The sequence below is a fragment of the Canis lupus genome, chromosome 18 (assembly GCF_048164855.1).
Source record: "Canis lupus baileyi chromosome 18, mCanLup2.hap1, whole genome shotgun sequence".
Classification (NCBI taxonomy): Eukaryota; Metazoa; Chordata; class Mammalia; order Carnivora; family Canidae; genus Canis; species Canis lupus.
The window spans coordinates 51,262,699-52,257,019 of record NC_132855.1 but is presented as its reverse complement, the minus strand read 5'-3'; the positions used below and the strand labels follow the sequence as shown (position 1 = coordinate 52,257,019).

At 37.2% G+C, this 994,321-nt stretch overlaps 2 protein-coding genes, 1 long non-coding RNA gene and 2 pseudogenes across 17 annotated transcripts; 3 read left to right on the top strand and 2 right to left on the bottom strand.

The window, feature by feature from the left end:
• Positions 1-9,199: 9,199 nt before the first annotated feature.
• ZNF800 (zinc finger protein 800) lies at positions 9,200-155,881 on the top strand. Of its 8 annotated transcripts, none has more exons than XM_072784443.1 (6): positions 9,200-9,699; positions 111,337-111,455; positions 116,774-116,869; positions 125,196-125,339; positions 127,526-129,218; positions 155,680-155,881. In XM_072784443.1, the coding sequence occupies exons 2-6, from the start codon at positions 111,395-111,397 to the stop codon at positions 155,864-155,866; spliced, it is 2,181 nt and encodes a 726-aa protein (XP_072640544.1). In that variant the 5' UTR covers positions 9,200-9,699; positions 111,337-111,394; the 3' UTR covers positions 155,867-155,881. The 8 variants fall into 8 exon arrangements, with proteins under 8 accessions (XP_072640544.1, XP_072640548.1, XP_072640542.1 ...); XM_072784447.1 differs by lacking the exon at positions 155,680-155,881 and adding an exon at positions 130,440-131,939; XM_072784441.1 differs by lacking the exon at positions 9,200-9,699 and adding an exon at positions 110,178-110,858.
• LOC140609200 (uncharacterized) lies at positions 10,875-14,209 on the bottom strand. The gene is made up of 3 exons (XR_012011133.1): positions 14,107-14,209; positions 12,212-12,423; positions 10,875-11,253 (listed from the first exon to the last, which is right to left on the bottom strand). It is a non-coding gene; the product is annotated as an uncharacterized lncRNA (long non-coding RNA).
• Positions 155,882-226,863: 70,982 nt separating the features above from the next.
• GRM8 (glutamate metabotropic receptor 8) lies at positions 226,864-958,427 on the top strand. Of its 8 annotated transcripts, none has more exons than XM_072784432.1 (11): positions 226,885-227,168; positions 238,058-238,883; positions 377,606-377,822; positions 557,261-557,396; positions 557,870-558,024; positions 559,063-559,200; positions 684,815-685,015; positions 815,364-815,500; positions 871,777-872,712; positions 951,789-952,090; positions 957,848-958,427. In XM_072784432.1, the coding sequence occupies exons 2-10, from the start codon at positions 238,374-238,376 to the stop codon at positions 952,083-952,085; spliced, it is 2,727 nt and encodes a 908-aa protein (XP_072640533.1). In that variant the 5' UTR covers positions 226,885-227,168; positions 238,058-238,373; the 3' UTR covers positions 952,086-952,090; positions 957,848-958,427. The 8 variants fall into 8 exon arrangements, with proteins under 8 accessions (XP_072640540.1, XP_072640539.1, XP_072640533.1 ...); XM_072784437.1 differs by having other exon boundaries at positions 226,886-227,168; positions 951,789-952,035; XM_072784436.1 differs by lacking the exon at positions 226,885-227,168 and adding an exon at positions 227,602-227,873.
• LOC140608530 (ATP synthase F(0) complex subunit C2, mitochondrial pseudogene) lies at positions 491,119-491,629 on the bottom strand (annotated as a pseudogene).
• LOC140609556 (large ribosomal subunit protein eL22 pseudogene) lies at positions 616,863-617,310 on the top strand (annotated as a pseudogene).
• Positions 958,428-994,321: the final 35,894 nt, after the last annotated feature.

The window sequence follows — 994,321 nt, the reverse complement described above, 5'->3', positions numbered from 1 at the left end:
TGTACAAATCCCAGCAGTAATTAGGGACTTGCACAAACAGCACCGCTTACATTATTTAGTTGACAATTGCTAATAACAACTCCAGCTGTGTGGTAGTGCACTTTATTCTTCATAAAAGCAAAAGCGATTAGTTCGCCATATAATCTAATCATCGGAAAAATGTAATTCCCATGGCAACATCTGTTATTACTGCCTTGTAAAAGGGCAGGCAGGATTTTGACACATGAAATTGTATCACAGCCTGAAAACCAAAGTAAGTGTTTCCTCCACTAGAGGACTGGTCCCCACGCTGTTTGGGGGAGTTCTCCCCTGGGCAGCAGGCAGTGTGGACGGAGTGGGGCAGAACCAGATTCTCAGCAATTTCTTACATTTTCATTACCTAGGTGAATTCGAGGAAGAAATGCTGCAGAAGCCAATTCTTTTGGGAGAAGAGTGGTTTCAGAAAGATGATTAAAGTTCGCGTGAGAGATTTGGAGGGGATTTTTAAACTACAATCAGTGAACAATTCAACTTAATATGTACTGGGTTCCTTGGTGTGAGGGACTGTGGGCCAGACGCTAATTACAAAGGCAGCGAGACACTGCATCTGGTGTCAAGGAGCCTCTTTCTAACCTCAAGCTTAGTGACTGTTTCCAGCTTTCCCAGGCACTTGGTCACCTGCTAGAATTTGGGCGTGGTCATGTCCCTTGCTTTGACCTACAGGAACTCTTTCATGATCCCTCCATTTCCCTGTCTCCCTATCAAAAAGTGGCTAGTGAGTTTTCTCTTTAACAGGATCAAATCTAGCCCACCCTATTACAGAAGGTCAGACCTCCTGCCACACCTGCTGGTGGATAATCAATGAGAGGACAGATACAAAGACACCTTGGTTGGCATGTAATAGGCCTTGGTGAAAGTATTTTTCCTCCCCCTTTTCCCTTTTAAAATCTCATGAAAAATGAGAATCCTTATTCCTCAAAAGAGAGCTGGATTTACATATATTTTTACTACACCAATGTCTAGAAATGTTTCTATGAGAGATTCCTTCATTTGAGGTTGGAGTAATGGCCCACATGATTTTATAGTCACAATATGTTATAGAGACTGCTAATTGTCTCCCTGTATTTATTCTCCTCTTCCCTCTTAGAAAGAATATCTCAATATCTAAGTGGGTACATTGTGCCTCAAGCTCAAAGACATTTGCTAAGGTCCCTGCAGTTAGGCAAGCCCACGTGACTATTATACAAGGAGACACTCCCCACAAAATGGCGTTGGGGGAGGAAGTACCCTGTCCTTTTCTTTGCTCCATTCTGCTGCCTGGGATGGCTATGCAGTGGCTGAAGCTCTAGCAGCCCTCTCAGACAATGAGGAGGAGGGACCGGCACTAGAGATGGTGGAGAGTGGGCTTGAACACACCTTGGGTCCTTGGTCACTCAGTGGAGTGTCAAAAAAGTCATGCATTGTCTACTTCTAGATTTCTTCTAGATGAAAGAAAGATAAATTTCGTATTTACTTAAGCCACTGTTTTAAAATTTTTAACTAATATATTCATTTTAAAACTGTGGTAAAAAAAGAAAAATAAATTTCCCATCCTAACCATTTTTTTAAAAATTTTTATTTATTTACGATAGTCACAGAGAGGGAGAGAGGCAGAGACATAGGCAGAGGGAGAAGCAGGCTCCATGCACCGAGAGCCCGATGTGGGATTCGATCCCGGGTCTCCAGGATCGCGCCCTGGGCCGAAGGCAGGCGCTAAACCGCTGCGCCACCCAGGGATCCCCCTAACCATTTTTAAGTATACATTTCAGTAGTGTTAACTATATATCAGTAGTTATATAACTATAACTATATTAACTATATATATATATAACTATATATATATATATAACTATATATATATATAACTAAACTGCTGTCGTTTTGGGTTTTGTTTCTATGAAGTCAAAGCTAATTCTAACTAAAACACAGTAGAAGCTCTTTTAACTGACCTCCAATTAATGACCTTGTGAAATTAAGGGTCCTGACTAGGGGCACTTGGGTGGCTCAGTTGGTTAAGTGTCTGCCTTCCACTCAGGTCATGATCCCAGGGTCTTGGGATCAAGCCCCATATTGGGCTCCCTGCTTGGTGTGGAAGCCTGCTTCTTCATTTCCCTGCTGCTTCTTGCTCTCTCTTCCTCTCAAATAAATAAAATCTTAAAAAAAGGGAGGGGGGGGTCCTGTCCACTTCCTCAGTGATGTGTGCTAGTTGCCCATCATATAAATGTTCCTGCCTACTAAACTATATATTCTAGAATGGTCGTTCTCAAACTTGCCTGTGGTAAGAATCACCTGGAGAATTTAAGATTGTGATTATAAGTTTGGGATGGAGCCTAGGAATTTTGCATTTCTAAGGGGCTCCCAGAAGACATTGCTGCTGCTGTCTGGGGATACTCTTTGAGGCTGATCTGAGGACACCGCAGCCTTCTGTCACTGTAGGCTGAGCTGAATGTTATATTTATCTATATCCTGAAACCTGTGTATATATACTGTATTTCTGATTGTCTTTACAATTATAAGAGTGTAAATTTGTTTATACTTAATGTACTTGTGATTGTAATTTAATAAAATATAACATCAACCCACAAAAGAGTAGTTGAAAAAAGGACTCTTACTATGAAATTAAACTGAATGTCTTTGCAAGGACTTAATATAGGTACTCACTAGAATAGTTTATGTGCTGCCAAAACCAGCACTGGTCCTCACTAAAATAATGTTCAGTTTGGTGGGGCAACTGTTAAAGGCCAGAAAAAAAAAATCTATAAAAATTTAGAGGAATTATGCATTCAAGTTGCTTGAACAGAGTCTTTAAATTACTGTTTTACTTTAAATAAATCAAGGCTATAAGATGTAAATGATGTGCTTTGGTTGTGATTTAGTCAATAAAGATAAAATAGAACTTCAATCTGTGGATCCGGGCTTGAAAAAAACCCAAAAGCCTCTGGAGAAGTAGCAAACAAATGCATGCTTAAACATTTTAAATCAAAATAACATTTTAAATTAAAACTAAACTTTTAAATTAAAATAAAATATTTGAAGTACATTCTCTGCTTCCTTCCTTTTTCAGTTAGCTGCTTGTCTTACACTGGGTTACCCGGAATGCAGAATGCAGAGCCGGTGGAAATGGCTCCTGTGCTATTGCTGTAATCAGGAATACAACCCAGGCAGGATGAAGGAAAGGGGAGTGAGGCAAGGAATGAGGGGCGCTTGTATGAAAAGTGCCAGTACGAGCTGGCCTGCACTTGCAAGCAATGAGGGATTTCTTGATCTTATACGACTACTTTCTGAGAAGCTATATAAGTGGCTGCTTTTCAGGGCAGTATATCTAGGATAAAGAGGGAAAAGAGTTTACTTGCTGCCTCCCCTCTTCCATTGGTTAAAAGTTTGCTCTGTGCAGTGCTGATTTGTTTACACCCCGTGTAGGCACCCATAGGCACTAGGGCTGGCTTCCTGGGCAGGCAACCCATACAGAACCCTGAGCTCAGGAGGGGCTGACTCCTGGGTTTAACGTTCCGTAGTTGCTGTCTTGACATTCTTAATAATTTTATCTCTGAATGTGTGTTTTGTAAGAGAAGTCTGAGGGATAGTGAAGCACATGTATGGGGGCTTGGAGTTTCTGTTCATGGTGTGTTCAGTCTCTCCTCTTTTCCCTGCTATCCCGATGGGTTCTCAGCAGCCTGCTTCCCACCCCCACCAATGTCCTCTGCTCCCCCACCTCCACTCGCCATTACACTTTCTATTAGCCTGAATGTTTCAGGGTGATGAGGTACATGTGAGTTAGTGGAGTCCATGGGCATGTGTCCCTTGTTACACTTTCTCTTCTCCCAAGTGGTTTCCTTGGTCCGAGGCAATGTTCCATGTGATATAATGTTAACAGAACAGGCATTCGTAAACCCTGGCTGGTGGTGCTGTTGGAAGCATTGTGGAGACAAAAGGCAAACCTTAACTCAAGCAGATGTCACATCTGGAAAGAACAAGTATTGTTCCTCATCTAAGGTGGAAGTGATATGTGTCATTCCTTAAGGAATAGTGCTATGCTAATAAATATTTCAGTGTCAGTCTCTGCTCAGGGCAGGTTGGGCATTAAGCAGTGGGACTAGCTGCATCAATCTTAATGATGAGTAAGTAATTCATGCCATGTAGCCCAACCCTACCATGGTAGCTTGGATGAGGCTGTGGATAAAGCATGGGTCAACTGTACAATCACTATGGTGGCCAAGAAAGAAAGGTCGACTCATGTCTGTAAAACAAGTCACCCTGTCCATCTGGTTGGTGAGAGCTTTATCTGAGAGGGTCACTTCCTGTGGACATTTACATGGGACCCAAAGATCTAAACACTTAGTGTCAACTTCCATAGATCATTCACATACCTCTTCCCCAGACCTTCTTATTCCCCAAAGTCCAATCTTGTTCCTTTCAGGACTTGACCAAATAGGCCGTTCTTTGCCACTGCTCAGGAATCTATGTGTATCTGTACTTTAGGCCATCCCAGATTGAAGCGGGTGACCATGTGCAATGCTCAGAAGTCTGCCTACAGGGAGAAGTTCCCTTCATCACAGTTCTTTTATGTCTGTTCCTCACTAATTTTTATTAGTCTTTTATTTTATTAAAATCTTTTTTGCCTTTTTTTTTTGCTTTATTTTGGTTTTGTACCAATATATTATTATTGACCCATCTATGAACCAGGCTTGAGTTCTTTCTCTCTCTGTTAATTGGTATTAAAGAATCCTCCGTGCGTCTATGGGAGTGAGTTGAGGAAGAGATATTGATGCCATTGAGACAGGTGAATGGGAGTCTGGATGACCTGTGCACGTAATTTACTCAGACCTCATTTTCCATCATTTAGTGGATTGTTGTACTTGCCTAACCTCATGATTCAGTGAGAAGCTGACCTCATGATTCGGTGAATCTAATCATATCCAGTGAATGGACAATTCTCATACTTATCTGCATAGCCAGTTGGTATCCCGAGGTCAATCAATCTCTACTAGGACCCAGTGGCACACCAGGAGCTGTTTTTTTTGTTTTTTGTTTTTTTTTTTTGAGGTTTTATTTATTTATTTATTTATTTATTTATTTATTTATTTATTTATTTATTTGAGACACACACACAGAGAGAGAGGCAGAGGCATAGGCAGAGGGAGAAGCAGGTTCCATGCAGGGACTCGGGACTCAATCTTGGGACTGCGGAATCACGCCCTGAGCCAAAGGCAGACTTGAGCTCAACCACTGAGCCACCCAGGTGCCCCAGGAGCTGTTTTTCAAATGGAAATTAGTTTAGTTCTTGGCCATAGATGATGTGGCTTTGCTCTCTAACCCTAGTATTTTGTGCTATCTTTACCACTGAAGCTTTCTGAGACTCCACACAGTATTCTTATCCATCACAGCCGCCTCTAGCAGGGCCTCTAGCGTGGCTTCTAGCACTGCCAGATCTGCTGAGTGATAAGGTGGCAGAGCAGCTGCATCTCCACCTGGACTCTTCCTTTCTGAATATAATCCCAGGAGAACAATGAGGGGAAAAGGGTAATGAAGCAAGAGAGGATAGTGAATAAATATGAGCATGCACTAATCAACTGGCCTCCACTTGGATCTGAGAATGATTTCTGGGGGTGCCTGGTTGGTTCAGTCAGTGGAGTGTGCAACTCTTGATCTTGGGGTTGTGAGTTTGAGCCCCACATTGGTGTAGAGATTCCTTAAAAATAAAATCTTAAAAAGAATGACTGATTTCTCAATATTTTTTTTCAATATTTTTTTAAAGATTTTTTATTTTATTCTTTATTAGAGAGAGAGAGAGAGAGAGAGATTGAAGGTAAGCAGGGGGAGCAGCAGAGGGTGCTACAGAGGGAGAGGGAGAAGCAGGCTCCCCACTGGGCAGGGAGCCTGTTGTGGGGTGGGATCCCAGGACTCTGGGATCATGACCCAAGCTGAAGGCAGATGCTTAACCGACTGAGCCACCTGGACGCCCCTGGTTTCTCAATTTTCATTGAGAGGTCATTTTCTGACAGGCTTTGATGTATTTTATTTTCAGTTCATAAAATCTAGTGGAAGGAAGAATTTATCTGTCAGCTGCCATTTTGCCTCAGTCAAAGACCTACCCCAGGGGGCATTAGTTTCCCCACACTTCCCAATTGCACATATGTGGGCAATATATACATGTATATGTGGGTGGGCAGGTCTGCCTCCCCAATGGGAGGTCCTCCGGAAAAACCTGGAGGTCTATGTGAAAGATGTAGGGTATGGGCACAAAGGTAGATTGTGGCAGCTGGGTCCAGAACAAGGGATTCTGGATTCAGTTGAAACCAAGAGCCCTGTAGCGTGTGAAAGGAATGTTAATTAACCAACTACAAATCCAAAGTGAATTGGGTTGGAGGGCTTCTGCTACATTTATCTGTGAGATGAAGGGTCTTAATCAGAATTATTGACTATGATTGTCATTGACCCTATCCCAGTGATTTACAGATCTCATCAGATCCCTGAACTTTCCCTGCAGTTCCAATATCATGGGCCCAACTCCCACATACACATTTAATAGGGCATTTCAAACTTAACATTGCCATACCAGAACTCTTAATTCCTCCCACCCCATGAGACTTGCTCAATTCTCCCATCTAGAAGTTATACTCGTTCCTCTCTTTCCCTTGGTGTCCTCTCCTTGACTCATGCCCATTTGCTCCAGTAATAAGTCTTCCAAGACATGTCTTGAAAATGCTTACTTCACCACTACTTTCAGTTGAAGCCACTTTTACCTTTACTTGTATTATTGAAATAACCTCCCTTCTATACTTGCTCCACCTAGAATCCATTCTTCCCAGAGCAGAAGTACTTTCTAAAAATGGAAGGTAGATCATGTCACTACCCTGCTTAAAACTCTCTGATATGTTCCCTCCTATAATTAGCATAAAATCCAATCACGTAAGTTGTCTGGCGTGCACCTATCTCTCTCACTTTATCTCACACCATTCACTTCCTCCACCATTGCATTCTAGCCACACTGGCTTTCTTTCTGTCTCTAGCTCTTCCCTCTGCCCAGAGTGCTCTCCTCCCTAGGTCTTCTGAAGAGTACACTGCTGCAGGGTAGCCTACCCGGTTCCTGTCCCAACACCCTATACTAATCTTATTTTTGATTGTTTGTGGTCTCTTCTTGGCCCCCATTTGAATGTGAGTTCCATGAGAGCAGAGCACTTACTCTTTTTCACTCTTGTATTTATTGAACCTAGAATAGTGCTTGATGCAAATTGCATGGTCAAGAATTCAATTCTTTTTTTTTTTTTTTAATTTTTTTAAATTTTTATTTATTTATGATAGTCACAGAGAGAGAGAGAGAGGCAGAGACATAGGCAGAGGGAGAAGCAGGCTCCATGCACCGGGAGCCTGACGTGGGATTCGATCCCGGGTCTCCAGAATCGCGCCCTGGGCCAAAGGCGGGCGCCAAACCGCTGCGCCACCCAGGGATCCCAAGAATTCAATTCTTGAATGAATGCATGGTTACGGATACTTGTAATGGAAATATTTATAACTAAGCCAAGAGTTCCCCTTTATAAATATAAAAAGTTTAGGAGATATATTTGTCAAATAATTTAAAAAAAAAGCATCCTGTTTTTCATTTGACTGAAGAAAACATAGAAACTGTTTTTAGAAGACTAACAGCTCGGGCCCCATGGACAGATAGGTCAAGTAGGCTTCCCTGTGGAGGATTCAGACTAGGAATCAGTTGTAGCAGCAAATTGCCAGAAACTGTGGCTAATTTCAAAGGAACCTGGTTGCAGTTAATTTTTATGCATAGCCTAGGGATGACCAGAGCCTCTAGAAGGCTAAGAGAAAAAATGTCAAGCCCAGGGGTGCCTGGGTGGCTCAGTGGTTGAGCATCTGCCTTTGGCTCAGATCGTGATCCCGGGGTCCTGGGATCGAGTCCAGAATCAGGCTCCCTGCAGGGACCCTGCCTCTCCTCTGCCTATGTCTCTGCCTCTCTGTGTCTTTCATGAATAAATAAATAAATAAAATATTTAAAAAAAACCCCAAAACTTTCAAGTCCAACCTGTGGTAGTGAGGCTATTCTGTTACATAGAAAACATAGGATATGAGAAACGCATTTGTATTACTGTGGTCTGGATTCTCCAGAGGAATGTTCTCATCACTCTTTGATGTTATTTTTGGGATGGCCCTTGGAAATCATCTAGTTTAGCCTTATTTTATGAATGAGGAAAGGAAGATCTGGAGAGGGAAAATGACTAAGCCAAGGTCATTCTGTTAGGGGCAGAGCCAGAACCAGAATTCAAATCTCCTAACAGAGCCTTGATAGAGATTTTTACAATGTACCATGGCACCTGTTCCTTCACTCGCTGGTCCCCCCCACCTCAAAATAAAATAAAATAAAATAAAATAAAATAAAATAAAATAAAATAAAATAAAATAAAATAAAATGCCTCAAAGAATTTGCCTTAAAAAATGTCCTTGTGAGTCCTGATGGGATCACCTTGGGTGTCTGAATGCTGGCAGTGGTGATAACAAGGAAGGCGCTGATAGTCCTTTCTTATTTTGCTTGGAATATTCTTGACTCATCATCAAACAAGGGAGTAATTGTGTTTTCAGATAGGGCTCCAGGAGACTACAGGGAGTCAGTCACAGGAAACATTTCCCTGCAACTGTGAGCAGTCTGCCGAAACTCACTAGAGAGAAATCACCCTGGGTGTGTTTTCTCCCGTGACTCCATTGGTCTCATAGTGAATGGACAGATGGCAGTTGTCTTTGCTGGCCAGGTTTCGGTTTGCAGAATTTCGGGAAGTTTAGTTTATCCAGGTCTCAAAAAACCAGAACGGGTTTTCTTTGTACTGTGTTGCTGTAGTTAAAAGTTAGGACCATCAGGGCAAGATCTGGGGGAAGATGGAATGTTTTCCTTCACGGAAAACAACTGGGTTCTATATTCTCTTTCCCGCATAGTGTTCACCATTTACTTCTTCCTCTGTTTTTCTGATGGGAGGCCCAGTAGCATCCAATATGGGGTTTTCCATCCATATCTGTTTCCTTTAGACAATTCTCAGGACGATGAGGATTTGGTTGCTGGGGGTGGCGAGCCCCTACGAGCCAACTGCAGGACTTACCAGCCCTGTGCGTTTCTGGCTAAGCATGCGGCCAAGAAGTTCAGGACTGGTGTTTTAGGGCCAAGCGTGCCCTTTCTGACCGTTCTGTGAGATGTGATTACAGCAGCACGGTGTCCTTTTGTTTCCAGGGTGGGCTTGGGGAAGGGCAGACAACTCGGGACTTTTGGGTTCGTCCCTCCCCGGAGGAGAAGCTTGAGCCGCAACAAGCGGCCGGAGTCCTCCGGGTTCCTTCCTCCCTCCCGCCAAGGGCTTGGACGAGCCTGACTGCAGCTGCCCGCGTTTTCGGCCCTCTCCGGGCTCGGGCTCGGGCTCGGGCTCGGCGCGGTCCCGGCTGCGCACGGCCGTCGCCCTACCTCGGTGCCGCCGGTTCCCTCCCCAGTAAAATGTTCTCCGCGCGCAAAAGCCGCGGCTGAAGGGCACAGCCCGGGCGGAGAGGGACGGAGCCCGCCGGCCGCCGCGCCGCCGCACCTGCTCCAGCCGACGCGGACGCTGCTCGCCCTGCCTAGGAAACTAATGGAGCGTCCCTAAGAGACCCCAGCTCCAGCGCGGCTCGCCCCAGCTTTCTCCCCCACCTCCAGACCCCCAGGTGAGACGAAAACGAAAAGCGCCAGGCCCTGCGACTGCCCGCCAGCGCCGCCAGCCCGCCTGCAGAAACGTGCTGGCAGCGGGCTTAAGCCCGGAATTCGACCTCATTGAATCCTTAAGCTGCTCTGTTTAGTGGAAAGAAATGTTGTCATCACCGTTTCCTTTTGCTTTCCAGCCATTTCTTTTCTTGCGGGAACTTAAAAACATTTCCTCTGGGGATGGGGCGAGAACAGTCGGATGGGGACGTTTGCAGGTGCAAAGCCCTCTGGCTTCCTGTGCGGTTCGCGCCTTCAGGGACGCCTACGCCGACCCGGGTCCCCGGCAAGGCGTCCGGCGGCCTCCTGAGAATGGTGGCGGAGAGCCAAGGGTGCGAATGGGATGCTGCGGTTTGTGGGGGTCTGTTTCAGCATTTATATTTAAATATCTTTCCCTCGAAGAATTTTTAATTGGAGATTTCGCCCTGAGGTGCTCCAATAAATCAGAGAAGGAGCCAAACCTAGTTATTTCGCTTCGTAACCAACCTTTATTTCAGGGCTTTCTTTCCCCTGCGGTTCTTGCCCCGAAGCGATCTGTAAAGCGAACCCACTCTGATACAGTTTGAAAAGTGCATTTTGTACTTGGCTCTTTCTTTGATCGAATTAATCTGGGCTTTTTTGTAGTTCTAAATGAGGCCTATGGGCTGACAATGTAGCTGTTTAAAGGGGATTTTAGGGGATAATAGCCAATGCAAATAGTGCCATGAGAATGGCAACTTGCTTTTGCACTTTCAATCACATAATAACAGCAAAGAAAGCTTTTAAAATGAATTGAAATTTTGTGGCATGCCATCTGGGATTATTTGGGGAAACAGTTCTGAATACTGCAGTTGGGCAAAAGAATGGTGGTACGGTCTGCTCTTAAGCTGACATGTTTCAGATGGCAGCCTTATGCTAACTGGTGCAAAGTTGGCTAGCATTTTTTTTTTTTATTTTATTATTTTCTTTCTCTCGGATTATCTGCAAAAATTCTCTTTGATTGCTGGTATTTGGGTCTGAAAAACTTTTCCATTGTTGAAGAATTCAATTCAACCCCTTGCAGCTGCTGATCCCCTCATTGTTCCACTCGTTATGTGTACGCGTCTCAGATGAATGTAGCCAAGCCTTTTAGTGCCTTAATAGGTGTCTACATAAAGGTCATTTATTCTGCCGTACTTGTTTTAACAAAAGTTTATACACAAACAACAACCACAGCTAAAACATTCACATTAATCAATTTCCTCCCGATGCAGAATGCAAAAACTGCCTCAGGCCATGGCCCAGGCATGAAAAATGTTTTCTGCATATGATGTTGTGAAGCAGAAAGTAGTTTAAGTAATTTCATCAAGGGCAAAGCATAATTATTTCAGCACAGTTTCTAGCTGAGAGCACCCATTCTGTGCTTCTCTGCATGTGTAGCTGTGGTCAGGTTACACTGAGGGCAGAGAGGTGTTTTGGATGGAGTGAGTTGAGGCTTTAGCCTTTCCCTTAATGTTCACCCCGCTTTGGAGGCTGTTCTCCGTGAACTTCTGCTCTTGTCTCTGCAGGGAAGGACACGTAGGTGATATTAGAATCTGGAGAAAGTTGCAAAAAGGTATCTGGAATTTGCATAATTAATTAATTAACTTCCTTGCAGGTGTAAGTCCTCCTGCTATACAAAGGAAAAAACCACAGCCACTTCTTTCCATCTGCTTTTAGAATGAAGGAAATGAAAATAACCGCTTCCCACCACAAGAGCTGGTGAGGATACCCGTGGGCTAACTAATTTCTAGACAGAGCATTTCAGGGGAGGGTTCCTAAGAGATCTTGGTACTTGGAGTGGGGGTGGGGGGGATTGCCCAGCACAGTGGACGTCATGTGGGAATTACAGAACTCCGGCCACGTGGGGGAGGGAGCAAGGAGGCCCACCCACCCTGCTTCCCTGAGCAAACTGAAGCTCCCGAGGAGCTTGCCTCAGCAGGGTAATTCAGAGAGGGGGCCACATTCTTTGATCTATCTCAGGATGATACTTAATAACTGATCAGGGCCCTAAATTCACCCAGATCCTTCAGGAGGCAAATATAAACCCTCTTGAGCATCTACAGGCTGTCCTCCCCTGCTGTGTCAGTTTACCTGCTCCAGGTTTAGACTTGGTGAGTTAAGGATTCAGGTCCTTAGATGCTTTGGGGGTTTTGTGAAGGTCAAAAAGCTCTGAGATTTGGCCTCAGGGTGGGTTCCACCCCTTCCTCCACCCTCCTCTGGCGGTCTCTTCCTTTCACACACTCTCCCAGGGGCTGAGCACAGCTAGCTGATTCTTCCCCACTGGGACTTCTCAGTCTTTTGGGTTAGACAAGGCTTCTTGCACTTTAAGGAGCTGCAGAGGACCTGGGGTCTTCTTTAAATGCACGTTGTGATTCTGTTTCTCTGGGATGGGGCCTGAAAATCTGCATTTCTAATGAGCTCCCTGGTGCTGCTGATGCGGGGGGTGGGGGGTAAGAGGGGTCTGAATTTTTAACTCACATAGAGATGAGGTACAGCTCTCACTGTCCCACAGCCAAATTATCCATCTGTAAAGTGGTGGGGATGAAAATGTTCATCGAAGCAATCTGGGGCTTCTTGGCTTTTCAACTCCAGTAACTTTTCGGGAGATTGGGAAAGACGGGGACAGTCTAGTTTTGGGGAGGCTTATCCTTCCGTTGATCTTGCACTTCATTTTATCTTCCAGTTCCAAGCTGGAGAGACAAAGTAAATGATATTTGGTACTAGTCTTTTATCATTTCTATATTATTCGCTCATTTAACAAACTTATTAAATGTTTTTGGATGCCTACTATATGCAGGCACTGTGGGGGTGCTGTGGGTGCAGTGGTGGCAAATAGCTCTCATCCGTGTCCACAAGCAGTTTGTACTCCTGGAGGCTGCAGCAGAGGGACAGTCTCACACTAGCTGCACTTTGGAATCACTTCGGGAGTTTTTAATAGATGCCTGAGCCCCACTCCCACTTGGAGAGAGGCACATTTAACTGATCTGGGATGGGGCTCAGTCATTAGTTTTGAAGTGCTTTTCAGGGGAATCTAGTGCAGCAGGGACTGAGCATCCTTGGCCCAAAGTGTCTCTGCCAGCCTGCCTTTCCAGAACATGAGCCCATTGTAGGAGAGAGGACAGGGCAGAGTTACCATGTGTTCCCTTCAGCTACTCATGTGTCAGTGATATCACATCCTGATTCTAAGTCCTAAGACATCTCTCTGACATGAGCCCCTCCACTGCTCAGCTAACACTGCTTTAGTGCAAAAGAGGGGCAAGACTCCATTGGTTCCAGTTTGGGTGAGCAACTGACCCGGTTTGTCTAAGACTGAGGGGTTTCTCAGGATGTGGACTTTGGGTGCTAAAGCCAGGAAAGTCCTGGACAAACCTGGATGAGTTGGTGGTCACCTTAATGACTGCTACTGTGGGGTTCTCAAGCTTGACACAAAAAGCATGATTCATAGAAGGAAAAATTGATAAATTGGACCTCACTAAATGAAAACCTTTTGCTTTGTGAAAGACTATGGAAGATGATGAGATAAGCTACAGACTGGGAGAAAATATTTGCAAACCGCATGTTTGATAAAAGACTAGCATCTAGAATATATAAAGAATTTTTAAGACTCAATAAGAAAAACCAAACAGTACAATTAGAAAATGGGCAAAATGCATGGGCAGACATTTCATTGAAGAGGATATACAGATGGCAAATAAGCACATGAAAAGATGTTCAACATCACTATTCATTAGAGATATGCAAATTTAACCACAATTAGATATTACTATATGCCTATGAGAATGGCTATAACGAAAAATAATGACACCACTGAATGCTGGTGAGGATATGGATAAGATGGATCACTCTTTTTTTTCTTTTAAAGATTTTATTTATTTGCGGCAGAGAGAACATGAGTGGGGTTGAGGGAGAGGGGCCCGGGGAGAGGGAGTAGCAGACTCTGTGCTGAACAGGAGCCTGGTGTGGGGCTTGATCCCAGGACCCTGAGATGATGACCTGAGCCAAAGGCAGATGCTTAACTGATGGAGCCACCCTGGCACCCATAAAATGAATCACCCTTATGTCATGTAAAATGGCACAGTACCCTGGAAGACAGTTTGGAAATTTCTTATAGAATGAAACATACAACTACCATATATCCAAGCAATTGCACCCTTGAACATTTATCCCAGACAAATGAAAACTTATGTTTACACAACAAACTATACACAAATGTTAATTAAAGCTTTATTTGCAATTGCTAAAAACTAGAAACAACTTAGATATCCTTCAACAATTAAATGGAGAGCCAGTGATTGCATTTCAGTAAATAAAATCTTTTAAAACTTTGTGGGGAAAGAAAATAAAAGGAGGTGAAAACATTGGGAACTACTTACGATTCCAGTGCTTACTGGGTCTGGATATTTGATTTTGGGGTTCTACATTCAGAGGGTAGTCAGCCTGTGTGGTGAGCTGGGAAAAGCCTTCTGAGGGGCTGGGTGAAAAACAGAAAAAGAGGACACAGTGAACTGGAAAATTAAAAAAAAAAAAAAACCTAAACAACAACAATAACAAAACCCAAAGCCAAGTTGTAAGTAAGAATACTTACTTACATCAAGGATATTTAGTTTTAAAAAAGGAGTACTTCTAGGATATAGTTGATGTAAGTTCAACTTGATATTCTTCTATGTCTGTACCTCTTATAGTATAGAGATAACAAATGCTCATAATAATGATTGGATCATGAAGTGCTTTCTTTTTTAAAAAAAATATTTCATTTATTTATTTATGAGAGACACAGTGAGAGGCAAAGACACAAGCAGAGGGGGATGCAGGCTCTCCTCAGGGAGCCCGATGTGGGACTCAATCCCAGGACTGTGGGATCATGCCCTGAGCTGAAGGCAGATACTCGACCACTGAGCCACCCAGGCATCCCCATGAAGTGCCTTCTGACTTGTCAAAACTGCTTTATAAATATTATTGTTATGGGTAGACTCTACTGTATCACAATTTTCCACAATGTGGTAATGCATGAATATTCTTGCTGTGGCATCTTTTAATTAATGTTTGCTGATCCAGGCCATGTTCTTTCTAAGAGTTGAAGGTACCTGGACAAAAGAGAACTCATGAATACCCCCTTACATTGCTAATGGAAGGGCTTATCTGTTGGTTCAGGAAATCAGGTTGGACTTTTGGGGCCCAAGGATCCAGAAGTGCCACGCCAAGGGGCTCACTTGAGTCTTTCATGCTAAAATGGTACCCTACTGGAGCCCCCACCTCTAGTACCGTAGATGTAATAACAATTGACTCCTATGCAGTACTTCCCATGTACCAGACACTGTTCGGAGTATTTTACTCTCGTTAACTCATTTAATTCACCTTTCAAGCCTATGAGATAGGTGCTATTTCTAGTCCCATTTTACTGATAAGAAAACTGAGGCACAGAAAAGTTAAACTGCCCAAGGTCACGCAGCTTAGCAGAATCAAGGTATAAATTCAGTTCATCTGGCTCTGGAGTTCATTTCCTTTCAAAAAAAGTATGCAAATGCATAGGTTTTATATAGGTCATCTGTTTGAATGCCAAATATTTCTATTTTAATATGCCTCAGATTTTGTAGAATTTATTTTGGTTCCCTTTTCTGAATCAATTTCTCTATTAAGTGCCTATATCACATACGTGCAATATTCCAGTTTGTCAAGATGGTAACCCATGGTAGGTTGCATTAATTGTGGAGTCTCACAAATGGCAACACAAGACTAAAATGGAATAATGTTATTCTAAATGTCATTGTACATGTCAGCTGTCTTGATGAGACCTGCATAATTTAACAGTTACCGGTACTATGGAATAATTTGTTGGATGGTATCATTTTCATTTATTTAAAATTATGATTCAGGATAATGTGTCATTTGTTTGTGTTCATGGATTGCCATTTTCCCCATGGACACCATTGAAGAAGGACGAGCTTGCTGTAGAAACCCTAGTAAGTTTTAAATGATTATCTGAAGTGTGTGTCTGCTCCCCTCTTCTCCCATGTTGGCTGAGGGGCTGACCTGTAAACACCAGTATGTTCTTTATTCTATATGTTCACAGACTTGGAGGGATTTGAATGGCTCTAGATTTAATCACAGGCTGCTGTTTCTTAATGTAGCACGTGTTCCTTTAAAAATGAAATGAGACCATGTTGCAGCTAAGTGTAAGGGATTTTTCTTGTAGGAGTTTGTTGTTGTCAGTACTAAGGCTCTCCTTTAGTATTACTTTCTCGATTTTTTGAGAAAACTAGAGGGTCACTTCTATGATTCCCCCCTTTCCTCACTCTCAACTCAGACTGCTGGGCTAGCTCAGTAGGAGAGATAATGTTTGGTAATTAACTTTTAGATAAATTGGTGCTTGAGGGAAAGGGAAAGTACCTGGAGAGCTGGAAGTCAGTCCATCAAAGCAGTCAGAGGAGACATCCCTATAATTTTGTCATTTTGCAAATGATGACAATGTTTGCTTGACAGTCTAAGAAATAGCATTCCAAGCATGCAGGCATCCAAATGAGGAGGAAGAAACCCCATGCCATTGTCAAAGTGTCTTCTCTCTGACTCAGAATGTAAGGGGCAGAGAGAACAGTGTCACCACAGCTTAACATAGACTTATACTTGCACATCTATCAGTTGTGTAACCCTCCAGAACAATCTGCAGTATAAGAAAGTCATGGCCCTGGATCTAGCCAGATTATGGAAACTACTTTCTCTGAGTAATCAGGCAACTGGCATAAGATGGAAAAAAGCATCAAGTATACAACATTGTAATGTCAGTGCTTGTACAGAATGACAAGAGGACTTCAGCTGTTTCTTACTATTTAATGCTCTATGTCAAGTTGACTTAAGTCATATTGTATGTTTGTTACTATTTTCCTCTTTAGTTTTCATTTGATTAGTTCCTTAGAATTACAGTTTATAATTATGCATGCTAAAAATGACAAGTTTTATATTCTTCTGTTGACTAAACAACTCTTGCTATACATTCCATCTTTTTTGGCTCATACTTCACTGAATTATGACAACCTTCTCAACTGTTTGAAGTGGAGTCACTGTTTTTACTACATATACTACATAAGTTGTAATTCCATTGGATATCTAAGAGACTTTGAGAACTGGAAGGAGCCTTTGAGCCAAAAACAGCTGCATTTGCAGAGTGCTTAGTCCTGTCAAGGATCCCAATAAATGTATATTGTTTCATTCTCAATAGTCTGTGAGGTGAGTGTAAATAACCCCCTTTTTTACAGTGAGGACGAATGAGGCCTGGTAAGGTTAAATACCATGAGCCAAGTCTCCCATCTGGTAGAGCTGGGAGTAAAACAGTAGCTGCCCTGACTCTAGTTAGTGTGTGCTGGGAATGAATGTCCAGGTGCTAACTCCGGGGGCTGAATGCCTTAGAAAAACGGAGGTCAGGAGAAGTTAATTCACCTAAAGTGACATCAACAAATAACTGATTTTCTGAATTGACTAAAGAAAAAAAGGAGGAAGGCCAGTTGAAGACACTGGTGTCCTTGAATGGAATTCTATCCCTTCTAGGTCTTAGACACTTCCCCATCCCCACGTCCTGTCCTTCACTGATGACCACACAAAGCACATTCTGTCAGTAAGCACTTAGGAATAACAGCTGGTTGAGATATAATTTATATATCATAATATTCATCCTTTTAAAACATACAATTCAGTGGTTTTTTTAGTATGTTCACAGAGTTGTGGGACCATCACCAACCACTGGCAACCACTGATCTGCTTTTGTCTCTATGGATTTGTCTATTCACATAAATAAATGGAATAATTCAATATGTGGCCTTTTTTGTCTGGCTTCTTTCACTTAGCATAATGCTTTCAAAGTTCATCCATGTAGTAGTATGAATCCATTGCCTTTTAATGGATGAAAAATATTCCATTGCATGAATATACTACATTTTGTGTATTCATTTATCAATCAGTGGATATTTGTGTCATTCTACTTTTTTTTAAGTATTTTATTTATTTATTCATGAGAGACACAGAGAGACAGAGACATAGGCAGAGGGAGAAGCAGTCTCCCTGCAGGGAGCCCGCCGATGTGGGACTTGATCCTAGGACCCCCGGATCATGCTCTGAGCTGAAGGCAGACACTGAACCACTGAGCCACCCACGCATCCCTATGTTATTCTACTTTTTAGTTATTGTGAATAATGCTGCTATGAACAATCATGTATAAGTTTTTGTGTGGATGTATGTTTTATTTTAAGAAATATTTATTTACTTGAGACCGATTGAGCATTTGTGTGAATGGGGGGGGGGAGAAGGAGAGGGAATCTCAAGCAGACTCTCCTGTGAATGTGAAGCCCCACACAAGGCTTGATCTCATGACTCTGAGATCATGACCTGAGCTGAAATCAAGAGTCCCTTGCTCACCCAACTGAGCTACCCAGGTGCCCTGTTGGATGTATGTTCTCATATTTAGGGGCCATGTGCTTAAGAGTGGAATTGCTGGGTCATATGGTAACTCTGTGTTTAAATTTTTTTTTTAAAAATTTAAAGATTTTATTTATCCGTTCATGAGAGACACAGAGAGAGGCAGAGACACAGGCAGAGGGAGAAGCAGGCTCCATGCAAAGAGGACCCCAGAATCACTCTCTGAGTGGAAGACAGGTGCTCAACCACTGAGCCACCCAGGTGTCCCTCTATGTTTAAATTTTTGGGAAGCTGCCAAACTGTTTTCCAAAGTGGCTGCCCTAGTTTACATTCCAACCATCACTGTTTGAGAGCTCCAGTTTTTCCACATCTTGCCCATACTTGGTATTGTCTATCTTTTCCATTATAGTCAACCTAGTGGGTTGTGAAGTGGGTGTGAAGTGATATCTCATGATGGTTTTGGTTTGTATTTCCTTAATTATTAATGATATTAAACATTTTTTCATGTGCTTATTGACTATTGTATATCATCTTTGGGCAAATAGCTATTCATATCCTTTGCCCATTTTTAATTGGGTTGAGTGTTAAGAGTTCTTTGTATACCCTGGATTGTAGACCCTTATCAGATATATAATTTGCAAATATTTCTCCCATTCTGTTGGTTACCTTTTTGCCTTTTTAAAAAATTTTTTTTATTCATGAGAGGCACAGAGAGAGAGGCAGAAACATAGGCAGAGGAAGAAGCAGACTTCCCCTGGGGAGCCTGATATGGAACTTGATCCCAGGACTCCAGGACCAGGACCTGAGCCAAAGGCAGACGCTCAACCACTGAGCCACCCAGGTGTCCCTCTTTTTGCTTTCTTGATGGTGTTCTCCAAAGCACAAAGTTTTAATATTGATGAAGTCCAATTTACCTGTTTCTTATGTCACTTACACTTTTTTGTCATACATAAGAAAACATTTCCCAATCCAGGGTCACAAAGATTTAATCCTCTTATTTCCTTCTAAGTGAAATACATAGTTTTAATTCTAAGTGAAATACATAGTTTTAATTTTTATTAATTATAGTAAGAACTAAATCTTAGGTTTATAATCCATTTTGATTTTTTAAATACACAGTAGGGGGTAATAAACATTTTTAATACAAGTTTATGGGAGTTAGTGGTTGGCAGATACTACTTTGATTATTAAATTGGTGTATATTAGAACAGTATAGCCCATTACTTAAAATTATGTTAATCTATTAATGTGATTGTGAAGAAATATTAGAATTTTGGCTTTATTTTTTAAAGATTCTATTTATTTATTCATGAGAGACACACAGTGAGAGGCAGAGACACAAGCAGAGGGAGAAGCAGGCTCCATGCAGGGGGCCTGACGTGGGACTCGATCCCGGGACCCCAGGATGAGACCCTGGGCTGAAGGCAGTGCTAAACCGCTGAGCCACCCGGGCTGCCCAGAATTTTGGCTTTAAATTTAAAATTGATTCTAGCCCTGCCTTTTCTAACTTTAATTTTCTTAAAACTAATAATAGTAAAATGTTCTATGATTTTTTGATATATATCTATTAAGCCACTATACTGGGGATGGGAAATCATTTTCTATTAAGGGACTTCTGCTAACAGAAATAAAAAAGCAATTCGTGAGCCACAGGAGTAAAACATAACTTTAATTATTATTATAAAGAAAGTAATAAGATTTAAAAAAGCCTACGAATCTGGTTCTTGCATTAGGAACAAGCAACTAAAAGTACTATGTAAACACTTAGGAATTAAGTGTTTAAGCACCCTATATAGTTCCATATGTTAGCTAACTGCTGAGAAGAGAAAAAAGATAGATAGGATTGGGAAGGAAGGATCAGGCAAAATGAATTCAGGAGAGAGAATAGTCAGGAAAGCCGCACGCAGATGGCTAGTGTGGCCTGGCAGCTCAGACGGGATGTGGGCAATGTGGCAAAAATTTTTGTGCTGTTAAAAATACAAAGGCAAATAGAATAAAAGAGGAAAGAAAGAGACTGCAGTAAACAGAAATTTATCACAGCACTGAAGAGAAAAGCAGGTTTCTGGAAGTAATAAGCATTTTGGGAGACTGGGATTAAGTCATTTAAAGGGAAAGTTTCTCTTTATTCAATCAAAAGCGTAATGACAGATACCTGTCTTGGTACTCTCACCTGGGCAGGAGGACATGCAGTTAGGAGCCCATCCAACTTCACAAGCATGTCTTTTATCTGGTCAGGGTCTCTCCTGTTTCACAGCTAGACCTAGTGCAGAAAATGGAATTTCTTCTAGTGAGTTCACAGGCGTTGTTGTTGTATATTGTTCTGTTTTTTTTTTTAAGATTTATTTATTTATTCGAGAGAGAGAGAGAGAGAGAGAGAGAGAGAGAGGCAGAGACACAGGCAGAGGGAGAAGCAGGCTCCATGCAGGAAGCCCGACGTGGGACTCGATCCCGGGTCTCCAGGATCAGGCCCTGGGCTGAAGGCGGCGCTAAAGCACTGAGCCACCCTGGCTGCCTATTATTCTGTTTTTTAAATATATCTCATGCAGCCTTAGCACACCAGGCACCTATTAGGATCATGTATAAATGACTCTTTTTTTTTCTTTCAGGGAACTCATAGCTACAATGCAGGTCAGTAGACAAAAGAATCTCGGTCTTTAAAACATTAAATATGTAATATTATTATGGCAAACTTTAGCTTAGATTATGAGCTACTAGAATTCAGTTGTACTGGATTGACATAAGCTCCAGGCTCTGTACCTTGATAAAAAGGTTTGAAGTGATTAAAACAAAATGTTGATAAATAGCCAACAATGTGAGACTCGATCAGTGTGTGACAAGTTTTTAATTTAAGAATATTACATGCTTTTGTATCAAGTCCTTCAATAATATTAATTTTCAAGAACATTAAATTCTGTCTAGTGTACTGAAGCTGGTAATTATAATGCATAAAAATAGCTGAATAACCAGGGTAGTGCCAATTACTCTGTCACTCATAAGTAATCAATTATTTTTGTGCATCTTATATATGATGGCTGCACACAAAGTGATAATGTACAGCTCATAAATGAAAAATAATTCTTCAAATGCATGGTAAGGCACACCTGAAAGCCTTAACAGATTTACTTGCAAGCTAGGTTATGTCTCTTGGAGGGGTCTAAATTGCATGGTGTGAAGGGATTTTGGTCCCGGGCTGGCCTGTGTGTCCACATTCTCATAATGTTGGACACAGAGTTTCCACATGCTTCAGATGACTCAAGTCATCTGCTGACGGCATGTCAGACATTGATGTATGGACTCTCTGATGAGTGGAGCATATGACGTGGGTGGATTGCAGTGGTGATAATGGTGTCTGTGTGGAGACTAAGTCTTTCTTCTCCAAGATTTGCCCCTAACTTCCCAGCAGCCATCCTGTGAAGATAGGAGCATCTTCTCTGAGGCCGATCACCTCTGGCTCTTCTTGGGCTGTGTTCTGGCTGACTCACCAGACCCCTTGCCTTTTGGAAGGCCTCAGCAGTGAGCCTTTCAGATGTCTCAAGGAGAGCTCCCTTCCTCAGTTATGGACTCTTCTGAGAAAGGAAGCTCAGGAAGATGTTGGTAAAATTCAGAAACAGCAAGAAAACCTCTTGATAGTCGTTGTTAGAATTAAATGAGATGTTTGACAGAGCATTTACTGTGTGTGCCGGGCACTGGTTTAATAGACACCAAATTATAATTTTTACTATGAGTGGTTATTAATGATAACTATACATTGGAACTAATTGCCTGTTCCGTACTCTAACAATCTATTTTCCCTTTATGAAAAACTGTCGTCACGAAGGAGGTAATGGAAAGATACTTTTCTTTGTAAAGGCTGTGTTTCATCTTAGATTTATATGTAATTTATTAAAGTCCCTCTAATTCAAATATATGAAAAAAAAAGTTTGGACCCAGAGGCATCTGGAAGATGCTAGGTAGGGTGTTATTTAAAGCAAATTATTGGGTTCAGTGGGTGGCATTTATTGAGCAATTGCTGAGAAGCTCTCTGAAGAGCGAACCTCAATTCTTCCCTCAGGAGTGTGTAATGTGGCACAGGACATGGGGCAGATACATTCCAGACACAAAGGATTAATTGCAAATGCAAGAGGAGGTCTAGGACAAGGAGAGTAATACCGTGGAGTAGCTAAATATTAGAATAATAGACCTACATGAGGTTAGAGAAAAATTCACAGAAGCTGAGCTATAAGCAACTTGAGAGGGAAGGGGAAGGAATGAGAGCAGATGGATCGTGAGGACTGGAAGGAGGGCTCAAGTGGACCCTTGGTGAGTGAGTGTGTGTGTGTGTGTGTGTGTGTGAGAGAGAGAGAGAGAGAGAGAGAGAGGATAAGAGGGAGGGGGCATGAGGTAATAGAAACCAAGAGAGGAGAGTATGAACTAGGGAGAAATTGGGCAGAATGGATCCTAGTGGTTTTTACTGCATACCAGGCGCCGTGCGGCCTGGCGGGATCCAGGCAGAGCCAGCCCTGCCTCCATGGCGCTTGTGTGCTAGAGGCACGTGCAGACAGGACTGAAGGCACAGATCTACCGAGTCACCTGTCATAACCTGGGGGAGCAGTGATGGTGCCCTGAACTAGGGAGTGTCGGAGTGTGCTTCGGGGGCTGCAGCAGACAAGCCCAGAACTCTCCATGGCTCTGGCTCCACACAACAAGTTTGTTTCACGCTGTGTCACAGCCCAAAATGGGTATTCCTGGTAGACAGCGTTCTAAGTGCTCATTCAGAGACCTAGGCTCCTCTATCACATGGTGCCATCATCCTCTAAGACCCAAGAGTCCACCCTGTTCAGATGGTAAATGAGGAAAGAGCCTTGGAGATGTACATCTGCTTTCTAAGTGCTAAGTGGTACAAGTCACATCAGCTTATATTCCATGGGCAAAACTAACCATATGTTCTCTTCCCCATGCCAGACACTAGGGGCTTAGAAAATATACTTTCTGTCTGGACAGCTGTTTCCTTGTGACAATTCCATGCTATAGAAAAGGAGGACAAATCTTAGGTGGTAGACCATGGTCTCTGCTACAGTTGGGTTGGTGAGACGTGAATGAAATAAAGAATAGCCCAGGAGCTGGTATCAACAGATGAATTAATCAAGCTTCTGTGGTTGATAGGTATGATATCTGAGGGACAGATAGAGTTGTGAATGCCTCCCAGGCTTTTGACATGGCAAAGTTAATAATCTCTCTATTTATGGAGATAAGGAACAGAGGAGAGGGAGACAGTTTGTGGAGGAGGGAGGAAAGAATAGGAGTTTGATTTTAGATATGGAGAGTTTCAGGCACCCCAGGGGGATAGCCAAGTGAAGATGACCAATTGTGGATTATGTGGATTACGTGGGTCTGGAGTTTAGGGAGAGGTCTAGGCTGGAGAAGGGAAGTGGGAGTCATCATACCATAGATGGTCCATGTCATGGAGGGGAAAGAGCATTCTGTTGTCTCTGTCTGGGCGAGAGGCAGTGGCCTCCTGCTAAGGGAAGGGATATGGAAAGTTGTGGGAGAGAATAAAGGGGAGCCAGCCACGAGACCACATCCAGTTGCAGTTAAGGGGCTGGGAGGATAGTGCTGCACTTGGTAAAAATGGGGAAGTTGGAATGGGGTGTTGATTTAGAAGACAGGACAACAGCTCAGTTTCTATGGTAAAGTTATAGACATTGATTAATATTGATAAAACACAGCATTAAATAAAGGACTTGGGAGATAATCTCTCTTATTCTAAGTCTTTGAAACCTTAGGGGACACAGAAGAGGAAAGTTCAAGGTGTTCTTATCCTATGGGATAGTAAACCGTGTGCTTACATAGAGTGCCATAGACACTATGCATTAGAAGGCCTCCAGAGGCCTGGAGAGGGAGTCTTTGTGGATCCTCAGAATGAGCAGAGGAAGAAAAAGAGGAGTGAGCGTAGGATCTGGAGAAGAGAAAAACACAAAAGAGGATGGGGTCAAGAAAGGAGAGAATAGCAGGCTGAATAGCAGGAAGCATTTGTATGGGGGACATGCTAATGTGTCAATAAGCATGTTTGTGTAATCTTCCTCATAATGTACATTTCAAAATAGTATCAGTAAAATGACAGTTCTCATTTATGCAGCTTGTATTTGTATGAATGTGGGTATTGCATCCACTAATGTGTGATTTGTTTCAGAAGAGAATTAAAATAGCATTAAAGTCTTATTTCATGAGAGAGTTGAAGGCTGATATGAGAAACTATGAACACAAGTTTGCAATCTATTAAGAATAAAGGACATAACATACCTTAAATAGTCCAGGGCCGTTATGAGATTTAGTTTAAAAGGGAGTTGTCCTGCAGCTGCAGAGCAAGGAGGGACCAGAAGATCCAGTGCACTTGTAGCCAACAGATGTCAGTGTTGTGATGCGATGCAGGGTTTTTGGAGTCTTCTCTCCTGAAATACTTAAGGTTTTGATTTAGTGTATGAATATTGTCAGCTTCTCCCCCTTAAAAAAATGCAATGAAAACTTTTCTATCTATGGAGAACTGCTTGTACACCTGTTTATCTGACCATGAGAATGAACAAGGGCTGATGTCATTTCAATGTAACTGCAACAAACTGTAAGATGATAGCACTGGGGTGCTATCTGATAATGAATGTCTTAGAATAGACAGGGAAATAGTCAATGGTAAGGAATACATTGGCTAAATGTTAGCACATATCTTTATTTTGACACAGTGGCTGGCTCTAAAGGGGGCCACATTAATTCTTTCATCAGGCTCCATTGTAGCCTCTGAAACATTATGTTCATTTAAAAGATGCAACAGCTGTATAGTATGCTTAGTACTTCTTATGGCATGTTTAGGTGTCATGGAGGCTAGGGCCTAGTGGTTTTGAGGGGTGTCAGCAACCCTGAGAGGACGGAGTGGGGTAAACAGTCAATTCCTGCTTTTTCTTTGGAGAGCCTGCTGTGGTGACCAAAAGCACTTGCTGTTCGAGGCTGAAAAGATGTGTGTCTCACCAGCCTGCTGGTTTTTAGACCACTACCCAAAGTGGTAGCTTGGATATCAAACTTTTAGATTGAATGGGATGAGCTTGCAGACTGAATTCTTTGGGGCCTACTCTGACTTCTTTTTTCTCTGTGGTTGGGGCTGACAATGTAAGCACCTGTCTGGTGAAAGTGCAGATAACAGGGAATGACATAGGGGTCAAGGTCAAGGAGAGAGAAGCTGTACTTCCAACACTGCAGCTGGCTGGCCATCCTGTATTCTCAAGTCTATTAGGGAATTTGATCCTCTTTGTTGCCTGGCTTCCCAGATATGACCAACTGGTCTTTTGAACAACATTGTATCTGAAACAAAAGAAACCTTGACTGTTGTACTGGAGAAAATAATCCTGATTTCCAGGACTCAGTTTATCTAGTTACAGTGTAGGGATGATACTGAATTCTCAGCAGTTGGAAAATGTGACATTGTAGTTTATAATAATAAATATAGTATATTTGGTCTTTTTTTAAATAGGTCTTTTTTTTTTTTTAAGATTTTATTTATTTATTCATGAGAGACAGAGAGGGGCAGAGACACAGGCAGAGGGAGAAGCAGGCTCCCTGGGTGGGGAGTTGGATGTGGGACTCGGGACTCCATGCAGGACTGGATCCCTAGACCCAAGTTCATGCCTTGAGCTGAAGGCAGACTTTCAAATGCTGAGCTACCCAGGCATCCCTTTTGGAAAGCTTCTAAGATTGGGGTTGCCAGGGCAGCTAACTGTGTGATTAGCTGGTTGGAACTTCCTGTTCCTCTTGGCCTCTGGGGAAGGGAAGGTTGCTGGAGATTGAGTTCTATTAGTGAGAATATGTAATGAAGCCTCCATAAAAACCAAAAGGAGAGGTTCAGGGAGCTCCTAGGTTGCTGAACTTGGGGAGATTGAGGATGGTGGCATGCTTGGAGAGGGCATGGAAGCTCTGTGCCTTTCCCCCATACCTTGCCCCAGGCATCTCTTCCATCTGGCTGTTCCTGAGTTTTATCCTTTTATAGTAAGTTGGTAATCTAGTGAGTAAATAGGTTTCCTGAGTTCTGTGAGCCACTCTAGAAAATTAATCAAACTTAAGGCAGGGTCTTGGGAACCTCAGATTTATAGCCAGTTGGTCAGAAGTACAGTGACAATCTGAATTTGTGATTTGGGTCTGAAATACAAGGAGGGGGTTGTGGGAACCACCAATCTGTAGTGGGTTGGTCAGAAACCAGATGACAACCTGGGCTTGCTACTGGTGTGTGAAGTTGGGAGAGGGGTGTCTTATGTCCAAAATCTGTGGAATCTGGTGCTATCTAGGCATAGATAGTGCTGGAATTGAGTTGAATTCATGGACATCCAGTTGGTGTCCCAAGAATTGCTTGGTGATGTGGAGGACCCCTCCCCTACCGGGCCCCTCACCACATTGTATTTGGGTTCAAAAACCTGAAAGAGAAAGATTTGCATATGGGAGTGACCTAACCATGATGACTATAAAATTGCTTCAATTAGTAGGAGGATTCAAACTTAAGAGTGTAAGGAAACTGATTCCATTAGCACACAAGATGGATGCTAATGACATCATAGTGCCTTCTGAGATAATTGGATATGGCACCTTTTCAGTGTATCATCCTTACTGTTCATGGCTGAAGCTAATTAGAAACCAGAAATATGGCAGCTGGATGCTGAAGATAGATCTTTAATTTATAATTGCACATATTTGGCATGAGGAGGTGTGCTCAGATAATACTAGGAAGGCTAGTGGCTCACCATAAGTTGTGGAAGAAGTGCCCAAATGCTGATTATGACTCAGAAAGCCAAAACCAGGGGACACAAAGTCAAGAGAGCTCAGATTGGATCCCAAGGGTCAAAGGCCAGCTGTGAGTGGCAAAGTTATCAAATTTGCCCTATTCCCTTTTGAGCATAGCTAGCAACTGGGATAGGGTTGTCTTTTGAAGAAGATGTGGAGGAATCAAGGTCTGCATATCATGAAAATGGGAGGTAGATTGGGAAAAGAACTAATAACCTTTTTGCTCTTGGGTTTTTAAGTGTCATAGGCAGGTTTGCATCACAGTTGGTGGTTGCATGGCTGCCTGAGCACCAGTCAATGAATTGAACTTGTAAATGTTTTGTTGATCTAAACGATGGATTATTGTTTGGTTGAAAAGTGGTGGTGGTGGTGGTGGTGGTGGTGGTGGTGGTGTGTGTGTGTGTGGCAGAGGTGGCCAGGAATTCCAGCTGAAGGGAATAGAGTAAAGGGGGGGCTTCTGAAAGTGATCTGTGTGAGAGAAGGCAGAGGGCAGGTTGTCTAGCCTGGCAAGGTACATGAAAGGACATAACAGAAGACAACATTCAAGAGGTACTTTGGGTTCAGATATCAGCCTTAAAATTTATGCTAGGGAATCTAGGCTTGGCCACAGGTGGTGGGAAGTCATTTCCAGCTGGGGAATGATGATAGGTCTTTGGAGAAAGGTAATCTGGGCTATAGAGGCCTGATTCCAAGGAGAGGGGAGGGCTCCTGTTTGAAAGGAGCAGGTCATGTAAGCGATAATGCAACGGCCAAAACTTGAGCAGTGGCAACTAGATAGCAAAGAACAGTGAGACATGACTTTAGGGTAAAATTAGGTTGGATTAAGAAGTTTAAAAACCCTAAGCACTGACAAGCTAATGACATCCCTCCTGGCCCTCATACATTATTTACAATAAAAACAGCACTGAATTGTAAAATAAACATAAAATCCAATAAATTTCTGATTTTGCCTATAATAATACTTTGATTTTTTTAATACTTTGATATTTTTATAAAAAGATCAAATATCCACTCCTTTCAATTTTTTAAAAAATATTTATTTGAGAGAGAGCATAAGCAGGGGTGGGGGGAGAGGCAGAGGCAGAGGGAGAAGCAGACTCTCTGCTGAGCATGGAGTCCCATGTGGGGCTCCTTCCCAGGACTCTGAGATCATGACCTGAGCCAAAGGCAGATGCTTAACTGGCTGAGCCGCCCAGGAGTGGTTCAAATTTTGTTTTCATGCTATGGGAGACTTTGCTTCATTGTTATCCTAAGAAGGTACTTAATATTCCTGTAGGGTTATCTAGTCATGGAGAAAGTGGATAGTATTTGGAAACCGATTGGAAATAGGAGATAATAGAAATAGAGTGGAGTTTCTGGCTTTGTCAATAGGGAGGAGAGAGAAGCCATTCACAAAAGACATAGGGTGGGTCCTGGGTGTATAGCACTGGTAAGGTGCTAGAGGGAGAACAAAGCATTAAGACCTTGCCCCCCAATCTTGCTGAACATAAGAGCCATTCAAGTTGCTGACACAGTCAATTATAAAATTTATTGACTCATAATATTACAAAAAATTCACTCCCTTTTATTTTTACCTTCAAAGTTGCATTTTTTAAAGGATTTTACTTATTTATTCATGTGAGACACACGGAGAGAGGCAGAGATATAGACAGAGGGAGAAGCAGGCTCACTGGGGGAGCCCGAGGTGGTACTCAATCCCAGGACCCTGGGATCACGACCTGAGCCAAAAGCAGATATTCAACCACTGAGCCACCCAGGTGTCCCTAAAGTTGCATTCTTTTAAAATCCAGAATATATAAAGAACTCAATGAAAAATAACCCAATTGAAAAATAGGCAAAATGCTTGAATAAACATTTCTCCAAAGATGACATATAGATGGCCAACATGCATGAAAAGATGCACTAATCAGAAAAGAAATACAAATACCATGATGAGATATCACCTCATACTCATTAGTATGGTTACTCTCAAAAATCCAGAAAATAACAAGTTTTGGTGAACATGTGCACTGTTGGTGGAATTGTAAAATGGTGCAATCACTATGGAAAACAGTAACAGTTCCTCAAAAAATTTAGTATGGAACAACCACAAGATCCAGCAATCTCACTTTTGTGTATTTATCCAAAAGAATTTAAAGAAGAAAAAAAAAGAATTTAAGGCATAGGATCTCAGAGATATGTGTTTGCATGCCCATGTTTATAGAGGCATTGTACATAATGGCCAAGAGGTAGAAGCAATCCAAGTGTTCATCCGTGGATGAATGGATAAAGAAAAAAAAATATATATAGAATGGAATATTATTCAGCCTTAAAAAGGAACAACATGGATGAAACTTGAGGACATTATGCTTTGTGAAATAAACCAGTCACAAAAAACCAAATACTTTGTGATTTCACTTATGATGTATCTAAGGTAGTCAAACTCATAGAAAAAGTAGAATGGTGGTTGCCAGGGACTGCGGAGGAGGGAAATGGGGAGTTGTTTTTTAATGGGTATAGAGTTCTAGTTTTGAAAGATGAAAAGTTCTGGATATCTGTTGCATAAAAGTGTGAATATGGTTAACACCTCTTACCTGTTGCACACTTAAAAATGGTTAAAATGGTAAATTTTATGTTACATTTTTTTTCAAAGACTTTGTTTACTTATTCATGAGAGACACACAGAGAGAGGCAGAAACATAAGCAGAGGGAGAAGCAGGCTCCCTGCAAGGAGCCTGATGCGGAACTTGATCCCGGATCCCAGGATCACGCCCTGAGCTGAAGGCAGATGCTGAACCACTGAGCCTCCCATGCGTCCCATGTTACATATTTTTTTACCACAATTTCTTAAAGTTACAACTTTTTGCCTTTTCTGTTATTACATACCTAAACCATCTCTTCTAAAGTTCTAAAAAAATTAAGCTACCAACAAAACATGGAAACACAATCTGTTACTATTTAGAGATACCCTGAATTCAATTTAATCAAAGAGATTAGTTTGTGTCCTAGGACTGTGGGAGCATGGGCATAGAGAGAAAGGGAGAGAGCAAAGTAACTTTTTAGTACAGAGCATGAAGAGATTTCCAGGAATAAGTCATTTAGTGGGCAACAAGAGGTCCCACTCATGTCATCACAAGGATGGGTGTTCCCTTGTCTTGGCATGGCCTTCATTCTACAGTTCCTCCTGTTAGGTTTGTGGGTCCCATCTGTGTGCAGTCGTGGTCTGTACCCTGATGGTGATAAAATAGTGGGAATAATGATATGTACTAGAATAATAGGTAATATTTATCGAGTGTTTTCTCTGTATAAGATTTTGTGTCCAGTCTTTTTCTTTTTTTTAAGATTTTATTTGAGAAAGCAGGAGCAGGAGGAGGGGCAGAGACTGAGGAAGAAGAAGGATCCCTGCTCAGCAGGGAGCCCCATGATGTGGGGCTCAATCCCAGGATTCTGGGACCATGAACTGAGCCAAAGGCAGATGTTAAACGACTGAGCCACCCAGGCGCCCTAAGATTCTGTGTCCAGTCTTTATATGCATTTATGAACTCATTTCATTGTCACGATGACCCTTTCGGTAAGTATTAGTTTTTGGTCCATTTCTCAGTGGAGGAACCTAAGTCATGGAGAACTTAAGCACACATAAATCATAAATAATGAAACTTGGATTTGAGACCCAGATAACTGAATTTTAGAGCCTGAGGCCTTAACTACCATTCTACTTGTGGCAGTAGATATGAAGGGCTTAGTAGAATTGGGGCATGTAGAAATGTATAAATGGCAAAAATAAAAAGCAAATATTTAGAGTATTGAATCATATCTGACTTAAGGATAGTTTTCCTCTATGACTAAAAAATTTGTATCAGTATGGAACCATTTGTAATAATTACAAGAATAGTTCTATTAAAATGCTAATAGTATTTGTTTATATGAGGGACATAAAATGCCTGTTAAAGAGGAAGATATTACTTTAGTACGCTGATAGTAATACATGCCTTTTTAAATTGACAATTTATTAAGATAATGGTAGATTCACACACAGTTGCAAGAAATAATGCAGAGTGTGTACACCTGGGTGGCTCAGCTGGTTAAGGGTCTGCCTTCAGCACAGGTCATGCTTCTCTTTCTGCCCCTCCCCACAATGGGTACACACTCTCCTTTCTCTCAAGTAAATAAATAAAATCTTAAAAAGAAAAAAAAGGAAGAACGCAGAGAAATCCCATATACCATTTACTCACTTTCCTCCAATGGTAGCATCTTATAAAAATATAGTACAATATCACAACCTAGATATTGACATTGGTGTAATTCACTCTTCTCATTCAGATTGTCCCCATTTTATTTGTACTTGTGTGTGTGTGTGTGTGTGTGTGTGTTTGGTTCTAAACAGTTTTATCACATGTGTAGGTTTGTATATTTACCACTACAATCAAGACCCTGAACACTTCCATCATGAGGATCCTTATGTGTCCCTTTCATAAGCACACCTTTCTTGCCCCCTCCTGCCACACCTTCTGTCCCTGATCTGTTTCCCATTTCTATAATTTTCTCATTTTATGAATGACAAATGGAATCACATAGTTTGTAGCCTTTTGGGACTGGATCTTTCACCCAGTATAATTCCCTTGAGATTCTTCCAAATAGTTTCATGTATCAATGATTCATCCCTTTGTATTGTTGAGTCGTATTCTATGGTATGGATGTACTATTGCTTGTTTAACCTACTTGTTGAAGAACATCAGGGCTGTCTCGGTTAGTGACTATTACAAATTCAGGTGCTATGATTATTTCTGTACATGCTTCTGTGTGAATTTAAGTTTTCCATTTCTCTGGCATAAACACCCAAGAGACAGTTATGATGTCACTGATAGTGGTGTGTTTTATGAGACTACTTGTATTAATTTTCTGTGGTGGCTGCAAACTTAGTGGCCTAAAATTTATTCAGATGTCTGAAATGAGGAGCACCTGGGTGGCTCAGTGGTTGAGCGTCTGCCTTTGGCTCAGGTCATGATCCCGGGGTCCTGAGATTGAGTCCTGAATCAGGTTCCTTGCAGGGAGCCTGCTTCTCCCTCTGCCTATGTCTCTGCTTCTCTCTCTGTCTGTGTCTCTCATGAATAAATAAATAGAATCTTAAAAAAATAAAAAGAAGTGTAAAATGAGTCTTACTCAATTGAAAGGGCAGATTCCTCCTGGATTTTCCAGAGGAGAATCTATTCCTTGCCTCCACCAGTTCCTCCATGTTTACAGCCAGCTTTGTAGCACCTTATCTTCTCTCTGATACCTGTCTTCATCTTCTAAGAAGACTGGTGATATTACATTTACACCCACAGATAATCCAGGATAGTCTCACCTCAAGATTTTGATCTAATCACATCTGAAAAGTCTCTTTTGCTGTGTAAGGTGATGTTTTCAAGGTTCTGACGATTGGGCCATGGACACCTTTTGGGGCCATCAGTTAGCCAGCCATGCTGCCGAAATATCTTCCACAATGACTGTTGTTTTGCCTTCCCACCAGTAATGTAGGAGTGATTCATTTTTCTGCATCCTTATCAGCATTTGATGTTGCCAGTATTTTTCATTTTAGCCATTCTGATAAGTGCATAGTGATATTTCATTGTGGTTGGTTTTCATTTTTCTTTCCTTGATGGCTAATGATGTTGAACACCTATTCATGTACTTATTTGCCACCTGTATAGCCTTTTCATTCAAATATCTGTTCATATCTTTTGCCCATTTTTCTAATGGATCGTTCACTTTTTTTAACTGTTGAAATCAGAGAATTCTTTATAGCTTTTTGATCTTAGTCTTTTGTCAGACATGTGGTTTGTAAATACTTTTCCTGTTTGTAGCTTGCTTTTCATCCTCTTCACACAGTCTTTTATAAGACAAAAGCCCTCAATCTGATCAGGTCCAATTTATTGAGTTTTCCTTTTATGGATTATGCTTTTTGTGTCAAGTATAAGAACTTTTTGCCTATCCTGAGACCCAAAGTTTTCCCTTATTTTCTTGTTTCTAAAAGTTTTAAAGCTTTATGTTTTAGATTTAAATCCAAGATCCCTTTTGAGTTAATTTGTTTAGAAGGAGTAAATGCTTTCAATGGAAAAAAATTGGATGGTATGAGCTGATTTTAGAGTCTTTTGGCTCCTGAAGATTATATTCATGGTGTCACTTGTTTAGTAAGACTGTCAGTTGGTGCCAAAATAGACATCTTCTTTGCAGATAAACTGTGTGGGTTTTAATAGCAAAGTAAAATGTTTCTGATTCCCTTGGGCATAGTCCTGGACTCTTTTTCATGTTAACATCAGAAGAAAAAAAAAAAAAAAAGGAAGAAGAACCTAACTTAAATTAAAAAAAAAAGACATTAACTCAGAATAGAATTAAATTGGGGCTTCAAGAAAAAAAAATACCTGACTTTATGTTCTTTTCTGAAGAAAAATAATGAAAAAAGATTCTATGACATCTTTCTTGCTCAATTTATTTGTTGTGGGCTTGAGTAATTTTAACTGATGCCTTATTTGAAAAGAGCTCTGTGAACTGGTTTAATGTTCTCAGTACTGGTTGTTTCATTACCTATCCTAGTTTCAGAAGCATGAAGTGACTTTTTTAGTATTAAGCATCTAATTAAGTTCCACATTATATTTTTGGACTATAACTGGAGGGTATTGCTGAGGCAAGTCAGAGTGAATTTTGGAAAGGAATTAAGGGAGAGATTTGTAGAAGGTAAAACTCAACATTTTGAAGGATATGACAAAAACATAAGGATTATGAGTATTATTGCTGACTATTAATAAGAGACCCGTGGAGGGTTTTTCCCTCTACCCTCAGTTATATTATAAAGAAGAAAATATAAACTTGTATCTTCCTCTGAAATATTCAGAAGTGTTCACTCTCATCAGTTTAGATAAATTTTTATTCTAGTAATTTTATATTACAAATTTCATGATGGATTTCATACTCTGCATACGAAAGGAACAAATTCAATAGAATATAATGTATGTACTTTGAGTTTCCAAAAGTCAGTATGGAAAGTGAAGTGGCTTTTGTAATAAATATAGCAATTGGATTGGTAGAGATAATTATGGAGTATGTCTATCCCTGCCCCTTGAAGATTGATTCCATTGAAATCGATGAAATTACATGCATGGATCAAAGATAGGATGTTGATTAATTTTCACATGCCAACTTAAATCAGCCCACGAACTAGTTGCTACATGTGCTAGAAGAGTAACTTTAAAATATATAATCAGATCTTTATATGCTTTTGCAAAAATTATTAGTTTTAAAGACTATATCTTATAAATGTTATTTTGTTGTCAAAAATACGATAAAACAATATGAATGTTATTGCTGCACATGTATCTTGGAAATGATGAATGCATAATTTCAAGGACCCTTTGGTGATGTATCTAGTCTCCACAATTGTAGCTTGATTGTAGATCATCAAATGAAGGGAATAAGTCTCCAAAAATAAAGATGGCAGTATTATAATTAGTTTTTCTTCTTTTGAAGCAAAGAAGTGCATATTCTTTTTTTTTAGCTAGGGGTGGGGGTGGTGGGAGGGTCATAAAGAATGGGGAAGAGAGAATCTTTAAGCAGGCTCCATGCCCAGCAAGAACCTGACTCAGGGCTCCATCACACAACCCTAAGGTCATGACCTGAGCCAAAATCAAGAGTCAGTTGCCCAACCAACTGAGGCACCTAGGTGCCCCCAGAAGTGAATATTCTAATGGAAGGTGGAAAACTCAGGTCTTCTTGGGCTAACAGCATAGTTTTCTCCATCTACTTGGACTCAACATGTATGCTTGTTCTTCTTTCTCAGCATCTGAGTGGCCATGGACATGTCACATGACATGCATGTCCCTCCCTCATGTGACAGCTCCCTAAAGCTGTGTGACCAGATCACAGCTTCTAAAATATCCTATTTAAGACTTAGGTCTAGAATTAAAGAGGCTCAGTGTAAAAATATCATGTGTCAGGATAATTACTTGACCAGCTCCCTGCTTTTTGTCTTTTTGAATTACTTGATCATGTTTTCTGACCTTGCCTCATTCTCTTTGGCTTATGGACAATTCTCTGATAGCTATACCCTTATTTAATTTTTGTATAGCTTATGCAAACATTGGTATGAGTGAAGTGGGGCTTCATTCCTCCCCAATGACAAATGCTCACTTTTTCCTGCAAGGGCCCCTCCTGTAGCCCGTACACTTTCATGGCTTTATTTGGCCATATGGTTGAGGACTGAGTTTGCCTTCCCCAGTCCCTCCATGCAGAAGTAATAGTTCCTTTCTGTGAATTTCCTCAGCACTCTGTCTGATTCTTAGAGAATTTCTAACTCTTTACCTTAAAATAATTACCTGTGCACCAGTCATATCTCTCAATTGACTGGGAGCCTCTGGAGGGTTCAGGTTGTGTCATAGACACTTTCATTTTTGTGGTTTCACATGGCATCTGGTCAGGGCCTGGAGCAGACCCAGCACAGGATAACAGCAGACAGGTAGTGTCAAAGTTTTCCTATGTAATCTGAAGTCAGAATGAAGCATATCATGATATTTAGCTAAGTCATATATGTTGTAACATTTAATGACAAAGATTTGTTGATCTGGATTATAGCTTTCAGATTAGTGGGTTCGGTGTCCCTATGACCAAATTTTCCACATTGTATCTTCAAAAGGAGAAAGTGGCTAACTCTTCTCTTTGTGTTCCTTGTTTTTATCTCCTAGGACATGAAGCATGCTTATGCATGCACTTCTTGCTAATCACTACTTTGTGACTAATCATCAGGGGCCTTAAATTTAGGAGAAAATATGTAAAATTCATGACCTGAATTTGTTTTTAGGGAGCTACTGAAGTATTTTCCTGAAAAAAAGAAAATCACAGTCCTAATCTTTTTATTATTAATATTAGGTTATCCTTAAAATCAGCATGTTATACAGTGAGCATGAAGAAACAACATAGATATTTCTATAGAGGTATTATCTTACATAAATGAATGCCTCTAGTTTTCATGTAGGAGTACTGTATATATGCAAAGTACAATTATTATTATGTTTTTAATTATTATTAAAAGTGGGTCTATAAAGCCAGGAAGATATATGTTTTCCAAGAAAACAGGAAACAAATTTGGTTTTACTAGTCATACCTTGTGGAAAGTCATTAATTTTCTTCCGAGAATAAAAGAGAATTGCAAGTGGGTGTTTAAAAAATGCATTAAAATGGCAATGTGCACATAATTTAAATGAGCCAAGAGATGCTAATTATTCTGGCATGTGTTCAGTTACTTTTGTACTATTTCTTCTCTAAAGTAAATAAGAGAAATCCTCTTAATTGTCAAAAATAGCTTTTAGTAAAGGTTGCTTTTTAAATTTTTTCCTGTTCTTTTTGTACAGTTTGCATATTTAAGAGCTAGTCACAAAGTGTGATTATTTAGAATTTTTTAAAAAAAGAATGTACTATTACTTATATTTTTTCAGCTCTTAAAATCAAATTAAAGAGCTAATTAAGCTATTCATTTACTAGAGCGGAAAATAATTATGCAATGTGTATCTGGAGGAATAAACGGCCTCATGTGCATCCAAATGAGGTAAAAGTGGGTTGAGACATAGTCATGTAACAGTGTACATGGAGCATGTTGCATAATAAAGAAGGCAGGTCCTTTACTGTAGTATACTTGATCATTATTTTCCAGAAATGACATTGATTTGTGGGTGTGTCTACACTATTCTTCACAGCTCAGGACCTTCAGTGTATGACTGAATACTGCAGCCTTATTTTTAAGGTACTTTATCATACATTTACATAATCTAAATGAATTAATTAATATTATTAGAACATGCTTCTGCTTTCTCCAGTTTGGTGAACTAAATGCTCAACTAATTCCTGAACAAAACATACTTATTGATTAGTAACAGAATGTTGGACCAAAATTCTTCCCCGAGTTTTTTTTTTTTTTAAGATTTATTTATTTTAGAGAGAGAGAGAGGAAGAGAGAGCGTGTGTGTGTGTGTGTGTGTGTGTGTGTGTGTGTGTGTGTTTGGGGGGAGGGGACAGAAGGCCAGAGAGAGACACAGATTCTGCAGAGCTCGGGCCCAGAAGCAGGGCTCGATCTCACAATCCTGAGATCATGACCTGAGCTGAAACCAAGAGTCAACCACTCAGATGACTAAGCTACCCAGGGAGATACTTCCTTCTTTATCTCAGGTCCAGTGAGAATTTCCATGGGACCATCTGGAGAGCTTTGATATGTGTGGGCTGGAATCTGATTCTGGTGTCAGAAATCTAGAGGGCAAGAGAAGGGCTGACCAACCACCCTGTGGCAGACTTTGGGAGGGATTGACTTTGAGGGTGTTTTTTTGTTTTTTTTTTTGAAATGCTGTCTCATTATTCAGAGACTAGATGTGGGCACTTGGATGAAAAAGCCAGTGTGGTTTCTCTTAGGGCCTGCCATTTGCAATGAGTGAGAAGATATCAGAAGATGGAGGCTGGTTAAATACTACTGTATACAAAAACAAAGGGGGAATTATGAATGATCATTCAGGTTATAAAGGCATCTGTTTGGGGCTGCATATTATGAGAGAAAGATATCCATTGATAGTAAGCTCTGCAGAGCTCATTAACCCTCAACTGAGGATATTGGTTCAAGTAAGAATGTTTGCCCCATGTCTCTTTGCCATCCTCCTACTTTGAACCTGATGATATCAAACATCAGCTTGGGAGAGGGAAGAGGAAGAAAGAGAAGAGAAGCACAAGGCAGTGAATTAGGGAAGAAGCCAATCAGCCTCTCTCATTGTAGCTTTTCAGCTTGAAGTAGAAGCGAGCTGGGAGAGGAGGCGATTTATGCTAAATCAAGCCCAGAGTTATAATTATTATACAGAATTGGACATCCTAGTTTCTGAATCAAGACTGTCTTTCTTCCAGGCGTAGGGAAACATTACCTCTGCTAAATAAAGCCTAATGGAACAGTGGGAGGCAAAAATAAAGTGTTTTGATTACATTATGATATACATGTGATTGAGTAACATAATTTCAAATGCAGTGCTGTTTGTAGAAAATGAGGGAAATATCTAACAGTGTAAAAAAGAAAAAGAATAGTTTGTTGAGATTTGAGTAGCAGATGCAGTGAGCAGTAAGCAAAGGCAATCAGGAGACTAAGCTTTGTGCCCAATGAAAGGTGAATGAATAGAACATGAGACTTCTATTTTAGTTCAGACCTGGAAGGGAGATAAGGCAGCTTTAGGTCTAGTGTTCCCTGGCCCCTAACAGAAGCAAAGGAAAACCTGCTCTGGAGGAAGGCTACCTCCATTGGCCCACAGGATTCCTATAGATTAATATCTACTGAATATAAACTCAGAGTCAAAGATCACCAAAATGACAGAAGAAAAAGCCTCTGTCTCACCATGAGAGGAGTCAGGAGAAACAATAAACAAAGGATTTCAGGTTTCAGAATTATCAGATATAAAGTATCCTATGATCATGTATGAAATGTTTGAAGAACATCCTGGTATCAGGCAGCCTGCGTGGCTCAGCGGTTTAGCGCCCCCTGCAGCCCAGGGCGCGATCCTGGAGTCCGTGGATGGAGTCCCAGGTCGGGCCCCCTGCATGGAGCCTGCTTCTTCCCCTGCCTGTACCTCTCTTTTTCTCTGTCTCTCTTGAATAAATAAATAAAATCTTTAAAAATTTTTTGAATTGTTAAAAGGAGTTGGTTAAATGGCAAATTGAACAATGGAATAGAGAATCATTGATGGATGGATTGAAGGAAATTACCCAGAATGCAACGTAGGCAAGGGGATGGAAATTATGATAATTTATCTCTAACAGATCCCTAATAAATGAACTCCTAAAGCAAACATTTTGGTCTCAAAATTCCTTTGCATTCTGAAAAATTATTGAGGACTCCAAAGAGCTTTTGTATATGTGGGTTTTTACCCTATTAGAAGTTAAACCTGAAATTTAAAAAAAATTAATTTATTAAAACAAACCCATTTGGGGTGCCTGGGTGGCTCTGTGGGTTAAACATCTGACTCTTGATTTTAGCTCAGAACATGTTCTGAGGGTTGTGAGATGGAGCCTCACTTTCAGCTCCCTGCTGGGCATGGTGCATGCTTAAGATTCTCTCTCCCTCTCTCTCTCTTCCCCTCTGCCCCTCCCCACTCCCTCTCTAAAAACAAAAAAAGACAAAACCCTCCAAACATTTGATGTTAGCATAAATGACATATTTTAAGAAAAAATAACTTATTTTTACACACAAAAACATCAGTGAGAAATTGTTTTACATTTTTGGCAATCTCTTTATTGTTTAGATAAATAGAAAAGAGCTAGATCCTCATACCTGCTTCTGCATTCATTCTGTTGCTGTATGTTGTTTTGGTTGAAATGTATGAAGAAAATCTGTCCCCATGCAGATGTGTAGCTAGAAAAGGGAGAAGTATTTTAAATATAGCCTTTTCAAATAATGGTGGATAGTATTTTTGGTACTACACAAAAACTCAACAAATGGTAGTTTCCTAATGGTTAGTTGCAATGTGGAATTTGAAAGCCATATCAGAAAACTTTTTGCGTTTTGTTTCATTAAAGTTTATTTGCTTATCTTAAACTTTAAATGGATCTTTTACCTATGTATGAGTTTTGTAACATCATAGGCTGGTGATTTGGGAAACGTTGATAATGCAGGTCTTCTAAACATTGATATAAAAATCACATTCATTAACATCATCATTGATCTTGTTAGAAAAGCCCATGAACTGAGAAGCTGTCAAGTCCATGGCAAGAAATATAAATTTTCTAAAATTCTAATTTTCCTTGAAAACTTGAATTTTGTCATTGGCAACAAATTCTGTCAGTTGTTTTCCTTGAAATAACGGGCTTAGTTCATTCAATTTTAAGAAAATGTCTGCCAATTATCCAAGTCTGAATAGCCATAGTTCATCTGTCAGTCATTCTTTTAAGTAAAGATGGTGTTCCATGAAAAAACTGGTTACGTCAGCTTGCAACTCAATCACACAAGTGTTTTCCTTGAGACAACCATCATACTTCAGTATTCAGCAGAAGTGTTTTTTGTTCTTCCCATTTGGTTACAGAGAATATTAAAAAGACATTGTGTAGGGGCCAAGATTTAATAAAATTAATATGTTCTTTTCTGCTTCACCAAGCATACTGTTAAGTGAACTAGCATTTCAGAAAACTTGCTAAGAGCGGGTGACAGAGAACGATTCCTATGCATAGTTTGGTCCACTGCCTTGATTCATGCTAAGGTACCAGCACTTTTACCCACCATTGCTTTTGCACCATGAAAGCTTGTGTCAACATAGTGAATAAGATAAATAATACCTTAGTTTTATTTTGAAAGTAGTTTGACCTTTTAGATGCCTCCTAAGAGAGTCTCAGAACTCTTATAAGTCTATAAAGCACATTTTGAGACTGCTATTCTAAAGGAATGAGAAAAATGTCTCCAGGAGTAAAGTCTGAAATAGAAGAAGATCTAGTGAATAAACTGGTAATCTAACAAATCTTATGTGTATAAAATAATGATATCTTATTGGGGATTAAAACATTAGAGTTAAATTATACAGGGTAGTGGCATGTAAATTGGGAAGGGAATTCAGGAGTCAGGGCTCTAGAATTGAGTAACTTAACTTTAGAATTTAACTTAAATATGAAGGAAAGTTTTAGGAATGGAGAATGTCCAATTAAACATTATAAATTGAATGCTTGCATTTATTTTCACTCCCTTCCCCAAATCACAAGCATGATAATAAATGGATATTTTAAAAAAATTTTTTTAAAGATTTTTATGAGCAGGGGGAGAGGCAAAGGGAGAAACATAAACTCCAAGCTGAGTGTGGAGCCTGACAAAGGACTCAGTTTCATGACCCTGAGAACATGACCTGAGCCGAAATCAAGAGTTGAACGCTTAACCAACTGAGCCACCCAGATACCCCTAGGTTTCTGTCTTTTAAAAATATCCATTTAGGGGTGGTTGGGTGGCTCAGTTGGTTAAGTGTCCGACTGGATTTTGGCTCAGGTCATGTTCTCAGGGTCATGAGATTGAGTCCTGTGTTGGGCTCCGTGAGGAGCGAGTTTAAGATTCTGTTTCTTTCCCTATGCCCCTCCCCCACAAAAACAGAAGCCTATCAGAACAAGTGAGGAGACAATAGCAGCCAAATTGAGGAAGCTCATTTAGGAAAGCAGGTGGATGAATGATAATTGTCTCAGATGGCCTGGGAAAGCTGACTTACAAGCTTATGTGGTGTCAGCAGAAACAATGAAAAATTATATAGATTCCTAAGAACTTCAGATTTAGAATTACCAGATGCCAAATATAAATTAATTATATACAAAATTGCTTAAAGAAATAGCATATGTACTCTCATAAAAAGGAAAGCAACAGGACACTCTCTGAAATGCAATGTATACCTGGAAGAAATAAATGGCATCATATGCATCCAGATGGAGAAAGCTGCAGAGCAACTGGTTGAGGACTCCTCTGATGGTTTAGGTGTCATTAAGCAGCTCCTGGAAGTGGAACGAAGATGTGGCTACAAAAGGAGGAGTGGTGGAAAGATTTTCTATGAAGTGGCTAGCCCCCCTACCCTAAAGATTTCCTATGGATGGGATGAGTCATGATTTCTGGGCTGGTGAGGGGCAGGCACAGTTGGGAGCGCAGTATAGTTAAGCTTTAAATACTGAAGTGTAGGTTCTGAATGTGTGTGCGAGGCAGCAGCGCCTATCTAAAACTCAAATAACTATGTTGTGTGGGTTGAGGGATGATGTTTGTGCATATATGCTAGGTTACAAAAGGATATGGAGTATGTGTGAAAGTATGTCAAGCCTTTACTTTCCTGAGTGGGAAGGCAAGAGATAATGCCTGAAACAGAAAAATCAAGAAGTAATAATATAAGCATGTTATGTAGAGATAGGGACATAGATAGCACGAGAATCCGTTAAAATATTGAGAGTACTTACCTCTAGGGGTTAGGATATGAGGCTGCATTTGACTCAAAAACTATTTGACTTTGGGGTGCCTGGGTAACTTGGTCGGTTAAGTGTCTGCCTATAGCTCAGGTCATAGATCCCAGGGTCCTGGGATGGAGCCCTGCCACAGGCTCCATGCTTGGGGGTAGGGAGAGGTTGGCTTCTCCCTCTCCCTCTGTCCTCCATCCCTGCTCACGTGTGCTCTCTCTCTCTCAACTAAGTGGATAAAATCTTAAAAAAAAAAAAACAGAAAAACCCTATTTGACTCTAAGCTATGTCCACATGTATCTTTGATTAAAATAAGAACAAAATTTTAAAATTATAAAGGTAACTACTAAAATAATAGAAATAGATTCTATAATTTCAAACTCATCAGAAGGAAAAAACAGGAAAAGTAATCTAAATAAGTAGTTAAAATCTTCCCACAAAAAATACCAGGCCCAGATATTTTTACCAAACTTTAATGAATAAATTATTTCTGTTTTATACTAATGCTTCTAGGATATAGAAAAAGAGACAATACCTCCCTACTCATTCTGTGAAACTTGCATAAAGTTAACACCCACATTTGGCAAGGACGGTACAAAAAGGAAAATTATTGGCCAGTCTCATTCCTGAACATTGGTGAAAAAATTCTAGACTAAATATTAACAAGCCAAAATCCAGCAGTATATAAAAAAGATAATGCATTGTGATTATATTGGGCTTCCTCTAGGATGCAAGGGTACTTTAATATTCAAGTATTTATAAGCACTATTCTGTATATCAAGAGATTAAAAGAAAAAAATCCAATAGATGCAGAAATTATTTTTAAAATATTTTATTTATTTATTTATTTATTTATTTATTTATTTATTTATTTATTTATTTATTCATTAGAGATACAGAGAGATGCAGAGACACAGGCAAAGGGAGGAGAAGCAGGCTCCATGCAGGAATCCAATGTGGGACTTGATCCTGGAGCTCCAGGATCATGTCCTCAGTAGAAGGTGGATGCTCCACTGCTGAGCCACCCAGGCGTCCTGATGCAGAAATTATTTTGACAAATTCAAAATCTGTTTATGATTTTTAAAAAAAGATTTTATTTATTTATTCATGAAAGACACACAGAGAGAGAGAGGCAGAGACATAGTCAGACTCCATGCAGGAAGCTTGATGTGAGACTCGATCCTGGGACTCCGGGATCACTCCCTGAGCCAAAGGCAGACACTCAACTGCTGAGCCACCCAGGCATTCCCTGAGCCACCCAGGTGTCCCTATTTATGATTTAAAAAAAAATCTTATGAAGCCAAATATTGGAGGATATTCCCTTAATCAGATAAAGGGTATTAAACAAACAGTGCCCTACTGTGAACATTATTCTTTTTTTTGGTGAACATTATTCTTAATGATGAAATCTTGGAAGTGTTCTTTATAAGATCCAGAAAAAGGCAACAGCACCCACTGTTGTCAGTTTCATTAACATTTTATTGGATTTCTAGGAAGGCAAGAAATAATTAAGCAAATTAGTTATTATTTGCAGATAATATGATTCTCTACACAGAAAGTTAAAGAATCTATAGGCTTCTTATAGAATTAAGATGGTTGGATATAATGTTATCATATAAACTATTTGCCATCAACAAATGGAAAATGTAACAGGAGAAAGAATATCCCCTTTATAACAGGAACAAAAAGGGTTACTTATGATGAATAAATCTACCAAAAGATGTACATAATCTTTATGAAGGAAATTATAAAACTTTATAGAAAGATATTAAAGAAGATCTAAATACATGGAGAGAGATCCTATGTTGATATAGTAGAAGATTCAATATCTTGGGCCATTGATTCTTTCCAACTTAATTTATAAATTCAGTCCAGTTCCCATCAAAATCTCAATAGGGATTTTTTCTTCTGGTGGGACTTGGAAAAACTGATTGTAAATTTTATATGGAAGAGCCATCAGCCAAAAATAGCCACAACACAGAATACAGTGGGTATGGTGCTTCATTGTATTTGAGATTCCTACACTTGGGAAGCGGTGGCCTGGCGAGCTATGGCTGAGTTCAGGCTGAGATAATGTTTGATTCAAAACCTGGGATAGCTTTTAATGATAATTGAATTCTTAAAGTTACAGGGAGAAACACAAACCATATGGAAATAAGTGGAAAAATTGAATGGGAAGAGCTATAAACATGCAAATGATGCAAACATCAACATCTGAAAGTCGATGAAGTATAATTTCTTCTTATATTCCTTGTGAAGTCCTATGGTGCCCTTTAACCTCTTTCCCACATCACTAATTTGCAGGGTCCCCCAAGTACATTACAGTGGTCACATGAAGCACTGTTGGTTTGTCCCCCACTTTTGCTGTCTTGAGGAACTCATCCACTCGTTGATTTATGTACCGGCTTATTTGGATCAATTGTATTTCTACACTTCTTGCCCTAATACCTTATAGGATTCTGAATCTCTAAAGTACATTTCTCCGTGTTTAACATTCTGTTAAGTAAAATAAACAGATTACATTGCCTTTTTTTCATCAAAGTAAATGATATCAACAGATTCTCAGTGCTTTAGAATCATCCCATTGTGGTACTTTCAACTGACTGCATGTGTTCCTGATAGTTAATCATCTAGAATTGTACTGCTTACTACTATAGCCACTAGCTATATGTGGCAATTTAAATTTGTATGAATTAAAATGAAGAGAGTTAAAATTTCAGTTTGACAGTCACATTGGCCACATTTCAAGTGTTTGATACCCACATGTGGCTAATGCCTATCGAACTGGATGGGGCAGATATAAAATATTTCCATCACTGGACAAAATTCTTTGGACAATGCTAATCTAAGTCATTTCTTATATTTGTCTTGAGCTTTTAATGTTCTCTACCAGCTAACCTAGGCAACACCCACAGTATGCCCAGACTTCTACAGCAAAAACTTTATGGTCCTCTCTCTCCAGTTTCTCAATCCTTGCAATGTACTTCCATGAATCCTACTGAATCTGAGGCTCACACCTGAGTCTTGTCATCACCCAGAATCACTGCCTCTGACACTTAAATCTAAGAACTGAGAACTAGTTCTGAGTTCCTTTGCTCTCTGATGCCAGAGAGCCTGTTCTTCAGTTGCTCTGGGATCTCCAGTTCCCAGACCCCGCTGTTTGTTCTCATTTGACTCCTTTGTCTTTCTTATCCACCCTACTGTCCATCTTTACATGCTCCTCTTGCCGTTATCTGAGACTCTACCAATTCTTATCCTTCTAACACATCCTCCTTAACTTCTCTGTTCCCCTATCAGGTAAGTTGAGCAGGAAAACTGACCAAATTATATGAAATTAGTACAGTACTCAACTAGTGTTTTTCAAACTGTGAGTCACCACCCCTTGATGAGTTCAATCTAGTGGGTTTTTTGGTTTCTTTCTTAAAGGATAGAGTAGAAAGCATTCATCTCAAAAGGGAAGTATAAATATTGTTTCATGAATCTTTTGTGTTATACACATCATATATGTACATATGTGTTGGGACATAATATAAAATGCTTTTTTTTTTAATTTTTAGAGACGGAGAGAGAGTGGGGAGGGGAGGGGCAAGAGATTTAAAAAAATATTTTATTTATTTGAGATAGAGAGTAGGGGGAGGGGCAGAGGGAGAGGGGAAAGAGGAGGAGTAGAGGGAGAAGCAGACTCTTCACTGAGCAGGGAGTCTGATGTGGGCTCCATACCAGGACCCTGGGATCATGACCTGAACTGAAGTCAAATGCTTAACCAATTGAGCCACCCAGGTGCCCCTAAAATGTATTTCTTAATGTAGAATAAAAATGTTTGAGAACTTCAGCTCAATTTTGCCTAGTGGTTCTTCAGTGTGTCTAGTGTCTTCAGAAGCTATTTTAAAATTTCCTTTCGGGGGCACCTGGGTGGTCCAGTCAGGTGAATTACTGATTCTTGACTTCAGCTCAGGTCATGATCTCAGGGTCATGAGATTGAGCCCTACGTCAGTCTCCGTGCTTAGTGTGGAGTCTGCTTGATGACTCTCTCGCTCTGCCTCTCCCCATGCTTGCTTGCTCATTCTCTCTCTAAAATAAATAAATAAATCTTAATATAAATAAATAATAAAATAAAATTTCCCTTCAGTCCTCAGCCCTGTTCTTTGTCCTCTTCCTTATGAATTTCTGAGGGCTGCCTTCACTTCATTTTTCGGAGAGGCTGTCAGGCCAAAACACCTCAAACATCCTCCTCTACCAAGAAATATGCATTGCTCTGCCCCTGTTCTTTTTCTTGCTCTTCTGTCTTAATGAGAGAGATGGTACCCTTTTGTTGATGAGGAACTCAGCCTTTTCTGTCCTCGGTGGCCCTGCTCACTTATCTCCCTCTGGTCTCTTGGGTCTTCACTCTTTCTCTTCTACAGTCTGGAAGTATGTGGTTTGCAACCATTTAAAAAACATCTTCCTTAATCCTGGATCTCTGTGTCCTCCTCTGTATGTATCTTACATCTACTTCCTGTCACAGTCATTTAAAGTTTTTATTTTGAAACACATTTCTGTTTAAAATATTCTCTTTTGATGATGGTAATGCATGTTCTCTGTAGAACATTAGGAAAAGAGAAAGTCACCATGCTTCTTGTAAAACGAAGAAGCATTTCCATCTGCTGTCACCCTTCTTCACAGCCCATGCCTCACAGAAGCCTCCGTCACCTGGCATCTGTGTTTCCCTTTCAGTGAATCTGACCTTGTCCCTCACCAGTGACCTCTAATGTTCTGGGTCTTGCTTTTTCTTTTGGTGATAGCTCTCTTGACCATTTCTTCTTTCTCTGAATTCTGTCCTCGCTTAACTTCTGTGTCACCCCCTTTCCTTGTTTTACCTCCCATCTGTGGTCCTTCTCAGTCTTCTTTCTGGTTCCCTCTTCCTCTGGTCACTCTTCAGGGTCAGTGTACTCCTGGACTTTCTGCTTGTAGTTCTACTCTTCCCAGCTGTATGCAGTGGCATATGCAGGTCTCCTCTAGACCTGCAGCTCTAGGCACCATGTGGGCACTGATCACTTGTGCCTTTATCTCCAGCATAGTGTCCAGGGGACATCTCCACTTGAGTCCTCCAGACGACCCTCAAATATGCTTAATTGAACTCATTATATTTTCTCCAAACCTGCTCCTCTTCCCAGGTTCTCCATCTAAATGACATCCTCCCTCTAACTAAGTTGCCCCATAAACTTGCATATCTTTTAATATTTCTCCCCGTTCTGCCCACATCTGCTCAATCACTGACTGCACATCTCTCTCTTTTGAGTCTCTGTCCTCTTCATCCCGAGTATGGTTGCCTATCCTGGGCTGATCTCCTTCTTGCTTGCATGGGGATGGTGTCTTCCTTACTGATCTTCTCTCTCTCATTTTGCTCTTCATTAATCTTTCCTCCACTCTGCCTCCACTATAATTTTTCAGTTTTTGAAAATTGTAATAGGATTGTGAAAGTAGGCACTAGCACATTTTTGTTATAAACATTTTTTAAAAAGATTTTATTTATTTGAGAGAGAGCGAGAGAGAGCAAGTTGGGTGAGGGGGCAGAGGGAGAGAAGAATATCCAAGCAGACTCCTCCTGAGCTGAGAGGCCCCCATGCAGGGCTTGATCTCACCTCATGAAATCAGGGCCTGAGCCAAAATCAGAAGTTGGACGCTTAACTGACTGAGCCACCCAGACGCCCCTTTGTTAATAAACATCTTAAGGAGAAAGTTTGAGTAAGAAATGAGTCTCATTTTCCCAATCCCCCTTTCCTCCCCAGAGATAATCACCATAAACAATGTGCTGTGTGTCTTTTTGGTCCTTGTCCTGTGCATTTACATGTATAGGTTCATAGGATTTGATTTTTACATCAATGGGATCATACTGTTCACTCAAGTTTTTTTTCTTTTTTTTTTTTAATTTTTATTTATTTATAATAGTCACACACAGAGAGAGAGAGAGAGGCAGAGACATAGGCAGAGGGAGAAGCAGGCTCCATGCATTGGGAGCCCGATGTGGGATTCGATCCCAGGTCTCCAGGATCGCGCCCTGGGCCAAAGGCAGGCGCTAAACTGCTGCGCCACCCAGGGATCCCTCAAGATTTTTTTTCTTAATGGCTTAGCACACTTTCTATCTCAGTATATACACATCCACATAATTCTTTAAATGGTTCCATAATTCTACATGGTAGAGGCTTAATTTCCCTTTCTTCTACTAATGGGCATTTAGATTGTTTTCAAAGTTCAGCCATTACAGATAATACTGCTGTAAAAAGCTTTCTACATACATTGTATCATAATTGAGAGCATATTTCTATTGGATAGATACTTAAAAGTGGAATTCTTGGTCAAAGAGTACATGCATCTAAAATTTTAACAGATGCTGTCAAATTGTCTTCCAAAGAGCTGTAGCCAATTTATATTTCCATAAAGGCCATTTCCTAACACTCCTACACAAACACTGAATATTTAAGATTTGCAAATCTGATTGTAAAAATTATCCAATTGTTGCTTTTATTTGCATTCTTTTGATCAATAGTAACCCTAATAATTTTTTCACAAGTTTAGTGTGAAACATTTTGGTGAAATACTTGTTTTATCCATTTATTTATTTATTTATTTATTTATTTATTTATTTATTTATTTATTTATTTATTTATTTATGATAGTCACAGAGAGAGAGAGAGAGAGGCAGAGACATAGGCAGAGGGAGAAGCAGGCTCCATGCACCGGGAGCCCGATGTGGGATTCGATCCTGGGTCTCCAGGATCGCGCCCTGGGCCAAAGGCAGGCGCCAAACCGCTGCGCCACCCAGGGATCCCTACTTGTTTTATCCTTGCCTATTTTTAAATTGTGTTGTCTTTTTCTTACTGATTTGTAGGAGCTCTAACAAATTTTTTCTCCTGATCTATTGCTTTTTCTTATTTTTTTGAATATACCTGTATTATTTAAAAGTTTAAAAATTTTATGTAATGAAATAGTCAATATATGGCCTCTGGGTCTGGTAAAAGCTTTTCACTCTCAGATTATATTAAAAAAATCTTGTATTTTCTAAGGACACTTTTATAGTTTTGTTTTCACACTTAGCTCTTTAATCCATGTGGAATTTATTTTTGTGCAACACAGGAAGTAGAGATCTAATTTTGTTTCCAAATGGTTAGCTAGTGGCGCCAATGCCATTTGATGTAAAATGCTGCCTTTATGACAACAGAAACTGGTTGCTTCTAGGTTCCCTTGTGTCCTCTGTTGACTGTACCACATGTTTTAATCATTAAAGCTCTATGTTTTGAAACCTGGTATGGGAAATGCTCCCTTGTTGTTCTTTTTCAAGTGTATTTCTTATACGTTTTTCTCTTCCAGGTGGACTTTGTAACAAGCTTATAAATCCCATAAAGAACCATACTTGGAGATTTTTCTTTCCATGCTTGGATCTTGACTGGGACTGTATTAAATTTTTGGATTAATTGGGTAGTTTTACAATTTTGAATTTTTTCATTCTGAAATATGATATATTTCATTTACTCAGGTCTTCTTTAGTATATCTTTTAGATAAATTTTAAATTTTTATCTACATAAGTTTTATGCATTTCTCACTAAGAATATTCCTGGATATTTCAGCTTTTGCTATTTCTGGGAATGGATTTTTTTAAATTCATTATTTCTTATTTTTATTTTATTATTTTTTGTGAATAGGTATTTTTTCATTACATTTTCTAATTGGTTATTGTTGGAATGCAGGAAACTTATGGATTTGTGTGTGTGTGTGTGTGTTGATTTTGTGCTTAGCAATCTTAGTGAACTTCTATTTTTTCTTTAAATATTTTAATTTTTTATTTTAGAGGCAGGGAGGGACAGAGGGAGAGGGAGAGAGAGAATCTCAAACAGATTCCTTATTGATTGCAGAGCCCCATGCTGGTTCAATTTCAGGACCCTGAGATCATGACCGGAGCCAAAATCAAGAGTTGAATGCTTATCTGACTGAACCACCCAGGTGCCCCTGAACTTCTATTAATTATATATGTAATATCTTAATATTTTTTCAGCAAATTCTGATGAACTTTCTAAGCTTGACAGTGACATAATCTACAAATAATAAGTGTTTAATTTCTTCCTTTGAGGTCTTTCCCACTTATTTCCATTTTCTTAAAAATTTTTTTTGTCTCTATTACATTGACTAGTATGTTGTGGTAACATTTTTTTTGTTTGTTTTCCAGCATTTCTTTCTCCTAATCACTTTCTGATTGATTGATGAATTATTTGTGTTTGTGGAATAACCTCTCCCCCCATGGTGGGCAGTCATGGAAGAATGGTAAATCCTGGGACCTTCTTTCCCATTATGGTAGTAGAAGGAGCCCTTGGATATTTTTTTCATTAGGACTTTCCCACCAATGCTCATGCATCGTCAATGGGCAAGCCCATGACCCAAGCTTAGCCAATTAGACTTACAATCCTAGGATTTTGGCTCTTGAAGAAAGTGAACCATATATAAGTAAGCAAGAAAAACTACAATTCATTGATTCTAGAGACCAAAGAAATCCTGTTTCTGAGCTAGGTTCTCCAACCTTCTTGGTTGATGCTATGAACAAGCTTTCTGAGAAATCTTCACTCCCTTTGGATTAAATTTGTCAGAATTGGTTTCTGTTGCTTGCAACTCACTTTTATCTGATATATTTTCCAGGTCTTGTCTTTAATTAGAGTGCCTTTAATAGTTCACTATCAAAAATAATTTGTTTCTGATGGTTAACTTCTGTCTAGAAAAAAGGAAGTTTCTTTCTATTCCTACCTTATAAAAGGTTTTCTGAAATCTAAAATGGAATTTTTACTTCAAAAAGACTGCTGTCTTCTATCAAAAGCATTTTTTGTATCTATCAAAATGGAGAAAATCCTGACATTTTCTCCTTTGTCAGTGAGATTTCCTAACATTGACTCAGCCTTGCATTCCTACAACAAGCCTTATTTGGTCATTTTATATATAATTATAATATATAAATTATATATATTATATATCATATACAGTATATATGATATATAATATTAATATACTGCTGTGTTTGATTTACTAATATTTGGTTTATGATTTTTGCACCTATATTTTTGAATAATATTATCAATAACTGTCTTATTTAGTGTGCAATTTAGCATGCAATTTATTGTGCAAAATTATGTCTCATTTGAAAAATAAAGTGGAAAAACTTTCTACCTTTCCTATGATCAATCTGGAATTGTTTGTATAAAATAGAATTAATTTTTTCCTTAATTTTATCTAGAACTCACTTGTAAAACCATCTAGATCTTCTTGATGCCTTCTCAGGGATAGATTTTTTAAATTACATTTCTATTTCTTCCAGTGGTTGTTGGTCTCCTTGTGTTTTCTGTCTTCTTTTGACTTAATTATCTTATATATTAAAAAAAATCTAGGTTTTCCAATTTGTTGATAATGACCTTATGTAATATTTTTTAAAAATAAGAATTTTCTATAGCTATGTTCCTTTTTTTTACTCCAAAACATGTTTCTCTCTTAATCAGCATGATAAAAGTTTTTCTACCTCATTGGTCTTTTAGAAAATTAAGTCTGTCTTATCTTTCTTTTCCATTTTGTTTATATTTGTCTTCATTAGTTGCTTTTTTTTTCCTTCTTTCTTTGGGCTTATTTTGCTTTTGAGTTGATAAATTTTATGGGAGACAAAGCCTGCCTTCTCTATAAAAGCTGAAAATGTCAGTCTTTCTTGTAGCTTGGACACAGGCACACGATCTAGGCTCCAAATGTAGGGATGCTACCCTGGTGTTTGAATTAACAGTCAGCAATGCACAGAAGTCACAGCAGTGGCATTTGCAGCAAGACCAAATTCTTGGGACAGCGGTGACCCAACTACCAGGGCAGTCTCAGCATCGAGGGCTGTCAGGGTCAGTGGTGCCAGATGCAGCTGCTGGCACCTGGTGGTGGCAGTAGCATTGCCATGTGCAGGCTAGTTTGGTGGCACACTGGTGGACATCATCTTCATTGTGAAGCTCTAAGCTTAGTCCCACTACTAAGCCAATGCTTCTATGAGCTAACAGGTATCCTTTAATAAATTCATTTTCTGTCAGAGTCAGCCAGAGTTTGTTTCTGTTGCTTCCAAATAAGAATCTTGACTGGATGCATGCTTTCATTACTTTGTAAATAGCCTTTCTTTCTTTCTTTCTTTCTTTCTTTCTTTCTTTCTTTCTTTCTTTCTTTCTTTCTTTCTTTCTCTTTCTTTCTTTCTTTCTTTCTTTCTTTCTTTCTTTCTTTCTTTCTTTCTTTCTTTTTCTTCCTTCCTTCCTTCCTTCCTTCCTTCCTTCCTTCCTTCCTTCCTTCCTTCCTTCTTCTTCTTCTTCTTCTTCTTCTTCTTTCTTCTTTCTTCTTTTCTTTCTTTCTTTCTTTCTTTCTTTCTTTCTTTCTTTCTTTCTTTCTTTCTTTTCTTTCTTTCTTTCTTTCTTCCTTTTAGCATTTCCAAATAAAATAAATAATGTTTCTAAATAACATTTTATTTTTATTTTTTTTAAAAAGATTTTATTTATTTATTTATTCAGAGAGAGAGAGAGAGAGAGAGAGAGAGAGAGAGAGAGAGAGAGGCAGAGACACAAGCAGAGGGAGAAATCAGGCTCCATGTAGGGAGCCTGACATGGGACTTGATCTCGGGATTCCAGGATCACGCCCTGGGCTGAAGGCAGGCACCAAACTGCTGAGCCACCCAGGGATCCTTCTAAATAACATTTTAATTTCCTCTTTATCACAGGAGTTACTTACAAGGATGTTTAAAATATTTCCTAGTCGATAAACATTTTGTTTTTTGGTGATTATTTTTCTCTTTTGTTGTGATATGGTCAGTTAGCATGGCTTTGTAAGATTTTTTACTTTTGAAATTTATAGGAATTTTACCTATCTGTGATCTAATATTTGTCACATTTGCTTACTATCCAATAGTATATTTTCCATTTCTGAGTAGAAAGTTTCCTTTCTGAATGTAGGCATTGGAGGATTTTTTCAGTTTTACCTTTTATTTTTAAGAGTAGTCTTTGTAATCGATTATATATATAATTTTAGTATAAAATATTCTTTTGTTGGTTTCATTTATTTATTTATCACTTTTAAAATCCTGAATCCCATAGTGTTTATTTTTTTTAAAGATTTTATTTATTCATGAGAGACAGAGAGAGGCAGAGACATAGGCAGAGGGAGAAGCAGGCTCTGTGTGGGGGAGTCCAATACAGGTCCTCGATTCCAGGACCCCGGGATCATGACCTGAGCCAAAGGCAGACATTCAACCACTGAGCCACCCAGGTGTCCCTCTCATACTGTTTAGTATTAATATTACTACATTTGCTATTTTTTTTCATACCAACTGTGTATTTTCCATACTTCTATTTTAAATTTTTCTTCAAAATTCCTTTCCTCCTTTGTCTCTTTCCTTCTTTCCCTCCTTTCCCCCTCTCTTCCTTTCTTTCCTTCCTTCTACCCTTCCTTTCTTCCTTCTTTTTTACCCAATTTGTAAATCTATGTCTCTTGAAGGGGGAATTTAACAATATTTGTGTTTATTATGAATTGGAGATATGGTTAATTATAGTCCTACTAGTTTATCTTATATTTATCATTAATTTCTTGATTTTCTTTTCCTTTTTAGGTTTTTGCTGGGTTTATTACTTTTTCTGCATTTATTTTTGTTTCTCTTTTCCTAATCATTTTCCTTTTTTATCCCATATGTTTGAACTTAAAAATTTGCCTTCAATTTTAGGGCAGCACTATCTAATATAAATTAATGTGCTGATGGAAATGATCTATGTTCTGTAGGTAAGAATGCTTTCTTGTAGTACTAGCTGCATGTGGCTGTTGAGTGCTTGAAATGTGGCTAGTGCAATTGAAGAACTGAAGCTTTAATTTTAATAATGCCATTAATTTTAGTTAATGCAAATCCATGCAAATTTCAATAACCACATGTAGCTAGGGAGTACCATTGAATTAGTTTGCTACAACTGCCACAACAAACACCACAGACTGGGTGTCTTAAGCGGCAAAAACTTATTTTTTCATAGTTCTGGAGGCTTGAAATCCAAGATCAAGGTGTTGGCAGGCTTGGTTTTCCCTGAGGCCTCCCTCCTTGGCTTGCAGAGGGCCATCTTCCTTGCTGTGACTTCACATGGTCTTTCCTCTTTGTGCATGATGCCTCCTTGGTGTCTCTTTGTGCATCCACGTGTCCTTTTCTTACCAGGACACCATTAGATTGGATTAGGCCCCACCCTAACAGTCTCATTTTAACTGAATCACCACCCTCCGTAAGGGCCCTCTCTCCAAATGTAATCACATTCTTAAATACTGAGGGTTTAGGGCTTCAACATACGAATTTTGTAGGGATGCAGTTCAGCCCATAACACCCATATTAGAGGGGACAGGCCCCAGAGTTATCTGTATCTATTTTTTTCCTCTACACAGCTACTTACCTTAGGATACTTCCATTTTTCTCCTCCCCATCCTATACCACCATCTGCCATATGGTAATCATCTGGAATTCTACATCCATTTTTTTCTTGATTTCTGCATTAGCAATTACTAGAATTAACTAGAAATTTTACATATTTCTTTATCATTTTTCTTGTATACCATGCATTTCTCTTTCTTGAGCTCATTTAACTTGTTGCACAATATTGCTCTCAAGTAATTCTTTCAGAGGACTTTGAGGGCCAGGTATAGGATTCCTAAATTCAAAATTAATTTCTCTCACTTTAAAGATATTGTTTACACTGCTGATGTCTCACTTAGATCCCTTTTGGCAGGTTAGGGCTCCCATCCCTCAACTGCTGTGAGCATTGTCTACTAACAATTCACTCCTGTCGACTTGTTTGGAGAATTGCTCTTTATGACCACTAACTCCTTTGGCAAATTACTCACCACTACCCCTTAGGAAGCCTCCAAGGCAATTGCTGCCTGATAGGGGAGTATAAGGCTTTTCCCATTGCCTTAAGTGGGAACAATTCTGGGGGATTGTTCATGTTCCAGGGCTTTCCAAGGAATCAAGCTGAAGCCAGACTCCTGCTGACACATCTTAGTTTAAGTTTCTTTCCCAGCCTTATTCTTTTCCTCTTATTCCTTTCTCTTCCTAGAGCATTCCCTTAATACATCATGTACAGCCAAATCCCTGTTTCAGGCTTTGCTTCTAGGGAACCTGATCCAAGATACATTGTCTCAATATTTTTTATTCTCCTCTGCCCTCATGCTTAGTCTAGGACCCAATGTCAATTAAACTTTCAGAAAGTGTTCACTGAATAAAGAAATCATCTTCCTTGGGCAGCATGTTGATCACGTTACTCTTTCTTTCTAAGCATAACTTCTAACCATGAAATTAAAATTCCTGTTTTTGGCTTTAAAGCCTTATTCCAATGGCTTATCCATATTAAGCCCATCTGTCTTTATTTATTAGTCTTTGATTTTTTGTTTTTATTGATTTATGATCTCAAACTTTAAAAAAATATCTGAATTATATACAGTACCACATTGCTTGTACACTGTATTACATGTCTTATTTCCTTGGCTGGAACACAATTTTATAGAGTTTATGTTTTTCTGAATTGCTTAGGACCTACACTTTGTTAAATATAAAGAGCTCAGTTAATAATTGTATAAAGTTTATGTAATAGTTTAGTTTAAAGGGATGGTTTTTGAACAAATTTTCTCTTAGAAAGTATTTTTTTTCTTTATTACTCTTGGATCACTTAATCCCTGTTTGAAAACTATTTCCATAGCAACAGATTATCATAAAAGAAAGAGGATAGTGTGGTCTTTACTTGGAATGGCTAGAAAGAGAAGGATTATGGGAAGAAAACTTATAACTGCAAAATTATAAATAAAATGAATGAATCAAGCAGAAAGAGATAGTACAAAGAAGGATAAATAATTTCTAACACTGTTAATGGTATTATTGTACTTCAAGATGATTAAACTAGCCAGCAGAATCCAGAAGCTCAAACATTAGTAATGTGATAAGCTTTAGAAGCTGAAGGCAAAAAGCATTAGGCCAGTCCCAGGGGTCCTTGCTGGCTTCAAAGCAGTGCCCTCTATTTGATCAGTGAGGGCAGTGGTACAGAACCTAAGCTCTGTAATGATTTACGGTATCATCAAGTTTCCAATAAGCCTGTATTTGCCTTGTCTAAGGTGACTTTCTCTTTAATTTGCAAAAAATGTTCAATATCCAAGTACTAACAAATTGAATCTGGCCCACAAATAGGGAAGAAAAATGATGTGACACAAAACAAGCTTCTTTTTGGAGAACCTAAAGAGCTTTCAGGACAACCCTCAATTGGACTGCAACTTCGTGGGTATTTCTTTGGCTTTACATGGCAAGATATTTTACAACATACTAAGTGGATATTGCTATGAACTAGACTCTCTTGCCACTGAGCCTGCTTACTTCTTGAAGTAGAGAATTTTTGATTGGATAAAAGGACTGTCAGAGAGGTGTCAAAAGTTCAGGGGCTCCTGGCTGGCTCAGTAGGTAGGGCATGTGACTCTTTATCTCAGGGTTCTAAGTTAGAGCCCATGTTGGGTGTAGAGATACTTAAAAATAAAATCTTAAAAAAACAAAAAAGTTCACTAATAGCCAAAGTAAAATCAATGGATCACTGAAGTAGTAATTAATAAAAGTTTGTTGTGCACACATCAATAAGGCAGTTTGCAAACTGGGAGCACCCAAACCAAAACATGGAATGAGGCTCAGGAGTTTATTGTTATAAAGTAGCTTATGTAGTGAGAAAGCACTGACTGTTTATTCTTTCTTTCTTTCTTTTTTATTTTTTCACTGTTTATTATAACAGTGATTGGTTATAATATGAGTTCTCTTAAATAATAGGGAACTGGTCAATGGTTACCTAATATCAACTTTGGGAAACAGTTTAAGTTTTGTGTATGATTTTCAGAGGCATAAGCAATAAATGACTAGGGTCAGATTGGTCTTACAAAATAAGCTAAGTTAAACTTTGTATGACTAAACTGGTTTTATCTGCTGAAGGAATTTTCATGGCTGCTGTTTTAATGATGAGATCATACCTAAAGCTCAAAACTGATCCAGTTTGGGAGTGCAGAGATTCAGATTAATCTCTAAGGATGGATTTTTTTTTTTATTATTAAGCTTGGGATTCATTAGAGCTTCTTCAGCTTGGGGAGAGATACCCCATCATTTGTGAAAAATTCTTAATCATCCAAATATTCTTTTTTCCTATTCTTATTCTCTCTGTCCTTTTAGAGCTCTGGTTTGACATATCTTTTGGTCCCTTTTTTGTAATTTCTATTGTGATGCTTCTGTATTGCATTTTTTTAAAAAATGATTTTACTTATTTATTCCTGAGAGACACACACAGAGAGGTAGGGATAGTCAGAGGGAGAAGCAGGCTCCCTGTGGGGAGCCATTTATGGGACTCTCTCCAGAGACTTGGGATCACAACCTGAGCCAAGGGCAGATGCTTAACCACTGAGCCACCCAGGCATCTCTCTCTATCACCTTCTGGATGATATGTATGTATCATGTATTTTTGTATGTATGTATGTATTTTTTGTTTATGTAAATATCTGCTTCATAATTTCAATGGTATCTTTCTTTTTCTACATATATTAAACCATTCTTAAATTATTTAGATATAAAGCCATTTCGACTTTTTTCAGTCTGTTCTGTTGGCTTTTGCTCATAGTATTGTTTTTTTCCTGTGTGTTTTGTGTATTTTTTTTGGGGGGGGTAGAGCTTTTTTTTTTTTTTTGTACACTGTGACCTCATGTTTCTGAGAACTTATTTGCATGAATTCTTTAAAACTGTGATAAATCTAATTCTCCAGAAAGGATTTGAATTTGTTTCTGCCAGGAACCTGGAGGAGGTTCCCCACTGAGCAGGGAGCCGCATGTGGGGCTCCATCCTAAGACCCTAGGATCATGACCTGAGCCAAAGGGAGATGCTTAACTGACCCCAGTGTCCAGCCTTCATGCAGATTTAAAGGCCAAATTCACATTACCCAGGATGTCCAAAAAGTCATAAGCTAAAACATCAGTTGAGAGTTGTCCTAGGACAAGAAAGATACCATAGAAACTATGAAGCAGATATTTAAATAAATAAAAAATACATAGTGCTCACTTTGGCAATATATATACTAAAATACAACTGCCTCCTTCTCCTTTTCCCTCTGCTGCTCCTCCTGCTTATGCTCTTTGTCTGCCAGATAAATAAGTAAAATCTTTTTTAAAAAACGGTATGAAGACTATGGTTAAGAAATTTTAGGGAAGAGTCTCACCCTCTCTGAGACTACAGTTCTGGGGAATTTTGTTTTCAGTTCTGTAGGTGTCAGAATTATTTTCCAGTTCACTCTTACACTGGAGGTAAGCTTTATGAAAGGGGATCTCCTATTAAATCCCCCATGTTGAGTGAATCCCGGACTTTGTGGCCTTTATTTTGAGGCTTTATGGGGCTGGAAAAAAACAAGGAGCATGTTCATTCGGTTTGGCAAATGCCCCCCAAGCCAAAAGTGGCTTCATTTTCCTACTTTTACTGAGTTCCCTTTACTCAAAAGCTAAATAATTGATGTATTAAAAATATTTTTATTGTATTTTATCTTGTATTTTGTTTTCTGCAGGAAGGTCAAATAGGGTGCTTTGGTAACCATACTGCTGAAAGTAAAGCCCAGATACAAATTTGATATTATATTGGGGGAAGCTTCCCTAATCCTGAATAATTGAATAGCAATTGATGACCACAAAATGAAACATGACAATGTTTTTTATAGAAAGCTAATTACAAGGATAGCCAGCAATACTATTATAAATATATACATAAAATAGTAAAGAAAGTATTTGATCAGGATTTCAATGCAAACATGTACATTTGATCTTATAATTTTATACATTATTTGTGTTAATGATTATGTAGTAGAGATGTGGTTTTATGGTGGTGAAATATTGTATTTTCCTGCCTTCCTCTTTTCAAAGATTCTCTAATATTCTGAATGTTGGCCTGGCAATTTAGGCTTTTCAGAATAAGAAAAGCTCATATGCTTCATCTTTCCACTCTTCCCTTTGTAGAAACTAGTGCCCTCAACACCCAGATTTCACCACTAGTAAACCATTACTGTGCTCTTTGCTTTGCTACCTCAGAGTCTTTGCATTTGTCCTTTCTCCTTTTCCCACCCATGCTTTGATTATTTTGGCAAATAACGTGGTTTTGGGCAAATAACGCATCTTTTCTTTTCCATCTCTATTTCTGCTTTGAGGTTTATTTAGAAAGCATACTTCTGAAACCTCATCCTGACAAGATGTGATCTCTTTCTTTATGACCAAGAGCCTTTTAAACCTTTCTTGAAGCTCTTCTATTCTGGCTTGCATTATGATTTTGATTTTTCTTACCATGTCTCTTAGAATAAGCTCCTTGAATGCAAGGACTTATTCCTAAGTGTGTTCCCTTCTGGATGCTAGAAACAGTGTCAAATACATGTGGTGTAGGTACAAGAAAAGCACCAGATGTAATATAACTAAATAATGTCTATTTAATGAAATGAAATAGACTGGCTTGGACACTCTTCTTTCAGTGTTACTGCGTGTGAAATTATGAATCGAGATAAGATGGTACAGGGAAAATGTGTGGCTTGTATGCAAACAGGATTTGGAGCCCTTGTACCACGCTGGAGAAAGGGAATCATTATTCAGAAAGTAGATGGAAAAAAAGAAATGATTGATTTCTTATCATTGACCTTGTGCATAAGTCTTTGTAAGTCGATCCAAGTTAAATTTTGCAGGATTATTGTCATGAATGAGAATTAGAGGAATTCTTCTAGGATATAATTAAGCATGTGCTAAATGCAAATTGCATAGCTTGAAGTCACCCAAGGGAAGCTTAATTTAACATGACAATTTTTCAAAATATTATTTTCTTATATGAGGATCCCAGAATAGGCACCATAATTTTTTTTTGCTAGCAGCATATCTTTATTTCTGCTCCCTCTTAGGTCTTTTGTGTTTTCAGATGCCTCTGCTTTCATGTGAGACATCACCAGCAGCCTCGTGGCTGGGTGGTGAGATTGCTGCCTTTTTATACTCTTCACCAGATATAAAGCCCTTTGTATCCACACGACACTTTGAACTTTTTCAAAGCATGTTTACACTTTCTATGCTTGCAACTCCGTGAAGTAGGAAGCATGACTTTTACTACCCACCTTTCGCAGAACAATGAGCCACAGAGAGGTTAAATGATGGGTTAAAGGCAGTGGTGCTTCCTCACTAGCCCATTCTGCTTTCCTTTCTTGAGTGAAATTATGTGAGCACACGAGCTCTCCTGAAACAAATACAAGTCAGGTTATATAGGCTACTTGACACACCTGTGTGATTGCTCACTCTTGCGTGGACCAAGGGCTGCAAGAAAATGAATGCATACTGGGAAAGTTCGTTTATGAGTTCACATGTTCTATTCACACTGTCTTTGAACCCTGTGGGCGAGCCAGTTTTCATAATGACCTCACATCATCACACTAAGAGTTATTCTTCAGATGATTTGGAAATTGTTTCACTTATTTTATACCATATGCTTTCTTACTGTTTTATCACTATAGGCAAAAAATAACATGTAGATATGAACATTTTCATTTGAAAATTAAGTTTTGGGCTCCTAAGCCAAAAAACTCAGAAGACTGGCTAGCTTGTCTATTGACAGTAGCAAACTAAGCACATCTCTAACCAAGAAGTAGGGACTTCTTTCAAATCATTTGCTTCACCTGGAACTAAATCCATGAATTAGCCTAATGGGCATGTGATGTTATTTAGGAATTTGCAGAAGAAATGAATAAACCTGTTTACATCTCTTTTCTCTTTTGGTAATTCCTATACAAACTTCTCAATAGGTGGGTTTTTTTTTTCCATAATACATTTGTCATGGCTTTATTTACTGCAAGATTTCCATTTAAAAACTTTATTCAGTTTTGTGGCACATTTTCACTATTTTGCCATTTAAATCCATTTCATTATTTAGTTTTGCATTAAATAATTAATATAACTATAGTGTTCTCTATGAATAAGAACTTTGATTCTAGAATCTGTTTTTCACTAATGAATTTCTTCTAATCCTTAAATAATTCTTATGGCTTTCCTCCAGATCAGATAAGTTTGATTCTCTTTTTCTCCATCATGATTACCTATGTCAGGACTGCAGATCCAGGTTATTCATTTTGCATATAAGATACATCTCACCTTTTAATGCTTCCACTAGCTGTCTTCAAACGATTCCCTTAAAATAATTCATGGCCTTAGTTTTTTGCATGATGAATTTAGCAAGGGAGAGGTTACCCGGAGGCCAAGAGGGAGCTGAATGACTCTTATCCTCAATAAAGGGATGCTGCTGGGGATCCCTGAGTGGCTCAGTGGTTTAGTGCCTGCCTTAGGCCCAGGGCGTGATCCCGGAGTCCCGGGATCTAGTCCTACGTCAGGCTCCTTGCATGGGGCCTGCTTCTCCCTCTGCCTGTGTCTCTGCCTCTCTCTCTCTCTCTCTCTCTCTGTGTGTCTCTCATGAATAAATAAATAAAATCTTAAAAAAATTAAGGGATGCTGGAGGTTGGTGACTAGGTCAGTAAATGGGGTTTGGGGAGGACTGGAGTCACTGAGGACCCTTTACTCTTTGAATGGTGGTTATATAGATGCATCCTAGTGTTGTGGAGAGGTGCTGAACTTGGGGACAGATTAAAGTTCTAGATCCTCTTCTGCTGCTTTCTAGCTCTAAGATCCTGAATAAATTACTGAATCTCTGTGAAATTGACATCCCAAATTTATAAAACAGGAACAAATGTCCTAGGGTCATTCTGCATATCAGTTAACTGTTGCTATGTAACAAACTGTCTCAAAACTCAATGGCTTAAAACATGATAATTTTTTTGCTCATAGTTCGGTCTGGGTTCAGCTGGGCAGTTCTTCTGTTGGTTTTCTGGGGTTACTCATACATGTACAGTGATCTGGGGGTTTGAACTCTCGCATGGCCTCCTCCCTACATGGAGGTCATCTAGGACTGTCAACAGAGTGCCTCGGTGTGGCTGCTTCTGTGGCAGCCAGTTTTCTTCCATGCCACTGGCAATAATTCCAAGCAGACAAGTCTCAGTGTGCAAGTGCTTGCCAACTCTCTGCTTCTGTCATATTTGGTAAATGTCTTTCTGGCCAAAGCAAGTCACACGACTAAGCCTGGGCTCAACGAGAGAGGGATCTATACTAGTGTAGAAGCTCTATGTGGGATGATTTATGTAACAATCTACACATTCTGTCAGTCAAATATGGAAATCCATAGAAAATTTTTTTTTTAGTGTTTTATTGGGGTGCATTCTGTGTGGTGTATATATGTGTGTATGAGTAGTGGTGGTGGTAGGGAGAAGATATGAAAACTTTAGTAGATATTGAATTCATAGTCCTGAAAATAATTTAGTTTTATCTCTGACTTCCATTATAAACTTGAAAATATTTAATTAAGGTGGGCTCAGAAGTGTAGCATACTGGAATCTGGGATTATGTGATCAGTATGTGAAGCTTAGAGAAATAGATTTAGCTACAGAGAACTAGCAGTCCAAGGCTCAGTGTTTCAAAAATATATCACATTTATGAGTGAATTGGTCATTTATCAGAACCTAGAGGTTCATTCTAAGTGAGTGTAAGTTGAAAGTCAGAAGGGTAGTGGTCAGTGTCACCAGAGCTCTGCACACATTCTGACTGTGGATGGAAATGATGGAGATGAGGATCCTTCTGAGACAGACTGGTGGGCACTAGGAGGTACCATCCCTACAACTAGAGGAAATCAGGGAAAGGACAAGGGACTTAATGCAGCAGAAACCAAGGTAAATGCCTGTCCTCTGGACTAAACAAAAATACATGGATAGGGAGGGCAAATAACATGAATTTGGGAGTATTATGATGTAGGGCAGAGTCAGGAAGGAGCTTAGAGTTTCCATATCCTGAGTGCCTGTAGTATTGGCCCTTAAGTAATCTTGGGATGAAGAGGGAGGATGTGGAAACTCAACAACCATCCTGAGCCACTGGGTCCCAGGTATAAAGGCAGGGCTGAGAGTAGAGTTGAGGCTTTTAAAATTTTCTAAATCAGGAGAAGCTCAGGAACTGAAGTGAAAGTGGAAGGCAATAGGCAATAGTGGGCATAGGGGAAAAGTTTCAGAAGGCTGACCCTTTAAGATAGTGATTCTGAAGTGTCAGTGAGCACAGGAATTTCCTGGTTAAAAGTGCACATCCATAGACTCATCCCAGAGATTGTGACCTAGTACATCTGGTGTGGTGCCCAAGAATTTGCATTTTCAGGAAGCAGCTTGGTGCTGATGACCTAATCTGTGCTGTCCAATATAGTACACATGTGGCGATTTAAATTTAAATTAGTTAAAATTAAATGAAATAAAAAATTGATTACTCATCTACTATCCATGTTTCAAGTGCCCAATGGCCACATGTAGTTAATGCCTACTACACTGAATAATACAGAATTAAAATATTATCACCATTACAGAAAATCCTGTTGGATAGTGCTGGTTAAGCCATCCACTCCATGCATCCTTTCCTTTGGACCCTATGTAGTTCTGCAGACCTTCCTAGGTTTGTGCTCTATGCCACAGCCATAACCACATCTCTTCTTCCCAGAGGAACGACCCATAGTTCAGGACCATGGACAAGGGCACACTTGTCTATCCCTCCTCTCCAAAAGGTTTTGTTACCCGATACTTAAGTCTAAACAGGTGAGAAGCTAAGAATGGGAAGCTAAAGTAAGGATCCCAAGGCAGCAAGTCACGATGATGCAAGAGACTTTGACTCATACTGAAAACTTAGGTCCATTGTCCCATAGGTCACTAGTAGTGATTTTTGGCTTCTGGCCACATCAGCTTTTCTCAAGGAGAAATTAAGGGGAAGGAACCCTGAGCTGCTGTTTAGAATGTATCACTAACAAGCCCCATACATATTAATGTAAGGCAGTGAAGTAAGAGATGAGCATAGAAGATTCTAGCAGGATTAAATTCTGGGCTGCCACTTACTTGTGGTGCAACCATAGGAATGTACTTAATCTCTCCAAGCCTCAGTTTTTCAATCTGTGAAATGGCTATAATAATATTAATATTATCAAATGATAAAATACATTTAATATACCTAGTGTTAAGTCCTAGCTACAGAGTAGGCATTTAACAAATATCAGCTTTATTTCCCCGCTTGATAAATTGAACTTTATACTCCCTAATGTGGCAAGCCCAAACTTATGGTACAGAGTTTCTACTCTCTGGCAATGGTGTCAAAATTGAGGGACAGAGGTGATTTGATATACCATCTTTTAAAAATCTGTCCCCAGGTAGGATCTAGTACAACTATGTAATTCAAGTACCCAGGAGAGCTCAGAGGGTTGTAAATATCTGTGAATAGAATTTCAAATAATAATCTGGAGTTAGAATATCATAGCAGCTTCTCCTCCTCTTCTTCTCTACTCTTTTGCCTCTTCTTCTATCACTTCTCTTCCTTTCCTCTTCTTCTTCACCTTTTCCTCTTCTTGGTTCCCTTCTCCTTCCTTTTATTTTTCCTCCTCTTTCCTTCTTCTTTTTCTTCCTCCTCCTTCCTCCTTTTCTATTGTCTGCTGCTATGAGAACTGCAGTATGGACAGAATCACAATCTTGTTATTTATTGGAGCTAGTGAGTTTTGTTAATGCAGTGTTTTTCAAAATGTCAAACTGTAGTGCACTCATCTATTTGAGAACATAAATGGTCATATCATTTTCCAAAGATATCTCCCTTATATAAGGATCTGGTGATTTAAACTCATCAAGTAGAGATCAGTTTGAAATTATGCTTTGACTATTTTTAGCTTTGTTGAGATATAATTGACACAATTGTAAGATATTTTAAGTGTACAATGTGATGATTTGATATACATCTAGTTAATTAACACATCCATCTATTTAATTAACACATCCATCACTTCACATATTTACCACCCCCCCCCACTTTTTGGATGAGAACATTTAAGTTCTCGCTTAGGGAATTTCAATTATACAATACAGTATTATCAACTATAGTCACTATGTTATACAGTAGATCCTCTTATTGATCTTACTTATAACTGAAAATGTGTATCCTTTTATCAACTTCTCCCTATTTTCCCCATACCCCAACCCCTGGCAACCACTTTTCTACTTCTTGTTTCTATGAGTTCAACTTCTTTTTTTCTCTTTAGATTTCATATATAAGTGATGCCATGTGAGATTTGTCTTTCTTTTTTCTTTTCTTTTTAAAAACTTTAAATTCAAGGGCACCTGGGTGGCTCAGTGGTTGAACACCTACTTTTGGCTCTGGTCATGATCCCAGGGTCCTCGGATTGAGTCCTGCATCAGGCTTCCCACAGGGAGCCTGCTTTTCCATCTGCCTATGTCTCTGCCTCTTTCTCTGTGTCTCTAATGAATAAATAAATAAAATCTTCAAAAACATTTAAATTCAATTAAGATTTGTCTTTCTGTCTGATTTATGTCATCAGTACCCTCCAGGTTCATCCATATTGTCACAAATGACAAGATTTCCTACTTTTTTGAGGCTGAATAATATTCTAGTGTGTGTTTGTGTGTGTGTGTGTGTGTGTGTGTGCACATATACCAGGTTTTCTCCTTCCATTCATCTGCTGATGGACACTTAGGTTGTTTCTTTTTTTTTTTTTTAATTTTTATTTATTTATGATAGTCACAGAGAGAGAGAGAGAGGCAGAGACACAGGCAGAGGGAGAAGCAGGCTCCATGCACCGGGAGCCCGATGTGGGATTCGATCCCGGGTCTCCAGGATCGCGCCCTGGGCCAAAGGCAGGCGCCAAACCGCTGCGCCACCCAGGGATCCCACTTAGGTTGTTTCTATATGTTGACTATTGTGAATAATATTGCAGTAAACAGAGTATAGATATCTTTTTGAGATAATGGTTTTATTTCATTTGGATATATGCTCAGAGGCGAGATTGCTCTATTATATGGTAGATCTATTTTTAATTTCTTGGGGCATCTCCATATTGTTTTCCACAGTGGCTGTACCAGTTATATTCCTGCCAACAGTGCATGAGGGTTCCCTTTTCTTCACATCCTCACCAACTTTTGTTATCTCTTTTTTTGATAAGAACCATCCTAACAAGTGTGAGATGATATCTCATTGTGGTCTTGATTTATATTTCCCTGATGATGTGTGATATTGAGTACCTTTTCAGGTACCTGTTGTCATTTGTATGTCTTCTTTGAAAAAGTGTCTGTTGAGTTTCTTTGTCCATTTTTAATTTAGGTTATTTTGTTTTGTTTTTTGCTATTGAGCTGTATGAGTTCCTTATATATTTTGGATACTAACATCATTGAATATGTGGTTTGCAAATGTTTTCTCCCATTTCATAAGTTGCCTTTTCATTTTGTTGATGGTTTCTGTTGCTGAACAGAGTTTCTTTAGTTTTATGTACTCTCATTTGTTTGTTTTTGCTTTTGGTGTGAAATCCAAAAAATCATTGGCAAGACCAATGTCAAGGAGCATACTCTCTCTGTTTTCTTCTAGGAGTATTACAGCTTCAGATCTTATGTTCAAGTCTTTAATCCATTTTGACTTGATTTTTGCATATGGCATAAGATAGAGGTCTGTTTTTTCATTTGCATGTGGCTATCCAAGTTTTTCCAAAACTATTTATTAAAGAGATTATGCTTTCCCCATTGTTTATTTTTCTCTCCTCTCTCATAAATTGATTGACCATATATACATGGGTTTATTTCTGTGCTCTCCTTTCTGTTCCATTGATCTGCACATCTGTTTTTAATGCCAAAATCATACTTTTTTGATTACTCTAGCTTTTCAGTATAGCTTGAAATCAGAAAGTGTAGTGTTTCTGACTTTGTTCTCCTTTTTCAGAATTTCTTTGGCTTGAAATCATGCTTTGATTCCTAATGGATATAATAATATCTTTTTTTAAAGATTTATTTATTTATTTATTTATTTATTTATTTATTTATTTATGGGAGAGAGAGAGAGGCAGGCAGAGACACAGGAGGAGGGAGAAGCAGGCTCCATGTCGGGAGCCCGACGTGGGACTCGATCCTGGGACTCGATCCTGGGACTCCAGGATCGTGCCCTGGGCCAAAGGCAGGCGCTAAACCGCCGAGCCACCCAGGGATCCCCGATATAATAATATCTTTATTGAATATTTCTTTCCCAGTTAATTGTAAACAATAATATTTAGAAGTGCCTGCTAGTCTGGGAGATGTATCTGTATCAACCTTTGGATAATGTGAAGGTTTAGTATCTATATAATTCAGAATAAATCTAGGTTCTAGTTAAGTTTCAAGTAACAGAAAAACACCTTTAAAGTAGAACCTTTTTTAAAATGATGGTGTTTTGGGGACATGAGAATTGTCCTTCCATAGGAGGCATTGCTGTGTTAAAGTTGCTGTAGTCCAAAGGCCATATTTTGACTGACATGAGTGTAAATATGTATAATAGCATAGAAGCAGTTGAACACCTAGATTCCAATCCCCATCTGACCATTTACCAGCTATGTAGTGCTCAACAATTTGCTCAACCTTTTCAAGCCTCACTGACCTCCTGCTTGACATGGAGCTAATAACAATCTGCAGGGGTGTCATAAGGATTAGGGATAATATACAATACTCAGTGCAAACATGGTAAAGTTGATTCTATATATTACTTATATTTACTCTTGTCCAGAAAAGATTTAGGGAATGTAGTATTGTATTAATAATGATCATGAGTGTTACTAGGGAATTCTATTAATATTACTAAAAGCAAACATGAACCCTCATTATATAATGTTGATTTTATTCTTTGCCTTGAAGATAGTTATTTTAAGCACATGTAATAGAAGATCATATGATTCTGAAATGCATTACTTATAAAATTAAAAAGAAATGGAATATGTCAAACTACCAATTTATAAAAATATATTGTTATGAAGTTTCACAACTGGAGAAAATACTTTGCTTTCAAATTGCCCTGAAAGTGTGGTTTTTCCTACCTGATGCATAACTTACTGTCTCATTTTAATCTGGTAAAAAATGTGCCTTCCAGAGGATGAATTTTAATTTACTTTCTTTGACTTAATACGTTACCTGTTAAAATAGCTGGGAGTAAACCTTGGCTTTGACGTGAGGGGAGAAAAGATTATAAGTTGTGGTTCTTTATCTTCAGTTATTTGGACATTAATGTGCTGTTAAAGGAAAGAAAAAAAAACTCCAAGAAGTCTTTCTGCTTTGCATTTATGCCAATGAGTAGAAATAAAATATATTTCACTTGGATTTTTCTAATTATTGTATTTATTTCCTTTGTAAAAGTGGAAAAATTTAATAATTGAAGACATTTTTACTCTCTCTTGCCCTAGCACATCTATATTGCAAAATAGAATGCACTTTTTAAAAGTACTGTTTTCTTCCCTGATGATGTCATCTTTCCACACTGAAGCAGTAAAAATTTTCTCTTTCATTACATCAATCTTTAATATGAAGCTACAAACACATTTTAACTTTCTTTGGTGCATGACAAATTTAGACAAATTTGTTCATAATAGAGACTATGGTTACCCTCTCTCTACATAGATGTGATGAGTCTTCTGTATCTAAGGGAAATATTTCATAATGGCATGTGGTGGTGATTTTCCAAGCACCACTTCATTGAAATATGACTGACATGCAAAAAGCTGTACATATTTCATGTACATAACTTGATGAGTTTGGAGATACATACATGCCTATGAAATCATCACCAGAATCTATACCATAAACATATCTATCATCAAAAGTTTCCCCTACCCTCTTCATTTATATTATTATTTTTTATTGTAAGAACGCTTAACATAGGGGCAGCCTGCATGGCTCAGTGGTTTAGCGTCGCCTTCAACCCAGGACATAATCCTGGAGACCCTGGATCCAGTCCCGCGTCTGGCTCCCTGCATGGAGCCTGCTTCTCCCTCTGCCTGTGTCTCTGTCTCTGTCTCTCTGTCTGTCTCTCTCTCTCTGTCTCTCATGAATAGATAAACAATCTTAAAAAAAAAAGAACGCTTAACACAGGTCTACTCTTTTAGCAAATTTTTAATTATACAATACATTATTGTTAATTATAGTGCTGTATTGTTTATCTGTAGTGATCTAAAAAATGAAATGCAAAGGAAAACTGGAGAATCACATATTTTCCCCTTAATAAGTTAGAAACAATGTTACAGAGATTTATGAGAAAAGGAGTAACATATCTTTTCATATAACAGATTTTTCAAACATTTATAAGAGCCAATTTCCAGGAGAACGTTGGACTTTGGAGTTTTCTGGTCAGTATGGGGGCAGGGACATCAATCAGCTTAGTTCCTCCTGCCTGGGTCATGCTGGGGTGGATGATGGGAAACCAATCAATGGAAAACTGGAGTGTGGCAAACTAATTGCAGGTATTGTAATGTGCTAGGAGAACAATTGGTGTCGTTAGCTGTGTAAAGGATACATATTTAGTTAAAAGAAAGATAACAATGAACTCTCATCCAGGCCAACAGGTGGAACTTTGCCATATTCCAAATGCCCGTTCTGTGTTCCTGCCAGATCATTTTCCTCTTCCTCCTGGCTGAATTTTTTTTTGCAATACTGTTTTACTTCATTACAGTTTTACCCCATGTATGCATTTTAATGAGCATATTGTTCAGTGTTTTCTGCTTTCTATAAATGGAATTATACTTAAGTATTCATTTGTAACTTGCTCTTTTGCCTCAGTTTTGGATGAGCTTTATCCTCATTGATACATGTTATTCTAAGGTCATTCATTTTCAGTAGTGAATGTTACTTCAATATATGAACGTACCACCACTTAGCTCTCTACTATTTTTTTTTTGTTTTTTTTTTGTTTGTTTGTTTTTTGTTTTTTTTTTAGCTCTCTACTATTGATTGACATTAGTGTTGTTTCTTATTTCTGTGTTATTACTAACAATGAGGCTATAAATATGATTGTATATGTCTCTTCATACATGGGCATGAATTTCTCTAGGAAATTTAGTAGTAGGAATACCAGATCACAGGATAAATACTTTCAAGTAAACATTTTCCAGATTGGTTGTAATAACTGTAACAACTAACAATCCCACCAGTTGTGTGTGAGAGTTTTGTTGCTTCACCTCTTTGTCAACACTTGTTATTTCTCTACCACATTTGTAATGTGACTGTAGGCATTAGAGCTATAGTCAGCCTGGGTTCAAATCCAGATTATGGCATGTGACTTGGGGCTAATAGTATTAGCTTGCAGAATTCTTGTAATGATTAAATGATGTAGTGTAGAAAAAGATGCCTATGTATCTTTACACTGGCAATAATTATTATTGCTAATATTGTATATTCCTTGTGATAAGCTTTAAGATTCTCTAAGAAAATTAAGTTGAAAAGACTAATTCTCTATCATATGTGATTTAGGACAGTCTCAATTTCTTTTTTAGTAAAAGCACTTGATGAATGCATACACAATATGATGCACACATATTTTATATACATTCACTCACATATAGGCAAACAGAAAAAAAAAACCACTTCCACATGTGACTGAGAATATTCTGGTGGTCTGGCTAAGAACAGGAATACTGAGATATGTAGAACTATTTATCTTTCTTATTGAATAAACATTTAGTCCAGGAAAAATTCCTTTCTGGTCTTCCTTAAAGGCAGACAGGGATTTTTTTCTCCTGATGGTTTTCTGAGGACATCTGTGATAGATTAAAAATTGTCTCAAATTCTTTGACATTCCTTCCATTGAGAGATCCATTCCTCTCCATTTGAATCAAGGCTGGCCTGGATTGCTTTGATCAATAGAGCACAACAGAAGTGACACATGCCAGTTCTGGGCCTAGATTTTAAGAGGTCTGACAGCTTTCTCCTTTGTCCCTTGGAGCCCTGATCATAAATCAGCCAACAGATAAGAAGTCTAGCTGTTAAAGAAAACACATGGAGAGGTGCTGAGCTTATACAGTGAGGGAGAAGAACTCGACTCAACCCTGCCATCAGCAACGCTGCCAACACTTTGGACTTGTGAGAGGAGTAACCTGGGACCTTCTAGCCTAGGCCAGCCAGCAGCTGAATAGCGTGAGTGACCTCAATGATGCCATATGGAACAGAAGAATCACCTAGCCTAGCTCTTCCCAAATTTCTGACCCACCAAATCAAAAAGTATAATAAAATGGATGTTCCTTTAAGCTCCTGAGTTTTGAGGTAGTTTGTTAACACAGTAGTAAATAACTGGAAGAGCAGGTTTTCAAGGGTGGTGGCTGGGATGGTAGCATGCTGCATTTTTCTGCTTATAGTTAGTGTTTTCACATGTCTGACTGTAGAGATGGAGAGTCTTTCTTTTTGTCAAGGACAAAGAGCCATTGTGACAGTGACTCATGGGTTTTAATAAAATCTTAAAAAACTAAGAACTGCAGTGTTTGGCAACATGGATAATTTGGCCAATTCTATCTGTGAAGTAATACCAATGGATTTATGGTAAAAGCTTAGATGCCTTTCATGATGCCTCAAATGGCTAGTCTATAAATGTTTAGGATTTGTCTCTCAGATATTCTACTTGACTTTAATTATATCTTATTATTTGCTAGTTAAATCCTGCATAAGCATCTTCATGTTCTTGGCTAAAACATTCTTATAAAATATATTTCCTTTTATTTGAGCTTAATCTGTATCTTTTAAGTTTCAAGTGGCATTCTTTGGTTCTAGTGTGCTAAGATTGAGTGAAAGGTCCTGATGACACTATTTCTACCTCTATGAAATTACAACCTTCAAGTCCCCAATATTGTCTTTTGGTCTCTTGTTTTCATAGATTTTCCTTGAGTTTTTATTTATTTTATTTTTATTTTTTTTAAAGATTTTATTTATTTATTCATGAGAGACACACAGAGCGAGAAAGGCAGAGACACAGGCAGAGGGAGAAGCAGGCTCCATGCAGGAAGCCGGACGGGGGACTCGATCCCGAGACTCCAGGATCAGGCCCTAGGCTGAAGGTTAAACCACTGAGCCAACCGGGCTGCCCATCTTTGAGTTTTTAATAAAATAATTAGTTACCCTTCTCTGGATTTTTTGAATTTCCAATAGTATTTTTTTGGCAATTAATATGTACGGTGGAATACTTTTGTCTTTTACCCTCTGTCTGATCCTAGCATTCTACCGGCTTTGTAGTTCAACTACCTGTTGGGATGATGTGGTGAAACTCTGCCTTCCCACTGATTATAGATATTCCTCAAATGATTTCTCATTGGTAGAAATCCTGGAAGCTCACCTAGCCTTTTCCTTTCCTTTCCTTTTCCTTTCCCTTTTCTTTTCCCTTTTCCCAGGGGATTGAACACTGTCTTAGCCCTCAATTCCTAAACACACCCACCCAATCAGATCAAATCTTCTAGAGAGCCTCTTGGAATAGAACGGATGAGCATCTTTGGTGATTCTGCTACACAACCCTGCCTCAACTTGAAAATAAAACTCTAAGACTGTGTTTTCAACTTCTTATGGATGCCCTTATGGGCTATGTGGCATAGTCCAGGAGGACTCCAGACCAAGTTCACCTATGTTATGATAGATTTTTTTTTTAACTTAGGAAACTTAAAAACCCCACTTCTCTACTATGGAAATGTTCAAATATACACAAAATAAAGGGAATAGAAAAGTAAATCCCCTGTACTCTTCACTCAGCTTCAATAGTTATCAATACATGTCCAGTCATGTTCTCGCTAGATTCCTAAGCACTCTCATCTCTTAACTTTCCTCCATCCTACTGGATTATATTAAAGCAAATCCCAGATAACATATCACTTCATTGTAAGTACTTTAGTATTTACTTCTAAAAGATAAAAAAAAATTTAACTATAATACCATTATCATGTCTTTAATAGGTATCAGGATTTCAGGAAACAAAATATTCCAGGAAAATAACTTTAGCCCATATAATATTATTAATGTAGGTTTGAATTGCTTTTCTTATAATGCATGATCTATCCTATTTACACAGTATGAAATCATCCAGCAATTCATCTTCATTCACTTAGCATGCACTATTGGAAGAAATTTAAGGGTCATGTATAAACTTTGTTTCCTATGCAATCACCTTCTTTATATTAGTATTTAATAAGATTGATTTGAGTACTAATCTCTGGGAGAAGAAGCTGTGTTGTTGACACATCTCCATCCAGGGAAAGGTGTATTCAATATTCACACTTTTATCTACCATCTTTATGAGACCAGTATCCCATCCACATCAAAACATTACTGTCATCCCAACTTTTAAAAATGAGACTATTATTAAACAGTATTTTAAGAGGTTTTAATCAGTTTTATTGAGCTGTAATTCACATACAATAAAACTCACTCACTTCAGTGAGTTTTGAAAAATATATATGCAATCCTGCAACAGACAAGCTATAATCAAGATATAGAACAATTACATCATCCCCCAAAAGTTCCCATATGTCTCCACCAATACTCTGCCATTTGGCCCATGACAATGACCAACCTATTTTCTGTTACTACAGTTTTCTCCTTTTTAGAATTTGTATAAATGGAACCTTTTGTATCTGGCTTCTTTTACTTAGAATAATGCTTTGGCAATTCATTGCCTGTATCAGTACTTTGTCCTTGTTGTTATTGTACATTATTCTATCATACAAAAATACCCAAATGTGTTTATCCATTCACCACTTGATGGATATTTGGATTGTTTCCAGCTTTGACTATATGAATAGAAGATCATGTTTATGTGGATCTATGTTTTCATTTCTCTTTGGTAAATACCTACAAGTGGAAGTGCTGGGTCATGTGGTAAGTGCATGTTGAACCTTCTAAAAGACTACCAAGGGCAGTCCTGGTGGCTCAGTGGTTTAGCGCCGCCTTCAGCCCAGGGCGGGATCCTGGAGACCCCGGATGGAGTCCCATGTCAGACTTCCTGCATGGAGCCTGCTTCTCCCTCTGCCTGCTTCTTCCTCTGCCTGTGTCTCTGCCTCTCTCTCTCTATGTCTTTCATGAATAAATAAATAAATAAATAAATAAATAAATAAATAAATAAAATCTTAAAAAAAAACAAAACTACTGAACTGTTTTCCATAGTGGCTGAAACAATTTGCATTTCCACCAGAAAAGTATGAAAATTCCATTTTCTCTACATCTTCTATAACTATCATTATTTAATTATAGCCATTGTAGGGATTATGTAGTAGTATTTTGTGATTTCCCTGATGACTAATGACATTGAACATCTTTCTATGCTATTCATGCATCTTCTTTAATGGACTTTCTGTTTGGTTCTTTTGCTCATTGTAAAAATTGGTTATTTGTCATGTTGATTATGAGAGTTCTTTGTATTCTGGACACAAGTCTCTTATCAGGTATAAGTATTAATATTTTCTCCAGGCCTGTGGCTTACCTTTTCATTTTCCTACCACTGATTTCTGAAGCATGAAAGTTTTACATTTTGATGAAGTCTAATTTGTCATTTTTTTCTTTTAGAATTCATGTTTTTATAATCTATAAAAAATTATTTGCCCAACCTAAGGTCATGAAGACTTTATTTTTGCTTTCTTCTAGAAGTCTTGTAGTTTAGCTTTTACATTTAGATCTGTGATCTGTTGGGAATTAATTTTTATGTAGGATGTAAGATCCATTTTTATTTTTGTATACAGATATCCAATTTTTATAGCACTCTTTTTGAAAAGGTTATTTTCTTATTTAATTGTCTTGTACCCTTGGTGAAAATTGATTTACCATATATATGTGAGTTTATTTCTGCACTTTTCTGTTTCATTGTCAATCATTATGTTTATCTGTATTGTCTATATTGCCATTCTGTATGTCTATCTTTAATCTATACCATGCTACCATATTTATTATAGCTTTACAGTAAAATGAGTAAATATCTACAAAAAATCTTGCTGGGATTTTTATTGGAATTGCATTAAATCTGTTAATCAATTTGGGAGCAGTGAGACCAGATCAAAGCAACTGTGGTGAGGGCTGTCATCACCAACTTGTTGCTGCAATTCTACTGTCTCTTTTAAAGCACAAGACAGAATAACTAGGTAGGTCTGTTCAAGTTTCATATTTGTTCTTGGAATGTCTTGACCAAGTGCTGATGAACCTCAAGGCTTCCTTTTTTCTTTTTTAAAGATTATTTATTTATTTGAGAGAAAGAGAGAGTGAGAAGTCATGAGTGGGGGTGGGCAGAGGGAAGGAGAGGGAGAAGCAGACTTCTCACTGAGGAGGGACCCCAACTTGGCCTGATCCCAGGACCCCAGGATCATGACCTGAGCAGCAGGCAAATGCTTAACTGACTGAGCAACCCAGGTGCCCTCCTCTGGGCTTCCTTAATAAGACAGGGTGGGATGTCTTCTTAGAAGTTTGAGGGACAATTGCCAAAATTTGGATGTATGCAAGTTATCCAATAATTAATTCTACAAATATTTAATAAGGGCATATGATGTGTCAGGTATTGTTGTAGGTGCTGGAGTTACAGCATTTAAGAAAGCTAATATCACTGCCCTACAAGAGCCTCTGATCTAGCCTTGTAGACAATCACCAGTATATAGGATTGATTAAAATTAAAACTTTAAAAGTTCTTCTACCTCTTGATCTAGTAATATTTCTTCTAAGAATTTATCTGAAAAAAATTAGAAGATGTCAAAATTATATAAAAATATATATTGCATTATTTATAGCATGCAAACTGGAAAAAACTACATATTTAGTGATAAGTGAATGATTAAATAACTGATGATATATACATTTGATGAAATATTGGATAATCATTAAAAACATAAATTTTAGAGACTATAAGACCACAAGATAGGTAATTTATTTATTTATTTTAAAGATTTTATTTATTTATCCATGAGAGACACAGAGAGAGAGGCATAAACACAGGCAGAGGGAGAAGCAGGCTCCATGCAGGGAACCTGACATGGGACTCAATCCTGGGTCTCCAGGATCATACCCTGGCCTGAAGGCAGCGCTAAACTGCTGAGCCACCCGGGCTGCCCTAAGATAGGTAATTTAAAATGCGAAATCACTTTTTTTTTCAGACATTTTATTTATTTATTTATTCATGAGAGACACAAAGAGAGTGGCAGAGGCCTAGGCAAAGAGAGAAGCAGGGTCCTTGTGTGGAGCCCAACATGGGACTCAATCCCAGGACCCAGGATCATGACCTCAAGTCGAAGGCAGCCGCTCAACCACTGAGCCACCCAGGTGTCCCTCTAAATCACTTTCTAATATTATTGAACCGAGTTACATCTACCAGCCATATTTGAGAGTATCCATCTAACTTTACCCTTGCTGCAGTTTCCTTTCTCTTTGAAGGAAATTTGGGTAAAATCTATCAGTTTGATTTGTTGAGAAGGCACCTGGTTAGTGAAAACAAATTTCTTTTATTAAGAAGTCCATTTATTGTGCTACAATGTGATCTATGAAGGATACTTTAAAAATATAAAAAGCTTATTATTGGTTCAGTCGGTTGGGTATTTGCCTTAGCTCAGGTCATTGTCAGGGTCAGGGTCCTGGGATTCAGCCCTGCAATGGGCTCCCTGCTCAGCGGGGAGTCTGCTTCTTCCTCAGCCTCTTTCTTTACCCTTCCTCTCACTTGTGCTCATTTTCTCTCTCTCTTTCTCAAAAATAAATAAATAAAATCTTTTTAAAAATTAAAAAAAATAAAAATTTTATTATTAGATAGGCATAACTTGTTATGTTGTTAATTTTGCTTATTGCTTTAGATATTTTAAAAGATGTACTTTTTTCACATATTTAACTGCTCTGCTCTTCTTGTGTTTGGAAGCATCTGCTTCTAGAACTTTTGATATTAAAGTTTTGATTTGAGAAATAAAAATAAAACTAATAAGCTAGGGCCAAAAACATTGTTAAGTATACAGCTAAGAAATGGAAAGTATTCACCATCTGTCACTAGATTGCTTTTCTAAAATATAATGACAAGATGTAGAAACATATGAAATCATTGTGTTCAAGCAAATGCAAAGAGTATGGGAGTCAGTATGACACTTTTGGAAGACAGGAGAGGTGGCTCACAGGTATTGAAGAAAGGTGGGGCAAAGCTAGGAGGACAAGGTAGGACCAGATAATAGGAACCTTTGATGCCATGCCAAGGAGTTTGAAAATCTTTCTGTAGAAAATTGGGAACAATAAAGGATACATGTTTAGAAAAGCAACATAATGAAAATAAGATAAAAAATATTTTGTCTAATGTATAACATGACAACTATAGTTGATAGCTGTACACTTAACATTGTATTGTATAATTGAAATTTGCTAGAAGAATAGAACTTAAGTGTTTACACTGAAAATGAAAGGTAAATGTATCAGGTAATGGATGTGCTAATTAGGGGGAAATCTTTTCATAATGTATATATAATACCAAATCATCACATTATATACTTTAAATATCTTATAGTTTTATTTGTAAACTATACCTTAATAAAAAGAAGAAAAAAATTTAATGGCGGTCTTGAATCTATTCATGGCCAGATTGTGAAGGGTCCTTGCCTTAATATTTGAGATGCTTCTTTTCCCTCCAGACCACTTACTTATATTTGCTCCAAGGAGTTTGACCAAGGTTAAACATAAATATTCCAATCAGCATTCATTTAAGTGAAAGAAGACTTAATACTTTTAATAACAAGGGTATCTGTTACAGCCAAAAATATTACAGAGGGCAGCAAAGATGGGTTCTCATTTGTGGTGCTTCAGTGGACTGTCAATGTCTGGGCTTTCATCACTCTGTGCTCGCCACAGTGGCAGAACCCTTGATGGACTGTCATCTGTTCTCAGTGTTCATCCAAAGAAGACCTGGAAGTGCCCTTCTGCTGATGTGGTGATGAGGGCTCTATAGACCTTACCCTGGTGACTCTGTTTCTTTGGATCATTAAAAATTAGCTTCTACAGAACTAGATGACTCTCACTTAAAATAATAAAGAATTCAAATATGTGTATAATTGTCCCTTGAAAGGCAAGCAAGGAAGGACCACTGAAGTCCATTCTTGGTTGTAGTTTAGGCAGCAGGAAAGGTCTAGGGTGGCTATTCCATTGCTACCCTGATTAACAACCCCTCCATGAATAGGACGGACTTAATCAAGATGAAAGACTAGAAGGGATATAGGTGATCTTGCCGTTTGTGCTTAGCTGAATGATCCCCTAATATTTCACTGGGCTGAGAGCTAGGGTCATTTCTTTGGTTTCAAAAAGCCATAGTTAAATAAGACGGGATATACTCCCAGAAACATTAAAATTTGAGTGTATGTGAATGTTGTTCAGTCATTCATTCAACAAATATTTATTAAGGGTATCCTATGTACTAGGTCTGTGTTAGGTGCTGGAATTGCAGCATTTAACAGATGAAAATCATTGCTTTACTAAAAGCCTATATTCTAGCCTTCTGTAGAACCACCTGTATATAGGATTGGTTAAAAGGAAAAAAAGAGAGAGATAAAAGAAACCATTGGATAAAAACTTTTGTGCTTTTAATGAACACCAACAGGAAGTGAAAAGATAACCTACAGAATGGAAGAAAATATTTGCAAATCATATGTCTGATATAATTTATCTCGAGTAAAGAATATATAAGAAACTCAATAAGATAGATATCCCAATTTAAAAATGGGCAAATGATTTTAAAAAAATCTTTTTCCTTTTAAAAAAGTTCTCTCTCTCTCTCTCTCTTTTTACGAACGCTTCTGTCGAGGGTTCTGTCGAAAGGCCTTTCTTTTCTTTCTCTCTTTCTTTTTCTTTCTTTCTTTCTTTCTTTCTTTCTTTCTTTCTTTCTTTCTTTCTTTCTTCTTTCTCTTTCTTCTTTCTTTCTTTCTTTCTTTCTTTCTTTCTTTCTTTCTTTCTTTCTTCTTTCTTTCTTTCTTTCTTTTTTTTTCTTCTTTTTCTTCTTTCTTTTCTTCTTTCTTTAACAGACTTTTGTGTCGAGTGCTTTCAATAGATTGCAGAGAGGGACCTGCTCTGCAACGTAGGAAACCCCAGCCCAGAAGCAGGTTGCCTGCTAATTGTTTAGCACCAGGTTCCCCTTGAACTTGCTTTGTATAGTGAGAGAGGAGCCAGCCCCTTTTCCAGCCACAGCCTGTTTCCAGGGAGGAGGGGCTCTCTGCAGGGACTAGTACCACATGTGGCAGAGAATGCCCTGTGGGGTTGGTGAACCCACTGTCCAAAGATCAAAGGATTTAAATAGATATTTTCTCAAAGAAGATATATAAATGGCCAACTAACACATGGAAAGATGCTCAATGGGGAAATGCAAATCAAAAGTAGATAATTGCTTTACACCTGTTAGGATGACTATAATTCAAAGAGAGGCAATAACAAGTATTGATGAGGATGTGAAGAAACTGGAACCCTCATATATTGATGGTGGGAATGTAAAATGGTACAGTTGCTAATGGGAAAGTGTCTGTCAGTTTCTCAACACATTAAATATAGAGTTACATATGACCCAGCAATTCCACTGATAGTTATATCCCCAAGAGAAATGAAAATATATGTCCAACCAGAAACTTGTACACAAATGTTTATAGCAGCATTATTCCTAACATCCACAAGTAGAAGTAACCAAATGCCTATCAACTGATAAACAGATGAAAAAAATGTAATACATCCATATAATGGAATTTTTCGGCAAGAAAAATGAATGAAGTGCTGATATATAGGTGAACCTTGAAATTGTTATGCTAAGTAAAAGAAGTCAGACACAAAAGGCCACGTATTGTATTACTGTATTCATGTGAAATTTCTAGAATAGGCAAATCCTACAGATGAAAAGTGTATTAGTTGTTGCCTGAGGTTAGAGGGGCCAAGGGGCCCTGCCATTGGGGAGAAATGGGAAATGACTTCAGGGTTTCTTTCTTGGGTGATGAAAATTGTGATGGTTGTACAACTCTCATGGATATACTAAAAACTATTGAACTGTACAATTACATGGCTAAATTGTGTTGTATGTGAATTATATGTCAATAAAGAGGAGGCTCAGAAAAGGTAGGGGGTGAAAAATGTGTCAGCCTCAGCCCTGGGTTACTGGCAGCTACAAAAGCAAAACAGCTCTGGAAAGGAAGTTCCCATCCTGTTTGATTAGTGGATGTGGCAGCTCCACAGCAGACCTGCTGGGGTTACCAGCAGCCCTAAAATCTGAGGTCTGTCCTCCACTTTCCTAAGATGGCTCAGGCTTGATAGGGAAACGCTGATCTTACTTCTACCCCAAATTAGATGGCTGAGTTCCTGCCTGTAGCCTGGGAAACCCTCATGGAGGGCCAGGGGCCATGAGAGGGCCAGGGTAAAGAGGAGTTAGGGACAGGCTGGTGGGCTACGGATGGCAGCAGAGAAGAGTGCATCTGGTTTTCTTTAGATGGAGGATACTATTTGAAAGAGAGGAGATAATCTTTGGTCTCTTGTACAGAGTATATAAGCACAATTATAAGTTTGATTTTGGTTTGATAAGTATGGGATGACACCGGATCATTGGGATTTCAAAAATTTTCCAAATGGCCCTCATATACAGCAAAATTTGGGCACCACTGCGTTATACTATTATGTACAAAGTCAGTGTAAGCCTCTACCAGACCAAGGGAAGAGCATTAATGCCGGCAAGTCACTGTACATGAAAAATAAGACTAATAAATTATGCAGTAGTATGTAAAGGCAAGTAATAAGAGATGTTCCAGTGACACCATTTAAATACTTTTCACTATGGAGCACTTGGGTGGGTCTGTGGTTGAGTGTCTGCCTCTTTGGCTCAGGTCCTGTCCCGGGGTTCTAGGATCGAGTCCCCCATCGGGCTCCCTGCATGGAGCCTGCTTTTCCCACTGCCTGTGTCTCTGCCTGTCTTTGTGTCTCTCATGAATAAATAAATAAAATCTTAAAAAGAATAAATATTTTTTACTACAATTTTTTGTCTTAATTTTATTTAATGTCATTATTCTTCGCTCCAGGCTAAATGCTTTCTCCTGCTTCTTGGCATTAATATATTTTACATATTTTTGTAACCTTATCTCTTCACTCTGTCATCTTGTGGCAGTTTCTGCATATTTAATTTTTTGGTCTTTTTGATGGATGGATCCCTGAAGGCTCCAATTTATATGCTTTGCTAGCCCTGCTGTTCACAGGTTTCTTGTGTGCCCAACTTGAACATGACGGGGCTGAGATGGTCTCAGGGAACGGTGAGGAAAGGCAGTCTCCTGCCTTGATACCCAGTCCCAACCAGCACTGACCCAGTTTTCACTTACGTCATTGGAAACTAAAGCTCTAATTCATTTCCCATTATCATTCCAAGAGCTCTCCCCTTTTCTCCACTGTGGTTCCTCCTTGCCATTTGTTACTTTCCAGGCTTCTCTATTATCCAATAACTATGCAGAAAAGAATTTCCCCAGAGGTATTAGATTGAATTTTTTCTCAAGATTAAAAAAAAATGTCCTCTTTATTAATGAACTCTGTGGGCAGTTTATGTCTGGGTTGGCCTGTTTGTGCAGCCCTCCCTCTTGCTTTGCCAAGATACTATTTGAAATATGACTTAATATGCCTTGAACTTCCTTTTGGAAACTATTAGTATATTAAATAACGTCAGAACCAAAGCAACAATAGCCCAACATCACTGTTGCCTTAAATGGATAGGCTTAAGGCTTTTTTTTTTTTTTTTACACACATTTCTACCTGAGGCCTACATTTCTTTTACTCACTTTTTCTGATGATAAAAATATTGTGTAATCCATTAAGAAAAAATTTGAAATTAGAGAATAATATTTTTAAAGTTGAGACTGAAATCGCCTATAGTTATATTGACAAAATTACTGCCAATATTTTGGCATAGTCCTTCTTAGGCTTTTTGGAAAAAAAAAGCCTTTGATGGAAGTATCAGGATAAGGAACATGCACATATATATGTAGATATATAGTATATATAAGTTTACCTACCACTTAGATTTGACAGTTCTTAGGATTTTGCAATAAATGATTCACATCCCTCCATTTTTTTCCAATGTGTGATTGGCAGATAATTATGGCATGAAATTTTGGCTCTTTTGAATTTCATCTTTTCTTCTTCTTGTTCTTTTTTTTTTTTTTGAATATCATCTTTTCATCTAATGGTTTGGGCATCTGCTGAGATTCTTGCCTGAATCTACGTTCATTAGCTGGAATTATTTTGTAAAGAAGAGATTTCCACTACAAGCTTTTGTTCCTCCTAAGAAGGCAGGGCAAATGCTTAATAATTTCCTTTTATTTACTAATTTTCAGGGTAAAAAAATCAGTGTAACATCTCATAATTTAAGTGACACAAGTTCAGATCCTAATGCGTCTATGGTTTTTATCCTTCTTTTTGGGTAGTATGCTAGTTTTACTCAGGTAGCATTTTCTCTTAGGTCAGGTATTGTGTTTTATTTCTCTGTGTATCCCTAGCATTATGCCTTATGTTTTACTCACCATAGATACTGAAGAAATTTTGGTTAATGATGGTGATTTTTTATTTTTTGCCATATCATAGCAAATTTAGCAATCTTAAAGTGACTAGAGTTGTCTGTGATTTTGGAGGCTTCCATCCAATGGAAGGCTCACTTAGGTCTGTTCCTCCTATTGAGAGACTCCATCATTGTGTGTGTGAAGTATAAGATTCGCAAAGGTGACAATAATGTGTTTCCTTAATTACTCCTGTGTCCTGGATAATATATTGTAACCTTGATGCTGATGATTGTTTATTTTAATGCAAAATCTACTGCATCTTCTATGGTATGCTGCTGAGAGGTCGTAGGTGTGGACCAATTAGTGAGTAATGTGGCTGGATGTCCCTCTCTGTGGTGTGACAGTATCTTCTCCAGGGAAAATTGCATTGACAGATGTATCTGCATAAAAGGGGACAGCCAAGTTAAAGGAGATAAAACCTTTATTACCTACCTCGTTATTATTTATTTGGTAACTAACATCACTGATGCCCCCAAACAACTACTTTTTAGTGACTGATTTTTATGAAATGACAGCTTATTGGTGGCAAAACTTGCTCTTGCAGGATGCTTTAGGTTTAATTCAATTGAAGTTGATATTCGGCTCAACATTATTACTTATAACCTATTAAATAATATTTCTTGGTTGTACTTCACATATATTCTCTTTTTTAAAAATTCACAGTTAAAATTTTTTTTTAGTTTGAAACATTTAATATTTAGGAATATTTAGACCTGGAAGTATGATATGTCTTTTTTTTATGATATGTCTTTTAAAGTAACATTGGCAGATGGACAGAATTATTCTTCTGTGTGAGCACACTGTATCTCTGTTGCATAGATAGACCACAAAGTTTTGAAATGCACGATTATATTTCCTTTTTCATTGTTTTGAAATGAGAGAGAATTTCTTAAATAGACTTTGTCTATAGTGAGGAGAGGAATCGTGTCTTATTAATAAAATTGAATTTCTAGAGCCCAGGATAGTGCATAGTAGATGCTCAATAAATGTTGAGTCAAAGAATGAATTTGTCTCTGTTGCTGTCAGTAGGGTGTAATCAAAGAACAAATAAAGTAGCTCCTCTAGTCTCTGAACAACATAAAATCCTTTATGGTTCTTAGAATAAATGATGGGTGATACGTGACGAGGATTGAGGAGGGTACTTGTGATGTATGTAGATGCTGGGTTACTGAATTGTACATCTGAAACTAATATTTACACTGTATGTTAACTAACTGGAATTTAAATAAAAACTAAAAAAATAAAGTTGTAAGTAGAGGCATAAAAAATAGAATAGATGATAGTAATGCTTTCTTTTAACTTAAAATGAAGAAGTCCTTTAATCTCTGTGTTTTGGGCCAACAAAGTAGATATTGCCATTTTTCTTCTTAAGGTGTTTTTTCATACCACATACACACATTATGGAAAAATACATAAAAATTAATTAGACTGTAGTATTTCCAATGCTTTATAAACATTACTCCCATTCATTATCATAACATCCTTGTAAAATAAATATCATCTGCTGCAAATATGTGGGCAAATTGGAGGGCCGTGTCTGCAGTGAATACATTGAGTCATTTAGTGTCCTAAGAGTTTTCTTGTTCTTATATTAGGTATCCATCCATCTATAGTTTTGATGAAATGCTATTTTCCATTATTATAAACTATGGTAAGTCCAAACAGTTTCTTACTTCTGAAAACTATCAGGCTTTTTAAAAGAGGAGAATAGAAGGTAAATGAAGTATCCTCCACTGGACAAAGATTATAATAAACAGAGCAAACAATGCGTGAAATGAGAGAGACTAACCACTAAATTGCAATCCTCAGTGTATCTTACTTACCACCAACCACCTTGTTAGTGTCACATTTCAAATATTAGTGACCTAGAACTATTACTTCCATTCCCCTTCTTTAGTTACTCTAGGACTCAGCTCTCCCTACATACGTGTTCCAGTCTGACAAGTCAGAGAGGAATTGGAACTGTGCCTTTCATCCATGTCACAAAACCCATCTTCCTTCCCTTCCAAAGTCCGTTCATCCCCATGAAGCTCAGGGACTCTCTATATACCGAAATGCACACCTGCATAGCCATCCAGCTGTTTTTAATTCCTATAGTAGGTCCCTATCTATCCTCAGGCTGGCTTGAGGTAAGAATGTACCAGTGATCTCTGGAGGGAAACTATATAGGTTGAACAGATGGCTGAAGTGCTAGATTAGATTTTGTTTCCTTTTAGGATTTTTTTTTTTCCCACCAGCCTCCAACTCCATCCTAAAAACTCTTTCAGTATAGAAATGTCTCATAGACTTGGTTAAAAACCTCCCCAGGCAAACCACCTGAAAAAGATAGCTGGAAAAAGACAAGGAGGATGTAGGGGAGGGTGTGTACGTGGCAGAGAGACTGTGACAAGGAGAAGTTTTAGGCTCAATTCTGAAGACAAACTTTAATTCCTTTGAATTACACTTTTTCCATCCCCTTCTTTAGCTACTTCATGCTACCTGGGGCACTCACATCAGGAGAGAAAACAATAAAAGTAATTACTCTAAGATTTTATGGTCTCACTATGATATTATTTCTTTTTATATAATATTATTTCTTTTTTATAGCCTCTGTGATATAGTTAATATTACTTCCATTTTATAGCTGAAAAAAGTGGAGTTCAAAGACGTTAAGTGATTCATAGAATCAGTAAATGGCGGAAATTGGATTTAATCCAGGGCTTTTGACGCTAACTAAACCACAGTGCAAAGACAATAAATAGCACAGTAAATGGGAAATGACAAAAATGAACATAAGGAAAGAGGACATATTTAAGAGTTCAAAAAGTTAGCCTAACAACATCACAGAGTCATTATTTGGGTAGGAAATTGTAGAGAAATAAAATGCCAAGCTTTCGTCTAGCTCACTAGATTGGTACAAGTCAACCTTATGAAAGGCTGTGCTTCATTGATTTCAAAAAGTGGCAACTACAGCAATAATATGAATGGAGGCCCATAAAATTCACAGGAAGTACCTAAGGAAATCTAAATGAAAAACATTTAAAAATGGAAACAATAGATCTATGTTAAGGAAAACACATCTTGAAGAATCAAAGTGAGGAAAATAAAAATCTTCAATCTTGGTTACTGCAATAAAGAGTGAGTAGCTAAAATATGAATCCCTTCTCATTACAATGTAACTACCAATCAACCAAACTGCCATCAACAGCCCATGGAACTGAGAACCCTGAAGCATGACAAAGGGTTATGTATGTATTATAAAAAGAACTTCTCTATAGATTCCAAAACATATTCTTTTATTTAATGTAGAAAACATTATGCCATTTAAAAAAACTTTGTTACAATTAAAATAAATCTATTTGGACTTTTTCCCTAGAATATTTCCTGCCTAATTCTCATGTAATATAGTCAGTCCATCTGTGATACATTACAAGGACAAGAAGAAAAACAATGGGAAAAAAAGGTCTCTGTTCAATCTTGTTCATTGAAAATGCTTTCTATGTCAATTCATATATATAAAAAAATCTTTCTTGGGATGCCAGGGGGTGCTCAGTCAGTTGAGCTTCCCACTCTTGACTTCAGCTCAGATCATGACTTTAGGGTTGTGAGATTGAGCCTGTCTTGGGCTCATGTGCTGGGTGTATAGCCTGCTTTAGATTCTCTCTTCCTCTCCCTCTGTATCCTCCCACCTCTAAAAAAATATCTTTTGGGGCGCCTGGGTGGCTCAGTTGGTTAAGCATTTAACTTCTGCTCAGGTCATGATCTCAGGATCCTGGGACGAGCCCTGTGTTGGGCTCCCCACTGAGTGGGAAGTCTGCTTGTCTCTCTCCCTCTCCTCCACCTCTTCCCCCATTCATGCATGCACTCTCTCTCTCAAATAAATAAAATAAAAAAAAAATCCTTCTTTACCTATGAATGGCGGATCTGACTATGGTCATTACGAATAATCAATTTCACTTGGTTTAATAGAACGTCATGGCTTACCTATTTTACCTTAATATTTTATTTTATTTTTTACCTTAATATTTTAAAGAAAAAAATATTAATACAAAGACAAGGATAAAATACATGTATAATTTTTCTGCCCAGAACTAACTACTGCTAACATTTTGATATATTCCTTATTTCAATATCAAAATGCTAAATGGAATAGGTTATGCTCCAAAATAATATTTTCATAGAAATGGCACTTTTTTAAAAAAAACAGAATGGAAAATCAAAACTTTGTAAAGAATTAAAGTGCCAATTATTTGTAATTACACAATTGCTCAGTCAGGACATTGTTTTCAAGGCTTACAGAGTATTATTGAAAAGTACTCAAAAGACCAAAATACAGGAATAGGTGATGTTGAATCTTTGACAGAAGAGGATTTGATAATTGGCCTGAGTAATTCTGACAACTTCTCCTTTAAATTATTTTACTTATTAAAGATTTTAGACTCAATATTTAAAGTCTTACAAAATTTAAAAAATATCTGTGATAGAGCACAGGTGCTAAAACATAGGTATGCATCAGAATCACCTGGAGGGCTTACTAAAACACAGATTGCAGAGTTTCTCATTCAGTATGTCTGGGTGGGGCTTCAGATGTTGCATTTCTAGCAAGTTCCCATCTCAGGGGATGCTAGTGCTGCTGGCCTGGGGACCACAGTTTGAGATCCACTGATATAGGGCATACTTACATAAATACAGCTTAGAAGAAGCAACTTCCCCTAACACTGCAAAAAATAGTTTCATGCTTACAATTAACATCTTGCATTTCACACCACAGAAATGAGCTGTAGGTTTTATTTAGGAGTTTTAAAATGAAGTTTTCAGTCTGGTTTTAATGAGGATGTCAGGAACAAACTTGAACATAAAGTAAAAGAGTTCAAGCTAATGCCATATAGGTATGAGAGGAGAAAAGCAATTCCTTCAAAAGAAAAACCTTCCAAGTCCCAGAATTTCCCACTCATATGCAGGTTGTCTATAAAAACACGTAGGGTGTGTGACAGCTTATGAATCTGTCTGTAGGGTGAAAACTTTGTTTCTCATATTCTAAGTCCTTGCTCTTTGAGTCTTCCATTTCAAACCCTAAACCTTATCAGTGTGAACTTGTTCCCTTCTTTTCCCTGGCATTATTATCCGGCCACTCTCACAGATTCCCCTAGTCCAGAAGGCTCATACATTTCCTGAAGTGTTCAAATCCTCTCATGCTTTACAAAATATCTGCAGAGGACAAGGCAGGAATGAGTTCCAGTTGATCTCAGACCTTTGGAGACAACCACACACCAGTGCACTACTCTATAAGACTGCATTTCAAGATGTTACAGTCGTTGAGGCAGGATACTGGTTTGAGGGTCAAGTGACCTCCATTCCAGCTCTAATCCTCCTGTGACTCAGTTATTAACTTTAGACAAATTGCTTAACTCTTTTGGTGGGGTTTAGGATTTTGGTGCCAAGCAGACGTGGGTTTGAGTCCAAGTTTCTGGTACTTTCTGGCTCTGGGAATAAAAAAATGGGAATAATAACAAATTGCAAATACAAAGAGCAGGATTGGTGTACATTAGAATATATATATGCCTCACAGTGCCTGCCACACAGTAGGCACTCAAGACTGCTAGTTATTATTGCCATACATGAGATGACAGGCTTGGATTAGATGCTGGGGCATTTTTCAGCTCTATAGTGCTATGATTTTAAACGAAATATGTAGTTGAAATATAATGGTGGCTGTATTCATTTTGCTATGGCTGCCATAACAAAGTACTGGAATGGGTGGCTTCAATGCCAGAAATTTATTTTCTTACACTTGTGGAAGCTGCAAGTCCAAGATCAAGATGTCAGCAGGGTTGGTTCTTCTGAGGCCTCTCTTTTTGGCATGTAGAGGGCTACCTTCTTCCTGAGAAGGTCATTGTATGATTTTTTTTTTCTTTCTGTGTGTACTTGTGTCCAGATTTTCTCTTCTCATATGAAAACCAGTCATGCTGAATTAGAGGCCACCTTTATTACCTCAGTTTAACTTAATTACCTCTTAGAAGATCTGTCTCCAAATACAGTTGGATTCTGAGCTATGGGGGTGAGGGCTTGAACATATGAATTTTAAGGGGACACAATTCAGCCCATAAAAATGACTAAGCATGCAATGTGAATCTCTTTTTTTAATGCGTTTGATGAATAATTGTGAGTTTTCTGTTTTTGCTTTAGAGAGTCATTTTATGGTGAGCCTTAGGCTAGCTAAAACTAAAAAACAAAACAAACCCAAACACCATCACCATCACCACCACAACGCAGAGGAAAGCAGTGGCATCAATAATGTATTCTGTATTATGTTTTACAGTTTACAAAAAACATCTACTACATGTATTAGGGCACTCTAAACTGTGGTGACAAATAGACTCAAGCCTGGACTCAATGCAGGAGAATTTTATTCCTCTCACATATAACATATGGTCGGTCAGGTCAGTGGTTGACTCCCCTCCATGTTACTAGAGAGACTTCTTTCATCTGTGACTCAGATATCCCCTAGCAAGGTTTTTGTTTTCTTAAAAGGTTTACTTATTTGAGAGAGAGAATGTATGAGAGAGAGAGAGCATGAGAGGGGAGAGGGTCAGAGAGAGAAGCAGACTCCCTGCTGAGCTGGGAATCCCGCTCAGGGCTCGATCCTGGGACTCTGGGACCATGACCTGAGCCAAAGGCAGATACTTAACCAACTGAGTCAGTCACCCAGGTGCCTCTGTTTTTTTTTTTTTTTTTTTTTTGAGGTTTATTTAGGTGTAATTTAACATATAGTGAAATTCTCCCTTTTTCAAGTGCACAGTTCAAATAGTTTGTTAAACATATATGGTTGTGTAGCCATCATCATGTCTGAGATCTGGAACATTGCCATCCCTCCAAAAAGTACCCATTTGTGGTCAATCTTCTTTCCTCCCTCACTGATTTCTGTCCCTATAAATTAACCTTCTCTAGAAAGACATGTAAATGGAATCACATAACAAATAGGCTTTTGTGTCTAGATTTCTTTTTTCTGCTTGGCATAATCCTACCAGGGGTCTTTTTTTTTTTTTTTTTCTCCTACCAGGGGTCTTAAGCTTTTTGTGCCATGGGCCACTTCAGCAGTCTGGTTGAGCCTCTAAACTTCCTCTTTGGAATAATGTTTACAAATGCATGAAATAAAATATTTACAATTACATAATGAAAATTATGTTGAAATATAGTCATTTAAGTTTTTAAAGTTTAGTTTATTAGTTTAATTTAGTAAATTAAAGTTTTAAATTTGTGATATAGTATTATCTATACTTTTTATTAATGCATTAAATCATAAGATCTAGGCATGGGTCTGATGACTACTATAATATCAAAGTAGTGATGAGCATACATCGTATTTTGAGATGTCTGCAACAATTGTAATGAACTATGACAATATTGGTGGTTTTTATTAGTGAAAGAGTCAGATGCTGCTCTGAGTGCTGTGCTTTGTTGACTACACGAATAATGAAAGGAAACACAACATTTTAAATAGAGGTTTAAGGAAATAAAGATTTAAAGATTTTTCTCATTTATAGCACAGACTCTCTGAATTCTATCCAGAGATCCTTTGTAGTTCCATGGACCCGGGGCTATGGATTCCTGTTTCTGGGGTCTCATCAGCACTTACAACCAGCCTACAGAATAGGAAAGAAATAGAGAAGTCGTTGTGGGAGATGTTTCTGGTCCTGGGCTGGCAGCAGCATATCATATCTGCTCACATTTTGTTGTAGAAAACTTAGTCATATGGCTCCATCTATCTGTAAGAAAAACAAGGAAACACAGTCTAGCTGTGTGCCCAAAGATGAAGTGAATGGATTTCGGTGGTTACCTGGTAGTCTCTGTCATGCTAGCCTTATTTAGTTTAAGCCTTACAGGATACCACCTTACATGATAACATCATAAATGATAAAGCATGATTTTAAAAAGTTTAATGATAACAAGATTTAGTTACTAAGTTAGAAACTCAGGACACAAATTTGGTTCTTCTTGTTCCCAATTGTAAACTGTTTGTACTATGTCGTGGTGTACTCATGATGCCATGGGGTTGAGGGGCCATTCCAAAGATCTATGTGCATGACAATATCACCCCCTTTTCTATGATGCCACGGTGTTTGGGGTTTAATGCTCTGTGGCTAGTGGATTGAAGCTCAGTAATTTTATCTTTGGATTTGTATTTTGTAAGTGAAGTCTAATGGGACACTGGAGCATTCACTGGGGACTTGGAGCCTTGGTTCACATCAGTGCCACCTGCCACCCCCTCCCCTAGGTCCTTGGCTGCCTGCTCTCTACCTCCGGGTACCCTGGGCCTCCTTGCCTCCTCCTCCCCACTCTTGCCCCAAGACCGGTGTTACCCTCTCTGGACCAGCAACCATTTTGTCTCAGCAGAGGGGGAGGCCCGCATTGCGTTGTCCCACTCTGTCCCTTACAGTGGTCTCAGTACAGATGTAAGTGGGGCAGAGTCAGGTGTGTGTCCTATGGAGTCAAGAGTGGCAGCACCCCAGCACCTTTGGCAGGTGACTCAGAGGGACCCTCTTGAATACTCTCAATCCAGGTACTGAGTGTGAACTGGCATGGGAATTACAATCCTTTGGGGGTTAACTGTCCTCTTTGGTTTGGGGCACTGGTCCTAGGCCCTGTGATTTTTATTTTGCACTGGACCCTCCAAACTATGTAGTTATCCCTGTGTGAGGATCCCAGTGAAAGCCACTCTGCTGAATTATACAACAGAGGCATCCATCATTGTTTCAGAAGTGTTTTTTTTTTTTTTTTCCCAACACAGATTTACCTAGAAGGGATGGAAGGACCCTTTATCAGTCTCCCACAACCACATTATCATGGATCAAGCTCATTAGTTTTGCAAGTATGATCAAAGATCACATCTTTCCTGAGGAAATCCAGAACTGGCAGATTTCTGGAGGTAGATTCCACATTATTAAACCCAGAGAGGTAGTGGCAGGATGGGCCAAACAGCAAGGTAGGCAGGCTTAGGCAGAATGTCTACAGAATCCGAGAGGATCCAGGCCAGGAAAGGCAAACAGGACACAGGGAAATGAAAGAGGCTGGCTGTGCAAGGGAAGGAAGAGAAGGGAAGAGTCAAAAGGCAATTTTCCTTTATTTCGTAATTTTGCTCGGTCTGGATTTTGCTCTGAAGACTCTTAATCTTGAGGAAAATGACAGCAGGAAGTCAAGGTGTATGTCAGCAGTGTTTATATGCTCAAGTCTAAAAGTAGCAATTTCTTGACACTTCGAAGTTTGGCTGGTAATTTTGCACACTTTTCTAAGATGAGTGGTGGTATCTCTATTGCTATTATATTGTCTGTCATGAAAAACACTCAGAATGACTTAGGGACACTTAAAATTGTCCGAGACTTCTGTTATTTTATTTTTAAGCAGGAGGACTAGAAATTGAAACTAGAAGTCGTGGTTGCCTACCACTATTCAAAACCACTGTTTTACTTCCTTTCCCACAGCCATAATTTCACAGACAAAGCATTACTGTGTTAAGCAAAACGGTAGATGTTACAGGTTGAATTGTATCCCCCCCCACCTGCAAATTTATATGGTGTAGTCTTAACCCCTAGCACTTCAGAATGTGGCCTTATTTGGAAATATGGTTATTGCAGATTTGATGGGTTAAGATGAAGCTATAAATGGAGTAGGGGGAACCCTTTTCCAAAATAACCAGTGTCCTTATAAAAACAAGGATATTGGGACACAGAAACACGCACATGGGGAGAGCATCATGTGAAGATTATTAGGCTTTTACAAGACAAAGAACTACCAGAAGTTAGGAGAAAGGCCTGGAACAAATCCTTTCTTTGTGCCTCCAGAGGCAGTGTGGTTTTGCTGACACCTTGATCTTGTATATGTAGCCTCCAGAACGATGAGACAATAAATGCCTGTTTTTTAATGCCATGCTGTTAATGGTACCTTGTATGGCAGGCAGCCTTAGAAAATTAATATGGTAAGCAAAAGGATTGCTGAATCTGTGTGATAAAAGGTCTTACTTCATAGAGATGCTCCATTTTATTTAGAAATTCCTGGTGCAACATGGAGAAAGAAACAGAAAGCATGTATAACTTAGGTACCCAGAGTAAACTAGCATTTCAATCAAGTATTTCTGCCCGCAAAGGACCCCAAAAATCTCAAATCATTTTATCTTAGTTAGAATCCTTAAGGAATTACAGAATCCTCTGTCTGAAAGAGATGAAGAAATCCATCCTCAGTTCTTCCCTCTGTTTATTACCAATAGGAATAGATGTATTTTTTTCCTTGGTGAATATTTCCCATGAAAAGATTCTATGATCCTTCTCGGGAATCTCTTTCATGGCCATCGTGGCTTAGATATTCCATTCCATGCAGTTTATACCTGCCTCCTCCTCAAAATAATGTGAGGCTGTTGATGACTCTTTCCTCTTTTCTGGTCCAGAATGTCATAAGCATATTGGTGGCTGGATCAATAATACAATGTTCATTAAACAGTTCACATGGATCAATGTGACTCTTGTTACTGTAATACCATGTGTTAAGTATAGGCAATGTTTTGATATTGGATCTAATTCAACTTCATTAAATCATATTTTAAAACTAAAATAAAATGGGATGATTCAGATTGAGAAAGCAAGAATAGACAAAGTCTCCATATTTTCCAGCTCATTCAGTAGCAACTGGATTCCCATTCTAAGATCTGTCTGTCTTTATTAGTTAGAAACTGTAAAGACCCAGTCCACAGCTGAGCAACTATGCTGCTTGGTGATGATCAATACATAAAATTAGAATACAAGGGAACTAGATTCTTTTTTAAAAAATATTTTATTCATTTATTCATGAGACACACACACACACACACAGAGGCAGAAACACAGGCAGAGGGAGAAGCAGGCTCCACCCAGGGAGCCCGACATGAGACTTGATCCTGGGACTCTAGGATCATGCCCTAGGCCCAAGGCAGGCGCTAAACCTCTGAACCACCCAGGGACCCTGGGAGCTAGATTCTTAAGATCATTAAGCCACTCCCCAATTGTATGTCTCTTGTCTTTGTAAATTATATATGCTGTTAATCCCTTAGATCCCAGATGACTTTTAGTGACAAAGGGTGAATATAATGATATGTCATAGCCTGGGAGAGCATGGGGAAATACCAGCCTTGTTTTCACTAGATTTCAGAGAAAACCAGAAAGGCTGTTCTGCTTTTCTTGAGTCAATACATGAACCTCTCACAGTCCATTGTCTGAACAGCAGCTGGAGTTTATAGAACCCAAACATGATTATGTTACCTTCTACTCTACTTAAAACATTCATTGTTAGCAATCATTAAAATACCACATTTTCATTTGGCCTTTAAATCATGAGTTTATCATCTTCCACAGTTGAAGCTGAGCTTTGGGTCTTATTGCCTTGGGGATGAGAAGAAAGTTACCTGACTTCTTTAATCTTGAAACCAGGCTTGGACTAGAGATGATTATCTAAATTTCTGTAGCGTATAATGAACCAGACTTGAGATCACAGAGCCAGCCATAGTGTAGAGAAGACACCTCTATGATATGACAGCCAGGCCCTGAAGCTTACTGTCCTATGGTGGATGAGGATATAGTATAGAGCAGTGGTTCTCAACCCTCTCAGATCCAATGTCCCATTTTTATAACTAATGTTTTATAATGCTTTCTTTATTATCCTGAAATGAAAGGCATAGATAATATAAATTATCTCCACATAGAATTAAAAAAAATCAATATAATAACCTAAGGCTAATATAAAGAAGAAATAAAGGGAAAGTAATTTGTTATAAAATAATAAGTCTTTCTAGCCTAGACATGCCTAGACTAGAAGACATAATGAGGGGGTCAGATGCTTGAGTCTTGTTATAATGAAAAAGTTTGAATTTAAGAGAAGTAAAAAACTCTTCTGTGTAAGAAATAAAAGAAAATGAGAGGGCAGAAGTACAAGTGGAAGTAAAAACCAGAATTAGGATACATAATATCAGATGAGACTTATTCGTATATGATAAGAGAAAGAGGGAAATAGCCATAATTGAAGTATGGATAACAGACAAGACAAATTGCAGATAGTTGAAATGGAGAAAATTAGGAAATACGATATTTGTATAAATGAGTTTGGTTCTATTTGGTATACAATGTAGAATAATTCCCTTTATTTTGACATCCAATAGGCAGTGATTGAAGTATGACACACACACAAAACATGTATCTGGTCTTAAAATCCCACTGCATCCAATCTTTGGTACATAAAATGACCTTGGATACTGTATTGTCAGACAAAGAGGAAGAAGGCAGATTGGAAAACAATACCATATCAGAAGAAGGTTGTTTGACAGGCTTCTGGAAACAGAATCAAAGTAAGATTAAAAAACAATAGATTGTTACAAATTACATTATTTTATTATGCAGTTTTCACAGCATAGATAACAGTGTGTACTACAACATTAAAATAGTTAGAAATGATGTAAAATATTTCTTTTAAAAAACCCGTATCATTAACATTCAGTGAGATCCCTGTGTTTTTAAGTTTGTTAAAAGGAGTCTCAGACTCCCTTGGATACATATCTGCATGTCACAGCAACAAATGGGAGCTGATCTGGAAGAGCATGTTGTACCAGCAATTCAAACACCGTGAGGGCACTGCTACTGTTGGTATATTCTGAAATAATGAACAAAACTTGCTAAACTTCCAAACAAAACAAGGTATAGGCAACACTCAACTTACATGGTAGATGCATGTTTTGCATTTCACTGTATATTAAAATCATGCAAAAATATCCCATGATTACAGCTGACCGTTTGTGGGTTTGAACTGTGCAGGTCTTCTTAGATGCAGATTCTTTTTTTATAAAAATACAGTCCAGTACTGTAAATGTATTTTCTTTATACTATTTTTCATTCTCTAGCTTACTTGATAGTAAGAATACGTATATAATACATATAACATATAAAATATGTGTTAAAGTACTGCTTTATGTTATATGAAAGCTTATATGTGGATTTTCAACTGCACTGAGTGTCAGTGCCTAACCCTAACCCTTGTGTTGTTCAAGGGTCAACTGTATATGTTAACTAGAATTAGATTCTAGGCTCAGATAATTATAAGCATTTTTTTTTTACCTTTATGAAAGCCTAGTGGGAAATTAAAACATGAGGCATAGTTCTCCAGAGAAGATATACAAATGGCCAATAAACACATGAAAAGATGTTCAGTATCATTAGCTATTTGAGAAATGCAAATGAAAACCACAACAAGATAGCGCTTCATACTAAAATGATTATAATAAAAAGACAGACAATAACAAGTATTAGCAAGGAGATGGAGAAATTGGAACCTTCATCCGCTGCTGTCAAGAACATAAAATAGTGCAGCTGCCATGACAAATAGTCTGTATTTCTGCAAAAAGTTAAACATAGAGTTACCATATGACCTAGCAACTACCCTTGTAGGCGTATACCCAAGAGAAATGAAAACATGGCTACACAAAAGCTTGTACACAAGCTTCTATGATACACAAAAGCTTCTATGATCCCATGAATTTTCTAGTAGCACTATTTATAAAAGTTAAAAGTAGAAACAACCTAAGTGTTCATCAGCTGATGAATGGATAAATAAAATGTGGTATATTCATACAAGGAATATTATTTGGCAATCAAAAAATTGAAGTACTGCTACATACTAGAACATGGGTGAACCTTGAAAGCATCACAAAGTGAGAGAAGTCAGACACAAAGGATCAAATATATACAGCCAGTTATACAAAATTTTCAGAATATTCAGAATCCATACAGGCAGAAAGTTGCCTTGGGATAAGAGGTTGAGGTAATATGGGGAGTCATTGCTAATGGGTACAAGGTTTCTTTGGGGGGTAATGAAATGTTCTAAGGTTGTGGTGATAGTCGTGCAACTCTGTATATGTATAACAAAAACTGAGAGTAATACTTTAAATATGTGAATTTCATAGTATGTGAGTTTTATCTCAGGAAAGCTGTTATTAAAAAACGTCAGGAGGAATGTTTCACAAGAAGGTCCTTAGCACCTTGAGACATCTGGTATCTTCTGTCCTGCTCAACTAAATGCTAGTTGCAGCTGCCAATCATTGTGACAACTAGTAATACCTCCACAGAATTCCACACACCCTCTAGAGAGAATCACTGAAGTGTGGAAGAAGTAAAAATAAAGGCTACCCTTGTTGGTAGACTAAAGGGTAAAGCAGAAACGAGGGTGTGAAGATATTTGGACAAATTCTCATCTCTTTATTCTGGGTTCCTGAAACTCTGGAGAGGAGAGGGGTCATGCTGGCCTTCTCTTGGCCTGACTCATTTGGGGCAAGTATGCTCAATAATCTGGGGGGACCAACAGGTGTGGATAGATTATTCCTCCACTCACTCTGTGGGACTCCCTGCAGGGCAGGTCAGTCCTGCCCACTTGGGGGAATGCCTACCATACTTAAAAGGGCTGTGGTGTATTCAGTCAGAGAGATTTCATTTGCATTCCTGATACTCCCTCAGTTCCCACGTGTTGGATGCTGAGTTTAGAGCTGGCAAGCCTGTTATGGATAGTGTGCCAGGAGCTAGATGAAACATGTGGCAAACATACAGCCTGATCCCAGGAGAGGCTGGGCAGGGGCTGAGGGGGCAGTCCTGGGCTCCAACTACACAAAGTAGAAGAACAGGTCAAGAAATTCATCTACTACAGATGTTAATAGTGAACACTAATAGGACATCCATATGACCCAGCAATTCTACTCCATAGTATAACCCAAGAGATATGAAAATAATATGCCAACACAAAAACTTGCATGCAGATGTTCATGGCAACATTAATCATAATAGCCCAAAAATGGAAATAACCCAAATGTTCATAAATTGATGAGTAGATAAATAAAATGTGGTATATCCATACAACAGAATATTACTTAGCAACCAAAAGAAATGAGGTGCTGATACATGCTCCGTGAGTAAATCTTGAAAACATAATGCCATGAAAGAAGCCAAACATAAAGGGCCACATATTCTATGATACCATTTATATAAATGCCCAGAATAGGCATATCCATAGAGATAGAAAGTAGATTAATGGTTGCCCTAGACTATGGGGAGCGGGGAGAGGGAATTAGATTTACTAATGGCTATAGGATTTCTTTTTGGGTAGTGTAATGTTCTGAAATTAGATAGTGTTGAGTGTACAACTCTACAAGTATCCTGAAACCCACTGGCTTGTTCACTTTAAAAGGGCGAGTTTTATTATATCAATTATAAATGTCAGTGATATCTCAATTTCCAAATAGCTGTATATGTGTATATGCACACACACCACAACATAATGACACCACATTTTGTGTGTATGTTTGAGTTTGTAATGATTAGATCTCTAACTTTGCTACACATGTGATGCTTTTTCTTTGCTCCTAAGATAAAGGACCTCTACAGATGGCTACAAATGTCTTTCCAGCCTCATTTCATACCACGTTCCCTGTGCAAAGTCCCACTAGCCGTCATTCTTCCATAAGGATTTTGCAGTTGCCAGACCATCTTTCTCCTCACTTCATCTGGATAGTTTCTTGTCACTTCCTTTGGCAAGCCTTCCCTGACCTCCCTAACAAGGTCAAATCTCACTATTAAATCTCTCATGGCCCTATATATCTTATTATATCACTTATATTATGCACATTATATTTACATCATAGTAAGTCGTTTTTGGGTTAATATCTCTCTTTTCAATTAGACTGGAAACTCCTTGAGGGCTAGTACAATCATGTCTGGTTTGTTTCCCCCCATATGCCCTGAAACAGTATCTGACACACAGTGCCTGATCTATTTATAGAGATCAATAAATATTTATTGAATGAGTTAATAGTTCCCTTTCTTTCTAGTCCCTTTTATCCCACTCCTGAGTCTACTTTTACTTCTGCCCATGTGTTCATTAAATCAAAAATGTCCATTGAGTGCCTACTATGTGCCAGACTGTATATGGTTGCCTGTGACTAATGAAATAATGATTGGCTTAATCAACTATGATTATAAAGGTAGGAGTCCATTTACCTATAAAAGATCCTGAATAGGCCTCAAAGATACAGGAATTCATCTTCTCATAACATGGTTGTGTACATGGTACCAACTGAAGGCTTTGTAGATTTTTCCTTAGGAGTTTTCAATATATTATTCTTGGTAATGTGAGTCACCTAAATCACATAGCTTAGTCTTGAATGCTTTTTCTTTTTCTTTTTTTTTTTTTGCAAGATTTATTTATTTGAGAGAGAGTGAGTGAGAGCACGAGTTGGGGGAGGGGCAGAGGGAGAAGTAGGCTCCCTGCTGAACAGGGAGCCCAATGATGCGTGGTGATCTCAGGACTCCAGGATCAAAGGCAGACGCTTAACCAACTGAGCGACCAGGTGCCCCTTGAATGATTTTTCCTTGCTCCTTACCTAATCCTACTACCAATATCCAGCTCATCTGCAGATTTAATTTTGTAGCAAATCAAACTACTAGTATGTAAGAACTAAGCCTACTATCCACAAAGATCCTATCTGAAAACTTCAAAAAGTCAGCTAATTGATTTTCATAAATGATTTTTGATTATTCAAGTAATTGTATTTTCTTAGTCATATCTTATTCTTATGCAAATTTATTTGTGTATATAAATAAATCATTGCAAAAGACATATGTATATTTGTACTAACTCCATAAATATAAGCAGTAGTGTATTTTTGGTAGAGATATGGTTTTCAAATTATGTAAATTGAATATAACTGTTGATAATCATGATTTTTCTGCTGAATGTTTAACAGAAGGAAACTTTTTTAAAAAGTTATTTTGGCATTTTTAATCAGTAAGTAAATTAATGAAAGCATATGCATGAGAACAATAGATTTCATATAATCTGTGGGGAGACAGCAGTCGTACATCTGTAAATTCCATGAAGAATCATGGAATTTGTTTTTGTTTTTGCTCATTGATAGATCTCCCAATCCCTGGTACTGTTTCTGGAATAAAGCAGGTGCTCACTAAATATCTGTTACATGAATGAATCAAAATACTCTAATTGGATAATTAATATTTTTAGAGGATAAACTGATGAAATTTTGCCTCGTCAGCAAAGATTTTAAATACATCTTTAGATGGAAGAGGAATCACATATGTTCTATATACTCATCCTTGCTGGGTGTGAGAAGCTTAGGAAGGCCAATTTCAATGCAACAGAATAAAGTGGAATGGATTGTCACAAGAGGTGGTAAATTCCCTATTACTTGGAAATGCTCAAACTTTAGCTTGGCCCTTGGCAGGAATATCGTAAAGGAGATGCAAGCTTTAGTTGGAAGGTTGGAATTTAAAAGATGACTTTGAAGTTATTTCCAACCCTGACATCGTCCAAAAATGATTGGTAAATTGAGCCAAATCTTCATGCCTCTAAACTCATACAGCTCAAAATATGGTAAATTTGAAGAAACTTTCTCATGTGAACCATGCAATAAGAAATCAGACTTGCCCCTCCTAATTCAAATTAGAATATATATTTTACTCACTGGTTTCTTTCATAAACCAAAACATAAGCCAACAGCTTGACCTATTAATGCCAATTAACTTTTTCTTTCTCTTCACAACCTCTTTATATTTTTTCTTGGATTTTTCTCCCTCTTTTAAACACAAGGATAATGTAGGAATGAACAAGTAGACTACGAAATATCTTCTGTAGATTCGTTTTTTAATTCTTAGAAGACATGAGGTCATTGTTTTAAGTGAAATCCTAAGGGACAGTTAGATGAGATACAAATGTCTCAAATGTTTTCCAAATAAAATATAGTTGACTTATTGAGCAGTCTTTGGATATTCATTTTATTAATCTAGTTGACTTGTGCATTATTTGGCATCTTTATTCACCTGACTGGGTTCCATGTTTAAAATGACCATCCTGTGACCTGAAAGACCACAATTTAAAAAAGGAGTTATTTCAATGAGATCTTTCACTTTACTGTATAACTGTTCTCAGTTTCATAAGTAATTAAGAAAAGAGAACATTAAAACGAGGGGATCTTTGAATATTCTATAGCAATTGTTCCTTTTTGAAAACAAATTTCTGAGAAATGTAGAGCAGGTTTATTCCCATAAATGAAACTGCCATTCCTGATTGTTTTGGCACACTGTCTCTTCTAGCAATTAGATGTTTAGAAAGATACTGAACTTTGACTCACTTTTTTTCAAAGGCATTTATTTGAGAAAAGAGAATGACAGATTTAGATATTTCCCCACAAAGTACCAAGAAGAAAGTGTCATTCTATGGCATTGAAAGAATATTAACTCCAGCATGTAGGTGTCATTGGATGATTTAGTACTGCCTAGCAACACAGGTCTTACCAAGAATCTTGACACTTTGGATCCTATGGTGCTTTCTCCTAAATGGAAACTACTCTGCTTGAGTTGAGGGAGTAATTTCCTGATGCTCTTTTTCAAAATTCTTACCAATCTAGCTTTTTCTTACTCCATTTATGACAATTACAACACTGAAATTGCTTTATAAACAGTCTGTTGTCACTATCTGATGACTTGAAAGTAGAAGAAACACCTAGCAAGCTTCCTGACTATATAAAATACCATCTACTTACATATACTGTAATTTTAGAGATTTCTCATATTCAAGATATACAATTTTCTTTTGAAAAAATTAGAAAGTTTGAATGGAAAAATAAATGTTGATTTAAGATAAAAAGTGATCATTTTGTAAAAATTATTTTAGAAATTATTTAAACTCTTGGACAAATATAAGTTCAGAAACCAGTCATTTACTTAAAATGTTTCATTAAGGTAATATTTTTTGTAGGTTATGGTTTGATATATATCAGTCCATGTGTTCAATTGGAATTAAGACCTGAAGGCACATGTATGGATTTTTAACTTTTGACTCAGTTTCCATAAGCTAAAAGTGTACATTTTTTCTGATACTTTGTTATAAGAGAAGATTTTGGTTTAGTAGTTCAGATCAATACATTGATGAAGTTAGAGTTACATAAACAAGTTAACTTCATTCTGTTCTTCAGTCTAACTGCAGCCTTATCAACTCAAGTCTTGCAAATAAATCCCTTTGGCCATAAGGAGGAGCAGTTGAGAGAAAGAATGAATGAAAAATTCAAGAGTCTTTTTTTTTTTTTTTTTTTTTTTTTTGAGAGAGAGAGAGAGAGAGAGAGAGAGAAAGAGCCAGCGAGTGTTGAGGGGTAGTGGAAGAGAGAATCTTAAGCAGGCTCCATGATCAGCACTGAGCCCAATGCGGGGCTCCATCTCAGGACCTTGAGATCATGACCTGAGCCAAAATCAAGAGTTGGAGGCTTAACTGAGCCACTCAAGCACCCCCTGAATGCCTTTTTAATGATATAATTTCAAATACAAAACTCTTCAATGACTACTTGTTTAAATAGAATTGCAAAACATTTATGACTTAGAGTTTAGAATGCATTACCCCGTTAATACGTTACAATAGATAATCTGTTAGCTGGCTATCCTTAAGGAATAGGTCTTGGAAACATTATAATATTTACTTGGAAGAAAACCAACATTATTCATCCTTTATAATGTTCTCTTCTCTAATTCAAGTGAGTTGAAAAACTCTTTGCGGCAAATACTCCCTTTTGCTGTCCCCAGCTGCTGTTGCGTATGGGACCTTATGATTCCATGTTTTCAATCATCTCTTCTCTGCCTGTCTTATGTGATTATTATGAAATAATATACTTCTTTTATTTTTTTATTTTTTCCTTGTTAAACATAGTATGTTAATTTTATTTGTATGTAAATACCTATTTTTACATAAAACATATCCTGAACAGTTCAGTTACTCCTTGGAAATCATACAAGCAATCAGATTCCATTCCTGTAACAGCCACTAGGGCAATGCTTTTTCTTGTTTTTCCAGTATCTGCTCTCTAGAGCTAAGTAATATACTTCTTTTACATGTCATCATTATTAGGTTGGGAATGCCTCAATAATTAGACTAGAGACTTCAAGAGGATAAGAACTTCCTAAATTATTCATGGTTGTCTTCCTAGGACCTGGTGTATACAGCACTAAGTAAATTTTTGTTGACTAAAGGTCAGAAAACTTGTCTTACTGTATGTTCTCAGTTTGGCAGGATGTTTGGAATATAATAGGTACTCAGTAAATGTTGGTTGAATGAATTTTCCAGTAATAAATTAGCACCCAGGATAATTATAAACTTTTCTTTCAACTTCCTATCATGTAAGAGTAAACCAGAAAACAGTTTCCAGTTACATAATTGATCATTAGTTTCTAATGATCAGATTAGAAATAAAGATGTAATTCAGTTAACTTTTATCCTTTTACTTTTGCTTTGATAATTTGTAAAACCTAAATAGAATTACCAAGATCAATAGTTAAAAGGAGTGTCTATAATAAGATCATTGTTTTCTCTTCACAAATTACTTATTCCTAGCATAAATAAAACTACACAGTGGAGAAACTAAACAACCACTTAAACCAGTGATGAAGATTAACATCAAACAGACATCCCATGCCTCTGGTTTTGATACCCTGAAGAAAGACACCACATTCCTTATGTTGTAGAACATTCAGAAAAATGTAAAAGCTCAATCTAATCATAACAAACCTCTGTTGACTCTTTCTCTAAAACAACTGGCCTATATTCATCAAAACATTATTGTCATGAAAGACAAAGAAAGACTGAAAAACTGTTCCAGGTTGAAGGGAAGTACAGAGATATAACTAAATGCAATATGTGGTTCTGGATTGGGTTTTATATTGGAGCCAATAAAAAATATCCATACAAGGCATTATCAGGATAACTGACACGGTTATAATAGCATAATATGTATATTATATATATATAATAATAAACTGTAGATGAAATAAAAGTACAGGGCAGCCCCGGTGGCCCAGCAGTTTAGCGCCACCTTCCGCCCGGGGTGTGATCCTGGAGACCCGGGATTGAGTCCTGCGTTGGGCTCCCTGCATGGAGCCTGCTTCTCCCTCTGCCTGTGTGTGTCTCTGCCTCTCTCTCTCTCTGTGTCTGTCATGAATAAATAAAATCTTAAAAAAAAAGTACAGTTGGCCCTTGGGCAATGCAGGAGTTAGGGCTGCTGATGGCCCTTCCACCCCACAGTTAAAAATCTACATACAATCTTGACTCCTCCAAAACTTTACTAATAGCATGTTGACTAGAAGCCTTACCAATAACATAAGCTGTCAATTAAAAACATTTTGTGTTTCATATGTATCACATACTGTATTCTTACAATAAAATAAGCTAGGGAAAAGAAAATGTTAAGAAAACCATAAGGAAGGGAAAATATATTTATAGTACTGTATTGTATTTATTGAAAAAATTCATGTATAAGTGGACCCATGTAGTTTAAACCTGTGTTGTTTCAAGGGTCAAGTGTATTTTATCAAATCATGTTTTTTTGTTTGTTTTGCTTAAGTAGGCTTTATGCCCAATGTAGAGCTCTAACTCAGGACCCCAAGATCGAAGTGCATGCTCCACCTATTGAACCAGCCAGGTGCCCCAAATCATATTTAATCAAATCAAATCAAATTTATCATGTCATATTTCCTAAATTCGGTAACTGCACTGTGGTTATATAATAATATATCCTTGCTTCTAGAGAATACACACTGAAGTAATAAGGGATGAAGGACCATGATGTATGCAATCTACTCTAAAATGGTTCAAAAATAAAAAATGTATATGGAGAGAAAACAAATACGACAAAATACTAAAAATCGGTGAATCTGGTTAAAGGGGGTATGGAAATTACTTGCAATGTGTGTTGAAATTTGAGATTTTTTTCAAAATTAAAAAAAAAATCCAAACAAAAAACTACCCCTCACAAAGTCATGAATGGTTTTACGTGATGGATGTTTAGTAGTTGCAAGTATCCAGCTGTGGTATACATTCTACAACATTGCCGACTCTATACACTAGTAGTTCTTTTAATTGTGCTTGTATGTATGATTGTTCTTTACATTGGAAATGGGTGTCCCATTAGGCCAAGGGCCTAAATAAACCAAACTCCTAAAACTTATTTTCCCCACTAAATTTTTATTATGTTTACTGCTAATTCAGTCACTCAGGCCCGTCCAGTAACTTTTAACGGTTGCCCATTATATGACAGTAGTGTGCTAGATGACGGCAAAACAGAGGAATAAGTGATGGTCTGTGTTCTTGATGAATTCTGATTGCAGAGTCAGAGATTTGATCAAAATGATGTACTATAGGAAAAGGAAGTTGGAGCAATTATTTGTTCGTGGGAACTGGTTTCATAAAAAATGACATTCGAAGTGGGTCTTCAAGGATGAGTACAAGTTTTCTAGATGGAGGGGAAAGATATTTCCAGGCATGAGGAGTAGCATGTGCAAAGGCATAAAATCTTGGAAAAGTTCAATAATTATTTCTAATTTCTGTTTCTAAGATGTAGTTCAGAGGCATTAAAACCTAGGTCAGCTACCTTAAAAACATTTTTATTGTGAAATATTATACACATTCATAAAGTGCATAAAACATAACTATCAGCTTACTGAATTATTATAAAGCAATATACATGTAATGATTGCTGAGGTCAAAATCTATAAAATAGCCAGTAATTCCCAAGTTGGTATTCCTTTATTCAGTTCCACTTGTCTTCTCCTTCTTGGAAGGGTAACCACTCTTCCATTATTCTAATAGTTGCTTTAACAAATGGATACACCCACATAACTGATACCTCTCTCTAGAATTTCCTTGTGTTCCACACTCCCTCTCCACCCAGTTTTACTTTTGCTTTAATTTTTGAAAAGGGTGAGAAATCCTTAGAGCATAAAGTTGTGACATTGTGAGAAGGCCAGATGTAATGAGTATTTATTATATACCTGTATTGTATTCCGGATCTTGTTGAGTGCTTTATTCATTAACCAATTTCTCACTATGCTGAAAATAGCATACAGCTGAGAAAACTGAGGCTCAGAAGAGGTTCTTACTTCCCTAGAGACACAAAACCCGTAAGTGATGGAGACAGGACTAACATTCAGATTTTTCCGACTCCCAAATGTATGCTGGTTTTATGCTTTTTGTTAAGATTTGATTTCTTCATGTAAAAAATTGGCAGTCAATAGGGATTTTCAATTGGGGAGTAATATTAGTTTTGGACTGTAATTCTGTTGATAGTATGGAATAATTAAGGGAGAGATGAGTGGTAGGGAGACCATAGAGGTAGTTATGGCAATAATTCAAAGATGAGGTTTTAGACTAAAGGATTGATGGTGCATATGTGGAGTGGAAACTATCTCAAACTTTCTGAAGTATAACCAATTGTTTATGGTGCTAGGGTAGACGTTGGGGATAAGTGAGATGAGAAACCTGCATATACAGGTAACTTCCATGACTTTGCATCTGTGCGAATGCTCTTCTCCATGACTCCACGGCTTCTGTGTTGAGAGCTAAATGGATAGGAACACTGTTGATTAAAATTTGAAGAAGAACAGTTTGGTAAGAAGTTCAGTTTTGGTCCTGCTAATTTTGAGATGCTTGGGGAAATGCTTGGTTTGTCTCATGGGTAGTTAAGAGTTTAGAGGCTCTAGACAGGTTTGACTTGGAGATAACATTTTAGTAATAATTAGAATATATGTAACTTGAGGCACAGGACCTGGACTCAGACAGACCTATATTTAAATCTTGGCTCAGACACTGTTTCTCTTTATGTAAAATGGGATAATATCTAACCCAGGATCTTTGTAAAAAAAAAGGTTTCAGTGAAAAACTAGAAGGCACTTAGAACATTGAGTTAAAAAAAATGACAAAATTATCATTAGCTGTTATTAGATTATAATACTTATAAACAAACTCCATTATAGCAAAAAGCATTTTTTAAAAAATGAAATTCACTTACATGCTAGCTGAAATACATTTAAACGAAAGACTTGTCAAGGATGGTTTGGTGCCCTCATGGCAGCATGGTGTATGCATTGTGTCATCTGGCCAGCAAGACCTATGTGTGCCTTAGCACCAGGAATGAAAGATACAAGTCCATGTCAGGGGTTTCCTGGTAGGCAACTTATCTCCAGGGCAGCAACCCAGGTACAACCTACTCCTTTCTCTCCTTAAAATAAACACCTTAGGGTAAGCATTATCTTCTTTTTTTCATATTATGTTACTTCCACAAACCTTAAGTGATAAATTCTATATAGTTGATAATACATCAACAGTTTAATATTTGTCCCTCTAAATAAATTTTTCCGTGACTCTTTCTAAACTCTCAGTTTCTATTTTGGCCCATAATTTGATTTTGTACATAATTATGAATTTAAAATGTCACATCATTATCAAAGTTAGCAAAATTTGGACCAGAGTAAAGGTTCTATAGGAACCATAATTACTTCTACTTCGTGTTAGGTTTTTATACTGTGTTTTAGTGAGAGATGTGTTTAGAAAAGCAACAAAATGATGAGAAAAAGAAATCCACTTAGAAAAGTTAAGGAATCTTCAAAGTTTATCTACACAAAGCCACCAATTTGGCCCAATTAGTCAAAGAATAGGTTTGATTAGTGGCTCGTTTTGCTGTTCTTAAAGGAATCATACAGCATTAAAAAAAATTTTCAGCTTTAGTATCATTTTTGAAATAACTAATGTGAAAGATCATCAAAATAATTCTTCCCATTCCTATTATGCATGTCCCTTTGAAACAGGACTTTGTTCTTCTCATCCGGGAGGGGAATCTGTTTTCCTAATTCCTGAATCTGTGCTGGCCTTTTGACCTACTTTGACTAACAATGTATGTGGTAGAAGTGATGTCATGTAACTTGTGCTTCAAGAGGTCTTACAGCTTCCTGTTTGTACCTGTCTGGCATGCTGCCTGGATGTGAAGCCCAGGTTAATCTTGAGGAAGGAAGGCTATGAGATAGAACTAGCCAATAGTCAACACTAACAACCAACCAGTCATGAAGGTGCCCAGTTAAGATGCCAAATAACTATATGCATGATTCCAGACAAGGCCAGTCTAAATCACTGATCTATAGAATTGAGAGTACATAAAATGGTTTTAAAGCATCAGGTGGTCTCTTTTTTTTTTTTTTTTTTATAAATTTTTATTTGATATAGAGAGAGAGGCAGAGACACAGGCAGAGGGAGAAGCAGGCTCCATGCACTGGGAGCCCGACGTGGGATTCGATCCCGGGTCTCCAGGATCGCGCCCTGGGCCAAAGGCAGGCGCCAAACCGCTGCGCCACCCAGGGATCCCCATCAGGTGGTCTCTTGTGCAGTAATAATGTGTACGGGTGTGTGTATATTTATGGTCAAATTTTCCTGCCTTGAAGATGAGAGAATAATTTTAAACCATTGGTTTTAGGTCAGTCATTAGGACATAATTCCAGACTTAAGGATCAAAAAGTTCCTTAAAGCTGTAATAATGTGTCACCTAGGTTGCAGCAGTGAACAATGAAGACATCATTTTTCTGGGGTGATTTGTGCATGGTGTTTTTAGGAGTAGGACGGTAATTCCAGATGATGTCCAAAGTCTAAGCTCTGGTGTCCTGTCAAATTTCAATTAAACTCTTAAGATTTAGCAACTCCATTTCCACTTCATAAACTTGTACATAGCTTTTTAATACCTTTCACAAGTGACAGGATCTTTCTTTCACATATAGTGTGATCCAAAATTGCTATGGTATAATGTAGGTGACATAGTTTAGGCAGTATAGAATAATGTCCTGAGTTTCAAAGCTATACTGCTTGGTTTCAAATGCTGGCTCAGTTGCCTATCAGCTGTATGTATCAGGTAATCTTGAGTTATCTAACCTATTTTTGCCTTTGTTTCTCTACCTGTAGAATGAAAGGATTGAATTGCTGATAGGATTAAATGAGTTATTCTTGAGCTTAACACATATTACTCAATCCATGTAACAATACTAGTATCGTTATAGAAAGGATTGATCTAGGTATCTGACCCAGTTGTTACTTTGTGACCTTCAGCAAATCAACTAACCTCCCTGGGTTTCAGTTTTTTTTTTTTTTTTTCATTTATAAAGTAACATTAGATAATTTCCATGTTTTTTTTATCTTTAAAATTTTATGATTTAGTATTCAGTATGTTGTACCCACAAAGACATTCCAATCTTGTCTATAATTCTTTCTTAAAAATTGTTTAAAATATTTTCCATTAGCAAGCAATTGCTAGTACCTCTAGTATCAGCCACTCTGAAATATAAAGACTGCTGCATTTACTCAGGAAGCGAACTATTTATTACTCCTATGTGGCCAGCAAACAATTATAATTCACATATCTGAAGCAATGCCTTTTCAGGTCTATGGAAACTTAGAATTGCACATTCATTTTTAAACCCGTGCTAAATGTGCTTATAAAAGTAGGAAAGGGTCCTCTGAAAATGGAAGAAAATATTTCACCTCAAATTTTTACCAAACATCTCCAATGTTAAATAAAAATTACCTGTTCCACTGTTAAGGTGACACATTCAAATTCTTTCGATATGCTTTAGCATACTGCATACAATATTACACAATTTTTATTGGCTGCATGATAAACACCATAATGTGCACGTATCATAGTTCTTTTACCTTAATTGTGGCATTAAATTAAATTAATTTATTGTGGCACTGCATCTTAGTTTGATGTTGTGTGATGCCTCTTGACAATGGGACAGAAAAATAAGGATCCAACATACCAGTACATGACTGGTGTGTAGAACGTTCAGTACCTGGAATTCCCTTTAAAAAGTGGGTCACTTGGATCACTCTTCCCTTTCTTGTTATCCCTATAATCAAGCTGCTACAACCCATATGCAGATGCTCCGTTCAGTATTTTTTATTTTTATCAACTATCAGTTTATTAATTACAGGACCTACCACAAACTTCCCTATGAATTTTCAAAACAGATTTCAGTCACTCGTTTGCTCCTCCAAAATACACACCAAGCTACTACCAAACTGCTCTTTCAGGACCCGGCAAACTTGACAGTTCACGCTACGCAACTGAGGAGGTTTCCAGTGGATCTTACAGCCCGAGAAGAGAAAACTGGGCGGATAGGCTTTTTCTCCCCTAACATTTCCTGACAGTGGACACGTCTTTGCTTGTAGAGCAAGAATTCCGTTCTGGGAGTTGCGGTGGCTCTCCTGCCCCAAGAGGCGGCCCCACGGGTTTGCGGATTGGACAGACGACCGCGATCTTCGGGGGATTTTCCAGGCGGGACGCGGGCGCCGAAGAGGAGGGAAAGTCCGGCCCACGTGACCCACCTCCTTCGCCTCCGCCTCCAGTTCCAGAAGCGAGCTCCGCAGCGATCAATCCCGATCGTCCGCCACCAGATAGTTTTCTCCCAAGAACTTGATGAAAACCCCAAAGAGCTGGGGCACACTTCGACAATCGCTGCGTCAAAACCACCACAGACCCTCCCCAATCAATCGACTCTTACCCTAGGCGTGCCGACCCCCTATGCGGAATCTCCACTACTCACGGCTCCCCCGTTTGTCAAGCCTCTTCCTACACTTCGTTCCCGTGCTTTTCCAACCCTCCCAGTTTCGGTTCCAACGGAAGGAGAAAGCAACAGTTTGGTTGCCGATGAGCCCGTCTCCCGGGCACGAACAGTCGAGGGCTTCGGCGCCCCGTCGGCCCGCGGGAGGACGCGCGAACGAGCGGCCGGCCCGAGAGACCCCGGCCGAGGCTCCCTCCCCCTGCCCGGCCGCCGCGCGTCGCCTCGCCTCGCCTCGCCTCGCCTCGCCTCGCCTCGCCTCGCCACAGGCCCGGGTGCCCGGGCGGGCGCATGCGCGCGGCGCTCCCGGGCGTGCCGGCCACACTCCCCCCACCCACTCCGAGAGCTTGTCACTTCCTGCCCTCGCCCCATCTCCGTCCGGGGTCAGTCAGTCGCTCCCTGTCGCTGCGGGAGAGTCTCTGCTTCCCCTTCCTACCCGCTCCGCGGCGGTAGCTCAGGCTCTTCGGGGAGGGGGAGACAGAGAAAGGGAGAGACTGACTTAATAAAGTTTCCTGAAACGACAACTACTACCAAAAAAGGCCCAAGGTGGGGGGAAGCCCCATTCTTCCCCGCCCCTCTCCAAAAGCCTGAGGGACCGTTGCAGGTGGAGCGGCGCTGGGGGGAGCCGGGCTCCGGCGGCAGCCGTTGCCCCGGCGAGGGGCGCCCAGGTCTTGCCGGCTCCGGTTCCAGCTCCTTCGGTGGCGGCGGCGGCTTCTGCGGGGCGGTTCCTCCTGTCAACTGCCTGCGCCCGCGCGCCGCCCGCCCGCCCAGCTCCACAGCGCGGAGGGACGCCGTGAGCCGCCGCCGCCGTCGCCGTCGCCGTCGCCTCGGGCCGCGGAGGGACGTGGTGAGCTGTGGCGCTTCCGCGTCAGCGCCGGCGGGGACTCTTTGGGAGCGCGTCGGGCCCGAACCCCGCTCCCCTTCGCGTGGTCCGCCGAGGCTGCGCCAGGTGGGGCCCGAAGCCGCCTCCCACGCCAGGCTGTGCCCGCGGCTGCCCGGCCTGCCTTCCTTCCTTCCGCCTACCCGCCGGCCCGCCCTAGGAGTTAAGTAAGTTGGGCGCACTTGGTTATGGGGACGGGGGTCCGCCGGGGAGACCCCAACGCACGTGCGCGGCGGGAGGGCACGGCGTGGGTCGGCCGCCGGCGGGAGCCGCACCTCTACCGCCCCTGTCGCCACGCCCGCCGCCCCGCGGGCCCCGGCGCCGGCCGTGGCCGCCGCGCTCCGCGCCTCCGTCTCCGCGCGCGCCCGCCGGGGCCGGCGAGGCCGCTGCCGCCCGCGCAGCCGGCCAGGCCCTCGCCTTGCGCAGCGCGCCGCAGGCTGCGTTTCCGGGTAGGGCGGTGAACCTGTGCGGGAGTTTGGGCTGGGGAAGCCTTCGTGCTTCGTTTTCCTGTTTCCAGTTCTAGAGGAAGGTACGGGTCCGTGGAGGGAAAACGGCGGGCGGGTGGAGAGAACGTATCTGGAAAACCTGGCCAGAACCCCCCCAGGAAGTTCGGGGTGAGTGACGGATTTGTACTTCTTTCAACAGCCAAGCCGCAATGAAGAGCTTCTTACAGTGAAAGGAAAGTAGGTCTCGCCCACTGAAAATGCCTTTAAGGGATAAATACTGTCAGACTGACCACCATCATCACGGATGCTGTGAACCAGGTATGTGTACGTACTCCTTTCTTCTCCACTTACTTTGCCCTCCCGTCAAAGCCACTCTGCTTTGTGTTTCCTTCCAGTTTTATTTTTCTCCTGCCCGAGAAGTCGTTTCTAAGTAAGCAGGCTATAATTTTCCCCAGCATAAAACTAGTTATGAAGCTAAAAGCTTGTACAAACAAGAGGTCTCCCCTACTTGATCCCTTAAAAGAAGTACTGCAAGTGTCACCTTAAATCTTTTCCACAAGACCAATCACTCAGTCCCTTTTCCTTCTTTCCGGGCAGCCTGCAGTTCGCAGTATACTCTCATGTCCTTTGAATATTTAAAACTGAAGACAGAAGAGGAAATAGGTGGTAGAAAACATGAAACAAAGCATGTCTTCGTGAAAGTGGATTCATTTAAACTTTTAAGAATTAAAAGTTTCTTACGCATTATTATCAGGGAATAGCGGTTAAAGCCTTAAAAAAGAGTTTAGTTTGGGCTAAAAAAAAGTTTGTTAAACTCAGCTTGTCAGAAGAATGGGTCTTGCTAACCGAAACCTTTAAAAATGTTCTTGGACGGCACATACTATATTGCAAAATAAAAAATCTGGTTATTTACGCAGAATACATAAGTATTTTTAGGAGAGTTTAGTCAGTGGAACTGTTTTCAGTTGGATTTATGAATGAAAAAGTTTTCTCGAGTCTCAAGAATATTAGGAAACTTTAATTTTATAAATGCGATAAACTAGAATAAATTAGATATTTATTCTAGATAAGTTAGATAAACTAATGAGTTTTTCTAGTTATCAGAAGTTTGATGTGTTTAGTCACAAGCATTTAGAGGTAAAACTTAAAAGGGAATCATCGAATTCATATGTAGCCACGCAAAGGCTATTCCATTTTAGTTTAAAGGCAGGTGTTTATTATTATTTTTGACCTAAAAGTTGTTAGGACTCTTTATGATTTTGTTTGTTTTTTGTTGTTGTTGTTGGAGTATTTTAACTGCTTTAATGTACTTAGTTCTGTCACAGTAGAGTTCAACTAGAGAACTTTTCTGACTAATGGGAAAAAATGGCAGTGGTAAAGAGGAAGAACTCCCATTTTCAGAAAACTTTGGTACTCATGAGAATAAAATTTGTACTATGGCCTTATCCCCCCACTGAACTTATCTCTGCTAATAAAATAGTCCTGGGATGGGATCCAGTTTCTGTTCGACTGCTCCTGACCTATCTAATTTTCAGCACCCCTTCATACTGCATATTTTTGTGTATTTTGTGTGTCATTTATATATTACAAAATATTGAATGGAGTTTGCTACTTTTGAAGTAGAAAGCCAGTGCCTTTTATACTTGTGTTCCACTGACCTGCTATTCCAGTTTTTTTTTTTTTTGAGAACATTGCAACTTTTTTAAGTTGCATTACTTAATGAAATCATTTTACTAAAACTTCTTATTTAGGAAGAAGTTTATGTGTTCATGTATTTATTTCTTTTACAAATTGTTATTGAGCACCTGTTAGGTGCTAGGCACTGTCCAAGGCAGTGGATATGTAAGTGGTGAGCAAAAGAGATAAAGTTATTCCCCCATAGAACTTTTGACTGGGAAGAAATAGATATAGACAAGTAAATAAATAAGATCATTTATGATTAGGCCTTGTTTAGTGTATTCTGATGAAGTTTCCTGGAGACTTTAATGTCTTTTTAAAGATGTTTTTCAGAGTTGAATGTTTAAATATTAGAACTTCTTTGCTTTTTTCTCCCTCAGTAACAAGAAGTCATAGAAGTTGCATTAATTTTAAAAATGAAACTTTTTTTTTTTTTTTTTTTTTTACCAGAAACTTTTTCAATATAGTTTATTTTTCAGGCTACCAGGTCAAAAGTAGTTTGTTTCTTTTTCCTTTCTTAGCAAGAATTAAACACTTTCTGAAGATTAGTTTGGTGGAAAGCTAGAAGTTTGTTAACTTCTAGGATAGTTAATTATCATTATTTCAGAGGAAGGTAAGTGCTGTGTGGGAGGATATTTCCAGTACTAGGAGGAAGATGTTATGATAGTTTTTAAAAGAGGATGCCTTCAGATGGAGGGAAGAAGATGACATGATGTTTGAGAATTTCTTTTAATGGGCAATCATCAGAGGTCTATCCTCTTTTGAATTATGAATAGTGGGCGGGTCCCTGGATGAGAGCATTGTGTTCCTGAGGAGGCCTTCATAGGATAGGTCAATTTGTAGTGAAGGGTGGTGGTATAAGCCTGTGAGTGTATGTACAGTATTTTCTGAGTTGTGTTTTAAGAATGTTGTTTACAGAAATTTTGAAACATTCAAAAGTAGATAGAATTGTGTAGGTAAGCATCATACAACTCAACACATCAATACATCCACAATCTCTTTTCATCTCTGTTCTCCCTTCTCCACTGTTCCCTTCTCCAGCCTCCAACTTCTTCCCTGCTATTATTTGTAAGTAAATCCCAGACACCATAAGCAGAAAGTTACTGTAAGGGACTTGTTTTAAGGTAGAGAGACTGTTAGAAAAGTAGGTATCTGATTCTGGGAAGTATGTTCTTGGAAGGTTGTAAAGACAGATGTTAACTTTTTAGGGTTTGGGTGTTTTGATTGGAGAGAGATGTGGCTTTTTTCCTAATGGTCATGTAAGTTGATCTTGGAAGGGATGATACGGTATATGACAGGAAACTTTGATAAAATAATACATAAAGTTTTTTTAGTGTTGAATGTTTTCAAATGAAGGATGGTAATTTTTTTTTTTTTTTTTTAACAATGAAAGCTACACAGATCTGTATACTGAGTGGACGTGTCCACGGATGACTAAGCTAGCCCTTGGATTATTTTGAATGGTGTTTTAGGATGTTGATGTGTCTCACAGCAGTTTTCTGAAGGTGATTAGGTAACAAAATTTTGCTCTAGCTTTGAATCATGTGGAAATGGAAGCTGGTGTGTTATAGAAAGTTTTTCTGGAGCGTTTTTAAATGAGGAAAGGAGACTCTAGGGACAAGTTTCCATTTTCTCTCCATATCCCTCCCTTATTCATTACCGTGTTGTTGTTTTTTTAATTTTCCCTATCTAGAATTCTTGCCACGTATACAGCCAAACGTTGCTGCTTTTTATTCTTTACAATTGTTCAGTTTCTGCCCTCTTTTTTATTATTATTTTTTATAAACAGTTGTCAGTTTCATACAAATAGTGAAAAGAGATCCATCTAACCCAAGTAAATGTTATCATCAATCAGTCTGTTTACAAACTTATGCTATTGCATCTTTAAAGGATTGAATTCTACTTCTCTTACTTAGATTTTGGAAACCGTTTTTCAGTTTTGGGTGTCAGAAGGCAATTGATTTGTACCTGATAATGATGGTGGTGGTAGTGGTGGTGATAGAACATTTATTGAACACTTACTATATCCCAGGCTCTGTTTTAACTAGTTTCTTGTGTTAGCTCATTTAATCCTCATACAACCCTGTGATTTAGGTACTTTTATTATCCCCATTTTAGAGATGAGAAAAAGTTCAGAGAGTTTAATTTGCCTTAGTTGTATCTAATAAGTGTCAGAAAAAGATTTCAGTGTAGTAAATCCAGGTCTGGAGTTTTCATATTTTTAATCACTGTACAGGAAGTGCCAATGTCAGATGTTCTCAAAATGAGTTGTGGGTGTGTGCATGTTCTTAATTCATTTAAAATACCCCTAAAGTATCTCTTAAAATTATGGAAAAGTTGTGCTTAATAAAATGATTTGGTTCTTCTTCTTCTTTTTTTTTTTTTAAGATTTTATTTATTCATGAGAGAGAGAGAGAGAGAGAGAGAGAGAGAGAGGGGCAGAGGGAGAAGCAGGCTCCATGCAGGGAGCCTGATGCAGGACTTGATCCTGGGACTCCCAGATCACACCCTGGGCTGAAGGCAGGTGCTAAACCGCTGAGCCACCCAGGGATCCCAAATGGTTTGGTTCTGAGACATTGTTCCTCCCATTTGTGTGCACTAAGCACAAGACTTAAAGCCTTGACCGGAATCTAAGGCTGTGTCTATATACATAGCAGCAGGCATTAGCCTTCTTAGTAGAAAGCTAAATGCTGTCCAAGATCAGGCCCTGAATCAGTAGCAGCATGCATTATTGAAATCATCCTTTTTATTTTCCCACAGAGTGGATGATCCTGGATTAAGATGGTAATAGTTGAGCATAGAACATTATATTAAAAAAAAGTTAATTAAAGTGGTTGGTTTTTCTCTACTATAATCATTTCTTTATTTGGTATCTGATGGAAAAACTCCGTTTTCCTTTTCAGTTACTTTATTTCATAGCATCATTATCTAATTTATTATATAATTATACTGTGAATCTAAGAGTTTTGGAAAGCAGAGCTCATATATGAAAATGAAAATTTTTATTTTTAAAGTGGAAATATTATTTTTACTTACTATAATTTTTTTTTTTTAACATGGACTTAACTTGTAAAAGCCCAGGTTCTGAAGTACTAGTGAAGTGTGAGGGAGAAAGTGAAAATCATTCCTATAAAGTCCACCTTGACGGAACCCTTGTTTTGTTGGTATCTACCAGACTACTTCTGTGTATATTAATGTCTGTACATACATACACATAAACGTTAAATTTCTTTGTATATTGAAATACATATTAATGTGAGATCATATTCTATAACCTGTTTTTGTTGCTTAATCCATTAGTGACATCCTCTGTTGTTGATACATGTAGATCTAGCTCATGCTTTCTAACAGCCATGAAGGATTCTGTTGTAGGGATATTTCGTAGTTTATTTAGTCTGGTTCCTATTGAGAGATTTTAAAGTTTTTTGAATTTTTTTCTCAATTATTTACAGTGCTGCAGAGTGGTGCAATGAACATTCTTGAATATCTGTCATCATGCACTTCATTAGTTCTTTCCTTAGACAGTGGTTTTTGAGTTTTGCTCTCATAATTGCCTCGAGAGCTGTACTAGATTGTCTACAGGGTTCTGGAATGGTTTATGAGATGTGACTAGGCCATCATTGTCCTCATTGTCCTAGAATTTTGATTAAATACAGTGGTTCCTCTTCAAGGGGAATAAAAAGGCAAACATGATGAATATGTAGTAAATAATACCAAAATAGTAAATCTTTGCGTTTGAAGCCTTAAGTAGCTTTCATTTAGCCTTGAATTGAGAATAGTTTTAGTTATTTTTTCTCTATTATTTCATTTTGCCTTACAAAGATGATGGTGAAGTATATACAAACAAGTGTGATTATCATTAACATGATTGTAGCAAACCGTTGTTTTACTTCAATAGTAAATGATTTAAATAACCCTTTTTTTGTGGGGATTGGGGTGGGTGTTTGTCTTCCATGTAGTTTATATCCTGGAACCTGGAGATGCTCCTTTGTTACAGCAACCACTACAGACATCCAAATCTGGTATTCAACAAATAATTGAGTGCTTTCGATCAGGTATGAATGTTTTAGGATATTTTTCAATCTTCACATAGTAGTTAGAAACTACCTAGCAATCCTTAGAATTAATTTTTTGAAAATTTAAAAATGTATACTTTGGTTTTATAGAATACTATTAATTGTCATATTTTTAGAAAGTGGATGAATAAATATTGACTTGATCTAGATTCTTTTTCAGTACTATATTTTATATATTAATACAGAGATAAGCTTAGTATGGTTTAAAGAAGTATATATGGTATTTTTATTGGTAATGTGCCTCTTCTTAACAATTTATTGTTATTTTTTGGCATATTCTTTGTAAATCCTCAAAGGGCAGTCGTAAATTATACTGGGTCTTTATAAGTATTGGCAGGGTAGATTATTTATTCAGAAAGTCTGAGATTGTTCTAGATTAATTACTTTATCATCTCTGTTTATGTGACTCACCTTCTTTCTCCTGCCTAACCCTGGAGTTTCAACATCTTTGATAGAGCACAAGACAGGAAAAATACTTACTCCAGCTCTGGTCTCTTTGGATACATTTGTTTGGCTTTTCTTTCTATATTAGATTATTATAATAATTGTATATATAATAAATGGATTTGTGCGGTTGCAATCCAGTGCTTTAAAGTAGGTGTTGCTTACTGCATATACATGACTGAGAACTGTTAGAACTCCTGTGTTATCAGTGAGATCTTAGGTTTTTGTGTTTCTTATGATCCACTTCACCTTTTGTTGATTTGGCTTCACTGACATTACAAACTATTGGTTAGATATAAATAAGCAGATACACATAATTGATGGGACACCTAAGTGACAGAAATTTAAAGGATTGGAGTATCTTTTATTCTAACACTCACTATTTTAATGAAAAATTTCTGAGATTTAGAGGGAAAGATAATTTATATATAACCACTTGTTTTGTATTGATAAATGCTTTGAGGTGCTTGTTTTTAAGTCATTGTAAAGAGAAATAGTATATATTTGCTTTATTTTAGGATCTAAGAAAAAGATTACTCCTTAATCAAAAATAAAAATTTTTAAATTTCTGACTCAAATCTATTTCTCCTATTTTTAAATCTATAGTCCTCATGGCATTGCTTTTATATGTATATGTTTAAGTAGGTATCGAGTGTATATCCAAGCCTTGCTCATGTTGAATGGAGGTGCAGCCTATTTGGGTGTTTCTTGATCTTTTTACTTTTTTGTTGTTGTTGTTCGTTTTACTTTTGTAGTTGCCCTTCATTAACAGAAGTAACTGATTAGTCAGATTTTCCTATGGTAAATATAATTAAAATTTTACTTATTAGGGGAAGTATTTATAATATATTTCTGGCATAACAAAAGAATGGTTAGTTTCTGGTCATAGTGAGAGTTTCTTTTAGCTACTTTTAGTAGAGATATAATTCTTTTTCTTTCTCATGGAAATGAAGGTAATAGCTTTTCACATTTAGTTGTGTTCTTGCTGTAGGTTTCTTTTCTTCTTTCTTTCTTTCTCTTTTTTTTTAGTGAGGGAGAGGGGGGCCAGTGGGGCAGAGGGAGGGGAAGAGAGAATCTTGAACAGGCTCCACAACCAGCATGAAGGCGGATGTGGGGCTCGATCTCACAACCCTGAGATCGTGACCTGAGCTGAAAGAGTCAGACACTTAACTGATTAAGCCACCCAGGTACCCATATAGGTTTCTTTTTTAAAATCCAAAATTTAGAATTAATAAGATTATTTTATGCTACTATAATTTATTATTGTTTTTTGATTAAGAAGTTAGAATTGGTTCATTCATAAATGCTTTGTGTTAGAAAATCTATCTTTTGAGAAGATCCTGTTCTCAAAATTTGTGTTTAGAAGATGAATATTTAGAAATGAAATTATTTTCCTTTTGCTCTGTGGTCATGTCTGTTTTCTGTATTTGCTATTTCTTTACAATTTAAACTAAAGAAAAGGGTCTGTGAAATGAGTGAAATGTTCTCTTTTAAATGTCCCAGCAAATTGGCCTTCTGAGTTCTGTTTTATTTGGGCAAATTCTGAAAATACTATAAATTTGATTATAAGTACCCAGTAATTTAAATTAGAAGTGATGTAGAAATATGCTTAACAGTATAAAGAAACTAATTTTGGACTTAGAAAAAAGAATTCATTTACTTTGTTAATACGTCTCAGAAGTAAGCAATTTTAATTTCCTCATGATCATAATCTTCTGTGTATCTGTATAATCTAAAGTTTGCTAAGGTGTAGCTCTTTAGCACTGAAGTAGCCAAGCCCTGGCTGATTTGAAACTGGGAGAATAGCATGGAAGTTTGGGCCACTTGGGAATGAAGATCCATTCTCAATCCCTGAGTTCCTCCTGGTCCCATTCTACTCCCAACCACGTCTTCAGCCACTCATTTCTCTCTAGGCTCTATCCATTATAGCTGGGTCACACACGTTGCTTTTAAAGAACTATCTGAAGTCTAAGTCCATGCTTTTGCTCTTGTTAATGTATAGAGGCTGTCAGGTGGGGCATTAGTAATGTGTTAGGATATCTGGCTGAATCTTTAAGCTCAGTTGTCTTCAGCTACTGTATCATCTCTTAAGTGACTCACCTTCTCCTGTGTACACTGAGCTGTATAGAACCTGGTATTCATTCCTGCCCAAGCTGGAAATTCATAAAAGGCTAAGGAAGGGGTTAACTCGTTTTTTAGGTCTATCGGCCCCACGTGTACTGTACTGACTACATGATCAGTTTTGACTCGTTCTCTTTGCCTCACACTTCAGTTTTTGCTTTAGACTATTTTTCTGGTTTTAAATTACAAATCTTTCTTGACCTCTGATATCTTTTTATTTCTGGCTGCTTCACTTGTAAATTAATTTGAACAGATTTTTCTTTTTGGAATTAAGTAATATTCCTGTGTTGGAATAAATAATATTACTGGATTAAGTCATAAGTGCCTGTGGCTTAAAAAAAAAAAAAGAATAAAAGGACAGATAAAAATACAAAAAAAGGCTCTTTGCTCAGGTAACCACTGCTACATTGTTTGTGTGTCTTCTCCCGGAGACCCTCTATACATATGCAAACATGTCTCCCTTGCTTTTTCTCCCAGTATATATGGTAGCTGACTCCACACTGTTACGTATTTTTGCTTTATTAACAGTACATTTCTCTGTTGTTTGACCTCTGTCCATAGATATGTCATTTTTTTTAGAAGGCTGCCTATTTTGTTTGCTCCAACTTACAGATTTTATACTCTGAAATCCCTGATGGTTGGATGACTTTGACACAAGCTGTTTGTTCTGAATCCCTGGCTTCTAGTGCTATCTTGACTGGGCTCTGCCTTTTGCTAGAGTGCTGCCTTAGTTCTTCTAGGATCACCTCTGACTTGGTGTCTTCAAATTTCCCTCCTTTCTATCAATACTTTTATTTTAGCTTCCTTTCTTCCTGACTTCTCTCCCCAAACTGAAACAGAAATTTAAGTAACAATAACAAAAAAGATGTACTTCCATGAGACATTTATTAAAATTGATTTAATTGAGCTTAATATTCTTTCTTAGTTTCTTAGTCTTCTAGTAGAGGCAAAGGAGCTATTGAATTCCCTAAGGTTAGAAACAGAAAAATAGGGAGTAAAGGATAATTATTTAGTCTGGTATTCAAAACTAGTCTTTCATATGAAGTTGACCATTTTTTTTGAATCCTTTAAGCATATAATATTGTAAAATATATATATATATCATAGAAAAAAGATTCTGTCTGTAGAATATATTACTACTGTGTACAAGGAAGGGCATCTTTTCTGAATAGTAGGGAGGAGTAAATTGTAGTGAAAAATGAGAATTAGCTTTGTGTGGTATTTGCTATTGTCATTATCATCTTAGGTTTGGTCATTTAACCTAAAAGTTTTTGTTTCATTTTGGTTTTGTACTGTGTAAAGCAACATTACCTGAATTTAGTTTATAAGCTGTGACTGGATGGCAATGCCTCAGTCCTGAGTCTGCAAACAAAAACTTGGGATGGAAGTGTGATTTGTCAGAGATACATAAAAGAGTGCCATATGATATGAATTTTGTTTTTGGTTATATAACAATTGCAGGAAATTTAAGATCATATTAGATATATTTTGGATGAATTAAGACAGGTAGATTTATTTGTTTGATTTGTTCTTACATTCTTCAAAGCATGCAATCTGAGGCTGTGTTCCTAGAAGAGCATTTATATATATATATAATATATATAATATTAATATTTTAAAAATATATATATATTAAAGATTTTATTTATTTGTTCATGAGAGACAACAGAGAGAGAGAGAGAGAGAGAGGGAGAGGCAGAGACACAGGCAGAGGGAAAAGCAGGCTCCACGAAGGAAGCCCGAAGTGGGCCTCAATCCCGGGTCTCCAGGATCACGCCCTGGGCTGAAAGTGACGCTAAACAACTGAGCCACCTGGGCTGCCCACAGACATTTTTATTAGTCTGAGAGTTTCTTAAGGGCACAGATCAGATCCTTCACTTTCATGTTTCCAGTGATTAGCATTGTAGCCTCATACTTAAGAGGTGTTCAGTAAATGTTTGTAAGACTAAAAGATAAACCAAGTAGGCACTATAATGATTTTATTCTGCTTAATAACCTTATTGTAGTATGTGGCAATGTTCCATACTTAACCTAGTAATTTTTTTTTGTTAAACCAACTCTTGCAGGTGGTGGTTTTAAGATGATAATTTAAATTTTCTTAAGTTTTCCCTACTTTATACCTTTAGGAACTTTTGATAAGGAATGATCAATTAAAAATTTTCTTCATATACTGACCTTGGAAATTAGTTTTGACAGGAATTACAGATTTGCTTGCAATGTTGAGATGATGCTATGCTTAAATAGTTAAACTAAAAAAGATTGAGCTTCACATGTGAATCATCATAAAGCAAGCAGTTATACTGTTTAAAAATCATTACCGCTACAACTTAGAATGGTCATTGACCAACATATCTATATATTAAGGGGAAAAAAAGAAAGCTTATCTTTGGCACAGAAGAGTTAGAATTAATATCACATTAGATAAAGTGACTGCTATCCACCATAATGTAAAACTGAATATTCATTCCTTTTGGAAAAAATCTTGTAAACATTTTTCTCAGTATATACGGTGTATTTGATATTAAGGAATAGCACATGACGAAACTCTTGATGAGGTTTAAGTAATATTCACTGTGCACCTATTAGGAGAATCTGAAATATTCACTAAATTAGTTGATTTTTAGGCATCAAAAGCCTTATTACCCTTTGGAGGACTGGGTTTTTCATTTGGAAAGATACTGATTAATGATCTGTATAATCGGTAAATAGTGACTCTTAAGATAGTTTTAAAACCTATGGCAAGAAAAAGTTATTAATATAGGAAAAGGAATAATTAGGAGTAAGATAGTCTCTTTCAGGATCAAGAGTAGTGGAAGAACTTTATGTTGCTGTCTAGATTGACTATGTCTGTTGTCTCAGTGACAAAGTTTTAGCTGTTGACAGAGGCAGTTGATTGGCCATATCTAGTTGTTACTGAGCAAAGCAGTCACAAAATGGTAGCTGATGAGACCATTATGACCAAAGCGATTATGACCACATGTGAAAAACAACAAAACCTTAAAATGCAACTAAAACTGACTTAGGGAAAAACTTCTGTATTTATGGAATGGGCAACATCTTTTTTTTTTCTCATTCATAAAATGTGTAAGTTGAATTACAAAATCTTTGAGGTCTCTTTTTTGACTTTCCAGTCAACTTTATTTAGACTAAAAAAAAAAAATCTGATTTATAGAGAGGGTTTCTTTAAACATAGAGCTCTTCAATATGTCATTTAACAAACGTCAATCAGGCATCATCTTGAGGGCATCATCTTCTAATGCTTGTGTGAGCATTAAAGGTGTCTTTGTCCTTTTTAGAGCTTCCAGTTTAATGAGAGTACAGAAAATTAATTCCAAGACAGTGGGATATTAGTACCGATGTATAGGGTGCTGTGAGAGTTGGGGAGAAAAATTCGTAACAAAAACCAGGAATCAGTAAGGCTTCCTGGAAGAAGTGACATCTAACCTGGAGTTTGAATCATTACTAGAAGTGAGCCAGACGAGAAGAAGGAGGAAGTAGGAGATTGTTATAGGTAGGGAGAAAAAAAACATAGTTTTAGTAAAGGCCTGAAAAGTGAGAGAGAGAGACAATTTGGTGAACCCGTGGCTTTGATAGAAATTTGATGTACCAGCATCAACACAATTGTGCCTTGTATGTGTGAGTAGGTGGGGTCCAATGGGGGTGGGATTTGTGAATGATAATTAAGATTGATTAGTTAAGGTTAGAGTCTTTTTTTTTTAGGGGGATGCTTTTGGAAACAAATATACACTCTACTGAATATAACTAGCTGTATAGCTAGGACTAAACAAGATTACCTCTTTCTATATAGATTTTTTTAAATTTTTAAATTAATTAGTTTTTATGGTTGAGAGAACTTGGTAGACAAAGTGAGATCTCTGATTTAGGGATGCAGTCTTATATTTTTACCAGTAACTATTTTTTATGCATAACTTCATACTCTCTATTTAAATCTTCAATTGAGTTCTTAAGTTAAACCTAGTTCAGCTTGTTCCTCTTCAATCCTTTTTACTGTCTTTACAGGCAGAATTGAATCTTTAGTGTTAGTCTAGCAGGTATTTCAATTTAGAATAGAGTGTGCAAAATTTCCTGTTTTCTTCTTACTAGTACTATACTTAACGATACTTTTTAGGATATGTTAGAGAGGTTTATCTAAAATATTTTTATCATCAGTCTACCTTCTTTCATGGTTTGCCCACTTCGGAGGTTAATTATGAAGTAAATATGTTAGCAGTCTGTTGGCAGTATATTTTGCAATGTGAAATGGACTTAAAAAGTGTGTGTGTGTATGAATTTACTTTTATATAAAGAAGAGTACTCAAGCTGTCCTCTGAATCTTTTTAAATTTATGTTTTCTGATTTTGTGGTAATACAGTTTGGTTTAGTACAGTAAACATTGATTTGTATTTGAGAAATGGTGGAAATGATTTCATTATATTTATTTTTTTCCCAGTGGAAACCCAGATGTGTAATTTAATTTTTTCTGGGATTTAGGTTCATATCTTCTTTCATGATTCTCTAAGATAGATTTGCTCTGGTTTGTTCATTTTACGAGATGGATAGTATAGTGAGTTTACTCTTTAGTAGTCCCAGAGGTTAACAGAGTGTCAAGTACTTGTGGAATGATGGAACACTGCACCTAGATAGTTTTTTTTCAGGACACTTTTGTTTTTCCTCTTTAAGTCAATATTATTACCATCTTTTTTGAGGAAATTAAAGGCTAATTAATTAGTAAAGCATGGCAGAGCAATTTTACCAACTTATCTGTGGCAAAAACCTATAGGAAATAATGACAAAAGATCTTCTATTTGTGTTTTATTCCTGATAGATGTTTTTATTTTAAAGATTGGATGCTCATTGCTGTTTATTTTTTTCCTGCCTTTTGATCTTCTGTCATAATGCTTAGATTGCCTCTATCAGTGGCATTTCTTCAACTAGTCTTTATTGAGTATCGCTAGAACTGAATACTTTGTAGTTGTAAGTAAGACAGGTTTGGTCTTGGCTGTTTTGGAGTTTATAATTTAGTGGGAAAGACAGGCTTTAAATTAAACTAAACCATCAATATTTAATTAATTGCACTTGGAGTGTGTTTTTGAGGGAGAAAGGCTTTGAATAAATTTACAGTGGTATCAGGAGACCTAAGCGAAATTCAGATTATGGATAAAGATTACTCTCAGACTCAATGGCCATAATCCCATTTTGGCCCCAAACCTAAAGTAGTTTGAACTGAGTTTAAAAAGCAAAGTCACAGACAATCTTTCTTTAAGGAATCAGGGGAAAATGTATTATAGAACTCCATGTTCACATCTTAATGCAGAAGGGAGCTAAAGGAACCAGCCAGAAACTTTGGCAAGGGGGGGGGGGCATGTTTAATTCTTCTTTCTCATTCCAGATCTGTTGAATCAGAATCTCTAGGGGTGGGTAATGTACATCTTTATTGCCTGGTTGTTGTGATGATTAGCCAGATGTTGGAACCACTATTGGGATATCCTAAGAATTGATAGGCTGCTGAATTAGAAAAAGAATATCAATTTTAGCTGTCACAATATCCAGATGATGATAGAATCTTACTTAGAATTTGTTTATAACTTAGTTCTGAATACACTGTGGTGGAAATTGGCAATGCCTGTATTTTGTTTTCAAAGAGTAATTGCACTTTGGATTGTCAACTGTGGTTGCCCAGTTTAAAAATGCATATTAAAGTTACCCTTTGTGTTAAGTTTTATTTTCTTTTTTCCTTCAGGAACTAAACAGCTTAAGCACATTTTATTAAAAGACGTGGACACTATTTTTGAATGTAAATTATGCCGCAGTCTCTTCAGAGGATTACCAAATTTGATTACCCATAAAAAATTCTACTGCCCACCAAGTCTCCAGATGGATGACAGTAAGTTTTATTCATATATTCGGTTATGCATTTTACAGTATTCTTTTACTCTAGCTGTATGTTTGTGTTAAAATGGTATCAATAATTTAATGGAATAAAATTATAATACTCGACTTAATATTATATATTCATTTTCTTAGGTACTTTTATGATAGTACTTTTTACCTGGGTTTTTCTAAAGATACATGAGGTTAGGTTTAGAAATATATTTATGTTAAAATGTTGGATATTGCTTTTGAATGTTTATATGGACATAAAACATTAGGTTTCCTGGATAGTTTATATTCAGGATTTTTCTAAGTTAAAAATCTCAGTGCTTAAAGGGGGTATTGGTTGGTATTTTTCATTTTTGCTTCTTTAACAGCTTGATACATAGGACTGATAATTTACTAAGATTACCCTTAAGTAAATTAGAAGGAGAGAAAGAATGAGTAAATGAGTTGATTTCTTACGGATGGTGAAGAGCATTAAAAAATATTAATCTACTTTTTTCCGGGTCTGGATTTGAAGATCCGTTTTATTCTCTGTGAAATTTATTTATAGATCAATCATTTTTATCAGAAATTAGATGGTATTATAGACCAACTTGAGATCTGAAGTAGCTAATTTGATGAAGGCAGGTTGTAGGCTAATTCGGTCTTTGTGGAACTGAATGTTTGTTTGATTAAGTGTATTGCCCCTGTATGCTTAAGTTAGTAGTATATATAATGGTATTACTTTCTTGCTTTAAGGAAATGATATAAATTCCTTAAAATATTTTAATAAGTAATAGGTTACTTTCATTATTTCTTGTTCAGGGGTTTAACTCTTTGTGGACTTACAGCTTATAGAATTTATTTCGTCAGTTTGATACTGTAGTTGCATGGTGGAGTTTGTGCACTTTTCAATTTAACTTTTTTGGGATGGGAATGAAATGAAAACTCCAAATATCAAAAGTACAACTTAATTACTAGCATGCAGCTGATTTTAAAGTATATTATAGGATATATATATATATATATATATATATATATATGTAGTTAAAATAAAAATTTCATATTTGGGAATTTTTCCTGCTACTGTTAGATCTTGGTATACTTGTTTTTATCATTGAGATATAAATGAAAAGGCTGTCTGTAGGGATTAGTTTCAAATTTGACCTTTTAATAATTAAAGTACCGGTAGAAAATTAGTTATATTCCTGATAGTTATTCTTTTTTTCAGTGTAGAATTGACTTTTAGAAATATAAATAAATGGATTTGTTGACTTATTGTGCACTTTTCTGGCAATACTCATTCTAGAAATGCTCCTGTGAAAGTGTTATCCCTCTTACAGACACTACTTTATCCCTTTTAAGTGGAAAGATTACTAGAAGAGCAATAATGAATCATTTCTTGTATTCTAAATAGATAACAGGTTTGATGCTGTATTTGTAGCTAGATTTTACAATTGAATGTGGAAACATAACTAGCGTTTGATAACTCTGTTAAAGTAAGAATACTTGGTTGCCTTAACAGGATGTAATTATTGTACAATTAAATAAAACTAGCTCTGTTTTTGGCATAAATCTATAGGTTTTAATCACTTACTTGAATGGGATTGTGTCATGTTAAGAAGAACTGTAATAGGACTGCATTTAGCAAATATGTCTCTACATGTCATTCTTATTTATATCCTACAAATCTTTCTTTTTCATTTCTGTAAAATCTTTAAGTGTCCCTCTATACAGGTAGACTGCATTATTATGGATTATGTTAATATGAATGCTGTTATGTTTTCTAAAAAAAGAAGCATTTTTATATATAATAGTACATTCTTTGTTGTTTTATCTGTATTGGGTTATGAGAACTTTGATTTATTTGCCTTTGCTAGCTTGAAAAGTTTAGACTAAAGATTTGAAGTACTGTTGTAATTATTTAGCACTCTCATGTGCTTATATATTTTGTATTAAGGACACTTAGAAGTAGAAGTAGCTCTTCAGATTGCATTTATTCCTTAACATTTGTGTACCATGATGAGATTTTAAATCAATTTTAGTTCAATTCTAGTTTTAAAATATGGAAAAGTAGATAATGTTCTTATAAAAAGAAATACAAACCAGTGATATAATAAATTTTAAGATAGAGGTTTATAATAGATTTTTAAATATTACAGAGCTAGAGCAGGCTAATTATTTCAGATTAAAATGTTGTTTTTTCCTTAACAGACCTTCCTGATGTAAATGATAAACAAAGCCAAGCCATAAACGATCTCCTAGAAGCCATATATCCAAGTGTGGACAAACGAGAATATATTATTAAGCTAGAACCCATAGAAACTAATCAAAATGCAGTGTTTCAGTATATTTCAAGGACTGATAATCCTACTGAAGTCACAGAGTCAAGCAGTACTCCTGAACAAACCGAAGTTCAAATACAGGAAACTAGCACTGAACAGTCTAAAACAGTACCAGTTACAGATACAGAGGTGGAAACTGTAGAGCCCCCTCCTGTTGAGATTGTTGCAGATGAAGTTGCACCTCCATCTGATGAGCAACCTCAGGAATCACAGGCTGACTTGGAAACTTCTGACAATTCTGATTTTGGTCACCAGTTGATATGTTGTCTTTGTAGAAAAGAATTCAATTCCAGACGAGGTGTTCGTCGTCATATTCGAAAAGTACATAAGAAAAAGATGGAAGAACTAAAAAAGTACATTGAAACGCGAAAGAATCCAAACCAGTCCTCCAAAGGACGCAGTAAGAATGTTCTAGTTCCAATAAGTAGGAGTTGTCCAGTATGTTGTAAATCATTTGCTACAAAAGCGAATGTAAGGAGGCATTTTGATGAAGTTCATAGAGGACTAAGGAGGGATTCAATTACTCCTGATATAGCAACAAAGCCTGGGCAACCTTTGTTCCTGGATTCTGTTTCTCCTAAAAAATCTTTTAAGACTCGAAAACAAAAGTCGTCTTCAAAGGCTGAATACAATTTAACTGCATGCAAATGCCTCCTTTGCAAGAGGAAATATAGTTCACAAATAATGCTTAAAAGACATATGCAAATTGTCCACAAGATAACTCTTTCTGGAACAAACTCTAAAAGAGAGAAAGGCCCTAATAATACTGCCAGCAGTTCAGAAATAAAAGTTAAAGTTGAACCAGCAGATTCTGTAGAATCTTCACCCCCTTCCATTACCCATTCTCCACAGAATGAATTAAAGGGAACAAATCATTCAAATGAAAAAAAGAACACACCGGCAGCACAGAAAAATAAAGTTAAACAAGACTCGGAAAGCCCTAAATCAACTAGTCCGTCTGCTGCAGGTGGCCAGCAAAAAACCAGGAAACCAAAACTTTCAGCTGGCTTTGACTTTAAGCAACTTTACTGTAAACTTTGTAAACGTCAGTTTACTTCCAAACAGAACTTGACTAAACACATTGAGTTGCACACAGATGGGAATAACATTTATGTTAAATTCTACAAGTGTCCTCTTTGCACTTATGAAACTCGTCGGAAGCGCGATGTGATACGACATATAACTGTGGTTCATAAAAAGTCATCCCGCTATCTTGGGAAAATAACAGCCAGTTTAGAGATCAGAGCTATAAAGAAGCCCATTGATTTTGTTCTAAATAAAGTGGCAAAAAGAGGCCCTTCGAGGGATGAGGCAAAACATAGTGATTCAAAACATGATGGCACTTCTAACTCTCCTAGTAAAAAGTATGAAGTAGCTGACGTTGGTATTGAAGTAAAAGTCACAAAAAACTTTTCTCTTCACAGATGCAATAAATGTGGAAAGGCATTTGCCAAAAAGACTTATCTTGAACATCATAAGAAAACTCATAAGGCAAATGCTTCCAATTCACCTGAAGGAAACAAAACCAAAGGCCGAAGTACAAGATCTAAGGCTCTTGTCTGGTGAGGAACAGTTACAGAGTTTTGCTTTTTTCCCCCCATCGAACTAAAAAAATCATTTGACCATAATTTATAGCCAGTTCCATTTTAACACATTTGCTTCCATATAACTTATGGCAATGGGAACTGCAAGAGTAATGTGCATATTGCCTTTACCTCTTCAGTGACCTTTATTCCAGTGGCTTGGGAACAAAAGTTAACTTCAGAACTTATCTTCCACAGGACAATGCAATATAGTTATAGGTAGATGGCACAGGGTCAGTGCTTTCCTCAATGTTGTAAAATACATACATTTATATTGGCTTATGTTTACAATAGAAGTCTTCTGTTTAACTAACTTTGCACAGGTTTAATTTGATTTAGTGACTTAGTCTACTAATTAATACATTGTAGGAAAAGTTAAATATATTAGAATGAATTTGTGAAGGCGATAATTATAGGAAAAAAGTCTTTTGAGGCACTGTAATTATTGTAAAAATTAATCTGTGACGGCTAAATAAAGTGCTGCACTCAGAAAAAAAAAATCCCCAAATTGAATTTAGAACAATTAGCATTTGTTATTTACATTTAACATAGTGCTTCCAGTCAAAGGAGGAAACTTGATAGAAGTTTAGATTTTTTTTTTTTTCCTTCTCCTTGGGAGTATGTATTAGTTACTGCTTTTAGTTTTGATATGTGGAAAAAGTGATTATTTAGATTCCAAATCTTATTTTTCCCTTTTTGTTTTAAATAGACTTTTTGTGATCATTTCAACATAGTTAATATTAACTAAGTAGGATTTTTTTTTTTTTCTTTGTGTGGTTGTGCATTATAAGAAAAGGAAAATCCCTATTGGGAAGAAAGAAAAAAATTTACTTTTTTAGAAGGTTTTGGGATAAATGTAGATTTTTAAAATGCAATATAAAAATGAGTAGACTCCCTATACTTGTTTTTGCAAGTCTCTCTATATTTTTAAAAGTTTACCTTCAGTATCTGTTTCCCTATATTAAGGCATTTAATATATTTAATTAGCATTGAATTAGTTTTGGAATCAGGTTCTAAAACAGTATACTGAGTTTGAATGTGGAGTAGGTTAAATGTTGTGGTTTGAGTATCACACATTTTTTTATTTGTGGAAACTTGAGATGAAACCATCCTTTAGAAGTCATTTACTGTTGTATAATTTTAAAAACAAAGTTTTATTGGTAAACTCAAAAGTGTTCATTTATTCCCATTTCTCCTCAGATAACTTCAAGTGATGTACGAAAAGGTTTGGAGTTCATTTTTGTGGAAAGACTTTAAATTGGTGTTAGAACCACTAAACGTCTTCAAATGGTACTATGAGAAAAAAAAAAAAGGAAAAACATTTTCATAAATATTCGACTGTAACTACTGTTTTCTGACTAAAATAATAACCATCTAACCACTTGTTTCTAAGGCACTGCCTCTCCCAGCACTTTCAAGTAGCTGTGACATTACATATTGTCATCACAGTCTATCAGCTAACCACCCTTGACCTTGTGCATTTGGTCTGCAGTTTTTACAAAAACATTGCAAATTTTGTTTTCCAAACAATTTGTTGATTAAAGTGATCAACATAATAAAATGCTTCTATAGCTAGAACAACCTGAAGAATATATATCACCACTGGTGATTTTTATTGATGAAAAGACTATATCGTAGTGATTTTAGTTTTGTTTCACTTTATTTGGCAAAATTTTCATCTGGGTTGTACAGATATATTTCCTAGTGAGTATATGTTAGGACCAAAAGAAATTAGTATCAACATATTATAAATATTTAGCCTACTAAATATTTGTAATTATTTTTACATTCATTTTTTTTCTAACTTGTTCTCCAGCACTTAAATGTTTGAGTTTCATTCTAAAATAATATACTACAGGAAAGTTCCAGTTCATTTTCATCCATGGATCATTACATTTTTTATTTGTAAACATCTGAAGTTTTTATGAAAATTAAACATTCCCCCTTTTTTTCTTTAAATTTTATACAAAGCACTTTAATAATAGATGCAACTTAATTTTCAGTTTCTTTTTTTTTTTAAGACCACACATTTACTAATGTTAGTATGAAGGTAGTAAATAGGTTACTGATATTTTATGGATGCAGACAATCCATGCACAACCACTTCTTACGATATTAGTTTATATCTTTAAATATTGCTAAAAAAGGAAGATGGGAGTGTAAACCCTGAATTTTTTTTCTCCCAGGTAAAATCTTAAAAGACTACTTTAGATGATATTTGATTCCTACTGTAAAATTTGGAAAATAATGAATTCTTGTCCATTTTTTTTGTAATCAAGATTTTAGGAAAAACAGAAGTACATCTATCTTTATGAAATATTGGGCAGGTTTTTGTGTATCAATATTTTGTACTTTTTAGGGAATATTTTATTTTTTAGTAATTTTTGTCAAATTATAATTTTAAAAGGTACAGCAGAGAATTTACCATGTTTTTATAGAGGTTCACACCTGTACTTAGGGACCCTGTCCATCTATATACTTTTGTATAAAATTTTAAAATGTTGAAGATCCACAAGGTCATAATAAAATGCTTCTATAGCTAGAAAAACATTTACCCTTCCCAGTGCTTTGCACTAAAATATACTGTGAAAGGAAACTAGAAAGACTGTAACTGTTGCTGGAAATGTTCTATATTGAATGTACATGCTCTTGTTGGAAAAATGTACTATATGTGATGGAAATAAACCAGACTCAAAGTTATTTCAGCTAAATGTGCTTCAACAAAGGTGCATTGGTTGAAACTTAAATGTTTTATCAAATTTAAGTTTATTCAGTGACTATGAGCAGCTACACTTGAATTATATACCCTGATAGTTTTATTTTTAAGAATTAGAGTGATAATTTCTCTTTAATTTAAAAACAGATTTACTTTTCCACATGTGGAAAACTTGTACTTATAGATCTAACTTTAATGATTAATAGCATAATATATTTAGGGAACTAAATGTGTAGGTGGTATTTCATTTATAAACCATCGTCATTAGTTGCACATTATTAAATCTGTATGTTTGACTTTTGCAAGGTGTTCTCTTTTATGCATTCTTACACACAAGACATATTCCAAAGATACTTTCCAGACTTAAGTATCTACAACCAGTGAAAAGATACGAGTATTCCTAAAAAGCTGGGGGTGGCTTTTTGCTACAGCCTCTCATCTGTATGTCAGCCTCTTGCTCTCTACTTTTTAAATACTATAGGGAAGAAAGAAAAATAGCCTGATGTTGGTGGAGGGGAGCCCAATTGTTGGAATTCCTTTATTGCAGCTCACCTATTTCTACAGGACTATTCCCAGTTTGTTTCCTCCATTAGCTCTAGGGCCACAGAGCAGAAATTTAGAAGGAGGAATTAAGGATTCCAAGGACTGCCAAAATAATACACAGCTGGATCATAGAGGAAAAAAATAACACTATGTCAGGATATGTCTGTCTAAATTAGAATTGCCTAGAGAGAGTTGGAATGTTTTATCATAGTAGACAAATTAATAGTTTATGGCAGATAGGAGTTGGAGGCTAAACTGGGACAAGTTTAGAAAGGTAGAATGAACAAGTAAGTTATTTGAAATTCTTTGTTCTTCATATTTCTTTCTGGTCTTCATCTTTACTTTTTGGTTTTATCTTGACTTGTGCTGTGTCTTCTCAGAGGGCTCAGGCTTGAGGCTCTTATGAGAAGAGTCCTAGGAAATTTGTGCCAGAAGCTTTTCTGCATGCAGGCTGTATAAGCAAATATTTATAGCACTTTTTGTTGTGGGGATAAGTAATTAAGTAGGTTAAGAGCCATCAGAAACTGCTTATCTGATATTAAAACCTATCTCTGGCTACAGATTTTATCTATGTTGCTGTTGTTTCATCAATTAAGAGTTTTCCTGTAGAATTCATCTCTTGTTTCCTGAGGTACCTTCCACAGCTAAGTGCAGTGGAAGAGGAGAAACAGTAAAAAGTATGGCTTGCATTTCAATTTCATAAGTTTGGATAGTGCAAGTGAGAGCTGAATGTGAGGTATGGCTGACACTGGGCAGGTGTTCATTAGAACATACAGATAGACCTTGTATGCATAATACCCATTTTTGCTGTTGTTTGTTCATGTTTCTGTTTTACCCACTCTTTCCTCCTGACTTTAGTAGGAAGAAAAGCTTCTTTTTGAAATACACACGCACACACACACATATTCTTGCAGAATATGTAAATTACTACCCATCCTTGATTTTTGGCCTACTTTTATGGATATGAGCTAAATTTTTGGTTAACGCAGATTGCTTGTATTATTGAAAAGTACCTTTTTTTTTTTTTTAAGGAATGTGTATTTGTAATATTGCTTTATGATCTATAGGCTGTTCTACTCGGTTTGCTTTAAAGAGCCCATGGATGCAGTAGAAGGAATTTTGTGGTATTGCTATGGTTTTAGACTGTGGGTATGGACAGAGGAGTTTCTCCATAGGTGTTCTATCAAGAAGGTATGGAGATAGAGGGAGGCATGAGTGGTATCATTTCCTGTTGTGAAGTTGCGAAGGATCTTTCAAATAGCATGACCACTAGAAAAAGAAGTGCTTTTTAAACTTTAGAATTAGGTTTCCAGGTCCCCTGGAAATATTCTAGATCCTTACTTAGGAGTTTTAGAAGTTACCTTTATAATGGAATCCAAGGATTCCCAGGATTATGATTTAGCTCTCATTAGTTGATCAGAAGCTGAGCTCTAAGATACGTGCAGCATGATGTTGGCTGTTTTCTTCTGTACCCTGTGCTTTTCTTTCCTCCTCCTCTGACTTTTAAAAGCTAACAGAAACCTCAGGCTTGGAAAGGAGTAAGGATCAGCAATCTTAAGATTGGCTATTACTTGTTTGGTTTCTAAGACATTAGGTGCATGATAGAATGCTGAATAAAACATTTTTCACTTAAACTCACCTGCATTTATTTTGGCTTTTCTAACTTTCAAATTCATTCCTCCTCTCTTTTAGAATTGGTTTCTCTTCTGGTTAATTAACAGAGATCATTAGTATCAAGATAGCCAAAATGTTTTTTGAGAAGGTAAGAGGGTAGAAAGTTAGCTCATTTGTTCCTAAATCTTTATCACTCTAAATTCTGTTTATTGAGTTTATTATTTCTTTTTGAACTACTTTTTCTGCATGTATATTCACCACTACCACACCACAAGCAGAGGGGTACTTAATGAAGACCATAGTTGTGTCTGGTTGGGAAGATGCCCAAAGTTGGAAGTTCTATTGTTTGTGCCCACTCAGCAGAGTTTAATTTGCTTGATTGTGTATTTTTGAAGTCAGGGACTATGTCTTAATAATTTTGCTTAGTGTCTAGCACATTTTCATGTATATCCAGGCACTTTAAATAAAAACTTAATAATGATATTAAAGTAAGTGGTAGCCTTTTCCATCTCAGAATTGTGCTGTCATATACTTTGAGACTTTGGGTCTTAATTTCATGAACTTTTATACCTCCATATTGATTTTACTTACTTTAGAAAATGCTAAGTACTAAAATGAGAGTTTATGTTAATAAACAGAACTCTTAGTATTAGATAGTAATAATGAAAATTCATGGAGTTATTATGCCAAGCACTCTCCTAATCCTTTACATGCATAATGCCCCTCATCTACTAAGAAGATGCACTAGTAAAATCTGCCAATAAGAACTGTTACTTTATTATCTCTATTTTATAGAGTAGGAAGTTGAAGCTTAGAGAAGTTCAGTGATTTACTAAGTTCACATGGGTAGTAAATTCTAGAATTGAGACTTGACACTAGGTATGACTACAAAGCATGTGCTCTTAATTCATGTTGTATTTGCACATTTTACCATTTGCAAAGCACATTCACTACATTACCTTATTGGCAGCTTTATGTAATAATCTGGAGTTAAGTTAAATGGTGAAATTTTTGGATCCACAATTACTTCCTATGTGACTTTGTACAACTTAAACATTCTGTTCCCCAGTTACCTTACCTGTGAAATGGGGATAATATTTACCTCATAGGGTTCTGAGGATAAAATGAAAAGTACATGTGAAATATTTAGAATAGTGCTTGGCATGTTACATTAAGTGTTAGATATGGTTACTTAAGTGATTTTTATACCATTTTAAAATGTGTAATGTTTTTTATTGCCACTTGAAGTTTAGATTGAAAGAGATACATTAGAAGAGAGAACTTCATTGCTACACATCAGATTTTTTTTTTTTTTTTTTACACATCAGATTTTAAGTGCTGCTTTGTATCTAATTGGGACAATGAAGACACCTAATTATTTTTATTATTTTCTTCTGATCAGATATTACCAGTTTACTATTCTTAGATTTTTTTTATCTTGAAAAAGGTATTAGGTAGTTTTAAGCACATTCATTTTAAGTTCGGCTTTATTTTTATGGTTACTCCTCAGAATAACTCCTCTGTCTTAAAATTCTCACTAGTATCTGCCCCATCACACAAATATTTCATTTTTGGTCATGTGCAGAATATTGACATGGAACAAATGTTAACATAGCTGAAATGTTTCTATAAAGATTTTTTATTTATTCATCCGAGACCCACGGAGAGAGAGGCAAAGACACAGGCAGAGAGAGAAGTAGGCTTCTCACAGGGAGCTTGATGGGGTACTCGATCCTCGGACCCGGGATCATGCCCTGAGCCGAAGGCTCAACCACTGAGCTACCCAGGTGTCCCTGAAATGTTTCTATAAAACAAAAGTATATGTGCAGTACTATTTGAAAGAAAGCTTCAATTATGGAACGAGCGGATTCTTCAGGAAAGCACAATTTGGGCCAGGTCAGGAATTTCGTTGGTAAATGTGTCATGAAGAGATAAGAGGAAATGGTACTTTTTCAAGAGTCTTGCCACTGGTAGTAATTAGTGGCAGTACTCCAAATTTCAGTTGAGGCCCAAGTACTGTTAGATTATCTGCTAAAAGGGTTTACCCACGCACCTGACTGTTTTTGATTTTGCTTTTTTTAACAATAAGATAATAAAAATTTAATATTTAGGGACTTGTATAATTTGCAACATCAGAGAACCTTTGTCCCTAGGTTTGGATGAACCTTCATATTCTCAACTTCAGATCAAATGCTGGGCTTCCAACACCTGTGTTGTGTGGCTGCTTAGTGATTCTGATACTCAAATACCTGCGTCAGGTATCTGGAGCATATTCCTGTCACACAAAACACTGTAATGTTTAAGAAATAGAATGATATGCTTGAAAAAATAGCCAACCCAAATAAACCAAGCAAACCTTACTCTGAATGCTTGAACAATAATAACTTGCAACCTATCTGGGTGTCCTCGCTTTATATAATCTATCTGGTGTCCCTGCTTTATATAATCTCATAACACTTTGAGTACAAGAGTGTGTGATGATGTTATGTTGAAAGGAAAAGTTATTACACCAAAATGAACCCCAAGTGCATGGAACTGTTATTACAATTCAGGTTTTGAATATTGGTTTTTAATCTCTTCTATCTGTGGGATTATCTTGAAAATAAAGTAGCTCTGAGAAATGGAACTTTAGTCAGACTTCCTAAAAGCTGTGCAAAAGTATTTTTTAAGAAACTGAGACTCTTCCATAGACTAGTGCTTTGGTAGACCTGAACCCCAAAATACCTGTTGTGACTGGTAGCTTTTATTTTGGATGGAAAAGTAAAGCAAGGAATACTTTCTGTCTAAGAAAAATAGCGAAGCACTAAGAATCATTGTGTGCACAAATGATTGAATTATGTGAAAAAAATTTATACTTTCAGGGAAAGGAGTTTTATATAGTTTTCTTTAATTTTTGACATATAAGTTGTTAGAGACATTTTGTATAAGCTTCTGTAGGATAATGCCTACCTAGGTCATTTTCAAGCCTTTTGATCATTAGATATTTTTGGAATTCCTTGGAATTTAGTGTGCTAGGCATTTGTAGATGGTTGAGACTTTCTGACCTTCATTCTCCTTTCCTTTGAATGGGCAGGCTTTGAGGTGATAAGATAGGCTAATGGGACTGTAATAAAGATAGGTAAGAACATACTTAGTGAAATTTATGAGTAATTTTCAGTATATCCTCAAGTTAAACTTTTTTCAAAACATTTTCATATATTTCTAATTTGTCCTTTGCTTGGCCATCTTAACTAGTCAACTGTTGTTTCTTGTGATACGAGAGAATAAAATCACTCACTTGCCATAAAATTGGACACAAACTGGTTTTTGTGCACACGAGAGGAAGAGATGATGGTTTTGTTTCCTGTAGCTTGCTTGGATCTCTTTTTAATCTCTAAGTATACAATTGTAATGATAGGAATTACTAAATTTTAGGGTTTAAGATGCATCTTTGAAGGCCCTTTTTTCTAAAACAGTTAACTAGAGCTAAGTAACAGTGTCTTCAAATCACAAATGCTACAAGATGAAAGTTAAGACCCACAATGTTTGAATTGCTACACACCACCTAACTCCTTGTCATCTAATTGCAGGTGTGTGAGTGCACATGCACTCATAAAAATATTGTACTACACATTTTTTTTTGGTTGCAAGCATGACAGAATTTAGTTGGTCTGTAGCTAGTTATGAGAGGTTTATTAAATAGCTTACATGGAGAAATAAGGGAGAGCGAAGTGGCCAGATCTTATGTAAAAACTGGCTTCACCATCACCATATAGATTTCACCTAGGTGTTAATAGAAACTGGAAAAAAAAATCAATGCAACTTTAGTAACTGGGTGTGGCCATTTTAGCAGCATTATTACTTCTCTGCTGCTTTTAGCCCTTCTCAGATTCTGCTTTTACTTTTTATTTTTAAACTACCTCATTCTATATCTTCTCAATATGGTTATAACTGCCTCACTACTTCTGCTTGCCTTCTCTGCTTTTCAGCTTTCTTCTTTTCCTCTGTATAGCTTGAGTTCAGACTCCTGTAAGAGAAAATCTGATTAGTTAGAAACATTTCTTGGTGGGCAAGTCTCCCATGCCAGGCCTCTTCAGAGATTATTGGCCATAAATTGCTATAGATTGGCTGCTCTTGGTATAGATGCTCTCTGTTGCTCCTGTTATTGGTGGTCTTGGTGGTAGAGTTAGTGACCACAAAACATGTTCCTGTACCTAGTAAAAGGCATCTTGGTGGGAATTTTTTAGAAGAGGGGTCTGGATAGTACTAAAAGATAATCATTGTTCCAGTACACATGATTTTCTTTCATTTTAATGGTGATAGAATTAGATAAAGAGGAGTAAGAGTACACTTACTGTGATGGGTGCTGTGTAATGTATAGAATTGTTCAATGATATTGTACACCTTAAACTAATAGAACATAGTATGTTCGTCTTCAGTTAAGAAAAAAAGTCAAAGTTGGTAGATACCAGATTCATAGTGTGAATCTATTTTGCTCTGAAAAAGAAAAAACCCACCCCAAAGCCCAAAAAGGTGATAGAATTAAAGGTAACCTGGGGGCTTGACTCTTATGTCATATAGCACCAGTCCTTTCTATACTGAGAAAATGTGGGAGTTTTCTGGTCAGCATCTGCAGTACCTTTTCTGAACCGCCTGGTGGTGGTTCCATCTTTGGCTTTGCAGATTAATAGCCTGAAGTTTTCACTCAGAAAGAACCATCACAACTCCTGTAACATTATTTTAGGCCATTCTGCCAATTGTGGCAGCTTTTCAGACACCTCCAGTTATACTGTACAGTTTGAGTTGATGATTTAGTGAATCCTTAAAGCATCACTTATGCTTTTCTAATTGTGTTTTCCATATTTGGGTTCACTTTGCAATTGCTGCTTTATATCCTTTTGTTCATTCCTTCAATGACACATACTATTCAAGATGAAAGTATCATCATGTGCCTGGCACTATTCCATTCTTTTGAGGAAACAGTGATACAGTGGTTAAGGCAAGGATTTTTAAGAATCATGCAGACCTGAGTTCAAGTCCGGCTCCTCAAGTTACTAGTTATTTAATCTTTCTTAGCTTCAATTTTCTTGTCTATAAAATTATATTAGAGGCTACCTCATAGATAGGTTTTTTTGTGAGAACTTATACAAATTTAATTATATATATAATATACTTAGCACAATGCCTAGCTCAAGTAAGAACTCAATAAATATGCATTATTACTGTTGTAATCACTAAAATTATTATTAATTTACTGCTGAAATACTTTCTAGCACTTAGTTTCTGGTTATCTTGCTTTGCCGTTTGCAGTTCATTGCCTTTTTGTTGGCATTAATCCAACCATTTAATGAAAAGTCAGATGTAACATCTGTGATAAAGCCAAGATACATAGCAGTTTATTAAGTTAGAACGTATTATTTTATGAGTCTTTAATCTGCCATTTTTGATAGCACCTTTTGCTGATTGCTGAAGAATTATATGAACTTTTCATATAATTTTGCTCCTTTGTGGTTAATGTCTTATAGAAGCATGTGTAGTTTGAGTAGCAAAACTCCAAGTGGCTTTTGATTTTATTCTTTTGTTGTAAACATTGGCTGTGGGTTCATGAACATACTCTAGGTTTATAAGCAAGAATTATGTCTTGTCTTTGTATCAATAGTGCCTCACAGTATACCTGGCATATGACAGGTGCTAAGAGAATGTTGAAGGAAGGAAAAGGGGGAGGCAGGAACATTACATCAGTTATCTTCAGGCTTATCATTAGTCTATAAAAGCAATATATCTCTGCTTTTAAGCTTGTCTTCCCATTACCTCATCTTCTAATCTGCATAGTTTCTCTACCTGTGAGTTCCTCTTTATTTCTGTTACTGATGGCTTCTGTTGTTTGCCTTCTTTGTGTGAGCTTCTAAGCTTCTGCCATTGCTACTCAGTAATGCACCCTGTATTTGTATACATTTAGTGATTTATTTTGATAATTCCTTTAAAGTTTACTTTTGTTTAATTCATGCCTATTGAATTCTTTGAAGTGCAGCTCACATTACGCTTCCTATTCTACTCCCAGATCTAAACAAAAAGCAAGCAACTAATTGTTGATTGCTCCTTCTGTCATTTGTGTAATCTTAGGGATTGGGATTGATTAGCTATTTCATTTATCTAATTCTCACATTGCCTACTTCAAAACTTTTGCACTGTACTTAAAGCCTCCAACTATATTTTTGCTTCCTTTGTAAGAAGCAAGTATCATGGCAAAAGGTAGAGGACATTTCTTTATGCTCCTCTTCTGCATCTCCATTATCTTTTATCCTCTCTTCCTGCTTTGGTTTTTTGAAGAAAGAAGTGTTCTTCTTTTCCAAGTCCAATACTTATACTCTCGCCAATCTTTTTCCCCAAGACCTTCCTCCAACAACCTGCCTCTCTTTCCCCTTCCCCATCTTCTGTGCTCCTTTTTCCACAGGTTTATCCCCCTCAACCCACAAACATGCTTAAATTTCTTTCAGCTAGAAAGTAAATTTTGCCTCCATACTACCTTTAATCTAGTTACTGTCATCTCTTTCTCCTTTTCACTATCAGGGTTCCATGTACTTTCATACTGCTCTGTTTTAGCACTGATTTCACTGTAACTGTCTATTTCCTTGTTTTTCTTCTCCTTTGACTATAAAGCTCTTAGATTTGTGTCTTGATCACCATTGATTCCTCAGGGCCTAGGATGGTTCCTGGTACGTAGTAGGCATTCAATATTTGTTGAATGAATGAATGATATAGTGTCATGCCTATACCATTCCCTTGCAAATTAATGGCAATTTTTTTCACCCCTACATTTCTATTAAAAGTTCACTTGAAGGTCATCAGTGGCCACATAAGTGCTAAATCCAGGGGCTTCTTGCATTTCATCATGCTTGACCTCTTCATGGCCATTAATACAAATTTACTTTTCCCAGACTTTCTATGGTCAATTATATGAGTCACCTTGGGCTAGTCTCAGCATGGTATTGTATCCCTAAAAAACCAGACAAGCCCAAGAATCTTTGGAAACTATTTTACAGAAATTTTCTGAGATAGAAAGGTACAATTATATAAAGCTTAGTAAACTTCATACACGTTCTTTTACCCATATCTCTTCCTAAATCCTCATATAACCTGTCAGCCTCCTCCAGTCTCTCTTCTGTAACATTTCCCCCAATTTTTTGGTAAACTTTCTACAAAAAAAAAAAAAAAAAAAAAAAACCTTGCCCACTTTTCCCATCTTTTCTTCCAGGAATAACTCTTTCCAGTTTAAATCACTTTCGCCTCTCAACTTCTTCCAGTTCTTTTCACTATCCATTATCCTGCTTAGTATTCCAAAAGTTTAGAATATTCTCTTGATTTCATCTAGTTTTCCCTTACCAACTTTCTTTGCATGATTTTACTTAGTCTTGAAGCTTTAGATCAGACACTATGTCCTTCAGTGAGTATTTCCTGACTTCCTAGGTTTGGCTAAATTCCCCCCTGTGTGTTTTATAGTGCCCCATCAGTACCTATATTGAAATGATCTATTTGTGCCTTTTCCTTAGGCTATAAGCGTCATAAGGGCAGGGCTTCCATCTTTATACCTCTGACATCTATCATAGCACCTGGAACATGGTGAATGTTGATAAATATTTGTTGAACTGATGTTCCTGTGAACTCTGATCCTTTCTAGCTTGCCACTGGCATTTGTTACTAGGCCTTTTAATATGGATCACAATTTCCTTAGACCTTTTTCTTTTTTTATACTGTCTCAACGATTCTTTCACTTTCAAAGTATTAGTTATCACTTCAGTGAAGATGACCCCAGACCTGTTTTCTAGCCTGGCTATTCTCTTGATTAGAAGACCATTTGCTTTCAAAGTTGCATGTCAGACACTTCTCTTATGGATGTTTCTCCAGTACCTTAAATGCAACAAAAACTCAGTAAACTCATTATCTTCACTTTAAACTTGTTCCTTCTATATGTGTTCCCTGTTTGAGTTTTTCATACTCCTACCTTTCCTAGTTCCCTAGACTAATTAGAATCCTAGGAAATACCTTGCCTTTTTTTTTCTCTCTTAAAACTCTTCACCTGATCAGTGATCAATGCTTATCCACCTGCCTTTGAATGTTTTTTACATTTGGCTCCTCCTTGCCATCTCCATATTTGGTAGCTTAATTTGGACTCTTATCTCTTGCCTACACTATTGCATTAGTCTTGTAACTGACCTCCTTTCTAATCTCCCTTCCATGCTGCTGTCAGAACTATCTTCCTAAAACACAGATCTGCTGTTACTGTATGTTTGTTACTTGACTGACTTAGTCTCAGGTCTTGGCTTAATTGTCACATCTGAATAAAAGCCTGAAGTATGTCTTCCTTGTGGTTCTGTTTCATATTCCTTTCCTTCTTGTCATATAATACAGTTTATAATTAGGCTTATATTTGTGCATTGATTTGTTTAATGTCTGTCTTCCCACTGGAGAGATTTATGTAAGAGACTGAGAACAGTTCAGTAGGCCCTGTGCCTAGCACAATGCTTGGGACATAGGGATGCTTTGAAAATATTTGTTGAAGGAGTGGATGGGTGATAGCTTACAGTATAGGCAAACAGGAGATAGCAGAAGCAGAGAAATTACAGGGTCCTAGACTCTTCTATATTCTCACAGACCTTGGTCTGTAGTTCTAGATTTCCTGTAATAGTAATGGGCTTCTCTCTTCTGTCTTTTGCATTTATTTCTGTAAGGATGGGAGTCAATAATTACATTGACACACTCACACAGATGTGATGTGACTGCATTTGATTTGGGGGCCATTGGGTGGTGGCAGCTAGATTTGTTGTTTACCTGTTATTGATGATAGGTGGTACCCTAGACATTCAGGCAAACAGGTATTTGCTAGGTCAAGTCAACCCAGATTCCTTTTCAGTTTCTTGAGTGATGCAAGCCTTTATACCACATGTTAATTAAAGTGTTTATTACTTGTAGGACTAGTTGTGTTTGAAATGAGGTCTTTATTTGCCTTTTGAAGATTGAAGATTTCAATTTAACAAACTTACTGACTAGAAACTGAAATAGTTTAAAAATATCTAGGGATAGATCTGTAATAATAAGCAAATTGCCCTTGTGAAGCTTGCTCAGGTATAAGAAATCAAAGAATTTGATGCATTTTCTTCAGATTTCACTGTTTTGTAGTTTAGTGTCATTCATTCAGTTAGGCATTTTGAGCTCATGCCTTGTGTGAGGCACTGGGTTAGGTACTAGGGTTACAGAGATAAACAGTTCCTTCTCATAGAAGAAGAACACATTATAAGGGTACACACAAGTGGAATATTAAAGCACTCTGGAGGGTTGGGGAAGACTTTTCAGAATTCCCTAAATTCATTTTTGAATTTTTTTTTTTTTTTTTTTTTTTTTTTTTTAAATTTTTTTTTTTTTAACTTTTATTTATTTATGATAGTCACAGAGAGAGAGAGAGGCAGAGACACAGGCAGAGGGAGAAGCAGGCTCCATGCACCGGGAGCCCGACGTGGGATTCGATCCCGGGTCTCCAGGATCGTGCCCCGGGCCAAAGGCAGGCGCCAAACCGCTGCGCCACCCAGGGATCCCCATTTTTGAATTTTTTTAAAAGAGTTTATTTATTCATGATAGGCAGAGAGAGAGAGAGAGAGAGAGAGAGAGAGAGAGGCAGAGACACAGGCAGAGAGAGAAGCAGGCTCCATGCCGGGAGCCCGACGGGGAACTCGATCCTGGGACTCCAGGATCACACCCTGGGCCAAAGGCAGCCGCTGAACCGCTGAGCCACCCAGGGATCCCCTTAAATTGAGTTTTTTTTTTATTTTTATTTTTATTTTTATTTTTTTTATTTTTTTATTTTTTTATTTTTTTTTTAAATTGAGTTTTGATAGAGATAGGTTCCAGGTGGGTGCAGAGACATGAGATCATATGTAGACCAAGAGAAGGAATATGAGACAAAGTGATGGCCAAATCAAGAAAGATCTTATGTACCAACCAAGTAGTTTTAATCATTTTGAAGATTAGCTGTTGAAGGACCTGAAGCAGGGGTATCTGATAGAATTGAGGAGATTGAATTGGGGTGGAAAGTAAGATTTGTGATGGGAAAATCAAATAGAAACAAGCTCCAGAAATCTAAGTAGGAAGTGATAAGGGCTTACATTTAGGTAAGGCAATGAAACCTGTGTAGACAGACGTGGATACTATAATTATTTCAGAAGTGGAATTTTCCAGGCAGTGGAGATGAATAAGGAATTGAATATGATTGGCAGGTTTGGGAATTTTGGTTGGGTAGGTGGGTTAGACCATTCTTCAAGGTAGGGAACACAGGTAGGGAGGAACATTTTTCTGGGGGGGAATGTTGAATTAAAGTTTAGATGTGTTGAGTTTGATGTGCTTTTGGAACATCTCATTGGAGATACTTAGTAGGACCAGGAGATACAGACTATAGGTCAAGAGAGAGATTGTCCAGGGGCTTGAGGTTTATGAGTCAATAGCATATGTGCATTTTAAGCCCTAGGTTTTGAAGAGGTTATAAAGAATAATAAATAGCATATTATACTATTCACATTCTTCTGGTTTGTTGCATAATTTAGGTCAGTGCCTTTCTATTTCAGTTTTTCATTTGGGAAATGATGATTGACTAGCACTGATTCTCCCATCTGCCCCAACTACTACTGCTTCTTGCTGCCATGTATACAGTCTATAATGTAACATATATTTGGTATTACTCTAGGAGGTGCCGGATAATTAAATTGTAATACTGTTAGGCAGTGTGAACTAACCTGTGTTATATTTAGAGGGCTTTACAAAAAATCTGTGAGACCTATTTTTAAAAGACTATCTTTAGAAAGGAAATAACTTATTTTAAAAAATAGTGTTTTTAGACTGAACAAGATCTGTTTGTTGAGTCCTATACCTTTGATACGTGCAGAATTTGTGACTTAGTCCCTTTCCTTCATTCCTTCCTTCCAAAGAGGGGGAGAGAGAGAAAAGGGGCATGGGGAGGAGCAGAAGGAGAGAGAGAGAGAGAGAGAGAGAGAGAGAGAGAATCTTAAGCAGGCTCCACGCCCAGTGCAAAGTCTAATGCAGGGCTCGATGTCACAACCCTGAGATCATGACCTGAGCCAAAATCAAGAGTCAGAACCTTAACTGATTGAGCCACTCAGGTGTCTCTAGTCTCTAGGCTTCTGATCAAGGCAGAAACTATTTCTGAAAACTAGGAGGAAGCCATCTCACTAAACCAATAGAATCTGACGTAACCCATATGATAAACTTAATTAAGTATTCACAGCCAGATTCTAAGGGGAAAAATGTGCTAGTAAACATTGAACAGGTGATTGAAGTATGTTAATTTTACTTTGCCAAGTTGCAATTTTTGGATATGTGAATATTTAAGATAACAGTTAAAAACTAGGTCCTGCATTGTCATATATATTCCTGTAGCCCTCACTGCTTTCTCCAGATTTCTTTTCATCTCCTTTCTGAAGGGAGAACCTAACAATGAAGCTTTAAATCTTGCCATCTTAATAGCCACTGGAGCTCTCCAGGTGGAAATTTATGTGCCCTCAGAGCTGACATGAAGCAGCCTGTTTATTCTGCCCAGGCCATTGAATACTGAGGAGGGTATGCGATGAGTTTTAAGAAGTCAGCCCTGCTTGGGTATTGAAATCAGTGACTTAGTACTGAAAGCTCAGGTCTGTATACCATGTGAGCTACCCAGCTTTTGATTAACTTTTAAGATCCGCCTTTAAAGGGAAGAATTCCTGAGAGACTTTCTGTGTCAGGTTTTAATAGAGTGAATTTTATGGATGAGCTATGACCCTTAAAAACTGAAGTCAATAATAGAAATGCTGACAGACTTGAACTAGATGAGGACAGCTAAATTATAGTCTTATAATCTATAGCAAAATGAGAAAAAAAAACGTAAAGTTTTCTGTTCTAATGCTTTGAAAAGAATTTCTTTTTCTTGTTATTTGAACTTTAAATTAATAATAGGCATTGGCATAAACCTAATATTCATGTCAGGAGAACACAAAGTGCATTGCTGTAGCACAGAATTATTTTAAATCATAAACTTTGGGCAGCCCGGGTGGCTTAGTGGTTTGGCGCTGACTTCCGCCCAGGGCGTGATCCTGGAGACGCAGGATCGAGTCCCATGTCGGGCTCCATGTATGGAGCCTGCTTCTCCCTCTGCCTCTCTCTGTCTCTCATGAATAAATAAATAAAATATTTTTAAAAAATCATAAACTTTTAACTAATACTTGTTTCAAATCTTCTTTTCTAAATAAATTTGTTTTTAAACATTGATTTTTTTTTTTCCTGGCAAGCCTTTATATACCCATTCTCACTTCATTAAGTCACTAAGAGATTATTGAATAAAGGTAATTTGTGTATTTAGGCACTTGAAGGACTGTAACAAAAATGAAGAGTAGAATTTTAGAATATATATTTTCTGCATTGAGGACTTAACAACCTTCTTTATATTTGTTGGTATTCTTTCTTATCCTGTGCCACCATTTCAGAAATTTTGTTTAGAAATTTCTTAAAAGATTTACCATGTTACCAATAACACACACAGATTCTTTACCCATAAGATAGTATCTTGAATTTATATTATGTATTATGCCAAAATTTATTAAGTGCTTGTTGTTATTTTAGCTTTAGCAAATCACTGAGAGATAGAGGGTGGTTTTTTTATTTGTTTTGTTTTGACATTCTTTCTCATGTAGTAAAATCCACAGCACTCTATTACATCAACTAGACCCAGTTCACAGAACTTAATCAATGGAAAAGTAAAACTGGCACCTCTTGATTTCCTGGTTTTGTGTATCTTGGGTGGAGCTGACTCCTGAGTTTGAAGGTTGTGATAGGAAATGATGCTAGGTACTTGCAAGAACATACTGGAAGAGGTTTGCCAAACATTCCTGTGGAAGTGTGATTTTCTCATATCCAAAACCTGCCCTATTAAAACTTACATCTAGATGCATATTGATCTTGTATTTGAGCCTGTTTGGTCACTTTTGATAGCATACTAGCCTGTCATCACTCCTGTGTAGTAGTCTGTGAAGGAAATTTGGCAACCAAGTATTTGAAAATAATTTCTAACAGGTTTTGTAAAGTTATTATTTAAAATCAAACTATGACTAAAACTAAATTCATCATCCTGCTACCAGCACTGACTTTCCTTGCTGACTTTATTTAGCCCATGCTACCACCATCATTTTGCTTATCACGCAGATTTCAAAATCCTATTTCTTTTATGAATCTGTTCTTGAGAGCCCCAACCCGTGTTTGGAGCTCTTCCTCTGATGAACTCACATTTACCTAACCTCTTATTTTTCACGCTCATCCTTTGTGTTATTGTTTCATTATTATTTAACTAGACTGTCCCCGTGACTAGACTCTAAGCCCTTTGAAGTGCAGTAGCATCGTGAATAAATGGATAACCAGGTCTTTTCCTGTTCTCTGTTCTCCAGATGTCAGTTTGGGTTTCTTTCTTTTCAGGGTCCTCTTCATGTCTTCTTTTGGCCTAACCTTTCTGTTGCTCTCCTCTTGCCTACTCTAGTTCTGTTAGTATCTAGTGTTCATGAAGATCATGAATGATTTTAGGAGATTCTTGGGCTAATTTTATGAGACTAGAGGGTGATTTTTCAGCTTTTTTTCGCATCTCAGGATTCATTTTTAAACTGTACCACAAAAATTCTACTTTTTTAAAAAAAGATTTTATTTATTCATGAGAGGCACACACACACACACACACAGGGAGGCAGAGACACAGGCAGAGGGAGAAGCAGGCTGCATGTGGGGAGCCCGACGTGGGACTCAATCCTGGGTCTCCAGGATCAGCCCCTGGGCTGAAGGCGGCGCTAAACCGCTGACCCACCTGGGCTTCCCAAAATTCTACCTTTTTACAATTATTTTTAATATTTATTCATTTATCAAAATATATTCTGGGAGTCTGTATCTTGTAAGCACTAGTTTAAATGTGTAAAAAAGGAAGATTAACCAGAAACAAAGAGAAACACTGTTGAGTTGCCAAGCACCAATTTTATTCCCAGACTCATTTGCTTGCTATGGTGCTTTTTTTTTCTTAGAGCAGGCAGAAATGTAAATAATTATAATATCGTGTATATAAGTCCCTGCAAAGCAAGTCCAATAGTTATTTTTTTTAGCCACCTGGCATTTTGTATATGCCATCCTTTGAGCCATAATTCTGTTGAATTGCAGATGGGAACTCTAGAGATTTAATAGAGCCTCATTTTAAAGTGGAGAAAGTTGAGGTAAGTGATTGCACCAGGGCGCACATGTAGTTAAGTCAGGAATAGAGACCACCAGCTATCTCTTAAAGATTATTTTAGTAGGTAATAACATATACACGTAAAAAAAATAAAACAGTACGATGAAGTGTTCTGTGAAAGGTAAGTTTTCTTCCTATCCCATCTGTCTGTTCCCTCATTCTCTCAGAGCCAAGTTACCAGTTTCTTGGGCTTTCAAGAGCTGTTCTATGTCTATATAAACATATAAATGTATACATTCCCCTTTATGCAAATGATAGCATATTTTTACACCATTCTGTGCCTTGTGGAGTTTTTTTTCCCACTTTTTCCCCCTACATAGCAATATGTATGAACTTTGTAGAATCCAGATATTTTAATTCTTTGGCCTGTGAACTTTCATTTTACTATACTGTTATTTAAACAACCAGTTTTTGTTCAGGACCGAGTGTTAAATTATTCTTTGTTTCTAGTATATACTGAGTTCCTCATGTGACCATAATGTAGTATTTCACATTGCTTTCAGAAAGAGATCATGGTCACTCATTTATTTTATGATAAATATTGAAGTTTAATAAAAAGTGAAATATATATAATAATTATTACTGCTAGTAACCAAAAATAGCTGATTGGGTTATTTTCTTTTCCATTTGAGAAAGAAATGCCAGGTAAAATTTTCAGGGAAATGATTTACCTTTAGATTTGTGTAAAAATCTTTGGTATGTACAAAACAGTTTAATTTTTCAGTGCCAGTAAAAAGCAATGATGTTTTAGTATCAAACCACAAGTATTTCTAAATTTTTAAATACCGTTTTTAAAAAGATTTTATTTTTAAGTAATCTACAACCAGTGTAGGGCTCAAACTCACAACCTCAAGATCAAGAGTCACACTTGATCTGACTGAGTCAACCAGGCACCCATTTTCTAAATTTTCAAATCTCCAACCTCATATATGCAAATAACAAATAGTTTTTCATTTGTTTCTCAAAACAGATTGTGTTTTAATCTTCTTGATATGACTCATCATCTGTATAAAAATGTATCCTTAATCAATTATTTTGGGTTTATTTTGGCTAACCTGTATCTGTTATCAATGCAATTATTGCTTTATCTTTCAGAGATTACTGGGGCCTAAAGAATTTTAGATCTTTCTAAAGATCTTTTATTTTAGATAATTTTAGATCTTTTGGACCAAACTATATCACAAAAGGCAAATCCATTAAAACTATGTGTCCCATGCCAAATGTCCATGATAGGATTTATAGAGGTTAAGTATTTATATTTGAATTTTACTTTAGATAGACAGTAATACTACATTCTCCCAAAGATGGCAGAAGAAGTAATACTTCTCAATGTATTACTTACTGAGTAGTTCTGTTTGAAAATGGGATTAATTATAACTCCATTACCGATTGGAAAAAAGTTAATCGCAGTAAAAGTATATTTTCATAATACTTTCCCAATAGTTAAAATTCAGTAGTAGAACAAGTAAGATAGTATCTTTCAGGCTTATAGTATTAGTGTAGCTTTATATGTATGTTAACCTCAACCCTGGATACAGGGTTCTACTGTTCTATTGCATTCTGACTTTGGAATTCTTGTTGTAAAATTGAGAACTAAAGTCTTGTCAGAAATTGTGATAAGTCATGTTAGAACCTTGCTATAATTTGTAGGTGTCTCTCCTATGCAGATGTTATAAGAAAACAAAAACTGACAATGCACCCGCACCCCAAACAAAAACGAAACCCTTAAGTAACCACATATTATGTGAGACACAGGAAATGTTTTGTTTTGATATTTACTCTTTGATGTAAGTTTATATGTCCCAATTCTACTTCTACTTGAATTGTGTGTGTGTGTGTGTGTGTGTGTGTGTGTGTGTGTGTGTGTGTGTAGGTGACTAATTTCCTTTAATAAGTGAAACAAACACTGGTGCCATTAAAAATCTCCAGCCTTCTCTGCTGTAAAAACTAAGCTCTAAATTCACAAGGTGGTGCCCTGGAGCCTTGAGAAACACTATATTTTCTTCCCCCCTTTTCCATCATTTTCATTCCTAATTGGTTCGTGTGTGTGTGTGTACATGCTCTGCATGCATGTGTATATGTTTACGTGTGTGTTTGAAAGCATGGCATTGTAATTTGAAGGTGGTGAACAAGACAGAGAGGGCAGGCTAGCCTCTCTGCCAGGTCTCATAGGTAACTTTGGCATGGCCATTATTTTTCTAAGGCTGGCCTTGATGATTGGTTGATCTGGCAGGGTGACTGGGTACTAGAGAACTGTGTTATTCTAACCAGCCTTCTAGATACTGGTGTGTAAATTCCACAATGCTAGTTTTAAAATTTGCAATGAGAGATACCAGGCATACTGGCTTCTCATGTTTATGGCTCAGGGTATTTTCTTCAAATAGGCAAATCTACAATCTACTAAATTATAATTAGAAGATTGCTTGATGAGCATCGAATCAGTTTTCAGTGACCAAAATCAGCAAGTTCTGGTAGTATAATGCATTCATCTTTCCCAGGGAATATATTTGCCACTCAGACCAGATGTTCTTCAATTCTCAGAACATCCTTTTTACTAGATCAGGCTGCAGACAGATGGCCAGCTTTTGAGTTCTTGATTTTTTTGTAACATAGTTACTATAGATGATCTCCTTTAGCAGTTTCTTCCCATTACAGTTTAATAAAATTGCATTCACATCTGTAAAATACTTAGCCCAATATTAAAATAAAATTACTGTGTGCCTGGCATACAGTAATTAAATGATAAAAATATTGATAAAAATAAGTGGTGTTGAGTTCAGGTCACCTTAATACTTGTAGTGTCAAAGACAGTCTTTGGGTCATTTCTTTAGATGACTGATCTGTTTCATCTTTCACATTTTGAGTTATTTTCATTTTTTAATTCTTTATAACTTTATTCTTTAATTCTTTTTAACTCCTTAATTTCACTTATCCTTAATGATGAATCCATGAGCTAATTAGGACAAACCTTTCTGGCTCTGAATGATTTTGTTACCATTTTGTTTTTGAGACTTTGATTCTTTGCAAATTTTGTTTTTTTGCTCCAAAATACCTCATTCTCCACAGTTTTCCATCTGCAATGTGAATCTATTGAAAAAGATAATCTTCAAGTTACTGCTCAGCTCTAGAATATATATAATTTTATATCTTATTTGAACAGATGATGTCAGTTACACTCTTTCCATATAATCATCGCTTACCTTCATTTCAAGATCTGCTTAAATTCTTTCTTCTAGAATGTAAAGTTATTTTGAAAATGGTAGCAGCATTGCTATGGAATTGAGAGGCAGCATTGCCTCTCAATACCAGGATGGCCATGGAATTGAGAGGCAATGATTGAAAACCCCAGTAGTAGATGTATGATGATAGTGTATTCAACAGTCAACGATGATATTACAGATATGACAAATACACAGTTGGCACATAAACCTTTTTGTATGAAAATAAGCATGGAAAGGAATAATTCAGATGAATCAGTTGGTCACTCTAGTGACAATAAGCATTGTCAGCCTCCCTCTCTTCATCCACCTAGTTATTCTTTTAAGGGTGGCAAAAGAGATTTAGGAAAATGGTAGAAACGTTGCCATAGCTGTTTCTGGTATTTGTGAAAATATAGGTAATGGTGCATTTTTGAAGCTGGTGGTCTCAACCACACTTACTGTTGTGGGAGTTCAGAAAATGGAAAGATCATTTCAGACGGAGACAATCAGGAAAACCTTGTCAGGAGTGGCTTTGGTCTGGGTCTTGAGGGATGGGTAGTGTTTGAATAGATGAAAGGAGGGAGAAGACATTTTTTGATGGGTGAAATGCCAAGCACAAAGGCATGGAGGTGAGAAATAATAGTGTATGTTAGGGGAGTGGAGAGTCCAGTAGTTTGGTGCAAAGTTCCTTAAAATACAGTCCATGAAAGAGAATTGAGGCAGTCAATTATGTCAGATATCTTCAGAATTATAAAGACGTGGGTGTTCAGCATGCAACTGGATGAAACTATTGATGCCTCTCAGTGCATCAAGCTTCACATCAAAGAAGAATTCCACTTTAGGACACTTTTTGGAAATTTGGAAAGACTGTCAACATTTTCAAAATAATTCTCTATCTCTCTAATATTCAAATGGAAGAAAAAAAAGTGATAGTCCTCTGAGAGCAGATGTGGGCCAGTCATGTCAGGTATACATCATGGCTTTCCTGCCTTGATGAGGGAAGGATAGCCACGTGTCATTGTGTCTCATTACTTTCCCTATCAGCTGCTGTCCTCACCTTTCCAAGAGGTATTACCAAGAAAGAGGAACAGAATATGATGTTTTTTCTCTACTAGACAAAGGTTTGCTGCCTTTCTAGAGGTCTTAATTGAATGTGAAAGCAGAGGAAATAATGTTACTCGACTCTAGCTTGAAAGTCTTGTAGGAATTTAGTGTTCCAGTACAGAGGCTACCTCAACCTGACAAAGCATTCTGTGGAATTCTGCTTTGGTTTGTGTACCTTTGTGAGTCAAAGATTTCAGTACTGTTACCGTGGAGAAAAAAGTTGCAGTTGATTATCGAAGAAGATGTACGTGTTACTGTGTCAAAGACTGTATCACAATTTCATATCAATAAGCCAGATCTCATTGAGATTTACTCTACTGAGCAGTTAGAATTTTTTAAATGAATTTTCTTCAGGAAGCCACCATTTTTCTTTTATGAAAAATAACAATGCGAGGGAGGCATAATCCTTTATAAATATTGTTTTTTTTAATATATTGCATATGTTCAGGAAATCCGTTTCCAGTGCAGTGAAATAAAGGATATGGTATATGCATTTGTGTGCATGTTTCTGGAGGACAAAGTCTGTATCTTTAATCAGAATCTCAGACTGGTCTTTGACTCCCCTGAAAGATTAAGAATTAATAATTTAGCTAGTGTGGAGATAGTGGGATGCTATAGATGAATCTGAGCAAAGGAATGACAGGAAATTAGAAAGCTCATGTAAAGAATGTGAGAAGGAAAGCTTTGGCAGGACTGAGGGGGTGATTTAGGGATTTAGATTAGCTCCAGGGTCTGAGTTAGCCTAATAATCTGAAGGTAATTTTCTAGATAGAGCTTCTCAAAGGTAGGAACCCCCTGTTACCCTTTTTTTCTTTTCTTTTTTTTTTTTTTTTTTTGGTTTTAGTAGTGTCTAAGCACAGTGCCTGAGATAATAGGTACTCAAAAATGTCAAATTAAATTGAATCACTCACTGTATGGATATTGAAAGTTGGACTACAGCACGAAAAATAAATGCTCCTCTGTTTTATCTGTATTTAATCCTGTTTATGTTATAACTCGTTTGGTGGAAAAATAAGGTTTTTGGAGAGAGAATGCTTTATAAACACTTCAGACAACCAACCTTCTTTTTGTGCAGGAGTGATGAGTTAATACAAACTTTTGGCCTCTTAGGATTTGTTCCCTGTAAATTTCATTTCTGATGAATATTTACTACAGGTGTGCCTCTAGATATGATGATTTTATCCAGTCCCTTCAGAAACAGGGAAACTTGCAGGACGGTGTGGATGACTGGGTCATCATATATTTAAGCAATATTCTTTTTTTTTTTTTTTTTAAGATTTTATTTGAGAGAGAGCATGAACATAAGCAGGCAGAGGAGCAGAGGGAGAGGGAGAAACAGATTCCCCGCTGAGCCGGGAGCCCCATGTGGGGCTTGATCCCAGGACCGAAGGATCATGACCTGAGCCGAAGGCAGCCGCTCAACTGACTGAGCCACCCAGGCGCCCCTATTTAAGCAATATTCTGATGAACAGCTAACCTTGGGTTTGTTCCATCATTAAGTAAAATCAACCCGACAACTCTGAGGTCACTTTGGCTTAAAATATCATTGGAACTTACAGACTTTCTATCAATTTAACAATAGTGCCCGGAGTCCTACCCCTACATTCTATCAGTATAATTTTATGGTCATCTTTATGCATTTTCCTGGGACAAGGTTTGGCAAAACAGACTTACTAAGGATTAATTAACTGCTAAAAATGTTAATGTGTTCTCTTGAAAGACCAGGATGTTTGACTCTAGTTCATTGTAACATTTTAGTTTTGCTCCCACTAGGTTCTTTTAAGTTAAAGAGAAAATTGTTGAATACATTGTTAAAACATTGGTATTGTATAAAACATTTCCAAAAACATAATTTTTTTTTGTTTTTAGTAAACTTTGTGTCCCCAAGTCTGTGGCGATCATAAATCAAATTAAGTTTGTTAAAAGCCCAGAAAACTTCCTTGCCCCCAACTCTTGTGTGAAGTAGAAATGATGACTACCGTAAAATAAGGTATAACTTCACAAAAGACCAGAATATTTAAGGGATAAACTGCTTTCTAATACTCTGATTTACTCAGAACCTTTCAAGAAAAAGTACTTCTGGGCATCATCCATCATTCTTAAAATCTGATGTCCACCAGTTTGCTAAACAATATGATTATTTTCATAAATTTGAATTGGGAGACAGAATGGATCCGTAAGAATGGAGTAAAATTTTATTAAATTAACCTGTGTTTTTATCATAAAAATGAAATGTGCTTATTGTATACAATTTGGGAAATAGTTCAAGATTACCTGTGGCCTCATCCCTGGAGATGACTAACATTTTGGGGTGTTTCTCTCCCATTATTTTACACACCTGTGTAAAATACATCTGTGGTGTGTTGTGTGTGTATGTCCACGTATAAGGAAGTATACACCCCTCCACACACACTACAAATGGGGATGAAAACTGATGATTTTTCCATATGATTAGGTATTATTCCCCAGCGTTATTTTAATAGCAGGCTAATATCCACTATAAGAAAAAGACTGTAACCCACACCTTACTGTTGGATATAGGCTATTTCCAGTTTTTTTTCCTTTTTTTTTTTTTGCGTTTTGTTTTTGTTGTTTTCTGTTATAGATACTGCACTGAACACTCTGTATGGAAATTTTGTATGTGTTCATAATTATTCCTTACGGGAAAATTTTAAAGCTAGAATCGCAGGGCCAGAGTGTGAAGAAAACGTCAGGGGTTTTTGTTTTGTTTTGTTTTGTTTTTGTTTTAACGTCAGGGTTTTGATCCCTTTCCTCTTTCCTTACGTTGCCCGAACCTGGGAGAGGCTTCAGCCGGACGCTGGTTCCCCCGGGGCCGTGGGACAACCTGTTGGGCGGAGGCGGCAGCGCGCCGACGGGGGGTTTGCGTGTCCCGGCTTGGCGGGGAGCAGCCGGCGCGTGGGTCCCGTTTCTAACCGGCGTGTCTTTGTCTTTCTCCATGGGGACCGCTGCCGCCCGTGCGGGCCGAAGCCTCGGGAAGCCGTCGCCCCGCAGCGCCGCCGCCCTGCGCCCGGCCGCCCCGGGGAGCCGCTGCCCGCCCGCGGGCGCCGTCACCACGCGCCAGGCCGCCGCCAGCTGCCGCGCCAAGCTCCGCGGGGGCGCCGCCCGGGAGCGCCAGCTCGCCGCCCGCGGCCTCGGCAGGCCCGCGCCGCCCTGAGCCCGCCCTCGGGCCCCCCAGCGCCGCCGCCCGGCCGCCGGCGGGACTACGCCAGCGCCCCGCCGCGGCCCGCCGGCCTCCCCGCCCGAGCGAGCCCCGCGGGCAAGGCCGGCCGCACAGCGCCCTCGGCCCTCGCTGCGGCGAAGCGGGTGCGGCCCGGAGCGCCTGCCCGCGCGGCCCCTCGGGAGGACCGTGTGCCTTGGGGCCGGCGAGTCGGCCCTCAGCGCTCTCCTCATCCTGCCCGCCCCCGCCCCGGCTCGTGGAGAGCCCAGCCTGGCCGGTGGCCGCCTCCCCCCCCCCGGTAACTTCCCAACTTCCTGGCAGTTTCTTTCATCAGGAGTTCGCCGTGGACCAGCCACCGCCCGGTCGTCTGGGCCTCGAAGCCGGCGCCAGCCAGCTGCCCCCCCCCGCCCGCCCGCCCGCCCGCCGGGAGGCCGTCTGAACTAGCGCAGATGCCCCGGGACCACGGGGTCGCCGACGCGGTGCGGAGTGTGGCGCAGAACTGTGGCTGGACCTGAACTCCCGGCACCCAGGCCCCTCCTGGTAACTCGCTTCACCTCCAGGGGCCGTTTCTGTCCTTCGGAATCCGCCCTCGCCCCCATGGTTCTAAGTTGCCTTCCAGGAGGTGCGCTCAGTCGGCGGCGAGGCCGAGGCCGAGGCCGGAGCCGCGCTGCTCCCGGGCTGCCCCCCCCCCCCCCGCGGTGGCACGTGCCGGACTGCGAGGAGCGGGGCGGTGTGGCGTGGGCCGCCTCGGCAGCCTGGCCCTAACTTTCTTAGAACTGTGCTGCATGTCGTCTGAGGCTCTCCTGGCTCACCCCGCGCCCCCTTCCTTTCCTTGGTGTCAGACTTGCAGTAAGGTGTGACGGCCTCCCCCTCCCTCTCCCCGTTTCTTTGTTTTTCCTTCACAGACGTTCCCTTAATAAAACTCTTGCAAGCTGAACCCTGCCTTGGTGTCTGCTTCTAGAAGGACCCGAACTAACACATTATCAGACATTCCACTCCAATCACCATCTTCCTATCCTTCCGGATCCCTTGTTGACTGACAGATAATCCATTATCCTCCTTCCCCCCCTCCCCCCCATCAGCCTCTGTTTTAGGTTCACTTCCTCCTTGACTAGTCTAGACATTGTAGGTCCATCATGGTAATCATCCTCCTTGAAATACAGTGCTCTCAGCGGTCTTGAGCCTCAATTTCTTTCAATTGACTTTCCTGGTAAAATCCCAACTCTGGATAAAACTTTACTATCTGTTGGGACGATTGAACATTCTCTTCAAGAAATTCACACAGTGCAGTCAATTAGTTTCGCTTTCAACTTGTTACTTCCAACCTCAGATTGCTGCTATTGTTCCTGTTAGAGTCTCAGTTTCCCACTAAAACTGATAAACCCTTTCATCTCTCCCCATATTTTTCTGATCCCCTCCTGCCTGTTTACTTCAAAATTCCCTTGGAAAATAGGAGCTATTACATAAAAACTTCTTCATACTTCCACCACCAGACCTCTCCTCCCCACCCCAACCCAGCTAACCTGGTAATCATCTCCTTCCTTTTGCTGACTATGGAGGATGTTTCAAAGGCCAGCCCCTCCTCTTATGCTCTGGATCCCATCCCCTGTCGCCTTTCTGAGGAGTTCCTCCTTAGGTTTCCCCCTTTCACTCTTCTGCATCACCAGTCTCTGTTTTGAATGGATCATTCTCATCAACCTGTGGACATATTCCGGTGTCCCTGCATCTAAACCACTTTCCCATCTATTGGCCATTTCTCAGCTCTCCTTCATAACTAAACTTCTCTGTGGAGTTCTATATTGGCTTCATTTTCCCATCTTGCAATTACTTTTCAGTTCACACTCTGACTCCCCTGCCACCACCAGCACTGAAAGTGTCCTTAAGGTCACCAGTCACCTCCATATTACCCTATCCAAGAGGATACTTTTCTGTCCTCACCTTGACCATTCTCTCCTCTTGAAAGCTCTCTCTTCATATCCAAGACACTGTTCTTTCCTGGTCTTCCTCCTCCTTCACTGATCAGTGTTATATTCCTTCTGCCTACCTTTGAGGAGTCAGGTCCCTCTTTTTTTCCTATGTTCTTCCCCCATGACAGTCTTCAGTTTCCATGGACTTAAGTACCATCTTTATGCTAAAGGGTTTCAAATTTGTTTCCTACCTTGACCTTTAAGTTCTAGACTCACATATCTAATGTGCTTGCTTAATATCTTCCCTTGGATGAGTCAGATCTTTCAAACGTAACATGTCCCAAATCTAATTCCTCATTCTTATCTCAAACCTATTTCCTCCATCTTCTCTATTATAGTAAATAGCACCACCACCTTAACCAATTGCCTGAGCTATAAACCTAAGAATCATCCTTGATCCTTTTGATGACCTCTTTTTCTTACATCAAACAGACCAGCATAATCTATCAGTTTTATCTCCAAAGTATACCTTTAATGTCTGCTGCTTTGCATTTTCAATTAAGCTATCACTTAATCCTGATGAATATTTTTCTCCCTTGATTACCATCACAACCCCCGAATCTACTCTTGACTCATGACCCACTTCAGTAGATTCTTGATATGGTGGCAACAATGATCATAAATAGAATTGAGTAAATTGTTGCTCATAGGATAAAAATCTAACCCCCCTACCATGGCTTGCACAGTCCTATACAAATTGACGCTTATTGTTCTCTCCATTCCCATCCATGCTCACCTCTCTATTGCTCACTATGATGCAGCTACACTGGTTCCTTCAACATGCCGAGATCTTTTCTGCACCTCAGGGGCTTGGTAAATGTTATCTCTGCTTAAGCTGCTCTCTTGGGTATCCTTTATGTAATGCTTAAATACATCTTAAGAAAGGCCTGCCCAGAGCATTGTTTGAAAATAGTCCTCACCACTCTTTTCCCATTTGCTGTCTTGGTTCTTTGTTTCCTTCATTACTCAATCCCTTATCTCAATTTGTAGCTTTATTTATTTGTTTATTTACGTTTTATGTGTGTGCCTGTTTCTCATACCGGGATGAATGAGGGAAGAGACTGTGTCTGGATGTCTAGGTTCTTTAAGATTGTATTTCTACCCCCTAGCACAATACTTGGCACATATTAGATGCACAATGAATACCTGTTGAAGGAATGAATAAACACATTTGCTAATTTTCTGTTGGGAGTTCGCTTTTTATTGATTTATAAGGACTCTTTATATGTTAAAACCATCAGCCATTTGTTCTATATGCTGCAGACATTTTGCCCCATGTCATATATGTACCAATTTAATTCATGATGTCTTTGATATATAAAAATATTACATTTTCCATTTAGATAAACCTATTTTCTTTCATGATTTCTGCTTTTGGTGATATGTTTTAAAAAGTCTTCTCCATCTCAATGTTATATAAATATTTGTTTATGTTTTTCTTTTAATTTTTAAGATTTAAATCTTTACTCCAAATGGAATTTATTTTTGATATAGATGTGATTAAAGCTCTAAATATTTATTTAGTTGTTGCATCGTCATTTATTGAAAATTCCCTCTTCCGCTGTTTTAAACCACATTTGCCAAATATTAAATTCTTACATATACTTGGAGTGCTTTCTGGATTTATTGTTTGTTGGTTGATTGGTATCATTCTCTATTCCTGAACCATGCTATTTTAATTACTGTCATTTTATAATTTGCCTTATAATAATGCCACATAATAATGTGATTAACTTTTTAATAGGGCAAACATTATTCTGGGGCAAGCATTACTCTTCTTTTTCAAAATATTTTCAGCTACATTTGTCCATTTATTCTTTCAGATAAACTTTAGTTATATTTCAGTCAAGTTCCAAAAGAAGTCCTATTGGCATTTTATTTAGAATTGCTTCAATGTTATAAATTAACTGGAGGAGAGTTGCCATCTTTGTAATATTAATTTTACCATTCAGGAATTTGTCACATGTCAAGGTTGTTGAAGGCTTCCTGTATCTTCCTCAGTAATTTTGTGGTCTTGCATATTTTTTGTTAATTATATGATTAGGTATTGCCATATCTTTGTTGGGATCACTTTCTCATTATGTTTTATAACTGGTTGCTCCTTGTAGGCTCAAGCTATGGATTTTTTGGTTAACTTTTCTGAACTCCTCCATTAGTCCCCCTAGTTGATTCTCTTCTAAGTAGACAATCATTTGAAGTGTAATTTATGATAATTTTCTCTCTTCCTTTACAATATTTATACCTCATATATTAAATAAGCAATAGTATTAATTTTGCTCTTATTCCTGACTTTTGAGGAAGGTCATTAACATTTCACCAGCTTTTAATATTAGCTATTGTCCCAAAATAGACGTCTCCATCTGGTTAAGGAAGTGGTTTCCAATTTCACATACACTAAGCATTTTATTGGAAATTGTTGAATTAAACATATTCTGGGAAACTAGATATGATTATATGGTTTTACTTCCTTGACCTATTATTACAATAAATCATATTAATAGATTTCCCATTGTTGGATTATTTCTGCATGAGGTGCATCCTATTTCATCATGGTGGGTCTTTTCCTCTTTCAATATAATATAACAATGTTGAATTCAGCTCCTTCCATTTTATGTAGGATAATTGCATTTATATTCATGAATAAGATTAAATGGTAGTTTTACTTTTTTTTTTTTTACATTTTTAAATTCTATTTCTATCAGCTTCAAAAAATCATATTCTATGCTCTAGATTAGTATAGATTATAGGAATAGCTTATTCTTTGAGGATTTGGAGGAACTCATTCATAGCACTGTTTAGGCTCCAAGCTTTTCTTCAGGGCAGGTGAATGGGAGATTAATCTCTGAAAACATTAAAGTTTTCTTCTATGACTTTGGCCTAGACAGGTTAACTACTATTTCTTGGGTATCATTTTAAAAGATAATATTTTAAAAGAAAATCATGCAGTTTCATAGAATTTTAAAATGTATTAGCAGACTTTTACATATAATTATCTTATAATTAAAAATATTTTTCTCTATAGTTACAGCTCCTTTCTCATTTCTAATTTTTTGGTTGCATTTTTCTTTCTTTTATTAGACTTGCCAGTCTTTTAAAGGAACAACACTTAACTATTTCATAAATCCTATTTTGTCTATTTTTATATTACTAATGTGACTTCTACTCTTCCCTAATTCCTTCTTTGCTCTTTTCTTAAGTTTATTTTGTTTCCTGAATGTTTCTTTGTAATTGATGATGTAATTCATTTACTTTTTTCTTATTTAATAATAGGACACATAGGCTATAAATTTAACTGTGAAAACAGCTTTGACTGCATCTCAAAGTTTTGGTATGTAGTCTCCTAATTGTTGCTATTTTAAAATAATGGATTATAATTTCTGTTTTTATTTCATTTTTGCCTGATGTTATTTAGGATAGTGTTGTGAGGTTTTGTTTTTGTGAATCCTGATTTCCTTTTAATAAAGAATAAATTTATTAATATTTATGTTGCTATTTTAATAAAGAGCTAACTTTGTTTTGAAAAAGTGAAATTATCTGTGAAGTGGTCTTATCTGAAGTTATGTGCAAGCATTACCTAGAGTTCCTTCTTACAAGATCCTCCCCAAACCCTCAACTCGTGGTGTCTACACTAATTACTGACAGCAGGGATTTTGCATACTAATACCAATAATTTACTGAAATTGTGATTTCTATATAATGGCCTACTTGCTCATGTAAAAGGCAAGAAAGAGCTTTAAATTTTTTTATTGCATCCAAACTCCTCGGATAATATGGAACTTAAAATGATCATCTAATAATTGGGAAAACTCATTATCAAAATTTATGAACTCAGGAAGAATTTGAAAACTGAACGTGGACTTTGTCACAGAATTTTTGGTATTGGCGATCATTTTCCTTTAGACTTGAAAAAGTAATTTTAAAAGCCTTTATTTTTATAATTGCAAATGTGATTTATGTACATAAATAAAATAAAAATTATCTGTAACTATCACTCAGAAAAAAACTGTTAACATTTTGTTCTATTTTCTTTTGAGACTGTTTCTGTACATTGCTCTTTCTTTTTAATAGAATTAGGATCATATTCTTTTACATCTTGGTTTTGTGTCTTCACTATTATTTGTGAGAATATCCCTATGAAATAGGAAGTGGAAACGATTGGGAATTAATACATTTCCCTGTTAGCAGTATAAAGATTGGGTCTTCCTGCTGTAGTTTCTACTTCTCAGACTGCTTGGTTTTCCAGCCTGGCCCTTGAAGACTCTCTTGGTAATCTTCCACGTAATTTCTTTATTTTTTAAACTAGATCTATCATTTGCATTCAAGAACTCTGATTGATACGAGATTTTGTTTTATTTGATTGATAGTATTTTCAGAATTCTTGTGCTAAAAGCAATATCATGCATGTGTGTACAGGCATAGGTGTGTGTACGTGCCACACACACACATACATCCATATACGTTTGGGGAATATTGTCTACTTTATTAGCCTCTCTGGAGGTTCACAGACCACATTCTTATACTAAAGCCTCTGGAAGTTCTACATTAAAGAATAAGGTTGGGGACGCCTGGTGGCTCAGTGGTTGACTGTCTGCCTTGGGCTCAGGGTGTGATCCTGGATCCTTGGATCAAATCCCACATCAGGCTCTCTGTGGGGAGCCTGCTTCTCCCTCTGCCTGTGTCTTTGACTCTCTCTGTTTCTCATAAATAAATAAATCTTTAAAAAAATAAAGAAAAAGTTTTGCTTAAAAATATTTCTAACATTTCATTCTAGAATACATTTTTTTCATAGGACTCTTAATAATTTTTTGGCATTTAAAAAAAGTTATTTATTTGAGAGAGAGAGAAAGAGGGAGGGGGGGAGAGAGAGAGAGAGAGAGAGAGCATGAGCTGGGGGAGGGGTAGAGGGAGAAGACTCCCAGTTGAGCGGCGAGCCTGACGTGGGGCTCGATCCCAGGACCCCAGGATCATGATCCAAGCTGAAGGCAGACACTTAACTGACTGAGACACCCACGTGCCTCAGGCCATTAATATATTTTTATAAGATCTCAGGTTTTTATTTATTAGCATAGCAATATTTTGATAGACCTTTCACTTGGCTTCCACATAGCAGTAATAATTGAATTATTAGTATGGATAGTATAACTCTCAGTTGAGTTAGTATATAGAACAAGTTTATTTTCTGGTGCTGCCTTTTATTATTTTGTACCTATGAGGTAGTCCCAGCTAGGCCTGAGTATCTGATCTCAAGATTACCCTCAGATCCAGGTAAGAGAGGCCTTTGCTTTGGGCTCCATGCTTTATAGGGCTCTGCTCTGGCCTTTGTTCAGATACTCTTATCTTGCCAGGACAAAGAGTCTGGGGGAACTAAGGGAATATGCCCACCTGGACCCTGAGTCCTCTTCTGTAGACTGCATTCTGGGTGCTTGTAATCCAAAAGTCTCAATCCACACAGCCTCACCCTCTGAAGCCTCTTCAGGTCCATCCATTATGCCATCAGTTAAACACCTGTGGGCCCAAAAAGTAACCAAACGGTGGCACTTGCAAGGATGTAGACACAGCTTGGTTCTGCAGGCTAGAGAGTCCACAGGGGTGCATATGAGGCCCCTCACAGTGTGGAATGCAGCTGAGGGTGTGGGACAGGGACCAGTTATGGCTAGGCCACCATGCTCCAGCATGGGACTCTGAGGAATCCAAAAATTCTTAACTTAAATATGATCTTCTAGGTGATTATGAAGATATATGTGTTAGCATAGAGCAATAGAATTCATTCAATAATTTGTTGATTTGTTTTTTGACTTTGAAAATATTTGGATGTCTGAGACAGAAGTCTCCATTTTACTCTTGCCTGGCTCCTGCAAATATTAGGGGTCAGATTGGTGCTTGGAAGGCTAGGAGCAAAAGTTGAAATCCTGGAGGCAGTAGCACATTGGGACCTCAGAGAGAAGTGGCCATAGAGTGCCACTAGGGTGACAGAATCCTGAGTGCCATGATATTCAGCCTGATGTGGCCCTAAAACTTGGCATGAAGCACTGGAGCCTTCTGTCTTTGAATGAACCACAGACTGGGCAGTGAGTATCTCAGTAGTGAGCATAGGACACAATGGGGTAAGGTCTAGATGCTCTTACTCTGAGTCTTAAGCACTCCAGGGGCCTCCAACAGCCTTGCCTAAACATGATCCCCCCACCCCCTTCCTGGTGAGTGGGAAGTTCAGAATCAGATTGAATTTTACTTAGAAATTAAGGTAATAGCACATTTCTTATACCTGAGTGTGGTGGTGGGAGAGACACACTAACACAATTGTAATAAGTGAAAAATGGTGCAAAAAGAAGCACAAAATTCCTTGGAAGAAAGAAACAGAGGGGCCTCTCTTGGTCTGGCAGTTAACGTTAAGTTTTTGGAAGAGGGACGCCTGAGTGGCTCAGCGGTTGAGTGTCTGCCTTTGGCTCAGGTCGTGATCCCAGCGTCCTGGGATCCACTCCCACATCGGGCTCCCTTCAGAGAGCCTGCTTCTCCCTCTGTCTATGTCTCTGCCTTTCATGAATAAATAAATAAATAAATAAATAAATAAATAAATAAAATCTTTTAAAAAAGGTTATTGGAAGAAGTAACATTTAGCTGAGAAGTGGACAATGAGAGTTTTCAGAGAGGGACAGGATGCAAGGGAGGAAAAGAGAAAGGACACTGCAAACAGGAAAGGCCATATGGGGAGGTTGGATGTGGGAGAAAACATGATGGATTAGAACTGAATGGAGGTCTGTGTGGTGTAAGCATTGGAAGCAAGATGGACAGTGTGGCCAGATAAGACTAGGGAGGAATGCAGAGGCCTTATACATACACGGGGCCTGTAAACCAAGCCATAAGCTTCTTCACAAAAACAACCAGAAGACTGTTTTTACCTTCAATGAGCTTATGGTCTCGTAGAGAAAAAAAAGAAATCCATTAAGAAAATTATTAAACACAAAGAAGTAACCGCTACACTAAAGATATGCTTACTATTTTTTTAAAAAAGATTTTATTCATGAGAGACACACAGAGAGAGGCAGAGACCCCCCCCCCCCCCCCCCCCCCCCCCCCCCCCCCCCCCCGGTCTCCAGGATCATGCCCTGTGCTGAAGGCGGTGCTAAACCGCTGAGCCACCGGGGCTGCCCAGATATGCTTACTATTATCTGGGATTAAGGAAAAGGAGCACTTAAATATTGCTGAGGGAATCAGAGAAGGGCTTGTTTTCAAGGACCTAAGTGCTAGAATTGAACCAGAAGGGTTCGATGGGAGTTTCCCAGTGAACAAAGGGATAGGGAAAGAAAAAGAGAAGGGGAATGGCGAGGGCAAAGACTTGGGGGGACAGAAATTATGTGCTGTGGATGGAATTAGGGTTATGTCTTTTTACATTGCTTGGATGTTCTCCTCTGGTGATGGCAGGTATTTACAGACTTACCAGTAGGGACATGACATGATTAGAAAGGGCAATGTGAAGGATAGGTTTGAGGGACATGTAACTGGTGCTGGAGGACATAGTAAAAATTCATTGCCAAAATATAGGTGAGAGGTGGAACTCCCGAAAGAGAGAATTGGTAGTAGGGGAGGGGAGAAGATGAGGAGAAGAGATGATTTGGGGATGGAAGGACCAACAGATTTTCCCAGATCTTTGTGCCTTACTCATCTCATTTTGACTTCAGACAACCAGGAAATTAAACATAGGCCATTCTGTGAAAGAGAGAAATCTGATGACCCCATTCACAGTCATGTATCAATGACTGATAACATTTAGATGTCCATTCTCAGAGGACTTTGGATTTAAAAGAATATGCCTGCAATGGGCAATAAGTATGTTGAATGATGGGATTTCAGATGCTTTGGATCTTGCTAGAGAGGTAATTATTGGATGGGAGAAGAAAAAATCCTACTGCTTATCTTATATCAGTGGCTCTCAACTGGGCCAATTTTGCCCACCCAGCAGACATTTAGTAGTACCTGGAGACATCCATGGTTGTCACAACTTGGGGTGAGAGTGCTGGGGGTTAAAGATGAGGGATGCTGCTAAACATCCCTTAATGCACAGGTCATGCCTCCCACCTCCCAACAAAAAATTATCAAGCCCAATAGGCAATATTGCTGAAGTTGAGAAACCCTGCCATAAATCATTACAGTGGTGGCTCTATATTAAGACTTGTCCTATATCTAAGAATAACATAATTATTAGGTTGAACAATTATGACTTGAGGGACAAAACCACAAAGCGACTTCTATTATTGTTAGCTCTCCCTTTACAAAGGTTCTGCGGGGCTTGTTCTTGTTCTGGCCTTTGGATAAGAACTTGGACAGTCGTCATGAATTTTCTGTTCACTGTTATACAATCAACACGGTCCTCTTTTCATTTTAAACCACAAAGTACATTCTCAATTCAGTAACTAAAGTGTTTAGTCCCTTGTAATAATCAGTGATCCAAGCGTGATTTAAAGTTGAGGCCCCCCCCCCCCAACCCCTTCCCCAAAGGCTGTGGTGGGGGAAGAGGGTGCAGCAGGCTTCTTCCACTTTTCCAGGCGTGGTGCTCTACCCCTCTCCTAGCTAGCCCAGCCTCTGGGGCTGGAGCAGGAGGCAGGAAGGGTGAGGGAGCCAGGAAAGCTCATAATGAATGGAGAGTGTCTGGAGCTGGTGTGGAATTTCCTGGGCCTGGCAGGTGTTTACAGTTGATTCCTTGGATATTTGTAGGGGCCTCTCACCTAGAATTCCCTTCTGTGAGTCATGCACTCTCCCCTCACACAGAGCTTCTTGAAAAGCCATCCTTGGTGAAGAACCAGAGTTTTTGGGTGTGTGAAAGAAAGAGAAAGGGAACAATAGCTTCCAATTATTTCCAATCTGCTGAGGGCTGACAGTTTTGAAAATATACAATAAAAATGAATCGCTAGTAAAATAAAATGAAAGAAAAAAGACATATAAAATGAAAATAAAAAGACATAGAAAAATATAAACGCACATTTTAAATGACCACATTCTGCAGACGTTGAGTTACTCTGTCAAACTGCTATCCAATTTTCTAAAAGCTGACTTTCGATTTCTGTACTTCTGCAACACTGGGGGCCAGGAGCAAGCAGTCTGAGGATCAGCACCAGTTCTCCGAGGGCAGAGCGCGGATGGAGCTCCCCGCTCGCTTTCTCCCCAGTTGCCTGAGGGGTGGCGTCATTTGGCTTCTCTGCTCTGACGCATGGCTGCTCTCACACCTCCTGCGTATCATTCCTCTCACTCACATCGCCCCTGTCACTTGGTCAGGGGCACACGGAGGCATCCTTTGCTCCGGCATGTCCCGGAGGACGGGTCGCCGCGCTCGGTGCTCGGGCGGCCTCTTCGGGCTCCCGTCCCAGCTGCTAGCCAGCAAGTGCTCTCCGGTGTGGCCCGCAGAGTGCCCCCCGGGCCCCTGGCTGAGACGTCCACGCCGGCCCTCAGAGTTCATGAATGTGGCTTTCCATGGCAAAAAGGTTTGGGCCAAAGGGACCTTGAGATGGCTCACCATCTGAGCCGAAACCAAGAGTCAGACGCCCAACGGGCTGTGCCACCCAGGCACCCCTAAACCCCTAAATTCAGCTTTTGAAATGGAGAGATTATTTTGGATTCTCAAGGTGGGCCCAGGGTAATTATAGGGGTCCTCAAAAGTGAAAGAGGAGGCGGAAAAGCAAGATGTGATGACGGAAGCAGCAGTTGGAGTAACGCCGCAGAGTGTGTGAGCAGCCGCCGGAAGCTGGAAAAAGAAGGAAATGGATTCTCTTCTAGAGCCTCCAGAAGGCCAGAGCCCCATTGACATCTTGATTTTAGTCTACAGAGACTTCTTACCTCCAGAAAAGTAAGATAATATATTTGCGCCATTTTAATTCACTAAATTTGTAATAATTTATTACAGTAGCAGTGGAAACTAATACAAGCAAGAGTCAGGCCCCAGCTCACTGTAGCCCAAACTCGGGTGCTATGTTCAAAGTACCTCCACTTTGACTTGCCTTAATTCAGATTTCAGTTTCAGTTTTAAACAGCACAGGGCTTGGCTGCTTGGTGGAACTCCCCCTTGAAGCAGTTTCATTGCTTATTTGTGAAAGAAACAAACAAACAAAACCCAAAATTATAGTCTCAACTTTGATGGCAGGGCTTAGTGACCAGTTTATCATTTTTGTGCTGAATGAAAAATATTCCCCAAATTATAAACCTTGAATTTGCAATTTTACTTCCATGGCACTCTTAAACCGCATTAATTGTTTCTAACTAAAAGGGATATGAAATTAGCAATTTATTTGATTGCTTCGATAATTTTCTCTTATACTTTCAGTCAGAGTATAAAGTGCTTTGTAGAAATCAGATTTCTTGCAAATAATATAATTAACTCTCCTTTGTAGGCTTTTGCCCATAGTATTGCAGAAATCTGAAAATGATGTTTCTTAGGATAAAACAGCACAAAATAGCCCTTGCTACTGTTATACTTACCCAACTTTTCACTATTCTATATGATTATTTATCATTGTGCATAATAAATCAAACCCAAGGGCATAATTCTGATCTTCTAAAAGCACTTTGGCTATTACATGGTTCTGTTTTTTAAGTCAGTAGGAATTCTGTATTTAATAACGGTGGACTGAGTTTCAGAACAGTGAAGCTAAGACTTCAAGTTCTCAGCCCTCAGAAAAGTTCCTATTCATGCTTCGTAATTTAGATATTTGCTGACCATTTAGGATGGTGCATTAAATTCAATAGAATGTCAGAAATTATTTCTCTTGATTAATTGCCCAGGAAATATCTCTGGGTAATTGGGCGATTATCCTCTTGGAGCTGCCCACATCAGCACTATATCAGATATATAAAATCAAGAAACCAAAGGAAGAAGTAGATGTGTAACTTGAGAAAATCCATTATGAAAGACCTGATCTTCTGGCTGATGCAAAAGCTTTAGAATAATCAAACAGTTGAAAAATGTCAGGCTTTCTTTAAAAATTTTTTCTTTTAGTGCTATGGGTTTTCATGTAAGTTGAAAAGATGATAAAGGAACTAAAAACAGGAGAAATGGTTTGCTTTTGAGCTGTCACTGTTCTGGGCCCCCCATCAAAGAAACTCACTTCGTTTTGATTGAACACGTTAATAGAAATGAATGAAGAAAATTGAAACGAAAATGGAAAGAAAGGGTTTGATAGGATAAGCAAAAGATTGGGATGTGGATCTGATATCTAATAGTTTTGGCCACGGACACTAATTTTATCTTTTGATACCGACTTCTTGGTTATGAATAAAATGAGATCTGTGGGACTCGTTTAACGCTGTGTTCTTGGAAAATATAAGTTAATAAAAGCAAAATGCTTACAATATATTCAGGCATTGAAAGTCTGGCTACATTATATATTATGGTTAAAAATGGAAAGAAGGCTAATGTTGACAGTTGGAAAAGACAAACTGAATCCTAGAATTTATAATTCGGGGTACTATTTGTACTTCTATTTTCAAGACTAATCTTTTACTTGTTTTAGATATGAGTTTTTCCTTTAATTATTTAGAAGCTTGTAGTTGATAGTATATTTAAATATCTACTCATAGATTAGAATTTTGCATCCTTTTATTGCAGAATTGCAAGCCATCAGGACTTCTCTAGTCTGTGACCAGAAATCACATTTTAAGTCATCCTTTAAATTAAAAAAAAAGCTCTCTTTCTTATTAGATAAATTAACATAACTAATTAAGGCCCATTGTTATTTTCAGCAATGTGCATTGGTATTACTCTTTAAATTTCAGTCTATATTGAACTTATTCCCATTTTAGCTGTATGACAGAAAAGAGAGGACTTTATTTTATTTTGTATTTTATATTTAATTAGCATATGGTGTCTCATTAGTTTCAGAGATAATTTAATGATTCATCAGTTGCATATAACACCCAGGGCTCATGACATCACATGCCCTCCTTAATGCTCATCGCCCAGTTATCCCATTCCCTACTGCCTCCCCTCCAGCAATTCTCAGTTTGTTGCCTATACCTAAGAGTCTCTTATGCTTTGTCTCCCTCTCTGTTTTCATCTTATTTTTCCTTCCTTTCCCGTATGTTTATGTTTCTTAAATTCCACATATGAGTGAAATCATCTGGTATTTGTCTTTCTCTGACTTATTTCTCTTAGCATAGTATTCTCTAGTTCCATCCATTCATTGCAAATGGCAAGATTTCATTCTTTTTGATGGTTGAGTAATATTCTATTGTGTATATATACCACGTTTTCTTTATCCATTCATCTTTCGATGGATATCTGGGCTCTTTCCATAGTTTGGTGGTTGTGGACATTGCTGCTATAAACATTGGGGTGCAGGTGCTGCTTCAAATCACTATCATTGTATCCTTTGGATAAATACATAGTAGTGCAATTGCTGGGTCATAGGGTAGCTCTATTTTTAACCTTTTGAGGAACCTCTATACTGTTTGCCAAAGTGGCTGCACCAGTTTGCATCCCCACTGACAGTGTAAGAGGGTTCACCTTTCTCCTCATCCTCACCAACATCTGTTGTTTCCTGAGTTGTTTATTTCAGCCATTCTGACCTGTGTTAGGTGGTATCTCATTGTGGTTTTGATTTGTATTCCTCTGATGCTGAGTGACGTTGGACATTTTTAGAAAAGAGAATTTTAAAGATAATTGTCCCTTATGTGTAAAAGTGATTCCTGAAATGACAGCTGAATCCACCCTTTTCAGAGATTACGTAAGGTCGGAGGGGTTAAACTGTGGTACTTCCTGAAGTCAGGATTGTTCCTTACCATCGTTCATCCATTTCTGGATGAGTTTTTGTCTGTTTTACATTTGACAACCTGACTCTGGTGGCACTGGTGATGTAGTGTCATTGGCTTTCAGCACACATAAGCTCACTGTTTTTTATACAGTCCTCTTGTCAATCCAGTGATGTACATTGTTGAGTTTAATTTTAACAAAAGACATTTAAAACTGTCTTCAAAAACCCTTTCCTTTGTAGTATTGCAAAGCCCATAGGTCTGTATGAAGTCAAGGATATGCAAGGATAAGGTTTGCTACAGTTGTCGAGGGACACGATGTGAAATTTAGAAGGAAGAGGAGAGGTAAAGTATGATTCTCATGCTTAGAGAACTTGGTAATCCAGGATAAGAACAAGTATACCTCACCCAAATGCAGGGCCGCAGTTTGTGTTTCCAGTGGAGGCTGACTCTACCGGATTGCTTGTGCTTGAATAAGAGAATGTGGTAGAATGTACAACCTCTGCTTGCAAATTTTAAGGTTTTGTGAAGGTTGGCTTCTAAGCCATGCTGCAGCAGGACGCACGGTGCAGACAGGTTCTGTGAAGTCCAAGAGAGGTGCGCTTGACTGGGGAGGAATGGAATGTGATCAACCTGTTGCCTCACATACTGGTCAGATGTGGACCTTGCAAGACTCCTTTGGGAACAGCTTTTGGGACTCTGAGGGGGCTGAGGATGAGGGGTTGTTCTATCCCTCCCAGGCACCAAATAATACCTCGTTACAATTCGGAAGGCAATATATTTCATGCCAAAGTACATGATCCATGTGTTAATGGGTTGGATACTTATAAGAAATAATTATTTCTAATACTTAAAGAAAAATGTAAGTCCAGGCTTGATGGAAGAACTATATTAGAAAGCTCATGCTGTTACATGAGACAATTTAGTCTATAATAAGAAACTTAACAGAGTTTAAAAGATAGAATTGTCTTAAAATATGTCTTGTCTGGAAGAAAGATCAGGTTGCTCAGAAGATGACCAGCTTCCTCAGGGCTCAGGAATAGGCCTAACCAGTACAATCTCAATTCTTCAAGAGATTTTTTTTGGTTAAGACAATAATTTTGCTGGTTAAGAAAAATTCTTCAAAGACATTACTCTATGATTCAGCATTGCAAAGCTACATACAAAGAAAGGCACAGAAACAGAGCAATAGGGAATGCATTTGATATTAGGGAATTCGGTATTTATTGCTAGAGAGACAACTGGAATTCTGTATTTTTATACAAAGTAAAATCAAATGCTCTCATGTACCTAAGAAAGAAAGATACATAAGAAAGCAAGCAGATGAAGCTGTGGTATGTTTCTTCTTTTGAAACGTGCAAAAGGACTACCTGTTGTAAGGCAAGAAAAACCCCGAAGGCAGAAGAATTTGTCACATCCCCTGGGCTAGGTGACAGAATTTTAAGGCAATAGGAGAAGCTACTGGGATTAATCAAGCCTGGTGCAGGTCTGTCATTAAGACACCAAACATGAATTTATTAGCTATTTTATATTACCTTTCAGTAGAAATTCCTTAAGTTCCAGTATCTTGTGGCTTTACTGAAGGAGAAAATTAAAGTATGAGTTAAGTCAAAGTGGTTAGTAAATGCTAGTAAAACCCAGGTGTTTCTTAACCTGTCTCAAAATTATTCTCATGGAAAGGTGCTAGAAAAAGATTAAGATCAGGTGAGCACAGGTTTATACCACAGGGTCACCTGTCCCTAGGTATAAAAATAATTCCTTCAATGAGTTTAAATTAAAATTCTAAATAGTAAGAAAGCAATGTTATTTATTTTTTTTAGTAGTATATAAAATAGTGGCATTTTAGGTTCCATGAAACACGTTACTTTTTCTGGAATCCTGTGTCTAGCAGAGCATTAGGCACCCTACGAGTGCCCAGTAGGAGGTACCTGGCTGGCCAGAAGGATGAATGGTGCAGTGGACCCAGGAACTGATCATATTTCATGGTGCTCAGGTGGGTTAGCTGTGGCTCTACGGACTCTCATTAAGTTTCGAATCTGCTCCAGTTATTTCACATACTCACCAAAAGGTTTGTATGCCTCATGGGAGGAGACTTAGTTATGCAGAAGGAAGGAGAGACAATAGCTCTGAATGTGAAATCTTTTTCTGTTCTAGCACTGGCCTTGGGATGTGGTATCGTGGAGGATGTTACAACCAAGTGGCTTTAGAGTCAGGCAAGTACAGCTGGTACCACTGACTTGATGTGTGGCTGTGACAGAGTTACTAAGTCTCAGTAGTTTCATGAAGAAAATGCTAATCATCAAGTCAAGTCTCATACAATGGGGTCATGTGCTTAGCAAAGCATCCGGCACATAGAGAGTGCCCAGTGAATGCTATTATGAGTGATGAAGACAGAAGGAATTATTGTTTCCCTCCTCTGAATTATGGGAGGGAAAAATGGATGGGAAATAATGTGAATACTTGTGATGAGCACCAGGTGTTATATGGACGTGTTGAATCACTAAATTGGACAGCTGAAACTAATATTATACTGTATGTTAGCTAACCAGGATTTAAATAAAAACAACAAAACCCAAAAATGAACAAACAAAAGAAGAAAATTATGTGAAAAAATTTTACCCACCAGAACAGCTAAAACTATAAAAACCGGCAACACCAAAGGTTGGTGAGTACATGGAACAAGCAGAACTGACGTACATTCATTTTTGCTAGAGGTATAAAGTGGTAGAATTACTTTGGAAAAAAGTCTGGCAGTTTCTCATAAAATTAAACATTGCATCTATCCAGTGACCCACCTAGAAATTTTACTTTTAGTTATCTAGCTAAGAGAAATTAACATGTCTACCCCAAAACTTGGATAAGTATATTCATACCAGCTTTATTCATGATAGTTAAATATTGGAAATATCTGAGATGTTCTCAAGAGAAGAATGGACAAACTGTGATATGTAACATACAACATACAATGGATACTACTTGGCAGTAAGAAGGAATGGACTTCCAGTACTCATGAAGACATGCATGAATCTCAAAAAGACTATACTGAGTAAAAGAAGCTTTACATGAAAGAACACATAAAGCATGATTCCATTTTGGAGAAGTTTTAGAATAGGCAAAACTGATCTGAAAAAAATCAGTACAGTGGTTGCCTTTGGTACGGGGGCTAGGTACTGACTACAGGGAAGCCTAAGGGTGGAAAGCACCCAGGATGATGAGATGAGAGTGTCCTAGACCATGATAGGGGTTTGGGTTAGACAGGGGTGTGGATTTGTTAATATACTATAAGTGAATTAAAATTTGTGTATTTCACTGTATGAAGGCTTTATACCACAAAGTGAAAAGAACTATAAACAAATATGAGCTCTAGCTGATGGTATGCAGGCTGATGTGTTTACGAGTGAAGTATAGTAATGTGTGCAATTTTGACATGCATCAGAAATAAGACATTGATGGATGGGTAGAGGGATGGAGAGATGGATCAGTATGCTATAACGCAAATGTAGTTAAAACACCCATTGTCAGATTTAGGTGGGAGTATACAGGTATATGGTGTACAATTATTTCAGCTGTTCTGACTGTTTGAAAAGTTTCATAACAAAATGACAGGAAAACATGGCATATATACACTTGCATAGTGGTCATGTTCCCTCTTTCCGGAGTAGGGAGGTCAGGCATTCATCCTCCAGTTAGAACTGGTACAACTTTATAGCTTTCCTTCTCACAAAGTGCTATTCTACTTGCAGTTCTTTGTTTTCAGATTGTTGGTTTTTAAAAAAAAATATTTTATTTATTTATTTGTGGGAGGGGAAGAGCGTGAGCAGGGAGAGGAGCAAAGGGAGAGGGAGAAACACACTCCCCGCTGAACAGGGAGCCCAATGTGGCACACCATCCCAGGACCCTGGGATCATGACCTGAGCAGACACTTAACCAAATGTGCCACCCAGGTGCCCATTTTCAGAGTTTGATTTCTGGATATTTCCTGTGCACTCTGTAGCATTTGAATGCTCTGGATGTGTTGGCCTCTTAACTTCTCAGCTGTTACTCATGGCAGCTCCTTGGGCCACTCAAATTCCTGTCCTCAGTTGATCTCACCTGTTTCCTGAGTCTCCTGAATTCTCTCAGCACTGCCCTGCACGCTGGTTCTGCTTCCACAGCCCCCAGACATCACCTAAGAGGGCAGATGGAGAGAAGAACCCACTACTCCCTGGCTGCTTGGTCTATACCCAATGCTACTTCATAATCAATATGTGTAGTGTGTGCTTGATGGTGTTATACACAGTAGCATCTCTTCTTTTACTCTAGGAATTGGAGTCCCACAAGGAAGGGGCTGTTATATTGGTGTTGTGTTGTGTTGTGTTGTGTAAGGGGCACCCATATTCTTCCACTAACTCGCCTTGCAGCTCTGGATCATTTATACTCTAGGTGTCGGCTCTACATCTGTAAGATGAGGGATTGGATAGAGACCATGCAGAGACTGCTTCAACACTAAAATTCTGAGTCTGAGTGGTCAGACCAATGCCTAGGTTTAAACCTTGCCCTACTGCTTATTAATTATGTGACCTTAGGCAAGTTACTTATATTTTGTGAAGTCTTAGTTTTCTTATCTGCAAAGTAGGAATAATAATAGTAATAATTATTTATCTCTCAGAAATTTCCTTAAGGATTGAATTAAATAAAGCATGGAAAGACCTTGCACAGGTCCAGGCACACAGTAAGTACTCTAATGTCAGCACCTACTGCTGCCACTACTCTGTTACTGCTCCTATTCTTCCTCCCCCCTCCTCCTCCCACTCAGGAAGACAGGAAAGCTACCACCGAAACAGCTGCAAAAGTTACCCAGAGCCTTCATGTTTCTTTTTCTGTCCCAGAGAGAACTTTACTGTTATATTTTTTTCTGTTTGAATAAAGTTAACTTAAATATTTTCTCTCTGATTTATGTTTGGTAGATATATGTTTGCAGAAACTTTAGGGGGTGTGCTCCCTTATTGTTCAGCCATATTGATTTTTCATAAAGGATATCATATTAAAAATAAATATCCATTTTAATTCCACATTCTCTTCATAATCTTTCATCCTCTAAAGGCAAAAATCTTCATATTCTTTCTTCTGCGAATCATAAGGGCTAAACTGAAAAATCAATTCTTCCTAAGAAAGGAGAAAAAGAAGTGTTATTAAGAAGTAAAGAATGGTCTGAGGATGGCATGAGGAGATCAGTGGAACCATTGGAGATATTCTTAGTTTCTAACTAAAAACAAAACCAACACCTCAGGCTGCTGCTGCTGAACATCTACCCCCATTGGAATCAGTCAGCAGAAATATAGGCAAGAACCCATCAGCCTCAGCTCTTGGGATCTCTCCCTTTTACTTTTCACTCTTAAAACAACAACAGCCACTGAGAATATCAATCCAGTTGGATGAATGCAATTAAAAAATAATTCTAGCATAAGACATGAGCTACTTTTAGCTATCCAATGTTCTATACTATTTAGAAGCATTTGACTAGAACTTTTAGAAGTCAGAGAGTACAACTTTTAACCCAAAAGGTGACTTATATTTATAACATAAATAATAAATTTTCCAGAATGGTGGGAATGTAGACTCCTGAGTGAAAAATCAGGTAGTAGTATTTGATCAGAAGTCCCTGATATACATAACCCTTGTCTTGAGGCAATGTGCCACCTCCTCAAGGAGCTTGTGGGAAATGTGGGCCAGAGTACAGAAGACTACAGATGTCCACATGTAACTTTGGTGCCAAACCCTGATGTAAAACCTTCAAGTGAAGATCCCCTTGGCTGCCACCAGAGGCAGCTGTGTATCTAGTACACGGCAGGCTGAAAATCTACTCTTTATCTTACGCTCATTTCTAAGTCTCAGCCTCACCATCAATAAATAGCAAGGAAAGAGCCATTTCGAGCATGTGAGCCACTAGGCCCCTCTCCAGGCCCTGTCGGGCTGGACAGAATTTCTCTGGCTGGGAGGGAGAGAACTGTGTTTCAACTTGGGAGATACCCAGACCCCAAGTTCCCCTAGCACACTAGATCCATTTGGGAGTAAAGAAACCATGGGTGCCGGTTGGTACCCATCTGTAGCTGCGGTGCTGTATCTCACAGGAGACTCAATCCCATGCTCTAGTGAGGGGGAAGTGTTGTAGCTAGTGCCTTTATTAACACAGTTCTGGGCACTTTCAGAGCTTACAGGTGAATGCTCTCGGTAAGTCAGCTGGAGGAAAGGGAGCAGAGGAAGTGAAGCAGAGGTGGATCTGCTCCAGGGGTGAATCTTTCTCTTGACAGAGATCCCAAGAGCTGAGGCTGATGGGAATTTTTCTCTGCTCCAGGGGTGAATCATTTTCATGACTCCCCCAGGAACTTGAGAATGGTGATGGCTGTGTTCTGAAAGGGACGCCGAGAAGAGCCTCATAGAAGAAACTGCAGGACTTCTCTGACCATCAGTCTGAGGAGGTATTCTTCTCTTAGCCGAAGATCTTACTGACTTTATAAGGCTAAAAAAGGCCACCTAGTTACATTACTACTAATGCTAGGGTGACAGACTGGGGACATTAACATCTTTTCTGAGGAGACTGACACAGGTATAACGTATAGGTTTGCAAAAGTAACAAATATGAGATTTTTTTCTTTTATAAAAGATTTAGTATAGAATATTTGTAAGAAACGAACTTCCCAAGTGCAGTTGAAATTTGAGTCAGTTTATCATCCAGCTTCTTAGGAATGAATGTATATCATATATGCAGGAATTATTTCTATGAGATACTTGTTTTGAAAGCAGAGTTTGGGTCTTGTTAGAGAAAAACAACAACCAATAAATCAAAATGTAGCATGAATATGTTTCAGAGAGGTCAAATCAATGCTTTGGTTTGAACCACGGATATAATAACTAGACCAATTTTCCTAGAGATATAGTCCACCAGTAATCAGAATGAGGAGATCCATAGTGAGATTATTTTGTCAAACCTGTTTTAAAATGAGGGGGTTTGTGTTAAATCTACAGAGAGGAAAGGTGACAGGGGAATTCCCATATTATTCCTGTAGTATTTCTTAAAGCTAAGTCCATCAATCTTGAGAGATGGGCTCTAAATTCACTTACTGGCTGTGTTACCTTATTTAACTTGTCTATGCCTTGATCGTCCCATCTATAAAATAAAACTGATTATGGTAGTTATCCCATCTGGTTGCAATAATTAAATGTGCTAACTTATGTAGTATCATTAGACTACTTCCCAACATAAGTAAATGCTCGATAAATGTTAGCATTTGTTATTATGAAATAATTACACAGAATATTATAATGTTAGTGCTAGATTATGAATAAAGAAAGGTGATACAAAAGGTCCTGGATTGTGTTAAAACCACTGCCTGGGTAGAGCAGGGAGTTAGACTACTCATGTTCAGAAAGAATCTAAAACCTGCAGTTGTTAAAATTAAATATAAGCCCGTAAAATGAGGCATTTACTATTTTATTTCTCAAGTTAAAGAGTACATGCTAGAGACCGTGTGCTTTACCCAACCACTCTCACTGTGTGAGTGAGGAAGGAGGAAGGAAGAAGAACTTGGTTTTTCCACCATGAATATCTCAGGGTCAAGCCCTCCAGACTGTCATGATGAGGAAGCCCTCTCTTGCATGCCGGCTGCTCCCTCACGGTCCTGTTGGCTACCTGTGGCGGAGGACAGGTCCCCTGTTGACTGCGGCGGATTGGCAACACAACTTGGTTACTGATCCCTTTGTTCCAGTTTTCTCAACAACTATGTGTGATTAAGTTTTTTTTAAAGACTGTACCACTAGTTACTCTATGAGAACAGACAGGGTAAAAGAAATGGGGGAATGTCCACAGAAGTCTGAAGTTTTACAAGGTTAAATGTTCCTCTTGGTGCTATGAAATGTGAATTCCTAGCTTGCAGCTGAAAGAAGGATGAGAAACGGGGAGAAGGAGACACCTGAGAAATACATAATGAGTGTGTTGTCTGTGGCAGCCACAACCTTCATATAGTTAGAAAATTCAGGCAGTCAAGAAAATGTATATAGCAGTCTTTAGAACAAAATGAATAGGGAGGGGAAAGGGTAATCTTACCAATTGGAGGTAACTCTATCACTGCCAGAGTCCTCCTTCTATTCCTCTTCTCCCTGACTCTTTACCTCAAGGGGCTTATCCACCATCCTGACATCTGGGGGAAGGCTTCTGGACCGTCTTGTTTCTCTGTGGGCATCTACAATTTCGTGGCTCATCATCTGTTCTCTTAGGCACAAGCCATACATGGCAAGTTCCCCAGAAATTCAGTCTCTCCCTCTCCAGATCTGGTCCCAACCACGGCTGTTTTGGGGACTTGCTATTCTGAGAATCAGCAGCCTCCTCCAGGTCCCTGTTGCTTCATCTGTGGCCTCAGCTAGGAGTCGGCTCTCCTGGAACAGTTACCCCTTGTAGCTTTGCTGACTCTCAGTTCTCAGTTGCCTTCGGTGCCCCTTTGGGTTTCCTGGAGGCCCCAAGAACTGAGGTGGGAAGGGGTGTTTATCACAGACCCAGCTGTGGTTCAGGGGGCCAGCTGCTACTTCTACTCTGCTGCAGCTGCAGGCTACTGAGGGTATGCAGAGCCTGCCTCCTTCCGAAGATGACAGCAAGCAGGGCACAGCTCTGACTGCTCTCAGATTCCCAACCTACTGAAGAATTTCTACAGCTCGGCCCTTCAGTGTTTACTGAGGGAGAAGGCAGGGACTAAGTGTGCCCCCTAGGCCGTAATGAAATGGTTATGCATTGCACAATGGTGTCCCATCTAAGAGCCCTATTCACATCACAGACATCATTGATTTGTACATTGATTATGACAATTTTCTGGAAAATAAAAGTCATAAGTCTTGAGGAATGAGCACTTTTTTTTTTTTCTAATGCACACAAAGACACCACCTGGGACAAATGGTGGTACCAGTGCCCGGGCCAATATGGAAACCCTCCTCCTCTTTCCAAGCTCCTTTTCCCAGCTTCTAATCTCCCCTTTGTGTGGTGGCAAATTGGCTCTTAAATCAACACACATCCTTTCCCATTCTCTGGCTCAATGTTACACCTAGAGTCTCTCAGCCTAGCTCTTAGTATTCAGGCCAAGATCTTGAAATCCACCCCCATCAACCCCTTCCCTCTAAACATTCTTTCTCAGAAACGCCTGACTTTTAAAATGAAAAGTCAAAGCTTTCAAAGCTCTTATTTGGAATTCAAAGCTGGAGATTTGAATCTGTTCATGCTGAATTTCTTGCTGGATAAAGGAGAACAATTTCTTGGTGATGAAAGCTAGAGGACCACTTGGTTGAGGGGAGATAAAGAAAAAAAACATCATGGTTCTTTGTACTGGCTGAGCTAACAAAGCCAGGAGGAAAGGACTGAGAGAGACACAGGATGGCAGGAGGGGGTCCTCTGTGCTGTGTCTCACAAGAGTTCATTCAGAGAGAGAGAGACAGAGAGAGACTTGGACCAAGGATGGAGAGCCACCACAATGATCCCATCTCTGTTCAAGTTCTGTTTACACCTGTCAGGCTTGAGACGATCCCTGGCTTCTGGGAGACAGCCCTGTATGGGAGACACGGCCACGAGAAGCAGGCGCTTTCTGAGCACAGGTGTGAGCATGTGAGACGCGTGGAGGAACAGCCACGAACAGAAACAGATGGAGCTTGTTATAGCTTCTGAGGCTCGCTAAGGAGCACATCAAATGTACACACAGGGGAGAACAGGCAGCAGGCAACTTGTGACCCTGGATTCCTTCCTGCTTCTCAGAAACCACATTGCCAGAAGTGTCTTTCTCGAGGTGAGGATGATGTGATATAATCACCTCTCTATGGCACCTCTGCTGGAGTGCCCAGCGCCAGCACTGCTCGGCTTGCAGCCTTGGTCTGTGACAAGTGTGATCCTGCTTCCTCGGTTTCTGTTTTCTCTACTTTGTTCCTGCCCAAGCAACCACCGACCGCACAGCTGAGCCACATTCCCTGGCCTTACAGCCTTCACACCAGCCTGGGAGGGGAAAGTGAAGTTTGTGAGCCTCATTATTACCTGTAATTCCAGAGAACTACAAAAACCCTGCTGTGTTGCCACTAGGTTTGCTGTATAGTTATAACAGTCTTTTTAAGAACATAAGATTTTTTTAAAGTGTGAAACAGCAGATAACCTATAATTTATTTTAACTATTGTTTCTGTAATTTTTATTCTATAATCTATGGAACCAAGCTGTTAATCATACAACTTTATTTATTTATTTTTTTAAAGATTTAATTTATTTATTCATGAGAGAGAGAGAGAAAGAGAGGCAGAGGGAGAAGCAGGCTCCATGCAGGAAGCCTGATATGGGGCTCGATCCCGGGTCTCCAGGATCACACCCTGGGCAGAAGGGAGGTGCTAAACTTTTGAGCTACCCAGAGATCCCCTCACATGACTTTAAAGGTATGTTTTCTTAGGGACGCCTGGATGGCTCACCAGTTGAGTGTCTGCCTTCTGCTCAGGGCCTAATCCCAGGGTTCGGAAATCAAGTCCCACAAGTACAACTTCCATATATTGCTGTCATCTGAGTTCATGTCAGTGGAGTCCCTTATTGGTGAGTGTCCTGATGTGTGCTTGATTTTATTATCCTGGTAACTATTGGCTTGCTTGCATGGAGAGGATTAATATGTATAGATTGTGAGCTCCTAATATGTGTGAGCAGCTGTGCTAGGTGCTTAACATTTGTTATCTCCTCTCTTCTCCCTAATGGTATTGTAAAGTGTATATAACTATGCCCATTTTATAGGTGAGGAAAAGTTCTCTGAGAACATATGTGACTGGATCAAAGTGACATAGCTAGTAAGTAGGATTTGAATCCAGGACTATCTGACTCCAAAGCTAGGGATCATTCCCACATTCATTATGTGGCCCTGGGTGGTCCAAAGGGGCCAACCTTACTCCAGATTCTAGTATGTAGTGATATTTTAGTACAATTTTATTTATTTATTTTTTATTTTTATTTTTATTTTTTTTTTCAATTTTATTTATTTTTAAAAAGATTTTGTTATTTGTTGAGAGAGAGCAAGAGAAAGCACTAGCAGGGGTGGGGGGAGGGGCAGAAGGAGAAACAGACTCCCCACTGAGCAGGAAGCCTAACATGGGACTCTCAATCCCAGGACCCTGGGTTCATGACCTGAACGGAAGGCAGATGCTTAACCAACTTTGTCATCCAGACTCCCCTTAGCACCACTTTAGAAAAACATTAATCCCCTCAGTTCTATTTGGTTCCCAAAGTTCATGCCTGCGAGGACCCTCCTTCTCTCTCTCCCTGTGTCTCTCCACAGTGTCACATCAAATAGCTTTATGGGATTATCTAAAACATCATTAAAGAAAGCCACTACTTCTTTTTCAGTTTGTTTTTTAATGAAATCACTTATGTTTCTATATTAATAGGTGGACTTACTTCACTAATATTTCCTACACAGTAGACACATATTAAATTTCTTCAGGGTAACATTTGTAATGATTCTCCCACAACTCACTTCTCAATCCTGTCAATTTGTATCACCAGCAAATGGTCGGCTTTGAAGCATGACATCATAAAGGACACACATACTTATATTGCTCAGGGGGCAAATGTTATCCACCCAAATGAACTTTGATAATATCTTTTTAAGTATATTATTAATGATTTATTATTTGGTATAAAATGATCAAAAAAACGAATGAACTTTGATAGCATTTATGTGTGATCCGTGTAAATGAACTTTCATAGTATCTTTTATTTTCATGTGGATAATGACACTTGTAAGTGGGTATACCTTCAGAGAGATTTGTTAAGGCAAATGGAGAATTGTGAGTTATTTCTGTGCATGACCTGTAAATTTTACTTATTTCTTCATTCATCCTTTCATTCATCCAGTTATTTTATTTTCAAGGGCAATCATGATGCAGAGTACTGTCCAGAAGTATAGTATAAACTTCAGTTAAATGAGCAAGGGAAATATTAGATCTTTTTTTATCAAGTGGTTACTATTCAATAACCTGTTCATGTGATGGGATTAGAATACCACTATTAAGACCCTGGATTAAAACTCCAAAGAGAGGGTATCACTGGTGGCGCAGCGGTTTGGCGCCTGCCTTCGGCCCGGGGCGTGATCCTGGAGTCCCGGGATCGAGTCCCACGTCGGGCTCCCTGCATGGAGCCTGCTTCTCCCTCTGCCTGTGTCTCAGCCTCTCTCTCACTCTCTCTGAATAAATAAATAAATCTTAAAAAAAAAAAAAGAATTCATCACTCTGGGACTTTTTGGAAATTTCTTTGAATTTATATTCTGAGATTTCTCAGCCCAGAATAGAACAGAGATCTGGTCACATGGTGATGCTCATACACACCATAATTGGACCACCACTTGGGTGCTTCTTGAAGTGTATGTTTCCTTAGTTAGATTATCAGGATTATCAGGGAGAGTAGCAACAAGTGGTCCATGGGGAAACACATACCCCTGGGCTCTCTGACTATGAGACACTTTCCAAATGCATGATGTAGACAAAGCAAAACTGTGTTGACTATGTACAGAGCAAAATACTGCCAGGTGAATCTTTAAGGAGTGTGTCTCTTTATTCTCTTTACCTTTCAACATCTTTTTGTGTTGATTTTATATATAATATCTAGGTGTCTTGTAGCACTCATTGGAGGATTGGAGAAAAGTATGTGTTCCATATTCCCAGGGGCAGAAATCTAAAAATGATTTTTAACAAAGGAAATTATTGTATGTTTAATGCACTGAGCGACTAACCTGTTTCTTAAGGCACCTACCAGGGAGTGAAAAGTTCAATTTTCTGACAAGAAGGGCAATAGTTATACAGCTTTCCACAGAACAGTAGGATACCCACAATAAACCATTTCATTAAAAAATGCTAAATACTTACATTGCCTGTTGCTTAGATTAAATAAGAACATATGGCTATAGTCCATTTTGAACATACTGCTAGCTACTTTTAACATTATTATTCATTTTTTTTCTTGTAACAGAAGGAGAAGTTTCTGCTCTTTAGGCTTCATAAATGTGAAGACCTAGAGCAGGCTTCTCTGCACCTTCTGCAACCATATTCTGCCTTGAATAGCAAAACCCCATAACATGCAGGATTCCCTCTTTAGCTACCTGCACAACAAGAAATAAGAATTAAAAAAAAAAAAAAAAAAAACGAAGCCCATGGTTCTTGGCCTTTCTGTCCATCTGTATGGCAGTGGTTCTGTATTAATGGGTCCTAAGTTTGCAGTGTTCTGGACAGAAACCTCCCACTTGCCATTCCTTACAAAAATAAGAGGGGGTGTTGTGAAATTTTTCCAAAGGCCTCTCAAAATACAGGATAGAGCCCATAACTTGTAAGGGATCTGTTTTTTTTTTTAATGTTTAATTTGAAATGTAATATTGATGTATATCCTGTTCTTTCTTTCATATTAGCAAGTAAATTATTTGCCATCTTGGTTTATCAGTGATTATACCTCAAATTGTATCTCTATTATATATAGAGAGCTCATCCAATCATGTAGTCTTCTAAGATTGTAAACTAGACAAGTCTTATGGTTTAGTTTAATGTAGTAAGCATTTAGGGGCACCTAGATGGCTCAGTGGTTGGCCGTCTGCCTTTGGCTCACGTCATGATCCGGGGGTCCTGGGATCAAGTCCTGCATCAGACTCCTTGCAGGGAGTCTACTTCTCCCTCTGCCTATGTCTCTGCCTCTTTCTTTGTCTCTCATGAATAAATAAGCAAAATCTTTAAAAAGTATATAGTAAGCATTTATCCACTATCTATAATGTGTTAGAGTGTATCCTCACCTTCCAGGGGTTCATAGTGTGGTAGGCAAGAGAAATGTGAAACTTCTAAAATAATTCTGACACGTGGCAAATTTTGATAAATGCCATAACAGAGGTAAAAATTTATAATGGAAAAACAGTTATATGGATTACTGTAAAAACAAATGTTTCCAATTAATTTGTTATAGTCTCAAAATTATAAAGCCAGAAGAATGTTTAGAAATCATCTAGTTTAAATCCCTCAATGTTTCTAGCAGCAATGTCCACAATAGCCAAACTATGGAAGGAGCCTCGGTGTCCATCGAAAGATGAATGGATAAAGAAGATGTGGTCTATGTATACAATGGAATATTACTCAGCCATTAGAAACGACAAATACCCACCATTTGCTTCGACGTGGATGGACCTGGAGGGTATTATGCTGAGTGAAATAAGTCAATCGGAGAAAGACAAATATTATATGGTCTCATTCATTTGGGGAATATAAAAATTAGTGAAAGAGAATAAAGGGAAAGGAGAGAAAATGAGTGAAAATATCAGTGAGGGTGACAAAACATGAGAGACACCTAACTCTAGGAAATGAACAAGGGGTAGTGGAAGGGGAGGTGGGAAGGGGGTTGGGGTGACTGGGTGATGGGCACTGAGGGGGCCACTTGGCAGGATGAGCACTGGGTATTATGCTATATGTTGGCAAATTGAACTCTAATAAAAAAATTTTTTTAAAAAATCCCTCTTGTACATGGTGAATCTAGAATATCTTGTTATACCAAACAGTGAGATGGCTTTCAAAGACTATTCTGGTAGTGTAAAAAGGACTCAGAAGTCAACTTGAGGAGGACTCCATTGGCCAAAGATGGGACAATTTGAGGTTTATTAAGGATAAGAAACTCAGTGAATTGAAACTCATATAATATGTTTAAATTAATGAGCTCATAGTGATATAAAGTTATTGATAATATTTGGAAGATGACAAGGAACTAATTATCTTAGAACTTTTTTTAAATGGAAAGAATCAAGTATTTCTTATACAAATATCAGTGGATACACTGGGTAACTAAATAGATGAATTATGCATCAGTTTATAGAAATATTCTAGCTAATAAATGAAGATAAAATGAAGTGGAATATCGCCACTTGACTGCTCCCAATGAATTAATGGATCTTGGCAGAGAGTGTCAATGGCTACTAACATCACAAAAAAAGAAACAATATGAGACTTAACAAAGGGATTGAGTCTAAGTCTGATCAAGTGTTTGGATCCGGCTACCATTTGCAGAACATATAGAAGACAGAAGAACATGTTGAACTGTACCATGAATGTGCAGCCAGCAACACCCAGATTGTGGGAAACCAGGCCAATGGCATGACTTTTCCACTGGATAAAATGTGAGGGGGGGGCGGGAACCAGAGGGGAAAATCTGTAGATAAAGAGATTTAAGTGACATTTAAAAATTATTGAGTCTAAAACCAAAAAGAAATATAAGGTAGTGATAACTATATAAGGAAAGATAGAGGTTACTTTTGGAGGGAATGAGATGGCTGTAATTGCGGTAGGGCCTATGGATGAGCTATTGTGGTGGTTGGTAAAAGGCAATTTCTTGACATAGATGACAGTTACATGAGTGTTTATAGTACTCATTAAGCAATGCACTTCTGTGTTTTTCTGTATCTGTGTTTTATTTTACAATAAAAAAGGTATCTTTTACCTTTTACCTAGGCCAGCTCAGCATTTTCAGAGTGTTACTTTTCACCCTAAATTTCATTTTGTCTAATTTTCAATGTCTCAGCTCATGTATAAACTGGGCTAATAAATAGGGTGATCATGCATCCAGTTTGCCAGGGACAAGTCCCACATTTGCCTGCAGTCCTGGAGTAATTATTAATAGTGTTGCCTTCCTTCCTCAGAAGTGTCTCAGTTTGGATAGTAAAGCGTATGATCACTCTACTAATAAATAACACTATCTCTTTTCTGTCTCGGTTCAGACCTATTGAGAACAGTCCAGGAATCAGCCTGATAGAGAGCAAAATGTCAGCTTAATAACTGATAAAGCGGTTGGAGAATATAGCTCTAGGTCTTGCTAATGTTTTTGTCTAGGACTAAGCAGATTTACCACCTAGCCACAGGCAGCACAGAGCAACCTGGCTGCCACTATTCTTCCCTCCCACCCTCAGGGGGGCCTGCCCTCGTCTTGGAACAGCAGAGGAATTAAGAAAGGCCAATAGTGTTGCTCTGGTGATGTTTCCTCTAGTTCCTTGGTCTTTTTCTTTTTGCCTTTTATTGACTTGAACACTTTTGAAGGGTATTGACTTGTTATTTTGTAGAATGTAACTCAATTATCTTTTTTCTGATTTTTCCTCATGATTAAATTGAGATAATACATTTTTGGCAAGAATACCGTATGGATACATGATATCATATCCTTTTCAGTGCATCATATTGCGAGGCACAGAGTATTCACTTGCCCCATTACTGATGATGTTAACTTTAATCACTTGTTGAAGGAGAGTCTGTCAGGTTTCTCCAAAAAGTTACTCTTATTCTCATTGTAAATCATACAAATCATATGGAAATATAAATACTTTGAGATTCTGTAATTACCCTATCTCTCATAAAATTTTCACTCACAAATTTTAGCATTTGTCAATGATTCTTTTCTGAAACAATTATTACTGTGGTGTTTGCCAACTAGATTTTCTATTTTCATGATTCCTTCATCCCATATTTGTTAGTTGAAAAGCTATTATATGGAAGAGATTGCTCTTCATTTTATGTATGTATGTATGTGTTTAATTTATTTATATCACTATGAACTCTGGACTTTTATTTCAGTCCATGGGTTATAACATAATATTCTCTTTGTCATTGTTGCTCAAATTGTCTCAGATCTGGCTATTGGGAGCCCCTTTAAGTTGGCTACCGTGTTCTTTTAACATATTGGAAGTTGTTCCTATTTGAGACTAAAATGCTAAAAATATTTGCTCAAATCCTGAAAATATACAATTCCGGAGACTTCTAGGAGGTTCATTTCTGCCCCACAGATGTAAGCTCTGGGGTCCAGGACAGCCCCTCAGAAGAGTAGGCTTTGCCAGAGATGGAACTCAAGTGAGACTCTCTTTCTTTCTTTAAAAAAGATTTCATCTGGGACGCCTGGGTGGCTCAGCGGTTTAGCACCGCCTTCCGCTCAGGGCATTATCCTGGAGTCCCGGGATGGAGTCCCACATCAGGCTTCCTGCATGGAGCCTGCTTCTCCCTCTGCCTGTGTCTCTGCCTCTCTATCTCTGTGTCTCTCATGAATAAATAAATAAAATATTTAAAAAAGATTATCATCTATCTATCTATCTATCTATCTATCTATCTATCTAATCTATCTATCCATCTATCTACAGAGTGTGAGCAGGGGGAGGGGCAGTGGGAGAAGGAGAGAAAGAATCTCAAGGAGACTGCTGAGCATGGAGCATGATGCAGAACCTGGGGTGGAACCAATTGTGGAGCCCCACCAGTGGCTTCTCCCAGGGCTTGGTGCTAGCTGGATCTCCACAACCCTGGGATCCTGAACTGAGCTGAAATCAAAGTCAGTCTCTTAACAGACTGAGCCACACAGGCACCCCAGGTGAGTTCCTCTTTCTAACAGGCCATCTCATCTGTCATTGAGTTACCATCATTTTGTAGATATGTAGATCTTTACTGACCCCTTTCAATGCCTCTGTAATTATGCAAAGTGGCACAGGTACAGTGTCCTTCCTTTGGTGTACTTTCCATGGCAGGCTGGGCTGTGCATGACCCAAGATAGCCTCCAAGATAGCAAGAGGATGAAGCTTATAACCTCTACTACTTTTTTGCCTGTAAGTTTTTCCTAAAAACTTTATTTTGCACTTATATCATGTAGTGTCTATGCCCTGTCCATGCCAATTTATCCCTCAGTGCAACCCTATCATTTAGATCTATTCATGTAATAAAAGTTGCCCCATGATGAATTTAATTATTATAAGTGTCTCTCTAAATGTAAGCTGTGGAGGGTTTTACAACGTTATATGTGACTTTTTTTTTTAAAAAAGATTTTATTTATTTATTCATGAGAGACAGAGAGAGGCAGAGATACAGGCAGAGGGAGAAGCAGGCTCCATGCAGGGAGCCCGATGTGGGACCCCATCCCGGGTCTCCAGGATCACGCCCTGAGCTGAAGGCAGGTACTCAACCGCTGAGCCACCCAGGCGTCCCTATATGTGACATTTTTTTAGACTTTTTATTTATTTATTCATTATTCATAGAGACAGAGAGAGAGAGAGAGAGAGAGAGAGGCAGAGACACAGGCAGAAGGGGAAGCAGGCTCCATGCAGAGAGCCTGACGCGGGACTCGATCCAGGGTCTCCAGGATCACGCCCTGGGCTGCAGGCGGCGCTAAACCGCTGCGCCACCGGGGCTGGCCCTATATGTGACATTTTATATGGATGTACAGTGTTTCTGCATTTTAATGGCGTAAAAATGAACTACCACTCAAATGTAATATTATCAAAGAGTGAAAAATGGATGAAAGTAACAGTAAGTCAACAGTTAATCCAAGTACCATGTATAATAAAAAATTACCCAGTTCAAATTAAGTTTGGGAAACTAAAACTGATTATTTTAAGCATGGGCTATTAAGAAGCAGTTATTAGTACAAAATTAACTGTTTTTATGACAAAATGTCTTGTTCAATTTGTTTTTAAGGTTTTATTGCTTATATAATGGGACTTCACCTTTTAAAATGAGTTTTTTTTGTAAGAATTGAGAAGTAAGGGTTACTTATAATATTTTTACAGTCTTATAAGGATATTCATATTTTGGGACCCCAGGGTGGCTCAGTGGTTAAGCATCTGCCTTTCAGCTGGGGGCATGATCCTGGAGTCCTGGGACTGAGTCCCACGTTGGGCTCCCTGCATGGAGCCTGCTTCTCCCTCTGCCTGTGTCTCTTCCTCTCTATCTCTCTGTCTCTCAAGAATAAATAAATAAAATCTTAAAAGAAAAGAATTTTGTAAAGACTTGCTTTAATTTTTTTAATATATTTTTTATTGGAGTTCAATTTGCCAACATATAGCATAACACCCAGTGCTCATCCCATCAAGTGCCCCCCTCAGTGCCCATCACCCAGTCACCCCATCCCCCGCCCACCTCCCTTTCCACCACCCCTTGTTCATTTCCCAGAGTTAGGAGTCTCTCATGTTCTGTCTCCCTCACTGATATTTTCACTCATTTTCTCTTCTTTCCCTTTATTCCCTTTCACTATTTTTTATATTCCCCAAATGAATGAGACCATATAATGTTTGTCCTTCTCCGATTGACTTATTTCACACAAGGCTTGCTTTAATTTTTAACACGATCATGAGTTGTGTGACCTTAGACAAGTGTCCAAACTTTCAAGAGGCTTATGTAAAATGGCAATGTTTATAGGACCAAATTGGATAATATTCATAAACAGCTTAGTACGGTGAGTAGACCATAATGAACCCTCTGTAAGTGTGAGCTATTACCATTATCTGAAACCAAACAATTGGGCAGTCATTTAATTATACATTTAATATCAGTCGGAGACTGCTGGAATGAAAGTGATGCCAATGAAAATGATCAATAGTTTAGTGGTTTTACAGAAACATGGGACAGGCTCCATTTACATACATAAATGAATCTGTGATTTTAAAAGCTCCCTGCCTGAGGCATTCTCAAGGATCTTGACTCTCATCTATCATACTTAACTCAGTTGTAACCACTGAGCTGAGGCTGTGGATTCATTAGTGCCTGAAAAGCTGATATTGAAAGCATGTTATGGAGGTGTTCAGAAGGTGGAAGAACATTGTATTGAGGTAGAGTAGAACTGTTGAGAAAAAGGTGTTATCTGTTTTTCACACACAGTTTGACCACTTGAAGCTCAAATGTATGTGGGTTGATTTAGAATGCCTGGTGGTGTCATTTAGGTGTTTCTTAAAAAGGCTTTTGAAGACTTTACTTTAAGCTGTAACTTTAGAGCCTGTGGAGCCAAACAGATGTTTTCATGGACTCAGGGTGAGTAATGTCCTCCTGTAACCTGGGTCATAACTCATCAAATATTGCTCTAGTGGCCTGGAAGAGGCCATATATCTCTGAGTATGCACTGGGAATGTACTTAATGCCAGAGGATCTGGTTCAGTAACCAAAAAACATATTTAGAGCTTAAAATGAAAATCCCAATGGGAAATCCATGCTTTAAACACATTTCTAGAGGATCTTCTTAAATCAGATAACCATTAGTTCTCAAGGCATTGATGCCATTTATGCTCAGAACAAAGCTCTTGTGAGAACACATTATTACTAATTTTAATTTTTCAGTAAATCCATTAGCATCTTTGTCCTAATAGTAGTGATAGCAGTGGAGTCATGGTGGTATGGATTGTTTTTGTGTTGTTGCATATGGCTACAGAACACCTGATTTAATGTTGTTGTTGTTTTTCCATGAATTTTTCCATGAATTGTCTCAAGTAATTAGTGAAATATTGCTTTGGCTAGTTTAACTGCTCTCATGATTCTCAGAAATATTCGAAGCATGGAATAGACATGGCCAGTCTAGTCTCCTTGTTATTTTTCACCCCACAAATTGATCAGACTAGCAGTTCAAATAAGGGAAATGCTAACTTTTCAGCTTACAGTTTTTCCATCATATACATTTGATCACAGGGCACAGGGTTATTATCTTAGGGGAAAGAAAAGTGTAGAAGACAAATTCTTGAGTTTGAACCTCCAGTAGTGCAATAGTTTTTTGATATCTACAGTAGAGTGAAAGATTTAAATTGCAGAAGTCCAGGCTTTTGAAAGATAAAAGGTATTTTGAGAGCCAGAAGGCTAAGAGACTGAAGGATTCAGAGCACAAATTTCATGCAATAGACAATAGATTTGGATAGATAGCATGAAGGTGATAGCTAGTTTTTCTCTGGAAAGGCTGGGTGGGGTGTGCTGATATGTTTCTAGGAGCAGGGATGCCCTATCCTAGCCTCCACCATGGACTAACAGCAATAACATTACCCAACACATCTGGTACTTACTCTGTACCAAGCATTATTCTAAGGGAATGTCTTTTAAATTCACTTGCTCTTCTCATCAACCTTATAAGATATATCCCACTTTACAAATGAAAAAACTGAGGCACAGAGTGGTTAAGTGATATGCCCAAAGTGACAGTGTCAGAGCCAGTGTTTGTATTTAGCAGTCTGGCTCTGGAGTCATTGTTTAGCAGTCATCAATCCCTGGGTGAGCATATTAGACAGCTCAGCTTGATTTGGAGGGCTCCTCAGGAAGGGATGACCTGTGCCTCCCTTCCTGGGGGAAGCCTGAGTATGCAGCAAGCCTCATGAATGCATTGAAGCAGCAGCAAAGCAGAGACAGCAGCTTGGCCAGTCTATGTGAGAAAGTTTCTGATAGTTTTGATTCTCCCAAAGCCCAGAGAAGAGTCCACAGCAATTTTCAGTGTCCCTGAGAGGGTTGTGGGCATGGATGAGAGAGGTTGGTGACAAGGGTTCAATGTAAGCAGGAGCGGGGTGGCAAAGCTGGAAGCTGCAATGTGCACTTGCACAAGGGCAGGATATACCTTGGAAATAGAGGCCTATCACCAAAGACCAGCAGGTGGAGGGATTCTCACTGCCACACACAAACCCACAGAACCACCCTGCCATTTCAAGGGAATGGAAGGGAAAGGGTGAAACCCTGAATTTGTCTGATTTTATCCATGAAATGGCTGAAGAATTAATAATTTGAATTAAATTAGGAAGATTAAGTTTCCTGCTACAGAAGAAGCCTGGGAGCTTGAGATAGAAGTTCAGCTCAGTGACAGGAAAAGCAAAGGCTATATTTTTGCACTCCTGATTACTGGCTTGTAAAAACTGTTCAGTATGATTCTACGGAAATCATATAAATTCAACACAGGAAGCCACCATATGAACTTTGTCACATTTTCAAATAGAAAGTGCTCAGTGTTGGGCCTGGTTTGATGAGATGGACTCTCAATCCCTAGCTTCACATTTCTTGTGCAGACACAACTCCTTGAAAAGCAATTTCCACTCAATTGCATTTGCTTTTCTATGGGCTGGATGCAGTTAAGGGAAATGAAGAACATTTCAGTGCCAATGCTATATTGGTTACTGATACCAAATTATTAGGAACACTGTGGTCCATATTGTGTCAGTATAAGTACTTCACACCCAGCTACGGATGAGGCTAATGTGTCAGTTTATAGACCTTGTATTCCCTAGGGTGCCTTGTAAATCTGGGAGTTGTTCCCAAGTGCTCTATTTTACATTTGGATCCCTGGGAGAGCTGGAAAGTCAAATGAATAAGCACACACACATGAAGAGGTACCTGGTTAATTATGCATCGCAGGAACTAGACATGCTCCATTTCTTTTTTTTGTGTCTTTTATAAAGTGTTTTCTTTTTTTTTGGTTGAATTTTGTCAGAGAAACAAAAGGGGCTTCTATTTTCTGAATAGAGGTGAACAAAATACTTCAGTAAGAATTTATTGGTCTTGGAAAGAAATTTAAATGACCGAAATGGGTCTGGGATGGGCTCCTAAGCAAAGAATAAAGAGATTCTTATGTTACTGCAGTCAATTAATGTTTATCGAGAATCAGCAATGCAATGGACTCTGCTCCGGGTTTAACATCTACTTATGTCTTAGTTTTGTCGCAAGTAGTAATCCCATTTGAAGTCTTTTCTGTCAACAAGCTCCTCTTTGAATTTACATGCAAGGTCCTGTGCTACATCAACTGCCTGGGAACCCGGAGAGGCTCTAAGTTGTTTTTGATTCTGTGCTTTTTTCCTCATTGCTAAAATGGAGATAATATCTGCCATAGACATGTATCATAAAGATGTTCAAGTAATTTGTGAGTCATTACCTGAAAAGTACTTTAAATATCTTTGGAGAAAAGAATCATAACATGTAGACCAGCATTACGTTCACATGGCCCAGTGGGAGAGATGTCATCAGCTAACAGTCTCCCCAGGAACAAGACAGGAAGTCGTGGTTCTCAGGTCTCTGAACATACATACCCTGCTCATCATCATTTCCCCCATCTCATCCTAATGCATGGGGCTGCAGGACACAGGAGTGCAGGCCATTTGCCCTATGACATAATCTGTTTCAGTTCTCTTGTCTGTCAGTTTAGAAAATGTAATTCACAGGATCACCATATGGAGTAAGTAACCAGGGTGCTTGCAAAGCCTTTTGCAAATAAAAAGTGCTACATGTAAGTGAAGAATAATACTCAAGCACTTGCATTTTGAATGCAGAGATATGGGTATTTGTCTGTTCCACCCTTTATTTGCAGGAAATGAGTATGTTGGTGGAACTAAAGCCGACACAGCTTTTAAAATGACAGCTGTGAGATACTTAAAAACATATGCTGCTTCACATTGTGTCTGCTTGACACTGCCAGATTGAAGATTTAAAATGAGTTTCAAAGAATTTCCAAGGTATTACATATTTTGAAGCCTTTTTCATAAAGGACACACTTTTTTGGAAGTATAATTGACATACAACATTATATTAGTTTCAGGTGTGCAACATAATGATTTGACATTTGTATATACTGTGAAATGATCACTACAATAATTCTAGTTACCATCTGTCATTACACAAAGTTACACACTTTTTCTTAAAGGACACAATTATTAATAGTCTATTTTGCCAAGCTATCTCTGTGATGTGCCTGCTGTGGAAAATGCTACCAAGAACAATGTGTCTGCTGGGTGACCAGAATTTCCCTGGACATGTAAGGAAGTCTTCAGTCTACAGGAGGGCCCAGTATAATCCCAGAGCAGCAACAGGCCCCCCAAATTAGTACAAATCTGAGTGTTGTTAGTTTGGTAGGCCATGGTTCATTTTTAATCCCTTTATGGTGTTTTTTTTTTGTTTTTTTTTGTTTTTTTTAAGTTTCAGTTTATTTATGATAGTCACAGAGAGAGAGAGAGAGAGAGAGAGAGAGAGAGGCAGAGACATAGGCAGAGGGAGAAGCAGGCTCCATGCACCGGGAGCCCGACGTGGGATTCGATCCCGGGTCTCCAGGATCGTGCCCTGGGCCAAAGGCAGGAGCCAAACCGCTGCGCCACCCAGGGATCCCCCTTTATGGTGTTTTAAGCATAATTTTTTTTTCATTATTTTTCTTAAGAGTTGGGGGCATTTACTGTCTGCATTCTGGAGAGCTAGTCAATGCCTGGGTGTTATGGTTGCCTAGGAAATCCCGAAGAGCAGACCATCATTGATAAAGAGCAGATATAGCCTGATGTTTCTTTCCTTGTGGTCTTTCCAAATTCCCCTCAAGGAAAGCTCAGTGTCATTGATGAAAGTATTTTTATTCCCTAGCTCTGAATTAGGACTATGTTGACATATCATCAGAGCTCCAAAAGAGTTGTTTTTTTATTTTTTTAAAAGATTTTATTTATTTATTCATGAGAGACACAGAGAGAGAGGCAGAGACACAGGCAGAGGGAGAAGCAGGCTCCATGCAGGGAGCCGGATGTGGGACTCTATCCCGGGTCTCCAGGATCAGGCCCTGGGCTGAAGGTGGCGCTAAACCGCTGAGCCACCCAGGCTACCCAGAGTTGTTTTTTAAGTTATGTATAGATAGAGGTTCCCTGACAGGAGACTCTGGGGAGCCAGAGTCCTCCCTGGAGGTTCCAGGCCATTTCTGCCAGGGTTGTCCTTGTTGGAGGGCCACAGCCCCAAGTCCAGGAAGGGAGGCACTTAGTTGCGGCAATATGAAATTAGCAGGGAATGATGGGGATAAAATAGCAAGTGAAGAGACAGAGGGGCAGATAATTTGGGGTGTCAAGGCTGACATAGGTGTGATTAAATGTAAGGATAGGAGAAGACCTTTGGAAATTCATTCTGAGATTGGGAGGAGGTGTGGGTACAGAGTAGGTTTGGACCAGGGAAAGAAATAGACATCAAACATTAGAAACATGGTCAGTGGTGGGAGAGGGAGATAGAAACAGGAATAGGGAACAGCGACAGAATTCAAAAGTAAAATATAAGTGAGACCTTTCTTGGAGCCACAGAAAATGATGTGCCATGAACTAAGGAGTATAATTAATTCACTCCTTGGCTCCTGTGGTTCAACAAGGACAGACAAAGTAACCTTGAGGAAGTGGGATTCTGGTCCCTGAATTATTTGTATATGCATCTAGGAGTGTGCCCCAGTAGTGGGGATTTGGCTTTCTGGATTCTGCTGTATCAGATCTTTCTTGGACTCTTCCACCACTTTTTGCCCTTTCCTCCTTTGGATCATGGAGGGGAGGAGTGAGAGGCAGAGAGAGAATAGATTCCTTACCCTTTGCTACTTCCTCTTCTTAATCTTTCTCCCCTCTAACTACCGCTGCCACAATCTCTCCCAGGTAGAAAACATTAATTCTATAAATAATGCATATGAGCACATGAAAACAGGTATTGGCATGGGGAGACAGTTTAAGAGAAGGGGGAACAGAGATTTGACTGCACTCAATATTGGAGGATCTACTAGGCCAGGTAGGAATTTTGTTGAAATTAATTGGCATATAGATGGATAATTGCTGGATTCCACCATGCTTCTCTCTCTCTGCTTCTCCTTATTTTGCATCCTGTGACCTCTGTGTTAAGATGGGCCTGTAGTTGCTCCTTGCTTTAGTCCCCTTAAAATTTTAAGGCTGAGGGAAACCTGGCTGGTAGATTGAGTTATCTCATCAGATGCAAGAAAAGAAGTTCTGTATCTCTTCTGCTCAGGGCCAGGCCTTGAGTGCAGAGAGAATCTCTGACATTCTCACACAATCCAGGGCAGCCCAACAGGCAGCTTCTGAATTTGGGCTTTTGAGAAAATAGAGTGGACATCTGGCTTTTAGGTCTTTGGCAGCACCTTACCCAGAGGCTGGTGGCTGCCATAGTGTCCAAGATGCCTTGATGAGATCTGGTTTGGCACAACAAATGTTTTGGAGTATGCTGAAACTACTTAAATAAGCCTCCAGCATTGAAGAAATGCTCATTCACAGAAAGTCAATAGGATTATTATTCTTAGCCGTTTATAGAAAGGGCAGATATATACTTGACAACATTTTGTCAGATAATGCATTTATTTAATGGTAAAAAACCCCCGAAATTTCTCTTAAAAATACGTTACAATTTTAATGGTCTTTCCCCAAGTAAGAGAAAAACTGTATAGCTAAGATTAACAGCTACATCTTCTGTAGAAATTTATAGTTGGCAAAGCATTTTTCCAATATGCCATCTTGTATAGTCTTTACAATGGCCCTGCTTGATGATAAGGAACAGGGCTGCTAAGGCCTTTGTCCAGGGTCACACAGCCAGCAGGGAGCAGAACAGGATCATCAGCTTTCAAATCTTATTTTGTGGTTCTTTGGAGCATCTTAAACTTAGAATGAACTTGAACAAGGTGAATGTCAAGTCCTCAGCTCTTCCTGGGCTCCTTAAGCTGTTTTGTGCACAAATTATGGCAGTTTGAGCTTTTTTTCATTTCCTTTGGGAAACTCCCCAACATTTTTCTCTCTCATTCTTTCTCTCTGTCTCTTTTTTTGCAAGAATGTTGAGAGATTTTTATAGTTTTGTTTTTGAGTTATTTGGCAATGAATAGCTTGTTTAAAAATTGGCTGTGATGTCTTAGCAAGCATAGTGAATATACTCAGGAATCCCTGTAAGTGAGAAAAATCTATCCTACAAGTTGTTTTCAGATGTAATAAAGATTTGAAATTTATTGGATTCAATAATTAACAAAACTTATGTATGCTATATATGGTAGCATTTATATGTTTGTTTATATAGATATATATTAAGTATTTATTCTGCAGTTTCTTTATAGTTTCATATCTTTATAGGGATTGCATATTTTCATAAGTTTTCAAAAAGCACATTTTTAGTTTTCTTATCTACAAATTGGATATAATAATAGCACCTTACCCACAGAGTTGTGATGAAGGTTAAATCAATTTCAGTTAATAAGCTTAAAGCTCTCAGAACAGTAACACATGATAATAATGATTAGCTATTATTACTATTTTTTTTTTAGCTATTATTACTATTGTTCCTAGTAGACAAAAGAGCTTTCATTATATACCTCATCACAGAACATATTTGTAGGGAGCCATTAATTTGACAATTTGATTCCTAACATAATCCATGACTACTAGTTTATGCTGAAAATCCAAATAATTTTGAAACATAGCTCTTAAGAAATGATACGGTTTAAGAGAAGAGACTGTATAAGGTAGTTACAGTCAAATATAGCAAGGATATTAATGGGAATGTTTTAATGAGAGGCAAAAATCAGTTCTTTCCTTTTAGAGGAAAGAATTAGAGTAAGGTGATTAAGAGCACGGATATCCTGTTTCAAATATTGGCTTTGAGTTCACTCTCTATATGATCTTAGATAAGTTATTTGAGGCCTGGAAGCATCCACTGCTTCTATCCAAAAAATTGAGATATTAATAGTGTGTACATTGAGGGTCAGGGAGGAATAAATGAGATGATGCCATAATGCTTAGCCCCAGTACTTGGCACAGAGTGATGGTCAAAATGTTGGCTATTAGAATTATGATTGTGAGCTCAGGGCAGGAGCCCAAAAAGCCATGATATTCATTTATTGTCTTTATATCTCTCATCTGCCAGTGTTTTGTAACCCTTAAAATCCTTGCCCATGGTTGATTAAAAAAAAATCACATTCTTTGTCTCCCCCTCCCTTTTTTTACATTCTAATACTCACCTCAGGTGAACTTCCATTTGAGAATGAGTGTATATTCTGCATATTTCTTCCAGCCAAGCAAATGTTGTCAAGTATTGGTTTACTTTCTATAGTTTCTACTGTGGAAAAAATATACACACATATATATTTATATATATAATATACATACATACAGTTTTCATAATATAAAAATAATATTTAATAAATTATAAAAACTCTATAGTCACATTTTCTGATTTCTCTAACCAGTTTGAAACCTAGCCTATCTGCAATAGAAGACAAAGTACAAAAGTTACTGTTTGTGATATTGTGATTGATAATGAGAAATATATATTTGTTCTTCATCCCTATTCCAGCACAGAGCTTCTAAAAGGCTTGGAATTTTCTAAGTAATGACAGACAGCCTTAAAGGTGTCTTTTGTTATGTTAATGAGGTGACTTTGGGACCCCACCCAAGGATGAAGGCTGGTTGCCTGTGGAGTCAACTTTTTATATTTATTTATTTATGTATTTATGTATTTATTTATTTAGTATATTTTTTTTATTGGAGTTCGATTCGCCAACATATAGCATAACACCCAGTGCTCATTTCGTCAAGTGTCCCCCTCAGTGCCCATCACCTAGTCACCCTTTTATTAGAGGATTGGAACTTTTAGTCCCATCCCCAGACCTGGGAGGGGAGGAGGGCTGGAGATTTACTGGATGATGATGTAATCAATCATTCCTATGTAATGAAGCTTCCCTGAAACCCCAAAAGGATGGGAGGTCTCCACCCCCTGTTTCACCAGCTTCTGGGCTGGTGAAAGCTTGGAAATTAAAGGGGATTGGCACACTTCAAGAGGATGTGGATGTTTTGTGCCCTTGTCCCATACCTTCTTCCATCTGGCGGTTCCTAATTATATCCTTTTATAATAAACCAGTGATCTATTAAGTAAAATGTTTCTCTGAGTTTTGTGAGGCAGGGGTTGAACCCAGGTTTAATTCAGTTTGCCACAGGTTGGGAAAAAGTCCAAGTTCTCTATGGCAATTTGCTAGTTGTCTATGCAAAAAAAATAAAAATCATATTTAATGCATAACTAATACTGTCATAAATCTCTCGTTTGAACACTTTTTTTAAAAAACATTTTATTTATTTATTCATGAAAGGCACAGAGAGAGAGAGAGAGAGAGGCAGAGACACAGGCAGAGGGAGAAGCAGGCTCCATGCAGGGAGCCCGACATGGGACTCGATCCCGGGTCTCCAGGATCACACCCTGGGCTGAAGGCGGTGCTAAACCACTGAGCCACCCAGGCTGCCCTCATTTGAACACTTTTGTCAGAAGTTATCTATTTTCCTCTTAAGAGAAATATACCTGCCCTTGATAATTAATTTAATTTCTATTAAGTATTTTTCTTTTTTCAAATGTAATAGTTTTCTATTTCAGCTCTAACTTCTTTTGTTTAAATGTGAAATTTGTGAGTCAAATATGGCAAATGGTATAAAAAGCAAAATTATCTTTAATTCATTACTCTTCAGTTTCATTCATTTCCATAATAGGCTTCGTGGTGGGAAAGTATTGATTTCAAGTCAGTTAATTTAGAAACTTTTGTAAGAACTGAAATCTGAAAATGGGGATAAAAGAAACAGGTAGAGAGATCTGTACTGGGTAGAGATTGGTCTACTACTCCTGCGAGGAGGATAGGAGGATAGGACAGGTAAAGGTGCTCTGGACATGAGGAAAGAATAAGTTATGGCTCCATGCAGTTGAGTGGGTAGAAATACAGAAATGTTGGCGTTAGAGGCTTATAAAGCATAATTAGATCTTAATCACATAGACACGGAGATTTTTAACCCATGTCAGTAATTCTAGAAAAAAATCAAAAGTTAAAAGTGGCTAATTGGTTTCAAGAAGACCTCTGCCTAAAAAATCACTTTGTGCTGATGTTAAATATAAAAATACCCCATAGCTCTCCATAGCTGTGTTTTTGAACCTCTTCTTAATATATTCTAGACCACAGAAAGATGATCTGCTCATGAACTTATCTACAGATTTTACATTTATTTGCTTTTGCAACAAAGAGTTTTCTGAAAAATGAATTGCAAAATAAATTTTTATAAACAAAATATATTTTTAATACTAGAAAACTTCTCAATTTAAAGGAACTCAAATAATTTTTCTTTGATTTGATAATTCTGTAAGTTCAACTAAATTAGTTTTTAAAAATAGGCAAAACACAAAGCAAAGTTACAAGAGCTCTGGGAAGAGAGGGTTAGAACAGAAGATTGTCTAAAATGGTCACAAATGGAGGGCTGCAAGGGCGTACTATGTATATATTGGTTGGCAAATGCACAGTATCTCTGAAGGATTCACAAGAAGATGGAAACATCAATTACTTCTGGGAGGAGAATAAGATGGATGAGGAATAAGGATAAAGAAGATTTTTTTCGTTGTAAATCCTTTTGTATTACTTGAATTTTGAAACTCGTGGGTATGTTACCTATTTCCTCAAAAAAGATGATAAGTTTTGTCATTTGGCTTTGTGAAAAGATCAGTCATTCATTTATGTGTAACTACTTTTTAGGTGTCTGTCTTATACTAGCCATTGTTCTAGGCACTAGCTTGATCACAGAAGACTTTTCTGAGTAGGTAATGTGTGATCAGACTGTGCCAGGCAGAGGGAGTAAGTACAGAACTCTCAGAGAGGGAGAGGGGTATAAGGGCTAACCACTTTTGAGTTCATGGTCACTATATGTGTATTTATAGGCATTTATTATAGATATATTCTTGGCTCTGATATTGCTCCACATCAACCCCAGTGAGGTTGGCAGGATCAACATTTTACCAGGGTGGCAGAGGGTTGTGAACTATAAAACCACTCTTAGGTTCTATTTTTCATACCCTCAGGGTTTGTCCCTTTACACAGCTTCCATAAATACCACAGATAACACTTGGTGGACCATATTAAGTCTCCTCTCATGGAGGCAAACCTGAGGTTTCTTCCCCAGTAATCAGAGAGAACATTCAAGAAAGAAAGAAGAAATGAAAGTTTTGGCTTCATGCTTAGAATCACCTGTATGGATGCTATGTTTGCAGGGGCGGGGGGCATGGTCCCCATGAACAAGAGGACTTTGGAGAGATTTAATGAGAACAGGTGGGCTATGAGGGTAGCTTGTAAAATAATGCTTGAGGAAGTGATTTTAGTCTCCCCCTAACCACCAATTTTACTTCTTTAGAGTAGGTTATAAAGAGAGCCATTTGATTTTTGATATTTTTCCTGTTTATTTTAATTTAATTTTATTTTTTTAAAAAGATTTTATTTATTTATTTGAGAGAGTGAGAGAGAGAAAACATAAGTGGGGCAAAGGGAGAAGGGTTAGCAGGCTACCCCTGAGCAGGGAGCCTAAAGTGGGGCTCGATTCCAGAACCCTGGGATCATGACCTGGGCTGAAGGCAGGGGCTTAACCAATTGAGCCACCCAGGCGCTCCTTTTTTTCCTATTTATTTAGCAGCTTATCACAGGTCAGGCACTGCTCTAAGTGCTTTATATATTAATTCATTTTATCGTCTTAACATCCTATTGCTAGTCCCATTTCCCTGACAATGAAACTGAGTCTTACAGAGGTTAAACAACTTGCCCTTGATCACACAGCTGGAGGGCACAGAACACAGAGTTGGGTTTCAAAACCAGGTAGGTTGACTCCAGAGTTCATGCTCTTATTAACTATATTGGCAAAGGAGTACATTAAACTTCCATATTTTCCATCTTAAATGATTTCCATTCAATTTTTTAAATCTTTTTTTAAAATAAATTTATTTTTTATTGGTGTTCAATTTATCAACATACAGAATAACACCCAGTGCTCATCCTGTCAAGTGCCCCCCCCCAGTGCTCATCACCCATTCACCCCCACCCCTGCCCTCCTCCCCTTCCACCACCCCTAGTTCGTTTCCCAGAGTTAGCAGTCTTTATGTTCTGTCTCCCTTTCTGATATTTCCCACACATTTCTTCTCCCTTCCCTTATATTCCCTTTCACTATTATTTATATTCCCCAAATGAATGAGAACATATAATGTTTGTCCTTCTCCGATTGACTTACTTCACTCAGCATAATACCTTCCAGTTCCATCCACGTTGAAGCAAATGGTGGGTATTTGTCGTTTCTAATGGCTGAGTAATATTCCATTGTATACATAAACCACATCTTCTTTATCCACTCATCTTTCGATGCACACCGAGGCTCCTTCCACAGTTTGGCTATTGTGGCCATTGCTGCTAGAAACATCGGGGTGCAGGTGTCCCGGCGTTTCATTGCATCTGTATCTTTGGGGTAAATCCCCAACAGTGCAATTGCTGGGTCGTAGGGCAGGTCTATTTTTAACTCTTTGAGGAACCTCCACACAGTTTTCCAGAGTGGCTGCACCAGTTCACATTCCCACCAACAGTGTAAGAGGGTTCCCTGTTCTCCGCATCCTCTCCAACATTTGTGGTTTCCTGCCTTGTTAATTTTCCCCATTCTCACTGGTGTGAGGTGGTATCTCATTGTGGTTTTGATTTGTATTTCCCTGATGGCAAGTGATGCAGAGCATTTTCTCATGTGCATGTTGGCCATGTCTATGTCTTCCTCTGTGAAATTTCTCTTCATGTCTTTTGTCCATTTCATGATTGTATTGTTTCTTTGGTGTTGAGTTTAAGAAGTTCTTTATAGATCTTGGAAACTAGCCCTTTATCTGATACGTCATTTGCAAATATCTTCTCCCATTCTGTAGGTTGTCTTTTAGTTTTGTTGACTGTATCCTTTGCTGTGCAAAAGCTTCTTATCTTGTTGAAGTCCCAATAGTTCATTTTTGCTTTTGTTTCTTTTGCCTTCGTGGATGTATCTTGCAAGAGTTACTGTGGCTGAGTTCAAAAAGGGTGTTGCCTGTGTTCTCCTCTAGGATTTTGATGGAATCTTGTCTCACATTTAGATCCTTCATCCATTTTGAGTTTATCTTTGTGTATGGTGAAAGAGAGTGGTCTAGTTTCCTTCTTCTGCATGTGGATGTCCAATTTTCCCAGCACCATTTATTGAAGAGACTGTCTTTCTTCCAATGGATAGTCTTTCCTCCTTTATCGAATATTAGTTGACCATAAAGTTGAGGGTCCACTTCTGGGTTCTCTATTCTGTTCCATTGATCTATGTGTCTGTTTTTGTGCCAGTACCACACTGTCTTGATGACCACAGCTTTGTAGTACAACCTGAAATCTGGCATTGTGATGCCCCCAGATATGGTTTTCTTTTTTAAAATTCTCCTGGCTATTCGGGGTCTTTTCTGATTCCACACAAATCTTAAAATAATTTGTTCTAACTCTCTGAAGAAAGTCCATGGTATTTTGATAGGGATTGCATTAAATGTGTAAATTGCCCTGGGTAACATTGACATTTTCACAATATTAATTCTGCCAATCCATGAACATGGAATATTTTTCCATCTCTTTGTGTCTTCCTCAATTTCTTTCAGAAGTGTTCTATAGTTTTTAGGGTATAGATCCTTTACCTCTTTGGTTAGGATTATTCCTAGGTATCTTATGCTTTTGGGTGCAATTGTAAATGGGATTGACTCCTTAATTTCTCTTTCTTCAGTCTCATTGTTAGTGTATAGAAATGCCACTGATTTCTGGGCATTGATTTTGTATCCTGCTATGCTACCAAATTGCTGTATGAGTTCTAGCAATCTTGGGGTGGAAACTTTTGGGTTTTCTATGTAGAGTATCATGTCATCAGTGAAGAGGGAGAGTTTGACTTCTTTGCCAATTTGAATGCCTTTAATGTCATTTTGTTGTCTGATTGCTGAGGCTAGGACTTCCAGTACTATGTTGAATAGCAGTGGTGAGAGTGGACATCCCTGTCTTGTTCCTGATCTTAGGGGAAAGGCTCCCAGTGCTTCCCCATTGAGAATGATATTTGCTGTGGGCTTTTCGTAGATGGCTTTTAAGATGTCGAGGAATGTTCCCTCTATCCCTACACTCTGAAGAGTTTTGATCAGGATTGGATGCTGTATTTTGTCAAATGTTTTCTCTGCATCTAATGAGAGGGTCATATGGTTCTTGGTTTTTCTCTTGCTGATATGATGAATCACATTGATTGTTTTACGAGTGTTGAACCAGCCTTGTGTCCCGGGGATAAATCCTACTTGGTCATGATGAATAATTTTCTTAATGTACTGTTGGATCCTATTGGCTAGTATCTTGTTGAGAATTTTTGCATCCATGTTCATCAGGGATATTGGTCTGTAATTCTCCTTTTTGGTGGGGTCTTTGTCTGGTTTTGGAATTAAGGTGATGCTGGCCTCATAGAACGAATTTGGAAGTACTCCATCTCTTTCTATCTTTCCAAACAGTTTTAGTAGAATAGGTATGGTTTCTTCTTTAAACGTTTGATAGAATTCCCCTGGGAAGCCATCTGGCCCTGGACTTTTGTGTCTTGGGAGGTTTTTGATGACTGCTTCAATTTCCTCCCTGGTTATTGGCCTGTTCAGGTTTTCTATTTCTTCCTGTTCCAGTTTTGGTAGTTTGTGGCTTTCCAGGAATGCGTCCATTTCTTCTAGATTGCCTACTTTATTGACCTATAGCTGTTCATAATATGTTTTTAAAATCGTTTGTATTTCCTTGGTGTTGGTAGTGATCTCTCCTTTCTCATTCATGATTTTATTAATTTGAGTCTTCTCTCTCTTCTTTTTAATAAGGCTGGCTAATGGTTTATCTATCTTATTAATTCTTTCAAAGAACCAACTCCTGGTTTTGTCGATCTGTTCCACAGTTCTTCTGGTCTCTATTTCGTTGAGTTCTGCTCGAATCTTTATTAACTCTCTTCTTCTGCTGGGTGTAGGATCTATTTGCTGTTTTTTCTCTAGCTCCTTTATGTGTAAGGTTAGCTTTTGTATTTGAGTTCTTTCCAGTTTTTGAATGGATGCTTGTATTGCGATGTATTTCCCCCTTAGGACTGCTTTTGCTGCACCCCAAAGATTTTGAATGGTTGTATCTTCATTCTCATTAGTTTCCATGAATCTTTTTCATTCTTCCTTAATTTCCTGGTTGACCCTTTCATCTTTTAGCAGGACGGTCCTTAACCTCCACGTGTTTGAGGTCCTTCCAAACTTCTTGTTGTGATTTAGTTCTAATTTCAAGGCATTATGGTCTGAGAATATGCAGGGGACGATCCCAATCTTTTGGTATCGGTTCAGACCCGATTTGTGACCCAGTATGTGGTCTATTCTGGAGAAAGTTCCATGTGTACTTGAGAAGAATGTATATTCAGTTGAGTTTGGATATAAAGTTCTGTAGATATCTGTGAAGTCCATGTGGTCCAGTGTATCATTTAAAGCTCTCGTTTCTTTGGAGATGTTGTGCTTAGAAGACCTATCGAGTATAGAAAGAGCTAGATTGAAGTCACCAAGTATAAGTGTATTATTATCTAAGTATTTCTTCACTTTGGTTATTAATTGATTTATATATTTGGCAGCTCCCACATTCGGGGCATATATATTGAGGATTGTTAAGTCCTCTTGTTGGATAGATCCTTTAAGTATGATATAGTGTCCCTCTTCATCTCTCACTACAGTCTTCGGGGTAAATTTTAGTTTATCTGATATAAGGATGGCTACCCCTGCTTTCTTTTGAGGACCATTCGAATGGTAAATGGTTCTCCAACCTTTTATTTTCAGGTTGTAGGTGTCCTTCTGTCTAAAACGAGTCTCTTGTAGACAGCAAATAGATGGGTCCTGCTTTTTTATCCAGTCTGAAACCCTGAGCCTTTTGATGGGGTCATTAAGCCCGTTCACGTTCAGAGTTACTATTGAGAGATATGAGTTTAGTGTCTACACTAAACTGACTGATATCTATTCATTCCTTGTTTTTGTGGATTGTTCCACTGAACTTCTTCTTAAAGGGGAATTTTAAGAGTCCCCCTTAAAATTTCTTGCAGAGCTGGTTTGGAGGTCACATATTCTTTCAGTTCTTGCCTGTCTTGGAAGCTCTTTATCTCTCCTTCCATTTTGAATGAGAGCCTTGCTGGATAATCCATTCAATTTTAATTGTGATATAAACATTTTTAGAAAAATAGTTTAATAATAGCAAGTGCTAGCATTTAGGTTAAATAGCAATTAGAAGGGAGTTGAAGAAGGAAGTTTATCAGCTTGTATGTTCAATCAGGAGATTTGACCTGGCTTAGTTCAATTTTCCAGATGAATAAAAAAATGGAGATTAACACAGGGTGACATTTTAATGCACTTATCTCTTAATAGATAAATATGTTAATATAGTGCAGTTTTGTCCTTTTGGGTAAGAAGGTTTAATGGTTAAAGGACCCATGAAGTTTGTTGTACAAGTATGATGGAACAGCAAACAAAGTGTCCCCATTCAATAATCTGGCATTTGTCTATTCCATGGGACAATCTTAACCTTATTGCACCATTACACTTTATTCAGGCAATATTAGCAAGTACAATGGCCTGTAAAGAAAAATTACCTTTCAATAAAAATATCAGGAATGAAATGAAATATGGGAAATTAATACCCTTGCTACTAGGATCCCTAAAATGTACCACAAAGTTCTAGTAGTAAAATTTCTTTGAAATACATGGTCTGCCTTGAAAGGGATTTTGTGGGGAAAAAAAAATGGAAAGGATACCCTTTTGCCCTTGCCAGCTATTTCCGAACCCCCTGAAGATTATGTGGTTCCTCCTAAATGCCTTCCCATTTTCTCCAAGCACAGATCCAACATCATATCATTTCTCACTTACCTATGCAGAATTGAGAAAATGAATAATTTATAAAATCTTTCACTAGAATGTCAAGTGGTCTGAGTTGTGTGTTTCTAGAGCTAAATTTTCATTTCTTGCATGGGTATAATGGCCCATGACTAAAGGTCTAGAGCTACTGCTTTTTCTTCAGACCCTGCTCCACGTCTAGGAACACAGTTTTGCACCTAAAATGTCAGTAGGGCTGGCAGTAGCATTCAGGTATTAGCTTGAGTGTGTGTGTGCACACACTCATTCACACACACATACAAACACACACACTGAACTCCAGAGATCATATTTAGAGATGGTTATGCCAATGTAGTAGAGCCTTTTGGCAAATTTCCTCTGGTTTTAAAGCTCTATTATAAGGAATAATCACTGAAGCCCAAGCAGAATCTATTACTCTTGAAAATGATCCATCTATTAAAATTTTTTTGGACTTAAGGCAATATCTTAGATTATATAATTGAAGTACATTATTTCTAATGATAGGTAAGGAATCATGATGCTCATGTCACTCCTCTGTTCAAAATCCTGCAACCATTCTCCATTTCACCCAGAATAGAAGCCAAAGTCCTCAAGGTGGTTACAAAGCATCCCCTCCTCATTACCCCATCTTACAGCCTTTGCTCCAATTGTTCCCTGCCTAGAATGTTCTTCCATTTGGTCACTCCCTCCTTCCATCAAATCAGTTCAAATTCTCTTTCTCAAAGAAGCCTACCTTGACCCATTTCCCTACCCCTACTATCCTGATCCCATATATCCTGCCCTCTTTTTTTTTTCCTGTTATATTTGACACTATTACCCTATGGTATAATTTACTAATTTATTTTATTTATTGTTTACCATTTAGTTCTTTTTTTCTAAAATTGCAAGCTCCATGAGGACAGGGATTTTTTTTTTTTTCACTGATGAATCTCAAGGGCCTAGGAGTGCCAGGTGCACAGCTGTTGCTCAGTAAATATTTGTTGAATACATGATTGAATTAATTGAACATCCCATATCACAGAAACAATCCCAAGCACTATGATTCCCATTTTCTAGATGAGTAAACTAGAGCTCAGACTGATTAAGTAACTTGTCCAAAATAAAAGGATTTACCAAAAGACAGTGAGACAAGATTACAAGAGGTCTGCCTATCATCAGAACCAGTATGCTTTTTTCAGTACCAGCATCATAGCCTTTGTAACAGATTTATAGTTGATAAAAACAGATCAATTATGGTTTGTCGTGATATGACAGAGGCAAGCCCACAGAAACTGGGAGAAATCAGTGGTTTTTGTGATTCTAGGTGTGAAATGACCTTTTATGGGGCACCTGGGTGGCTCAGTGGTTGAGCATCTGCCTTTGGGCTCAGGTCATGATCCTGGAGTCCCGGGATTGAGTCCCTCGTTGGGCTCCCTGCAGGAAGCCTGCTTGTCCCTCTGCCTATGTCTCTGCCTCTCTGTGTCTCACATGAATAAATAAAATTTTAATAAATGAAATGATCTTTTATGTAATTTTGAGGTCTTAGGAAGCTTAGGTTGAGGATCAGAGAGAAGGAATGATTCCAGAAAGTTGCATTACAACATTCTGGAATTTGCATGTGAAATAAACTAAGCAAAAGGAGAGAGATTAAGTAGATATAGTCAAAAAGGATCTGAAGTTAGCAATATGGTGTTCAGGTTGGTTTTTATTTTTAGGGTCCTTTTCACCCAACATGTGTTAGAAATTTCCTGGGGAGTATATTAAAAATACAGATTCCTAGGCTCCACTCCAGAAGCACTGGTTTAGTAAATCTGTAGACCCAGAAATCTGCATTCTCATCAAGTTCCTCTGTGGTTGGGGATCCCTGGGTGGCTCAGCGGTTTAGCGCCTGCTTTCGGCCCAGGGCGCGATCCTGGAGTCCCGGGATCGAGTCCCACGTCGGGCTCCCGGTATGGAGCCTGCTTCTCCCTCTGCCTGTGTCTCTGCCTCTCTCTCTCTCTCTAAGTCTATCATGAATAAATAAATAAAATCTTTAAAAAAGAAATTAAGAAACACTTGCAAAGAACTGAAATACCAAAAAAATTAAAAAAAAAAAAAAAAGTTCCTCTGTGGTTTTGAAGCAGGTGACCCAGAGACCACAGCCAGAAATCTGTCCCTGAGACTTGTAAGTGAAAAAAAAAAAGACTTTATATAGACTTCTCAAGTCCCTAAAATATTCAGTATTTCAATTTTAATCTCTTTCTTTAAAAAAATGGAGGAGCCTGTCATATTAAGACATTCAAATGGGCTTAACTGCTCCCTTAAGGAGCCTTTGCCATTTGGCTGTTAGTGATTGGAACCTACTGACAGAGGTGGTGTTTGAAATGCATAGTTCTTGGGTGCAACATGCCTTCTGAAAATATTTGTTGACTTGAAAGGCAAGTGCTATGTAACCTCTCTTTAAGAGCTCTCTAGAAATGAAATATAACAATTATTCTCAGTACTCTAGTTAAGTTGAAATGTTATTGTCTTAAGCATCTATATTCCTAGGCTGCTCTCCCAAGTTCTACAACTTATGAAGACCCTAGAGTGGTAGGGTATTGAATCAGTGCCTTTCACTGTATAGAAAATTCTTCCTTTTTCTTGAAATCTCTTTGTTGTCACCATGTAGTTGGGAGATGTGGTTCAATGAAGATACTAAAATGAAGCCTAATCAATAGGTTTGCTAATGGTGTTCTCCTATTTACAGTTAAATTCTGGTCAAAGCCCCACACATGCAATCTCATTGCAGGTAAGGGTATGGCTGGCTACCTGTTTCAGGTAGTACCTCATGGGTTTCAGTTTTGCAATTATATTACTCTTGCCCAGAGTGAGATCTTCGTTTTAAAATAATGAAATTGAATTTGTCTCTTCATGAAGCTTAAGTGGTCTTGGGGTTGATTAAATCAAACCAGATTCATAGGATGTTTTATTAGCAAATGGAAAACTCAGTTTACCAAATTGTAGTGGAAGGGCCACAGACCCTAGCTGTTGAATGAGTAGTCCATTCATGGATAGTATGTCATCTTGATGAGCACAGAGTTGGAGGTAGTAGGGTGCTGCTAAAATGACACTTGACTTAGGTTAATATTAATTGTTGTGTTAGCTTTCTCCAGGTTAGGAATTTTTGGTCTAAATAAGTCCTGATTATATTTAGGGCTCTCTCTTATCTCTCCTGAACTGGTCACATGTATTTATTCTGATGACTCCCTTTATCAGTTATTACACATTTTTATTACAACACCACTTCTTAACATTTAATGACTTATCTTACTGCTGTTTTAGTGAGTTACTTTCTGATCTCTAATAATATCAGCAAACTCTAATCGTTCATAGTAATAATGATAACACATGACTTCATAAGGGACATCATCTTGAGGATGATCCTGAGGCTCAGAGTGGACACCTAAGGATATCTAGCCATTAGAGGTAGAATCTAGACTAACACCCAGTTCTCTGATTCCTAGTTATGAACTCTTTAATTCACACTGCTCTATATTCCTATGGCTAACTGAATATATGGAACCAGTTTTCAGCTGTGGAATTGAGTGCAACTAAGTAGCTCACCTAGGAAGAGAACCTACCATCATGATCTCTTTAACACAGTAGTTTAACCAACCTAACCAAGTCCACATGGGTTATCTCAGATTACCAATTAACTGTAATTATTAGAGGGATGAGGGAGCAGTATGTGCTTTGTGTAGACCTCAATCTAATTACTACAGCTGCAGAAATTTGTCTAAGAATTGTCAAAAGTTTTTGTTGCCCATTTTTTTTTTGAAATTTTCTAATATTAGTAACTGGCTTGGGTTTTAGAATTATTTACTTCTTTAGTCTTAGAAAAATATTGGCCCTTTTGAAGGCATATTTTTAGTATTGGTATAGAATTTCCAAGTTTAGTCTCCTTCAAACAGAAAGAGAACCATTATATTTCTTTTTAAATTGGTAAAAAATTTCACAGTGGCTTTTCGTGTTCCTAGAATTTGAAAACAACTGAATTTTATATAAAAAAGTATATTTCCTCATATTTCCTAGTATAGAGAACATATAATATAGGTACTTAAGTATTATTGAATGAATGAACAAATATTTACTCTTTTCAATATTTACTTTGGCCATTGAAAAGAAGTATATGAATTATATTACTTCTCACTCCTTTGGTATCACTGGATGAAAATAAGATTCTCACAGATAGCAAAGTAGCTGGCTGTATTGCAGAATCTGAGAACCAGGCGGAACCCTAGGTGTTCTAGTTCATAAATCACTAATGTTTCCCTAATGATGTGTCATGAACATCTTTGATACTTTTGGTAAAGAAATAATCATGACTCTTATGTAAATATAAAATGAACATTTACCAAAGATTTTGTTTAACTCATTAATGAGGGAATCAGTAAGATGTTAAACCTGGTCCAAAGAACATTTGAGTAGCAAAGCATTTATAGGCAATACTAAGATAAGATTAAGGGGTTATATACAAAACTGGTTAATATCCAACAGAGCCATAAACCATAACCTTTCTGGTTACCTATTCTACCAAACAAACATCTACAAGTTAACCTGTTCCTCTGCAGAGTTGTAAACCAGCCTAGACAATAAAAAGCCCAGCCCAGCTCTTTACTGAAAGGGTTCCCAGTAATCTCTTTTTGCCTATTTTCAAGTTTCAGATAATTTTCTTCCTTTTTTTCTTTTTTAGATAATTTTCTGACACCCTGGAGTGCCAAGGTTTTCTTATCATCACTGCTGTCTTACCTCTCATATTGTTTCTTGCACTGATCTTTTTGTTTTCCTTTTCTTTTCCCTTTTCTGTATCCTATACATACCTATTTTTCTAATTTATCCTCTACATCTTGTCTTGGGTGAAAGTAAATTGTGGCATTTATCTGTGACTCACCATCTAGTCTATCAATACTCTTCTCTTTCATTTATTTCTCCATCTATCCATTGCCCCATCCTTCTATTCATCTCATTTTTATTCATCAATTCTCACACTTATTCAGCAAGCATCTGCTGAACTTCAGTTATAGGTAAGGCATGCATCAGGAGCTGGGGAGAATAAGTCCTTCAGATATCATATCCATGACTTCTCTAATTCAAGTTTATTAACTAGTTGGTAAGACAAGCCATCCATTAAAATAATTTCACGAGTCATTTTGTTTGCCAATACTAAAACAACAATATTTTATTATTTTATTTTATTTTTTTAAAGACTTCATGTATTCATGAGAGACATAGAGAAAGAGGGGCAGAGGGGGAAGCAGGTTCCACACAGGAAGCCCGCTGTGGGACTTGATCCCAGGATCACGCACTGAGCCAAAGGCAGATGCTCAACCGCTGAGCCACCCAGGCATCCCTGAAGGAGACTTTTTTTTTTTTTTGAAGGAGACTTTTTAATAAGGAATTGTATGCATGATCAGAATGGAGTGAGATTGGGAGAAGTGAGTTTTACAAGTACACTGGTATCACATTGAGAGTTGGCTCCTCTCTGTTAAAATGACAAGGTTTTCTTGCATCGGTAGTCTACTCTTGATAAGAGATTGTGAACAGAGAAGAAAAGACAATGTTTTGTTTTTTTCTTTACCTGCCCAGAACAGCAAGGTTTTTTTTTTCTTCAGCAAGGTTTTTATATTCATTTTTATTCGGTCTTTACCTAGTAAGAGAATGAAAACTTCTCATTATTAAAGGTGCTTCATTTCAGTGACAACTCTATAAACTCCTGTAGAATCTCCTAGGGCCACTTTGGCAAAACAGATACTGAAGTTTTCAGTTTAACAACAATATTTTAATCAGACATTTTCTCAAATGGCTACCTGGTCATCCACAACTCTGGCACTCTCCTATATGAACTTTTATCAATAGTAAATTGTCACTCTGAAAGCAGTGCTCTAATGAAGACGGGGATTTATTTGAAAGTATTACATTTTGCACGCTGAGCTATATATCAATTCAATTAAACAAAAAGAGAGTCTATTATGCCTTGGAAACTGGGTGGGCATTGGGCATATATCTTCACAGAACTATGTATGCTAAAATGCAAATCCTCTCTTGAGAGACATACTTTTTAAGTGCTGGTAGTCATTTCAATTTTAGTGTAAAGTTTTTCAATCTTGTCTTGAGGGTAGATTGAAATAGAGAATGTAAGGGTATTTGAGCACCCAAGAGATAAAAAGATGGACTCCACTTGAAACAGTATAATGAACAAAATGGATGATGGAAGTTAAGTCATTAAAAAAATTAATTAAAATAAATAATAAATTTATTCATTTCAATTTCAGTATAGTTAACATGTAGTGTTATATGAGTTTCAGGTGTACAATATAATGATTCAGCAATTCGGCATATTACACAGTGCTCATTGTGATAAATGTACTCTTAATCCCCTTCACCTGTTTCAACCATCCCCCCCATCCTCTGGTAACCATGAGTTTGTTCTCTTGGTTTGCCTTTTTTTCTTTCTCTGCTTGTTTGCTTTGTTTCTTAAATTCCACATATGAGTGAAATCATATGGTATTTATATTTTTCTGACTGACTTATTTCACTTAACATTATACTCCCTAGATTCATCCATGTTCTTTAAGACTGAAACAAATATGTAAAACCAGCTGTCTTCTGTTGAGTCAGACATTGAAACTTGGAAAAATCTAAAAACTCTACCCTCCTCACTAAGAAAGAGACATTTGAGTAAAAACCAAAGAGGTGAGAGAAACTAAAGAGAGAGGAAAACCAGATTTAAGAATTGCTACATACTGCATATTCCTATGTGTTAAAATTCAATTAAAGGTAATTCTTTAAAACAAACAAAAAAATAGATTCATCCATGTTGTTGCAAATGACAAGATTTCATTCTTTGCTTATAGCTGAGTAATATTCCATTATATATATATATATATACACCGCATCCATATATATATACACATATGTATATGTACATATGTATATATATGTATATGTAAATATACCACATTCATTATATATATATACCACATCTTCTTTATCCATTCATCTATTGATGGACATTTGGGCTGCTTCCCTATCTTGGCTATTTTAAATAATGCTGCATTAAACATAGGGGTGCACATGTCTTTTCAAATTAGTATTTTTTATTCTTTGGGTAAATACTCAGTAGTGAAATTACTGGATCATATGATAATTCTATTTTCAACTTTTTGAGGAAACTCCAAACTATTTTCCACAGTGGTTCCACTGGTTTGCATTCTCATCAATAGTGCAGAGGATTCCTTTTTCTCCACATTCTTGCCAATACTTGCTGTTTCTTGCCAATACTTGCCAATACTTGTTGTATCTTATTTTTGATTTTAGCCATTCTGACAGATGTGAGGTGATAGTTTATTGTGGTTTTGATTTGCATTTCCCTGACGATAAGTGACTCTGAGCGTCTTTCTATATTATATGTCTGTTGCCCATCTGTATATATGTCCTTGGAGAAATGTCTGTTCATGTCTTCTGCCTGTTTTCTAATTGGATTTTTTATATTGTTTTTGTGTTTGTGTGTGCTGGGTTTTATGAGTTCCTTATGTAATTTTGGATACTAACTCTTTATTGAATATGTCATTTACAAATATCTTCTCTCATTCAATAGGTGATCTTAGTTTTGTTGATGGTTTCCTTTGCTGTGCAGAAGATTTGTATTTTGTTAGAGTCCCAGTAGTTTAATTTTGCTTTTGTTTCCCTTGCCTTGGGAAACATATCTAGAAAAATGTTGGTACAGTCGATGTCAGAGATATTACTGCCTGTACTCTCTTCTAGGATTTTGATGGTTTCAGGTCTCACATTTATGTCTTTAATCTGTTTTGAGTTTATTTTTGTGTATAGTGTAAGAAAGTGGTCTAGTTTCATTCTTTTGCATATTGTTGTCCATCTTTCCCAATACCATTTGTTGAAGAGACTTTTTCCTATTGGACATTCTTTCCTGCTTTGTCAAAGATTAATTGATCATATAATCATGGTTTTATTTTTTGGATCTCTATTCTGTTTTATTGATCTATGTATCTGTTTTTGTGCTGGAACCATACTATTTTGGTTACTACAGCTTTGTGCAGTGTATCTTGAAATCTGGGATTGTGGTACCTCCAATTTTGTTCTTCTTTTACAAGATTACTTTGGCTATTTGGGATCTTTTGGATTATTCTAATTCTGTGAAAAATGCTTTTGGTATTTTAATTGGTATTGCATTAAAATCTGTAGATTGCTTTGTGTAGTATGGACATTTTAACAAATATTGTATGGACATTTTAACAAATATTCACGAGCATGGAATGTCTTTCTTTTGTGTTGTCTTCAATTTCTTTTATCAGTGTTTTATAGTTTTCAGAGTGTAAGTCTTTCACCTTCTTATTAAGTTTATTCCTAGGCTTTTTATTATTTTTGGTGCAAATGTAAATGGGATTATTTTCTTAATTTCTCTTCCTGCTACTTCATCATTGTGTATAGAAATGCAATGGATTTCTGTATATCGATTTTATATTCTGCGACCTATTGAATTCATTTATCAGTTCTAGTAATTTTTCGGTAGAGTCTTCAGGATTTTCTTTTTTTAAGATTTTATTTATTTATTCATGAGAGACACAGAGAGAGATGCAAAGACACAGGCAGAGGGAGAAGCAGGCTCCATGCAGGGAGCCTGATTCAGGATTCCATCTTGGGATTCCTGGATCACCTCCGGGCTGAAGGCAGGCGGTAAACCACTGAGCCACCCAGGGACCCCCCTTTAGGATTTGCTATATGTAGTATTATGCAATCTGCAAATAGGTAAGTTTTACTTTTTCCTTACCAGTTTGGATGTCTTTTATTTCCCTTTGTTATCTGATTGCTATGGCTATCCCACTTGATCGTGGTGAATGATTTTTTAAATGTATTGTTTGGATTTAGTTTGGTTTTGTTGAGGAGAAATTTCAGTCATTCTTAAGAATGTGTGGGAGGGTTGAGGGGGTTAACGTGGAGAGAAGAGGATTAGTTAGTTATTTGTAGGTATGTAGGTTGGTTGGTTGATTAAAGAGAGAGATAGAGAAAGGAATAGAAGTGAGAGCAGGACATTGCAGAAATTCCATAATACCTTGCCATAGCCCTCTGGGTCCTGGTTGAAAAAGGGAGGAGGGCATGTGGAGGAAACAAGTTCTAGAAATGCAGAGGATCTCATTGTCTTAATATAAGTTGGCACTAATCTAAATATGTCTAAGCGGTTGCAAAAAAAAATCACTTAGGAGCCATCCTTGAGAAGCCAGGTAGCTTAATCCTAGTTGAGGACAGAATGTAGGAAATTATAGTTTTTGTCTACCTAATTAACATCTGACTGCTTTCAGCCCTGGTTTATTTCATTTGATGCAGCTTAGTGATTTGAGTAGTTCTCATTAATGAAGAAGTAGACTGCATGTATTAAGCATTAAGAGTTTCCATTATTGTCCCTTTGTTAAAATTATTCCTAATTTTGCTTTTGGGGGAGAGTACGTCAGGGGACTGGAAGGAGGAAGGCTGGGAACTAAGGTCAGGTTACCCTGGGAAGATGAGCTTTAGCAATCTTTGCCAGTTTTTTTGGCACTGCCAAGAATTATCCTATTCTCAGGGAGGAGTATAGGTCATTATAGGCTCTCTGCCTTTTATTCACAGTCAATCTTGAAAATAAGATTGACTATAGGAAGGGGAAGCTGTAGCTAAGATAATGTTATGTTCAGGAGTAATGCTTAGTAAATGCTTTTGGGAAATGTAAATAAACTGCAATATTCGCTTTATCTGTCTTCTTCACTTGAATATACTTGTGGTTAAGACTTTGGGTCAGGTAAATTTAAATATCCAGTAAATAATAGAGTGTGATTTAATAGAAAACCTATTACCTTAATTTGAAAAGAACATTGTATAGAATAATTTACAAATGCAGAGAAAGAAATCTATAATACATATACATTTATATGTAAATATATATATAAACACATATATCATATACATATATCTAAAAATGTAAACCTAAACATTCCTTATATGAGTTTTTGGGTGATGTGCAAAGGACTAGGCCAGGGTCAGCAGGCCAGTCTTCTACTCGTATCTTTTCCTCTAACTCACCAGGGGACTGTGGGCAAGTCCTTGCCCTGCCCTGGGCATTGGTTTCCTCACTGTGTTTGAAGGGTTTGGACAAGATAAAGTCAACAGCTTTTTCTACCCTGGCAGTTCTTGGTTTGGCTGAAATTTGAGTACTTTAGAAACAGTGCTTCTGTGCTTTGGGCGACTTTAATTCTGTTCCTTCATACTGAAGCATCCTTCTGGATTCCCTTCCTGCCTTCTCTCCCACTGTCTCTCCTCTTTTTGTTTCCATACCTCTTTGTCTCTTTCCAAAGCCCAGGTGAGGTGATTGTGAGAGACAAAAGAAAATCTTAGACCTTATATGCCTAATTTTAGCTTCAGAAGTGAATGTGTAAGAGTGCATTTTTCTGAAAACAGTTCCTCAGAAGAAGCCACACTGGCAAAACAGCTGGTCTTGTTGGATGGTAAAATGGCCACCTATATCCACTGCTGTTTGGGCACAGCACCATCCTCAAGACACGCTAGTATATTTCCTGGGGAGTTTACAAAATCCTCATCTGATTTATTTGGACTTCAGCACAGTGAACTGTCTAAATGTCTGTGTGGTGGGACACTGAGTGTGCCTGAAATGTTTCCTGACTAGAGGGGATGTTTTGACCTTGCATGAGGTGGGGAAGAGTGAGGCCCTTCTTCACTTGTGGCAGCCATAGGACTATTCAGTGACATTCAAGTATCTCTGGGAGTTTTCCTAGTCAAGGCACTGCTGTGACATAGACCTCCTTAAGCCATGACTGTGACAGGATCACACTTCAGAGTTTAGCAGCTGGAGTCCTATACATGCTGCTAAAATAGTATCAGAATTGAGGTGAAAAGCTTGATTTTAGGCTTTTGAGAGCTAGGCTTTCTTTTTTTTTTTTTTCACAGCCTGAGATCAAATTGTTGCTTATCATCTTTTTTTTTTCATTGTTCCCAATAAACTCTTACTGTCATTCATTAGGATGTCATAATATATTTGCAATATAGACTACTGAAACCAGTTTAACATAAGGCTCTCTTTGTACTGATTTTGTATTGTAAGATTTTTCAATCTATTTGTTACATGCAGCAATTTTATTATATTATATATTTTTTAAAGATTTATTATTTATTCATGAAAGGCACAGAGAGAGAGAGAGAGAGAGAGGCAGAGGGAGAAGCAGGCTCCATGCAGGTAGCCTGACGTGGGACTTGATCTGAGTCTCCAGGATCAGTCCCTGAGTTGAAGGCGGCACTAAACCCGCTAAACCACTGAGCCACCCGGACTGCCCGCAATTTTAAATTTAATTTATGTTTGATGGCCATGCTAATGTTTAATTGGGAACCTTAGAACGACCCTTTCATCAAGGAAGAATTTACTGATAAGTGTGCTGTGTCATAGCCAAGCACAACATATAGAAATTCAATCCAATCATAATAATTGTTATGATTTGATGTAGGGACATTGATTTTTTTCTATCAATGGTCAGAGAAGGGGAAAAAAGTCTGTTGAAGGTTACACAGATTAAAAAATAGTGAAGTTAAAACAGGGATTTTATTTTATTTTTTAAAAAAGATTTTATTTATTTATTCATGAAAGACACAGAGAGAAAGAGAGACAGAGACAGAGACACAGGCAAAGGGAGAAGTAGGCTCCCTGCAAGAAGCCTGACGTGGGACTTGATCCTGGATCCCGGGATCACGCCCTGAGCCAAAGGCAGACGCTCAGCTGCTGTGCCACCCAGGCATCCCAAGACAGAGATTTTAAACAAATAGCCATCTGTTAAGGTTCTTAACTTAGAGCAGGGAACAGGAAATTCTATTTTGGAAGTATAATACATAATAGATATCCTTTTGTTTTGTAATAAGGTCACATAAGAAGTAAGGACTGAAAGAGAGTGAAAAAGAAAGATGAGAAGAAAGGAAAATGAACAGAGAAAGGGTAGAATTAGGAGGTGAAGGTAGAGAAGGCTGGAGAAGGAAAGAAGAGAAAAATGAACAGGGATGGAGACTTTCTATGGGCCCATCTGAATATTCCTCACTGTTCTCAGCAACCATTTATGACCTTGGGGGAAAGATTATCCTTCTCCACTTCTTGTTTAGGTTCTTACTTTTCATATCCCCTTATGGCGACCTGGCCCTGCTCACCAGCTATTATTTTGGGCACAGTTCCCTCTCCTGCCCTTCCTAGCCCCACTACCCTGGTCTCATTGCTCTCCTTTGCTGTTAGGCAGCCATCCCCGCCTACAGCCCCTAGGGTTCCCACCAGCTTACATACCTGCCTCTGCCAACCACTTGCTTTCCCGCTCAAAAAACTGCACCCAGAATTTGCCCCTGGAAATGCTCCTGGATTCCGCTGTTCTATCTCAGAAGAGTGAACTGGGAATCTCCCTCACTTCTAATTCAAGGCAATAAAACCCCAGGTGGCTAGAGTCTTTCCCAGAGCCTCACATTCCCTCCTCTCTCTCCTTCCCTCCTTGATTCCCTTTCTGCTTGCTTTCCTGCCTCCCTCTTCTCAATTTGAAATGGGAAAAAAAAAGGATTAAGAAGTGCAATAATTCTTCCAAAAGATGATCATGTGTTTCACTCTTCTTTCCTCCAATGAAGTTACCACTGAGTATCCAAAAATGGAAGAAATGTGAAGGAAGGAATAAAAGGAGAAAAAAGAAAATAAGACTGCTTAGGTACAGTCAGGACCTGTGTTAGAGTGCTTTGTGACCATCCAGAAGTAAAATAATAAAATCAAAGCTATTAAAAAGCAATGGAATCCCAGCCAACTGTTTGTCTACGTCACAGACTTTCCCCCCAATAAATGCAACAATATATTGTCAGTTGCAGGATTTATGAACTTATAAATGGTAGATGCTCTTCCTTGCTTAACAACTGCTCTGAGTGCCCGATGGAGCCATAGGCAGACATATTCAAGGCTCTGCAAGCCTTACTGTGATGAGATCCTCAAAGCAACAACATCAATGGTATGCAGACTTCTAAGATGGCTCCAGAAGATTCCTGCTTCCTGGAGTTTGTGCCTTTGTGTAATCACCGCCTTTCCTTTGAGTGAGGGTTGAGTCACCTAGTGACTCATTTCTAATGAATAGAAGAATAATGGCAAATGTGATGGGATGTCATTTCTAAGATTAGATTACAGAAGACTGTTAACTTCCATCTTGCTGGCACTCTCCTGATTTCTTTCTCACTTGCTTACTCTGATGAACTAGTTGCCATGTTGTCAGCTGCTTTATAGAGAAGTTCATGTGGCAAGTAATTAGGGGTACCCTCTGGCCAATAGCTAGCAAGCAACCAAAGATCTCAGTCCAATGTCCCACAAGGAACTAATCCTGCTAACAACCACTGAGTAAGCATGGAAGCAGATCCTGTCCTAGTCAAATCTTGACTGTAGCTTTGTGAAGGAGCCTGAGCTGGACACCTATGTAAGTCAGGCTTGGATTCTTGACCAATAGAAAATGTGAGATAATAAATGTGTGCTGTTTAAAGCTGCTAAGTTTTAGGGTAATTTTTTAGACAATTGTAGGTACCACCACCTATGCTGCCTTATAAATTAACTTTTTTTTTAGCAGGGTTCTTTTGGTATCTCAGTACATTTGTGTGAGTTTCATGATTTGCTTACCATAAGTCACATTTTTGTACCTAGGAAGTAATATATTAGTAAGATTCTTTTGGACTATAGGAAGGGGAAAGTTGTGTTTCCTGTAAGCTCTGGAACATACTCTTTTCTTCTTTCCCCATCCTTCCTAGACCACCTTGGTCCTCTCTTATCAAAACCTTCTCAATTTCCTACAGCAGCCTATTCTGACCTATATAATTTAGCTATTGGTTGTTGTATATTTTCTCTGTATTATTACATATCTGTCAGGCTAGACTGTGTTATTTTATGATGTAGTGGATATGACTTCATTTAGTTTCCTGGGCCAAGTAGGTAATCATGAGTTGCTTGATGATTAGCCTTGGAAAGAATCAAATAGCTTATCTAGACTATTATTGAGTTCATGCTCATCTGTATACTTTTGTTTTGTTATTACTTCCTGATAAGTAGCAAAACAAGCCAAAACATCCTGTCACTGCAAGTCTCCTGAAACTAATGCTCATTTCAGATATCAAATTATCACAAGAAGTCTTTGTTACAAATTTAAAGCCATATGAAATGTAATACAAGTTGTTTCTTGGACAATAGCAACTAGTAGCTAACATTTCTGTTCTTTCTGTCTAACAAACATTGTTTTAAGTGGTTTCCTTATAAGAACACAGGTTTCTGAGATGCAGGTTAAAATTTTAATGAATTATTAAAGAGTAAGGTTTAAATAGTTTTTAAACCTAAATAACCAAAACATAAGACTCAAAGTCACTTAGGGATTGAGTTACATCCAGCAATTTTTACAAAGTGACTTAAAAATATGATCTATATTAAGTTTTCTCTAGTGTTACCTTTTAGCCTTGGAGGGAGGTAAGGTGGATGTGTGATGGGTGGCAGAAGAGGACTGGTAAAGGTGGTGGTAGTGATGCAGATGGTGGTGGTGGAGATGGTAGCAGCAATGGTGCAGGATGAGGAGGAGGCAATGGCAGTGTCGGTGGTGGTGTAGGTAGTGGTAGTGATGGAGAAGGAGGCAGTCTTGGTGTAGCATATGGTGGAGACATCCACAGTGGTGGTGGTATTGCTCTTGATTCCTTCCAAGGTTAACAGCCCAGTAACTCATTATTACATACTATAGGTGCAAGGACCCAGATGAAGTCACTACTATGCCATAAAAGAAAACAATCCAGCTTGATAGAGGTGCAATAAGAGAAAAAAATGCATTAATATAAACAACCCACAGCTAAGTTGTGCAGGTCATATTAGGGTGTTCTAAAAGTCTGGGAAAGTTTTTGAGGAAATGACAGGATGGAGCTGGTCTGAGAAGGGTAGGTGGAGAAGAAATAATGAGGGTATTTCAGTGCCAGGAAAAAGAGTTTCTTTTTCTCAGCTAGTTCAAAAGAATATATATATATATATATATATATATATATATATTCTTCATCAATAGTAGTCCCCTTGGCTTGAAGATGTGTCTGGTCCCATTGAATGGCTATACAGGGAGGAGGCAAACACTGCAATGCTGCTATCTTTTCCTTCTGTCAGGCCAGACTATGTTGGAGGTAGGAGGTAGGGAGGATTGGGCTTGGGAAGGACATGGACATGGCCCTATGCCTCTGAGTGCACAAGTGTTGCTGAGGAAGGGCATACAACCATGCTGAAGTGGTTCTTAGAGAAGCAGAGATGTTTCTCTCTTGTGTCTCTTAGGTTAGTGGGTACATACTTTACCATGTCCACTTGTTGGCTCACTATCTTGGCAGTTCCCTGGGTGAAATGTGAAGCTGGTCCCCAAATCAGAGGGCAAGGAGAACTAGAAAGTGGCAGACCACTCCAGACTGGTAGGTGGCATGTGTAACAAGCAGGGAACTTACTTATGAGGCTTGTCTTGGGTGGCTACAAGACAAGTAGATCACTATGCCCACCTGTTAGAATCTTAAAAGTTTATATAGAACCCTTAATGGGATTCAGTCACATATCCAGTCCATATGGTCTCAACAACACATTACTCTCTCAAGGCTACATCCTCTAAACAGCTGCTAGCATGGGAATAGTAGGCAAAATGTACATTCCAAGGATAGGGGATAGGGTTAGGAACCAATGATTGCCTGGGTGCAGCTTACAGGTCAACAGCAGTTATGCCCTCTCAAGGACCTCATCCAATACCACTTTATTAGTTACAATAACAACAAAGTGCTATGACAAATGAAGCCTTAAATTTCAGTGACTCAACACAGTGAAAATTTCTCACACCTAACAATTCAGTGTGGATGTTTCTGATAGGCAGCATTCCTCAGCTTGGCAATTTGAGGACCCAGGGTCCTTCCATCTTGAGTTGCCAATTCTGGGGCCATGAAAGTCTCTGTGTCCACCTGGAAGAAGGGGAGAGAGAGGAAGCATTTGCTTCTTAATTTCCTCTATCTAGAAGTGGTGCACATCACTTCTATTCATTCTACAGCAACTAGATATGTGACCCCACCTAGATGCAAGAGAGGTGGGAAAATGCAGTTATGTGTGTGTGTGTGTGTGTGTGTGTGTGTTGTGTTAGCCCCTTTCAAGTGACAACTCTATGCTACTGATAGGGAAGTTGAACAGATGGCTATCTTTTCCATACCCACAAACAGGTAAAAAATTGAGGGACAGAAATGTTAAAAGGTTAAGAGAATATGATTTATCAATGACAGAATTAGGAATGAAACTCAGCCTCTTTTCTTTCTCAGAAAGCACTGGATGGAACCTCCTCAGTGTCAAAAGAGTAGTAAAAAAGAAAACAAGGATCTGGATAGCATGGGCATTCACTTCCCAGGCTCCTGATTTTTAAGGTTTGTTTCCTTAGGCTTTGCAAGTAACTTTTTATACATTTAAACACAAACTAAACACTGCCTGTGTGGAGAATTATTTCCCGAAAGTAGTGGATTTCAAATTTTAGTGAACACCATCAGAATCACCTGGGATGTTTGCAAAACATACAGATTCCCCGGGCCTCATCTCAGTGAGTCTGATTCAAACAGCTCTGGATTGGGCCTAGGAATCTGTACTTATACCTGGCTCCCTGGTGATTCTGAGGCAGGTGGTTCCAGGACCACATGTGGAGAGACATTGCCTTGATCCATGTAAGTTTTGTATGGTTTTCCTAATAGCAGATGTTGCAGATGCTGTCACCTGATATATTTTCCTCAGACTTCTCGATTACACATTGCCTGCCTACTAACTGCCAGCACCTGCATTTCTTTGCCAACAGGGCTTTACCTGGCCTCTGGAGGCTGGCTGCCACCCAGGTAGTAGACTGAAATTGCTGGAAATTAACACCATCTGTAAGCAGTTCTTACCAACAACTGATAGGAGTGGGTTGGGACAACTCTGGTTTGTGTGTGTGCTACCCTGGCTTCCAGAGTTCTCCACTGATACTAAGTTCCATGGGCCTGTAGTGGCAGCTGGCTTGATAATGTACCCTTTATCGGCTCACTTCCCCACCCGATTCCTGGGGCTTTCTTCACTTCTTGCTCTTGAATCCTAGTCTCAGGTTGTGCTTCTGAGGGAACACAAATGAAGCCAGTTAGGGATTAATGTACACTCTGCCATATATATCCTTTCAGGAAACCCCTCCCATGATGCCTACACACAGGTGTGAGTTATGAAAGTGGGCACATCACTGTCATGAACCTCATTGGCCCAGTCAGTCCCACATGTCTGATCTTGCTTCCCGTAGCCAGTGTTTTAATAAACTGAGCAAAATCAACATGATACACTTACCACCACTTGCAGATGGTTTAACAAGAAAAATATTGTCTTAGTTTCCAAAAGAAACAAATCCCATTCCCACTTTTCCCTGTCAGTTTTGCTCCATGTGGGAGCTTCATGCTGTCAATATTCCTCCTGGGTGAGTAGCCTGCAAAGGTTCCGAGTCTTAATGATTACCCCAAAGCAGGAATTGTGGCATAAATCTCCATGTGTGGAATACATATCACAGCTTGAGTTAAATGGACCCCAAACATATGGCATTGTTTTTTTGCATTTTCTAACACATGGGCAGTTTCTCACATTTTAAATCAACTGAAAATGAGAAGATTACAGGCAAATCTTCTTGGAGGATTAACCATCAGGAAATATATTTGGTTTGCATAAATATTTGGGGTAGGATGGATGATGAGGTCAGACACCTTCCAAAGATATATTTCATATGGCAGTGTGATAGCCCAAGAAGGAACCAGGTGGATGACTCTGGAGTTACCTGCTGTCTGGACTGCCTTGGCTTTAGACACTCCTGAGACACAGGCTGCAGCAGAGGGTAAGCAGAGGCATGGGGTTTCAGCTTGATGAATAGGGGTTGGGCCGTCTAGTGCCTTTTTTATGTGCCTTTTATAACTGACAGGGACCAATGACTCGTGGAGATGATCTCTCTTCCTCTGCCCTGATGTTGCTATCAGTCTGGGTGGATACACATACCTGTGTATGAGCTTATGTCACTTGCCCTGGGGCCACCACATAAACTCACTGAAATCACCCCAGAATATGCATAGTGGATCTATTCCATATTGACCAGATTTCATGTAGGGCTGGGATGATGGTCCCATTCTGAGTTTCAAGAACTAAAGATGATGCAAAACCAAACATGAGACTTAAGCTTTCCTCATCTCTCAGAGGGCTGCACCAAAAGAGGCAGCGATGTGCCTGTAGGACCCCAGCTCTCCGCAGGTGAAGATCCATAAGGAAAGGAGAAAAGCAGGCTCGCTAGGCCCTTCTCCCCTGAGCAGCTCACTTAGCCTTGTCAGGCCTCCAAAGCCACAACCAACTGTGCTGTCCTCATATCTGAAATGGGCCCACCAGAGTGCCAGGGTGCTGGCCTCCCTGCTTTCCCTGGAGGAACAATCTATTTACTGGGCTCACAGCTAGCCTCTAGCAGACCCTGAAGACCATGGTGCGGTCAGCAGCTCTGTGGGCTGAGTATTTTCAGGCTTGCTATGCCTGCCCTCTCCTTCATATCTTCACCGTTCAAGTGTATTAATGAATACGTAATAAAGGGTTTAGAGAGACACTCATGTACCCCTATGACCTGTGATAACTGCCAGACATACATGACCAGCCTGCAGTTTGGGGTGGGGTGGTGGGCTGTCTACTTCAGAAATCAAGCTGTTGAGTGAGAAATCATACTTCTGGGTGAAAAGAAGGGAGTCCTGCCAGGTGGTAAGACAGTCTCCCAAACTTCATGCAGACATAGGACTGATGAGCCTACCCAACCCCTAATCTGACCTCTGTCTGTATCAGGGGTTCTCCTAGCACCTTCTCTGCTCCAGGCTGTACTGCCTGCTGGTCAGTCCCTTCAAGGCTGTGCTATATATATAGAGTGAAATGAGGATCCCTATATAGGAGCTTGAGGACAGGGGACCCAGACTATTTCTCCAAAGCCGCCTTCTTCCCTCCAGGTGGTTGTGATAATAAAATAATGATTCTAGGGATGCCTGGGTGGCTCAGTGGCTGAGCTCAGTGGTTGAGCTCAGGGTGTATTCCCCGGGTCCTGGAATCCAGTCCCACATCGGGCTCCCTGCGTGGAGCCTGCTTCTCCCTCTGCCTGTGTCTCTGCCTCTCTCTCTGTGTCTCTCATGAATAAATAAAATCTTTTAAAAAAATAATGATTCTACAATCAAGTAGCCTTCCTGTAAAGCTGGGAGAGAGAAAAGAAGGGAATAAGAGAAGGGAGTGAAAGGGGGGAGGAGTTCTCCTGAGCTGGAAACCTGTAGATTCTTCTAGGGGGCAAAGAGGGTAGCTCCGTGTAAGAGCTGGCTCTTCCGCGGAGACTTCACACACCGATGCCAGTTTTGGGAAAAGCAACAACCCCCCGGAGGAAGTGTGTGTGGGGTCTGGAAGCCAGGCAGCTCTGGTTTCTGGCTCTAGTACCTTGCAGCTGTGTCTCTAAGCCTCGGCTTCCTTCTTCATCTGTAGGGTGGACGTAATTTATTATTTCCATCACCTCACAGAGTGGGTGTGAGACTTCGAGAAGCCTGAGGAGAAGTCATACACGGGACAACGCAAGATACCTGTGCTGATGCTCACGACGTTCATTCTGCTTAGAAAGTTGAAATTCCTGGCGGAGCTGCCGAACGCGGGAGGAGGAGCTCGTTGCGGGGCTCTGCCCCCTTCTCCCTGGGGCGGGCGGCTGTGCCCCGGTCCGCCGCGTCCCCCGCCGCCGGCCGCTCGCTCCCGGCTCACCTGGCGGCCTGGGGTGTGGGCTGCAGTGGCGCGCGGCCGCCTCTAGATGGAACTTTCTCACCAACGCAAGGCGGCGCGGGCCGCCGCTCCCCCGGCGCCGGGCGGCCAGGGGCTCCCTCTGGCGCGCGCCCGGGCAGGTGCGCGGCGCCCGGGCGGGAACTCAGGAGGGGGCCGCTGGGCTGCGCACGTCGAGCCCGCGGGGTTCCCTCGGCTGGAGGCGCGGCAGTCCCGAGCTGCCCCCTCAGAAACCCGCGGGCCGCGCGGCGCGGGTCCCCCGGAGTTTCCCGGCCCGCTTCCGCGGCTGCTGGACTCGGCTCGATACCACGACGCGCCCCGTGACCGCCCGCGCCCCCTCCTGCGCGGCGCCCGCGGGCCGGCCGTCCCGTGTCCATGCTCGAGCTCCGGGGGCCCGGCAGGAGGCGCCCCCCGAGACCTTCGGGCGCGAGGGTGGGGGAGACAGTCGCCGGAGCTGCGGGCTGGACAAATGGCCGAACAGCCGCGGCGCGTGAGGTAAACTTTGCAGGGGGACCGCGCGGCCGGCGGGCTTTCCTTTGAGCATCCCCGGAGAGAAAGCGTGTGGCGGGACACTCGCCATCGACCACGTATTCTTCGGAGCTGTGCTCCTGAAGGCGGACCCCCGGCTCGCGGCCCTGACCCGGGTCCGCGTGGCCGTCGTGCGGCGCCTTCCCGCGCGGGTCGGGGCTCGCCGGCTCGGGGCTGCTCGGCTCCCCACAGCCACAGCCGCGTTCTTCCTTCCACCCGCCCGCACTTCTCCCCGCTCTTCCCCCACCCCCACCCCACCCCCATCCCACCCCCATCCCCCGTCTTTCCGGCCTCCTTTTTCTGTTGGGGGCGGGGCGGGCGGGGGTGCCTTTTTTTTGTTTTGTTTTGTTTTTGTTTTTTCCCCCTAAATCAGAACTCTTGACATTTCTGGTCCCGGCGTCGCTGCGGGCTGAGGAGATGTAGCGCGGAGGGGAATCCGTCGGCCGAGCGAGCGGCCGTCCCTGTGCCCGCGCCAGGCTGGCTCAGCCGCACCGGATCGGGGGCTCCCGCCCCTCGGGGTTCCTCCTCCTGCTTCCCGAGGTGACTGGTTGGCGCGAAGCGATTGGCGATCCCGGACGTGATCCCGGCCTTGGCTCCCCGCGCCGCGCCGGGTGAATGGCCGCGGGCGGAGGATCGGGAGGCGCCGGGCGCAGACCAATCGCGGCCGCCGGTGTGAGTATTTGTTATTCACATGGAAGACACTTGGCGCCGGCCGGGCCCGCTCAGCCCCTCCGCCGGCTCAGCCCGGAGACCAGCCACAAGTGCGGCCGCGGTGCTGGCCCGGCGCGGCGGCGGCGGCGGCGGCGGCGGCGCCCCTGACATGGAGCTGCGGGCCCCCCGCGGGCTTCCTCACCGCGCCCTCTGCGGGGAGCAGGGTAAGACGCGCCGAGCGGCAGAAAGAGGGAAAGCGGAGCGAGTGCCGAACCACAGGAGGGAGCGCCCCCACCCCGAGCTGCCCCCAGAGGTCGTGCTCGCGGAGAAAGGGATTCCCCCCACTTTCACTCCCCTTTCCCTTTTCTTCTTTAAAACCGCTCAGTGGACGGCCAGGTGCACCGTTTCTTCTCCCATCACTTTAGTGATGTGTTTTTCCTGGGCACAAGTAAATGGCCTTGCACACCGGCGTCTGGGAGAGCCCGGGCGGGGGGAGGTGCCGGGGGCGGGGGGGGGGGCGAGGGAGAGTGGGCACCAGGGGGCGAGGGGCTGGCCGGGCATTGGAGCTTGATTGGGTATCTGTTGATTTTACGTTGCAAGGAACAAGGCAGCCACCCCTCTTGTCTTCCCATGATTACATTCCAGTGAAGAGGTTCAGAAAAGAGGAAGGCTTAGCTTGGAACTCCCAGGGCTTGGAGATGTGATCCCCCAAAAGTTTAGTCGGCGAACGAGAGACTGAAGGGTGACGCGAAGGGGGCAGGAGTGCCCAGGGTGCTCTGGTGGGGCGTGCGGCGGCAGGATTTTAAAGCGCTCTTCCTTGGATTGCCTGCCCGGGGTGACCTCCCGGACCTGCCCCGGCGGAATCCGGACTTGCCTCGCCGAGATGACGAGGTACCTCCGTTGTGCAAATCTAACGGGAAGGATTTCCGAAGTTAGAGGCTTCTGGGATGAGTCGGGGGTAACCCCCGCCTTCTTGAGCGTGTGGCTGGATGAATGTCTAACCAAGACCTAGGGAAGCCGGGTGATTTGGGGGTTCTCGAGAACCCCTCCACCCCTGCACCTCTGCCTTGAGTTTTGTATTCTCCGAGTTAGCCCGGAGAGGTTGGGATTTCCGCGCCCTCCCTTTTGTGGCTTTTGGGAAAACACTGGAGTTCCCCGTCCTGTCGGGGGTGGGGGACAGGAGGAATGGTCACAGGGATTTTGAGTTGAAAGAGCAAAGACAGACAGATGCGCCCGACAGGTCCTCCGGAGCACCTGCGGCCAGCGTGGCCCCAGTTTCGGGCGGACCCGCGCGGGCGTGGGCGCTCGGGGCACCAGGTGGGGCGCGGGCGGAGGCGCTCCCGGGCGGGCAGCGCGGCGGCCGGAGCCCGAGCCCCGGGCGTGCCGGGCGGCAAGGGGTGGCGCTGGGATACCCCAGCGGCGCGCGAGAGGCAAGAGAAACCAGGTACCTCTAAGGCCCTGGGCTCTCCCCGGAGCCCAGGTCCAGCAGCCGATGGAACTGAGAAGAGAAAGGAAGATGCAGCAGAGAAGAGGGGGGCGGGGGCCGGGTGAGTGGCCGCCGGCTGAGAGAGAGGTAGAGCTAGAGACCGAGGTAGAGAACGCCCTGAGCCACGCCGATAGCGACCCATCTGCTCTGCCAAGCAGCACAGAGATCCCTTGAGGTTCGTACAGTTGGTGAAAATATAACCGAATCACCAGAAACAAAACCCAAAGCCAACAACAACAAAAAACCCCGTCTGTCTGACACGCTCCCTTGGTGCAAATGAAATGCAGAGGGGTGTGCGAGTCGCCCAACTGCGCAAGACGGCACCCCCACACTTCCCTGAAGAATTGTTTCCCTCGCGGTCCAGATTGCAGGGCCTGGGGTCAGAGTGCCTGTGCTCCCAGGATGGTGGGGGGTGAAGATAGACCCTCCGCCCAGCTGTAGGAGCCCAAGCCCCTCAGTCCCCGAAGCTAGAAGCTAGTCCTGCTGGGGAAGGGGATGCCCTATTTGCCATTTGAGGGTGATCCTTTCCCACGGCCCTGACGGCATGGGAGTCTCTCTGAACACACAGGAATACACAGTACTGGCTTGGCTACTACCGCGGTTGAGTACAAATCCTGCCAACTGACAACTGGAAAATAGGGTTGGCGGTGGAGATATTGACAAGAAATATCATAAGCAGTGGAAATGCATTCTGATAATAGCTTGTATTTTGCTTGAAAGAAAGAATAAAAAGGGAAAAGAGCCACCAGCAGGTAGATCTTGGATAAACAGCTTATTGCACTTGACTGTAATTTTCATTTTCCGTTATGAAATTGTTTGTCAATAATTGCAAATGGCTACAGAAACCACTTTAGTTTACCTTGGTCACTTGCTTGTGAATAATGTCTTGAAAAATCTCTGTAGGAGACAGAGTCAGCTGTATGAGATTCATTGCCTGGTTCTTGAAAATATGTGGTTTGATCATTTTGAGGAGAAAAGCCTTATCCGTCAGGGAAAATGAAGTAAGATTTTTAAATGCAATTTTCCTATTTCAGAGTCAACTACAGGTTGCATCATACCTGAGATAAAAACAGCATTTTTGCTTTTAAATCAGGGATATGGGGAGCAGCAGCTCAGGAGAGGCTCTCTAGAAGAGGATTTACCCCCAGAATAAAGAAAAAGATGCTGAGAACACAGCTCTATACTGTTATTTAGGCTCTATTTCTTCTATTTGGTTTGTGCTGGCTAGTTCTGCCCTACCATCCTTCTTTTGCAAATTATGACTATTTGAATAATTCTAAAAACATCTAACTACAAAAGGAATCGATAAAAGGAAGAGTTGAGCTCTCATAAGTGTGAAAGTTAGAGGTCTGGAGTGATGTGCTCTTTTCAGAGTTAGCTGAGCAGGTTGGAGCTGCTATGGGCTGGTTTAATTGGTATGTATGCAGCAAACAACAGGCTGACATTCATGTTGGCAACACTGTGTGCCAATCTTTGTGTAAGAATGTTCCATTGTCTTCAGGCTTGAGGCACAGTACACTGCACACACAGGTGCTCGCTCATGGTAGCAGTGATGTTTTTCCTTTTACATTTCTTTCCTTACTGTCTTCTTCCTGTAGTTAGAATGCCCAACACAAAGAAGACCTTACCTTTAGCTGGGGAAGTAGAGATGCTCTGTCTCAGTGTCTTAAAAGGAAGGTGCTGCATGGATTTATCTTTTAACTGGATCCATAGCAAAGACTCAGCCCCATCTCCATGCCTGTAGAATAGGCTGGCTTTTGAAGTCTCGGGAAGCTGTTGCTGTTTTCTTCATAGAACCTGATTGGACATCAATCACCAGACTCACACTTGTAGTTTTCTCGGGGTGGGGGTGGGGGGCGGGTAGGGGGTGGCAGTCGTTCCACGTGTTGTTCCGGGAGAGGATATGAACAGAGTCAGCAGGATCACATTGTTTCTATCACAAGAATGGGTTTTCTAAGAATTTAGATTTCCTTTTCCTTTCCTTTCCTCTTTCCTCCCTCCCTCCCTTCCTCTTTCCCTTCCTCCTTTCTTCCATGGCTCAGAGAGATGTTTTCTTTGATTTTCATTTCTACTTGGTGCTTTGACAAGTTGTGATGAACTCACTCACTGACTAAGGACCTTGGGCATGATGTATTCTTATCCCAGACCTGCCTTCTGAGTGGTAGGCATTGCTGTTGGAGTGATTTGAGGGATACTGCTGAGAGGTTACCCATTCAGGATAACTACTGGCTTTGACTTGTTACATTACTAGGTTAAGACTAGTATTAGATACATTATTAGATACATTTCTTTGGTAAAGAAGATTGTCTTGAAGACAATTATAAATGCAGATTGTCTTATAAATGAAGATTTATAAGAAGAAGATTGTCTTATAAATGCAGATGTTCCAGTTAAGGGATGACAGTAGTGTATCTTTAGGTTTTGATGCCTGTTAATGAATCACTTCAGTCCCTGGGGAGGGCCAAGGTAATGGGAGAACCAGGTCTTAAGAAACAAAGAGTGTGACTTGTGGAACATACCAGCACTGAGGGAGGGAGGAGATACAGGTTTGGGCAGGGATGGGTGGGGGTGGGGTGGGGGGATGAAGGGGGGAGGGCAGGTGAGCACAAGTGGGAAGATAGATATAGGAGAGTCCAAGAAGAGTATGTGGAAATTATTAAGCACGTGTGTTGCCAATTTCATACTTTTCCAGGCAAGATTATGTCTAAAGATAGAAATCTACCAGCTGTTTTTTAGCTAACTTTTCCAACAGTAATGACCCTTTCTGGTAGAAGCTCTGTGTTATAGCCTGTATACAACTTAGGAAGATTTCCTATTGTCCTCTTTTCAGTGCAGAAGAGTATCTTGTCACCACTTGCTTCAGAATAGCCCTTTGGATGCTTCAAGTGTCCATAACCTTCAGTTCTCCAGGTCAGATGTTGCACTTCCATTGACTTCCTCTGGCGTCCTTCTTTTCCAATTTTCCTTCAATCTCCTTTGATTCCTTAGACACAGGACTTGTTAGGGTCCGGCCAGCTCTGAGTATGATGGGGAAGTGTTTTTTTTCAGGTCCTCTAAGCACAAAACACTAGTAAAATACTTGAGTTCTAGGACTGGTTGTTAAACTAAGAGTATCCCTGTACATTCTTACGGCACTTGGCAGTTTATAGAGTACTTTTATGTATGTTATTTTTAAAAAAGACTTTGTTTCTTTATTCATGAGAGACAGAGAGAGAAGCAGAGACATAGGCAGAGGGAGAAGCAGGCTCCCTGCAAGGAGCCCAATGCGATATTCGATGCTGGACCCTGGGATCATGCCCTGAGCCGAAGGGAGTTGCTCAACCGCTGAGCCACCCAGGTATCCCGTATATGTATGTTATTATATCATTTGACTTAACAGTCTTGGGAGGTCACCAGAAATCATTCCTCAGTTTAGAAACAAAGAAACTAGTTCCAGGTTAGTGACTTGCCCAATGCCATATAGCAAGTATTGAGGGGAGTGAGATTGGAATCAGGGACTTCTTGCACCCCAGGATACACACTTATGTACGTATCATCTGTTGTGGTCTCCTGAACCCAAGGGGCACAGAGTAAGGGAAAGAACATAGCAGTAGTCATGCGTTTGAATTCTGGCCCAAGAGTTTGGACAAATTTGCATAATCTTTCTGTTTTTAGGTTTCTCATATCCCAAATGGTGGCTGTGACACCGATCTTAACAGGTATATTTTGTGAAGGAAATGAGATCATGTGTGTGAAGCTCCAGGTGCACTGCGGGCATTCAGTAAATGTTGGTTTCACTCTTTCCCTCTTATATGATACATACTAAAAAGTAGCTTTTCATTACTTTAACTGTGGTCTTTTTATGCAATAGCTATGTTATTGGGGAAAAAACTGCACAAATTGAATTCTACTAAATCAGATTGCATTTTAAATGCATGGGGGATTTAGCTATTTAAAGGAAACCTGTGGTGAATTCTTTTGTAATGCAAATAATCACTGTCTAATTTATCTGTTTAGTAAGTTGAGCTTCTCATGTATCAGATTTTCTTAATATAGGGCTTGCTTATACAGAAGAGCTTTCACAGCCCTCTCTCACTGATGGGAAAAAGTCACTCAGCTTGCAAACAAAATCAGTTATTGTGTTCAGCTGGCAAAGCCTTGCTCTGGTGTTTGAGCATAATCTCATTCCCTTATTATTAAATAATAGAATCTCAGAAAGGGGAGCTGGAAGATACCTTAGAGATCATATGGTCCATCTCACTCATTTCACAGATGAGGAAATGGAAACACACAGAGGTGAAATGACATGTTCAGTGTCGCCAGCCAGTGACCGTCAAACAAGGATCCAATTCCAGGCCTCCATTGCCAGGGGAGGGCTCTGTCTGGGGCCCATCCTCATTCTGGGGACCCCCAAGATTTCAGGGTCATGCACATATGCTGTAGTATAGGAGATAGTAGACAAATGTGATGCATTTTCTAAAACAACAAAAAGAGCTGCAAGTGTGAGCAGTTTCAGGTGAAACTGCTAGATTTGCAATTTTAAGTTGATGACAATATTCAGCTTAACCTTTTTGTTAAAGAGCTGAATGGAATCCAGCATAGGGATGCCGTTTGGCCTTTTTATGAGAAAAAAGTCACGATTCTTGGCTAATGATATTCCTCAGTGAGGATTTTACCGTATCATGTCTTAAAAGCACTTGCCAAATCCTAGAGGAAGACATACTAACAGACCTGATGGGTCCCATGTGGGATGGTGGGTTTGTTCTCATTGGCATCAGGCTGGCCGGGAAACCTGGTTTGAAGCAGAGGTTTGGACAAACTGTATTTGATATTCTCAACCCTTTGAGGAATTTGGAAATTACTCTGCCCTAGAAATGCCTCCAGATTAAGATTGTCTCTTCCTAATTAGTATATTATTTTTCTTAAAGACCTAACTGTTGAAGATTTATACATTTCTAAAAGCTTTCAATGGAGGGGAAGGGACTTCATATTCATGTGTGCTTTCACAGCCAGTCTCTGCAGCGCTGAGGGCTTTCTGAAGGACGGGATCCACTTTGGGGGCCTGAGGATTTTGACTGGTGCCATTTACTAGCTCAGGGCTTTGGGCCATACTCAACGTTTCTGGGCCTCATTTTGTCATTTCTAAAAGATAGGTATATGAAAATTCGTGAGCTACTGTGTTACACACTTGGGTCTTTGGTACAGAGGAGGTATGCAGAAAATAAAGAGAAGCAGAATACAGGGCCCTGGCCCTTGAGGAGCTGTTCTTACTTGTGGCCTTTCAGGAAACAGAGCACTCTTAGGAGTGCCAGAGTCCTCTCTAGGCCAGCAGGGACTTTCGGTGAAGTGCTAATGATGTATGATGTTCCTTGTACTTAAGATGTGCCCGGAAGGAGTGAACAGTAAGGGCTTCGGGGGTTAATGGTTAAGCCTCCTCAAAGGTCGTGAAGCCCTTTCTGTGGACTCAGAAATAGTGTAAGGCATCTGCTCCCCTCAGAGGTTGATTTCAGGATTGCAGACCTCACACGTCCTTGAAGTCCATCAGCACAGGCAAGATTTGTTTGTACCCATTCCCAGAGGAAGGTCCACTTGAGAGAAAACCTGTTTTATTCTAAACCAAGCACAGAACACCAAGTAGAACTATTTAGTTCTGTAGTACGAAAAAGTCATCATTTCTTTAAAACTCATCAACTCCAAATGGGATAAGTTTAGATTAAAGCTCACAAAAAATTGCATGAGAGTAAGATTATACAAGGTTATACAATGAAACTGAATTTATGTGGTTTAACACAAACTTTGAAATATATTTTTCCTTAAACTTTAAAAGGGAAACTAAACCTTTCAGTTGTTGTCAAGAGTCTGATTTTTATGACAACATATCCGATTTTGAAATAGCTGCAGTATTTCAGTATTTTATAAGTAGTTCTGATTTGAATTTTGAAGTGGCAAACAAAATTCAGTAAGAACCCCACCAATGGGGCAAAGGCGAAAAATTTGCACTGCTTTAGTGGAAAGTGAGTTAACAGACTAGAGTAGCAATGTCAGGTCTTGTTAACTGAGCACGTACCCTGTGCCAGGTACTGAGCTTTCTGTTTGTGCAGCATGGCAATTTCCAGGTTCTCTCAGACCTTTACAAACAAGAAAACCAAGCTGGAAAGAGGTTATGCACCATTCACTCTATGTTGCAGAGGAGGGAACTTAAGCAAAAATTTAAGTGAGCTGTCCAATAAACAATAACCAAAATGGAACCTCTCATTTTCCATTTAAGTGCATTCATCCACTAAATAAAACGAATTCCTGCCTCACTGCTAATCATCCCCAACCTTTCCTTAACTTAAAGCTCTACATAGACCTATGAGATGCTAAAGAGACTAAACATTATTCCAAACACAAATACTTTTATAAGAAATTCAATTTTATTAATTCCAGGACTGTACAGCAAGTGGAACTAGGTTAATGCCACATGAACAGGGAAGGATGATTTGTAATTAACAGATGGACTGTTTTTATGTTTGTATAATTGAAAATGATTTTCTTTTAAGTACTTAAGAGGCTTGGTAATGAAGTATAATGAAGAAAGGCTAGTCTTTGGAGAACAACAGGTGTCCTTCCCCTTCCTTTTCTTTTTAATATATTTTTTAAAATTTTTATTTATTTATGGTAGTCACACAGAGAGAGAGAGAGAGAGGCAGAGACATAGGCAGAGGGAGAAGCAGGCTCCATGCACCGGGAGCCCGATGTGGGATTCGATCCCGGGTCTCCAGGATCGCGCCCTGGGCCAAAGGCAGGCGCTAAACCGCTGCGCCACCCAGGGATCCCGTTCCCTTAAACATTTCTCCTTCCCATATCCATTTATTCTGTGCTATGTCAGAAAGGATATGCGAAGGGTCAGCCTAGCCATGTGGACTTGGTCTTAAGCTCTGAATTAGTGGTCAGAGTTAATGAGATTTTACTGTCTTATAATTGGTCTTCCTTGTGAAACTGTAAAACATAATTCTACATCTCCTAATGGGTGGTTGATGTAATTTATGGTCCATCATTTCAGTGGTTTTACCCAGAAAGTCAAGTTGACTTTCTGAGTGTTTCCTTTTGTGGAATGCCTGAGGTCAGGCTATTGTCAAATCAGATTTTCTGAGGGAGAAGCAGCTGCTAGAAGAATTGAACATGAGGGAATATCAGTCAGGTGGTGAGAAAAATCAGAAAAGGACTAAGTATTTGGTGGTAGAATGGAGGGAGTCTAAGGCTTAGCCTGTGCCAGGAGGCAGGGAATGCTTGTCATAGCCAGAATAGAGCCATCCTGGCAGGTGGGCCATTGGCTGTATTTCTGAGTGTACTCCAGGTGTGTGCTCAGAAATCCAGGATGGTGGGCTATGATGAGCCAGCCCCCTTTTCTAATCTGAAAGCGAGAAAAGTGCAGCTTTCTCTGAAGGCTTTTGGACATATGTTCAGTTATCCTCTTAGGAGGCAGTATCCTTTCCTTTGGGACAGGGAGGATGGAATGAAAATTTTATGAACTGGAAATTAAACACGTGAATGGAAAACACAACCAGATGTTGGTTGTCTAGGTTAGAGGAGGATTGTTTAAATTTCAGGTTTCAGACCCATATATATAAAAATAGGTTCGAAACAAGGCTTAGGTGAACCATCCTGCCAAAATAAGTTGGTGCTGTTTATTCACTTAATTATAAGTGTGTTCCTAATATAAGATTCCCTTGTGTTAAGTCAGTTCTTGCTTTCAGTTAAGCCTTCTCGGAAGTCCTTTGAAAGAATCTCATGGAATTCTTTGAGATTGAAGGTCCTAAACTTTTTCTCTAGATTTGTTGGTAGACGTTTTCACTTCAGCTTGTTTCTAGCCTTGATGAAATAACCAGTTTCCCCCTGAGTCAGACAAAATTAAGAAGCTCTTCAATTGATCTCCAGCTCTGATTTGCTCCTAGTGATTCTAGGATCAAAGAGTGTTTACTTTCAGCGCTGTGAGAATACCCATTGCTTCCACCCCAACAAATTCATAGGAATATCTTCACACATAACCCTCCTCACGTGTCTCATTTTCAAGTCTTTGTTTTGTTATCAGAGAATAATAAGACAATTTGTACAAAAAGCTGACATTTTGTGTTAAATCTTTTCATGAGCTGTAAAATGTATACATTTTGGGGTCCTTGGATTTACTGACTCCCTTCCTTCCTTCCTTCCTTCCTTCCTTCCTTCCTTCCTTCCTTCCTTCCTTCCTTCCTTCCTTCCTTCCTTCCTTCGACTGAATTTTTTCCCCACTGGAAAATCTGAGGTACCAAAAAAATGTCATTAACAGATGACTGGCTTATTGAATACATCATAGAAAATAGACTTTCATTATGATTTTGTGGACAAAATTTAAATGCTAAATTCCAGACAGCTGTAAAAAGTAAAAACAGATTTGAAAAGAAATAATGCCATCAATCACAGGATTTTTACCTGCATGGAAATTGGATTTATTGAAATAAAATGGTAAATAAAAATACTTTGTGGCTTGGGAGAAACAACCTAGTTTCTGATACTTTTTTGTTTCCCTTGCTCCAAAAGTGTCATCAATCTCTCTGTTTAGATGCAGTGCAGCCAGGTGTTCAGAATCATAGGGGGAACAAAAAAAAATTAGTTTCTTACTGAATAGGGGAAATGAAACAAAAAAAAGCGGGACTGAAAAATGTGGAAAATGTAGACCCGTTGAACTGAACCGTTTTTTCCCCTTCCCTTGCCCCCCCAGGAATAATTCTGCTACAGGGCTGACTTCAAGGATGTGAATTGTTGACCTCATCCCACCTTCAGAACCTCAGCTGTTATTCTGATTTTTGCACCATTCCAGGCAAGTTGACTTTATATGGAAATAAAATTGAACCTTAGGGGGTCTGATGGAAATTCACTGTGACATTCAAATGAAGAAAACTTGCTGAAACTCACAGAGCCTTTTCCCCCATGGGCCCTGATGGTAGCCTCCAGAAGGTGCAGCCTCTGGTGGTCCCCCTTCTTCTGTGGCAAGAATAAACTTTGGGTCTTGGGTTGCAACACAACCTGTGGAGAAAATGGTATGCGAGGGAAAGCGATCAGCCTCTTGCCCTTGTTTCTTCCTCTTGACCGCCAAGTTCTACTGGATCCTCACAATGATGCAAAGAACTCACAGCCAGGAGTATGCCCATTCCATACGAGTGGATGGCGACATCATTTTGGGGGGTCTCTTTCCTGTCCATGCAAAGGGAGAGAGAGGAGTACCTTGTGGGGAGCTGAAGAAGGAGAAGGGGATCCACAGGCTGGAAGCCATGCTTTATGCAATTGACCAGATTAATAAGGACCCTGATCTCCTCTCCAATATCACTCTGGGTGTCCGGATCCTTGACACTTGCTCCAGGGACACCTATGCTTTGGAGCAGTCATTAATGTTCGTGCAGGCATTGATAGAGAAAGACGCTTCTGACGTGAAGTGTGCTAATGGAGATCCACCCATTTTCACCAAGCCTGACAAGATTTCTGGTGTCATAGGTGCTGCAGCAAGCTCCGTGTCCATCATGGTTGCTAACATTTTAAGACTTTTTAAGGTAGGTAAAGACATTATATTTCTGACCATTGTTCTAACTCCAACCACAGGTTCAAGAAGAAAGTGAACAGGGTGAGGATGTTCGCTGACCTTCTCAGGGTTACCAGGTTCCTCAAATAGAGGATTCTCTGACTGGGTTTATACATGTGTTGGTTTAGTTAGTTTGGATTAATTGTGACTTGTTTTTTTTTTCCTGAACAAAGAAGTGATAATTTTTGTGACATGTTGAAGCCTTAACATCTTGGGATACCTTCCTTATTGATGCTGATTGTAAGTCAAAGCAAGTGTTTTTAGAGAGTGTAATGAAATCTTAGCACATTTTTCATATAAAACATTTCTATAGTGTTTGAGGTATAGATAATTTACTTGATGAAGCTTCTTTAAAATGGGATGCTCTGTTATGACAAAAGTTCCTGTGTGAAGAAACAGTATTTATTGCTAACGTGAAGATGGGAGTGACACTCTAGGATATAACATGGCCATAAAATTGTCAGGTTTATAATAGCTACAATAGAGCAGAACCTCATTAATTCAGACCGCTCTGATGCTGACTTGGAATAATTATATATAATTCTTATTGAGTTAAAGGTTCAAGTTTAGCAGGATAATTCAAGCCTTTCTGATATAGATTTGATGAACTACTACCTATAAATTACATTTACATATTGAAAAAAATTGATGAAACAAAATAATGTCTGTAATAATAATTTGAAAAGTATAAAGTACCATAAAAATAAAGTTGTAATCACCATCTTTCATTAACGTTCTCATTTTTTTAATATCTATAATGTAGTATCCTATAATAGATAATTTTTTAAATTGAAAATAGTTTTCACTGATTTCTTAGTGGGACATGACTTTTCCAACTTAATCTGAATTAGTGAGACTTTGTTTTATTTTGTGAGAAACTGTTCCTGTGCATATTAGATTTAAAAATACTAAAGGAATATGGAGAAGTTGGACAGGTGACAGCTATAGTGACAAAAAAAGGACAACTTGGTGGTGGAAAACTTCACAAAAAGATGAAAGGGATTGAATCAAGGGCACTTGGTTTGGAAGATATCTTGGGGGACCATGTAGTCTGGCTCACTTTGTATGCTGGAATCCTCTTTGTAGCTTCTCCCTAGGTGGCTGTCCAGCTTCTGTATGAATCTCTTTAGTTCAGAGGACAGAATGCTAAGAAGCAGCTTAATGACTATTTTCAGATTGATGAGATTTTCTGAAATGAGGATGCTGCTGAGGAGAAGCTCTCTGTGTCTAAGGGATATTGAAGAGACACAGAATGCTGGAGACATTTGGAAGGATATTAAGAAGAGCCTTTTGGCAATGAGAAGGACACAAGATTAAAATAGGTAGCCAGAGGTGATCTAATTCGTCATTTCTAGAATAATTTCCCTTGAGCTAGCTTACCCCTTGCCTGGAGACAAGATGAAGACCAGGATTTTCCAGATTTCTTACCACATCCTAGGATCTAGAATTTCTTCAAGTCTCAGTTCTGAACTACATGCCATTTTGTGCTCTGTGATGGGATCTAGTTTCAGTGACTTTCCCATCTTTTCCTCTCTGACTTGATTTCTCTTCTCACTTGCTCCAAATCATCTTTTTTCTGTCCTTAATTCAGTGGCTATTGCTCAACAAAATCTTCTTTTCTTTTTTTAAAGTTTTAAATTTTAATTCTGTTAACATACAGTGTTCTAGTAGTTTCAGGGGTACAATATAGTGATATAGTGATTCAGAAATTCTGTATATTACTCAATGCTCAACATGATAAGTGTATTCTTTTAATCCCCATCACCTATTTCACCCTTCCCTTTCTCCCCACTTCCCTTTTGGTACCCAACAATTTGCTCTTTGTAGTTAAGAGTCTGTTTCTTGGTTTCTTTCTCTCTTTTCCCATTTATAACACCTACTTTTAGAGAAGAGGGAAACCTTCTCCCTTCCCTCTGTTCCCTTCCCTTTATACACTAATCCTGGTTCCCGTCAGTTCCATTATAATTCCTATGAATCCTATCTCCTTCCTGTAGTCTGTCTGATGGTCAGCCAAAGACATGGATGGTCAGACAAGGATTTGAGGAGTGGAATATTAGTGACAATTGCTTATTGAGCTGCCAAAGGGACCTTCAGGCCACCTGAAGGGTGGGTTTTGTTTTTATGTAGTCTAGACCTGGCTTTTCACTGTGTTTTGTTCTCTCGTTGACTGGCCAAATCTCTCTTTACCCTCTTGGGTAATTCTGGAAGGATCTTATTTGACCAGGTGGGAGAATTACCGTTGACTCTTTAGGCAGAGTCCAATGCTCCAGGTCAACTCTTAAGACGATGGTCAGCACATGAGAGGGTTGCTCTTGCTACTCTTGACCAGATCACAGACAGTGGGTGACTTTTAGTCAAGAGGGGGTGTTGGCTATGGTAAATATCATAACTAAAATCAGTATACTGGCACAGAATGAACATTTATTATGTGGAAGCAAATCTATTTATTAGCCAAATTACTGGGGCTTGAAAAATGTATGTCTTTTAAAAGTAAGGGAGAGAGTATAGGTGCTCAGCCCATCTTCCAGCTGGACTTAAAACCACATGAATGTGAATTTGATAATTATAAATTTTATTGTTTTGCGGGATCCCTGGGTAGCGCAGCGGTTTGGCGCCTGCCTTTGGCCCAGGGCGCGATCCTGGAGATCCGGGATCGAATCCCACGTCAGGCTCCCGGTGCATGGAGCCTGCTTCTCCCTCTGCCTGTGTCTCTGCCTCTCTCTCTCTCACTGTGTGCCTATCATGAATAAATAAAAATTAAAAAAAAAAAGTTTATAAATTTTATTGTTTTGCTACTTTAATTTGCTTTGATGATTTATGTGAGACTCCAGCCAGCACTCTACACTGATTTTTTTTTTTTAAGATTTAATTTATTTATTCATGAGACACATAGAGAGAATCAGAGTCACAGGAAGAGGAAGAAGTAGGCTTCCCGCAAGGAGGCCAATGTGGGACTCTATCCCAGATCCCGGGATCACGCTCTGAGCCATAGGCAGATACTCAACCGCTGAGCCACCCAGGCATCCCACTCTATGCTGATATTAATCCTGAGATGATGATAATCATTCTTGGGATAGAAAATGTTTCACTTTATGTGTGAATGTATTCTGTTTAAATATGTATGTTAGGATTGCCATGAAATAGTTGAATAGTTAATAAAGGAATGATTAGCAAATTAGTGCATTGGAGATTGGCTTACAATTTCTTTTTGAAAAATAATACTGTGATTTAGCCAAATGCTATGACTTGAATAAAGGTGAACATTTAGGACAGTTTTTTGGAATTTGGGCCCCTTCAGGATAGCATAAGACCCACAGCATCTAAAAAGATGCACAGATATCAATATATTGCCACTTATTCCTAAATTAATGGATTTAAAACAAGGTACTGCATCTTGGTTTAAAAGCACACAATTAAAAGTGATAAGGGATGCAAACCAGGTCTTAATGAATTTACTTGCTCTCCTGTTCAACAATAAACATTAGTTGAGGTCTTTAGAGTGTAGCTGGAACTTTTAAAAAAAAATCTATAGGAAATACTTGTGCTAAAATTGGACATAATATCCAAATGTCTTAGTTCTCTTTTTTTGGACAACCCTGGAATAGCCTTGTCTTCACCTGCTATATCTGCCTGGGCTAAGTTGTGTAGGAGACAAAGGCCTCCAGGCATCTTTCTCTTTCTTCAGCCTTGTTCTTCCTGTGGCAGCTTCTCTTGTCCCCTTATCCTTCCATGTTCTAATTGAAGACTGGCTTCAGGAAAGGAGCTCTGTATTATCAGTCATCTGCATATAGTATGTCTGTGTTTAAGTCAGGAAGATTCTATTTTCTGCAGAATCACCGACAGTGGGATGAAATGATTTGTCTTTGTGAAGGGGATTCAGGCATCAGTTGGAGAGGTTAATTTAGCTCCCCTACCAGAGACTACACCTCGTGGGTGGCCACCTCCTTTGCCCAGGAGTACAGCTGGCTCTGTTCTTCTGTAGCGGGAAGAGAGGTTCTATTTTTGCTTCTCTTCCTATCAAAACCCAGAGACAAATGAAAAAAAAAAAATCATCTTCTTTAACTTCAGAGGACAGTCAACAGGGGGCTAGAGCTGGAAGTTGTCCTGTGGCCCCTGCGCATAAGACCATGAATGCACTACTAAACCAGTGATTTTCATCCTCATGAGGTAGAGTTCATACCCTTCTCTCTCTTTATTGCCGCAGCAGAGTGCGTTGGTTTATCAAAATGACCTTAGAGGCTTTTCAAATGACAGGACCCGGTGTTCTTATGGCCTGAAGTGTTTCACATTTCCAAGGTGTGTTGAGAGTGAAAACAAGTTTGAGAGCCACAGATGAGGACTTTAAGGATTTGAACTTTTTAGAAGCACTGCTGTGCCTTAAAACACACACGTCATAAATGGGTTAGTATGGGGGCAGAGTGGTCCACTTAGGTGATTATTTAATCTTTAATGGTTCTAGATAATAGTGGTATCAATTAGGGTAATGTAACATGTAACTGCAGAATAGCAAACCCAGAACTGCTTCATCCTATGTATCTAGAGGTGAAAATGCCACCCCAGTGGCTCTTGTATTGCAGAAAGACCAATGAAAAGAGGGACTGAGCTTTCAGAGATTGTGTAGTTTAGAAATAATTAAAAAAAAGAATGAAGGAGCCTTTTGGAAATGTTGACTGGGAAGCCCATAATTTAAATTTTTTTAAAAAAGCAATTTTGAGGAATTTGCATATGCTTTATAAAGAGCTCAGATTTTTCCCCTTTTCTAGAACATTTTCCACCCCCTCCTTTAAATTAGAGCAATTCTGTTCCTCAAAATACTAATCATATACATACTTTCAGCAAGGACTGAACAATTCTAAGTTAAAAATAGCACGTCAATGTTTGGAGGTAATCACTCACATTAATGTCCACATGGAGGCATCTGGGTAATAAAAGGACAGTGTCAGAGGTGATTTCTCTCTCTCTTATTTTTCTAGTTTACCTAAAGAATGAACTTTCTACTCTTGAAGGATAGGAGTTAAGTAGTCTTTAGTGTATGCTTCCCAAAGCAATCAAATGAGACTTAAATAGAAATCCACTTGTGGGTGGGATTATTTCTTTACATGTGCAAGTAGTCTGGTTATAAATGGCTAAAATTGACTTTAATGTTAAGCAAATGAAGTACAATGAAACATCCCATTACCCTGGAAGTCTTTACCTACCTTGTTATGTTTACAAAGATATGTTTCTTTCAAGAGACTCTACTAATTGTAGCAACCACTCTATAAAGCCAAGCATTTTTGTGAGTTATTTATTGCATACAGTGGGCTTTATTAACTGTAAACTCAGATGAAGCAAATCTATCTTATTCAGGCTCATCTTAGTTAGATGGACAAATATATGAGCCTGATCAATAAATTCAACAGGAGGTAACATTTCATGTTAAATATTACTTGATGGCAAATTGAAAGATAATCTTAAGTCAATCCTTTGCCACTGTAGCAAGCTCTAATTTAACTTTGTGAAGAGCTCGCTCACATTAGATGAGAGATGAGGGGTACTCTCTCTGATAGTGGCTCTAAGTGGCTGTACTGGGGGAAGTGGGCATTGTCCATGGTCACTGGCACTTAAACTTGTAGCCAGATATAAATATTTATAAAAATTATATATATAAAATGGTATATATATATATATAAATGGTAATGGTATATTACCATGACACTTCCCTTCTGAAAATTCTTCAATGGCTACCATTAACTAAGGGATGAAATCTGCCTCTATTTTGGGAATCTTTTCTCACTTATATTGATGAGATTAAGTTTCTTCGTTACATGTAACAAAGCTCTACTAGGGAAAGATGATATCTATGATATATATGAGGGCATTTTTCTCTTGTTTGTTGCTGTATTTCCAGCACCTAGCATGGAACAATCTGGGAATCCAATAAGTGTTTGCCAAGTGAATGAATGAAGGAATGAATGAATGAACTGTATCTTTCTACCTCCTCGGTCTCTACTCTCTCCTTCACCCCAATCCCAAACATTGGAAATAGTGTGTGTTGGATGATAGGACAGAAATGGAATTTTATTTATTTTACTTTTATACTCTTTGAGAAAAAGGAACAGAAGGAGGAAGAAGGGGGGAAAGAAGGAGACATAGTATATTTTGGGAGTTACTATTTTCATGTGCTTCCTCATTTTCCTACAAATTCACATTTTCTCTAAACAGATTTTTAAAATTAAAAAATAAGTAAAAGACATGAGCACATTCTCATTTTGAAAAGTTTAAGAAATGAATAAGTAAATGGTATAAAATGGAAAGAGACCTTATCTAAACACATTTTAATAAAATTATATGCACAGACACATAATTTTATTAAAAGATATATGTCTTGTGACTTTTCTCATGTAATAATATATTTGGGAGATATTTCCATGTTGGTTAGTATACAAGAATTACTTGGTAATTCTCAACCCTAGCTGTTTGTTAGCATTACCTGGATAGCTTTAAAAAAAAAATACGGCTGCTCAAACTGTATCCAAGATCAGTGAAATTGAGCTGGAGCCCTGGCATTGGTATATTTTAAGTAATTGCTAGGTGATTCTAATATTTGTATAGGATTGAGAAATAGGAAACTTTAAAAAAAATAACTGCTTGTTTTTGATTATATAAACAGACCATTATTTATTTCATAAATCACTTAGTGATAGGTTATTTCACTTTGATTTCTTAAGATCATTTATCATTTGAAAAAAAAAAGTGCTTAGGCTCATCTGAACACATTAGCTCTACAGTGAATTTTGGTATGATAGGGCCCCTTAAAGGAGCAACAAAGGGGCTGAATTAATTACTAAAACACCTTGCTGTAAGATAGACTCACACATCACAGACTGTGGCTCTTCATGACATGAAGTAACTTAAAATCAGTGTAGGGGTCATGTGCTCAAAATGCTAAAGGAGCATCATGACTCTTGTTGGGTGAAGCAGATTTTAAACTTGGTGAACTTAAATTAATCTTACTTTTATTTTCCTTAGCTGTGAATAGTCTGAAATCCTACCGTGAATATTGAAGATGTCTTAAGAGCTTACTTAGTGATTAATGTCTATCTTTGGGTGTTTTTAAGTAATGAGGTTGTTTTGAAAATAGTGAGGAGTCTTTCCAAGAGAATGGCTTGCGAATGGATGCTATTTATTATTTTTTCTGTTTGTGAATATTTATTAAGTAGTTATGATATGCCAGGTTAAGGTTAATCTTCATTGTGGGGATAGAGGAAGAATAAGAAAAGTCTGTGTCCTCAGGGAGTTTACATTCTGTTGGGGGTAGAAAATATAAAGTATACAAACAAATGTAGACAGCCAGTGACATGTCATAAAGAAAATAAAGCAAGTGGGCAAAGACAGGGCATGAGCTTGGGTGGCAGGGAGGGCTTTTCTTTGAGGTCATGGTGGAATGATAGGACAAAGCCAGTCAGTAAAAAACTAGGAGAAAAGCATCCAGATGGACCTTCCTTTTTCCCCATGCTCCCCTCAACCTAGGTCCTGGTCCAAAAGTATCTCAAAGGAAACCAAGTCTTGGAGAGTGAAGACCCCCCCCCCCACCCCCACCCTTTATCAGTGAGGTTTTCAGAGCCAGGCTAGGCCTGACACAGGAGACTGGGATGGGAAAGGATCTGCATGTTCCTTCTCTCCCTCCTGGCCATGGTGCCACAGGCCTCCTCTGGCCAAGGACACAAGTCTGACTCCCTGCCTTCTGAGAAACTTGGCCCCTACCCTGTCTCCCTCACTCAAGTATCCTTAAAGTCTCAAGCCAAGCCAGACCCCAGGGCTGAGCCAGCAGGTGCAAAAATGCCCTGTTCTCAGGCCTGTGGGTGCCCCAGGAGTACTGCCCCTCCTGAGTATCCTTCCTCATTTGAAGTCCAGATCCTTGGGAAACCCAAGGGTGGGACTGGCCCTTGGGATTTTGAAGAGCATGACATCACACCAAAGAAGCTGACACTGCTTCCCAGCAGGCCGGACAACACATTAGGAATATGTGAGCCTGGGACCTTGAAGGAGGGAGAGGGGAGCCATAGGGCACAGCAAGACTCTCAGGGCAGATGGGCAGTTAGGGGCTGGAGGTTTCCAGGTCCCTTCTTCCGGGCACGCTTCACCACGTCCAGGCCAGCCATGATGTCAGTGGCTGTGACCACGTGGATGACACCAGTGAGAGACTTGAGCACCGCGATAGGGGCAGTGATCCAGAGGCCCACTTAGAAAAACTCAAGAGCCTACTAAAGGTCCCTCAGAGACATTGAACAGGTGGAGGAGGCAGTAGAAGAAATCATTTCCAGCATAAGAGATAAACAGAGCAGCCTTGATTAAGCGCTCGAGCAGCATGTCCATGGAAAGCGTCCAGAGGTCTGCTGAGTAAGTAGAAGGAGGAGGCCATGAGGGGGCAGCAGGGCATGAAGGAGAAAAAAATCATGGTGAAGACAATCTGGGCATAACCTTGGGATGGACGGGACAGTCAGGTGGGATCAGAGAGCCCTCCCAAGGCCCCTCGCCCTCCTGTTGGTCCCACAGCTGCAAGCAGCACTCACTAATGAGATTTAAGCACAAAAGGAAGATTTTTTTTAAAAAAGATTATTTATTTATTCACAGAGACATAGAGGCAGAGACACAGGCAGAGGGAGAAGCAGGCTCCATGCAGAGAGCCTGCCATGGGACTCAATCCTGGGTCTCCAAGATCACACCCTAGGCTGCAGGCAGCCCTAAACCGCTGCGCCACCGGGGCTGCCTAAGGAAAATATTTTTGCCTGGCATCTCCACTACCCCCTTGCACTCCTAACCCCTCCCCCCAGGCCAGAAGGTGGCATGAGTTCCAGACCTGCTGAGTGGCCTTATCCTCTATCCCAGTGTGTCAGGCTGCACCAACAGCCTCTGCTGCTCCCCTTGCCCTGGATGCGACTTATTTTTTAAGAACTTGTCTGAAAACCTTTCTATATATTATATATACATAATGTGTATATATATTATATATAATATATATGATAAATATAAACATAATATATAATGATTTGTATATATACTTTTCCACACAGCGAAGACATAATACATGCATAAGGAAAGTCCTGTATTTGTCTCTTCTTTTTACTCATTCATCCTAAAGATTGTGGTGGTTTGTTTTAAAAAAATTTTTATTGGTGGGCAGCCTGGGTGGCTCAGCGGTTTAGTGCCGCCTTTGGTCCAGGGTGTGATCCCGGGGACCAGAGATCAAGTCCCATGTCAGGCTCCTTGCATGGAGCCTGCTTCTCCCTCTGCCTGTGTCTCTGCCTCTCTCTCTCTGTGTCTCTATGAATAAATAAATAAAATGTTAAAAAAAATTTATAGGCTTTATTTTTTTTAGGGAAGTTTTAAGTTTACAGCAAAACTGAAGATGGCAGTGGTTTTATTTGGTTTCAGAACAGGTTTCTTCCCAGACACCTCTGAAGATAACTTTTTGCAACCAAAAGTGTACCTTTCTAGGAAGACTTAGAATCCAAAGACTGTCCCCTGGCTTCTGCCCAGTAGTTCTCAAACTTTAGCATGCATCAGAATTTCCCAGAGGGCTTGTTAAAATAGATTGCTGAGCCCACTTTCAGAATTTCTGAGTCAGTAGGTCTGGGTTGGGGTCTAAGATTTTGCATTTCTAACAGTTCCCAGGTGATGCTGATGCTGCTGTTTCACAGACCACTTTGAGAACCACAGCTCCATATAAATCACTTGCTGGCTGACTTAGCAAGTCAAAGTACACAAAACAAAAATGAGATTGAACAGTGTTCTGTCTGGCAGCAGACTTTTTTCTTTTGACTCATGCCTGGTTGGATTTCTGTTCATATTGGTCATAATCACAGCAGCTGCTGTATGGATCTATTTTTAATTGTGTGCCCTTTTGGAAGTTGTGTTCCTTATTAAATAATGCATAGCTCAGGAGTAATGATCAGCATAATGGTCACTTGAACATGATTCCTAAAGCAGGGTCACTCAGATTACCACTTTTACTCATTTTTTACTACTTGTGACAGTAGAGCAGACTGATTTAAGAAACTTAGATTGTAAGATACACATTAACTGGGAATTGAGAACAGTAAAAGACGAAAGAAGCTATGATTTGTCTCAGCTACCAGCAATTTGTCTTCAGAAACCATGACAGCTACCTCCTGATTCCCATTATGCAATGAGATTGCAAATAACATTCCACAGCAGTCTTAATCAATAGAGGGTCACAAGAGGCCCTTCCTTCCCCATGGTGGGGAAAAAGGGCTTATTTACCAATTTAAATGATAGAATACACTCTCTGGAAAATGACAGAGACATCTCTTTTAGCTGTAGTTAGGGATTTTCCTTATCTCTAAGCATTCTTAATAACATAGAAATATACATGTAATCTTTATATATTTTAAGTACATAATGAACACTAGGCTGATGGGGTGGGAGGAAGTCCAAGTATAACATTATCCAAAGCCACCTTTATCTGTTTCCAGAATGAAGCCAGTCTCTGCTGCTTTACTTCAGTAAGCTTAGCAAACTAATGGGCATATGTTCTCAGTGTTGGTCACTAGTCTCCTTCCAAGACTCTCCTAGGCATCCCCCTGTGGTTGGGAGCCTGGGTTCCTTGGTATAACATAGCCCCAGATCTCTTGGTTAGGCCCAGCTCCTAAGAAGTCATGGATCTGTCTCTTTGTCCCCCACAATCCACACTAGGCTCCCTTGGGATGTGAGGATGGTGATGTGTTCTTGCTCTACCTTCTCACCTTTGCTTCCTTTCATGTAGATTGAGATTAAACTCTAGCTTTCATTAGTACTATTAGTACTATTTCTCACACTTTAAGTATTTACATTTGTGACAATTCTAGAAGAGTTCTCAAAGTAGTTTATCATCTTGGCTCTGAGAATGTCTGAATTTATATTGCTTATAAAACAAATGGCATTTCATACTTAGGCAGATTCGTTGTGCAGGTATTTGTGGCTTATAGATATTTATCACCAGGAACTTATCTATTCAAAGTATACTTTATTGTAATATACTTATCTAGGGTTGTTGGTACTCTTTTGAGTTAAACAGATTATTAGGAATTATATGAAATAGTTCAGGCTCTGAAATCAGACTACCTGGGTTCAAATTCTGATGTGATAATTATAAGCTATCTTACCTCTGGTATGGAGCAAGGCTATCTAGTTTTTCTGAAGACTGGACATGAGCCTGGGATCTTACCAACCCCATGCTCCAGCCAACTGAGCTAAAAAAGTAGTGGTACTGTTATTCTTTGCATGTGTTAGGTGGTAACAGTCTGTTTTATTTTAGAAACAAAACCAAGGGAAAGATTGGATGACCCAGAGATAAGCTGTGCAAAATTTTGATGTTGTTCCAGGATGCAAACAAAAGTGCTACTAGGATTCAATTTTGAAAAAAAAAAATGAATTTTTGCTCTTTTGGATTCTTGCCCCCAGTTTGATCATATAAGAGGTGGAATTGTAGTTGAGGAGAAGCAGTTGAGCTAGATGGCAGCCTTTAAATCTGTCTTTTAGGTTGGAATTCCCTTTCTTTTCCATGTTTGATGCAGTGTCCCAACATAGAAACACACTGAACAAAGAACGCTACCTTTTTATTGAGGGAATAATTTTTCTTTCTCCCAGGTATGAACTGCATAACATTTATACCTATCACTTTCTGATACAAATGTCAGAAATGTAAGCACTAAAATAACTCAGATGTACTTTCTTTAGAAATCACATTCTTTTTTTGGATAACCAGAAAAATAGTGGACCTAAATATATTAAATTTTGACTCACACTATGATATATTTTTCTCTACCTGTTTAAAATGTGAGTAATTTAGTCAAACACATATCAATTGTGCCCTGGTAAATTTTCATTCTAATCAAATATGGATAATTTACTCACATGCAAAAGAACTTTGCAGGGAAAAAGAAATGATATTTCTTACCAGAAGAAGAATTCTAGTGAGGTCTAGTTACGAAGGACAGAATCCTATCAGAGTGTTATAAGATGATGCTGAATAGTTCTTGGTATAGTTCTTTAAACCCAGTGCCAAATCTCTTTTTTTCCAAGAGAAGCAGAATAAGGTGAAGAAGTGCCAGGTAGAATTTTCTTAATTTTATAAATGAGGAGATTGTGGCTCAGGAATAAAATATTACTCACTTACTCTCCTTCTTTAGCAGGTGTAACAGGTAGTAGTAGATCAATTCCCCAGCAGGTATTTATTCAGCATCTCATAGACATATGCGTCATGTTTGACACTCTATATATAGAACAGCTATAAAAGTAGATGTTAAGCCTTCACATTGCTTAGGTCCAGTTGGGGAGAAATATGTAAAATAACAACAAACAATATAAAGTGATATAGTTTCGATATAGCTACGGTTTCAAAGAAAGGCTGACTTCACCTGAGGAAGTTACAGTTATTAGTTGCAAGCCTTTGTGTGGTAATGTGGGGTTGGACAGGACCTGGAGGGATGAGTAGGAGCATATCAACCCGGAGGTCAGGAGAGGAGGAGGGTTCTTTCAGGCATAGTAAGGAATCCCATGAACCTTTGACCTGATGCCTGTTCCTGTTCAACTGTGTGAAGATGGAAGTGGGTGAAAACCTTGTTTGCTCCTCATAGCATCTGTCTCCTATGATAAACCCCAAGGGATCACTTTAAGAGTGATCTAGGAGGATTTAAAATGAGGAAAACTGGAGGGCGATTTCCCTGCTCCCACTGAATACAAAACCTGGGATCTCTGCTAAAATCCAACTGAGTGTGTACAGAGCATCTAGAGGGCAGAATAGGAAGTCTTCAGTCAGGGTAGGCATAGCTAGATGAGGTGAATTGCTGTGGGATTCAAGCAAGGAGCTAGCGGACCCAGGAAAAGCCTTAACCCCCCATACTGCCTTCTTTGCACTTTGGAAATCTATGAAACTTGATCTCAAACAATTTTTTTTTCATCTGTCACATGCATATCCTGACTGTACCATTCTCATTAAGCATAGATACATAATTGTTGAGAGAGAAATTAAATACAATATCAGTGAATTGATTTTCTTTGCCTCTTTCCAATAAGGAAAACCATCATCCTTGAGAGGCTCACAACTTTTTATTTCTCTCTTCTTGACCCTTGACTAAACTGGAAGTAATCATATCTGCACTTTTTCTGTTTCACAAAGTGGTCATAGATCTCAACAATGTAAAAATTTGAAGAATTTACAGTATTCTAAGTGTTAAGTGTTTTGAGTGATTTGGAAGTTGGTTCTGTATAATCATTTATTGGCATAAATGATCATTTTTCTTTTTAAAGCTGCAGTACCTTAGCTTGTAATTTCTACTTTTAAAACCCCACTGATTTTAACAGGAGCTAGCTATAAGACTCTCTGTTGTCTTTGAAACCACTGAGATGGAATTTTAAAGCCTTGGGTTTTTTTTCTCCTCTGCTCAAGGAAAAGAACATACTGGAAATTCTATTTTTTAAAGTTTGGATTACTTTATTTCATTTATATTCATGCAGCTAAAGGACCTAGTGAAGTTTTGCATGTGTATAAATTAGTATTTACAGGTAACACCTCACTGAAAATAAAATAGATTAAATGGAGAATATTTTTCCCACAGCTTCCTTCTCTAACGAAAATAAAATAACCCAGCACCACTTTTTAACTGAATGCCCCATCTGTCACCTCCATCCTGCTCTGAGCCAACACAGTCCTGGGAGAAGTGCGGGGCCAAGGGTCTGCATGTGAAGCTGGATGGGTTTAAACACATGCCGGGAGAATTGGGATTTGAAGCTTCAGACTTATATTTGCTTTTATGTATTTTTCTGAATTATGAGGATCTAAAATTAAAACCTGTATTTTTAGACAATAATTACAGTTAAATTTCAGCCTGTACTGATCAGTATTAGGCATAGCATATGATGAAAAAAAATAGATATTAAATCAGTGAACTAAAATACTGTAGTGGTCCAAGGTTGATGAATAAATATTATTTTAACACCTTATTTTTAAAGTTTCATGATGTTTAAACTAACAGCATTAATATTTCATTGTAGTAAAGTGGTACAAGTTTAGGATTTAAAGTAAAATAAATATAAAATCTATAAATGTGCTGATCACATCTATATGATGAGAATTATCCTTAAAGAATCTATGCCCTGTTAGAAAGTGGTTCTTGTGAAGGAAAAAGTATGTAGTTTTGCATTGTACTTTGTTTTATGTAACTCAATGGAATTCATTAGTGGAGTTCACTGTTTTCAAATATCATACCCACTAATGGGCATTTAAAAAAATGTTTTGGGAGGCTTGGTACAAAATAGTTTTTTTTTTTTTTCTAAAGTTATTTTTCCTAGTTCTCCTAATACTTGCCAGTATGGAACCTTAGAGATGGAAGAATTTCTGAGTCTTCCATTATAGCTTTTCATCCAAAGCAGAATCTAATCTAGTGATGCAGTGTTGCCTTTTGCTCCTCTTAATTTTGTTAAATATGTCTGCACCCAACCCGCCTCTAGAATAAAATATTCTTAACAGCAAGAAGTGCCTTACTCATCTTTATGTTCCTGAGCATACCTGGCAGGTCCTTGGCACATAGTACATATCAAATGAAGGCATCCTTTATTTGATTTAACACAGTCAATAATGGGATACTACTAATCTCATAAACTAGCCCACTCCATTTTGGAATGGCATTAATTTTTTTCTTTATTCTGAACTGAAATTTTTCTCCCTCTTGAATAGCTTTAAGGATTGTTTTAATTCCAGAAAGGATGGGGAAGCCCATCTAGCCAGTTGAAATCCTGGTGCTTAAGAGGGGAGCAGATGTCATGGTCACTCACTTCTACCCATTGCCCTTGCTTCTGTCTTCTGATGCATTTCTTTTTTTTTTTTTTAAGATTTTATTTATTTATTCATGAGAGACACAGAGAGAGAGGCACAGACACAGGGAGAGGCACAGACACAGGCAGAGCGAGAAGCAGACTCCATGCAGGGAACCCAACATGGGACTTGATCCCGGGTCTCCAGGATCACCCCCTGGGCTGAAGGCAGCAGCACTAAGCCGCTGAGCCACCCGTGCTGCACTGCATTTCTTTTTCATGAGACCGACAGCCCTTTCAAATGTTTGCAGATCTCTTGAGTTCTTTAGGCTGAAAGTTCCTATTGCTTTACCTGCTCCTACTAGTAATAGTACAAGAGTGGGTGTTTGAAAGCTTCTTATATACCAGGGGCTGGTATATACTTAGCATGTCTGACCTTACTTGATCGTAATTCCATCAGATAGGTATAGTTTTCAGATGAGGAAATGGGGCTTTTCAAACATAGAAAGTAAGTGGCCACTAGGTGTTATATGTAAGTGATGAATCACTAAATTCTACTCCTGAAACCAATATTACACTGTATGTTAACAAACTAGAATTTAAATAAAAATTTGAAAAGAAAAAAAAGGAAGTGGTTAAGCTAGACTCAAACATTGGTTGACAAATGCAAAATTCATGCTTTGAACCACTGCTTTATATAGCTTTTCATACAGTATGATTTTAAATCCTTTGTTATTGTTTCCTTTGCCTGCACACAATCCTGCTGTTAGTTTAACCCTGTTCTAAGTTAAATCCATTTTCCTTATTATTCTAAAAGATTGCCTTTGAGGAGAAGAGTTAACACATAGGGCTTCAGTTCTATGAGCCTTACACTGTAAGCCTCAGTGTGGAATGGCTGGAATGGCAGATGGGCTGGCCAGCACATCCTCAGTGGGCAGTGGCCTTAATACAAGGACCAAGTCTGACTGCCTATGACCCCATAGGCTTCCCTGCTCCTGGAGTGGACACATAGTTCCCTAGGAAATGTGGGAAATGTGTATTCCTTTAGCAGTGTTGATGGGAGCTTTCTATTGTTACAGATGTTTTCCAAGGAGTATGCTGAATGGGAAGAATTTATATTATTACAGATGGCCAGAGCACTTTATGTATCAGGAAATTTTCCATGAAGGACTAATGTATCCAAAATTATTCTTTGAAGTTAATGGCAGGATGTGGTAAAACTACTTGAACTTCAGAAAAAACAATGAGAACATCAAAATAAATACATGTGGTTTGCACTTACTCCTTTCCCAAATTAAAATAAGATCCACGACAACATTTCTTCAGCACATTGGAATCAAGTTCTAGATCAAATGCAGGGATGATAAAATGAGCATATAAAATTCTTTCATTTACTCCTCATTTCCAGTAAATCTAGTTTAGAATGGTTGGGTAGAGCTATTGGGACCTAAGTTTGTGTGATATTATCAATGTCAGAAAAACAGACGATACATTTTCATATATGTGGGGAGAGAGCAGAGTTCTAATCCTGTTTCCTCTACCTTGGCAGAGGAAGAGAATTGAGTTCTTTTAGCCACTCCTGGGGACAGACTTGATCAGCAGCCCCACTTGTCTATCAGTTAACCAGACCCAGAGCTTCCCGATGCTGCTCTATGCATTTCACTGTCACTCTACCACCCCTGCCCTCCTTTTTTACCCTGGTAACCTGCCTAATTATTCCACCCCAAGGGTTCTTTAACCAAGCTAGGATGTATTTCGTTAAACCTTTGCTTTGAAAACACTTTTGATCTTTTTAGAGTTCCTTTTGATTTTCCTATTAGATAAAAACAGCTTTTTATATCTTTTGTTTCCATGGTAATGAATTCCAGGACTACTTGAGAAAACTACTAGCTCCATGTACCAGTGTGTACCAGTGGAAAGTTGGAGCACTATGGACTAACACAATAAGTAGCAGCCCACCTGTAAGAGGAGAGCAAGTTTGATAGACACTTGGAACCATGGTCATGAGATGATGTGAACATATTTTAAATGAAATCAGTGGAATCTGGAAAGTGAGTTCTACATTGCAGGCAAATGGTTTGGGACCATTAGCATGAAATTTAGTGTTCACTAATAAGCTCAAGGCAGAAAGAAGCAAACTAACTTGAGGCATTAATTTCAAATTTAACAGTATATAAGAAGCCATTTCTGAATTTTCAGAAACTTTCAAAGTTTTTGCAAGGGCCAGTTCTACTTTTGGGAAGTTGGAGGAGGATATAGGCAGAGAAAAGCCTTCCCTGAGCTGTTTGCCTTTTGGTGAAAGGAAGATTGTTTCTAAAACCTCAAGGGAGTCTACTTGGTATTGTCAGCAAATGTACCTTTTAAGTAATCAGGAGCACAGACCGGAACTCAATAGAAAATCAGTTACAGTTGGCCAAAGACAGGGCAAACATAAAAAACAGATTTTTTTTCTGGGAAAAATAGAGCTACTTTTATAAACAGTCTTAGGTTTCTGAGTATGTGGAAGGAGAGGAATAATCAGATTTTTAAAAAGATTTTATATATTTATTCATGAGAGACACACAGAAAGAGAGAGGCAGAGGCATAAGCAGAGGGAGAAGCAGGCTCCCTGTCCATCCCAGGACCCCGGGATCCCACCCTGAGTTGAAAGCAGATGCTCAACCACTGAGCCACCCAAGCACCCAGGAATAATCAGATTTTTGAGGTCAACCCTGACTCTGCCCCTACAACCCTGCTTTTTGTTATAAGGGGGAAGAATGAAAAGAAAAAAGTCAAAGGGAAGAAAGAGGAAGGAGGGTGGAAAGGAAGATCCGAGGTGTGTGCCAAGTTGATCATGCTTATTTGGAAGGAGAGAATGAATCAAAGCCCCTTTTTTCCTAATGTGGATTTTAATACTTAAAATTACCATTGCCATTATTAAGGATATTAAGATGCTTTTATGTTGAACTGACTAAAATTACATTTGGAATAATGAATGACATGTAATGTACAAATAACCTCCCAGACACGTTTAAAATTTTTTTAAGGCATAAAAATTATAAAAAACTGTAATGGAAAGTTTTCAGAAGCAGTCTTCTAGAAGACATAGGTTTGGGAGACCATGAGCATGGGGCCAGCAGATCCTATGAAATGGTTTACTAATAGGATTGGGGGCTCCTTACCTGCCTGGAAGGATTCAGGACAGCTGCCTCTAATGAAATTAAAGGGAGGTTGAACTACTCTATAACTCAGTATTCATTTTCTTCTTAATATTTCTAAGATTGAAGATGCCTGTTGTATAATCTGGTAGGGAGAGCTTACCAAGGCTGATTGATTTTGAATCTCGCTTATATCTTTCAGCATTAAGCATTTGGAGTAGGGCTCCAAATGATCATACTTGTTTATTCCCATTGCCCAGACCTCTATCAAAGCTGCCTTAGTTCTGTTCTGGCTACCCCCTTCCTGCCCCACTCTGTGTGCAGCATGGGTTGCACACAAAGTGAGGCTTTTGTAATTGGAATGTGAATGTCCCACCCTCTCCAAGGAGGAAGGCTCCACTGTGCTGAAGGTTAGCTGAGAACCAAGGCTTAGCAAGGAGTCCTTTCTGTCGTGAAGGCAAGTCAGCCTGCTGGCTTTGAAAAGAGCCTTCCATGATTACCAGTACAAGCATTCACCAACCCACTGTAATTCCCAAGGGAAAGCTCTGTGGAATTTCCTGGAGGGTTCCTTTCTTTGTCTCCACCCTAAATGTGTCTCTCATGAGTAAATAAAATCTTTTTTTTTTTTTTAATTTTTATTTATTTATGATAGTCACAGAGAGAGAGAGAGGCAGAGACACAGGCAGAGGGAGAAGCAGGCTCCATGCACTGGGAGCCCGACGTGGGATTCGATCCCGGGTCTCCAGGATCGCGCCCTGGGCCAAAGGCAGGCGCCAAACCGCTGCGCCACCCAGGGATCCCTAAATTTAATACCTCTAGTTTATTTTTTTTATTTATTTATGATAGTCACACAGAGAGAGAGAGAGAGAGGCAGAGACATAGGCAGAGGGAGAAGCAGGCTCCATGCACCGGGAGCCCGACGTGGGATTCGATCCCGGGTCTCCAGGATCGCGCCCTGGGCCAAAGGCAGGCGCCAAACCGCTGCGCCACCCAGGGATCCCTATGAGTAAATAAAATCTTAAAAAAAAACTTTTTTAAAAGATTTTACATATAACATTTATATATACATAATTTATCAGAGTCTATTTTACCAGTTTCATTGATGTATAGGAACTTATATCCCTTTACCCTACCCCTTTTATGATTTTACCCTTGCAGGGAATCCGATGCAGGACTCGATGCCAGACTCGATGCAGAACTCTATCCCCCACACTCCAGGATCATGCCCTGAGCTGAAGGCAGAGGCTCAACTGCTGAGCCACCCAGGTATCCCCTCCTTCGTTTAAGAATATTATTCCTGGGACACCTGGGTGGCTCAGAGGTTTAACACCTGCCTTCAGTCCAGGGCATGATCCTGGAATCCCAGGATCGAGTCCCACATCAGGCTCCCTGCATGGAGCCTGTTTCTCTCTCTGCTTGTGTCTCTGCCTCTCTCTCTCTCCTTGTGTGTCTCTCATGAATAAATAATAAACTCTTAAAAAAAAGAATATTATTCCTGAAGAATATGTTCTCTGGACATAGAATCCTGAGTTGATTGTTCTTTTCTTTTGTTACTTGAAAGGTATTGTACTCCTTTCTTCAGCCCTTCTTGATTTCTTATGACAAATCCTCTATTATTATATTTGTTTTCCCCTGTAGTTAATGTATCATTTATCACTGGCTATTTTCAAGATTTTTATCTCTGTCTTTAGTTTTTAGAAGTGTGACTATGATATGTCTTGGTGTGGATCTCTGAGTTTATCCTATTTGGTGTTCACTGAGATTCTTGGGTCTGTCTTTGTGAAATTTTCAGCCATTATTTTTTAAAATACTTTTTCAGCTCCGACCTTCTGGGAGTCAAATGATCTAAATTTCACACCTTTTCTTAGAGTCTCACAGGTCTCTGTTCTTCTTCTTCTTCTTCTTCTTCTTTTTTTTTTAAATCAGTCTAGTTTCTCCCTGTTGTTTTGATTGGGTAATTTCTGTTTTTCTATTCTTAATTTACTGGTTCTTTTCTCTATCCTTTCTATTGGCTGTTGAACCTATCCACTGAGGGTTTTTTTTTTTTCTTTTAATTTCAGTTATGGCATAGTTTAGTACCAAAATATCTATTTGGTTCTTCTTTGTATCTTCTCTTTCTTTGCTGAGAATTCTTACTTTTTTGCCAAATCTTTCCGGTTTTTCATGTGTTTCAGGGAAGTTTGTAATTGCTTATTGACGCTGACACCACTCTGGCTGTGAGGAGAAGAGGGGCCTTGATACTGCTCCATGTAAGCTCCACTTACGTTGCTGGGAATTGGCACTGCTGAGTGGTGAAGGTAGTAAAGTCCTGAGTCTTCACTGGGTTCCTTTGATACCACCTCAGCGAAGGATTACACTCAGCAGAGGTGAAAGTTCAGTCTCCTTATTCAAGCTTCTCTAAAATCATCCTGGTCAGGGTGTTGGGATACCTTGTTATAGTCTAGGCCTTTGCTGATGTGGCAGGGGTAGGACTGCAATTTTTTTCTGTAGTGTTTGGCTAGAGTAGAGTGATTAATTATCTAAAAGTTTTCTATCTAAAGGGTATAGGCTACTCCTTTCCTGGTTCTTGGGAGGAAGGGACTTTTTATTTTTTCTATGCCTATTATAATTTCCAGATTGCTCGATTCTCTAGTATCTAGTCTAAAATATATAAGGAAAAAAGAAAATCGAGGAACTCACCACCATGTTATTCTTTGGGTCCTGAGGTGCTTAACTTTTTTTTGACTTCTCTTTACCTTGCGAGTTTATTTATGTTCTAGATGTAGTGTCCGTGGTTTTTAGCTATACTTAAGGGATGAATAGGGACCAGTATGTTTACAACTTCTTCCTGTCAAAATTCCTTTTGATCCTTATCTCTATCCTTTCCAGACACCTTTTGTATTGTTTCACTCTCTCAAGGTCAGAGAGTGTGGTATAGTTCTGAGAACATCCAGTAATTCTGTAGGAAACATAGCTTGGAACAGGAATTGATGCAGGATAGAACTAACCTCAAGCACTGCAGCAATGGCAAGGACACTTTGGGGAAGGGGCCCAATCACATGTTTTGTGGCTAAATGAACTTGGGTTCAAATCCTGTTTCTACCATGTAATTGTTACATAACATTGGTACATTTTTTTACTCTTCCTGAGCCTCATTGTGTCTGCCTTTTGTGAGTAGAAGTGGCATATTTCTGGTGCCTGGTACATATTAGGTGCTATAAAAGAAAAGCTATTATTACTACAAAGCTGGTTATACCTTCTCTGGATATTTTGTCAATAATCTGACCTCTGCCAGGAAAGAAATAAATCCAAACTCAGTGAGGAAGCTGTTTTCTATAAACAAGTCATAGTTAAATGATCTCCAGAAATGATGTCTTCCTGTCTCAAATATTGCATCCAGTAAGAACATCAGTTAGAACATGGAGCAAGCACAGTGATTCCTCTAAGGAAGTGGAGTAGCATCATTTCAAAAGCAATGGGTGGCTTGTTGTTAAAGTTAATGCTGTCACGAGATCCCCATTCTCTGTTTAAAAGATTTTAGAATGCAAGAAGCAAATTAAGGGGCCTTGGGGAAGGTTTCTCTGCTCCCTCAGGAGCAGAACTGGAAGAATGAGTCATTGATAGTATTTTTAGGAAATGTTCTGTTGCTGATAACCTCAGCTTGATTGTTTACGGACTTCAAAATATGTCTTTTAGCTTCTAAGTACAAGGCAGGTGAGAGCTGAGGGGGCAGGAAGGGGGAGGGTGTGTGTGTGTGTGTGTGTGTGTGTGTGTGTGCTTTTCTCAGGCGAAGGATGGATTTCTAAGCTGAGAGTGACAAGGGGGCTATTCCTGGCCTTCTGAGTTAGTGGATTTAATGTTGGGCTCTAGATAAAGATAGTCCGTGGAGGCCTTTTGACCATTATGGAGACTGATCTGTTATGTCATCTTGGAATACTCGTGAAATGTGGCATTTGGTCAGTTTCCCCAGACAAGGGATTCTTATACAGGTGATTTATTAAACAGCATTCTCAGGAGAAAGCATGTGGTTTCAGGTAAAGCCTAGGGTCAACCTGATCCCATGGGTTGCTCTGTAACATCAATAACATCAGAATCTAATCTGTCTTCAGGTATAGAAGTGAAGATTTGATATCTTTGCACTAATCATTTCTTAGCTAGGGATAGCCTAACCCTGAGTTGGGGTAGTTCCCAGGCACCTTTGAGCAAGGTAGCTGTATCATCCAAGGTCAGTGTGTGAGGGTAGCAGTGACATTAGCAGCTACTGGAAGAGGGATCCCTGAGAATATAGGCCTGACTCAACAGGGCTCATCATGGCACCAGGAAAAAAACATTGGCTTGGTTAACAGAAAGCCTGGCTTCTACTCTTTAATTTGCTGTGTGACCTTGAGCAAATCATACAGTCTCTCTGCTTTACATGTAAAAAAAAGATTGGCAAAGGTGAACTCTTAAGACCTTGTTGACTCAAACGTGTTGATTGAGAACATTGGATTTAGTATAACCTGGGTTTGCTGGCCTGTGGTTCATGGAAACAAAACCTTCAAGAAGATGAAGGAGGCAACCGTGAGGTTATTGCCACATAGCTTGAAACCCAGGGAGGCATCTTGGGGGGTCTTGGGGGCTAGGACCTGCACAGGCCTGGAGTCAGGGGTAGAAGAACTGCACGGTTTGGTGACCAAGGGGACAACAAGGAAGTCCACATTAGAGACTTAATCTAGAGAGCAGATTCTGCATGGAACAAAGGTTCCTTGCCTCTTCTCTAAGTCATTGCAGCGGGAATCTACCCTAGTTAGAAGTTTAAGTAAATGTATTTGGTATCTGGGCTTTGGTTCCTTGTATTTTTTTTTTAAGATTTTATTTATTTATTCATAAGAGACAGAGAGAGGCAGAGGGAGAAGCAGACTCCATGCAGGGAGCCCGATGTGGGACTCGATCCTGGGACTCCAGGATCATGCCCTGGGCTGATGGCAGGCGCTAAACCACTGAGCCAACCAGGGATCCCCTGGTTCCTTGTATTTTGTAAACTTTTTTCCCATCTTTCTAATAAGGGCCCTTTTCATAATTTGATTACATTATTAGTAACATTTTATAATAATGCTTTGACTCATTATTGAAGTTTGTATGCTGGTCAGGGGAAGAGGCAGTTGTTTTTATATGTGCCCATGTGCAGAAACTGGACAGCTCTAGGGAGTAGTAGTAGGAGCAGGTGAAGTTGGGGTGGAGCAAAACATCAGGATTGTCAGTCCTGGAGCTTTCTCAGGATAGTGGAGATTTTCCCTGTAATGCAGTTTCCTTCTGTGGGATAGAGATTTTTAATGAGGATATTTTATTTTAACATGACACAGGAGTTGATACTTGGCTGTCACCCTTGTTGAAATATGGCATAGATTCCGTGTTGGTCTCTGAAACTGCTTGGTGGTTTCAGGAAATTATAGGTCGACATCCAACAAAATAAACTTCTGAGGAGGCTCCTTTTTTTCATGCAGGTCTTTTGATTACAAAGCTTTTACCATTCTCAAACTTTAGCTCATCCTGGATATCCTCCATGCTGGAAATGACTTCACTGTGGAGTTGAATGTTAAACCAAATTGATTGGCTTCATAGTAGATTGGGAAGAAACCTTCAGCCAGCATTGTTTTGGGGCATATTCATCTATGTTGGCTTTCACCAAAAGCCAAGCATTTATTGGCTAGAGTTGGATATTTTTAAGAAATTTTTAAGCTTGGCTAATTTATTAATAAAAATACTGCCTCCTTATGGGGCCAGTATCTTTTCCCCATTTTTCAAAGGGATCTGTATCTGAGAAAGCTTTAGTGCTCTTCAGAGGGAGGAAAGAAGGTCTCAGCCTGGTGCAGCAAAAGGAAATTTGTTGAGGAGTGAGCTACCTGTTTGCATGGGTCTTGCTACATTTGGGAGTTGCTTAGTGGATTGGCTTTTCCAAAGAAGTCAGTTACATCCTGGTCAGCAGATCTGTGGTCTGCTGGGGCTTGTGTACCTCAGCTGTCTCATCTACTCTAGGTGGGTTTTGGGATGGACATGGAAGCTTATGAGCTTCCATAGGCATATTACTGGATTTGTGTGAGGGTAGTGTGGCAATGCCACTTTTTCTGCTGACTGTCCTTTCTCTGGGCTCTTGGAGTATTTGTGTTCATGAATAGTGGCTTATTTAAAATTCAATGCAAAACTATAAAAATAGTTTCATTTAGAAAGAAAAATTAATAATTTTAAGTACATCCTTAGGAGATTTAGTAAAAACATGACTTATAAAATAATTTTTGCCACAGAAGAAAAAAGTCTGTATTGTATTTCTGTATTTCAGTCTTATAGTTGTTGACGTTTTAAGGATGAAACTTGTGTGGCTGAGATGTCGCCTGGACAGATATCACCATTTGCTACTAATGATGATTGATGGTAGTCAAAAAAGTTCTTCTATGTCAAGAGGGCACTTGGAAGGCAAGTTATAAAGAGCAGTTCTCACCATCTAAAAGCATTTGTTATCACTCATGCTTTGATGCAGCAACACATTGCAGTTCTTGGCATAATGAGAGCCTGGTTTCAGAAGTTACTGCTGCAACCAACTCTTACCTGCCAAACTATAAAGACAAACTATTTTGAGGATTAAAGGATGGAATCCCTTTGTGCTTTGTTGAAGCAGAACTGAAAGGTTTATAATGACAGACAGAATCATTAGGAGGCATGAAAGAAAAAGAAGCAGCAAGGCTGAAAGTGTTCTGTGCTAGAAAGGAGTTGATGCCCTTTGAACATTTAAGTTCAAATAATGTGCCATCCGTTATCTCCAGAGAGCATACTACTGACCCACTGTTGGTGGAGCATGTGCTGTGGGTTGTTTTCCAGCAGAGGGGATAGATTTTCTTCAGATCTGTCTCCTCATAGTTTCCAGAGATCTCCTTTGAGACCAGTGACAGGCACTAAGGAGCCTGAAAGCTGGAGAAAGAGAAGTCTGGATGGTAATGGTGGATGCTTATCGAGTGTGTGCAGTGTGCCAGGTTTCCTTCTGAACATTTGATGTGAATCAGCTTGACTATTCTTCACAATTTACCATCTTATGGAATAGGATTGCTTAATAGTCTCACCTTACAAATGGGGAAATTGAGGCTAAAGAACCTGTTTAAGGGCACACAGCTAGAAATTGGTGCAGCGGAGATTTGAACTCATCATGGATCATGCCAGAGCAGCAGCTCTTAAGCACCATAACCTGCTATAGTCTAGTTAGCAGTTGGATGGATCCTGGAGTCAGAGAAACATGAGCTCAAATCCTGACCCCCACAACTGATTGCTTTGTGAGCTTGGGTAGGTTATGTAACATAGTTGGGGCAAGAAAGGAAGTCAGTCAGAGAAGCCTGCTACAGATCATGGCATGTAATAAGCACCCAATAAATGCTAGCCACTATTAGTGTTAGCATTTCGTTTTTGCCACAGAACATAGTAAAGCTAAGAGGTGGTGGTTCTGTACTAGACAGCACCTAAGAAAGAATTACCAATGATACATTTAATAATGGGTATAAGAATTTACCTATAATAAGAATTATTATTCTTATTAATAGAATTCTGCGCTCCACTCATGACAGATTCTAACTGAGTTGGGTCTAGGGGAATGGGTTAGACCCAGGATCCTGAATTTGTTTCTCTTTTCTTTCTTTAATTTTTAAATTTTAATTCCATTATTGTTAGCATACAGTGTTATATTAGTTTTAGGTGGTACAATATAGTGGTTCAACAATATTATAATTACTGAGTGCTCATGATAAGTGTACTTTTTAATCCCTATCACCTATATCACCCATCCCCTACCCATCCCTTTTGGTAAACATCAGTTTTTTCTTTATAGTTAAGAGTCTATTTCTTAGTTTGTCTCTTTCTCTTTTTTCTCTTTGATCATTTGTTTTGTTTCTTAATTTACACATATGAGTGAAATCATATGATATATGTCTTTCTCTGACTGCCTTTTTTTCCCTCAGCATTATACTCTCTAGATCCATTCATGTTGTTGCAAGTGGCAAGATTTCATTCTTTTTAATGGCTGAGTAATATTCCATTGTATATATTTACACCATATCTTCTTTATCCATTCATCTGTGGACGGACACTTGGGCGCCTTTTATAATTTGGATATTGTAAATAATGCTGAAATAATGCTTGAATCAGTGTTTTGTATTCTTTAGGTAAACACCCACTAGTGTGATACTGAATTGTAGGGTAGTTCTATTTTTACATTTCTGAGGAATCTTCAAACTGGTTTCTACAGTAGCTGCACCAGTTTGCATTCCCACCAACAGTGCAGGAGAGTTCATTTTTCTCCATTTACTCACCAACACTTGTTTCTTTTGTTTTTGTTTTTAGCCATTCCGACAGGTATGGAGGGATATCTCCTTGTGGTTTTGATTTACATTCGGGAACCTGAGTTTTTCAAAGAACTTTAGGTGATATAGAACAAGTAGTCTGCAGATGTCATGTTGCAAAGCTCTGTGGTATAAGAATCACAGACCTGAGTTGGCTTCCTGCTCTGTGCCCACCTTGGCAAGGCTGACTGGCCACAGGCAGTGTGCACAACAAGGCTTTAGAATTGACCAAAATCCAGAGCTGCATTTCATAATTGATTTATGCATTGAGCCATAATCAAGCAATAGACTAGAACACAGATATTCTGTGGACTCTCTCTTAATGATTAAAAACCAAAAATAAGCCACACACAAAATTTAACCATTAAAAGGACTTTGTGTTTCACAATTACAGCATTGGCAATTTTATAACATGTACTGGAGCAAGCATAGGAATTACTGATGGATTTTGAGAGCTGGGGGTGGGGGGCTCTTGGAGATTCTCCAGTCACACCCTGACTACGCTGATACTGACACCAAGGACTGAGGGAGAAGCAACTCGCTTATGCATTGCAAAGTATGTTGGCAGCAAAGTCCACAGTAGGACACTCTGGCTACCTCTGGTTGGGGGGCCATGTTTGAACCATTTGAGAAGTTCTATAGTCTCTGAATTTAGGGTGAGAGCATAAAGGAAGGAGGAGACTCTCATCTGCTTGCCACTGCATGTGGTCCTTTCCTGTCCGGATGCTTTTTCCCATCATGTCTAGCCAGCAGCTGCCTACTCATTCTTTAGAGTCTTTTGTCTGCTGCCTTTTCTGGGACAGTTTCTCTGATGTCTCCCACACTTGTTCCCAACAGAGTTCATTACTCTCCCTTTAGCTACTACTGAACCTTATGGCAACTATTGCACTAGTTGGATATTTTTGCTGCTCGTTTTATTTCCCAGGATGCAGTTAAGTGGCACAAGCGGAAGCAACTCTCCTATTTTTCACACTTGCAGACACCATTGATTATTTATTCTACTCGTTCTCGTATATGAAGGGAGTCCCCATTATATATACCAACTTCATTTGGAGGATATAGAGAAAAGCAAAGAATGGGCTTAATAAATGAGAAGATACATAAAAAATTAGAAATTGTAAAGCACCAATATGTACTGTGAAGAAAATAGAAAGAAGAGTGATGTAATAGGTAAATGATACTGGGTGGCCAGGGAAGGACCTTCTCAAAGGGTCTCTCAGTTGAGCTGAGACCCAGATGATGGGATTTGTTGTCCATATAAAGATCTGAGAGAAGAGTGAGTATTCTAGGGGAAAGGGAGAGTGCATGAAAATGAGTTAAAGGGAGAACGACCCAAGCATCTTTGAAGAACAGAAGCAAGCCAGTGTAGAGAGAATGGAATGAGCAAAAAGAGTAGTATACGATGAAGAGTGGGAGATAAGCAGTTGCACATCCCGTAGGCCATGGAGGAATTGGTTTATAATCTAGAGGCAATGAGAAGCTGTTAGATATATGTCAGCAGGAATGTGGAATGATATAATTCATGTTTTTAACAAGTCACTTTTATCTGCCGAACTTTGACTTGTCCTCAGAGTCTTAACACTGTACACTGGGCAGTCTCTACTTATTGATCAGTTTGCACTTAGAGGGAAAAAACACCCTTTAAAGAGTTGTTGCTAGCTCTTTGGGGGGTACCTTCATGTTTTTTTTTTAATTTTTTTTTTTAAATTTTTATTTATTTATGATAGTCACAGAGAGAGAGAGAGAGAGAGGCAGAGACACAGGCAGAGGGAGAAGCAGGCTCCATGCACCGGGAGCCCGATGTGGGATTCGATCCCGGGTCTCCAGGATCGCGCCCTGGGCCAAAGGCAGGCGCCAAACCTCTGCGCCACCCAGGGATCCCGGTACCTTCATGTTTTAATCACTTCTGTATGCTGAGCATTTTGTACTGTACCTGTCAAAGAATAGATTTTTGGTGAATATTTGTTGTATGAATGAATGGTTTCTGAATTATTTTATCCTTTAGAATAAAGAAGTAGCAAGGTTCTCTCTGTTGGGTGATTTTTTTTTTTTTCTTTAGTAAGTCCACCAAGTGGTAGGTAATAGCATATTATGAAAATTAATTGACATTCCAACTTATCTCAATACACTTCAAACATTTTAATTCTATAAAATTCAGATGTTAGGCCAGGAGGTGACAGAGAGGAGCCTTTCCAAAGCCCTGGAAGTTAACAACTGTATTGTCTCACTAGCTTTTAAACATCAGATGGAGAAGACCTGGTGTACTTCTGCCTCTGGTATTTTTTAAAAAAGATTTTAGTTATTTATTCATGAGAGACACACAGAGAGAGGCATAGACACAAGCAGAGGGAGAAGCAGGCTCCATGCAGGGAGCCTGACGTGGGACTCGATCCCAGGACTCCAGGATCACGTCCTGGGCCAAAGGCAAGTGCTAAACCGCTGAGCCACCCAGGATCCCCTGCCTCTGGTATTATGGCAGATTGAATGTTTTGAGAAACTCTTTTAATTATACACACTGAGAGATGCTGGATATCATACAAAAATGTGTAGCTAAGCTCACACAAATTTTTTAAAAAGTTTTTATTTATTCATGAGAGACACACAGAGAGAGGCAGAGACACAGGCAGAGGGAGAGGCAGATTCCCTGAGGGGAGCTTGATGTGGGACTTGATCCCGGACCCCGGGACTATGACTTGAGCCAAACGCAGATGCTCAACCACTGAGCCACCCAGGTGCCCCTAAGCTCATACAAATTTAAAGGAAATTCATAGGGACTAAAAATGTAGAACTGACATCAGGGTGGTGAGTGAGCACCTAAGCTATGGGTTGCCTTAGGGGTGTGTGAAGATAATGGGAACCTGGAGCCTTGGTTTCTAACTGTCACACCACAGGGGGTGTGCTGGGAGGGGCATGTGGTGGAATAGGAAACAGGGTCTTGGGTGCTATAAGGTAGTGACTCAGCCTTGATTAAGAGCCTGTAAAGCTGGAAGGCTTGAAGATCTGTATGCTCAGTGAAAAGATGGACTGAAAAATCCATCTGGCAATGAAAGCTGCTGTGAAAGAGTTGCTTGTTCCAGACTTGGCTGGAAATGGGGTAATAAAAAGAAAGAATTTCTCCTGAGAATTCTGACCTCACGAGGATTTTGGGTTTATGTTAGTTATCTACATATGCTGTCCAGGAAACCTCAAGTGAAAGAATTGGGTTAAGATGATTCTAGTTAGAGACTCAGAATGCCAAGCAAAATCAGATGAGAATCCTCTTTGGAGGAATGTACCCACAGCTGAGGACCCACAGCTGAGATTCTTTAGGCACCTCATGATTGAGATCAACCACGTGTAAGTTCCCAATAAAATTATTAATTTCAGAGTGCACAAGCTATACATAGAAACAAAAACAATAGAATTAGACTTCCCAAAGACTTCAATACAAGGATTATCAGTCAGAATGTAAACCAAGTATCCTAAAAATATTTATAGAAATAAAAGACAGCATTTAAAACATGAACAAGGAAAAAGAGGCTGTTAAAAATGATTAGTTAGAATTTGAAAAAGAACCAAAATGAAAGTCTAGAAATAAAGATATGTGTGTATACATACATACATATATATATATTTAAGTTTTTATTTAAATTCTAGTTAGTTAGCATGTAGTTTTAAGAATAGAATTTAGTGATTCCTTACTTATAATACCCAGTGCTCATCACAAGTGCCCTCCTTAAAACCCATCACCCATTTAGCCCATCCCCCTGCCCACCTCACTCCAGCAACCCTTAGTTTGTTCTCTATAGTTAAGAGTCTCTTATGGTTTGCCTCTCTCTCTCTCTCTCTCTGTTTTTCTCCCTTCTCCTATGTTCATCTGTTTTGTTTCTTAAATTCCACATATCAGTAAAATCATATAGTATTTGTCTTTCTCTGACTTATTTCACTTAGCATAATACACTCTAGCTCCATCCACATCATTGCAAATGGCAAGAGTTCAAAGAGTATTATATTTTAAATTGAAAACTGAAAGGGAGGGCGGAAGGCTTTAATCACCAAGTGTTTTGAAAATCTGACTGATAAGGAGTTTGAATTTATAATATTTAAAAAGTCTTACACATAGAAAAGTGTAAATACCATAATTATATAACCTAATAAATTTTCACAAATTATATGCACTATGTAACTAGTATTCAGCTCAAGAAACAGAAGCTTATCAGCATCTCAGAAGCCCTCTTCATGTACTTTTCCAGATAATCTCCCCACTCCAAGGGTAACCACTAACCTGAATTCTAATACCATAGTCAGTTTTCCTGTTTTTTTTTTTTTTTTAAGCATTTTGTAAATTTACATAAGACATACTCTTTTGGATATGACCTTTATCTCAACATATGAAAATGATAAAAATATGAAATTAGAAATTAATTCATATTTTTCTATATAGTTGTAGTTTGTTTCTTATTATTTGTTATAGTATTCCACTGTGTAAATATATCACAATTTATTTACTCATTCTACTGCTTGGAATTTGGGTAATTTCCAGTTATTTATCCATTTTTGTTGGTTTATACCTAGGAAGGGAATTGTCAGGTCACAGAGTATATGTATGTTCAGCATTAGTAGAAACTGCCTAACAATTTCCAACCTTTTTCTAGCTCTGGTGAAATACTGTGGGGAAATTTAACAAATAAAACCATATTCAAAATGTCAAAACAAACATATGAGGGTGTCTGGGTGGCTCAGTTGGGTAAGTGTTTGTCTTTGGCTCAAGTCATGATCCCAGGGCCCTGAGATGGAGCTCTACGAGGGGCTCCTTCCTCAGTGGGGAGCCTGCTTCTCCCTCTCTCTCATCTTCCCCCTCTTTTCCAGCTCATGCTTTCTCTCTCAAATAAATAAATAAAACTTTTAATAAAATCCCCCCCCCCCAAAAAAAAAACCCAAACAAACAAAACCTAGTGTTTTGGAATGGATGGATTAACAACAGATTAGACCCAGTGAAGAAAACATCAGTGATTTGGAAAATAAATATGAGAAATACCCAGTATGCAGCTCAGAAAGATAAAAGAATAAAAAGAGATTAAGGTACATAAAAGATAAAATTAGAAGACTGAACTTATGTCTAATTGAAGGAGGCTCAGTGCAATTGAGTGAGAGAAACAGTCTAAAAATATCTAACTCACCATTATCACAAGAAAAGTAATAATCATGTGTGTAGAAATTTTTAAAATTCCTAGTATATGTGTTTTGATTAATCCAATATATACAAAATGTTCTTATTTCAACAGGTAATCAATATAAAAATTGTTACTGAGAACTTTTACATTTTTTTTCATACTAAGTAATCAGAATCTGGTATGTGACTTTATACTTATAGAACATTTCAGTTTAGACTAGCCACATTTCAGGTGCTCCATAGCCACACGTGGCTAGTGACTGCCAGATCAGACAATGCAGGTCTAACCAATGAAGGTATATAGGGAAGGTAAATTGACACAGGTTACTAGATATCTGGAGGAAAGCCAGTTGAAGCAGAGAGCTGTTTTGTGAAAATGGGGGAATGTGGGTTAGTGTAACATCACAGTGCTGGCATCATGCTTTGAGTTTACACACATGCATAGCCCTCTGTACACTTATATCCTTCAACATCCAGTGAATTGCAAAACTACAGCTGTTGAGTAGTTCAGAGCAATAGTAAACAATAGCTTATTCGTACAAGAAGAGAAATATATCATATCTGTTGAATTTACAGGGGGGATTTGGAAACTTGCAATTTAATTATCCCCATGCAGATTTGACCAGAAGCCTAAAATGAGCATGTTTGACATTTACATCAAAGTTCACTGTGTGTATTAATAGAAGCAAGCGGGTTGGATGTGGTTTTCATTTCTTTGGCTGTAATGATATGAAAACTTGACAATGAATACAAGTAGGCTGTTACCTTGGTTTTTATGTCTCAGTTAAAAGATAGCTCCATGTCCTAGTGTGCTCATATAACACAAAAGGTGTATTATCAGGTTCTGAATCAAATACTTATGAATTTGACCCAAATAACCTCAGACTTCCTGGGAAATTCTATGTTTGGGAAGATACATGGCCATAGTCAGTTGGGTCACTGTTGCAACAGCTTCAAAAGCAGTGAAGCAGGGTGCCTGGAACTTCTGTCTAGCCTCTGCTATTTGAAAAGTAGTAATAAAATTGGAAATGCATTTTGTCTTTAAAAACACCTCTAAAGTGCTGTATTTATTTGTGTAATGATAACACTTTTTATGCTGGCTCTGCCAGTCCAAAAATAGGGGTGTGACTGTTATGCAAGGCATATAAGGTTGTGATCTTTATGATGGAAAAAATTCTTCTTTTCTCCAGTCTGAGACCAACTCAGCCAAATAAGTGCTGCCATATGTTTGATTATGAGGCCAACAGTAAAATTATCCCATTTTTTATTTATTTAGTTTAATCCAATTACCTAGAATGTTCTGTACTAACTATGAGATACTCTTTATATTGGTATCAGAAGTTTATGAAACAGTCTTAGTCTAATGTAGAACCTCTACTAACTAAGTTGATCATCTTACAAAATATATGAAAGTATATCTATCAGATATTGAGCCTTTTATCAGTGTGCATTATTTATGAAACCAAAGGGAACTTTCCATAGTTAGGTCCTCCTGGAGTATGAAATTGAATTTACTGGTGTTGCTGAAGATCATGTAGTGGAAAGTATACTAGGAATTAGAGTATCTGATTGTGTTATTGGAAGAAAGTCACTGATTACTTTTGGATGCTTTTGCTATAAAAAATGATTCCTCATATACATTAGGATTGGAAGAAATCTTAGGAGTCATTTATTCTTACCTCTCACCCAAATTACTAGAACTCTCTAAAGCATCTGTGACAAATGACCATCCGACTTTGGCTTAAATACTGGACCAGGGTTTACTCCCTTATGACACTGTTTGCTCTATTGCTTAATATTTCACAGGGTTAGAGCATTCTCCTTTGTTTTGGGAGCTAAAACCTCTTTAGCCAATGCCCAACTCCTAGGGTGCTTGAGAATTAAAGCATCATAAATGTTGAAAGTTCTTTTTTAAAAAAAAAAACAAAGTTAAAAAATAATATATATATATTCTAGAATGAATATATATATATATATATATATATATATATATATATATATATATGCCACTGTTTACAGATTGAGCCTACACGAATGGAGCTAGTCTAATTCATAATTCCTAAATTTTTGCTGTTCTTTCAGCAACTCCCCAAACTGAAAGAATCAACATCTTTGTGGTATGGCTTTATAATTTAGGCATTGAGCTACTTTGAGTTTGTCTTGGAAGTAGGAAAAAGAATTATGTCTGTCTAAAGTTGACCAAGGACCTTCACATTTTTTAAAGCTGAATTCATGCTTATCCTCAGCGTCTAACATCTAAACTCATAGCAGATTTGGGAATTCTCTCACTTCTGTTGCTTTCCAGGACTCTAGAACCTTGTAGCATTTCCAGAGTGGAGATAGTGGATCAATTGCCTGTGTGGGATCTCTTTGGTTCACTCTATACTTTCTACCCTGGAAACTCTGAATCCAGCTCTGAAGGTTTGGAATTTAGATGTGGGCAGGATGGAATGTCGCAAATAACAGAACAGCAGAACCAGACAGGATACTGAATTCTCAGGGTTTCTCAAGGAGGTACCTTTCTGTCTCCTCAATGTTCTCTTTCATTGAAAACTCAACTGCTGACGTCTTGGCTGGGCTTCATACTGGATAGCATATTTTTGACTTTGGAAAAATGTGGTGGGGTTTCAATAAGAATCCTTTCTGATTTGGCACTTAGTTCTGGTTCTAGGGTAATTTCTTCCTAACAGCTGCTATGTATCCCTGCTCCTTCGCAAATGAAGTTTCCAGGTGGATTTACTTCTTTAGCAGTCTCAGAGTACAAACCCAAGGCACAGTGTTTCATTCTAGGTGCTAAATCTTGTTGGAGTAGGGAGAGGGGAGAAACCTAAACTATGTTTAAATAAACATGGTAAATCCCTTGGCTCATGGTTGGCTGGTCCTTGGTTTCTTGCAGTACCCAGCAAAACATCCATTTTAAGTATATCCCTGATGTTGAAACAAGCATACTCTATTAGACATTCCAGGATTGAAACTTCTCTGGGAAATGGAATTGGGAACTATGTATCTCCAAGGAAAAGTTAGATATTCAAGGCAAAAATTCAAATAACAGGAAAAAAAGAAAAAAATTCAGGCAGTTACAAGGTGGAGAACTCAATGAAATGACTGAAAACCAGGGACTGCTACAATTACAGGCACAGTGGGGTTGGGGAGAGGCTGGTGATAATAGATCATGTCAGGTGTATTGATTCCAGTGGTTAGAGGCCTGTAGAATGCAGATCTGTGAGATTTGAGGTGAACAAGCAAGGTGAGAATTATAAAAACCTTACAATCACTTGCTTGTGGTCTGCCTCCTGAAGGGATCTCGGGCTCTGAGGGGAAGGTGTGGTATAGCAATCTCAGTGTTGAGTATAAATTCTGGCTCCCTACTCATTATCCAAGTTCCTATACATGTGTCTCAGTTTCATCATTTATGTATAAGTACGGCTATTCCAATAGCATATTTCTTTGCAGGGTCACGATGGAGATTGTTAATGGCAGGTCAAATGATAGCATGGTGGCTGGTACTTCTTACATGTCAGGCATTATTATTATCATCTATATTTCTATAGCTTAGAATGATATTTGTCTTATAGCTGACATTTAATAAATGTTGAATAAATGAGCATTATGATAAGTGTTTTAATAAATGCTTCATCTAATTTAATTACTTCATTTAATTACTTCCCTCTCCTGCTGGTTAATATTATTTGGTGTCTTATTAAGACAATATAGAAAACTTTGGAATAAGGGTTCTGAAAATAATGGAGGGCCAAATGCATAGATAGTAAATACAAATATTTCCTTTTAAAAAGAATCTAAGCATTTTATAAATAAAAAATATTGCTTTTCCATGTGCTTCATCATTTTGCAAGTATAAATGAGTATGCAATTAGCCATATTTCTCTACAGCTCTGCTTTTCTTCCTGTTGAATAAAAAATGGCAGCATTTTCTCCATCATGTAAGCCAGAAATCTGAGAGTCATTACTACCTTCTTTCCTTCCCTCATTCCCATACCCATGCATGTTTGTGGATATATAAGCCATTTCATCTCCTAGTTAGCTTCTGAATTTGTCCTTCATATTTATCTCTTTGTGTTTATCTATTATTGCTGCTATTAATCTGGCTATTATCATCTTTTGTCTAAATTAATATCATAGTGCCCTGAAGAATAGTTAAGGAAAAATCTTCTAGGAATGTCCAAGGCAACTGGTGTTTGAACTTCCTGCTGGTAAGCTCTGCGATGTTCATGCACATAGGATTCATGAGACTTAAGCAACTTGGATTTCTGTGGGTTTGCAGAATGTTGGAGGTGCTTGCTTTCTCTCTGAATTATGTACAAGACAACTGCTGCTGAAGCTAGTTGGACATGCATTTGAGGTGCACAAGCCTGGAAGTTTTTCTGAAGTTTACTGTTACTGTGCCATATTAATTCCAAAGAAATAAAGGTGCTCAGGATTACAGAAGATCTAGCTGTGAAAAAACTCACAAAAAATAGGAAAATAATTTTTATGTGTATTAGAAATATATAACTTATTTAATCCAAATTGATTTAGCAAAGTCCATATGTATTTTGAGGTTACCCTACTTAGGATAGTTGATAGCCAGGGAAAGTCATATCATTCCTACAGAATCCATCTTCCAGAATTCAGAGGCTCTAAGTTTCTATATTGATTAGGAAAACTCATGTTAAGTGGATCCATAGTCTCAAGTCAGTTGTCCTAGGAGATGATTTTACCACATTTGGGCAAGATTATTGACAACCTTACCAGAAAGTTTAGAGAATCCAGCTTTGCAAGGAATTATAAAGCATCTTAGTGGATTGGCATGATTTTACCTTACTCATGAAATCCAATTACGCTAACTCTGTAGGTAGAGGTAGGAAGATGCCTTGGGTAGAGAAGTAAATTTGTTAGGAGATAAAATTGAATGGTTTACAGACTGGCCCTGGTGCTGGTGTCCTTGATGCCAATGGCTCTCAGTTTTCTCATGTATCCATAGCTGGCAGAGCTTCCTAACAAAGTCCAGTATGGATTATGGCTCTTGGAACATCAAGTTAGTCACTCCTGTAGGGATATAGTTGCCTAAAATGATGGTCAAAAAAAATTTCTGTTCCTGAAGGCAAAAGAGAGACCTGTCTTATGCATAAGTGCCTGGAGACAGGTGGGGAAAGAGATGAGAATAAAGAGGACTATACAGAGTTTAGGAGTCTAGGTGGAGATGGGTAAAGGTCAGCAAGGAAGGAGTAGTGTTTGTGAAAGACCACATAAAAGTGAGCAGGAAAGGACTGTAGGGCTAGTTGAGTAGTCATAACATTAACAGGTGGATGAGCCTCCCTAATTTTCTCCTTACCTTCCATAGACCCCAGGGAGGATTTGACACCTTGCATGCTTCGCATGCCTCCAGTAAAGCACACTGGATTGCTGCAAAGCAGCAGTAGAGAGGATTGCTCCAGAAAGTTGGTGATTTCATAGTGGCCCTGGAGACATTGCAGTGTACCAGCTCTCCTACCTCCTTATGAGGAGAGGACTAGCAGAAAGGTCAGAGTGGGAAAACATAGTGGTTGATTTTGTGCTTATTGAATGTGAAATGACAGCTGATAGTACCCCAAAAATAACTGAGGGAGACTTCAAAGGAAGCCTGAGCCGTAATAATTCAGGCATTAATGGAAATGTGACTACATTTGTGTTCATGGGCTGGTAAAACTTGAAATATTTGGAGTATATGCAATGCATTCATTTTTTTTTTTAATTTTTATTTATTTATGATAGTCACAGAGAGAGAGAGAGAGAGAGAGAGAGGCAGAGACACAGGCAGAGGGAGAAGCAGGCTCCATGCACCGGGAGCCCAATGTGGGATTCGATCCCGGGTCTCCAGGATCGCGCCCTGGGCCAAAGGCAGGCGCCAGACTGCTGCGCCACCCAGGGATCCCCAATGCATTCATTCTAAAATGCTATGATTATGCTCTAATAACATTCAAATGTGTGAGATAAAAATGACTTAGCACTAATTTACAAATGAATCACATAATTTTTATCTAGAAGGAATTTTAAGCATCATCTACTTCAACTTCCACATTGTACACATTAGAGTCAGAGAACAAAGGATGGGAAGTAAGTGAGCTCTGTGATGTTGGGCATGTGAGTGACAGAGAGCACCATATCCAGAGTTCCTGGGTCCTACATTTAACTATTTTAGAACAAAAAAGAACAGAAGAAGTGGAATAAAAAAAATCAGTAAAAAATACCAAGTGCCACTAAGTTTCACGTCAAGTTAGAATTCCAAAAAATTATATTTTACCTATAGTTTTGTACCAAACACATTAGTAGTTCTCTGAATGATAGTGCATATTTAAGAAAAAGGTTCTGAAATTTTGGTTCTATGACTATGTATCAACATAAATTGTGCCTTTGATCACTGTCTTTGGCATCACCTTCATGGTAGGCTTTGTTACAGAAATTTGGTGGTGGTTTCACCCCAGAAGGGGATACAGGCCTCAAACAGGTCAGCTCGCTCCCATCTGAAGCCTTTCTCTGGCTATTTCCTATACCTCAAATGTCTTCCTCCAAATCATCCTAAAACTGTCTCCTTCTCATCTTTTATGGTCAGCTCAAGAGTTACCTCTCCTTATAGGTTGTCCCTCATCCCTCTTCCCTCCCCAGGCTGGTCATATTAATCTTAGTGGCTCTCAACTGAGGGTGATTTTGTCCCCAAGAAACATTTACCAATGTCCGGAGACATATTTGACTGTCAGTACTGCAGTGTGGGATGCTAGTGGGTAGAGGCCAATGATGATGTTACATATCCTATAATGTACAAAATAGTTCCCCACAACAAAGAATTGCTTCATCAGAAATGTCAGAAGTGCCAAGGTTGAGAAACTTCACTTTAACTCATTCCTTTAGCTCTGTTTTTTCCAAGGTTGTGCCACAATCTTATTTTCTTTGTTTACATGCTTTCCTATCTGTCTCCTCCCATACCACCCTCTTGAATGAAAGCTCTACAAGTCCAGGAACTGGGTTTCATTCATTGCTGTAAATGCTTCCAGAACAGTACTTGGCACATAGTAGGTGCTCCATAAATATGAGTTAAATTGATTGAATGAATGACCCTGTTGCTACTATTGGAAAGGTAAAGTACCGGGCCAGCTGGTCTAGTGGTGCAGCATTCACATTGATGAAAGACACTGAGGTAAAAGCTCCAGGTAAAATGGAATGGATTTTTTCTTTTTGGTTTCATACAGTCAGGATCAGCACAATTCTGTCTTTCATAGAACCAACAAATGAAAAAAGGTGAAGGTTATTGAAAAACGCATGGGTACTGCCTGTGTGACAGCTGTCAGTGTAATCCTGTAGCTCCTATAATAGTGGTTATCTAGGCTCAGACTGCAAAGGGGAATAGAAATGAAGCCATTTGTACATAAGCTACATTTGGCAAGGAGTAACAACTTATTGATTCAGGCTGTCCAGGAAGGCCATGTTTCTTCTCCATGTTTTTCATTCCTAGTCTGGGTTGAATTGAGAACACAAATTCTACTCAAATGTATTAACAGCCTTCTAATGTAAGCTATTGGTCATGAAGAAATGAAAAGGATTATTTGAAGCACTCACAATAGGCCAAAGTTTCAAGATGATTTATTTTACTTGGTATGTTATAAAAAATGAAAGAGCAACCCCGAGATAATGCCAAATTAGACATGCATCAGTACAATTTTTTCAATAGAACTGAATAATAAATAGTGAGCACATCTAACTAGCAAATGTGATCAGTAGCATCATGAAAATAAAGACTGAAAAGTGCCTTTAACAGCTTTCAAATTCACAGATGGCAAATCAAGTCAAAGATCTGTTTATCACCCTCTGAGCACTCTGTAAAATGCACATCCGAGGGCTAGGAAGTTTCTAATGGTAACTGCTGCACTTTTAGAAACCTCAGTGGAACCCTTGGCTCTCTGATATTAAGCTCTTCTAATGTCTTGCTGCAGAGTGGGGAAGTTGCTTTCCTGACCGCACAGCTTCTGTACGATAAAACTGTGAAGACTTTGTTTGTGCTTTGCCAGGAGTGTCTGAAGTAAAAAATGAGAGTAAGATATGTATAATAATGCATTGGAGATTGTTGTGCCATGTACTATGTTTCATAAAGTCTTGCACAAACAGCTTGATATAGAATATTACAGAGTAGTAAAAGCTGCTTTCCAGTGTTTCCTCTTTCTGTAATTCAGTGAATGTTATGTAAATTATCTGCATATCTTGGCTACCACATTTTTTATGCTATGAAAATATAAATTAATTAATGAACTCCATAATCAATTAGAACTCTACTATATTCTGACAATGACTTATATTTTAGCTATTTTGTTTTAAAATAATTTCAGTTTAACCCCCATTTATTTGTATTACATACATTTAAATAATTTTATAAATAGCATTTAAAAAATTCTGCAATTGGGGCATTCCTTTTTCAGTTATGAGGAGTTTTTTCTTTATTTATCTTTCTTTCCCTCCTCTGCCTTTCCATTCTCCTTTACTTCCTTCCTTAAACTAATTCATGCACAGTTCAAACCTTTAAATCCTCAAACTTAATCACCTGCTTTCTTTTTTTTTTAAAGATTTTATTTATTTATTCATGAAAGTCACACAGAGAGAGAGGCAGAGACATAGGCAGAGGGAGAAGCAGGCTCCACGCAGGAGTCCGATGTGGGACACGATCCCAGGACTCCAGGATCACACCCCGAGCCAAAGGCAGATGCTCAACCGCTGAGCCACCCAGGCATCCCAATAACCTACTTTCTTAAATATTTGTTATCTAACACAAAAGTGTAAAAAGATACTTGATAATATTTACCTATTTATAAAATAAATATAATCTCATTTATGACGTGGACCTCTATTCGGCATCAAGTTACAATACAGATCAAACCGTGTCTCCTGAAACATAATTTATTATGAAAATCTAATATGTAGCATTTGGCCTCTAAGAGACGTCTGTCTTCTAACTGAGTATGAGGAAATTGTCTAAAGAATTTAGGCCCAAAAGCTTTGGCTTCTTTGAGCTAAAAAGAGAAAGATATTGTGAAGATGAGGGTTCTTGATGCTAGCTACCTCTGTTAATCTCCATTAGGTCAGAGAGGATCTCAAAAGAAGAGAACGGCTGATTAATTTTTAAGAAGCCCAGGATAAAACAGCATACTTGATGAGGTTCACAATCTTATATAAATGAATGTGTGAATACTTTATTTGTGTGCTGGCAGGCTTCAGAGTTCTGTGAATTTGAGTCCAAATTCTGGCTCATCCATTTACTAGGTCTTGAATGACCAACTACTTTAACCTTGTATGCTGATTATATGGAAAATAAATATATACAGAAAGTGCTTTCTTTCCTGACAACCAGTAGGCACTAATAGTAGCTATTAGCAGTATTTATTTGTAAACAAGTAAATGGAGTGCATTAAGAATCCAGAAAGTTCTGTTTTTGTGGTATTGTTTATAATATTTATGAGATAGAATTGATGATTAAGTATAATATACATATATAACACACATGCTCAGTCACATACATGCATACATATTCTCAGCCAGAATCTGTTCCTGAGACACCATATTCAAGAAGGCATATCAGAAAGGGAGACAGAACATGAAGATTCCTAACTCTGGGAAACGAACTAGGGGTAGTGGAAGGGGAGGGGGGAAGGGGGTGGGGGTGAATGGGTGACGGGCACTGAGGGGGGCACTTGATGGGATGAGCACTGGGTGTTATTCTGTATGTTGGCAAATTGAACACCAATAAAAAATAAATTTATTATTAAAAAAAATCTTAGAGCAACTAATTTTGGCTTCCCAGTGAAGGTACAACCTTTTAAAGGCAGAGGCCAAATTGTACATTTTCTCTAATCCATCAGATAAAAAACAATATCTTTAACAGCTATGGAAAGAGTAAAGTATGTTCCCAAATAATTTATGTTTGGGACAATATTTATTCCCACTTTTTATTTCTTAAGGTTATAACAACTCATTTTTTATTCTTCTTGCAAGTTGGGATACAAAGAGAGATGTGCGTAGGACAGTCTTTCTTTATAGCCTCATTCACACATATGTTGTACAGAAGATGAAGGGGAAGACAAGTTCTTGGGTGCCCCTATCATTATTCCCATTTTGCTTTTCTGTCATAGAGAAATAGAGATAATGGAGGCTTTTTCTGATGTCACCCTCTTGACACTCATGGAGAAGAATGAATGAAAGTTCCAGAGGGTTATTGTATTTGAGATTATTCAAAAAGTGCAAAATGGATGAAAGATCTAAATGTGAGACAAGATTCCATCAAAATCCTAGAGAAGAACACAGGCAACACCCTTTTTGAACTCTGCCGTAGTAACTTCTTGCAAGATACATCCACGAAGGCAAAAGAAACAAAAGCAAAAATGAACTATTGGGACTTCATCAAGATAAGAAGCTTTTGCACAGCAAAGGATACAGTCAACAAAACTAAAAGACAACCTACAGAATGGGAGAAGATATTTGCAAATGACATATCAGATAAAGGGCTAGTTTCCAAGATCTATAAAGAACTTCTTAAACTCAACACCAAAGAAACAAACAATCCAATCATGAAATGGGCAAAAGACATGAACAGAAATCTCACAGAGGAAGACATAGACATGGCCAACATGCATATGAGAAAATGCTCTGCATCACTTGCCATCAGGGAAATACAAATCAAAACCACAATGAGATACCACCTCACACCAGCGAGAATGGGGCAAATTAACAAGGCAGGAAACCACAAATGTTGGAGAGGATGCGGAGAAAAGGGAACCCTCTTACACTGTTGGTGGGAATGTGAACTGGTGCAGCCACTCTGGAAAACTGTGTGGAGGTTCCTCAAAGAGTTAAAAATAGACCTGCCCTACGACCCAGCAATTGCACTGTTGGGGATTTACCCCAAAGATTCAGATGCAATGAAATGCCGGGACACCTGCACCCCGATGTTTATAGCAGCAATGGCCACGATAGCCAAACTGTGGAAGGAGCCTCGGTGTCCAACGAAAGATGAATGGATAAAGAAGATGTGGTTTATGTATACAATGGAATATTCCTCAGCTATTAGAAATGACAAATACCCACCATTTGCCTCAACGTGGATGGAACTGGAGGGTATTATGCTGAGTGAAGTAAGTCAGTCGGAGAAGGACAAACATTATATGTTCTCATTCATTTGGGGAATATAAATAATAGTGAAAGGGAATATAAGGGAAGGGAGAAGAAATGTGTGGGAAATATCAGAAAGGGAGACAGAACGTAAAGACTGCTAACTCTGGGAAACGAACTAGGGGTGGTAGAAGGGGAGAAGGGCGGGGGGTGGGAGTGAATGGGTGACGGGCACTGGGGGTTATTCTGTATGTTAGTAAATTGAACACCAATAAAAAATAAATTAAAAAAAATAAAAATAAAAATAAATAAAAAAAATAAAATTATCTTTGATAAGGCAAAAAAAAAAAAAAAGAGGAGACCATAAACCTGGGAAAAAAAAAGTGTATACATTTTTTACTGTTCTTAATACCATAATACTTTCCCTATTTTCACTGTTGGGAAAATAAGTGTATGTTATTGCGGTGTGAAGAATAACTACAAAAGGAAATATAATCATGGTTCCCTATATGTGTTATGAAAAATGGCTCTGGGTTCTTCTGTGTCAATCCACTTAGATCACAGAGTCTCCGCCTTTATCAAGGGAATGAAGTATTAAGATTGCTGAACATATTTTAGCAAATCTTGTCCCTCAGTAAAGTTAAAGACTTAATTAAGAGGGAAGCACCAAAAAGTATGGATTTGGAACACAGACTCACTTGAGTATAGTTCCAGACCAGCCACTTAACTAATTGTATGGTTTGGCTAAGTTATTTAGTACTGTTTTTCTTACCATTATAGTGGGAATAATACCACTTACACTTACCTTAGAGTTTTTGTATGGATCAAATGAGATAATCCAAGAACCACCAAGAAGAGTATCTTACTTGTGAGATAAAAGGTTAACTTCCTTTAGCTCTGCTTCATAGTATCTGTAAAAAGAGACTGTTTCTGGGTGAATATTTGTATTTGTGGCTCTCAAATGAGACCATATAAAAGCAATTTGTAAATATAAAACAATATCAATGTAATAGAGATGACGTTGCAGATTTTATGATCTTAGATAAGACAAGGCTGTGCATCTGTTGAGAACTTGTAGATTCCAAATTAACTTTGACTTCCTCTGAAATTCATTAGTGACAGAGAGTTGAGTAGTTTTTTGCACCCTCTATATAGTGGGTCGAATAATGTTCCCCAAATTAAAGTCCACTTGGAACCTCACAATGTGATTTTATTTGGAAATAGGGTCTTTATAGATATAATTGGTTAACTAAGGTGAAGTTATACTGGATTAGGATGAGCTCTAATCCAATGACTTCTATCCTTGTAAGAAGACAAAATAGAGACACAGATGCAGGGGAGAAGGCTGTATGAAAATGGAAACAGAAATTGAAGTAATCCATTTGAGAGCCAAGGAGTGCCAAGAATTGCCAGCACCAATAGAGGCTAGAAGAAGCAAGGAAGAATCCTTTCCCAGAGACTTCAGAGAAAGTGTGATTCTCTTGACAACTTGATTTGGACTTCCAGCCTCCAGAACTATGAGAGAATGTTTCTGTTGTTTCAAGCCACTCAGTTTATGGTACTTTGTTGCATGTCCCCTTAGGAAACTAATATACTATACTTCCTCTCTTTTTATTGGTTAGAATTTTGCATAATTTAAAATGATGTAAGAATTATCTCTTTAACTTGAACGTAAAGATTGGTAAGAGGTCTTGGAACTTCACTGAAATTCTGCTGCAGTGGAAATTAAATCTGACATAATCTACATGTTAGAGCTCCCAAAATATTGATTATTTTTGGGATGAACTCTGAGTTGGGGAAAATCTTTGAACTTCCAATTGGCCAGTCCTATCCATTTGCTAAACAGGTAAACTTACATAGACTAGAAATGGTGGTGTTGGGAATGGAGAGTCTAATGAAACTTTATAGGGAGATTTTCGCAATGGAATTCCCCTTTTTATTTATATATATATTTAATTAATTGATTGATTAATTAATTATTTTGGAATTCTCCTTTTTAAAATTAATGTTCGGTGTTTTGACCATGGCCACATAACTGATCTGAAAATTCTGTATTGCATCCCAAACAATTTTGGGCTATCATGTAGTTTGCAGAAGGTAGGGAAATTAGGCAAGTTTTATCTATGACTGCTGGCACTTCTGGGTAGGGATTCTATTTTCTTCTTGATATATCCTCCAAAGCAAGTGTAGGGCCTGCCTCTTCCAGGCCTCTGATAAACATTTGTTGAGTCAGTGTGTGCTTGGATATAGGGAATGGCAACTGAATTGCTTTGATACTTTCTGTGAGAATTGAATCACACATCCAGAACATCTCAATTACTGCTCAATTTTAAATTGCTATGGAAGACCAAATATATGCACAGATTTTGGTGAGGTTTACATTTGTGTAGTTTTTCCATGTTTCCCCAAGCTCAAAGCACCTGTGATTAACTAGTACCAAAGCTATTTCTTTCTTTTCTTTAAGAAAAATGTACACATTATGGAACCTCTACATGTAACTTAAAGCATTCTTGGTTATTTGACCTACATCTACAGAAGAGCAAAGCTGAAGTTAAATATTGTAAAAAAATCAGTAGTATAATGAACTGAATAATATTTGTCTGAAGCCCTTTTTTTGGTTGTTTTTCTGCTTAGAGGATCTTTTTGTGTAACATAGGCACTGCCACAATCATCATGTTCCTCTGGCTAATTAAGGTCCTATGTAGAGCTTGGGCTCAGGGGAAAACGAAATGGTTTGTGTTTTTCTAAATGGAGGCATCTTTTTAGCAATAGGTAGTGTGATTTCAGACAAGGCTACTACAGGGTAGAGGGATGGTTTCAGGATGGGATAGAGAGAAAGCCTATCCTCATGTGCCTCTTTTCTCACATAATGTGGCACATTGTTTTGGAAACCAACACTTAGAGCTGCTACTGTGATCCTGAAGGGAAAATCAACATTTAAAGCTGCAGAACCTGAATTTTATCATGTGCAGTCTCTGTAGAGACCTTATGAAGAAATCTTATTTCTCTTACATAGAAGTGCACATCTATATATAAAAAGGAGACTATTAAGAGTGGTTTTAAGGTACTTTATCAGTTTTGTAAACTTGCACTAGACCCAACTTCTTCGTTGATCACATATGTTCTCATTTTATTTGAAAGCAATTTTAATTTCTACTTAATAGGCATTGAACTGGTTGTCCATTAGCCATTATCTTTTTAAAAAGTTTTTATTTTAATTCCAGTTAGTTAACATACACTGTTATATTAGTTTCCGGTGTACAATATAGTGGTTCAACAATCCATAAAACACCCAGTCCTCATCACAACAAGTGCACTTCTTAATCCTTATAACCTGTTTAACCCATCCTCTCCACCAACCTCCCCTCTGTAATCATTAGTTTGTTCTCTATAGTTAAGAGTATCTTTCTTGGTTTGCCTTTCTCTTTATTCCCTTTGCTCGTTTGTTTTGTTTCTTAAATTACACATATGAGTGAAATTGTATGGTATTTACCTTTCTCTGAATTATTTCACTTAGGATTATACTCTTTAGTTCCATCCATGTCCTTGCAAGTAGTAAGATTTCATTCTTTTTTTGTGGCTGAGTAATATTCAATTACATATATATACCACATCTTTATTCATTCATCAATATGGACACTTGGGCTGCTTCTATATCTTAGCTATTATAAATAATGCTGCTATAAACATAGGGGTGTATATATCCCTTTGAATTAGTGTTTTTGTATTTTTTGGGGAAATACCAGTAGGGCAATTGCTAGATTGTAGGGTAGTCTGTATTTAATTTTTTGAGGGACCTCCATACTGTTTTATATAGTAACTACACCAATTTGCGTTCTTACCAATAGTGCACAAAGGTTCCTTTCTCCACATCCTCATCAACACTTGTTTCTTGTTGTTTTGATTTTAGCCATTCAGACAGATGTGAGGTGATATCTCATTGCAGTTTTGATTTGCATTTTCCTGATAATAAATGATGGTGAACTTCTTTTCATATGTTTGTTGGCCATCTGTATGTCTTCTTTGGAGAAATGTCTGTTTATGTCTTTTCCCTGTTTTAAAATTGGATTATTTGGCTTTTGGGTGTTGAGTTTTATAAGGTCTTTATATATTTTGGATAATAACCCTTTATTGAATATGTCATTGCAAATATCTCCTCCCATTAAATAAGTTGTCTTTTAGTTTTGTTGATTGTTTCCTTTGCTGTGCAGAAGCTTTTTATTTTGATGTAGTCCCAATAGTTTATTTTTTCTTTTGTTGCCTTTGCCTCAGAGGACCTATTTAGAAAAAAGTTGCTATGGCCAATGTCAGAGAAATTATTGCCTTTGCACTCTTGTAGGATTTATAAGGTTTCAGGTCTCACACTTAGATCTTTTATCCATTTTGAATTTATTTTTGTGTGTAGTGTAAGAAAGTGGTCCAGTTTTATTCTGTTGCATGTTTCTGTTCAGTTTCCCCAGTATCATTTGTTGAAGAGACTCTCTTTCCTATTGGATAGTCTTTCCTGCTTTGTCAAAGATTAATTGGCCATAAAATTGTGGGTTTATTTCTGGATTTTCTGTTATGTTCCATTGATCTCTGTGTCCGTTTTTTTTCTGTCAGTACCATACTGTTTTGATTACTATAGCTTTGTAATATAACTTGAAGTCCAGAATTATGATGCCTCCAGATCTGCTTTTCTTTTTCAAGATTGTTTTGGCTATTCAGGGTTTCTTGCAGTTCCAAACAAATTTTAAGGAATGTTTGTTCTAGTTCTGTGAAAAATGCTTCTAGTATTTTGATAGGGATTGCATTAAATCTGTAGATTTCTTCAGGTAATATAGACATTTTAACAATATTTTTTCTTCTAGTACATGACCATGGAATGTCTTTCCATTTCTTTATGTCATCTTCAATTTCTTGCATTAGTGTTTTATAGTTTTCAGAATGTAGGTCTTCATCTTTGGTTAGGTTTATTCCTAGGTATCTTATTATTTTTGGTGAAATTGTAAATGGGATTGTTTTCTTAATTTTTCTTCTGCTACTTCATTTTCGGTGTATGAAAATGCAACAGATTTCCGTGTATTGATTTTGTATCCTGTGACTTGACTGAATTTGTTAATCAGTTCTAGTAGATTTTTGGTAGAGTCTCTGGGTTTTCTGTATATAGTGTCATGTCATCTGCACATAGTGGAAGTTTTACTTCTTGGATACTTAAGAGAAAATGCAGTGAAAAATAGAATACCTCTTTAGTACTAGACAATATAAGCCAGATGTCAAAACCTAGATTAGAATAATGGACCAAGAAAAAAAAAACCCAAAACAAAAATCAACTCCAAATCAAAAAACTTCATATGGGGGATTCCTGGGTGGCTCAGCGGTTTAATGCCTGCCTTTGGCTCAGAGCATGATCCTGGAGTCCCAGGATCGAGCCCCATGTCAGGCTCCCTGCATGGAGCCTGCTTCTCCCTCTGCCTGTGTCTTTGCCTCTCTCTCTCTCTCTCTCTCTCTCGTGAATAAATAAATAAAATCTTTAAAAAAATAAAAAAAAATCTTAAAAAAACTTTATATAGTAGCTGAATGAAAAAGCCAGTAACACTAGCTAGTATTTATTAAGGGCTTAATCTGCACCTATTCCCTGAGTACTTTACATGAATCAGTTTTTAGCCTTCCCAGAAGTTATACAAAGACATACACTACTATTACTTTCATAGGAAGCTGTTATTCAAATTGTTCAGAAACTTGACTAAGGCCACAGAACAGTTTTAAAATTCAGCATTGACTGCACACAGTTGTGCTCATTATGATATAAAGATCAATTGACTTTTGTTCAGTTTGCATGAATCATGTTGTGACTTGTGCCTGAAATTGCATAAATATTGATTAAACAAATTAACTTTTTTTTAGTCATGAATCAAGGAAAGCCTCATAAGGCCTAGATAAACAAAAATATCCCTTTTGGTGATTCCATGTGTAGAAAGGTAAAGTATCCATTAATTCAGAGTTTGGATTTCAAATGCTTTCTGCTAAAGAAATAGTACTGAACCTATGAGTATTGCCCAAAGGAAATGAATTTATAAATGTTTTCTTTTCCCACTTTCTGTGCCCCAAATCATTTAATATTAGATGCAACAACAAGTAATGTTGTGTCCTTTAGTTATGCCAACTTTCTATTTTGTTCTTTCTAAGTGTTCAAAACATTTGGTTTCCACAAATAAATGGGCAATATCAAAGAAGTTCCTGGCATATTTTATTGTTTCCCTTCCTACTGTTTGCTCCTTTCTCTGAGAGCTGGATTCCTTTTCCTATTTTTCCCCTTTCTTTTTTCTGACAGACATGTTTTCTTTCCTGTTGTGGGAGATAAAAGAAACTGTTTTGTTGAGTGATAGCAAAAAAATAAATAAATAAAAAATAAAAAAAATTAAAGCAAAACAAAATACATACAAAAATCCATGAATTTTGAGTTGTGAAATGTGTTAAGAAAAAAAAATATTGTTTCTTTGGTCACACCCTCTCCCTCACTAGGATGTGCATAGAGATGGTTAATTAATAACTTCTCTGAGATGCAACACTTAAAATAAAATCCAAACTTTGGGGCTCTTCCAATTTCTTTGACAATTATCTACATGCACAGGTTGTTGAGGTTTTGTGAAATTATCGTCTTAAAAAGTGGCTTACAAATAAACATAAAATTAAGGAATTTTGCATTGGAGCGTTTAAAATTCTATTAAAAGCCCTTTTGGAAATGGGTTAGAAATTTTGGGAATTTGTTCTAAGTAAGTAATCCTATTGAAGCAAAAACAACTAACTAACCAAATGACCATCCTCAAATCCATATAGATAAGCAATCTAGGAACAACCTAAATGATTGACAATAGTACATGAACTCATGATTACAAAGATAATAATAATTATTATAAAGCAAATACTTTAGAGTGCTTACCAAATATCCAGCATTCTTCCAGTCACTTTATATTAACTCATTTAGCCTTCACAAAACCCTCATAAAATGGGTACTGCTATTACTGTTCCTATGTCATAGATGAGGAAACCAAAGCAGAGAGAAGTTAACTGACATGTCCAATGGCAAACAACTGCAAAATGATAGGATTCAAACCCAGACAGTCTTGATTGAGGCTGTGCTCTGAAACACTTACCTTAGGGCCTTCAAATTTTCATAAATGAATACATAGTTTATTAGAACACTAAAGATGGTAATTACAAAAAAATGTAATAATATGGACCATACACAAAATACTATGCTAATAGCCAAAGGATAATTGGCTGTTATGTGCATACATATGCTTTTGATATACAATATTGGTATGGATAGGGATTGAAAAGTATTATACAATAATAAAGTGGTGGTTCTAGATGAGAATTGCCCCTCAAATTAAATGTCATCTTTCTTCATAAATAAAGTAAATTATGTTAAAGGGCTAGCTATTTATATTTATTTTGCTGCTAATACTATAGGTGATGTCACTGCATATGTTATGCACTAAGTAAGAATTTATGATAATGTAGAGAGAGATTTAGCAAATGAATACCTCTTTTAATTTAAGGGTTTTTGTTCATTTTCCATCCACTCATTTATTTATCTAACATTTATTGAATGTTAAGGTTTTTTTATAAATTTATTTTTTATTGGTGTTCAATTTGTCAACATATAGAATAACACCCAGTGCTCATCCTGTCAAGTGCCCACCTCAGTGCCTGTCACCCAGTCACCCCCACCCCCCGCCCACCTCCCCTTCCACCACCCCTAGTTCATTTCCCAGAGTTAGGAGTCTTTCATGTTCTGTCTTCCTTTCTGATATTTCCCACTTATTTTTTTCTCCTTTCCCCTTTATTCTCTTTCACTATTTTTTATATTCCCCAAATGAACGAGAACCATATAATGTTTGTCCTTCTCTGATTGACTTATTTCACTCAGCATAATACCCTCCAGATCCTATTTAGGTGCTAGGGAAGACAAAGGTGTATAAAATACCTACAAATATCTGCTTTCAATGAAAAAAAGCAGTCATTTCTGGGAGGGAGGAGTGGACGGACAGGCAGCTATAGGAATGACCTCAAAAGAGTAGCATGAATATTAGGAAGAGGGAAGTTCAGAGTTTGGCAGGAGCCTAGGGAAAGGTTCTTCACCTTTTCTGGTTGGATTTATAGAAGGGATCCCAGAGGAGACAGCTTGAGTTAAGTCTGGAAGGAATAGAGTAGAAAGTGGTCACAGGAAGATGGTGGGGAAGGGCATTCTGGGTTGGCAAGAGAGGGAGGTGAAAGTGTAACTGTCCAAGGGAGAGAGAACTCAGGAGATGGAGGACTATTTAAGTAAATCAATAAGTCCAAACTGAATAATGAGGATTGCTTAATCCAAAACAGTTTGTCTTTGCAGGGCAGCATTCTATAACCTTACAGAACTTTAAGGTTAACTAATTTTGTCCAATCTGAGCATGGGAATCTTGACTAATAATTAGTTAAGATTTTCTCCAGTCCATATCTAGACTCTGGAATTTCTGAAGATGACCAAAGTATTTGTTTTGCATCACTGATATCATGCTTCATAAAGAAGACTACATATAAAATAACATTTTAAAAGTTTATTTTTGATTCATAAGCAATAGAAAATTGAACTGTTAAATGAGTTCTGCTGAACATACTATACTGTACTAGGGAGAACAGTGGCCTCCCAAATATGTCCATGTCCTAATTCTTGGAGATTTTGAATATGTTACTTTTCATGCCAAAGGGAGCTTTGCAGATGTAATTAAGATTAAAGATTTTGAGATGGTGGAGATAATCTGATAGGTCCAGTATAATCACATGAGTCTTTAAAAGCAGAGAATTTTTCCTGGCTGTAATTAGAGAGAGATTGATGGAATAGGAGGTGCAATGTTGCTAGCTTTAAAGATGGATAAAGTGGGCCTGTGGGCCAAGGAATGTAGGCTTCTGGAAGCTGGAAAAGGCAAGGAAATATGTTCTCTCCCCAGAGAGGGACACAGCCTTGATAACACTTGGATTTAATCCCAGTGAGATCTGTTTTGGACTTCTGGTCCAGAACTATTAACGGTAGTTTTTGTTTTGTTGATGGTTTCTTTTGCAGTGCAAAGCTTTTTATTTTGATGTAGTCCCAATAGTTTATTTTTGCTTTTGTTTCCCTTGCTTGAGGGGACATGTTCTTGAATATGTTGATGAGGCTGATGTCCAAGAGATTATTGACTATGTTTTCTTTTATGAGTTTTATGGTTTCAGTATCATTTAGGTCTTTAATCCATTTTGAGGTGTTTTTTTTTTTTTTTGTATGATATAAGAAAATGTTCCAGTTTCATTCTTTTGCATGCAGCTATCCAATTTTCCTAACACCATTTATTGAAAAGACTGTCTTTTCCCCATTGTATATTCTTTCCTCCTTTGTCATAGATTAATTGAACATATTAGTGTGAGTTTAATTCTGGGCTCTTTATCCTGTTCTATTAATCTATGTGTCTTTTTTTTTTTGTGCTAGTACCATACTGTCTTGATTACTATACCTTTGTAGCATAATATCTGGGCTTGTGATACCTCCAGCTTTTTCTTTCTCAAGATTGCTTTGGCTATTTGATGTCTTTTGTGGTTTCATACAACTTTTAGGATTATTTGTTCTAGTTCTGTGAAAAATGCTATTGGTTGTTTGATGGGGATTGCATTGAATTTGTATATTGCCTTTAGTAGTATGGACATTTTAACAATATTTGTTCTTCCAATCCATGAGCATGGTATATCTTTCCATTTTTTTGTGTCATCTTTAGTTTCTTTTATCAATATCTTATAATTTTCAAAGTATAGATCTTTCATCTCCTTCACTAAATTTATTTCTAGGCAGAGGTAGAGGGAGAAGCAGACTCCCAGCTGAGCAAGCAGACTGTTGCAGGGCTCAATCCCAGGACCCTGAGGTCATGACCTGAGGTGAAGGCAGACATTTAACCAATGAGCCACTCAAGCACTGCTCTTTTTGCTAATTTGAATGCTTTTCATTTTTTTTTTCTTGTCTAACTGCTGTAGCTAGGATTTCTGGCACTATATTCAAAAAAAGTGATGAGAGTGGGCATCCTACTCAACATCATTGAGTATGATGTTAGCTAACATTGGATATGATGTTAGCTCTGAAGAATCCATATATGGCCTTTATTATGTTGATGTATGTTCCTCTAAACCCATTTTGTTGAGAATGTTTATTTATGAACGGATACTGTATTTTGTCAAATGCTTTTTCTGTATCTAATCATAAACCTTTTATACTTCCATTTGTTAATGTGATGTTTCTTATTGATTGATTTGTGAATATTGAATCACCCTTGCATCTTTGGAATAAATCCTTCTTGATTATGGTGAATGATCCTTTTAATATATTGTTGAACTTGGTTTGCTAATATTTTGTTGAGAATTTCTTTTTTTTTTAGCTGATTTTTAGAATTTATATTCAATTTGCCAACATATAGTATAAAACTCGGTGAGAATTTTAAAATCTGTGTTCATCAGGGATGTTGTCCTTTTGTCTCTTAAATCATCTATAAGAACAAAATCTAAATAGTACATTTTCTTATACCATATACAAAGAGAAGCTCAAAATAGATGAAAGACTTAAATGTGAGATAGGAATCCATCAAAATCCTAGAGGAGAACACAAAAAACCTTTTTGATCTCGGCCACAGCAACTTCTTGCAAGACACATCTCAAAGGCAAGGGAAACAAAAGCAAAAATGAACAATTGGGACTTCATCAAGACAAATGCTTCTGCACAGCAAAGTAAATAGTCAACAAAACTAAAAGGCAACCTATGGAATGGGGGAAGATATTTGCAAATGACATATCAGATTAAGGGCTAGTATCCAAGATCTATAAAGAACTTATCAAATTCAATACCTGAAAAACAAATAATCCGGGGATCCCCGGGTGGCGCAGCGGTTTGGTGCCTGCCTTTGGCCTAGGGCGCCGTCCTGGAGACACGGGATCGAGTCCCACGTCGGGCTCCCTGCATGGAGCCTGCTTCTCCCTCTGCCTCTCTCTCTCTCTCTCTCTGTGTGACTATCATAAATAAATAAAAAAAATTAAACAAACAAATAATCCAGTCAAGAAATGGGCAGAAGACATGAGCAGACATTTCTCCAAAGAAGACATACAAATGGCCGATAGACACATGAAAAAATGCTCCACATCACTTGTCATCAGGGAAATACAAATCAAAACCACAATGAGATATACCACTTTACACCAGTTAGAATGGCTAAAATTAACAAGACAGGAAACAATGAATGTTGGCGAGGATGTGGAGAAAGGGGGAGCCTTCTTAACACTGCTGATAGGAATTCAAGCTGGTATAGCCAATCTGGAAAACAGTATGGAGGTTCCTCAACAAGTGAAAAATAGTGCTACCCTATGACCCAGCAATTGCACTACTGGGTATTTACCCCAAACATACAGATATGGTAAAATAAAGGGGCACATGCACCCCAATGTTTGTAGTAGCAATGTCCACAATAGCCAAACTATTGTGTCCATTGACAGATAAATGGATAAAGAGGATATGATATATATACACAATGGAATATTACTCAGCCATCAGAAAGGATGAATACCTACCATTTACATCTACATGGATGGAACTAGAGGGTATTATGCTAAGTGAAATAAGTCAGGTGGAGAAAGATAATTATCATATGGTTTCATTCATATGTGAAATATAAGAAATAGTGCAGAAGACCATAAGGGAGGGGAGGGAAAATTGAATAGAAAAAATCAGAGAGGGAGACAAACCATAAGAGACTCTTAACTCTGGGAAACAAACTGAGGGCTGCTGCAGGGGAAGTGGGTAGAGAGATGGGGTAACTGGCTGATGGGCATTAAGGATGATATGAGATGGGATGAGCACTGGGTGTTATATGAAACTATTGAATTATTGAAAGCTACATCTGAAATTAATGATGTACTATATGTTGGCTGATTAAATTTAAATTAAAAAAAGAAAACACAAATACATTTATTTTTTAAAGCAAAAAATATTAAACACTACATTATTGAAGGACTATTTCTCAGTACCACTGTTTTCCAAATTAAAAAATTTTATGTTTTCTGTATGGTCTTGTTTTGTTGTTGTTATTGTTGTTGTTGTTTTACGATTCCATATGTAATAGAGGTAATACAGTGATTGTCTTTCTCTGTCATATTTCACTTAACATAATGCCCTCAAGATTAATAGAGAAATTATACAGTACCAGTTTAGATGAGATGAAATATAATTTTAAGCAATAATTTGCCATCTTTACATTTGCAAATGTAAACAAGACTTTTTTTTCCTCTTTAAAATTTGATTAATTTACTCTTCTCTTTAAGACTGTTAGTTTGGAAACTATTATTCTTACATATTTATCTCGGTTCACTGACCATTTCAGTTTTTTGGGTAGGTTGCCATAAACTTAAAAACATCTACCTTTAAAGGGCACGTATCTTTTTTGGCTGGTTCCTTGGATTCTACATGATCTTTAGTGATGACTTTAGGGCACACCATGGCCCAGAGCCCCAGATACCCCTTCTAATAGTTTTGGCTTCTGGGCAGCCAAGATTAATGCAGGCACTGGGATATGGTAGATTTAATAACCGTAGTGTTGACTTCACTTCTGGTGCTATTCGTTATTACACAGAGTCAGATGTATCATAGGTATCAGAATGTATTTTTCCTCAAGAATAACCATACATAGGATTACAGTTTCACATAGTTCTGCTACAAGGCAGGTGTTAATTCTGAATCCTGATATTAGCATCATAAAAGGTTTTTGTGGATTTTTCTTTTCCAGAGACCATTATTTTTCCTGAAGCTTGTCTTAATTTCAGAATTTTTGATTTTTGACACACAATATGCTGAGAATAATGGTGTTTTTGGAGTTTGACATGCAAAATTAACATAACAGGAACTACAAAATAAATTTCTTTGGGGAGAATTTTGTCATTATCATCATCATAATAATTGGCCATTATTGAGAAGAAAAATGTAGCCCTGTCATCTATCCTTTGATTAGTTAATTAATTAATTTGCTTTATTCAGGAAAAACTCAAAGGAACATTGAAAGCATTATGGTGGTTTCAAAGAAGCAGCAAACCTTTTTTATCCTATAGAAGGTATATTTCTGTTTGGGGGAAAAATAACATTGAAATAGAATATAAATGATATAACATGAACAAAATCACTGATATGAAATTTCACTGTTGTGAGATTAGAATACCAGGGACAGTGTTGTAGGACAATAAGGCTAGGTGAGTAGAGTTAGCAAGACAAGGTTTATTATAGGCAAAAAGGCTTGAATTAGGTATTAAAGAAAGTGATGTATTATGAAATCAGGAATGCATTACATTTTCTGATTTCAAAACATATAACAAAGCTACAGTAGTTAAAACAATATGGTACTGGCATAAAGACAAATGAAATAGAATATAAAGCCCAGAAATAAAAACCTACGCATGCATAAGCAACTGAATTTCAACAAGGATGTCAAGGATACACAATGGGGAAAGGTAGCCTCTTTAGCAAATAGTGTTGGGAAAGCTGGATATCCACATGTGTAAATGCAAATTTGCATGTGCAAATTTTCTATCTATTACTAAAATAAAAATCAACTCAAAATGGATTAAGGACTTAGACTCGAAACTAAAAATCTTAGAAGAAAATATAAGGGAAAATCTTCATGACACTGGTCTTGGCAATCATTTCATGGATATGACACCAAAAGCACAGGCAACAAAGGAAAAAATAGACAAGTGGGGTTATATCAAAAATAGACAAGTGGGGTTATATCAAACTTCACAGCAAAGGAAACAACAGAGTTAAAAGGCACAGCCAGATTGGGAGAAATAGTTATAAACCATAGAGCTGAATAAAAGGCTAATCTTCAAATATATAAGGAACTCCTATAACCAAAACCAAATATATAAGGAACTCCTAAAAACAAAGCCAAAACATCCCCTAAAGCTCTCTAACACACCTCAGTTGAAAAAAATGGGTACTTGAATAGACATTTCTCTAAAGAAGACATTCAAATGGCCAACAGGTATATGAAAAGGTGTTCAACATCACTGATCATCAGAGAAATTGAAATCAAAACCACAATGAGATATCACCTTATACCATTTAGGATTACTATTATCAAAATAACAAAATTTAACAAGTGCTGCAAGGATATGAAGAAATTAGAATCCTTGTACATTGCTGGTGGGAATGGAAAATGGTACAGCCACTATTAAAAACTGCGTGGAGGTTCTTAAAAAATTAAAAATAGAACTACCATATGATCCAGCAGTCCAACTTCTGGGTATATATCCTAAGAATTGAAATCAGAATCTAGAAGAGTATTTGCACTCCATGTTTATTGTGGCATTATTCACAATTAGCCAAGATTTGGAAACAACCCAAATGTCTATCAACAGACAAGTAGATAAAGAATATATGGTACATACATATGATAGAATATTATTCAGCCTTAAAAAAGAAGGAAATCTTGCCATTTGTGACAACATGAATAGTCCTGGAAAACATTACACTAGGTAAAATAAGTCAGTCACAAAAGGTCAAATACCACATGATTCCACTTATATAAGCTATCTAAATTAGTCAGACTCCTAGAAGCAGAGAACAGATGGTTGTTGCCAGGGAATAAGAGAAGAGTGAAATGGGAGTTTTTCAATCAGTATAAAATTATAGTTGCACAAAGTGAAGAAGATAAAGAGATCTACTTGTACAACATGGTGCCTATGATTAACAGTATGGTGTTGCCACTTGTCAAATGGGTAGATTTCAAACCAAGTGTTCTTAACACACACACACACACAAGCAAGGGGACATGAGAAATCTTTTGGAGGTGATGGATATATTTATTACCTTGTTTGTGGTGATAGTATCACAAATCTATATGTCTAAGGTCATCAAAATGTGTACATTAAAAATGTGCAACTTTTTATATATAAAGTATATTTCAATAAAGTGGAAAAAAGTGATAAACACAAATGAGTGGGAATGGAGAAGCATATATTGTGAGAAGGACAGCAAAGATACACAAGCAAGGAGAACCAAGGTCAATGTAGGGCTTGTGTGCCAAAGACAACACTGGAAACTATCTACAAGGAGATTATTATTTGATCCCAATATCTAGAATGCCTAATAAGATTAAGGAAGTCAAAAGAGAAGCTTTATATTGACATTTTTATATTCCGTTTATCATTTCAATTAGGGTCTGGGAGGGAGGGAGATTTAGGCATCTGTGTATAAATCACCATGTTACCTGGAAATCCCTGGAAAACATGTCTTGACTTATGTTTATTTATCCTTTTGATATAAAGTCTCTAAAAATGATTTTCCTTATGTGTAATAAGGAGTAATTCATGCTGATTTCCCTGGACGTCTTTCTAAAATCATTCTCATTGCTTGGTATTCACATTTTCTCTATCTTATAATCAGTCTTTCAGGAAAGCTAGTTAGATGAGTTTCTTATAGATTAACCATCAAGGACGTTGTTGAAATGGGACTATTTTCCAAGTGTTATTTATGTTCTTAATTTTAAAAATAAAATGTATTTGATTCTTGAGCTGGGATTCTCTGAAGTTGACAGGGTGCCTTACCTTTTCATTATGGTGCAAAGGAGCATTTAGGAGCAAATTAATCTTATGGCAATGAAAGTTACAGGCTGAATGGGGGCTTTCTCCAGAGTCTTCTACTATTATTTAATAAACTGTTAGGAGTGGAAGATAACTTAACTCTCTTATAATAATATTGTTGATAGTGATCATGGTAATAGCTGAAGTTTACTGTCACCCATACATTAGCTTACTTAATTTTCACCATAGTCCCATGAGCATTACTCTCATTGTATAGATGAGGAAACCAAAGCTTAGAGAGATTGATTATATTATCAAGGTTGTACAGCAAAGCAATGTCAGAGATAATGTTTGAAACTAGGTTTGTCACACGACCACTATGAAGCCCACATTCTTCACTGTTATCATCCTACTGCTTCAGCATACCCTGAGGAAATTGAGGCAGAGAAATGCTAATTCTATTACTAAAAGCACAGCACTAGCTGCTTGCAGAGCTGGGGTAGAGGCTAGTCTTTGGACTAAGAGTCCTTGGAGGAACTCTGAGCCTGTGGGTCAGCTGGTGGTAAAAGCTGGTCTTGCCTTTCTCTGGGTACCCTCTCACACCAGTAGGGCTGTTCATCTTTGAGATGGGGGCTAATGTAACTTGATCATGCTTCAAGTATAATTCATGTTATGATAGAGATAGAATGTTAATGCTCTTAGAATTTTAATTAAATTGTTTTCTTTTTCTGTTTTTGTTTTCTGATGCTCGAATTGATGATTAAAATGTTTCCTGAAAACAGATACTGAAGAAGAGCTTTTTGGATGGGCTGGGCTCTAACTTTTAGAGATGCAGAAGCTTATAGAGGGAGCTGCTTAAATTATGGTAGTATTTTTTTTCTCCGGTCTTCTCTGCAAGTTGCAAAACTATAATATTTGAGAAGATGATTATGAGGATATGTTCCATAGCCATTGTTCTTGACTGTAAGTATTAACAATGCTCAGGAAAAGCTACAACCTCACTCTTTAAGCCTCTGTAAAAGTTGGAGCCATTTGAAATGTCCTGGAAGTATCACTTCAATTGAAATTTGACATGGGGACATATAGTACTCCATCTCACACTCTGAAGTCTCACCTCTATGGAGTTAACCCACCCAAGGTTCCACCACTATAAAGGAAAGTAGGTTTTCACTGAATATCTTCCAGAAAATGATATGAAAAATTTAAGCTTCACTATAGCCTGAAACACCTGCCTGAATCAATGATGAAAACTCTTCCTTTTCCATCAATTAACACTTTTGAATGGACATCGATGAGGGTTATGGCTTTTACATTCCCATTTACATTTAAAGGTTTTATGTATGATGACATTGTATTATTTTTTGTAGGAAGAAAATATTAAAAATTAAAATATAAAAATATATTAAAAGCACAAAAGGCAAATTTAAGTTATGCATTTCCTTTGAGGAAGGCTCAATATTAGTCATTTAGGGGCATAAATGAACATTCTGACATGGTTTTATCCTTACAAAATGTATAACCTGTTAGGGAAACAGTACATATTTATGTAAGTCATATCTAGATACATGGATGGTAGGGAAAATTAAAAGCTGTAATTTTTCTAGAGGGAGAGAGCATTCACTTTGGATTGGAGTATTTATGGAAGTCTAGGAAGTGGGAAATGAGATGGAGCTTAAAATATGGCTAAAATTTAGGTGTGAGAGGCTTGAAGGTGGGAAGCACAAGATACATTCAGGAATAAGTTGGTTTGCCTGGCCGGAGCAGGGTCAGTGTTAAGTGTTCTTTGGGGAAGTGGGAGTGAAAGTGGGAGGTGTGTACTCCTGTGCTCCAGTCTCATACCTCTTCTCTAATACAGGGCTTTGGGAAACTTCAAGTATGAGTAGACATTTTGTTTTAATAACATGAAGAATGTGAGGATGGCAACCCAGTCCTCATACTTGTTCAGACCATGACCTTCATTTTCAGCACTTCCAGGGGTTCTTCCTATGCTGTAAATAATATAAAATGCTCCCTAGCTTGGTGTCAATATTTTTTATGTCTCTCAGACTTCCTTTCCTTTGTAAGCCCTGATGGGCTCCCTGAGACTGGTGATAAAGTGCAAACCTAGCGGGTGTAAGCAGATATGTCATAAATTAGTGTACAGGAGCTCAGAGAGCTTTGTTTGGAACAGTTTGGAATCTGAGACCACAATTTGCAGTATCTCCCAGAAACAGATTTTAGAGTTCAGCTCCCTTGAGTAGTCATTCCACCCCACCCCAATCGCCTTGGGAATTTGAAAAAACTTCAAATAGACTAAAATTTAAATGAAGCTTTAGTACCTATAACACTTTGGTTAGCTATTTAAAATAATGATGCATAATTTGGTGACATAAAACATATGTTCCTCTTTTATGCATTTATTCTATTTACTTCCTTCAAATTTTTATTTGAAAAGGTACTTCACACGAATTCTGTGCCCCAAGTAGTATTTTCTGATCAGTATATTGTGCAGGTCTTTTCATGTTGAGTTGACCTATGATGTGGTGATACGTTAATGATAGCAGCAGTTGTTCAACATCATTTTTACAGAAAAGGGGAGAAACTGCATTGCATCAGTTTGCTACCACAAATTGAAACATGCATGCAAAACCATGAGTTTTAATAAATGTGACATAAGTTAACAGAGCATGGAAGACAGAAGAATGGAAAATGGTGTCCTTAAATCAATTTAATGTGGTAACAACCCCAAACAAACAACAGATTGGGCTTCTTCAGCAAAACACACTAGAAAAATGAAGGTTGTCAGAAATTGTTCACAGTATATTCTTCATCAAATTGCAGAGGAGATTATCTGACAGAATTAAGTACAGAGTCAGTTATGAGAAATTTGTCCTGTTGGTAGCTAATGTTGAGAATATTATTTATATTAACAGGCAAAATAGGCTGGCAGTACACAAGCAATTATCTAAATTTTATGGATGTGGTTCTGCCCATAAATCTGGGTAATGATGGCATCCCTCTTATGGGACTATATTAACTTATGGGTTACCATAATTGTATTGAATTGAGGGAATGTCCACTTAAAGATTAAGGCATCAGAGTGATAGCCACTAGCTGATGGACAGGCAAAAAGGCCCTGGTCATCAACAACGAAAGAAACTTTCCAATTAACTATAAACGAATGTAATTCGAACACTGATCCCTTTTATATTCATTATATTCTCTAGAACTATTTCATTGCTAGAAGGTTAAAGGATGTGAAATTAAAGTAGTCTCCTTTTTCATATGATAAAAACAATGTAGGTAGTTAAACTGTCAAGTGCACTGAACCCAGAAATAGAGATTTTGATTTTTGCAGAGATATAATGTCATTTCAAGCTTCTTTCAGTTCGAAGCTTCTGATATTGAAGAGTGATTTAGTCTAGATCCTGATGTGAGTGAGTTGGCATTTCCAAAATATAAACTTACATAATTGAATCAGATGAGAAATACAAATCTAGGAATCAGATTTGCCTTTACTTTGTCAAAACTATGAAATGAAAGTATTTATTAAATTTAAAATACTGAAGTAAATTTCTAATTTATTCATAATCTTTGTTATATCAGACAGGTTAATTCAATTCACCTTTTCTCCAAAAATTAGAAAGAAATTGACCATTGCCATAGACTTATGAAACTGTTTAAAGTTTTTTATTAGTTCATAAATATTTTACCAGATCACTTGAATAAAGAATAAAGAATACCCAGAGAGGAAAGAAACCAATTCATTCTCAACCTAAATGTTACTTACCTTAAGTGAATACTTAACTAATTGTAATAACAAGATTGGAGTTAAAAAATAATGATTGAACTAGATATTTATTAGAAAAAATAAGAACCTTTTTTCAAATTGGTTTCTTAGTTTAATATTTGAGAATATGCCTGAGTTTTATCTTTGTAGTTAAAAATACTATAGTTTTTATTTTTATGTAAATATACCTATAGTAGACTGCATTACTGGCTTCACTTCCTCATCTTTCTCTGTACAACCCCCTTTGCCATGTAACCTTATAGTCCATTTCCACTGAAGGCGGGTCAAAATTCCCTGCCCTTGGATTCAGCTAGCTTTGACGGGTAGAATGAGATAGAGGTGAGGACCAAGCTTTAAGCTTAGGCCTCAAGAGTCCTTGTGTATTTCTGGTTCCCTCCTCTACTGCCTCTACTGCCATGAGCCCATGCCCACTGGAGGTTACCAGACATGTGGAACAGAGCTGAGTAGTTTCAGTTGTCCCAGCCAAAGCCAGCTGATAATGGCTAACAGCCAGTGACTGTAGACACTGTAGACATAGGAGCAAATCTGGCCATCAGAGCCATCTGGCCAACCCCAGCTGACTGGGACATAAACAATAAATACTTAGTGCTGAATGCTGATGAGGTTTTTGTGGCTGTTTGTTATGTAGTACTATCATGGCAGTAGATACCTGGTATATTACTTATGCAGTCTACCTTCAGAGGTCAAAATGTGTTGACTTGTATTTCTCCGACAATGGGGATGAATTGCTCTAAACTGATTACTGTCTGTCTCTCTCTCTCTCTCTCTCTCTCTCTCTCTCTCTCTCCCTCTCAATGTCCTCCTAGTAGTAAAACTCAAGAGGAGGATGTTTAGCCCTTGAGGTCAAAGAAAGATGTTTAACCCTGTAGGGCTCAGTTGCTTATGAACCAGACAGATGTAGTCTATGACCTTGTCTTCTTTTCACCTGCAGTTACTAACTTCACCTCCCTCTCTTCTTGTCTCTATTTTTTCTTTGCTTTTATTGCTTTAGAAATATTAGTTAAACATTTATTTAATGTCTCCTATGTTTCAGGCAGCCATTGTGGGCCTCACAAACTAGACTGAAGGAGGGTATGCAAAGTACATTTTGTTTGAACCAATTAAATAATTTTGGGTAAAGCATCAATGTGGGGATATTTGCTTAATATTTAGGTATGTGATTCTTATAGCAGGATAAAGGAAAAAGAGTAAACTGGACCTGCTACACAGAGCAAATGAGACCGAATTCTGCAGATCCTATAGCAAATGGAATATAATGATGCTCCTCCCCCTCTGGCCAGTTCTAAATAAAGTCACTTCTCTGTGCTGTAGATGAATCACTGCATTCATGACAAGGCCCTTGAGAATTACTATTGTTTACTGAAAGCATCACCAGCAGAAAGGTTTAAGAATACCCCACAGTTAAAACACAAACACATTTACAATGATGAGTGATGGAAAATAGCTCAAATCTGCTTAGATCTGCAGGTCTTCCCAGTACAGCCAATGCACTTGTATTAGGTAGCTGGGGAGGAAATTCCACCACTGGTAAGAGAACACTGAAGGTAAGTGTTTGACCACAATCCAAAATCCTATAAAGGCACTTTGAAGCTTCTAACTTTTATAGCAGTTTTGGATTTACAATATCATATAAAAACCTGGGCAGTGGAACCATGAGAAAATAAAAGTTTCTTTCATTACTTTGGAGGCTCAGTGTATATATTATCATTTAAGGCAAGATACAAGTCAAGGGGATAGAAATGTGGAGCCTTGACTCCACATTTGACTGGAGCCTTGTTGTCAATTTAGCCCTGGTGGATTGATGGAGGAGGCTCTGCTAGGTCAAGGTGAGTGAGTGTCCTCAGATCTGGATGGTTTCTATTTGACTCCCTGGATAAGTGAATTATTTGATTTGTTAACAAACTTTGCTTGCTATTTGATAAGCACTGTACCAGGCTTAGCTGGAGGTGCCCTTGCTAGATTGGTTGGAGAGATTAACCGTAGCAAGGAGAACAAGTTAGGAAAAAATGACGTCAGATGTAGTATATGTACAAACTAACAATCTCATCATGTACAAAATAATAAAGCACAAATAGGAGTCAATTCAATGACTCTGATGGCTCTCTGGAGGTGAATGTTGGGCCTTCACACAATGCTGGCTGGAGATGGAGATTAGTCAGCTGAGAGTATGTGATAAAAGCTCCAGATGGGGCCATGACATTGACACAAGAGAACAGGTGGAAAGCATCTTGGATCTCATGTAACCCTTCATGCTGGAGATCTTAGCAGAACTAAGATCTTCTTATTCAGTATTTTATTCGTACTTTTAAATACAGACTTTTCAGTATCAAACTATCTAGGTTTCAGTCTTGGTTCTGCCACTTACTATTTGTGTGACTTGGGCCAGTTTTCTCATCTATAAAATGGGGTCATCGGTTGTGCCTCATCATAGGGTTGTTGTGAGGATAAAATGAACCCTGCTTAGATACCCTATGTAGAAGTGCTCAGAAATGGTAATTGCTATTACATGTCAAGGGAAGGGACAATTTTTGTATTCCTAGAACTCAGCACTGTGCTCTTCTTATTTCAGGCACCCAGAAAATGTTAGATATGAGAAGGACTGACACCAAGAGGCCAAGTGACAGAGGATTATTATATGAGATCAGATGAGTTGAGTGGAAGAATGCTAAAATCAGAGCAAGGGACCCTGAGGACCATCCTATTATCATTTTTTAAAAGATTATATATTTATTTATTTGAGGAGGGAGAGAGGAGCAGAGTGAGAAGGATAAGCAGTTTCCCTCATGAACGTGGAGCCCAACATGGGACTCGAGATCTTATGACCCTGAGGTCATGACCTGAGGTGAAACCAAGAGTTGAACACTAACTGACTGAGTCACCCAGGTGCCCCATATGATCATTTTTACAGATGACCTGTGGGTCTGAGTATATTAATGTTAATCTGAGCTATTTGGGTTTTGCAGACAGGAGAATGATAGGAAGCTATTGCACTGGAGAAAAATTGAACTTGAGTGTAAAAATGAAAAGAGTCAAGGTATTGAGAGTAGAAGCTGTGGGCTCCAAAGGTCTGTGGCAGGGAGACCTGACACAGAAGGTGCTATGAAGGAGGGACATGTCTAAGCATCATTCAGAGGAAGGTCCAGGAGTTCATGATGTGGAGGAGAAAAAGAATAACACCAAATGTGGATTTATGTCAGGGAGTTGGTTGGTGCCAGTTATGGTCCATAGGCTGATGGCTTTGGAGGTCATTTAGGTGCACTGCTGTTTGCTATTTGTATGGAAACTATTTTATTTTTTTAAAGATTTTATTTATTTATTCATGAGACACACACACACACACACACACACAGAGAGAGAGAGAGAGAGAGGCAGAGACACAGGCAGAGGGAGAAGCAGGCTCCATACAGGGAGCCCAATGTGGGACTTGATCCCAGGTCTCCAGGATCACATCCTGGACTGAAGGTGGTGCTAAACCACTGAACCACCAGACTGCCCAGTATGGAAACCCTTTAAATGTAATGTTATGACATTAGGGGCTGGAGACATGCTTTGATTTTACAGATAGACATGCAGTTCTTCTCTGAAATCAGGTGTAAAAGAACCACTTCTGCTTGCTTTGACATGAGCATTCCTTTTTCAAAAATAGATCCTCTCTCAAAATAGTTTGGTCTCAAAAATGAAAAAAAAAAAAACAAAAAACCCAAGCTTGTATATTTAACATTTCAAGGTACATGATGTTGGGGTTATTATAACCTGGATGCTTTGATATTAAATGTGTTCTTTTAAACAGCTTATGCTTGTTTTTGAAAGGAAATTCATCTTGGAAGGTAGTTCTGAGTTCATTAATAAACATTGACTGTGTCCATTGTGTGTTCTCAATGAGAGTAGGAGATCAACAGATGTTTATTAAGCAATGGCTAGAACTGGGACCAAAATACCATGAAAAATTCTGTTCTGTTCTTGATCCCACTATCCGACTGAAAAGATAGATATATTAAAATAAGAAAGGCCTTACTGAATTGGGCAACATTTGACATTTCTTGGTTGTGCACAAGCCACGTGGACACCAACTACAGGGGTTTGAATTGATATAATTCTAAGGGTCAGACCTCTTAGCATTTTTGTAATTCTCAGATTCCCTCACTTCATGAAGCTCTCCTTAAATGAAGCCCTCTTGTGTAAGCTGCTTTCATGCCCACCACAATTTCATGATAATTATATGCTGTGAAAAAGAGATGGGAGAACACAGAGGAAGGCATAACCAACTCTTTGGGTTGTAAACCCCACAGAGGAGGTAAATCCTATTTACATTTCTTTTGTGTAAGATCTATTTTGTTAAAACTGAAAAGTCTTTGTTGGATATATATATAGCTTATTCTTATGTGTTCATATTTTATGCTTGTATCAATAAGGATCTAGGCAGGTAACAGATGGGGAGGCATAAAGGGACTGTTTCAAGAATGTGGGCAGACTTCCTAAGGGAAGTCAGCAAGGGATACTGTAAAAGTAGAAAATGATACCCCTCCTATTACTGAAGGTGTCTGGGATGGACGGTAGGAGATGACTGCCTGCCAGCAATTATGACCCTTGGTAGAGGAATAAAGCCATTGTCAACCCACAGCATAGTGGGGAGTGCTAAGAAAATTACTCTTGTTTTATTCTCCTCCTGCTTTCTGACCTCCTGCGACTTGGTCTTCACAGGAAGCCATAGTGAAGGCACCCTTTAATGTAGACCATAAAGGTTAGACCCCTGGGGCAGAGTGGAGAAGGTGGACAGTGTATCTGGAGAGGCAATGGAGAATATCTAGCCAATTACCTGTTATATTTCTTGGTTTGAACCTTCATACATTTGAACTGTCTCCCCAAGACAGTAATAATTTTGATGTATTTCTGATTTATAATTTATCTAATCAGTTTTTCTTGCTAAGATATCTGCCTTGGTTATCTCTTTAGCCATGGTTTATACAAATTTCCATGTCTCTGTTCCCCACATCATCCCCTTCACTTGTCTAGCCCAGAGTTCTTTTCATTTTATGCTGTTACAGCATATTTATCATGATACTATATTCTCCATAGTACAAATATATACATAAGGCATTTTCTTCAGCTTCCCCCCCCCAAGGCTCAAATCAGTGCACATTATTAATTAAGCCTCAAAATACCCGAGTGAGATAAACAGTAATGCATACATAATAAGAAAGATGACAAGAGACAGACATTTTATTAAGATGATTAAATGAGTAGTAATTTTCATGTGTGCAGGCGTGAAAGATTAAAACACCCACATCACATTTATACATAGATTCTTGTTGGGGTCACCTGTTGCTTAGACACTACATTGCCGAGGATCTTAGATACTCTCCTTCTTGGTCCTTCCATGATGGCAAGGTCCCTTGAATGACTGGTAACTGAGCTGATAAACTTGCCTGAACCCAATGCATAGGTGGCCCTTTGGGTAATGGAATGGGATGGGGAACACCTCAGATGTCTGGCTGGCAACAGTATGTAGTTGTTTTATTTCATACTTTTTTTTTTTTCTGTTCACACATAAGTTTGGGAAATTTTTATTTCCGTATCTTTAGGTTTACTGATACTTGGTCATGTCCTGTCTATTGGTAAAACTATCAAAGGCATTCTTTATTTCTGTTAAGGTGTTTTATATTTCTGGCATTCCTTTTCAATTCTTTCTCAGAGTTTCCATAGCTTTGCTTACATTATCCACCTGGTCTTTCATGTTGCCTAATTTTTTCATTATAACCCTTAACATATTAATCATAATTACTTTAGATTCCCTGTGTGATAATTCCAAAATCTGTGCCGTATCTGAATCTGGTTCTGATGCTTGTTTTATGTCTTCAGACTGGCTTTTTTTCCTTGCCTTTTAGGATGCCTTGCAATTTTTTGTTGCAAGCCAGACATGATATATCAGGCAAGAGGAACTAAGGTAAATAGGCTTTTAGTGTGAGGCTTTATGTCAATCTTGCTAGGAATTGGGCTATTTTTAATGTATTCTGTAGACATAGGTGCTAGATATATAGAGGAAGGAAAATTCCATCCAGACAGATGGATCATGAAAGGCATCAGGAAGCATTGGGGTAGTTTTGTAAGGTGAATGGGATTTTGGTATATGGAGTTAGGGTTGGATACTCTGGATTATACCAAAGGTCAAGAATTAAGAGTGAGATTTGAATACCCTCAAATGTTTCTGTTTGGCTAAGTAGGGGAGTAGTAGGAGTAGTAGGGCAGAGTAGGATTGTGGGGAGAGTTATGGCTGGAGTCAAAATAGACTGAGGACTCAGTTTATAAAGGGTCTTGAAACACAGGCTGAGGAATGTGTATGCTGTACCTTGCCTCCTTGAACAACTACTAAGAAGGTTATACTTGGGTAGTTAAAAGGGCTTGGAGCTGGGCTAATGTCAGAGAACACATCCTGGTGTCAGTGAGCAATACTAGAGGGGACTCGATTGCATACCAGGCCTGATCTTACTGTTGTAGTGAAGGTTAATGTGTACAAGGTGGCCCCTGCATGATTCTCTTTCTCAATGGATTTTTTTTTTACCTTTTACATCTTTTCCCTTTCAGCTACATTTCTGATTTTTAAGTAGAAATTATAAAATTAGATTTTTTTCTCTATAGTAATGTTTAGAAGTTTGTAATATAGCTAACACCATAGGAATACCCTATTCTTTGGGGGAGTTTGAATAGGAATGAGGATGAGATGGGTATTCTAGCATTTAAGTGCTCATTGTGGTGACAAAGGGCACCATTAGGAGATATCTGTGGGAGAGTTTCTCTCCATTTTACCTTTCCTAATGGGTCTTAGGCTATCAGGGGCTTGTGATGTTACTTGACAATACTCTTGCCCTTCAGAATCTGCATCTCTCAGGCTCTTTCTTTCTTTCTTTTTCTTTTTTTTTCTCATTAAACTTTTGTTTTAATGGGTCTCAAAATTCTGTGACAGATTTATGGTCAAGTTGTTTCCATTAAAAAGTACTGATTTTAAAAACTAATTACTTAAAACTGCCACACACGCACACAAAAAAACAAAAAACAAAACAAAACAAAACAAAACAAAAAAACCCAAAAGGTTCCAGGCTCTTTCTACTCTGCTTTCACAGATCTGTTCTAAGGAAGGAGTAGGACACTTGTCATTCTCATGTTAGTGTAAATGTATTAATTTTCCCTCTGGCTGTATTACTTTTACATTTTAAGAGTCAACTCTTATGGTACCGTCTTTGCTCCATGTTAATAATGTCAAGGCATCATTGTTCAGGTGGAGAAACTTTGTGGGGATAGAATCAAGGCAAGCTTTGTACTGTCCTTAAATAATATCAAATAGGGATTTGCCATCTCCTCATGTGATTTCCTTGGATGGAAGCTGCCACATGTGGAAAAGAGGCTAATCTATCATGCTCAGTACAGGGCTCCCTGTGTGCCCATTGCTGACTGTCCTAAAGGAAAGAAGGCGTTAATAATATAAGTATTCAAATCTGTGTTTCTGAAGCATGAGTTGATAACACTGAGTAATCACCAGCTCAGAACTGTGAGCGCTGGCAAGGTATCTGGTGTTAGCAAATAATAGAGAAAACTTGTTAAAATTAATATGCAATGTTATGTTTGTTTCAGATGTATAACATATTGATTTGACCATTCTATACATTACTCAATGTTCATCAGGATGAGTGTAGTCGCCATACAACATTATTATACTATTGACTACATTCTCTATGCTGTACATTTCATCTCTGTTATTTATTTATTTATTTGTTTATTTTATAACTGGGAGTTTGTACTCCTTAATACCCTTTATCTATTTTGCCCATTCCTTCCCTGTTCCATTTGGCAATCACCAATATATTATCTGTATTTAAGATTCTGTTTTTTATTTATTTGTTTTTTAGATTTCACATATAAGTGACATGATATAGTATTTGTCTTTCTCTGATTTATTTTACATGCCATAATACTTTCTAGGTCTATCCTTGTCACAAATGGCAAGATTTCATTTTTTTTTTATGGCTGAGTAACAACCTATTTTATATATATATGCTTATATGTAATCTATTTTGTATTATACAAAAATAGATTATGTATATATATATACACACACATACACACTTACCTGACTGAGCTACCTAAGCACCTCAATAAATAGCATTTCTTGTATTTGCTCAATTCTAGCCTCAGATTCAATTTTTGGTGGAAAATATGGGAAAAAATTGGTGCCCACCTGATGCTTTTCATCTTGTTTCTAACAGTGCTATTTTTGGAGGAGACATTAAAAAAAACAATTGAGTAGTTAAAAGCCTTCCATTGTGACAAAGAAATGTTAAGAAATTTTACTGACAAGAGATCTAAGTGGGATGAATGTAATAGTAGTCTTTAAAATAACAGAGTCAGGAACCAAGAGGACCAATTAGGCTACAAAGAGACACCATTTAGTCATCTCTCCTGAAGGTGAGGGTTGGGGTGAGGGCAGGGCCTGAGGGGCAAGGTTTTTCCTTAATGTTCAGACAGTGTGTTGGCTTGATGTAGGAGCGGGCACTGGCTCAAATTTTAGACAGACAGATCTTTCTCCAGGAGTCCTTGCCTCTGCATTTCCTACTTCATAGGTTTGCTGCCACTCACAGCTTCTGGGATTTCCTTTTCTCTTTCTCTCCCCTCATATCATCCTTATTCTATATTAACATGCCAAAATAAGGGAAACAAGTAGAAAAGATATCACAGTAGGACATTCTATACACCTTCAGGCATACTTTCAGAACCTATTAGCATTGTAGTCAATTGTGGATAGAATGTGAGTTTATAATGAGTATCTAAGTATTGAGGGTGTGTGTGTGTGTGTGTGTGTGTGTGTGTTGCTGTGCAATTTTCTGACATTCATTCCTGCCTGTCAGCTGGTTAATTCTCAGTTAACATGGAATAAATTGATTTGTATCAAAAAGTTAATTTTCTTTTTTTTTTTTTAAAGTTAATTTTCATAGGTTAAATATCTAAGAGCAATTCATAGTTTTAGAGAAGACTCTTGAAGATATTCAGGGCAAATTAATTAATCTCAAATGGTAAAATATTAGCATCAGGGCAGTGTCTTTAGACCTTTACCTAAAGAATACCCTTACTGAATGCAGGAAACTTGATGGGGTGTTCACTTACAGGAGGGCTGCAAGGCAAAAAAAAAAAAAATCAGGGAAAAAAAGGGACTCCTAGCCAGTTAAATCAGGTAGGTCTGTCTTGGAGATGAATGTGGGCCAGATGTCTTAGCTGGATTGCCCCATAAGTGGTTATTTCCCTTATTTTAAGGCTGTTCTTTTAAAGATTGTAAGTTGGGGGGATCCCCGGGTGGCTCAGCGGTTTGGCGTCTGCCTTCGGCCCAGGGCATGGTCCTGGGGTCCTGGGATGGGATCGAGTCCTGCATTGGGCTCCCTACGTCGAGCCTGCTTCTCCCTCTGCCTGTGTCTCTGCCTTTCTCTCTCTGTGTCTCTCATGAATAAATAAATAAAATCTTAAAAAAAAAATAAAGATTGTAAGTTGGATCATATCATTCCTCTGCTTAAAGCCCTGAAGTTCCCTGATTTACCCAGAGTAAAAGACAAAGTCCTTTTAAAGGGTTAAAAAGCTCTTTACAGTCTGACCCTTCTTCCTGTTCAGTCATCAGCTCTCATCTTCCTTTTCACTTGCTTCATCCACCCTTGGCTTCCTTGCTCTTCCCCAGGGGAAACAGGTGTGTTCCTTTCCCATGGCCTTTGTACTGTCTGGCCTTTGCCCCGATGTCCACACAGCTCATTCTCATGTCCATCACATAATCTTCCCAATGACAACCAACCAATCCACCCTATTTAGAACTGCAACCTCCTGGCACTCCTGATCCCCTATTCCATGTAGCATTTATTCTTATTTTTTCTATAATATTTAATCATCTTCTAACATGTGATATAACTTACCTGTTCATTATGTTTATTATTGATTGTGTTTTCCCATTACAATATAAGCTACCAGGGAGCATGAAGCTTATCCCAGCTGCATTCCTAGTACCTAGACCAGTGCTTCGTGTAATTTTGGATGCATTTTAGCCACTTGTTGAATGTATTTGCTGAATGAATGAATGTGTATCTTGGTTGTTATTTTCACTTTTTTCTATACTTTCTTAGGGGTTATTTTCTTCTGGCTGCCTTAGAATCTACCATACCCTAGGCCAGCTCATAATTTTGAAGTAAATTGTGTTACATCTGGTACTCAGACAAAAGGTTAGAAAGTCAGAAAGAATGTAAAAAAACTCCAGAGGGGAACCTGGGTGGCTCAGTGGTTGAGTATTTGCCTTTGGCTCAGGGCAGATCCTGGGGTCCTGGGATCAAGTCCTGCATCAGGCTCCCCACAGGCCTGCTTCTCCCTCTGTCTCTCTCTCTCTGTGTGTCTCTCATGAATAAATAAATAAAATCTTAAAACAACAACAACAACAAGTCAAGAAATCCTCTGGTATATATAGCGTATTTGTACACAGAGCACATAATTTTTAACCCTCTCCTCCTCCATGTGATGTTGTATTCAAAATTATTTCATATGAAATGAAATGTATGATAATAGCGACATACATAAAAGACATACAGATGGTGGATATATTTTTATTGGACTTCATATATATAATTTGCCAGTAAAAAATAAAACATAAAATAAGTTAAGTACAAAAAGGAAAAAAGTAATGGATTTTAATTATATTAATATGAATTTTTGAAAAAAAGGATTTTCTTATTCATTGGTCTATCCAGTAATGCATATTAGAATTGAATATTAATTTAGTGACAAATAAGAATAATAAAAAAGAAATTTTAATTTAAAGATGATTACTGAAATTCAGTAAAATATTTGTGTATGAACTAAAATTTGCACTTACCAAACAAAAATACTACATCTCATATTTTGTGTTATTTCCTCAGTTTATGTTTGTTTTTTTTTTTTTTTTTTTTTTTTTAAAGATTTTATTTTTTAATTCTTATTTATTTATGATAGTCACAGAGAGAGAGAGAGAGAGAGAGAGAGGCAGAGACATAGGCAGAGGGAGAAGCAGGCTCCATGCACCGGGAGCCCGATGTGGGATTCGATCCCGGGTCTCCAGGATCGCGCCCTAGGCCAAAGGCAGGCGCCAAACCGCTGCGCCACCCAGGGATCCCTATGTTTGTTTTTTAAAAAATTAAAATTCCAGTGATCCCTTGGAGTGATGAATTAATTCAAACTTGTTTCTTTTTTTTACAATTCATATCCTATCATTGTTTATTTCTAATCTGTTTAAATGTAAGAATATAGAGTATTTTAGTGATTGGAGGGCTGAAGACATAAACTGTGCCCAAAGTGAGCCAGAATGCTTCCTGAGTCTTCATGAATTTACTTATGGCATGAATGTGTGTATCTGGACCGCATGTGTCTGGAGTCCGCTATATAACAGGAATTAACTGAATTATCTTGCTTGTAGATTATAATGTAAATTAAAAGATGAGTAATAAAATATTTTAACTTAGTTTGCATATAACTTAGTTTGCATAAAATCCAACCATAGCAAATGTTAGAAGATATTCAACAGTTTTTTTTTTTTTTTTGAGAGGAGTATTTTATCACTTTTGTTGTTTAGAATTGCTGGCATAGGGTGATAATAATAGAAAAGCAATATTTTGTCAGTTTTAATGTTTTTAAATGTTCACACCCATTTTTGTCTTCATCCCAGATTGCTCTTTTCCCCCCACCTTTGCCATGCCACTGGAAATACCAGATCTTTTCTTAAACATTCAATCTCCACATTAAAAAAAAGATATTAAAAAAAAGATATTTAGAGCCAGTGATTTCCTTCTTTTAGTAAACTTTCAATTTTGTCCAATTCATGTCTGCATATCATAATTTTTAATCTAAACACAAAAGAAGAAAAAAAATCATTTCCTTTGATCAGAGTGTTTTCTGGAAGATTAAAATGTTTCACACCAGAGGTCACTTGAAGGTGAACCAATATTAATTTTAACATGTCATTTTAGAAGAAACATAAAGATCTCTTTTATAAAAAGAACTTAAATTAGGACAACATAGGATATTCTTATGAGGGAAATCTGTGTATGAGGATGTGAGAGAGAAAAAGGCTGGAATTCTCAGGTATCTTCTCTGTAATGTTTTAACTTGTGAGATAATGGAACTACATATTTTTTTATCATTACTGAAAAGAAAATAGTATTTTCTTTCATGTTGCTTTTTTTTTCATATTTAAAACATTCAATGTTGCATATGCTAGAGTGCTGCCAGCACAGACGGTTGTTGCCTCCTTTCCTGGCACCTGGGAATGTTCTGAGCATGAGCCAGTCTTTGGACGGTGGCTCAGTTCCAGAGCTCACATGGAACATACAACCAGATGAAAAACAGGCTGATTTTGTGTGGACCTCATTTATCACAACTTCAGAAAGCAGTAATATTCATCTGAGTTGCTGAGTTTCTGGCGAAGAAAGGCTCTACATTTATGTGGTCTTAGGTGAATTCCTTGGAAGTTCATCTTAAGAATCTAATTTCTAAGCTTTTCATGTTTTCTAATCTTGAGTGAGTTTGGATTCTGTGTATGATGAAGAAGAAGGAAAAAAAAATCACAGCAAAGGAGCAGGAAGTAAAGAAGAATGTTTGGATAGCCAGGATATTTGCCTGTGTTTATTGCTTTACAAGGGGAAAAGCCCAGGGACTTTAAAACTGTCCACTGTTATTTTACATAGCTAGAAATATATATATATGTATATATTTTAATTCGTTCCATTAACTGACTTACAAACGACTCATGAAGTGACAATTTTCATAACCAGAGATTTTTCCTCCCTTAGTGGAAATAAGCATTGCAGTATCTTCCTGAATCTTCTGACATTTTCTGACACAAATCCTTATTTTATTAATTCTTAGGTTCTGAAATTGTCAGGAAAATGATGGTAGGACTCTTGTTACTTCTCACCCACGTCTTATTTCTCTGAGTCCTCCACTTCTACTGGTGAAGCCACCCACCTCCTTCCAGACACACACCTTCTCCTAGGTTAACAGCTTCTTTTGGAATCTTCTCTCCTTTTGGCTATATATGGGAGAGAAGAGACCAAAAAAGAAAGAATACAAAAGGGGAAGATGAAAGAATTCAGTGACAGTGACTCTGATATACAAGGAAAGCAGGGGAACAGTAGCATGAAAGCAGTTTAAAGGTGTGATTCAGGCGGAAGGCAATTTCTTAGGAAACAATTAAAGGTGAAGAAATTAAAAGGCCAAGTCTGTGAAGTAGCAGCAAGAGAAGTATCTGTCAACAGCGTGAAGTTGTGACGACAAAGCACCATTTGATAAATTAGGTCAGTATGAAAAAGACAATTAAGGAGGATGAGAACATTTAAAATGGTAGTGAAATACAGCTTTGAAATGGATACTTAGGTTTATAAAGCAAATTTGTCTCTTGACAGTTGATAATCCAGTTTGAGTTTTGGGATTATCACTACTATTTGGAAAACATGTAGTTACCAAATGTTTGCTGTGTTTTGATATTTAAGTGTTTTTTCTTAGTGAAACCAGTTTAAAAATTAATTTCAATATGCGACTTTTCATGAAAATGTCACCTTCTTAGAGGCCAGTCCAAACCACCTTATCTAAAATTAATACCTTCCTCATTTTTACTTTGTTTTATCTTTATTTTTTTAAAGATTTTATTTATTTATTCATGAGAGACACAGTGAAAGGCAGAGACATAGTCAGAGGGAGAAGTGGGCTCCTATGGGGAGCTCAATGGAGGACTCGATCCCAGGACTCTGGGAACATGACCTGAGCCAAAGGCAGATGCTCAACTATTGAGCTGCCCAGGCATCCCTTTACTCTCTTTTAGTTTCCTCAAGCACTTAGCACTATTTGAAACCGTAATATTTATGTTGTTGTGTTAATTATCTCTTTCTCCTGCTAAAAAGAAGCTTCATGAGAGCAAGAGCTCAATTTTGTTTACTATTGTATCCTCAGCACTTGGAAAAAGCCATAGTGTAAGCTCAGTACACATTTTTTAAAATAAATAATAATGGTAGCTAACGTGTTGGAATGCTGAGTATCAGCCAATCCCCAACAATCTCACTCAATGTTTATTGTTGTGAACTCTATTTTACAGATGCTAAAACTGAGGTACTGAGAGGTTAAGTACTTGCCCAAAGCTACTCAGTAACTGGTGAAGCAGAGATAGTAATCCCTAAGGAGTTTGTTTTGGGTTAATATGGTCAAGACAGACTCTATAGAAGAGGTAGAAGGAGCTGAGTTTAGAAACAGCTGAGTTTTGGGACACCTGGGTGGCTCAGCGGTTGAGCATCTGCCTTCAGCTCAGGGCGTGATCCCCCAGTCCCAGGATCGAGTCCCACATCAGGCTCCCTGCATGGAGCCTGCTTCTCCCTCTGCCTGTGTCTCTACTTCTCTCTCTCTGTGTCTCTCATGAATAAGTAAATAAAATCTTTAAAAAGAAGAAAAGAAACCGCTGAGTTTTGGAGTAAAGTGGAGAGGGCCAGGAATTCTGTTAGCATGTCTATCAGCTGTAAAATAACTTTTTCATAAGGGTTTGCTAAAAGGTACCTTGTGAGATAAGATTGGAGAGTGCACGAAGGCCAGTCTGAGGTTGAAATAAATTGTTTAATTTTTTAAAAAGATTAAAAAGTAATTTATTACATCTTTTTCTCAGTCAGATTAAATTGTTCTCCTAGTTAATGAAGGTGAATTAGTGAGGCTTTACTGTCTAGTCCCAGTTTAGAAAATACAACAACAATAATACAATAATAATAATACAACACATTATTTTTAATAAATTACATATTGCTTTTAAGAGATAGTTCCAGGCAAAATTATATAATAGGCAATGCTCATAATGCTGATTGATGTTCTCTGCTCCTCCTCTTCTGTCTCAGACCTGGTACCCATGGGAAGCAGAAAGCATATCCAAAAGGGGTGATTAGAGTTTTTCCCATTAAAAACCTTTTTTTATGATGGAAAAATTTAAATATGTACAATGGAGAGAGAAAATTATAAAGGAAACCCATTTATCAATCTCTTAGCTTTGCCAGTTATCAACTCATGGCCAAACATGCTTCATTTCAACATCATTTTATCCCAAATATTTCAGGTTGTATCTCTAAAAGATAAAGTTACTTTAAAAAAGTCACAATATTATTATCACACCCAAAGAAATGAGTAATTCTGCATGGGGGTTGTGACTGCAGGACCTATTAACAAAGCGTTAGAGGGTTGAGATTCAACCTGGGATGGTGAAGCACCCAAGGGTTAGCAGTGGTAAGCTGTTGAGACCTCTCTGGAGGCTTGCAGAGATTACTGAAATCCATGGAGACATGTAGCTGTGGGAGAGGTCTGGCAAGAGCTTTGACCTTCTGCAGAGAAACTGCCACTGCCTACCTAGCAGGGACAGAATGAGGGCTATGAATGTCTCGGTTTTACTCTATCCTACCTTCTCATCCCTGGCAGGTCCTTTCCATTGACTAAACACAACAGGAAGCCAGAGGGCAGGCTGACACGTGTCATAGAAGTCAGCCTCCCAGGTACATAGCACACAGCAGGTTGGAGAAGGATGGAGGGTGGATTTGGAGCTGTAGTTCACTCCCACCCAGGATTACCCATCTCCTTCTCTGCATACACCTTCTTCAAAGGATGCCTTTTGAGGCTTGCCTTTCTGTACATCAGACCCAGAATCTCTCACTTTGGGCCTCATCCTCCACCCACATAACTAAAGAAAAGAATCTACTGTGTCAGTATGGATAAGCTAGCAGGGTTAGATATTTTGGTAAAGAAAATCCTTTCCCTTCCCATTTCAAAAGCATTCTTATTTTCAACTGATCTTGATGCTATGAAACAACAACTCTATTTCAGTATACCACCTCTAGCCATTGATAAATCAAGGTGTAAGGGAGCTAGCTACTCTGTCTTTTGAGCTTGCTTCTTTTTGCTGTGTTCCAACTAGGTTTAAAATATTTAGATGAGAAAAAGTAGTTCTGGCTCATTAAAGACAAGCCTCTAGTAAGAAGAAGTTTGGAGTTTGCTGTTAGAAGCCGGCAGGGGTTATAAAATGCAGAGTCTAGTTAAATAAATCCTTTTTTTACTATTAACTCTCTAGTAAGACAGGAGGGAGGAACCAGAAGAATGAGTAGTCTAGCAAAAGGAGAGAATAGGAGTTACTTCCAGTTAATACTTGGTTACCCAGGCAGCCATTCCCTGACTGGCAGAAAGCCATCTGGAGTCTTGCTTAGATAGAAGGAGACCTCAGGTCTTCCTTTCTGAATCTTTCTCTTCTAGCCTGGGAGAAAAGGGGGCAGGAAATATATGAGCAGTGGGGACCACCCCTGGATGGAGGTGTTGAAGGAAGAGCAGTGGCTGAGGGAGGATGGCTGCCTTTTCCCTGGTGCCTCCTTGTTGCGTCTGAGATGGGATGCCAGAAAGGCTTGGAGCTCCTTGAGATTTTCCAAGCAGCAAAACCCATCAGAGCTCCTGCTCTTCACAGCTTGGAAGGTCTCAGGATCACCAAATATTTTAGTGGTTCCAGAGATCTGGAACCACAGAATTTTTACACCATAGAGAAATCTTACAAATGAGATAAGCAATAGAAGTCCAACACTTTTTTGAGTCAAAGAAACAGACCAGGAAGCTTAAGAGATTCTTCAAGAACCACACAGTGATGTGTGTGAGTGATGAGAGGTGTTGCATTTCATTGAGTCTAAGATACACATTTGAACATCCTTGTGACCAGAGCTGTCCTGCAGTTGATGTGATAAAAAGGAAATGAGTTAACAGTTTGCTGGGTAACACTTTTTTCTTTTCATAATAGCATATAAAATAATGGTGCATTGTCTGCTCAGTGATACCTTAGATCCATGGAAATATGGCATAGAAGAGTGAAGCTTTCTGCTGTACTCCCCTTAAATCTTGCTTGTCATTATGATCATCTTGTTTATTTATGTCTTACAGAGATTAGTTATTTAAATTAACAAAATTTTTTTGTTGGTAGGGGAAGTAAACTCAAGGAAAGACTATATCTTCTCTCAGATACCAGCTGTTTATGTTTGGAATAAGTCTGTTTTGCTTAAGCAGCACTAAATACATGCACATAAAGCATGTATGTGCATTTGTGCACACGTGTGCATACACACACACACACACACACACACAAACACACATATTTCACAGTAACCTAATTCTCCCTTCAGCCCCCTTCAAGTCCTGCCCTGATTGTAAATGGCTGAAACTGGATGTCAGGACTTCGTGATAATTAGGGTGATGGAAGGGTCCACTTCGAGGAGTGTGGGTTGGGAGGAAAAGACTAGGACCATCTCTATCAAATGCTCTAGGATTGGCCTGGCTCTCCACATCTCACAGATCAGGTTTCTCCTGTGCTCTTCTTATTTTTTCTAAGTCTTGATCTTTTTCTCCTCTTTTCTTTCTTTTTTCTTTGGCTCTCAAAGGTCAAAGAATCAAATAGGTTGTGTTTATTTGATGAAGATAGGAATATTGTATGGTTGTTATACCCCTACCTCAGATTCATGATTCTTGAAATTCTGTGTGGTGAGCTAAGTGCCACAGTCATATTTCTTACTTTCATTATTTTTATACAAAAATTGCAAGTTCATCATAAAAACTAAGCAAGTCACAGGAGAATAAAGAAAGTGAAAACAATGTCCTTAATCCCATTATCCAGAGAGAACTACAATACTTGATTGTCTTTCCCCCAAGTCTGGGACCTGCTTATTTCTACTAAGAAAACACAGATCTGACTTTGCTTTTTTTGGATTGGATCTATTTGACTGATTCCTGAGAACATGGCGGGAAGCAGGCAGGCTCAGCCAAGGTAGGTGCAGTTGTAGGTTGTCCCAACCTTACTCTTACCTCACGTCTACCTGATTGGGAAGTGATCTCCATTCCCCTGAGAGAGTCTCCACATGCCTCAGATCCTCCCCTAATTCACCCTGTAGCCAGAAGCTTCTCTTTTGCTAGAGAACTACTATTTCTTTCTCAGCAGCCTTTCCATAGCTCCCCAGAGGAAGAAAAACAAAAGGCTAGCCCACTAAGCTTGCCTCTCTCCAGATCTATTATTGATGTGAGGGCTCAGAATTTTGCAGCTCCCCAGTGTAATGTATGAAGGCTATGTGGGAGTGTGTATGTGTGTCTGTGAGTGTGTGTGGGGTGACTGAACCTCCTTACACGGTGTCACTCTGCTCCATGCCAGAATCTTCTCTTTCTTTCCTCACACACTATTTTCTGAGGTCATGGCCTTCGGTTGTAAACTTTTCTTTGTTTGCCATGTTTTGGTCAATTTTTGTATTCCATTTTCTTGGGCAAGTTTTTGTTTCATTAAGTTTGAGTAGAGGGAAATAACATGAGCCAGTTTATTCTGTTGTTCAGACCTGGAAATTCCACTGGCAGGTTTCCATTGCCCAGTTTAGTGTGAGTTTGGAAAGCTCACTAACCACCCTTCTCCTCTAAGGATGAGCACTAAGAATCTGAGAGCATATAATGTTGGCTGGGGTTTTGCCTAAGCAGGAAGTGTATATTTGCTACTTCCCCTTTGCTATAGTATTAGATTAATATTTTCTTGAAAGAGATGTATGTTAATAAGCTTTAAAATGCCATTTCTAGTTTTCTCATGCTTAGCCAATGCTTTTATAAAATCTATTAAATATGTTTTTTTTACATTCCATTAGAGTATTTGTTCTTTAGCTTTGCTTTCCAACTGTGGAAGTAAAGTCAATTTTCAGAATCATCTTTTATTTGCAAAAATAACAAATTAGTATGCTCAAGCCTTTTAAGCATGTATCAGTGCAATATCAATCCTTCAGGGGAGAATCTAGCATTTGGATTATGTTGTTTAAATTTTAGAATGTTCTAATTTAATAAAAAGGCCAGTCTTCTTCATCTTTGCCATTTAAATAACATTAACTCTCATGAAAAAAAAACAGTATGAAGATCAATGGCTCTATACACAGGTACAATTAGGGAGAAAAACATGTGGCGAAATGATTACAATCTGATTTATTTAATGAGATATATGTTAAGGAGATACACATAGATTAATAATTACTAAAAAAAATTCAAAGTCCCTTTCAATCCCATTCTTTCCCCCTGCCTTAGCCCAGAGACTCAGATGGTTTCCTACTCTCATGTATTCATCCTGGCATGTTTGACAACTGTATTATAATCATGCCATAAGCTTTTATGGAACTATCCCAATAGTGTCATGTATTTGAAGTTGGTGGTTGGGTTTGTCTAAAAGCTTTGCCTGTGTTTCTTTTCCCTGAATATTCTATGTAACAATTAATTAGCTCATCTTTAAAAATAGATGCTCGTGGCTAAACTCAGCATACACTCAGACAGTGTTTCCTTTCCACTAATTTTCTATGTTCACAAGTACTTTATCTTGCATCTTATTATCAAACAGTAACCAAATGACTTAGATAAGTAATTTTAGACGAGAGAATATGTAGATTAGATCTGTTATTATTAGTTCACAGAAAGTGACTTGAAGAATACCCAGGAGAGCCAGAAGCAAAGGCTTCACTTCCCTTCTCTGGTCTGATCTATCCATGTAGCTGTGTGTATCATGAATGTTTGGTTAGGTTCTAGTTACAACCAGTCTCCTAAATTTCAGGGTTAGCAAAACACAGATTTTCTTGTTCATGCTATATGCTTATTGTGGACGGGCACTGGACCTGTTCAGAGTTAACAATAGTTATTAGACCTTCCATTAAATCTTGTTATGTGACACATTAATAGAGGAGAATATACATTACTAGCCAAAGGCAGATCCTATCCTGTGTCATTGCCTGGTGGGCTTAAGGAGGGGAGGTTGATAGTGTGCCCCAGAATAAAGGGCTCATAGCACCACAGCCTGAACTTGAGGTTCACATTTGCTTTCCTTCACTAAAACCCTGCCCCTGAATGATGAACTTGCCTATACTTCTGCTGTGAGCCTTCTCTCTTCCTAGATCTTTTCTGTTTTAGCTGTATAGTCCCAAGCTATGGCTGTAGAGGGGACTGGCAGGTAGAGGGACCACCCAGGGGCAGGCTAATCCGTCACATTCCAGTTCTGCCCTGAAATTAACCCATAGCTGTTGCAGAGTAGGATGGTGCTACTCTTCATCTGCCCCAATAGTAAGGGACAAGTAAAATTCTATAGAGTAAAAAGAACACAACTCATATGCACAGCACCAGTCTATCTGTCCATACATTGCTCCTCCCTCCTTCATACTGGCTGCCATTTATATCCCACATTAGGTTACTACTAATCTTTTTCTTTCCAGAGTTTCTTCATAGTCTTTATATTAGGTATAAAGATTCTTCTATTTTTCGTGTGTGTGTGTGTATGTGTGTGTGTCTGTGTGTGTGTGTGTGTGTGTGGCTTCTCTAGGGTGGGGCTAGGGGAGGAATTCAATAGCTCTTGCATGCTGGAAGAAAAACCTTCAACGTTTACATATAGTAGTCATTATGTGGGAACAGTTATTTAATCGGATTCCTGAATGTGTGTGCTAATACATGATTTTGTCAACGAGTGGTGAAAGATCTTAATAAATGGTTACTTTTTCTGAAAAATTCCTCTTATGACATGGCAACCCTATAATCATAAGTAACCCCTACAAGAATTAGCTGCATGGTATAACAATGGGTACTGGTGGTTATTAAACATTAGTCAGTGGTCAAGAACAGCTTAGCCCCCAGTTTTCTACTGCCCTCTTCTGTGCTGAAACACAGGTTCTACCTTCTGTTGTTCCCCTGTGTTATCAAGCTAAGAGAGCCCTTGATTTTCTTCCAATTGCCCAGATCCCATGTTAAATTAAAATGAGCATAAGAAGGACAGGACTGAGGCATCTAGGTGGCTCAGTCAGTTAAGCATCTGCCTTTGGCTTAGGTGATGATCTCGGGGTCCTGGGATTGAATCCCATGTTGGGCTCCCTGCTTTTTGGGGAGCCTGCTTCTCCCTTTCTCTCTGCCCCTCCCTTTCCCCACTCACTTGTACTCGCTCTCAGTCTTTCTCTCTCTCAAATAAATAAAATACTAAAAAATAAAAATAAAAATAAAAAAAGACTGGACTAATTTCATTGTCTTTTTCTACTTCCAGACATGTGATACTGGCCTATTTGTATGCATGTTTTATAAACATTATATTTATTGGGTGGAATTTGGAGGACTCTTTATGACAAAATTTATGAATAAAACTTTTATAAACTGAACTTGCCATTTGGTTCTAGATAACTTCTTTCTACTTTTTCCTTTTCCTTCCTACATGGGCTAATAGGGTTCAACATACCAAATATTTACTTTAGTGTACTTGGTAACTCAGCATTACCCTCCTCAAGTACAGTTGACTTTCACCTCACGGCTGGGGTACAATCTTCTTTGATTTCCCTCATGTACTTGTTTAATGAGTTAACGATTTGGGGAGATATTTTAATTTATATAGGATAATTATAATTTATATAGGATTTATATAGGATATATAAATATCCTATATATATATAAATATATATAAATTAACTATCATGAATCATTTAAAATAAAGAAATAACCATAGTCTGTTAAATCATTTAAAATCAAAGAAATAACCATAGTCTGTTTCAAAAAAGCATATTTTCCCAAACAACAGAGATGTGATTTTAGGGTAAAAAAACACCAGAAATGCCATGCTGGGTTAGATCAGACCAAACTGGATGTATCCTGTTCAGTGCTACAGCTATGACAAAGATGCAACTGTCACTTTGTGGGTAAGTGAGGGGTGGGCACACCCTGCTGACAAGGGAAGTAGCTCTAATTTCTACTCAATGATATGTTGGAACCGTCATCCTAGATTATAGCTAAGTTCTTCTTGGAACCTACTTATACTTTTAAGTCTGTACCAATTCTCAGAATAAAGTTTCATGTTTGACACCTGCTGTGTAAAGTGGTACTCTTTTTTTATTTATTCTAAAGCCACTTTCTTCAGGCTTCAAGGGGTGCCTCTAGTTCTAATATACCTGAACTTGGAGAATGAGCAGAGTCTTATTTCTTTTATAATACTTTGAGGTATCTTTAAATGCCTATGCCTTTAAATGTTTAAATATTTAGGTCTTTAAATCCTCATGCCTCTTGTAATATTTTAGGCATTTTTGCATCAATACCAAAAAAACCTAAAAAAAAATACAAAACTCAAATTGTCATGTTTCCAGACTGTTTGAGTTTTGAAAATGTGATAGAACAAAGTAAAGAAATCAGTATTCATTTAAAATGTTTTGTCTTTCGGAAGTTTTACTCAAAACCCAAATAGAGAATATATATAGTACGAGATCCTGAAATCACTTTTAAAGAAACAAAGATTTAGTTCATGGGTTGGAAAACGGAAATGCCAAAATGAATTGATACCTAAGAAATAACCATGCAAGGTGAATGGTACGTTCAATTCAACAAACATGTACTTGAGCATTTTACTGTGTGCCAGTCACTTTTCAAGTCACTTGGAACAGGTTAAATCAAATGTGGTTTTTTTTAGGTCTTCCAATGAGAAGGGACAGCTCATACAAAGCTGAGAACTTAAAACATGTGGTGTTTCAAACCAGGAAATAATGTGGAATAGCAAGAATATAATGTTCCAGGATGGAAGCAGCAAGAAGAGCTTAGAAGGGTTGCAGGTAGGGGCAGGAACTGCATCCTGAGAAAGAGAGCAAGACATGCAATAGTATTTTTGAGGTCTAGGGAAGAGTACTCTTTGAAAAACTGGAAATCTGGATTAGCTGAGTGATTGGTTTCTGTCAGAGCTTTTCCCTAAATTCCAACATGCAAAGCATAATTTTCCTACAGGGCCCTGTAGTGGCGCTGTTAATTTCTTTGATCCTCTTTTTGGAAACTTGATGCCTTCAAGGTGACATTCAGCAGAAGTGTCTGGGAAGCCATCTAATCTTCACACCCATGCTCCCCAGGTTCCTGGCACCTGGAGCTCTCCTCCCCTGACCTCCCCTGTATCACTGACTGATCTTGAATGCAAAGTCCAAGCCTTAGGTTTTCCTTCATATATACACTGATCTTCATTAACAAATCAATTATATTTTGCAAACTTTAAAAAAGTTACAGTATTTAAAGTTTATTTATGCCCAGATAGATACTTGTTATATCTAATTGAATTCAAATAGCATTTTATAAATGACTTTGTGCTAGGGGCTGTGCTAGGTGCTAGTGACACAAAATCTGGTAAGGCCTTCAGGAGTCCAGTTAAATAGGAGAAATGGACATATGTGGATTGAGAAGTTTGAGACTCCTCTTAGTTCATGTTCACCAATCTCAGATTGCCTGACAGCCCTCTGTGTCCAAGTTAACTTGCTCTGCAACCTCCACGGTGACTGTTTCAAGTTACCACTGTCTCTATTTCCCATCATTTAACAAATGACTTCTATTACTTCACAGAGAAAATAGAATATATCTTTCTAGAACCATCTCAGTGTCTACCAAATCTTTAAATCAGCCTACAGCCAAACCCACCTTTGCTCTTTTCTTCCTATTATGGTGGCAAAGGTATTCCTCCTAGGAAAGATTCAGTTATTGTCTGGATCTGACGTTCTCCTACATTCTCATAGTCTTTCTGCTGTTAATTTCTTAAAAATGAATTTCTCTCTCCTTTACTATGTTTCTGACTGCCAGGAACACCAGGATTGGGCTTACACTAGCATTTCATGGCACTTGGATTAACTGTGACTTCTTGCCTGCAGAAGTGCTTCTGATGGCTGTGAAAAATGCCTTTCCTATGGACTATAAATAAGATGAACCTCACACTTCATTAATGAATTCTTCCTTTTCAGTGTCCCAAGTGATCCAAATACTAAAGATACAGTATTTCACAGCAGGTTGTGCGACCTTTTATGTAATATACCCTTTAAGTAAATGGGTTATGGTCTTGTGATTAATGTGAATTGATATTCACATTGAGAAAATGGGATGTGTTAAACTCTTTAAGAAACCCAAGAGCTTTAAGGAGATTTTTGTGATTCATGCTAATAAGATTGACTAATTTGTTATTCTACAATGGAATGCCTATAATTTAATTTTGATTGACAAATGGTTCCAAACTGTTAAGAACGTAAGTATCATACAGCATTTGAACTCTAGTTCTATAAATCTTGTCTGAAAAATTATTTTATTCATGGTTTTCTTCTTTGGAAAATTTCTTTAGGGATCTTTTAATTGTTTTCTCTAAGTGTCGTCAGCTATGCTTCCAACGTAAAGAAATAATTTCTGTCTTATAATACCTATATTCATTTATAAAAAGAACAAAAAAATATCTTGCAAAGAAAAGGACCACTTAAAAACACCTTAGGCCAACCTTCTCCTAGGATCAATTATTGAGTACTATGGATTCTGAATGTGGAGATAAACTGAAGTCAGATTAGATTATATGTGGGTCTCAATGGAGTTTACAACCTAGCTGAAGCATCTTTCTAAACAGAATGAAGTTCTTATTGATCAGATTGGTAGAATATTTTTTTCATTGTAGGTACTCAATCATGATCATTTCTTGATTTTAGGTAAATTGTATCCAGTGTTCTTTTCTCACTTTACTACCTTCCCGCTCTCTGCCTTGTCTTGTCACTTTTGTCCAGTATCATCACCACCACCACTGCCACCAATGCCATCACCACTATTACTACCACCATCACTGCTTCCACTGCCGTCACCACCAGCACCACCACCACCATCATCACCATCCTTTTCACCACTATCATCATTACCTTTGTCATAGTTTGAATTTCTGCACTCTTCCCAGGGCTTTACCTCCATTGTCTCTTACCTTTACACTAGCTCTGCAAGATGAGTATTGTGCTTATTTAACAAGTAGAGAAAATGAGGTTCATAGAGGTTGATATTTGGTATTGATAAAACCTGCATGGGAACTTGGGCCTGAAGGACCTTAATGATCTACTTTGTTTCCCTCCTATTGCTTCCATGTGTCCCACCATTCTTTCCTGTTCCTGTAGTTTCTACACCGTATGTGTTCACTATTTTCCCTAAGGTAATAGGAAGTGGAGAAGAGATGGCAGTTTTCTTATTTTCATGATTAAAAATAAATGTGAAAATTCAACAATTAGCAAGTGGGAAGTAAAGTAGTAAGAATAATTTAAAAATATCCTAGGAACATGTAATATTAAAACTTTAAAAAATCTTCTTTGGGACCAAATGAGAAATGATAAACCTTCAGAATATAAAATACAACTAATATTTAATACTGCCAAAAGAAGAAAAGGGTAGCATGTAAATTTTTAAACTGCTCCCCACGGTACATACTGCCCCTTCTTCAGGCTTGTCATCCATAAACTAAGTGGGAGCAGCTTTTCCCCCTTATGTGCTTCCGGGCTTCTTACCACACTGAAGTCTTTGCTTTGAGGTTTTTTGCAAATACACAAGCTCAATTTTTGGTATGTCTCCATTTGTATTTCTTTTTTTAAAAGATTTTATTTATTTATTTGAGAGAGAGAGAGAGAGTGAGAGCAAGCAGAGGGTAAGGGGCAGAGGGAGAGGGAGAAGCAGACTCCCTGATGAGCAGGGAGCCTGACATGGGTCCCGATCCCAGGACCCTGGGATCATGACCTGAACTGAAGCTGAGCCACTTAACTAACTGAGCCACACAAGTGCCCTTCCATTTGTATTTCTTAAAAGCCCAATAGAGAGCTATAACACTCAGAGATTCAAGGAATATGGGATGATGATGATGATGAAGTGCAATGAAACTGAACATGTTTTAAAAGATCACCTGATGTGTTTACTGTAGAAAATGTTGATGATGATTTAGTTTTATGTGCTTTTTCACAACCACCTATAGTTGGGTTTTAGGTGTTTTTTATTTTATGATATGTGCAGATCCTTAGGAGGGATAACTTACTTCTTACCAGAGTGTTGCTAGAGGGGAATTTCTGGAGGTGCTTGGTCTATATGCTCAGAGATAACTAGAACCCTAGAGTAATTGAGTTTATTATAAAAGTGATAAGATATACTTTTCTCTAAGCAGGCCATGGCTAGAGAAAGGTCTAGGATAGCACAGACTCCAAGGACTAAAATAGATCCCACAGGTCAGGCTGAGAGATCTTCAGAATAGAGAGTCTGCAGTGCTGCCCTAATGAGACCTGACCTCCCACAAAGTCTTTCTGCACCAAGGGACCAGGTGGTCATGCACTTAGTCATGCCAGCATATGTTATTCCCCAAGGAAGGAAAAGAGCTTCATTTTTGCTAAAACCTGATTTTCACTGTAACGTATAGCATATATCAACTGGGAAAGAAAAAGATCTTGTTAAGACAGCATTTCATAATGCCAGGCTCCTTAGGCTCATTGTGAAGGCAATCTTGTTTTTAACATAGGGTTTACCTATTTTGGACATGAGTATGTAGTAATATCTGGAGGGCTTCTTCAACTCTGGACTTCATGAAGCTGATCAAAGTGTTAATTGGGAGTGATTGAGTCCACACAATGTAATAAAAACCATATCTACTTTATTCACCTTGAATAGAAGGCAGTAAAACACAAGTAGTTGCAGAACAGGCTGGGGAGCCAGAATGGTTTAGAGTCCCATGTTGTCACTCCCAGTGGTGCGTATTAGAAGAATTACACAATCTTTCTGGTTTTTCATTTACCCCATCTGTAAAATGGGATAATAATACTTGTAGTCTATTATAGTTGTGGTCGAAAGATGTAGTATAGGTAGAGTACTTAGTTTAGCTTCTGGTATACCAGTGCTAGGTGCAGAAGAGCCAGTGGGACTGTGATTTACATTTCCAATTCTTTCTCATTAAAACCTGAGGGGGGAAAAACCTGAGATATTCTGTGACTTTGTCTTCTTTTCTGCTTGGTTCTGATAACTCCCAGCCTCTGCTGGGCACTACTGTGTATCCATGTGCTCCTGTTCCACTGTCTGAGGATACACCCTGGTTTCAGGGACCTGCCTGCTTTTGTGGTTCTTGCTATTGCAATGCCTCCAATGTCAAATACCAATTCTTTATCAATTGTTTTCTAGGAGGTGATTTGTTCTTTCTCCCTTTGTGCTATGTCTATCTTCTTTTCCATTTAACTGAAGCAATGAGAAGTGGATTTTAAACTTCTGTGGTTGAAGAGTTGTTTTCTAATTGGTAGGTTTAATTGGACAGAAATAGTGATACCTGAATTGACTCCTCTCATATTCAAGAGATATTCCTTGTAGATTACTTCATGCCTGGTATGGGGAAAGTCAGTGCTTCTCAAACTTTACTGTGCATACCAATCACTTGGGGAATCTTGTTAAAATGCAGACTGTGGTTCTGTGGGTCTGGATGAAGCCCAAGACTCTGTATCTTCAATAGGTTTCCAGGTGATGCTGGTTCAGAGACCATACTTTGAAGAGTTAGTGGTTTGGGACCTTAATGTGTTGAACCATTGAGTTCCAAGATGGGTAAGAGTAGACACATTATGTCTTAGAACAACAGAGTTTTCTGTGCTCCTCTATACTAATTTTCATTTACTAAACCACTTAAAGCTATGTGTGGGGCATGAATAACATGCAAAGCTCTGACATTCTTTCTCTGAGAAAATAACATAAAAATATATGCTAAAGTCTTGACATATGATTGTGTTCATCATTACAGATTAAAAAAAAAAAGTAAAAATGAATGTATGAGTTAGTTTAGAAGGGCTTTTAAGAAGACATGTTTTGAGCCCAGCTGGAAAGATACAACAAATATGGATTGGATGATATTGGAAATATGCTAAGTCAGTGCACTTGGAAGGGGCAGAAGGTAGATTTAATGCCTAGGGACTGGGGGTGGGGTGGAGGGGAATTATCCAAAGGAGAGACTAAGAAAGAGCTGCAGCATATTTGTTCTTAAGACAGAAGTAGCCCACCAAGCTTGCAGAGAGCATTATGAGGGAGTTTAAAATATGCATTGGGAAATCAAATCTCTTTAAAGTAAATCTAGCCTCCCCGCCTTCTGTTAGTAGGGCCTGTCAGAGAACCTTTATCCAGAACAGTAGGAAAGCAGCATCCTTAACTCTCTGCACTTCTGCCAGGATACCTTCACCTTTCAGTTTTGCCTGGTAGGGGAGATGGGCCTTCAGACCTTTGGGAAGCATTGATTAGCTCTTTCTGAGGGCTTCTGTGGGCTGCCAAACTTTAATTTTAGTCCATTCATTTGTACATTTACTATTGTTGAATTGTGTGCCTGTTATATTGAACTTCATAGTAAGGGTGTCAGCACATTTGCAGATTACACATTTGCAATTAAATAGCAACAACAACAACAGCCATCTAACCTAGAGACAGATGCCTTCTTGCCTGCCAAAGACTTTCATACACTGCAGGTAGACCCCTGTGTTAGGTGATTAGTTTCTGTTCCCCTTTTATTTTTCCCAAGCAACCTCCCTTTTAAGGAGACCCTTTCTTTGAGTTGAAGAGCAGCCAGGGCCTTCTTTTAGGTCATGGAAGATTCTTACAAGAGATATGAGGACTGTAGAGGTGGGGTAGGGTAGGAAATCACTCTACAGTGAGTAACCACATGATGATGGGATTTTTGAGTAATTGGAGGTGAACAGAGGGATGTTTTTGAAAGGGAGGAGATTAGTAGCCCTAGCTGTATCCTCCTGGAAATTGTCTTTGGTGAAATATCTGGATGATTGAATGCAGTTCTAATTTTGCCAATTAAAAGATACAGATTTTGAGGAAACTGTATGTCCTGATCCCTTTTGAATTCTCGGCTAGAAAAAAAATGCTAGCACTTCCAAAAACTTAATCCCTTCCCCTCTTGTCTCTGGGTTTCTCAGTCTGTGGATGTCTGTCTCCTTGTTTTGCCTCCCTGATCCATGAGACACCCCTCCCCCCACCTTAATCTTAATCTCACTTTTGCACTGGAAAGCAATTGTGAGTCTTGTCAAGCCAAATCTCTGGGATCTACATTGTCTTCCAGGGATTTCCCCAAAAGAAACTGTAGAGTGCTCCAAGTGTCTCTGGCATTCTCTTCAGTGACAGACACCCTTACACAGCTCACTATCTTCTGAGACCTATTTATTATTCACAATAACAAAACAAAGCAGAACAGATTGAACATTAGATCAATAACTTTTAAACTCCAGATATGACTTACTAAATAATGAGTGTTTATCTCCTGGACATACTCTCTTGATGCTGGCTAAGGGCCTTTCCTAATACCCTCCCAGGGCCCTGGAGAGGGTCAAGGCATTGTCTACCACCAGATTTCTCCTCTTTTTTCCATAACTCATGCTGTATCAGACAGCATGAAATTGATTCTCAGGGTGAATTTATCTTCTAGGTACTCCTCTTTTATTTTGTTTTTAAAAGTTTTTATTTAATTCCAGTTACTTAAGTGTAATATTAGTTTTAGTGGTAGAATTCAGTGATTCATCACTTACAAACAATACTCGGTGCTCATCACAGCAAGTGTCCTCCTTAATACCCATCACTTAATTAACCCATCTCCCAGCTCTCCATCCCTCTAGTAACCTTCAGTTTGTTCTCTGTAGGTAGGAGTCTGTTTCATGGTTTGCTTGTCTCTCTCTTTTTTTTTTTCCTTCATGCTCATTTGTTTCATTTCTTAAATTCTATATATGAGTGACACAACTTTTGGGATGGGGAAAGATATTTACAAATGACATATCTGATAAAAGGTTAGTATCCAAAACATATAAAGAACTTATCAAACTCAACACTCCAAAACCAAATAATCCAATAAAGAAATGGGCAGAAGACATGAATAGACGTTTTTCCAAAGACATATCGTTGGCTGACATATGAAAAGATGCTCAACATCACTCATCATCAGGGAAATACAAATCAAAAATACAATGAGATTTCACCTCACACCTGTCAGAGTAGCTAAAATGAACAATACAGGAAACAACAAGTGTTGGCAAGAATGCAGAGAAAGGGGAACTTTCTTATACTGTTGGTGGAAATGCAGACTGATGCAGCCACTCTGGAAAATAGATACTCCTCTTTTATTTTTTTTATTTTTTATTTTTTATTTTTTTTAATTTTTATTTATTTATGATAGTCACAGAGAGAGAGAGAGAGAGAGAGAGAGAGGCAGAGACACAGGCAGAGGGAGAAGCAGGCTCCATGCACCGGGAGCCCGATGTGGGATTCGATCCTGGGTCTCCAGAATCACGCCCTGGGCCAAAGGCAGGCGCCAAACCGCTGCGCCACCCAGGGATCCCCGATACTCCTCTTTTAAAAGTAAAGTTGCCAGATTAAATACAGGATACCCAGTTAAATTTGAATTTCAGATAAATAATGAGTAGTCTTTTGGTATAAGTATGTTACATGCGATAATTTATTTATGCTAAATCTGACAACATTGAGAACAGGGCTTATTCTACTTTCTTGACAAGTCAATGTTTGTTGACACTTTATGTATCTTTTTCTATATTATCACTCTACTCTGCTTCAAAGTGTTGAGTGGCTCATATTTATTTTCAAAAATAAAATGAATTAATTCTAATTTTGCTTTCAGAAATTAATAATGCCACTTGTCAGGATTAGCAACTCCTGTGTTGCAAATCAGGACAGATATGATTGGTCTATGGCAAAATGAAAACTGGATATCACAGAACTGGGTTGCTAAACTTGGAAAACTGGATCTAACAACCAAACATAAATCTTTAACTATTGAATTTAGCCTTTATTTACTTTATATTATGTTTTTGCACAAGACAAACTAGTATCTTGAAACACATAATTGTGACATGACTATACCATTGCTTGCATACCACATGAAGAGAGTATGGTACATAACATGAGAAACTTTATTTGGAAGCTCATTTATGAATATGACATGACTTTATAAGTACATAAAACAAATATTTCTGATTATGAGTAGCTTGAGGTCATTGTTTTTTCAAGGAGAAATAATTAAATCAGATTTAACAATAATTTCCATCAAGCTATTTACAGTTGAGAAAAATAAATGAAATGTCATCTGCTTAATTATTATTTGTTACCCTTAATTAAAATGTTAATTGAGTACATTTGTATGTGCAACATATTTAATGTGTTGACTTTTTGACAAAGGCAATGACAATGTTTTCTACATTCAAATGCTTAATAGTTCACTTAACAAGTATTTTGAAGAAAAGACAAATATATTTAAGCAACAGAATAGCATAGATTGAAAGGTCATTATTCTGTTAAAGCTGTGGATAGTGGATCCATAGGAAATCAGCACTTTAATCACCAGAAAGGAGATCTACTAGAAGTACACAGTTTGGCCTTTAATTTGCATATGAGAAAAAAGGACAAAAATTAATCAGCCATAAAATGTCCAGCCAGAATGTCATTTTTAAGTAAAGAAATTGATTATGAGGAGATGCATTTTAAGCATATTCTTGTTTCACTAACAGAAGAAGCTAAAGGATGATAAGGACCTTTATATTCTTTTATATTGATGTACACTTGACCTTTTCATTTGACAACATTTGAGACATTTGTTTAAAAGAACATATAGACTTATGCTGCAAAATTGGTTTGAATTTTCTAACAATGGTTGTGATTTTTCTATGCAAGCCTATGTTACTGACCTCTGTTCAGTAAATAAACATGCTTTGTGTTTTTGCAAAGCAAAGCTTTCTTTATATCAGCATAAAAACAAAATGGTTTCTTTTCAAATAATTTATGAAGTGTAATGCTTTCCAAAAACAGCATCAGTTAGGCAATAGCATCCAATGTGCACCTATCAGCAACCCAAGCAATTGGGGAATAAAAAACAGATGAAGGAATAGACATAATTCTCTGTACTTACAGAGTTTTGAGTTTAAAAATTTCTTCTCCCTTGCCCTTAACTCCTTAAAAATTTACTCTTTTGGTTATTTTTTCTTGATAAACTCTAAGACTTTAATGCTTAGTAGAATGAGATGAGGTGGTGCTTTTTAGGTAGTAATAACAAAAAGAATAACAAATACATAGTATTTATTTAGTACCCACACTTCTAAATACATTACTTGTAATATCTCATTTAATCCTCAGAACAATCCTCTTTGTAAATACTATCATTATTCCCATTTTACATAAATAAACTGAGGCACAGCTTTCCCAAGGCCATACAGCTAATAAGCAATGGGGTTGAGAGACATTCTGACCCAGAGTCTGTTCTCTTATCTTCCCACTATCCTTACAGATATTAAAAGAGTTTAGTGCAAGAAATATCAAAATATTTTGAGCCATCAGATTAAACTTACTGCAGCAAAAGTAGGAGAAAGTATTTGTGTTGACACTTCAGTTCTAAACTCAATGGTATTACAGTCTTCATCGGTGATCATTAAAACATTAAAGTATGATTAAGAGCAAACAAGGGGGCGGCACTTGGATGGCTCAGCGATTGAACTTCTGCCTTCAGCTCAGGGCATGATCCCGGGGTCCTGGGATGAGTATCACATAGAGTCTTGAATCCGGCTCCCCGCAGAGAGCCTGCTTCTCCCTCTGCCTATGTCTCTGCCTCTCTTTCTCTGTATGTCTCATGAGTGGATGAATAAAATCTTAAAAAAAAAAAAAAAGAGCAAACAAGGGGAAGCATAGGCTTGTATGGTAAGTTTTCTAAGAGTTCACAATTTTTTCAACATAATGAACCTTCTGCTGTTAATGAGGATACAATCAGTAATTTTGTGGAGCTATCTGGCATTTGTTAAAATTTCACCTCTGCCACTTACTAGGCAAAATGATCATGGACAAATGATTTCACGTCTATAAGTTTTAATATCTTCTTTTGCAAAAAAGCAGATACTAAGTCATTCCTCACAGGTCATTGTGAAAATTAAAAACAAGGCACAGAGCACAAAGTTTGACTCATACTAGAGATTCACTAAACATGAGCTAGAGCTGTTACAAATTAAATAAGCAAGTCATTATGTTGAGAAGTATCGAATTGGACATTACTTAATACCTATTAGGATAGCTCTGAAGAGATTTAGGAAGAATATATGTAGATATGCTGTTTAACAGGCCTAAGAGAATAGGCTATCACAATGTCAATGGTTTGCCTGTTACCAGCAGTGAATATTTATTAAAAATTAAAATGAAACTTTCCCATCTGTTTAGGGAATATCCCTGAAGAGCTGGTTCATTTTGCTGTTTTCCTTTCCTTGTGACCACTTTATCTATTAGAACTGTGGGAAAGTGGGGGGTCCCTGGGTGGCTTGATGGTTTGGCGCCTGCCTTCGGCCCAGGGTGTGATCCTGGAGTCCCGGGATCGAATCCCATGTTGGACTCCTTGCATGGAGCCTGCTTCTCCGTCTGCCTCTCCCTCTCCCTCTCCCTCTCCCTCTCCCTCTCCCTCTCCCTCTCCCTCTCCCTCTCCCTCTCCTCTCTCTCTCTCTCTCTCTTTCTGTGTCTCTCATGAATAAATGAATAAAATCTTAAAAAAAAAAAGAACTGTGGGAAAGAGACACAATTAAAGTGGGAGATGCAAAATGGAACAAAGAGAAGATGATGACTTTAAGAAGCCATGCTTGACCACAAAGGCAAGCTTGGAAGGGGAAAGGGGGAATGATTTGGACTATTCTTTCCACTTCACCCTGTCCAGGGCTTCCCAGTGTGTCAGGGTGATTATTGGGTGCATCTGCTCTTGAGGAATGGAGGAGAGAATGCTTAGACATTGTTGTACTGGAAGTGGTGGCTTTTCAACTTACAATCTATGATACACTAAGAAATACATTTTATGTTTCTAGCTAGTCTACTAGTATGTAAGCATCACAAGTGCAAGGACCTTTATCCTTTGTAGTCAGTGATGTATTTCTAGAAAAGTACTTGGTGTATTCATTGTAGGTATTCAATTAATAGTTGTTCAGTATCTATCAATCATCTATTCATCATCTACTCAGGAAAAAAAAGTTTTATGGAGCATTCTTACACTTACTATTTGCTTGTAACATATTCTGAAATGTTCTATTCCATAGAAAGAGAAAAATGCAATCAAAATCTACTAAATTAATTTCAGTACATTCACTAGGAAAAGAACCTTAATATGTCATTCTTTCCAGTTGTCTGGGTTATGATCTGTAATTGGAAAAACACTCCGTATCCTTGGGAGCATTGGGTTTTTCTGTGTAAATTAACTTGTGTCTTTGAGACTTACCTTTCTTGGGATCACAATGCTTCATTTCCCTTGGATATTTCACCTGTCCATGCACTAGTATGGATTCTCATCTGAATCATGCTGTGAGATGATGGAATAAGTCAAGTAGTATTGAGGGTTGTTACCCAACTTCTGGAAGATTCTGAAAGTATTTGCTATACTCTAAATGAATTTTGTTTTTCTGAAGTCCTCATATAATTATTCGTTTTGGGGTAAGTGCTATAGCTTAACCAGGGTCAATGAGTGACCAGAATGGTTTGGATGCAGCTCTCCATAAAGGCAGATGATTGAAAAGAGTGACCTATTAAGATTCTCTCCACAGTGAGCATACTTTTAGTCCATGCAGTTGCTGAAATGAAAGTTAATTGTTAGGTGGATTTTTGATACTTTTAAAGTCTTTATTTTTTGTTTCTGGTTTCTTTCTGAGTTATATGTACTTAAATTTTATACTTACTGTAGTTATGAAGAAGTAAGAAAATGAAGTAGACACATTGATTCAATTAAATGTTTTTCTAGGAGTGAGACTTGTAAAAATCTTTCATTTCCTGAGAAAATATATGGGAGTAAAAAAGATACTGTATTCAAATATTATATTCATTTTGAAGGGGCACCGGAAATCTTATTGCTGTTAATTTTCTTCACCCTTAGGAAAGCAATGTAACTAGATTGATCTAACTAGACAAGCAATATTCTGGCTTAAGGTTTAAGTAAAATTTGAGTGAACTATCTAGAAGAGCTAATTGGATATTAATTCTAGTGTCTATTCTAGGTCTGAATGCCATAGCCTAAGGTAAATACAATGCCATGGGTAAAAACCTGGATCTGGAAATCCTCCAATTCCATGGATAGGATGGACATGGAAGAGGGCACAAGATTGCAGAATGAGACTGGCTGAGTATGGCATTTAGAGGAGGTTGATGAAATCACAAATGGTAACAACCTAATACAGCCACTAGCATCTTGTAGGAATAACAAGGTCTAGTGAGCATTGTTGACTGATTGTGGGAGCTCAGTGATAGCCACCTCCATTATGATATTTGTAATTCTAAGGAACTGACAAAATAGTATTGGATTAACAATTTCATCAGCATGCAGGCAGTCACAAACTTTAAGTCAGAACTGGTAAGAATAATTCAGGACACTGATCATAGAGGATCATGGCTTCTGAGACCAATCATAAAAATATAGGAACAAGGTAGAACATAAATTATCGACACTGAGTGGTGAGTAGGGACTTTTTTTTTTTTTCCAATTCAAGGCACATGCCTGGTTTTCAAAAACTGAGTCACAAGGATGTGGTTTAATGACAAACAGCAGGAGTGACAAGACACTGACTATGAGAACATTAGATTAGTGTCTCTCCTTGCCAAACCAAGATCAGTCCTTGAGAGATCAGGTTGGAGGTGAGTCTAAAGCTGGGTAGGGTTCAAGGGTCCCAGATGTTTAGAAAAGGAAGATGGAAAAATGGAAACCAGACAGGGCTTGGCATTTTATCCAAGGACACCTAATGCACTACCACCAGAATAAAGGACATTTGATATCTGAATAAATCAGAAAGGCAGAAATGTATAGTAACATGGGATATGAAATATCTTTTAAATAGTTGCATTGTAGTACAGAAGTATTACATTTGCCTTTTAAAGACCCTTGATATGGGACAAATTGAGCAAATACACCAGTGACTCTCTACTAAGGGTAATTTGCTCACCAGGGACATTTGGCAGTGTATGGAGATGTTTTTTGATTGTCACAACTTGGGGAAAGAATTTGTATTGGAATCTAGTGATGCTGCTACACATCCCACAATGCACAGAACAGCCCTTCACAATAAAGAATTACCCAGTCCAAAATGTCAGTGGCATTGAGACAGAGAAACCCTGAAATAGAGTAAGATTACTATTATAAAGTCTTAGTTGAATACTGTATGAGGACTGCAATATACTTATAAGTGTACATAAATTAGTTCTAACTTGGTTGTTGGCCAACCATGACCTAAACTGCAAGCAGAGTGGGACTAGCCTAGCATTTGAACATTTATCTGTGGATCTGTGAGGGAACCTATGCTACTTCCATGAGTGGTGACTGTCTCACACTGTGGCCTGGTGTCTGTAGAATTTTGTGTAGTGTTTACTAGAGGTGACTTGACCTTACCACCCACTCTGACTTTTGCCTCTTTGTAACTTTTTTTTTTTAAGATTTTATTTATTTATTCATGAGAGATGGAGAGAGAAAGAGAGAGAGAGAGAGAGAGAGAGAGAGAGGCAGAGACATAGAGGGAGAAGCAGGCTTCACACAGGGAGCCCCATGTGGGACTCAATCCCAGGCCTCCAGGACCATGCCCTGGGCCAAAGGCAGGTGCTAAACCTCTGAGCCACCCAGGGATCCCCTCCTCTTTGTAACTTTTGACTGAAGTTAAAGACTTGTGCCTTTCTTTTTTTCTACAAACCTCTGCCCAGTGCCCGAATCTTCATCTGCTCTGACATGAGCTTTCCATGAGCTGCAGACAAGGGAAAATACTAATGAGGTGCTAATTGAGGGGTTGATAGTTATCTCCAGTATGATAAGTTTAAAACAAGCAACTGATTCCAAAACTGAAACTTACATTCATTGTCAAGGATTGACTGTTTCTTGAAGAATATATGCAAGGATTATTTCTCAACCAATAAGTCTATTTAGACTTGAGTTTTAGGCAGTTTGCTTGCTACTACTGCCTTGCTGGTATTATTGCTTTCATGGCTGTTCAAGATGGTACCACACTGATGTGACTGTTCTAAGTTTCAGTGACCAGTAAAGTTTTCTTATGCCCTGATGTTCTCATGTCACATTTTATAATCTTTCTCCTGTGGAAGAAAGAAAATGAGACCCTTAATAGGTTTGTGAGATATTGAGGTACTGACAAACTTAGCATTCAAATTGTAGTGTCCTGTTTCATGGGAAATGTTTCTAGATAATTCACGATCAAGAAATTATGAGAATTAAAAAAAAAAGAAATTATGAGAATACATTACTTTCTGTCTACCAAATCAGGGCTGATGGGCTGGAAATCAGCATGGCAAAGTAGTTTGAGTTTGTGGTCTTGGGGTCAGACACACTTAACATGGAATCCCAGCTCTGCCATTAAAGATCTGTAAGATCTTGGGCATGTTGCATAGCATCTTTGAGCCTCAGTTTCCTTATTTGTGAGATGGGTGGGAAATTGTGAGGATTAAATATTTTATGTGGCTCATTTGACAAAGTGCCTGTGTCAGTAAGGACCAGATAAATGTTAATTGTTTTTATCATCACTATTCCTGTTAATTGTGTTGAGCCAAGCACACTGTCCATTCTGATTTTCTTATTGTTAAAGACAGTGAGTGTGAGCTGATTTGCATTTCAGGTAGGTGGGGCTGTTGGACACTCTTCTGTGCTTTCCCCACTGAAGGTATTTTGCCTTTTTCCTTTTGGTTTTCCCTTCAGATCTCCTTGGTGTGTGTGATACAAATAAAATTTTAAAATATATAGTTAAGATTCCAAGAGACAAGTGCTTTATTCACCTAAGTATTAGTTATCATGGAATGCAAGTGTTATGACTCCATTCACAGTTGTGCTGAAACAGGAAGTCCTTGAAATCCTGGCCTGGTGATCAGCAGATAATTGGGAATCTAAAGCATGTTTATAAAAATGAAAAGCCATGAAGAAAATCTGCCTGCTTGGGCTCCACATTGTAGGGCTGGAGCAGAAGTTCTGAACCTTGAGTGCATGCATATTAGGATCATAGGAAAGGCTTGTGAAAACTCAGGTTTCTGGGATCCCTGTAGGGAACAGAAAGGTTCTGCAAGTTGCTAACTGTATGACTCTAACAGGTGCTATGAGTAGGAAATATTCAAGCCTCTGGGTATATGGGCCTACACACGCGCACACACACACAATTAAAAGAGGGAAAAGTATTTCGAAGGAGAATGGGTGGGAGTGGAGGGTGAGGATTAGGTTGCATTCCTTATTTCTTTGGAAAACGTTAACTGGACAAGGGTTTTGCTGCTCTGGAGTGAAGGTGTCATAGAGGTTCAAATTAAGGATTGTCAACCTTGGATGTACTACCTATTTTGGGCATACTTTGTGGAAAGGAGCCTGGAGATGGTGTTAATACTTTTGACTGGGATTAGGCCACCATTTTGGAGAAAGGAGAGAAGGAAGAAAGAGATACAGAGATAATCTGGTTTGTGACAAATAGGCTGCTGTAATCTTGGCAAGGTTTTAAAAATTAGGATCTCATTATTTTTTAAAAGATTTTATTTATTTATTCATGATAGAGAGAGAGAGAGAGAGAGAGGCAGAGACACAGGCAGAGGGAGAAACAGGCTCCATGCCAGGAGCCCAACGCGGGACTTGATCTCGGGACTCCAGGATCGCGCCCTGGGTCAGAGAGGCGCTAAACCACTGAGCCACCCAGGGATCCCCAGGATCTCATTTTTTTTTTTTTAAAAAAAGGAATGAACTTCAACAATTAGTGCAAACTCTAATCTGTAACTTTCCTATGAATTTACAATGTGGCAAAAAATACATACATATATTTTTTACTTTTTAATAAAGAATTGTAAATGGGGAATCTTGCTGCTAGGCAGAAGTCAATTATTTATATCTTTACTCAGAAAATTTATAGCATTTTGAATCAAAAAGAAGTTCACCTGGTATTCAGGACCCACAATTCTGTTACTATATATTTTTTTAATAGCAAAGAAAATTAAATTTTTGGAGAGGTACCCAGATAAATCCAAGATAGTAAAACAATGGGGAATTTTAAATTTCAAGGTTTTTTTTTTTTAAGATTTATTTATGTATTTATTCATGAGAGAGAGAGACAGACAGATAGACAGGCAGAGGGAGAAACAGGCTCTGTGCAGGGAGTCCGACATGGGACTCGATCCCGGGTCTCCAGGATCACACCCTGGGCTGAAGGCAGTGCTAACCACTGGGCCACTGGGGCTGCCCAAATTTCAAGGTTTTAAAAAATATATATTTTATTTATTTATTCATGAGAGACACAGAGAGAGAGGCAGAGACATAGGCAGAGGGAGAAGCAGCCTCCCTGTGGGGAGCCTGATGCAGGACTCTATCCCAGGACCCCGGTCTCGTGCCCTGAGCCAAAGGCAAATGCTCAACCACTGAGCCACCCAGGTGCCCCTAAATCTCAAGTTTTAAGTAGAAAAAAAAAAACAACTGATTCTCACAGCTAAATAAGTTTCCATTACATAAGCTTAACAAAAACAGAGGGAGAAAATTTAATAGGTTAAGAATGGATACTCTTCATTTTGTTTGACCTACTTGATATGTTAACATCTAGGAGAAGCCAGTTGCTATCACCAAATATAAGTAGCAGTTGATTGGGTTCTGTTAGATGCCAGGTATGTGTTAGATTCTGAGATTATAGAATTGAATATGACATGGCCTCTGCTTCTAATGGCCCGTAATGTAGGGAGGAGGACAGAACATGAGTAGATAATGCCTATATAATGTGGGAATGAGGCTGTAGAGATGTCAGCACGTTATTATGCGTGTATAGCTATAATTCAGGCAATGCTTGATCTGTGGGTTGTAACAGAACCCAAGCTCTTCTGTCTGGTGCACAGCAAAGCCAATCAGAGAGGCACTGGGTATGCAACACGGGAAAATACAAATATGAGAGATAGCTACATGAGGAAATGGGAAGGCAAGGTTTAAATCCACCTTCCCAAAGGGGAATATGGCATGTTTTTTATAATCATAGGGGTTGGGATTATACACATATTGATGAAAACAGTGGGGGAAAATTATGATTATTCATTAAGAAGGATGGAGTGTATGCATAGAGCAAACATGTATGGAACATATATCCTATGTTCACTTTGGGGTGAAGGTTTAACATTAAAATGAGGCAAAATTTGGCTCCTGATGTTAGTCAGGAGGTCATCTGAGGACAAGGAGAGGGGCTGTGCACATGTTCTGAGAGCTGGTGTAAGCTGGGTGGGGTCTTGGGCTCATTATCTCCGATGAGGAATGCAGCACTTTGCTTGTTCATACACTGAAATCCTGTCAATGACCTTCAGTCCAGGCTTCTGCAGAGACAACTAGTGGATTTGTTACGGGGTCTGAAAGGAAACAATAGCTAATTAGGGAGAAATAGGTCTTTGGAAAAAAGCTTTAAATTCCCTGTACTTTCAATCTCATTAACCTTATGAGGCAGGGTTTCAGGATCATGCTGAAGATGATATATGTGGTGTGTAAACTCCAATTGCCCCCCAAAAAGTTTATCCTCATTTACACATGAGGGATTCAAAGCTGAGAGGGATTAAGTTGTCCAAAAACATATATCTTCTCAGAACTGAGATTGGAACTTGGAGTTCAGAATGACCTTGAAACCTCTTTGCATTGTAATGCTGTGATTTTTACCCTCTGATCTACTTCTGTATACCTTCTGTCAAGCTAATGTGCAAATATTCATTTTCCTAGGTAGATCTGGAAACCTCCTTTAGATTACGAATATTTTAGATACATTGCTTACATATGATGGGGGATTTTCTTAGGAGTAAAATATTAAAAAGGAGAGCTAGAACACATAGCATTTTCAATTTGAACTTTGCTGCATAGTGCACATTTCTCTAGAAGAGGAGATGTGAATATACAGTACATTCTCAAATGCAGACATATCCTCCACGTTGAATGAATAAATTTGCTCTTTTAGAAACATTCATTGCTGTACACATATATGTTTATAGAAATAGTGAGTTAAGACTCAGAATTACACAGCAGAGGTTGACATATTTTTCTACAGTCCTGGGTAAGTTTTGTAGCTGATCTCAGGTACTAGGATTTGAAAGATTTGATTCAAAAATATATCCCTTTAGTGGAAAGAGAGAAGTCTCTGATCTGCCAGAACCTACTAAATTTATGTTTTAAATATCTGCACATTTTATGTTATAAAGGTTCTGCTGAGCTGTACATTATAACACATAGTTAAATGCTACTGTTATGGATACTAGCTTCCTTCCTGGAGGTAGAACGAATACAATATAATCCATTCTGCTATAACATGAGCTTTTAGAAGTGATGCTTCTGGCTATTAGGGGTAAATCATATCTGTGGAATGAATTAAGAGTTGAGCTGTTTGCAGCATATTGGATTTGCCCATTTCACAACTGCATTCATTAAATCCAAATTTGATGAAAGCTGTTCATATTAAATTTGATAACCCCAATTCTAGCAAGTTACACAAATTATAAAGCTCCTTTGAAAATACTGTGACATTTATATGTTAGTTTTGTCCTTTAATAACTAAGTCATTTTAAAATTAGGTACCCATACTTAACCATGTTTTGGTGGAAACACTTCATAATTTATGACCTTTATTAAATTAGTTCAGAATTCAGGGCTCTTGTCTGATTCTTTGTGCTTTGACATTGAAGAATTATTCTAGTGAATAATTTGTTTTTAGAGGAATTCACTAAACTTTTGAAGAATTCCTATGATGTGCACAGCACTGTGCATGGTGTAGTTAGTTTGAAGAGGAAAAAGAACTAATCCTCACTTTCTAGAAATTACTGTCTACTGAGATAATAACAAGCAAGAGATTTGTACAGAATATTTCCTCTGTTACTTGTCAGAGAGGGGCAACCCCCCTAGAGCTAGCCACTGTGGAAAATGGCCTATTTTATCATATTTAAATTCTAAGTATGTGGTGGAGCAAACCACAATTGTAGATGAACAGAGTTCTCTATGCCCAACTACTTCTAATAGTCTTGTTCTTGGTTCTTATTTTAAAAAATAATTACCCGTTAAATTTTTTTATCTCTCAACTCTGACTCTTGAGGTGAAGTCTTCTCATCTATTTCCCTGATCCAGTCCCATCCTGAACTACAGAACAAAATTGCTTCTGGGGGGAGGCTAGGAGAAAACTTTATTTAAATTATTTAAAAAGTTTTTATTGTGAATAGTTCAAAATTTAGTCTCATTATTTTCAAACATATGTAACAGCTTAAACAATACCTAAAAAGAATTGCTTGGAATTTTTTAAGTTGGAGATTTCTGTAGATCTGCTTTCATGAATAGCTAAAAAAATTGATTCATAATTGGCTTACATTGTGTTTACACTTATTTATATGAAAATGGACATGTTAGATTCCTCCAAATAATTTTTTCTTCTTTAGAATGGGTTAAATGATGTTTTCTAAAAACATTGTAGGATGGAAATATTACTTTGAGTAAATATTAATTTACTGAGTAAACTTCCCTTTTAGAAATGGATGGTAAAAGCATAAACCCCAACTCAACCAACCCAACATTTTCTCTTATCTGACTCAGTGATTTTCTTTACTGTAACATGTAGTACCATTGGTAAGTTAAATATAAAAATCCCTTTGCCTATTAAATTTTCATCGTGTTAACTTTCTCTGTTGGTCATCCATTTAATGTTTTTTAAAAAATTATTTCTGAAGTTTTCAGAAATATCAGCCTTTTGTGAAAATTCAGACCCGTGTTTAATGGACCCAGAGGACAGCTAGCTGAAATTTGGATAGACTCTTCACTTAGCTGAACGTTTTCTGCTCTTAGAAGATATATCTCTTGCCTACATTTTATAGTTAAAAGCTAAAAGTTTTTTCATATGTAGGAAAATGCTTATCAGTTAACAGTCTGGGAAATGTCATGAGCATTTCTTTGATAGTTATAATGTTTCAAAATATTATGGTAGCAAGTGAATAATACTCATTTTATTTTTTATTTTCACTTTAAAATTGTTTTGGCTTTCTTATAATTCAGATTCCATTTTGGCTGTTTGCTTTTGATAGCAAAATGTTTTAGTTCATTCTTGAAATAATCCCACTTGATTTCATACCTCCTTCATTGAATCATATCAGGTTTAATGGCTAAATCAGGTTCATTGAAATTTATGTGATAGTTTATCAAGTTGAGTTGGTATTTCATGGAGGTAAGATCTGTAGCAAGGTATGACTATGTTTTAAATTAATCTTTGAAGTGTTGAATAAGTTTATTGCAACCTTGTAGATATTTTTTCACCCATTTTTTTCTCAGTAATCTCTGTCATTTTTTTTCTTAAGGAATGAGACTTTCTGAGTACAAATGTACTTAGCAATGAGTTCTTGATTTACCCATGAGTGAAATTATTAATAAAATGTAATTATAATAGCTAATAATTATGTACTTTCATGTACCTAGCTCTGTATTAAATATTTCATGTATATTGTTTCATTTACCTTCATAGTTAAACCTGCTTTTTGGATGGGGAAGCTAAGGGTTAATCCTGTGAAGATGAATGGAGATAATATCCAAGTCACATAGATAATACAAGGTGGAAGTAGGATACAAACCCAGATGCCAAAGTCCATGAAGTCCATGTGCTTAGTGATCATATCTACTTCAATAAAACTACTTTCCTTGGAAATCCTTCCTCTTAGCTGGAACATTTAGGGAGTTCTATGTCCTATGAAAGCACTACAAAATGATTTCAATATAGACTGCAAAATGGCTTCACTTCTTTGCAGCATTAGAAGATAATGATTATTTTTTGACTACGTTATTCATTCACATACACCTCGAAGACCATAAAGAAAAAACAAAAAGAATAAAAACAGTCAGCTTATTGGATTTTTTTAAGTTAACAGAGATTTATGGAGTTAATTATATTTTTAAAATATCCCAGTATTATTCTAACAAGAGTTCTTCTTAGGGTACGCGGGTCTGGGGACAAATCATGCTACTGTCTAGCTTTCTTCAATAAACATTTAGGAGTCATCTTGTCAATTCATTTACTGCAATCACAGAGAAGTTTCCCAGAGGATCCACACTATCCTTCCTTCCTCAGGGCCTTTATACCAGTCCTTTCCCACACATAGAAACCTCTTCCACTAGTACTTGCAAAAGCCAGGCTCTTTCTTGTTCTTGAAATCTCAGCTTAAATGTCATCCCCTCATAAAGTCCCTTTCTGACCTTCAGCTAGAGTGAAATTCCTCAATATTACCTATCCCACATTCTCCTATTTCCTGTGTTATACTTTCTTTAGTTGTTGTCAGTTTGTTGTCTGTATAATCCCCATTGGATTCTAAGCTTCTTGAACAATGTCTGTCTTATCTTTGTGTCTCTAGCATTGAGCAGAATGGCATGTAGTAGGTACTCAGTAAATATTTGAGGAATGAATGAATGAAAGTACAAAAGGGCTTTGAGAAGGAAAAGGAATAGTTAGAAGGAACAAAAATGCAGTGAAAATAACTTTTTAATTTATAGAATGAGCAGAGTGGATAGCACCAAAAGGTGGGGTGGGGGACCTTTTTTCCTTAGCATGTGAAGTACAGATTTGCCTTTCCCCTTTGAAACTGAACAAGGAGTTACAACTTCATTCTCTGAGAAATAGCTGTGTCCCTGGTCACTTCTTTTAACAAGGCAAGACCTTGATCCAAATTCCAGGCTTCAGATTTGCTGTATCCCAGAGAAGACTATTTGTGGTAATGAAGACTGGTCTGCAGTGCATAATAGATTCTAGTTTGCTTTTATTTTTTTTCCACAATTGCAGAATTCAAAATAAATGACACGTTTTAAAGTGCCATTCTTTATTTTCAAAAATGTCATTATTACAGTTAAAAATTAAAATCACATTGTTTACTCTTTTGCATGTAAGAATTCAGAACTGCATAGGTTTAGGGAGGAAAACATAATTAAACATAAGTAACAGATGCCAGGAAACAAAGGATAAAAGGAAGAAATGTTAAATTATGACTGTTTTATGGCAAGAAATAGGCAACAAATCTCCTTTTACCATAAAGTCACTTTGGAGGGAACTAATCCATTCCATCTTTAAATTCTGAATTGAAAAACATAGAAATGAGAATTATGGTAAATTGATTGGCTAAAAACACATAAATAGTATTATTTTAAGAAAATGGTGTAAGAACAAAGCTAGGACTTTGAGGAGCTGAGATATGTCACAGTCCTCATAGGCTGGTAAGAACAGAGAAAGAGACATAAAGAAAGAAACCCCATTAACTGAAGGTCCCTAGCTCTTACATGTGAATCTACTTAAAATGGGAGCCAACTTTTCAAGGTAGAAAAGAATTGATTTGGGCTTTAGCTTAAATATAAAAACAAAAATTATGAAACTAATTTCCTCTGAAACCTAGATGTTGTCTGTGGTTGTCTGTCCTTGGTCTAATTGTTCCAAAGGTCAAAGGCCAATGGATTAATGAACATTTTCATGTCATCTTGCTTCTCTATGTAACACTTTTATGGTGGGGACTTGGATAACACATGCTCAGTCAATTAAGAACTCTTGTAATTCTTTTCCTAAACCCAAACTTCCTGTCCCACCACCAAATCTTGTTACTAAGAAATGACTGGGAGACTAGGGATCTTTAAAATTATCCTGACTGGCAACCAGAGCTTTTCAAATTCAGATAATTGTTTGAGCCATATATTGGTCTGCTAGGACTGCCATTACTATGTACTGTAAACTGAGTGGCTTAAATAACAGAAATGTGTTGTCTCACAGTTCTGGAAGCTTGAAGTCTAAAACTTTTGGGCAGAGTTGTTTCCTTCTGAGGTTTGTGAGGGAGGGTTGCTCTAGGCTTCTCTCCTTAGCCTATAGGTGGTAATCTTATCCCTGTGTGTATGTCTCTCCATATTTTTTTCCTTCTATGGGTGTCTGTCTCTGTATCCAAATTTCCCCTTTTTATAAGGACAGCAATCATATTGGATTTGGGCTCCCCTTAATGACCTCATTTTAACTTGATAACCTTTATAAGGACCCTATCACCAAATATGGTCCCATTCTGAGGGACTAGGGATTAGGACCTGGGAGTTAAGACTCCAATATAGCTTCTTTGGCGTATACAATTCAACTCATAATATTGTACTGTTCTTTTCTTTCTTTTTCTTTTTCTTTCTTTTTTTTTTTTTTTACTGCATAAAAGCTCTGTCTATAGAACTCAAAATCAATTTGAAAGGAGTTAAGTACAGTGAACTGCTAATGTAATGATTCATGACTAAAATGAATGCTTGTTGTTATTTTAAGCCACTGAGCTAGCTTTGAGGTGATTTGTTATATAGCAATGGATAACTGATAACATGATCGTGCTAATGGTCACTCCAGAAATTTCTCAGAGTTTAGAGAAAAGGGATCAATGATTCTGTGCTATTATATATTACAAAGAAGGGTTTTTGAAAAAACAGTATTATTGAGGTATAATTGATATATAATAACTACATATATTTAATGTATGTAATTTGGTGAACTTGGACATATGCAACAACCAATGATACTATCACAATTAAAGTAATAGACCTATCCAGTGCTTTCCCACAAAAACAAAAAGGGACAGAAGCAAACAAGGAGATTTTCACAGGCTGAGTTGGAGCTCAGATGTTGCTAGTGTTGCAGTCTTTTTTCCAGATCAACTTCCATTTCTTTGTCATTTTGAGAAATCTCATCTTGAAATTAGAGAGGGATCTGATTGGAGGGAGGGCTTTGGAGAAAGGAGAGTAGAATTAGTAAAGGTGTGGTATAGTATCTTTTGCTTCTGGTCCTTTCTTGGGTTTGAGCTAACAGAATGCAAAGTCTTTATGTAAGGCTAGTAAGATTTTGAGCACCAGAATATCTTCTTGGGACCCCAGCTAACACAGGGGGACCCTGAGTTGATCCTGGAAACTTGGGACAGTGATTTGGTAGTGCTGGGAGAACAGAAGCATTGGTCTTCTTGAGATGGGCGCCACTTCAGGGGCATGTATGGTGAACATCCTTACAATGGCTTCATAGGTGGTAGTGGATGTTCCTAAGTGGGAGCTAGTACAGTGCAGTTGCCACGGGCTACTTCAAAGACAGACTGGTTTGTGTGTATAAATGGGATACTTCTCTGGGGACTTCTCCAAGTCTGGTCCCAGGACCAGCAGCAACTTGTTAAAAATATAAACTCTTACAGCTTTCTGCAAAGCCATGGGCACATGGTCAACTATAGAATCTGGTAGTATGGGAGAGTCAAGTGCCTTGTTGGGGATGTTTAAGCAACAGAGTAGGGAGTTGGCAAATAAATGTCCTAGAGTTCTATTATGTAGAAGGACAATTCTGAGGTACATTCTATATAGTTCTTGTGGATCTCTTGCAGAGTTGAGGCCCAGATCCCCACTGTTCTAACCAGGTAATAATATATCCTTTAACTTCTCCATCTCACCTTCCGAACTCATTTATTCCTGCTTTCTGGACTCACTTCTTGAGAAAGCCACCTGCACCCAAGTCTTTGTCTCAGGCTCTACTTGTTGGATAATAATAATCTGACAACAATAATAAGATACCCACAAACACATTCATTAGTCTATGAGAATATTCTGATTTGTGCTAAGTATTTGGAATGCAAAACAATGTTTAGGTTCCATGCCAAACTGAACAGCTCTATGGGAGGAACATGGGCTCTCTGTCACCTTAGTGGACGTCCAGAGTGTTGCTTAGGAAGAGAAGATACTCTCTACCAAGATTCTGGCACAGAGGAAAATAGCTAGATCCATGGCTGCCAAGGCTAGTCTTCAGATTGAGTCTCTCATTGGTTTAGCTTCTTGTGGCTTGGGAATTAATTCCTCCGCTATGTACAATTTTCACTTCTTGAGAAAGTCTCTTAGCAAACTGTTCCTTGGTGTGTCTGGATAAGGATGAGAAATGAAATCTTTAGCAGTTTAGCACAAGTGCTTGGGATTTTGATTTTTGGCTGGTTTGAATATTTAATTTGCATGAGTGTTGTAAGTCATGAGAAGATATGACTGCTGGTTGATCTGGCACCTGGCCTGGGGCTCCTCACCCTCTACCCTGTCCTTGAAGTGTACATTCTGCCCACCATTCCCATACTAGGAGGTGTTTCGAGGACATAGTTTTGAGAGAGCAGTGTGTTATTGAGACCATCTTGACTGAATATGTGAGCAAACCCCATTAAAGCCTCTGTATCAGCTTTTAAGATTTTGACAAGTGAGGAGATCTACTCATCTTGTGGCTGCCAAAGACAAGCTCCTGTGTAAGTTCTTTTGTTTCTTTAACCTGCCAGTTTCTTTCTTTGGTTTCTCCTTGATCTCCATGTACTGGGGCTAGTTTCAGATTTTACCTGGGGAATTCTCAGGATTGTCAACTAACAATGAGTGTATATATTTTTCAGTGTATAATAAGTTGGTGGTTAAAATTATTCTAAGAAGTTTGATTTTATGCACAGCAATTTAGTTTCTCAAATATATTAAATACTTCTGCTTTGATGTGGGGGCAACAGTTCAAAGGAAATGAATATCTTTTTCACAAAGTAAGGCTATTATTTAATAGCTATAACAGGAGATGGTAAATACAAGGTTTAGTCTTGTTTATGCTTCATCTGAAAGAATAATATTTTTGGTTTGGACCTGTGATTTATTAAAGATGTCAGGACTTGAAAATGTTGATTTCACCTATGTTCCTATTATGAAATGCACCATGCATGAAATTATCACATACTTATGGATATTTAGATACATCATTTCTTTCTGGGAAGAAGGAATTCCAATTTATCATGTTGGATTTGGTGAAGGAGTAATTTTGAAGTCATATAATTAATGTTGATAATATAGTTATCATAAGACCTTAATTCATGTGGATTTTTCTTTCTTTTTGCCAGTTTTTATTTTATTTTTTTTACTCAGATTTTAATTATTCAGGTCTTTGCTGGGTCTTCTGCTATGGCAGCTGCCATTCACAAGCTGATTGGAGGAAAACAAGTTCTGAAAGCAAATAAAAGGATGCAGTGCATATGGCAGGAAATATTTTTTCCTGCTTGTTACTAAGGAAGTTATATAGTATCATGGAAAGGATGTAGTCTTTGGAATCCAACAGATTCTAACTTAAACATCAGCCTTTCATCATTAGCAGCATATAATCAAAGGACAATTAACTTTCAGTTTTCTTACCTATTCGATAGAGATGATAACTGTCTTGTAAGATTGTTGCAGGAGATATAATATACATAAAGTACCTAGAAGACTGAGTACAAATAGCAAATATTATTACTGTTACTCTACTACATTGAAAGGAGCTTTCAGATAAAGACAGCTCACTTTGTTAAGAGTGTGCTTGGACAGCAGGTTTCCAGGCTGTGTAGAAACTGCTATAAACAAAATGATTCAGCTTAAAGTGGGACTTTCCTCCAAAGACTTAATAGCATGAGAAGCAAACCTGGATGGTTTTTAGGGTACTTGGAGGAACTGTTTAGCATCATCCCAGAACAGGGTATATGAATTTTTAAAAGTTACCTAGGTGATTCTGATAATCTGAAAGCTTTGGGAACCACATCTTAAGATTCAGACCCAGCTTTTCTTGACCAACTTTGGACATCATTGAGTGAGTAGCTACAAATTATTTTTAAGATTTTTTATCTTTTTAAAACTAGACTCCATGCCCAGCATGGAGCCCAATGTGGGGCTTGACCTCGCAACCTTGAGATCAAGAGTCAGACACTTCACCAACTGAGCCACTCAGGCGCTTCTTCTCTTCCCTTTTTTAACTATTTTTTTCCACTCTGAACAAAATTAACATAATTCCTTAATATCATCTAAAGCCTAATTCATATTCAGATTGCCTAAATAGTCTCAAAAATGTCTTTTACAGTTGGTTTATTAGAATTAATACCCAAACAAAGTCCACATATTGCATTTGGTTAATATGTCCCTTAAGTCTTTCTTCTTTTTTAATTTTTAAATTATTTTTATTTTTTATTTTTAAGTAGGCTCCATGCCCAGTGTGGAGCCCAGTGTGGGGCTTGAACTCATGACCCAGAGATGAACACCTGAGCCAAGACTGAGAGATGGATGTTTAACTGATGGAGCCACCCGGCACCCCTCTTCTTTCTTTATATCATTGATTTGTTTGAGACCATGTTTCATTTACAATATAGAATGTTCCATATCTTGAACTTCTAATTCTTTTTCATGTATTCCAAAATGTGGAACTTTTGCTCTTTTTATTTAACAAAACTGGTAGTTTGATATAGAAACTTGATGATTTAAGTTCAATTTATTTTTGGATTATTATATTTTTAATGAGTTCTGATTTATTGCAATTATTATTCTTTTTGATTAAAATTGTCCTATATTAGGTCGGTAGGAACTCCTTCATATTGAATCCACTGTCCTTTCATACAATTCTATTAATTCTTCATAATATTCTTGCTTTGTAACACAATAAGTTGTTTCAGATTCATCTTGCTGTATATCTCAAATAAGTGATTCCTAGAAGGACCCTTCTCCATTTCACTGAAGAATGATAGAGATTACAATCTGAGTGCCAGGAGAGTTCATTGCTATTGCACTGTCATTGCATTTAGCATTTTCAGTAGACAGAATTGGGAAATGCCTGTTTAAAAATAAAAAGAATAATCAGTGTAGAACGATATTTCCAATTCACATTGAAGGTTTTAGAATATTTACTTAATTTGCTTGATTTTATACTTGTATCTATAGTCTTAGGCTGAAAATTTCAAGGCTTTCAACCTAAGCTGTATAGTTGTACTGGCTCTCAGTCTATCTGCTTTTATATCCATGTTTTACTCATCTTCTAGTTTGCCCTATGTTACAAGAGGTTGATCCCTAGCCTGTATTCCATAGTTCCCCTGTCAGTGAGCTTCTTTTGATCTTTGTTAATGTGGGGCACTGGCAGGAAATTGGCAGATAAAAAGGAAAAAGATTTCTAATTATTTCTCACCTTCTGTCTCTGTCTTGAAGTCATATGGTTAACGTTGATATTAAGTGTCTCCTCTGAAGCCTCAAGCTTGCCAAGGGTTCAGCTTTTATTGGGTGACCCTGGCCTCTGGCTCTAGTTATACCACCTTCTCCCTCTGTCTGGCTTAGGCATGGTAGTGGCTTCCTCTTGTTGTTAATCTTTGGGTAGTCTCACTGTCCTCTGGATTTTTCTCTCTCCTATCACCTATATAATAAATTTCTTTCAATACAGTCTGTTATAAATACTCAAATGGTTTCTAGTACTTGGTTAGACTCTGATGCAATAGCGTTGCTGAATTTTTTAACATTTTATTTTACCAATACTGTGTTACCAACAGACTATTTGGAGCTTGCAAACTAAATCCTGACAGTCATTATTATTATTATTGCAAGTCATTCATTAATAATGACACTGTGGGTATAATTTTATACATTTATGATTTTCCTTTTTAATCACAACTGTTAGCCTTTGTCTAATTATACTTCCCCTCTGGCTCCTGAATCTGCCATTCCTGCTGCTATTACCCCACTTCAGGCCATTATGACAGCCTCCTTAAATTTTGAAATAACTTTATAACTCTCTCCCCACCTTCGTCCCTCTATTTTCCAGTCTATTTTAAAATATGCTGCCAGATTTATTTTTAAAAGCACAGATCTAAGTCACACCATCACTAAGAAAGAAAATCTCTTGTGGCTCCCCATCACCTACCAAATTAGGCACAAAGTCTTTGTGCTAGCCTTCAAAATTCTCCACAAAATATTCCAAAACTTTTATGTTGAATCTCTTATTATACAAACCATATTTCAGCTTATTGATCCATTGGCATAGAAGATCCTTGGAAGTAAGAAAGATATCCCTAATTTTGCCATATGGGATGGGCTGTTTGAAGGGTCTTATGGAGAGACCACGTCAAAGTAGGCTTGAAGGTAGTAAACAAATTTGGGAGTCACCAGAGACAACTCCTTCTGCATTTATTAGTTGGAATTCTTCTATGAAGAACTTTCCCTCATTCACCATGTAATCACTCTGAACTACTGAAAAGGCAACTTAAATATTTGAGTTTTCCTTTGTTTATTATCAATTTTTAGTGCAATGATTTGGTGCCCAAGCAACTTCCAATGGTGACCAATGAATTTCTGAGTATTATTGTGAATTCATGCAACATTATATATTTTATATATTTACATTCACTTTAGTTATTGTTCTTGATACACATTGTCACATCCCAGGCAATGAATCCAATTCTTTTAAGTTTTAAAACATAGAATCTATAGTGAATAAGTCCTTAAAAATAAAATGACATTCACCTTTTATAGGTTTGTTTATTCTATTCTGATTTCTGGGTCCCTCTGGACTAATATTAGAAACAAAATGTCAGTGATTAAAGAAGCTACTTACTCTCAGAGAAGGTCATCATTGACACTTTATTTTATCATTACTGTAGGCTGACTTGGTCTTATTTTGTTCTTTATTGTAAGCTACATTCATTCACTTATTCATGTTTTTGAACTTTTTATTACTAGCTACTGGAAATATGGTGATAAATAAGATGGACAGGGCCACTGTTCTTGTGAACCTTAAATTCTACAGGGTATATAGAAATTAAACAGTAAATTATACAATTCCAATAGAAGTAGGTACTATGGAGGATGGAGGACAATTAGAGGTTTTCTAGAGGAAGTCATGTTTGAACAGAGATCTGAAGGGTGAGGAAGGATTTAAGTGATGGGCATATATAAGCATAGATTACAGAAAGTGAGAAGGCTTTAAAGAGGGAAGAAACAGGGATCCCTGGGTGGCGCAGCAGGTTAGCACCTGCCTTTGGCCCAGGGCGCCATCCTGGAGACCCGGGATCAAATCCCACATCGGGCTCTCGGTGCATGGAGCCTGCTTCTCCCTCTGCCTGTGTCTCTGCCTCTCTCTCTCTCTGTGACTATCATAAATAAATAAAATTTTTTTTTTAAAAAAGAGGGAAGAAACATAGTCCTTCTGAGGACTGAAAGGAAAGCCACCATGGCTAAAGTGTGAGATATACAGCATGACTGAAATATTGGAGAGATATGCAGGGATCAGGCCGCACAGAGCCTTCTAGATCATGGTAAGGACTGCACAATTTTTTAAAGGGCTGTCATATCAGAAGTGTATTGACTGGAGCATGGGAAATATATTGGAAGGACACAGGAGTGCATGCTGTGATACATGGTATGTGTACACGTTTAGTTGTTATAAATATGTATTATATAAAAGTATAATATATATATATATATATACACACATATGCACACATATATATGGTATATGTACTAAAGACCTGCCAAATTATTGTCAAGAATGCTTCTGTCATTTTGCACTCCCACTAGCAACATATGAGAATTCCATATCATTGTCTACACTTTGTATTATCAATTTTAACTTTAGCCATTCTAGTGGCTATGTAGTCGTATCTCATTGGTTGTAATTTCTATTTTTTATCTCTGTTGAGTTTTCCTTTTTTTTTTGAACATTTTTTTTAAAGATTTTATTTATTTATTCATGAGAGACACACAGAGAGAGAGGCAGAGACACAGGTAGAGGGAGAAGCAGGCTCCATGCAGGGAGCCCGATGCAGGAGTCCATCCTGGGTCTCCAGGATCACGCCCCGGGCTGAAAGTGGCACTAAACCGCTGAGCCACCCAGGCTGCCCTGATGAGTTTTCCATTTGTTTGTTTGTTTTTTTTTTTAATTTTTATTTTTATTTATGATAGTCACACACAGAGAGAGAGAGAGAGCGAGGCAGAGACACAGGCAGAGGGAGAAGCAGGCTCCATGCACCGGGAGCCCGACATGGGATTCGATCCCGGGTTTCCGGGATCGCGCCCTGGGCCAAAGGCAGGCGCCAAACCGCTGCGCCACCCAGGGATCCCGAGTTTTCCATTTGTATATCTTCTTTTCTGAATTTCTGTTCAAATCTTTTTCATTTCAAAATTAAGGCTGTTTGTGTTCTTATTGAATTGTAAGAGTTTTTAATTTTTTTTGTCAGATATCTATTGCAAATATTTTTCCCCAGTCTGTAACTTAATTTCATTAGTGATGCCTTGTGAAGAGCAGAAATTTTGAATTTGAAGAAGTCTGTTTTAGTCCATTTGGGCTGCTATAATAAAAATACCATGAACTGAGTGGTTTATAAACAACAAACATTTATTTCATATGGATATAGAAGCTGGGAGGTCCAAGATCATGGTGATAGCAGATTCAGTATTTGGTGAGGACTGCTTCCTCGATGGTAATACATGGCAGAAGGGATTAGCTAGCTCTGTGGGATCTTTCTTATAATCCCAGTGATGAGGGCTCTGCCCTCTGACCTAATCACCTCCCAATGGCTCCAGCTCCTAAATACTGTCATGTTGGGGTTGAGATTTCAACATATGAAATTTAGGAGGACACAAACATTCAAACTATAATAAAGTCTAACATAAATTTTAATGGACTGTGCATTTTGTGTCTTATCTAAATATCTTAACCCAGATTTGTGAAGATTTTTTGTTGTTTTATTCTAGTAGTTTCATAGTTTTATCACTTAGGTTAGGTGTATTATCAACTTTGAGTTAATTTTTATGGATGATGTAAGAGTGAGGTTTATTTTTTTCCTATAGGGATATTCAGTTGTTCTAGCACCATTTCTTGAGAAGATTATTGTTTTAGGAACACCTGGGTGGCTCAATGGTTGAGCCTTTGGCTCAGGTTGTGATCCCAGGGTCCTGAGATTGAGTCTTGCATTAGGTTCCCTGTAGGGAGACGCGTTCTCCCTCTGCCTTTGTCTCTGCCTTTTTCTGTGTCTGTCATGAATAAATTTAAAAAAATCTTAAAAAAAAAGATTATCCTTTCTCCTTTTGGTTTTGGCACTTTTTAAAAAACTCAACCTACTATATCTGGAATGTGTATTTTATTCCATTCATCTGTATGTTTATCCTTATGCCAGTATTTTACTTTGTTGATCATTGCTGCTCTATAGTAAATCTTGAAATTCTCTGAGTATGCTCTTATTTTTCAAAATTATTTTAACTATTATAGATTCTTTTCATTTCCATATAAATTTTAGAATCAGTTTGTCAACTTCTGTAAAAAAAAAAAAAAAAACTCCTAGGATTTTGATTGAGATTTCATTGAATCTCTACATCAGTTTAGGATTAATATCACAACAATATTGAATTTTCTGGTCAATGAACCCATCATGTCTCTTCATTTACTGATACCTTCTTTAAATTTCCTCAGCAATGTTTGTAGTTTTCAGTGTTCATCTTTTGTATATATTTTGTTAAACTTATCCCTAAGTATTTGTTTTTCAATGCTATTATAAATGATATTTTAAAAAATTTCATTTTTCAAAGTTTTTTTTTTCAAAGTTTGTTGTTGGTGGTATATAGAAATGCAATTTATTTTTCTATAATGACTTTATATCCTGTGATATTCCTGGATTTACCTATTTATTTTATAAGCTTTGTTACAGGTTCTTTAGGATTTCAGTGTAGATGATTATGTTGTCTGCAAGTAAACATATATGTTACTTCTTCCTTTCCAATCTGTGTGCCATCTATCTATCTATCTATCTATCTACCTACCTACCTATGTATCTAAACTTTGCTTGTGCTATTTTTGTATTGGTTAGACTTTAACATAATATGGAATAGAAGTGGTGAGATAGACATCTTTGCCTTGTACACACTCTTAGGGGAAAAGCATTGAGCCTCCTAGCACTAGGTATTTTTACAATAGACATCTCTTATAATGTTGAGAAGGTTTCTGTCTAGTCATAATTTGCTGAAAGTTTATTATATATTTATTTAATCACATATTTATTTTTCTTTATATCCTGAATAGGTGTTGAATTTTTTAAAGTGCTTTTTCTACATCAGTTGAGATCATTGTATGGTTTAGGTTTATGGTTTTCTATTTATCTTGTTAATTATTCTTTTTATATATTCCTGGATTTGATTTGCTAATATTTTGTTAAGGAATTTCACATCAACATTTATATAGACTATGAGATAGTAGTTGTAGTTTTCTTGATGTCTTTTGTTTTGGTATCAAGATAATGCTATCCTCATAAAATAAGTGTCATCTCTCTCTATTTTTTTTTTTAAAGATTTTATTTATTTGACACAGAGAGAGAGAGATACGGAGCACAAGCAAGGGGAGTGGCAGGCAGAAGCAGAGGGAGAGGGAGAAGCAGATTCTTTCTGGAGCAGGGAGCCTGAAGCAGGACTCAATCCCAGGACTCTGGGATCATGATCTGGGCCCAAGGCAGTCACTTAACTGACTGAGGCCCCAGGCACCCTTTCTCTAGTTTTTGAAAGAGTTTGTGTAGAATTGTTTTATTTCTTCCTTAAAAGTTTAAAAGAATTTACCGATGAAACCGTCTGGGTCTGAAGTTTTCTTTATGGCAAAGCTTTTAATTACACATCCAATTTTTAAAAAAGATTTTAATAATTTATTCATGAGAGACACAGAGAGAGAGAGAGAGGCAGAGACACAGGCAGAGAGAGAAGCAGGCTTCATGCAGGGAGCCCAATGTGGGACTTGATCCCAGGACTCCAGGATCACGCCCTGGGCTGAAGGCAGGTGCTCAATTGCTAAGCCACCCAGGCATCCCTCCAACTTTTTAAAAATATATATGGTGCTATTCAAGTTTTCGATAAAAATTTAAAAAAATTAATTTGTGTCTTCAACTTAAAAATTTGTTTATTTTATCTAAATTGTTGAATTTATTTGCATGAGGTTGTTCATAATATTTCTTTATTATGCTTACTATGTCTGTAGAGTCTATAGTGATGTTCTCTTAGTTATTCCTGATACTGGTAATTGATGTTTTTTTTTTTTTCCTTAATTAGTATAGATAGAGTTTATCAATTTTGGGGAGATTTAAAAAGAAATAAGTTTTGATTTTGTTACCTTCATTGTTTGCTTTCTATTTTTATACCCAAATATATGATTTATATTTGTTATTTCTTTCCTTCTTCTTACTTTGGTTTTAATTTTCTTTTCTGTGGCAACTTAAAGCCAAAACTTAGTTAATTGACTTAGGATCTTTATTTTTTTTCCTAATTTTTAAATCATTTAAAACTATACCTTTCTCTTAAGGACTGCTGTACCTGCATCTCCTAAATTATTATCTGTTGTGTTATCATTTTTATTAAATTCAAAACATTTTCTAGTTTTTGTTTAGATTTATTCTTTGACCTATGAGCTCATTATAACTATGTGTTTAAATATCCAATTATTTGAGGGATTTACCAGATATCTGACTGTTACTGATTTCTAATTTAATATCATCATGGTTACACAATAGACTTGACATAATGTCAGCCTTTTAAAAGTTTTTGAAACATGTTTTGTGGCCCAGTATAGTCTATCTTAGTATTTACTGCACACTTCAAAATAATATGTATTGTGCTGCTTATTGGACAGAGTCTTTTGTAAATGTGTATTGAGTCAACTTGGTTGATAGTATTATTCAAATCTTTTGTATTCTAACCTATTTTCTGTCTTCTTATTCTATCAATTCCTGAAAGATAAAATCAATGATCAATTCCTGAGTGATTAAAATCTCCAGTTATAATTTTAGATTTATGTACTTCTCCTTTGATGTCTGTCAGGTTTTGCTTCATACAATTTATAATCTATACTTAGTTTCATATAAATGTAGGATTGTTACTTTTTATTGTGTTTCTATCATTATGAAATGTCCTTTGTCAGAAAGTATTGCTTGTTCTGATCTTCTTTGTCTAGTCATTGCTATTTTAGCTTTCTTACGATTAGTGTTTCTATGGTATATAGTTTTAATTTTTCCTTTTTCTTTTTAACCTCTCTGTATTTTTGTATTAAAGTGAGTTTCTGTTGTTTTCTCTAGCTTTATTTTTTTTTTGTTTTTTGTTTTTTCCTCTAGCTTCATTGAGGTATCATTGACAAATAAAACTGTAAGGTATTTAGGGTGTACAGTGTACTTAGTACTTAGCATAAGAGTCAAGGGGAAGTGGATGCAGATTTCTGGAGCTCTTTATCTACATAACTCCTCTTTCCCAGTTCTTTGACCTACAAAGTTCTGCCACTTTAGCTTCTTTGAACTCTATTTTCTCAATTCAGGGGATCATTCTGTCCTGCCTGACATGTCCCTTCCTACTTCACAGTCCAGAAGATGACTCCTGACAGAAAGCCAGGGCAATCATAGGGCTCAACTCATTTGTTTCCTTTCTCAGAGGTTGTGGCCCTGAATTGCCTATTATCTAAAAGTAGTTATTTCATATAATTTATCCAGTTTTCTAGTTGTATACAGTGGTGGTGGGGTACAGCTGGTCCTAGTTATTCCATCATGGCCAGAAGCATGAGTCTGTATATTCAGTTTTGAACATATTGAGTTTAAGGTAAGTTTGAAATTTCTAAGTGTAAATCCATTATCCAATTGGTGTTAGATTTGCGTTTTAGAGAAAAAATCTGGGCTGGTGAAATAAATTTGGGAATAGCAGTAACATGGATGGTAATCAAAGTCATTAGCATGATTGGATGTTATCACTTGTAAGAAAGGAAGTATGTGAAGAAAATTGGGCTTTGGGTCAGGCTTCAAGGAACCTCACTTTTAAATTCCATGCAGAGAAAGATGAATTAGAGTAGGTGACAAAGAAGTAACATCTAGAGAGGTAGGAAGAAACTGGGAGAGAATGTGTAGAAGCCAGGGAAGGAATTGTCAAAATTTTAATGATGCTGGTTCAAGAGAAATGAGGACTGAAAATTGGCCACTGGATTTTGGAACACAAAAGGTTTTAGTGACCTTATCTAAAGCAATTTCAGTAGAGCACTGGGACAGAAGCCAGATTTAATATTGCAAGGAGAGCAGGAGGTAAGACAATGAAGAGGGTAGGTTTAGATCATCTTTAAAAGTTTAGTTGTAAAGGGAGACAAAAATTAGCTTGAGAACTATAGCTGAATGAGAGTTTCAGAAATGGTTACATTTTTTTTTCTTTTTAAAAAATGTTTTCTTTTTAAATAGGAGAGGCCCGAATAAATACAAATATAGACGGGAAGGACCTGGTTGAGAAGTTAAGTTAATGGTTTAGAGAGGGGATATTCTGTAATGTTAAGAGCAGAAAGCCTGTTGTATGTGCAATTCAGAGCACGAGTTGAAACTTGATATTAGATAGAAAAAGTTATTTGTCATCTTGTAACAGAAGGAAGGGAGAGAGAATGGATGCCTAGCAAGTTAGGTTTGTCAGTTTGGGGGTGGGAAGTTAAGAGCTTACCTTTAGGTGAAGGCTTTTATTTCTTATGAGAAAGAAAAACATGTATTCTAAAAAATTTTTAAAGAATACTTAACCTATATTGACACAGAGCTTTTGAAGAAAATTTGGTAATGTTTGATCAGAAACTATGGGCAGAATAATGCAGTTACATTTGTATAAGTACAGATGTGTTGATTACAACATCCATCTGATAGTCATGATGGGACTCAGTAACCCAAGAGAATCGTTAGATAGAATGAGACTACCCTGAACTAAGTCTGCACTAGCCTCTTAGCAAGGATGGAATATTGGAGAGAAAACAGTGGCTTCTTTGTCTGTTCCTTTCCTTGCTAAAGGTTCCCACTTTTCACTTTCCTCTTTCAGGTTTCTTTTCCTTTTCTGATGTTCAGTCCTCAAGCCTCACTTCTATCTCTACCAATCTTCTCCTCAATCTCTAGCCTTATTACTTTAATTATAGTTTTTCATCCAGTATTTAACCTTTTTTAAATTTTTTAAATTTATTTATGATAGTCACACACACACGCACACACACACACACACAAAGAGGCAGAGACATAGGCAGAGGGAGAAGCAGGCTCCATGCCCCGGAGTCCGACGTGGGATTCGATCCCGGGTCTCCAGGATCGCGCCCTGGGCCAAAGGCAGGCGCCAAACCACTGCACCACCCAGGGATCCCCTTTAACCTTTTTTTTAAAGATAGATTTATTTATTTATTTATTTATTTATTTATTTATTTATTTATTTATTTATTTATTTATTTAAGAGAGAGTGAGAGAGCATGAACACCCAAGTGGGGGGTGGGAGGAGCAGAGGGAGACAGAAAGGGAGAGAGAATCTCCAGCAGATTTCCCACTGAGCATGGAGCCAGAAGTAGTGCTGGATCTCACAACCCTGAGATTATGACCTGAGCCAAAATCAAGAATCCAGTGCTTAACTGTCTGAGCAACCCAGGTGCCCTAGTATTTAACCTCACTTTTCTTGAATCCTCTCCTGAAAATAGTCTCTTCATTACTTGTTTAAAAATATTTCCCCCCCATATTTCAACCTTTCCAATTCTTCCACTTCTTTTGTTTGTCCTGATTAAAAAAAAAAAAAAAAAAGCCACCCTGAATCTGAATCTGACTTGTCCCAGTCTATTTAAGAAAGAAATAAGTCTACATTTTCAGTATTCCTAGTCCTAATTTAAGGTAGTTTATATTCTTAAATGACATTATGAACAGTTTTAAACCTTCTCAAATTTTATTCCTTAAAATTAAAAAATTAAAGGACATCTAAAATGTATAAATCTCATCAAGTTTGGGTTGAAATAGTATTATTTTTCAAGACAGAAATGCCTGAAAGGTTTTGTTTTCTTTCCTTTTTTGCTTCTTTTAAAAAAAGAGCGCCCAACGATATTTACATTCAGTTTCTGGCAAACCATTATGAAAACATTTACATATTTAGATTATTTAGAAAATTAGAGAGAATTGGAAAGACAATAAATGTCTTCATATATCTAAGTTATGGTCTATGAAAAAGAAGTTAGCTCTTCATAAAAAAAAAAAAGTGTATTTTCAGTTAAGCACCAAAAATGTGGGAAGCTTTTGAAAAGCAGTATTACAGGTAGGCTGCCGATATAAAAAGTCAGGAATCCTGAGTTGTTTTACTGTCACTACTAGGCAGTTAATCAATAACATATGTGGATCATCTACTGTGTACAAAGTACTTTCTTAGAATCTGCTAAAGAATAAAGTGTCCAGAGAAGGTAGTATTTAAGGAATACATTTGTTCTTTAACACTCAAGTGCAAGGAAATTTTTTCTTCTGTACCAAATAACTCTAGCACTGAGCCACAGTGATTAGTATGTTAAGAAATTCAATCATTGTCATATTTCAGGCCTATATTTCAGTTTCAAGTGCTACAGAGATGTTCACTATCAAGATGCTCACAGTAGCCCCCATGGGCTATTAAAAGGCAGTGACTCCATTCCTTCCATGGCAAACACAGGTAAAAGACTCCTTTGATGAGGTTCTTGGGTTGTTAGACATTGGAAGGGAGCAAAATGAAGATCTTCATCATTTCCAGTCTCTCATGAAGCAGTACTCTCTCCCTCCATGTCCAATTCCTCTTCTTCAAATCTTGAATGATTCACCTTCTCTATATAATTCAGATATATAGCCTCTGTGAGCTAAGGCTTCTGAAAACAAAACCTGTTTATTCTCTAGGGAGCACAGGCTTGACTGCTCTTGTGGAGGGCACAAAAGGAGAAAAAAGAGTAGGAAAAAGGAAAAAAAATTCTTTCATGGTTTTCCTAAAGAATCAGATAAAAATGAGTATGACACTAAATTATCTTGCTGCATATGAATGCTACAGGAAGTTTATTGATGACAAGGTACATTGCATCTTAAATTTGACTTTCAATCATGCAGCCTTTGTCAACTTTTGTTTTTCAAAAACTCATCTGTTATTTTCAAATAAGTAAAGATATGTTTTAAAAACCTCTTACTGGCACTCAGCACTCAACATGATGTATTCATGGATCTATAAATTTACCATGACACCAAAAATAAACTTCGAGCCAGCATTTGATATAAGAATTGTAACATAATACTCTTAAAATATGATTATAATTTGTGAGTAGTGGGAAATTTTTTGAAAAGAAATTTCTGGCTTGTTAGGAAATGTTCACCTTAGGGGAAGTGAACATCATGTTCAAGGCACCAACTTCTTCATAAAGTGAGCTTAGAGAGAGCTTTTATATCTCCTCATGATGATAACATCAAGATCTACCAAAATAATCCTTGCAATGAAAGCATTTAAAAATCCTTTTGAGTATGAAATGGAAAATTTTCAAAAGAAAATATGGGGCTCCTGAGTACACATTCAATGTTTTAGATTAGAGCAGTACTTCTTTAACTTTATTATGCACAGGAACCACCTGGAGATCTTGATAAAATGCAGATTCTCATTCAGTAGGTCTGAGGTGGGACCTGAGGTTCTGCATTGCTAAACAGTTCCCAGGTGATGCTGGTGCTGTGGGGTTTGCTGACAACACTGAGCATCAAGATTACAGAGAAAACTTCAATGACTACAGATATTGTAGTCAATGCTGGTAAATCAATCTTTTGTTTTGTTTTTTTACATTTTTTAAATTTAAATTCAATTTGCCAACATACAGTATAATACCCAGTGTTCATCCCATCAAGTGCCCTCCTCATTGCCAGTCCCCCAGTTACCCCATTTCCCTACCCACCTCCCCTTCCACAACCTTTTGTTTGTTTCCCAGAGTTAGGAGTCTCTCATGGTTTGTCTCCCTCTCTAATTTTTCCCACTCAGTTCCCTTCCTTTCTCTTATTTTTCCCCCTCCTTTCTCTTATAATCCCTTTCACTGTATGGCTTCACTCATATGTGGAATGTAAGAAATCAACCTTTTGTAATGTGAATATATCTTTCATACCAAAGCACATGGGTATTTTTTTTTTCTCTCAAGGAAATTAGGACTTAAATTTATTTTTTTAAAAAATCTTCATTTATGGTGGCTAACCTGATGACTGAAAGACACAGGAAAGATGAGGGCCAGACAAGGTAGACCAAAGTCATACATTGTATGCTGTAGGAGGAAAATGCTCCATACCATGTAGGTAGTTAGAAATTGTCACACACAATAAAGTATGTAGCACTTACATAAATTTGGAGCCACACTGATTAGCTTGATGTGGTTTGAGACTTTTGGTATACCAGTTGCCAATTTGTGCTGGTAAAAATGTTATAAGTTCTGGAGATGCTTCGACATACCAGTTGGACACTCAAGAGATTTCAAGGACATGGATGTGGAGCTCAGAAAAAAGATTCGTACTGGTTGGATAGATTTGAAGTGGATGTGAAGTGAAAAGAAAAGTGAGTGTGGGTCATATCTTGAAGAAGACTAACATTTAAAGAAAGAAACAAAGGAAAAATAGCCAACATAGGAGATAGAGATTTACAAGGAAAATTGGAAGAGTGATTTTTCATGGAAGCCAAGTAAGATTATTGGCATATAGTAGGTGATTAACGAATGCTTGTTGAAGTGAAAACCCAAACCAAACAAACAGAAAACCAGACTGAACTGGACTCATGAACATCTTGTACAAAGACCACTGAATTGTTTGCTTTTCCTAAGCATATTCTTTCATATGTTTGTTTCTGTCAAATACTGTCCCCACTGCCTGGAATACCTTTCAGTATCCTTTTACCTTTCCTGATTTCTGCCTCTGCTAACCACCCCCTGTTGTTTTTGTACATGCTTTTTATGGCCTTTGGGACTCAACTATCCCCTTTGCCCCTGACTGTCCTGTGGACCTGGGTGATTGTTAGCCAAACTACTCAAATTCTACATATGCCCACATCACCTCTGACCAATTTGCTGGTACCCAATTTGGCTCGGAAGGCTCCCTCCAAATAGGGGACTTTGATAGAAACCAAAGGTGGGAGATCGTATTTACTAATAAGAGATGTTAATATTTACTTTTCAATATGATGATCCATGTGGTGATGGTAGTGTCCAAGCTCTAGCTGAATCATGACCTGAGACCCTGAGAGAGTTGTTTATGTGACTAGAAGATTGAGAACAGGAAACTGTGGTTGCACTTTTAGGAACTTGAGCATTAATGGAAGGCAAAGCTACTGAAGAATGAACGTTTTAAAATAGACGTAAGGTTAGTAGAGGGTAGAGGTGTTTAAGAGATGAGTCAAGATTCACACTGCCTATGTTTGAATTCCATTCTACCATTTACAAATTATTTAGCCTCAGGGAAGTTACTCAACTTCTCTGGGTCTCAGTTTTTTGATCCATAAAATTGGGATAGAGCACTTAGCAAGTTCTCGGCCAGTATAACATGTTAAATAAATGTTAGCAAAATCAACCAAACACACATACATAAGTATAGGTGTGCATGCATACACACACGTGCACACATAGAGTTTCATTAGGTGTGCAGGTGGGATATGACATATAAAGGAAGTTTATCAAGAGCAGTAAGCTAGTCTCAAAAAATATTTTTTTAAAATTAAAAAAAAATTTAAAAATTTATTTATGATAGTCACACACACACACACACACACAGAGGCAGAGACACAGGCAGAGGGAGAAGCAGGCTCCATGCACCGGGAGCCCGACGTGGGATTCGATCCCGGGGCTCCAGGATCGCGCCCTGGGCCAAAGGCAGGTGCTAAACCGCTGTGCCACCCAGGGTTCCCATAGTCTCAAAAAAATATTGTGGATGGGGCAGAGATGGAAATAAAAGGGCTAATTAGTTCATTTTGGAGAAACTTAATGTGCTGCCCTTTGGAGCCTAAGGTTTTAGTGATGTTGCTTGGCAGAGGAACCATGTGCTTGGCACATTCTTCAATATGTAGTAGAATAATAGAATATGACTCACTTACATTTGTCCATCTACTTTTGCTATTATCCAATGATGGCCATTTATGAAATCAACTATTTGGTTTTTGGAATGTGGTGGGGTTTTTTCCTATGTCAATGGAGATGTAATTAAGACCTTAACTTCTTCTAACATCCCGAATTCACCAGCTTATACAACATAAAGGAAATGAAAATTTCCAGTGGTATTTGGTGTTTAGAATCAGTACCTGAATGCCAGCTGGAGGATAAATAATAAGTTTAAAACCAGGATATCAGTGAATGTGGGTAATCCCTGAAAATCCAAGAAATTGTCAATCGGGAAACTTACTTGCAGAGACAAATGTCTTTATCAACATTCTACCTCATTTTTAGGTTTCAGATCGTATATTATTGAGTGATAAAATGCCAGTCTAAATGGAATACTTGCCAGCTTAAAGTTTGATTTCAATTCATTGGTTATAATTACCAACTTTTTATTTTTTTAATGTTTTACTGCTGACATGCTTGGGGGAAAAATTGAACCACAGTGGTGATTGCACAGCAAGGAAATCAGCAGAAGAGGAAAATTAAATGCTAGGTGATAGTTTGAAGTCAGCAGTGATGGGAATGAGTGGGTGGGAGAGTTAAATTTTTAAGTGATTTAGCAAATGATGTTAAGAGCATGCCACAGCATCATTTTGGTTTTTCTAATGTTAACACATCATAATCGATCAATTTTTCATACTCATGTAAAAAAAATCTCTTCACAGAAAATTTTTACTGCCGTAAGGGACTCATTGAGAAGTTTTCCCCACCTTTTGTTTAAAAGAATATTTAGAGATAGATTTCATTTCAAAATCCCAAGCTGCATGAAAACTTTTCCAAGAAGGTATCTTTTTACTCGAGAATCCAGTGGAATTATGGCAATAGTAGTTAGAAATAATGAAATCAGGGAATGACATTCTCCTTGTCTCTCTGGGATGCTGGGTCACTGAGCAGAGTTTTCAGAGGTGGACAGATCCATTTACTTCTCTTTCCTCCTCCTGAGAGGTGCTGAAAATGCATATTATCTTGTAAGGGGGGAAAAGGCCCAAATTATTCTCCTTATTATTATAAGGGGGAGGGTTATTTCTAGCCTCCTTCTCGTGTCTTTTGTAATACTATCCCAAAGGCTTCACTGCCTGAGTGAAAATGAAGTGTTTCTTTTACTTTTCAATCACTTTTTTACTTTCCTAAAGGAAACAAGTATCAGAGCTTATAAGTAATATAAAATATGCTTCCCCCCCACCCCCGTGCTCTTGCCTTAAAGTTGTTTTTTTTCCCCTATGGGCTTAATTTCTGCTGGATTTATCCATTCTTTCATTTCCTATCTATCCATTCATTTGTTCATTCATTCCTGACCCTTATAAACCTCAGGATCTATGAGAACATAATGTGGTTTCTTACTGAAAATTACATATTTTCTTAAATAGTTCTGATATGAGAACCCAAATTATACATATACTTGTTGAAAATAGTATGTGCGAAAAGCATGGGCAGTGATGGTCTTTGTTATAATATTATGCAGCCTAAAATTTAGAGACAGGTACTCTAAAATTAAGTACCTGTCAGTCAACTGCCCGTCCTCCTCACTTGTACAAATTGGGTGGTTTACACATTTGAAGAAAGGCTGAAGTGAGAAATTCTGTGGCTGGTGTTCAGTGTTCCTTGTCTTTTTTCCCTTACTTTTCATGTGTCAGCTTAATGTCATTTCCTCAGGGAAGCCTTCCCAGTCCCCCTCAGAGAAGATGAGTTACCCCATTACTCTTTGCAGCCTATACTTCTCTTTCATGGTCCTTATTACAATTCTGTTAAATATTTATTTGGGTGATTGTTTCTTTAATGCCTTTTTCATCTGACCGTATGCTTTGTAGGGGTGGAATGGCCATGTATTGTTTGCTGCCCTATATCCAGAGCTTGTCATGGTGTCTGGAATGTAGTGGGAGCTAATTTGTTGAATGGACTAATCAAAAAGTAACCATTAAAAAGACATTATATTTAATTTAATCACAAATCAGAAAAATTTTGTGTATTGAATTAACCATTTTAATTTGCAGTTTTGCATATGTACTAGTTATCATTTTCTAGAAATTACAGTGTAGTGAAATGTATGGAAATTAGAAAAAAATAGCGTTCATTTATTTTTGAATAAGGAAAAATTGAAGGTCAGGAGAAACCATACATTAGAAGAACCGCAGAACTAGTTGGAATATTAAAGTCTCTTCCTTAAAAAGTGGAAGTTTTAAATCCAACTTGCTATTAGAACTTTTGGATGAATATATGCAGGGTGGTTAGGCTTAACAATTCCCACACTACTAGTGAGTTGATAGATTATAACAACTCTTTCCCTTAGGACCTACTGTGCTTTCTCATTGTAAAATGTAATTAGCAGACATAAAAAAAAGTTTATTAATCTTATAGGGTATAATTATGGTTGTTTATATGTAAATTTCTTCATGTTCACGGATTGCTTGTCTTTCATTTTAAATAAACAGGTTAGAATGTCATTACCAATTTGATTAACATCATTGCTGTTCTTTTTCAAACAGGGCATTACTTATTTTTCAAAAGAAATTTTAACTGAATTGGTTAATTTTAGGGTTGGAATTTCCAGTAGTCAAACTAAACTGTCCTAATATAAGTGTTCTGCCAAAGGTATTTGAAATCATCAAGTTATGAAAAAATAATATAGGAAGATGGAAATCTGCACAGTTGTATGTAAATTTATTTAAAATGTCTAATGATCAGTGATAAATGATACCTGAGATGGATATTGTCTGCTTGCCCCTCATTTCCACCTTCTTTCTCTTGCCTTCTGTTCACTGTTTTGGGAGACAATTTTGTCTAGACAATATCAACAGGTTCCCTTACTCCTTGATTTTCAGGGAGTTTGGTCAAGGAAAGAACCAGTAGGAGGTCAAGGTATGATTCTTTTGGATCCCTTTCTGTGGAGTTACCAGGGGCTGGCTGTGTCTCCCCAGGGAAGACATTGCTTCTCTCAAGATGGCTTTCATTCATGATTCCTTCTGCGTTCTATAACTGCTCTCTTCTCTAGCCCATAGGGCTCAGAGGTGACAACTGCCCCTTTTGGATTTTTACTGGATTTTGGCTTTACACCGCCATTGCCTAAATACTGCTCCTGCCTCCAAAATAGTCCCTTTATGAACCCTCATGGAGTTACCCTAATTTGAGTGTGCCACTTCCCTGACTCCTACGAAACCTTTGAAAAAATGGTGAGAAAATGTACCATATAGCAATTCAGTAGAATATCCAAATGGATTATGTGAAACCAAGAAATGACTTTGTAAGTATAATATATATGTATACTTTCATATATATATATATATATATATATATATATATATATATATACACACACACACACACACAACAATGTACTCTTTATGTTTTGAAGAAAGTGTACTTACTATGACTAGATCTTCATATTTGCCTCTGAAATTTCAGATTCACATCAGTAGCAAGCCATCTTTGAATTATTTATCTAGGAGTGAGAATGAATTGACCTTGTCTCTCCTCTCTCTGGTTGGCTTTGTTATTTGTGCTGTGCATTTGTGAGGAGAAAGGTCCTGGTGAGGGGTACAGTCTACATCCTGGCCCATAATGAAATTAAACTTGTGACCTTAAAAGTACCAACATCATGCTATACTCAGCTATGTTAATTAACCACAGGCCTTTTCAGTGTGGGTGTGTAGATAGAGTTTGCTTACTCTGAATGAGCTGATGTGGGAGAGAAGGATAAAAATAGAGTACAGTAAATTTTCTCTCCTTGTCTCTCTCTTTCTCTCTCTCTCTTTATGGCCTCCACAATTTCCTGTATCAATAGACTTCCTTTCCTTATCTTTTACTAAGCTCCACTGTGTGTCAACACACAAAAGTTTGTGTCCCTTTGAATCAACTGTGGGAACTGAACTGAGAAGAGAGCCAGGAACTGAATTTTACACTTGGCGCTGACTTATACAAACAGGAATGTTACTATCTGTCCACTGCGCAGTGAGGATTGCTTTGAGTAGGTCTTGGTTTGGGAGAAGAGTAGTATTTCCTTATGTTTTTGGAAGCAAACTGAGGATAGTCATCACTCTTCATTATTATTCTACTCTTTGGCTCTACTTTTCCTTCCTCCTTTCCGTCTCACTCCTTATTCATTTTTGTGAAGTTGAGAGGAGCATGACAGCATAAGACAGTGTGAGGAGGGGAAGGTCAATGCTAGACATTGACTTCTGGCTCCAACACTCTTATTTTTATCTAATTTCTGATTATATACTCCTGTTTTGCCACAAGTGCTAGTGGTTTTCATACCAGAAAAGTAGTCACATTTGAAATGCACAGTTAAATGGCTATAATCATTATAGTTTCCTGGACCTGGTTCTGTAACAACAATAAATCCATCCCAAGACCAGGTGGCAGGAAGTTATCATAGTGATGGCTGCTGTTGCTAAGGCCAGCATTACTGAAGAAGTGCATGGGCAAACACTACCCCCTGAGGAAAGAGCATAGCTTCAAGCTGATCTTTAACAGAGCAAACCAATGATGCTATTGAACAGCATGAGGAACCCACCTCACTAACCTCCTCCACTATTAAGTTTGACAATCAATGGACAAGGTTGTTTGTAGAGATAAACAAGAACAAAAATCTTTTGGGCAGGAATTGATGGTGAAGATGTGTGTGACCCAGGTCTTAAATTGTCTTCTGTCTGCAAACCTATCCTCAGATGTATATGAGTGTCTTACAGGAAGACTTAAATTTGCCAGGTTTCTGAGAGGCTTCTTCTGAACTGTGTTTTAGGTGGCTCGTTGCTACCTAAAGGGGGTGTCTTGGCTCTTCAGACATCTTTGTCAAACCAGAAACTGAGAGAAATGAATGGAAGGTTCATAGTGTTTTGAACAGACAAAGCAAATTTTATGCTTATCCATAGTATTTTGATATACAAACAGTGGGAAACCCAAAAAAGGCAGCTGAAGTAGAATTGTAAGCTTCTGGACCATGAATGAATATTTATTGTGTTTAAGTCCATCAGCCCCTTTGCATCTCAGTAATACCCCATTTTACCCTCTCATGTGCAGTCAGACTCAGTCATGGAAGCAGGGAGAAACATAGTCCATTTAAGGGAGATAGAAGCAGTTTCAGCCCTGACTAGAATATCCATTTTACAGATGAAGATAAGCAAGAAGGGGCAAATATTTTAAAATATTTATTAGTGGCAGTTGTATGTTTCCCTACAATGAGCCTGCACAGCTACAACTAAAATGGCACTTGGTTGATTTGAACTGGAATTTTATCACCTATCAGCTTGGTAAAAAGAGATATCTCCTGCTGATCAGAAGCTTTAGCAAATGAGTAGATCTTTGAGTAATAAAGAAAATGGGAAATGAGTGAATTTTTACTTAAATAGTTTTATAGAAAAATCTTTCAAAATCACAATGCATGGAGAAAAATAATAAAAGGGGTCCTTGATTGATGGATTGGATGTATTAATTTTTCTTTCAGTGAATATGTATTGAACCTCTACTATGTGCTAGAAGCTCATGTTATGGTTGTAAACAACACAAAGATGACCCCTGTAGAATACATTTTAGTAGGGGAAACGGTATATGCTAATTAATACAGGCTGTGGTCAAGTGTAATGAAGGAAATATATAGGATGATGAGGAACTAATGAGGGTGAGGAGACCACCATAGGAAGGAATCAAGGAAAGTCTGTTTCAGTAGAAGACATTTGAACTAAGACTGAAGGATGAGAAAAGTCTGGAAGACTTGTGCAAAACTATGGAGCAATAGGCATGAAACTTAAAAGGGAAAAAGAGCTTTGCTGGGTCTGGGAACAGAAAGAAAGCCACTGTGGCTGGATCAGGTGAGTGAAGGGAAAGATGTCAGATGCCAAATCACAAGGATCCTGCAGGAGGAAGTTTGGGATTTATTATAAGAGCAATGGGAGAAAATTGATGGGCTTTGAATGAGATTATTTTATTTTATCTGATTTTTTTTGAAAGATCAATTTGGTTACTGGTGTACAATAAATTTGAGAGAGGCAAGAATGGCAGCAGGAAGAACAATCAAGTAGTTCTAGGAATACAAATAATGCAACGACTTGGACTAGGTTGTGACTTTTTTGCCCTACCATCACTGGGACATGACCTCATATAGCTAATTGAACTTTAAACATCATGTCCAAATTCTGGCCAACAGGAAAGAGAGAGGTGCATGAGAAAGACATGTGCTTTTCCTTTAAAACAACATTTCAAAAGATAACTTCACCACTGCTAATAATCATAGCAAAGAAGGCTGGAGAAATGTAGTCTTCTTCTGAGTGACCAAGTCCTAGGTAAAAATCTGGGATTCTATCTAGAAGAAGTAGAGAATAGTCATGAGAGTACTATAATATCTGCTAACTTTTATTTAAAATATATACTTACTATATATATTTGTTTATTTTTATTAAAATATCCAAGAGGTTATAACTGAATTTTTTCTTCTAAAATAGAACTTTTGCTTCCTTGCGTTCTAAATCAGACTTGGGCCTCTCTTAGAGTTTGTAAGTCCAAGATTCACAGAATGACTAGCTAAATGTAGATCAAATAATTAGTTTTATTAGCAACTGGGCAAACATCAAATAATTTCCTCAGACATACAACTGTATGTTAAGAACTCGGTTGGAAAGCATTTAGTGTGGACTTGACAAAATGGTGCCTCCTACTCCCACACAACATCTCAACCTTAGGATTCATTTCTGCCTGCACAGAAGATTTGAAGTCAGCTTATTTAACCAGTGACATGGGCTTTAGGCCTCCCCTCAACACCTGGTTGTCAGTGGAATGTGGAGAGGAAGGGCGGGCTTCTTCCCCAAGAAGGAAGGACTAGTCTGGTCTCCTTGCCATACGGAGAAAAGAAGCCTGGTATGTGTGTGGGCAGGTCAGAGAATGAAGGCAGAGCTCATTAGCTACTCTTGCCCCACTAGTGTAGATTCTGACCTTTCATTCTGTCCTTTCTCCCTTTGGGGAGAGTAAGGTAAGAGGTAGCGATCTAAGTAGAAAGTACACATTATATAACACCCCCCGCCCCCCCACCCCCTGAGAGGTAAGGTTGGGAGTAGGAATCTCTTCTTCTGTGTACTCAAGTGAAAATGTAGTGGAAGAAGAGTTTTTTCCTAACCAAACCAATTGTCAGAAAATTGGAAGCTAAAGCAATTTTTCAGAAAAATATGGTGATGAGTATCTTGACTTATGCAATTAATTGCCTCAAATATGCTTTATTTGAGTGGAAATATGGCCTTAATTTAACTACACATCATTTTTCTTATGGAAACTCAGCACAAGGAAAATAAGAAGTGATAAAAAGCAAAAATGACAGGTATTTTCAAGTGATGCAATTTGATGTTATAAGGCACTGAAAGAGAAAAGAAAGGAAGCAGTCATGTAAGGACAGTGGTAGAAAAGGCTACATGGGAAATGGATGGCAAAGGGCTAAGCAGTTAGGGCAGGGCTAAGGGTGGGGAAACACGACAGTTGATGTCTCTTCTGCAGAGACCTGGAAGAGTGGGTATATTAGTAAGGCTTCTGGTACACTCAAGGGGTAATGGGAGAGAGGTTAACACAAAGTTATTATTTATAAGGTGTGGGCATTGTTAAAGGACCCAACACTGGATGGGAAGTACTCAGGAATTGGCAACACTGGGAAGATCTGAAGAGGTAAGGGTAGAGAGTGGTCACTAGAACCTTACAAGAAATTCAGCAGTGAATGAGGCCTTAAATAGAGAAACACCGAGTTGATTGGGGAAGGAGTCAGGAAAATCAATACTCTCACTTCTGTCTCCTACCTTCCCATCTTTGTTGTGTCTCCCAATGGCCAAACTCAGATGGAAGCCTGAGGTGAGGGAACTCAAGTGAGATAGTCATTGGGCAGCTTCCTAGGACATACAGCAGGAAGGAGAGTGAGTAAGAAGGGCAAATGGAGAATAGTCTGTCTAATATTTTGGTGGAATGCAGGGCAGAAAGCTGTGGGGGAAGAATCTGCATAAAAATTCCTGCCACAGTTTAATTAATTAATTGTCCTCAAATATTCATTGAGTATTTGCTTTGTCAGATGTGAGGGATAGCAAATAAATCAACAGAGAGTTTGTCTGTAGAAGGCTTATATGCCAGCACACAGTCATGGTTCTCATGTCAGATAGTGGGGGTTATGGAAGTGAGTAGAAGGAAAAGACAGCTCTGCCTGAGAGAATTAGCAAAGGCTTCCCAGGGAGGAGGTAACTTTTGAGTTGGATATAGAATTTGAGCAGAAGATCATCAGGTGGACAGAACAGGCTACATAGGGAACAGCATAGGCAGGTGTACATACACAGACAGGACATGACAGGGAAGATAGGAGGTTAGGAAGGAGGATGGGGCAGAGTCTGATATCAGGGTTTGGTGACCCAGACTGAAGAGTTTGGTTATCTTTTAAATGGGCAAGCAAGAGTTAACAGAGACTTATGAAGGATGTTACTTGTTACAAAGTAACAAGCTGATGCAGAATGCTTTCCCTAACAGCATCTTTTTTTGGTACATTCTCCTTTTCTTTCTCATTTCCCTCTTCACTTCTGCCCCTCATTACTTTTTTTTTTCACTTTTCTTTTTTAATTCTTGTTTTTTTCTAGTAAATAAAACTCTAGGCTGAAGGGATTAGTTAGGATGGATTTAGTAGAGGGAAAAAAAAAGAAACATTACAGGTTTTAAGAAAAAATTCCCACTTCAATTGCCAGTAGGGGGTTAATTTGAGAATAGTGGAAATATTGGGAATGCTGGCACAGAAATTAAAATGTTCAGTGAGCCAATGCTTAGTGGTCAGCCACAATAAAATTAAAATGAGATGTGACTTTATGACAACTTGAGAAACTGTCTTAAAATATAATCAGTACCTGATGTCTATTATTATAGACTGCAACATAGCAAAAATGGAGAAAATGAAAAATGAAAATGAAAACAGACATGGACTCTCACATTACTTTTCCACATGTTGATCTGCAAAGGGAAAACTCCTCAAGGCTTTGGGGAGGAAATCCTTTACCTAATTATTCAAACAACCATTCTCTATCTGTATTTTTATTTTATATACCCTTTACACCTGTTTAATTAATCCTAAACATGATGCTGACTGCTAATTAAACAGCCCTGAAAGTGACTGACTGAAGGTAGTAATTTGAGATAATTAGTTTTGGTTTCAAACACTCAATTTTCACACTTTGTGCTCATTTTTAGAGAGGGGTGGCTCATTATTATAGGCAAGGTGGGGATTGTATAAGGCATTTTACTGCTGGACTCTGAGTAGCTGAGGAAGTAGGAGGATTATTATATATCCAAACAGGACAAGGGAATGGTATAGTGCTATAGAATTTGCTATGGAATGTTTCCCTATCTCTTCCTACAAATACACAAACCACTCATACATGCACAGAATTCCTTCCAAAATGAAAGTCAAGCTACTGAATCTCTTTCATTAGAATATAGAAATGCATATGCTCTTGATCTTTGGGAAAGTTTTATTTAGCAAAAGGTAGATCTCACTGAGTCATTCATTATCCCTTTCCCAGGTTATTTAGAAGTAAGCAACAAAAGATAAAAGAGGCCCAGATTTGGTGTGTGGTTGGAGATTTGAAGGGGTATCCTTGCTGAGGAGTCCGTTACTACAAAGGCACAAAGTTTAATTAAGTGAACAGTCTGACAAGATAGGGCCAGTGTATCTATCAAAGGAAGCAAAGCAAAGGGAAAGGAAGGAGGCAGGTCAGGCTGGTTTTATGGTCCGACAATGTTGATAAGCAAGTTAATATGGTCCCATCAGGAGAACAGGACCAGGAAGAACTGAGGGTTAAATAGGCTAAATCATTGTTATAGGCAATATATATATAGGTACAGGTTACAGAGAAACTGAATGGATCCTGCAGCACCCTGGAGAGCTCCAAGCACATTGTTCTAACTGCTCCCTGAGTAACTGAGGCTTTTGTGTCTTGGAAAGTTTAGTTTCACTTTATTGGCTGTCGGTATGGAGTAGGACTCTTTAGACCCATGAAAGATCATTCAGATGATGAGAGCTATTCAAGAATGTCGAGAGGAGAGTCCACTCCTTGTGGACTGGTCAGGGTCATGGTGGGTGACAGATTCCAGGCTATGCAGTTAGCCCTATGTGGGAAGATGGAATTGCAGCCTCTTTGACATCTTAGTACTAACATTAACTGCAGGATCAGATGGAGAGCAAAGTTAATTGTTTTATATACCAGTCAAATCTGTATCTTTAATGAAGCAACCTAAATTAGGACATCTTGGAGTCATTTTGACCTCCGAACTTTCACACTACGGCATGGCAGCAGAGGAGTGGTGAGATGCACAGTTGCATAGCTCATACTCCCAAATTGTCTTTCTTTCACCCTCATACATTCCTTGAGTGATCACATGCACCCCCATGGCTTTAACTACCTGCTTCCTTATGCCCCCACCATTCTTTATCTCTAGTCCCGATAACTCTTAAACTCCATATCCCCAATATTATTGGCTACTTTTTAGTTGCTTTCAATAATTCCATAGGAAGCTCAAAAAAAGCAAATAAAAAATTAAACTCATAAATTTTGTCTTCCAAATCTCTTTCTGTGTGTCTTGGTAAATAGTAAACATCATCTACCCAGTTACCAAAGCCATAGAACTAGGAGTCATTCCACATTTCCCCTTATTATCTACACATTACCTTGTTTTTTAGGTACTTATAGGTTCTACACTCTTCCCCACTCCCACCCTCCTGCATCATTGTCTTAGTTCAGTTTGCATACTTTCTTAGATTTCTGTAGTAATTTTCTAACTGGTTGTCCTGCATCTAGCATGGCTTTCCTTTAGTTTATCTCTAAGCATAGTTTGGGTTCATCTGCCTTAGATTCTTCTGGAGAGCATATTAAGATGTAGATTTCTAAGCCTCTAGACATACCAAGTTAGAATTTTTGGGAATGGGGCTAGCTAGGTGTACATTGGAATTTGAAGGCTACTACTCTCTCCACTGCTGCTAATGTGATCTAACACAAAAATCTGATTATGCCGCTTAGTTACAGTCATTCTGTGCTTCCTCATTCCTTTGTGATAAAATCCACATTTCTTGTCATACATGACTAGCTCTTTATGTGTCTTTATTTGTAGTTTTATTTCCTGATGTTTTTCCCTTTCTATCCTGTATTCCCACCATGTGAAACACTGCAATTCCTAGAATCTACCATACTCTTTCTTGACTTTATACCTTTGGACATGCAGTGCTTTGTGGCTGAAATGTCCTTCCCCACCGTGTTTGCCAGATTTTTTACATTATTTGTGCCCATCTAGCCTGAATGTCTTTCCACTCTACGTCTTTAACATCCATGTGTTCTTCTATCCTAGCACTTTTCACTGGTAGAGTAAAAGTCCTCACTTGAATATATGAGTAAATGTTACATTTTAAGAGTTTTTTTAGGGAGAGATTTATGGCATATAGTTAATTTGTTACTTTGAATTTATTTAGGATAAATGACATAGGATTTCTAGTTTTCAGAATCTGGCAATTCACCTTATATATGTAAGAAAATAGTCTCTTTTTCTAAAGAAGTTATGGTATAGATTTTGTAATTTTGGGGGTGGACATCTGGGAACATCTTTTTATTAGAAGATACATAGTTGGCTATTCCCAAATATTTTTGTGGTACTCAGTGATTATATCAATAAACAGTGAATAGACTCGTAAAACTATATATTTAAAGTAATTTACTAAAAGTATAATCTTAAGACTGAAATGGTATCAAGTGCCAAAAAAAAATCTCATATTAAATTCTGTTTGTGATCGTGTAGCCTTTATGTCCTAAAGCCAAATACAATTTCAGAGGTGACCTTTTCTGATGTATGTATGTATTATACCTTCATTTTGGCTTCATTTTTTGTGCCAGAACTTATCATTTCTGGTATAAAACAGAAGCAACAAAAAGCACAAATGTTTTGCTTTGGCTTCAGAACCTGAAGCAATACTAAGTTCTTTCTTGCTGTTTAGAAATATGTTTTGAAAGAAAGGGAGCCTAGAGACTTATATAAAATACTAAATAAAAATAAAATTGGTGGTCACAAAACCATATTTTGGCTTCAGGTTGATATGTCTAGGTTATTGGTATAGCTTTGGCTAATCTCTTATGTGACAATTCATCATTCAACAAGATTTCTCATGGGTTGAAATAATCTGTCATTTATTTTACAGATACCTCAAATCAGCTATGCATCCACAGCCCCAGAGCTAAGTGATAACACCAGGTATGACTTCTTCTCTCGGGTAGTCCCACCAGATTCCTACCAAGCGCAAGCCATGGTGGACATTGTCACGGCACTGGGGTGGAATTATGTGTCAACACTGGCTTCTGAGGGCAACTATGGAGAAAGTGGTGTGGAGGCCTTCACTCAGATATCAAGGGAAATTGGTAAGCATATATTTATATGCATTTGGAGGTGACAAGTTGTAGAAGTCTGAGTGTCTCCAAGTGCTCTCTGATCTGTATGGAATAATTAGAGCTCCTACAGATGCATCCAGGCTGTCCACTCTAGGGGGAAGTTGGATTTATTATAAGTGATTTTATTGTTCATGGTCTATCAAGGTGACACTTTGGTGCTAATTTAGGAAATAGAGCTCCTGACTCAGGTGAACATTTTTTAAAGTTGTCTGTTTTGACGAGGGAGTTTGCTGGCACATTAGAGCCACTGTAAATTTGAATAAATGACATACTATTTGATTGTTCTAGATGGAAGTTTACATTAGCAAGTCATTAAATTAAAAAAAAAAGGCAGTGGAATTTAACATCCAACACTAGGGGGATTAAGACTGGTAATCATTTTAAAACAATACTGAAGTAGCCCCCAAGGCTATACTTCAGCAATATTCTTATTGTCATATTTGACTTTTTGCATTTATAATTCTTACCTTATACTCTGTAGCTTACAATGGAATGAAGAGCAGTATGTAAAATTTTGGTTAGAACAAGGTGCTGATCAGCTCTGTCCTGGGCTTTTTTTTCAAGGTGCTTATCCAAATATATGTAGGCATTTCACCACATCTATGTTTAGCCATGAGGTTGTAAATCCATTTCATTATGTGAAAAAAAAAAAAAAAAAACAGAACAAAACAGAAGACAACTTAAAGTGCAAATCTTATTGGTGACTGGTCAGCAATATAATTTGGTAGGTGACATTTGCTTCAACGTGGATGGAACTGGAGGGTATTATGCTGAGTGAAATAAGTCAATCGGAGAAGGACAAACATTATATGTTCTCATTCATTTGGGTAATATAAATAATAGTGAAAGGGAATATAAGGGAAGGGAGAAGAATGTGTGGGAAATATCAGAAAGGGAGAAAGGGAAACAGAACATAAAGACTCCTAACTCTGGGAAACGAACTAGGGGTGGTGGAAGGGGAGGAGGGCGGGGGGGTGGGGGTGAATGGGTGATGGGCACTGAGGGGGGCACTTGACGGGATGAACACTGGGTGTTATTTTTTGTATGTTGGCAAATTGAAGACCAATAAAAAATAAATTTATTATAAAAAAATAGATAAATTTATAAAAATAAAAAAAATTGGGTGAAAGGAGACATTGTTACTTAACAAATACTATTATTCTTATTAAGAATTATTGAAAAAACTGTATATATTTTTCTCTAAGAGTAATAACAATATTTTGTAGAAAAATTAAAGTGCCTCTTGGCTGTTTTTGAATGATTTTGAACTTGAAGGAAGAAATTATATTGATAATTTGTTGTCTTTCTTGGAAGCTTCAGCTCAGGAAAAGACCATGAGAGTGATTTGGGCTTATCTAGAATTAGCAAGGATGAGTCTTAAAGTTATATTATTGGAAAAAAGGTTTTTCTTGAAAGAGTTGAAGATGCTTGGGATCTATTCTGCATGTACTAGGGCATGAACATTTATTGCATACAATAGTATATTTAATATTTCTTCCAAAAAAAAATTTCTTCTAGTGCTGTGCTATTGCAGAAAATGTAGAAAAGGCCTGGGGTTGGTTGTTGGACAGATTGGGTTAATTGATTTAATTGGAAAACTGTCCACACCTATTGTTAGTGTCCATGATACCATAATCTTTGTTTTTTGAAATTTTAATTTACATCATTATTGCTATAAAAATGATTCAAACATTCAGTTGAACTTTAAATGATGACAAGTTATATTATCTTCTTGGTTAAGAATCCCAAGTTTATCTTAGAGTAAATGCCCATTCAAATGAAAACAACAGCTTCTGGAAGTAGAGTTAATGCATTATTTAAGCAGCTGATGTCAGTTCTCACCAGAGTGATAATTCAACAAGAGAAGGAAACTAATAGAGTATGTATTGAAATGATACATTTTTTTGCAGTGATCCTGTACATTTTTCAACTACAGGTCACATTTTGTGTGCATGAAACAGATTGCTATGAAAAATTCAATATAGGACATAGTTTGCCAGTTGTTGTAGAATCTGATAAAATTCATTGTTCTAAAAGTTAAGTGAGATCGCAGTTTTATTCTTTTGACTGAAAAAAGAAATACTTAGTTTTCACTTTTGGGGAGCATTGCTTTACTTTGGTAATACTGTCACATAAAATGATTCAGATGGTGCCGTTTATTATTCCTGTTTCTATCTTAGTCATTAGTATGAGATAAAATAATTTTAGTGCCTTATATATGCTCCTGATTAGAGCAACACATTTCTTCTGTGTTGATCCTTTCAGTATTCTGTGACTTGATTGGCTGTCCATTCTATTTCAGCTCTCACTTATCTGGGCAATGGAGGAGGGCTGGATTGTCAATTAATATGCAGAATACTGAAAAGGCCAAATTGGTTCAACACTAGAGTATGCCATGGAATATATTAAATATCAAAATCATCCCTCATTTTAATGACAAAGATTTTTATCTAGAACAAAAATAGCTGAAAATTAAACCTTTTACATGACAATGATATTAATGGGAATAGCAAATGGTAGCAACTTAACCCATTCTGAAATGATCTGATGACTGATGAAAATTCATTAGTTCTGTAACATTCGCTTCTCTTACTACAACATTGATGACATTTCTGTCATGTTAGTAGTGTGTTTTTAAAAATCTTAGTATCTTGACTGAGAAGGAGATGTATAAATTCATTGTATGGAATGTCTGCCTATTAATAAAATTATATATTTTCCCAACTCTTAAAAATTTTCCCATACTCTGTTCTGAATTTCTCACTCTAGAAACATTGATTGCTAAGAAATTTCAGTGTAAATTGAGGCTTCCAGTGTTTCCTCTCTGATTAATTCAGACAGATCATAATGGAATGATAGTGAAGTGAAAACCTGTTTAGTGATAAATTGCTTGTATGGTTTGATTAGAACATTTTTCATTTTAATAAATCTGAGACTTGGGGGAAGCATCTGTGAATCTTGGAGAATGAAGAAAATGAGTGAATGATGGTCATGAATGCAGACAGACATCTGTGATGGCTCTTATCTAGCCAAGATCCTTCTAGGTGAGCAGGATGGGAGTTACTTGATAAAATAAAGACAAATAGTCCCTTGACATCCTAGCTGTTATGATATCAGGCCAAGGTATTCTTGACTATAGGATTCTTTTTTGAAAGGGCAAAAATGTATTTGAGATCAGCAAATAGCATAATTTGATGAGAGCATAGTTTGTGTCATAAAGTATAGGAGACAAAATTGAAAGATTTGACATGGACACACAGTTGAATATTTCAACTCCAGAGAGGTAATTTTATTCATCTTCTAGACAATGAAGGAAACTGCTGAAGAGAGAGGGATCTATCAGAATGTGTATTTAAGATTGTATTAATGAGAAGTGGAAGATGGGGAGACCAATTGAAAGGCCTTTGCAATATCAGTCTTCGCTTGGTATAGGGCAGTGACAATAGAAATGGAAGAGCAACAGACTTGGGAGATTTTAGTGAGGTGGAGTCTATGGAACTTAGCAATTGATTAGAAGTAGAGCTTGGGAGAAAGAAAAAAAATTAAAGTGGAATTTGAAATTCTGAACCTTGGCAATTGGGAGAATACAAGTGCCACAAATAGGAAAGAGTCAGTAAAATGGAGAGGTAGGTTTGGGATTGGATGGGAAGTGTAGTCTGGCTACAAATAAAATAAATTGGAGGTACCAATACGTATCTTTTTGGAGAAAAACATCAAAGAATGTTTGTCTAGAGCTAACAGAGGAACTGAAATATAGACCTGAAGCTTATTCTCACAAAGTTGATAATTGAGGTGGGAAAGGTAATTGCTGAGGTAGAACATGTAGAGTGAGGATTGAAAGGGGCTGAGGTTAGACTCTTGGGGAGAAGATTTATATAAAGGTATGAAGTAACAAGAGTTGGTAAGGATGCAGAGAAAAAGGATCCTTTGTACAGTGTTGGCAGGAGTGTAAATTAGTGCAGTCATTATGAAAAATTACATGGAGGTTACTCAAAAATTAAAAATAGGACTACTCTATGATCTAGCAATCCTAATTCTAGGTATATATATGAAAAAAAATCAGTACCTTGAAGAGATATCTGTACTCTTATATTCATTGTGGTAGTAGTCATTATAGCCAAGATATGGAAACAACTTAAGTGTCCATTGATGGATGAATGGTTAAAGAAAAGGTATATAAGAATACTATTTGGCCTTAAGAAAGAAAGAAATCTTGTCATTTGTGGCAACATAGATGAATCTAGAGGAGACATGCTAAGTGAAGTAAGGCAGACACAGAAAGACAAATAGTGCCTTATCTCACTTATATATGGAATCTGAAAGAGTTGAACTCATAAAAGCAGAGGGTAGAATGATGGTTGCCAGGGGTTAGGGAGTAGGAGAAATGGGGGAATGTTGGCTAAAGAGTGCAAACTTTCAGTTATGCCAGAAGAATAAGCTCTGTAGATGTAATGTATAGAATGGTAACTATAGTTAAAATACTGTATTGTATACTTGAAATTTGCTAAGAGGGTTGATCTTAAGTATTCTCACCACACACACACATACACGCACACACAAATAGGAACTATGTGGCATGATGGATATGTTAATTAGCTTGATTGTGGTAATCATTACACAGTATATTCATATTTCAAAGCATCATGTTGTATACCTTAAATATATAAAATTTTCATTTGTGAATTAAATCTCACTAAAGCTGAGGAAAATTGGCATAAATGGAAAAAATGTGTGGTAATAATGGCCTAGACTTAGCAAAGCTGAGTATGGCAGAGTGTTCTCTTATCTTGATGGATTTGTGGCTATGAGGGGACTCTCAGTCTCCTTTGAAGAAGATTTCAATGATGGGAGATGGTAGGAGTTCTTGAGAAAAAATTCAAGTATATTGAGCAGATTTTCATAGGAGAACAGAAACTTTCTCTGAACATGTGTGGTATAGTGGCAGAGAATCAAGGAGTGTCCTTGAGAGGGGGAGTGCATTGGCTCCCTAGAGCTACCATAACAAAATGCCACAAATTAGATGGCTTAAAACAACAGGAATGCATAGTCTCACAGTTCTAGAGATCATAAATCTGAAATAAAAATGTTAGCAGGGCTATGCTACTTCTGAAAACTGTAGGGGGGAAATCCTTCATTTCTTTTTGTAGCTTCTGGTTTTTATTAGTTATCCTTGGTGTTCACTGGCTTGTTGAGGCACCACTCCAATATCTTCTTCTGTCATCATATCACAATCTTCTCCTTTCTTATGCTTGTCTCTGTGTCTTCCCTTTGTATAAGGATGCCCATCATATTGGATTAAAGGACCACCATACTCCAGTATGACCTAATCTTAATTGCATCTGTGATCACCTTATTTCCGTATAAGGTCACATTCTGAGGTACTGGGTTTAGGATTTCAACATATCTTGTTGGGAGACACAATTTAATACCTGTAATAGGGAGTAGTAGTGAATATGGGTGTACTTAGGAAGCAAATTTACAGTGACAGGAATGTGAAGTATACCAGAAGGACAATACAGTAGAAATGAGGATGAGAGGTGCTAAGTAGACAGAATTTGGTTAATGGAGAAGCCCATAACAAAACCAGTTCAGAAGTTCCTTTTGGAATGTTACAGAATTTTACACTCCCTATCCTGGCTACTTGGGTAGATGGAGTGATCTAATGGATAATTCAGGGTTCCAGACTAGAGTACATAGTGGGATCTGAATCTGTCTTTCCTAGGCTTCTAGGTAGTTAAGAGCTTCCCAATGGATCACACTCCTTATGCTGTGGTGAACTGCCTACTCAACCTCCCTACTTTTTGTAACTCCAGGATGCTGCTCTTTTCATTGACACCTGGAAAATTATGGACATCCAGAGAGTCCTATTGGGCCTAATTTATTTTTATTTTTGGCCTAAGGGATAGGAATAACTCAGTTGCTGCTGATTAAGACTTATCCATGTTGCACATCCTTGGTTGTTAGGACCAGGATCCTCTATTTCTGTCTTGTTTTAATTATTTTATATGATGTTTTCAATGATAGTGTAATAAAGAGGTTCATGGTATATCTTTACATTTTTTAATCATAAGCTCTGGGGCTTGCAGTTTGTGACTCAAAAAAAATGACCTCCGACTTCCTCGGTGTCCATCGAAAGATGAGTGGATAAAGAAGATGTGGTTTATGTATACAATGGAATATTACTCAGCTATTAGAAATGACAAATACCCACCATTTGCTTCAACGTGGATGGAACTGGAGGGTATTATGCTGAGTGAAGTAAGTCAATCGGAGAAGGACAAACATTATATGTTCTCATTCATTTGGGGAATATAAATAATAGTGAAAGGGAATAGAAGGGAAGGGAGAAGAAATGTGTGGGAAATATCAGAAAGAGAGACAGAACGTAAAGACTGCTAACTCTGGGAAACGAACTAGGGGTGGTAGAAGGGGAGGAGGGCGGGGAGTGGGAGTGAATGGGTGACGGGCACTGGGGTTATTCTGTATGTTAGTAAATTGAACACCAATAAAAAATAAATTAAAAAAAATGACTTCCTTGAGTTTTTAGACAGGCTTTCACTTGTCTTACCTTATTATATTATTTTTAAAAAGAAGACAGGATAATAAATGTTAATGCTACCACTATCATTATAAGGGGCAAGAAAGCTAAAACTTTATCTTTGAAGATAAAAGGAATTTGTGAAAGCATTATATCTTTTCACTGTGGATTTGTACAGTATGGCAACACACCTCCTTTAATCAGTCATCATGTTTATGAATGGCTTATTGAAGATGACAGGCCTGTGAGTCGTCATCGCACACATTACAGGGGGGCAGAATAGACCTGATTCTGTCAAATCTTCTACCATACGTGACTTTTTTTTTTCTAATTTGCAAATGCTGGAAGCTTCCAACTATTGTCTGACATGTGTTTGGAATCTTAAAATCTCAGAATTGGAAGGGATTGCAGAGGTCGTTGGACTGGCACAATCTGTTTGAAATGTTAATGCAATAAACCAATTTAATTAATTCTTTTTTTGTATATAAAGTGACTGACACTTGCCGATAGTGATTTATTTTTTGGCAGGGGTCAAGCAATAAAATCAGGGAGATTTCATTTCTAGTATACAATTAAAAAGTGCCCACTGTTCATATTTTTAAACTATCTCAGTATCATTTTAAAAGAAAGCATTTTTTCCCCTCTTGGATTATAAACAAGAACCAAGTTTCTATTAGCTGAAATGGATTCATTTCAAGATTAAAACAAAGTATTTTCAATGACAGAAAGAAAGGAATACATAAAGAGCAGCTTTTTTCCTCAGATGTTCATTGCTTTGGAAAAATGACTTCCAGCAGGCAAAAATCAATTTGACAAAAGTATTATTAATGTTGTAAAATACTATGAATGAAAGGAAACATTTAAATTCAATTGAAAATTTTACTTTATATTCCTACAGCTGAGTTCCATTGATAACACCACATTTCAAGTTGCAAATCATATTTAATTAATATTAACACCAGGTAATTGGCAAGAATAACTTCAAAGGAGGGCTGAGGAAATTGCAAATTGGAACTGCAGGTGCGTGATCCTGCAGAAGCTTTATAGGGATCCAAAGAAAGTATATATGATTTTAACAATTACTGCAGAACCTGATCAAATAGAGCGTCATTTCAAAGCTCTTCTTCACCCTGGCCTTTCTTAATATTTAGGGCTTAGAAACTGCTAAATAGCAGCAGTTGCTATTAATGTAGAATAACAAGCAACATTCAATAAGTGCTTTCAAACCTATGATTCTTAATGCTGTAGTTAAGTGTTTTGTAAACAATGGCAGTTTGATGCAGTGGAACCCACCTTGAAGTCAAGAACTTGTTTAAATCTCTTTTCTTCAATTAAAAGACTTTGAGGATTAATTTTCTTGTCTGAAAAATGAGAACCCTCTTATCAGTGGTAATCAAATGATATAATACTTGTGAATGTTATTCATAAACACTAACATGCCATTTGATATCAGATATTACTAATGAAAGGAATGAGGATAATACGGCTTTTTTTCCAATGTGTGGCAAAGCTATATATTATGAAGGTGGTAGATGTATTGTCTGGTGTGTAGGATAAATAGCCAGAGAGGGCTTGGCTTTATTTGCTAATTACCTTTAAACTTATTTATGTTCTTCCTGAGAGATCAGGAAGATCAAAAAGGAGAATTTTGTGAAGCTCTTTGTTCTCCTTACTAGTTTCCACAACTGCTATGGTAAGTCTTCCACTTTAAGTCTTATTCTTGCCAATCCTGCCAAAATATTACTTATTGTGTCACCTGACTTATTGTGTCTTTGCTTGGGTCTGGTTGTTTAGTTGCCACTTAGAAGAGTTGAGATATCAGGACAAGTTTGGAATATCTAGCCTTGTGCTCCTGTATCACCACTTGGCACTCTGACTGTGATGCCAACTTCTATGTATACATCTTCTTCCAGATTGTAGAAGGACAATCTGGGGAGACTTTATTCCTCCCCAGAGGGGATGGACTCCCCCTCACACCCCCCGCCCCCCTTCCATGCCAATATCCAGCAGAGTACCTGGCACATAACAGATGCTTCATGAATTTCTTTTGAACGGCCATTGTCATCAGATTCATGGTTGTGTTAGTATTGTGAGCCTAGAGGTCAGTCTTGATCAGGCTCTGGGAACTGAAAGGCAGAGATGTTTCCAACAATGGGTTTATACCTTTTCTTTTCTAATGTGTGATCTATATAGGAAATTTAAGGGACTTCCATACTGTTAAGCCACTTAGAGTTCAATTTTTTTCTTACTGGCAAATACCAAAGCCTGTAATTTGTAGGTGCAGACCACCCCTAAGATCTCAGGCCAGACAGTGCTAGGGAGTAATTAAATGCTTCTCTCAAGCTGGGTTTGCATTCCAGAATTGTCATATCTAGCTATGAGACCTTGGGTAACTTAATATGGTTGTGCCCCAATTTCTTTGTCTGTGTAATAGATTTAGCAACTCTACAAGATATGAATGAGATCGTACGTAACAATGTATAGCACATGGTAAATGCTCAATAATTGTTAGCTTGTATTGTGTTAAGAGGTCATTCTCACCAGTGGGTAACCTAGGAGTGGTCTTGTTGCCCTGAGCATATCCAGTTTGCTCAATGAGCAAATAAGGTAGAGTGAGATCCAAATAAGTGTTCAATGAAAGGCAGCCAATACTCCTTATTCCTGAATCTTGCTTTGTACCTCCTAGTAGGGATCAGTCCTATTATTATATATATTTTTGGCCTGACTAATACATTACCTAGAATAATTTTGGCACATAGTTGAATACATAGATTAATTAGTATCAGTCAGCATTTGGAATGCTGCTTGTTCCTCTTCTTCTTTCTTTTTCAACCTAAATATTGATCTATTCAGCAAGCATTTATTGTGCACATACCCTATATCAGGACATACTTGTGCTAGGCTTTCAGGATACAGAGATGAATCATGGATTCTTCTTCCTAGCTGGGCACTGTGTATCAGAGGACTCAGAGAAACTGTTACAAATGGTTGTAATCATTGCCTTAATGGAGTTATCATTTATGGGCATTGCCCAAGAACACATTGTCCAAAAGAGGGCATCTTGCAGCTCATGTAACAAAAAGACCTGGCATAAACCTGCAGGTGGAGGGTAGTCTATGGACCCTAAACTCAAAGACACTATACCACATGATGTGAAGTGAAATTTAAATAACTTCAACAGAAGCATAGTTCCTGAGAAAGAGGCAGCTCAAAGAATTGAATATAGAATCTGATACCAACTTTGTAATGAATAATGTGCATATTTGTGAAATGTTTAATATGTGTAAAATGTATATAGATTTTGACAATTTCTGTTCCTTGATCTATTGATGATTACTCAGATGTATCCACTGATAGACAAGTGTATGACTTGCCTTCTCACATTAGCTCTTTTTCTCCCTGATCCACTCCTACCCAGCATCACCTATGCCTTTGGTAATGTTTTGATTTTTGTTTAGTTCCTGAGTCTGAGCCAGAGCCATCATTTTGTCCTCAACCTCAGTCCACAAATTTCCAGGGTTTAAAGTGTTTTTGCCGTGATGAACCCTGCACCTGATGGTCCTGGTGTGAGCCCCAGGTCAGTGCAAACTGTGTTGTCCCATCCTTGACTCACACCCTGGATCCCTGGGAGTGGGGCTCTATTCCAGACTCTGGACTCTGAGGTTTAGGCCATGATACGCTGCCTATTCCTTGTCAGCTCTTTCACCTGAGTGGGATGGGGGTGGGGGTGTCCAGTCCTGCCTGTATTCTTGCATAGCTCCTGCAATCTGACTCTATATAAAGCCCCTGAGCACAGCCCTGCCTGTGGATTGGGCCCCTGATATGAGTAGGGGTCTTGACCCTCTCTGGCTTACTGCCTTTACATTTCTCACATCTTTTTTTACTGTCATATACCTAGAATAAGAGAGCTTAGCCTCAGATGATGGTTTGAGGTTCTTTCTCAGAGATTCCTAGGCAAATTATTGGGAAGGGCCAGGATCTGTCATATTAATAGCGCAGTCGCTGTTTTGAGGTATTTTTTTCCTGCTACCTAACTCTTATCACCAGCTATATTACTTTTTTTGCTATATTATGTTACTATAGCAAAGTAACAAACTGGATGGTTTAAACAACATCAATCTATTGTCTCCTGGTCTGGAGGCTCAAGTCCTAGATCAAGGTATCCGCAAGATTGGTTCCTTTTGAGCGTTGTAAAGGAGTATTTGTTCCATCACTCTCCCCTAGCTTCTTGGTGGTTTGCTAGCAACCCCTGTTCCTTAGCATGTAGACACTTCATTCTGATCTTTGCCTTCATCTTCATATGGTAATCCCTCTGTGTGTGAGTGTTTGTGTGCACGTGTCCAAATTTCCTTTTTCTGTAAGGATATCAGTCATATAGGATTAAGGGCCCACATCAATATGACTTCATATTGGATGACCTCATATAAGTATGATCTCATCTTAATCACATTTTTAATGACCCTTAATTAATTACACCTGCAATGAAAATAAAGCAACAGTCTGAAGTACTAGGAGTTATCATGAGTTTTTCTGGGGACACCATTCAATCCATAACACCAAAAATGGCTGTTGGATTTGTGGAATTCTTTCGGAGTCGAACTCACATTTGTCCTGGTTCTTTGGATAGACTCTGGGCATTGGGCTACTCAGTTTCTCTTGAGGCATCAGCTTCTATAATCAGGTTAGCCAGCCTTGTTTCCCCTTGTCCTTGCCAGCTAGTCTCTGCATCCTCAAAACTGAATGCCCGAGTCATGACAAGAATGTGCTTCTACTCTGTTGCCTAGCCCTAAAGAAATCACATTCTTCTATTTCCTTTTCCAAAGTCATTTCCTCATTAAAGCCATTCTGCTTGGGAACTCTAGCACTAGATGGGAACTGTAAGGTGCAATTTGTACTTTGCTGTGTAGATAGAAGAACATAATATAAAAACACCCCCTTGCAGAAATAAAGAAACATCAGAATCCATTTATGTCGTTTTTGTAGAACTTAAAGAGTTGGCCTGAGAATTAGGAGTGTGTTTTCCCAGTTTACTCTATAACTTACCAACTAAACAATAATTATGGTTTCCTTGAAAATAAATGGTTCCTGAATAGTACAATCAGAAGGTGATGAAGTAAATAGTTTATTGAAATAGGTGCCAATTATTTCTGGGGTCATGTCCCTTGGCAAAACCATGCTGCACAGTTTTTGTTCTCAAACATCTGCATGTTTGACAGATACTGGGCTTCTTTTTTCGCTTCTTTCAGTGTTACCTGACCAGAGCCATTTCATGACTCATTGGGGGCCCCACAAGGGGAAGGCAGGGGAAAGAAGAGAAAGTGAAACTCAAGTCAGCACATTTTGTTTCTTGTTAACAGCTCTGGGAAGAGGTTTGGTCGAGAAAGGAATTTTAAATAATGATTTAAACATATCTTTTGGCATTGTAACAATGAGAGAGAAAAAGAGAGAAAAAAAAAAAACAACCTCGTGTAGCAGCTCAGATACACTTCCAAGGCCATGGTACTCAGGGCCATGTGACTCTGGGGCCACATTTGCATCATGGCTGGCATGCTCATAATGGACTATTAAGGGAAAATGGGATGCACGGAGTACATTGCAAGCCTTTTGTGTTTGATATTGTGAAGGGCAACCAGTGTGTTCCCCTTCAAAATGATGTGTGATGCTATTGCCAGAAGGAATCCTGCATTAGTGGGAACTATTCATGTGAGCTGACGTGACAATTTATTCAACAAATACTTGAGCACCTACTATGTGCATGGGCCCTGTTCCTAGGACATTAGGGATATGATATTGGACCAGTCAGATCTGGTTCCTGCCCTTGTAGGATTTCTAGTCAAGCTTACTCTCTTTACATTTCTCATGTCTTTTTAGTCTCCTATTTCTAGGCTATGGGAACTCAGTCCAAGCCAAAAACAGTGTGAGATGCCTAGGACTGAGAGTCCATGAAAATGCTGAGAGGGGCCCTGGATCTGACACATCAATAACTAGATCCCTTCAGTGTTCTGAAGGCTTCTAGGCATTCTGGGAGGAAACATATATTTGGAGGAAAGGTACACGTGTGTATGTTTGTGTGGGTACTCAGAGGGATAGACCTGGACCAAGGAAGGCGATAGGCCCACTCACTGAGGGCAGATGTTTGGAAGTGACACTGGATGCAGATGGGGTGAATACTGTTCAGGCACACAAAGCAAAGATCAAGAAACTATGTTTCCAGGTGAGTAATGTGACCCTCCTACCATGTGCCACATCTAGAATTCCTGCCTTCCTCTACATTGGTCTGGTTGATGTTTCCTTGTTCTTCTGTTCCCAGATTCTTTCCCAGAAGTCTTCTCTGATCTCCTTCTCCTTTTCCCAGCTAAGTTAAAATTCTTCTGTGTGTGCTATCAAATAAAACAAATCCAGACATGGATAAGGAGAGACATTATTCAGAAGAAAGACTATTGTAATAGAGAATGCTCCTATCTCAAAAATCTGCAAACATGAAAAAATCAAAGGGGAAAAGTCTTTTCTTTTACAGAGTAGAGAGGAATAAACAAAAGCTTAATGGAGATTTTTAGGGAAGTTTGACAAGCAAAGGGGAAATGACCAGTGAGGCCTGATAGGAAAGTGTCCTGTTGTGGTCAGCCAGTTCCTGGGAAAGCTAATGAGGGGACCTGTTCCAGTTTTCAGTGCTTGCTCCAATTTGGGGAAAACAGAGTTCAGAGGCAGGTAGGAAGGAAAGAAGCCTAAGTTTCATCAAGACAACTAGAAGGTGAGAAGTGGGCCACTAGGAACACTTGGTCAGTCTCTAGCTTCCTTACAGATAGATACCTTGACACTTTGTATTTTAATTACTTCTTTTAGAGATCTTCCTTTAGAGGTAGGTAGCATACCTTATTTATTCTTGTACAGTACTATACTTGGAGGGTCTAGAAGATGCTCTAAGAATGCTTGTTGATGAGCAGATGAATGAGCACAGAGCAGGTAAGTGCATCCTGGTGACAGGATATTATGAAGGAGGTAATTTGGAGGATGTAGGTAGATGGAACAGGCTAGCAGTGCACTTGTAAGGGGTGGGCTCTGCCCAGAGTCAGGATTCAGTATCACATTCTACCTGCTGGCATTTGGGAGCCTTGGGATCTAGGGGGCAAGGATGAGTTTACAATAGGAAGTTTCTTGAGAAGGAAGGAGAACCAGGAAACCAAAGTTTGAGGCTAGGTTTAAGTTAAGAAGCAGTAGCTTAAGTAGATGACAGCAAGTTTGATGCCCAGATTGGTAAACTTGATTCTGAGAACCAAAACCGTCTAGTTCTAGTGGGGCAAAGTTGAGTTAAAGTTGAGAACTCTTTGAGGTCTGACAAATAGGTGGATGCAACATCAGAAAGTAGGTAAATATATTGCATGTATTATTCCTCTTTTAATTGCCTTTGAGTGTTCCAGGTATATAAGTGTGTGGCATGACCTCATAAGATATCCTAAAAGTTTATGGCTTCTGGCATTTAGAGCCACAACTTTGGGCCCTGGGAAGCTTGTTTACTCATAATTCATTTGACAAATGATTGGAGCCAATATGAGGTTTCAAGGACTGTGGTAGGTGCTGAGAATTCACATATGTGATCTCTGGTCTCAAGGGGCTTAGTTTCTATTTAGGAGACTGATTTTAAAAGAAAAACCAGTAAACTAATAATTATAAATTCAAGCTAATAATTATAAATTGTGTCTTAGAAAGAAACAAATGCATATTCACAGTTTATTTGTGAGATATTTGGTAGCAAGGAAAAGGGTCATCAGACAAACATCAGTAAAAGGCATGATTGACTGGTTGTAGACAGTGGCAGAATGTGTGGATTTTATTTTCAAGCAATGGAAAACCTTTGAAGACATTTTATTTGGAAGGTGGTATGATTGACATTTTAAGGGGATCATGTGTAGAAACTGGATTGCAGGGCAAGATGGAACCTGAAGATGAGTTAGAAGTTTATTGCAGGCAAGGCCTGAGGTTGGCTTGGACTAGGAGGGTTAAGGCAGGGAGATGTGAATTGGCTTAAGCACATCAATTAGAACCAAAGTTCTAGGCCTGGGGGAATGAGGTGACTTGGTGCTATGAGGAATCTAAGCCACTGAAACCAAAGTCCTTTAAGACATGTTGGCCAGCATGCAGGGTGTGTCCTAGAACACTTAGATTGGGATGGGTGTGTCCAAAAAGACTGTGTGACTCCCCTAAAAGGATATTTCTGGGATGGGAAGTCAAGTGAATTATTTACTGGCAAAATTTCACATTAATCTAATACTTAAGTGAAAAAGAACAAAAAGGTAAGTGTCCCTCAGGTTGCTATTATCTTTTTTAAAACAAACAAACAAAATCCATTTAGAGATCTTTATTGCTGTTTTTCCTGAGTGCTAGGAGGACCTGAAATTTGAAGTGTTCTTAATACTTTCAAACATTTTCGTCTAACTCATATTTCTTGTTGCTCTTTTACTTGTTTTAGTGATTCATTTTAAGACTCATTAATCATTATGCAGTTTTCTGAACATTTTTGTGGTCTCATAAGACAGTGGTGATTCTGGAAACATTCCTGGGTCCTCATAGTCAAGGATCATAGAAGTGAGTGATTATTTGATCCCTAAAAGTTAGGTTTAGTGTATCTTTCATGTAAAGTATGCAAAATTAGGGCAGCCCTGGTGGCTCAGCGGTTTAGCACCACCTTCAGCCCAGGGCGTGATCCTGGAGACCCGGGATTGAGTCCTGCGTCAGGCTCCCTGCATGGAGCCTGCTTCTCCCTCTGCCTGTGTCTCTGCCTCTCTCTCCCTGTCTCTCATGAATAAATAAAATCTTAAAAAAAATAAAGTATGGAAAATTATGATTTGACCTCATGACTCTTGATTTGCAAATTCCAACATGCATCATATCTATGAAATGTGAATATTTGCTTACCAAAGTCTCAAAAAAGCTTCAATGGGAAGTGGAGCCTCTCTTGCTTAGTACCCCTACCCTGTCTTATTTTTCTTCACATCTAAGACTCTCCTTAGATAACTCATTGAAAACCAAGGGAAAAGCATGTTCTTTTTACTACCACTTGCTGTTTCTCTTTTGAGGTTGCAGACTTTGGTTTCTGCAGTCATATTTCTCATCTTTGCCTTGCCAAGCTGCAGGGAGAACAAAGAGACAATGTTCTTCAAACAGCCTAATTTCTTACCTTTCCTTCCCTCTCCCCTCACTCACTGTATTCCATGCCACATCTTATGACCTGAACACTTTCTAACATGCCTGCGAGGATTCTCTTCCATGTTCTGGAAATGCTGCATCTTCAGTGTCTGCCTGGAGGTATTTTTGTTGTTTAAGACCCAGCATTAATGATATTTAGTGAGGCCCTCCTGGATTCCTTTAAGTGTGTTAGTTGAGCCTTTTCTGAGATTGCAACCTTTGTACACACCTTTAGTAAAGAGAGCATTTGGGATCCCTGGGTGGCGCAGCGGTTTGGCGCCTGCCTTTGGCCCGGGGCTGATCCTGGAGACCCGGGATCGAATCCCACATTGGGCTCCCGGTGCATGGAGCCTGCTTCTCCCTCTGCCTGTGTCTCTGCCTCTCTCTCTCTCTGTGTGACTATCATGAATAAATAAATAAAATCTTTAAAAAAAAAAAAAAGTAAAGAGAGCATTTACTTCACTGTCTCAGTCTGGACTCAAACCTATGAGGGAATTTGGGGTTCAGAAACTTAAAAAGTCGGGATGCCTGGGTGGCTCAGTGGTTGAGCGTCTGTCTTTGGCTCAGGTGTGATCCTGGAGTCCTGGGATTGAGTACCACATCGGGCTCCCTGTGGGGAGCCTGCTTCTTCCTCTGCCTGTCTTTGCCTCTCTCTGTGTCTCTTGTGAATAAAGAAATAAAATCTAAAGAAAGAAAGAAACAAACAAACAAAAAACCTTAAACCTTAAAAAACCTTAAATCTAGGAGTAAATCTGACTTCAGGTAGGCTCAGCTCTGCATTTTAAAATGAAGTCAACAGTTCCAGTTTTGAGCTCTGCTTTCCTGTGTGTTGGCTTTATCCTCAGGTTTCTTCCATGTGGTGGGAAGATGGCCACTGGCGGCTGTGGGCTTATATATCTGCCAGTTTAGCAGCTTAGTTTCCTAGAGTTGCCTTAACAAATGACCACACACTGTATGGCTTAAAACAATAGAGATTTATTCTCCCACAGTTGTGAAGCCAGAGTTAGAAATCAAGGTGTTGGCAGAGTTGGCTCCTATTGGAGGCTCTGAGGGATAATCCATTCCATGCCTCTCTCCAGGCTTTTGGTGGTTGCCAGGAATTCTTGGCATTCCAAGGCTTGTGGCTGCATAACTGTAATCTCTTTCTACATTGTCACATCACTTTTCTTTCTGTGTGTTTGTGTCTTTTTATTTTTTTCTGTTTCTTATAACAATACTCATTGGCTATAGGGCTCACTTTAACCCAGAATGATCTCCTCTTGCTTTTCCTCCCTCAATTATATATACAAGGATCCTTATTCCAAGTAAGACCACATCCTGTGTTCCAAATGGACATGTCTTCTGGGAAGATACCCTTCAAACCACTCTGGCAATGTCAGTGGAAAGGATGTACTTCCCTCCCATTAAGTTCCAGGAGAGGTCCAGACTTGGCCCCGCCATGTTGGGTTATAGTCCATCACTCGGACAACCACTGTGGGCTAGGGAAGGCACTGTTTACCTTGGCCAGGCATGAGTTTGCATCCCCATCTGGAGCTGGGGAGAGGAAGGTGGGGTAAGATGCACTTGAAACACATGGTCAGAGCCAGAGGGCGAGGGGTCATTCCTCAAAGCTAAATTGAAGTGCTCTCCTAAAACAAGGAGAAAAGGCTGCCAGACAAGTGAATCACACAGATGTTCACTGCACACACTATGTAGTGCCAGTCTGTTGACGTTTCTGCCTCCTACCTAGACTGTGACCTTCTCAGGGGAATCAGCAACCTAGTCTTATTCATCGGTGCCTGGGGCATGATAGAACTCTCAACATTTGTTAAATTAAGTTAAAGTAGCTAAAATTTTCCTGAAAAATAGGACTTGAATGCAACCATGAATCATAATATTTGTCAAAAATAAGTTTGGCCTCCATCTAAATGACAACAAATAAGACAGTTTCAAGGACAAGAAAAAGCTTCTGTTGAGGTATCCTCCTCTGCTTTGAAAAGGATCTGCATTTTGTTCTGCCTCTCTTGGTCCTAGTGTATTTGGAACCAGAGGATTAACCCAGGGCCTTCATGCTTATTGATGGCAGTCATGTCTACCTTTTTAGCAGTTGTCTGTAGCAAGATATGGACTGCCCACCACGACCACTAATGGAGTCCAATCTGAAAACAGCCAGAGAGCTGTTTGATAGGGCCTTTCAGCTATGGACCAGTTCTGAACACCAACTAATCAGATAGCAATCAGAGGAGCTCAGGTAAGAAGGAAAGAACTAGAACATTCTGTTTGGCTGTCATAAACATGGCTCAATTCTTTGTTTTCAAAGAAGATGTTTTAGTTCTTTTTATGGTTTCTAAATCAATGATTTTTTAAGTTTCTTAATTAAAAAAATGGAATTTTCTGTGGGACTGTCAAGTATGGAAGCCTTTGTGTTCTATGAGTCTTGAGGAGAGAAAAGCTCTCAGGAAAGCCCTATTCTTGAAATCTGACTTAAAATGTGTAAATATAGGGAGTCCACCTGGGTGGCTCAGCGATTTAGCCCCTGCCTTTGGCCCAGGGCGTGATCCTGGAGTCCCGGGATCGAGTCCCACATCAGGCTCCCTGCATGGAGCCTGCTTCTCCCTCTGCCTGTGTCTCTGCCTCTCTCTCTCACTCTCTCATGAATAAATAAATAAAATCTTTTAAAAATGTGTAAATATAACTGGCATATTGGATATAATCCATTGTGCCTCCTTTTTATTTTAAAACCACAGCTGCTTTATTTTAAGTAATTCCTTTATTTTTCTTCTTGCTACTAGTTCTTTAGGTATGATGGTCTAATTCCCCTAGAACTCCTCTCTGGAGGGTATATTGGCTTCATACTCTTAGTTCTCTAGTCACTTCAGAATATATGAAAAGTCTCATTTTAATTATTAAAAGGTCCAGTCCAATGGACTAATACTTTGAAATCTAGCCCAACGGAATATTTCTCCCTTCCCACAGCTCGGGACTGCTTTAGGCTAGAATCCTTCAGTGGAGAAGGGGATTAGGCTATGGTTATGGTTGGCTTCTTCTTTGTTGCCCTTTTATGCCTTTCCTGCCTGTGCCCCAACTTCCTAGTCCTGCTTTAATATCCTGGAGTGGTCAACGAAGCACCAGCAAAGGTATTCCTGGCTTGAGATGGTTATAGTATTTTGTCCTTAACTGGTAGTGTTTTCTCCTCTTTTCCCTATTTATGTTTTCCTTGGAAAACCTTGGTTTTCTCCCTGGCTTTTGGTACTGGGCCCTCCATGTGGGTCACCATATGCTTTGGGTCTTGATCTCAGCAGCATGAACTTGTGAGAGCTCAGCTTTCCTCTCCTTTGCTTGTAAACAAAAGGCTGGAGATAGGACTTGATTAATGAAGGTGGAACAGGAAATTCTGGTTTCCTTTATGTATCTGCGACAGATGTCCCCTGGTCACATTGGATGAGATGATTGCACACTGGCTATAGATGTGATATGAGGTAAGATTCCAAGAACTTGGAGACAAGTTGAGAAAAAAATGATTTCTGGTGGGAGGTACAGGTCATGAGCTGTAAAAGTGCAGAGATGAGGTGATTGGTTCCAATCAGGAATGTTATAGGAGGGCCTTCTGGAGGGGATGCATTGGGCTGGGTACTGAAGGAACAGGGCATGCATGTAGATGGAGACTAGATGGGCCAACATTAGCATTTTAAGCAATATGTGCTTCATAGAGTTCAAGATTTCCATTGATAAATATACAAGATTGCATGGGGATTCTCAACTATAAAAATAAAGTTTAATTTGCTTCCTGTGATGTACATGCCTTTTTATTTTCTGCGCTTCAGTTTTATGATCAAGAAGGACCTGGTCCATCAATGGGATTTATGTTTCTGATTTCCCAACATTCTTGGTATGCATCATTTTATCTCCTACTTTTTCTATATTGGTGGTAATAATAATTTGTTATTCTGTTCTTCTTTGAAACATTCAGTAGGCTGAATGTCATTGTCATTGGAACTGTGATGTTTCCTTTACTAGCCTTCAGTAGCAGCGATTCTTAAACGGGGACTGGGACAGGTAAGTGTTGTGATGGGAAAAAAGAATTTCCCAATGTCCTCAGAATGGGCCATGGTGATTAGGGCCAGCAATCACTGTCTTCCTCAGCAATTACCTTCTAGTACTTTCTGTAGATGTGGAACAAATTATGTTGTTGCTTTATGTTAATGATTTACAGATTCTAAGGCTTGTTACAACAACTGCATATCCCCAGATTATCAATGGTTTTGTGTTTGAGGAGAACTATAAAGCTATCTCCTCTATAATGAAGGTGGCTTGTTGTTTCATGTGTTGTTTACTATAACTAACATGGTTTAGACTAAACTAAGGTTTTTTAGTCTACTCTGATAGTCCAGTTACTCAAGTGCATAGCTATTGGAGACAGCAAGAAGACTACAGTTTAGCCTATCTTTTTAAAATAATCTACCGCAAGGGCATCTGGGTGGCTCAGTGGTTGAGCATTTGCCTTTGGCTCAGGTTGTGATCCTGGGATCCTGGAATCAAGTCCCACATCAGGCTTCCTGCAGGGAGCCTGCTTTTCCCTCTGCCTATGTCTCTGCCTCTCTCTGTGTCTCTCATGAATAAATAAATCAAATCTTTATAAAAATATCTACCTCCTAACCTTTGTATCTGAAGATCTTCATGTTTGCAAGTGCAGTCCAGTCTAGGTCTGTACATTTTCATTGTTCTGGCAATCATTTCTTTCTTGGATACTAACTCTCCTTGTAGGTTGAGAAACATTCTTTTTTAACCCTTGGAAGACAAAAAGTATCTTATCATCCCTTTCAAGGAAAAATAGGGCTGCTTGCTGCATCTAGACACCTTCAGTGATTTTTCTTTTTAGTACCTTCAGCGATTTTTAAGCTCTTTATTACATTATGAAATTATACGCATCTTTTCTTTTTTTTACTAAAGGGTGAGGGGCCCACAAATGTGATCTACAGAAGGTCATATTTCTGCTAAGGTCTCCTAATACTTTTATAAAGTACCTGATCTCATACATCCAGGTACTATGTTGTTAGGTATTAAGGTGACCGAAATGAACAGAACACAACACTATCTTCTAGGGATTTCTTCTAGACTGGGAATTACTTTTGGTGGTTGGAAAATTCTATACTGAGGTTCTGGGAGGGCATGTATGAAAGTACTTTGTTTTTTCCAGATATCTCAGGAAACACTCTCATGAAACAATGACGTTTGAACTGATTTGGGGATAAAGAGGACTGCCATTTGAAGCAGAGGGGGAAAGGATTTGCAAAAGTGTAGAACTAAGAAAGAGTATGGCAGTTTTAAGGGAGCGCAAATGTTTTTGCAAGGCAGAGTGCGAGGAGTAGGGGTTTATGAGTGAATGACAGGAGATGAGACTGGAAAATAAATGAGAACAGTCTGGTAAGGGATCTGTTTACCAAACCAAGGAGAGAGAGGCCTATTGAAGTATTAAAATAGGGCAGCAACATGGCCAGATTTGTGTTTCGGAGAGGTCCCTCTGACAGGAGGTTAAAAGATGGACAGAGAGACCCAATCCATCTGTAGGCAGCAAGATGAGTTAGTAGGTTATTGCAATGGTCCAGGCAACAAGTGACAGGGCCTTAAATAAAGTTGTGGTAGCAAGGATGGAGGTGAGGTGACAAATAGGAGTAGCATTAAGAAGTAGAATCAGTAGGTTTTCGCAAGCATTTGGATGTACAGAGTGAGAGAGAAGAAAGAATCAGAGATGACTCTCAAACTTCTGACAATGATGTGGATGATTGTTATTAACTGGAGTGAGAAAAACAATGAAATGTTTTAGAGTAAACTAATATTTTTAAAAAGATTATTGAATACATTCTATGGGAATGTTTTTGGATGAGATTAACACTTAAATCAGTGCATTTTGAGTAAAGCAGATTGCTTTTCCTAATGTGGGTAGACCTCATCCAATCAGTTGAATAGAACAAAAAGAGTGACTTCCCCTAAGCAAGAAGGAGTACTGCAGCATCTTCAGACTTGAACTACACCTTTGGCAGCTTTTCTGTGCGTCTCCAGACTGCTGGCCCATCCTGCAGAATTTGGACTTGCCAGCTTCCATAACCACATAAGCCAGTTCCTTAAAATAAATACCTATGTATCTACCTATCTACCTCTCTCCCTCTCTACCTATCCATCTACACATCCTATTGATTCTGTTTCTTTGGAGAATTCTGACTAATACGACAGAATTTGAGGACGTTGGTCTGGAATCGCCCAATGATACCACTATGTGACATTAGGTAAGTGACTTCTCTAAGACTCACTTACCTCATCTGTAAACTGAGGGTAACAATAGTCTTTACCTCTATGGTTTTTGTGATGATTAAAAAAGAAAATCCATGTAAAGTTTAAACTTAAGGTCTAGCATGCAGTAAGCTCTTAAGAATGTTTGCCATTATTATTATAACCAAGGAAACATTTCTACATTAGTGTTAATGATAATAACAGCTCAGATTGTTACCTTTCCCAGGAGAGATTTATGTGATAATAGGGATCAGAGTTTTCCATTAGAAGAATTAGCCTCTTAGCTTAATGCTTTGCACACTGAACCAATAGGTAAATGTTCATTGAATGGTTGAATCGTTTCCCAGTACCAAGGAGTAGAATCAGAGAACCATGGCAGATTCAAAAGGGAGAAACTGAGGCCCAGAGAGATGAATGACTTAGTGAAAGCCATAGAGTGAGTTAGTGGAAAATCTAGTACCAGGACTCAGGTGTCCTGGCTCCTATCTAATGCCCTTTCTCCTAGAGCAGGGACCTACCCCAGAAATCAGACCATTTAGTTAATTCCCAGGCTGTCAAGCCAACCCAGTTTAGAGAGGACTATATTTTATAATCTCCTTTGTACAGGATAGGCACCTGATAACTCATTTGGTAAAATCCTTAAAGGGCTTATTCCTGAATGGACCAAAATGTATAAAGGCATTAGTATTTTTAAAAATTGAATAAAAATGTTTTCAGGATTATCAGCCTATATGAGTATGGAACAAAAGAAGATAAAAAGTCATATTTTTCCCCTTTCCTTTTGTGATCAAACGCTTGCACATACAGTGTGTGCTCACCGTGGGCACACCAATTCAGTATTTACTCTCGCTTTAATTTCCTGCCATTTATCCTCTTCTCTAATTCTAGTGACATTACTTGTTGGAGGTTATCTCTCCGAGACCAAGTCCAAGGCCTTTACTCGCTTCCTTTCTTTCTGATTCCTCTGCATCATCCACCACTGCCGATCCCTCCTTCTGGAAACTGCCTCCTTTAACAGCAGACAGACCTCCCTCTTGACACTCTCGCCTCTTCCTACCCTGATGGTAAATGTTTCTGAAAGAACCGTTCTTGGCAATCTCATCCAAACTTTCACTTTCAATTATCATCTGTGTGCTGATGGCTACCCAAATGGTATCTTCCATTCTGATGTCTCATCCAAGCTGTAAAGTAATGCTCTCTGATTCATATTCATCTTCCTTTCCTCCTTCCTTTTCCCTCCTCCCTCCCATTCTGGGCCAGGCACAGTACCAGGAGCAGGGGTTACATATGAAGACCACAGGTTTTGCCTTCAGAGCCCAGGTTAGTGAGAGGAGAATCAGATGTTGGTTCATGCAATCACAGCAATTCTAACAATTTGAAAAGTGCAGATGAAGATGTACCTAAGATTCAGGAGGAACACAAGTAAAGTAAGATCATGAATGATTAATTCTCTCTCAGCAGGGGTGATGCCAGGGTTGGTTTCATGAAGCCAATACAAGTTGAATTGTGAAGAACGGGCAGGTATTAGTGAGGTAAAAAAGAGCTCTAGAGACCATTCAATTGCACAGAGATTGAGAGGCATGTATTTGCAATGGCAAGTTGTTCAGTGTGACTAGGCTACAGGAGTTCAAGATGGGGGCTAGGGAGAAAGATAAATGAGAGAGAATAGGCTGGGAATATGGGTAAAGACCAGCTCAAAGAGGACCGTTTGTGCTGTTCAAGGGATTCTTAATTGTCTCTCAACATCTCTAATTAGCATTTCATTCTTATAATCTCTCAGACTGAAGTGATCTTTTACTTCAAATATTCCTGTTGACCATATTAAATTTCAGCTAATGAGGGGATACCTAGTAGTGGGTGTTTTGTTTACAGACTGAGTGCATTTCTGGTAAAAGGAAGAAAGGCTGCTTTTGATAGCAAACCTTGGACCCAATCCAAAAGTGCATTTATCTTTATACCTAACAAGAAGGCAGGAGGCATGTTGATTCCAGGGTTTGTTATGTCAATGCTCAATGAAAGCAGCAAGGATTTAGCTTCTTTCCATTTTTCTGCTCTCCTGTCCTTAGCATGTGGGCTTCCTCTTCATCCTCATGTCCTCATTGTTTCATTGTAACAGATCTAAGTTTTCATGTAAATGACAACATCTATAGAGAAACAAAAGGAAATTCTCCATTTTTTTTTCAAAAGCAATAAATCCTTTCCCAGAAACCTCCAGAAGACTCCCTATCATGTCTTTTGGCCAGAATTCTCTTGCATGTTTCTTTCTAATTCAGTACTTAAGTAGGGAAATAGAAATACAATGATGGAATTAGATTGTGCATTCTCAATGGTGGCAGAATTGCCGTCAAGGGACAAAAATTGGTTTGGGTTGTGGAGGGGTTTAATTTTCTATGCTACTATTATAAATCACCAAAAACTTAGTGGCTTAGAAACTACATAGATCTATCTTATAGTTCTGGAGGTCAGAAGCTTAAAATGTGTCTTACTGAGTTATAATTAAGGTGCAGGCAGGGCTGTGTTCACTCCTTCTGGAGATTCTAGGAGAGAATTGATTTCCTTGTCTTTTCCTCCTTCTACAGGTTGCCTGCATTCCTTGCTTCATGATTCCTTTACTCCATCTGCAAAGCCAGCAATGACCAGCTGAGTCTTATTCATGATCCCTTCTTTCTCTTTTCTGGTCATCTGTCTCCCTTTTCCCCATTTAAGGACTCTGTAATTACATTGGACCCACCAGGATAATCCAAGATAATCTCTGCATCTAAAATTCAGCAGAATAGCAATCTCAATTCCATCTGCAAACTTAATTGCCTTTTGCCATGTAACCTATGTACAGGTTCCAGAGATTAGGATGTGAAAATATCTGGGGGAGCATTATTCTGCCTATCACAGGGACAAAAAATTCTTAGATGTGAAAATGGCATAAATAGATGTACAGTAGATCTGTGGTATTAAAATTTCACGTGGAGGGAGTTGGGGAGTATTTGAGGGCAAAAAATGTCTATAAAGGCTCTCTAGGCAGGCAGTGGGGGAAAGAAAGATGAGAAATACTAAGTTAGATTAAACTAAGATTCCCTAGCATGGTTCAGGAGGGGCCAGTGTGCTCTGAGGCAAATAGCCAGTGCTACCTGAACAATTTACTTCTAAGGGGAAGTAGCTGTCAGGCCTACAAGTATCAGGATCTGATCCAGGGGCATGGTTTAAAGCTGAGGCAAGAGAAAGGGTAATATAACAGGGTAATAAGCAGAAGCCATTAACTTTGGCAGGGATGAAGTCATGCAAAATCCAGATGGTTTCTGCCACTATTCTTTCTCTCCACTACTTTTATTTTTAAATAAGCAAAATGATGACGTATTTATCCTTAGAAAGCATCAAAGTTTGATTGTCACTGATTTTTTAAAAGATATCTAAATGATATTGCATAATACTTCAGTTGTGCTTCTATATGTTGTGGTTGGATGGCTTGATGTAACAGTATTTGGAAGATGAGATCAAAATGGCTGATTAGAAACGTTATAATTTTTTTATTTTTTAAATAAATTCTCTTCTTTCTATATGGGCATCCTTCCCCCCCCCCCCCATTTCACTAACTGATTGTTTATCTAGAAGTTACCATTTGAAATTCCATTACTTCATGAACTGCTCACAAAGCTTTGGAAAATTACTGCTAATTCTAAAATAATTGTACCACTTATCATTACTCAGTCAAGAAAAATGGGCATTTATATATGCTTTAGCAATACTTAGATAGGCTGTTATACCTCTTCCTTTAAAATAGTCCTGATTGCAATGCAAATTGCAAGCTGTGATAGCATCACTGAAGATTGGAAAGGCAACAATCTTGTCTGGTTGATATCCTCTGTTGACAATGAGTACTTCTGATAGCTGTGCCCTGTCATCTCTGGATCTCTTTACTAAGAGGACCAGTGAGTGGTCTTTTAACTAAGGCCATATATTGCATTGTCATATAGTCATTCCCATGGCACTTGTGCCTTCTCTAACAGGAATTATGATTGCCTTCTGCTGCCAATGCAATCTCCACCATTCTGTCAGTCTTGGTACTGAGGTGGGGGAACTGCTTTATGAACATCAAACTCAATTCCATAAACATTACTAAATGTCTGTTCTATGTCAGTGTCTGCGTTCGAGTGACTAACAGGGAATGATCTATGCTGCTATGGTCTGACAAAATGGACAAATAGAATGGTGGTGTGCAAAAATGCCATGAGAGCACAGATGGAGGTGTGGAAAGAGGGATCACGGAAGGCTACAAGAGAAAGTGATATTTAATCTGGATCTCGTTAGGAAAACTGAAGTAAAAACATGCTATTTTAAACTATAGCCACTTTCTAAGGAGGTAGGAAGAAATTTGGATAAGTGTAGAACTATATTTGAGAATAAAACTGGCTACAGCCAAGTTCTCTAGCTAAGAATTTCTCAACCCCAGGATTCTCAACCCCATGGCATTTGGGGCTGGATAATTCATTGTTGTGGGAGCATGTCCTGTGTGCTGTGGGATGTCTAGCAGCATCCCTAGTTTCTACCTAGTTTCCAGTGCTTCCCCCTCACTGTGACAACCAAAAACGTCTCTAGCCATTTTCAAATGTCCCTTGGGGGTCAAAATCACCCCACAGATGAAAATCATTGTTTTAGTTAGCAGAATGAGAAGAATACAGAATCCCAAGCAATCCTAAAAGGAAGAGAGAGAGAACAAGAGAATGGGAAAGAAGAGTAAAAGAGCCAGGGAGATGGTAAAACGTTAGGTTACCAAGAAGGGTTACCTGGGCAGTAAAAAATTCCTGGGGGAGGAAACTTAAAAAAAAAAAAAAAAAAGAAGAAGAAAGAAAGGCATGTCTTTTAGCCAGCTTGAAGTGATTTGCATTGTTTTGATATAAATGGCCTCACTGAAAGCTTCTCATAGGCATGGCAGTCTTGGGTGGGTGGTTTATGTTTTTGGTGGCAATATTCAGAAGGGATTTGATCTACACATATGGAAACAGAGAACATAGACCAGGGAATGTCACATTCCCCCCAGTGGCTAGTCCATAACTGGAAGTATTTGTTGGAAAATAAGCTAGAACCATAGGTAACCTCAAGGCTGGAAACTGCTCTAAAAATCACAGCTATCTGAGGGAAGTCCATGAATGTACACATGAAAAATGCTGGCATTTGCCTGGCTGAACACCAGAGGGCCAGAGTGAGCACGTAGACACTCCCTAACAGCTGTGTGCTTTTCTTCCAGAACAAGTGCTCTGCTAAACACAAACACGCGCATACACAGGCTCATACACTGCATTAAAGGTTTGGCCTGGGAAAAGTAGTATGGACAGAGAACAGTTTAAAATAGCAAGGGCTGTGTAAAGGGAGAATAGCACATGCATATGATGTGTGGATAGTGGTTGGAACACTGGACAGGGGGTCAAGAAATAAGACTTCTGGCCTGGTTCAGTCTCTAATTCTTTGTATGACCCTCAAAATCATGTTACCTCTGTGGACTTTAATTTCTTCCTCCTTAAAGACCTTGGTTGGACTAAGTTGTCTAAACATGAATCTTTCCTGCTCTAACATCCTATGAGTCCATGAGAAACCTTAAAAATAACTGATGTGACTCTTGTTCTCCCCTTGGACAGGATATTTGTTTGTAGTACTTGAACCAGACCAGATCAATTACTGCCAAACCCAGGTTTGGGTTGGCCAAGCATGGGGTGAAGAGCCCTGTTACTGTCTGAGGCTTCAGTCAGCCACTAGATACTTGGAGGATCCCTGTCAGATATTACTCTTTAGGGACTACTTAAAGGGCATTAAAATCTAGGGGTTGTCCTGGGAGGAAATAGGAGGAACAGAAGAGAAGAATAGAAGCTGCTTGGATAGCAGGCACTAAACTTCCCCAGCTGAGTGACCCAGAGGCTTCCTAAAGCTACTCCTGCCTCCTCTCAACCTTGGGGATTCTCTTTCTTCTTTCTGTTTTCCTGGGCTTGAAGTCTCACTCCTTTCAGTATTTATTCATTGTTGATAATGATGGCTCAATAACTGGTCTTCTTTTCCTTTCTTTTTTTAAAAAAATTTATTTATTTATGAGAGACAGAGAGAGAGGCAGAGACATAGGCAGAGGGAGAAGCAGGCTCCCTGTAGGGAGCCCAGTATGGGACTTGATCCCAGGACCCCAGGATTATGCCCTGAGCCAAAGGCAGATGTTCAACCACTGAGCCACCCAGCCATCCCTGATCTTCTTTTCTTGATTCCCTGTTTGCTGTGCTTTCAAGATGGGTCTGAATGTGGAACAGAAATAGAGGGTTTCTGTTTCTGTGGTATATCAAAACATTAAAAGTCTGTGCTCAGAGCACAAAATATTTTTAAGGCAGGGAAACTACTCTGTATATTTTAATGGTGGGTACATGTCATTATAAATTTGTTCAAACCCACAGAATATACAATACCTAGAGTGAACCATAATGTAAACTATGGACTTTGTATGATAAGGACGTGTCAGTGTAGGTTCATTGAGTGTAACAAGTATTCTGGTAGGAGGTGTTGATAATGTGGGGCATGGGCAAGGGTTATACGGGACATCTCTGTACTCTGCTCAGTTGTATTGTGAGTCTAAAACTGCTCTAAAAATAAAATTTATTTGCCTCATCTTTTGATTTTTTCTCAGCTTTTCTTTGAAACTCAGAACTGCCTTAATAAAGCTTTTACCATACCACGGAAGTTGTTTACCAATTTCTGCTTTTAATGCACTTGTCAGACACTCAAACTATCTGTTAGCCAAACTGGCTTTCTACCAATCACCTTTTCCAAGCTTCTGTGTCTTAAATACAATGTTTTTGACTAGCCTAAACATATCAAACAGTCTTTTAACACTTTTAAAGCATGGTATTTGCCATCATACATTTCAATTCAATAAATGTCATAGTACTTTCTCTGTGTAGGGCCTTCTGCTGAATGCTATCGGGCTGTATAAAGATGAATAAGGTGCTATGCTGCCCTTTTAATTTAATCTCCAGTAGGATTGGGAGGTAGGTATGGGTGAGTGAGTTGTTTTGCTTGCTTTCTTTCTTTCGGAGTCACATTGAGCACTGGCCCAACCAGTTAGTGCTGGTGATTCAAATGTCCTGGTTCCCCTGCTCCCTCTGGATAATGGGAGGAGTCGTCTTGGCTATGGCTTCAAAACAGGGCATGACTATATTCATAAAGCATATTTGACAATTATTGAAAGGCTCTGTAGGTCACTGCTACCCTCTTTGCCTTATTCCATCCCCAAATCAAGAAGGTAGATTTATTTCATGGATGATGAGACAGCCTCGTTTGCTTCTAATTTCTCTGTTATCATATCTACTTCCTACTCCATTGCTTTCCAACTAAAATGACACATGGATGCATTTATCAAGTAAATATATTACTGTCTTTCCACCAATTTTATTTTAAACAATTAATTTCATTTTGCTAAACTACTAGTACAGCTACATTTTCTTCAGTGTGACCCATTGGCATAATTGAGGGGGGATATCAAATTCTAATGAACTTAACTTGAAGTAATGCTACATTTTATTATGGAAAACAATACTTTTTGCCCATGATTTACCATACAAGGGATGATGCAACCTACTGACTGAAGTTACAGCCTCACCTGGTAAAAATGTAAGGTGCTGGCTGACACCATTCTATCTCCCACCTCTACGATTTAGGGCTTTACTAGGAACTTAAATGTGGGCAACATTTCCTACTCCAGAAATCTTTGGGAAAGTTAAATAAGCCTTCATACAAAATGGACAGGGGCCCCTACATTAGGTATCGCTATCTAGGAGTAGGAAATATACCCATAAAGCTGAGAATGAAATGAATTTTAAGAATACAGAAAGGGCAAGTTTGAGTTTCTGTTAAAACACCTTGCTTGGGAGAGTGTACATGGACACTGACTGATAAGATCCTAAAGAGTATCCCAGACTTCAGAGTTTCCAATCAAGAGGTCAGGGTTTAACCTTAGCTTGACTATTTCAATGGATTCAAAACTGTGGCAGGGTTAAAGGTGCTAACATCCAAGAGAAGGTGCTTACAGAATATGGAATTAGGGGCTTCTGGGTGGCTCAGTTGGTTAAATTTTTGCCTTCAGCTCAGGTCATGATCCCAGGGGCCTGGGATTGAGCCCCACACTGGGTTCCCTACTTAGTGGAGAGTCTGCTTCTCCCTTTCTTTCTCCCTTTCTCCTTGCTTCTGCTCCTGTTCTCTCTCTCTCAAAAAAAAATATGGAATTAGTATAACATTTAAAAGGAGGGAGGGGAGCATGTAGAAGACAGTAGTGTATATCCAATAATGTTAGAAGAGGACCCATTAATTGGATGGAATCTTATGGCCCCAAGAACAAGGAAACTGGTATTTAGAAAGATGCTTTATTTATGTCAAGAGGCATGTCTCAAAATCATCTCATTTCAAATGATAGTGAAATGTGTGAGCATTTGTTCATGTGAACCACTCCTCAGGTGTCTAACAAAGTTATTGTGTATACAAAGTTGAGGATCATTACTCAGAGAAGGGCAAGTGGGGACATCCCAGAAGCTTTGTCTCCAGAGGAGGAGCTGCACCCTGCCTCATTTCCTTCCAACACACACATCTGTGACCCTCTGCTGTCCTTGTCCTTTGCCTATATTGTACAATTTCATGCTCAGATGTGATGCATGGATGAAAATTGGAATTGTAAAAAAAAAAAGGTCTACGTGGAATTAAATTTTCATAAATGGCAAAAAGACTGAGTTTTTCACTCAAGTCCCTAAAGCTTCCCTCCTACTCCACCAATGGTGCCTGTACTCTGGATTATAATTAATCAGAATACTATTTTATTGCTACATCTATTATTTTAAAAGTCCAATATTGTTTGGAATATCAGATTAATTCAGCATACCATTGTATTGCCATCTGGGCTTATCAGTAGCAACTACTTCCATTTCCAAGTCTTATTAAACCAAACACATTATAACAATTTGTATGTGAAACATTCTAGCTTTACTAAAGCTTTCATGATACTGAAAACACATGTTAAATCAAAGGATACTCCTTTGGCTACCTAAGGTTTTGTTAATGTTACAGTCCTATCTGCAGAAGACTTCAAGAACAAAAATTTGTTACAAAAACTTCAAAGTTTTTAAGAACCAGTGACTCCTACTCAACAGGATTTTCTGTCTAGTTAGAGGAGCACAGTCTTATCACATGCATGAAAAATGTGTGAGGGCAGATAAAATTTTCCTGTGGTCCCTGATCTGGTGGGTTTTCCCCTCCCTATGACTACTGAGAGCCTGGGTGGCTCATAAAATTTGAATTCCAAATGCTCTCCTGCTGTTTCTGCTAAAACCAATTTTTGCTGGGTCAGCCTTAGTTTCATGGACTTTGGGGAAACCAAGCCATCCAGCCTATATAATTAGACAAACTAAGATCCCATGGCCCATACTTTCACCTCTTCTGAGAGACTAAATAGAAACTTCTAAGGTAACAGTAACCCTGAACCCCTTTGAAAGTGTTCATCTTTTCAAAATCTATATCCATCTTAGGTATCTTGAATAGCCATCTTTGGGGTTTTACTGAGGGAATGAAGACTGTCTTTTTTTTTCTGTACTGACTCCTCTGCCCCCTTTCGTAGTCCTTTTCTCTATTCTTATTTATGTAGTAAGACTAACCCAGAGGCATTTGCGTTTCCACCCTGCAAACCTTTTGTGTGGCTGACCCTCATTAGCTGTTAAGTGTTTTTTCCCCTAGTAGGTTCTCCCCTAGTAGGTTTCCCCTAGTAAGCTTCGAGAAGTTTTATTCCCTGCAAAGATTTGCTCAGTGGCCTGGAATGAATGTTATTTGCTTTTGCCTTCTGGACAGAGGAAGGTTGCCTTCCCCTAGCTGTGGCAGTGATGAATGACTGACTTCTCTCTTCTTACTCTTTTTTTCACCTTGCCTTCTCTCTTCTAGAAACTGTCGCTATAGAATACTGCTTTGAGAGAAAAGGAAGATCTCTTAGTTGCAAGCATTTGATGGGCTAACTTCACCTCCCTCTGTCCCCTGCCAAAATAAAAGAAGGGGGCTGGAGCAGCATCTAACCTTATCTCACCCATCTTCAAGAACTGTCTAAAAATAATGTTTAGGGCCTATCATGTGGCGTGGGACAAAGGCTATCTACCCTAAATTGTGCTTTTTACTTCTCTATGAACATTCTTTGCATGTGTGTGTGTATTTTTTGTTTTGAAGTAGCACCATATCTTCATTCATTCATTCATTCATTCATGCTGAATTAATCATCTCCTGGGTGCCTATGATATGTGTGGTGGTGTGCCAGGTGCTACAAAAGAAATATAATATGAAGGTTCAGCATTTAGCTGCAGGTAGGACAGGCCAGAAACACACATAAAACCCTTTTGAAATAGTACAAGGAAGCATAGAATCCAGCTCAAGTATCAATGATTTAGGTATAAACACTAAAAAGTTTCAGAAAAGAGGAGATCAATATAATCTGGAGTGACTGGAAGAAAAAAAAGTCCACCAACACAGTGAGATTTTGGAAGCCCTTAAAAGTCAGGCTCAGGGGATTGCTCTTTATTCTACAGTTAATGGGAAACTTTTTGGAAATACATTAGCATTCTCAAAGCATCTTGTTGGGAGAGATGAGCTAAGAAGGAAGTGGCTCAATAAAATGTGAATGAAGAGCCTATCCAGACCTGGAGAGTCTTTTGAGATTCTCAAGTACAATTGTGATGAAAATGAAGGAAGGGAAAATGTTTGCAAAGACTAGACAGTTGATTGATTGATAGGGTAGACATAGATTGTACAGGGTGATGTTTGAGTGAAGCAGGTATTAAGCAGGTGAGAATGGGCAAGGAAGCATGGGTACATTAGACAGAATGGGGGAAGCTAGGTGAAAGCCCTGTAAACAGAACATAAGCCTCACTATGTCTCAATGGGCAGAGTAGCAGCTTGAGTAAGAACTGGGGGATCAAAGGGAATGGACAGAAGTTGAATTCAGGAGATATTTATCAGCAGTATCCCACTCTAGGCACAGCTGGATGTGTGGAAATAGAGAAGGGAAATCCTGGATAAAAAAAACAAGTGTTTCTATTTTTACCATACTTAATTTCTGATACTCAATTTGAAATATCTTTAACAGAGCAGTCCAATGTGATTTATTTCTGCCAAAAGAAAAAAAATTATAGAAAAAGTCAACTGTAAATCTCAGCTGTGTCACCATATTTTAAATCTGTTAATTTGATTGACATTCAGAGACAACATTGTCTTTTGGGCTATGATGTTTGCCTTTGTGTCTGAACTGACCTCCACAAATAAGAAGAGGAATAGGAAAGACGTCTGAGTTGCCAGGCAGGGTTATCTCCACCTAACTTTTGATCTGTTTCAACTAATGAAGGCCCTGTCAGGGGCTAATAAAGGAGGCTTGTTGTTGGTGATGCAGATAATGTAGCTCTAAATGGTCTTAAATTAATATCTGTTCACCTTCATGCTTGACTTTGACAGATCCTAATGACATCAACGCACAAAGAAGGCCGGATGAGGTGGTCTTAAATCATTATCTGAAAACCAAGTCTGTAAGAAAAAAGTCCAGTTTTAAGCTCATTAAGGGATACTGCTGAATACTCTAGGATATCGAATTAACCATTAGAAACCTTTGAAAGTTGAGTTGAAAATGAGAACATTTTTTTTCCCCCAAATCTTTTGAGATTCAGTTTTTGAAGTGAATAAAACTCAGAGCTTTTTAGTTTTTTCCCCTAGTCATGATGAAGAGAACATTAAAGGACATTTGATTAAGCTACTTATATCAAATGTAAGAGTTAGTTTGGAGAAAGAACTTCTTTGGCAGTATTATTTTCTGTAGTATAGTAAGTGTGATCCAGAGCCTGAAACTCATAAAAAACAACTCACAGATTTTGGTGTATGGACAATTTGGAGGGAAAAACCAAAGTATTTATTATGATATATTGTTTAATGCTTTTAGAGCTTTAAGATGAAATGAATTGGTTCAATATATTTCTTGGTTAGAATTATAATGTTACTGAAAAGGAGAAAGATTCCCTTTTTTCTCTTATATAGTTTAATGGCTAAAGAGTATGGGATTTGAATTCCGATAGACACAGGTTTAAATCTTATTTCTGCTGTCACCAGCTCTGAGACCCTGGGCTATTTTCCAAGTCTCAGTTTCTTCATCTCTTAACATGGGGATAATCACAGTCCCTAAGCACAGAATTATTGTGAATGTTGAACCAACTTATCTAATATATATTATATATAATATACATTGTGTATTGTATGTATGTATGTATATAATATATATTATGTATTATATGCATGTATTATATGTTATATATATAATATATTATATACATATAATATGTTTTGGTCAGTCCCTGGCATACAGTAATAGCTATTTTTCAGGAGTAAAAAACATTAGAATTAAGAAAGATAATCCTTCTGCTAGCTGCTTTTTTTCAGCAAGATCCTATGATGCATCCTGGTTTATAGTGACTTGAAAAAGTGTTATATGGACAAGATATGGGAAGAGTTATTGACTGTATTGACTTTTATACATTAGTACAGAAAGAATTCCTGATTTCTGTCTCTTTTTCTTTGGTCATTTTTATTGTTGTTCAAAAATGGTGGTGAACTCTGTCATCTTCCACTTGATGCTTGTGTTGGTGATATAAGTAAACATCAACTTCAGAGGTTTATAAGTGTAGTATTCACCCTTCTGACAAAGCATGATTTTAGAGGACAGTCAAATCCAGTGAAGTGCTCAGAATGGGGCTTGTTGTATATGATTCCTGTGTAGAAACAAGCTTACTTGTAGATAGACACACACATAAGTGAGCAGATAGACTGATTGCCCAAGCACATTTTAGAACTTTACAAGTACAGATATCAGGTTGTCTCTGCCAGCTATCCACTTATTCTGATAAATGGCATTTTAAAATAATTTAGATATTGAAGGCTAAGATAAATGTAAAAGACAAAGAAAATAAACAGAATTAGTTCCCATCATGCTGCTACTAAGATTAGTAGTCAATGGGAATAATTAACATTTTTTTCCTAATTTGAGTGACCTATTTTTTTTTTTTAAGATTTTATTTATTTATGAGAGAGAGAGAGAGAGAGATAGAGAGAGAGAGGCAGAGACACAGGCAGAGGGAGAAGCAGGCTCCATGCAGGGAGCCTGATGTGGGACTCCATCCTGGGTTTCCAGGATCAGGCCCTGGGCTAAAGGCGGCACTAAACTGCTGAGCCACCGGGGCTGTCCCAAGTGACCTATTTTTTAATTGCATCCAGAATATTAGCAGAAAAAAGAAAGGGAAATAACTAACATTTGTTGAACATCTACTAGTATCATAAATATCAATCTACATTTGTTATCTTATGTAATCCTTATAAAAGCTGTACAAATCCTGAGCTATCCTGCCCATTTTTCAGATGAGAAAAGTGTTTCAGAAAGGTTGCAGAACAAGTCAAGATCCTGTGTTTAACAAGTGGAATAAATGGGTGATTCTAACCATGATATCATATTGATGCTCATTTGAAGGAATATCATTTCCTTTAGGGAAATTAATCAGTGTTTTGAGTACTCCTAATGTTTAGTTCTGAGAGAAGAACCTTCTGGTGGAAAGAGGTGAATATTGACAGTTCTATTGTCCCCCTGGGGTTTTCTCATCTGCTTACCCTGACTGTATAACCACTACCTGGGCAAGGCATATTCTCAGGTTCCTGTCCTTACAGAGCAAAAGGATTTCCTCAGCACAAGAGGGATGTTTCTTAATATTGGTCATACTAGATGCAGCAGTATGTACCAGCTGCCTGTGGAGAAAGTGGAAAGAATTTCTGTTGCCTTCCAATGAAAAGTGCTTCAGTATAATAGAAACTCAAAGTGAGTACTAAGTTTATATATTTTTAATAACGTATCGAGACTTTTCCCTCTCAAAAGTGGAGAAGCCCTATAACTCTGGTGTGATTTTATTCTCCTTATGCCAGTGTTACAGTGGGGGCTCAGCTCTACCCACACATGCAAGTATCAAGCGGTGCATTCCAGCTTAAATGAAAGCAAGGGAGCAGTTGATCACTCAGACTAGCAGAAGAGCACAAAGAGAAGACAGGTGAGGAGAAGAGGCCTTCTGGATGTCTTTTTCCCGTATTTCTTCAGGCTCTGCTATGTGACCATCTGTGCCCCAACTGCAGACTCAGCCTGTCTCCTGCTCAGAGGTCAATCTTGTCCTCTGTAGGGGGTCAGTAAAAGGTTTAATTTAGTACTCCTGGATTGTACATCACAGCCTCTAATCCAGCTCCGACCTTATGTTCTGGCTCCAGTGTGGCTTTTGCCCTGTTTCCGGGAGCAAGTCCTCTTCCATATGTGCCCCAGTTCTATTTGGGAGATTTTTCCCTCCACTTAAATCTAGGGAAACCAACTTGGTTTGTCCAGAACTGTCCTGACTTTAGCACCAGAAGTCCCATGTCCTGGGAAACCTCACAGTCCCAGGCATCCAGAATTGTCAGTTACCTTGCAAACCCCCATCTGGATAGTGGGCCTAGAATCCCCTTGGCACTAGACCTGGCACTCTTATTGTTTCTTGTTAAGTTTGAAATTTGAGATGAAATTGCTAAAAATGCTCTTTAGTTATTGGTGAGTACATAAATAAGTTGAAATTGGGATTCTGGCTGCAAGTTCCTTTAAAGAATGTGATTCTATTATCAAACCACCCATGTCTTTTGATCATGAATTCTAAGTGATTAAAATTTTAGCTCATAAAAGAGTGCCATTAATACCAGGTATTTGGGGAAGTTATCCTTGACTAATATGAGGGGGTGGTCAGGATGGGGAAATTCAAGTTTGACCGTATTAGGGTACATGTTTTATTTAGTGGGAAAGCATTCTGCTCTGTTTGCGTTCCCTGGCCTAAAGGGATCATGGATGTACAGTTATCTAAATATGTACAATTATAAATCATATCTCCTCTTGTTCTCCTTAAATCACAAAGCCACTTTGCTGGAGCTTTGTCTAAGAGCATGTTTTATGTGGTCCTTAGAGTGTTGTTATTTGTAAGCAAAAAAAAAAATTAAATAATAATGATTGAGATGAAAAAAAAGATTGTTGTAACAAGATGATTTATTATGTAACTGGTAAAGAAGGGACCTGACATACATTCTAAATTGAATGGAGTTTACTCTTGCTGTAAAAGAAATGTCAGTTTTATCTAATGACACTTTTAATCACTTGCATCTAATGCAGGGTAATATCCTTTAAAACAAAGGGGAAACATTTAAGCATAATGAAGAATCTGAAGAATCTATAATCTGAAGAGCAGATTATAGAACTCAAGCATTACTTTTATTCATCATAGGCAGTCCTGGTAGAGGGAGGGAGAGAAGGGGTGGGGGGGGGAGAAGGAGAGAAAGAGGGAGGGGGAGAGAGAGAGACAAAGAGAGAGGGGAACCTAATAAAGAATATTCCAGATAGTTTCTCAAATCAAGCTAAATATTGAGTGGGCAAAACGAACTCTCACAAAATTAGCTTATAGTGAGATAAGTCTCTTTTAAGAATTTGAAATAAAGAGCAATTCTTGATTGGGTAGAATTCCGTTTGCTGTTTACATGAACCATTACATGGCAAGCATCATTTTAAACAGAATAAGTACAGCACCTGTTACTACCAGATGTGTGGCTTCCTCGGCTACAGAGATGATGAGTATACATTGCAGAAATGCTTGCATGTGATTTGGTACATAAGAAAATAAGCATTTTTGCTCTAGAAATGGTAGTTTATGATCCTCCTCTAGCAAGGGCGAATGCACGAAGTCTTGGCCACTAGTGGGAGGTGGCCAAGAAAGATAGAGAGGGGAGCAGAACCATAGCATGTTGGAGCTGTGTGCATAGAAGAGAGCCTGCTTGAAAAAGCCTAAGTTGGCATTGGTTTTTATGACGCCACAAGAGAATTGTGGGTGTGGAGACAGACCATAGATTTTGGGGGGAGAATCTCAGTTCCACTTAATAGCTAGGTAGCTTTAGGCAAATCACTTCCCCTCTCTGTGCCTTGTTGTCTTCACCTACCAAATAGGTGGAGTTAACTCTCTTACAGGGTTGTTTTGAGCATCAAATGAGATAATGTCTGAGAAAGTATTTTGTAAACTCTTAAATACTACACAAAGGTTAACTATTTTCCCATAATGTGGTTTATAATTGCATGTGTTTAGATATTCCATGAGTCACAATGTTACCTCCAAAAGCTAAGGCCTCATATAAGTTTTTCTGTGACACAGATATTAGTCTTCTCCCTGGGTAGAAGCATTATAAAAGGTTAGCACTATATTAAGTAATAGATCTATTGCTCCACTAAATTATTCATGATTATGTGTTCATGAATGATCAGTTTGATTGAAATAAGAGTCAGGTGTTCTCAGGGCTCTGGAGAGGAAGCTGATAAATGACATAAGGTTTCCTCGTTGTGATGACTTTGCTTCTGTTAAACATTAAGAAAAACTCATTAATGGAATCTTTGAAAAAAATATCAAGTTACAGTCTGGAATGTTAAAGGGATTACTTCATTTTCCGAAGTAAATTTTTTCAACAAATCAAAGCTTTTCAGCAAAAGTTTCAGAATAGTGAGTGATTTCAACCATTTTTTAAAGATTTGTTTTTGAGTGAGAAAGAGAAGAGAGTACCCGTTCCTTTTTCATAAGGAAAGACATGTTAATTTTGTTGTTGTTGTTGTTGTTAAATGAATGAATGAATGGGTTTGGCTCATTTTGGCTAGGAATTTTAATAGTTGTTGAAAGGCTCCTGTGGGCTCCAGAATCATGACAGTGACAACCAACATGACAGTTCTACTTGGGTGTCCTGCTGTTATCTCAAACTGCTCACACCAAAAAAGGAAAGTGATTTTCTCCTCCACCATCTTCATCAGCACAACCACATAACATCCCCATTTCTGTCGGTAACCTGACATTCTTCCCATATCTCATGCAAAAATTCTTTGGAATTGTCCTGGTCTTACAATATCCTGTAATGTGTTCACAAGTCCTGACTTCTAGATCCTGCTGAAAATATCTGTAGTTGGACCCTCACTCCCCCCACATCCCTTACTACCAGCCAAACTCCAATTTACATGTTTATAGTGTCAAGACAGCTTGGAAAAAAAAAAAAAAAAAGACAGCTTGGACTGCAGTGGTTGGGTTCCTCCAATTCCTCCTGAATCTTTCCATAATACCACTTTCATCACATAATTACTACTTGTAAAAATAGGAATGGCCCTCTATTATGGGCCAGTCAAGCTCAGCTCCCCTCTTGGGGTAGCTTTCTTTGTCATGTATGTTTCACCAGATTTGCTGGGACTCTGCTCCTGTACACCTGGGCTTAGCCAGTCCCCTGGCTGGTCAGTTCCACCTGGCAGCTCTGATTATCTAAACTCCTTGGGATTAGCCATCCCCCCTGCAGGGACCTTGGGAAAGGCCACATAGAGGGGGAAAGATGGGGTTTCAAAAATTGAGGCTCATCAGCCCCCAACTTCAATTTGTTCTTTCTTCAGTATGTCACATTCTTGGACACTTCCTCCCTATTGTGAAAAAGCAAGTTCATCCTGTATGGAAGTGCAATAGACCATTTCCATTCTGGTGATGAAAGCATTCTCTTTAGCAGTGGTATTGGAGGCCTGGATTTAGGTAGACCAGGTGGGAGCCAAGATTCCACTAATGAAGTCCATGTCATCAGTAAGGGTAGCAGAGAATTGGCAGTGAACACCGCAGATGGTAGTGTAGGGTCTGGGGGACACAGCAGAATTTGAATGTCCATAAGCATTAGCACGAGGAAGAATGGTGTTTGGAAAGAAGATGGGAGTTGGGGCTGAGTATCCTACTAGAGGGGCCCCAAAGCCTGATTATTAATCAGGTTGGTAACTTGATCCATGCCCACTTACCTAGAAACTGAAGGAAAATGATAGTAAGTTGGGTTAATTTTAAAATAAAAGTGCCCAACTCATAGGGACACTTAAAATTAGTAATACTTCTACTGTTGAAAAAATGATACTTTATTGAGTTAATTCAAACAGCTGAATTTTGTGATTTGTGATGGTTAACAATCATATTTCCCTTCAAGATCATTAAAGATGTGATGAATTAAATAACATATGTAAAGCACCTAGCTTTGCTAGTAGCTAGCAGGTCCATAAGAAATGAAAATGTGGGCAGCCCCAGTGGCGCAGTGGTTTAGCACTGCCTGCAGCCTAGGGCATGATCCTGGAGACCCTGGATTGAGTCCCACATCAGGCTCTCTGAATGGTGGCCTGCTTCTCCCTCTGCCTGTGTCTCTGCCTCTGTCTGTCTCTCTCTCTCTCTCTGTGTGTGTGTGTCTCTATGAATTAAAAAAAAAAAAAAAAGAAAAAAAAAGAAATGAAAATGCTCTTATTCTTCCCTCTCTCTGAATTAAACAATTTATTTATGATTATTATTTTTTGAATTAAATAATTTAAAGAACATTATTCACCTAGGTAATTAAGATTAAAAAAAATCTCCCTGTGGACTGTTTTGTTTCAATTCATGGTAATCTGAAAAGTCCTCAAAAAGTAGAAGAAAAGATAGAGGTATGAAGATTTAGGAGTATAGAAAAGATATAGGCATAGGATGAATGAGTACAGGTGTTTGTTATACCTATTTCAGATATAATTGCAGAATATATATCTCAATGTAGGTATAAAATATGGTGGTAGACAGATTCCATGTGAACACTTCCAGGCTCACAACATTGCTATATGACTGAGACATATTTGCATAAATGTGCTCCAGTTTAAGAAAAGTGGTATGTGGAACTCTGAACTTGTAAAACAGACAAGTTATGGATGACTACACTATCATAAAAGATTCTTTGCTCTGAAAGATATAAACTGAGTGTAAGGTTTTTGCCACATGTATTTTGTTACATAAAATGAGTTCTATCTTGATGAAAAGTACATTAATATCCATCTGAATAAATCTGCAAAACCAAGGAATTTCTGACATTGCCTTTGTTTTTCTTCTGGATTTAGAATTTTTAAAAAAGATATACTTAATATTCCTAAAGAAACAAGTCTTGGGAATTTGATTAATTCCATAAACTACCATTGTATACCATTGGATTTCCATCAGAAGTTGGAAGATCTTGTCCCCCATATTCTCTGTATTTTATTTTCTAAACTGTATAATTTATCTATGTAAATTTCTTATTACATCTTGTTCTTTACTACCCTATTATGATAAAATTTTGTATGTTCTCATGAGAAAGAATTGGTATTGGGAAATTTTCTTCTTTCTCATTACTTATTCCTTATTGCATGCCTTTGGAAGTCTAGGTGCTAATTCTCTGCTTTTTATCATTTTATAAAATAGATATATTAATGAATGTAATATATGTGTATTTGACATGGTTTAAAAACTATATGTTAAAGCTTTTATGAAGTTTTAATTAGGTAATGGCTAATTTCCAAGAAGATATGTATATATCTAGCTGAGAAACGACATTTTAGAAACTTGTTCAAACATTTTAGAAACTTGTTCAAAAACTTGCCTCTCAAGAACAGAAAGATTTTCTGATTTTCAGAAAGATAAAGGCAAGTCTTTGGGTGCTAAAATCTCCTAGAGTTTTTATTCTCTTGTCATGTCTAGTTTTTAAAAACCTTTTGAGGCTTATGGTAGCAGAAAATACCTACCAGTGGCTTTCAAAGGGGACTACATGTCAGAATATATAACCACTTACCATTGACTGGGCTGAGGTGCTTCTTACATAGTATATCAAAAAACATTCTTCAATGCTTATTTTTTTAATTAATTAATTAATTAATTAATTTATTTATTTTTAATACGACAGTTTTTTTTTTTAAAGATTTTATTTATTTATTCACGGACACAGAGAGAGAGGCAGAGACACAGGCAGAGGGAGAAGCAGGCTCCATGCAGGGAACCTGATGTGGGACTCGATCCCGGGTCTCCAGGGTCACATCCCAGGCTGTAGGCGGCGCCAAACCACTGCGCCACTGGGGCTGCCCTTTCAATGCTTATTTTAAAAAGGTGAATCATCAGCAGGGATCTTTCCAATCTATCTTTATGTACATTCCAGAAAAGAAGTTACCAAGATCTTTGTAGCAAGTCAAATGCTTTCAAGAAAACACAAGTGACTTTGATTTCTAATTTTTATTTGGTTATGAAAAGCGAATAACATATTTAGTCTCATGGATAGAAAACTCTCCTAAAAGATAACTCTACTGCATTGATATAGTGTGTTTAACGCCATCTAAAAGCTGTTTGTAATTATGATGAAGGATTATGGTAATGTTAGTGTGTGAGTCAGTATCCCTCAAAATATCATTTATATGAATGGATCATTTTGAGAAAATATCTACTAAAGGATGAATCAGCCTGATACTTTAGGGTCTCTCATATGCCCAGGTTTTTGTTTTGCATTTGAATCTGGAAATTTTTTTCTCCTCTGCCTACTCATTTTTCAAGATTCAAAAATGTTACCTCCCTTGTAGGATTGTTTTGGCAACTCCAGATATTGCTTTCCCTTTCTGAGTCTCCAAAATACTCTTGTCCTATCATTATTAGAGCCCTTAGCAGATTGTCTTGAAATCTGTTGCTTACCTGTCTCCCTTACTGCTCTGTGGACTCTTCAAGGGAACACTGTTTATTCTGCTTGACCTGAGCTCTTGTACCTAGTATCTGGCACATAAGGACTGATTTAATGAAAGAGAGGTCATGTGTACACACAACCTGCATGTTAATGTTTAATGAACTGGTAATTACATATTTTTGGGAGAGTTTATAAGTAAATTCAGGTAATGTCCAGATATAGTTTGGATAAGGTTTGGATATGTTTCATTCAACTACCCCATGTTTATAATGGATGCTAACATGGAGACTCTGCTTGTTGTCATCAGGCTGTGTGGGCAAAAGGCCCCCTATCACAGCTTTCAGTACTCCTTCCAATCTTACATAAATGTTCCTAGTCAAAGCTACTGGCTGCATCTGTCTCCAACCCTCCATTACTTGGTATTTCAGAATGTTAGAGAAGAATATGGGGAAGGAGGAAAGAGAATTGGAAGGTGAATGATGAAGGCAAGAAATGAGGAGGAGCCAAATAATTAGTTTTCTTTTTTCATTATTATCCTATCTTATGACCTGAAAAAAAAAAAAAAAGGAGACTAACATATGCAAATATTTATCTCTAAAATGGGATTCAAGTATCACTAGTTATGGGGCAAAACAAGTAACAACCCATGAAAACCATCCCCATGAACTCCCCTTATAACTTTCAAATACTTCTACTATGGGATCCAGTAAGTTTTAGGAGGCCAGGAAATGATTTGTGAAGTCGCCGTTCTCGCCTACAGGCCAGGAGTATTGACAAGAGCAAAGAAAGTCTTTTAATTTCTCTCGCCCTTCCTGGGGCTAGGCTGAGGGAGTGCTGTCGAATTTAATTTGATGATATTATGCCATGACATTGTGTCAATATGCGATGATGTGTGTGATGGCACAGCGTCATCACGTGGTGACGCAACATCATGACGTAAGACATCACAACGCCAATTAAAGACGTGACTCCCAGAGGGTTTTTAAATTGAGCAAAAATCTACAACTATTTGACTAAGGACTTGAGGTAGTTTTAGGGAGTCAGGAAACTGAGCTGTAATTACAGACTACAAAATGTTTCTTTGCATGAACCGTGGCTTTTTCTTATTTGTATATGGCCCCTTCCAGAAATTGTAACCTCTGTTCTCTCAAGGCAGTTTTAGAAATCAAAATATAATTTTGTTTAATAGACTGCTCCTATCATAGGTTGTCTCATATTAGTTTTCTTTTGTCAGTAGAATATGAGCTGGTGTTAAATTTAAATATGATTTCAGAATTAGATTAAAAAATAAAATCTCTTAATTTGTATATATTTTTAAAAAAAATTTAGTACCTCATAGAGCTCCAGGTATAATGATTTATAATTGAAATTATATTGTAACTAATATCTTTTGTTGGCATACATTTCATAATAATCTTTCACTGAGATTCTAATCATATGAAAATGTTAAAAAGGAGAAATAATTTGCAAAATATGGCTTACTTTCTGGTGTGTGTGTGTGTGTGTGTGTATGTGTGTGACATTTTGGGCAAATTTTTATCTTGCCACAGTTGTGGCACAGTTCTACCATTTTTAAAATGAGGATAATGCATTTTTTCCCTGATTTTTATAGGGTTATTGTATAGACAAATCATATGCTGTGTGTGAATGTTCTTTGTGCTCTTTGGAACAAATGTTATATAAATCTAGGGTGCTATTAAATACCTTCTCTAGATCTACATATACTCTACTTATGAACTGGAAATTAAGTGGGGAAACATTTGTTAAGTTAAAACTAAAATGGATTTTATATATGTACTTCATCTTGATTTTTTTTACCTGATTGTTTCATTTCTAGACTTATGTGTTTAGAAATGAATTAAATTTAGAAATGAATGGGGCAGCCCAGGTGGCTCAGCAGTTTAGCGCTGCCTTCAGCCCAGGGTGTGATCTTGGAGACCTGGGATCGGGTCCCACATTGAGCTCCCTGCTTGGAGCCTGCTTCTCCCTCTGCCTGTGTCTCTTGCCTCTCTCTCTCTCTGTCTCTCATGAATAAATAAATAAAATCTAAAAAAAAAATTTAGAAATGAATGAGGTAGAGACAATAGTGACATATGCAATTTTTTTTTTTTGTGATATTTAAGGTTTTGGGCAACTCCTTCTGTCATGTAAATATGAGTATAAAGGTATCTGTCTATGACTGGTGAAAGGAACTTTACATCCCACATGAGGGAGAATTAATTTGAGCAAAGGTTCATAATTCCCTCATTCACGTGTAGCTTTGGCAGTTCACAATCCAGAGAATACTGAAAAAGCTGAAGGTACTACAGTGGTTCTTTGCCCCTTCTCATGTTACATGGTAAATTGAAGAGATTGTTTTTGTCTTAAAATTCACACTAGCTTCATCACTCCTTCTGTAACTCCAGTAAAAATGTACCAAAATTTCATGCCTTCTGAAAATGATACATGACTTTTTGATGGAGTTTGAAATGGTGGCTGATTACTTTTGAATACTCAAGTTCCACTGGTTGGCAGCTCACATCTGCAGCAGAGGAAAACAATTAGCAAATTCGTGAATTAGCTTTAGTTTACACATTAAACAAGCAAAGTAATTCTTTATAACTTTAACCAACAGGCTGTGCCTTGATTACAGGATATCATTACTCATTAATAAATGGAACTATATTTAGATTTTGTCAGTATATTCGCGTTTCATTTGCTTGCCTTTTGTATCTCGGTCATGATTCTGTACCAAGCTCCAGGACTACCTACTTAATCTATAGGGCCTCAAGTTAAAAAATTATTGACTTTCAAGACAATGACAGTAGAACATTAAGCCAAGTGTGCAACCAGTCTGGGCGCAGGGCCCTGAGTGAACTGCATAGGTCACATGCCCATAGGGCCCTGCCCATTATGCATTTGTCAGCATTAGGTTCAATGGGCTGATTCAGTGTCTATAATTTGTGGCCAGTTTGTGTGATTCTCTGGCTTTGGTTGGATTTTTTTTAAGTTAAGTTTTAGACTATTCATTATACATTTATCTCTCTCTAGTTTGTAATTGCTTTGGTTAGTAAATATTATAATTTCTTGCTTAACTGTAATAAAGAATTCAAAGCAACATATCACCAAAGAAGTTCCTTAATAACTTGAATTAGTGGGGCCTAATTTAAACTTGGGAAATGCCCAGGTCACATGAAAGCTGGATTTCTTAACATTAAAAAAATAACTTATTTTCAGTAGTTTGCACAATATAGACAAGCCTTGAACAAGGCAGAGGTTAGGGGTGCTGATGCACAGTCAAAAATCTGGGTATAACTTTTGACTCCCCCAAAACTTAATTACTAATAGACTGTTGATTGGAAGCCTTACCAAGAGCATAATCAATTAACACATATTTTATATGTTATGTATATTGTATACTGTATTCTTACAATAGAGTAAGATAGAGAAAAGAAAATGTTAAGAAAATCATAAGGAAAAGAAAATTTACATTATTGAACTGTATTTATTAAAAAAAAAAATCTCTGGACCTGCGCAGTTCAAATCCATGTTGTTAAAGGATCAACTGTGTTCAGAATAAATGCTGCTCACAAGTACTTATAGCTGCTTAATCCTACCTGACTTGAGGTAAAGAAGGGATCATTGAGAAATTAGAAAGACTTTTTTGTACAGAAATTCCAAGCTCATTTTTAATAGTTTTGACTTTAGATATAAGGACAAGCTTACCTCCCAGAATTTTAATTTACTTCACAAACATGTTTTTTTCCTTTCAGATGGCAAACTAATCCTATTCCCCTCTGAATTACTACAAATTTCAAAGAGTAAAACCTGAACTAATGAGGCTTGTGTTTATTCCTCTTTGAAAAGAATCATGCTTGTTTTTTGTATGTGTGTATACATATTTGGGGAGGGGGTGGAAAGTAGATTTAACTTCAAACCATATCTTTTTTTTTTTTTTTTAATGAAACATTCTATCCTCTGTTTTCTTCTTCTTTTTTTTTTTAAAGGTTTTATTTATTTATTCATGAGAGACACAGAGAGAGAGATAGAGAGAGAGGCAGAGTCACAGGCAGAGAGAGAAGCAGGCTCCATGCAGGGAGACCGACGTGGGACTCGATCCTGGGTCTCCAGGATCATGCCCTGGGCTGAAGGCGGCACTAAACTGCTGAGCCACCTGGGCTGCCCTTCAAACCATATCTTGCTGAGACTATTAGCAACAAGAGTAAATCTTTAACAGTCACCTTCTTTTTAGGCAACTTGTAGATCGTGAATTTATTTTCCTTAAGTTTTACAAGGGGCCTCAAAATTCACGGAGACAGAACTTCCACTGGTGTGTTAATTCCCTATGCAATATCCTACCAATAGATGATTCAGTCTATTATCCCTTTATCTAACATGGGGGAAACTCCCCAATCTCATAATCCTATCCCATAAATGTCCTTGTTATGCCAAGTTATTGTCTGCTTTCTTTGAACCTATTGATTCTCATTTGACCTCTTGGAGTCCTTCAGAGTAAGGCTACTTTCATTCTATATACAACTTTAAAAATATTTTAAAAATAGATATCATATCCTTCTTTAGTCTTCTTTCCTCCAGATTAATACCTTTTCCAAAAAATAATTGTATTTTAAAATGTCTCTTCATCTGACATGGTACCCTTGTGGTGTAGGAAACCAAATGTCATTTTCTACATCTTTAAGGTTCAATGCCACTTTCTCTGTATCTTTAAGGTTCAACTATATATAATATGGAAATAAATTAGCAGCATCAAGAAGAGCAGGCCTATGGCCTCACTTCTTTTAAATCCTTTATTTTTGTTATTGCAGAAATTTCTTATTTCTAATATCGCTAAAAGTGGCACCAGCTTTCAGGTAGTCATACTGTATTGTTGATTCATATTGAATTTACTGTCAGCTCAAGTTCCTATATATCTTTTAAGGTAATTGCCAGGCCATTTTTTTCAAAACAGTCTGTACTTAGGAAATTTCTTTTTGAATCTCAAACTTATCTCTGTTAACTTTTAATTTGTTTGGCTTGACTCATATCTTTACCCTGTCAAGTTTATTTTGATTTATATAATCCATTTATTATCCCACTCAACTTTTTGTCATCTTCACATTTTAGAACCTTTCTGTCCATTGAAGTCATTGGTAATATTTGGGAACAGAAGAAGATCAAGGGGAGAACCCTGTGGCACAAGTCTTTCTCCTGAGAATCTTTTCTTAATCACTAGTCTTTTGAGGACAGTTGTTCCACTCGTTACTAATTGACCTAGCATTCCCTCTACATTTCTCCGTCTTTTCCATTTGAGTATGAAGGGCCCTTTCAGATGTTTTGCTATAACCCAATGCACAGTATTGACTGCATTTTTCTAACCAGATTAATAGACCCTCAAGGGAAGTTATAAACTTGATGTACATAATATATTAAGTAGTTTGGTGAAGATAAAATAGGTACCACAGGTAATTCTAGGTACCAAAAGGTGTTAAAATTCTTCTGTGTTTCTCTAAGTGAGAATAAGGTCTGGATATATCCCACTGACTAATTGTCATTCCAGGCCCCATTATTTTAGCTTTGTTTTTAATCACCAGAGAGGCACATTAAAACAATGAATAACAGAAAATGTCATGGGAGTATTGAAGTATAAAGCTGAAGATAAATGTTAAACAAAAGCAAGACATCGTTAGAGTAATATACAAGGGTGAAATTCTTAAAAAGTTCATTTACAAAGCATATGTCTGTTTTTGGTGTTGAATTGTGTTTAATATTGTCCCTGAGATGTGCCAAGACAAGACAGACTTAGAATCTTATAGTACTATCATTCATACCAGGTAGAAAAGTATCTGCCTCTCAGAGTTGCTGTAAGAATTAAATAAGAAATTGCATAAGTACCTAGCATAGTCTCTGACATGGTATGAACTTAATAATTAATTAATTAATTAATTTAGCAAGCATGAACTGTATGCTATTATGTATAATAGAATGCTGAGCATTTATTTTTTGTGTGATAAATGTTCAGTGTATATTTTTTCTGTTAAAACATATGCATTATATATAAATAAGTAAATATGTATACATACACTACATTGAATCTAGCTGGAGTCTACATGTTCATTAATGAATTTTTCATTTTTCTTTTTTCTTTTTTTAAAGATTTTATTTATTTATTCATGAGAGACACAGAGAGAGGGGCAGAGACATTGGCAGAGGGAGAAGCAGGCTCCATGCTGGGTACCTGATGTGGGACCCAACTGGGACTCTATCCCAGGTCTCCAGGATCACACACTGGGCTGAAGGCAGCACTAAATGGCTGAGCCACCCGGGCTGCCCGAATTTTTCATTTTTCAACCAAAAAAGTTGACAACTTAGACTGGGACTACATATATAAAGCTAGAATAGTTGGTTTATATGGAAATTCCAAGGGACCAAAGGATTTCAGAGATTGGTAGGACCTTATTAACAAAGCCCTATTTGTACATATCATAGATTAGGAAAGCAAGGCTAAGAGACCATTTCCTTAGACTATTTAGTACATGTTAGAGCTGAAACCAGATTGTCTTGTTTTTGACTTATATTACTTATCAGTCAATATGAAATATGTTTCCTACCACATCACACTAATCAAATGCTTCAAAAGAGGTCTGGAAGCACACTTGTGATATGGTGTCACAAAGCAGAAAATGCTATCCTTATCTAGCCTGCTGATTTGAATATGTAAATTAGCAAAACTGTAAAAAATATGACAAATCTTGGTGGTGGGTATAAAATTGTATAATTTGAGATAATGTACAGTATTTTGTAGTAAATATTAAGTTAGTCAAAGTTGGCCACACTTTGTAGGCATAGTTCATCGATATTATGATATTCATGTTACTGAAATGATTGATCACATTCAAAGGATCAAGAAAAAAAACTATTTGAAAAGGTAAATAAGCTCTAGAGAATCCGTGGATGAGAAAAAATCAGCTAATTAGTGGTGTTGTATTGTGTTTGATATTGAGGTGGGGAAAAGAAGTGGAGGTGATGCCCAAAGAATAGGGATGAAGTAGTGTATAATGCTGTGGTGTTGATTCAAAATTCACTTCCACTTGGTGAAATCCACTGCTTAGGGAATCTTAGGGAAGGTTCTTCTTCAAGGAAAGGTTGCTTACAAATTCAAGGGCATTTTCTAAATCCCACACAGCTTGTCTGTGTGCCAGACTTTTCTGGTTTTATTTTTATTCCTTTTGCCTTAAAATATATCTTAGAACACAGGTTTTATGACTTCTGCTTTGTGATATGTTATTAGTCCCCCTCCCAGTTGCTGAGGCCATTGTAAGTGAGGGGGCTATTAGTGGGGACAGCTGGACGAGGAGGCAAGGCTGCAGCCTCTCTGTGGGGAAGAAAAAGGCCAGGGGCTTGAGCTTTTTCTGTTTGAGCACCAAAATAGGTCAGAGAGGGTAAAAGAGGCAGACAGATTTCAGAGGTCACTGAATTGAACTTCCTCTGTTTTGCAAATGAGGAACCTGAAGGTCTGAGACAGAAAATAATCTCCCTAATACCAAAGATCTCTTGTCATAGTTGGTCTTAAAACTCAGGTAGTTTATTTATTTATTTATTTTTTAAAGATTTTATTTATTTATTAATGAGAGACACAAAGAGAGGCAGAGACACAGGGAGAGGGAGAAGCAGGCTCCATGCAGGGAGCCCGACGTGGGACTAGATCCCAGGATTCCAGGATCATGCCCTGGGCTGAAGGCAGGTGCTAAACTGCTGAGCCACCCAGGTGTCCCTCAGGTAGTTTAATAGCAAATTCCAACTGATTTTTTTAATCAGAAAGTCTTTTTATTTATTTTGGAGAGTGTGCATGTGCATGACAGGGGGGAGGGGCATAGGGAAGTTGGAAGAGAGACTCTTAAACAGGCTCTATGCCCAGCGCAAGTTCCAAGTAGGGCACAATCTCTTGACCCTGAGATCAAGACCTGAGCGGAAGTCAAGAATGGGATGCCTAACCAGTTGAGCCACCCAGGTGTCCCTTGAATAAAAATTTTTAATGAAATATTTCATATATACAGAAAAGTATAAAAAGTAGTAAAGAAATGCCTGTGCACTCATCTCCCCTCAAATCTTAACTTACTGCTATATTTTCTTTAGATGGTGTAAGAAATAACATTGGTAGGCAGCCCGGGTGGCTCAGTGATTTAGCCCCTGCCTTTGGCCCAGGCGTGGTCCTGGAGTTCTGGGATTGAGTCCCACATTGGGCTCCCTGCATGGAGCCTGATTCTCCCTCTGCCTGTGTCTCTGCCTCTCTCTCTCTCTCTCTCTCTCTGTCTCTCTCATGAATAAATAAATAAAATCTTAAAAAAAAACTAACATTAGTGAAGCCCTGTTAGTACACATCCCTGATCCTCTTTCCTCTTGCCATGCTGCTTGAGAGCTAACTACAGCCCCAAATAGACTGCTTATCATGTCTTATGTTATGATTTTACTGCAACCAGACATGCCACAAACAATACCCAATATTGTACAGCATGTTATAAACGTTATATAAACATCAAGCTATATGTATTCTACAACCTGTTTTGCTTAACATGTTTTTGAGATTTCTTAGTGTTGAAACATGTAGCTTCAATGAATTCATTTTAACTGTGAATGGTATTCTAATGTGCAAACATACTACAATTTATCCATTCTTCTCTGTTGATGGGTTTTCAGGTGAGTCCTAGATTTTTATTATTAGAAACAAAACTACAGTGAACATTTTGCACTGGTGTGAGTATCTCTAGGTCAATTTCCCTGTGGGCTGTGAAAGGGTTATGGTGGATGCTCAGGCCAACACCACTGAACAGGGCTTTGGGCTGGTGGCTTCAAGCCTCTAGCAGCTTCTCTTAATATGGGGTATTGTACAAATCCCATCACTTTTTAATGTGAAAAAGTTGGAAATACTGTTCTAAAACAGTGGTTCTCAAACATTAACATCCATCAGAATCACCTGAAAGGCTTTTTAAGAAAATTTCTGGGCTCCACCTCCTGAATTCTGATTCACTCTGTCTACAATGAGGCCCATGAATTTGTATTCTAACAAAATTCCAAGTGATGTTAATGCTCCTAGCCTGGGAACCACATTTGAGAGCCACTAGGGTATATATTTAGGAGTTGAATAGGAAATGCAGATTGATTATTCAAATACATTTGCATTATTGCAAAATATTTGATCATAATTAGCATATAATGTGATCTAGAATATAACTTAAAAGTAGAAATGATATGATTCTGTAATCAGATATCTTGGTATTTGAAAGCTTTTATGTGAAATAAAGTATTTAATCATGCTCAGAAACAACTTCCCCCATAACTATAAATTCTACATACTCTTTGGAGTGTTTGGAACCAGAAGAGGGCTCTAGAAAGAGGATAGAATGAGAAAAGCAGTCCTCTCTTCCTTCCCCTGTTATCTTTATGGTGTAATCAATAGGCATATCACCATTCACCAAGGAAGGAAAGAAAAAGGGAAATGTTTAAATGATTAGAACACTGTCAGCCCTCAGCAGAGTTGTAAAGTAATCCGAATGTTCTTTGATGTGTTACCTCTTTTGAGTCAGTCGTCTCTCTCTGGAGTTCCATTCTTAATTCCTGTCTCTTTTGGTGTTCTGAGCAATTTCAATATGAGTGTTGTGTGTAGGGGTTCCATACAGCATCAATGAATTCTAGGGACACCAGCTGGGTGTCCTACAGATCAGCTCAATTCAGACTCTACCCCGAGATAGCGTCATATCCCACAGGTTAAAGGATCAGTCCCATAAGACTGCCTCCCCAGTCCTGCTTCAGACACTGTTGGCAAGCCCAGCATATTACCTGTACTTCTGAGTGGCTAAATATCAGAGGTCCCATGACCCCCTCCTCAGGTTTCATTAATTTGCTAAAGTGGCTCCCAGAACTCAGGAAATTTGTTTACTCACTAGATCATTGGTTTCTTATAAAATGATAGGACTCAGGAAGAGCCAGATGGAAGAAATGCAAAGGGCAAGGTATGAGGGAAGGGCATGGAACTTCTATGCCCTTACCAAGAGCACCACTCTTTCAAATCTCCAAATGTTCACCAATTTAGAACTCTCTGAATCCCATTCTTTTTGGGTTTTTATGGAGGTTTCATTACATAAGCCAGGTTGAATAAATCATTGAACTGAATCTCCAGGCCCTCTTCCCTCCTTTGGAAGTTGGGGACTGGGACTGGAAGTTTCAACCCTCCACTCTCAAGGTTGAAGGTCCTGGCAAACCAGGCCCCATATGTAAGCACTTTGCAAAAATCACCTCGTTAACATAACAAAAGACACTTTTATAGTTCTCACTGCTTAGGTAATTCCAAGGTTTTTAGGATCTCTGAGCCAGAAATGGGGATGAAGACCAAATATATATTATATACTTAAAATGACAGTATCATACTATTCTCCCCACTGCACCCCATCCCAGTGCTCAGGCTTCCGTGGAAAGCAGTCTTTAAGTTTTCTCAGACTCCTGCCTTTCTTAAAAGACATCTGTTTCTTTTTTCTAAGGATGACACTCTATACCTTCAGTAAAAAAGAGACCAATGAAATAAAATTTTTTTTGCAACTAATAACTTAGTTTGGTTGGCAGAAGTGGTCTGGAAGGGATCTCCACCCCTATCTCCAACCCTAAAACATATTTGAAATAGAGTCAAACCCGGTGTGAAGTAGCAGCTTTCCATGTTCCCCATCCTAGTGAATGACCCTTATATCTAGCCAGTCAGAAAATGAGGGTTCATTGTTGGCTTTTTCTTCTCACTCATCCCCCACACTGTCCCTATTGATTTGGATCTGTTCACCTTTGCCCACCGACAGCCTGTACCTCTGCGTACATCCCTGTCCCTGTTCTGCATGATTACAACAGCCTCTTAAGTATACTTCATTCTTGTTCCCTTCTGATCCGGGCTTCACATAGCACCCTACTGAGCTTTATAAAATGGAAACTAGATGTCACTCCACTACTAAAAATCCCCCCTAGTGGTTTCTCTTTGCTCTTAGAGTTAAATGCAGACTTTTAGCCAGACCTGACCCAGCCCCTGCCTGTCTCCAGCTTCACCTCACTCGGTACTCACTTTGTCCTGTTTTCCATCAGGTACACCAAACTTCTTTTTCAACCCCAAGCATTGTATTCAGTCTTGTTTCAAGCCCTTTGCAGTTTCTTCTCTTCAAATGTTCTTTCCTTCTCTTCCTACTTGCTCTTTTTGCTTAACTAACTTGGACATGTCCTTCAAGTGGAGCTGAAACACCACTTCTACAGGACAGGCTTCTCTGGCTATCCTCTCCCTCCATACTGGACTAAGTTTAGTCCTTATTAAGAGCAATCCTGCACCTTCCTTCCTTCCTTCTTCATGGCTCTCCTAATCCTTCTAATTATGTATTTATTATTTGGTTTTCCTACTTGGCTATAAGCATAATGAAGGCAGGGGTCTTGACCTTTTTATTCTCAGCACTGAATCCCCAGGGCCTAAGATAATGCCTAAGGGCCACTCAATAAATGCAATAAGTGTCTGTGGCTGATTGATATAAATTCTTGACTGTATTTTCATATATTGATTACACACTGTTAAAGAGCAAAAATTCAACTGAGTAAATTCAAAGATCTAATTGACTTTATCAAGTGATTTATAAATCGAGCAGCATCTAATCTAGCAAGGAGAGTGTAGAACAACAACTAAGGAGTTGTGCAAAATGGAAGGTTTTATAGGGAGTAGGGTAGGGCAAGGAAGTTATTAGGAAAAGAAGAGAAAAGATTGTTTCAGGCAAGATCACTTTCCCTTAGGGTTAGGGTGGTTTAAGAGCAGTGGGTCTTATCTTACAGATTAGCTCATCTTCTTTTGGGCAATGGAGAGGACCCTTGTGACAGAGTAGTTCATTGGTATCTCTCAGAAAAGTCCTGACTGGCCAATGGGTAAGATATATTTCTGAGGGGGTTTGAAACTGCAGTTAGGTTGGGTATTAAGCCCAGGTTTCGTGGCTTGGTCTAAGATCTTATTTTGGGCCTATGGTTTTCTTTTTAACAATAAACACACGTATGTATTTAAATTTCTTAATATCATGTACCTGTAAACCTAGGTCAAAGTGACTGCCTTAAAACCTCAACATCCGTAGATAAGAGATCAAATTTGTAGACCTATTTTTATGTTGTTCATGTTTTATGTTGAGTGGCTGGAGCCCCTCAATTTGTGACTAAAGAGTAAGTAGAAACATTTTTTCTGGCAAATCCTTCTCTATAACTGCCTTTCTTACCAGTAATATTATGGTAGCATTACAGTGTGCAAGATGGGATTTGAGCTTGGCAATGTACCTGTTAATCAAGAGATTTTAAAAATAAGATACTCAAGTGGTGAAGTGACTTTTCAAGAATACAATCTGAGACTTTATAGGAGATTGAGAACATAATATTGTCTCCTAATTTCTAGGGGTAAAGTAAATAAATCTCTAGGTCCTTAGATTTATTTGAAGCAAAACTAATATTTGAACATCTAGGTTTAATTAATTAATTAATTAATTAGAGAGAGATTGAGAACATGCACAGGAGTGGGGCAGGGGTGGTGGGCATAGCGGCAAAGGAAGAGGGAGAAGCTAACTCCCAGCAGAGCAGGGAACCCAAGGTGGGGCTTGATACCTGAGATCATGACCTGAGCCAAAATCAAAAGTCAGATGCTTAACTGAGCCACCCAGGTGCCCCTAGGTATAATTTTTTTTTTTAAATAAGTAATTCAAGAACAAAATCCAAGAGTCTAGCTCTATAGCATCCAAGTAGTTTTTATTACAAAGAAATATGATTTATCTAGAAATCTATGAAATTATAATAAATGTATTGTAGGAGGCCACTTTTAGGCAACAGGTTTGAGCAATGGAAACTTGATTAATGCAGAAGTGCCCAAAGTAACCCCAACTCCCTTGCTGAATACAGACAGATCCATTTGGAGACCCACTTCAGAATATCCACAGGCCTAACTGACCAATGGGCTACTTACAACTAGGAACATTTACCAAAAAAAGGGAAAATGCTATATGTCACCACACCTGCTCCTCTTCCCCCTTTAAAAACAGCCCCTACTGCCTCAGGTAGATAGCCACTCATCTGCTCCTTGAGGGGTGGACTCAATCAACTTCTATCTCCTTTGTTGTGCCTCAGGTGAATCCTTCCACTGCTGGGGCCCCAATCATTTGCCCACATTTGGGGACTCCATCCAATCAAGGGAGACACTACATTTAGATACCACATATATGATTAATTTAAAATCATGAAACTCTTGAAAGAATTATATCATACATTAAATAATGATTATTTATGAAGCACATTCACATAGTGAAATCCATGTTGATCTTATCACTGGACTGAAGAGATTGTGGGTTAGGGTGCCCTGAACATAACCCAAGGAAATGTTGAAAGCAAAGGACATTTTATTACTTATTACAAGAAAGGAGACAGAGAGATAGCTCTCAAAGCACTGCCTTCTGTGGGAATGGTACAGGAAGCTTTTATTCACTGTATTAGGGAGCAGGGCAGGGAACTTGCCTAGACACTTCTTTTTTTTTTTTAAGTGTTTTTTTTTTTTTTTAAGATTTTATTTATTTATTCATAGAGACAAAGAGAGAAAGGCAGAGACACAGGCAGAGGGAGAAGCAGGCATCATACAGAGAGCCTGACGTGGGACTCGATTCAGGGTCTCCAGGATCACGCCCTGGGCTGCAGGCCACGCTAAACCGCTGCACCCCCGGGGCCGCCCTGCCTAGACACTTCTGTTCAATTGTGCATGCCTACCTGCACATGCTATACACTGTGCATTTAAAAAAGTGTTTGGAAAACTCCACCCAGATGTAGGAGATTTTAGTACTGAAAGGAGCTAAAGGTAACGTCAGGACAACTTGGGCTTCTGTACAGGTCCTTAGCTCTAGTCCTGCTCAAACTGGCTCACATAAGAGGATATCAAGCAAGGCACACCTAGTAAGGGGTTATCAGGTGAAACACACAGTTAGGCATCTCCTTGGCTGGAACTGTTGGTTCTGCAAAGCAAAACATATTCCTTCCCTGCTTTTGTCCCACATCTCTCCTCCTTTTGTTGATAGCTTTCAGCCCTTATATATTTTTTTATTGTTTGTTTCCCTCCATTAAATTATGAACTTCTAGCAGGAATCTTTGTTGGGTTCACTACTACATTTTAAGCCCCTAGAATAAGTACCTGACATATAATGCCCAATATGTATTTGTTGAGTGACTGAACTTTGAATGAAGTAATTGAGTTATACACTTGGCACATACTAGATATTGAAGAAATATTGGCCCGTTTTCTTCTTGATTTAGTTAGAGGAGGAGATTTTGTATTGCTTTAAAAAAATATAGAAGAATAAGGGGACAAAAGAGTAAGAGAAGAAAAAAAAAGGAATGTGAGGAAGTAGAGCGAAAAGAGAACCTTTGAGAGGAAAGGAGGTGGAACAGAAATTAGGGAGCTGGAAGAGACATTTTTTTTTTTTCAAAAAACCTCGTTGTCCTGCTTCCCTGTTTATTCCTCAGTCCTCCAATATAGAGTATAAATTGTAAGAAGAGGGGTTTAATATCAGAGTGGGCAGACTTTTTCTCTAAGGGGCACCAGATGGTAACTATTTCAGGCTTTATGAGCCATGTGGTCTCTGTCAGCTACTCATCCCTGTCTTTATTGTTTGAAAGCAACTATGGATAATATGTAAATAAACAGGTGTGGCTATGTTCTAATTTGCTTTTTAAAAATTGTATTTCAAAATTTCTTTCCTTACAAAACAGGTTGTCTAGGCTGTAGTTTGCTGATTCCCAGGCCAAAGTATATTGTTGCTAAATGTTTAAACTACCATGTAGGGATTAAATTAAGGAAAACCTAAATACCTACATCAAGATCCATTTATGATAAAAATTGCTATCAATCTAGGAATGCAGTGGGCCTTCCTTAACCTGATAAAAAGTATCTAACAAAAAATTATGGCAACATAAATCTTAAAGGTGAAATTTTAGCATATATCTTTTAAAGGGAGTTAGACAGAAATGTTCTTATTTCCTGCTCCACTTATCATGATGCTGTAAGTCTTAGATAATATAGTAAGACAAGAAAGAGAAATATTTATAGGTATAAGGAATAAGAGGAAGAAACTAAGTTTGTTCCTACTTGTAGATTATATCATTATTAAGAAGGAATCTAAAATGATCTCCAAACTATTTGAACTAATAAGAGAGTTTGCAAGGCTGTTAGACATAAAATCAATCTAATAATCAGGTTTATTTATCATTTATTATCAATCAAGTTAATTATATTCTTATAGTAATGAAAGCTAACATTTATATTTGGTTACCATGTGCCAGGCACTTTGCATATGTTAAATTATTTACCCCTCACAATCACCTTATGAGATGGCACTGATTATTATTAATCCCATTTGAAATTTGAGAAAACTGAGTCATAGAGAGATTGAAGAAATTTCCCATGCTCACAGTATGTGATGAAATTGCAGTGAACTGATTCCAGATTTGGTGCTTTCACTTTGCTTCCTCTTATACACCAGAAATAGCCCATTAAAAATGTAATAGAAAAAATACTCTTCATGCTATCAACTAAAGCTATATGGTCCTTAGGAAAAAAAATGTAAGAAAAATCTGTACAACTATTTTGAAGAAAATATAAATATTATTGAGAAACAGAGAAGCAGACCTGGATAATTAGATAATCTGAGACAATACTGCAGATTTCAGTTCATATATGGATGTGTCAGTATTGTGAAGTTGTGTTATAGGATGTGTGTATGTGTGTGATTGCAGCTTCTAGCATATGCAAATGTAGCATCGTAAGAATAGCCAATTTTGAAATAAACAGGCAAAAAAAAAAAAAGCAAAAAACAAGGATTTACCCATATATGGATTTATAAAAATTTTCAGCACGTTGCACAATTTAAAATTTGGAGTTAGCACAAGGATAGACAAATAGATCAAATAGAACAGAATAGGTAGCTTGAGAAGATGCTCACATATGGAACATTGGTATAGGATGGAGGTGGAGAGTCTATACAGAAAGGACTCTTTATTGAATTTTTTTGTTAAAAAAATGAAATTAGGGCAGCCCGGGTGGCTCAGCGGTTTAGTGCTGCCTTCAGCCCAGAGCCTGATCCTGGAGACCCGGGATCGAGTTCCGTGTCGGTCTCCCTGCATGGAGCCTGCTTCTCTTTCTGCCGGTGTCTCTGCCTCTCTGTGTCTCTCATGAATAAATAAATAAAATCCTTAAAAAAATGAAATTAGGTTCTGTCTTCCATCATTTATAAAATTAAACTTAAATGGATTAGAGGACAAATGTGAGAAAGAAACCTTTATATCCGTACGTAGGAAATACAGTTATAAGGTGGATAAATAGATAAATATAGGAAGATACCTTTATGACAGTTAGGTAGAGATATAGGAGGATATCTTTATGACATCAGAGTAAGGAAACTAATGGATTGGACTATATGAAATTAGAAATCTTCTGAATGACTAAGACAGAAAACCAAAGGGAAAGCAAGACCACGTCCTGGTAGAAGATATTGGCATATATGTCAGCCTAAAGACTCCTGTAAGTTGGGACACCCTGATTGAGCATCTGCCTTTGGCTCAGGGTCCAGGGATCAAGTCCCGCACTGGGCTTACCGCAGGGAGCCTGCTTCTCCCTCTGTCTTATCTCTGCCTCTCTCTCTGTATCTGTCATGAATAAATAAATAAAATCTGGAAAAAAAGATTCTTATAAGATAATTTTTAAAAGGCAAATAATAAGTCAAATAGAAAAATGGATAAAGAATAGGAATAGGTTCCACACCGAAGAGGAAATCCAGAGATCCAGGACATGTGTGAAGACACACGCAATCATAGTAGTGAATAATCAGGAAAATGTAAATTAATAGAAAACTGAGATACCATTTAACTTTTATCGGATTGGAAAAAGAAAAAAAATCCAATTATGCCAAGTGTTAAGGAGCAAGTAGAAAAGCAGTGAGAGTGAAAAGTGGTAGACCTCTTTGGAGAGTAATTTGATAACATATAATAAATTTTAAAGCACACCATATGACCTAGTAATTCTGCTGTTAGGTAAATGCATTAGAGAGACTTCTGCATATATGCAATATTGTTTACAATATCAAAAAATTAGGAATAATTCAAATAAACCTTAGTACAGAAATAGATAAATTCTGAAGCATGCATAGAAAAGAATATTCTAGAAGTTATATAAATTAACTGAATTCTATTACTCAACAAATATTTGTTAGCTATCAACTCTATGGCAGGCACTGTTTATGTCCTCATGATACATTAGTGAAAACAGAAAAAAATACCTGTTTCTTTCATAGTCTGATAGTGAGAAAGCACTATATAAACAAAACAAGTGAGTAAATTTAATAGCATGTGCAGAGTTGATAAGTGCAGTAGAACTGACTGATCAACAGTAACAGATTTTGAAGCCATATATTTGAGTTGATAAGAGAAGATTTTAGGAAATAAAATAAAAATTTGAAGCAATACTCTAGAATATTTACAGGTACATATAAATGTGGTAAAATATGAAAATGTTATTGAATATGCATGTGATTCATGGCATAGAGGCTGATTGAGAAGAAAGAGGAGGAAATGGGATTTAGGAAATATAAATGACTTCATCTGTAACTTTTTTAAAATAAAAAAAATCCAAAGCAAATATGACAAAATGTCCTTTGTTAACTTTGGTGGTGCTATATTTTCCTTTGTGCTTTTTTATACATTAAAAGAAATGATTGAATAAGAAATGCCTGATCCACAGAAGCAGTCAGTAGAAATTTAGGCACTGGGGGCTGTCATTGCTATTGTGTTGCTCTTTACTTCTCAGCCTATCAGAACCTTAAGTAGCCATCAGCCTGTCTGACTCCATTCCTGGCTGGGCTTTCCCACTGCATTAGCTCTGCTGCCCTACTTGACATGGAGGGATTTGGGGTTTTGAGCCAAATTTTCTATTTAAATTCCATGAAAACTGATTTTTTTTTTAGCTAAACTCTAGTTCTAAAGAGTACCTATTGAGAGACATCTTATACATAATTTATGTAAATTTTTAGTAAAGAATTTGTTTTAATTACTTTTAATATCTAAATTGTAGTAGGACTTTTAGATGGGCTCCATTTAAAGTCCCACATGGAGAGGTATCTATGTCTTTCAAAGCTTGCTTATTCCATGGCAAGATGTGAAGCCATCCAGATTGATCTCCTGTAGGAGTTCCCCAGATGGAGTTGAAAAGAGAGTAGACTGCCTTTTAGACACTAGGGAATGGGAAGTCTTCAGCTCTTGAGCAGGCTCCTGCTTCAGAGAGGGATGTGTGTGTGTGTGTGTGTGTGTGTGCGTACACGCGTGTGCATGCCTGCCTATACATGTGTATCTGTATCTTTGTGTGTGTGCCTGTGCATTTGTGTGTGTGTGTGTGTGTGGGGAAAGCATGACACCCAAGGGGGTAATTTCAAAGGCATTTCAGTGACTCTGGGCAACATGCCATCCTGTGCAGGTACTGTTGGTGATTTCTGAATTTCCCCTCCCCACAATGCCATGACATCATCACAGAGCCACTGCCTGTCTCTCCACTCCTGAGCAAGGGATTGGGCATAGCTTGAGAAAGTTAAGTCCTAAGAAGAGTTAAAAAAAATAAATTTAACATGACATATGAAAGTGATAAAAAAAGAAATCAAGTTTGTCTTTGGTATACTGCAACTTCTCTTTCAGAAACCCCTCCTCTTGCAACTGCTTGCCTACTGTTCTTCCAGAATCCCAGTACCTCGCTGTGCCCCACATTACCCAGAGTCTCCTTCAACTGACTCCAGAGATACCTATTTGTCATAGATTTTATCTTGAAAATTATTTTTTTCTTTCCCTTTCCACAACCTTATTGGCCCTTGCACCTTCCCACTTTATCTTAAAACTCTTGCCCCTCTGTTGTCTTTGCTCCTGCTATTTCTTTGCCTCTCAGTCTAGATAGAATATGTTTTCTTGCTTTCTGGTGCTCCACTTGGTGAGGCTAGAGATGTCAACCTGTTGTGATCCCATTACATACCCTGCAGCCACTTATTCTTCTCTGTAGCTGCTCTAGAAGCTCTTTATACATAACCTCTATTACTATATCTCACACATTGTGCTATAATTGCCTGTTGATGCATTTAACTTCCTCTTCAATAGTAGATAATATATTGTATTAATTTGTGTTTCCCCAGCAGAGGCATAGTGCCTGATATGAACACTGAATGAATGAGTGAATGAATGAGAGAACTGGAACTTCCATTTTATCAGTATCAGGAAGACATTCAATACATTCTGAACTAAGATGTTGGTTTTGGGGAGACTCATATATTTCAGCCATCTCTCCCTAAATACTACACTGCACTGGCATTTTAAGGGGAAATGAAATAAAATACTTCAGCCTCCTCCCTCTTACAGATGCAACCTTCTCTAAAATCTGCTGATCCTAGCCTTCTGTCTGCCCCATTTTCCCCCTACTTTTGAGGTGACTTTTGAGGAGCCTCATTGTGACTTCCTTCTTGGAATAATTTACCCCCTCTGTGCCTAACCACAGACATGCTAATTGCAGCCATTTACAGGAACTACTTCCATTTATTATTAACCACCATGAAACTCTATAATTCAATACGTGTGCAATTATTTATTCCTCTAACATGAATTGAGCATCTATTCTCAGTCACTATGCTTGGTATTGAAGACGCAAGGATTGGATTTGCATGGCAGATTAATTTTGTTACATTTTGGTTTTGATTTGAATCCAATAAATTCTCTATGCACATTTGTTTTTTATGTTCTATTCCCCATAGCATGTTAGACACCTTATAGCTTTAAACAAACAAACAAACAAACAAACAAACAAACAAACAAACAGGCATTTTCATCCTCTATCCAAAGGAAGGCGGGCAGGCTCCAAAGGTGTGGGCTGAGTGATTTTGGGCCCAAACCTCAAACATCACCTTTGATCTTCCCACTCCAGGGTCAGCCAAACTACGTTTTACCACCTGTAGCTCCTTAATTTGGAAGCTCCTCAGCAAAATCATCATGATAGTAATTTATATTTTTTTAAGATTTATTTATTCAGAGAGAGAGAGAGAGAGAGAGAGAGAGGCACAGACACAGGCAGAGGGAGAAGCAGGCTCCATGCAGGAAGCCCAACGTGGGACTTGATCTCAGGTCTCCAGGATCACACCCTGGGCTGCAGGCAGTGCTAAACTGCTGCACCACCAGGGCTGCCCTTTATTTATGTTTTTAATTGGGTATCTAGCATCTTTTTTCACAAAAAATTCAGAGGTAATTTACAGGACAGTTATCTTCCATGTAACCAGAATTCTTCAGGAGGTGGAGTCTTGATTCCATTGATTTTTACTTTACAGAATAACATTTGTGTCTGGGGGGAACAAGAATGTTCTGTAGCTGGGATAGCTGGGTGGCTCAACAGTTGAGCTTCTGCCTTTGGCTTAGGGCGTGATCCCGGGATCCGGTATAGAGCCCCACATGGGGCTCCTTGTAGGAAGCCTGCTTCTCCCTCTGCCTGTGTCTCTGCCTCTCTCTCTGTGTCTCTCATGAATAAATAAATAATATCTTTTTTTAAAAGAATGTTCTGTAGCTTCCACATAGTAACCAAACTGAAAAACTTGTTCATTCAGTGGAAATTTCTATGATCATTTGTGTTATCTGAATGTAAAGAACTTTCTGGACTGTCTGGAGCTATGGAGGTCTTCCAATGTGGACAGCTGTGAAATGCACTTCTCAGATTTCTGAATGTAAGGAGTGTAATAAACTGACAAATCCAACTGCTGTGCTGTGAAACCCATCAGTGATGCTGCTTATGAGCAGTTATCAGCCATTTATTGAGGATAGCAGGGGCACCAAGGCTTCCATTTTGGGGAATTCCATTTCTACAGCTTGGGCTTCCATTTCTACAGCCTTGCCACACTTGCCATAGACTTGCACTGCTGTCTCAGACTTTCCAGCCTTCCCTTCCTTTCTTTTCCCTTCCCTTCCCTCCCTCCTTCCTTCTTTTTCTTCTTCACTCAGGGTCAGACTTGCTTTGTGGGTTCATGATTCTCCCAGGTTTCTCTTCATTTCCTTTCAAAGAGTTTCCTATAAAGTATGATTTTGCCAGGGCTGCCATAACCGGTAATACAGACTGAGTGGCTTAAACAACAACAATTTATTTTTTTTACAATTTTGGTGGTTGGCAGTCTGAGATCAAGGTCTAGGAAGTGCTGCTTTTTCCTGAGTCCTCTCTCCTGGGCTGGGAGACGGCCATCTTCTCCCTGGGTCTTCATATGGTCTTACCTCTGTATCTGTCTGTGTTGTGGTTTCCTCTTTTTATATGGACATCACTCTTACTGGATTAGGGCCCACCCTAATGACCTCATTTTAACTGAGACAACCTTTAACCTCTTTAAAACTTTTTAATACATTTAAAGACCCTTTCTCCAAATGTAGTCACATTGTGAGGTAACTAGGGGTTAGGACTTTAATATATGAAATTGGTGGTGGGATGGGGGTGTGTGGGTAGGGAGGGCATACAATTCAGCCTGTAACACCTAATAAATATATTTCACATTTGATCCTATCTTGGTGTTTGAGGACATGGACCTACATACCCAGACTCTTTATTAGATCACATGGAGTTTAGATTGCAATGTGATGAGTATGCTATTCCTAAGGGAGCATTGAAGAAAGTGGAGTGAAAGCTTTCCTTGCTCACTAGATGTTTTGGTGAGTTCCTAAAGTCTTTCCCTTTAACTCAGATTTTCAAACATTTCAGTTGCTTTCACCATATACAATATGACAAGTTTTGCTATGATTATTGCAATTATATGAATTTACTAACAACTCTCGTTATTTTGGTTGTCATATGATCAAGTATAGTCATTATTTTAGTAGGCTCAAACCAAGAAGGTGAGAAAGTACCTCTCCTTAATTTAACTACTCTATTTGAGCAAAGAATATAAAGTTTGGTTGTGTCATCCACTGTTGGTGATTTCATTATTCTATTTTTACAATAAATCATTTTTATTATTTAAGCTTTATAGGCAGCTTTATGGCTTCTGAATTTTTCATTTGCTTTCTTAAAAACTAACAACTAAGATATGAATATATATTTCTATAGGTATATAAATAAAAATAATGTTTTCAAGTTCTTTATAAGTGTTCTTTCAAAGCTTGTCTTATTTCATTATAATGTAATGGGTATATTAATATGAAATAAACAGTTTTTTAAAAACAAATATAAAAAAAATAAAATAAAATAAAAACTTAAATATCTTCTATATCACAGAAAACAGTGTTTTTTTTTTTTTTTTGCCTGGACTGGAATGCCTTTCCACCAAATTCAAATTCATATTCATGATTTTCTTTAAGGCTAAGTTCCAAATCTACTTTCTTCATGTAGACTTCTTATTTTGACCTATTGTTGCAAATCCTCTCATTTTTCTATAAATTGTGTGTACTGTAATATTCTTACATATTGTCTTAGATTTTTCTCTGGTGGTTTCAGATATGTGTGCAAACTCTGGTCTCCATGGTGAGATTATCAATTTCCAGGCATCTCTTGCTCCATTATTTAGATGATTAGGAAAAAGACAAAAGGAGTATAAGATATGGTTCCTGTCAATGTCTCCCTTAATGTTGGAAATTGTGAGCAGCAAATCTTGAGACCCAACTGACAGGAAGCAATTTTTAGCATGCAAACCAATTCAACTTATGATAAAATTGATAAAATTATATATATATATATATATATATATATATATATATATATATATATATATAACCATGCTAGTTATTTTGCATCTGGTAATTAGTCATAAATGGTAAATGTATTTTGTATATAACTGTAATTGCCATTTCTTTTACACAGTCAAACCATGTTTTCAGTTTTACTTCTCTTCATTAATTCTTAGATCTATATTAAAAGCATCAGAGTTAGCAGTTTTTTGCTGGTATTACATATGGTACAATTTTAAATACACACATACAGATACCTACACACACACCACGTACACACGCACACAGAGTTGGAATTCAGCATCTGTCTACCCATGATTCCTCGGGATTTTTGTGTTCTGCAAGGCTGATGTACTACTGCTTCAGACCCTGCTTCTGGAAGCTTCTCAGTCTGTCTCTCTGTTCCATCATTTATAAGGTCCTGATAGCCACTGCTCCTTGTTCTCTTCTGCCCACTATTTGAAGTTGTGAGGTATAAGACTTTTTAGCTGAGGCTTGGCCTGGTGGATGCAGCAGAAAGTTATACTTTGAGAAAAAGGAGATGGCAGTGAGACTGGGGGGTTTGTTAGGATGCCAGTTAAGGTTGTGGCATGAAGTGAGGCACAGATATAGCAAGAGGGACTGAAAGAACCATCATTTTACAGTTGGGAAGAGAGAGAAGAATTGGAGGTGTGGGTTGGGGGACTCAGATGGGCGAGAGGCCTGGGCCTCCTCCTTGATGACAGAGTCTTAGAAAACTCAGTAACTTTCTGGAGAAAAGGCCTATGGATTTAGCAAAAGGGTCTACGATCCAGGAAATGGTTAAAAACCATTACACTATCATGTAAAATTATTTTGTTTTTGAATTCATTTTTGAGCAGATGATGCTGGGGCAGAGGTGGGGAGAGATATGAAAGCACAAATAGTTGGGACTGGGAGGTTGAGAGATACAGAAGAATAAGAAGTATTCTCTTTCATTTATCCTTTCATTTATCTATTTTAAATTAAAAGCAGAGGGAAAATAATAGGAAAAGTAAATGTAGGGCATTAAGTAGGATCTGGAATAAGATAAAGATGACTATAATACCTTTTTACTCACTTAGGATAGATAAAAAATTCACCTTAAACCAAAAAAGGAAACCTTATTAGTTAAAAATGCCATAGGGACCATAAGCAAAGATAGCACAATTATTTTGGAAAAGTTATGTCCTTGGTACTTAGACCAGATAGGACTCTCCCTCAAGAATCTACAATGAAGGGGCTCTATAATGTAATAGTATCTTCACATCCTTTTAACTGTGGACCCATAGTTGAATTCCACAGAGTTGGCTACGTGGCAAGTTGCCATTTGGCTTGATCAATAATAGAGCCAATTCTGTGTCTCTATAATGGGCCAGTACTGTGGGGATCCAGCTCCCCAGTTCTGTGCTCTCTTGCTTGTACAGTGGGCAGTGGATTTTCTAGCACATAGAGAGAATATATGTTTCAAGTAGCCCTGTTAAGTAAAGGATTCCTTTGATGAGATATACTGGGTAGCTATAAGTTTGCATTAAGATGGTAGATTCTGTGTTACAACTTATATATCTTAACAATAATGCTGAGGAAAAAGTAAAAATCTATGGGAAACTAAGGAGGCTTTGTTAGGATATGTGCCTAAACAGAAAGATACCCAACTCTCACTAAGAGGATCCAAGAGAGACTTACTATTTGTATCATCATAAGCAAGTTCCTTAACTTCTCTGGGCCTAAGATTTCTAATATGTTGGATGTAGGCATTAGAACTGCCCTTATACTGAGTGAAATAAAGCATAGAACACTGGACAACTGTGAGGTATCATTTATTTAATTTATCACAAAAAATAAAACAGTTGGATACAGCTAAACAGATGCTTTGGACCAAATCTCAAAGAGCTTAATAATCTTTTGCAGTTAGTGATACGAAATATATATTGATGAATACAGAGCAAGCTAGCACTTTGTGATTAAATGCTCAAATATCTGGCATACAATAGAGGAAGTCAGAAGGGGGAAATAACTGTCAGGGAATGCTTTGTAGAAGGTGTGGCATATGAACTGGAAGAGGGGAAGTCTTGAGTGGAAAGAGCAGAGTGGAAAAACCTCTTATAGGTAAGCAGACATAGCATTGTAGACATAGGAAAGTGTGTGGCCTTTTGGGGGAAGCACTTAACTAACCATTTTTATAGGGCCCTCTAGACAGGTCACAAGAAATGTGACCAATTCCCATTACACGACAAAGGCAACTTTGCCATAGCCATGCCATTGACTGATTCCCTGAACTATGCAGACCCTGAAACTAGACAAGGTACAAGATGGATAGAATGCTGCACCTGTCATTTGAGGAGTTCGGTGTTTAGTGAGGGAAATATACTTGTAAATAGGTAATTATCCTGTAGAGCATAGAAATGGGAAGTGAGTGCTATGGGCCACTGCTCCAAGTGGCTGAAAAGAGAGTGGGAGAACACTCTGCTGTCCAAGAAAGTGGCCAGCCAACCAAACAAGCCAACCAATCACTTGGTTAATATAGGCAAACAACATGGGCTTGAGTAAATGTTTCACTAAATTGACTGACTGCTTGAGTGCATCAACCTAATCAAGTGTTTGCCAGCATCATATAGACATAGCCTTAACAATGCAAATATTATTATAATCCTTTGCCTTTGAAATGATTTGATAGGACTTTCCAAAGAACCTGGGTTCCTAAGTGTGGTCTGGCCTTGTTTTGACTTTCTGCCCCATGGTGAGGAGAGAATTTTTTTTTTGAGGATTATTTTTAATGGAATATCATTCACTATCTAAAATATAGCTCTGAAAATATTTCCAACATTGACATTATTTCTATTATTTTTATTTATTTATTTATTTATTTTTTAATTAAATATATATTTCTAAAGATTTTATTTGTTCATGAGAGACACACACAGAGAGAGAGGCAGAGATGTAGGCAGAGAGAGAAGCAGGCTCCTGCAGGGAGCCCAATGTGGGACTCGATCCCGGGACTGTGGGATCATGTCCTGAGCCAAAGGCAGATGCTCAACTGCTGAGCCACCGAGGAGTCCCTATTTTTATGATTTAAAAAGACATAGTTGAAAATTTTTTTCTGAAGGTAAAAGTTCTTTGCCTCGCTGTTCACTGCGAACTGATCTAAACCGAGCTGTTTTAGTTTATGACCATAACCTCCTTCTAGGTTCTACTTTTAAAGCTCTGCAGATATATTTTTTCCATGTCCACTCTAACCAAGGACTTTTAAAATGGCTTGAGTGAAGGCTCAGGGTTTTATGAGCTTTCCTACAGTATTACTATTTTTAGATGGAAAGCAGGATATTCAGTTCTTTTCTTTACCAAAAAACCAATTTTGTCTCCATGATCCACTCTACAGCAGTGTTCAAGGTTATTTGAGGGATAGAATAGTGCAATTTCGCTTTTATCCATTGGAACTTGTACCATACAGCACACAGTGAAAACACTGGATTTGTGGAAGGTCACAACTATACACTTGTGATGTGGGTTGTGTAACCAATTTTGTAATCTGACTGTGCAGCCTCCTAGTCACTCCTGAGTGAGCAATGAGTGCAACTAGACAGCTTATCATTTAGGGCTTGGTATGGAAAAGGAAAGAGACAGCAGGGAGAATTAGGGTTAGGATACCAGAGTGACTGTTAGCGTTGGTTGATTGTACAGTGGGATGGTGGCTTTATCTCTTTAAGTTTATTTGGGGGGCAATGTGTAGCAGGCTTAGATTATAGGGGCTTTAATATGGGCTTCTGTCTCACTGTCTTCGTGATCACACTAGATCTATTAAGGGACCATAAACTCAAATGCCCATAGAGGTGGGGCCAGGTTACATAAACATGTCACATCAGGCCAAGTGTGATGACAATAGGGAATAGTATTGCCTGTGGCAAACTGGAGAACATATATTGATTCGTGTGGAACAATTAAGAGTTTTCTGCAGGCTGATTTTGACTACTGAGTATTACCAGTTTGCAACTCCTGAATTAAAGTGCATGAAAAGAAAATATATTTATATGTAACTGATGAAGAGATGTGCAAATTAATTATGCAGTGGTGTTCCTGTGTAGTTTGCCTTCTGTGTCCATCTTCAATTTGATTAATGAAATGAGGAAACAGTGGATAGGGATATTCCATCTTGGAGATTCAGAATTTTCATTCTCTCAGAAAAGTATTCCATTAGACCATGGCAATGAATCTTCCAAGCTGTAAGTTTTGCTGTATGTCTTCTAGACAGCATAATTTGTGATGCACAGTTAGTGCTTATGGGGAAATAATTGAATAGATTAAAAGCAATGTGTTTACACATGTGATTTTAGCTCTCATTATTAATGAATCTATTCTTTTTAATGTATGTGTCCAGAATTTATATGAGAGAGGGTTGTTCTGTGGGTCATCAGTACTATACTTTTTAAAACCTAGAGGTTGTGATTTAATGTTTAGGAAGTCCCTTCTAGCTAGAGGTCTGTGGAAGAAATGTGTATAATTTTTTTTATAGACAATAAAATGCCATGGTAATGCATATGGGTTTTATAGCAGAAAACCCAACTTCCTAAGTTTGAATTCTGCTTCTAGCATTTATGACTTGTAAAACCTTCTGTAGACTACTTAACCACCATAATTTTAAATTTCTGTATATATAAAATGAAAGTACAGATAAATAACTAGATCAGTCCAAGGTCCATAATAAGTGTTCAATAAATGTTTAGATATTGCTATTATAATTATAATTAATTTTATTAGTGATATGGTTGTTGAAATCTGATTAAAGGCCATGGAGATTATTTGGAGTAAGTCTCAAGGATATAAAACTCAAAATAAGAACCTTGGGAAAAAAGGCTTAAGATATTTGGACCAGAGAAGATAAGTCTGAAGAAAGAATATTGCTTTTCCATTGATCAGAGCATATGGAACTTTATAGGTTAAAAGAATTAGACAGTGAGATAAAAAAAAATCTTTACAATTTTTGGGTAGGAGAGACATCATAAAAAAAAAGTCAGAAGACAAACAACAGAGTAGGAAACAAAAAGTATGACACATACATCATCAAGCAGATTACTGTATATAAATAAACTATCTTTACATTCAACTAAAAACAACATCCAATGGGTAAAATCATACATTGAGATAATTCACATGTGAAAAGATTTTTAACCTCATTATGGTCAAGAAAATATAGTTACAACAAGATACCATATTGACAAAAATCAAGAAAAGGAAGGCCTTAAGGGATTTCTAAAAATGCACTGATTAAGAATATTTAGAATGGCTTCTGAGAGAAGTTTTGAATAAAAGCTTTCTAGATTGTACAGCAAAAGATCTTTCCTAATTCAGTCTTCAGTAGAAATAAAACAACAACAAAAAAGAAAAATTAAAATTTAAAAATAGAAAACTCTTATCCTTCCTATCTTATAGGAAAAAACCACAAGCTCTTTCTCTCATCCCCTCTCATCTCCAAATCTGGATGCCATCCAGATTGGGAAATGTGGAGTTCTAAGAAGGGAACAGATCATTTGAAGGCTAAACGGTCTTTTTATATTTTCTTAAATTTCCAATGTTCATGCATAGTTAAAGATTTGGGTTATTTATCTCCAGTGGGAATTAAGAGTGCTATTGATTTTTTTAAGTACCCCAAATTGAGGCAGTAAATGAACCTTTACAAAGTACAGGGCTTCAGTTTTCCTTAAGGACCATTGTTAGAAAGATGGTAGGAACAGTCTTCTTTGATGGTAGGCTGCAGAACTCAGATGTCCCAGATAGTCTATCTTCAGTGAGTGACAGGCAGAGGTAAAGCATTGCCCTTTCTGAAGTGCTGCTAGCAGCTGGTTGGTCATCAGTGAAAATGAGTTGAATGTGACAGGGTTGCAGGGCAGAAATCCTGGGGGATATAGTGATGTATGATTAGGGGAAATGCCAAAGCAGAAAGTGTGAGACCTGTTGAGAATAAATGATAGCTCTGAAAAGTGCTGTCTCATAAAATGTCTTTTTAAAGATTTAAATTTGGAGTAAGGAATAATGACAGAATAAGTTCTCTACTTGGATTATGGAGAAAAGATAGAAAACTTGAATCTTAATTTTCTTATATTTCATCCTTTCCAGCAGAGCAAATAATCTTCAAATTAAGAAAGAGTAGGGCAAGCAAAACAAATAATATGAATAACTAATTAATTCCTGCTATGGACTGAAGTGTGTCCCTCCAAGATCCATATTTGAAACCTTAACTCTAGGTGATAGTATTTGGAGGTGGGGGCCTTTGGGAGATAATTTGTTTTAGATGAAGTATGAGGTGGGAACCCTTATGATGGGATTAGTGCCCTCTTAGGAAGTGTCACTAGATAGTTTTATTCTCTCTCTGCCATGTGAGGACACAGTGAAAAGGTAGCCATCTGCAAGTTATTTACGAAGCGAGTTCTCATCAAAACCCAACCGTGCTTGGCACCCTGATCTGGGACTGCCAGCCTCCAGAACTGTGAGAAAATAAATTTTTGTAATTTAAGCTAGTCACTCTGTGGTATTTTCTCATAGTAGCCCAAAATGACTAATATAATTCCTAAGGAGAATAGAAGGAAGTCTAGCCCCTGTCAATGCTCAGACTTAGAGCTCCCTAAATACTAAGGAATAGGATGATTTGGCCCTGTAAATGGTGGGGTTTGGGGGCATTTATGGAATTTATGAGGAGTCTGAAGATGGACGTGTATCCTGATTTTCAAAAAAGGTACGAAGATCTTTGGAAGATCAGAACAACAATATTGAGGTTAATCAGGATAGGTTGTGATAATTTAGAAAGTAATGAAGTGGAGTTTTTTATGAGAAAAAAGATAGTTATGCATAAAGCATAGTAACTTAAATATATCTTTGAGGATACAGTGATTTTATTTATTAATCATGGAACTGTTGTATCCCTTTTAAATTTTTCTATAGAGCATTTCTTAAAAGCTCCAGTTTTTTAACAACAGAAAGGGAGAGAGAGAATTAGGATGTGGGCTGCATGAGGGCAACATTAGGCAGACTTAGGTAGATTTGCAGTTGGATGTGCAGCCATATTCAAAAAGTGCCAGTTCAGAAAAGGAAAAACACCACAGGGCTCTCTGACTTGGCTCCCTTCTCTGCAGATATTTGGGGAAAAATTGGCTTAAATGAAGATAGAAAATATGTTTGTCAAATTTGTAAATAATGACAAATTGTATATCTCAATATGCTAACAAGGTTTTAGAACTTCTAGAAACTAGAACAAAAGGACAAAAATAAAAAGAAGAAATGTAATAGAGCTAAATGTAAGATTCAACATTTATGTTTGAAAAAGGCATTTAAGCTAGTGTAGGATGTGAAGATCTGACTTGACAGTAGTCCATATAAAGAAAATCTGAGGTTTATTGACCATACATATTTAATGTGAACCAACTATGTGGTTCCTTCACTGAAAAAATTAACCCCATACAACAAGTGCCAAAATCTTAATGCAAGTATAGATTCCTTTAACAGAAAAGGAATATCTAGCTCTTAGGAAGTGATGGCCCAGCTGCTTGTTACTGATAAACCACATCCTAAAAGTAACATTAATGCTTTGAAGAAGGGCAGCCAAGATGGGTAGGGAGTCTGGAAACCATGTGTCATGAGAAGCCTAGAGAAGAAAAGGAGTCAGGGTCATCATCTCTATCTGGAAACATATAAAACGGATTCCATATAGGAAAAAAATAGTTTTCTGTTATATTGGGTACAATACAATAAAATGGATATATATTTTAACTAAATTAAAATTATATTCTTTTGATTTTACACCACTAGGGCTGTTAAGCTTGTTATAGGCTTCATTATGATATAATTAAATTCTCATTTTAGCAGTATTCAAAACAGGATTTATTTAACAGGTCTTTAATGAGTACCTATTATATGTCAAACATTTTTCGAGGTCCTGAGGATAGACTGAGATGGTAGAAATTAAGAAAGGAATGAGTTGAGCTTGACAGAGCAGAAACTGATGCATGACAATGGTATTTTACCCACTGAGTCTTAGAATAGTGGGTTCAGCTCAAAGCTGAGGACCTGAAGAACTAATGTACCCCCTGGTTCAAGGTGCTACTGACCACTGCAACAGCCCTTCTGCAGTAAGTACTGAGAGGCTTCAAGGAAGAATGAGCTTGTCCACTAAACCCAGTCAATATTAGAAGATGATGGATGGGGTAGGAGTCAGCATTTTGGGTAGTGCATATTCAAAGACTGCTTTGCCCTTCTCTCATGAAAGGAGGAAGGTCCTTTGCCCTCCTTGGAGCCAAGTGAGTGGGACTTTGAATGAACCAGTGTTGGGAGGCTTTGCTATAATTGTGGACTAGGCATCTCATTCCCTGCCAGAATCTGTAAGCTTTTTTTGCTACCATTGGAGTAGAGTGGGAGAGGAGAATTTTGTTTTTGGAGCCTAGCAAGCCTAAGCTTGCTGTTCTTTTCCATCCCTGATCTCTCTCTAAAGAGGAGAAAAGTGAGTGTTTGATACATACTTCTGAAGATTAGTGAGGTATATCTAAAGATACACTGGAAGTCCACTGGGAGAACCCAGGACAGGGGTGAGTGGTGGCTGGAGAGATGGGGCAATGTTTACACCATCCTGGTTATTGGCAGCAGGGTGGTGGTGGTCTGTGTTCAAGAGGATTCCAGTTGTTAGGGTGACTCTACTTGCAGTCATTAGGGGAATAGCCAAATGCAGGAGCTGGACCATGTATTGGGGCTCTTGGGGAAAGGCAAAGTTGTCAGGGCTGCTCTCTTGGAAAGGTAAGGGAAAGGGTACTTCCCTCAGAAAACATCATTCCTTTTCTCAGAAGGTTCGTAGTTAGATTCTTGTTAAATCGCAAAAAGACACAGAAAACCTTTTACCACCAATATGTGTCCAGGCACATAAAAATATACTCTGCAATAATAGTGTGCATGTGTGGGGGCAGAGGCATATGGGAACTCACTGTTCTTTCTGCTCAATTTTCTGTGAACCTAAAACTGCTCTAAGAAATAAAGTCTATTAAAAAATGATAGCTTATCTGACAAGGAGGCTCCCTCTCTCAGAGTTGTCTAGAATTGATATAATTTTAATTGTTAAACTAAAGTAGCTATTGCTGTTTCTACTGAGAGCAAGGCTAGCTCCTCTATTTTTCAGAATTATAAAGATTTAGCTAAACAGAGATAATGGAGTTTGCTTCTGGCCAACTATCTTGTGTACTGTCTTTGAACAGGATATTGACTGCCAGTGAGTTGTACATGACTTGCAAGAGAAAAAAGAAGCAAATGTTGAAGATAGAAGAGACTCCAAGAAATGTTTGCACATGTGCCTCCACAGTGCCTGGCGCCTACTGAGCACCTAATGCATGGCTGCTTATATGAACGAATGAGCAAATGAACTAGTGAACTAAAAGAGGCAGCTCTTGATACCTAAACCAGCTCATGATAGAACCAAAACACCACATTTCAGTGGGGGAGGGAGGATAGGGGAAAAATATGGTCATATCTCCATAGTCAACCAGCATAGAAAAAAAGAGAGAGCGAGTCTTCATTTGTGCAGCTCTTCTCCTAGGTATGGAGGGTGAGACTGAGGTTCCATGAGACTCTGGTGTCTAAGGGGAGAAGAAAGGGAAAGTTGAAAGAGAAAAGGAAAAGGAGAAATGTATAAAAAGAGTGGATTTTGGGACGCCTGGGTGGCTCATCGGTTGAGTGTCTGCCTTCAGCTCAGGGCGGGATCCCAGAGTACTGGGATTGAGTCCCACGTCAGGCTCCCTGCATGGAGCCTGCTTCTCCCTCTGCCTTTATCTCTACCTCTCTCTGTGTGTCTCTCATGAATAAATAAATAAATAAATAAATAATCTTAAAAAAAGAGTGGATTCACTCTATTGTCCACCAAAAGACACAATGGTCTGGCCTGTGTTGGGGAAGAGAGTAGCTTTGAGTTAACTCTGTGATGGATATTTGAAATGAAGAAGTCCAAGTCCTAAATAAAATGAGACTGCTCTCATCACAAGTGGCTGAAATGAGACTGCCATCACAAGTGGCTGAAAAGCTATGGACTTTGGCTCAGATGCCATAAGAGCTATTTCCTTTCAAGAAAGGAAGGTTGACGTGGTACTGTTAGGGGCAATGTTTCATGTTTATATATTCTAAGAAGTGGAGATTTCTCCATAAATTGGTTACATAAAAATAAAGTCATGGGGAAAAGTGAAGGAAATGAAATAGATTGGGTAATAGAGTATGAAGAGGGAACAAAGGAACAGAAGGATGGAGCTTTCTAGAGAAGGATATGGGAGGGATTGCTCTGAGGAAGTAGTCTCTGTGGCTACGTTATAGAAAGAAGGACCCAGCCATGTGAAGACACAAGTGGTGAGCTCTATAGGCAAAGGCAATGACAGGTGCTAAGGCCCTGAGGTGAGAACAGGCATGACCAAGGGCAAGGAACATAAACAAGACCAGTGTGACTAGGAGGAGGGAAGACATACCATGGAATGATGTGAGAGATTGGTTCTTGGGAGACCTCAAGGGCCACAGGATGAAGTTGGACTTCATTTGCGTTGTGAAAGTTAAGTTTGGAGGGTTCAGTCAGGAAAGGGGCATGGTCTGATGTATGTGGTAGATAATTTGAGTGCTGTGTAGAGAATGGAGAAAATGAGGGCAAGAGTGAGCATTGCAGGGAGACTAATTCAACAACAACTAGTTCTATTTTCTCAATTAAAATAGAGAAGAAAAAAGTATTAAATCTCAATTGTTAGTGTCATCAATAAGGATGAATAGAGAAAAACCCCAGAAAACAGTGGAAACTCCTATTGGCTAATGCTGGACAAATCATTTTCTCTCTCCCTCTGTTTAAAATATCAAAGTAAAATATAGCTATTAAAATAGTAAGAGCTGCCACATACTGAGTGCTTTCTATGTGCCACGCCTTGAGCTATGCATGTTAGTTCATCTTACCTTATTGAATCCTTGCAAGAATAAGCACCAGAAATGCTAGAGAAGAGGTGGCAGCTGTTAATAATAATAAAAAAAAGACTTGACAAGCTATCAATTTAGTCAAGCAAATGATTAGCCATGCAGTGATTTGAAACCAATTCCATATTTGACTAAATTCCATCTTTTCTAAAAATGACTTTATTTACAGGCTTAGCCTTGGAGAAAAGGCTTTCATATCAAAAGGAACACTTGAAATATTCTCTAGATGCAGCGATATTTTGAAGTCACAGACATTGTCAGGAATACATCTCAGAAAAATTACAAAATTATTTTCTAAAATGCCCTTCAGATGTTATGGTTTTTAATATTCTGAAATTTTATGGTTATAGAAAACCACATTGAAACCCACTATTTATGGAGGGACACACTTTAATGAGCAAACGAGATCCCATGGAGCTGTGCAAACATTGAATGAAGGATGACCATGGATTTAAAATTGGAAATTTTGTCAGCCAAGGAGATTTTTTTTTTTTTTTGGTCTGTCTCCATGAATTCAATTTTACAGTTTTTAGTTGATGAAATGATCAAAGCCTTTTGCTTCTGAGCTAACATCCCTTTGAAATGTAAAATTAATAGTTTAAAACTTAAAGGAGAAATAATCATAGTTTTAGGTTTCAGAATGTAACCAGTTGTGAATATTTGGAAAGATAAATTCCTCCTTAAAAACAAGTTTCCAGGTTTAGAAATTAATGTCTTTTCTGTACAGGTGAAAGTATTCTCAGTGTTTGTTCCTTTTGCATAGATCTGTGTGGTTCAATCGACTGTGTGAGGGTTGTTTGCACTAACTAGTAAGGAAGACTTAAAAAATATATCATGCCATAATAAGAAACTATAAATAATGGATGAATAAACAAAATTCATAAACATTTTAATTTTGTTCTAAATAAAGGAAAAAATCCGTAATAAAAGCAGATAAAGCCTGTTATGAAGGAAATGGCTTAGAAAGCCAAAGGCCTTACTGAAAACATAAAGGAAGAAGTATTTCTTCCAAGTCTTAGAAAAAGTGTCCTTGAAGTGAAGTGTGCAGCTATGTACAAATGATGGTGCATACAAGAGCAAGGGACACAGATGGGTTTCTACAAAGCCATTTAGTATTTTCATATCTAATATATTATGTTATTACCATAAACGGAGTGTCTGCTTTGTGGCAGGCTCTTTTCAAGGCACTAAAAATATGTTATCATAATATAGATATGATTATTCCCAGTTTATAGGTGAGAAATTAAGTGGAAGACAGGTTTTGAACTCAGGTCACTATACTACAGTGCCTTTTAGGTGTTATAAAAAGCCATAAAATTTAAGTGGTTGGTGAAATAAAATGTATAAAAAGGTATAATATTCTGCCATTAAAATCAATGGGATTTTATTAGTAAAAAATTGGTGAAAAAAGAAAAAAAAACTCTTAGTAACTGATATCTTCTTTCTTTCCTGGTTTACATGCTTCCTCCTAGAAGAAACATTCTTGAAAATTTGGCTTAATCTATTTTTAGTTGCATTTTAGCCAGTGACTGAATTCTTTGTTCTCCCTTCACCAGCCCCTGCCCCACCCCCAAAGCCTCTTTGTCTCTCTTGCCCTGCCAAGGGTGGATGAAAGGAGCAATCTGTGGATCTTTGGGTTGGATAGTCATTATGATCATTAGAATTTAAAAAATTTTTATATTAGAAGTCGACATTTACAGTAGAAACTCTACAATATGCTTGACTATTTCTCCATTTTTTTAATGAATTAAAGTTTGGACTAAACTTTCAAACACTGAGATGGTCCTTATCGGCTACAGTGGAACTGTGTTTGAGGAACTACTACTTCAAAGATGACTTAGAATTTCTATATTTACCATAGAGTGGTCTATATAGTCACAGTAACATTTTTTGCAGAAAAAACAAAACAAAACACCATCAATACTGAGGAAGATAACAAGTGATAGTATTCTAAAAAGATCCAAGCACTGTTTTAACTATGAATTACTATCATGTTTGGGCTGTGAGCTAGCTAGTTCCTAGACAAAAAAAAGTTAGAACTAATAAGTGTAATTTTAATATTGTTGCCAGTTATTAAATGCCTAAGACATAGGACTTAGGTTTATATGACATATTGTTTTATCAGAATTCAACTCAATTATAAAGCTGGTATAGAAGGAAATAAAAATTTAAAAATACTCTAAAGCCAGAGAGATAAAAATTGCCTGTGTTTTTTCACTGTATCTTGTAGAGTTCTTTTTAATATGTACCTAATCTCGTATTTACTACCTTAAAAATTTGTTGAAATTTGATTCAACAAACTTAATAACTAGGAATTATTAACTATGTGGCTAAATTCATCAGTTTTCAAAAAATGTTTTTGTATGACTGGGGTCCCTGTGTTTAAAACACTATGAAAAACAGTAGGTTTTCTAGTGACATGATGGATATTGCCTTTTTAAAGTAAAGTCTACTTAGGTATTTAATTTAGGTATAATTTTATAGAGTTAGAATATCTACCACTTTGACTTGTATATTGAACTGGATTGATAACAACTGGATTGATTCACCTTTTTCTTTTATACTACCACAATATAGCTATAGTGACCAAACTGGTCAGTATTTTTTTTTAAGATTTTATTTATTTATTTATTCATGAGAGAGAGAGAGAGAGAGAGAGAGAGAGAGAGAAGCAGGCTCCATGCGGGGAGCCTGATGTGGGACTCAATCCTGGGTCTCCAGGATCATGCCCCTGGCTGAAGGCGGCCCTAAACCACTAAGCCACCAGGGCTGCCCGGTCAGTAGTTTTTAGTTGACTTGCTGGAAGTTATTCTCACTTGTTTCTATCTTTATTAGTAGAAAAATTACCAAGGAGAGAAAATAATTTAATAGGTTAGATTTGAGCTTATTATATTTCTTAAAAGTTCATTTCCTTTAAAAAAAAATCTCTCTTTGCAGTAGCGCTCTGGTTTCAGGTTCTTAGAGGAAGTAGCTAGTGAGATGTGGGGCTTCTGAGCCTGGTGGTGAGGGCAGGGTTTTGTTGGAAAACATTCCCAGCTTTGGCCCTCTACAGCATGGAAACCAAGACTTTGGTTTCTCTGCTTCTCTTGGTCTCTGGCTTTGCCTCCGTCTCTGTCTCTCTCCTTTAAATAATAAATGCTATGTTTGCAATACTTGTGAATGCAAGGGAGTATAAGTGGTTTTCTCCTATAGCAGCCTTTTGAAAAATGTGAAGATATTATTCCTCGTAAGCATTTAGAACTGAAGTTGAAAGACTAGAAAGTGTTGGCAATTGTACATCACACAATTGCTTATCTCTTTTTCAATAATGTACTGTTCAGCACAGCATACATTCCCTTAGGAAGCTCAGTGGAGTTGCCCTTTCTTCCACTTAGAAAGGGAGCTTTAATTTTCTTCCTGTATCTACTCTGAATGGTAATTGGACATTGAGATTCTTGTTTCCTGATTTATGATGATGATTAGGGCAACAGAGGAATAATACAAATTTGGCCACTCTAACATAAAATAAAATGAAACATCCTCTGAATAATTACAAGGCGATAATGCTGGTGCTCCTGTCCCTCTCTCCGCTCTCCCCTCCCCACCAACCTTCTTAGGAGAGAACCAAGGAAGCAGCACATTTGTATTAACAAACAAATGGACTGATATTTTTGAGGCAATGGAAGGAAGGAAGGAAATGCCACCATTCACAGTTATTTCAAGAAAAAAAAAAACCTTAGTACCCATAAATATTACTATTATTTTAGCACTCAGGTCCTACTTATAATCATTTTACTCTCACTGTCTCTTGCCTGCCAGATTGCCCTGAGAGGAGTGAAATAATCAGAGACAACTCATCAGACTCATCAGGGAGGGGATGCTTGGTAAGAGACTCTCCTCTGCTCCCCTAGGAGAGATATTTGCCATGCCAGTTCAAGCAGAGGGAGACACACAACTGAGGGGCAGACAGCCATGAATATAAAGGTCACAGGAAGATGGGGTTGTGTATGTCAGGAAGCCTCCCTCATCCTTAACACTCTCTGTTCAGGGCTCTGCCCAGAAATATCCCCTACCCTGTGTCTCTAGGACCAAGAAAGTGAGTCCTCTAAATTCTTTTCTGTGAACTGTGCTTTGTGCTTTGTGATTACATAATACTATCATAGCCTTTTGAAAATGGAATTAGTCCTTAAAATATTCTTTATATGGTCTGCATGATGTTCCAGTAATGGCTGCAACTGATATTTACCATCTTCTGTATATTTATAATCCTTGCTTCAGAATTTAAGTAGAAACCCTGTCTTCATGTTGCACTTAATTAGGTTGGAATCTGTTCTGTAGGAACAGATTTTACTAGCTTTTGCTTCTGTTTCCTTTAATGAAAATTCCTCAAATGCAGTTCAGTATAGGAAATGGGCAAAAGAGAAAGGAGATAATGTTTGTAGAGAGTTTATAGCAGTGAAGGACTTTGTATATTCTGTGTTTGTTGATAAAGGATCAGTTAATACTCATACAGTGTAGGTATCAGGAAACTAAAGCTCAAACAGATTGGGTAACTTGCTTCAGGTAATACAGTTAGCATGTGATAGAACAGGATTCAAATCCTAGACTGGATACACTTTACAGTGAAATCTGTGCTACAGTGGACAACATTGTAGAATGTGCCAGTGTAATGATTCTTGGCCAAGCTGGCCAGAGCTTACTTTACATATGCTTCAAAATGGGAGTGTAATGACAAATCAATATGTATAATTAGGAAAAGGAAAATGTTGAAAACCCATTTATGCTTTAATAAGTAAAAAAGCACTGGTCTTCTGCCAAATTGACATACATTTTTGGAATCAGAGACTCTAAGATACTCCTTTATATGCTACTTATGATAAATAATGCCATTTAAATGTCCACCACCTGCTATAGCACATGGCTGAGTTCTCAGAACAACACTTCCATTACTTCCTCACATGGTCTTGATTAAAGTACAACGATGGAGAAAAAAATTTTTTTTTTAAATATTATGATGTGACAACTAGATGTCTTTAAATATCCTAGTTTTCTGTGGTTTAAAGCTAAACAACTTTCAGGAGATAATTTTTACAGTTCCAAAGCATTATCCTAAATAACGCAGCACTTATTTGATTGTATAGCTTGATTATCCTATGTATTTGTGGGAATAACAGTATCCATGTTGTAAAAAGGGTCTAAAAATGGTTTTATATCCCTGTTTCTGTTCCTATTCCTATTCTGTTCCTTCCTCCCTACTTTGTTTGTCTTGACAGTGATTATTCCCCTCACACGACTACGTTCTTATGCCAGTTAGGGATTACATTTGACTGCAAGTAACAGAAACTGGTCTACACTAGTTTAAGCTAATGGAAGGTAGCTTTCTCTCCTAACTCAATGCCCACAGGTAGAGGATCTGGAACTGTTGCAGAGGCTCCAGAATGTCATTGAAGTTGCAGGCACTGTTAGTTGTCACTGTTAGTATGTGGCTTTTATTTTATTTTAAAGATTTCTAAAAATTTACTCATTATGGAGAGATCGAAAGCCCATGTATGCACATGAGTGTGGAGGTGGGGGCCATTGGAAGACCAGAGGGAAAGGGAGAAGCAGACTCCTCACTGAGCAGGGAGCCTGATGCAGGACTAGATCCCAGAACGCTGGGATCATGATCTGAGCCACCCAGGAGCCCCTGTGGCTTTCATTCTTATGGTTGCCTTCCCTTACAAGATGGCTTGACTGCTTCACTTGGGGCCTCATTGTGTCTTTCAAGATAGGGAAAAGAAAACCAGGTGCCCAACAGGAAGGAGCTGTGCTGCTAATGAGAAAACAAAACTCCTGAAATCCCCAGCTTCATTCTTATGTCTTATAGACCAGAATTGTCATAAGTTACCCCTGGCTGCAAGGCAGGCTGACAAAGTTAATGTTTTAGCTGGGTTTACTGCTACCCTAAAAAACTTAGAGTTCTGTTTATTTTTTAAATTTTTAAAATTTATTTTAAAGATTTTTATTTATTTATTCATGAGAGACACACAGAGAAAGACAGAAACATACGCAGAGGGAGAAGCAGGCTCCTCGCAGGGAGCTTCATGCAGAGCTTGATTCTGGACCCTGAGATCGCACCCTGAGCCAAAGGCAGATGCTCAACCACTGAGCTACCCAGGCGTCCCAGGGTTCTGTTTAGTAAGGCAGAACTGGTAAATAGATATTGGGTAAACCGTTGGCAGAGTCTACTCCAACTCCAGCTCCACCCTGAACTGCTTTCTTATACTTGGCTTTGGGATTAAAGTAAAAAAAATAAAGCGGGAGAAAAGAAGGAAAAGAGGATCCTAAAGATTGCCAGCGTGTCTTTATTGCCTGGCACTGTATGTTTCACTCTCTTCTTTAGTGTGTGAGATGTTTACTCCCTCTGACTTAGGTGATCTTTTCTTTCTCTTTTTTTATGACTCACCAGATAGTGTCACTTCCTTAGGATAACCTTCACTAATACTTCAGACAAGGTTAGGTAGCTCCCTTTTGTATATGTTCCCAGCACCTGTACCTTATTTTTTTCTTCTTTTTCGGAGATTTATCGCAATTATTCATATTTGTGGAGGGTGGGGAAGGAAAGAGGGGGGTTATGCTGTCTGTCCAATTCTTACTCTCTTCTCTGCTAGACTATAGACTTCAAGAGGGCACAGGCTGAGTTTATTTTGTACCTGGATATGCCCCTCTTCTACCTCAATGCCTAGCACAGAGTAGATGCTCAATAAATATTTATTAAATAAATTAATAACAAATGAATAGATTTTAAGGCCCTTCTCTCATCTGGTTTCCTCCCTTCTTCCTCCTCCTCCTTCTCCTCCTTCTTCTTCTTTTCATTTTTGTGGTTTTTTTTTTTTTTTTTTTTTTTTTTTTTTTGGTGTGAGAGTACGCGAGAGTGCACCAGTGAGCAGGAGGTTGTGAGGGGCAAAGGGAGAGAGAGAGAGAGAGAGAGAGAGAGAGAGAGAGAGAGAGAGAGAGAATGAGAATCTTAAGTAGCCTCCATGCCCAGTACAGAGCCCCTATGTGGGGCTCAGTATCACCATCCTGAGATCATGACCTGAACCAAAAATCAAGAGTCTGATGCTTACGGACTGAGCCATTCAGGCACCCCCTTCCTTTTTTCTTTTTAATGTCTACTTTTTTGTCCTCATCTGCCAGTTATAATTTTAAACATTATTTTTTTAAAATATTTTTATTTATTTGACAGAGAGAGAGAGAGCAAGTGAGCGAACACACACACACACACACACACACACGCACACATATATAAGCATGCATGCAAAGCAGGGGAGAGGGGCAGAGTGAGAGGGAGCTGAGCAGGGAGCCCAATGCAGGGCTCCATCCCATGACCCCAGAATCATGACCTGAGCCAAAGGCATATATTTAACCAACTGAGTCACCCAGGTGCCCCTAAACATTTTTACAATACTCATTCACATTTACCCATTCACTGATACTTCTTTTTCTGTCCCTGCCTTTGTCTCTAGCTTTTTCTTCCTCTCTCTCATGAGGGTGTTCTCTCTTTACTCAGAACTCTGCATGTGCAGAGAACTCTGCATGTGCATGTCCTTTAACTCAGATTTCAGTATCCCACATCCAGTTGTCTACTACTTTTTAACTGGGCATCACCCCACACTCACCAAGTTCCAGATGATTCTCATCAGCTCCCCATCTCAACTTTCTAAAGTGATGACACTTTCATCTAGTTACTTAAGCTTGGAATCTTGGCATCTTTTATTTATATCATTAAGTTATTGTTTTTTTTTTTACCTTGACAAATAGCTCTAGCTGTTCTCTAGTCTTGCTGCTGCCTCGGTACACACTGTGTAGGTTTGTGGATGCTGGTAAGTGTGAGAGGGCAGGATCAATGTAACAAGAGTCCACTGACCAAATGTTCCCTGTCAAGCATGGGGCTTTTGCCAGTTCACACTGCAGTCTATGCATTTAAACACAATGTTCTAGTGCTCATGCCTTATGGCACAATCAGTTTGATAACCTGAGATTACTCTGAAGTAAAATTTGAGTGGATTTAGCTACTTAAAATAGGTGGCACATTTTAGGATGGTAGGTATAGACAACTTCAGCAATATTGATGAAAAGATCACAAAATGGTATTAAAAAGCTGCAGAAGTATAGTTGCAATAATAAAGGATTTTGTAAAGACAGATTAGATGTTCCCACTCAATCAATTTCATAATGCAGAAATTAGTGGAAATTTATTGAAATTAATAGGTATGAAATTTAGAAGTTAGCACAATTGCTTCACAGATTATCTCATTAATCAAGATGTGCATTTTTCTTTTATAGAAAAGTAGTGAATCATGTGGATAGATTGGATAAGTAAATGAATATGGCAGTGTTTCTATGATGCCAAAATGATTGGTTTAATTTTTTTTTTTAATTTGTATTTATTTATGATAGGCACACAGTGAGAGAGAGAGAGAGGCAGAGACATAGGCAGAGGGAGAAGCAGGCTCCATGCACTGGGAGCCCGACGTGGGATTCGATCCCGGGTCTCCAGGATCGTGCCCTGGGCCAAAGGCCGGCGCTAAACCGCTGCGCCACCCAGGGATCCCAAAATGATTGGTTTAAATGAAAAAATGTCAACAAACTTTTTATTTAGCCTTTGCAGTCTAAAACTCTGTTGTTGGGGGATAAGAGTAAGTATTTGAAAAACCTATGAGTGAACAAAGCCACAGTTTAACATGGAACATGAGAAAGCATTTTACTAAAGGATAATTTCTGCATGGCTTTAGATTGACTGATTACTCATGCAGTATTTCAGAAATGTAGTGAACACCTTCCACATTACCCTAGTTATTTCCTAGAGAATGTAAGTTTCTTTAGGACATTTTTTTCTATTTGGATTGAGAAAGAGCGATGGTTTATGATATAGTTCATTTTTTAGTTCACTGCATTTGTCAGATTGAAATCCATCTCTGTCACCATGTTGTTCTTTAGGATATGTTGTTTTGATAGATAGAGGTTTAGATATATAGGACATAGAGGCAAAGAAATAGAGCTGGTATCAATAGAAGGCTCATATCACTCTTAATTTCTCTGATTTTATGCTTTTTCCCTTGCTTTGTCATTCAAGGATCCATTTGTTTATAGGGGTTTCATAGAAAGAAATGTGTTATACATGGGATCCATGAAGCATTTGTTACTTTTAAAATTTCATTAAGCTAATTCTGGTCCTTTTAAAGTATCTAGCATTGGAATGTAGGAACTAAAGACATGTTTAATTTTCTGATATAGTCTTGCATTCCCTCCAGAGGAGTAGTACTTGAAAAGGAGACCAGGGACCAAAATTCTATTCCCCTTTATTGGTGGATGTATTTTATTTATTACTTTTAGAGATTTTTCTCCTCTGGACATTTTCATGTTTTTTTTTTTTTCCAATAGGATAGAGTAAATATTATTTGGGGTTTCATCCATCATAATAATAGAAAGCTACTGTCATAAGGAGAAGCTTGCAGTTTGAGAACCGAGGCAGTGTTAAGTCAAAAATCTAAGCTTGTTTGTATGACAAAAACAGTGAAGAAAAGCCATGCAAGAGGTGCCTAATCTTTTTCTTGGATCTTATCTTTATGAATGTCTGAAAACAAGTCAGTCAGTCCAACTATAGTCATGCAAATTGGTTGTCATTATTCAGCAATAAAATTGTTTAAATTCTTCTCTTTTTAGCTTTTGGCTGGTGTCTTTTTATATACACAATTAACCTTCTATACCTTGGTATATGTAACTATAGTGAAATAAGAAAATTGGCTCTATCAAAAAAATTCAGTAGCCACCAATATTGGAGCTAGTAAATATTTTCGTTATAAGGAAATTTCCTTACCATTTTTATGGAGGTGGAAAACAAGGGCAAGAGTAAATGGCAGTAAATGGCAGCCAACATCATCTTTTTAATGTAACATGGTACTTACCAGAATTATAGGCAGTCAAAATTTGAATCATGTCCATTGCTGAATAGACTGTTTTTTATAGTTTGAGTGTAAGAAATGAGTAGAAGAAATGGTTTTGAAACTATAGGATCCCTTTGTATGTTATCCACTTCATCTCTTCCTACCCAGACCTCTAATTTTCCAAACATCACAGCTCCATCCAGTCAGCATATCCAACCCTCTGGCCAGAGAAATTGGTATGAGGATGATCACGTGACTTGATAGGAGACATGTTGTAGATCAGATTCTTCCTCTGGTGTCTCTCTCTCCCTCTCTCTGTCCCTTCCATGTTGGATGCATATGAGGTATTAAGCAGCTTTCTTACACTAAGTCAATGAACTTTCAACCATAAGAAGGCTAGTTGTGAGGCAAAGTTGACACTTAAGTGGTAAAAAAAAAAAAAAAAAAATCCTAAAACTAATTTAATTGCCTAAAATTTCTTTACTATATGTTTAAAAAGACTTTTAATCCAAATTTTGAATGGAATACTTTTCTTTTTTTTTAAGATTTTATTTATTTATTCATGAGAGACACACAGAGAGAGAGAAAGAGAAAGAGAGAGAGAGAGAGACAGGCAGAGAGAGAAGCAGGCTCCATGCAGGGCGCCTGACGTGGGACTCAATCCTGGGTCTCCAGAAATCAGGCACTGAGCGGAAGGTGGGGTTAAACCATGAGCCACCTGGGCTGCCCCTGGAATACTTTTCAAATCAATAATAATAGCTTCCAACAACTATTGAGCCATAACTATATGCCAGGAATTATACCAAATAATTTATATGTTTTAGTTTGTTTAATCTGAAAACCTTAATAAGGTAATTATTACCATCTCCATTTGTAGATGAGGAAATTGAGGCATGAAGAATTTAAATTGCTTGTACAAGGCATATAGTTAGCAGGTGGCAGAGTTAGAATTCAGTCCCAAAGGCCAGCCTTTTAACGTGCTAAGCCATACTTAGAGCTTGAATTTGGGGAAGCCTATTCTCATGAGCATTTAGATCTTTATTCTGAATATCCTAAAAACAGCTCTTAGAGGACAGTTTTACAGATATAGCCTTTGAGACATTAGAGGAATTAAAGTCTTAGTAATGGTTGTATAATAAAAGGGATGGAAAAAGGCAGTGGTGGTGTGGTTAGGAAATAATTTGGCTGTGTGAACACAATTCACCCCACTGTCATTAAGGTCAATGGGCTCTGTTTGCTGCTCTGTCTTCCCAGTATCCCCAGGCATCCTCCCTTTCCATCTTTGACCTTGTCATCATCAATTACCATGTCCTGGGAACCCAGATGTTGCCTTGTCTGGTTAGCCTCACTCCACTCTATGAGGAATGATCCTTTACATTTCTGTAGAGGCCTATAACTCACCAAAAGACTTCTCATCTGTGATCTCATTTAGGTCTTTCATCCACCCTATGAGGTGGACTATTATACTCATTTTCCTTATGCCTTAGGTATTTAGGTGTTGATTTACTCTAAGTTAATTTGCACTTTTAAGTATGTTGCCTTAGGAATGATTTTTGGTTCTATCTTACAAAGGTTGCTGAACTTGCCACTGGACTACAAGCTCCATGAAGAGAAGAGCTGATTATGAATTTTATGTGCCTGACTTTCCTTTAATAATGCTTCCTATTGGTACACAATGATTTCTCAGAAAAAAAGATAACTTTATTAGACTAACATCTGAAGCAAGGAAACATATACTTACTTTTATTGATGTGGAACTAGCACTCTTTCCAGAGTTGATTGTTAAATATTCAGGAATTTTGTTAGCCAGTAATCAAATTGTTGGTTGTTTGAAATCTATGCTGAGATTATTATATCTTGAAAATTGGCAAAGGCTACATATCAGGGCTTCCCTCCATCCACTTTCACCTGCAGGAGAGTTAGTTTACCTTGAGACTTCTGTCTACAACCTTTCCTTTGGTCTACAGGTAACTAACTGCCTTGATTTCTTCTTTGTGGATTAACTAATGGCCATGGCCCTAGGGGGAGATGGAGATCAGTTTCCAAGTCTTTGCCATCCTGAGACTGAGCAGTTGACAGTTTGTGTACACTGTAGAAAACTAAACTACAGAGGAAACTTGGTCAGGAAACCCAGAATAGGCATCACCAGAGTGCTACCTTCTTCCCTGCTCCAGACTATGACTCTCACTATTCATCTCTGATTAATAGTGTAATTAGTGTAATAGTGTAATACTGTAAACAGTAAACTGATCTGGCTGTGCTAATAGGGATCTCCGAGACTTAACAGAATGCTTTGGGTTGCAGGTAAAAGAATTCCTGATTAAAAGTGGCTAAACCACACAGATTTTTATTGTTTATCAATGGTTTCAGTGATTCTGTTTTGTTTTCCTTCTTGACACCCTCAGAATGTGAGTAATGTTTCCCCTTCTGTCTGCAAGGAGGTTTTGATAGATCTAAACAATAGAAATCATCACCTAAGATCTCAAAAATATCCTGGATTTGTGATAGAAAGCACCCCCCCCCCACTTTTCTCTAATTTCTTGAAATGGTATTCTTGTGGAATATTAAAAAAAAAGTCTAATGATAAAAATAATTTTGAGGTATTCATTTCTAATAAGAAATTCTAGTGATTCTATGTGATGAGAAGTTAATTAAGGAAGCAAGGAACACAAGACCATCATAGAAGCTATAGTAAGAACTCAAAGAAATACACTGTAAGAAGCAGCAAAGCTTTCATTAGAACATTCAAGGCAGTAAAATGGTATTTAAGTAGAATTGAAGACTCAAATGGCCACAAATATGTAATATTGGACGTTTTTTCACATTAAAAATATTTTTTTACTTTTATGGAAAGCAAAATTAGATGAAGCTGCCACATGAGACAGAATATCTAAAATTGTAGGAATTAGTGAGCACCCCTGCCCTAAGGGATTTGTTCTTTTTAGCAATGTTTTCCATTGCTAACAGTAGCTGGCATACCATTTGAATGTTGACTGAGAAGAAAAGACAGGGAGGGGGGTAGATAGTAACTATGATACTAGGTGGGGATTGGCCATCGTGGAAGGAGCCCAGGCACTGATTATCCGAACTAAGTAAATAGGCTTCAGATGGAGTTGGGTGGTTGAAAGTGTTTGGACCCATATTTGCCCCATTTGCTGCAGGAAGGCAGGAATGGCTCCAGGATTTGGTGAAATAGCTATGAAGGCTAGAGGATTTCACGGTTGGGTCACTATCCTCACTTACCTTTGCTGGATCAGTTTTCTGGCTTAATCTCTTTGACAACAAATATTATTCCTTCTCCCGTACTATTGGTTGAAATGAAATAATGAAAAATTAAAGTTGATTCCCAGGTGACTGATGTTTGTATTTATTGGCTTGATTGGCTCTTTCATAGTCCTTTTGAAAAGAGAGAACAGTCCATACAAATAGAAGGCTAGCTTAGAGGGCTGGCATAGTGTTTATGCCAGCTATATCATCAGCTTCAGATGCATTGGGAAAGCCTTCCATACCATCACATAGGATCTAGGGTACAAAGAAAGTCTTGTAATCTTTCTGTAAATTTTTTTAAAAATAAAATGATACTCGATATGTGAGTACATATGGTACAAAAGTTTTTTGGAAATCTGCCTTTAGTACATCAGAAATGAAAATATCCTTTAAGTGTTGAATCAAAATCCATTTTCATATCAAAAAACTACCACCCTTTCTTAGAACATGATAGATTTTATCTTTTTCTGTGAAAGTCCTCATAGACTTATATCATAGTGTAAAGAGGAAGAAAAGATTATATATGCAAGTAGTTTAATAACTATATTATAATTTCACAATTCCACTCATCCTAAGTGAAATATACACGTATAGTAAAGTTTGAAAGCATTATCTTTGTAAGGTTAGCAGCTTCCTTTGAACAAATTTAATTTATATAATTAAACTTGAAGTTATGCTTGTGGGCTTTTATATTAAATGCATATGTTCAAGTTAGTACTGCTTTAGTACTGTGACTTTATTTTACAGATTTTTGAATTCTTTCCTTGGGGAAAAGGAAAGAATTGGCCTTGGAAGATGTGAAAGGCCAAGTCTGCAGAATTTGATAAACATTGCTATGGGTTTAAAGTTGTGTTGTTTTGTATTTCATGAATTTATTATTGAGTTTCATAGAATCTGACACTCAAAGGAAATGTCTCTTAAATATTACCTTTTACTGAATAATACATTGCTTTTTTTAAAAAAAGATTTTATTTATTTATTCATGAGAGACACAGAGGGAGAGAGAGAGGGAGAGACACAGGCAGAGGGAGAAGCAGGTTCCACACAGGGATCCTGATGTGGGACTCAATCCCAGGACCCCAGGATCACGCCCTGGGCTGAAGGCAGGCGCCAAACCACTGAGCTACCCAGGGATCCCTACATTGCTTTTTTTTTTTTTTTTTTTAAGGCAATATATGAGAAAATGAAATAGTATCTAGGACTATAAGTAAAACACAAGGATAATAATAAGTGATAATGACTAGATGGTAATCTCTTTGAATTCAGAATCCTTGTTTAATAATTATGGGGATGGGCCCCATCTTTCTCCTCTTCCTCTTATTATTCTTCCTTTCTCTCCTTCTTTTCCTTTAATTAAATCCTACACAAGTGGCTTTGCATATCATAGCTACTCAAAAAATAGCTTTTGAATAATGATTGGACACAGATCTTTTTATCCTTCCTCAAATCTGGCTTATCATGTTGGATGTACTGAGTGATTGATAAGCATTTGTTGAGTGAAGTTTTTGAGTTACAGACTTTTTTCTTTTTTCCCCGTCTAAGGGATTTAGTCTTTTTACTCTCAGGCTATTACTATATTGAACAAGAAGCTATCAAAATATTGTTGAGTAAAGGTTTTGATAGGATCATTCAAATAAATAAACAGAAGTAATTTAGAATTAATACAATGGTATGCAAATGAATACTAGAAAAGTGATTGACATTAATTTGTTCACCCAAGTAGATGGTTTTCCTCTTACAGTTTTGTCCATAATTTTTTATGTACTGGTTTTATATTTACTTCCCAATATCTAGCCATTTTTACCACTGTCTTGATTTTCAGATATACTTGCTTACCACCTGTACAATTATTACTCAATATTTTCTTTAAATTGATTCACTTTTTATTCTAAATTTATTTAAAGAGAAAACTTTATATTAGTACTGTGAATAGAAAACCAGTATTCTCTGCTGAAAACAGAAGGCAACTATAAAAATAAATATAATGTGATGAAAATGACATTATTAAATTATGGTCAGCTTCTGTTGCCTGGAGAAAGAGTGAGCTTGGGATAAATTTTCTTAAAGGGAGAGTTGTCAAATGTTAGAGAAGTGTCAAAGACATACAGGCACTGAATGGAGTCCTTGTCTGTGTCCATGTTATTTATAAAGACTGAAAAACAGTCTAAAGAACTTCTCTTTACATTGGGTCAAATATAAACTTCAAGACAGAAAAAAAATCAAAATTTTCACAATTCCAAATTAGTGGGGTATAATTTGAAATTTTAGTACTTTGTAATTTCTGTGATAAAGTGAAACCATTGTCTTCATTTTAAATTTCATTTAAAAGATTTGACTTAACACAAAATTAAGAATATAATCTTAGGGGCACCTGGGTGGCTCATTCAGTGTCCGACTCTTGAATTTGCCTCATGTCATCATCTCAGGGTCATGAGACTGAGCCCTGCATAGGGCTTAACACTCAGCTCAGTGGGGAGTCTGTTTGAGAGTCTCCCTCTGACCCTCCTCTCCCATGTGCACACATGCTCTCTCTCTCTCTAAATAAAATAAATAAAGCTTCCATTTTTCTTCCATGATTTTTTTTCTACCCAGTGGGTCATATAAGTAGTGTTTAGGTTTTCTATGAAGGTACCATATGCTAAGTTAGGTTTATGCTTTCTGCATCATTAATGCTTCTTAGGCAATTTCATTCTAGGTTCTACCTATGAAATCATGGTGTTTGGGAGAGTAAAATTCTTTATATACTTTAGTGTCATATGGAACTCACCCAGCAGGGAATAGGTGTAAATGATTAAAATTCCAAATTGATGGAGCCATGGGTAATGAGTGTTAGTAATAAGTTTTGAAATACTTCATTCTTTAGTGATTGTTTTGAACTGGTTATCTCAACATTGATAAAGATCATTTTAGGTCATATCTGAAATACAATCAGATTGCCCTTTTGATTGAATAAATTGATTTCTTAACAGGTAAAGTATAGTCTGTCAATTCAGTCAACCCTCTGGTGGTCAGTCACTTTAATCAAAGTCAAAATGATTTTGTGCAGAAATGGAAATGACAACTTGTAAGTTCTGTGTCACTGATGTCCTCTGTCACTTCAGGAAAAGCTATGTGGCTCAAAACTCACCCTAGAAAATTTAAATAAGGAAGAAGGCAAATGAAAGATATGATTTAGAAATCTCAGATATGATGGCAACATGTATTATGTAATGCTTTCTAATGAGAGTTTCATAAATGATTTATCTCACTGATGCATGTACAAATATATTTGAAATTTGGAAAAATTCAAAGAAGTTGACTTTTCAATTGCCTTTTTTGGGATAAGCAATAAAATATTCTACCTATGCTACATGAAAGATAACCTACAAATATATGGAAAATACTCATGACCAATGAGTGATGCTTTATAGTAACTGGGAACAGAGGCTGTTTTTAAAGTGGCCTTGGAATTTTTAAATATTATTTTGTAATACTAATTGATTTAAAACTAACAAATTTAACTAAAATCAAGCACAAATGCTATTACAAGACAAAAATAAGGGATAGGTAAATGTTTTACTTTTAATAGTTAATCTAAACAAAAACTGAGAGATTAAATTTCAATATAAAAACATAAGTAGTTTTTAAATAATTTAGCGAACAGCACATAGTTTTCTCAAATATATCACAGAAAATTTAGTACTCAGGTCCTGAGGCATGAGGGAGAATTTTAATAGTGTTATAACTATAAGTATGAATTTGTTTTAATATGAAGATGGTTGGAGTTTTGGTCTGTTTATCTTCTTCCTTCATGTCCTTATGTCCAGTGTTTCTAACATTTTCTAGAAGGAAGCTTATTATTTGACATAATAAGATATAAGTGGAACAAGATGAATATTATAGTTAAATTCTTCTTATCTATCAACCTAATTTTAAAAGGTAATGTTTAACCCTAGTTAGATATTTGGGTTCATATGAGAAAGAAGCCATTTACTCTCTGTATCATAAAATCAAATGTGTCTTTCTTTCTTTCTTTCTTTCTTTCTTTCTTTCTTTCTTTCTTTCTTTCTTTCTTTCTCTTTTCTTTTCTTCTCTTCTCTTCTTTTCTTTTCTTTTCTTTCTTTTCTTTTCTTCTTTCCTTCCTTCCTTCCTTCCTTCCTTCCTTCCTTCCTTCTCTTCTTCTTCTTCTTCTTCTTCTTCTTCTTCTTCTTCTTCTTCTTCTTCTTCTTCTTCTTTTCTTTCTTTCTTTTCTTTCTTTCTTTCTTTCTTTCTTTCTTTCTTTCTTTCTTTCTTTCTTTCTTTCTTTCTTTCTTTCTTCCTTCCTTCCTTCCTTCCTTCCTTCCTTCCTTCCTTCCTTCCTTCCTTCCTTTCCTTCTTTCCTTCTTTCTTTCACAGAGAGAGAGGCAGAGACATAGGCAGAGGGAGAAGCAGGCTTCTAGTGAGGAGCCCAATGTAGGACTCGATCCCAGGACTCCAGGATCATGACCTGAGCCAAAGGCAGATGCTAAACCACTAGGGCACCCAGGTGTCCCTCAAATGCATCTTCAAAGCTTCTATCTGAAAGATAAAAATGGAAAACATGGGTAGAGATTATACCTCTTTGCTTGCTTGTCTTTCTTTGCTTCATTTTCTTTATATTGCAGATCAAATCCAAGGAAATAATTAACCTTGACAAGCAGTGTGGGTGATCTTCAAAAATTGGGTGCCTACTACAAATTTAAAAGAATTTGATCAGATGGCTCTGTTAGGCATAAAAACATGTCTTATGGCAATGCCCTGAAAATTCTTTGTTAAATCTGCAGAAGCTACTGAAAGTTAGAGACTTTAACAATAGCTCTATTATAATGAATTCTATATTGGGGCATCTTTGACTTGAGTCCTGTAATCTTATTGAAGTTGGCTGAGCAACAGGTATGTGTATAGATTTCTGTTAAGGAGATACTTGATAACATATTTTAAGATGCAGTTTCATTTGGCATCTTTTATAAGAAAATTACCTTACCTTAGCCTGGAACTTTCTAGGAATCTAAAAAAGTTATTCTCCTTTATTAAATTATAAATCCTTACCATATTACCCTGTGGTTGTCTGAAAAAAATCACTAGTGATAAAACATTGCTAGAAGTCAAAAGTTAATAGTAAAATTAATGAAAAGAGTTATTAATATAAAATAAAGCAGAATGATGGGAATAATCAAAGATTCTTCTCAAGGGATGAAATGTTTTCTTGTGGAAGGATTAACATTATTTTTTAAGAAATAAAGCATAAAATGGCACTAGGAATCTTTATATATTTACCATCCATATTGAGATAAAATCTCTCTTATGGTCATGAGTAATCACTGAATTCTCTCTCTCTCTCTCTCTCTCTCTCTCTGTGTGTGTGTGTGTGTGTGTGTGTATTTTAGAAGGTGTGAGTGGTAATTAAACAAAAATGGTAATCCATTCTCAAGTAAAATCTACCATACAAACCCATAATTTCATTAATTTCAAATACAAATCGTTCTGAAATAATCTGGGGAAAGTGATGGTCCTTAAAAGAAGAAGATAAAGGGAAAAAAAAGATGATAAATAATTTGTAGTTATCCATCTTTGCTAGAAAGAGGAGTTGGAATGTTTATCTCTGAGATAGAATCTTAGGGACCTACCTGATACCAAAGATTCAAGTGTCTACCCTATTTTACTCCAGCTGGCCAAATACAGTGAAATGATAGATCAGTCGATCTATAGATAATAAGGGTTTGACTCACAAAATGATTATGGAAGCTGAGAAGTCCCAAGATTTGCAGTCTGAAGACCTGCATGATAATAGTTGCAATCTGAGAAGCATGAGAATCTTATGTTGTAAGTTCCAGCTCTACATTGTTAGGCAGAGAGAGCAAATTCTCTCTTGCTCAGCCTTTTGATGCTTTCAAGCTTTAAATGTATTGGATGTGTCTTACCCACACTGGGAAGGGCAATCTGCTTTACTCAGTCTGTCAATTCGAATATCAATTTCATTCCAAATACCTTCATCATCACACCCAGAATAGTGTTTAAATATGTAGACATCCCATGATGCAGTCAAGTTGACATGTACAGTTAACCATCATAGTTATTCTTTAACATTTATTTAAAACCATCTTGAAGATTTTTAGCACTCATAAGTTGCTGGAACTTTCTGTTCAAGGGGAAAAGTGAGGAGAGGTTGGGAAGGCTGACCTGATAGAAACAGGTACATTTTACATATTGCTGCATCATACCATCATATGATTGCAGTAGGCTTGTTCTTCTGGAGGAGGTGCTTCAGAGGTAACAGAGGCCCCGGTGAGGGCCATGTATTCATGTAGACAGCTACCGGATGGCATGAATATGCTGAATGCTTGCAGGTGAGGGAGAAGGGACACTAGAAAATGGGAAAGTGGTTAAAGAAATGACCAGGTTGAGCATTGCATACAATGCTTCTATGTGGGGATAGTGTAACCTGGTAGAAGACAGAGCACTTGTCATTTAACATTGTCAAAAACTTGCCCTCCCCAAGCCAACAGTGAGCTGAACCCATGTTGTTTCAGCAGGCAAAGAACACTTTTTCATTCATTTATTCAGGAAATAATTTCTTGAGCACTTCCTATGGGGCCAGTATTAGTTTCAGCAGGCATAGGGATATGGCAGTAAATACAGTAGAGTCTCTACTTCAAGGGGTTACATTCTAGTGTTCTTCACTCTAAAGTGAAATAAGGAAAGTAAATATTTACAAGTGAAGTATTTGAAGAACAAGGCTATGATCCATTAAGTTAACACTTTTGAGAAGTTGAGTTAATTTGGAGACAGATGGGGCAAGATGGAGATTGTTGATGACCTTGATTTGAACAGTTCCATGGGAGTGGCAGAGACAGAGACTGATTTGAGTTAATGAAGAGTGAATCAGAGTAAGTAGAGATAACTCTTTTCCCAAAGGAGAAGTAGAGAAGTGAGCGGAATGCTGGAGGGGCAAATAGGATCAAGGAAGTTTGTTTTGTTTGCTTGCTTTTCAAATTGAGAGAATTTTTTTTAACAATGTGTGTACTTGCTAATGGAAATTATACATTTGAGAGGGTAAAACTGAGGAGGGTGTGGAAAAAGTAGGGAAGAATTCCAGTAGCAAAATTCTGAGACAGTAAGAAGGGCCAGAATCTGGTACACCGTGGAGAGTTGGTCAAAAGGGACCAAGGAGAGGTCAGCTATTTTATCTGGGGGAAAGACAGAATTGATGGGTCAGATGCAAGTAGGTTATAAGATTCAGTGATGAGAAAATGAGGACTTTTTTTTCTGATTGCTTTTAGTTTTTAGTGAAATAGAAGTCAAGGTCATCAGCCAAGAATGAGAGGCAGAGGGAGGAGGGAGTTTTGAGGGCTTGAGGTAAGAGGAAAATAGGTAAAGCAAATTATTGGCAGAGAGGGAGAAAAATTTGTTATGGAAACAGAAAAATGCTGGGTGGTGATGAGGTCTGTTTTGAGATTTGTGGTCATAAATTTATTTCAAGAAAATGAAGAATTTTCTTGAAATTCTTTCTTAAAAAGTTTATATGAAATTGAGTAACTCAAGTAAGTGTTCTTTTCCAGCCATTTTCTGCTGTCAGGGTCAAGTGTGAAATAGAAAGTTGAGTTTTATTTTTTTTAATTGTTTATATTTTTAAATTTTTTATTTTTTTAAAGATTTCATTTATTTATTCATGAGAGACACACGGAGAGAGGCAGAGACATAGAGGAAAAAGCAGGCTTCCTGCTGGAAGCCCAGTGTAGGACTTGATCCCAGGACCCTGGATTACACCCTGAGTTTAAGGCAGATGCTCAACCACTGAGCCACCCAGGCATCCCAGAATGTTGGGTTTTAAACAGAGTTTGGGTTTTGCTAGGTGAACACAATGGAGAAAAAGAGAACAAGGAATGTTTGAGTTATTAAAAATAATGTCTGGAGTAGTAGTTGAGGGGTTTACAGTGAGCCAGTTGCTACAACCCTAAATGAAATGCAAGAGAGTGATGGAGAAGAGAGTAGATAATTGTTAGAGACTTGCATATACAATTGTACTTGGCAAAGTCACTTAGATCTGCAACTTAGTGGAAATTATGTCTGGTCAAAGATTCACAGCCTGGCCTTAAGGAATTTAAAATAATATCATTATAACTATAAATGAGCTTACAGTTTTATTTTTTATTCTTAGTACTCCCACCATGCAAAGTCACATATTATCTGGAACAAAGGGAAAGCACAGCTTATGTATTTGGGGAATAGACGTTCTACTAACAGTGATCTAGCAGAAGAGATAATTATAGGTGGAAAATGATCCACAATTGTTTTGATGAGTAGAGTATGTTTAAGTGGGAAAGCAACAGGCACACTAAGTTGTTTCCCTGCTCTTGTGGAGCAGGGTGTAAATATTTATGGAATACAGACCTCTTTTAATCAGTAGCACAGTTGGGCCTCGGCAAATATGGAGTTCTATTTCAAATACTTCAAATTGGAGACAAGTATCAGGCAAAAATCACTGGCATTAGAATTCTCATATATCAGGTATAAGCAGATATTCTCAGGAATTCATGTACCTGATTTGTGATCAATACAAATGAATGATTTGTATCATTTCTCCTCCTCTCCTTTTTCTTTTGTAATGACTAAGTAACTAGGAAAATGATAAAATAGTATCTTGGCAAAACCACGGTCCCTTTCTTTTTTTCTTTCTATTAGTAATGATGCTATTATTTTTGTAAAAGCAAAATGTGGCAAAATGTGTTTTTTAAAAATCTCATGCACCCTTGCAATCTGCACATTTATTCTTTTCTTAATACAAGAGAAGTTTGTACTGTATCTGTGAATACTGTTCTGTTGCATTTACTGTGGTCTCTACCTTTTCTGCTTTCTATACATATTACTTTTCTTATAATTCATTTAGTGTCTATATTTTTTCTTTGCATTCACTGTGATTTTCTCAAATGTTTCCTCTAGTCAGTAATTCAGTTTACAACTTTGTCTATTTAGTTCTTTGATCTTAATAATTTATTTATTATTTTATTAAGTGTTATTTTGACCCTTACTTTGTTTCCTTGCTTCTGCAATCTTTCTTTTTGTTTCATTTTGTTGTTTCATCATCCGGTTCTTGAGCTTGTTTAATTGAATTCATATTAAAATAATTTATAGTATAAAGTACTCAGTGAATTTTCTTAAAACTCTTTCATAAAAATTAAGAACCACTAATAAAAAAAGGTGCTCTTCTTGTAATTGCAATTGTTGATTGGATTAGCCTACTTTGAATACCTTTTAGGTCTTTAAAAGGATTTACTGAGGATTTAAATAAATTGTTTAAAATGAACTAAATAGTTAATTAGCTTGGGCTTTTATAAAGAAAAATCTATAAATAAATGTCATACAGATATAATTACATGGTCTTCTGGGATTAACTGTCAATATCACTCATTAAGACATTGGTAGAATCCTTAACCAAGGGAAGCTAAGAGGGTATTTCTGGCTGGTTGTGGCTGATCCTCTTCTGTTATCCTCTCAGTTCCCTTGCATTGACTGATCCTCTCCTATGTCCCATGCTAAACCATACAAGCTTATGTTAGCTTGGTCACTTTTAAGACCAACACCAGATATAATTGTGAAAAATTGTCAGTCTTTCCACCATTGTTTAAAGTTCAGACTTTGATATCAGCTCAATTTCTGTAGTTTAGTTATCTGTTCTATTTGACACTATATAGTTACACATGATAGGGATTGCTCCCAAGAGTTGCAGTACCTTTCCAATGTATAGGTTGCAAGATTTCTTGTCACAAAATGTCTTCCCTTTCCTTACTGTTGTGGAAGAGGTTTAAAAGCTTTCTTTGTGTGGGTGGGAAGGGACTAATTTTCCATCTGGATGCCACCTGTAAGAGTTCACACCTTTTCTCAGAAGAAATTTAATCTATAACAGCAAGCTATTTCTTGTTCTTTTAAGCAAAATGAATCTCCATCTCTAGGAGTTAAGTGTAAAGATTCTTTATGAGTTGTTTTCCTAGGATGTTATTTTTATAGAATCAATGCCACTTGTATTTAAAATTTGTTTAACAAGAAAAGTCAACAATCAGTTATAAATTTCCCCATACTCGTGAGGGACAGTTTTAAGGAAGTATATAGTGGTGAAATTGAATTTGATTATGTATTTGCTTATTATCTAGCCTGTCTGTCAACTCACTCCAAGCTAATTAGAGGACTAAAAAGTTAAATATCTATGACATAGCAATGAAACAGTGAATCCATTAGAGCAATATTTTTCAAACCATGTTTGAAGGCTATCTGTGCTAGAATCACCAGGGAAGTGTTAGAAGACATATCCTTGGACCCTAATTCCAGGCCTATTGTAGACCTCTGAGGATTTGGGTTAAGATCATGAAGTATTTGGGAACAATAGTATTAATATTAATAGTATTAGAAGTTGTATGTAAGATAATCAGAAAAAATAAGCTTTATTAAAAAATTTAGAAAAGCTTCAGGATGAATTTATATCTGCACAAAGAACAATGTATAAACTACCACATTAATTATGCTTTCAATGTTTTAAAATCACTTCTGGTTAAAACCCAAGGTTTTTGAACAAATTCCTATGGGACTATCTTATAGAAGGGATTGAGAATTAGAAGGCTATCCTGTTTAGGGAAGCAATGAAAATTACAAAGATGAACAAACATCTTATCACCCACCGATCAAATTGCTAAAGAATATATAGTTTCTGGGCAGAGCTGTCCACAGTAGAGGTTTCCTGAGTCCTGTCTCAAGTACCCACTGCCAAGAATAGCTGTCTTTGTTCAGGAGGAAGATACTGCATGGACATTCTCCTGGCTCTTAAGTTGCTTATCTGGGATAAGTACACTGATGGTGGAAAAAAAAAATGTGGACATTTCCCAGCTGGGCATGAGGGAGAGATTGCCCCTGGTGCTGCCAGTGACTCAGAATTCTGTTTATCCTCAAACTGAATTTACACCTACACTTCACCTTACCTGTGGGTGTGCTTGGCTGTGTTGCTTTGACAATCCATTTTGTCACAGCCACAGCAAGTACATGATAGGGATTTAGTAACGGTTGTAGGGATTTATTTCCACTTCTCAGACCTTTATTGAGGTATGGTTTACATTTAATAAAATGTACCCATTCTAAGTATAGAATTGGATGAGTTTTGACAAGTGAATACATTTGTGTAACTACCACCACAGTCAAGACATAGAATACTTCCATCACCCAAAAACATTCCCTCATGTCATTTTGCTGTCAGCTCTATCTCCTACCATCCATGGCCCTGGGCCACCACTGATCAGTTTATCTGTCATTATAGATTTGTTTTGCTTGTTTTAGAATTCCATATAAATGGAATGATACAGTATGCATATCTTCTTTTGCTCAGTAAAGTATTTTTGAAATTGATCCGTGTCATTGCATATATCAATGGTAAAATAGCCATTTTTTTTTCTTTATTGCCTATTTCTTTTTACTACTGAGTAGTATTCCATTGAATGTATGCATCACAGTTCGGTTATCTGTTCCTTTGTTGATGGGTAGTTAGGTTGTTTTCCAGAGCTTTGGCTACTATGACTAAATTGGCTGTGGGTATTTTTGTAGGAAAGGGTTTAATCACTCTTGGGATTGTCAGGTCATATGATATACGTTTTACTTTATAAGATTCTGCCTTACAAAGCCATTGAACCATTTTGCTTTGACACTAGCATGGTGTGAGATTTCCACTTGCTCTAGTATTTTTACTTTTAGCTATTGTAGTGGGTTTGTAATGATATTTTACTATGGTTTAAATTTGCACTTTCCTGTTAACTAGTGTAGTTGTGCATTCTTTGGTTACTTAGTGGCCATTTATGCATCTTCTTTTACAAAGTGTGTTCAAATCACTTGACAATTTTTATTTTTTTTATTTTTTTATTTTTTTAAAGATTTATTTATTTATTTATGATAGAGAGAGAGAGAGAGAGGCAGAGACACAGGAGGAGGGAGAAGCAGACTCCATGCCGGGAGCCCGACGTGGGACTCGATCCCAGGACTCCAGGACCGCGCCCTGGGCCAAAGGCAGGTGCTAAACTGCTGAGCCACCCAGGGATCCCCCACTTGACAATTTTTTAAAAAATTTTTATTTATTTATGATAGTCACACACACAGAGAGAGAGAGAGAGGCGGAGACATAGGCAGAGGGAGAAGCAGGCTCCATGCACCAGGAGCCCGATGTGGGATTTGATCCCGGGTCTCCAGGATCACACCCTGGGCCAAAGGCAGGCGCTAAACCGCTGCGCCACCCAGGGATCCCTTGACAATTTTTAAAATGAGTTTTTGTCTTCTTGTTAAGTTGTAGGTTATTAAATTCTGGGTATAAGTTCTTATATTCATACACACCCCTGACACCACTTTATATATATATATATATATATATATATATATATATATATATATATATATATATATATATATATATATATGTGAGTGCATATATATATGTGTGTATATACTTAGAAATAATAAAATAAAAAATATATACAAATATAAATAATATATATATATATTTCATCCCAGTTCCCCCTGATTTGTGGCTTTTCTTTTCATTTTCAAATGGAGCTTTTGAAGATCAGATTTTAATTTTAGTGTAGTTCACTTTTGGAGTTTTGCAAGTTGTTCTCTTTAGGAGACTTTTAGTTTTACATTTAGGTCTATGATCCATGTTGAGTTAATTTTGTGTATAATGTGAGGAAAGATCAAAGTTCATTTATTCACGTGCATATCCAAATGTTCTACATCATTCATTGAAAAAATTCCTTTCTCTGTTGAATTACCTTGGCACTTCATTGAAAGTTAATTGATCAAATATGACTCTATTTCTGGACATTTTGTTCTCTTCCACTGTTCATATATCCACCTTTACAGCAATATTACACTGTCTTAAATATTGGAGCATTATTGTGAGTCTTCAGTCAGATAATAAAAGTTCTTCAACTTATATTAAGTTCTTCAAAGTGGTTCTAGTTATTCTAGGTGTTTTATATTTTTATGTATATTTTATAATCAATATATAGGTTTCTATGGAAAAGCTTCCTAGGGTTTTTTTGGAAGTAGTTTTTTTTTGTAGTAAAATATATATAACAAATTTTGCCATTTTGCCCATTTTTAAATATACAATTCAATGGCATTAATTACATTTACAATGTTGTATAGCCATCACCAGTATTTCCACAAATTTCCAGCACCCCAAATAAAAACTTTGTACCCATTAAGCAGTAATATCCAGTATTCCCCAGCCCCTGGTAATCTCTCTCTCTCTCTCTCTCTCTCTCTCTTTTAAAAGATTTTATTTATTTGTTCATGAGAGATGCAGAGAGATAGGCAGGGAAACAGGCAGAGGCAGAAGCAGGCTCCTTGCTGGAAGCCTGATGCAGGACTTGATCCAAGGACCCTGGGACCATGACCTGAGCTGAAGGCAGATGCTCAACCACTGAGCCACCCAGGTGCCCCCCTGGTAATCTCTTACCTACTTTCTGTCTCTATGAATTTGTCTATTCTAAATATTCCATATAAATGTAATCATACCATATTTGTCCTTTTCTGTCTGGTGTATTTCATTTAGCAATAATGTTTTCAAGATTCATTCATCTTGTAGCATGTGTCAGAATGCCATTCCTTTTTATGGCTGAATAATATTCCATTGTATGTATATACCATATTTTGTTCATCCATTCATCTGTTGAGGGACACATGAGTTGTTTCTACCTTTTGGCTATGCTTAATAATGCTGCACTAAACATTGGGATATATGTATCTGAATCCTTGCTTTCAATTATTTTAGGTATATATCTAGGAGTGGAATTTCTGGGCCATATGGGCCTGCTGGGAATTCAATTGAGATTATGCTGAATTTGTAGAATAATTTGGAGTGAATTGCTATCTTAATCTTAAAAACATTGAGTCCTCTAATCTAGGAAAATGGTATATATCAGTCTTAGCTTGGGCTGTCATTACAAAATATCATAGATTAGATGGCTTACAAAAGAAATTAATTTTCTTACAGTTTCAGAGGCTGGGAAGTTCAAAGTCAAGGTGCTAGTAGAGTAGATTTCATGGTAAGGCTCTTTCTCTCATGACTTGGAGGCAGCCACCATCTTGCTGTGTGCTTACATGACCTCCTCTTTGTGTATGGAGAGAGAGAAACAAGCTCTCTTATGTCCTTTCTTTTAGGGCACTTATTTCATCATGAGGGTCCCACACTCATGATTTCATATAACTTTTCTGCCTCCCAAAGTTCCCATCTTAAAATACTATCACATTGGGAATTTGGGATTACAGATATGAATTTTAGTGGAGTACAATTCAGTCCTCAGCAATATCTACATCTAAATCTTGTTTAATTTTCCTCAGTAATATTTTGTGGTTTTAAGAGTACTACCCATACACACATTTTAAATTTATTCCTTATATGTTATGGATTTTGGTGCTATTATAAATGTATTTTCTGTTTCATTTTCAATTGTTTGTTGCTTCTATATAAAAATACAAATGGCTTTTGTCTATTGATCTTGCATCCTGTAACCTTACTCAATTAACTTATTTGTTCTAGTGGCTTTTTTTTTTTTTAAGATTCTTAAGCTATTCTATATACCCAATCAGTTTGTTTGTGAGTATTTGCTTTGATTTTCCCTTTCCTTTCTGTTTGCCTTATTTTCCTTTCCCCCCTGTGCTCTATTGCACTGGCCAAGACCTCCTGTACAATCAATCTTCAATGGAACTGACGTGAGTAGATATCCTTGCCTTGTTCACCAGTCTTATGGAAAGAGCATGCAATCTTCTACTAGTAAGTGTGATATTAGCTGTAGGGCATTTGATTTGCATTTTTATATTTGTAGCTAATATGATCAGCTTATTGGCTACATAGGCCTTTTCCTCACCCAGATTCTGGAATCGGTGATTATGGTAGCTTCAGGCTCCTTAACTTTGTTTCAATTAGGGAAGCTCTTACTTATGTATTTTGTATATTGAGCTCCTGCATAATATTTTATTTTCAAGGTTCCATGGCTAAAAATAAGTTTAAAATTACTGGCATAATGCCATGCTATTGACTTTTATTGAAGTTCAAAGCAGCCACTGAACCTCATTGATGAAAATACTGTGTATTATGAAACTCAATTTTCCTTGAAGAAAGGCCCAAAAGATAAACTCTTACTGGAATTTAGTACCAAGACCACACTTAGAATTAGTATATGAAAATATCATAGATCTGCTTTGTAAAGTACTGAGAATTGCTTAATCGATTGTATTTTCATTTTTGCCTTAGTCTTATGGAAGCTCAGAGCTAAATTTTGTGTATAATCAAATGATTTTTATATTTACATTATCTTTCCCAGTGCTTTGATGTGTTTTGATTTATTTTAACAATCTTAATCTATTTATGTCTTTTGTTGTAGGTCAACTCAAATCCTCTTAGAAAGGATTTCAAAGTATAAATAATTATCTCTTTTTGAATTAACAAAAAATCCAGTTCATAAAAGGACCTACCTTTTAAATATTTAATTGGAATAAATACCTACCTTTAAGAGGCTTAATGGAAAGCTATAAATGGAAAGTCTCTAGGCTTGGGAACATAGTCTTTTATTGGCTTTGGAAGATAAGCTTCCAAAGAAACAGCTGGAATGGTGTTCATGGTGAAGTGAAGCTAAAATGGTTATGATTTAAAACAAAACAAAGCAAAAACCTGAGACCTGCTGTTTTCTTCTGTAATTCAAGAGGCATGGTTGAATGTCCTGAAAATAACTGAATAATGAAACACTAAAGATTCACAATGCCTTGGGTATCTGAGTGATGTGGTAAGACATAGTTGTGGGGAAATTGCAGGCCATTTCAGTCTATCCTTGTGCTGAAGAAAATAGTTTACTTTTCTGTGACAATAATTAGAACAATACAAAAATTTAAATTATAGTAATTATTGATATTTGTACCACCTACTGTAATCACACATGAGCATATTTGTGCATTTTAATGCTAATTATAGATGTCTTGACCTAAGAGAGAGATAGAGTGAGAATTGCTTTATAAAGAATTCTCTGCCACCCTAAGCACTTAATTTTTATATGTAATTATTTGGGGGAAATGAAGTAAGCTTTACTTTAAAAACATTCCTAAGTGTGTATATTTTAGTATTAAAGTATGCCTTTAATGTTTGAAAGTAATACCATGTGCCAAGTTCAATCCAATTACTTTACATGTATATTTCATATTTCTTACCATAATTTGCAATAATTCTGTGGGAACAATTGCACTTATGCCCTATTATAGGTGAGAAACTGAGCTTAGAGAAGTTTAGTAAATTGCCAAGGGTCATAGTTAGTAAAAGGTAAAACCAGGATTTAAACCATTACTGTGTTTGGAAGGAATTTAGCTGTAAAAGTAGCTTACACAAACAAAACCTTTTTTTTTTTTCTTACAAGCTATCTGAGGGTAGGAGTTTGCTGGCATTGGTTTAGTTGCTTAATGATGCTATTTTATCCTCTGTTTCACTATCATTGGTAAGTTGACTTTTCATTTTTATACTTTTTGCTTCATAAAATGTACAATGCAGGCCCAGGCATCATATATTCAGGGCAAGAGAAAGGGAGAAGTGACAATGCCAGCCAAAGCTGTGTCACCTGGGAAGTCTTGGCTCCAAGAGAAACAGGGAAAGTAAGCTTTAGTGTTCCCCGCTACAGAAGAAGGTGGCTGGGACCTCAGAATGCATCTTTGGTTGGTCAAATTACAGTTTTTGAAACAATGAATATTACATGATGCCAATGCTGTCAGGTTAGAGCTAGTGGAATTTGATTATATATAAATTTTAAAGAGATAAAGAAGAGTATTTCACTTCTACTGAAAGTTTTAATTCAATTTTCCAGAAGAGGCTTTTGGTATACTTTTCTCTGCCTTTTGTCTCCTATTTTTGTGGTACCATATTATTGTTTCTAAACATATTATTGGAGTAGATTCAATAGTGTATATCCTGCCAGAGTGTATGAGGGTAGCAAGAAAGAGGTGGGAACCTGGCCCCTATTCTGGCTTACAATTTATTTATTTAAAAAATATATATTTCATTTTTAAGAATTAATTTGAACTTATTTAAATATAGCAAGTTTTTTTTAAGTTTTTATTTTCAAATAAGTTAATGTACAGTGTTATATTAGTTTCAGGTATATGATATAGTGATTCAACAATTTCATATGTCACTCAGTGCTCATCATAAGTGCACTACTTAAGCTCCATCACCTGTTTCACCCATCCCCTCACTCGCCTCTTCTCTGGTAACCATCCATTTGTTCTCTATAGTTAAGAGTCTGTTTCTTGGTTTCTCTCTCTCTCTCTTTTTTTCCTTGCTCATTTGTTTCTTAAATTCCACATATGAGTTAAGTTATATGGTATTTGCTTTTCTCTGATTGATTTATTTAGCTTAGCATTACACTCTCTAGCTCCATCCATGTCTTTGGAAATAACAAGATTTCATACTTTTTTATGGCAGAATAATATTCCAAGACAGATAGATGATAGATAGATAGATAGATAGATAGATAGATAGATAGATAGATCGACCTCCCATCTTTGTCCATTCATCAGTCAATGGGCACTTGGGCTGCTTCCATATCTTGGAGGTTGTAAATAATGCTGCTATAGACATAGGTGTATGCATCCATTTGAATTAGTGTTTTTGATTTCTTTGAATAAATACCCAGTAGTGTGGGTAGAAGTACTACCTAGAGTAGTTCTATTTTTAGTTTTTTGAGGCTGAATGGTTGCAACAGTTTGCATTCCCACCAACAGTGCAAGAGAGTTCCTTTTTTCTACATCCTTGCCAATGCCTGTTATTTCTTGTGTTTTTTATTTTAGCCATTCTGATGTGTGTGAGGTGATATCACATTGTAGTTTTCATTTGCATTTTCCTGATGATAAGTGATGATGAGCATCTTTTCATGTGTCTGTAGGACGTCTGTATGTCCTCCTTGGAGAAATGTCTGTTCATGTTGTCTACTCATTTTTAAATTGAATTATTTGCTTTTGGATATTGAGTTGTATCAGTTCTTTATAACTTTTGGACAATAACCCTTTATTAGATATTTTATTTGTAAATATCTTCTCCCATTCTATAGATTGCCTCCTAGTTTTGTTGATTGTTTCCTTCGCTGTGCAGAAGCTTTTTATTTTGATATAGTCCCAATAGTTTATTTTTGCTTTTGTTTCCCTTGCCTCAGGGGACTATCTAGAGAAAAGTTGCTATAGCTGATGTCAGAGAAATTACTACCTGTGCTCTTTTTGGGATTTTTATGATTTCAGGTCTTACATTTAGGTCTTTAATGCTGGTTTACAATTGAGTGGAGAGAGAAGGCAAACATGTATTATAGTAGAAAGAGTACTACAACATGACTAGAGGTGCAGATTTCATATTATGATATTATCAAAGGCATAAAAAGGGTATAAGCTTGGATAAGTATGTATTGTTAATAGAATTTATGATGGTAACAAAAAAGCAGAGTAATAATTTATCATTTTGTTACCTCTAACTTACTATCAGAATAGCCTAAACAATAACAAAAAAGTAAAAACCAAAACAAAACAGAGCCAGAAAAGATAAATACCATATGATTTCACTCAGATGTAGAATTTAAGAAACAAAACCAATGAACAAAGAAAGAGAGAGAGACAAAGAAAGAGACTCTTAACTATAGAGAACAAACTAACGGTTACTGGAAGGGAGGTGGTGAGGGAATGGGTGAAATAGGTGATGAGGATTAGGGAGTGCACTTGTCATGAAGAACACTGAGTGATATATGAAATTGTTGAATCACTATATTGTGTACCTGAAACTAATATAACACTGTACATTATACTGGAATTAAAATGACTTAATAAATTAAAAGTTTGTAAAAAGTTAATGAGGAAAAGTTAATACAGTTAAGGAAATCTCACTAAAATTAATAGCTGTTAGTAAGGTTATAGTTTGTGTTGGTTAATTACCCTGGTTAGCTTTATATTATTTTGCCTTAAGGGCCTCAATATGATCTCTTCATTTAGGAAGGGTTAATATTATTAGGGTAGTGACCAAATACCCATCTTCATGTCTGGTACCTCTGGAAATTTTTATAAATGGAATATAGTTTTATATGTTACAGAGAGTTTGCATGGGGTCATTCATTCATTCTAACAATCGTAGATTGATGCACAGTCCATGCTAGGAAATATTTCCAGCCCCAGAGCTACAGAGCTCATGATTCTTTTCTTCAGGGGCCTACGATTTAGGAGGAAGATGTCTTCCAATGCCCATTCTGCTCCCTAATTTTATGAACCTATGGCCAACATTATGCAAAACTTAATTTGACTATTACAGTGAATCGCCTGCTTAATTTAGGCAAAAAATGTAAAATGAGCAGTTAATCAGACACTCAAACTGCATGTTTAAACTGACATATAACTATATATGTTCCTGCCACTATATAAAATATAGACTTATTTATGGTAACTATAATTCTTCCTTCCCATGCATATTAAGAATTTACTGACTAATGCTGTTAAACTGGACCAAAAGATCTGGAAATTACTAACTCACTTAAAAAATACAGTTTTATTGTCAGAAGGACTCATATAAGTATACCTAGAAAGAGTACCTAGCACATCATAGGTACATAATTAATAATTTGTTGAGTAAATGTTACTGAATGAAAGGAAATACATCATTGTTTCTCTGTAGAACTGTATTTTCCAAGAGTTGGTAGGACTTTTCTAAAAATTCATCCACTTATAAAGAGGTAGACATTTTAGAAAAGTTATAGTTTGTGTTGGTTAATAAGTTTAGTTGGGTTCAAATTATAGTGCCTTAAGAGCTTCTATAGCAACTTTCCTGGAAATACTTAAAGTGGTATGCGAAAGGCTTCTTGTGGTGCATCGAAATCCTCTGTTAAACTGACAAGTTGTTTTGATGTCCTTTGGACAAAATGACATAATGTCATTTCTTGTGGAGAGAAATGTGCTAGCTGGCAATTGTATCCTTGCTGCAAGGTTTTGATGGAAGTGTTTTGTTATAGTAGCTTGGTATATATTCTTTGACTTTTAGTTTAAACAGCTCAGTGCAGCTGTGTTGGCAGTTCTTCAAATGAAGGACTTTAGTGTCTTTTAAGTTTGAAACACCCCAAATTTTGAAAGCTCTGTGATAAGACAAGGGTGAACCACCCATTAACTTATTTTTCTGTATTATCGTTTCCTTTAAATCATAAGCCTATTTCCACATACTTGGTAATTTAAAAATTGGTAGAGATAAGAAATTTATTTATTATAGGTATCATAACTTGATAAGAAATCAATTTAACTCTTTGGCTGCTTTATCAGCTCAAGGTCCATGTTGGAGCTGCAACTGTGAATGAGACCAACTTCTTACCCTTAAAGAACTTAATATTTAATATGCAGAAATCATGGTAGGTGCTGCCACAGGACCAGGCACAGAGCTGGGTGGGTGCACAGGAGGAAACCACCCAAGCCAAGGGGCAGGCCATCAAGGAGACCTTTAGTGTCTGTGTGGCAGCAGCCAGGAAATGATTTCATATATCAAAGAGGAAGTTTTTTCCCCACGTAATTAAAAGCTATAATACCCTTCTAGTGAAGCTAGATTTCAAATGTAGAAATAATTTTGAATATGAAGGGCAGAGCCCTTCAGAGCTCAGACTGGAGCCTAGTTTCTAGATTCAAATTCTGACTTTGCCATTTACTAGCTCTAGGCACTTAAGCAAGACACTTAATTTCTCTTATGCTGCAGTTTCTCACTTGTAAAATGGGGATGATGACACTAACTCAATGTTAAATGATATTTAATGTTTATAAAAGGATTAGAACAGTGCCTGGCATAGCAAGTACTGTATGTGTTTGTTAAATATTGTCATAGAGATACAAAAGCATTTAAGCACAGTTAAGGATTTGACTGTGACCTGTGATATAACATATGTCTTCTGTGCTCTTCCAAGTCAATACAATTAATTCTAGTGAGCTGAAGCTCCTGTAAAATGGTATTGGGAAATGGGTTAAACATTGATTTGCTATGATCTAGTCTTATTTAGGTAAATTGTTTATGTTTAATAATTTATATTGTGTATATATGTATGTGTATTAATAATTTTGAACATTTTTCAAGAGATCTGAATAAGAAATATAAAAGTCTACATAGCTTCTTAAAGTCTAATACATTTATGACAGCAGAAACAGTAATTATTATGCAGAAAAAAGTGAAAACATGAGTTTTAGTAATTTTAAATATCAATTAACTTGTATCATTGTTTTAAGAACATACTGCAACTTTAAGACTTAATTCAACTGCAATTATATATGATAGAAAGATAAGAAAAACTTCCTTTTCTTTGATTGCTAGAGCAGATTATGATAATAATAAATGAGACTTTTTTGTACATTTAATCCTCATAAAAAGGAAATAGATTTTTAAAAAAAGATTTTATTTATTTATTCATGAGAGACACAGAGAGGCAGAGACATAGACAAAGGGAGAAGCAGGCTCCCTGAGAGGAGCCCAATGTGGGACTCAATCCCAGGACCCTGGGATCACAACCTAAGCCAAAGGTAGACGCTCAACCACTGAGCCACCCAGGTGCCCCAGAAATAGATATTTTTGAAAAGTAGGTAGAGCATTCTAAGAAAGAACCTTTCAATACTTTTAATTACTAATAAAGCCAAATCATAGTTTTGCTCTTTAGAAATTTAACACACCTAGAAGATAAATATTTACTTTGAGATCACAATAAAGTGATGAACTTAAATATATGACATGAAACCATAAAACTTCTAGAAGAAAACAGATGATAAACTCCTTGAAATTGGTCATGGCAGTCATCTTTTTGGACCTGACTCCAAAAGCAGAAAGAGCAAACATAAACAAATAGGACTACATCAAATGAGGAAACTTCTGCACAGCAAAGAAAATCATCAACAAAATGGAAAGCCAGCTTACTGAATTGGAGAAAATATTTTCAAATCAAATATCTGATGAGGGGTTAACATTCCAAAATATATAAAGAACTCCTATAACTCTATGACAAAAAGACAAACAATCCAATTAGAAAATGGCAAAGGACCACTATAGATCTTTTCCAAAGTAGACATACAGATGTCCAACAGGCATGTGAAAAGATGTACTACATCACTAATCATAAGAGAAATACAAATCAAAATAACAATGAGATAACCTCATGCTTGTTACATGACTATTATCAAAAAGACGAGATATAAGAGATGTTGGCAAGGATGTGGTTTAAAGGCTGTTTTTGTGCACTGCTGGTAGAAATGTAAATTGGTGCAGCTACAATGGAAAACAGTATGGAAGTTTCTAAAAAAATAAAAGAAGAACTACCATATGATCCAGCAATTCTACTAGGTAGTTACCCAAAGAAGATGGAAACACTAATTTGAAAATATATATACACCCTTATATTCATTGCAGCATTATTTACAATAGCCAAGATACGGAAAAACCCAAGCGTCCACCAATAGATGAATGGATAAAGAAGATGTCATACTTTTTTATACAATGGAATACTACTGAGCCATAAAAAGAAGGAAATCTTGCTGTTTGCAACAACATGGATGGACCTTGTTGAATGAAATAGATCAGAGAAAGAAATTATATATTATTTAACTTATATATGCAATCTAAAAAAGAACACAAATGGGAAAACAAAACAGAACTAATCTCACAGATACAGTGATCAGAACAGTGGTTGCTAGAGGGAAGGGAATGGTCAAAATGGGTGGCGGTAGTCTATAGGTACAAACTTCAAATTATAAAATAAGCAAATTGTGGGAATGTAGTATTCAACCCAGTGACTGTAGTCAATATTACTGTCATGCATTTTTGAAAATTACCAAAAGAAAAAATTCCTAAAAATTCTTATTACAAGAAAAATATTTTTAATAACTTTATAACTTTATGTGGTAATAGATGGTAGGTAGACTTACTGTGGTATTCATTTCCCAGGGTATACAAATATTGTATACCTGAAACTAATACAGTGCTATATGTCAATTGCATCTCTTTTTAAAGAGCTTGATTTTTTTTAATCATCCTGGCCAATGGGGAAATTATCAATCACCAGTAGGTTCTTAGGTTAAAGGCTGAGATGATTTTAGTTTGTGGATGTTGATCCAAAATTTGCCTGCAGAAAGCCATTTAGTGACTTACTCAAGCTATTGAGCTTGGGACCCTATGGAAAAGCCATACTGTGGACTTCATGTGGGTGGCAAGGAAATGGGAAAGTTATATTAAATTGGCAAAATAATGCTGAAATAGTTTGCTTGTGCTTCTTAAAACTCCCATTTGTATCAGTGAACTCAGCAAATTATCTTTAAAAGATTCCCCCCCTTGTGTGTGTGTGTGTGTGTGTGTGTGTGTGTGTGTGTGTTGCAGGAGAAGAGTTTGTGGAAACTGGGAGGAAGATGATTAGGAAAGTTTTAACTAGATAAAAGGAGGAGACATGGGCAAGGATATAACATATCATAGGAGCTAAGTGGTATATCAGCCTGAAAAATCTAAGATCATTTTTAGAGATTAAATAGGTTATATTATAATTCCTACTCCTAAATGAAGCACTCACTTTAATGACAAAATCATTCCTTTTTAGCCTTATCTTTTCAAAGCAGTAAGTTCATTAAAAATAAACTTGATCCTATAGCTAATAGGGAGCCAGGGTAGATTTTTGGTCAGGGTAATAACAGATCATTATTTTTGTTATTCATACAGTATTTATTTGTTTTTCTTCTACTGAATCCTGAACCAACTATGTTTCCCAGGCTGCTTGGGGAGGTATAGGGAAAGCAACATAAATGAGAGATGTGAAAGAAAGAAATATGGGAGGAGGAGATGGCTTTTCCACATGGCAAAGAGGATGAGAAAGGCCACCATCAGGCAAAAGACCCCCATGGCTTCCAAAATGTCATAGGAGATAAACTGTTGCTTCAGAGAAGGGTTCTGGGCATAACCAATGATGATGTTCCCAAACACAGTCCCAATCCCAGCCCCAGAGCCAACCACCCCAGTGAGTTTGGCGGCTGGGTCAATGTTCCTTGAAATGGTGCCATTTTGGGAGCTGCTAATGGGAATAAGTGAAGTCAGAGGAGGTGGCTGCCAGGCTACTGAGGCACTCATCTGTCAGTGTTGGTCCTTTTAGCACCACTGCAGAGAGTGGTAGTCTCAGCAGCAGGGAGGTGATCCCAAACAGGGAGGGGATGGAGATAAACTTGTTGTGGGCATACATTTTCATGGTGTGTAGAGAAGATAGAGAGGGGAAATCTTAGACTCTTATGATTAACCATGATTTAGTGGCATGATTAATCGAAAGGAAGAGAAATTGAGACATTAAACCTTTTTGGGAAGTTGTTTCAGTAAATCAGGTATGAGTAATGACCATTTAGAATATATGGCCCACTAGGAATAGAAGAGAAATATGAATTGAAGAGGCATTCTGAATATCCAATGACAAGATTTAAGAAGCTAGGGTAGAGTCTTCCAAGAGGGGATGTCTAGTAGTGTCTTGTATATTTGGGAATATAAATAATTAAAGTTGTCACACCTATAAATGTGGTAATTGAAACTATAAAGCCTATAGAACTCTTTGTGAGGAATCAAGGGCACAGGCAAGAATTAAGCTGTGTGCAGAAATTCTAAAGAAAAAAGGCTAAAAATCACTCTAGAGTAACTAAATCCTAAAACCGTCAGTGTTTACCATCTGAAGTACACCAAGAGAAAGGCTGACCACTATAGAGATGGACTCATTTGAAACAAAAACATCTTGTTACTTTGAGGTTAAAGTATATAAGGGAAATATAGTAGCATTGAATTCACAAAAATAATCTTTTCTATTAGCTATTTGCTTGTTTATTGTTGGTCTTCCTCTAGAGCATAATAAGCTCTGTGAGAGGAGGTACTATGTCTCTTTGTTCATGATTATATATCAAGCTGCTAGGAAAGGAATTGATAAATATTTGTTGAATGAACAAATGGGTAAACAGTTGCACACTCAGATCTTTAGTGGAAGATAAAGTCTGCCTAACCCTAAAACCAAGGTTTGCCCAAGTCAAGAACAAAATGGATCCTAGAGCAGTGCTGTCCAATAGAGTGTGATAAAATGTTCTATACAGGAGCCACTGGCCCCACATGTGGCTGTTGAGTACTTGAATTTGTAACCAGCACAACTAAGGAACTGAATTTTAAATACTATTTAATTTTAGTTAACTTAATGTGTTAAGTGAACAGTGGCGACTGTTTTAGACAGCACAGGTATATAGAAAGACTTTACCAGTTAGGAAAACCTGCCTGCTCTGGGTAGATGTAATCTGTGCCAGAACAGAGGCTTTATATATTATATTGGGATATAATCAGACTGAGAGGATTAGCTGTTGGGTTGTTTTTATTATTCTTTTTTTTTAGCACAAGGGACAAGAGGAGTCTGCCAAGCTCATATGAAGTCTAGGCCAGTTCACCAGGGAAGTAGACCAAAGGAGTGTTTGAGGCCAAAGCCCTAGTTAATAATAAGGTTGTATTTACTCTGAACGTCTTTATGAACATAACTGTTAGGGAACTTGCTGTGTATGGAAGAGGCTTCTGTAGATGACTAGAAAGAATTCAGGATTTAGGGATTTTGGTTACCTTTCTTTATGCCATGATAAACATTAATTGCATTTGATTATTAAAAGAGGGAGAAAAACTCTTAACTTAGAAAACAAACTGAGGGTTGCTAGAGGGGGCTAGTGGGCTAATTGGGTGATGGCCATTAAGGAGGGCACCTGATGTGATGAGCGCTAGGTGTTATATGCAACTGATAAATTATTGAACACTATATCTAAAACTAATGATGTACTAGAAGTTGGCTAGTTGAATTTAAAATAAAAAAATAAATTAAAAAAAGATGGGGTAGGCCTATATAATAATAGACTCAAAACACACAGGCACCCAAGAACTCATAGAATTGAAAAGCAACATTTTTGAATATGAAAGTACAGCAAATGATAAAAAAACATATATTTAAAAATATTTGTTAAATTAGAGAAATATTTATCATACTACATTTATCTAATATTTATTTATATTAGATTTTGGAATGTTCTAAAATGGTAAGCTTTTATCAGGCTTACCTGGTTAGTTACAGCTAGCATAGCAAATATTAGAATTATGCTGATTTCCTTGAGCTTCCTGTGACTAGGCTTTGGGAGGAGGTGGAATTTGTTCAGGAGTAATTTTGCCTTGTACTCAGAATTCACCCATAATAATACATATCAATATCATATTTTGAACTGTGTGTAGGAGCAGATGTTTGGCATGTTTTCAGGCTACTTTTGGGAATAGTTTCTGTTGAAGAAAGCAAAATACACTTCAGATCCATTCACATAATTTATGAAAGTGAATAGGGATTTCTCATAAAGGAAGAATGCTGGACAGACTATTATATTTAGCAAGATAAAGTGTGCTGTGTGCAAATTCCCAAAGTCAGCCAGTATAGCAGAGGACAAACAGATATTAATACATTCCAGGGGAAGGAGATTAGTTCTCTAGAGAGCAAACATGCAACAAAATAGAAGATTCTCTTGGGGTTTTCTGAACACTTAGATCATCTTCCTGAGACTAACCATTTGTTTTCATTGTTTTTATAAGAGAAAATCTTTTGCAAGAGCCTACTTTACACCAAAGAAAAATGTTTAAATATTGGAATCTTAAGGTTGGGAGGGACTTTCAAAGATTAGTCCCCACCTATTTTATGCTTGAATTACTGTTGCAAAAGCTGTGCCAAGGATCTTCCAGTCAGGGCTTTAATATATCCTGGAGAAAGTGGTTAGTAGCTCTATCCTTTAAGAACTGAGCCATTTCATCTTTGGAGAACTCTTGACACTGAATTACTTTAACAGAATCTAATTCTGCTGCTTTATGCCTTCCATTCATTTGTCCTCCTTGTAACAAATTTTATGATGATCTCTCTATTCTCACCCAAGACATTGAGTAAAATGTTACAACAAATGGAACCTAGGACAGAATCCTCCTATGATGCTGACACCTAGAACCAGATTGATATGGTTCCATTAATTACCACCCTCTGGATATAGCTGTTGAAACTGTTTGTGACTAATATGCCTTCTTATTCATGCACTCAGCTTATTTACTTACCTTCTAATTTTTTTCCCATTAAAGTTTTTAGGGCATTTGAACATGATTATCAGATCTCCAAGGCTAAATGTGCCTGATTCCTTCAAGAATTTCTTGAATATTAATTGATTTGTTGATTTGACTGTTTGTATGTCTCAGATTACCCCTGAATGTATCCAATTTGTCTATATTTATACCTCAGTACTTTGAGGCTGGTCTTGGCAGCACAGAAACAAATGGAGCTTTTGATACTCTTCATATAGATTCTCCTTTCCCCCTCCCTTCTTCTTCCCTTTTTTCTCCTCTCCATACCCTCGCCTCCCTTTCTTTCTTTTTCCCTCCCCTTTTCTCCCACTGATTCTACACTATTTTATTCATTCATTCAATAAATATTCTTTCTACTGTTGATTTGTATTAACCTTTCTAAAGACTAAAATATCTAAACATGGATTGCTACTAAACTGTTGCTACTGTTCATTCTGTACAAGACTACTGTCCTTTTGGACTTAATCACCTCATTAAAAGTTTACTTCAAAACTTTTCATTTTATTATTTTAGCCCTTTCTTCTCACCTGTCAGCCTCTCTTTCAATCCTAATTGAGTCATCTAATATGGTCACTTTCCCTTTTACAAATTTTATGATGTCCTCTTCTGTTCTCACCAGGAAATTGAGTAAAATGTTGAAACAAATGGAACCTAGGAAAGAATCCTTCTATGATACTCGAAACCTGGAACCAGATTGATGTTGTTCTATTAATTAGCACCCTCTGGGTATGGCTGTTGAAACTGTGTCTAATCTGCCTTACTATTCATGCACCTAATTTACTTACTCCACTCCATATACAAGGATAAGTTGAAAATTTCTAGAAGTTTCTCTGAAGGTGAAGTGGGCTAAGTTACTCCTTGACTTACATTTTCTGGAATTCTAGATATTATACTAAAGAAGGAAAGGGTATTTGGCTGTTATTCTTTCCTCCTGAAATTGTTGTGTGGACCTCTTTTTTAAAGGTTTTAAAATTTATTTATTCATGAGAGACACAAAAAGGGGGGCAGAGACACAGACAGAAGGAGAAGCAGGCCCCATGTAGGGGGCCGAATGAGGGACTCAATCTCGGGACTCCAGGATTATGCCCTGGGCTGAAGGCAGATGCTCAACTGCTGAGCCATCCAGGCATCCCTGTGTGGGCCTCTTTGTAGCATATTTTTCTTAGGTAAGCAATAATCTAACAAACACATGAGACTGAGAGAAGAATATTGGGAAAAGTTGAACATTCAGATAATTATTAGAGATGCTAATAGCATTTTTATGGGAGTGCAAAACATAATATCAAAACACTTTGACATATCATGTGAGATTTGCTACTTTCTAATCAGCAGAGGATTTGAAATAATTGCTGTTTTTATTAAAACAAACCAGAATCTCCAAGACACTGCTAATGCTTTTTTTAAAATTTTTTCTTATATCTTCCAAGGAACTGAAAATATTTAAAATCAGCAAATACATGAATGACATCAAACTTTAGGAAGTTTATATGTTTTGGGAAAAATCAAAGATTCCCTCAATGATGATAAATCCTTGTGGAAAGGTCACATGAGTCAGTTAGATATTACAATTGGTGAATGGAATTGAAGAATTACAAGCTCAGTCTTTTCCTTATACGGAAAGTAGGGATTGCATTCATTGTGTAATTAAACCTTTAAGATAGATTGGTTAAAAATACCATCTTCTATATTTATAGTAAAACAGAAACTAATTTCCTATAATGATATTGCTGCTTCCTTCTCTTTTAAGTTGACAGATATTCTTAATGACCAGTGTCTAGGATGTCATTATTCAGGTGACTGAATTTCATATTAAATTATATTCTACATGTGGAATCATTTAAATTATGTAGACATTTTTGTTGTTTCATGATATCTTGTATTTCCTAGTCTGTAACTAGAAACATGAAACTTTAAGAACATCACAGTTTTGAAAACATTATTGTGGTAAATCTTTAATATATAACAATAGAAAGGAATTTAATATGAGCCAGGACCACGAGAGGTTTCCAACATACAAAAAAATATTTTTGGAAGTATAGATTTCATTAAGTGTGTGAGAGCATTAGTATAAAGTTGAAGGAGGTCATATGCTACTAATGTCTTCATCCAAGGTTCTTAGGCTGAAGGGAAATTGCACCTACCATGAATTTGCTCAAATAATAAGAATATACAAAATCAGCTTCTTTTCCCCAACACTTTACAAAGTACAATTTAAAAATCAAGATGGAAGATAAAAACTTACCACGGGCAGTCTCAGTAATGTGTGGGACCTTGACCATCCTCCCTTCTCTTCTAAATGGAAATTGTGTTTTGTGTTCCTTAAAAGATTCCCCCTGTGCTCCTCAAATCTCAGGATTAGAATTCATATTTATGAAGAAAAGTCTTGGCTTGACACTTCCTGCAGACTGTACTAAATTTTCCTCTGATCTGTTTGGCTCTATCAATGGATTGATTTGTTCTCATCATGTGAGTAACAGCTTTCAGTGGGGAAAGTCCTCTCCAAGGTTAGAATGTAGATGCTATTAAACCAAGCAGAAATATTTTTATTTCATTAATAATAGCCAATGGAATTATATAATGAATCATGAGACTGGGCTATGTTCTAGTTCCAGGGCTTCCAACCTGAGAGCTCTCTTAGCTTTGAGGCATCTGAACTCTGGGTTTCCTCTGCTGCTATCAGATTGACTAGGTCAGTGATTTTTTTTTAAATTTTTTTTATTTATTTATGATAGTCACAGGAGAGAAAGAGAGGCAGAGACACAGGCAGAGAGAAGCAGGCTCCATGCACCGGGAGCCCGACGTGGGAATCGATCCTGGGTCTCCAGGATCACGCCCTAGGCCAAAGGCAGGCGCCAAACCGCTGCGCCACCCAGGGATCCCTAGGTCAGTGATTTTTAACCATAATTGCACATCACTGTAGTCTGGGAAGCAAGCACAAATTCACCTCTGTACCTACAGTATTTTATTAGTTCCAGGAAGTACATTTTTTCACATTTTCTCATTTCTGAAATATGGATGTATTTTCTATTAGTTTAATCCTGGTATTATTGCAGAATTTCTTTCTTAGCAGTACATAACATAGTGGTCCATCTTATAATTGGTGGCATCTTAGAGTCAATGAAATGTGGACTGTATCAGAATCTCTGAGGGGGGTGGTAGCTCATTGTGTAGATTTTACAAAAATTTTACCTGTGCATCAAGTGAGTCTGATGCACACTGCTGGCTATAAATACTTTGAGGTAGCTGTTGATATACTTATCCAATTAAGAACAATAATAATAATACACCGATCACTTCCATGCATTACTTTTTTCCCCTTCCAGGCACTGGGCTAAGTACTTTCTATATTTTTATCTCATTTAATTCTCATGGTAAACCTATTGGATAGGTATTATTATGTCCACTAAGTGGAGTAAGTAACTGAGGCTTAGAGAGATGAAGTAGGCTGCCTAAGGACATATAGCTATTAGAAAAGCCAGGATATGAACTAGGTGGGATTGACTTCAAAGCTCTAAGCACTACGTTGTATAGCAGTGGTTCTTAAAGTGTGGTCTGCAGATGAGCATCATCAGCATGCCCTAGGGACATATTAGAAATGCAAATTTCAGAGCTCTATCCCAGATTTAAGGAATTAGAGGGAATGGGAGCCTGGCTCAGTACTGTTTTAACAAATCTTCTGATGCATCCTAAGGTTGAGAACCACTGTTACATAGTATAGAAGTCTCCTATAAAAGGAATAGGAGGCATTGCTAATAAAGATAGAACCTAATAGAGTTTACTGGCTGGCTCATATTGTAATCCTAAAATAATGCCATATTTGCAAGGTTGACTAAGCTTTTAGTTGCTTAATAACAAATAAAATTGCATTTGCTCAAATGTGCTTTAATTATAGTTCCCAGTAGGCAGAACTATGGTAACAAAATATACTAGGCTCTAATGTTTTTTGCATAATGAGAATACTCAAAACATTTAGCACAAATGGATTACAATTCCCCATATAAGATGGGAAGACTCTAGAAGGACCACATGCCTTTGGTCTGACATCCTCTCGTCCTCAATCTTAGTCTAATCCTATTATTTCTTTTCCTCAAAAATACAGAATACAGTGTCTTGTTCCTGAGAGGAACGGGTGAACTGACAGGATTCCTCCTTGTATTATCTTGGGTTGAGAGATTGGTTAAATCTAGCATTTGTAATGCAGATAGAAATAAACAGTTTCTGAACAAAAGCTGATTAAAGAATTTAGTTGAAAAGACAAAGAACTTGCTTGCTTAGTGAAAAAAAAAATTGATTGACATTAAGGAATTAAGCATCCCAAAAGGATAAACATATTTGATTCCAAGAAGAAAAGGCAGTTTAAAAAATAATATACCAAAGGGACAAAGTGTGGAGATGACTGGTGAATATGCTTATGTCTACCCAATATCAATATAACTATTGAAAAGCACAACATTCAAATGGTTTCTTTCTTTCTTTATTTTTTGCTCTGCATGATGTAAAATAAGCAATTTGATTTTCCGCTAAATTGACTTGTTCTTGAATGCATTATTTGACCCATAGTACTGTATTATCCATGGCATTTCCCAGATGACTGAACTAAGTAGATTTCTTATTGTTCTTGCTTTTTTTTTTTTCTAATATGGAGATGAAGAGAGTGATAATTGGAAAAGAGGAAAGCACCACATTTGGAACTTGGTAGTGGAGATTTTAGAAGCATAAGTGGTCTTCAGCCTAGAGCTGGTGTTCAGCTGCAAAGACTGGCAGACCCTGCCTCTGCCTCCATGGGCTTATACACACTTAATTAGCACAGATTGGTGTCTTATAAATTGGGCCAAAGTATCCAGGGGCTTTTTCATATCCTGAAATGCTTCCTTTTTGATATCTAACTTTTCTCTGATGTGAGACTTGAATCTCAACATGAATCCTGATTTATACTCAAGAGCTGTTTTCTCCTACGTCTTTCTACCTTAAATGAATCTGTAGACTTCTGCCTTCTATGCTCTAATTCTGTGACTGCCTGTGTCCCTGGTTGGCTTAGATCTCAGTACTGGAAGCCCATATCACCTGTCCAAGCCTATTGCCCCTATTGGCAATTCACTAATTGTGAGATTTGAAGTAACTTCACTCTGGACCTCAGTTTCCTCATCTACTTCATATCCAGTGGTATGTGGATGTATGTGTAGATATATATTTGTACATATGTGTACCTGTGAATTCATTTGAATGAATGAATGAATCAATGTGGATGAAAATAAAATGGAATAATATGTTTCAGACACTTCACAAAGTCTAATATATAAAGTATTCAACACATACTTCTCATTCTTATAGCTTTTTTTCCTATCCCTTGGTTATTTGTTTTTAGCATTGTTACCACCCAGTCCCTGTCCATATAAATTGGTTGCTAGCCATGATCTCTGTTCTATTGACTAGCCTTGGCTACCCCCATCCCACAACCTGCCATTTACAAGCCAACACAAACTTAGCATGGATCAAATAGTTTATTTAGAAAAGTTTATTGGTGTCAATTAAGGCTTATTAGCATTGAGCCACTGAATCAAATGGTTTCCTCAATCTGTGCAATATGAAAAGGAAATAAGATTTCCTTCTAACATTCTTTGAGAACTTTTGTGACTGTAGCACAGTCCAAATGTTTAATTTTATTGTTCTGGCTTCCTGGTTTGAGTAAACAGTAGAACTCAGGGAGTACTAAAGCTTAGCCATTTAATGTGGAGCTTTGCCTGCTTCTTAATTTGGGCAACTCTATTGATTTAATCATTGGTTTGGGTTTTCAAAGCTTGGCTTAGGCTTGATCTTTCAATAGCAGTCAGCCAATCTAAGCTATTTGTCATCATTTAACAAGGATGCAGAGGAAGACCTAAAAGTGGTAAATGGATTTGGAAGTCATTGCTGCTAAAACTTGATGGAGTTGGAGGATTAGATTATGATGGATACAGAAATGTTTTATTGACCATGATTTAATGGCTTAACAATTTTCTTTTTATTTCTAGAGCATTTACATACCTCTGAGTTATCTAATAGATAAATCTTAGACAATAGCATTATACCATGATGGTGACACAATGGTAAACTCATATATTACATCTAATGGATATCAAAATGGTAGTTTCTCCAAGACCAATATATGTCTATGAGACATTTTCATAAGCTGAAGTCATAAAATACATTTACATCTGCATATGTATCGTGTGCATTTATAGGTGCACATTTAACAATGCATGAATATTTATATATTCACACACATGAATTGGGATTTATTATGAGTGCTGAATATGGAATTGTAAAATCATAGAGGCTTAAGGCAGTTTCTTCAAGACCTACTTTTGCTTGATTATGATTTATTAATTTAACCTTTAGCCAGTTTTAAATTAACAATACTGTTCTCTTTGAAGAGAGGACTATTATTTCCAAGCTTATTAGGACTATATATGAATTCAAAACCTATTTAAGACTCTGATTTGGATTAAAGAAATAATATGTGAAATACTGTAAGTTTCTAAACATGAAGGCTGATTGGCATTTTTAGGGATGCAGTTGTATTTGGGAGCAAAAGGAAAAGATGATTTCCTAAATAAAGAGGAAATGAAGAAGCAAGGCCTTGTAATGTGTCTGGGATTAATGTATTACTATTTTTTTCCCAAGGAGGATCAATTTAAGAGGTTTGCAGATAACCTTAGCTTATAGAGTTCCTATTCTGGCATAGGTTATTATTGTTTGTTGAATTGGTAGAATTATCTATGTTATGGGCTGTGTGTGTGTGTGTATAAAATCTCATATATCTTGAGCATTATTGGGAATAAATGAGGCAATGCCAATAACTACCAAACATCCACCTCACCTATGGCCTTAATATAAGATATACTTATGGTCTAGGCATTCTGTGATCAGATGAATGAGTCCAACAGCAGATGTAGCATGAAGGAGTCTCATGGAACAGGGCTCCACCTTGTAAGGTTCTATTTTTTTATGTCCCAGGGGAGATTGGGATGGTGGGATTGGGCCCCAGGAGTGACATTTAATCATTACAGCAGACATGCAACAGCCCTGGTCTGTGAGCAATGAGTTCTTCACTCCTTCTCCGAACCCTTGTCCCTGCCTTATCATTCTTGTCCTTCAGAGCAGGCCAGAGCCACAGTATTCTGTTTCTCTCAAAGGTGATTCTCTTATTTGCCAACTTATTTTTTTCTGAAGATCTAGGGAGAGCGTTGTGCAGCACATTATTATTTCTATTGGCCCAATTAGGTCTGTATTTCTTAGGAAGGTAAGTTTAGCAGATCAAGTTTCCTGGCTGAGTCATGCTGACCAGTGTATTAGTAACTCCAATTATTTTGCTATTTGAACAAAACATGTTCACTCCCCTAATACTCAGTGTAGAAATCATGATATATATGCTTTTCTCTTTCAAGGGGAGAAAATCATAATGTTACTTTGTAGGGAAATTTCCAGCATACAAGCAGATACTTGCTGTTTCTCTTTTCTTTTAAAGTGAAATAATCAGTTTTAAGAAATCTCTGTGCACCCTTGCTTAATGCATAAATCTTTTTTTTGTGTGTGTGTAAATCTTTTATTCTTGTAGAAATATATTTTGGTTCTTGGTTTGGTTCTATGAAATGCCATTTTCTGTTTTAATATAACTTGAAGAATATTTTGGAGTACTTACCATGTGCCACACATTGTGCTGGGGCTGGAGATAGGAAAGCAAAAAAGACATGAAACTGCCCATAAGTAGCTCATAGTATTGCAAGAAAAAAATTACAATTTTGTGCTTACTTGTCTATATGAGTAAGTGTAACAAGAAGCTTGTCTGTAGTATTCCAGGTGACACATACAGAGGGGCTGTGGGTAATAGTCAGGGAGGTTTCATGAAGGAGGACCATTCTGAGCTCATTTTGAGCAAATAAGGGAATGAGGATATACTAGAAAAAGAACCTAGGGTAGGGAGGGTGCTGGAGACATATTCTTATTTTACAACTATAGTAGATAAATTGGAGAAAATGTCCTAGAAAGCTTATACTAAGAACCATATTTGACAGTGGAAAAATAGATTCAAGAGCATTTGTGCTTATATAACAAAAAGACTCATAAACTTGAAATAAGTCTGAATTACTATGCTTTTCTTCACAAATATAATTGAATAACTCTGATAATCTTTTAGTATATAAAGTGCATCAAGCTAATAGATTAAGAGCTTCACTTATGAATATGTCAGTTATTTTTATTTATTTAGATAATATATTAAGAATTTTAAATTTTCTATTAAAATTTTCTTTTCCTTTAATAGACCATTTTCCCCCATATATAGGGCAAAAGCAAATTGTGGCTCAACATCTATTAGAAATTATAAAATCTGAATTCAGTTCTGATTAATGAGGTTTTTATAGTATGGGCTAAAATGCCTTTTGCTCAGGTCACAGAAAACCGCTTAATGGTCCCCATTCAAAAAATACTCGCTAGTCCTGAGCTGATGGCCTTTAACAATCTGTATCAGCTAGCACATGAGTACTTAGCCCTTTATCAGTCTACTAATTGGTGTTCTTTCCCTTTCTGTTATCCTGTTGTATTTTGTTCACATTTTTATTTGAGTGGTTTTCACAACGTTGTGAATACTTGTTGTAATGTCTCTCTTGCTCTCATACAAGTTATGAGCTCCATTGTTGCATCTCTTGACATTTAAATAAGCAAGTGGTGACATTCCTGTGTTTGTTAACATTCTCTATACTGTTTTTGATAAGTTGTTGTCAACTTTGGCTGCTCATCACTTGGAAGTTTAATAAATATTGGTGTTTGAGTCTTATTCCCAGAGATTCTTAGTCATTGGTTTGAGGGTGGTCTGAGCACCCAGATTTTTAAAAGCTACCTGGGTGATTCCCATGTGCAGTGAGGTTGAGAATCACTGATCTAGACCTGTGCTATCCGATATAGTAGCTGCTAGCCACAGATGGCATTGAGCACTTGAAATGTGGTTTGTCTGAATTGAGAGTAAATACATATACTAGATTTTTTAATACAAAAATGTATCCAAGGGCAGCCCAGGTGGCTCAGTGGTTTAGCGCCACCTTCAGCCCAGGGCCTGATCCTGGAGACCTGGGATCGAGTCCCACGTCAGGCTGCCTGCATGGAGCCTGCTTCTCCCTCTGCCTGTGTCTCTGCCTCTCTCTCTCTCTCTCTCACACACACTCTCTCTCTGTGTCTCATGAATAAATAAATAAAATATTTTTAAAAAGTATATGATATCTCAATTTTTATATGATGACATGTTGGAATTGATAATATTTCAGATATGTTGGGATAAATAAATTTACTTAATTTATATTAATACTTTAATAATAATGATAACATTTAATTTCACCTGTTTCTTTTTACTTTTACTAGAAATCTTAAAATTACCTATGTGACTTGCATCATATTTCTATTGAGCAGCTCTGAACTTGATGAGTTTCTAAGTGGAAGGAACAGAGATGTTTAACAAAAATACATGCTCAAATGCTTTCTGGAAAGTTAATTGTCGGTGTTCATGGTTTGTATGATATTTGGTAAAAAAAACTTCCTCTATCTAGCTATATATATTTAAAATAATTCAGTCAATTGATACTATTGATTGCACAAGTTGTAGAAATTATTGTGCTGAGAAGAGAAATAATGCTTGTGATTAAAATGGAGATAAGCCAGAGACTCGATGGTATCTGTGTGTAAAAATGAAATAGAGTTGTGGAAAATGAGATAGTTATTTGAAACTGACCAAAATAAGGGGGAATTGAGAATATAGAGTGCTATTTTGTCATTACAATTGTGTTATAGGGAAAGTAAAACCATTCTTCCTAAACTAGAGTCTATCCGGTGTTTAAAACAACAACAAAACCCTGAGTGAGTTACTTGGTCTACATACAGAAGGGATGAATAAATTGTTTACATAAATGTATATAAATATTTATGTATGTTTACAAAGATTGGAAAATGATATATAGAAAGAGAATTAGGGTCAAAGATGTCCGAGTTTTCCATGAAAGGAGAGATGGCAATGGAGTTGAGACCTTAGGCAACATAACCTGAATACTGTGCGTAGAATAAGTTTTAGGGGAGAGTTTGACCTATAGGGCAAACCACTGGACAGAGCAACATGTGGGTGGTAGGAGTAACGCATTTACTGCAGGCTTAGCTGATCAGGTTATTATGGTGGGCAACATTTGCTCTAGCCCCAGGTATTCAAAGTAAATGATGTTAAGTGTTTTGAGCAGGCTCTTATTGAAGGGGATTGGTTTAAAATTGGAAATTGCTAACTGTGAGTTATTAAGAGACACAGTATCCATAAATCAATTATGGTGCATTATATTCTACTCCATTGCCAGCATTCATTTAAACATAAACTACTGTATGTTCTACTCACAGTAGTACAAATCAAAAGTTTAGGCTACTTGAACTTATTCTACAGTGTTTGTCTTTTGTTGAAAGAAATTAAATACTTCTTTTGGTTTGGCTTTTGTTAAATTTTTGAAGGGTAACAGATTTGTATTCAGCAAATTCCTAGGGCTATAATCTTATTTTTGCTTTGCTTCTCACATCCTGACCTTATGAAGCAGCATGGGGTGTTTTGAAAAGCTGGCCTTCGGCATCTGAACAGACCTGGTTTGAATATTGTCTCTATCACTTACTGTTTGACCTTGGTCAAGTCAGGGATTGACCTACCCAACCCTTAACTTCCTTGGCCCTAATACCTATTTTGCAGGACCACTTAGGGAAGGAAATGTAAAATGCATTTCCTAGCACATGGTAAGTTTTTATAAATACTATTATTATTATTATTATTATTATTATTATTAGTCGAAAAGCATTCTGAGCAGGACAGTATTTTGTATAATCAAAAATTATAATTAAAATTAGTATTTTATATGTCAACATTATTTATACTTTTAGCCCCCAGATTTTGGAAGGAGGAGAGGAGGGGTGTAGAGAAGGGTTGGGAAGGGGTCATCAGCAAGAAAGCTTCCCCATTTATAGTTTGGACCTCTGGGGAGTTGAATTGAATCTCTTCTAGGATGGATACAGAGGAATATTGAAGACCTGAACAGTTGAGTAAGGAGGTAGAACAGAGCTGGATGATCCTCCTGTGATGGGGCAGCAGAGCCCAGCAGTGCTTGACTAGCAGATGTGCAAGCAATAAAGGCTTGTGGAGGGAGGCACTTTCTCTTTACCCTCCTGCCAGCCTGGGACGAGTGCTTTTTTTCAAGTTCCTGGGACTCTATTAATGTACTCCCTGTGAGCAAACATGACAAAGATATATCAAGAAGCACCTGCTATGTGGTGTTCGGAGGCAGGAGTAAGCCAGCACTGCTTACCCAGAACCTGGCTCATAGTAGGGATGCGATAGGTATTGATATGATCCAAATGAATGCACACCTCCTATGCTTTACAGTCCCCATGAGTATCTGGAGCTTGAACAATTCAAGCTAAATTCTTGACAAACGAGAATCTTGTTATATTCCTTTATACATGGTGAGAGTGTAAGAGAGGAAAAGAGAATGGAAATCAATGATAAATTAAGCAAAGGGTATTAACTTCCAAAAGACAAGGCCTTTAAATGCCTCTCAAAATTTTGCATTTGCTTGTTTTACAAAATGCTTTGATCAATGAAATTCAGTAGGAGAGGAGTTTCACACTTAGCAATTCTTTCTCCAAAGCCTATTTAGGATGAACCAGAAAATCTTTCACTTTTTTTTTTAAGCTTAACCTTTTTACATAGAGAAAGGATTTCTGTTATCTTCATTTAAAGTAAGACTTAGATAACTAAGATCAATTGAGTTTTGAGAGCTATCTACTTTGTCCTTTAGCTATGATAATATGGCCAGAACTGTCTTTATGAAAATGAGGAAAGAATTGTTTGATGTGTGAATATTTGCAAGAGAAGGACTGGCTCCAATTCTAGGCATCACATTTGTTTATGTGTCAGTCATCCATAATAATGAAGGAGAGGTATCTCCTGGAGGTGGGAATGTTCTTTACTGAATTTTAAGTATTGCTAAATAATTTTGGAGGGGGATTTACAGTATCACTCAATTCGTATAAGAAGTGGGAGTAGCAGGAAAAGAACAGTTAAATGTCACTGTTTTCAAAATAGGAATAGTTTAGATTTTAAAATCTATCTGCTTAGAATGACATAATCCAATGACATTCACATATTTCAATTTCTTTTTTTATGTGTATCTGGGAAATAATCATACATAAATATTTTTTCTGGGCCTAGACCAAAGCGAAATTTAGATCCCAGTTTATTTTTATTTTTATTTTTTTAGATGTATTTATTTATTTTAGAGAGAGAGTGTGTGTGACAGGAGGGTGTAGGGCAGAGGGAGAGAGAGAATCTCAAGCAGACTCTCCATTGAGTGGGGAGCCCAATGTGGCACTCAATCCCATAACCCTGAGATCATGATCTGAGCTGAAATGAAGAGTAGGATGATTAACTGACTGAGCCACCCAGGTACCCCTAGGTCTCAGTTTAAAGTGCTAACATTTCCTTGGGTCTGCCCAGAATATATTAAGATGATTGTCTCTAGCTATGTCCTGATAGTCATCTTCTCAGAAAATGTAACTTCATAGACTATAAAATGATTTCATTTTAAATTCTGAACCGGTATTCTAAGAATAATGTCTTTGGATGGGAATATTTCCATTAATTTATTTTTTTATTCCTGTTCTAATATTGTCTACTTTTCGAAAACTAAAGCTATATTTCTGTTTTATGCATTTCTTCAAAAGCTAAGGCATCTCAATTGTTTTTTTAGTAAGATGGATTTACTGATTGATTGATTGATTGATTGATTGATTCTTTGAAGAAGACTGAATGAAATAGCATTATATCAGTAGAGCTGTCTTCATTTGTAAAGACCCCTGATAACTGTGATATCATCTCACTCTGTTCTGATAACAAAGATGATGCATCTCTGCAGCAGATTTTTTGTTTTTTCTCACTACCAGTTGCCAAGATCTTCTCAGGGTAGAAAAATTGGAAGATTGATTGGTGTCCTTTTCTTATTTATTGATTTACTTGGATTTCTAGCTGACTGATGTATGTGTAGCATCAGATACCATGGATTATGTGTGTGAGAAGAAAAAATAAAGAGCTCAATAATAAAAATAATAGGAACTACCCTTTCTTAAATGCTGGCAATTTTCTAGGCACTATAGCAAGTACTTTATACATATTGTCTCTTTCAGTCTTTTCAACAATTCCATCTTCAGATGAGGAAGTCGAGTTTAGAAAGAATAATTAATTTATTCAATGTCACACAGCTAATGAGTGATGAAACTGGTTTCAACCTAGGCTTATCTGACTTTAGAACTCAGACCAGATGGCATCTGATCAAATTATGATTTATGATCAAATTGAGCTCAAGATATTTGAGTCAGGTATTTTACTAGGCACCATGTGGAATGCAAAGATCACAGGTTTAGAGTCCCTAAGAGAAAAAGAAATATACACAAATAAATAATAATTGTAAGCAAATATTACAGGCAAATTTTAGGTTTTTCCCTTTTGCCAGAAATCTCTGGATCTTTCAGCCTTTTCTATCCAAAATTTGGGTTCCATGCCCTTTAGTTCAAATGGAATATAATGACAATATAAGTTTCTAAGACTTTATCCCAAGCTCAGGATAATGTTGCCATCTTTAAAACAAGGAATCAGAAATAGTCTTTGAATGATTTCCTTTGTTTCTCAGCTTCACTTTTGTCAATTTGCCTTTAAACACTCCATCTTTCCCCCTCTTCCAGGCCTCTGACATTGCTTTAGCTTGGGGACTTTCCATCTCTGGTCTGGTCAATTATAGTTTTCCTTCTAGCAGCTGGCACCATGCTCTGTAGTGTGTCCTTAAGACTTCTTCATTGTGGCATTTTTCTCTCAACTGAAGATCACACCAAGCCAGTCCTTACAGCTGGATAGATCTACTCTTTTTCCAAGTGTCTTCCTAGGGTTACTCCTATGAACTTACTACCCTCATCTCCTTTCATCTTCTAGCTTTCTTCTTCCATCTGCCCACATTAGATTTCACCATATTGTGTTTTGGATGCTTGTTGAGGAGACAATAAAGTAGATTTTGAGTCTAAGTGTATTCTCCATGCAGATCAGTCCTTCACAGTTTTGATGACATTAGACAACTTTACTGAATGTACTTTGTGAAATACACTGGGTCAGGTGCTATTTGGTATTTCAGTACACGAGGTTGAGCATAGACAGTAGACAATGCCTCTTTTCCATGTAATTCTTCTTTAAGGGAAGAGGTCCCATTTTGTCTCTAGATATAGAGGGGACTCTTCTATTACAGGTTTCTGCTTTTTTTTTTCAGCTCTTATGTTTCAATACTTACTAATTTTGTTGAGCTCTCTGATAGAAAGCTTTGTTACCTTCTAGGCACAAGCTTGCTCTACATCAGTGCCGTGTCCTGATCCTTGTCAGGTGCTAGAATCATCTGTGGAACCTTTAAAGAGTGGTCACACAGTAGTCTCTCCCCTGTGCCTCTGATTCTGTGATTTGTTATTCAGGATTGAGAAAGGTGCACGTCTTCATTGGAAGGTCTCCCATTGCATGGATTATTTTTCTTTCTCCAGGTCTATCTTCATGATTCATTTTCAAACTAATAGTAAGCTCTACCTTGGGTGAGGAATACCATTATGAGAGAGAGGAAAAGTTAAAATTTCCAAGTTTAATTAAGTCTAAGAATAACCTTTGCTTCTAGTATATTCTATGGAGAATTCTGACATGATTCCTACAGGGTTAATAAAGAAACTGCTCGGAAGTAATAAAGGAATCAAGTTGTGGCCTCTTCAGTTATATTTTTATTTCAAAAGGGAATGCTGAAGAAGAGCACAATGGAAATTAGCCTTTATTGAACATCTACTAACTGTCAGACACTATTTTTGGTGGTGTTATATACACTATTATGTTTAATCAAATAAGAAACTCTGAAGTAGACCTCATCATTTGCCTCTTTTTTTTAATTATTTTTTTTATTTTTTTATTTATTTATGATAGTCAGAGAGAGAGAGAGAGAGAGAGGGAGGCAGAGACATAGGCAGAGGGAGAAGCAGGCTCCATGCACCGGGAGCCCGACGTGGGATTCGATCCTGGGTCTCCAGGATCACGCCCTGGGCCAGAGGCAGGCGCCAAACCGCTGTGCCACCCAGGGATCCCTCATTTGCCTTTTATAAATGAAACTGAGGCTCTGAGAAATGAAATAATAGGAACAGAGTGGAGTCCACAATACATTGTGTTTTCTCTCGTCATATTTCTTCTTTGGAGACTTTCAAACCTCAATGGTAGCTTTCTATGCATCTTTCTCCCCTTTGTTCTCTAAATAAAACTAATAATACTTGATTTTATAGTGATAAGCTTAAATTTTAGAAAGTATTTTCACATGTACATTTTTGTTCCTATAGCTTTAAAATGCCACTTATTCTTAGATAGTTGGTAGTATAACAAAATTGCCTGAACTTGCTTCTCTCTGCTGAGCAGGTCACACATACATGTGCAAAGGCTGCCATTTAATCTGCTCAGTTCTCAACTTGACGGCCTCAGATTTCTCTTAAAGATTACTATTAAAATGGGAATGTGAGACTAGAACAGAGTTCCTATAATCACTGAGAATCCTCTTCAACAAACAACAGTGTATACTTGTGAAATTGATGAAGTTGTCAGACTGGTCTCTCATTAAAGAAATTAGGAGGGGAATTTTAAGGCCTTATAGAGAGTCACATATTCTTTAGAGGCAGCACAATTAAGCAGCAATATAATGAAAAAAAATTCCCTTAAAATGTTGGAATCTGGAGTTTATCTGATTGACTAGTGAAAAAGACCCACTGGGATTTGTTAACAGGAAGACAGACTTACACTGACAGGAATAATTAATCTCTTGAGTCCAGATAAAGACAAAGGACTCGTTTGAGTCTGTGGGATACCCTCACATACCTATGAATACAGCTATAAAGACAGTGAATCATTTATGTTGATCCTGGCTCCAGGGAAAAAGGAATGGTCTTTGGAAACCGCTGATGTAACTGGAAACTTAAGGCCCCCTTTATTTGTTAGTTTTTTTACTCATCTAGTCAGCAGAAAGAATGAGTTGATAGTGATTCAAACAAGTTTCATAGAGAACCTTTCTGCTGTTCTCGTTTTTGCATCTAGCCAAGAGGAAAATATTATTTTATAGCTTTTGTATTGGTGTTGATGGGTTCTTAGAAGACTTCTTGAGAACATGAAGGTGGAAGGGGCAGATAGGACACTTTGAAGAGAAAAGCTTAAATATTGGCTGCTATCCAGGCACAGGTAATCTTGGCAGGGATTGTAAACCAGCCTCTAGACAAATATTTCACTAGAGGTCCCTGTCAATTCCTTTTTTTTAAGGGCTAGTGATAAGTGTGTTCTTAATTTACATATTTTCCTTTTCCTCATTTTTGTTTGGGCTTATCTCACTTGTTTCACTCCAATTCTTTTGCCTTTTATTCTGAGTTGAAATGAAAAATGAAATGTATAAAACACTGGAAGAAAATTCTGTAAGCGTTCCTCATTCTGAAGCCTGACGGTAATTATTATTAAGGGATTACAGGAAAATCTTACAGTGTAATTTAGGAAGTCTCAATTTATTCACACACTCTTCTTCTCCCTCCACCTTGCTCAGCAAAGACATTTTCTATCTTTCTGATCAAACCAAACTTTGCTTATTGACTTATTTGCTCTTTCAACAAATACTTTATTCAATGCAAACATAATAAGAAAATAATTACAATAATAAGAGCAAGCATTTATTAGATGCATAATATTCTGCTAAGCACTGTATAGATTGACTTACTTCCCACAACAACCCTATGAGCAGGTTCTAATAATTATTATCCCATTTTATAGATGAGGAAAGATAATTAGAAAAATTAAATAAATTGCTTGAGTACCACAGTGAGGAAATGGTGGATTTATAGAAAAATCCAAGCCTGGAAGTTAAATTATAGCATTACTTATTAATTTCTCAGAAAGGGGAAGGGGAATTGGCAGATAAAATATAGGATGCTCAGTTAAATTTGAATTCCAGGTAAGCAATGAGTAATTTTTAGTGTAGTTATATCCCAAATATTGCATGGGACATGGACATCTGTATATTTATTTGCTAGATCTGGCAACATGAGGAACATTTGATTACAGAATCATTTTTAATCTGGGAAGTTCATTTAAGGCCATTTAGCTCCAGTGTCTTAGTACACAGGTGAGGAAAGGCTCCAGGAGGCTTAAGATTTTCATGTTCCCATGCCTGGCAACAAAGTGAGGTGTAGGATTTTGTCATGCTGCCTCTCTTAATTCCTCAGCAGTTTTTCATTTGACTAGATTTCCTCTGTTATTTCTAAGTGGTTATCTCCTGCCTTTTATTCTGAATTGTTGTCTGGAAAGCAAATCTTTGCAAGCACTTTGCCAATAATAACATGAACAAAAGTGGAGGGAGAGGAGGAAGAAGCAACAAGTAGGGGTTATTGGCTGCCCCTGTGTGCCAGCAACACACAAAATTCTTTCCATATGGTATCTGCTTCAGTAGAAACAAGAGGCATGAATATAATGGCATATATTAAATATCTACTTGTCCTAGTCAAGTTTCTTTTAAGACCTTGGCCAGGGGGTCCAATTTGAATGACTACTAGTGTTACCAGCGAATGAATAAATAGGAATGCATTTTATAAAGTAGTCTTCCTTTTAGCAGATAGTAAATTAAAATGTTGTATAATCCACTGGAGTTCAATATTGGGTCATTTTCTTCAAAGAAGAGAGAGGTATTAATTAGTCTGTTGCTTGGAGGCTTCATTATATATGCTTCATTCCCTTTGCTGTTGTAACAAACAGTTCCTGGGCGCTCAGGCCCTGACTGATTAACTTGCATAGCTGCCTCTTGATATCTCTTCTTCTGACAGACACCGTTAAATAGGGGAGAGAATAGGATAGAGGAGTAGAAAAAAGAAAAACAACAACAACAACAACAAAACGAAACCAAACCTGGCTTTATCATGATGTGAGAAAGCAAATAAATGCAACATTTCAGCGGATGAAAGTAAAATAAACTGCCCTAATTTTCCATTTTAGCCGTAGGGTTCATTTGGGCTTCAAATCAAATGTATTAGAGGTTTTTCCCAATTAGAGTTGAAAATAACTAAGAGATGTTAAGAACTTCTTAAGGTCCTTTCTTTGGGAAGGGGTCAAATGCCTCTGCTAAAACTGGAATATTAAGATTGATTATAGCTGAGGAATAGAAACTTTTATTATTTATTTATTTATTTTTCAGAAACTCTTAAATGTGTTGAATACAAGGGGCAGAACTTTTGATACAAATTCTTAAGCTATAATTGCCAAAAAGTAGAAATTTTGGAGCAAATGTAGTTTTCTTGCTATTATTTTCACATTAGTGTTCCCCCCCCCCAAATTTGTTCTTTCTCCTCAAAACATTTACTTCTTCAAAAACATTTTCAATTCTGTTGGAGTAAAGACAGTATCTTTTCTTTCAACTTTTGATATTGAACTGTCTTTAAACTTACTGAAAAGTTGCAAAACTAGTATAGAGTTTCCAGATATCCCTGCTCTATGTTGGGTAGACAAAATCACAAGGTTCAACCACAAGGTTGAAGCCTTACTTAACCATAGTGCAATTGTCAGAATCAAGAAATTAACACTGGCATAACACCCATAACTAAAATAAAGACCTTATTCAAATTTAACCAGTTTTTTCACTAATGTCTTGTTGTTTTTCTGGGATTCCATTCAGTATCCCACATTGCATTTTGTTGCCTTTTTTTCTCTGTGGCCTCCCATAATCTGTAACAGTACTTCACCTTTCCTTAACCTTTATGACTATTTCTGATCAGTATAGATCAGTTATTTTGTCAAATGTCCCTTGATTTGGGTTTGTCTGGTGTTTTTTCATGATTGGTTTTAGGGTATGTATTTTTTGCAAGGATACCATAGACATGATGTTGTGTCCTCCTCAGTGCATCGTATCTTGGTCTGTGATGTCAGTATGTCTTGTGTTGACATTGATTATTTGGTTAAGATGATTTCTGCTGGATTTCTTCACTTGACAGTTATGACCTTTTCCCGTGTTGTTAACGAATATTTTGGTGTGCATGCTTTGAGACTATGGAAATCCTGTTTCTCTTCAAACTTTCACCCACAATTTTAGCATACATTGGTGGATCTCAGTTCTGTAGCGATTGTTACTATGCTATTTGCTACATGGTGATTTTCTATTTCTTTCCTTCAACATTGATATTGGAATTCAATAGCAAGATATATTTCTCTCCTATCTATCTAAATGTTGATTATTTACATCCATGATTCTGGACTCATGGATATTTATTTGCTTCTGTGGGTCACAATCCAATATTAACATTCATTTATACTACCTCAGGCTTCACTTTTGTCTTCCTCCTTTATTTGTAACTTCTCTTTCCAATAGTGAAAAATCTGGTTTCTGTTTTCTATAATACATTTACTTATTTAATTCTAGTGTGCACATCGTTATACTATACTTATGTAAGAAACACACTTACTAAGTTAAAGCGTTTATATACTTTTGTCTTTAGCTTTACAATATCCAGTCAAGATACTGTTTTCCAGTTATTTAGTTTTATTATTCCCCACCTCTATATTGTGGTTTTGTGATTCATTTGTAATAGAGTTAGGTTCATTTTTAATTTTTATGTTGTATTTTTGCTTTGCATTTTGTTCCTCCCCCAAGTTTTAATTGTTTATTGCTTAGGGATATGTTTTAATTGTTTATTGCTTAGGGATATGTTTTAATTGTTTATTGCTTAGGGAAAGTATGAACTGTAATTGTCATTCTAAGAGCCAGAGCCTTACAAAATGATATAACCAGAGAAGTGTCCTCTATCCTTGTCCCTGCTACCCCACACCCATTTTCCCCTCTCTCTAGTCCTTTCATATCCTCTCTATATACCTAATCTCTTTACTTTCAGGTTGATACTTCTCACATTTCCTTTGTACAAATGGGCAGTATACATGTATTTTCTTATAATCACTTATTTCTTTTACAAAAGGTACTGTACTAGGGATACTCTTCTGCACTTTGATTTTTCCACTTAACTGCATATCCTAGAAATTGCTCCATATCAATTATAGAGATCTTCCTTAATATTTTTAATATCTGTGTTGTAATCCATTGTATAACTATAAGACAATTTCTTCTTCATGTTCCACTTTCTGTAGGAGAAAGGCATGCTAGTTAACAGCCTAAGGAAGTTTAATATTATAACAATAAGGTGTGAGAGGAGAAAGCCTAAAAAACTTAAAAATGGAGCAAACTGGGCAAAGTTGGTAGATGTAGATGCTGTATTTATATCAATCCAAGTGGAACAAAGCAGAGGTAATAATATTATTAGAGATGTCTTTGCACATGTCTGTGACTTTTTGTTCACACCTTAGCATGATGAATAAGAGCAGTCTCTGCGATTGTGGGGTTTGGGCCATCAAAAGTTTTGTACTTTTACAATTTACTAGTGGTGTGAATTTGGGCAAGTTATTTAATATCCTCATACTCAGTTCTCTTATCTGTAGAATAGTAATAAGAATAACCACCTTCCAGGGTTAAAGTTAAGCCATGGGAAACAGTACAATGTATAAAACATGGTAAGTCAAAACCTGGGAATGATAATAATTACTGTGTTGCTAATTCCTCTTATATGTTATATTGATTTATACTCTAAGCAGAAGTTTTTGATGGTTTGGTTTATATAGACAACTGATAACCCTAGGTAGTTTTTAGTAATTAATAGCTGTTTTAATGGCAAGAGAGGGCAAGAAGGAATGGGGAGGGAGAGATAGTAGAGAGAAAGGGGACACATAAAAAATGAATTTATCCCTAATGCTACCAACCAGAGAAAATTACTGTTAATATCTTAGTATAAATGCCTTCAGCTAATTTTCTATGCTTATGTACAGTGTCTTTTGAGAAAGATATATATTTTAACCAAACTAGTATCATATACCATATGCCTGTGTTGTTCATCATTTAGAGAAATCACTCTAAAACTCAGTGGCTTAAAGCAATAAACATTGTTCATGAGTTCATGGGTCAGCTGGACATTTCTTCTGGTCTCAGGCTTCTGTGGTCACTGTGAGTCTGGTAGGCAGATTTCTGGTTTTGACTTGGTGCTCTTACATGTTTAGGGGATTAAGTGTTTGTGTGCAGGTGTAGAATAGTTTCAGCTGGAATAACTAGACCCTCCTCCACCTTGGTACATCATCATTTTCTTTGCATTCTGTAGGCCAAAGTGAGTCATAAGGTCAACCAGAGTCAGATGGAAGGAGACCTCAAAGTTATGGGAAAAAGGCTGTGGATGGAAAAACGTCATTAATTGATTGCATCAATGCAATCAGTACACTAGGAACATATGAATACATGTTCATACATATGTGAATGGCACAAAATCAGGTGGAGTAAAATGGGAAAATTCCATCTTGACCCCATTATCCATACTACTTTCTTCCCAGGGTTAACACTATTAAAAATTCTCTGTATTCTTCCAGGATGGTATGTATGTATGTATATATAATACATACATAGAGTATGTATATATATGCATACATATATACACATATACCCATAGTGTGTGTGCATACATACATATATATATACATAGTGTATATTTACATATATACATCCTATACGAAACAATAGTATAAACATTTTTTTTGAGTAATTTACCTATTTGTCATAAGCTTGATTATGTTTTAGGAATATATATCCTCCCTTAACAATATGTATAGCTCTGACTAGACTTTATAATGCACTTTTATTTAAAAGTGAATTGTAAGATACTTGAAAAATACAGAAAAGGAAAAATCTATGAACCCATTTCCCTGACTGGGCAATATAAATTTTTGTAAGATAATTACATCAGATCTTTTCTTGTAAAGGAAAAGAAATAAAATACTACATATAGAACATGTCAACATTTACTAATCGATTTCTTATTATTTATGAACATTTCTACAAGGAACATCCTAGTCACATCTCCCTGTACATGTGTCAGAATCTCTCTAGGGTGAACGCCTAGGTGTGGACTTGCTGGCTTTTAGAACATGTGCATCTTCAACTGTTCTAGACATTGTCAATTTGTTCCCCAAATGGTTGATGCCAAATTCCTCTTCGACCAGCAGTGTTTTAAAGTTTCCCCCTCACTTAATCCACAATTGGTATCAGGCTTTTTAATATTTACTTACTTTTAAGTGAGTAATATTTGTCATCATGATAGATATGAAATATCATGTTATTTGTCATTTTACTTTTTAAAAAATTATTACTATTGAGGTTGAGCCAAATCTAATATATTTATTGGAATATAAGGTCTTATTTTGGTGAAATACCAGCATGTATCTCTTGTTAATTTTTCCAGAAGACTGGCTTTTTCCTATTGACTTTTGTAAGTCCTTTCTATATTCTTGATACTCTCTGTAGTTTATGTACATTCACTTATCCTCTTTCAGTCTGTGGTTTATTTTTTAGTTTTGTTTATGTTATCCTTTGGGTATCAAGGTCATAAAAAGTTTGGCTAATTTTTTTCTATTTTCTGGAACAATTTGAATTTAAGGTGATAATGGCAACTATCACTTCTGAATGGCTTTTTCTATTGTTTTAACATCTTTAATAATTTAAGTCTATTTAGAGTGGAAACTACACTTCAACATCCCTGGGTAGAGGTGGAATTTTTCCCGTCTTTTTCCTTAAGGCCTAGGAAGACAAGGTGGGCCAGGTGCTCAGTTCTGGTTCCCAACTGGGCCAACGTCCAAGACCAGGACTCCCATGCCTGACCTTGTAGTACCCATATACACAAGTAATATACCTTTGTATGTCCCAGCCACAGCTCTAGCTCACATCCCTGACTTTGACTTCCCTATTTGTTTATGACCCCTGAGAGTCCTCTTTTTCCTTCAAGTTCAGATGATGCTATAATATTTATTTTGGATTTTTTTTATATACAATTTTCCATGTGTTTGTAGTCAGAAGAAGGTCTGTGTTAACTTAGTTTATCATGTTGCTCAGTGTTCTCTGGAGAGGCTTCATGATTCTTTTTCTTTTTTTTTTTTTTAGATTTTATTTATTTATTTATTTGGAAGAGAGAGAAAGACAGGGATAGTTACAGAGAGCGCAAGTGGGGAGGAGAGGGAGAAGCAGATTTCCCATTGAGCAGGGAGCCTGATTGTAGAGCTCTATCCCAGGACCTTTGGATCAGGACCTGAGCTGAAGGCACATGCGTAATCAGCTGAGCCACCCAGGGGGTCCAAGGCTTCATGATTCTGATGGAACTATTAGTGTCTCGTGTGTACAATACTAACCTAAGGACGTCAGTTTTATTTGTATGCTAACAGTATTTAGCCCAGGAAGGGTATCAGCTGAGCTATCTGGAAAGATACAGAGATCAGTAATTTCTTTTTCAGCTTAGGCATTTAATATTTAAACTTTTGTCACACTTACTTGTGAAATGAGTCCTTTAGAGAGGAAAGTGCCTTCCTTAGACAAGGGAAAAGCTCTTTTGGCAAATATTTGACAAATGTCTAAAGCAATCCATTTATGAATGTACATTTGTCTATTTACTCTTTATTGAGCTCATAGCCGACTTGCCCTCACTTGTAGTCCTTCTGTGAACATGACTCTGTAAGCCTAATTTCAGCTGCTCCACCACCTTTTATATAGAGACCACAACTAGAGAGGAGAAAAGTAGATAAGATTTCACCTCGTATTACCACCAAGAGATTTCCCATGCTGTTAATGTCAAATGGAACCTGGGGCAATGATTTAATGTATTTGACATGGGTAAGACTGCAAAGCCCCAAACATCCAACAACTTTTGGTTAAAATGATTTGTAACTCTTGCATCAGACTTTGACCTATAGCTGTACAATTCTGATCTTAGCATTATAGCAGGGATCTAAGATTTAAATACCTTTTACTCCCTTGCCTCCCATCAGCACCACCACACCTGTCTAAGATCAGCTGCAGTGACTTCTCTGGCCAATGTTCACAAGACCAGGCCCCTGCCCTGTGTCCTACAGCCCCTGGCTGCCTGCTCTAAAAAGGGACACAGAGGAGCACCTGACTCAGAATTCTCAGCACTCATTCCATTCTTTCTGAGTGATTGTGAGTGGTCTGTTGATTCCTGAAACTTGATAATTCTAATATTTGTCAGTTTCTTCAAAACTTTCATGACCATTTAGATGTTCAAGGTCCAGGATTCCTATGCACATGCCACTCTGAGAATCTTTCAAAGCCTACTACTTAAAATGAGGTCCAAGGAGCCCTGATACTACTTGTGAATTTACTACCCATGCAGAATTTCAGGTCCCTCCTCAGACCTGCTGAATCAGAAGCTGTATTTTAGTGAGATCCAAAGTGCTTCATATGCACTGGTTAAGTGGACTGAATTTCAGTTCAGTATTGGGTATCATTATCTACATGGGTCCTTTTTAAAAAATATGTACCCCACAAAATGATGAGGATAGCCCCTTTCACCTGCCCAATGTTTGATAATCAGTGCTCATAAGTCTGTGTTCCTGATAGAAACATGACTCCCACTTGGGTGTGTCTGAGAAAAAACAGAAGTGAGAACTAATGAGTCTTATCTACATGGAGGTGCTTCTGACCTTGACCATAACCTAATTCTTCTGAGTTTAATTATGTTTGATTGTACCTCCCCAACCCTGGTTGTAATAGGGACTTGAACTAGAATATTCACCTACTTTGTATGGTCTACACACTTCAGTCCTTCCTCCCACCACATTGGGAGAGCCACAGCACAAACCAAAGCTTATTGTCATGGAATAGAGCAAATGTCCACCTGTGTCAGGTCCAGGACCTTGGCCTTATTAGCACTGACCTACAAACTAAGCTTGTTATTGTGATGTTCCTCATTAGGTAATGAGTGCTTAAGCACCTACTGCTTCCAATTAAAGTGAACTATTGGCAATATGGTCTCGGCCCTCAAGCGATTTTTACAGCCGGAAATGATATAAGGAAGGAAGGACAAAAGGCATGCAGAATGAAAAAAAAGAAAGAAGAAAGAAAGAAAGAAAGAAAGAAAGAAATAAAGAAAGAAAGAAAGAAAGGAAGAAAGGAAAGGAAAGGAAAGGAAGAAAGAAAGAGAAAGAAAAAGAAAAGAAAATAAAGAAAGAAGAAAGAAAAGAAAAGAGAAAGCATATAGGCCTGCATGGTTATCTTAACCAAATGGTGACTACTTTATTATCAAGAAATTTGGATTTTTAAAAATAGACACATTCTCAATATAGTATTGATGGATCTCCATGCTATTGTCTTTAGCTGGGAATCTGGACGTTTGGAGATTTATATACTCATGTAATCAAGCTATCCAGAAAGAAGTTTTCTAACTTAAAAGTTTAAAATTTTTAATTTCTCAATTTCACTACCTAGAAAATAATTCCCGAGGTTAACAGGCTTTACTAATTCTCTCAAATTTTTACTCCAACCCAGATGAGGAAAAGTATTGCAGAAAGATATGATAAAGTGCATTTTTACTAAATCAAATTTCAGTTTTTAAAGAAAGGGAAGGTTTTCACTTGTCCTATATATTTTAGAAGAAATTACCTGTGTCCTAGCTAATGTAAGCAGTGGGGGGAGAGGCGGGGACTTAGCTTTTTTTTTTTAAAAAAAGAAATGTTTCTAGGTAGATGTGATTTTCATTTTTAATATTGATTATTTATAAATCCAGCACACTTTGGAGTTTATAACTTCTGTCACCACAGTCACATTTGAATGTTATCTTGTTCTCTATACTATCCTGAAAGTAAAAATGAACTATTTAAAAAATTATGTGAACTTGTCCTGCTAATAGTACAGACTCGAGTATAAATTAAAGCCCTTTCTAGGAAGGGCTTTAATTTGCTTGTTTTGGTTATAGCAAGACTGTTTCAGAAACTAAAGAATTAGAATTGCTCCTGCTCAGGTTGAAGAGATCCACTTGATCTCTATTGTGTATTCTCCCATCCAGTGTTTCCTGAGCATATGGCGAAGGCAGTGCAGGTCCCTAGGAAGTCTCCACAGGTGACGCAGGCAAGGAGACTATTCTCAAAGGGCTTGTGAGTGAGTAGGGGACACAAAACATGATGTGAACCATTTCAATACATGGTTGGAAATGACTGTCATGGGAGACCTAAAGAGAAGTGGTGTGGCTTTTCAGAGAAGGAAACAGGAATAAGGGAGTGAAGAAAGGTTCAGTGGAGAGGGGACAAGTGGACTTGATTTGGATGGAGAGGTAGAATATGAACATGGGTTACATTCCTGTATAAAGACCTGCTGTGGAGATGGTGAACTAAAATGTGTAAAACTCTGTGCTTCATTATCATTGCCTTTGTTTCAAGGTAGATGCAAACAAATAGCCTGAAAACTGGCCAAGCAAGCAAATAATGATATACAAAGCCCCCTTTCAATCACATAATCTGCAATGATTACACAGTGGGCACTGGCTCTAGCCTGGGCTCTTAGCCGGGACAACCAGCCAAGCAGCAAGCAGTCCAACTGGATAGAGTAAAAAATATCCTCAAAGGAAGAGAGAGGACAAAACAAAAAGACAAAAAACAAAAAAACAAAAAACTAAAGATGAAAAAGAAGAAGAAGACGACAACGACGACAATCCCAAATGACAATCGTAGAAGACAGCCAAGACTTAATAAGGGAATATTATAGCATAGGCAGAAGTCCTAGAATAAGGCTGTGCCCACATGATTTTACCTAGTAGTACACTTAAATTGAAGTTCTTCATTAATTTCTGTTTTGATTTACAGAGGATCAAGGGCTCTTGTCTGCATGGTGATAACAAAGATGATGGATTCTGGTCTTAGTTCTGCCACCACTATGCTGTGTGACCTGGGTCCATGTATCCCCCTGGGGCCTGAGTGAAGAACGGCAGCAGCATTGTCCATTTCATGAAGTGCCTACCACATGCAGCCAAGATGGTTCTAGGGACTATGGCAATACGGAATTGAAGCAGAGAACTGTGAAACCACTCAGCAAACAGCTCCACAGCTGAGAAAAATCATCTTAGAAAATTGGGTCAGCTGGGTGGTGACTATAATCAGAAACCTGCAAAAGGAAACACCATAAACATGTTTCCCTGGGCAAGATGGATTGTTTCAAAAATTAAGATGAAACAATGGATCAAAAGAAGCAATTCCAAATATCTTCTATCCTGATGGAAATGGGATGAGGAATTGGAGTTGTAGGTGGGTGAGGAAAGGTTCTATTTTAGTCCAGGAAAGAAAAGTCTCATTTTCTCTTCAAATGTGTTTTTAATTTTAGGTTGATTGCCATGAGCGGGTGAAAGAGAAAGGGCCCCATTCCGCGCTGGATGTTGGGTTAGCTGATGACAATAATTGTTCCAGTTGGCTCTCTGGAGGCTAAAAGGGCATTTTCTTTGCAATCTTAATTTTAGTTTTGTGAAATCATTATGTCTTTGAGGATTCTGGGTGACACAGACTTGCTGTAATTATTACTTAGCCAAACTTAGAATGGTCAGCTTAGTTGGATAGACTAAGGCACTAATGAGAAACAACAATATGGATACAATTTCATGTAAGGCATTTAGTTTTGCAGAGGGGAGACTCTGTGTTTCACAAAAACATCCCATCCCTACACAAGGGGCTTACAAGAATAATGTTTTGCCATTGATGGAGATTGGGAGAGAACATACTTGGCTGGTCAGTGTGATATTAACATGATAAGAAAATAGTACAAAATGTGTGCCCTGTAATCAGTGGGTCTCAAACTCATGTGAGAGTGTCATTGTTTTATGATATGGAAAGTATTTTGGTATTTTGTGTAATAATAGGTATACCAGTAATAAAGTTTGCATTGTCCATCATCTGAATGTTTCCTATGTGCTAGGCATGGTAGTGAGCATCTTATATGTATTATCTCATTTAATACTTAGAGCAATCCATGAGGTAGAAATTATTGTCTCCATGTTATAGATGAAGAAACCTAGTCTCAAAGATGTCTGAGGCCTTGCTCAATATCACACAAATAGGAAGCAAGAATTCAAAGACCTGATGTTCCTTATTCAGGTGGATGTAAGCATAGAGAAATGAGAGTTTGCTCCTCAAACCTAAAAGCTGTTTTTAAGAAAACTCATGAACCTGACTTTTATTCAGTATATTTATTTTAAATACATTTCCTGATTGAATTCCTGCTTTTCCTTGAAGCCTAAGACACTAAAAATTTTGCAGCTTGCTAACTTGAAAAAGAAGTCAGTCTCACAGAAGACTGAGGGTTTAGATGCCTGGCTTCTGCCTGGCTTCTTATTGTGACCTTCTCATAATCAGGTGGTAATTAATTTATACAGTATTTATTGCAGTCTTACTATGAACTGGGCAATGCCACAAGTGCTTTGTGCATTGTTTCACTTAATCCACAGGAAACTGAGATATAGGTAGCTGAGGTATGGTGTGTCTAGGCTAGAGTTCAAGGTCAGAGTGCTAGCTCTTTGGGAGTTAGGATGCATAACCAGTCCATCTGTCTTTAAGAGTGGACCTCTTAACCATGAAAGTTTACTGCCTTTCTACTATGTGATTTTCCTTTCTAATATCTGGTGCCAAATGTTGAGGCATGTGACCATTCACTTTTCAAGTAAATTACCATTTTTTTTAATAGGATTTCTTCTTGAATAGATCAAGTGGCCTTCTATTATTATCTTGACCCATTGAAATAAAAGATAAATGACTTAGTTTTATAATTCCTTTTATTTCTATAGGGAGAGCATTGTCAAACTGAATATGGTTTCACTCATTTGCATGGATTTTGTTAGTTGTGCTCTGATGAAGGCTATTGGATTTCAGTATAATCCCTACTTCAACTTCCAACCTCCTCTTCTTTTTAAAATGACAGAGTTTGTATTTCCTGACTTTTAGCTCATGTACCATCTACTCTTTGTACTCCAATCACTCTGATTCCCAATTTTCCCCTAGGTTAATTAGGATACAGTCTTCACTGCTATAAAAAGAAGACTACTATTTCTTATAGTGCCTCAACAATATAGATATTGTTTAGGAAGGCAGTTCAGAAAGAGTAGGAGGCTTGATTCCAGAAAGTCACCCAGAGGCCCATATTCTTTCTGTCTTGTTGCTCTGCACCTCTAGGGTACTATTCCCATCTGTCTGCTCAACAGTGACACATGACATCATCACATCTGCATTCTAGCTCATGGGAAAGGAAAAGAGAGGAAGGAAAGTTGAGGACAAGCAATTTCTTTATGAACATGTACTTCAGTGGTCAAAATTCACATTCCATTTTCCAAAATCTAGTCACAGCCATGCCTAGTCAGCTACAAGTAAGGTTGGGCAGTGTAGACTCAGGCTGAGGGAGTTCACAGCTCTCTGGAAGTCCCCAGCCTAAAAGGACAAGAGGAAAAGGGACACTGGAGGTGTCTCTGCCATAGTTTGCACCTCTAGCATCCAAGTGTCCCTTCTCACTCTTCATCCCATTGGAGGATGTGCTTACTTCCTTACCAAAGGAGACAAATCAAACTTCATATAATTACTGTGCCCAACTGAAAATCCAGTGTCTCTGGGAGAATTTCAGCCTCTTTATCAGTTCAGATGTGGACCTGGTGACCTGTGCACTAAAAGGTGAGTTATGTACTACACAATCCTAAGTTGGAAAGGGCAGAATGGAAAGCAACTAGGTGAATCTAATTAGTAGCAGTTATCACATTTTTCTGGGTAGGAATTGCTTGACAGTCCTTGTTAGGCCTTCTTGGCCACCCTACCTTGTTCTTTGGGAGCAATTCCTCTGTCCTGTGTTCTTGGTGTCCCCCATATTTTGTGGCCACATCTGTGGTGAGCATTGAATAGTGTCCCTTGGAGAGTGTCCCCTCATTGGGAGCTGTTCTCCTTTTATAGCCTGCTTTCCATGGGTGTACATATGGGGACTTGAGATTTAGTATAGTGAACAATCCCTGGCTTTGTCAGGTAAGCTTTTGTTTTCTTTGGCAATGCAATTTCCTAAAAAATTCCAGTCATTTGCTTCTATTCTGTTGTGTATGAAATCAACTTTTGGCTATAGCTCTTAAGCTTGCATTCTACCTTTTTTATTTATTGGCTTTAGTGCACAGCCCATTTTAACTTTCTCCCTCACCTAAAGGCTTCTACCATGAGGTTATCTGAAGCAATGGGCTTGAATGGGAAAGCTATACGTACACCACTTGAATCTTTGTGTCTGGGCTAGCTCCCATTGTTTGGCCTGGGGGAACATTCCACAGTAGTTTCTTGAAGTAGACTTTGAGTGACAATCTTATCTTCTACTACTTGGCAAGGTGAAGCACTTGGCTTTACTACCAGGGTCACTAGCTTTGTAGCCTGCAATATCTGTGTCCTTAACCACCTGCTACTTGGTGACTAGGCCACTGCCAGATATTTTCGATTTTGTTTTGACAATTCTCCATGCCCAGATAGCAACTTTGTGTTTAGGATACAGTCTGAGCTACGGAAACAGAGACCCAAAATATAGACACGATAGAAGTTTATTTCATTTTCACTTAATGTTCTTGAAGTAAGCAGGTAGTCCAGGATTGATCAACACTTCTGCTCTACAACATCATTAGAGACCTGGGTAGTTCTATCTGTTACTCTGCCCTGTCCCAAGGGGTTTCCCTTAGCTACAACACTGAAGCTGGCACACACCATTAGTCCATATTCCAGGTTGCAAGAGGTGGGAGAGGGGGACACAAAGTGGAGGTAAACAATGTTCTTAGGGAAACATGAACAAGAGTTAAGGATCCTTCCTGGTTATAACTCATTGGCCAAAAACTTAGTCCTGTAACCACATGTAGATGTGAAGGAGGCTGGGGGAGGGAAGTATGGGATGATAGTTTTTAACAGGGCAGCTATTTTTTAATGGATTTTTTAAAGGATTCTGCTTTTTGAATACAAATATGTGACATGCATAAAATGAAATATGTTTTTTAAAAGTTTCAATTTTAGGAGTGCCTGGGTGGCTTAGTCAATTAAGCAGCATCTGACTCTTGGTTTCAACCCAGGTCATGTCTCAGGGTCATGAGATCAAGCCCTGCCTTGGGCTCATACTTTGTATGAAGTCTGCTTGAGATTCTCTCTCTCCTTTCTCTGCCCCCCCCCCATTTTCTCTCTCTCTCTCCCCCCTCTTTCTCTTCTTAAAATACAATAAATAAATAAAATGTTTTTTAAAAATTCAACTTTATTGAGGTGTAGTTGACCTGTAAATTATAATATATTTAAAGTATACATTGCAGTAATTACACACACACACACACACACACACACACACACACACACGCACATTATAAAAGGATTCCTCCCATCTGGTTAATTAGTACATCCATCACTTCACATATTTATCTTTTTAAAAATTTTTCAGTGAGAGCATTTAAGTTCTACTTTCAGCAAATTTCAATTATACAGTGTAATGTTATCAATTGTATAAAGTGAAATACACTTTAAGCCTTTGTTTTGGTGCTGCTGGCCAGAATTAAGTTTTCTTCCTTTAAAATATAAGATGAATTGAGATTCTCTTTATGTTTTAAATGCCTTCCTCCAGGATACATAAAAATAGAAGAGAATTTGGAAACCTGGGTCTAAGGAGGATAGAAACAAGATTCCCTGAAGTAAAATTCAAGGGGAATCCACAATGAGCAAGACAAGGAAAGAGTGAATCTTGGAGAGTCAGAGAGTCTCTACCACAATCCTGCTGAATAATTATGAAATGAGATTAAAATGTGGCCAGACTTCTGGCATGCTCTTAGATACTTTCTCCTTCATGAGGTACCTATCCATCATGGAAAATGATAGGAAAGAATAATGTCATCCTGGTCTTGTTGCTCATTCAGCTCTCTCTCTGTTTTTACAAATGATGTGAATTGAATGTTAAGAAAAAATAACATAGGACAAGTGATCAACTTTTTTTTTTTTTTTTTAGTTTAAATTCAAGTTAGTTAACATATAGTGAGTGTATTATTAGTTTCAGGGTAGAGTTTAGTGATTTATCACTTGCATATCTAACACTTGCATATCTAACACCCATATCTAACATATTTATATCTAATATTTTTTTTTGTATTGAGAATACTTGAGATCTACCCTCCTAGTACATTTCAAATATACAGTACAGTATTATTAACTGTAGTCACATTGCTGTACATTAGATCTCCATAATTTATCTTGCATAACTGAAACTTCATACCATTTGACCAACATCTCCCTATTTTCCCCTACCCCCAGCCCCTGGCAACTACTTTTCTACTCTCTGTTTCTATGAATATGACTATTTTAGGTTCCATATGTAAGTAAAATCATGCAGTATTTGTCTTTTTGTGACTGGCTTGTATCGCTTAATGTGATATTCTCCAGGTTCACACGTGTATTCACAAATGGCAGGATTTCTTCCTTTTATAAGATTGAATAATATTTCATTGCATGTCTGTATGTATTTGTGTGTATCTGCATTCATCCATTGATAGTTAGTTTGCTTCCATATTTTGGCTATCGTGAAGGCCAAGAATCTCTCAGAAGCCTATGAATCATATTATAGAAAAGATGACTCATAGGGGGATCCTTGGGTGGCTCATCAGTTTGGCGCCTGCCTTCGGCCCAGGGTGTGATCCTGGAGTCCCAGATTGAGTCCCACATCGGGCTCTCTGCATGGAGCCTTCTTCTTCCTCTGCCTGTGTCTCTGCCTCTCTCTCTCTCGAATAAATAAATAAAATCTTAAAAAAAAAAAAGACAAGATGACTCATAGATCCAATCCAACCAATTCTAGTCTCTTTCCATGTCTTGTCTGAGCCATGTAAGTGTAATTACCTCTTTCCTGACTCTAACTACAGGCACAAGGGACCTGAGATTTCTATACTTGACCCTCAAGAATAACCTCATATTATTTAGTGGTCTGTTGACTTTAATATCTCCAGTCAATTGAAGATATATTTTATTTATTTACCTTTTAAATTTTTGGTATTGCTACTTTCTCTGGCCTAGAAATTACTGGTGTGTTCATTTTTAACTCAGTGGTTTAACCTCTGTGTATACCATTATAAAAATCAATTTTTAAAAGTCATAAGCATGCTGTGGAGACACATAACTAAATATTTTTTATGAATGATTTAGAGCAGGGCTAAATAATTACATTTTGTGGCCAAAAGACCCTCAGTTTATTAGTTAGAGGGATTGAACATTTCTTTGCCTTTCTTAAACATATACTAGAGTAATGAATTTTTTATACATTTATAATGTAAAAGCTTTTGATAGTATAGTTGCGAACTCTGGGGGATTTTGCCTCCACCCACATTTCTCTAAATTTGGCTTCCTAAGTATTGGGAAAGTGCTTGGTTAAGTGTAAGTATGATCATACAAAGGGAATAACGTCTTAGCCCTAGTACTTGAGAACAGGGGACAAGATGAACATCTATTGACATACATATCAAGGACTTAATGAGTAGCAAAGGCTAGAATAATCTTTTTTTCATTCACTCCACATATATTCACTAAGCAGCTCCTACATCCCAAACACTGGGCAATGTCCCAGAGAAATAGTAGTGGATAAAATAAAGGTCCCTGCTGTCATGAATCCAACTGGGGTAACTCCATATTTATCAAAGTGTTATTCATGCCAGACATTTGCTCTGCCACCTTCACATATACTAACTCCCAATCTTTACAATAACCATTAAGAGGAATGGAATATATTTATTTACGGCTATTAAGTGTTAGAACCAAAGTTTGAACCATAGCAACTATCTCCGTAAGTGTCTTGGCTTCTACACTATCCTCTTACATAATCAGCCAGCATATACAGATTTATAACCTATAAACTATGATTAGTGTTAAGAAAGAAGAGTACATAATGCTAATTGGGAGTAGTAAGGGATACAGATTTAGAGAAGAACACATGAAGAATGGTTAAAAGTCACCACTTTGGTGTAAACAGAAGAAAAAATGGCCAGGTGAAAGACTTTGGTATGTTCAGATGTGGTTTAACTACTAGAGTGAATTTCCAAATCACCTCAATCCAATCATTAATCTCCATGCTCTTAACCATATTTTAGGATGCACTACAGACAGTTCCTGACTTAAAACAGTTTGATTTACAATTTTTGACTTTGCAATGGTGCAAAAGCAGTATACATTCAGTAGAAACCATGCTTTGAATCTTGCATTATGAGATTTTCCCAGCCTAGTGATATGCCATACTATACTCTTTCATGATGCTGGGCAGCAACAGTCAGCCACAGCTCCCAGGCAGCCATACAGTCTCAAGGATAAACAACTAGTATCCTTACAACCATTCTGTACCTATAATGTTCTGTTTTTCATTTTCAGTATTGTATTTAATAAATTATGAGATATTAAACACTTTATTATAAAATAGACTTTTTGTTAGATGATTTTGCCCAACTGTAGACTAATGTAATTGTTGTGAGCACATTTAAGGTAGGCTAGGCTAAGCTACGATGTTCAGCAGGTTAGAGCTATTAAATGCATTTTTTACTTAGGATATTTTCAATATGTGATGTGTTTATTGAGGTGTAACTCATTGTAAGTGAGAAGGATCTATATTTTCCTGCATCGCCCTTAGCACCTATAATTGTATACAACTTCATTGAAACCTCTACTTTCTTTCATTTAAAAGCTTTTGAAGTCTGTCCCTTTTATAATGTTTTCTTGAGAAGAAGTAGAGAAGTATGTTTCCATTGATTGCATCCTCCTGGGAGATAATCCATGTTGCAGCTGTACTTGGTGTCTGACTCGGTATTTAGGTATGATTCTGAGGGCCTCATCCTTACAACCATGAGAGAATGGGTCTTTCTAACAGATCGCAGGACATAGTTCCTTAGGGAAAGAATCTTAGGCTTTTCATTTTCAGAATTATTCACATTCTGGCTCTAATCCTTTTCTGGATAGAAAAAAAGGTTCCCAGAATTGTGACAGACCTCTTCATTTATTGTTTTTTGATATTATGACTCCAGACCCTGGACTCTTTCTTTGCTTCATTTCATAGCTTCATTTCATAGCAAATTTAGTTTCAGTCAAGCATTTGCAGGATTCATCTCTTCCTCTCCTTCTTGCCTTCCCAATTTGAATTGTACAAATTCATTTTCAGTAGTCCTTTTGAATTTTTCTTCATTATGTGACCTGATAATATCCATTCCTTTCTGGATACAGGACATTCTGATTCTTTTTAAAAATATAGTTCTAATTTTTAAGACCTCTACCTCTTCAAGAAAAGCTTCTTTGATTAACTCAATTCATTAAACTTCATTATTAGTCTCTAGGCACTCTTGTATGCTATTTACATAATATACTTTGAACTCAACAATCCAGCTTTATACACATGCCTATTGTTTTTCCTAGCTAGATCATATAATCTTCAAGGGTGAGAGCTATGCCTTTTCTTTATAATTCTTTCAGTGGATTGACCAACTGTGAACACTGAAAAAGATTTCCTAATAACAGATACTCTATTAATTTTTTATTAGTTGTCTGTAATTTGCCCTGTGTGGTGCCAACCTTGACTTTAGTTTGTCAGCTAAAAATACACCCTTGATTTGGCATTAACTAAGGATAAACAGCTTGTTCATTGATTGACTTTCTTACTTTCTAGTCTGTGGTGTTGCCAAGTGTTAACCTTTACATACTTTGTACTTCCATGGCTTTTAAAAGTCCAAATGCTGCAGTGAAAATAACAGATTCTTAAGGAAAGATTCACAATAAAGCCAAACCAGACAAAGTGGCTGACCTACCAATGAGCAAACAGAATAGTGCTTCAGAGATGCTGAGGAAAAAAAAAAAAAAAAAAAGTTTATATAGTTATCTGTTGGAGATGCCAGAGAGATTCCTACATTGGGAGGGTTGATCCTAGATAACCCTGAAGTTTTTTCCCAACTAAGATGCTATTTTAAAATTTAGAGGAGAAACTAAAGAAGAGGGTTAAAGGAATGTTAGCCAAGTGAGTATAAAAATGACATCTTTGGAATTTGTTGTGAGGAGGTCAGTAGTTATTTTCTGTTGAGTTAGATGCTAAGTGCTGTGTGATGCTTTCAAAGTAACCATGATAAATTATTAAGTACCTGTAATTTATTACACATCCCAGGGAATAATATATTGCAATGTGAGTTGATGTCAGTAAACAGTGCTGGCTGAAACATTTGTCTAACTTATTGCACAAGATTGCCTGAAAAGCAATGGACTTGTTAGTAACTCAGATTGTTTCAGGAGACTGTTTTTTTTTCTTATGAGTTTTTCAATTTCAAAGTAGAAAATGAAGGATTGTAAAGACATATTATTCTAGTGTCCTCCTGAGACTTCTGCCCTCTGAAATTATTGGGATAATCACCAGTGATTTCCAAGTGTAAAAAATGAAGGACAGAATATGTTCTACTTAAAACAAATATTTTATGAATTCTTGATAAATATATATTTGGGCTTTTGACTTTTCAGTTTATCTATGGCTGACATGAAATGCTATTAATCTATTTGTTAACCTAGTTACAAGCAGCATTTTCTATTCTGCTCATTATAATTTTACAAAGAATAATTCACACTGAGCATGCAAAAGCATGCCTCAGGTAAAGATTAATTCATAAAACCCCTGGAGATGACTGTTTTTCATAGCATCTTCACAACCTGAGTGTTTTCTTCTGCTGATTCAATGCACATCATTGAATTTGTTATTTGGAGGAGAATAGAAAATATTCTTGCATTTTCCTTCCTAGCAATTATATAGGAACCCTTGTCATATGCTGTGGCTTATTAGCTCTGTAATACCTTGAAAATCTTTAATTTATTTCATATCACTCCTGAAAATTATTTATTTATTCATTTTTTTATTATTCTTCAGTTTAATGCTTTTCTTCTTAGGTATTCTAAATTTCACCTCTACTCTAATGTTTCAACATAAGCTCTACTTATAGGCAAATTATTCCACTCCTCTGGAGAGCTTTTAGAAAACTTTAAAACTTCAAACCACCTGCACCAAGCAATGAGCTATCTGGAGAAAGGAGGAAGGAAAGGTAAGGGGTATATGAGTGACAGAGAGAAGGGGACACTGGAGGTTTGGAAAGTAGAGAAAGTTCAGAAACAGTCTAGGGTGAAACCAAGAACAAGAAGGAGTACAAGGTACACCCCAGCTGCAAGTTGAAAAATAGAAGTCCTTCAAAATTCTGACAATGAATGTCATTTGCAATGCTCTATTCACATGAAAACATTTAATAATTTATAGGAATGATCAGCTCATAATTGTAACCATAGTTTGTAAACTTTTAGAATTTGGAAGGAAAAGTGGCCACACAAACAAGATAGGATAACAATTAGGCTAATAGGGTGATGCAACTGGATTATCGGGAGGAAGTGAAAAGTTGGTTGAAGACCATCTATTATCATTGGTTTAATATTGTGCCTTCCTTTGTCTCAGACCTCATCTGAGGCCTCATCTGATATGAGGCAGACATATATGTTGTATTAGGAAGGAGGAGTCAAGACCAGAGCAGTGTGTCCTTCCAAAAGAGGTTTCTCTGTGTACTTGGGGACTGCTGATACCTGGGTGAATTGCTAATACATTATGTGAAATTTATTTACTATGTATGCTGGGCACTGTTCTAAATGTTTTGTATGTGTTAACTTGTATCAATCATATGAGGTCAATACTATTAGTGTTCCCGTTAAGTTGAGGAGTTAAAACAGGCACAGGGTAGTTAAGTAATTTGACTAAGGTGATAGCCAGTAAAACAGAACTGGGTTTGGGTTTGAGCATGGGTAGTCTGACTGCAGAGTCTGTATTCCTAATTATTATTGTCTCCTGCTTGTCTAGCATGGCTCAGTAGGGTCTTCGCTCCACAGGAGCCACATTCTAAGTAGGTGAGGACACAGGGCCCTAATTCCTTTCTTAGTGCTTCTGTTGATAGAGTCCATATTCATCTTCAGCTTCTATAATCTTGTTAAAATGCATGAAAAGTACATTATAAATTGTGAAGACCGCTGAAAGTTATTTAATTATTTCCCAAACAAATTACCTTGCCCCTTAAGTCCTCTTCCTCCTTAAATTTAAGAGATTTCCTACTTTTGGGGGGCCTGGGTGGCTCATTCAGTTGAGTGTCTGACTCTTGGTTTCAGCTCAGGTCACAATCTCAGGGTTGTGGGATTGAACCCTGCATTGGGCTCTGTGCTCAGTGCAGAGTCTGCTTGTCTCTCTCCCTCTACTCCTCCCTGCCATGCTCACTTATTCTCTCTCAAATAAATGAATAAATAAAATATAAAAAAAAAAAGATTTCAAGCTATAGGTGTATAGATTCTGCCCAGCCCCAAAGGGCACTAACCATGTGGAACTATTTAAATTAAAATCATCTACAATGAACAATGAGGATACTCAGTCATACCAGCCACATTTCAGGTGCTCAGCTACCACATGTTTCTAGTGGCTACTGTATTGGGCAATGCAACAATAGAACATGCCCATCAGTGCAGAAAGTTCTACTGGGAAGCGTTAGACAGGTTCTGAAAGGCAGTATTTCCTTTCCAGTAAAGCAACATAGTAATTACATTACTTTAATATCGAATCATCTTATTTTTTTAATTGTTGCCTTCATGCTTATAGAATAAATAAGATATGGTATCTCTTCACTTCCCTCATTCCTCTTGTTTACTTCTTCCTTTAAACAGATACACTTGGCCACATACTTCTTTTTCTGTTTCTCTTGCTTCAACTCCTTCTTCCATTGTGAATATGTGTGAAAACAACTGCCAGAATCCATTAAGTGTGTCAACACCTTTGCCTCTGGGCAGCATCCTTCTAGACTTGCTTCTTTCAGACAGCCTTTCCTGATCTGCAGGAAGACCTTCTGAGACAGCCAAATTGCACCTGAGGCTCTGCATCTTCCTTAAATTCATTTTTTCCTTGAATGCATTTATTTTCTTTCTTTCTTTCTTTCTTTCTTTCTTTCTTTCTTTCTTTCTTTCTTTCTTTCTTTCTTTCTTTCTTTCTTTCTTCTTCTTCTTCTTCTTCTTCTTCTTCTTCTTCTTCTTCTTCTTCTTCTTTCTTTCTTTCTTTCTTTCTTTCTCTCTCTCTCTTTCTTCTTTTTTTTTTGCAGTTTTTTTGCACTCTACTATGTATTTGTCTATCATTAGGGTAGACCTCACATTCAGTGCACATGCCAAAGATAATATCCAGTATTCTATTTAGTAAATCGCTCAAAATAACTGATTTCACATATGTTTCAGACCACTAAATACCTTAGCAGCATCTTGTACATTTGACAGACCATTTGCCCTGTCATATGCAGCAGAAATTTAATATTATCTCTCTAGTTTTTAATGGTCACAACAAACAGCATGGACTGTTTGGTAGGTATTATCACTGGAAGACATTGAGCAGAGCCTGAACCATTCATTTCCTTATGTATTCATCCACCAGACATTTATTTACCATCACGAACAATTCATTTTTTGAAGGGCATTGAGGATTCACTTAAAGGCACATCTTAACCTTAAAGAGCCATTAGACTAGTTGGGAAAATCAGCAGCTAAATAGGCAACGACAATACAGTGGAATGAATGTTCTGACCTGAGGTTTCAAATTTGTTGATGAAATTATGAATGACCAATCAATACTGGCAGGATGTGGAGTTAGGGAAGTCTTCTAGGGGAATACAGCCCTGAGATGAGTCTTGAAAGATGGTAGTCATCTAAGTAAAGGCCTACAACAGCTTTTGGATATTATATGCCTATGTGTGTTGAATGGGTATGGTGTTTGTGTGTTGAATGGGTGTGGAGTTAATGGAGACTAAAGACTAGAGTGTGAAGAGCCTTGTGTGCTATGCCACACAGTTCAGATTTTGTAATGAAAAAAAAAAAGGTGAGAAACTGGGTGGCTCAGTTGGTTAAATATCTGCCTTCTGCTCAGGTCATGATCCCAGGGTCCTGGGATCAATCCCAGGATTGAGCCTGACACCAGTCTTCCCTACTTGCAGGAAGCCTGCTTCTCCTATTCTCTCTGCCAGTCTCCCTGCTTGTGCTCTCTCACTCTCTCTCTCAAGTAAATAAATAAAATCTTTTAAAAAAATGAAAAGAAAAAAAGGCATGTTACTGGCGAATTTATTCAGAGGAATAACACCTATCATAAGATTGATAGTTTAGACCACACACGATGCTAACCATTGAACTGCAGGCAGAGATATTGGAGAAGAGGTTAATATAATCCAGGTGAGGGATAAGGAGGGCTTGAACTAAGGCCATATGGGGAGAGAGAGAAGAGTGGGTAAACTTAAGAAAGATTTGGGGCTTGAAACAGTAGGACTTGGTAACACACTGGATGAAGGCAATTAAGCACAATGAGGAGTCAAGGATAATCAATGATATAATTATCAAAAATTCCTCTGTGGGTGAAAAACTGGGTGAAATTATATCCATAGTCCTTTATAGGACTGTGGGTCATAATTTAAAATTTTACTAACTTTCCAGACTCCTGACAACTTCTACTGTTTATTGTAAAATAAAATAAAGATAACACTTAACATCAGTAGTATAGTGGAATATCCCTTTTCAGATATTTTATTAGCAAAACATCAAGTATTATATTCAATACTGGTAAGGCTGCTGTGCAGTCATGAATTGCTGGTAACGGTATATGTTGGTATGAATCTTTTGGAAAACAATTTGGTCATTTGTATCAAAAGGTATGAAGCATGTATAAATATGTTCACCTTGCCATGAAGTTATATCAAAAATATTCTTCAAAGGATGAGAAGAGCTATATAAGGAAGTGTGTATTACAGTGGTATTTATACCTATGAAGTACTGGTCATGAGCTAAATGTCCAAGAAAAGGAAGAATAAGTAGAATTGGTTATGTCAATTCCATAGGGAATTGGGTAGCTAAGAAAATGATGACTATCATGACTATCCAGGGAACTAATATGTGCTAACACTGAAACCACATCTCCTTGCTCAAAAATTGGTGTTCTTTCTGCTGCTTCTCTTGAAATAGCATGGAGGAATACTAATGGTACAATGCTCCATTAAAAACCAAATATAAGAATTATATGCACATTTATAAAAACCTGATTATTATGGATTTATGTGGATAAAGACTGAAATAAATCATCAATTTTTATAATGTAAGGATGGTAAGGTAAGGGGCAGTGTTCTTTTTATTTTCCAGTAAATGTTGCTCTGTTTTCATCCTGTGATGCCACAATGATATTATAAAAGTAAAAAAAAAAAAAGTTTTATTTTGGTTTCAGAATTGTACTGTGTAGGTCTTCAGCTCTTCCACAAGATTGCTTGTTATTATCCTTCCCAATTTAGAAGAGTTAGATATTTAATAATAGAACACATGTGCAGCAATTCTAGTACTGCATTCTGCTTTCTAAAAATTCATTCAGCACAAATTTCACAGAAGCCCACCTACACTTTTTGAGCTATTTGATTTTTCACAGTTTTATGCTCATGTTGTGTGCCAGCACCCATGCAAAAATAAATTGAATGCTAACTATTCTGCAGAAAAATAGACAAAATGTATGTGATGAGCTCTAAAAATGACAAACCAAGTGTTATTTTTGGATATTTTTTATGCTTGATAATAATAAATGTGAAACAGAAAGAAAAAGTTCCTGTATTTGAGATCTTGCTGTTTTTCTGTGTCACATACGACCTGAAGTTATTAAGAACCACTTCCTTTTCTTTCTTTTTTTTTATTTAAGGATTTTATCTATTTATTCATGAGAGATACAGAGAGAGAGGCAGAGACATAGGCAGAGGGAGAAGCAGACTCCCCACAAGGAGCCCAATGTAGAACTTGATCCCAGGACCCCAGGATCATGACCTGAGCCAAAGGCAGACCCTCAATCACTGAGCCACCCAGGTGCCCAAGAACTATCTCCTTTTCATTCCGATGCTTTGATGCCTCTTTTCTTTCCTTTTCTCTTCTTTGCCCACTTTTTTCCTTTTCTCACATAAATTGTGATCTTGCCTACCTGAGTCCACAGACATTTGTTGGAGACTTACTTTCGGAACACAGTGAAGTAGTATTTATTTGTATGGATTTGGCCCTTATGAAAGGCATTGACTTCTTTTTCCTCATTAAACTTCCCACATAAATTGTAAGTTCTTAGAGGCTCCCATGTTCATTAATTTCCTTTGCACAATGCTGTGTCCAATTAGAGCCTGATAAGAACGTGGTACTCACACTGACACCATCAATGTCTAAGAAGATTAGTGGGCTTTTTTCTTTGAAAAAAAAAAAAAGATATACAGATGCCAATTCAATAAAACAAAGAAGGAGGGAAGGAAGGCAGGAAGGGAGGGAGGGAGGAAGGAGGGGAGGAAGGGAGGGATGGGGGATTGTGGATATTGGTTAGTAGAGAGAAAAGCCTGTTATCAGCAAATACTGTAACAACCTGATTTCACTAAATCACTGTATCTGGGACACCCATGAAACCCAGAGGATTACACAGTATAATCCCTGTTGTACAGTGATATAATGCAGGGAAAGAATTTAACACTTTTTGAGTTACATTTTGTAGTTACATGATTGTTCTTGATTTTATGCTCAAGTTGTGTTGGTACAAAATCCATGAGATTTAAAATGAATATTTATTATTTGGTATTAAAATGAAGGAATGACTTATGAATCCAATACCTTTTATTTATTTTTACCCCTTAGATCTCAAATTCTCTGAAAATCAAGGTCTGGTTTTTCATGCCCTATGTTTGATACAGTTCTCAGCACCAGACATTTCTCCTCATTGCTAATGTTTTATCTGCCTTTATCCTGTGTGAGTGCTAGGGCAAGGGACCTCTTGATTAACTGTGTAGTCTAAAGATAGATAGCCCATTGTCCTTGAAAAAGAAGTCACTGCAAATCTTTTCTAAAGGACTGTGAGGTACAAATTAATTTCTCATTATTTCAGCGTATAACATGTATTTTTAAAAACACATGTACATGTATTTGAGCCACAGATTATTGAAATCTGTGATTTATTTCCCATATAACATTAATCAAGTTTCAATTCTGGATAGTTGGCTAAAATTTTGCCAGGAAGCTCCTTTTTACTTTCTCATGTCTTCCTGAAAGCACCCTTGCCAGGGCTTCAAACCCTATGAAGAGGGATTTGGAGGACAACCATTGGTATAATTTTCATTCCTACCCCTTTCTTTTATGAATTACTATCTAACACTTACCAGGGTTACTGTAAACTCACATACCTGATATGATAGCTGTAATACTAGTGTAATCTCCAAGGCCCACAGCTACAAATAGCTGCTTCTGGGTCTTCTTCTGTTCCCCTCTACACTCTGGTCACTTTGCCCATAGCATTTCATTCCTCTGTGGTCCTTGAAATAGTCAAATAAGATTACCTGGGTGATAATTATGTCCTGATGTGAGAGAACTCATTTTCGTTATCATAACAGCAAATATTTAATTGCAAATTGTGTCCAGATAAACGGTTGTAGTTTTGTTGAAATGATAGGTTCTTTATGTCATTGAAAACAGTTACTGCTATATCTGCTAAGAATCTTTGGAATTTGGATGTGAAACTACTTAGGGACAAACAAAACCCCAAGTAAGTAAGATGATACAGACATAGGGATAATGATGCAGAAACATTTTTAAGAGAAACCCAGTTATAGAAAATGCTTCTCTTACTAGGTAGGATTAAAATCCTCTTGTCATCTTCGAACTTTTTTCTTCCTACTTTATGACCTTAAAAAGCAGAGCTCTAAGCATGTATTTTATCTAAGTGATACCATATGTAGTGCAACCCTACCCCTCCCACTTTTGAATCTTGATCTAGAAGATTTATTTTCAACTCCTGATGTGATTTTTCTTATATTCACCTCCATATTTCCATATAACATTTTTAAAATTAATTAATTTATTTGAGAGAGAGAGAGTGGGGGTTGGGACAGAGGGAGAGAGAGAGAGAGAATCCTTAAGCAGACTCACTCCTTGCTGAGCATGGGGCCCAATGTTGGACTGATCACAGTACCCTGTTATCGTGACCTGAGCCAAAATCAAGAGTGGGCCACTTAACTGATTGAGCCACCCAAGCACCCCTCAATAGAACATGTTTATGTTGCTATCCTGTTTTTTTTTGGTGTTGTTGTTTTGTTTTGATGGTCTTCCTAGTATGGAAGCTGCTACTTAATGCCCCACCCTCAATACACAAACTGCACATGTATGGACATGTAGATACCACACATACACTTCTCCAATTCTAGTAGGATTGTATCACAATTTTGGTCTAATTAATATTCAGTGTTTATGTCATCGTGACTGTGCACACAATGTCCCAATTGATCTAGATAAGGTAGTAAAGTAACATGCTGTTTTTCCGGTTTTCCGGGAATTAATAATTCTTTGCTTTGTCATAAGCTTGTTTTTCTATATATCTATTATGAATTCATCCTCAAACTCTAGCAGAGCTGTGCATATTCTTTCTGTACATCCAAACACATTAAACATTCCATCAATTCTGCTTCTTTTTTCTTGGAGATACCTCTGGAGTCTTCCATCTTTCTGCTCTAATCTGAACTAGATTATCGGAGATCTATAAACTGTTAACTCTGGCCTTTCTTCATCATAACTTTGAGAAATTCCTTTACCTTTCCTGTGTTAGAGTACCTGTTATCTGGACTCAGATTCATCCTCTTTCTTGTTTTGTTCTTGTCTAGTGTACATCCTCCAGAAGCTTCCTAGAAAGGGTACATGGGAAGTAAATATTTTTTGTGAGATTTCTCTGTGTCCAAAATAGACTGTTTCTTACCCACACACTTGACTTATAGTTTAGGTGGTTTTATGTTTGTCTAGAATAAAACTCACATTTCCTCAGCATTTTGAAGGGATTGCTCTGTTTTATTCTGTCGAGTAATGCCACTGGGAATCTGAAACCATTCTGAGTACTAATCCTTTTTCTGCAATTTGTTTTTACTCTTAAGTGTTTTAAAATTTGTGCTAATGTTCCTTCATGTAGGTCTTCTTTGTTTCTCTTCCTTCTTTTTTCTTTTGGCTAGGCAATTGATGGCAATTGATGGCTAGGATGCTCAACTAAAAAAACTCATGTTCTTTAGTTCTCAGAAATATTCTTTTATTCCTTTGGTAATGGCTTCCCTTTATTTCCTTTTTGAGACTTAGAAATTTGAATGTTGAACCTCCTAATGAATCCTCTTATGTCATGATGATTTTTTCTTTTTTTTTCCTTTTAAGTATTTCCTCAACTTTATTTTAGAACTTATTTATTGAGATATTTCTATCTCATTTATGCTTTTTAATTGCTAGGAGCACTTTCTGAGAACATTAATATTATCAGTTATCTTCTACTTGTGTCCTCTGAGTTCATCTCTTCTGTTTAGTGACACAATAAGAATGTGGTGCTTGGGTAGCTCAGTGGCTTAGTCAGTTAAGCATCTGCCTTGAGCTCAGGTCATGATCTCAGGGGTCCTGGGATCTCCAGGTAGGGTTTCCTGCTCATCTGGGAGCCTGCTTCTCCCTCTTCCCTTTCCCCCTACTTGTGCTCTTCTCTCTCAAATAAATAAATAAAATAAAATAAAAAAAGAATTGGTGCTTCCTTGCTGTTTGGAAGCTTGGGAAGTGTGGCAATTTTCACTGACTTGTGGCTTTACTGTAAAGTGAACTTATTGACATGGTTATTTGGTGGGAAGATATCCATGTGATACCAGTGTGTTGTTACCCTTTGGTTACTTTTTCTAGAGAAGATTCCCCTAATTTCCTGCCTGGGAGATGAATATTAGGCTATTGAAGTCTGAGTGCCCAGCAAGGAGAGAGACCAGGGGCTCCCCATTCAGTGTGCAGGCTTTCACTTTATAGAAACTTGCTCAGTCCTAAGCTAGTCTGATGTCCCTGACTTCATCCTCTATAGATAGAAACTGATGCTCTGATCTTCTGTGCAAAGGGACTGGCGTTGAAAAAGGGACTTACAGACTGCTAACTCTGGGAAATGAACTAGGGGTGGTAGAAGGGGAGGAGGGCGGGGGGTGGGAGTGAATGGGTGATGGGCACTGGGGGTTATTCTGTATGTTGGTAAATTGAACACCAATAAAAAATAAATTTAAAAAATGAATTAAAAAAATTAAAAAAAAGAAAAAAAGAAAAAGGGACTTACAATTATTTCACCCAGCTCAGTTTTCAACCCCACTTTCTGGACTCTCTGGAGCCTTCATTTCCAGGGCATTTTGGTATTGGGTGGAGTGACTGCTTTGTTTCTGTTGTCATCAGCTCCATCCCCACATCTTGTGGGCTTTTGTTTTAGTTTTTCTCTGCTTCCATAAGTCAGTTATGACAATATGACATGGTCATTATCTGCTTTTTAGCTTTCATAACAATGATGACATTTCTTTCCTGTTATCCTCATTTTATACTCTGCAACTTAGTTGGGTATTTGGAAGAAGTGGAGCTCAAATGAATATATTCTATTGTCATGCTTAACCAGACTCCAGGCCATACAATAAGTTGTATGTTGCTGCTGCTGCCCTGTTAGTGAGTCTGGGTTAGTGATAGGACAGAAGTCATTGCAAGGGCATGTATCAAGCAATCTGGCACCATTATCTGGTGTTTGAAAGGGGAAAGGGTAGAGTAAGAGAAGAAAAAAAGAAAGGAAGAAAAGGAAAATGGAGTATGGTAAAGAAATAGGAGAAGAGAATTAAAAGATGAGAAAGAAGGGAGCTGTTATGGAAGAGACAAATGAAAGCTATTGATAGACAAATTGGCACAAACATGTCTCCACCTTCTTCATGACAATGCCTGACTCCCACTCTCATTTCATTTTTATGGAACTGAAAAGGAATTATAGTACTTCAATGAATGATCTCCAGATCCTAAGCACCTGACTGAGGCTGTAATACTCTTATAAAAATCAGTTTGTAAGTTTCCCAGTCATGCCCTGATTCATGAAGCCATGCTTCATAATTTTTATTTGGACAAGTTTTCTTGTGTATTTTTTAGTCTTTCTCTTATAGACTTTCTTTTCTTTTTTAAAAAAAGTGATTTATTGTATTTTACATGATGTTCTATTCCCATATTAGAACTTACATAATTCACAGTACTCATGGGAGGTAGTGTATGTGGTATATTCATAGAAATATGAAATGTCAAAATTCAAAGGAATCTCAACATCATTCTATCAAGCACCTTTCTTTTTACAAATGAGGAAACTGATAGCCAGAAGGGCTAAGTGTCTGCCCAGAGTCATAGAGAGGGAATGTGGACATGATGAAACGTAGGGATAAGAAAATTATATCTATCATGAGTGAATTTGTTGTTATAATGATAGAATCATGGCTTCTGTCATACTATTCACATTCAGGGTTTTTTCCCCACAAGCCAAACTGCTTTTCATTTTATAGGTCTTTACTTGCTATATATGGTTGAGATATAATGCATTTGTAAAGAGCATGAGTTTTAGCTAGGAGTCTTCGCATGAATGGAAATTGTAGAAATTATATCACAGAAATTTATGAGGTAACAAATTGTTATCCTTTGTCATTTGCAATTCTGATCGGTTTTCATTCTTGTGCTTGGATAATGTTGGGACTATTGAAAGCTTAATGTTCTTTTCTAAGAACCCCCTTAGATAAACGATATAATTTAATGCAAAATGTTATAACACACCTGGCAAATTTTCTGTAACACTGAGGATGTAGAAGTTTCTTAGTTTCGGTGAAAGAGTGTTTGATGGTAAATCCTTAAATGATGTAATTTTGCCCTGCCTTGTACATTTTCACAGTTTGCAATAATAGGAATAAAATGTTTAGGAAACTATTCTCACAAGTTCTGACATGTTTAACATTGAAATAAGTAATACCATGTTATAGCAGTTTGATTAATTGTGATTAAAATTTATTGAACTCAACTGAAATCCTTCATTCTTAGGATTGATGCTTTGCTATTTTTTCCTTCAAGTGGCCATATCAATGGTTGTTTGTTTGTTTATTTATTTATTTATTTATTTATTTTTATTTATTTATGATAGTCACAGAGAGAGAGAGAGGCAGAGAGACAGGCAGAGGGAGAAGCAGGCTCCATGCACCGGGAGCCCGATGTGGGATTTGATCCTGGGTCTCCAGGATCGCGCCCTGGGCCAAAGGCAGGCGCTAAACCACTGCGCCACCCAGGGATCCCTGTTTATTTATTTTTTATCTGTGTTTCTCCCACCCCAAGGTGAATTGTCTGTTTCTTATTGTGGAAAAGTGAAATCAAATCCCCTTTTGTACAAAATGCAGGGTGTTTACTACATCATGTTTAAATTATTAATGACAATCACATTTTCATGGGAAATACCAAACTTTTCTGTTGATTGATTGCATCCATTAGAAATAGATTTTACTGGTTTCTAGCTAGCTAAATTAATTATAGGCTCCCTTCTGAAATATTTTCTGATCTTGATCCTGGTGTGTATCCATTTACTATACAGCCCCTTTTTACACTTCTCTGACCATGTATTCCCATGGTCATTGGCAGGAGCCAGCAAATCTTGTTCACAGGTACTAGACTCTATTCTCTTGGTCCTGTGTCCCTATGCTACCCTGAAAGATAGTATTTCTCACATCAAATTGTAATATATAAATATATATATTGTGTTATTTACTATAAGTATGTTAAGACCAGGGACCATGTCTCATTCATTTTTGTAACTCCATATTCCAACAAAGCACTCAGCAGCAGCATTCATTTACTATAAGTATGTTAAGACCAGGGACCATGTCTCATTCATTTTGTAACTCCATATACCAACAAAGGATTCAGCATTCTGTGAGTGATGGCAGGTATGCCTGGGCTTGTGGGCAATAGATGCATGAAAGACACTTTTTTGAGAGGATGTTAATGAATGAAATTTCTAAAGCAACCTAAAAGGCATTTTTCTAATTTATTTGGTCCTGATAGTATAAAATTCTGGAGTTTTCATTTTCATTGTACTATATTACTTGTTTGGGCTGTGTTTAATTATGTATATTGAGATTAAAGGACCAAGAAGTCAATTATTGAGAGACAATAGCAAAGTATAATAAGTATACTTACTTAGCTATTAGGATAAGGTTCATGAGTCCTTCACTTGACTGCTTCCTTGCTCTGTGAACTTGGGGACAGTTTCTTCAATATAAAAAGAATTTTATAATATTTACCTTATACAGTAGCACTTGGGTATTATGAGGGTGAAATTAGTTATTAAAACATGGTGAACTACTGTTCTTTGAGTCATTATTATTATTTTCTATTCTAAAATGGAGTTTTCATTAAGGAAAAGGTAATAATTGATTTCATTTGTGTATGGAGGAGTCTTGCATCTGAAGGTATTAGTTGTCCTCTATTTTAGTAAAATCTAGTCCAAAATTTATTTTAACAAGAGTCCTTTAAATTTTTACAATTAAGTAGCAAAAAAACAAATCACCCAACTTAAAAAAAATCAAAGAACTTGAATGGATTTTCCTCTCAAGAAAACATACAAATGGCTACTGTATATATGAAAAGATGCTCAACATCACTGATCATCAGAAAAATGCAAATCACAATTACAATGAAATATCACATCACACCTCTTAGTATGGCAATTATCACAAAACAAAACACAAAAAACAATCAAACAACAAATACAGTAAGTGTTGGCAAGGATGTAGAGAAATTGGGACTCTTGTACATTGTTAGTGGGAATGTAAAGTAGTCCAGCTATTATTGAAAACAGTGTGTAGCTTCCTCAAAAAAATTAAAACTAGAACTACCATATAATCAAGCAATTTCACTTCATGGCACTTATCCGAGAGTTGAAATAAGGATCACAAAGAGATATCTGTATTTCCATGTTCATTGGAACATTATTCACAATAGCCATGCTTATGGAAACAACCCAAATATCTCTTGATAGATAAGTGAATAAAGTGTGGAATATACATACAATGAAATATTATTCGATATTAAAAAAGGGAATCCTACTATTTGTCATAACGTGGACTAACCTGGAGAACATCATGTTATGTGAAATAAGCCAGTCTCAGAGAAAACAAATCCTATATGATTTTGCTTAAAAGAGATGTCTAAAATAGTCAAACTTGTAGGATAGTGATTACCAGGGGCTGAGAGGAAGGAGAAATAAGGAGTTGTTCAATGGGTATAAAGTTTCAGTTATAAAAGATGAATACATTCTAGAGATCTGCTATACAATACAGTGCTAACAATACAATAGTTAGCAGCACAGTATTATGCATTTAAAAATTTGTTGAGAGGGTAGATCTCATGTTAAGTGTTCTTACTATTAAAAAAAGGTGGTGGCAGAGACAGAGGAAACTTTTGAAGATGATGGATAAGTTTATTACCCTGATTTTGTGTACATTTAACACAATTAAGTGTAAGTTCTTCTGTGTATCAATTACACTTCGGTAATGCTGTTAAACTTTTTAAAAGAAAGAATCCTTTAAATAATTAAAATATAAAATGGTTTGCTATCAAAAACATGTATATTCAATCTTTTCTCTTTTTAGTCCAATTTAAATCCAGGAAGTTAAATATATAACTATATTTTTAACCTTTTTATATCTCAAACACAATGATCAAACCCTGCTGAAAATGATCTTTCATTTCCAAACACTACAAGTTCTTGCATTTGCCAAAAGAGTGAGTTTTTAAAAGCTTATTTTTATTCTCAGAAGTCCATTTCTTAGTTTAGTCATTATTGTACATTGGTCATGGTGAAACTCTTGCTCTAAGGAATTATTTGGCTAAAATAATAATGATGTTTTAGTTATTGGTTCCTTCTTCCTTAAATAGAGATTATCATCCCCTTTTGAATATTTGTTGAAAATGCTGCTTTGAGTAGAGGCCACTGAATGAAAGTCAATACAAAACAGAATTCAAGTAATTCTGTTAAGTAGAATAGAATATTTCTTGGGTGTTTGATAGAAGAACACTCATGGTTTGCAAGCTGTGATAGCTGCTGTTGAGATCTTATTGAGAGTGTAGTATTGGCAGAAGCTATTTGGAAATGACCTTAATTTATATACACATATAACATAGATGTAGAGATGCTTTGCCTTTTTCTGAATAATGGTATTTTTAATAATTAGACATGCTTATTATCTCTTTATTGGATAATTTCCACTAATTATGAAATAGGAGCCTCTTGTTCACTCATTTCTTCATCACACATCCAATAAAAATGCCCACAAGTAGCTGGCTTTTCTAGATCCTAGAGGTATACTGAAAAATAAGCTCTATGAAGTCAGGAGCCTTCCCCATCTTGTTCACTGCTCCATACTCTGTCTAAAAAGCATCTGACAAATAACAAGTGTTCAATAAATATTTGTTGAGTAATTGAAGAAGAAGAGTGGGTCCCATGGATATCCTCCCTCCCTCTCAGTAATTAAATTTAATGGCTGCAATTTTGTAATGACTTCCTAACCTGTAACTAAATGACAAATTTCTAGTCTAACTGTGATGGGCTTAATTCACAGCCCAATACTAACTTTTTCCCTGTAGTCCAAAATGGGTAAGAAATTTAAACAGTGCTCACTTTGATTCCAATAATTTTGACATAAGTGTTTTTCCAGGCAATGCTGGAAAATATGAAATTTTCTTCTCTTAGTGAATCCATACATATTGGGCCTTTGAGCTTTTACAGGGGGTTAGTTTTATCATCCTAAAACTTCTTGTCATATTATTGGCCCCAAGATCTGGTGATCTACTTTAAAAGGCAAAAATAAATGGACAAAACAAAATAAAAATCCCCAGACACTCCAAAAATGGTACTCAGAAAATAATCCAAAGAAATACAAATGCGTACAACACATTTGTAAAACTTATTTAAAACTGATCAAGTTCTACTTCTTTAACTGTCCCTAACCCCACATTTGCTGTTTTGACCCTACAGAGAATCTTTTTTTTAAAAAAAAAAAAGATTTTATTTATTCATTCATGAGAGACAGAGAGAGAGAGAGAAGCAGAGATACAGGCAGAGGGGGAAGCAGGCTCCATACAGGGAGCCTGATGTGGGACTTTATCCCGGGACTCCAGGATCACACCCCAGGCCAAAGGCAGGCGCTAAACTGCTGAGCCACCCAAGGATCCCCAGAGAATCCTTTTTTGCCCAGCTCCAGAGATGCTTCTGATCCAGATTTTGTGCTCTCTGGTGTCTCTGGGTTCTACTTTTACTCTCTTTCCCCTTCCCTTTCTTCTCCCATATTATTTCTCTTCTCACTGCCCCCCTTCCTGGTTTCCTCTTTTTTCCCCCTCTTCTTTCTTTACCTGAATCTTTCCCGCATACTGTACCTATCCATATCTCCTTAGATATTTACAATTTTCTGGAGTGGGAAGAAGCAACACATCAGAAATTTAGGTCTAGCTTGTGGTAGGCATAAGTTTCCCGTCCGGCTGTAGGAGTTTCTATAATTAACACTCCATTGACTGGAATCTCTAGTAAGAGTTATTATTCTGTATGCATTTGGAGAATGAAGTTTGAGGTGTTTTGAAATGTTATAAGTGAATATTGCTTTATGAAAATGAATTACCATTTCTATTCGGGGTTTGTCAATTTTGATTCTAAAAAATGTACAACTAATATGTTTTCTGTGACAAAAATTAAGCTGTCAAGCGCTTATTTAATCTCTTATTTATTAATAGTAATGCATTTGGAAGATAGTAGCATCCTTTTGATGTTCGGATGAGGAACAGAGGAACAGAGAAAAGTCACATAACTTACCCAGCATCACTAGTCAGTAAGAGAAGGGCCAGGATTTAGAGCTAGGAAGTCTAGCCCCAGAGAAAAGATTCATAACCACCATACCACTCTGTTCCTCTGAACAAATCCTTAGATCTGTGATGAGTATTGGCCAAATTAGAAAGCCTACTATGTATGGACACTGATCTTGTGAGACTCTCCCAGCCCAATCTGCTTCCACAGCATCAGCATCAGAGATACCAGAGACAGGCAAGAGGGGACAGGAGATGGTTCTCTTTTCATGGTGGCTTGTCCCTGTTGCTGCTCTTCATGGGACACATAAAGAAGTAGCATTTGGGTCATGTCTTTTCTGTACCAGGAATATTATTCCCCTTATTTCTTTTTTTAAGATTTTATTTATTTATTCATGAGAGACACAGAGAAAGAGAGAGAGGCAGAGACACAGGCAGAGAGAGAAGCAGGCTTCATGCAATGAGACCGAGCCTGGCTCAATCCCAGGACTCTAGGATCACGCCCTGAGCTGAAAGCAGACACTTAACCGCTGAGCCATCAGGCATCCTTCATTTCCTTATTTCATTGCTTTTTGGAGTTCCTTTAAGAGTCTACATGGCATCCGATACAGGAAAAAGGATAAAATGTTTTAGAGAGAGAGAGAATGAGCACAGATTTAGGTGCAATTTTGCTATTTTAATCCATGTTGTTAAAGATAACACTTTTTCTTTACTGTAATGTGCAAGATAAACCTTCTCTTTCACAGAGTGCACTTCAAGCTGACAAACGTACACACTTTGATCATGTTGTGCACTTTTCTGCTAAATCCCAGTTGTACACCACATATAGAGGTGAAAATATTGTTACAAAAGGTGTGATTACACTTATTTGAACCTTAGAACAAATTTTATTCAACTATCAGTAAAGGACCAATTACAGTAGACAAAGCTGCTGTTTTACTTATATCTCCAAAAAGATGGAAAGAAATGATGTCAAGGGTAATTAGAGCGGAGAGTTGTGATACTGTGATTTATAATACATATATATTTGGTTTTTCTCCTGTTTCCAGGACTGAACTAAAAATCCTTGGAATCTTCTAAGTGATGAAAGTAGTCAAGGTGTCTTTTGTTATGTTAATAAGGCAACTCTGGGAAAGCCCTTAGGTAAGCTGGGGACTGGGGCTAGTTGCCCAGAGAACCAACTGTGTGATAATCTGGTTGGAAATTTCTGTTCCAACTGCAACCTCTATGAAGGGGAAGGGGCTGGAGATTGAGTTCAATTACCAACGGCTAATGATTTAAACAATCAGTCCTAAGTAATGAAGCCTCCATGAAAACCCCAAAGGACAGGATTTGGAGAGCTTCTGGGTTGGTGAACACCTAGAGATTGAGGGAGAGTGGCACAGTCAGAGAAGCATGGAAGCTCTGTGCTCTTTTTCCATATCTCACTCTATGCATCTCTTCCATCTGGGTATTCCTGAGTTATGTAGTTTTATAATGAATTAGTGATCTAGTAAGTGAAATGTTTCTCTGTGAGACATCTGGGTGGCTCAGCAGTTGGGCGCCTGCCTTTGGCTCAGAAGGTCATCCCTGGATCCGGGATCAAGTTCCGCATCGGGCTCCTAGTGAGGAGTCTGCTTCTCCCTCTGCCTATGTCTCTGCCTCTCTCTCAGTCTGTGTCTCTCATGAATAAATAAATAAATCTTAAAAAAAAAAAAAAGAAAAACAAATGTTTCTCTGAATTCTGTGAGTTGTTCAAGCCAATTAATTGAACCTAAGGAAGGGTCTTAGGAACCTCTGATTTATAGCCAGTTGGTCAGAAGTGGAGTTAACAATCTGGATTGTGACTGGTGCCTAAAGTGGGGTGAGGGTGCACTCTTGCTAAACCTGTGGGACCTGACACTGTCTCTGGGTAGATAGTCAGAAGTGAGTTGAATTGTAGGACAGCCAGTTGGTGTCAGGACAATGGTGTCAGGGTGGTGGTGGGGAAACTCCTCCCCTCCCAGTAATTGGAACTGGGGTCTGGAACCTTAGAAGAGTTTATGTGTTTTTATTGTCTTTAAGAAAAAAACAGGGGATGCCTGGGTGGCTCAGCAGTTCAGCATCTGCCATTGGCTCAGGGAGTGATCCTGGAGTCCTGGGATCGTGTCCTGCATCAGGCTCTCTGCATGGAACCTGCTTCTCCCTCTGCCTGTGTCTCTGCCTCTCTCTTTCTCTGTGTCTCTCATGAATAAATAAATAAATAAAATCTTAAAAAAAAAAGAAAAAAAAACTGGTCATTTGGTTTTGTTCATTGCTATTATCTGAAGGCACATTCATTAAGAAATAAATAATGGTGACTAAGTCACATTTTTATTTGGCCCAAATGGTCAATTATAGGCAATTAATAGGTCAATCAAAATTTTTGACCAATTTTTACCAATATCTAGCGATTCTCTCTGACAACTGATAAAATGGTAATTTTGTTGATTTGTTTATGCACCAAACTGACGTCTGTCATGCAGATCTAACAGGTTATATATACAACCAGAAACTTGACCTGATTTACTTAGAACTTGACAGAAATTGTGAACCAACCAACACTGGCAATAATCATGTTACTTAAAAACGTAGTATTTAATATTCTATTTACAGCTTTGTAAGTAATTTCATTCCTAATAATTTAATCCTTCTAGATTGTCAGCACAGTTGGAACTTAGTGGTGTGGCATTGTTTCTTGTTTTATTTTTCTCCTTCCACATTCTTAATAGAGATTTTGTTCTTAAAAATAAGCAACAACTAAAAATTTGATACTTTATCCTTTCAGAATGCTTTAACAAAACTTCTCTATTGAAATTCCAGGGAGTTTTATGATTCGAGTTCTGGCCTATAATTCCAGTTTTGTGCTGTTTATATAGATTGCCTTTTGTTGTTCAATAAATTCTCTTTGAAGAGGAGTTTTGAAATTAAACAATATGATTTTATTAATTATTTGATGTATACTATTATTTTAGAGACAATATCTTCATTTCTCTATAAATTTTAATTTATGTAAATGATAAGTGCTTCTTCACATCCCTATTCAGCAAAGGACCTGTTGGCTTTGCCATTTTGACTGCTCTACTGGCTCTTGAAGGATTGCTTTGCTGGAGAGAGCTGCCTTGCCCAATTTCTAACCCCACCCCAACCCTGCCACCTCAGGAAGGGGCCCACATTCAATGACTGATTGATGTGGAAGTATAATGATCTAATTCAGAACTACTCTGGGAGCCATTCTAGCTCCCTGTGTTGTGGGTAGCTTGTCATTGGGCCACAGCCAGCTGGACTTCTCTGCTCAGTGCTGCTTCCTTTCTTGACCCTCCATAGGGTAAAGGCCAAGGACAAATATGCATTTCAAATTCCTTCTAAGAATCTGCTTTCTGGGGAGCCCAACCTGTAACAACACTGTCTTGGACATGTTTGATCCAGCTTTTTTATAATCTATAGGCAAATGTTAAATGAAACAAAACATGTGGTTGCTCTCATGGCAATCTTTGCCTCTTTAATAGTTGGCACCATTAATCGTTTCATATATTTTACTATTGTATTATTCTTTAAAGATTTAAATTCTAAGTTTCAACCCAGATCTTCAAAATACTTATGGACTCCCTTTGAAAAGAGACTTGGATCTTTAGGGAAGGAATTGGGGGATTGAAAAGGAGAACATAAGTAACTTTTCCCATTCAACTCTTATTGAAATTGTCTTAATCTCATTGTGTTGACCAATAATAGGTGAAAAGTGAAATCTATTCATCTTATTTATAGTATAGATAAATGGACAAGTATCATTTCTCAGAATTTAGGACATTGGATAATATTATAAAAAGAGTGGTGAATGATTCAAGAATATGATCAGTTGACAATCCCATATTTTAGGTCTGAATAGCACTATCTACCCTGTCAGGTTTGGTGATGATACTTATCTGATTACAATGATGATTATTATTAATAACGTAATAAGGTACCACATTTGTATAGACATTTATTATAATGCACTTTTAAAATGGATTCTCTTGACATATCTGGGAGATGATTATTATGGACTTTGTTACAGAAATGAGGAAACTGAGAAGTGAGAGATTTGTCTCAAGTCACACAGAATCCACTCTTCTGATGCTAAATCTGTTTTCTTCCTCACTGCAATATCTTTTTGCACTGGCAAATTAACATATATGAACATACCTTTCCTCTCTCAGACCTGAGATCTCAGGCTACTCACCCATGATATAAAGATATAAAACTTATGAAATGGAATTGTTTACAAATTTGTTCTTGAATCAAAGAAAGCAAATTGTTGTGCCACTCCACAGATAAACAAAGGCTAAGGTATTCTAATTCTTTGAACCCTGATAAAAACTATTTGGGGAGGCAGACCCATTTCAGTGACAACTTCCTCTGAAATATCATGATCCACGTTTTTTACTTCTTTCATGTCACTTATTTTTAAATATACGATTACATGTGTCCTTTTGTTTCTCTCCTTGACTGAGAGGTATTTGAAGGCAGAACTGTGTCATTTCTATTTCTCTATGCCAGCAGTGCCTATTATAAGTCTTCTGTCTATTCACTCATTAAAGGTTTGTTGAAGTCTTTATGTATCAAACATAGTGATAGGTAATATGGGGTATGTGGTAAATGTGAAAGACAACGTTCAGTAGTATTGCAGGTGAGAAAAAAATAACAAAATAAAAGAATATAATTATTGTAGTTGCTTCAATGCAAAGGAGAAATGGAATATGGAGTACTTCAGGAAAATCCTTCTGAACACATGCATTTACAGGGATAGTTGGTAAGTTTTGAGGGTGGACTGGTTATATTCTGAAGAATTGTAAGTCAGTTGTGCGAAATTTGCATAGATTCTAAGTATCTTAAGTTCTTTTTTTTTAATTTTTTTTCTTTTCAATTTATTTATTTATGATAGTCACAGAGAGAATGAGAGAGGCAGAGACACAGGCAGAGGGAGAAGCAGGCTCCATGCACCGGGAGCCCGACATGGGATTCGATCCCGGGTCTCCAGGATCGCGCCCTGGGCCAAAGGCAGGCACCAAACCGCTGCGCCACCCAGGGATCCCCAGTATCTTAAGTTCTTAATAGAAGTACTATATTTGTATTTGTGTAGCTGTCATTTGATTTATAAGGGGCAACCTGCTGGGTTTTTTAATTAATCTGTAAATTATCTTTATTTTATTCATCAATCATTTGTATCTATTAAACCATTAAGCAACAGGTATAGTCAATTGTGGATAAGCAAGATGATAGGAAAAGTCTAGACTTGGAGTCAGATGGATGTGGCTCTGAACCTGGACTCCAGCCTGTGGCTAGCTGTTGATACCCTGTTTATCAGAGTCTTCATCAGGTATATGGTGATTAATACCAGCCTTAGAATGCTGTCATTAGGACCAATGAGGTATCAATGAATGAAACTGAGAAAGAATGGTCTTGTGTGTTGTGAAGAGTACATAAAGTGTTCAATTCTAGAAATGATCTCCCATTTATCATTAAACAATCAAAAGAAAAAAATCTACACAAGCAAGGAAATCAGACAGTAAATTCCAGAAAACAGGCAATTATATATTCCTCCATGCAACATTATTTTCCTACACGTCAGGAAAGTGCCAAGCTTTAGAAATTATTTCTTGCAGAACTGGGCACAACTACAGAACAGGAAAGTTGATATACCTTGAATTGTATACAATCAGCACTCTTTCAGGGTGAGATATGGAAAAATAGATGCAGTAGACATATTTTTTGATAGTGGAGAACCCCTCTTCCTCCTGCTTATGCCAGGAGTCGAAATAAAGTCAGAGGCTCTCTTTAAAAATTAAAACATTAGATATTATAAGAAAGGTATTGTAGGTACTATAGGAGAACATATCTTCTAATGAAGCATGAATGTTTGACTAAATTTCACTGGTATTTTAATCAAATTCTGACAGTATAAATGACTTCTTTTGAAGTCACAGGACTGTTTTGAGGGGTGATGGCATTTATTACTGCATTTTGATATATCCTATGCTATCTTTCATCATTAGATAATTTTATAATCTCATCTGGCTTTTCTTGTGTATACATCTCGTCATTTGATTATATTACATGGTGCTAAGGACAGGCAATCTTTGAATGTCTGTAGCTCCTAAAACATAGTAGACCATGAGTGCTTGTGAATGGATTAACTGTCAGACTTTTTTTGACTGATGTGAAGATAGGAAGTGTGAATGAATTTCAGGGCTAAGAAAAGAACCCTAACCTTCTAGCTCCAATCATTTGAGAAGTAATACAGTCCACAGTTTAATAAAATATCCATAAGACATCGAACAGCAAAATGCCATGTGGAACAGATTCTCCATAAGTATTTGTTCAGCTGAAATAAGTTAGTTGTGTAGTCCCTCTTTCCAGGAAAACACAAATTGACCCTGCTGACAAATATGAGGCAGAGGCATAAAAAATATGAAATGGATTAAGATTATGTAAAAATCCAACCTAACTAACTCAGCTTTTTACAAACAAAAAAGTTTGATAGATCCTTAGTGAATTAATAAATCAATGAATTCAGACTAAGCTATGTCTGGATCTCCTGTTTGACTCATCTGAAATAGTCATAATAAAATTTTTTCAGCCTTTGTTTCTTCTGGCTATGGAGTCAGTAGTAATCTCAGAATGATACTTAGGATATGACATGTCTTTAATGGGATGCTTAAGTAATCATAGCAATTTAATTAAAAGGACAGTTGTATTTTAAAACAGCTATTATTCCCTAGAGTGTTATAGTTTTGTTCTAACATTTCTATAGTTACCTAATGCTCCTATTCATCAGTTTTTTTTTATTTTTTGATTTTTGAAAACATTATGCAGTCTTCAACATACCACTGGACTTTGTCTCAAAAGTTTTCTCCTCAAAATATGTGATTGCTCCTTTCCATTTGCATTTCCTAGCCTCCTTTCCAAAGCTTATAGTTTTGCAGAGCTCCATCATTCCCCTTTTCCTGTCATTGATTTAAATATTCCCTCTGAGTGATCTGTTCACTCCCAACCCTTCATCCACCAACTGCATCAACACCTGACAAAACTGTCATTACATTTTCTATCTTCCTCTTTAGCTCCAGATCAGCTTCTTCAGTTTGATGTTCCATGAGTACTTCAAAGACAACCTGTCCTGAAACAAAAATCATTCTTTTCTCCTCTATATACCTGTGTACCCTCCTGTGTTGCTTACTTATTTAATGGTGGCATCACACAGACTATAACACTTAGTGTCATGCTTAGTGGTTTCCATTACCTCACCACTTAGACAAGATCGGCACAGCCTAAATATATACCATTTTTATTTGTAAGTCCTACCTCAATAAAATTGGGGAAAAAAATCGTGTGAAGCTTGATTGAGTCTAGCTCAAATTCTAACAGCTCCATCTGCTCCTCCTCAGTGCCAGTAGCATTATCTTAGACCTCATTTTCCATTGCCTCTTCCAATGATCTCCTAATGGGCCTCAGTGCCTCCTGTGCTTTCCACTCTGGGTTGTCCTCTGCATTAGTGACCTTCATCCATTTTTCTTCTATGAAATGCAATATTCACAGATGACACATATTTATAAGAGAGAAGAAATGGAAACATTGAATGAGGCAGTTAAGCACTTTAATTATGCCCAATCTTCCACAGGACCTACATAAGCCATGCAGGATCTGGCTCCTGTCTACGTCTCATCTTCATCTCATGTTTCTCTTCCTCTCATTCGTTAGCTCTGCTGGTTCATTCCTGCCCTTTCTCATGCTGTCTTAACCCATTCTCTCTTCTTTCTGACTCAACACCACTTCAGGGAGACTTATCCTGAACATTCTTCAATGCAAATGAAATTCCCTTACTCATCCTCATAGGACTTACCAAAATCTTTAATTATATATCTATTCTAGTTGTTTTGTTTTGCATTAAACCTGTTTCATCTACAACATTTCTAAACACCGAAGGCAGAAACTGTGTCTATTATATTCACCATTGCATCACAGCCCCTGTGTAGTATCTGTCAGAGAGTGGGCATGTAATAAATATTTAATGAAGGAATGAATCAATTATCAGAACTATTGCTGGCATATTGGTAGGCTAGCTATCTACAAGCTCTGTCTGTGGATTATGGGCAGTTCTCACCCCTGAAGAGGTTAGTAAGAGTATTGCTACTGTAGGGATAACTTTGACTATACTCTAACTTATCAGAGATATAACCTTCAGTACTCTAGCATTGTTATTATACATTATTGCCACGCATGGTAAGTCTGATCACAACACACTGAACATACCTTGTCTGGCTACCAGACATTTCTTCTTTGTTTGGCTACCTGCGGTTTCTTCCTAAAGCATAAAACTCATCATGTAATTCTCTTGCTTAAGAACTTTTAGTGGATTTATTTGGCATGTCTAACAAAGTCATTCTCAAGCTGGGCCTGACCATTCTTTCCAAACTCCACCCAGCTGGTCTTAACCATAGGCCATGATCAAACAAGGTTTTTTCATACCTTGGCCTCTACTAGAAATGTCCCATTTTTGTTCTTAAATGGATGCATATTTGCATATAGCTCTCTCAAGGACTTGAGTTGCTTCTTCCTCTGTGTTCCTATTGTGTAGGTATATCCTCTTAATTCTAAAATGTACCACATATTCTATGACAATTTATTGGACTGCCTATCTCCCAGACCAGATAGTAACTCCTGGATTAGATTGTGTATTCACGCTGTCCAGCTGAATACATAACATGTGATGGAACCTAGTAATGTTTGGGTGACTGAATATATTGGCAATTGCTTAGAAGTAAAAATGCCTTTGCTTACTGAAGCAATGTTATAAATGATTATTTAATCCTCATCTGACTAAAAAAAAAAAAAAAAGCCTATTTAAACCATAATGCAACTGAAGCATATTGCTAATATTCCTTTTTCTTCTAATATTAGAATATATTCTCTCTCTAATCCACTAAAATTGAGGAGCACTAATAGGTGGCAGAGATCTTCTCTAAATTTTTCTCTTTGGTCTCTCATTGCCTTAGAAGGAGAAGCCAAAGGAAGAGTTCTTTTCTTTTCTTTTTTTTCTTTTCTTTTCTTTTTTCTTTTCTTTTCTTTTCTTTTCTTTTTTCTTTTCTTTTTTTTCCTTTCCTTTCCTTTCCTTTCCTTTCCTTTCCTTTCCTTTCCTTTCCTTTCCATTCTTTTCTTTCTCTCTTTCTTTTTCTTTCTTTCTTTCTTTCTTCTTTCTTTCTTTCTTTTCTTTTCTTTTCTTTTCTTTTCTTTTCTTTTCTTTTCTTTCTTTTTTTCTTTTCTTTCTTTCTTTTCCTTTCCTTTTTTAATATGATAATGGGATGAGATTTCTATCATACTGATTTTCTTGGTAGAGACATAATGTCAACTGAGGATTTGAACCTTTGGGATTTGCCTGTGTCTCAAACATTCTCAAAGACCACTTGTCTCATAATATACCATTTTGCTGATGCATACAAATATTGTTGTGATACGGTAAGCTGTAAAATGAAATTAACTTAAAGGAGGTCTACTAATAAATGAAAGTAGGAAAAGGATCTTTTTACCTAACTGGTGGTCTCATCTATAAGACATGCTCTTATTCCAGGCACTTGTTTTTCAACTATGTCAAATGAATCAAAACAGCCATTCTTCTGTACACTCCTTGATTCTCATTACACATTTTATGTCCTTTGGTTTTATTATAGACAGCCACAAAAAAAACTGTTTAAACTTGGAAAATAAAACAGCAACCCTGATGTATGATTAAATAATTGGTGTCATTTATTTCATACATATTATAATGCAAACAAACGTGATTACTTTTAATAGGAGAGAATGACACATTTTGAAAAACAATAGACTGCATTGAATCATATGTTTTTATAAAGTAGCTAACCTCATTAAGTTTGTAAATTAAATAAGTGCCTTTTCTGAGTCACTCTCTCTTTCTTTTTAAAATAGGTGGTGTTTGCATTGCTCAATCACAGAAAATCCCACGTGAACCAAGACCTGGAGAATTTGAAAAAATTATCAAACGCCTGCTAGAAACACCTAATGCTCGGGCGGTGATTATGTTTGCCAATGAAGATGACATCAGGTGCTGATTAATTTTCTTCCTGATGGAGGATTACATTTGCAACACACATCTTTTTTTTTTTTTCACATATTTCATGTTCAATATAAAATTTTGTGAGATTTCACAGCAGCAACATTCTCATGCAGTTATAGACTGCCTTCCTTCTGCTGCAGAGATGCAACAGCCTTCTAGTTTCTAAGACTGAAATGGCTATAGAGTAAAACCTGAGGACTGAAAGAAATGAGACAAGTAAAGATGATCAACAGAATGGTATGAATGAGGCTAAGGATGAGCCTGATTAATAGGTGCCAGAGTTAAAGTATCCAATATGTTTCTTTTAGAAATGATAAGAAAGACTCAGGCAGTTAGTATGTGACTAATTGTTTAACAGAGACCTACTGAGTGCATATAATTTGATATAATTGGTCTTGTAACATTCATAAGTATAGTATTTCTGGTTAAATATGGTATATTTGTTTGTTTTATTCCTGTAGGAGGATATTGGAAGCAGCAAAGAAATTAAACCAAAGTGGTCATTTTCTCTGGATTGGCTCAGATAGTTGGGGATCCAAAATAGCACCCGTTTATCAACAGGAGGAGATTGCAGAAGGGGCTGTAACGATTTTGCCCAAAAGAGCATCAATTGATGGTAAGGAAAAGCCATAGAATATGTTTCAATCCAACTGAATCAACACTCAAAGGTAAAACCAGAATATTAGCATATGACGAAATGCACCCATTGTTGATGAATCTGGAGAGAATGTTTAATTCCGATGGTAGAATTACCAAGACAGTAACTACTTAACCCAGCATACATTTTTCATTAGGAAAGAGTAACCCATTATATTTTTTTTAAGGGAGATATAGTTGGCCTTAGCTATTTCCATGATATTTCCCTCTAACCTTGCATATTTCCATGGCACAGATGATGGTTACAGCACTGATGTTTGGAGAGTGCTTGCTTTGTAAAAAATGGAGACATGAGGTTGGGCTGACCCCACAGAAATTAATGAAACAGCAAAGATGTGGAACCTCCCTGAAAGGAAGTCTGTCTCCCAGATGGTCTTAGCATCTTAGCATGAAATTCCTTCTTTCCCCATTATCTTTTGGAGTAAGGCATGAGTTCCAGGTAGTCTCCCTTTGATGAGATTGTCCCCTGAGCAGGCTGACACTTTGGCCCATTACCCATGGCCCCATAAAATTACATCAGTGCTGATTAGTTTATTGGATTGGCTGAAAATGGAACATATAAAAAAGATATTTTGACACAGGTAGAGTCATAGAAACCTAGAACATTGGCTCCTGCTAGGACACAGAGAAGAATGAGAAAAGTCTGAGTTGGTTCTGAATATATAGCAGAAGGTTGCTGGTCCCTGTGATGTAGAGGAAAGGGGGAAGTTGTGAGGATGACACCAACAACAGGCTGTCCTGTTAGGTTCATCTGTAGAGCCAGGAGCTGAAATGGGGAAGAGCAAGGGTGATAATATTGTACACTGATTAGCCTTGGCTTTTACCATAAGGGAAGAACAATTTCTGGGCTTCTGATTCTCCCCCATTTGTTAATATGTTTGTTTTATTTTTTTTTCTCATGCAATGATCACAGCATAATATCCATTCAAGAACTCTGACAGTATTTGGGTTTGATTTTGAAAGAATATTAAAATCATACCTTTCTTCTCTGAAATAGGGTTTGATCGCTATTTTAGAAGCCGAACTCTTGCCAATAATCGAAGAAATGTGTGGTTTGCAGAATTTTGGGAGGAGAATTTTGGATGCAAGTTAGGATCACATGGAAAGAGGAACAGTCATATAAAGAAATGCACAGGTACCCGCTGAAATGTTTTCCTTGGTACATTTGTTTTATCATTACCTAGGAAATGAAGTTTTCCTATATGGATAATGATCAGAGTATCTTCTATTTCTTTGTATCTCTTACTAGTTCTCATCAGGGTTGAGTATACAGTCATCATTCAACAAACTTGTATGTACTCACTGGTTCTTACAGTCAACATGTATTTCTTGACCATGTGAAATGTGCCCCAACACTGGGGTATTTGAGTTCTATTTAAAAACATTAAGGGGTACCTGTTGGGTTAGTCGGTTAGGCATCTGCCTTTGGCTCATGTCATGATCTCAGGGTCCTGCGATCAAGCCCCACATTGGGCTCCCTCTTCGACAGGGAGTCTGCTTCTTTGTCTCTCTCTACCCCTTCCCACTGCTTATATGCTCTCTCTCTCAAATAAATAAATAAAATCTTTTAATTTTTTTTAAGATATTGAGTTTCTACTATGGGCAACACATTTTGATAAGCTTGGTGGAATATAGACAAATAAGCAAGAAATGATACTGGTCTCTAGAAACTTAACGTGTAGTGAAGATGATGGATCATAATACATTGCTATAAGACAGTCACTTTTTTTTTCACTATATCCAACCATATATCCTATGATTGTTCTGCATATACTGAATAGCTCTTGCAGCTAGGGCTTTTTGATGCTTTACCTTCTATATCTTGAGCTTAAAAATAATAGTGATATTAAATGTACATATTTTGAATGTAAGAATGAAACATTTTTTTATTTTCAGGTAACATGATTATGTACATTATTCCACTTATGGAATTTTAAAGATTAATTAGAATTAAGTAGTCAATTTGTCAAAACCATAGATACAAAATCAATAAAAAAATCTTATCCATACATATATGCATATGTGGAAACATATGTATATAGAAACACATATGTGGAAAATGAAATTTAAAGAATGCTGCTTATAGTGGGATCAAAAACCATAAAACATCAGGGATAATTTTAACAAAGATCCATAAATCTTCTACACTGAATACTATAAAACTTGAATGAGCATTTTACAATCATTTACCCTTCCCTCACCTACCCCTCACTCCCATATTTTGATTCCTCCTTTCCCTCTAATCACTTACTTTGGAAATAGTTGCTCAACAAAGGTAGTATATGATCAATGCTAGAGCAGAGGTCTAAAGAGAATAAGGACGGGGATGTGAAAAATAGGTGGTGCACTGTGGAGGGGTCTAACTTCAGGCTTCCTGTATGCCAGGCACCCTTCCAGGAACTGGAACAGAGATGAGGTCTGTGTTCATGGGACTTACACTCCAGTGTGCGGAGACAGAGACTAAATAGGGAAACATTTAAATGAACAGAATCTTCCAGATGCTGAGGTGTGCTTACAGGAAATACAAGGGAGTAAATGTGAGGCCAGGTGGTATTGGCAGGGAGGGTGGCAATTAGGCTGTGCAGTCACAGAATGCTTCTCCAAGGAGGTGACATTTGAGATGATACTTGAATGGCAAGATGTTGTCAGTCATGTAAAGACATGATGGCAAGCCATTCCAGAATCTAGGACAAGCCTCCTTTGTTCAAGCCATGGCGGGGGAGGGGGGAGGATGTGTGTGTGTGGCGAGGGGGAGGGTAACACAATCAAGGTGGCTGGTGGCGTGAGGGAGGGAGGGTAGGATAATAAGTGAGTGGGAGAGTGATGGGCCATGAGGCTAAAGAGATAGGTTGGGGTCATGTAATGTAAGTTCTTCATGTTGTTTCTAGAAACTTCAGAGCTATGGGGATTTGGGCTTTATCCTACCTTAGGGTAGAATTACTGAAGACTTTTCATCTAGGGCATTGCTTAGATACCCTTTTCAAGCAGCTTCCTCTGGCAAAAGTATAAGAAGAACTGGAAATCAGGAGAGAGAAAGTAGAAAGGTCAGTCGAGACCCACCCAGTAGTCCTGGTGATGGACAGTCACAGCCTAGACCAGGATGCGCAAGTCAGGGCAGAACACAGAGGAAAGAAGTCCTGGGAAGTTGTATTGACAGTACGTGGTGGGTGACTAACACTGGGGTGGGAGTAAGTTATAGAGGCTCTGAATGTGAAATCCCTATCAGCTAGGTATATGTGATGTAATTAGTGAGCAGAGAAGACAGAGGAATTGTCGATTTGTAGGGGATGAACTTGAATTTGGTTTTTTGAGATAGCCCCATGGAACTGCCCAGCAGGTGGCAGCATAAGGTCTGGGACCCCACAGAGAACTGAGCAGTAAAAATAGGCTCAGGAGTGGCAGATGGGGACCTGGAAGTTAAAGGCAAGGGCAGAGATGCAATTGCCAGAGGAATTGGAGCAGAGCTAAGGGATAATGACTGAAGATTCTAGGGGAGGAGCCAGGAAAGGCAAGTGAGCATGGTAGGAGAACAGTCTCAGTGTGCAGGAGAAAAGATGGGATACGGGCAGTTTCAGTGCTGCTGAGAGGTGTGGCTAAGGGATGAGAAGTGTGAGAGACTCAGATTGTGAGGGGCTGAGATAGAGCCAGAATAGAGGAAATGGGGGAAGGAATGCTTTTAAAAAAATGTTTGACAAAGAAAGAAAGTAGATATGGTGAAAATCTTGAGAAAGAAGTAGGGTTACAGAAGTTTTCTTTAGGAAAGGGCACATTTGAGCATGTTTTCAGATAAATATAGCATTCAGAAGGAATGACTAGAGAAAGAGAAATTAGCTGTGGGATAGGATCTTGATAGATGCTTTAGGGAGAGGCATTAAGAGGGAGATGTTACCTTAAATTATGTGATTCACTTGGGGATAAAAGATACAGAATTGTTCATTAGTACAGGGAGAAAAATCCTAATTAAAAGCTAGACTTAGACATAGATGTTATGGAACTTCAGAAAATATATGACTGTAAGTTCAGTTTGTAAAACTCAAAATTTCATGGAGATGATGAGTGTTTGATAAGGAAGATTTGAAAAAGAGCTTCTAAGAGGAGAGAAAAGGTCAGCCAGCAAGGCAAAGGCACAGAGTAGGACACGGCTTGGAGATGTGTGCAGGATAAGGAAGAGGTCCAGCTTATTGGGGAGAAGCGTGCAAGTTAAGGAATAATGGGAAATAAAGAGGACCTAGTTTTTAGAAGGATTTGAAAGGGGAGTTTATGGAGTAACTTCTGTGTTTTCATTCAGATATATTTTACACTGGGTTTAACTCTGATTGCTGAATGTTACTGTTTGATTGTGTACACACATTCACATTCTATTGTTATTTATACCATATTAAAGAAAGTCGACCAGTTAACAAAGTAACCAACTCTATTTCATATATATGTGTGTATATATAAAGAATTTATATATATATATAAAGTTGGTAGGAAATTAGTTATTAATTAATCATAATTGTTTACTAGTTTTCAGAATAACCAGTTTCTCTAAATTCCTATTTCCAAAAAAAAAAAAAAAAGAAAGTTGATGTCCTTTTAGCATTTGTAGATAGTGTATACTGATTCCTATTTCAGGCATGAAAAATTCTGACCAGGGTTGTGGTACAGTCCAGACTTGGTGGCATATCTGCTTTAGATTCCTTCAATTTATTTGGGTGTTGCTAAAATCGTAAAGATCTGTTAGTTAGAACTATTTCTAATGCAATAAAAATGGTATTTACTCCAAGTGCTAGGGCAAGCACTAATCCCTTAGGGAATGGGATTAGTAAACAGATTTTCAGACAAATTCCATTGTGAGTGATACTGAAATAACTTGTTTCTGGGTGGAAAAGAAATAAATGATGCAGTGCTCTAACTTAATTTGTTTTTAAAGATTTATTTATTTGTTTTAGAGAGAGAAAGAGCTTGTCAGCGGGGGTAGGGGTGAAGAGAGGGAGGAAGAGAGAGAGAAAAGCAGGCTCCCCACTGAGTGCAGAGTCTGCTGCAGGGGCCGGGTGCTCTGTTTCACAACCTGAGATCATAACCTGAGCCAAAATCAAGAGTCGGCCGCTCACCCTACTGAACCACCCAGGCACCCTATAACTTAATTTTTTAAAAACGGTAACACATGAATATTTCCAGATATTGAGAGAAGATATTTGTGCCCCACATTACTATCAGCAGTCAGTTTTCACCTCTGTTTTTGGGGAGGAAAGATGATCCTAAAATGTTAGTAGTCAAATATACTTAAGAAGGAAAACCTATAGATATTCTGGAATAGGGGTGTCCAGGGTTTGAAAATTATTTGTATTTCCAATTTATCCAGAATGAATAACAGATGTGCATGTTTCAAATTTCAGCCTTACAGGGTTCATGTTTAACCATCCACAGTGAGTCAAAAAGTTAGGGAACTGTATTAAAAGGGATATCTACAAGGGCCTTTTTGCTGCATTTAGGGTATCATTTGTGGGTTATATTTTGAGTAAAATTTTACATTAGGCAATGATAATCTGTGAACTTAATTATTTGCTTCCGTTGGGGGCAATACTGGCAATGTATTTACATGGATAAGAAAGTGCTTCCCAGCAGGGTAGGGCTTCTGTCTTATCAATTTTTGGGAGATAGAATATCTTCAAGCAGTGAGGAGCATCCTCTTCCGAAAAAGAACTTGGTGCAAACAGTTTTCTGAGATAATTTTTCCTCCTAGAATCTCAGGAAAGCTTTCAAAAAGATGTGATATTACTGTTAACTTTGATATGCTGGCCAAATTCCAAAGTGAAGCAATTCCTACCATCCACTTAGCTATTTATGTAGTTATTATTGCTTCTGAAAGCTGCTGAGTTCTGAAAGCTACTACTACTTAATCCTACTTAAAATTCCCTTTGTCTTTCTCAAGAAGCAAAAAGGATTCTTTTGTACTTGTTATCAGTGGTGATGGGTGTAATTTTATAGACATTTATCTGACCCCTCCCTCCCTTGTTCCACTCTCAGGCTTCATGCCTCTCCACTGTGCACAACCCAGACACCCACAGCCCCCCAAGAACTGTGGGTCTTCATCATCTCTGTCTTTGCATGTTTTTTACAGACCCATTTCCCTACTCAGGTCTCTGTCTGAACTCCTCTCCCACTGATCCCCTTTACCACCTCATTTTTTCTTTATCCCATCTTTTCTCTGATCAGTCCCTAATCAGCCGTTGTTTTGTCCAGCAAGAATTTCATTGGCAGTGGAGAATTTTTCTTTTGAGGTCTTGCTTGGCTTTTTTATGACTGTCATTCTGATTTATCATCTTCCACAGTGAGGCCTGATAGTATTGCAGGACTGGAATATGTGGGAAGTGGTCCTAGGTCTGTGCTCCCCAGAGACGGGCTCCCTCTTGGCTCACACTGTGTCCTGGCCTTCATTTTTTCATCCTCAATTTGAATAGCTTTTTGTGCTCTTATCAAAACAATATCCCAGACCAACTCCATAAATTCAGTTGGTCCAGAGAGCATCTTAAAACCTCCCTTTGCCTAATTTATCTGTTTATTCATCATGATTCACTTGATCATTCATTTTGGATGACCTGCCTTGTGCCAGACACTGTGCTACAGATACAGAGACAAAGAATGGACCACTCTTATCCCTTTATTGCTCATATGCATATACACTGTTTTACTTATGGAATCTGAAGTGTTTTCCTTGTCTGTTGGGTTTTAATCCTTAGCTGGGAGCTTGGGAAACTGCTGCTTGGCCTGCATATGGCTGACAGTCTGATGCTAAATGGTGGTGAGCATATGCTACTTGAAATGGCGTATTGATTCTTATTTATGATGATAGAAATAGTGGTAATGGAAAAAGCAATGCACAGATATGTTTCTTCCCACAAACAAGCAATTCTGTCAGTGAACCAAATAGCAAGTTCAATAATTAGCTCCCCGAAAGGCCTGTCGATTTATTATGTAGGACCAGAGTAACTAACTAGATGACTTCTCAGATGTAACTACCTCTTCACAGTCCTCTTTTTGCTTTGGAAGGCTATAGAAGGTGGAAGCTTTCACCCATGCACCCAGGGCACGTGGAGACCATATGAGTCAACTGGGTGGTTAACAAGAGAGATGGATTTAGACAATTTGATTTGGTGACTCCAAATGAAAGGAAACTAAGGTAACTTTCCCTGTGTTAAAATATGTTCTGCCATCCTTATAATGCTCCTTGCCCCTTGTCTAGAGTAAAACTCTTTGGGGCTCAATGCCTTTACATTAGCACCATGAGGTGGTTGTTAGCCTATATGCGGCTGTTGTTAGTGAGTACAATAGCAGAAATCCCAGAATGACCTATTTATGCCACTTCTGAGATTTCCATATTGAATTTCAATAGATAGCAAAACAGGCATTGATTTCAGCCATACTAGATTTCAGAATTTTAGAGATTGGTTGTAAAATCAAGATCATTCTCTCATTTTCTAGATGAAGAAACAGGAACCCAGAAATATTAAGTGAATTGTTGTCACACAGTCTCAGGGCTGCAACTACAATCTTGGTCTGTTTTATTTAAATTTATCCTTGACTTCTATATCCTCAATTTATTTTATTATTTACTTATTTCAGAGTATTACCACATAGTTGGAAAATACTTTTTTCCTTTATAATACTTTATGTATGACAGCAATGCATTATAGAATTTTAAAATCAGCTAAAAGTGAAATAGAAGTAGCATATTGGGTGTTACATAATCCTATAGAAAATGGTATTTTACTATTCTTCATATTGATTTTCAATGATATATGTAGTATTTGCGAATAGGTCTTGAAAAGAACATATACTTTTTATCCATTTCCCTGGCCCCCTGCCCTTTAGAAAAATAGACCTAGGACTATAGTTTAAAAAAATAAAAAATAAAAATAAAAAAATAAAAAAAAATAGGAGAGATTATCAACTGTAAGTTCTCATAGCTCTAAGTCCAGTGGCACTGAATTATAGCAGTTCACTTTGCTAAATTGTTCATTTATTCATTTCCTTATATTAAAAAAACTCACTAATTTTAAAGCAGTTCAGGAGGCACTATAATGTATAATAGCACTTCTAGAACTTTTTTGTGCACCTAAATTAACTGAGCATCTGGTTAAAATTCATAGTCTGGGGTGAGGCATTCTACATTTCTAATGGGTCCCAGGTGATGTGTATGCCAATGGGCTCTGGGCCACACTTTGAGTAACAGGGGATATTACAGTTAGTTTATAGAGATAGCAACAGCACCTGATGTTCAATTAGCAGAATAAATATTCAGCTATGCTAAAGATTACTGATAAACCCAAGATGTTCTACAGAAGATCATTTAAATGAGACTTTAAATTGTCAAATGCAAAACTCTATAATCAAAAGTCTATGTTGTATATACAATCTTCAATAAGTATTTAGATCAGTAAAGTATAAAGATATAGTAGTGTGTGTGCATGTATGTCTGTCCTCATTAGGAAATTTGAAAGTGGGAAGCTTTATTGCTAAATTTAAAGAAATATACACAGATGCACCTGTATCTTCAAAATCTGCAAAGTAGATTGCAAAGTTTGCCATGTCAGGAACCAAAAATACTCTGAAAACTTAAAAATTACACTGTCAGTCATAAATGCACATAGAGTAAAAGAGCTGGAAAGGCTCATAGAGATCATTTTGTTTTATTCTTTCATTTTACAGAAAAGGAAATTGAGACCCATCTGGTTTAAGTGAGTTGTCCAAAGCCCTACAGCTATCCAAGGTGATGGTAGGACTGAAATCTATTTGTACTTGGTTCTTTCCTCAATCCTTTCCTGCCCAGAGGCCTTTCCCAGCAAGCATCTGAGTTATACAGATACATTACACTATTTTTTCCCCAGTGTAGTATCCTAAATACTTCCCCAATGGCCACCAAAGTTCCAGTATCCTCTCTTTGGCCCTTCTTGACTACTAAGGAGGTCAGGTTGACGCTCTTGGTCTGGGAAGCACTAATACTGTTAGAATTAATAGAAGTGTGGAGTACCTTCTAATTAGAGTGAACTTCAAGGGTATGTAAACTCTCACGTTTTTCAGGAATAACTTAAAACAGAGAAACACCCATTCTACAGAATGAAAATGAATTTAGAAGCCTAGGAAACCCTTTCTGCAAGCATTCAATGGACTCTGACATTAGCTTGATTGGTTGGGACTCACAAAAATCAGGATGAACATGATCTCTGGAATATTACCCTGAAGGACTAAGAAATGGAAAAAGAAATACAGACAATCAGGTGACAGTTAAGTACTTCTGAGAACCAATTATTTGAAACATTACAATAATACTTGGGTCATTGAAAATGAGGGAGGAGTGAAAAGCACAGAAAACATTAGAAAAAGCTGTCTTTTTCTCAATGATTTCTCAATTGAGGGTACCAGTTCATTAAAACAAAACAAAACAAAACAAAACAAGAAAATGAAGAAAGAATATACAGGTGGCTAAACATTAGGAGAATTTGGTATCTCTCCCCCTACTTAAAAAAAAAAAAAGAATACAACACAGTCACATACAAGGGGTTAATTATTTGTATTACAAAACAAATATTTTATAAGAAGCTTTATTTTGGGATTCCTTTAAACCCATGGGATTTGAGGGACTCCTGTGGCTACTATGAATTGTTGAATTTACCGTAAACTTTTAGGAACACATCCAAACAAGAAGAACTGTGTATTTGAATAATGAATTGAATACATTAAGACAAAAAGGCATAAAATGAGGTGTGACCAGAGTTTACTAAGGCTTATTGAGTAAAGTTCCTGGAGAGTCTTATTTTTGGTTATATGTGGCATTTGTTAAAACTGTGTCATGCTAAACCTCTCCCTCCCTCTCCTCAAGGAGCTTATGTTTTATAAAAAAAGACCATAGGGATGCCTGGGTGGCTCAACGGTTGGGTGTCTGCCTTCAGCTCAGGGCATGATCCTGGAGTCCTGGGATCAAGTCCTGCACTGGGCTCCCTGCATGGAGCCCGCTTCTCCCTCTGCCTTTGTCTCTACCTCTCTCTGTCTCATGAATAAATAAATAAAATCTTAAAAAAAAAGATCATAAAAATATTAAGTGATTAGTTTGTAACTTCTTAGTAGGCAGGGCCAGTATCCTAAGGACTTAGAATATGCTTAACATTAAATATTTGTTAAATTAGTTAATTGGTCAAAACTGATGGTCAAATACTCCTCTTGCTCTCCATTCTAATCTTTCAGACATGATGCATGGGGCCTAGTTTGGCATACATTTAGCTGACAAATATTTTAATTGTTGGAATTAATTTTTACATATTTTTGATGAAACAAAAAGCTCCATACAAATGGCTATATTAAAAGGGTCTTTACCATAATTTAAGAATAAAATGAACTCTTCTGGTAGTTTATCTGTCTTTAAATTCCAGACTGCATTGCTAATATAGAGATGAGAATATGGTTCAAGAAACACATACAGGCTTATATCCATCATTCAAATTCTAATTAGAAAATTTGGTTTCCTGATTATAAATGTCATACTCTATAGTGTGTTTACAAAAACTACATTTATATTATCGGCAGGGGGGGTGCAGGGGGAAGTATCGTATATCCATATTACTACCACTATGGTAACAGAATAATGAAAAGATAATTAGGAAAACATGATGGAAAATATCAGCTGAGAATATGTTTATTTATTCAATTTAATCATGTTTATTAGTTTATTAGTATATCGTTGATTTTTTTTCCCCACAAGAACACAGGCTCTGTGAAGGCAAGGATTTTGTTTTTTCTCTGTTGCCTCCTGGTGCATAGGATGGCATCTGGCACAAATAGGGCTTTCTTAAGGTATTTGTTAAATGAGTTCAATTCAGCTTATTTATTGTCTGCTTTTTGTCAGACACTGTATAATAGATGTCAAGGCCATGTTGGTGAATAACACAGATATGGTGTTTGCCCTCACAGGGCTTACAGTATAACTGAGAAGATAAATGAGTCATGTCTCTGCAATGACTTGTGTTGTGGTTCGTGAGTGGGAGTGTATATCAGGGAGACCTAATGTAGTATAGAGGAGAAGAATGGTGTCATTTGTGTTGAGACTAGAATATGAGTGGCGTTCAGACAAGATGAAGAGGTGATCAGAAGGATTGTTATTTCAAATAGAGGGAAGCACAAAGGCCAGCAGACAAGAGAAAGAATAGTGGCTTGAGAAACTGACAAGTTCAGTATGGCTGTGGTAGAGCATAGGGTGGGAAAATAGTAAGAGAGAAGGATAGGCAAGGGACTGATCAAGTAAGATTTTACAGGGCTCATGAGGGAGTCAAAGTTTGTTTTGAAAGGCAATGAATAGCCACTAAAAGGTTTTAAGCAGATCAGTGACATAATTGGATTTCCATTTTAGAAAGATTATTCTGGTTGTAAGCATAATGCTGGTGAGGCATAGTACTGAGGAAGGGAGACCAGTTAGATATTCTAATAATTCCTCCAGAGACGAGATAGATGGGCCAGGTTATGATGGCCACACTGCCCTGGGGATGGGGAGAAATGGACAACATAAGAGATATCTAAGTAGTTGATTATGTGAATCTGAAGCTGAGAAAAAAGGCCTTGCTGTAAGTGAGAAAGTTAGGACTCAGTAGCCTATAAATAAGACTAGGTGAAAGAGACTCAGAAAGTACGTGGAAAGCAAATTGGAGAAGGCCTTTGTCAGAGGTCAAAGGACTCAGCTTTCAGGAAATATATTGAAGCAAATGACTCTGAAATTCTGGTTTTTCTGGGAATTGTCCTCAGGATCTATGGGTGGACTGCCTAAGGAAATATTTCTGATCTAAAACCCTAATTCCTTCCCCAGTGTCTCTGCAGCTATAATTGATTGGTTTAAGGCAGCTGCTTGACACAAGTTGGACCATCAGAGTCCCTCCAAGCGTTATTTAAAACTGGAACTGAAGGAAGAAGATCAGTCCCTCTTGGGGGGTGAGAGGAGGCAGTGCTGTGAAATATGAAGCTGGGGAGATTGTCAAGTTCCTCACCATGAGGAGAAAGTTGTTCTGATATTGACATGTAGACAGAACAGAGATGGCAAATGGAAAGAGTTCTAGAATCAAGACTTTAACTGTGTCCTTCCAGCAGGTATGTTAGCTAGTTCAAGGTACTTCCAATTAAGTTTCTCTATCCTTAGCATAGCATGCAGACTAGGATATGGTAATAATACTGGGCAAGATTAGAGGAGATAGTATGCTTATATAAAACTCATTGTCTGCTACATAGGGAGTACAGCAGGTACTGTTGCTTACTTTTCCAAGAGCAATTTCCCTTGTAATCCAGCACCATCCAGTAGATCTTTCTGTGATGAAAACAATTTTCTCTGTTTGTGTTGTCCAATGGGGTAGCCACTAGCCACATGTGACTATTGGTCACTTGAAATGTGGCTAGTGCAACTAAAAAATTGAATTTTATATTTTATTTAATTGTATTTGGTTTACATTTAAATGTAAATAGCCACCTACATCAGATAGTAGGAGTCTAGGCTGACAGACCTATAGAGCAACCATTTTGTTTTAACGTATAATCCATGTAGCCCAGTTAATTTTGATTGGTCTGGTGCAGTTACGATGGTCCTATCCTGCTTGTCAGAGTTTGGTTGAAAGAGTAACTTGTGATACAGTTCTGATCAAGGAGATGGATGGAAAAGTTTTCTAGGACCTTTAAGTTAGTGTGAGGAGGGAAGTCTTTTTGTTCTGGTTTTTGTTATGTCTGCAGTTGGTGCCTGGGACTGCAGCAAGAGAATGATGTTGATGGTAGCACAATAGAAAAATAGAAAGAATCTCAGTCATTGCTGACATCTGTGAACTTCTGAATTAACTAGCTCTGGGATGCCCTTCCATTTTTATGATATGAGATAATAATAAATCCTCTCCATTTTAAAGCCATTCTGCATTGCATTTTCTATTATTTGCCACTGAAAGCATCCTGACAAATGTAATGTATTATCAATAAATGAAATGATTTCTTTAACATGACATGAACGTGCCTCATTTTAAGAATACATAAAAAAATTAAAATTCTAAAATCAGGAGGTTAATATTTGTAATACAAACAAATTATTTATATTAAATGGATTCATCACAGGTTTCTTAAATACTGACTTCCCAGTGACTATAAAATGTGATTTGATTTATTAAAATTAAAATGATATACAGCTTTTCAGCATTATTTCACTAGCATATTACTATGAGAATGCTCCTTAATTTATCAAAATAATTCACCTCTCAGTTCCTTTAAGCAATATGCCCTCTCATCTACAAAAGTATTATTTTACAGATGGTGGTGGTATGCTACTTACCACCCAGACAGAAAGTAATTTATCTAAGCATTTTTCTTTGCAGTGTAAGTGAAAACCTGTTCAAAGTGCTAGCAAGTTTATCAACTAAATCATAAGACCTAAGAAGAAGTAGATGTTTCTATTATGTTTTCTGTGTGTAGTAGAATTCTCAGCTTCATTGGTAGATACTCAAATGTTACACCTTAGCTGTGTGATCTTGGACCTGTAATTTAACCTCTAGAAATTATTGCTAACATGCTAGTTTTTCCTGTCTCTAGATGGGAGTTTTCCTGTCTCCAGTCGTGGTTCTAATCAGTGGACCTATCTTTTACAAAGTCCATTCCTATTGCTCTAGTTCTTTCTTGTTACCAAAATGCTCTTTAGCTAAAATATGGAGTTTACATGTAGAACTTGTATTGTTTTTAGAAAATTCGTTTATTTACGAAGCTCTCCACTACATCCTAATGGTGAGATGACTTGAGCATTTGGTAGGAAGGGAGGTAGTAGTCTAACCAACAATGATATCATTTCATCTTTGTATTACTTTCCATTAAACCATTGACCCATATAGAACCTTTTAGCTATGGGTTCATTTGCTTACATCACCGTGAATAATAGTTAGAAATGTAGATTTTCATTTGGGAAAATGATTAATATCTTTTATTGAGGACATTAAAATGCAGGTTTGAATTTCCCTTTTGTTCATGGCTCATGAAACACCAAAGCTTTCCCTAGCCTTGCTGTGGGAAGTGAGAATATGCTCTACATCTGTCTCTTACCCAGATCTTTTTCAGAAAGAATATAGACAACGTTAGCTAAGCAGTTAGATGGGAGCAATATTCAGTTCTTTGCCAAGAGACATCCAGGATTCCAAATGTGCTGATTCAGCAGACCACAGTCAGATTATCTCAAACTGAAGAAAAGTTTAGGAATCCATCAGAATACATGATAATTTAAATAAAATTCAAATCCCACTAGCCAACAGAAAATCAAGGAACATTAGAGAGGGAAGGAAACTTAGAGGTCATTTTATCCAACGTTTTGCTGAGCTTCACCTCTCAGACTGATGCAAAATGAGGACAGGGAGTGCACAGAAACACTTCAGTTTTACTGATTAGTAGAACTCGTGAAGGCTTTTATTGGTGCAAAATGAGGCTTTCTCATTGACTCTAAATAGGCTTATTAGCAGCACACAGGATTTCCATCGTGATCTTCTCTTTGTCCCTAGTCAGAGTGAGAGTGGAGGTCTGAAGCAGGCTGATAGCTGTGAAAGTGAAAGGTACCAACAGACCAGAGTGCAGAGAAGGGCTGGTTGCCAGCTTTGGGTTCGGCACCCTGAGGAGTGTCATTTGTCTGAGCTACTTTATGAAACAAAAGCCTTCTTTTGTGTATTTGTACCTAATGAAAGGGTTGGTGGTGTAGCTGATTCACAGGAGCAGAAAAACAAATAATTCATATTAGTTTAGGATGCCCACCTACCCCCTCTTTTTCAGGAGCATTAGTTTACATTTCAATACATGGCCAGCATTCTGGGCATTCTGGCTGGATATTTCCCAGAGGATTTTTATTAATTGGTATGAAGGTTTAATTCACTGCAGTCCAGAAAATGGTTTAGTTTTTTCCCCCTGCCTACTGAGAGAAAATGTCCCCGTTACTGACTTTTCGTGGGGTCAGTCTACATCATCACTGAGACTGACACAAAAACCAACTGCAGACTGCTGTGCTGGCTGCATGACTCACATTCTTCCCCCAAAGGCCTCGGGTTTGATTAAATGTTTAAATGACCTTTTAGGACAGATGATTATGGGGATGGGCAAACAATTTGTTCTCCAGCTCTTAATAATTTTGGTGTGTATTTGGGGTTAGTATAGACTGAGTTGGGAAGAGTGTGAATAAGAGACTCAGGTTATCATTAGGGATGAGGATTATGAAGATGATAATACTTTTGATATAAATAATTAGTGACTATGATTTGCCAAAAGAGGGGCAAATAAACACAATTTCTCATGACCAGCCCCTCCTCTCCCTCTCAAAGACAGACACACATAGGGTATTCTGTTACTGATGACTTTCTAACCACACAAGAGCTCAGTGTTCCTCAAAGACCACAGCCCTGTGGCCAGGGAACTTTGTCCCTTGATGATTCTCTGGGTAGCTTAGTACTATCTTTCACATGGCAAATGTAATTCAAGAGTAGGTTTATTTTAAGGAAATATTTAGGCAAACACTGTAAGCATTCAGAAACTACAAATAATCTCATTATTCAGTCTGTCCTTTTGGAATATTACAAATTGGCTACAGGTTTTACTTCCTCAGTCTTAGGAATCTATCTCCAGTTGACTTTTTTTCTTGAAAAAGTAGTTTCTCTTGGTTTGATTTTCAGGTATATCTCATCCTCATTTAGGGTCCACATTGAAAGCTTCTTTTTCAAGAAACCCAGAAGGGGCATACTTAATCCGATCACCAGGCTCTTAGCATATAAATCTCTTGAATGAGTCCACCTTGATGAGACTCATTTCCAGAATAATGCTTTTCTATCCTTCCAAAATATAGCCTACCTTTCTTTTGGCCCTAGGACACTCATTCATTGCCACTCAGAATAAACACGAGGCAAACATCAAAGTTTAACTTCACATTTTATATATTTTATTACCTAGGAAGTTGGCTACATATGAACTATAGTAATTTAGGAATGGGGGTATTACTCAAGAAAGTCTCCATACATATATATTTTGGATAACAAAATTTTGACTCTGTAAGATAAATTAACTATGAAGTTTTTAAGAAAAATATGTATTCAGTGACTTCATTTATGTTACCATGCCTTTAATCTATAGGCATTAATGAATTCGTGTGGCCTGCTCAGAAATTAATGAAATCTGTTTATACTACGGATAAAAAAAGGAGAACAGAGAGTTTAGAGAAGTTAGTCTTAGATGATTTTATAAACAAATATGCTTTAATTTTTAATTTTTGAATACATTCACTAATTCAAGAATGGTTTTAAACCTTCAGGGAGCAAGAGTGGCATAGGAATGGATGGGCATTTCTAGCTATCCTCTACCTTCAAATGTAACTTTTCTGAAATAAAATGAGGAAACCCAATTTATGTAATAACAAAGGTTCTTATCTGAATCCAAGGGCAAGTTTGTTTTTTTCCTTAGGAAATGTAAGCTTCTGATGGGCAGGAAACTGTATTTTCTTATCCTTTGTGGCACACAATATCATTTCTCTTCAAGTGCCTTATAAATAGTATGGGGTGGTAAAATGTAAATGGTAAAATTTTCATCCTATTCTTTATAATCACAATTAACCCAGGTAACCCTGTGCAGATACAATGATGTTTTACTTTATTTAAGTTGGCTAACAAGGTCTCTATCATCAAACCACAGCAAATGTTGTAACAGAGACTTCATGATAGGGACATTCTGCATATTAATATAAACTGCAAAATTAAATCTGAGCTTCCTCACATTATTGACAAGAATTGCATATACCCTTGTCATACCCATAACCCATCTTGAGATCAACAAGTTAAGTACTTAAACCAACAGATGAAGAAAACAGAGCAGCAAAATTCCAGACACATTTATACCCCTTATACCTAATTTCTCTATTAAGGCTGAATTCATTCTCTGTTCCCTATCCTTAAATATCCCATGATTTCCTGCTATACCCCAGAATCCCCTGGGCTCTTTTTCCTGCTCTCTATTTCCCAGATCATTCAAAGACATTTAGATGCTAATTAAGACAGAGGTGGGTACTCTTCTGGCTATTCTAAGGGTACAGAGGACAGGAAAGAGCAGGGTGGGATGGGAGGGTAATCTTGGATTGATTTTGTACTCCATCCATGTTGATGGTTGCCTCTTGTTCAGAACTTCCATTTTAAGAAGTTAGGACTTTGTGGTTGGATGTGTGTGTGCTCCTCAACTCTAGAAAATTCTGAGTTTATCTAATTCTTCACTAGGCTTTTAAACTACATAGTATGTCACTGTAGGAATATGCCAGGAAGGGGCAATGAGTCTGATTGGTGTCCCTGCAAACCCAATCATGGTCCATAACCATCACTAATGGATAAGGAAGGTGTTGGATAATGTGAGGTTTGTGCTAAAGTGTTGGTTCATCTCTGAGCTCATCATCAGGAAGGCTCATCATCCTGAGCTCTCACTCAGGAAGGCCAGTTGAAAAGCAAGAGTCAGCTTTGGATATAGAGGTGAGAGTTAGTGGCTGCCCATAGGACAGGACTTTGAGGTATCAGAAAGGCATTCTGTTCTTGGAAATACTTTTCTCACCTATTTGTTGATGAGTGAGACTCCAGGTACAGTATACAAAGCCTGCAACTTGTCTTACCTGTCTGACTATGTCAGAACTCCTTGCTATATGCCTATAGAGACCTATACTCACTTTTACATAATTACTTACTTATAACTTTATTTATGGGATTGTTTGATTGATTTCCTGTTAAATGATAAAATCTATGAGGATAAGGAGCATGTCCTTGTTGCTTATCTTCATGTCTACTATGCCTGCCACTTAGAAGACACCAGATAAATTTGTTGAATTTATCACCCTAAAAATACTTCTATGGTAGGTAATGCATTTATTAGGTTTACACTATAATGAAAGACAGTTCTCCGCAATGGAACATGATCTCCTTTTTTTTCTCCTAAGTAATTTTAGTTGCTACATGAACTTTAAAGTTGCGAGATTGGGCTATGACTCAATATGTGCATAAACCCCCTAGCAAATAACGTGCTTCATTTTCCTTTACTTAAGGTGAGAGAATAGGATGAAGAAAGACAAAGAAAAGAAGTGAAAGGTTTATTTAGCTGGTATCTAGTTGTTTAAAAAGTATTTAGGTTGCTTACATGTTATTTATTTATGAAATTCTTATGTAAATACTTCTATCTTTGACCAAGGTTTATGTAATTAATCCAGCTGTTCATTTTTTTCTTTAATTTTCTTTATTTAATCTACTGGTGGGTGACATTCAGTGTTTGGTTGTGCAAAGTGTTCCCAGGTCTCCATCTTATAAGGAAATATTCCTATATGACTAAGTCAAATTTTTAAAAAGATTTTATTTATTTATTTGAGAGAGAGTAAGAGAGAGCATGAGCAGGGGGAGGGACAGAGGGAGAGGGAGAAACAGGGTCCCTGCTGAGCAGGAAGCCCAATAAGGGCTCCGTCCCAGGACCCTGAAATCATGACATGTGTGGAAGGCAGATGCTCAAGCAACTGAGCCACCCAGGTGCCTTGACTTAGTCAATTTGAATACAGTTTTTTTGTGTGTATTTTGTTCTTAATATATAGTGCTAGTAAATGATTTCTATTTTATTGTTAACTAGTGCTCATGAGGATAATGATATTTAAATTCTAGGGAGCTAAAAGTAAAAACCACAGCTTATTTTTTTTACTGTGTAGGATCTTTTGGCATATGTTTGAGTACTATTTTTCACCCTTGATCCTTTCTTACTAAACTGTATTGTCTCTACTATGATTTTTATGTTTTCATTAGATACATGTATTTTTGTACAGTTGTTTTTTTTTTTTTTAGAAAATATGGTTGAAAATGTCTGTTATTTTTCTATCTCTACTCATTATCTATCTATCTACCATCTATCTCTAAACCAACTCTTTGGGTACATAGCCAACAAATAGATGTGGAATACATCAACAATATAACTTCAGGCATGAGCTATTTTTGGTTAAAGGATTTCTTTTGTCTCTGTGACTTGGCCTCTTGAATTTGGCGTGATTCTGGCTGAGTCCTTCTTTTATCTGGTGTTAGAGAGTTTTTGTGTACTCATTTGGCTGCTGCAGATCCACCTGAAATGCAGTCTCATCAGAATATAGGTCTGCAATTATCCTTCTTGGTATATAAAACAACTTTTTTGTAGAGATGGAAGAAATATTAAAGATTATTTACCCAGTATCCTTTTTTTTTTTTTTACAGATTAGAAAACTGTAATGGATTGAAATAAGTATCTTGTCTAAGGGCCAGAGAAAGGAACTAGCACCAGAAATCTCATCTATCTCCTTATCTTACAGTGAATTTCTGTTAATGTGATCTACTAGTTTGAATGATTTAGGCACACCATTCTATTTGTCTTTCTGGCATCAAAACTAAAGAAGGCCCAGTTTGTTTTATTTTCTTCTACCCATTGCACAGTTGAAGTAACGCTCAATAGTCTATTGTAAATTCAGAACGTTGATCTAGTTTAGAATAATCAAGTCTAAGAAGATGAAGGGGACTGTGAATCATCTATCTAACCCAAACACCTAAATTAGCTATGTAATTATTTGTCTGTGAAGCTTCTTGAGTTTTGTTGTGGTGTTTTGGATTCAGGCCAATCAGAAATGACCCTTGAATCCTGATTGATTCTATCTAGTCAGTCCCTCCTTGACCAAGGAGAACATTTGGGCATGAACTGTAGTTTTTTGTTTGTTTGTTTTGTTTTGTTTTGTTTTGTTTTGTGTGTGTGTGTGTTTTATCCTGTGACTGATTCCCATTAGAAATAGTTACCTGAGGCCAGCCTTCAGGTCTGTTTTGATCTAATTATCCTACGGATATAGGCTTTAGTGTTCTCCCTGACCTTTGAAGGCTGCCCCAGGGCACAGGGAAGCTACAAATACCACTGAGGTTAGTGTCTCAGTAATGAGGATTCTATTTTATATTCTTAGGGATAGATGTTTTTTCTCTGTGGGATGCCAGAGTAGGAGATTTTATGGTCCCAAATGTAGCCACAACATTCAAACATCAGGAAAGGCTCCTATTACAGAAATTCTCCTGAAAATTGAACTCAGGAGGATCAAACTGTTCTCAGTACAGACACTTGACCTTCGAAGAATAAAGCCTTTTTCTTTCTTTTTTCTGCTTCTTTCTTTCTTTCTCTCTTTCCTTCCTTCCTTTCCCAATTTCCTTCTTTCTTTCTCCTTTCCTCTCTCTTCTGCTCTCTCTTTACTTCTCTTATTTATTGTTTGTTGGTTTGTTTATACTTCTCATAGCAGAAATCAGTGTAGAATCTCATTCCTTTCCAGTGAACATACCTACAATCTTTATAAATGTTCTTCTCTCACCTTGACTCCTCTCTAGCAGAGTCAAATTGACCAGATTTTTATAGGGTATCCCTAGTACTGTTGTTTCTTATTATTTAAAATTTTCAAATGTTAACAATTTGTAATGAGAAGAAACTCAAAAATCAGAATGCCCTCTTTCTAACATGCTTAGTGATATAGAAATGACAGCCAGAATGCTTTTCCACATTGTCTTTTGCCTTTTTTTTAATCAAGGAGGTTGAATTTAGAAACATAAAGCAAAATAAGCAAAAACCTGGAGCTATAAATTTCTGGGTTAATCCAAATACATAAAGCATTAAAAATGTCAGATACAAAGCTAGATGCAAACTGACAGGGAAGAAAAAAAAACTCTGTTTGTGTATATAAAGCCCCAAACCAAAAGCAAAATTAAAATTTGTGCTGACCCTTCTCCCTTGGGGCTGCAGATGTCACTGCTGTCCAGGGCACCGTCTGTTACTGAGTGGAGGAAGAGAAATGGCATCCAAATCACTAGTGTAAAATAAAATAGTCTTCCTGCCAAGTTTCTAAGATGTCGTGCCATATTTTTTAAGGCAAGGGGATGCAGGGTGGAGATAAGCTACAAAGGTGACCACAAACATGCATTGATTCTTATCTTTGATAGTCCATTCTTTTATTATAAGAGGTTTGATGAGTCAGTTTTATTATACTAATTTTCATTTAGTCAGTAACAGTAGTAGTTACCACTTAGTTATTGCTTATTTTGTGAGGTATTTTATACACATTCTTATTTTTATATATTTTTTAAAGATTTTATTTATTTATTTATTTTGAGAGAGAGAGAGAGCACAAACAAGGGGAGTGGCAGGCAAAGGAAGAGGGAGAAGCAGACTTCCCACAGAGCATGGAGCCCAATGTGGGACTTGATCCCAGGACCCCAGGATCTTGACCTGAGCTGGAAGCAGATTCTTAACTTCCTGAGCGGCCCTACATTTTTATTTTAGTATTCAGAATAATTCTATAAATAGAACATTATTATTATATTAAAGATAAGGAAGCTGAACCTCTAAATAAATGAAATTGCTCAAAGCAACACATAGCTGCAATTTCAGTGAGGTTTTTTGCTGTTGTCTCACTCTGAATGCCAGTGATCTCAGCAATTACTGCCCTCCAAAAGGCTACAGTTTAGCTGGGGACCATACAAGTTCTCCACTTGCCATGCTCCCACTCATTCTCCACCTTTCTGTGTCCTCCCTGATCCCTGGGAAGCTGACCTTTGAACACTGCATGACCAAGACTCTCTTCCCTTCTCTTCTCTTCTCTTCTCTTCTCTTCTCTTCTCTTCTCTTCTCTTCTCTTCTCTTCTCTTCTCTTCTCTTCTCTTCTCCTCTTCTCTTCATCGTGTACTTGGCCAATGGAAGGTACTAGAAAGATATTGGAGGGTGAGAGGTGAAAGAGGTGGCATATTTCCTCTTTACATCCTGCTTTGACCCTGTGCCCTGGCTCTGTGGTGGTGTCCTTTTAGGCTATCGTTCCCTCCACACTGCCTTCCTTTATGACTCCTGCTTTAACTGGGCTTTTGGGGTGGAAAAGCAACCCTCTTTCTCATCTCTCATCCCTATCAGTAATACTGTCTTCGCACTATTGCTAGTCTCTGGATGTTTCACCATTTTGTTCCTTAACTGTCTACAATTTGGTAAATAACTCCTTCATTAAAATCTCTTCATTTGAACCATCTGGGATGAGTTCTGTTTCCTTCTGGGACCCTGACTAATACAGAAACTGTTAGTATACCCAGATGAAAATATGTCAAAGATAATTTATGAAGCGGGTATAGAAGCTCTAAATTAGGATCACTGGGATAATTTATAAAGCAGGTTTAGAAGCTCTAAAGTAGGATCACCACCAAAAGGCACAGATAAAAAAGTTGATTTTTTTTTTTAAACTAATGTAGAATCTGCCTCAAGGGGACATGAGAGACTAGAATGGTGAGAAGGAAAAGACTTTAAGAGTCTGTATATACCAAGCTTAGAGAATTGTGATAGGTTTTGAACTTGTGATAAAAGCTGTCTTCGGGAAAGATGTTTCTAGCATCCATTTACAGGCAGAGTGGAAGTGGGAAGAAAAGTTGATGGCAAGGAGAAGAGTTACAAAGCTTTTAAAATAAGTCAGTGGTACAGTGACTGGAGAAAGGTTTGCATTGTGGCTGTAGGTATGGGAAACAAGGAATGAAATATAGCAAAAGAAATTTCACTACCATTTCAGTTTGCATTCTTGCCCATGTGATGCATTTGCTTTAAGTTGGTGTAAGCTCTTCACATCTGGAGGGCCCATTTGCCTTGATTTAACATTAGATCAAATTGCAGAAGTCAAATTTGGAATTAAGGCAATATTTGGTTGTAGAGAACATCATTCCTCTTTCTATCTCTTGGACTTGGTGTGGAAGCACTTAAAGTTCTAAAAGGTTCAATCTATTTAGTTAACAATATTTTAGATACTTAATTTTCTGTTTCCAGATGATTCGACTCCTCAACTTGAAATCCAAGGGCATTATAGGCTTCAAGCAAATTGTTTATGCATTAAGACTATTGAACTTAGGAAGAGTAATCTTATAAAAGCCCCATCATTGCTGAAATGTTTTCCTAATCCTATATTCCTTCTGAATGTTTATTTGGAAATGTTCTCTTTTGGTGGGGAGGTAAATGAGCTGATGTGTATTGTGCTCTAGCTATTTATTTATTTATTTATTCATGTAATAAAATTTTTCAATAAATGACTATCAGGCACATTTATGTTTTACTCAAGTGGCCTTTTATTTAATATTCATCCATTTAATCATTGGTCACTTATACTGAAAAATTTATAGAGTTTGGAAATCAGGCTGCCTGGGTTCAGACTGAACTTTGCCATTTTCTGGCAGGGTTTTCTTGGGCAAATTATTTTTTACACTCCTTTTTGGGTTATATAAGATAATTTTTGTGAAGAATCTGCAACATCACAGGGAAAAGCCACGCAAAATAGATGAATTTAATCCTTCTATATCTTACTCCTAACTAACTAACTAACTAACTAACTAACTAACTAACTATATATATACACACACACACAAATACATAAGGCTCCAAGATGGATAAATTAATAAATAAATGGAAATATGATACTTTGAAGTGTAATTGCAGATACAAGACAAAATACCAAACTGTTTAAGTATATGATAAAATTAATAAAATAAAGAAGATAATACAGTATAACTTTTTCTTCTGTTATTTAGCTGGTATAAAATTAATTCCTTGAATGTTGTATTTTGTCAACAAATATGATAATGTATGTTGTGATATATTGCTCTGCCTGGAGAAGGAAAAAATAATTATAGTCATAAAACATTTAAGAAAATTCTGGAAAATAAGAGTAATAGGATTATTTTTTTCAAACATTTCCCAAATGTGTTTTAAATGGTTTTCCTGAGGGGGGGAGGGAGAACTTGACAGATACAATTACAGATAAGACCTATGCATATTATTAGCAGACTTAAAATAATTATGCATATTCAAAGCTAAATTGCTAATTAACATTCCCAGAATTTTTGTTTAATACAAGCAAGTTATTTTAATGGGGTTAGGGCAAAAACAAAATGATAAAGATCTAAATATGTGGCTATTTAACCAACACTGAAAACTTAACTACACTGCCTTGCCCCATCCCACAGATGTAAACAATTAAGCTTCATTATCATGTTTTTTAAAGAATAAAAAAAGACAAAATAGTATGCTGAGATATGACACTTTGAATCTTTGGTGTATTGATGAGTTTTGAACCTTCAGGGGTTTGAAAGAAAGACTGATAGAACTTGGAAGCAGAAGACCTAGCCTGAAGTCTTGTTCCTGTCACTAAATAGCAATGTAAACTTTAGGAGGCTTCTGAACTCTCTCAGCCTCTGTGAAATGGAGACAATGTTTCCTGTACAACAGCCTTAGAGCTATTGGGGAAAATCATTTGGAAATGAATTATGGCTGTCAACAAATTTTATGAACTATAAATTACCTTATACATTTGAGGTATTTATTCATTTATTCACTCATTCACCAATGGAGCTATGCCTAGTATTGGGCATATAGAGTGGACATTGATACGGTAAGTGAGATAGAGGAAGCAGTGTGTCCCAATGATTAAGGATATGGATTTTGAAGTTAGACTGACCTAGAGTGATTCTGGGCTCACCACTCCGTGACCCTGGACAATTACTTCCCATCTCAAACTTTCATTTGGCCAATCACTTCATCATCTTAAATCTATTTCCTTAACATTAATATGGTGAAACACTATATATTTCACAGGGGAGTTGTAAGGATCTGAGAAATACCAACACTTAGTTTAGCACACAGAAAGTACTCAGTGACAATTGGCAAATATCTACTCTTCAGGTGCTTTGATCTTTAATCGGGGAGCAGACATTCAGACCAATAATGACAGAACAAAGCAGCATGGGTAAGAGTGGCAGAAAGACTTTGGGAGTTCATAGTAGAACTTAAGCTGGAGTGATTAGTAGAGATTTTGGAGTTAGGCAATTATTTAGAGTGAATCTTAAAGAAGAGGTCATATTTCAATAGGAAGAGATAGGGTTGGTGGCAGCATTCCAGATAAAGGGAGTGAATGCGCTAAAACTCAGAGATGAGAAAGATGAATAGTCCAGTTGTCTAGATTAGCACTGCCCCACAGACCTTTTCTTGCGATGGAAATGTTCTATAAATGTGTTGAACGATATGGTAGCCACTAGTTACATGTGACTATTGAGCATATGACATGTGGATCATGTGACTGAGGAATTGAATGTTTAATTTCTTTTAATTTTTATTAATTTAAATGCCACATGTGACTAGTGCTGGTCTAGACTATAGGATACATGGAGAGTATTGTGTGATAAGACCCAAACAGCTTGCCAAATTTGGAAGAACTGCCAGACGAACAAGTTTAGATTCCAAAATGGAATCCAACATATTTAGAAGCAGGAGAAGCAAGCAAGCAAGGAAGGAAGGAAGGAAATTAAAAAAAAATTAACAAAGGAGACCCAAAAGTAGCAGGGTTGGAAAAAGCAGGAAGCCAACAATGAATGAGTGTGGAGGAAAGGCGTGCCTTGCACTTTTAGTCCAGAAGCCAACTGGTACTGCTAAATTTTGTTAGATTTGGCAATTCAGAAATCATTAGTGATCTTCAAAAAGAAAGTTTCCATTGAGTGGTAGAGGTGAAAAGATTACTGCAAGGATTAAGGAGTGAAGTATATTGGTAGGTGGCATTATGGAGCAAAGACTTTTCTTTGAACAAGTTTGTGAGTTAAAGAATAAAATATTACACACTAAGTTTCAGCAAATACTGCATAATCATCAGGTAAGTGGAGTTCATGCAGGCAAACTAGATAGCTTCAATGCCAGGTATGAAATTACAGTGGTTTAGATAAAAATTTAAAGCAATTCTACAAATAACTACCCTGAGTCGTGACTTTTTTAGGCCACATCTAAAACATTGGCTGAAAGAATACAAACAATATTGAAATATAACCAAGCCTCTTGCTGAGTTTATATTCTGAACTAAGGATAGATTATTCTCATGCCCTTATTTTTCTATGATGAAAAACTTTTTTTTTTTTGAATTTGCACAACACATTTAGGTACCAGGTAAAAGGGGAAGTGTGTCCCCATGGATATTTCAAAGAGAGGCAAACCAAAGACAGCCATTTTGTGAAAGATACACATGTTCAAGGGATGCCTGAGTGGCTCAGCAGTTGAGTGTCTGCCTTTGGTTCAAGACATGATCCTGGAGTTGAGTCCAACATCAGGCTCCCAGCAGGGAGCCTGCTTCTCCCCTCTGCCTGTGTCTCTGCTTCTCTCTTTCTGTCTCTGTCTCTCATGAATAAATTAATAAAATCTTTTATAAAAGGACAGATGTTCTTAATTCTCATGATTAAATGACTATAGTAATTTTCCCATTTCCTCATTCATCCTCATGAAAATTACTTGGAATGCTTGATAAACATTCAAAATCTTTTGTCCCATTACAAATTGGTCGATATGAATCCTTAAGGGATTAGTTTAGGGATCCCTTTTTAAATTAGGACCCAAGTGATTCTTAAGATCAGGCACAATGGGGAAATACTAATCTATTTCATTTATTCGCCATCTCAACAGTCAATTGAGTATTCTATATGTTCCAGGCCCTCAGCTAGATACTGGGACATAAAAATGAATAAGACAGTCTCTACCCTATAGAGAGTGGCCAGTTGTAGCTGGAGATGGAGACAATGGCCAAGCACAAAAAGGAGTTTCTAGTTAATCTCAAGATGATGAAAAGTCATTAAAGTGTAATGTGGGATTGAAGAGATTGGAGATAGGGAGACCCATTAAAAGCTTAATACAATTATTGAGATGAGAGGTGATGTCTGACCTAGGGTGATATCCACAGAGGAAGAATGGAGAGGACATTTTTGAGAAATAGTTGGTGATTTATTATGCATGATATAACCAGACAATAGTTTACCTAATTCTTTATTAATGTTGTCTTATTGAGACAAATTGGATTGCTGAACAATTGATTGTGTAGATGGCCCACATGATGCATTTTGGCCATGATGAAAAACATATAATTGCTTGTTCATAGCTATAGTCACTGCTTAAATGGCCTGCTCTTGGGCAAGCATTCCAATATTAGGACTACATCAACCTACAGGAGGTAGAGAGGTTTACCTAGCTGCCTTTGTGGATATCTCAAATTCTTTGATTTTATGCAGGTGAGGAAGTTCATATTACTTACTACCTATTTAAATTCACTAGTATTCTTACTCTTTAATAATTTCCCGTTTGTTTTTTCCTCTATGGTTACTTATAGTTATAATAATATTCCATTTTAAAACTTACTTTATATCTCTTCCTAACCCTTCCCAAATTTAAGCTAACATATAAAACATGCAGATTTCCAAAATATAAGTGAAACAAATGGAAAATATTTTTGAGATTTTTTTTGACACCCACTAAAATATTTTAATATATCTTGAGTTATCATGAAATGAAATTTGAAAGGTACTTATTTATAGTGATAATATCTGTGGTGATTCAGGAAAAGAGGCACTGGACAACTTAATAAACAGTTTAATAGAATCCAATACATGGCATCCAATTACTGACAAATAGAATACAAACATAATAAAATGCATGGCTATCTTATGATTTGTAGACATATTTTACAAGTTGAAACTATTTAAGGATTCAAAGCAGTTGTGCAAAATATGTGATTGTTAACACATTTTATATGTTCATTCTATTGTGAAAAATACATGAACATGAAGTGTTAAATGGTTAAAATGGTCAAATGTACTTCTATGTTTATACAATTTTCATTCATAGGAGGAAAAGTGAGTGACACAGAAAGAGCATTGCTCTAGAAAAGCTGACTGAAATCAGGGAATTTAAAGAGAAAAAGGCATGTGTTGGGATTCTGATGCTGTCAGTCCATAAACCTAGAATGGATTTACCACCCTGAGCTTCACTTCCCTCATTTGTGGGATAATGCTTACCCTACAAGGTTGTTTTGAGGATTAAATGAGATAATACAAATAAAGCACTCCCTATGGTGGCTGGCTCATAGTATGCTCAGTATAAAAATAACAGCAATTACACAAAAAAATCAGGATTCAAGATTCTAGTTGTGGCTTGGCCACAACTCAGGATAACCTTGGACAAGTCACATTTTTCTAAGAGTCTGAGCCTCTTTAACAGTAAAATGAAGCAGGTGGATTGGGTGATTTCTAATTTTGATGATTGGGGTTAGGATTTGATAAGTAATATAAGTCACATCTGAATTTTTGTCAGAAAATGTATCATTCAAAAAGTTTTATTTCACCCTGAGTCATGCACTCCTCTATGAGCACTGAAATATATTCAATCTAGATGGGTTTAGAAGCTTCAAGAATGGTGACATGTTGGTTTTGAAAGCATGCTGGGTATTCGGATAAAGAATTCTATGTGGCAGTCAGAGATGAAACTCAGAGAAGAGATCAGAGCTTTAGAAACATGAGAATTAACAATACAAATGACATTTAAGGAATGAAGGTGACTGTTACTTCCTTTTTTTCCTTGATCAATAATTTCTTTCTTTTATTTTATATATATATATATATATATATATATATATATATATTTTAATTGGAATTCAGTTTGCCAACATATAGCATAACACTCAGTGCTCATCTGGCCAAGTGCCCCCCTCAGTGCCCATCACTCAGTCACTCCAACCCCCTGCCCACCTCCCTTTGAACTACCCCTTGGTCGCTTCCCAGAGTTAGGTGTCTCTCATGTTTTGTCACCCTTGCTGATATTTTCACTCATTTTCTCTCCTTTTCCCTTTATTCCCTTTCACTATTTTTTATATTCCCCAAATGAATGAGACCATATAATATTTGTCCTTTTCTGATTGACTTATTTCACTCAGCATAATACCCTCCAGTTCCATCCACGTGGAAGCAAATGGTGGGTATTTGTCGTTTCCAGTGGCTGAGGAATATTCCATTGTATACATAGACCACATCTTCTTTATCCATTCATCTTTCAGTGGACACTGAGTCTCCTTCCACAGTTTGGCTATTGTGGACATTGCTGCTATAAACATTGGAGTGCAGATGTTCTGGTGTTTCACTGCATCTGTAACTTTGGGGTAAATCCCCAACAGTGCAATTGCTGGGTCATAGAGCAGTTCTATTTTTAACTCTTTGAGGAACCTCCACACAGTTTTCCAGAGTGGCTGCACCAGTTCACATTCCCACCAACAGTGCAAGAGGGTTTCCCTTTCTCCACATCCTCTTCAACATTTGTTGTTTCCTGCCTTGTTAATTTTCCCCATTCTCACTGGTGTGAAGTGGTATCTCATTGTGGTTTTGATTTGTATTTCCCTGATGGCCAGTGATGCGGAGCATTTTCTCATGTGCTTGTTGGCCATGTCTATGTCTTCCTCTGTGAAACTTCTGTTCATGTCTTTTGCCCAGCTTATGATTGGATTGTTTGTTTCTTTGCTGTTTAGTTTAATAAATTCTTTATAGATCTTGGATACTAGCCCTTAATCTGATATGTCATTTGCAAATATCTTCTCCCATTCTGTAGGTTGCCTTTTAGTTTTGTTGACTGTTTCTTTTGCTGTGCAGAAGCTTTTTATCTTGATAAAGTCCCAATAATTCATTTTTGCTTTTGTTTCCCTTGCCTTCATGGATGTATCTTGCAAAAAGTTGCTGTGGCCAAGCTCAAAAAGGGTGTTGTCTGTGTTCTCCTCTAGGATTTTGATGGATTCTTGTCTCACATTTAGATCTTTCATCCATTTTGGTTTTATCTTTGTGTATGGTGTAAGAGAATGGTCTAGTTTCCTTCTTCTGCATGTGGCTGTCCAATTTTCCCAGCACCATTTATTGAAGAGACTGTCCTTTTCCCAGTGGATAGTCTTTCCTGCTTTTTCGAATATTAGTTGACCATAGAATTGAGGGTCCACTTCTGGATTCTCTTTTCTGTTCCCTTGATTTATGTGTCTGTTTTTGTGCCAGTACCACACTGTCTTGATGACCACAGCTTTGTAGTACAACCTGATCTGGCATTGTGACGCCCCCAGCTCTGGTTTTCTTGTTTAATATTCCCCTGGCTATTCGGGGTCTTTTCTGATTCCACACAAATCTTAAGATGATTTGTTCCAACTCTCTGAAGAAAGTCCATGGTATTTTGATAGGGATTGCATTAAATGTGTCAATGTGTAAATTGCCCTGGGTAGCATTGACATTTTCATAATATTAATTCTTCCAATCCATGAGCATGGAATATTTTTCCATCTCTTTGTGTCTTCCTCAATTTCTTTCAGAAGTGTTCTATAGTTTTTAGGGTAGAGATCCTTTACCTCTTTGGTTAGGTTTATACCTAGGTATATTATGCTTTTGGGTGCAATTATAAATGGGATTGACTCCTTAATTTCTCTTTTTCTCATTGTTAGTGTATAGAAATGCCACTGATTTCTGGGCATTGATTTTGAGATACTTCCTTAGAAACACAGTATGTGGGAAAATTTTACACTTATATTTATTTATTCATTTATTTTCTAATAATCCTAATAGGGATAACCCATTAAGTAATCAATACTCAAATAAGAGTTTATTAATTCCATTTTTAAAAAATATTGACTTAGTAGAAATATATAGTTTTGAAAACTATTTGAATTTCCACATATTTGTCATGATAGCAAATGTTTGACATATTTGGAATAGGTGAAACCAATTGGCTTTTTTGAGAGCATGGAAGTATTTTATATGTCTCAGTCGAAAGGTTGCTATATTGAGAGCCTGGACATATAGACTACTGCTTAAGACAAAACACGGGGTTGGAGGGGCAGCCCAGGTGGCTCGGTGGTTTAGCACTGCCTTCAGCTCAGGGTATGATCCTGGAGACCCAGGATCGAGTTCCATGTCGGGCTCCCTGCATGGAGTCTGCTTCTCCCTCTGTCTGTGTCCATGCCTCTCTCTCTCTCTCTCTTTCTCTCTCGCTCTGTGTGTGTGTCTCTCATGAATAAATAAATAAAATCTTAAAAAAAAAAAAAGACAAAACACAGGGGCACCTGGGTGGCTCAGTGGGTTGGACAGCTGCCTTCGGCTCAGGTCATGATCCCAGAGTCCTTGGATAGAGCCCCACGTTGATTTCCCTGTTCTGTAAGGAGCTTGCTTTTCCCTTTCCTCCTTGCTTATGTTATCTCGGTTGCTATCTCTGTCTCTTTCTCAAATAAATAAAATCTTAAAAAAAAAAAAAAAGACAAAACACAGCTCTGGAAAAGGTGAGGTCAGGAACTGATATATTTACATGTTTGGCATATTCACCCTCAGTTACATCTAGTTAGTATGAATTAATGATAGTTCTCTGCTTATACTCCTGTATGTGTGTCTTAGAGAGGCTGAAGAGTACATTACAGTGGCTGGGCATTGGACTCTGGCTCTAGACTTCTTACACTCAAATCCTAGCTCTGCAACTTTGAGAAAATTATTTCACTCTGAATATTTGACTGTTTCCCCAGATGGGAAATGGAGATAATGATAGTACTACTTTCCAAGGGCTTGTGAGTACTAAATAATATATACAAAACACTTTGGCTGATAACTAATAATACAGTTTATAGGCATCAGCTGGTTTTCCCTCTCAGTTATTACAGTAAGTTTTGCTCTTGTTAAGCTAAAATTTAAAGTAAGTTTCTCTGTTTTAAAGGAAACTAATATGCTTAGTAGATTTACTCATGTATGGAATAAAAAGTACAGTAAATGAGGTTGTTTTTGAATTGACTTGTCATTTATATCAAAAAGCCAAAGTAAGGGGTACCTGGGTGGCTCAGTTGGTAAGCATCTGCCTTTGGCTCAGATCATAGTCCTAGGATCCTGAGATTGAGCTCCGTGTTGGGCTCCCTGCTCCCTTCCTTCCATTGATGCTTCTCTCTCTCTCTCTCTCTCTCTCTCTCTCTCACTATCTCTCTCTCAAATAAATAAATAAAATCTTTTTTTTTTTAAAAGCCAAAGTTAGTGCACCATGCAGACACAGTTTAGGTTGAGAAGTGCTCCTCTGTGAAAGTTATGAAAGGTGAAACAATAGCAATACATGTCAGAAGAGGAAAAAACTCTCTAAACTCTCTAAAACTGTGTGTGTATATGTGTGCATGTATGTGTGCATGTTCATCTGTGTGTGTGTGTGTGTGTGTGTGTGTGTGTTTTAAACTGTAGTAGAGAGTTTAAATATAGAGCATAATATTAGGCACTTGGTAATTACTTGGTAAATTCTTTTTATTAATGTAAGTTTTTTATAATCTGAATACTTTGTGTTTAAAAAAAGAATTTTGCAAAAGTTATCTTAGTTTTCTCTCTCTAACACCCTGACATATGCCTGATGGATATAGATTTTCATTTTAAAAATTAAAGAGGGGCTCAAATGAGTTTAGTTATTTTCTTCGATGATGAAATGCTCCCCGGAGGTGGACCAAGAGGAGTTATAAATCTTTTATGCACCTGTGTAATATATGCAGTACACTGCTGAGAATATCTAGTTTTGAGGTTTCAGTGGCAGAAAACCAACTGCAGGGAATCTGGATATTCTAGTACAGTTCTGACCTTAAATGTTTTATCCACTGAGAAGAATAATGCACAGTTTCAAAAATGTTAACATGGTCCCAAAAGAAGGTGAGTTTTTTTTTTCTTTCCCCACAACTTTAATGACACTGTCCCAAACAATTTAAAGTAGTAGTAACACCTTGATTTTAATACACAGGGTACTTCTTGTCTTTACTTCTCCTTTCACCTTAGTTTCCATGTTATCCCATCTCTGTTCTCTGGCTTTCCCTTCTGCTTTTCACAACTCCATTTCTCTGTGAGCATTCTTACTATTTTTTTGCTCCACTGACCAAAGCTTTAGAGTCCTTTGTTTCACTCCTTAAATCTCTGTTTTTCTTCCCCCTTTTCTATTCTTATTGTAATATAGAGAGAAATGCAGAGAAGAATTACTTACTAGGGTTTACCATATTATAAAGAATTTATATTCTTTCTGCTTTGCCAGTGATTTATTACTTGAAAATATTGACATCAATTTCCAGAAATTCATAAAAGTCTCCAGTCAATATACCTAAATTTCAAAAAATCTCTGGTGGTTTTGGTAAGAAAGTGTCCAATTTATTACTTTCCTTCATTTTTTGTAAATCACAGCAGTGAGAGTTTGGAAGAAGGTTGCATCAGGGCAATGTAAGAAATCAGCCTATGTAAATGAGTTTTTTATTTCCTTAGAACCCATCATATTAGTGACTCACCTGGGTTAAAGTTCACTGAACTTTGTATTTGTAGTTCCTGGTGCTTCAGATTTCCTTTTTATCTTGTATCAAAATTGAAGTAATGATAGCTTCTTTTAGTTCTGTGGACCATAGAAAAACATAAAACATATATGCCTGGAAATATGTAAAAGAATCAATATCTCTGTACTAAGATTTTATATATGCCTGGAAATATGTAAAAGAATCAATATCTCTGTACTAAGATTTTATAATTCCATGCTTTTTAGAGACATCAAAATATCAAGGAAGCTGGTAACTCATATCACCTAATATTGCTATGATAACAATTATGTATAGTAACCCCAAATCTGTCTTCTTCTTCTTCTTTTTTTTGGTCAGATCATTAATGCTTAGAGGACTTTCTAGGTAGTAGCCACCTTAAGAAAATACTACTGTGCTTAAACCATATGGAAAAATAGTTCAAAATGATCAAGGACTTAAATATGAGTTTTAAAACTGTGAAACATAAAATATCAATAGTTATAGTACAGCTCAGCCATTAAAATGTAGAAAATCTCGGATTGGGTAAAATGCAAATCCAGTAAAAATGCAGTGTATTACACAAATATATACACACATTTGTGTATTATGTATGCATGTGTACACATGTATGAAAATGAAAAGTGATTTGCTAGGAAAATTCAAAGATAAAGAAAATGGAAGCTGGTATAGTAAAGTAATATCCAAAAATAGAATTTAGTGTAAAGTGATAGTAGAAGTAAAGAGAACTATAGATTCATAAAAAAACAAAACAAAACCATTCATCAAAAGGTAAGACACCTATGAACTGAAATGAACTTAAGAAGTAAAAGCACATGGGCAGTGCGGTGGCTCAGCATTTAGTGCCACCTTCAGTCCAGGGCGTGATCCTGGAGACCTGGAGTCTAGTTCCATGTCGGGTTCCCTGCATGGAGCCTGCTCCTCCCTCTGCCTGTGTCTCAGCCTCTCTCTCTCTCTGTGTCTCTCATGAATAAATAAGTAAAATCTTAAAAAAAAAAAAAAGAAAAAAGGGAAGTAAAGCACAGTGAGATGAGATTAACAAAATAATAATCTAAATAAGAGATGTTAACACATCTCTCAGAAATTAATATATTAATTAGGCCAAAGGATATAAAAGATTTGAATAAATCAATTAGCAAAATTGATCTCATAGATATATATCCAATTGTACATTCAACAAATGTGAATATCTGTTTTCTTTGAGCGTGCTTCTTCAAGCCAGTCTGTTTTGGAGGTTTTAAGTGCAACTCTGGAATTTGACTAAGTTTGAGTCTTAGCACCACAACATACTAGGTGTGCAAGATGGTTAAGCTTTTTCTTACTATGGCACAGATTCCTCATTTGCAGATTATAAGTAATAATAATACGTAGGACTTTTGTGAGATTTGACAAGTTAAAACATGGTGAACTGTTTAGGATAGTGCCCAACACATCATAAATATTTGACTAACATGTGTTGGTATTATCTGGCGCAAGGTCCCCCAAAAAAGTTTGCCCTAAATTCCATGAATTGAGTTCAACATATTAGGCATGAACTATAAAAAATAGCTCAAACTCTCTCATATAGCTGGAAATTGAAAAATAGGCATCTAAATAATTTTTGAGCTAATGAAGAAAGTAAAGTAGATATCATACAATATTTATAATTGAATGACACTGAACACAGTACATATAATAACTCATGGGATGTGGTAATCACTTAAAGGAAGGTTTCTAGTTATAAATGTACTTATTAGAAAACAAGTCACGAAAATAAACAAGTGAGGGTTTAACATAAGCATTAGAAAAGGAATAGTAAATAAATAAATAAATAAATAAATAAATAAATAAATAAATGAAAAGGAATAGCAGAGAATCCACAAAGAAATGGAAAGAGGGAAATCATATGAAAAGGAGCACAAACTAATAAAATAGGCAACAAAACAATATGAAGATTACTAACAAAATACAAAGGATGTTTTTTTTGAAAAGGAGGTTAAGACAGACAAGCCTTGGGCAAAATTTGTCAATAAAAAAGGGGACACATCAACACATCCAGCATCATAAGCAATAAAAATGATATAGTTTGTCATCTAGTGAAGATTTTTAAATCTTAAGAGAATATTCTGAACATGTTATGCCAAATAACTTAAATAATGTGCTATCTTAGATTAAATGAACACTTTTCTAAGAAAATATAAATGTCCAATATCAACAGAGGAAGAAAGAGAAAATCTGAATATACTTGTCACAGATTAAAACATAGATGGTAAATATGCTTCTCTTTTCTTGAAGAATTCATGCTGTCAGTTATTTATTATAGCTATACAGTAAGACAAGAGGAGCATATAGGGATTAGAATGAAAAAAGAGCATGTAAGAATTAGAAAATAAGTAATAAGATTATTGTTTACAGAATATAAGTGTACATGTAAAATTATCCAAGAGCATTTATTGACAGATTTTAGAAGTAGTAATTTTGTTGAGTATAAGAATTATTTAAGAATCTTTTTATGGTATAGAAACAAGTGTCATTATATTAAAAAATTCAAAATGGCAATAATAGCTATGGGCTACCTATAAGATAGTTATTAATTTGTTTTTGTACCTTTACTGCAAAACAGAATAGAGATCCCAGGAACTGACGATATGGGAAATCAAATGAATAGAATGGTATTAAAAAATCAGTGAGGAGAGAATAGATTACTGATTATATTGAAGTAATTTGCAATATAAATGGGCAAAAAAATTAATTAGGTTCATACCTCACATTTTGAAATGAAATAAAATCCTGGCAGATTTAGAGACATATATCTGGAAACAACACTTAGATCAATTTGACAATACCAAATAACTTAAAAAGTACTGTGTATTAAAACAAACAGTTAAAAGGCCAGCTACAGACCAAGAAATGATAGTTGCATTATATATACTTGAGTCTTTTATTACAACAAACAAAACAAAACAAGACCAGGAAAAAAAAAAAAAAAAAGATTAGGTTCCAGTCTGTATAAATAACTGCAGAAATCAATGAGAAAGGTGAAATAATCACTGAGTAGAATAAAGAACAGGAACAAACAATTAATAACCATGAATAAGTAAGTGGCCAATAAACAGGAAAATGCTTAAGCTCACCAGTAATCAAGATAATACAGATTTTAAAAAATCAAGGATATATACTTCTACAGCCATCAGAAAGGTTTTTTTTTTTTTTTTTTTTTTTTTAATATTGGCAGTACCAATAACTGGAGAGATTGTAGGGTATTTGAATCTCTCACACACTATTGGTGGGAAAATACATTGGTGAAACCACATTAGAAGACAGTTTAGCAATATCCCTTAATGTTGAAAATTTGCATTCTATACTAGCACTAGTAATTCTTCTAGAAATTCTCATATAACTGACCATGGGTATTCATTGCTGCACTGATTTTAATAGTGAAAAATTAGAAACAATATAAACGGCCATTTATAGGGGAAATGATAAATAATTGTGTTATATTATCTAAGACATGAATAAATGAAGTAAATCTTCATATATTAACATTGGCCAAATCTTAAAAACAATGATGATATGAAAAATAAGAGTATGACATGATACTTCTATTTTTATGAATAGATACATATGAGAGAAAATAAAAATATCAGTGGAGAAGGATGTACAGCAACTTCAATACTGTAGTTGTATCTGGGGAGGAAAGAAGGGGATAATGCTTGGTGGTGGTATGTGACTTTTCACATAAGCTTCTCTGTATATTTTTGCATGTTAAAAATATTTCCCAGCCAGCATGGTGTCCTTCTGAGTTACTAAGATCAAACAGCAGGAAAATAGCTGGCTGGTATAGAATAGAAAGACATGTCTGAACATGGCTGAAAGCCATAGATGAAAATTCACCAATAAAAGATTTATAATAATTGCTGCAGTCACAAGCCATAGAGCAATCTTAACATGTCTACCATATCAAATGGATTCTTCATTATTTATAAGTCTTTTCAGTTATATACTAATATTCACAGGTCAAGAAGACTAAAAGTGATTTTATTTTCAAAGAAGCAAATGGATATCAAAATATTAAAAATACACTTTAAAAAGCAAAAGGACACAAATGTATTTTTTTTTTTGCACAAATGTATTTTAAGAAGTACAGCATTTTCCCAATACTTCGAACTTGAGATACACATTTTGGCCAGTAAATGTGTTATGTAGAATGGAATAGAATGTTTGTACTCTGTATGCTTGTAATTTACATAAATAAATCTGTGGCAATTTTGAAAGAATTGGAATTAATATCTACAAACTGGATAAAATATTAGCATGTTTTAATGAGGTTATATTTATGCCTCTAGCGTAACACTATTTGTTCCATAGTCATTTTAATTTATAATTATTTATTATTAAAGTTTATTATTAATAAACTTTAATTTCACAAATATTTGTGTATTGCCAAGTATCTTATTTGAGGTAATCATCTCTAAATAAAATTTTAACCAAAGTACATTTCTTAAGAAGGTATAGATTCCTAATTATACATATAAATAATTATATTTCACAGTAGTACTGCCAAGTCTATTAATTGCTTTCATAGCTGATTTTTGTTTAAGGAAGTTAGTTCAAAGTATAGCAAGAAAGCTCATGGGGCTTGCATGAAGTGAGCAAAGATAAGAGTAACAGAAGATGAATGAAGCCAGAGAGTTAAGGGAGGTGTCCAGAACAGTAGTTAAATGAAATAATGGATGAGCCATTTAAAAAAAAAATATTTTATTTATTTATTTATTTGACAGAGAGAGAGAGAGAGTGAATAAGCAGGGGAAGCTGTGGAGGGAGAGGGAGAAGCAGACTGCCCATTGAGCAGGAAGCCAGACATGGAGCTCAATCTCAGGACCCTGGGATCATGACCTGAGACTAAGGCAGACACTAAACCCACTGAGCTATCCAGGTGCCCCGTGAATGAGCCATTTTTAAAATAAGAATACATGGCACAATATAGAGACAGGAGTTTATAACCTGGATATGAATCTAGGCTCCATCATGGACTTCTTACATGGAAGTGACTTACCCTCATTTTTCCTCAGTTTCCAGACCACAGAAATGGGACTCATTGACCTCACAGGATTGTTTTGAGAATTAAATGCAGTAATCCATGGAAAATATATTTTGGAGTACTGGTGGTAGGTGCTAGTCTCAGCCTGTCAATACCCAGTGACCAACCGTTGTGGTTCTTATTATGAATGTAAGACACCTTTCAGTTATCACCATCAGGAAACTTCGAAAAAGCAAAAGGTTTATTACTTATAATACCTGGAAATACATGGCACATTGGCCCACACAGTGAGGTAAGAGGTGTGAGAGAGGGAGCATGAGAGAAGATACCGGAGTTTGTGCTTTTATTGTGGTCAAGGGTGGGGACTAGGGTTTGTTGTTCTCACTTCTCATTGGTGAATTTAAAATATAAGAATGGGAATTTAATGTTTGGGAAAAGAGAAAAAAAAACAAAAACAAAAACAAGGCCTAAACTGGTCAGTTATTGAAACCAACCAAGATCACTAAAACAAAGGAGCCGGGGGTTGAAGGGAGTGGTGTGGCCTGGCTCTTTCTCTAGTGCATGGCTGACAATATGTTTATTTGAGAGAGAGCTATTTTTGAAGTTGATGCCTGGCAATTGAAGCCTAGGTCAGGTACTTGCATTACAAAGAACAAGAGAAAACCCATCTGTCAGGGCTTTACACCACAGCTGGACACATATAAGTGTCCAATACATGTATTACTTCCTTTCACTACTCCCAATTTACTTAATCTTTCTCTTCAATTTGTCGGAGCCATGGGCAAGTTCAGATATACAGAGGAATTATATGTGAAACCAACAGTGACCCAAGATTTACAATGGGAGACAATGGAATCTTGTTTTTCATGTAGTAAATAGAGGATTTATTTATTTAGGACTCAGAGTCTTCAGAGTGCAGAATGGATAGACTTCACTCAAACTATATAAATATATTTTTTCTGTATATGAATTTTTTCCAGATATTCCCATCCAAACTTGCTTCAGACTATCAAAGATTCCATGACCTCCTAAAATCTTAATGTATGCTGGCTTTTAAACATGCATCACATATCCTTCAAAAAATAATGTGCTATTGAGGATGATCCATGATAACTTTCATATCAAAATAAACCAAGGTTTCAATTCCAAAATGTTAATTGCACATACATAAAAAAATTTTCCCTGTCCTTCCTACTTCAGAGCTTATGATGTAGAGCAGGTTTCATTTTGTCAAATTTGGTCAGGACAAGCCCAGCTTTTATTCATTCATTTAGTAAATTTTAATTAAAATCCCACTATGTACCAGAATCTATTCTAGGAGGAGGAGGGGCAAGATGGCGGAAGAGTAGGGTCCCCCAGTCACCTGTCTCCACCAAATTACCTAGAAAACCTTCAAATTATCCTGAAAATCTATCAATTCGGCCTGAGAATTAAAGAGAGACTAGCTGGAATGCTACAGTGAGAAGAGTCCGCGCTTCTATCAGGTAGGAAGACGGGGAAAAAGAAATAAAGAAACAAAGGCCTCCAAGGGGGAGGGGCCCCGCGAGGAGCCGGGCTGAGGCCGGGGCGAGTGTCCCCAGGACAGGAGAGCCCCGTCCCGGAGACGCAGGAGCTGCACCGACCTTCCCGGGCGGAAAGGGGCTCGCGGGGAGGTGGAGCAGGACCCAGGAGGGCGGGGATGCCCTCGGGCTCCCGGGGACACTGACAGACACCTGCGCCCCGGGGGAGTGCGCCGAGCTCCCTAAGGGCTGCAGCGCGCACGGCGGGACCCGGAGCAGCTCGGGGGGCTCGGGCGGCGGCTCCGCGGAGGGGGCTGCGGGGCGGGAGCAGCTGGAGGGGCTCGGGCAGAGGAAGAAGCTCCGTGCGGAGGGGGCTGCGCGGCCGGGAGCGCGAATCCAATAGCGCAGGCCCCGGAGCACAGGGCGCCGGGACACAGCCCAGGATCCGGCCTCCCCCGGGACAGGCAGAGGCCGGGAGGGCCCAGGACAGCAAGGACGCTACTGCCCCAGCTGAGCAGAGCAGCGGTCCCGCCCCGGAGCCTCCAGGCCCTGCAGACGGAGAGCTCCGGAGTTCCTGCGGGGGCTAAATCCAGGTTTCCAGAGCTGGCCCCGCCACTGCGGTTGTTCCTCCTGGGGCCTCACGGTGTAAACAACCCCCACTGAGCCCTGCACCAGGCAGGGGCAGAGCAGCTCCCCCAACTGCTAACACCTGAGAATCAGCACAACAGGCCCCTCCCACAGAAGACCAGTTAGACGGACAACTTCCAGGGGAAGCCAAGGGACTTAAAGTATACAGAATCAGAAGATACTCCCCCGTGGTTCTTTTTTTTGTTTGTTTGTTTTGCTTTTTGATTTATTTCCTTCCCCCACCCCCCTTTTTTCTCCTTTCTTTCTTTTTCTTTCTCTTTTTCTTCTTTTTTTTTTTGTTTTTTTCTTCCTTTTTATTCTCTTTCTCTTTTCTTTCCTTTTTTCTCTCCTCTCTTTTTCTCCTTTTCCCAATACAACTCACTTTTGGCCACTCTGCACTGAGCAAAATGACTAGAAGGAAAACCTCACCTCAAAAGAAAGAATCAGAAACAGTCCTCTCTCCCACAGAGTTACAAAATCTGGATTACAATTCAATGTCAGAAAGCCAATTCAGAAGCACTATTATACAGCTACTGGTGGCTCTAGAAAAAAGCATAAAGGACTCAAGAGACGTCATGACTGCAGAATTTAGAGCTAATCAGGCAGAAATTAAAAATCAATTGAATGAGATGCAATCCAAACTAGAAGTCCTAACGAAGAGGGTTAACGAGGTGGAAGAACGAGTGAGTGACATAGAAGACAAGTTGATAGCAAAGAGGGAAACTGAGGAAAAAAGAGACAAACAATTAAAAGACCATGAAGATAGATTAAGGGAAATAAACAACAGCCTGAGGAAGAACAACCTACGTTTAATTGGTGTTCCCGAGGGCGCCGAAAGGGACAGAGGGCCAGAATATGTATTTGAACAAATTCTAGCTGAAAACTTTCCTAATCTGGGAAGGGAAACAGGCATTCAGATCCAGGAAATAGAGAGATTCCCCCCCCCTAAAATCAATAAAAACCGTTCAACACCTCGACATTTAATATATGAAGCTTGCAAATTCCAAAGATAAAGAGAAGATCCTTAAAACAGCAAGAGACAAGAAATCCCTGACTTTTATGGGGAGGAGTATTAGGGTAACAGCAGACCTCTCCACAGAGACCTGGCAGGCCAGAAAGGGCTGGCAGGATATATTCAGGGTCCTAAATGAGAAGAACATGCAACCAAGAATCCTTCATCCAGCAAGGCTCTCATTCAAAATGGAAGGAGAGATAAAGAGCTTCCAAGACAGGCAGCAACTAAAAGAATATGTGACCTCCAAACCAGCTCTGCAAGAAATTTTAAGGGGGACTCTTAAAATTCCCCTTTAAGAAGAAGTTCAGTGGAACATTCCACAAAAACAAGGACTGAATAGATATCATGATGACACTAAACTCATATCTCTCAATAGTAACTCTGAATGTGAACGGGCCTAATGACCCCATCAAAAGGCTCAGGGTTTCAGATTGGATAAAAAAGCAGGACCCATCTATTTGCTGTCTACAAGAGACTCATTTTAGACAGAAGGACACCTACAGCCTGAAAATAAAAGGTTGGAGAACCATTTACCATTCGAATGGTCCTCAAAAGAAAGCAGGGGTAGCCATCCTTATATCAGATAAACTAAAATTTACACCGAAGACTGTAGTGAGAGATGAAGAGGGACACTATATCATACTTAAAGGATCTATTCAACAAGAGGACTTAACAATCCTCAATATATATGCCCCGAATGTGGGAGCTGCCAAATATATAAATCAATTAATAACCAAAGTGAAGAAATACTTAGATAATAATACACTTATACTTGGTGACTTCAATCTAGCTCTTTCTATACTCGATAGGTCTTCTAAGCACAACATCTCCAAAGAAACGAGAGCTTTAAATGATACACTGGACCAGATGGATTTCACAGATATCTACAGAACTTTACATCCAAACTCAACTGAATACACATTTTTCTCAAGTGCACATGGAACTTTCTCCAGAATAGACCACATATTGGGTCACAAATCGGGTCTGAACCAATACCAAAAGATTGGGATCGTCCCCTGCATATTCTCAGACCATAATGCCTTGAAATTAGAACTAAATCACAACAAGAAGTTTGGAAGGACCTCAAACACGTGGAGCTTAAGGACCATCCTGCTAAAAGATGAAAGGGTCAACCAGGAAATTAAGGAAGAATTAAAAAGATTCATGGAAACTAATGAGAATGAAGATACAACCGTTCAAAATCTTTGGGATGCAGCAAAAGCAGTCCTAAGGGGGAAATAGATCGCAATACAAGCATCCATTCAAAAACTGGAAAGAACTCAAATACAAAAGCTAACCTTACACAAAAAGGAGCTAGAGAAAAAACAGCAAATAGATCCTACACCCAGGAGAAGAAGGGAGTTAATAAAGATTCGAGCAGAACTCAACGAAATCGAGACCAGAAGAACTGTGGAACAGATCAACAGAACCAGGAGTTGGTTCTTTGAAAGAATTAATAAGATAGATAAACCATTAGCCAGCCTTATTAAAAAGAAGAGAGAGAAGACTCAAATTAATAAAATCATGAATGAGAAAGGAGAGATCACTACCAACACCAAGGAAATACAAACGATTTTAAAAACATATTATGAACAGCTATACACAAATAAATTAGGCAATCTAGAAGAAATGGACGCATTCCTGGAAAGCCACAAACTACCAAAACTGGAACAGGAAAAAATAGAAAACCTTAACAGGCCAATAACCAGGGAGGAAATTGAAGCAGTCATCAAAAACCTCCCAAGACACAAGAGTCCAGGGCCAGATGGCTTCCCAGGGGAATTTTATCAAACGTTTAAAGAAGAAACCATACCTATTCTCCTAAAGCTGTTTGGAAAGATAGAAAGAGATGGAGTACTTCCAAATTCGTTCTATGAGGCCAGCATCACCTTAATTCCAAAAGCAGACCAAGACCCCACCAAAAAGGAGAATTACAGACCAATATCCCTGATGAACATGGATGCAAAAATTCTCAACAAGATACTGGCCAATAGGATCCAACAATACATTAAGAAAATTATTCACCATGACCAAGTAGGATTTATCCCCGGGACACAAGGCTGGTTCAACACCCGTAAAACAATCAATGTGATTCATCATATCAGCAAGAGAAAAACCAAGAACCATATGATCCTCTCATTAGATGCAGATAAAGCATTTGACAAAGTACAGCATCCATTTCTGATCAAAACTCTTCAGAGTGTAGGGATAGAGGGAACATTCTTCAACATCTTAAAAGCCATCTATGAAAAGCCCACAGCAAATATCATTCTCAATGGGGAAGCACTGGGAGCCTTTCCCCTAAGATCAGGAACAAGACAGGGATGTCCACTCTCACCACTGCTATTCAACATAGTACTGGAAGTCCTAGCCTCAGCAATCAGACAACAGAAAGACATTAAAGGCATTCAAATTGGCAAAGAAGAAGTCAAACTCTCCCTCTTCGCTGATGACATGATACTCTACATAGAAAACCCAAAAGTCTCCACCCCAAGATTCCTAGAACTCATACAGCAATTCGGTAACGTGGCAGGATACAAAATCAATGCCCAGAAATCAGTGGCATTTCTATACACTAACAATGAGACTGAAGGAAGAGAAATTAAGGAGTCAATCCCATTTATAATTGCACCCAAAAGCATAAGATACCTAGGAATAAACCTAACCAAAGAGGTAAAGGATCTATACCCTAAAAACTATAGAACACTTCTGAAAGAAATTGAGGAAGACACAAAGAGATGGAAAAATATTCCATGCTCATGGATTGGCAGAATTAATATTGTGAAAATGTCAATGTTACCCAGGGCAATATACACGTTTAATGCAATCCCTATCAAAATACCATGGACTTTCTTCAGAGATTTAGAACAAATTATTTTAAGATTTGTGTGGAATCAGAAAAGACCCCGAATAGCCAGGGGAATTTTAAAAAAGAAAACCATATCTGGGGGCATCACAATGCCAGATTTCAGGTTGTACTACGAAGCTGTGGTCATCAAGACAGTGTGGTACTGGCACAAAAACAGACACATAGATCAGTGGAACAGAATAGAGAACCCAGAAGTGGACCCTCAACCTTATGGTCAACTAATATTCGACAAAGGAGGAAAGACTATCCGTTGGAAGAAAGACAGTCTCTTCAATAAATGGTGCTGGGAAAATTGGACATCCACATGCAGAAGAATGAAACTAGACCACTCTCTTTCACCATACACAAAGATAAACTCAAAATGGATGAAAGATCTAAATGTGAGATAAGATTCCATCAAAATCCTAGAGAAGAACACAGGCAACACCCTTTTTGAACTCGGCCACAGTAACTTCTTGCAAGATACATCCACGAAGGCAAAAGAAACAAAAGCAAAAATGAACTATTGGGACTTCATCAAGATAAAAAGCTTCTGCACAGCAAAGGATACAGTCAACAAAACTAAAAGACAACCTACAGAATGGGAGAAGATATTTGCAAATGACATATCAGATAAAGGGCTAGTTTCCAAGATCTATAAAGAACTTATTAAACTCAACACCAAAGAAACAAACAATCCAATCATGAAATGGGCAAAAGACATGAAGAGAAATCTCACAGAGGAAGATATAGACATGGCCAACAAGCACATGAGAAAATGCTCTGCATCACTTGCCATCAGGGAAATACAAATCAAAACCACAATGAGATACCACCTCACACCAGTGAGAATGGGGCAAATTAACAAAGCAGGAAACAACAAATGTTGGAGAGGATGCGGAGAAAAGGGAACCCTCTTACACTGTTGGTGGGAATGTGAACTGGTGCAGCCACTCTGGAAAACTGTGTGGAGGTTCCTCAAAGAGTTAAAAATAGACCTGCCCTACGACCCAGCAATTGCACTGTTGGGGATTTACCCCAAAGATACAAATGCAATGAAACGCCGGGACACCTGCACCCCAATATGGCCACGATAGCCAAACTGTGGAAGGAGCCTCGGTGTCCAATGAAAGATGAATAGATAAAGAAGACGTGGTTTATGTATACAATGGAATATTACTCAGCTATTAGAAATGACAAAAATACCCACCATTTGCTTCAACGTGGATGGAACTGGAGGGTTTTATGCTGAGTGAAGTAAGTCAGTCGGAGAAGGACAAACATTATATGTTCTCATTCATTTGGGGAATATAAATAATAGTGAAAGGGAATATAAGGGAAGGGAGAAGAAATGTGTGGGAAATATCAGAAAGGGAGACAGAATGTAAAGACTGCTAACTCTGGGAAACGAACTAGGGGTGGTAGAAGGGGAGGAGGGCGGGGGGTGGGAGTGAATGGGTGACGGGCACTGGGGGTTATTCTGTATGTTAGTAAATTGAACACCAATAAAAAATAAATTAAAAAAATAAAAATAAAAATCTTAAAAAAATAAAATACTAACGTCCAAAACTGGACGCTGATCACCAAAAAAAAAAAAAAAAAAAAAAAAAAGAATCTATTCTAGGCACTGGAGCTGCTATGTACCGGAAAGAGAAGTAAGCCAACAAACTAAAGAGAAGATTTTAAATCATAGGTGTGGGGGATTGTGGGAGGTGGAACTGTATTGGGAGAGGTGTGTGTGCCATGAAGAAAATCAAATGAGCTGCTGTAGGAGAGAGGCTATTTATGATGTGGTGTCAGGGAGAGGGGACATTAGACTAACCATCACATGAAGGACAGGGAGGGGCACCCAAGTAGAGGACATGACAGAGGCCTTGACTAGTGGGAAAGTATATGGCACCTTCAAAGAACAGAAAGAAGCCAATGTGTCTTGAGCCAAGTAGGAGGTAAGCGAGAGTCAGAGCAAAAAAAAATGCTTACAGGCCAGGATTTAGGAATTTGCCATAAGATTAATAGGAATGAATTAAAGAATTCTGAATAGAAGAATGACCTAATTTAAGTGTTGAAACTATGACACCTAGTGCTCTATAGGAAATAGATTACAGGAGCCAACTGTAGATGCAGGGAGAACTCCCCCATCTAAACCACCAAATTGTCATGTAAGTTCTATCACTGCCAACTATGTGACAGATTCAGCTTCTTTTTAGTTAGGGCTGGGGGAAGGGATAATTACCACGTTTTTAGCTTTAATAGCTAAGTGATTGGCAATACTATTTTCTGTAATGGAAAATAAAAGACTAGGAAGGCTCAGATTTGAATGTGTAGAGGGTGGGAAATTCTGTTTTGAGTATATTAAGTTTTAGGTACTTATCCAACATCTATGTTGTAATAACATTGCATATAAGAAACCCAAGTGCAGAGGAAATGTGTGGCCCAGAGATGAAAATTGAGAATCAACAATACACAATTTTATTTAATATCTGGGACTAATAAGGCAGAAAAGCAGAGAGGACCTGGGTGGTGCCTCTTACCTGATGAGTTTTGCTCTGAAGCAAAGAATAGAAATGATGTTGTGGGTGGAAGTAAGTGTAGATTCAAGCCTAGAAGTTTTTTTTTTTCTTTTAAACTTCTAATACAGTATTAGGACATTTTTGGAAGAGGATGGAAAGACTAGTTTTTAGGGAGTAAATAATGGTGCTAAGGGAAAATTGCTCACGGATTTTGTCAGAATTGAGGAGTTTCCTTTATCAGTGGGTCCCACATGCACCTTCTTTTTTTTTTTCCTATTGAGTATTTTACAAAGTCAACATCTTGATTCTCTTTACCTGGGTAACTAAGTAGAAATGGTTGTTTATAAATGCAGCTGCCACCTCTGCCTGTAGCAATAGCACCATTTAATTCAGAGACTTTCCAAAACTTAGACTTCTCTAGGCACCAAGAGAAGCAAATAGCATCCCCTGTATTTGGGTTTTGGTAGTGCACAGATTTTCTTTTTCCTATTATTTGTATTTCTCCCTTGTCTCTTCTAGAAAAGGCATTACTTCTCTTTGGTGAGTCGTTAGGTAAGTTTTCCAGATCCTTTGATTAAAGATCTCCCTGTTCAAGAAAGAAAGTTTATTTTGCTTTTTTGCCACAGAGTAAATGTACATGCATTTACAAAGGACTTGCTTATCATTAAGACCTGTGCATCAGGAATCTAGTCAGAGAGAACTTTCCCAAAGGAGAGGAAGAAAATCATGCTTATTCCCTAAATACCATAAGACAAGAGCTAACTGACGCAACCAAGAAGACTACCTCTTACAGGACAGAATGAAAAAATGAATGAATCTTATGGTAGATAGTACATCTTGTTTGATGGGTGTTTCTCATTTACAAGAATGACACAGCAGTGTGAAACTTTACAACTTCTTCCTGATATGAGGGCTTTGACATTTCATCATTGCCAGGTTTAGTGAGCATTTATATTTGCTCCCACTTCCAAATTTTTACATAAAGAAATCACCCCAAAATGAATTAGCTAAAATGTTTCTAGGTTCACCTACATCATGGGGCTAAGCATTATGAGCTTATTCACTGGTCTGATTGACTTCTAAACTTAGTTGTATAAAGTAAGATATCACCACATAACAGAACCCAGGCCTGAAGCTACCCCAGACAAGATTAAGAGAATAACAAGTAAATGCAAAAGAAAGGCAAGTAGAAATAGCACTGTTTTCTCTCTAAGTTCTAATCACTTCAGCTCCAAGTCCATATTTCAACTGCATCTACTCAGATCTTCAGAACAGATTGCTAAAAAAATATTGTGGCAATGTTATTTTTGTTATTTGATTTTTTAATTTACAGGCATTCCCTACAGATCCCACAGTGACAACAAATTTATAGAGTGCTAATAAAAGGATGCACTCCTTGGAAATATTTTAGGATATGATATTTCTTGAAGTAATTACTCAAACCAGTAAAGCCCATAGCTGTTACATTCTGTATATTAGCCTGTTCTCTCATTAACTATTTGAGTTCAGAAAAAAAAAAAAAAAAAAAAAACCCTGAGAGGGAATTTACTTTTGGAATAAAGTGGATTTTAGCAATATTTGGGAGGAAATAAAAAAATAAAACTGGAGAAAGTCCATGCTTCTTTGTCATTAAGACCATTTTTCTCATTTAAAGGAAGATTCTCCATTCTCTTGTTCTGAAATGTTTTGAATTTCTTGAGGTCATGGTCTGCATCCTTAATTCAATTAAAACATTTATTGAATATCTTTGTCATGCACTATGGGAGATGCAAACATAAGTGATTCACTATCATTACTCTTAAGGAATATTCATTTACAGATTAACACAAAGGGAGGTGATGGTCTGAGAGAACTGTGGCTATCTATAGAAACCCAGAGGAGAGAGAAATTATTTTTGTTTTAACAACTTGGGAAGACTTCATAAAAGATACTGTGCTTAGGAATGAAGTTAAACTGGGTGTTATGCTATGTGTTGGCAAATTGAACTCCAATAAAAAAAAATTAAAAGAAAAAAAGGAATGAAGTTAAGTGTGGCATTTGCATACATATGGATGAATGAGTAGGGGAGACTTCCTGAGAGATTAAACCAGTGATTCTCCAAGTGTGACCTCTGGACCAGCAGCCTCAGAAGCACCTAGGAATTTGTCATCAATGTAAAATTTTGGGCTCTACCCCAGACTTACTCAGTTAGAAATTCTGGGAGTGGTTCCAGTGATCTGTGTTTTAATAAGTCTTTCAGAGGATTCTGGTGCAGCAGGCTAAAATTGAGAATCATTGGATCAAACCACTCAAATGAAAATAAGAAGGTGGGAAAGGTAAAGTGTAGGAGTGCTGACAATATAGACTCCATCTTTGGCCCTCCCTCTTATTTCATGGCTATGCAATGACTTGCCTCAGGGCTCTATGTTCCAGGCCCCTTGAAGATTAACATATACAGTTAGAATACAGTAAGGCTTGTTCTGACTTTCCTACTATCTGTTTTTATCTTATGTTTCTTTCCTTCCTGGAGTATAACTTCCATAGGGACAGGATTTTTGTTTGTTTTGATTACTGCTGTATAGAGAGTGCTCAATATTTGTTGCATAGCTGCTGTATTGACATGCCAGGGGTGGAGGGCACTGGGAGCTACTGAGGAGGCAGTGGTGGTGGTGGGGTTGGCACTCTGGAAGATTAGGCTGAGCTACCCTTCCATGGGCTGGAGGTACTGATGTCAAATACAGGTGTGATGCTGTGGGTGGTTTCCTCCTTGTTTGTGGATGGAGTTACCTACCTCTGGTGTATGTGCAGGCCAGTGGAGCCCAGTCCCTCTGGGTCACACTCCTCCCTGCCCTGGAGAGTGACCTGCTCTGGCCATTCTATATGCTTGTTTTTGATCTTCACAGACTCGTAGGGCAGCATGATTCTGCATGATCCATACTGTTTTTCTTTGAGCTGGACTTCAGCATATGGCATTTTGTTTTTCCTTTCCTACGTATCATTAGACATACATTTAGCTAGGGAAATGGCAGAGTGTACCACTGAGTGTCAGAGGCGGTGTGGGATGCATCTAGGATAGCAGTTCCTCTGTCAGTAGCTTATAGGGCCCCAGGGGCTGGGCGACATTGAGTAAACTCTACTGATCTCTTTTCATCACACTAAATTATCCTAGTTTCCATTGACAAACAAAAAAAAAAATGAAAAAAGCTTAAAGTAAATAAATTTATAGAACCAAACTAGAAAGATGAGGCCTTGCTTTTGTACTAAATTGTGACATTTAAGGAACCTTTTTAGAGATCTAAAAGTGTACTGAGGGTATTTTCTATGAAAGAACTTGCAGTTATTGTGTTTGCAAAATCTAGTGCCATGCGATTTATCCCTCACACAGTCCAGCTTGCTTAACTAATCTTGAAATCAGGATATATGTGTGTTAGATGATTATACTTCTATCTACCTCTATTTATTTTATATGTTTCTGTTTATGCATTTGTATATTTGCACATTTACATTTATTTTTAAAAATTAGGTGAAATTCTACCTCATTGAGTATTTTTAAATTTTGGATTGACCTCAATAATGATTGATCAACATTATAATGTAGTCCAAATGATCTAATGTTGCTCTGAACAGCTTAGAAGTAAACTCATTGACTTTGTTAGCATCTGCATTTTTTTCCCAAGTCAAAACATCAAGAGAAAATAATTCCCATAGATGGAACATTTTATAAATTCAGGCCTCAAGTCAAGGTTTTTGTAAAAGGAGGAATCACCTGGAATAATACCAGTGCTACCTACCATCTCTGCTTTCTTCAGCTGTTTTAGGTTCACAGTGATGGTGCTTGACTGGCTTTAGAGGATGGAAAAATCAGATCACTGCAGACCATATGGCTGGTTTGGCATCAGCTTTTCTCTTTCTCAACTGTTCCCAGTGTGTTGTTTGATCTGTAATATGTAATAACATGGATTTCTTAAAAACTCTGTTCCCTTTACTTACTTTGGTCAGTTTCTACATGTTTGGTTTGTATTTCAAGAGGCCCCAATCACAGGAAGAAAAGGTGAGCCTCTGATGGGCCAGGTTTGCAAAGGCCCACTTTCTAAAGAAAGGAAGCCTGAGGAGTACCTGGGTGGCTCAATTGGTTAAGCGCCTGCCTTCCACTCAGATCATGATCCCTGGGTCCTAGCATCGAGCCCTACATCAGGCCCCCTCCTTGGTGGGGAGTCTGCTGCTTTCTCTCCCTCTCCCTCTTCCCCCTGCTCATGATCTTTATCTCTGTCTCTAATAAATTATTAAAAAGGAAGCCTGTTACTGTTTTGATCTGCGTATAAATTAGAACTCTTTCTGGATCCAGAAAAACTTAGAAGGTGACCAGCTCCTTTCATGCACGGTCCATCTACACAACTAATCTTTGACACAAGATTATGTATATTCAAACTGATATTATTGTGCCTTGGTGAGTCTCCAGTAGCTAAACAAAAAGGGAATTTAGTAAGAATATGGTTTCTGGTATATTGAGCTTAAAGATGGCACTGGGCCTCAGGAATGGGCAAGAACCAGAGGCAGTGTTCTCTCTTATTCCCCTCTCTTTATCTGCTCCCTATTACTTGCTTTTGCTCCACTGTCATTTGCCTTTTCTCCTTGTCCTTCCCTTCTTTGCTTTCTCCCAATTATAAAATGTGATTCCATGTTGTAATATAAAGGAGTGGGTTTTTACTGGCTCTGGCTGAGCAGGTCCCCATGCTTGACCATCATCTGGGCTGTGGCTAATTGGGCAAACAAATGGAGCTGCCAGGAGCTCACAGCTGTCAAGATGGAACTGATGCAGCTGTGGACACTGGTAAGAGGATTGGAGAAGGGGGTGTGGATGCTTCTCGAGAAAGGAACTGCAAAGCATTATGTCTGCTGTTAATTCATTTCTGTTTCAGTGAGCATTTTGATGGGCAGAAAATGAGCAGTTCCCTGGCTTGATACCCCTCACGGTGCCTTTGTCCTTATTTCCTAAGAATTGCTGGAAGGATATCTTTGCAGGTTATAGTTTCCAAAGATGGGCTCACCAATATATCCTATCCTACATGTTCTTCCTCCAATGTAAATTTGATACATCACCTTGATGTAGAGGTGAGGTTCATGTTCTCTCTCTTGAAACTGGGAAGGCTTATAAAACACAAAGGAAGCAAAGCATAGATTTGACCTAGATAATAACAAGTGATATGGCTTCCACCTGCTCTCTCTCTTTCTTGGATTCATGTCTTGAGAGTACTGAACCAAGACTTAAAAAGTCCAGCTATCCTGAAGCAACTATGCAGGAGAGATCATGGGGAGAAACTACACAGAGATGGAGATGCCCGATAATCCTAGATGTTCCAGTCCTAGTTGTTTGAGGCTTCAAAAAACACCAGCTTCCACACCTCATAGTGTCCTAGCTGATGCCAAACAAAACAAGGATGAGTTGTCCCCTTCAAGTTCTATTGTAGAACAGACTCAAGCAGAATAATTTTTGCTGTTGCTTTAACCACTAAGTTGGGGTTAGATATCTGGAACACTTTTCCTGTCACTTCTCACTTTCAATCTTTCTATATTACCACCCTGCCTTAACAATAGTCTGTCAATGCCATTGTATTCCCTTACTTACACTGCATAGAAAATGAGGATTGGAATCTATTAGACAAAGCAAGGGAAGAGTCTCCTGGGAATGCAAAGTGTGAAAGATATGATCAGTTTTATATTATTGACTTTAACCAACCTTCTTTCCTAAGTAAAATCATTTTTAAAAACGAATGCTAATTATATAAAGATTATTTGGGGAATAGATACAAACCATGCATTTGTTTTTTATGTTTATATTTAAATAAATAGAGAATATGAGCTTCTTGCCTTGTAATCTGTGGTGCAGTAGGAAAAAACATCAGAATAGGGATTGTGTGTTTGATGTGTGTCTGATCCTCCTGGCTTTGCCATGCTGGGCCCTTGCGAGAATGGACTTGACTATATATACTCCTCTCCCTCCCTTTATGAACTAAACTCCTCTGGCCCTTTTCTTATTTTACTCTTTTTTTTCCCTTCCTTTTATCTTGTTTTCTCTTCTTTCTTTCTCTGAACGGGACATTTATGCTTTTGAAATTTCTGATTAATAAATAATTGGGAAGCCAAATGTCCTGGTGTTGATGTCGAGAAAGTATGATGTCTTATTGAATTTATGAGTGTCAAATATATAAAAATGAGCCTATTCAGTCAGAATTATAGAGGTCTCTGCTTACCAGAAGATTTATTATAGAAAATTTTTGTTTTTCTTCCATTAGGCTATATATTTCAGTAACCAAAATTGTCTTTCTGTAATGTTGTTTAGACACACTTTCTAAAGATATAAGATGTAATTATACTTAAATTCACACTATGTGATTATTTTGGAGTGGAAATGATTTTGTCACTCTGAGAGAGAATTTTCAGTGAAATACAAGAACACCTTTTCTACATTTGATTTATTTGTAATTGCCCTTGCCTCTGTTACCTCTTACGTAGTTAAAGTTTTTTGAGTGAAGGAACTCCATGTAAAGTTTGAGTTTTAAATTTCCAAAGTTTCCTAGACAAATTCCTAAATGTGATATATCACGCCTTACTTCTCCATAGTTTGCTAAAGTTCTTGATTCCATATTTAATATCTATAGGACTTGGACAACTTAACTCATATTTCTGAGCCCTAATTATACAACATTCAAGATTTTTTATGAAGGAGATATGTAATATTAATATGAAAGTTTATGTATCATATTTTATGTAAGGAATATATGTATATTTAAATATTATAAGAGTGCTTGGGTGGCTCAATCCCAGTTGAGCATCTGAGTCTTGGTTTCCACTTGGGTCATGATCTCGGGGTCCTGAAATGGAGCCCCCAGGCAGGCTCCTCACTCAGCAAGGAGTCTGCTCCTCCCTCTGCCCTGCTTATGCTCTCTTTCTTTCTCTCTAAAATAAATAAATATATGTAAACAAATAAACAAATAAATAAATATTGTAGAGTGCTGGCCATATATTAGGAGATAAAATTAATAATTATTTTCTTTTTTTTCCATAGGAGAAATAGTAGAGTCAGTGATAATAATCTACCCTCCCTGTACTCATCCAGTCTGCACTTTTTCTTCCCATCTCCCTCCCTATATGGGCCTCAACCCTCAGCATAAACCTCTCCCCAATGCATACTTACCCTTTCATGACATTTTTAAGTCTAAATGCTCTCCTTGAGAACAAATACTTCACTAGTGATATATTAGCAGGAATAAAATGGTCAAAACCAACAGATAAAATGTGATCTTCAAAGCTTAACAAAATAATGTATGTTATATTAAAGTCAACTCTCAGGCAATTGAGGTCTGATTATTCATCCTAGTCAAACCCCATGCCCCTATCACCAAGAGCTCAATCATGATTTCTTGCCAGTGGCCCAGAATAGTGGTGAAAAGTGGCAAGGTAGGGTACAAATGGTGTGTGCTCTAAAATAAAGCCAATTTGAGTGAAAACTCTGGATCCTACTTGTTGTAATATACAAGTGCTGTGGGGGTAGGGCTTTTAGGAGATAATTAAGGTTAAGTGAGATTATAAGGATAGGATCCTCATCTTATAGATCAGTAGCCTTATTAGAAGAGGAAGAGAGAGATTTGTTTCTTCTTGAACACAGTTGAGGGAAGGCCATAGGAGCACAGTAACAGTAAGGAAAGCAGCCATCTACAAGTCAGGAAGAGAGCTCTCATCAGAACCTAACTCTGCTGGCACCCTGATCTCAGGCTTCTAGCCTCTAGAACTGTGAAAAAATAAATTTCTGTTGTTTAAGTCACCCAGTTTATGGTATTTTGATATAACAGTCTGAGTAGACTAATACAGCAAGTTGACTTAACCATTTGCCTCTTCATCAGAGTGGGGATAATAATCTTGCCTAAACCACAAGATTATCGTGAGGACTAAAAGAGGTAAGTACATAAGGGCTTGGAAATTTAAAGAAAGGAAGAAAGGAATTTGAGCAATAATATCATTGTACAGAGTTCTTATGACTGTAAAATTGATCTGCTTACTTATACCTGATCCTATGGATCAGTCTCCTGGAACGTGTGTTAAAAATATAGATTTCTGGACCCCATACTGGGCCTAAAAAATTAGAATCTCTCTGATGCCCAGGAATCCAGAGTTCCAGGTTATCTCCTGTGCACTGAAATTTAGGGGCACTACTTCAAAGGCCTGGTATGCTAATCAATGTCTCAAGATGTTGTTCTACAAATGCTTAATGTCAGGAACTCAGATTAAAGGAATTTATATCAGTAGATGCCGGTTGACAAGGAGAAGATTAACAGAAGTCATATTCTGAAAGCTCTGTCAGAGTGACTGTTGTTAATCTGCATGTGAATACTTTAGATATACCACAGAGGACAGTGTTTGAATGCTGGTTATAAAATTAATTAAGATAATATAGCAAGATTACTATGTAATTCTACAAATTGCTACCCTATTTAAATATCACTTTTTTTTGATCGATAATATATGAGAACACAGTGTGTCCAAGAAAATGAATTGGAAGAAGTTACTGCTCATGATTCTTTACCTGTGCGGTCTTGAATAAATAACTAGCAGGTGAAGTTGACTTTTGGTAGGTACATGTAACAGCTGAACAGAAGACACTGTTCGCTCCCTGGCTCACAGAAATATTGACTTCTTTTTTAGTGATGCTGAGTCTCATCTAAATGATTAAATCTTTAAAAAGAATACCAGCAAGTGGTAATTACAATGCCTAATCCACCTCCTCACATCTTCATGCAAGACAATATTTACTCTGGGTTGTGTGTTTGCCAGAACAATCATAGCCCAGCTTTAGCTGGTGGGTGTTCAGCTGTATCTTTGCCATGCATTTTTGCAAGATGTTGTGAAGACTCAACTGAAACTCAGAAGCTTTGTCAATGGTTAAAAATGTCTCACTAGGAATGAATTAGCATTTTCACTTGGATTTCAATTTGACTTCTATTTGTATTCCATTAATTTTAGCTCCCTGCTCTCTTCCTTCCTTTACTAATGTATCCAATCTCACAATGTATATATGATAGTGAGCTTTGTTATTTTATAGCCCCATTTAGTTTGTATAATGGATTTATTCTTTATTGGATTTCTACTCTTTATCAGGTACTGTGCTAGTTACTGAAGTCCACATCTGCTAAAATCGACATTAAGAAAATAGGAGGAGGGCTGATATCCTGAACAACACGTGGAACATATTTGTTACAAACTTGACAGGGTTTTATGTCAAGCGTTAGGTGTTATGGATAGTTATCTTCTTTTATAACATATCTGTAAGTCTCAGGATAGTTTTTGCCATCCTTGAACAACATTCTTTGGAAATTAAGTGCTTTTATTTTTCTCTTTTAAGTTGCCCATACATTTTTCATAATTGTATTAGTTTCCTATTGCTGCTGTAACAAATAACCAAAACTTAATGCCTTAAAACAACACAAAAGCATTATCTTACATTTATGGAGATCAGAAGTCTGAAATCAGTCTCACTGGGCTGAAACTAAGGTGTCAGCAGGACTGCATTTCTTTTTGGAGGCTTCAAGGGAGAATCTAATTTTTTCTTTTTTCTTTTGCCATTTCCTACTTCTTACAGGCTGTTTGCATTCCTTTGTTCATGGCCCCCTTGCATCTTGAAAGTGAGCAATGACCAATCAAGTCTTTCTCATGATCCCATCTGTTGTGGACTGAATGTTTATGTCGCCCCAAATTTCATTTTCATATGTTGAAGACCTAGCCTCCAATGTGACTGTATTTAGAGACGGAGTCCCTGAGGAAATAATTAAGGCTCAATGAGCTTGTAAGGGTAGAGCATTGATCTGGTAGGATTAGTGTCCCTATCAGAAAAGGCATCAGAGAACTTGCTCCCTCTCTCTCCCTCTCTCTCTCTTTCTCTCCCAGTCTCTCTACTCGCATGCAAGAAGGAAAGACCATGTGAGTACATAGTAAGAAGCCAGCTATCTGCAATCCAAAGAGAGAGCTCTTACTAGATATCAGTCCTGCTGGCACCTTAATCTTAGACTTCAACTTTCAGAACTGTTGTTTAAGCCACCCATTGTGTTATGGTAGCCTGAGTAGACCAGTACATGAGCTCTCTGGTTCTAGCTCTTCTGTCACCCTCTTTCCCTATGTAGGGACACTTGTGATTATATAAGGTCCACCCAGATAATCCAGCTGTTTAAATTTCAGCTGATTAGCAATTTAAATTCCATCTATGACCTAATTTTCCTATGTTGTAACATTATTCACAGGTTCCGAGGAGTAGGGTGAGGGCATCTTTGGGGGACCATTATTCTTACCACAATATGTACTTTACTTTCAGCCTCAATCTCTCTTTCTCTCTTTGCTTTCAGAGGTTAGGTGTTATTTACTAAGTATCTTTCCTTTTATTATATTGTTTTGAGTTGGGGTGCTTCTTTTCAGTGGCTTAGATATCATCTGCTTCTAGGGTCAGATAAAAGCCTATCCTGGTTTTCAATAATCTATAATTCCTTAAACATCTTTTTGATGACTCTCATACTCATTTCTCCTTCTGGTATCCTTCTGCATAAGGCTGTTCTGATTTTCTCCCTGGGTCTGCTGCTATGCCTTTGTAGCCTCCCCTTGCCTTTTATTTTTTTTTTATTTTTTATTTTTTTAAAATGAATTTTTTTCCATGTTTTCATTTCCTCCCCTTGGCTTTTAGAACTTTTTGTTCTCTTCAGAGAGTATTCTTTTCTCTATTTCATTTCAATATAGGCAGATAAAGCTATATTTAGATATTTTCCTTCAAATTATTGTGTTCTTTTGCTTTGACAATAAATCACAAAAATGTTTAATGATTAAAAAATTTGCTGGTCTTACCTAAATTTTTCTATCAATATAGGTTTGTGAACTTCCTTTTTATAGTAATTATCTTCTTTCCCCCAGCAACATTTCTTTTTAAACTAAAGACTACACTTCATTCATATTTCTTTGGTTTTACATAGTGCCTGCATTAAATTTAGTTACTATGTCTTCCTATAAATGGTAACAGTTTATCAGACTTGGCTTATTTTTTATGATCTTGACTATTTGATGAATATGGGTAAGGCATTTTGGAGATGTCCTTCAATTTGGGTTTGCCTGATGTTTTCTTTTGATTAGACTGGGGTTATGGGTTTTTGAGAGTGAGACCATGGAGGTTAAGTACTATTCCCATCATCACCAGAATCAGTCATTTCTCTGAAGAGCTATGGTACTTTTCACTTGAGAATGAAATTTGAAACCAAGTTGAGTATTAGGGGCTGCCCACTGTTACCAGAGTGTTGTTCTAACCTTTTCAGTCAGTGGACAGAGCTTGGAAATAAATAGATATAAGCTAACCTCTGTACATACATGTATCTATAATTATTTCTATATTTATCCAACTGTATCTGTATTAAACTGAACATGAGTTAATATTGATATCCCAAACTCTAATCTATCACCACATGAATCATTCCAGCCTCCTTTTCTTGCTTATCTATAACTTTCTACTCCCACAGTGAACTCCCACTATTTGTTATACATGTATAACAATTTCAGAATAGTTAACCCATACCCCATGAAAAACATCTTTATCAACTAGAATACAGTGCTTAGGTACTATTCTTTTTTCTTCAGTAATTTTCAAAGTTACTTTGGTCACCATTGTTTAACCTCAACTCCTGATTTCAGGTTATATATTCATACTAAAATTAGATTATTTTTGTCATGGTCTGTATTCCATACTGGGATCCCCTGACCACTTAATTTTTTTTTAATTCATACATTAGGCTTACTCTTTGTGTTATAAAGTTCTCTGGGTTTTGACAAATGAATAATGTCATGTGTCTGTCACCTCAATATCATACACAGTAGTTTCACAGCACCAAAAATATCTCCTGTGTTTATTCAACCCTTCCCCTTCTCCAAAGCCCTGGTAACCACTGATTGTCTTTTCCAAGTGTCATGTAAGTTGAGTCATTATAGTATGTAGCCTTTTCAGACTAGCTTTTTTCACTTAGCAATGTGCATTTAAGATTCATCCATGGCCCTTTCTGCCTCCGCTGCCACCATGGCACCCGTGAAAAAGCTTGTGGCGAAGGGGGTTAAAAAAAGAAGCAAGTTCTGAAGTTTACCCTTGATTGCACCCACCCAGTAGAAGATGGAATCATGGATGCTGCCAATTTTGAGCAGTTTCTTCAATAGAGGATCAAAATGAATGGAAAAGCTGGGAATCTTGGTGGAGGAGTTGTAACCATCTAAAGAAGCAAGAGCAAAATTACTGTAACTTCTGAGGTGCCTTTTTCCAAAAGGTATTTGAAATATCTCACCAAAAAAATATTTGAAGAAGAATAACCTCCTACGCGCAACGTGACTGGTTGCGCGTAGTTGCTAACAGCAAAGAGAGTTACGAGTTGCGTTACTTCCAGATTAACCAGGACGAGGAAGAGGAGGAAGATGAGGATTAAAACTCATTTATCTCAAATATTTTGTATGAGTTCTTGAATAAAACTTGGAAATACCCCCCCCCCAAAAAAAAGATTCATCCATGTTGTTGTGTAGATTGATAATTCATTTCTTTTTATCTCTGAAGAGTATTCCATTGTGTAGATGTATTACAGTTTGTTTATACATTACTTTTTTAAAGACATCTTGAGTACTTCCAGTTTTTGGTGATTACAAATAAAGCTGCTATAAACATACATTCATATATGTGTTTTTGCATACATAGTTATCAAATCATCATGCTAAATCCAGCAATTGACAAATCATATGGTTAGATTGTTTCAGCATTATAACTAAGCACAAAACTGTCTTCCAAAGTGATTTTACCATTTTGCATTTCTACCAATAATGAATGAGAGTTTGTTGCTTCACATCCTTGCCGGCAATTGATACTGTTCATTTTCTTGGATTTTAGCCATTCTAATAGGTTATAGTATCTCATTTTTATCTTCCTTAGCAGCATCTGAAAGATGTGCTAAGCAACTATAAAAGGACAAAAGAAAAGAAGTAAACTAAAAAATGGGTGGTGGTGATGGTATTTATGCTTTATGATGGGTGATTAGTTTTGGGATAATAAAGTTTTCTATATTGTATTATTTATTCAACTTATTTTCTGGGCCTGAATTCAATGAGGGAGTTACATTTGGGAAAGTGGGGGCTACTTCCAAATCATACTAAATGGGAGATTACTCTCTTATGTGTGTGTGTATATATCTGTATTTATCTCTTTCTCAGTATATGTAATATATGTTTAAAATATCTTAAGTCACTTATTAGGCTGGGCAAGGAAGGACATGAGGACCTAAGTGGTTACCTGCGGTGGATTAAAGATGTCTGCACATGTTTTGCTACTTCTGTTATTGAGAAGTGGAGTTTAAATTCATTCCCCTTGAATTTGGTCTGTCTTTAATGACCTGCTTAAACAATAAATGTAGTGCAAGTAACATTCTGGGAATTCTGAGGCTATATCAGAAGAAGCCTTATATCTTCTGTCCAGGATTCTTGAGGCATTTCTTCATGGGGAACCCTAGCCTGCTAAGTAAGATGCCTGATTATTCTAAGACCACCACCACTTTGGAGAGGCCACATGTAGATGCCACAGTCAATTGCAGCTCAGCCCACTCTTTTAATCATTTCCTCCAAGTTTCCAGAAATGTGAGTGCAGCTGTCTTGGCTCCTCTGGGGCAGCCCAGCCAGCAGCTGAATACCATCCAGTGACTTCTGTCTCTGTCTGGTGGCACGGAAAAATTGATCAGAGAGAAGAATTGATCAAAGAGGCCCTTCCTGAATTCTTGACCCATAAAAATATAATAGATGATAAAAATTATTGTTGTAAGCCATGAAATTTTGGGGGTAGTTTGTTATGTAGCAAGAAATGACCAGAATAGCACCCTATGGCTTTCTGGGTCTGAAAGTGAACCATATAGTACACATTAAGGCTCATTCTATGAGATTTTACAGCAGTCACAACACCAATGCTGCATTATTCTATTGCAGAAAATAAAGGACTTCATTTGCAGGCACTGCCAATGCTTTTAATCTTCACATACACAGCTACTTACCCAAAATGAAATATATCTTCTTTATTAAATTTTCAAGTCTTCCTGATAAGAGCTAGAGTAATCTAACAAATATTGATTATATAAACAGAAGCTCTAATCTCATCTGCTCTGATCTCATCTGTGACATAAAATTAGTATATATTTTCCACTATTAGAATGATAGCTTGGTGAAAAATTATAATATTCCTTTCAAAAATGAGTTTCCCTGTATTCCCTTTCATTTATATTAAAAATACTCTTTTTTTAGAGAACTCTTTTTTATTCCTCTGGAAATCTATTCATTAACAAGTCATTTTACGATATGTGGTATATGGAAAAATTTTATAGTGAAAAACTATATGGCCAAAATTTCATTCTTAAATAAAAAGCTCAAAGGCTTAGATATTGATATAACATGAGTATCTCTTTAAGACACATGGTTACAATAACAGAATGTAGTGAACAAGAAAAATACATTTAAAATAGTACTAAATTCTCCAAAAAAAAAATGAAAATATTGTCTCATTAAAGTGTTAAAGAAATTAGGTACTATGGAAGTCACTAAAATATTCTAGTAAAAGTGGAAGGAAAAATAATAGGGTCCCGTTAGTTTTTAATGAAAAGGCAATAGAAATAATTCTAATTATGATAATTTGAATTGTGGATGCCTGCAGTTTACCTTGCTATTCTGGGAAATAAGAAGATTTGCTTTAGAAAACTTGATAATATAAATAAGAGTATAGTATAGATTTGTAACCAACTTAAGGTTACGGGAAATTTTTTTAAGAGCAGATGCTAATTCACATAAAATTTAAAAAAATTTTGATTACTTCTTAGGCTTGAATTTCATCACAGCAGATCCCAGATGAATGTTTGATTGGTTAATATAGCTTGATTTATTATACATAGTGGAAAAACCAAAATTGTATTTTAAAGATTTTATTTATTTATTTTTATTTGAGAGAGAGAGAGAGTGAGTGAGTGCAAGCAGGGGAGGGAGAGGGGCAAGCGGACTCCATGCTAAGAGTGGAGCTCTGTGCAGGGCTTGATCTCACAACCTGTGAAATCATGACAGAAGCCAAAATCAAAAGTCAGTTGTGCAACCAACTGGGCCACCCAGGTGCCCCTGAATTATACTTAAAAGAATTTCTTACTCATGCAGATATTTCTGTATCTGTGCATAATTCAATTAAGACTGTTTGAGCTTCTTGTTATAGTTATTTGATGTCAGAAAGCACTTTAGGTAAATTGGAACAGCTTTTTTTTTTTAATTTAAGATTTTACTTATTTATTCATGAGAGACAGAGAGAGAGAGGCAGAGACACAGGCAGAGGGAGAAGCAGGCTCCATGCAGAGAGCCAGCGGTGGGACTCAATCCCGGTCTCCAGGATCACACCCAGGGCTGAAGGGGGTGCTAAACCGCTGAGCCACTGGGGCTGCCCTGGAACAGCTTTACTAAGAGAGTTGGCGTTTAGTCCTTTAGCCAAACTATGAAATGGACAAAGTATACTTTTAGCCCAGTTAGCTTTCCCAGTGGTTCTCTTGTACTCCCCTACCAAGGGTATCTACTATTGCTGATTTCCAGGTTACCTTTTTCTCCTCCAGAATTTATAATTTTCAGTATCAAGTTTTGTCAGCTAATGAAAAAATCATGCCTAAGTGTAAATGTACTCAATGCTTTTAATCCTTTAGCTGTATTTGCATCATCAAGAAGAGGAGACTATTTTAATATCTGGATTTGTGAGTTAGAGTTTAAATCTCAGTAATTCTGTTAACCTAGAGTGTTCTTCTCAATATTTATATTCATATTAATTACCTAGAAATTTTATTAAAATGCTGATTCTCATTTTGTCCTCTGGGGTTGGGCATGAGATTCTACTTTTCTTTTCTTTTCTCTCTCTCTCTCTCTTTTTTTTTTTTTTAGATTCTACTTTTCCAACAAGTTCATAGGTGGTGCTATACCTGCTATTCCATGGACCATGGTTTAAGTAGCAAAAACCTAGAGCATGTTATCTGCCTATTTCCTCACCTATCGATTGAAAATAATGCCAGTCTCATACAGTTATTGCGGGTGTTCTATGAGTTGCTTTATGCAATGTGCCTGGTATAGTTCCCAGACCAAGAATCATGCAGTATACTGGGGTGGAGGGAGTAGTGGTAGTACTGTGATGATAATAAGAGTTTTAATAATATATTGGAGAATTTCAGGCTGAAGGCCTTGGAAATAATTTTCAGATGTAGATACTTGGATTCTGAACATGTCTTTGGAGGCAGCCTGCTTAAACCACCTGTACCTCGGGCTTTCGCTGATGAACAGAGCAAACACCTGGGTAGTCCTTTGGTTCTCCAATAACTCAAGACCAAAGAGTCTTCCGAGCGTCCATGTCTTAGTTCCTGTGGTCCAGTCAACACAAAATACCGGCTGAGTTAACATTTTCTCTCACAGCCTGACTTATATGTTTTTGTGGAGATTTTAGAAGAGGGGAGACATGGGAGAGGGTTTTTGTTTTATTTTGTTTGTTAGTCTCTGTAAGTCAGGAGGACTCTTCTTTGAATATCTAAGGAAAGAGAGATTCAAGTGCAATATTACAATGTCTCTTAGCATTAATAAAATTGTATGTGAGAAACAGAAGTACAGCATGATGTTCATCTCATCTTTATCTCTAGAGATCTCTAAAAACTTGGAATGGAGCAATTTCTTTCCCCTTGGTAAGAGATAGTTGCTGGGGAAGGTTATGAACCACTTCTTTAATGTCTTTGATTGCTTCCATTACTCGTAATTCCAGGAAACTTATAAGTGCAGAAAAACTGGAGTTTCAGTACCTCAATGCTGAATAAGCAGAGCAGAGAAACAAAAGAAGAGAGGTGATATTACCAGTACTTGGCTGTGTCACTGGAGTCTTATAGCCCACAGTTTATTGGCTGATTTTTCAGGAAAACATTTTTTTCTCTTGGGTCCTTTCTTTTTTTTTCAAGATGCTATTTCTAAAAGGTCAGTTATTTGGCATATCTCTATTCTGCATATTAAAATGCAGAATGCATCAAATTAGAATAAGCTAAAAATTACTCCTGCAATTCATTCGGTACATATTTTTAAAGATATTGTTTTTAAGATTGTCTGTTTAAGAACGCAGGTAGTATTTATGATTGAGCATCTATCAAAACTTTCACTTCTGTAGCAATGGTTATCTTTCATAATCCATTTGAAATAGCCTTCATGGTCACTTTAACCTTAAGAGGGTATGGTTTCCTTCTTGGTTTTTTTTTTTTTTTTTTTTTTTTGAGGAAGCACTACCAGTCTTTGATTTTCTGCAGTACTGCTTGAAAGATGAAGATGTCAAGATGGATGACAGCTAATGAACTGAATGTTCAATAGTTCATCACCTTGGTTTTTCCTGAAACCATTTCTTGTCCTTGCTTGGTAAATTGAAATCACTTGACTTTGTTGCAATACCTGACAGGAGTCAAATTCCCAAAATATCCAGACAGGAGTAAATTCTTTTAGCATCACAAATCTTTTGCTGTCTGGGGCTATTAGGCCAGTGGGTTAAGGTATAGAAAAGATGAGACTATGGTCATGTTCCATCTGGCTCCCATAATTCTGACAGAAGTGCACGAGGACCATAGATCCTCTTACCTTGTCATTTGAAGAGGGGATGAGGTGAGAATTGTGCATAGATCAGCATAAATGAATCTCTACTCTTAGAGGAATAGCTCAGACAGTAAGTCTACTTATGATTGGCCAGTCATATCATTTTGGTGTATAAAGTGTATGTCTAGTTTTCATATTCATTCAAATAGTTATTTATGTCAAAGTGTATTTGAATTATAATGTGGCATGCAGCCTATATTTTCTAAGCTAGTGAAATAATCCACATAAATAAAACAACTAAGTAACCAATCGATTTCTTTTTATTGTAACATCTTGGCATAGCCTGTATTAAAGAAAATAACATTAATCAAAATTTTGAGATACCTAATGTGATATCAGCCTTAGCTATGTAGTGTTATAGCAATTAAATGAAGACTATAATAGCTAATTAAACAGTTCTTTGGGTTATAATCTTAATGTTATAATAGCAATAATACCTTAAGTTTGATTAGCACTTTCCAATTTTGCAAAATGTTTTTGTAAATATTAGCACAGATAAAATATGGAGAGGTTATGGTGTCATTGCCCATATTTATACATAAGAAAACTGAAGCTCAGAAAAGTTAGTTGGCTTGTCTAAAATAATATAGCATAGTGTCAGACCTGGAATGTCATTAAATTTAGCATCATTTATTGTTTATGTTACTTGCCATACATAAGCTCTCAGGAAGAGAAAAATTAAATTACACAAATGTATAATCACACATGTGGACCAATGTTTCAAAGGAAAAGTAAAGCATGCTCTGAAAGAAAACGGGTGCCCAATTATGTGGCTGAAGGAAGAGTAAATTTAAGGAGTGACGTGTGTGGTCTGTGTCATGTGATTGAGGAGAACCCAATGGGTACCCACGCTAGGGAGGAGGCTGGCCCCAGTTTGAGATTGGAGAAAAAGGGAGCAGATAGCAGCAGGCAGCATGACACGTGGGCCACGGACTTTTAATTTCATTGTAAGTTACACAGGAAATAGGGGAATGCCATGATCAAACTTGAATCAGGTATTCTGTTTCAAAGTTTAGTAGATGTTTTTAATTATATAACATCTTTCTTTTGGTAGTGCCTCCTTGGAATTCTTGTTTTCTTTATTTTATTTTATTTTATTTTATTTTATTTTATTTTAATTTTATTTATTTACCTATTGTTTACACTATTTTTCTCATATATAATCAGTATATAGGAGTTTGATATGTTGGCTGTCATAACCGGTGGCTCCTGCATTTTTTAGAAAAAAACTCTTGTGAGGACATAATTCCGGCTAGGAAATTAATATGTGGTTCTAGGAAGACTACATTGCACTCTCTGTGAGCTTCAGTAATGTGGAATTTAGCTGAGATTTTGATATCATTTCTTCATTATATTAAACAAGTGGTTGTGTAATGCTTTGGCTCAAAATGGAATAAGTTGACCAAAGAAGGTATATTTTGAAAGCTGTGAGATGATGCCCTTGAATGGCTGTCAGCTTTTTCTTTTGCCTCCAGTCTCATGTCAGTCTTAGCAGCCTGCATCTAGATGTTGAACAAGTATTCTGACCTTGAACATGGGCTAATCCTTTTAGAAATTAGTTTATGTATGCGTTTTAAAGCAGAGAAACACATGGTGTTCACTTTGAAGTTGTTTACTTTAAAACAACCAAATTTCTGTCCTTTGAATTAATTTCCTAAAGTTTTAGAGAGACATTTAGGACACAGAGGTGGGATCATCCACCTAATTTTTGTTTTCCTGTTTGAATCTGGTTCTGTGCCAAATGGCATTTTCAGACCTGAGACCAAAATCCATAATAAATCTAAATGTTTACAAACTTCATGTTTTAAAGTAAATTAAATAGATTTTTTGAGGATATAAATATTCAATTTAATTTCAACAATAATTTATCATTACAAACATTTTTTGTGTTTATCAAACTGCTTCCCAATGTGTCAGTGATAACACATTTCTAGCATCCAGAACTCAACTAATGAACTTTTATTGTTTTACTTGAGCCTTACCTTTATCTTGGAATATTTCACCAGAATCATTAAGGGGAGCAAATTAAGTTGGTATCTAGGAGGTCTTATTTTTTCCAGTTTTATTGAAAAATCATTGACACATATCACTATATGATTTTAAGGCATCCAGCATGAGAGTTTGATTTACATTTACTATGAAATGATAACAACAATAGGTTCAGCTAACATCCATCGTCTAATATAGATACAATAAAAAGAAAAGAAAGAAAAAAAGGAAAACACAATTTCTCCTTGTGATGAGAACACATAGAATTTACTCTATTAACTTTCCTGTATATGTATAGTATAGCAGTGTTAGCTACAGTCATCATGTTGTACATTACATCCCAAGTACTTATTTATCTTCTAACTGGAAGTTTGTGTTTTTTAATAACTTTCCTCCATTTCCCCCTCCCCTGACCCTTTGCTTCTGGTAACCACAAGTTTGATCTTTTTTTCATGAGTTTGATTTTTTAAAATAATTACTCATATAGGGATCCCTGGGTGGCGCAGCGGTTTAACGCCTGCCTTTGGCCCAGGGCGCGATCTTGGAGACCCGGGATCGAATCCCAAGTCGGGCTCCCGGTGCTTGGAGCCTGCTTCTCCCTCTGCCTGTGTCTCTGCCTCTCTCTCTCTCTCTCTGTGACTATCATAAATAAATAAAAATTAAAAAAAAATAATTACTCATATAAGGGAGATCAGATTACACAGTATTTGTCTTTCTCTGTCTGACTTATTTTACTTAGTGTAATGCCTTCAAGGTCCATCCATATTCTTGCAAATGGTAGGATTTCCTTACTTTTTATGGTTAAATAATATTCCATTGTATTTATATACCATAACTTCATTATCCATTCATCCGTTGGTGGACACTTATGTTGTTTCATGTTTTGTCTCTTGTAAATAATGCTTTTGTGAACATGGGGTGCAAAATATCTATTCAAAATAGTCTTTTTGGTTTCCTTTGAATACATTATCAGGAGTAGAATTGCTGGATTATGTGGTGGTTATATTTTAAATATTTGGAAGTTCCTGGATACTGTTTTCCATAGTGGCTGAACCAATTTATAATACTACTAACAGTGCACAGAGGACCCCTTTTCTCCAAATCCATACTAGCATTTGTTATCTCTTGTCTTTTTGATGATTACCATTGTAACAGGTCTGAGGCAATATGTCATTGGGCTTTAATTTGCGTTTCTCTCATGATTAGTGATGTTGAGCATCTTTTCATGTACCTGTTGGCCTTTCATGTATCTTCTTTGGAGAAGTGTGTAATTATGTTCTTTGCCCCACCCCCTTTTTTTTTGCTATTGAATCATATGAATTCTTTGTATATTTTGGATATTAACTCCTTATCTGATATATGGTTTGCAAATATTTGTTTTCATTCTATAGGTTGTCTGTTCATTTTTGATGGTTTCTTTTGCTAGACAGAAGCTTTTTAGTTTGATATAGTCCCACTTGTTTATTATTGATTTTATTACTTTAGCTTTAGGTGTTAAAAAATCACTACTAAGACTCCGGTCAATAAGCTTTATTTCTGTGTTTTCTTCTAGGAGTTTCATGGCTTCAGCTTCTTATATTTAAGTCTTCAACTATAAGACTTAATTTTGATTAAATTTTTGTGAGTGGTATAAGAAATGAGTTCAATCTTATTCTTTTATATATGAATATCCAATTACCCCAGCAGCATTTATTGAAGAGATTATCTTTTCTCCATAGAGTATTCTTGGCTCCCTTGTGAAATATTAGTTGACCACATATACTTGGAATTATTTCTGGACTCTTGATTCTATTCCATTGGTCTCTTTGTCTGCTTTTATGGCCATATCTTACTGTTTTGATGACTATAACATCAAAATAGCATCTCTTGAAATCAGGAAGTGTGATGCCTTCTGCTTTGTTCTTCTTTCTCAGGATTTCTTTGGCTATTCAGGGTCTTTTGTGGTTCCATATAAATTTTATGAGTGTTTTTCCTACTTCTGTAAAAAATTCCATTGGAATCTTGATAGGGATTGCATTGAATTTATATTTGACTTTTGATAATATTGACATTTCAACAATATGAATTCTTTCAATCCATGAACATGAGATACCTTTCTATTTATATGTATCTTTAATTTCTTTCACTAATTTATTGTAGTTTTTAGTATAGATATCTTTCACTTCCTTAGTTAAATTTATTTCTATGTATTTTATTATTTTTGATGCTCTCATATGTGGGATTGATTTCTTTTTCAGAAATTTTGTTGTTTGTATATAGAAATGCTACTGAATTTTTTATGTTAATTTTGTATCCCGTCAAGATTCCATTCATTTTTCTTTTACTTGAAACATCAGTAGTGTCATATATTTGAAGGGCAACTTGAACATTTTTAGTGCAACACACTAAAAGTAATTTGAATTTCCTCAGCACTATAATTCTGTTTCTTTTTATGCTTCCTTCTTATGCATATGAACAATAATCATTTTAAAAATCATCATAATATGTGTGTTGCAAAATGCTTTGAAGCTGTTAAGGTTATGCTTTCAGTGTTTTAAAAATTAAGCTCCAGCAGTTAATTCTGTGAAAGCCTTGTCCATCCAGGGTTTTTATCTGATCATACTACATTATCTTTAGGACAGTTAAATGAGCAGTTGTCCTTGGGACTTTTTTTTCTGAATGTTATCTTTTGTTTGTTTGAGTGAACCATTTATGACCATGGATTTCCCTTCATGTTTATCAGAGAAGACAAAGTAAACCAGAAAATAAAAAATATCATGTGTATTTAAAAGAATCCTCACAAGGTTTTTTATTATTGTTTCTCTTTTAAGAGGGGTTTTCTTAGCATCACACAGTAAGGGAGATGATTTCTTGCTCAGGATGAGCTCTCTTTGGCTAAACTGACCCCATTAGCCTATATACATAACTATATTTACCTAATTTGCATTCAGTTCTCATCTACTACCCCTCTTGAAACCCATCTTAAAAACTCATTTTTAGATTGGATATGATCTAAGTTTATTCTTTTTTATTTCCCTTTGCCCAAAAATAGTTTTCCAGGGGTGCCTGGGTAGCTCTGATGGTTGAGTATCTGCCTTCAGCTCAGGTCATGATTTCAGGGCCCTGGGATGGGGCATCAGCTTTGGGCTTCCCACTCAGCGGGAAGTCTCCTTATCTCTCTCCCTCTTCCCCTCCCCCTGCTCATGCTGTCTCTCAAATGAATAAATAAAATCTTAAAAAAATTTTTTTCCCAAAGGTCATGGAAATATACATGGGAGTGGGGATTGGATAATGAGTATATACACATCACTCAAATCAAGCACCATTTTGCTAACATTTATGTAGATGTGCCTATGTTGTCAATTCCTGGCTTTGGCTCTTACCATCCATAAGACAGTCTGGTCTCAGAATTTCTTCTCATTCCTTCAGGCACAGCACAGGGACTTGCAAGTAGTCCCTTCTGCCTAAAGGTAACCTAAGACAGAATGTCTCACAATGTGGCCACTGAACCCTTGCATCAGAATTCCCTGGCCTGCTTTTGAAAGTATTTCCTGGCCACCTCCCAGATGGAATGAATCAGAATCTCAAGTGTTGTATACTGGTGATCTGAATTTTTCCTATATATCCCAAAGGGGTTTTGGGCACACTAAAGTTTGATGACCAGTATTATGGACTGAATATTTATGTCACACCCCAATTCATATATTGTAGCCATAAACCCCAGCATGATAGTGTTAGGAGGTGAGGTTATATGGGAGGTAATTAGGTTTAGATGAGCTCATGAGGGTGGAGCCTCTATAATGGGATTAGTACCCTTACAAGATGTTTAGACACCAGAGCTTCCTATTACTGTCATGTGAGGTTTCAACAAAGACAGCCATCTGCAAGCCAGGAAGAGAGCTTGCTGAACCAGACTATGCTGGCACCCTGTGTCTCACTTCCCAGTCTCCAGAACTGTGAGAAATAAATATCTGTTTAAGCCACCCAGTCCATGGTATTTTGTAATGTTGTCCAAGCAGACTAAGACAACTAGTGTCCTAGGGGAAATTCCCTGTATCTGGACAAAGAGGTAGCTTTATCCTTCAGGATAAGAATGAAGACTTGGAATATGAAGAATGACTGCTCAGAGATGAGTTTTTGTGTATAGTGGTTATCTCAGTTTTCCACTGTGGTAGCTCTTGTTGTCTTTTATCAGGTATCTTCATACCCCACCTTCATTACATCTCAGGCTGCTCCTTTTACCAGCTGCACTTGGTATAGAAGAGTTTTCAAAGCACATCTCAGGTATTGAATTTAAGTTCCTAAATGTTTCCTGATTCCTAATCTGCCTTTGACTAGCCAAGAAACTGATGTGTAAGACTCCTTATGTTTCTGCAGAGTTAACTGAATTTACTTTACCATTAAATTCGAGAATATCATATGACTTCCCAGTATACATTACAATTAACAACATTCCTTTCATCTTCAGCATAAAATCATGGCATATATTTTTTGAGATCCTCCAAAATTCATGAACTGTCATTGAATTTTCTGAAGTTAAAGCAGCATGTTAACAAATGGCAATAAATATGATTTATGGGGTGATACAGCCATCCAGCATATGCCGTAGCTTTTAATTTTTAGTTATTACCATTAGTCAGGGAATTGCCGCAAAATTCTTAAGAGGAATTGATAGAAGAAGGTTTTCTATAAAATGAAAGTAACAAAAGTGCATATTTTTTTCTTTTTTGTGAAGGATAGTTACATGGTTTTGAAAATTCAGTCTACAGTTACTTTCACATCCCTTCTTATAAAAAGGTTTCATATTGAATAGCTTGTTAGTTAATACTATTGTCATATCTAATTACATAGCATGTAAACCTAGGTTAAAAACTGAAAAATGTAGGCAAAACTGTTATTTAAGTGTAAGTAAAGAAAAAATAGCTTGCTATTTCAACTGAGCTTTATAATGTTTAGTTGCATATACAATTATATTTCTTTTTGCTTTAACTGAATAGAGATTGAGTTTAGATACTGAATATACAAATAGGTTTAACAATAACCTAAATAAATAAAAAAATGCATTCATTACAAATTATTAAGATAACTGGGAAATGTTTGGATGCCTCTTCTTACCTTTATGAGGTTGATAGGCTATGGCAATCATCTCTTCCAATGTGTACCATCATCATGTCAGAATGCAAGTCTGAGTGGACCAGGGATCTGATCCACTCACTATGCAATTTTTGAGAAGACAGGATAGTATGTGTACCAGATTCTGGACAAAAGAGAAGCAACGATCTGGGTTCAACTCATGACTGTGCCCCAAGGTTCAGGTTCACTAGGCTTTTAGCACATAGGAGGTATATAACAAATGATTGAATGAGAATTTGTACAGCTATGCAAATCTGCACTTATTGAGATGGCTTTCTCATCTGTAAAAGAAAATAGAACATCTAGTCTACTAAACTGGAGATTTAGACTCTCAAAATGAAATGGAAAATAAGTTCAACCATCCAAATATATAATACTCAAGGGGTTTTTTTAGTGCATAAAGATGATTTATTACATGTAAACTAAAGGAATTTATGTTCCTTTTTAAAGACTTCACAGATTCAGGTACCTGGGTGGCTCAGTTGGTTGGGCATCTGAGTCTTGATTTTGGCTCAGGTCATGCTCTCAGGGTCTTGAGATTGAGCCTTGGGGTGGGCTCTGCACTCAGTGGGGAGTCTGCTGGAGATCCTCTCCCTCCGCAGACTTCACAGATAAAGAAATGTATAGATGTGTCTGAACCAACATCCCAATTTGGGGACAGGAAAATAGTCCTCTGTTTCCTTTTAAGTTCTTAGCCTTCATCTCAAAAAAGATTCTCCTTTAGTTCTTATCTGGATGGACAGGGATCCCTGGTAGTGTGTACTTGGGGCATGTCAAGACTGTAGTCCCTTCTTCTCTTTCATTTCTCTTATGTGCTTGAGTTTTCAAGTGCTCTGTGGCAGGTCATTGCTGCTCTTGGAGATAAGCTGATCCCTATATTGGGCAGTGCAGCAGGGCCAGCTCTGCCAGGCCCAGTGAGGGTGACACGCCCACACCAGCCTGTGCACACATCCTTCTCTGCCTTCTCTGCCATCCCTCTCTTCTCTACAGCACATAGAGGAGTGTTGTGGATTCTAGCGTGGGTCATCTCAGAACTAATGCTTCCTAAAGTCCAGGATTCATCTGGATGATTCAGGGACAAGCAAAGAAGTAGGAATAAATTTGACATTAGGTCCTTGATAATACATGAGACTTGATTCTACTGAATGAGTTAGAGTTCCATCTTGTTAACAAATATGTATAGCAGCTATTTATTCAAATAGTCATTCAACAAACAATTCTTAACACGTGCCAGTCTTGTACAGGTAAAAGATACAAAGAGAAAGTTCACACAGGTTTAATTATAAAAACATATGAGTATATCAAAAGCAATATAGTATAATGTGATAATTGCTGTAATGGTAGATACATAGAACTTTAGGGAAGCCAAGAAATAGGAATGATTGTGTTTATATATGTGTGCACCTGTATGTAGGGGGTTCTCAGTGAAGGCAGGGAAATGTGATTTTGTTTCATATGTAACCCAAGGATCTGTCTCCTGACAGTATAGCCCTTTCCCCAGTAAGAACTAGCTTCCCCCTCCCACCTTCCCATCAGGGTTACCTTCTAAGACACTTTCATAAATCAAGGTCACATTGATGACTTTTCCTTTGAGAAGTTTCTCCCCTAGACACAGAACAGCAGCAGTCACATCATTTTTGTTAGAGTATTTGTTTTTTACCCTCTTAAAGGTGAAAGGGGGGAATAAGATTAAGTCTTACAGATCTGAGTCTCTTATGTAGTCCCCTTACCCAAGAAGGTGTGTGGAGCAATATGGAGACTAAGAAGACAGGTTCCAGAGAGTGATGGACCAACTGGGTTGAAGTTTTGTACATCTGTCCATCAGGGCATATGTCCTGGACAGATTCCTTGAATTCTACCTCCCATAAGTGCCATAGGTTTCATGTTTTCTTTTTTACTTCAAAATTGTGATTTTAACCCATGAAAGAAGCCCTGAAAGGATCAAAAGGCTGCTTCAATCATGGCAGTCTCCAGCTTCTGTGTCAATGGCAGCACACATATTGGGCATACCCTCAAGGGGTTATTTTATCTGTGAACATTTCATTTGAGTGTAACAGTTTCAAAGTTTTGAATTTTTAAATCAGTGTTTATAAGCTGTCATTTAAAGGTACAAATTCATAGTTTGTTTTTGGCATAGTTCTCTTCTTTTACCAGGTCCTGTGTATTTAAGTACACTTCTAAGTGTACTTTTACAGTCTCCTGAGGCCATTTGTGGCAAGAACTATGGATTTTAACTGAGCAGTCTGGTACTCTGTCACTTATGAGCTGGTTGACTCTGGATAAGTTGTTCAACATCTCTAAATCTTAGGTTTCCTATTTATTTAGTCAGGTGTAATAATAGTAATAAAGAAAATAATAGCACCTCATTCAGCTGTCATACATTTTAAAGAAGGTCATGTTTGGGTAGTCATTTTGTAAATTCTGATGTAGCAGCAGACACAGTGGTCATCCTAAGTTCTGCTGTTTTTAAACTACTGTCCTAAGGAAGAAGGGGTTCTTTGACAGGGTTCTGTAGTAGAGACCGTTTCTGTGAATCTTTATTCCTAATGTTCATTTGGCTGACTTTGCTATCTTCTTTAATTTAGCTACATATGGCGTAGGGAGGAAGGATCCAATATAATGGGACTGCTAAGAGTTGATGAAGGCTGAAATATTTAAAAATATTCTGTAGTCACTAGGAAAGTATGAAAAATAATAAAACATGTTATTTCCTGTTTTTTTCCTAAAAAAAATATTTCCACTGATATCTCAAGCTGTATTTCATAAAGAATCCTGTACATTTTGGACAGGTGCCCTTAGCAATCATTACATCATTACTGTGACATGCCAAATAGAAAGAGTGAATGACTCACCCCTTCAGCCCCATCAGAGGCTGAGCCAAAATCTGTGGCCACATGCAGCCCTTCAATGAGACAAATTCGCATGACATTGAATATAGTCCTTTATCAGGCATATCCTCTCCTCCCACTTACAAGGCACCTTTCTCCTAGTCAACAAGAAGGAAGTAAGAGAGAGAGCTACCATCTTTAGACAGCAATGGTTGTCTGGGAAATGCATCAATGGACTTTTAGAGTAGAGTGTGTTTTATTTATTGATTTGTTATCTGCCATTGACTTTGGCCATTGACTCTTTCTTTCTCATGTGTACTTGTAAGACATAAATATATATGTCTTATATATATTTATGAGAGAATACATATATATATTCAATTTATTTCACAATGCTAAGGCAATGACTAAAACAAATTCTACAACATCCCTTGTCACTAATTCATGTAGATTGTCTGCCATCAGAGAACATGAAGTGATTCACTGAGGGATGAGCACTGGCTACCCCAACCTAGGAAATAATAATGGTAATAGTGGTAATAGCATTTTAATATGAATAAAATTTCTTATCTTACGTAAAAATGAATGGAAATATTTTTATAAATCCTATATTTTCATTTATAAGAGGGAATCTAAACAAAAAACTGTGTTCTTTTATGCAAATATAGTTAAGGCAAGTTCCCTTGTTTTCTCTTACAGCCTGCTATACATATACACACTCACGTTCCCTTCCTCCCTCTCTCTCTCACTCAAATACACACACACACACACACACACACATATACACACACACACGATATAAATACATTCTACAGAAATTCGGAAAATCCACAAATCACTAGTGATTAAAAATGAAAAAACAAATCCTGGCATTCTTTTATTTACTTATTTATTTATTTGAGAGAAAGCAAGCACATAAGTTGGGGGAGGGGCAGAAGAAGAGGGAGAAACAGACTCCTCGCTAACCAGGGAGCCCAATGCGGGGCTCAGTCCCAGGACCTTGAGATCATGACTTGAGCCAAAGGCAGACACTTAATGGACTGAGCCATCCAGGACCCAAAAACCCTGACATTCTTTTTTTTTTTTTTTTTTTTTAGATTTTATTTATTTATTCATGAGAGAACATGGAGAGAGAGGCAGAGACATAGGCAGAGGGAGCCTGATGTGGGACCTGATGCTAGGACCCCAGGATCATGACCTGAGCCAAAGGCAGATGTTCAACCACTGAGCCACCCAGGTGCCCCAAAACCCTAACATTCTTAATCTCCACCTGACTGTAAATAGTCATGAAAGCAACCCAATCATTTATCAACTATTACATTTTCTTAGAATAGGACAGGAGATATGATGAAATATCAAAAAGATTATCGAGGAGTTCTTGTGAATTAACTTCTTAATAAGGTGGTGGAGCAAGCCCAGAAATGTTGGAGATTTACTAGAGAGGCTGTGGGACCAAACAAATGTCTTCTAAGTCCGTAGCTATTATGAAAAGACACACTGAACTATAGGGTGGATGTAAAGACAATTAAGATAAGTAATTAGATGAACGGCTGTACGAGAAGAACTGCTGACTAATGGATCATTATAAGCTATATGTATAAGTATCCAGTTGTGTGTGACAGAGCTCTATCCTGTTTCTTCCTACTTTTTCATTGTATTTAGATCGCATGTTTTAGATGAAGATTAAGAAGACATTCTCATTGAATTTGAGCGAGAAGAATGGCAAACTGAGTAAATTGCAAGTGTAACTTGTGTTCACACTCCACATATAAGAACATGGTTACACTTCTCTACCTCTAAACTATCCAGTACAGTAGCAGTGGCCATATGAGGCTAGTGAACTCTTGAAATGTGGCTGGTTTGAACTGTTATGTGCTCTGAGTGTAACATACTCACTGACCTTTAGAACTTAGAATGAAAGTTCTGATATCTCATTAATACTTTTTATATTAATTACATTTTAAAATAATACTTTAGATATATTGGGCTACATACAATATGTTATTAAAATGAAGTTTATCTCCTTTTACCTCATTTAACGTGGCTACTAAAAATCTAAAACCACATATATGGTTTTTATTCTATTTCTTTTGAGCAGCGTTGTATCTAGCTGATGGCCAGGAGCCCAGATTAAACTGTAATACTGTGGAAGAAGAGAAGAATGGACTGAGGTTACAACTAAAAGTCTGTCTTATTACTGCACTTCCAGTGTCTCACAAAACATTGAGCATTTAGTGCTTGCTCAGTGTATCTTGATTTAAAGAATAATTGAATTACCATGTTTGGATCCCAGAATATATCAGACTTGAGTGATGGGCCAGATTCAACAGAGTGACATAGTGTGTCCTGAATTTTATCTGTACAACTACAAAACTGGGGAAACAGCTACAGCAATATGTTTATTAAGAAAACAGAGATTTTTCTTTTGTAGTCAGCTCAATATGTGTCAATTATGTGGTGTGGGCACCACAAAATCTAATGCAATCTTACACTGCATTAATAAAAATTTATTGCAAAGGACAAATAGCATTCTTGACCTACTCTTTACTTTGTTGAGTTTATATCTATAGTGGTTTAGTAGGTGTGGGGGAGGCTAAATGTGAGGATTGGTTGGGGGGATATGTTCAGTTTATGATTCCTACAGGATATCCTATCAAGATGTTTGGAATACACTTGTATATGTAGGTATGAAAATTAGGAGAGGGAAATGTGTTGAAGGTATAGATGTGGAAATTACCTGTATATGGATGGCAAGTAACAACAAAGATGTAGATGCCTTCTTCCAGGGAGAGTGCCTTGTTATAAATAAGCACTCTGACACTGAGAAGAAGGGAGCCAGAAAAGGAGTCAGGACAGAGGACTGAGAAAAGCACTCAGAAAGGTTAGTGACAAATCAGGTAAGTGTGGCATTGCTGCAGCTGAGTGCATGTGTTGAGTAAGAGAGAGTACTCTGTGATGTTGAGGCTACATAGTAATGTAGCTCAAGAGTGAGGAATAAAAAAAAAAAAGAAGAGAAGAAGTTCGTGTGTGTGTGTGTGTGTGTGTGTGTGTGTGTGTGTGTTTGTGTTTTAAATCAAATAGCTAGAGAGTTCTTGGTGTCCTTGATAAGAGCTGCTTAAATAGACTGATGGGAACTGAAGTCAGGGAACAGTAGACTGAGAAGCAGGAGGGAAGAGATGAAGTGGGATCACTGAGAGGAGATAATTCTTCCAAAAAGTTTTTCTCTGACATACTGATATCATGAATCTCTTGACATGTCCTGAGAAGGACACGATATCATTCCTGTGGCATTTTGCTAAAAATGCAAGAAATTTTCAAATTGTAACATGAGGAAATATCAGACAAACCCCAAACTGAAGGACATTCAACAAAATAACTTATTAATTCCCTTCAAAGGTGTTAAGGTCATGACTAGGATGGATAAAGGATGACTACAGGCAACTAAGGAGAAATAACTAGTTGTGTGGTGGGATCCCAGATTGGATCCTGGAACAGAAAAATACCATTAGTGGAAACACTGGTGAAACTTATATAAAGTCTGTAGTTTGTGTTGCAGCAATAATAATTTTCCGATGGGGAACATGGGCTGTGGTTACGCAATGTAGTTAACATTAGGGGAGACTAGATGGAGGGAACATGGAACTCTGTACTCTTTCTGCAACTTTTCTGTGAAGCTAAAATTAGTTCAAAGGAGAAGTTTTTAAAGTTTTACTCTGAACAGAAGAGGAGAGATAGGGATGGCTGGAAAGAATATGAGGCCAAGGAGAGTTAACAATAGTAATGAAAACACCTATTATCTTCTAAGAGCTTACCATACTTTGAGCACAGGGCTAAGTGCTTTGTGGAAATCTTTTCATTCAATATTCATGACTATACTATGGATAGCTTTTACAGATATGGAGAAAGAAACATGAAGGAGGTTGAACATGATCATATAGCATTGAGCAGCAGAGCTGGGATTTGGAGCTGATTTCGTCAGCCATTGCATCATATATTTTCTACAAAATCAGAGTGGAATTAGGTGTTTTTGAATGCTTCAGGGGTAGATGCTGTTAGGGTGAAATAAAAAGGCAAGAAAAAGAAGGAATAAAAATAGAGGCTGAAATCCAGAATGTGAGTGGAATACAGACTTGGACCTTGAGGAGTCTGTGGTAATAATAGGGAAGCATAAAGAATAAGTAGAAAGGGAAGTTAATGCGTAGGTTATACTGGCTGGAGATTGAGAAAGTTCTTGTCAGGTGGTGGTCTTTAATTTCTTGGGAAGTAGGAGCTGAGACTAGTAGCCAATAGGTCAGAGTTGGAAATTGGAAATGGTGGAAAGCTTTTAAAATAGCCAGTGAAGAAAAAAGGAGGAGACTGCTGGTAAAGATACATGTGGGATGGCCAGGGTGTGCTGAGAATAAGCTAGTGAGACCACACATCCAGGGATCCACCTCTGCTGTGGTGGTCCAGCTTTCTATGTCATGTTCTGTAGTCGGTGCTGTGGACTGTTGCATTTATCCAAGACTGAGGTTTTGCCAGGTGGCTGTCACGAAAAAACAAAAACAAAAACAAAACAAAAACAAAAACAAAAAACAAAAAACGATCAAAGAAGAGAAAGATGTTAAGAAAGAGTAGAATGGATAGACTCAAATCTGACTAATGGGAAAGAGGTGAAGATGGGAGAATTTATTTTTTTTATTTTTTTTTTTTATTTATGATAGTCACAGAGAGAGAGAGAGAGAGGCAGAGACACAGGCAGAGGGAGAAGCAGGCTCCATGCACCGGGAGCCTGACGTGGGATTCGATCCCGGGTCTCCAGGATCGCGCCCTGGGCCAAAGGCAGGCGCCAAACCGCTGCGCCACCCAGGGATCCCTTTTTTTATTTTTTTTATTTTTTTATTTTATTTATTTATTTATTTATTTATTTATTTATTTATTTATTTATTTTTTAAGATGGGAGAATTTAGAGTTGTCAGTATATTGCTTCAGGTTGCATTTTTCCAATAACTAGTCAGTGGTGAGGGGCTTTCATATATTCATTGGCTATTTTTATTTCTTTTTGCATATCGTCTGTAACTCTACTTTTTTTCCAATAGGGATTTTGTTTTTACTATCATATAAGAGCATTTATATTGGGACACCTGGGTGGCTCAGTGGTTGGGCATCTGCCTTCGGCTCAGGGCGTGGTTCTGGAGACCCAGGATCTGGTCCCACACTGGGCTCCCTGCATGGAGCCTGCTTCTCCCTCTGCCTGTGTCTCTGCCTCTCTGTGTGTCTCTCATGAATAAATAAATAAAATCTTTTTTAAAAAAGAGCAATTTATGTTTTAAGACTATAATGTAGTTATTCAACCAAGGGATGTATTTCTTTCAATTTTGTGAGTTACATTTTTATTTTCTTTCTATAGGATCTTATTTGAACCTATAGATCCATGTTGCCCCAAATAGCAGCCATTAGCTACAAGTAATTATTAAATTTAAATGTAATTTGAATTTAAATTAAAATAAAAAATTCAGTCCTGCAGTCCCACTAGTTAAATTTTCAGTGTCCTGTAACTATGTGTGACTAGCAGCTACTGAATTGGACAGTGTAGCTATGGGACATTTCCATCAATCCTGGAAGTTATATTGAACAACACTGCTATAGATTTTTTTAATTAAAGAAGCCAACACTACTTTTCTGATTGATGTCTGCCTTTGGAGTCAAACTTGGAAAAATCTTTTCTGTCCTCCAGCATAATATAAATATTGATTTTTATTTTTGTTCAGTATTTCTATAGTTAAAAAAACCCATTTACATTGTTAACATATCTAGAATACATATTATTGTATTGTATGAGCTAAGGTCTAACATATTTTCTTCAAATTTTTTACTACAAATCCCAGTAAAGTTAAATGGAGTTGAAATGACATCTTCATCATTTAATGAATACTTAAATATTTGTAGTTTATTTATTGGAATTGGATCTCTATTATATTACATTGATTTGTCTGTCAGAATCAATTTCACATCAGTGAATATTTATCAAGGAGATTAATAATGATTAAGACTCAGACATGATTTATAGTTTAACAGGGAGGTAGTCAACAGAATAAATATTTATGACACTGTGTGAGTTTATTCATAGGAATAGGAAAAAACACCCAGTGTAGTTTCAAAGATTGTAGAGTGGGCTGTAATACTATTTGTTAGTAATAAATATTAATAATTCTATGATAATACTGTCCAAGTGTAGTTTCAAAGGGCTATGTGTTTGGGAAGGTGGGAGGAAATTAGGGTTAATGTGATGTGATGTGTGGGTGAATAGGAAGGAGGAAGATGAGAAAGAGGAGGAGGAACAGAGGGAGAGAGGGTAGTGAAGTGTGGGGAAACTAAATTGTGAAGTGTTTTGTGTGTGACACTAGCTTGCTAGATACCCTAAGCTTTGTTCCCTAGGAGGATGGATCTCTGGTTTTTCAATTAAGGATCAATTATTGGGAGGGTGGCCACGGAAGTAAGGGAGCTCCCTTAAATAGTTCCTCTAGTTAAAATTCTGCTGAGAGCTGAGGACTGCCTGAACTAAGGCATTAGCAATGGAGCAGATTAGAGAGACTTTTAGAAGGTTGAGGTGACAGGAATTGGTCATAATTGGATGTGGAGGGAATCACTGATTGAGGGGCATTCCAAGATATACCTGTAGACTAAGTAAAGCATGCCTCAGGTTCTGCCAAAAATGAACCAGTTTCCTGACATGAGGAAGCTGAATAGTAGGCAATATGCCATTCACCTTAAACTGTCATTTCCTTGTCAGAGTTCTCAACAACTGGATATGATTTCCTCCAATTTGAATATAGTTGGAATTTGGCTTATAAGGGTATATTAATGCTGGAGAAAATTTTACTTACTTTGGTTCATCATGATGCCAAGATTAATTCTGAGAAGAGTTATGAAAATTAACAACTTTTAAAATTTTGAATGACGAGAGAATCTTTCACAGAATTTATTTGAGGTTGAGAATAAACTTTTGAGAAGAATGGAATTGTTATAGTTGAAAGATTTGATATTTGATATTTTCCATTGTCACTAAGGGTCTCAAAGTTAGTTTAATGACAACAAGCAAGAAAAGATTGTATTTTCAATTTCAATTATATCTTCTGGTTTTTCTCCCGGAAAGTATTTAAAAGAACAGTTGATGTTATTCGCTTAAAGAAGATAATCAAACCCTAAGCTAGTAACACAGAAATTTGAATTTAGACTTAACTGGTTTTAGGACATGCTTACACTAAGGGTCTTGTTATGTCTCCTAAGATTTGTGAAAGGAAAATATCTGGAAGCCAAATTTATTGTTTTTCAGATGAAAATAAGACATTTCTGTTAATAATGACATTTGCCTAACATATTTTCTATCAAGAAATTTAAAATGTCATAATTTTCAAGAACAAACTGATGGTTACCAGAGGGGAGGGGGCACAGGAGTGAGTGAAATAGGTGATGGAGATTAAGGAGTACACTTGTTCTGATGAGCACTTGACAAAATTAAAATAAAAACTTAGAAAAAAAATCGCACTTTTCTTAGAACATTCTTCTCTTTTTACCATCTTTGTTTTTTTCTGATTGGAAAAAGAAATTTTTTCTTAAGGATTTTTTTGTTTCATTTCATCATTGTTGCTAGTTCACAGACAGAATTGAAGACCATGGTTCACTAAGCTGAATTAACTCTGATCCTAAGTGTTTTCTCTATAAGGCTTATGAAGATATTGGGATACTGTGGCATTTACTATAGTTTGGAAGGAAAAAAAATGTGTCAAGAGGAATAGAGAGAAAAAGAACATCTAATGAAATAAGTATATAGAATGGATCTAAGATATTTTCTTTTTATCCTTTTAAAAGGGCACTTCACTTACCTTGGTGAAATTAAATCTTTTTCATTGAGGTGAGTTATTGACTCATAAAAACAGGAATGCTCTAACAACCTCCCTTCATCCACTCCCCTCAAATGTTTGCTTCTGAAAATCAATTGCTCAAAACTGATGATGGCAAAAGTGGTCAGGATGTGTTTAGAGGATGATAAATGATAGGGAAGGACTTTTCGTAAATATGCAACCTACAGGATATTTTCTCAATTTACGGGTAACTGTACATCGATAATCTTCAGTAAATAAACTGAACCTTACAAATGAATCAGACAAGCAAAAATTCATCATCCTTCAGGTAAATTATTTCTGAGGGAAATGGTAAATATTTTGAAAATATTTAAACGTATATTTATGGCACTGATTAAGTGAACCCTCATACATATTCTCCATGGTATCATTTTGCTATAATTCTTTTTACTGTATTAAAATGAACTAAATAGTAAATATCATACAGCCTACTCTGGGTTGCTTGGATATTTTAATATTAAAATATTAAAAAATGTAAAGAAAACTCACCTAAGGTAGTGAAGATAGATATTAATGGAGACAAAACTCAGTCTTATTTCAAATCCTCTCTCTTGACAAAAATATAGAATCCAATTACTGACCATTCATTTTTATGAACACCATTTTAAACAAAGGTAAAAATGAAGAAAGGAGCCATAAATGTGTGGAAACTATTGAAGTGTGTATAAATCAATGTTAAACTTCTCACCATATTAGATTCAAAGTACAAGCAACTCATATAATACTAAGGAATTTTTAGTGGTGATAATGGTATTATGGCTATATTTTATAAGAGTCTTTATTCTTTAATAATATATACTGGAATGGAAAAATGAAATGATGTTTGGGGTTTGCCTCAAGTGAAATAATACGGGAGGGTGAACTGGGGGACTATGGATGAAAATCATGTGCATGAGTTGATAATCGGTGAAACTTGATGACAAATCAAGGAGGTTCATCATACTCTGTATACTTCTGTGTGTGCTTGAAATTGTGCATGTGTGTGTGTGTGTATACACATTGATGTTGAGAAACTGCATCTACAGGGGTGCCTGGGTGGCTCAATGGGTGAGCGTCTGCCTTCCACTCAAGTGATCCCGAAGTCCCAGGATTGAATCCTGCATTGGGCTCCCCTCAGGGAACCTGCTTCTCCCTCTGCCTATGTCTCTGCCTGTCTCTCTGTGTCTCTCATGAATAAATAAATAAAATCTTCAAAAAAAATCCTGCATCTACAGTGGAGTGTGATTGTGTGTGTGTGTATTCCATTGTAGATGTAATTTAACATCAGTGTGACATAGCAAATAGCAAGATATGGTTACAATCCAGTTTGCAGAACACAGCAGGCAAAAAAACCATCATATTCATTATCATCATGTCAGTGCTAATTGGATACCTTTGTGCCAGGCAATAGGATAAGCATGTTCTGTTTTATTAGATTTAATCATTACACCACATCTATTTAGATAATACTATTATGCTCATTTTCCAGATGAGAAAACTGAGGCTTAGAGATGTTTAACTTTTCCAAGAATACACATAACCTAAAGGGGAGAATAAATAGTTCCTAAGCTATTTTGCATTTTCTACATTACAAGTATACTTGCTAAAGTTTAGTGTGCTGGGTTGCCTATGGACAGTGTGCAAATATGTGAAAATAAATGAAGACCACCCAAATGAGAACAAACAAGCTATTTATTCAGTGCTTGTTATGCTTCAGTCACCACCTCTTGCATTTGACAGGAAATCAGGGATAGTCAGGAGAGTGGCTAAACTGTATAATTAAAAAAAAGAAAAGTGAAGACTCTAGGTATTTTCTGATTGGACATTGTTACTATGGAGAAACTGGGAGTAGGGAAACCAGAAGTGGGGTATCTTATGTGATTGGTTTTTAGAGTAGATTTGGCTTTTTCTGATTCGTCCTGAGTTGGAAGTGAAAACAAAAATAAGGAAGCTGCCTGGAGCTTGCTGCAGAGATTGTGGGTCAGGGTTCTCCTATCATATATGGTCTGATCATTGTCCATTTGTATATTCAGCCTTTAAATCCCCCACATTGGGTTATTCACTCACATGCAACTGGTTGACCAACTCATGGAAACCTAGAGATCCACATCTTTTTCATGCAGGGTTTGGCTGTCTCCATAGTCATTGTATCCCAAAATCTTTAATTTCTTGTTTTTGTATTATCATAGCTATCATTTAATGATTGATTGCAGAGAAACATTTAAGATTCTAAATAGAATGCAACAAACCAGGATCATGATCGCTCTCATGAAAACTAGAACAATTCATAGTTCCTGTAAGATGTGTTGGAACTGGGAACCTTGATTGCCCAAGTTAGACCACGAGCACAAGTTCTGTGGGATATTAGGATCACATTATAGATCAGGTATATTTTCCTTAAGGTAAGTATAGGCTGTTCTACCTTACCTGCTTCAGTGATCTATGGACAGCCAGAAATATTAGTGGCATGGAGACCCACTGTGAGCATCAACAAGAAATCTAAATCAATGAAAACATTCCTTACTACTTTTTCCAATGAGATGAGACTGATGTGTATTCCATCTAGGGAAAAGGTGATATTGTTAATAATTTCTTCTAGATTTAATGTTAAGTTTCTTACAGTCTTTCTATTTATAGAATTCCTACTTTTGGGAGCAAAGCCCTGATTGTACATATAAACAGTGAGTCAGTGATTCTCTTAGGTAGAATGCCTGAATAATCAAAGGTGGCCTTATTTGGAGCTAGTATTTGAATTGAAATTTTAAGGCTTAGTGATATTTAGAATTAAGGTCTCCATATACAGAGAAATCATAGCATAGTATTCTTAAAGTATATAAGGTGTTAGTCTGAGGCAAACAGGACCAGGCATCCTGGTCACAAATGAAGTAGTAGTAGTACGGGCACATAAAGAGCCATGAAAAAAAAAAGAATTTTTCATTACATGAGGATGCAACCAAGGCCTTACATTATCTGGGCTACAGATCTGAATCCCTATTATGAGGGGTTACAGATCTGAATCCCCAAAGTGAGTAATTGGCTCGTCATCCAGTGAAGATTATGGAATTCAAATTTAGAATTATCTAGGGTCTGATCAGTAGATAATAATAACTGGCTCTTCTGGATGGAAGGACAATAGCAAAGTCATAGGTTGATTTGTTTAAAGTCATTTGTCCATGTAGGTACAAATGCAAATGTCATCAGCTATAATTCTTTAGGTTTTATCTGATAAGACAAAAATTGCTCAGAGATATTTATCAGGGGATCTGGTTATAGGTGATTCATCTGGTAATCTTAAGGACAATGGCTACTGTTTGGGAGAATCTAAGAATGTCATTTGAATTAGTAGATTTTATTTAACAAATTCTACTATAATTATAATAGCAATTTTAGTAAAGAGAGAAAAAAGAGATGGCCATTATGAGTGGATGACAAACATGTCTATAGAAAATGAGAAGAAGAATGGTTATAGACAAGAAGGTAAAACAAAACAAAACAAGACTTACACAGGGCTGTTTGTCTGATGTCTTAGGCAGAAGCTACTATCTGAGGTCATGTCCTTTTTCTGAAGGTTTTGGGTCAGCTGTCTACATCTGAAGACTGGCTGCTTCCATAAGACATCCAAGAATCTTCCGTTTCAGATCCCCTATTGGAGTTGTGTTCCCCTAGCTTCGAATTGTGTTGCTTAGAAGTACTAAGAATTGCTTATTTTAAAACATGAAGCCAAGGATTGACTCCCTGGAGTTTTTTGTTTGTTAAGAGTATCTAATAAGATTCCTTCTAATGAGCATCAAGAGCATTTTCTTCTGATGTCTGTGCTAGTAGTCATAATCTCTTGGTGGAAGATCATGAAGAGACTGTTTAGGAAGATGTAGTAGGAAGGCAGCTTTAACTTATAGATGATAAGGCTGGGTTTGTTTCATGAGTCCCTTACAATAATTTGTCATATCTTTTTGCAACAGGTCTGAGTATAGTGTCATAGGTCACTATGTGAATGGGTCTTTAAGTTGCCAGTTCACGGGTGGAAAAGTGTTATGTCCCTGAGGGAGTGGACCATAAAGGCTAGTGGAAGTGGCTTTGGCCTCCCAAAGGAGGCTCATGGGCTACTGAAAATTGTGTTAATTTTAATTAAAAGATGCCATTGTTGGGACGCCCGGGTGGCTCAGTGGTTGAGCGTCTGCCTTCAGTTCAGGGTGTGATCCTAGGATCCGGGATCGAGTCCCACGTCGGGCTCCCTGCATGGAGCCTGCTTCTCCCTCTGCCTCTGTCTCTGCCTCTCTTTCTCTGTGTCTTTCATGAATAAATAAATAAATCTTTAAAAAAAAAAGATGCCATTGTTTTTTCAACCAATGTAGACGATTGCAGTGGTTAAAGGCAATGTAGTTTTTTAGTAAGAGACTAATGGCTTATTTATTTCTTATAAAATCGTTCCTATAAAGCATGTGCCTTGGTCATTTAGGTAAAAGTTGGTACCCCAGGTTAGAAACACATAATCGAACAACTTTTCAGTGAGTGTGCAGACTGGAACTTTTTAGCAAGGACGTGTTTCAACTGGTGCTAAGAATAGGCATACATTAACTAAAATACATTCAAATCCCATGAGGATGGATGCTGTATACAACCCACGTGGAGGTGTTTAAAGAGTCCTTGAGGCTGTGGTTCCTAGTTATGTCCAACCTTTATAGTTTTTCCAAGATTGTGTTAACAGGTGACATATAACCTGAAATTAGCCTCAACTGTCTATGAATTTTCTCCAACAATGTTGATTTAAGATAGTAACCAGTTTGTTTTTACTATAATGAGGTGTTTCATAGAGAAATTCAGAAAACATCCATTTGAAAGTATCTTGTGCCTCCATGCATCTTTGTAAGTACAAGAAATGATCTGAATAAAAGGTACAACCAAATTTTTCCCTTTCTTTCTTTTTAAGGACTTAACGTTGATATGTCACAATGGCCTTTTGAATCCCTCAAGTGATTTATCCTTTGAGAGTTTAATTAATATCAAAGCCTTAGTGAGGGCTGCCTATTTGGTAGAATGATCTATTATAGTATTTCCTTTAGCTTCCATGTTGTCTCTTTTTGCAGCAGCCTCAACCTTTAGATGCTTCTTTAGGAAGCATCTAAAAGTTCCTTAACTTGTCCATTTTTGATGATGTTCCAGCGTAACTGAGAGACCCCCTTGGTTCCAAGGCATTAAAAAGTCATGTATTATTCCAAAGGCATATTTGTTCTCTGTATATGTGTTTGTTCTCTGGTCTTTGGCTAGAAGACAAGCTCCAGTATGCATAATGAGTTCTGCCACCACAGCTTATTTTATGTTGGCTAGAAGGCTATATTCTAAAGGAGAATTTAAGTTAGTGACAACATATCCTATGTTCTAACCTTCAGTTTTCATTTTGAGGTATAATCCATCAAGAAATAATCATAGGTCAGGGTGCTCAATGGGAGTCTCTACTAAATCTAAGTGAGATATAGGAAGTTCCTTACTTTGGATAAGATCATCATAAAGTTTCCTGTCTTATGGTAGGGGCAAGAGACTGGCAGTATTAGGGTATTGCTGTGGTGAATAGTAATGTGAGGAAGACTAACAGTCTCATCAGAAGTTAACTGACTGGCTAAAAAATGTGATTTGTTCTCAACAATAAAGTCTGTTTGTGCTGTGTGAGGAACCATGAGGTCAAAGTGGAAGCCTAGAACTAATTCAGCAAAAGCATCGGCAAGTTTTTCAGTGGCAGCTAATCTCCTAAGACAAGGTGGTCAAGCCTTTGAACCAGGTCAAGGGTAAGGATATATTAAGCAATAAAAATTGATGGTTCTCAAGAAGAGTTAAAGTCTCAACTTGTCCAGATCTCTCATGAAGGGGCTTTCTGTTGTAAGGAATGCCTAGGGAGAGAGGATTTTAAAGAGCCTCTTTTAAGGATTTTAAAGAAGGCTTATTTGTGTTTGGCTTTTCAGAGGAGAGTATGTCTTTCAGAAGCCTTAGTCAATTCATTGAGAGATGTTGCAATCCCAGAAAAATTTGATACTTATTATTTGCAAGATCAGTTAAACCTAGAAACCCTCTAAATTGTCATTTTGCCCAGGGCTAAAGCAAGTTTGCGTAGTCTTTAGTCCATCAGGAGCGTTTTCCTTTCATAGATAACTTGTACTCATAAGTAATGGACTCTGCTTTGGTTAAACTATAATTTAGCTTTTGAAATGTTAGGTCCTTTTCTCATAAGGCTGAGAGGTGTCCTTTTTTATAGGCTTAATTGTCCTCTGAAAAAAGTAGATCATTTACCTGTGTCAGAAATGAATTACAAGAGGAATATAGATCTTTTAATCTTATTTGAGAATCTGGAAAAATAGGATGGGATTTGGTGAATAACTGTCCAGGTATTTTGTTGTCCTCCCCAGGTGAAGACATATTGACTTTTTTGGTCTAGAGGCACACTGGAAAAGGTAGAGCAGAGAGCCACCACAGTGCAGCAAGTGTTTTCATTTGGAATTGATGGTAAGATGGTATTTGGGTTATGTACTAATGGAAAGCAAGGGATAATAATTTTGTTGATGGCTCTGAGGTCTTGAACAGATCAATATCTTGTCTTGTTTGATTTCTTTTTTTTTTAATTTTTTTTTTTAAATTTATGATAGTCACACACACAGAGAGAGAGGCAGAGACACAGGCAGAGGGAGAAGCAGGCTCCATGCACCAGGAGCCCGACGTGGGATTCGATCCCAGGTCTCCAGAATCGCGCCCTGGGCCAAAGGCGGGCGCCAAACCGCTGCGCCACCCAGGGATCCCATCTTGTTTGATTTCTTTACTGGCAGGACAAGTGTTACAAAGACTAGCATAGGATATGAGAAGGCCTTTGTGTGTCAAACTTTTATCTGTAGACTTGAGGCCTTTCTTTGCTTCTGACTCCAAGGGATATTGGAGAAATTTGGATAACTGGATGGTTGGATCTATCTGAACTTCAATAGGCTCTCCTCCAATAATTTTTCCTGGGTCAGTGGAAATTTTAGCCCATGGAGTGGCAGACATCAGATTATGATAGGTAGAATAATAGGCCCTTAAAGATGGCCACATCCTAATCTCTGGCACCTGTGAATATGTTGTACTATATGGCAGTGGAGAATTAAGTTTGCAGGTGGAAGTAAGGTTGCTAATTATCTAGTCTGGAGGTGGGAGAGGTTAGCCAAGATTATCCCGGTAATACCAATATAATCACAAAAGTCCTTATAAGTAGAAGAAGAAAGGGATTTGGAGATTCCCCATTGCTTGTTTTAAAGGTAGAGGAAGGAGCCATGAACCAAGAAATTCAGATGACTTCTAAATACTGAAAAATGCCAGTCAATGGATTCTCCCCTAGAACCTCGAGAAGGAATGCCCCCCTACCGACACTTTGAGTTTGGCATGGGAAGACCAATTTTGGAAAAAAACATAACTATAAAATAATAAATATATGTTGTTTTAAGCCATTAAATTTGTGGTGATATGTTACAGCAGCAATTGGAAATTGAAATAATGCATGTGTCAATACCTTTATCTGGGGTATGCATCAAATATAACAGAGGAAGGAGAGATATAGCTAGAGCAGACACAGCTTGTTTATAAATACAGGAGTCCATTGGAACCTCATAAAATAGTCATTCTGGCTTCTATGTGATATTATAATTTTAATTTCAAAGTAAGTCTCTTCTTTTAAATTTGGAGGGATAGTACTGTAGAGCAGGAAGAACTGTTTTTCAAAGACTCAAAGGTTTCAGCTAAAGACTGAAAGGTAAGGAGAGCCTATGCATTAGTTGAAGTACCTACCACATGTGTGGTATGTTTACTCTGAGAAAGAGGTTGAGCAAAGATGAAGGGGTTTAGTAAAGAGTAGCTCTTGTAGATGCTGGGAGGTTGACCATCCATATTTACAGTTATTTCATCTTGGATGGGTGTGGTTCTGACCAACACGTTTTAAAAATGATACAGGTCAAGTATCCATGGGTCATATATACTCAGACAAATTCTAAATTCTTCTAAGAATAATAACTGATCTTGTCTGGTTTAGGGAACTCCTTAGTTAAATTGCTTTTAATTCAGCTCCTATCTGACATATAAGTTCTAGAGTTGCCTGCATATCTGGCTCTGAAAGGGGTAGATCTTTAGAAGCAACTGGCATTTTAGGATCTTAGGAGAAGTATTGGGAAAATGTAGGAAGCCTGGACAAGGGAAAAAGGAAGAGGGGAGGACAGAGGAATGGAAGGAGAGAGAATAAGGAGGAAGAGGGACACCTGGATATAAGGAGGCAATGAAGGACAAGGATAGGATGGAGGTACTAGGGAAATGAGTCTAGCTGGTTGCTTAAATTGGTCAAATTATTCATTTACCCTGGCCAAAGAATCTTTTCTTTTTTTGAAGATTATTTATTTATTTTTTTAAGGATTATTTATTTATTTATTCATAAGAGACAGAGAGAGAGAGAGGCAGAGACACAGGCAGAGGAAGGAGAAACCAGCTCCATGCCTGAAGCCCAATGTGGGACTCAATCCTGGGACTTAGGATCACACCCTGAGCCAAAGGCAAATGCTCAACCACTGAGCCACCCAGCCATCCCTGAAGATTTATTTATTTATGGAGTACTGGGGTGGCTCAGTGGGTTAAGTACCTTAGGCTCAGGTCATGATCCTGGGGACCTGGGTTTGAGTCCTGTGTCAAGCTCCCTACTCAGTGGAGAATCTGCTTGTCCCTCTCCCTCTGCTTCTCCCCCTTGTTTGTACACTCAGTCTCTCAAATAAATAAATATTTATTTATTTATGCAAAAGCATGGCGGGAGGGGCAGGGGCAGAGCAGGAGAGGGAGAGAACCTCAAGCAGGCTCTGCTCTGAGCAGGGAGCCTGACGCCAGGCTAGATCTCAAAACCCTGAGATCATGACCTGAGCTGAAATCAAGAGTCAGGTGCTTAACCAACTGAGCCACCGAGACACCTGAAGACTCTTTTAAAGAAGCAATTTTTGAATCAAAATTTTATTTGGAGTCCTCTGCACACCATCCAAAAAGTCCTGTCCATTGGGCCTGAGAAACTGTATTCCTATTTGTCTGATTCACTTCTCAGATGAACGATTCTATTCAACTCAAATGTTCCCTATATGGCTTATGAAGGTCCATATAATCCTTGGTGAAGTTATGCCATTTAGAGAGATACTCCAAGGATTAAGATCATAAAGGGAGTACACAGAAGAAGCAGAAGTTTTTCTTAGAGGAGAGGATTTAGACTTGCTCAAAAGCCAGACTTGTGTATTTTATGTCTCAGGCCCCCGACCTGCTGGCTGCTTTTAAAAGCAGACCTGACAGTCTTTGCCCTCTGGCAGTCAGAAAAGCAGAGAAAACACTCTCTAAGGATGAAAGCTAAGCTCTCAGGACTGGGGGAAAAAAAAGAAATGGAAATGGAAGCAAGACCTCATCCAGTTTTATCAGTGACCCACAGCAAAGTTTGTCCAGATGGAAGGCTATCTAATGAAAACCTCAAACTTTCTGGTTTGTGATGCTCGCTCAAACAATAGACTTCTAAGGCTTATGCTTGTGTTCTACCCTGTGAGTCTCCTTCACAGAGTTGTAATGCTGTTAAGTGTTTAGAATAAACAACACTTTTTGAGAAACAATATTTTAAGACAGCACAACACAAACAGAAGTACAAAAGGAAGTGAAAAGGCATATGAATAGGAATGGCCTGCTAAAGATGTCAAACAAATGGGACAGTAACAAACTTGGCTACCAAATGTGACAAGTAACTAAGGAACTCAATGCAAAGGGAGCAGAGTTCAGAGCTTCTGCTGACTTACCACATCTGTATGTATTCAACAAACCCCAAGCACCAAGGATGTCCACGGGTACGTGCATGATGAAAACCTAAGGTCAGCAACAACAGACAGTGCAGTGGTATTTCAGTGGAACCTCCAGGAAATCTGTGGAAATGACAAAGACTGCCCAAATGAGAACAAACAGAAGGATTTATTTGGAGCTGGCTTTGGCAAGGGAGTGAGCCATCATCACTTGTGTTTGTCAGAGACTCAAAGATAGGGAGGGGAATGAGAAAGCTTTGTACTAAAAAAAAAAAAGATGATTCCAGGTATGCTCTGATTGGGCATTATTAGCACTGGAGAAGCTGAAGATAGGCTAACTAGAAGCGGACATCTTATGTGATTGGTTTATGTGATTATTTGGCTTTCACTGATTGGTCCTGAGTCGAAAGCAGAGCAGGGAAAAAAAGAAAAGAAAAGAAAGAAAAGAAAAGAAAAGAAAAGAAAAGAAAAGAAAAGAAAAGAAAAGAAAAGAAAAGAAAAGAAAAAAAGAAAGAAGAAAAGAGAAAGAAGGAAAGAAAGAAAAAGAAAGAAAGAAAGAAAGAAAGAAAGAAAGAAAGAAAGAAAGAAAGAAAGAAAGAAAGAAAGAAAGAAAGAAACTGGAAGTCATTGACTTGGTCAAGTTGTGACCTTTCTGGACCAATTCCTGCATAGGTGTGGTTTGGCTTCCCAGGCTGATTACTGTAGGGCTTGTGGGTCAGAGTTCTGTAGTCATTTACCCTGGCCATCATCTGTTTGTGTACTCGGGCTCTCAGGTGGAAGGAGTCTCAGAATAGGTTTATTGTAGAATATCAAGTGGTAGAGAGACCACAGTCTGGGCAAAGAATCCCCCCCCCCCCGCCCCTGTTTGGGGGTAGGTCCTTGTAGAATAATTTCTAGCAGAGCAGGATAGGGCTGGTTAAGATTCTAAAAGACCTACCAACTGTTACTAGATCTTTAGAAAAGGTAGAGTAGATTTTAATGGAAACTTGATTCAGCCAATTCCATCTTCTCTCCCTTGTTATAAATACATAGAGGCAATTCAGCTACCACAGCCAAGTTGCTTTAATGCAACCCTAAAGAGAGAGAGGGTCACTGTTTCTGGTTCAGGTTGTAATGTTGTTGAGTTCTAAGAACAGCACATTCACAATGAAGATAAGATGCAGGCATTTTTGTCAAATGGATTGTGAAATGGAATTACAGCTAAATTTCCTGTAAGCTGGGATCATTAGATAAAGGAGTGGTAAGCTTCTGAGATCAGTGGGTTAATGACATACCTTTTACCTCAGCTGGCTAACTCACCCGGCCCACCATGGTAGGACAAGAACTGAGGAAGGAGACAGTGACATGAAATAGAGTTGGAGGGGATTTGTAGAAAATAAAATGCTTGTGTCCAGTCATTTCAGTATGTTTGGAATATGTTTGGAAAGATAACTAAAAGAAAAATTGACCCTGCTGAGTAATAATTTCAAGAAAGTATTAGAAATGGAATGGGGGGGGGCAAATACTAACCCTGCCAGACACATCTGCAGGAAAAACTGTGGGGCCAGTAAGCCAGGGAAATGGGAATCAGCATTGATAAGAGCTATAACTGCAAAGAGGATGTACTGAGATGACAGAAAGATTAAAATCAGTTGTAAAAGGAGGGGGATCCAGGGAGCCCCTTGCTAATAGGGTAGCCTTGTCCTGCATCCTCTGTGATTAGGGTGGGAAGCTGTGATTATGTGGGTCTGCTGCTCCATCCGAACGTTCAAACAGAGGAAAAGGTGCCCAATCAAGGACTTCCTATAAGTAATGACCATAGATAGCATTAATGAGGGCTTACTATGTGCCAGGCACAGTGCTTTAAATTTAACATTTTAAGCACATATTCTCTCATTTAATAATCCTATGAGTCAGGTATATTGTTAACACCATCTTATAGACAGAGACACCGTAGCTTAACAAGATTAAATAATCTGACCAGGTAAATGGCAAACAATTTAAACTTCTGGCTTTTCATTTCCAAGGCCATAGCTCTTGACCACAGTGGTCAGCATCTTCATTTAGGGATAATTAAGGACATCAGTTTACATGGTTATGGTGGTCGTAAAATGATGCTTAAATATCAATAACTAGAACATGTAGGGCTGGAAGGAAGGCAATTAGGGAAGGCTGCATTTTAGTTTGTAGAAGAGTATAAATTCTGGATATGGAATTTACAAAAATATTAATTGATAATAAGGTATCAGGTAATTAGGAGATTCTCAATACCTACAGATTTTTTTCAACTTTGTATTTGGAAGTGCAACCTCACTTTTTTCTTATTGAAGAATAGTTGACACACAATGTTACATTAGTTTCAGGTATACAACATAGTGATTGGACAAGTCTGTATCTTTTGCTTGCTCACCACAAGCGTAGCTGCCATCTGTCACCATACAGTGTTCTTACTACCGTTGACTGTATTCCTTATGCTGTACCTTGTCTCCCCATGACTTATTCATCCCATAAATTGCATACTGGAAGCCTGTATCTCCCACTCCCCTTCTCCCATATTGCCCACCCCTCTGACCTCCTTCTCTCTGGCAACCACCAGTTGTTCTAATGAACTTCCCATGGTACTTATACACTTTTATTGTTAGCGGTCCCTCTTTCCCTCTAAGTGCTGGAATCTACATATAGTTTTTGTGTTTACAAAGAATTAAACTTAACATCTTAAGGAGACTATCTATAGGGCTACCTGCAGTCTGCCTAGAGAAGTACCGGCTATATTACTCACTAAACCAATGTTGCCATCTACTGGTAATTTCCCTGAACTGCGGACACAGGGTTCCAGGGTCCTTACTAATTAGTGGGTGCCCCAGGGATGGCATCTTAAAAGGAAACAAATCATTACACCCCCAAAAATTCACAATGGAAAACCAAAATAATTTTGGGCTTCATGGGCACCAAGAGAACCACCAACTTATTCAAAGAAGATTTCCATTTAGTAGCAGAGAATTGGCTATTTGGAGACTGGTCTCTTTGACCTGCCTCTATAAATATCTGGATCTTCTATTCAAGGTTGGTAAATTCTGCCAAGAACTATCTGAAAATTTCTTCCTGTTCACCAAGTTCATGGTCCACAGTCTAGGAGTTTAATTCACATGATGCTTCGATTATGTGAACAAGCACCATTCTTCCTTGAAGGGAGTAGTTACGGTCACCATTTTGCACATTTTGACCTTTGTGATTTCAATTGACAAAGGTTTTTCTTTTCTAATTCAAAATTTTATTTTTATGATTCTCTCCTGGTTTGCAGCATATCTCCAAGTGATACTGTCATTTCTGCTCCAGCTTTGGAGGAAAATGGCTGTTTAGGAGAGGCTGTAGTTGAAGGGGTTAAGGCAGAAGTTCCGAAAAGGTGCTCTGGCCAGCCAAGTGAAGAGGTTGACCAGAGAAATCATAGGGGTGAGGCTCACTCAAAAGTTCTTCTAACATAACAAAGGAAACTCAGAGGTGTCAGAGTCCTTTGAAATCTCACATAAATAAATACTGACACATATTGCTTACATTAGCCAAATAAACCATTATGAGACTCTTACTTGCTAATAGCCAGTCAACCCATGTTGATATTTAATTGTCTATATTTCCTTGAATAGTTGAGAAAGTGGACCAAGCAATGAAATCAGAGTCAGAGCAAAGGAGTTACTATCACTGTTGCCTGTCTTTCTTCCCTCTGTGGAGTGGAACATTTATATCTAGCAAAAAGAGAGGGAGCCTCTTCTGAATATTTTGTGGCTCCCCAGCAATATTATGCTGGCTCCCATTCCCTACCCACCCAATGTAAATATTTATTCACTTAAAAATTAATGAACATGCATTCATAACCAACACATACATATTATATAAATTTATATATATAAACAAGAAAAATTTAATTAGTAAGCCATTAAATACCACCCAGATATTATGCTGAATATTTTAGTGTTCTAAACAAACATATTCATATTGTTATTTTCATTTTACAAAGAACAATTTTCAAGGAAAAATACTTCACATTAACCTGTTTTTTTCTAAGGTAGCAATATATCATGAACTATCTTTAAGTGAATAATTATAGATTTAGCTAATAAATTTTCATGGCCACAAAGTATTCCATTATACTTATGTCCCCTATTTTTAGTTGCTTTAATAATTAACAACTTTTTATATGATTAAAGTACATTTTTACATAGCTAGGTGAAGTATATACACCACCATTAGCACTGAATGAGATATTAATAGGTGAATAATATAGTTTTAAGTGTGGCTTTGAATTGTGTTTTACACATGTGAGATTGAACACATTTTGTATGCATAGTGGCTGAATATATTTCTTTTTGAATATCCTTTTTATAACCTTTGCCATTAAACTTCCAAAAGTTTACTTCAAATCTCTCTAGTTTTTTTATTTCAGCTTTTCCATATGTGATATTATATCTTTTGTTCATCATATGTTACAAATATTTACCCCAAATATTTATTTGCCTTTTAATGCTGCTGATAAAATACAGCTTTTTCAAATTTCACAAATTTTGTATTCAGGTAATCATTTCTTTTAAGATTTCTGTCTTCGGTATAATGCTGTAGGAGGTTCTACCTCAAATCAAGGTTATATTAGCAGTCTGCTTTTCTTAAATTTATTTTTTACACTAAAATCATTAATTCATCATAATTTACTTTGGTTTACATTTGAGAGAAGGATTTAATATTTTTTCTCTCCAAATCATTGGCTTGATCACCACTTAAGTGATCCATAAAGCTGGATATTCTGTATAAAGTGTCATGCCCTCCAAGTATTAACTATACTCTGGTGGCAGATTTGGGATGATATGAACAGCAAGCTCAGAGGCCAGCTAAAGAAACAAATCAGCGTGGAGTGAGAGAGACAGAAACAGTAACTCAGTAATGTCCTACATTTCTCTGTCTTTAAATATAAAGAATTGCTATTGATGAACTGGGGCATGGCTACATTACACTTATAAATACTTAATACTTAAATAAGAAAAACAGGAGGAAAATCTACTAAAGGCAGTGATTTCATAGTAGAGGAGTGAGGAAGAAGCCTGCCTGGTGAGCAGATGAGGGACTTCTAAGGGGAACCTCGAGTGCATTAGGAAGGACACTTTGATGAATGACAGAGGCTGGTCTCCTTCCTGGGTCTGTACAGACCAATGCATTAGGATATGATGAGATTTGTAGAGCTTATGGTTTTTAAGGTACCACAAAGTAATTTGGTAAGGTGGAATATTTTCAGCAGCATTAGTCATCATTATCGTCATTGCCATCATCTGCAAATATATATATATCAGAAACAATTTATATATCAGAAACAATTTGATATATATAACAATTATATATCAGAAACAATTTGAAAGTTAGAACTTGTGTTTGAGGATGACCATTTTTTTGAACTCGAAAAAGGAATATGTCTTTGTTTTCTGATTTTGTGCCATGTGAGATGATTCTTCCAACTTTGGAAGAGACATCAGGGCCCAGTCTGTTCCTTACGTTGGCTTCTGTTTCCTTGGGTTGGGAAGAACATGACTGGCTTCTGCAGCTTTGGGCTGACTTGCCTCAAATTCAGGTCCCTCTCACTCAGGTTCTTCAGTCCTACTGAGCTAAAGAAGCCCAATCTACAGGGGGCAGGTTGGATAGATGAGGAGGCATGACCAAGGCATTAGTGATAATTATTCTTATTATAACAGCAACAACCACAGTTATGAACGCCTAACAAATGACAACATTCCTTGTAGTTCAGCTGCTGGTAACTATAAGATTACTAGTATTATCCCTGCTGATGCACAGGAGTAACTAAGGTTACTCCTACCTCCTACCTAACCTACTCCTACTCCTCTTGCAGTCCAGGAAGGAGGAAGAAGGAATGGAGGTGCTACCTTTGGGATGAATTTTCTAAGTATAAGGAGAGCTCCTAGATACTTTATCCATCCTTTGTTCTTGTGTGCCAACTGGGAATCAAAGAAGTAGTTTTAATTTGGCTGGACTATTGCATAGGTATAATCATATCTACATTATTGTTATTGTTACTGGTGCTTATCCCTTTACCCTGACATCCATCCTGTTCATCTTCATCAGATCGATGTTCCTAAACTATAGCTTTGGTGTTTGTGATCCTCTTGTTTCACCTGGAATGTTTGTTGAAAATGGAGGTACCTGAGCTCACCAGCTTTAGCATCCCAGGTGATTCAATTAAATACTGGAGCAGTACTTCTCCAACATCAATATGAACAAGAATCATAGGCAGAGCTTGTCAAAATGCACATTCTCACTCAAGAGGTCTGAGGGATCCTGAAGTTGCATTTCTGTAAACTTCCATATGGTGTTGCTGCTTCTAGTACACTGATCACACTATGGGTAGGTAGCAAAGGGCTAGATTGTCTAAACTAATTATTCTGACATTTTAGTCCTGCCAGCTCTCCAGATGACTTCTTCTAGCAACCTAAGGCAGTCAAACCAGTCTCTTAAATGTTCTCCAGTAGGACTACTCAGAATGAGCTTTTGCTCCAAGTTACCATCACCACTGTTCTTTCTCATCACCATCTGTCAAAGTCAGATCCTTCTTGAAGGACCTTCTCACTTTCATGTCATGGAGAAGGTTCTTTTCAACAGCCTCAGGCTCCTGAATGCCAGTTGTCTGCCCTGGTACTGCCTCAAGACCAACAAGCCCTGCAGCTTCACACATGGATATATAAGGAGTTCAGTTAAGTGAAACTATAGTCCTGTTGAAGTGAACTGCTTATTTTCCCTTGTTCTCCACAAGGTTGACACAGAGTCAGCACAGCTATATTTCAAAAAGCTGCAGCTCTCTTTATCTCCCTGCTGATGCACAGGATGCTCATCTCTGTAGTTACCTCTAACTTGAACTTGTCATTCAAATTAATCCTAGGAGTGGGCATGGGGCGCATACAGAATTGACCTATCTCTGTGAGATGGAAGTAACTACATCTGCTCCTCTCCCCAATCTACAAGAAAATGTTCATATTTCTACCCCATTTTCCTTTGTCTTATACTTCCAGACTAATGTAACTAGATCTGTATTTTCTCCATCAGAACTTTCCTTGATGTCTTTGTTCTCTCTAGGTAAGATGCAAACTCAAAAGCCCTTTCCATATAGTTACACACTTTGAATTTGTCCTTGCCATTCTCTTTGTATCTATGAAGGTGATGAACACTACACAATGGAAGAAAATGCTTTAAAATATGAATCTCAATATAATGCATAACAAGTTGAAGGCAGTGGACTTGGTACTGTGTAAATCTGGAAAAAATTCTGAGACATCCTTTAATGCAGAACTTAGAGTATCACGATGTTATTTGTTTTTATAGAGGCATTTTCTTCTTACACTTTTTTTGGAGTAAATTTATCCCCTAAGAAGACAATCCTAAATATCTTTCCAATGCTATTTATGTTTAGATATACTTTTATGTATTAAATAGACTTGTCCAATATTTGTTACCTCCTTATTCCTACTTTTAACGTGGACATAAAAATGTATCTTGAGATAGTATTGAGTTTAAGCAGACAAAAATTCATGTTAGTGTTAAGGGAGAAGAGAAGGGGCAGTAAATTTTGAGTTGCTTTGTTGTTTTACACTATCTTACTGATAGCTATGGATTTTGGAATAATATTTCATGTTCTATGAGTAGTTTTTTTTTAAACTATGAGTAGTTTTTATCCAATGATTAGACCTTCAATTTTTCAGTACTTTTCCCCTGAATCTCTTAAGGTCAAAAATCATGAATAAATCCATGTTTGATAGACTGAAAGGTTTTAGCTTCAGAGAGTTGTCAGTAGACTTCAAATTGGAGCAGTCTTTCAGTTCTGTTACTTGAAAGTTATTGATAAATTTGCACACCACTGGCTGCAGACCTCATGAATATATTCATGGCCCATGGAGCATTGGCTTGGTATTTAGAAGAATCCAAAATGTGATTTAAAAAAAATTAAATTGAGCTGGGAATGTTATTTATGATTGAATATTTAAAATAAATAATTGAAAATTAAGAATATGTATCATTGTACTTTTAACTCCAGATGAAATGTGAAAAATGTAAATGATAAACTTCAAATTACTGTTGATGTTCTTAGGCCATTCAGTTTAAACCATCTTTACTAATCCTAATCACAACACAGATGAAGTATTTATAAAAAATTAAGAGGTTTAGCTTGGTAACTCTGATTACATTCGAGCCTTTATATTGATAGAAAAGTTAGGAGAATTATAAACTGTGAATATCTCAAGAATTAACGAACTGCAGTTCTGATAATAACTAATAGGATGGGGATAAGAAACCTTCAGATTTCATGACTCTTTTTTTTTTTTTTTTGACTCTTTCTGTAATCTACAGTTCTATATGAACTTTTTCTTTGGTAGACAAATTTTGATTATAAAATGTCCAATTCATCTCTCTCACTTAATGGAGAGAACAGAGCCCTTCCTTTTTTAAAGGTATGTCTTGAAGAATGACAGATTTGAGCTAAGGGCAGAACCGAGTGTAGAAATGAGCCATACTCCAACTGGTCTTCCAAAAATGTTTCTTAGAATGTGAATTGAATGTTTATTTGCTATTAATGAATATAAAGTCCATAAAGTCCATGATTGGGGAGTTACTATATTTGAAGAGCACTTTAAAAGGAGTATCTTAGCCAACTGATTTTATGCCATACATTCACAGAGATCAACATGTTAATGCTCTCCTAGACACAAAATGGAGAAATGGACACATGGCGAACCTCAAGGAGGTGGTATCTCATATATAGTTTTTTTTTTAATTCAGTTGTTTTGTGTATAAACTGTCAGCAAGTTTCTATTAGCAACCATGTGAAAATTATTAGTGGGAAATAATTTACTAGGAACTTTGATATGTGATCATCTTAAATACCAACATTGTAGATACCACCAAATCCTGGGAGACATGTAGGTCAGTGTGGTGACAGGCTTGTCCACTGTATTATTATTATTGTCACAGATTCAACTCAGTGAAGATCATTTCAATCATCTGCTGGTCATTTCTGTTTCCTCCTTTGGTAAATACTACATTATGAAGACATGGGTATTTTATTACCAAATCTGGAGCTGTGATAGCAGCTATCAAGAGAATTTTAAAATTCTTTTTTTGTGTTGTGGGGAGTAAGATGATTGCTGGTAAGTATTTGCTGGATCTATACCTTTTTAGAACATTTCCATGGAATTTGATATGTGGGACAAAATCTTATAAATTATAATGAAAAAAACCCTTAAAACGATCATGTGTCTTTCTACTGATCCATTTGGCAATTTCTTCCTTCATTTACAAAGATATATAACAAAAATGTAGTCTGCTAAAATTTACTTGGCCCCTGAAAGCAGTTATCTGATTAGAATTCAGGTTTATGTAGATTTCCATCTTTAAAATCTTATTCATATTGAGAAAACTTGCAAGCTGAAATTCTTTTTAAGATACTGTTATCAGGTTAATGATATATTCATCATTTTATTTTATTTAAATTGTTATTTGTAGATCATATTGGTGTTTTAAAATCAGAGTGACTAATGAAGGAACTCTACGTTCTCAGAAATTTTGGGGTTGTTATTTATCAGCATTTATTGTTCAACTTCACAGCCATATTAACCTTCATCTTCTTCCTCACTATGTAAACCTGTGGATAATTTTGTATCTTTTGGAATAAATCCATCTGTATCCCTATTCATTTGGATAATCAAGCAATGTTTAAGGGCTCCCAACTTTCTTTTGAAGAGCAAGTGGCATTAACTTTGTGCTGCTTTATAAATGCTCCAAGGTGAAGAGTGGTATCATTGAGAGATGTGGCTGTTAATTTATGACTTCCCTCCTGCTGGGAATCCTGGGGATCCAGAGGAGTTTGTGAGTGCAGAAGTCAATTTATGAATTATGAAAGAGTTTAGCCGACCATGGAAACCAAGTTTTAGGGGCCCCATTTTATTTAATATTTCCTAAGTGTTTTCTTAGAGGATATTTCCTTTTAAAAAGATAGTTTCATAAATAAAACTTAAATCTTATGTTGATGCCTTTCATTTATTATGTACCTAATTTAAAGTTAGTAGTCAATTCCTGTGAAATTTTTTGGAAAACAAATGAGCCAAGGTGGAACAGATCCAATCACTTAGTTTGTCTGCTTTTGAGCTAGATGATCTAAACTTTGCTGCTATTGTCACTATTGTCTGAGTGTTTCTGTGATTCTATATTACATCATTTATCTATCTATCTATCTATCTATCTATCTATCTATCTATCTATTTTAAATTCAGTTAGTACATCATTAGTTTCAGATGTAGTGTTCAATTATTTATCAGTTGTATATAACACCCAGTGCTCATCACAACATCTTTAGAACCTTGGCTTAGAATTAGTTGATTTCAACCTCAACTGCTCAATTGACTCAGAGGGAAGCTTTTAAAAATTCTTATGCGTGGGTCCCATCACTTGGGCTGCTAGATTTGATAAACAAAAATACAAGATACCCAGATTAATTTAAATTTCAGATACACAACAAATAGTTCTTTAGTATATGTTTGTTAAATAAGCATGTCCTGTGTTTCATCTGGCAACCCTACCTAAAGTCCATACATGCTGATATAATGGGTGTGGGGTGAGGTCTGACCATTGATGTTTTTATACATTCTCTAGGTGAACATAATGCGCAGTAGACTTGTGAACTATTGGCTAAGATAAACAATGTTTCGTAGACTATGGTGCGACTAAGAGTCAACAGCAGTATTGTAAAAATGCATATTCTTAATTCCCCTCCAGTCTGACTCAGGAGGAATGGAGTTGAAGTACTTTAACAGGTATCCTAGCTAGCTCTATTGCAGGTGGTTTGTGGACCATCATTGAAAAATGTTGTTTAAGGATGTATTAACATTTTTTTCCTTAATATGAGAGCACAATGTGATTTTTTTTAATTTTTTTGAAAAATCTCAGGATAACAAATTTTTAGGGTGCAGCATAATACACTGGTTACTAATGAAGACTGTATTTATATGTTAGAATAAGTGATATGGATTAGAAAGATGTTTCTCAGAAGAAAAATAAAAATCAATGTGAATTGTGTTCTATTGTTTGCTATCATTTCTTATGTAGCAAATAAAAACATTTATCTTCTGGAACTGGAAAATAGGTCTTCGTGATGACAATATGTTAACCTTAAGGACTGTGCTTTGCTAAAGGACTCTAATCCTTGGTAGCTGAAAAAAAATGACCTTAGGTGACACCAAGCTTGAGGAATTGACACTAACAATTTGGGATTGGTTGTACACTCATGCTGAGCAAAATGTCTATGAAAATGCATTCTACAAGGTTAATAGGCTGATATTTTCAAGAGTATATACAAGGAAAAGTAATGTAGATAATACTGCTAGTGCCGAAGGCTATTTTTTTTTAATTTCTTATGTAGTTTCAGTAATAAAAGAGCAAAGACATTCTGTCTTACTTCAGCTTCTTTGTTTTGGTGATTTCTGAGTTCCAAATTGATATTTTTTCCTAAAACTTAAAGAAAACCCAGGGAAGTAAATATTATGCTTTGTTTTCAAGGGCTATTTAAATTGATGTAAATCTATACTGCTGTTAAATGATCCAAAATAATTCCTTATGGGAATGATTTTTCCCCATAACCTATTAATGCATTATTGATTAACCACAAAACCTATTTTATATTAGTAAACATTTTCATATAGGATAGACTCCAAATCCCTTTCCATGGTTCTTTTAGGTAGTGTGGTCTTTAGTAGTTTGATTCCTTTTGTTCTGGCTTTCCTCCAAGTATGGAAATATGTTATATTTTCAAATTTCTCTCTTTTGAACTATTTCAGCAAAACTGAATAGTTCTTAGTTGCTTTCTATTACAAACATTTACTAGCTAGTCAGTTGGCTCAACCTGTGTAGATTGTGGCATTCTGACTCTAGAGATTAAAAGGCCACTGTTATTCTAAGGAGACTTGTGATAGCTTGGGGGTCCTAGTTCTGTTTGCTTTCACTTTGAGTCTGATAAGTTCTCTCACTGATGGTAGTAACTCCGGTTTATACAGCTCTTTACAGTGTTGACAATGACTTTTCATACTTTTTTTAAAAAATTGGCCTTCTCAAGAGTTGTATGGAGTGTATAGGACAGAGGTAATTATTAATCCTGTTTTCCAGATCAGGAGACTATGACTCAGAGTTTTAAGTGGCAAGTACAGATAAGTCTGTAAGTGCTAGAATTGTCCCTTGAATTCAGTCCTTCTAACCTGCAGTGACCTTTCCACTCTATCATATTATTAGAACAGACCAAACTCGGCAAAGAATATAAAAGGGCAGTGGGTAGCTGTTACCAAGGAAACTTATTTTAATTTTTAAAGTATTGATCAGAAAGGAAGTAGAAAAAGTGGACACTTTTTTTTTTTAATTTATTTTTTATTGGTGTTCAATTTACTAACATACAGAATAACCCCCAGTGCCCGTCACCCATTCACTCCCACCCCCCGCCCTCCTCCCCTTCCACCACCCCTAGTTCGTTTCCCAGAGTTAGCAGTCTTTACGTTCTGTCTCCCTTTCTGATATTTCCCACACATTTCTTCTCCCTTCCCTTATATTCCCTTTCACTATTATTTATATTCCCCAAATGAATGAGAACATATAATGTTTGTCCTTCTCCGACCGGCTTACTTCACTCAGCATAATACCCTCCAGTTCCATCCACGTTGAAGCAAATGGTGGGTATTTGTCATTTCTAATAGCTGAGTAATATTCCATTGTATACATAAACCACATCTTCTTTATCCATTCATCTTTCGTTGGACACCGAGGCTCCTTCCACAGTTTGGCTATCAAAGTGGACACTTTTTATCACAAGTAGGCAAAGGAAACAAATAATCCAGTAAAGATTTAAAAGCTAGCTGATAGGAAAAACTGCCATGACAAAGCTTCACATAGTGTGATCATGTGTATCACACTCTTTCTGGGAGGCAGAAGATTAACAGATTAACATGAGCATGAAAGAGTGTTTTGTAGTTTCCAATTATATTACAGGGAAGAAGAGATGTAAATTCTATGGAGTGGACCTCAATAGGGAAGAAGAGAGAATGAGGAACAAGGAAAGAACTTGTATCTTCTGTGGCTGAAGGGCAGTGCAGAAAGGGTCAAAGAAAAATTGGGCCCAGGCTGTGACCAGACCTCATATTGACAGTTGCTGGATATTGTTCTGTTTCTGTCGTCACTGAAATGGCTTAGACAGAATGAATATACTATTCATGGCTGGAATGGAAACATCACCTGATAACTTACATATAGGGCTGTAAAAAAAAAAAAAGAAGAAATCAGAAAAATGGCTTTATTTTCTAGAACTATGGATGTGTTTCAGGTTGAAACTGCTTGAAATGTAAGGGTTATGGTAGTAAAGTCAGGTGACAATCAGGTTTAGATTAATGAATGACTAAAGCTGAGAGTAACAGAATAATTGCGCTTAAATGCTTAGAGCTTAAACCAGTGTCTCTGACTTTTCGGTAAATCAGTATCAACTTTGTTAAAACACAGATTGCTGGACAGAGCCCAGAGTATCTGATTCTGTATAACTGGGATGAAACTGTAGAATTCACTTTTCTATGAACTTCCCTGACAAAGGATACTGCTGTTGTGGTTCAGGGACCATACATTGTAAACCAGTGGTTTAAGCACTGGTTTGATTACTTTGGGCTTCCAGGGGCAGTAGATATTGGTTAAAAGAGAACACAACCATTCTCTGTGAAGTTTTCTTAAATTCCCACCAAGAAAAGAGAGGCTGATCAGATATGAAGAGGCCTCCAGGACCAGGAACAATCTGAGGTCCCTGTTCTGGCCTTCCTCAGTTACCTGTTCTAGAGGAGCATGCTGTGGCCATGAACCTGTCCCTCCAGAGCACCATACTGCCAGACACTGGAAAAAATAGAATTTTCCACACAGATCTTTTAAATCACCACTCTGGAAATGTTTCACTTAGAATCTAAAAGCTTCTTTTGAAAGGGTATTTACAAATGAGGCACTCCTGATTTCTAAAGTAAACCTAGCATCAATAAGCCTGTGCCTGCATTGAGAAAGAACACAGTATCCTCAGGTGTGCCCCTTCAGTATCTCTGTCTCCATCTCTCTCCGTCTTTCCAAAAAAAACTGTTTCCCTTCAGTTACATGTTCAATTTCAGCATAGTGATTAATAACTTGATTAAAATTGATGTTTATCTATTTTAGAGTCCTTTTTTCTTTATGTAATTCAGCTAGCCACCCCTCTATTTCTTTTACCCATGAGGCTATACCCCAAGGGGCTATTTTCACCTGATGGCAACAAATAAAAATCATGAGCAGAACAGTTTGAAAGATCATTTCAGTCTATGCTTTAAACACAGTGCTGTGAACTGACAGCAGACATTTCAAGTCGGTTTCTCCCCTAGAACTCCTAAGCAAGAAGAGAGAATGCCTCTTCCCCGATTGTGTGCTTGAATCGAAAATATGCAGAACTCAATGTGGAATTACTGCCATGAGTTGGTAACCTCCCTCCTCATAGCAGTATTTGAAAAAAGACTGATCTGGGAAAGCTGACTCATATGAAACAATATAGCCAATGCTTTGCATTAAAAACAGAAAGTAGAAAGATAATAATAACTCTAAAAAAGAAAGTCTGTGCTGTGAATGTAAATCAAAGAAAATGTAGACAAAGAAAGCTGGTAGCAGTTGAAGGTATTCAATTATATGGGGTGACATCTCAAATTAATTACTTTTTTTAAAGAATGTAGTAATGTAGTAGTTCTTAAGAACTGTTTGCTGTGCCAGAATAGATTTCTCTCTCTCTCTCTCTCTCTCTCTCTCTCTCTCTCTCTCTCCCTCCCCTCTGACTCTCTTTCTCTCTCTGTCTACTTCTCTCTCTCTTTAATATAATAACTGCATGCATGAGATGTAGGAGCCATTGTCACTCAGACACATTCTTTGGATAAAGGGAACATTAAGAAGCTGGGCTCTTCAGGATACACAGCCATTCCAACAGATGCCTGAGCTCCTTTTACAACATTGGGACCTTCATTTATCAAACGGCACCCCAGTGATCTCAAAGAGTTAATGAGAATCTCAAATTTTGTACTTACTTCCCCACAGGAAAGGCATCTGACTCATATTTTACAGTCTAGCAAAGCAGTTGGCACCCCTGACATTACAATCAAGTCATTTTACTCAGAGCCCCCGATCCTCACCTTCAGAGCCACCAGTCATTCCTGTCTTCTTGTCTGCATCTACACCTATGGGGCTTCACTGCTGCTCTTCCCCATTCACCTTCACCAGTTTGGACTCTGGACCGTTCTTACCATATGTTCCTGTTACCATTAGCACAGCCCTGGCTCCAGAGGTGGTCTCTGTCTTGGCAAATTTCTCTTCACCCTCTGATTGTCTTGGCACAGCCATCTGAAAATAGAGCTGATTCACTTCTAGGACTTATAATCACAATTTTTAGTGCAGAAACAACCTTTTAAATAAAATGCTGTATTAAAAACAAATGGCTTAATACAATGACTAATATGACTATATGAATGAATACTAATGCAAAGCAAAATACCCAACATTTAATTTGAATTATTGGTGTGACTGGACATATTATCTATCGCATCTTTATGAAGCTACATAGAGGTAGATTCTTATTAAGGAAGGCCAGTCCTTCCATATTTACTAAATAAAAATAAATTTCAGTATATACTTTGATTTTGCCAATGACCTACTTTTTTTTTTTTAAAGGAAGAACATCATTAACAGTGTCTTTAGGAATATGCTCTTATGCATAGTGAATTCCATTCTCTAAGCTATATGTTAGAAAACAGGTTAGTTATTCAGTTCCTTGAATAAGAGAGTGCTCATCTTTCTCCTTTTCCCGATAAATTGATCTCTGAGTCTGGTGACATAATCTATATAGCAAATCTCTAGAAAGTTACTATATACAATGTAAATGGCTGGAATAGCAGAAAGCAACTCATACTTTCTATTCCACTAAATGAAATCATTTAAACAAATCATGATAGCAGATAATATCTCATAATTTAGAGCATTTTTCATATTTTTATATATCCTTAGGCTTGTTATTCATTATAAATAAGAAGTTACTTTCTCCTGATGCTTAGTTTTACTTGTTTATATTTTAAGCTTGTGTTAAAATCACGCTCTAGTGATTTTAACATTAAAAAAAATAAATTAGCTCCCCTGGAACGTTACCCTGTACTCCTGGTCCGGATGCCGGTACTGACGAAGGGAGAAGTCACCTAAGAACTTTTGGAGTCCCCATCATCTGTCAGGGCAATGCAGATGAAAAGCTTTAACATCTCTTACATTTATAACATGGAAGCTGACTGGGGGTTTCTTGCTGTTTCTTTATGTGTTGCCGTGTTTACAGGGCCACAATTATAAACTGATTACAGCTAGCAAAAAAATGCTTCCATTGTTCTTCTCGCTGAATGGTAATTAGTCTGTTATTGTGTTCATTGCCATTTTTTGTTGTTGTTAGTCTTTTGAACATTATTAGGCTATCTTAGACTTCTGTATGGCTTCTGGAAAGCAGGAAATGCAAATTAAGTGCAATGTATGTAAGATGTTTATAGGGATTATCTTATTGTATGCTCTAAATCTTATTGTAAAAAGAAAACTAAATATATACTAGAAACAAAACATTTTGTTTTCCAATCTGTAGTCATTTGAACCACATTTGATGCTCTTCTCCTTCTCTCCCTTGATCACATAGCTAGTTCAGAAAAGGCTCTTTCAAAGTTAGAATGCCATATATTACAAAGTTTTGAATATAATCTGGAGAATATGAATTCTATTTCTATGTTAAGAACAGCTTATCTTGAAGGCTGCATTTACATTAGCTGAAAAAGAAAACTATTGGCAGGTTTTTGTTTTTTTCTGTCTCTGAGTTTATTTATTTATTTATTGTTTTAAATTGACCGAATCAACCTGATTACTGTTTCACAGACATAATCTGTGAACTCATCTCCTAGACTCTAGGCCTAGTTAGTCTAAATGCTTTCTTGGTTTTCTACTAATTGTATGCTTAACTGTTTAGTTATGATAAAGCCTATTTGAAGGGTAAAGTAGAATTCATTCTTCATGTCCGTTAATGTAATTGTATCTTATTTTATCCTTGCAGTAGATGGGGATAAGACAATTTTCCCCCCTTCAAGGGCATAGGAAATATTTGAATGTCTCTGAAAGAGAGTGAATATCAAGGAAGACGCAGTATTAGTACATTAGGAAATGTTAAAAAGCATTTACAGTTTTGGGAACAAGGAATGAAATGTATGTAGAAGATATCTGAAAGAGTTTTTAGAATGATAGAATAAGCATACATTTTTCAGATGGCTTTTGCAGTTTTTGATAGATTTGACCAATGATTCATTGAAGAAAGGAAATAGAGCAAGTGCAGTTTTTAATCTGATACTTTCAAATACAAAGAATTAGTTCGAGATTCCCCCTCATCCTTAGTCACTTGCATTTGGTTTTCAGCTGACATATCTTGTCTAAGAGAATGAGATTGATTACAAAATAGGAGTCGTAGGAACTTCTCTGAAAATTAGTGAAGCTACTAACAATTATATTTCAGTAGGATTTACCTTAGTTGAAGAAGTCGCATAATTGGGGTATGATGATCTACAAATAAGTAGAAGAGGTCAAATATCCAAAAAAAGAACTAAAAGATCTACCAAATTATTAAGGCATGCAAGTATTTGCCACAGCAAATAAAAGCTAGGGATGATTATGAAGAAATTAAAAAGGAGCAAAAACTATAAATAGCAAATTAATTAGTAAAGAAGATGAGATGCCACTTGGAAAATTTTTATTTAAATTCTAGCTGGTTAACATATAGTATAATATTAGTTTCAGGAGTAGAATTTAGTGATTCACCACTTACATACAACATCCAGTGTTAATCATAACAAGCGCCCTCCTTAATAACCATCACCCAATTACCCCATCCTCCAACCCACCTCCCCTCCAACAACCCTCTATTTGTTCTCTATCATTAAGATTCTCTACAGTTTGTTTCCCTCTCTTTTTCCCTTTCCATATGTTCATCTGTTTTGTTTCTTAAATTCTATATATGAATGAAATCATATGATATTTGTCTTCCTGTGACTGACTTATTTGGCTAGCATACTTTCTAGATTCATCCATATGTTTACAAATGGCAAGATTTCATTCTTTTTGATGTCTGAGTAATATTCTATTATATATATGTGTGCGTGTGCACGTATGTATATACATACGTGCACACGCACACATATACCCCATATCTTCTTTATCCATTTATCAGTTGATGGACACTTGGGCTCTTTCTATAGTTTGGCTATTGTTGATAATGGTTCGGTAAACATCAGGGTGCATGTATCCCTTTGAATGTGTATTTTCATGTCCTTTGCTAAATGCCTAGTAGTGTAAACTGCTGGATCATAGGATAGTTCTATTTCTACCTTTTTGAGGAACCTCCATACTGCTCTACAGAGTGGCTACACCAGTTTTCATTCCCACCAGCAGTGTAAGAGGATTCCCCTTCCTATGCATCATAACATCTGTTGTTTCCTGTGTTGTTAATTTTAGCCATTTTGACAGGTGTGAGGTGGCATCTCATCATGGTTTTGATTTGTATGTCCCTGATGATAAGTGGTGTTGAGCATCTTCTCATGTGCTTGTTGGCCATCTGTTTATCTTCTTTGGAGGAATAAAAGATCTTGAAAGGCATTTCTTTCAATTAGATTAGGAGGAAAAGACAGTAATTGACTTGATGATTTTTTTCTCTGCTTTTTTAAAAAAGATTTTGTTTATGTACTTGAGAAAGAAAGAACATGAGCAGGAGGAGGGGCAGAGAGAGAGGGAGAAACAGACTCCCGACTAAGTGCGGTGACCAAAGCTGGGCATGATCTCAGGACCCTGAGATTGTGACCTGAGCTGAAGTCAGACACTTACCCTCCTGAGCCACCCAGATGTCCCTACTCTACTTCTTGTTTAGTGAATTTTTACTTTTTAAGAAATGTAGAATTTTTATTAAAGCAATAATTTGAAAAAAAATAAAGCAATGATATGTAGGGGATTTTTTTTAAGTTAAATATGCTTACACATTTAATTTCAAATGACTAGTGTCAAATAGAAAAGGAGTACTGTAGAATTTGACTAAAGTTACTATTGTTCCCTCCATTCTTTTTGTTAATATCTAGAAATCGGAGAAGAGGATCGTCATTGGGGTAGTTGAAATAAATGGCCATCTAAATTAGGTGATTGTTTCCTACCTACAACCTGCTGATGATTTACATTAAAGAAGTGAAGGTGTGTTAACAAAGTACACTCGGGGTGGTAACACCTTGAACATTATTAACCATGTAATATCTTTTTACAAAGCAACTTATCTCATTGATATTGGAAACCTGTTGGATAGAGATGAGGAGAAAGGATGGCTATGTATTTATTTATTTTGAGAGAGAGAGTGAGGGTAGAATCAGGGAGGGTTTGAGGGAGACAGAGTCTTAAGCAGACTGCCCTGAGCATGGAACCCTATGAAGAGCTTGATCTCAGGACCCTGAGATCATGACCTGAGTCAAAACCAAAAGTCAAAAGCTTAACTGATTCTGCCACCCAGGCATCCCCAAAGGGTGGCTATTTAAATGACCTAGAACTGAAGAGGCATGAGGCATTGGATGTTAACTTAGTCTCCCTCATAATTTGGTTTGACATAGTCCTAATTATGGGAGCAGAAAGAGACAATATTGTGAGCAAAATAGCATTTGCAAAATGAAAGGTATATGGAACTAAAAATCACTCTGTGAACTTAGTTCACAGAGAAAAGAATGAAAAACAGGCATGCATATCAAAAACACTTTGTCAGATTATTCTGATCTTCTACATTAGACCAACACATCCAACTGATTCACAAAAAATCTATACATGCTAATTATAATAACATTAGAGAGCTTTTGAGTCTGTGTATTTGTTATATTTATTATTAGGCTATAAGAGTGTGGAATAGAATAATTAGTTTTTATTAAGGGACGTAATCAAGTATAGATTTGTTCTTAGAAAGTAAAGGACAAGAGGTTGCCAGAAGTGACATATGGAGGTAGGACCTAAATTTACTCATAACTTTTCATGGCCAAGGAAAAAGACCCTTTGTTACAGGAATAACTGTCATATAAGAATGGGAAAGATGACACTAAAATCTATCAAAATGTTACCATGTGCATGGAAATAAAATGACAAATGATAATCATGGTCCCTGCTCTTGTAGACCATTAAGATGTTGTCTTAAAATCAGATAGGATTCAGAGATTATTTTAGAAACCATGAAGAGGAGAATTCCTTCAAAGGTTGTTTTCTTTTTTCATTTTATAAGCAACAATTGATTTATTTGAAGAAAGTCAGAAGATTCATTAATTCAGTGAGTAGGTGAAACTAGAAAAGGGACACTTGGATTGAAAGGTGTTTTAAAGTCATAGGTGTAAAATCTGTAAACCTATACTACTTGAATCTGTAAAAAGGAACAAAAATTGTAGTTTTAATTTGATTGCTTATAACAACAGTTGAGGTCGTTTTCCCCTTATTCACTGATAGACACTGAAACCAAGAGAGGTTATCTCATTTGCTGTAGATAACAAAGCTAGTAAATAGAGGGATTTCTATCATAAATTTCATATTTTTCTTACTATTTCATGCTACTTCACAAAGACGGTACAATAAAAATTCAAAATGCGGTAAGTGGATTACTATTCTATTTTTTTTTAAATATGTGTTTTTTGTTGGGTTACTATTCTCGAGTTTAGACACAAAGAGATCACGATTATATATCATTTAGGATTATGTCCAGCTAAAAGTAACAGGGAAGAAAATAACACTGGTTTAAACAAGACAGAACTTTATTTTTCTGTCTAGTAAAATCCAGAGGAGGCCATTCAGGAATGGTGCCATGGCTCTGCTTCACTCAGGCCTCCAGAACCCTATGCTTCTAATACTACTCTGCTTTCTCTAGGGTGTGGCTCTAATTCCTTCTGGTTCCAGATGAAAGGCAGATTCCCAGTTACCACTTTTGTCTTTTAAGTAACAGGATGGAAGACAGGATGAAAATAAGAGACAAAGGGCACGTGTCCATGTCTTTTAAGAAAGGTTCCTGAAAGTTGCCACCTTATACATTTATTTACAATCCTATTGGCAGCTATACTTATATACAAAGGAGGTTGGAAAATTAAGTCTTTCTGGTCAGCCATGTGCCTGCTAAAAATCATGAGTTCTAATACTACAGAAAAAATGGTGAATTAATATTGAAGTACAACCAGTGGTCTCTGCCCAGATAGCCTTGATGTGTGGTAGAGCCAGAGTAGAAGCATAAGTGCTTTTCTACGAAGGTTGACTCTGAACGAGAGGGTGGTTTACCAAATGACTCCCATACCTGACTTCCATCTCATTCCAAAAAGCATTTGATTGAAAGACTATCAGAAATCACATATTAAAAGCTGCCACTGCATACAGAAAATGAAGTCACAGGACTATTATAGAAAGTCAAAGGCCAGATGTTTACCAGGTGCTTAGAGCAGCCTTGCTAAATGACAGGTGTATCCAAGGATCTGGCAACAGGTTTATATCTTAATCTAAATTCATTATCTTACGTCTGGCTACCCTCTTTAATTGTTTAGACCAGAGTTGTAATGGAAAAAGCAAGACAGTTTGAATAAGTCTCTGAAGCAATAGTAAGTGTGGAGTCTTGGCTTTACAGCTTACTCTGTTTGTGACAGTGGTCAGTCTGTTTAACCAGAGACTCAGTTTTCCTATGTAAAAAAAATAATAAAATAAAAATAATGGGAATGATATAACTTGCCTCATAGAGTTATTGTAAGAATTATGTAAAAACATATCCAGCTTGTCTAGCATGGTGGTTGGCTCATAATAGATCTGATAAATGTTAGGTCTCTTCCTTTCAGCTTCTAAAAAAGAAGGCTGTTTATGAACATTTGTACACTTGAGCCATTATGTCTAAATGTTTCCTTTATCATAGCTCCCTGTTTCTATCCAAGTCCTTGATGGTAGTAACATAATTTGGGGAGTAAAAATAAACCACTGAGAACGGAATCCAAAAAGCAGATTTGTTAGAACTAAATTTAAAGTGCATCTCAGGCTATGATTTTCACTTTGGTTCTAAATATATCAACTTTCTATTTATAATTTTTCTCACAAAATGTGTTTTGATATTCAGAGCATGCGAAAAAAGTTTAAAGATGAAAATATTTTCAATTCTTCTTTGCATTTGCATGCATTGAAAGTTTAAAGATGAAAATATTTTCAAAAAAATTCTTTTTGGCATTTGCATACAGGGGTAATATTGAGAGATCCCAATAGGTCATGCTCCATCTCTCAAGGTGAAACCAGGCTTGTTGCCAGAACAAACCCTCGGTGGTTAATTTACTCCTCACAGGTCCAAATTTCCACTTTTGTCTTGGACAGTTTTCTAGGTCTAGATAGGACTCACACTAAGTCATGAGTTACAGTTTAGTTTACATGTAATGTTGAAGGACATCACAGTTTATATTAGTTAGATTAAAAAAGACTTGTCAAACAAATCTACTCCTTTTCCATTGTAAGGTATGTTCCTAGTCAACAGTTACAATTTTTGATCTGAGGCAACAGTGTGTAGGAGTTCTACTTAATGAATACTGATGCTTTATTGTTTAAGGAGTAATGAAATACAGCCACAGGTTCCTGATTTATGGGGGGGTTGAAATGAGCACTTACCTCATCTTGGATCTGTTGTTTTAACACTGTCTACTGCAGTTAGTCTCAGATGGTCTGTTTCCTCTATTATGGAAATTATCCTACCAATCCATGTGGAGAGAAGCAAGAAGCAAAACACCCTTACTGACTCTACCTTTTATGTACATTTATTTGAACATAAAAATAGAAGGAATAGCTTTGGTTTATTTGAAAAAAGTTTTCCCAGTTGTACTTTATTATATCCCATATAGTTTCCTAGAGTGGCACTTCATAAAATATTAAAGAAAAGGGATGGTGGCTTTATGCACAGCTAATTGGGACTATATGATTGATATGTCCTTCTTTGGAACGAAACTTGGTTCAGATTGGTTTAACAAACATTGATATTAACCTAAGACAGATTTGGGCACCATGCTAGGCCCAGTGGGTACTCAGAGCAGATCTAGCCCCTGTCCTTCCTAAAGTTTCAGGTTATTGAGAGAGAAAATAATACTGAGAAACAAGTTGTAAATCAAAAATGAGTGGAAGAAGAGTCTTGCTGATTCATTAAACGCAGTCTGCAGCCTCTGTGTTTACTGATTCCTGGTGAGGACTTGGAATGAGTGGATGGTCTGCATCGTGAAGATGTCTGATAGAAGCAGAAGCTGATTGAATTAATTGGAAGGCAACAAGAGAGGTCATCTTGTCTGGTCCCTGTCCCTATGAAGGATGGCACAGAAACTCTCCCAGACAGATTGTGACCTGCTTTAATCAGCCACTGGCATTATACCCACGCCTGTGCTGTGACCCTTAAAATTAGGAAGAAAAGTGAAAGACCCAATCGGTCACCCAGCGGATTGACCACACTGCACAAAGACAATGATTGTTTTCCTCTTTCGTATGGGTGCTCCAGTATTACACACAAATACCCAAAAAATTTCATTTGAAGGATATGCATCTTTATACTTAAGTACTTCTGGTTTTCTTTTTGAAATTTAGATTCCTTAACAGCTTTTCTGTTTTTGACATTTTCAACAAAAAACCACGGTTTTTGGAATGTTCCTGGTTTCTCCGATAGTCATTTTATGTTGGCAGGAGAGAATCTTACCGTAACTCACAACTTCTGGTTATTCACTTTTTTCTCATAATTGATTTAATTAATTTCCTTCAAGGCTTTTAATTCTTCTTGAGCAAACCCACTTAGGGATTCCCTCAAGTCTTACTTATCCTCAATGGAACTTAATTACAAAGGGAGAGAAAATGTCCCTGAGGAAAAACTTGATATAAAGGGAAGAATCATGGAATTAGGTGTTAGGGTTCTGTCTCTTCCTGATAATGTTAGACCTGGAAAAACCTCTCAATGTTCCTCTACCTCAGTTTCACCATTTGCAAAATAAGAAGATTGGAGATGTCCGTGAATTTCAAACTCTTTTTATTTTTAAGATTTTATTTACTTATTTGGTAGAGAGGGAGAGAGCACAAGCAGGGAGAGGCAGAGGGAGAAGGAGAAGCAGGCTCCCCCCTCAGCAGGGAGCCTGATGCGGGGCTCCGTCCCAGGACCCTGGGATCATGACCTGAGCTGAAGGCAGACACTTAACCGACCGAGCCACCCAGGCACCTGTCAAACTCTTTTTGATTGTTCTCCGGATCAGTAATTTTACTGTATATGGCAACACAGTGCATACATGCCTTCCAACTGAAATGAAAGTTTCAAAAAACAATACTTGCTGTTACTATGTGCAATGCACTGATTTCTGTTTTTTTTTTTATTTAAAAAAAAAAGTGCTGATTGTAACCCACTACAGTGATTGTAAAAACACTAATAGGGTATGTCATGAAGTTCAAAAATAGCAGATAGGCTAATTTTTAAGCTTGTTTTAGTCTGAACATTCCTATTTTATTAATTGCAAGTTTTAGGGTCTCATTATATGTGTTCTTTTTTTTTTAATATTTTATTTATTTAATCATGAGAGACACAGAGAGTGAGAGAGGCAGAGACACAGGCAGAGGGAGAAGCAGGCTCCATGCAGGGAGCCTAATGTGGGACTCGATCCTGGATCTTCAGGATCAGGCCCTGGGCTGAAGGCAGTGCTAAACTGGTGAGCCACCGGGGCTGCCCTATATGTGTTCTTATAGTGACATTACTTCACTGTTGACAAAGTCTTTTTTTTTTTTTTGAAGATTTTATTTATTTATTCACGAGAGACACAGAGAGAGGCAGAGACAAAGGCAGAGGGAGAAGCAGGCTCCCTGCAGGGAACTCAATGTAGGACTAGATCCCAGGACCTAGGGATCACACCCTGAGCCAAAGACAGATGCTCAACCACTGAGCCACCCAGATGCCCCAAAAATCTTAAGATGAGTGAGAAAGTAGGGGAGTAGGAAGGCGGGACTAGGGAGAGAAGAAAGGAGGAAAATTTTGTTTTCCTATGTGTGTATTTAATGCAGACTGTCCTACTTACTGTTCAGCTTTTTGTTCCAAAGAGAGTATCTGAGACAATATGATTAATGACTTGCAAATAAAATGAGTGAAGTCAGTTGCTGCAAAGTAATATAGTCTTAGAAATAATTCCTGTGCCATCTCTTTCCCCAGTTCCTGGGGATTTTGTAAGTAATAACAAAAATAATGAACCCCAGGGGTGGACCCCTGACCGGGACTTCTATACAAAGCTACAAATCAGCGAGGGTACATTCCTATAGTACCAAGGAAGGAGATAGAATTTTCAGGTGCAGGCTAGTGGGATTTCCCTGGCCTGTCTTAACAGGATCAAATACACCATGTTCGTTGCCCATTAGGCAAATATGTGATTATCTGGTGGGACAACCTATTCCTGGCCTATAGGCATCATTCGTTGTTGGTGTCATTGAGCAGCAAGGTCTCTCCAGATATATAAGCCAGGAACCTGGAAGTCACTCTTGGCAACACCTTTTACTTCAGTTCCATCCAAATCCTGTTAATTGCATCTCCTGACATCTCCAATACATTTACATTTCTCTGTCTTCATCATCAGCTTAGCCCATGCCACCATATGCCTTTGTTCATATTATGAAATAACCTCCCAAGCAGCCTACCCCATCCACCCCTTCCTCCTTCCTGTCTGTTCTTCTGACCCGTGCTCTTTTTGAACTGGAAACCCAATTATTTCACCCTTTAATAGCCTCCTACTGGACGTAGAAACAAGTCAAACTGACTCCAGGGAGCCCACAAAATCTCTTAATATTCCCTATCCACCTCTCAGGCCTCCTCTGTGCCATGCTCCTACCTGGCTCCAACTTCCTGGGTGTGATTAAATAAGGGAAGAAGAAAATGTTGAACATTACGAATGAATTGAGGGGGTTCGGGTGGTGTCTGGGTGGTAACTGTGTTATGCATTTGACTCTTGGTGTCTGCTCATGTCTTGATCTCAGGGTCTTGAGATCCAACCTTGCCTTGGGCTCATGCTTCTTTTGGAGTCCGCTTGAGATTCTCTGCCTTTCCCTTCCTTTGCTCACATGCTCTCTCTCTCTCTCATTCTCTAAAATAAATTAAAATTGGGCGACCCGGGTGGCTCAGCGGTTTAGCGCCGCCTTCAGCCCGGAGCCTGATCCTGGAGACCCAGGATCAAGTCCCACGTCAGGCTCCCTGCATGGAGCCTGCTTCTTCCTCTGCCTGTGTCTCTGCCTCTCTCATTCTCTGTGTGTGTCTCTCTCTCTGTCATGAATAAATAAATAAGTTTAAAAAAATAAATTAAAATTTTTTTTGAAAAAAGTGAATTGTAAATTTTTAATTGTACTATGATTAACCAGTTAAAAATAAAATGAAAAAAATTCTGTTTCATAAAACTAGAAAACACAAAATATCAAGGCATTACTTAAAAAGAAATGGGTGGGTGACATATCTTTACTGAGGATTCCAAAAGAAGATTTGAATAAATGGAGATCCTGTGTTTCCAAAAGAGACATTTAATATTGCAGCTATTTCAAGTCTTCTGAAACTAATTTTAAAAATCAATACAATTCTAATAAAAGCTGTAAGTTTTGGAACTAGCTGAATAATTCTGAAGTTTATTTGTGAGAACTGTCAAGAATTAAAAAAAAAACAAGAATTTTGATAGAACTTGCATGAACAGATGGTAGGACTTTTAAAATTATAATAATTGTAAAATAGGTAGTATTGGCATATTAAGAGACAAGTGGCTTAGAGCATAAACTCCGGCTATATATATCCAAGAACATATAAGAGTTTGATGTGTGTTAAAAGTGACTTTATATAAATTAATGGGGAAAAGAATATTCATTCAAGTAATCATGTGGAAGAATTGGTTCATAATTTTGAAAACAAAGTTAGATCTCTACCTTATACAAAATATCACTTTGAGTATGGGAAATGGTTAAATGCAAAAACCTGAATCCATTGAATGAACTACAATGCAAGTATAAAAACTATGCTTCCTTACAATATAGGGAAATTTTCACTATAGGTAAAGTGAACATAGCAGATTAAAAAATATACACAGAATCTTACTTTTTAAAAAGATTTTATTTATGTATTTGAGAGAGAGAAAACATGAGAGATAGAGCACAAGCAGAGGGAGCAGCAGAGGGAGAGAGAGAAGCAGAATCCCTGCTGAACAGAAAGCCTGTGGGGCTCCATCCCCTGGACTCCAGGATAATGACCTGAGCCCATGGCAGATGCTTAACCAATTGAGCTACCCAGGTGCCCCCCAGAATCTTCTTAATTTTTAAAAATAAAAGGGGAAAATAGAGAAATCCTGTAAGGCAAGAGATCAATATGTAAATGGTGGTTAACATGGTAGGCTAATAGATATTCTTTGTTTTCTTCATTATACTTTTTCCCCTCACATTTCTATTAATACTGAATGGCTTTCCTAATTAAAAAGAAATAAAAAATGTTTTTTAAAAGCTCATTGGAAGCCACATTATAAAGTCTGCAATCTCCTACCTGCTTAAGGGGATTTATGGAGGGAAAATTGGATTCTTCTATGGAGGAGCTTAAATATACTTTAAAGAGAGAAACTCTACTATTAACTATTGAGTTAACTCTGTCAATAGTCTTATGCACTATCTTGAATCAAAATTTGTTTCTGATGTGCATGATCTAAGATAATTATGTAGAGAAATTCAACTGAATTTAATCAAATGCCATTTCTTGGTCTGGGGACTTAGGGGTATATCTATGAAATAATTTCCTCTTCTGAGCATCTTAAAAAAAAAATGGTTGTTTTGCTAGAAGATAGACTTTTAATCTTACTTGCCTCTTACCTTAAGTTTTTCAGTGTTTTAAATACCCTAGGGCATTGCATGGAAAATTTAACACCTGAAGGGGACACCTGGCACCTGCCTGAAGCACTTTCCATTTCCTGCCAGGCACACAAAGGAGAGAAGTCATTGTGGGCTGATGTAGCACTCTTCAGGGGTTGATTTACAAGTGTCTCAGATATGTCCTCAGGCAGCTAAGAGCCTTCAGTTCTTGGGACTACATTTAAATTACAGAAGAAATAGAGAGCTGGTGATTTTCAGTAGAGGACCCTTATCTTCTCATTTTCTCTGCCTTTGTAAATAGATAAGGTGGAAGCTCAAATTAGTTCATTAGTCCAATACATCTGTTTATACAGGTCCTTGACAAAGCTTAGTGAAGAATCTACAAAGCAGAACCTATGTGTGGGATTCTTTTGAGTTCCATGTTACTTTCTTAGAGAAATCTTATAGACACATACATACATAAACACTCTTTACTTCTAAAGCTAAAATACTCTTTATTTTTATAAATATTAATTTTTAACTTTTATTAGCTTTGGTTTTTGCCACAAATATCTAATCATCTTGCTTATGAACTTCAGCCACATTGTGCCAGTTTTATTATCCCAAGAGTATTGCTGAAATTCACAAGCAAGATGAAAAATGCCTACAATGTTAAAGGAACGTATTCCCCCTTTTTGGTATATTTTAATATAAATATTGCCATTTGTTAGTATTCCTTAGTATTTCTGTAAAAGTATACATTGTTTTATAATATTCTAAGTGATCTGTGGCGGGAGATCTCATGTTATATATTCAAAGACTTAAAAGTGGAGCAGAGAGAGGTGGGGTAGTGCCAGCAGATGAGGCTGAGTATAACCCATCATGGAGGTCCCTGGGGGCAACTTTCCCTGGTCAGAGTCCTAGGAATGTGCCCAAGGCCACTTGCCTTGTTAGTTGGGATCCGAATCTAGAAAACTGAAACTTTTCTTCTTCATGAGGAACTAGATTTGAAATAGCTCAAGTTTAAGAATAATGAAAATGTACCCACTGGTCGGAGAAGTTCAGAGAAGTAAAAGGTAAGCCTGAGTTGGAAGAAACAAAATTTCACAGAGGAAGAGGAGGTGGTGTAATAATAAATGGCCAAGGTTTTGAGTTAGACCTGACTACCATTTACTGCCATAACTATGTGGTCTTGAGCAAATTATTCAAGTTTTAAGTCTTAGTTTCTTTATCTAATTAAAAAAAAACCACAGAGTAATAATAATTCAGGACTTAAATTATGCCCCACTGGTCAGGTCAGTCTTCATTCTCCTGTAGCAGCTGCTTCCCTCTGGCAGTCTGTCTTTCTGCCTTACCACAGGGCCCATGTTCTCATCACTCTGCAGTGCCTGTGGGAGCAGCGCACCTGTCATTTGCATACCTTCCTGCTTAGGAGATGTTCCTGTATAATGGAATATGCTTGTTTCTTTCCCATTCTTCCCCTATTGTATCCTTGAAAGCAAATCACTTTAAATTCAGTAAAAGATGACATGTGCGGACTCAATAGTGATCTTTTTTAGTGATCTTTTTTAGTGTGCAGTGAAGTTCTTTTTGGTTCTCATGGATTGTCACTGGTGTGGTTCACTGATTTCCACTCACTCTGCATTTACTACATACATGGGGGGCATTGGGAAAGCTTGTTGTGGGACGTGACGGTCCTTTCTCTGGTGCATCAAGTAGCGAGGCATAAGGAGTTGTGGAATTTAGAATGACTTTTAAATCTGATCTGATATGCATAAATGTATTAATAGCCATTCACTGGTTCTCTTTCTTCATCCTAGCATCCTCTCTACCCTAACTGCAGGAACACAATTTAATAATTTAAAATAGTTACTGCATACTTAAGAAAAAATCAGGGAGAAACCAAATAAATACTTTTTAACCTACAAATTTAGAATGTGAGATTATTTCTACTACATGCCAAGAGTGTAGTAAAAAAATCAACCAATTGGATATTTGGTTTCTTGGGAATAAAATGACTAATAGAACTTCCTTTTTTTCCTCCTTCTTCTTCAGTTGATCAGTTTATTGGATTATCATTACATTAACATACTTTCAGGAAAAGGAAAATAACCTCTAATCTCAATCTACAAAACTAAACTACACTTCGAGAAATCAGAAATTCTTAGAAAGCAAAACTCAACAACTATGTCAGTCAAAGAATTTAAAATTCAAGTCAGGCTTATTTTAGGAACTTAAATTGTAATATATACTGCACTTTGCAAACTTGAGCAGATTTGCCTTTTGAAAACCAAGAAGATACCCTGTGATGTTTGAAAGACCTTAACTGAGGCACATATAGTATTTCTTGGACCAATAAGAATTTACTCTGTTGTCCAGGAACACAGTCAGAATTCTTAGATTTCATTAAGAAAAATATAAATCAGTCTTGCTATAAAATTTATGAGGCTGCCTTCATCTCCCACCATGCAAACACTTTGCTATATGCTGTTAATTTTAAGCTATATACTAAAACACATCACAACTTTACAATCAGTGTTTTAAATGGATGGCTGACATATAGCCTTTGACAATATTTAGCACTTTATAGCAATGCATTAACGCTAACTTTAGAAACTATAGCATAATGAAATTTTACAGCCAATTAAGTTGATGAGTCACTGTCAGCTTCTTAAATTCCTCTTTTAGATGAATAAGACAAGCAAATATAGGAAGTGAGGCACAAACTCTAGCTCTTGTAAAATCTTAAGGGTCCTCCTGAAATTGAAATGTTAGGGAATAAAACAATACATTGTCTAAACATCCTGGAAAGAAATAAAATGATTTCTATTTAAATTTAGAAATGGTAATAATGTTCAGTCTTTTAGTTTGTCATCACGTACTTACATTGACTTATGGAAAGAGTCATATAGTGTCCATTGACTTGTGTGACAATAGTTGCTAAACAACCTGAACTTTTGCTTTAAAACAAGTGCAAAATTGGATATATTTAATCTCTGCCCATACTACTAGGAGTTTATAGCTAGTCAAAGAAATAAGTAGTTTGACAAGTGCAAATTTGAATATGTCCCTTTAAAAAAATAAATATGTCCCTTTAAGAAGATGCTTTAATAAGATGTATGGTGTTGAGAATTAATTATAAATCTATTATATATAAAGTTGAGTCATTTTAGGAAAAATCAAGGAAGAGTATACCTATTAGGGGTGCCTGGGTGGCTTAATCGGTTAAATGTCCAATTCTTGATTTTGGCTCAAGTCATGTTCTTAGGGTCATGAAATCAAGCGCTGCCTTGGGCTCATTCTTTGTGCAGAGTCTGCTTAAGGTTCTCTCTCTCTCTTTCTCTTTTCTTCAGATAAACAAATAAATACTTTAAAAAAAAGAACTTGTCTGTTAAATTAGGGCATCTCCATTAAAATTTATCATGAAAGTGTCACATATAACTTTATCCTAATTATTGAATGTTGAAAAAATATCTTTATAGATTGATAGTGAGGTTGCAGTAGCATTAGAATAAAATCATAATATGTTAAATCCAAAACATTTTAGGATAGAGTAAATTTAAAAATATAAAATATTTGGGATGCCAGGATGGCTCAGCGGTTGAGCGTCTGCCTTTGGTCAGGGCATGATCTTGGGATCCGGGATCAAGTCCTACATCAGGCTCCCTGCATGGAGCCTGCTTCTCCCTCTGCCTATGTCTCTGCCTCTCTCCTTCTCTCCTTGTGTCTCTCATGAACAAATAAATAAATCTTTTTTAAAAATGTATACAAAACATTCATACACATCTAGCTCTTATCTATATTTTATGGATCCTGAAAAATTTCCAAATTCCTTAATGTTCTCATGATCATTACTTTCTTGGAATCAATTTGGCTTGGGCATTTTCTGCCATTTCTATGCCTGCTGTTCATACTCCACTAAATGGTAATAGAGACAAAGAAATTCTGTCTTTTCTATAAAGTACACAAAAGAGGAGCACCTTTGTGGCTCAGTCTGTTAAGTGTCTGACTCTTGATTTCAGCTCAGGTCTTGATCTTAGGGTCGTGAGATTAAGCCCTGCATCAGGCTCCCTGTTCAGTGGAGAGTCTGTTTGAAATTTCCCCTCTCTTTCTCCCTCTCGAAAATGATGATAGATAGATAGATAGATAGATAGATAGATAGATAGATAGATAATTTTTAAAAGTACATTTTCTTGATTATTAAAGAGGATCCACACATACAGAAAAATAAAGTATGCAAAAGAAAGAAAAACAAACAATAACATTCACAGAAGGGTGATGAGGGGAGGATGCATGTGGGTGTATGTGTCTGTGTGTGTTTGTAGCAGAGGGATTTACAGATCAGCAATTCAAACCACATAACCTGGAATTTTAGTGTTACAGACAATTTGTGTCCTTTTCAAATTTATACATTGAAACTCTACCCCCTAATATGATGATATTAGGATGTGGGGCCTTTGGGAAATAATTGGGATTAGATGAAGTTTTGAAGATAGAGCCCTCATGAATGGAATTAGTGTCCTTAAAAGAAGTCACCAGAAATATATCTTCCATGTAAGGATATAATAAGAAAATGGCTGCCTGCAACCTAGAAGACATCCTTCACCAGGACCTAACCATGCTGTTACCTTGAGTCTGGACTTCTAACCTCAAGAACTATGAGAAGCAAATTCTTTTGCTTATAAGCCACCCAGTCTTTGATATTTTGTTTTATCAACCCAAACTAAGACAGTTAGATATCTGTGTTTGGAAATTACAGATTTGTCATGTCCCCAAAATGGGAGATGTTGATTCAGTATATCTGGAGTGGCCCTAGGGAATCTATACTTAAGAAGATAATCAAGAATGGAATGACTGCTCTGGGATTTGTAGTCTTCATTTCCAGTTATCAAATTTAGTGATACAAAATAAATGAAACTGGGGTCTTATGGACCTAAGGACCTACCTCAAAGTAGTTATTTCTGTCTTGTATCATTAAGTTGATATGTCATTTGCCTCTTTTTTCATAGGCAATCATGCTGGTCTGCCCAGGAATATCTAGGTTTTGGTCCTATGTTCTGAGAAATCCCTCAATCCTGGGCTAACCAGAGTGGTTGGTCACCAGATAAGATCTTTAAAGAAACAACTGTATCTTTTTGTTTGCTGTGACCATTCTTCAATATTTATTTATGAATTGTCTACTTTGTAGTTAAAACTATGAGAGAGAAGTTTTTGGCAGAAGGTGAAAGGGCTGTTTTCACAAAGTCCCTTGATGCCATTCTTGACATAGCAGCACTGTCCTAAGACCCAGGAGACAAAGTGCCACACATGGGAGAAGACAGTGCTCCCGTATCTGTGTGGATCTTAGCTTAGATCATACAACAAATGCAGATTGAAGGAATCAATGTACCTTTTGGCACTTTGAAGATACTCTGTAAGAACTGATCTTCCCTCTCTACTCCTAAACCTGCAAATGCCTCAGTTGGAGGTTTTAGGAAAATGATGGAATTCCCTATAATGATAGCCTGGTTTTAGCTCTATTGAGTTTGACATGGAAGCAGACTACATAGAAATATGATAGGCAATTGGAAATGTGGGCTGGCAGTTAGGTGACAGGAAAGTCCTAGAAAACTAATTTATCAGACCACTAGATTCTGTAATAAATTAAATCAATTACTATAGAAATAGAAAATTGATGAGGATCTAAGCACAGCATGGTGACTATGGTTAACAATGCTGTATTATATACCTGAAAGTTGCTAAGAGTAAATTTTAAATGTTACCACCACAAGGGAGAAAAAAAGGTTACTATTGGAGGTAATGAATGTGTTAACTAACCTTATTGTGGAGATCATTTCATAATATATACATATAAAATCATCATTTTGTATATCTTAAACTTAAGCAATGTTATATGCCAATTATATCTCTGTAAAGCTGGGAAATATTTAAAAAGAAAATAAAATAGAAAATTGAGTTCGAGGGGTGCCTGGGTGGCTCAGTCAGTTGGGCATCCAGCACTTGATTTTCGCTCAGGTCATGAGATCGAACCCACCCACATTAGGCTCTGAGCTCAAAGCAGAGTCTGCTTGTTCTCCCTCAGCTCCTCCCCCTGCTTGGGTACGTGCTCTCTCTCTCTCTCTCTCAAATAAATAAAATCTGAAAAAAAAGAAAAAGAAAAATTGAGTTCAAGAAGAAGATTAAGTTGAATGATTCTTCTGAAGATAGCTGGTTTACTTATGGAAACACTGTCATTTAATATTTACAAAAAGGGCTCCCAAGTAAAGCACATTCAAAATGAGAATAGGCATGGCAGGGTGAAAAAAAAAAAGACCTTACTTTGAGACACTAATTAAATGATACTTCTGAAACTGAAGTGGATGAAAAGAATGCAATCTACACATTTTACTTATGAGATCAAGACACTACCAAAATGTTGTGTAATTACTAGAATGTACAACATAATAGGACTCAGTAAGGTGGAAATAAAGATAATGAAATGATATGTTTTTATTTAGTTCATATCTTTTTGTTGCTAATAGAATAGTTTCTGTTCTTTCCAAATAAAAATTTCAATACCGAGTTTAAAAGTCTGACTCAGTAAGTATAGGATTAAAGCAATTGAAAGTAAAATCAAATAGTTTTGTCTCATTAAGTGTGCCTCAAATGTGGAAATCTTAGCCCTAATGCCATCTTTTAGTGAAATCTAACACCAAATTAATGGTTTTCTTTTTTATTTTGCAGGGCTGGAACGAATTGCAAGGGATTCATCTTATGAACAGGAAGGAAAGGTCCAGTTTGTAATTGATGCAGTGTATTCTATGGCTTATGCTCTGCACAGTATGCACAAAGATCTCTGCCCTGGATACATCGGCCTCTGCCCACGAATGAGTGCCATTGATGGGAAAGAGCTTCTTGGTTATATTCGGGCTGTAAATTTTAATGGTAAGTTACAACTTTTTTTTTGTCCTTATATACTTTAGAAGTGACAGTGTTTGTTCTCCCTGCCCCCCATATAGGGAAGATACTGAGAGTGGGAAGCTCAGGATTAGAAGCAGTTCCCCTTTTAATCAGAAGTGTGAGTTTTTCCACCTGCTTTTAAATATCTAACATATTTTTTTGCACTCCTGAAAGAAGCATTAATCTGTTCTTGAAAGAAGCAGAAGTTAAAAATAAGCCTCTATCAATCAAAATATTCTACTTAAATACCACTATTTCAGAAATAACTTAAGAGACTTATTTGGAACCACTGACAACAGATTAGATTTCTTTTAAAATGTTTTGTTTGTGCCATTATTAGAGAAGGAATTATAGATATTTTGTTTTAAAACTAATTTTAAGCTTTTTAAACAATAAGTTGGCTTGAGGAAGGTAGATGATTCGGAGTTGCTGCATATTCACCTTAGAGTGCTGTGTTAAGTTTCTGTGTCTTCTCTTCCTTTGTTTCACTTTCAATGATTTGGTCAATGTAAAACAATGGGCTGCATCTTGTAAAATAGAACTACGTACAATGCAGTGTAGATGGGATTTGCTTCCTGCAGAAGCAGAAATACTGCTTTCTGTGAGTGTTACAGAAGCTGATTCAAAATATGCTGGACCCATAGTATTTGGCTGAGAATAGCCAACTGCCTGTCTGAAGTGATGGAATTGTTGAATGTTGTTGCTCTTTCATGAAACTTGTAATGGTTGCTGCCCATGATTTTGACCATTATTTTCAAATGAAATGATAGAATGCTCTGAGCTGTCTAATTCTTTCTGTTTGGCTGTAATCCACACAATGGACATGCCTCTGAGCCACACACAGCACTGCACTGTCCATCATAATACACTCCAGTGACCTCAGCTGCCAGCCTTTCTCAAAAAAGCACAAGGTCATCTTCAATTTAGAATTCAAGTGGAAACTTCTTCTTTTGCTTTGTGCAGGGAACATGAGACAAAATTTGGTTTATATTCAACACAGAGTATCCTTATTTTCAGCAGAATTTTTGTGAGACATTACATAACAATCCTTTCATTACAAATATAAATATTAAGGGGAATTTAAAAATAATTTTCTTGCAATTATAAAAATTGAGCAAAAGAGAAGTATTATAACGCAAGATTATTTATCCTAACATGAGGTTGGAGTACACTCCCATTTATCCAAGTTAGGAAGTGTGAAGAGCAATGTAAATGAATATATTTTCTCAATAACTGAAGCTCAACTCCAGATGGGAAAATCTTTAAAGAAACACAAGATTAAAGTATTTTAAAGGTGAATTGCCAATTTCTCTCTTATCTTAATCATAGATAAAAGCTAAACCTTCCCTTGATGACTTTCATTATTATACCATACTGTAATATAATGATGCTATTAAAGACTATTAAAAACATCTTAATGCCTAATGATTATTAAGACAATTTGCCTCTAGACTCCAATGATTCCTGAGTTCTTCTGTCTCCTTTTTATAGTCTTTTTTTCCCCTTCTACTATATCAGACTGCTATTTTTGTGATTTTTTTTTTTTAGGGCTGATCTCTTCCATAATTTGCTTCTTAAACTCACTGTGAACAGAGTAGCACATATAAAATTCCATTAATTTAGTCAAGATACATCTATCGAGCACACAGAATGTGTTAAACATTGTGATAGGTGCTAAAGATACACCACGGATAAAAAAATAGTCAAAACAGATATGAGATTTAGATTTTCTTGGAAATTTAGATAATAATCAAAAAAGCACACAAAAGTATAATAATATAATCTCTAGTGAGTGCTGAAAATAGAGGTATGCTGAACTGAGAGATTGCAGTAGGGAAACACCTCTACAGGTGTATCTGAAGGAAATGAGTGTCAGAGATAAGAGTAAGATAGAACACAAGAGGTCTTACAGGCCATTCTTAAGATTTGTTCTTCATCTTGAAAGCAACAGGAACCACTAAAGCATAATAGAACTATGTCTTATCTAAGAGTAAGTATACTCCAGATATGAGGATCATATAAAATACATGAATTTTAGTATATGAACTTATAATCTCTTTGAGCTCCCTGAAGATTTATTTTGCTAATGGCTTGAAACTAGTCTGTATTCTAACAGCTGATGCTACAAGGTGAGAGATCTAAGCATAAGCAGATTGTTATGGATTATGTAATCCTCCTGATTTTTAGTAATTTTCAGGGAGTTTGTCAATTTTTAAATTTCATTGTTGGCTATTTATTAGTGTTAATTAATTATTAGTGCCTTGCCTATTTCTGATAAAAAGATATATAGGGTGGCTCAAATAGAAGTGTATTGTCAAAAACATTTAAGGAAGAAGAAACAAATATGGTAACCGGGATACAAGACTACATCAAGTTCTGAACTTCCCAAGCAGACAAAACGTAAAGGGACATCAGTGGGATACATAACTTTCATTATATGATAGAAGCAAGCCTACGTATTTTTTAAAGAGAGAATTGATTTTCTTGGAAACTATTTCTAAAAGAAATGTATCATATGGTACTTTGACAGCCTAATAAGCAAGGTCATTTAACACAATTTTATACAAAAGCAGAAGCTTTCTCTTTGGCTGTTTTGCACATGTATCCACAGTCAAAGCCAAGAATGTAATGCTTGTAACACTGAAGGGTATTTTTTAAAAGAGTTTTCAGGAGGAGGGAGATAATCTTCTTTGATCTAGATTAACAACTCTCTCAAGCTCTGATGATACAGGGATTACTATATTCTGTTAAGAATAAATGAAGAGCTTTCCCTTATACTCTGCTTTTTAGACTCGATCTTCAAAAGACTGCTACTCAGAAATTTAACATTTCAGTCAGTTAAAAATAAGAGCTTCTGGGTTGAAGGAGTGGTCATAATTTTGGACACTCCACTTCCCTTATTGCTACTTGCTGGTCCTGGAGGAACGTTGATATGTCCTAATAGCTAAATGGAGCACACGTCAAATCCATAGGCTTAAATATTATTGCTCTTGACAAGGCTTTTGTAGGAATTGGAAGTAGTCATCTAGAGTGTATACTGGGAACCTAGCTAACAGCTATTATATGTTGTTAATTGCATGCCAATTGAGTGGGTTGTGTTGGTGATGGTCAGTGTTCTCACCTAGTGAGATGGCTAATTCACTTCCCAAAGCCTGAAAATATGAGAGGACCATTGGCCAAACCTCAGTTTCCTTGAAATAATCAGTTTTGAATACCCTGAGGTGTGGAGAATGTACTTGACTAGATTCAGAGCTGCTTATTGTACATGACAACAAAAAATTATTATATACTTAAGGTTGTCTTAGCATAGCTACTACTAGTTGTCAAAGAATGAGCTTTGTAAGGCAATGATCAATTTTGTATAGTGTAGCCTTCCAGATTTTCTGTCAGGATCACTGAGCTACGAAAGGTACTCATAAGTAATTTTAAAAATTGACTTTGGATGGAATTATCTAGTAATGTCCATTTAAATATTGGATAATGTCTGCAATAAAGTGCAAATTGTGCTTCAAAAGAAACTGTTGTTAAACCAGTTCTTTCTGACATTAATGAGATATTGAGGCAGATTGCTTTTCACGATCCCTTTTAATTTGTGATAGTAAATAAAACCTTGTCATTGGTATGAAGGGAGACTTCCAGTCTGTAATAGCAGGAGACATAGGAGCCAGAACAGCTGGATGCTGCACAGACCATTGGTATAAAATTAAAGTAACTGTTTAAAACTCAGTCTTGCTGAGATTGTAACCTTGTGTGCAGTATGCCTAATTAAGCAATGGTTTAAAGATACTTGGTTTAAAAGGTCATGCTTCTTCCAGTTTTATTGTTTAACTGAGAACATAACAATAATCTTAGAATTTCAAATGGTGAATGATTAGTATTTCAGACCAGAATTATTCTATAACACAACAACTAGGTAAAGGTGAAACACAGTCAAACTACTAAACTCCAAAGTACTATTGCCATCAAAGGCTTAAACAACAATGGTGGTTTGATTGAATTTAATCACTCAAACTGTTATTTTCTCATCAATGGAAAAATTTACCTGAGCTATATTCGGTATATGTATTTTAAGCACATTCTGATTCATAGCATATCTGGAATTACTCATGTGTTTCTTACAACTTTTCTCAACCTTTTCTCTGTACTTGGGGAGCCAGAGGGAAACAAAGGCCTGCCTTTTGGATTAGTTTTATTGCTACCATTTGAGCAAAACACTGTTTCTATAAATTTTTTAAATACAAAGATTTATCAAAAGAAAAAACATAAAATAAAGAAGAGGAGTTCAGATTTTTCAGGAACTTAAACAACGATGTCAATTCTTTCAGTCTGGTCTATAGGCAATAAAATATTAATACTTACATCTTGTATAGAATCAGAGATTTTCCTGTTGTCATGAGAACCTTATTTATTAGAAAGAAAAAGTGTTGGGTAGAATTCCAGTGTGATCTCCTCACTCCTTTTCTCTGTACTTGAGCTCACATCAGGGGCAGGGCAGGCACAGGGGCATACTAAACAAGAGTGTTTGTAGGTAGCAGAAACCACCTTAAACTTGCTTAAGCTAAAAGGAAGAATTTATGAAGGTATGTCAGGAAACCCCAAGGCAGAATACAACAAGGTCTAACGAAAGAGCTGATTATAAGAACTAAAAACCGGTCAGAAATCCCAACTTCTCCCTATTTCCTTTGTTTGGTTTTGTTTATATTGGTTTTCCCCACTTCTAGGTTCATAGAGTAGATAACAGAAGGCCATCTACATTTCTACAAATTAGCAGCTATTTCTTCAGGGCACCTGCTAAAATTAACATGTATATATTTCTAAGTCTCAATTCTTACTTCTTAGAAATTTGAATCTTATTAGCCAAACTTTGGATGTCAGATCTGTTCCAAATTATCAGTGGTGAGGAGGAAGTAGTACACATTCCCTTGTCATAGGAGTGCTCTCCCTGTTTGAAAGGGACATTTGGGAAATTTCTGTAAGTGACTTGGGAAAATTTAACCAAAGTGAGCAAATTGATGAAAACATGAATACCTGAGAAGGGATGATGGCCCTCTAGGCTCAGAATCTCACTGCTTCCTTGCGTGGGTGAGTTTTCGTCAAGCTAAAGGAGACACAGTTAAGAATCACGTAGAATCTGTGAGAGCCTGTGAGAGGAATCAACTTTGGAATATTTTTAATGTTAGTTTTCATTTTGTGGTTGAATTTCTTGGCATGAAGAGGAATGAACAGCTTCCCTGAACTCCCCAGTGAGATGGTGATCTAACCATTTCAGTACTCAGTATTCTGAGGAAACTATACCCTTGCCTGATCACAGAGGCTAGTATAGAGGTAGAATTTTCCAGCATCTTATTTTCTTTAGCAATAATATTGATTTCAGGTACTTAATGCAAATTTCCAAATATATAATTATGAATGTCTCTGAATATTATAGTCTGATTTTGAGGCAAGTGTGTTTGCATAAAATAACTTTAAGCTATCTAAAAGAAATAAATATGACTTAATATTAGGAAATATACTATAAATACACTAAGAGGTCAAATAAGACAAGGATAAGTATCTCATAAGATTCTTTAAAGTCATTTGATTAAAATATATCTCCCATTTCTGTACATAAACTAGAAATGGAATAAATGTTTGACATAATAAAGTACTCAACCTATAACCAATTATATATTTCTAGTTGTTATTCCTATTAAAGAGATGGATTAATGGTAAGATGGTCCTCTTACCATTATTACTAATATTCTGTAAATTGTAACCAATGTGACAAATATGAAACAAAAATAATAGAGATTACTACTAAATATGAAAAAGTATGAGTATTTTCAAGGGATTTGATCTCAAGGCAATAAGTTGAAAAAATACATTTGAAGGAATTACTTTAGGAAGATGATCAAATATAAAATTAATATTAAAACATGAAGAGCTTTCCTATACATTAGTAAGAAATCATTGACTAATATATGGGAAATGAAACTCTGTTTCCTTTGCAAAAAATATTTAAAATATCTAGTATCCAAGATCTATAAAGAACTTATTAAATTCAACAGCAAAGAAACAAACTATCCAATCATGAAATGGGCAAAAGACATGAACAGAAATCTCACAGAGGAAGACATAGACATGGCCAACATGCACATGAGAAAATGCTCTGCATCAACTTGCCATCAGGGAAATACAAATCAAAACCACAATGAGATACCACCTCACACCAGTGAGAATGGGGAAAATTAACAAGGCAGGAGAGGATGTGGAGAAAGGGGAACCCTCTTGCACTGTTGGTGGGAACGTGAACTGGTGCAGCCACTCTGGAAAACTGTGTGGAGGTTCCTCAAAGAGTTAAAAATAGATCTGCCCTTCGACCCAGCAATTGCACTGTTGGGGATTTAACCCAAAGATACAGATGCAGTGAAACGCCGGGACACCTGCACCCCGATGTTTATAGCAGCAATGTCCACAATAGCCAAACTGTGGAAGGAGCCTTGGTGTCCATCGAAGGATGAATGGATAAAGAAGATGTGGTCTATGTATACAATGGAATATTACTCAGCCATTAAAAACGACAAATACCCACCATTTACTTCGACGTGGATAGAATTGGAGGGTATTATGCTGAGTGAAATAAGTCAATTGGAGGACAAACATTATATGGTCTCATTCATTTGGGGAATATAAAAATAGTGAAAGGGAATAAAGGGGGAAGGAGAAAAAATGAGTGGGAAATATCAGAAAGGGAGACAGAACATGAGAGACTCCTAACTCTGGGAAACAAACAAGGGGTGGTATAAAGGGAGGTGGGCGGGGGGGTGGGGAGGTGATGGGCACTGAGGGGGGCACTTGATGGGATGAGCACTGGGTGTTATTTCTATATGTTGGCAAATTGAACACCAAAAAAAAAAAATTAAAAAAAAATAAAATAAAATATCTTGGAATAAATTGAACCAAGGAATTTGAAAGACCTATATTAACAGATGACTTTATTGAGAAACATTCCTTGTTTGTAGACAGAAAAACTAATTACAAGAAAAATATTAATCTGAGTAAATCTGTAGTCAGACTTAGCTTAGTATAATTCCAACCAAATGATAAAGGAGTATTTTCTAGAATTTGAAACAATATTTAAATTTTAATTATGAGAATAAATGAATAAAAACTGAAATGATTTTGAGGAAAAGTTTATTTCTACCAAACATTTAATATTTAAATCTAATGACAAGCTATAGTCAATACAAATTGGAACTAGTACCGAAGAAATATGGCAAATAGAACTATATAGAAATCACCAGAAATATATAACAATAAATATGTAAATCAGTTTGTATGTATATGTATATACTTAAATATGAATTTATGATGTGATAAAGATGGACTTAGAACTCTGTGGAAAAGGACATTCTATTAATTGATTATCAACTCATAGTAAGATCAAGTGACATGATTCCTCCACATAAGAGTCTTATCCACTTGGAATTTATTTTAGAGTTAAGTAAAAAAGAAGCAAGATAAAAAAATAAAAGACAGTTCATTAAATTTGAATGGGGAAGCTTTTTGAATAGGACAGTGAAGGAAATTATAACAGGAAAATAGACCTGTTTGATTTAGTAAAATTTCAGCATTGTCAGATATTCAAAAAATATCATAAATACAGTTTTAAAACAAAATATAAAGTAAGGGATATATTTGGGCTGTTAGGTCAAAGGATAATAGCACAAATGTAAAAAGAGCCACTGTAACTGACATCAATGATGACATCTTGAAGAAATCAGTTGCCAAAACTTGTAAATGTTAATAAGCATTTTAAAAAACCCCATTAACCTTCACTAGTAATTACATAAATATAATTTAATCAGTAATAAAATATTGTTTTCCATCTGTCAAATTTACAAAGACATGAAAAATTATAATAGTGATTATCAAAAAGTAATTTTATTGGTTCTTTCAAATATGCTTGGTGAGAGTGGATATTAGCGTAATTTTTTCAGAATATTTGCTCAGCACATATCACTTCTAGAAATATATTGTAAGAAAAATATTTGAAATAATTGTATTTACAAAAATATATTGAAAAACCAAAAAAGCAGAATCACAATTTTGTTCTGTTTCTAATTAAATCTACCAACACTATGTTACATAGTGGCATAGCATTTTGACTGTGTCTTGGAATCTCAGGCTTTTGTCTAGGTTCTGCTATTACTTTTCCTCTGTGTTGTGAGCCCATCTAGCTTCACTTTTTAAATAGAAGGATTATACTAAAATATTCTCATCTCTGAAATCCCTTCCAGCTCTAAAGTCTTTACATACTCTTTTAAAGGTATATTTTTAAAATACAGATGCCTATCAATGTTCTTATTGTTGTCTTTTGTTGTTATTGTTTATAACTATTTTCATCTTTTATGAGTCATTTATTTATCCCATATACATTTTATTGACAATCTTATAAAGGTACATAATAGGGTTCTGTGTTAGACATCAGGAATACAGAGACCAATGAAACATGGTCCTGTATGTTCTCAGATATCATAACGTAACAAAGGACAGGCACAAAGGTATTACCAACAAGAATTCAACTTGATAAATCTTATGATAAAGGCATGAGTATTAGAAGAACACAATATAAAGCTGAGACAAGAAATACATAAGGAGGACCTCAAAGAATACATCACACCTGATTTAAATTATGAATGAAAAGTGACATTTCTTAGGTGGACAACATGGGGAAAAGGCATTAATGACAGTCCATTGACTGATGAATAGATAAAGAAGATGTGTATACACACACATGCAGAGAGAGAGAGAGAGAGAGAGAGAGATAAATATTACTCAGCCACGAAAAAGAATGAAATCTTGCCATTTGCAACAATGCAGACAGAGCTAGAGGATATTATGCTACGCGAAATAAATCAGTTACAGAAAGACAAATACCATATGATTTCACTCATATGTGGATTTATGAAACAAAAACAGAGTAGTTTAATAGTACTGGAAGATAAGGAAAAACCCGTTTTCTAAAAAAGCTGAGCATCTACTTTGCAAGAATTTGAGAGTGCAGCATGGGAGGAGCCTGGAAATGAGACTGACCAGATGAGCTTGGGCTTAGTTAGAAATATCTGTCAAATTCTGGTGTTTGAAGGTGACACAGCAGGCAACAGGTAACTGAAGCTTTTTGAACAGGACAATGAAGTGCTAGGGTTTGTGTTTTAGAAAAATAACCACAGCAGCATTTTGCAGACTGGAGGAAGTGAGATTGAAGACAGGGGTGGTTAGGTTAGGAGACAGTTCCAGTAGTCCTCATGAGGGAACAGTACTTGAAAAGAGAAAATGAAAACACAAGTGAAATGGAAAGAAAGGGAGGAGAGAGGAAGGGAACATAGATTATTTGAAGGCTGGCTCTGTTTTGGCACTGTGCTTTGACTAAAAACCAAGAGGTTTTGAAAAAGAACTTCCCTGCATGATCTTTCTTTGTAATTATAGTTCATTTACTGGAGTTAATTTAGCATTTTAGTATATATGTTATCGATGATACTGGCTTTGCACTACTTTTTATCTACTTCTGTAAGTAGAAAACAAGATATAAAATGTCAATGTCTGGAAAAACTGGCATAAAATGTCATCTGTAGAAGCGAATGCTGCACAATTTTCCTTGTGGTTAACTATTACCTAAATAATCACTATTTAGTAAATAGAGATAAAGCAAAGTCAAACATGATGAAAGTCAAGTGTGTTAATCTTAAATATGAGTATCCTTTTTGATAATTACCTCATTTGAAATAAAATTGAGAAAATAATTATTAATAATTTGGAAGTACATTATATGTACTTAAAAATATATGTACTTAAAAATACATGTACTTTAAAATATATGTACTTTACATTATACATTATATTTACTTAATATATGTATTAATGTATTAGTGCAATGTAAAAAACATACATTAATGTAAAAAATACATTATATGTGCTTAAGGTTTGCAGGTAGTAAAGTATTCCTGGAAATACTGTATATTTAAAAAATGAATGATATATATAGTAATATTGAATATATAAAGATAAACAGGCTGATTTGAAATTAAATGATATTTCAGTTTCTGATTAAGGAAACCTTAGGCTGGTTATAAAAGATTAATCTTACGAGTTAAGTCATCATGAAATCTAGCAATGTAAATGTACCTGCCTCTGTTTTCAACTGAATAAGGTGATAAACTGCGGGTTTTTTTTTTTTTTTAACTGTGGGGTTTTTTAAATTCTAATTTCTTTTATAGTCATAAAGCACAAAGTTTATTAATCTCTCATTTCTTCCCTTAATCTGTAAACACTTATGTGTGGGCCGAGTTGGAGCCAGCATCAGATAACAGCTTGAGGCAAATCAATGACATTGCCTTAGTTTTTCCTGCGCTCCTACTCAGCTTCACCCACTGCATTGGGCTGCTTTTACTCATTCTTTATTCTTGTAATTCCTGAACTTCTTCATCATGTGATAAGAAATTATGAATAAACATTTAAATCCCAGAAACACATGAAGTGCTGTAGGCTTAGTAATTGAGGATTAAGGTCTGGCCTTGGGTCTAAAGGGGGATATGGCAGTAAGCCTTGAATGAAGAAGGATGAGTGAGCAGAGAGGATTTGGGGTAGTGGGAAGTTTCTGAAGGCGTTTACACTAGACAGTTTGTATTTTACATAGTGATCAAAAGCCCAGGCTTTATACTTAGTTTGCATCCAGTTAACCACACACTATTTGGTGATCTTGGTCAAGTGACAAAACCTCTTTAAATCATTGTTTCCTTATCTATAATATGGGGTTGGTAATATTTTCTAGGGTTCCTGTGAAATCTAAATATAAGGTGATAATACATAAGAAGTACTTAATAAAGAGATAAACTGTATTATATATGGAGGATATTTTATCAATAGGGATATAGTGATTAGTACTTGGATCATCTTATGAAGATGATGAGATAGATGGGTTGGGACTGAGGACTTGGGAATCTTAAGAAAGATTAAAAATAATTAAAAAGCACTACATACAAAGATCACTAATGGGAATGAACAAGGCAGATATCAGAAATGATGCTTCTGCCGTGGCACCAATCACCAAGGTTTTCCCAGTAGCATCAGTTTCTTAGATATAGGAAGAGAAATCTGATTGTTTTTACAACATTCTCAAAGTAAATGGAAAAGTGCAATACTGCTGATACAGGCATCTGATGTGTAGAGTAGATCAAATGGGGCTCATTCTCTCATGATTTCTTCTGTTTCCTTCAAAATTATGTACTTTTTTTTAATGAAGGAAAGAACTTAATGGAATAGCTCCCACGTTATTAAGGGTAATTATTTTCTGGTGATATGTTGCTTCAGAAAGAATCTACCCGAAAATTATAATTGAGACTTGATTATTTTTCTCTTTAAGGTTATTAACTCTTATAATTACATTAAAGTTTAATCACGAAGTTAGTTTGAAAGTGAGGGATATGAATGAGAAAATTCTTTTTAATTCAGGTTCCTAATTGTTAACACTTTTGGGATTTGGGTTTTCTCAGTCTCTTGCATGTGTTTGAAAACCATGACTGTAACTTTTCTTTTGAACCATATACACACTTTTGTCTGTAGCTAAGGGAACAATGACCAATTTTAATTTAAAAAATATTTATGAAGTGTGTATTTATGATACTTACTTGCAAATGTCATGCACATTGATTAAACAAACATTTATTGAGTATCTGTTATATACCTGCACTGTGCTATTTGTATTTTGTCCCTCTTCCATTTTTCACTTCTTTCCCTTTCTTCATTTTCCTTTGTGTCTTACACTTCTTTTCCAGTCCTATTATCCTCTTTTCTTCCCAATAATTCTCTATTTGCCCTTGTGATCATTTACTGATCAAGATAGTGACAAGTGGCTAAGAGCATGAGCTTTTGAGTTGAGACAGAAATGAACTAAAATTTCAGCTCTCCTACTTAGGTGGTAAGTCCTTGGATAAATCATTTACATTTTATAAGCCTTCATATTCTCATCTTTGAATGGAAATAATAATCATACCTCCCTTGCAGTGTTTCTGTGAGCATTTAATGAGATAAATCACCCTGAAGGGCTTAGCACAATGCCTGACACATTGTGAATAATCAACAAATGGAAATCTATGATTTTTTCCTTCTGCTACCTGATAAGAATAAAGTCTCTGTATATGTTTCCTGAATTTCAAACATACACAATTAAACACCTCCCAAACCACACCTACTCACACACATTTCCCTACAAATCTTAGATTTCAAAGCATCTGATAAACCTAAGATAATCAGTGATACTCTGTTGTTTGAAGTTAATTTCTTATTTCTTCAAGGCATAATTAATCTATTTTTAAGGATTATTAGGTTTTTTTAGTTCACTTTTTCTCTCTTCTCTTGGAGTCACCTTCTGAACCCATTATCTCTCATTGACATCATAGGATGAGGTATTGGAATAAGAGGACATAAAGCCCATACTAGTCCATTTTGTCCAAAGTAAAATGAGCTGATAGATAAAGGGATAGAAGCTGTTGCTTGAAATAGTGTTCAGGGAATGTGTTCTGTAATAAAGTATACCTCCTATATTAAGAAACTCTTCAGAAACTCACTTTGACAGGCAGTGAAGGAGACACCTATGACTTATGCAAAAAAATAAGCTGGAGGTCATTGGTCACATCCAACTCAGCTAAAGGGAACAATTGTACCGTGTATAAACCATTCAGTTGTCCATGTCCACAGAAAAGAGAAGAATGGACTTTACATAACAGAATTAGTTACAACTCACAAGCCCTGTGCATTTTTAAAAGTAATTCAAACAGAAATGAAAATACATTTTTGGCAGGTAAAAGGGATGTGATTAAGGTCTCCCAGAAAGATATTTACTAATTCCTACCTCACTCTTAATTCTGCTCAAGAAAACTAATTTTCCCCAAATCTTACATTTTTCTTTGCTGGTTGTCCAGCTATATTGATGTCCCTAGGATTTATACTAGCTCATGAGTAATACTAAGAAATTCCAGCCTGTTGAATGATACATTGAAAAGGCCATTCTTCTCAGGTCCTTGAAACTCTCTTAACTTCCTTTTTGTTCTCTATTTTAATATTAACTGCGGGCTTATGTAAAAATTTATATACCCATGTTTCTATCCCCCCTTTGCTTCAATCAAAACTTAATGAAGAACTATATTTACTGCCTTTGTTTTTGCTTTTAAAAAAACATAGCAAAAAAGTCTATAGCTCCATGAATTTTCACAAACTGAGAATACTGAAACAATATCCAGAACACCCAACGAAGCCCCAGAATCCTCAATTGGCCCCTTAAAAGCCTCTTGTGCTCCTTTTTTGTCACTTTCCTGACGTTTGCCTGCTTTTGTACTCCTATAAATGAAATTATGTAATCTGTACTCTTTTATATTTGGCTTCATTTCACTGCAATTTTGATAAAGAGACAGTAAAGCACATTCCTACATTATCTCCATTAACATTAAATTCAATTATTTAATTTTACTTTGTAAGATATTCAGTATTTAATTTTTAAAGCCCAATGAATTATTTTATAAAATATTTAATACCTACTAATGAAGTTTAAAATATGAAAACTTAAATTTTTAGTACAATACCTATAATCTCTTAGAAAGTGGTAAAGAAAATATTAACATCAAGGGTTTTCTCATGTTGGTCATGTTCTCATAATTTTTTAAAATATTACTTATAGAAGTTTTTGGTTCACAGCAAGACAGAGTAGAAAGTACAGATTTTCCATTTACCTTTTGTCTTCATCCATACACAGCCTCCCCCACTATCAATATACAGAACAAACTGGTATATTTGTGATGAACTTACAATTGATGAACTTACACTGATGCATCTGAAGTCTGTAGAGTTAATTCTTCCTGTGCAGTGTATGGGTTTTGACAAACGTTTTATAACAAGGATCCACCAATATAATATCATATAGAATGGTTTCATTGCCTTAAAAATCCTCTGTGCTTTGCCTCTTTATTCTTTTCTACCCCCTACCAATGGCAACCACTGATCTTTTTACTGTCTCCATAGTTTTGCCTTTTCCAGAATGTCATATAGTTGAAATTCTACAGTATGTAGGCTTATCAGATTGGCTTCTTTCACTTAGTACTATGCATTTAAACTTACTTCTCATCTTACTCCTCATCTTTTCATCTTTTCATTGCCTTTTAGCACCGAATGATATTCCATTGTCTGGGTATACTACAGTGTATTTATCTATAGTGTATTTATCTATTCATCTACTAAAGGACATCTTGGTTGCTTCCAAGTTTGGCAATTATGATCAAAGCTGCTATAAACACCCCCATACAGATTTTTGTGTGGACATAAGTTTTTTAATTATTTGGGTAAATACTAAAGAACATGATTTCTAGATCATAAAGTATTAATATATTTAGTTTTGTAAGAAACTGCCAAACTGTCTCCCAAAGTGGCAGTACTGCTTCACATTCTTGCCAGCATCTGCCGTTGTCAGTGTTCTGGGTTCTAGCTATTCTAATAGGTATGCAGTGGTATTAATTTGTAATGACATATAATGTTGAACATCTTTTTATAGGATTATTTTCCATCTGTATATCTTCTTTGTTGAGGTGTCTGTTCAGGTTTTTTGTCCATGTCTAAATTGAGCTGTTCATTTTCCTATAGTTTAATTTTAAGAATTCCTTGTGTATTTTGGAAAACAGTCCTTTATCAGATGTGTCTTCTGTAAATATCTTATCCCAGTCTGTGATTTGTCTTCTCATTCTTTTGACATTGTCTTTTGCAGACCAGAGGTTTTAATTTTAATGAAGTCCAGCTTATCAATTATTTCTTTCATAGATTTTGCCTTTGATGTTATATCTAAAAAGTCATCGTCATATACAAGGTCATCTGGGTTTTCTTCTGTGTTATCTTCCAGAAATTTTATAGGTTTACATTTTACGTTTGGATATATGATCCATTTAGAGTTCATTTTATGAAAAGTATAAGGTCTGTGTCTAGATTCATTTTATTTTGCACGTGGATGTCTAGTTGCTGCAGTACTGTTTGTTGAACTTACCTTTTTCCTTTTCTTTCTTTCTTTCTTTTTTTTTTTTTTGGTTAGAGAGCTTAGTGACATCAGCCAAATTTGAGGTTCTAAAATATTTTTTTAATGAATCTTGGAAAATGATTATAGGAAACAGTTTCAGGTAACTTCTTAAGGTCTTTGAACAATCATATTCAATTGTTTAGATGTCATTAAAAGTAAAGTCAAATATTCTTTATAGGCCAAATATAATCGTGTTATCATTGTCATAGTTGTTTTTATGATTGTTGAGGCTGAAGGGGCATAAATGTAATATTTTTAAAATGGTGAAAAAATAGTTACTAGAGCTGAATTGAAAAATTATGAAAATATGGATACATAGAACTTCTACACTGTTCAGATGTTGGGCTCTTGATTAATGCATATAGACAATAAATATGACTCCTGAAGTATATTTCATCTTCTAGGAAACAGCATTCTCATGACTGTTTTAATATTAATCAGTATCATGAAAACATACTCCTTAATTGCCTAATTTCATCAGTCTCTGTCTTGGACAGTGAACAGAGGAAATTATCCTCTTGCAACTAGTACTCAAGGATAATTCCAAAACACCTAAAACATAAGTGTAGGGATTAGTATTTATTTTTTAGTATGTAATGCTTTTATTTTATTTACCAGGGAAGAAAGTACATTTGCTTTTCCTCATTTAGTTGTTAATGAAAACATCTCAGAATTGTCACAAATTCTAGAGTCAGTAGGTTCTAGAATGCTAAGAGGCATTTGAGAAAATTTGCAGTGCTTTGCTGCACATTGTATGCATTTCCATAAATAAGTGCTTTCTGATTTTTCTACCTTCATGTTTATCTTTTGAAATGATATTGGCCCTCTATAAAAAAACTTCAAATTACATTTCAGGACATTTGTTTCCATGTAGTATTTAAATAAGAATTAGTTGGGCATATCTTTTTTATTCTACTCAGTGTATTTCAACCAAAACCAAAAAAAGAATTGACCTTTTTTATACATAGAAAGCAGTTGGGGTGAGACAGGGGCATGGCATTTTCCTACTAGGAAAGTGTGTAATTAACCAGTAGATTTTGATGAGAAAAATTTTCCTTTCTTTTTAAACATGTTCTATATAGGCACAAGCTATCAGATATTACTTTAAAAATGAGATTTTTATTGCAACGTTTGCATAATATTTTCTTTTTATACCTTTATGGGTTGTGTGCTTTATCATTTTGAAACCTCCGAACCTTTAAAATGAGCTGCAGATGCAAAATTTAAATGATACTACTTTGGACAATTATATGCTAACATATGAATAAACAAGCAGCATTTCATGTCGGATTTTTTTTTTTTTTTGCATTACTTGAAGTCATCTTTTGGCTTCTGAACATGATAGCAATGTGCTTCCCTGGTATTGAAGCAGAAAATAACCAGTCCATACTTTTTCTAGTAACCTCCACACACAAAATGTCATATGAAAATTAAGTAACACCTTTAGCAAACTTGAGGATGGTTTTGGCTGAGTAGCTTCTACAGAAATTCTTCAACAGAGCTAACTAGAAAGTAAATTTCTAATACCAAGAGTTTTTAAGTTTACAGTGGAGCCTGTGTACACATACACAGAGACATACACAGACACAGCTATACACACACGCACTCCTCTTTATAGATAAAGTAAACAAAAATAACAAAATGATGTGGTGGAAAGAAGGGATATATTTCCTTGCCATTGTCAAAATAATTTCTAATTTCATAGAGACTTCCATTGTCAAAATAATTTCTAATTTCATAGAGACTGGGTAAGAGTAGAATTTTTGATTTTCTTTGTATCTTTGAAGAGGAAGTTGGATAAACCAAATGACATTTCAGCTTGTGTTAACTTTGGATGGCATTTAACAAAAAATGTTTCCAGAGCTACTTCACTGCCTATTTTACTATTTTTTTAATCTTATGAATTGACAACACCAAGAATCAGAAATGTTCAGAGTAGTGTGATCAACATTCATCTTCTTTACTACATTTTTAAAGTGTCATAACTTAAGCATGATGTGTTTGCAGATGAGTGTAATGCACTATTTTAAAATTTTAGCGATTTACTACAGGTTTTAGATACTTTATTCTGAATGGCCCATATGTTGAGCATAGGTGATCCGTGGTTTCATTTGATAGCACAAGGCACTGTGCTTAGAAATTCAACCTAAAATAAAAATTAACCCTAAGCATGCGAGAGTTCTTTGAAATCATAAATGGATGGATGATTAGCTCATCCATCTCTGTCATTTAGTTTTAATTAGGAATAGGCTATTGAATGCCATAGTGTTATCCAGTGATAGTTCTCTAAGATTTCAAATACTTCCCTTTGTGAATAAAGGAATATGATTTCTTTTTTAAAAAATATTTTACTTATTTATTCATGAGAGACAGAGAGAGAGAATGAGAGAGAGAGAGAGAGAGAGAGAGAGAGAGAGAGGCAGAGACACAGGCTGAGGGAGAAGCAGGCTCCATGCAAGGAGCCTGATGTGGGACTTGATCCCAGGACTCCAGGATCACGCCCTGGGCGGAAGGTAGGTGTTAAACCACGAAGCCACCCCGGGATTCCCCCATTGTGAATAAAAAGACTTTTTGTAGTTTCCTGGCAAAGACAATAATGTCACAAAGACATAAAATTGATTGATTCTAGACTGGGTTCAGATCACTTGAAATGCAAAGTAGGAGGGCTCACCTAAAATAAGCTATATACTGGTTAGGAATAAACAATTTAATTGCTTAAACCTTTGGTGTATTGTTTTCTATCCTCATCACAGACTTTGAATTGCCAAAATTCTACTAGTATTTGAGGTGAAGAATATTTTTGTCATTTGAGATTTATATTGAAACAAATGTGTATATTTAAAGAGGATGAGCCCTTAACAATAATTTCTCAGGTTTTTTATTATGTATCTCAGTGAAAGATTTCTTTTGATCAATTTTAAATTTATCCATATTGAATGTTTTTAGTGCTAATTAATTACCTTGAATTGCAGCGTACTATAATAATAATCCCAGGCATCTTAATGCTTTTCATTTTAAAGTACTTCCATATATATATATATATCCTCTCATTAGCCAGATCAGTCATACATGGGAGGGAAAGTAAGTAGATGTTATTATGCCATTTGATAACAAAGATGTATAATAGTAATATATTCAAAAGTCACAGTAAGTCAAGGAATTGGGACTAGACTAAGAATTTTCAATTCTGTGTTTAGTCCTACAAGTATCAAAGGAACTGAAATAGGTTATTCTTCTGAAGGTAGCCTATTAAAATTGCTCAATCTTGGGATACCTGGGTGGCTCAGCGATTGAGCATCTGCCTTCAGCTCAGGGTATGATTCTGGGGTCCTGGGATCAAGTTCCGCGTTGGACTCCTTGTGAAGAGCCTGCTTCTCCCTCTGCCTATGTCTGCCAATCTCTGTTTCTCTCATGAATAAATAAATAAAATAAAATCTTCATTCATCAAGCTATTTATTCAACAGATTACTAATAAATGCTGACTCTGTACTGGTCCTTATTAGGATCATTACCAGCAGTGGTGAGCAAAGAACAGTCTCTGCTCTTAAGAGGAAGATGCAGGTCTGTGGGGCAAGCAGTGATTTACAAACAGATACAAAATGTTAAGTATTACAATGCTGAACTAGAATATATCTTGGGAGGAGGGTGGGACTGATTAGGTGGAGAAGTCGGTGACGTCATCACTAAAGTGATATTTAAACTGAGACTTGAATTATGAGAAAGAAGAATCTAGGAAGAAACTGACACAAAATTCTTAAGGAGATTTTTTTTTTTAACTACCATGCTGAATTCTTCTCTTCTGTCAATGGAATCAGATATTTTTTACTAAAAAAGTATGTTATTTTCCCCAAATTCTCGAAATGGCACATTATTTAGTGTAAGTACTTTGTAGAAGCCAATGGAAGCCAAATGTAGTTATTCTTCTAGGGTTTATGCATGTCCTCCACATGAGTTTGTAATCCATTCTACTGTCATTGGGAAGTACTGGTTTTGAAAATGTTTTATTTGAAATTCACATTACTGAATATTGAAGAAATATTTTGTCTTGCAAAATGTCTTGCAAAAATGTCTTGCAATTCACATACTACTGAATACTGAAGAAATATTTTGTCTTGCAACTATCTCCCAGATTATAATATCAGTAGTTGGCAAGTATACTATAGCAAACTATATCAGATAATAATTAGTCACATTTTAATTTTCACAGCAATTTTAAGAATTGCTGTGGGGTTATATGGAAAGTAAACTCTCTGCACTCTGTATTATCATTGAGTCCCACCTACCCAAGAAGTAAGAGGTTGGTTTGAATGGATCAGATTTGAGCTTTAACTGCTGTGTTCTGAGTGGAGTCATCCTTTGGCTAAAAGCAGGTGAACAAGGCTCTCAGTGGAAGATTCCCTGAAGGAGCAGTAACAATGAGGGACTAGGATGATCTCTTTAAACAGGCCATGGCCATATAGCTTTTATTCTGTAGATGTGCTATTGTACATGTGGCCATTGACAAAAGATCACTATTGCTGTCTGAGGATTGGGCCAGGTTGGCCTACTTGAAGGCACAACTGAGCCTTGCTTGTGTAACTGGTTCATTTTCCCTCTAAAATAGGACAAAGATGCCTTCATATTATATTGTCTACCCTTGTTTGTAAAGTTCCACCATGGAGCTTGAGCTAAAGTCACAGCTAATCCAGCTAATCATGCAATCTAATCCAATCCAATCCAATCTAATAATAAGTGACTTCCTTTGCTTACTGTATACACATTTTGTTTCGTTAGAGGCCTTTATTGTAGGAGGATAGGTTAAGCCAAGGCAGGCCTTGTTATTCCTAGTTTTCCTATCCAAATAATTTCTCCAATACAAGTGCTTTAAAGAATCCCAAGTTAAATTTAGGTCAAGATAAGTAAGAGTACATATACATATACACACATGCATAATGCAAACATACATACATGTAATAGACATAAGAAATATCCTTCTAACAATATTTAATTTATCTCCATTGTAACATAAATCAGGAAATTAAGAATACAACAATAACAACAAAAAATAAAGAAGCCCTACAACACACTGAGAAGTAGAGGATGACTTTTCTGTTGACTTTTGAGGTTACAGTTGAGTATAATTCCTAATCTAAAATCTGAGTTTGGTGCTTTATTGAATAAAAATAAATAAAAATAAAAAATAAAATAAATAAAAATAAATAAAATAAATAAAAAATAAATAAATAAATAAAAAATAAAAAATAAAAATAAATAAATAAATAAATAAATAAATAAATAAATAAATAAATAAAAATAAAAAATTCTTCTGGAATTTCCAGTGAAAAAATATGAAGCTAATAGAAATGCTAACATTTATTGAGTCTTTATGATGTGCCAGGTATATTTTTAAGTACTGTTTGTATGTTATCTCATTTGATCCTCAAATAATCTGATGAGGTGGCAACAGTTTTTATCCCTATTCTGCAGATGAGGAAACTGAAGCACATATTCACTTACATAGTCAGATGTTGGGGCCAGGACTCAAGCCCTGGAAACTTACTTAACCTTGAGGTGCAGTCCTAATGACAGTGGTGACTATGGTAATTACTATGGTAACCATCTCTAATGATAACTACTATTGTAGAAGCAGAGGAAAATTGGTTAGTGGAAAAAAAAAGTGTTTAAAAGAGAAAACAAAGAACCTTTATAATTTCAATAGAACACTGGGAATCATGGAGTCAGATTAGTTTTCTGTGGCTATTCAAGTGATGTGAGACAAAATTAAAACCCAAAGTGGTTGTTTCTGGGGAATTAGTCTGGCTCAGTTTGTAGATCATGGGACTTGTGATGTTGATGTGAGTTCAAGTCCGACATTGGGAGTGGACATTACATGAAGAACTGAAAATATAAAATAAAAAAAAAAGATTGTTTCCAAGATTTGGAAGCTAATGAATAAAACAAATATGAAGTCAAGGAAAATCTTTTGAAAACTCATTATAATAATATATAAATCTTAGATATTATTATCCATGACTTTCTTGAAGTTGAGAAATGAGAATTAAGGTTCCTTCCAGCCCAGTAATTTTTATCTTATAAACTTTACTGAGGTAAAATACACATACAATAAAGCCCGTTAGTTATAAGTGCATAATTTGATGTGTTTTTTTACACATATATACAGTTGTGTAACCACCTCCACAGTCATGGCACAGAATATTTTCATTACGCCAGATGTTCCTTCCTGCCTTTTTCAGTCAATTCCCTCCCTACCATCCCTTTCTCTGGAAACCATTCATCTTATTTCCATCAGTATATTTTTACTTTTTCAAAAACTAATAGGAATAGAATTATACATTTTGCAAGTTTTGTATCTGGCTTCTTCTACTTAGCATAAAGCTTTTGAAATTTACCCATGTTGTTGTGTCTATTTGTAGTTAATTCTTTTTTTTTTCCATGAATATACCACAATTTGTTTTTCCATTTACCAATTGATGGAATTTGTATTATTTACAGCTTTTTTCCATTATGAATAAAACTTCTGCAAACATACAAGTACAACTCTTTGGGAGAATATATATTTTTGTTTCTCCTGGGTACATACTTGGGAGGGGAATATCTGGATTGTATGGGAAGAATACACTTAACTTTATAAGAAACTGTCAAACTTTTCTAAAATGACTGTTCCATTTTGTATTCCTAACAGCAGTGTATGACAGTTCCAGTTGCTCCACTCTTCTCCAATACTTGATATTGTCAGTCATTTTAATTTTAGCCATACCAGCGGGTGTATAGTGATTTTTCATTGTGAATCTACTCTGCATGTCTGCATTCCTCTGATTATTAATTATCCTGTGTATTTTTCCATTTGCTAATTTGCCATTTCTGTATTTTCTTTGTTTCTTCAGATCTTCTACTCATTTTGAAAACTGAATTGATATCTTATTATTGAGTTGTAAAATTTCTTTATTCTAGAAACAGGTCTTTTATTTTATATCATATATATATAATATAAATATTTTCTCTTTTAATTTTTATTATGATGTCTTTTGACAACAATTTTAGTTTGATTTAGCCAACTTATCAACTTTTTATTTTATGAATCTTTTTTTTTGATCCTAGCTAAATTTATGCCTAAACACAGGGTTACCAAAGTTTTCCTGGAAGTTTTATAGTTTTACTTCTTACATGAAAGTCTATGATCAATAGGAAGGTAATTTTTGAATATGGTATAAAGTAAGGTGTGGGGTGCATTTTTAAAAATATATTCATCCTATTGTTTCATCACCATTTTTTGAACAAACTACCCATTTCCCATTGAATATTCTTTTGCTGAAAATCATTTGAACATATATGTGTGAGTCTATTTCTTGACTTTCTTATCCTATAGATTCATATTTTTTGTTTATGTTTATGCTAATATCACACTCTCTTGATTACCATAGCTTTATGAGTTCTGGAATCAGATAGTAAATTCTGTTTGTTTTTCTTTTTAAAAAATTACTTTGCTTTTCTAAGTTTTTTGCATCTATATATCAATTTTAGAATCTGTCAATTTCTAAAAAAACTGCCATGACTTTAATTGGGATTGTGTTGAATCTGTAGATCAATTTGGAGACAACTGACATCTTAACAACTTTGAGTCTTTTCATCTATGAACATGGTACATCTTTCCATTTATTTAGGTATTTTAAAATTTCTCTCTACAGTGTTTGTAGTTTTCATGTAAAAATGCTGCACATGTTTTGTTAAGTTTACCCCAATAATTTCATATGCTTGATAATCTTGTCAGTGCAATTATTTTCAAAATTTCCATCTCTAAATTCTTGTTGTTAATAGAAAAATTGATTTTTATATGCTTGTTTTCTATGAAGCAACAATTATTAACTCATATTTTAGCCATTTTTTTTTGTAGGTTCCTTAGGCTTTTCTACATAAAAAATCATATTGTCTACAAATTAATGTAGCATTACTTCTTCCTTTCTTATATGTATGCTGTTCAATTTTTCTTTCTACTTTATAATACTGGCTAGGACCTTCAGTACAGTGCTGAATAAAGGTAGCAAAAGTGGGATCCCTGCTTCTTATTTGTCTTAGTTTGAAAGAATTCCATCTTTTACCTTTTAGTATGATATACCTACCTAAATAAATCTAGTTATATAAACTAATTGCTGTATAGTATAACATATGATATAATAAAATATAAACTATAATAATATTATAAAAACATTAATACATAGGATATATTTTTATGGATACATACATATATTTAAAATAAATAAAAACATACATAGAAATGATAAATGCCTAGGATAGTGTTATCTCTGGGAAGCAAGGAGAGGGAGAGGAATTGGAAAAAGTTCACAATTCTTCAACTGTATTTGTATTTCTTTCCTTTTTTTTTATTTGAAACAAAACTAAGGGGAAGAGAAAAGAACAAGTAGTATTTCTACAATTGGAGAAAATAGAAAAAATGTCATAGGTCTTTAATTAGCATCATAAGAAATGTAACCATAAAATACTGTACAGAATATTGTAAGGTTTTTTTTGGTGAGTAATGAGAAGTAATATAGACTAATATGTTGGCATGAGAATATGTATATTAGTGAAAACCAAGTAGAATAATTTAGCTCTGCTACTGTAGGCAAAAGAGAGCCATTATAGTTTCTTGCTGTGTTATTAGGATTATATTTCTAGTGAGTTACCATCAAATGGATTATTTGGTCTTGATTATAAAGTCTTTATCCAAACCAAGAGATTGATCTTTTAGAGGGATGAACTAAACAGGTAACATAAATATATAAAACTGTAAGGCAATAAGACCACAGAAAAAGATGGGGCTAGTAGCTAAGAATGTATGCCTTTCAACATTTTAAAATTCAAATGTAGATATTTTGTTTGTCCAGCAAAATATTTCTCCAGATGGAGTTATAAATAGTGAAAATAATAACAACATGTTACAGACAAATCATTTGTCTCTGAAAAAGTAACATCAATGCATGTGACTATCCTTTGTAACCAAGCATTTCAAGGTAAACTTAAGTGTAATTTGACATGTAATCATGCTGAATGTATACTGTGTGGAGAATAGTGAATAAGATGTTAGGAGATGCCAAAGATATAATTTGACTTACAAGGTGCCCTATAAAAACTTACATTTCAATTAGGAGGTAAAACATGGGCATTAGAACTTAACAAGCAAAGCAAAGTAGTATGAATAAATATATGCATTCTATATATCTTTTATATTCTGTAATTGCAAAAATGTGTAGAAGTGTAAACTTAAAAAGTAGAAACATAATTTAGATTACCTCTACCTTTTGTGAAAGATAACTTTTTATGTATATTTCATGTTTTATTGAGTGATTTACATGTCAAAATGTTAGTTTATCTTTGTTACTAATTATAAAATTTTTACTTTTTAGAGCAGTAGTTATGATGTCCCAATAAAGCAATAATAATATCTAAATCAGAAAATTTCATTCTCTATTCCACGCAACACTGAGCAAATTTCCTTGTTGTTAAAAACATTCTGTAAAATTTATAATCTTAGGTAACATTTAATATCTCTTATGATTTATTAATATAGTTTTTGTAATATGAGTGCTGTGTCAAAACATGGAAGTATTTCTGTGGATATGGTCATACTTCAAAGGTTAGTTTTTACTATTTTTTTTCTGATTCACAAGGAGTGTCATATTTTAAGAGCATGACTCAATTCTTCTAGATTGTCCTTTTGAGGTTTTCCATGGTGAGTTTAAAAATATATGCATCTCATCTGTTTTAAATAGCCACATTAAAACTCGGATTGTAGCATTTTTATGATAAGGGCCTCTTTGCCATTTTAAGAAATAGTACTTCCTTAGCTTTCTTTAGGGAAATGAATATATGCAAATCAATAAGAGAATTTTCAGAAGATTTAAGTGATAGTGATGGAAACTGAGAGCTCTGATGACAGGACCCATGTCTTATGCTTTTGCCTTTCTCTGTTGCACCTGGCCCATAGCAGGAACTGAGAAATAGTTGTTGAATAGATGACATATAGATCTTTGAATCTGTATAGCAAAAGACTCCAAACTCAACTGAATGAAAAATAACATTGCCAGAGAGTTTGTCTTCTATCAAATTATATAGACTCCTAACATATATTTTCTAAATCAGATGTTTTCAAACACTTTGGTCCCAGCACCTTTTATACTTAAAATTATTAAGAACCCCCAAAGCCTTTGTTTGTATGTGTTATATGTATTGATTATCCATATTAGAAATTAAAAAATGATAAAATTTAAAATATGTATTTATTAACTCACTGAAAAGTAACAATAATAAACCAATTACATGTTGATATAACTAACATTTTAATGAAAGTGTTTTATTTTATTTTTTAAAAGATTTTATTTATTCATTTGAGACAGAGAGAGAAAAATAGGAGCAAGGGGGAGAGGCAGAGGAAGAGGGAGAAACAGACTCCCTGCTGAGCTGGGAACCCGAGTTAGGGCTCCATCCCAGGACCCTGAGATCATGACCTGAGCCAAAGGCAGACACTTAACCATCTGAACTACCTAGGTGCTCCAATAATAATATTTTAAAAGAAGAAAAAAATTTTATGAGAAGTGTGGTATCATTGACACTTTTGCAAATGTCTTTAATGTGTGGATTAATAAAATATAGCTTGCATTCTCATTTCTATTGCATTCAACCTGTTGCAATTTCAAGTTCCAAGTGAAGACTATTGAAAAAAAATCTAGTCTCACATAGATATGTAGTGAAAAGGAAGAGTATGTTAATATCTTTTTTGGTTGTCATTGATTCTATACCACAGTTTGGCAAGACTGTTTCATAAAGGTTAATTCCAGTCTAAAACCTGAGACTCTATCAGTAAACTTAAAATCTAATTGGTCTATGTTGCGCTTTGAATGAATCTTTTAACTATAGATGATTTTGAAATGTTTGGATAATATTGGTTTATTGAGTCATATATCTGTTTCAGATGTTGGAATCTTTTATTATATAATAATAAAACATTATATTTATATCAGCATCAATATAATCAAGAAAGTCTGATCAGAAAAGCCTGATTAAATTTGTGGAGGACATGTTTTCCAAAATACTAATTTTTACTTGAAAACTCAAGATTTGTTATCAGCTAAAATTCCCATCTGTTTTTCTTAACAGGTTTACTTTGTTCATTTTTGAAAAGAAATTTCCAAATGCCCAAGTCCCATAATGTAGATTATCTATCAGAAGTTTTTCCAAGTAAAAATGATGTGCCATTTAAAAGATGGCTAGTTGGGGTGCCTGGGTGGCTCAGTCAGTTAAGCCTTTCTTCAGCTCAGGTCATGATCTTGGTGTCCTGGGATCTCGGTGTTGGGCTCCCTGCTTGGCTGAGAGTCTGCTTCTCCCTCTCCTTCTGCTTCCCCTGTTCCACTCATGCTCTTTTCCTCTCAAATAAATAAATAAATAAATCTTTAAAAACAAATAAATAAAATGTGACTAGTTCAGCTCATAAGAGAAAGGATCACATACGTGCCCCCACCCCCTCATCCTTCTGTGAGTCAAGCATCATCCTTTAGTCTGTAACAGAAGGGTTTTGTGTGTACTTTATATTTCATCATACAGTATATTATGTTTTTTTTACTCTAGTCAAGATTTTAAAAATCAGTATGTTTTACTGCTTCATCAGGGTTCTTCTTCAGTGAAACAAGTAATTTCTTTTCTCTCTCTTTTTTTTTTTTTTACTGCAAGTGTGTAGCAGTGAAGAACATACTGACAACTAGTGTAGCTTGGCTCCACTGCCTTCTTCATGGTAAGATGTCAGCAGTTTTATCTACCATTGCCTTTTTTTTAAACAACGAGTGCAAATATCAATATAGTGGAAGAGACAAATGCAACTTTAATATTATTATGAAAATGGTTTCTACCTGGTGGATCACCTGAAATGCCCCCCCCCCCACCCTGGCCAGGGTCTGTGGGCTACACTGAGATACACTCTTCTAAATAATATCTCTCCATAAGTATTATCCAATGAAAAAGGAAGAAAAAGTATTGTAAAAACATATAGGCAAATGATACTGTTAGATAAACAGCTCAAACATTATTTCATTAAAAAAATTTAGTACCTCTTGTTTGTATAATTTCTTTAAGGAACACCAAGATAGAGAAAATGTTATATTTAGCCATTGTTGGATTTCCTCTTCATTTTCACTTCAAGTCCTTCTGTTCCTTTCCTTTCCTCCCCTTCCCTCCCCTTCTGTTTTCTATAAGATTATGATTGAAATGTTAGTATAGTTTTAAAAACTTTTCAATCAGAAGGGTCAGTGTAAGGTATGATATGAAAAGCGGATAATTTTCATAGCACATGCACTGAAAATTACTCTACATACCTGTGACATTAGCCTCTACGTCTTCAAATATTTAAACATGAAAATGGTAGACATTTTATTGGATCTGCATTATAATATATTAAACTATAAAATCTTTATATGGGAGAATGACTTTTTAAACTGCCAATTAGTTGCATCCTTTCACTGAAGTTTTACTACATATGACCTGGGTTCAGTTTTACACTAGTATATTTTTCAGATATTAAAAACTTTATACTTTATCTTTCAGAGCATATCTTCATTTAATGTCTGACAATCACTGAGTTAAGGGCATCATGGCAGGTACCCTCTGATTGAGACGGGTTCTTTTGGGGGTACTATGCATGGCATTGGGAGCCCAGTGGAGAGAATGATGCATTCTGACTGGGAAACTTCAGGAAAGGACAAATAGCTTCTGGTCAGGTCTTATGGGAGTAAGTTAGATTTTGCTAGGTGAAGACGTGGTTTGTGGGTTACATTCCAGGCAGAAGAAAGAGCAAGAGTATAGGCACCGAGGAGCAAAATCTGTTTGGTGTGGTTGATAATGACAAGTTGGCAGTGGGACACAGTGGGAGAGGTAGTAGGGAAGGTGATCTTTTAAGTAGTGGAGAGTGTGGTTCTGGTAGGGGCTCTGGTAATGACCAGAGGTTAATTCTTGAAATGCTCACCCTAGATCTTTTTTTATCCTCTAGATTTGTTGAGATATAATGGTATAAGTTTAAGGTATACAACATGAAAAAAAAGGGTATATAACATGAAGATTGATGTATGTGTATATTTCAAACTGCCGACCTCAGTAAGGTTAGTTAACACATCACCTCATATTGTTTTGTGTGTTAAGATCTTTTAAGATATACTCTCAGCAACTTTCTTTTAAAAAAAAAAAAGATTTAATTTATTTATTCATGAGAGACACACAGAGAGAGAGATAGGCAGAGATACAGGCAGAGGGAGAAGCAGGCTCCGTGCAGGGAACCTGATGTGGGACTCGATCCCGGGTCTCCAGGATCACATCCTGGGCCGAAGGCAGGCGCCAAACCGCTGAGCCACGCAGGGATCCCTACTCTCAGCAACTTTCAAATATTCAGTACAATATTGTTACCTTAGTCACTTTGCTGTTTATTAAATCCTCAGAACTTACTCATCTTATAACTGGATATTTTCACACTTTGATCACCTTTACCCATTCCCCCCTCTGCCTCTAGCAACCACCAATCAATTCTGTTTCTGTATTGTTTTCTAGACGCTACATATAAGTAAGATCATATAATATTTGTCTTTCTTTCTCTGACTTACTTCACTTAACATCAAGTTTCATCCATATTGTTGTAAATGGCAGGATACCCTTTTTTAAAGGGTTGAATAGGATTCCATTTTATGTTATATATTATATACATACCACATTTTCTCTATTCATTTATCCATCACTGGATGCTTAGGTTGTTTCCATGTCTTGGCTAATATAAATAATGCTGCAGTGAACATAGGGGTATAAATATCTTTCAGATAGTAATTTCATATCCTTTAGATATATACCCAGAAGTGGAATTGCAGAGTCAGATAATAGTCTTATATTTTTAATTTTTTGAAAAACCTCATATTGTTTTCCACCTAGGTATTTTAAAAATACCAAATCAAGGAAAACTAGATACTATTTTATTTATTTTATAGTTCTGAAACATGTCTTCAAATTGCTTTCTTGCTTTTTTAATCTCTGATGGTATATGGATTTCTGAGCACATCCAGTGTGGATGCTTTCTCCTGACATTCTACCTTGAGATGAAATTTTAAAATGAGAAAATAATATTTAAAAATCCTTTACTGGTTAATTTCAATACAAAGATTTGATTTAATCATTGCAGCAATCCTCATACTAATTATCTCATTTACTCCTCATCTCTCTAGGTTGACAGTCTTGGAATTCCCATTTCATAGGTGAGGAATTTCATCTCAGAGAAGTAGGTGGCAGAGCTGAGATTTAAATCACCCTTAACTCTCATGTCATCCTGCCTCCTACAGTCTTGTGGAAGTGGCTCCTATTATTATATTCTCTATTTATAAATAAGGAAACTAAGGTACAGGGAGATTGAAATAATTTGCCTGTATTCATATGTTTTCACAAATGGCAAAGCTAGGATTTTAGCTTCTGTTTGCCAGGCTTGCAGAGCCTCGCTTCTTTTCATAACATTATGTTGTCAGCTTATGTTGGACAGTCTTACTTCCTGAGGACATTTCAGTTCTCCCACATTTGGAACTAGAGTCACAAGAAAAAATTCTGGCTTTTTCTTAGAGCAAACAGAAAGGAAAGCAATTGATGCTTACAAAATTATTTGTCTTTGCAGCTATATTAAGTGCATCTCTGAGGTAAGCAAAGCTATTGTATGACAGGCTTCTAATCAGAAGAGCAAATGCTTGGACACTGACTTCTTCCATTTGCAAATGGAGTCTTTTTTTCACTTTTGTAGGTAATCTAGTTTGGTGATTTCCATGCATTGGAAACAGCCCCACTAGAGCAACTTGGGAACATTGAACACACACTCAGACACATGCAGACATGTTCCTGGAATTTGATTCAGTATGTACCAGGTGGTACCCAGTCATCTGTTTTCTAAAAGCTTCTTGGTTGAGGCAGTGCAGTGCAATGGTAAAAAGCCGATCCCAGAGCCAAATCTCATTAGCTTTATTCTCAGCTATATAACTTTGGCAAGTTAAGGTAGTCTCTCTATGCCTCAATGCATCATCTATATTTGAGTTCCCTATATACTGTGGTTATTATGTGCAGAAACACTGGTTTAGAAAATACGATAATTTAGATGGATATCAAGAGATGGTTAAGGAAATTGCATGAATCTGAAGCACTCTTCCCAATTATATGAAGAGAAAGAGAACTATAACTGAACATATCCAGTTCTGTTGTGGGGCCCACTTATATTCAGTATGCATTGTTAAAATGTTATAGTAAAACAGTTTAAGTTTAGACCTATCAAATTAAAATCAGGGTGATTTAGGTATAGAATAAACCGAAGTTCATTCTTAAAATGTTTACAATGCAAGTGCTTAGTAAGCACCTTAATATTGCAGTCCAACTGCATGAGGGGCATTTGACCAAATTAAATGAAAAACAACACAACAACAATTCTTAATTACCTTGCAGTTTATACTTGTATGCAATTACACACACAGCTTTTCCTGGCAGTGATGCTTTTATAGACTATTGGGCCTTGGAGCTCATTAAAACCTGACAAGTTGTTCATTTCTATAGTGAAGAGAGAAATTGAATACCAGAAAGGTTAAGATGACTGGATAAAACCTCACAACTGGTTAGTTGCCAAATCAAGGATAGGAGTCAGACTTTGAAAGTTTTTGTTCTAATCAAAATTATAGTAAAATTAGTTTTTATTAAAGTAGTTCCAACAATTCAGGCCGTTCACTATACCAGACTGGCTGGGAGATGCTGAGATGTAAAAGAAAGAAAACTTTCTTTCTTGGAAAGGCTTGGAATTTTTTAGACGTTGGCTAAAAGACTCTCTCATTTACTAGATGTGTGATGGGGTATATAACTAAGCTTTATTGAGCCTCAGCTTTCTCCTCTGTGAATATGGGTTACAATAAAATTCACTCTTATTATTCACAGGTCTAGCACTCACATGTTTCTTTTTTTTTTTTTTTCACATGTTTCTCTATTTGAGAGCAACTTCCAAGTTCCACAGTGTGTAGCAAGCCATGTGCTTCAGAGAAGTGGGTTCCTTAGCTAATGACTGAGCATAACCAACTCTGCAAATTTTCTTTTGAAGCTATAGACATCTCTATTGCTTTCCTTAAAAATAAGCTTGAAAAGAAAGTCAACTGCTGGTGATGTTGAGGGAAAAGAAGAGAAATGAGAGGAAATCTAATAAAGTCATATTTCTTACCAGATAGAGAAGGATGGCATATATTAAAGAGTAGGATGTCAAATTCTATACTGGTTCAGATCCAATATATGACTGATTCTGCCATAAGCTCCATATGCAGAAACTAGAGAAAGTGATTCCTAAAACTCTTTCAGTAAATGCTGTCATCTTTGCAAAACAACTCAAAGAGAATCAAGCTTGAGTGCAAATTGAAATGTAGGTTACACTGTGAAGATATGCACAGGAAACAATTGAATTAAACATGAATGTGGTTTTAAAAACCAGAATCCTGCACACAAATTTCCATATTCAAAAATTTATCAATTTGGGGATCCCTGGGTGGCTCAGCTGTTTAGCACCGCCTTCGGCCCTTGGCGTAATCCTGGAGTCCTGGGATCGAGTCCCACATCAGGCTCCCTGCATGGAGCCTGCTTCTCCTTCTGCCTGTGTCTCTGCCTCTCTCTCCCTCTCTGTGTCTCTCATGAATAAATAAATAAAATCTTTTTAAAAAATTTAGCAATTTGGAAAAGTATTGGAATATATTGCTAACAAAATATAACTCTACTACAACTACTTAATTAAATGGTTATAAGGATCATGGGATAAAGAAAATATAATACATTTAGCACATTGTCAAGTATATACTTCATACTCAGTAATTATTATTTCTCTATTTAATCTATACAAATAAAGTTTTACCATATAGGCAAATATAAGTTTTATACTTGCTATCATTTTCTACATAAAGGACTGATAAATTGCCCTTATTGGTTTTATTTATCACTAATTCCTAACTTCCCTCACTTTCAACTTCTTATTTTCATAGTAAAAGTTGTTAAGATCTTAGTCCTTTACTGTAGGAAGATGTTAACCAGAGTGGTAAACGTTTAGCCTTGCCTTAGTATTTTCCTTAATATTTTCTTGAAAAAAAATTTAATTTTATTTAACTGATGCTTTATTAATGGACAATTGGGAAGTTCTATATTTTCACTATAACAGTAATTGCTTGAAAATTTAAGTTACCAAGTATTATGGCTAATTTGTGTAACTACCTTAAATAATGTGAGGCATCAGAACAAGACTGCTCTGCAGAAATCATCTGTGGCTAGAGGAATCTTTCAGCATACTTTCCTGATCTTTCAAATCCAGAATTGCTGAGTTTGAGTCACGGATAATACAGTTTTCCTTCCAAACCTATCAAACTAATATAGGTAGTATAAATCATTTGTTCAAGATCATGGAAGGAGTGCTTATTTGAGTCCAGATTTGTGACCTGGGAGCCACCTATAGTGTCAGCTATTAGCATAGAGTTCCCTACTTAGCAGTAAAAGCTTAGTTTAAGAAAGACAGACTTTTTAAAAAAAAGTATGCATAAAGTACTTGCATCTTATTCAAACATTTTTAAAATGGCCATTGATCTTTTTGGCAAAACTAATTCAATTTGACTTGATAGGAGTTCTATCCTAGTGAATAAAAAATGGTCTATGTTAACAGTCAGAGATGGTATCAGCCTGTGGCATGGTGTTCAATGGAGCATCTCCTGTGATTGATACCAGCTCTAGTCTTGTGAAGCATCTTTATTGTTTCAGAGCTAGGTAAACAGCATGTTAATTGTGTGAGTGGTTGTTTTCATCATCCTTAACGTTGCCTGGTGTTTATTTATATGAGCAGTGTATAGTTTGAAAGAGTGCTTTGTGATCTCTCAGGGTGAACAACACTATATAAATGCAAGTCAGCATAATTATTAAAAATTTATAGCTCATATTAAACTAGAGTTAGAAACAAACATCAGTAAAAACTATAAGTAATTCTATAAAGTGGTTGTGGGAGAATTAGTCTGAAAAGGGAATGTGAGAGGAGATTTCACTAGGAACATTGAGAGCAATAGTTTAAATCTCTTGGGAAGAATTACTCGAAAGCAGTGTTAAATATTAGGTGACTAAGCAAGACATCTTGATCTTAAAAGATGTAAGATACAGTAAAGTGAATATTATGTATTTATACTCTAGTAGGTTATAGTGTGCTTTGCCTGAATGGCAAGTATGGGTGCAACACGATTTTGAGTAACTTTGGCGGGGGACTTCCAGGGCATTCACTCCAATTCCCAGTTGCTGCTTCTCTTACTGCTGCTATTTTATTACAACTTTGGCATCAGAATAGAAAGTGGGAGGAGTTTATCTTCTGTTCTGTTTTATATTATGGAAACATAAAACTGTTTCTAAAAGATTTCCTTTCTATTGGAAAAGGATGTTGCCAAAATATGCATTGTGGAAAAATTAATCATGAAAATAATTAGTAATTTTAAAATTAGTGGTTGATTTGGAGCATGTCTTCCTCCTTCTTTCCTTCCTCTGACTATTTGGAACATTGATATATGCTATGTTCATACTGCCTGTTTCCTTCCTTAGCCTCTGGAATCTGGTTAACTTCTCCTTTCCTTTCATTTTCTACCACTGTTTCCTTCAGATCTGATTTCCACATTGCTAAAGGCTATGAACATTTGTCTTGTTCATCTTAAATGACCTCCCTGAAGTATTTGAAACACTTAACTTTCTTTGGAGATTTTCCTCCATCAGCCTGTTTGGATCTCCTCTTCTCCTCTTCCTCCTTTTCCTCATCTGATCCTCTAGCAATTATTTGTTGTCTGCCTACTGCTCTCCCCTCAATTTAGGGTTTCGTGGGGTTCTATGCTAGTACCTCTGTTCTTTCTGCATAACATCTCCTGCCACCCCAACACTATAACCTTGACCATTCCCATGACTTCTATTACCTTATAGGTATGTGCCATATCTCTGACCTAGACCTTTCACTTATCCAGCTCTATCCTGCACCAATGCACTTGGACCTTGAACTTGTCAAGTTCAAAATTAAGTTTATCATTTCTCACTCCAAACCTATTCCTTTGCTTGAATTTCCCATCTTAGCGAGTTAAACAGCATCCACCTAGTCCTCCAAATCAGAAATGTAAAACCAATTTAGACTCCTTTCTTTCCCTGTATACAGTGTTTCACCAGTACTAAAATATATTCTAAATCTGCTCTTTCCCCTAGATCTCTCCTATCTTAATTGAAGCCGTTAAAATTTCTTGCCTGGATTATTGCAATAACATCCCAATTCCCTCTTTCAAGTTGGTTCTCTTTTCAGTATATCCTCCATAGAGCAGCCAGAGGGCTTGTTTTCAAAATATTTATCTCATCACATTTTTCTCTTCCTTAAAGTTACTAAATGGCTCCCAGCAGCTTTTAGTATCATATCGAAAATCCTTGGCTTAGCACATCACATCCTCCCTGAAAAGGCTCTTTTTTTTTCTTTTTTCCACAAGTGCCCTTCACTTGAACTATGCTGGGCTGTGATTCTGTAAATTAATCATGCTCTATCACATCTTTGGGATCACTTGTTAGTTGCCTCCCCATCCCCGCTTTTTTTTTTTTTTTTATAAGAATCTGCACTCCTATCTTTGACATGTCACCTTTTCCTCCTCATTTCTAAACTCAGCTCAAGGATCACCTCTAGAAAGCCTTCCTAGACCTGAGCCCATCCTCGTTTGCATTGGTCTGATTTCGTTGTTCCTCCACCATGTCCCTTAATCAGTAGGTAACACTCACTGTGCCCCCGGTGAATTGCAAATTTACTCCTCTGACTCTTCCTAGACTACAGTTCTCTTGAGGTCATGTCTTATTTGACTTTATATTCTCATGGCTTGGTTTAGTGCTTACCTAAGTACTGTTCAATAAATATTTGCAAAATGAATGAAAAAGTTAATGGAAAAAATGGCCATTGGAAATGGCCATTTTGTAAGTCTGGCCATTGGTCAAAAAGGGAATGGAGAAATCACATGCTAGTGTATATTTAGTCCAGTGTTAAATTTAATATCATATGAGCAGTTATCTTTAGAGGGAAAATGAGAAAGACTATATTTTATTGAAATGGTACTAAGTTGGGATATAATTCTGAATCTTTAAGAAACTTGACAGCATTGCTGTAATGACAACATTTTCCAGTTGGACAAATCTTTGGATGTTGAGAACCATGAGCATAGTTGATTTCCTATAGAAAAGCTATTTAGAATAATGATGGATTGTACTTTTTCATTTCTTTTTTTTTAAGATTTTATTTATTTATTCATGAGAGACATACAGAGAGAGACAGAGAGAGAGAGAGAGGCAGAGACACAGGCAGAGGGAGAAGCAGGCTCCATGCAGGGAACCTGACATGGGACTCGATCCCAGGCCTCCAGGATCACACCCTGGGCTGAAGGCGACGCTAAACCTCTGAGCCACCCGGGCTGCCCAACTTTTTCATTTCTATTAAGATATTTTGACATCATGAAGCCTGAGAAGATAAAGTGTGGCAAAGGTTAGAAGTATTTAGGACACTTTATCCCCTAAATATCATGGGAGGGACATAAAAACATCCAGATTACAATTATAGACTCATAACATTGACACACATAATTAGTGAGTGACCTTGTCCAAATTGCAGGATGGACTGAAGATATCAAACATGGCAAATGGAAATGCTTTTGCTTCATTCAGTGGGTTATGTTTACAAAGTCTAGGAAGTTTTTTGGATTCTGTTCTGGGGATTCTGTTTACACATAGTTTAAGCAGTTGAAGATTAGCAAGAATTCCAGTAGGTGCATAGTGTAAAGGTGTTGCATATTTCCAATTAATGAGAAGAGCCCATACTTGCACACATGTTGTACATTATGTTGTTTCTGATTTACCACAGTACATTTTGGCGGAGGTCTTCCTGGCCCCTGGTTCCTAAATAGATCACAGAATTGCTGTTGATATTGCCCATACTGAGCAGAGTGGCATTCCATGTGTGAAAATGCTCAATTTGTGCTAAGCCACAAGTCTTTTGTACCCAGAGCTTACATCAGCCTTCTGGAAGAACTTAACATTAACAATCTGTGCACTTCTGTTTAAGGTACTGTATACAAATATTGGGCTCTTCTGGTTCTTGAATCAAATTTAGCATTAGCAAGACTTCATTCCCATCCAGGGAAAGGAAGACAGTTAGTGCCCAGGTGTCCCTGTTTCTGCCTCCAGCTTTTTAGTGTTCCAGAGAATCCATTTCCCCGCAGGTGCACGAATGGGACTCACATTGTCTCCATCTGTGTCTTTTATTCTGTGTCTTTCTTTGTTCTTGTGATTAGAGCTTTTGAATTGTGGGTGCCATTTAAAAAATAACTTTGTGTTTTCTTGATTTGAGTATACTATGGGGACAGGGCTTCACAATACTGAACAAGTTTCATTCTGAAATATAAATAATTCATTAGAATTTTGATAATACCGCAGTGTCCTTTGTATATGATGAAGATGACAACAATCTGTTTACTTGTTCAATTATTTTCTTAGGAAAAATTCTTAGACATGTAATCACTGCCTTTAAGTTTCTTAATAGATCTTATCAAATTGTCCTATGTTCTTACACCCACAGTAGTAGTGGGTAAGTTGACCTTTTTGTACATTAGCAAAACTGGGTATTATTATTATTTTTCATTTTTATCAATATTAAAGGTAAAATTTATTTTATTATTTGAATTTGCATATCTTTTATTTCTAATGACTTAAAAGCTTTTGTATACTAATTAGCCAATTATATTTATTATTTTGCAAATTGCTTGTTCATTACTTTGCCTATTTTGGGTATTCCCCTGTTTCCTATTTATTCAGAGGAATCTCTTTTAGACTGAGTACATTAACCCTTGATCTGGCATATATTTTACAAATTTATTTCTGTAGTTCATTCTTCCATGTATGGTGTTACTTGTCCTACAGCAATTTAAAATTATAAGGTAGCATCTATCAAGATTTTTTTCTCTACTTTCTGTTTTTGTGTTATACCCGGAAATGTGTGTTGACACCCTATGGAAAAATCTCCCAGAGGAGGCCTGGGTTATCCAAAAATATTATCTTTTAATGAGGCTTTTCTTTTTGTACTCCAAACTCACAACTGAATTATTTGGAATCTGAGTGCTTTAAGCCATAAATCAAACGATGCAAATGTATTATAGTACAATAGTTTGAATTAAGGTCAATGTATATTGGAATTAAACAAATGTAATTAGATTTTAGTGAAGCAATTTCAGAGGATTGTGTGTCACTTGTACAGGCAGGGGCTGTAATGTCTGATCACTTGTAAGAGGCATGGCTACTCTGAGTTAATTCCAGGAGGCAGGGAAGCAGCGTTCTGCAATTCTCTCTGGGACAAACAGAAACATACATGCACACGTGCATGCATGCGCATGTGCACATAGTCTGATCTCTGCCATTACAATTATGGAATGCTATTTCTCATCTGATCTGGTGAGATGAACCCGGCCTTTCTCTTAGACGTACAACTACCTTGTGGTGCCTATTTCCATACCATTTCTGCTTTTCCTACATCCTTCCACTGGTATATAGCAGTCACTGCCTGGGGACTGACTACCAAAAGTCTTTCTCTTTGCTGTTACTGGATACTCTCTCACCACTGCCTCTAGGTGTGTAGATATCAATAAGCCCTCTTGTTTTACTCACATCTGCTGAGTTTATATTCTCCATTATGTGTTGTTCACACTGAGGTCTTTCCCCATACTTAGGATCAACTCACACTGATCCTTTCAACTAGGAAATTAGTTTTAAACTAGATGAAAACAGATATACTATGCTTTCAGAATTATTAAAAAGTATATTTTTTCTTGTAGCTGTTTTATGATTCATTCTTTTATAATAAAATATTGAATTCATCTTCATTTTATATTGTAAAATATGAGGTAAAGATATGAGGTAGACATCTAACTTTTTAACTTAAGTATAGTCACCATTCAACACTATTTATAGAAAAAGCCATCATTTAAAAAAAAATGATTGAAATGGCTATTTTAATCCTATGCTATATTATTACATTTTCTGGTTCTGTTTATTAATTTTCTATTCCACTGATCTTACTACCCATTTTTTTCTTGCTAGTACAACTTCTGTGTTAAATATTGCATTTGAATTAATATATGTTAATATCTGGTAGAATAAATTCCATTAGTATGGGTTTCAAAATTGGCTTTATTCTTGTATAGGTACATTGTGTAAAGTTCCTACAAAAAACTGAATTGCGATTTCCTTTAGAAATAGGTTGAATTTACAAATCCGCTTGAAGAGAATACTGTATCTATACTAGGTAGTAATACAAAATTTTTATTCAACTTATGTGTGGCTCTCAGTAATATATTACCAGTTTTTAATACAGTTCTTGAAAATTCTAAGTTTATTTATGAGCATTTTTTATTTGCTGATGTTATTTTTTTATAGGAATGCTTATTTTTTAAAAGATTTTATTATTTATTTATTCATGAGAGACAGAGAGAGAGAGACAGGCAGAGACATAGGCAGAGGGAGAAGTAGGCACCATGCAGGGGAGCCCGACATGGGGTCTCTTGGGTCTCTTGGGGTCTCCAGGATCACGCCCTGGGCTGAAGGCGGTGCTAAACCACTGAGCCACCCAGGCTGCCCTGCTGATGTTATTATTAAAGGGATCTCTTCCCCATAGTATTTTAAGGTGATCATTGGACGTATATTAGAAAGTTGTTAATTTTTTTTTTACATAAGAATTTTATAAGTGGCACTTTTATTTACTATCTAGCTGCTTCTAGTAGAATTTCAGATGATTCATTATTTTTTTCAAGTACACATTCATGTTAGAAAATGAGCATAATTTTGTCTCTTTCTTCTCTATATTTACATTATTTCTTTTACTTGTCTTCTTGCATTAGTTAGGACATCCAGAATGACATGCAACACTGATTATAATACTGGGTATTTTGTTTTGACCCTGATAATTAATGAGAGTGCCTTTACCTTTTGGGGGCTTAAAGCTAATTGTTGATCTCTAATAGTTACTTTGCACTAAAAACTACTTTTTAATTTAAAATTTTTCTGAAGACATGATCATTATGAATTTTGTTTTCTTTTGTTAATGAATTTATTAAAGTAATTTTTCTCCTAGTGTCTAATTTTTAATTTGTGTAATAAAAACTCCTTAGATGTGGAGTATTATTTTTTTAATATAATGCTAGATATGATGATTATTTAATATTTAGTATTTTATTGTGGAATTTTTATATTCGTATTTATAATGAAATTTAGCTGTAGGACTTAAAAAAAATTTTTTTTTTCTTATGGGCACCTGGCTGGCTTAGTTGGTAGAATATATGACTCATGACTTCAGGGTTGTAAGTTCAAGACCCACATTGGGTAGAGATTAGCTAAGAATAATAAACAAACAAGTAAATAAATAAAATATTTTTCCTATCAAGTCATTTTTTTAATTAGGAAGAAAAAAAAAACATTGCTCATTGCCAAACGTATAGTCTGACATCATAATACTTTATTATATTATGATGTCAGTTTCATGTATATTACATATAATACAGTGAAGGAAATACTTTAACAAAGTAAAGGCAAGAAAAATATGTGCTTTGCTAATCTTTATTTTATTACAGTTTCCACTGGGACAAATCAGTATAAAAACATTCTTTAATAATGCTAATGTTTTCATTTCATTTTATCAGAAAGGACATTTCCCTTTATGGGTAAGTTAGTGAAAAAGAAGAAAGACAATCACTGAAATGACTTAAACATGGTTGATTTATCTGGAGTATGCCTTTAAATAAACTGGATTATTTTCACTCCTTAACTATTCTTAAGAAAATTTGTAGTTTTCATCCCTTGAAATTTTATACAGAAGACAGTGATTAATGGAAAGCAGAAAGCTGCTATATAAAAATATAATAATTCCTCATTTAAAAAAGTAACAATGATAAAGCAAAAAAGATACTTTACTCATACTGCTGCTTTTCATGTATAGATAAGCTATTACATATTTCAACCAAGCAGAAATAGTAATTCAAATGAATTTCACAAGATAGGATGTGTAAATTTTAAAACTGAATTTCATAAAGTTTTCTACATGCTATATTAATATTTCCATGAAACAAAAGAAAAATGTGTTTTTTTCCTTCATGATTTAGGTCATGATCGCTAGCTAGAGAGAATGACCTCATTAATTTATTTTCCTTTGGGGCAGCCCAGGTGGCTCAGCGGTTTAGCACCTGCCTTCAACCAGGGCCTGACCCTGGAGACCCGGGATCAAGTCCCACGTCAGGCTCCCTGCATGGAGCCTGCTTCTCCCTCTGCCTGTGTCTCTGCCTCTCTCTCTCTGTCTATCATAAATAAATAAATAAAATCTTTTTAAAAAGTTATTTTCCGGGATCCCTGGGTGGCGCAGCGGTTTGGTGCCTGCCTTTGGCACAGGGCGCGATCCTGGAGACCGGGGATCGATTCCCACGTCAGGCTCCCGGTGCTTGGAGCCTGCTTCTCTCTCTGCCTGTGTCTCTGCCTCTCTTTCTCTCTCTGTGACTATCATAAATAAATAAAAATTAAAAAAAATTATTTTCCTTTAAATTAGAATATGGAGAGATTTTACTACTAACTCTCAAAGTGAAGCTCATACAAGACGTAAAATTCAAGACACGAAAAATAATTTGTTCATTAGAGACTTTGAATTTTTCTTAGAGGGGTCCCTGGGTGGCGCAGCGGTTTAGCGCCTGCCTTTGGCCGGGGGCGTGATCCTGGAGACCGGGGATCGAATCCCACATCGGGCTCCCGGTGCATGGAGCCTGCTTCTCCCTCTGCCTTTGTCTCTCTCTCTCTGTGTGACTTAGAATTTTTGTTAGATAAGAGATAGTTGTTATTGCTCTGAATAGATACAAAAGACTTAATTACATAATTCCTTGGATTTTTTTTAGTGGGACTTTTAATTTTTACAATAATTTCTTTTTTTTTTTTTTACAATTGATCTTTTACAATCTTTGATAACCTACCTACAGTTTTTCCGTTTAAATTAAATTAAATACCTTAGTTTATTTTAAATTATATTAAATACCTAACATGATGAAAAAACATGATGGTACTTGTTCTGGCTACCTACTAAATTTTGTTAATGACTATGTAAAAGGAATAACTTCTGACACATTTAACTAATTAGAGTTTTGGTGGTATTTTTATTCTTTGGGATAGTCATTATGTAGCTTCCTAGATTTTATATGTTATGGCAATTTTTCTAATATCAAATGAAGTTAGGTCCCAACAGGAAATGTGTAGAGGAAGCTTTTATAGTATTGCTCTAAGAAAACCTCATTTAAAAAGAAAACACTCTGTTTTTAATAATACAAATGATATACCTAATTGATTACTTACAGTTATTTTCTACTTACAAACACTTATTAGACAGAGAAAATGAGAAAACAATGCATTCTCATTGTGTCTGGGGAAGTATTTGTATTCATAATTTACATGGATATATATGCATTTGTCATAATCCCATGATTCTACAATGATCATGCATATACTTAGTGAAATAAAGTAATCTAAATTTGAGTGCTTCTAATGACTTATTACTGGTATGAAATTGTGGAATATGAGAATACAGTGTATTAAATAAAGAAATCTTAAGTAGAAAATTTCTAAAAATAGTCCATACTGATAATAAAATGTCATAGAATGCTTAAATTCAAATAAGAAATTTCTGGAGGGGATTCCTGGGTGGCTCAGCTGTTCAGCACCTGCCTTCAGGTCAGGGCGTGATCCTGGAGTCCCGGGATCAAGTCCCACATCGGGCTCCCTGCATGGAGCCTGCTTCTACCTCTGCCTGTGTCTCTGCCTCTCTCTCTGTGTCTCTCATTAATAAATAAATAAAATCTTAAAAAAAAGGAATGTCTGGAATAGAATTTATTTCTCTTCTGTTTGCTACCATTGGGAATATCCAGGCAATACTCCTTCAGTTTCTTCTAATTAAAAGCTTAGAAATTAAGGATTAAAGAAATATTGTATGGTAGCAGGTGGAAATAGAAATCAGGAAACCTATAAATTGATTCTTCAAATTTCTGAGATTATTCAAGCTCAAGGGTAAATATTTAGGTCAAAATTGAGTCTATCTCTAACTTTGTTCTACAATAAGTTCTCAGGGTGTCCATTGTTTTTTATTTTTTATATCCTGCTGATAATGCCTAAGGTATTAGACCTAATTAAATGTGATCTCAATGTAGTTAATCAGTAGTAAGCCTCCCCAGCAGAATGTTAGGAAAGCACATGGTTAAAGAATGATAAAATCTTTTTTACTTCTACAAATGTCTTTCCGGTTGGCAAATTTGGTTTAATATAAAAACATAATCTGAAACCTCCATTCTTTGAAGTCCCTTTAACAGATAAACGTATTCTAAAAAGAATTCTTTGGGATGCCTGGATGTCTCAGTTGCTGAAGTGTCTGCCTTCAACTTAAGCCATGATCCAGGGGACCTAGAGTCAGGTTCCCTGCTCAGTGGGAGATCAGCTTCTCCTCTGCCCCTCCCCCTGCTCCTGCTCTCTCTCTCTCTCTCTCTCTCTCTCTCTGTCTTTCAAATAAATAAATAAAATCTTAAAAAATATTTTTATTTAAAATAATAGATGTATAATTTAAATTATAACTTTTAACCATGTTCATTAATAAAAATAGTATAGTGTTTATTAAATCATTATATATTAAGACAAGATAAATGTATATATAATTACATTATAAGTAATTATCAAAAGATGAATTTGGTAACTAAACTAACTATATAGCTCTTCTCCTCAAATGTACATAGCTAATAGATAACATCAATTTTTCTTTCTAGGTGCCCTGTACCTAAAATATACCTGTTTATTTAATTTTATAATTTAATTAGTAACCTCAACATTAGTATCTGCTTTTGATATTTCTGATTAGTATCTCTCTCCATATTGAACCTCACATTTAAACAGTTACTATTGTATTTTACATCATATTATTTCTTCCATTTTTCCTTCTCTCCTTTTAAAACTATTGTGATAGCTTTCTATCCTGCCTCCTTCTTGTATAGAGGTTAACGCCCTTTACTTATTGCACTTTTTTATGCTCAAAAGTTTTCATTTAGTTCTATGTTATTTACAAAAAGATTGATAAATTCCCTGGACTCACATCCAGGATTCTCCATGATCAACCCTCAATTCACTTTTCCAGATTTACCTCTAATATCCCTAGGGTGATTTTTGCAATTCCAATCCCACTAGTATATTTATTTATTGTTGCACAAATTGACCTTCATCCTTATTCAGAAGTCTTTGCTTTTGTTTCAGCTTTCATTTGGTCTATATGTTTTGTTTTGTTTTTCCTATTGGATTTTCTCAGTAAAACAATGAGCTTTCTAAACCCTTAAATATCTAAGATTGTATTTTTGTCCCCTTAGCTTAACCGGGTAAAACCCATGGATCTTGTACTTTGCTCCAGAATTATTTAGATTTGTTACATTGTCTTCTGACATTTAATGCAGTAGAGATATCCTAGAACAGTCTGATTTTCTTAACCATAACTATTTAGTTAAGGTCTTTTGTTTTGCCTCAAAGCTTAAGAGACATTTACTTTCTTATCCTTGTAATTCTAAAAATAATTGCTAGAGTCTGTTTAGGTATAAGACGTTAGGAGTTTGCGGGGATTTTAGGGTTTGAATTCTTGTCTCTGAGAACTTGCATGGGGAGAAGTCACAGAGAAAATAAGGTAATCACATTTAAAGTTCCACTTTATTTTGGACTTTTCCAGTACTGAGTATCCTCCAAATGTGAGATTTCTAAACTGGAAAGTACAGCTTATACTGTGGGATTTAGTGAAGTTATCTGCTTACTCAGAGTCCACATACCCAGCCAGTCACACAGATGATAGCAGCTTCCCCAAAGGCCCAAGCTCCAGCAGGCTCCCACTATGTGGAAGTGGGAAATGAGATTTGGCAGGTTCCTTCTCTTCTGAAGAGCAGGAACCAACCCCATTTTTCCATTAATGAAATGTGCCAAAGAATGTCTTGGGCTCCATCCAAACAGGTGAGTGTTTACTTTTTTGTGGAGATCTATGAAGTGAATGAAGAAAGTAGAAATGGCTCTTTGCATATTTAAGCCCCCTGCTCCTTCCATGTTTTAGAAAAAATATTTAGCCTACACTTCCATTGGTTATTATTACCATTCCTAAAGAGAACTTTTGATTTCTTCCTTAAGAACTCCTGAAATTCTTAGCTTTGATTTTTGTTCTTTGCCCTTCTCATTCATCATACTCATTCTGGTCACTTTCACCTCTTTGTCTCTTTTCTTTCTATTCAAGAATAGCCTCTAATTCTGTTTTTGCATTCTTAACATGGTTTCTGGTCCATGCTATTTCTAGCCCTCACTACCCTTCAATTTGAATTATAATAGAGCCAACATATTTTTTTTTCCTTACAGTTCTTTATTTCTCTCATCTTCCCTTTCTTTCATACATACTATTGTCTTCTTTTTATTCATTCCACTAAGTGTTCATTGAGCAGGTACCTTTTACCAGGCATTGTTCTAGGCACTGAAATATAACAATGAAATAATAAAATTAATACTTGCTGAATGCTTGGTCTGTTCCAGTTACTGTTTTAAGTACTTGTTTATATCAACTCACTTAATCTACAAGATTATCCTATGATGTAGGTTTCAAAGGTTGTCAGAGGCAAACCCTGAGGGTAGCATTTGCATGCAAACAATTTAAGTGAGAAGGGACCTTAGGGAGGACTGGTAAAGGTGTGGAGAACTGAGATGGGAAAGGAAAAGAAGAAAAGAAAGCCATTACAGGGTGTGTAGGCTCTGGGCTGCTGGGGCTCAGTCCAGTTGCAAACCTCTGGTATAGAGCTGGCTTCCACTGTTCTGTCCAAGGGGTAAGGAAGTAGAGAAATTTATCTTCAGGCTTCTATTCCTTATAGTGCTTAGTTTTAACACCTTGACACTTCTGGACTGCCCTGCAGAAAGGTTGAGCATGCTTTCTAGGACACTTTCTGGCTAAAGATCTTTCATAGATGCGGCAGTGTGAAGCCAACCAAGGGCAGAAGCATGGTGAGTGCTGAGGCAGCGGGATGCTAATGACGTCAGCTCCCCTTAGGACTACATGAGAAAAATAAAGCAAAGAGAAGATAAGTAACTTGCTTAAACTCACACAGCCAGAAAATGGGAGGTCCAGGGTTTGAACACAGGCCGGTAATCACTATGAGAGACTGCCCTTGTGCCCAAGTGCTGTGAAGAATCTGCCTACTTTAAAGCAGGGAGGGCACTAAAGAAGCTCCTGCTGAATAGGAAAAGCCTTTCTGAAGAAGATAACCATGTACAGAGACCTGAGCAAAGTGGGGGATAGGCCTCAGGACCTCAGGAGAACCTCAAGAAAGAATGGTGTGGTTGAAGATGCAGCAGGGGGAGTGGAGCAGCTGGAATAGGGTGAGTACAGGGAAGAGGGACAGGTAGCCAGGGCCCTTGTCTTATAAGGCCCAGACGCTTCTGTAGGACCTCCTGTGTTTTAGGCTCCTACATCATTAATTCTATTCTTTCTTGTTTCCTGTTTTCTAAGATGTTCATCTAATTCTGCTGTTGAAATGTTTTTGAAGGTCTTCTCTTCCTATGACTTTTCAGAATCCAGTTCTTTTGCCTTGTATTGGAGTGTTTTCCAGAGGTGTGATATGTTTTTGTTTTATGTTTGTACATTTGTGTAACAGGAACAAGCTCCAGAACTCGTGTGGGCGTGTAATTTCTCTGTGATTTTTCTCTCTACTCCTTTGTCTGGCCTTTCACGGGCTGAGAATACCATAGGAGGATGCACAAGGCTTCAAGCCCCGGTCCTCCTACCCAGGAAGCTTTGCTTTTCTGCAACTTCTGCTCCCACTGCGAGCCAGCCAGCTGGGGTCCGCATTTCTTCAGGAGGTAAAGGGAAATTAGTGGTTCTGCACAGACAAGCAGCCTAGAAGTGCCATAGGCAAGGGCGCAGGCAGGAGGAGTTCTGTGGCAGGGTGCTGGATTTGGGAAAGGAGGGGCTGTGCAGGGTAGTGGTTATGGACATAGATTATTCTTGCTGCCTCAAGAGGCTGCAGCTGTGGAGTTGACACCTTCTCAACACTCCTTTTCTTCCTGGCATTTCTTAAAATGAAGTGATGTTCATGTGCACAACCTCTCCCTGTAGGGAGTTTGTGTCTGTAGGGGTTTGTGCCTTTCCTAATGTGCTAGAGCTAACTCTACCCCTTTCTTTCTGAATTGGTAAATTGTATCAGAATGCAAATACTCATGTAATCTTAGCTGTTAACTGTACTCGTGTATATAAAAGAATATTAGTAAGACACTACTCGCTCTGTGCCTCACCTCACAGTATGCCCAGCTACTTAGTTTTTAGGTTGTCAAAAATCTGTCATGTCTTCAAGGTAATGGGTGGGAAATATGGAGTCTAGAAAGAGAAGCAGTAGAGGGAAGACCTACAGTTTTGTTGGCAGCATTTCAGTTGAGTAGGGCTTTTGTTTTGTTTTGTCTTTTGTTTCTGTGGGAACTTCACCAGGTATACTTTTAAATCTACTGTAAGCCATTTAAAAATTCTCTCCGGATCCTGGACTTAGGCTTACTGTTAGTACTTTCATTAGCTGTTATTATTTTTCTTTTTTTAAGTGTTTTTAGGGTCCATAGTTATTTTAGTGGGAAATTGGAAAAGCCTGTATTAGAGACATCTAACTAGTTGGCAATATATCTCATTGAGGTTTTTTTTTTTTGAAACTCACTGTACCAATTCAGTAAAGCTAGATTTTTCATTTAAGTTACTTTAGATTCAAAAACATTTATTTATTTTTAAATATTTTATTTATTTATTCATGAGAGACACAGAGAAAGAGAGAGAGAGGCAGAGACACAGGTAGAGGGAGAAGCAGGCTCCATGCAGGGAGCCCGACGTGGGACTTGATCCCGGGTCTCCAGGATCACGCCCTGGGCTGAAGGCAGGGCTAAACCACTGAGCCACCCGGGCTGCCCCAAAAACTATATTTAAAAGCCTATATTATTCCGAGGCAATAAAATTCTGAATCAGGTGTTGTTTCTATATTTATATAGCTCTCATATATTAATTTATAAATATTAGTGGCTAGAGTTGTTTTTTTCTTTTAAGATTTTATTTATTTGAGAGACACAGAGAGAGGCAGAGACATAGGTAGAGAGAGAAGCACGCTCCATGCAGGGAGCCAAATGTGGGACTTGATCCCAGGACTCCAGGGTCATGCCCTGGGCCAAAGACAGGTGCTAAACCGCTGAGCCACCCAGGGATCCCTGTTTGTTTGTTTTTTTAAGTAGGCTCCATGCCCAACGTGGGGCTCAAACTCATGGTCCTGAGATTAAGAGTTGTAAACTCTACTGACTGAGCCAGCCAGGTGCCCTGAGTTTTTTTAAAATATGGTCTCAATGTCTCAATGTACTCACATACATCATACCAAAACCCATATAAGTTTATGGAATATTTTAAATACTGACTTATTGAACTTACATATTGATATTCATTAATCTGTGAATATGTATGTTATATATATTATAATATATTTAATATTAAAATATTTTACCTGAAACAGGTTCTAGCTAAAATTACCTGACTTTTGTGATTCACTAATTATTTTAAGTATGTATGTACTTATATAGTTATAATATTAAATAAAATATTAAATATATGAAATTACATGTGTATGTTTACTAATAGTATATATTTTTAAATAATGTTTCATAAATTTTGTATTATCCAGTTACTGGAACATACTAATTAAATACCATGATATACTTGGAGGAAATCTTATTTTGACTAAAGAGGGAAATAATACATAGAGAATATATGAATTTATATTTTTAAGTGCTTAACAATATTTTTTATGAGCAATGATCCATTACTCATGCAAATCAGAAACAAGTTATTTCTAATCCTCTTGGAGCAAATCTTGGGTGGTAAGTCTTGATTTCATCAGAATTTTCTTCGGACTAGGAGGTTTGCCTGGCTTACAGTTTTCTTTTTTTTTTTTTTTTTAAACTAACTTCATTTTTGTATAGCTCTGCTATGGGTTATACCAATTTTCATTAAAAAAAAATCTGAAGACTTTTTTTTCTGGGAAATAGGAGCAGATACTTTCCAACTCCTCCAATGTATTCTGAAATAGGATGGACTCAGGACCAGAGGCGGGAAGGGCAATGAATTCCTGAACTGGAAGTTCCAGGAAGGTAACAGCAATAGAATAGGACCAGAGCCCATGGCTCTGGGCTGGAAGGGGGAGTAAGGGACATTAAGAGCTGGCTTCAGGGATCACCCTGCCTGGGGAAAGCCCTATAGTTTGGAGTATTGGCAGAATAGGGAAGTGTTCATCTAGACAGGCATAGAAATGCAATATGCTCTTTTGAGTCCAGATCCACATGTTTGTGAAAGGCTTTGGGGTATCAAAGAACTGTTGACTCTGAATATCCTGTCCAGTCTAGCAGGTGAGCCACTGAAGGGAGGATCTGTCTACTCTCAAAGAACCACAGAGCAGGGGATCTATGTTTGCCACTAAAATCAGGGACTTGCTTATCTCCTACTTCTTTTTTTTCTAACTTGATCCGCCAATGATGATGATGATGATAGCAGGTGGCACAGAGTTTACTTTGTGTCAGAGGTGGTCTTTTGAAAGTGCTTAATATGCATTAATTATATTACTTCTCATAAACATACTATGAAAAAGTATTTCCATTTAAAATTTGAAAAAACAGAATATAAATTGAGGAATCCCACAGAGAGGCATGTTTAAATGTCCAGCATGGTAATTGGATGAGTCTGCCTCTTCAATTTATCTTCTGAACTTTCAGGTCATCCCTTGTCTCTATTCAGAAGCCTGTGTATCTGCACACCTGGGTGGCTCAGTGGTTTAGCATCTGCCTTTGGCTCAGGTCATGATCCTGGGGTTCTGGGATTGAGTCCCACATCAGGCTCCCTACAGGGAGCCTGCTTCTCCCTCTGCTTATGTCTCTGTGTCTCTCATGAATAAATAAAATCTTTTAAAAAATAAAATAAAATAAAAGCCTGTGGATCTTTTGCTGTAGTCAGTGCATTAAACTAGGAATGAACCACATTGAATTCTTCCGTATTCCCTCTACTCCTAAACAATATAGGGATTGTGGACCTTTAACAGGGGTGGGGTAAACCTTAGAAGGGACTAACAGGGCTTTCTGCTGCTGTTCTAGCTAAAATTACTCAACACTTTCTGCTGCTGTTTTTGAGGTACTGAGCATCACAATCAGGGGCCAGATTGTTGGGTGTGCTTTGTAAAGAGAGTTGCCCCAGATTGAAATAAGCATGCATCATATGTATTAATGCATGTGATAATTTATCATCTAAATTAAAGGTGGCACAAAGAGCAGCTAACTTTCTTTCATTATTGAAGATAATAAAATTACTCATGAAGAGACCAACTTGTTCAAGATGCAAATCTAGAGGTTTGTGACTAGCTGCAATCCGCCTGGCTGGTGATAACTTGTAGGCTGTGTGCTTTGATGCTTTCAGAAAATCTCCAGTTGTCTAGAGCAAACATCTGCTCTTGTCATTTCCTTTGCAATTCTTTTTCACAGCATGTTACCTCATCTGAGAGAACCTACAGACTATAAAGGCTGACATGGGGAACTATACATTTCTAGCTACATGTAAGAATGTGCATCAATTTAAGTAACTTTGGATATCTTTTTATTTCATTTCCTTCTCTTCCCCAGGCCCCATTATAAGCTGCCGATGATTTTTTTGTTTCTTTTTAAAGTGCTGCTTAAAATCAGTTTTGAAGACTATTACAGGAGACTTGTATTATAACAATCAGAATCCCAGATCGTTTTTTTTTTTTTTTTCTAAAAGAGAAGCTTATTGTGCATATGTGCATATTTTCAGCTTCTTCTTTTCAGGTACATATTTTAAGATGTGATTTGAACAAATATGTCTTTAAGTTATACACATTCACACCCACAAAGGGGGCAACATAAATGGATCATCATGAGGCATCCCTAAGATACGCATTTTTGTCAGGATAGATAGTTTTAGTAAGCACTGCCAGAGCCTCTCTGTGGATTAACATGATGAAGGTTGATTTCTTCATAAATATCACAGTCCAGAGGAGGTTAGTGAGGCTAAAGGAGGGCCCTTTGCTCCATGTGGTCAGCCATTCACGGACTCAGATTCCTTTCACACAGTGACTTTCCCATCCCTTAGAGCCTTACAGTGCTCTACTGGATCTTTGCACTTGGCTAACCAATAAGGAAGGGGAGAACACATGGGAGAGCCAGCAGTATGTCTTTCAGAGATAGGCCTGGAAGGGTCTTGCAGTACTTTTGCTCACATTTCATTGACCAGAACTCAGTTATGGACACGCATAGCTGGGAGGGATGCTGCCTGCTGGCCCAGGAAGAAGAGAGATACAGTTTGGTGAACAATAAGCTAGTCTTACATGTCTCCTTAAAAAGAATTCACTCCAGTGATTGAGTTGGTTCCCATCTTCTAACCCCTGAGAGTAGGTCTCTAGTGAATGAGGGATATGGGATATATTTACTTAATCACCTCACATGGAATCTGTTTGAAAATGCATTCCCTTTATGTAAATGTGAATTCCTGGGGGTGCCTACGTGGCTCAGTCTGTTAATCATCTGCCTTTGACTCCTGGGATCAGTCTGGCTTCAGGCTCCTTGCTCAGTAGGGAGTCTGCTTCTCCCTCTGCCTCTACCACTCCCCCAGCTCCTGTGAGCTCTCTCTGAAATAAATAAATAAATAAATAAATAAATAAATAAATAAATAACTATAAATCTATCTATTATCTATCTATCTATCTATCTATCTATCTATCTATCTATCATCATCATCATCTCTCTATCTTAAAAAAGAAAATGTGAATTCCTGGAGGCCAGGGGTAGCATCTTATCCATAGGCCCTTCTTTTAGTGAAAGTAACAGGTCTTATTTTTTTCCCTTTTCATTACCATTTCTGATCATTTGTGTTATTTACTGTGACTCTAATTTCTTTAGTGTTCTCACCATTTTCCTACTGCTCAGGGTGGCTGAACTTAGGTAGATGTTAGTGAAAAGCAACTTGATGAGATGATTTGCACCAAGATATAGCTAATTGGAAACTTCTCTTAAACTCCCAGAGGTAAAATTCTGTTGACATTCATGTCCTTCTTCCCCACTCTGACATGTTTCACATGCGTCTGCAGATCATTGTTTTCAGGGTAACTACACTTTTACTTGGCCACCCCTGTAAATCCAAGGCTGCCCACAGTATGTCTGCTGATACAAACACTAATTCCCTTGATCTGTTGTGATCAGCTTGTCTAAAGTAAAGCTCTTTCAACTTACCTCTGAGCATTAATAACTACAAATTCCTGGGCCTGTGTTCTGATTCCATGGCACTCTGACCTCGAGTATTCATGGGGCTCTTTAATGCTTGCCTTACTCATTCTTTAATCCAGATTAGTTTGGGGGGATCCCATTTCCCACCCCTAGCCTATGCTGCTGGCTGCCAGTCAGAGCTGGAGTAACTTTTCAATGGAATCCAACAGGTAACAACCACAGGGAATCACTAATCAATGGAGTTTTAAAAAAATAAGTGAGAGAAATATAGGGGGCTTCATGAAGGAGGCATCATTGTGAAGAATATAGCTCGTCTACCTCTTCACGCCATATTCACGACTGCCACCAGCAGTGTTATGTTCCATATAACACATCTGCAGCCTTATAGGAGCAGGGAAAGGAGATCTCTTACAGTCTTTCAATTTCTGTCTCTTTCAGAAGATACAAGAGAGTCAGTTTCTTTTAAATAAGAAGGCAAGTGCTCTCTAAGGAGGGCCTGTAAAAGACAGGCAGCCTGGCCTAATGTTACTTACCCATATATCATCATCCCAATTTCAGTTACTACATCCAGGGGAACATTCTTGTGAAAAGGAGACCAGACTCTTCACACATGTGGATTATCAGAGCCCTTTGCGGGAAATTGGGAGGAAGTCCAGCACCTAAATGCTCCCAGGATCTTCAGAGATGTCAGAGATTAGTCATAACTCATTCTTCCTGAAACTGATTTCAGAAATTCCTCCATCATTTCAATTTCTTTAGACCCTCATCTCCCCTATGAACCCCAGTCCTTAATCTATTCTTTCATGTAATAAAATTGTGTCAGGGACTGCTAGCTGCTGTCCCCTATTTTTTTCTTCCTTCTTCTATGTGCGCAAGCTAGACAATTTCCCAGGCCCCCTTGTATGAAAGTATGCCCATGCCCCAGTTTCCCTTTGTAGAAGTGGGTACGTGCCACTTGAAGCCCAGCATACAGACTTCTCCCACGCACTTCATACATTTTCTCTTTCTGGCTGACTCATCTACTGAAAACACCAGGAAGACCTTGGAACCACATATAGAAGGAGGCAAAGAATCATCATTCCGGGTCCCTGAATGACTGTGAGAGCTGCCCCATTGCCCTAGACACTCACCCTAAACTATTTCATGAGGAAAATTGTCATTGTTCTTTAAAACAAGAAAATTTTGAGTTTGTTTTTTTTTTCTTCAGTCTAGCCTATCTTAATTAATCCACAGGGATTGGACTGGGCTTCATAAAATGATTTTGATATCAGTAAATGACCTAGATTAACTGTAGCTGTTTCTTCTAGAACTAACCAGCATAGGTAACTTTGGTTTAATCTGGTCTTGGATAGGCATCAAGTCTATAATGGATTTACTTCTTAGGAATTGAAATGATTAAGTGGACATATAACTTGTGATCCATTTTTATGCCACCATTTGTTCTTTCTCTGTGTTTCTCTGTCTTCTTTATTTCTTGTCCATATAGTATGGCTAACCACTTAAAACTTTAAAATTATTGAGAAATGTATTTCAAGCATTTCTACTCTTGACTCATATCTATATATCTTATCTCTGAAGTCTTATGCCTTATGTAAACTTGAAATTTACAAAATGAACAAGCTTAAAATAAAATGTTATTCATATAAAAGTGTGTAGTAGTGGCATATACTTTTAGAGTATATTAGTATTTATTAATTATTAATTAGTATTATATATTATTTTATAAACCAGTGGGGTAACTGAATTAGTGATATATATGTTGTTTATGGATGCTGTAACAAACTACCACAAATTAAAAAATACAAATTCGTTATCTTACAGCTCCTGAGGTCTGAAGTCCAAAATGAGTCTCACTGGGCTAAAATCAAGGTGTTGATGGAACTACATTACTTTTGGGAGGCCCTAAGAAAAATTCTGTTATCTTGTCTTTATAGCTCTTGGAGGCGAAACACATTCCTTGGCTCAAGATCCTCTTCCTCTATCTTGAAAGCCAGCAAGTTCCTTTCAAATTGAATCACTCTGACCTTCACTTCTGTCCCCTCTCCATACTTTAAGTACCCTGTGATTACACTGGGCTCACTTGGATAATCCAAGATAATCTCTCTATTTTAAGGTCAGCTGATTAGTACTGTTAATTCCATTTGCTACTTTAATTGCTCTTTGTCATGTGATGTGTAATATATTCATAGTTTCTGGGAATTAAGACATGGACATCTTTGGGAAGGGACCATTATTCAGCCTACTACAAGTGCTATGCCAACAGCCCTTGAATGATAACCCAGTTCTTAAAGATTGTAAAGGCTCCCCAAGAGGACAATTTATAGAATAATAATACTGATAGAAATGAATCACAACTTATGGTAATACATTGAAGACCATTAAAAACAGGCAGTACAAAAAGAGAGAAGATATTGTCATGGATTCATTCTTGGTTTAGCTTCATTGATTTAGCGAGAAAAGGGTTGGATAAGCTAAATATAAACAATGGCAAGAGTGTGAAAATTATCCCGAAGGCCATGAAAAGCAAAGGACTTTTACACTATAGAGTGACATGAATAGTTTGTCTTTTAGAAAGATCATCCTTATGGCCCCATGGAGGATTGATTGGAGAGAGACAAGACTGGAAGTAGGGAGAGCAAAAATGTGACAAACATCCAATGAGTACTGAGGAGAGCAGTGGAAGCAGAGACAGAGCCTGGGCACATTCAAGAACTAGGTAGGAGATAGATTCTCTAGCAGTTAGTAATGCTTGGATAGATGAAGGAGAAACAAAACAGGGTCTAGAATAACTTTTTTATTTTCTTTTAGGTAATGGAAGTGTTAAATAAATATAGAACAGCTCTATAAAGTTTTGTTTTGGGTATGTTGAGTGAATTCCCCATGGGCCATTCAGAGAGAGGTCCAGCTGGAAATAAAATAGATAAAGATGGGGCTCAGGAACAAAGTTAAATAATATAGTTTAAATGCAGATTTGATTATCTAGTGCCTTCTGATGGTTCTTGATACCCAGTCAGGGGTGTGATGTTGTCAGATACACGTGTATTAGTTAGCCATCTCCTAACACACTTCTCCCCAGGTGTCCATTGGTACACTCAGTTTCTCACATCTAGGATTATAGAGGTTTTGGCCTAACCCATTTCTCAGAAAAGCAAACAAACAAACAAAATAATCAAAACAACAGTAAAATACACACAATGAGGTGAGGATTGGCCTAGAAAAAGAGGCTCCATTTCTAGTATTTTCCCTGCAGAAATTGGACAATGGGCTACAGGTAAAGAATGGAAACACTTGACAGTGCAATATAACACAGGTGTAGAGGGAAGCTCTGCTCACAGAGCTTATCTTTAAATGAATGTTCATTAAATGGAAGTGAATCAACAGGCAGAGGAGTGCATGAGAGGACAAGTCTAAGTAGAGAGAGGCGGAAAAAGGGAATGAGAGGAAGAAAATACATTAGACCAGTTGAATGTCCTGTGAAAAATAAATTGGTGATGTTGATTTTCTGACAGATCAGGAAACTATGTTTGAAATCATTTCCAAGGAGGAATTCCAAAATAGTGTTCCAGGCAATGACAACAGCACCAAGAGAGTGTTTAAACTCTCAAGGGGTCACAAAGGGACATGTTTCATTAAATGTATGTATAATAGAACACGTGGTATAAGAAATCTGTTTAATTTCTTTATAGCTTCATTATGTTCATTTTTTAAAAGCTTAAAGGACAAGCAGAGCTTTAGTGATGGCCGCACTTCACTATTATCAGGCAAAGTGCAGGGTTTAAGTCTGAATTGAAAAGATTTTTGATTGTGTAGATTCAGGATCAGACCCAAAATTGTGTGCCTTTGGGTTTGATCACCATTCAAGCCAAGCTCTGAGGCTTTTGACATTGTGAAGAAATAGTGACAGATCAAAGGATAAAGAGAAAAATCACTGCAGATAAAATTCGGTTCACACATTTTAAAGGCAGGTGTATCCTATATACCATCAGGGTGCAAGGTCAAGCTGTTAGTGCTGATGAGATGGCAGCTCAAGAGAGCAGAAAATATTTTATGTTTTGATGACAGTAGAATGACCAACACACTGATCTTTAATCCCTGTGTTTGCTAGAGGAGAAAGTGTAGGAAGGCAGCAAAACAGACACTCACAAACCAGTTTACCAAAAAGCCATTAGTATGGAAGCTTTGAGACTTCTCAGACTCTTCTTAGAGATGCCAATGAAAAGTCCATCCCCTTCCTATGAAAACATTCTTTCCTTTCATTTGTAAAAATGAGGAAAGAATTATAAAGAAGTGTCCTTGGTTGAGGCAGTATTACCATTTTAGGTTAAATACAATTTTTTATAATATGTTTTTCCTAATTTGTTTTATAACCATTAAAAGTTTTATATTCTTATCACTATATTCCTTATAATTAGAATAATGAAATTTTGGAGTTTTAAAGAGGGTAAGGATCTTAGAAGCCATTTGTTATTCTGTGTATGCCATCTCTTAAAAAATCACACAGCAACAGTTTTGATTAAAACTCAAACTTCCCTTTCTTTATATTCCCATATAGAGCCCTTGTCAAGGAAGGAGGGAATCTATTGTGAGAATGATGACTGCTCTAATATCCACTTGTTTATTTCAGAGATAACATTTGAGGATCCCATGAGTTAAACGAGTAAGGATGGAAGGATGCAAGGAAGGAAGGAAGGCAAGCAAGCAAGCAAGCAGGCAGGGTTGGAACAGAAAGAGGGAGGGAGGACAGTGTAAGAGAGGGTATGTTCATGAGGTATAGACAAGACACTCCTTTTCTAAGGACATCATAGATTAGGGAGAAGTAAAAATTATGAATGTTGCTTTAAAAAATATAACATTGGAATTTAGAGAGAAGTAAAGGAAGAGAAAAAATAGAACTTGCTATAGAAATCAGTAAACACCTTGTATTTCTTGATTTCTTTTTTAAAGATTCAAGATTGCCTTTTATCCTAACAGCTGCTGCTTTGAAGAAAAAAAAATCCACCCACTTCTCAAGTCTCTGTCTATTTGTAATTTCCCAGCTCCCTGGAGGCCTGGTAAATTGTGTGGCATTTTTCCAGAAAAAGATTGCCCAGCTAAGAACTCCAGTGGGTCGCAGCCTGGGTAAAAACTTCAGCTATCACAAGGCTTTCCAGTAATATACCTCTGTAAGGTACCTCAGTGGTTCCAAGGCCCTGTAATGTCATCTTTCACACATGTTGACTGTCACAGACTACAACAGTGTACTTTCATGGGAATGGACTAAAGGTTTGATGAAATCATTTACAACCTATTTTATGACTCCTTTTAGTACAATACCTGAACCACGCTGCCCAGGTTACCGGCATTTGATTGCTGGATAATTCCTACAGATTTAAGACTATTCACACTGATGAATACTTTATTGAGTACACATTTCAACTTTGACCACTTCATAAAGCTTAGAAACTGAAATCTATGTTTGCTTTACATTAAGAATTACTTTTAAAATATACCTCTATATTGCAAGGCCTCTAAAAGGAAGTAATGCGTACTGTGACAATTTATTGATTGTGTGCCAAGAATTATGCAAAATGCTTAAATATTTATTGATTTATTCTTTACAATAACTTTGTAAAATACATATTACCCACTTTATGGGTAAAAAATACTGTTTCACAGAGATTAAATAACTTTCCTAAAACCTCCTATCACATAATAGCTAATCTAGGAGTTGAACTCTTGTCTGTTTGACTCCAAAACCCAGGTATTTCCATTCTCTCACAATGTATACTACGTATTCTACATTAATTTTCTTTTGAGGTGGAGAAAAGTAACTAGAGGAAAGATGACCCTGGAGAGGCTAAACATTTTCCTTAAAGATGTAGGGAGTATGATTATTTGTTTGGAAAGTGCAACAGATGATGAAAAAGGTTTAAGGCCACCTTTGTGAGAAATGTCTTTGGGCATTGATAGGAAGTTAATAACTGTGGTGAGAGCCTGAATGAAAGTGGATGATGGTGCAAATATTTAATGGTGGAGTCACCGGACCACTGTAGCTGTCAGGTAATTCTGGACAGGGAACAGGTAGAAAGCATGGACAACAGAGATGATCCCAGAGATAAATGACTCTAGAAACTGGAAATGAAAAGCAAATGGAAGATCTAAAGTCTGCATCTGGTTACATCTACCTCTGACCCTCACTTGGCCATGATGCCCTTGTAAAGTAGCCAGAGAAGATACTACCCAGACAAATCCTGGCCTCTAGCCTCCAACCAGCAAAGGAACTCACCACCAGAGAAGCAAATTTCATCACTGCAAATTATACCTGACTCACCCGCAGCTGTGATATTTCTAAGTCACAAGTCAAAACTTCTATGAATCAAGTCTTTTCCCCTGTTGATGTCCACTCTCACCACTATTATTTAACATAGTACTGGAAGTCCTAGCCATGGCAATCAGACAAAAAATAAATAAATAAAAGGCATCCCAATCGGCAAGGAAGAAGTAAAACTTCCACTATTTACAGACGACATGATACTCTATACAGAAAACCCAAAATACTCCACCATAAAATTGCTAGAACTGATACACAAATTTAGCAAGTTGTAGTATACAAAATCAACATACAGAAATATGTTGCATTTCTATACACCAATAATAAAGCAGCAGAAAGAAAAACTAAGAAATCAATTCCATCTACAATTGCACCAAAAATAACAAGATACCTAGGAATAAACTCCACTAAAGAGGTAAAAACCCTACATTCTAAAAAATATAAAATACTGATGAAAAAATTGAAAATGATACAAAGAAATGGAAGGACAATCCATGCTCTTGTATTGGAAAAAACAAACATTGTCAAAATGTCTTTACTACCCAAATCATCTTACACATTTATTGCAATCTCTATCAAAATAACACCGACATTTTTCGCAGAAATAGAACAAATCATTCTAAAAATGTCTATGAAACCATAAAAAGGGATTCCTGGGTGGCTCAGCAGTTGAGCATCTGCCTTCAGCTCAGGGTATGATCCCGGGGTCTGGAATTGAGTCCCACATTGAGCTCCCTGGAGGGAGCCTGCTTCTCCCTCTGCCTATGTCTCTGCCTCTCTCTCTGTCTCTCATGAATAAACAAATAAAATCTTAAAAAAGAAAAGAAACCATAAAAGACCCGAAATAGCCAAAATAACCTTGAAAAAGAAAAGAAAAACTGGAGGCGTCACAATTTTGGACTTTAAGTTATATTACAAAGCAGCAGTGATCAAAACAGTATGGTACTGGCCCAGCAATAGGCACGTAGATCAATAGAACAGAATGGAAAACCCAGAAATGAACCCACAACTATAAAGTCAGTTAATCTTTGACAAAGCAGGAAAGTACATCCAATGGGAAAAAGATATCTCTTCAACCGGTGGTGTTGGGAAAACTGGAAAGCAACATGATAAAGAATGAAATGAAACCTCTTTCTTACACCATATACAAAAATAAACTTAAAATGGATGAAAAACCTAAATGTGAGACCTGAAATCATCAAAACCCTAGAGAAGAATGCATGCAGTAACTTCTTTGACATCAGCCATAACAACTTCCTTCTAGATATGTCTCCGGAGGCAAAGGAAACAAAAGCAATAATACATTATTAGGACTTCATTAAAATAAAACTTCTGCACAACGAAGGAAAGAGTCAACAGAACTAAAAGGCAACTACTGAATGGGAAAAGATATTTGCAAATGACAGATCTGATAAAGAGTTAGTATCCGAAATACATAAAGAACTTATAGAACTCAAATGCCCAAATATGAATAATCCAATTAAAAAATGGGCAGAAGACATAGACATTTTTCCAAAGAAGACATACAGATGCCCAACAGACACATGAAAAGATGCTTAATATCACTCATCATCAGGGAAATACAAACCAAAACTACAATGATAAATCACCTCACACCTGTCAGAACAAGCTAAAATTAATAACAGATGTTGGCGAGGATATGGAGAATGGGGAACCCTCTTGCACTGTTGGTGGGAATGCACACTGGTGCAGTCACTTTGGAAAACAGTGTGGATATTCTTCAAAAAGTTAAAAAAGAGAACCACCCTACAATCCAGCCATTGTACTAGTAGGTATCTACCCAAAGAATACAAAAATACTAATTCAGAGGGATACATGCACCCCAATGTTCATAGCAGCATTGTCTATAATAATCAAACTATGGAAATAGCCCAAGTATCCATCAGTGAATGGAGAGATAAAGAAGATATAGTATATATATATATACAATGTAATATTATTCAGCCATGACAAAGAATGCAATCTTGCCATTTGTAATGATATGGATGAAGCTAGCGAGTATAATGCTAAACAAAATAAGTCAGTCAGAGAGAGACAAATACCATATGATTTCACTCATATGTGGAATTTAAGAAACAAAACAAACGAGCAAAGGGAAAATAAAAGGGAGAAAGAGGAAAACCAAAAAACACTCTTGCCTCTAGAGAACAAACAGATGGTTACCAGAGGGGAGGTGGGTGGGAGGGTTGGTGAAATAGATAATGGGGATTAAGGAGTACACTTGTTGTGATGCACGCTGGGTGTCATATGGATGTGTTGAGTCACTATATTATATAGCTGAAACTAATATTACACTGTATATTAACTAACTGGAATTTAAATTAAAAAAAAAAAACACCCAAATCCCAAGTTCTTTCCCTTGTTTCAGAAACTGAGCCTCAAATATTCAAGTATAAACACACCTGGTATCTGAAGAATGCATTGTTGGCTTTTTTTTTTTTTTTTTTTTTTACACTTCCCAATATGGAGCAAGTTTAGCCTTCTTTGTGAAAAATGAGAAAATAGAAATAACCCACTGAAATTCTGAGTCATCACTATTCAAATTAAGGAATCCAGTCAGTTATGTTCTTATGAAAGAGTTCCTTCTAAATCAGAAAATAGTTTAGGTATCTTAAATTTATATTCTTATCATAGTTTCTAAATAAATAAATATTTCTGTAAAATTACCCAGATATTAACCAAAAGAACTGGTAACTTAAGGTCTATTGTTATTTTGATTAAATAATTGCTTTGTAAATGTTTTTATAGATATGTAAATTGGTAATAGGTAGTGTGGGGTAATATGTATTTTCAAATATTAGATGTCACAATCCTTTGAAGTGGAAATAAAGGCGACATTGAAAAGCATAACTCCTCAAAATTGTATGTAGGTAAAGCATGGCTATTGACCTGCTTTATTTTTCTTAATTTCCTCTTTTTGAGCAAACTTGTCTCTTTTTGAGTAAAAGGAGGGCAACCGGTGGCTGTGTCTACTGAGCTCTATCACTCCTACGACTCATGTCCCTGGATGGCTTATTCGCAATTATGTGCAGGCCTGGCAGGCTCCTGTTTTTCCCTCTGTCCCAACAAGCTTGGACCTCTCAGTTAATCACACTAATGCTTTCCATCTCCAATTTCTATAATCATTTGTCTCTGGGATCAGCTTTGTTTTCCATGCTTTCTACCTAGTTTCCTGTCCTGAATTACCTGACAGCTACAGGGGTCCAGTGACTCAACCATTATATATTTGCACCATCATCCACTTTCATTCAGGCTCTCACCACAGTTTATTAACTTTCTACCGATGCCCAAAGACATTTCTCACAGAGGTTGCCTTAAACCTTTTTAATAACCTGCTGCACTTCCCAAGCGAATCATCTTACTCCCTACATCTTTAAGGAAAATGTTTAGCCTCTCTAGGATCACCTTTCCTGCAGTCACTTTTCTCCAATTCAAAAAAAAAAAAAAAATAAGAAACTCTTATCCTTTTCCTGCTCCCCTTGATATGTTTATTTTTCTTCTTCATCCATGAAGGAAGAGCTCACCTGCCTTGTTTGGAGAATAACCCCTCCACTCATGTTTATGACCCTGCCTCTTTTCTCCCATGCTTTATTCTCTCAATTGCTCCCATCTCTTTGCTCTTTCCCTCTTTACTGATACTTTATCCTCTGCCTACAAATATTCTCAACTACTCTGTCTATGCATGAGAGTAGAATGATCCTTAAAAACACCCTCAGGGAGGATGAAGTTTCTTATCTCTTAAAGTTTTGGGGATAGCACAAATGGAATGGAAGATATAGTAGAAGTTTTGAACAGCAAATGGTGTGTGGCAGAGTGGGGGAGGTGAGAACCAGCCTTCCGCAGGGAGACGATTACTGGAATGTTGGGCATGATGCATCATGAAGTCATACTTTCTAGCAGCACACACTTTTGGGATGCTGGGAGAATAGCACAAGCCGACGCCACAGGGGAGCAAAAGGTATTATAGAAAAATAGTAGATATTACAAACCTAACTGATCTCTTTCTAAATTTCAGTGCATTTCTATAGAGAAATAACTTAGCTGTCAAATACACTTCTCTGGCTAACTGCTTCATAACTCCAGATAGTTATGGAAAATGCTGCTGCCAACTTGATTTTTAAATTAGGCCAATTAGACTAAAAAGTCAGGAATCTAAGACTGACTATTAGAAAAGGGGAAAAAACTGTTTTGAAAAAGAAATTAGTCTAGCCTTTTAGAAAGGAAAATCAATGTGTTTATTAAATTCCTGTCTCTAAACTTAAATGTTACCTAATCCAATTCAGTGGTGTCAAACAGATTATCTGTAAACACCTACTATGTGTCTAGGTATTTAGAGAATGCAAATATAATAACAGTGATATAAAATCTGTTTCAGTTGACAGGGTTTATGCACGTGAAAAAATTAGAAAATAGAGTTGATGTATGACCATCCGTGAAAATATGTGCTCACTTAATCACCCAGAAAGGTGGTTAGAAGAGAGAAAATTAGTGTTGGCTGCAATTATCCAGAAGGGAAATGGAAAAGAAAAGCCAATGGAGGACTCAGAAGAGCATTAGAAAAGAGAAGACCTGGTATATATGGGCCTGGGAGATCTAGCTTTTAGCTGTGGGAATATAGATAGGAGCCTGTCCTCAAATTTGAAATATTGGTGTTGGGGAAATAGGAATGGAGACAGAGAGTTTTCTTATCCCCCAAGTCACTTTTCAAGACACTCTTTAATCAGTCTCCTAAACACTTCCAGGCAAACCTTTCTTTAGTACATTTCACAGCAAGAATTCCAGATTATCTGGGTTCAAAGTGATTGACTTTGAGGAAATTACTCAATTTTTCTGTTCCTTAGGTTGTTTTTCATGTATAATATGAAGATCAGGAGGGAACCTATCTGATAGGGCTACTGTGAAAATTAGATGACTTGTTTGTAAAAAGCTGAGCATACCATCCAGCACAAAGTCAGCATTCTTAAGTGGATATTGCCACTGTGGAACTGTCTCTTGTGCTTCGAATGCAAACCCTGCGTACCATTTGAGTACTCCTATTGCTTCCGGTTTTCTTACAATTCTGACTCCTCTTTGAAATTCTGATATTGGGTATAGGTACTTAACTGCAATTAAAAAAAAAAAAAAAGAAGAAATGTCTAATACATCATAATGGCCATAGTCTCTTAGTAGAGGTGAAAGTTAATTTGCCTTTGCTGCTCTGGTGAGCCATCCATCATCATCATACATTCTTGGTTGGGGAGGGTTATGATGACATGTTTGCAAAGATTTATCTAGTAATGAATTGTTATGAAGAAATTGGCAGTAGGGCTGACAGGTAGGCATGAGGTAGCAAGGACCAACGTCTTGGTGAGCATTTTATTTACTTTTGCAGTATGAGGAGAATGCATATAATACTTTTTAAAAACAGACCTAAAGTAGTTTGTATTCTTATGGCTATTATTTTTCATGGTCACTTTATTCTTTAGCGTGGAGTTTGAGTAAAGACAAAAGGTTCTGAGAGAATGTTGGCCTAATCTGATGGTCAGTTTTGTGTTAACTGGGCCACGAGGTGCTCAGATAACTAGTCAAACATTATTCTGGGTGTTGCTGTGAGTATGATTTTGGATGAAGTGAACATTTAAATTCATAGGCTGAGTAAAGCAGATTATACCCACTAATGTGGGTGGGCCTCATTCAATCAGTTGAAGGCCTGAATTGAACAAAAAGGCTGACTTTCCCTGGAGTAAGAGAAGATTTCTCCTGCCTAACTACCTTCAAACTGGGACATCGGCTTTTTCTGCCTTCAGACTTGAACTGGAATGGGGATTCTTCCTGTGTCTTGAACATGCCAACCTTATAGTTCAAATGAAACTACACCATCACTTCTGCTTCTCTGGCTTTCACACTTGGACTGGAACTATACCTTTGGCTTTCCTGGGTCTCCAGCTTACTAACTCACCCTGCAGATCTTGGGACTTGTCAGCCTCCTAACTGCATAAGCCAATTCCTTATGACCAAAAAAAAAAAAAAAATATATATATATATATATATATATATATATATATATATATATAATTATTTATATTATAAATATATAATATATAATATGTTTAAAGATACAAACATCCTTTGGTTCTGTTTTTATTTTTTATTTTTTTTTTAATTTTTTTTTTTAATTTATTTATGATAGTCACAGAGAGAGAGAGAGAGATGCAGAGACACAGGCAGAGGGAGAAGCAGGCTCCATGCACCGGGAGCCTGATGTGGGATTCGATCCCGGGTCTCCAGGATCGCGCCCTGGGCCAAAGGCAGGCGCCAAACCGCTGCGCCACCCAGGGATCCCCTGGTTCTGTTTTTATAGAGAACCCTAATATACCTACTTTATAAATTTTCCTAATGCAATAGGTGATTTCTCTGATTTATATGAGTACTGAAACAAAAACAAAACCACCCAGATGTTATTTGCATGCATCCTCTTTGTACTAAATATTAGCAACATTAAAATTAATGTCAACCCTTGCAATTATGTGTTTTCTCCTATATTAATAGAACTTTATCTAAATTCATTTCCTAGTGATATATTTAACGATTGCTTGGGTCTTCTTTATTTGCATTAGATTTTAACAAACCAGACAACCTGTATAATAATAAATAGTTTAAAGTTAATATAGTAAAAATTCCTAAAGGAAATAGTCCTCCAGTTGCTGCTATTCTTGAATAAATATGCCAAAATATTTATTTTTTATTTTCTTTTTTAAAATAAATAATTTGATCTTTAAGTTTGAATGTTTAAATATCTTGAGGCTCTCCAATGTTTTCAGTTAGTGAAATCTCAACAGTTTCACATTTTTCAATGGCTATGAATTCAAATACATTCATGACAAAATGTTAGTATAACGTTTATATGTATATGTGTATATATATTTTTAGGCATGTGCACAAATGCCTATATATATGCACATATAAATATAAAGACAAGAGTGGTAACACATATATCCATATGTATTCTCTCTGTAGAGATTTCAGGCACACAAATATCAAAGAATGGTTGATATAGCCAGTTATTAATGTATAACAGTCATAAAAACAACCAGAAGAATGTTGATGGTTATGGTGATGAAACTCGCAAATGGAATGGGCTAGGCAAGTTTATACACCAGCAAGGAGATTGGCATCATGAGATGTGGTGTCTAGTAATATTGTAAATGTGTTAATAAAGAAGCACCAAGTTGGCTTCTCTAGGTGATTATGATAGCAAGTTAAGAAGACTGGAGTTTATGGTCTCAGAGTACTGGTCTGGATTGGGAGTATGAACTAAACAGAGCAGGAGGTTTATAGATGACCAGTCTGATTTAGTTATTTGTTGGTGATAGGTAGGCAGGAGAGGTCCAGACCTTACTGGGTCTGAGGGAAGTGTTCGTGAATTCTGGGGAAAGCAAGTGACTGCAGTTATGGGGTTAATAGACTAGAACTGCTGATGGTTTTTGATAATAGATAACATAAGAAATAAGTGCTTGGATGCACTGTGCTCAGAAGGTTTGTTTTTTTTCCCCCTGACTCTTGTGCTAAAACAATTTGACCTGGTTCAGATGAAGGTATCTATATTGTAAACTGTTCTTTTATAGACTCTTAATTTACAACTTTTCCTTGACATAGCCCCTTGGATGTCCATTTAGCATTTCAAATTCAACTTGTGCAAAGAAACAAAACAAAAAAACAAAAAACTTGATGCTTTGGGGGGATCCCTGGGTGGCTCAGCGGTTTAGCGCCTGCCTTTGGCCCAGGGCGCGATCCTGGAGCCCCGGGATTGAGTCCCACATCAGGCTCCCGGCATGGAGCCTGCTTCTCCCTCCTCCTGTGTCTCTGCCTCTCTCTCTCTCTCTCTCTCTGTCTATCATAAATAAATAAATCTTAAAAAAAAAACTTGATGCTTTGAACACAAGCTTATTCTATCCCAGCAATCCCTATTTCAATTAATTGTACTATAGCTATCCTTTGATTCAGCTAAAAGCTGAATGCTCACCCTTAATTTCTCCTTTGCTTGACTCCTCTTCGGGTGGTATTTCTATGACTAAACACTGTCTTATAAAACATAACTATTGGGACTTGATTTTAGATCTTGAAATAAAAAGAATCAAAGCAGGATTATAGTCTAAAGATTTCCAATGTCATTTTAAACAGGCTACTCAGCAATCATTGAAAGAGTATACTAGAAGAACAGATTTTTTAAAAACTTCCTTCCTGTACATATTCATTCCTTGGTAGAGCTCAAGAATCCATCCATTGTAAGAACTACCCATGTCTGTGGTGCCTGGTTAGATTTAAGAACCATGAGACTAGCAGTCTCTGAGGTCCCTTCCATATTTGGTACAAGGATTAATACATACCCTTTACATATATAATCACTGGCATTTACTATGGTAGAAGCTATAAAGGGGCCAGCAGCAGGAACTGACTAGCCACTGTGCTCCTCTATATCTGCATTGTGTGTGGTTTCAATACAAGGAGGCCCAACCCAACATTCTGGGCCTGCAGCTGGGATCAGCTATGACTCGGCTGATCCCCAAAATAGCTGACTCCTTCCATTGCTTCCTGTTTCTTTTATTGTACTTTAAAATGTTTGTAACAGAGAGCCTAGCACACTGCCCAGTACACTGTAAGTGCTTGGTAATTACTAGTTATACGTACATATTTGCTAAAAAAAAAAAAAAAAAAAAGGAAGGGAAGGGAAGGGAGGGAGGGAGAAGGAGAAGGAGGAGGGAAAGAAGAAAAAGAGGAATCCACTAATGAAATAATGTGGGAAATATAGCATTGAAATAAAATATACTATTCTTAGGTTAGGATGCAGTTTTTACTTAGGTACATAAATACTTAAAAGTCTCTCGAGAAGAAGATGACATTATGTCCTCCATTGTTTTATGACTGGCTAAAAAATTAAATTTCATTGGACTGCTTTTCAGGCATCTGAGAGCTTAGGTAGTTTCTTTTTTTGACTGAACATGGCTTAAAAATAAATGTAATAGACATTTTTAGTTTATCAGATTTTGTTACAGCTTGATGTGAGAATGGCCTTGGGCTGGGTAAACTAAATCAGGACTGGAGTTCTAGAGGCCCCCTTTATCACACTTATCAAATTATGTAATTTATTTCTCTCAACTTTTTAAACTCTAAAATATAGACTATAGTAACTTTTTTATTATATATGGTTGTTTAGAGATTCAAGTGAGCTAGTGAAAATGCTAAGAAATATAAAAGTGAGATATAAAAATTATTTCTTAGCAATCTTGTAGAAAGAAGTTTTCTTGAAATTTCAGTCATTAATTGCTAGAATGTAGGGCCATGCTATATTCAATTTTACAATCTTCAGCCTCATTTTCAGCCTCATTTTCACTAAGTTGAATTCTTGAGTTCCTTTAGACCCAACATGGTTTATATCAGATACCGATATACATGAAGCAACTTTTTCTGTTATTTGTGGCCTAGAAATTGTGAATTTCCAGTTGGTCCGACTTCTCTATACCAACCTCCCACTTGTTACAATAGCTGTATAAAATTAAGTGGATGATTATAATCACTTTACTACCTTCACAATGTGTGTCTTGGTTCTGATGTTCTTCTGTCTCACTGGGGACCCAATATCAGTTAAGATTCTCTATCCCCTTGTGAGTGATGCTTACTTACCTTGAACAGATGTCATAATGCCTGGAAAAAAAAAATCAGCTTTTCAATAGACCTAGACCTTTTGTCTTTTAGATATACTTTCCATCAATCTCTTTTGAGCCAATATTTATCATTGCCCTGAAAAATATGCATTGCAGTGAGAAGGAAGCATCTACCTCAGTCAGGCAAGCCCCTAGTGGGCTTACAGCATTTCTGGGGCACTCTGGCTCTTTATCTGGAGCTTAAAAATGATTGTTTGATATACACCAAAGGGAGAACCTCACCAGACCCTGAAAATGGCACCCTGGAGTCTGCAGAAAACTTCCAATTGCTTTAGGGATGGAAAACCACAAAGATGCAGAAACATAAAAGTCAAATTCAAAATGTAATAGAAAAATGAAAGAGGAAATAGAAGAGGAAGAAGGTGATAAAAAGAAATATATAAATTGCTCTTTATTTTTCAGCCTTATCAAAATCATGGGGGCAGGGGTGGAGGCCGTTTATCTATCAGAGTCCAGGTTCCTTGGGCATCTAATGAAATCATCATGAATTTTCACAGTGCTTCACATTTTACATTTTTGAAAGCAAGGGGATTTACATTTAGCATCAACCCAGCAGATACAAAACAGCACTACAGAGCTCTTATAAGCTTATTTTTATTGAATTCAATCGTCATAAAAGCAGTACAGTTACAATTGAGGGAAAGTATGGAAAATGGCTTCATCATGAATTTTGATAGCGTTGTTGAATCTTTAAATCTCCTGTCATTGCGGTCATTCTATCTTTAGTCTTTTCCTCTCAAGTCCTTTGATGGCAATCGTGTTTTACAGATGAACCCATTAATTCCCTAGAAGTTAAGTGATTAGCTCTGCTTGGCAGTCAGGTGCAGGGTTAAGATTAGATAAAAGTCCCTCTGGTTCTAGTGATTGCTAAACTCTAAGGACAGTGACCTGCCTTATTATAAAACCAGACATTCAGAAATCATCTACTAGTTTTTTCCACCACATTCAAAATAAAGTTTATTACCTTTACAGGAAAAAAAAAATGCCAGTGAAGATTTTAAAGACCAGTTTGCTTTTCTCCTCAGAAGCTGACATTAAAATTTAGGGAGAATTTCTTGAAGTAAATTTCTTGAAGTAAAGGTATTTCAATTTGTGCGATACACATGTAATTAATAATTCAGTATTTAGTTGACCTGCTAATGTTCTAGGCACTATAGTAGATTCTGTTGGGGTTACAAAGACATATAGCTCATAGAATCTGTCTACAGTTACTGATTAATGCATTGCTTCATTGTTTTAGTCATTGATTTATGGTAGTCAGTAACTGTTAATGAAAAACATAGCTTGGTCAGGAAAGGTTTAATGTTGAAGTAACATCAGCTGGGTAGAGCATTAATAAGCAAAGAAGTCTGGGTCATTCAGGTATAAGAAGAAATATTCTCTCCCAAATAAATCTCACAGGTAGAAAGGCTTCATATATGTTTAGTTGTTAGTATATACACAGATATGCCTGAAGTGTTTTGTAGCAAATGCAACTGAAAAAATAATTTTAATATAACTTTTGATAAGTTAAATGAGTTAAATATTAATAAAGCACTATATTATAAATGAGAAGTATTCCTTTGTTAACTTTCCTGCAAATTTACATTTGTTTGTTTAGTTTTTCTTATATTTGTTTAGTTTCTTAAAACTTTTTTAGAAGGGTTTTGTTATATTTCAATCATTCTAACATACTCTTCTAAATAACATTGTAACAAAGACCAAGCCACTGCATATACTTTAAAAATCCCTTTTCCATTTACTGTAGGAGAAAAAACCAACTCTTTAGATTGTGAGAGTTTCACCAGAGTATTGCCTAATTAAAAATGGCCAGAAAAGCACCAGCCTCGGAGACTCCTTTAATTTGATAGCTCGATACTTCGCAAGTTGGGGGAAGTAGTTCTTTGGGGTAGTTCTGCATTCTGTTCCATTACTATAAACCTCTGGAATTTAGCTCAGACAATAGCAGTTCACAAAGGAATACCTTCCTTCCCTGAATAACAAAACATTTACTGCATTTCCCTGCATTGTTTTTCACCTTTTTAGTAGGTATTATATTACTAAAATAAAAGAAGTATTTTATGGAAAAATTGCTCTAAGGTGCAGACTGTGGTGAACTCAGGGATGCAAGCCTTTGCAGCCAGGAGTATAATTCCTGCCCGAAGGTTGGGTAAGAGCACTTCGGAAGCCTTGTGAGCAGCACTGAAGCACCATTTCTAGCATTTTCATCAAACAGTGTTTGTAATGCTTCTTTGTTCTTTGTTAAATCTTCGCATTAGTAAACTACTGATTGATGCTCAAAAGAGAGGGAGATTACAGGAAGTTAAGTATTGCATACTAATTCCTCTAAACTTGAGGATGGGGAGAAACACAAAAAGATGCAAAAAGATGTGAGCAAATGTTAAAAACGTTTCAAAAAAAAAAAAAAAAAAAGAATGACCTGCAGAGGGGAGTTGTGCTGATGAGTTATTCAGACAATAAAAGCACTTTTCTTCATGTTCAGTTCTTAGGTGGAAACCCCTTTAGTTCTGTAGACCTTTCCTCACTAACCTGGCCACAATTAGTCTCCCCCAGCATTAGCTACTTCTGTCTGCCCAGCCCCCTTTCAACCCCTGTGCTTCCCTGACTTCTTGCTCTCCTCGCCTTGCTTTCATCCTCTGCTTCTTTTTTTTGGGGGGGGGGAGGGGGGCGGGGGGGGGCGGGGGGAGAACGTGCACAAGCAGTGGGAGCGACAGGCAGAAGCAGAGGGAGAAGTAGGCTCCCCACTGAGCAGGGAGCAGGATGCAGGACCCCATCCCAGGATCCTGGGACCATTTCTTGGACTGAAGGCAGACGCTTAAACTACTGAGCCACGGAGGTGCCCCTCACCAGTTTTTTAACCTCAGAAAAAAACCAAAACCAAAATAAAACATGCTCAAGTTTCTTCTCCCATAAAAGAAAAGTACAAAATAATAAAAAATACCTCCCTTGGATTAATTCACTTAGATAGGAGGAATTCTTTCATCAATGTACACGATGTACACTTTAAATATCTCACAATTTTCTTTCTTTTTTTTTAATATTTTATTTATTTATTAATGAGAGACACACACAGAAAGAGAGGCCAAGACACAGGCAGAAGGAGAAGCAGGCCCCATGCAGGGAGCCTGACGTGGGACTCCATCCCGGGTCTCCAGGATCACGCCCTGGGCTGAAGGCGGCGCTAAACCGCTGAGCCACCTGGGCTGCCCTCACAATTTTATTTCTACATGGTACTGCAAAAGCTGAAGGGAAAAAAAAAAGCCCTACAACAAAACCACCTTCTCTAAGCCTTCTGCCTCCCTGGGGACTATCTGATCTCCCTCAGTCCAGGCTACCTTTAAGGGATGGGGCTTTTCTATGCACTCTGCTGTCACCACTGCCCCATCCCCATGTGCTGGAATCCGCGTTCCTGGTTTTCCTTTTGTTCCTCATGATGGCATGAAGTTGGTACTGATCTTGTCTTTATTTAATATTTTGCTATTTTGTTCATGGATTTTTGCCTTAATTTTGATTTTTTTTTCTTAATTTTGATTTTTAAAACCTTTCCATTAAGATAATAATTATCCTGGTCACTTGTGTTTTTTTCCCTTTAATATCTGCATCCAATTGAATGCCCCACTCACCTCATTCACCTCACTCTAGTCCCAGCCCTGCATGCCCACTTGAACATTTGGCAGGTCACTCAAGCTAATTCTATCTATCTTCAATCAAACCTCTCTCACACTGTGAATAACATCCCATTTAACCTGGTTGCCAAAGCCAGAAATCTGGGAGATCCTAGACTTGCCTTCACTTTTTCTCTTATTTCTATTTCCTTAACCATATAATCTACAATCATATTTTACCTCCTTTTGTTCTTCACTGTCTTTCTTTAGAGTAAGAGAATTTCTGGGTTGCTAGAATAATCCTTCATCGTTTTAATGCCTGTGACTCCCATCCTTTTTCAATGACATGGTTGCAGCCAGAGAAATCTTTCCAAAATGCAAATCTGAGCATACCCCCTGACTATTTAAAATCCTTCAGTACCTCTCGTTGGCCTAGAATAGAATCCAAAATCCTTAGCAAGACATATAAGAACCTTAATCATTTGACCCTATTAAACCCTTCATTTTCATCTCTTGCCACTGACCAATTAAGACCTTCACTGGAATATTTGCAGGGCCTTTAATGGGCTATTTTCTCACAGCTTTGAGCCTTCTAATGTGCTATTTCATCTATTTAAAATTCTCTTCCTTTAACATCCAGTTCATAGCTCACAATCTCCAGGAAGTCTTCCAGATGTTTACAGTCTGAGTTAGGCATCCATCCCATCTGCTCCCTAATCTGTGCCTCCCTCTCATAGCTCTTATACTGCTTCCTAGTCTGCTTGCCGTGCTATGAGCTACTTGGGAACAGAGGCTATATCTTTTAACCCTGTGTATCTAGTACATGATACAGTTCTTGGCGCCAAGTAAGTATTACCTAAATTATAGAAGATCTTAGTCTGCATATTGTTTTTTAATTTCATTTAAATGATAATGTAACTTAAATAATGTAGCAATATTTTCATGTATTGCTAATTTAGTATTTATTGTGATGCATTATGATGTACCTCTCTTCCTTGAATTCTTGAATATAGTCATCGAAATTCCTGTCCTCCCTACCCACTCCCCTACCTGCACCTGGAAGAGTCACCCCATCCAGGCAATCCTAGTAGGAACAGAAAGAGATCCTTAAAAATCATGACTTTAGCATAGATCTGTGAGGCAAGATGGGGAATATAGACAAAGGGTGGCGTTGAGGCCACATAGATTCTGTTTCTCAATTTTAGGCTTAGACTTCTAGATATATGACACTGTCAAGGCAAGAGACCATTGTTGTCCAGTTTAAATGCCTCTGGCTAGACTTTGAAGCTAGACAGGAATTACATGGACATCTAGTTCAGGCAAGGAACCTAGAGGGACAGACATATCTCAAGGGTGTGATTGGCCCAGACTAATATAATTTGCTAGCAAATGCATGATAGCATCATTATATCTAACTAGGTTTGCCTAAGCAGAACCTGGATGAGAAGCAGATATAAAATAAGACTTAGTACATTTTGACACTCAAGAGTTTTCTTGATCACTTTAAGGCATGCTAAGAATTTTCTATAGATATGACAGTTATGAGACAATTAATGGAATACTTTACAAATCAACTGCAAAAAAAGGAAGAAAAAACTGAGTAAGAAGCAGCTGAAGTAAAAAATGAAACTGCTATAAATATAGATAATAGCTCTCATTAAAAGTGTCTTCCAACATTGGAAAGTTTAATCACAGTTACACTCAAATCATTGGTTACACTCTATTTCACAGTTATCCAGCTTGGGAAAATCTATGCACCATTAAACATGATAGGTTCAATGTTTTTTTTTATAATATCTGGTCAGCAGTGGAAAATTTTGTTAGCTAATTTCTTTAACAAGTTTCAGTTTCATTTAATTTTAACAATAACAATTAAAAAGCAAGTATTTTCTTTTAATCTGTAGACAACATTAAGGATAGAATTAGACTGGCTTTTATAGGAGTGATTGTGGAATATACTAGAATTGAATTTCTGAAAAAAAGTATCACAAATTAGTGGGAAAAATAATGTGTTTTTCTATTTGAAAAAGGCTCAAGCTTCATTCTCACATCAAGCCATAAACCAATACAGTTCCAGTGGGATCAGATCAGGGTCTTATGTACAATGACAAATCATAAATTAATTATTTAATAAAAATAGATAGTGCATAGCTTATCTATAGGAAAGGAAATTTTATAAACTCAAAGGAACTAGGAAAAAACATGTAGTTTTTACTAAGAAGCTTAACACTGTGAACAAAGTTAAAAAATAGCTGGGAGAAATATTTGCTTCAAATATAAGAGAAAAAATTAATTTATTGAATTTTTACAATGGCCATACAGATTTATAGCAACCTCTCTCAAAATCCCCAAATATCATTCAACAAAGAATATATTCAAAGACTTCATGAAAGGAACTACACTTGAGTATTTGTGAAAACTCTTAAGCTTTAGAAGCAATCAATTAAACATATTATAATTTGAGACATCATTTTTCATCTATGGAATTAGAAAGTATACCCAGAAGAAATATTTTGGGTTGATGAGCAGGCACAGAGATGAGAGTCCTGTTTTAGATGGCCGGCGAAAGATGAAGTAGGTTCTAAAATAAAGAAAACTTTCTGGAAAATAACTCGTCAGCTCTTCCCTTTTTTACCTTTTGATCCAGGAATACTGCTTCCAGGAATTTTACTCTAACAATCTGAAATTAAAGAGTATTTGTGCATAAAGATTCTTATTAAAACTTTTTATGATAGGGATAAAAAGGACACACCAGTGGCAATAAAATGGTATGTATTACAGGCATTAAGGTTACAATGACTTAATGATTAACAGAGGATCCTTGTAAATATAAAGGATATATGGGGTAGTGTGTAGTACTTATATATGCCAAACACTGAAAGAGGAATGTTCATGTGTTACAATGAATATGTATGGTTGGCAGCTTCATTATTAATTCTTCTTGTTTTCTTGTATTTTTCTCTATCTCTTTGGTTTTCCAAAAAGGATGCTTATTACTTTTAAAATTAGGAAAATAAGCATTGCTAATGAAAGGATTGGGTTGAAAATGGATCACAAAGGAATAATGTTGATATAACACCTATTATCCACCAGCCTCCAATAAATTAGCAAGGTTTTTGTACCTATGTTGACAATTTGTTTTTCTGTTTTGTCATTTGTTATTCCAGCCAAATGACTGTTGTGCTCTTTAAGGGAGGTGGCATGTCTAATTAATGTTAATGAAGTTTGAGGTGATTATTAAGTTATTTACTTTTCCATCCAGCTCTTCCCTGTTGAGGATTTGGATGCCGAAGCAGGGAAAGGGGAACACCATTCTCTGTGCTAAAATAAATTAATGAGAATAGTTAAATACACAAAGCATTAGGCTGTGAAAAGAATTTGCCCATTAAGTACGACCTACTAATTTTCAAATCTTGCATCTGTTTTACAGGATTGATATTTGGAAGGTGATTATTTTAGTTTTTCAGGATTTGACATTTGGTACAAATCAACTCCTAAAGGAATAACTTGGTTAAAATAACCTTAACTAAATTCAAAGCTAGTAAGTAACTCTACAATGATAGGGGACAGAGAAAAACTGCAGTTTTGTTTTGTTTTGTTTCCAGTTAGAGCTGTGTAAAATTCTATGTTCTGCAGTTAAAAGAAGCAATATTGAGTGTAGCCTTTGAGATTCTGAAATATTCTGTTTATCATCCAGCGCCATAGTATTTTTCCATTATGTGCTGCTAGAAGAGTTCAATCTTCCCAGGATGGCATATTGAACACACCTTCCAAGTGGAGAAGTAATGCTTTGTCCTAAAGACAGACACCTCCCTTCTCAGCACCTTTAACACATGTCACTTAGTGTTGACACCAAGGCCATAGAGAGTGGCCTTTGCAGTCACTGTCCTTGGTGGGTGACATCTGGTGGGTGTCTCTATATGGAGACATACCCTTATTGTTCTTTTTATCTCTCATTCTACAGATGGTCTGGATATTTGCCATTATTCCAGAGTTTGACCCAATTATAACAGAACTTCAAAGATCACGGAGTGAAAATTAAATTCTGGTACTCAGAGTGTTTTTCTGATTTTAGTGACACACAGTAGGACTGCCTACTGTTCGGAAAGTGTTAGCTCTCTCTCCCGCTTCTCTGTCAAGGTCCTCCTCATCAGAAAAGCCTGGCTCCATGTTGTGATTAGGCAACATTGTTTTCCATTACTGCCTTTCCCTTCCAGCTCTCTTTCCTTGCAGCCTGCTTTCCTCTCTCTCGGAATTCATGAACTCTGGTCTTCTCTCTTCCCTACCTCACAGCTACCACTGAGAAAAAGCTTTGTACACTCCTTTACACTTGGAGCTAAGTGTCTGTTAATTTATAGATTTTGATTATTCTTGGTTGTATTTACATTTAAAAAGCCCTAAAGATCTGAATAGTGTAAAGCATTAAATAGTGTAAAGGAGTAGAATTCTGTGAGTTGTCTGTAGAGTATTGGGAGGGCAGGTCCCTTTTCTTCCTCTCCTGCCAGCTTTGTTCTTGAACAAGGGTGGCATGATGAAGAAGCTCATGGGCTCCACTCACTCTCCTGCTCACATGCTCACTTTCCTCCTTGCTTGACCTTGGTCTCATCCCTATAGGCATACAGATTACGCCTCAGTGGACCCAAGTGAAGTTTCATTCCTCTAATGTTGTCTTACCAATGTCTGAAGTTTTGGTCCTTCTGGCCAACCCTAGTAGCAGTAGCAATAAATTCAGAAGCACATCCAACACAAGAATTGGCCTTTGCTTTGACTGCTTTATACAATTAGAGCTGCTCTTTTCTAATTTCCTCTGGACAGCTTCCTTATAATAACCAGAGACATTCCTAGCTCACAGCTCTCTGTCCATGTTACCTTAAACAGAACAAGACAGACCTACTACCCCCCAAATATTTAATCTATCCAACAACTGTCACAGATACATTCTATCAGAGTTCAGACATATAGCAACAGATTTACCTGGGATCCTTCAGAGACGTTTATTCATATATTTGGTATATTCATAAATTATATATATATATAATTTATAAATTATATATATATACATTTATAATGTGTATATATATGTATATATATATATATATGTATACATGCATACACACAAACATAAAGAAAATAGCTATTGGGTCATTCTTACAAGTGAAAATGCAGTCTACAATTGTTAGTAGGATAGATGTGCAGAGGTAGATCTACTTCTGGCCAGGTCTTCCCTTTTTGCTAAATATCCTTTCCAGCCACCCTACTCCTAATTGAAACTCTCCCCCTCCCCAACTCTAATGGCACTTTCTATTCAGGTATATAAAAAGAGATTTTTGTTGAGGCCAGTACCATGGCATTATCATTTAATTGGGAAATTGAGTCTACTTAGTTTTAATTATTTTAGCCATAACTAAATTTTCTTCTATTAGCTGTGTAATATAGGTTCTGTGTGAAGCATCTTAAATACATTATCTTGCTCAGTCTTCACAATAACTCATTATTGTAGTTGGCATAATTTCTATTTTACGTATTAGGGTCTCAAAGCTAAAGATGGTTCTTACCTGTCTCAGATCACTGTTGTGCAACAGAGCTCAAGATGGAGTCCATAGAATCCCATGGGCAAGGAACAGGCTTTACTGGACAATCTTACAAGCTGATAGTAAAAAGAGGAACACATTCCCAGCGCCTTTCCACATCTCATCTGAAGGGTGGATAAAGGCCAGCCCCTGCTGGATGCACAGTGGGTTTATGTTCCAGTAGAGGAAAATTGCCCCTGACTCCTCTCTCCTTATGAGGCCAGGGAGTGAGCAACCTGTCAAGACAGTGCAAATAGATTTTTTGGATGACAAGCATTCTGCATTTAGTTGTCAGCTATTTACTGTAGTTATGTGAGAAAGCCAGTTGCTGAGAATCTGGGAATGGCACATTCCTTCTTCTGGTGTGAGGAGAAAACTGTAACCTTATTCTTTGGGAAGAATCTAGCTATTTCATTGTTCAGGTGACTGCGAGAGTATTCAAGAACACTTTTTAAAAACTCTGCTTCATACTGCATAGTCGTACAGGTTGTAAGTGTGGGTATGTTACAGAGGATGGAAGTAGGAGTACAGAATTTAAACTCAGATCTCTGTGACTCCGAGCCTATAGGGCTTATTAAGCTCCTATTTTCTTCCTTTCTATCCACAACTTCCAAAACTCACTTTTATTGACATGCAACTCAGCCCTACTCCACCAAACAACCACATTTCTGTTCTTAGCCTTTTTCTTAAACCAAAGGGATTATTTACTTTAAGTGAAAATATACTTCTACATCTCAGAAACTCCTTTTACCTTTCCTTAATTATACTTAGGATTCTATTGATCACTGAATAGGTGATGAATGGACCTTTCTTGAAAACTTTCTTCAGTTAAGAGTACTGCTCTCTCAGTTGTATCAGTAAGACAAGAAAGAAGAGTTCGTATTTGTTTACATTGAGACCCTATTCCATCACCAACACTCAACAATTACTCTTCTTTGAAGGTTCATGCTTTCCTTGTATACCTCCATCCCCCAGTTCTTGTTGGTGTCATTTATTCCCATTTAGATTACTTATTTTTCTCAATAACTTCAATGATAAACAAATACTTTCTCTTATTATCCTCAATGGTTCTGAAATTAATCCAAGCATCATACTGACTCAGTTTTCTTAATTCCAATAAACTTTGCTTCCATCTCTGTTCTTAGGTTTCCAGGCTGTATTTAGAATCCTTGGGTCATCTGGTGTATTGATCAGTGTTCTTCAGAAAAACAAAACCAATAGTGTGTAAATCTGTAGAGAGAGTCTTATCTTAAGGAATTGGCTCATACAGTGGTAGGGACTGATGAGTCCAAAATCTTCAGGACAGGTCCAGTGAACAACAGACCTGGCAGGCTAGCCGAGTTGACCCATGAAATTAAATATCACATCCAATATAGTTCTGCCATTGAGATCATTAATGATACTTTCTTGACCTGAATTTTTTCCTGCTTTGGGGGCCAACTCTTCAACTTTCTTATCTCCTTGTTCTATTTTTTTGGACAGTTCCTCTAAATATGGCTATCAAAATTCAATCCTTTGCTTTTCTGTTACCCATGCTTCCTTCACAATTTCATTTGCAAACAAAATATGATCTGTGAAGTTTTGGTTGTGTTCTCTTTAACCTTGTTATTTTGTTCTGTTCATTGGAAGCCTCCTTAATTTCCTGGAAAAAAAAATGAATACATATTCAAGATTTACCTTCAAATGATCTTTTCTGAGTTCCTATTTCTTCTAGGTTTAATAAAAAATTCCTAATATGAGTATCCTCCTATTGGAGAAAGTGAAAAGGCAAGCCAGAGTATGGGACAGTTTACTTGCAATACATATAACAACTGAAGTGCTTGTATATATTCTGGAATACATACTTAGAAAAAACAGGACAGATCATTGAGAAAAAGGCAGACAACCCAACAGAATGAAAATAAACATGTAATTTGAATACATACTTCACAAACAACAAAAAGGGAAAGTTAAAATTATTTTAAATACCATTAATAATCTAAGAAGTGCAAAATAAAACCACAGTAAGATTACAATATCTATCTATAAGAATCTATTTAGGGATGTCTGGGTGGTTTAGTGGTTGAGTCTCTTGTCTTTGGCTCAGGGCATGATCCCAGAGTTCTGGGATCAAGTCCCACATCCAGCTTCCTGCATGGAGCCTGCTTCTCTCTCTGCCTATGTCTCTGTCTCTGTCTCTCTCTCTCTCTGCGTGTGTCTCCCATGAATAAATAAATAAAATCTTTAAAAAAATCTATTTCTAGGGATCCCTGGGTGGCGCAGCGGTTTAGCGCCTGCCTTTGGCCCAGGGCGCGATCCTGGAGACCCGGGATCGAGTCCCATGTCGGGCTCCCGGTGCATGGGGCCTGCTTCTCCCTCTGCCTGTGTCTCTGCCTCTCTCTCTCTCTCTCACTGTATGCCTATCATAAATAAATAAAAAAAATTTAAAAAAATCTATTTCTATCTGTAAATAATACTGAGAATATCAAGTATTGGCAAAGATATGAAGCTATAAAGTTTATCACAGAGTGCTGGTAGAAGTGTAGTTGGTTCAACCACTCTGTAAACCAGACAGGTACTACCTATTATGTTTGAAGACAGGCATACCAATTGATCTACCAATTCTATTCTTGGTTACATACTTAATGGAAAATACATCTCTTTGTATCAGGATATATTTAAAAGAATAATGTTTATAGTAGTGATGTGCATAAAGCCAAACTAGAAATAACGCTATGTTCATTGATACTAGAATAGATATACTAACTATAGGGATACCTTAGGGAATACTATTCAGCAGTGAAAAGAAATAAAGTACATATAACCATGTAACAGTGAAGGTGAATCTTACAAGCAGAATCAAAACTAGCCCAACAGATAAACTGATTGTATTGGATGAAGTTCCAATAGGAAAAAAAAATTTGATTTTACTTATATAAAGTTTAAAAAACAGGAAAAATTGGGACGCCCGGATGGCTCAGCGGTTGTCTGCCTTCGGTGTGATCCTGGAGTCCAGGGATGGAGTTCCCTGCGAAGGAGCCTGCTTCTTCCTTTGACTATGTCTCCGCCTCTTTCTCTGTGTCTCTCATGAATAAATAAATAAAATTTTTTAAAAATAAAAAAATTAAAAACAGGGAGAATTAAACTAAAAGGCTTAGGGATGAACAAGATGCACATTTAGGTAGAAATAATAAAACACAAACCAAGGAAAACATTGTCTTAAAAGTAAGAATGCCTCTCTTCAGACAAGAGGAGAGATTTGTGACTTAGAAAAGTACAGGAGAGTCCATGAGAGTACATAGAGTGTGGAATCATCATCTGAAAATGCCAACAGTGCTCTATCTCCTGACGCATGTGGTGGCTACACAGAGGTCTGTTTTGTAATAATTTATTAAGGTGTATGATTAAATTTTGTTGTTTTCTGTGTGTATATTATATTTCATAGTAAAAATGTATCTATATAAATATATAGATAGGCAAACACAGAAGGGGGTGAGCTACTGGAGTTGTAGGGGTTTATGTACCCTGAATAAGCACCAATGATTTCTGGCTAGTTTGTCACATACCATTGGGATAAAGAAATTGGTAACTGATTCGTTGAGATGTTGGCACGTTGTTTTCCACTGAGATCACAGTGTAGTGATGTAATAGAGGGTGACATGGAAGTGCCAAGCTTCTGGGCTTCAATAACCTGTGGCCAACTGTCAGGCTCACAAAATACACAAGGTGCGTGGGCTCCCAATTTTCAACTCATAGAAAATCCAGGCTTTTCCCAGGCTTTCCCTACCCAGAGAATAATAAGAATCTATAGTACTAGTTACATTTTTCCCTGAATCTGCTCCTCTTGTCATGGATCTGCTTCCACGTGCTGGAAAGCAGCAAAACTTTTCCAGGCCAGACTCTTCAGGTGCTGCCCCTGAGCAGGCAATTTACTCAGTTTTGCTTCTCCTGATGGTGTCCCAGTGGAGTTAGTCTTGTAGCCCTACAGATATGGAGGACAACCAAACCATCTTCTCATAACTGCAGTGTGTTGCTTGAGGACACCTCTTCCCCAGATGCAGAGTGCTGCCACTTGTCCTAAAACTTCCTCTATCAAAATGTGAAACAGGGTATTCTCTTTCATTGTGTCATATCCAAAAGAAGCAAGTCATAACAAGAGTTACTGGGAGCCAACTGTGATAATATACAATATGGGTCATTTCCTCCCTCCCACTCAACTTTCCTTCACCCGCAAATATTTACATAACAGACACTGCACTAGGTAATGTAGAATACAGTAATGAAAAATACAGTAGTGAAAAAGTGCAATTCCTTCTTTATGTCATGGAGGTCACAACTTACTGCCTTTTGACCTTATTTGGGGTTATCTAAAACTCTCAGAAAGGTTTTCATGATTAACTTACTGAAAAGAGAATGCAGTCCAAATTTATTTTCTCCCAGGGGAGCTTTAATCTACTCCTAACTCATCGATCATAAATGAAAAGAACAATGGGAGAGAAGCACCTGCCCATCATCCAAAGTTTTTCCAATAAAAGCAACTAACCTCTATGGCCTTGCCTGGGCAAAAATATCTTGCCTGTGTAACTTATATCAGATGTAACATATTTAAATGTCTGGTTCAAAGTTAAGAAAGGAGCATTGACTTTTATTTAATTAATGCAACAAATACGTGACATTCAATAAGATGTGTACATGAAAAGTTAAGTGGAGACATGAGAGGAGGAAGACAAGATGTAGCGGAGAGAGAGATACCCAGGAGAAGGGAAAGCCTTACTAACATGTCTTCACACTTTACATTGAGAGCTGAAGAATGTGACTACCTTATCTCTGCCCTTTGAAAGTCTAATTAATTGTTTAACAAGTTTCAGCTCTCTACTGTTCTCATCCTGAAATATCAGAGGCTCTGCTGGGAATGAGCTAGCCATCGCACCAAGCAAGGACAGGTAAAAGATAAGGTATCGGCAGCAGCTGGACAAGACCAACATGTGACTAACCTAAGGTTGGTTGAATTTAAATTGGAGCTGTGCCAGGGAGTTATGCAATCCCATAAGAACCCAGTTGTGTTGGAGTGGAGAGTGGGAGAAAATTGTGGATTCAGCAAATATGAAAACCACGGTTCTCACTGGGGCAGGATTCTCTGCTTTTCCTTTTCCATTCCTCTGGTGCCTGTGGTCTGTGCCTTCAGTATAACCTAGGGAAGGGAGCTCATACTTCTTCTTTAAAGGGCCAGGTAATAAACCATTTAGCCTTCCAGGCTAGACAGTTTCCATTACAACCTCTCAACTTTGCATTGTAGCCCCAAAGCAGCCAGAGGCAAAATATAAAGGAATGTGTGGGGCAACAAAACTTCATGTACTAACACTGGTGGGCATGGAAGTGCAGACCACACTTGGCTGAGCCCCATCCTAGTGAATAAGAAAGAGGACAGGCTTTAAGATAGCCTTAGGTTCAAATTAAAGCTCTCGTTTTTGAGATTTGTAACCTTTGTCAAGTTGCTTACCTTCTCTAAGCAGCAGTTTTCTCAGCTGCAAATTGGAGACAGTAATACCTGCTTTACAGTATTATGAGAATTAAATCTGATTATTTATAATAATTGTCTAACACGGTGCCCAATTCGTATTATGCCTTCAGTAAAGGGAAGCCGTTGTTATTAGTCATTCACTCATTCATTCGTTCTTACAGTCATTCAGTTAATCCTGTGACAGGCGTTTGGTAAGTGCCTACTATGAGTCAGGCATGTGGTATAGGTGGGATGCAACAATAGATAATGTGTATCCCTGATCTAAGAATCTCGTAGTAGAGGAGAGACAATGAACATATGCACAGGTATTTATTTATAGCATTTATCCATGCTAAGAAAGAGAATATGATTCAAAAGTGTTTTGAGAGTGAGTAAGGATATATCCAGTTTAGTCCTGAAGCTTCCTGGCTTTGAATGATACTCTTTATACTTAGAGCAGTTGCTAATTTATTTCTAGATATTGGGTTTGGGATGGCTCATAAAATCAAAGTAAAACACATTTGTAAAGCGAGAGGATTATCCATGAGAACAAAAAATAATGAATATAGTGAATCATGGAAAAATGAAAAAAATAATCTCCAAAGTAAAAAAAAAAAAAATTGTGTCTTTGTGGAATACCTGCCTGGATACATCATCATTTATGATTAGAAATATGGATTTGATTTGAAATATGGATTTGATTTGAAATATGGATTCAAATATGGATTTGAAGGGTAGTCATTCAAGCTAACTTATCATTTGAGAAGGATCTTCTATATCTGCCTCTAAAAATATGTATCTAGCAATTGAAAGAAAATACAAGTCAGCATGATACCTGGAAGCTATATACTTGGGAATGAGACAAGGTCCTTGCTCCTCTGTAGTAGGTGATTGGTTGGTTCAGTTTGGAGGAAACTTCTCAGATCTCCAAATCTTTAAGTTTCAGCCCAGTTTTGAGGGACATGGCCTCACTATCAGAAAGAAATTATTGGGAAAATACACATACAGATATTTAATCTACGTATATGTACAGCATTTCCTCGATTCTATTACCATCTCCTGCAAAAATTGATTTAATAATAGTCATTTTTCTGGACATAAAAGGCATTAAGGATACAAAACAACTAAAAAGCAAGTTCCACTTATGGAAACCTTAATATGTGGCAATAAAGTGTTTTTTGATTAAAGAAATGGGGTTTATATATGTATGCAACACTGTTGTTGAAAGATGAGCAGATGGTCAGGCAGGAGCTAGGTAAGCTTATAAACAAAACAGACAATCTTTACTCACAATTTCATTGTCTATGCACTATAGATAACTGTTGTGCCCAAGATTGCGAATCCGAGAAACCACCAAGGAGCCGACACCGATGCAAACACAGGAGGGTTTATTTACAAGCTCGGGCTTGGGTCCAAGTATACCCCACACAGCGGAGCAGGGACTTGGACCCCGAGGCTAAGAGGCATAGCAGCTTTATAGGGGCCAGTGGCCAATGGGATTGTAACACACAGAAAGTTGCACAGTTATGTCGGTCTGCACGCAGGTGGCCTATTGAATCACAATTTACCCTATAGTGACCACTTGAACTAGCCTATCACTCTGGTCGGAATTGGCGCGCAGTTTTGGCGGGTACAAGGCGGGGTTACATTTTTATGAACGGATTTCCGGAAAGGGTGTGCTCAGCGGCTTGACTAGGGTGGGGGAGCGCCTTAAGCAATACGCAGGTCCTGTGGGGGTCATACAGGAGGTGGCGAGTGCAGCACAAAATGGAGTTAGTCCTGCTCTGCTTGTCCAGGGGTAGGGGATTTTTGTTAAATTTCCTGGGTCCCACAATAACCACGAGTAGGAAAATGCCAACTTATAGCAGAGGCTATGCCACTCATGCCTTCAGAAAGTTTAGTTTCAGTTCAATACCAGCTTTGCCACCTGAGTGATTCTCCTGTCCATTGAGTCCCATCTTTAAGGAGACCTTCTGAGAGAAGTAGCCCCTGAATATACAGATTGGTTTCATCACCCTGTTTCATACCTTTTCAGCATCTCCTACTTCTTATGTATATCAATTACAATTAAATTACGTGTCTAATTATTTATTACCTACACAGTGAAGTAGTGTGGATCTCATTCATTACTGTATTTCCAGCTTCTTCCTCAGTGCCTGGCATATGGTTGATGCTCCAGTTATATTTATTGAGTAAATAAAATTATTTTCCTCTCTAGGCACTGGTGTTTCATTAGGAAGATGAGAACGTTACACCGAAAGATCTCTACAGACCCCTTCCTGCCCTAAAATTCTGTGATTAATTTTATTTTAATGTATCCTCATTCAAAATTTTCTATCAGAGGAAATTCTAGGTTTTAATGATAAATTATTAGTCTATGCATCTAAAAATAATAGTAGGTAGAATATCAGTTTGGGAAAGACTTTCTGCAGTATGCACATTTTATGTGATATTTTCAGAGGTATAAAAATTAAGTATTGAACTAATTTAAAAAATAGACTGGTAGAATGTTCTCCATTGGACTGCAGGCCCCTTGAGGAGAGGGGCCATGCTTTACTCATCTTTTTAATTCTAATTCCAAGCATAGACCCTAGCATACAATTTTTATTGAATTAATAAGGGAGGCTGAGTGAATAAAATGGTAGGAAAATAGGAAGAAACAAACAATGTAATGGAGAGCTTTGTAGATAGAAGCCGCAGGAATTTAAAGAAAATTCAAGAAAGGTGTGGAAGTGGGAAGCTTTAATAGAAATGATTTACAGAGTTTCAGATAAACACTCTGAATTTAAAAACAGTTTTCAAATTGTTAGTTAAAATAGTATTTTTATCATTTAAATTTAAAATAATGGAGGAGGGATCCCTGAGTGGCGCACCGGTTTAGCACCTGCCTTTGGCCCAGGGCATGATCCTGGAGACCCGGGATCGAATCCCACATCGGGCTCCCGGTGCATGGAGCCTGCTTCTCCCTCTGCCTATGTCTCTGCCTCTCTCTCTCTCTCTCTCTCTCTCTCTCTCTGTGTGTGACTATCATAAAAATTAAAAAATAAATAATAAATAAATAAATAAATAAATAAAATAATAAAATAAAATAAAATAAATAAAATAATGGAGGAGACCCAGCATTTGATTGGCGGTCTCTCTGCCCTCACCATGAGCCCATTTAGAAAAACTCTCTTCCTGGAATTGAGACAACACATGCAGCCAGAGCCATGACTCGGCTACTGGCCAGAAAGAAGGCAGCAGCGAGCACACGGAAGATACAGAGTTTTCCAGGTGGCAGGTACCTCTTGGAAGATCATTTACAAAATAGAAGTTGTTGGGTTTTGTGTTTGTTTTTGTTTTTTGTTTTTATTGTTTTTGTTTATACAAATACTTCTAAGTGGTACTTCTGCCTGAAAGGGGAAACCACTGCTTTAACATGCTTCAAGCAGCTCAGATAAAGAGATTTCTCTTTTGCCTCATTGTTATATTTCTTTACCTTGCCTAGAGAATCTTTCAGAAGATTCCCAACTTCACACAAATGTAACACTCAGTGGCTCTTTACAGATGAAAAGCTTGAGCTGCTCAACAGTTGCAAAGAGACTTCAGAATAAGATTCCTCCATGATATTATTTGATTCTTTTCCTTGAATTCAGGATACTAATCTATATATACTTATCAGCTATTTACATATAACAGATATATCTTGGAAATAAAAAACAAATATAAAGAGTGGAATTCAATTTTTAAATATTTTTTAAAGATCTATATAAATTTTATTCCCAGAAACAGTTTTCAAAAAGAAATGAGCAAATCACAAAACTAAATACCAAATTGTTGTGTTGCTCATGTTTGGGTTTCGTCAATGTTGCTGCTTCCAACCAATTTCATCCACTGATATCTTTATCAAGGAAAAAATAAATCAGTGAATCAATTAACCAGTTTAATTTTAATTTAAATGTCTTTGGCTTATCCTTACAGTGCTTCCCACTTCCTGCATTTCTATCATGGCACACGTAGAAAATGATGACATTTAAATGGCTCACTGGGATTAAAAGAAAAAGAAAAAAGAAAAAAAAGAGGCTGTTTGAGTCCGAGGTGATTGGCCTGGACACTCCTTTCTTGTCCTTGTACCACCACCTTGAAGATAGGAGGCTTGACCCATATTAATCTTTGCTTTTATGGCACATCAGTAGTGTACTTTAAGATCTCTGCCTGGAAATGTGACCAGAGCTCCAATCATTTATTTTTTTCTTTTTCAATTATTTTTCCAGACCCAGGTGTTGTGCTCAGGCATGTACAAACCTAATGACAATTGCTAGATGACTTTCACCAATGTAATTTGGCTAAGTGGTCAGCTGTCATTCTTGTTGCTGTGGTAACTTGCTCAGAACAAATGATGTTTCCTCCTATCTGGGATCACATGACCCTTTTTGGCTGACCAATTGTAGCTCTCTCCTTTATTATACTTATTACATTAAATTATAGTTATTTTTTATTTTACATTTTTGAGTTCTTGGGGGCTAGGAACTATCATTATTTTCCCAGTATCTAACACAGTGCATAGCACCTGGTAAGTTTCCTAGAAATCTAAATTTGACCCACTCCATAGTCTGGGGAGCATAGCTAATGTGAAGCTTGGCAACACTGAGATGTTTTGCTAGATTTCCATAGATACAGATTTGAGGATGTGAGCACCCAGTGCAAGAAGACAATGAAGTCTCTTATTTAGGGGAGAAAGAATCCCAAATAGATCACAGAAGATGTTATCACTTGCATTTAAGAATTATGACGAGGGAGAAACACACTGCCTTTTATATCCCCCACTTGTTATGACACAGACAACTATAAATCTACCTAGTTGCTATTTGGGGATTATCAAATCTCTTGTAAGCTGTACAGGAGAGCTGGAATATGGATTTTGTTGAGTCCAAAGCATGAGTAGGGAAAAGAAATAAATGGGAAGAGGCTATCAGGTTGAAAGATGGAACAAGTATCAGAAGAGATTGAATTATAATGTGTGAGTTAGGTAGAAATGATGTTCAACATGAGTGCAGTTCATATTGCACTGAATCTGTTAATAGAATTGAGGACAAAGGTCTATATTGATACATTTAAGTTACATCTATTCACTCTGTGGTATCAGTGAAGAACACTAATAGAATGCCAACTAAGATTAGAGGAAATATTAATAATATGGAATACTTCTCCAGAGCATCTAGTAAAACCAAAGACACTCTGAGTTGGAAAGTAACTTAGAGGTCATATACTTTCCCCACTAAAATCTCTAAACTTTTATGTTCAAGAAATATTTCTGACTCTTAGAATTCACATTTGGAGGAATTAAAGCACTCAAAATAATAAGTTAGGAGAATTCACATTTGGAGGAATTAAAGCACTCAAAATAATAAGTTAGGAGTTATTAAAACTGATCATCTACCATGACATATTTGACAAACATAAGATTGCCATTTAAAAGGGAAAGAAAAGCCACCCACCCACACTGTATCTAGCAGCTCACTCAAGCCCCATAACTTTCTGTGAAGACAATAGGATGGGAGTCGCATATCCTCTTCTGATCCTTTCTTTGTAAATTTCCCTTTTTCCCTACTCAAAGGGATCACCTTGCACAACACCCCCGTAGGTCCTATAAGTCCATTGTCTTCCATTGGAGATCTTCTCCCTAAATTGTCCAAGGACATTGAAAGTGTACCCAGTCTACAGATGGCATGAATTCTGTTTCCAGCAGCAAGTAAAGAGAGGCAAAAGTCTACTCTTGTTGTTTCTTATGGCCACGGGTTGCTCTTGGGTCTTGACCTCTGCCACAGTGATGCCTCTCCTAGTCTAGATGCTACAACACAGTGGCATATAACACTATTCACATATTAGCTATTGTTATTGATAATGTTATTGTTATTTTAATAATAATATATGCTATAATACATGCTATTATATATTGTATTCATATAATAACATTATTATTAGTTCACAGTCCTTCAATCTAAGCCTTTGAAATCAGATATATTTTGAAATTCTTACTATTAAGTTTTTTTTTTAAAGGCAATATGGAGATACACGGAGAGATAATGTAACATTCCCAGTGGAACTTAGGACAGAATACCATAATCAAGTACATTAATATTTCTGCAAATAAACACATAAATATGCACACTGATTTGGAATGGATAAAGACCATAAGTAGCCTTCTCTACTCATTTCAGGTCAGGATTTAGCAACAATTGAGTTAAACATTTTTTGGTTTTGTAACTTTTTGTATTTCAGAATGTAGACAAAGGATTGCAAATCTGTGTTGTTATTGCTATTGTACTTATTATTCTTTTAAAGAATTGACAGTTACAACTCAATATCCTGCTATTTTCTGCATGGTTCCCAGTTTGTCACTTTGTTGCTCAGAGTCATTTTGGGTGTGGCACTCTGGGCTCAAAATAGAATTGCTATATCACCATCTTGATTTTGATATAACGCTTTTGTGGCCAACTCACCACAATATGACCTATAGTCAGCAAAACTTTTATTTCTTTTTCACATTTGCTACTAGATAATCCTATGTGCTCTCCTGCTTTTGTGCAACTTGTTTTTGGAAAATAAATTTCTCCCTGTGAAATTGTTTCTCCCCATGAAATTTAATATTAAGTCTTGGATCATTTTCCCAGTCTGATGAGATAATTTTGGATTCTGACTCTGTCATCTCAGTATCTGCTATTGCCATGCGTCACATGTAACTTTGATCAGCATGTCTTTAATCCAATTTGGTGAGAAAAATATTGAAAAGGACAGTGCCAAGGGCAGCGTTAATGTTGCTCATTAGTGAACATTAGTCAACACTATTTGGAATAGTCATTCAATTAAAACTCAACAAATGGTATGACAATTCATATTTCTATCCTTGTCTCTAAGAATATGGAGAAGAACTTTGTCTGAGGTCTTGTTAAAATCCATTTTTATCTTTCTATAGAATCCAGTGGCATGCTCTATAGTCGCCTGAATAAGGAAGGAATTAAGGTGGAACTCACCTAATTTAATTTTTATAAATTCATGTTCTTTCGTGGTGGCTGCTTTCTTTCTTTCAAAGTCACAAAAAATCACAAAAATCTGCATGGTGATCTGTCCCTCAGATTATCAAGTCTGTATTCCTTAGTCTAGATATAATAATACTTCCCTTCTTCCCACTTTTGAAAATGAGAATATATGCTCATCTCAATTTCACAGCACCACTTCTTTTCTCCAGAAATTCTCTAAGGTTATTGAAAACAATTAAATGTCAAATGCCATTGGCATTCTCATATATTTGCGAGATGACCATATAATTCATCATCCCCATAAAGATATTCTTAAATGAGAAAAGTGATCTATTGATAAGTATGCCAGAAAGTCAGGCATAAATGGGACTGTGTCAGGCAAACCAGGACATATGGTCACTCGTAAGTGAACATGGCTGAGAATCTTCCATGCATTCAGAATTAGTAAGTGCCTTTTACAATCTCTCCCACCAGCTAGCTTCATGCCAACACTGGTCTTAGCCATCTTTAACTGACAGTTGCCCTCCACTACAGAAGAGAATGGGAGATAGAACAGCACTCTATCTGCAAACAGTCATTAATCATCCTCTCTATGAGTAACAAAAGACATTTGCTTTTCGGGCCCTTCTTGAACTGGGTGGCACTTTAAGAGAAAGAAGAAGGTGGAAGAGGAAGAGGAGGTAGATGGGAAGGAGAATGTATTTCATGCCACATATATTTTTCTAAGCCTTAGCTTATTATGTGCTTTTGCTTTCCTGACTCTGCATTTTACAAATATTCTCCTTTTTGTTATTTGCCTTTCTATTGTGTGTACAAATTCTCATGAAATTGAGGTCATTATAGATTCCTGTTGATCTCTTTAGATATCTTCTTCCTTCCTGCCTTTTTCTTTGTTTTCTGAATTCTTTGCAGAAGAAAAACAAATTTCTTTCTGAATAGCCTAATGAACCCCTTGAGCTTTCCAGCCTTTCAGATTCTCATTCCTCTCCTGAGGCTTAAAAGGTCCTAGACACGTTTGCATATAGTTTTTGTCACATTCACACTCCTGATCTACCTGATGGCCAGAATTAATCAGAAAAATAGCAGTTTTTCTCATTGCTTATTCTATCTTCAGCATAATTTACACATTTCTATTAAGAGATCCCTTTTCAGTTTTATCTTCCTTTAAGATTTTTAGTCCCTGGAGAAAGTAAAAGAACCCAAAAAGCCGGTTACAAAATGTAAATTTAGAGTAATGTGGAAAGCTTTAAGGTACTTATTGTGAAATTAAAAAAAAAAAAAAACAGTAGAGTAGGAACATGAATATGGTGTTTTTAATAGTTAATGACACGGCCTTACCAGTGATCTATTGAAACATATGCTTTGCACACAGAACCCGAGAATCATTAAATAGGAGACAGGATGGAGATGAAGCCACTGTGAAGACTTGGGAACTCTCTGCCATTATAATAGCATCTATTGATTTGAAACAAGTTGCTAGAGGGCTCCTTTTTTTTTTTCTCTTCTATTTCTGTGAGGGAATTTTAAATCTGCTCTTTTGGAAAAAAGTAGTAAACAGAAGCACTTCCGGGTCACTGTCTTGGCATTTGTTTAGCTTCCTACTAGACGAGAATGATGGGAGGGAGGCAGGTAAGAAGCCCCTGGCCACTCTGCCACGAATGAGCCATTCGCTTCACGGCAGAGGCACTCAAAGGAAGTGTTGGCCCTTGACTGCCATTCTCAGCCTCCTCAGGGTTTTGATCTCTTTTTCCTTGTGGTAATTAATGGATGAAAGCAGGGTGTGCCAGAATTGGCTGACCACCATCCTGTGGTGAATTAAGGTCTCATGGGTCCATGGGGCTAGGTTCAGGGAGTGATTTGGGGAGGCGCAATGTATTCATCAATCCTGTCTTCACAAAGGTTTAAAAACCTAATTTTCTTTTCTCTTTCTCTCTCTCTTTTTACATTTGATGCTGACCTTTGTACACTTTACACTACTGGGCAGAACGTAGATAGTGATTAGGGTTAAGGTAAGATTTGGGCAGAAAAGTTCACCTTGGACTTTCTATACACATATTTAGAGGGAACACTTGGAGTGAGTGCTCTTTAGAATAGTGACATTTTCATATACTTTTGTTAATTCTCTCTTGGAACTTTAACTAGGAGTTTTGGCAACCCTATAAGTCAAGGGCATTTTCTGAAAAAAAGAATAATTATGGTGGGATAGTTGCACTGAAAGTAATTAAAACATTATTCAGTCATACTGACTGTAATATGGCAGCAGTATTGCATTACTAGCCAGACAGATCAATGGACATCAATAAAAAGTCTAGAAATGTATCCAAACACCTGGAGTCATTTAGTGTATAGTGGCAACATTTCAAATTAGTGGGACATAATATGTATTATTCAAATTATAGCATTGGGGCAAATTTGGAAAAAATTAAATCTAGGCTTGGTTTATTGTATCCTGTAAAATTTTGTTCATTTGTAGAAGGGAGTTAAATAATCTCTAGGGTTTATTTAGTATTTATTATATGCTAAGCATTATGCCATGGATTATTCTCTTTATTACTTTTAGCTGTCCTATGAGGTGGATACTAATAGTAATCATATATTATGATGAAATTAAAGCACAGATCAGATTAAACCTTAGATTAGTGGAGCAGAGTACAGCACAGGGTTAATGTGAGGATTAGGAATGGCTTCCAAACTCTAAGCCCCAATCTTATTATACCTTGGAAGAACTAGATGAAACTACTGGTGAATATGTATGTGTGGTTGTTGCATAGAGGAGAGCTTTCAAAACTTGACACCGAAACCAAAAGCCATGAGGGAAAACATTTAACTACATAAAAATTTAAAGCCTTCTATATGCAAGAAAATACCATAAATGAAACAAGACAAATCAATGATATTTTAAATAGATATGGCAGAGGATGGATTAATATACTTACTATATAGAGAGCTGTTTAAAAAAGCTTACTGCCACAGGAGAAAAATACCTCCAGAGCACCTGGCACATATGGGCCATTTCCATTCTTCACCAATTCACTGACTAGGCACAGCTTGCATTGGGTTTATTCCCAAGCTTGTCTGCTTCTCCCCCCACAGACTTGAAGGCAATACACAACAGAAATGCAAGCAGCCCAAAACATGCAAAATGATGAATCCTACTAGTAACCAAATAAATGCAAGTAAAACCAAGGACATTAATCCACAACTTAATTTGAACTAGTGGTAATTGGAAGACTTAACTTTTTAACTTTAGGGATCTATTGAAAGTAATAGTATTTCACATAACCTATAAAATAATGTTTTAAGATGATAATGTTTTAAGATTATAATGCTAAATCTTGTATACAAGTGTACCATGTATTGACAAGCAAAAAAAGAAAGCATTAAGATCTCAATTCTACTTACAAACAAGGCAAAGATGTATATACCAATAAAGCCTGGTATGTAATGCACTAAAATATTAAGAGTGGTCCTAAGTGGAAGGTTTACAATTGAATATTTCTCTTCTCTTTTTATCTTTCCATCTATTTTCCAAATACTTGATAATATGTGTGTGCCACATTTATATTCAGGAAGAATACACACACACACACACACGTACACACGCACTTTATGAAATAAGGACTCAAATCTAGGGCCACCTCACTATTATTTCCCTTTTTAGTTATTTTTAGTTTACAAAGTTCAATCACATATATTTTCTGGTTTAAGAGAAATGCTACCCCAAGTGGGTTCCTGCTGCTGCTTGTGTGTAAAAACTTAATTTTCTATTCCATAGACTTGGGGAATAAGAGAATTCTTTTTCAAAGAAACCATTATTGGAGTTTCTGGTCTCCTTTATTCAAAATGTATTCCTCCCTTCCAATTCATTAGCACACGTCCTCCACAGCTTCCCTTTTGTAAAGAACTAAAGGATTTTACTATGGTAGATCTAGAAAGCAGCCTTCACACAGAGTAGCTGGGTAAGTCGGTGCCCTGCTATTCACTTTGACCCAGTTTGAAGCACTGAAGAGACTAGGGACAGAGCTGATAGGTGTCAGGTGTGCCTCAGATGTGTCATCCTCAGACTTCTTGGATTAGAGGATGTTCTCAGATTCCTTCCAAGTCTGACAGTTTGGGATCCTGTGCTCTGCTCACCCAGTCCTGCTCATTGGTTCCACCTTCTTGTTCCTATCCTTCTTTGTAATTAACTTTACCTCCTCTCTCATGGCCAAGGCCAGGCCATTGTCTTCAGATTCCTTTTGGTCCCTGGAGAGACCATGGCCTTATCTCTTCTGGAATCTGGGTTCACCACATTTAGCTTCTGTTGAGAAGTGCTTCCATGACTGGGTGAGATGTGACTCACCCTGTGGCTCTTGAAATGCCTTCAGAAATTCTGTGGTCTCAACACACATGATGCCAACTCCAGTGGGCTGAATCTCACCTGGTATTTCTGCCTGCTTTTCTTTATCTCTCCCCGTCTTTTCTCTCATTCCATTAAATTATTTCTCAGTAGTTTGAGACAGTTCTGCATCCAGGTTATCGGCTACAGGCTGTTGCTTCTTCTTAAAAAATTAATATAGACATTAACATCTCTTTACTTAATTTTAGTTGGTTGTTTGGTGCTGGAGAGGGGACAGATCTGCAACCTGGAGGAGGAAGGGGCCTTTCCATGAGCCACAGGCAATCTTTCCTGCTCCATTTTAATTGCCCTTGTAGCTGCCTCTGCTGGTGGTTCTCCTCATCTCACCCCACAACGCCCACTCCAGGCCAGACTGGACAGTTGACTAAGTGACTGAATTCAATGGTTCTGACACATTCCCACCTTACACTCTATGGCCTGTTTACATATTTGTGATGGTTTTATTGAATTTATAATTTTTCATAGCTAGGTTAAGCAAAAATTTCTCCCCTATACCCAGTGATCCTATGTTCTGTGGAGTTTAAGAATTCCGAAATTCACAGCTGCTGAGGGTGATATAAGCCTGGGACTATTATTCATGCACTCTGATTTTAAATTTTATATTCACAAAACCATTATTCGCCCTAAAATGAATAAATGTTCAAAATTTATACTTATTTTTTTTTTTTTACAAAGACAATGTAGTTGTTATCTTGTTTATAAGTAGGAATTGTAACATTATTGGGGGGGAGTGGAGTTTTACTACTAAAAAAATGTTTCAATGTCGCTAGTCTGTTTAATGTCAAGCAAGCATTTTAGACTCATTTTTATTTTCCAAAAGGTTGTTTTCGTGTATGCAGACATAGCTTGACTAAATCTCTGTGATTCCATAGTAACTACTCGATGCCTTAGGTTCCTCACCTAAAAAAAAAAAAAAAAAAAAAAAAAATGGAGATAATACTTTAGGGATCTGTCCTGAAGAAAAAGTAATGGAAACTATTGTAGCAGTCACTAAATATAAATTGCTGTGTGAACATTACTAAATCAGAGCCATCATACTGTGTGCATAAGCACTTTTCATTTGGGTTCCTGGCTAATGCATTAATCTGTTGCCAAAGGTTAGACCCTGCAACTGATGTCAGATATAGATGAATTTGCTTCCCTAAGTACATGTAGCCTTCAAAGGCAACACTTATTGATGAGAAACAGCACTTTTTAATTTTTTTAAATAGTCACCACAGTTTGTCTGTAAAAGCAAAGCACTACCAACAACTAAAGATATACCTCCTCAGTTCCAACTGTTAACTGTCAGCCCTTCTCATATTGCTTGGTGGGTCTTGCTTCCAAGATGGTGACATGAGGAGGGGAGCACAGATCTCTCACTAATTGGTATGCCAGTCAATGCCCTCAGGAGATTAAGTTAAAGACTTTGACTATGGCCCTCTTGTACATTACTCACTGTTTTGACTTCCAAAAGAGATTAATGTATGGGGGCACAGTCCCTCAGCAACCCACTCTGACTATCATGGTTGTCATTAGCCTTAGATCATTCTCCAATCCCCCAAATGTGGGCATTTAGTACCTGAGATATTACTTTATGGTTATTATTTATAGTTTGAATATGGAACCTCTACCTCCCTCCTAAAAAAGAAAGACAATACTAAAAGTTCAGTAGGCAGTTCCCTGATTTTGATAACAGATAGGCTACTGAAGAGAGCTATTATTATTTATATTACATTGCTAACCATGAAGAAATGGCTGGACACAATATTTATGTCCTGCAATAGGAGAGTGCCAAGGTTAACTTATTTTCTGTGCATTTCTGTAAGTACCTTTACCCTGTGAGGTAATGATTAAAGTCATTTAATGCTGTTTTTCTCCCAGGCACGATGGTTTGGAAATATATCTATTTGGGATTCAGGTAAATCACATGTGATAGTTCTTAAAGTGATAATTCTTGACATGATCATTCTTATTGTGATTGAGCAAAAGAAAGCAGCTTCTTTAGACTTGGACATCTACTTTGTTTTTAGTCTCTGTGCATGTCAGATATTATTTGATAAATTAAAACAGCACCACTGATTCTGTTGCTTAATATACATCTGCAGTAATGTATTCCAGAAAATGTTATATCATGTATTCATTTATTGATAGGATTAGTCAAGGATAAGCTTGGTTCAAGATGAGTAACCGGTAATTGGGACCAAGTTCATTGAGGTTTTAAATTTTACATTTTATTTCATACAATTATGGAATTCAATTGCAATCTATTCTCATAGGATAAGTGGATAGTGAATTTAGTAGTACAAAATTCAACCAGATGTTCTGATAGACTGAGATCCAAATATAATGTTGAATGAATAAGTGAGTGAGTGAGTGAGTAAGTGAATTTGAAGAACTGAGGGTATTATTTTTTAGTGGGGGAGGGGCAGAAGGAAAGAGAATCTCAAGGAAGCTTCATGCCCAGTGCAGAGCCTGACTCAGGGCTCCATCCCACAACCCTGAAATCTTGACCTGAGTCGAAATCAAGAGTCGGTTGCTTAACCAACTGAGTCACTCAGGTGCCCCAAGATCTGAGGATATTCTGTTTGCCTTTATGATAATATGAAAATCAGGAAAAGTATGGTTAAGCAGAATCAATATTCTGCTTGAAAAATAAAATCTCCCTTGCATCGTCCATTTTACACATCTCCCCTGCTCTTGCTTTCCTGCCCACATTTCTGCAGTTCTGTTTCTCTGGGTCACTTCCTGCATTTGCCAGAGCTAGTTTCTTCAATCGATGATGATTAGCATCAGTTCCCTGTGGCTCTTCCTGGATTTTTTCACCTGAATAGTAATTTTTTTCTTTAACATTTCCTACTGCTTTAATTTTCACTCCCATTTTAAATTCTTCATTAACTTTAATTAAGCTTTCCCAAGGCTTAAAATACCTGTAAGACTTTAAAAAAGTTAATCATTTGATTTGCCTGCTCAGCTTTCCTAGTCTTGCCTAGTTTTAAGACTGTTAAACCTAAAATTGTACCTGAGAGATGGCGTGATCACAGAGGGGAAATGAAATGATGGCATTGTTAGTGAAAGTTTAATGATGAGTTTCGATAGAAAAATCTCACACTTCAGTGTTCTTTGTGTTTCATGCTGATAAGCAGCTAATAATTTTAAATGCCTTCATTTTAGAATTAATTTATTTAAAACACTTATAATTTTCAAGTCCACATAAATACTAGGTACAAGTTTACCTAGTCTAGAAGGAAATGAACCTTCATGGTCCTTTGCAAATTTTGTTGCTTACCTCAGCAAGTCTCTTTGATTTTAATTCTGTAGACCATTAATTATTTTCTTAAACCTGCCATAATTTTTCTGATTAAGAATTTGGAACTGGAGGTTTATCTTAAGGACAAAGTATTCCATTTTTCTTCAATTTATAGAAACTGAAGCCAAGAGAGGTGGCTTAAATTTGCAGAACTAGGTAGTAGCAGAGCCAGACCAGAGCCAGGGATTTGGCTGTGTTGGGATTTATTTACAAACTGGTCACCAGGGATGTTCACTATAACCATAAACCATGTAGTTATGCCAATTGATCTGAAAATTACCCTTGTCACCTCATATCAACTCAAGTCCAGATGTAGAGGAAGCATTAGAATGCGAGTGCACCTGCAGAGGGCTCTAGTTATTTCTAGAAATGCTTATGAAGAAAGTTCACTTTAATTTTAATGATGGCATTTTCTCTTGATTCTAGGGGAAGTTGTAACCTTCTTTCAATCCTGCTATATGAACTCTAGGACTATGCCATTGTGACTTTTAAATCTAGCAGTTGTTTATTGTCTGTGTTATAAGATTTACTGAGAATTATCAAAGGACATGTTTTGCATCATCTGAGATAGCCCTGGGTCCAATTAATTCCCCTTCTTGCCCACAATGGATATTACCAAGATAGACTCTTGTTATTCCTACTGAGGAAGATAAATAGAAATACAGATTTCTCTTTGATTAGAAAGCAAACAACCCTATTAAACTGAACTATATTAAAATAAATACCAAGAGTATTCATAGGTATCCTTGTTACAGATTATTTGCCCTGGACTATTATTTTTATTTAGCTTTGTGGTTTTTGAGGTTTCCATATATCACATGAACAATTTTTTTATTGTGAGCCATAGAGGCAGCAGAAAAGTGAACCACTTTGATATGAGTAAGTGTATTGTATGGTAAGATGCCATGCTAGTCACTGAGATAGATGCATGTATAAGTGTTCTTCCTAGCTGAAGTGATTCCTGACATTGGGAAGAGGGAATTATATATGAGAGTGACCTTAAACCTGTAGAGTAAGAATGTAAGCCCTTTAAAAAAAAGGTTTATTTATTTATTTGAGAGTGTGTGCACATGCGTGGGGTGGGGGGTAGGGGTGGAGGGAGAAGGAGAGAGAGAATCTCAAGCAGCCTCGCCGCTGAGCACAGAGCTTGATTTGGGACCCTGAGATCACAGCCTGAGCCCAAATCAAGAGTCTGACACACTTAACTGGCTGAGTCACCCAGATGCCCCCAAATGTAAGCTGTCTTAAGTAGTTCTCCCACCTTTGTCTCTGTCATACATATTCACACTTAGGATACACATTGTTATACATAGATGAAGATAGTAATTATTTACTTACATAAGAAATGCACCTTATGTAAGTTAACATAAGAAATTGCATAAATTGACATGGCTTTTAAAAGCCTAAGTCTGTCACCCTGAGGCTGTCTTCCACAACCTTGTGGTAAGTAGGTTGCAGATGAATTCCCAGATTTCTATTGTCACTGTAGGGATAACATAGGAATAAAATATTATAATAACTATGGTGGGAATACAGACTTTCTCTAGGTTTTCCTTCAGAAAAAAAGGGAAAGAATTACATCATCCTGATAATCTTTTTGAACATCATTGTTCGACATTTGATAATATAAAAGTATTGTTTAAGTCACAGTAATTCTTTTCTAAGACATTATTCATATATTTCAGATGTATGATCAGGTCAACCTTAATCCAAAAGCATAATTGGATCTAGTCATCTGAGAAAATAGCCAGAGTGGGCTTTTGGTTTTACATGTTTGGCTATTGAATCTATTCTGTCACCCAGTCCCATCATGTCTAACTTTTTGTTTCAAAATGCAACCAGAACCACTCAAAGGAAGCATCACAGACTGTAGAGCAATTGGGGTGTTACCCATGGAAATATAATTCAAATGTTGGACATATATTTGAAGAGTAACCCTGTGTGTCAGGCACTATAGAATGCTTGAAATGTCAGAAATGAACAAAACAGACCAGTTATTATCTTTATAAAAATCAGACAATCAGGGAAGACAGATAATAAATAATCACACCAAGAAATAGGTAATTTCCAAGTACGGTAAGAGCTATGGAGGAGAAGTAGAGCATGACTTAAGAGAACATGGTAAGAATACTTCACTAACATTGATACAGTAGGAAGGTCTTCCTAAAGTTTGGTATGAGGTCATGCTGGGTGGGCACAGCCTTCCTAGAAGAGGAAACAGCATGTGTAAAGGTTCTGAAACAGAAAGCCCATCTGTTTTAAAGAGGTGAAATTAAGTCAAGGAGATCAGGTCCTGGTGAAATAAATGGCAGAGTAGGTCAAAGAGGTAACCAGAAGCCAAATCATTCAGGCTTTGGAAGTGATAGTAAGGGTTATGAATTTTTTCCCATGTGCAAGTCATGAGACACCATTAAGAAATTTTCAGTAAGGGAATAACATTAATTTTGTTCTGAGAAATATACTTTGCTATGAGGAGAATGCACTGGAAGAAAGCAAATTGGGAAAGTGTGAGAAACTTTGAAGTCAGATCTTTTGGTTAGTCCGTGAGATAGTAGTGATTGATTCAGGGTGGTAACAAACGGAGGTAGAAACGAGTAGACAAATTTAAGATGTATTTTGTAGGCAAAACTGACCACTTAGAAAATGTGGAGAGTTGGTATCCCTGGGTGGCACAGCGGTTTGGCGCCTGCCTTTGGCCCAGGGTGCGATCCTGGAGACCCGGGATCGAATCCCACGTCGGGCTCCCGGTGCATGGAGCCTGCTTCTCCCTCTGCCTGTGTCTCTGCCTCTCTCTCTCTCTGTATGACTATCATAAATAAATAAAAAATTAAAAAAAAAAAGAAAATGTGGAGAGTAACAAAGAGAATATTCAGTTATAGTTTCCAGGTTCTTGATGTGTTGCCATATGCTGTGAGGCAAGCCGTTTGGGACAGGGTAGAGGGAGATCAATAGTTCAGTTCAGCACATGTTAAATTTGAGATGGTTCTAAAACAGCCGAGTGAGAATGACAAGGGCATAGTTGAATATGTGAATCTGAAATTTGGAGAGAAGTATAAGTTGAGTTAGAAATTTGACTGTTTTATCAGGGTTTTAGTTGCAGCAATAAAAGCCAAATATGGTAGGCTTTCACCCAAATGGAGATTCATTGAAGGATATGGAAGACAGACTTCACAGACTTTCTAGGAGTACTGTTTGTGAACAGGCCCCAAACACCCCATAAAAGTTGCCTAGGAAAGACGGCAGTACTTCATTCATGGGCAAAGTCATGGTGGCTTGTGACACAGATAACACCAACCCTGGACACTGCAAGTAGGGGTCTGAGCAACTGTTTCTCTTTCTCTGGTGAGTGTTGTTTTGTGAAGTACAAGGTAAGAGAATGATTAAGGAAGGATGAACATCAATAATATTACCAATGATAAAAACTAACAATATTTTACTATGTGCCAGGCATTAGATTGCACACTTCGCAGGGATTATATAATGTAATCACCCCCCCCCCACACACACACGAGGGAAATAATTGCTATCCCCATTTACAGATGTGGAAGTTTAAAAAGATCACACATCCTGTGTGTGGTAGAACTGTGATTCCAATTCCATAAGACTCAGAATTCATTTTCTTAAGCATGGTGGGCATTATCATAGAGCTGAGGGGCCATAGAAGGTAAGAACTGGTAAGGATCTCTGGTTAGGCAACATGGATGGCAATTGGGGATCTTAGAAAAGGAAGCTTCAATACTGAGGGACAGAACTATCTACAGAGGGCTGAAGAGTAAAGGAAGATAGAGTAGTGAATGGAGAAAGCCTTTTTTGGTAACTTTCAAGAACTTTGGCTGAGAAAAGAAGTAGAAAGAGAAGGTTGTGGCTGAAGAAGGATCAAGGTATCAAAGGAAGACACTCTTCCTTCCTCTTTCCTCCTTTTCTCTGTCCCTTTTCTTTCACCATCTCTTCCTTCCCCCATCATAAAGTGAACTAATGTACATTTGAATCCTGATAGGTAAGCCTCCTCGGTAATGAAGAAGAGGTTAAGGAGGCAGTGAGAGATGTGATGACGTATGAAGAGAGGCTCCTGAGCATATGGAGGAGGTAATGACCAGAATATGTAGAGTAGAGTTGACCTTTAGTGGAATAGACACTTTTTCTACCTTCAGCTAGAGAGGCAGATAGGGAAGGGCCTGGGTCAAACATCTTGAAAATTTACTGTGCAATAAAAGTGGGGGCTATGCTTTATGAGTTTTGTTTTTGTTGTTGTTTTCCAGGGAAGTATAGAGTGAGATCATTAGCAGAGGCAAGAAGAAGGTGGGGATGGTTGGAGAGTTAGTAGAGGGGACAACACAGGCAACATTTGTTGAACACAATGAGAGAGAGCCAGCTGACTGAGAAATGGAGGGAGATTTCCAGGCAGTGTTAAAGTCTTTTGAATGTTATGATCATGAAACTAAAGTGATACTAATCAGAACATTCGTTTTATACCTCCTACCCCCGGAAAGACTTTTAAAAGCTCTAAGTCTGGGTAGACTGTGGTGAATGGATTTGGAAGTGAATAAGGCTCACAGCAGAGATATATCACCATCCTCACAGAGTTACTCTGCCCTTTGGGAAAATGGCTCTTTATTATGACATTGTCCCGCATGATCCAATGGACTCTGGTCATGGCTATCATTGTACAGAATGTATGATTCAGACACTGAAATAGATGCTACTAGTTAAATGGCAGAAACAAGAACATGCACAGATCATTGTAGTGCAGTAAATGAAATGTATCTCATGAGAGACAGCTTGGTGAGTTTTTTTTCTGAAGTTCTTCCCTCATTTACTTCATCTATTTACTGACATACACCCATCAGCCAATCATCCAGGCTAGTTCTCTTACCACTTTGAGGAATTCACTTACTTCAAATGCATAGAGGTACCTTTAAAATTAAAGGTACAATAAGTACTTGGTATTCAATGTATGTAAACATTTGGTTACATAAATAGTGTCAGCTAATATCCTTAGTGGAGAAGGAATAAGAAAAATAAGCAAACATTTCCATTGTGTTATTTTTCCGTTCCCAAGGATAATTAAACAAGACATTTTGCCTTGATTAAGTGTTTAGCATCAGAAAAAAAATACCTATAAAATACCTGTAAACCTGAAAATATTGTGAAATCTGTTCACATTTTCATTTATGAAGGATCATCATCAGTGCATAATGTTTGCCTTTAACAACCAGCAGTCTTTCATGAGAACTGAATGTTAAACTGAAATAATTCACCGTGTTACCAATTTGTGTCTCACCACTGTAGGACTTAGAAGGCATTTGGATATTGGCTGTAACATATAATTCTTGTATACACAGTGTTGCAGAATAAGGAAGATTCAGGCAGCAGTCAACTTCAACTGAAGTGAGCTCTACACAGAAAACCAGTAATTGTTTCCATGAGATTTTGATTGAATAGACTAATTTTCCAAAGGAGAAAAATCTGGCTCTTTTGCAGCATGACTGAGGTGTTTGGGGATATATCATTTCTGTCCATGGGAAACACTGCCATATGGCCATGGCATCAGACATTTTTAATGTTTGAAAATTAGATCTTAAAGTAGAAAAGCCAAGGGATGATGTGAATTCTCATACTTTGTCTACATTTCTTCCAAAAAACTCAACCAGATTATGATGAAAAAAAAGAACACTAATTAGTGAAGAATGAGGCTGCTTTTGATATATAATAATCAAAGTGATTTATGTTAAAAATGTTGAATTCACAATATAAATATGTATGTTTCAATATTTTGAAACCTATCTAAAAGTAATGTTTTTCATTTGGCCTTTAAGGACAAAGTTTGGCATTGTAACACTTATCCAAGATACCGCCTAATGTAAGATTCACAATTGACTTAACCATATTTCTGGGAAAGAAGAAACACTACATTAAATACATATTATGTTTTTTAACTAATCTCACTGTTCTGTACATTCATGAACATGATTTTATTTGACTGGGTTCTTCTGTATCAAAATTAACATTTGAGTCTAAACCTTCATCATATTCACAGTCTACATATTCCCTATGACCTTTGGCCTTGGGCAGCATAGTAATGACCTGCTTTCCAAAACCTATGCCTATGATCTTGACCTCCCTACTTGCCTTAGGACTGACAGAATAATTTTGAAGCATATCTAAGAACTCTGGGTTTTGTTTGCATTTCCTATTTGGTTGAATACACAGTTTTGATTTTTCTATAATAGAAGTATGTATTGCTGGATATTAAACAATTTCTCTTGAATATCTGACTGAAGCTTTTGACAGTTACTGAGTCTTAGTCTTTATGAAACTCTATGGGTATCTATCTAAAACTTTCCTTAGCTTTTTAGGTCTTATGGTATATTCCAAGATATTTGACAATTTCTGTTGTCTTTATTCTCCCTTGTGTGTATGGATTTTTTCTTTGAATAACTGTAAATATACATATATACACAGTTTTATTTACATGTGTATATCTCTTTTTCTTAGAATTTAGAAAGCACTTGACTTTGGACTTAAAAGATAATGTCAGAGTACATTTATTCCCTTACAGTGGCTCATTGCCTCAAACAATGTTAATAATAATGACAGCTAACATTTATTGAGCACTTGTTATGTGCTGGATACCTTAGCACTTCACTTCACTATCAACATTAACTCATCTAATCCTCACACAGACCTTATTGTCACCCCCATTTTACAGATGAGCCACAAAGGAGAAAATAAGTTCCCCACGGTCACACAGCTCATAAATAGCAGAACCAAAACAAGCTTCTGAATGCAGCACTTATATTCTCAACCACTAGCAATACTGCCTCTTAAAGAAAATGTACGTCCTTCAACTCTCTGTCTTGTTTGGTGTAACAGTCATTTGCTTGAATGGCCATCATGACATCATCTTTTTGTTGACATTTTAAAGCACAATTAGAAATTAAAATTTAAATTAAAGCTCAGCCATGTGTGGTGCTACCAAGGAAAGCAACTTCACTGTGGTGACACATGGATGAGTATCAAGTACAAAGCTAAGTTATAGAAGTTTGTCTTAACACTAATTGTAGGACATATACTGATTTAAGAAATGTTAATATGTGGGAAATGTGTATCCTAAATGCAACAAAACACAGTAATAATAATTAAGAGTTACCATTTATTCAGTGCTTTCTATGCATGGCAGATAATGCTAGTAGTCCCTACCCAATATCCACTCATCTTGTCCATTTTAATGTAATCCAGATTACCTTGGAGGTCATAATGTGCTCACCCAACCTCCAGGCAGAGTTGGTCATGTGAGAGTTCTGGACAGTCAGCTGCAGCTGGGAGTCAGGAAGAGAAGGTCTGGAGAAGATTATTTTCTCCATATAAAAAGGAATAGTTTTGCCACAGTAGACATATAGTCCAGATCCCAGACCATGTCTTGGATTCCCTTACCGTTATGCCTCAGTTAACGCTGTATACTATGTTTATATCACCTCCCCAAATCTCACCTCCTTCCACCCTCAGCTGCAGAATCTCAGGTCATAGTGGAAAGTAGCCTGGTGAACAAATAATCAGGGGTGTTTTTCCAAATCAATTAATCTTGCTAAGTTTCATATTTTTTCTCACCAGCAAAATAGAGATTAAAACTACTTATTGTCAGGGATGTGAGGATTAAATGGAATAGTGTATGAAAACTGCCTCATATGGTACTTGGCACAAAATAGCAGCTTCTCAAGAAAGCTTTTCCATGTACTCAGTAGAAGTGAACTTGCTTTTTCTCCCCTGAGGCCTACTCTGCACCATGTTTATTCCTTGCTGCTTACTATTTTTTTCTTTATTTCAATTAATAGTATCTGCGTTTTCTTTACCAAATAAAGGATGCTTCTTGAAGGCACAGGCCCTCATTCATAGTACTTATGTATTTATTGGACTAAAAATATAGTTGTGAGGCTTCTGATTTCTAGGTCCACATATAAGGAGATTGGAAGTCAACACTCTGACCTAACTGTAAGAAACTGAGTAAGTAAGAAAACTGAACAGATAGAAAAATCAACAGTGTTTTTATAATCCATAAGACAGAGGGTCATGGGACAAACTGCAGACAGGGCCCAAGATGGGGGGACAAGAAGGCAAATCCGGGAAGCTGTAGATTACAGGAACAGAGACTTGAGAATGGACACCACTTCAGGAACCAGTCTCGGGGCAGGAAAACCTGACCTGTGATTAATGAATCGCTGGAAGCTCAGTGTGGAAAACTCTCTGAGTTAAAAACTCCAGGGGAGCCAGACACACAGGAGGCCCCACAGTTTTGTGAGATATACTCCAGGAGCTCAACCCCGTTCCCTTAGTAAATAGAGAAAAATCCCTTTGTGTTTTTGGTTCAGGGAGGGGAAAAGGAACCAATTTGAAACAAGTTAGGACAGTCTATTCTAAACAAGGCTTGCTCTCAGGGGAAACCAGTTAACCAGAGCCTAACTTGCTGGGGTATTATCAAAGCCTACCTGACCTGGGAAGGGGAATTACCAAATCCTAGCACACTCAAGCCATCCTGTCCTACCTAAAAGAGGAAGAAAAAACCTGAAAAACACTTGTAATGGTCACAATCCAGAGAGAGAAGAAAACAGACGTAAACATAGGACTATCAAATGCTTTCCTGGGGCACCTGGGTAGCTCAGTCGGTTAAGTGTCTGCTTTCCACTCAGGTTGTGATCTTTGGGTCCTGGGATCTAGCTCCACATAGGGCTTCCTGCTCAGCAGAGAGTCTGCTTCTCCCTCACCCCTGCTTGTGTGTGTGTGTGTGTGTGTGTGTGTCAAATTAATAGGTGAAATCTTAAAAAAATAAAAATAAATAAACATTAATAAAATGCTTTTCTGACCTTAGTACTTCATTACCAAACATCTGTAGTAGTTCCTTTTACGCAGTATGTTGTGTCTAGCTATCAAGAAAAAAAATTACAAGACATATCAAAAGGCAAAAATGCTATTTGAAGAGGCAGAACAAATGTTAGAATCAGACATCACAGGGATGTTGGAATTATCAGACAGAGAATTTAAAACAACTCTGATTAATATGCTAAGAGTTCTAATGGAAAAAGTAAGCAGCATGCAAGAACACTTGGGAAATGTGTAAGAGAGATGGCAATCCTAAGAAATAACAAACAATAAATTTGAGAAAAAACCTACAATAACAGAAATGAATAATGCCTTTGGTGGGCTCATGAATAGGCTGGAGACAGTGAAGGAAAGAGCCTTCGAGTAGAAATATATCAATAGAAACATTCTAAATTGCAAAGCAAAGATAACAAATGCTGACAAAAACAGTTCAGAATATCCAGAGACTGTGGGACAACTACAAAAAGAATAACATGTATGTAATGGAACACAAGAAGAAAGAGGGAAAGGAACAGAAGAAATATTTGAAACAGTGATGGAGAATTTCCCCAAATTAGTCAGATGTTAAACTATAGACCAAGGAAGTTCAGAGAATGCTAAGCAAGAAGAATGCCAAAATAAAAACTAAATGAACAAAAACTATTAGGCATATTACTTTCAAAATGCAGAAAATTAAATAAAAAATCCTGAAAGAAATCAGAAGAAAAAAAACTTACCTAAAGAAGAACAAAGTTAAGAATTACATCCAGCTTCTCCTCAGAAACCATGCAAGGGAGAAGGGAGGGGAGTGATATATTTAAAGTGTTAAGAGAGAGAAAACAAACTACCAATCTAGAATCCTGTACTCTGAGAAGTTATTCTTCAAAGGTAGAGGAAAAATAAAAACTTTCTCAGACGAAAATGGAGTGACTGTGTTGTCAGTAGACAAGTCTTGTTAAGAAATGTTAAAAGTTCTTTAGGGAGAAGAGAAATAATATAGGTCGGAAACTTGATCTACATAAAGAAAGAGTGTTGAAGAAGGAATGCGAAAGTAAAAATAATAACTTTTATTTTTCTTATTCTTAACTGAGGTAAATGATAGATTGTTCAAAATAATAATAGTGACAATATGTATATAGGTATACATACACATTATATAGATATATAAACACACACATACATATAAGTATACATATAAAGAGAGCATCTATCTATCTATCTATCTATCTATCTATCTATCTATCATCTATCATCTATCTATCTACACAGAGAGAGGAAGAAAGAGTGTGCATAAGCCAAATTGAATTTAATTCACAGATTTGCAGACCTATTTTCATTTGTTTGGGGTTCAGAACAGTAGATGGTCAGTTTAAAAGGTTTTATTGAATAGTCACAGATCATTGCTCTAGGGACAAAGAGAGCAAATAAACAGATCTAGGCTAGAGAAATTCTTGATAAAGTATGTCCATTGCTAACAGCACTGTAAAAGTATGACTCAAAATTAACTACAAATTGATGTTGACTACACAGTCTTTTTGCAGTGACAAAAGTAATAAGGAATAAAGCAGGTGATATGACATTTTATGGTGCATTTACAACAATCTTTTAAAATTGCTAATAATAATAATACGACATATTGATCCACCCTAGAGAATGAAAAACCCTCTTGGTTAGAAGTAATTAGACTTCATGATGACACATTTACCGGCAGTATATTCTGGTTATTATGAAGTTGAAATGAGAAGGAAGGAACTAAAATATAACACAGGGCCTCTCTTTTCCTCATGGGCTTTCCCCACCTGGATATACCTGAAGTCAGGATGGTGGCAGCAGGAAAGAAGAAGGAAAAAATAAAAAAGAATGAAGTTGTTCCAGAACAGCTCCCCAGTTTCAAAAGACCACAGGGATTGTAAGGAGAATGAAAAGAGGGGAGTAGACATGTTGGAGAGAATTCAATTCAGAGAGAATTTTATTCAGAGAGCTTTACTACTGATTTGCTTTAGGCTCAGAAACTACAGACAATATATGTGTGCACATTTCAGTACCTATTCTTATATGTCCACACTAAGAGGTAAGACACAAAGAGACAGATGCACAATGTATACAGCTTTATACTTAATATGCATAGATATTAAAATAGTTCATTACTTCTTCGATATCAGTTCATTCTATTGATATGATTCTAGAAAAGAGACTTACTAGGTTTAATCCCAGTTTGAAATAATATCTTTTTCTTAGTTATCTTGATTCTCATAAAATTCTCACAAAACACTTTTTCCCCTGTGGCAGATGGAATCCAATTCCGATGCTAAGTATCTTTGCCTCTCCTCCTTACTGTCCTGTACAATAGAATCTCAGCCATTAATTGCACAAAAGGCTATCTTAGGTTCTGATCAGTTTTATTAATATGTTGTGAAATCCTCAAAAAATTTTTTTCTAAGATGTACTTTTCTGATGAGTACTTAGGCTGTAAGTGAGGCAATTGGAAAGATTTCATATCCCACATTCCTTCAGCTGCTCTATTACAGCCTGTGTGCTCTGGTTATGTGTTAATAGTTTTCTGACATCTGAAATCACAGCCCCATTTGAGCCACATGGAGTGCTTTTATCTCAAAGGGATTCAGCCTTAAATACAGATGGGCTTGTCGGCATGGTCTAGATGACATTTTTATAACCTATAATGTTCTTCAGCAAGATGTGGTTAATGATCCTTCACATCATCCAACCAGAGAGCTCTGGGTTCCTGGCGGAAGGTCGCATTCACATCACAGCTTCTGAGCCTGCTCGATGCAAAGTTATTACTGGAAGCTAATGAAAATCTAGGTATTGCTACATTATTAATTTTACCATGATTGGTGTTAATATTGTTGTCTCCTGTTTGTGCCCTTCTCGTGCTACTTTAGTTTAGCCAGGTTTTACCTTTTGCTTTTGGAACATCACCCTTGCTAGGCTTGGAGGGAAAGGAATGTCCCCCTGCCGCGCTTCCTCTTGCTTGGCTATAACTCCAAAATGAGCTAGTCTTTCTGGAGAATGACTTGCAGAAGGTTTATGGACCCCCCTGCTAGGGTAATGAGGCTATTCAGAAAACTATTGTGGGAGGTACACTGAAGCCAAGAGATAAGCCTGTGGAATACCTGTGACACATTGTCTCTAAGTCTCTTCTATTTCCCCTTTACTCCTCTTAGATTACTCTTCTCTGGGATTTTGGACCATCCACTGCTAAAAATAAATTGAATAAATGGCTGTTACACATCTGCTTTGTGTAAGGCACTATGCCATGTGATGAGAGGAATGTATCTTTACTTCATATAGTTCATAGTGTGTGAGACAATAGATGTACTACATGGTCAGCAGATGCACTTCCATGCAAAATAAAATAGATGCAATAAATAGAGAAGCAAGCAAAGTGCTAAAGTGGCATTTGAACGAGAACTTGAAAGGGGATTGGGACTTCAGTAGCAGAAGAAAAGACTAATGTAGATTTCAGGCTGTTTGAAGAGCTTGAGCAAGTTTGGGAGAGTGGATGCTCTGCCTGGGGAACCTAGTGTGTAGCTCCAATAGACAGTGTAGCCAGAGCAGATTGTGCAGTGAGATTCAGTGCCCAGTGAGGTAGTAAAGGCAGTGAGGCCAGTAGAGTACCAAGGTGGGTATGGGGGTGCTCATGATATGAGATAAACAAAACTGCCCTTTATCTTATTGGCAATAGGGAGGCATCTGAAATTTTTGAATAGTTCAATTTGATGAGTATTTCAGAGCTATCACTCTGGTCGATGGAGGACCACAGTGAGCAATCAGAAAGCTCATGTGCAAAATCAGGTTTCAAGGACTGCAGGGGAGAAGGAAGGATATATGGGAGAATTTTCAGAAGTTGAAGATCGTACTCTGTGAAGAAACTGACATGAATAACTCCAAAGTATCTAGACTGGAGTGTTGCTGACATTCTACAGTGTCACCTATAAATAGAGCAGAGAAGCAAGGTAGACTAAGTTATGAAGCAGGTGCATGTCATCTTAGGCACATGCTAGTGATCAGTACTTGCCAATTGCAGTTTGGTCCTGCTGGCACTATTTATGGCTTTCCATGTCACAGTGTAGTGTCTTCTTGCTGTCTGTGCATAGTTGCCCAGGCTGCCCTTCAATACTCTGGACTATCTTCCTAGAGAAACCCACTGTCCCTATGCATCATATCATCAGAGTCCTGCACTGAGCTGATTAAAGGTAAAATTATCTGTGCTGATATACTGACAAGTTAGTGGGTTGGCCTCTCAGAGCAATCCTACTGTATTTTATACATAACCTTCTGCATACTCCAAATAATTATGCTAATAGTGGGAATTTTCTACCTTGTGCTAGAGTAGTAGGGAGATACCTGGAGGAGTCTGGGTCATTTAAGGTACATCTCTTTTGTTTATGAATGGAGTTGGCTCTCTATAGAGACATAACTGAGAGAAAGGAAAGTATTATTAAAATAAAACAATATTTAGGCAATCCAGGATTACAAAACAAAAAATATATTTTAGCACCTGATAAAAGTTTATTTTCAAAATAGTAAATGTATCATTTCTTAAAAATACAATATTAAACATACTCGTATTACAGAAAAAAGTGTGATATGAAATGCTTTATTTTTTCAAAGTGTACTTCGATCCTGCAAAAATATGGATTAAACCAAACTTGAGATATTGTAACTGCTAACAATAACCTATCTTTATGAAGATTTTTTTTTTCATTTATTTCACAGGTGCTTTCAGGTAAATTTTCATCCTCAAACTTCAGGGGAATAAGTGTTCATGTTGGGAACTTTTGGAATAGAGGAATCATATACCCTCCTGCTGAAATGCAGCCACCTTAGGGGCAGATGGTAATGGCTACTTGAAAGAGCATAGACTACTATAAACAGATTAACATAGAAGTGACATGGATTATGAGAGACTTTAGGGGACTTTGAAGCAGCAAAAACATAATTACCCAAATTAAATTTGGCCTAAACAACCAGTGAATGCTTCTTTTCTAGCCACACATTTCAGGGAGACATTAATGTTCTAAGTCTTTAATTTCTATATAAGGAAAAACAGGCATTTTTGAGCAAAGCAACAATTTCTAAGCCATTATCGTATTTGCTTTTTAGTTGTTTGGTATCTGGAAAGGCCCACAGTCTTTGTTTATTTATTTGTTTACTTTTTTTGTTTAAAACTATGATAAAATATATGTAACAAAATTTACCACTTTAATCATTTCTAAGTGAACAGTGACGCTAATTACATTTGCATAGTTGTATGACTATCACCACCATCCATCTCCAGAAAAAGAATCCATCCATAGTCATTTATGTTTACATGATAATGTATACTCAAAGAGCTGTGTTTTTTTTTTTTTTTTCATTTTGTTGGTTAACATAAACTTTTCCCCACCCTAGGTTTTGGGACTATTTTGAAAATAGGTTTTCAATTCAGAATGTGTTTCTCTCAGGAGAAGCATCTTCCTGAGAGAAACATAAATCATACATCCCCCTATTCTCAATAGAACTGACGCCCCAATTTGAAAAACACAGGAATGCATGGCTTCTTTCGGACTGTTGGTAATGCTTTAAGTAGGGGCCAGTTATAATTCTTGCAGTTCCTATTCAGCAATATTGAGCAGACATCCATATGCTTCATAGCGGCTTTGGAGGAGACTCCTTTTTTTGGGGGGGTTGCAAATTATTATTTTTTTATTGGAGTTCAATTTGCCAACATATAGCATAACACCCAGTGCTCATCCCATCAAGTGCCCCCTTCAGTGCCTGTCATCCAGTCACCCCCACCCCCCGCCCACCCCCCTTTCTACCACCCCTAGTTCGTTTCCCAGAGTTAGTAGTCTCTCATGTTCTGTCTCCCTTTCTGATATTTCCCACTGATTTTTTAGGAGACTCCTTTAAGAGCAATTTAAATTCTTTCAAATGTGTTTAAAATTAATTTATTTCTTAAGCCAATAAATACCTATCTTTAGATAGATAATTCATGTTGTGCCACATAGATGCACTAAGAGAGAACCCTGTAGTGAATGTGGATTAGGGCAACGAGTTAACTACCACAGTGTCTCTTTCGGAAAGACTTTGGAAGAAGGATCTAGCATGCAAAGTGGGAAAATGGAACACAACATGACCAGTCTGTCTGTTCATTCCATCAAGCACAATGCAATACCATCAACAAGCTTTTTTGTGTCATGACTCCTATGAGTTTTGAATTAAAGTACTTATTTCCTCCAGAATAATGCATTTTCACATGGATGCTATTTACTAACCGTTAAAGGTGTTATAAAAATTCCATAAAGCTCATTGATAGACCCCTCAAGAGTCTATGGAATTTAGGTAATTACCAGTGATGTGCAGATGTGAAAGTGAAAACTTTCCTTGATGATCTTACAACAATCCATTGTTAGATCTGTAGGCTCTTATTACACCTCATGGTCTGCAGATCAGCAAAATTGTCATCAGATGGAAGCTTGTTAGAATCTCAGACACTTAGACTACACTCCAGAGCCACCGAGTTGGAATCTGCCTTTTAAAAATATCCCAGGTCATTTGTGCACATATTAAAGACCACACAGGGCAGCCCGGTTGGCTCAGTGGTTTAGCGCCACCTTCAGCCCAGGGCATGATCCTGGAGTCATTGGATCGAGTCCCGCTTCCTGCTCCCTACATGGAGCCTGCTTCTCCCTCTGCCTGTGTCTTGCCTTTCTCTCTCTCTGTGTGTGTCTTTCATAATTGAATAAATAAAAATCTTTGAAAAAAAATAAAGACCACATAAGTAGGACAGAGAACAGTGTGTGTGTGTGTGTGTGTGTGTGTGTGTGTGTGTTAGCATCCTAGAATAAGTCTTGAGGCTTTTTTATGTTATATAAAAATTAGTGGTTATTCGTAGACATTGCTTATTTAAACGTAAAGTTCCTAAAAAGAATTTGAGATTTGTGTACCCTTTGACACAGCAACTCCAGATGAAGAAAATTTTAAAACAAAATATTATACAAAGAAGTAAGCATGAGATTTTGAGGCAGTATCATTATATGACCAGGTAATTGGCAATGCCATAAATATCTGCCAGTGTAGGATTAGTTAAGTAAATTGGTACATATATAAACATAATAAATGTATAGCCAATAAAGTTATATTAGTGATCTTTATGTATTGACATAGAGAATTTTCCATGATTATTGTTATAATATGACATATTATTGATATGTATTTATAAAGTACTTATTTAATATATTGACATATTATTATCATTATATGATGTGTTATTGGTATAATATACCATATATATTCTTCAATAATTATTGAAGAAAGCAAAGATTTAAAAATGCATAGATGGTATAACCTTATTGCTTTTTAAATAGCTGTAGATATAATGAGAAAGAATGGAGATCAAGCAATAACCATGGTTGTCACTAAATGGTGAAAGGTCACTATATGGACAAATATTTTCTTTTTTATTTTCTTTTTCTTTCTGTCGCTCATCCCTACTTTTAAATTTTCTTTACAATACATACAAATAATTCTATAATGAATATTTTAAGTTAAAAAGTAAAAATATCAGCATTGTTTCTAAGACTAATAATACACAACTCCTTTCATTTGCTACTTGATATATTGCTTCCTCCTATCTTTGATGACAAAGATGGACAGTAGCATGAGCTTAGTGGCAATAAATAGGTGGAGCATATCTTATTGTATATTGGTTCTTGGACATAGTTTCCTCTGTTGGTACACACAGAATAGACTTTAGACCAAGAAAATGTGAGCATTAATTTTTTTCCCCTTTTCCAATGAAAGAAACTAATCACTCGTTGTTGCAAGGTAGCATTGCAACCTATCCTTCAGATTTGGTATAACTGTTTCAATCATGTCATTACCGTTGAGATCGTGAGAAACTTTAGAAACCAGTATTATATAAGTTAAATGGAATGGAAAATGAATGCAAAGAAGTTTGGTTACAGAAGTTCATATTGTTGAATGGTAAAAGAGTCCCAAAGCACTCAATTATTTAAAGCGACTTTCAGTTATCGAGCTTCTGTTTTTTTCTAACCTTGCATTTTGTATTTGAATTTAATTAGGGTATGAGAACAAATTAGTTAATTTTGAGGTAGCCAACAGATAGAGATAGAATTTCTACAAGTTTTCAGATGATAGAATAAAAAGAGAAGTATGCCTCCTGACTTTTTTCTTTAGATAAAAGGGACTTGCAGGATCTTGCTGTCTAGTATATATTATATACACTATTCTCCTAGGCTATTCTCAGGATTTAAAAATGCAAAATATATATTGTGTATATCTAAGTTTCTGAGTTTTTTTTTAAGTCATAAAGTTAAGTGCTTCTATCAACTTCCCAGAGCTCAATTTCAGAAGACATTTAAATCAGAAAGCATAAAGCACTTAGCAATTTCAAGGGAAGGAAAACAGAGCTTCATAAAATTTCCAAAGACTATTTTTGTTATTATTCTTTACAGACACTTATTTTGGAAAATATATAGAACTTTTCCTTATGAATTAAAAAATATTGGAAAGTGCCATCACCATTAACCTGGGATACCAGTTTTCTCACAAAGAAAATGTTTATGGTTTCGGTGGTGAATTTTTTGAAACCACTTTATGGAGGTATGATTAACATACAAAAAGCTGTACATATTTAATGTATTCAACTTGATGAGTTAGGAGATAAGTGTACACTAGTGAGACCATTACCATAATCAAGGTCATAAACGTATTCATCACATCCAAAAGTTCCCTCCTGCTGCTTTTCATTCTTTTTGTTCTTTTTACTGCTTTTTGTTTTTCTATTATGGTAAGAGCAATTTTAAGAGCTATCCTCTTAGCGGGTTTTTAAGTCTACAGTGCCATATTGTTACCATAGGCCATATGTTGTACAGTAGGTCTCTAGAACCTATTTATCTTGCATAATTGAAACTTTGTACCATTTGGCCAATACCTCCCAATTTCTCCCTCCCTCCAACCCTTAAACACCACTATTCAATTCTCTGGTTTTCTGAGTTTATAATATGTAAATACTTGCATGTATGTAGGAAGTCTATGTTATTTCACCAAAGCAGGAAATTGTTTCCTCATATTATTATAGTGAATGAAAAACTCATGGTTGAGCTGAATGATATTAGTCTGGTGCTCTAATAGATGTGCCTATGATCCCAGTGTCAGCCAGTACAATTCAAGAAATCAGGTTTCCTCCCTATATGTGAAGGGATGAGCAGATACATCACAGGCATTAAACATTTGAATATACTACTTTACCTATCTTGCTGATTCTAGTATTATACCAGAGTTCGTAGGTAGAGGTATTTTTTAAATGTGAGATTCATAATAGGAAATATTTTAAAAAATAGATTCTGCAGTTCATCTGATGTAAATTTTTTTTCTGTTTTTGAAGGAATATATACTCTGTAATATACTGAAATTTTAGTTTTATTCATAGGAATAAACTTGGGCCTCAACAGAAGGCAATAAAGCCCAAAGTAAAGGGTCAGTTGGGTTTAATGCTTTTGATTATTACATTTTCTTAAATTTGGTGAGATTCAACAGATCAGTTCCTCAATTAGCTAAATATAGAGAAAAGTACAGAAATTTAATGTTAATCGACAATACGAACATAAATAGCTATGTCATTAGCTCTTCTCAAATACGAATTCATAGTGTAGAAAATGAAATGTCAACATGGTTAAATTTTTTATACCCTTGATTAAATCAATGGGGAAAAAGATAATTTTTTTAATTAATTACTAATTTGGCTGAATAACATTATTGATATATTCTACATTCATATACATGGCACTGAAGGATGAAAACTATAATGATTATTGACAACATACTATGTTTTTTTAAATGTTATATTTTCTAATCTTCCAGCTACCTTATGATGGAGGTGATATCTCATTCAGAAGAGGGAACATACACAGTGATAGTTCCTCAGAGATCGCATAGCTATGGCAGGTTTGATTCCAAAGCTTTTGCACTTTCTACCACTATATCCTTCTCCCTTGGGATAGCTGTTTGGAGTGACTATCATATTTGTCGTTTAACATTCTATCATGAAAAGTCAACATTAACGTCACCACTTTAAAGATAAAATCACTAACACCTCAGTGATCATCTTAAATAAAGGATAGACTTTTGTTTGTGTATATTCCCAATGTCCAGCCATTAATAAGGGATGATATCAATGGAGCTGATGACAATGTACAATCTCCCCTAGGAAAGCCAAGGGGAGGAAGTTGACAGGAGCCTGGTTCTGGGTGTCTAGGAAGATCAGACTAGGTTATAAAGCACTGTCCTATACTACTTTTGAGTTTATATGAAGTAGCAAATATGAGAGGCAGATCTCTATAGGGTTTTAAGTCAACACTGAGATGAATAGTATGGAGCTGAGTTTTGAGATACAAAGGGAACAGGGAAAATGAGATTCCAAGATTCAGAGTCTGTGGGAATAGGAAACCCATTCAAGTTGACGAATAAGAAAGAATAGGCAAAGCCTAGAAAAATTCTCAAGGGGTGTCAGATGCCCCTCATGACTTCACTTTAGTGGTACCGTGTACTTGGATACAGAAATCCTAGGCACAGCTAAAAAGAGAGACAGGTGATGATGGCCTGGGCATAGAACTAACTTTTTGTTTTCACAGGTATATTTAGAACCACTTTAAAACACTTTGCTTCATCCTAATCCCTTATTAGCTTTTTAATCCAATGTCTTTCAATAAAATAGAATTTTAAAATGGCAACAGGTTGTTTCTCTAATGATCATGAATAACACACTTTCTTCTATTTTTTAATGCAACCAAGGAATTTATTCCTAATTAAGACAAATTTTAGTGGCATTCCAGCATAAAACTATAATAAATAATATGCTGGCAGATAAAACCTCTATAAGCATAGATTTAAAACCTACATTTGTGTTTTAAGGTAAAAGAGTTGCCCCTTCCTATACTCATAATAAACATACTAGAAAATATGAGAAATTTATTGTTCTTCTGTCATTGACATAAAGGCTAAACGGAACTATATATATAAAATGGAGACATAAATCCCTGATTAATATGCATGCTCGCTTGTACCATATAGTTATTTGTATAAAAGCTATTTTTTTAAAGATTTTATTTATTCATAGAGACAGAGAGAGGCAGAGACACAGGCAGAGGGAGAAGCAGGCATCATACAGAGAACCTGACATGGGACTCGATCCAGGGTCTCTAGGATCATGCCCTGGGCTGCAGGAAGCGCTAAACCGCTGTGCCACCGGGGCTGCCCTAAAAGCTATTTTCATATTAATCAAAAAGATTTTGTCATTCAGGTGTTCAACTAGCTTATATTTGCAAACCCAAACCCAAACATATGATATCAAGATCTCGAGGAACATCAGTGCTAATTATCATTAATCATTGAACATATGTCCCCTTTTTTTTCCCAGGTGCTAACATCTTTTAGACAAAAATAAGGGGATAATATTAGAGGTCTTCTCAGAGAAGCTGTCTGAATGACCTGATGGTGAATTTGCTTGCTTATTTATTTATTTATTTATTTATTTATTTATCTATTATTTTCTTTTTTATAGAACCAGAGTAAATGAACTAGACTCTCCATTATTTCTTTTCAGCTGTAGAGGGGAGAAGATTGTTGTCATCAAGTTCTGAGAGCTATTTCTTCTATCTGCTAATATCTGTGTATATGAGCCATTGATATAAAATATAGGATTAGCCAAAAGACACGTTTATTTCTTTTCTCCAGGTCATCTGTCTTTCCTATATTTTAAAGTAAATAGATTTTTTTGTTGTTTCTCTGTTGTTTTTTTAAATAAAAATAAGTTTGCAGGAAATAAATAAAAGATGTAGATCAGTATTCATTTTGCTATGCAAAGATAACATTTTAGTGCTTTTGTTTCAAAATAGGTATCTATATCCTATTCTATTTATTCATCATCTGTCCATCATCCATTCATTTATCTGTCCATCTACCTATATAATACATATATAATATAAAACAAGAGGATGTTATATGTTAACCTGTAATTTAAAAAAAAACTCAGTTGCAGTATAGTTAACATACAGTGTTATTTTAGTTTCAGGTTTCCAATATAGTGTCAAATCCATAGATTCAACAATTCTATGCATTACACAGTGCTCATTGTAATAAGTATACTCTTTAAACCCCATCACCTGTTTGACCCCCGTCCCCACCTCCCCTCTGGTAACCATCAGTGTGTTCTCAACAGTGAAGAATCTGTTTTGGGGAGGCACCTGGGGAGTTCAGTTGGTTAGGTATCTGCCTTTGGCTTAGGTCATGATCCCAGGGCCCTGGGTTTGAGCCTCACAACAGGCTCCCTGGTCAACAGGGAATCTTCTTCTCCCTCTGCCCCTCTCCCTGTTCATTCTCTCTCTCTCTCTCAAATGAATAAATAAGATCTTAAAAAAAAAAAAGAATCTATTTGTTAGTTTGTCTCCTTTTTTCTTTGCTCATTGTTTTGTTTCTTAAATTCCATATATGAGTGAAATCATGTATTTTCTTTCTCTAACTTATTTCACTTAGCATTATACTCTCTAGATCTATTCATGTTATTTCAAATAGCAAGATTTCATTCTTTCTTATGGCTGAGTAATATTCCATTATGTATATATAATATATATGAATAATATAATATTATGTATGTTATATATGACATTCCATTATATATTATGTACATAATATTCCATTTTATATTTACAAATATATACATATATGAAAAATATATATCCTCTTCTTTATCCATTCATCTGTCAATGGACACTTGGGCTGCTTCCATAATCTGGCTATTGTAAATAATGCCACAATAAACAATAAACATAGGAATGCATGTATTTTTTCAAATTACTATTTTTGTATTAACCTGTAACTTTTTAAAAATTGAGACATAATTCACATATCATAAAATTCACCATTTTAAACTAGACCATTTAGAAGTTTATAGCTTGGCCACAGGACTGTGTGTGACCATCATCACTATCTAATTCCAGAATATTTCATCACCCCAAAAAGATACATCATGCCTAACAATAGTCCCTCCCCATTCTCTGCTCCCTCCAGCCCCTGACGAATGCTAATCTACTTTTGGACTCTATAAATTTACCTATTATAGATATTTTATATAAATGGAATCATACAATATGCAGCATTTTGTGACTGGTTTCTTCATTTACAGTGATTTCAAGGTTCATGCAGGTTGTGTCATGTATCATCCTTTTCTTTTTTTTTAAATCTCTTTTTTTAAGATTTTATTTATTTATTCAATGCTCGACCTCTGAGCCACCCAGGTGTCCCCCATTTTACATTTCTTTTTCTTTTTTCTTTCTTTTTTATTTATTTATTTATTTTTTACATTTCTAACGGCAATGTATAAAGGCTCCATTTCTCCACAACCTGATCAACCCTTGCTACTTTCCAGTTTCAAAAATATGGTCATCCTAATGGCTGACCATTAGGTCAAAAGGCATAATCCTTTTTAAAGTAAAAACATACCATCAAATCTATCTATATTCATTATATGCATTTCTATTATAATTTTAAGGGCTACATGTTTTTCCATTTTATTTATCCATGCCTGATTGATGTAAGTTTATATTGTTCCCATTTTCCCCATAATAGAGAGCACTGGACTAAAGATTTATATATCTGTGTCTATTTAGATTGCCAATTGTTTCCATTATCTGAATACAGAAACAATAGCACAGTTAATATGTTTATACATATGTCTTTGTACAGTCATCTGCCCATTTTCATTGCATCAATTTCTGTTTTTGGATCAAAGAAAAAGTGTGCTTTAATTCTTGAAAATTTGCCTCCAGCATGGTTGTATCAATTTAAATTTTCATCAGAAAAAAAACTAGCATCAGAACATGAAAGTGTCAATTTTATTCTACTTTCATCTATAATATTTGTTCTTGGACCAAATGGGAACATCATTATCACATTAATGTCTTTTATTTCTAGTTGGATGAAACATTACATATATTTGTACTGTAATTGTTTCTATTTAATTTCAGAATTTTCTGTTTACTTTTAGAGTGATAAATTTTTCTTATTATATGCAAGAGCTCCTTGCATCTTAATATTAATCCCTTGTTATATTTCTATCAGTTGATTCTTTTGAAAACTTTGAAATTCAGAAATTTTTAATTTTTGTTATTAAAATTATCAGTTATTTCTTAAATATTTTTAATTTGATGCGATGCTTAAACATTTATCGTTTTGAGATTATAAATTTTAATATAAATACATCTAGGACATGAGTAACAGTAAAAAATTTTAATTCTCTATAAACTTCCCTGTGAGGACAGCCTTTACTAATCTACCCTTCAGGTTTTGAAATATGTTGTTTTCTGTTAAATAGTGCTCTAAATTTAGTTGTAGTTTTCTCTTTTACTAAAGAGTTAGCTAACATGAGTGCTTATTTGTTTTTGCTAAATCTCTCGGACTTTTTAAAAATTTTTTCTTTCTTGGTGTTGTTTTAACTTTTTAATTTTTTTATAGGTGTTGTTCAAGATTTCAAGTTTCATTGACTAGTGGTTAGTCAATATGACTTAAGATTTACAATAATTATCCATATTTCATTTTCAGCAGAAAATAATATGTTTTTCTAAATGTTTCATATATATTTGAAAATATAATATTTAATAGTTATCTGTTTTTATCTGTTTGATAGGTCAGCTTCTGAAGTCAGACTATGAGTTTTTTACTTATATGTTTTACTGTTTCTTTTATTTATGCTCCAAATTGTTATGCGTATAGCATCAAATAGAAACACCTCAAATTCCTATGATAACGTAGATAATCCATATCTAACACAGTGTCCTAATATACATTGACAATGTGTGTAATTAGAGAAAATCAGGTCGATTATAAATAAATGATGTAGTACCCTTTTTTAAATTCAATACACAAATTATTGTCAAAAATAGTAGACCTCTCCTAATTTGATATTTTATCCATTTCTTAAACACTTAAGCATCTGTTCCTATAGTTATCTGTATTTGATTGACTCATTGTAATTGTAAATATTAACGAACTATTAAATCTGAAATACATGGAAAGACTGTACATTAATGATATTTCAAACTAAAACGTGAGATAAAAGAACAATTTGACATTCAGCAAGAAATAAAGTTATGACTCCACTGTTAAGAGGTAAAGTTTAGCCTTATTGTACTCTCCAAAAAAATCTTGATAATGAAGTGAATTAAGCATTTTGGCTTAAAAATATGTGATTCTAATCCCACTCAGTAATATCTTATAAACTGAGAATTCTGACAGAAGTTTGACTAATACACAACCTAAAAATATACAGAAAAGCTGCTTTAGAGAATTGGGTGAAGGCACATCTGTATATGACCCACTTTTTTTGGGTGCATAAACCTACAGGGAGGATTCATATTCTCCAAGGGCATAATAACAAGACTAAATATAGCATTCAGTTAATTCGCAGAATTACACAACAGTTAAAGCACTGTCTTCCAATAAACCCTCCCTTTAAAGCTGTATTTGGATGTGAATCTTTCCCTTTTTTTTCTTTCATTCATTTATTCATTATTTCTTCCTGCCCTTCCTCTGCTCACTTACTCTGTCTTCTTCCTTCTCTCCTTTCTTTCCTTATCTCTTTCTCTTTCTTCCTCTTGGCTCCTTAATTCATGACACATGCTTATTATTGACCTATGTAAGGTCCACTTTCATTTATTAGTTTGTTAGTTATTTGGTTATTTCAAAGAATGTAATAAGCACTTATGAAAATACTCCCCTTCTCCCAAAAACTAGGATTTTGACAAATAGCTATACTCAAACATATATTCCCATTACCAACTTATCATCCTATCCTTCCTGAATAATCAATATTTCTATCTTTTGAAACAGATTTGCCTTGCACATGTATTCTTCTGAAACACAGATGTCTCCTGGGGGACAGAATTACCCCCACCTGAGAACCTCTGTGGTAGACATGAGACTAATAGGGAAAAAAAAAATCAACTGCATTTTATATACTAGCAGCAATGTAGTAGATAATATAATTTAAGACACCATTTATGGTGGTATCAGAGAATATTAATTCCCAGGAATAAATCTACAAAAAAATGGTTAAGTGCTATGAAAAGGAAATTATAAAGCTTTATTAAAACCCACAGAAGAAGACTCAAATGACTGAGGCACAATTCATGCTCACAAATAGGAAGATGTAAAGATGTTAAATCTTCCCTATTGATTTCTAGATTCCATATATTTTCCAGGATTCTAAACAGCATTGTTTGTGGAACTTAAAATGGTTCTAAAAGAAGATAAAGCAAAGAGAAATCAGAACACTTCTGAGAAGAAATAAGAGAGAGTTCAGACTTGCCATACCAGTATCAGTCTTACTATGAAACTTCAAGGGCTTTTAGAGATTTATTTTTTTAAGTAAGCTCTATACCCAACATGGGGCTTGAACTCATGACCCTGAGATCAAGAGTCATATACTTTACTGACTGAGCCAGCCAGTGAAAGGGAATAGAAGGGAAGGGAAAAGAAATGGGTAGGAAATATCAGAAAGGGAGACAGAACATAAAGACTCCTAACTCTGGGAAACGAACTAGGGATGGTGGAAGGGGAGGAGGGAGAGGGGTGGGGGTGAATGGGTGACGGACACTGAGGGGGGGCACTTGACAGGATGAGCACTGGGTGTTATTCTGTATGTTGGCAAATTGAACACCAATAAAAATAAATTTATTATTAAAAAAATACTAAATAAAATAAAAAAAAAGAAAGAAGCTTCAAGGGCACCTAGTGGCTCAACTGGTTAAGTGTCGACTCTTGGTTTTGACGCAGGTCATGATCTCAGGGTTGTGAAATCTAGCCTTGAGGCAGGCTCCACATTTAGCAAGAAGTCGGCTTGAAGATTATCTCTCCTTCTCCCTCTGCCTCCCAGACTCTCTCTCTCTCTCTTAAAAAAGGCAAATATCAAAAATGAAATTTTTAAATAGTAAGCACTCTTTTTTTCTTTTTCTTTTCTTTTTTCTTTTTCTTTTTTTTTCTTTTTTTTTTTCTTTTTGAGAGGAAGAGAAAGCAAGAATGTGTATTGGGGAGGGGCAGAAGAAGAGGGAGAGAGAATCTTAGGCAGTCTCCTTATAGGACCCTGAGATCATGACCAGAGCCAAAATCAAGAGTCAGATGCTTAACTGATTGAACTATTGAGGCACCTCTCATAGTAAGCATTCTTATAAAAAATGATAAATTTGATAATTTTAAATCTAGATGGCAAAAGTGTCCTTCTTTTCCAGCAACACATTGGACTAGACAGTCAGAGACCTCTTCCTAGCACAGCAAATTTGAAAAGGCAGGAATATATGTACTCACATACTTCTCTTTAATAAATGTATTCACTACTGTTATATGTGTAATGATTAATTAATAACATAATGGAAATTATGTATACAGATAAATATATATATATGATATTAAATACTCCTGAAAAGAAGCAATAGAAGTTTTAAGTTGTTCAAGATAAAGAAAGATTTTTTGCTAGAGAATGAAAATATACTGAAATCAGAGTATTGCCACCCACTTTAGTTTGTTCCCAAAATCCTCTTAAGTAGTATTAATCTTGCCTAATTATTACATGATCTTTTCCATTTTTTCCTTTAATCAAACATTTGATATTTTAGTAGTCTCTCTGGTCACTTTTCTTATCAGAGATTTTATTTAACTTCCTAATTCATCCACTTCCCTGAGATGAGTATCACTAAATAATAGATCTTTTCTTATTTTGAAAGTTCAATCAGCTTATTTGAATACTATCAAAGCAATTATAAATTGTATTTCTATTTCTGAAATAGTGTTCATTAATGTTAATGACACTTTGGATTATTAAAGTAACTTAATGCAAGCATCATAAAGACAGTTCTACGAGAGAAAATACTATTGTCAGTTTAATTTCTTAATGGAAAAATCAAGGAGGGTTTGGCTGAAAGAATTAGAAATGCCATTCAACCACATTTCTTGTCCTATTTATTTCATACACCAAAGCAATTAGCTAAAGAAAACCATTTTAAACACAAAAAACATAAAAGTAGACATAAATTTTTAATACTTTTACATTTAGTTTTTTTTTAAGATTTTATTTATTTATTCATGAGAGATAGAGAGAGAGAGAGAGAGAGAGAGAGAGGAAGAGACACAGGCAGAGGGAGAAGCAGGCTCCTCCGTGCAGGGAGCCTGATGCGGAATTCGATCCACTGAGCCCTGGGATCATGCCCCGAGCCAAAGGCAGACACTCAATTGCTGAGCCACCCAGGCATCTCTACATTTAGTTTTTATGAAAAAAATCCAAGTGAATACTTTAGTCAAGGTGAATGAGTGAAATTCTGGAGTATGGTTACACATTCTGGATTTCACCTTTATTTTAGCCTTGTGGATTGCAATAATCAATATCAACTCTAAAGGAAAATCTGAAAGTAGTTACTGATCCATGCCAATAGCTTTGATACTCAATTGTAAAATTCTGTCTTATTCTTAAAGCTATATACAGGGATATGAAGTGAAGCATTTATTTCCAAATTTAACATAATTTTAGTTTTGCATTTAATAACGATTGATAACCCACTTTTCTAGAAATAGTGTATTATGATTGTCTGCTGTAAGAAGTAGACTCACAAGCTATGATGGCTCAAAAAGGATAGAATTTTTTTTTTTAACTCAGGTAATAATACCAGATGAATGGATGGGTGAACCAGTTACTGGCAAAGACCTCCTCCAAACACACGGAAATCCAGGTTGATGCAAGCTCCACCATCTTTAACATGTAGCTTCCTTAGTTGCCCAGCATGATATTTCCATTCTAGCCAGTCAGAGAGCAAAATGATCATGGAAGACCATTCAAGAGGCTCTTAATGAGGGGCTAGACCTATAACTTGTATTCCATTGACTGGAGCTAATCCTTTGGCCACCCCTAACTATAGGGAAGATTGGAAATGTAGCCAAGCTATGTGACCAAGAAAAGAGAAAATGGATTTGGGTGCTTAGCCAACAGTCTATGCCTCACATGTTGTAGGGAATATAATGGGAAAATGCTGCACAGTCATGGAACTTATAATATAACAATATGTCAGTTAAATAAACCACATATTTATGCCTATAAGGGCTATGAAGGAAATAAACAATGTGTGTAAGAATGAGTGATAGAGAGCGGAAGCAGGCTAATTTGGATATGGTGATCTCACAGAACATATCACTGTAATATTTGATCTGGGATATAAATGATGAGAATGAGCTGGTCATGCAAATATTCAAATGGAAATAATATTGGAGAGGCACAGAGAGAGAGAGAGAGAGAGAGAGAGAGAGAAAAGAAAAAACCCACAAAAGTCCTGAGCTAGTGCAAACTTCATGTGTTTGAAAAAACAAGGGTGAAAAAAAAAAAAAGCCCAGGGTGGATGAATTAAAGAAATGAGTAAGACTGGAGAAATAATAAGGCCTTAAAAGCCATGATAAACATTTTGTGTTATATTCTAAGTGAGATGGAAAACCACTGTATGATCTTAAGATGAGGAGCCTTATGATTTGATTTGTGTTTCAAAGTATCACTCTGGCTGCCAGGCAGAGAATGAATTACTGTAAATTCTGGACATGTTTTGGAGATAGAATCTGTTAATGCCTTCAATGTAGGCTTTTGCTTGTTTTTACTACCAGAGCATTTGGGATTTTATTTTAGGATCTCGTCTCTGGATTTGGTATCCACTGAGCCCTGGGTCAGACTTTGGTGGATCCACACTTCTTTAGGGGAGAAACTAGTGAAAGGGGGTTCTGTTTACTTGAAGTGGAGGCCAGAAGCATTCAGCCCAGTTGAAATTGAAAAGGAGATCCAAAGGATTCAGCAGCGGACTTCTTCAATGCATGGAGGGTTAGAGCAACGACTGCTGAAATAATTTGTCTTTTAGGCCTATGCGGTTTGATATGAATTGCTATCGAGCACTTGAAATACTAGTCTGAATTGGAATGATCTGTAGGTAGTACACAGGGTTTTGAGGATTTGGAATGTAAAACATGTAAAATACCTCATTAATATTCTTTATATCAGTTACATTTTGATGTCATACTATTTTGCATATATTGGGTTGCACAAAATGTATTGCTTAAAATCATTTCATCATTTTTCTTTTAGTTTTTTTTAAACTTCTTTAAAGAACAGCTTTAGGGGCACCTGGGTAGTATAAGCAGTTAAGCATCCAACTCCTGGCTTTGGCTCAGATCCTGATCTCAGGGTCATGAGATCAAGCCTGGTGTCAGGCTCCATGGTCAGTGTGGAGTCTGCTTGAGGTTCTCTCTCCGTCTGCCCGTCCCCTGCTCATGCTGTTTCTCTCAAATAAATAAATAAATAAATAAATCTTTACACTTTAAAGAACATCTTTAGATTTAGAGTTCCAGAAATACTGGGAAGATAGTACAGATATTTTTCATATTTCACCCCCACTCAATACACAGTTTCTCCAATTATTAACATTTTGAATTAGTTCAGTACATTTGTTACAATTAATAAACCAATAATGTCACATTGTTATTAATTAAAGCCCAGAGCTTACATTCATTTTTTCCCATTTTACAGTTAGATATGGGGTTTTAACTTAGTTTTGACTTGATTGAGTGAATGGACTGTTGTTAGCTGACTACTAAAAAGGGAAGACTACGAAGAACATATTTGGAAAAGAATCAAATGTCATATCTAGATGCATTAAGTTTAAGATGATTATCAAACAACCAAATGGAGGTACAAGTAGTTGGACAAGTCTGCATTCAGGGCTAGATGTATACATTTGAAACTCTTTGGTGGAGATATGAGGTTAAATTTCAAATTAAAACAGTATGAAGAGTTAGGGGGAAATAAGACAATAGAGAGCGTGTGGACAGCTCACTTAAAAAGTCGTTAGTAAAACAGGAGAGTGGATAAATGAGGCAATAGAGTCAGTAATGGGATTTGTTTGCTTGCCTTTTCTTTTTTTTTTTTAAGATGAGAGCTATTAGAACTCATATGTCAACTGAAGGGAATAATATGGACAGTCTAAAAATTGTTGATGTCCAAGGAGGAAAAGAGAACTGAGAACCTGGAGCAGCCCAGATGGGTCAGTGGTTTAGCCCCGCCTTGGGCCCAAGGATCCTGGAGACCTGGGATAGAGTCCCACATCGTGCTCCCTGCATGGAGCCTACTTCTCCGTCTGCCTGCGTCTCTCTCTCTCTCTCTCTCTCTCTCTCATAAATAAATAAATAAATAAATAAATAAATAAATAAATAAATAAATAAAATCTTAAAAAAAAAGAAAAAAAGAACCTGAAGGTGCCTGGGAAGTGAGTGAGGGCATGGGGGTCCTTGCACCAGGGGAGGAGTATGCCTGAACCCGGAAAGATGAGTGTGGATGTGCGCCTCATCAGGAGGGAAGAGATTAATATGAGTGCACATGTAGGGAGCTTGCAGGGCTTGTGGTGGAGAGATGAGGGAGGTTTGTCTCTTGCTGCTTTTTCTCAGTGAGAAAGGATGAGACAAGCTGAAGTGATGGGGGGTTGGCAGGAAGGTATTGGATATGTGAGGCCTGAAATAGTCATCCAGAGCAGGAAGGTAGACTAGTTGGGAAAGTGTGGAAGATTCCAGAGCAATGTTGAACACACCCCTGAAATCGGAGGTCATGAATTTAAAGTAAGACCAGACAGAATGTTGGGACAGATGAACTAACTGAGTGAGGAGCCTAATGTGCAGAATGTAGGGAGGCACCCACTCTCCCAGTCATGCCTGAGTTACCTCACCTGCCTCAGTCTAGGCCTGGCCCTTCCAGATATTAAAGCTTTAGGATTATCTCAAACAACATTCAGCTGCTTGAATATAGGCAAAGGAGATATACAATTGAGTTCAAACACGGATTGTGATCTGGCAGAGAAATAAAGTTGGTTGGAAGAAGAGCATAGAACCAGTGCAAGAACAGGAAGGTAAACAAACTATCATGTAGGTGAAGTATAAAGACCAACTGAGGGCAATGAATGAGTCAGTAGATTTAGGGGATCATAGAATTGTTGCAGTGAGGGTGGAGGGTGGTAATCAGAGAGTAAAATATGGGAGATGATGTAGTTCCTGAAAAGGACAGCTTTTTGAGTGTGATCATGGTGGGTGGTGAGATGCATGAGAGGGATGATAATGGGAAGTGAGGAAGTCAGCCAACACAGAGACCAGGATGTTGAGTCATCCAGGTGGATGATGAGGCCACCAGGAATGATAACAGGAATGGGGATGGAGAATACAGTCAGAAGCTCAAGTCTCCAGTGAACAAAGGCTAACTGATACATGTACCAGTAATCTGACTGATCCCTAAATAATTAAACTATAATATTCTAATCCAAAGATAAAGTTCCATTTATTGATTGTAATAAATATTTGATAAAATAAATTGGATAAGGAAAAGGTGAGCATGAATAATTGAGATTCTATTGAAAGTTGCTATTTCCTGTGGCATTTTGGTCAATGACTTAAGTCCTATATATTCATTCTTTTAAGGGTGCCAAAGTTTGCTAAATCAAATGATTTCATTTTTAGCTTTCTCATTTTTTTCCTGCTTGCCCAATAGTGCAGGTCATTATGAAAAAGAAAATGGATACAATTTTGTAGCAAGAGGGAAGAAGGAAAGTAATAAACATGACAATAAACAGAGTGGCTTACACTTACAATATTTATAATATTTTCTCATAAAGGCAAATGAATTATTCTTGTGTTGCTTTTTGCATTGTGGAAATAAGATAATGTAGATCATGGGAGCAGAAGTGTAGGCAAGGGAACAGATAATAACAACGATGGCTTCCATTTATTGCACACCTATCATGTGCCAGCCATGCATTAAGTGCTTTACCTACATCATCTCATGTAACCCTTGGAATAGCCCAGGAAGGTTGCAGATATTATGCATGCTTGACAGTTGAGAAAACAGATTTAGTGAGGGTGACTTGCCCAGATCATGCAGGTAATTGGCAGAGCCAGAAATCAAACTCAGTCCCTGAATCTTGGCCAAGCCCATGCTCTTCCCCAGAACAATGTTCAACAGAGCCAAACATTTGCAAATAAAACCTTCATTGGATATATCATTTTTTTCCTACAAAAACATGTTGAAGTGCTCAATATGCTTAGTGATAAAAATACAGCTTTTTCCAACAGATTTCTTATTGAACAGAAAATATTCAAGGAGGTATATAGACTCTGAGAGCAGTACCTAACAAGTATAAGTTACCTCACAGCCCCACATTGTTTGTTTCCATTTCTCCACTAGTGCTCATCAATTAAAAAGCTTTTAAAAATTAATGTACTTCAAAATTTCTGAAATAACTAAATCTAAGAGATTGATTTATTTTGTTTATATTTATATTCTTACCTGTGTTGTGAGTAGATCATAATCAAGCAATGGCTATATTGAGACATTTGTCACTTAAATTTTTTTCCGGACAAAAGGCCAACTCAATTACATTTTTCAGGGTTGGCCAGATTCATACAAAGGATATTTTAAATTTCTACTTGTAGAAATTCAGGGGACGGGGCCTGCAGAGAGAAGATGGGCACAACAGAAAGGGATTGATGTCAGGTGAATTTGTGGAGATAGCAAAGTCATCCAGCAAGACTAAGTGGGAGAACGGGGAGAAGCTAAGGGCTTTTGGAGAACAGAAAGGTCTCTTCCCTTAGCGGGGCCCCACAGAACAAGGAAGCATGGGAGTAGCCATCCCCTTGTACCTTTACAACCTGTCATTCTGGAACAGTTAATAAGAGGGCAAGTAAAAGTGAGCAGAAGCTATGAGGAGAAAAGAGAAAAGTTGAAAGTTTCTTAGAGAAATGAGAGTTCAGAAAATGCTACATTTCTTGCATCCTGCTGCCCCTCCCCAGTGACCTGGAGGAACTTTTATGATCTGAGCAGAGTTGGGACTTCTCAGTGATCACTGTCTCACCCCCTGGGAGGTTCCCAACAGTGGTCTACATTGTTGCACTCTCAGGCAGAGATGACAGAAGCAGGGGCTGAGAAGAGAGTTTGAATAGGGAACTGCTTCAGAGTGGAGTTCAAGTCCCATAAAGCAAAACTCAAGGGAATTTGGCTAGGATGTTCTGCCAGATTTTGGTTGCTGTTTTTAGTTCTTATTATGCTTCAAGACATTTACACTCATCTCTATTGACTGTCACTCTCTGTAGCCAGAATGGAATATTCAGCCTATCAACTTCTATTTATTTAACTGTTATGTACATTGCCTAACTTGGATGCTCACCATTTACTTTTTAATGTGCATAATAAAGCATGTCTTCTTCCTATATGTATGTCTGGATTTCTTTTCTTGTAGAAGCTATTATGCTATCGAGAATGACCTTGTATGGATTGCAATCTTCATATCTCTTACTACACGCAATATATTTTTATCTATATCTATTCTTTCTTAGAGAAAAATAAGCTCAGTGGGCTACCGTACTAAAACTTTATTAACATTGTTTTCTAAACATTTATAGGTAGTGCTGGGACACCTGTCACTTTTAATGAAAATGGAGATGCTCCTGGACGTTATGATATCTTTCAGTATCAAATAACCAACAAAAGTGCAGAATATAAAATCATCGGGCACTGGACCAATCAGCTTCATCTAAAAGTAAGTATCAATATAAATTTACCTTAATGTATGTAGTTCTCAAGAAGGGACGCTTTATTTTTATGTTTATAAAACAAGATTTTTTAGAATTGTCTTGTAGTTTTAGAAAATATATAATTTTATTCCTTCTTCAACTTTAAAATGTTATGGAAAATCTTAAATATCTATAAAGAAATCTATCTGGAGGGGTTTAATGAAAGACCTCGTTTCCTTTTAAGTGACTGTATTCTATTTAGGGAAATTTTGTCCTTTTCTGAAAGACTCATTGGCTAAGTGTTGGTACACTCTGTGTGTATACATGTGTGTGTGTTGTGGAGGAGGAATGACAGAGTGTGCCATGAATGACTAATTTAAGCTTAAAAATAAGCATATCTCACCTTTGCCATATCCTAAGTTGAGATCTTATGATTGATGAAAGTGAATTATGCTTTATATTACATTAACTCTTTGAATCACAATACCAGAGACGGTTAATATACCCAAAAGTGATGTTCAGATCATTTAACAGCCTTTCAGGCTGCCTGCTGTCCCCACACACGTGGGGTGTCAACAAGGCCCAAGACCCACAGATTTTGCAGTTCCTAGAAGTGGCCATGTCAAGAAAACTTGGAAAGCCTAGCCTAAGTGGAGTCCCAGGCCCTGGGGGTGATGCCAAAGGTGTCTGGGCATTTGCTTGCCCTGGTGTCACCAACACAGAGGGCTTTGTCTCCTCCTACCAGGTCTTATGAGGACCTGGTGGGGGTGGCATGCAGGATGGCTGCAGGGTGGAGGAGCTTCATCAAATGTGTCTGGCTGGCAGCAGCCCTCTAGAGAGGCTCTCTTAGGAAAAGTGTGGAGACATTGCAGAGAGCTATGTGGTACTGGCACCCACCAATGGTACGGGGCTCTGGAGCAGGAAGCTGATCCTGAACTTGAGGGATAAGAGAGGCCCAGAAAGGGAACAGGGTATAAGGGTGGTTGGCACAGCATCTGCTTATCCCTAAATAAGGAATTATTTCACCTTTTTATAACCTGTGGCGGGGTATCAGTGCACACTGGCTTCTTCCAGTATAGAGAAATAAGGAGTGTGCCGTAGAGTCTTAGCTAAGGATTGGAGTTCATTCATGAACACATCTTCGACAACAGTAAAATAGGACTATTTATAGGAAGTGAAGGGCCAAGGAATCAATCACTCACTGTAATAGCAGTGTTTCCTCTGTAAGCAGGAAGGTGCTTTTAAATGCTTCAAATAAACTAGAAACATATTCATCTACTGTTGTATGATTCTAATGTGTATTTCATTCTTTTCTATAATTTAAGTATTTCTCCTCTTCTTTTTTTTTTTTTAATTTATTTATGATAGTCATCAGAGAGAGAGAGAGGCAGAGACACAGGCAGAGGGAGAAGCAGGCTCCATGCACCGGGAGCCCGATGTGGGATTCGATCCCGGGTCTCCAGGATCGCGCCCTGGGCCAAAGGCAGGCGCCAAACCTCTGCGCCACCCAGGGTTCCCTCCTCTTCTTGATTTTCAAAGCCATCACAACTCTATGAGAATTGAGTTTATTTCCTAAATGAATAGTCAAGTTCATTTCCTAGCCATACATTATCCTAGCCAGTAGGTAAAAGCTCACGACGACATACAGAAGGGTGGAGATCATTCTTGTCTCTGTGTGTATAACACATGCACATGTGCTTTCTTGTGTTTGAACCCACTCAAAAGACATAGGTTTGGTATTTTTAATACATTTTCACTTTCTGTATCTCCAAATATAGTAGTATGCTTATGCAGCACCAACCACCAAAATTTTTAAAAAGGAAGCAGATGATGAGAAATAATAAAACTGGGATATTGATGATCTACTGTCTCTGAAATGACTTCCTGATAATTATCACACTTCTGCATTCAATAATGCACAAAGACAGCTTGTATTTCCAACTACTATTGTGCTTTATAAGATTACATATCTACAGTTTACTACATGTAGCAGCCTGAGGAGATCTTCCTATTGTTCTGCAACATTTATCATAGCATTGCTTTGATAATTCTATAGGTTATTAATGCCAATCTGAAAATCAATAGATTTTTGGCAAAAGCCTTTTTGAAAGTGGACCTATGTGAAATAAAATAATTAGATGTGGCAAAGAAAATTTGATAAGGGTTAAAATAGGGAAGCTACTTTTTATCTGATGTTTATGAATGCCGAACTGCTAATTATGTTCTTATTATTAGGGATGATAACAAAGTTCATGGTTAAAAAAACATGTGCACTAATATATAAGATATATATCTTATATATAATATATAATATCTTATATATAATATATAATATCTTATATATAATATATATAAGATACCTAAAATATTTATACATGCAAGTACACATATCTCTGTATGTGCAGGATATATTTATTATAGAACTCCGTATTGAATCTCAGGTTGCTCTTTTATGTACATTTAACAGTGCATGAAAGTTTTATGTTTATTATTGTGTTATTGTTCATAAAATATATTAAAACAATTTGTAAGAATTATTTCTCATGCATGTAATGACCATTTATAACTAAATAGCAGTGCCAGCTTTACTGAAACAGAGAGAATGTATCTTTCAGCAGAAAAGTAAGTGAATTAGGCTGGGGGGAGAGATTATACGTCAAGGATTGACTTCTGGAGTTCAGCAGGACAAATTGTTTCTCCTTGGATCAGTGACCTGTTTTAAGGTGACCTGTTTGAAGGAGTACAGAGTACTTGGAAAGTGACCAATTTATTAAAGTTCTGTTTAGATAGTAGTCAAGGCACGGAACAAATGCTTTGCTTTGGTTCTATCATCTGGAAAATGGAAATATTAGTAGCACACATCTTATATGGTTGCAATAAGAATTAAATGAAAGAATACAATAAAGCATTTAGTCCAGGGCTTGGCACACGTGAAATCCATCAATATTACCTATAATTAATCCAGTATCTCATGATTCTATGTGGCCAGTGGGAGATCTAATAATCACTGTAGTGAGTAGAGCACTGCTTATTGAAGAGGCACTTGGATTTGCTTTAGAAAGTTCTGAGGGGTCTTCATTAAAATGCTATTTGTCTCCATTGTCTACTATTTTTGCCCATCTTTAATACTTTAGCCAATCCATCTACACTTAAAAAGTATCCTTTATGTAAGATAAATACAAACGTCCTTTTTGTGTGGTAGCATATGGCTAGCTATTGTGGCTAGGGAGTTATTTTTTTAATGGATTGGATAAATTCATTCTGTTCTTTTTTTTTCTAAAGATTTTATTTATTCATTCATGAAAGACACAGAGAGAAAGAGGCAGAGACACTGGCAGAGGGAGAGGCAGGCTCCTTGAGGGGAGCCTGATGTGGGACTCAATCCCAGGACCCCGGGATCATGCCCTGAGCCAAAGGCAGAAGCTCAACCACTGAGCCACCCAGAGGTCCCTCCGTGCTAAGTTTTGAGACAAGACTGAGTATGTGGTTCTCAGGGCACTCACAGACTAGCAGGATAGAGCCACACTCAACCAACAGTGCTAGTACTACAGGTACCAGGCACCCTGAGCAAGGTGTGTGCGCGGCTTTGCTGCAGCTGCCTAGAAACAGGTTCCTAATCTGGCTGCTGATGAGGGTTGTGCTGAGGGACAGGGGAGGATACTCTCCCCCATGTACTCCGTCTCTTCTTAACCTATTAAACCAGATTTCACAACAGATTTTACACTCTCCATGGTAAGCATTTATCATATCAGTCTGTTACTGGATTGAATTCTGCATATTTTCAAAAAGCCAGTTTTTCTGGCTGAACTCAACTATAGGACAATTTTGTACACAGAGAGTATACGACTAAGCATATATGAGTGTGACAAATTTGCCCTGAATATACTTTAGTGGAGTAAAAGAATTTTTAAAACGAGGAAGTCTTTTTTTCTTTTTTTCCTGGAAAATTATGAGGTGTTTTATTTCCTCAAAAGCATTGTCTTTAGTGTTCCCAATATTATTGTTTCTTTTTCTTTATTATGGAACTAACATATGTTCTTAATTTAGCGATTACCATCAGTTAGTATAATTGCTTAGTTTGATTTCGGTTTTCTATTCAGTCATCGCAGTCCATGCATGAAGGGTGTATTGTCTACCTTAGAGTGAATCTGAACAATTAGGTCTTTCCGTTTTGTTAGGCTGAGTCTCTCAAGAGGGCCGGTGGTCCTTATTAGCTATTATAAAACATATTGTAACCTAGAAGTTCAGAGTAAACAGCCGAGCCTGAATTGCGAGAAGAACAGCCATATGCTGCTGTAAGTCCACAGGGAAGAGGTATATGGAGATTACTGGATGTACGTAAAATAATGCAGGGCTCACTTTTTTTATACTTCCAACCAGAGCTATGTTTTTTTGGATTACAGTAGGAATGAGGCATATGGTTTTGCCTGTTTTATTGTTTTATTTTCTTCTCTTTTTATTCAAGTAAATAATTTTGAGATAAACTTAGTAAAGGACTGTGGCTTCATATGAGTATCTTAACCACAATTATTAGTGGCACAGTGTCCATTGCGTGATTTGGAGGCTTCATTGACCCTGATTTAATTTGAGTGGGTCACTCCTTAGTAGAGTAACTCTTGACCAGTTACTGAATCCTGAACCTCAGTTTTCTCATCTGTATAAATAGGCTTATTATAAAGACAGAACACATTAGAATATAATGGTCAAGAATGAGACCTCAAAGTCAGAAAGATATTTGAATTCCATCCATCCATTGATGAGTCTTATGGCCATAGGCATGTCATTTTATGTCTTAGTCTCAGATCTTTCATCTGCATGGAAACAGTCAGGACGACTTCATAGAATTCATGAGATAGTTAAAGGAAATCACATACACAAAGATCCTAGAACATTGCTTGCCACATATTCGGTGTTAAATGAAGATGGTAATGATAATTTGTTTCATTTTGTTTTGCCACTCTAACCAACCTATTACCGAGGACCTGTCATTTTAATCTAAAATTCCACATATGTAAAGTCTTTTCTGTCTTAATCTTGCTGTTTGGGGTGGGGATTAATCTTAAAAAGAGGTACATGTGCCATAATAACTTATCTGTGCCTATGCAGCACACCCAAAATGTTTATTTTGGTATTAAAAACTGGGCTACAGGCTTTGGGGACAACCAGAAACTTGGGCAAAATTTCTGGTGGAGTTTAACCCAATGAAATCTGTCTTTCCTATGTCCTTGTTATATAGTATTTATAAAAAGATATTTTCATTGAATATATATATTTATATATACATATTTTTTTTTTCCTGTAGATGGTCAGTCAGATATATACTGTACTGGGGGTTCCTCAGCTTGCTTCAAATGCAGAAAGTGAGAATTCCTCAGTGCCCTCATTTGCCTCATGGGATTGCTGTTTTGGCCAAACATCAAAAACTTTTAACCAAATCCACTAGACTCATTAATAGCATAGAGAAGCAGATTTTCTATAATGAAAGCTATTGAAATAGTCTTGAAGTAAGGATGGATTGAATGAAGTTGGAACAGTGTTTGAGGAGAGACTTGACCTTTTATTTGTTTGGATTCTTAGAAGTCATGCATTCTCTCTCTGCCTTGATTTCCCCATTTGCCAAGTTGCCTACATTTGGAAATGCTCTTTCTTATCATGGTCAGTACTTATGAAAGATAGTTCACCCTGTGAGGCAAGCATCTATAAGCTCTCCCTTCCCCACAAACCATGAGCATGAAGTCAATTCTCTGATATTTTACTACATTCTGACAGAACTTGATATGCCACTGTAGTTCCTGCCTTTATAATCAATTCTGAAAAAGACTATTCTGCTTCCTTTCCTTATAACAAGATGACTAATTGTGAAAAATATATTTTGGTTTATTAGGTGTAAATTTATTTTTTTTAAAAAAGGTCATTTTCGGGTCAGTAGATCTATCTCTGTATATGAGAAAATAAGCATTTAGTAAATTCATGTTCTTGACATGTTGAGCAAATGTCAAGGTGATTAAATTTTAACTATGTTCTTGCTAGCTCAGGGTAGGTGCTTGATAAGTATTTGTTGAATGTCATGAATAATATGCTGATATTTTCTAAATACTAATTAAACATGGAACAATGATCCAGGATTATTGATTAGGAAGTGGACTTGCGCACAGATTATTTATTCAGTGACTTCTCTCTGCTGAGCTGAATGCTAAACTGTTGAGGAGTACAAAGTTCAATAATATAAACTTCCAAATATCAAATAATTTTCAATTTAGGGTGCCTGAGTGGCTCAGTTGGTTAAGCATCTGCTTTTGGCTCAGGTCATGATTCTTGGGCCTGGGATCAAGCCCCATGTCCTGCTCCCTGCTTAGTGGGGAGCCTGCTTCCCCCTTTCCCTCTGCCCCTACCACCCCTCAATTTGTGTGCTCAAATAAATAAATAAATAAATAAATAAATAAATAAAATCTTAAAAAAAGTTTTGCAATTCATTAAAGGCAATTATATACTTGAATAACTACAATAAAAGTATAATTAAGTACAGATTAAAGAACAAACTATGAACTCAGAAGATGTAATGATTACTTCCAACTAGGGGGACTGAATAAAATTTCTTGATAGATGAGATTCAAATTGAATCTTCAGTTATTTCAGTGGCCAGAAATGGTTGCAAGAGTGTATAGACCATGGAAAAAGCATCCATCCATCCATCCATTTCAGAATAAAATGCCTCCAATGCACCATTGCCGTGCAGGGTGCTGTAATGATATGGAGGTAGGTATTTCAGATTTAGTCCCAGGGGTCATATCTGAACTAGTAGCACTAAGCAGGAGGAGAATCCAAAGATACGTCTCTTTCATGAGTCCACAATGCATCCATCCATGTTCCTTTATTCTCGTCTATTTTAAACACACATCCTTATTAGCAAAGTAGGATTAGTGTTCACAAAGAATCATATTCTCTCTTGGTCTGGAGACTGGGAACCGGAAACTGTTTTGATCCATCTGATTTGTGATATCCCCATGGAAACAAGCTGGAAAGACCCTAATATTAGGGTGGCCAGATGGGAGAAGCCTGACATTCAGAAGGCCCCTACCATTCATTCTCAGAGACGCATTGATTATTTAGGGCAAAGAATCTATTCTACTTGTCTGTAAATCTTTAACAATTAGCACAATATGAGTTTCACTAAATATTCACTGAATAAATTAATGAACTAAAAAATAAAAGTACTGTTATCGTCTCAAGGCAATTAAAGTGAGCTGACCCTAAAATACTAATCTGGAGATAAAGTATAACCTAGGAGCACATGGGGTAAAAGTAGAGCTTGGAGCCATAACAGTAATCAAGGATGAACAGGGATGTAAAAGCCAGTATGGAGAATCTAGTTCAGGATCCATCTAATCAAGCCATATAAAAAACCAATGGAAAACTCAGTTACACACAGGAACAAGGAGAGTATATGTATGAGACCCACATAAGATTCTTTAGGATTTAACTGTTACTATTACCACTGGCTTTTATTTGCAGAACTTCCTGTACCCTGTGGGACCTCTGAGTTGCTTACTGGTTTCTGATGCTTACCTTGAAGGAGCAATACCCATTGCTGCCTGTCTGACAGATTATCTCTGCCTTATCTGTTCATCTACTTGATTTGAGCTTTGTTCCATGAGACATTTAAAAGGATTTAATCAGATTCATTTATCATAGCAGGATAAACAAACAAACCAGTAAATTAGGAAGAAAGAATAAAGAGAGTTAACAAATTTTAGTTAGTAGTCAAGTTTGATTTCCTCATTAGCAATTACAACCAATAGATTCATCTAGGCTGTTCAGCTGAGTAAGAATCATGCTGATATTTTAAGAACATACAAAATTATGCCATATAAAAATAAAGTGCCTCCAATGTGCCATTGATGTGATATTTTAAGAAATACAAATTTATGCCATATAAAATATGGCTTAATATCATTAAGAATTGAGATGCTGGATTCAGTTATCTCAATCTCATTGAAGGCAGATTCCCAGAATAATCTAATAGTATCCAAGGAATCTAGTAGCATATCAGGGAAAATATAAGTAGAGCATTACAAAGTCTGTTACTATTGATGAAAAAAATTCATCACAAGGGCTTGATTAGTTATTTTAATAAGTAATTGTGACAGTGACAGAGCAAGGGAAATGAAAGCTAAAAAAATGATAGAGGTCAAATTAGAAAAGGCAAATCAAAGAATAAATTGCAACTCAAAAAGGACATAACATAAAATACAAAGTGCCTCTTTATATCAACACCAAAGAAGGGCAAAGAAAGATGGTGATTCTAGACTTTTATGGGGATAATAAGGTAATAAAAAATTATAAGTGATATTTTAATCCTTATTCTAACCTTGGGAGGAGTAAAGTAAGTACAATTTTAACATGATAAGTAGAATAGGAAAGGTTAAAATAAGGTTATAAACATAAAATGATAATGTAAAATAGAGATATAACTGGTAAAAAAAAAAAGGTCATTTTCTTATAGTAGATTTACTAAAATATATGTGAACCCTGTATGCCAGGGTACTTTTAAAAAGCTCAATGGATAGATCAGTGTTATTTAAAATCTTCAGCATACTAGAGAATTACAAGTGAAAACTGCAAAGTATTATATAAGAATAAAATATGTCACCCCCAGCTATAGAGATCAATTGCTGGTAAGGGCATGAAACTAAAAAGGATAAAGTTACCATGTCTATTGACTGAATCAGAAGTTTAACATGACATCTTTCCTCAAAAGTCCCACTATTTAAGGAAGATAAATAGAGCCAGAAGCTGGATCCTCCCCAAAGTCCCTATTGCATTTTACTAAGGTTATGGATCCTTATCTCCAATGAAGTTCTAGAAATGTGCAGTAGTATATATCTCCAGGGGGTTAAGCATAAATCCACAAATAAATGACAGAGGGATATAGCAAGGACACTTAAAAATACTAAATTTGACCGTTACTTGTTTGCTTGTGTTTGTTCTAAAATAATTTTTAATTAAATTTACTTTGAGATAATTGCAGATTCACATGCAGTTATAACAAATAATAGAGATCTCATGTCCTCTTTGCCCAATTATATTGAAAACTATAGAGTGATATCACAGCCAGGACATTGACATTTTTTTTTGACAGTGACATTTATACAGTCCACCAATTTTGTTCAAATCTCCCCAATTTTACTTGTACTCATGTGATGTATGTGTGTGTGTACGAGTGTGTTTAGTTCTGTGCAATCTGACCAATCTGTGTTGGTCCATGCTTCTGCCACTATAGTCAAAATACAGAACATTTCCATCACCACAAGGATTCCCATGTTGCCCTTCTATTGCCAGATCCACATCCTTCCCATATGCCTCTCCCAGTATCTGTCAACAGCTAATGCGTTCTCTATTTCTACAAATTTGTCATTTCAAGAATGTTGTGTAAATGGAATCATACGGTACATAATCCTTTGAGTTTAGCTTTTTTCACTCAACATAATTCCTTCAAAATTTATCCAAGTTGTGTGCTCCTTTTAGTTGCTAAGTATTATTCCATGGTATATATGTGCTAAGTTTGTTTAACCATTCACCCTTTGAAGGACACCAGCAAAATAGTATGTATAAACCCACTATGACGTTTGTTGAGTTTTATGTAAAGAGAAACAGGAAAGACTGTGATGTCTTATCTCAGAACCAAACTAATTCATTTTTATCGGACAGTCTTAGAGTTACAGTTAACCTTTAAAATAGAATGCTTTTGGAAAATAAGAAAGAGAACATTATTGCTGTAGTACCTTAAACTTAAAACTGGCATAGTGACACCTTGGATGTGGTGTACTTACTACAATTGCAGCAGATACACCTAAGAAGAAAAAGTTCTTATTTAAAAGTAGTACTACCTAGGTCTAGCTCCTTTGAACATCATAGTCTCTGAAAATAGACCTGTATTCTTTCTTCTTGTGCTTCTTTTTTACATTCCTTCTATCAATACTATACTAAAGTTGCTGCCTGTGGTATTAAAATGAAACTCTTACTGAGTTTCCAAGACTTCCTCAAAGTTGCCCCTGCTCTGTTTCTTAAGTTGTTCTAACACACCAGTAGGCTTTGCTGTATTAGTCCTCATTTGACTGCTTTATAGCTGTCAGATCCGTTGGTATATGCATCTTTTCTGCATTCAGACCATGGTTCTAGATTCCAAAAATCAGACATGACTTTTAGATTAAACCACTGTATGATCTTCGAGACTACTGATTGAAACTCTTTGTAGAAATGTTTAAAGGGAACCCAAAAGGACAGATTACTATGGGAATCTCCTAGTAAGAACATACTTTGAGCTCAAGATCTGTGAATTAAATTTTTTAAACTTGTGCAACTAATGACCCTAGCCATAAAGTCAAAGAACCAGTCAATTTTTATAAATGATATCCATAAAATGTTTGATAGAGATGTCATTTCATGTTGTTCAGGGTACAGAAGGACTTAAAGGACAGACCCTAGGAAGGTCTGTGATGATGTGGAAAGCGTCACTGGAAGTTAGGAGACTGGTTTTCAACCTGAACTCTCACTAATCCTTAGATATATTTGTGCTTTATGACTTAATATTTGAGGCCTCAGTTTCTAGGTTTATAAAATTAGGAACCAAATATAGCTTTTCACTAGAGTTTCTTTGAGATCTCTTATTTTCTAATTGGATACTTCAGATAGTAGAGTTACGTTATATGTGTTTTCTTGTCTTTTTACTTATTGTTTTTTAGCTAAAATATGTACTCTAAAAAGTGTAAGGCCTCATTCATTTATCTATATAGAATAATGCTACCATGTAAACCTCACTGATCAGAGGCCTTATGTGATTATTTTCAACTTGGGATATTTACTTGAAGAAGCACGACTGCTTATAGCCTATGAAAACTAAAATAGAAAATGGGAGAGGTTCTTTTGTTTTAATAAAAATGTAAAAATTACTAAAAATGGCTAGGCTATTAGTTCTCTTTTGACTTTAAAGACACGCATTTTTAGAATATGCTTTAAAAATAGGACTATGCTATAGGGAAGTTGAGTTTGTTCTGTTAGATGGACTGAAATCAAGCAGAGCTAAGTAGAAATAACTGATGTGATTTGAGAAATGCTAGTTTATTCAGAAAGCACTTTTGCAACAAGATAAGAGAGCTAAGTTCCATGTGAAGAATTAGAAGATGTCGTGGTAGAGAAGAACAGCCCACACCTGAACAGTAAATGGGAGCTAGGCTTATTTTTGCTTCCATAAAAAGGGAAAACTAAAATGATTTCAGAATTCCTGCTGTGCCATCTCAAATTTGATTGCATTCTGCTTGTGACATTGAGACAATCAGTCCACAAGCATTGATTGCCCTTTTACCTCATACACAGTAAAGCAGCTTTACGTTTGGAGGTAGATGTATCAGGACTCAGGCACAGCGATCACATCTTGAATCTGCCTTCATGCCTGTTTATCCATTTCCTGAGTCTCCCCAGAGTTCTTCCACTCTTTCTCAGCTTTTCGCATATTTGTATGTTAAACTTTTCTCCTGAGATGAAGTTTCGCATCTGTTACTAGCTGGCTAAGCAATTACTGGGCATCGCATGAAAAACAGAACTTTTTCATATCCTTTAAAAGAGTCTGAAGAAATAATTGGCCTGAGGAAGTTAATACCATTCTACTACCGTGATGACACAGCCTCCCACAGGACAATTGGCTCATTTTTCTGAGAGTTCGTGGTGGCTCTGAAAATTAGAAGATTGCCTCTCTAACAGAAAAATAAAAAATAAAAGATAATTTTTTTTTCTAAAACTGTTGGAAACTTGAGGCTGAAACAACTTGGAAAATGATGATGATGGGTCTTATCTAAGTCAGCATTTTTTCCAACACCCTCCTCAGAATACAGGTTCTGCAGGATTTTAACTATCTGCTGTCTATGCACACAAAGGCTCTCTGGTCAATGAAGTTTAGGGACTGCCTGGACAACTGTTGTTGTTTTGTTTTGTTTTCCTGCAATACCTGCCGAGCCTTTAATGTGCTGATGCACACCATGATTGACTGAGAAGTCAGCCTGGGATTGGGACGTACTGTTTAATAAATTGATTTGACCATGAATCCCATTTTTATTTGAAGAGCATTTTGTGGAACTAATATTCCTTGAAGCTCACTTTGAGAAATGTTGGCTTAAGCTGAATTTTCCACATAAGCTGAATTTTACATTTATTAACTCATTTAATCTTTATCATAACCGTGTGAGTGAGATACTGGTAGAATGACCTTTTTTTTTTTAAAAAAGAGAAAGTAAGATTAACAATGAGTTGCTTTATTTAAGTTCACTCAGTTAGGGGAAGCGTAAGTGAAATGCATGTGCACTCCAGTGCTCAGCTTCTAGGAATTTGGAAGAAGTAGAGTCAAGAAGAAATGGTGAATGACTGGATATGGGGAAACCAGGAAAAGGTGGACCTCATGATGACTTGAGGTAGATAAGAATGCAGGAGAGAGAGTTCAGGGAAAAGGGTGCCATAGGAGAGAGCTCCAAGGAGGAAGTCACACAGAAGCTAGAAGGAGCTTGAATGTTCTAATCTAAGGACATGAAGGGAAGGCGTGCCAATGGTAGGGAGTAGACTGCACAGAGGTAGAGGGGGGCTGTCTAGGAATGTTCATGAAGACTAGAGGGAATGGGAAGGGGAATCATAGGAGGTCAATAGATCTCCATCAGTCTACAAAAAGGTGGTTTTCAGAGACATTTATAACTTCACAATGCCACTTGGCCATATAAATTATGAGGGAATAGTTCTGCTTTTGACTTCGGGCTTATTTGCTACAAAAAGAAAATTATCCTTTATTCTAACTGCAACTTTTTTCCTAGTTTTTCAAGTGGTATAAGTAGGTTACCTTTTTACAAAACACCTCAGTCTATTCTCTAGTATTTTCTTGAACTTCATGTTGACCTGATTTCATTTTAAGGAATTTAGGGAATTTTGAAGATAAATACCAATTCAAAATTTGACAATTATTTCTATAATATTGGTTAGTAACAGAGTACCAGCAGATATCTTATAGTTTAAATTACTTTTTACTAATTCCCCCTTTTTTTTACATATGTAAGTGAACAATTCAGTGAACCAAACTCAGGAGACATTGCAGCAGAGTTTTAGTTCAGTAGACAAATTATAAACACTCTTGGTGTACCCCAGAAGATGGACAAAAATAAAATTCTTTTGTGAGAATACCAACTGCTTTTGCCCTTTCCATAAAAACTCCAAAAAAAAAAAAAAAAAAAACTAGTTGGCCAATGATGATACATTCTACCAGCATCAGAGCAAAGCCTTGTTGTTATGTCCATTACCTGCCTTAATCTTATTAAAACATCCCTGCTACAGAATAGAAGCCAACCCAGTCAGCACACTATAGCTCTGAAATCTTTCCTCATCTTGGAGTTACTATTATATAATAACTAGTATATATTATATACTAAGTATTACGTACTAACTAGTTCCTATTTGATTGAATCTTTTTTAAGGATCTAAAAGGTTTCCTATGTGAAAATACTTTGTAAACTTCAAAATGCTGTAGGATTGTTAGCTCTTATTTGTGAAGTCAATAATTCTATGTAGAGGATAATAGTCACACAAAGTCACATTAAAAAAAAGCCAACTTTTTCATTTTTCATTTGGGAGGATTTTTGACATACATTGAGGTATGCATTGATTTAATCAGAATTGGATTTACATATAGTCCAGCAAAACTTAACTTCTAATATTTAGTTTCTTCTGTTTTTTTTTTGTCTTTTTTTATGTGGTATGTGTGTGTGTGTGCAAGTGTGTGTGCGTGCGTGCGTGCGTGTGTGTGTGTGTGAAGCTCAGTCTTTTACCCCTATTTAGAAAAAGAACTTCTCATACCTCCTTCATGTAAGATAATGCTCATGGAAAATTCTGGTACTGTAATTGGCACACAAACCCAGTAAATGTGGATTGAATCTGAAAAATTTCATTGTAAGTTTGTTACTTGACCATTTCTCCCTTACTTCATAGGAGTTAAGTCCAGATGGGAAGAGAAAATGTTATTTTCTTTTAATTTTCTTTTCTTTTTTCTTTTTCTTTTTTTTTTTTTTTGAGTTCACTGATCATTCTTTAGCTGATGTATAAAATAAAATACTTGTTTAGAGAACTAAATTAAAGACCAAAATTAAAAACGGTAAATTTTCACAAATGTGCCCTTTTGCAGCCTTTCAGTAGATCACATTTATTGGCATAAAAAAGATCGCTGCTTTTCCTAACGGGAACCCTCACCATTCAGGAGTCCACCTCTGGAGCATGGCAGCCATCTGCTGCTGCTCCCTAGTGGCTGCCCCTAAACTGCCCAGATTGTTTAAATGTTGAGTAGAAGAGAAAGAAGCAGCTGTTCTGGAGTTTTGTGGCTGCCTCTGCCCTCCTCATCATCTAGCAAATATGTAGATCAGCTTACGGAGCAAAAGACACACTAAGGCGGGCTGTAGTCCTCTCCACACCAGTTAGTTTACTCATTCCTTGCAGAAACCGCAAACCTCTTTTTTGCCATCCTCTTTATGTCTCCTTTTTCTTATTCCTGTTCCTTCTTCAGGATGCTAAATGGGAATGGGCTCAGGAGACTGAGGGGCTTATACTCAGAGGGGTGTGGGATTCTGGCTAAAGTGTATGTGCTCTCCATCTTGCTCCTTTTATTTCCTTAGCCAAAAATTCCTCCTGTGTCAGAAATATATATGTAAATCCATTATTTCATTTGGCTTCAAATCAATACTTTATGATATTGCTGTTCATATGTAACAGAAACAGTATGACTATAAGACTATTATGAGTTTTTCACTCTTGTGTCCTTAAGGAGAATCATCTTTGCTGTCCATAATCAGGAGAGAATCAGAAATCATTGAAATAAGCTTGTTTGATTTATATCAAGAACACCAGAGAAAAAAAAAAGAATGTATGTAGCAGATGAGAGGTGGAGGAATAAAGAAAGGAGCATGGGTTGGTTTGGTGGGAAATTTGAAAGTTAAAAAAGACAGAGTAGCTGCTAAATGCAAAAAGTACATATGCAGAGAGACAGAGGAGGGAGGGAAAGAGAGAGAAGGAGAGACAGAGATGAGAAATGAATGCTTAAGATCAAGAAGACTTCTGTAGAAGAAAGAATGCTCAAAGGGGTACAAAAGGATTTCAAGAAATTGTGCTTGGTTTGATGGCTTACACAGAGATTCATCTTTTAGAATTGCCCAGAAACTTCAATAAATATTTAAGTTGCTTCTAAATATTTTTTTTGATATTTGTTCATTATGTTTTATTGCCAGGAGGCAACAGAGTTTTCTGGGGTGAGAGTATTTGAATGAAAAGTGTCCTGCTTAGTGTTTTTTGGAGTAAGTCATCACCTAGAATGTAGATTAGAATGGAATTTCAGTGTTTTACTGTGAAATTTCCAAATGATTCGATGTCATCTGTGGTTGTCTCTAAAATACTATACCAGAGCTTGAGGGAAACTTTAGTTTCCTTTCTGATATTAGAATAATGGTTTGGGATGATAATCTACTCTTTGGGTTACTCTATGGATTACTTGTTTTTGTTTTGGGATTTTTTTTTTTTTTCTGACTCAGTATTCGCTAAATTCACTAAATTGAGACAGCCTAAGAAGTTCCTTTTATATAACTGCAGATTGGAAATTAGCCTTTTAACCTTACTTCATAAGGTATCAAATACCTTTTTTTTAAGATTTTATTTATTTATTCATGAGAGACACAGAGGGAGAGGCAGAGACATGGGCAGAGGGAGAAGTAGGCTCCCTGTGAAGAGCCCAGTTTGGGACTCAATCCCAGGACCCCAGGATCACACCCTGAGCGGAAGGCAGACACTCAGCCACTGAGCCACCCAGGCATCCCAGGTATCAAATAACTTAAGAAATGAGAGACTATTCAGAGTAAATACAGGAGGTGTGGCACTCAAGCATGGATTGGTTTATGGCCTAAAGCCCTGCACCACTAACTGAGGCTTTATTCTGAGGGGTTAGACTTGGATACCAACAGTGATACTAATAATGTAAGGAATTGATAGCCAAGGACAGAGAAATAGGGTTCTGAGTTATAGAGAGGAGTTCCTACTGAAATAGGATGGCTGTGGTAAGCTATGGGGGCCCTGGAATCAACAAGTACAGGATTTGACTCTAGGGTATTTTCCTCGATTCAAAGACCATGAAAACTATGGTTCCAAAGAAAACTGCCTCGCTGACCTAGAAAGGGAGCTGCAGAGTCAGTGTGGACTGGGTGTGTGTGTGTGTAAGTTTAATTTATAATTAGGCTTTGCTATAAAGCCTCTCTACTGTGCATTCAGACTGGAGGGAATTTATGCCCTAGAGATGTGCAATCAGAATCTTCATTGTCTTTTTAAGGAATAAAAAAATTTAAAATATCAAAAAAGGTGGGAAGAGAGGAAAAAAAGAGACAAAAAATAGTGTGGGCTGATTTTTGAGGAATTTTCTGTAGAGTTTTAAAAGAAGGAAGAGGAGATCCCTGGGTAGCTCAGCGGTTTAGGGCCTGCCTTTGGCCCAGGGTGTGGTCCTGGAGTCCCGGGATCGGGTCCTGCATCGGGCTCCCGGCATGGAGCCTGCTTCTCCCTCTGCCTGTGTCTCTGCCTCTCTCTCTCTCTCTCTCTCTCTCATGAATAAATAAATTAAATCTGTAAAAAAAAAAAAAAAGGAAGGAAGAGATGTAGAGATAAGTATGAGAGACACTAAACGCGTGAAAGATGACCTCGTATATTGTGCTCTATATTATGAATTCAGTCCTCTTTTTGTGAGTGACAATACACATTTGAATCATTTTGCATTATTTTGGTGTGAATTTAGTTTTTAAATATTACATAATATTAGCCCCACTTCACATGGTGCATTGGCTTTGCAAGTGTTAAGGATATTTACAGCCGAGGAAACCAAGGATCAGGAAAGAGAAGTGGCTTACTCATGTGTCTTCAGCTATAGAACTTGAACAAGACTCCAACTGCTTCCGTTGTACAGTGCTGCCTCCATTGGCCTCCACCATGCTTCTTGTTACTAACCACTCAAGAAGAGTGGGTAGAAGCCTGGGGATAGAGGGCTAGTGGTTGGGTGATGAGAGAAATATATTTGGTGCAAGACCTAAAATTCCACTCAGAAATTAAGGTTCAAGAGTAAGAAAGACATAAATACAAGAAAAGAAAGTATTTTAATTCACATTAATGCCTTAGGACATAGAATGGTCTTTGAAGGGGTTGTTGCCTCCTAAATGTAAGAATATCATAGAAAAAAATGTAAGAGTATCAGTAAAACAAACGAACAAAAAACTATAGTGTGCATATTTAAGCAAATACAATGTTCCAGAGTCCCACATTGATATTTGATTAACCAGTTATGGTGATTTGGTTAGTAATTGTCTTTCTTTCCTCAGCTTTGAAAACAAGATTCATGGGTCAAGGAGCAGATTTTGTTTCACTCCCTAAAGGATCTGTTGTCTACCCTTACAGTATACAGGAGCTCAAAGCCAACTGGGGGGAAAACCACCAGAGAATTTAAGAGGATAGCAAGTAAGCTGGTTCTGAGACAGCTTGGAATTCAATAGGGTCGACAGAAGACAGTGAGTCATGTTATGCTATCCTGGCCTAATCGAGTCAGAATTCATTAGGGAGCCTCTGCAGGGGAAGTGCCAATTCCACGCCTTAACAGCCAGGACAATCGATAGCATCAGACAATAGATGTAGTCTCTGAGCCAGCCAGCAATACAGTTCAAAAAAAGGAAGCTGTTAAAAAAAAATAAAATAAAACAACAAGAACAAAAAACACACAAAAAACAGTGCACTGTGTTTTGTGAGTGTCTAATTAAAAAAAAAAAAAAAAAGAGAAAAAGAAAGAAAGAAAATGAAAATGAAAGAAATAGAGTTCTAGTCACCCTGAGGGATTTCAGGTCATGACACACTTAAAGACTTAACTGTAGAAAAAAAGCAAGATGAAAACAGAATTGGAAGACATATTTTAACATTCAGGTAGTTAAGATTTCAAACAAAAGTCAGTCCTGCAGGTACAGCTTCATCACTGACCATGTGAGAGGTGGGAAAATTCTTAGCTCCTAAAAAAAGGCACTTTTACATCTGGTATGAGAATGTATTCATGATGAATATGTGGCTTTCCAAATTCATCACTTCCTTTTCTTACATCCCTTCAGTCTGTGCTCAGATTCTCTTGACTAATTGCAAAGCCTTCACTTGATCATGATAAACCCTATGGCTATGTGTTCCAGAGTTCTCTGTTCCAGCTGAAATCAGTGAATTTGCTTCTAATGTCCAGCAATGATGATGAGTTTAATATTCCACCAGTAATAACAGTAAAATTTTTGATGTCATGGTTTATTTATTAAACCATGAGTTACTTTTGGGTGTTTGTTAGCACACTGAAAAGCATGGTTGCCTGAACCCAGAATTATGAATTCCACTCCCAGGTTGTTTGGTGATGATAGCGATGCCATTTAAAATGGTGTTTTGACTTTTAAATTTACTTTGAAGTGTTCACTTTAGAAAGCTTTTTGAAGTGGAAAGTAACAATACCTGATTGTGCCTGTCCAGGCCTGGGACACAAGGGTCAAGAGGTAATCTCTTTGCATTGTTTATCAGTTCTTTGTTTTTGTTCTTGTTTCTCTGGTGACCACTCTAAATATTATTTTCACATCTTGAGTCCTTCATTTATCAAGTTATTTACACATTATGATAAAAAAGGTAAGGACTTTGTTCACTTTTGCTACCCTTCACTCTCTCCTCTTCTCCCTCTGTTTGTTTTTATTTGTTGTGTTGAGACTCTGGTTTTCCTTCTGGTAAATTTTGTGACCATGGAAAGATATACTTAAGCCTCTTCCTGGCTCCCACCTTTTGACATCTATCTTATGACATAAATCTTAACTTTTAGCTTCATAAGAAAAATATATTAAAACATACACACTTTGTTATGCTCTTCTTTCTCATGTATGCCACCCATTTTTTTTTTTTTTGAACCACACTGTCACTTTTACATCATTAAGTTATTAACATTGACATTCTGTCTGGTGCTTCTCTTTCTTTGTCCCTCAATTGATCTCCAAAGGTAGAAAACAAATAAACATTTACAGTATTATGGCTGTGTAAACATTATTTAAGGTCTGGGATGAGACTCCATTTCCTCCTCTAAAACATCTGATGCTATAAACCTGGGCCACCCAAAGCAGAATGTCCCTGGCATCAAGGTCAGATGGGTTGTCTTTTCTTATACTTAGTCTATTGCTTAACTCTGAATGCATTTTTATATGCCTGACATTTATACATAAAAAATATATATATTTGTCCTGATTTTCCAATCACCATTCTGCTTATTTTCTCTTGAATGTTTGTCATTGTTCTCTCTCTCTCTCTCCATCTGTCTCTTTTTTCCTCCTTCCTTCTCTCTCTCTCTCTCTCTCTCTCTCTCTCATTGTTATGGGTCTTCCTTCAACCACTTAGGACATTTCCCTTCTGGGCCTCCTGTCTCCCTACTCCCAGATTTACTGGTTACTTTCTAAGTTTGCTGTATGACTGGCCTCCCCTGAATTCATCTTCTGGGCTGAAATATCATCTCATGAACTTCATGTTTTCCTCTTACATAGTTTACTTCCTACATTTTGGGGATACATCTTCAAATAAATTCCCATGCCAGGATATAAGGGAAGAAAACTATCTCAGTAAATGTTCAAAAAAAAGCTTTATTTTTGTACTTAATTGATAGTTTGGTTGGATCTAGAAGCATTGAGAGAAAATTATTTTCCATCAGAATTTTGAAGGAATTATCTCATTGTCTCTAATATCCAATAATGCTAATAAGAAATACCTTCAGTTCATTTGGTGTCGTCTGTCATTGCTTGTACAGGAGACTCAGTGGACCCTTTCAGTATGAAGATTCATGTCCTTAGCACTGGAAAATTTCTTTATATTATTTATCAGATATTATAACACCCCTCAATCTTCTCTGATTTTTCTTATGGAATTCTATGAACCAAATAAACATCGTACCCTGTGGGATGGTCCTTTATCTCTCATATTTCTCTTTTTGCATTATATGCTCTACATGTTCTAAACTTTATCTTCCACCCTTTCCAACTTTTAATTTCAACAATTATACTATTATCTTTAATAGTAGCAGTTTTGAACCCTGGTATTCAATTTTAATGGCATCTTATTTGATATTTATGGGTAGATTTTCTCCTTGAATCTGTATAAATATATTATTTGCAGTTTTTTTAAGTTCTTTTAGTGTGTGTGAAGATTTTATCCATTCATTTATTTTAGAGAGAGAGAGTGCAAGTGGGGAAGGAGGAAGGGAGAGGGATAGGCAGACTCCAATAAGCATGGAGCCCAAGGAGTGCTCGATTTTATGACTCTGAGATCACCACCTGAGCCAAAACCAAGAGTCAGACATTTAAACAACTGAGCCACCCAGGTACTCCTACAGTTCTTTTTCATTCTGTGAAATACCTCCATTTCCTTGAAGATCAGAGATTTTTCAGTTTGTTTCTGTTCTGTTCTTTCTTTCGTGCTGTTTGGTGATAGTTGGTTTAAGAAATTCCTGGATATTTGGAATGGGTTTCCTCTGCTGCTATGAAAAATGATTGACTTTTCCCACTCCTGAATCTCTAATCTGAAGAAGTCAGACCAGATGGGTCATATCTGCTGGCTGGTTAAGAGGGTTTTTTCCTCCTGAGGAGGGCCAGCATAAATACATGCTAGAGGTCTTAGAATTCCCAGATATTTGTTCAGTTTCTTTAAGGAGAGCCCTCTGCTAGAGGTAGATGCTGAGAGGTAGATGCCAACTGAATGGAGAGGATATCTTACCCTGATTCTGTAACATAGGCCATCAGTGATCCTGCACATCTATTATTATTATTTCTTTAAAGATTTTATTTATTTATTCATAGAGATGCAGAGAGAGAGAGAGAGGCAGAGACACAGGCAGAGGGAGAAGCAGGCTCCATGCAGAGAGCTTGACATAGGACTCGATCCCAGGTCTCCAGGATCATGCCCTGGGCACTAAACTGCTGCGCCACCGGGGCTACCCCCATCTATTATTTTTAATACAGTGGTTTAAAATCATTTAAATCTTAAAACATTCAAATTATGTACTATATCTGGGTGTTCTATCTTTATGGAGTTTTCTTTGGGCAAATTGGTGTTCTTTGAAGCACCCTAGCAGTATATCTAGATTATGAGTTCTCCACTTATTTTTGCCTTTCAACCAATCAAGCTCTATTTCCTACATTTCTGGTATTTATTTAAAATGGTCTCTGTTGGTGAAGCACCTGAGTGGCTTAGTCAGTTAAGTGTCTGGCTCTTGATTTCAGCTCAAATCATGATCTCAGGGTTGTGAGATGGAGCCCAGCATTGGGCTCTGTTCTGGACATGGAGTATGCTTTTAATTTTGTCTCTCCCTCTCCCTTCCTCTCAACCGCACCCCCCCCCCCATCTAAAAAAACAAAACAATAAAATAAATAAAAAATGTCTTCTGTTGGTGACAGCTCCTTTACATTTTGTGGGATTACATAGTCTCTAACAACTTTATTATTCTTTCTTACATGTCTAGAATTATACTGCAGAGGGATCCTGGCATGATGAAGAGCAAGTACAAGAGCCCACTTCCTATCCTAGTCCAGCAGTGTTAATGTGGTTTTGGAAGTAACCTCATGAAATGTCTTACTTGTGAAGAGTGTATAGTTGTGTAGATTATTAGATTTGGAAAAGAAATGACAGACATCACATGAGTGATATTTAAATCTGGTCATAACTTAAGCTGCCAAAATTCTAAATATATGGCAAGATTTTGTTGGAATATTTATTAATGAATATATGAATTAACTGGATGCCACTTTCCAGAATTAGTTCTAGATTGTGTTTTTGCCCTTCCACATGTCTGGTTTTCCTAGGATGGGGTAACCAGAGGAAGTGGTAACTTATGGATGGGGGTACTGGGAAGAATATATCAAAGAATGCTCCTGAAGTTTTTAAATAGCTTTATAATTTGGCATCAGTGGCTTTCAAGGAAAGGAAGGTGTTTTTCAAGAACTCTTCAGCCTTCTAATAAATGAATAATAGGAATAGTTCTAAACTAAATTATTCATTACCACTTATAAAAACTTCTTTAGAGACTTCTAGTCCTTGTCAGTGAGCAAGTTGCTTCCTGGTGTATAGAAGATATTTTGAATTTCTAATTTCTAGTTTATTTTATATTCATACAATGAAGTTGGCTATTGCAGCTGGAGTGGCTTAATGCTTCGAGCCCTAAAGTTATAATTCAAGAAATATCCTACCTGACAGATGTTTAGGACCCACATCCCACTCCATGCTCACTGATGCAAGGATTTTCATCCAACATTATTCTATACCGTCTCCCAGTGGGGGAGTGCAGGTGAATTGAAATCAAATATAAAATGACTAAAGGCCAGAAAATATGAATATGTGATGTAGAGAGTAGGAATGAGGCAAAGTGCTGATTGAAAAGAAATGAGATGGGAAAGAAGCAGTAGGTGGTGGAGAGGGGGAGAGGCTACTGGGTGGGTAGCCCATAGAAACCAAGAGAAAATATCAAGTTAACTTTAGGAATCAGAGAGATTGGGAAAATGTGATGCAGCCTGGAGTCAGAGAAGGGCTAAAAGGAAAATCAGAATGTGCTGGTCTTGAAATCCAAGTGAATAAGTAATACATTCACATTTCAGGTGACTAGAGAGAGAATATTTCATTATGTGGGGTAAGTTGTTCTTGGAGCTCTGATGGAAAACTCTTAAGCATTTTTAAGGACTAGAATCTAAAAAAAGATAATTTCTGGGATTGATGTTGTTTAGATCTGGAAACCTGGCAGACCTGGGACTGACTTGGGTGTCTGTGATTTGCCTTTCTGTATTCAGCTTACAGTCCTAACACTTTGCAGCCAATAACAGAGTAGATATTCCTTTCTAACTGGATAGGCTGTGTTTTGGGATAACTTATGTTGCCAGAGGGGTATAGAAGACATGCTTTATGACCACATATTAATGGGAGAAACCCCATGGCCCCCACTATCCTCATAGCAAAACAGACTGACCCCAGCTAAGGAAAGCTTCTTCCCTGAAAGTTCTCCACCTGATTTTATTCCACTTTTGGTGATAGCATGTTAACACTACCTGAGAAGTACTGGTCTGTCAGTATTTGACTGGCAGCTCCAAGCTGGGTATAAAGTGTCCTTTTCTTGCAGTAGAAGAAAATTAAAAATAAAATTTAGTTTCAGCATTTTTGTTTCTTTCTGAACAAGTTCAGTGTATCTTGGGAGAACAAAAGTTTCATTACATGGAGCCTGTCAGGATTGTTTAATACCTAAATTGGAAAGCACCTCTTTGCAAACAATAGTTACTTGGTACTTCTGCCAGCCTCATTGTAGGGAGCAAATTAGGGAAACATTGGCTTGTTGCTACATTATGTAAAACAAAAAATAAAACTAGATTAAGAAACTACTCAGGCTTTAGATGGCCCACTGTTTTGAGAAAAAAAATAACATTTTCCTTATTAGGTATTTGTGAAGCTTTTGTGGTTCATTTGGAGCAGCTCACATTTGAGGCATAAATTAAAAAAGAATAATTTTGAGAAGTATCAGAGTGGGATTTTGACGAGTCATGTGTGTAGGGCTGAATCATTGCTCTTTAGCAGTTAATTGGCAAAGGCATTGTTCTTCTCTGGTTTATTTTTGGGGATTACATGTCTTGATTAGCTCTTCTCCCTGAATTCCCTTTCAATACCATCAGCCTAGAGATTTTACATTTGGTTAGCATGTTTCGTCTGAGCTAGATCCAAATTCTTTTCATGATTTCCAACTGAAAATCTCCCAAGACAATTGATAAACATTTGAAGGGTCTCATTGAGTAAGGGACAGGCAGGGCTAGATACAGAGAAACAGGTAGAAGGCTATGGGATCAGGCTCACAGAAATCCCCAAAACGTGGAGGTGTAACGAAGCCAGAGATGGTGGAACAAACCAGACCACCCTCTCTGGGTGTCAGAGGTGGGGTCTTGTTGTAACAGTCACTTTGACCAACAATTACCAGACTCTGAAAAGGAAATAAGCCATTAAAGATGTTATCACTAGTCCTTACTCAAACCAAGACATCACAAGAATGCTGAGGCCACAAGCTCCCTGGTCAGTTCTAAATAAAAGACTGTCAGTGGACACCCATGTTGGGAACCCTGTTGGGACCCCTGTCACTCCTGAGAGCTTTTTTTTTCGTAACCTTGTTTAATAAAACCCTATCGCTTTACTCACTCTCCATTGTCCTCAAGATTTATTCTTTGACTCCATGAGACAAGAACCTCCCCCCTCCAGCTTCATTATCAACTGAACCGAGGGAAAGCATTGTGCCCTTCTATAATGTTTTTTAGTAGACAACAAATTAATGATCTCCACATAAATTTAATTTAGCCCAAAATTAAGCTTTTAAAAAATCTGCTCTTTAGCAGTTAATTTGCAAAGGCATTGTTCTACTCTGGTTTATTTTTGGGGATTATAAATCCCCAAATTTTCAAAAATTTGGGGTGCCTGGGTGGTACTGTCAGTTGAGTGTCTGGCTCTTGGTTTTGGCTCAGATCATGATCTCAGGATCATGAGATCAAGCCTGACTTTGGGCTCTGAGCTCAGTGCAGAGTCTGCCTGAGTTTCTCTTTTCCTCGCCCTCTGCTCCTCCCCCTCCCTAAAATAAACAAATAAATCTTTTTTTAAAAAATCTTCAAAAGTTTGTAATTATATGAAGTTAAAATAACAGTCCACAGAGGGACAAGAGAGAAAGCTATGCAGTTTTTGTAAAGCAGAGAACCATACGTTTTTGTATGCTGATCAGATAACCCTAAACTGTTTAGTTTTTAAAATTGACATCACTAAATCACCTATGTTAACAGAATTTTTTTATTTAAAAAATGAAATAATTTAGAAATATTTTATTACTCAGAATGTATCCTTTTGTGTTATCATCAGTGTAAGTGTGAATAATATATTTGATGTCATGAAAATTCACAAAATCTTAAACTGAGTAATGAACTCATGTTGGAAACTTCTGAGTCAAAAGGAGGTAATAGTGTTTTGAAGTTTCCCCCCTTTTTTGCTTTCTCTGTTCTGTTCTAATTTTGAGATCCTCAAACTGATATGAAACAGCAGCCAAATTTCTTCCTTTCTTGTTATGAAAAATGCTTTTCTAAATAATTTTGGTTTATGGTGGTATAAAGAAAATACTATTTTTTTTTTCCTGTCTTTTAGAAAAGTTGAGTCCCAATTCCATAGCTTTCTGGTCATTTGTGGCTACCAAAACAAATCCAGCATCACCTGGATGCAATCTCATATTCTATTCCAAAGCTCTACCCCTCACTTTTCCAGTGGAGAATGGTGCTGTTATTTTGGCCAACTGAAGTTGTGAGGGAAGGCTTGTGGGCAGGGATTGGAGGAGGAGTGTGTGTCCAGGGTTGATGTTCTGTCTTTGGGCTTCTTATTTCTTTTTCTCTACAGCTGATTGGAGGCAGGGAAGAGCAATAGGTGAAACTATGTTCATCTTATCTAACTGGAGGCTCGTCAGTGGTAGGAAAATACCTGTGTTCTCACCTCTGATTCAGTTTTGGTTCTGTCTGTTAGTGATCTTGGCTGACAGAGAGTTTTCAAATCAGTAGTATGTGTGAGTTCTTTGAGTTGAGTTCAGCTTCAGCCTCACATCTCCTTTGATGAGGAAGCCTTCAGAAAACAGCAGCTGTAATATCCCTCCTTCCTTGCTGTTGATCAAAATCTCCAGTCAAAACTCTTTGAGTAGGACATGTGACTTGAACTCATTGTGTGACTCAGAGGCTGCTGGAAAAACCTATGGTTCTGACCTGGTATCTAACTTCTACATATTTTTTTTCACATAAAAGTAAAGCCATTTGAACTACTAAATCCTTTTCCACAATGCTGAGATTCTGGAAGCCACCCACTATCCCTAAACATAACCATAATCATCACCCTAACTTTTTACTCTGAACTGGGTGAGATATTCTGTTATCTTCATTTTTTTATCCAATTTGTTCAGGTTCCTCCAGCAAGCCTCCAGCCTTTAGAAATCTCTAGCAATAAGCACTCTCTTGGTTGACCTGCCTCACATATGTTGGGACATACATCAAGAGATTCTGAAAACCTATCTTACCACCCATCTCTCTAGTGGTAGCCCCAGTTGTACCTGGGATCTGTTGCTCAGCAAACATCCACCCAGAACATCTTTTCATGCAGATACCAGTAGTCTCTATAAGTAGTTTGGCTGGCAAACCCTCATTCTGATGAGGGAAGCCAGTAGCCTCTACCGTGAATATGGCTTTTCTCTGGAGGCTGATGAGACTTAGATGGATGCCCCCTCCACCAATTTGTTCCCTACGTGATGAGATATTATGGTTAGGGTGAGGTGGGTGCTTATTTAACATGGGGTGTTTCTGGAGCAGCTTGGTTGGCCTTCATGATAGCCCACTGACTTTTCTGAATGTAAGTCAAAGGCAACTCTTCTTGGACCTTTGAGCTTTAGGTCTTGGATTTCTGGGGTAAAGTGAAAGTCCCATCCAACATTATGTTAACACTATGATTTTTTAGTGTTTTCACTGGTGGCGTGAGATGTAATGAATGTTTCTGGCTAAATATGCTTCTTTTTACTTCATAGTGAAAGCAGTAATTCTTTATAATATGGAGAACTTAAGAGAGAATGGTTCAAAAATATCAAGAATTTAAAAATACCATTGATGTCATAATTAACTGAGAGTGGAGTGCAATGCCTATGTCCTCTATAGAGCCAAAAGCCTTATTAACTGCTTTATAACCAGGGGAAGTACATATGAGTACCCAGAGGCCTTTAGGATTGCCACATTCTTTAAAAGGGATTTTAAGCCTAAAAGCATCAAGCCTACCTATTCTACACTGGGAAGTGCTGCAACATTTTGAATACTGTTAGCAACTTACTTAACCATACATTTCTTTAGTAATTGTTTGTTTTAGTCATCTTTTTGACATTTAGAGCTCATTTATTAAAAGCCTTTGCTTATTTTTAAGGTAAGTTATACCTAAGTTTAATTTCCTAATTTAGATTCTTAAGTTTTGTGCCACATTGAAACTTCTTATTTAGTTTACTGTGAGCATTTCTTCAACAATAAACACTTGGTATTGCATTTCTTTGAATGAAACTCAATGCAGCCAACATCCCTCATGCTAGGACTCTGGTCAATTAAGACTAAGATATTGATTAGAAGCCAACCAGCCATTACGAATCACCCATGGTAAGTAGTTCAGGATGAATTGGAAGTGAGCACATTTCTTTTATCACAAGAAAATGACAAAGTCTTAGTGATGCCTTTGACAGAAATGTAATCTTATCTCATTTCTATTTATCAAGAATTTTACCCCACACACTTCTTTATAAAGCTTTGGACAGCAAGGCACTTTACCTCTCAGCCTTAGTTTAGTCCTTTTAGTGACTCATCCAGCTTGGCAGGTTATAATTTAATCATCTCTAACATTTTTATATGCACCTTGTGGATCATATTGCTAAGTTTCAGGGCTTTGGGAAATTTTTTGTAAGTCTAAATCAAATGGCTATTTTAAAATAGCCTTAGACATCATAAAAGAAAATGCCTTAGACATCATACACCCATTTTAAGAATGAAAGAAAATCCATGGATGGATGGAAAATTATCAGCTGTTGCTATTGGCAAGAATATTTATATTATCGTTTTGCTAATAATATGGCATAGCATCCTGAGTTGGGTTTTGTTTTACTACTTTTGTAGTTTTGTTTTGTTTTGTTTTGTTTTCCTAAGGAAGTACAAGATGGAAGATGCTAGTAATAGTAATTATGGTGGACCAGGTAAAATAATGGAATATATATTTCAGTGTTTGGACAGATGGTAGGATCAGTAGATCATGTAATGATTCTGTCAGAGGGAGGAAAATTGACTAATAAAATTTTAGATGGAGCTGATTTTTGTATTGAAACTCACATTAAGGAGAGGAGTTGGAGAAGTTCTCCTAACTTCATTGGCCACTATAATAATTAGATTAAGGGCAGCCTGGCTGGCTCAGCGGTTTAGTGCTGCCTTCGGCCCAGGGCATGATCCTGGAGACTCAGGATTGAGTCCTAGGTTGGGCTCCCTGCATGGAGCCTGCTTCTTCTTCTGCCTGTGTCTCTGCCTCTCTCACTCTGTCTCTCTCATGAATACATAAATAAAATCTTTTAAAAAATAAAAAGAAAGAAAATAATTATTAAATTAAGTACAGGATTGTCATTTATTGATGTATTTTGTTAATATTTTTATTTAACAAATTTGGTAAATAGACACTTTATTTATCCTCACACTATCTTCACTCTATTCCTAAATACCATCAATCTTAGAATTGTTTAGTATAGTCTTCAAAACTGGAATGTTCATACTGCAGAATGGTGCTTATAGAATTATTGCAGTGATTATGCAGTGTTTTAGTTTTCATGAAGAAACCTTCAAGAAAGTAATCTATTCTCTATATAAGACCTAACTACTCATCATGCTGTGTTTTTATACAAAAAGGACATATTTGGACCAATAAATCTTATCTGTGGTATTTGTTTTTTTACATTGTACTCTTTGGTATTTTGCTGGCTCATTTCATTTCCATGCAGAGATTTCCGTTTATTTATTAACTCATTTATAAATAACAATAGCAGCTGACTGAACATACTTCTATTGTTTGAGATCTTGAGATGTAAACAAACATCTTTCTAAAATATATGAATCAAGAATGCAATAGTTTTATATAATTTTTTTCTCTATTATTTTCTACCTTTCCATTAAACAGATCAATGTTATTTGGGGGCTTTTTAAACCAGATGGAATATTGGCAATTCATTATAATTAGAAGCCTTGCTACTAACTCGATTTCTAGATAAAAAATCAATGACTTATATAATCACTAATATAGACTAAAAATTATACGGGTTTGAAAAACTTCACTGCCCAACATTTTTATGTTCTTTCATCTGAAAAAGAAGTTCAGTCATGTCTTTAAAAAATGGAGCAAAGGCAGAGCAGGATGTAAGTGTTGCTGCTGATACATAAGTGCAGATTAGCCTTTCCCTCTGCAGCTTTCTATCTTGAGGTTAGATTTCAAGCAGCGATACATTTGTTGCTTTAGCTTTCCCAGATCATAAAATGATGTGTCTGTTGACGTGATTACAGATGTTGCTATTCAGTACTATCCAGAATTTCAAAGAAAAAACATAGTGTATCCAAATGCAAATAGGGCACATGTGACTTTCAGAGGTATTCAACTCACTACTATCCCACTAAAGCTATGCAACAGAAAAAGTGAGATTGAAATTTTCAGTTCCCATTGAAAATAATGGTTTATACTCCTACCACGTGGAGCCTTGAAACGTATCCTTAAACATTCCTGTGCAATTGGAAGAATTCACCAAATCAGTTGAGCATTTTTAGCTCTGACTCTAAACACATTTCTCTGACTCTAGTCTCATTATAAGTTGTTTAGTCATTTAAATGGCATTGTAGAGGGAACCGAGGTCCAATCAGACGATTTGATCCATTCAAGAATTATCCAGCATGACAGAAATTGAGATGGGGTTTGAATCTCATTGAAGTTGAAACTCTTCAACTGGTGTGGAAATGACTAGCAGCTGACACTTGCTTCAAGATCAGTACTAGACTTATCTTGCCTTTTCAACTCTGCAGCCCATTCCCTTGTGCACATTACTCATATCACTCACACACCGTGATTTGCTCTGGCAAAATGCATATAAAGTGCCTTGCATCAGTACCAGTCCCTCTTTTACTAACATGGCAACAGGGCATCTGAGCCTGGCTTTGTCACATCTAACTTGTGTTAGATTTTTTACTTATTTGCAGTCCTTGTGGCATTTGACCCTGAGCATTACCTGGTCTCACCTTGGTACAGCTGCCTTCGCTCTGCCTTAAGAATTCAAAGTTTTGTTCTTCCTAACATCCTATCAAGGAGGAAATCACCAGTGAGGCATTGCTGCAGTCTGATGCACTTGCCAGTCTGTCTAGAGATAGTGAATGTGATGGGATAAGATCCGTGATCTCTTCTTTAAGAGGTAGCCTCCCTGTAGGCAGCTAATTCATCAGGGCAAGGACAGAACTCTATTTTGTTTTTCTCTTTATATTTCTTCTTTATACTGTCCCCTAACTCCTCTATTAAAAATGATACCCATTATCATACCCATTTTTTTGGTAATGTATTTTTATGGATTCTAAATAAAACTAAAAACCCCAATTAAGAAGTCTTTGCATTTATACCTAATTAGAGAAAGTAACTAAGGGCAATGCAAAGGAATTAATACACTCTTTAGAGGCAAAATACTTTTTTTGGAACAAAAAAACATGTTACAATTAGTCTTTCTTCTTTTTTTAATAGTCTCAAGGATGATTGATGTCTGCAAGACTGGAAGTTCTTTCTGAAAATGAGGAAAAGTTTCTAGCTAAAATTTATAAAAGTATGTACACTTTTTTTTTTTTTTTTTTTAAGGAGGACTGCTTTTCCACTGTAACTCTAGCTATATTGTCTTCCCTGAGACCTATTTTGAAGCTTTACAATCCAGGTGCCAATCTGAAAACCACGAAACAATAACTTTGTTTTTAACTGCTTGCCTCACTTTGAGAACTGAAATTATTCAAACATGCATCTGTTCTCATGAATAATTTTGTTTCATTGATACAAAGTGTTCTGTTTTTCATTGGAGTGACTTTAGACAAAAGGGGTTATTTCTCTAGCTGTGTGTATCTAACCCCAAAATAATTTATTACTTGGAGAAGTAAGGATAAGAAAGCACTCAAGCTATTTTTTTTTTTTTTTTTTTGGCATTTCCAAGATGAGAACATGTTCACTTTTCAAGTGGATGTGTTTGGTTCCTTATAGACAGAGCCATTGTATTTTATTTTAGTATTCTGAGATATGACTTTTCCTTGGCATGTCCTTTTACAGCAAATCAAATTGCTTTTCATGGGCATTACCAAGTTTTAAGCAGAGAGGATTCAAATCTGGTGTTCAGAGTGGAATGCATTTCTCGAGAGCATTAGTATTCCACCCTTATTTTACCCTAAGAGGAATATAGTATCTAGGCATTTACAGCAGTACATATAAACAAATACCAAACATAAAAAGAAAGAAAACTACTAAAACTGAAAAATGTTAGCAAATTGATCATTTAATGATCTGAAGTGTCAGATACCAAAACTCTCAGAATAAATTATTTGCATTCAAATTAATGTAGTAATCAATTACAATAATTAGAAAAATTATAAACAATAAATTGATAACTTGAACAACTGATAAGGATATGGAACATAGCAAGTATAGTATATGCTGGTGTTTGTGATAATTATTCATTTCAATAATGGTCATAAATTCTACAGAGTGGTTTTGTGGGACCCAGGAAATTTAACAAAATCCCCTACCCCTGGACAAGCAGAGCAGGACTGACTCTATTTTGGCCTGCACCCCAGCAGTTCTTCAGGGTAGTTCTCTACCCCAGCACTAGTGGCCTTGTGCTGACCTGCTTATTACCTAGGGCACTGCCCCGCCCTAATCAAAGACCAGGACACACCCTAACCGGAAATTCGGCTCAGCGGACCAGCAGGACTGTGCAACTTTCTGCGTATCCCATTGGCCACTTCCCCTATAAAGTGCTAAGCCTCTTAGTCTCGGGGTCCAAGTCCCTGCTCCACTGCGTCGGGTATACTTGGACCCAGGCTCGAGCTTGTAAATAAACCCTCGTGTGATTGTATCGGTGTCGGCTCCTTGGCGGTTTCTCGGATTCGCGATCTTGGGCACAACAGTTGATGTATGACGATTCTGGTCTATAGATGTTCCCAGCATCACGTAAGCGGATAGTAGTGAAGTAAGGTAAATCTAGCCAGACCCTGTTGGATTCCAACCTAGCTCTTAACCTGGACTATGAAGATCATCTCTTGGCCCGAAATATTCATATGAAGCTCCTTTCATTATTTGCAGGCTTGGCTTTCTAGCTATGGACATCCTGTTTGCAACTTGGTTTAGTGTTTTGGGATTAAGCTTTAAATTGTACCTCCGCACTCTACTCACATGGACCAGATTAAGCTTCCTATGAATCTATCAAGAACATAAATTGCATCTGTTTTGTTCTTTTTTTTTTCTTTTTTGTTTTTTTGCATCTGTTTTGTTCTATTGGCATTTGTGTTCTATATAATTTTATTTATGTTCATTTATGTTTATATTTGAGTTTTAGGTGTTTCCTTGAGCTTTGAGATTATAATTTATTCTAACTGCTCTTATCCCTTCAATTCTGAGTTACAGGCCACACATTATTTATTTCCATGATACTCCTCTAAAAATAAGACTGATCTGTGTCCACAATGTAATCTTTCTTCTTTCATTTATTCTGTTATTGTCAAAACAGGAAACAGAATTGTTTTAAAAGGTCAAATATTAACCATGCAATGCTCTTACAGTATTCTAAACAAAATTATATAATTCAGTGCCTTGAAAAATAACTCATATTAACAAAAAAGAGGAAGGCTAAAAAATCAGAAAAGAAACAAATGAAAAACTACATCTGAAGACTTAAAAATAATTTTAATTAACTCTCCTGTTTATTCTGATTTCCTCTTAAGCAGAGAACTATTTCTAGGTTGTGTTATACATATGGGCTTTGTCTTTTGTTCTTATTTTCTCCTATATCACTCTTTTGATTTATTCTGTAGTGGTTTCTTCAAAACTTAACTTTGATTTTTATCTACAATTTCTTTTTGATATTCTTATGTCTGCACCCATAGATTACTGATTACGGGGATGCAACTCTATCCCTTCAAACTTAAACCAGAAAGTTAAACATTTTTAGAAAGCTCCATTTAATTTAACTCATTTTAAGTTTTATTTGGGAAAATATGTGTGCCTGCTTATATAAATATAAAACATTGACAAATTATTATATATGTGCATACCCAAGATAAGCTTTGAAATTGGAAAAAAGAAATCAACCAAAGAGTACCATGAGATCTGGGAGCAGGGAAGGAACACCTTTTTCACATCACCTGTGGTTTGGTGAGTAATGAAACTAACTGCCCTGCCATTGGCAATCCAGAATGCATTCAGCCTCTATTTTGAGTTTATGTGTATTCTTATATTTTTATTGATAAGCTGTCATTGATTTGCTTCCCAGCTAGAGCCATAGTTACATGTGTACAATTTTCAGGAACATTATCACCTAACAAACCTCTGGAGATAGTGAAATAAGCTTGTGTGTTGGAATGCAGTGGAGTCATATTTCATATTGTAATCAATACAGTTGGGTTAGCTTCTATGAGCTTAATATGTGAATCTGAGTTCAGATTGCTAGGCCAGACTGGATGTATTAGAGAGTTCGTGTCATGGTTTGGAAGATAGACACACATTCTAATCCACGAAAAGCAAAGTGCTGCATTGAGACTCATTCATTTATATGATAAATTCACCTTTCATGGTTTCTTTTGATCAAACAAAATATTGTTTCAGGGACACAAGGTAACAAAGCTGACATTTTACTAGTTTATATCCATTTTTGAAATGACAAAAAAGATAAATTTTTAGAGCTGCATCATCAGTGTAGCAAGTGTACAGAGATCTCTGAATAATGGAAGCTATTTGACATTAAGCTATTTGTGTTTATTTAATTAATATCACCAAGAAGAAAACAGTCCATAGGATATGTCAGTCACACAGTAATGAGACTATAGCAGTGATATATGGGAGCTTTTGGAAAAATCCAGTGATTTTTTGGAAAAAAATCTGTGCAGAGAATGGAACATTTGAGATTTTTTCCAACAATGTGTCTGTTGTTTATTATAATTATTACAGAGTAGGAAATATAAAATATCATATCTCACTCAAGCAGGAAGAAAGGTATATGTCAGATATATTTTGGGAAGAGGACTAGTGCAGGCAGAGTGACAGGCTGAGCAGGTAAATAAGTGGAAAGAGGAAGTAATGATGGTGGTTGGTGATGGTGCTCCCTATTCTAGGACTTCAATGTGTATTCATTTAATCAGTCCTTAAAAAATAAAACACTTGAGGGATGCCTGGGTGGCTCAGTTGGTTAAGAATCTGCCTTGTGGGGGATCCCTGGGTGGCTCAGAGGTTTGGCGCCTGCCTTTGGCCCAGGGCGCGATCCTGGAGTCCCGGGATTGAGTCCCACGTCGGGCTCCCGGCATGGAGCCTGCTTCCCTCTCCTCCTGTGTCTCTGCCTCTCTCTATCATAAATAAATAAATAAATAAATAAATAAATAAATAAATAAATAAATCTTAAAAAAAAAAAAAGAATCTGCCTTGGGATCAGGTCATGATCACAGGGTCTTGGGATGGACCCCTGCATTGGGCTGCTTCTCAGCAGGGAGCCTGCTTCTCCCTGCCCCTTCCCCTGCTTATGTGTGCTCTCTCTCCGTCTATAAATAATTAAAATCTTTTAAAAAAGAGAAAAAAACCCATTTAAAGTAAGGTATTATTTTTTTCCACTGCAAAATAATTTTTGTTGATATCCCACCAACTGTACAATCTGCTCCTGACGTTAAGTTTCTTATTCTTTTGCAATTCGGTCTTTCTTAATTAGGCCCATGAATACTTTCTTCTCCACAATCTAGAATCACCCATGGTCAAACTGGGAGGTGTTGTCGATGAATTTAAGGTCAATTGAAATAACATATTATTGACCTGCTTTCACGAATGGGGAAACTTAGACTCAGAGGAGTATGTTTAGTAAGTTTTAAAACAGAGACTTATTTATTTATTAAATATTCTATTTATTCATGAGAAACACAGAGAAAGGCAGAGGCATAGGCAGAGGGAGGAGCAGGCTCCTCTCAGGAAGCCTGATGTGGGACTGGGTCCCAGGACCCCGGGATCATGACCTGAGTCAAAGGCAGATGCTCAACCACTGAGTCACCCAGGTGCCCCTAAAACAGAAATTTAAATTCTGATCTGATTCCAAAACCTGATGTTCAATCTGATAATTTCAACATCTCTGCCATGTCTGATTCTTGTACTCATTCTGTCTCTTTAAGTTTTGTTGCCTTTTGGTATGCCTGGTAATATTTTCCTGATAGCTAGACAAGATGTGTTGGGTAAAAGTTGCTGCTGCTAATAGGCTTTTAGTATGTGGTGGTAAGGTGCGGGGAGGGGAAGCGATGTATGATTTCAGAATTAGTACTCAGTCATTTAATGAGCCTGTGCCTCTGGAATGTGAACTTCAAAGTATTTTTCAGTTTTGTTCTCCCTCCCCCCACCGCCTCGTGACAAAATGGCTAGAGGGGGGCGGGGTTGGGTATTCCCCTTCCCCTAGGTCAGTTGGGTTCTGCTAATACCCCCAGTAGGTTAGACTCTAGTTAGCTAACCTGCTTGACAGTTTCACCTAGGGCAGGCTTTGTTAAAGAATACTCTGGTGGCACAGTTGGTTAAATATCTGATTCTTGATCTCCGCTCAGGTCTTGATCTCCGGGTGGTAAATTCAGGCCCCACACTGGGCTCCAGGCTGCATGTGAAGTCTACTTAAAAACAAAAGAAAACAACCAGAGTACTCGGCATGAGAAGCATGAGAAGATTCTTCCCTGATATTTACTTTGAGAACCTAGTTAGGCTTCTGGAAATAAATCTGAGAAAATTATGGGGTCCACTAAGGCTGGGTGCCACTGAGTTTTAACTCTTAGAATTGTCCACCCTAAGCCTGTAGCAATTGCAGGTCAGGGTTCTCTACCCCAGCACTGGTTCCCAAGTTGATTTCTGCAAGGGAGTCTCTGGTCCTGTAAGCTGTAACTTTCTCTATTTGCCTTTTTGTCACTCCAGTCTCAGGAACAGGGCATGCCCTCTATGTCCTCACCTGTCTTAGAAGCATTTTTGATTTCTCAGTCTGTTCAGCTTTTCACATGTTGTTAGGATGGAGTAATAACTTCCAAATTCCTTACATGTAGAATGGAATAGTAGTATTTTGATGGCCAAAAATGGAAAGATGGTATTCTAGGCAGAGACAAAACAGGAGTAAATAGAAAAAGAAAGCCAAAATATATATTCAAGAAAAATGAATACAAAAATTGAATCAGGCATTTAATTCCTGAATATACTTTTTATGTAACACTCTAAAGATAGATTGGGATAGAGGGTTTGAGGGCTTAACTAACGTTACCAATTTTTATTTTTGCTTTGTCAGTGAGAAGTCATTATAAGTTTCTACCAAGGAAGGAAACAAATAAAAGAGGATGTTTAGGATATCTTTATTTGGCCCTAATATATATGTGGAGGATGGATCAAAAGACAAAGGATGGCTAGTTGCAAGCCTTTTATGGTGGTCAGGAAATACCATCATGATAAATGACTTTGTAGGGCTAGACAAAACAATGGATGGGTAAATGAAAAAAAATTTACACTGTGGCTGATACTGGGTATGAAAATCAATTGGACAAAATTAGAGAAATCAAGGAGAAAATTCCTTAGGCCAGATGAGGAATACGGATTAGACATGATAAGCTTTGTTTCCCATGCTTTGTCGCTGTCTTAAAGCGCTTGGTCAGCAGGCCATTGGAAATGCACAAGTTGGCAAGAAACCAGCTCAGCATTGAAGTAGAGTAGTGAGCTGTTTGAAGCCAGGGGAAGGATGGGAGGACTTCTGGTAGAGAAAGCCAAGTTGGAAAACATGAAGGATAAAACTTTGGGCACAGTTAAGGGAAGCAACAGAGAAGTAGAACCAACATTTATGCCACTAAGAGAAACAATAGTGATAGTATTCAAGATGTTAAGAAAGGAGGGTTTCAAAGAAGAGATGGGTTGAGGAGAGGTGATTGGATTCGAATGCTGATGTTTTCTCACACAGTGTTTAAGACGAGTACATTGCAAAGGCTAGTTTGCATGGGGATGATAGTGCAGAGGGAATAAAACAGTGTTTGTACAAGATGAGTCAAGAAGGAAAAGAAAGAAGGAACACAGCAGCTAGAGAATACAACCATGTCACAGACTATTTTCAAGATCTGGGAGATCAGGGAATGTTTATAAAGCAATATAGTATTATATTACACTGTATTTTTCTATACTATATATTAAATTTAGTATTTTCTTATTTCCTCCCCCCTTTTGGTATCTATGATTACATCTGTAGTATCAGAATTAAAGCTCTGTATTTGAGTTTTTTCCTTTTGTTTTTTTCCCCTACAATTTAGGCTTGCCAGCTATCTGTAAATTTTATTGGCTATTCTGTAAAAAAAACCTGTTCTTGGATGTTGGTTTTAATTAATTCACTATTATTCTGTCTTCTTGGTCTTTAATGTGTACTTTTATTTTTATTAATTCTCCTACTTTTCTTAGTCTTATTATTTTTGCCTAGCTTCTAGAGTTGAATGCTGGGTTCATTTATTTTTATTATTTCTTATTTTATAATAAAAGCATTGAAGAATATGAATTTTTGTTTTAAATACAGAACACTGTATGCAATATTCTCATTATCTTTTACTTCTGAATTGCCCTAATTGCAGTTTTTGACTGCAATTGTTTTGACTTTTTGAAGGAAGTTATTGTTTAATTTCTAAGCAGTTCCATTTATGTTTATGACTTTATTTCCATTTACACTGGAAACTGTCATCAGAAAATGTGATCTAAACAAGGTCATCTTGTTTTATCACAATCTATTAAAAATTTATATATGATTCATTTTTAAGTTTTTATTTAAATTCTAATTAGCTAACATACAGTATTATATTATTTTCAGGTGTACAATGTAGTGATTCAATACATCCACACTACACTCAGTGCTCATCACAAGTGCATTCTTTAATCTTTAACCCATCCACCTGCCCACCTCCCCTCTGGTAACCATCAGTTTATATAGAATGAGCCCAAATGCCAATCAATAGATGAATGGATAAAGAAGATGTGCCCCCCCTCCACACACACACAATGGAATTTTATTCAGTCATCAAAAAGAATGAAATCATGTCATTTGCAATGACATGGTTAGAACAGCTAGAGAGTATTATGCTAAGTGAAATGTCAGTCAGAGAAAGATGAATACCATATGATTTCACTCATATGTGGAATTTAAGAAACAAAACAAACGAGCAAAGAGAAAAGAAGAGAGAGACACAAACCAAGAAAGAGACTCTTAACTATAGAGAATAAACTGAGGGTTCATTTTTAAATACATGTTCTCTGAGCTCTAGAATTTATCAATTTATCACTTTTCTAACATTTCTTTTTCTTGTTGCTTGCTTTGTTGCTTGTAAAAGCACATGCAAGTTATATTTTCATTGAACATGGGGGTTTGGAATTCAGATGATTATAATTGTTTTTTTTTTAGTTTACATTGTACATCCTTTAAAGCTTAATATTTGTATACTAGATTTACTCACATTTCTGTAGATTTCTCATTTGCTTCAATAGTTGAGGGGACACCTTTTATATTATGGCTTCCTCTCTGAACTTCCCAAGTTTGCTTTAATTTTCAGCAGATGATTACATATGCAAACAAAAGTTTTCCAATTAAGTATATTTTAAAATGTTATGTTTTCTCAGTAATGATATATCTAATAAAATTTTCCTCTTGTCCTCAAATTTGAAAGAAAACTTTGCAGGTTATTAATTATGTCATCATAAAAGTTTCTTCTAAAAAATATATGTTTTTATTCTGCAGTTGTGTTGTGGTAGAAATGTTTGAGATCATCCTCATTTTTAGTTTTAACTAGGTAACCATTTTTAGTCTTGTTTGATTTGTTGGGCTTTTCTTTAATCTTGTCCCTCTCTCCCAAAAGGTTTATGTTTTATCGTGTTTCTTGCATTAATTTCCCTTCCAGTCTATTCACACAGAGGTCTCTTGAGCAGAGAAATGTTTTCCTTCCTCATTCCTTTGATTATATTTTAGCATAACAATTGTTTTGGTTTCCCGTGTAGATATATTAGTTATCTATAATTTTTGCATACTGTCTTCTATTGTCTTCCATATTTTCTAACATTGTTTCTGTCTCTGTACTTTTTTTCCTCGATGATTTGAGAAGCTTTACAAGTTTGGTCTCTATGTCAATAATTTTGTGCAAACTGTCCCTTTTACATCAGTGTACCTTGTATGGATTTTCAGTTGGTATTTCATTTTTAGGTCTCTCCTTATCTGTTTCTTATCCACTTTTCTTTTTGGTACACAGGATTTTTAAAAGTCCATCGGTTCTCTAAGGTTTATTTGGAAAACAACATCTCCTCAAATGTGCCTACATTCAGTGCAATGTTCCTTGATATGTTTTACTTTGTATTTCTAAATAACCTGTTTACATTAGTTTCTACTTCTTTTTTTTTCTGCTGTGCCAGTTTATTGACTTCTTGCTATGGGATGGAATGAATTATTTCCTTTATACTTGTCATCTGCCATTTACACTTCCTGTCCTACCATCTTCCCAATATAGATGCACATAATGTACATATGAGTTATGCACTTTCCCGGAAAAATTTTTTGTTGCCCTTGTAGCTAATAATCATCACTTTGAAATTGTTTGGCTGCTTAGTGTTTTGGGGTTTTTTTTTTTGGTGTGTGTTGCTTTTTAAATACTAAAGACCAATTCACTCCCAAACTTTTCTCCAGAGGACATCTGGTTAGCTATATTTAAGTTCTTGGAGACATCCTTCCAGCTTCTGTAATTTAGATTGGTATCCAAGCGTACAGCATAGCTTGCATCCCAGAATCTCCTTTTACTATAATTCTGGGGATTTTCTTCACATCTCTTTTGTATTGCATCTCCTGTTTTCTGTAATCCAACTGCCCCTCCTTCATTTATTATTTTGTTTGGGTATAGCACATCAACCCATAGCTGCTGCTGCTTCTTTTTAAGATTTTATTTATTTATTTGAGGGAGAGCGAGCATGTACAGGTACACACATGAGCAGGGGGAGGGGCAGAATGAGAAGGAGAGGAAGAAGCAGACTCCACCTGAGCAAGGAGCACAATGTGAGCTCAGTTCAATCCCAGGATCCTGGGATCATGACCTGAGCTGAAGGTAGACACACAACCAACTGAGCCACACAGCCACACAGGTGCCTCCTACCCATAGCACTTGAGGCTGAAAATGGAAGTTAGAAATTTTAAACTTGTGTATATAAAAATATCTTCACTTTGACATTATGCTAAACAACATGTTATCAAAATCTAGATTGGAAATCATTTTACTTTAGAATTTGAAGGCACTACTTCATTTATTTTCTTGGATCTTAGACCATTCTGATCCTTAGATTCTTTGTAAATTTTTCACTTTTCCTTTTTTTTTTCCCCATCTTTAGAATCTTTTAAGACTTCCTGTTTGTCCTCATTATTCTGAAACTCCACAGGATATATCCTAGTTATGTGTATATTTTATTTATTATGCTGGGAACTCATTAGGACCTTTTAATCTAGGATTCCATATCATTTCCTTCTGGGAAAATGTTTTTTTTGAAACCCCAACTCCCCATTTTCTTTTCCTGGGATTCTTATTTAGGTCTTGGGCTTCCTAGACTAATCCTTTAATCCTCTCCTGATTTCTTTCTCTATGTCTTTTTGATCACTTTCTTGGAGATTACTTCAACCTTCTAGTTCTTTTATTGGCTTCCATTTCTAAAATCATAATTCAGTATTATAATTAATTCTATTATCTATAATTATCATTAATCATAAATAATTATAATGAATGTAAGTATATTTTTATAATAATAATTATAATTGATGTATAAGAGTTCTTTTGTGCTCTCTGAATTTTCCTTTATTTATATAAACAGCTTCTTGTTTTAGGCATGCATTTAAAAAAGTTGCTGAAGCTGGGCAGCCCCGGTGGTCCAGTGGTTTGGTGCCACCTTCAGCCTGGGTGTGATCCTGGAGACCCGGGATTGAGTCCCGCATCGGGCTCCCTGCATGGAGCCTGCTTCTCCCTCTGCCTGTGTCTCTGCCTCTCTCTCTCTCTCTCTCTTTCTGTCATGAATAAATAAATAAAAAAAATTGCTGAAGCTATTAATTTTTAGATGGCTTTCTTTCTAGGCATAGCCTCTCTTTACTGAAATATTTTTTTTCCTATTTGTTTGATTTAGTGTCTATTTTGCATGGCAGAAAATCTTTTGTGACCAGTGATCCTTGGATTCCACTCAATTAAAGGTACATTAAAAAGCTGATTGAAAACTCTCTGCACGTGGTTGTATTTCTTGATAATGGACATCACTTGGGAAATCACCTAAGTGTCAGGATGTTTAGATCTTTAGATCTTTTCTTTTAGGCTGATGAGTCTAAAAATCTCCCAAAGATGAATATTTTAATCCTCTGCTTGGAGGATGTAAACTAGGCTGTTAATACTCTGTGAGCCAAGTAGGGGAAGGGGACTGGAAATCTCACAATTCGTGCTTCCACTTGCCATGACTACTTTTAATGTGGTACTGGACCCACTGTGCCAGGTGTCTTGCATCCAAGAGACCCTATGTTTCACCTTTTCTAGAGAGTAAATCCCTAGTCTTCTGCCAGGTTGAGGGAAAGAAAGTAGCCCAGCTTCACAAACATCAAATATTTGATCACATGATTTTAGTGTTTAATTCTAGTCCCTTCTAAATGGGCTCTTTGTGTGCATAAATGTTGCTTCATTTATTTTTATATTCCTAGTACACACCCTGTTGATTATACTGTTATTACAATTCATATTTTAAATAAATGAATAAATTATTACTTAATACATTGAAGAAACCCTTAGCTAGTTATGGCTGGCTAGAAATGTTTCTTTTGATGTCATAGAGCTCCTTTTCTTATATTGTTGCCTTAATTCAGATACATTGCATGTCACTTCTGTATTAGAATAAGCATGTCTTAATATCATGTAGGCCTTTCCTAACAAGTTTCAGACAATTCAATTTTTATGTCTGCTGTGGTTCAGAGTTCACATTCTAAACAATTCTTTACATTGCATTTTACTAGCTGGAGCTACCATTTAGTCCTATTTATTGTAGCACAGATACAAACAATTCTGGAAAACATTAAAGTATGTCTTTGTGAGTCATAGTCCCCAAAATGCCATCCATAGTTTCCTATTCTACTATTCAATTTTTCTTTCATTTCTGTTCTTTTCTGCTTGGTCACTTTGCTCATGCTGAATCCAAGTGAGCTCTGTCTTAATCTCTCTCAATCTTCCTGTTCTATACCACACTTTGCAAGAAGAACCTTTCCCCTCTAGGTTTGGGACTGAAAGGCAACCTCAGGTTCTCTCCATTTTTCAGAAATCATTTATTTTTATAGTGTGTCTCAGTTGTGATAGCTCTATTCCTCTCTGGCTGCAGCAGCCTTTTTTGTTGGTGTTTAGCAGTTTCACATCTATCTCTATGAGGGTAGAATATAGGAGCCCTAAGAATTCAATATGGAATAGAAAATTTTTTAAAACTGGTATTTTCTGTTTTTAATTCAAATAAAGTATAATATTTTACATATATTCATTTGGGATTATGTTATATATATACCTTTCAGACAGGAAGGGTACCGTGTAGGTACTTTGAATAATACTAAGCTGATAAAATGAACTTTATGATGCTCTTCTTTGGAATAAAATAGAAGAATCCTTGCTGGAGAGGACACTTTTCTGTAATGATTCTGAGGGGACAGGAATCAGTAGGATAAAACATAGTCAAACTATGAAACAACTGTTTGTCTTATCCTAAGGTCTTTGTGTTGGCCTGGGGTGAAGAAATCCTTTAAATTACTACCTTTTTTTTTTTTTTTTTTTTGTTTACTCTTCTTTCTCAATCTGGTTTAGACTCACCTTTTCTTTTCTATTTCCAATAAACTGACTGCCGTGGTCTCACTCGCTCATCTCTTGTTCTTGTCTAAGCCTTCTCCTATCTAGGTGACATGCTCCTTCCACCCAGAGTATTATTTCAAATACCTTATACCTACTCTCCTACCTCCTATCTCCTCTGCTTCCTATTCTGGATGTTTATTCAATTTTCCTTTTTTAACTGTCTATCATGTGTCATGTACTGGTATGAGAGGTAAAATTGTAGAGGTAATAAAATTCTGTGATTGAGTTTGTGGCTTCAGGCCTCCATTATTTAATAACTGTAATGTGGGGTCAGTTACCTATTGCTTTGTGACTCCTTAAACAAAATGGGATATCTAACTCAGCATCATTTAAGCATTTAATGTTAATTGCTTAGGATGGTTCTGGCACATAGTATGCCCTCAGTAAATGTTAGCTACCACTGTCAGACCACCACCATCATCATCATCACTTTAAAAAAATATTTATTTATTTTAGTGAGAAAGAGAGATAGAGAGCACGAGCGGGAGGGGCAGAAGGAGAGGGAAAGAAAAAACCCTAAGCAGGCTCCATGCCCAGTATGGAGTCTGACACAGAACTCAATCCCACAACCCTGAGATCAGGAGTTGGATGCTTAATGGACTGAGCCACCCAGGCACCGCATCATCATCATCCTTTTATGTTTTGTTTGCTGAACAATATAAAGTGGCTTACCATGGAAAATATTCATTTCAAATCCTTCTGTCTATCTTTTCACATTCTGAAGGTATTTCCTTCCTGTAACATTCCATGGATGGAGTTAAATGTACATTGACTGATATGGGCCAAGATCAAAATGGAAAAGCATTTTGCACTGAACATCTATTATGTTGTTTAGAATATCACAAAATGGTTTATAATGAATTATCTTAGTTTCTGCATGCATTAATAATCAGCTTAGTGTAGGAAAAAGAAAAAATGTAAATAATTAAAAGGAATATTCTACAAGCTTACAAAATTGCCCATAGAGAGCCTATTTTCATATTATTTACTTCTACTTATTATTAGCAAAGAACGATCTGCTTAATTGAATTTAGTCATCACAAAGTACTGGCATAATGTATTTAATGTAGATATTTACATATGACATGTAAGTCATATTTTAAGATATTGCTAACTTTTAAATTAATAATATGAATGCTTTTAAATAATATTCAAAAAAAGAGCTAACATACCAAATCATCTTGAGAAGTTAAAATTGTCATTTATAGTAAACATTCAGATGAGTTAATCCTACATGAGAAGAAACCTAAGAAAATTATTTGAAACTAATTTTGGTTATCTAGAATAGAATTATAAACATAGTATCGCAGTCATAGCTCAATGGCTTATGATTAAAAATAACTACTCCATAGAATTCATATAAAAACTTTTATCACAAATTTAAAATTAAGAAAAAAAATTACTCAACACTATTGCTCTAAATACCACCCATAAGCACTGTGTTGGGATGAAATTCTATCATAAAGTTTGACCATCTTGTTTATCCCAAGTATTGTGGGTCTGACTTCTTATACTCTTCCCTGAATCCACCCATCCCACAATATGCATGCCAACATATACACTTAAAATTGCCTCTCTTGGGAATACCTGGCTGGCTTAGTGGTTGAATGTCTACCTTTGGATCAAGTCTTGTCCCGGGGTCCTAGGGATCTAGTCTCACATCAGGCTCTCCACAGGGAACCTGCTTCTCCTTCTGGCTATGTCTCTGCCTCTCTCCCTCTGTGTCTCTCATGAATAAATAAATAAAATCTTTTTTAAAATGCCACTCTCTCTAAGCTCAAGGCCAAAGGCAGAAGGCACACTCCTGAAGGGTTTTCTCTGCATAGAGTTGGGTGAAAGATGGTCATCTCATGTGGTAGTTACCAGGAATTTAAATTAAGAGCTGATATTGTGGGAAAATAAAAGCAAGAAATAGCAGATCTGGATGAAATCCAGAGATGGTGGCTTTTTACTTATTGCTTCTGACATAATTTTTGGACAGCAACTATAATTATAGGTAGAGAGCAGGGACATTCTTCCCAGTGCTGTCTCACCATAAATTTGGATATATATGGAGTTTCTGTCTTTCACATTTTCTGTTCACAAAACACTTTCACAGATACTAACTTGTTAGATCTTTTCAATATCCCTGTGAGGTATGTGTCAGAGTGCAAAATTTCCCCAAGTTATCTTTTTAAATTAGTGTGTGTGTGTGTATATATATATATATTTATTATATATATATACTTATATATATATATAAATAAATTAAATTTACTATTCAAATCTGCCTACTGCCTGAAGCCACATCTACTCAAAACACTAAATAGAGTAATGATAATCACTGGTGTGTTTGTCAAACATTCTATGTATTTATCAGTATGTATTTCAAACATTGACTTCCTATTGAATCCTAGGTATTAAAACAGGTAAAGAAAAGTAAAAAATAATCTGTCCCTGAGATTACTGGGCTCTCTAGTTGGGAAATGGGCACATCAACAAATAATTATAATATAATGCCAAAGATTTATGATAAAATACATAATGAAACACAAATACAGAGGAGAAACATACCTACCTGCCTAGTATAGGGTACATCAGAGAAGACTTCACAGAAAAGCTGAATTTTCTCTCATAAGAGTAAGCAGGGACTCTCAGTTTTCAAATCCTATCCTCATGAAATTTTATCTTTGGACATCACTGACCATTTCCTCATTCCTGAAATTCTCTCTTTGGTGTCATGGACCTTGGACTATATTCTTCCCTAGTTTCCATCTGGTCATGTTTTTTCGTCCTCCCTTAGTGATCTTCCTGAGTCTGCTCTTTAAAATTTACTCTTTCCAGGGCCCCATTTGTGCTTCCCTTCACTCTATCACTGTTTCTGTTTCTGTGGATGAGAATTTGCTAATAAATAGTCATGATCTCAATTGTCTTGAACATGATTGTGCCTCTGAAATCTTTACCTCCTGCAAACCTGACTCATGAATATAGCTCAAGTGTCCATCTGAGTTGTGAGTTTCTTGGCTTGGAAGCCTCACTGGGACTTTGAGCTGATAGAGAACCATGACATGATCTACTTTTTAAAACTGTCGTTCTCTTGGGTGCCTCTATTCAATGAAAGGCACCATTACCTGTTCACTGTTCTTTCACTCCTTCTTCCTTCCTTCAACAAATATTTACTAATACCTATTGGGGGTTAGTCACCACAATTGGCTCTGGGATGCAACAGTAGAAAAACAGACTTGGCTCTTACTCTTCTGCAGAAAATAAATTTTTATTTGGTGCTTAGCAAAGTATGGCTTACTGATTACATATGTTAGAATCACAGGAAGAAGGGCTTTTAAAAATCCCAACCTGAGGTTCCTTCCCAGACTTAATGAATTATAATCTTTAAGAACTGGGTTCCAGGGATCTGTATTTTGAGTAAACCCATTATGTAATTTTGAGGAACATAACCTAACCTTTATAAAACCATTTATTTAAAAAAAAAAGAAAATCAAATAAATACATAATTATATACTGTAAAGTATCACTGAAATACAAGGTACTGTGTGAGTGTCTGATAGGGAAGTAGGGAGGATTGATACAATGGTTAGCCATTCCCTGGGAGATAGGGGCAAAATCCTGTAAGGCCTGTTGCCGGTGGTTGATTAGACATGAGGAGTGGAAGTCAGCAAATGCTAAGGATGACTCTCAAATCAAAAGTCTGGATGCCATTGTTTGATTCCTCTCTATTTTCTTTAATATATATCAAATCCATCCCATCTTCTTCATCACTGCTCCTAACAGAGTTCCCAGACTCTAGTCTTGCCAGGAATTATAAAATGTGCCCTCTAATTCTTACTCATGCTTCTATATCACTCTCTTCTCTGATCTGTCACCACAGTGATCCCCTAAATAAATAATTATACACATACATACATAAAGCTATAATACCATATTTTGCTTAAAATCCTTTAGTCACTCATCACTTTCTGTGGCCTGGACAGTAAAGTCTGAAAACCTATTGCTGTTTCCAAAGTTCCCCCTGTCCACTGCATGCTCAGATTCCTGTCACCATCACCTTTCACCTGGAATTCTACATCAGTGTGACTAGCCTGTCTGGAGTCTTAGGCTCTGTCAGTCTTCTCTCTACAGTTCACGGATTTTTCTAAACCATGAAACTCACCACCTCTATCATTGTTATAATCCTTCAGAGAATCCCCTTGACCACCTGTAAGACAGCATCCAAACCCCTCTCAGTGGTTTATAATGACCTTCCTTCCTTCCTTCCATCCTTCCTTCCTTCGTTCCTTCCTTCCTTCTTTTCTCTCTTTTTTCTCTTTTCTCCCCCCCCCTTCTCTTCTTTTCTTTTCCTTTCTTTTCTTTCCTGGTGACCTCTTGCCATCCTCTTTCCTGGGTTATCTCCTCCACATCCATTGGGCTACTGTTCACATACCTGTGAAGCCTAGGCTGGATGGCCCTGCTGGATGCTCCTATAGCAGCACCATTTCCTAACTCCTTTCTAGGGAGTCTCATACTGAAGTATAACAGGCTCTTTGCCTATCTCTTTCCCCACCTACACTGTCTCTGGTGGTCAAGAACCATGTCTTGGTCACTGATAAATCCCTACATTGAAACTTGTGTCTTGAATGGTGAGTATGCAACGGTTTTTTTTTTTTTTTTAAGATTTTATTTATTTATCCATGAGAGACACACAGAGAGAGAAAGAGAGGCGGAGACACAGGCAGAGGGAGAAGCAGGATCCATGCGGAGAGCCCTACATGGGACTCGATCCCGGGACTCCAAGATCATGCCCTGGGCTGAAGGTGGCGCTAAACCACTGAGCCACCTGGGCTGCCCTGCAGCATGTTTTTTACATGCCAAATAATACTGATTATTTATCCTTCCTGAATGTATCAAGTTAAATAGTTTGCATATTTTTAAAAGAACAGCTTTATTTAAATAATCCACATTTGCCCATAAAATTTTCCCCTTTAAAGTGTGTAATTCAGTATTTTCCAGTATATTCAGAGTTGTGCATCCATCTCCCTCATCTAATTTTAGGCCATTACCTAAGAAATCCTGTACCATTGAGCACACACTTGTGTTCCCTTCTCTTCTTAGGCCCTGGCAGTCACCAATCTATTGTCTGTTTTTGCCTTTGCCTGTTGTGTATATTTCATATAAAATGAAATCACACAATATGTGGTATTTGTGACTAACTTTTCTCACTTCACAAATTCTCACAGTTCATCCATTTTAGAGCATATATTAGAACTTATTCTTTTAAATTTATTTTTAACACTTTATTCCTTTTACTTACTTTTAATATTTGTATAGATACAGCACATTTTATTTATCCATTTATCAGTTAATGGACATTTGGGTTGTTCCTGCTTTTTGGCTATTATAAATAATCCTCCTAGAAACATTAATATACAGATTTTTTTTTGAACAAATGTCTTTAGTTTTCTTGGACTGGAATTATTTAGAAGTAGAACTGCTAGGTCATATGGTAACTCTATGTTTAACTTTTCAAGGAACTGCCAAACTATTTTCCAAAATAACTGTACCATTTTACATTCCCACCAGCAATATAAAGAGTGTTAATTTTTTTTAAGATTTTATTTATTCATGAGAGACAGACAGAGAGGCAGAGACATAGGCAAAGGGAGAAGTAGGCTCCCTGTGGGAGCTCTATACAGGACTCGATCCCGGGACACTGGGATCATGACCTGAGCCAAAGGCAGATGCTCAATCACTGAGCCACTCAGGCATCCCAAGAGTGTTAATTTTTTCACATCTTCAATAACACTTGATTATTATTATAATCATCTTAGTGAATCCTGTGTTTTTTATTTGCATTTGCCTGATGACTAATGATGTTGGGCATTTTTGATACATCATCTTTGGACAAATGTCTCTTCAATTCATTTTTATTTGGGTTATTTGCCTTTTAACCGTTTTCTAAGAGTTTTTAAAATATATGTCATCTATATATGTTTATTATATATACTATATGTGTGTGTATATATATATTATGGATACAAATTCTTATCAGATACATGATTTGGAAATAATTATGCCCACTCTGTGGGTTGTCTTTTCACTCTTCTAATGGTACCTGTTGAGTCACAAAAGGAGTTAATATTGATAAAGTTGAATTCATCTATTTTTATTTTGTTTCTTATGTTTTTGGTGTCATGTGTTGTCCCAGCACCAGTTGTTGAAAAGACTATTTTTTCTTCATTGTATTTGCTTGAGAGACTTGTCAAAAATCAATTGACCATACATGTGAGAGGTTATTTCTGGGCTCTTAATTTTATTTCATTGATTTGTCTATCTTTATACCAGTATCATGCTGTCTTGATTGCTACAGCTTTGTAGTAAGTTTTAAAATCAGAAGTGGGGAAAAATAAAACAAGAGGAAATCAGAGAGAGAGAGACAAACCATAAGAGAATCTTAATTATAGGAAACAAACTGAAGGTTGCTGGAGGGCAGGTAACTGGTGATGGACATTAAGGAGGGGACAGGATGTAATGAGCCCTGGGTATTATATAAGACTGATGAGGGACACCTGGGTGGCTCAGCGGTTTAGTGCTTGCCTTTGGCCCAGGGCATGATCCTGGGGTCCTGGGATCGAGTCCCACATCGGGCTCCCTGCATGGAGCCTGCTTTTCCCTCTGCCTGTGTCTCTTTCTCTCTCTCTGTGTCTCTCATGGATAAATAACTAAAATCCTAAAAAAAAAAAAAAAATTGATGAATCACTGAACTCTACCTCTGAAACTAATAATACACTAATAATATATTATATATTAATTAATTGAATATACTATATGTTAATTAATTGGATTTTAAAAACATAAACAACAAAAAAGAAATAAAAAATAAAATCAGAAGTATGAATTCTCCAACTTTGTTTTCACTCTCAAGATTGTTTTGCCTATTCTGGGTCCCTGACATTTCCATCTGAATTTTAGAATCAGTTTGTTGATTTCTGCAAAGAAGCCAGGTGGGATTTTGATAGGGATTACGTTGTATCAGTCAATTAATTTAGGGACTGTTTCCATTTTAGCAATATACATCTTCTTATCCATTAACATGGGGTTTCTTTTCACTTATTTAGACCTCTCATTTTTTAAATGATATAGGTTTTAGTGAAAAAAATCTTGCACTTAAGTTTATTTGTAAATATTTTATTTTTTTGATGCTAAAATTTCCTTAACTTTAAGTTGTCCTCTAAGTAGGAGAAGTCTGCATTTTAAAAGTTATATAGGTAATATTAGATAAAGTCAGGGCTTTATTATGGGGATCATCTCACAGGCACATATTAGGCTTTCAAAGAACACTAAAATTGCTTTGAATAGGAATAGAAAGCTGTGCATGACCCAAAGGAATGGATGAATATTAAGGAAGCAATATTTATTCTTAAAAGAATATTTATACTAGTATACTGAGAAACTTTATTTGAGTCACAGTATCAAATTAACTGTACAACATGTATTCACTCATATGTGAATCATAATTTACAATATATACCAAAATTTGACATTTTATTTAGTTTTTATTTTTATTTTTTTTAATTAGGCTCCATGCCCAGTGTGGAGCCTAATGTGGGGCTTGAACTCAAGACCTTGAGATCAAGACCTGAGCTGATTAAAAGTTGGATGCTTAACTGACTAAGCGACTCAGACTTCCCAAATTTTGACATTTTAAATAATTAATGGTAATTGGTGCACTTGTTAAATCTATTGATTGTTTCAAAATAAATGAGTAAAGCTCTTTAAAAACACCTAGTTTCACTGAAAATGTTTAGATGTACAATACGGCATTATATAAGTCAGATGGAGGGTTAGGTGTTTGAATACTGGGGTGGCAAACTAGTCACCAAAATGATTATCGATACTGTGATTTATAGAGCAGAATGAAAGAGGTGATTATGATTAGTTATCAGTTATCTGTTAGTATTTAAAATGTTTCCACATGTAGGGTAATCACACCAGTGAAGATACCACTTACTATGTGGGGAAAATATTGTAATTAAGATATTACATTGAGTAAAAATTTTGTAATGAATACTGGAAATGATTATTATGGGTCCTTGAATTGGAAAACTTTCCTGTAATCTTTTTTTCCAAGAGCTACTAAAACTATACAGAAGAAAATTGTTCTATAAAAATAAGATCTACTTAAAGAGTTTATGAACAATTACTCTAGGCAGATTGGTCTGGAAAGATTAAAGGTTAAACCATAGAAGCACAATCACTGAGAAAATTTTGGTTTTGTGGCTGTTGGTGTATTTTTTTGCAGTTATAGTAGGATTTGACAGCAGAAACCAGTTGATGGCTCACATTCTATGAGAGGTACTGGATTGGAGCCTAGAGAATGAATCATTGTTGGTGAACATTATCAAGAGCACAATGGGCTATGTTTTTGTCCCTGGATGGTCTGTCTATCTAACTGTCATCCATTTGTTAGACTATATATTTTAGAAAGAAATCCTAGTACCAGGATAATGTCAAAGACAAGGAATGCATTAAATTTTTAATGCATTTAAAAATGCATGGATACACGTATGAAAGATAGCATAATTAGTTAATATAGCCATACAAAAGGGCTGAATGATCCTTGTTTATGCCTTATAGCAAAATTGTGAAAATTAAGTCTTTAATTTACTCTCAAGTAGAATTGTTTTAAATCAATATTAAACAACATATGCAAAATAAATTATTTGACTCAAATATTAATGTATTTACAAGATCCTCATGCAAGTATTAGCTGCTTTTTTTTTTAAGATTTTATTTATTTATTCATGAGAGACACAGAGAGAGAGGCAGAGACACAGGTAGAGGGAGAAGCAGGCTCCCTGTAGGGAGCCCAGTGCAGGACTCGATCCTAGGACCCAGAGATCATGACCTGAGCCAAAGACAGATGCTCAACCACTGAGCCACCCAGGTGCCCATTTGCTCTTTGTTCTTCCCTGAGGTAGATACTTGTTGGTTCCCAGACTTCAGCAATGGCATCAAAACACAATAAAATTATATATAAATAGATTCCTTGATAAAAATGGAGTTGTGTATTTATCATGTTTACAAAAATATACTTAATATTTTCTCCATTATATTGAAGAAGGTCACAGATATGGCTTGACTATATTGTTTTTTTCTTAAAGAAAATGCCTATTTAAAGTATTATGATATTTCTTTCCCATTATCTTACAACTTTATTTTTATTTATGAAAAATGTTTTTCCATTAGTTCAATACATAGAAAACTGATCAAAGAAAATTTAATATTTAACTTACAATGATAAATATTTATACTATGTAATGAGGTTTATCTGGAAGAGGTATATTTCTCTGTTAACAAGTCTTACTTCCTTCTGGAAAATGAAATGTATTGAGAATTAAAGAATTACACATGTGGTTAGAAAGCTGACCTTTAAAGTCCCTACCAATCTTGAAGTTTAATATTTCTGAGATATTTGGCTGCCTTTTTTTTTACAGTAACATCATAAATCTATAGAAACCCCAAACAAAATGCAATTTTGGTTTTACATTAATTAGCTTTGAAACATAACCTTCACAAAAGTATTTTATTATCTTTTAAGAGTCCATTAGGGTAGAAAATCAATACTTTAGCCGCTCAGTGGAGCATTTCATTTTTCTCAATATTTTCAAGAGAAGCCACTATATGCTTCCAATTTAACTTTTTTTTTTCTTTCCTAATGGAATTCTACACATAAGTAAAATAACTTTTCTAAATCGTTAAAACCTAATAGAAAATTAGCAGGGTTGTGATAGATTGCTATGCCTTTGTGGTGAAAAGACAGAGTAAGCTAATAGTTTTGAGTGCCCTTATGACACATCAAATACCACCTATCTTCTCAAGGGAGAATATTTGAAATTAAACAGGCATGAATTTTCTACTCGATCTTGGGGAGATTTGATAGCCCCCTGCAAGTAGTGATCTTGGGGACCATAGTTCTCTATCCTCAATCGTTCACTCCACATTCAAGAAAGGAAAACATTCTTAAGTAATAGATCTATTCATGAGAACAGTCTCAGTTTCATAGTTCTCCAAAGGGAGGCAACCTTCGGGTTATGAAAGCATATTGCCTACATAAGCCACTTTGGGGCATGTTTTTGGGAAATGACAGCTGTCACCGCCTTCTGAGTAGATTCTCAAGAGAATACTACACTGGTGATAGTCACAGAATGGGTGGAGAAGCATATTTTGAGTTGTATTAGTGTTCTATTGCTGTGTAACAACTACAAAATTTAACAATCTAAAACAAAACATTTATCATCTTACACAGTTTCTGAAGATTGGAAATTCAGAAGCAGCTTATTGGCTGACTCTTTCTGGTGCAGGATTTCTCATGAAGCTGCTGTCATGGTGTCATCTGGGGCTGCAGTCATCTGAAGATTGGAACGCAGCCAGACAATTCACTTTTTAGGTGGTTGCCTCACATGTATGACAGTCTGGTGCTGATTGTTGGCAGGTGACCTGCATTCCTTTCCATTGGGCTGTTTGAGAGGTCTCTTGAGTCTGTGTTTCTTCTCCTGGAGTGACTGATCCAAGATAGAGCAAGGCAGAAGCCAAAATATTTTTTATGACCTAGTCTCAGAAATCACATGTAATTGTTTCTACTATGTAGTATGGTTTACATAAATCAACCCTACTCACAGTTGGAGAGGACTACATGAGTTCACAAATTCCAGGTGAGGTCATCAGGAACCATTTTAGAGACACAGAATATGGTAATTCTTATTGAGCTGATCTTGGGGAAGATAAACTGTGTTTTGTTTTGTTGTGTTTTTTAACCATTCCTTGGGCTCCCATTACTATGCTGCTTTGATCAACCTTCTATCACCTTCTATCACCAGGTCCCAGTACTTTCAAGTTGACCCCTTCTTCCTCAGGGCTTTGCTGTCATATCCTTCCTGTTGCCAAAAAACAAAACTCAGATGAATAAATTTGAAGATCTAATTAGCTTCATTAAATGATTCATGAATTGGGCAGCATCTCATCTAACAAGTAGAGGTGTACCCCAAGGAGTTGGGCAAAATGGAAGGATTTTATAAGAAGGAGGGTGGGGCAAGAAGTTTATAAGCAAAAGAAAGGATTGTTACAGGCAAAGTCACCTTCTCTCAGTGGGGAGAGCAGGAAATCTTATCATGCAGCTTGCCTAATCTTCCTTTGGAGAATGGAGAAGGCCCAAGTGGCAGACTCATTGGCATCCATCAGAAAATTCCTGACTGACCCTGATAAGACTATATCATTGGGGAGAGGCACCTGGGTGGCTCAGTGGTTGAGTGTCTGTCTTTGGCTCAGGGCATGATCCTGGAGTCCTGGGATCGAGTCCCACATTGGGCTCCCTGCATGGAGCCCGCTTCTCCCTCTGCCTGTGTCTCTGCCTTTCTCTTTCTCTGTGTCTCTCATGAATAAATAAATAAAATCTTTAAAAATAAATAAATAAATAAATAAATAAATAAATAAATAAAATCTTAAAAAAAAGAGAGACTATATTACTGGGGAAGGTTGAAACTGCAATTAGCTTCAGGTATTCAAGCAACAGTTTACTGAGTTGGGGCTTTAACCTAAGTGATGCCATTTTGGGCCTTTGGTTTTCTTTTTTAACACTATCCTTACTTTCTCACAAATTCAGCAAAGATTTGAGGGCAAATTGTGTGCCAGTCACTTCACATGAGTGAACAATATCACTCTCTTCATAGAACTTACCTTTTATAGTAGCTGCTTTTCATAGTAAGTTGTCTCCGATGATCAATAATTTCCAGTTCATCCTATTAGCATTCTGCTAAAATCACTGTGTTTCTAATAAGGTAAATTCGATATTGTGATTTATAATGAGAAATATATGGTCTTTGACCTTGCTGGTGACACAAAGTGTCTAAAACCTTTGGAATTTTTTTGTGATAAGAACAATAAAGGTGACTTTTTTTTATGTTCATGAAGTGACTTTTGGAAACTGTCTGGATGACCTAAGGATGGGAGCCGGTTGCCCGAAGAATGAACCACATGATTAGAGGATTAGAATTTTCATTCCCACCCCAGACTTCTGGGGAGGGAGTGGGGCTAAAGGTTGGATCAGTGCCAATGACCATTGATTTAATTAGTCATGTCTATGTGATGAAGCTTCCCTAAAATCCAAAAAGGTGGGGTGCAGAGAGCTTAAGAGTTGGTGAACAGGTGGAGATTTGGGGGGAGTGGCATAATCAGAAAGCTTGAAAGCTCGTGCCCTTCCCACATACCTGGTCCTATGCATCTCTTCCTTTTTTATCATAAACTGGTAACCTAGTGAGTAAAGTGTTTCTCTGAGCTGCTGTAGCAAACCAGTTGAACCCAAGGGAAGTGTTGTTGGAACCTTCAATCAGAACCATATGTGACGACCTGGATTTGCGATCGACATATGAAGTGGGAGGAGCCAGTCTTGCAGGTTGAGCTTTAACTCTGGGATCTGATGCTGTCTCCAGGTAGATCATGTCAGAAGTGCAGTAACTTACCAGACACCCAGCTGGTGTCTGAGATTGTTGGTGGTATGGGAAACCTTATCTTCCCTACCCCATACATGTTGGAACTGGCTCCAGAACCTTTAGTAAACAAGCAAGGTGAGAAGTCAGTGATTGGCAGAGTCCCCTTAAAATATTATTTTTGTCTTAGTAGAGGTACTCTGTGATTTAATCCAAAAGAGTAAGGTGGAACTTTAGGGCTCTGAAGTAGATACTAAGTACACTAGGAGAGCTCTCTCATTTGTACCAATTTCACTGCTTTAAGCCACTTATAAGACTACTTTTGTTCAATGGAAAACATTACCACCGTGCTGCCTCATTCAGCATGGTCTTTTTCACAGGGTGGAAATACAAGACTGGTGGGGGGGAGTATATTTCATGCTTAAACAGGGGCAAAAACATTAATAAAGTCATCACCACGAGTACATGATGATTAGCAGAGATTAAAGTAGTTTTGGCCATTTCCTTTCAAAACTGACACAGTGTGGTTTGAATTTCCACAAGTATGGTGAGGAGCTCTGTATCACTGTTTTATGTACACATTTATACCCGAAGCCAGTGTTTCAGGGATCCTGGCATTTGTATCTGTGATTAACTCTAAAATATATTTCCATGGGGCTTTTTTATATATATGTCTTTATATTTTCAAGACTCTTTGGGCCAATAAATCCTTCTACAAATGACAGATTGGTCAACATTGAGGAGGCAGATGGAAAATAATGACACTCATCAAGTTGATGATATGAATGATTTATTTAAATCATTTAACATTTAACACTTTCATAAAGAAGTCAATATTGGGGAAAGACACGAGGCTCTTATGATAGTAAACTGTATTTGCACTGTCAGCATTCAGGGATTTATTACAAACCTGTGGCTAGGATTAGGATATTATAAATGGGGAAAAATGGAAGGCTCATTAATTTTTTATCCCCACAGGTGGAAGACATGCAGTGGGCTAATAGAGAACACACTCACCCAGCGTCTGTCTGCAGCCTGCCCTGTAAGCCTGGGGAGAGGAAGAAAACAGTGAAAGGAGTCCCTTGCTGCTGGCACTGTGAGCGCTGTGAAGGTTACAACTACCAGGTGGATGAGCTCTCCTGCGAACTTTGCCCTTTGGATCAGAGACCAAACATCAACCGCACAGGCTGCCAACTTATCCCCATCATCAAACTAGAATGGCATTCTCCTTGGGCTGTAGTGCCTGTATTCATTGCAATATTGGGAATCATTGCCACCACCTTTGTGATCGTGACCTTTGTCCGCTATAATGACACACCTATTGTAAGGGCTTCAGGACGAGAACTTAGTTATGTGCTCCTAACAGGGATTTTTCTCTGTTATTCAATCACCTTTTTAATGATTGCAGCACCAGATACAATCATATGTTCCTTCCGCCGGATCTTTCTGGGACTTGGCATGTGTTTCAGCTATGCAGCCCTTCTTACCAAAACAAACAGAATCCACCGGATATTTGAACAAGGGAAGAAATCAGTCACAGCACCCAAGTTCATTAGTCCAGCATCCCAGCTGGTGATCACTTTCAGCCTCATCTCTGTCCAGCTCCTGGGCGTGTGCATCTGGTTTGTTGTAGACCCTCCCCACATCATCATTGACTATGGAGAACAGCGGACTCTAGACCCAGAGAATGCCAGGGGAGTTCTCAAGTGTGACATTTCTGATCTGTCGCTCATTTGTTCACTGGGGTACAGTATCCTCTTAATGGTCACATGTACTGTTTATGCCATTAAAACGAGAGGTGTCCCAGAGACTTTCAACGAAGCCAAACCTATTGGATTTACCATGTATACCACCTGCATCATTTGGTTAGCTTTCATTCCTATCTTTTTTGGTACAGCACAGTCAGCAGAAAAGGTAAGTGCAAGATATGCATATGCCAACACTTCCATGGATTTAACTTCTTTCTTTAGTATGCTTCTCCATCTTTCTTTTCAGTTCATTTATATTCTCTCAAGATGATTCAGTCTGTATTATTCTTATTTAGAAATGTATATATAATCCCTCAAAGTTACTTAACTTTGAATATGTGTTGACTAAAGTTGATTTTCCATGAAGAAGGCTTTAAAGTGTCCTCCTTAGCAAGGTAGAAAATTGACAGATCTCACATTACTTTCTGGGTCTCTCTTCCCAGGTCTGTTATCTACAAAGATAATTGTTCTTTTCCTAATGTTAATTAAAAGAGGATGGGAGAAAAGGAAGATATGATTCATAGGAATGAGCTATCACAGAGATATCCCATTGTATGACAAATATCTCCTTTCCTGGTTCCTATGTGACTCTGGGAAAAAGCTATTCCTTCATAATTATGATTGGCTTTAGTCATGGAAGCAAGGTTTCTAGTAAAGTGACAAGAACAAAAGAAATTGAAATGGCTTAGTTTGATCTGAACCATCTTACTCTTTCTCCTCAGCCCCTGTGCTTATCACTTTTCCATATGTGCAAGGTGATGTGGAAGGATTAAAGAAGACAGCAATGGGCAGTTATATAAGGCAGTTTATGATATTTCAGAGGGTAAAGATCAATTAAATCTCTTAAAATAATTTTCTTTTGTCACTAATCTCCAGTTAACCTTTTCCACATAAATCCTTGCAGGGGATTTATATGAAAAAGGAAGCAGGTGCTGAAGTGGACACACAGAGTTTTCTGTCCAGAAAAGCAGGGAACTAACGTTAAACATGGATCCCAAGGTTTGGCTAATTTAACAGAGATAAGTCAGCTTATGAAACAAAGGCAAATGATATCTTTCTGAAAGAATAGTCCTTCAGCCTTACTGTACAGATGAGAAAGCTCTCAGAGTGAGAATTTAAGATTGCTTCACCCTCTATCATCAGAAGTTATGGAGAAATCAAGCATCCTGGGCACAATTACATTCCCCATTCACTAACATTCCAAGTGAGGTCATGCATGACTCTTAAAATCCCAACTAATTCAGAGGAAAGAGTACTCAACATGGGCATGGAGAGCTCATTAGTATGAGCATTCATCCCTTACGAGATCAATGTGGCTTTCAACCATGTTTGGACACAAAGAAATGTACTTCAGCAAACTTGCTGCTGAATAGAAAAATCTTACTTTGGGTTCCAGATCTGTGACCTTTCATGACTTAGGTGGCCTCATAGAAGCCCATGAATATTTTATGTGGGACCAAGCACATAGCAGGAAAGGAGAGTAATGCAATTTGATGTTCTAAACCTAATAAACATTATATTTTTGACATATGTAGATAGAAATTCAAAGGGATCAAACTTGTAAATTTGACTTAGGAGAGAATACTTAGGCTGGAAAATAAGTCTCTCACAGTCTGTTGGGTCTGTTTTGATATGGTTAGTTGAACTAGTCAGAGCAAAACAATGTTCTTCAGAGTCTGGAAATGTCTGCATTATGTGAATTATTAAGAACATTAAGTGGTACCCTTTCTTGTATTTGAACAGGGGACTGCCTTTTTTAATATACTGTTCTATCTGAAAAGGGCCATAAGTAGTTTATTTTGCTTTCGTGTGGGCAATAAATATATACCCAGACAAAATCTCCTGAGTTCTGACATCTAACTTCCTTTTCTTTTTCTTTCTCCTGCTTTACATTTTTACTCTCATATTGTGACTTGCAAGGGCAGTGGGTGAGGGCAAACACAAATAAGATGTTATTTCTCTTTTTTTGATGTTATTTCTATTTAGATAAGTCTTTTAGTGCCTTGATTTTTTAGCATAAGTAAATTCGTGGTACAGCATTTAGCTATAGGATACTATTATCACAGCAGTTCAAACATGTATCATACTAATAAGCTTTTTTATAACATACTCGAAAAAAAATGGCCCTTGTCTCTCAGAACTAAAACCATGCTAAGTTTTTTTTTTTTTTTTTTTTTTTTTTTTTTTTTTTATGATAGTCACAGAGAGAGAGAGAGAGAGAGGCAGAGACATAGGCAGAGGGAGAAGCAGGCCCTATGCACCGGGAGCCCAATGTGGGATTTGATCCTGGGTCTCCAGGATCACACCCTGGGCCAAAGGCAGGCGCCAAACCGCTGCGCCACCCAGGGATCCCAACCATGCTAAGTTGTAGCTGTCCCCTCACAGCAGTGATGGAGATAGGAAGAATTTTAAGAAGAAATGGACAGGTGAATATGCTGGGGTGGCAGAGTGCTGCTGAACCTATGGGCTCCACGGTACATCCTTCAAAAACCTGGAGTTTATGTATAAACTTTTGGGGCTAGATATATCCACACCTATGGAAATATGACTGAATGTTAGATAAAATGTTTTTTTTTTCCCTCTTGGCTTTTTGGAATCAAAGTAAGTCAAAAAACCACATTGTAAGACAAATGATAAAACATGTTAATTGGATTTATTTTGTTTTCATGATATAACTGAATATGGAAAAGACTAAAGAAATCAGGAAGAAATGCTAATTGTAGGAATTTTCAGAACATTGTGAAGTCCTCAAATTATTTAGTGAGTTTTGGAGTTGCTGAATCTGGACCTGCTCTACATCGAGAGCTATTATAAGTAGCTAAGGTTTGGCTACTGAGGTACTTTATGTAATATAATTACATTTATCCTAAGGCTTTACCTAAAATTTGCTACCTGTTAATCTCTTTCAAAGTAGCAATACACAAAATGCATGAGAATATTTATATTTTTCACCTTGCTAAAATTGTTGACACAGATATTAAAGGTGAATAAAGCTGTATGTCTTTAAAAGAAGGCTTTACATAAGTTTTATTGACTTTGGAGGACCAAAGAGCTGGTCAGTCCTCCATTCTCATTTATAATGCTCCGCCAATTAGCCCATGTTATCAACTTGAAGTGTTTGTAGCAGTCAGGCAGTACACACATCCATTAATTCAGTAGATCCTTATCGAGCATTGTGTCCAGTATTGTGCTAATTATTGAGCCCATGTCAGTCTGTTTCCCGGAGCCTTCCTTGTAAGCCTGGCTCCCAGCCCATGCCTGCCTGATGCCTGCCAGCACCAGCAAAGTGCCAGGCTCAAAGGCAGGAGAAGATCAAGCTCAAGGGCAGGGGAACACGGTGAGGATTCAGATCTGAGATGAGAAAGCAAAAAAGAGAGCTATGCATCATGTAATTGTACATCAGTGATGTAGAATTTGTAACACAGGAGACAGCACAAGAGCAAAATTTCTTTCACTACGTATTTACTTATGCTTCTTAGAGTAATCGACAAAAGAAAAACTCATCTGACCATACAGGTATCCCTGAAATGGTAACAGTAGTAGGAATAAAAGGTAAAATTAGTTGAATAATATAGACAGATTGTTTTTGGAAAACCCCTGAGTAAAATAAAATTATAAAGGTCCATTTTAGCATTCATGAAGACACCTCTGTAAAGTAAATGTTTATTCAATGATAAAACTCCATTTAATTTCCCTACATTTTTTTTAGATTTTAAAATAAGTTGAATTATATTTTTCCAATAGATTTTAATGACATCATTTATTAGCTTTGTGCCTACTGCTGCATTCTACTAGCTGTAGTATAAATGCACTTTTTCTTTTCCTATACAAAAGTTGTTGTGAAGGAGGGGTGGACACACTGAGACTGAAAGTAGACTCACACAAACTCATAATTATGCTGAAAAGATTAAAAAAAAAGTAAAATATAAATAATGTAATTATAAGGAAAAAAAGTCCTCAGGGATGGTGAGGGGCTGTTAGGATGGCAGAAATCTCTTGCATATATACATTTTACCACCTCTAATTGCACTCATAAAGCTGAGATAATCAGACAAAGGTTATGATATTGCCAAGCTCCAAGGAGCACAGTGCTTTAGCCAATTCATTGAGCGGAAACAAAACAAAATACCCTTAAAGTAGGAAATATAATACCTCAAAAATGTCCAAAACAACAACAACAACAACCACCTATCTCCCAAAGCAGCCTTTCTTCCTCTGGTGCAGCATCATCCAGTAGTTCAACTCAGAAATCTGGGAATCATCCTAGACTGCTTCCTCTGCATGCTCCCACCCTTTCATTTCTTCCTCTCACCTGCAAATGTCAGCCTTGAAAAATTCCTGGAGGGGAAGCAGTAGCCATCAGATGTGTATCTGAGTGAATATGTCTCTTAACAGAGCCTTTCATGTAGTCCCTTCCCAGCGAATGACCACCCAATATGTGAATGGACTGCCTTACACAAGAACAATCTAATATAATATTATAATGCTTATTTCTGATTTAAGTTAGACTGGGATGTCATAGGAATGTTCTATTTTCATCTTATACTGATCCCCATTACAACAGTTTCCTTTTTTTTTTTTTTTTCCTGAAAGAGAAATTTTCTTCTTTCAATAATGGGCCATATGCATTTCTTTAAAAAAAAATTGTCATTACCATTTATTCTGAAATAGGGCTGCTAAATATGTAGGGAGAAAGGCAAAAAGGAATTATAATACTTGTCTGAGTTCTGTTTAGCATACATAGAACAAAGGAGAATTGATAGAATTAATCAAATACTTTTGCCTCGTCATCCCTCCCTCGTTCTTTTACTGTCTATCAAAAGGCAGAAGCCTGTGGGGGTGCAGAGATGGATGAGGGGAGTAGGGAAGAGCATAAGCTCTGGAGAAAGTGAATTTGGGTTCCAATCCTGACTCTGCCAAACTGGCTGGGGAAATGTAGGCAAGGGCTACGCATCTGAAGATAATAATAAATTCTCCCAGAGAATGCAAATTCACATAGCAATATAAAGCAGTCCCTTGCCATCTGCACCCAGCCCTATTCTTGAACTAGAGCAGACTTGAGTTCATATCCTCTAGGAAAAAGCAGGAAGGTGGGTGACTTAAAACAAAACAAAAACCTCAAACTTCTGTCGTCTCATTATGGTGTTTTTTTTTTTTTTTTTTTTTGTACTTAATAGATGACGTATGTGTCAGGTTTAATCCAATCGGTAGTGAAATGGAATAGAGAGGCCAGGCAAAAGTTGGTTGAAACAAGCTTTTAATGGGACGCACTCTTGGGTGAGGTTCCGCGGCCTCAACAAGGCGGGGGGGGGGGGGGGGGGGAGACAGCGGGGAACTCGCGGGCCAGGGAAGTTGCAAGTTGCGCCCAGGCAAACTGCAGGGGAGGGTATATAAAGAGTTTTCTTTCTTTTTTTTTTTTTTTAATTTGTTTATGATAGAGAGAGAGAGAGAGAGAGAGAGAGAGAGAGAGAGAGGCAGAGACACAGGCAGAGGGAGAAGCAGGCTCCATGCAGGGAGCCTAACGTGGGACTCGATCCCAGGTCTCCAGGATCACGCCCTGGGCCAAAGGCAGGCGCCAAACCGCTGCGCCACCCAGGGATCCCTATAAAGAGTTTTCTGCGGGAGGATGGGGGCAGGGTGGCATTCCGACTAGGACAAGGGTTACAGGTCTTGTAAGCTAAGTTACAGTAGGGCAGCAAGGCAGCGTTGGCAGGAAGATGGGGGTGGGGGGCAAGGCGGCTTTATTGGGAGGTTGCTGGCCTGGGGTCGGCGGTTTTGAGGTCCCCAGTCTCACCAGCCCAACAGTATGATAGTTTTTTTTTTTTTTTTTAAGATTTATTTATTTATTTATGATAGACATAGAGAGAGAGAGAGGCAGAGACACAGGAGGAGGGAGAAGCAGGCTCCATGCCGGGAGCCTGATGCGGGACTCAATCCAGGGACTCCAGGATCACGCCCAGGCCCAAGGCAGGCGCTAAACCGCTGAGCCACCCAGGCATCCCCCCAACAGTATGGTAGTTTTGCTGAGAATTTCAAGAGCTAAATTATGACTGGTGTTTAGCATGTGATAAGCAACCATTAAAACATTGGTGGTTGCTACCCTTCAGCTGTAATTCATGAGGGCAGGGACCTTTTTTTGGTTTTGCTCACTGTCATATCCTTAGCACTGAGTCAAGGGCTGAGCCAACATAGAGTCTCAAGAAAGAATGTGTTTGATGACCGAATACATTCATATTGAACCAGATAATTGCCTCAACATCCCCAGCCCTTGAAACCATGTCTGTGCAGCACCCTCACTGGATGTGTTTCCTTGAACATAGAGACTTACTCCAGGGGGTAGACCATGCAGATTAAGTAGACTAAAGAGGGCAACCAGACTCTGTAGGACTTGGACAAAGAGAAGAGAGAATTGTACCTGAGGCAACATGTAACTGCCTTCATACATTTAGCCTAAAATACTGGAAGAAAGTGAGGTGTCATCAGAAAGCAATTTCTGAAATAGGTAAGATTTGAGAAGTGCATAACTCTAACAAGCATGGTGAGAGTTAGTTTGGAAGAGAATAATAAAATTCCTGCTTTAGGGAATAGTTGAGGTGAGAAAATAACAGGCTGAGCAACCTTCAGTGTACCCTAGACAACAATGGAAGTGACTTTCAGAAGGGAGCAGCCAGAGGTAGTTCTCCAGCCACACGTGTCTCTCTCAGCAGTGCATCGTGTCCTTAGACAGGAGGGAAGTGGAAACAGAAGAGTGTTTTCTTTACCTGCCAACCTACAGTCATTTGAAGCAGATCCCTTTGAAGGCTTTGCAGCGTCCCAAGGGATGGTGCCACCCATTGGGACATCTATTTCAGGTATCGTGGTAGATGATGTCCCGGCAAAATCAGTCATACCAGAGTTGCAATCAACTCTAGAAGGGGAAAACCACATAGAAAAGGAAAAAAGGAAAGGCAACAAGAAAAGAAAACATTTATGTAATCTCGTTTGCGCACTCACTTAAAATGATATGCTTATGAAGATACAGAAGGAAAAAATGAAATAAGGAGATTCTAGGGCACAGCATAGGCCAGCCTGTTAAGTGGCTCTCCTAGGGAATGCTGCCCTAGCCAGGCTTATTACTTTTTTTTTCCCCCGGTTGTGTTCCATATTACTGCTGCAGAAAATTGCCAACTTACACATTTAGGGCAATTCTTTTGGGGGATGCCTATCTTACTTGACAGCATAAAGGAATATTTGCTCAATGAACCTTGCTTAGAGTCCATGATCCTCCTCTTTTCTGGGGGCTCTGAAAAACTGTGAGGCCTAGGGCTACTTAATTTGGCTGTTAGTGAGATTGTGGTATTTACTCATTCATCTCTCTCTCTCTCTCTCTCTCTCTTTTTTTTTTTTTAAATTGAAATGGAGTTTACAAAGGGTTTGAATTTTCTATGGCCAGATTATAATAATTTAATCAACTATACGATTAGAGTCAACCTGGGAACTAAGTCCTCAGCTAACTCATCTTATGAAAATGGTTTAGCTTTCTTAATATGTTTAAAATGCTAGACTGCTAGATTTGATGAAGACTAAACTGTGAATTTTTTTTAGTCATAGTGACCATGACCTTATTTCAAAAATGTTCAGGGGGAATGCCATACAAATAGACTTCATTTTTCTTCTATCTAGACAGAACTTTAATGACACCCCAGACTGTTGATAGTACAGAATGCAGTGACTAATTTACTTGTGTAACTTCAAATTGCATTTTCCATGATTCAGTAGATGCTTATATCTTATGGAGCACACAGGGTGCCAGGAAGAGCAGATTGCAAGCAAATAGTTCCTTTGGCTGTAACCATATCACATTTTTATGCTATGAAACTTTTTAAAATCTTTAAATGCAGTATCATGTGGTTAGTACAACCCACCCCAAAGTGTAGAAAAATATTTAACCAAATATTTATTTGTATCTTATTTATTTTTTATTTATTTATATTGTATAAATTCCCAGTTATTAAATATAAATGCAAAGCAGACTTATTGGCATCATTAAAAGAAATATATATATACATATATATATAAAAAGAAACTTAGTCTGCCTCTGGTTCAGGGTATGGGCTGCCACAAACGTATATATATATATATCTTTTTCCTCTAAGGCAACAATGATGTTTAAAAAAAAAAGAAATAAAAAGAGAAGGAGAGAAAAGAGGAAGAAAAGGAGGACAGGAAAGAGAGAGAAAATAAGAGGACACCATTATATTTTTAGAGCCAACAGAAGGTAGAACAATTTGAGAAAATCCTGAAAAATAAAAGTCAAATGGGTATGATTTATAGAGAAATTAAAAGAAGGACAGCACAGCCCAAGCGACAGAAATGATTCTTACCATGATAGTCTCAAATAATTTCTAAACCTAAGGTTAGTATAAAGACCCAACTTGGGCATGGGAGTGACCATCAGAAAAATTATGTCAAGAGCTGCATTTCAAAATAGCTGGGACAGGTTGGCCCCTTGCTTTTTCTTTCTGTTCTAACTTAACAAGGATAGAGTACAGATGTTACAGAATTCTGCTCTAAAAAATGGGAATTGTCTGATGGTAGAATTATCTTATGCTCCTTGTGTGAGTATAAGACACTGAGAGAGAAATGAAGCAAAATTGGAAGTAACTTTATTTCAGACAGACATGAACAGGTGGGAAATCTGAAATACATCTTCTATACAAGATAGAGACATGATACATTTCTTAACTCTTAGAAAAAGTTCCTTCTGTGGTAGGTCCCCAAACTGTGTGCCTGTAGCCATGCATCTTTGAGAGAAGCCAGTCAGGTTAAGAGTCACCCTACACAGGTCTGTAGTCTGCCCTCACATCAAAGGAACGTGGACCCTGCCAGTAATCCTTATCAATCAACCTGTCCTAAATCATAATCATACTACAGCCAAGCATGTCATGATAACTGAAAACCAGTATCACAATTGACTGATTATTTTTATTTTTTTAAAAAAGATTGTATTTATTCATGAGAGATGCAGAAAGAGAGACAGAGACATAAGCAGAGGGAGAAGCAGGCTTCCTGTGGGGAGCCTGATGTGGGACTCGATCCCAGGACTCCGGGGTCACAACGAAAGCCAAAGGCAAACGCTCAACCACCAAGCCACCCAGGCATTCCCCAATATCACAATTTAAAAAGATGCATAGAGGGCAGCCCCAGTGGCGCGGCGGTTTAGCGCTGCCTGTAGCCTGGGGTGTGATCTTGGAGACCCGGGATCGAGTCCCACGTCAGGCATCCTGTAGGGGGCCTGCTTCTTCCCCTGCCTGTGTCTCTGCCTGTGTCTCTGCCTCTCTCTCTCTGTGTGTCTCTATGATTAAATAAACAATATTTTTTAAAAAGGCATACACACATACACAGAACAAAATCAGAGGGAACTCAGAAAATATAAGAGAATTCTTTAAAAAATAAATTTTAATGGGCATTCCAAGAATCAAGAGAATATGGAGCATACACACATGCATAGATTGCTGTGGAAAAGATCGATTAGAAAATAAAATGGTCCTGGAAATGAAAATACTAATGTGAAAATCAGAAGCTGAGTGGCTGGACATAAATGTGGGATAGCTGGGGTTCACACTGGAGTACAGATGTGAAGTGTAAAATCAGAGGAAAATCCAAGGAGAAAAGGAGAAAAAGGAAATAAGGAAATCTGAGGAAAAGTTAAAATACTTTGAGTGTAGATACAGAATTCTAAAATGTATCTAACATTGAGAAGAAACAAAGAAAGGGAAGAGACAGACAGAGGGAGAAGCTGGCTCCCTGTGGGGAGCCTGATGTGGGACTTGATCCCAGGACCCCAAGATCAGTACCTGAGTCGAAGGCAGACGTTCAACCACTGAGCCACCCAGGTGCCCCAAAAGACAGTTTTTAAAATTGAAAAGCCCACACATCTCACTAAAATTGCACTAATTGAGAGAAAATTCCAAGAACTTTTGGAGGGGAGGAAAGATACATATGAGGCATGAAAATCAGAACTTACGTGCTTCCCTGGGTTCTAGAAGGCAATGAGCAAAGACTTTTTGATGGAAAGTATTTTAAACTTACAGTTGTATAGCCAGCCAAACTATCAATCAATGTGAAGCTAAAAATGTATGTGGCTCAGAAAATCTGATGCCTGCGTATCTCATGTATGAATTATTCTAGATGTAATCCAACAACAACAACAACAAAAAAGCACATCTGATATGAAACGAATAACAGTGGCACTTGCATGTAACCTAGAAGAAATGAAGAAATTTAAAAGGGAATTATAAGAGTACTTATTAGACCCACTGTCTAATTACCTCTTAAAAGGTAGGGTTAATAATTATAGTTATTCTTTCTCTGCAATGCTAACCATGCTACTTGGATGAATCTGAAGGGAATAATATTTAGTAGTCATATACAAAAGTCACTTTTTTGTTTTGGTCTTACATATTAGAAGAAATCTGGGTATAAAATATAGAAATGTTAATTTTTCTATGGAAGTGAATACAAATATTGTAAACTTTGTTAGATTAAAAATAATAATATAACTTTAAAAACTTGGGTGGTGACTAAGGAGAAGCAACAGAGAGAGGGGTTATGCAAGCACATTAAATCACTCATCTTTTATTGGAGTAGTCAACACACACAATGTAAAAGTGATAACCCAGAGATAAGTGCACTATTTAAATAACAACAACAACAAAAAAAAAACAAAACAAAAATTCTTCAAACGTGTTAGTTCTCTAGAATAGTATCAGGATATTGGAAGATGAATGATGAAGGATTTTTATTTTACAAATACTTAGATTTTATTTCATTTAATAAGTAAATTTATATGATAAAAATAGAAATGACTGCATATAGAAGGGTTTAAGTGAAAGTTTTAGGAAAAACTTATCTAAGACAACATGAATGTACATTCTCATATTCAGGCTTTTGTTGGATAATATGTATTTTGTGGAAACTTAGACAGAAATGGGTGAATGAATTTGAATTTGTAAAATGACTCAAGATTTTTGGTTGTCACGAACAGTTTGTGAATTTCCTCTTGTTTGGGGTTAATGCCATTACTAAATAAATATTTTTAGGGGCCACATATTAAGTATCAGTTTACTGCCAGTGATAACATTTCATTAGAAATAGTTGTTAAATGTTTGTTATAAAAAGGAACCTTTGCTTGGTGTTTAGGAAAATGCAAAGATGAGCAAAATTTGCTGTCCAGTTGTTTAGGATCCAGTAAGGGGCCAAACCAAGCCCATGGTTGACCAGTTAAGGCAGAGTAACATAAATGGAGGCAAAGTGCCTACTCTGAGGTCTTAGGGCCACAGATGGAGAAAAGCCTGTCCTTTTGAGGAATCAAGAAAGTCTGCATGAAGGAGGTGTGCATTAAACAGGTCATGAAGGGTGGAGAGAAACAGATGGAAGCCACCTTCTAGGCAATAGGAGCAGGGGGTTTAAACTTTCAAAGAAGGAAAAGTCAGGGCATTGTGGGTAAAACCTGTAACTGAGGAAGTGTTCTGAGTTTAGCATAGTCAGGAGGAGAGGTGGGTGGGTGACCTAGATATCTCGATAAGCCCTGTTGTTAATACCACTCCTTTAACATTGAAAAAGTACTTTGGGCAATAAATTATAAGAGTACACACCAAAGAAGGCAGTCAGATAAGTGGCAGCCATTTTGCTGTGGGGCTTAACGTCTAGTTTGTACCTGAGTATGTGCTAGAGATTTGAGTATATTTGAATCTTTTCTGAGCATGGTTGTCTTCTCAGTACAGTTCCATTTTGTGAGATTTGTCATCCAGTGGTGAGTCAGATGAATTGTAGTGTGCAAAGATAGGAAAATAGACAATAGGAAGATTATTGAAGAAATCTAGGCAAGAAATATTGGGGGCTTGACGTGTGACAATGGAAAGTACAAAAAAGAGACTCATTTCCAATTGAATTGGGAACAGAGGAAGACAGAGTAGGAAGGGAGGCACTGACACTATAAGGTTTTTGTGATTTCAACCTTCTGTGTGGCTACCACAAGGATTCTATCTAATTAACTCTAAAGCAAGAGTCTGCTGTTTTCCCTCCATTCTGGGCTAAAGGAGAGAAAATGATTCTTTTCAATTGCTGATGACTGCATCTAACCAAGTATGGAGAAGGATATTTGGGCCCTAAATAGTGGCATTGAGTATAAATCAGTTTGTGTGGATAAAAGCAAAGGTAAGGACACAAGGGAAAAGAATCTCTGGTGGACTGTGATTTTGAGTAAACAAATCTGCTGTGATATTCAAATGAATTTTGATAGTTGATATAAAAAGGCAAATTTTTTTTAGAAATAAAAGTCATTTCTGAATGATTATGAATCAATTTAAATATATAATCACTATTGTCATCATGTAAATTTGGGTATTAAATGGATTTTATATTCTGGTAATCTTGGGCAAATTTTATGGTAATTTTGGCTGTCTCTATTTGTCATGGTTGTGACCAAATTCATTCAATAGTTTTTCTTTACTGTATGTCTCCTTTTTGAGTAACTTCAGGTACCTTGCACATAACATCTGAATAAGTCAAATTTCAATATTATTGCTGTTTCTCTTTAAAATCATTTCTAAAATGTCATGTAGTGTTTCCATGCAGTTATCTGCAAGGTTCCCATTTTGGTAGTGTTCTGAATCTTCTTCACAGGGAGTGATTTTGAACCAATCCAAACCTATATCACTGATGTAAGTTTATTTGTTTGTTTGTTAAGGATGACTTGAGGTTATTCTCATTTTGGAAAAAATCTTTTTAGTTCAAAAATTGCAATCAGTCGAATGTTTTCATTGGAATTTTAGAGTCGCTGGGTTATTTGTTCAGTCAAGTGTATCTCCGGAAAAATACCAAGGGATGTGATGTTTTCTGCTGTCTGTTGGCCCAAACCCTGTAGAATACGACTCCCAATATAACCTTTGTGAGTATACACAAACACACACATTTCACACACACATATACAGAGTTTTGTAGATTTCATCTTCTCAGGCAATATTAAATGTCATATGTTTCTCTTGCCAGCTGTTTTCTCTAAAATCCTCATCCACACAAATAGAATTGAATTGAAAAGAGTATTGGTAGATTGTGAGCCTGTCATAAAACCATAAAGTGTTTACATCAGCAGGCAGCTTATCACTGTAGCACTGTCCTTTCTTCAGCAAAACACTTTCCTCGTGCTAAAATGTCCAATCAAACAGAAATTTATTGAACATTTGGTTGTGTTGCCTACATATTGTAAAAAACTGACAATAACAAGCATGAAATAAAGAATTTCATTTGGAACGAAAAAGAAAAATATGTATAGAAGGTGGTAAGAAAAACAACAATGAGCAGACAGTTTCTAACAAGGGATTATAAAGTACAGTCTCCCAAGAAAGCCCTCTAATTACTTATTTCTCCCTCACTTATTACTTTCTAGTGTATTTTATAGAGACAACATGCATACACATTGGTGATCACTAATGATACTCCCATCTTATATTTTTCCCCTCCCTGACACTCTGGGAAACCACATCGCTTTGAATCTCTTTTGTTTCTTTGTCTCCTTGATCTCATCTTCCTTCTGCTCAACTTGTCCCTGATTTTGGCCTTTCTCCCAGGCACCATTCCCTTGAGCTCTCATTGTTCACGTGGCTTCTGCTATAAAAGATACACTTGTGTTTTTGAATTGCTTTCTTAGTGCCTGCTCTTTTACATGTACAAAAATGTGAAATTACACAATCTAAAACCAGAATCTGAAAGTAATCCAAAACCCAAATTGTGAAATTGAGATATCTAAAAATCCAAATTTATCATATTTGAAGTAGTCACTATTTATTGAATGCCTCCTGTGTGCCAAAAACCAGACTAGGTACTTAACGTATAAATAATCTCTTTTCATCTCCTACAGATGCAGAGAAGTTAAGAATTTTTGCATTCGCGCTGCTACCATGAGCTGTGCCTGGGGCTGAACCTACCCTGTTTGACTCCACGTCTCCTGATTTTAGCTGCTGCTTTATATTTCTCCATTATGCTTAATCTTTATGTCAATTCCTCCTTTCTATCAACATTACCAGTTTTTCAGAGCTCCACACTTTGACTTAACAGAAGACTTCTTCTTGCCTTCCCCCTGCCTATACTGTCAACAAATCGTATTACTCATTTGAAACTGCTCCTAGATCCAATCTTTCCTTTCCACTTCCAAGGTCAGATCCTTAGTCTAAATCTAGGTGTCCTTGGTGATATAACCTGACCTCTTGGACTTGCACCTAGAGAGTGACTTCCAGATTTCTGCCACATGAACTTATTCCACATGCTGCTTCTGCTTGTCACTTTTTAAAAAAATATTTATTCAATCAACCAATTTTTACTTAACACCTTCATTCTGCTTAATGCTGACAGTATTCATGGATCTAGAGGTGGCCTGCCTTCACGCATCTTGAATTCTGGTAGAGGAGACCAACATTAAACTGATAATTGTAGAATAGTTCCTTAATAGAAATTGCTATAGTTGTTACCAAAGATTCTATGAAGTATTCTTAAATTATTTCCTCTTGACCAGTTGCTCAAACTTCAAATCTTGCCTTTCTACGACAGCCTTTCATTTCAGTGAAACCAGTGTTCTTATCGAATCAACCAATCTTTAAAATCTTTAATTTATTAAACATTACAGCTTCTGAGCATTCACGGACTCTATCTGGGCATCTAATATTTTACACTTCCAAGTTTGTATTCTTTGACATTTATGCATTTATGTTTGTACCTATGGTTGTATCCCCATCCACAAACCCTTTCGGTAGAGGCAATAATCATATATATATATTTTTTTGGGGGGGGCGTTTATTCCTGACTCTCACTTCTTGCTAACCCCACAATGGCTTGATAAGTATGTTTTGCAAATAGCTGTCAGCTAAAAGGCTGTTGTTGAATTAGGTGAATAGAAAAGTGGTAAACATTTTGAAGCCAATTCTGAGTAAGTATGTGCCAGAAAGTGAGTTAGACAAAAGTGGGAAAACGTTTGGGTTGAATGGCTCTTGTCTCCTTCACATCCTTGTGGCCTTCATAAAACAAGTTAACTTCCTGAAACAGTCTCCTCATCTATAAAATGAGGGCTTGACCGTGTGTTTTTTTTTCCAACCTCATTTGAAATGTTAGAGCCTAGGGAATAGTTGCTCCCAGGATTTCCTCACACTTCTCTAAGGCCCTAATTCTAAGATACTCTTATTGTTAAAGAAAATTGCCAGTTACATAAGAAATGGCCAATCACTCAGAGGCGTGACCTAATGTTTAAGCAAATGCACATGAAGATGATTATGTATATATAGCAAAGGATGCTGATTAATGCATGGAGCATTTCAGAAGACAAATGTGCTTAAGGCAGCCATCAGCCTCAGAAACCTTAATCAAGTGTGTTCACATCAACAGCATGATACAAACATATGATCCAGAATCTGAATTCCTTTTCCAAAAAACCCTATTATGTTTCTTTTGGTTTTACAGAGATATCTGAGGCAGGAAAATGAAAAAGGCAACTCAGTACTCAATATTCTAATTAATTTATAAATTTCTTTGCTCTCTAGTCAGAAAAACAATCAAGAAGGGTGGGCTATCAGGTATAGCTGATAGTACACATCTCCTAGCTCATCAGATTTTGCTGGTTTCACATTTACCTAGCTTTTCTTTGGCACATTCTACTCATCATTACTCCTTGTTTATCATTCAGATCATTTCCCCTGCTAGAAATACATGAGCCACTGGCTGGAAGACTTTGATGTGACCCCAGAGAAGTTAACGTGTAAAGTAATCTCTTGTTAGGGATTGATTTTTATTTCACCTCACATTAGTGAGTTCCTTATCCTCTTCTACCACATTTTCCTTGCGCTTCCAGTCAATACAGTATCATAAATTGCTCTGCCACAATGCCGTAGGAAGAGAGAAGGAAATAATGTCTACTAAGCAGGCCTCTTGTGACAAATTATAGCGTTGGTAGCAAGAGCCAGTTAAGTTTCCTTATGGACCGGTGAATTTTTCTTCCATGTGGTTTTTTTCCCCCTAACTTCACTCATCTTATGGACAACGGACAAGAGGAGGAAGCTGATACTTTAAAGTAACTGAAAAAAAGAAAGCTATTATTCTCTTGAAAAGTAACTCATGATATTTTAAGGCTTAATTTGAGTATGGAAAACCTATAGGTGCCAGGAGTTTTCTTCCTTTTGGTGGAGAATCCTGTATGACCAACAGAGAAATATATTTATCTTGAAACATAAAGGACATATTTCTAAAACAGAAAATATTTTAGGATCAATTATAACTGATCACAATGTGTAATAGTTATAAACTGTACACCAATTTAAATAATATACTTAAAAATTACACTGCATTCAGTCTAGCTGCATGGAGGCAGCATGGGGTGGTAGTTCCATCAAGTTTTGCTTTGACATTCTGCATCTTCTTCCATCTCCATATTTTGTGCTGATGTATTTGAATACTTGAGACATTTTAAGTTTCTATTCTTGTTATGTTAAATCTGCCCTAACTCCAGCACCCAGTGCTTTTAGTGTAGATCTAGCCACAAGGAGATAGTAAATGTTTCATACTTTCATCTGCTTTAAAAGAGTAGAGCCTAATTATTTAATATAAATTATTACATGATTTTATGTTTAAAGTTATTTTTATTACTCTTTTTATGACTGCAGTATGACTCTAAATAGTAGAGAAGATGTTATGTTTGTTTATAAGGGTTTTTTGTCCTATTCCCCACTCTTAACTAATAATATATTCTATCAGAAAGTAATCTTTAACTGTGTATTAAAAATGATATATTTGTAATATATGATTAAAAAGCATGAACAGTGTATTTTCTGGAAAAAAACAGCCTGAATATAATGTCAATCAATGGGAACATACATTTCTATGTAGTAAAATTTACTTGATATATTTCCTGGAACATATCTTAGGCAAAGTTAACTATATATGTCATACCATTTTTTAATTTAAAGCCCCATGTTATAAATTCATAAAGCATGACTTCATTTTCAAATTGCTTCACATTCTCCTTTTCAGAATATTACCATAATTTAAGGCTACTCTATATGATATGATATCCCAGAGGGCCTTCTTTCTTCCCACTTCACTACCAGTTTTCTAGTTTGTGTTAGGAAGTCATAGATGCAGGGGATCCCTGGGTGGCTCAGCGGTTTGGCGCCTGCCTTTGGCCCAGGGCGTGATCCTGGAGTCCTAGGATCAAGTCGGGCTCCCCGCATGGAGCCTGCTTCTACTGCCTGTGTCTCTGCCCCTCTCTCTCTCTCCCCCTCTCTCTGTGTCTCTCATAAATAAAAAAATAAAATCTTAAAAAAAAAGGAAGTCATAGATGCTTGCTTATGTTAGTCTCATGTGCCATAGCAGCACACTTTCTTCTGATTCCTGGTAGCCAAATATTTACTTCTGGTCATTTAAAATCTGAACAAACTCCAGCTTTTATTTGAAGCCATTCCACTATTGTCAGTTACATTCATGTTTGGGTGTTGGTTTCCTGTAAGAGGTCTTCCATATGATTCTACAAATTCTCTTTACGTTCTCCAGAGGAACAATGTCCAGAGTTTCCTTATTAATGCTCCTTTTAGTGAATGGTAGGTTACAAAGGGACTCTGTTGCACATTTTTCTCCAAAGCTTAAATTTTTGTTTTCTTATTTATTTCACAATTTCAATATTTTATCTTTATTTTTGGATAGTTGGTCCTTTTCAGGTCATCTCTCCCACTATTGAAATGAAATTGCACATATAATAACATCAAAAGAAGAGCTATATAACTATATTTTAAAATATAATTTTATCATAACATCATGAAATCTCAATGCCCTCGAATAGCAAAGCAAACTTGGAATATGTTTATATGTATAGAAGGAATATTATAAATATTTATAATATTAAAATATTCTATTTCAATATGGAGTGCTGACAAGCAAAAAAATATCTATTCCATTTTACATCGCAACTCAGTATATATTAAGTCATCATTTCCTAAACTTACTTTTTATTTATTTAAGATTTATTTATTTATTTGAAAGAGAGAGCACAAGTGGGGTTGAAGGGGCAGAGGGAGAGAGAGAATCCTTAAGCAGAGTCCCTGCTGAGCAGGAAGCCTAATGTGAGGCTTAATCCCTGAGATCATGACCTGAGCCAAAAATCAAGAGTTGGATGCTCAATTGACTGAGGCACCAGGGCATCCATAAACTTACTTAAAAGAAAAAATATTAGGTTAAAGTTGCCAGATTCATTGAGTAAAAATTGAGAAAGTCAGTTAAATTTTAATTTCAGATAAACAATGAATAATGATTTTGTATAAATATGTTCTATACAATATTTGTGAGATCCCAAGATATTACATGTTGTTTATATGAAATTAAAATTCAACTAAGTGTCCTGTATCTTGTCAGGCAATTTTATACTAGGTTAATGAGACTAGATTTATGTAACAAATGTAAATACACATAAAGTTAAAATCTTCAAATTATTTGCTATAAGAATTTAGTAAAGCTTTATGTGTATATTTAAGACACCAAGACACTAATTAACAATGCAAATATAAGTTTAAATGGCAAGAAAAGATGTATCAAAATAGATCAATGTGTATTTAAACTTATTAATTGGATAGATAATGTAAAGTTCCATAACTAACAGCCATGGTGAGTGGAACAACAGCCGTCCACAGACTCAAACATTCTAGATCACTGGAACCTGTGAATGTGTTATGTTACATGGCAAAGGGGAATTAAGGTATCAGATGGAATTAAGGTTGCTAATCAACTGGCTTTAAAGTAAGTTGATTATTCTGGATTATCTAAGTGGTCTAATGTAACCATAGAGACCTCAAATGTGGGGGAGGAAGATAACATCAGAGTAATGTGACCTGACAAAGATTCAACTGGCTATTGCTGGCTTTCAAGATGGAAGGGAGTCCAAAGCCAAGGAATGCAGTCAGTGTCTAAGAGCTGAAAAAGGCATGAAAAGACCTCTAGAAAGATAGCAACCCTGCCGACATCTTGATTTTAGTCATTTTAATCATTTAGTCTGCTATTTTCAGACATGGTATATCATTACTTAAGACCAATTTTCTAATAATAGTAATAATAATATTATTATTATAATTATATAAATATGTTTGATATTAAAATATTTTTTAAAGTATAAGAATGCATACTTTAAAACATAGTATATTAAGCTGATATACTAGTCATTAAACATTTTAATTTATATTTAATCACATATGCATAGTGAATGGAGATGCTTTATCTTTGCATTCTTTCATATTTAAATATTTTATTTATTTAACATACACAAGATTAGCTTGTATTCTTTATTGACACACATTCTTGAGAAATACTAAATTTTAAAAAATGTGTTTACTCAAGAAATTTACATAACAACATAAAGAAAAGTGAAATGAAATATGAATTGCCTTCTATATTTTCTAAGTTCATTAATGTGATAATATCCCTTTTTAAAAACAAAGTATATATACTAATTAGATATATAAAATCCTGACCTTATAGGAAAATTGGAAAATAGAAAAAACAAAAACAAAAAAACAAAACAAAACAAAGGCACTTATAAATCCTACCCGTCTAAGTAATTTCTGTAGTTTGGGAGAATATTTTCTTCCAAAAGTGAGTTTTAACCACTTTTGAAAAAAGATTATGTAACATGTCATCTGTGGATGCTAGTGATATACCAGGTTTATTTTAAAATATTCCTGATAGTAGACATTACTTCCTTTGAATTATAAATTGTTTATACTGTGATACATACCTTTGAAATAAATTCCTTATCCAAATATGATTTTCCACAATTTTCATTATTACTTCAGGATAAGTTCCTTAAATCATATAGAATAAAAACAGGACATTTTTTGTGGATCATAATATTCTTTCTTAAGCTGACTTGTAAACTAGCGATACTAATTCAAATTGGCATGAAGACTAAAGAATGTTCTGAATTTCATACATTCTTATAAGACTTTGTATATATAGTACTTACTTTGGGTATCCAGATCTGGCTCTGAAGACTAAAGTTTCCAAAGTCTGAATTGTTTAAACTATATTGTACTCTTTCATTTTAAGTGTTCTCTACACGTTTATTAAACTGGGCTATTATAAAACCACACAAAAATTGAAGTATACCTTAACCACATGGGGTGAAGTGCTATTACTGTTTGTTGATATTCTAGTTGCAAGTCAACCAGAGAAACAAAATCGGATGGACCATAACTCCAGCATCTGCAGTACTTGCTCTTTAAATTATGAGATACTGAGCTCCTTGAAGGTTAGAATACTCTTCTCTTTATCTCTGTTTCCTGTACACCCAGCGCAGTGCTTGACACATTGTAGATATGCAGGTAATTTTTGTGGAAGGAATGAACCAGTGTGCAAGTGCATGAACAAGGCCAATTCTATTCTCTCCATATTGTTTCTTTTCAGAACCTGATGTTGGAAATTATGTTCTTGAAACACCCTAAGAGAATGCTGAAAAAAAATATATGTGGGCATTTATGAAGAGAGTTATACATTTCATAATATACACTTCTGACTGTGATGGGTTTGGAATAAATATTTAATCTATTTAGGTTGATTGAGGATTAATTGTAGACTAACAGGACTCTAAGCCTCCTTTGTCTCACTAACTGCTTCTCAGTGTTTCTCCTCTTTATCATCCGAAAAACAGGTTTAATCTGAGTTCACATCCAAGTGTCTAAGTATAAAAGTAAGAGGAGGGGAAGAGAGCTGATGATGAAGGAGAACACAGGCTGTGACATGATAGTAACGGTCAGAGAGCAACTGGGGATGAACATTATGCTGACAGCGTTGGTGCAGACTGGGAAGGGGTTCTGGGAGCCAGCTGTTCCCAGCCGCATGGTACCATTCTGTTAGTGCTCCCACTGAACTTCCCTGAGAAGTCTTGGTTTAAGAAATACTGAAACTGAAATGAAGTAGGTAGAGCCAGTGACGGGAAGTCAAAATTTTTAATTTTGGACATCCTGAGTTTCATTGGTCTTTGATAAAACACCCATGCAATGTTTCTTGTTTCTATCCCAACACAGACTGGTGCCAGGGCTCCTCATGTAGAAAATGACCCAGAGCTTCAGGATGGGGACTACACCCATTCATTCTGATCAAGCTTTTTCTTGTTTTCCCCTAAAACAAATTCTATCTCCACCATTTACTAGCTATGAGAGTTTTAATAAGTGATGTAAATCAATTAAGCATCATTTGAAACAACCTGTGTATTGGAAGCAATAATTACCTACCTCAAAGGGACATTGGAACATTGAATAGATATCTTTCAAGTGCCTGGGAAATATTAAGCACTCAATGAATGGCAATAATACTTATTTTTATTATTACTTGGTTATATTGTGGTTTCTACACTGCATTTAACTTCATAATGTGCTCAATTTGTAATTGACAACAAAATGTGGGATTTTATTCCTCTCCCCGCTCCATGTTCACTTTGAATTATTTGTGATCATATCAGGCATTCTCTGGACAAAAATACAGTTTTGGATCTCTCAAAATGATATACTCTGTCTCCTCAAGGATCTCTCTTTCTGGTAGCAAATGCAACATCTCAGAAATCAAAATCCTATAATACGACATTACTTATGTAGCTAACCATTCTCTAACCAGTCATGTATCTATCTATTCCAATATTTTAACAATAAATTATAAGAAAATATCATTAAACATGCTTTCTAATCTCAAATATTTACTTCCCTGCCCATTTTCAGAGTTCTAATATACTTCCCAAACTTATCCTCAAATCATTTGTCTCCCTACCTCACCCTCCCCAGGATAATTAGGAGTTAGTAGCAATTAGTTAATCTGCTAAGTCCCCACATGTAGGTTTGTGTTATGGAGAGACACCATATATAGATCACCTTGGGAAGGTCTATGTAGTAGAGCCACTTCCATTGGTGCTCTCCATTCATATGCAAATAAGTATTTGCAAACAGTTTTTATCTGATATTTATTTACTAATGGTCTTGATTTAGTCAATAGAACAGAATTCCATATAATTCAGATCATTCTAGGGTTACATGATTTCTTTAGATTTTCCCTTATATATGTCATCCATTCCTCAAAATACATGCTGGATCATTTATTTGAGAGGCAATCCATTTGTTTAACCAACTTAACTTCTCAACTCTTAGTTGATGGCAGTAAAACAAATCTTATTCATTTATAATACCAAAAAGATATTTAATATACAAAGATATACTGAAACATGAAATTTAGGCCAAGAGTTGAAGTTAGAAATCTTTACTTCTTCAGTCATAACTAATAACTACTCTAAGGTAAGGGTTTGCTAACCATGCTTACATGTTGCCATCCCATACCTGTACTTCCAGTGCAGATATTCTTCAACAATGAGTAAAATAATAGCAATGAAGATTTCATACTGAAGGGTGAGGATGGGGAGAGGGAGAACCCAGAGCCCAGAAAAGATATCTGAATTAATAGAACTGATGTTAATGTTGAACAAATTATAAACTTGGAAAACTTGGGGGTGGGTGACAGGAAAAGAGAGTCAAAGGGTGGGGGTGTTTTGTGTGGTAATGTTTCTTGCAAAGATGGGACATACCCCCACAGAAGGAACTGCTAACAGGAACAGATGCTTCATTCAGGCCCTGGCCATCATTTTGAACCTGGTCAAAGGAAAGTTGGTACTTTAATACTGCCAGGAGTGGAGGGAAAATACAAATAAATTAGATTTCAAAAAGGATAAGAATACAGAAATGTAGGCAGAAAGAGTGCTGATCAAGAAGCAGTTATTGACTCCCTGCCATTTGCATTTTGGCAACACAGAGAGGTTCCTCAAAGGAAATTATAATTTATCAAAGATTACAGTTATGCTAGCAATAATCTCTAATTGCAGAAGAAAAAAAGCAAAATATTTATAGCCAATGTTTATTATTTACTAAATTCCAGTCACTGATCTAACAAAATGTTGTAGTAACCCAGTGCATCCTCACACTGCAGCCATAAGATAAGTGCTGTTATTATTCCATTTTAGAGATAAGATGGGTGAAAACATGGATGTGTAGAGAGGAAAGGCTGACTTGCCTGAAATCACAAAGTGGGGAAAGTGGCAGAGCTGGGATCTGAAGCCCTGGCTGACTTCAAAATCAGTTTCTTAATCACAGTGCAACCCTGCCACAAGGAAAATTATATGGGGTAAGTAGAGGACGGAGATGCACTTATTTGATGGTGGGTGATTTGGAAGACTTCAGGTTGGATTAGGTCCCTTTCTTTTCTTGTGCTTCTGTGATAACTTTAGTATGTCATGGCCATGTAGTATACTGTATTATATTTCACGTATTGGTTAGATTTGTCTTCACCAGTCGATTGTTATTTCCTTTAAGAGAGGAATTGTTTTTCATTTATTCATCCTTGTTAGCAGAGGCCATACAGAAAGACACTGGGGACCTGGTTCTTCCAGTAAATAAATTAGTGAGGCTTTAAAAGATAAGTATGGTTTTCAGAGGTGGAAAAGGGCTTATTGGGAAAGACGAGTCCCTCCTGGGAGTTTCCAGTCAGAAAAGGCAGAAGATCTAAAATCCACTTTGCCTAAGGCAAGAGTTTTGCAAGGGACATGTCTGAAAGAAGTGTCATAAAGTGAGGCACAGAAAAAACAGACCAAGACTGACACTCTGTTCACTGAATTTTTCCTGGTTTGACTCTACTTACCTTCAACTACAGATAAATACAATTCTCAGAGCTTGAGAAAGTGCCCCTTTCTTGCTCCATTTATTTTGGGGGACATTGGTCTTGCCCAAGGCTCTGAAGGGTTGCAAGCCATTACTATACTGGACTGCTTTCACTGAATAGGAGCCAGCTTTAGATTGAGTGTGTGTGTGAAAAATATGTCAACATATAAATTCTATAAGGAACTTCCTGGAAAGATCTGCAGTCTGAATATCTATTCAAGAAGATACTGAGGGTATTGAATTGGGGCCACTCTTGTCAATGTTCATGTTAATTAGTGGTTAGATCAATTAGTAAGCCTATGCAATTAAGACACTAGAAGAAATTTAGGTGGTGACAGAAGGAAAGCAGAATGGTTGTGGTTTTTATATATCTATGAGTCTGGTTATACAACACATCTTTTTTAGTCCTAGTAAGGGTTTGTTTACATCCATCAATCTGAAAACCTAACCGGTGACAAGAGTTGACTCTCCTATTCATTATTCCACTCTGGAGATTTGAAGCTGAAACTCTACTCCAGCTACACAGTTGAAGACCTTTATTTTTCCCTCCTCACATGAAAGACCTCTATAATTTGGTTCTACTACCAGTTATCATTACTTGCTAGCTTGTGAATTTGATATTTTTGCACTATAGTTAGTAAAAAAACTTAGTTATTTGGAAACTGGTGAGCAAGAAGCTCTTTCCAGCACACTTTTTAAAGATTTCAGGCACAAAATCATCTCCTTTCTAAACACTAGTAAATATTTTATTGGGAAAAATTAACCAGGAACAATCAATCAATTGATGCCATAATTTATTACATACATGTATAATTTTAGCAGAATAATTGGAAAATAATTGGTGAAGTGATTGATGAAAAACATAATGCTTTATATGTCTACTGAGACATAAAAATTAAAATAGTTATTAGCTGCAAAATTGTCAGTACACTGATGCTGTTGTATATACATATTATAAATGTAGTGAATAGGAAAAAATAAATCAGTAGGAAAAAAGTTCATGTTCCTGAGGAAGGAAAAATTTTTACTTATACTACCAAAAGAAAACCTGGATTAACATGAAAAAAGAAAAATTATAGTGAGTGTTAAAATGCTTCATTTTAAATTTAATAAGATGTGTCTTGTTATAATATGCAGAAATTGATCAGTAATTATGAAACATTTGGCAACCATAAGCATATGCATGATTCCTTGAAAATAGAATTTTCACAAATCCATCTATATTTCTCCAATGGTCCAATGGTACTCACGTGAAAAGGTTTTGGACCTTCTTTTTTTTTTTTTTTTTTGGAAATGCCTTTCTCAGATATTGTTGAACGAAATCCCATGAGCAACATGAACCCCGGGAAATAAAAAAGGAAATACTAGTGATGAGAGACTATGTTCTGTTGTGGTAACAAAACAGCCCCCAAACTTCAGAACAGAAGTTTATTTCTTAGTCCTGCGAAGTATGCTGTACCCTTGGGAGCCACTCTGCTCTATGTGGTCACTCAGCAGTGAAAAATGCTTCCACCAGGTGGATCCATGAGCTCAGCGGGTAACCTGCACGCTGTGGCAGGGGAAAAAGGAGCTGAGGGGGGTCAAGCATTGGTTCTCAAATGCTTCAGCACAGAAGTAATACACACCCCTACTTCTGCCATCAGCGCTCTGACCTAGTCAGCAGGAGCCTGGGGAACGTGGGAGACCACAACACCATTTAGTGAGCAGTAACTGTCTTGGCATGGTGGTTAATTTTACAGTTCCTTAATGTGTAGTGTTTTTTGTTTGCTTGTTTTTACTTTAATATAATCCGTATTAGAAGTTTATATCAAGCTAAAAAATTTTAAAGTCCAGTTTGTAAGTATGCCAGATTTGAAATACTTGTTAATAAAGTACCACCATATTTGGTGGCTAAAAATAAGTCTGTGAAAATTAAAAATCATGATTCGGTAATTATTTTCTTGCCATGTATTCTATATTCCTGGCTTTCTAATATTACTATGCCTGTATCACTATTTGATTTTCCCAAAACTTAAGTAATTTGGTCAACATCTTTTGTGCTCTCGAACTTTGATTAAGGCAACATTAGGCAAATTAGTTATATGAAAGTCAGTTGGTCAGAGCCACAGCTCATGTTCATCTTATATTCCTATGCTCGGGCCCCCTCCTCCATGCTATCCCGCTCTTTGCTGTTTTCTTGCTTTCCTTTTCATGTGGGCTTCATTTTCTCAGTTGCAGATAAGTTTTCTCTTTATGAAGGAGAAGATAAAGGTCAATAATCCCAGATCACAGCTTCTCAGTATAGCAACTCCAGCAGAAGGAGAAATTCTTTCTCTGATAATAATATTACCAGGTCCTGGGAATCAGCTTGATTGCTCCTGAGTCTTACTCCCTAAGTTTTAGCCAATCTCGCTTGCCAGAAGAATGCGATCCTAATGAAGGATATGGGACCCATGATAATCCGTATGGTAGATGGCCCAGAAGGGCCTTTGCTTGATGTGGATGGAAACCCCTGGAATGCAGATCAGGGAACTGTTCCCAGCTATCTCCTGTACCGTGTTTGATAATTATATCTACTCTTTTAACTCTGTGTTTATATTAGATACTCCAAACTATGTGTTATAAAGTATATATTTAGTGAATAGCATTCTTATGTCCTTTTAATTTTAAAAACAAAATAATTTTAAAATGTGACAAAATAAGCATTAAATTGGAGATAAGAGCATTCTCAAATTATTTACAAAGAATAAGTCATAAAGAATAAAAATCTGACTGGAGGGAGGGGCAAGATGGCAGAAGAGTAGGGTCCCCAAATCACCTGTCCCCACCAAATTACCTAGAAAACCTTCAAATTTTCCTGAAAATCTATGAATTCGGCCTGAGAATTAAAGAGAGAACACCTGGAATGCTACAGTGACAAGAGTTCGCGCTTCTACCAAGGTAGGAAGACGGGGAAAAAGAAATAAAGACACAAAAGGCCTCCAAGGGGGAGGGGCCCCACGAGGAGCGGGGCTGAGGCCGGGGCGAGTGTCCCCAGGACAGGAGAGCCCCGACCAGGAGGAGCAGGAGCTGCACCGACCTTCCCGGGCGGAAAGGGGCTCGCGGGGAGGTGGAGCAGGACCCAGGAGGTCGGGGATGCCCTCGGGCTCCCGGGGACACTTACAGACACCTGCGCCCCGGGAGAGCGCCCCGAGCTCCCTAAGGGTTGCAGCGCGCACGGCGGGACTCGGAGCAGCTCGGGGGGCTCGGGGGCGGCTCCGCGGAGGGGAGGGGGCTGCGGGGCGGGGGCAGCTCGGGGGGCTCGGGCAGCGGCTCCGCGGAGGGGGCTGCGGGGCGGGAGCGCGAATCCAACAGCGCAGGCCCCGGAGCACAGGGCGCCCAGACACAGCCCAGGATCCGGCCTCCCCTGGGACAGGCAGAGGCCGGGAGGGTCCAAGACAGCAAGGACGCTCCTGCCCCAGCTGAGCAGATCAGCGGCCCCGCCCCGGAGCATCCAGGCCCTGCAGACGGAGAGCTCCGGAGCTACTGCGGGGGCTGACTCCAGGGCTCCAGAGCTGGCCCCGCCACTGCGGTTGTTCCTCCTGGGGCCTCACGGGGTAAACAACCCCCACTGAGCCCTGCACCAGGCAGGGGCAGAGCAACTCCCCCAAGCGCTAACACCTGAAAATCAGCACAACAGGCCCCTCCCCCAGAAGACCAGCTAGACGGACCAGTTCCAGGGGAAGTCAAGGGACTTAAAGTATACAGAATCAGAAGATACTCCCCTGTGTTTTGTGGTTTTTTTTTTTTTGTTTGTTTGCTTCCACCACCCCCTTTTTTCCCTTTCTTTCTCTTTCTCTTTTTCTTCTCTTTTTTTCTTTTTTTCTTCCTTTTTTCTTTTTTCTCTTTCTCTTTTCTTTCCTTCTTTCTCTCCTCTCTTTTTCTCCTTTTCCCAATACAACTCGCTTTTGGCCACTCTGCACTGAGCAAAATGACTAGAAGGAAAACCTCACCTCAAAAGAAAGAATCAGAAACAGTCCTCTCTCCCACAGAGTTACAAAATCTGGATTACAATTCAATGTCAGAAAGCCAATTCAGAAGCACTATTATACAGCTACTGGTGGCTCTAGAAAAAAGCATAAAGGACTCAAGAGACTTCATGACTGCAGAATTTAGACCCAATCAGGCAGAAATTAAAAATCAATTGAATGAGATGCAATCCAAACTAGAAGTCCTAACGACGAGGGTTAACAAGGTGGAAGAACGAGTGAGTGACATAGGAGACAAGTTGATGGCAAAGAGGGAAACTGAGGAAAAAAGAGACAAACAATTAAAAGACCATGAAGATAGATTAAGGGAAATAAACGACAGCCTGAGGAAGAACAACCTACGTTTAATTGGTGTTCCCGAGGGCGCCGAAAGGGACTGAAGTCCAGAATATGTATTTGAACAAATTCTAGCTGAAAACTTTCCTAAACTGGGAAGGGAAACAGGCATTCAGATCCAGGAAATAGAGAGATCCCCCCCTAAAATCAATAAAAACCGTTCAACACCTCGACATTTAATAGTGAAGCTTGCAAATTCCAAAGATAAAGAGAAGATCCTTAAAGCAGCAAGAGACCAGAAATCCCTGACTTTTATGGGGAGGAGTATTAGGGTAACAGCAGACCTCTCCACAGAGACCTGGCAGGCCAGAAAGGGCTGGCAGGATATATTCAGGGTCCTAAATAAGAAGAACATGCAACCAAGAATACTTTATCCAGCAAGGCTCTCATTCAAAATGGAAGGAGAGATAAAGAGCTTCCAAGACAGGCAGGAACTGAAAGAATATGTGACCTCCAAACCAGCTCTGCAAGAAATTTTAAGGGGGAGTCTTAAAATTCCTCTTTAAGAAGAAGTTCAGTGGAACAATCCGCAAAAACAAAGACTGAATGGATATCATGATGACACTAAACTCATATCTCTCAATAGTAACTCTGAACGTGAATGGGCTTAATGACCCCATCAAAAGGTGCAGGGTTTCAGACTGGATAAAAAAGCAGGACCCATCTATTTGCTGTCTACAAGAGACTCATTTTAGACAGAAGGACACCTACAACCTGAAAATAAAAGGTTGGAGAACCATTTACCATTCGAATGGTCCTCAAAAGAAAACAGGGGTAGCCATCCTTATTTCAGATAAACTAAAATTTACCCCGAAGATTGTAGTGAGAGATGAAGAGGGACACTATATCATACTTAAAGGATCTATCCAACAAGAGGACTTAACAATCCTCAATATATATGCCCTGAATGTGGGAGCTGTCAAATATTTAATAACCAAAGTGAAGAAATACTTAGATAATAATACACTTATACTTGGTGACTTCAATCTAGCTCCTTCTATACTCGATAGGTCTTCTAAGCACAACATCTCCAAAGAAACGAGAGCTTTAAATGATACACTGGATCAGATGGATTTCACAGATATCTACAGAACTTTACATCCAAACTCAACTGAATACACATTCTTCTCAAGTACACATGGAACTTTCTCCAGAATAGACCACATACTGGGTCACAAATCGGGTCTGAACTGATACCAAAAGATTGGGATCGTCCCCTGCATATTCTCAGACCATAATGCCTTGAAATTAGAACTAAATCACAACAAGAAGTTTGGAAGGACCTCAAACACATGGAGGTTAAGGACCATCCTGCTAAAAGATGAAAGGGTCAACCAGGAAATTAAGGAAGAATTAAAAAGATTCATGGAAACTAATGAGAATGAAGATACAACCATTCAAAATCTTTGGGATGCAGCAAAAGCAGTCCTAAGGGGGAAATACATCGCAATACAAGCATCCATTCAAAATTGGAAAGAACTCAAATACAAAAGCTAACCTTACAGATAAAGAAGCTAGAGAAAAAACAGCAAATAGATCCTACACCCAGGAGAAGAAGAGAGTTAATAAAGATTCAAGCAGAACTCAACGAAATTGAGACCAGAAGAACTGTGGAACAGATCAACAGAACCAGGAGTTGGTTCTTTGAAAGAATTAATAAGATAGATAAACCATTAGCCAGCATTATTAAAAAGAAGAGAGAGAAGACTCAAATTAATAAAATCATGAATGAGAAAGGAGAGATCACTACCAACACCAAGGAAATACAAATGATTTTAAAAACATATTATGAACAGCTATACGCCAATAAATTAGGCAATCTAGAAGAAATGGACTCATTCCTGGAAAGCCACAAACTACCAAAACTGGAACAGGAAGAAATAGAAAACCTGAACAGGCCAATAACCAGGGAGGAAATTGAAGCAGTCATCAAAAACCTCCCAAGACACAAGAGTCCATGGCCAGATGGCTTCCCAGGGGAATTCTATCAAATGTTTAAAGAAGAAACCATACCTATTCTCCTAAAGCTGTTTGGAAAGATAGAAAGAGATGGAGTACTTCCAGATTCGTTCTATGAGGCCAGCATCACCTTAATTCCAAAACCAGAAAAAGACCCCACCAAAAAGGAGAATTACAGACCAATATCCCTGATGAACATGGATGCAAAAATTCTCAACAAGATACTAGCCAATAGGATCCAACAGTACATTAAGAAAAATTATTCACCATGACCAAGTAGGATTTATCCCCGGGACACAAGGCTGGTTCAACACCCGTAAAACAATCAATGTGATTCATCGTATCAGTAAGAGAAAAACCAAGAACCATATGATCCTCTCATTAGATGCAGAGAAAGCATTTGACAAAATACAGCATCCATTCCTGATCAAAACTCTTCAGAGTGTAGGGATAGGGGGAACATTCCTCAACATCTTAAAGGCATCTACGAAAAGCCCACAGCAAATATCATTCTCAATGGGGAAGCACTGGGAGCCCTTCCCCTAAGATCAGGAACAAGACAGGGATGTCCACTCTCATCACTGCTATTCAACATAGTCCTGGAAGTCCTAGCCTCAGCAATCAGACAACAAAAAGACATTAAAGGCATTCAAATTGGCAAAGAAGAAGTCAAACTCTCCCTCTTTGCCAATGACATGATACTCTACATAGAAAACCCAAAAGTCTCCACCCCAAGATTGCTAGAACTCATACAGCAATTTGGTAGCGTGGCAGGATACAAAATCAATGCCCAGAAATCAGTGGCATTTCTATACACTAACAATGAGACTGAAGAAAGAGAAATTAAGGAGTCAATCCCATTTACAATGCATAAGATACCTAGCATAAGATACCCAAAAGCGTTAGATACCTAGGAATAAACCTAACCAAAGAGGTAAAGGATCTATACCCTAAAAACTATAGAACACTTCTGAAAGAAATTCAGGAAGACACAAAGAGATGGAAAAATATTCCATGCTCATGGATTGGCAGAATTAATATTGTGAAAATGTCAGTGTTACTCAGGGCAATTTACATGTTTAATGCAATCCCTATCAAAATACCATGGACTTTCTTCAGAGAGTTAGAACAAATTATTTTAAGATTTGTGTGGAATCAGAAAAGAACCCAAATAGTCAGGGGAATTTTAAAAAAGAAAACTATATCTGGGGGCATCACAATGCCAGATTTCAGGTTGTACTACAAAGCTGTGGTCATCAAGACAGTGTGGTACTGGCACAAAAACAGACACATAGATCAATGGAGCAGAATAGAGAACCCAGAAGTGGACTCTGAACTTTATGGTCAACTAATATTCGATAAAGGAGGAAAGACTATCCATTGGAAGAAAGACAGTCTCTTCAATAAATGGTGCTGGGAAACTTGGACATCCACATGCAGAAGAATGAAACTAGACCACTCTCTTGCACCATACACAAAGATAAACTCAAAATGGATGAAAGATCTAAATGTGAGACAAGATTCCATCAAAATCCTAAAGAACACAGGCAACACCCTTTTTGAACTCGGCCACAGTAACTTCTTGCAAGATACATCCACGAAGGCAAAATAAACAAAAGCAAAAATGAACTATTGGGACTTCATCAAGATAAGAAGCTTTTGCACAGCAAAGGATACAGTCAACAAAACTAAAAGACAACCTACAGATTGGGGGAAGATATTTGCAAACGACGTATCAGATAAAGGGCTAGTTTCCAAGATCTATAAAGAACTTATTAAACTCAACACCAAAGAAAAAAATCCAATCATGAAATAGGCAAAAGACATGAAGAGAAATCTCACAGAGGAAGACATAGACATGGCCAACATGCATATGAGAAAATGCTCTGCATCACTTGACATCAGGGAAACAGAAATCAAAACCACAATGAGATACCACCTCACACCAGTGAGAATGAGGAAAATTAACAAGGCAGGAAACCACAAATGTTGGAGAGGATGCAGAGAAAAGGGAACCCTCTTACACTGTTGGTGGGAATGTGAACTGGTGCAGCCACTCTGGAAAACTGTGTGGAGGTTCCTCAAAGAGTTAAAAATAGACCTGCCCTACGACCCAGCAATTGCACTGCTGGGGATTTACCCCAAAGATACAGATGCAATGAAACGCCGGGACACCTGCACCCCAATGTTTCTAGCAGCAATGTCCACAATAGCCAAACTGTGGAAGGAGTCTCGGTGTCCATCGAAAGATGAATGAATAAAGAAGATGTGGTTTGTGTATACAATGGAATATTACTCAGCTATTAGAAATGACAAATACCCAATATTTGTTTCAACGTGGATGGAACTGGAGGGTATTATGCTGAGTGAAGTAAGTCAGTCGAAGGACAAACATTATATGTTCTCATTCATTTGGGGAATATAAATAATAGTGGACGGGAATAGAAGGGAAGGGAGAAGAAATGTGTGGGAAATATCAGAAAGAGAGACAGAACGTAAAGACTGCTAACTCTGGGAAACGAACTGGGGTGTTTGAAGGGGAGGAGGGCGGGGGGGTGGGAGTGAATGGGTGACGGGCACTGGGGGTTATTCTGTATGTTGGTAAATTGAACACCAATAAAAAAATAAATTAAAAAAAAAGAAAACGTGTTTACTAATAAACATTTGAATTTAAGGTGATGGTGGATCCAATTCTGTCACCAATTCCAATGTGTGTTTTTTATCCCCACACCACTAAGCAATCACTCAACACTACCTGGTATAAAAAAAAATAAATAAATCTGGGGCAGCCCTGGTGGCTCAGCGGTTTAGCACTGCCTTCGGCCCAGGGTGTGATCCTGGAGACCCGGGATCGAGTCCCACGTCAGGCTCCTAGCATGGAGCCTGCTTCTCCCTCTGCCTGTGTCTCTGCCTCTCTCTCTCTCTCTCCCTCTCTGTGTCTCTCATGAATAAATAAATAAAATCTTTGAAAAAAAATCTGAAGTTCTATTTTTGACTATTGCATATTTGTATATGTATTATGATATTTAATATATGTCATATATAAAATAATAATTTAGAATACTAAGAATCTGTAAAAGCTTTTACTAAAATGGCCTCAGTACATGAGCCAATGTTTTCTTCTTCTGTCAACATTTTACCAAACTTTCTTTGTAAAAATCAAGTACGAATATTCTTTTTTATCCTTTAAATTTAGAGTTTTCTGGTGTAGGCTAACACAGAGATAGATGGTGACTTTCACTGCTATAGCATTAAAGGGCAGTTAGCTCTTTCCCATTTTCTCCCATTCCTTACTGATCACCAAATTATAAATCTTTTTTTTTCCTTCTTTCATTCTTGGAATGAACATTCCCAGTCCCAAAGACTTAAAGGCAAAGTCACTTACTCTCACAATGGCAGGTTCTTCACCATTAACACAAAGAGTTTATAGGATGCCTGGGTGGCTCAGTGGTTGAGTGTCTGCCTTCAGCTCAGAGTGTGATCCCAGAGTCCTGGGATGGAGTCAGGAGTCCCACATCAGATTCCCTGCAGGGAGCCTGCTTTTCCCTCTGCCTAATAGGTCTTTGCCTCTCTCTGTGTGTCTCTCATGAACAAATAAATAAAATCTTTTTTAAAAAAGACAAAGAGTTTATAACTGAAACCAACAGGTCATATGATAACTCTTCAACCCACCTTGCTACTGTACTTGCTCTAAAAAGTAAACTGGTTCTAGTCATAAAATCCTGAAAACACTGTAGAAGTCTCTGTTATCTTCCATAAATTGACCACTTCTGTCACAGGCATCCTGCCACTGCATCCAGGTCCTCCTGGGTGATCCAAGTCCAGACTGCTGACAGCTATTGCCCAGACCTGTGATCAGCCCTTCTTGGACTTCACTGATGTGACACCCTCCCTTCTTCATTAATTGTTACACTCTAATACCCATTCACAGCCTGCATTACCTGCTTTCTCACTTGGTATTTCGATCTCCTGATGAGTTTACCGGGTCTCTAGAACTTTTCCAACCTGATCTAATCTGGTGTGGAGACATCCAGACCCTATGATGACAAGTGTTTGCTTTTTCATTTCATCCACCTTTTACTTACTATTTTCTAACAAGTATTATCTCTGACTCTGCTGCTGACCTATCAACCTTCCCTTCTTCCTTTTACTTACTTTTCCTGTTTGTTTTTCCCATTGACTGTCACTTACAGCTGTAATCATATGGGCAGTCTGATATGTGATGAATACTTTCATTTCCCTTGAAAACTATTTCTTTGTCTGCAAATACTATGGCTGTGGAAGGTTGATTTCTGGATAGCCAACTTTTCAGTGCACCTCAATATAATGAAGCCATGCTCCTTCAGCTGTTCAATGAATTTTAAAACATCATCTTCCAACTCTGTACTCATTTTCTAAAAATCTGTAAAATGGAAATACTAAGCACTTACTCTCCTAACTACCCCGCCATTAAAATAAATAATTCATGGAGAACTTTTGGAAATCCTTTCATAAAGAATGTGATGTGAGTACAAACTCTTAGCATTATTTAAATAAGTATATTATTACCAGTTGGATGTAAACAGAATAGAAAGCATCCAGAAAGGAATCATAAGAATAAAGTACAGTACTAAAAATGATTTATTTTTTAAAGGTTAGAAAAATTAAATATGGTTTGATAAACAAAAACTAAAGATGCATAACAGATGACAAATAACTTAATGGTCTGCAAAATAAGCAAACATTCACAAAATGGTACTCTGATATAATGCCATTCAATTAAGTCTAATCCCCTTTGGGTTGATATAGTACCTCATAGTTTATGTTATAATGTATTAAAAGCTATATAGGGAAGACCTTCTGAGATGAATAGCAAAAACTAAGCTTCTGGTATATAGCAATTGCTAATGCTTATTCGTACTTATCACTATGTGCCAAACACGGTTCTGAGTATTCTTTCATGTATTAATGTACCAATTTCTCAGAAAGTAGTTCCATTCCCCTGGGAAGTAGTTACCATTATACCATTTTATTCAGAAGAATCTGAGTGGAGCTGGTCCAGGGTCACACATCTTAGATGGTGATGAATGGAGTCAACTCCCAGTTGTCTATCTCCAGGATCCACACTTTGAATTATCCAGCCAGACTGCCTCTGTATAACATAAAACATCATACTTTAAAGGTTCTTCTCCAACCTCAGTAAATATTCCTTCTCTGTGACTTTTGCTGCTTCTTCTTTCTTTTCCTTAGTCCTAAACAATGGTGTTCTTCCTCCTGGTTCTCTACTTCTCTAACTCAGAATTCTTTCCTTGGGTGAACTCCTTTCTCCTCCTTCATGATGTTGTTTCTTAAACATATTCTTTTGATCGCTGACCTTTTCTCTAAGCACCAGAACTGCATGTCCAGTTGCCACTGAACATACCAACTCATGTGTTTAGAAGGTATTTCAGGAGGAACTAATCAAAAATGGAAATCATTGCTTTCCTTCAATGTCTAATCTCTGCTAATGGCCCATGCCCTGACCCCAGGGATACTCAACTCCTCCGTTTCCTTTATTCCTCACATTGAATCTGTCACCAAAATCTCCAAGTTCCAAAATTCTCCAGAAACCTTTTAAATCTGGCCTTTTTACTTCATTATTGCTACCTCCAGTTGGTTCAAGGCTTCTTTATTTTTCTACTAACTTAACAAAAATCTATCAATCTCCTAACCAGTAGCCCCTTTTACCCTGAAAGTTTGCTATCCAGTCTGCATCTAGTATTACCTTCCTAAATATAAAACAAAAGAAAAGAGAAAAAAAGAAAGACTCTGGATTAAAAATCTTCATGGATTTCTGGAGGTCCAAACTTCTAGTGTTCTCGTAAGCCCACATCTCTCCTGATGCATCAGCCATTCTACATTTTTTTATTGCTCCTGAACGTGGTTTCTCTAAAATATGTATTTCCTATTCTTCTTGTCTGGAAAGCACCAAACTTATGGCCTCATAACATCCTTCTTTCTTTCCTTCTTCTTATCCCTATCAAACTTAATCTGTACCAGTGCGTATATTTGCCACTTGACTGAAGCTATACTCAGGGTAAGGACCATGCTAGATTCCACTCCATAACCTTAATATTTAACCAGATGCTTGGCACAAAGGAGATGTTTGGAAAGTTTCTTCTGAGTAAAATAACAAATGATATTTCATGATTTCTCTTGATTACACAATTTAGTGTACTTAAACTCTATGGCCAGAAGATATCAGCAAAGTTGTTTAACTTATTAGTGGGGAGGGAAAAGCAGTTTCATACCAGTTATTCTTTATTTTTATTTTTTTACCAGTTATTTACCAGTTATTTTATCTTTTATTTTTTTACCAGTTATTTACCAGTTATTTTTATCTTTTATTTTTATTCTATTATTTATTTCAGATAGAGATAACAAGAGAGCACCATGGTAAGGAGGGGCAAAGGGAGAGGGAGAAGCAGACTCCCCACTGAACAGGGAGCAGCAGACTCCCCACTGAACAGGGAGCCTGACTCAGGGCTTGATTTCACGACCATGGGATCATGACCTGAGTCAAAGGCAGATAATGCTAAACCTACTGAGCCACCAAGGCGCCCCATCAGTTATAATTTTTATTTAAAATGGTCAGACTACTAGCCTTGTATTGATACCACTAAATATTGTATGCTTTATCTTGGACCTTAACACTAGTGTGCTCTCTTTTGTTCTCTCCTTATAGAGAACGATCTGCTATTGAGAGTTCTTATGAAATTGAAGTCTCTGGTGGTAAAAATGAGCTACATCTGGATCTGGATCTTTACATAAATATACAAAATTAATCCAGCTATAAATATAAGATTAATGCTTTCTATATATGTTTCAGAATCTGTATTATATATCAATTAAAAAGTAACAAAAATAAAGTTAAACATCCAAATGAGTTCCCAGATGTAAAGTAGCCAATTATTAAAGATGGCAGCCCTAGTCCTGTGCTCTGGCCCACTTAAAAGAAAAACAAAAGCAACAACAACAAAGCTGTTAAATATTGGATAGGTCAAATTTGTTAATTTGAGGCACTTTTTTCTAATTATGTTACAGGGAACTTTTTGATATACATATACTATGCTCAGTCGGAGTCCATAGAAAGAAAAAAAATAACATGAGGTATTATAGCAGAGAAAACTTTGAAAAGAGAGTTGGTTAGGGATGCCTGGATGGCTAAGTCAGCTAAGTAGCCAAGTCTTCATTTTGGCTCAGGTCATGAATCTCAGGATGGTGAGATGAAGGCCTGGGTGGGGCTCAGCCCTCAGTGTGGAGTCTGCTAAAATTTCTCTCTCCCTCTCCCTCTGCATCTCCCCTGCTTCACATTCATGTGCACTCACTCTCTCTCTCTCTTTCTCTCTGGAATAAATAAATAAAACAAATCTTTAAAAACAGAGAGCGAGAGAGATGGTTACAAAGATGTTGGGGCAATAAATAAATAAAACAAATCTTTAAAAACAGAGAGAGAGCGAGAGAGATGGTTACAAAGATGTTGGGGCAATAAAAAATGAAAGAGAGCACTGAAGTAATATAGTAATACATTCAAAAAGCAGCTATTACTCCCTAGGGCTGGAAAAATAAAGGACAAAAATTGAGTTATCAGAATCTAAAGCTGGGGGAGGGGCTCTATGGATTCATGATTCATGCTTCAAGTGTGGGGTTGCAGGAAGGTCTGCTGTGGGTGGAGCTGGCACCTCAGGACTCAGGGGAGTTTGGCGCTTCAAAGCTGGATCTCAGATCTCTGAGTAGGGAGTCCTGCCCACCTGCTGCTGGTACCTCAGGAGCTTGGAGAAAAGTGTCCTGGACCTAGAATTCTTTCCTTTGAGGAAGAATACTGCCCAGCTGGCTAATTCTTATTAAAAGTACCTGAGGCTACTCTAGAAGTGAAGATGAGAAATGGAGACCAAGCCAAATGTTGTTGGTAGAGGTCATTGCTGGGCACTCTTAGGAAAGAGAAAATCCCCTCTTTTTTTTTGTACCTTGTCTTCAGTCTTCCTCCTGCCCCTGGCACAACAAATTGGAAATCCAGCTAATAAGAATGAATGTAGTTTACAAAGATGCTCCAACATCACAGACCAGACTATATATAAGAGTGGTTGTGTAGCTAAGAGACAACCTGACTTCATAACCTTAAAAGATAATAAATCTGAATTCTGAATAAATCTCTCATAAATTCTTCCAAAGACAAGAGGTCTACATTTGTTTTCTCAGAAACTTTAAAAAAAGAAGATATATGTCTAGTAACAAAATAAGTATGCAGCTGTATTCATGTCGTGATACCCTATTTTATGCCAACAGTAAATGTAGAAGAGATTCACTATAGGTCAATAACTTTGATTTCTTCCAATTAGCAAGTTACTTTCATCACTTAATGCAAGATAAATACATAATTTATGACCCATAATCAAATTTCATGTAATAAAAGGCCTAATTTGACACCATTGCTACATTATGTCCATTAGAGCTCATCTTTTATTGGTACTGCCAAAGTGAAGCATGAATGTATTAGTATAAAACAGGGCAGAGGTGGAAAAAAATAAAGAAGTAAATTGTGCTATAAATTATTTAATATTAATTGCCAACTCATTAATCAGACAAAAACAAAAGAGCCAGCCAGCAATGCCATTTACCCCCACTTTTCTGGAGACACGATGTCTCCTATGTGGATGAGTGTTTTCTGCAGAACAATTTTTAGTAGCTCACAGAGATGTGCCAGAAAGAGGCTTCTCAAGATGAGATCTAATTCCGTGGGGCCTGCATACCAGGCACTCCATTGAAAGCTGATCTCCTGAGGCCCCCACCAATGTTCAGAGGTCAAGATACTAATGACTCTGTTTTTATGGTCTCAATCCTGAGATTAGGCTTCTCGTTGTCCCAGGATTCCATCTTCCTTTTACTTCATCCAGCACAGGTCAGCATGTATGTACAGTCAAGGCTTTGTTTTATTTTTTATAAGGGAAAATATCCCAGGCAAGACTATAGCATTTAGAAAAAAATGAGTTTCTTAAAGTAGCTTTCAGTATGCAAAGCTCTCTTTCTCTCTACTCAGGTCTCTCATGTCCTGCAGTGAAGCCTGAGAATGTTTATGGCCTCAGAGCCCAGAGGATTTCTCATTATGAAATCCTCTAACCCTTGGAAGTCTGTGCCTAATTTCTTAAATTTCCAGAATCTGTCTCTTGTCTTCTCTAGGACACATTTCAAGTTGACGGGACTTCTTTGTCTTAGCCTTGATTTCCGAGTCCTCAACTAGAAATCTATTGTTTTGCACCAGTCTGATCATTCCCATGAATTTTGTGTTCCACTCGACATGCAGGAGGTCTCTATCTAAACTCTACTGAAAAATAACCCCTTGGTGCTTCTCTTTCATGGCAAATCTGATTGCAATTCCACCTTCCCTTTTTGATAGGCATTCTTAGCATCAAAGGTTACAATTGCCTATCATTTAAGAGTCATATTTCTACTTCAGTACAAAGAGCCTTATCCCTATATTCTGGTAGGAACTCTGAAGTTTCACATATACTAATTACAGAAGTATTGTGATTTCTTCAGAAGGGATAGAAAATATTCCACCTAGAAGAATTTTAAGATGTTAAACCAATTTCTGAGTTGTTACAATGGTTGAAGTGGGGCAAGGACATCAAAGCCAAGGAGACTGCCCATCAAAGCCGAGGCAGTTCCAACTGGGTCTGTCTGATGAGAATAGCTGCTTAATCTCTCTTTATAAATCAGTAAATTCAGTCTGATGTAGCTTGAAAATGTCAAGTTAGGTGGCAATGTGCTAATGAAAAGGGCCTGGATTTGGAGCACCTGGGTGGCCAGTTGGTTAAGTATTCAATTCTTGGTTTTGACTCAGGTCGTGATCTCACTCAGGGTTCTGAGATTGAGTCCTGCATCAGGCTGCATGCTCAACAGGGAGTCTGTTTAAGATTCTCTCTCTCTTTATCTCTCCTCTCCACCCTCCACTCACATGCACATGCATGCACACACACTCTCTCTCTCTCTCTCAAATAAATCTTTTTTTTTTTTTTTTTAAAGAGACCTGCATTTGGGAGACGACATACCCAGGTTTGAAGGATAGTCCCTCCATCCACTATTCCTTAAGAAGCTCAATTTATACTTTCTGCATGCAAGTTTCTTTATCTTTAAAAAGTTTTATAAGATTCTTATGAAAATGAATGAGAGAGCAAATGTAAAATGCAAAGCACTGATAGTGTAGTACACAGTTATATAATTAGGAACATTTCCCACCTGTGCCTCCATCTTCTTCCCACAGGCTGCTACTTTTTCTGTTTTGTTTTAATTTGGAGGGAATATTGACACTATGCTGCTCTTTATTCCATCCTTATGCTGAATTGGCCATAATCACTATTCCCATTACATATCAAATTCCTTCTATGTATCTGATATTTAATATTATCCTACTTCCTGCATACTCAGTGGAGCAAAAAGATATAAATGCATTTGCTGGTATTCATTAACAGGATATTTGTCAATAATTGTCAAATGAATAGGCTGGACTAATCTTCACACATTAGTTCTCAGTATCATGATTTAACTGATGGTTGCTCTCTTTGCTAACACAATTTTTGGTATTTTAAGAACCCCTAATCATGAAGACTGAATGATAAAATAATTAACAATTTTTATTACTCAGCAATCCCTGTCTAGTCATACACTCCCTTCTTCAACTTGGGGATCCCAGTTATTATTTTACTTTTAAGTTCCTGGATAGTTGGTTTCTACTCCAAATACAGTCAATTTTCAAACCTAGAATGAAAAATTATCAAGACCTGTGATCCTTTTCAATGTGTCAAATCTGTTCTTTTTGCCGTACTATCATAACTGCATTTTAATGGCATCTCTTGATTAATTGATTTTAATCTACCTGCTACACTTAGTTCTAAAATATTTGGATTTTCTTCATTACTATTTACATTTCTGGTTTCTGATTTTGCCATTTAGTTATGATCGGACTTTGACTTGCTAACTGGCTCTAACCTAGCTTTCTGTTCTAAAGCCCTCCACTGACTGACCTCTATTTTGGAGGCCGCATGTTTTCAGAGGGCTCAATGAGTCCTGCTGTGGGACTGTTATATTCTCACTTCTTTCCTGATCTTTAAGCAAGAGCCATGGTCTCTGCCCCAGTGCTGTAGCACAATTTGCAAATGTTTTCATTATTAATGGGCCATATCCATTTGAAAGAATAAACAGTTATACATAAAGGTCTCATTTTTCTGTTTGTTTAATTGATTTTTAACTTAGTGTTTTTGTGATTCTAAGAGGTCCATTGTAAATGCTCATCGGAAATGATTTATCCTGTGAATTCAATTGAACATTGTGGACTTAATTCAGTTGTCATCCATATTAACCAAGTATATAGTATTTTCCAGTCTTCGATTTGCTTTGAAGGAGCTGGATTTTTGTGCAATCTTAAACATTTCAGTTTGTGATTTTAGTAACCTAAGCCAGCAGAGTAGCAACATGTTTTCAAGGGAAGTACAATTTGAAATTCTATACTTTCAGTCAGTGGCAGTGGCATTCAAATGTATAGCAATTCTATTTTTGAAGATTTCAGTTCTTTCTACTTTTTTTTTTTTTTTTTTGGTAATGCATTAAGAAATGTCTGAAGGGCTCTTTGAAAATAAAGGAAAACAAAGTATAATATGCATTTACCTGTCTTCCCCAAGCATTTTCTTAAGACATCTTATCTAAGTGCTTGCAAACAATTACTATGCTACTGTACTATTGGCTTATATCTTGCTTATTTTGTTTGTTTAAAGATATACAAGTATAAATTATGAACACAGAGACTTGAGTATGATGTGGTAGATGAATGAGGCTATTAAAGGTACCCCAAAAGCCATTATAATCAAGTGTATGACATTGACAAGCCACACATGATTAATATGCAGACATTCTCTAAGACTGAAATTATGTTTAGTTTACATAATACTTAGTACTGTGCCTATGTATCTGAGCCACTGGTTAGATTGCTTCTTTAAAAAATGATGACAATTTACAATACTTTATATCAAAGGATTTGTTATTGTATGAGAATCACAATTATGCTCCTCTCTTTCCATAGATACTAAACCAATTCCAAGATTAATACAGTTATGAATAAATTGTAAAAATTATCATCTTCACTATAGTAAATATGGGTTACGAATACAGCTTGGATCTGAGAGCTGAATGTCAGCTTTCTAACACTCTTCCCACCTCCAGTGGCTAAGTCTGGTTCTTGAGACTCATTATAAGAAAGTGAGCAGGTCTACAAAGCCGAGATTTCCCCTGCCAGTCACGCTGTGGGAAGTCATTCCTCATGACAGCAGTCACAGAGAGAAGAATGTGCCTCCTACAGCCAACTGATTCCAGAAAGAGAGCCTGGAAGTAGTGGAGTTGTGCATTTTTAATGCCTTTGCCTAATTTTATCGATCAGATAAATCACTCCATCTTCCAGAATGAAACATAGGGGAGATGTCTGAGTTAGAGATAGATCAAGATCTCTATGTAGAGTTGATAGTTAACAATTTAGTCAAAAGCAGCACATCAACAGCACTAATCATCAGGGAATGCAAATCAAAACCACGATGAGATATCCTCTTATGCCTGTCAGAATGGCTAGTATCAAAAAGACATGAAATAATGAGTGGCGAAGATATGCAGAAAAAGGAGCCCTCATGCACCGTTGGTGGGAATGCAAACCGATACAGACTCTGTGGGAAACAGTATGGAGGTTCCTTAAAAAAGTAAGAATAGAATTACAGTATGACCCAGTAACTTCACTACTGGTATTTGCCCAAAGGAAATGAAAACACTAATTTGAAAAGCTATATGTACCCCTCTGTTTATTGCAGCATTATTTACAATAGCAAAGATATGGAAGCAACCCAAATGTCCATTGATAGATGAATGGATAAATATATATATATATATATATATACATTTATTTATATATAAATATATAAATAAATAAATGTTACTCATATTACTCAGCCATAAAAAGAATGAGCTCTTGCCATTTGCAACTACATGAATGGGCCTAGAGGGTATAATGCTAAGTGACAGAAGTCAAAGATAAATACCATATGATTTCACTCATATGTGGAATTTAAGAAACAAAACAAAGAGAAAAGACAAAAAAATCTCACTTAAGGGATTCCTGGGTGGCTCAGCGGTTGAGCGCCTGCCTTTGACGCAGGGTGTGACCTGAAGCCCCGGGATCGAGTCCTGCATCAGGCTCCCTGTGTGAAGCCTGCTTCTGTCTCTGCCTAGGTCTCTGCCTCTCTATCTGTGTCTCTCGTAAATAATAATAATAAAATCTCACTTAAATATAGAGAACAAATTAAACTGGTGCTGCCGGAGGGGGGGTTGTGGGGGGGAGGGGTGACACAGATAAAGGGGATGAAGACTACACTTATCTTGATGAGCACGGAGTAAATGTATAGAATTGTGAAATCAAATATATACCTGAAACTAATATAACACTGTATGTTATTATACTTTAATTACAAAAGAAAACTAATAAAAAACAAAAATTAAAATCTAAAAAGCAGCACAGCTATAAACCTGTGCTAATGCACACATCTGTCATGTTCTTCTCACACAGAGGCTGCCATAGGATTTTTTTCAACAACTCAGCCCCACCTCATGCTAAAATCTGTTCTTCAGGGAAAGATGATCATTACTCTCTTAGCACATCCACGTTAATCTTGTTGCTAGATGCTACTATTTTCCTTGTCTGGGAAAAGCTTTACTTCTCCCCAGTGTCAGTGTTTCTCTAGTCTTAGGGTCACCGTGTTCTACTCTGCCCAAGACAGACTTGGCCCCCTGCCTCCCCAACTGTTAGTCTCACCCTTGCATTTGGTAACAGAGCATGTGGTTTCTTTTCTTTTTTTAAAAGATTTTATTTATCTATTTATGAGAGACATAGGTAGAAGAAGAAGCAGGTTCCCTGCAGGGAGCCCGATGCAGGACTCGATACCAGAACCTGGGATCATGACCTGAGCCAAAGGCAGATGTTCAACCACTGAGCCACCCAGGTGCCACTGAGCCCCTGGTTTCTTAAAGTCAGTTGCTTTTCGATCCCCTTTTTCTAAGGGAGGAGAGATTTCCTCATAGAACAATTTTATTAGATGAAAATATTTTATCCACTTTCTAGTAAAAACAAAACAAACGAAAGACCCTCAACAACCTTCTCTAGCCAAATCAGTAAGTGAACAGAACTTCCCAGCACTGGGCAGCCCGGGTGGCTCAGTGGTTTAGTGCCATCTTCGGCTCAGGGCGTGATCCTGGAGTCCCAGGATGGAGTCCCACGTCGGGCTCCCTGCATGGAGCCTGCTTCTCCCTCTGCCTGTGTGTGTGTGTGTCTGTCTCTCATGAAAAATAAATAAAAAAAAAGAACTTCCCAGCACTTTCTTCTTCTCATATAGACCACTACCTTTTCAGAAATACTTTTCATTTATCCTAGCAAAAATATCTTTATGGACTTTAAGAAGCATTTCAGGCAGTATTCAAATGGATTTATCATTAAAATCAATCATTTGTGATTTCTAATTGTTACTGTTTTGACTAACAGATAGATATTCAGAATTCTAGTTTGTATGGCAGCTTTACAAAGGAAAAGAAAACAGAATTATTCAATTTTTAGATCTATGTATAAGGAATATCAATCTTTAAGTCTGTCTACATCTTGATCTATAAAATCAATGATTGCCATATAATAAAGCTACACAAGTTCAATATTAGATAAGTCTAATTTTTATGAAAATGACTTTATGTAGTTGCTAAGACTCACCTATATTGATAAAGAACTGTCATGAGATGAAGTAGCAAGAGCAAAGCTTCAGAAGATATGAAACCTAGGATGAAGGCTGGCTCTAAGATTCACTGTGTGACACTTGCTTCATGCATCAGTTATCCCCATTATAGCTCAAATTTCATCATGTATAAAATGTGAATAAGACCTGACTTGTTGATTGTGTTAGGATTAAACTGAAAGAAGATAGTGAATATAAAGTTCTTAGCACAGTTCCTGACACATAAAAAGTGCCTTATAAATGCTAATTTGAAGTTATTATATATATATTTTTAAGATTTATTTATTACAGAGAGGGGAGCGGGAGGAGGGGCAGAGGGAAAGAGAATCCCAAGCAGACTCAGCACTGAGCACAGAGCCTGATATGGGACTTGATCTCACAACTCTGAGATCACAACCTGAGCCCAAACCAAGAGTCAGATGCTTAAGGACTGCACCACCCAGGTGTCCCACAGCTATTGGATTTTTAAGGCTTGTGGAGATCTGGCATAATTAATACTATACAGTGAAAGAAAGGATAGTTTATTTTATTATTCCTGTCTAAAGTCAACTTCCCTATTTAGACATTAGTTCAAAAAGACAATCAATCAAGAAGCGGGTTTTGTGGAAACATATATAATCTGTACACATGATTAAAATATTCTGAAATTTATTGAAGGCTAGACTGGAAACAATCTTTTCACACCCACTGATTTATTATTTTCTTCTATTTCTGAAGTTATTTCCAACCATTATTTTATTCCTTCAATAGTCCTCCTGATTATTAACCTTAATTTACAAATAAGACACTTGTGGCTAAGAATAAATAAAATGAACTGACCAAATGTTCATGGACTCTGCAAGAAAGGGATAATAAGAAGAATTCACATACTCTTCATTCCCAGTTGATTGTTGTTTGTATGACATCCCATTATTTCTAACAGTATGCAACTTTGTAAAAGTTGTTAAGTTTTGTACATTTACATTTACATACTTATAAAATGCAAGCTCTCTAAATTTGTGAGTAATCCCTTTCCTAAACTGAAGCTTCTTGAAAAAGCACATAAAGTATTTATGAAAATTTAAATGACAATATTCATTCCCTTGTACTTGCCTGTAAAGTGAAGATAATAGAAACACTATTTTAAGACTTGTTTCTTTTTTGAACACTTAGAATAGTTCTGAATTAAGTTTTGGTAAAATAAAACAAGAATATGGTCTACATTGAGAAAATTGTCTAGGGTCTATAGAAAAAGAAACTATGTTTCTGTGAAATAGCATCTAATTTTATAAAACCCATAAAATGGTACCAGTACTTATAGAGCAATGCTTACTTTTGAACTCTCAAGATAAACTAATCTGATTAGAAACTTCCAACCTCAGACTTCACAGTGAATAGGGTAAACATAGGTTAAACAAACTTCCCTAATCATTTGAACTGTTCTTCCCAAAGGTACTACATATAGGAGTTACTCATATTTGGGACTATTGACAAAATTGGTGTAGCGTAGAAGAAATAGTATAACTTTGGAGATGAATAATCCAAAAATACATTCAAGTTTTGTTATATATTATCTACATGGCTCTGGGCATATTAATCTTTGTAAAGCACCATTTCCTTACATTTAAAATGAGGACTCTACCAGCCTTATTCTGGGATTAGATGTCATCTGTGTGAAGATTCTAGAGTATAGTGCATGTTTCATAGAAGATGGTCATTATCTGAGTGTGGGTTTCCCTTAAAGCAGAGGCTGAGACAAAGAGTGTAGGTAGTTTATTTGAGAAGAAATATCAGGGAGTGTAGCGGTGAGGGAATATGGTGATTGAGACAGGCAAGGAAGCTGAGGTAAGAGGGTATGTGTAGAGTCCATGAGGACCCATTGCCAAGAAGACCTCTAAAAATGCGAACTACCTCCCCTACTTATCCATTTGCATAAAAGGAATATTCTGTAAGGATCTTTTTTTTTTTTCCCAACTTAATTTTAAGAAATGTCACATGCTTATACTTTTTTCTGGTCCAGGTGTGCAGTTATGACTGCAAAAACTCTCCAAGGTCTGACCTTCCACTGTTTCACCTTCAGAATTTATGTGTAAGACGGAAGACTTTATTCAGCAGGCTACTGCTATCATCATGAAGAGGATGGCAGGCAGAGTAGGGGAAAGTGCTCTTAGCAGGGGCCTGGCTGAAGTGGAGGGGTGTTCACATTCAAGAACCTGAGTACAGGGTCAGCCCAGGTGGCTCAGCAGTTTAGCGCCGCCTTCAGCCCAGGGCCAGATCCTGGAGACCCGGGGTTGAGTCACATGTCCAGCTCCCTGCATGGAGCCTGCTTCTCCCTCTGCCTATGTCTGTGCTTTTCTCTCTCCCTCTCTGTGTGTCTGTCATGAATAAATAAATAAAATCTTAAAAAAAAAAAAAGAACCTGAGTACAATGCGATAGAGGAATTGGACAGGACACTGCAGGTTTTGAGAGAGAGGTGAGGGTTGCAGAGGATAAGGGTAAAGCTTTAAAGGAGAAGAGAGAAACCTAATGGTTTTTATGAAATCTTTCTGTGTGGCACTCTGTATAAATTTGTACCACCTCTTCAGAGTCTTGCATTCCTGAAGGCTTTCAAAGCTAGACTGCTAACACTGGACCATGGAGGCTCTCTGCCTTACATAGGTTACGTGTGAGATGTGTACAGAGTTCTTAACCAGTATTCAAGCCATCCTCTAAATGGAGTATCATGTACCTCAGCTATTTTTGGATTGTTTTTTCAATGTATAACAGAACACTCAATGATATCTCATTGATGTGTCCAGTCCTTCTAATTGTCAGGCTGTGCATCTAGTCATCTTATACCTGATATTAATTCACAATTATTGTACAAGTCTCAGGGTAATAGTTAACATCAAAAGATTGCATTTGAATACTACTTATAAGAAAAAAGATCTCATAAAATTTCTTATTTAAATATCACGGTAAAGGAAAGTATTTTGCTGTTAAAGTCATTGGGACCCAAGTTTTGTGGCTGTTCTAAGTGCATATGGCTTTCTAGGTCTATTCTGTATGGACATTTTCTATTTCCCAGTCCAATTTCCTTTCCACTATACATAGCTACATTATCATCATATCTGTATGTTATAAGCTGTACATTACTTTATAAATTGATATTCCATATTACTAAGTACATCTTTTTTTTAAGATTTTATTTATTTATTCATGAGATACACAGAGAGAGGGAGAGAGAAGCAGAGATACAGGCAGAGAGAGAAGCAGGATCCATGCAGGTAACCTGACATGGGACTTAACGTGGGACTCGATCCCGGGACTCCAGGATCATGCCCTGGGCCGAAGGCAGGTGCCAAACTGCTGAGCCACCCAGGGATCCCCTAAGTACATCTTTGATATTTATTAATTACTCAAAAAAGATATTTAAAAAATAGTTTATATTAAAATATTTTTATATAAGGATATTTACATGTGTAGAAGCACGTGTGTATCTGTGATCTACTCTAAAAATATTGACATAAAATTCAAAATATCAGTATCATTATTTATTATATGCTCAACCCTGGGCCAAGTATTATAGATAGTAAAGTAGGAGGAAGTATAAGACATCTGTGGAGATTTTACAGTCTAGTTTAGGAGATCATTCTAATTTCCAAGGAAAAATCACAAATGGCATGTGCATTGGCCAAAATTACCCAGAAAAACAGAACCACTAAGATATCTAGACCTAGATCTAGACATAGAGATTTATGAAGGGATTCATTACAGGAATTGGCTGACCTGATTATGGAGGCCAAAAGTCCCATGATCTGCCATCTACAAGCTGGAGAACCAAGAAGGCCAATGGTATAATTCAGTTTTTGTCCAAAGCACCAGGGGGGCCAGTGGAGTAAGCCTAGTAGAGTGGAACCAGATTGTATTTGGATGTCAGGCATAGGAATTTGCACTTGAGGCTTGGTATAGCATTTTTCCAAGTATGGCCTGAGGATATCTGGGGGTCCCCCCAAATGTTTTAGGTATCTTTGAAGTAAAACTTATTTTCATAATAATACTAAAACACCACTTGTCTTTTTCACTGGGTTGATATTTGCATTATTGATGCAAAAGCACTTGCAGGTAAGTGCTGGTGCCTTAAGATGAATCAAGACACTGACACCAAATCCATACTATTAATCATCATATTCTTTGCCACCATGCACTTAAATTGGGGGAAAAAGTGATTTCATTTGGGTGCTATTGATGAAATAGTCAGAATTACTAATTTCACTAAATCTCAATTTACCAGATTTCTACATGATGAAAAAGGAAGCGCTTCTAAACTTCCAAAGTAGGATGGTTGTCCCAAGGAAAGAGTCTTATGAAATTGAATTGCAAGCTGAACTAGCTGCTTTTTTCATGGAATGCTAGATTTGCTTACAGAAATGACTGACAGATAAATTATGGTTATTCAAACTTGGGTATATGGCAGATATTTCTTTGAAAATGAATGGAGTAAGCTTGTCATTTGAAGGAAAACAACTGACAGTATTTGTTGCCAATGATAAAACTTGAGCTTTCAAGCAAGAAGTAAAATTTTGGAAAATATATACTATCACTGTAAGCTTGATAGGTTTTGAATTCTTGAAGAATTTTCTGATAAGATCAATGGTGATATTACCAAGTGTAATCTTTTGATAATGTATAATGAAATGTGTCAACATGAAACACTAGTATAGCCTGGTGAGCAAATATTTACTCAGTAATAAATACATGATGTTACAACATCATGTAGGGATGAAAGTTCCATTCAAAGTACAAAATGGACCAATGGATTTTAATGTAATGGTATATGGAAACTTTATTGACATTGTTTTGGATTCCACATTACAACTAACCTTTAATAAACTACTATGGTTGAGTAACAGGGTAAAATCAAAGAAGAATATTATCTGTGAAGGTTATTAAAATAATCCATTTTCCAACTACATTATCCCTGTAAGACTGGGTTTTCTTTATATAATTTAACTGAAACAACATATAACCACAGATGGAATAGAGAAGAAAGTAGAGTCCAGTTGTCTTCTATTAGGCCAGGAATTAAAGCTGTTTGCAAAAATGTAAAACAAAACAAAAAGCTGCTGCTCAGTGTTTATAAATAAATACACAAATATTTATTTGTTTATAATATTTTGAATAGATACTTTTCAAAACATGTGTTCACTTTTTAAACGTATAATGGACTGAACATTATTATTTTTTAAAAACGTCATAGATATTTTCTAAATTTCTCTTTTAATTTCAAATACTATAAATGTTGACAGATATAGCCTCATAAACAGAAAAGCACTTAGGCGTCCTTAATAATTTGTAAGATTTTGAAATATTGAGGCCAAAAAGGTTGAGAATTGCTACTTTGACAGAAAGGCAACCACGAAAGATTTGTGAGTCTTCCGTTTTGTCTAGCTTATACCCAGCCTTTGTATATACTACAGTAGAGAGCTGTGGTTTTTAATTTCTTTTTAAACCTCCTTAAAGACCAAGCTCTTTAACAGTCAACATTTCATATAAAAGCCCCTATGAATATCCCTTAGCTTTCTTCCCCAGATACCACTAACCATTTCGTGGATATCAATTACTTATTAAGACCAAGGGCAAATGCTATTATGCTTATTTCACACCCTCGTGCTTTTGCTCCTGCTGTTCCCCTTCCCTGGAAAACTCTTCATTTATCCCCCTTCCTGTATTTAACATGTCTATCAAGATCTATTTTGGGCACATCTCCTTCAGGAAACTGTAACTGAACTCCCAGTCAGGGTTATATACTACTTGTTTTGCTTCTATATCATTTAGCATATTATTGTGACATTTTTGCTTCTGTATCTGTTTTCTCTTGTGATTAATAAACTTCTTGAGGACACAGACCTTGTGACTGACATGGTTACTTTAAACGCTTGCTTGAAAAAAAAAAAAGCTTGCTTGATTTAAATTTGCTTGTTTAATAATGCTTAGTAAATGATAATAAATTCTTGTTTTAAAAATGATAAAATACTAATTAGGAGAGTTAATCTGGTAACAGACTTCAAAATGATTTCAAGTCAAGAAGGTCAACAATATGACTTAACAATTCTGATAAACACACACACAAGTACATAAATTACTTTCTTTTTCTCCTTGTTGACATGCAGATCAAGCAACAGTAAGTTTTGTCAAAAAAAACCCCCAAACTTCAACAATAGATTCATGCAAACACAACTCTATTCAGCTTTCCAAAAAGGGAGGCAATTATTTAGTATTTTTAATAGCACATTTATTTTACAAAGGCCAACTCTAACATTTTAAGATCATTGTTGCAAATTTGATTTCATGAAAATCTGTGCAAGAGTTAAGGAAATAACAATCATATTGATTTGTTACAGGGATTGTGATTTTTGTAAATTACTGTGCTAATATTAAATGAATGAATAAGCTAAACTTAATCTCTTACTTGAATTAAATATGGTTTTTAAACAGTACATTTTTAAATGACCACTTGCTAAGAAATGTGCTCATTGACCTACAATGACCAACTTTAAATTTATCTGGACACAGAAAGGCATTTGACTACAGGACTGATAGGTAAGTGCTTGTCATTAATATTTCTGTGCATTAATGCCACTGAAATGCATACTAGGAACTACAGAGACTTGTTTGCTGGCTTTTTCAGGTGTCTTCCTATCTCAGCTATTCCCTTTGCCCTCCTGTAGGCCTATTAGCATACTGCCTGGGCTGAGTTTGCACAGCTTCTTTGCCAACGGCTGCCCTGCTGTTGCTCCATCATTGGGGTAACCAGCTGTTAGTTATTTAAGGCCTGCATCATTTTGTATGACAGAGTAACTTAATTATGCCCTGCTTTGGAGATGTTAAATGAAATTATCTTCAAAACAAGTGCACTTCATTTAATATTTTTCTCCATCAAGTACTTGAACTGTGACATTTGCGTCATAAGCACTAAGTAAGCAAACACTTTATAAATTGAGGCCTTCAGATAGGGTAATTATCGTTGAGGCAGAGCACTAGTCTAAAATACCTGAGATAAAAATTGTGGTGGTTGGGATGCCTGGGTGGCTCAGTGGTTGAGCATCTGCCTTCGGCTCAGGGTGTGATCCTGGGGTCCCGGGATCACGTCCCACATCGGGCTCTTTGCATGGAGCCTGCTTCTCCCTCTGCCTGTGTCTCTCATGAATAAGTAAATAAAATCTTTTTAAAAAAATTGTGGTGGTTGATGCTCAAGTCTGAATAAAAAGGTTTTGGAAAAATGAAAATCTGATAAGGAGATAATGAGTGGTGGTCAATCTATACTGTGGACCGATTTTGTTTTTCAGATTTTGGATAGGGTCATACTTGCAGTTGTTCTCATCCCTTCAGTGGTTCGTAAAATCTCCTGTTGAGGATGAAGATGGATGGTCAGTTGAGGATTAAAAATATATACAATTTTTGGGATACCTGGGTGGCTCAGTCAGTTAAGTGTCTGACTCTTAGTTTCACCTGAGTTCATGATCTTGGGGTCATGGGATGAGCCCCGTGTAGGGCTCTGCTCTCAGGGCAGAGTCTGCTTGTGGTCCCTTTGCTCCTCCATCCCTCCCTTCTCTCTCTCTCTCTCTCTCTCTCATAAATCAATAAAATCCTCTAAAAATACATATAATTTTTGACTGCCTGTTTTGAAAATCCTGTGTAGTTGGAGGACTACATCTCACTTTGGAATGTAGAAAATAGAATATGCCAAATTGTTTTAGGACAGCAACGGAAACTGATTAGCTGATTAAATGTGTCCAATGTTTCTGAGAGATAAGGACTGAGAAATGGTCATTGGATTTGGCAACATTATGGTGAAGACAAAGAGCAGTTCTTACGGAGCTAGATTGGAGTGGGTTCAGCAGAGATGGAGAAAGGCAAGTGGATTCAGCAAATACAGATAATAATTCCACTGAATTTTACTGTAAAATGGTGAAAATAAATATTTTTAATAATTGAGAATTAAAGAGGGGAAATCATCAGAAGTGCCTCCTTGGGACCCCTGGGTGGGTCGATGGTTCAGCATCTGCCTTCCGCCCAGGGAGTGGTCCTGGGGTTCCGGGATCTAGTCCCACATCGGGCTCTCTGGAGGAGCCTGCTTCTCCCTCTGCCTATGTCTCTGCCTTTCTCTCTCTCTCTCTCTCTCTCTGTCTTTCATGAATAAATAAAACCTTAAAAAAAATGAGCTGCCATCCTTTAACAGATCAAAGAGATGGAATCTTGCATACAAATGGTGAGTTGGCCTTAGTGACCAGAGAAAAGGTGGATAATTATTGCAGAAGCCAGGAGGTTATTGGTATGGTTTAGAAGTATGTGAAAGTTGTCTTTTCTGTTTCCTAGTTATCAGATAAATATGAGAAGAGTATTTGAGAAGAGAAGTATTTTGAGAAGAGAATTAGTCATGTTCTTGAAGAGTGAGACAGTAACTTGAGGACAATCTAATAGAATTGAAAGAGGCCCCGTCGAGGCTTATCATCAACAATTTAAAATGAGGCTAATTTACAAGCTCTCTTTTAGCTTTCCAGTGGGTGCAGGCATATAAGCAGCAGTGAGTTAAATTTAAACAGGCTTGGAATTCAGTATCCTGGAACAAGCATTGACAGGAGAGAGGAATAAGGGAGTGGAGGGTATTTGCCAAGCATTGTTTTTAATGGCAATGAAATCTAAGATATGAGGAGGGAATGAGGAATGCGAGAGGGCTTAAATATTGGTGTATTGGAGGAAAGTGTCAGGTTGAAGAATTATTGGCATTGGTACTGAAGGAAGAGACTTGAAAGAGTAGCATGGTGGTCAGAGCTTAGAATGCTTAAGGGTGGGACTTTGGCAAACGCGAAGTTATTAAGACAAATGGGATGAAGAACTTTTGCAAGTTGCAAGAAACTGAGAGGCCATGGAATTGGATCAATGTAGATTGATATCGACAACATTGGGAGGAGAGAGAAATAATTAGTCTGATAAATCTTCAATATTACATAAATGGTACTTTGTTCTTTTTCTTATTATTTGGCATTTTCATTCTATTTGCAACAACTATTTCTCTCTGATTTTAGGCCTGTGACATCAGCAGATATTGAAATTTTATAGTCAATACCACATATCCACAATGTCCTACAGCACTTTGTGGTCTTTATGGTTTATGAGACAATTTCACATGCATTATCTCATTTTATTTTCATAGTTATATAGTGAGGCAATTAGAGATGGCATTGTTATAACCGTTTTTCAGATGAGGAAATTGAAGTTTGATGATATTAAATCATTTGCCAAAGTTGGTATGGCTAGGAAATGATGGATTTTCCATGGGAACATATTCCACAAGGGTATGGTTTAAGCATGTTAAATGGAAGAAATTTATGAAGTCTCAAAACCAAATATATTTATCTCATCCTTTGATCTTCTTATAAAAGCATTGCCTTTGCATGAACATTTTTATGCAATGGGAATTTATGATAAGAAAATGTATTATTTTTAAATTCTAAAACACATTTAGTTTGGTGATAAAATACACTTTCATATTTTTTTTTCTGTCTTGTCCTTAAACACTGAGTTCTTTTATTTTTTAAGAACTTGTAGTATTTTTAAGATGCCTTAGTTATTGTAAGGCAATATGTTATTAAGAATATAAATGGTGGAGTGCCTGAGTGACACACTTGGTTAAGCATCAGACACTTAGTATCTATTCAGGTCATGATTTTAGGCTCCTGAGATCGAGTTATGCATTGGGCTCAGCACAGAATCTGCTTAAGATCCTCTTTCCCTCTCCTTCTGCCCTTCTCACTTATGCTCTCTCTCTAAAATAAATAAATGAATCATTAAAAAGAGAAAGTACGTGTTACTTAAAAGATGCTACACTGTTCTTATGAATATAGATATAAAAGTAAGTAAAATACTGGGAGTAACAATTCAACAGAACATTAAAAAAATAAAAAGATAATATATATACCAGAGTATCTAATTAACTAATTGGTTAAAACATAAAAGCATTAAGATCCTAGTGGATTATTAAGTGAAACTTTCAATGTCTGTTTTTTTTTTAAAGAAAAACATCTGTGATAAAAATAATCATAGAGAGATGCTCCCATTTTATAATGAAATGTATGTATCTTAAAGAATTAGTATCATTCATAATGATGAGATACTATTACAAAATTAGCAACAAAATAAGGATGTTTATTTGAATCAATTTTATTTAGAATTTGTCCACAAATTTAGGCCAATGCAATTAGATATAAAACAGAATTAAGAATTCTACTTCCTGACAAGGAAGAGGGAAAAGTATCTTTTTTTTTTCCCAACTATCATATCTCTCAAATATCAAAAGACATCAAATAAATGCTTCTTACATTAGTAAGAAATTTTTGCTCACAATACAATGACTGGATGCATTATAAACATAAAAAAATCAATGTCTTTCTTATATCCTACCAGACACTAGTTAGAAAATGTAATGTATTAAAAAATACTCTATTTGTAATGGAATCATAAAATCCCAAGAATAATTCTAACAAGAAAACATAATACTTGTTTAAGAAAATTGCAGTATTCCATTGAAAGATTGAAAACACAATTCAAATAAAGGATGCAAGATGACAAGAAAGACAAATGAAAGGATTAAAGTTTAAAAAGAAAAAACTCTCATCGTTTATAGATGACATGAATTGTGAATATAGGTATTTCAAAAGAACCTACAGCTAAGCTGTTAGAATTAATACATAAATTTAAAAAGTCACTGGATATAAGGCAATACATATATGCAATTAATTGTATTTCTATGTAAAATTATGAATACATGAAAGTGAAATTTTGTAAAGAAATCACTTATAATAACATAAATATCAAATACCTAGAAATAAATCTGACAAAATAACATGATCCTATGCTGAAACTACTAAATACTATGGAAATATACTAATAAGAGGACCTAAATGAATAGAAGTATATAAAACATTCCTGGATAGGAAGACTCAATTTTGCAAAGATATCAAATTGATATATATATTAATGCAATCCCAGTGAAAATTTAAGTAGGTGTGGGGACGCCTGGGGGCTCAGTTGGGTAGGCCTCTGACTCTTGTTTTCAGCTTAGGTCATGATCTCAGTCATGAGATTGAGCCCTGCTTCAGTTTCTATGCTCCATGTGTAAACTGCTTGAGATTGTCTCCCTCTGTCTCTGTGCCTCACCTTGCTCATGCTCTCTCTCTATAAATAAAATCTTAAAAAGAGAAATTCCAGTAGGGATGTGTTTGTGGATATGTATGAAAATTGATATGGAATTATAAAGGACAAAAGATATTCCAGGCTGTCTATGTATCATCGTGTATCTATCCATTACCATATATCCATCATATATCTATCTATTTATCATCTATCTATCTGTCTATCTATATCTTAGATATTAGTTCTGCTTCTCTGGTCGAATCCTGATCGATGCAATCTATAAATATTTTTGTCTAAATAAGTCCATTTCTAGTAGTAATTCTAAAGAAATGTTATATTTTAAGTAAAAATACCTAAGAAAAAGATAGTGGTAAAGATGTGAAGGAAGTAGATAGTATGTAGTAAACAGGACATAATGATAGGCTAAAAGTTCAAGCTTTAAAATATAGATAAGGAGTGATAAGGAGTATAATTTTAGATAATATGGGCCCAAATTAGAAAGTAAAATGTAAATATATAACATCAGGATGTTATTTTAATTTGTTGTCAATAGGTGTGGGATTATGCAGCTATTAAAATTGGATTATAAACATGAAGATCTAAGAAGTGCTTTTGAATGTCTATGGCCAAATACTTAATAATCATAGCATTTTAGTTATGTAAGACGTATGTTCCTTTAAATATAATATGAAAATATAATTTATTATATAAAATGTATCAACTGAAAGTTTTTGCTAAAAATGAGTTACTTTCTGAAGTGGAAATTAGTCTCATGAAAAGATCATAATTTCCTAAAATAAAAAGAAAATATATGGTATCAAATTGTCTTTTGGCACACCAAAATTCACTAAAAATGGGCATTGTAGAACTCTGAGTTATCAATGGACTGAAAGCATATAATGTATAGTTCTTTTGAAGTAAGATAGTTGATAATTTTTTTTAGATTTTATTTATTTATTTGAGAAAGATATAGAGAAAGCACAAGCAGAGGGAGAGATAGAAGGAGAAGCAGACTCCCTGCTGAGCAGGGAACCCAATGCAGGGCTCCATCCCAGGACCCTAGGCCCATATTCTGAGCTCAAGGCAGATACTTAGCCAACAGAGCCACCCAGGCACCTCGATAAAGAATCTCTTATTGACCTTGTGAAAATACATTAATAATGCAAACTAGTGTTCAAAAGGATTGCAAAATCAACAATAAATAGTCCATAAGCTTATATTTGCAAAGAATCATTCAATTATTACACTCCTAAATTTAAAAAAAAACTATGAGTTTTAAAATTTTATTTTATAATTCATTAAGATAATCTCTACTTCAAAGACAGGAGTAATTCTCTATGAGGACAATTAGCTTTTCTCATTGTCATGTTTGAAGAGTCATGCAAACCCCAATACAATCATATTTCTATTAATTTGTCTAGTAGGGATGCCTGGATAGCTCAGCAGTTGAGCGTCTGCCTTTGCCTCAGCACATGATCCCAGAGTCCAGGGATCAAGATCCACATGGGGCTCCCTGCAGGAAGCCTGCTTCTCCTCCCTCTGCCTCTGTCTCTGCCTCATGAATGAATAAATAAAATCTTTAAAAAAATGATTTGTCTAGTACATAAGGGATATTGAGTGAATGTGGCTTGCTTCATCCCACTTGCTCAGTGGCAATGGGAGCTACTAAAAGATGATCTCATTTATATCCTTTCATTAGTTGTTCTCTTTGTTGTTTTTAATAAAATACACACATATACATTCATGCACATGTAAAATGAAGGTTGTATCTCCTTTGTTTTGTATCTCTTTAGTTTGTAAAAGTAATTTATACGTAGTGTAGAAAATTTGAAAAATTTAGACCATAAAACCAGAAAGAGATACCATTACCCATGATTCTACCTCTCATGAATACTCAAGGTTAATGATAAATGTCTTGGGGTGGTAGGAAAGATGCAGTCTGTCTCAACATATTTTATTCTTTATAGTTTCCCATGGCTGTGCCATTTATTTATTTATTCATTCTATTTTTGGTCATTGAGTTACACTATGCTAATAAGCATCTTTGTCAATAAATCTTTGTTCACTTAACTGATTTTATTATATATATATTTTTACTAATATGGTATTTATTTGTGTTCCCTCTGTGAAACTCTGAGCCAACTACTTTCCCCAGGCTGCCTGGGGAAGTATGGGAAAAGGAACATACAAGGTACATGAGACGTGGGAGAAAGACCTACGGGAGGTGAAGAGGGGGCTCCATCACATGACAGAAGAGGATGAGGATGAGAAAAGCTACCATCAGGCAAAAGAGCCCCATGGCCCCAGGAGGGCAAACTGTGGCAGCCCCAGCCCCAGTGAACTTGGCTGCTATTGTCAATGCCCCTTGAAATGTCCTTTGAAATGGTTCAGAAGCTCCAGCTAAAATAACTGAGGTCAGGGGGAAGGGGCTGCCAAGTGGCTGAGGCTCTGATCTGTCAGTGTCTCTGGTGGTTTTAGCACCACTGCAGACAGTGATGGGCTCAGCAGCTGAGAGGTGATCCTGACCAAGAAGGGAGTGAAGACAAACTTTGCACAGATGTACATTTTCAGGGGATGAGGGGCTGCGGCAGGAGAACTGATCCCAGTGCAGAGAAGACAGAGAGGGGTGGAGGTGGAGGGGGCAGGAAGAGCAAAGGAGATTTATTTTAAATAGAATATTCCTGCTGGGAAATTATTGGCTTGAAAACAACAAATAATCAGGTTAACAATTTTTATCTTTCCTGATGTTTTTAGTATTGATGGTAGTACATTTTTTTTTTTTTTTTTTAGCAAGGAATGGATAGGTTTGCCTTAATTGATTATTTATTTTCTTTTATGTTTTTCTTTTGAATCCAGTGTTTTCTCAGAATTTGTGAGACTTTACTCCCTTTCCTTTTTAAAGCCATACAATCACCCATCTGGTCAAAGAGATCACCACTGTGGCATTCACAAGCCCTGTGACCTTGGGCAAGTGGCCTGACACTTCTATGCTTCACTTCTTTATTAGCAGAGTGTGGATAGACATTGTACCTCCTTCAAAGGCCTGTGTGAATTCTTATCAAGTGAGAGTGCGTGAGAAGTCCTTATAAAGAGTCTGGCACATAGTAAACATTATTGTAAATATACTTTATTATTATCCTAGGCTTGGGGAGACTCTCCCTTCTAGTATCTCTTGGGTTTTCCTCCAGTGTGTAAGGCTTGCTTTTCCTACCCTGTCTAGGGTTTTCTGGGTGCCCAATTGGATCATGGTTTTGGCTGGATGACCTGATCTTTACCTCTAATTACCTCTTTGGTTTGGTTGTATTGTTTCAGTTGTACTGCTCCTGATCAACTTTTTGTGAAAACCAGATGTTCCTAAATCCCTTTTATTTGACAGAAAGCCTGAGGGTAGAAATACTTGAGGAAATATATCAGAACTGAATAACATTAACATCCAACCATCTGTATGTTATTTCAGTACTTACAGAACACTTTTTATACAGTATTCATAATCATCCCTGTTAGCTTATCAGGTCAGGAATAAATTTTCTTGTTTTGATAAGAAAAAGAGACTCAGAAGTTAATTTATTGGCTTGGAGTTACCACATTAAAGGGTGGCCAAGTCAAGCATTTAACTTTAGCTTTCTGACTCTCAATAGAATGGCCTTTCAACTGCACCAATTTGAGTCACCAGAATATATTACTTAGGCTTTAATAAACGACTCAAAAATCGGTGGCTTGCAAAAACAGTGGTTTTTTTTCTCACCTGCTTTGCTTGTCAGGGATTTACAGTTGCACTGCCGAAGGACAGCCTCCATATGGAATAGACCATTCTCCTGGAGGAGAGAAGAGCAAGAAGCAACTACACAATGATGCTTAAAGCTTGTTCTGCTCAGGCATGGTATCCATCATATCTGTTCCAACTCATTGTTTAGAATGTATCACATGATGAACCTTGATAAGGATGAAATGAAGAAGAAAGTTCTTCCCCAAGGAGCAGTTCATAAATCATATGACAACGGGCAAAGATGTGTAATCTTACTATAGGGGAGAGCAGAGTAAATAATTGAGGGCAGTAATATATAAGAGAAATGCATGAATTGAAAAGGACACAGAGGGAAGTCTTTGTAATAGAAGCAAAGCATACATATTCAAAAAAAGAAAAGAAATAAGAGGTTATAGAACCTGGGAAAAGCTTACTGTGTGAGAAGAAGAGTTATTGATGATAAGTCTGCAGGTTATTTATTTATTAAAATTTTAGGTTTCCAGAGATTGACAATAGTTGTTTCCAGTGACAAGGAAGTTGGTTGGAGGCAGTGTCAGATGTGGACTAGCTGAGGGAAAAAGGTCAAAAGCAAAAGCTGTACATCAGGCACAGGTGCTAAATTGCTGACTTTGGAATTTCAGACTATTAATTTGACAGTCCAACTCCCTTTTGGAAGTGCTGAGTTATATAGGTTTACTTTCCTATAAACTCCGTCAGGTCCTAAAACCTATATAAAGTGCCTGAAATGATTCTACTTTAAAAATTTAATAGAAAACCCAGCTTGCTTCTTTTTCCTTCCTTTTTTTTTTTTTTTTTTTGCATTCCTAGGTCACTGAACCTAGGAATAAATTTAAGGGCTTGGGATTATATTTGATAGACTAGATACTTTGTTAGAACATGGTAATGATGTACTCAAGGTCAATTGTTAGAGTCCAGCTGAGGATACAGTAAATTCGTTTTTCTGACATAGCCATAGACATTATCCTTCACCCTGCTCAGCTATCACACATTAGCCAGAGGGACTGACTAACCACTTGGCCAGTACAAATCCACCACTTGTAGAAAAATAACTCAAAGTGAATGCTCTGAGTGTACAATTGGATTTCCCACTCATGGAAGTCTGAGGCTGTTTCTCATTGGCTGCTCTTCTCCATGTGGTGATTTAGGGACCCCTATTTATTTGATGCTATAGTGTCCCCATCCTCTAGTGCTTCATGAGCCTAAACACCCAGTCAGCAAAAAGGGAAAGAACTATAGAGAGAGTACACATGCTTCCTAGTTTCTTGTAGTAAATGCTATAAAAACACTTTTATGACATTTGTCCTTTATTTTCACATTATATTGGTTGAAAACTAGTTAAAAGGCCACACTGTTCCTAGTCAGAGTGGTCTCCGACTGATCAGGAACTTCCCAGAAACAATTCCATAAAATGGAAGGAGGAACACACATTTTGATACCTTTGCCATACCCATTGTGCCAATTACAAATACCTGTTTTTTTCCCCTCAAAATACTCTCCTTGGTAAGCTACTATATTTATAACTTTGCACCTAAATTGCTTGGTTAAAAAAAAAAAGAAAAGAAATGAAAAGTAAAGGCCTATTTTTTCTGAAACATTAAAAGAGAGGGTACTCAGTGCTGTTTCAAAGGTTTCACTTGGGTGCAGTTACTCTGAAGTCGGAAGCATCAATAGTTTGAACATATTTGGAACTCAACCTATCAGATTTACCAATGGAATAATTTGTCCACATAATTCTCTACTCCTACTCTTAGGAACACATTTTAATAACAGCATCCAGATGGTCCTCCAACTTAAAAATAGTTTATGTTCCAGAATTCTGTTTATAATTGATTTGTGGTCTTTGAGATATTATTTTATACATACAGTGGTACATATGGCAATTGTCTTTATGCCATCCATAAAAGTTCATTTAATCCATCATCTAATAGGACCTTTGCAATGAAAACTGTAGTAAATATTGTTTTTGTGATGTTGGTAATTAACATAGAAGCCTACACATGCAAAGTCATTTTCTGAATATAAAATATTTAATTAAAAATGTTGACACCATAATATAGAAAATAGCTATTATAACTGCACGTACTTTATTTGATAATAACTGGGTTTTATTTAGGAAAATACAAGTTATGGTACCTTATTATTTAGGAAAATGCAAGTGTTTTCACACTTGGAAAAGTCCACCTTCTATCACAGTGAAGTATGATCAAAGTTAACAGCCTCGATTTTAAAATACTTGGAACAAGTCATAACCAGTTTTATTGCAAAAGATCCCTGTACACATTTACATTAATTCTGGTACCTTAATAGGCTGTCTGGCAAGCCATTTCCTTACAGAAACATGCATTATAAGAAATGAGAAATGCCCATCCCTTCTGGATATTAGCTACTTGTCACACCTGGGCAACAGTGTTCACATCAATGAAGCCTGTGAACATTACTCTCCATTTATTCTAAGTGAAAAATGGCATGACTTAAGGAAAAGTACAAGATAATGTAAATAATCTCTTACCAAAAAACAATATACTGAACCAAAAATATGTTATGGCTTTTATTACGAAGCTAAAAAAACTCTTTAAGATCCAGGCTGTGATTATGAGTGTGAGTGGCTGAGATGGATGGAGTAAAGGAAAACATCATTAGAAATGAGGAGGATAAAGAAAATAATCTGAATTATAGATCAAGGGGATGGAATAATCAGGTACATAGATGTAGAATTTATCAAAAATAACCATGTTGCTGGAGATAGAGAGCAAGGCTGTGAGCCAGAGCTAGATCCTTCAGTGAAAAGGCAAATGATGGCAGGTGTAGGAATAAGATGAGAGAGGATAGAGAGCTGAACGTTGTGACAGTTAATAAGGCAAGGTATTTGAGGAAAAGGATGAGTCTGCAATGACCCAGAAGTAGCAAAGGAGACTAACGAATGCCTTAACCTTATTGTCTTCCCTGAGGGATATGGATAAAGTGTGGTTGTTTAGCCATCACTTGAAACCTGGGAGGGGAGATGATATTTTTAGGAAGAGAGAAGAAGTTTCAGTTAAGGCCACAGAGTAGAGGTAGGGAGGAGAGGCTGGGGCTATAGAGGAGTTTGTGGACAGTCGGCATTACCGAGCACTCTAAAATTGGCTTACAGGTGAGGGTGGAGTAAAGACCTGGCTGAGTTTCAATAAAATTCCAGTATTCTCTGGATAGTTCAGTAGAATATTTAATGTTAGAGCTTCATCATTTTGAAAGCTGATTGATGATTACAAGAGTCATCTGGTGACTTTAGTCTCAACAGAACAACATAAGGCTCCAGGAGGAGAAGACTCCCTTAGATACCAGTGAGTCAGGCCATTCAGGACCTAAGCAGTGGTCCAGCTAATCTGAGGGGAGTCAGAATGAATCATCTGCATTCAGCATATCAATGAAACCAGTTCTGGTACCATGCTTTTTGGGAGGGGGGACATCTGGGGTTACTTCTGGGTTTGCTCTCCCAGGAGATTTCGATGTTTGGGATTTCTCATTGATTATTGGCCCTAGAATATGCTTTACAAGATTCTTGATTTAGCTCAGACTTCACAAGTCTCTTTCTCTAACTTACATCATTTGCAGCACTACCAGGAGGGTAATATGAGTGTCAAGAAATAGTCCTGGTAGCTGGTTAAAACTACTGTGGTAAAGACCTTGAGTTAGTTTCTAGAAGCTTCATTCAGAGTACATGCCTCTGTTAAGCTGGATACGGTTTTTCAGTTTTAGATGGGATTGTAGAACAACCAAGCTCTTTTTCACACCACAGAGTTTATGAATGATCTATCTGTAGGAAGAGGAACTTTTAGCTGTGACCGAAAAGTATAAGCCTGCTGAAAGCATTCTCCACCTTTCACTGGTTGTTATTTGATACCCACAACTTCTTTAGTCTGTGATTTCTGAGTGTTTCGATGTCTCAGATCCATTTGAAAGAATTCTCTTTTCCTGAAAGCTGTCATTACCACAAAGAAGGGAGCTTCCAACATGAGGTACTTAGTGTCAATTGATGTGCACAGTACACTGAGCAGATCACTGGCCTGGTTTTAGCAGCATGCCTTCACCATGGCTAGGTATGATGACTTGGGGAGGTCACTGTACACACACACACACACACACACACACACACACACACGTAAAGTTTTAATTCTCCTGAATGCCTCTGCCGTAGCTGGCATTCAGGCAGATCCTTGTGTCTGTATCAGGCATGACAGATGGACAGTAGTACAAAGTCTAAAACAATGTTAGGTCTGAGGCTTTTCCACCATAGAAATCTGGCTACTTTGCCCTTCATCTTCTTGTGGGAGCATCAGTTCCAGGAATGAGATTTGCTTACACCCAAGCCATCCCTTTATAGCTTGTCTCAGAAATGGTGAGAAGAGGAGGCCAGAACTACCAGCGCTTAGGCACTGGGCATGCGCACAAGACAAGAGTAGGTAAAAACCTTGCTGGGGAGAGGAGTCCTGACCCCTGAGTTATGAAAGATGCCGTTCGTCAGAGCCTGGGACACCCGGAGGGTTTTGCATCTTTGCGACAGCGCCCGATACGGAGTCGCAGCCCTTCCGAGAGGTCACATTGATCTCTTGCCCAGCTCACCTGTCTTAGGGCTGATCATAGCAACGCAGCCAGTCTTAATGTTCTGTCTCTTTAGAGACAGTCCACGGACGAGGGGTGGGTGGACGCTAACGCTTCCGTCAGTGTTCGCCGCACTCCAGCGAGGGGTGCTCGTCACCTCCCTCCTGTCTCCTTTTCCACAGCAGCCAGGCGCTGCAGGCACTGGAGGAGGAGACTGAATCTCCGAAAAATGGTTTCCGACTGTGTCTCCTGAGCACTTGGAGCTCTAACCTGAACGGGACTGTACTTTCTAAAGGCTGAGGTCCTACATATCATGAGATCAAAAGCACCATGAACGTGCTGATGTGAATATGTCAAAGGGTGAGCGGTGGGGACAGAATGGGAGCTGGGCGTGGGGGGCGGTGGTCACGCTCCTTGTTTCCACTCCAGGGAGTGGTGCGAGAATGCGCTGTTCCGTCTATTATGCACTATCTTTTTCATCTTTCCCACATGGTTCTCAATCTATCAGTCCCCCCCCCCACCTCTGACCAATAAAGCATTTTTTGCCTTATTTCCTGGGCAATAATGCATTTTTTCCCCTAGATGTGTATATTTAGTGGCGCAAAGTTATGCATAATTTGCTTTTATAATTTGAGAATCTAATTTGTATCTTTATTTATAACCACTTTATAATGTATATGTTTATTAGTCATGTCTTATCTCTTTTTTGATGAGATACAGCCAAATATGACTTGGTTTTATTGACTATGTCTACCGGCTTTAGTTTCTTGCCTCATTCATTTCTTTTTTTTTTTTTTTATGCAATTTGCATGCATTCTCTTATTTAATTCTCCCAATAATCCTACCACATCTTTTTTTTTTTTTTGTATAGACAAAAGTTATTTCTTTTTTTTTTTTTTTTTTATTGGTGTTCAATTTACTAACATACAGAATAACACCCAGTGCCCGTCACCCATTCACTCCCACCCCCCGCCCTCCTCCCCTTCTACCACCCCTAGTTCGTTTCCCAGAGTTAGCAGTCTTTACGTTCTGTCTCTCTTTCTGATATTTCCCACACATTTCTTCTCCCTTCCCTTATATTTCCTTCCACTATTATTTATATTCCCCAAATGAATGAGAACATATAATGTTTGTCCTTCTCCGACTGACTTACTTCACTCATTCATTTCTTTATCTCAGATCGCAGATATTTCCTTCCTTCTACAATTATTGAGTTTATTTTTCACTTTGACTAGTTCCACAGTTAATTTTAAGACTTAACTATTTCCTAAGGTTGTCATTTTAGTCTCTGAACTTTTCTTCAAGCATCATTTCAGTTGCATCCACAAATTTCATATGTACTGCTCTTATGCTTGTCCTTTTCTAAATAGTTCATAATTTTCTTTTAATGCAAACTACTTACAGGGGTGCCAGTTATTTTACAAAAACTTTTATTTATTTATTAGTTATAGTTCTAATTTGATTGCCTTTTAGGGGGGATGAAGGTAGCTTATATGTTCCTGAATTTATTTGTGTTTTTTGGTAATCTAATGCATGATCAATCTCTGTGAAGAGTCCATGATGTTTTAAAATAATGCAATTAAAATGACAGTTTTGTTACTTGAGTTATTTATTTTTAACCTTAATTTTATGTTGTATATTTAAATTTAAATCTCTGAAAAGGTGATTTAAAAATCTCACAAAATGGATTTGTCGATTTCTCCTTGTATATCTATGACTTGCTTCTTCACACATTGTAATAATGTACTGTTGGATAGACAGGTAGTTGGATAGGTAGTTACATGGATCGATCTTTGTATAATTTAAGATTTTTTTAAAGGTTATATTTATTTTAGAGAAGGAGAGAGAGCCCATGTGAGCAGGAGAGGGCAGCAAGAGAGAATCTCAGGCAGACTCCTTGCTGAACGGAAGCCAACATGGGGCCCAATCTTAGGATCCTGAGATCATGACCTGAGCTGAAATCGAGAGTCTGACACTTAACTGACTGAGCCTCTCACATGCCCTTGCATATTTTGTTCCATATTAATATTACCATTCCATCTTCTTTACTTTTTTTTTCTGGTACATTTTTTCCATTTAGTTCATTCTTAGCCTTCATCTATAGTGTTCTCTTTATTGAAATAACATTTAAAATCTATTCTGATGAGCTCTGTTTTTTAAGTGGGGAATTTAATCTGTATCATGAAAACTACTGATTTATGTTTGCCAATTTACTTGATTTTATGTTTACTATAATCTCATGTTTCTATTCTTTTTCTTTTCTGAGTTTTTGCTAACCAATGATTTTCTTTCTTTTTTTTTTTGCATTTTGATTGTTCAGAAGTGTAGATTCTACTTCAATTTTTTCCTAGGTCACCCTCAAATTTTAAACATATACTTTTATATTTTTGTTTTGTATTTTGTTTTAGTTTTTTTTTTCCTAACAACATCTAATACTAGTTTAGTACTATATTTTTTTAACTTTATACCATGTCTTGTTCCTTTTTCTCCTGGTCAGCCTTGTGAGCAGTTTGTTATTTTTACAGTCCCTTCACAGAATTTTTTCCTTTGTTGATTGTTCTCTATTTTGCATCTGCTTTCTGTTTCATTGAGTTTTATCCTTCACCTTTATTATTTTCTTCCTTTTATGTTCATTGGGTTTAAAGTCTATCTTTAGTTTTGTGGGGTAGATACTTATAGCAGGATCTCTTCTAATACCTGCTTTAGCAGTATCTTCTAACTTTTGATACATTGTATCTTACTATTCAGTTCAAAATATTTTCTAATTTTCACTATTGGTTCTTCTTTGATTTACAAGTGATTCTGAAATGTGTTGTTTGATTTTCAATCATTTGGTGCTTTTCTTATATCTTTGTTATTTATCTCTGTCCTGATTCTACCTTCCACCCTAATTACACATTAATCAGATAATATATTCCAAACCTCAATTCTTTGAAATTTGTGAAGACTGCTTGGAATGTAGTCCTGTAGTAAATTTTTTCTCTGTGTAATTTAACAGTTCATTTTTTGTTAGGTTTTGAAAATTCATGGCTAGTATCTCTTGAAGCTTTTTTTTTTCTTTTTACTGATTATCTTTCTCTTATTTTTCTGGGACTCCAAATACATATATATTCAAGTTTTGTATCATGTTTTATACATCTCTAATCATGTTTTCTGTATTTTTTAAATTCTTAATTATAATCTTGATACTTCAGTATGGACATTTGCTACTTTGCTATCTTCCAGTTCACTAGTCATGTCTTGTGCTGTATCTAACCCACTGTTAAACTCATCTATTGAATTCAATTATTATATTTTTCAATATATTTATGTTCAAGTTTTTGTAAACTTTTGTCTGAGAAGCCCAGTATCTAGATCACTTGTAGCATTACTTTCACCCTTTGATTTTTTCCCCCCTTGACTTTGGTCATTTGTTCCTGTGCTCTGGCATGCCTGGTTGGTTATCTTTAAGTAAATACCTGACACTGTACATTAAAAAAATGCAGATGTTACAGATGTTTGATTTTCCTTTAGAGAAGCTTCAACTTTACTAGTCAACAATTAAAGTAGAGGCATTTCACCTTAAAATAGTCCAGGATTGCAATTCTATGGGTTTGTCTATTTTTGATATTTCTTTTATCCTAGCGGATATGTCTTCAGATATATTAGCTAAAAGTCCAGGATGTTTAAGACTACCCATTCTAATTAAAGGACCTGAATTCCAACTTCTGTTTCTCTGCCTTCACGATACAATTGCATACACCATATAGCTTGTTACCCTCTGAATCTGAATTATGTTTGATTTTTAAAATTATTATTATTATTATTATTATTATTATTACTACTACTACTACTTTAGCCTGTTGCTCCTCACACTTAGGATTCAGCAAGGTCTCAAGAAAAAAAATCAGTATAAAACATCAGGTTCACTTCTCTGTGGTACCTTGGAATCTTGGGTGTTCAAATCCTGGCTGCATTGGTAACCTTGAATTCCAGTTTTTGTCTCCTCAGCCCCATGAGACTGCTGAAAGGTCTTTCTTAAGATTTCTGCCCTCCAACACTCATACACTGAATCAGCACACTCCTTATGGATAAAAGTGGAGAATGCCTGGCTCACATCAAGGTTTGTGTTTTTGTTTTTGTTTTTTTTTTTTCCTTCCTAGGATCTTGGCCCCTTGAGTCCTGGCTGCCTTGGTTCTTCTCTGATACCTCCAAACATCCTTTCTTTCTTTTTTAACTTCATGATTCTTTAATAGTTATTCTCAGTGGGTGGCTTGGTTTGATTATAGCTACTCCTTTATAGCCAGAATCAAAAGTCTTTCTATTCTGAAGTTTTAATTTTAATGATGAAAATGTTAACTTTTCTGATATTGATTGGATACTTTTTCTGAACACATTTATTATTCTTTCAAAGCTTTCAAAGATAATTAATTTTACCTCAAAGGTCTTGCATTAACTCTATTGGATCACTTCCTTTGGGTTTTTATTATTCTCTTTGTGGAGTCTGATACTTCTCTTTCATAGTATTGGTTCTCCATAAGTATTTGCTAATTCTTGATTGTATATTCATCTGTATTTGTGATTCCCAGTTTTCTGCCTACTGTGTTGTCCGCAGCTTGTGTCTGTTGGCTGAGAGATGGAGTGGTGTACATGTGGAAACAGTGTGGTGGCAATTTGTCTCCTAAATGAAGATAATCCTTGACTCTCTGGTGGCCAGTGGTTCCATCAGGTACTTCTCTGCTCTGGCCAGTGCAAACTCAATGCAAATATCTTTATTTAGAAAGATTAACTTATCCAGCTGTTTGGGCAAATATTTCCAGCTTGATGATCCTATTAAGTTCAACAAGACAGAATCCTAAGAAAGCTGCTCTAGGATCAATGGTAAAGTTCATATGGAAAGTAGCTGACCAATAGCTGCAGTCTTTAAAAAAAAAAAAAAAACTCTGAATTCTCAGTTTAGTATTAATTTGGTGCTTTAGCTGAGTTTCTTAATTTTTATGAAATTTGACCCAATTCTAATAGAAAAATGATTTGTTTTCCAAATTGGTAAAGATTCAAATCATTATTGCCTTACTCTTTCACATTGCTGTGTATCTCTTGGAGCCATTTTGTGTATAAGGATATGGGCTTTCAAGAGAGACAAACCTCAGCTGTATCTTCATGAGTTGTTTGAAAATGATATTTAAATTCTCCAAAATAGACCCACTCCTGAATTAATAAAATTATCATGAGGGGTTAATGTACATAAAAAATTTGGCATAATGATGATTTATTATCCCCAACAGCTAATAGGTATTTTGGTTATAAGTATTGTGTAGCTCCTAAATTCATATGTTAAATAAAATCAGAAATCTGAAATATTGTTGATATATTGAAGCACAAACTAATTACAATGATAGAACTGATAGAACTCTTTGAGTGATATTATTTCTTCACTTGTGTTCAACGTGCTCAGAGTGCCATAACAAAGTACCAAAGACATGGTGGCTTAATATAAGTTTATTTTCTCATAGTTCTAAAGACTAGAAGTCACAGATCAAGGGGTGGACAGTATTGGTTTCTTCTGAGGCCTATCACTGGCTTTCTGATGGCTACCTTCTTTCTGTGTCCTCAGCGGGTCTTTCCTCTGTAAACACACATCCCTGATGTGATTGTTGGCTCTCATCTCTCATAAGGCCACCGGTCAGATTGTATTAGGGACCACCCTAAAGACCTCATTTTCACTTAATTACTTCTTTAAAGACTCTCTCTTCAAATATTGTCACTTAGGATTAGGAACTTGACACATGAATTTTGAGTAGGATGTAATTCAGCCATAACACCATCTCTGTTGGTTCTTATTTACTGTATAAAGTAATATCACCAGGAAAAAATAGTATTTCTATAACATCTTATGCCTTCACAAAAGTTACTGCACTGAGATACTGATCTAATTATTTTGGCTTTAGAGAGTTATATGGGATGTATCTATAGGAATAAAGATTTAGTACCTTTTACAAAATTATTGTTGGAACCTTTTCCATAACGTTACCAAATTTCCTTCAGTAATGAAACCTAAATAATAAATTTCTCCTCTAATTTAAATTCCAGCAAAGCTTCTATCTCCAAACAATGATAACTGTAGGATTCAAAATATTTTCTTTTCAAAACAATAAATAAATAAATAAATAAAATATTTTCTTTTTGCTGACTGCCAAGAAAAAAAAGGATTATATAGCTCACAGATAAATTTCATTCTTGCAGTAATTATTTCCTCTCCCTTGCTTCTTTCTTTAAACTCTTGTTTATTTGTTAATATTATGTTTATTGTATTTTCTATCTGTTCAAATAGATACTATTGAAATTACTATAATTAAAGGTGTCTCCATTACCGTTATCTTTAGTTCTGATCATGCTGTTGCAAAATGATAAAGTGCTAAAAGGCAGCATGGAAGCAGGAGTCCATGGAGGGAAACATGGAGAAAAATACCTGTAAGAGATAAGCCAATAAACATTCAGCGATTAAATGCCTCACATTCATTTCCATATGCCACTGTAGAAAATGTGACACCTTTGTTCAAGAAATTATTTTTTATTATGTTTCTATAAATAATATTTATGGAGAATAATTGCAAATTAAAGTCTACATTTTATTGAATCATGCTCTACTTTAAAATATCCACATTATAAAATGTCTATCAGACTTTAATAAAAAATAAATTACTGTATTTACTAACTCAATATTAAATATCATGTATATTTAATTATAAACACTCATTATAAATCCAATATCTGTTACTCCTCTTTAGAGGATCATGAGTTTGCTTCTACTTGTCCTTTTCTACCCTTGGCAGAGCTGATATTTTACTTGTTGGTTGATGCGTTATTATTCTGTGCATCTGGTTCCCACCATTCCCAATAAGTCTGAGGTTAAGGATTCAGACCTCACATGTGAACCAGCCCAGTTCTGCATCCATAGGCTTTGTCCTTTAATTTGACTCTTCATTTTTAACATGTGTCCTGAGCAAAAGGGGATATGATGAGAGACTGCAAGTGGGTCAGAGCAAACCATCTCCATCTCTCCTAATGAAAACACAGTGTAATGTTTCTGACCTGTGGGTGGGTCAGCAACACTGATTTCTACCCGACGAGAGAAGCACAACACTCAGGGTGGTGCTTTTTCCCAGAATGAAACTAGACTATGAGTCTTTGAATATGCTGACCCTAGATTTTCCCACATGCATTAAGTAATATTTCCATATGAATAGATAGTTTGTGCCCATATCTTGTGTGGGTGCATGTGTGTGTGTTTTATTTAAAGAGCTAAAAATAAAAAAAAAAATAAAGAACTAAAAATCTTGAGGTTTTGAAAGAGCAGTACTATTAAGTCTTACTGTGGGAGGGACAGAGGAAGATGAATAGAGAACAGGGTCAAGGTTAAGTTATGAAATTAGTAGGTATCACTTACTGACTACCATGTGCCAGATGCTGTGCCAATATTTTACATTGACTGTCTCCTAAAGTTCTTCAAGTTAGGTCCGTGGAAGCTTACAAATACTGTGACTGGATTACCCTCGGCTATAATGTTCTTATATTTGGGAAAGATCCAGGGCTGAGTGCAGAGCTCTCATATTCCCAAATGGAGACCACTGACTTTTAATTTATATTGTCTGTTGCTAAGTTGAGAATATTGTCATATTTCCAGTTAAAAAGAAGAGCATCATGTTTATCCATCCAAGAGTTTCTGTCTCACCTTAGATGTTGATTTGAGACATTTTCTATTTTCCAGCTTTAGAATCTGATTTATTGTTTCCCTCTTGAAACTACATAGGTCATTTCCTTTAAATGCCAAATTTAAGAGTTAGGACCTATATCCCAGGATGTAACAAATGTATGCTGACCAGGCAATGTTCCTAGGGTTGAGTTTGTAGCAGCGAACCAAATAGGTAAAAACCTCTGTACTCATGGAATTTTTATTCTAATTAAGGGAAATAGACAATACATAGATTAAATTAGTAAAATATATATAGACTTTTATGCTAGAAAATGTTAGATGCTGAGGATTAAAATAAAGCTGAGGATTGCTGGTGGAGGATGGGAGTTATAGTATTTAATAGTTTAGGAGAGATCTCACTGGGAAGAACAGATCAAGAAAGAACTAAATGAAATGAAGGAACAAGCCTTCAAAATATAAAAGCCTCAAAGGTGAGGCTTTTGAATCATCATATACCAACCTCAAAGGTGAGGTTGGTATATTCCAGGATCAGCCAGTAGGCCAGTATGGTGGGAAGAATGCATGAGGGAAAGAATAAAGCCCTGTCAGTTCAGAGGACCCTGTTGGTCATAGTAGGCACACCATCAATGTGAAGTCATTATAAAGTTTTGAGAGTGAGGATGGCCTACCTGACTTATGAATAATGGGACTATTCTGGCTGCTGTGTTAAGATCAATCTGATGACCAGGCAGAAGGAAGCAAGGGAAAAACAGCTTTAGTGATAAGTTGACTAAGAGCAATGTAGTTCCAGTAGGGGTAGCAGAAAATGACCTGTCTGAATAAATACTGAAGGTAGAATCACTAGGATTCTTCATAGATAAAGAGTGTTAAGAGAGGAGTCAAGGACAATTTCAAGGGCTTTGTCCTTTGGAAAATTAATGATGGAATTAAAACAAAGAAGATGACCAGAAGAGTAAATTTAGGAATAGACGGCATTCAGATGCTTGTTAGTTTTATTTATATATCAGACATCCAAAGGGAATACCCAGAAGGAGATTAGATTTCCTGAGGGAAGTCTGGAATTTGTCCTCATCTAAATAATTTTTCAAAGCAGAGCTACCTATATTATTTGTAGGGCCCAGGGAAATATCAAAATGCAGGTGTATGTGTTCAAAAGTTATTAATAATTTCAGAATAGTGATGTCAGAGCATTAAATCAAGTGTGAAGGGAGCTCTGAATGAAGGGACCTGTGTGCAGGTAGCACACTTAGGAAGCCAGTCCTGGTTTAAGGCCATAATGCCAAAGGTGATGATCAAGAGAGCAATGAGAACACACAAAGAGAGGGAGATGAGAGAGAGAGAGAGAGAGAAAGAGTTAGATACCTAAGGATTGAAGCCTGGGGTGTATCAGTACAAAAATGACACAGACATGAGGAAGATCCCTCAGAATTGGCTGAATAGAAGAAGCCAGCAAGGTATTTGAAATAAATAATACAGAAGCAATGATAAATTTTTAAAAATATTTTATTTATTTATTCATGAGAGACACAGAGAGAGGCAGAGACAGAGGCAAAGGAAGAAGAAGGCTTCTGGCAAGGAGCCCGATGTGGGACTTGATCCCAGGACCCCAGGATCACGATCTGAGCCGAAGGCAAGACTCTCAACCACAGAGCCGCCCAGATGCCCCTGACAAAATGTTTGATAGAGACTTGGTGATGGTTCACCAGCATCTAGGCTCAGCCAGAAGGGTTGTATTATTGCCTTTGATGTTTGCTGTACCCAACTGCTAGGGAATGTTGCATGATTGGTTGATTTGGGGCTTTAACCACCACAAAGCAATTCCACAGTTTCTTTGTAAACTTGTCCGTTTAAAAAAATTTTTTTAAATAACTTCTAGTAAGGAGATTTGCGGTCCATTGACTGAAGCTCTGCTGAAAAGCAGGAGAAAATTCATTTCTGGATTCAGGTGGCACTTTGAGGGAGATACAGATGAGGGGATAGATAATAGAAACAGAGAAAGGCAGGCTTTAGGTGTTAACATAACTGTCTCACTGGTCAGACTGTGTGCAAAATAGCCAAATAAATCTGGCTGACTGTAGCAAAAAGTGAGATTAAACCATCCAAGGAAAGGCAGAGATATTCAGGAATAAATATTCAGGAATAAATAATGAATTTGTTTCTTATCACATGGCACAAACCTGCCTTGGGTTTTAGGTCTCAAAATAGGTCACCTTTGTTATTAAGGGGTTGAAAACTTACCAGATTGGATTGTCCGAGTCTATGGAGTTCTCTGTGCAGGTAGAAGACTGACATTTTTCCTGAAGTAGTATAATCTCCTCCCTCCTCAACTCTTCCAGGCCATGACCTACATTCAAGAGACCCTGGATGGGCACAAATGACCCCTTTGGACAATGAAGAGTTACCATAGCAAGTCCCAGAAAAGGTGTCGTGGTAGCGTGTCCCATTGTGCCAGCTCTTCCTGACTTCTCCACAGATCACTGACACCTGTTTCAGTGCATCTGACTCTTGCAGGTTCAAAATGTCTCTGGAGTGTGGAGGCAGAAGTGACAGGCTACCAATGGCCATAATAGAGAAGGTAGTCACCTTCCTCCAGTTATTAATGTTTTGAAGTGACAGGGGGCAGAAGGTGGGGCACAAAAAAAAGTTGGAAAAAAGGATACATTAACATACCCAATACCACTGTCAGCATCCCTCAATGGATTTATGTTGGTTAGAGGGAGTTAGTATTGTTCCCTTCTGCTTTCCGGGAAGCTGTAACTTCGATGCAGAGAGTTAATGTGTTATCCTAGGACTGTAGCCCAGACAGTGCATATAGCCTTGACATCAGCAAATAGAGTTGACTTTTGGGCAAAATTTTTATTCTGCCTGCTTTGAAGTCAGATTACAAAAGGCTTTCCCTTGACACCGTATTGTTAGAGCATAGCAGTCAGCTATTCACTAAACAAAACTGCTTTGGATACTGACTCATAGGCCCCTCTCTTATCCTGTATACCTGGAAGGATGCTTTGTTAATGTCCTTTTAGATTCAAAGTTGTAAGGTAAATGATCTTTGTTGAGCTACTGCTATTTTGAACCTGTGAGGCATTTTACAAAGATTATGTCATTCCACTCTGTAACCCTTCTATGAGAAAAGTATTATTTTCCCCCAACTTCATAGGTAAGAAATTAAAGGTCAGAGATGAAAATAAGATCACACAGCTGTCCAATTGCCAGGGAAGTTTTATTAGTGTTTAGATTGTCACCTGGTGGGTTGACTTGAGGCTTTTACCACCCACAAGGCAACTCCAGAGATTTCTGTAAACTTCTTTATCTTAAAAACAACAAAAGCAAAAACTATAAGCTGTGGTGTTCCTTTCTTACAGGGCTCAGACAACTAGAATTTTCTATAGCTATACAAAAATCCACGAGTCCTTTTGGAATCAAATGCTCATTTTCAATCTTCTAATTTCTACATTTATTTTTATGTATGAGAGATATTTGGAATGCAATAATCCATGTTGCTGAAGATTTAGTCTCTCTAGAATGAGAACAGGTGCCATTTTTATTTATTTGTGTGTTATGCCATTGTTGCTTTCACTGGGGTTATGTACATATGCCTTTTTCATTTCATTAAATATTCAAAAATGACGTTCAAACACTTACAGTGCAATGCGCTGTAACAAATGCTAGGTCACTGTAAGGTTCTGGATTTTAGGGTACAGTTTTGTATAGATGCTTTTCTGTATGAACTTCACATGAACATTTTTCAGAAGCTGCTTTAAGAAAGCACATGAGTAAAATCAGCATTTTGGTATAATTTGAAAACAGTGTCTGATAGAGAGCTTGGACATTAAGCATAGTGCTGTTTAATCCTCATGTCTTTGTTTATTAGATCTTCCATTGAGTTGGTTTGCCTAAAGGATAGACTGAAGTAACATATTTAATATGGAAACTAGCAATCCCGAATCTTCTTCGTGCCTAATATTTAGCAAGATTAAATTTATTATATATTACAGACATGATTTGGAATCAGGGAAGAAAATTACCATTTATATTGATGGTAGCAGAGAAAATTTACAAGGTTTTCAAAATAGAAAGGTATTTATGAATTATTTAAACTAGTAGTATGCATTTAGCAAGACCAACAGATTAATATTTATATAAAGAATCCAGCTTATCAGTGTGGGTATTCCCATCATTTCGTGTCTGTTTGACCTCTAGAGGTCTTGTGTTGGTTTGTTGTTTGTTTTTTAAGCTAAAGTGAGGTGGCAGGGTCTGACTGGGACAAAACTGATGGTTACCTATTTCAGTGGCTTTGGGATATTTATGTCTGTAGTTTGCATTTGGGGTTATTGTTTCCCTACTTGAATGTTCTTTCTCTATAGCCTGTTTTCTGCAAAGGCTTCATGCAGCAATGCTCACTGGAGAATAAGTAGAAATTTAGAGAGAATTAACTAACACTTTGAAGTTTGAGTATTCATAATAATAAGTTCCCTAAAAGTAGATGGCAAAGCTTAGGGGGATTTGAAGGTACATAACCACATTTTATCAGGACCTTCTTAATTGTAGTAGATTCTTCGTTCTCTCAAATTTAACAGGGGATTTCACTTATTGGTAGGAGAGGTCATGACATGTAGTAATTTATCATTTGGCAGAAGAATGTATTTGAATCATGTTTCTGTGGAGGCTAATACATGTGAGTCCAACCTAGAATCTGGATTCATACCTTGTCACTTTATGTTTCTTACTTAAAATGTCTTCAACCCTATGTTGTAGCCAGAGCTGATGTCCATTTGACAGAATGGAGAAATTGGGAAGGCATATTCTGTATGATTTGTGTAAATCAGATCTTGTGGAAACCTGATCTAGTAGAAACCTGATCTTCTTGAAGATCTTTACATACCCAAGAATAATTAGCAGTTTCTAGTAGTTTTTTTGTGTGTGTGTAGAATCTTGTATAATTTCTTAGTGGCTTATAAGGAAAAGAATGTAGGTTACAGGCTCTAAGGAAGTTTATACCCTAGTTGTGCATTTCATATAATTTACTGCTAAGTTCATATACATCACAGCTATAAGTACATATAAATCATAGTTATAATTATGTAGTTATGCATTGGTAAGTGCTCTACTATATTAATTTTTCAATGCATTAGTGCTTAGAAGTAAAATAAGACACCATTATAACATTATAATTAAGGTAAGACTTATCGTGGCGGACTTCCTGGAGGAAGTGAACTTTGAAACAAACCCATCTATATCACCTTGTTGAAGGGTAATTCGATACTCACAATGAGGTCTTATGCAAAAGACAGCCTTAGTGGTAAACAAACAGTAAACTCAGTATGGTGTGAATTTCACAGACATGGATAGCTTAGACAGTCTTAGACAGTCTCATAGCTTAGACAGTCCTTTACCTGACAGCTTTGCCTTCTGTTAAGAGATGTGCTGATTCAGGTACTTAGCATTGAAGGTGAATGTTTTTTGATCCTTTATTTAAAAGGATACAATCAGTTTGGATCCTGGGGATTGCCTGATACAACGTGACAACTTTATATTTTCAGATACTGTTAGAGTGAACAGATATTAACGAAATAAAGGAAAAAGGGGACCTCCAAGAGCTTCTTTGTGGCCCCAGTATTCCAAGTTATTTGGGGGGAATTATATTTTGAGCTCAGGACACAAAAACCAGAAGTAGGTCAAAGGTTTTTATTTTTAAAGATGTGGTATGTACCTACAATGGAATATTATTCATTTTTTAAAAAGAAGGAAATCCTGCCATTTGCATCCACGTTGAATCTGTGGACACAAGGCTAAATGAAATTAGCCAGACACAAAAGACAAAGACTGCATCATCCGCTTATATGTAGAATTTTAAATAGTCAGACTCATCAAAGTGGAGGATAGAACAGTGTTTGCTAGGAGGAGGGGAAGGAGGAAATGAGGAGATGTTGGTCAAAACACATACAGTTTCAGTTATGAATGGGTAAGTTCTGGGGATCTGATATGCAGCATGGCAACTGTAGTTTACAATTCTGTGCTAGGTACTTGAAATTCACTCAGTGGGTAGATCTTAAGCATTCTCAGTACAAAAAACATAAAAAGAAACAAGGAAAGAAAAAAGTGATGACTACATAAGGTGATAGATATGTTAATTACTTGAGAGCAAAGATCATTTCACAGTACATATGTTTATCAAAACATCAAGTTGTATACCTTAAATACACAATTTCTGTTTTTCAGTTATAACTCAGTAACACTGAGAAATTAAAAAAAAAAAGATTAAAATTCTATCATGTCTGTTTTCATACCATAATGAAAAAGCCAAAAGCAGTGACTTTAGATTTGGCTTTTTCAGCTCGTTGACCTCTATATTCTGGGAAGAAGAATCTTCCAGAGAGACTGCTCTTTTTAAGTACCAGGGCAGTCCATTTCAGTGCAATAAGTATAAGGAATGAACATAGGAGGAAAATTTTCAAAATGCAGATGTCAAGACACTATCCCCAGAGGGCATATTTAAATGTTGGAGGAAAGAGTGGTATGTATTTTGTAAAAGTAACCACATTTATTTTGATATGATGCCACCATTGAGAAACCCTTTGGGATTATACTTGGTGGTGGTGGGGGGGGTATTAAAAAATCAAGGCCTTATGGCATGCTTATTATTTATCAAGTTTGATAGCTGAAATTAAGTCATGATGTGAAAATGCAAATGCTAGCTAGCATTATTCAAGCAATGGTGGGCAATAGCAGTGTTCTGTTATATTTCACTCCCACTCATTTCCACCATAAGCTTCTAGGTTAAGTTTATTATTAAAAGAATTATACTCGACCCTCTAATACCTCTCCGAAGAAAGGATGTGTGGCATAAAATGTTAGTCTTTGGCCACAATGGTTTTGTTCCCTTTCTTGTATAGGTTTAATTATAATCTAAAAATGAAACTAAGCTTCATCAGCTTAATTGTTTGTGTTGGTTTTGAGGATTTAGGCTCTATAAACAATACAACCTTACCCACATTTGCAGGTAGGGATAGAGAATTGCTTGATTATTATTAAGGGCAACTTCTATAAGTACCTTCTAATGCACCCTGAACAGAGAAGCTGCAATAATCCGTTATAGAAAAATGGTTGTGCTATTTACTTTATGTTGGATCAGGCTGACCAACATTGATTCTTTCTTTTTTCTCCCCTCAGATGTACATCCAGACAACAACCCTTACTGTCTCCATGAGTTTAAGTGCTTCGGTGTCTCTAGGCATGCTGTATATGCCCAAGGTTTATATTATAATTTTTCATCCAGAGCAGAATGTTCAAAAACGCAAGAGGAGCTTCAAGGCTGTGGTGACAGCTGCCACCATGCAAAGCAAACTGATCCAAAAAGGAAATGACAGACCAAATGGAGAGGTGAAAAGTGAACTCTGTGAGAGTCTTGAAACCAACAGTAAGTCATCTGTAGACTTTCCGATGGTCAAGAGCGGGAGCACTTCCTAATAGATGTACGTTGAACATTCTTCTTCTAGTCTTGGGGACTGTGCTGCATAGTTCCACGGGCACGGTGGTACTCGCACACCATGAGACAATCATGGCAGTTAGAACCATTTGGTTAGAACCAAATAACTTTAAGGCGAGTGGCTTTTCTCTAGAGCGTGACTATGCATACGAAATCTCTTTGACAAAGTATCACATTTGTGGCTCCCTTTTGAGGCATAACCAAGCATCTGAAGCTTGGAATTATCTTCCATTTATAGAATTATTATGTAGCACTTAGAAACTACTCTCCAGTCTCTGTTAGTTCAATATTTGTTGTTCTTTATTGATTTATTGGTTGCTCAATGATCTTACACAAATAAATGATATGATATATAGGTATTTAGGGAAATGAGAAAACTAGTGAGCCAACATGTTAGGTTAAATCATAGTTAATACTTATTATCCCCAAGTGGCCCCCTTTTCGGCTATATTAAGATAATTAGAGCTCTTCTCTGAAAGCTTCATGACCTCAAAATAGGATCCTTCCTGCAGTTACTGGTCTACTTGTCCCTTCCTCACCTACCTTCCTCTTCTCTGTAGTCACCCCTGAAGGAGTGCACCATAACAATACACCACTACTAAGCTAATCCAGTAGAGTGTAACTGGTCCATTTTGGTATCTATGGAAGAGTAACAAACAGGTTGAAGATCTGTATTGTAAAATACCAGATGCTGAGTACAGAAAAAAAAAAAGCAATCTTTATGTTACTAGCTTCTGATGGATCAAAAAGATATAAATGCTAAGGTTCTTGCATTAGACCTCAGACTTCCTGTCTTTTGGAAATATATAACAAGTATTTAATAATTAAGGATAAAACCCTATACAAAAATACTCTCTTCCTCTCAGATTCCTCCAGCAGGCTGTATTCCCTATTCTCTATACTTCTGACAAGATTAAGTGTGGATTTTATCCAATTTAGTTATTATAACAACAGAATCTGCACTAGATTTATAAACATTTCCTTACATAAAGATTTCCAGATGAACATTGTCTACTCTGATGCCCCATATGCAAAAATGGCCTTAAAAGATAAGTATTGATCAATTAAGTTTTTTGGCTATAATTGCTATCAGACTTCTTGGAATTATTGGTCAGATTTTCTGGGAAGATTCCCTTCAGCTCCCTAATAACCAAATTTAGTCACCTGTACATAAAAAAGTCTTTTAAAAATTCCACAAACACTCCCCATATATTCACCTTTCTGTAAACATGAAACCCTGAAAAACTGCAAGAGAAGTTACAATAAAGACTGGTTTTGGTAACAAATCATTATAATCATCTCTGATTATAGGTAAGCAATTTAGTAATAATGGGCCTATTTGGTCTTTTAGCAAAAGATGCACTATAGCTACTATCAAAAGTGTCAGAGTTCAATGCTTATGATTTGAGGGCAGAATCTTATCTGTGTTTTTCTACCTTGAAAGCATCAGAGCAGCCAGTTAAAACCTGTTGTAGGATGCTGGTAAACTGCTGTTGGCCGGCTGTTGGCATTTCCCACTACAACTCATCAGAGTCTGTGGTTGGATTTGGTTTTTGTTTTGTTTTGTTTTGTTTTTTAACAACAATCCAGGAAACTTTCTGTAATGTGGTTGCAAATGGGAACACCCAAACAAAATTGAAATAAATACCAGTCATCCCAGACTTACTTCTAGAAAGTGGCAGGAGAAAAAAAATCAATAAAATTTTCCCACCCTTTTAAAAAATAAATAAATTCCCTGAAGAGGAATATTCCCAGCACTGATAAAGACTAATCCCATATTTAATAGAAGTAAGTCTCATGTTCTTTGTTTTCCTTCTATTATTTTTGGTTGATACTGAAATGGAAATTTTATAACAAGCATGCATTTCCCTACTTTCTCTGAAATAAGAATGAAAGATCTTAATGGAAGGTATGCCTATACTATTCTGGAAGAGTCAGAAACTCACTTTTGGAAGGTGAAAGAAAATTAAAAAGGTGAATCAAGATAAAGTCAATTACTACCTAAAAGGTAGTTAAACTGTACTTTGGCAACTTTAATATATTTATCTTGTAAGTAGTTTGGATTTTAGTAAATTGGGTCCAATGAAGTGATTATAGTTTACACATTTAGGAAAGACAGTGCATATTCTCCTGAAGTCCTATTCCAGGTAACCACTGTTGATCTTTGTTCACTTGTATCACCATGTATCATGGACTCCATATGTCTCTATTAACTTGACTACACGTACTAGTGGCTTTAATTGAGGCAAGTCTTTAAAATCACACTCCCTACAAGTATCAATGACCGTAATAACTTAAATGCAGGATTTTTCTTCTAAAATTGTGCCTATGTTTTAGAAGTAGAACTGAATATTGGAAAACCTGTGTCCTTCAAAATTAAGAGTCTGCCACTCAACCTACTGAGTTACCCAGGCACTCCATGCCTCCTCAGATTTAAAATGCCTCCTCTGGGGTTGGGTGGAGTCTGTTCTCAATTAATTAAGGGCTAGTTAATCTACTGGAACAGTATCCATGTTGCTGCATTCTCATGCTTTCTGTTATGAGACTTGTGACAAGTCACCATTGCAGTGACATAGGAGAAAGTGTTTTGCAAACTATGAATCACCATATAAGTAAGATAGAAGTGTCATTGCTGCCTTGGAAAATCTAGATTGCACTGTCATTAGTAGAAAAGACTTAAAATTCAAAAACTACTCTTTTAGCATCCCTCTTTCTTCATTTTTTAATATGTGGAGGATTTGGATAATTATGGCTGCTATTCCATTGCTGGGATTTTTTCGGACCAATTAGCAATGTATTTATGATGTACATTGCAATGCTTTTCCTTCATGGCCATAGAGCTCTATAAGTCCTTTGCACTTAGAAACTTCATCTTAAAGATTACTTGTTAATGCCAGAAATTCTGGCCACATATTTAAGGTTTTCAAGCTTCAAAATCTACACAGAATAAATATAAGTAATGTGAAGCTGGAAGGGAGGCCAATGAGTCCATGTTAATTACTGAATTTGCAGAGTACTACATTTCACATAAAAAAAGGTCAAGTGTTGTTTCATAAAAGTGTGTGGAAAGGGAGTTAGAAGCAAGTTGATGTGTATGAATTTATCAACTGTACCCAATTAACAAATGCTGTAACATGGTAGTTCTTAAGCTATGTTCATGAATAATTCATGAAAACAGCTGCTGCTGGAGGTGGAACTGCTTTCTCTAGCTTATGAACACAGAGTGGTGTCCACAAGGCAATTCACCATTGCTGCATTCCAGAACTGATTGTCACATAAGTATATTCATAGCCACTGTAAAAACTCCCTAGTAGCTCACATGTACATCTCTCATCCAGTTCGCTCTGTAAAACTTTTGGTATAAAGATTCTCCCAAGACTTCTGCCTCCACAATTTGTCCCTCGTCACTGTTTTCCCATTGACTAAATCATCCATGTCCATAGCCTTGCATCCCTTTTTCTAACCATTAGAAAAATTAAGATAACTTTCCTTTTGTAAATTATAGTCAGAGCTCTCAGTAGAATTCTACCTTCTTTTTCCCTGGGGATAGCTTTGAAGGGTTCAAAAAATGAAGTATGAATCTTTAATTAGCTATAGAGTCTCAAAGTTGGAATGATCCTTGAGTGATCTGATCCAAATCACCTTCTGTTAATTTAACATCTTCTAAACATCATCTTCTTCAAGGCCTTTTGGGTCTTATTCCTCTGTTTCAACCATAATTTTTCTTCCCAGCTATCTACAAACTTGATAAATATTTCCTACATTTTTAGCTACCGTTGAAGATATTGAATAGGGCAGGACATTGAACAACCATTTTAAGGGTTGTTTTTCTAACTGTTATGACAATTTTTCTTCATCTTTCTTCAAAGACTATATGAAAGTCCTTCAAAAACATAATTGAAGAACAGATTTTGTTTTTGTAGAGGGAATTTAGAGGTATATGAGGGCATTATATGTTTAGAAATTTTTTTAAAAATTTAAAAATAGTACACAAGCATAAAAATCACTGTCTCACTTCACACCAACTGAACATCACAGACATCTAGCCTTTTGGAAGGGGTCAGTAGGAAAGTAGGATTCCATATTCATTCTCTCAGACAGCAGCTGCTCCCCCACAAACCTAGTCACCTCCATCCTCACAAAAACCCAATATTATGGATTTTGGACTAGCAATGAAACTGAGGCCCAGTGACTTGATTCACAGATCTTTTTAAACTCATTTTGTAGGGAACAGAATGTAATTTAAAACCAGATAAAAAACCCACTTCCTTTCTATGTGCCACAATAATAGCCTAGAAGTGTGAATAATGGAGACAAGAGAAGCAGATACGTTAGCTTTTTTTTTGGCATAAAGCTCATAATATTCAATGAAATAAAAAAAATAGCAAAAACACATATAATTAGCATTTCCTTAGGCTCTCTGCACTTATTTTTGTGATTGTGAACTTTGTGTGATCTCAATCTCTGCTAGGAACTTGTCAGGTCAATTATATTGATGTAAATAAACTGATTCTATTTCAGAGGAGGAGCTTTATAATTTGCTTATTTAACGTTCAAAAACTAAATAATTACCTAAAAATCTGTTTCATCTTGAATTGGATTTATGTAGTGAAATACATACATATTTAGCATTATTTCATATTTTTCTTCTTATGATTATGCATTCCAGAATTCCACTGAAATATAGGACATCACATTTGAATTTTAGAAGAGAGATTTATTCCATCACATCTTTCAAAAAAACCAAAGGGATTATTTGGATTTGTTTATATTCTCTGAAAACTTAAACATGAGTATAATAAATGTGACTTAGAATACTTTGTTATTTATAGCTTTCTAATAATCTTACAATAATAGGTTTTACTTTATAGTGAGTTGGTATCAGAAGAATAAAATATTTATTTCCTTCTTTGAGTCTTTGTTTTTAAACACCTCCATTTGTATCCTTTGGCTGAAACCGGAACATAAATATGTACCTGCAATACACATATGTACTTTAATATTTACAAATATTCTATGTACTTTATAGAACATAAGTATACCATGTTTACTTCTAGAGTCTATAAGTATTATTTGCTTTTAAGGGGCACCTGGGGTGCTCAGTCGCTTAAGGGTCCAACTCTTGATTTCAGCTCATGACCTCAGGATCATGAAATCAAGCTCTGTATAATGCTCTGCACTGGGTATGGAGCCTGCTTAAGATTCTCTCTTCCCTTCCTTCTGCCCCCCACCCCCCCAAATAAACAATGAAAAAATAAAAGTATTATTTTCTTTAATTGAAAAATACTCATTGTCAAAGCACAAGTAGTTGTAATTACTTACCTGTTTTTGGTTATCAAATCAGACTCAAAGAATTGAAGTCTTTAACTTAGGTTGTAAAAAAATATTTTTTTTGTCTTTTGCAGATCATTTATGTGTTCTTTCATTTTTCATATTGTGTATCTTTGTTACTCAAAACACACATTTAAATTGAATTTCATCTAAATTTATTATGATTAGAACTTTTCCATTATTAGTTTTCTGCTAAGTAGTTATAAATAGCAGTGGTTTTACAAATTAAAATTGTTGCTGCATTATTATTCCTGTTATCACTGAATTCCTACTACATGGTTAAAAAAATATGTAACATGTTGTAAAAATGGAATATCATAAAATAGTGATTTTAGGATTTGAATTTTAAAATCATTTTAGCAAAATAATTTATTTTGATATCCTATTAATTTGTCTTAATTTGTCTTAACAGCTTCCTCTACTAAGACAACATATATCAGCTACAGCAATCATTCAATCTGAAACAGGGAAATGGTATAACGTGAAGAAGTCTGGTATGTGATGTTAAACAATAAACATGACACCACCAAAACTCACTCCTGGAGATCTCTGTAGACTACAATCAATCAAATCAATAGTCAATCTTGTAAGCAACACAAAGTAGCCATGAGCCAAAAGTATCAAAAACAGAGTGAAAAAAAAAAAACATTTTATACAGTACAACCAATGAGTGTCAAGCTAAAGTATTGCTTACCCATAAGCAGTTAAAAAAAAATCACAAAAGGAAAACTAATGTTAGCTTGTGAAAAAAAAAAATGCTGTTGAAATAAACCGTGTCTGATGTTATTCTTGTAAGTATTTTTCTGTGATTGTGAGAACTCCCGTTCCTGTCCCACCTTGTTCAACTTGTATAAGACAATGAATCTGTTTCTTGTAATGGCTGACCGGATTGAAGCCTTGGGTTGTGCTAAAAATAAATGCAATGGTTGACGCATGCAATTTTTTATACAAATAATTTATTTCTAATAATAAAGGAATGTTTTGCAAATGTTGAGAGTTGTTTCGTTCCAGTTTTAAAGCCAAGGAACACTCTTTCGAGGTGGCACTTCTGCTGTTAGCTCCTGATGTAAAAGCCCTAGTGATCCGTGGTTGATTTCTTCAAAGATTGTGTCTTTGTACATTCATGTGTATTTGAAGAAGATTGTCCTTTATTCCTCTATGAAAAAGCATTATTTGTGTAAGAGTCTGTGAATATTTCAAAACGGATATGGTAACTTTTCATAGTAACTGCTTTTTTTAATGAAGAATCAAGCAATAGCTTGAGGTAAATTGCTTCAAGTATTCTAATTAACAAATGATGAGTTAAACTTTACTATGGAGAATATAATATGAAGATCACCATCAAAAGTATGTGGAAGGGTCACTGAAATTCTCCATTTTCTAAGTCAAAACTTCTGCACATTGGAAGATTTCAAGGTATGTGCTATTAACCTTTTCTTACCTGGGCCTGGTATCCACTGAAATCAGTGAAGTAATGGGCCTTACCAAGTACATTCCTCAAAGCACAGAATTAGCATATTTATTCCCTTGGCATCACTAAAGAAACCACAGTTCAAATAACATGTCAATGCTTTCTTATTTTCCAAATGAAAACATTCATTGGTTCATAGCACAGTATCATTAAAGAGAGAAAACAGGAAGCCTATGTCATGCTAATAAACCATGCTAGGGTGAATAAAAGGAGCCTGTTAAAAGCTTTCAAATTTGTTACCATTTTCATCTGGGCTCCTTGGTTCTATACAATCCCAGACATCCATCAAATCAATGGGTCTCTACAACCATTTTGTTAGTAAATGTTCTCTCTGCTGAGTTAGCTTGGATGGCTCATTGCACTCCTTATAGATATAAAGAACTATCTATGCTCCGTAGCTTCGACCCAGATATTGACAGTCACTTTATTTAACAGGGAGTTGAAGGAGCACAGCTCAGCCTCCTTCACCATGTAGTAAAGTTTCCTAGATACCTACAGAGATAGAAAGCTGCATACATAAGGAGACGTGTCCTTATTGGCCCTTTGTTGAGTTTCTCCTAATAGCATTAGACAATATTTAAATCAAGGAGTGAGGGGATTATTTTCAAAATTTCAGATAATCTGAGTTACTGATAAATACAATCCTGTATTTATTAAATGTATTTATTAAATGTATTTATTAATCCTGGATTCTAAACCCACCTCTAGGTGTGCCTTTCTAGATAAAACATAGTTTAAAACAAAATCATATCTGCACATTTAGTATATTTTACTGTGCATGTATCTGAGAATCAATAGCCATACCAGGAAAAATAATTATAATTGTATTTTAATTTTTAAATTGACCGTTTTCCTTGTATTGGAGATTATTAGTGGCTTTTAAGGATTTTTTTTTACTTGATTTTAATTATTCAGTATCCATATGTTTGGTTGAGAAAAATGCTTGAATTTTACAAGCCGTGCATTTCGTTCGAAGAGCAAAATTCAAGTATGTTTTCATTTACTAATTTTCTCTAATCAGGGTAAGTGGATGCAACAGGGTGATTATGAGAGCCTAGCCAGCTCTCTCAGGCCAAAGGTGGTTATTATTATTTTTTAAAGGCTTTAGGAAGAAAAATAAAATATTAAGCATAGCTCATGACATTTCAAAATTGTTCTTCCTATTACAAACTTACCAATGGGTTGGTTTTTTCTAAGTATTTTTATAAATAATTGATACTTGCTTGGTGTTTGACAAAGTCTTATTTAACTCATAACAGAGTTGAGTAATAATTCTTATAGATTTACATATCCCAATCATCTTTTATAACACTATCTAGGGAGTGGTGGGGGGAGAGGGCTTTCTTCTTGATGAAAATGATCACCCTTCCCAGGCAGTGGGAAGATAAACTCCCACAGCCTATTACAGTTGGAGCTGGAGAATTCTGACCTCAGCTGTGTTTTTTTTCCTCAGGGATTTTGTTGAGGGCTCAGGAGGTAGTCATAGACTGGGACAATGTAGGGAGGCATCCTGTAAGGTGAAGGATTTAGCATGTGCTAGTAGTGGTTCATAAGTCCTATGCTTTAAAACGAACTGCCTGTGTACTATAGATAAGCAAATGCAAAGTTGCCTGGAAAAAAATATAGTATATTCTTCAGAATCGACCTTGTGTTTTATTCTGGCCAAGAAACGTCACATCTAATCACAGTATGCCAGAGGGAATGCTAAAAATGTAGCCCAAGGTAATATTCAGCAAATGTCACTGGTAGACAGTGAGCAATATTTTAGTGTGACCTTGGGCCAAATCTGACCTCAATTAAAAAAAATTAGCTTATACTAGTTAATATTTAAAGGTGTCTAAATCAATGATGGCTAATGTGTTATGAACTAATTTTCTTCCTTAAGAACAACTACTCATAAATTTAAACCTGAAGGAGAGCATTATGAACATGAATAGGAACCGAATTGGCTAACTTAATTTTTAGAGTTTTTAAGAAATTTTTTTTAAGATTTTATTTATTTATTCATGAGAGGCACACAGAGAGGCAGACACAGGCAGAGGGAGAAACAGGCTCCACGCAGGATGCCAGATGCGGGGCATGATCTTGCATTTGATTCCGGACTCCAGGATCATGCCCTTGGCCGAAGGCAGACGTTTTAACCACTGAGCCACCCAAGGGTCCCAAGAAATTTTTTACCAAAAGAAATTGACATTTCGGATGAATAGGATTTTACTTTTTAAACTTAATTAAAAACCATATCACAAGGAATCTCACTTGGAACAGAAGTTTGCATCATTTATATTTTCTTCTCTTTTTAACTCTATATTCTCTATTATTTACTGATGACACTGTAGAAAGAAAACCAACAGTTTTCAAAATTATATTAACCAACACTGATATTTATTCAGTCAGCAAGTAGAAGAAACAGCATTCTAAAACTCTATTATGCAAACATACCAATTTTTCTCATTTCATTTATTTAACTCCCTTTAATGTCAGAATTTTCACCCATTTTCTGGAATAAAATTGCTAAAAATAACAATGAAGTTGCATGACAGGATGAATGAAAATAATATCAAATTGTAGAATATGCTAATCATATATAATCATCTTTAGAAATGTTTCTTTTGCTTTTATTATGGTTTCCCTTTAATGAAGATGTGAATAATAAAGAAAAACTTGACCATAACTAGAAGAAAAGATTTCCTTAAGAAGAAATTATATCTGTGCATGTTCAGAAACTTGCTGTCCTTGTTGGAAAGTGTCACATTAAAGGCATAGGAGCAAAGGCAGAACAATAATTGTTTTAAAAATGTATTTTCTGTGAGTATTCATTTTCAGTTTTTCTTCTTTAAAACTTTTTGCACCATAACATTTAATGATGTTATTATCTTTGGCCGCCATTATTTCTCATTTAATTTAATGCTTCAACAGGACATTTAGGATATTTTTCTCTCTGTTGAGCTTAGTGTAAAGTCTTGTATCAAATTTTGATTTACATATCTGCTTCTGGAGTGATAAGGATAGAGAAAAAAATTGATCTATTAAATATTTTTTCTAGTTGCCTACTGTTTAAGTAGCTTAGGCAGAGCTACCTTTGACAAATAACTTGTTGTAGAGTCATGATTGCCAAGTATGGAGTGGGATCTATGAAAAAATTAGGAATTGACTTGTTATGACTTGGATTGGAGATACAGGTGATGTGGTTATAAAAAAAACAGGAAAAAAAACAGGAAAGACAAATGTAATATGTAAATTACATATTTATGTAATTTATGACAAATGTAGTATCTCAGTTTTTGAAGTAAGCATAAAATTATTTACCAATATACTAAGTCCCATTAGATAGGTTCACTAGAACACAGAATGGTGTTTGAGAGCTAACAAAGAGTCTTTAAATATTAAAGTATAATTTCAAAAGTTAGAAGTATAACTCTCATACAGAAGTAAAACAAAAAAGTCAAGGATTTTATTTGGTCCATTGACTAATGGGGGAACCAGTAATATGTTAAAACTAGTCCAAAGAGCATTTGAGAAGCTAGTTATATATATATATATATATATATATATATATATATATATATATACATACATATATGTGTATATATATATCCATATATATCCATATAGTAATATAATATAATAATATAATATAGTAATATAGTAATATATTACTAGTAATACAGTAATATATAGATAGATATATAGATAATATATATATAGATCCATATATATATGGATAAGTTAGAAGGCTAGATATAAAACTAGTTAGTATCTTATAGTACAATAAAATATAAACATTTAGGTTTTCTATTTCATTGGACAGAAATTCTTTGAGTCCATCAATTAAAATCAACAAATTAACATCTGTACCTCAGAAGTATGAAGTAACCACACTGATTAAAGTTCAGTTCTGCACTAAATTACTATCCCTTGCCTATTTCCAAGTTTTGGATTATTTTTCTGATGGGTGATATTTCATTGTTGTACTTCCCCTAGTTTTTTGTTTTTGTTTTTTTTGTTTTTTTGCTTCCCCTAGTTTTAAGAATTATGTTACCAGTATTTGAATGATAAAGATCACACATACACCTAAAAATCATATTAAGATAATCCAAGTTAGTAGGAAGGGCTCCAGGATGAGGCTGTGTTTTAATTATTCTTTAATTAATTTAATTATTCTCTCCTATCATTACTCTTTCCTCTGTCTGGAGACAGAGTAATTCAGAGGCTAGATTGAATAAAATTATATGGAGGATAAATATAAATAAATGCATGGCTGCCTTCAATTTACAGTTCCCTATCTGACAGTTCCACAAATAATTTGTGACTTGTGACTTTAACGTTGCCCCCTGGGCACTGTCATCCCTAGCCTGTATTTTTTCTCTCTTTCTGTAGTATACAGCCCTAAAAGAGGAAATGTGCTTTGCAAGAGTTTTTCTGAAGATGACAATCAAGAATAATTTACCATATCTCCAAGCCTACCTCCTATTTGTTATTGGCTAATATATCTGGCCTATTCTAACAAAGCCTCTTTAGGGATCTGTGGGCATCTTCCAGGCAGGAGAAGCAAGAGTGAAGTCTTCTCAGAAGAGAGGGGATAAGTTTGGATGAATAGAGCTCTGTCTTTCCACAAATAGCCTAGAATTTAAGAACCCCAATCTACCACTCACTCCTCTCTGGCACTCTAGGCTTGGGAGAGCAGGTTAATGGTGGGTGTAAGGCCATAGGACTCTCTCCATATAGAATCCATCTTCTGAAAGCAGTACTAAAAGCATCAGGGCTGAGTGGCCCCTTTTATGGATCTTTACTAAGTTCCTGGAAGAAGGAAGAAGAGGCAGGCTGTAGGAGGCAAAATTATAAAATAGATGAAATGTGGTTTATCGATTTTTCTGTTTTTCTGGGGGTTTTTCCCCTCATAATGTTCTTGAACTTCTTTATACCTCTTGAAAATGTCACCCAGCTGAACAATATCCTCAGTATAACTTCTAGATCCTCAGGGATCCACTTTTCTCACTTTCCACTTTGGGACTCACTGATATTTTCCTGTGGCCCAATGTCTCAATCCCAAATTACTTTTCTGTCAAAGTTTTTCCCAATCCCCAAACACACAGATGTCAAATAGGCATACTGGTGTCCTCTAGGGAATCTGCTGCAGCTGTGTTTTAAATAATAACCATATAATTAAGATCATTTAGTCATTCATTTTATTTGGAAACTATTTATGGAGGACCTGCTATGTAGTAGAAGTTTTAGGGGATGAGAAAGAAAAATAAACCAAGACAACCCCAAAAAACAAACAAAAAATACCCCAACTCTGACCCTTGTGGCGCTTATATTTCTGTGGGAGAGATGAATAGTAAACAATATAAATATAAATATAAATATAAATATAAATATAAATATAAATATAAGGTAAGTATATACATATAGGATAAATTAGACAGTAATAAATACTGAAAAACCAATTAAATCCAAGAAAGTGGATAGATAGGAAATAAGTCAGGAAGTAGCTTTTGTTGAGTGCAGGGTTTGAAATTTAGGGCGAGTAGCTAGGGAAGGTGATATTGATGAGAGATTTGAAGAAAGTGAGGGATGGATGGATGCAGTGTCCAGGGGGAAGAGAACTCTGAGGGAATTCAGAGGGAACAACATGGAGGTAGATCATGAGGCAGGAGCATGTCTAGATCAGGGCAAGGTGAAGGATGTAGGGTGAGGTGCACTGCAACATCTTGCGGAGCCTTGTAGGTCACTGAAAAAAAATTGTAACTTTTACACTGAGTGATAGGAGAGCAATAATGGAGTTTTGAGCAAAGGAGTGACACCATGGGTCCTAATTTTAACGGAGTCTTTCCAACTGATGTATGAGATTAGCCTCAAGGAGGCAATAGCAGAAGCTTAGACACCAGTTAGAAGACTCTTGGATGATCCAGGGCAGAGATTCTCCTGGATTGGGTGGAGCAGAGTAGTGGAGGTGGTAAACAGTGCTTAAACTCTGTGTATATTTTGGCAGAAGAGCTTATGAATTTGCTGATGGGTTAGATGTGCACAGAGAGAGAAAGGTCATTCCAGGGCTTTTGACCTGAGTAACTGGAAGTTGCTGTTTACAGAGATGGGGGAGACTGAGAAGAACGAGTTGAGGGAAATACCATTCATCCTAGAGTATGAATGTCCAATATCTTTGCCCTCTCAGATTCCAAAGTCTGCATTTTTAAAGATGCATGGGTCATTAATTAGAACAACTTTAGAAATCCTGGGATAAATTTGAAGACAAGAAATACTATGAGAATGAACTTGTTCCCTCCAAGATGTTTTCAGTGGGATGTCAGATCTTCTGATGTCACCAAACTCTCCCCCTCCTCCAGGCTAAATCCTGAGCCAATTTTTCCTTCTTCCTAGCTTTTCTCTATAGCACTTTCATATCCCATTTCTTTTGTGGTTATTTTCTAATTTGTTTGATTAATGTTGTATTTGTTTTTGATATTGTGCTGTTTTCTCCAAAGAATGGACTATAAGCCTTTGGGTCAACTTTAAAATCTTTGACTTTCTATTTCCTTGGCTTCTGGTTATTTAAAAGTGAATGGTGCTCCTCAGAATCTACCACAGGAAAATTATCCTTTACATCCAATCTTTTATCCCAATCAAGACTCTTTCTTTGTCTAAGAAGGTGAACTGCCTTCTCAAGAAGGACAACTATCTGTCTGGAGCAAAGAATAAGTAAAGAAGGGGAGAGTGGCTGAAATTATAAACAGCAAGGGCTGCAGTTTTATAATATCCAAGCTCCTTATCTCTCTAGCGCTTGCCTTTATTTTTCATTATTTCATTCATTCAATCATTCATTTATTCATTCTTTCAATAAGAACAATGTGAAAAGTCATATATTCTTAGGTAGAGATGTGAACCCTTACTAGCTGGGAGATAAGATACCTCATAATGACAATTACAAAAATTATAATAATTGTATTATAATAGGTAAGATTACAAGGCTCCCATTTTATGCCAGACAGCTTGCTAAGTGCTATACTGGAATAAATCCTGCAACAGCCTTGTAGAATGGCTATTATTATTACTCCTGTTTAAAGACGACAAAATGGAGACAAAGGTTGATTAGCTAACTCGCTGGAGATTAAAGAGTACACGCGTGCAGAGCTTGCACAGAGCTGTGGTATCAGATGGAATGTGTTGGCTGAGAGGACAAAATACTGTAGGGGTCAGCTGGGAAAATTAGGCCCAAGTCCATGAGGGAAATTCTTGGTTTGATTTCTGATTTGATTTCTTCTATCAATATGCTGTGCATGATGATCTGTTCTAGGAGAGCTATCCAACCTTAGCTTTGGGAAATATATTTAGAGGGAGGGATAATCTTTGGATAAATTCAAGTTAATGCCAACCTATTGTATTTGATTACGAATTTTCATTTTTATTGTGTTGCTTCTAATGCGCAGTTTTTAAAGTTATCCATGCACATCACAAGACCAGCTATGGAATGTAGCCCTCTTTCCTCATGATTCATGACTTATCTAAAAATTTTCAAACACTCTGAAAGAAATAAGGAAAAAAATGACTTGAGGGACTTACTTATGACTTAGGATTAAGTTCAGACGCCAACCTAGTTTTATAGTTTGCTATATTTAAAGTGATTGTATTCAAAAGTTCATTTAAATCATTTGCAAATGTGTTCTTATTATACCCTTAGAATGGCAAGCCGTGATTGTTTCTTTCATGCACAAGTAGTCTTTTAGGTAACCACTGCATGATCTCCTGCATAGGATATAGATATTATCATAACGTCTTCCAGCTAGAAAGATCAGGGCTGACAATCGTTAAAGTTCAGTGTCAGATCATCCACCAGTAATTAAGCCAAGAATAGTACCTTACAATCCACAATGCTGGGATTGTAATCCCTCCTCTCTCAGACCACACTGACCTGGCTCTTGTCATTCTGTCTTCAACACAGTTGTTACCTAATAGCTATGTTTTGGGCCCAAAACCTTAGTATTGTTAACAGAAGGTGTCTATATTCTTGAGGTCTATTAGAGTGGAAACTCGTGGCAAAGCTAAAAGACAAAGACCTTGCTGCTTCCTTCTGGCTGGTCCAAATCTTCCAGGCCAGAAGGAAGAAGGAGGGTGTTTGCATCCTCAGCTGACAGTTCCCTTGCTGGTGCTGGATGGATTCAGTCACCAATTTGGGAAAAAGGTTTGCTGGGTGTTTTCAAGTCCCAACAGTCTGAGTCCAATTGGATCCTCCCCTACTCATCCCCTTGCATTACTTTCTCGCTTTCCAATATGTGATGATTTTTCAGAAGCAAAATCTAGACCCGATTTGAGTTATGTAAAATGGAAGTTTCAAATTAAAAAAATCATTATACCTATTGATGTTTGTAGCTGGGTTTTGAGAACATGTGTCTTCTATCAGCAGGGATCTGAGATGTGAAACTGGGGCTGCTGGATGGGCACAATAGTTCGTAATGACTCTGATGGAGTAGGTCAGCAAACCAAAACACAGAAGGGTTTATGTGATAGGCCTTAGCTGTTATGAAGAAGCTATAATAGCCGATTGTCCCAAAAACCTCACTTTTCAGAGTGTACCTAAAACCTAAATACCAATTTACACAGTAGGGACTGTTAACTAACCGCAACAGTGGTCCCTCATTGAGGAGGTATTCGGTTTTGTTTTTATTTCTGTTTTTTTTTGTTTTGTTTTGTTTTTTAACTAGTAGCCAATAAGAAAAGAATTTGGCTGCTTCAACATATTTAATTTCTAAGTATATTGACTTGATAGTATTCAAATATAATTACCATATTTATGGGTCTCATTCTGCCTACAGAATTTAAAAGTGGCATATTTAATATGAATAATAAAGAGAAAATGTCTTAGTATATTCCTTACTGCTGTCAGCTTTAGAAATTCACAAGTGTGTTAAAATATACTTTAATTTTTACCATTAATACATAATAATGATCCCTTCTTTCAATCATTATATGTTCTGAGGTTAGCGTTAAAACCAGGAGGAAATGACTCATGCTGAATTAAGCTAACTAAATATTTAAAATCACTTCGAACATGCTAGAATGACAAAATTCAACCATACTATGTAACTGAAATATTTAGTAGAGATATTTTGTTTAAAGACTGTGCACAGGTCACTAACATTTCTATATACTGAAAAATTTTTTCTTTGAACTTAAAAAAATTTTTTTTAAAGATTTCATTTATTTATTCATGAGAGACAGAGAGAGAGGGGCAGAGATAGAGGCAGAGGGAGAAGCAGGCTCCTGGAGGGGAGACCGATGTGGGACTCAATCCTAGGACTCTAGGACTCTAGATGTAGGACTCAATCCTAGGACTCTAGGATCTTGAGCTGAAGGCAGATGCTCAACTACTGAGCCACCCAGGCACCCCCCCCCCTTTTTTTTGAATTTTCAATAGCTGGACAAAATCCATTTATTATTGCATAGACTACACATACTTCTTTTTAATGAAAAATTTAGCAGTAAATATTCAGAGTATGTTCTAAAATTGTATGATTTTTAAGGCTTAATTTAAATACTAGGAGCATGTTATAGTTCCTTAACTTATGAAGCTGTCTGGCTTCATATTTTGAAGCATAAAAATATGAGAAAAAGAAGAGGGTATGCCATATATCAATAAATGGCGAGGATTTTCTAAATGAAGATTTATAAAGCCTATATAAATAGACGTGAGTATGTCATTTTACAGTGTAGGCGAGAGGCAACAAGGAGCTCAGTTCTCATGTTTCTACCACACACATCATTTCACCATGCTGAGCACCATCAAAGGACCATTTAAGAACTAGGCCTTTTAAAATAATCAATAAATCTGTAAGTCTAAAATTAGTTGAAAATGAAAGTTTTTAAAAATCCATAAATCTGCCTCACACCTTTCTTCTTTGATTAGTACCTATGGGCTCCAGCAGTTTCCTTTGAGGGGAAAGTGGGGCACAGATATTTCAGAAACCAATTAAAATGAAAACATTTTATGCATGATTTTAAGCCAGTGGGCAGAACACCACTGTGTCAGGGTCAACAGGAAGGTGGTTTAAAATGTAGATTATGAAGTCCTGCTTGAGACCTACTTACTGCATTAGAATTTCAGGGTGTGGGGTTTGAAAACTGCATTTTTAATGTGTATCTCTGAGCATCTGGTGTTCAATAAGTTTGAGAACCACTAGGCTGGATGAGTTAGAGGAACTCTAGCTTATAAATGGCCCATGATATACATTGCATTTAAGTATACTTAAATACTTATAATGCATTTTAAGTATAGTTTTTGTCATCAAATTTTACTATTTTTAGCCCAATTTCTATAGGTTCTTGGTACTACACTATGAATACCTATAAGTGTATGAAAGCTTTAACTAAGAAATTATAGTAGAATTTTTTAACAGCCATGACCATTTATAGTTCCTACATGATATGAAAACTCTATCTTGGCTTTTTTCTTGATCTAAATGAAAAGTCTTTACCATCGTGATTTACTTTTCTCTTTTTAATAAATTCTAGGAACATCTACTTCTCAATCTGGCAAATTAGAGAAGACTTTCCTCTAGCCTTACTCTACACCCCCTCCCACTCCCAAGCAGTAGAATTACATTTAAATGTTCTCATGAACAATCAATAGAGGTTATCCTCCCACCAATAGTTTGGTCTGGTATCCCAAGCAAGGAATAAAAAATATAGTTTATAATGTTGTGGGTTCCGAGGGAGTAAACATGGCATGCCAAATCTGTTCAATTCTAACTATTGGCTATAACAGAGACATATGGTGAGTCCACTTTATGGGAATTACAAATTATTCTTTAAAAATTCTAAAAATGCTGACCTGTGTGCAAATCTAGGTTTAATATATCCTCTCTCTTCTTTGTCCACAGTATTGCCTCATGTTACCAAACTTTTTTTTCAATGGTATATGGAATGCATTTTTGCACAAATAAAGGAAACCCATATGTACTCATGCTGTGTTTTGTCCAGCACCTTGCCTCTCTTGCACAGGATAAACTTATTTAGAAACTCTCTCTAGGGATCCCTGGGTGGCGCAGCGGTTTGGCGCCTGCCTTTGGCCCAGGGCGTGATCCTGGAGACCCCGGATCGAATCCCACATCAGGCTCCTGGTGCATGGAGCCTGCTTCTCCCTCTGCCTGTGTCTCTGCCCCCCTCTCTCTCTGTGTGTGACTATCATAAATAAATAAAATTAAAAAAAAAAAGAAACTCTCTCTATTGAGAAGTCAGACTTCCTTTAACCCTCTTAAGGAGGGACCCCTTTTCTCGTTGAACAGTTGGATAATGCTGTGTGGTTCCCCACACCACTGTCCTTCTTTTCTCAAAAACACCAACAGTTACTGTTTCATTTGGATGATTATGATACAAAACTCACTCTTTGGAGGCAATGGAATCTCATTCAGCATTAAAATAAGCATGATGTTCAGAACACGAGAGGAAGAGTTTCACAGCCTATAGTAATCAGACCAAATCTATAATTTTGTATTTGGGGCCAAATAGAGAGGTAGTGACAAACAAATATAATCAGGTGAACATGAATTGGAATCATTATGCTGTAGGGAATTTTGATAAGAAAGAAAAAAATAGCCAAGTGTGTTGGAAGTTAAGTTAGAAGTTAAGTTAGAAGAGTAGACTTGTAAGTAAAAAGCAAGAAAACTGACTTCAGATACACAAACTGTCCTTAGAAAAAGGAGTGAACCTGGTTAAGTTACTAAGGCAGATTTAAACTGCCTTCCTGCATGTAACAAAGTTTCGATGGAAGCTATGTGACCATCCCTAAGAAATTATGTACAGAAGTTTCTTGTTTTATATCATAAAGTGTGACTAGATGATCCCTTAGATTGTTCCAGCAACTATGAGCTGAATATCTATAAAGTGCCAATCACCCTGCCAAGGGCTGCAAAGAGCACAGGAAGAAAGACATCTACATTCTCAACGGTGATGGGAGATAGAGGAAATGCTAAAAAATCCTGAGGTTTCAAAGTGGAGAAATATTTCAGCTCTAAGAACCTCTGATTTGAGTGTGCTAAGTTTTGAGATTCATCATGCAGTTATCAATGTGACATTGAGTAAGATAAAACAAGGATTAAAATTTGTCAACTCTAAATAACCTGGAACCAAGTCATCTAAGAGATCAGAGAAGTTCCCTATTCTCTCACACGTGATCCTGACCATAGAGACTGGTACGGTGAGTGTGGAAGCTTTTAAGGTGTTTCTGAAGAACAATTAAACCACTAATCATATATCAGTCTGAAGTGGGTCTCTTTCGGGTATAAATGTGTAAAATTCGCCAATAAATAAAAATAAACATTGTAAAAAGGCAAATATCAGTACATTAGAACTTATCAAAAGGTCTCATTGGTTTTTTAACAGTGAACCATATCAATTACCTTAAATAGTTTTCTGACACTCAGCCTAGTATAAGTTTCAAGTTTCTGGAAAGGGTCACCTTCAAATGATTGGCTATTTTTTGTTTTCTTCTCTTTTCATTTTTTTAAAATCCATCTGTCATTTCTGAAAAAGAAAGCATCATGAAATGTTTTTGAACACTGTCATAGGACTTTTGGTAGATAGATAGCACTAACCCATGGCAACCCAGGAAAGAGAGAGAGAGAGGAAACCCCACTATATTCCTGCTTTCCTTCTGCCCTAAATCTCCTGTGATGCCTCCTACTGGCTGAACCTCCTGAATAGCCTCTGTGTTGGTCTGTCTACAAGCCACAGAGTGTATACAGATAGAAAGTGCTTCTAGAGTGGCAAATGCAATAAATCAGGTATACATGCTCAGTAGACACAAGGCTGTCTTCTGTGTATTTGGGGTATAATGATAAAGGAAATAGCTTCTGCCCCCCCGCAACTCAGACCAGTGACTAGTTAACTCCAGAGTGGTAGGTTGGACATTATGTTGGAAGGGAGCACAAGTTGCCCTGGAAACAAATAGAAGGCACCTAACCTACAGTTTCTTCTTCCTCCTACAGACTATTAGTATTTGTATACAACCACACTTGTCACAAAGATAGCACAGCATAAAGATGAATGCATGGCATAGCACAGTTTCTAAGTACCATCTATGCTTTTACAAAGTTCCAAATCCAGGGAGATTTTTCTGAATATTATAATATATTATATGAAATATAAATATTATAATATTTCTGATTATTTATACAAAAGAAAAATATAAGTTAAATTTCTTCTAAGTTGATATTTAATATCTCATGCCTACATCTACTTTTTAAAAAGCAGCACAAAATGAGGGAGAAAGAAAAATGTCTTGTTATCCTATGAGTCAAGTAGAAGTTATGATGAATTTGCCAGAAAGAAAGTTCCATTCTCTTTTAGGATGGGAGATGACAAGACAGATATTTCATATAGCAGAATTTTGCTTTTGTCTTTATTTCTAGACCTCGACTCCTGACCCCAGAAACACAAAAGCTCCAGATTCCGTGAGACCACAAAACAATCATTTAGCCTTTGGGCCTTGACTGCTTTATCTGTGAAATGGAAGTTATAAGAGTTTCTATTTCCTTCAGAAGACCTCAATTTTGATAACTAATAAGAAACCAATAAAACGTTTGGAGCTCCTTGGAGATCAGCCACTAGCTGGGATAAAGTGGGTTATTATAGCAGCACTTCTTGAGCTATAGGTACTTATAGCAACCAAAAACAAAATAGATCACATCCTGTTGAAACTGCCCTTGGATAGGAAGAGTGCAATTACCCAAGGTTAAAATTGATTGCGGAGCGTCTGTTAACATCTGGACTTTTATAAAGTGTATGTTTGGAGCCCTGAGATATGCAGACTATTTACAAAAGCGCTCTCACAGAAGAGGTAAGCATAATACACTCTTCCTGTCCCTACAACTTTTGAATTTGTGGTAAGGTCAGAAAACTAAAATTCCTTTTCCCTTGCAGTGTCAGCCATCAGTGATGCTGTCATGTCTAAGTGAGGGGATGAAGGTGGATCTTTCTCTTTTGGGGGGAGTATCATTAATGTCACCTAATAGAAGCAGCTTTATAGAAAGCTGTCCTTTAAATAGAAGCAGCTAATATAGAAACAACACAGGCTGGTGTCAGGCAACTGCATTTCAAACTCAACTATGCCAGTATGTGTGATATTAAATAAATCTCAGGTCCATCATTTATGAAATGAGACCTATTAGATCTGACCCTCTAGAAATGAGGCCCAGGTTGCTGTATTTTGTGAAAGCCCCACAAGGGGACTGATGAGGGCTCATTTTCAGATGAGCTCTACTGAAACAGGTGATCACCAAATTCTCAAAGTTAATTATCTGTTTAGAAAATGGTCTTAGGCAACCTCATATCTTTCTCCACAACCTCCTAAGGCCTCCAATTCAACCACAACTTCTCCACACCAAGGAAGGAAGTTTGGCTGTATAGACCTATGATTGGCCCAGCAACCACCATTTCAGGCTTTACTGCTTCCATAGGTGTAGAAAAAATGGTGATGTCATGGGGGACAGTTCTGTTTTCTTATCTCTCATGGGCACAGTAAAACAGAAATGCTTGACTTGCTTCTGTCTTAGCCAGTATCCCTGAGTCTAAAATATGGCTCAGGAAATGAAAAGTAATAGGATCACCAAGGGAGAGTAGAGTTTATAAAAAATGGCAACATCGAAAGAAGAATAAAAAATAGAAGCAATATTTGGGTCCTGTTCTTGGGGTTTTCAATTATTTTAAAGGGTATTCAAAGATTATTTTAAAGGCTGCATTTGGTTAGGAGACTTGAAATGCTGGATCTTGCTCTCAGCCACAACTGTACCTCTAAGAGTTCCTAAAACCCAAGACACGGGTTTTCTCCCATGGGCACACACACACACACACATACACACACACACACTACAGAGCTGGCAAAGGAGCCAACACTACTTCCCTACAGCAGCAGGACTTTGGACCCTAATTCCAAAGCAAGACCTAAAGCAATTATTTTCATTTTCAAAGTACTGTCCTCAGACTAGCATCATAAGAATCATCTGGGAATCTGTTAGAAATGCAAATTCTCAGGTCCCATCCAAACCTACCAAGTCTCACATTCTGGAATGAAGCCATTCTGTCTGTGGTTTAACAGGTCCTCCGGGTGATTCTGCTGTGTTGCTCAAGTTTAAGAACCCCTAACCTAAAGGAACTACAAAATTTAATGGCCACTGGGTCTTCCCTCCTCCCTTCTCCAAAGTCTATCCCACGTCTTTGGTTTTTCATTCTGACTGGGGCAATAGGCAGCTCCAAAGTTAGAACAGGAATAGGAAGAGAAAGTATGTACTTCACTGTCCCTAGAGGGCTATTGGTTTGGGCTGCCTGCCCCAAAGACCAGGAAGTCTTTCCAAAAATACAGTGAGTGTTGTTGGATTGACAAAAAGGTGCCTGGGGTAGAGGCAGGGAAGTCCCTGATAATCTAAAAGGCAGACTCACCACCGTGCTTAGTGCAACAGCATTTTGGAAAAAAAAACTTTGACTTTCCTTTACATTTATTTTACTCTCCAATGTCATTTGCATTTATGATGATATATGGGTGAAACACCACAGTCTTTAAGAGTGTAGGGCTTCTAAATATCTCAATCTTGTCCTAGAATAGAGATGAGAAGGAAGAAAAGAGAGAGACTGAACTCAGGGGTATGGTGAGGGCCAGCCAGCAGCCCTTCCCCTTTCTGGGCATCAGGCGTCTGTTGCCTCCTTACCATTCAAGTTCTGTGGATAATTACAACCATTATCTTTGTGCTCCACATTCCCTGGCCAGGGCTTTAGTCTGTACTCGGAACCCACTTGATTTCACCGGGTAGGAAGGGCCTGACCAGACACGGGTTTCTCCCGCAGCCCAAGTGAGCGGTATTCAGAGCAGGTCTCGGGCTCCCCCTAGAGGTGGGCACCTCTTATGTCCTCGGGATGGCGGTTGTCCTAGGCAGCAGGCCCCTCCAGCCGGTCTTGCCCTGGAGAAGAAAGCGAGGTTCAACCCGCCCTAGGAAGTCGCTCAAAGTTACAGAATGTGTGACATTGCCAAGCCAATGCTATTTCCAAGCCACAGCCACAGGTGGCCATTTAATTTTAAATTAGTGAAAATTAAACATTCAGCTGCTCAGTAGCCGCGTGTGGCCGGTGGCTGCAATAGGAGCCAGGGCAGGCACCGACGTCATCGCAGCTGGGGGCTCCGGAGCCACAGCTACGGCCAGGCGTGGAGGTGGTCTAAGGTAGACCAGTAAGCCCCGAGCTAGGAAGCGCCGGGCACCGCACGGATGCCGACCAGTGTATTCAGGCACAGAACAAATGCTCCCGAGCTGAAGATCCATTAGAGGGGAAAAGGCATCCTGCATCCCGGCCCGAAGGCGCCCACCGGCCGGCTTTGCAGCCACAGAAGCCTCTGTGATGCCTGCTTCTCTACGCCCCAGGGATCATCGCTCCCGCAGAGCCTCTGACTCTTCCCGCCAACCCCACGTCCTGCTCTCCGGTTCCTTCCATTACTTGGTAATCCCAGACCGGCTCACAGGCAAACTCAAACAAACACAAGTGGGTGATAAGGACTTTAAATTCCTATTTACCTGGAGCTTATTGTACTTTTTATTTATTTATTTATTTATTTATTTATTTATTTATTTACTTATTCATTCATGAGAGACACACACAGAGAGAGAGGCAGAGACACAGGCAGAGGGAGAAGCAGGCTCCATGCAGGGAGCCCGACGTGGGACTCGATCCCGGGTCTCCAGCATCAGGCCCTGGGCTGAAGGCGGCGCTAAACTGCTGAGCCACCCGGGCGTCCCGCTTATTGTACTTTTTATACTGTCTGTCTCTTTTCCTGGTCATTGTATGGATTCACTTTGGAAAGAGCAGGAGCCATGTGCCCACTAGGACTGGAAGGAAGGTTGGCTGATATTCCTAACTTCTGGCCAGCCCCCCCCCTCGCCAGAGCACGGGAGTCAGACAGGAGACCCAGGAAGGGAGTTAATTTTATAAGTAGAATAGTAAGTGAAAATCATTTAGCAAATATCAGTAGCTTCCCTGGAAGTCTTTTTTTCCCCCTTTGCTTATTTGGCTTGAAGGCCTTTAAGAGCTCTAGCAGTCCAGTCCAATTTAAGTGATCGACTCCTGGAATAAGATGATTGCAGAGCATTATGCAGTGCTATATTTCTGAATTTATTTATCAGCAACTCTGTTTCTGAAAAGATTGAAGGGCAGTATTCCATGTAAATATGAACTGTTTTGGGGAAAATGAATCTATAACCGTATAAGGAGTGGTTATAAAATTATAAAACTGAATTCCCAAATCACACCTTCAATCAATCCCATTAACTTATAGTTACATCTTGTAAATACACATATATTCACCATGGCAGATTTATGTTCCTTGCCATTCATACAGAGTACAATATAATTTAACAGGAATATGTCAGAGGAAAATTAAAATGTTTTGATCATTTACAAAACAATAATTGGATACAGTTTTTAGATATAATAAACAAAATGCAACAATTACTTCAACAAATTAGGGTTTAATTCTGTACATAAAAATTGAGTAAAGGCAGGTACATAGTAATACTCCTCCAAATTGTACTAATCAGGAGACAAGGTAATCAAATCTGGGAGAAAATCTGAATTATAGAATACTTTAAAAATGCAGTCTTGTTACACTTAGAGAAACAGTAATAATGATGACAATAAAACTAACAGCTCACAAGAGAGTTCCAAGTACTGGCTGGCCTCATTTCATCAGCAGATTTTACTACAAAATGAGTAGAGGAGTGTTCAAAGGGCTAGGAAGCAAAGAGCTAACCTACATGACTATTCAGGATCTTTCCAGGTCCTGACCTAAGATTCCAGGGTCTGCAAGCAACAGGGTTTATGTAAAATGAATTAATGTGATAAAGTAGTTAAATATTGTTATTTCAAACAGGTTAAACATATTTTTTATAATGTTCCCTATGTTTTGCTTTTTGAAAGAGAGCAAATACAAAGAGGAATACAAAAAGACCAGGTCAAATTATAACATTTCCCATTAATGGAATCTGAATTAATCCCTTTCGGTTCTGACAAATGTCTCCAGTGTGCATACTTGAGGGAGAAGACATGGTTGAGGCCTGGCTCTGTCTCAAGTGAGACTATTTTACTACCTCTCTGACTTCCGGGGAGAAGTTGCAATCCCTCCTCTCTGAGGGTCTTTCCATCTCTGACTGCTGTTGTTACATGTGCAGTTTTAGTTTCCTTGCAATCTATGCACCTGTGGCATTAATCTAAAGGAATTTAGGGATTAGAGTCCATTTCTTACCTGAACTGAATTGCGATTTCTTCAAACCTAAAGAACAGCAAAATTCTTCATTTTGCTTTCTAAATCAGAAGCAACTGAAATTGTTCTGGTAATTATTACTATTATCATTTTATTATTATTTTAGAGAGAGAGAGTGAGAGCACAAGTGCTCATGCGCATGAGCTGGAGGGCGAGGCAGAGGGAGAGTTGGAGAGAGAATCTCAAGCAGGCTCCTGGACCAGCTCGGAGCCTGACTTGGAGCTTGAGATCATGACCCTGAGATCATGACCTGACCCCAAATCAAAAGTCAGAGGCTTAACCAATTGAGTCACCCAGGTGCTCCTGGTAATGATTACTTTTATATCTAATCTGAAATATTTTAATTTTATACCTCACGTGAACAACACACAAAAATTCTGTAATACTCTCAATCCAATTGTCCTGCTGTTGACATGTTGAGGCATTTTGTGGCAAGAACAACTCAGGAAGCCAAACGCCGTTCAGCAGGCATCTGGTGAAGGTGAATGCTCGTAAATATGCATTTCCTGAAAAAATCTTCCTGACAACTAATCTGGTAGAACTTGTTGTACTTGCAAAATTTTGAGTTCCTTCAACATTAGTGCAATGTGGAGTTCTTATGTTGCCCAATATCGTGGGAGTGCTTATAAACAAAAGCAGAAAGCAGAAAAAGCAGCACCTTGACTAATTTCTAGATTCAACTCACTTCTCTGGAGCTTATATACCTTAATTTTTTTTTTCTCCATGTAATAAAACAGGGAGGGAGCAGAAATGATACTATAGACATTAAGATTGGGAAAGTTATAGATTCAAGTCAGATGACCATTTTCATTCTGAGGAAAATGAAACAGAAGGCAGAGAAAATAAATTCATTTTAGGTAACAATTGAAAGCATACCCACTGTCTATTAAGTATTCTGTTTTCATGTGTCATTCAGTTGCCAGATTTTGAAGACTGGATCCAATTCACAAAGGGGCTATCTTCTCCATTTCAATTGTTGGTCTGAAGACAAACTAGTCAGTCTAGTCATCAGTCAAAAAATGCAGTTAGTGGATACATTTAGGTTCAGAATACAATCCTCAAAATGCAGAGCAGTATTTCTAGTGATTTTATGACTTTTTTATCTGGCATTCATCAATCCGGGACTCTTTCGTGCATCTTGTTGACATGGCTGAAAAACTTTGGAACCTTCACTTCATAACAATGTCAGGTGACCAAGAGTACAACTTCTTTAATTCAGAACGTTTGAAAAAGCTTTAACCTCAGGATGGGTGGTCATTCGGTGATTGATACCTAATTTCACCAGTTTCTCACCTCCAATGTGCTTGTCAACTTGATAGCAGCTCTGACCCACACTTGGTCAAGATTTACGTCCCATTGCATCACTGAAGGAAACAGGTCAGACTGAAACATGGTGAAGAAAAAAAGAATAGCAACATGACTTTGGCGATGAACAAATACCCCATTGATATTCAGCTACCGCTTCCGAAAATGCTCACAGGATGTTTGGAAATTGCATTTCTAAATGTTATGGGCTTCGGGTCTTTCAACCATGTAATGAATATATATTTTTTCTCCATTTATTTATTATTGGTAGAAATTGAGTGATGGACTTTTCCACTGATGCCCCGTCCATGTTTATTTTTCCATTGCTCCAGTCAGCATTGTTATCTGACAATGCAAAACAAGTTACATTTGAGTTGATACACAGAGGCAATCCTTCTTTCAAAGAATTTTCATCTGTCACCATCATCTCCACTAAAATGCAGAACAGGGAATGACAGAATGATTGGTTTTATCTACCTTTTGGTATATTTTTCTTTGAATGGCAGCCCCAGAGAACACAATTTTCAAGATAAAATAACAAAAGTGTGATTATTTCAAATGGCAGGGTCTAATGGAGGATTATAAATTATTGCCTAAAATGCCAAATGCTTTGGACCAGTAGCTTGAAATTGTGTTCTGGAGATTGTTTGGAATGACTGCTTCTCAGAATCTCTTTCTTCGTTTAAGAAAATGAACTGTTTCTTGAAAAAGGCAAATGATCAAAAAAGGAAACAAATAGTAATAATAAAAAAAACCTAGCACTGCACAAAATAGCAAGGTCAAAATAAATTCAAGGAAAATGGACTATATATTTCTCTTCACATTAGTAGCCCTTAACAATAGTACTTGTCAAAGGCATGTGCCTTTGTTTCCTAAAAAGAAAAATATTTGTTAAAGCCTGTTTTTGCTTTACTTTTTCAGATGATACAAATTCAAACACAATTGGATAAATCTGATAAATTTAAAATATATTTATTGTGTACTTCTAACTGAAGGCTCATTGTAACATGGAGTACTTACAGATCATGAAGGAGAATTGTACAGTAGACACTAATAAATTTAAGATTCAGCTACTTAAATCGATGAACTCACTAAATAAGACACCCGTTTCCTGGGCTTCGGTTGAACTGAGCTGAGGCAGTAGGAGACCTTGTCAAAGAAGACCAAAATGACTCAAATATTTTGGTTAAATCTCTTCTTTGGCTATCACTTATGTCAGAACGATATAAATATCTTCAAACCTAAAGGAGAATATTGCTATGCAAAAAGCATATTAATGTTACCAGGCAGCAGTGGGTTACCTGACAATCTTTTCTTCTAGGTGGGTTTCTAAATCAAAGAAGTAGCCTAAAATGCTGAAGGCAGCTCTGTTTCCATAACCAAAATCTGACCTAATGATGTCAACCACATGTGTCAACTTATTTCCTGTTGATCTATGAAAGAAGAAAATATGTAGGGAGATTGGTGTGATTCTTTAAAACTAAATTATCTGATTTCAGTGAAAATATTTTGGCAATATGAATGAGCATTAAATTGGATTCCACAGATCCCCCAACTTTCCCACCCCCTGCCAAAATAAAACATCCTTGAGCTATCAGTGTTTCCACCACTATCAATATTGACTCTGTCAAAACAGAGGGATGGCCAATTTCCCAGCCATCTCTGAGCTATGGATACAGCCTATCTAAATGGGGCAGGCATAAAAAAAACAAAAATTCTTGGATCAAAAGTATCTGAATTCACGAATCGGATTACTGTGAATTCAGTAGATTCTGCTTTTCTTTGCTAGTGAAAGGCAAAACATTGCATTGCTTTTGGGAGCTGTAATAGGATTCTTTTAGCTATCATGGAGAAATGGCTGTGAAAACTATGAATGAATGATTGTAGGAGGTAGTTTATGTGTTGGTTAGCATATCACTAAGATCAAAAAGCTAAATAGTTGAGTAGTTTGCAAAGCAACTTTAAAATTGATTGATGGTCACATACATGCCTGCTTTCTAGGCCTGAGATAAAAGGAAAACAAAGCTTTCTCCTCTGATTACTGCTTAAATTAAATGTGTCTGGCTCTTCATTTCCTACTATATTTGTGGAGCTAAAGGGAAGAGAAAGGAGGCAAAATGCAGTGTGAATAGATGTTGCAAGAAAACAGCAGAAGTGAGGACCATCTTTGAATGATTTTATTGTAGCTGGAGAAACTGAGACATTATAATAAGACCTTAGAAGTGATTTATATATTTTTCATCGCATTTCCAAACATGTGTACGGTTCAAGAACAACACAGAGGGAGGAATTTCCTGGTAATTATTCTGACCATTTTAATGGGCCATTGAAAATCTTCATGGAAAGGAGCCCTGACTAAAAGTGTGCTGAATCTTATGGTAATACATCAAGACTATGGTGATAAAATTATTATTTTTTTTTATTAAACAAGTGTGTGTGTATATATATACACATATATATATGTACACACACAGACACACATACACACATATATATATGTATAAGAAAAACTTAGGATGGTACTTAGAAATCAAAATCCTATACAGTTGTCAAATTTTGCTAGTACAGTTAAATAGCTCTAGAAAAGACTTGTTTTTACCAAAAATAAAGCACGGCTTTTTAAAAAAATAGGTCTTAAAGAAAAACAGTTCTATGTAGTTAACATTGTACATTTGACGGCTTTTAATCTTAGTCTTCTTTAAATAACTTTTGCTCTTATATTCTTTAAGAAAAGATGCAAGTTTATTTACTCTCATGCAGCGTAAGTGACGGCAGAATGTGGCTAGTGACACTCTGTTCCCTTCTCTTAAACACGCTGAATGGAGAAAACAGATATCACAGAGCCACAGCCTAAGGAATGCAAGTTGGCGTTACCATCTGTGCCTGCCCATAGACAAGCAAGCACCCTTCCATGGGTGTTCTTTCATAACAGATATTCTATTAAATCAACTCAGTATCAGAATTGGAACCAACTTCTCTGGATAATCTCTGAAGACACAACACCATGATTAGAATTGATAATGATGTGTGAGTTGAAGTTTGAAAGTTTAAGATGTAGTAAAAATGAGCCATTTTAAAATAAATCCATGAAATGAATTAAGCAAAATTTTGGATACTTGGTATAACTCCAATTATTAAAAACAAAAGGGAATTTAATAAGTTCTTTATAGATCTTGGAAACTAGCCCTTTATCTGATACGTCATTTGCAAATATCTTCTCCCATTCTGTAGGTTGTCTTTTAGTTTTGTTGACTGTATCCTTTGCTGTGCAAAAGCTTCTTATCTTGTTGAAGTCCCAATAGTTCATTTTTGCTTTTGTTTCTTTTGCCTTCGTGGATGTATCTTGCAAGAAGTTACTGTGGCCGAGTTCAAAAAGGGTGTTGCCTGTGTTCTCCTCTAGGATTTTGATGGAATTTTGTCTCACATTTAGATCTTTCATCCATTTTGAGTTTATCTATGTGTATGGTGTAAGAGAATGGTCTAGTTTCATTCTTCTGCATGTGGATGTCCAATTTTCCCAGCACCATTTATTGAAGAGACTGTCTTTCTTCCAGTGGATAGTCTTTCCTCCTTTATCGAATATTAGTTGAGCATAAAGTTGAGGGTCCACTTCTGAGTTCTCTATTCTGTTCCATTGATCTATGTGTCTGTTTTTGTGCCAGTACCACACTGTCTTGATGACCACAGCTTTGTAGTACAACCTGAAATCTGGCATTGTGATGCCCCCAGCTATGGTTTTCTTTTTTAAAATTCCCCTGGCTATTCGGGGTCTTTTCTGATTCCACACAAATCTTAAAATAATTTGTTCTAACTCTCTGAAGAAAGTCCATGGTATTTTGATAGGGATTGCATTAAACGTGTAAATTGCCCTGGGTAACATTGACATTTTCATAATATTAATTCTGCCAATCCATGAGCATGGAATATTTTTCCATCTCTTTGTGTCTTCCTCAATTTCTTTCAGAAGTGTTCTATAGTTTTGAGGGTATAGATCCTTTACCTCTTTGGTTAGGTTTATTCCTAGGTATCTTATGCCAAAGAAACAAACAATCCAATCATGAAATGGGCAAAAGACATGAAGAGAAATCTCACAGAGGAAGACATAGACATGGCCAACATGCACATGAGAAAATGCTCTGCATCACTTGACATCAGGGAAATACAAATCAAAACCACAATGAGATACCACCTCACACCAGTGAGAATGCGGAAAATTAACAAGGCAGGAAACCACAAATGTTAGATAGGATGTGGAGAAAAGGGAACCCTCTTACACTGCTGGTGGGAATGTGAACTGGTGCAGCCACTCTGGAAAACTGTGTGGAGGTTCCTCAAAGAGTTAAAAATAGACCTGCCCTACGACCCAGCAATTGCACTGTTGGGGATTTACCCCAAAGATACAGATGCAATGAAACGCCGGGACACCTGCACCCCGATGTTTCTAGCAGCAATGTCCACAATAGCCAAACTGTGGAAGGAGCCTCGGTGTCCATCGAAAGATGAATGGAGGGGATCCCTGGGTGACTCAGCGGTTTAGATCTGCCTTCAGCCCAGGGCGTGATCCTGGGGTTCCAGGATCGAGTCCCATGTCGGGCTCCCTGCATGGAGCCTGCTTCTCCCTCTGCCTGTGTCTCTGCCTCTCTCTCTCTGTGTCTCTCATGAATAAATAAATAAAATTTAAAAAAAAGAAGAAAGATGAATGGATAAAGAAGATGTGGTTTATGTATACAATGGAATATTACTCAGCCATTAGACACGACAAATACCCACCATTTGCTTCAGCGTGGATGGAAGTGGAGGGTATTATGCTGAGTGAAATAAGTCAATCGGAGAAGGACAAACATTATATGTTCTCATTCATTTGGGGAATATAAAAAATAGTGAAAGGGAATATAAGGGAAGGGAGAAGAAATGTGTGGGAAATATCAGAAAGGGAGACAGAACATAAAGACTCCTAACTCTGGAAAACGAACTAGGGGTGGTGGAAGGGGAGGAGGGGGTGGGGGTGAATGGGTGACGGGCACTGAGGGGGGCACTTGACAGGATGAGCACTGGGTGTTATTCTGTATGTTGGCAAATTGAACACCAATAAAAATAAATTTATTATTTAAAAAAAATAAAAACAAAAGGGAAAAGAAACCTTCCCAAGGGCAAAGGTTTTCTTCTGCTTTATTCACTAATAAATTCTAAACTAGAATAGTAAGTACTTGATATTTAGGTACTTAAATACTTAAAGTATTTAAATACTTAAGTACTGGGTATTTGGGTATGTCAGTACTTGTTGAATGAGTAAATAAATGAATAATACTTATGAAATATTGAAATATGTGATAAGAATAAAATATTTTACAATTGTTCAAACAATTGATATCGATGATCTCTTTTACTATATCATATTTGGAATTTAATAATATGACTCTCAATTACTAGTGAAAAAAATAAGGCATAGATATTAAATAATTCACTTAAGGTTACCACCTTTTATTTATTTATTTATTTATTATTTATTTTTTATTTTTTATTTATTTATTTTTTGAGGTTACCACCTTTTAAATGGTGGTTCCAAGATGTCTGACTTCATAGCACTCACTCCTAACCACTTACCACCCACACATGCAGTGCTTACGTTACTTCCCTTTACCTAATACTCACCTTTCCTGTACAGTGAAATGTAAGTCAAAGTTGATTGTTAAACACCTTCTCTGGATATATGTCAAAGCTCAAAGATAAATGTGTCAAATACGTCTGCCATTAATGATAAAATTTAACACCTGATGCTGGTAGTTATGTGAATTTTTTTGACATATTCATATAAACCAGCACTAAAGCTGATAGAGTTATTATTGTTTGACCTAACTTCTCAGTTTTCTACAATTTAAAAAGGATTTGAGACCATAAATCTTCATATTTGCAGTACTAAAAAAAGAGCTACAGTCATCTTTCCAAGGCACATTTGAGAATACTAAGTTATTGATCCATCCGTCTATCACTCATGTGAAAGCCTAGTGCACATTTACAAATTTAACACCTTTCAAAGGATATAAAAAACATAATAACATAACAGAAATGTCAATTTTTCACACAATGGGTCCCAGGCAATCAGGTTCATCTTTGACAACGTTCATTCTTCATACTAGCCACGCTCGCATTCCAGCTGCACCTAGGGGCCAAATCAACTGGATGCTAACCAGCCTTATCTTCTCTTGGAACCAAAAAGGACTCAGCATATGATTAAACAGGACAGATTTTCTAACAATGCTTAGTTTCTCCTTACCTGAGTGAAAATACCAAGACTCACTTGGGCACCATTTGAACATCAGGTGTGATCAAGCTCTACAGGTAAAGATGAGAAAGGGCATATTCTCATTCTCTCAGCCTCCACAGCTTGGGTCTGAAGTTTCATGGCATAAAGGTGTACTGCCCTGAGATGAAATACAGCTATACTTATCAAGTGTGTCATTTGCTTCTCCCTTGTAATTTCCGGTGTTCAGAGACAGGAACTGTGGCTCTTGTCATGTTTTACCTGAATCAAGAAAGTCTCAAAATCCAAAATAATTGAACTTTGGGGACAAGTCATTAGGGATCTAAACTTGACCAGAATTGAGTCAGAAATAGAAAGATCACGAACCACAAATAAAACAGTCACCGAAAAGAAATGCTTTGCCAGGTTCAAATCTGGAAAAGAGTGCTTTGCCAGGTTCAAGTCTGGAAAACTGCAGTCTGTGTATAATTAAGAAGAGAGGAAGGCAACGGATTGGGATTCAATGCTAAAGCTTTCTTAGTAAGGCAGGCAGAAAGCACCTGGGGACCGTCAGACCCAAAGATGTCAGCCATGTTGCTTCTCTGCCAGACCCTGATGGGAGGGAAAACCTGCCAAACTGCTGAATCAGGTTTTGTTTTTGTTTCTAAAGGATGGCTGTTTTGGTAGACTTCTAAATTGTCCCCGAATATTCATTATCCTCTTCTTATTTAGTAATGACACTCCAGTTTTCAGCTGAACACATGCCCACCTGAAAGAAAGACCCTATCTTTCTATCTCCATGTAGCTGGTAAGAGCATGAACTCTCTCTTCTCTCTTTCACTTTTCCACTGGTTAAAAAACAGATGTGAAAAAAAAATATGCCCAGCTGATTTCTGACAAAGGAGAAAAAAACCAATCCAATGAAAGAAAAGAGCCTTCTTAACAACTGGCATCAATTTCAAAAGATATGAACCTTGACATAAAGCCCATATTTTACACAAAAATTTCACTCAGAATGGATCATACACATAAATGTAAAATATAAAACTTTAAAATTAAAAGAAAAAGAATGTGAGAGAAAATCTTCATGACCTAAGGTTAGGTGACAAATTCTTAGACATGACACCAAAGGTACATTTCATAAAAGAATAACTCAATTATTGGACTCCCTCCAAATTAAATATTTTGCTTTGTAGAAAACCACGTTAAGAAATTGAAAAGATGAGCCACTGATTTAAAGAAAACATTTGCAAATCACATAACAGACATATGATTCATATACAGAATATATAAAGAATTCTCTAAACTCAACAGTAAGAAATCAAACAATGCAATAAGAAAATAGGCAAAAGATTTCAACACACATGTCATGAAAGAATATATCCTTATGGCAAATAAAAATAGGAAAAGATATTCAACAACATTACTCATTAGGAAATACAAATTAAAACCATGATAAGACACCATTACATATCTATTAAAATGGCTAAAATAAAAAAATATTGATAATATTAAATGCCAGTGAGGTTATGCAAAAACTAAGTCTCTCCTACATTGATGGTGGAAGTATAAATGATACAGCCACTTAGAAAATTTGGCAGTTTCTTCAAAGTTAAACATATACTTACCATATAACCCAGCACTTGCACTTCTGGGCACTTATCCTAGAAAATGAAAACTTATGTTTATACAAAAATCTGTGCATGAATATTCATAACAGCTTTCTTTAAAATAGCCAAAAACTGGGCATGACCCAAATGTCCTTCAATGTCTATGATTAAACAAATTGTGTGCATCCAGATAATGGCATAATACTATTTGGACATAAAAAGAAATGAACTATTGATGCATGAGACAAATTGGTTCAATCTTAAGGGCACTATGCTGCCAGAAAAAAAGCCAGCCTCAAAAGTAAACATACTGTGTGTTTCCATTTATACAGTATTCTTGAAATGGCAAATTAAAGAGATGGCAAACAGATTAGTGCTGCAGGGGGGTTAGGGAAGAGGAGTTAGGGACAGTGTGAGGAAGCATTCTCTAGTGCTGGAACAGTTCTGTATCTTCATTATAATAATGATGGCTATTCAGAATCTATACTTATGATCAATTGCCATAGAATGAATCACAAAGATGTACAAAAAGTTGAGTACCAAAAATGTCAAAACCTGTGTAAGCTCTGTAGTCTAGTTAATTATACCGTTCTAATTCATTTCCTGGAGTTGATAATGTTCTTTAGTTGTGTAAGGTGTCACTGTTGGAGGAGCTGGCTGATGGGTACACAAGACCTCTCTGCACTATCTTTGAATCTTCTTGTAGATCTGAGTCTATAATTATTTCAACATTTTAAAAGTTTAAGTAAAACATCCCTGGGTCATGGAGTTACTAAAACAATTATAAAAAATTGAATACACAATTAAATTCCATGATCACACAAATATTTGTACTACTAATACATATATTATGTTTTTTACCTTTCCTTTATTTTTTTTAAGATTTTATTTATTTATTCTTGAGAGAGGCAGAGATGTAGGCAGAAGAAGAAGCAGGCTCCATGCAGGGAGCCCAACATGGGACTTGATCCTGGGACTCCAGGATCACACCGAGCCAAAGGCAGATGCTCAACTGCTGAGCCACCCAGGTGCCCCAATTTTTTATTTATTTATTTATTTTTTTACCTTTCCTTTAACGTGAGAGTGTAATCTGAGATGAGAAGATTCAATTTCAAGAGCTCATGGATTCTTACCCATGCTACAGCAACCCAACTCTCCCTAGGGCTGAGTAAACTAGCTGGCTCTGGACTAATGCAGTGTTTTTGATGGCTAGGTGATCATATTCGATATCCCAGCCATATCCCAGAGCAACCTCTTTCACACATTCATTATTTTGATTGAACTTTATGCATTTAATATTTTATCCCTATAATTAGTACCACATTCCTTTTTATCTATTTATTTATTTTTACTAGAGTGCAATTTAGATAACTCATGCAAAGGACTATCCCATCAAAATGGTGGTATTTAGGGTCAAATCCTTGGTGTCTGCCTTTCAATACAAAGTGACTGATCTCAGTGTTCAGTGATCTAGTTTGTGACTGGCCATTTTGTACTGAGCAGATTTCATCTCCGTTTTACATTTCCTCCTTTTAACTGGAATTAGATATGACTCCCAAATTAAGATTTTTGCATTATTATCTTAAATATCTTTTAAGTGTATGTCACATACTCCGAAGTACAGGATATAGTACTTCATCCCTATATCCAGCTGAATTCGGTGTATTTTTGACCCAGAGAATTTTCATTAGAAAACTTAAAGATAACAGAATATGTAAACCTTCAAATTTATAGGCTAATACGATGTTTTCATAGCACAGGACAAGGACAAGTAAATACTTATTTATCCCAGCTAAGTACTGAGTTCTTCATCTGTCATAACAGAGTATAGCTATCTAGTAGTCATGTCTACCTACTTGTTTTCATCTGCTTTAGTTATGATGAAATACCAGAGACTCATAATAATTTCTAGAAAGAACAAAGAGAAATGATTTAATGTGTTTCATTAATTAGTTATATTATTAGCATCTTTAATGATAAAATGTCAATATTTTCCATATAATTAACACATAAAAATTTCAATATTTAGACTAGTAAGAATCCCTTAGTAAGTGATGATGCTCATCAAGGATGTTCTCTTCATGTTTATTTTCTAAGTGCAGATAATAAATCCAATGGTACCATCATTCTCATTCATTAAACTTCTGTTGAGTGAATAAATAAATGTATACATGAAGAAAGTAATTGGTGGTGGCAGAAGCTTGCTTCCTGTCACCAAGGTAACTATCATCCTAGCGTGTCTTATATAGAATAATAAACTGTTAAAGATGTATGAGGCTTGGGCAGGGTTGGATAATTATTTTCCAGGGAAATTTAAGTATCAGTTGAAGGGACTAGCCATGGAGAGAATAATTATAAAACCATCATGAATCTACAACAGATTGCTGGAGAAGAAAAGCTTGAGCAGGGCTCTGGGTGAACATAAATTAGTTTGAGGAAATCTATTAAAACAAATAAGTGGATACTTGGGAGGTATATATGTGTATTTAGTAAGTAAACATTTCAAACTCTTCATCATTAAAATAAATTTTTGTACAATTTTCCTTTTTGCTATTAATATCTTTAGTCTCTTCATTTTCTTTTTTTAAAATATTTATTTATTTATTCATGAGAGACACAGAGAGAGAGGCACAGATATAGGCAGAGGGAGTAGTAGGCTTCCCACAGGGAGCCTGATGCGGGACTCAATCCCAGGGCCCCAGGATCACACCCTGAGCCAGTCAGATGCTCAACCACTGAGCCACCCTGGTGCCCCTCTTCATTTTCTAAATAGATTTCTAATGGTCAGGTAAAGGAAAACATGTGCTCTGTAAATATCGTCCTATTATCTTTGTATTTGATCTATTCAGGGCTTTGATGAATCATGGATAGTTTATTCAATTTTGATGGCATGGCTATCATATTCTATGATAACTGTAGAAGAATTTCCAACCAAAAATCATTTCCAAATTTTGGATTAGAACCCGGTTCTGCCTTTTTCCCCTGAATAATCCATACTTCATTTTCAAGTAAGTCAGAAAATTTAGTATCATGTGGGATGAGTGCTTTTTTTCCAGGGAACGAGACAAAATATTTGGGTCTTTTTTCAAAAGTATCCAGTTTTTAAAGAATTGCACTTCTCTGTCTTACGTGGAAAGTTGTGGATGATTTCTTTTTTTCTTTGGGGGAAAAGGAGATTAAATGAACAACTCAATGTTTTAAGTGTTTAGAGTTTTTTTCTTTTTTTAAGATAATTAAAATGCTCTGAACAATTCCCACATGGTGACTTAAAGGTGAAATTCAGTTAGATAATAAGTGAGCAGACTAATAGCTCCATACAAGCCATATTCAACTGAAGTCAATTTATGCATCCTGTGTTTTTTAAGTTTCCAGGACATAGGACTAAGAAAGAACACTGTCAAATCATCCATAAACTCAGACATATTACTGAACTCCATATGCAAATTGCTTTAGGAATTCTCTGCTGATTTCATTCACACAACTATTAATTTCAGGAATAACTGGATACTAACTAGCTAGTAAACAATGTCTAATGTAGTAAGAGTACACTAGCTGGGACAGGATCCAAGTATTTATTGAAGCCTAAATGGTTAGTTGTAGAGGAAAACTGCCACTCCCCCCTTCCCCCCATAGTCTCCAGAACATGACATACACTTTGGATTCAATTTTGAAAGCAGACTGCATCCTAACTTTGAGGGAAAAGAGAACAGGGTTTGTAGGTCTTTAAATTTTCTAAAGTAAAAGTCAATATTCCAGTCTGGAAGGGAATATTTAGAGGTAAGGAAAAACCAAATATTAATGAAAATATGCATAATAATGAAAAGTTTGTTTTCTTTTAGATTAAGTTGCAGCTTTGCAATTGTTTACACTTAGGGAAATAAAAACAATGGAAAACATAAAACAATGGAAGAAAGCTCTTGCTTCCTCATCAACAACTTCAAAAAGGGTGAGGGTCTAGACTTCAGACAAGACAGCCTGAGAGAGAAAGTGTCACTCTTGAAATTATAGTAGGTTCGGAGTTGAGAACCACATCCATCCAGGAAGAGAACCTGTACAGCTACATGAGTAGGAATATCCATTTTTTTCATTTCTTTTATCTTAATCTACTTTTGCATTTCTTTATCTTTCTATTATCTCTAAGATTTTGGTGAGTTTTTGCTAAAAAAAAAAAAGGTAGTTATGATAATTTCTTTGGAGAACTAAGAGAAGGGCATATGTCATCTTTCGGGGTGATACAGTATGGAAGAAAAGCAGTATAAAGTAGACTTGACAGCAGAGTAGAGGACTATGAAGGCAGAAAGGGAGTAAGTGACCATTAGGCTGCATAAAACCCAAATGTATTTATTGAGATTGCTCAGGAACAGAAAGGGGCAAAGACTTGGCTTCTCCTGACCAAAAGACAGAGGCAATGTGGGTATTAAAGAAGGATGATCTTGGGATGCCTGGGTGGCTCAGTGGTTGAGCATCTGCCTTCAGCTCAGGTCGTGATCCTGGGGTCCTGGGATTGAGTCCCACATCAAGCTCCCCACAGGGAGTCTGCTTCTCCCTCTGCCTATGTCTCTGCCTCTGTTTCTTGTGTCTCTCATGAATAAATAAATAAAATCTTAGAAAAAAAAAAAAAGAAGGATGATTTGAAAGGCTGCAGAAGTTGAAGGTGGGTTATACAGGAATATCTGGTTATAACTGTCATTACTTAAGTTAATAAAGAGCTAGTGTATAGTTTGATGATATTTAATAGACGTTATTATTTATTGAGCTACACTTTTTTGAAAAATAATCTTTTTGAACTTTGGTATACTGCTTTATGTGAAACATAAATAACATATATTCTAAATACAAATGATTTTTTTTTGAGACACAACTAGATGAAGCACAATAAGTAAGCATTCTGTGATTAATCGATTCAAAGATTCAGTTTGAAGAGAATGAGACTAAATACACCGCATGGGCTTAAGGCTTTAGGACACGAAGGCTGCGCCGATAAGAACAAAGCTAAGTGATTAATCAATCCAATGATTAGATTAATGCAACCAGTCAACCTGGATAATACAGGGAAAACCTTTTTCTTTTTCTCAACAGCAAGTATTTTTGTCTGTAATTGTTCTTAATCATTCACATAATTGAATTAGCTATTTTACTCTGCTTGTATGAATGGCTTTTCTTGACTTGTTTAATTTTTTCTCTAAGTTTCTAATTTCTGAAGGTTTCCTACCATATGTCCTGCCTTTGTTGGTCATCCAAAATTGTTCTTGTAAGGTGATTTTTTCCCCATAAAATATGTATCATTTCAATTACCTGATTTTTTCCCCTTTCTTTATCATATTAGTATAAATAAGCTCAAAGATAACCAACCATAGATTGTGACCTTGAATTTCTTTTCTTAAATCTTACTTTATCTTTTCCATAAAATTTTCATTTACTTTGTCTGCACATTTATCTTAATTAGCCTTCAATTCCTTCCATTAAGTATATCTCTATCAATGTTTGCTGTGACCAGGACAAGTGGTGGATAACAATGCTATTTTAAGTAAGTATGAGTCAGATAACTGTAGCCCCAGGAATGTTACATCTTTTTTTCCTCCTTGACAGCCCAAGGTCCAAAAGAAGGACAAATGAAGTAATTAGAATGAGAGTTATACCTTCATAGTAGAGGCAAGGTCAGACTTGTTCTTCAAATTCATTTGAGTGGCCATCAGGAAAGTCATTTGTGGCTGGGATGATAATAAGATAAGTCAAGTGTTTAAATAACATTAAAAGAAAATGAGATATTTATGTAGGAACCCTTTAGATTTTGGTGAAATATATCACTTTGAGTAGATTATGAGATAGATGTATGACAATTCAATCATGCAGAAATTTAAGAAAAAAGAGAATTGCTTCTCTGGCTAAGATGATGCATTAGACTGGGAAGAAGTAACCTAACGTAGTATTCATTTTCCTATTTCTTTTGCTTGCATGAAAATGGAGAGAGTAATATTAAGAAACAGTAGGAACCCAACTTCTCTTTCCTACGGTCATAAAGCTTTTGTAAGAGAAATTTCCCCCCAAATGGATAGATTATGTGGTTTTTAGAGGAAAACCATTTCTGATGGTAATTCATTGATGTGTTTAGAAATTCACATTCATAACTTTTGTTAATCTATATAATTTTTGCTCAGATCTTACTTTATTTTCTCTGCAATCTGTGATTTGTTGACCCACCTCTACTTTTATAATTCTTAAGATTCTTGAAGAAGTGTCATTTGCTTTATTACTATAAGTTGTAATTCTATAACTTTCATAAATCTTTTCTTTCTTACAAAATGAAACTACAGTTCAATATATCCAGCTAACTCCCACTGTTTGTTAAAAGATAAGTACAAGCAATAAAAGAATACAAGAGAAAAAAATACATGTAGGCCAAGCAGAAATATCTTTTTGAATAGCAAACTGTGGCCACAGAGGGTTTTTGGTTTGTTTGTTTTAAGTAAACCTGTCATCTGATTTTAAATCTGCAGGAGATATTAAAAAGGATTCTGTCCAGTCTCTTTATTTTACCAATCTAGAAGCTGAAACTCAGAGCTTTTAAAATATTTGTCTCAAGCTGTTAGATCAGAGTACTATCAGGTGTTAGGGTATGTGCCTGACTTGAGGCTTAGCTGTAGACAGGTGGGAAAGACAGAGTCTACTGTATGTTAAACTTCAACTTGAACCTCTGGTTGCTGAGAACAGCCTCCTCTCAAGATTCCAACAGAGGAGTGGGGTCAAGACTCCTGCTTTCCCCTGTTATTTAATTGTTACTTCTCCCTGTCCAAGCCAAAGCCAGGTGTGTGTGCTAAGCCCACACCTCACACCTGCCTCTTTAACTTCACTCTATACAGTGCCTTAGGGCCAGGGATAAATAGTCTGTTTTATCTTTTCCTTCTCTGCCTTTGGCCTGTGCCTCAGCCTCCTCTTGCCTTTGATCAGCAGGCCTGGTGACCTCATACTCCCCATCTACCACATCGTTACCTGGCGACTCTGTGAGCCCAGTCCTCTAGATTTAACCCTTACTGAATTGAACATAATAGAAGAAACTGGAAACTCTTCTCTCAAGAAAATGTCTTTGTTTGTAGGGCCATTGTCTCACTAGGAAATCCCATTTTGAATGCCAAAAATGAAATATTATTTCATTTCTTACTCTAGGTATTCCTAGAAAAACCTAATGAAGCCCCAGAAAGATAGATGCCTTAAGTGAAGCTCAAAGAGAAATGCAGTAAAGAAAGCACATTAATGATTTTCAAAATAGCATTCTGATAATATTTATTTTGAAAAGAAACACATAATCCAGGAAGAAATCACTAGGGGGAGGCCTATATCTAAGGCACTGTCGGTAGTAGTTACTAAACTGTGACAACAACCAAGTAGCGTCTCTAAACTCCTTCAATTGGAAGTTACAATATTGTCATGGAGGACACATCTGAACACACCTTACACTGCTACTGCAAGTATGCCTAAGAGACATCAGAAAAATTGAGATTCTAATAGATTTGAAACACAATTGGGTATCTGGGGAGAATGAGAGGTGTCCTACCTCAGCAGTTGCATAACCTTGTGCTGAAACTTGCTAACTGGATCAGCCATCCAGGGAGGACTTCAGTGATTCTTCCTTGGGAGACTCTCATCTTTTCCTTTCCTTCCCTTCCCTTCCCTTCCCTTCCCTTCCCTTCCCTTCCCTTCCCTTCCCTTCCCTTCCCTTCCCTTCCCTTCCCTTCCCTTCCCTTCCCTTCCTTTCCTTTTTTTCTTTTCTTTTCTTTAGAGAGCAAGTGTGGGAAAGGGCAATGGGAGTGGGAGAGAACTTTAGTAGCCTCTGTGCTGAACATGAAGCCACATACAGGGCTCGATCTCATGACACTGAGATCATGACCTGAACCATAACCAAAAGTCCAGCACTTAACCTACTGTGATTCCCTGGGGCTCCAAGCCTATCATTTTTAAGACACTGCATGGGA

Excerpts from the sequence above, each read along its gene's own strand:
- GRM8 (XM_072784432.1), top strand. The coding sequence starts at position 238,374 with ATGGTATGCGAGGGAAAGCGATCAGCCTCTTGCCCTTGTTTCTTCCTC. Across the intron at positions 377,823-557,260 it reads TCAGATATCAAGGGAAATTG|GTGGTGTTTGCATTGCTCAA; the intron begins GTAAGCATATAT and ends TTTTTAAAATAG. Across the intron at positions 557,397-557,869 it reads GCCAATGAAGATGACATCAG|GAGGATATTGGAAGCAGCAA; the intron begins GTGCTGATTAAT and ends TTATTCCTGTAG.
- ZNF800 (XM_072784443.1), top strand. The coding sequence starts at position 111,395 with ATGCCTTTAAGGGATAAATACTGTCAGACTGACCACCATCATCACGGA. Across the intron at positions 116,870-125,195 it reads AATTGAGTGCTTTCGATCAG|GAACTAAACAGCTTAAGCAC; the intron begins GTATGAATGTTT and ends TTTTTCCTTCAG. Across the intron at positions 129,219-155,679 it reads AGATCTAAGGCTCTTGTCTG|CCTCGGGAAGCCGTCGCCCC; the intron begins GTGAGGAACAGT and ends TGCGGGCCGAAG.